Source organism: Sceloporus occidentalis, unplaced genomic scaffold (genome assembly GCF_023333645.1).
Source record: "Sceloporus occidentalis isolate IW3139 unplaced genomic scaffold, rSceOcc1.0.p SCAF_6, whole genome shotgun sequence".
NCBI lineage: Eukaryota > Metazoa > Chordata > Lepidosauria > Squamata > Phrynosomatidae > Sceloporus > Sceloporus occidentalis.
Window position 1 is genome coordinate 45,177,926 of NW_028316986.1, and position 1,134,054 is coordinate 46,311,979.

At 40.3% G+C, this 1,134,054-nt stretch overlaps 4 protein-coding genes and 1 pseudogene across 9 annotated transcripts; 3 read left to right on the forward strand and 2 right to left on the reverse strand.

Annotated features, from left to right (window-relative positions):
• Positions 1-49,654: 49,654 nt before the first annotated feature.
• ALK (ALK receptor tyrosine kinase) lies at positions 49,655-858,898 on the forward strand. The gene is made up of 29 exons (XM_089529545.1): positions 49,655-50,502; positions 293,329-293,448; positions 314,625-314,783; positions 439,378-439,579; positions 607,094-607,221; positions 694,518-694,649; positions 708,960-709,094; positions 711,923-712,023; positions 735,600-735,769; positions 758,083-758,177; positions 760,515-760,640; positions 794,586-794,748; positions 800,472-800,619; positions 810,410-810,541; positions 811,494-811,638; positions 812,809-812,991; positions 816,934-817,035; positions 818,048-818,200; positions 822,437-822,544; positions 827,581-827,767; positions 834,118-834,208; positions 834,878-834,942; positions 836,848-836,977; positions 844,519-844,616; positions 845,345-845,437; positions 849,429-849,530; positions 850,692-850,826; positions 854,389-854,479; positions 856,739-858,898. Exons 1-29 carry the CDS (start codon positions 49,854-49,856, stop codon positions 857,411-857,413), a joined length of 4,818 nt encoding a protein of 1,605 aa, XP_089385671.1. The 5' UTR covers positions 49,655-49,853; the 3' UTR covers positions 857,414-858,898.
• On the forward strand, positions 506,564-510,104 carry LOC149310692 (piwi-like protein 2 pseudogene; annotated as a pseudogene).
• Positions 858,899-867,507: 8,609 nt separating the features above from the next.
• LOC149310693 (CAP-Gly domain-containing linker protein 4-like) lies at positions 867,508-936,261 on the reverse strand. Of its 5 annotated transcripts, none has more exons than XM_089529547.1 (16): positions 936,150-936,261; positions 925,318-925,465; positions 914,287-914,426; positions 913,766-913,859; positions 909,779-909,940; positions 907,217-907,335; positions 906,345-906,416; positions 902,234-902,470; positions 899,414-899,549; positions 898,667-898,804; positions 893,802-893,879; positions 879,959-880,093; positions 877,026-877,149; positions 874,512-874,576; positions 871,286-871,358; positions 867,508-870,651 (listed from the first exon to the last, which is right to left on the reverse strand). In XM_089529547.1, the coding sequence occupies exons 2-16, from the start codon at positions 925,448-925,450 to the stop codon at positions 870,330-870,332; spliced, it is 2,028 nt and encodes a 675-aa protein (XP_089385673.1). In that variant the 5' UTR covers positions 925,451-925,465; positions 936,150-936,261; the 3' UTR covers positions 867,508-870,329. The 5 variants fall into 5 exon arrangements, with proteins under 5 accessions (XP_089385673.1, XP_089385672.1, XP_089385674.1 ...); XM_089529546.1 differs by having other exon boundaries at positions 867,510-870,651; positions 893,793-893,879; XM_089529548.1 differs by lacking the exon at positions 906,345-906,416 and having other exon boundaries at positions 867,510-870,651; positions 893,793-893,879.
• Positions 936,262-952,298: 16,037 nt separating this feature from the next.
• PCARE (photoreceptor cilium actin regulator) lies at positions 952,299-968,036 on the forward strand. Its single transcript, XM_089529551.1, has 2 exons — positions 952,299-956,258; positions 966,824-968,036. Exons 1-2 carry the CDS (start codon positions 952,561-952,563, stop codon positions 966,939-966,941), a joined length of 3,816 nt encoding a protein of 1,271 aa, XP_089385677.1. The 5' UTR covers positions 952,299-952,560; the 3' UTR covers positions 966,942-968,036.
• A 24,256-nt stretch (positions 968,037-992,292) lies between these two features.
• Positions 992,293-1,114,400, reverse strand: TOGARAM2 (TOG array regulator of axonemal microtubules 2). Of its 2 annotated transcripts, XM_089529552.1 has the most exons (20): positions 1,114,257-1,114,400; positions 1,083,031-1,083,165; positions 1,078,652-1,078,786; positions 1,076,888-1,077,166; positions 1,072,719-1,072,948; positions 1,068,832-1,069,007; positions 1,066,848-1,066,897; positions 1,057,352-1,057,536; positions 1,050,237-1,050,393; positions 1,044,652-1,044,816; positions 1,039,875-1,040,016; positions 1,031,744-1,031,849; positions 1,023,772-1,024,007; positions 1,021,921-1,022,079; positions 1,021,469-1,021,586; positions 1,020,008-1,020,111; positions 1,015,613-1,015,805; positions 1,014,548-1,014,764; positions 1,002,581-1,002,667; positions 992,293-993,770 (listed from the first exon to the last, which is right to left on the reverse strand). In XM_089529552.1, the coding sequence occupies exons 2-20, from the start codon at positions 1,083,056-1,083,058 to the stop codon at positions 993,514-993,516; spliced, it is 3,024 nt and encodes a 1,007-aa protein (XP_089385678.1). In that variant the 5' UTR covers positions 1,083,059-1,083,165; positions 1,114,257-1,114,400; the 3' UTR covers positions 992,293-993,513. The 2 variants fall into 2 exon arrangements, with proteins under 2 accessions (XP_089385678.1, XP_089385679.1); XM_089529553.1 differs by lacking the exon at positions 1,002,581-1,002,667.
• Positions 1,114,401-1,134,054: the final 19,654 nt, after the last annotated feature.

Genomic DNA, 1,134,054 nt, shown 5'->3' on the forward strand with positions numbered 1-1,134,054 from the left:
GGCATGTAGAAGCCCATATTTTTGGTGTTCACTTGCTTGCTTTCTTGCAAAAGAAGATAAATAATAGTAGTAGTAATAATAATAATAAAGCCTAGTTGGTGCTATTGGTTGAATGTCTTGTCCTTTTAGGAAGATTATCATAATTAACTACTATTGTTGAAAATAATTATCAATCTGTGTGATATGTTCTTAGTAAAATAGACAGTATGTAAGATACAGCCACTCAGTTACGTTGGCTTTTGAGCAAAACTTGAAAAGCAGACTAATATATCCCCCTTCACCCACCCCCAAATTTATTTCATGGCCATCTAGCCGCCATCTGTAATGGAATGGATGTATGTCAGTTCCCACCCCACTTCATTACTTCTTCTCTGACCTATAAGAGAGATTTGGCTCATGCAAACAGCAAGGTCTTGCTCACTTGTTCCATTCCATCAAGCTTGGCAGCTGATTTGAGTTCTCCGAGCCAGAAGCACAGCTTTTTCTCAAGCCCTTGGCACAGTGCTCTTGGTTTTGATAGGCTGAACTGCTGCTCTTTTTCTCCCTCTAGCAGAAAACTAGGTAGATGAAAGCAATGATTTTATTTGCTGAGCATTTCCCAGTAATTCAGGACATTATTACTTCCCTACGGACAACAGCTTGAGGTTTAGGACAAAAATCATGGTTTTAATCAGGTGCTGAGGGTTCACGCATCCCAAGTGGGATGTAGCAATTCACTATAGAGAATTGGAGGCAGTGATAGAGTGGAAATGGGGCTTGTAGGTCAGAACCCTGGGACATTTTGATTAGCAGGGATGATGGCATCATCTGCCACCTTTCTCTTGGGTTCCCTGTTGCCATCTCAGCTGAACTGTAATTCTCACAGTACCTGTGGTGAGGAAATATATTCTCCCAGCTGTTATGCAAAGTATTTTGAGATGACTTGCTGCTGAAGAGGGCGATCAAGACCCATTAGCTTTTCAAAAGTCTAAACTTTTCACACTATGCAATTATATAGTGCTATGATCACACTTTAAAGCCATGTGAACATCCTATGGATTCCTGGGATCTGAAGTTTAGTGAAGGCAATTTAGAATTTTCAGCCAGCCAGCTCTAAATCTCACCAAACTTCAAAACCCAGGATTCCAAAGAATGCAGCCATGGAACTTAAAGTAAAACTATAGCACTATAACTATGTACAGTGGACCCTTGTTATACACTGGGGTTTGGTTCCAAGATCCCCTGTGGATAACAAAATCTGTGGAAGCTCAAGTCCCATTAAATATAGTGACATAGCAAAATGGTGTCCCTTATAAAAAATGGAAAATCAAGGTTTGATATTTGAAATTTATACTTTTTTTGAACATTTTCAAACCATGGATGCTTGAATCCATGTAGAAAATATCTGTGTATAAGAAGGGCCGACTGTAATGTGAAAGGGCATCTGTGTGTGTGTGTGTGTGTGGGGGGGGGGTGTTTTGAGATTTCATATATGGAACACAATTTTACTACATCATTGTATTTAATGGGACTTGAGCATTCATGGGTTTTGGTACCTATGAGTGGTCCTGGAATCAAACCCCAGTGGATACCAAGGGCACACTCTTCTTTCAAAGGGTGTTTTTGAGACAATTTTGCAAGAATTTTTCAAGTGGAAAAGTGAGATGACAAGAAGATGAATTGGAACTGCTCCTGCTAAACCAGAACAGTCAGAGAGTATGAGAAATATAAATGAAGGCAATGTAAATGGAGGATGTTGGGCTAGCAAGGGAGTTTATCACACGTGAGGAATTTCTCTTAATTTCGAATGAAAAGAAAGTGGGGCCAGAACGCATTCATGTGAATTCGCTAGTTCAACTAATTTACATGAGTGTGAATTGCATTTGAACTGGCTTCCCATTGCCCAAAAACAGCATGCTATTGCCCGAATTTGTGTGTGGTAGCCTATCATGCAATAACATGAAACCCCATGATTGTGCTCAAACTGACTTCTCATTGCCCGAATTTGCATGTGGTAGTCTATCACACAATAACGTTAAACCCCATGATTGCGTTCAGATTGCCATTGGATTATACTTCCAATTTCCCTTGTCTGATAAACTCCAAGGTCTCCTGCATCCTTAAAATAGGGAGTGGCTGAAATTCTGAAGAGAGCAGAATTTGGAGAAGTCTGCTTTATTGAAGTACAGCTCCCAGAGTCCTCTAGCCTGTATATCCAGTGGTTACACTGGCTGGGGAGTTCTAGGTGCTGTAGTTTTGCTTTGGAGGAGAATTTAAGGCTTTCCACATGGGGAAAATCGAGGGTTTAAATGGGCATTGTCCAGCAATAGGCACATTATTGCAGTGAAGATTTTCACACATCATTGCAATTAAAGATGACTTATCCTGAGAATAATCAGGGAATAATGAGCAACAAATCATTCACAGGATATCCCCGTGAATGATTAGTTGCTGGTTATAACCTGGTTATTCCAGGGATAAGTCATCTTTAATCGTGATGTGTGTGAAAATCTTCACCACAATCACACAAATATAGCTGGATAGTGCCCATTTAGCTTCCACTTTTTCTTATGTGTGATAAAGTTCTTGGAGTGATGGTAGCAAAGCCTGCTTCTACCAATACAAGGAGGTCTCTGACCCAAATTCTCCCTTTTGTGTCTTGCTCTCAATGTTTTGTGAATACAGTTATCAGAATTTAACAGAGGTATACTGCCACTGAACATGGAGGTTTCATTTGAATATAATAAATAATAATAAAAATTTTATTTATATACCGCTTTTCTAAAAATCAAAGCGGTTAACAACATGTGCAAATACAATCTAAAACCATCAAAATACAAAACATCATATAAAACATCAGAACACCAACCACAGCAATAAAACCACATCTCCACATCTCGTGCCAGCTCAACAGTGCTGACGAGGGGGGGGGGAGCACATTGGGAGTCAGCAGTTAGGAGTCAGGGGTATGCCTGCTCGAAGAGGTGTGTTTTAAACCCCTTCTTAAATTGGTTCAGTGAGGTGGCTGAGCGGAGCTCATCGGGAAGCGAGTTCCAGAGATTGGGGGCCAAGATAGAGAAGGCCCTCCTGGTGGTAGTAACTAATCTGACCTCCGGAACTCTTAATAATTGCTTCCCGGTTGATCTGAGTGTGCGGGGCGGATTGTACGGAGAGAGGCGGTCCTCCAAGTACCCTGGGCCCAAGCCATTTAGGGCTTTATAGGTAATAACCAACACCTTGTATTGCGCCCGGAAGCGAATAGGCAGCCAGTGAAGGTCTTTAAGGACTGGCGTTATATGGCTGGTCCTAGGTGTATTAGTGACCAGTCTTGCCACCATATTCTGCACCAATTGCAGCTTCCGGGTATGGTACAAGGGTTGCCCCATGTAGAGCGCATTGCAGAAATCCAATCGAGAGGTTACCAGAGCATGTACTACCGTTTCAAGGTCCCCCCGGCCCAGGTAGGGTCGCAGCTGGCGTATCAGCCTAAGCTGATAACAGGTGCTCCTGACCGTCGCGTCCACCTGAGATGTAAGGTGGAGCGACGAATCAAGGAGCACCCCCAGACTGCGTACTGAGTCCTTCACGGGAAGCGTGATCCCGTTCAGAACAGGTGGAACCACCGCCATCCCCGGGCCAGGGGAACCTATCACGAGTACTTCCGTTTTCTCTGGATTCAGGCTGAGTCTGTTTTCCCTCATCCAGCCCATTACCGACTCCAGACAGGCAATGAGAGGAGAGATGCCATCTTTAGTCACTGAATCAGTCGGAGACATAGAGAAGACTATTTGGGTGTCATCAGCGTACTGATAACCCCGCGCCCCATGCCTCCGGATGATCTCTCCCAGCGGTTTCATGTAAATGTTAAAAAGCATGGGGACAGAATGGCTCCTTGAGGGACCCCAGATGTAAGGGCCCTCTTGTCGGAGCACACGTCCCCCAGCTGCACCATCTGGAACCTCCCGGAGAGATAGGATCGGAACCACTGGAGCGCAGTGCCTCCGATTCCCAGCTCCACTAAGCGCTCCAGAAGGATGCCATGGTCAATGGTATCGAAAGCCGCTGAGATGTCCAAGAGCACTAACAGGGACACGCTACCCCTGTCCATGCCCAGACGGAGATCATCGACCGGGGAGACCATAGCAGTCTCAACCCCGTAACCCGCCCGAAAGCCGGTTTGAAATGGGTCTAGATAATCCGTTTCATCCAAGATCGATTGAAGCTAGATTGCAACTGCCCTCTCAATCACCTTCCCCAAAAATGGCAATAGCGATACTGGCCAATAATTGTTATGCATCAGGGGGTCAAGGGAGGGCTTTTTTAGCAAGGGTTTTACAATGGCCATCCCTCAATGATGTATTAATTATACGGTGTAACATGGAAGTGAGCCGCTAGCCATGAGGGACAGGAATCGAGGGAGCGAGTTGTCTTCCTAACACTTCTAAGGATCTTGTCCACATCATCGGTATCTACAGACTCAAAGTGATCCAGTATAATCGAGTCCACGGAATATTGCAGCTATCCAGACTCCAACAGATCTATCCTTTCAATTTTTTTCTAATGTTTTAAAAAGCTTGCATCTATAACTATATGGCACTTAATTCTGCAAGTCAGTTATGTGTTGTGTGAAGCAACAGTTCATTTTGTTTGTCATGAACCTGTTATGTGCTACTGTCAGCTCCATGCCATTTATTATCATCATCATCAAAAACTCACATTGCCTTTTTAAAATGATAATAATATACAATTAATTTTATTTATTTTTTTGTTCTATTTACACATTGCCTTTTCTCCAAAACTGAGATGGAAGGCTGACAGAGGAAGATTAAGAAGCCAAAACAAAAAGTAACTCAGTGCATCATGACGTTAAAAGTACTTAAACCAATGTTTATATCCAAACACAACTGAAGTTAAAGCAATTTTAAACACACACACACACACACACACACACACACACACACACACACACACACACACAGTCTCCCCCCCCCCCCATACACATTAAAAATTCAGCCCCCAAACTGAATTTTAAAAGTCTTGCTTGCCTGTGGAAAGGGAACAAGGATGGGACCTAGGAGTTCCACAGCCAATAAGAAGCTAACAATACAAACATGGTTATTAAAATGCATGAGGCTGACAGAAATTATCATTGTCGTGACTAGATCTTAAGACTTCTCCATGTTCTACTACTCCAAAGACACAATCAATATATTGGGAGTTATGGTATCTCTTCCTCACCACTCCAGTTTACTGATTAGGTTCTTGGACTTTTCTTTTCCGAAATAAGTATCCTGCATTGCTTTTCTCTAGCTAAGAAAATGAGCATGTTTAATACTTCTACCAGCAATCAATGATTTGATTTTTAAAAAGAGATTATTGTCTCGGGTGCTTTTTAAAAAAAATTAAATCCTAATTAATTTTTTCCTTTGGTGCTAATTGGGAATTTGAATGACCAGACAGACACCAAAATTATCCCCAGGAGAAAAATCCCCCCATTGCAAATTAAGAAAACATCTATTTTAAAAAGTCTTGTTTTACGACATGCTCCATTGGTACGGCGGCATTCTGCCGATGTGGGCATATTTTCTAACACATTATGCAAAAACAAGTCAGGGGAAGATGCTGAGGACTGTAATTTTCTAATTTAATTCTGCCATTTCCAGTAATGGAAAGCCATACTCTGGCCATTTATCTTCATAAGTGACAGATGCATTTCATTAAGACTTCCTTAAATAATTTCTCATGGCATTTGAGGAGAGGGAGAAAAAGAGAGAGAGAGTGAGGACATATCTATTTTGCAGGCACACCCACACCAGTGTTTTGAAAGCTGTTAAACCCACAAATGATCTAAAGCAGTGCATTAAAAAGGTCAAATAAAAAGACATTTGTCTGGTATTTTCGGAATGTTGATGCCTGTTGAACAAGTCATGAAACAATATGACATTGTCTATGACTGGGTAATAATGTACCAATAATGCTTGTATAATGCCTTTCACTATGAAGGATTCCTGAGTGCTTTGCATTAGAGGCAAGCAAAGAAAAGAAATCATTCAAACTGATCTACTCCAGGCGCAGAATATGGAAAGATATGACAAAAGTGGCTGGGAGTGGGAAATGCAAAACACCATATCCATACCCTCCGATATTCATCTCAAATGGTTTTGCTTGTTTCATGTTAAGTGGACAAGCTGTCAACTATCATGTCAATGAGAAATGTGGAAATATGGGCAATGTTTGTTTGTGTGTGTGTGCCTGGGGTTGTTGACATACTTTGCAAAACAGTTTTTGACTATTCTCTCCAAAAAGTTTGCATTATCAGTTTTGTTTGTTTATGCATTAATTTCATGGAAACATCTGTCCCTCCTGTTGCTCTAGGGCAACCACAAATTGTCTTACAATAATTAATGAAACACAATAGGTTCCATACAGGACTTTGCTCTATTTAGTCTAGATCCACTGAAAAGAATATTAGTTATGACCAAAAGAACATTAGTCATTAGAATGCTATTTTATAAATGTAATTAGCTCCTATTACTTGCTATAGTGTATAAAATGTAATTCATTTTATAATTCATTACAATGCTGAACAACCAATGCTATGGAAATTATCACATTGCTTTTAAAGCACCTTATCCCCAATGGGATAAAGGCGCCTTTAATTTTAAAATCAGGTGTTATCACACGCACCAGTAGCTGGGCAAATGCAACCCATATGCAACCCAGATCCCAGTTGCACCTATCCAGCAGCTTTTCCAAAATGAGATTTTTGCCATTTTTGAAAAGCCACTGGTAAGCATTACTGGGATCCAGGCTGCATATGAGTTGCAATCGCCTGGCCACCAGCAAGTACAATAACATCTGGTTTTAAAATTAAATATGTCTTTATTCTGTCGGGAATAAGACACTTTAAAAGCAATGCGATAATCTCCTATGTCTTGCTTGCTGCTTTTTCAATGAGTCTGCTCTAGTTGAAACTACCAACTGGATATCAACCCTAACGTGTTTTAAGATATGGAGACCCACCAGTGCCTTTACATCCCAAGATTTGTTCAGAGGGTGGTTGCAATTGCCTTCTTCTGAAGCTGAGAGAGTGTGTCTTGCTGCAGGTCACCCTTGGCCTGGGTTTCCATGGCCTTGTCCAACACTCAAGTCACTACTCGACACTGGCCCTCTCCTTTCTTCTGTGCTATTTTTGTGCTTTGTTACTAATGTTAGTAATTGTCAAACACAACAAAGCTTCTCAGACTTGCAAAATATGTAGCTACCATATTCAGCATTCTGACTACAGATCTTGAAACTGAACTGTGGCACTTAGAAAACACAAGCAAGGAAAGAAAGCTTCTGTGAGGTTGAAGAGGGCAGGCAGGGACTAGGCACTGAAGCTCAGAAAGACTTTCTCTTTGTCTGTCTCCCTACCAATCTCCAACCATTCCATGTCAGCTGAACTTTTGGAAACTACAATTTTATCAATTGCCCTTTCATGCATGAGACACCCAGAAACAGAGACACTTCAAAGGCACCCATTGGTTTGGCATTCCAGATCCTAGTGGAGCCGGAGAGCTTAAAAAAGATATCTGTAGATCTTGTTTGTTCACTTTTTGATACCATTCCAAGCAATTCTCATACATCCTCTGTTTAAAAAAAGAGGGGGGGATGTTCTGTGTGAACGTTACCAGCACCAATGAGTACTCTGCCCTATTTGCAAATATATCCTGGTTATAAGTGTTTTAAAAACACTTTTCTGTTGAGCACAAAGCTGATGATAGAAATCCTGAAAGAACATTCTATTTTCTGATTTCATAATACACAGAATATCACAGAAACCAATTTCAAACAAATCTGCAAAACAACCTCAGGTAATATTTTGTCTTTGTCTTAGACTAGGGGTGAGCAACTGTATAGGGGTCAAAGGCCAATTTTCATCCCATGCCTCCTTTTCCCAATGGGCCAAACTGGTATGCCCATCCACAGCATAGCTGACATCACATCACTTCAGACTATATTTACCGGTATTTTCATAGTTCAGCTTCTTCAGAGTGGTTCCACTAGTGATCTCTATCATCTTGATTTTCTTCTATAAACAAAAGGTTTAACTTTAGCTTTGGTCTTTCAATTTCTCTATTCTTTCCTTATCTGAATTTATTCCCTCTGCCTAATGCTGGGCTCCTCCAGATTTCACAAATGTCTTGGGAAATAGCTGTTGGAAGGCTGCAGCAGATTCTGGGGTTTTTAAAATATCCAAACAATGTCCCAGTTCTATACTATTTTCTGGCAGGCCTCTGCACCAGCTGTAACATTTTATTTCCACTCTCAAGTGGATTTCTTTTTTAATTCCTAGACATACTAGAACAATATGTTCCATTCTCCTCCTTTCTTTCTTTCTTTCTTTCTTTCTTTCTTTCTTTTTTTAGTGATATAGTGCTTTACTACATCGGTGAAATAGCACTTTTACATTATAGCTCTATAACTTAAAAAAAAAGTGGGGAAAATTTATCCTTCAGTCAATAGGACACCCCCACCAAATTGTGCTCCGGTTAAGTGGCAAAACTAGAGGTAGGGTGTGTGTGTGTGTGTGTGTGTGTGTGTGTGTGTGTGTGTGTGTGCAGGGAAACCAACAGCAATAGCAAGTACATTTCTATGCTGCTTATCAGTGCACTTAAGCACTCCCTAAGCAGTTTACAATGTGTAAGCTAATTGCACCCAACAAGCTGGATACTCATTTTAGTAACCTTGGAAGGATTGAACTGAGGGATCAGACCCTGGGATCAAACTCAGAACTTTATGGTTGCAGTACAAGCATTTAACCACTGCGCTGCCAGGGCTCTCTGAGGGAGGGTGGTACCACTGGTCCTCAAATCTCTACTTTTTGGCAGATTCACCTGCTGTGGCATTCACCTATGTCCCTTTAAAGTGCTGAAGAGATGGTGTGAGTGGGGTGAGACTCAGTGGGAGGAGAAAGGAAAGGCCCCAAGTTTTGTTTAATTTAAATTTTAACATTTTAAAATTATAATTTATTAGTAAAATTAAAACATTTAAATTTTTTAAAATAATTTTTATTCTTTTATTTTTTTCTTTAAAAACATCACATTTCACCAAATTTTCACCTTAACCACATGAAACTATGTATATCTACATACATATAGTTTGTGCGTATGTTGTTGTAATTTAAAGGTATAATTTAAGTTTGGCTAGTTGTTTATGTCACTATTATTGCCATTATATTCAATGATATATGGGAATTTACAATTTATGAGTAACATTAGTACAAAAAATCATTACTAAGTATTCTGTCGTATGGGAGAAGGTCAACTGTGGGTGTGACACATGAGTTACTGCAACAGGTGACACCAGCTCTCTTGACACCAATGCTCCAGTTTAAAACAAACGAATTTTGAAGTGGATGTACAGGTGACAACACTTGGACGAAAATGTGGCACATTCACACTGCATAGTTATAGCGCTATTATTCCACTTTAACAATCATGGTCTTATCCTATGGAATTCTGGGGTTTGAAGTTTGGTGAGGTGCTAGAGCTCTCTGGCTGAGTATTCTAAATTCCCCTTCCTAAACTGTGTAGTGGTTTGAGTGTTGGACTACGACCATGGAGACCAGAGTTCAATTTACAGCTTGGCCATGAAACCCACTGGATGACCTTGAGCAAGACATATGCTCTCACCCTCAGGGAACATTGCATGAGGGACATTTTGAATTCCTCCTTTTTCAGTGATCAGTGAAAGACACACTCTTACATTATGCTGGTATATGCCACTAAAAGGATGTCAGTAATTAGTTTGAGAATGAGTATAAAAAGGTAAAGGTAGTCCCTTGAAATGAATGTTTAGTCATGTCCAACTGTAAGGGGTGGTGCTCATCTCCATTTCTAAGCTGAAGAGCCAGCATTGTCCAAGGACTGCTCTGGTGGTCATGTGGCCAGCATGACTGCACCAAACGCTGTTACCTTCCCATTCAGAAGTGGTACCTATTTATCTACTTGCATTTGCATGCTTTCAGACTGCTATATTGGCAGAAGCGGGGACTAATGATGGGAGGTCACACCATCATGCAGCACTCGGGCCTCAAATTGCCAACCTTACAATCTTCCAATCAGCAGGTTTGGCATTTTTACCACTAAGCCACTGCATCCCTGACCATTAGTGTAGCCCTTCTTTTTATCTCTTTTCAGGCTTTCTTTCTTTCTTTCTTTCTGGCCCTGAAGGATCCCCAAAACTGTGCTAGCCATACTATGTGTCCAGGAAGGATTTGATGCTTTCAGCCAAAAGGAATCACATGGCTTCACATTTTAATATGTCAATCTGTTTTCTCTGTATTTTCCTGGAAAATTAATTTTATATATCTCTTATAGATGTCAGTTAAAGGTAATCTGAAATAATAACAAGAGCAACAATAATGCTAGTAACAACACAGCAATTGTGAAGGGACATGAAGTACTATACAGATCTTTGCTGAGCACTGGGACTGAGCACTGGGACTTGAATATTGACTAAGCTGACAATACAACATTATTGAGTTTAGAATAAATAATGGACTAGCAAAATGACTATTTTGCTGTTTCTTTGCAAACAGCATCACTGGGGTCTATAAGTGTAAGCAAAGATCTGTTTGATCCATTTTGTTCTGAGCTGAATATTGATTTTGACCTCTGATCAAGATCAATGAAAAACCTCAACATGGGGGAGGGCTCTACAAGGTTGCTTTTCCAAGGCTCGATTTACTGACCTCTGCGAATTAGGGAAGGGCTACAGTTAGGAAAGAGTGAAAAGAAAGGAGTTCTTGATCCATATAGGTCCTGTCACTTTCTGGTCTCTTCTGAACTCAAGGTAGACCTCACTTTATACTGCTAGAATTTAGAAAGGCAGAAAAATCCTTTTAATTAGTTAATCTGCAGAAATTGCTTTCACATATGAATCAATGGATTGGACAGCTCAGTAGAGAAAAAGAAGAGCTGAAATAGATACCACTTCAGCAGAAGGACATTTTAAAGCAGAAGTCCTTACCATGAAGGTTAAGGATTACTTCACAGAATTGCAGAAGCAATCCTTCCCCAGTCAAACATAGTTTTATACTTTGAACAAGCAGTACTGTTATCAATAGACAAGAAAACTCCTTATTGGACTCTTTTTTTTTTTAAATTACCACAAAATGCCCATTATCTCTTCTGGGGGCTTGGGTGGGGTGTGTGGTTTTAACGTGCCCCCCCCCCCCCGGATGTTTAGGCCAAAGAGAGCTCTTTGAAAAACAGCAAAGAAAAACCCTAAAAGTGAATTTTTTATTATTTTTGCTTGGGACAGATTTTTTATGACCTGTTACAGCCTTCCAAACTGGATTCTGACAATTGATTCTTCAGCTCCTATGTTGGAAGTGCACACATTAGGCCAGGTGACTGGAACAAAATTTTTATACCACACCACAAGAAGTATTCTAGAGAGAAAACTGTGTGAAGTATTTAAATTCTTCCTTAGGGATCCAATAAAACTGTATTGAGCTCTCCTACATGCTCCGGTGGGATAGCTTTCAGGCAAAAGTCAAGTAAACTAAATCATATGGCTTTTATTGCATTGTGTGAATTCAGAGATGTCTTAAGAGTGTAGCCACACTGCAAAATTGAAACAGTTTGACACCATTTTAACTGTCACGAGTATATACTACAGAATCCTGTGATTTGTAGTTTAGGGATACACCCAAGCTTTCTCACAGACCAGGCTGAATGCTTCACCAAACTACAAATTCCAGGAATCTGTAGGTTAGAATCATGGCAGTTATAATGGTGTCAAGCTGCTTTAATTGTGATGTGGCTAAATCCTTCGATAACTACATAAAATACAGCTATTAATTCCTTCTGTTTTTAATCACACTTCAGATTGGTACAAACTACCATGAATATGGCAATTGGTTTGGTATTATAACTAATTATAATTAATTTGATATCATGATATTATAGAATGGGGAGCACCTAAATTTTGTTTTTGAGAATAAAAATGACTATATCTATTAAATATGCATACTATGTCTTTTCAGATTCAAAGTTCTTTACAGTTAGAATGAAATATGCATTAATGCTTTTTTCTGATTAAAGTCTGTTTTCATTTGACTTGAACATTATTGACTAATGATAGAATAAATGCTTAAGGTAGCACTTGCTTTATGACATGGCAGTGCTCCAAAATATTGTATTGATTTTGCCATAGTCACTTATGATCTCCGAAGTACCATGCAGTTCTTCTGTTTCCTTGTGGTCTCAGAAAGCAGTGCTGATAGGGAAGAAACTGGTATATCGTTTTGAACTATAGAATATCATACAGAGCTGGAAAGAACACCAAGGGCCATCTATTTCAACCCCTTTTCAGTGCAAGAAAGCCAAAGCTAAAGCATCCATGGAAGGTGGCTATCCAACATCTCTTTAAAAAAGCCTCTCAACAAAGGAGAGTCCTCCGCCTATCATAGTAGTGATCTCTACTGTCAAAGAAATCTTACTGACAGGAAGTTTTTCCTAATGTTTAGTCCATGCTAAACTGCTTTGGATCCCATATTAGGAAAAGGCAGAATGTTATTTAATAAATAAATAAATAATTTAAAAAAGCAGATCTTCTTTCTTATAATTTGAAAGACCATTCCAACTAATTGTCTCGATGAGCTGAAGCAAGGCAAGTAAGGAAGTACAAAAGCAGGGTTATAGCTGAACATTAACAAAACAAAAATAATGTCCGAAAATGACTTACATAACTTTAAAGCGATCAAGAAATCAAATGATGACTAGGAAAAGCAGCTATGAATGAACTAGACAAGATCCTGAAGTATAAAGATATACTATTGAATACTAAAGTCAAGATTGTCCATGCCATCATAATTCTAGTTGCTATGTATGGTTGTGAAAGTTGGACAGTGAAGAAAGCTAATAGGAAAATAATCAATTTGAAATGTGGTACTGAAGGATTCATGGGCTCAACATACATTGACAGTTGACTTGAATAATAATAATAATAATAATAATAATAATAATAATAATAATAATATAGTTTATTTGTATCCCGCTTTTCCAAAACCTGATCAAGGCACACAGATGTACACACACACACACACACACACACTGGAGAAGGGTTATATGGATCTCATGGACTTCCAAAAAGACAAAAAAATGAGTCTTAGAGCAAATCAACCTTGAACTCTCCCTAGAAGCCAAGATTGCTAAACTGAGACAGTCATAATTTGGATATATCATGAGAAGACATGACCATTAGAATGGTAAAGCAGAAGACAGTAGAAAAAGGGAGACTGCAGTAAAGGTGGATTGACTCACTCAAGGAAGCCATGGCCCTGTGTCTGCAAGACCTGGCAGGGCTGTTGATAAGAGAGTGACTTGGAGGTCTCTTATTAATAGGGTCACCATAAGTCAAAGTTGAGTTAACAGTATTTAAAAATAAAAACCTATACTGGTAGGATTCAATGACATAACTGCGTTAGTCTGGATCCGTATACAAAGGGATCTTGCAACACATTTGTGAATATCCGAGAGAAAGAAAGAAGTTAGCAGCACAAACATTTATAAACTTAACTCTACTCCCTCAGATGCATCTGAGGTGCTACAGATCCCTTTGCATACTATCGATACTGTACTATTAAACATAGAGTAGATACAGGGCCTGAACAGAAAGGCCAAAATAAAGCTGCTTCGGGTCACTTTGAAGGTATGCTGTTTAAATGACACATGCATCTTAAGAGGCCAGAAGCTGCACCAAAGCTGCACTCCAGTCCTTAGGACTGGAGCGTGGCTTTGGTGCGGCATCTGGCCTCTTAGGATGCATGCGTCATTTAAGCAGCACACTTCCAAAGTCACCCAAAGCAGCTTTATTTTGACCTGTCTGTTTGGACCCATACTTACTGACCTGGAGACAAGTCCCATTCAGCATCTGAGTAGACACATGTATGACTGCTGTCCACGTTAGTTACACTCATACCTCACATACTGGGGTATTTATCTATGGACTCATCTATACTTGCCAGAATATGCTGGGCTGCCGTGGGAATATTCCAATTCGCAAATTTGCCCTGAATTTGCCCCTTACCTTGCTCTCTTCCCCCAGCAATGGCAAGTGACAGCCTTCCCATGTGGCCCCGTGTTCATCATCCAGCACCACTGCTGAGGTCAGAACAAGGTGCCCAGCCATGCTATCAATGCTGGGTGTCTCATTTGACCTCAGAATGACTGACACCTGCAGTGGTGACACCGGGAGATGAACTGAGACTGCAGGTGAAAAAACAGCCTCCCATCATCAGTGAAGACCCACCAAAAACACACAACAAAAGATGAGTTTTTAAAATGTGGGTTATGGGGAGGAAACCCCAAATTGTCTGTGGACATTGTGAAGACAGTCCAGACTCTATTCACAGTTTTAGCCCTGCATTGTGTAAGCAGGATGCAGTGAGCCCTGGGATAACTTGGGGAAAAACACCCATGTAAACAAGGCTTATATTGTATGAAGTGACTATGCTAGTGCTCCTGTTTTTACTTTGTACATGTAATTAGTCCTTAGAATGAAATATGCCTTCTTATTGCTTACTCTTGGAAAATGTAAAGCCACTGATAAAGAAGACATGTCACACTTGAAATCTTCAGTATATTTTAAAACCTGTTTATTAACTGAATATTCAACTAGAATACCAATGCCATCTAAAATAAAGGCAAACATACTGCCCATGCAAGAAAAACAAAAACAAAATCCATATTTATATAATGCCTTTTTATTCAGCTAGCCAAAAAGTGTGTACAGATTTTGGTACCTTTTGCTTGTCCTAATACAAATACTGCTCTACTATAGATTTTGGAATGCTACCTAAGAAAATCAGGTTCACAGGTACTTATGGAATGAATTGGTCTCTGTAAATTCTGATAGATTTTCTTTCAGCAAAGAGAAACATGGGCATCAATAGTGAAAGTGCCTAGCTTAGCCTCCAGGATTTCTGAAAAGGATTCTAAATCTCAGTTGGGTGTATGTATTCTGAATTCACACTGAAGGACAACACAATCAAAGGATCTAGCAGTAATGTGGATGCCATACTGGTTCCTTTCTGTCAATGGCAGCATTCCTTCCAGTGCACTTCACCAGGAGTGGCATGTCATTTTACTTCGCTTGACTGGTTTTACACTGAAAAGTGACTGGCTATTTATTCATAATTTTATTTCATTAACTTCTTTAGTGGAAGTCAAGCAATTTTCTCCATTAAAACCAGGCAATTCAGACAGTGTGTGTATTGAAGTAAGATTGAGTCCATAAGCCTCTCAAACTGTTATGGTTTCTGTAATATAATTTTGATCCTATCCATGTTATTTTAAGTTGTTTAACCACATCAAATCCACTTGCACAATTATTTATTTAGAAGCTTTTCAGTTCTAGATGACTGGCACTAGGTGGAGAGAAGGAGAGGGAGAAACCAGGCCAAACTGAAGGAAAGGAAAAGCCTTTTTAAAAAATAAAATAAAATAAATGGCTGAATCCAGTACTTGACATCGATCAAACAGCAAAACATAGCACAAATGGAGAGAGGCAATCTCTCCTTCCTACTGCAGCTTCCTGAGCACCCCAAAATTGCACTCTAGAGGAACTGAAAGTTTTTACTCTTACCATAAGTGTCACATAAAATGTGTGCTAGATAAAGACAAACAAATAATAAACTTTGCAATGCATTAGTTCAAACCAGTGTAAATAAATAATAAAATCAGATACCTTTCTGAAAAATATCACTCTAGAATGTGACAGAAACTCTCAATGGAGTTTACCACACAGGAGGCATCCCATGCAGAAATGGGATTTAAAACCAGAACAAAAACTAAGAAGACACGCAAAACCCTGATTGATTTTCAGACACATCAGGATTAATGAAACATTAAACCAACTAGAAAGTCGATAAAACACAATTCTTTTTACTTTTGGGAAGTTTCTGGAAGTAAAAAGAATCACATTTTTCTTTCTTACCAGGTTAATGTCATGTTAATGCACCTTAACAAAACTAAAGGGTTCTGCCAAAAAAATCTATGTGTGTAAAATATAACTAAATAAATTATATCCCACTTCCAATTACCAAAAGACACTACTGTGAAGCAATAAGGGATTAAATAAACCCTGGAGTAGAGAAGCCAGTAAAATTTCTAAAAGGGTATAAGTACCCCACTGAAAAATGAGCAAAGATACAAACTCCAATCCAGAGTAATCGAACCCTGGAGCAGGAAAGCCAGTAAAATTTCTAAAAGGGTAACAATACCCCACTAAGAATTATACAAATGCAAAAAATAAAATCATAAAATGATATAAAACACTAAAGGCCAGACACGTTTTGACATCAGTCTTCCTCAGTGGCCTGCAACCATTTAAAATATATCTGCTCATCACTGATGCTTTTGAATTGAGCACAGACACATCGTGGGACCTGATGAGCAGATATAATATATTTTAAATGGTCTGGGTTTAAGCAAAACTATTTAAAAAATCAAGTCCCTGACCATCAGGTGTCTAATACTGACTGATTGTATTTGCCATAGTGAAATCTGGGACATAGATGGGCTGACTTAATACTAATGACTAAGAATATTCAGTGACTCAAAGAAGGCAATAATTTGCAGTCATAGAATCATAGGCCCGTTACCAACGGGCACCCTAGTACACGACGAGCGTGTACTAGGGTTAGAAAGGGGCGTCACTTCTTGATGCCCCTAACCCTAGTATGGACCCAGTCCGTACAAAATGGCGGCACCCTATACAGATGGGCACCGCTATGACTACGGCACCACCGCACCGCCTCCAAAGGAGGCGGCGCGGTTGTGACGTTGTCGCGCTGTGTGAGGGCGCCTAGAGCAGTTTGCATTTTGCATCACTGGCGCAGCCTTTAGACAGCCGAGTGGCCCCTTTCTCCTCCTCCCCTTTCCAGGCCACGGGGAATCGGCCTGGAAAGTGGCGGATTGGGGCCTCAGGGGCTGCCGTTGTGGCATCTGAGGCCCCAATACAGTGGGGCAAGGGCCGGTAACCCACCATAGACTCATAGGATTGGAAGAGACCACAAGGACCATCCAGTCCAACCCCCTGCCATGCAGGAAATCCAAATCAAAGCATCCCCGACGGATGGCCATCCAGCCTCTGCTTAAAGACCTCCAAGGAAGGAGTCTCCACTACACTCCAAGGGAGTTTGTTCCACTGTCAAACAGCCCTTACTGTCAGGAAGTTCTTCCTAATGTTGAGGTGGAATCTCTTTTCCTGTAGCTTTCATCCATTGTTCCGGGTCCTGTTCTCTGGAGCAGCAGAAAACAAGCTTGCTCCCTCCTCAACATGACATCCCTTGTATTTGGCAAAGCATACTGACGGGTCAAAAATCTCCTTCATGCTATCTCTATGGGAGAGATCTTTGGGCTGAGACATTTTCCTCTTTCCAGTTCATTCTAGGATAAGGTGAAGCTGACAAATATGTGGGAATAAGCAAGTCTGGGAACAGCAAGCGAGAGAAACAGCAAGTTTGGAACACAGAGAGAAAGGTGACTTAAATGCTGCCATTACTTGAAGTTTGAAAGCATCTTGTTATTTTTTATGCACTTATTATTTCTTATGCACTTCTTCCCAAGGCTTGAGGCAAGGTACAACATAGGTTAAAACACATAAAATAAGTTAAAACATATAGACACAGAATACATTAAAATCATCTGGCATAAAATCAAAATATCCTGATTTAAAATTCATTGTTTAAAACTGACTGGGTAAAATTGCATATTGAACATATGAGTGCTTGAGCTGTTTGAGTCCAGTTGTACTCGTCCTGTTTATTCATAAGGAAGGACTGTGGTTCAGTGGCAGAGCACAAGCTTTGTAGGCCAGTAGTCCCAGATTCAATCCTTGGCATGCTAAAGCAAGGCTGGGAATGAAGCCTCGGGACTTTATCACATGACCTGGTTTGTTTTGTTTTGTTTTTGTTTTTGTTTTGCAACAACTGCATTAGTGAAGTAAATGGGATCAGCCTGTTAGAAAACATTAAGTGTCATCACAATCTCCACAATCACACAAGTGTGCTGTGAGTGTGCTGCTTTGGCAATTCATAATCCTTTCTGTACTGAATCCATAAATCTGCCTTCCGACCTATAAATGCCCTATTCAGTACATGTGTGCCTTTTGATAATTTTATTGTTAGTTTTGCTGTGATTCATAATTATGAGAAAACAATAAAAATATTTTTTATTTAATCATTCAGCTTTAATTATGTAATCACAGCAAAAATAAGTTTTTTAAAAACTGGAAAGCATGGAGGAAAAACAACCTTGGCTTGCTTGGAAATAGTGAGTGAGAGAGGAGGAGAATGAAACTCCCTCATGCCATGTGACTGCTATAATCATTGCTGCAGTGGAAGGGACCAATTTCACCCAAGGACTAATGGAATAGTAGTGATAGAGAGAGGCGTTGACAGGTTTTCCCTGTCAATGAAAATATGTGCTCCATCAGTTATTTAAATGCATGGCAGCAACAGGAGAGATATGACTTCATGTGATAAGTACCATCCAAAGCTGCTTTCATGCTGCTGAAATTCCTCTGCTCATTTCATGTGATATAGTCCTTGGTCTAAGAGTGTGAGCCTCCACAGACCGGCATCAAAGGCCAGCATCGGGACAGACTGCGGGTGTGGCTCTGCCTCCATGCCAGCGTGATGCCGTGCGCCCCAGCACATGGTGAGCAGTGTTACGGCACTGCTTTGGCACTGTGTCCAGATGACACAGCATCATAGCCGTGCTGAAAAACCATGGTGCCAGTGGCTATGGTGCCCTTTCCACAGTACAAAAAGGAGCTGTTTTTTGCAGCTTCTTTTTGTGTCATGGAAAGGCCAGATCAGAGCTGTGGCATGTAGTTGCTGTGGTCCCATTCCGGTGCTGAAAGAGGTGGCTACAGGCCACCCCTTAAGGGTGGTCTATTCAGCCACTGTATCCACAGTGCACTATCATTCCACTTTAACTGTCATGGCTTAGCCTATGGAATCCTGGAATTGGTAGTTAGTGGCCCAGTATATACCTTCTTGAAGGTCCGGGCTGGTGGCGGCAGTTTTTCCGCCAGAGGGAAGCCGCAGCCGCCAAACTGTGCAGTTTCCCACCGGTGGAAAAAGAACCCACAAAAAGCGGGTTCATTTTACACCGCAGAAGCAATGTAACAAGTGCGTCATTGGTGCACTGGTTATGTATATAGGGCGCCATGCTTGTTACATTGCCATGATGTATTAGGGTTAGGGAGCGTATACATGGTGCACACTCCCTAACCCTAATGCTGGCACTGGTACGCTACTTGTTGGCGTTTTGTACCACGCCAATGTCAGCTTATCTGCTAGAGATCTCTGTTTCCTTCCCTATAATTAAAGCACTAGAGGTATCTAGCAGAGAATTGTAATTTATACCAAACTACAAGTCTCAGAATCTGTTAAAATACAGCCATGACAATGAAAATAGTTTCCTTCACTGTAATGATACAATGGGGATACACCAGGAGACACGGGATAGTTGTGAGCAGACTTAAAGTCCTACTTTTTCCCCATTGGTACCCAGATGACTGCTTTTCACCCTGCACCACCATTTAAGCCTTTAAACTACCCTGGAAAGAGAGTTGGGCTAAAGAACAGCAGCAAGGTCACACAGACAGTTTTATGGCTGAATGCCGATTTGAATGCAGCTGCTGTCCATGGTCCAAATCCAATGAACACATTGTCTATAATATCACACTGGCTCAGTGAAATGTCCTAGGTAGTGTGAATTGGCCACAAGATGGCTACTTTCTGATTTCTGACTTTTTTTTTTTTTGCACCTGCCTCCAGTAACACTTTTTTTAAAAAAAATGTTCTTACTGCTTTCCTTAACACACATCCTAATGGAGAAATGGAGACAAAGAGTGGGCACTGTGTGTATGTGTATGTTTGTCCCAGAAGAAAAGCAGTATGACAGAATGTGTAGACACCTGTCACATCTACATGTGACAGGAGGGGTTGGTGGCTTTATAAGCCAGATACAGCCTAGCTCCAGCCTCTTTTGTTGAAATTATGGTTCAACACTGTCTGCTTTTTTTTTTCATTAGAGAGAAAGAAAGAGAGGGGAGGGAGGAATTAATATAACTATAATATGTAATGCCAGCATGGTGACCAGCCATCCTCCTTTTCCAGAACATGTCCTACACATCAGCCTTCTGTCCAGAAGGCATTCCAAAATGTGCTCCATTTAGAGCATGGCCAATTCTGAAGATCGGAAGATCAGAAGGTTGGCAGTTCAATGCCTGAGTGCTGCGTGATGGGCTGAGCGCCTGTCACTAGTCCAAGCTTCTGCCAACCTAGCAGTTTGACGGTATGCAAATGCAAGTAGATAAATAGGTACCACTTCTCAGTGGGAAGGTAATAGCGTTTGGTGCAGTCCTGCTGGCCACATGACCACCAGAGCAGTCCTCAGATAACTCTGGCTCTTTGGCTTAGAAATGGACATGAGCAACCCCCCCCCCCCCAGTTGGTTACAACTAGACATTCATGTCAAGGGGTTACCTTTACCTCTAAGAAGCATTAATTTACATTTCTATAAGTGTTTTAGCTTTTATTTTGTAATGTCCTACATTTTTCGGTAGCTTATCTCCCTTTGCAGTTGTGACGTCTTGTCCAGATTTTTTTAACCTGGGAATCTCTTCTCATTTGCCTATTGTTACTCAGTTCTTCTGCTTACTATATTTTGTAGGGACTTAGGATACTTGTGACTGGAGAAACAGGGGATGGTAAAAGAATCGCTAGAAACTTTTATTTAAAAAAAACATATCTAGTCAATTTATGCTGTGTGAGATTATTAGCAAAACTGTCAACCTATCTTTCAGTTTCTAATTATTGGGAAGAAAATGTAAGTGGCAGCTTCTCCCATGAATATACAAATAATACATAACACCCACACACCCACACCCACACCCACACACATGAGAAGTGCACACACATACTTCACTCCATGGGGGAAATGCATACAATAATGCATGTTTTAAGAAAATTCAGAAAAAGTGAATACATAAAAACAGGAAAATTTCCATACAAACCCCCAATCCTAGTCTCACAACCTGATGCAAAAATGAGGAGGGGAAGAAAATGTGTCTGGGACGGAGAAAAATCCAACAAAACTATACCTTCTGACATTTCACAGGTGAAAATCAGGACATATGTGCATAATTCCAGTGGTGCTATAAATCAAATGGGGTCTCCTCAAGGACAGCCCCTGTGAACATGTAGGGTTCTCCTCTTCCCTTGCTTTTGTTTACTTCAAGAAGCAAGATGGAGTCACACAGCACAGAATATTTTTTCAAAGCTAGGAGAAGCTGCACAGTTTGCTTTTCATAGAATCGTAGAGTTGGAAGAGACCACTAGGGCTTTTGCCGGAGCCTACTGGGAAGCCTCCTCTCCCTCCTGCTGAGCTGAGTCTCCTTTTGTATTCAAAGGTTCAGGTAATATGATGGTTCCAGATCAGGGTAGAGCATACTCACCTGTGTATTTTGCATGGGTCCAGCCACATGTTTCCTTCAGGGCCTTATCACTGCTAGCTTTTTGTTGCTGCAAATCTCTTATGTAAATAACAAACATGGCCCTAATTAATCCAACTGTTGTGTCTCACCTTTTCATTTCTGATACAGTCTCAGCTTAACACAAAAAACACTGGGACTGCATTACTATTAATATAATCCCATCCACTGCCACTTGTCTCTTGCAGAAAGGCAATTAAAGTTGTTTTTCTCCGATTAAACAAGCTCTAATGGTTGCAGCCAATGGGCCATCTATTATCATGAATGAGTGCAATTACTACCCCAGTCACAATCAATATTTGCTTACACAGAGTTAAGAGAGATATTGAGAGCTTACAGTGTGTTTAAATGGCTGTTGACACCAGGACAATGGGAGAGCCCAAGAATGCTGAAGAATGTTATGTTAAACAAGGATAGCCTCTAACAATATTACTGAAGCCATCCGTGAAATGAACATTGGAAAGTATTGTTCCTGGAACTGGACTCCTCTCATTGTATCAAGGAAAGGAAAGACGTGGAGAATAGGGAAAGGTCATCAAGGCAGGAGGTAAACTGACTCCTTCTGAAATAGCACAGACACCAGAGATTTGGCAACTGGACTGTCCTTCCATCCTGATAAAACATCCACACACGTGCTAACATACTCAGATCATTATTCTAGTCTAGACTGGATACAGATTTAAGAACCCTAACAAAAGGACTGTATGAAAAAGGGAACTTGTAGTAGCATCTTTGAAATTAACTGAAAGAGAAAAGCTGGTAACATAAACTTTCAAAGGAGATTATCACATGGGGATGGGACAGTGTTGGGAGCGAAGCAGATCACTCTCCCGTCCTTATCCCATCCTTATCACGATTGGGCAAAAGTGTTTCAGAAATGTCCACATCATTCAAGTGGAATTGTATTAACACAAACTCCCATTAATACAAAATGACAGGACAATTCCACTTCATTGATGGGACAATGATAGGATGAATGATGTCATCTGAAAATCTTTTCACAATTGCATGATAAGGACAGGAAAAGGATGGGACAAGGACGTCCTTTTCCCAATGTGATGATCTCCATAGACTTGAGCCTACTTTCTCAGATGCTTGTTTTACAAAGGGACTGATAATCCAATACAGACATCTTCACCTGCCATCCACAAATGATCCATAGGCCCAAAAGATGGAAATATTGCAAAAGGTTATAAATCAGCTCAAAAATATTGCATGAGCCAAAAATCTGAAGAAAAAAAAAAAGAACTACCAGTACATTAATAAAACCAGATTAATTCATAGCATTTTAGTTTAGGAGCGGGAGCAAAGAGTCTGTTTCGATACTGTAAGTTGCTTCTATTCCAGTTTTTCTATTTCAAAACCTAAAGGAGGAACATTAACTCCACATGATCCAGAGAAGTTTGGTTGCTTAGTTTATATAACATTGTGATAAAATTTGTAAAACCAGTGTGTGGCAAGAAATAAAACTAGGAACTGTACTGTAGCTGGCAGAAAATGAATGAAATTATCTTTCCTTTAAATCTTTGCTTCCACGCTTGGCAGCAGTGGTGTAGTAGAGGGGAAATGCAGTGGAAGGAAGCTGTGGGACATTTTTCAGATCAAAAGCTGTGACTATGTCTTCTGAAACACTGGGGTCATTGATGAACCCTCCTTGCTCTACTGAGATGATAATGAGACTTTTAAGTTTTATTGTTGATTGTGACACACAAATAAATGAATATCCAATGGGAATCAAGCAGTCAAATGTTGATCTAGATTGCCAATCATATACTATTACACATAGGACTCAACTTTCAGCAAGGCTGAAAGTTACAAGGCCAGGACAAGATGACTATTAAAAACCCACCTTTCCCCATGGGTTCAGTATTGCCATGCATCCTTATTTACCTGTCCATGGTTAAATATGCTTCATTTCTACATGGAACATGGAACAAAGATGGAACATTTACAAGAGATATAGTCTCTCCAGTCAAGACTCTTACCCTTGTTTATGCAAGTAGGTATTAGGTATTTCTAACTCAGGGAATTTAACTCAAACACACTCACTTTTCAACATCCAGTAGTGCTTGGCCTTTCAGCACACACACCCAACAGAAATTGCTTTGTTAGTGTACCTGGCTCCAGATAGAAAAGATGCAGATTTTGGGCATGTAGTATTTGCTGCACAAAGAATGGAGATAGCAGCAAAAAAAAAAAAGTAGTGTGGAGGGATTGGAGGCCTAAAGGAGCATGCTTACAGAGAAAGGGTGTATCCCAGGGGCAGAAATGTATAGATGTAAGAGGGAAGGACAAAAAAAATAAATAAAAATAAAGGCTTGCCATCTTAGATACCTGTCTTATCTCAGAGAGATGCGGCCTCAGGGATGTGCCTTCCAGATCCATTGCCTGAAGTTAGCAAAATGCTGCAGGCACAGGCTAATGTGTTAATTTGAATTCCAATTCAGAAATGGGGTGTTTAGCCTGAAGGTACTGTAGGCCCTATGAAGTATCTGGTGATGGAGAGACAGCCAAATAGCTGACTGGATTCTTGATAACCCAATATCAGTTTCTTGATAACCCAGTTGTGGCAATGATGGGGAGACTGAAAGGAGGCTAAGCCATTATTAGAGACCCTGGAGCAAAAGCAATTCAATTCAAATAGATGTGGAAGAAGAATCTTGTCAATGGGGCTTTTCCTTACAGAAGAAAGTTTTAGAGGCTCCAGTGAAGATTAGAAAGAAAATATGACAGCTGACTGAAAAATCATTAAAAGGCAATTCCACAATGTTTTCCTTGACTGGCCACTAAAAACATGAACAATATTAGATGAAAGGCATCAACTTATACACTGAACACAAGATTGTACAAGGTTCAAAAATGAATGCAGGGCACTGGTGGGCAGATTTATGCCACGTGTGGAATGCTGTCCTTGGCTCAGTGGGCACTTTAGCAAAGGATATGGCCTTCTCTCTGAGTATTCAAGGCAAATGGTTGTCTCTTACTGTACAAGGAAGCAAGATGGGGTGAGGAGTAAACCAGGGAAAACACTCTCCAGCATTTCCCAGATAACTGGAACATGTGCCAAGCAACATCCAGAGTATGGTCAGGATGGCAAAAGCTATTAAGAAGGAAGAACAGACAAGTTAGAAGAGCCTGCATCAGCTTTCTTTCTTTCATTCATTTTTGTGTGAACCTACCCAGAAGGGCAATATTCAGCCTTCTCCTTTCTTAATCACTGACTTAAGTTAATACAAATTAAATTAAAATTTTGCACTTTGAATTCAGTTTTCAGCAATGGAAGTAAAATGAGAACAAAGGGGGGAAGGAGGAGAAGGAAACTGGGACATTTTAAAACAGCTGAAAAAGTAGGATGAGAAAGGATTAATTGGAACTGCAAAACTGGGACTGTTGGAGAATATGGAGAGATCTGGCCCTAAGAACCTGGGATTAGCACCAGATTTGATTGAGGAACATACTTAAAAATAATCACCATGAGTAAATGATCCCCAGAATTGTTCTCAGAGAAGAATAGTGGAATAAGCATACTGAATGAAACAAAGTCGACAGCTACTTCTTTGGGCCTTTTGTGGACTGACTGTTGGTGATGACCATAGGAGCTAGATGTCCACTTTTCTAGCTAGATGACCATTTTTCTGAAGTTTCCCCCCTAGTCTGCATAGTAGAGATAAATCTGTGGAACACATTGGGGATAAAAGGCTTCATATTCTTAAATTCTATTATAGTATGCTAAGGCTGTGATACTGTGGGGGGAAATGGGCCAATTTGTAAAGGATCCATGCACCTGACACTCATGGAATTTACTGAATGTTAATGAAAGTAAACATAGAGACAGTAATTTGAGAGGGTAGAGCAAGGATGAAGCTCTTTCAATTTTATTTACCTTCCAGCTTAAATAAGCCATAGTACTTTAAGGTAGAGATGGGTATCTGCCATGGACAGATATTAATTTTCACCCATCAGACCTGCCAATGCATTCTGAGTGATGTAAGAGAGACTAGAATTCATGTCTGATTTTGTTGTATCTGTATTTTTGACTAATTTTATTATTACCCCCCTCCACTTTTTAAGGATTTGGGGGAGGGTTGTGAGTGACAAATAACACCAAACTGCTGCATTTTGGTGTTTTTATGTTAGTTTGCTCATTTCTAGCTAATTTTCACCTGAGATAGATAGATAGATATATAGACTGACAGACAGACAGACAGACAGACAGACAGAGTGACTGACTGCAACCTACAGGCCACATTTTCTCTACCCTTTCTTTAAGGAGCATTGATTTAAAAATATCCTTATGTACAGAAACACTACCCCCCATGCTGTCATTGAAATTGATGAGCTTTAAAGTTATAATGTGAGCATCTGGACACAAGCATAGAAGTTCAGTGTGTAATACCCAGATGAATCTATGCAAGAAAATAGCTTACTGTTATCAGCAATGCACATGAATGCTCTGTCTTGGTTTCTCAAGGATCTGCCCTCTTATACCTCTTAGAATGAACAGTGGGAAAAACTGCTGAACTCACTCTACACAGGTCCAAATGAACAAGAGTCAGAAGCTGTCATTACAATCAGCAGGTGTCACAACACTCATGGCATACCTGTCTATTTTAGCAAATGATATTTTATTTCACATGAAGGGAAGTTTGGTACTGTTAAGTCAATCTGCCTTTCATACCTGATATAGTGCTCTTAAGATGGCCACAAACATAGCATGTGATGAGATGAAACAGGAGAATCAAGTCCTCTCATATTATTTTCTAGTGCTTTGTCTGATTTTTCAAGTACATATGCTGGTGCTACTGAATACATCATTGTAATAACAGAAGTGCGATGACTGCACAGACAACCCCCCTCTGCATGGAAAGGGGAATTATGGGAGAATTATGCTGAAAACCTGCAAGAAACATAAATATGGTACTATGGCTCCACTGGCATTCATGGTATAGCCAGATTAGTGCCAAATACAAATATGAGCCATTGTGGAAAGCTTATGACCCACTGAGTTCCCTAGGAACATTATAAGAGCTATTGCTTCTGTTCAAAAGCTGGTAATGGTTCAAAAGAAAACTATACAAAGATGCTATATAGGTGGTATATGACTCCTGTCATGATAAAGAAATTGTACAATACTGCAAACAATGTGTGTTGGAAATGTGAAAAGCATGAAGGATCCTTTTTTCACCTTTGGTGGGAATGTAAAATGGCAAAAGAATTTTGGGGAAATATACATAGATTAATGGGGAACATTTTACAAATAGAATTACCACTGGACCCTCGTTTATTTTTGCTTAATATGACTGGTACTTTAGAAAACCTAAAGCTAAAAGAAAAAACATCGCTGATTTTATACATGGTCACACTGGGACGTATTATTTATGCACAATTTTGGAAAAAGAAAGAAATACCTTGTGAAGAAGAGTGGATAGCCAAATTGAGGGAAGCAAAAGAAATGGATATTTTGACTGAGATGATGAGGAATAAGGATGTGGAAAAGATCTATAAGAAATGGGAATGTTTAGATGTATATTGTGGATTTACAATGCCATAGATCTGTAAGGCTTGGTGAATTTCAACCTGTTGTTATTACGGCTTATTTGTCTTATGTTATCTTCAATAATTATCAACAAATTGGTATATATAACTGAATTTGTTTTATTGCGTTTACTTTAGATGTATAACATTGGTGAACTTTTTTTGAACTGCAGATATGGGAATAGGGTTTTCTAAATTATATTAACAGAGTACCATATTATGTGTGGAAGTACTTTAAAGTGGAACAAAGACCGACAAGGTCATACTGTATTTGAAGCATTTACTTGTTATGTTTGTATGTCTTTTCTTGTTAGTAGTGAGATTGTATTGTGAATTTGTATTTGTGTATGTTATAATAAAATTAAAAAAAAAAAGCTGGTAATGGTTCAGAGAGTAGCATGCACATTTATTGGTTATTATCAAAAGATTGCTACACATATACTCTTGGACAAAAATAGGTCTTTGTATGTATATCTGCCAGTGTGGTTACCTCTGATAGCACCTATCACAAATTTGGGAGTGGGGAAAGCAAAAGATGCTCTAGCTTTATTCTTCTTCCATACTAAATATGTACTATCAAAGTTGAAGACACACATCTGTTCCTGGGTGATATGAATGCTGATGAGATCACTCGAGTCCACAGGCTGACTTTACAGTGTATAGTTTCCAGTTTCCAGTCCTAAAGAGGTAATAGATGCAGTCAGAGTCACAGCTAACCACATGGAGCATCTATTTGAAAGGTACACATACAAAGAACCTTCTGTCTAAGAGTATTTGTGCAGCTATCTTATCACTGTAGCTAATGACTATGCATGTTATCAGCTGAACCATTTCCAGCTTTTTAAGAAGTAACAGCTCTTACAATGTTCCTTGTGAAGTCTATGAATGGTTTCTGGGAGCTGTTGCTGAAGTTGTTGCGTGTCTTCATCAAGTTGTTTCTGACTTATGGCAACATTAAGGCAACCTTGTAATGGGGCTTTCTTGGCAAGATTTGTTCAAAGGGAGTTTGCCCTTGTTTTCCTCTGAGGCTATGGCTGCATCTGCACTGCAGAAATAATTCAGTTTGAAACCACTTTAACTGCCATAGCTCAATGCTATGGAATTCTGGGATTTGTAGCTTTGTGAGATATTTAGCTTTCTGTGTCAGAGAGCTTTGGTGCTACAGCAAACATAAATCACAGAATTCCATAGGATGGAACTATGGCAGTTAAAGCATTGCCAGCCTGCATTATTTCTGCAGTACAGATGCAGCCTAAGAGTATGTGACTTGCTCAAGGTCACCCAGTGGGTTTCCATGGCCGAGCAGAGATTCAAACCCTGATCTGTACAGTTGTAGTCGAATGCTCCAGCATGCTGGAACTATAGTCCCCTCCAAAAAATAAGAACTTTCCAAGATCTGGTTGTGTGGCAAGGTGCTTATAGCAGAAGAGTTTGTGCAGCACAGATTTTAAAACCACTGCAGCTTGATTTGGTTTGCATTCAAAATGCCCAGCAAATGGACACATACCATAAGCTTGGATAGTGCATGTGTAGGATGATGGGGAAATTAACCCACATCTCCTTTCTCTTTCATCACTCTCAAATCAAGGATAGATGTGTAATAAGTGGTGTTACTCAGAGCTAACTATATGGAGCATCTATTTGACAGGTTCTCTATTTATTTCATTTATTTAAAGTCCTGGAGTGGTCCCCAAGGTGGTTCACAAAAAGTATAAGGTAACAAGAACATTTTAAACACAATTAGAAATCATCACATTAAAATGATAACTTATAAACAGTGTAACATCATTAAAAAGCATACAGATGTTAAAAATAAAACACACCTCCCTATAAGGCTCCCTGTAAGCAACTGCATGTTAAAAGCCTTCTTGTCTTTGCCTGCTGCTGAAAGGAAAGTAGGGAAGGGACCAGTCCAGACCCCTGAGGAAGGGCAGTGCAGAAGACCTGAGCAGCCACTGAGAAAACTCTCTCCCCTGTTCTCACCAAATGAGCATATGATGGTAGTGGTACTGAGAGGAAGTCCTCCACTGTTGATCTTAAGATTCTGCCAGACACACATACAATGACCCTTCTGTCCAAAAGTATATGTGCAGCCAATTTTGACTATGGTCAGTCAATATGTACATTATTTTCTGAACCATTTCCAGCTTTTGAACAGAAGTGACAGCTTTTAGAATGTTCCTAGGGAATTCCATGAATCAAAAGCTTCTCAATTTGGCTCAAATTTGTATTTGGTACTAATCTGGCCATGCCTTGACTGACAGCGAAGCCAAATACCACAGATCTTGTAGGACTGGCTGAGGATTTCTGCAGAACTATGCCTGGTACACTGCAGAGAATTCTGTCATGCACATTTGTACCACTTAAGATTTTTGTCCCACTCAGGAATTTTGTGAAAACAAACAAACATGGGGGATAAACAGGGAGAAAAAAGAAGTGCAATCTCAGATCTATCCTCGTAATGTTTCCACACATGTTTCAGTCCTGGACTTTGCTCATTTTGAAATATAAGTCAGACATCACTGGAAAGCTTCTAATCAACGTAGCTTCTAATTATGATAAGGCAGGTTTCCAGACTGGGTGTAGTGGTGGTGATGGTGGTGGTGGGGTTGCTTCTGAGATTCTTCAAGTGAACATGCTTAGAATTTTCCTCCAGACCTTCATGCTTATTGCACAAAGGTTGTGTATTCCACATCATCATGGAAAACTAATGGACATGGCTCTGCCTTCTACATAGACATATTTATATGCCTGAAATAACTCTCTCTGTGTGTGTGTGTGTGTGTCTCTGTGTAGGACTCTGTCCTCTGATAAATCAAACTATTGGTCCACTGGCTCAGTATTTTTTCACATGATAGGGCAGCACCATTCCAACATCTCTTTGCCACACAGGGTCTGTATTCTGCTGCTAATGATGGACTTTCCCCTCTGCACTGCCACATGTAAACCACATCTAAAAACTTTAAGATACAGTTGTGCTTCCATGTCTGCATATTACATGTGAAGACCATTCAATATGGGAGTTTACAAAGTCTCTTGGAGCCTGAGCAAATGGGCAGGATACGACAGACCAAGTCCCTGGTTCTGACCTGGGTCAGTCCCCTAACTGGTGTGGCAGTGGGTGGGTGTTTACATGTCTTACCACTACTGCACCATGGACCCACTGTTGCTCTGTTTCTCTTACCTGCTGTCATCATCATGTCTGTTCCGAAGGCCCCCAGTGCAGCCTGTAAGGGCATAAAAGGGCTACATTCACATGGTTAGACACCCATTGTCAATGTCAGAGGCCACAGCAGGGGCCTTCAGGATGGATGCAACACTGGTGGCAGGTAAGAAGTATGCAGGAAAGTCTGATCTGTTAGCTGTAACTGTTGCATTTCCTTGTGGAAAACAGCCAGCCTTTATGGGCCAGTGTAAGGCTCCTGTGGGCCAGGATCATTCCAGGACTATAGGACTGATATCTGGATTAATCAGTCCAAGTCCACAGCTACTGGCTTCTCTTGTTTGGACAGGACAACACCAAGCTGGGGTGAACACAGGCCTTTTGGTCCATACATACAGGCCAATGGACATATTCTAATCAAGTGACCCTTCATAATTTTCAAAGGAATTCTAAATTAGATCCAAATGATATACAAGATTGGTTCATGTGGGAACCAATAATACTGCAAGGCATAGCCTTCAAAATATCATAAGGGATTATGAGGCTTTGGGTAGGAAGTTGAAAGAGGTGGATGCACAGGTTGTCATCTCCTCTCTTCTCCCAGTCGAAGGGCATGGTCCAGGAAGGGAGAAGAAAATAGCAGCTAACAAGGCCAATGCGATTTTAGGCTGCATCAATAGAAGTATCGTATCTAGATCCAGGGAAGTAATAGTGCCACTATATTCTGCTCTGGTCAGGCCCCACCTGGAATATTGTGTCCAGTTCTGGGCGCCACAATTCAAAAAGGACATTGAGAAACTGGAGCGTGTCCAAAGGAGGGCGACTAAAATGGTGAAAGGTCTGGAAACCATGCCCTGTGAGGAACGACTCAGGGAGCTGGGGATGTTTAGCCTGGAGAAGAGAAGGTTAAGAGGTGATATGATAGCCCTATTTAAATACTTGAAGGGATGTCATATTGAGGAGGGAGCAAGCTTGTTTTCTGCTGCTCCAGAGACTAGGACCCGGAGCAATGGATGCAAGCTGCAGGAAAAGAGATTCCACCTCAACATTAGGAGGAATTTCCTGACAGTAAGGGCTGTTCGACAGTGGAACAAACTCCCTCGAAGTGTAGTGGAGGCTCCCTCCTTGGAGGTCTTCAAACGGAGGCTGGATGGCCATCTGTCGGCGATGCTTTGATCTGGATTTCCTGCATGGCAGGGGGTTGGACTGGATGGCCCTTGCGGTCTCTTCCAACTCTATGATTCTATGATTCTATGATTCTAAGATTGTAATGTCTTTAATAATGTCTACTATGCTGAAGTATGGGTTTATTCCTCCAGTAAAGTATGGCAAAATCTTTCCTTTAGTTTTGACACAGGCTAGTCTTTACTTCAATGTACAGGGAGAGCAGAATGTTGATCCATTGTGCACCTCTAGTATTGTGCATCACTGTAGTATGTACCTTGAAGGTGAGGAATAAAAAGCCAGTCAAATAAATTGTCACATTTGTGGAAATGGTAGTACTGTGGTATTTGTGGAACATTTACAGCAGCCTTCTCAGCTGAATGTCCTTCAGGGTTGAAGCTTTGGACTTCAAACACCATCAGGCCCACTCAGCATGGCTAAAGGTCTGGAATACAGCTGGAGATAATTGCCAGTTTTAATGAATAAAAATAGTCTTAGTCTAATCACCAGCTATATGTCTGCATGTGTGTCCTAAATCACAGTCTTCCTCTTCTGGTCTAGTGTCCACCTGTGGACTGGTGTAGCAAGGCAACAATGCTCTGAGTCTATCATATTGGTGTTCACTTCTGTAGAACAGTTTTTGAACCATGAGTGTTTTGCTACTATGACTGGAAGGTTTGGGTATTAAAATTAAGTAGTCAGAGGGTTTATCCTGTTTCATCCCTTGTGTTCTCTGACCTTGATGAACAAGTGACCTTAAAAATTGCAATGGCTATTTAGGGCTGGAGGAGATGAATTTGCATGACAGCAAGCCAGAAATGACCCATCTATTTTTATTCTCCTAGTACAATGCCAGCAATATAAAGAAAAAGTGGGGAGTAAGGTGTGTGAATGCCAAACAAAGGATCAAGAACTTGGCCTGATCTGGGTATGCCTTATTTGCTGCCATGCTCTTAATTAGGACATAAACATTGTCAAATTGTAACATTAGCATCCATAATTGGTCCAACAGAATGAGAGACTAATTGTCACATTAGCGGCCAGATTGCTTTTAGGCAGGATCACTGTTCAAAATGCAAAAACATTAATTACCATGATGTGATGAATGAATAAAAGAAACAACAAATCCCAGGTTAATAAGAGAGAGCATTATACAAAATGTGCAGTGTCCAAAGAGAAAGCAAGATGCCTGTCACAATGAGTGACTATGACAAAGTGTTTTGTTACTTTTCTGTGGGTTATGTGGGTATCTAGGCCAAATTTCATGGTTGAGAAGCAACACTGGCAGCATTTTGAGTCTGATGTGCATTATAGCTGGCCATGCAACAGAGTGGTCATCTTGTTCAACAGCCAGATTTAATCTTTACACTGCAATGGAAAAGGATGCAGAAGAAAGTCACTTGCTGAAAAGTGGAAAATTAACCTGGCTAGAAAACAAAGTAATAGGTTGAACACACTGCTGTATTAACATGCACTAGAATTGTTACTTGCCCAGTTTTTGATGACATTAGACATTTAGGAAAAGTGCCATTATTTCTTAAAGGGAAAATCAAAGTTTTGTGGCTGGAAACACTCGAGCGCTTCACTTCAGTAGTTATTTACTTCAGTAAATATGTCAGTAGTTATTTAAGCACTTGTACTTAAAGGGCTGGTTATGACCTATAAAAACTAATATGGCTTGGGTCCAAACTATCTGAAAGACAGTATCTCCTGATATGAGTCTACATAAGTTTTAAGACCCTCAGAAGATGTGTTTCTTTCATTCACCATCACAGGCACATTTGATGAGGACATAGGAGAGAGGCTTCTGGGCCACTGTTGCCAGGCTGAGGAATTCCCTCCTTTCAGAGGCTGGTTTGGTCCCTTCTTTGCTTTCTTTCCACCAGCAGACAAATACCTTTTTGTTTATTCAGGTCTTTGAGTTTCAACTGGCCATTGTCAAAAGTATCTTAATTTGGTTATACTCTACTTTTAATCAGTGTCATTACATTTGAACTCCCTTTTCAACTGCTTAAAATTAATGTTTTGATATGATTTTTTACAGGTCTCCCTTATCTGAAATTCTTGGGACCAGAAGTGTTTTGGATTTCTGATATTTTTGGATTTTAGAATACCTATATTTTCATATACATACATAATGTATATATCTTAGAGGTGGGACCCTAGTCTAAATATTAAATTCATTTTTCTTTCATATACACCTTACACACATAGCCTGAAGGTGATTTAATACAATATTTTAAAGAGTCTTGTGCATGAAACAAAGCTTGTGCACATTGACCCATCACAAAGCAAAGTACTATCTCAGCCACCCTGAAAAAAGTTTTGGTTTTCAGAATACTTTGGATTGTGGAATTCTAGATAAGGGAAACTCAACCTGCATTTGTTTTAACTTTTGCACTATCCATTGTTTTATATTAACTTATTTTCTGGGATGCTTTGGGTCCCATATTGAGAGATAGGCACATTAGAAAAAAAGTAAATAACATAACTATACTCACCATGTGAGGAGAGCAGGATGTTAGCCCCACCTCTCTGTTGTAACTTTCTCTGCAAGGAAAGTGATGAGTCCTAAGGGGAGAACCTCCTGTATATGGAAATCATGGTTCTAGCTTACATGGAACCCTCTGAAGATGGTAGAGGCTCTTTCCCTTCAACAAGGCACCCTCCAGTAACAAAACTGGAGGGATGAGACTAATGTGCCTCCCCCCGATGTCTGTAAATAAATAACAACTGCAAAGGATTTGAGTGAGTGCAAAATCTGACCTTTGGTTTTGACACAGGGTTGTCCAGGCTTCACTTCAAAGTATAGGGAGAACAGCATGCCAATCCACTGTGCATCTTCCATGGAACTGTGTTTTCCACCTCTCCATTGTCAACCTCTTCCAATTATTACAACAGGGATTTCTCTAGGAAAGGATTGCCCATCTAGGGCTGTCACAGAGAAGAGGGACAGGTTTGTTCTCTGCCGCCCTGGAGGGTAGGACAAGGTCTAATGGTTTTAAGTTGCAGGAAGGTAGATTTTGACTGAACATTAAAAGGAACTTCTAGACATTAAGAGTGCTTTGGCAACAGAACCAATTGCCTAGAGAGGCAGCGGATATCTTTCTTTGGATGTCTTCAAAAAGAGGCTGGACAGTTACCTGCTGAGGATGCTTTAGCTGGAGATCCTGCATTGAGATGGGGGCTGGACTCAATGGCCCACGAGGCCCCTCCAAACTCTATGATTATATGAATAAAGAAAATAGCCTGCAAGCTGGGCATGTAGCATCTGCTGATGTGGAACTTAGCCATAAAACCTTATGGCATAATAAATATCCTAGTTTTTCAGGGGCCACAAAACTCTTTGATGTTTTTGCTGCAATAGATTAACATGGCAACATGGGTATTGTTTCATCTTCAACAGATGTTTAAATTGCACAGTTCTGTTAAATAGGAAGAGCATGGAAGGGTAAATTACCATTAGAGGAGAAAGCATTTTGGCCCTGAGCTAGCTAAAATTCGTCATGACTAAAATCCTGTGGAACAAAAATCCTATTTAATTGTGACTAGCTTAAATGCCATTACTGCTTACTTTAGCTGGGCTGGGTCTCCTGTGATTTGGTCATTTTTTGATCCCTTTATGGCTAAACTGTTTGCATGCAGTTAACAATCAGGGACACATTCTTTATTCATATGCTGGACTGTTTATTTGCTTGATTCTGATAAAAAATTAACTGGAATGAGAGCTCTGCTGCAAGCCCTCAAATTATGGCTGGATGCATCATCACTGACTTCACTTTAGAGGTTTGTAATGGTATTCTTAGTCCTGATCTGGACTCAGAATGTAAGCTCCCCAGTGACCATTCAACTGCAAGGAAGCAGTGATTCAAGCTAAATATAATCTAAATTAGACAAGCTAAAATAAAACAAAAATGAACTCATCATGAGCAAGACCTCTAGTGACAAGAGCCTGTTTTCAGGTTACCTTTCCCTTCTGCTTGTACAAGATTTCTATTAACCATCAGTGGTTACAATCTCATTCACCCAAGGAAGTTGATCCAATTAGAGATATCAAAATACTTATTTTGTACCATTCATTCTCTGAGACCAAAGTAACACTAACTCATTCTTTCCATCAGACTATTAGATCTAAAGGATTTAATTCATTCGCACTGCACTGCATTCTGTCTTCCAACTTGATTGCCTAGTTAGACCAGTCATTGACATCTGGCACAAATTTTAAAGCTGTACTCTTTGGAGTGCTGTTCTCTCTTTCCCTACCTTCTTTGCATATAGGTGATTTCTTTTTAATAGACTGAAATAGCCTGCAGTTTATTATACCCAGACTGTAATTTGTGACACGCTCTCTCATTATTTTACTAGGGTTAACATGTAGAATTATTAAGAATCCACATCTGTTTTCTTCAAAAAGGCCCATCCAGCTTTTCTTTGCATCCTTGGAGAGTTATGGTTTCCTTGGCTTTTTTATTCTCACTGACACAATCTGTTCATTATCTAATTAATACATATGGGATCATGTAAATTCAGATCTATCATCTAGGTCCCTAAATATTTGCTTTGTATCTTTCACTTTTTTAGAAGGTGATGTAACAAGTTTCTAAATGTCCATATCACTTATTATCATTTGTCATTCTCTTACTAATAACCACTAAAACAACCCAAGAAATAATTCAGCAGTTCAGACACTGGGAGATTTGAATTTTTTCTCACTCCTTTTTTATTAATGGGCCTAGTTTTTCCTCTGCTATCTTTGTTTCTCATAGTACATTAAATCCCTGATTTTCCTTTCAAGCCTTACTGAGAAATATGGTATATGTCTTTGATTTGGCTACTGTCCCAAGTGCCTTTTCTTGTGACTTTTCTGATCTTGGAGCATTACATCTTAACTATGAAATCCAGTTAGAAAGGATGGCACAGCTGTTACCCTTTGTACATGTTATTTCAGCTTCCTGGTATTCACAAAACATGTCACATCGCAATATATAGTTCCCAGTATTAGCCAATGTCACTTGTCCAACACAGCTGTGATCATAACTATGTGTAAAACAAAACAATTTTGATATACTTCTAAATAAATAAATAAATAACACTTATGTTTAAGTTTCTGAGATTTAATAGTAGCAAAATGATGGTTATGGAAGTATCCCTTCCCACATAAAAATAATATTTCTCCATATGTGACCATCCATTATGTCACAGAAGAAGAAAAAAGAAACCTCTCATGCTGTAAGACATTGTTTATCTGTGTGTCTTTCTCTGTGTGTGTTATCTTTCTTCAGAGATGTCATTGCACACACTAATCTTTTGGCCATATGGTACAGTGACATTACCAGATCTACTATATGATCCCAGACTGGCTGGGATCATATGATGAAGAAAAACCTCAACGTTTGTTTTTATTTTTAAGGTGCTCATGATCCAACAGGTAGGAGCCCTGAAAAGATGAAAAAAAGACACATGAAAGGTATAGTGGAAAGTTTGCTTGTCTGTTTGGAAGACTCTCTCTCTCTCTCTCTCTCTCTCTCTCTCTCTCTCTCTCTCTCTCACACACACACACACACACACACACACACACAGAGCAACTTTACATCAAGAAGACACTTTGGTACACAAATGTTGGTACAGTGCAATTATTGTCATACAGTAGGTTAGCTTGCTACTTCTTCCTGAAAAACTCATATTGTTGTATCATTTCATCTTCCAATGCAGCACAATGAATCACTTCAAAATATTTGAGACAAATGTGCATCAGCATCAGCAGTAAAGGCAACCATCAAGGTCCAGGCTGTGGCACTGTTCACAAAAAATAAACCTATCGCAGGATAAAGTGGCTGCATGATAAAAGACATAAAGGTCTAAGAAAGCAATCTCTCTCAGCTTTTCCTACTCTTTGCAGCCATGAGCCATCAAACAGCAATGTAAGCTTGGATTCCTGTTCTCCTACTTCTCTCCTTACAGCATACTTGTCATCCATTACTCAAACAGAGCTGAGATGTTCTGTATGTAATATATTGGATATTACATCAACATCTAGAAGTACAGATTAGTGTAACTCGTTGAAGCTCCACAGTGGTATCTTAAATAGATGGAAATCTGATTTCAGTTTGCAGCCAAGTATCATGTAATCAATTCCTCAAAGAGATTTCTCAAAATAATTTCTTGCAGTTCTCACCATTTTATTTTCTGCAATAAATGTCATAGCTCTAGGAGGTTTTGTAAAAGGGATAATGCTGAGCAAAAGGGTAAACCAAATGAATCTGATACAAGAGAGAAAATGTGGGCATAAACTCAGGATCCCCAGCAAAGTAGACACCACTTTGCTTCAATATTGTGTGTGTATAGGTGTGTGGCTTTTTTAGGGTTGAGAACTCAACAACCAGTGTACTGTGACTGAGAGCCTGGGGGAGAGTCAGGCGCAGCGTCCTGACAATGCGTGCCCGACTTTGTCCCCCATGGTGCCCTGATGCTGTGTGCCACTCCAGATGATGCGCTGTTAGGAAGTTTCTAATTAGGGGACTTTGTAGTTAGCTAAAATTGCCAAGAGAGAGGGGTAACAATCCGTGTCCCTTAGTGTATACCAAAGGACCAAATAATCCCTTAGGAGATGATGCGGAGACAGGCTTCTCCAATTAAAGTTCAAATATTTATTTAAAAGGGGACCACACATACAGCCATAGACACACACACACACACACACTAGAGACTCAATGGAAGTAAAGGAGGGGAAAATGGAAAAGATTGTGAGGCAGAACTACAGGTGATACTCACTTCTGAAGGCTTCTCTGGGAATCCAATGCAGAAGGGTGGAAATGATGGATGTGACATGGCTGCCAAAATGGGGGGTTGTGGCTGAGGGAGCTAAAATCAGAGTCCAATCTGGCGTGGAGCCAAGCTGCATTCTGAAAGTAGCACACCTGAGTGGGCAAATCCAAGGGTTCTTATAGGCCAAATCTAGCCTCTGGCAATAAGCTTAATTATTTGGCCGAAGTCTGGACAAAGGTTTTTGATTGCCTGGGCTTTGTTAAGCCAAGGTGTAGGGTGGCCTGGTCAATGCAGTTAGGTCTGGAACAATCGGGGGGGGGGGGGAGAAACAGGTAGATAGGTGGGTTGTTGACTTGATCACTGGCCCATCAAGTGTGAGACTAAGAACAACCAGTCAGCATTGTGTTAGTTTTGGAGGTGATGGCTCCCTCATTGGCAACTCTCAAGCTGCCTTTGAGGAATTTCTGGGTGTATTGTTTCTAGGGATTCTGCCTCTTCCCTTGCAAGTTGCCTACCTGGTGTCCTTGCTTCGGAGAAGTGGCGGTCCACTAGGAGATCAGTTTGAGGTCAGAGTGAACTCCACACTCCAAAATTGTATAAAAATGTAGTCATGCTAACAGCGCAGCATCACGGCGTGCTTCCAGCGCTGCATCCAGATGCGAAGGGGCACCATATAGCTGCACTGCCATGACTATGGCACCCTTTGGAGGGTGCAAAGAGGAGCCGCTTTTTGCTGCTCCTTTTTGCACATTCGGAAGTCCAGATCAGGGCTGTGGCATGATGCCGTGGCCCCAATCCGGTGCGAAAAAGGGGGGTCTGTAGAGTCCCTGAGTAAACTAATTATGGACCATCTGTCTTATAAAAGGTTTTCCTTGGGTTAAAATTTTGTTTTCATAATTTTACCAAGGTCAAATGTTGTTATTACGTAAAAGATCTGTATGTTTGCTATTTGGGGCATTGTTTGGGAGATATAATTCTTCTGGGGTTGTTGTGCTGTACTTTTCAACAATCTCTATACAAAAGGGGGTGGGGGGGGGAAGCAGAGCTCAAGGTAAATCTATAATAAAAATCCACCAAATATATACACTACTCACTATTAAAGGCACAAAAGGCTTTTCCTGTATTAATTTTTTTAATCCTGCCCAAACAATGTATTTAATGTTAAATTAGGTGTCATGGTGATATTGGAATCCTTAGCTTTATATCATGTGGATATAAAAAACTCTGATATACATCCTAACACACTGGCTGTAATTATCCTGTATAGTCTGTGTAATTAACATGTAGTGGAAGAAAAACACATGCTGATTTGTGTTTGTATACTTGCAATTATGGATAATTTCCTGTAACAAAATGGCAATGTACACAACAGAATAATACTACTGGAATTACTATGTAGCTAGCATACCTGAGCTGTAAAAATATACACAGGAACTACACACACTAAGGGGCATTAATTGATTTCAGTCATCAGTGGCTGCCACAAGAGGTGATTACTCCTCATCTACAGTGTAATTGTAATGTTTAAGCTTATCCTGATTCAGAACCATTAAAGTTAATGGCAACGGTGTCATTGTCTTCAGTTAATGTAGTGACAGCCCTTTAGGGAACAATTTATTCACCCATATGGAAGTATAGTCCCAGTGACCTCACTGGAACTACACAAACAGAAGAATTCACAGGTCACCTATATTATGAAGGACACTTGTCATCAGGAAGTAGAGATGTTTTTGGAACCTAAGAAATGCAGTGCACTGCATACTCTCTTAGGCCATCTGAAGGTAGCCAGAAGCTTCAGATACTGTGAGACGATCAGAAAGGAGAAATATCATGAGGGTCAGAATTTTAGCCCTCTTGTGAGAAAGAGACTTGGGGCTAAGTTATAAAAGGCTTTGCCCTTTGCCTCCTGCCTTCCATTTTTACTTGACCATAAATAATCATTGTGTGTTGAGTGGCTTCAAGTCATTTCCAACTTATGCAGACCCTAAGGAAGGAGAACCTATTACAGGATTTTCTTGGCATGTTTCTTCACAGGGGTTTGCCACTGCCATCCTCTGAGGCTGAGAGAGTGTGATTTGCCCACAGTCACCCAGTGGGTTTTCGTAGCCAAGCCAGGACTCATTCATGAACCCCTTACCTAAGGTATTTGCTATCTGCTCTTTTCTTTTGGGTTGTGAGGAAAGGAAGGAATTCTGTTCATACTGGTGATCACATTTGCTCAGTATGGGCAAGATTTCAGATTTCTTTTGGATAAACCTTTAGTCTTGTAGTTAGAATCTGTAAGAATTTTTATAGCACATTTTTCTAATAATATTTATTGCAACTGGGAAGTGCCTCACTAAACACTAGGAACAGGGAAATGAGGCCTATAAACTGTAAGTAATAACATAGGAACACTTTATTATACTGTGTTCCACTAACATAGAGACAGAACAGGCTTCCTTGGTGAGGAGACATTTTATTCAGATAGTGGGTACATGGGAGGCCAAGGACTGGTCAGTTGTCCTGAGTGGTTGTGTAGGTGGTACCTGCTCACAGTTGGTTGTTATATCTCCCTCTAATGGGGTAGCAGACACAGCCAAAGCCACAAGTATGTACATTTGGGGAATGATTCAGCACAGAGGTATACAACCATACCCTCCAACATTTCCCAGATGAAAACTGGGATGTGTGTGGCCAAGCACATACTTCCACCTGGTTTGTTATACTCAACTCTGAACAGATTTTGTCAGGTTTGTGATTCCTTAACTATTTGATTTATGCTAATTCCCCTCCCAAAAGACTATTAACAACATAGTCTAATGCCATGTGATGCTCAAGAATTTAGTACAAAAGATTAAGCTCAAATGCAGACTTGGTACCTAAGGGGCATTTATAGGGTGGGTCTACAGGCTAGTTTCTCAGGTCTGCCCAAGGAAATCCAGAGTCAGTTTGATATCAACAGTATTACATGGGATGATATACTGTTGACAGAATTCTTAGTCTATATAGCAAAGAGTAAAATAACATGGAACCAATGCTCAGATCTTCTTTTAAAATGACATAGTAATGTTATGCAGTATGACCCTGTCTGCATGGGCCAAATAAACCAGTCTTCCTCTCACTCCATCCTCATGGTGGGGTGTCTGGATGATGCAGGGACCAATCTGAGTCTCGCACAAATAGTCTGGACAATGTTTGGCTTGTTCATCATCAATATACCCCTCTAAAAGGGAATAAAAGAACCTCCCTGTTTGCTCCAGATCTTCCTGGAAGATCAGGAGCGCTTCAAGATGTTGGGTAGCTATTTAAAATGCATTCTGTTCTGCCTGGTGTGGCCACTGCTGCTACACTCCGCTTGCTCTGAGATCGGAATAAGGCCCCAACCATGTGAACAAAGCCCGTCCTTACCTCAGAGTGAGAGACACATAGCAATATCAGCCATGCTGGGAGGCAGAGCAAGATGCATGTGTGGACAGAATGGAGGGTCATACAAGCATGGCTGTACTTGTAGCAGGGCTTGGAAAATTACTTTAAAAAGGAACAGTATTTAGCTACTGTTATAGTTTCATAACCTCAAAAGCAGTTTGTTACAAATTTACAGGTTTTTTAAATGAATATTTTACTTTTCCATTTTTCTAAGGTACTTTAACTAAATTAGTTCCTTTCATTTCCTTTTAAACACACACACACACACACACACACACACACACACACACACCTAAACAGAGCATGCATTCAGCCATGGCACAAAACACACACACCCCTTTCACCTACCACATTATCATCCCAGCATCACAAAAGAACATAAAATAAAAGACTAAAGCACAACATCAGCAAGCACTTGAACCAAATTTGAAGTTATCCTTAAGTTACAGTTGTAGCATAATGTTGTATTATTTTTACTGGAAAAAAAGTAATTGCGAACAGCTCATTGTTTGTAATGATTTTTTTTATTATTAAAATATTTATATTCAACCCTTTATGATGGGATGTGAGGGCAGTGTGCAGATAAAACAATAAATGATTTGAAACAACTGCAGATTAAAACAGTAAAGTAGTTTAAATAAAGACAAGTTAAAACAACTGAAATGGCTTCAACAATAAAAAAAACATGTATATGTACACTTAAAAGTGAATTAACTCACAAAGGCTTTAACAAAACATCATGTCTTAACCTGGTGCCAGAAAGAAACCAACATAGTTGGATGCTGTTGATAGTGTTCCAGTAGATCAAAGCGTGAGCCACGCTTTGATACATTTCAGTTGGATACATTCTTTATTGGATACATTTCAGTTTATGCTGCCTGAGGATCTGGATAGGATCCTTGGAGAACCACATGTGTGTACTAAACCCTTGCCCTTCCTGGCTCATTAAACAGGCCAGAGGAAGAATGGCTCAGTGGGTCAAGGGAGTTAGTAATGCCTCTTTACAACAAGGCAGAGTTTCAGCCTGCCTAAAGGAGGCAGCTGTGAGGCTTTCATCAAAAAGCCATCCCTAAATCCCTCTATAATGGATATTATAGGCCAGTGTCTAATATGCCATTCTTGGACAAGATATTTGCATGATTCTCTTACAGCTCCTGGGCTTCCTGGATGAAATGAATTTTCTAGATCCACTTCAAACTATTTCCAGGCCTGGTTATGGAACAGAGACAGCTTTGGTCACCTTTGTGGATGCAGTTTACTGCATACTGTGCAGCTGTGAACAAGTCTACATAAGGACTACCAAATGCAGTGTACAAACATGAATCAAGGAACATGAGAGTCATTGCAGACTGGGCCAGCCAGAAAAATCAGCAGTAGAAGAACATGTTCAGATCAGGTAAGGATGCATAGGGCAGCCATTGAAGTCCACAAACACCTGGACAACTTCAACAGGAAAGAAGAACTTCAAAGTAAACAAGATTTGGCTACCAGTCCTTAAAAACATCAAAATCAAAACTCAAAACATGCAAATGAACCCAGAGTCAGGGGATTTCCCAGCAGACAATGGATCACTAATTAAACAGACACCCTGAGGCTTTGCCATTCAACATAGTCCAACACACAGATTAACATGTAAATCATTCCTTCCAACCAAAGTTCACACAGTGTATCTATATCCCGCTCACTTCCATGCCAGCATTCTCTGAAGATGCCAGCCACAGATGCTGGTGAAACATCAGGAAAACTTCTAGAACATGGCCACCCAGCACAACCCCCCCCCCCCACACACACACAAAAACTACGAAAGAAGGATAGTTTTGGCATATTTCTTTTCACTCAAATTAAAATTTGAGGCAAGCATTACAGATACTCAGAACATGTTTCTGAGCCAAAAAATGCAAGGGTTGTTTTTTTAAAGAAAACATCAACTAATGATTCCCATCAGTGAAAAGTAATGGATTGTCTCTAAAATCTGTTTGAAGCTCTTCCCAGTTGCAAAACCAGTCACTATTTTAAAAACCTCATTTTCTTATTGCCAAAATTGATATACCAAATCAAATGCCTATACACACACATCTGAGACCACTAGGAATCTCTTGGGTATTATAGTCTGAACAAAAAAGTTCTGTCTAGATCTGTTGGGATGCTGAAGTGTAATTTTCATCTACCTTTGGCAGAAAGTTTCATGGAAGGTCACATGTGTGTAGCTTTTCCTGCCCAGTGAAGATTAATAGCTTCTGTGCTGGGGTGACTTTCACACTAACATGTATTTAATTCCCTTGCTGTTATAAATAATAAAAAGGTGGCTTTTATTTGTAAAGCAGTGTAGGAGGTACAATGCAAGCCAATACATCAATTTTATTTCTAGCCAGGTTACAGAGACTCATGATCTCTGTTTGAATCTCAGCCATCCAACTTACCTCTTTCAATCATCTGGTGATTGGTGCCATTGTCAACCTCTCTAATTCATTTGGTTTTGTGTTTTAAAGTTGTGGAGATCCAAGCCTGCCCAGAAGACATCTTCTGATCTGAAAAACCTTTTTTTTTAGTGATGGGTGCTGATTATGGCAGTGGTTCAAAAAGAAGAGCACTCGGCATATTTTCTTGTTGGCTTTCAGTCATAAGACAATTCTTTTCCAGAGAGTTTTTGGGTTGTGCAGACTGCTTAATTAAGAACTCAATGGTGCTTCCACTTATTTTATTTGTTTAGTTTGGTTTCTGCTGCTTTTATTAGTTTGCTGCTGTGTGTTCTATGCAATAGTTCTAACTGTAATTGTTTTTAATATACACTGTAAACAAAACCGGCTATTTTAAATCAAGATAGGATTTTTTAAATACGTAAACATATATGTTCAAAGGCAGCCTCCATGTTTAACAAGAACCACCATAGTATAGTGGTTTGAATGTTGGAGTAGTTATCATGTGCCTCCAAGACATTTTTGACTTATGGCAACCCAAAGGCAAACTATGAAGCAGATGTCTGAATCTCCATTCAGCCAGGAAAACCTATTGGGTGACCTTTGACAAGTCACCAACTATCAGCCTCAGAGGGAGATAATGGCACACCTCTTCTGAATAGATCCTGCCATGGAAACCCTCTCTTAGGGTTACCATAACTTGGATTCATCTTGAAGACACTTAACAACTACTCAGTGAGTTGCTGATCTTTAAATGAGTTTATTTTTAAATTGAAACAATGGAGATTTTGGAGAGAAAGGGAAAGAGATTTCACTTGACATAAATTCTGACAAGTGATTCAGTGATCAAGGTTGCCTAGATGTCTCCCACTTCCTGCCCTTTGACAGGCTCCTGTGACTCCACAAGATGCACAAGAATGGAAATTCTGGTTGCTGGTGCTGTCATTGCTGTCATTATATTTATATGTGTATATAGCCCACTGTACACAGAAATAGAAAAACATGATGGCACACACCAGGCTTGACAGACACAGCCAGTTCCTACTCCATCAAAAACTCCTCGCCACCTTCAGGCCACATCAACATCACTATAGAGCTCAGTCCACAAGGACACACACATATCCAGATTTTCACTCAAATTTGGAACAAACTCCCACCTTTCCCCCCTGCAGATTAAAGCCCTGATGTGCCGGAAAGACTCAGATTTGGATCAAGGCATCACATACATAATCTGGACTTCTCACTGTGACAATGCAGTGAGATCACTTTATTTGACCCACGTACACATGCCCTAAGACTTAGGAAAAGGTCAATGAAAAACAGTTGTTTTTTCAGGAAAATATGCAAAGATGATCTTCACACTGCTTTTTATACAAACAATCTGCATAAGTCACAAACTCTGATATATTAGACCACTAAAAAGAGCAGTATATTACTGGATGTGTTTGGTGTTTGTTATATATCAGCATTTTCTTGTTCATTTACCTTAGAAATGCATTAAGTGGTCTGCTTTTAGTTCTAGATAGCTGTGTGGGTTTTGTGGTCATAAAGATTGTTAATGTGTATCTGTAAAGTGTTTACTGAATTCATTTATTCATTCATTTGATATTATATCTCTCAACTTGAATGTTAAGATGCTTGTGTCATTGCTTCTTTTATTGAAGGGCTCAACTCTCTTATTATTCTGTTATTCAACATCTTTATCAATGACCTGGATGACAGAATTGGGAGCATACTTATCAAATTTGCAGATGACACCAAATTAGGAGGAATAGCTAATACTCCAGAGGACAGGATCAAAATTCAAAATGACCTGAACAGACTTGAAATCTGGGCCAAAGCTAACAAAATGAAATTCAACACAGAGAAATGTAAGGTACTGCACTTAGGGCAGAAAAATAAAATGCACAGATATAGGATGGGGGACACCTGGCTGAATAAAACTACATGTGAAAGGGATCTGGGGGTTCAAGGAGACCACAAGTTGAACATGAGTCAACAGTGTGATGCGGCAGCTAAAAAGGCTAATGCAATTTTAGGGTGCATCAATAAAAGTATAGTGTCTAGATCAAGAAAAGTAATGGTACCACTGTATTCTGCTTTGGTCAGGCCCCACGTGGAATACTGTGTCCAGTTCTGGGCACCACAATTCAAAAAGGACATTGAGAAACTGGAGCGTGTCCAAAGGAGGGCGACTAAAATGGTGAATGGTCTGGAAACCTTGCCCTATGAAGAACGACTCAGGGAGCTGGGGATCTTTAGCCTGGAGAAAATCAGATTAAGAGGTGATATGATAGCCCTGTTTAAATATTTGAAGAGGTGTCACATTGAGGAGGGAACAAGCTTGTTTTCTGTTGCTCCAGAGAACAGGACCAGGAACAATGGATCCAAGCTGCAGGAAATGATATTCCAGCTCAACATTAGGAGGAACTTCCTGACAGTAAGGGCTGTTTGACAGTGGAACACACTCCCTTGGAGTGTGGAGGAGTCTCCTTCTTTCGAAGTCTTTAAGCAGAGGCTGGATGGCCATCTGTTGGGGATACTTTGATTTGGATTTCCTGCATGGCAGAGGGTTGGACAGGATGGCCCTTGTGGTCTCTTCCAACTCTACGATTCTATGATTCTATGATTCTTTTCTGCTTTTTCTGTTCACACAGGAAAGTAGCAAGGGAAGTCTGCCTCCTATTTCAGTTGGTTCTGCTGGCTGAGTCTTTGCTCTTATCCTGCAAGGAACGAATATGGTTGGTCAAACAAAAATGCTCTTCTAGCACCATTATATTGCTGTGATGTCTGTCAGTTGTAATATAACTTTGTAATGTGGAGTTTAGTTGAATTAACTTAGTCTCAAATGGACACTCAAGGGCCATGGACATTACAAAAGGCATGCTTACATGATTGCCCTTGATTGCTCATTTGAGACCAAGTTGGTTTGGTTAGAAGGGATATTGAAGAGGGCACAGAGACCTGCTGAGAGGGGACAAAGAAGTATCAGATACTAAGGACAGCATAGGCATTACTACTTCCTTGAAGCTTGTTCAACTGACATGCTACCAATTTCTTTCTTTCAATTAGTCCCAAAGAGACAGTTAAGAGGTGATATGATAGCCCTGTTTAAGTATTTGAAGGGGTGTCACATTGAGGATGGAACAAGCTTGTTTTTTGCTGCTCCAGAAACTAGAACACGGAACAATGGATGCAAGCTCCTGGAAAAGAGATTCCAGCTCAACCTTAGGAGGAACTTCCTGACAGAAAGGGCTGTTCGACAGTGGAACACACTCCCTTGAAGAATGGTGGAGTCTCCTTCTTTGGAGGTTTTAAAAACAGAGGACGGATGGCCATCTGTTGGGGATGCTTTGACTGTGAGTTTTGGCATGGCAAGCTTGGACTAGATGGCTCTTGTGGTCTCTTCCAACTCTGATTCATTAAGAGGCAATAAAAACAATCCCAGACCCAGATCTGCAACAGTTAGGCCCACTGACTGTTGGCTCACCTTTAGCTGAAGCATTTCAAACCCTTGCCAGAAGGTCTCTGTAGGAACACCTCTGCTTTCTGAAACATTTCATCGTAACCCTAGAAGCCCTCGCAGCCTTGCTTTATCCCTCCACCTTTGCGGTGTCAGAGTTTTTTCTCCTTCCTTCCTTCCCCTCCCACACTCTCTTTTCGGTGGTGACTGATACTTCCTTACAGGCAATAACTGAGATGGTGAATTAAAGGCTTCCTAGGTACCCATCTTGGACTATTTCACCCACAGTTGTGTTTTCCCTTTCTTGCTCTTTAAAAAAGATAACTCCTTTTGCTCGATCTGCTTCATCTTGTAATGCATTAGTAGGGAAAGTGCATGACTGCAAATCCACCTTAGAGGGTGCCCTCATTTGCCCCAAAGATGATGTGGAAAGAGAAACAGAGACAGAGAGATTAGTAAAGCTGCATCCACACAGCAGAAATATTCTGGTTTGGCACCACTGTCACTGCCACCACTCCATGCTATGGAATTCTGGTTATTGTAGTTTATTGGGGGGCAAACTACTATTCCCATAATTCCATAGATACAATTCCCATAATTCCATTGTTTTGCTTTGCTCTGGTGCCCCATCAAACTACAATTCTCAGTATTCCATAGCAACAACTCCTAGGATTCCATAGCTTTGCTTTGCTCTAGTGCCCCAACAAACTACTATTCCCAGAATTCCATAGATACAATTCCCAGAATTCCATAGCTTTACTTTGCTCTGGTGCCCTAACAAACTCCAACTCCCAGAATTGCATAGCAAAGAGTCAAAGCGGTGCCAAAGCGGATTATTTCTCCAGTCTGGAGGCAGCCCCGCCGGTGGCTTTTCTGAATGGTCTTTCTCCAGCGAGAGCCTCCCAGCGCCAAGGGCTCATTTGCATAATGAGTCCTCCTGAGGCGCCCATTGGCTGGCGGGAGCCGCGCTCGCGCGTGATGTCAGCGCTGCCCGGGCAAAGCCTGGCTTATGGCGGGTAGTTGGAGCCTGTCAGAAAGCTCCGCCGCTACGAAGACGACGAAGAGGAGGAGGAGGAGGAGAGCGGAGCCAAGGAGAGCAGCGCCAGCAGCAGCAGAAGGAGCGGAAGGGCAGCGGCGGAGGAAGCAGCAGCAGCAGCAGCAGCTGTAGTATTAGCATCAGCAGCCGCCTCTGCTGCTGTTACTTCTCCTCCTCCTCCTCCTCCTCCTCCACTTCCTTTTTCCCTCCACTTGGAAAGGAGGAGGGCGACTTAACTGGCAGGGAATAAAACTCCTCACTTGGCAAAGGCTGGGGGGTTCGCCCCCTGTAAGGCGAGACTCCTGAAGGAATTGGAAGGGAGGACGCCCTTCCCGCCAAAAAGGAAGGGAGGGAAAAAAAAAGGGGGGGGTCCCCTTCTAATTTAGAGGCAAGAGGGAGAGAGGAAGAAAGGCTCCAAGGGAGCTCCTTCCGAAGGGAGAGAGGGCTCCCGAAGAAGAGCCTGGAGAGAAGGGAAGCTCTAGCTGGGAACTCGGGTCGGAGGAATCCGTCGTGTGAACAAGGGAAGGAGAAAGAGAGAGAGAGAGGGAAAGAGAGAAAGGCTCCAGGAGAATTCCTCCCGGAAGAGAACAAGGACTTCCGAAGAAGAGCCTGAAGGGAAGGGAATGGCTCTCCCTGCCAAGCTCTAGCGGCAAACCCGGGTTGGAGGAAGACGCCGTGTGAACTAGGGAAGGAGGGAGTTGAGAGAGAGAGAGAGAGAGAGAGAGGCTCCAAGAGAGCTGCTCCAGACTAGAGAAAGGACTCCCGAAGAAGAAAGAGCCTGGAGGGAAGGGAAGCTCCAGCGGGAAAGCCGGGTCGGGGGCCAGCCGTCGTGTGAACGGGGGAAGGAGAGAGACTGACAGAGAGGGGAAAAGGCACTCTTCCTGAAGAGAGCAAGGGCTTCGGGAGAAGAGCTCTCCCTGCCAAGCTCTAGCGGGAAAGCCGGGTCTGGGGCGGGCGTCCCTTCCCCTCTTCGGAGGCAGCGAGGCGGACTTTGCAAAGCGGCTGGAGGAGGACGCCTCCTTCCCTGCGTGGCCTCCAGGAATCTCCCTCCACGAGTGGAAGAGGCGGTCTGCTTCCCAGGAGGAGGGGGGGGGGCTATCTCGTTTCCACCCAAAAAGGAGGCGACGGGTCGGACTCTTCTTGGACGGGGCTTCCGAGGGGAACTGGCCGCCAATAGGGTCTCCAGAGCCAGAGATCCAGAGGGGAAACCCACGCTCCTCCTCCTCCTCCTCGGAGGCTGGCACCCAGGACCTTCCTTGAGAGGCTGGTGATGCGGTCGGAAGGAGAGGAGCCAGAGTCGGGCTGAGAAAGGAAAGCGAGAGGACTGAGTCCGGAGATTCCCCGAAAGCAAGCCAGCCCCAGATGAGGATGAGGGCGGCGTGGGCTCTTCCCGCCGGCCTCCTCCTGGCCTTCTTGCTCCTGGCTGCTTCGGGGGCTGGGGCCGGCCTCCAGGGCTCCCGCACCGCCGCCTCCGCCCCCAGCTTCTCCCGGCTGCAGCGCAAGAGCCTGGCCCTGGATTTCATCGTGCCTTCCCTCTTCCGCACCTACTTGCGGGAGCTGCTGCTGGAGCCCTCGGCGGCTCCCTTCAAGGCGCGGTGCCGGTTGGTGCTGGACTGCCCTCCGCTTCTTCTTGCCGCCGGCCCTTGGCTGCCCAGGAGCCCCAGCGCCTCCTCTTCCTCGGCCGCGGAGCCGTTGGGGAAAGGAGGAGGGGCGGCCCGGGCGCCGTCCAAGGTGCTGAAAGGCCCCGCCGCCCGCAAGCTCCGCCGCGCCAAGCAGCTGGTCCTGGAAGTGGGCGAAGGCAAGCTCCGGCAGGGCTGCCAAGGGGAGCCAGGGGCCCAGCTGGAGTTCGGCCTCTCCGAGGAGTTCAGCTGGTGGCTCCGCTCCGGAGAAGGACGCCTCCGGATCCGGCTCATGCCCGAGAGGAAGGCCTCCTTCCAAGGCAGGGAAGGGCGCCTCTCCGCCGCCATCAGGGCCTCCCAGCCCCGCCTCGCCTTCCAAGTGGCCGCCCCGGGTGAGTAGCAGCTCCGGCAAAGTGGAGGGGCCAGCAGGGAAGCTCAGGCCCCCAACTGCTTCCTTTCCGTTAGTTTCAAAGAGACTACAAGGTCTCTCTACCTTATTATTATTATTATTATATCCAAATGCATCTGAGGAAGTAGACTGAAGTATAGGAAAGCTCGTGCCACCAGCTTCTTTCTTTCAGTATGGAGAGAGCTCTTTTAGCACCTTTGAGCCCGACAAAAGAAAAGAAGTTGGTGGCAGGAGCTTTCCTAGGCTTCAGTCTACTTCCCCAGATGCATTTGGATATAATAATATTAATGTAGAGAGATCTTGTAGCCCTTTGAGAACGACTAAAGAAAGAAGTTGGCAGCATGAGCTTTCGTACACTTAAGTCTACTCCCTCAGATGCATTTGGTGGACAGGAAGCCAGGGACTGACTTATATATGCCATTGATATGTGAGAATGTCAATTCAAATTCAAAATTCTTTATGTATGCACCTGAAGAAGTAGACTTTAGACCATGAAAGCTCATGTTGCCAACTTCTTTATTTCAGTATGTAGAGAGATCTTGTAGCACCTTTGAGACCGACTAAAGAAAGAAGTTGGCAGCATGAACTTTTCTAGACTAAATTCTAATACCACAGATGAATTTGGTAGGAAGTAGACTTAAGTCTAGGAAAAGTCATGCTGCCATCTTCTTTCTTTCAGTAGAGAGATCTTGTATCACTTTAGAGACTAACTAAGGAAAGAAGTTGGCAGCATGAGCTTTCCTAGACTTCAGTCTACTTCCTGGAGGCACTTCCTCAAATATACCTCCTCCAAATGCATTTCAGGAAGTCAATGTCTTTCAGTTAGTCTCAAAGGGGCCACATACTGTTTCCTTGTTCAGAGAAGATCAGTGGGTTGCCTGCTTGCTTTTATTTTATTTTATTTTATTTCCAAAGTCTGGTCTGGGAGAAAGTTTGTGAAACTTACCAAGAGGAAGAATTCAAAGGTATAGCTGTGTTAGTCTGTAGAATCAGTATGCAGAGAGATTCCCCCTGGAAGAGTTTTTAAAATGCTCTGTAAAGTCACACAAAAGCTTAGAAGGAGGCCCTGTAGAAAGGTGTGTGTGTCTTGGAACGGAATTGAAAGAGTTAACTGAAATGGACTTGCCTCTTCTAGTGGTGTTTGTCAAAATTTCCAATTCTCCTCCAATCCTTTTCCCTTGAGGTGCCCATCGCAAAATAATATACTGCAGGCTTACCGGCAAGAGGCTGTCCAGGACCTTTGGGCCTGTTGTAGTAGCAGAAGGTCGAGCAAAGGATGATTTGATCAAGGAAATTGCCTTTTCCTCTAGAAAATAATAAAAGGCAAGCTCATTATAGCTGCAAGGAAGAAATCCAGAGGACCTGGATGAGCATCCTATACTATGGAGTAGCTAAGCTGTGGGCTGCTCTGGTTGCAGAGCTTGGTTAATTTTATCTATGGAAATGCAAATATTAGTCTGTTGCCTTTCTAGAACAGGGTAAGAAGTGTGTGGCCTTCCAGATGTTGTTCAACTGCTACTCCCATGATCTCTCCCCACTGACTGTGTTGAATAGGAAAGCTATGACTTGCAGTCCCATAACATCTGGAGGGCTGAATTGTTAGATGGCTGACTAAAAGTTCAGCCCTATCTTTGCGTTCCCAGGAGGAAGTCCCACTGAGTTCATTGGGATTTTTTCCAATAAATATATGTGTGATAAAAAGAAATGTCACATTTAAAGGAATACTGAATAGAACAGTAAGGTTTGAGTCTGTTGTTTCTGTAAAACTAGACATGAAGAATGAACAAAAGGATATGTTTTATTGGAACAACCATGGTTGTAAAAAATAGTTTGCGCTTTTGAGTTACCCCTTTAGAAACAACTTCATAAAGCGGTTGATTTGTAAACATGGCATGTTCTTAGCTGGGATCCAGAAGCTCCCTCTCTGAGGTCCCGTGTAAATTTACAACTTCTAAATCTGTCAACCTATTAATGACTAACCACTTACCAGTTTTAATTTTAATATTACATTTTCTTCCATTAAGTTAACTGTTGAGTAACCATTTTTCAGAGTTTCGGTGCAGGTGCATTTAACATATGCCTGAATCAAGAGATTTCCATTGACTGTATCAGCATGTTTTCAAAAAGGTCCCAAAAGAAATAGTGTAATTGGGAGACTGCCAACAAATAGCAGGTGCTGTAGGATATATTTCAGAGGAAGGAAGTATTCTTTGCCTTAGAAAACCCTATGAAATTCATTGGGTTGCCATAAATCAACAGGTGACTTGAAGACACACACACAATTAAAACTCCATGTTGTAAATGTATGATACCATAATTGTATGAAACAGTTAATAATTTGTCCGTATAGTTTACTCTGCTCAGATGCAGATGTTACAATTTGGACAGCAACTCATATATAGAAAGATAAAGTGGGATACAGCCAGCTCCTTAATGTTCCTAATAGGAAGCATTAAAATTTACATTCATGTTGTCTTATTAATGTAAAGCTAAAATGCAGAAACATACAAGTGTTGAGGTTTAATGAGGCAGAGTATCAGATTCCAGCCCTTAGTCTACTGGTTCCATGGTAGTTCTGGCTTCCTTTTGGCCTTTTTAGAGTAAACGTTTCACAGAAAGTACTGCACGGTATGTTATACATATACAAACTGAATAGCATACTGAAAATCTCAAAATGTATTGCATAGAATCAGCCTGCATAGAAAAAACGGATACTGTCTGAAAAGAGAGAAACGTGTATAGACAGGGAAATTCTTTAGCATCATGCTTTTCAGTGCATTTTTTCTATCCTAAGGGCTCTGCTTCCATATTTTAAGGCAGCTATGGCCAACTGGCAGCCTGAAAGCTGTATCTGGCCTATGCCCTGATTCTTCCAGGCTTGTCTTATTTCTTATGCCAGGATGGAAGTAATGTGAAAGGCTGTCATATGGGACTTTTGCTCTGGAGCTTGAAGTGCCCTTCTGTTTTATTCTGGGAAGCACATCTCTCAAAATCTTTTACCTAAGGGAGGGAATGGGAACCTTCCATGGATGAGTGGTGCTCTGGGCAACAATGACTGCTGAAGATTAGTCCTTGACCAGGAAATGTCTGTCCTTCCTCAATGAAGCTGCTCACTCAAGGCTGTTCTAAGTCATTAACTCAATGGTCAGCTACATGGATGCCACTTGTACAAGTGCAGATAACTTCAACAGGTCAGAGGGAGGCTCTTTTCTGCTCCCAAAACTATCAAGGGTCTGCACAGGATATCAAAAATGCCCCCCCCCCCAAAAAAAAAAAAAAAAAACCCAGAGAAAATGGTAATGGCTCAAAGTTCAACTGGGTTTTGAAAAAAATAGCTACTTTTAAATTTTTAAACAGCACAGAGGAGCCCTGCACTCTATTTAAAAATCAAATTGCTACTCCTAGATGCTTCTAGGATATGCAGTGCACCTTTTTGCCAGAAAAAAGGATAGTCCAGAGAAGCCTGATGGCTCTGAGAGCTGCAAAAACAGTCTTGGTGGGTCATTTACAGCCCAGTCTTGGTTTAGTATGATTACTATAAGTGATCACTGCATCTCCTGTGTCTTTGTTCTATCCCTCCACCATGTGAACTTCCTAATTAAGATGTTATTCTTTCTTTCCAGCACAGATATCATCTCAACTGGATCTGTTGTTGTTGCTGTAAATTTTAAATAATTTCTAGTTAACATCATATCTTTTATAATATGCCATAAGGGCATAGGCTGGTGGTTATTAAGCAGTACCCTGATCAATAAAACATCAGTAACCCCATACATAATGGCCTGAAGAGTGGCTATAAATAAATCTTTCAAGATATATAGGTCCTCCAATCGATTTGAAAATGAAATCTGAAGTATCCAGCTTCTGTTTTATATTTTAATCCATGGGCCTAAAAGTTTTGAATTTCTGGAATTTCTTCAGTGGCTACAATATAGATTGAAAGCTGTCTAACAAAAGAAGGGCATGTATCCCATATTATGGTTTTTAAAACCCTAACGAGATGTCCAGCTAAAAATAACACTTGTAGCTTTGCTCTCTTCCAGAATCAAGAATGTGATTTGTGGAGAAGTGGAGTTCTTTTTACTACTTGAATTGGTTGTGAATAAGATTCTGTCTATGTGTCACCTACTCCCATTAAATGAATGATTTAATGACTCAAGTTTGCTTAAATGTGTGTGTGTTTGCATGTGTGATATGTATATTTTAAGATCTTTTGGCTGTTAATTCAGAACTACTGCCTTAATGGTAAGATTTGCTGTTGTTAAGCATATCCATCCACTCAGTTTTTAAGGCGCGTCTAATCAATGTTTTGTTGATAATGCCATTCATAGGTAGCATCTCATCTTCACAAGCACTTTCAAATTTGTTAATATCAGCCAAGCTGCTGCAGAAATGCCAGAGTTGAGATCATCCCCCAAAGACAACTAAGCAGTTGTTCCAGTGCTCATGTTAATGGCAAACATGTTGCAGACAATGCAGCCCTAAAGTCAACAATGCAAAGCCTTTACACTCTATTTGATAAACAGTAGGTTTTTCCTCATTCCATTTCTAGTGGGTAGTTCACAACTGGCACAAGTGGAGATACATAATTAATTTGTCATTTTTTGTGTTGTTGGCTTGCAAAGTTGTTCTTCATGTCAACTACCATTACAATATTGATGGTTTGGGAAATGCAGCTGAACTCTGCCTTGTTTTCAGATAAGCAAGAAGTTCCAGTAAATGTCCTAATCATCTTAATTGTCACACACACATACGCACATTGAAAAATGTTTAGCTGAAGTTCACCATTTCCTTATTTAACAAATTATTCTTCTTATAAAGAATGACCCTTAGTTTCACAGACTGTATTTAAGCAGACAGAAAAAAACATAAGAAAAGTAATCTAAAAGGATGGGTGCAGATGCTTTGAGGATCTTTCTTTAGAAAGTGGCAATAAAAACACTTAGATGAAATGCCTACTCTTGTAAGGGGAGTCTAGTGTGCCATTCCTAACCTTTGATACTGCAACTTTTTGAAAGATCTTCAAAGCTTGCCATAAAATTCACAATTTGAGAAAGGCAAGAGCTAAATCCAGTTGTTAGTTCCAACTAGACTCACTGAACTAATGAAAAATATAAATGTTGATATACAAAGTTTCTGATGATTCTGTGGGGCTAATAGCTGGATTTCGACCCATAAGTTTCATTGTGGTAAATGCTGCAATTTTTGAAGTGTGATGAAATACCTCAGGCTGAAACATCTGCTTCAATAAAGTTTCAGTTTCTACATTTACTTGTGACAATGTCATTTTTGCATGGTGGAGAAGCAAACCAGTTCCATATTATTAACCACATAAATAATCTTGTGTGAACCTCATGTTCCATACATCCATCTGCTCACATTAATGCCAAGTTCACACAATCTCCCCTCCACTCAGGTACCTTTTTTTTAGAGGGAAGACTCATACCTTTGTGTGTGGTAGGTCATTTGTACGAATAGCATGTTCCACTCACATGAGAAAGAGATGCAATCTGTGTGATGATGGCAAAGCAATGACCTGCTCTGCTTTGCAGGGACAAAATGGAACAGCAAGAAAGATTTTCCTTTGCAAAGAAAACTCCATTGAAAGTATGAGTAGGGTCATGCACTTCAGCTACAAGGAAATCTCCTGGGAAGTAGTTTTCATTTGCTACTTTAAGCAATTGTGTGTTGGGATATTTCAGTAATGGATGGATAAGAAGGATTTAATTTCATGTGGTTATGAATTGGTTACCTATATATTATTAGCTACCTATCCAAAGGAGCGTATCTGAGGCTGTATATAAAAACACACACAGACAGTGTCGCATAGTCTGGTGATGATTCTGAAAGTCATGACGCCTTGATGCATGAGCGAGATTGATAGGTTGAACAGAGTTTCTAATAGCAATGTATAACATACCCATTTGAGATGTGAGGATGCATTTATACCTAATCTATAGCACACACGTGGGCCAATAATAATTTAGCCTGGGGGGTTATGTCTGAAGCTGTTCAGGTGGCATGAGCTTGTAATTGCATTCTTGTTAGAGTTATTGCCAGCTCACGCTTTAAAAGCCTCTGGAATGTTGCTCTGAAGGACTCTATCAGTCTAGCTTTTGATTTTCATTTGTACTCCTTACAAACCAAAGCTGCTTCAAGTTTTAAGTAGCCTAAACTCTGACCATTTACAATCGAAAATAAGAGAATAAAGGGGACACATATGTCAGTGTCAAAAAGGCATGTACAAGGGGGGGGGGTTGCTTAAATTGAGGTAAGAATCATATAGCCCTCCAGATGTTGTTGAATTGCAACCCTGAACATTCCTCACTTAAACTTGTTAATGCTCATGGAAGTTACAGTTCAGCACCATCTGGAGGACCACATAAATCCAATTGACCTAAATCCAATTATTAGTTCTTGTAAGAGAAGACTCATCTAATCAGAGAAGAATTGGTAAGTAAGCACCTATGTAAGTTCCACTAATTTTATGGATCTTTGGGAATAACAAACAAATTTAGACCACTGGTATAGCACAAACTGTCAACTGAAGTATAGAATGGTTTTTGGAACTGTACATGAACTCTACTGCATTTTGGTGAGCTTTTGATTTAGGAAAAGCCTGCAAGGTAAGATTTACTGTGCATTGGAGATGTCTAGAATCCATAGCTCAGCGTGCTTGGGCCCAGTTTCAACTGGTGCACCAGCTACAGCTTTGCCTGGACAGTGATAGGTTAACCACAGTAGTCCATGTAACTGCCCACTTAAGCTTCTGCAATATGTTGTGTGTGGGCCTGCCCTTGAAGATGACTCAGAAACTGCAACTAGTGCAAAATGTAACAGCTAAACCTCTGACCAGAATACCATACAAAACCCACATAACGCTGGTTTTAAAGGTATTGCACTGATTGCCAGTATACTTCTGGACTGAATTCAGGGTACTTGTAGTGACATTTAAAGCCTTAAATGGCTTGGAATCTCAACACTTGAATGAGTGCCTCTCCATATACTGTATATGTGGAGTGCCCTCCTCTGTGACTTTCTAGGTATAGGTGATATTGTGGAATTTGACTGTTGGTTTCAATTGATTTATATTGCAGCAGGGATGGTGATTGTGTAAGTAGCTATTGCAGAGTTGCAGCTCCCACCACCATTCACCATAGGCTATGCTGATTAGGATTGATGGGAACAGTAGTTCAATATCATTGAGAGAGTGACAACTTGTGTTAGGGGAAGCTGTTTAATAATCTCCAGTGGTGTCCCCATGCTGGGTGTCACCCAGTGCAGGGTGGGGTCTGTTGGGTGGGTGGTGGTGGCCAAAAGGGCATGCTGTCCCACCAGGCTTCAGCTTGATGTACACCCTTCCTGCTTCTCCAGTCCCAGGCTTTCTCCCTGGGAAGAATCCTGGGACTGGAGCAGTTCGCAAGGACACACATGCACCGCTCTTGCCCCAAAGGGGGAGAAGGGCCCAACTAGTTATCATTCCTCTTCCTAGTGTCACCCAGTGTGGTCCTCACCCCCCACATTTCTTCAGTTATGTGACTGAGAATCTCTATTAATTGCTCTGACAACTGTATAGCCGATGAACATTACACTCGGTATTACTTTGGTACAACACACATGATAATCACTATAGAGAAGTTGCCAAAATGATTTTACATTACAAGTGGAAGCATTTGTGCCATGGAATGGAGAATTACTAGAATTACTTAGGACATGGATCTCTCCCATCATGTGGTGAATCTCCATGCCCTGATATGCATTTCTGGTACTCCCCAGATTGATTATAGAGACCCATGTGGTAAACTGCTCTACTGGCTGGGACAGATATTACATTCCATGAGTTGTTTTCGATTACATCCTTGTAGTAAATGTTAAATGTATTATGGCAGTACATTGCTGTGACTGCTTAATTTTCTTTTGTGTGGTTGCAAGCCTACTTGTTTTAATAGTAATGTTAATTAGTGAAAATGGCATTAAAGGAGGAGAGTGTAAAAAGTCACATTTATCTAGGACTTTTATCACACTGGTGGGAAAAGAGGGATTTTAACAGGGTAAAAGCATTTTTGGCCTGCACTTATTGAACAATGTCATGTTCATTCTACTTCTGCCTTACATCCTATTTGTTACTGTGGTGCACCTTTTAAACGGACAGGCAAAACCCATCCATAGGCTTTCAGTCTTGCTGCTGTTACATTACTGCTTTCATGCATTAGGTCTCATCAGCTGCAGTTCTGCTTTTCAGGCAGTCATGTGGTGTGAGTAAGAGTGATTTTGTTCCTCTCCCACTCTCCCCTCACAGTGATCATGGTTGCCAACACCTTCCCAAAGCTGGCTGCTCTGTGTACATTCACAGAGCAGCTGGCTTTGGGAGGCGGTTGACAACCAGGATCACTCATTCTCCCCTTCCTCCTGGATTTGGCAGTGTGGAAAAGAGATCCCACAACTGTGTATCAGTAAAGTGCTATTGTAGGGGAAAGTGTGACAAGAAATTATGCAAACCAAGTATGCTTCCATTTTTAAACTAGTGTAATTGTGGCAGGAAAGCAGGCTGTTGTGCTAAAGTTCCTAGTTTCTTTTCCTGAGCCTGTTGATAGATATTAGAGAAGTTTTCAGTAAATCTTTTTTTTATTTCATGCCATTGTGATATTCAATTTAAGACCTCTTCCCCCAGAAAAAGCAATGGAACAGTAACAAAAAGCAAATGTAATGTAGCAAGTAACACTCCCTGAACATATCTGTATACACTATAACAAGGGATGGGGATGAACCTTTTTTCTTTTAAAGTAAACTTCCAAGTTCTTAATCTCCATGTAGTGTCCAGAAGTAGCTCACTAGGGCTGTGTGACAGTCTGTTAGGAAGTAAATTTAGCCTAACTTTAGCACATTTTGATGGTCTGCTAACAACTCCCATAATATAATCCCACGAAAAATGTGTACACAAACTCACAGGCACTTACAGTGTATATATATATACATAAAAACTATCAATTTCAGTCTTTTTATACCCATATATCTGGCATAGCTTTTCTCAGGAATCTTAGAAACTACAGTTTTATAAGAACAATTGGAATTCTTCAGTTATATCAGTTTTCATCTGCCATGTCAATATACATTTAGGCTTAGAGCACAATATTCAGTGGTCCCTGTGGAATATGAATTTTAGGTTGTGATTTTGGTTCGCTTGCTAATAATCCTAATAACAACAAAAAGTGAGTTAGAGTAAATAATTAAACTAGGGTTTTTGTGTGAAAGTTAATATAAATAGTTACATTATTCTGATGTTTGCCTTGTTTTTTCACTCATCGTCCTGCAACTATTTTGCTTATACTTAAATTAATGGTATTTGTATCCTTTGACTGGGATTTAATTTCAGATGCAGAACAATGTCTGATATAACTTTGCTACCATCCAAAAGGAACATCTTCCTCATTGATATTCATTGATGTCAATCAAATTTAGAAGCATGTTTGATATTTTAAGCATGAAAATCTTGAGTTGATTTGATCATTAATTGAATGTGCATTTGATGTGCAAAGGACTTTTGAAATTAAGGCTTTCATGCCTTCCTAAATCCTATTGACTTCCATGGAACTTTAGTGTATATAAATGCTTCTGTGTGTCTCTCTGTGTGTTCTACATCCATTTTTTTTGTTCCTGTTCTACACTAGCTGCTGTGGTGATTGCGACTCCTGGTTTATAAATGAGGAATTTAAGCAGGGAGATTATAACTTGTCCACAGCCATGTTTCTCTTGAATTAGAACCCTACCTTGACATTAAAAAAACAAAAAACAAAAACCAACAACCCTTCAATGCACTGAATCCCACTTGTTCTCAATGTACTGTTTGGAAATGGCATTCAAAGAACAATTTAACTGCAGCTGAAGTATATATGAAGAGGTTTTTCTGCATGACCTAAGTTTCACTGAAAGGATCCTTCCACACAACTCTACTTGGACACAGTTATTGTTGCTAGGCACTTGAAAGATTTTGAGCTCAGACTCTTAGACACAAATCTGCATATAATTTGCATGCTGCTAATTTGCACGTATACCTGTAAATATTGGAATAATTGTTAGCATTCCTATACATTTTACAGTATTAAAAGGCGACCAATTAATTATTTGTCCAAATCACTTTAGATGAAATAAATCTTTCATTTCTTTTGCATCTCATCCCAGATCATCTCAGACCAGTAGTTCTTCTTCAGATATAATGTGAAAATAATGCACAAAAGGGAGCTGGTATCCCCATCTCTGCAGCACTTGTACCCCAACAATGTAATTGAGAGATAATTAAAAAGAAGTAAGTCAGGGCACATCCTGAGGTCAACTACAATGAATTTTTCAATACCAGTATAGATACTGTGCTGTCATTTTAGAAATCCTTTCACTGTTCATTCTTTCTATCCATCACCATTGCCGCAATAAACTGAATTCAAAATAAAATAAAAATACTGATGCACAATTCCAAATGGTTAGTTGATGGAAAATCAGAAAGGTAGTTTGGTTGTTGGGAGAGCTGGAAATTGATGGGGCAGATGAAGTGGAGGAAGGGAAAGCAAGGAGATTAAGAAGAAAAGTAAGTAAAGAATGAATAGGTAGGGATCAGTGAAGGGGAAGCAAAGACTAGTAATGAGAAGCAGACAGAGAGAGCTCGGAAAGAGAAGGGAAAAGAGGTGGCAGAAGTGGAGAGGAAGTGGAAGGATGTCTGTTTCCTTTATTCTATTCTGCAGTTTATCAAGTTTTCTCTCCATGAGGTGAGGACTTGTAGTGTCCTCCCACAAATTCCAACACAAATGTATCAGCGGACATTGAAAACAACAACAACAACATTAGAAGCACAGGTTAGTAAGCCCTACAATGAGCTCAATACAAGGCAGGAAGAGGCATATTTCTCTTCCCCTCCCATTCAAGATGTAGCAAACATAGAAGGGACTAAAGGAGTATTTCTGGCCAATGATGCCTAGTGTCTTAATACAGTACGGGTTTTAGTCCAAATTTTAAGGGAGGTATCCAAGGTGCTGAAGCCCATCCTTGGAAAAAGGTTAGGTGACTTGGATATGTGTATGTTCTCTAAAGCCACTTGTCAACAAGGTAATCCCATGAATTTCACATGCTTTTAAAGGCAGATAATTCTCAGAGGTGGCTCTGTCAGTTCCCTCCTCTGAAATATAGCCTACAGTGTCTGGAATTCATTTGTGGTCTATTATCCAAGTACTAATCAGGGCTGATCCTGCTTAGTTTCCAAGATCATCTGAGATTTGGTGCCTTTAGGATATTAAAACCAGGAGGTGATTCACTGCCCAACTGATATAGATTTCATGCTGCCACTGCTTCCTGCCCAGATTGTTGTTTCACCTTTTAGGAGGACATAGTTCTTCCTCTCAGTCCACTCAGCCTCCTTCCCCTCTTCCCTCACAAAGCAAAACTAATCCTACCCCATGCAATAAACTTCAGAGGGGGGCAGAGGGAGGATACCCTCCCCCAGTACTGAATTGACTTGCTCAGCCTAGCAATGTTTCTTGTTGACAGTCACACATGCAAGCTACCAGTATACTGAAATATTAGTACAAGGCACATATCTGTATGACAAAAATGCAATTATTCTCATTTACCAATGGAGAACTTGGAGTGTGAGGGAGTCTTCTTGTTTGGAGGTTTTTATGACTTCGAAAACTTGCAACATGTAATTGTGCGTTTTGGTTAGTCCAATAAAGGTATCATTATTTGGATGTTACTGGATTTGCTTTATGGCCAACATGGCCATCCTTAGATGTCCTTCAGGATTGTACACTTTTGGTACTAAAACTGGTATCAGGAATGCTAATTCATTTAAATGGTTCTTGTTCACAAGAACAAGAGCCACGCCTTAAATATCTCATGTTTAGTTAGAAGGATGAGTGCATCAGCAGCCAGAATGTCTGCATTTTCTCTGATCTACCCAATAAAATATATCTTCTACATGCTATGAGTTACTTTCCTCCTCCTTTTCCTTAGCAGTTTTCATGAAAAATAATTTATCTGACAAACTGTAGCCTCGTTCCCTGTTTGCAAACAGCTTATCTGCTTATGGATGTCTCTGACTTGTCGGAATTATTTGCCACATAATTTCAGCAAATGTTTCTTGGTCTATAACTTGTTTATGTGAAGGTCACTGTGTACATTTGATATTCAAAGTTCAAGCTGCTCTTTGAATGTAAGGATATGTATTTATTATTCCTCTCTGAGTCTCACACTTAGACTTGCGTCAATGAAATCTGAAGTTTGCTTTCTTGAAATATACAATTTACACTTGCTTGAAATTCTGTTGGCTTTTAAAAGAATTCCTAACAGTAACACAGTCTACTAAAATATTGATAGACAATAATGCTTTGTGCAATATATCAGCCAGAAGAATTGTGTTTGATATAAGAAAATAAATACAGGGTTTCTTTAAAAGTGATTACTTTAGCTGGGGCTATTTCGTACATCTGTTTCTGGAAACTGGCTGTCCCTCAAGGGATTTTGCTTTATGTAAATATTTGGCAGAAATATAATTATAGCTAAAAATCAACAGATGATAACAAATCTGCATGCAGACTGACTGCTCAGAGGAACAAAAGCTGGATTCAAATTGCTTTATATTTGTTTATGTGTAAAGAAGACACTGTAAGTTATTAATTGTATTTGGAAAGTGAGACCTAAGTTTTTTAGTCCAGGTTATTCGGGGTGCAGTCCTATAAACCAAGGATGAGGAATACCTCATTTAGCCATCAGATTCTTTTGTAGTTATCTCTATGTGACTGGAAATAAGAGGCTATTTAAAATCCATTAGTGATTGGAGATAAGAGACTATTTAAAGGTCAGAAAATGAGCTCTGGTGAATGGCTTACACCCACGGAAAGTTTTGTAATGAAATCAGCTTTATTATGCAGCCTGGAAAGTATGTGGTACTGAGTTCTGGTTTGCAAGCCTGAAGTTATGATATACAAGCTTACCTGGGAGTAAATCCTTCTCAACTCTATAAGGCTTATTTCTGAATTGACATATCTAGAAATGCATTGTTAATAGATAAGTGACAGGATTGGAACCAAACTCCATCTCCCAATATAGTTTCTCAAATTTCTCTTGAACCTATTGAATTATGGTTTTTCCTTTGTAGAAAGAATATTTAGAAATGTGGGCTAAGGCATAGGCGGCCATGCATAGATGAAAAAGGTCTTTTCTGAAATGAGCTACATTTGTCTTGCCTCTGTAATTCAGAAAAATTTGGTTGGAGAAAAATGTCATGGAACCATAAATGCAGATTTGATAAGTTTGACCTTTCTTCTCTTCAGAACAATAAATGTCAGAAGGCTTAAAATGACAAGGTGGAATAGCTGGAGGTTATTTATGTGTTTAAATATTTAGGCAAGAAATACATTCTGAAACTAACATGCCATTCTCATGGTCCTGATATGTATCGGCACCCATAACACTATGGCTACACCAGATTCTCAAAATATCAATCGTATGTACTCCTGATGGAAAATTAGAAGCCAAAACAATAACAGTAACAATATTGACACATCCACAATATCAGTGACAAATTAATTGCACCAGTGGTTATAATATTACATATTGAGAATGAGACATAGTACTCATGCACGAAAGGCAACAGACAATTAACAGTAGATGTATCATGATGACATTATGGAGCTTAGCTTTCATCTCTTCCTATGCATAAAATGCATACCATATGGCCAAGAAGAACCCATAGTTCCTTTCTTCCCAGAGGCCTCCAGTCCCCTCAGAAAGGGACCTGAATTTGATTATATTCCCACAGTCAGCATTGTTGTGTATAGATGTGTCTTCAAGTTGCCTGTTGACTTCTGGCAACCCCATGGATTTCATGGGGATTTTTCAGTCAAAGAATACTCTGAGGTGAAATATAGCTTCTAGCCTGTCCATTGGTGTTTTCCCATGCAAGTAGTAACTAGAGTTGACCCTGCTTACCTTCCAAGGCTTGCACATGAACTCCTGCCAGTATCCACCCACACATTTACACACACCAACAGACTCTAGAGCTCTCTAAATAGGCTATATGTTATATTTGAAGTGTGCATATAATCCCATACAGTGTGTTTGTTGGGCATCTATTAGACAAATGCACAGTTTGGGATTTTTTGCCAGCATTCAGAGACTGAATTTTTGAAAATATGTTTGAGTTTATTATGTGCTTTCACAGTCTATATTATGAATAGGTTAAATAGTTTACAATGTGTTCCTTCAGTCTATATTATTGCTAGTTGCTATTCTATTAAGGCTTACATTTTTGTGATTGAGAACCATTATTTACTTATTATCCATGTGAATTGTTTATTTGATGTTGTTGAACTCATTGTTTGCTTGGAGATGTTCTCAATTGTTTGCTTAATCATTATTTACAGGCTTATTACTCATGTTATTAGTGCAATTTCTATTTTGCTATACTGGTATTTGTATATTTCTGTATTTTTGATATGATTATATTGAGATACTATTTTTACACACATGTTTACTGTGTTACATATTGTTTCAGCAATTTGTTCTAGTTATTTTCATTAGCTGAAGTCTTTTGTTTAAGTATGAGTGATTGCAATGGAGAAAAGAAAGAATACAGATGAAGAATGCACACTATAACAGCAAGGTCACAACAGACAATGATATGAACTGGCTCATAGGTCATTAGGAAAGGAAAATGCAATAAGGTATAAGAAAAGTGAGTTCAAGTGCTGTACCACTGGAATTTGAGTGACTAGCTGTTAGAAAAGGTGAGATGGGAAAAGTGCTACGGGAAGCAGGGTTAAATCCGAATTTCCAAAAAGCAAACGTGGACAACACACAGCCACAAAGGTGGATCCTGATGAAGCCTTTATATTTGCCCATTCATGCTTCTCATATTCTTTACCAATGTGTGATGGCATGGAGTTTACTTGGACTCGAGAGCTATATTTCATGTTTTTCTGTACCCTGTCTGCTGTATACATCTCTGCCTCATGTGGATACACTGTTACAATCTGTTGACTGATGGTGTATTTTGAAGACAGCAAACTGTTACCATAATTGCAGGGCATTATTGCATTTCTATTCTGTTTTTCTTCCAATCAGTATATCTCAAGACAGTATATATAGGAGGCTCCCATTCTGGATTAGACCCACAGCTGAGCTTCAGTAGTGTTGTTGCATCATGTACATTCAGAAAATAGCACTTATCATAGCCAGGCAGAATTAATTTTTTCTCTGCTGGGCCTTAGATACTCCTGAAAATTAGGGCCGAAACAGACGGCCCAAATGCACCATGTTGGCGCCGATTTTAGGGTTAGGGACTGTGCACCAACTGCACAGTCCCTAATCCTAGCACGACATGGTGGTGCTATAATGGCAGTGTCCCATCCATATGGACACCACCATTGTGATGTAAGCGACGTGCAGCAATGTGCAGATGCCATTGGCGCACTCGTTAAGTCTGCCCAGCAGCACAAAAAGAACTGGTTTTTCTGGGTTCTTATTCTTCCAGATGGACCCCAGTGGCTGCAGTGTCTGTTCAAAATGATTAGTGGGAGATGAGGCCATGTTCACAACTTAGAAGGAACAAATAATGAGGTGATTTTTGTTTGTTTGTATGTTTGTGTGAGTATGTGCATGGATTATATTTCAAAATGCTGACAGGAACTTTTGAAGTTATGCCATTGTGATAGCATTTCTAAGATCCACAGTCCCAAAGTAACCAAAAAGCAGTGAGAAGCACAAGTTAATGCAACATTATAAAGATGAATGGGAACAATTTGTTTTTAAAAAGTAATTTTTTCCAAGTTCTAGCTGTACATCTGGCCTCACATCTAACAATGCTTCCTCTTCACTCCTGCACCTTCAACGTCCACATCTTAAACATCCATGTTTGAATAGGGCAGGTCTATGTGTGTAGAACTCAATAATGTATTTAGGCTTTTATTTATTTATTTTTATTTGTTTAGAATATTTATACCCTGCTCTTCAGCCACAAAGGCTCTCAAACCAATTTAAAAATTGTTAATTTGACAGCTCCCTGCCTTCAGGCTTACAGTCCAAATAAGACATGAAACAAAAGGTAAAGGGAATGGTGGCAGTGGGGGGAGTATTAAATCCAGGAGATACTACCAGTGTTTTTCCTGTTCCCTCCAAGGCTAGGATAGTAGCAAGAGGGATGGAGGGAAGACCTATCATCTACTTCTGGGCCTAGGCTTTTCCTCCTCACATGTGCACAGTGTGAAACAAGGACAGGCTCAGTGGCACAGCCCTGTTTCTGCCTCCATGGTGTCTCCTCCATGATGGGGGCATTAGGCAAGGGAGAAGAACTTGCAAATGAGAAGTGGGGACGCCTCATCTTGTGTTCACAGTGAAGTCATCTGTGTTAGGAAATTGCATGCTGCTGGGCTCTACGATTTTCAAAGAGGTTTAAAGAGCTATATCTGCTATACTTACCTTTAAAAAATGATTTCTCACAGAAAATAGCACTGAGAGCTAGTGTAGTCACCACCTCATTTCTTGTCACTAATTTGTACTCCAGTTCCTAGTTACTTGAAAGTTAGTATCTCATTAGAGCTGCAGTAACTTTCTGGGAATTAGTTTAAAGAAAAGTGTTACAGTGCTCCTCATTGTAAGTGTAGTTTTAAGTGGTAAAGAAAACTAAAGGCTAACTGAATTGACTGTAGGCCAAATGAAGCTGCACTGAATAACAAATCTTCTCAGCCTCTGTGCCAGCAGTGAGGCTGTATTCTTTGGCTGGCAGAGTCTTGGATCTGGCATAAATTGATTTCTTCTGTATCTTACTAGGGATGGAAAAAATATTTGCCAGTGTTCATTTCCTAGCTAAAAGAATTACCTGACAGTTCAGGAAACCTGGTCAGGAAAAATACCATGGTGGTGCCAAAACTTTACATGCATTTCTGCGCAGAATAACTTCATGAAACACTTCAGGATGTATGCAGGAATACAGTATTCTTTTTGTTTGGATCAGAGAGGAAATTGTGGAATCTTTTCATGCTCAATTGAGATGAATATTCACATCCTTCCCTTTTGCTCTTGGCTCTTCTACCAGCAGAATTTATCTAGCTGTGTGACTCTGCCAGTAGAAGAGGCTAGTGCCTAATATTAACTCCCAACAGATGGTGCATCTTTCAGTTAGGTTTGTACTGTTTGGCAGGAGTCAAGTCTCACTTCTTTGGCTGTCATACAAAATTGCAACATGGACCTCCCCCCCCCCCCCCAACCTTCTCAGACTGGCACGACAGTCTACAACCCATACATATAATTCCATCAGCCATTAAAAATGGTTTTAATCCTGAAATTACAGCCAGATATTCCATGTTTCTGAAACATGCCCACATCTGCTATTTTTCTTGAAGAATAACACCCATCCTGGGTGTCCTACAAGCTTACTAAATATTTTGTGAATTTTTGGTCATCAGTGAAGTGATTATCCTATTAATGTCTTGATTTTTTGACATTCTAATAGAATAACATAGCTACAAATGTTAGACCAATTAATGTTATAGCTTTATTCTTCTGTCCCTTTTCATTGCAAATTTAAGAATGAATCCCTTGTAAAGTCAATTTGTCTTGCAAGTTCATCCTCAATAGATAAGGCAGCTAAATGGCTTAACCATTCTTGCCTCACTGTAGAATGCCTGTCCTTTTTAGGACTGTCAATTGATTAAGCTTCTGTCAGCTTTTTCCAGAATTACTGGCTCTCTGATAAGTGCATTTCACCGATTTTTTTCTACTTGTTTCTTCTAAATCTCATTTAATAAAGTAAGCACCATTTCCCCCACCCCAGTGTCATGCTGTACAAGAAAAAAATATCAGCAATACTTGTGGAATACCTGTGAAGCAGACTTTTAGAGATGTCTTCCAACAGTCCTGGTTCTAATGACACATACTTTATTTATTTCATTTATTTCATCTCATTTCATTTTTATGCCACCTTTGTCTCAGAAAGATACCCAAACCAGCTCAAAGATAAAATTGTTTAAGAATTTTTACAAAAGAAAATTAGGAACAATTAAAATAATCTATCTAAAAACAGTATAAAATGACCTAAAACATTCAAAAGATTTTTTTTAAAAAAAATCCTGAAGTACACATCCCTTATAAAAGCCTCCGGAACACAAGTATGTATTCAAAGCCTGCTTGAATAAAATTGTATTTTAGGACTGAATGAAACATAAAACAAATGTTATTTGCTTTAATACACAGATGGCGCTGTCCAAATTTTCACTGAAAGTGTGACTAAATGATTAGATCTTATGGAGTCAGTCCTTGATCCTACTGTAGGAAGGAATAGTAGCTGGTCCCACTCTTTATAGTCTTTTCTTTGCCTTTCCCAACAGGAGTCCTCCTTCTGGTTTAGTCCTAAGGAACTTAGGCATCTGCAGTTCTTGATATGATAGATCACATTAAATTGGGGGAATCAAATCTGTCTCGCAGTCATGCACTGCCCTAGCTAATGCACCAGCAGTGTTCCTTGAGATTGCTCAAACACTGCAGATTTCACAAAATCTGACTATTACATGCCTAGATAAATATCCTTTGGCAGGATCAACAGTTTATCCTGATTTTATTTCCTTTATAATGATGGGGATTGCAATCTTGTGAACTTCAGGACCCCTCTAGACCCTTAGGCTCCAGCAAAGTGTACCATCTCCTGCATATTGGGACTTTACCATGTAGATATATTCATCCCATGCCTTATGCTTTAATTGTGTTCTTACCCACCACTTTTATAAATAAATGCTAATTTTGAACATATCAACCCAATCATTGTTTTTGCTACAATTTTTGACAATTATGTGTATGTTTCTGACCTTACACAGCTCATTTCCTTATGGAATAAGAATGTTTCAAGACTGTGCATCTTTTTATGCATACTTACATCTGTATGCATGGGTGTTATTTCACTTACTTGGCATTTATTAGTTTATCTTTTTAGGAAGGACAATAGGTTAGATCAAGTGTTGCCCTACTGGAAATAGAAAGGATTCTTTCATGGTAGTTAACTGGAATAAAATGGAACATTCTCACTTGAGAAAGACAGATGAAGAGGTGATTTGTTTTAATTCTTGCTTCTTTCCTACTCATAATGATCTAGTTTGCAGAGTTCAGTTCTGTGGAATTCTGTATTCAAACAAGTATGAATAGTGTACTTGGGCAAAGAGGAAAGGAGATCAATTAAAATCAATATATAGATTGGCATATCTGTCAACATATCTGAACAGCAAAATAACTTGATCTATGGACTTTATTTTCTTTTATTATTAAACCTGTGTTATGAATACTTAATGAAGAACTGAGATATTTAAAGAGAAATTATTGTCTAAATTAGAATAAAACAATGCTGAATAAAACAGTCTGATCAATTGTATAAATGTATTCTGTTCTTTTAATTAAGTAGTTCTGACTATTTCCAGAAGATGGCACTAGTATGCACAAACATAGACATAGGCCCTAATCCTGCAAATTTTTATATAGACATGATCTCATAAAATTTAATTTATATTTACAGAATGCTGGTGTCAGATTATAGTGTTTATCGTCAACATCTTGTGCTCAAGCTACATGTAACACACAATCCTGTATCGTTTCTCTGATGTTCATCTTTTAACTGAAAGCAGCCTCTAGAACAAAAGTGGGAAACATCTGGTACTCCAAATCTTTTGGTCTGTAGTTCCCACAGTCTCTTATCATTGATGACCTTGGATGTGGCCAAGGAGGTCTGTAGGTCAAAACAATTTTCCCCTCTACACCTGCAGTAGAAGCTACAAAGCACCAGCAAGAAATAGTTACACGCTTCCTTTTCCAAACATATTCTACTACAATTGTCCAACCTCTCCTTGCTTTCTACCTTTTTGGTGGAAAGGTTTTGCTCACAATATTTGTTTTCCTGTGGAACACAGGAAAGGGAGCAGTGCAGTATAAGCCTAAAGATAATGAATGGAAGAAAGAAAGATATTTTTCTTCTTAAATGCAATCTTTGGAGATTGCTTTTAGTTTGTAAAAGAAAATATTACACAGAGGTGCATAACTGTATGTATAATGTATAATTTATACACACCAGCATTTCACAGATAGAAACTGGGATGTGTGTGGCCAAGTAACATCAGAATGTGGTCAAGATTGCGAAAGTTGTTAACGAAGAAGAACAGTCAAGCCAGGAAAGAGTAAAGTAGTTTTCTTTTCTTTGAGCCTCATGAGAACGGCAATATTCTCCTCTCCTCCATATTGTCCTCTCGCCTCCCCACCCTGCTGAGTTGAGAGCAAACCACTTTTTCACTTTGAATCTAGTTTGTAGCAACTGAAATATGCTGAGAACAAAAGGGTAATATGGGAACAGGAGAAAGAATCTGGAATGTTTAAAGGTAGTTGGAAATAAATGGGCTGACAGAGGAATTATTCAGGACTGCTCCCACCAAATTGGGACAGTTGTAGGGGTGTATGATAATCGGATCTTTCTATTGGCAAAATGCACAACATGAGTCTATACTAGGGCCAAATCTTTAAAAGGCTGTAATCTTGTGCCTTGTGCCGGGGGGGGGGGGGGCTTATTTCCATATAAATATCTATGCTGTTGTGCTATTTATTTATTCAAATACTTCTATCCTACCTATTATTGTGGGATTTGAGAGTAATGTACAGATGAAACACTAAACAATTATAAACCATTTCAAATTAAAACAAATTAAAATAACTAAAGCAGGATAAAAATATTAAATCCAACAAAACATTTAAAACATTTTAAAAAGTTATGTCATTTAAAACCCATGTACATGTACATGACAAGTAAATTAAACACCAAGGGTTTCATAAAAAGCCATACCCTGGCTTGGCACTGATAAAAAACTAACCTTGGCACTTTTTAATATTTTTTAAAAAAATACGAGTTGTTTTCGTACCTATGCAGTGCAGCATGTCAAAGTTGTGTTTAAATATCTTTGTGCCACAGGGAGCTTCCCCACTCATTCCTCTCTGATGTGAAGCATTAAAGAGGGGCCAAGTCACTTTCTCTTACTTGTTTGCTCACTTTCTTGTTCCAATGGTGGTTCACTATTCACAGACCAATACAACCAATTTGATGTGCCTATTAGGGATTTAACACTTTTTAAAAAATGATCTCTGCCCTGTTGGTCCGGCATTGGTATCATATTATAATTTATAACAGTGGTTTTAAAATTTATGAGAAAATTCAAAAGCAATTTGTGATATGGAAAGGAGTAGAGGATGGCTTTTAAATAGTCCTTGGATTTATCTACAGACATACTTTCCCATTGAAATAAGGGCCTTAAACTCGATGTCCATAAGATATCTGAAATGGAATAGTCTGTTGTGTGTAAACCCTTTTTGTAGTTTTTATACATCAGGGGTGGACAACTTTGTGGGATTTTATGGGCCAATACTAGTCCCCAGATCCTGCCATGGATCATATCCCTATTGCTGTTGAGCAACTTCAAAATTAATCAAAACAGCATAAACATGAAGTGAATTTTTTCCAATTCCAGCTTCTTGTACAGTGGATTTTTCACTCAGTCACATTTCTCTGAAATAAAATACACAACCCCCATGCACTTTATTTTGGGTATAAAAATGTGTTTCATTTAAATTTCAGCTGGCTGCTGAAATCCAAGGGCTGCAGAACAGCCAAAGGTCACAAGTGCCCCATGGGCTACATCCTGCCCATCCCAGTGTATGTATTCGATTTTTGCAAAGGTATCTACTTACCTTTTTTAAAAAAGAGTGACTTGAATTTTATTGTTGGTGCCACCCAGAATAGATCCATTGAATCAGTAGTGGTTCTGTAACTTAAACCAGGTGTAAGTGCCATTAATTAATTGGATCTACTTTATTTGGGACAAGATTGCTATTCAGGCCAGTAAGTGATTCTTTATAATTATTATTCCTTGCCTTTTATTGTAGTAGATACTTTATGGTTCCTGTCTCATGTATCATCAATGGTTTGGGAGGTAGGCTAGCAGGAAAAATTCCTACTAGATATTTTGTTTACACGGGCTGGAACTGTACAGCCTTGTAGATACTGTTGGACTACAACTTTTACTAGCCCCAATGAGAAAAACCAACCATGAAGAACGTTGGGTGTTGCAGTCCGACACATCTGGAAGGCAGCAGAATTCACACTCAGTCTACTGGCTCCAATAGCTCCACAGATGACTGCTTGTCAATACAGTTCTTCAAGCCTTTGAAAATAATTGGACTGTATACTTAAAGTTCTGGCTCCTTTCATTTAGTACCTATGCAAACCTTTTACCAAATATTAATAGTACAGTACTTTTGTATTCCACAGACAGTGATATTTAGAGTAAATTCAATTATATCTTTTACTGAACTAAAGACTGTAATGTTGAACATTTCCAACACATATTCTTCAACATGCAAAGTAGAAATAAGCTATCCCTCTGGGTATAGTCTGAAGGAGTGTAATCTTATTAATTACTGTAATTTGCTTTCATAATCCTTTATTTCCAGAGCACCAGTACCAGCCAGGTATTCTCCATCCTAGCAGGATCCATTTCATGTTACATTTGCTCTGAGAAAGTGCACACAATTATGAAATTTGGAACATATAAAATTATTATCTTGTCCATTAAATTATTGTGTCTCTGTGTTGTGTGCTTTCAAGTCATTTCTGACTTATGACGACCCTAAGGCAAACCTGTCATGGAGTTTTCTTGGCAAGATTTATTCTGAGAAGGTTTGTCATTGCCTTCCTCAGAGGCTGAGAGCATGTGACGTGCCCAAGGTCATCCAGCAAGTTTCATGGTCAAGCTCAGATTCGAACCCTGGTCTCCAGAGTCATAGCCCAACACTCAAACCACTATGCCACTCTGGCATATCAACTGTTTTAAAAGTGCAATCACATGCATGTTTTCTGAGAGTGAGCCCTATTGAATACAGTAGGCCTTGTTTCTGATAAAAATGTGTGGGATTGTACTGTAAATCTGTTCATTTAGATTATTACATTAGAAATTACAAATTCTTTCCCGGATTAGCATCTCAGTCGCCTCCCACTGACTACCCTGTCTTGTCTGTTTTAATAATCTTAACTGTGTTGTTATTATTGTTGTTGTTATTTCCGGGCTCACACTTTTCCAGTTAACTCCTCTTTAAATCCTGTGGGATGATGATGATGATGATGTTGATGATGATCTGAGAAGAACTGCAGTAAGGTTGGGCAGAGATACTGCAGCCCTGCTGTTGCAATTGTAATATCTAGCAGTTTTCCCCATTACTGAGCATTAGTAGAGAAGCAGATTTTATGAAGAAAAGATCAAAGATGTGCAGTAATGTCTGGCATGTAAAATCGTAGAATCATAGAGCTGGAAGGTACCCCAAGGACCATCTAATCCAACCCCTCTGTCAGTATAGGAACCCATGGCTAAAGCATCTTTAGATTGTAAGCTTAAGGGCAGGGAAATGTCCAATTAACAATTTGTAAGCCGCTCTGATAGCCTTTTGGCTGAAGAGCGGGGTATAAGTAATTATTATTATTATTATTATTATTATTATTCCTGAGAAGTGGCAATCCAACCTGTGTTTAAAGACATTCAATGAAGGAGATTCCATCACCTCCTAGGATAGCCTATTTTTCAGTTGAACAGCACTTACTTGAATTTGGCTCCTATCTGGAAAACACCATGCATAGCCCAATATCATTCATAACTAGTTCAAACCAATGAGATGTCCAGAAATACAATTTCCCTTTGCTTATGGTTGTTGGCTAACCTGGGACACTTGGTTAAATCAAAATGGTCAGTCCTCTAATTGGTATTATTAGCCTTTGTAGATTAAGGCAGTATGACCTTATGATTATTTCAGAAGCAAATCCTCATTATTAGAGCTAATTAAACTTGAAACTAATGAGGAAGGATTACTTTTCAAGGCTTAAGAGCAGGCCAAAACAGATATTATAGGTTAATTATTCTTCTAAAACACTCCATTTCAGGAACAACTCATTTTATCAACTTTTGCTTCCCTCTTTCATTGCTGGGTGAGATTTGTTTGAAGAGAATTCAAAATATAATTGCAGCATTGACCCCATCTATCGCTTGATCAGCAATCACTTTACATCAGCAGAAGGTTAATAAAATGTTTAAGAAAAGAAATGTGGTGCGTTATCTGCATAGAGTGAATGCAAAGTAGTCTGCTCTCCAAATGTTTCCTTTCACTCTTCTTCATACACCTTTCAGTTTTGAAAAGTGCAAAATTTATAAAAACTCCTTGATGCAAGTGCAAAATTTATAAAAATGCCTTGATAGCCTTATCTAAAAGATTGCATCCCTAAGATCCAATATGGTGAGTTAGTTTGAGTATTGTATTGGTGTTTGAGAGATTGCGTTCAAAGCTGCAGTGAGTCATGAAGCTTGTTGGGTGACCCTGGGTCATTATACCACACAGATGCTTGTTCTGTTGGGGAGGAGGGAAGCCAAGTATTGCACACTGAATTCATTGTTCAAAATATCAGTAATATCCTAACTTTGAGATTTTTTTAAAAAAATAAATGTTCTATTGTTATCTTTCAGTCAAAATGATATACGTGATTGGGTTGTTGTTGTTGTTGTTGTTGTTGTTGTTGTTGTTGTGTGCCTTCAAGTTGTTCCTGACTTATGGTGACCCTGTCATGGGACTATCTTGGCAAGATTTGTTCAGAGGAGGTTTACCTTCCTTTGAGGCTGAGAGAGAGCATTTGACTTGCCCAAGGTCACCCAATGGGTACATTGGCCAAGCTGGGAATTGAACCCTGGTCTCCAGAAATGCAGTCCAGCACTCAAACCACTATGGCACACTTGCTTTCTGATTTGTAGCTGTGGAGAGCTGATTTGTAAGAGAGCCATTGGCAAGATGTAGGGCAGCATGATTTAGAGAGACAACATGGTGTTCTGGTTTGAATGTTGGACTAGGATTCTAGGAGATCCAAAGTTCAAATCCCCATTATTATTATTATTATTATTATTATTATTATTATTAGTGTGTGTGTGTGTGTGTGTGTGTAGCGCCATAAATCTACACTCAACCATGGAAATCTATTGGGTGGTCTTAGACATGTCATACTCTCTCTTTCTCACAGGAAGGTAATGATAAACCTCCTTTGAACAAATGATGCCAAGAAACCCCTATTCATGAACATGATTGCGTTGCATTAGGATGGAGTGAGCCATTGACTGTTAGCTAGTAAATTCTTTTGCCTGTTTCTGATGGTAATTATGCTTTGAGATAAATAAGCAAACTTTAAATGATAAAATAAGGTAGTAAATCAATATGTGTATCCCACATTTCCAGAATAGCTACTCATAACAAACAGTATTGGTGCCTACAGCATTATTATGATTCAACCCCCAGGCTGTTATATTTTACTACATTTTGGACAGTAGTTGAGAGGTTGTTGTATTTGCTATTCGTACAATACAGTGTGAATAAAAACTAATGAAAAATTGCTACCCTAGTGCTGATCTAGTACTCTGTTCTTGACATATGCTCAATACATTCTTTCAGATAGGGAGTCTTCATTAGTTTTAAAAATACAGGTCTGTATGCAATCATGTTCTTCCTCCAGTAAAATGGAAACTGCTTGCAGATTGAATTATGCCTCAAGAGAGAAGAGGTTCCTCTCCACTTCAGTCAGCTTCCTTTTCTTGTGCCTTTCTTACTTAGCAGACCTAAATGTGTCAGTGGAACAAGTTTGTATTTCTTTAGGTCTGTGGCATATATAATGTATTTCTGCAACATTTAGGAAAGGCCCTGAAGTTTGCTACCTTTAGAAAAGCCATATTTTTCTCTGAACTGTTGACTCAGGTGTTCAAATTAAATAGCTATTAGCATAACCAAATAAACAAGTATCTTAAACAGCCTGCATAAAATGTTATCCTACAAAATCTCCAGATGTTCATAGACTCCTTTGGGGAAAATAGAATACCTGCAGACAGACCTTCAAAAATATTTCATTTAAATACTGTCTACAACAGCAACAGCTCTTCATAAACCTCAATTCTCTTTTTTTCTCAGTTTTTAAAATGTCTCATCCTGCAGACATCCCAGCTACAGAATAATAAGCAAGTCAATTATTTAGTTGTCCGACAAGACACAGTGCCACCAGTTGGCAGAAATATTTCTGTTCACAGCTAACTGCAGAACTAGAGGAGGCAAATCCAAAGATTCTTAAAGTAGGTAGCTTTCAAAGAAGTAGCCATGACATTCTCTTGTAGCATAAAAAGGAAAGGGAAAGAAAAAGAAATAGAAATGTGGCAAAACTTTTAAGGCTAATTTGCAGCATCACTAGGGTTGGCATTACCCAATACAATAACTGGTGGTATCACCTTCCCCACTGACCTCTCCCATACCACACCATACAGAATCCTTAGTTATGTTTTTTTGTACTAATGTTACTCAGAAATCATAATGCCCATATATCGCTGAATGTAATGGCAATAGTCCTGACATAAACATCTAGCAAAATTAAAATTATATCTTTAAATTACAATATCATATGCACAGTCTAAATGCATTTACAGGTACATAGTTTCATGTGGTTAAAGTGAAATTTTGGTAAGATGTGATGTTCTTAAATAAATTTTAAAAATATTTTTAAAAATATTTTTTTACAAATTTTAAATTTAAATTTTACTTAACCCGCCCCCCCCCCCCGAGGCCTCCCCTTTCTTCTCCCACTGATCACCCTCCCACTCACACCATCTCCAGCATTTTAAATGAATGCAGGTGAATGCCACAGCCCATATCTCCCAGAAGGCAAATGTTTGGGGAGTAGTGGTGTCACCCCTCCCCCATAGGGTGTCACCTGGTGTGACCTGAATCCCCCAAACATCCTAGTGATGCCTCTAAGGCTGCGTGGTTTTCACTTTCATATGAACTTTTGTGGATATAAACCCACTTCTTTGGCTGCAGTATAGAGTGATAAATGCTCAGGTATAAAGCATATTTACATAGTTGTAAGATTGAGATGGAATGTAATAGGATCCAGAAAGAAGCAAATCATAACCTTTGCACTAAAATTTCAAAGTGCTGCATAAAGTGATACAAGTCTTTCAGATCTTTACACTGGTCAGCTAGTGTTGATGTGTGATAGCAAAAAATTTGCTTACCAAAAGTCAGTTTTCCAGGGTTCAAAACTCTCTCTGAGAAGGTTCCACACTACATATATTAATATAAGTGTTTAACCATACACATATAATAGAAGAAATCTTCTCAGAGAGATCACTTTAAGTTTCATAGATTCTTTTAAAAAAGACTTTGATTGCACGCCATGAAAAGCTATGGATTGCTATTAAAGAAATGGGTATGCCATAACTGGTACTCAGAATAAGAGGCTACAGTTAGGATAGAATATGAAGCAATGGGATATCTTCCAGTTATCAAGGGAGACAGGCAAGGCTTCACTTTGACACTGTCTCTGTTTGAATTGTATGCTGAACATATCATATGTAAAGGAGGATTAGACTTGGTTGAAAGAGGCATGAAAACTCCTCCAACAATTTAAGATTTTATTTATTTATTTCATTTGTATGCTGCCTTTTTCCCCAGAGGGAACCAAGGCGGCTTACAGACAAAACATTTAAAATCTTAGTAAAATTCAAAACAATTCAAAACATCTACAGACAATATAAAATCACATAAAAATAGCATGGGCCCTTGGTATCCACGGGGGATCCATTGTGGATCCTCCACGGATACCAAAATCCATGGATGCTTAAGTCCCATTGTCCCCAATGGTGGTGTGGCTACATGGCCGTGCCACCACTGGGGACAATTGGACTTCACCGGCCCTCACATAGGGATGCCTACCTCCCTCCCTCACCTGTGGCGGGCAGGCAGCAGGCACTGTTGCTGCTGCTGCTGCTGCTGCTTCCTCCTCCTCCTCCTCTTCTTCTTCCCACCTCCTCTCCCTCCCTCCTGGCTCTCACCAGTGGTGGGTGGGCAGCTGGCAGCATGGGACTGTCGCCACTGCTGCTAGTTGCCCTTCCTCCTCCTCCTGCCTGTTCCTCCTCCTGTTCCTCCTGCCCCTGGCACCTCTTCCTCCACTGCTGGCACTAAGTCAATGGGGCTTGCCGACCATGGATGGTAAAATCCGTGGATGGCAAGTCCACGAATACCACAGGTGGACTGTATACAAATCATAAATACACAGCTAAAACTCACCTGCAAATATGCAGACAACAACATCCTACTATCGGAAAACAGTAGAGACTTGAAACAATAACTGAAGAATGTCAAAGAAGAAAGTGCAAAAGCAGGTTTATAGCTTAATATTAAGAAAAGAAAAATAAAGACCACAAATGAGTTGCAAAACTCTAAAGTAGATTATGAAGACATTGAAATAGTTCAAGGTGATCTATACCTTGGCTCAATCACTAATCAGAATGGAGACTGCAGCCAAGTAATCAGAAGACAGTTAGGACTTGGAAGGATTGCAGTGAAGTAATTAGACGAGATCATGCAAGATATATTATTGAATACTAAGGTATGTGCAAGCCATTGTATTTCCCATTTCCATGTATGGTTGTGAAAGTTGGACAGTGAAGAAAGCTGATAGGAAGAAAATAAACTCATTTGAAATGTGATGCTGGAGAAGAGTTCTGCAGATACGATTGACTGTTAAGGAGACAAATAGGTTCTGAAACAAATTAGGCCTTAGAAGTCTTTGGCGGGTTACAGACCGCCCATTTGGGGCGGGCTGTACCCGCCCCTTTCCCCGGTGTATCAGGGCCTCAGCTGCCAGAACGGCAGCCGCTGAGGCCCCAATCCGCCGCTTTTCAGGCTGCGGGGAAGCGGCAAAACGCCGCTTCCCCGCAGCCTGAAAAGGGGTGTCCTTGGGGCTTCAAGCCCCAAGGACACCCCGCGGCGGTGGGGAGGAGGAGAAAGGGGCTGCTTGGCCCCTTTCTCCCTTGCTTCGCTGGGCGCAGCCGTCTGAAGGCTGCGTCCAGCGATGCAAAGCACTAGGCGCCCTGGCGTGGAGCGAGGACATCACGTCCGCGCTGCCCTGTATAGAGGCGGCGCGGTCGTGACGTCCTCATGGCGGCGGCCATCTCGAACGGCCACTGTCATTTTTTACGCGCGGAGTGCTTATTAGGGTTAGGGAGGTGCGGAAGCACCGCACCTCCCTAACCCTAGTACGCGCTCCGCGCGTACTTTAATGGCAGTGTGTAACCTGCCAAGGTGACTAAACTGAGTCTGTCATTCTCTGGCCATATCATAAGAACACAGGACTCACTTTAAATGATATTAATGCTTGGAAAGGTGGAAAGCATTAAAAGTGGAAAACCATATGCCAGATGGATAGATTCATTCAAGGAAACAACAACTATGAGTCTGCAAGACCTGAGCAGGGCAGGTGAAATGGAGGTCTCTCATTCATAGGATCACCATAGGTTGAAGCCAACATGGTGGCAGTTAACAACAACAACAACAACAACAACAACAGTGACAGCATCTGTCACAGCATCAATACCAGGAAAGATTCTAGAGCAGATCATTAAACAGAGAGTCTCTGAACATTTAAAAGGGAATGCCACAATCACAAAAAGTCAACATGGGTTTCTGAGAAACAAGTCATGCCAGACTAATCTAATCTCTTTTTTTTAACTTAAAATCACCAGCTTTGTAGATGAAGGGAATGTTGTGGATATAGTATATCTTGATTTTAGTAAGGCCTTTGACAAGGTTCCCCATAATATTCTTGCAAACAAGCTTGTATAATGCAGGCTAGACAAGGTAACTGTTAAATGGATTTGTAATTGATTGACTGGCCAAACCCAAAGGGTGCTCAGCAATGGCTCCTCTTCATCTTGGAGAGAAGTGATCAGTGGGGTCCCACAGGGTTCTGTCCTGGATCCAGTGCTATTCAACATCTTTATCAGTGACTTAGATGAAAGAATATAGGGCATGCTTATCAAATTTGCAGATGACACCAAATTAGGAGGAATAGCTAATACCCCCAGAGGACAGAAGCAAAATTCAAAATGACCTTAATAGATTAGAAAGCTGGGCCAAAACTAACAAAATGAAATTCAACATAGAAAAATGTAAAGTACTGCACTTAGGGCAAAAATAAAGATGAAATGCATAGATATGGGATGGAGGACACCTGGCTTAAGGAGCCTACATGTGAAAGGAATCCTAGTAGACCACAAGTTGAACATGAGTCAACAGTGTGATAAGGCAGCAAAATAGGCCAATACAATTCTAGGCTGCATCAATAGAAGTATAGTGTCTAGATCAAAGGAAGTAACAGTGCCACTCCATTCTGCCTTGGTCAGAATGTCCAGTTCTGGGCACCACAAATCAAAAAGGATGTTCACAAACTGGAGCATGTCCAGAGGAGAGTGACTAAAATGATGAAGGGTCTGGAAACCATGCATCATGAGGAAAGACTTAGGGAGCTGTGTATGTTTAGCCTGTAGAAGAGACAGTTAAGGGGTGATATCATAGCCCTGTTTAAATATTTGAAGGGGTGTCACATTGAGGATGAAGCAAGCTTGTTTTCTGCTGCTCCAGGGAATAGGACCTGAAACAATGAATACAAGCTCCAGGAACAGAAATCCCACCTCAGTGTTAGGAGGAACTTTCTGACAGTAAGAGCTGTTTGACAGTGGAACACACTCCCTCAGAGCATGGTGGAGTCTCTTTACTTGGAGGTCTTTAAACAGAAGCTGGATTGCTATCTGTTGGGGATGCTTTGATTGTGCTTTCCTGCATGGCAAGGGGTTGGACTGGATGGCCCTGGTGGTCTCTTCCAACTCTACAGTTCCATGATTCTAAATGGGCTTATATCCCTAAAAGAGTATGTGAAAATAAAAACTAGTTAGTCTTCAAGGTGCTGCTACATTTCTTTTTCTTTTTTACCTCCTTCCTTTCTTCTTTTTATCGTGTGGTGCAAGTCTTCCAAGGAAAGTGTGGCCAGTTGTCAGAAGAGGCACAAAGTTTTCTGGCACTTTCCCAGAATTTATTTTGATGAAGCCAGGAAGCTGAGTGCAAATGCTTGTGTAGTTTGCCAGAACTTTATATCAACCATGCAGTTACTTATTATTTCCAAAGACTTCTTCTGTATCTGTGACTGCTTGTACTTACACCCATATTTATCCCATGCTCCATTTCCTCTTGAGCTGTTTCTCCTCTTACTTTTGATATACTTCTCCTAAATATAGCCATATGTAAATGTTTCCAATGTATGACCAAGCACCAGACTATGAAACTCCCGAGAATCCTATGTTGACAATCTTACATATATTTACATGGTTGCAAGTCTGATTTGAAAATGGTCTCCTTGCAAGATACTGGATCAAGGAGAACTCAAAGGCTGCAATCATATGTACACTTATATGGAAACAAGCCACAACAGGATATCCTTATGAATGGATAGATAAATAGGACTGTGCTATGTGGGTATATTATGCCTGCCATTTATTTCATTGGAAAATTTTCAACCTCAGGTGACACATATGATGCTGAGACAACACATCTCTAGTTCCACTGAACTTTCTTTTTTTGTTATTGCATGGGAAACGTCCTCATCTGAATAGTGTCATCTTCAGTGAGAACAGGGAGTTGTTGGTTTTTATTGATACTGATTCCCTCATTTATTTCAATGCTCACAGATCAAGTTTCTTGACATGAGTTTATAGTGAAGTTCACATTACAACATTTTGGATGGCTAACTTTCTAGGAATTATTAAGGTTTTAAATACATGAACAGATTTAGATCAACCATGGGGGCTTGGCTATTCTTCCCCATGCCTGCCAATCTAAAATCCTCTCCTTCTTAAGTATAATGAATGCAGCATTAAGTTTTAAAACCTGATTCAATAACACTTTATGGATGATTATTATGGTCTGATATTAAGTCCTCAGAAGCCACTTTATGAATGACTTAGTGCATTGAAGTTTATTACCAGTCTAGCTAAACTATTTGAGCTTTGTTTTGTTTGCGATTGTAAAACAATGACTGACACACAGATTCCAAAGAGAAATAGCATAAGGGAAATTATTTCACCAAAGGAACAGTCCAGTCATGGGGGATCTGCACCACCTGCAAAAGCCATTAGCTACACTTCATAAACTTTATTGGAAAACTTTGTAGCTGGCTACTTACTGATAGCAGAAAGAGGGGCATGATGTGCCAGCTAGCTTATGTTTGTTGTCACTGTTGTATTGTGGCATCCATTAGCCTCAATCCAAATGCTTGTCCCAACTATAATAGACCCATCAAGGCAATTGCTGAACTGCAAGTCAAGACTTATAAAAAATTGCATGGCTTCAGTCAGTTTATTCTAGTTGGGCTAGCAATTGGTTTTAGGCCATTCCCTATATACCTACTATTTTTATTCAGCATTAAACAACTGAAACACTGTGAGAGTGAAAGTAGAAGATAAGCAGACAGACTTTAAGTCTTATCGCACATACCTTATCCTGTCTTTTTCCCAGTGGGATGCACACATGTTTAACTGTCAAAGACAGTCTTACTGCATTCTTCTGTGGTGAGCATATGCAGCCCATATGCAACCCAGGCTTATTCCGCAGCTTTTCAAGGATGGTATTTTCCCAACCTTGAAAACCCATGAGATAACCCTGGATTTGGATTGCATACGGGCTGCATATATCCAGCCATGGGAGAACGAGGTAAGATCCATCTTTGACAGTTAAACATGTATGTGTCCTGTTGGGGAAAAGATGGGGTAAGGTGCGTGCCATAAGAAGGACCTGAGTTCACATCCCAACTCATTGCTTCATGGAGCCCATCACAATCTGTCAGCCCCTTACCCCCCTCCCTCAGGGCTATTGTGAGAATAAAATGCGAGAGGAGAAGTTTCCAGAGGACTATAATGAATAAATTTGAAAAATTTTACAGAATAATTTGGAAGGGGAAAGCAAAGAAGGAAAGGGGGAAAGATGGAAGAAGCTAAGAAAATGAATGCATGCGATTGCAATTGTACAGTTAAGCAGGAACCTCATGGAAAAGGGGGAAAGGAAGGAATTCAAGGAAGAGTTTTGTTAGAAATCTCCAGCAGGGATGCTCTAGCGTGCTTCATGCATTGTACACATGAATGGGGGGCGGGGTTCTTTGTAATAATAATAATAATAATAATAATATGTTTTATTTATAGACCGCTATTCCGCGATGATCATAGCGGTGTACAGTAAAATCGTAATACAATACAAAATACAGTTAAAGGAGGGAGAAGTCTCGTCCTTCAGGCAGTCCCTGATGTTGCTGGGTCTGCCTGATGGCTCCCTCTGAGGCCGAGATGACAGTTGAGGAGGGAGGGGCCTCTTCCTTCAGGCAGTCCCTGATGTTGCTGGGTCTGCCTGATGGCTCCCTCTGAGGCCGAGATGACAGTTGAGGAGGGAGGGGCCTCTTCCTTCAGGCAGTCCAAGATGTTTGTAGTCAGAGGGCAGTGGGATGTACTTGATGATCCTGCCCCTGAGTTTACATGGCCCTTCTAGGTAAATGCAACTGCCTGTTGCCATTAGTAGTGAGATTTGCAACAGGGAGAGTCTGTGGCAATGGCACCCAGATATATGTTAGAGAGACCACTTCCACAATGCCAAAATAAAATAAAATAAAATAAATAAAAAAATGAAATGCAACAACCCAAAAGAAGACAAAACTGGAAAAAGATGTGCATAAATGTTGCGTGTACTCTCTCTCTCTATCTGTGTGCGCGCGCGCACGTGTGTGTGTGTGTGTGTGTGTGTACAGTGTGGCAAATTACTGCAATATAAACTAAAATACAGTACATCTCACTGCAGTAGCGTCTGGGTGACCTCTGTGCTTACTCATACTTCTGACCCGATGCTAACTGTTGGTGAGTAATATCAAGACTGCTGCTCTTCTTTCTTAGACTTTATCTTTAAATCACTCTTGGATAAGATAGCACTTCAAACAAAGGCTAGATTTAAACAGAGGCCTGTCCTCTGGTCTCTCTTCAAGTGCATATGGCCACTTTAATCTCCTAGGCTTTTCTGGGAGCAGGAATCTTGATGCACACATGTGGTTTTTCCCTTGCAGACATACACACCTAATGCATGAACCCCAGGGTTATGCTGGATAAACCCATGCAGTATCAGTGCCCACTGCCCGGTTAGCATGTGTAGCCTCTGTATGTCACCTCTTTCTTAGGAGAAGCTCATGCTTCTAGCAATGTAACAATCACCTTCTCTTTTCCTCTCCAACTTTAGGGCAGAGAGATTTCAGGACTATGAACTAGTGACTGTGAATGGAGTAGCCAAAAGCTGTAGGCTTCTCATGAATGTTGACAAACAGGCAGAATTAGAATCTAGATCATGGTCACCATATTAGAACAAATTGAAGAATGATCAAGTTGAGATAGATACATTAGGTAAAAGAAGATTTGTGCAGTGGTTAATTTGTCCCTCTTGGCTTCCCAGGTGGGCACTAGTCTTATCCCTCCCACTAGGGAAAATGTTCAGATTCTGCCTTTCTCCCAAGCTCTCACATATCAATTTATGGCTGTGCTTTCTAGAAAGTAGAGGTAACTACATGAAGAGGGGTTGTGCTCTTGTCTCAAATCTCTAGTGAGTGGAGGTAGAGTTCCCCATCCTAATCCTCTAAACTTTAGAGGCTAAAGAATGGGGATATGCTAGTAGGGCCAAGGATGGGCTGCAAAATGTAAGTCTCTGCTTGCTTACATAAGAGCTTAAGGATTGCTAACTATGTTCAAGCCTATATGAAATCTGAGTCTCTGCTAAAGAAAAATGTTGACCTGCTGTACACACATTTCAGTTGTATAGTGCTATTTCCAATTTGGCTTTTTGGCACAGAATTTTGGAAGTTGTAATCCAAAACAGTAGACAGTAGAGAAAGCAATGGAGAGGCAATAAGGGAAGGCAAGGGGGAAAGAAAGGAAGAAAACTGGAAAGCAAAACAAAACTGCAAACCAGAAAAATTGGTCACAAACTCTGGGTTATCTTTCAGCTTTGAAAAAGATGCTGTAGGGATACAGTAGGAAATGTGAGGAAGGACAAAGGAGTTCTGTGCCTGACTAGTGACACTCAGTTTCTTTGGTGTGGGGTTTTCTCAGACCAAAGGATTTGTTGACTGAATTCTCTGTCACTTACACTTAATAGACAGGTGCTGATTAAAATGTGCAGGAGATAAAATGCATTTAATTGGCGTTAATAGACTATTAATTCTGGTTGAAGATGCAGCTTTTGGGTCATAGTGCACATCTGTGCATTTCAGTGAAGAATCTAAACATCTAGGTGTCTGTTGAAATGTAGTCCTTTTCAATTATCCAGTTGTTCTGGATGAGTTTTCCTCTTTCAAAAAACAAAAAACAAAACAGTTTTCTTATATGTGACACATTTCACTGGTTAGCTTCTCTGGTGTGAAAGTAAAGAGATTTCTAAGAGGTACTGAGGTTCTTTTGTGGCCTTGCTTTGACATATCCAAATATGTGAGTAATGAGAGTGCTTAGAATCAATTTACATGTGATGGATATGTTGGAATTAGGAATCCCAAATTATGGGCACTAGAGCCTGGAGATGAGGGAAAAGCTACTTGTTCAGCAAGATTAATGGAGAGGGAAAAAATTATTCTAATGAAAATATACAAGATTGACTGGAATATGGAGTGAGAAATTGGCTAAAGTATTGTAGAGAGAGAGAAATGAGTGTCTCCTGTAGAGGTGTTAACAACTGAATTTTCTTGGGAGAATTTTAGAAAGCTTCAGGACATCTCTTGGAGTTGAGGTCAAATAAAAGAATGTTGAGAGGACTTTGCTGCTACTCAGCTGCCCCTTCCCATTTCCACTTAAGTAGCTCTGATACTCCTTTTATTTAGATAGAGTTTGGAAGCCTATTTTTAAAAATTAGAGCTATAATTCCAGAGCCCAAAAGTAGTTAGTTACTGTTACAATTACTTATATAGACCACATGAATGCTTCGCTTTTTCATTTCTCAAAAGCTAAAACAGGGTCTCTTGAAATTTAGTCACAACCTATACTGTTAAGCATGACCAATCCTAATCCTTGATGGGAAAAAAAGTGTTGAAAAAATGCCTATGGAAATACAGCACCATGTTATTTGATACTGGTTGCAGGAGTGGAGCTTTCTCTTTTTAAAATAGTTACTCACACATCTTAATGCCACTGCACAGATGCACAAGTTGGTACCTAACCCAAATGATATGTCCCCTTCAACAGTTACACCTGTAAAACTATAAAAGGAACTCATAAGTTATAGCTGCAGTTCAAAATGAATGAAGCAATTCCTTATGAACTTGCAATCATAATGCAATTTAGTTATATATTTCTTATTGGAAATGTTATTTGTTACTTTACATCTCTGCTGAAGAAGAAGGAAGCAGGCTTTAAAACTTCTAGCACTTAGTGCTTTCAAGAGTATTGCTTATGCAGGTGGCATTGTAGTGTTCCAGTGTCCTGGGTATATATTAATAGAGGACCAAGTGACTAGGTCCAGGGTAGAACACAGTGATTTTCCATGTTTTTATATCTTGGAACCCATTCTACATTAGCTTATCAGTTGAAGAACCCCTGCACATGTATCATGAAATCTCGTATGTCATGAAATCTGTGTTGCAGAGAACTTAAGACTTTAAAAAAAGTTTTGCAGGTCTTTGAAGATTGATTGCTCAAAAGGATTAGGTCTTGCAAAATTGTGTTCTACTGTTTATCTGTGCTTTGTTTACTTGTTGTTTTTAATATTTGTTGTTTTAAAACTGACTTTAATTGATACCCAGTTTAAAGATATTTTAAACTTTTGTGTTTGGTGTAATTTTTTTAGTTATGTTTCTTTTAATTCTTGTAAGCCACCTTGAATCATAGACAAGGAAAAAGTTGGGATACAAAGAAATATAATAAATAAATAAATAAATAAATAAATAAATAAATAAATAAGAGATTTTTCTTGCATGCTCTTGAATGCAAAGGCAATTTACCTGATTCATTAGGCAGGTATGAAGAGCTCCAAAAAGATCAATATTGTATATGTAGTTCCATGTAAGTTTGTACTGTAAAGTGGTGTACATTAGAAAAGAAATTCCTAATTTCATATATACAGAATATCCCTTGGACATGTCTGAAAACAGCACTGTAGTTGGTAGCTCAACAACAATGCTGGACCAGCTGTGAAAAGGGGAAATTTCACAAATTCCATTCTAGGGATCACTTCAAAAAGTAATGGAAATAAAACCACCAGTATTATTTGGTCTTTCTTAGAAACCATATAACCACATTTGGAATACTGCATACAGTTCTGCTCACTGCATCTCAAAAAGATGTTTTAGAGTAGGAAAAGCTATACAAAATGGCTGTGAAAATGTTCAGTAGGATTTGGAGCACCTGTCTGTGAAGAATGTTGTCTTTTTTATTTATTTAGATCTGAATAACAATTATGGGGAGCAAGTGCGAGGAGGAGCTATTGCCCTCATGGCCTGTTGTGGGCTTCCTAGGACACTTGATTGACTTTTATAAAAACAGAAAACTGGACTAAACAGGTTTCTGTCTTATCCCACAAAGCTCTTCAATATCTGTTGTCACACACAAACTGCTAGAACACAGCATGTGCTAGAACAATGCTTCCCAAGCTGTTTGATGTGAAGAACTAGCTATTATTTTTCCCTAGTGTACATTTTCTTGTATATTGGCTATAATTGTTTCTTTCTTTCTTGGAAAGTCACCAGGGACTACCAGACAATGGCTTGTGTACTGTCACTGGTCCATGGACTACCATTTCATGTAGCACAGCTGCAGAACACATTCACTGCTTTCAGTGGCTTTGCATTCAATTTTTCTCAGATAAGTTTACCATTACTGCTGTCTCCTGAGGAATTCCCAATAAACATCCAAGGAAAACTCAAAAAATAGGAAAGCTTGTTCTGTAATAGATGAAATACTTGAATTCAAAATTACCCTGATGCATGTAGTTATGGTACCTTCTTGAATCATAGAGAAGCCATGGCAGTTGCTACTAAATTTTAGCATCAACTTTGGTGACAGTGAAAATTTTGTTAGTGTCCAAATTTAGGTAACAGCCAGAACTGCAGTGATGATGTGACCCCCAGTGCATTACCAGCATCCTGTGCACTCCACCTATTCACACCTGAGAATTTGCTTGCTCCTGACTTGAGAATCTGGGGAGATATGTTCACTTTAAGGAAACTTCAAAATAACACCACACTGTGAAAAAAACAAATAAATTCAGTTGCAGTTCCAAACAAGCTGTGTTAGATAACAGGAGTTGTTCTTTATAGCTGACATTGTTATTAATTCTGAACATATTAGTAGATAACTAATATTGGTTACAGGTGGATGCTTATGCTTCAAGAGTCATCAATACATTTCTGTTTTTAATTTTCTGACAGTGATTGGTACAATAGAGTAGTAAAAGCTGTCAGCAAATATGCAAAGTATTTCCAGATTACAAGAAGAAGAGATGCCAGCAATAAATAGTAGGGTAGTAATAAGATGCAGAATGTCTTATCTTTAAGTGGCACAGTTTGAAAGATGGCAGTGGTGGTAGATAAACATAAAAGAGGCTATGAAGCTAAGGATGAATAGAGCAATATCCTCTAAATAGTAAACAGTTGAAACAGAAGACCCATGTGAAGAAATGCAAGAATTATTGCTTAAGAAAGATACCAACAGCTGCCGAATATAAGATTGCATCAGAGTCTGGACTAGACTGATAGGAATGATAAATCAAAGAGGGTGACATTATACCCATTTGAAGGCTCTTCCCCTAATATGAAGGTGTACAGTTGGTTGGAAAAACTAAACCTGTCTTGGAATATACATGAACTAAGGGACAGATTTTGCAATGTTATGCTGCTTTAACTAAATGCGATTTCTTCTCCTTTATGTCACTATTAGGTTATACGATTTTTCAAGTTTACTTTGCACAGTATTTCAAGTTTATGTTTAGAAGACAGAACTATAGGCAAGCCTAACCTAAATCCTGTTGCATTACTCAGATGATTGTATTTAGGACATCTATCTATGTTTGTGGCCTACATGCAAGCTGTACAGGCCAGCTCTTTTCTTATAAGCAGATTTTACACAAGTTGATCATGTGTCTGCTTTCCCCTGGGAAATACAGGTTGAATCTCCCTTATCTGAAATGCTTGGGATCAGAAGTGTTTTTGGTTTTGGCTATATATGTATTTTGGATTTTGGAATATTTGGATATACGTAATGAGGTATCTTGGAGATGGGACACAAATTCAACATGAAATTAATTTGTTTCTTATACAACTTATACTGTTAAGAGCAGTGTACTGTTTTGGGGAAGAAAGCCCTTCTAGGCATCAGCTCTCTGCAGGCTTTAAAAATGGGCAATTAACCAAGGTGGCTACAAGTAAAAATGAAGAACAAGCTGATTTTGCAGCAAAAACAATTATTTCTTCATTAAAAAGACGGAAAAAGATAGCAGCAGAAACTAACACAGCAGTCTACATTCAATGCAAGTTTTTCTCAAAATTACAAGAAAAAAGTGAGGGAACACTATGTAAGCCAAAACTCTGTTCCTAACAAATCTGGGTGTTGGGGATAGAGGGATGTAGCTAAACTTAATTGGCTGACAGACTAAAACACATGCATGCATTTTCTCACCCTCCAAGATGGAGAAGATGATTGGAGATTGGGGCAGGAGAAATTAGGGAGTGGTCTCCTAAGCGTAAAGGGAATACCTCTGGGTCGGGCCAAACATGACCTCTTGCAAGAATTTAAAAATATATGCTTTCAAAAAGGCACAGATATAGTGCCCTTCAGGTTCTGAAAATGGTTCTTAACTGGCATGAGTAAGACTGAATAATGGCAGGTTGACTCTTATCTATTGGCAGGTTTACTCTTATCTTTTTTATTGTTTTATGTACAGTGCTTGCAAATCTACAGCGCTATATAAATAAAGCATAACAACAACAATGGGGCTGTGTACACAGGACAAAAATCCAAATATAGATATTTACTCTGTTTGAAATCCAGATGTGTTTGCCAGCCTCCTTGAAGGCAGGACAATACCTTACCATTGTGCTGCCTTCATTTGTTTGTCATTTCTTTTCAGCAGGGTGGGGGGAGGTTTCTAGTTGGCAGTTTACAATAAGGCTTGGCTACAGCCCTATCTTGTCCAGCGTGAATTCTTCGGACTCTGTCTAACCAAAGTTTCATATTTATTGAGCACAATGTGTAACAATACACATACCATGAAGGTAATTTTATACATAGGCCGGTTACAGACCGGCACTTTAGTGCGTGACGAGCACGCGCTAGGGTTACAAAAGGGCGGTGCTTCTGCACCGCCCTAACCCTAGTGCGTGCTCGTCACGCACTAAACGGCGGCGGCCCTTCCATACGGCCGCCGCCGTGAGGACGTCACGGCTGCGCCGCCTCTAGACAGGGCGGTGCGGATGTGACGTCCTTGCTCCACACCAGGGCACTTAGTGCGCCCTGAACATGGAGCAGGAAGGAGCTCCATTTCGGAGCTCCTTCCTGGTTTAGTCCGCTGGGCGCAGCCTTCAGATGGCTGCGCCCAGCGGACTAAAAGAGAAAGGGGCCAAGCGGCCCCTTTCTCCTTCTCCCCGCCGCCGCGGGGTGTCCTTGGGGCTTGAAGCCCCAGGGACACCCTTTTTCAGGCTGCGGGGAAAGGGGGTTTTGCTGCTTCCCCGCAGCCTGAAAAGCGGGGGATCGGGGCCTCAGCGGCTGCTGCTCTGCACACTGAGGCCCCGATACTCCGGGGAAAGGGGCGGGTGCAGACCGCCCCAAATGGGCGGTCTATAACCCGCCAAAGTTTATAGCCTATAAAGTCAGCTGCTTATGATTTTCACCTATGAAAAAAGTCTTATTGACCAAAAAATAATAATAATAAAAAGGCAATTTTCATTGATTCCAAAGATACCTTTCTTTTTTGCTGAGAGACCACCTTTAGTTCTACCCTGGAAATGTGGTGTTAAATTCTAGTCTTCTCCACTTTCTAGTCTGGGGATTCTGTTGGTATACCATCCACCCCATTGCCTAACAGATTTCCTAGCCAAGCTGACACAACTGGTCTTGGAGCTGGTATTGCAGTCACCCAGACTTTTAGTCCTGGGTGACCTAAACATCCCCCTTGAGGCTGGTTTAACAAATCTAACTAATGCAGCTCGGGCGTTCATGACTTCCATGACAAACATGGGCCTATCCCAAATAGTCTCCGGACCTACGCATTGCACAGGTCATACCCTCAATGTGGTCTTTTGTACAGAACAGGCACATCCGTGAGTGGATCTAGTCAACATCTCCACATTGTCATGAAAGGATCATTTCTGGTCAAGGTTGGACTGAGGGCCACTATTCCCCTGATCAGAGGTGGAAGACCTACTAAAATGGTCTGCCCTCGAAGGTTGATCGAACCCACTAGATTCCAAGAAGCCCTTGAGGTTGGTAATGTCGGTGATTCTGTCGAAACGTTGGTTAATACCTGGAGCAGCCACCTTACCATGGCTATAGTCACTATCACTCCCAAGCATCCTTTCTAACCTGCTTCCAACTATAATCCTTGGTATACAGAAGATTTTAGGAGAATGAAGCAGGCTGGACAACGACTAGAGTGCCACTGGCCAAAAACTCAACTCGTATCTGGCAAGACATGCCATAGGAAATTTCTTAAATCCTATGGAGTGGCAATAGATGCAGCTAAGAAGTCCTTCTATTCTGCATGTATTGCATCTGTGAAGTCTCGTCCAGCAGAGCTGTTCAGGGTGGTAAGGGATTTAACACAAATACCCGCCACCCTGACCCCTCTATTAGAACCAACTAAAGTTTGCTGTGGTACTTTTAATAATCACTTTGCAGAGCCAACTTGGATGTTTACTACAGAAGTGACAGGAGAGGTATCCAGCGTCTCCGTGAATACCTTTATACTGGATTAGTTTGAGTCAGTGAGTACCAAGGATGTGGAAAAGCTCCTTGGTAGTATGAAAAAGACGACCTGCTCTCTTGATCCTTGCCCTTCTTGGCTGGCTGTCCAGGAGGGATATACAATCCAGGCTTGTTATCGGCTTCGGCTGATACGCCCGCTGCGACCCTTCCTGGAGCCGGAAACTTTGGAAACTTCAGTAGGTGCAAAATATGGCAGCCAGGTTGTTCGCAGGGACATCTAGAGTCGACCAGTAAGACCAATTCTGAAATCTCTTCATTGGCTGCCAATTCGTTTCCAGGCATGGTACAAAGTGTTGGTTATAACCTTTGAAGACCTACATAGCCTGGGTCCAGACTACTTGTAGGAGTGCCTTCCTCCACAAAATCCTCCCCCCCTACCCTACACACACACTTATGTCCGCTGGGAAGAATCTGCTGCAGCCTAAGGAGACCAGACTGGCTGCAGTGACCCAGAGGACCTTTTCATCTGCTGCTCCTAGGCTATAGAATGACCCACTGGACGGGATCCATCACATTACCACTCTACAAGCCTTGAAAAAGGCTGTTAAGATGGATCTCTTCCAGCAGGCCTTCCCAGATAAGCCCTTCTCGATTATCCTGCCCCTCATCAACATAACTGGCCTCATTCCCCCCTAGAAAAAGATATCTGTCTCACCTCAAATCTACTTTCAATTTTAGAAAGTCTGTGTTTGAAATTTTTAATTTATCAAGTTGTTTAATCTCAATTTTATTGCTCTTTGACTATTTTTTATGATTAGGGGAGGGTTGGGATATGGGATTGTTTATAATTGTGAATTTTTATTCTTATGATGTTTTATTGTTATAGTTTGTGTTGTAATCTGCCTTGATTCCCTTGGGAAAAGGCAGAATATAAATTGTTGTTATTATTATTATTATTATTATTATTATTATTTTCTAGTCATATAAAATAAAATTTAATTCTCTGCAGTAGAATCTTGTAAAGAATGTTGGCAGTGTTCATGGCAAACCCTGTCACCACAAACACCTAATTTATATTAAAACTTGCAGAAAACTTGTAGAAATTTACTCTGTTGAGTTTTGTTAGTGAACTATTAGTTTTATTTATAAATTTAAGAGATTATTACATGTGGCTTTTAATTCATGATTACAGCCAGAAAAGGCACCTTTGGCAATATTTATCACACCACGACACTTCTGACCCATATTTGCTGTGTCCCTGAAGCATGGTTAGGGCATACCTTTTCACTGATGAGGGAAACCCATCAAAGAGCTTGAAACTGTACTGGTCCTTGTGGCAGTTATGATATTGGCTGTTGCATAGTGTCTCTTCCTCTCCCCCTGCTCCTGTTCCCTTTTGATATCCCCAAGCAGGCTGATTGCCTTTTCCCCCTATTACTTTTCTTTCTTAATAATAAAAAAATAAACAAAATTAGCCAAATTCAGACTTAGTGTAAAAAAGTGAAAACAACATAAAGCTGAAAAGCATGATGGGTAGGGAGGCAGGGTTAAGGGGGAGAGTGGAGGAAAGTGTGATGACAGAAGCAGCCTCAGTCATGCAATTAACAAGATGTGTGATAATGGCTGCTATGAAACCAGTATCTTTTAACTTTTTTATTAATAGACACAATTGCAATGAGAAAAGGGTTTGTGTAATATTCTCAGTCATTATTAGTTCAATAAGCTCTTTATGTTTAGAAGACAGAGCTATAGGCAATACGAATCTAAACCCAGATGCATTCAGCAGGTATTTCAATTGAGGTGCTCATCTATCCATGTTTGTAGTCTATCCATTTGTTGGACAAGTTTTGTTAGCTAATTTCCACATCACATATATGCCTTTGCAGATTATATAAAATGAACCCACTATCGTTTAATTGACTGCTCTCCATTGGTCTATGTACGTATATATTTGCATGTGCATGATTTTAGCACTCATGTGCATAGTTCAGACACGTTACATGTCTCCTTCAGATCCAGTTACTTGCAACAGTCCAGTGTTCATTTTTGTGAAGACACTGAAGACTAGTTTAGCTGTGAGAAGAAAAAGAGTATAAAGTGTAGTCAGGGGTTTTACTCTTTCCTACCATCATGGTCCAGATAAAACTGAACTCTTTTAGAAGCTACTGTTGGTCCAGGAAAGCCACTGGTGCCAATGGAAGTTTTCTTCCATTGACTGGATGCTTGGATATGTGTGATCTTCTTTGGGAGACTGGAAGATTGTGAGTTGCTCAAGGTCACCCAGTGGGTTTCAATGGTCCAGATGAGATTTGATCTCTGGTCTCCAGAGTTATAGCTCAATGCTCAAGCCTCTACACCAGGGGTAGGCAACCTTTTTGAGCTGGGGGCCGGGTTGCTGTCCCTCAGACAAGTCGGGGGGCCGAAGCCGGGGGGTGGAGCTTCCACCCTCCGGGGGCGGGGCCACATGCCTGGGGCGGAGCTTCCACCCTCCGGGGGCGGAGCCGCACACTGGGGGGCGGAACTTCCACCGAAGCCCTGCGGAGAGGAGGAGGCGTGTGCCTGCCCTCTCCTCCTCGGTCCCTTTCTGGCCAGACACCCCCAACCTGCATTCCAAAACACACACAACAGCACATTTGTGCATTTCACATGGCTTTACTTAACATGGCCTCTTGCATATTTCAGAGGCTTATTCCATAACCAAACCCCTTGGGTTTAACACTTAGCATGGTTTAACATAGCTATGCATATTGAACATGTCAAGGTGGTTTCACCGTTCTTGCACCAAGTGTACTTCTCAGAAGTGTGAACTTGGTCAAGGGACTTTGGTTTTTCTTCACTGCGCATGAGTTTGTAAAAATCATAGCAATTTACATTGGCCTTGCCTCAGAGGCTTGCTGATACCAATATCACCATTAAAGAACCAAAAACACACAGAAAAGGCACTTTGGAAAGTCACACTCTCTTGGCTTAAGAAACAGTGCATGCATGCCTCTGAAGCTGACTCATATCATCATCATCATCATCATCATCATCATCACCACCACACTATCATTGTCAAAGCAAGGGAGACTTGTTAGCATTAAAAGCACCCAAAACACACTTTGGAAGGTGACACTCTCTCGGCTTCTGAAACATTGCTTGCATGCCTCTGAAGCTGAGTCATATCATCATCATCATCATCATCATCATCATCATCATCATCATCATCATCACACTATCATTGTCAAAGCAAGGGAGACTTGTTAGCATTAAAAGCACCCAAAACACACTTTGGAAGGTGACACTCTCTCGGCTTCAGAAACAGTGCCTGCATGCCTCTCAAGCTGACTCATATCATCATCATCATCATCATCATCATCATCACCACTCTCATGGTTAAAGCAGACCTTTTAGCATTAAAAGCACTGAAAATACACAGAAATGCACTTTGGAAAGTCACGCTGTCTCACCTTCAGAAAGAGTTTTCTTCCTCCTCCTCCTCCTCCTGCTCCTTCCTTCCTCCTTCTTCCACCTCCTCTTCCTCCTTCCTTCCTCCCTCCCTCCCTCCCCCTCCCCTTCCTTCCTTCCTTCCTTCCTTCCTTCCTTCCTTCCTTCCTTCCTTCCTCCCTCCTCCTCCTCCTCTTCCTTCCTTCCTTCCTTCCTTCCTTCCTTCCTTCCTTCCTTCCTTCCTTCCTTCGTTCCTCCCTGCTCCTCCTCTTCCTCCTCCTCTTCCCCTGCGGACCCCCGCTTCCTTCTCCCCAGGCCCGCGGCTCTGCAGCAACCGTGGGTTTGGGGAGAAGGATGAGGGGGACCCCCTCGTCCTTCTCCCCAGGCCCGCAGCCCCAGAGGTTCCCCGCCCCCTGGGAGGGCCGAAGCCTTCTCACAGGGCGGGGGGAAGGAGGGCACCGGCAGCAGCAATCGGCGGTAGGGCCAGCCTGGGGCTGCTCCCATGGTCTCTGCGGGCCGGATCCGGCCCGCGGGCCGTAGGTTGCCGACGCCTGCTCTACACCATGCTGGCTTTCAATTGTCCATATATTGTTGCAATTTTGTAAATTTCCAGAGCCCAACCTCCAAAATGCAAAGAGCAGCTCAGGCATTAGTGTCTATGTATTTTATTTGTTACAATACAAAAGTGTGTTTGTTATTCTCTCTCTCTCTCTCTCTCTCTCTCTCTCTGTGTGTGTGTTCAAGAGAGAGAAAAATGACTTTAATCAAGATGAGCTAGTACTTGCACAGCCCAAGGTTGTTACAGTCCAAGATAATCAATTCATTTTAAGTACAGAAATTCCCCCCACAATTGAGAATGATGTGTTGGCCTCTTTTTTCTCCAAATAGCCTGAAGAAATTCAAACCATAAGAAATAAAATGATTTCTTATTAAGAAAGAAGAGATAATGAATTAAGGCTTTTTGGACAAATAGAAAATGTTCATGATGAGACTCACAATATTTTTATTAACTGCTTGAAAAAATTAAAAGTCAGACGTGAAAGTCAACGCACTTATGACGGTAAGCAATAGGTGATGTGAAGTTCTCAAAATACTTCAAAAGCCAGATAGCCATAAGGTTGAGCTCAGGGATCAAAGAATGAGTTTGTGAAAGAGAGAAGCAGCTAGTAAGGATCAAACCATACTAATGTCCAAACAATGGCATAATACAAGTTGGAGATGAGGCCAAGGTGAATTGCAGAGCTGCAGGGAAAGCATCCAAGAATCAATCTTTGTTATAGTTACACAGAGATGATGTATCCCAAAGCATCCTTCTATATGTTGTTACAGAATGGCGTATAATTTTGTGAGTTGCAGATAGGTGAAGTGCTTGAGAAAAGCAACATTCAATTACACAGGCTTTTTGGTTAATGCTGTGCAAGCACCATCAAATTTGACTTCACTTGACTCCCTCTCTCCTTGTGTGCTTCCCAAAAGCAATATCTGGCTTTGCTAATATAATGACTGGTATGCTTTGATTTACCTGTTTTGCGCTTTCCAAAGATTCTCTGTGGCCCAAGCAAAACCGGAAATGAAGAAGTGCCTCATTTATATTTTGTGGTTAAATTCCCAAGAGCAACAAACATATATTTTTCATTAACTGCCTCACTTCTAGAGGGTTTTTATGAAATGGATCCTCTCAGTAAAATCTGACTTTTTGTAACCCATTTAACTTAAGCATTTGTTCTATTCTCTCTTTCTTTCCCCCCACTCTCTTGAAAAAGCAGTGAGATACATATGATTCTGCCATATGATATTTATTTGCCGTTTACTTGGTCTCTGCCACCCCATATGTGTGTGTAAAAAAAAAACAAAAAACCTTGAAGATTTCTGCCTGAAAGCTTGCTTCCTATATTTTAAGAGATAGCTTTATGTGTTCCTGGTTAGGCACAATACATCACATTTTTGGAGTGTTGCTCTAAGTAACAATTCCTCTGATGACCCCCCCCCCCATGCTCTCATGTATTATGTCCATGTTGGAACCTCCAAATATGCTAATTTAATGCCCAGAAAGTCCTGGGGAACAGCAGATGTGTTTAACCCAGCTGTGTTTCCTGTAGAAAACCATTGTATGGACTGAGTCAAATGGACTGCACTTTGTCTGTGTGAATGAGCTGTTCTAAAACAAGCCTGCAAGTCCTGTAGCATGACTAATAAAAGTTGATTCCATGACTGAGTGGGGATTCAGACCCTGGCCTCCAGAATCATAGTTCAACGCTCAAACCACTACGAGACACTGGTTCTTGTTAGTGTTTTTGTTGCCATCAAGTTGACTTCCATTTATGGCAACCCTGTGATTGAGAGACCTTCAAGTCACCATATCAGTCAACTTCCCTACTCAGATCTTGCAGACTCAGGGCCATAGCTTCCTTGATTGAGTCTATCTATCTTGAATGTGGTTGTCCTCTTTTTCTACTGACTTCTAATTTGCTAAATGTTTCTGTCTTTTTACTGAGTAATATCTTCTCATGATGTGGCCAAAGAACAACAGCCGCAGTTTAGTCATTTTGGCTTCTAGAGAGAGCTCTGATTTGCTTTGCTCTAGGACCCATTTGTTTGTCTTTTTAGCGGTCCATGGTATCCAAAGAACTCTTCTCCTTCTCAAAGGTGTTGATTTTCTTTCTATCAGTTTTCTTCACTGTCCAGTTTTCATAACCAAACATAGAAATAAGAAATATAATTCCATGGATCTTCCTAACTTTAGTATTCAGTTATATATCTTTACACCAAGATCTTGTCTAGTTCCTTCATAACTGCCGTTCTAAGTTGTAGTCTTTTGCTGATTTTTTAAATTACAATCTCTGTTCTAATTAATGATTGAGCAAAGCTTTTATCTAAAACATTTGTAATCATTTTTTTTAATGTTCATCTGTGAAGCTGACTTTGTACTTTCTTCTTTGACTTGACTTTTTTCAATTATCATTCCAAGTCTTTGCTGTTTTCTGCTGGTAATATGGCATCATCTGCATACCTTAAATTAGTGATGTTCCTCTCTACAATTTTCACACCTCCTTCCTTCCATGTCTCATCCTATTTTACGTATGTTATTTTTGGCCTACATGTTAAACAGATAGGGTGAAAAAATGCAGCCTTGCCTGGCCTCTTGTAAATTGGAAGCCATTCCATTTGACTGTATTGTGTTCCAACATTAGCCTCTTGTCTTGGGTACAGGTTACATCAACACACTTAAATGCTGTGGCACACCTATTTCTTTAAGAGTGACCTACAATTTTTCATGATCTACACAATCAAAAGCTTTGCTATAATCTATAAAGCACAAGCTGATTTTCTTTTGAAATTCTTTGGTGCAATCCATTATCCAATGTATGTTTGCAATATGATCCCTTGTTTGAATTTCCTCAGACACACACTCCTGCTTTTATACTTTCTGATCCCCCCACAGCCCCACTTCAGTCTCTCTGCCTTGAAGCAAAGTCTGCCAGCACCTTCTCCCTCTTTTTGCGTCTGATGTGCCAGAATGGCATAGATCCCTTCGCTTGTTTTTTTAAATTATTATTTGTTTTAATTAAATATTTATTTATTACTGTTTTTATTTTTAATACTGTATTATTGATATTGAAACATCTTTTTTGTTATTTCTTTTGTAAGCTGTTTTGGGAACTATTTTGGTCAGTATGGTTCATAAATAAATATATAAGACTCCCCAGACTAAATATGTGTTGGGTAGGTATGAGTGGAGGAGGAGGAAGAAAGCAGAACTAAAAAGATAAAAACAAAACAAAACAAAAAAAACCCTAGCAAGTGACCCTTACATTATGTTTTTCCTTTCTCCTTCATTACCTTTGCTGTGAGGGTTGGGAGAAAGGATGCCAGAAAGGATGTCTGCATACATGTGTGTATTTGGGTCTGGCAGAAACAAGCAGACAATGGGACAGTATTTGATGTTATCTCTCTCACTCCTTTCTTATTTATGGGTTAATCCCTGCAAGTTAAACATGTAGGATGAGACACAGAGTTTGCAGTAAATATTTTCACCTTCTTTATTTTATATTTAAAATGAGCATTGGTCGTCTTAAAGATAATTTTTAAAGGTCAGTTGTCATAGGTCACCAAGGAATTCTTACCTCCTCAACATATAGGCACAGAGTACTTTGCTTTTCATTATCATTTCCATAATTTCTACATGGTTTCTATAATTTGCTGTCTCACTGAGCTGTGATTAATTGCACAAAGGAGAATTAGGTAATTCTAAATGCCTCTTCCAAGACTCCAAAATACTTTGCCTAAGGCTGACATCCTATATTCCCCCCCAATGGGGCTGCAGCTTGATTAGAGTATTCTGAAGAATTGTTCTGATTTTATCTCCATTTATTCCATTCTCTTAATTGCAATGGAAGAACTGAACTATGTCTCTTTTGCTTTATCTGAGATGTCCATGGAAGTTTATAATGAGATAGGCCTGCAAGAATTTCTCTCTTTCAAATGAATGGATGATTAAACACAGCAAAATGTATAAAACAGTCATGTAGTATCCTCTTATATTGCATTATCACCTACAATGTTGCCATGGCAGTCAAACCATAACACTATAACTATATAGTGTGAAAGGGTCGGTATTTCAGGGATATATGTTGGTCCAAATTCTGGATCACTGTAGCACTTTATTTTGCAAGCAGCTGTCAGGTCCCTCACTTCTCTTTTCACTTTGGCCCATTACAAACGGGCCTAAAAGTGCGCGCTCCACGCGTGCTAGGGTTAGAAAGGGGCATCCTTTCCGGATGCCCCTAACCCTAGCACGCGCAGAGCGCGCACAAAATGGCGGCGGCCGTTCCACACGGCTGCGGCCATTACGACGTCATGACCGTGCCACCTCTATACGGGGCGGCACGGACGTGATGTCATCACGCAGCACCAGGGCACATAGTGCGCCCCTTCCCCGGCCGCAAAAGGAGCTCTGAAACGGAGCTCCTTTTGCCGTTTGCGTCGCTGGGTGCAGCCTTCAGAAGGCTGCACCCAGAAACGCAGAGGAGAAAGGGGCCAAGCGGCCCCTTTCTCCTTCTCCCCGCCGCCGCGGGGTGTCCTTGGGGCTTGAAGCCCCAAGGACACCCCTTTCCAGGCTGCGGGGAAGGGGCCTTTTGCCGCTTCCTCGCAGCCTGGAAAGCAGCGGATTGGGGCCTCAGCGGTTGCCGCTCTGGCCACTGAGGCCCCAATCCGGCTGGAAAAGGGGCGGGTGCAGGCTGCCGCTTTTCGGCGGTCTGTAACCCGCCTTTAAATATTAGACTTGATTCATACCATTGCAATTCTTTTCTTTTGCAAATATTCAAAAACCCAGGTGGCAACGCAACATGAGAAGACACTACATGACTATATCATGCATTTGGCTGTAGTTAACCATCAATTCCTTTGAAAAGGAGAAATAAATGCAGATCTATGTCACTATAGTGTTCCATGGTAATTTCAGATAAAGCAAAACAGATGCCATTCAACTGAGGATGGCAAAAGGGTGGATAGGAGTAAAAATGGTTTACCAGAATATTACTATAAAGTTGCAGCACCACGAGGAGGGGATATACACTGTCAACCCTAGGCAAAGTATTTTCAAGACTCTTGGGTCTCATCCACACTAGCAAATAAATTTGTATTTACTCTATTCTAGTACATGAAGTAGTACAACCATTTTCGAAGTGAATCTGCATCTTGTAGATGTTAATGTGAATTTTAAAAGTCCTTGTTTACTTTGGACCTATTCTGGAAAATAGTTTGGTTGGACATGTGCCCTGCATTCTGAATCAGGATCGAGGAGGTAGAGTGGAATTGAAGGATTGGGTGTTTGGAGGGCGAGACTTGGTGGGAGGCTTCTCTTGGCATCCTTATCCAGCACATGTGGTGTGGTGTCTCCATTTTGTTGTTGTTGTTGATACGCAGCTGCTTCAGCAGCTGTAGACCCAGGAAAGTATTCAAAGGGCAGAAGAAAAAAAAGGGGAGAAGGAGGATGGAGCACAGTGGTGGCTTTCAGGACAAAACAAAAGAAAAAATGGTGTTGGCAATGGAAGAATCTGCGAAATAGGGACAAATCTGAAGGTGAGGGGGAACAGTCTGGTCTCTTTTAAGCCCTCTTTCCCCCTCCAATGTGTACACCTCCATATTAGAATATCCAAAAGAATGATTCCATTTTAGAAGCCCTGCAAGCCTTCAAACATCATGTCTGCAGTTGTGTCAGAGAGATGGGCAAGATATTTTCTGTCAGTTTCAAGAGAACTTGAAGGAAGAGCCCTCCCTCCAATCCATCTGCCTTGGTCCATGCCTCAGAGGGAGAGAAGAACCACTGGACCTCATCCCCTTTCCCTCCATCATTCCCTTCTCCTTTTGTTTCGTGTCTTTTAGATTGTAAGCCTGAGGGCAGGGAACTGTTTGATTAAAAATAATTGTAAGCCATCCTGAGAGCCATTAGGGCTGAAGGGAGGGATATAAATACCTAAATAAATAAATAAATAAATAAACAAACTTTTGCATTTTTCAGAATACTTTATGCACAAATTGCATATGCGGCATGAATGGTAAAAAACTCCATAGGTAAACATGACACTCAAATGACAGAAACATTTTTTGTACAAATTATGGAAATTATGATGAAAAGCAAAGCACTCTGTGTCTATGTGTGCTTGAGGTAAGAACTCTTGGTGAGGGTATCAATTTATTAGTAGATATGTGGACATGTTGAGACAGTCTGTCTTGCCAAAAATGTCAAAGTTTGCAAATATTCTTAATAAACCTAAGAGTATACAGACTAGCCTGCTGTAAAGTAAATTCTTATATTCTCAGGGGTCAAGCCACATGCCAGGGATACTCAGTTGAGCAGAGTTAAAACAAGCCCTGTAGAAACTTTTGTTTGAAGGATCAGATGCCACTGCTGGCTAAGAGAAACACATGTCTTCTGCATGAATATCAAGTTCAGTGTCAGTATATGGGGCAAAGGTAGTGAAATGTTGGTAGAAAGATACTCATAAAAGTGAAAAGTCCTTCTCTTGCATATTTTTTTTATTAAAAGGCAAAAGGGTGTGTTTTTATGGATCCCCCCCCCCCCCTCAAGAAAAAAGTGTATTTCAGGAGAAGAGATTGTGGCTTCTTGTTAATCTTTATTCTAATCAGATGCATAGGCCTCTGTCAGTGGGCCCTGACCTCAGGGAACTTTTACAACAAAAGCTTATGATTTAAATGAAAGCCTGTAAAAATGGAGTTAATAGTTACATCAAGTCTTTTGGTTGTTGCATGAGGCTTCCAAATGTAAGCAGTTTATGGTATAGCCCGAGCCACAAGGTTGCTCTGATGGGTCTTCTTTTGCAGGCATCGCTATCTCTTTCTGTCAAACTGGAATGAATGCTACTGTAGCACATTACTGCAATATAACTTCTTCTCACAGTGATGCGCTTTAATTTAAAGAGGCCACAACATAATTTCCAGCTCCACTGAAGTCAGTAATAAGCCCAGCCTTTCTGCTCTCTCATAAATTCCATGAGCTTGTTTTCCAGGATGGACAATGTTGCAGACTGTTACCCTCTAGTATCTACATGCTCCTTAGTGCTCTTGTTCTGGTTTTCTGCAGTCTGTCTCTTTCAAAACCCTCTGCCATTTGGAATATGATGCTCAGATTTATTGTGTCCCTTGTACACAATTGCTGTTCATGTGGGTCAGCAAAATAAAATGACATTCAAAGCCAAGGACTTGTTAAGTCAGTCTCAGAAGGCTCTTGACAAGATCATTGAGTTCTGAGTCACACATGAGCTCTCTTAATGCCTCAGAAGAATGGTCTCAAGTGTTTGGCTGCTAAACAGAACCAATAATGAGCTCATTCACAAGGGCAGCATTTTTATCTCTTGCCACTCTTTAATTGTTAGCAGTAGAAGAGGAGGGCATTTTATAGATTCATTTTCTAGTATTCGTTGCATGCACTAACTCAAAATTAGGGAAGAACTGCAACATTTACAGTGCAGTTGTACACATGACTAGTCAAAAATTAGCTCTACTGAGTTCAATGGAATTTATGCCTATGTAGGATTGCAGCCTTAGTTGGTTGGATTATGTGCCCTTGGTTGGACAGCAGTTTTAAAAAAAACAACAGTAGAAATGTTTAAAAAGACTGAGCAGTTTTATCAGCAAACACAGTGTCCTACTTTGACAGCAGGAAATATCTCTTCTTAGTTGTTCATTCTGGAATATGTGCATACATTTGTTTCAAAACAAAGGATGTATGCTTTTTTTATTCAGAGCTATTGTTCTTAATCCTTTTTTTTTTTTTTAGGACAGGAGGATGTTTCATTCAACATCATACAAATAGGTTTCTGCTTGTGCAATAGGACTTCCCCTTATTCCCTGCTGTATTACCAAATATTATTCAAAATATATGTACTCAAAACATTCCCTCAACTTTCTGGCAGAGGTGTGGGGGTGGGAGGAATGCCAGGGCTGCAAGGGGAATAAGAATCCATTATGCCAATGTCTCCTGATCTGCTGGCAAATAAGCAGCATTTTATGCAATATTATTATTGAAGATGTTTGGGATGTCTGTCAACATTATTGCACCCAAGATTGCTAACAAAGTATAAAAAAGAATTCAAGGATACATTAAGGATCTTTAAATTTTGCTTTTGATAAAAATGTATAATATTTTTAAACTAAATTATTAATAAGTACACAAAAGGAGTGATTGCTGTCCAACAGAAACTGCCCATTGTTTATAGTGTGTTATAGCTTATGTACCATTTCAAGAGATTTCAAATATAGCATTACACATTTGACCCTTACTTGACATCCTTTTACTAAGGCATTTTCTGGTTGTTTCATAGCAATCCACCTGGCAAAAGAGCCTGACTTGCAGTATTTCCTTTTATATGAATTCTCGCCAGAGTTTCTCCATTGTTTGTAGCTTACTCAGAATACTGGTTGCTAGTTGAAGCTAAACTAATTATTCTGCATTGCACACCTTTGATTCTGGACACTGGCTGCATACAGAACAATGCACTGAATCTAAATCATAAATTCTTATGTTCAAGAGTCTAAGCACAGGATGAAAAAACTTTGGCCTTGAAGATGTTGTTTAGCTCCTAGTTCCTATCAGAACGAGTCAGAAGGGTCAATATTCAGAGAACATAGGGCTGTTTTAACTCAACACCTTGTTTTGCCTCCCTCAAAAGGTTTTTTTTAAAAATGAAGCAGAAACAAACATCTAATAACTCTGGGTTCTGTTTTGGTGATGCCTATGAGGAATTTTACGAAGAGTTGGACTTTGACCTCCTGGCAATTTCCGGTACTTTCTCTATATTCACTCCCCTCCTGACTTAAAGGCACAAAATATTTTGTGTTGTTCTTTATTTTTTTTAAAAAAACATAGAGGTGAAGCAGACAGCCCCAATGAGGTGGCTTGGAGCCACCCCATTTAGGCTGTATTGGGACTGCAACAAACAGTCGTGCAGCCCCAATCCAGCCAGTTTCTGCCCCAAATAGGAGCAGAAAAGATCAACTCCTACTTGCGGTGGAAAAAAGCTTCCCTTTTGCCTCTGAAGTCAGCTTTTCGATGGCTGTGAGGCATGTGGCATCTAAACGCCACACCCCCAAGCTGGATAGAAGCCAGCTGGCATTTGTCCAGCTTGGGGGCGAGGCACGTCTAAATGCCACACCCTCAATCTGGTGAGAAACTGGCTTTACTGGACTGTTCCGGCCCATAGTGATGTTTTCCCTTTAAAATGTTTTTCTTTTCTTCTACCATTTTCTGTTAGCTATTGTTTGTGGCAAAAGGATCAGCATGGCATCTGCTACACAACTGTTCATCTTCATTTTACAAACTCATAGAGGTTATGAGCAGCACAATATGATCCTATCATACTGAGCAGCTGTTTTGGAGACAAAAAAGAAACAGCCTAATAGGATTCAGTACCTGATGAAACCATCCAAAATAATACCACTCCAAGAAAGAAGATTTACTGAGTGGTCAAGATATGCAGTCCGCTAGTCCTCTTGAGACACTTTGTAATGATATCAACAGATGGAAAATGCTGATTCTTTGCTCCTTAGCCCATGATAATATAGTTTACAAATTTATCAGAGTGACAACCTGACACCCTTCTTACTTCTTGATGATATGGGAGAGACATTTTCTTTCCTTGGTTAATTTAAATTACTTTGAAGAACTGCTTATCATCAGTTTTCAGCTGTGTCTATGCATTTTTGTTCTGTGTTTAAACTAGAGATTGGCAAACTTTCCTCAGGGGTGGGTGTGGCAAGTGGAAAACATCTGGGAAGTTATTTTCTATAAGAAGGTTAAACCCTTCCACCCCAGTGTGGTGGTTGTACATAGTTGCTGCTGCTGTAGTTGCTGTTCCACTCATGGAGGGAAAGGAAGGGAGGGAGGGGAGGAGTAGAGAGAGAGAAAGAGAGAAAGTGTGTGAGACAGAATAAACCTCTTCTAAACCAGCCCCCCCCCCCCCCACTCTCTCTATTTCCTGACTTATAACTTGTAATACTGGGGGGGAGTAGTTATCAGTTACCCTTGAGAAAAATATATTTCATGTAATACTTTGTGTTAGGAGGATAAGCTAAAGAAGAGCAAAAGAAAGAGGGAAGCAAGAAGAAGGATAGAGGCCCTACTCACTTGCCCTTACATTTGCCATTGTTATTGTCAGAAATGACACTGGAGCAACAGCCATGTAAGTGGGTTGCTGAGCTGGTGAATTTTTCTCCAGCTGCAATATCAACTCCAGCTTAGTCTGAGGATGGGGGAGAACTGAAGGGTCATAAGGGCTACCTCATTTTTAAAAAGTAAAGATCTTACTCTGAACCAAGCTCTGTGACATTTCTATTTAAGCATTAAGAGAAATATTTTATAACTGAAGGGCAAAATATCACTAGGTCATCCAATATAGATAAACTGTGTAGGAAACTACAGCTGGAATAATTTTCTAATAACGCTTCTTGGCTATCTGCCAATGTGGATATTTTGTACATTCAGGAAGGTAAGTTATGATTACAGGGCTATACAGTGGACCCTTGTTATCTGCTGGGGTTTAGTTCCAGGAACCCCAGTGAATAACAAAATCCATGTATGCTCAAGTCCCATTAAATACAATGGCATAGCAAAATGATGTCCCTTATATAAAATAGAAAAATCAAGGTTTGATACTTGAAATTTACACCTTTTTTGAACATTTTCAAGCCGTAGATGCTTGAATCCATGTATAAGGCGGGCCAACTGTAAATGCATATTCCACAATTATTTTTTATACATTAATTATTCCTCCACAAAGAACAAATATTTGTTATCCTGCTGTCATGGCCAGCCAAGAGCAGGTCTCAGAGGATGAGGATGAGGCTCCTCCAGAGCAAGAGGTAATTGAGGATACACCAGGTGCTAATCCTGCTCTGCCAGAATCCAGCCCTGCTCTCCCAGCCCCAGAGGAGGAGGCTCAGCCAGGTCCTAGTGCTGGTGGGATTCCTCTGGTGGTACAGCAGCCTAGTGGTGACTCTGGGGAGGAACCAGGCTTGAAGGTTCCCTCCTATAGACAACGCAGGGCTGAAAGTGCTGGCAGGCGCAGATCCCAGAGAATTGCTGAGAAGCAATTAGCAAATCAGCCTCAGGTGGCATGGGGAAGAGTTTCTCTTACTTAATGAGCAGAGAGACACCAACTCAGTGCCAGAGTTTATTGTATGATCCTTTAGTGTGACTGCTGCCTGCACTGGCTCCCTGTATCTTGACTCCTTGTTGCCTTGACTCTTGACTTCGGATTGGACTGGACTATTGCTACCTTCCGGCTGACCTGGACTGGGCTGACCATTGTGACCTCTGTTATCCTGACTTTGACTTGGCTTTCGGTTTGCTTTCTCTCTTTCTCCCTGCAAAGTTTGCGGACTACTTCCAGCTCCATAGTTAATTGCCTTCCTTATCAGCGTGTGTCTGTGTGTGCTGGCTGCAGTCCAGGACACCTGCACATTTATGTTTATCCTGGTTGCCTACACATGCCTACCCAACTACTACACCACCACCACCTCCTGATACAGAAAACCCACAGATGTTAACACCTGCCTGCTTACAATTTGTTAGTTCATATTCCAAGTCCTTCAACTGTAATTTCTTCTATGGACACTTAGATTAAAATTCAATTGTTCAGTGATACTGATTTAAGAAATGCAGTCTGTATACTGAAAAAATAGCAAGAGCAAGCAAGTACATTTCTATACCACTTATCAGTAAACTAGCACTCCTTAAGCGGTTTACAGTCTGTAACCATTTGTGCCCAACAAGCTGGGTACTCATTTTACCAACCTACAAAGGATGGAAGGCTGAGTGGACCTTAGAGCCCTCCTCTAGTGTTGAATTTACAACAACAGTACCATCTTTTAACCACTGTGCCACCAGGACTCGTTTACAATGCAAAGTTAGAGCATATCCATGAAAAAGAGTATCTCAGAGTTTACAAACAATATGTTCTAACCATTTTAAAAAAACAAGATAAACTACAGTACAGCCATCTCAACTGTAGCCTCCTTTTAACCACATTATTAATAGTTTACATGGTTTAATAAACATTGGCATTTTGTTTAGTACATACCAGGCTATCAAGATATATCTCTGATTTCATTTAAAAGAACTAACAATATTAAGGACATCCTGGTGAGAGGCACATTCAAGAAGCACAAACATACATCATATACGTAATACTCTGTTATAAACAGACCCATAGGACTCCATTCCTGTGACCACTGTGTCTGAAGAGAGCTCTATTAATGAGAGAGTTCAGCTGGAAAAGAAAGTATCTTAAAAGTGAAAATGTTAGAAAAAAAAACACAGAGCTTAAATAAGGAAATTGACTATCTTATACTCTAACAAAATTTCATAAGAGTGTTCAAGCAGTCCCTTTCCTTTTAACCAAGATACATTTATGTGACATTGAATACTATCTCTGTTTTCCCCCTAACATCTACTTACTGTACACTCCCACACACATGCTTTCATTCTACCAGTAAACGATTTTGAATTTTCTGGCTTAGAAATTTCTCTAGCTTTGATTTGGATATGTACAGGCTATAACCAATGCACAATAGATTAAATGGATGCCATGTATTTATGAGCTGTCCTTTTGTGATCTTTTTATGTAGCCCCCCCCCCCCCCCCCAAATAAAGACTTATGAGCATTCACAAGCTGAAACCTTTTTTTATAGCACCCTGAAATGTGTCTTTATTTTCTGCAGTTGATGCCCGGTCACTATTTATTTTATTTTATTTGTATCCTGCTATTTTCCCAGGACTGGGACTCAGAGCAGCTTCACAGCATTAAAAATCAGTACAGTTTAAAACATTAAAAAAGTACATTAAAAAGAATTCTTAAACTTGTCCAACATCCCAGCCTGTGCTTATAGCAATTCCTTAAATGCCTGTGTGAATAGGTAGGTCTTCAACTGCCAGCAGAAGGCCATCAAGGAGGAAGCTTTTCTGATCCCTCTGGCCAGGGAGATCCAGAATCTAGCGGCAGCCACCAAGAAGGCCCTCCCTTGCGTCCCCACCAACCATGTTTGTGATGGTGTGGGGACGGAGAGAAGGGCTTCTCCAGAGGAACTCAGAGTCCAGGCCAGTTCATACAAGGAGAAACAGTTTGCCAAATAGTGTGGACCTGAGCCATGTAGGGCTTTGTAGGTAATAACCAGCACCTTGAATTGTGCCTGGAAACAAACTGGCAGCCAATGAAGCTGTTTCAACAGGAGCATTGTATGGTCTCTGTAATCTGCCCCTGTTAACAGCCTGGCAGCAGATCTTTGAACCAGCTGAATTTTCTGAACACTTTTCAAAGGCATCCCCATGTAGAGCCAATTACAGTAGTCCAAACAGGATATAACCAAGGCATGTACCACTGTGGCCAAATCTAGGGATGAGGGAGCCCCCCCCCCCACTTGTCTGTGGGTTTTTCAGGATTCCAGTCTAATATTTGAACTGTCTCACCTATTTATTTGCTATGACAAGCAAAATCCCAGGAATTGTCCACTTCTTTTAAAGCCTGGAAAGCACTCCTTTGGACTACAACTTCCAGAATGTCTCAGCCCTCAGAATGCCCCAGCTCTTTTCTAGAGTTCTGACTACACCTTTCTCTGTCAGCACTAAAACACACATACAACCCTTACCTTGGAGACTGGGGAGGCAGTAACATCAGGCTCTTCCATAAGGTAGGCAAAGCATCATATTTTCCTTCTCAGGCTAGAGAGATGGAAACAGACTTCCATGATGCCTGGAAAAGACTCTGTGTGTATCATTTACTTTCAAGGAGGAGTCTTCACAGGACCTCCTGCTCACCAGGAACTTAAATGCACCCCCCCCCCCCACACACACACCCTTACACTTAAATGCATCTTTTTTCTTTCTTTTGATGGACAAAATGTTTCTCAGCTCCATGCAGGAAAATGCAACATTCTGGGCATCTGCTGTGTTCTCCTTCTTTTTGCCAAGGTAAAGGTTTAGGGATATAGGGAAAAGAGGAGGTTGCAGTTTTGCACAATGAAATGTGTCAGAAGAATTGAAGCACAGGCCTTACTTCCACCAGGCTCTGCCTACCTTGTTTCAGTTATTAAAACTCAGGGCAGTAGTATTCACACAGCTGAACAGTCTTGTGTCAAATTCATGTCCCATACCTATCTGTCACAAGTTGATTATTATGGCCAAAATCCAACTGTTTGTCTCAGTACTAGTATTCAAAGTAGAGTCCAGTCAACCAGTAACATCTGGAAGTCCACATGTTCCTGTCTTCTAGTAGACCCACTGAATCAATAAGACTTGTATAAATGTTGAGTTGCCTTCAGATATTGATTCAGTGGGTCTACTCTGGTTGAGACTAACAACAGAATTTCATCCTTTATGCTTCAAGCAGGCAGAAGTGAGAATGTGTGACCCATAAGAGAAGGCCTCTTATAGAACTTTCATTGCTTTTGCAATTAAGGGCTACTTTCTCTTGTCTGGAAGTGAGTAGCTACATTGTATAATGAAGGAAGATCCTTGGCAAAAACTCTGATACTCTTCACGCAGTGAAGGAGGAGGTTATAGAGTCCTTTATGTCTTGGTTAGTGTGAGATTATAGCTAATGTTCCTGGATTTTCAATTCTTGTTTTATTCAAAATGTGTTAACGTTAGTTGTCTAGTTTAGCTGTTCAGTCAATAAAATATTGTAGATTCCATTTATAGAGCATGTTCTGTGACCTGAAGTCATAATTCAGAGATACATGAGTAATGTAGTCTTTTCCAGTTCCAATAGGAATTAGATCAACATCTCTTGACTAATGCATGTTTTAGAACTTAGTTGGTCAATAGGTTTTGAATTTTCTGGATTTTCTGATCATTCTCAAGTTAAAAACATGTAAAATATGTTTAAGATGCACATTTTGAGGGAATACAGCTAAATATACATTTAAATACATATTTAAATTGCATGTTTTCTGGCTTTTTTAAAAAAAGCAAAATAATAAGTAAACGGGGCAGAATGCACTTACAGATGAACACACGATCACACAGACTAGAAATACAATGGTTTGTTCACCCATAATCCTAATCAGACACAGGACTGCTGGCAGATAATCCTCAAGGATATGTGGTTATTTCTGATTACCCTATTATATTTATTCATGCATATCAGAATAACTGAGCTGTCAGGGTTCCATTTTTAACCTTGGCTCCTGATTACATGCAAAACCAACTTTTGCTTTTCTCAGCTTTTGAATTTTCATAGATATATAGTAGCAAAGAGAATCATTTAAAAAACAAAACAGAAAAATAATTATTATTTGGTAAACCCAAATTCATATAGCTGTATACCCAGCACAGGTGTTGATTTTTAATTGGAAATTCAGCACCGAGAACAGCTCCACTGAAATAAATCTGGATAGCATTTGGCAAATCACAGCCATCTCCATGGCAGCTGGCCATGCTCTCAGATTACCAATTTTGCATGCAGCAGAAAACATGGGAGTATTTTGGAGTATCCTTCTTCTGTTACCGGGAGGCTACTCACATTGGGCCTTTAATTCTCCTTTTTGTTAGAGGATAGTCTCAGTAATGGAATGACTCTGACCATCAATGGTATCTGAACATACAGATTATTTCCAGCATCAAAGATTATAAAGAACAAAGTTTGTTAACTCTATAAACAGTATCTGCCATCAGCTTTCTTAGTCCTTGGTTGCATCTGGCTATCATTATTAAGAGAGGAGAAAACAGTTTATGCTATTATAATAATTTATATAATAATAATAAATTTTTTATTTGTATTTTCCCGCCTCTCCCAGATGGATCGAAGTGGGATTACAATTGAGCAACAACAACAGTATACAAGAATAAAATATATAATATTCATAGTTAAAAACAGTTTAAAAACAATACATCATCCTAAATAGAAGAGTGGGGTGAAGTTCTTACAAGAGACTTCTGGCAATCTGTCTTAACTGCCCTCTTGAAAGCCTCCAAGGAGGTAATAAGATGGATCTTTTCTGGAAGGTTATTCCATAGATTAGGAGCCACCGAAGTAAAAGTTCTCTGAGAGGTTGAAACCAATCTAGTTGGAAACGCCTCCAACAGATTTTTCCTGGAAGTTCTAAGAGTGTGGGGTGGACTATATAGGGAGAGGCGTTCCTTTATGTAGCTTGGGCCTGAGCCATATAGGGCTTTATAGGTAATAACCAACACCTTGTATTGTGCTCAGTGTTGGTTATTACCTATGTGACTCAGGCCCAAGTTGGGTGTGATTATAACAATCACACCCAAAGATGCTTCTGCATTCTGTATTCAGAACAGCAGTGTTCCTATCAACTTGTCCTGCAGGAGCTGTAGAAATCTGGTGTACACATCAGCCACAAAGCATGACACTTTAAAGAAATTTGAGAGCAGGCCCATCAGTATGTCTACATCATAATATGTTGCCAGTTGGGATTCAAGAGCTTGGATCTCATATCCTTCCATGGGCTCAGAAGATAACAAAATTTGTGATAGCTATTTATATTCTGTTCTTCCATGAGAAGTCAGGAAAACAAGAGTAAATCAACTGAAGCCCATGGCATTGTGACAAGGATGGCATCAGGTCTTTTGAACAGAAGTGCAAATGGGAACAAATGATATATTCCTCAGTTTTTAAAATTTGCAACTTGACATCACAGCTGATCTACTTTTATTTATACAAGAACCAAAGTGGTTTTGCATCTATGTTTTGCAGCAAACTCATAGCTGCTTCACCTACCAGCATCCCATGTTGGATATCTGTTAATATTTCTTATTTATTTATTTATTTGGTATATGTATGTATAAGCTGCCTTTCTAAGAAGAAAGACAAAGTAGTTACAAACTGCAAACAATGTAAAAAATACTAGTAAAATAAAACAGTCAGTATGAATAGTAGTGGTACAGATAACACCAATCATTATATTTTGTAGCTGCAGATCAGCATCAGTAACAGCTTCAGTTAAGAGGAAGGCGAGATCGATGTGTCATATCTATCTCCCCTTCCTGTCCCTCCCCTAACTGAAAGGACCTGAGGGTCACTCCAACCGTGCCACAAACCCTGTCTCTGCTCCTGTGCAACGCCAGGTCAATTAACAACAAGACCCACATTATTTACGATCTGCTGGAGGAGAGTAAGTGTGACCTGGCTTGCATTACCGAAACCTGGCTTGGGCCTGAGGGGGATGCTGTGTGGGCGCAGGCCCTCCCTGCCGGGTTTTCGGTGAAGGACCAGTCCAGGGTTGGTGGGCGGGGGGGGGGGTGTTGCCTTGGTACATAGAAACACCTTGTCTCTTACCAGGAACCACATCCGTCAAACTTCTCTCATTGAGTGTATTTACCTGACCCTGAAAGCTAGGGACAGTCTAGGGATTTTGTTGGTGTATCGGCCACCCCGTGCGCTAACAGACTCCCTTAACGAGCTGACACCTTTGGTCTCGGAGCTGTTGTTGGAAACACCCAGGCTACTTGTCCTGGGTGACTTCAACATCCCCTTCGCGGCCAACTATGTTCCATCTGGTGCGGCTCGGGAATTCATGGATACCATGGCGGCCATGGGTCTGTCCCAGCTGATCTCGGGTCCAACGCATTTTGTGGGTAATACACTCGATTTGGTCTTTTGCACGGAAGCGGAAAATCCGTGGGCGGAAATAACCAATATTTCCCCCCTGTCATGGACGGATCATTTCCTCGTGGAGGCAAAAATCAAGGCTCCTACCCAGATCCCCCCCGGGGGTGGTGGACCTATTAGGATGGTCCACCCTCGAAGGCTGATGGAACCCAACAGGTTTCAAGAAGCCTTAGAGGGGCACATGGTTGGAGGTGACGGCGACTCTGTTGATGCCCTGACTGGATCTGGGATACCGGTCTCTCTAGGGCTATACACAAGATCGCTCCCAAGCGCCCTCTCAGGCCTGCTTCCAAACGTAAGCCCTGGTATACGGAAGACCTCCGGGCAAGGAAGCGGGTTCTGCGACGGCTAGAGCATCGTTGACGGAAACACCTACGCTTAGCCGACAAGGCTCTCCTAGACCGCCTTTTGGAGGACTATGGAGAGGCGATACGAGCAGCTAAGAACTCGTTCTATGGTGCTCGTGTCGCGTCCGCGGAGTCGCGTCCAGCAGAGTTGTTCAGGGTAGTCAGGGAGTTAACTCAACTCCCTCCTGCCCCGAACCAGATCCTTGAACCTTCTAAGGCCTGCTGTGATCAGTTTAACAACTTCTTTGCGGATAAAATCTCTCGGATAAGCGAAGGTCTTAACGCCGGCATTAGGGCAGAACCTAGGGTAGAGGCATCCAGAGCCTCCGTGGACTCTATTAAACTGGATCAGTTTGAGTTGGTTAGTACCGATGATGTGGACAAGATCCTTGGAAGCGTACGGAAGACAACCTGCTCCCTCCATCCCTGTCCCTCATGGCTAGCGGCTCAGGGGGGACCGGTGGTAACCTCGTTGTTACACCGGATTATAAATACATCTTTGAGGGATGGGCAATTTCCATCCAGCTTAAAATTGGCCATCGTAAAACCGCTGCTAAAAAGCCCTCCCTCGACCCCCTGATGCATAATAATTATCGGCCTGTATCGCTATTGCAATTTTTAGGGAAGGTGATCGAGAGGGCGGTTGCTATCCAGCTTCAATCGATCTTGGATGAAACGGATTATCTGGACCCATTTCAAACCGGCTTTCGGGCGGGCTACGGGGTTGAGACGGCCATGGTTGCCTTAGTCGATGATCTCCATCTGGGCATCGACAGGGGTAGCGTGTCCCTGTTGGTGCTCTTGGACATCTCAGCGGCTTTCGATACCATAGACCATGGTATCCTTCTGGAGCGCCTGGCAGAGGTGGGAATCGGGGGCACTGCGCTCCAGTGGTTCTGGTCCTATCTCTCTGGGAGGTTCCAGATGGTGCAGCTGGGAGACGTGTGCTCCGATAAGAGGGCCCTTATATCTGGGGTCCCTCAAGGAGCCATTCTGTCTCCCATGCTTTTCAACATTTACATGAAACCGCTGGGAGAGATCATCCGGAGACATGGGGTGCGGGGTTATCAGTACGCTGATGACACCCAAATAGTCTTCTCTATGTCTCCGACTGATGCAGTGACTGAGGATGGCGTCTCTCCTCTTGTGACCTGTCTGGAGTCGGTAATGGGCTGGATGAGGGAAAACCGACTCAGTCTGAATCCAGAGAAAACAGAGGTACTCGTGATAGGTTCTCCTGGTCCAGGGATGGCGGTGGTTCCACCTGTCCTGAACGGGGTCACGCTCCCCGTGAAGGACTCTGTACGCAGTCTGGGGGTGCTCCTTGACTCGTTGCTTCACCTTACACCTCAGGTGGATGCGACGGTCAGGAGCACCTGTTACCAGCTTCGGCTGATACGCCAGCTGCATCCCTACCTGGGCCAGAGGGACCTTGAAACGGTAGTACATGCTCTGGTAACCTCTCGATTGGATTTCTGCAATGCGCTCTACATGGGGCAACCCTTGTACCAAACCCGGAAGCTACAATTGGTACAAAACATGGCAGCCAGACTGGTCACTGGCATATCCAGGACCAGCCATATAACACCAGTGCTTAAAGATCTGCACTGGCTGCCTATTCGCTTCCGGGCGCAATACAAGGTGTTGGTTATAACCTATAAAGCCCTAAATGGCTTGGGCCCAGGATACCTAGAGGACCGCCTCTCCCCATACAATCCGCCCCGCACACTCAGAACTTCTGGGCAGCAACTACTGAGGGCCCCTGGAGCTAGATTGACCTCCACAGCCAGGAGGACCTTTACCATCTCGGCCCCGACCCTCTGGAACTCGCTGCCCGGAGAGCTCCGCTCGGCCACCTCCCTAACCCATTTCAAGAAGGAATTAAAAACCTTCTTGTTTAAGCGTGCATTCCCAGATGCAGGCTCCAGCTAGTCTCCCCCCTCCGACAGTAGTAGTTATGCTGGCCAGAATTGGTTTTAACTGTGATTTTAATTGTAATCTATTGTGTTGAATATTTGCATTGTGTTATATTATATTGTCTTTGATAGATGCTGTTCACCGCCCTGATTGAAAGAAGGGCGGTATACAAATAAAATTTTTATTTATTTATTATTATTATTAAAAGCAGATTCAACAGCCAAGCCATTAGACTCCATTTAAAAGCAGGCAGATCTAGGGCTGATTTTAAGAATAAGGAGGCCATTACTGAAAAGAACCTGTGAATAATAATTATGTGAGCTGGGCCTCCATGTCTAATAGTAATGTCAAGATGGGTTTATATAGGCACAAATAATCTGCTCCCAGCCTTTAGGGTATTAAAGGTAACAAAAAGCATTTTGAATTGAACCTGGAGACATACTTGTAAACATTGAACTGGTATAGAATTGGAGTTATACACTTTGATTGTCTACATCCACAAGCAACTGGACAGTTGCATTCTATGCCAGCTAAAAATTCCAAGAGGTTTTCAAAGCAGATCTATCTACAGTATTCCAGTGAAAGGGAGTATGTAGAAATGTGACAAGATCTGGCCTCGTTTTGTGTAGAACTGGACATCTAGATGTCCATAACTGGGAAATCAGCCTTCATAGGTAGCTATCAAGAACTGCCCACTCACTTCGGTTCAGTAAACCAGGCTTCTGTATTTTAACAGTAAAGCTTTATTTCCGTAACTCAAGACTTCTTGAGACAGAACTACTATAATCCCTAGCTGCAAACACAGAGCAAGCAATGTACTGGCCTCATAAGTTTGTGGAATTTTCTCCCATTTGTTCATAAGCCAAAACATTTTTCCAGCCAGTGTTACTCACCTCCTTTTCCCCACACATCTCTTCTAGGCACTTTTAGAGAATGTTTGCTTTTATCCAGAAGCTGCTTCCAGACTTCTCTTGTAGATTTTCACACCCTCCCTGGGATTTACAAGTGGAAATTAGCGGCAAAGGTGCATTTCATCTTTCTACTGATAACACTTCAGCTTGATCCTTTGGACTTTTTTTTTTACCAGAAGCATCATTTACAGATTACAAAACATAGGGAAAAAGTGAAATCAATGGGCATGTGGAAGATGTCCACAATGTCTGAACCCAACGTAACACTCTCCCAGCTGCACACCTTAACCCACAATCAGGAAGACTTGGGCCTGTTACAGACTGCCAAAATAAAGCTGCTTTGGGTCTCTTTGGAGGTATGCTATTTAAATGATGCATGGGTCCTAAGAGTCTGGAGGTTGCGCCAAAGCCACACTCCATTCCTAAGCACTGGAGTGCAGCTTTGGTGCAGATTCCGGATTCTTAGGATGCATGCATCATTTAAACAGCATACCTCCAAAGAGACCCGAAGCAGCTTTATTTTGGCAGTCTATAACAGGCCTGAGAGTAACACTGTCAGAGGACTCCTAAGATAGGATGCTTAAAGTGGAGATACCAGACTAATATGCATCCATTCTCTTTAAGTAGTAATGGCTTTATCATTGTAAGAGAATTAACAGTTTCAGTGATAACAAATCCTCCAACTATGTTATGCCCAGATTTTAAGGGCAACCTGTTTATCCTGAGAGCGTGTAGTGGAAATCTCCCTCCCAGTAAACTTATCCACAGCAGGGCTGACACAGACAAAGAGACACCAAATTTGGTTTTAGACACTATACATGTAACATTTATTGAAATACGCAGACATAGACAAATACAAGTACCAAGAGAGCTCTCACACACACCATTCACACAATACTCACACACTCAGATGGCACTTCACTGAAGGCGTTGATCAGTCATCTTCATGAAGGCGTAGGAGCTCTGTTGCCGCAGGTCCAGAGCACACCTTTGATTTGGAAAAGTCTCTCTTTTAAGGCTTTACCACGTCCTTCATCCTGCTGTCTTTACGTGAGGACCTCTTCCTTTGACGCTGACTAACACTTCAGATCGAACAGTTCTTTGCCTTCTCTTCCTTATCAGTCTTTGTTTCTATCCAGGCTGTTCGTACAGTCCTGAGTATCTTCTTCTTTACGGATAAGCAGCTACATCCAAGGTTTTGGACACGTCATCTATCGCCACATCAGCAGTTCTCAAAAAATCCTCTCCTCGCTTGCCAGACAGCTTTCCCCATCATGCATTGCATTTCTCCATCTTAGTTCAGCTCATTGCCACCAAATTTACATCCTCACCCATTCCTCACAACTATAGAAATAGGAGTGGAAGGACATGTAGATAATTATAGGTGTTTGGAATGCAAAAGTACGAAACAGAGTAGAGAAAATCTGGCCTAGAATCAAAAAAGAATCAGGAGAGTAAACTATTAAAAATCAGAGTAAAGCAACAAAAATACATTAAACCGATCCTAGTGCCAAAGTGTAGTCTAAAGAACATCCTTGTAGAATTTAAAGATTGTGTTTAACAGATTTGTAATAATAAGCCTTATCAACTATGAACCAGAACTTTAGATTGAAAGCGGGATCATTATCAGAAAAAAATGAAAAAAGACACTGTCTGTAGCCAAAAGGAAAGAAAATTCTTATTTGTTGACAAATGAAATTATCTGAAGGGTTAAAGGCAACATTAAAAGGTAACAAAAATAAAGGTCAAAATCCTGAATCTAGCTGTTCATTGTCTTTTACATAGGGACAAAGATAATTTATATTCATGGCAGCAAAGAAATAGAAGACATCAAAAGAGGTAGAATGAGATCTTTCCCACAAGATCTGAAAAATCAACAAATTTAAACTAAGACTAGAGATGCTGAATGATCAATGGGAAGACATTTTGATCAGAACAAAATAAAAAGACAAGGGAATGAATACAGGAAGAACTATACAGATGAGGTAAAAACGTGGCAGATACCTACAAGGAAGAACCTTTTGAAAAAGAACCTACAGTTTTAAAAATAGAGTTAGAAGCATCTCAAAACACTTGGAAGAAATAAATAAGCAGGAACAGATGGCATACCAATACAATTGTTTCAGGCTATGAGATGGAATCCATTTAAATTCTAACAAAAATAAGCAAACAAATATGGAGGTTAATATGTTTCACCACATAATGCAAATGCTCTGTATACATTCCAGTCCACAAGAAAGGAAATATAAAGGATTGTACTAAGCATCAGACCATTGTGCTAATCTCACATGCAAACAAATTGAAAATGCTATAAGAAAGATATTATAATGCATGCAGTGGGAAAAGCTGTGTGTTCAAACTGGATGCAAGAGGCACTGGAGATCATATTGTAAACATACTTTGGCTAATGGAGCACATCAAAGAATTTCAGTAAAAAACTTTTCCTATGTTTCATATATTACAGCAAAGCATTTGACTGTTTAATAATAATAATAATAATAATAATAATAATAATAATAATAATATTTATTTCTATACCGCCCGGTGGCAAAGCCAATCTGGGCAGTGAACAACATAAAAATTTACAGAATAAAATATACATAAATATTTATACTCCCTTCCCCCCCTTAAAAAAATATTAAACACTTAAATGTATTAAAATGGGACTATAACAATGTATAATTATACTATCCTAAACTAAACCCCAAAACCCTCAGTAATCCTCACCATCAGGGGATGGGGCCATGAGAGGAATAAGGGAAATCGGGGAGCCCGGGAGCCTGGGCCAGGAAAAATTTAATCTGGAAAGGCCTGCCGGAAGAGATCCATCTTGACAGCTTTTTTAAAGCTGTCGAAAGATGTTAACTGACGGATCTCATCCGGCAGGTCGTTCCAGAGCTTAGGGGCGACAACAGAGAATGCCCTCTGAGAGATAGCCGCAAGTCTAGATTTTGAAGGCTGCAGCAAATTCCTCCCAGAGGAGCGGAGAGCGCGGGGAGGATTGTACGGGAGGAGGCGGTCTCTAAGATAGCTTGGACCCAAGCCATTTAGGGCTTTAAAGGTGATAACCAACACCTTGTACTGGGCCCGGAAGCTGATAGGCAGCCAGTGGAAAAACTATGAATCACTCTAAAGGAAATGGCAGTGTTTCCACATTTGGTTCTCCTGATGTGTAACCTATATCCTGGATAAGGGGACACTGTTAGGATAGAATATGAAGAAATACAATGGACATACATAGGAAGCAGGTATAAAAATGGATGGAAGAACCATCAATCATTTAAAATTTGCAGATGCTATCTTGCCACTAACATCACATTCCTCTCCTTTTTTGTAACTACACTAGCAAAAGTATAGGATCCCGGCCTTAGTATTTGGATGTTATTCTTACAGAGCTCTGACAAGTCAGTAAAACTGGAAAATGTTCATGTGTGATTCCCATAGGAACAGTGTTGGCTGGAATTATATATCTCCTCTTTTTTGTTACTCTGCTGTTGATTGTTCCACACCCTAGAAGTGTTTTGAGGTAGACACTGGCTTTAAACAAAGAAAAGGTTAGAAACAAAAAACATTTTAAAAGTAAAATGTTATATATATACAAAGTAAGCAATTTCAGCAGCTAGGTACTCCTCCTGTTTATACAGATGAAAATGTATTCAGAAAAAGTTATTTGTTGGGATGATTCACTCCATCACACCAGCCATTCAAATGGTTTGTGTGAAAGCAACTGCATCAGCTTTAGAGGTGGAGAGTAATCCATACAAACTACCTTATTACTAAGCTTTCTGGCTCAAAAGTGATTTAGATGGATGATGGTGAATCTTCAGCTATATCTTCCAGCTTATGTTTATTTCATGATCATTCTTCTCATATTTACATGCTTTCCTTGTCCAGCTACCAATTGTTAGTAGTTTCTTTCATTTCTAACTGCTGAGGAACTATTGTGGCTTTCAGGTGCAATCCATATGTCACTGAACAGGAATGGTATCCTGACATGGTAGGTACTGGCACAGCTGCAATACCATCTCTTTTCATTGGTATTATTTCCATTTATATTCTGGACCCCTGCTTTTAAACAGGTCCTTAGAGCAAACCTGTCTATCTGTCTATCTCATCCATCCATCCATGCTTCTAGGTAGCCAGAGCAGTATAAATGACTGTTCCTCCTTTTTATATGAAGTCAAAGACTTCCATGGCTGGCTTCAACAGGAAAGAAGAAGCCCTTAAAGTAAACAAAGTTTTGCTGCCAGTCCTGAAAAATACTAAAAATCAAGACCTAGCAAATGCAAATGAAAACAATGCAGGGTCAGGGATTTCCCAGCAAACAATGGATCATTAAGTAAATGGACAGACACCCTGCCTTGCCATTCAACAACAGAACAATACACATATTAACATGCAAATCGCTTCCTCTCAACCAACAGCATATATACCCCACTCTCTTCCATGCCAACACCCTCTGAAGATGTAGCCATAGCTGCTGATGAAACATCAGGAATAAACTCCACTAGAACATGGCCTCATCAATCAAAAAACTCACAAATCAACTCTTTTTTATATTTATATTTTTATATTTGCAAAAACTCTGAGAGCTTGGTTAGGCCCTTGGATAATGGTTATCCAGCAAATGTTGTCAGTTGAACAGGAGTGTGAATCTAGACAACCCGGATAAACATTTAACTTCTGCACTGTACAGAATAATAATAATATAGCTAAATCTAATAGCTAGTCTGAGTTAGTTAGTGACTATAGCAGAACCATTGGAAAAAATGGAACTTACATAAATGTTAATTTATTAAGTTCGTATTGATTCAGTGGGTCTACTCTAGTTGGTATTAGCTTTTAGAATTAGGCCTGAATATGGGTGCATGTTTTCAGTCTGAAGCCCCATGCTGTAGAATGTCACCAATGCAGTATTAACATAGAGCAGGGACAGGTTTCAAGGCTTTAGGCTATTTGGTGTAGTTGGAAAATATACAAATAGTACTACCTATATCAAGTAGTAATTAAAGTCCTAAAATGCAAGGCTAGCAACGTTTCTTAAGCCAATGCTGGTTGAAAGTATATTATCAAAAGAACAAATTGGGGGGTGGAATCAAACCAATGCTAAAGGGAGCAGAGAACAGTTATTGCAGCATTGAAATTTGTATACATTTACGCTTGGCCCCTTTCTCTTTTAGTCCGCTGGGCGCAGCCGTCTGAAGGCTGCGCCCAGCGGACTAAACCAGGAAGGAGCTCCGAAACGGAGCTCCTTCCTGCTCCGTGTTCAGGGCGCACTAAACGCCCTGGCGCGGAGCAAGGACGTCACGTCCGCGCCACCCCGTCTAGAGGCGGCGCGGCCGTGACGTCCTCATGGCGGCGGCCGTATGGAAGGGCCGCTGCCGTTTAGTGCGTGGCGAGCACGCACTAGGGTTAGGGCGGTGCGGAAGCACCACCCTTTTGCTCATCACGCACTAAAATGCCGGTGTGTAACCGGCCATAGTTTGCTTAGGTAGAAAACATGGTGGAAAAGATAAGTAGTTAAACAACTAAAGAAAATGGGATTATGGACATATGGAGATATAAAAACAAAAGGAAAGGCATTCAAAGAATGTACAAAATGGACAATCAGTCACTGTTATGAAAAAATAACACATTTCACAATAATAAAATACGTGCATGAAAGGACAGGCTTAGAACTCTGTGGAACAAAGGATGAGGAACAGCTGGTAATGAATTCCTTGGGAAATGTGCAGTCTTGTGTCTAAAGAAAGTGTTCAGAATGTCCTCACATTTGGAATTATAACATAGCATGTCTTGAAGCCCCTAGTGCTGTTTGATGTACACCTTAGCCTCTGCCTAAAGCTATATGGAAGCAGTGGAAATTAAAATTGATATCCAAATAAGACTACATTTTGTCATTGCTACACTAAAGTGACAGGAACAACATAATGAATACTGTGGTGAAAGTAAAAATGTCATTGTTTGGAGGTATTCCTGGCACAAAGTTCTGAATGAGTAAAAGGCTGGTGCTTTTTGTCCAGAGCATCTGGGAGCTGTGCAGATATTATCTTGGAAATTGAATTCAGTGGCGCTATGTCAGCAAATAATTTAGTATCACATGGGAACTACAGAACACTTTTGGGACACTTTCCTGACATTATAGTTTCAATCCAATGCCTGCTTTCTTGTGGATAAACCCCACTGAACACAATATGATTTACCTCTCAGTAAGCGTACAGATGATTGCTCTGAAAGTCTGATTCTCCTGGCATGGTTTTGTGTGTGTGTGTGTGTGTGTCTGTCTGTGTCTGTGTGTGCAGGTATGTCATGGTGATGAAATTTCCCACGTAACTTTCCAAGGAGGGAAAATCAATAGAAATCTAAAATTTTGCTGATGGGGCTGTTCAAGGAAGAGAAATACATAATTTCAACATAACTTTTTCCTATGCATGAAACATATCTGGTCCCAGGGCATGATCTGAAAGCTATAATACTGCAGTGAATGAATTAAGCTGGTCTTGAGAAGAGCTTGGAAAAGTTATTTTGGAGTACAAAGCTCACAATCTCAGAGCAGCACAGTTCCAGGCCATTCTGTCCCAGGATTTTATTGCATTGGGCCATGGCAGGTAAAGCAGTGTTTAACTAAATTATTTTTTCAGTGCAGATTAGACTCCAGCATGGTGTACTAGTTTGTTCATTGGACTACAACTCTGGAGACCATGATTTGAATCCCCACTCAACCATGGAAACATACTGGGTGACCTTGGGCAAGTCACACATGCTCAGTCTCAGAAAACCCCATAATAAGTTTGCCTGATGACTTTAAAGCACACAAGTCTTAATGTTCTCCACAGATGGTATCTTACACCAATTAGACTTAAATGTATTACCTCCAATTTAAACAACTGGTGTTGGCCCAACTGTGATAAACTTGGTATTTATATACCTTTGTGCTGGGTTTGTCTGTGGCAGAAAGTCTTCTGGAAAAAAAACGACGACCTTAAGCACACGGAATATGTTGTCAGACTCTTCTAAGATTGGGCTATTCTCATTGTTTATTAATAATGGTAGACAAATAATGGACAAATTAATTTTGTTTTATATGAATAGCAATTCATTTGGAAATTGCTGCAAACTGGGGGGGTGGGGTGGGGGGAATTTCTAGTCTCTTCCTTCACTGCTCACAAATGAAGAAAAAATATCAGCCTTGGATTTAAACATGAGATTAATTTTATTTGAGCTAAATTTATCTGCAGTGTCAAAAGTGTTAGGTATTCTAACATTGAACAGGACATGCCATAAGAACAATTTGAAAGTAAAACACCTCTGCTCAAATGTGTGTATGAGGCAATGCACCACTGTATCCTATTCCAGGAAAATTCTCAAATTGAGTATACAGAGAGGAGGTCCTACACGCTGGCTCACAGTAGGATTGTGTTGTGTTGTCACTTCCTCCAAGGACATTCCCCCCAAAAAAGAAGTTCCCTCCATGAACCACTATGAGGATACCCCTGCGTGGATAAATCCTTTATCACATGATGCCCCAAGGTGTTTACAAATAGTCTTAATTCCACCCAATCTCAGGTAAAAGTACAATTATCCAAAATCAGAGTGATAAAGGAACCCAGGGAACAACTTCCCAACCAAATACAAAACAATAAAATAACTAACTTAAAAAGTGATAGAAAGATTGAAAACTGACTATAAAATAGGATGAAAGCCCACCCTCTAATGGCATAGCATGAAGCGGGGGGGGGGGGGGGAGAGAGAGAGAGAGAGAGAGAGAGAGAGAGAGAGAGAGAGAGAAAGGAGCCAATCCACTCCAGTCAATTCTGATGTCCTCCTCAAAAATTCCTACTAAGTTCCAAATATAGTAACTGAATAAACTCATTCTGAAATCCAAATGGGTGGCAGAGTGAGTATCACAGAAAAGCCTGGATTGAAACCCCTCAGCGATGGGGACTGTCATCAGAGGTCATCTCATGCATGCCACCCTCTTCATTGTCTGACTGCCCCAAATCAGGAAGAGCAGCCAGTTGTCTTCATACCTTCCCCATAAGTAGAAAAGGTGACAAAAGCACCTATCTCATCCCTGTAGATGGGGAGGAGCAGCATTCCCTTGAAAGACAAGCATTTGCATTCAGAGAGAGGTTAAATACTCAGTCAGAAATGCTGAATGATATACAAATGACTGAAATATATATGACTTGGTTTTTTTTTTTAATGAGTCTGTAATAACTCAGGCAATATTTGTTTTCATCAGCCTCTGGAACGATGTTCTCTCTTAAATTTTGATCAGTGAAATAGACTGTGATACTTTCCTCCCCCCTTTTTTTGATCCTAGAGTTTTTATCCATGGATTATGTTTTTGTTTGTTTTTCATTTTCTTCTATAATTTTTTAATATATGTTGATTGCATTAGCTAAATCAAGCTATTTTGAAAAATTCAGATTTTGAATTCTTTCATTTCAGTACTAAGTGTTTTCAAACTGTCATTAAAAAATAATCCAAACAACCATCCATTAACCTCTACTCCAACTCTTACTTTATTGATCAATTTTATCATGGTATCAGTTTTATCAATTTTATGCAGTAGGGAGGGGATTAGTCTTTTGCCATTTAGAACTAATTGCCAGACATACTATGGCCAGTAATTTACTCACCAAGGCTGTAATTTAACAAGATTTACAAGGTTTGAGTTCCATAGGAGCTGGATAGAAATAGCTTTGATTCCCCCCACCTTTCCTTTCTAAGGGGCTCTACAGACTGCCCCTTTTCATGCTGGGCTGGGGCCATGGGAACTGCATGCCATGGCCCCAATCTGGCCTTTTGAGGGCATGAAAAGGAGCCGCAAAAAGTGGCACCTTTTTGCACCCTGAAAAGGGCACCATAGCCACACTGCCATGGCTATGTGGTGCTCCTTCGGTGCAATGTCATATAGATGCAGCACCAGAGGAGCGCCATGACACTGCATGCTGTGTGGAACAGAACACAGCATCATGGCACCCTGGGGTTGGAGTCAGGGCATGCATCATCTGGACGTGACACCCCAACCTCATCCCCAGGCCAGCCTTAATGGCCGGTCTGAATATGACCGTACTGTCTTTTCTCAAATGGAGAATTCTTGATTGTTCCTTTGTTGTTCCTAGTAAACTACAGGCTTTGAGAGTGTGTCTTCATGAGCCTAATCTGACAGTGTGTATTCCTTTCCTTCGATACCATCTTAGAACACCTTGCTGACCACATGCCCCTAACATGGTCACTCGCCTTTTTCTTGCAAACTTTTTAAAGAAGCCATCTCTGCCTGCTATGGAAATGTGTGGTTTTGAAAACTTGCACAGATAATTTTCTAACCTACACAGGTCACAGATAATTTTCTGAAGATGAGGGGGCCAATCCCTTCATCTTCCAATCTAATAAAGGTATTATCACAAACAATAGAGGTCTTATGGACCCAGTTACCCCTGCATTTGGATGACCACTGGAATTGATGGGCCACATTTATGTACCTATCTGAGAGAACAAGTTTAACCATAATACCACTTGTCATTTAATAGCTGCTCTGTTCCACTCCAGTCAAAGCAATCCAATTTATAGTTTAGCCTTTCTGCCTGCTAATCCTTATTCTAAGTCTGCAAAATGCAAACAGGACTGTATGTAGATGGCTCATTTCTGAAGGTTCCCTCGGCAATAAGCCATTTAGTACCTTAATGAATGAGGTGTACTTGCCTAGTGCCACAATGGAGTGGTAATTAGTTTCCAATTTTGAAAACAATGTGAATTCACAGTTGATTTCACAGGAGGAAAGAACAAGGCCAGAGCGATCTAACAAAATGCTGAAAGGTGCCAAATGGTGAGGAGGTGCCACATTCATTTTCATTGTGGGGAGGATTGCAGGTATGACACATTGAGTGACAGGTATCCAGAGTGCTTGTAATGTGAATGCAATTGTATCTTTCAAAACAGTACTGCCTGCTTACATAATTAAGCATAATTGGAATAATTGGAGAAGAATTATGCAAAAGATCTAGTTTTTGATATACTATGCTTCAAAAATGGATTTGATATTTAGAAAATATTAATAGGTTTGGGTATGCTGACAAAGTAAAGAAATCTATACAACTACATAGTGGTCCTCATCCTAACTATCTGCCTACCCCCCCCACCCCACCCCACAGCCATGATTGCTCTTACAAAGCATTTACACATGGAGATGTGAATGTGAAGAAATGCAGTGTTTGGTTCTTGGTTCTAGTTCTATGTTTAAATTGTGTGATGTTCCAGGTATTCATATTCCCACTCTGGTTTATCTTTCACAATCCTGGCCAGGACCTAGGTAAACTATTTGTAATCCATTCTGAAATTGCACCTAATCTGGACTGCTGTGCCCAGACTGCTAATGGAGGTAAAACTAAAAAGACATATCTCACATGTTTGCTGTGTCTGTATTGTTTTCTGATTGTTTCCCAGCCGCAATTAGAATCATAGAATCGTAGAGTTGGAAGAGACCACTAGGGCCATCCAGTCCAACCCCCTGCCATGCAGGAAATCCAAATCAAAGCATCCCTGACAGATGGCCATCCAGCCTCTGTTTAAAGACCTCCAAGGAAGGAGACTCTATCACCTTCCGAGGAAGTGCATTCCACTGTCGAACAGCCCTTACTGTCAGGAAGTGCCTCCTAATTAAAAGAGCTTCTCTTCATCTTCAAAGATGTGTATGGCTTGGAACACAAATATTTGTTAGATTGTCTTTTCTTCCACCACTCTGATCTCATGCTGTCCTACATGTAACCTCATCTTTTGAGGTGCATGAAATGGGGACTGGAGAAAGGCCCTTTTAGCTGTGGAATTGCCCCAGTACTGGATTCCATGCCAGCACAGTGGTGAATCCACTCTGGGCTTTGAGTCTGGACTTTAAAGAAGCCGTGTTAGATCATTTTTCAAATGTTTGGACTAAAACCCAGAACTGATTTGCTGCTCCACTAAAATAAGAGCTGCCAGTCACAACTAAATGTCTACCAAAGCAATTTCCCCAATACTGGTGTGGGTGATACTAGATGCTAGGCATTTTAGTGCATTTATTGCCATTCACCCCCCCCCCCCCACACACACACACCTTTTCTAAATTTGTCTTCTTATACTCTATGTTTTTCTTTTTTATTATTCTAATCTAATTTGTGTTGATTGCTTCCCTGGCAGTCCCATTGGTTAAAAGTACAGAATATTAAATAAACAAATAATATAATAAAAAGATCAAAGATGTGGTGTGGAGAGGTGGGAGCAATATGAGTGGAAGAGGGGATCATCTGGACAAAATATAAAATTTTGTAAATGAGGCACAATGATGTTAACAAAACTCACAAATATGCAAGCACCTCTACCTTCCATATGTCTAGGTTTGTAAGTGTACAGTTCTGTGAGATTCAGTTTGTACTGAGTCAAAGCCTATAGCCCAGTCTTTTTCTCTTCCATCCTTTATTTTGAACTCTCTCCTTTCTGTCCTCTTGTTCTGCATAGGGGGCTGTTTATACAAGGTTACTTTCTAATGAAAGCACCACATGCTGTGTAAGTCAAATGCCAGCCCACATGCTTACACGGCATCTCTGTCCTATAAATACAATTGACCCAAGAAAGCTCAGTAGTAAGTAGCAAAATAACGGGTGTGGGGAACAAAATATAAGAAGCTGATCCATTTGAACCTCCGTGAAATAAGTACTATACAAAGCGTGACCACTGATTTTTATTTAATTGTCTCCTACACTTTCCATGCATAAAATTTAAAATGTTTATAGTTGGCTGTACAGCACTTTGTGATACTAGATTTGTGGCAATTAGCTGTTTCTTGTTTCTTGCAAAGGCAGCAGCACTAAGAAACACAGAAATAAAGAAACTTAATATAAAAAACAAGGTCTGAGCCTCTAAAAGTATTAAATAGTGATCTGAATAAAAATTATTTTTTTTAAAAAAAGTATTAAATAGAGATTTGAAACTTAAGACTGCTAAAATAGCATTCTTGGTATAAAGTTGAGCAATGTGATATTGCTTTTTACAGCACTGCCAGGAGTGATGTGTTCATTTTTATATTGTTTTTAGATTAGAATATTATTTAACAATAACAATGATAAATTGAAGCATGAGACATAATTCCCTAAGCATGCATATAATTAAAGGACTTTATTTTAGAGCTTGTTCTATTCTATCTCTAGAAGACAACATTTTTTTTAAAAAAAAGGAGACACCAATACCAAAATCAGATGTGGTATTGCTTGGTAAGCCATCTATTGAAATAGCCTGCATTGCTAAGCAGAGAGGTTTATCTTCTGTAGCAGTTTTAGGTGGGTAGAGAGAAAGGTTTTCTTCAGTGCTACTTAGGACAGTTTTTAATGTGGAAATGAAGCTAGTCTCTTGTGTTTTAACTCTGCCCTGAACGTTGGGTTCTCTTTGCATATATTTAAAAATTGTGATATAGAATCATAGAGTTGGAAGAGATGGCAAGGGCCATCCAGTCCAACCTCCTGCCATGCAGGAAATCTAAATCAGAGCATCCCCGACAGATGTCCATCCAGCCTCTGCTTAAAGACTTCCAAAGAAGGAGACTCCAATACACTCTGAGGGAGTTTGTTCCACTGTCGAACAGTCCTTACTGTCAGGAAGTTCTTCCTAATGTTGAGGTGGAATCTCTTTTCCTGGAGCTTGCATCCATTGCTCCGGGTCCTAGACTCTGGAGCAGTAGAAAATAAGCTACCTCCCTCCTCAATATGACATCCCTTCAAGTATTTAAACAGGGCTATCATATCACCTCTTAACCTTCTCTTCTCCAGGCTAAACATCCCCAGCTCCTTAAGTCGTTCCTCATAGGACATGGTTTCCAGACCTTTCACCATTTTAGTCGCCCTCATCTGGACACGCTCCAGTTTCTCAATGTCCTTTTTAAATTGTGGTGCCCAGAACTGGACACAATATTCCAGGTGGGGCCTGACCAGAGCAGAATAGAGCAGGACTATTACTTCCCTTGATTTAGACACTATACTTTTACTGATGTAGCCTAAAATCACATTGGTCTTGTTAGCTGCTGCATCACACTGTTGACTCTTGTTCAAGTTGTGGTCTACTTGGACTCCTAGATCCCTTTCATATGTTGTTTCCTTAAGCCAGGTGTCCCCCATCCTATATCTGTGCATTTTATTTTTCCGCCCTAAGTGCAGTACCTTACATTTCTCTGTGTGGAAATTCATTTTGTTAGCTTTGACTCAGCTTTCTAATCTATTAAAGTCATTCTGAAGTTTGAGCCTGTCCTCAGGGGTATTAGCTACTCCTCCTTATTTGGTGTCATCTGCAGATTTGATAAGTATACCCCCAATACTGTCATCCAAGTCATTGATAAAGATGTTGAACAGCTCGGGGCCCAGGACAGAGCCCTGTGGGACCCCACCGGTCGCTTCTGCCCAGAATGAAAAGGAGCCATTATTGAGCACCCTTTGGGTTTGGCCAGTCAACCAATTACAAATCCATGTAACAGTTACTTTGTCTAGCCCACATTTTACAAGCTTGTTTGCAAGAATGTCATGGGGAACTTTGTCAAAAGCCTTACTGAAATCAAGATATACTATATCCACAGCATTTCCTTCATCTAACAAGCTGGTAATTTTATCAAAAAAGATATTAGATTTGTCTGGTATGACTTCTTTCTCTGAAACCCGTGTTGACTTTTTGTGATTATGGAATTGCTTTCTAGATGTTCACAGACTCCTTTTTAATGATCTGCTCCAGAATCTTTTCTGGTATGAATGTCAGACTAACTGGATGATAATTGTTGGGATCCTCTTTTTTCCCCTTTTTGAAGATGGGGACAACATTTGCCGTCCTCCATATGCTTAAAGGGAGTTTATAAATATTTTAAGAAATAAATAATCAAGAATTACACTGTGAAAATACTTCTTCCTACTCACCACATAGCTGAATTATGGGATTTGCTGCCACAAGATGTGATGATTAAATATGAATAGACAAAACCATGGAGGAGGAGGCTATCAATGGCCATATACTTAGTTCAGATGCAGAGGCAGTGTACTTCTCCATCAGTATGTCTCTCCCCAGAAGTCTGGTGGGAAGGCGATGGATGGGGCCTGTTATCCTCATATCCTACTGTAGACATCACACATGCTTCTGCTTGCCCATTTCATGAAAGATAATGCTGGGCTAGATAGTCTCATCCAGCATGGAACTCATATGCCATTGAGTAAACACACAACACATACATCCCTTTGCATTTTTTTCCTCCCATGGTGGATTGATTTAAATGAGCAAGAAAAATAACACAGATGAATGTAAACTGCTAATTTAGATTACATTTCTCATTTTGAATTCCATTTATTTCCTGAATGAGCATCCATTCAGCCTTCCAGATATAAAGGTGAAAATGCACTGATTTTTAATTAGTTGATAGAGCCATCTCTGTGGACACAATTCAAAAGGTTCAGCTACATGCATGACAGAATTATGTCTGCACAGATTTCTGTTTTCCTTTCTCCACTTTTATGTGCAAGTATATTCAGCATTATCACTTTTGGGGAAGCTAAGCCTGTAGTCCTATGCACACTTACTTGGGTCAAGTCCCATTGAATGGTCTGTCACAAATTTGAGATCTTCAGAGGAGGCCTTCTTGTGTGTCCCAACACCTCACAAAGTTAGGCTGGTAGGTACACATAACATAGTTTTCTTAATGTGGCGATTCCTACCAAGTTAGGCTGGCCCCATCTTTTACAAGCCTCCAGAGGGCAGCAAGAACAATGTTGTTTAACTTGGCCTCCAGTTTTTGAAATTGCTATTTTAACTGTTTCAAAACTGGAGTGGGATTATTTTAGACTGCTTTTAGAAGTTTTTAAAATGTATTTTAATGTGTTTTTCATTTTTTTTATCTTTATGTTTTTAATTAGTTTTTATTTGTTTCTTGCCTCAGGATCCCTTGTAGGGTAGTAGGCAATACAGAAATACTAATACTAATAATAATGCGGAACATTTCCAAGTAAATATCTTGGGTTGTAAAAATGGCCAAAATTTTCCATAATCAATGAATGGTAATTAGTCTATCTTGTTCACTAGGAGATGTGTTTCAAGATGCTTGATGGATGGATGGATGAATGAATGAATGAATGAATAAATAAATAAATAAATAAGCAAGCAAGCCCAATGCATTTCGGCCTATATATGCTCTTGTGTTGATCTTCTTCAGGGACTATATTTCTGTGACAGTGTACAAATATGTACAAATGTAATACTGTAATTATTTCACAAAGTGTAAAGTTATGCACTGTTTTATTATGTATATACATGTTGTCTCTTTTTATGATTTTATATAGCCTCTGAAGAAGGCATTTGAGAGTGTACACAGGGCAAAATACATTGTGTCAGGCTTTTTATTAATAAGTCATTCATTCATTGAACACCTTGAGAGGTATTTCCTGTTTTCTGCTGATTTTATTGAATGCACCACAATTTTTGTTTCTGACAACACTCTGCAGAGCTCAGGTAGCTGAAGCACGTACATAAGCATTAGATTCCTCATAAGAACTCTGTGGATGATCTGGGTGACATACATAATATTTCCTGGATCCTTGCAACTGTCTTGCTAGTTTCAAGATCTATTAGGAAGCAAGTTTACAAATAATAATAATAATAATAATAATAATAATACAATACAATACAATACATGAGTCATGGTGTCAGTTCTCATCTTCAACTTCCAAAGTTAGATATTACTTCTCCTTCTTTTATGCATATTTATGAGTTTATAAGTAGGTAGCCTTTTCAAAGCTTTTTTAAAATTAAATTTAGACCTTTGTCTGAAGCAAGAAAAAAAAAGACATTGAATAATCATTGTTTTTAATAGAATATATCCCATTTACATTTTCAAAATATCTCTTTTTAAAAGGTTCTTTATTCATCCTATTTTCTCACTATAAATAGAGGAATACAGGAAATTGCCGTACACTGTGCCAGATCACTGGTGCATCTAGGCCAGTGTTGTCAACTGTGATTGACAACAGTCCTCCAGGATTTCAAGCAGGATTATTTTCTAGCCTTACCTGAAGATGCCTGGCGTTTTCTGTTGGTAGTCTTCCATCAAAATAAGAGCCTGGCCTGACCCATCTTAGAGCAGAGCAGATTGTTCAAGTTGGCACCCATAATCGAACACACCTCACCTAGTCAACTTTCCTCTCTTTTAATGTTGGGCAAAACTCTGATGATTTGTTTAGCATAATCCACATGTGTTATACTCTGAAATCTCCATTTTTTAGCCCAATAATGTTATCTTCTATGGCTTTTTTTACCACTAAAGTGCCACAGCCAAGCCTCTATCAGCCTCTATAATTTGAGCACTTGCTTTCTCCCTATGACTTCTTGTGCTCTAGTTACCATTTCTTGGATCAAATCTCCACGGGTTCTAATGTTTATGCCTTGTATCGTATCTCCATTTTCATATCCCCTACTATTTTCAGGCACAGAATAGTGTAGATGCACAGGAGAAGGGCAGAGGCATCATTGGCAGAATATATTTACTACTGTTCTCTCCCCCCCCCCACCGCCCCAGTCCTTCTTAACATTGCAATAAATCTCTCATACAGAGTTTTAGATTCACAGTGTGCAATCTGGTTAGGGGTGCAGGATTTGTTTTGGTCTACATTTTTAAACAAAATTATTTAATTCACACTTCTCCAACTAGTGCACAGATTGGAACATCATTATCCTTTGGATTGTCCAAAGGGGTTATACAGCTCTTGGCTCCAAAAAAAATAAAAAATAATAATAAAAAAATATCAACGAGCAGCTATTTTGTGGACTAATGGCATATCACATCAAAAATGCAGATTTTATGGATGAAATACATATACAGTGTGCCCGCATATGACACGGGTGCCTTTTACACAGCTTTAAGCTTACACGGAAAGCTGTGTGACAGAAACAAAATGGTGCGTGTGCTCGTAGCACGGGCACCGTGCCGCTCGGCATACACAAGCCCCGTTATTGTCAATGGGGCTTGAGCATACACCCTGTTTGCTTGATGCGGGGGGGAGGGGTCCGGAACGGATGCCCACGTAAAGCAAGGGCACACTGTATCATATATGCAAATGCTTCGACATTTAAACAAAACATGCAGAATACTGGCATTCTTAGACTTGACTGAAGTTAACACATTTGCCTGCTACAAATACAATGTCAGCATGGCAATAGTTCAGTCAGTCCATTGGGATTATGCATACTGACATGAGAAAGTTTTTCACTTGCTTGGTTTAGGCTTTTGCATACTTCCTAAAAAATAAGTTCCACTGGACATCTGAAAATAATCAGTGTGTTTAAGAACTTATCTTTAGTTGTATTAAGTGACTGATTCTAGAATAAATTTCCCAGATATGATACTAAACTTTGTTGTATATGATATGGAAATTTAACTTATGGAGCACCTCAAGTTTCCAAACTATGTAGTATGCATCCTGTGTAATTCTGCTCCTGCCCAACACAAAAAGATACTGAAGAGGCCATGCAATTGTACAGTTCTACTTAGGCTCCTATTACATGTTACACACTTCTATGTGTGTTTTATCTTCTCTGACATCTTTTTGTAAGGATGAAACAGCTTCAGGAGATTCAGCCTGGAGCCTGGACTTCAGAAATTATGAGAGGGGATAATATCCTTAGTTTACTTCTTTTTCACTGTTGCTTTACTCCTCATGCTCAGTTGAAAGGCTTACATTGCCTTGATGATAATTTGCATCCCCTTTGGTCCATGTGTACAGTAGTGTCTCTTTGCTGGATTCAGTCTCTGTGATTTTTAAAAACTCTTTTAGTGGATAAACCATAAAGTCCATATAAACAGGCAACGAGTACTAAGTAATGGTGTACAAATCAAACATAATCCATCTTGCATGCATTTCAGTCATTCATGCACTCTTGTCTGCTCAGTTGTCTGCAGATCTTTTTTCCTGTCCCACCCCCCACATATCAGATTTTGTATGGAAAATAATATGGTAAAACATACATTTTTCTACAATGCACACTAATACAAAGGTATTTATATGCATGTGTATGTGCAAAAATATGCTGCTTCTCCTTTCTCAGTTATCTGAGTCTTGATTATCATCATCTATCACTTTCAAATTACCACAGTATCTCTTATCTGTGTACACAGGCATGTACACAGATAAGAGATCCAGCATGATGTAGCAGTTTTGAGTATAGGACAATGATACTGTAGGGTTTGAATCCCTGTTCAGCCATGAAAACCTAGTGTACAAACCTTAGGCAAGTCACACTCTCTGAGCTTCAGAGGAAGACAAGGGCTAACACCCTTTGAACAAATCTTGCCAAGAAACTCCTGTGGTAGGGTCACCTTCTCGTTGCCATAAGTCAGAAATGACTTGAATACACCCAATAACATACACCCAATAACATACACACCAATACCTCCATATATTTTTAGGGTAAGATATCATTCCCACCTCATCTTTGCTGAGACAAAGCAGTCTCTGATTGCTCCTTCCAAACTGAGGAAATCTGGTTATGACAGAAAGTATTGATGGCTGTATCCCTTAACCTAGTGCTCTAGGGCTCCTATTATCCATACCCTGATTGGTATTTAACTGCTTCCTAATTCTGATGTTTCCAAAGACATATGCACACAAATAGGTGTTTAGATAGATAAGGCAACAGACTAAACCCTATAGTCCTCCCATAGTAGACCCATTGAAACAAACAAGACTTTTTCATCATAATTAACATTATTCTAATTCATTTCAATAGTTCTCTTATTTTCTAGATAGGAGTATCAGTGAATTTATCTCTATTTTCTTGCTACAAGTGGAAAACTGCAATAAATTTTAATGATACAGTAGAACATAATTGCAAAGTTTAAATATATTCATCCAATTTCTTTGAGAAGCCATTGTAGAAGTTATAACTTCATTAACCTATGTGTTTGCTTGCTTTGGTTTATAGCAGTTTGCAGAGCATGTTGCCTCTAGCAGAACACTGCCTTTTATGTTTTCCCCACTAGTATTCTGTTGGATATAACCCAGAGTTGTGTTTCTATTTTTGTACTGCTAGCCACACTCTTAGCCTCAAATGATGGCAATGGCAATGAAGAAGTTTCCCAAGAAAACCTCATGCTAGGGTCACCATAAGTCAGAAACTATTTGAAGGCACACAACAACAACAACAACAACAACAACTACTACTACTACTACAACTGCTAGTTTAAGCATTAAAGTGATACTTTCCTAACCCAGATGGTGAGTGGTAAGGACAATGGTTATTCCCTTGCTCTGATATATCTTGCCTTTCCTTTTCAGCTGTACATTCTATCCCATTTTCTCTGTTCTTTTTAACCACAACCCACTCCTGTTCTCTTTTGCATTGGTCTTTTCCCTATTAAATCACATTTATCGTCACCATTATCTGTGTAAGTCTCTTTAGTCACTATTATCTTTGGGATTCTCTTTTTATTGATATTTATTCTGTCCTTTCTTTGCTTATTTTAAATGAGCACTATTTTTGGGAGCCAGCATAGAGTAGTGGTTTGAGTGTTGGACTGTGGCTCTGGAGACCAGGGTTTGATTCTCAACTTGGCCATGAAACCCACTGGGTGATCATGGGCAAGTTTGATGCTCTCAGCCTTAGTGGAAGGCTATGGCAAACTTCCTCTGAACAAATCTTGTCAAGAAAATAGCAATAGCAAATACATATCTATACTGCAATAGCAAGTACATTTCTATACCACTTATCAATGCTCTTAAGCACTCACTAAGTGGTTTACAGTGTGTAAGCTAAAAATCCAATGAAAGGTTCACATTAGGGTCACCATAAGTCAGAAACAACTTGAAGGCACACAACAATAACAGATCCCTGGCTTCCCCTTATTGTTGAAGTTTTTGCTAAAATTCTTGACTTCCTTTCCTTTCAATTTTCATTTCCTTACACATTTTGTATCTTTGCACTGTGATCCTTTCAGCAGGCACTATATAAATAATAATCACAATAATGTATTGAACAAGCCATTCTTGCCACTGATCTATAAGTAGCATTGTATCACTCCATCACACAGTGATTGCTAAATCATTTCAGTCTAGTGATTGATAAGGATTTATGTGACAATGTTTAAGAGAAAAAGCCAACAAATTAGACAACATCCATTTAATCATGGTTTAGCACATCACTGGGCTAGGAAAGGATATGATTAATGAGAAACAGAAATTATGTCTTAGGCCAAGGACACAGCCACATCATTACAGTTATGGACAAAAAAAGTCTCACTTTACCTTACTTTGAGAATGCGGTGATCAATAGGCCTTGTTTCCTTATTTTTATTGTAGTATGATAGACTAGAACAATTTTCTCAATTTACTTAAGACAGTAAGGTGAGGACCCTTGCTTATTAGCCTTGGTTCTGCTGGCTCTTGCTGGTTTAGAACTCATCGGTACTTTATCATTTACAGAAATGAACTTTTTCATTTATTTAATTGGAATTTCTGTTCTGAGGTGTATACTATCAAAGAAAACCTGAAGCAGCAATGATACAACTATCTTATCCATGAAATATATATTTTTATAATTAAAAAAATACTGAAAAGAAACTAGGCCTATGACCTCTTTTAACAGTCCTGTGGCTAAATAATATTGGAACTCTTTTTACAAACAAAGGGCTGGATTTTAACTTCTGTTTACATGAGTGGAGGTTCTGTGCATACACACAGGGAAGATTACCAATTTTCTCCTCCCATCCAGCTGGTTTCACTCAGTTCATGCTCCAAAAAACAACTCCAGGTTCTCTGGTAGCGTGTAAGAAGGTACAGAAGGGGCTGTGGGTGGATATGGAAGAATATTAGTCACTCTCCTGCCTACTTGTGCAAGTTGATAGCACAGATCATCTTCAGATGATGTTTGACTGCAACTCTCATTAGCTCCTAACCAGCATAGTCAGTGGTGACGATGCAGTTCAGCTTCTGGATTTGCAGTTCAGCTTCTAGAGGTACAAATGTTCTCAATTCCTAACCTCAGCCTATATCTGTACATCTCACACTATGTACCTGGCTCCAAAAATAATTTTAAAAGATATTTAGCTATTCAGGGCATGGTTCATGAATCAGACAAATAATTTCCCATATATTGTGAGATACACTGTTATTTCTCATATGTTTTAACAATAAAAGCATGGACCTATAGACTGGCTGCTACAACTTCACAATCTTAATTGTATTGTTCTTTTAAATTGTGAGCTGCTTTGAGTTCCAGTTTGGGCGGGGGATCAGGATACTGATATTAACACCTTTTTCTAAATTAATAGTAAAAATGTAGTAGGGCCCGTTACAAACGGGCCTTAAAGTATGTGATGAGCGCTTATTAGGGTTAGGAAGGGGCGGTGCTTCCACACACCCCTAACGCGCATAGAAAATGGTGGTGGCCGTTCCACATGGCTGCTGCCATCACTACGTCACAACTGCGCCGCCTCCAAACGAGGCGGCATGGTTGTGACGTATTGGGGCCGCGCCAGGGCACCTAGGGCGCCCTTTCCACAACCCCGGAAGGAGCTCCATTTCGGAGCTCCTTCCTGGCTTTGCGTCACTGGGTGCAGCCTTCAGATGGCTGCGCCCAGCGACGCAGAGGAAAAAGGGGCCAAACGGCCCCTTTCCCCTCCTCCCCGCCGTCGCGGGGTGTCCTTGGGGCTTGGAGCCCCAAGGACACCTATTTCTAGGCAGCAGGGAAGCGGCATTTTGCCGCTTCCCTGCGGCCTGGAAAGCGTCGGATCGGGGCCTCAGCAGCTGCCACTCTAGCCGCTCAGGCCCCGATCCGGCGGGGAAACAGGTGGGTGCAGGCCGCCGCTTTTCGGCGGTCTGTAACCCGCCTAAGTTTCCATATAGGAGTTGTGGTTATGCTCATGTAGACCAGGTCACTGATGTGAAATTATGAAGCATATACTATTTTGACTAGTGTGGTTTGATAGAAGTGAATGCTTCCTCTCAACCCATAATAGCTTTGATTCTCATTTCATCCAAAATGAGCTCCCTGGAAACTCTGAAGGGAGCAAATGATCAGTACTTCAGTACTTTAACTGAGAGACTGTAACAGGTGCTTGAGCATTCTGCTAGGTCTTTCATCTTCTTATCATGCTTTTTCCCAACTAATTTTCAAAATGGTAAGTAAAACAATTCAGTTTGACAGTGAGGTTCCATCAGTACTGTTGCATGTAATACTCTTCGGCTTGGGTTTAATTTTTATCCCAGTTCACACTCTTCATTTTGGCCAGTATTCCATGTAAGTTGTAGCAGACAGTTTCTAGGACCATGTTTTCATAGTTGGGGGATGTGAGACATAGCATTGTATCTCACAATTACTATCAACAAGCAAAAGGTGGACAGCAACAAGTCTCACAACAACACCATCATACTCACCCACATAGAGTGTCTAGCAGAGAAATTAAGCAGGCTTAATGTCTTTTTTTTGTAAAAAAAAATAATGAAATAGGTTTACTTACAAATACTAAAAGTGAAAGGCTCTGTGACATATGCTTTTCAAACATGGAGGGAACAATGGAGAGAGAGAACAGTAGGTTACAAAATCAAAGATGAACAAATTCAGATTAACTGCAGACTGACTGATGTAGGAGATGTGACTAAGGACTTTATCACACCAGCCTGCTGACCAGTGTAATCATGCTAGTTTACGAATGTCAGTATACCAGTTTAATATAATTTTTTATTACACTTTCCTCCATGATAGCACTTTGGCAATCCATGCTTGTATGAGCTGTCTTCTGCACTGCGAAATGCTTCCTTCTAGAAAGAAGGGTGAGAGGATGGAGTCACAGCTGAAAACCACTTTCTGAAGCTGACTGTTGTGTGAATGTGCACACAGCAGCCAGCTTTGGGAAGTTGCTGGCACTGCAATTGCTTAGATGAGGAGCAAGTCAGGAGCAGATTCAGTCCCACTCACACCATGTGACTGCCTGTGAAGTGGAACTACAGTGGAGGGGACCTATTGAATGAAGGTAGTAATGGAACTGTAGTGAGATTGAGAGCCTATTAATGGGGTTTTCTTGTCAATAAAAAAGTGCATTGCAGTAACAAATGGAATGCAAAGCACCAGCAGGATGAACATGGCATTGTGTGGTAAGTACCAGCCAAAGACACTTTTATCCTGTTAAAATTCTGCTTTTCTAGCCTTGTGTGATAAAGTCCTAAGACCAACAAATAGAAACTGGCTGTGAAGAGGGAGAGCAGGGGAGGGTTGAATGGGCAGAGAAGGAGGAAAGAGGGGGAAGAGAGGACCCAGGGGAAGAGGCAGGATGGATGGAGCCTCAGCTGAGCCCAGGGAGGAAAGAGTCGCAGCTGGCGCCAGGAAGGTGGCTGGGGGAGGGTCCCAGGAGGAAGCCCATATAGGGCCAAGAGAGGAAGAGGAGAGGAGAAGTGGGACTCACGGAAGAGGGGCTCGAGGAGGCATCAGGGGATGGAGAGAAGGAAGCAGGGGCCCACCGCCGGAGGCGTCGAGCGCCAGCCTTAACTCCCCAACGAGGAATGGGAAGATAAGGGTCGGACCTTGTCACGTGTCCGTGCCGGTCAGTCCAAGACTCCGGGGAACAGAGAGGGGTGAGCCTTTTAACCCTGAAGCGGGTCGCGGCAAGGGTACCGGAGGTAGGTTGGAACCCACTTGGTGGGAGTGGAGGAGTCGGAGCAACCCAGGGGTGGCTGCAACTCCAGCTCAAGGACCGGGGGAGGAACAGCCATCGGCAGGGCTAGCCTACTGCCCGGCCCGCTCCAAGGGACCCGGAAGAGAGTGAGCGTACGAGGAGTCCAGCAGAAAGAGAGGGAGCTGTGCGGTTAACAGCGGCCCCACACCCTAGTGAAGTAAATAGGGTGTGGAAGGGAGAACTCGTTGAGAGGTGGAGACTTTCTTATTTTGTTGGAAATAAAGTTGAACATTTGTTGCCTGCTCCCCTGGACTGAGTGGTGACTTATTGGGAAGGTCATTTCCCCGCTGCCATGGATCCCCAGAGGGTACTGCCACCTATGGGACCCCCGGCCCCGCCCACACTGGCATGAATGCATGATACGCTTAAATGCCTGAAAGAAATTATTATTTTCATGCAGACCTTTGGTGGTTTGTGATCATTTAGAAACAAAACACTCTTCCTTCAGACAATATGTAGACGAACTATTTTTCAGTTTAGAGATACTGTTACTTGACTCATTTATTCCATGGCCTGAGGTTGGGACTTAGCAAGTGTATTGGCATATTATGGTAAATATCAAGGCCACAGAACACCTTTAAATGTTTATGATAAAATGAAATTCTAACTTCAGTCACTTAATGCATCAGTTCCTCTTGAACAGAGCAAGGATAATGTCTTCTTCCCTCTTCAAGGCACTCGTTCTATCTGCACGTACTCTTCTCGTGTCTGATTTTGATATACGGTAATTAATTTCTAGGGGCTCCTTATACTAATTCACCTGAAAGTTCAAGGATATTATCCTAAGATATCAGCTAATTAATCAAAGGTTACATTTTGGCCATTAATCAACTGTCTCTTCTGAAAAACATACTTTTTCAAACAATACAGTTTTAAAAACCATAAATAAATATATTAATATGTTAAATATTTTTTTCAAATTTGTTTTATTGAAAGACTAGGAGAGTGTGTGTACAGTGTTTTTATCATAGACCGGATAAAATGTGTGTGTGTTTCCCCCCTGGTTAAATTAAAATAAGTGACTGCCTTTATCATGTTTTTTCATTCTCTCAAATATCTCTTTGAGAACCCAAAGACAGTGGACTGGGTCCAAGATCTGCCTTCCACTGGCCAAATCATGGAAAGTCATCTGGGATTATCTCTCCCCTGCACCATAATTTATCCCATTCAGTAGGGTTCCCTGATCCTCTGTGTAGTATTTTGGGAGGACTACAGGGGTTACTGTGGAAAAAGGAGGAAGGAAAAGGAGGAAGAAAAATTACTTCTGTTTATTTGTCCATTTGAACTGTGCTTAAATCTTAATCCATCCTAATAGATACAAATTATGTCTGTTTCTAGTTAGGTGTTAAGATGAGCAAAAACCCTTCCTAGCCAGATGTGCTACAATTAAAACAAAGCTGTCTTGGATGAAGCCGATTACAGTGCGCCCTTGTTTTACACGGTGGATCTGTTCCAGGCCCCCCCATCCCAGTAAAACAAAAATGCATATGCTTGAGCCCCATTACAAGTAATGGGGCTCATGCTCGTGGTGGTGTGTGGTGGCACGGCTCCAGAAGAAGCAACACTGCTTTCAGCATATGCTGAAAACAGCGCATAATGTGTATGATGCGGGCGCACTGTATTTGGACCGATTTCAAACTAGCTTCAGGGTGGGATACGGAGTTGAGACAGCCATGGCCGCCTTAGTCGATGATCTCCGTCTGAGTATCGACAGGGGAAGTGTGACCCTGTTGGTGCTCTTAGACATCTCAGCAGCTTTCGATACCATTGACCGTGGTATCCTTCTGGAACGCCTGAGAGAGTTAGGTATTGGAGGCACTGCACTCCAGTGGCTCCATTCCTACCTCTCGGGCAGATTCCAGATGGTGAGGCTGGGGGACAGCTGTTCTTCTAAGAGAGAGCTGACATCTGGCATCCCTCAGGGCACCATTCTGTCCCCCATGCTGTTTAACATTTACATGAAACCACTGGGAAGATCGTCCAGAGACATGGGGTGCAGTGTTATCAGTACGCTGATGACACTCAAATCTATTTCTCTATGTCTGTGACTAATGCATTGACTAAAGATGGTATTTCTCCTCTGGATGCCTGCCTTGGGTCGGTAATGGGCTGGATGAGGAAAAACAAACTCAAGCTGAATCCAGAGAAAACGGAGGCACTTGTGATAGGTTTTCCAAATCCAGGGATGGAGATTTGTCAACCAGTCCTGGATGGGATCACACTTCCCCTAAAGGATGATGTTCACAGCTTGGGAGTACTCCTGGATCCATCTCTACAGATATCATCTCAAGTGGATGCGATTGCCAGGGGTGCTTGGTACCAACTTCAGTTGATACACCAACTGCACCCCTACCTAGAGAAAAAGGACCTTGAAACAGTGGTACATGTACTGGTCATCTCTCATTTAGACTTCTGTAATGTGCTCTACATGGAGCTACCTCTGTACCAAGTTCGGAAGCTTCAATTGGTTCAAAATGCAGCAGCCAGACTGGCCACTGGAACATCTAGATCGGACCACATAACACCTGTGTTGAAATCTCTTCAGTGACTGCCGATTAGCTTCCGGGTGCAGTACAAAGTGTTGGTTATTACCTTTAGAGCCCTACATGGCTTGGGCCCGAGTTACTTGAGGGAATGCCTCTCCCTCCACAATCCACCCCACACTCTCAGAACATCTTGTAAGAATTTATTAAAGTATCCAAAGACGAGGTTAATCACAACTTCCCATAGAGCATTTAATGCCATGGCTCCCAGATTGTGGAACCGTGTACCAGAAAAGATCTGTCTTATTACCACCTTAGATGCCTTTAAGAAGGCACTTAAGACGGATCTCTTCTGGTGGGCCTATCCACCTGCTCTTTTATAAGCGATATTAAGAAAAGACTCCACTTCTGAATATGAGTGTATGAATTTTGGATGATAATTTAGCTATTTTATCAAATTAATAGTAAAGTCATTATTTTATTGACTGTATTTTTATATGGTATTGTATTTTTATTGATGTAATTCTGCCTCGATCCACAGGAAGAGGCGGGAAATATAAATAAAAATTATTATTATTATTATTATTATTATTATTATTATTATTTACCTAAAATGCTTTACAGCAGGATTGGGGAGGCACAGATACGTAGAAAGTCATTTTATGGTCCTCCTAAACCAGTGCTGGCTATACGATTGCCATTTTTTGAGGCTGGAAGTGATATTGTGGTTATTTCTGGTTGCTCTTTCATTGATTCATGGGAACACAGGTGGGACTGAAACAGCATTCAAAGACAAAACTTTGAAGAAAAGGAATGAGAATCAGGTCTTTTGAAATGTGATGCTGGAGGAGAGTTTTATGGATGCAAAGGACTGCTAAAAAGATAAATAAATGCTAGTAATAGTATTACAGGTCTTACTTATTTGAAATGTGGTGCTAGAGGAAGATTTCCATAGATATCATGGCCCACTAAAAGGCAGCAGTGGAAAGAACATTAAAAATATTCAAAAATGATCAAAAGCATGTTTTTGAGTGTTTAGAAACCCTGACAAGAAGAATCCTGGACTTTTGAGAATCTTCAATGTTTGGGACTTGTTCTGCTCAAAACTTGCATATGATTGCTTTGGGCAGAAAACATGATTTTCTATGCAGGAAACAGAGATTTCTGCATGGAAAATAAAATTTCAATGCAGAAATATTAATTTCTGAACAGAAAATGCTACAATAAAGGCTTTATTATGCTTAAAAACTGCATATGATTGATTTGCATAGAAAACTGCATTTTCTGCACAGGAATTAATCTTTTTGCATTGAAATGTTATTTTCCATGAAAAAAATGCTGTTTCCTGCACATAAAATGTTTTCAGTGCAAAACAGCCATGTGCACATTTTGTGCAGAGTAAGACCGGAATTGCAAATAGCCATTCAAAACTGTGTGGTTTTTTGAAAATTTTCTCACACTGGGAAGAAAATCGCTAAAATTACTCATTGCTACTTTTGAGAAGAAACTTAGGGCCAAAACAGAGGGCCAGATAAAGCCATCTTTCAGGCAGTGTGGGGGTATGGTGTTTGGATGCCACACACAACCAAGACATCTTGAAGCCACCCAGCTGTTTAGACGTGGTTGGCTTCAAGATGCTCCAGCAATGTAGCTTTTATATGACCCACAACACTGGTGCGGCTTGCAAGCCTGGTTTTTGCCAGCCGAATAAGGAGTGGATCTTTGCTGTTCCTTTTTCAGTTGGCTTCAAGGCAGATTGGAGCCAAAGCATGTGCTTGCCACGGCCCCAATCCAGCTTGTGGGCTGTCTGTTTCACCTGTTAGTGAAGAATTATATCCCTGCTACAAGGACAAGTGCGTCAATGAGTGCCAAGCACTCATTGGATATACATCTGTGCAGAATACAGGGCCAGAGCATAAAGAATGCAGCATTTTCCTTCCAAGATTGCTGCATGAGACTTTGATGAGCAAGCATGCACACAGATAACTTCACTGCTTCATTTCTGGGCTTTTCCAAAATTGCTATGTTGTTCAACTTCCCAAAAGTAGCTAAATAAATTAGGTAGTCCTTGCTCTTTTCAGGCATCAAATGTCTCTTGTTTCTGGCTGTTTCTTTCTCCTTTATAACTAAAATAGTGCTGTTTTTAACAACATTTCATTCAACAGCAAATTAACTGTCCATATAATGATTTATGAAGAACTGGGGGAAATACTACGCAATTCAGTATCTTGCTACTGCAGATATATATAGAATGAATTTGAAACAGTTTTTTTTTAAAAAAATCAGAAAATTAATTTTAAAAATAATTCTATTAATCTAGTTGTAAAAATGACTGTTAAAGCTGCATTTTGAGAATGGTGAACTGAGTAGATGATAGAATGCATCAAGGTATGTGTGTGTTAAATTGTTTAAGGATGTATTAATATCACAGTCTTTCTGAACTTTGCAAACATAGGGACATGGTATACCAGATCAAACTATTTGTCTTCTCTGGCCTACACTGACTGGAAGCAGCAATCCAGATCTCTGTCAGAGGGGGTAAAACAAACGGGCAAAACAAAGTGGCTTCCAGCCACATGGAAGGTGAGACATTTATATGACACATGATTCAAAAGTGGGTGGAAAGTGAAATGAAGCTGCACTCTGCAGCTAAACAGCTTAGCAGAGAAAATGCATATCTTTTCATCCTGCATATAAACAGTCCAGCACCAATGGGGCTGTGACAAAGAAAGAAAGAAAAAAAAAAGAAAGAAAGTATGACAACTCTAATGGATGTAATTACAGTGTACAAAACCCAGACAGTCCAATGGGGGACATGGGGTGAAGGGAGGTGAAGGAGCCATGATTGTGCTTTGCCAGTGTATAATTGGGCACACCAATGCACTGATGACCTGTACAGGTGGAGTTTCGCACATGTGACTGTGTGGCTCATCAAAGGGGTGGTCATGCAATGCGACTGCATCTGCGCAGGATGTGGGAGGTAACTGGAGGTTGCAGGCAGTCTGTGCGACAGTGTGCATGCATGGTGGGGATGTGACAAAAAGAATTATCCAGCTGTGTGGCTTGATACTGCACCAGGTGGTTTGCCCATGGATCTTTGGCCTGTCTTGAAAGCAGACTTTGTGGGCAGCGGGGTTTTGACCCGCTTTTGGAAAATGTAGGGTTGAGGCACTTTTTCCTGCCTATCTGCTTCAGCCCAGAGGTCATGAATAAATGAATCCTTTAATTGTTGTTGCCAGGACATAGGCCCTGACCTTCTGTTTGCAATGCATGTACTCAAATGTTCTTTGTTTTCTTTGATTATTTACTCAAGGATGTTTTCCCTTCCTCAACAGTTTGTTTTATTTGTAGTAACCACTGACAATATTACATGGTAGCTATAGTCAACTAATATAAATTTAAAGATGGAAAGTGTGGTTTGCTATCATTTTCTGCATTTTTCTATCTAGTACATCTAGTTCTGCTTGTGTCCCATCAGCAGTTGTTTGTGTTCTTGTTATCTTTGATTATAGTCTGCCCAACCATAACATTAAAAACATCTAACAATAACATTAAAACTATTTAAAACTTACAATTAAAAATTATAAAAAGCAGTGTAAAAATACACTTAAAGCCAGTACAATTAAATGTACTGTTGTATTAAAATGGTAAGTATAGGTCATGATTGTGCATTGATATGGTGGAGCATAAAGCTCTGTAAAATACAGCTCTGCATCTTTTCCCATCTATGCATATGCAATTTACCTCAATATACCCTCCCCATGGCCATTTAGTAGCTGGAGGAGTGTTAGGTTTGTGGAGTCCAGAAGCTGGGCACATAAAGAAGACATACTTTCTTAGCTACTAAATGCCTGAGTAGGGTGGAGGGAGGTGATCTAGTGGCAGGATGGAAAGTGACACAGGCATGTAGATGGAGGTGTTGGATACCTCGTTCTGTAATGACCATAACAGTGATGCATACATATGTAATGTTATACCTATGTGTGTGTGTAACAGAATTCTGTGGAAGGCAGGGTTTCTTATCAGTTTCAGAGTGTGAACTGACTCTTCACATAGAAATGGAATCTTACATTGATGTGAATGGGGTGTGTGATAACTGCACACCAAAGTGCTCATGTAGCTTTGGATTTGGGTATCCATCTTTAACACATTCCTAAAGCTTATAATATGGATGATAGCTGTATTCAGGCAATGGTTTTATGAGGTTTTGGTAACGAGTACACAAAAGAGTAATAAACAGGAAAGATAGAAATCAATACTTGTTAATTTTAAACTGAAAGAAACTATGCAAATATTTTTCATTGTCAAGCTATTCAAAAGGGAGAATGACAACATTCAACAAATTAAATTTTAATCTCCTTAGAAACTTGTCAAGACAGTCCTGTTCATTTAGCAATTGAAGAGAGTGATTTTTGTTTGTTTGGTTTGGTTTTAGTCTTGTTTTACAAATGTAAAATGAATACTTACAGGTGAACAAAGACATAGGAGATATTTATAGACAGGCATTTGTAAACAGTATTTTGGCAGAAAATGGAAACAACCAAGGCAATTAATACAAAACAGAACAGCTACAATTCAATTTTAGAAGCAGCATGTCTAGGATGGACAATGGTGAAAACAATCCAGGACGTTTTAGTCCTGCAAAGAATTATCCTACTGTTACAGTAAGTAATTAGCCTCTTGCTATTATCTAATGATAGAATGCCCATATTAGAAGACCTTTCTTAGAATGTTGATTCATTGTATATTTTTCATAAACACAAATGTTCATTAATGCTGTAAGATTTACCAGACATATTCTCAGCCCCACCTATTTACAAGAAGATGGGTGATGCAAATTGTGGGATTACATATAAAAAAAACTTGGAAGCATTCAATTTATTACTTTCCTTAGCATTTGAGTAGCATACAGAGCTTTTTCCCCTGCTGTCAGAAAAATTAAAGAACATTATAGTAAAATATTTCTGTAATTCATACATGCCCTTCAGCCAAACAGTCTTATTTGTTTAAAACCGGAAATCACCATAAAAGCACCAAAGGTCCAAATGCTGAAGGAAATTATGTACAGAGGGTATTGGCAAACATGGTCTTGTTTTGAAAATGGATGAGGGTGAACAGACTTCAGTTGCTGACGGAAATTCATTTTGCTCCCGAGGGGCTAGCCATTCTAATAAAGTTTGGGGTTGCTGTCATCCATCATTTCATGTTTGGTATCATCCTGGGCCTTACCTTGCTTTTAATAAGTTATTCAATCCCTACAACAGCCTTCAACCAACTACATTTCAATTCAGAATTTCTTTTAGGATGGCACTGGCAATCTTGTAAGCATTAAGATAGCCAGATTGCTTAGCTTGTTGCAGCTAGTTGCTTCAAGGAATGTCACACTAGGACTGAGAACACAATATCTGGTGGAGTCATTTGCACGGTGGAATTGCCAGACATTGCTATAACGTAGTATTTGGAAAAGTCACTAGTAGATGTAGTCCAAAAATGAACTTTTCCAGGGTGTGCTGTAGATTGCAATGGAGATAGAGCATGCCAGAAACACTGTTGCTAACTGGCAAATAGTCCAAACACAGGCGCAGGTCACAAATTTTAGGAACTACAAACATTCTGGGAATTATGTGTTTGTATATACTGACTGCGATCCTCCCTCCACTGCTACTTCCTCCTGTAAGTTCTTTGTCCTTAGTCAGTCTGCAACACATGATGGTTCTCCCTAACCTGACCAGCTAATGTTGGAAATGGGAAGGCAGAGATATCATGAGCTAGCTTATGAAGTTTTCTAATGCTAACCAAGATGACATGGAATAAATATTATGAATGTTGGGTGAGTTTGCGCTTTAGCTGTGTATACATTATCTAAGTGTGTTAAGAGTTTGGTGATATTTAAAATTGTGATTTTTCTTTGCATTCTTCCTCATACATGAGACATCCAAAGGGCATCCACTAATGGATATACGTAAAAATATATCCTGCACAAGTGACACCATACACAGGCATTGACTGAGTGTGCTAATCACACTGGGAATTACAAATAATTTTTTTAGGCATACTTTATTTGTGGATTAAATCTGTAATAAATCATGCATGCCAAGTTGTTTAACTTAAAGGTTAACTAGATAAACATTATAAAATAACTACTATTGAGACAAATATTGTATGAGATTCAGGATATTTGCTGATATTTGGCAATTATATCACCCAGACGTCTAGTTAACACAAATAAACTATGCTATATATAGAACATCTAATGTGTCTGGTTATAGGAGGAATATCATAACCAACTTTTCTGTTCATTTGAAATTTCTACAGATCTGAAGGTTTAGTTTTATCCAGTATTTGACGTCCTTCTCTATAAGAATTCCACTCAGGAAGGAAAAAGGCCTTTACATTTACATGTTAGATTAACTGCTTTCTTGGAGCTGTCAAGCATATAAACAGGTCAAGCATATAATATACTCCATTATTTATTACTACATGTATATCTGGCCTTTCCTCAAAACAGCTGAAAGTGATATACATGCATCCCCCAATTTTGTCTTCCTAACTAGTGTTTGGGGTAGGTTAGGTTGACATGTGATACAAGGATTTGAACCTGGGTCCCTCTAGTCCTAATCCAACTTTTTTGGCTATACCATGGCACCAGTGGTATGCTGAATGCACTTATGAAATCTCCAATCTCTAAAATACTTTCAGAATCCCAAGGAGGCACTTTGCTTACGTTTGTACCTCCAAAGCTGCTGAATTTTTGCTTCAGGTAAAACATAACATCTGTTTGGAACTCCCTGGCCCCCCGTCATACCCACATTTCCACCCATCACAGAGGTCATTTGTTTCAACTGAAATGCTTCTACAGTTCTTCAGATTTTTCCCATTAAGTCACAATTAATTTTTTTTCCAGGTAAAAATTGATGGTTGTTCAGGTTTTTAAAATGATAAGCTGTGAAGTAGAGATTCTCAGTTTGGATGCTTGTAATGTTCAGATCTCATCAAGCAGCAGATCTGTCCACATAGCATGATTTACTCTGGGCTAGTAACTGTGTATCTGAAGTCTTCCAGGGTTTGTCATTATGTGACACATATTGACACATGCCTAATGAGTACAAGATGCTTGAGAAGCCATCACTGCATATCTTAAGACATGAGAAAGCTGGTACAAAAAGGGACATTCCTTCAGGTATTTGGGTCCCATTCCATTTTGGTCTTTATATATAAACATTTGAATTACTCCTAGACACAAAGTTACAATGAATACAGCTCCATTATTTGTCGTATAATACTGCATTGTCTGCTTGCACTTTGCAGCATTCTAGCAGTGTTTCGTGTACTAGATGAAGCCTCTAGGACTAGGTCATCATTAAAGGCAGTCCTGTATGCAACACACGGTAATCATAAGGTTACCAAAGCATCAACCACTCTAGCCACATTAACCTTATCCAGAAATGGATGTAATTGATGAGTAAAATCAGCTAAAATGAGTAAAAGGCACTCCAGGTCACTGAAATAAGTTGGCCCTCTGATGACAAAATTGTATCCATAATAGGGGCGTAGTTACAGAGAGAGCAAACTGAGGATGTTGACCCCTAAATAAGAATTGTGCCCCAATGAAATTTTCCATCAGATCCTAAATTTCTAGCATTGCAGAGAGTAGGACATTCACACCTAGAATCCTTATATTTTCTGTGCTCATATTCCCTTGGTAAATATGCCTATCCACTTTTCTTTGGATGTCCAACCTGTATTTCTAAATGTTCAACTGAGTTTTTTTAAGTTACTGCAATGCTAGAAATTTACTAACTGAAAGAAAATGCCATAGGGGAGGACAGAATTTTTATTTTAGGGGCAATTACCTCTTCTTTCGCCCAAGTCCAGGAGTAACTTCAAGCCGCAAACCAGCTTTTTATCAAGGGGAGTGCAATCCTCTATAGAACAATTTCTAGAATAATGACAATCACCTACTTAATTGACCTCCATCTTGTTGGCCCTCATCCATCCCACTGCTGTGTCCAGATTCTGAATTCAGCACTTCCATTGTCTTTTCTGATTCAGATGTCAGCAAGAAATAAAGCAATGCCATAGCACTGTGATTAGCTCAGGTAACTGTGAGGCTGAACAGACCACCCCAAGGGGGTGGGGGTCTGCAGCCACCTCTTTCATTGCCAAATTGGGGCTGCAGCAACTACATGCCACAGTCCCAGTCTGGCATTTCTGCAGTGCAAAAAGGAGCTGCAAAAAGCAGCTCCTTTTTTGTGTCATGGAAATGGTGCCCTAGCCACTGCTGTGGCAGCTTTTCACCACTTCTTGTGCACAGCACATGTAAGCACTGTGCCAAAGACGTGGTTTGATGCTGCCTGCCATCTGGTCAGGCAGGCGGCTGTGTGGATGCCACACCCCACTCTGCCCCAAGGCCAGCTCTTTATGCTGGTCTGTTGAGGCCCTAACATATGACAACAACAACAACAAGCAGAATTTTTTTGGGGGGGGGGGTAATGTAGAGAAGATACCAGTGGTTGTTGTGTGTCTTCAAGTTGTTTCTAACTTATGGCAACCCTAAGGTGAAGCTATAAGTTTCTTGGTAAGATCTGTTAGAAGTGGTTTGTCTTTATCTTCCTCTGAGGCTGAGGGAGTATGACATGCCCAAGGCTTCCCAGCAGGCTTCCATGGTTGAGCAGGGAATTGAACCCATGCAGGGGTAGCTGTGTTGGCCATTTAGTAAATTCAAACAAAAATCCACCAAACTGTGATACCTTTGTTGGCCAACCGAAATGCACAATATACTTGTTGCAAGCTTTCGAAGCTCCACTTCGTCTTCATCGCCATGTGTGTTTGGCTCTGCCTACTGTTTTAGCTAACTGTTTTAAATATCTATGTTTAATGTTTTTAGGTATGTTAATTCTAATTGTTTAATTGCTTTTTAAAAGGTGGGGAATACTGGGTATGTACTGTTTTCATTTTAACTTGTACGCTGCTTTGATAGTCCAGACAAAAAGCAGGATATAAATAAAAAGTTTATTATTATCAGTCAAGATGTCACATACCAAACAGGAGAAAAATTAAAGATGTTAGAAAAAAAATTAAAAACAATAAAAATTATAGAGGTTAGTAAGATGCTTGCATTTTGTTGTTTCTGTCCTTAGTTAAGATGGTGTGAGGAGGGTATCTTTATCAGGCTGGCCCCTCCTCCTCTGGCCATACGGCAATTGGGCAAAGTCCAGGAAATTCTCCAGAGTCATAGTCCAATGCTGAAACCACTAGATCACAGGCACTCTGATTTTGTTGCTTCTCCTGGTTGGTAGTGCTGGTTTATATGTTATGTGTGATTTTTAATGTGCCTGAATATACAGATATTAAGGAATGCAACTATTAATGTATGGGGAAGCTGTTCTCTGAATGGCAGAAGAAGAGGCACAAGTGACTTGTGCCTCCTCTCTTCATACTTTCTCTCTGTAACACATCCAGGATGTATTCTCCTAAAGACACATGGATGGTCTTGTCTTCAGAAACAGTTCATGAATCTCCCCATAGGAGAGATGGGTGAGTTTTCCTTTGGTGCCTAAATGTGCAGAAATGTGGGAAAAAAACCACAGCTGACCTTCCTCTTTTGCTGTGTGATAGAGCCTTGAGGATGCTCTCACAGTAGCGATGAATTGCATTAAATGGAGAAATCTTCGTTGAAATAAAAGCACGTCCTCTGCCATGATTGATGCACTGACATGCTAAAGAAGTTTCCAAATGCAGTGGCAAAGGGCAGGATTGCTACAGCACAAGCTGAGCTAAACGCTCTGGGATTTATTGCAGTGATTAATCAGGAGCTGGCTTGGAGGCCAACTTGGAAGCACAGTGCAGTCCCCTCCTGAAATTCTACTCTTTTCACCCCATGTTGCTGTGGTGCTGTTGCTGCTTGAAGCACAGAAAGGACTTGCATAAACATTTTAATATTGCATGAGGCTTGTCTGAGCTTCAATGATCATGCATATGTTAAATTCTTGGCATGCAAGCAGCCACCCCAGAGAGAAACACACAGTCTTGAACCTTCCTCACTATATAAGATTCTGACTTTTGAGTTTCTCCATCCAGCAGTAATCTAGCAGACAAGAAAAGCTTCCAACTCCTCTGCCTTCTAATGTATTTTAGCAATGAGATACCTCAAAAGTAGGTGCCCTAGAAATGAAGCATCCCCACTTAGAGCCAAGCTAGGGATGGCAATAATTGTGTGGATGCAATTAAACAGCGTGTTTTTTGTTATGTCAATAGTAGCTTGGGGAAGAATAGAGCAGCCAGGTTAATTCTTTTTCTCGCTGGTATGCTCCTAATAGATCGCTCCCCTCTGAAGCTGTTATTTGAATTTTAAGGGGTGCTCCCATAGGAATGCAATAAATGCTCCCTTTGAAATGCAAATAGATGCATAAGAGAGGACTGTGGCAAGGAGAGAAATAATTAACTTCCCCTTCCCTAACTAGCATGTTCCCAATGCTGCTCAGGCTTCCCCAAGGCTGCTATTTACACAACAACTTCCCCCCACCCCATATGTACATTAATTGAATTGACATAATTAATGTTAATTTAATTTGGCATTTAGTCAGAAGGTAACAAACTGATAAACTGAGGCCTAGAGTAAATGAAGAGGAATACTTACCTTCTGTAACAGTGTGGATTTCCTAGCACCATCTGGGAAAAAAAAAATATTAGAAAACATTGGGCCTAAACAGACAGGTCAAAATAAAGCTGCTTCAGGTCACTTTGAAGGTATGCTGTTTAAATGATACACACATCTTAAGAGGCCAGAAGCTGTGCCAGAGCTGTGCTCCAGTCCTCTTTCCTGGTGGGCTTCTAAAGAGAGGACAATCTTCTTTCTTTACAAAAAACCCCCCTAACATTTATTTTTTCTTCTGCTGCTGAATACTGGATTTTAATTTAATTGTTCCTTTTATTGTTTTTAATATTGCTTTTAATATTATCAGCCACCTTGGGCTTTAAAGAGGCAGTATATTACTTACAAGGTACTTAAGAACTGGAGGAGTTTATCTGCCAGCATTTCACAGATGAAAACTGGGATGCATATGCCCAAGCAACATCAGAGTGTGATCAAGATAGCAAAAGTTATTAATGAGGAAGAACATACAAGCTAGGTGAGGCTGGAGTAGAGTGATTTTGTCTGAGTCTGTTGGGAAGACCAAGATTCTGACACCTCCTCTCCTTGCTGCTGAGTTGACTGAGGAGTTGTGCAAACAGCCCTGAAGGGGCGGCCTCCAGCCACCCCTTCTTCAGCTGGATTGGGGCTGAGGCAACCTCATGCTGCAGCCCTGATCCAGCCTTTCCAGGGCACGAAAAGGAGCCACAAAAGGTGGCTTCTTTTTGCACCTTGGATAGAGCACCATAGCGCCCTGGAAAGAGTGTCATGTTGCCACGACTATATGGCGTTCCTTTGGTGCTGTGTCATATGGACGCAGCGCTGGAGGAGCACCATGATGCCATGTGGAGCAGCGTGTGGCATCATGGCACCCTAGGGGACAGAGTCGGGGCGTGCAGCATCTGAATGCAACGCCCCAATTCTGCCCCTAGGCCGCCTTTCAGGCTGGTCTGAACAGAGCCAGAGTGTAAACTACATTTGCACTTTGAACTTAGTTTGCAGCAACTGAGTTAAGCTGAATACGAAGTGGGGAAATGGAAGGGGGGGGGGGGAGAAGAAATTAGGAAATGTCAAAAACAGATGAAAAAGTGGAACAATAGAGGATTAATTGGGACTGTGCCTGCCAAATTGGGATAGTTTAAGGCTATGGAAGAAGCAGCTTCTTAAACAAAAGTTCCCTAAGTTGTAGTCTTCTTTGCTCTCTCTCTCTCTCTCTCTCTCTCTCTCTCTCTCTGATCTTTCTGTGACCTTCCTCTCTCTTGGACCTGCCTCCCTGATTTTTTCTGTTCCAATCTCCAGTCATCTTCATGTCAGAGGGTGTCAAAATGTATGTGTGTGTTTTAGCCTGTTGTACATTAAGCTTGGCTCTATCCCCTCCCCTCCCCCAGACTGGTTAGGAAAAAGGTGTTTGTTTGTTTGTTTGTTTGGCCTCCCTGCTGTCTTTACCCTTCTTTTACTCTGAGAAACAGCATGCATTGAGTATAAAGTGTTCTGTTGGTTTCTGTTGCTGTCTCCTGCCTTTTTAATAAAGAAATAATTGTTTTTGCTGCAAGACTGGCTTGTTCTTCTATCTCAGTTTTACTTGGAGTCACTTTGACTAATTGCCCATTTTTAAAAAATCTTAGCCTGCAAGGTCCTGCAGAGAAAATCCCCCCCATGAGGAAAACCTAATGCATTGCTATTACCAGTTATTTTGTTTTTTAGACTAAACGGTTCCAGTTCCAGTCTGTTCGATGTGGACTGGCAATGTGCTACTGATGCATTTGGTGGGAGGTATGCTCCATGATTCAGTTTGTGACATTTGTCATTAAAGCCTGCATGGCTTGCCCCACATTTCTTGATGACATAGTCTCATTAGTAATGTCCTACTATGCTGTCCATTCCTTCAAACCTGAAGTCTTGCTTCTTTCACAATTTTGTCCAACAAACAACCAAACAAGCCAAAACAAGCCCCTTATTTCACTAAGTTGAAAAGAATAGTAATATTTTTTTAAAAAATAAATAAATTCTATCTTAGGTTGTTGTGGGCTTTTTGGTTCTTTGTATTTTGTTTTGCAGCAGAACCAATTTTTAGAAAATGAAAAACCAAACAACTATGATTATTGTGACAATAAAGAGAAAAGGAATGATGAGAGCGTTCATCTACCAGCCTAAATTCCTCAGAAATTCTAAAGGACCTGTTGAGGAAAAGCCTTAGGTTTTGCTCCTGTTACCAGTTTTGAAATCTGAAATTCTTTGACAATCTTTCATTCTGTGTCATGTGTTACAGAAAACTGTGGGGAAGGCTAGCCTACTGAAAAAAGCTACTCCTGTACTGACTGTCCCTGTGTACCCTTAATATCACTAATTTTGAGGTGATGCAACACTCACCAAATCATGCCTCTAATGGCATGTTTCTGATAATGGAAGGCCTGTTTTACCCACTATGTTTCAATAATAGTGTTGCTATAATCATAATTTTCATAATTCCTTCCTGTTCACTTCCCATGATGGAGACAGAAAAGAAATTACCTTCTAATATATAATGTAATCCTTTAGCAAGTCTGTTGGGCAGATGCCACTGATAAAGTCCTCTAGGTTCAGAGCTCAGACAGACTGCACAGCCGATGTTCATCATTCAGGGCTCTTCAAATGTCCTTCTGAATTAAGTGGTCATAGCTAGCAACCCACATCAAAACTTCTCTCTCAGTGTCATATTGTATGTGGAACAGCACAGCTCTTTTTGTATATTATGCCTAATTTTAACTCACACAGCAAATGGGGGTAGAATGGAGAAATTTTCCCAAGAGGTAATAGGTGAAGTTGCACATCAGTGAAGAAACTGCCTCAATAGCTTACAAAAGTTATCTATCTGCCTTGCATTCTATGAGGTCACTGTGGTTAGAACATCTGAAATTATGATAGCTGCAAATTCATAGGAAAATTACACATCAGAAGTGACCATGCTCAGCTAACCCACACAATAGGCATAGTTCAATTATCCCATTATGTAGCAGATGGGTATCTACAGAATGCACTTTAGATAGGCACAATTATTTGTACAGCTGAAGTATCTGGGACTGGTACCTATATTAAGCTGCTGAAGGTTGTCATTACGATATTTGGTGAAATCATATATTGAACAATTAAGGCCAATATGGAGGAGCAGAACATGATCAATTATTTAAAAGATATACCAGTGCACACACAACAAACAAAACTAGCATATTAATAAGAAAGGCAAACACAGGCATAAGAGGCAAATTAAACTAAGGGGGTGTTCACACTTACATTTTTGTCCTGAGGAGATCCAGATCTCCACACTAATGCATTCCCGGATTGGTGTTCCCACTACATTTTACGTTACTGAATTTCTCTGTGGCATTTAAACTCTGTTGCCATTCATACTTGCCACTATTTCAGTTTAAAATGGAGGTGCCTGGAATGATGCAGCTCAATCCAAATCAATTTGGTAGCATACTCACCCTGCTGAAAAAGCAAATCATTGTGGCTCTTTAAAAAGACGTGAGAAAAAAACTGGTATCAAATATACCAGATTAAGTGGTTTTTTTCGGTAGCCCTCTCCAAACTGCACTGAGTGCAGTTGGGGCAAGTATGAACACCACAAAAATAACCTGGTTTCACACTAGGTTATTTTCATAGTGTGAATGGGACCTAACAGGCAAAATGAAATGACAAAGACTCAGAGACCAAACTCGGAAAATAGTCACCAAAATCCTCACCACAACTCTTTCAGTGATCTGCTGCTAACACAAAATCTAGCAAATGAACAAAGAGATGTATGAAATATTTGGCAGTATCACTTCAGAGCTGCCTTGGAAGAAAGGCATCATAAAAATAAAATAAACAAATAAAATAATTAAATATTCAGTGATCCCAAACAATCCCTCTTCTTGCACAGATTGTACATTAGAGCTGTCCATTCCTCCTCTTCTGCAACACGTCACTTTGGTTCTTTTTTATATGATCATGCTGGAGACACACAGTCTGGCTTTTCTTCACTTATTTTTGATGACCAACTAACCAGCTTGGTCAGAATAATTTTGAGCTGTGCTGATCCACACCAGAACTGAATTGTGCCAATTTGATTCAATCTGGGCCTGGTCCAAATCAGTACAAATTAGCCTAATTTATTTAAAGATTTGAGATTCTGCTGGAGCAGCTGCATATATCAGTTGCCATAAACGGATTATCTCTAAGGCTATCTTAGGAGGCATTGCTAGTTGTTGTTCAAGCGGCAGAATTACCATCTAGTGACCACCTAAATGTGAACATTCTGTCATTCACCTTTTGAAATGCCTTCCTCTGTTTTGGAGGCACCCAAATCTGCCATATTTTAGGCATGGGTTACCCAGTCCTCTACTGATTGAATGAACTGCTCAGTTTGCACTGTTTGCACATTCTGATTTTAAATATTATTGCTGGAGATTACATAATGTTTATTTTGTTTCACCAAAAAAACATTTTTTTTGTTTACCCCTTTCATATATGGCAAGTGGTGTATAGATCGATAGGTAACTAGCTGGCTAGCCGGCTAGCCAATTAAATAAATAAACAGACAGAGTTCTCTGTAGATTGTGCCCATAAGTTAGCAGCAGCTGACAGTAGATACATGTCCCAGCAATTCTGAATATTCAGGCAGAGTTATCTATGGTAAAGCATTCTTTTCCTAATTACTTTTTCTTTTCCTCCCCTGCCATCACTTTCAAACACTTAGTTATTGCTGTTTGCAGCCCTCCTCCCCCAAAAAAGTGTAAAGTGTATTATAGGTGTTACAACATCCAAAAATAAATGCCCCAATGACTAGAAGAAAAATGTGCTTGTCTTTCCATAAGGCTGTTTGCATACCTTGGGCTACTCACTATCAATATTGCCAGGATTGTGGGAAACAGCTGTCTGGTTATGTAATAAAAACATAAACCTGTGTATTTTTACTTGGAAATCCCACCACATTCATTTGGGGTATGTGCAGAATTGAAGCCTTCATAACCAGCTTTATGCAACAGAACTAGAGTCACTGCACTGAAGCAAGATGATGCTGATTTTCCTCACCAAACCCTTTGTTTCCTGTCTGAATTTTCTTGGAATGCTACATGTACTCCCACAGAGATTTTATATTACACTTTAAGGACTACATAGAGAATATTATTTTACTTTTAATTTTGAAAAACAATAAAGATTTTCAGTACAAGCACTCTAAATAGCTTATGTGAATATTTTTAGATAACTAGTGTAATCACTTAATTAGGATTTTGAGTTTAGGCATATTAAAGCTTCAGAAATTACAAAGGTGTTGGGAGTGTTTGTTGAATGCAACTGAGAAATATAAGTGTTTATCTGGAAAGATCACACAGACGTGCACATATATTCAGTTTGCTGGTTTACAGCAAACCAGAAATACAGGAAAAAATAATTTCCATATCAGAGCACTTATAGTTGATCTGATATTATTGTATTCTTGTGCAGATGCACATGGCACCAGAGTGTGAAACATGCAGCCCTCTCTTGCTGTTGCTCCTGAGCAACTAGCATTCAGAGGCCTTCGAGCTTCTTTGAGACAGCACATATCTATCTATCTATCTATCTATCTATCTATCACCACTAATAGTTTTTTCTCTATTAACTGTTATAATACCATCTTGGTTGTGCCTGCCATAGTCAAACTATGTACTGTGTGAAGAAGTGCTAGCTTTTGTGTGTCTTCATTCTTCCACCATTCAGGTTTGTTAGATGACCCTGAGCTCAGGTATTGAGTAAGAAGAAAAATGTCCCCCTATCTACTTGCATCTGCAAAACATAATGTTATAAATCTCTGTCAACTTTATCCTCTTGTTTGCTTGCTTGCTTTTTCCCCCCAACTAAAAGGCCTCAAATAATGTAAAGCATTCCTTCTTCTGTCCCCTGATAATTTTATCATCCTTTTCAAATTTGTATTATCTATAATACATTTAAAGATAAAGAAAATTATATGTTTTAATATATCTTTAAATATATATTTAAAGATATTTAAAGATAAAAAATTTACTACAATGACTAATGCAGAGAAATAGAAGACAACATCAAAAAGGAAAGAACATGAGATCTGTTTTACAAGATCCAGGAAATGAAAGGAAAATTCACTCTGTGACAATAAAAATAATATAAATCAAGACTAGGAAGGAATAAAAAGACATTGGATGCAATACACAGAAGAGTTATGTAAAAGAGATGACAACATGAAGGACACATGGAACAAAGAGCCATATGAACATGAATCCCAAATTCTTAAAAGCGAGGTGGAATCTGCAATAAAGAGAAATGGTGAAAAACAAATCATCAGGAACAGATGATATCTCAGTTGAACTGATACAATCCAGATCTGTTAACCAACATATGTCAACAGATATGGAAAACAAAACAATGGCCAATAGGTTGGAAGCAGTCAATATACACCCCCATCCACAAAAAAAGGAGATACACAAGACTGAAGCAACTATTGAACCATAGCACTGATCTCCTACACAAGCAAAATTATGCTCAAAATTCTGCAACATAGACTTCAACCCTACATGGAGAGAGAAATCTCAGAGATCCAAGTGGGGTTCAGGAAAGGAAAAGGCACTAGGGACCACATTGCAAACATTGCATCAGGGAGTTCCAAAAGAAAATCAGCATGTGCTTTATAGTCTATAGCAAAGTCTTTGACTGCATAAATCATAAAAGGCTATGGAACACCCTTAAAAACATGGGAGTGCCAACACATCTGAGAGTCCTGATGAGGAATCTGTACTCAGGACAAGAGGCTACTGTCAGAACAGAACATGGAGAAACAGAATGGTTCCCTATTGGCAAAAATATCAGACAAGGCTGCATTCTTTTACCCTATCTGTTCAACTTGTATGCAGAACATATTATAAGAAAAGCAGGCCTGGGCACAGAAGAAGTAGGCATGAAAACAAGAGGAAGGAATATCAACAACGAAGATGATACCATAGTACTAGCAGAAAAACTCACAGACCTGGAACACCTACTAAGGAAGACCAAAGAAGAAAGTGCAAAGGTAGGTGTACTGTTGAACATAAAGAAAACAAAAATAATAACCATGGAGAATCTACGCAGATTTAACCTAGACAATCAGGAAATAGAAATAGTAAAAGAATTCTCATATCTGGGATCAAACAATGATAGGAACAGGGGCTGTACCCAGGAAATCAGAAGAAGATTAAGAAGGGAAACCTCTGCAGGAGATGAAGTCTTAAATGGGCAATAGGTCCAAAGGAAATTGAAGGTGAATCTATCTAGGCCTAAAAGAGGGGGAGTCTGTAGCTCATTCCTTCTCTATGACCATATTGATGCTGATGTAGGGATATATCTCATGTCACTCCATAGCCAGCACTGAGAAATTCCAAACAGGTGAGGAAACTTTGTTCCCCAAAGATCAAATGGTTGAGAACATTTGATCTCTTATTCTTTGCAAGACTTAGGGGCTACCAATAATGTTTAAGGTACCTGTGAGTGCTCAGTGTGCCTAAACCACCACCACCATTATTATTAATATCATTAAGCTTTATTTATATAGCACTGTAAATTTACACAGCACTGTACATACAATATTTTTAATTAGATGGTTCCCTGCCCTCAGGCTTACAATCTAAACAGACATGACACAAAAGTAGAAGGGAATGGTGGTGGGGAAGGGGATCAGGTCCTGGAGTTCATCTCTCCCTCTGAGGCCTGGACCAAGGGAGATGGACTGGAGGGAGGGCTCTGCTTCTTACTCAAGGCCAGGCCTGATGGAGCCACCACCACTGCTATTTATTCCTATCCTATCCTTTTGCCAGATCAAGACTCAAGGGGACTTCAAACATTAAAAAAAAAAATACATTGTTAAAAACCCAAAAAATACAAAAATTAAACAATAAAAACCCAAACTAAATCAATATATTAAACTATCTAAATCCCCTCACATTTCTGCTAAACCAAAAAGTTTATGTGTCATGATCAATAACTATTAACATTTCTAGAAACCAAACCAAACATAATAACAGGTTCTCAACTTCAAACTACATTTCTCACTACATTTAGTACATTCCTCTCTTGGAATCACCTCCAAAGCAACTCAGGTCTATAACAAACATAAGAAAAGTGATCAGCTGATAGGGAAAAAATGAAAGGGCAGATGGTCAGATGAGGTGAACTTTTAAAGTTCTTCCTGGCTTTGCCCACTTCCAGCATGGAGAAGTATGTATATGCTCCTGTCTTAGGCTTGACAGAGGTGTTCCTGATCAGGCAGAACTTGGAATATGGATTTGGCGTGTACTACATGGAATTACACTTTGCATGCACTGGAAATGCTGGCCCAGGGTGGAGCAATGACCAAGAGTCTATTTGCACAGCTAAACCTAGTGTGTTAACTGTGCCCATTCCTGGAGATGTCTGATCTATCCAAGCTAACATATGCATTGGCTACTTCCAGTTTGGATCATTGTAATGTGCTGTGTATAGGGTTGCCTTTGAAAAGTACTTAGCAATTTCAGTTGGCCTAAAGAGCTGCAGCCAGATTGTTAGAAAGGGCTGACTACACTGACTCTACAACTCCCTTGTTGCAACAGGTCCACTGGCTGCCAGTCTGGTTCTGGGCACAATTCAAAGTGCTGATAAAGCCCCATACAGCTTGGATCCAGGTTATTTGAAGGGCTATATCTCCCTATATAAACCTTTCCATGTCCTGAGATCTTCTGGGGAGGCCCTTCTCTCTGCAGATACAAGAATTCAAAAGAAAGCCTTATTGGTGGCAGCTCCCAGACTTTGGAACTCCCTCCTTTGGGAAGAAAGGATGACTTCTTCCTCATAATCCTGCCAACAAGTAAAATCTTTCCAATTCCATCTGGCCTTTAGGAACGGACTACAATGGGCTTTTAATGTTATGCTGTGCTATTTTCCTGATTTTAAAACTATTACTGTTAATAAATTTTAATAGCTTTAACTCTAGAGTGTTTAATTATTTTATGCCACTCTAAGTCTCATCATTGGGAAAAGGTGGGATATAAATGATAATAATAATGGTTAAGATCATGTCACCCTCCTCTCTGGCCCCAACATTGCCTGTCTACTGAAGGATTTTGGCAGGCAGTTGCTGCTGTGAAAAAAAAATACTGTGGAAAAATATTCATGTAAAATACATTCAAACCCCCCCCCCCCCATGTATGCACATAGATTGTGGCCTCCCCCCCTCCCCACCATAAAACCTCAATTTTGGCAGGATAAACATCCTCAAATTCAAAACATCATTAAAAAATGCACAAAAACAATTTTGGTCAGTGGAGACAATTTTTTAAAATTCTTTTGATCTTCCATGTAAGAATGAAACAAGTGAAGATTTATATCCTCTTAACTTTCTGCCATGCTGGCTTTCTTTTGCCATTTATTTGCCAATTCACTTATTATGGAGAGATTGTTCTGCAACTTCTTACAATTCTCTTTTGTTTTTACCATCCTACATAGCTGGGCGTTGTCAGAAAATCTGTCCATTTTAGTGCTCAGTCCAGTGCAGGAAAATTTATCAATTGCTAGAATGCCTCAGAATACTAGTAGCAAATGGTCTCTTAGTTCCAAAAGAGGAAGGAATGGTCAAGAATCTGATGCATCCTTCCTTCATACTTTTGCTCCCTTTAGAGGTAGGGACTGTTAGGCAGCCATTCACCGATCAGATGTTATGAATTACTCCTTTCTCTTTAAAGTCATGTTTACCCTTATATTCTACTTTGAAAACATTTAACATGATGTGCAATCCCATTATTGTTCTAGGTGCATTTGCAAAGTCTTTTTCAACAACTGAGTTTATTGTAAAGTCGAAGGCTTTCATGGCCAGCATCCATAGTTTTTTGTGTTTTTTTCGGGCTATGTGGCCATGTTCTAGAACAGTTTCTTCCTGACGTTTTGCCAGCATCTGTGGCTGGCATCTTCAGAGAATTCTGGTGAAACGTCAGGAAGAAACTCTTCTGGAGCATGGCCACATAGCCCAAAAAAACCCCACAAAAACAACTGAGTTTATTATCTAGCTGGCATATCCTACTTGCTGCATCTTCTTTGAATTTCAGATCATCTGTGCTACCTTGTCATTGTTCTTAGAGTACAAAATCATATGGCTTACATTTGTATTACTATTAAGTGTTACTGTTAGATGGATTTGTAATTGGTTAACTAACTAAACCCAAAGGATGCTCACAGATGGCTCTTCTTTATCCTGGAGAGAAAGGCCCAGTGGGATACGACAGCATTTTGTCCTAGGCCCAGTGTGATTCAACATCTTTATCAATGACTTGGATGAAAGAATAGAAGGCATGCTTATCAAATTTGCAGATGACACTAAGAGGGGGAGGGGGAAAACAGATGCCCTGAAGATGTGGTGAGGTGCCCTTCTGAAGATGGATTGGGGCCACTGCAAAAACACACCACATCCCAATCCACCTTGAAGTGATCTGAAAAAGGAGCAGCAGAGTTTCGGTACTTTGTCAGTTGACAAAAAGCCGCCTTTTCCCCGCTGCGCCACAGCCCCATGGCTTCTTGCTGTCATTTTAAAACACATAATTACATTTATTTGCTGTTCCAAGTCCCTTTCTCTCCTGACTCAGTCCAATAATATGCTGAATATGGCAGCCCAAGTTCTGCTAATATTTCAATGGTGTCACCTTCCCTTCTGATCATTCACTGATGATAAAGGGCAGTGTAAATGGGCCAAAGATTGTTGTGATGTCAGGGGAAGGATAAGTCAAATTGGATACAACAGTGGGAAAGCCTGGAAATTTCAGTTAGCCTATTTTTAGATTCTGCTCCTACCCTAGTGATACAAGTTTTCTTTCTCTAGATTGCTTTGTCCTGTGATATAGCCTTGCTGTTCTTGGCTCTTTACAGATAGCATACTTGATGCTTGTTGGTACTGGCAATGTAAATTTGATCTGTAAGGGATCATCCAGTTCACAAGCAAGTAGACATTTTGGTGTACATATCTCTACTAGTTTAGAATTCTAGCTTTGAGGCATTGCCTTTCTGAATCTTTTGACTACCCATGTTTTCCTACTTTATTAACAGTGCAATAGTAATTACCTGCTATTCCTGAAGCACCTCTCATCCATCAAGATGATCAAACATTTTGCAAAGTTCACCAATTATAGAGAGCTTCTACTGCTGCTTTGAAAAATGGGGAGAGTTAATAGACTACTAGGCTATCAGCTACGTTTCAGTGAGCACATCTAGTCAGAAAAGACAAGATTCAGAGTATCTTCTGCATATATTTGAGTAGCCAGAATGTGTTTGAAAATGTTAGATGTTCCAACATTTTAGCCTTTCTTTTTGGTGTAATGAAAAATTCACAGAAAAGATGCAATGTTCTTTCTAATTCATTGTGAATGTGAAAGTGCCAGTCCAGTAATATTACTTTAACATGATATTGGTTTGTATATCTTGGCCTAAATTCAGTTCTTCGTCTTGATTAGAGTAGGTCTACCTTGTCAACACTATATTAAGTGTTTATTTCATTGTTGTTGCTATCTACTCTTGAGTCAGTCTGGACCCATGGCAACCCTGTAAATGAGACATCTCCAAGATTCCCTGTCCTCCACTGCTCTGCTCACTTCCTGCAGATTCATACCTGTGATCTCTTTTATAGACTCCACCCATCTAGCATGCAGCCTTACTCTCTTTCTGCTTCCCTCCACCTTTTCTACCATTATTGTTTTTTCCATGAGCCGTGCCTTCTCATGACATGGCTTCCAGTGATAATTCTGGTTCAATCTGTTCTAGCACCCATTTGTTTGACTTCTTGGCTGTCCATGGTATCCTTAGCACTCTTCTCAGCAATTGATTCTAGTTCTAGTTTGAATTACAAACTGGACTTAGGGCTGAGGCAGAATCATTTTCCCCTCCCAATATTATTAGATTGCATTTTCTCACATTTCTCAGCCATTGCTGCTGTAGTCCAACAACATTTGAAGAGCTGCACAATTCTCACTCATGATTTAAATACTCAACTACAATCCATGGAACTTCTTCAAGCAAGTTGAAGGAACAGATATGTCCAATGAGATTTTAGCCTCCTCCTTCTTAGGAGAGAATTCTAAACTCTCTTAGATTCCAAAATGGTTTGTGAGATAGCATGGTGAGGTGATAGTGCTCTTCAGAATGCAAAATTCAAAGCCTCACTTCAGAGGCCGGTCCTCAATTAAGATTTGCAAATGACCTGTATTTACTATGGTCTACCATCATTCCATGTCTAAAGAGAGAAGTGGGCAATTTTGCAGGGTTCAAAGTGACTAGATTAAATATATATTTTTTATTTATATCCCTTCTTTCTTCCAATATCAGATACATAGGAGGTGATGATTTTTGAATGGAAGGAGGATTAGGCTGCACTTTTGTTTAAACACAAAACTGTCTCTACCCCAAGGGCAGAAAAACTTGTTTAATTTACAAGAAAGAAAGAAAGAAAGAAAGGCATTAATAAGCATTAATAAGGGAAATGAGGAAAGCTATGTGTACTGAAGACTGCATATTGCCTTTTCCTGTTTAAAACATTTGAAAATGACATTCAAGATTACTGTCTCAAGCAAAAGTATTTCTGGTTCTTTACCTGTAGTACTGCATTTATTTAGGTGAAGTTTTCCATCTGCTGCATGAGAGAATGGGGTACAAAGACGACAGGTATATTGTATGTTGTGCCTGAACACTAGAGAGCTTTGCAAACACTATCATAAGAGCTATAAACTTACTCTTGATTGGAAATAGCTTACATAGACCAGCACTAGAGAATGCAGCAAGTGAGAACAGCTGAGTATATGATTATCTTACACTTCCAGTCTCATACTTCCACTGTCCAGGGGCATCACTAGAGGGTGCAGGGGTTCAGGCTGCACCAGGTGACTCCCAAAGGAGGGGTGACACCACTGCTCCTCAAACAACTACTTTTTGGCAGTTAAAACTGATTTTACCACATGCAGAATTGCTGCTGTGCTTCCACTCAACCATCACCCATTTCCAGCAGTTCTCTGGAGGCCAGTTTTGGTACTATGGAAAGCTTGCTCCATTTTGTAAAACAACTGCTGAAAATGGAAGCACATAAAGAAAGGATAACGTTTTTCTTATGTTTTCATAACAACCCCTGACAGGAAGGAAACCATTTGAGGCCAAAGGCAGGTCTAATAGCACTTATTCAAAACCAAGTCTAGAGGCACAGAAGAGGCAAATTAGTGGATATGAGAGGGAAATATTGTTAACAAGATGTATGAAAAATGAGCAAAAGAGCCATTGAAATAATGCATGTGCTGTATTAAATGATGAAAAGGTTGTATAATATGTTTGCAAGGAAGGGATTTCCCCCCCCCCCAAAAAAAATCAGATTATAGTCCACATTTTAATTCATTTTTCTCTCTCTAATTGACTGTTAAAATAGTTTTACAGTAAATGGCCCTCTTTCCACATAAATATGGCACCAGTGCACAAATATAGTTAAAACAGTGAAATATAATTAAAAGTTTTTTTACTCTAAATTATTATTATTATTATTATTATTATTATTATTATTATTATTATTATTATATCCTGCCCTTCTCCCAAAATTGGGACTCAGGGCAGCTTACAATATTAAAAAACAGTACAATTAAAACATACAAAAATAGTAAAACAGAATTATATTACTACAATATTAAAACAAATTGCATGTTAAAATATCAAATACAGTTGAAAAAGATAAAAAATGTTTAAAACTCATTGGCCCTGTCTAGACGGGCCTTACATGACATCCTCGTCACATGCTAGGGTTGCCTTGGGGAGCTCTACCCTAGCACGTAACAAGGGTGCAATAATGGTGGCCTCCCGTCCACATGGGGGCCACCATGATTACGTCAAATGCGCACCGCCGCCAAACAGAGTGGCACGTGTGTGATGCCCTTGCCCCGTCCCAGGCCACTTATGATGGCCTAGGCACAGCTCCGAAACAGCTGCCACCAAACAGTTGTGGGAACGAAGCCGGAAGAAAGGGGCCGAGCGGCGGCTCCTGGGGTGTCCTGGGGCATGAAGCCCCAAGGACACCCCCTTTTTGGACCATGGAGGAGCGGCATTTTGCCGCTTCTCCCTGGTCCTGAAAAGTGCCGGATTGGGGCCTTGGGGCTCCTGCTGTGGCTGCCCTAGCCCCAATCCATGCTTCAATGGAGCGGCTGCAGGCCTCCCCAAAGGGGCGATCTGTATCCTGCCATTAAAACAATATAATACCCCAAGCTGGTCCTTTAAAAACATTCTGTTTTAAAAGTCTGTCTGAACAGGTTTGAAGACCAACAAAAAGGGGGTCATTCTTGTCTCACTGGGAGAAGAGAGTTCCACAGTCTAGGGGCAGCCATGGAAAAGGTCCTCTTTCGTGTCTCCACCAACCATGCTTGTGATAGTGGTGGGACTGAGAGATAGGCCTCTCCAGAGGATCTTAGAGCCCAGGCTGGCTCATATAGGGAGAACCGTTTGCTAAATAGCCTGGACCTGAGCCACATAGGGCTTTGTGGGTCATAACCAGCACTTTGAATTCCCTGTCCTCCACTGCTCTGCTCACTTCCTGCAGATTCATACCTGTGATCTCTTTTATAGACTCCACCCATCTAGCATGCAGCCTTACTCTTACTCAGAAACAGAGTGACACTCTAAAGAAACAAATAAAGTGAAACTTCAAAGTATGTTATCAAAACAAATAAAAGCAGAAGAACAATAAAACAGACAATCAGCCAAAGAAAATGTATCCGCATACAGAAAGGTTTTGAACTGCCATGATGGTATGTTGGTGCCAGTTGTGTGTCCATTCCAAAACTAAAGCACCAGAAATGAATAGATTCGTATCCTTCTTGGCACACAGTGTATCCAAGGCATTTAGAAGCCTTCCCTGCTGTTTTCACATGGAAAGACGTCTTACAGAATTTGATGTGACTCCAGTTGCAGTGAAATATGTTTTTCAACAGATAGCAGTACTGTCAGAATTTGGTGGTGTGGCAGCAGCTAAATAAAGAGCTTTTCCAGGTTAAAATAAAAGTTATTGGAGAAGTGCATTCCTTGTTTAAAAGCAGAATCAGCCTTCAGGTGGATTTCAGGAGTGCAATTATCTTTCAAAACAAATATGTGCTCTCTGTGTGCCTTGTTTTAAGCCATAATTATACTTAATTTTGTTCCTGCTCCTCTGACTTTCAGTAGTGTATTGCCAAATTTGGCACTAGCAGTACTGCTGGTCCCTGAGGAAAAGGGACACAAAATGAGGAGGGGGTTGCATTTGGCTTGAGGTCCTCTCAAAGCCCATCCCTGCCTTAGATTGTTGTTGTTGTTGTTGTTGTTGTTGTTGTTGTTGTTGTGTGCCTTCAAATCTTACTGTGAGCATAAGGTGAGCATAGCACAGTGTTTTCTTAGCAAGATTTATTTAAAGGGGGTTTGCCAATGGCTTCCTCTGAGGCTGAAAGAGTGTGACTTGCCCAAGGCTATGCAGTAGTTTTTCATGGCTGAGTCAGGATGTGAATTCTGGTCTCCAGAGTTGTAGTTCCATGGTGGCACTACTAGCTTTGCTGGCTTAAATGGTAGCAAATAGGAAGAGTGAGACAGAAAATTTTTATTTATTTATTTATGGAATTTATATCCTACCATTCTCCCAAAATACAATTCAAAGTGGCTTACAGTAATTTAAAAAGATAGAAATAAAACACTGATGACAAAAATAAAAAATAAATAAAATTACTAATATTAAAATATAACTTAAAGACAGCTTAGATAAAAAAAAGTTAGAGGCCTACATTAATGAGACTGCCAGGATTGTTGTGTAGTCTGTAGATAGTAAAATATTTAGTAATATTCTGTTGTCTCTGGGGTTCACTAAACATCACTGAGTTCTCCCAGCTGCTTTCTTATTTAAAAAGAGGGGAAACTCGCAGTAAGGATCTGTAGGTGTGGGTGTGATTTTGGTGTCCTTAATGTTAAGGTTTAATAAGTTTCTTTGTAACAAGACAAAACAAGACAGGTATTGCATCAATTTTTCAAAGTTTCTCCTCAAAAAACCTGGAGAGAAAAGTCATCCAGAACAATGCTGCACAGGTTGGGGAGCTTAGTTATCACAAAAGGGCCAATGGTATTCACAGGAGTAAGGTTTCAGGACCTCCTCATGGAAACCAGAATCTGTGGATGCTCAAGTTCCATTATGTAGAGTGACGTAGAAGTTTATCGCACCGGGATAGATTGTGAACGGAACGAAAGGGGCTGCGAATGAGTGCGGAACGAGTGGGGGATGCATTTTACCGCACATAAAAGTCCCCATTCCATTCGATTCCTTTCCGTTCCATTCCCCATCTGTCCCACAGGAGGCAATTTTTGAGAACGGTTACTGAACAGTTCTCAAAAATCGCCTCCTGTGGGATGGGTGGGGAAAGGAATGGAATGGGGACGGAATGGAATGGGGACCTTTGTGTGTGGTAAAATGCGTCCCCCACTAGTTCTGGCCCCATCCCAGCCCCTTTTGTAATAATGCACAAGCCCGTTCCAGGGGCCTGTGCAATAAACTCCATAGTAAAATGATGTCCCTTGAATAACAGGGCAAAATCAAGGTTTGCGTTTTGGATTTTTATTTTTAATATTACGTAGAATCTGTGTATATGGAGAGTTGACTACACTAACAAGACAAAATGATTCATTTTTAGCAAGATTAATTTTTTGTTGGTAACTGACCCACATATCTAGTGGTGGCAGATGGTTCCCATGTCAATGTTGCTGTTCAGGGTTCAGTACTGGGTAGCTCTTTTAAACTTTACACTAAGAGTGGCTTTATCACCCTGACTGACAATGAATGCATCAGTCATCACAGCAAATATCCATTCTACTTAGCAGATCTTTTGCAGTAGTTGCAGGGGGTCAGACTTCTTCTCCTGTTCCCTTATCTGTTGGAGTTCCCCAGGGCTCTGTTCTGGGTCCCCTTCTGTTTTCTCTCTACACAGTGTCCTTAGGAAAACTCATTAGCTCTTTTGGCTTTTCCTACCACCTGTATGCCGATGACACCCAGCTGTATCTTTCCGCCCCCGACCTTTCTCCAAGGCTTGAACAGCAAGTTTCGTCTTGCCTCACAGCTGTCTCACAGTGGATGCGCCATCGGCGTTTGAAGCTCAACATGTCCAAGACGGAGCTTCTTGTCTTTCCTCCTAAGCCCACCCTTCAACGCTCCTTTGACTCTTCTCTGTTGTGTATCCCTCAGATCCAGACCACAGCCAAGGCTTGTAGATTCTTCTTGTACAATATTGCCAAAATCCGACCATATCTCTCTGCCTCTACTGCCAAGATCCTGGTCCATGCCCTAGTGATCTCACGACTTGATTACTGTAACGTCCTCCTGGCTGGGCTTCCTCTTTCTCACCTCCGTCCTTTAATCTCTGTTCAGCATTCAGCTGCACGCATTATCACTTCCACCCACCGCTCTGACCACATCTCTCCTGTGTTGGCATCCCTTCACTGGCTCCCCCTCCCTTTCCGCATTCAGTATAAGCACCTGCTGTCGACATTTAAAGCTCTCCATGGACTGGCCCCTCCTTACTTATCAGACCTTCTTTCTCCTAACCTTCCCACTTGGGCCCTCCGTTCTGGTAGTCAAGGTCTGCTGTCCCAGCCCAGGATTTCCTCTGCCCCATCCCGGATTCGCCCCTTTTCACTTGCTGCCTCCCACTCCTGGAACCTTCTTCCCCCACAAGCAAGAGCCATCACTTCTTTAAGCAGCTTCAAAACTGAGTTGAAAACCATCCTGTTCAGAGAAGCATTCCCAGGCATTGCATAATTGTCGCTTGCTATTTGGTGTTCTTTTGTTGTCTGTTTATCAAACCATTTCCTGTATTGCTATGTACTGTATATGCATTATCCTACTTGAGAGTATGTATTTTACCTGGAAAATGATTAACCATCCATCAAGAACCCAAGCTCTCCCTCCAGTCCATCTGCCTTGGTCCAGGCCTTGGAGGTAGAGAGGAACTGCTGGACCTCTTACCCTTTCCCTCCACCACTCTCTTCTCCTTCTGTGTCATGTCTTTTTAGATTGTAAGCCCGAGGGCAGGGAACTGTCTAACTAAAAAGATTGTATGTACAGCGCTGTGTAAATTTACAGCGCTTCATAAATAAAGGTTAATAATAATAATAATAATTGTCTTGTGACATCAGTACGGTGACATCAGCAACAGAAATTCTAGTACAGTTGGCCCTCTGTATCCATGGATTATTTATCAATGGAGTCAACCATCCATGACTTGAAAATAGTAAAAAAAGTTCCAAAAAGACAAACTTTGATTATGCTGTTTTGTATAAGGGACACCATTTTACTATGCCATTGTATTTAATGGGACTTGAGCATCAATTAAGAATGATTAACCTTCATTCCACCTCCCTCCTTCCAACTGTCATCTTCTGGCCTGGGAGGGAGTGAAAAGACAGGTCTAATGCCATTGGGCCTGAAGGGGAAGAACCCTCCCCTCTCTCCTTCCAACTGTCATCTTCTGGCCTCAGAGGAAGCGAAAAGGCAGGCCCAACGCCATTGGGCCTGAAGAGGAAGGGCCCTCCCCTCCCTCCTTCCAACTGTCTTCTTCTGGCCTTAGAGGGAGCAAAAGGACAGGCCCAACGCCATCAGGCCTGAAGAATAAGAGCTCTCCCCTCCCCCTTCCAACTGTCATCTTCTGGCCTTGGAGCAAAAGGACAGGCCCAGCACCATTGGGCCTGAAGAGGAAGAGCCCTCCCCTCCCTCTTTCCAAATGTCATCTTCTGGCCTGGGAGGGAGTGAAAGGACAACCCTAACACCATCGGGCCTGAAGAGGAAGAGTCCTCCCCTCCTTCCTTCCAACTGTCATCTTCTGGCCTGGGAAGGAGTGAAAGGACAGGCCCAACGCCATCGGGCCCGGCCTCGATTAAGAAAAAGAGCCCTCCCTCCAGTCCATCTACCTTGGTCCAGGCCTCAGAGGGAGAGAAGAATGCTGGACCTGATCACCTTCCCCCATCATTCCCTTCTCCTTTTGTGTTGAGTCATTTTAGATTGTAAGCCTGAGGGCAGGGAACTGTCTATTATCTCCTCTGTTGTAAGCCGCCCGGAGTCCCAGTGATTGGGCGGCATATAAATAAATCCTATTATTATTATTATTATTATTATTATTATTATTATTATTAGCATATTTTGGTATCCACAGGGGGTCCTGGAACGAAACCTCAGTGGATACCAAGGGCTCACTATAATTAGAGATTTTTCTACCGTTTAAGCATTGCAAATTTAGTGGTATTGCAGTAGCAGGAATAAGGTGCTATTTTGCCACAAGTTCATCTTTTTTTATTCAGGTTTTCATTATTTATGGGAGTCACAGTTTTTGATAGATGGAATCCAATTTACTAAAACTCTATTAGCCTTGGTTATGGATTATAGAGGTCCATGTAAGATTAAGTAACTTTGAGGACTGACAACATAAAAGGTATTAAAAATAAGCTACTATAGTCTAAATTGCTTCAGAATGGATGAAGTCTCCATATACTATACATGAGTATACGAAGAATGGGAGCATGAATGTGGTTGGTCAGCCTCCTCCCCAATATTCTCAGTACTGTGAACAGGCAGCTTCTATGGGAAGGGAAAGAAGGTGTTCTCAGATTTATGAATACTCAATAAATCCAGTGAAGGTTAGGCTCAAATAGCATGAGCCAGAATGCTGTAGTCGTTTGAGTGTTGGACTACGCTTCCACTTGTATTCAATCTCTACTCAAATATGAAAACCCACTGGGAGACTTGGGCAAATCACATTCCTTCATTCTTAGAGGAAGGCAATGGGAAATCTCCTCTGAATAAATCTTGCCAAGAAAACCCTAGAATAGGGTCACCATAAGTTAGAATCAGCCTGAAGGCACATCAACAGCACATGGCATAACAGTTGTTTGTGTGGGTTCTCCATTTTTTTAATATCCAGAAAGGAACCTCGGGAGGCTACAGTCTTGAACAGGGGACCAATGAATGCCAGAAAAATGATTAACCTTCATTCCACTTCAGTCCAAAATATCTCTCTAGCTCTTTAAACAAAACCAAAACAAAAAAACCCTGCCTGTCCTTAAGTGATGTCCCTATTTCTCAAAACACCTTTCCTCACATTATGAACTTTGGCTGGGAGCAGACGGAGAAAAGCCAGTTTACCCCTGGAGTCAGAACCTGCTGACCGCACTGTTGGCTCCCACAAGAGCCTGACCACTGGTGCACAGTCTGCTCTGCCCCCTTCCTGCTGCAAAGAAGGACCTGCCACAATGGAGCATTCATAGCTGTAAGCCATACTGTGCCATTATTTTTTCCCATTCTGTTGCAAATGCAAGCACACTAGCACACAGACACTCCACTATCAGCTGCTGATATTCCCCATCCTGCCTGGCTACTAGCACATTGAATGCCCCAGGTGGCCAGGCACTTGATCACACACTTGATTGGCTGCCTGTACAGCCCACTGGTACACTCAGTGACACATTGGTACATCATGATCATGGTGCCCCCCTATACATACTTACTTCCTCCCCATCCCTCCCCATGGCCCAAGTTGGAGCAGCCAGTTTATTAATTTTCTTATTAAATCCATTGTAGTGTTGGTAACCTGAAATGTTTGTTGAAGCAGGTATTTAATACATATTTCATTTCATTTCAATTTATTTAATTTCAGTTCAATTTATTGCCTAACATGATTAAACTGCAAAGAGTATTCAATATGCTTCTGCTCTACCTGGGAGATATTAAGACACATAGGCAGCAAGACATTACATTATGGCATGTCAGATGTAGAGTGCTACACAGCTACCCCTTTACAATTTGTGAAATGCATCCCAAAGCCTCTGTAATATTTGTCAAGATGGATGGAGATGTTATTTGCCATTGGTTTGAGCAAGATGAAAGACAGGGTGCAAATGCTTATATTACTTTAATAAATTCAATTCTGCTGTTTCTTCATTTACCTTCACAAATGGTCCCACAAATTAAGGCCCTAATTTCTTAGATTGCTGCAAAGTTTGAAAAAAAATTGGTGGACAAATACAAATAAAGTACCCTGCCTTAAAATCCCGGGCCCCATTTTTTTCCAATCTGCATATCTTTTATATGTCTCTTTAGCATCATCCTAGAGTGGATTCAGTACAAGGTCAAGCAGTCCAGACCTGTTTTGCCCATTCTGCTAATAGTATGGGCTCAGTCTGCATGATCTCAGAAGGCTGGGAGAGAGTGTGGAAAGCAGAATGTGCAATGCGAGTTTGTTCAAGAATCCACTTGGATGCTGGTGGTTTTCTTTCTGCAGAGAAGACAAACTAAAAAGTAGAGATGATGGAAAGATGAGCCTGTACTGAAAATCAGAATGGGAGTCAGGCATTATGAGATAAATCTTTATAAAGTTTTTAGAATAATATCATGATGTTTACTATGTGATCCTTGCTTGCCTTGGGATCACCTGACTATTTCAAGAAAAAACTTCTGGAATAAGGTGAAAATCCATATAATTAGCTCTGAGGTTTTAGGAAGTATTTTACCTTCAGAAAACACTGCTTTCATAGCCATCCTAGTAAAACAGGAGCCTAGCACAATGAAGGAACTATACTTTGCCATTTTGCCATTAAGAATCTGTAATTATCATATTTCGTATAATGCTTTCATCTTGAACAGAAAAAACTATATGCTGTTGGTGGGGAACCAACCTTTCTTAAGCTCTTCAGTATGTTTTGCTGATAGTATTCAGTAAGGATTATGTTTTTCTTGTACATCATCACAAATGGTTCATTATTTCATTTATTTTGCAGAAAGAAATTGAGGGAATTATTTGGACTAAGAAGGAAAAAATGTATTCTCGGGTAATTTTTCTATTAATTATTAAAGGTAGTTCAGTCTGGTGGCATTATTACTTGACCACAAAACCTAATGCTAAATAGTAATGCTTTTAACTCTTGATTCAGAGAGGTCATAGGGGCCAAGGTAAATCTTAAATTTCATTTGCTGTATCCTAATTCTATGGATGTAATAATGGAAAGAAATATATATATATACAAAGGATTTGAAGAAGAGGAAGAGGAGGAGTACCAGCAGGGGAGGGAAGACTTATCTCTCTTAAAGTTTATTAGCATATAGAAAACCAATCGAGCCTGCATTTTGAGAAACTAAAGTGTCAGAATAGTTCAGTAATTGGGGTGATAGCAGGAGATTGTACATGGAGATATGGCAATAGCTTTTCATTTTACTTGCAAGAAGGCAATATCGTGTATTCTCGACAGCTTGTGGTTTTACTTGGAGCAAAGGTCAGGAGCAATAAGGAGGAAAGAAAGGAAGGAAGTTGCTCATGCAGTTGAATCCCATTTGGACTTTGTTGGTCTGCATATATGATGCTGCTGGGGCAAGACATACGATAATGACATCATTTCTGCAGAAGGCCTACTCTTTGTTTTTTATTCCCTTGCCCCCCCCCCCAAGTCTAGATCCTTACCCACGTGTATGAATATTTATCTTATAGTACAGGGTCCTCTCAAGTGTGTTGGCCTCTGTTGACAGGGTGTTTATGATGGAAAACATCTAAAAATTGGTTTGAGCTAAGGCTTTACCTTGATTCTAAATTACAAAGCCAAAGGTCAGCCCTCAGATATGTAGTAAATACAAAGATATGTTGGTTGGGAGTCAAAGAATAACTTTGACTTATCTAAATGTTTTATAGTTAGCTTGCTCCAATTTCTTTACTTTTTATTGTTATTGTTATTGTTGGGAACAACTTATTTCTATGTTACCTCTTGTGGTGAGCCAACATGAAGAAGAGCTTTCAAAAAAATATTATTTTGCTAGGATTTTAAGTGGGCACATGAATGGGGAAAAAGTACACTTATTAAAAGATACTAGGAAACCATCACAGTCTCACTTGAGGATGCAAGAGAGAGCCTTCCGGAGTGCTGCTCTCACCCTCTGGAATGCCCATCCACAGGAGCCTAGGCTGGCCTCCTCCCTGTTTTCCTTTTCCCAGCAGGGAAAGACATTTCTATTCAAGCAGGGTTTTAATATATAATCTTTGTCAGGGTGGTCTTTATATGAGCTGTATGCTCTATTTATTTTTTGTTCACCTTTGTATGTTTTATGCAATTTTATATGGCTTTATCATGGTGTTTTAATTGATTTAAAATTTTTATTGCAAAGCTTTTAAACTGTTTTGTCTGTAAGACACCTTGAGTCCCTTTCCAGGAGAAATGCAAACAAACAAACAAACAAACAAACAAACAAACAAACTTGATGGCAGTTCACACAAATTGGACAACTTAAAATTACATGTCACCAGAATCACCACTAGGAACCACCACCTATCCATATAGAGTTTAACCTTATTCCTTCACATGGCTTCACCCGTGAGCATTTTAGAAAGAAGGAATTGGTCCTGAAAGATGATGACAGCAAGGAATGAACAGCTAGCAAGTTCTGTGATGACTGTGTTTCTGTTTAGATTCTCTACCAAACTGATCTGAGGAGGGAATGAATGGATGAGCCAGAACAGGATTCAGACAGGAAGGTTTGTGGGGTGAATTCAACAAACTATAACGCCAGGCAGGATTTGGGTAGGGCTTGTTTAGCTCAGGAACTGGAAGCAGAACTGGAAGCAGCAGCACCAAGGATGATGATTATATATGCACATGTGTGTTGCAGGGTGGTGGTGGTGTGTGTTTTTAAAGTATTTTGCATGCAACTGAGCCAATATATCACCCAATAGAACACACTCCAATAATAAACTTGTATGTAGTCTGTTTCAAACCTTCTATGGTGCTTCACAGCTATAATTATGGCAACCATTTTCTCCAACACTGGAAGAAAAAGTCACTTTAGCTCAGACAACATGGAAATGGTGAAGAGCAACACAATGGGAGACAGAAATTACCCAGTTGCCTAGGGAACAGGGTATTTATTTCTTTCATCTCTCTTATTCTATTACAGGAAAAGAACAAAATGCTGGTGATCATAGTGGCTACAAATACTCACAGACAAAGCAAAATGAAGTCCAAGTAAAATGTGTGTGTGTCGGGGGGGGAGGGGATTTCAATAAAAAATTAAGATCTTTGGTCTGCACTAGGGGAAAAAACATCAAATTGGGATGGTATGGTGAAAGAAATATCCCAGCCGGCAAACCAGACTGTGAAGCTCATACTGTATGTTTAATTTCAATTCAACTTGTTGCCTAGCATGATTAAGCTGCAAAGTGTATTTAGTATGCTTCTAATCTACAAGGGAGATGCTAAGATGCACAGGTTGCAAGACCTTACATTATGGAATATCAGATGTAGAGAGCTGCATAGCTGTCCCTTTGCAGTTTCTGAAACGTGTCCCAGAGCCTCTGTAATATTTGTCAAGATGGATGGAAACATTATAGCTAGCATTTCTGTTTGTGTGTGTGTGTGTGTGTGTGTTGAAAATTGCTTCGAATATAGCCAAAGCTACTGAATTCTGGTATATATTATTTAAGAGCTCAGAAGAAGAGATTTCACAATAGCATTGAACCAATTGTCAGCTACTGACTATGCTATCAGTCTGTTCCACTTACCAATCAAACAGTATTTTCTAATTCGTAGTAAACTTCCCAAAAGCTTGTACTAGAAAATCAAGTCATTTTCTCCATTTATTATCACTACCATGGCCAGTGCTAAAGATGCTAGACTCTGAATCTAGTTATGGACAGCTGTTTTGTAGGTTTTCTGGATTTAATATGTAAATATATTCTTGGGGCAAGGGTCCAATTTGTATGTATACTGGTTTCTTCAGGCTCATCAGCAGTCACCTTTTCAGTACCATGCCAAACAGATAAAATACATTTAAGAAAGGGATATGAAATACTGGATGTAAAGATTAAGCCAAAATTCTAGCAGATTATTACTCTGTCCAAATTAAAAAATGTTGGGAGCTCTGGTGGCGTAGTGGTTAAATGCCATGCTGCAGCCACAAGGTTGTGAGTTCGATCCCAGACAGGGCTCCAGGGTCCACCCAACCTTCAATCCTTTCGTAGGTCGGTATAATGAGTACCCAGCTTGTTGGGAGCAATTGGCTTATACATTGTAAACTGCTTAGGGAGTGCTAGTTCATTGATAAGCAGTATAGAAATGTACTTGCTATTGCTAAAATGAATATAGAAACTAGTTAAGGGTTCAGCCATTACACAGAATGGTGTTGGTTATTACCTATAATGCCCTAAATGGCTTGGACCTGAGTTACTTGAGGGACCGCATCTCCCCATATAATCCGCCCCACACACTCAGAACAACCGGGAAGAACTTGTTGGAAATGTCACCTTCTAAATATGTTATTACTTGCCAGATGGCCTTCTCAGTAGCGGCCCCACAAACCTGGAATAGTCTTCTGACGAGCTCCGTCTTATCACCCCCTGGAAACATTTAAAAAGAGGCTTAAAACCTTCCTTTTCTGTCAAGCCTTCCCTCCTGGAAAATGAAGTCATGTACTCTGATCCCATTGACTCTCTACCTCACCCTATTGATTAATTAAATGATTGTTTTTAGATTGTATATTGTATTTACTGCTCTTGGTTTTATCTATTTTATGGTGTGTTTTGAAATTGGTTTTAAACTCTATGTAAACTGCTTTGATCTTTTTGGAAAAGTGGTATATAAATAAAATTTATTATTAAAATTTATTATTATTTCCTGGGAGAGAGCAGCAGCAAAACCCATCTGTTCATCCTTAGTGCTCATCCCAACTGTTTCCTTCAGTTGGCTAGAGTGAATTTGGGAACAAAATGAAAGGATGGAGCAGTGAAACATATTGTTACAAGTATGACAGAGATGAAAAAGGAATGCCATCACAAAAAGCGCTTTCTGTTTCAGTTGTATCTAGATGCTAGCACTGGAACATACCCCCCCAACTGCCATTGACCAGTAAGGCTGGCTACAACCAGTTGTGTGCAGTTCTATATTCTCAGCTGGTGTTAAAGGGTCACAATTTCCCCTCTGCCTGCCTGCCTGCCTTCAAACTGCCTGCAAACATTAACAGATGCAAAACCTTGTATTCATTTAGCTCAACAGGGAGGAGTCACACCCCACAAGTCTCCCAATTTGGCAGAGGCACCCCCATTTAATCTTCCATTGTGCCACTGTTTCAGTTGCTTTTAAAGTGCTCTAATTTCTTTCCCCCTCCCACTTCCCCCTTTGTCCTTTGCTTACTTCGGTTGCATCAAACGAAGTTAAAAGTACAAAAATATTGTACTCAATTAACTTAGCAGGGAGAGGTCTTGCTCTTCCCACTTGGCTCAGGCAAAAGCTACTGCAGCCTCTCCTAACTTTTTATTTATTATTTATTATTTATTATTTGCTCTTCCTTATTGTTTTTCCTTATTTTGCCATCTTGATGAAACTTGGCTCTCACTTGCCTCATACATTCATGGGCACTTGATCTGATCCAGCGTTATTCTTCTTATGTTCTTAATAAAGAGTCACTAGAACACAGCAGAGACAGAAATGGTTGCTCTTTTCAGCAGGTCTGATAAAGGCATTTTGATTTTATAATAATGTATTATATAATATACTTATCATGCTGCACACAGATGCACACAGTCAAACTATTGCATTTATTGATTTGATCTCCTCAGACTTTCCTAAATTGAGTACTGTACATAAATTGCAAGGTTTTGTCTGCTTAAGCTAGTCATTTAGTGTGTTCTTTCTCATTAATACTTTTGCAGTCTTGTTGTCTGGCCACACCATTTTGACCACACTCTTTGTTTTATTTTATTTATATCCCACCTTTCTCCCGATATGGGACCCAAGGCTAAAACAAGATAGAGCTTAAAAACCTGTTGATAAGAAAAAGTTAAAACACAATTACACAAGATAACAAGATACAAGATAACAAGATATTAAAATGGCACTAATTTTAAAAGGTGTAAAATAATTTTAAAATGTAACATTGAAGATAGAAATACAACACCACACACTATAAAAAGACTGCCTACGACCATTTAATCATCAAATGCATCAAAGGTCTTTATCTGTAAATAAAAGGAGACCACAGCATGGGGAGCCTAATTTCCTTATGGGAAGGAATTCTACAACCTGGGAGCAGCCATTGAGAAAGCTCTCTTCCATGTCCTCATCAGATAAGCTTATGACGGTGGTGGGACAGTGCCCCAAGAATTTCATCCAATATTGCTTGGCCACACATGCCCCTATTTTCATTTGTGAAATTCTGGAGGGTAAGATGGCATTCTATTGGGGTGCTATGCTGGCATAAGTATCATTGCACAAATGATGAACTTTCTTAAAGATTATGTAAATATGCCTCCCCATGCAGCTATTTTTTTGCAAGTATGCACACAGCTCTCACTTGTTTTTTACTTGGTGGATGGGTAGTTAATCACCTTTTGTGTGGCAGGTAATCTATGATCTTGGCCCAGATGAGACTGGCCCTTGGGTGGAACAAAAAGGAAAAGAAGGAAGGAAACCTGAAATTATACATTTTTTAAAAAAAAAAAATGAACCCAATTCTGTAAGAATTGTGTTGCAGCAGTATAGAAACTGCATTTCTTAGAAACTGGTTTCTGAAAGTCCTTGGGAGAGAAGTAGTTCAGAATGGGTTGTGCTTAATAAAAAAGTTCTCCCATGCACAAATAGCTTTCTGTCTTTCCTTCCTCTATTATTATTCTTATTATTCTTATTCTTATTATTTTGTTGCACTTACATCCTGTAGTAAGATCAAGAAAGAGATAGACACTGAGATACTTGTTCAAGGTCATACAGTGAATTTCATGTTCACACCCCCTACAAAAGTAATAACACAGTTGAAGATGAAGGAGACTTGAAATAATCCCCCCAAATCTTGGTCCAACACTCTAACCACAACATTCTAAAATCTACAATGCCTGCCTGGAAAAATTTCCTATAACTGTTATTTTTTCTTTTCTTTTTTAATCCTTACCCCATGTGGAACCAGTACCACCAGTACACAGTAGCATTTCGTAAGTAGCCTTCATATTGATACCCTGTATGAAAGAAGCAATGAATGAAGAGCATTAAGTCTTATGATCATTGTAAATAGTGGAGATGATCAATTCAAGTGCCTTCCAAATCTATTTAAAATGTACATTTCCAGCACACATTCCAGCTAGTAAATATGCTCACTAGACTGTTCACAGGAAACAAGCAGAAGAGAGGTGTGAATCAGCCACCATAGCAAGTACATCTTAAAATGTGAATGCATTTTTATGAACATTTTTTTGCAGTGTAAGCCCAATATGGAGCAAGAAGCTCAGTGGTACACAATGATACTATAAATCTCATGAAGACAAGAGCCTTGTTACAAAAAAAAGTTGCATTCTGCATTCAAGTGCACATGAATGCCTTTCTCTAAAGTCTGTGATAAAAGTGCTAGCTAGGGCAAGAGGTAATGACAAATAATAAGGAACAAAAATGAGGTGACAAAATTACAGCCCCTTCCTCCACAACCCCCACTTCTTTGGACTGTGGTTTGGGAAACGAAAGACAAAGAAGTTGGATCAAATAGTCTTCATGTCCAAGGTGTGAGGATGCTATTTAAAAGTTCAGTAATTGCTTTTCTAAATAATATGCTTAGAAAAAGCAATACTTCATAAACTTCAAATGATGGGGTTAGCATAGATCCATTATCTTTTGCTTTTGCTCTTTATTCGGTATGCAATGGTAAGAGGCTTAGCAAGAAAATTTCCTCATTAATATATATTAAATAGTTTTGTGATTTTTATTTAAAATTATTTAAAATGTTGCTCTTTCGTAAAGAGGCTCTACAAAGTTATTTAGTCTCAGACTTTTTTTTCTACTGATGCCAGGTTTTCTCTGTTTGCAAATAAAGGAAGCCATTCATCTCATTGGCCCTTATATCTCTAGATGTCCTGTTTGCCCATTGCATTAATAACAATGGTAAACAATAATGCTTTCCAAGATGGCAGCTTCAACAAGTCATATGTTAACTCTTTATATAAGTGGTTCTCAGCCTTTTCTATGCTCTACACCCCTAAAAAGTGTTTGAATAATGCTCACACTCCTTACAAAAGTAACAGCACATCTGAAGAGGAAGAAGCCTAATTACTAATTTTTGAGCTACAAATTGAACCACATATAATACTGCAGGTAAATTTAACTTTAAAAAAATAATCTTTTAACTCAATGCACAAAATGAAAACCTAAATTGAGCAATTAGATTCTAATGTCTTCAGAAAAAAATTGAGTGATGGCTCTTGACTGGTCACTCAATAACATTAGCCACTCTTTGTCGCACCCCCTGAAATCCCATTTCGCACCCCCTGAGGGTGCAGGCAACCCAGGTTAGGAATCTTCACTTTATATATTAAAGAGATACCACCACCACCCCTGCATTTTCTTATATATTAAGAATACTGAAATAATCTTGTAAATTCAGGGCTGTGGCTTTCTCATTTGGGTCCATCCACTTGAAATACAGGCTTTCTCTTTTCCTACAGCCTTCAACCTTACTGAACATTATGATCTTTTCTAGCGAGTCATCTCCTCTCATAATAAATCAAAAGTGCAACCAGTTTAGTCATTTGGCATATAGGCAGAGTTTAGGCTTGATCTACTATAGAAGACATTTGTCTTTTTAGCAGCCCATGGTATTTGTAGAATTCTTCTCCAGCCCCAAAATTTCAAATAAACTGATTTTCTTCCTTTCAGCTTTCTTAACTGCCCACTGTTTCACAACAATACATGGAAATTCAAATGATTCTGACTTTTACACTTTCTTCCTTTATTTCATCAGTAATTGTTCCAAGTCTTTGTTATTTTCTGCAACTGTTGTAGAGTCAACTGCACATCTTAAATGGTTAACAATTCCTATATATACAAGTTATAATAAAAATATAGCTGATGGAAATAAGAACATGGTGCTGTGCTCATGCTTCCTGAGAACTGTAGATTTGAAGGGAACAGATTTTATTACATTTTGGATTACAGCCTCCAAAATTTACTAGCCAACTTGGCCACTGGCTGAACGGTATAACTATTCCAAGCTCTGGAAGGGACTCCTAGCAAAGCACCTCTGTTATTCCCCACCATTACAGGAAGGCCTGTGACCATTGGGTTATCTGGTAGTTTTGGAAGTCAAGAGTTTCCATTTTAAATTTTCCACAGTACCTGCAGCACAGCATAATTCCAGTGCTGTATGTGAAATTTAGTACTTCCATTCCCCAGGACTGATGCAAGACAGGAGCAGAAGGGCCCTAGGTACATAGTGGTATGCCCTGCCCAGGTGCTGGGAGACCCATCTGCTATTTGGTGGTTCATTCTAACATCAGCACGTGAAGGCAAGGGCCCAACTCAATCTCGTTTGATCTCTTTAAGCTGTTATACTGGTTCAGCTAAGAGAAAGCTTCAAATGGAATTTAAATGCAGTAGTGCTGAACTTTGAGGGGAAGAAATACATAGCTATTTGTGACATAAAAGCAATAGAAGATGGGAGTAGGAATGAAGATTTCCATGGCAGAGACATAAGAAGCAATGCAAGGAATTAAATCTCTAGATACTGTCTACTGGAAGATTCCTAGATTTTGCAGCTTTAGCTCACGTAACACACATGTGCACCCCCACATAGTATTTTTTACTGTAATCTGAGAAAACAGATACTTGGCTTTCCCACCTATTAAAACAATGTTTTATGCTCAGATGCACTTGACACAAAAGCCGTTGTTTGGATTGGTTTGACATCCCTCATACCCTCTCACTGAATTTTTACCCTGACTTTCAAAGTCTGTTTATTACCCAGTCAATAACTGCTTTTGCATCATTAAAAGAAACCAAGGCTACATCCACATTGCAGAAATAATTGCAATGACTCAATGCTATGGAGTCTGGGATTTGTAGTTTATTGTAGCACCACAGCTCTCTAATAGAGAAGGCTAAATGTCTCACAAAACTACACTTCCCAGAATTCCATAGCATTGTGCCATGACAATTAAAAAGGTGCAAAACTGGATTGTTTCTGTAGGGCAGGTGCAGATCAAATGGTACACACCCTTACAGGAGAATGTTACAAAGCCAGGTCAGAATGAGGGCAGTGTTTTCTGTGCTCACTCACACTTTTTGCAATCCTACCCACAGATCTCTGAAAGGGAGGCATGTTTTGTGACAGCTGAACAATCTTCTTTCATATCAGTTATAATAGCAACTACATGCTTATCTACATTTTGTTCCCATTCCCTCTGGAACCAATTATATACGTTTGAAAATCTCTTTTTTCTTACACAGGAAACCTCTTTTCCACACAGAAAATGGGGTGGGTGGGTTGCACAAAAATACAATTTTCTTTGTAGAATAATTCCTCCATAGTACTTTGAGACATTTAAATTCAGGGAGAAATGCAAAGGAATATTTGTTTTATTCAAGTGGATGGAGAAAAGTATCGTAATTACTGAAGGACATCCCTAGTAGGAATGCTATCCAGGTTCAGACAGTGAGTATGCAATACACATTTACCATTTTTACTGACTCCTACTATGAGACAAGAAGATTAAATACCCTAAAGATGCTAGATCTTGCCTCATCTTGGAAACTAATCAAGGTTAGCCTTGGATAATACTTGGATGGGAGACTACCTGCGAATACCAGGTGCTGTAGGCCGTATTTACTGAACATTATGATCATTTAAGAGGAAGGAACTGGCAAAACTACTTCTTAGTATTTCTTGCATAAGAAAACCTGATGAAATGCAAGGGGACACCATGAGTTGAACAGGCATCTTGAAGGCACGTGTGCCACCCCGTATAGATTCCATTCTTCTTCTTTTTAAAAACATGATTGGTGGGGTAGTTATTCCATTTTGAACATTTGCTTCAATTACACCCAATGATTTACAAAATAGCTGGGTTCTGAGATTGTTAATGAGACATAGTTATTTTACTAAATGTATATGATTGGTCAGCTGCCCAGACTCTATATGGTGACTCTTACATGTAGTTTGACCATATCAATTGCAGAATTTTTATGAATTGAACATACTGTAGAATCATAACTACTTTATAGAAAAATCACAAGTTTACTTACTAACATTTTTTTCTTAGCTCATAAGCCTAGAAAAATAGATATATCAAAATGTTATATAATAGCTAAAATGCTTTCCCCTAGAGATGACTAAATAGAAGGCATGCACTAATTTGTAGGTGCTTACTCATGGATTAAAATAAAAATCCATTGAGAACAACACACCGGCTCCAACATGAGGCAGGCAGATGGTATTAATTGCAACAAGTATTATGAGTACGTATTATAGAAATGTCTATATCATCCTCTAACAGTTATTCCTGGGGTACTTTAAACAATAGGAAAATCTAAAAACTATCAAAATATAGGTTAAAAAAGAGAACAGTCACAAAACATAAGACTGAAAAGGCAGCAAAATCTTATGAGCTCTGATTAGGAATTTGCTGCAAAAGAACCTGCTAAAGCAAAATGTAGACAGGATTAACATAAGAAATGTGCCTGATGGTTCCTGGGATCAGAGTCTTTAATGTAGAAACTGAAGCTAAGGAGAAGTTAAAGAAAACCTAATTGTCAGATGACTTCATATCCATCAGTAGTGCGAATGTTTACCTCTTCAGAGTATAATTCTGTGGTATTACTAGATTATTGGGACATGGTGGGTCAGTGGTTAAGATTATGACTCTGACGATTGCCAGATTGGCAGGTCAGCAGGTCAAGGCCCAAGTGCCACATGACAGAATGAGGTCCTGTCACTAGTCCCAGCTTCTGCCAACCTAGCAGTTTGGAAGCATGTAAAAGTGCAAGTACAGTGTGCCCTTGTTTTACGTGGGGGATCCGTTCCAAACTCCCCCACGTAAAACAAAAAGCACATATGCTTGAGCCCCATTACAAGTAATGAGGTTCGTGCTTGTGGTGGTGTGTGGTGGCAGCGGCACACACACCATTATTTCTTCCGGCGGTGAAGCAGCACTGCTTTCAGTGTGTGCTAAAAACAGCATATAATGCATCTGCGTATGTCGTGTGCGCACTGTATCACTTCTGTGGGAAGGTAACAGTGTTCTGTGAGGGCATGTTGATCACACGATCACAGAGTAATCTTTGGAGATTATCACGTCTTTTTACACCCGATCTGGGCACAGGTTTAAATGGGTGAAAACGGATCTTATCCCATGTCTCCATGCCCAACTCAGCTGCATCACATACCAAATCCAGACTCCTGGCATACTTTTCAAATGAATGATACTTTCCCATTCTTCAAAAAGTATGCGAGGAGTCTGAATCAGGTATGCGATGCGGCTGAGTTGGGTAAGGAAGCTTATAAGATCTGTTTTCACCTGTTTAAGCTCATGCCCAACCCGTGCCCAGATCAGGCAAAAAAGGCGTTCAATAATCTCCTGTGACAAAGCTGGCTCTTTGGCATAGTAATGGAGATGAACACCACCCCTTACTGTTGGACATCACTTGACAACCTTGTCAAAGTGGAAATCTTTACCTTTATTACTGAATTATTTGCTTCATTTAGCTCTACAAGTTATATTAAAAAACACAAAAGTACTGTTTCATTAGCTATGTCATATGATGAGCTAGTGGTCCTGCCTTTTGTGTAGATGTGGAAGTAAAGTTCATGGCGTCATAACCTCATGGCTTGGCTGCAAAGATATGCATTCTTCTGAATGGCACTATTATAAGAATATGGAATCAGGAGGGGCTGAGATAAGTTGGCCGGAAGTGAGGGCAGAGACCGGGGTGCTAAACAGATTTAGATTCTGTGCCACTCCTAGAGTGCAACAAAATCCCCATGATATATTTTCATGGGCATGGACAGTTGAGGGACAAGCAATGATGATATATAATGTAAGAAGTGCTCAAGGTTAGTTGATATTGCTGATAGAAAAAATACTATCTTAGGAAGAGAAAACAGAAAAATAAAAAAATAAAGAAAAAGAACAGAGAAAGAGAAAAATCATTATGCTTAGAATAGTCTCACTAGATTTCTTTTCCCTCTCTGTTTTTTGGACTAACGGACTAAAAAAATCCTGTTTTAACACTTAGTACTGTTTCCTTCCTCCTTTGCAGAGTTTCTTTTCTTTTCTTTTTTAAAAATTAAAAGATGGCAGACACTGATTTCTAGGATTTTTGTTAATGAGCCAGAGATCACCTTTGGATAGCCTATTACAGAAAATGATATTTTGAGAGCAAGACTGGCAGAAAATCCAAATCATTGAGAAAAGATACAGTGGTTTAAACAATAGGTCCCTGATCTCATTTACTTTTTACTTTTTAAAAAATGCATGACTTAATCCCAACTGCAATAAAGGTGTTCAATTTTTTAAAAAAACATTTTTACAAGTGCAATGAAGATATTCAAGCCTCTTATGGCTAAGAATATGTGGAAGACATTTTCTTGTTTGATATTTTGAAAGAAAAAAAATGTTCCAAAGTGTTCGAAATAATGATTATGACTATGAATGCACATGTGTTAATTGATACAGAGGAGGTGACAGAGGAGGTCAGCCTCAGAATGGACAAGTAGTTTCTGTAGCCAGTTATTCGTTCACTTCTATTCCTATTGATCTTCCATTTCTCAGTATTCCTTCAGCTCCTCTTCCCCATCCCTTCTGTGCTTAGGAAGAGCAGCTTAGTCTGCACAGTGGGCCCTTGGTATCTGCTGGGTTTTTGTTCCAGGCCCCCTGGTGGATACCAAAATTTGTGGATGCTCAAGTACCATTATATACAATGGTGAAATAAAATTGTGTCCCTTATACAGAGTGGCAAAATCAAGGTTTGGTTTTTGAAATTTTTAACCAATATTTTCAAGCCATGGATGGTTTAATGTGTGAATGCAGAATCCATGGATGTGCAAAACTAAGTGTATGTTCATGCCATTTTCATACATAAGCAGTGGGTTTTTTGTTTTGTTTTTCTGTTTTGTTTTGCTTTTTGCAATCTGCATGTAAATTTTTATTTAAATTCATTATTAGACACAATATTTGGGAATACAGTTCAAAGTCCTAGGCTGCATCTGCACTGCAGAAATAATCTAGGTTGATACCAAAACAAACTACAAATCCCAGGATTCCATAACATTGAACCATAGCAGTTAATACTATGGTTCAACGTTATGGAATCCTGGGATCTGTAGTTTGTTTTTCACACCAAGACTCTCTAGCAGAGAAGGCTGAATATCTCACAAAACTACAAATCCCAGAATTTCATAACATTGAACAGTAACAGTTAAAGTGGTGTCAACATGGATTATTTCTGCAGTATGGGTGTAGCCCAATGCTTGATAATTAAAGTGTTCATGTTTTTGTGGGGTGCAAGAGGACTTAAAGGATTGTTTGTTTCTACATCTACCTACCTGTACTTTGTGGTCTTCATCAGAGCCTTTGTGTGCTAACAGGCATGCTGGCCATTCTAGACGCTGTAGTCCAAAAATTTAATTTCTCCAATCTAATGTGAAATACATACATATATATATGTCCTAGCTTTGGAATACTTTCTCCACAGAATCCTCCTATGTCTGTTCTGTTCTCTTTTCAGCACCATGCAAAGCTCTTCTCCTCCTCTCCAGCTTAAATTTCATTGATCTGTATTTTATTGATATTGTCTTTATGCTTGTTTACTTTTTCAGCTTATTTAAATTTATTAATTACTTTATGGAATTTTAAATATTTTATTGCCAGACACCATGCTAATTTGAAGGCTGGAGTATACATTAAATATTTTAACTTTCTCTCTCTCTCTCTCTTGAAGTACACAATTCTAAATATATTTTCTGTCAAAACAAGCATCTTTCAATCTCCTCCTTGGCAAGAATTATGTTGGAGTATTAAAGAAGTGCAAAAACTGTTGGATAATCAAGTTTTGATTCACACATTTATACTGACAGTGTGGATCAGGCCAGCTCATATCAGAATCTGCAGACTGGATTTATCAAATGTTGCTACTTATATCCAATCACTTTGTCAGATAGTGGGCAAGACTTCTTTTTTTATTCTTGTGTAACACTTAGGTATGGTGAGTGTTTCAGAAATAGCAATGTTTCTTTCTGCATCTGTCTAGACATTTAACGGTTTGAGTTTGTAGTTAATCCTATTCACTTTCACAGTGAGAGGTACATTTCCTTTTATTATATATATTTATCTATTTTCCTGAAAGTTTTCACCTGCTGTGAAATTCAGTAGTATCCCCAGGTGGTGCCAAACTATTTTGTTGTCTAAGGAATTACTTCTTAAGATTTTTATGTAGATGACAAACAGGAGGATTCCATTATCGTGGGGATGGGTAATGCATACGGTTGCTCATAGGGGCTTTCTTGTACCATAACTGTTGCAAGTGGGGAAGAGTCAAAAGAGTACATGAATCTTTCCAGATATAATTGTTTTCAGGTTGTGACTGCGCCTATCAGATACATGTCAACACACTCTGGTCCTGAGTTTTAAATTATTTCCATATTCATGACACCTTTGATAAGTAAGTGGTGGTATTACTTTAGTAGAGATACAGACTAAATAAACAACAACACAGCAAGTTAAAAATGTGACAGCTATTAAACATTAACAATGGGGTCCAAAGCTGTAAGGAGAAATGATTGCACAATAGGTAACTATTTGTGTGAAATTTTCAATTAGACTTTGTTGACAGAACAACACAAGTAGCTTCCTACACACACAGACAGTTCTATGGTGATAATCTCATCTTTTGTGTTATTGTGCAAGCACTCCCTCCTTAAAGTCATTTATAGGCTGGTTTATTGTCCAGGTGAACCTCAAGGACTGGTTGGGCACCTGTTAAAGACCCACACCATGTTGAGGGCCCATTTGCAAAGTCCCCATAGACCTGTTCTACCACTTCATGTTTGCCACTTGCCACTTGCTTGTTCAGGTACTTTTTGCTCTGACGGGAAGAGTCAGGGGCTGAGCAAAAAAGAAAGAAGCAAACACTAATAAGGAAGAGGCATAGTAGCTAACACGATTTATTTATTTAACATGCCAAATTTATCTCAGGCCAGGACTCAAAGTAGCTTCCATAACTACAAATTAAAAACATTTATAAAAAGTTTTTTGTGGGTTTTTCGGGCTATGAGGACGTATTCTAGAAGAGTTTATTCCTGACATTTCGCCAGCAGCTGTGTCTGGCATCTTCAGAGAATGCTGGCATGGAAGAGAGTTGAGTATATTGTTGGATGAGAAGAATCAATTTGCATGTTAATCTGTGTATTGTTCTGTTGTTGAATGGCAAGGCCTCAGGGTGTCTAATTAATGATACATTGTCTGCTGGGGAACCCCCCTCACCCTGGGTGGTTTTCACAGCTGTTGGCGAAATGTCATGAATAAATTCTTCTCAAATACGGCCTCATAATCTGAAAAACCCACAAGAAACTATAGATGATGGCCATGAAAGCCTTTGACTTCACATTTACAAAAAAATTAGAAACCAATTTAAAAACACCACATTAAAACAGTATAAAACAGTCAAAATCATACAGAAGTTAAAAACACATAAAGCATACATCTATATATATATATTTTAAAAAAACTCCACTTGTTCACTGGCTTTCTGCTCAGGATGAGGAAGGAAGGAAGCATCAGGGAAAGATGACAGCGAACTAGCTCACTGAGTAAGAACATCCTGTTCACTGACCCTGAAATATGGAATTGACACTGTTTATTGTGTCCTGGTGGGGATACCCACACATCAGGCTACTGTTGCTGTTGCTGCTGCAGTCATCACATTGCATTCTGACTTTGTATAATTGCTACAGCCAATCTCGTCACATGATGTGGTATCACATATGTTACCAAATGCTGGATCATAGGGAGAAATAAGATTAGAATTCCAATGTAAAAACTATTTCAAATCAAGCTATCTGAAACATAAGTTTCATTTTCTTTTTTATATCTCCCTGTTCACAGAGGAAAAGAGGTACAAATGCATCTGTATGTGTAAAATCAAATGGCACTGTCAGCAGCTTCACTTGAAGTATGCTAGTGAACTGTAACCTTCGATGCTGACCAGTTATGAAAGTATCAGAATGTCTCCCATCTGGGAATGTGGCCAGCCCCATCATGTCCTTTATTCCCACATCTTGTGATAAAGAAAGTAAGATAGAAAAGGAACAAATCACTATGGTATTTTGAACTGAAGGGAATTTTGGTGTAGTCAGCAAGAAGGTTATAGAATAGAAATCTCCCAGATAATCAAACTGTGGCAGGGACCTTATAGACCAGATAGCATCATAGGTCATGGCAAGGCTTTATAGACTAAATAGAATTATAAATCAATCCAGCCATGATTACAGACCATTGCATCTGTCACATCAGGCAACTTTCCTAAACAATAGTAGCTCAGTTAGAAGATCATAAATCTGCCACAGCTTAGTCATTGTCTATCTTTATCAACTAAACTGAACAGGCAAACTCTTCTACAGCATGTCCAGTTCAGATGAAGCAGAGAGCAGTAGGATTTAAGTCTGGCAAGTGCCCTGGGATGGAGGGGGGAGAGGACAAATTTGAGGAAGGGAGGTTGACAACAACAACAACAAAAGGAATGTGGCAGCACCTTTCTGATTGTTTTTTCTTTTAGTATGAACTTTCATGGGTATAAACCCAGATCTTGAGATGCCGTACAGCTTTATATTAATGCCTCAAATATAAAGCATATTTATACAATTGTGGGAGTAGGATAGAATATAATAAAAAGATGGAAATTGTGTCGCTTGCCCTAAATTTTCAAAGCATTGGGTAGAATCATAGGATCATAGAGTTGGAAGAGACCACAAGGGCCATCCAGTCCAACCCCCTGCCATGCAGGAAATCAAAATCAAAGCATCCCCGACAGATGGCCATCCAGCCTCTGTTTAAAAACCTCTAAGGAAGGAGATTCCACTACACTCTGAGGGAGTTTGTTGCACTGTTGAACAGCCCTTACTGTCAGGAAGTTCCTCCTAATGTTGAGGTGATACAAGTATTTCATATCTTTATGGTGGTGAGTTAATGTTGATGTGTGAATGCAATAAACCTGCTTACCAAAAGTCAGTTTCCAAAACTCTTTGAGAAGATTCCTTGTGTTATATGTACAGTAGTGAGGACTCTATATGTAGTGCACCACAAAGTCATCATCCTTGTTTATACCTCTGCGAATAGATTGGAATTTGTGAATATAATTCAGTTCAGTACCTTTTTCTTTCTAGAGTTCCTTTGCAATTTTCTTTTTTAAGGACTGATACCTACATATTATTGTATGTACATGAAGGTTGAAATATTCTGCAACTGTTTTTTTGGGTATTGCTATTTCTAATGTCAGATTTGTGTCCATTTATCGTCTTGCACAGATATTGTCTTCTTTGTCCAATGTAGACTACAGAGGGGATTACTGGCATAGGATGTCATGTATTACAATGGAAGAAGAGCAAGTAAATTCACTCTGATGTTATGGGTGATATTATTGGCCCTTGTAAAATTGCTCCTGGAGTATATGTGGGGACAGAGTTGGCATCTGGGTGGGTGGCAGGGTCTTGTCCCTGTATTACCATCCATGTTATGTATCCCATTGTGAGCAGTGGTGTCATTAAGACTTGTGTCATCCTGAGCATTGACCTCCCACCATTCCACACCATACACAATCCTTAGTAATGTTTTTTGTACTAAAGTTACTCATATATCATCATTCCTGGATATCACTGAATGTAGTGGCCAAAATTAAAATTATACCTTATACACACAGCCTAAATGTATTTACAAGTACATTGTTTCATGTGGTTAAAGTGAAAATTTGATAAGATGTGATGTTTTTAAAGAAAATGTAAAAAGAATAAAACATTTTTAATTTTTTAAAATTTAAAATTTAATTTTTGAAAAAAAAAAAACACCCTAGGCCCTTTCCTTTCTCTTCCAACTAAACCTTATTCCACTCACATTATCTCTTCAGTATTTTAAAGGGACACAGGTGACTGCCACAGCTCATTTCTGCCAAAAGGCAGATTAGGGCATCACCTGGTATGGCCTGCAATTCTCCGCATTGCCCCACACCTCCCTTGTGATGCCCCTGGTTGTGAGTAGTTGTTTTAAGATTTGGATGTTGTTTGTAAGCCAGTAAAAGCATTCCTTCCAGAACTTGTGAGAAGATTCTGTTATTCTACAGAATTGGTTATATCTTATTGTTGATGCATTTGAGTGGTGTTAGCTGTAGGTGACAACAGTTTTGTCATTTTGTGATTTTGGTTTGTAATATAGTAGATGGTTCCTGGGTATTAATTCCTTGGTATTAATTTTGCCTAGCCATTAGGGACAATGGGGCTGTCCATTATGGTGCTGTGGCTGCATGCATGCACCATCACTGGGGACAATAAGGGCTTTCCCTAATGGTGGTGCAGCCACGTACATGTGCTGCCACTGGGGACAATGCCAGCTTACTATCCACAGTTGCTTGAATCTGTGGATGGTAAGCCCATGGATACTGAGGACTGACTGTATTGAAATGGAGAACCCCATGAGCAGTAGCTTGGGATAAAAAAACCTCCCGGTTTTGATTTTGCTACATTCTCCAAATCCTGCCTCCACTCTTCAAGTTTCATATTGCTTTGTGAGAACTTGTGGAATTTTTTTCTACATGGAAATTGATGTACATTTTCTCTCATATGTATATTTATTTAATGTATACATTTTCCCTCCCTAAAGCAGGTTTCTACATATTGTTTTCCAACTGTGTCGATTTCAGCTGTTTACATTTTAAAATGTGCTCATTGCTTGTCAAAAACATGCTACACTTTATTTCTCCAAAAGGCCCTGTAAACCTTGGAAATGTGCAAATTTACAAGGAAAGGTACATTTTATTCTTGCAGTGAGTCTCAAGAAGTGTGAAAATGCTACTCTCACTGAGAATATCAGCCGGTGGATGTATTTTTTCTACTCCTTACCCTAACAGCTTAGAAGATTTTTAAAAAAATAAATACACGTGTAGGTAAAAACAAACAAAACATTCCTAAAGTTATTGCTAAAATGTAATAGAATTATAATAATTTATAACATAAATAAAAATATCATAAGACACTATTTAAAGCTCTTTTTAAATATAAATAGGCAGTTTGTAAATCCTATAGGAATAAAGGGGTTTTCACTTGCTGATAAAGGAGCAGGGCAAAGGTGCCAAATAGCCTCCCTAGAAGGGAAGTATCAGACTCTGGGAACAGACACTGAATAAACCCTCTCCTATATTCTTATCAGATGTGCCTGTGATGGTGGACACATTGAATCTGAGGGCCACCTTCAAGATTGCAAACTCCAGGCAGGCTTATATGGGAGGACAGAGTCCTTCAGATAACCTGGATCCAAGATGTTTCATAGGTGCCTAAAATATGGATACTTTCCCAGCCCTAACAGTATATAGAGTTGCTATATTTGCCTGGGTTTTATCCAATTTTTAATATGTCACTGACAGCTCTTCTAGAAGAAACAAGTCTGCCCACAAATTACAGACACCAATTTCAGACACATTTGCATAATATGCAAAAGATGCCGAGATTTGAGGAACTGGAATATGACCACCCTTTAGGAGGTCAGATGAGAGTACATCATCTCCTTTTGTCACTTGATCTGTAGAGTGTTGGTGGTGTGGTACAGTTCTGTAGCACACAACAGCAAATGTTGGGCCCCATTTATAAAAAAAATTTCTTGGAACACACAGAATGTCACTAGTCTTCTGTCATTATAGCTTACGCCCTTCCAAACCTTCATCCTCAGGCTTTCTAAATTATTGTACTGTAGCTCTTTCTAAAAGATATACAGTTACTAGTCTTCTTGAAAATATATTTGAGTAATGTTGAATATATTTTACAGGTATTATTTCCATTCACTAAAACCCAACTGCTGCCTTCAATGATACATTGCCTGAAGGCTTTGTCCTGTAGGTTTTTCTTAAAGCACTGTATTGCTCCCTCGCTGTCCTATTCCTTATACTTTAATTCCCCTTTCCTTGAAATACGATCTACTTTGTTCTTTTTCTATTTCTGCTCGATACATATATTACCCATTCAGATGTGCACATATGTATTTGCTATTATTACTTATTTAACCTAGGCTAATTTCCCTTCACCAAGGTTACTTTTCATTTCCCCTGCTTCCAGACTCATCTGAGCCATTAATGGAACCCCTGTCAGAAGGAAGATAATATACACTTGAGAAGTCACTAAAATAGCATTGCAGGTTATTGAACAATAAATGTTTTTAAAAGCTTATTTACATTTCTTTGATTTAAATGAAATGACTCAAGAAGGCAATAAAACCTATAACAAAAATTATTATTTTCACCAAGGGGATACTGTTTACATTTCTAAAATAAGGTGTTGCCTTTTCCAGCTTATTAAATTGGCCTTATACTGTCTCTTTTGGCAGCAGTGGGTGGAGGGTGGGTGGTTATCTGAGACCAGAAGCAGCAATTAGAATGCAAATTTTTCAGTACTTTCCAAAATTACAATATTCCAGTAAATGCCTTATACTGAGAGCTGAAGCAGGCAGCCCCGAAGGAGTGATCTCCAGCCGTTCCAATTATGATCACTCCAGGACTGCAATGACCAGATATCCACTCCCGAAGTGGGCCACCGGCAGCCTCAGAGCAGCTTCCAGCCACTTTGGGGGCATGTGCTGTCTAAACACTGCACCCCCAAAGAGGCTGGAAGCTGCTCTATTTGGCCCATCTGTTTTGGGTCTGTGTCAGGGGCAATTGGTACATCTAGTTCAGCATGATCTAAAATGACTGGCAGCAACTTTCTGGTGTTTTATGCTTGTGTCTTCCCTAGATTTAATTGGAAATGCCAGGGATTGATGCTGGAAGCTTTTACATACATAGTTTACATTTTGCCACTGAGGTACAACCCTATCCCTTAGGAGTCCTTGGAAGATTATTTTGTGTTTCTCAGTGAGAAGGCTAGTAATAGATGACACCCTTTCTGAAGGACAGCATTGCCCATCTATGAAGACCACTCTTTCCCTGTAATGTGCTGCTAAAAGGCAGTGTTTTTATATGTGTTTAGGACACATTGTCAAACAGGGGAATGATGAGCTCACACAACATTGTATTGTATATTGTAGTATGCATACAATATACCCCCAGGTCCTCTTGAATTTGCATAGGTTTAACAGAAGAATCTAAGGAATTGTTGAATATGGATCAATATGGAAAGCGTTCCCGTAAAATCTGAACATCTGAAAATTGCTGGGACATATTTTACAGAATTATGGTAGTTCACAGGTATCAATCTGCTTAAAGTTCAAAGTAGGCCAGGTCTTCCCATTTTCATAGAAATTGGAAACAAGCTAAATTTAAGCACTGATCACTTCCCCCCATGTCTCCTGTGTACCTGATCTACTTTTCCCATCCTCTCCTCCTCCGTCAGCAGCAGCTGTATCATCCAAGACACAACTCCAAGATGGCAATGTGCATGTGCTTTGCACAGTGTGTGTTTTAGCCTAGTGCCATCTTAGCAGATAATATGCTCCCTAGAACCACTATGATAGAAGCCTGTCTCTAGTGTCCATGCTGATGATATCATCCTAGAATTTACTTCCATAGCTACTGTTGTTAAAACTGCCCTGTGGCCAACTTGTAATTTTGCTTTTTGGCAAAGATGTTTCTGTCCTTGAGGCTAAAAGATCGACAACCTGAAAAACATCTCAATCTAGTTACATTTCTGTAATTGAACTGAAACTGTAAAATTATATGGATATTTATATTACCCAGACTTTGCCATGTCTTCTCTTTTACACAAATTTTTTTAATGTAAGTCTGTTTTTCCAGATTACTATGTTATATCATTGACATTAAGACATTTTACATGGATGTTTAATGTCCAGGGAATACATGTAGTAGAATTCGGCCTGCAATTTTTTAAAAATGCAGCTCTGTTTTTTCTTCATATTGTCAGCCATGAGTCTGTTGGAGAAGAGTTTGAGTGGGTGGGAGAATAGATGGGGGATAAAAATCCTTCAGCCATTCTCCTGAATACATGCTCTCAATGCATGCTCTCACTAAAATCAGCAGTGTTTACTTATGAATTCTTATAGTTACTTTGGAATATGAAGACTCAGAGTATACATCTGAAAGTAGCTTATCTGCATTCTGAGAAAAATAAATATGGAATGCATAATGTCACATTGTTTGCAGTGGCTGCCCTTTAGAAATTGTTGTGGATACAGAACTAGTGGATTTTTTCCCTCCCAATGAAGTTGAATATTTTACATAATAACTGAAACCATTCTTAGAATGCATGGCAAAGGACTGATTGAGATATGAAAGCTGCATTGCAGAGCAGTCTCTTTAAATGTGGATCAGCTATAACCATACCTTTTAAATCAAAGTTCAGGAACTGATTAAAGAGCCGATGTGGCATGTAGGCGAGAGACACTCAACCTCACTACACACATTCTCTGCAATCAGAATTATTATTAGAAATAATTAGAAATAGTCTGCTTGGAAAAAGGCATTCAGCAAGAGTACAATGGTAAGCATGGAGAAGGTTCAAGATCCTGCATCCACCCACCCTCTTTGCCCTTTAAACCAGGCTCCCACCCCATGTAATGGTGGTGGATTTCCTGTCACTTATATTCTGCTTTTATATGAACAGGTGATTTTTTCCATTATGCATCTTGTTGAAACTTGGCTGATAAGTCTGAGCACTGGAAATATATTTAAGGCTTCACTAAGCAAGGTCAAGTATCTAGTAGTTTTCTTATAATATTGCAGGTATACCTCTGTTAACAAAGTGGATGTGTTCCCGGGCTTTACTTCTGTGATAAAAAATTGTGGTATCAAGGGTAGAAATAACATGGACAGGAAAAGAATAGGTTACTACATCACACACACACACAAATACACAGAGCAGTTCAACATGTTTCAGCAAATATTTTATTTAAAGCTTCTTGAGCTTCTTCCAAAATGCATCCCATTTTCATTTCTTTCAACAGATTCTGGAGGCAGCTATTTACCTTGCATATTGTATGTAAGAACATACAGCTAGAGTAGGATAGCCCTAGAGTAGTATCCCACTCTTTACTAGGCCAAATCTTACTTCATTGTTTACTGCAGAGACATTGCTGCAACCAAAAACTGAAAGTGTGCCATTTTCCAGCCCTCCTTCACCATCTTCTTAGTGCCAATGCTGCCAAAAAATAAAATAAAATAAAAAATCCAGTTAGCTAAAAGAAAAGAAAAAACGGGTTGGGTTGGGCTGGGCTCCCATTAAAAGACTTAGTAAAAAGAAGCTTATTTGTCAGAGGATCTGTTAACTGATCTATGCCTGTATCACCATATTACATGTAATATATTAATACTGCAAAAATGAAAAGAGAGAGAGAGAGAGAGAGAGAAATGCATAATATACTTCCTAGTCATTAATGCCCCAGGCTTTAGTTTCCAGACTGGTCTCTTTATTTGAACACCACAAATCCTATATCAGTCTATACATATACCCTTGGACTCATCTGACTAATTTCAGTACAAAGCTCTTTCATTGGGAATGTCATGGGAGCTTTCCTAAGCTAGCTCTTTATGGTTTCCAGGAGTGATAAAAGAGCCAAGGTGGTGTAATGGTTTGGGTGTTGAACTACAACTCTGAAGACCAGGGTTTGATTGTCTCCTAAGCCATGGAAACTGGGTGACCTTGGGCAAGTCACATACTGTCAGCCCAATAAAACCCCATGAAGGTTCACATTAGGGTTACTGTAAGTCAGAAATGACTTGAAGGCACAGAACAACAACCAAACTATTAAAATACAGGAAGGACATAGGGAACCTGCCACTTTAAGAAGCCCCAATAATCTTGTGTCTTCATTCCTCCTCTCAGTCTAGGGTGGTGTTTTCTCCCTTAATAAGTTTAATTCACAAGCTCGAACAAGGACTCTTAACAGTTCATATTTTATTTATTTATTTATTTATTTATTTAGGTATTTATATCCCGCCCTTCAGCCCTAATGGCTCTCAGGGCGGCTTACAATTAATATTTGTAATCAGACAGTTCCCTGCCCTCAGGCTTACAATCTAAAAGACACGAAACAAAAGAAGGGAATGATGGAGGGAAAGGGGATGAGGTCCAGTGGTTCTTCTCTCCCTCTGAGGCCTGGACCAAGGCAGATGGATTGGAGGGAGGGCTCTTCCTTCTTCCAGGCTAGTCCTGATGGATTATCCTATGTGTTGGGGGCTGTTGGCAAATATAAATTGTTTATTTTAGCACATACATTTAGCTTACATGATGGCAGACATTCTTTAGTCCAAACATTCAGACTTTTAGAAGCAGACTGGGGTGGGCTTTCAGTGGTGTGTTGTGCTGTTTGTGGTTTCTGTATGGTATTCTCATTAATTTTAATGGTTTTAACTTTATAAATTGTTTGTCTTTTAAAAAAAACCTTTATATTTATACTTTTTATTGACATTTTTGTAGTTTTTAATCTGTATAGTTTTAAATATGTTGTAAGCCACCTTGAGTCCCACTGTTAAAAAATAGGCAAGATAAAAATAAATAAAATCAATAAATCAACTTTGGGCCTGAACAGACCACCCAAAAAGGGCGGATTGGGAACCACTCTAGCATCACTCAGCCCGGTACCACATGCTATGGCCCCAGTCCATCTTGAACCAGCCCAAATAGTAGCAGAAAACATCTGCTCCTATTTGAGCTGGTAAAAATAACTGCCTTAGGCAGCCCAGCTGCAACACCAAGGTAGCTTCAAGCCAGAGTGTCTTGAAGCTGCCTATGTCTGATCAGCCAGAGCAGCTTCCAGGCGGCTTGTGGGCATATGGCATCTAAATGCCATGCCCCCAAGCTGTGCAGAAGCTGGCTTTTCAGGCTGGTCTGTTTCTGCCAAGTTTCTAATTGGCTTCTAGGACTGGACTGTACACTATGACTAGCCCAGCATTATTTTCCCATGTGTCAGATTATGCCCACACAGGCTACTTGCTTTGGATTGTAGTGATGAGGAATGCAGGGGCTGTTTTTGTGGCCACCAAACCCTGTAGTCCATGCTTATCTAGCTTCCTTTTCTCAAAGCGAATTGCCTCTTCTGTAACCCTCCATGAGTAGCATTTCACCTTTTAACACTGTTTAGCATTAAAAAAAGGTTTAACATTTTAAAAATAATCAGTTTTTCAAAATGAGAAATTGATTTCTAGCCACTTCTGCTGCTTGTTGTTGTTGTTCTTGTTGCTGTTGCTTTTTTAAATATTTTAATTTTGTGAGTCTATAAGGAAGGCCCCAGGGGCAGAAAAGCAGCTCTTGGACAATCTACACTTGCTTGCCCACAGAATAAAGAAAGAATAGATTGGACTCTGCAGTTGCAGGGAGTATTTGCTAAAAAATGGCTTTTTCAATACAAACCCACAGTGGTAGGAGTTCTTTTCTCCAACAAAGGAAAAGTAAACTGAAAAATGGTGGCAGTGCATACCATACCATAAAACCTTTATTAGGCATCACAAAAACATCATACAAAATTTAAAATTTTAACTAAAATTATTAACATAGTTACTTTAAAATTCCATCCTTATAACATGTAATTCTATGCACTACAGTTATTCAGTTTATGCCAGATTTTTGTTGCCTCCATTAGAAAATTTGCCATCAATCGTGTAATCTGCTCATTACAATCCTCCAATAAGTGCACTAAAGTTATATCCATTACATAATAATTCATTTCCATTAGTTTCCTTATCAATTTCTTTCTCGGTTGTTGATATAATGGGCAAAGAAAAACAATATGTTGGAGGGTATCTGGGGCTGCCTCACATATACAAAGACGATTAACAAATGGAATTTTCATATATCTCCCCTTAGTAACACATGACGGATGGATGTTCAGCCTTGCAAAAAGGAAGGCTTTCCTCGCAGCCTGAAGAGACAATGATTGAAAATACTTTGGTATCACACCACAACTGGGGGGAATGCCAAACACAAAAGGGGAGCATACTCTGGGAGAGGTAGCATAAATTTCCTTGTGTTCCCAACTCAAAAAACAATCCTTAATTGTCTTGAAGCACTCATGCTCCGTCAATAAGAGTAGAGAGTCCAGATTTAAACCCTTTAATTTTAGGTTATCTTCAAAGGTTTTTGACCAATTAGTATAATAGTTATCGGATAAAAGAAACCAGGTTAAACTTGATCTATTTGGTCTATAATGGATTTTAAGCCAATATTTATACGCCATCAACCAGGCAGTGGTCTCGAGTGTATCCAAACCAAGCTCGTCATATAGCGTTAAATAATGAACACATGGTGGAATAGATAACAATTTCCTGCAGAACCAAGATTGTAAGTTTTCAACCTCCTTGTTAAAAGCTGTTACCCATACAGATGTACTATATAGTATTTGGGGCCTAATTTTGGTTTTATAGATTTTCAAGGCTGCAAGGACATCTTGGTTTCCCTTCTTATAGTAAAAGGATTGTAGTGTTGCCAAAGCTCTTTTCCCAGAATGAACAACCTTTTCTCTCTGCTTTACCCAAAGACCATTGTAATGAAATAGAACACCCAAAGATGTATACATTTTTACTTGTTCTATAGATTGATTTTTCACCTTCCATTTCCTTGGAGTGAATCCTTTTGAAAATACCAAGACTTTTGATTTGTTAACATTAATCTGTAGGTGAAACCTAACACAATATTCACTAAATCTATTCAGGGCTCTCTTTAAGCCCACCTGAGTCCGCGACAATAATACAGTGTCATCAGCATATTGTAACACTAGAAGTGGGCGATTTCCTAACATAGGAGGATGGATGTCAACCGATGACATGAAATTTGGAAGATCTGCTACAAATAAATTAAATAAATGAGGAGCTAGGACGCAACCTTGTCTTACGCCTATTCCTGAATAGATTGGGTCAGTTAAATGACCACTTTCAGTAAATTTTACCCTACAGCGATTTTTGGTATGAATTTGGCTCAACAAGAACAAAAGTCTTGAATCTATGCTTAAACTATCCAATTTACTCCAAAGTGTAGGTCGATGAATAAGATCAAATGCCACTTTTAGATCAATGAACGCAGCATATAATTTCCCTTTAGGACGGGAAATATATTTATTAATGAGAAATGAAATAACAGTAATATGATCTGTGGTAGACATGTGACCTCTAAAACCCGCTTGTCCAGGTCCCAGGATGGCTTGAGTAGTCATCCAGCTTTGCAGTTTCATTGCCAAATAGCTGTCATATAGTTTACCCACAATAGAAAGCAGGCTTATCGGGCGATAATTTGCTGGCTCTTGCTTATCACCTTTTTTAAAGATAGGAATAATTATCGAATCTTTCCAGCTTGTCGGAATCACCCCCGTGTTGTTTACCAGGGTGAATAGATTTGCCAAGGCTTTGGACCATAATTCTGGACAATGTTTCAAAACCTCTGCCGTAATAGTATCATAACCTGGCGATTTAGCAGATTTTAGTTTAAGAATTAATTGATATACTTCTTCTGGTGAAACAGGACTCCAAATAATAGAAGGGTTTGCAATTTCTACAATATTATCAGTTAATTGAGTTTGCATCTTGTTTGTAAAATACGATACCCATATTTGGGGCAAAATACTAGGACTAAATAAATTTGAGTTGTTATTCAAATGCCTCCTTACTGCTAACCAAAATGTTTTAGTATCATTTGATTTCAGATCTCTATCTAGATCGGCCCAATTTTGCTGATAAAAGGCTTTCTTTTTATCTTCGATGTACTTATAGAATTCTACCCGGGCCTTTAGGTAAGGTCTGAAATTTTCCTCGGAGTTGTCTAAAGCAGATTGGAATATTTGTCTAAGGTTCCTTTTCCTTATAAGGCAACTTTTATCAAACCACGAGCACCTCCCTCTAGTTGGATTTATATAAGTAGCTGTTTTGTTACTCACAATAGATATTACTTTCCCATAATTTACCAGTGCATTGTCTATTGAGGTACTATTAGCTAGATCATTTATTACCGTTAAGGCACAAGCTTCCTTATAGATTTCGCTGACTGCCTCTATTGTTCGAGAGTTCCAATAAATTCGTTTTAATCTTTCATAACTAACAAACGTTTCAGAATTTATAGAAGGTGGAGTAGCTAATTTGGGTAATACCATAGAGACTACTAGTGGCATATGATCACTTTCTATTCTATGGCAGACCTCAAAGGCTGTAATTAGATTCATCAAGACTGGACTAGATAATACGTAGTCAATAGAGCTTCTCCCTCCTGTAGCTATAAAGGTGAAACCATTTGTGTTTGGGAAATACTGGTGGCAGTGCTTATGATGGAATTGCATATTCTTCTGCTCTGCAGTGATGCAGAGCCATTCCATCCAGACTAAGGATGTAGGGGGGCTGAGGTAACAAGGGCACAGAGATGGTGCTTTTGCAAAATAAAATCAATAAACAACTAACTTTGAGGGTGCAAAATATATAAGGTGCATATTGAGCAGTTTGTTTTTCAATTTGTAAGCCATTTCTTCTCTTTTGTTTAAAATTGGCTTCCCCCTCCCCTCCCATGGAACAAAAAGTCATGGGGTATATCTATTTTCTTTGTAATGTTAATGGGAATAAGTTGCAAGGGGAGGGTGATTTAACTTTTGAAAACAATGATAATGACCTTTTCTCATGTGATCTGGTGTTTCTGAAGGCAGGAAGAAGGTAATGGAAGCAGTGGTTCCCAGCTGCTTGGACAGACATTATTTAGTCTATCCAGTGCAAGAACAGCCCTTCCTCTTTGTGTCTGCCCTCTCCAAAATCACTCTTTTTTGCACTGTCATTATTCCATTGTAATGGTATGCATGTTCATCACTTGATTCCTTGTAATTTCACCAGCATTTGATATGTCAAAACTTAATGTGATATGAATAGCATATGAATGTTTTCCTTGGCTGGTGATGGTCCATTTGTACTGGATAAAACATTCATTTAATAATTCTGTGAACAATTTTAATGGCCCTCTGGTAGTGGCTTCTCCTTTACATAGAGGTTAGAAATGCACTTAAAATAAATTCATGCACTTAAAATAAATTCACAGTGCTACTACAGAAAACCCTCTGTACCCTCAGACTCTTTATCCATGGATTCAAACATCCATGGCTTGAAAATATTTTTAAAATATACATTCTTAAAAAAAAATCTTGATTTTGCCATTTTATATAAAGGACACCATTTTACTATGCCACTGTTTGTAATGAGGCTTGAGCATCCATGGATTTTGATATCCATGGGGGCTTCTGGAACTAAAGTGACTGTACATATTTTTGTAACCAGTATTGGGGACCAGAAGAGTCTTGTTTAGGGAGAGAAAGATAATTTTCAAAATTATTTGAATTTTTTAAAAAAAAATAAAAATAAAAACTGGTGTTTTTTGAGTGTTGAAAAACTCTGATGAGAAGAATCCTGGACCAATGAGAATCTTTGCAGTTTGGGACTTATTCAATGCAAAATTTGCATATGTGTGTTTTGCACAGAAAGTAGCATATTCTGCACAGGAAACAGTGCTGAAAAATTACATTTTGAAAGGAATTAATATTTCTGCATTGAAATATTTTCTCTGCAAAAAGTGCTATTTTCTGCACAAAATAAACATGTGCGAATTTTGTACATAATAAGTCCTGAATTGCAAATAGCCTTTGAAAACCATGTGGTTTTTGAAGACTTTCCCACAGCAGGAAGAAAATTGCTGAAATTACTCAATGCTACCTTCGAGAAGAAACTTAGTGAACAATTACATCCTTAGTCTCATTTTTACAATAGCTGAGATGCTGGTTGACTGTGCGAAACACTGACTTATCAGGGAACAGAAAGGTTTTCTGCAAATGGCAAATGTTGGCATATAAAAATGATCGAAGTCTTTACTATGGCGTGTAACAGACTGCCCAAAATGGGCGGTTCTCGCGCCACTGCCGGTTGCTGCATCCGGGAACTGCAGCAGCCAAACCGCGCGGTTCCCGGGCGTAGCAAGAAAGAAGCGCCAAAATGGTGCTTCTTCCTGTGCCCTGGAAGAGGTGCCGCAAGACGCGAGGTACGCACTCACGGTGCCACTTCCGGTGTGCGACATCCGGACGCTTTGCGTCCGTGACGTCAAAATGGTGGCACCCATCTGTATGCGCCGCCGCCATTTTGACATACTCATTATGAGCGAGGGGCAAAGTGCATCATGAAGCACCGCCCCTCACACTTAACGATGGCTCCCTATAAGGCCTGTCCGGAATGCACCAAAGTATTGCATTTTGTAGTGCATATCCATATGTCCAGCCAGCTGTGTTTGGGCTGTTTGACAAGAATTTATCATCCTACCTTGCCAAATAGTCAACAGATTTGTTATAATGAGGCTTGCCCTGCCATTACCAGAGGCCTTCATGACTTGTGAGCAGAGCTTGGAAAAGTTATATTTGAGGACTCCAGTTCCTAGAATGCACCAGTCTGCAGAATATTTGACAGGCATGTGCATGGAGAAATTCTCCAACTGTTTTTTTCAGGTTGGGGCTCAGGGTATGGCAGTGGTATGTCTTCTTTGTCCTCCACAAAAGTGCTTAGGTTTGAGTGAAGTTGTTTCTTTGTTTCTGTCATTGTGCTTCTATCACTGGAAAGTGGTAAAAGTCATTTTCCCCATTTGAAACACTGGGCATACAAAGACTTACTCAAGAATGTACAAAATGACAGTTTAAAAAAAAAAGCTCAATGATCCAGATTACTTTTCACCTGAACACTTTAATGGTTCAGATAAAGCTTAGTCAAAGCCATGCATATCAATTCTTCAGTTCCCAGTTTCTTTAGGGCATCCTCATAAAGACAGTGGCTATTTGTGATAATGAATAAAAAAACCAAGGACTGATTAATTCTATATTAATTTATTTGAGTTAGAGTATGGCTATGTGCATATTCAAACTACATTTGATATGAATGATATAAAACAGAGTAAGTGCATATAGATTTTGATACATATTCAGGGTACTTTGTTCTTTGTACAATCACACCTTTTGATATCTACTATTACGGGTGTGTGTTTTTATAACCTGGTGTTTCTTATAGTCTGAGTTTTGGCAGAGCAGATACCATCATCCCTCAATAAACTGAAGCAGTTTTAGTTACAATGGTGTCTCTTCACCCAACAGACATCTTTCTTCTTCTCTTCATTGTGTTCTGAAAATTGGCTGATAGAATGCAGTAAGGTAGCTGAGATTCATGAACTTTAACTCCCTACAACCTTTTGAACAAGAAAAGTCAATGAAAGAGAAGGCAGTGATATCTGGAAGATGAACTTGCCCCTGCATATTCTTGTGCCCCAAGAAATGGGGTTGTGAGGAGGTCAGGAGAAGTCTAATTGGGGTGGATGCAGGATTATGAACACTTGCCATGGTGAAAATTATGAGTGCAGGAATTTTGTAAAGTATTAGTTATGTTTTTTCTAGTAACTCAGGTCTCTTAAGCTATATTCCTTTAAATCTGCCCCAAACTATGGTGATATAGTGCAGAACAAGCATGTCCCCTGGGGTTTATTTTATATATTTGTAATCATTGTTCTGGAATTGGAACATCTGATGGATTTTGCAGAGTGTTATCCAATATCCTGGGTTTATTTGCAATTTGATAACAGCAGGACAACTTCCTATTAAATCAGAATGGAGAGGAATAAAACAACCCCAGTTACTGAATAAATGAGAATGATATTAGAATCTAGAATAGAAATGTGTGTCTAGGTCCTAGAAAGAAGAATTACAGCCCAGGTAATCATAAAAAACATGTTTTTTTTTTATTTCCAAAGTCCATTTCTAAAACCTCTTTCAGAAATCAGTAGTGATTGAATTAGGAGTGTGGAAACAATCCATTTTCTTCTGTCAGCCATATGAACAGACTGTATGTTCATACAGGTACAGCATTTGACAACTCAACCTTATGAATGATTCCTTATTGTGTGCACATTCTTGTATACTTATGGGGTCTGTTTGCTGATGTGGTCTGTATTAAGTGCATTTAAGGGCTGGAACAGACTGGCAACTTCAGCCGGCTTCAAACTGGCTTGGGGTCATGACGTTTACACCTGCCATGCCCCAAGTCGCCTGGAAGCTGCACTGGTGATTAGAAGCTGGGCAACTTCGGGGTGACTTGGGGGTGTGGCATTTAGATGCCACACGCCCCCAGACTGGCTGGAACCTGGCTGAAGATGGCGCCTCAAAATCTATTGGTATTAATGTAGAACAGAAAGACAACACAACCATTTGATCTTAACATCTAAGAAAATATATTATGGTATATAATGTAACTAATCCAGAATTATTTCTGTACATAATGAGAGTATTCAAGTGAACTTCTCTCTTAAATACTACATATTTTCCAGTTTAAATATGGTTGCCAGATCTCGGGGCACCACTTGAAATCTCAGGGAATTGTTATCCTCTTCCAGGTCTCTAACCTAGAAGACAAATTTCAGGAAAAGAATGGCTGGAGATTTCATCATTTGAGGTGGCTTTAAAGTGGAATGATCAACTATGTGGCAGTGGAGATTAATTTTGGTTCCTGTGACATTCCTCTGGGTTGCACATGTGTGTCTGGGTGCACCAGATCTGATATAATTTTACTTCTGGTAACCATTTTCAGCCAATTTATGGCTAAAATAAAGGTTGTGATTGAAGTTTTGTGGATTCTAGAGGATAAAAGAGACAAACTACCATGTTTGTGGGTCCTTTGGTACAGTTCCTGGGTAGAAAATCACCTGAAGTTATAGTGATTTTTTTCAAAAGCCTTTTCGGGGGCATGGAGATCTGTGGTTGACAGCCAGGAGCTTCAGGGGCCACAGAGAGGTTTGGGAGCTTCATGCAGCCCATGAGTGACACTTCTCCTACCTTCACTTTAAGGGCTAAAACAGTTAGCGAAGCAACAGTATCACCATTTATGAGCCTTCTTGTTGTATGAATATGTGGCATCCTTCTCTGGTCAAGGAACAGTAACACCTCTTGGTTTTTTGTGGGTTTTTCGGGCTATGTGGCCATGTTCTAGAAGATTTTCTTCCTGACATTTCACCAGCATCTGTGGCTGGCATCTTTGGAGATGATTCCAGTCCTCTTAGATCCAGCTTGCCTCAGTATCTGATCAAGCCTGTTACCCATGGACTCACTGGAGCAGGGAAGGTTCCTGAGCCTGTCATTTAATTGCCTGCAAATGGCTATGGTACAGTGGTTACAGGAAGGGTTGCTGGTTAGGTTGCTTTAGTGAAAACTGGAGATGGCTCTGTATCTTTAATAGTTCTGCAGAAGAGAAGTTCCAGCAGGTGCTGCCTGTTATCTGGTTGTGTGACAAGCAAGAGCTGCTGAAACCTCTTTTACACAGTCTTTAAAGGCACAGAAACCATCTTCTGTTTTCAACCTGGCAGCTCTAGCCTTGTTCAGAATGGCTCACCCACTCAGGCCAGTTTGCTTATAAAGCCAAGCCAATGCCTTCTGCCTTTTCTGCTTGTTTCTTCCACCTTTTTAATTCAGCTTCTGCTATGGCTGCATCCTTTCCTCACTGTGTAGTTATTCTTTTGGGGCCAATAGTGAGGTGAGTTGCTTTCTCTTTTCTTCAGTATTGCTTGCTCTACTGGTCCCCTTGAGTGACACAGGTTTTCCTATCTCACAGTGTGCATCATTTGCACCAGGAAGCTCTGTGCTGCAAATCCCTTCAGCTTCTTACACAGAATATCATATTGCTACAGTGTCTTGAAATGACTCCCCAAAGGCTGGCAATGTTTGTTCCACAAGCTCCAACAGCAGCACAGTGCCTGGAAAAGATAGCGAATTGCTGTAGTCAAAGCAGCATAGGATGTGAGCCACAGAGAACATGGCAGCAACTTTTGCAGTTGCTGGCCATGGTTTTCCATCATACAAAGGCTCTTTTTCTGGCTCTTATCTAGAGTTACTATATTAATCAGCTGTGTTTTATCCAGGTTCTGAGTCCATTAACAAACATTTCTATCCATTCATTCCCACCATCGGTTAGCCTGAGAATGGTTCCCACTCCTCCCATCTCTTGTCTGTTCTCTGCTCTCCCTTTCCTATTTTCCCTCTACTGTTTCTATATTATACTTAATAATGCTGAGATGACACTATTACGTATTAGTAATATTTAGTATTGGCCTATATTGGACAGGCCTGCTGGTCATTTGTATGTTGTACACCGTTGTTTAGGAAGTAATGCAAATAAATTCACATCATGGCGCACTGTGGCATCACTTGCGCGCCGCAAAAAGAAGCTGCTTTTTGCGGCTTCTTTTTCCACTGCCAGGAAGCCTTGCCATTTTGAAGCTGAGGCTTCCCGCCAGTGGAAATGGAGGCGGTGGCAGACCCCCCATTTTGGGTGGTCTGTGTCCCACCTAAGATACCATTTCTGATCCTGATTATCACTCTTGCCACCCTTCTCTGGTGAATTGCTTCCTTCCTTCATTTTCAGGATGTGAAGTGAGGATCTCTTCTTCTCCATTTTCACCAAAAACTAGGCAGAAGAAGAATAAAGATTACCTGATGGAATATGCTTTCCCCTCCTTCTCATGTTCCCTTCATCAATGCTGTGAGTGAGAATGCTCCACTCTTTTGTCTTCCATCATGATAAAATATGCAGAAGAATGGAAGACTTTGGTGGGAGAGTGAGGAAAAAAACTCACAGGCTTCTGACTAGGACTGGCACATTTAGTATCATATATCCTGTCATTTCCCCAAGATTGAGATTCAAGGCAGTTCATAAATTAAAATAATTACAATATACTTTAAAACCTACAAAATGTCAACATTAAAATAGTATTATAATTTAAAAGGATACATCACCCCACCTTTACAAGCCCATTCCTTAAATGCCTTTCTGTATATATACACCCCCACACACCTGCCAATAGAAAGAGTCCCAGAGCAGGGAGTCGCCACTGAAGATCTCAGGGTATGTATCTACAGGGATTATGGATTGTCAATTAACCTGGACCTAAGTCTACATGTGCCCCCTATTCCCATTTAACCTGTGTTGCAGTGGATAATGAGAGGAAGAACTTCAGTATTGGTGGGTGGGATGAAAATCCAGAGGTGTGGTTATTCTAATACTTACAGTTTACATGGTGTGTGAAGTCTTTTCAATATTCTTTTAGCAGTGGTGGGCGATTATAATGAATATGACAATATAGAGCTAAGACACATACTTCTCTAAATGGTGGCAAAAGGAGCACTAGAATCAAAAAATGCACTTCTGCTGTAGCAGTGTTTTGAGATATTTGTCACTGCTTGCAATAGTGCACAGCCTGGCTTTATAGTACTGAGGAGAAGGAGATGTGAGTCTCAAGATGCCTTACAAATTAAGTGTCTTGTAATATTTCACTACCCAAATACCCACCTCTTCCAATATTTGAAAGAGCTTTCCTTGAACAATAAACAATGTTTGATTTTTCAATGTAGTTTAGAATCCCATTTTGTAGGAAAGGTGGGATACAAATTCACTAAATAAATAAGTAAAGATAGGCCTTGTCCAGACTGGCCTGAAAGGCTGGCCTGGGGGCAGGTTTGGGGCATAGCGTCCTGATGATACCCCCCCAACTCCACCCCCCAGGGCACCCTGACACTGTGCTCCACTCCAAATGGCATGTGACACAATGGCACACCTCCAACGCTGCTTCCAGATGACACAGTGCTGAAGGAGTGTCATATAGCTGTGCTGCTGAATCTATGGCACCCTTTCAAGAGTGCAAAAAGGAACCCCCTTTTGCAGCTCCTTTTTTGCCCTCAAAAGGCCGGATTGGGGCTGCGGTGTGAGGTTGTGGCAGCCCTGATCCAGCTGAAGAAAGGGCAGTTGGAGGCCACCCCTTCATGGCTGTTTGTACAGCCCCATAGTTAGGGAGACTTGAATTTTGGCTTGTAATCTTATGAACCTTGCAATTAATGTTGGGAACAGAGCTGATTTAAAAGCTGCTCACTTCTTGCTTGTCTGGCTTTTAGTCAGGATAGGCAGTTAGCACAATCCATGTATCCCCCATTCCAGGAGGAATTTTGAGTGCTCTTATTATTCTTTATCTGGTCTCAGAGAGATTGTTTTGTTTTTTTTTAAAAGAAAAGAAAAAAGAAAAAGAAAAAGGAAGCTCTGATTAGATTTTGGATTAGATTAGATTTTGAAACCTTGATTCACTTTGCAATTAATGTGACTTTTACTAGGAAAACCTACAATAGCAACATTTCTTCTCTAGCATTGCCTTTAACTCTAATGCTCTAAAACTGGGCTGGGAATTATGCAGCTTGATATGCTTGAACTGTATCTCCTACAATTCCTTACCATGACTATGCTGAATAAGACAACTAGGAGATGAAGTTGCAAAGTAGAATGAGGACTGCACAATTTCCACTAGTGGTCTAGAATTAGACTCAACTAGAGTAAACTTTTTCAGTTGGTATCTCTTGCACAAGTGTTGACTTAGCAAGTTACCATTGATTCAATGTGTTTACTTTAGGGTAGGATTAACACTTGGTTTTAGGTTGATGTATTGATTATGCCTGTTCACTAATCACTTTTTGTATAGTAACCAGTATGGATATGGACAAACACTAGGACTGTCCCAACTGACTGGCTAGAAAAGCCTAGAATTTGTAAGTAAATTCTTTTAGTAATCTTGTTGTTTTAGTGATGTTAGATGTACACATAAGAAGAGCAAAAACATCTACACTTGTCTTTTATTTCTGACAAAAAGAGAAAAGGTAGTGTGTGTGAAAGAGAGAGGAGGGGGGAGAGAAACTGAAGGAAAGAGAAATTTGTCACTAAAAAGAAAATGATACTAAATGAATCCTTTCTTTTGTCCAAACCTATAATGAAAGCGTAAGGGAAAAGTGACACAAAATCAATTTATTTGTACTATAATTTTATGATTACGATCTTGCTGTTTGTTTGGATGCAACACCAATGTACTAAAAATTGGCTTTTAGTATAGTCAGTGAACAGCTCCTTCATTTTCAATGGCTTATAGTTTTCAGTAATTTTGCCTCCCTGGGTGAAATTGGGTACTAAAATTACCATATCACTGCAGGAAGTTTCCATTCTGTCTCTTTGCACCTTTGGCTTTCCACTCCTTCCCCCCAATTATCTCATATGAATTGGTACAAAGCTTGTCCCATTATTTTTTTGAGAAGATGCCCAGCTGTTCACATCATTATAAAGCTGCTAGTCATTTTACATGCTCATGCATTAACAGATTAACTTAGTTGACCACATCTTCCTTTTCAAATGTTCTTTGAATCTTTCTTTAAAACACATACACACATGGAGGACCTTACTATAGTGAGTGGGAGCTGGATTAACAAATCCCCCCCTCCATATACTGCAAGTAATGGATTTTACATATATATTGAGCCAGACAATAGTCAGAAATGTACTGATACTTAATCTTGGAATCTGAAATAAAGGCAAGATATTTGTCTAACAGTGTTTTTGTTGGAGACTACAAGACTTGTATCAGTGGGTAACTTCCCTTAAGCCTACATAGGATTAGCTCAGAAAATAAATTAGGCTTTATTAAGAAACTTTAGAAATAAGTTGTCTGCTCCCAAGCCTCCTTTGACCTACCTTGCAAGGTCTTGCCAAGCTATTCCATTCCTGTTACATGTCATGGGCTCACCTTTTGGCTATGATGATGTTCTAGCAGCAAGGAAAGAGAAATAAGAAAGTCTGCATCTTTTTCATATTGCTAGTGGCAGCAGCAGTAGCAGCAAAGGAGTGAGGTTCTGCCAGCTCCCCATTCTGAACTTCCCAGTTGCCCCTAGCACATGTATGTTTCAAAAGGTTAAAAGAATGACAATAACCTTTGGTGAAATTACATCTTCCAGGAGCTACTTGAGGATATCTGTTGTGATTAAGCCACTTTCCAGTAGAGTGTTGACACAGTTGCTAGTGAGGGAAAGGGAGGAGCAGGATGGACAAGCAGGACATTATGGGTAGTATTTGGCTAGGCAGAAAGAGGGAATTCTTCCTAATGTTGAAATGGAATCGCTTCCTGTAGTTTGAATCCTTTTGTCCCATGCCCTAGTCTCTGGGGCAGCAGAAAACAAGTTTGCTCCATCTTCAATATGATGGTGTAATGATCCCTGCTCATAAAAATATTTTGGTTCTCTGATTCTTTAAACCCTGATTGCAGTCCCAGAATTTCCATTCACAGAAGACATGACTAGGGAAATTGTCTCTGCCTGGAAAATACCTCATTGGTTCAAATAGTCATTTTTTTTGCATTGGGCTAGATGTTGCCATGGTTGCTGAAGAGCATGTAAAATTTTAACTTGGAAGAGCTGCTGGTTTGGTCATGCTGTTTGTGGGATTCTGGGCTCTATAGTCCAAAACATTAACAGCTTCAGTCTCTCATTTAAATCAACTCCTAATAATAATAATAATAATAATAATAATAATAATAATAATAAAAAATTTAAATTTATATGTTCCTAGGCTCAAGTGTACATGCTGTATTGTGATTTTCTGAATTGTACACAATCCCTATATGGACTGGTGGAAGGTGATGCCATTTCCTGGATCAACTTGAAGCAGATACGAAGCAGCAGCCTACAAGAAATGAATTCATTATGCATCCCCTGTGTCCTTTACCATCACCTAAGCCTGACATTAGAGTTTTCTGATGTCAAGGGACTGACTAGAAATAATTTCAAAGATTAAGTTCCTTTTGAATCTTTAGTTTGCTTTTGAATCTTTGGAGATTGATCTGTATGCATTGGATTCACATATAGTCCCCTCCTTGCTAACAATGTAATTCAAATATATATAGATCTAAGAACTATAAGGTGATAAAACTGTGTGTGTTTTGGCACAGATTATACAGATTTTTTTTAATAACCCACTGCTGCCGTATTTGTAAGGATATTTGACTGTGTATGAAAAATCCTGCGTGGAATAATTCAGTGTAGGCAGCCCAACAAATTAACTGCACTGGGGCTTTGATGTAACTCTCTGTGTGTGCCTGCTTATTCCTTTAAGATATATACTCTTTTAACAGCAAGAGTGGCTGACGTTTATTGAACTCGCTTTTGATTTGTTGGCAACATGTTGCAAGCCATTTGGAGGACATCTTTTTCCTTTCTAGGCACAGCTATATCCTCTGCAGATTCATGTATAATAGAAGAGTTTAGCTCAGGTCTTTATAATGGAACAGATATTTAGGTGGGGGCTTATATCCTTTCATCAAGTGCAATGTTGTCAAAAGTGTATGGCAACCCAAATAGCTAGGAAAGACATGACTGAGAACAAATGCATGAAGTGAAAGTGTACTGTCTACATTCATTTTCATAGAGCAAAAACAAACAAACAAAAAAAAAAAAAACAAAAAAACTGTCTAGGTTGATTTTAATAAAGCAGCATCAGAGCACCACACACCTCAAAGGTGAGACCAAGTCTAAGAAAGTCTGAAGTTTTTGAAAGCTCTGAGAGCTGGACTTTGACTAATTTTACAGATGAGAAGAGAATACTCCCACTGGACATGGCTGCAAGAGCTCTGTGTGTGCATGCATTATCTGGGAGTCTTGGTCGATCACAGGTTGAACATGAGTCAGCAATGTGATGTAGTAGATAAGAAAGCCAATGCAATTCCAGGCTGCATCAGTGGGAGTATAGTGCCTAGATCAAGGGAAGTAATAGTGGCACTCTAGGCACTCTATTCTGCTTTGGTCAAATATCACCTGGAATATTGTGGTCGATTTTGGTCACCACAGTTCAAGAAGAATGTCAAGAAGTTGGAGCGTATCCAAGGAGTTGACCAAAATGGTGAAGGGTCTGGAAACAATGCCCTACTTAGGGAGCAGTGCATGTTTAGCCTGGAGAAGAGAAGGTTAAGGAGTGACATGATAGCCATGCTTAAATATTTGAAGGGATATCATATTGAGGATGGATGAAGCTTGTTTTATTCTGCTCCGGAGACTAGGATATGATGGAGCAAAGGATTCAAGCTATAAGAAAAGAGATTCTAGCTAAACAGGAAGAACTTCCTGACAGGAAGAGGAATCAAAATGTAACAAACCAAGAAACTGTCCTGTTTCATTGCAATCAGTTCTCACATCCAGTCTTTAGGGTAATCTATGGAATCTCAGGTTTTGGTCCTATGCTATCTTCTAAGCATAGGAACTTTGTAGGGGCCTGCAATACTGCTTACAGCTTTTTATTGCTGTTTCCAATTTCCAGTTGTCTGCTATTTTTCGTTACCATTTTCTGTGGCAATTGGCCTTTTTCTTAGGCTCGGGACAGACCACCGAGAAATGGCGGCCTGTCGGTGGCCTAGTTTCCTCCGCATGGACAGCACAGCCCCCAAACGTCGCACCGTCACTGAGGAGGAAATAGAACCTGGAAAAATCGGGTTCTTTTTCTGGCGCCGCAGTGATGTTGCAGGTGCGCCAATGGTGCACTTGTGACATAAGCGCCGCATGGCAATGTGTGGATGTCACATGGTGCTCACATAACAAAAGTGGCACCTGTGTAAACAGGGGGCCACCATTGTTATGCTGCTGTGCCATGCTAGGGTTAGGGATCGTGCAGTTGCCGTGCGGTCCCTAAGCCTAGAATCGGTGCTGGTACAGTGCAAAAAGCCGGTGTGTACTGCGCCTTAGTTATGGTTTTCTACTAAACCGCTGAATCAGCAGTTTGAGAGGGTGCTACGGAGCAACATACAGGGAAACTAGTTTCTCATCCAGATATCCCCAGGCAGTATAGAGACCACAAAACATTTCATTTAAAACAGTTCAAAGGAATAAAATCACTTAAAGCAACTGAAAGGAGTATAATCACTTTAAAAAGTTCTTTAAAATGTGTTAAACAACAAAGCAGTGTTATTAGTTACATTTAGAGATGGCTTTTCAAGTGAAATTATTTTAAAATTTGCAATTCAACTATACACAGATAAAATTTCTAGAGATTTTGAAGGTGTGGGAAAAAAATCAGAAAAAAATCATCATTAACACCCCTTGCAGTGTGAAAGTCACTTCCCTACATTGGGAACATAAAATGGATTATATATAAACAAACAAACAGCTTCATTTATATACCACTTCATACCGAACTAGCAGTGTCTAAGCGGTTTACAAGTGTAAGCTAATTGCCCCCAACAATCTGGGTACTCATTTTAGCCACCTCAGAAGGATGCAAGACTGAGTTGAGCTTGAGCCCTTTTGCTGGTATTGAACTCACAACCTTATGGTTTTGAGTGAGTGGCTGCAGTACAGGCATTTAACCACTGCGCTACTCCTTGTCCGTAACCTTGTCCAATTAAAAATTAAAATACACCTCATTAAGAGTATATTAAGTTTACTTTCTGTATGATTTTAGTTGTGTTGTTTTTTAAATTGCAAGCCACCTAAAGTCCCAATTTTGGGAGAAAGAATAGATATAAATATTGATGACGACGATGATGATTATGATGATGATGATACTTTATTTTTTTATGAGTGGAACTACAAGGCCCTGAAATTAAAAGCATGCCTGAACTATAAGCAACCACATTGCTTTTGCCAGTTTTTTTGGAATAAGCTAAAAAAGAATAAAAAATTCCGTATGAACAAGAAGCCATCAACAGTAGTAAAGCAAAGAAAATTGTTTTATCTCCACCTGTTCTCCATAGTGTGGAGCATACACAGTACATTCATTCCCTTAAAGAGAACTAAGAAAAGGAAGCCAAAACCAGAAATTATAATGTTCTGAAATTATATATACACTTGTCCCTCCACATTCGCTGAGGTTAGGGGCACAGGATCCTCATTAATGTGGAAAAACCACAAATAACAAAAACACTATGTTTTTACCTGAGAGAACACCTCTCTAGTAATCTCTAGGTCCTCCAGTGCAATTTTGTGGCCTTAGGCGGGTTACACACCGCCATTAAAGTACGGAGTCAGTCCATACTAGGGTTAGGAAGGTGCGGTGCTTCCGCACCCCCCTAACCCTAGTACGGACTGAGTCCGTACAAAATGGTGGCTCCCCTTCCAGATGGCGGCCGCCATGATGACGTCACGGCCGCGCTGCCTCTATACGGGGTGGTGCGGATGTGACGTCGTCGGTCCGCGCCAGGGCGCTTAGTGCACCCTTTCCGCGGACCAGGAAGGAGCTCCCTTTCGGAGCTCCTTCCTGGTTTGCGGCACCGCTTTGCGTTGCTGGGCGCAGCCTTCAGACAGCTGCGCCCAGTGAAGCAAGGGAGAAAGGGGCCAAGGGGCCCCTTTCTCCTCCTCCCCACTGCCCCGGGGTGTCCTTGGGGCTTGAAGCCCCAAGGACACCTCTTTTCAGGCTGCAGGGAAGCGGCGTTTTGCCGCTTCCCCGCAGCCTGAAAAGCGGCGGATCAGGGCCTCAGCGGCTGCTGTTCTAGCAGCTGAGGCCCCGATACACTGGGGAAAGGGGCGGGTACAGCCCGCCCCAAATGGGCGGTCTGTAACCCACCATAGAATTGTGTTGGAGGAGCTACAAATGCCTAGTGGAATGTTCTCTCTAGGAATCTCTGGGTCTTTCAGTGCAACTTTTGGTTAAAATTAACCACAGAGTTGCACTGGAGGACTTAGATATTCCTTGAGAGAACATACTAATAAAATCCGTGAATAATCAAATCAACAGAAGTCAAACCTGCAAATGTGGAGGAACTAGTGTAGTCTTACTGAAAATTCTTCCACTTACATACATTTAGAAATGTAAGTGAATGTAAGTGAATACAAGGGCAGTAAATACGTGAACAGCATGCCTTAAATGCTTTATTCATCATTCTAAAAGAAAATATTACACAGTTCTTTTTTTTTTTTTAATTTTTCCAAAAAAGAAAAAAAAAGAAAAGGAAAGGAAAAAGCAAAAAAGGAAAATAATGGGGGAAAGCCTGTTGTATTTCCCCAGGTTTTCTGATTCTGCCTCCCAGGCATCTGCATCTCAACTCTAGTAAAACTTGAAAAAAAAAATACTTTGCTTTTTCTTTCTTGATTTAGTTTTGTCTAAAATATTGGCAGCAACTGTAGATGCAACTGATCCTATAACATCTTTGTAATCATGAAACTTTCTTGAGAAACAAAATTTGAGAGTGAATAGTACCTTCAACACCACAACCATGGTGAACTTTTGAGTATTTCATAGAATCATAGAATCGTAGAGTTGGAAGAGACCACTAGGGCCATCCAGTCCAACCCCCTGCCATGCAGGAAATCCAAATCAAAGCATCCCTGACAGATGGCCATCCAGCCTCTGTTTAAAGACCTCCAAGGAAGGAGACTCTATCACCTTCCGAGGAAATGCATTCCACTGTCGAACAGCCCTTACTGTCAGGAAGTTCCTCCTAATGTTCAGGTGGAATCTCTTTTCCTGTAGCTTGCATCCATTGTTCCGGGTCCTGTTCTCTGGAGCAGCAGAAAACAAGCTTGCTCCCTCCTCAATATGACATCCCTTCAAATATTTAAACAGGGCTATCATATCACCTCTTAACCTTCTTTTCTCCAGGCTAAACATCCCCAGCTCCCTAAGTCGTTCCTCATAGGGCATGGATTTCAGACCCTTCACCATTTTTGTCGCCCTCCTTTGGACACGCTCCAGTTTCTCAATGTCCTTTCTGAATTGTGGCGCCCAGAAATGGACACAATATTCTAGGTAGGGCCTGACCAAAGCAGAATACAGTGGCACTATTACTTCTCTTGATCTAGACACTATACTTTTATTGATGCAGCCTAAAATTGCATTGGCCTTTTTAGCTGCCGCATCACACTGTTCACTCATGTTCAACTTGTGGTCTACTTGGACTCCTAGATCCCTTTCACACGTAGTTTCATTCAGCCAGGTGTCACCCATCCTATATCTGTGCATTTTATTTTTCTGCCCTAAGTGCAATACCTTATATTTCTCTGTGTTGAATTTCATTTTATTAACTTTGGCCCAGCTTTCTAGTCTATTCAGGTCATTTTGAATCTTGATCCTGTCGCCTGGGGTATTAGCTATTCCCCCTAATTTGGTGTCATCTGCAAATTTCATAAGTATGCTCCCAACTCTGTCATCCAGGTCATTGATAAAGATGTTGAATAACACTGGGCCCAGGACAGAGCCCTGTGGGACCCCACTGGTCACTTCTCTCCAGGATGAAAAGGAGCCATTGTTGAGCACCCTTTGGGTTCGGCCGGTCAACCAATTACAGATCCATTTAACAGTTCCTTTGTCTAGCCCACATTTTACAAGCTTGTTTGCAAGAATGTCATGGGAAACCTTGTCAAAGGCCTTACTGAAATCAAGATATACTATATCCACAGCATTCCCTTCATCTACCAAGCTGGTAATTTTATCAAAGAAAGGGATTAGATTTGTCTGGCATGACTTGTTTCTCTGAAACCCATGTTGACTTTTTGTGATTATGGCATTGCCTTCTAGATGTTCACAGACTCTCTGTTTAATGATCTGCTCCAGAATCTTTCCTAGAACTGATGTCAGACTAACTGGACGATAATTGTTGGGATCCTCTTTTTTCCCCTTTTTGAAGATGGGGACAACGTTTGCCCTTCGCCAGTCTGCTGGGATCTCTCCTGTTCTCCAGGAGTTTTCAAATATGATTGCCAATGGCTCCGATATTACTTTTGCCAGTTCTTTTAATACCCTTGGATGGAGTTCATCTGGTCCCGGAGACTTAAATTCATTTAGATTAACAAGGTGTTCCTCTACTATCTCTTTACTTATTCTGTGCTGAAATTCCCCTATTCTGTCCTCTGCTCCATTATCCTCAGGTTGAGCACCCTTTGCCTTTTCTGAGAAGACTGAGGCAAAGAAGGTGTTGAGTAATTCTGCCTTTTCTCTATCTCCTGTTAGCATTTTGCCATCTTCTCCATGCAGTGGCCCTACCGTTTCCTTCTTCTTCCTCTTGCTGCGGACATATCCAAAAAAGCCCTTTTTATTGTTCTTAACCTCTCTAGCAAGCCTGAGTTCATTCTGTGCTTTAGCTTTTCTGACTTTACCCCTACACATGCCTGCTATTTCTTTGAATTCCTTTTTCATGGTTTCCCCCTTTTTCCATTTCTTATACATGTTCCGTTTCAAACTTAGCTCGGTTGAAAGTTCCTTAGTCATCCATCCTGGTTTCTTGAGACACCTCCAGTTTTTCTTTCTCACTGGAACTGTTTGAAATTGTGCCTTCAGTATCTCCCTTTTGAGAAAGTCCCATCCGTCCTGAACTCCTTTATCTTTTAGTATTTCTGACCATGGAATCGCCCTCAATACTTCTCTAAGTTTACTGAAATCCGCTCTCCTAAAGTCTAGGATGCCTGTCTGACTCTGCCTGGCTTCTCCTTTCCACTGTATTACAAACTCCAGGAGAACATGGTCACTTCCACCTAATGATCCCACCACTTGCACCCCATTAACCAAGTCATCCTTGTTGGTTAGGACCAGATCTAAAATAGCTGACCCCCTTGTTGCCTCTTCCACCTTTTGGGCCATGAAATTGTCTTCCAGGCAAGTGAGGAATTTGCTAGACCTTGAGGATTTTGCTGAGTTTGACTTCCAGCAAATATCAGGATAGTTGAAGTCGCCCATCACTACTACATCTCTCTTTTCTGACTGTGTGGTCATCTGTTCTAGAAAGATATCATCCAATTCCTCAGTCTGACTTGGGGGTCTGTAGTAGACTCCCACCGTAACACCCTTGTAGTTTCCCTCCCCTTTGATTCTTATCCAGATGCTCTCCACCTGGCTTCCATGATTGATGTCCAGGATCTCTTCACTGGTGTAAATATCTCTGACATATAGTGCTATTCCTCCTCCTTTCCTGTTTGGCCTATTTCTCTTAATAAGGTTATACCCCTCTATTTCCACATTCCAATCATGAGACTCATCCCACCAGGTTTCAGTGATGCCTATTATATCATATTTGCTTTGTTGTACTAGGAGTTCGAGTTCATCTTGCTTATTTCCCATGCTCTGTGCATTAGTGTAGAGACATCGCAGACCATGGTTCCCTTTTACTTGCTGCCTGTGCAAGTTTTTTTGCCTCCCACTGCTGGGTCCTTGCACTGTTTGCCTTGTTTCCTCTATGTCAGTTTGACTATTTTCGCCATCCCTTTCGCCTTCCTTAATATTGTCTCCCTTCCCCTCGGAACTCAGTTTAAAGCTCTCCTGATCAAGTTCTTGAGACTGTTGGCAAAAACATTTCTTCCAACTGGCGTGAGATGCAACCTGTCTGTTGCAAGAAGTCCCTCCTCATGGAACCGCAGCCCATGATCGAAGAATCCAAACCCTTCTCGGCGGCACCATCTGCGAAGCCAGTTGTTCACATCTGCTATTTTCCTCTCCCTTCCTGGACCATGCCCTTCAACTGGCAGAAGAGACGAGATGACAACCTGTACATCCATTCCTTTCAGCTTCCTTCCAAGCACCTTGTAATCCCTTTTGATGTTCTGAATGCTGTGTCTTGCAGTATCATTAGTTCCCACGTGGACCAAAAGGAAGGGGTATTGGTCAGTAGGCTTGACCAGTCTTGTCAGCCTCTCTGTCACATCACGGATCTTTGCACCTGGAAGACAACACACCTCTCGAGACATCTTGTCAGGCCTACAAATCACTGCTTCTGTACCCCTCAGCAAGGAGTCCCCCACTACGACCACACGCCTCCTCCGAGGCTTAGCAGCGACTGTTCCCTCGGGTGGGGCTCTCAGGCTCCCCTGCTCTGTCCCTGAAGTCTGTCCATGCTGCTCTTCTTCATCCTCCTTGATAAGGGAAAGAGCTTCGAATCGATTCTCTAGCTGCAAGCTCCCCGAACAATTCCTTCTTGGCTTACTTCTCTTTGTGACATTCCTCCAGCTGTCTGCCTCCTCTGTTTGGCAAGTGAACTCTTCCACCCTAGCATCTTCCTCTGTGTGGTACTCATCCAAGATGGTTAGTTCTATTGTGTCCAGGAAATCCTCTTGTTCCCTAATATGCTGAAGTGTAGCTACTCTGGACTCCAGCTGCTGCACTTTCTCCTCCAAGAGTGCTACCAACTTGCACTTGGTGCATGTGAAGTTCTCCACTTCTGTAGGCAAGAAGAGAAACATCCCACAAGAGTTGCAGGTGACTGCGGCAGATCCCTCGTTGTCCATACTGCAAAGTCTTTAGTAATAAATATAACAGTCAATCTACTGGGAATACTTCTTTAAAGGTAAGTACTGGCTGCTATCTTACACTTAAAGGGAAGGTTCTGTTTCAATATCTGATTCTAACCTGATGCCACTTGAGCAGAGTTGTTGAGTTAAAGAAAAACGGCGCGCGGCTCTGGAAGGTGGTATATAAAGCTAGTCTGCTAGCTCCGCCCCCTTGTGACTCACAGAAGCTCCGCCCCTTCAGCAACAAGCACACGGTCTCAAAATGGCTGCCAAGCAGCTCCTCTCCTTCTCCTCTCTCTGGCCGGACTGTTCTGGAAGGCTCTGGAAGGTGGTATATAAAGCTAGTCTGCTAGCTCCGCCCCCTTGTGACTCACAGAAGCTCCGCCCCTTCAGCAACGAGCACACGGTCTCAAGCACACGGTCTCAAAATGGCTGCCAAGCAGCTCCTCTCCTTCTCCTCTCTCTGGCCGGACTGTTCTGGAAGGCTCTGGAAGGTGGTATATAAAGCTAGTCTGCTAGCTCCGCCCCTTGTGACTCACAGAAGCTCCGCCCCTTCAGCAACGAGCACACGGTCTCAAGCACACGGTCTCAAAATGGCTGCCAAGCAGCTCCTCTCCTTCTCCTCTCTCTGGCCGGACTGTTCTGAACTGGGCATGATAATCCAAAAATTAGGGAGTAAAGGAATAAACCAGTCCAAATCTAGTTGGTGAATTGGTAGTTTCTTGTGTCTGAAGTTATCATGGCCTTTGTGCCACCAGATTGATTTACAAAACGGAAGCTGTACATTGAAATGAAAAAAGATCTTAAGGAATCAGTTTACAGTTTTTTTCCTGAATACCCCAAAGACAACAGAACCTGTCTGATGTTGGAACCTAAGGTCCAAAACACACTACAGAAATAGTCCAGCCTGGGTCTGTTTTAACTGCCCTGGCTAAATGCTAGGGAATCATGGGAATTGTAGTTTGTTGTGGCACCAGAGCTTTCTGACAGAGAAGGTTAAATGTCTCAAAAAAACCTTTTTTCCCTAGAATTCCCTAGCATTAAGCCAGGGCAATTAAAGCTGTTTCAGACTGGATTATTTCTGCAGTGTGTTTTGGATCTAAGTGGGGTCAGTCCTGGTTAATACTTGGAGGAGAGACAGGCAGTGAATACTAGGTGCAGTATGCTGTATGAAGAAACTGGAAAAACCACCTCTTAAGTATTCCTTGCCTAGCAAAACCCTATGAAATTCATAAGTTGACAGGTGACCTGAAAGCACATACATACACATAATTTCTCTTGTAGGCAAAAGTCTGGCTTTAACTTTTAGCACTCTCTATATGGCCTTAGTCAAAATATACTGACTTTGAAAATACCTACCATAGATGCCACATAGCCATCATTATGTTTGTAAAGCTGGACATTAATTGTAGATGTTGCACTAAGGTCCAAAATACATGGCAGAAATAATCCAATTTGAGACCGCTTGAACTGCCCTAGCTCAGTGCTAGGGAATCCTGGGAATTGTGGTTTATTGTGGCACCAGAGCTCTCCGACAGAGAATGCTATATGGCTCACAAAACTAGTTTCCAGAATTACCTAGCAATGAGACAGGGCAGTTAAAGCGGCCTCCAACTGGATTATTTTTGCAGTGTGTTTTGGACCCAAGTGGGTTAAAAAAAGTGAAAGTCAATTCAGTAGCGAAACCTAGTGACTGGAGGAAATTGAAACTCCCACTGGAGTACTGTTTTATGGAAGTTTTTCCCTTGTGCCCTAGGTGGTTAATCATGGTATTTCCACTAGCACATTAAATGAATCAATAGCTATGTGATCAATAAACAGAAGCAAAATTCAGTTTTGCCTGAAAATGTCACAAAAGTTACACATTTTTAGTTCTCCAAGTATGATAGTATTGCTGTCTGCTTCCAGAACACACAAAAATAATTATTTACTTGTTACGTTTGTGCTCTGTACCCAACTGGACTATTAGATATCTAATGACATCTGGGATGGTTGCATTGTTTTCTTACCTTTCTTCTAGTTTCATGATGGCTACTTTGTTCATAGATAGCTAGGCACCTGAACTGAAGAACTGTTAGTATTTCCATGGAGACCCAATTGACAGCATTCTCTTAATTGCTATTTGAGATGATGAAGAAGAAACATTTGTCTGAGAAACAAGTGTCTATCTAGAGAGATACTATCAGATTTATGTTATGAACAAATAGCACAGCAGACAAGGCCCATTTCTCAATTAGACCTGGGAACCACAGTAAATTGGAAGATGTCACATATTTCAGAGCTTAATGACTCCATCAGTTTTATCTTAATTAGATGCAAATGCAGTGGGTTATTTTGAAACCTCCAAAGCATCTTACTAGTTTTGTGTTTGCACTGTTGAGAAAGAAATATAATGTAATCTAGCTTTGTTGAAGTATTGGACAAAGATTACTTCTCTCAGTTGGACTTCTCTTTTTCAGAGGTACCATATCAGTGTCTAGGGTATGAAAATCAGAATGACATGTTCATTAGTTCAACTCACTTCTACTGATATCAACAAAGCTTGTAAAAAGGAATGCACATTTGTCAAGATCATAATGCTGTGAACATATTATGTATTCTGCATAATTTCTCAAGGATAGTATTCTTTGTCCTAAAAATGAGATCCTGCACATATATAGTTCACTTTCAACAGATCAGGATCTCAAAGAAAACTCATTTGTAAAAACATGTGTGGATGCTATTTAATATTTCTCTTAACTATACTCTTATTGTACATGCCAACACTATACCTGACTACACTATTGAACCAAGCAGACATTTTATGTAACTTCCCATTTGAAATCAGTTCTCTTGCAAACATATGCTTACTATTCCCTAGCCCGATCTAAAATATTGGCTTACTCCTTGGTATGTTTGGGAGATAAGATGAATATCCAAATGGTATTCAGTCATGCTGGTGGAAAGCTACTCTCCATGAAGACAATACAAGGCTCATATGCATAGCTTCATGAGTACACATGCAGCAGCTTAATAAATGAATGACTTTTTTCTAAATGGCCACTAGAACACACACTGCAGAGCGAATGTCAATTTAAGCTATGATGATTTTGTCACGCTTTTTCATACTGAGGCACAGCCAAGTACTGGTGAGGTTTTTAGTGAAGGTTTTCCAAATCAACATCATCTTCGGTTAAGGTAAGTTGGCAAAAGATTGAGTTGCTAAAGCAAATCAAAGCTCTATAAAGACCTTGTGAGCTTGTGTTTAAATGTTTCTGTTTTTCGTCTGGGATCCTTTTTGCCATACAGGCAGAAGTGACATTGGAAAGTGTGTGTTGCCAAGGCTTTGATCCTGCCTATTGCTCAGAGAACCAGCTGAAGAGAAGCTCCCATATTGTTTCCTGGTCAAACATAAGGAGAAGGGGATTACTGGAGAAGCGTCAAAATAAATGTAGGAATAGTATCCAAACTCCAGGACTTTACAAAGATCCCAAGTGAATAGAGAACTTGGTTAATTATAAGCAGGTTGATTCCCACCTTTATAAAATGTATGTTCTAGTTAGGGGTTGACTGGAGAGATAGGAAGCACACAGTTCACCATGTGCAAATATCACTATCAAATCAGGCTTTATTTGTTTGTTTTCATGTACTCATTTTTAAAAGTCATCTTGCATATATATATATATATATATATATTCTGTTGGAAATTATCCAAGTGAAAGTAATTCCCAGGTACAGTCATTTGCTGATATTTGCTGATATTTCATATGAGGGAGTGTAAAGCATTGCTTTGACTCATTCTCTGGCTCTCCCCTTACTTCCTAAGTGCGCAAGAAAAGCCTGCATAGTGCTATTAAACTCACTTGCCTGACTGATGGATTAGTAATTTCAGCAACAGGGTTCTATTGAAGGGAAATCAGTAGATAATTGACTGTCAAACAGCTGGGCAATGTTAAGATCAATTGGTGCTGAGGGTGGTTTATTTGAACAATGGGACAAGTTTCCAAAGGAGCCCCTTAATGCTAATAATAATAGCAACAACAATAACTTTCTGTTTAAAAGAGTTATTCAACATTGCCAGGAGCTGGTGTGGGAAGATTGAACTGCTGAAAGCAAATATTTTTCCCCCAGTCCAGATACTCTGATTCATATGGGGAAAAAATGCTGGTATGGTGTGGGGATAAGCAATACAGTATGACCATGTTTCAAGAACAATTGAATTTTTGTATGCGCTGAATACTTATACATTTATTAAAGTGACTAGCAAACAGAACTGGGAAAAAAACCCTTAAACAAAGCATTTCAGCTTCCACCTTCTTAGGTTGCTAAGTAAGATCATGGAGAGCTCTGGGCAAATGTACTGAGCCACATCTTTATTCTGGTTTTGGAAACAATTCCTTTTAAAAATTGTGCAGTATTCTTGTTGATGTGCACTGCAGAGGAAGTTCAGTAGTAGCAATAGACAAACTGTCTTTCTGGGAAGCTTATAAGGCCAGAACAGAAAATAAAGCTGTAGAGGGACGCTTGTGTTTCTAGAGTTTCAAAAAAGTTACTTTTTGACTCATTCTCTGGCTCTCAACTCGCTTCCTAAATCACAACTCCAAGAATCACTCAGCCTTCTCAACTTTCAAGAATCCCTCAACCGGCCTGAATTTTCAAGGTTTACACAATTGTCAGGACAAAAACCTGCCACTGCATTGACACCTCTACAGGTGACTGGATCTGGGAAATGTCTGCCATTTAATTTCCCCACCAGCTTTGTAGTGACACTGTTTCAGGGCAGGTACAGTGATGAGTTCATCAGGACCACAGATATACTGCCTTTGAATATGGAAGTTCTGTTGTGCAATAATGAATACTAGTTCTAGATAGACCAAGGTAGTTAAATTGTTAATGTGCTGTTAGAAACTGGAGACAGTAAACACAGAATAATAATTTAAAAAACCCTTTAATTTTGGGATATTTAAAACTAGTCTTCAGGAGAGTATGACTACATTGTATTGATAGCTCTAACTAGACAGACTGAATGAATTAACAGGGTTTAGAGAAACAGTGACAATGTATTAAATGAGTCTATTCTAACTGGGATTACAAAAAAGTTTCAGACCAGTAAACTGAGCCTTGTTTTGTATAGTCCTCCCGCAAAATTGCTCCTGTAAACCAAGAGACAATTTCATTATGTTTGTTGTTTTTATTGAGTCATCTGATTTTACACATGGCTATATAGATGAGTCTTAACACAACTTACTGTTTATGTGGGAGTTTGAAATTGCAAATCCTCAAATTGCGGAAGATTCTTTGTTGTAGAGAATAGCATGGTAGTTTACTTTCTGCAATATGCAGGGAACAATTTGATTCAAGTGCAAATACTCTTAGGCTAGTGGTGAACTCATGGAGCATTTATTACTTACAACATAGCTAATACATTGACCAGGAGGAAATTGCAAGTAATGATCCAAGACTCTTAAGATTTCATTCTAATACAATGTCTTTTGTACTCAGAGTGGTTATGAATTTTAATTCCCTGGCACACCTGGTAGATATATTGCATGGATATTTTTAAGACAAGGGCTGAGAGGTCAGTGGACAACGTGCTTTACTTTATACTCTCTTGGGCCTTCTTGTCACTAAAGTGATACAATATTGCTTGAGCTGTGCAGGTGGTAACTGTTCATGCAAGAGCATAATTTTGCCATATATACATCTCCACCAATAACACTCTATAAAGCTAATTGGCAGAAAAAAAATGATAGGCTAGAAACCTTCAACCTGACATCTAATTTCTATGTGCTTGCTTATTCTCTTCACAGAAGTATTCAGTCATGTCCACATACCCCTCAAGCTTAGTTTACCACCTAGTGAGAATGAAATCTTATCTTAGCTATTGTTATGACTGGCAATAAATGGCATAGGTTTTAGCAACGCATAATACTTATGATTTATTTATTTTTCTATTTTGCAACCATTGCAAGAAGCAACAGCTATGTTAATTCCCCCCCTTCAGTACCGGGGGATAAGATGGTCTTGTGAGAACACATTAAATAATATTTATTTTAGTGTTAGGAACATTCTAGGATGTGATCAAAAGCAATGGTATTCCTGACTTACCAGGAGCAGGATTTGTGGCTCTTGACAGTTGATGAGAATATGGTTGACACCATGATCTCTGTCTGGGCATTGACAGGGGAAGTGTGACCCTACTGGTGCTCTTGCATATCTCAGCGGCATTCGATACCATAGACCATGGTATCCTTCTGGAACGCCTGAGAGAGTTAGGTATCGGGGACACTGTGCTCCAGTGGTTCCATTCCTACCTCTCGGCTAGATTCCAGATGGTGAGGCTGGGGGACAGCTGCTGCCGTAAAAGAGAGCTGACATCCGGCATCCCTCAGGGCGCCATTCTGTCTCCCCATGCTGTTTAATATTTATGTGAAGCCCCATACGGAGGCATGGGGTGCGGTGTTATTAGTACTCTGATGACACCCAAATATGTTTGTCTATGCTTCCAACTGTTGTGGTGACCAAAGATGACTGTCTGCCTTGAGTCGGTAATGGGCTGGATGAGGGAAAACAAACTCAGACTGAATCCAGAGAAAATGGAGCTACTAGCAATAGGATCCTTAGGCCCAAGCGGGGAAGTTTTCCAACCTGTCCTGGATGGGGTCACACTTCCCCTAAAGGACGAAGTTCACAGTTTGGGAGTACCCCTAGATCCATCTCTGCAGTTGTCATCTCAAGTAGATGCGACGGCTAGGAGTGCTTGGTACCAACTTGGGTTGATACGCCAACTGTGTCCTTACCTGGACCAAAAGGACCTTGACGCAGTGGTACTCACACTGGTAAACTCTTGTTTAGATTTCTGTAATGCACTCTACATGTACCAAATTCGGAAGCTTCAGTTGGTTCAAAATGCTACAGCCAGATTGGTCACTGGAACATCTAGATTTGACCATATAACACCAATATTAAAATCTCTTCACTGGCTGTCAATCAGCTTCTGGGCCCAATACAAAGTGTTGGTTATTACGTGAATATTGTCCTTTGGAGTAATAATATGTATTTAATAATGAAATGTTCCAAATTATTTTGACAACACACATCCCAAATTCTCACATAGCATTTCACTTGTATGTTTTCTTCCCTTCATGCACTATGAAAATGTTTGTTTATTAAGTATGAAAGAAGATATGAAATATTGGAGGAGATTAGGTTTCAGTTTGGCTATTCTATGATTAAAGGTGAACAGTAGGATGTTGTATATACAGGCAGCTGTAGTTGTATATACAGGCAGCTGTAGTTCTTATAGTTCATTTGAATGCAAAATATAATTTTTCATTGTAACTGCCAGGTCTTTGATGAACTCATGTTTGCTTGGATTGCTTTACTGCAGCCATATCAAGATACCACAAAGATGAAGAATTTGGATACTTAGACAAAATCACTTATGGTACAATTGATGGACCTCTCCTCGGGATCTCAAGGCCCAGGCAGCCTTATACAGGGAGAGCATAGTCCTAAGCCACATAGTGTTTTATAGACCATATAATCACTGTAAACAGCTTTCATAAGATATTGAGTAGTGTTATCAACAATATATAGGGTGTGTATAAATATTGCATAAATATGCATGTATACATGGGGTTGGACTTAATGTCCCTTGAGGTCCCTTCCAGCTCTATAATTCTATGTACATGTGTATCTGTTCATAAATGCATTATGTTTTAATGTAGCATACATTTAAATCAAGGGTAGAAATCATGAGGCTCTCCAGATGCTGTTGAACTGCATGTCTCATTATCCCAGCAAAGCAAAACTAATAATGAGGAATGCTGAGAATCATAATCTAATAACATCTGGAGGGCCACCTAATTACCACCTCTATATAAAAGATGCAGAATGGAATCATATAATTATAGAATCGTAGAGTTGGAAGAGACCACAAGGGCCATCCAGTCCAACCCCCTGCCATGCAGAAACTCTCAATCAAAGCATCCCTGACAGATGGCCATCCAGCTTCTGTTTAAAGACCTCCAAGGAAAGAGACTCCACTACACTCTGAAGGTGTGTGTTCCACTGTCAAACTGCCCTTACTGTCAGGAAGTTCCTCCTAATGTTGAGGTGGAATCTCTTTTCCTGGAGTTTGCATCCATTGCTCTGGTCCTAGTCTCTGGAGCAGCAGAAAACAAGTTTTCTCCCTCCTCAATATGACATCCCTTCAAATATTTAAACAGGGCTATCATATCACCTCTTAACCTTCTTTTCTCCAGGCTAAATATCCCCAGCTCCCTAAGTTGTTCCTCATAGGGCATGGTTTCCAGACCCTTCACCATTTTAGTTGTCCTCCTTTGGACACGCTCCAGTTTCTCAATGTCCTTTTTGAATTGTGGTGCCAACAACTGGACACAATATTCCAGGTGGGGCCTGACCAAAGCAGAATAGAGTGGTACTATTACTTTTCTTGATCTAGACACTATACTTTTATTGATACAGCCTAAAATTGCATTAGCCTTTTTAGCTGCCGCATCACACTGTTGACTCATGTTCAACTTGTGGTCTACTTGGACTCCTAGATCCCTTTCACACGTAGTTTCATTCAGCCAGGTGTCCCCCATCTTATATCTGTGCATTTTATTTTTCTGCCCTAAGTGTAGTACTTTACATTTCTCCATGTTGAATTTCATTTTGTTAGCTTTGGCCCAGCTTTATAGTCTATTCAGGTCATTTGAATTTTGGTCCTGTCCTCTGGAGTATTAGCTATTCCTCCTAATTTGGTGTCATCTGCAAATTTGATGAATATGCCCCCCATTCTTTCATCCAAGTCATTGATAAAGATGTTGAATAACATTGCCCCCAGGACAGAAAAGAATTACCCCCTGCCTGCCACAGTCCTATCACTGAAAAATGTATCCAAACTAATCACTGTTACTAGAGTAGGGGTGAGCAGCAGGGTGGGCGTGGGAGAAGAAATTGGACATAATAAAATACACAGAAATAAAAGAAAATGAAAGACATACAATAGACACACATAAACAGAGTCATGAGCAAGCAGAAAGGAGCAATACTTTTTTCAACACACAGGGCTATGTGTAGCTACTCTATCATTACAAATTTCCTTGCACAATTTTCAATGGTAGCTGAAGACTGAACACTGTGTGCTTGGGTTGGCATCTATATGTATTCAGTGAGAAAAGTGCGATAACAGTCACAAGAGACTATATAAATCCATGGGCACAGCAGAAGAGAACAATAAAACAAGAGCACAGGGTACTCCCAACCTTATGAACATGTATTTTTTAAATTAAAAACAAACAGTTAGAACAACAATTAGCTCCAAATGTTCTAATCAGCCTTTTTTGGGTTTGTTGTTGGCACATTTATAGTTTTATTCAGGGGCCTATTTCTTCCCTTAGGCAGAATACATTGCTGTGAATTCTACCTTAAAAATATAAATTCATTTGGGTTCAAATAAAGTTTTTGTAATTTGGTGGATTCACACATGGGGTGGAGTGGAGGTGGGTAGAGAGAGAGAAAGTTTTCTCCTAACCTTTTAGCCATTGCACCTTTTTGAATCTCCAGAAAGGATGGCTTACCGTTTGACAGTGTACCTGCTTAACAGAGAGTACCAAGGTTATGGGTCACAGTGTGAAAATCTTGACTCCTTCCAGTGGTCTTTGAAAGAGCTTGGATGACATAAAGACACAGAAGTTGTTCATCCTGCTGTAGGCCACTATAATCCATTTTTCATATGCAGTCCTATATGCTGCAGAGACCAGCATGAAACTGGATATTTTGTAGAACCCTTAACATCAGCAAACATACCTGAAATTGGAACAATTCTGATAAGACTCATTTGTAATGGCAAATAAAAATGAGTTTTTCTTGTTCAAACACAAATAAACAAATTCCCTATTGCTCCTGGATATAGAAGCTGTTGCAAATGAACCTCACTGAATTTCCTGCCTGGGATATGCCCATAATGCACCATTCATCATTGCATATGAATCTCATTTTCTTAGCACTGTTTATGCCATTTCTTCACTTCCTATGCTTCACTGAGCTCAAATTATATAGCTAGTCAATCTAGTTTCACTGTCTGATGCCCAATGCAATGCCTTGAGTGCAAATGCTCCACAGCACAGGAGGCTGTTGCAGTTCTTCAGTGGTAAGTGAAAGGATGCTTCCCCTGCCTTCTTTACTAATATTCTTGTTGGCTGAGCCTTGGCAATGAAAAATAGATTTCTGGACTAAGCCCTAACAAATCCAGGCTCAGGTTAATCCTTTTTCACACTTACAGCACAGGATATATGGTTGACCCATCAGCACACGATGTCCCTGTATGCACAACACTGGTGTGGTTCCTTTGCTGATAATGCACTGCAGAGTTCAGCATAAAGTCGTTGGAAATTAAATAAAGCTGGGCAAGGGAGGCATCTTGCATTTTCCAAATGGCTTACATGGGAAGATTTCCCAGGGGATCTAGCCTTCTATTTATAAAGGAAACTTGGTGTATACAATCTGGAACACTTTATGTATCATATTGATGGATTGTGTAGTTTTTATTCAGTTATTTGTGTGGGTGCATGCTTAAACTTTCCTTCTGGAGGGAGGCTCCATATCAAATACAAATATACCTATGCTGTTTCAGGGAGTTCTCTTTCTTCTAATGAGCATACATCTGCAGATTTGGATAGGAGGATTGGGAGGGAGTGTAGAAAAGGACAATTATTTATCCATGTCTTCCCTTGCTAACATGTATTGATTTAGAATGTTGACATTGTTGTTGTTTTTTTAAAAAATGTTGACAAGGAAATATTGTGAGAAATATTCTATGCTGTGAGTAAAAGTAGATTGATTTTATGGAGTGAAAAATATTTACAAAGACTACATTTGCTGATGAAGGGGAAAATGTGAATAATGCTTGTGATATATGTTTCTGAGGCTATCTTTAACACCAGAGGATACACTGGAGCAATACATTCATAAATAATGTCTTTGTCAACAGGGGGGGGGGGGGGAACCATCCAGCGTTTTATGCATGTTGTTATCTCCACTGATATTATTGTCCCAAATGGAAGTGCTAATTTGTGCAAAGGGAGGTGGCGAGAGATCATCTGAGCACAAATATAATGGTTTGAGCAGTTTTAGATATTGTTGACTATTTTATTAAATCCATGCTATATCTTGATAACAGAGTAGTCATTTAAAAAAGAACTTCACATGCTGCATGGACAACAGCCCATCAAAAGGGGTTCAAGAAGGGAAATGTGTGATAATGAAATGGCATGGATGAATTAAAAAACATGGTGATGTACCACTCATTACCTTTATACTTATTAGAATACAAATGGAGAAGCTTTCTTAAGGCCACATAGTGATTTCATAACCGATGGAAGGATAGGAATACTGAATGTCCTAGTATGGAAAATCTTAGCTCCACTAAACAAACACTCCACAATCCCCCCCCCCCCTCCTCTCTGTCCCAACCCAGTATTCTCTGGTCCTCTGAATACTCATATGATCCCAAGTTTCTCTTCAACTTATTCAGAGGTGTAGTAAGATATACTATAGGACTGTTGTTATTCAGCTTTTGTGAGACACCTTGAATCTAAGCTGGGAGAAAGGCGGCATACAAATAAAATAAAATACATACAGAGATCGCCTTCCACTTAATTACTTTCACCATGTGGAATACTGTCAGCAGAAGAGAAACTTTTAAAGTATATTGATTAAAAATCTAGATCATCTATCTTGCTTCATGTATGATTCTCTTTGTATTTTCCATATTCTTTTACAGCAGCTTGTATTTAATTCCTTTTAATGGCTTAGCAAAGTTTTTATTTGCACCCTGAGGAGCAACAGGCATGCAGTGCAGGGTAGAACACTAATGAATATGACAGTGGCCTCTTAGTCACAAGGCAATAAAATATTATGATCTGCATTTGTAGAGTTGTTCAGCAAATACTCAGTACTGTTTATCATATTCTCTTAATGTGTTTATGCGGCTACACATTTTGTTGCTCACAACTTTCTTAAAGGGGGGGGGGAAGCAGGGGACAGATTCTAGCCAGAACCACATTCCAGAATCTTCTTATTAGGAATCTGAATTAAAATCAAATAGGGTATGTATGAGACAATAAAGACTTCTATGAGTCATGGTTAAGCAGATAAACAGATAACAATCTAACTGGAAATTAAGATTTGCATCATGTGAAAATCAAATTGTCCTCAATTTAGTTATAATTTTAGTTCTAGCTGTCTCTAAAATATAGGTAATGGCTACATTTAAGCAAGGGCACTCATGATTGTATTTTAGTCGGTAATTCAGTTATCCTCAATCTGTACACCATTATAATGTAAGCTCTGTATCAAATACAGATGAGAAAGAATGATGCTTTGACACTGTATAATGAATTTGAAAGTACCATGCATGAAACCAGATGTGATAGTGCCAGATCAAAGTATTTAAAACTGAATCTGCCTCAATTATTCAGAGTGTATGAATGAATGCTACAGTACTCTTTACCCTGCTCATGACTTAACTTTCCTGTAGTCTCTTTGCCCAGGGACTTTGTTCTAAGGCTCACCTCTGGTACAAAAGGCAGCCTAATTCAGTGAGGGGGGGGGGGATTTTGATTTTGTTTTTCAAAAAAATAATAATTTTTCAGTAGTTTGATCGGGAAGTTATCAGTGCATGGACTACTATGGCTACTGTGTCCATAAAAGGCTGTAGCTAGTGGACCAGCCAATGCTGGTGCCAAGCACTCCAAACGGAAGTGTTAATCTTGGTGACCACTAAAAGATAGAACTAGGAGTACTCTGACAGTGCAAACAAACTTCCTTGGAGGGAGTGCAACCATTCAAGATAGACCATTTATCCAACTCCCAGGCCAGGGAATCACCAATCTACACAACTTCTGTACTATGATAATTCAGCTTTAGATTATTGACTCTCATCAAGTCCATGCTAGCACCCTGACACTGGTCCAGCACTTGCACAATCCCAGACAATTCTGGCAACAGGAGAAGGTATTTCTGAGCGTCATCAGCATACAGTATTCATGACACCTGTAAGGTATGGCTTCTGCTTCCAGGTTTAAGGGCTAATTTTAGAATCTTTGTAAGCATCACAATCAAACACTAAACATTGTCCAGTGGCATAGAAAAGGCCAATTTGACACATGCAACCACCCATGCACCTGCTTTATATAAGCCTTGGGAGTTCTTCTCCCACAGAACTTGCTGAGGAGTAGTGCACCCCAGCTCAGAGAATCTGTCATCCAGACATGGGAAAAGGGACTGTGGAATAGTTGGGGTGGAATTACAGTGTGCCTGTGTCATATGTGGGCGCGCTTTATGTGGCTTTCAGCATATGCTGAGGGCCGCGTGGGGAGGAAGGGGCGGCACATCCCATAGGGAGTAATGGGGTGTGCGCCCATGGCGCACATGTGCCATCACCATTTAAATGGGGCTCGAGCATAGGCAGAATTTGCTTTACGCGGGGGAGTCCGGAATGGCACCTGCGGCATGCGGTAGGACTCAGGAGCGTGCAAATGCTCCGCTCTACCGAGCCCTAGAATTGGCCCCAGGGCCCCTAATGTACTTTCTGCCCCAGGGTCCCTAAAGGCCAAGCTACAGGCCTGCTTATGCTTAACAACCATAGGGCTGAACAGGAGTCCCGTAATGTTTGAAAGAGTTCAATGTTTAGACACTTTGGAAGTGCCCCAGCAGTTAAGAGTGGAATCAATGTAACACAATGCCTCCCCAGAATGATCTGACAGAACATGTCTGGTAAGATACCATGATAAATAGTATCGAATTCCACAGAGCCCTCCAAGAGGATCAATAGAATATTGTTCCCCATGTCCTTCATTGAATTGAACAGTGAGGGCAATCAAGGATGTTTTATTTTCTGTTCGGCACTGAAACTAGACTGAAATAGGTCCAGATAATTTGTTTCCTCCAAGATATTAGGTGATAGGTGAGGGGGATAGTTCTTGTCCTGGTGGTGCAGTGGTTAAATGCCTGTACTACATCCGCTCACTCACAAATTGCAAGGTTGTGAGTTCAATACCAGCCAAGGGCTCAGGTTCGACTCAGGCTTGCATCTTTCCAAGGTTGCTACAATGAGTACCCATCTTGTTGGAGGCAATTAGGTTACACATTGTAAACTGCTTAGGGAATGCTTAAGCGAAGTGAGGGCCTATTCGGGAGAGTGCACACTGCAGCCTCCTTCAAGATAGCAGGTATATCACCCTGACATGGTGAGGTATTTACCACCCATGGCCCCATGATCAGTCTATTTCTGCTAGCTCACAGCAGCAAAATGGGAAAGTGCCAAAGATTACATTCATCCCTAGTTGGTCAATGGAAGGTACTTTTGGACCCAACACTGTCCCAGTAAGGATGGTGTGCATCTTACCAATTTAGACAAATATCTAGATATGTGCAAATATATCAGTCTCGCAGCCTTTTAATTGAGTCCATTTATTTCCTTCTAAGCACATTTATTTACATTTTTACCTAATTTATGCTTTCTCCATCATGTTTGTATGCATTTTTCATGTACACACATTTTTTCATGAGGATTTTTCTGTGTGCGCTATGTTTATCTGAAATGCTGACATGCCTTGCTTATGAGTGAATTCTAATCTGAGATGCATTGTGTCGTGTTATGAGTCTGGAGAGATGTAATAAAGGCTACTTTCATCTAGACTATCATAGCTAACACATTTCCTTTCCATTCTACTTATTTCATGGCTAAATCTCTTTCTGGGGAGGAATAACTTAATGCTCTGATTGTCTTCCATTTATACTACATGTATATGGATTTGAAGGCATCTTAGAAACTACACCTTGTGCAAAATAAGGCAGGAAGCATTTTATCTGGATTGTACGGCTTGAAGATATCACACCAGTCTTTTTTCATCTACATTTGATCCCAGTTTGTTTCCAAAGCAATGTTTTTGACCTTTAAAACTCTTCCTTAGTATCTGATTAAATGCCTCCTCCAGTATATGCCTGCACATGTCGAAAATTCATCTACACGGGTCTTCCTCTGAATTCTGAAGCTGGGAGGGTGACTAAAGAAAAGACTTTCATACCCATGTGAAATGCTTTCACTAGGGAAATTTGTCTAGCATCCGCATTATTTTCTTCCCATTTCCAGACTGACTTCAGTGTTATCCCAGGCCTTTAAAATCTTTATTATTTTAATTCCTGTTGCATGTTGGCAGCTGTAATTTCTACTTTATTCCATGTTGGATTTTAATTTAACTTCATTTTAAAACACATGCTCTATTCATTTTTTAAAAATGGTATTCAAATGTTTCTACTGCTTTATACTTCTTATTATGGGCTGGTACCTACTGCCATAAAGCAGCATGCTCACGGCGATACTAGGGTTAGGGAGTGCGCACCAACAGCACACTCCCTAACCCTAGTAAGTGTGTGAGGTGCCATTGTTATGCAGTGCCATCGACATGGTGCATGTAATGATGACATCACGCACACGCCACATCCAAACAGCGTAGCTCACATGCAACTGGTCCATGCCACCCCAGGCCACTTATGGTGGCCTGGCGGCAGCGTGGCAACCAACTCCATAACGGAGCTCCTTTTGGGTCCCCGCATCATTGGGGTGGCAAATAAATGGCCGCGTCAACAATGAGAGGAGAAAGGGGCTGCCAGGACCACCCCTTTCTCCTCTTTAGCGCCGGGGTGCCGTTGATGCCTAAGGCACAAGGGCACCCCTTTTCCAGGCCAGAGAGAAGCAGCATTTTGGCCTGAGATCGAACTCACAAGCTTGTGACTGCAGTACAGGTATTTAACCACTGTGTCACCAGGGCTCCCTGTGTAAATTTACAGCGCTTTATAAATAAAGGTTAATAATAATAATGATAATAATAATAATAATAATAATAATAATAATAATATCCCTGTATCACATCATTTTATAAAGGGTGCCAATTTCCATGCATATCTTAATCTAGTCAGTGCCTGCATGTATCCCATGCACCTTTTCTTATATCCAACATTAAAGAAAGGAAAAATAGAAATCAGAGGAAAGGAGGGCATACAGCCTGTGGCTCACACATGGCTATAAGGCTATTTTAAAGGCTTCAGGGGCCACCTTTTTGAAAAGCCCCTGCTCAAATGCCTCAGATCTTGTTGGGAGTAATTTTGCTATATTTTGTCCTCCACTCAGACAATTTTAAGTATAAGAGAGGTTGTATGACTTGGAATTCCAGTTCTGAGTCAGTTTATTTTGGGAGAAAAGGTATTTGCTGGTGCTAAAATGGCCCTAAGACAGCAAAATACACACACACACACAAAAGTGAACTTTCCTGTTGTGAAGATGACTGGAAATCTGTAGCTCTTCAAAGTCATCTGGGAATCCATATATAGCACTCTACTCCCTACAGTTACACACTCCTGATATAAATGTAATATGGAGTGTGCCCTTTGGGGCGGTCTGTACTGCACCTATGTTGTCTTAGTATTTGCCTTTGCATTTTATTATGTTATTCTGGCATGTTTTTCTATCTTTATTAGTTATTGGTTTACTCTCATTGTACAATTCTTAAAGCACTGCTTTTATAGGATTCTTATAATAATAAATAAATCACATCACCTCTTAAAGTGTCTCGGGCTACATCTGTACAGCAGAACTAATGCAATTTGAGTCCACTTTAACTGCTATGGCTCAAAGCTATGGAATTCTGAGATTTGTAGTTTTGTGAGATACTTAGCCTATTGTAGGGCCACAAGAAACTATAAATCACAGGATTCTAAGGGATGGAGCCATGACAGTTAAAGGAGTCAAACTTCACTAATTTTGCAGTGTGGCAGTAGCCTATCTTGCAAGGAACCTAGGAAGATCCAAATTTGTTGATCTAAATTTTGTCTAGGTGAATTTAATGATGACTAAAACATTTAGATGTCATGAATCTTGTTTTGTATTTTTAAAAGTCTTATTCATGAAAATTCAGTATTTTTTTCAAATTTTCTACTTTTAGATTTGTTGTTGTTGTTGTCATGTAGATAGAACCTCCTAGGTATTACAAGAAAGGGGGAGTTGAAAGGGGGAGTTGAAAACCATCTTTTTGGCAACAACAACAACAATATAATAATAATATTTTTTATTTCTTTCCTGCCTCTCAAGGCTTGAGGCAGGGTACAGCATGTTCAAATACAAAACACAATGAAAAAAGAAAATACATCAAACGAACTGATAAAATACGGTACAGTCAGCCGTCCATATCCATGGATTTTTTTGGCTTAAAGCATCCATGGCTTGAAAAATATTCAAACTATACATAAATTCCCAAAAGTAAACCTTGATTTTATTATTTTATATAAGGGACACCATTTTCCTAGGCCATTATATTTAATGGTTCTTGAGCATCCATGGATTTTGGTATCCATGGTGCTACTACAGCTAAACCCTAGTGATACCAAGGGCCCGCTGTACTATAAAACCATTAAAATACATTTCATATAATACAATCTTTAAAATATACCAATTAAAAAGTCATCATTCAAAATTGACTGGGTAGACCTGCCAGAAGAAATATGTCTTTAGCGCTGTTTTAAAAGCAGTCAGCATTTCAGCTGACCTATCTCCTCTGGCAGGTTGTTCCACAGTCTGGGGGAAGCAGATGAAAAGGTCCTCTGGGAAACTATTGCCAGCCTAGTCCTGGCTGGTTGGAGGTAACATTTCTCAGAGGACCTGAGTGTACTGGGTGGATTGTACGGGAGAAGTTGATCCTCTTGGTAACCTGGTTCCAAACCATGTAGGGCTTTACTAGCAATAGCAATCTATACCACGTATTAGTAAACTCAGTATCCTCTAAGCAGTTTACAATCTGTAAGCTAATTGCCCCCCAACAAGCTCAGTACTCATTTTACCAACCTACAGAAGGATGGAAGGCTGAGTCAACCTGGAGCTCTTGTGGGAATCAAACTCACAACATTGTGGCTGCAGTACTGGCATTTAATCACTACATCACCTGAGCTCTCTAAAGGTAACAACCAACATTGTGTACTTTGTCTGGAAACTAGTTTGCAACCAGTGGAGTGGTTTTAAGATCAGTGTGATGTGATCACTCCTGGATGTACCCATAATCAATCTAGCTGTCATATTCTAAACAACAGAGGCAGACCTGTATCGCAAGCTACTGAAAGTAGAAAAAGTCAGCTGAATTTCAGGCCGTTATAAATTCTCAGACTTTCTTCATAACTCTGTAATATGCTACAAAATCCAGCTATTTGACTGATTACTGATACTTTGAAATACTGAAACAGAAGTGTGTTGGACTTTTTTCAGCATCCTGAGTCATGATCTCTCCTTTTCCTGTTTCCTATTTTCTTAGCTCTTACAGACAAATTCTTTTAGAAAAGTATTTGGCAATAGTATCTTGCAGACTTTCTCTCTGTGCAGTCTGTATGTTGAGAATTGGGAATGTACTTATTTTCTCTACCCACCCACTTACCTGACCTCCACAAGGCCTCATTTGTGCAGTGAACTGTGTGGATACAAGCTCTAAATAAGTTATTTGCCTGTGTATTGGAAAAAATAGAACCAGATGCATTGTGGTTTATGCAGGTAGGCTGTTGTCCAGATATGGAAAATGTGAAGATTGGATATAATAAATGAATATATGAATGCAACTTCTTATTTAGTGAAGAAGTATAGTGTAGTGGTTTGAGAGTTTGGCTAGCACTCCAGGAGACCAGGGTTCAAATTGCTACTGAGCCATGGAAATCCCCCGGGTAAACTTGAGCAAATCACATTCTATCTGTCTCAGAGAAAGGGAAGGAAACCTCACTGTAAGTCCACCTAAGGTTGCCAAACACAGTTCTGGCAGCCCATAATATACTTTTCCCTGTGTATACTATCTATATGCCTAGAAACTCAACACAAAGTTGTTGTTATCACCAAATATTACTAGGAAAACTTGTAACATTATGTATGTACAGTGGAACCTCACCTTCTGCAAGGGATCCATTCCAGATTCCCCCCCCCCCCCGCGTAAGGCAAATTCCGTCTATGCTTGAGCCAAACTTGTGCATGCGGTGATGTGGTGCGTGTGTTTGGCAGCCACACACGCCATTGAAAGTTGGAGCTGGCACGCTCTATATTACATTTATATCAGGAGTGTGTCTCAGGCAGGAGTTCAAGGTCCGCTCAACCTTGCATCTTTCCATAGGTTGGTAAAATGAGTACCCAGATTGTTGGAGGCAATTAGCTTATACTTTAAATTGCTTAGAGAGTGCTTAGTTCACTGATAAGCGGTATAAAAATGTACTTGCTATTTCTATTGTTATGCGATCTGACTAGCTAAAAGAAAAGAAGTGGAGAGCAGGGACAACTGGAAGCAATATATGTGATGAAGTTGAAATTTTGTTATTGACTGATAGGACTTTCAGAGAAAGAGAATATTTATATTATGTGTAACTCATTTATGGTGTGCAATTACAAAATGCTGTGAAAACTGCTTTTATAGGAATGGGAAATGGAACTAATGATTCATAAAGGTTGAGTCTACTGCTTCTTTTAAGTCAAAAGAAATTAAAATGCTCAATTTCTACTCTTTCCACTCTTGCATATGATCTGTATCACACCTCTTTCAGAGCAATTTGACAGGTGTCTCTTTGTCGCTTATGTAGCATGGGTCAATTTGACCTGATCCATCTGTCCAGTGTTATTCTCTTATTCAGCTTACCTACACCATAATAAAGCAGCACTGAATAATCCAACCGTATTTATCAATGCATGTCACAGTCTAGATCCATATTGACCTAGGCTACTGTGAACAAAGAAAAGATTATTAAGTTAATGTACTCAGATAGGTATTGCTTAAATCCAACGTTCTCAGAGAGTAAGGCAGACGGTTACCAAAAGACACAAGCCGATGCTAGACAATAAGATTTATCTGACTTTCTCCTTAACACCTTTTCCCTCTTCCAGCCAGTTTTCGTGTCTCCTTGACTAGTGCAGAAATCAAGCATGGATTAAAAATCTAACTAAATCGATAAAGAAATTGAATGCTTGCCTAATTAGCCATTTACAGCCCATAAAATATTATCAGTCATGTGTAATCTCCCATACCCCTCCACCTCCTTGCAAGTATAAACTGAATGCCAATGCCAAAGGCCAGACCAGAACTGGAATGCTTGACATATCCCTAGCATTGCAACCTCAAAGACACTCCTCAAGATTCCATCCCTGCTTCCTCCTTTGCTCTCGTCCTTTAATTTCTATCTATATAGCAGAGGAATACATGTTGTGCTATGTCATATTTGTTTTACATGCTGATGAGTTATCCAATAGAACAAGTGTAGGCATAGAATCATAGAATCATACTGTTGGAAGAGACCATAAGGGCCATCCAGTCCAACCCTCTGCCATGCAGGAAATCTGAATCAAAGTATCCCCGACAGATGGCCATCCAGCCTCTGTTTAAAGATCTCTAAGGAAGGACTACGCTCTGAGGGAGTTTGTTCCACTGCATGGAAGCCAGTAGGCAATTTCCTCCCTCCGTCTTTGTAATACCTTTCCAAAATATTTACTGGAAGTGATGTTATCTCATTTCTTGTTGCGACTTATGAAAATAGAGGTTGCCATGCACTATTGTTGATTCCAACCCTCAGTCCTCTTTAGATAAGTAGATTTTGCATCCTTTCCCATTCACCTTAACTTTGTTTAGAAAGCAATATTTTTGAGAAAGTCTGTTGGCAGTAGCAAGCCAGTTTGGCGTAGTGAGTTAAGCATTGAAACTGAAATCTAGAAGACCAGGGCTCAAATCTCCACTTCACTGGTTGGCCTTGGACAAGTCACACTCTCTCAGCCTCAGAGGAAGACAACTGCAACCCGCTTCTGGACAAATCTTGTCAAGAAACCCCATGACAGGTTTGCCTTAGGGTTGCCATACAGAAATGACTTGAAGGTACACGAGACCAACATGTTGGTAGTCCTAAAGGTTGTATAATACTTGCAGCACATGTTATACATCAAAAGCCTGAAATTATTATTATAAAGGTACTGTAAAAGCAAAAACAGTAGCATTAATGACATTCACTTACTTGGTAGCAATGTTTAGAAGTTAGGAAGCCAATTTATAAAGGCTTTCAAAGATATAGTTAGAGACTCCTTACCTTGGCATGGGAGGTATTTTTATTTGTGTTTTTCTCATGTCTCAAACCATCTGTCAAGATAGTGGTTCAGTAATGCACAATCATAGCTGAGAATCAGTTGCATTGTTCCTAAGGTAAATTAAAGCCTGGGAGAAGTGCTATTGAAGCTGTAAACTATCTTAATTTTCATGGTTGGCAACACCAAAACCTGAAAAGGGATTTGTAGAATGAAGTTAGATAATCACACACATAATTGATCTAAACTTAATCTGCTGGAGCAGCTTTTGCAAATGCTATGAGGGGTCTTTCCCCTCTGTTCTATTACTCAGAGAAAAGTCTCTGCCAATATCAGTAGTGCCACAGGCCCTTGGAGGTTTTCTGAAACATACTGCAGGTTTTCACAGATCAAATGAAAGCTGTTTACTCATTATTGTTTAAGATTAAGCTCCAGGTAGAGAATTACTCTTGATTTTTGGGAGAGTTCAAACTGATAATGGCAAAAAAAGAAAAAAGAAAAACAGAGAACAAAACAAACTCAGCGGAGACTTACATTAAGCTCATTCTGTTATAAGGCTGCTGAGCTGCTTGTCCTGTAAAATGAATGTATTGCACTGGTTTTCTCCAAGCTAATATGTAGACTTCAGAGAAACTGTACTGTACTGTCATGAAATGCCTGCTTAGAGATAATATAATATTTTATGTATTATCTTTTGATGTTGAATATTTAGATGTATTTGCAGGCTATGTAAGGTAGAACGATAAGGCTACTGGGAAGCCAATGGGAAGTCTAGCTATTGACTTCAGTGAATATGAGTTAAACATGAAAGTGGAGTATCATTTTTACCTTTGGGTTGAATCATAGTTTTGAGCCTAATTCACAAATAAAAGAATTAAATATTATATTTAATTAGCCTTGAAAGGATTCAAAAATTAAAGATTGGTTAGATTACCACAAGACTGGATGTTTCTTCAAGCATAGTGACTGGCATGGGATGTTTCTACCCTGTTTAGCAGTCTATATTTGTAAGTGCCTTCTTGGATTTGCTCAGAAATCCTTGACAAAGTTAAAGAGATTTTTTTTAAAAATATGAAAAAAGCAGTGCTGCTCAAATCCAGTAAAGTATGTCAAAGGTTGGGAACATTGGACATAAATATCTTTTATAATTCCCACAATGCCTCATTGATCACACTAGTAGGTGCATCTGGGAACTGAAGTCCAAAACATCTGGATGGTCAAAATTGAAGTTTGAGAAATGTGTATGAGTCAGGGTTACACTGTGGGCGGCAGTTACAGTGAGGCAGGAGATGGGAATTAAAAGTCTAGGTAATCTGAGGATATACCAGAAAGCATGACTGGAGAACAAACCAAGAATTAGAAACAAAGGCAAATTCGCAGAGTAACTTAATATACATTAGTTCTGCAAATTAATCTATTACCACTAACATTAATAAACGAATATAGCTAGCTGAATTGTCATTAGCTGACACATTATTTAAAACAGTCTCCAAGACAGAGTAAAGGATTTACAGAGAATGGCATGGAGAATGTTGCCATTGATACTAGGAACATAATTCATTTTAAAGTTAACTTCCTCCAGCACAGAATGCCTGCCAATGGACTACAAAGCCCATCATACAGTTGTGCCTGGGATGGTAGCACTTTAGTACATTTGGAAACTATCAGATTTGGAAAGACTGTCCTAAACAATAGAACAACTATTTTATACCCTGCTCAGTTAAGTTTTCTCAGTGATCTGAATTTCTCCCTATTACCCACATGCACAAGTAGGCTAATGACTTCCCCTTCAAACACCTTGATTATTAAATGTATATAAGGAATTATGTTAAACAAGGGATGGGAATAATGTGGTCCTCTAGATGTTTTCATTCAGTTTCCAGTATTTCTTCTACTTTCAGTGAATCTTCCAGTATTTCTTATCATTGGCTATAGTAGCTATGGCTGCTGGGCATCTAACCCAAGTACCTTTAGTAGGTCCTATGATTCCCACATTTGTGTTAAAGGCTAGTAAGGAATGATATCTTAATTTCAGGTAGAGGACACTGATCCATGGTACATGCAGCAATAAGTGGCTGGCTATTGACTTCAGTCAGTGAATCAAGTGGACAATTCTTAATCTGAAATGTCTAAAGTGCCTCTGAACATATGCAGAACATTTTTCTACTCAACTGAATCACTGCATGCTCTCTGTCTCATTATCAAGAATTGTGGTATGCAAATATAAGCAGCAAAGCATGTTTTCCTAATTTAATTGAATAGTACTGGCTTCTGTGTAGATTTTTTTTCCATGGGGCAATTTCTTGCAGAGATGACAGGCTCTAAGTTTAAACCTTATGAAACTCCAAAATATTTTTTCTCACAAAAAGTGAGAGAGAGCAAGAGAGAAGGAAATGGGGGGCAGGAGAAGAGTTGAGACACACTTTCCACTTAATTAACCATGTATTTAACACTGTGTAACAATAATAGATATGCTGAAGGATTTATACAGTGGTTGAATGTGATTTACTTCTGAGTAGGCATGGGAAGTACATGAGTTTAGCTAAACGACTCTTCATGCCAAATGACTTTTTGTGCCAAATTAATACTGTCAAACTAACCAGAACTATGGTGAGGATTGGATGAATTTAGCTGCCCCTTTACAGCCATCTGTTTAGTCCTTAAGTGAAACCTAATAGATTATAAATGGTATAGAGGAAATAAATGGAAAAAACATCTCCATAACCCATAATAGTAGAAAGGGCAAGATAGCATCCTCATATGCTGAATAATAAAAGTGCATAGTTAAATTGTGGAATTCACTACTTTTGTATGTACAGATGGTTGCCAATTTAGGTCTAATCTGCACTGCAAAAATAATGCTGTTTGACACAATTGCCCATGCTATGTATTCTGGGATTTGTAGTTTGGTGGGGTACCAGAATTCTCTGTCAGGAAAGTATCTCACAAAATCACAAATCTGAGAATTCTACAGGATGAAGCCATGACAGTTAAAGTGGTGTCAAACTGCATTAATTTTGCAGTGCAAGTTAGACCTTAGATCCTTTAAAAGGGAGTTAGAAAAATTCATGGAAGTTAAGCCCACCAGTACTTACTAGTTGGGATGGCCATTTATCATTCCCAGTATCAGAGACAATATGCTCCTGTTTTATCTACTGCTGTAGAAAGCCAGATGGAGTGTAGTTGCATCCTTCCCTGCTGGTAGGCATCCTTTGGGCAAGCAATGGATACTGTGTGAGTAGAATTCTGGTCCAGATGGGCACTTGATCCAATCCAGTGTTATTTTTCTTATTTTCTTAATAAGGAATAGGTAAAGGTAAAGGTAGTCGTGTGATATGAATGTCTATTCACAACCAACTGTAGGGGGTGGTCAGGGCTGGCTCATCCATATAGGCGAATTAGGCAGCCGCCTAGGGCGGCAAAATTTGGGGGTGGCATGGCAGCTTTTTTGTATATTTTTTTGCATAATTAAACAATATTAAAGTGAAAACTCATTACAGCAAGCGACATAAAAGCCAGCTACCATATGATGGTTTCTTTGTACAATGGCCAAAACATAAATGTGCACATACACACCCGTATCTGTGGTACGGTCACATGATACATCATCCACCTTCCGCATGCACCTTGAATGTAACCTCAAGGTCAACAGCTCTCTCTCCTGTGTAAAGTCAAAGGCTCTCCTCTTGCCACCCACCCGCCTTACCCTGAGGGGCGACAGGGGGTGCCAAAATATTTCTTGCCTAGGGTGGCCAAATACCTAGAAGGGCGGTGCTCACCTCCGTTGCTAAGCTGAAGATCCAGCATTGTCTGAGGACTGCTCTGGTGGTCATATGGTCAGCATGACTGCACTGAACGCTGTTACCTTCCCACTGAGAAGTGGTACCTATTTATCTTCTTGCATTTGCATGCTTTCGAACTGCTAGGTTGGTAGAAGCTGGGACTAGTGATAGGATCTCACTGCATCATGTAGCACCCACGCCTCAAGCTGCCAACCTTCTGATCATCAGAATTGGTGTGTTAACCACTAAGCCACCACATCCCTAATGAGTAACTACAACACATTAAAGACCAGGCAGAACTTGTTGCTTAAATAAAAACAGCAACAACAGTGAACGAGGAAGTCCCTTAATACTCCTTCCTGCCTGGGTGAATAAAGCCAGATCTCAAAGAAGTTTGTAGCTGTGTATTCCTCCATGCAGGGCATGTCTGCTGGTGATTATATACATACACATAGGCATATATTATGCCTAGAAATGTTAATCAGTACTAGAGCAATTATACTGCTGTAGTTCATTCTCTGCTGTACTATGTTTAACAAGGACACACTTTCTTTCTTCATCCAAGTAACTGAAGACTATATGGAGCACTACTACCCCTACATTAGATCCCTAACATACTCCTTCTAGCTTGGCAGTTATCTGCATGTTTCCTAATCTGATTTTCTCAGTTTCTAATCTGGTTTTGATAATTCCTAATCTGATTTCCATAATTTCATAATTCTTAATCTAATTTTTGTAATTTTGTAATCTGATTTAAAAAAACAATAGAAAAACAGAAGCCTAAATCCCATGTTGATCCCAGCTAGAGTAGACCTATTAAATCAAAGAGAACTTATTAAATCAACACTTATGTAAGTTCCATTGATTCAGATGTCCTATCTAGTTGGAGTAAAAATTTGGATTTAGGTTCAACTGAATTCTTGTTTAACAAAATAGGGAATAAGATTTTTCTAACTACTCTTCTAGGAGAAGATAGAGGAGTTTGAGGATCAAAAGTCCTATCCTGATAGGTCTATAGTCAGGGTAGAAATTTCATGTCTGTCCAGATGATGAACTACAAATCCCAGTTTCCTCAGAAATGCTCCCTGGAAATGCTGGGAGGTGCAGTTCAACAACAGCTGGAGGGACACACAATTTCTAGCCCTGGTCTACATCAAGAATGGCAGTAAAGTTTATTGCTTTCCTTTTAGAGAGAAGACAAATGCTGGATGAAAGTGAACCATTCTAAATTAGTATCAATGCTAAGCCCCCATTGTATCTCCTACAATTTTGTAGAAAGCAATGAGTAATTAGCGTGGTATCAAAATCTCAGCATTGCTTGAACAGCTGTTGGGGTTTCATGAACCACTGCAGAAAAACTGTAAATAGTATTGCTCCATCTTGTATGCACTAAATATTCTGCTTTATGTATCAGGGACTCCTACTATGTCCCCGTATTAATCAGTAGTACTGTTTATTTCCTACTGTAATATATCCCCCCTTTTAAAAGATAAATACCAGCAGATGATTTCCAAATCATAATTCTAATAATGTTATGTAGTGAGCCAACACCAATTTCTAGTTAGGAAAATGGGAGCAGATAGGTGACAGGGAAGTAGCCAGGATTTTTGGGAAGGGGTGGGGTCCAGACTAAGTGTCACAATTATAATGGGTCTTGGGCGCGGCGGCACAGTGGCACACACCATTTATTGTATCTAATGGAAGGGGGGGTCCGGACCCCAAGGACCCCCCCCTGCTATGTCACTGTACGTAAGGTGATTTGTCTGAGACTGCATTCACACTGCATAAATAATGTAGTTTGTTCCTGCTTTAACTGTCATGGATAATGATATGGAATCCTGGGACTTGTAGTTCCGTGGTATATTTAGCCTTCTCTGTCACAGAGCTCTGGTGCCACAACAAACTACAAATCCCAGGAGTCCATAGCATTGAGCTATGGCAGTTAAAGCAGTGTCAGACTGCATTATTTATGCAGCTCTGGTGCAATCTAAGAGCTAAGAGTCTTAACATGCCTATGTATTAAAAATCTGGCCATGTGGCAATCTTAATTGACAGCGGTGGGCTTAGAATTGCAGGATGTCACTCTCCCTTGTGTCCTTAAAAAGCAAAACACTGACTTTGTCTAAAAATGAAATGTAGTTTACTTGAGCTACTGGCATTTTTCTTTATTCCTATGCACCAAGGATATTTAATTTACGGCTGTTTAATTGTTGTTTGACTTCATTATTTATTGGATGATGCCAATACAGTAGCTTAATCAAAATTAAGTGCAAGTGTGTTAAGAGTAAGTAATAAGCATGTCAGAAGTAGTCTGTCAGCCATGGAATTTGTTTACGCTTCTACTACAGTACTTCAGAGCATATTAAGAAGCAACAACCAGGAGTGGTACTCATATGGTACATCTCTGAATATACTGAGACTGTTGTGACATTGCAGAAACAAAGCAGTTTGACACCAAGTTAACTGCCATGGCTCAATGCTATGGAATTCTGGGGTTTGTAGTTTTATGAGATATTTAGTCTCCCCTGTCAGAGAGCAATGGTGCCCCACCAAACTAGAAATCCCAGAATCCATAGCATCAAGCCATGGATGTTAAAATGGTGTTAAACTGCTTTGTTTCTGCAGTGAGGCAGCTGCCTAGAATACCAGTTGAAGCTCACTGCTATGCAAGAAAATAGACTGCTCTATTGCAGAGCACAGCACTTGCTTTTTCTTTTTCATTTGATGCATTCTTTAATGTTTTCTTTTACTGTTCACTGCTTCTTAAGCAAAAGTTGTAACCTTCTTTGAGTGGATGTACTCATTAAAAGGTAGGACTTTGAATTCCTCTAGGCTAGTCTCCAAGGTGGCACTCCTATGTTAAGAGTGAACATCGGTAAGAGTTGAATATGCTTCTCAATAAACGTATCTAGGAAGGAAAACTGCAAAAATAGTTCCATGCCTATTTGCATATAACATGGATGGGACCAGAGGTGGTAGACTTCCGTGTTCTTCTGTGCATGCTTACCCAGAGGTAGGCTCTATTCCCTGGGGGGGGGGGGTTGGGGAGAGTGTTATATCATATTATATGAGGAATGAATGTCTCTCCTGAATTTCCATATTTTTTCCTGTATTTTAACAAAAAATAATGTTGTTATTTAAAAATAGATAAACAAACAGAAGTGTAGCCTGTTAAAACATGGTCAGTCTGAAAACTGGTCCTCCCTCCTGTCAGCCACAGTTGTACAGAACTGTGGCCCTCTTCACCTGGCTGCAATTGTAGAGGACGTGGACCCAAACTTTACAAAACCAGTTCTATTTCCTGCTGATTGTGGATTTCAGTAGCATGTGTATGGTACTTTAATTATGATGTTATAGTAATTACTATTTGTCATAATGTATTTCTTAGTCTCTTGGGTACTACATGCTTCTTAATTTTTGCTGCAGAGTTAACACAGCCACCTCTCTGGATTATTTATATCAAAGATACCCAGAAGCTAATTGGCTAAAAACAGGAATGAAATAAAAGAAATAATGAAAAGGATGCACCCCATTTTTAGTGAAGTACTTTCCAATATACACATAAATCTGGCAAAAGAGTGAGTGGGCCACTGACCCAAAGTGATGAACACTCAATTTCTCTCTAGAGCCTAGGCCTAAATCCAGTTGTGCATATAAACTAGACAAGACACACTAAAAATAGAAACCTGATAAATCAATACTTATGTATGTCCCACTGATTCAATAGGTTTGCTCTAGTTGGGACTACATAAGTTTTTAATTACTGAACAGATACCACATTTGAGAAAGGGGAGAGTAAGGCATAGAGGAGTTCCTGTCCAAAATGAATATAAAATGTTATACGAATGGCATGGATTTGGGATGTAGCAGGAAACCCAGATAACTGTTAGGGTATAATGCCACTTGGGGAAAAATTGGCTTGTTGTATACCTGATGCAGGTCACATGGATTACCCATATCCTTGTAAATTTTCCACAGGTATTTGGCACATTCTTGTATAATGATAGCATGCTAGCGGTGTACCTGCTGAGACCACTGAATGGTGTTCAGTTCTTGTTCAAATAGGCCAATACGTGTGGTGAGTGTATATAAATATAATCTAGTGCATACAGAAAGCTTATGCAGGAATAGCCTTTCTCTGTAGGAAAGTCAATTACAAATTAGGTCCAAGATGTGTTGGTTGAAAGTATAAAACTCCTGTACCTTTAGTAGATACATTGCAGAACCCATTTTAGCGTATATAGTTTGTCCTGTTAGTGTGGGGAAAACTAAACTGGTCAGAATTACCTGTTGAAAGTAATTACCAAACATCCAGACCCCTGTCCCCCTTTGGATATTGTTAGCCTTCTTGAAGTAGGAAGGTGCTAGCAGTTTGGAGGGATGTTTAAAGAAAGTTTTAGAGTTTCACAGTTGCTGAAGTAATTTTCTAAGTAGTTTTGGAGCAACAAAGAATTTTAAAAGCTGAAATGATTTTTATTTTTTGTATTTTTGTATTTTTTTGCTGTTGTTAATTTGGTACAAGATTACTAAGTCTAACCAGAACTCGAAGTTTGAAAGTCAATATGGAACACAGAAATTACCCTTTACTGAATCTGTTAGGAGATGAAAGTATTGGAGTATATCTCTGTAATATGGATATAAAATATGGATTTTTATATTTAATCAATATTGCCTGGATCCCAGCCACTGATGTTATATTGGCAGAAAAGTTACTTAAATTACCAAGGGTTTTTTATTTATTTAGCAAAGTATCCTTCTGATGTTTTGCCAGGCCATTAAAATTTTTAATCATTAGAATTTTGTTGGCTTACTTCCTCTAGTTGCTCTAGGTAGCAGCAATTTTGGCTATCATAATGGCTGCTTTAACAGCAGTGGGAAGAATACTCAAGGAATTTGTGTGTGTATATGAGTGTGTTGGATTCCGGATATCATATTTTTAGAAAGTCTTATTTTTAATGCTTGCTCTCATTATAAAGTTCCCTGTATCAAATAAATTTAGGATATGTGTAAGTTTTCTACATGCAGCTGTTATCATTCTCATCATCATCACTATTCTCATCATCATATGTTATCATGACTGATTGCTGTTATCATTATAATAAGCCTGATTCACTACTGCTATTATTGTTTTTGTACTATGGTTACTGTATATTCATAAATGAAACCCTAAAATGTCAGTCTTTAGTTGTACATATAAAGGTACTACCAGTTCAAGTTACTGCTTTCTTCTGAGTGATTTGTAGACTGGGAGCCATTAGCAACACTGGGGAAGAAAGAGGACCCAAACAATTAGTGCCCTGTCACCCTGACATTAATAGCAGGAAAGATTCTAGAGCAGATCATTAAACAGTCTGTAAGCACTTAGAAAAGAATGCCATGATAACTAAAAGTCAACATGGGTTTTCAAAAACAAGTCACGTTTGACTAACCTTTTCTTTCTTTCTTGGATTTATATCCCACCTTTCTCCCACAACAACAACAAAAACAACAATAATAGGATTTATTTATATGCCACTCATATGAGCCAATACCTCACAGGACAGGATTAGAATTCAGAATTATTGTAACAGATTAGAGAGCTGGGCCAAAAATAACAAAATGAATTTCAAAAGGGAGAAATATAAGATACCACACCTAGGTATGAAAAACCGAATGCACAGATACCAGATGAGTGACACCTGGCTTGACAACAGCACATGTAAAAATGATCTAGATGTCTTCGTGGTCTAGTAGCAGAAGATGAGTCAACAGTATGGTGCAGATGCTAAAATAGCAATGTGATTCTAGGCTGCATCAACAGGAGTATAGTGTAGACACTATAGATCAAGGGTAATAATAGTACTACTGTACTTTGGTCAGACCTCACCAGAAATACTGTGTCCAGTTCTGGACACTAGAATTCAACAAGTATCTTGACAGTCTGGAAGGTGTCAAGAGGAGGCAATCTAAATTGTAAAAGGTCTGGAAACCATGCCCTATGGTGACACAGTAACCATGTTTAAATATTTGAAGGGATGTCATACTGAGGATGGAGCAAGCCTCTTTTCTGCTGCTTCAGAGAGTAGGGCATGTGTCAGAGCCAGTGGAGTCAGTTCCCAATAATCAGGAAAACATCTTAGTGATAGAAAACAAAATACCTTTATTCCAGACATCAGGACAGAAATCACCAATGGAGTGTTTTTGCGGAAACTGAGGGTCCTTTTCCCATACCAAACTATTCAGCCCCCCCCCCCTTTTTTTTTTTTTTCTGGTTGTTGGCATGCAGCCTTTGATCCTGATCAAAGCAAATTCCAAGAGCCCTGTCTTCCTCTACATACCAGGATTGCTGCAGGAAGGACAGAGCCAAAAAACCATAAGCCCCTTCACTCTGCTTACCATTTTGCCCTCCTACCATTTGCCCACTCTGATACTTCCCATACACAGGGCCCATACATGATTCATGAATATAATTTAGTATTCAATACACTTCAATATCCAATACATATATCCTTTCCAATAAATCACACCAGTAATGACAGAATCTTGCCCATGGATTCTGACATCATGGAACAATGGAGTCAAGCTAAAGGAAAAGAGACTCCACCTAAAAATTAAAAAGACGTTTCTGATGTTTTCACAGTGGACTATATTGCGTTGTAGTGTGGTGGAGTCTCCTTCTTTAAAGGCTTTTAAACAGGGGTTAGATTGACATCTGCCAGAAATGCTTTGATTGTGTCTTCCAGCATAGCAGAGGATTGGTCTCTTACAACTCTATGATTCTATGAATTCTAGATGAAGGCAAGATAGAGGATTAGGTGGTCACTATCTTCAGTGGATTAAATTGATTTCTTTCCCCATCTGTTAACTAACCAATGCATATGGTATGAGCAACTTGTAGACCTCTAGTTGTTGCTGGACTGCAACTTCCATCATTTTCAGCCAGCACAGTTAATAATGTGGGTTGATGGGAGTTGCAATCCAGTTACAGCTGACATCCCACATCTGTAGCTGTCAGCTCAACCTGTAGCTCAGGTTACAAAACCTCCTGTATAATGTTCAACACTGTTACTGATATAAGCAGAAGAAATGTGTTTATGGAGATTATCTCACTGCAGTTCGCCTGCAGGACAGGCATTGGATTTTAATCAAAGATGGATTTTATTGCATTGCCCCATAGCTGGGCAGTATGCACCACATATGCAATCTGTGCTTCTGATGCAGTTTTTCAAGAATTGGATTTTCTTGTTCTTGAAAAATTGTGCAAGAATCCTGGAGAAGTGCAGATTGCATACAGGTTGCATATTGTCCAACTATGGGGCAGTGCAATAGAATCCGTCTTTGACTTTTAAATCCTGCTTCTATCCCGCGAGTGAATTGGTAATGTGATAATCTCCTATATTAAGCAGTGTTTTAAATTAGGGAGTGACATATTGAGGAGGACTAAATATCTAATGGAATGTCTTTGGAGGAAAAAAAAGATGCCCTTAACACACTTGCCTCACGGTATTTGAGTGGGGATAGGAAAGAAAATACAAATGGCTGCAGGATTAAGCTCTTAAGTTGATTTTGTGACTCAAGCAAGCTGTGGCTACTGATAATAAGGTAGATACTTAGAACCAATGAACTGGATTTCTGATCAGCTTCTCCTTCATGAGCAGGTGTGCTTGTGAGATAGTAACAAACAAAAAAGTAGGTCTCATATCTCAGTATGAGATGGGAAGAAATTGGACTGGCCTTCACAACTACAGTGGAAAGCACTGAAATAGTTGATATTGGGGCTATATGAGGAAGAAGTGTGTGGATTTTTATTCTCTCTCATGAGCTGCAATCTTCTCTTATTTGCTCACTATTGTGAAGTTTGAGATTAAAAGCTCTGTCTGTGAGCTGTATCTTCCCTGCAAGCACCTTATTTCCTGAAAACTTAGTAAAAAGTGTCTGCTTGATAGATACTGCAGACTGATGGCTTCTCTTAATATTTGGAATAGCTCTAGCATGACAGGTTAACAGTGCCAGATTTTTCCACTGTGCACTTCAGTCTTGAGTTTCCAGCTGGGCTCATTTTGTTTGGGGAAGATCACAGTTCCACGATGGGAGAGGCTAACTTTTCTAGGTGTGTACATGATCATTCATAATGTAGACAAAAGCAGATATGTTACAAAAATGAGCTTTTATATTGTGGAATGAACAGCCAGAACCACAAAGTGCCAGGGATTCTGAACCATCTTCTGGTAGCTGTTTTATTCCTAATGCTATCATGGTAATTTGGGACCTAGTGCAGTATTATCTGCTAGCTCCACAACATAAGGGAAGTGCCATGGGTGTGTGTGTGTCAGGTGACTCAAGTGGCTGACCTTATCACACTTATGCCCCCGATCTGGGCATGGGCAGGGGATGCTCGTGGCCAAGGGAAAACACATTTTATTGCATGATGCAGTGTTCCCAAGCCAGCCCTATGCCATCACCTGGCACCATTGAGGGCTCAGCCACGTGACTTTGCTCCATCAGAAAGCTTCCGTCTTTCAAAATTCACGTGCCTGAGCTCTGATTGGGGATTCACTGTGCTTGCAGGGAAGATACAGTTCACAGACAGAGCTTTTAATCTCAAACTTCACAATAGTGAGCAAATAAGAGAAGATTGCAGCTCATGAGAGAGAATAAAAATCCACACACTTCTTCCTCATATAGCCCCAATATCAACTATTTCAGTGCTTTCCACTGTAGTTGTGAAGGCCAGTCCAATTTCTTCCCATCTCATACTGAGATATGAGACCTACTTTTTTGTTTGTTACTATCTCACAAGCACACCTGCTCGTGAAGGAGAAGCAAGCCCCATGCTATCACTCGACACCAAGCCATCCCCAATGAGGGCTCAGCCGTGTGATTTTGTTCCACCAGAAAGCTTCCATCTTTCAAAATTCATGTGCCTGAGCTCTGATTGGGGACAGCTTGGTGCTGGGTGATGGCATGGGGCCACCCTGGGGACAGTGCGGTGTGCGATAAAATGCATTTTTCCTCAGCCATGCACGCCCCATGCCCATGCCCAGGTCAGGGGCAAAAGTGAGTGCAATAAGCTCCCAGGCTCCATTTCCCGCTATCAGGTTCCTGACTCAGGATGCATCTACACTGAAGAAATAATGCAGTTTGACACCACTTGTGCTAGGACTCCATCCTACAGAATCCTGGATTTGAAGTTTGGTGAGGCACCAGCACTCTTTACCAGTGAAGGCTAAAGACCTTGTAAAGCTACAAATCCCAGGATTCTATAGGACTGAGCTACAGTATTATTTCTATTGCATTGATGCATGCTCAGTTATTTCTCCAGAGCTTGGATAGTTTACTGTTTCTAGTGGTGTTTACTAGACTGTTCCTGACTGCTCAGCAGCATGACACCTTGCCAGTTTACCTATCTGGCTTGTTTTCTCTTCTCTAAAACACACATTTGGAGACTTGAGGTAGATTTTTATTTGTTGTGCATCATTTTAGGAACACTAATGGGCTGAGTAGTGATAAAGAGATATTTTTAATTAATGAATAAAAATATATTAGAGGACTGGAACTGCAGCCCTTTGATTTCCTCCTCCAAGCTTGACAATACACACACACACACTCACACACATGCTCACACACACATACAAATAACAGCTCCTAGCTGACATGCTGAAAGAGAGATTCTGGGAGCTGTAGTTAAAAAAAGACCTTACCAAGGTCTCTTTCATCACCACTCTATGAGGTACAGAGATTTGGAAGTCTGAAAAATTATTCAGTCTAGAGTTCTAACTGTACATTATGTGCAAACACATGCAAGAGCAATGAGAGGGACAAAATGCTATAACTTTTATAAATGGGCCAAACTGACAAGAACATTAGAAGCGCTCACATCCCAAAGTCAGCTGGGAAACTGTAGTGTTCTTTTTGGAGCACACATGCAAATGCTAATCCCATTCTCTCATTCTTATTCTTTCTCTGTTATATACATGTTTCTGCTACCACAAAGTCTAGACTGCTGCCTGGAACATCATATGGAAACGATATAATGCCCGTTTTAAGGAACTATATTAATTTCCAAGAGTCTTCTAGTGGTTTAAGTGGATCACTCCTTCTTTACATTTTTAAACTGTTCCAAATCATTTTAAGTTTATTTTATCTCTACAGCACCCTGAGACCTTATCGTATAAATAGTTTGATAGAGATATGTTTTGTATGTGTTGTAAGGACACAAATCTGGCAGTGGTCATAACACAACCCCATTACATTCACATGGTTTTCCATGAACATGAAATAATATCATTTGCCCTTGTCACATGTAAACAGTAGGTGCAGGGTATGTGGAACCTTGGACTGACACCTGCCACAGCCCTTCCTTACGTCTTTCTGGTCTTACACTTGCTGCAACAGCAAGCAGTTGTGCTGTGGGTCATTGTGAGAAGTTAAGAGTAGCTAAATCCACCTATCCAGTTTGATGTATAGCACTGACAGCATAACAAGGCTACATAGCCCCCACCCTGGCAAAGGAGATTGGAACTCAATGACATTTGCCCATGGATCCTTGAGCCTGGAGCTGACCCAGGGGGCAGATTCAATGAGATGACAATTAAGAAACAAGACTGTGTAAGTTGAGGGCTAAACAGACTGGTGTTACATCCTACCATGGGGGCATGGCATATGCACACCGGCTGCCCCCATGCCGGTGTCATGCCGTGCACCCAGATGGATGGTAGGGAGCATCATGATGCTCTGTTGGTGCAGCATTTGGACGTGTTGCACCAAAGGAGTGCTGAAAAGCCACTGCTGCTGTGGCAAGGATGCCGTTTTGCCAGCACTAAAAGGAGCGGCATTTTGCCATTCTTTTTAGTGCTGGCAAAGCACTGGATCAGGGTCGCAGAATACGGTTACTGGAGCCCCAATCTGGTGAGTAAAGGGGAGTGGGACACTGCTCCTTTGGGGCCATCTGTCAAGCCCCTTAGTGTTCAAGGATGGAAACTAACTTGTAACCAATATTTATTCACTGTTCTTTGGGGTGACTTGATTTCTCTTAGGTATATAGGTATAAAATCTTGCCAAGAAAACCCTATAATAGGTTCACCTTAGAGTCCCCAGATGTTGGAAATGACTTGAAGGCACACAACAACAGCAGCAGCAGCAGCAGCAACAACAACAACATATAACTTATCAGCATCCACTTCCCATCCTGTTAAAAAATGTTTAGAGGGATTTGTTTCTGTGTTCCTTCAATTTTCATCAAAAAGGCTTCATAGAATTTGTTACTAGACAAGAAAAATATTTGTATAATCAAATTATCCCCAGGATCAAAATGCTATATTTTATTTTCCTTTGTCAAGATCTCATATAATAAATATCTTATTTGGAGGTAGCATTCTCTCCTCCTCCTTTCCTTGAAGAATGTGTGAAGAACTTTTTACTTCTCATAGGACTAAACGACTTGATGTTAGTTCATTTTAATTGGAAAAATTTAGATTAAAAAACAACAACATTTAGAGTTGTTGCAATTATCACCCCAGCAGGTATATGATGACCTCCAGCAAGAACGTTATGACATGTAACCAAATGTACTGTTTTGCTACAAACCAATATATGAAGTTTGAATTAGAAGCACAAGTGCTTATTAAAATGTGTAGAATAGCTTAGAGGTTGTATAACTGTGAAAAGCAATTGGGGTAGCCACTTGGCAAAGAGTATATGAAGTTGGTTATGTGGCATGTGCTACTGTTCTACACACATGCTGTGTCTGTATCTATGCCCCCAAATGGATGAAGTGGTAGAAAATAAGATAGTGGTGTATATTTCATCAGACTAGAAAGGACACGACTTTTTACTTTTAACCAATAGAAAACAAGTGCATTAGGGAGAAAACTAAGCTAGAAATGTTTTTTCTGCTATCCTAGTTTTCCTTTTTTATGCAACTGAATATCCAGAAATGGCAGCTCCTACTTGCATATGGAAGTGGAGCAATCTATTCCCTCATCTCTACTATGAGAGTAGAGATCAGGGCCTGCCTACTGTTGCTGGTGTTATTTTATTTTATATCCCACCTTTGTTCCATAACAGCACTTGAGGCAGTGTACTAGAAACTAAAATAATTTTCTCCCTGTTGTGCAATATGGGTTACACCTGGGAGGAACATGGGTGATAAATTCCACATCCCTGTTCTAAATGCTGCTGGTTTCTACGGCAGGAATATGCAGAGGCTTTTAATACACATTTTTGGAAGAAAACTTTTTTTCTTTCTAGTTTGTCTTGCTTTTCTTTTTCTCTCTATTGCTTAGAATGGGAGGCAACATAGCTGTAGCAGCTCCTAAACTGGCATAGGTCAAAATGCTCTGTTGAAATAATTGTGTTTGAGATCGCTTTTAACTGACCTGGCTCAATGCTAGGGAATTTTGCAAACTGTAGTGTTGTGAGACATTCAGCCTTCTCTGTCAGAGAGCTCTGGTGCCACAATAAACTACAATTCCTAGGATTCCCTAGCACTGAGAATGAGCAATTAAAGCGATCTCAAATTGTATTATTTCTACAGTGGTTTTTGAACTTTGGTTTTCTCCCATTCCAGTAGTTTCCCCAACCATTCCATAAAGGGAATGGTGGGGCTTTGGCTACAGCAGAAGCAAGAATCCCCCATCATTATATGTCTCCACAATCCCCATTTGCTATTAATTTTATTGAGTAATTCCATGGCATAAATGAATGGTCAGCATGGGTGGATTCTGCTTGCTTTTACTGTAGCTTATAGACTCTATATTCTAGGACTAGAAGGACAAACATCAAAAAGTTATTTTGGGCATATAGTCAGCCTATGGTCTCTGCCTAGCTCAGGTTCGTACCTTCTGCATTTTTCTGCCTTCTAGTTTTCTCTTCCTGTCTGTTCGTCTGTTTGCCTTCTCTCTCTTTTAGGAAAGTCCAATATATATTTTAAATGGTTCCATTGCATAAATGGTAGGGATGACAGGGCAGTGGTAGGGAAGCCATTGTGATCTGGAAGGCTTCCAAGGCATTCCAGGAAGAGAACTGCTGATACCATCACTGAGCAGAAAAGAGCAGATCGTCCCTCTCTTCCCCAGCAATTGCTGCCTTCCTGTCTACCTGCTGACTGTGAGAACAGCAACAAGTACTTACCATCAGGAGTAGGCTCCAAGCTCCCCAGGCACTGAGACAGCAATATTGCCTCCAGCTGTTCCTCTGCCTGTCAGGGCATATAAGGGACTGCTTAGGTGGTGGGCTTGCCATCAGTAGGTTAGCACCAAAGGGAGTGGAATGTGGGTGAGAGTGAGGTATTCTGAAGGGTCTGGAAACATGTCCTATGAGGAACGACTTAGGGAGCTGGGGATGTTTAGCTTGGAGAAAAGAAGGTTAAGAGGTGATTTTCTGCTGCTCCAGAGAACAGGACCTTGAGCAGTGGATGCAAGCTACAGGAAAAGAGATTCCACCTCAACATTAGGAGGAACTTCCTGACAGTAAGGGCTGTTCGACAGTGGAACACACTCCCTCGGTGTGTAGTGGAGTCTTCTTCCTTAGAGCTCTTTAAACAGAAGCTGGATGGCCATCTGTCATAGATGCTTTGATTGAGAGTTCCTGCATGGTAGTGGGTTGGAGTGGATGGCCTTTGTGGTCTCTTCCTACTCTATGATTCTATGATTCTATGATCTTCACCTAAGCATTGACAGGGAGGAGTGTGTCCCTGCTAGTGCTCCCTCTTGGTGCTCAGCGGTGTTCAATACCATCTGGAATGCCTCAGGAGGTTGGGAATTGGAGACATTGTGCTTCAGTGATACCAGTCCTACCTCTTAGGCAGGTTCCAGATGGCGGCGCTTGGGGATATCTTCTTCTCAAAAAAGAAGCTGTTATATGGCAAAGCACAAAGTGCCATTTGATACCCAGTGCTAGTCAACATATGAGATCACTGGCAGAAATCATCCACAGGCATTGGATGGAATTTTATTAGTACACTGATAACATCCAAATAGCTTTAACTAAGGATAGTGTGCATCCTCTGAATGAACGCTTGGAAGAGGTAATGGGTTGGATGAAGAAAAACAAATTGAAATTGAATCCAGACAAGACAGAGGTGCTTACTATCAAGGCTCCTAATCTGGGGTTGAAGATGTGTCAACCAGTTCTGGATGAAAGATTGTGTTCACAGTTTGAGTGCTCCTGGGTCATGTCTCTCCAAATGTCAGCACAGATAGATGTGACAGTCAAGAGTGCCTGTTATCAGCTTGAATTGATATGCCAAATGCACTCCTGGAACTGGAAGACCTAAAGATGATTGTGCACGTGCTGGTAACCTCAAAGCTAGGCTTCTGCAGTACACTCTATATTGGGCTACCTTTGTACAAGTCCAGAAGCTCCAGCTGGTTCAGAATATGGCAGCTAGATTGATTATAGGTCCATCTAGGAGTGATCACCATCACCCTGATCTTAAAATCACTTTAGGTTACCTAAAAGATCACCTTCTCCAATTTTCCCTGTACACTCAGGTTCTCTGGGAAATGTTTGCTGTAACTGGTAGACTGGCAATGGTTTCCAAGAGAACCTTTTTGTCTGCTGCTCCCCCCCCCCCCAAGAGAATGGAATGACCTGCTGGAAAAGATATGACAGCTGAAAATGCTGACAGCATTTAAAACAACATTAAAGACACATCTCTTCTGGCAGGCCTATCCAGTCTATTTTAAGTCATGACTCTTAATTGGTATATTTTAAAGAATGCATTATATGAGTGTATTTAATGGTTTTATAGTATTGTATTTTTACTGTTGGTTTTATGTGTTTTCTTTTTAACTGTGTTTTGTATTTTAACATGTTGTGCTCTGCCTTGAGGAGAGGTGGGAAAGAAATAAAACATCATCATCACCACCACCACTATGTTGAATATAATTTTGCCATTCTCTGTAATCTCACTATTTGTTGATTGTTTTTGAAATCCATTGTACAATGGATAAATTTTATTGTATATAATGATATACAAATTTTGAAATCCTTTCTAATGAGATTAAGTCCACCTGAAGCTTAACGTTGGTGGGATAGGAAAGGAAGCCATACTCCTCCAGAGTCATTTTCATAACTGTCAAGCAATGTGGGCTGACCATCGGTGCAAAGGAGGAAACTCCTCTAGCCAACCCTCTCCAGTCTGCTCCAGCTGCTGGAGACCCTTTCCAGTTCCCCCACAACACCAAACAGCTGTCGCATTCTCTTCTCCTTGCACCAACAGTCTGCCTGCCTTTCTTGCCACAAGGAACACATCAGTCTCACTCCCCTGGAAGTTCCTATGGACAGTATCTTTCTTTCTTATAGGGTGCCAGTGAGTGAAAGAGAGGGAGAGGTATGAGAGAAGAGTCCCACTGGGGTTCATACTTGCTTCTGGTGGCCAGTAGTGGGCATACAGATCCTTCTGGATGTTTCTTGCAGTAAATGCTATAGATGTCAAGTTATGGAATGCATAGTTCTTCAGTAAAGCAGAGTTATATTTTTCTATGTTGCTTTCAAATGTGGCTCACATGACTTCTTTCCTTTCCTTCCCATTTGTTGATATAAAAGGTGGGCAGGGTTCTGAAGAGGCTATAAATTCACATTGCAATTAGGGTTGTTCTATGTCCTCAGAAAAATCTTTGCTCTTAGATTTTCTTTTTCTATATTTCTATTTCTTTGTGCTACATTTTCGTCTTCTACATACATTTTCAATATTACAGGACTGTTGAGTGAACATTACTCACATCCTTTCAAAAATATATTCATAAGAAGAGTTTTCAGACTTTTTGTTTGTTTCTTAAACTCTACTTGGCTGTGACATCCTTTTATATAATAATCCAAGAATGTGGTGGCTGCATTGCTATTTCTACAATGAAGCAGTTCAGGAAACTCATGCATGCTAGTACAAGAATAATCCATTTTAGTAAACTTTCTTTAGTTTTTCATTCTTTCTTGGATGCTAATTCCTCTAATATTTTTATGATGGTTACGTGCATACTCAACTATAAGTCAAGAAATTTATCCCCCAAAATTGACCCTAAAATCTTGGTTCAGTACACCAATATAGCTTAGAAAAGTCCTGAAAGAAGCACATCCTGATGCCTCACTCTTTCTGTCCCGAGGCAGGAGGTTTGTATCTGTGTGTGTATGAGAAAGAGGTTCCCAATCCAATCTGAAAGCCTTCTCTTCCCATCAAAGAAACACCCCATTTAGCTCCACTTCTGTCCCTCTAAAATCCAATGTGAAAACTTTCTCTTCCCATCAAAGAAACCCCCATTCAACTCCACTTCTGATCCTTCCCAATCCAATTTGAAAGCCTGCTCTTAAGAAACCCCCTATTTAGCTTCACTTCTGTCTCTTCCCAATCCAATTTGAAAGCCTGCTCTTCCCATCAAAGAAAGCTCCACTCCTGTCCCTTCCCAATCCGATCTGAAAGCCTTCTCTTCCCATCAAAGAAACACCTCATTTAGCTCCACTTCTGTCCCTTCTTAATCCAGTGTTAAAACCTTTCCTCCAGCATCTAGGAAGTGGTTTTAGGTGGTTGAAAGAGGTCTGGAGAAGGAGAGAGAGAAATGGTGGTTCCCCCTTTCCATCCTTTGTTCTAGCCCTCTAAGTTTTACCCTTGACTTATCCACAGGTCATATCAAAATTCATTATTTTGACCCTGAAACTTTCCCTTGCAGTCAGCTTATACATGGGTATATATGGTACTTCATAACCTTCTTTAATGGTTCATTATATTCACAGTTAATTTAGATCAGCCTTCTTCAACATTCTAGCATCCATAGAAACATAGATGTTTATCACACTATACTCTTAAAGTGCTACTATTCCACTTTGACTCCTCTAGCTGCCTCCTGTTGCATTCTGGGATTGGCAGTTTTAAGGAGGGGTATTTAGAATTCTCAGGCAGAGCTGCCTGAGCATTCTAAATACCCCTCCTTAAAACTGCCAATCCCAGAATGCAACAGGAGGCAGCTAGAGGAGTCAAAGTGGAATAGTAGCACTTTAAGAGTATAGTGTGATAAACATCTATAGATTTGGAAGGGCCGTCCAGTCCAACACCCTGTGATTCAGGAACATGCAATTAAGTATTCTTGGAAAATGCCCATCATAAAGACCTGGGCGGAAAAAGGAGACTCCACCACCATGTGAGATAATCTAGTTCATTATCTGTCAACTCACCAAGGAGCCCTGGCAGTGTAGTAGTTAAATGCATGTCCTGCAAGCCACAAAGTTGTCAGTTCAATCCCAGGGGCTCCAAGGTCCACTCAGTTTAGCATCCTTCTGTAGGTCACTAAAATGAGTACCCAGCTTGTTGGAGGCAATTAACTTACACATTGTAACCAACTTAGGGAATGCCTAGTTCAATGATAAGCAGTATAGAAATGTACTTGCTATTGCTATTGAAATTGTTTGTATGTTTAGGTAGAATCTCTTTTCTTGTACTTTAAATCTAATGGTTTATTTTCCAGATGTTTTAGAGCACAATTTGGTATGATCACTGCTCACAAATCTTAGAAATATGGCCCAAAATATCTGCAGAAAGAAGAAGGGTGTAGAGGAAACCCTCATGGCCACTGTCCTATTCTTAGTCCAATCTATAGTGGATTCATTGATTCATAATATAAATCAACACTAATGATTGAACTTAAATCCAAGCTTCTCCCACTCTAGATGTTTATATTTATTTATATATTATTTATTAATTAAAATGATTATATCCCACTGCATATTGTGAGACAATTAAAATTAAAAAGAATACTTTAAACAGCATTAAAACCACTGTTAAAACCATGAAGGCAAAAACAAATTGTAAGATGTAAATGACCTCCTATGATAGACATCTTCCACCACTTGGGAGAGCACCTCCATTTAAAAAAGTGATAAATGCATAGTCTTAATTTGAGCCATAGTTAAAATACTATTCCATAGTGTCACAGCTAGTCAGTGGTAGAACAGGCAACAGCTTGGCAACTCATTTTTAAGCCAGCTCCCAAGGCTGTTTTTGCGGCCCCAACCTACAAGGACCTCCCTTTTCTTACAAAAATGTTACTTGCTTCTTCTGGAAGGCTTCTGGAGCAGCAATCGACTTTTAAAACACATCTGAAGAGTCCTTTGGCACAGTTAAACTTCAAAAATACTGATTTTTCAAAACTAGAAGTGAACATCTGGTCATTTCCATGGCTTGCCATATCTTCTTATTTTGACAGTTTTGGCCATACAGAGGCCCATTGAAAGTCCCAGGGGCAGAAAATTCACCGAAGACCCATCAAAGTTTTCAATCTCTGACTCAAGTTATATCTGGTTTTCTAATCAATAGCTTTAGTTTGGCTTCAAGAACAGCAGGTGGTTCAGTAACTGCAGGGTGGTCACTCCAGTTTAATTTTTAACTCTGAAAATTATGCATGGTGTTGTTGACCCTCAATGGAGCCTCAGGCTGAACCTGAGGAAGAGTAAAATTGAAATACCCCCAGTATAGAAAGGAAGGAGCTTTCATTTGGTCTGAAAATAAATAGTTTTGGCAAGGATTTCTAGATGTTTTACACCAATTTGTTTTTCCCACCCCCTTGAGTTTATGACTGTCTAAATCTTTTCCTGCTAAAATGAAATAGCTTTGCTCCCATTTCCGCCACCCAGATTTCTATGCTGTTCGAAAAGAATTTCCCAAAGTGATTACTGAAAGGCCTGAAAGAGAAATGATTACAAATGGCTGAGTTAACTGCTCTGGACGGCCTCATCAGTCATCATAATGCGGCCTCAGCACACGTCTCTTCAGGACATGCAACTTGTCATGACAGATGACACCTCTTTAAGGAGACTTCCTCCCTTGGCTGTTCTTATAGCCAATCCTCAAAAGGGAAGGTGCTTGCAAATAACAGTTCTTAATCAGTAATCTGAAGGAAATATCTGCCAGCTGCCAAAAGTACATGGGTTAGTTGTTTTCCTAAGCAGAACGTGAGTTTTTCAATGCTGAAAGCGATTTACTTCCTGCATTTTGTAGCCATGGCACTTTTCTGGTGATTCATTTAAACTTTTTTTGCAAGGAAATAGTTTGAAGGCACCCAAACATGATATATGACTGCTGTACAGGACAGGTGCAGAACTGAGTTGCATGGAGAATCAATTGCATATGGCACCAGTGACCTATAAATTGGAGATAATTTTATTGGCCAAACTCCATATCTAGTGCATCCCCCAAAGTATCATTAATCATTTTTGTAGCATAGAGTGCATTGGGGTGCACATTTCCTTTAACCTTTTAATCTCTTAGGTGAAAACTAAAAAGATATCAGAGGCTATTGGCGAGGCTCATGGCTGAGCAGGATTTTGAATCTGAAGCCACGGAATATTGTAACTAATGGAATCTAGGATCCGAAGCTTGTGTTGACATTTGTTTTTCTTAAACTCATGGGGTTGATAATATTTTTCTCTGGCACAATGTGTCAAGACATCTTTCTCATGGAAGAAAATGTGCAAGATGTTTTGTATCCCTAGTGATAGGAACAAAAATATTCTCAGGTTATTTTATCCTTGGCAAGAAAGGGTAACTCAAAATTTCTTACCACCTCATCCCCACCCCACCCCACCCCAAAATTAATTAATTTGAAATTATTGCAATGCTTTTGTTAAATTTTGTTAACGTTTTATTTTTCCACACAAGGGTTTGAATAGCCATCGTGACATTTTTATACAAAAGCACCATAATGTAGGAAATCATTTTTAATAATAATAATAATTTGTTTTATTTATATACCGCTATTCCAAAGATCATAGCGGTGAACAGCAAGTAAGCTAATTAGCAAGTAAGCTAATTTGCCCCCAACAGTCTGGGTACTCATTTTAGCGACCTCGGAAGGATGCAAGCCTGAGTCGAGCTTGGTGCAGAAATTCTTGTAATCCCCCCCAGGAGCGAAAAAAGTTTTACTTTTGGATATTGTATTGCAAAAACAAATTATGTGAAGATGTACACTTCTACTGACTGAATGATTCGAGATGTTTTTCCCATTCCAGTGTCTGTACTGTTAACTGAAGGTGTAAATGTAGCCTGTGTCAGGGGTGGGGAATGTGTGGACCTTCAAAAATTGTGGAACTGCAGCTCCTATCAACTCTAGGCAGAATAATAATGATGAAGTAACATGGGGATTGCTGCTGGGATTGCCACATTAAATACAGCCAATGTTTTTGTTTCTTTCATAGTTAACAAATCCTGGGGCAGGGAGATGTAAAGTCTTTTCCCTCACCCACCCCAAACCACTTTTAACTGCTGCAATTCCTCTCCAACATGATGGAGAAAAAAATATCCTTAGCTATGTATACTTGTAGTCTGTGGTTAGTGTCTGATCCATCACCGATTTAATGTAATGTTTTGGAAGTGGGATCACCTAATTGGACGCCCAGGTACCATTGCTATTGTCAGGAGGAATCACAGATCATGTGAGATCATGTTGTTATTATAAACTCTGGCATCAAGTGATTCTGGCCTAATCAGGTCCTGAGTGGGTTTTTGTTGTTTGGAAATGGCTTCTGCCTATAAAGTTTGCTTTTGAACAATAATTGCTTCCTCAAATTTCAGAAATTCTGATTTTTTCATAAATTCTCCTGAAAAAGACCAACTGATGTTTTATGAGAAACATGAGCACAAGATCTGGGCTCTGCATATGCCTCTGCTAGTAGTGACGAGAGTTCTGGTAGATCCCCTTCTCCTCCCTTTCTTCATCATCTTTGTCTCCTTCTTCACTTTATTGATACCCCATCTTTTCTCCAAAATTGGAACTCAAGGTGAATTTCAGTTTATAAGAACTATGATATACAAATACCAGCTTTAAAATAAACATGCACAGTTTAAAACAATTTAAAACATGCACATGAATAGAATAAAATATAATATAAAAAAGCTCAATAAAAACAATACAGTGCCTTTCAAACAAAAGCCCTTTCTTTAAAGACTTTCAATTCTAAAAGCATATTTCATTTTTTTTAAAAAAGCATTTACCTGCTGATGGAAAGATGGTGAGGAGAGGGCCATTCTAACCTCCCTGAGAAGGGAATTCCTTAGCCAAGGGAGCAGCCACTGAGGAAGCCCTATATCACATCACCATATTTCTCTGAAATATTCTTAACACTTGAGAGTTACTTTTAAAAATTAATGTAGTTATAGTCTGAGCCCAAAGATAGTTATTATTATAGGCCCCATGCAGACAGGCCAAAACAAAGCTGCTTCGGGTCACTTTGGAGGTATGTTGTTTAAATAATGCATGCATACGAAGAGTCCAGAATCTGTGCCAGAGCCATGATCCATTCCTAAGGACTGGTGTGTGGCTTTGATGTGGCTTCCAGACTCTTATGACACATGCGTCATTTAAACATTTACCTCCAAAGTGACCCGAAGCAGCTTATTTTGGCCTTTCTGTATGGGGCCTCAGTTACATTTTTAGAGGAGTAACTTCATTTTCCATGCATGCACACATACACTTCTCATAAAAATATCTAAAACAGAGACATTCAAAAATTTTAAAAACATCTTTAAATATGAAAACTGAGGCTATTGTACTTTGGACATATAATGAGACAACATCATTCACTACATAAGGTGTTAATGCTTGGTAAAGTAGAAGGCAGTAGGAAAAGAGGAAGACCACACTACAAATGTAACTCAAAGACTCAGTCAAAGGGGACACTGCCTTGGGTCTGCAGGATCTCAGCAGGGCTGTCTTGGGCTGCAATATAAATGCAGTTTGATACTACTTTAACTGCCATGGCACAATGCTATGGAATTCAGGTATTTGTAGTTTTGTGTGATAGTTAGCCTTTTCTCTCTCACAACAAATTACAAATTCCAGGATTCTATAGGATGGTGCATTAATACTGCAAAGTGACATCAGCCTTGGAGATTTCTCATTCATAAGACCACCATAAGTCAAAAGTGAATTTATGGCAGATTTTTTTTTTAAAATCCTCCATATCTCCTTCTGTGTCATGTCTTTTTAGATTGTAAGCCCGAGGGCAGGGAACCGTCTATCTAAAAAGATTGCTTGTACAGCGCTGTGTAAATTTACAGCGCTTCATAAATAAAGATTACTAATAATAATAATAATAATAATAATAATAATAATTGTCCTGCAGTACAAAATGTACTGTATTTACATTCTCCTCCAATTCATTTTATCAGATCAACACCCATAACAGAGCACAAGGCACAGCTTGAACCTTCTTTTGAACCCTGTGATATTCCTCCTCCATCATTTAGTAAGGCCATACCTCCATAGCTATAAACATTGCATCGGTACCACAAAAGGAGAGGTTATCCTTTACTGAGTCAGAGCTATAATGTAATGATCAACATTTTTTTTTGGGTGGGAAGGGATTAATTACAAGTAACCAGTTAATTGTAAATGACTCAATCCAAAGTGGAAAAAACAAACTAGATACAGAGTGGAACATGGATGATTCCTCTCACACCACCACAATGCCTTCCAGCCTTTATTTCAACTGACTGCATTGCCTGAAGCAACCTCAACTTCTCTCTGGCCACCTGCTCAGCAACTGAAGTAAAGCTGCAACTGCCCCCCCTCCCCATGAGGCTTTTCATCATTTATAGTAACATGCTTAATGCTGAAAATACCTGTATCTATACCATTTGGCTGGTGAAGATCTTCCTCCCTCCCTCCCTCCCTTGAACTTACCAACATCCAGATATTTCTTCATAACTGAGATGGAAAGAACTAGCAGGTTTGCAGGTTTTTAATATAATGAGACACAGATATGATTTACACAATTGTACTCAAATGTTACATTGTGTGTGATCTAAGTCTTAGACACAGCATCTTTTTATACAGGAGTCTTTCCCTGTGCACTCTTCCAGTCTCATGCCTCCCAGAATCATGCTATCCACCCTTGTCATCTTTTGCAATAACCAGAAAGAAAAAAATTCTATGCCCAGAATCTTGTCAGCGCTACTCTCACTGTTAATTCCAAGTTGCCACATATATATCATTGGTGGGGCACAGAGAGAGAGAGAGAGAGAGAGAGAGAGAGAAGAAATGAAAGAATAAGCAAGGGCAACTCCTACCTTTGCTAATGCCAGATTCAGATTTAGAATGAATTACTGCAATTTAAATAGAAATACATAACATTTTGCCATAAAGAGCAAAACTGTGACCAAGTGAAATGTATGTTTGCTCAATCAGTTACGTAGATGTAGATGACCATCTAAGGTCCTTTCTTGTATCTTTAAATCAGATTTGGCCCACACAGTCCTTTGACCTCATTCAGGAGAAAGGCAGGATAAAATAAAATGAACTATCCTCTGACAGGCCTTCATAGAGCTGTGACCCTCTGTAAAAAAAAGGACACTCGAGCATCTTGGGAAAGTCCAGATATGTGAAGTATGAGAACTGAGTAAATATACAATGCTATGTGCAGAGATTTACTCTTTGCAGAATCACAAAAGATGAGCTGGTGGCAGAAACCTAGACAGTAAAGAAAAGAACGTTATGGGTTGCATTTTTGTATATCTAGAAGAGATCTCTCCATCTTCCTATCTCTCTCCCATAGCCACACTTTCAGCCTGAAGACAAAATGATGAGGTACTGTAATTTTCTTGTCTACAGCTTCCATTTGCAGTCAGTTCGGAGGTGCCTATCTGGGTGAAGATAAGAGCTTTTCATGTTTTGCTCAGGTGTTTTATGGCCCCTATTTCAGGAACACTTACAAAACTTTCATGAAAAATGTTTCTGTGTATTTAAATTTCCCACAGTTGTAGCCAGAGAAGATATCCTTTACCTTAAGCAAAGCAGAAATATTGCAGTGAAAACAGACAACATAAGTACATTGGCATCCTTCCCAGTCGAGGGAACATGAACAAGGTTTTATTGTTACTGCTAAGACAGCTGGATTTTGGATGGAAATAGTAATCTCATCCTTTTGCTGTTTCTTGGGGGTAATGCAGCTTTCCTGTTCATAACAAATGGCTACTATTCATTCTGCATTTAAAAAAAAAAAAAAGAAACCTTGTGAGTTCATTATCTTTCTGCAAAAGTATTTTTGAGCCCCAAACCTTAATGCTGCTAATAAATGGTATTAAACACACAAAAGAAATGAAATTCAAATGTACAGTACCCTACAGCCATCATACTTTGTTTTCATTGTGCAAATGTGATGCTTTGGTGTATTCTGTAGCATTAGCTTTAATGACCTGAACTTCGGGGGAGGTTTAGAAATTAAACAGGTTGTGGATAGCTTCACAGATGTGCTGTCTCAGTCAAGTGGCTCCCTCAGTAGGTAGGACTGGTAGTTTGATGATTCACAGTGGCAAGAATGGCTCATTAAGCAGCCATTAGGCAGTTATTCCAGACTTCTGGAATGTGTCATACACTTCTGCTAGTGTGAGATCTAAATGTAACCAGAGCTGTCAGGGAAGTGTTATGCACTTTGGCCAGATGAAGAGAACATAGATTTGGACATTATTTAAAAGAAAAAAGTTTAGAAGAGGTTTGGTTTTTTAAAAAAATAATCTGGGGAAAAGTTTCCCACATAATCCATTGATGGTTTATATTAGCAGATTTTGGCTGAGTGGGGAAAGGATTGCAATTTTGATGTTTATTAGTTCATTTTTATCTGACTTTCACTCTGGAATCTTAACACAAGTTAAAATGGAAAAAAAAACATATAGAAAAACATATACAAACACCTGGGCAAAAACATTCAACATGTTATTGTTAAAATGCAATTAAAATATCCATAAAATTAAAATTAAAACCAATTAAAACAAATGTATTTCAAAATAAAAGATAAAAGCAAATAAATATGAAGCTTTGCTGTTAAAATTCACATCTAGCAAATGGCTTCTCTTCTTGGCTTTTTCTTCCTGGTTTTCAAATTTTAATTTCATCTTTATATCCCATATATTTGCATACAATCAGCCTGTCGTATCCATGGATTTTTTATGCATGGATTCAAGCATCCACAGCTTGAAAATATTTTAAAAATACATAAATTCTAAAAAGCAAATCTTGATTTTGCCAATTTATATAAGGCACGCCATCTTACTGTTGCCATTGTATATTTTGGGATTTGAGCATCCATTGATTAAAATTCTAAAGTTTATAATTTAAGACTAAGATGAATGGATCCACAGAAGAGAAATGCGGCCACTGTATTAGTCTGAGAAAAGTAAATGAAATTGGTTAACTTAAAAATGTGGACCAAACAAATGCTTAACTATCCTTAGTACTCTGTGACCCTAATTGTGTACTGAGGTGTGAAAGAGGACACAAATATCTTAGAAAAGGGTAAATCTGTCAGAACATAGGAGCCCTCAAAAGGAACACTTAGTGCTGAATGTTGTTGATGAATCCATTGTTCATCAATTTTGTTGACGAATCTACTGTTCTCACTTAAAAGCCACATATGAACATTTGAAACTGCTTTCAGACTATTAAACCACGAGGTTCACTGTTGTCTCTTTTGGATAATGACAGTTCTTGAGGGTCTCACACAAGGATCTTTTGTTTTACTTGTTACCTGATCCTTTCGGCTGGAGTTGGGATTACAATGGGAATCTTTTGTGGGCAAGGTGCCACAGTAAAAGACTTTACATTTTTGAAAGCAAAACAGCCTTTTTTTAAAGAGCTGGAAAGTGTTCTCAGGAGAATAAATCCAAAGTAAAAAATGAGCATTTGAACTGATATCATTATCAGTAGGAATAAACTTTTAATACAGTGAGAACATATTTAAGTCTCTAAACAAAGATGCAAAGGATCATGATAGAATGGTACAGCTATGCATAAGATATGTAAGGGAGCATTCCATAGCAGCACAGCCAGACAGTAACTAGGTGTGGAGCGACAACTGTAAAATGCTACACAATTTATCACAGTCATCTATTTTGCTTTATTTTAACTCACACATAGGGAACAGGTAATATCCCCCACATTTGCCACATGTTAATGTGTTCATCTATATGTAACAATGGATTCTGAGATATCCTTAGACATATGTTTTTATAAGTATGTCCATGTTTATAAAAGGGTTGCAGTAGCTTAGTGGTTAAGATGCCAGTTCTGATGATCGGAATATTGGAAAGTTGGCAGTTCAAGGCCCAAGTGCTGCATGATGTCACTAGTCCCAGCTACTGCCGGCCTAGCTGTTTGAAGGCATGCAAATGCAAGTAGATAAGTAGGTACCACTTCTGAGTGGGAAGGTAACAGCATTTGGTGCAGTCATGCTGGCCATATGACCACCAGAGCAATCATTGAACAATGCTGGCTCTTCAGCTTAGAAATGGAGATGAGCATTGCCCCCTCCAGACAGTTACGATTAGACATTCATGTCAAAGGACTACCTTTATCTTTTACCTTACCATGTGCTTACTATGTTTCTGATCTCCCCCCCCCCCAAAAAAAAAAAAAAAAAAAGATTCACTGTTCCAACTTTTTAAATGTTTCAAGTTTGGAAATTAAATTGCTTGGAAAGTTACTTTTAAGAAGTAATTTGTTATGTGACACATCATTGTGTTCACATAGGCAACTCATTGCTGTTAATTATTAAGAAGGAACAATGTTATTTGTGTGTTGTTGTTGTTGTTTAAAAATAGAGTTAAGTTTTTTTAACTGATTTTCTTTGGAAGCTACCTTGGGTTCCCCTTTGGAGGAAGATGGCAAATAAATGTACTGAATGAATGAATGAATGAATGAATGAATGAATAAAATTATGCTCATTCTTACCTCAATGTGTTATAGTTTAATACCACTGTCTGTATTTGAACTGTTGTTACTTGCTCTCAAGTTTCTTTGTCATAGCTCCCTGTCCAGTCTCCTGATGGCACTTTTTAAACAGGGAAAAATGTGAAAGATGACATTTGAAAAATATCATACCCCTCTGAGTATATTAAGTTAATAAGTCATTGTGACGCATGGTGAGCTGAACTTGTACACAACATAAAATATGTGCTTTATCTTCATCTTATTTTAGGGAAGGAATGAGCATAAGAAGAAGGGGAGATACAGTACATTTTTGAGTTGGATTTTTTTAAAAATCCACAATAGCATTGAAAATGATGCATGTCAGTTAGAGGAAGAAAATGAAAGGGACAAAATCCATCAATCCACATCTTCACAGAGATACAATGAATGCATTATTACCATGCAATAAGAGCTCTTTCTCAATAAACTGACTCAGACCAGGCCTAAATGTTTTGAAATCCCCCTTTGGATCTTCATTGGAACAAAACTAATAAAAGAGGGGGAAAAAACCCCTCTCTCATGTATGAAATAAATATATATGGCAGTCACTGTAAACTTTCCACCCGGTTTAATAGGCCAAGACAGAGCTTAGTTTTAATAGTGATTGGTTTTCTTGACAGGATGTATAAACTATTCATGCCTGAGATATTTCTGAGATATTTCTTTGCTGATTTCTAAAGGTCCAGTAGCTGTTTTTCATTCTCATCAGTAACTATCACATTTCTGTTATCACCTGGCCTCTTTCTCTCCAATAAGCATATTAATGAGGATGAGGGATAAAGGTTTAGGAATGATAAGATGCAGTTTTTCTGCATTTCATAGTTTAGATAATCAGATGTTGCAATGTTCCTTTGTATTAAAAAGATTTTATGGTTTTTAAAAAGTTCACAGGGCTTTGTTGTTAACTGTCATCTTCCCCTGTTCTCAGCTGCTCTGGTGAAGTTCTGCAGGCTCCAGGCCATGGCCTACTTCACTGAGTCTATACATCTGGTATGCAAGCTTTTTCTCTTCCTACTGCCCCCCACTTTTCTCAGCATTATTGCCTTTTCTAGTGTCATGTCCTCTCATGAGAGCAGCTGAGAACAGGGGGAGATGTCTCATGATATGGCCAAAGCATGACAGCCTTGGCTTCCAGGGAGGGCACAGACCTGATCTGTTGGTTTTTTTAAAAAAACTTTTTGGCCACCCTTGGTTCCCTCAGCACTCTTCTCCATCACTACATCTCAAATGAGTTTATTTTATTTCTGTCCAGCTCTTGCATTCATACATGGTGATGTGAAATACAATGACTTGGACAATTCTAACTTTAATGTTCACTTTCATGCCTTTGCACTTCAGGATCTAGTTCTTTGACAGCTACCCTTCTGATTTCTTGCTTGCAATTTCCATTCTGATCAATGACTGATCCAAGATATGGGAAATCTTTTAATTATTTCAGTTTGCTTTTAACTATTTCAATTTACTAGACTGAATTTATGTAAATTCTCCATGGTCATTATTTTTGTTTTCTTAATGTTCAACAATATTCCTGCCTTAGCATTTTCTTCTTTGACTAAAGCTTAGAGATGATATTCAAAAGGCTGATGGGCCTAAAATTTTTAGGATCAGCTATAGAGCCTTTTTTATGAATAGGAATTACAGTACTCACAGACTGCCTCTGAGGAATTTTCCCATACTGATTGATGTAGGTAAATAATGAGGCAAGAGGTGGTGCCCACCAGTCTGGGTTTGATCTAAATAATTCACCAGGAAGCATGTCTTTTCCAGGTGCTTTATTATTAGGTAAAGATTTAATCAAGGAGTTAACTTCATCAATGGTAACTGGATCCCAAGCAGGGCAGCAAGAGAGCAAAGATATATCCATTCTAGAACAGGGGCTCTGTGTTGTATCATGGCAGGGTAGGGGAAAAGGGCCAGAAAAATGATGTTGCCATTGAGAGGAGGTGATCTGACTGGTGGAAACCTCTTGTGTATTTCTAGTACCTTTATTTACTAGGGACCAGAATTTAAAGGAGTTCTTCTCCACAAGGGACTGGCCTATATCCATCCAAGCCTGTCGTGTGAATTTTGCTTTTTTCCCTAAGTAAATTTTTATAAGCCCTTCACTAGTAAATATAAAGGGTATAATTCTCTGAGGAATCTTTCCCTCTTAGGCCCGTTCCGCACGGGCCTTTGCGGCGCCCCCGTCACGTGCTAGGGGTTGGCCGAGGACCTAGCGTCCATACCAGCCTCACCCCTAGCACGTGACGGGGGCGTAAAAATGGCCGGGCCCTATCCACATGGGTGCGGCCATATTTACATGCCGGACGCTTAGCGTCCGCACGTAGCATCGCGAAAATGGCGCGTCAAGTGCGCCATTGGCGCCTCGTCGTGTCATTTCTGCGTATTTCTAAAACTGGGGTAGTGGAGAATATCGAACATTATCTTTTACATTGCCCTCTTTATACAGCTCCTAGACAAAAGTTCCTTGATCATATTTTACACTCTCTTTCCGAGAGATCTTGTTCCCAGCAAATCTGTATGCTTTTGGCTGGTAATGATGTGTTCATTACTTCCATGGTGGCAAAATTTGTTTTAGCTGCTAGTAAGATTAGACTTAGATCTCAAAATAAGAGTGAGGATTATTTGCCTTATGTTTTTATCACTATTGTTGCATGACTGTATCTTATTGATGGGAATATTTTATTATTATTATTTTGTTTATCTGTATTTTTCCCCAGAAATTCTGTCTGGATCATTTTATATTGATTTTGTATCTATTGGCTGGACCAAAATCAAATTGTGATGGCTTTTAACTTTTAACAATATAGTTATTTTACTCTTTTTACACTTTTAAACATGCTGTAATGTCTATTTGTCCATTGGAACCTAGTGATCTGCTTCTGAGTACCAAAGTGGACTACTTCCACAGATTATACTTGGGCCAAATTGGATGAGCTACATATCTCAACTTTCATATTCATTTTGGGAATTCTGAAACAGGAAGGTACTCTCAACATTGAATGATTAAAGTGTGGAATTCACTGCTACAAAATGTAGTGATATCTCCCAAAATAGGTTATTTTCAAAGGGGAATATATAACTGTATGAAGGTTAGGACCATTAATGGCTGCCAGTTAGGATGACTTACTTATAAGAGTCACAGTGCCTCTGTTTATCAGCTGTTGAAAAGCATAAAGTGAGGATTGTGATGGTGTCCTGCTGGTGGACTTCTCATAGGCGGGATATAGACCGCCCCTTTCCCCGATGGATCATGGCCTGAGCGGCCACAGCAGCAGCCCCAGAGGCCCGACCTGCCGCTTTTCCAGGCCTTGGGGAAGCGGCAAAATGCCACTTCCCTGCAGCCTGGAAAGGGGTATCCTTGGGAAGCAGTGGGGAGAGAGAGAAAGAGGCCACTCGGCCCCTTTCTCTTCAGTATCACTGGTGCGGCCATGTAAAGGCCACGCCAGCGATACACAGCTTGAAAGAAGCTCTGTTTTGCAGCTCCTTTCAGCGCTGCTGAAAGGGCGCCACAAGCGCCCTTCAGTGGCGCCAGTACGTAACAGCCGCACCACACTGTTTGGATGCGATGTGGCCATTACGTCAAAATGGCGCTGCCATTTTGATATACTGAGTATGTACTAGGGTTAGGGAGCGTCTGAAAAGGACACTCCCAGGCAACCCTAGCATGTACTGAGTACATGCTTTTCAGCCTATCTGTACAGGGCCATAGTCAACTCGTTCGGTGTATAAACAGTGTTGGACTAGATAGTTTCTTTCACTGGATAGGTTTTGGTCCGGCTCAGCAGGGTTCATTTTATCAAACGTGTTTGTCCTGTGCTGTTTTCCTAATCTAGATGATACCTCACTAAGCTCATTTTTCACCTGAGAAAAATGAGCTTGATTTCTGTATATTGCCTCTCTTGGACAAATAGCAGCTGTAGTGATATTTAAACTGGGAAAACAATATGGGGGTGTTATGCTTTTCTCACAGCTCTTCTGCTCTGATCCAGGTTTCCTCTTTGGCTGCTCATTTATTTTTTTCTACACAGCATTCTATAATGCAAAATATCTGTTGAGAATGTACATTTGGACTTGTCTTCTTTGTAGTATCTGGCATTATTAACAAAAATTGCACCATGCAGGTCTTCCAAGAAGAGGGTCAGAAGTTATTTATGCTGTTTTATGTTAAATCCAATCTTTTCAACATGGCCTATGGTTTAAAAAAGTGTAACGATTTAGCAATTACAGGCAGATATAACAGCCTACTAGCATTTATGTTTAGGTGGCTTAGAAAAAAGCCCAGACACTTAAGTATTGCACTTAAATAAATGGGATGATCATAGTCAAACTGATCATCATTCATCAACACTGTCAGTCACTGTAAGTGTTTCCAAAAGCACATTCCATTTAAACATCAGAAACATCTTGTCATCTGCTGCCACCTACTAATTGCTACCTGTATATAGTCCCTTCTCAGCAAGAGTTCAGTACAGATTTTCTGACACCTGTAATACTGTTTATTTGCACTCATCAAGCTTTCAGAGAGTGACATAAAATCATTGTAACTTAATACATTATTTAACATGTTTTCCAACTGGAAAAGATGAAGTGATGGCTTGTCAGTGAGCATTTTGGAAAAGGTTTGCAAAATCTGGTCTAATGTTGTGCACCCTGCTGGGACAGGTGAATAGGAGCAAACCATTTAGTACAGACACGTCACAAATAAAAGGTGAAATCCAGTCAAACCTGAACATTTTTCTGTTCTGTTCATTACAGTGGAAGAAATTTAAACATAACTCAAGGCTTACAGGTATTTGATTTTGGCTGCATTGTCACCTGAATAATAAACATATGGTTCTCATTCATGAGTTAGAGCCAATTCCTATTATACATAGCCAGGGCTGGTTGTAGGTATCTGGCCACCCTAGGCAAGAAATATTTTGGCACCCCCTGTCGCCCCTCATAATTATTATCACTCCTTGATTTCTGCTGTTTCGTTCGTTAAAGCTAAACATGACTTAAAACTTAGGTTCCAATCTCTCGTCATAGTATTGAGAATTAGTCAAAAAATCAATTAGGTTTTTACAGGTTAAAGACTTTTTATTGCTGTGACATTTGGAATGGAGTTTTAATAAATGATTTCTGATTACGTAATGATAAAAGACATAGGATACAGCACCCCCCTATCCCCTAAGATAATGTAAAAATAAATAAAGTACTCACCTAAACAACTAAAACTTCCTCTTTACTTAATTTAAAACTTGTAAGAATGTAACACAGTATTAAATGTACTAGGCAAATATTCAAAATCAAACACAAACACGGAAACACTATTGCATGATCACTACCAAAAATGCAAAACACAAAAATAGACTAGTTTGTTTGTTGTAAACAGTAAACTCAAGACAACTGGTGACTGGCGTTCTGTGTTGTGGCACCAAGGGTAAGGTGGGTGGGTGGCAAGAGGAGAGGGGGCTGTTGACCTTGAGATTACATTCAAGGTGCATGCAGAAGGCGGATGATGTACCATGTGACCGTACCATGGACAGAGGGGGTGCACATTTATGTTTTGGCCATTGTACAAAGAAACTGTCATACGGTAGCTTGCTTTTATGTCGCTTGTTGTAATGAGTTTTCACTTTAATATTGTTTAATTATGCAAAAAATTATACAAAAAAAGCCGCCAAGCTGCCCCTAAATTTTGCTGCCACCTAGTTCGCCTATATGGTTGAGCTGGCCCTGTGCATAGCTCAGTATGTATAACTAAACATAGCTGATTTGCTAAGTGATGTGGATGTGAATGGATACAGGTAACAGGTAACATTGGACAGCTTCTCTCAAACTTCACTGGGACTAACCTGAAAACTGTCTAAGTTCTTTTGGGAAAACAAAATCAAAACAACAGGGAAGCTTCTACTTGAAAATCCTAAGGTGAGACTAGCAGCAGCTCACCAAAGAGCATTTACAGCGATAGCCCCGACACACTGGAATGGACTTGGAGATCCAACTTAGCTCTACCTTAGATGCCTTTAAGAAGGCATCGAAAACTCACCTCTTCCGGTTAGCATATCCTCCCGACTCCCTTTAGAGAAATCATTCCCCTAATAGAAGTTCAAGTCAGGATCTCTAGCTACGACTGATAGATCTTAATTGTTTGTATACTGTTTTTAAAAATTTTGTATTGGAATGTGGTTGTAACTATTGTTATACTGTTTTACGATGTGATATGTACTATTGTTATTGAATTTGTGAACTGCTTTGAACTCTTGGAAAAGCGGTATAGAAATAAAGTTTTTATTATTTATTATTATAAATGAACTGAGATAAAATCTTAGATCCCAATCTATGGGTGGAAAAGGAAAGCTTTTCCAAAAGAAACCTCATGTCTTAAAGATCCTTCAAAGAGACTAGGGTTCTTCCAAGCACACTTGGAGTAGACTGTGAGAAGAAAACACTGTTTGTGCATTTACAGACCCTTTGTGTCCAAACAAGGAGTATATTTTTGTACAATTCCTAATCATGCATATATTTATACAATCTCTACACGTATCACACCTCTTTCCATAATTTTCCAGATGCATGTTATCACCTTGATTGTTTGCCTTGATCGTCTTCAAAATGTTTCTTGTAAATAAGCTCAGTTATTATTGTACATGGACCTTGGAGAGATAGGAACCAAACCACAACATGGCACAGAATTATCCTTTCTAACATTTGTTTTATTTCATGTACAATTACCAGTACCACCTTTACTAGATCCCAGTTTTGTAATGCAGTACTCAAAACCAGCTTGCTTCCAGACTTTCCAGACAGTGAATACAGGGAAGCATGCCTTCTGGACAGAAGCAGTTATATTGGCAGCCAAATGGGAATTGTCTACTGACAAAATAAGCCATAGGCAATGAGTAGATACAGAGCTTTCTAAGCTTATATCCACCCTGGGAAGGGCCGTTCTTGATAGCACATTATTTAGTTTCAGCCTTTTATAACATGTTGTTGTGGATCTGTGGCTACAGCATGATGAATTGGGGGGGGGGGGGGAGAAAAGAAAAAAAGGAATGGCTGGAAGAAGCAACTTTGTTTGAGAGTCCAAGTGTGCATTACCTGCCCCTATTGGATAGCAATGCTGTTGGACTCTCTGATGTCAACAAGATTTGGAGCCTCCAGAGATTATCATCATTCAACTGGAGAAGAATGAACCTGGCAAGTTCCATAGGCTGGAATCTATAGACAAAGCAGTGTGGGACTTTGGAGTCATGCATGCCTTTCAGCACTAGATCTTTGAATGTCTCAACTAGTGCAGAATTTTTAACCTAGATAGTTGGTTATTGTGAAATGAACAGCAATAGGAACAATATGGGATTTTGTTTCACTGCTTGGAGGGGGGATTCTAGAAGCACTGTATCAGTTGGACAGAGGGACAATACTTGGTTATATGTCATATGTTACAGTATTAAGCTGTAATTAGGTTGCAGCTGCAAAAGGTTTGGCAGGAGGTGGCTCCAACTCTGGTGGTGGTTTTAGTATGGGTCCCAGGTCTAGTTGTGGGGTGATTTGGCCTGGACATATATCAGACCCAGTTGGGGGATCCCTTTATGGGATGTTGGAGATGTGAGCAACCAGGATGAGGTCCAGTTTGGGGTCATACATCTATGCCCCATCCCTAGGTGGCAAGAGTCATATAATGTCTTCCAGCCATATGGAATCCCTCATCTTTCATTCCAGAGGTATACTCAGTAGACAGGCTGGGTGCATTAGTTGCCATACCTTTATCCAGGAAGCAGGCTGGATGCTTGGTTTCCTCAGTTGATAGGTAGTTTGACCAATGCCTGGATCTGGACCCATGCTGCGACCAAGCCTCTTCCGCTGTAACTAATAAAATTTATAGCTGGTTTTATCCCAACAAATGTTTATGTTATTATTTCTAGGCTTAGCCTCAATTGCCACTTAAACTGCAAATGTTGAGGTTTTGAACACCTACTTCCATATTATCTTCAAGAAGGAACTTTAACACATTTGTTTGTTCACATAGTTGAAAAACTGTTTGTACACAAAGTTACAGAATTTGCTGCAAGTGTAGTTGTAGAACTGCTTGCACAATAAATTGTGAAAGCTATTGTGCAGTTCTTGCACAACACACCTTACACACTTTTGTACAATTGATAGCATGCCTAGGAAACACAGGAACACATGCTTTCACAACTGGAAGAACCAGCAGAACTTTGCTAGAGCACTGTTTTCTTTGGCTAATGTTTTGTTAGATTTAGAACATAGTGTCATGAGCTTTCTTTCACTGTATCATAAGCAACTACTGAATGAAATGCAGGAAACAGTTATGTGCCTCACCTTCAGGCAAGAAAAGCAGAATGGTAATAATTTCCTATTACTTAACCCAAAAGTACAATCATCCTTTTTTTCTTTTAAACATCCTTTTTCTCTTTTAGGGAAGTGTAAGCCTTCAGAGAAAGGGTCATCTCAGGAAATCTGGCATGTCTGTCAAGGAGAGGTCTGACCAGACCAAAGTCGTCATAGAGTTAAATGAAATATTGCCCATGTGGTGTTTATGAGGTTATATGTGGAAGTGGAGGTTCTCGCTCTTTCATTCTTATAGAAGATAAAATTTTGTATCCCTGACCTACTTGGAAAGATACTTTCTTGTAATTCACTTTTTGAAGTGTAGTTGAAGAGTTCTGCTTTCTGCAGCCATTCTTGGAATCACTCATCTGGAAAATGAATTTTTTAAAAAAGGCTCTGACTTACCACTAAGGTGAATTCTTGGCTTTTATTCAAACAACTGTTTGAAAGTAATTTTGCAGTATATCCTCCAAGCTCACCATGTAACTGAGTGGAATTTGACCTAGAATCTTAGAACTACAATTTAATTATAGCACTTTAGAACTTTTAAAAATAACTATTTCCTAGGCATCCCACCTAGCATAATCTCATTATCCAAAGGATGGATCTACAACTTTGTTCAGAAGTACATTGAAATAATTTTATCTACGTTTTGGATCTGCTCCATTTGTATAGGTTCCATAAGTATATGCCTTCCTTCAAGGCATCAGCTTCTTCATGTCAACTACCGAAAGAGCTGCAACCATTCTGGTGCCCTTCAGATGTCTTAGATTTCAGTTTCTTTTGGCCTTGTTGTCTGGCGATGATGAAAAGTGTATTCCAAAGTATACAGGATGGTCCCCTCCCCCCTTGCATTTCACTGGCAAGCAAAAACATTTTTATTTAAACAAGCTTTTTAACTTATAATAAGGACAGGGTGGTTTTTCTATGAAATGTGTGTTTTTAGTTATGTTTTTAAATTTTGTATATTTTTGTATTAATTTTATATTATTTTATCTAGTTGATTTTAATTGTTTTTAATTTTTAATTAAAACGTGTTATTTTGTAAGCCTTCTTGGCTCCCTTTTTTGGGAGAAAGGCAGCATAAAAGTGAAATAAATAAATAAATAACCAAGGAGCATTCCAGAAGGACTGATCTGCAGCATTAGAATGTTGTATTTGGCTGAAATGGGGTAGATGGTCTCAAAGGGAAAGAATTATATCTGAGATTCAGCTTCTATCTGTAATATAGGGTTATTCATTTATTATCTGGAGCATTTACATCCCATTTTATACCAGTAGATTGAAGGGAAGTGCATAAATACAATCAGTATTAGCAAATAAAAAGGCAATAAAATAATTTAAATGGACTAAAAACATATTATCCCAGTTGACAGGTTAAAAACAGTTGCTGCTGTGTGCCTTCAAGTTGAATCTGGCTTATGATGACTGAAAGCTGAACCTATAACAGGGCTTTCTTAATAGGATTTGTTCAAGATTTGCCACTGCCATCCTGAGGCTGAGAGAGTGTAACTTGCCCAAGGTCAACCACAGGATTTCAAAAGCCAAGCAGGGGTTTGAATCCTGGTTTCTCAGAAATCCAGTCCAACACTCAAACTATACCAGCTTTCTAAAAAGAGATTAACAAGCTTAAAAAAACTAAGCCATGTAAATAAATACTTTAAATGGAGCACACATTTCAAGCAAGGTCATATATACTCTAGATAGTTCATCACAGAGATGATGTTGTATCTGTACAGTTTATAATAGTGCCCGAGAATAGAGGTGCGAATCTGGGAGCACTAGGTGATAAAAGCATCCCAAATAGTCTATTGTAAGGTGCTGTATGTAAGGCTTTCCCTTTACGTTGACCCGGAGGTTGAAACTGCAGCAGCCTGCCCATGTGTTGAGATGACAATGGTTATAAAAAATAAATAATTATATAGAGATGATATAACGTTTATTAAAATGATATATGTGGAGTGTTTCCAAAGATAAAGCATTTCTTCAGGTGATGCTGTCATTTAATGTAGATAATAATGAGCTCTATGTACGGCATCTTTTTTTTATGTATTCCATTGCTCTTGCAGCAGTGGTTTCTCAGTATTCCACTCTAGCAGCAGTGGAGAAAGCAAATAGAAATAGTGTCAGCTTCTGCTGAGTCCCTCCTATTGAGGAATATATGACTGCCTTAGAGAAGAGGGCTTTGGAACATCTCATGGCATCTATCTCCTCATTTTTTGGTGGGAGTAGAAGAATTAGAGCTTGAAAATGCAATGTTTTTTCTAGGCTCCTTTTAACTTCTCTTTAAAAATGTCAGGAGAGCTATGACTGGCAGAAAATGAGGAAGTGCAGTGGCATGACACGGTCACTTGAATGGCCCATCAAATCCTGCAATAAACCATGAATTGCATGTCCCTTGTATTGGACTCCTGAACTCAACACTGCGCCAGGATAACACTAAAATGCCTCTTGAAAAGGATGATGGCACTGGCTTTTGAGTAACTGAAGGCAGCATTTGGTTCCATGTTTTCCTTTCTGTAGAAGTGTTTGAAATGGCTATAGATATAAAGAGGGAATTTAAATTAGAAGCTTGGACAGTTTCAGCATTTCTCCTCTCTGCAGTTTATTGTGTCCTGCCAAACTCTTGGCTACTAAAAACGGAGCTGTCAGCCTCCAGTTGTTAATTCATTCATTTATTGAAAAGGTTAGTGTGGCTGCAGGAAAGTGATAAAACTGTATGGTCCAAGGAGCCAGAAGGGCTAGCTGGCACATTCCAGTTATAGTTAAAACCCCTCAATATATTTTGACTTTAGATAGATGCTGTATTGTTAGAGGATGCCGGGGGGAGGGGGGCATTTCTCCCTTTCAAAAGACAAGAAAATGATTTCTCAGTGGGTTTTGATAATTTTTCAATGGATTCTTTTCATGTGGGTTTTGTTGAAAAAGACAAGTATATTCTTCCTTTGACTTGCTTGCCTATTGTAATCATCTTGAAAGACTGGAAATATCTGGAAGTAGTTTGTTGTTGTTGTGAACTTCCCTTGAGTTGTCTTCAGTGGATGAGACATCTGCAAGCATCCCCATCTTCCATTACTCTGCTGAAGTCTTATAGATTAATGCCTGTGACCTCCCTAATTGAGTTTATCCATCTAGTGTGTGGTCTTCCACTCTTTCTACCATCCTCCACCTTTCCTAGAATTATTGTCTTTTCTAATGAGTCATGTCTTCTCATGATGTGACCAAAGTACTATAGCCTTAATTTGATCATCTTGGCTTCCAGGGAAAATTGTGGCTCTATCTGCTCAAAAAACCATTTGTTTGTCTTTTTAGCTATCCACTATATCCTCAGCACCTTTCTCCAGTCCCACATCTCAAAAGACTTAATTTTTATCTTATGCACTTTCTTCATTGTCCAGCACTTGCATTTGTACATGGTAATGGGAATACATTGACATGGATGGTTCTAACTGTAGCGTTCAATTGTATATCTTTACACTTTAGGATTTTGTCCATAGTTACCTTTCTCAGTCATAGTCTTCTTCTGGTTTCCTGACTGCAGGCTCCATTCTGATCAGTGTTTGATCCAAGGTACTGTGTCAAATTTCCAAATGGATATGCTTTACTGTGACTGTTGCTGTTCCATGGAACATGACAGTGTTTATAAAATGTCAGTGTCTTTTGCATGCTATTTTATGCGTGTTCACAGTGGATTGTTACTCCTATTTGCACCTGTCTAACAATAGCAATAACAATAGCAAGTACATTTCTATACCGCTTATCAGTGTACTTAAGCACTTCCTAAGCGGTTTACAAAGTGTAAGCCATTTGCCCTCAACAATCTTGGTATTCATTTTAGCGACCTCGGAAGGATGCAAGCCTGAGTCAAGCCTTTTGCTGGTGTTGAACACACAACCTTATGGTTTGTGAGTGAGTGGCTGCAGTACAGGCATTTAATTTTTTTAAATTAATCTTTATACAAGTCCAAAATTTCAAATTTAGTGTCAACAACATTAAATTCTGTTATCTTATTATATATTCTTAAATCCAATATAACACAATATTCTGATCATATTTCATAAAATATAACACAAATGTTTCTTCCTTTTTTTGTTTAAATATCGTTTAAAACAAAACTATCTTCCTGATGTTTTTCTTCTAATAACTTCCATCTTGAAGTTGTTTAAGTGGTTGCAGTACAGGCATTTAACCATTGCACCACCAGGAATCTCTCAGAACAGAACAAAAGACCACTGTTATCCTGGCATACACTGCTCCCACTATTGGGAATCAGAGAACGGCCCCTTCAGCACATGTAAAGGCCCCAAGAGATTTAGGGCTTTATGTGTCATCACCAGCACCTAGAATTCTAGCCAGAAATGTATTGTTAGCATATCCTATTGAAAAAGGTTATGCAATGAAGAGAAACAATATCCATGTCTAGATGCATTTTCGAATGTGCATATGAACACAGATGTTATTTTGCATTGCACTGTTTTCTGTTAGATTTATATTTGAATGTATCTCTTAAGATGAATGAATATGAACCCAGTGGCCTGGCACTTTGGCTGCAGTCTGTCTCACTGCCTCCTCATTTCTTCATGGATAGTTTCTTACTTTCATGAGGATGTACAAACCCTTTGTCAAACCTAGATTTGATATCTCTCAGAATGTGATTATTTTAGCTGAGCATCTTTGGGGAAGCCTATCAAAACACCTTAAATCCTTGTTGTATGCAAACCTACTATTATCTTCCTTTGAAGACTGGTTAATTGAGAAGACTTTATATCTTCAGGTATAATTGTCACTCCCTGTAGAAGTGCTAGATACTAAAACAAACACTTTGTGTGTAAACTATAGTACTACACACTGTAGAAGTGCTAGTTACTAAAGCAAACTCTTTGTGCCTAAACTATTTTACTACACACTCATGAAAAGAATGCTCTCAGAATATCATTGAAAAAAAAGAGACAATACATTATGCAGAGTCGGGTTAAGACAGATGTTATTTTGCTTCAAAACGGCGTTGAAGACCATCCTGTTCAGGGCAGCATTCCCAGGCATTGCATAATTGTCACTTGCTATTTGATGTTCTTTTGTCGTCTGTTTTATTGAATCATTTCCTGTATTGCTATGTATTTTATATGTATTATCCTACTAGAGAGGCCCCTTCCCCACCACCACTCCCTTTGTGTCGTGTCTTTTTAGATTGTAAACCTGAGGGCAGGGAACCGTCCAATTAAAAAGATTGTATGTACAGTGCTGTGTAAATTTACAGTGCTTTATAAATAAAGGTTAATAATAATAATAGAAATTGTATAGTTAATTACATAGTAGTTAAATAGGCCTCTGTGATTGTTTAGCCCAGAGCTTGGAAAAACTACCTTTTGAACAAACAAGTCCTAGAACAACCCATTTGCATGCTGACTTGGATTTTTGGGGAGTTTTAGAGTAAAAATAGAACTTTTCTAAGTTCTGTTCCACTCTTGCTAGCACAGTGAAGGAGTTGAACCAACTGTGGTCAGAGACTTCCATCACCAGAAAATCCTGTACGTACTCTATTATAGGACAGAGTAGAGGTTCTCAACCAGGGAGGCTCCATATGTTGTTGGAATCCAACTCAGGGAGGGACTTCTAGGAACTGAACAGCGTCTGCATCACTGTTAATTACAATCAACCAAATTGTCAATATCTGATGTGAACAGAAATCCTGATGCCCACCAATTCTCCTTTCTCCTCCAACTATGCAAGCATACTGTGCAGTCTAAGGAGCCCTTATCTCTTTTTTACTATTTCCACATAGATATACCCAGATTTTGCCTCTCTGACAAGCTTTCCATAACTACCATCCCTCCCCCCCCCCCAGCACAATCACTTGAAACAATTACAAGGTGGTCAATTGTGGTGGGCAAGTGTGGCCCTCCTGATATTGTTGAATGGCAATACTCATCATTAGCTGTGTTGGGAACACCCATAACTGCAGCACACCATTGGCTGTGTTGGCTAGCTTTGATGGAAGCTGAAGTCCCTCTGGCTATTATCCCCTAGCATGTTTGGATGCTGCCTAATTCAGTCATTCACCCATCAGTTCAGCCACTCTAGCCAATCTCAACTTACTCCATGCCTTGTTGTCCATCACTGGCTGGCCATCACTGTAGCTGTCTTTTATTATCTGTGCTTGGGGAAGGAAGGATGGCTTGCAAGAGCAGCTCATGGAATGCACAATGAAACCTATACAGGGTCGTGGTTGGTATAATAAGGTATGACAGCTTGTTGGACTGCCTTCTGCTGCACAGCTCTAATCTATGAATGCTTGCTTTCTGAGCAGACCAGAGACCACAAACATGTTATAATAGTGGAGGTGGGGAGGGGAGAGTGTTGTGTATCTGCCAAAAGCCATTGGTTGTGGATGGCATTGTATGTATATGTGTATGTATCTGGTTTGCTAACAGATAAGTTTGTCCTAAACACCTGGGTCAGTGGCCTGGGCAATATTAAGAGACAGTAATCTTGAGAGTAATCACTCCAAGCATAGACAATTTGGCAGGTCTGGTATTAAAAGCAAGAGACCAGAAGATGATATGCAAAGGGATCTTGTAGCACCTTTGAGACTAAATGGGAGAATGAAAGAAGTTAGTAGCATACTTTCGTAGCCTTATGTCTCCTTCCTCATATGCAAGATTCTGAGGCTAGTGAAACTGTTCAGATGGCCCTCATTTTCTTCATGAGCTAGTAGGAGCTATCTGAACTTCTGTTGTAATCAAACCAATGTTTTTTTGTTTTTGTTTTGTTTTTTAAGTTTTCCAGTTTCAATTTCCTACCTACACTTGAAAAGAAAAATTAAGCTGTCAAACACACCTTATTAAAATGCAAAAATGAAGAATTAAAGGTCCCCATAACGTGGCCAGGTTGCTGTGCCCTGATTTCTGTTCAACATGCCTTCTTCCCTGATCAGAGCTGTAGAAGTGCTAATCTCACATTCTCAGAAGAACCATGCTGGTCTGGCAGGTGCTTAGGGTGGATATAGATGAAAACAGACTGCCACAGCTGATGTGGGGTCATTGAGACAGAGGATAATCCCTAAAGGCTTGCATTAAACATTCTAATTTGTGACACTGAAATGCAGCACGGTGTGAAGGTACCTGTTTTATGTGCCAGCTTTCCAGGGGCTAAAAATAAAGTAACAAGTGAGAAATGATCTAAGGTCAGACCTTACACCAAGAATTTGCAATTTTAGCCAAAGGGATATTGCTTAGAGTTCTGTACAGAAGTTAATAATTTGCCCCCTCCGTTAAAAACCATTTATATTTTGTGGCTTACACTCCTTGTTGCAGATGCAGAAGGAGGTGAAAAAGAATATTCTTTTATATACCGAGAACTGAATTGCATTCTAACAGACTGGTGTATGTGTCTTTGTATATCTCCCCCTATAGTGGCATCTAGACAAGACATATCTTGATTTGCGCTGTTTGAATGATCAGCGCGAATCAGATGTTCCCACTGGGAACTTTATTCATTACTGGCAGGCTTATTGAGATGATTTTTAAACTGTGAATTTTAAATGATGGATTTTAAATGTGGATTATTTTAATATGTGCCTATCTTATTTGTCTTTTTAAACTGATGTTTTTTAATGTGAAGTCAAAGGCTTTCATGGCCAGCATCCATAGTTTTTTGTAGGTTTTTTGGGCTATGTGGCCATGTTCTAGAAGATTTTCTTCCTGTCATTTCGCCAGCATCTGTGGCTAGCATCTTCAGATAATGCTTTGCCTGGAAAAAGTCAGCAACAGAACAATACACATGCAAATCACTCCTGCATTCCCAGGCTCACACAGTATATATATTGCCAACTTTTTCCAGGCAAAGCATTCTCTGAAGATGCCAGCCACAGATGCTGGCGAAAAGTCAGGAAGAAAATCTTCTAGAACATGGCCACATAGCCTGAAAAACCTACAAAAAACGATGATGTTTTTTAACTGATGTTATTTATTATTTGTTGTTGTCTCCCACCTTGATCCATGGGGAGAGGTGGATAATAATAATAATAATAATAATAATAATAATAATAATAATTCTGTATAGCTGTGTGTGTGTGTGTGTGAATTATAGTGATTATTATCTTTCTCCCATCCAAAATACATGATTGTACTTCATTATTAACGTATGTCTCAGTCTTTATCAGATTCCTACACTTGGTTTACATATATGATAAGAAAGTTCATAGTGTGATAGAGCCTTCACTTTTGGTTATACTGGTTATTGCTGATGAGAGTTTCAGTCCCAATGATACCAGCAGGGGGTGGGGAAAACACAAATTCCCTTTCCCTGCCAAAGATATGGTAAACTGATAAGAACATACTTTCCCTCTAATGGTTATGCATGTATTGTCTGTAGGACAATATACACATTATGTAGGACATGTGTGTTACAACTGAACTGATCTGTGTTTATTTTTTTAATTAAAGACAACCTCAGTGACTTCAATTATGCTAAGGACATGTTGGCATGCTGAGAACTACAATGCTTAGCAGCTGTTAAGCTGTTAGCTCTATGTGCTGTGAACATACATACATTGTAAAAAATGAACAGTGGACTAAAATTTTCCTTCTAGCCTCTTAATATTGAAATGAAATGCTTGACCAAGATTCCTGAATGGAATAAGTGACCTCTTAATGACATTTAATAGTATCCCAGTCATGTGGGATGCAGCCTATGTATATAAGGCTACATACATGTAGATTCCCCTTTTCAGGTATTGTGCCAAACACACAGATACTGATTACAAGATCAAAGACTGAAACTGAGCTGATTGACATGGGAGTTTATCAGACAAGGGAAACTGGAAGTATAATCCAATGGCAATCCGAACGCAATTATTGCGTGATAGACTACCACACACAATTTTGGGCAATGGCAAGTTATTTTCGGGCAATGGGAAGTCAGTTCAAACGTAATTCGAATTCACGTAAATTCACTGAACTAGCAAATTCACGTGAATGCGTACTGGCCTCACTATCTTTTCATTCGAAATTAAGAGAAATTCCTGCCATGTGATAAACTCCATGGTCTTTTCCACCTTACACAACATGACTGGGAAGAAGTGGTTCTATTTGAGAATCCTTGCAATGAATGTGATGGTACAAGAATGATCGTGTAACCAATCCAATATGGGTATCCATTGCTGCTACTGGGGACAGTAATACTTATGTAGAATGAGAGCAAACTTTCTTTAAGGAAAATGAAGCCATTTTAGAATAATTTTTCAAGTCTCTGTGTGTATGTCCATAATTTCCAGTAATTTTCAAAAGATTGATTATAGGAAGATTTCTTTTGGCACCAATGAAAGTATAAATGGAAAATAATCCCAACGTCCTAGTGATATTGATACCACAACACATGGGGGCTGAACAGATGGGCCAGGAACCTATGCTATTCTGGCTTGGGTGCTCACCTTGATTGGTCCCTAGGTTGTCAAGAGTGTCAACACACCCATCCCTATGCCACCGTGGGATCCACTACTGGAGTACACTCTTTACCTTGCTGTTCTGTCAGTCCTACTGAGAAGCTCCTGTCACTGTGTCTGATGGAGAAACAGGATGCCTGACTGCACCCATGTGGCCATGTGCCCCGTTTCTGTATCAGATGTGGCAGTGGTGTGGCAAGGTAAGGAGTGTGGGGGGCCATTTAAATAGCCAGGGTTTCCAGGAAACTCCACGATAAATCAGGGGTCAAACTGACCTGGTTTGAAGGCTGTTTACCCCAGGATTGGGCTGGATCCATGTGAATTTGTGTCTGGTCTATCAGGATTGAACCTGATCCTGACCCAAGGGTTTGGGCTTGCATCATCTGAATAGGATGGTGAGAAGCCAGGGAGGATCACAGGCCTTTTGACCTGTGCAAACAACCCCCAAGATAAACAAACAAAAAAACACACAGAGAAAAAAATCTATGTAAGCTTTGAAAACCTTAGGCTTTGAGGCACAGGGAAATAGGAGGGCCAGTGACAATTAATACATTCCCATTTGAAAGTGAGCAGTTTTCTCATCCTTCATTAGTATGAAATCATGGATTAGTATTACTGCAGTTTACAGTTTCACCTTTGCATTTAGGGAATGACAAAGAGTTTGTGTTGCTAATTATACTTGTGCTTAAAAGCTGACTTGGTTTTAAACTGCAATTTGCTTAAACATGATCCCTGAGGACTGGAACCATTGAATAATGGGTTAATTGATAATAATGGTCATTTACAAGACCAGTTCCATCCAGAAAGTATTTTCACATTTTAATATTTGAGATCTGCTTTCATTATAGTAATAACTATCTCTGTGTCTATCTATTTCAGCATTATTGTCTCATTTTATTTTACAGGCCTCAGCATTCCAGAATCACCAACAAATATTCCCCCACACTCTTTGGATTTTTCAGTGTGGAATCTATCTTGGGTCATGAAGGATTCCTCCCCTTCCTTTGTTCCCAGAGGGCGACATTGTAAGTATATCCATTTTATGTTCCCAGAAAATCATAAAATAAAATGGCACCTAACCCCCTTCCCTTATTTCCATAAATGAATGCCACAAAATTAATGATATCTGTTATTTCTTGGTATATTACAAATAACCTAATGACATGCATGTGAAACACTTAATAATATGGATATGGAAAATATTATATATTTTACTTTTTTTCCCTCAGGCACTTTCCTATCCCCCATCCCTTTCCCCCCAGTGTGATGTATAGTAATTGGCAAATTAAAATAACAACCAGGACACAAGGACAAAGTACATGGTAAATGGTAAAGGAAGAGATATATTTTAATATATTAATAAAATAGCAACATGGAAACAGCAACATTGAAGGAGATAGGGAAAGAATAAAACAGCAAAGATTCCCTGGTGTGTAGAAAAGTTTTACCTATAAAGGAAAAAAGCAAGTAAAGAGTCTGCTTGGTGGGAATTTTTAAGAAAAATGATCCATAAAGTAGAGATGGCCTGAGGTTCATTTGGTTTACATTTTAATTCAAACTCATCTGATTCTTGTTTCTTAGGCTTAGATGTGAACCAAGATGCAATTATCCCTTAGTTTCTCTAATTTGCCAATTGCTTTTCCAAATCTTTACTTGACAAGCTGTCCCAATTTATGTTTCACTAATTTATCCAAGGAGTTGTTGTGCTGGGGAAAAAATCTTCAACCAAAGGGATATTGACTAGCTCAGAGGTTTGACGATATTGACACTGATCTGAATGGTGTCAGTGTGCCGATCCTTTTAACTAGTAGCAACCAGAAGGAGTATCGATGTACTCTTAATCCTTGTAATGCAATCACATAAATGTAATGCCTTTTAAAAAGACGATGAAGTTTCTTGAGTTGACATAGGGCAACATTAACAGTGGGCATTTCACATAATCATCTGTCCCAGGAACTCCCTCAGTCTCAAGAATGACTATCTTATTGTGCATTATTTTTTGTTAATTGTCACCTAGGAAGCATCTTATTGGATAGTAGGGATAAATGGGGAAATCACATAAATGTAATACTCCACTGTAACTAAGCCTAAGTAAATGTAATTGAAATGCATATTTTTTCCCTTGTTCTCCACATCTGCATTTCCTTGTTCATCCCGTCATACCATTTCCCACAGTTGTTTACTTTATGTTTATGCCCCTTGGACTAAATACCTATCAAACCTGTTCTTTGTAAAGCATAGTGTACATAGAAGTCACTATGGCCCAGTCCAGATGGGTGCAATAGGGCGCCCTGGTCATGTGCGAGGGGTGGCGCTTCTAGACGCCCCTAGCGCCTTGCACATGATGAGGGCATCAAAATGGTGGCACCCTGTACAGATGGGTGCCACCATCATTATGTGACGGACACCTAGCGTCCGCATGTCGCAATGCCATTGTGATGTTGCGACTGCACCATTGGCACACTGTGGCATCATAATGGCACCACAAGAAGAACCTGCTTTTTGCGGGTTCTTTTTGGTCCTCGGGGAAGTCCTGTGGGCTGCGGTTTCTCCGCAGACCAAAGTTGGGCACTGGGAAACCATCCTTTGTGGATGGTCTGTCCCGCGCCTATATCTTCAGGTGGACAATCCTAACAAACTACTGGTCCACATGGTCTTTTTGATGGGAATCACTTTATGATGAAATTATTAGAGCTGGGGAAAAGCAATGTATTTTAAATAATATCCTCAGAAAATAATTACAACAAATTTACAATTACCATAATGTGGGAAACAAAGTCCTGCCACATCACTGATACAGTCCTGAATTGTTATATAGTTGACTTTACTCTTATGGTGAAGTCAACCTGTACTTCATGAATAGTTTCTTGAAAAAATTAGCCATACTAGTTGCCAGGTATTGGTATTCTTACAGCCCATGCAGCCGAAGGAAAGACGATTCAGCAAATCCTTTTGGAACATGAAGGAGGATGAATCTATTGCTAGCCTCTTGTGAGAACAGATGAGGTGGAAAGAGGCTAATAAGATTTACTCACCCTAGGCTTCTAATTATCTGCTTGAGGGAGAAGTTTGACCTACCTGTGTGAAGGCATCACATATTTCTTTAAATTTATGTGTTAGCCTTTTATGTTGTATAGTACATATCTTTGGGATGGCACAGACTATCTGCTCCCGGCTTTTGTATGTGTTTGAATGATGTAGACACTCTAGTTTCATCTTAGGGCAAGAAATTTTTTTTTTTTCTCCTTGTGGCTTCTCTAAGGATGGCTTTTCTTTAAGCCTTTCATTATTTATCTTCAACCTCTTTCCTTTCCTCAGAAACACTGTTCCAGAGGGAAACATATGCTTGAAAAGTCTAAAGAAGATCCTCACATAGCTTCATTTGCTGTTATACCAGGAAGATAAATGAATATGGCCCTACTAATACAGTCACACATCACCATTTTGCAGATGTTAAAACTGAGCTAAAGTAACAATTTGTTCAAGGTCTCCTGAACTTAGTGGCCTTTTTTTATTAAAGATCTCTCAGTTCTTTTTATAAGGAATGAACAAATCACTTTCTAACAGCTCACCGCCCAGTTGCCTGATTAAGATTACAAATGAGTGTTTAATAAAACTTCTATTAAAACTTTGTTTGCCTAATCATCTGATGGGACCCTTCTAATTAAGCAACTGGCACTGCTGAAGTGAGGAAATATTAGTCTTTTTAATTACTTTCCCCCATTGTTCTGTTAATTGATCAATGCCTTTGATTGAAATGCAGAATAATTTTTTACAGGATTACCCCCTCCCTGAATTAATTTCTGCAAAAGGAAGGATAAATGTTGAGAGCTTGTCTTGATCACATTTTTAGAAGTGTATATTTGGTCCCTCGGGAATGTAAAGAGCTTTTTAAAATGACTGCAGAAAGTGGATTTTTAGTGTTTATGAATACCTCATTGCTCACATGTAGTATCACCTGTTTTTGTTAATGAACCCTACACTTCTTAATTGTTGCTAGGCAGAAATACAGAGATCTTTTAATATCAAGCTTGTTTGATCCTGGTTTGAAAATAAAATATCCCCTGCAAACACAAAACATGGAGTTTGAACATGGAGGATGATAAAGAAACTGGGTTGCATGAGTCTGCATAGGCAGTATTATCCTGGAGGGAGGATTCACATCAGGAGGAAGATATGAGGTTAAAACCAGAAAAGGTTCCATTGTGACTGAACAACTGCCTCGCCTCTGAAAGTGGGGAGACTTTTTGAAGGACACTGAATGATGACCACATTCTTCCAAAAATCAAGCACATTCAGGATCATTATAATACCCAGTTCCTAAACTGTGCAAGTGCGTAAAAGCTTGAGAGAACAATCTTTAAAAGGTCAGAGCACAAGTGGCAAATTTAGCACAAAAGTAAACATTATAAGTAGAATGGTAAAATGTCATACAGTTTTGCGGCAAACTACAGAAACAATTTCCAGTTTCCAAACATAGAGATGAATGTTCTAAACACCTTAATTACATATAGTGACTTCTAAAAGACAAAGGGAAAGTACATCACAACCGATTATAAATGATCAACACTTTTAGTTCTCAAGAACAATCTCATAAAAGGTGAACACTCTCATTTGACAAGTGGCATTTCAGCAAGTTAGTCATCTTCAGTGGCACACATGATTAAATAAACTACTTTAGAATAAATCCAGAAGAAGTAATACCTGGGATTGTTTATATAAAGGCACATGCTCACATGGCTAAAGATACTGTGAAAAGCTCCTCTAATGAGACTTCAGGGGTCTGAGCCAAAACCTCCACTGGTTAGGAAGTTGAAGCTGCAATGGCACATCACTAAAATACCATCTACCATCAGGAAAATAAATCCACTGTCTGTCCTGCTGTCCTTCTGAAGATTACTTTTGTGCTAAATTTGTAGTTTGTGTCCAGACTTTTAAATGTAATTTTATGTTCTGGAGTGGTCAGGAAATAATTTCTTTTGGCTTGACCCTGGTTTCTTTAAAGGTTAAGATCAATTTCTTGGAACAAATAACAGGAGCTGTATGATTATGTCCCATCGTACTTGTAAAATAATCTGAGTCATCTTGGCTGGCTTCCAATATAAATTAACTCTAAAAAGAGCTTGGAATAGTGAGTTTTGGATTAAAGCTCCCAGAACTGCTACTGTATATTACCTGGGGATTAATGGGGTTTCTAGCCCCAAACAGTAACTTTTCCAACTCAAAAAGTATATTTTGCAATTCCATTTATGAGCTAGGTGAATATGCTCTTTAGTCACCAACCTCTATTTCTGCTTCATCTGAAGAGCACACATTTTTCTATCAAAGGGATCAAAGGAATATTGTACCTGTTAAAGGCCATTGAATGTAAAGGTCTTACATATAGTTTGGAGATGAGCCTACATACAGCTGGTAGGTAATAGCATGACCTAACTCGAATTAGGACATGCAATTCAGCTTATAACTAGAAGTAGGTTATATGTACCAGTTTTCAGGAACAATCAATAGTGTCGCAGAAGAACTATGATACCCCCTTTTGAGCAGAGATAAAATAAAAATTGGAATCTAATCATAGATTACCCATGAAATTACGATAAGGATAGTTCTCTCCCAGATGTTTTGTTATTTGCCCTATTAGACAAGTGATGAGTAAATTCCCCTCTATAATTTGGAATATGTCTCAGCAAATAAACAAACTCAGTTGACACCACAAGCACAATGACATTTAAATACCTACCTGGCCTCTGCTGGTCATCTCTTTTTCTGTCGTCCAAATTTTCTTCTTTGTCATAAGCATTCTCAGCATCATGTATGGCACAAGCTATGGGACACAGAATCATAGAACCATAGAGTTGGAAGAGATTGCAAGGGCCATCCAGTCCAACCCCCTGCCATGCAGGAAATCTAAATCAAAGCATCCCTGACAGATGGCTATCCAGCCTCTGTTTAAAGACCTCCAAGGAATGAGACTCTACTACACTCTGAAGGAGTTTGTTCCACTGTCAAACAGCCCTTATTGTCAGGAATTTCCTCCTAATGTTGAGGTGGAATCTATTTTCCTGCAGCTTGGATCCATTGTTCCTGGTCCTGTTCTCTGGAGCAGCAGAAAACAAGCTTGTTCCTTCCTCAATGTGACACCCCTTCAAATATTTAAACAGGGCTATCATATCACTTCTTAATCTTCTTTTCTCCAGGCTAAACATCCCCAACTCCCTAAGTCGTTCCTCATAGGGCATGGTTTCCAGAACCTTCACCATGTTAGTCACCCTGCTTTGGACACGCTCCAGTTTCTCAACATCCTTTTTGAATTTTGGTGCCCATAACTGGACACAGTATTCCAGGTGAGGCCTGACCAAAGCAGAATAGAGTGGCACTATTACTTCCCTTGATCTAGACACTATACTTCTATTGATGCAGCCTAAAATCACATTGGCCTTGTTAGCTGCCGCATCGCACTGTTGACTCATGTTCAACTTGTGGTCTACCTGGACTCCTAGATCCCTTTCACATGTAGTCTCATTCAGCCAGGTGTCCCCCATCCTATATCTGGGCATTTCATTTTTCCACCCTGAGTGCAGTGCCTTACATTTCTCTGTGTTGAATTTCATTTTGTTAGAGTGCCTGATATCTCTACGGAGTGATCAGGCATGGAAAACTACATGCCTAAACTACACCTTCTGGTAGTGAAATGTGCATACTCAGAAAATTGGCTTTCTTTCTGAACTGGAGAATGTCTTCTCAGGGACTGGGTGCTTTTGCTATCATGTATTCTATGAGCTAAACAAGTTTGCATTCCAAGCAGCTAAATACAAACATCAGTGAAATCCCTACTGATCTCCAGAAATATAAATAAGTAAGTAATCCTAGCAGTAAGTGTGATGGACAGTGTGCTCAGAAGTGATGCCACTATACACATGTCGGTCAATAAAGTGACAAAATACTTTTTCTTGCTTTTGCTGTTACATCATTTATCTATGGATATAATTTGGGATATGATAACATCACTAATACTGGCCAAACTGAGCTGTATTAGGAAGAGGTGGGGCATCAGTGTGCTTACCAACACAAGCTTAGATCAACTTATTCAAAGCAAGGTCTTATGTAATAAATATGTTTTGAACTATTGCCTACCTCATCTTTCAAGATCTAGTTTAAATTCCTCTGAGGTTAGTAAAGCTGCCCGGTTAATTTCAATTGGCTTTAAACATAATTCTAGTCCTTGGAATTCTTTTCTTACTAGCCAGTTTAGGCTTGATCCACCACATATGGCAAGGGTTTAAGAGTTTGAAGCCAAGAGTTTCTTGAGCTTTGTCCATGTGTTGACTTAGTGTTGTACAGTTTGTAGTCCTCTAATCTGAGCTCACATGATGCTCATCACCCAAGCAGGCATTTCATTCTTGTCTCAGCTAAGCAATTATTAATTGCCTCTCCTTTGAGCTTTTCCATGAAAAATAAATGATACAAAACTGTACTAGTGCTCTGTGTAAGTAAGACAAATTTACCATTCCATATCTGTGAGCAAGGTTCAGATATCTCTGCATGTGGTGCAATGCCCAGTGTCCAATTTTGAAAAAGTTTTAAAAACTTATCTACAGTGGGGTCTTGATATCTTCTGAGATTTGGTTCTAAGACCTTATCCCCATACCAAAATCCGTGTATGCTCAAATCCCATTAAATACAATAGTGAAGTAAAATGGTGTCCCTTATCTAAAATGGCAAAATCAAGGTTTACTTTTTGGAATTTATATTTTTTAAAAAAAATATTTTGAAGCAATGTATGGTTGAATCCATGGACTTGGAGGGCCAGCTGTACTTGTTTTTTTTCTCAGTCTATCATTCTTCACATTTAAAACAAATATTGTCATATCTCTGCCTACATTTTGCTTCTTTGATTAATTTTTGTTGCATTATATATATGAATCAACCACTCTATCTGAATGGTGACAGTGGTGATGATAATTGTTCTTCTGGTAGATTTGCTGCTGTTGTTTGTAATTTTATCTCATCTTCTCTTCAAAGAGCTCAATCATGTACACATGAAGACAGTACAGTTTATTCTTACAAACTGGTAGGTTTGGTAAGATTGTAACTGATTCAAGGCCCAACAGGAGTTTTATTGCTGAACTGGAATTTGAATCAGGCTCTTCACAACTGAAATTCATGTAATTCCATAATGTTGGAGGCTTTAATTGTCTAGGGAAATAAAGAACTAGGTCTAGCCTTACTTGCTGTCCACCTCTGTGATTATGTAAATGAGATGAAGACCCATCCTCTGTCAGTGGAAATGTCCTTGCCCATTGTACTGTTTTTGGAAAGTGCATCGTCATTTAGAACATTAGTACTGTAGCTGGGACTGTTACAATGTTCCCTCAGTTGTATTATGAAGTACAGCTATCTCAGTACAAACATGTTCTGAATATACACATCTGGAAGAGATCTTTTTACCCTGACAATAGTACACCTCAGTCAGATTGTATTGTATTACCATCATCCACACAGAGCTATCTAAAGGGGAATTTTAATGAACACACAGTAATCAAAATACACAGAGTGATTGCTTTCAAAAACAACAAATATTATGGTAGAGCTTCATAAATGGCAAATAATATATGGATAACACAAGTAACTACCCAATAAAATACAGCTCCATAATGATAAAATATTAACTCACACAAATTTATGAGACAAAGGGATTTATAATTAATTAAACAATTATTCAGTTCTCTGCCTTTCTCTCAGTATTACATCCAAGGCGAGACTTGAGTTTTTAAGATCCAGGCTGTTACAGAGTGCCAGATGGAGTTTCAAAAGGTAGCAGGGGTTTGGGCCTAAGCATTCTGGGGTATACAGCAAGAAAGGGTAAAGTGCAGCCTATGTGGTCTATGCAGATGTACCTCTCCCCTCCCAACCTCCCATATTCAAAGAACATCTCCCCAACTCCCATCCCTCCATTTTTAAAAGAAAAAAGACAAACATTGCATTAAAATCATCCCATACACCAGTTGGCATTATGCTATGCATGAAAACAACCTTCCCTTATAGTCTCCTTCCACCTCCTTTAAAACAGTTGGCATGGCACACGTGACATATTTGTGCTGCCCTGCCTCCTCCCCACTGCCTTCTCACCTGTCCATTTGCTCTGGTTTCTACAACTACCCTTGGCAACCTCATATGCTAGAGCTTGTGTTCCTTCTTCATGTTCCAGAGGTATATGTCTTTAAAAGAGGAGAGTGGAGAAGCACAGGCTGGTTATGGGAATTGCCTGGTTGTGGCAAAGGGGATTTCTCAAGATAATTTTTGCTTCCATGCAGGCTTAACTGAAGACTCACACAGCCAGACTGTCTGATTTCTGGCATAAACAGGCAGGCAAAGAGGAAGAGGGGGAGGGACGTAGGAGGGAGAAGAAGAGAGGGCAACTTCTGTGGCTCCTGAACATGCCCATCTGTTGGAAGGAGGGAGAGGGAGGGTAGTAGAGCTTTGGAACCAGCTGATAGGGCTATAGCTCTCTGAGGTCCCACAGTAGACCAGTGAATCCCACTGAACCACTGGCAGAAGATAAAAGAGAAAGGTGTGGTGGCCCAGAAACTGAGGCATTAAAGACCTTTTCTTAAACTGTACCACATGTGCACACACAAATACCAAAGAGGAAATAAGCCAGGAACCTGTAGAGAAAATATTCCCAAAAGACAGATTTTCAGGGTGACAGCAATTGGCTCTCCTTTCTTGTTAGACTTTCCTAAGGAGCAGCAGCAAGGCTGTTTTATTGAATTAATAGTTTTGTTATTATTTTTATTGTATTTTTATATGGAATTGTAATTATATTGATGTAATCCCACCTCAATCTGCAGGGAGAGGCAGGAAATAGAAATAATAATAATAATAATAATAATAATAATAATAATTATTATTATTATTATTATTATTATTATTATTATTATGGCCTTCTGAAACAGAACAGGAATTTAAGAAAGAAATTGGCTAATGAGATTATGTGACTAAAATCCTGGATTGTTTGGCAGTTTTGCATGACAATCTTGTATGAATTTAGATTCATTCCATTGAATAAATTTCATTTGGTTGAGATGGGATAGAGTATTGCTGTAAAAATGCAAAATGTTGAACTGATCTCCCTGACCAAAAGTACTTTTTCACTTCAGTGTGATTCCTGTCCAAAAGCATTGTTTGCTAACTCAGAAATTGTTGGGAAATGTAGTTCTTTCTTGAGGATCGTTAGAAACTCAGAAAGTAAGCAAGACTGTTTAATCTCACTAGCAAAGCTTACTCAGCAGAAAAATGATGATGATGGGGCAAGCAGGAATAAAACTTTATCTAGCTCACTCCTCTCCCAGCCACGTGTCCCCAATAAAAACACACACTCACTTGGTTAAAAGTGAAAAAGAAAATAAGTTTACTTACAAAATCATGTGTATGAAGAGGTACACAGGTCTAGCTTCATGCTGATTAGTTAGTAAGCAAGTTTAGTAATGGAGTCTCATCTCTGCTGCTTCTTCACCCAAGACAAAGGAAATTAAGTGTCCTCATGGTAAACAGGAAATGAGGAGGGGGAGTGAGGAGGGGGTTTGTTAGTAAGCAATAAAACTACCATTGACATGCATTACTAGAAAGTCTTAACATGCAAACCATCGATATGTATTGCTAGAAAGTCTTAGCATGCGAAGTTGCTATATCCCAACAGAAATAGAACTCTTTGCTTGGGAATCTTCATGTTTAATGTTTGATTTCTCTCCACATTCAGAAGATTCAACATTCAGTTGCTGCTATTGTGATATATTTATATAATTTTCCTTGGAGGATGACTTGAAGACAACAAAGAGATTTCTTTTTAGCAATTGGTTCAACCTTTCCTGTTCTAGTAACACAGTTTTCCAGTTCAACTAGCTATTTCCATATAGCATAATGCATGCACACATAAAGGTCTTGGCAAGGGTATTATACAAATCCAGCCATCTCAGGAAGACCTATATAGCCAGATCCCATTGACCATTTTATCACCTATTCATTGTTTGTGCCCCTTTGCCTTGTCACTAGTTGATTTAATCAGCAGTGCCTACTGTGTTTGTGTGGAGAGAGAAAAAGCTTGATATAGATCAGTCACTTGATATGTGGGATGAGCCACTTTGTTCATAAAATTCAGTAACCTGTTTCCAACATATACCAGTCCCTTCAGAGATGATGTAAGAAACATTTCGGTATTAGGCAAACATGGAACTGAGCATCTCGAGTCTTAACAGTCAGAGATTGTTTGCTCACTGAAGCATTAATTCCTTTTCAAATCCAATTTAGCAGTAACTTAATCCGGGTAAGCAGTATGAAGTGTAACGTCTGAGTAAAACTTGAAGATTACAGGATCTTGCAATGTTTTAGGCTTTGCTACCCCTTAGCTTTTACTTCCATAGTCCATCTCTTCCTAATCTGTTAAGGTTTCCTTTTCTAATTTTGTAGTTCCAGTATTGCCTTTCTTTTAATAAAACTGCTCAGATAAAACTGCATATTAAATTCCCTGAATGATGGAACGAAAAACTGAGATTGCATTATTTTGGAGCATTACATTTAATCTCAAGAAGTACGGAAGATAATTCCATTTGTTTAACGTTTACTAACTTTATCCTTACAAGTATTGTAAATCACGATTTATATAATTAGTTATTCAAATGATAAAAGATAAAAATATCTACATATCATAATTATTTTTCTCTTTTGTATATCTCAGTGATAAGAAGTACAAGATGAACAATCAAGTCTTTGTAAACTTAATACCAGCAGGCTTGTGAAATTTGTCTCCAGGGAAAGGGTTTTAAAATTTTATTTATTTATTATGAATGCCCTGCTTTTGACAACCTGTTGTTTTTCAACACACACACACACACACACACACACACACACACACCCTCTGATATCAAACTTGACTTTTCCCAAAGATTTCTTATTTCAACTAGAAACTTAGTTTAATATAAGCACATTTAAAAGTTTGTGTCATGCTCACAGATAACCCACAGCTTCAAAGCCAACATTTCAATTGCTCAGCACTCCCTAAAATTCAAGTGTCAGGTTTTAAGGGCTGAGACCCCAAGGCTATATTTTCAAAGGCTGAAAAGGGAGCAAACTCCATTGCAATGTTGTAGAACTGAAGAATTAGAAGACAAAAAGAACCAGAAGGTCATCTTTGCTAATTCCCTATACTGAAGCTTGAAGGCTCCATATCCATCTCTAATATTTACCTAGAATATTCTATGCTTCTAGGCTGAAAAAGTGGATTTGTCAAAGAAATACCATTCCAGGGACATTTCCTAGGATTAATTAGCAATGTTCAGTCAAGGTATGTGTCTTACATGGTAAACATTAGAGCCTGGAAAAGTTCTGAATGATAACTCTCAGAATCTACCACAATTGCTGGTAAAGATGTGCAGAGAATACTGAGGTTTCCTTTTAGGACAAGGAGCACCAGCAAAGAGGGTCCCTCTATATGCCATTGGACAGCAGCTCTCATTAGTCCTCATCATATGTTATGCTGGCTAGGGTTGGTGGGATTGCAACGCAAAAATATTTGGGGGGGGGGGGGCACAAATGTCCTATCCTAGTAAATTATAGAATCCAAACCTTTCACGTCACTCCACACCAGTTCCTTCACATCACTCCATGATTATTATTACTATTCAATCATCATTCCCCCTCTTCTTCTTCACACTCAAACTAGGAACATGTTTCTGTTCTCTGCTTTTTTGCATTTAAAAAAAAATTAGCTTTCTAACAATCACTGACAAATAATGGAGATTTGTTCTTGTAGAAAATGTTCCGTAAGTTGCAGTCAGAAAATTCTTCTCTAAACAGATTTACTCTCAAACAAATTTTAAGTTGAAAAGATGAAAGACATTTGGCACATGCTAAGTGAAGCTCCAATTTTAAAAATAGATTTAAATTTCTTTATTAAAATGTCCCCTTCAGCTGTGTGTAGCAAAGCATGTACCCCTGGGTGTGATAAGCAAAGAAGTAGAATGGTTCAGGAACACTTTGATTGCTATCTCTTTCTAATTTGCCTCTGAAGAAAAGAAAAAAAAATGTGAATGTGGCCAAGATCCACAACACATTCCCTGCTTACTTAGAAGTAGTCCCATTGTGTCCAAAAGGACCTTCTCTTGCTACATGTGGTGATTTTGAATTACTGGATCTAGTGCTGTTAAATTTGATTATAAGTTTTCAGTGACTTCTTTTTCATTTGTCTGATTAATGAACTTTTTGACCTTAGACAAAGGAAATTTCATTTCTGCAGCAATGCTCTTAAGTCATCTCTAAGATCTTAGTTCTTTCAAAGATGATGACCTGGTCCTGGCCTAAGAACATCACCTAGCCAGATAAGAAATGATTTCTTCAAAATAATAAAAAGCCTTGTGGCATCTTAAAGACTAAGAAATTTATTATGGCATAAGCTTTTCTCTAGCATTTATTATGGCATAAAAATGTTATGGTATAAGCATCTGCTAAAGTGAACTGTAGTCTATGAAAATTTATGCCATTATAAATTGATTAGTCTTTAAGATGCCATATGATTCTCTGTTGTTCTGTTTCTGGTCCATGTCACTTTCACATATTTTCCCCAATAATTCATTTTAGTTTTGGCAATAAAATTTTCAGTTTCTGCAACATAATCTTCATTTTTTAATAATAAAAAAACCCAACCTTCTCAAAGTAATTTTAAATGTGTGTTTGCCATCAGCCTTTTAATGTATATTTTGATACAATCAGAGCTTTTAAGTAATGTGTTAAAAGTAGCATTACTACTTTTTTTGGTAACATGGGATTTTGTCATTATTTTAAAGCATTTCAATGACAAAAATGAGGCACTGTTGCCTTTTTTGTATGAAAAGCAACATTTCCTTGTTACTGCAGAATCAATTTTTTTTTTTAAAATGGCATTTTAGGCTATTCTTGGGAGAATTCTAAAAAATAAAAGTAGCATTCACTGTAACACTTTGTTATATATTGCATTACTTATGAATAATGAATAAGATATTGTTCATAAAAATAATGACAAATGTTTTCCCCGGTGCAATTCACATACTTCCAGTCTTTAGAACAAAAATATTTGCTGGACATTACTTCCGTTTTGCTTGAAAAATAATGAGAAATGAATAATGTGTTATGTGAAGTCAAAGGCTTTCATGGCCGGCATCCATAGTTTTTAGCCTGAAAAACCCACAAAGAATAATGTGTTACTTTGTAAGGTAACAATTCCAAGCTCTAGATACTTTTCATCTGTTTAGAACTAAATTTTACCATAGTGAGAAGTTGAAAAACCTCTGGATTGCTAAATACTAAGCTACATATTAGTCCAAGGGGAACAGGTCAGATTATTTTGAAGAAGATTTTGCAAGCATTAACTTCCTCAAGCATATGTAAACCTCCTGAATTATCTGGAGCAGAAATTAAATTAACTAATCTGTAATTTTCTGAACTCTCTAGTCCCTAAATCCCTCTTTAATCATGTGTGTTTCACTGAGCACTTTAACTGTCCTCTGGTCCAGAGGGTGATCTTGTTAGAATACCAGCTATTTCACATTGAAATAATTGAAGAATTCTTGTATGGTTTTCATCTGGGCTGGTGGTTTGTCTGTTTCCATATTATCAGTAAGGTCTCAAATTTAATCTCTTATTATCACTATTTGCTTCAGATTCTTTTCTTAGAGCATCAGAATAGAAAGATGAAGAGAATTCATTAAACTTTTATTCCTCCTCCTTGTTCCTGTTTAATATTCACTGAGCTCCCTATCATCCCATGGTCCAATTGTCTCCGTAAATAGTTTTCCGCTTCTGATATATTTAAAGAGCTTTTAAACTGTTGGTGTTAATGTTACTAGTTATGTGTTCCTTAAACACATTTTGTGCATCCTGATTGTTTTCCTTATTTAATCTAGACTTTTGATATTTAAGAAAGGCCTTATTTTTCCCCTAATTGACCCATTGGCTCTGCTTGTTAATCATCTTGGTGACCTTTAAAACTTTTTTTTCTCCTTTCATCTTCCTTTTTACCAGACTCCCCTTGTGTTTTGAGAAGTCAAATGTGACCATGTTGGACTTACTTGGCAATTTTCCACTTACACATAAATTTAATTGGACAACAGTATGGTCACTGTTTCAAAATGGTTCTGTAATACTTATACAAAGTTGGGCATCACAAGATGAACTTTAGGGTTGGCTTTCCCCTTGTCAGTTCTATGAGCAACAATTCTATTGCATATTCCTTTATGCTTATCATGATGCATCTACCTAGTCTGTGTGACGGTAAGTGATGTGGCCCACTTTATCCTTTGGATGCTGCTTTGACGTCATTTTCATCCTCAAGATTTCCTGGGATAATTTTGGTCAGGGGATGATAGCATTTCTATTCCTGAATTTAGGAAGTTATCACAGTGGAACCTGCCCTAGAGTGCAGTTTATGGTGAAGTTTCCAGTGTAAAGTAGATAGATGTTTCACAGTGATGGAGATAGAGGCATCTTTCTGGGTTCCTATTTTTTGACAGAGGCTGTTAATTCTCCCTGGCCCTAGCATGGATCTTCTCTATGTGAACCTCTAATATCAGTGCTGAAATATACAGACATCTGTGACTCAATTTTTTTCTTTCGATAATGCTCAAGAAGTAATAAATATTTCCCCAGTTTCTCAAACACTACATCTAGATATAGAATTTGTGGATCCAAGGGAAGCGCTACAATTTGTGTAGAAGAATTAATATTTACCCACTGGTGCCTGTTTTGTTTGAGTTGCATAACTCTGGTGTATGTGGGCTACTTGTGGAGCTTCAGATTTTGTTGGATTTCAGCTCATCATCCTTTACTATTCATTATGCTGATAGTAGTTGCAGTGTGACAACATGTGAGAACCACATGTTTCTACTCCTGTTTTAAGAAGAAAACAGGGAACACATGAGCTCTTCCCACTGTAGATTTGTGGAAACACATACAGAAAATGGGCACATGCAAAGGGATCTTGTAGTATCTCTGAAACTGACTTAGAGAAAGAAGTTTGTAGTGTAAACCTGTGGCTCCCAACCTGTGCTCCAAGTAGCCCTTAGGCCTCTGTGTGCACTTCCCAAATGCTCCTCCACCGCTCCAGGAAAATGAAAGAAATAAAAATTGAATGAAATTAAAGAACAAGAAACAAAAAGTAACACTACTCCTAAACACCATTAACTTGTAAGACATAGGGTAGGCCTCATAGGGGCTCCACCATAAAAACTGATTCTAAAAAGGGCTCCACAAGTCAAAAAGGTTGGGAACCCCTGGTATAAACGCTCATAGACTGGGGACATTATCACACAAGGCTTCTGTTGTGAGACTAGAGCAGGATAGTTGCATTATTGGGTGGTACTTACAATACTGTCTTCATCCCATTGCTGGTGTGTGTTTCAGTCATTTCTGAAGTGCAGCTTGTCTTTGGCTGGGGAAAACTGTCAATAACTCCCAATACCACTGCAATCCTGATAGTTGCCCTTGTACAATAATCTCTTCTGCTGCACAGTCAGAAGAGACAGCAGTCATGTAGCTTTAGGGGTGGGATTCTCTTCCTTTTCCTCTCTCTCCTTCCTTCCTCTCACTATTCCCAAGCAGGTCAATCTGTGCCCTTCTTCTTCTTCTTCTTCTTCTTCTTCTTCTTCTTCTTCTTCTTCTTCTTCTTCTTCTTCTCCTTCCTATTACCCACTGGCTGATCTCCTTTCTCCCGCTTCACCATCCAATCTTTCCCCCTCCCCGCTGCCACCCCATCTCTCTCTTCTGCCACTGCTTATCTCTGTTGACACCACCATCCAATCTCTCTTCCCTCCTCCACTGCTCAGTCTCTTTTCCCTCACTCCACCACCTGATCTCTATTCCTCCCCTGCCCTTCCCCACCAGATCGTTCTGCAGGCCTGAAGTAGGGCAATAATGGGGAGGAAGCAGAAGCAAGGCAGTGTGGAAGGAACATGTAGCACCATACTGGTAATGAAGCAGAGGTGCAATAGAGATTGCTTCAATACTGACGTGTTTCCGTGTGCTTCAAAAACACAATTGCTGTGCTGTACAAGCCTTGTGTGATAATCTCCTGGGTCTGTTTCATCATATGCACAGAGTGAAGTGTCTGTGGGATAGGAACATTAAGGAACAAAAAGCCTGTCTTCTGGAAATGTTTTGCATCTTCTTGAGGAGGCACAAGACCTATAGTTACAAAAGTAACTGAGAAACCTTTAAGAGCAAGCTTTGCCTTTGCAGTTAGTAACGGAAAAAAAAAATCAATGTGTCACTTCCCTGTCATGAATTAAAAGCTTATATTCATTATAAATGAAGTATAGAGGTTAGCTGATGTTAATAGAGGTCCCAAGACTCACTGAGCAGAGTTGTTCTCTCAAAAAACAGTTTAAATGGTATCTTCTCCTTACTGCATATCCATAAACATATTTATTTAGATGGTCCTCCTGTAATAAAAATGTCTTGGCATTGTCTATACACCTTGGTGTTATTCACATATTTGTGATATTACACTTTCTGGGGGCAATGTGAATTAGACATGTACAGTTGATCCTTGTGGTAAGAAATATATTGAGAAAGAACATCCAGATTTATCAGGAAAGGCAGCATATGAGTCTGCCTTTTCCCCAACAACTTTTTATTCTCCAGAATAACAAAGATAAAATAATAATAAAATACTAGCCTAGGGTTTAAGAGTCTCAATATAGTGACTACAGCCTTGGACATGCCAAATCAGAAATGGGAATTCCAGCATGCTTCATGGTTGACTCAAAATTCTTCCAATCTAGATTTTTTTTTTAATAAAAAAATCAAATCCTGGCATATGATTAGACAAAATCATATTTTTAAAGCTTTTGTAAAGTGATGGTATCTTAATTTTTGTTAGTGTGCCATTTCTCACTTTGTTTCTGGGTTGTATGCTGATACCCAATATTGTTGTGGATAGTACTAGTCTTTTCTCTTCCTTTTGAGAAAATGTCAAAGACAGTACTACTGTGGGTTACACATGTTATCATGGTGGCCCTATATATTTTGTTTTTGTTTGGTTTTTCAATCTCATGAGGCATGTTTAAAAGTCTGGTCTCTGACTAAAACAAACAATGGCCCGATTTAAATGGGCCTTTGCACTGCCCCCATCACGTGGTAGGGGTTGGCTGAGGACGTAGCGTCCATACTGGCCTCACCCCTAGCAAGTGACAGGGGTGTCACAATGATGGTGCGCTGTACACACAGGTGCCGCCATTTTGACGTGACGAACGCGTAGTGTCCACATGTCCAGGTGCCTTTGTGACGCTGCAAGTGCACCATTGGCGCCTTGCTGTGTCACAAAGGCGCCACAAGAAGAACCCACTTTTTGCGGGTTCTTTTTGTTCTGCGACAGAGCCGCACGGTTTGTCCACTGCGGCTCCCTTGCGGAGCAAACCAGGGCGGTGGGAGACCAGGCAGTCTGTATCCCACCTATATATCCTAAAAAGAGTTCTAATGATGAAAAATGTGACTCAAGCTAAATTGGGTTGGTTCAATTTAGCTCAATGTCTTTCTTTGCAAAAAGGCAAGAATAGAAAAGCCTTTGGTTTATAGTGTATATGTAAAAAGTGGACCTGAGCAACTCTGTCCAAGTGTCATGATCCATGGAATCCATAGAGCAGGTGGATAAAAATACACAGTTATAAATATGAAAATATCCCTGCAAAATGTTACTGAGTATGAGCGTTTTGAATACAGGCCCTTTCCAGATGGGCCCTTTGCGGCGCGTCCAGGATGTGCTAGGGTTGCCTCGGGGTGGCATGTGCAGACGTCCCGCAAACCTAGTACTTCATGCATAAACTGCAGTTGCACAGCGCCATACATATGGTGTGCATAACTGTTATGTAGCAGCTGCGCAGCTTCCATATGGAGCTGTGCAGCTGTGACGTTACAGCGCCGTCTTTGGGGCTTTGCAGCGCTGCAAGAAGGAGCTGCTTTTTTGAGCTCCTTCTTTGCTGCGCAGCTGTGCCACGCAATTTGTATGCTGCAGCGCAGCTGTGCAGCAAAGAGAGGCATGGAGGAGGCGCCTCTTCTGGGTGGTCTGTAACCCGCCACAGCTACTTTTAAACTTCAATGTCTAGTTGTGCCTTTTGGTAGTTGCATAAAATGGAAATCTCCTAGTTCTATTCAAGTATGTTTATTTTCCCTTTATTTTTTAAGCTAGAAGAAAAATATGACTTTAATTTAAATATTTTAAAAAATCCAGTAGCTGAACATAATTTTTGTCAGACTAAATAGTAAGCATTTTTGACTGAAGTATAAAATGTAATAAAGACCTGATGGTGTTCCATTAGAAATACTTTCCAATTTGTAATACTTATTGTTGATGAGAATTTGTTCACAAATTAGAAGAAATTATTTGTTTTCTTTTGTATATTTTTTGCAGCAGCCAATGAACAGTAGTTGCAAGAGATTATAAGACATAAGCCTTTTAGAAATTGAGCTGTATTTATGGAAAGCAGTGACTTTATCATTTTTCTGTCTTCTGATTTTCTAGAATAGACATGAACATTTACTGAGATCATTGTGGCATAGTATGTCCTGCTGAGAACATCCATTTAATGAATCTCAAGTATTATTATTTATATGAATCACCCCAGCCTCCCTTCTGATGATTTTTATTAGGATGTGATGTGAGAGTGAAGGATTAAGGTTCCTGCATATCTGTATGATGATCCAAATAAAAATCCTTCCTCTGAACCTGCTATTCCTTTCTTCTTATTCAGCTGATATGGTTGCCAATAATGTGTTGAATTATATCCTAACACCCCCCCCCCCCCAATTATATTTATTATTATGAGGAGGGAACTCTTAAATCTGCTCCCTGCTGCATTCTGGTGCCTTCACTGCAGATGGTACTACTGCTTCTGATAGTTCAGCAGAAGACTATAGTATCTAGCTTCTATACACTTCTTAAATGTGTTGTGGCTTCTTTGCCATAGTCTTAGCAGCTCTTCTTTTGAGTAAAGACTAAGGGTGCATCTGCACTGTAGAAATAATGCAGTTTGAGACCACTTTAAGTGCTATAGCACCATCCTGTGGAATACTGGGATCTGTAGTTTTGCAAGCTCTTTAACTTTCTCTGCCGAAGAGTGCTGGTGCCTTACCAAACTTCAAATCCCATGATTCTCTAGGATGGAGCCATGGCAGTTAAGGTGGTATCAAACTGCACTACTTCTATAGTGCAGATGAATCTTACGATATCCCAGAGACAGGACACCCAGTAGAAAGGGATTAACTGTTTTTAATAAGTTGTAATTAAGACAGATAGTTGAGTTAATTGTTAACACTTTTCTCCTAACTTTCACACCCCTCTGCTCTCTGTTTTCCAAATTACCTACTTCCACCTCATCTGCCTTCCATGTTCAGCTGTCTGCCTGACCTCAGCTTCTCCCAGTTGGCAGCTCTAACAAGTTCCCAAAGGCCATCTGGTTCAGTGCCCTACTGAAAAGCAGGACTGACCAAACACTTATTTCCTGCTTATCCTCCACCAAGGAAACAGTAAGACATGAGTATTATGGCATAGCTCAGAAGCCAGTGTTTTGCCTCTGAGCCCATGTTGAAGCTACACAGATTGTCAAAATAACATCCCAAAACAATGATGATGATATTTTAATGTAAATAGTGTAAGTGGGCCCTGCAATCAATTTAAAAGTTGAATTGGCACCATTTTTTTCATTACGAATGAGAGCAATCTAAGGAGTTTAGCAGGGTCAAGGGCCACAAAAACAACTGCCATTTTCCACACCCAAGTATGTTCAAGTCTAGAGGAAAGTGTTAAGTGGCTAGCTAAATTTTCCAGACACAATCCTTCTGTGAAGTATAAGGAGCATTGTTCCTGCTGATCTCTAAGTACTCCCCAGTTCCATATGCACTGAGCATATGCATGTACAATTTGCCAATACGTACACTCTCCATAAATAACCACATCATTTTGTATAAAGTGCCCCATTCATGTGAACAAGATCCACAGATATACACTGTACAGTCTGTTTGCTTACAAAAACCAGGGAGGTTATGAGTGAAGATGTGGCCACTGTTCTATCCACATAGCATACACCCAGTTTTGGGAAATATGAAAAGATTTAATGTCTCTCTAGTTAATAATTTTCTGTGAGTTTATCTCAAGACACTTAGTGTGAACAAGGTGCTAGCAATATCATGGGAATGGTAGTATCTATGGTAAAGAAAGTAGAATGAAAAATATAAAAAGGCTAATTCATTTCATTTTGTCATTAAACAGGTGAATTATCTGAAATAGATCAGAAAAAGGGCAAGGGTATTAACCTTAGGATTAAAAGGTGTGATGCCTCCAAGAGAATGGGGTGAGGATTGTAAATCTATGCGAGCTGGAAAGAAATGAGATGTTTAATAGAGAATCTAATTGAAGTTTAAAAAATGTCTTGGCTGGTTTGGCTAGTGTCAACTTCAATTATTTGGGTTAATCTCATCCCGGGACCAGAATAATAGATGTTAATGAAAATCTCCAAAGAGCAGAAGTTTTTCCCTCCAAGGTCTGAAATTTCTAGGCCAGCCATAGACTGGGGGCAAATACAACCAAGCCACATATATAAAAATGACTTCAGAAGAATTAAAACTTCATGTACCACCCCACTGATTTCAAGGTTTTTTTAAAGCTATCTCTTCTATTCTTGAATGAATTATCTCACTAGTAAGGAGAGCAATATGCTTTACTTTAAGTGGCCCAATGAGGTAGGTATGAACTATGGTTGCCTCTCTCTCTCTCTCTTGTTCCCACGCTATTCTTTGTAACAGCCATATCAACAAGAGATAAAACAAAAATGGGGTGGGGAACTGTATCAGAGTGGGGTTACGATATTACAAGCAAATCCTTTCTTGACTATTGCTTCATCTTCCCTTGGCTCTCAAAGACAAAGAGGAGTCCCTCATAAATCTTATTTCCAATTGTACAGATATATCTTCTTTCTCAGTACAGGCTGGAGTTCAATCACAGTGGGGAAAAACACGTACCATTATATCTGATGATGTGGTCTGTTTTCCTAATATGAAATGTGCAAAACAAAAACAAGAAGAGAGAAGTGGGAATGAAATGCCTCTCTTCCATTATTAGAGAGATATGTATGAGAATTTGCTGAGCCTTAGAATCTTTCTTTTTCTTTTCTTTTCCCTTCTTCAGTTTTTGACTGCAATTTTGAATCTCCCTGTGATCTGGAATATTTCCCACCAATGAGGGAGACCCATAACAGATCCTGGCACAGAGTAAGTGCAGATGAGCTCTCACAGCTCCATCTTTTGGATGGTCCAGAGAGGGATTACTCTGACGATTCAACAAAAGGTGAGAGCAACAAAGTTTTAAAAAAATATATTCAGCAATTACAACTGTGGAAATTTCATTGATTTAAATCAAGGAATAGGAGCCTGACTACAACTGACTCATACAGTTATCTTCTGCTATTCTTGGGTGATTTTTCTGTCTGCTTCCTAACAGATTTTAGGGCCCATATGTTTGCTATGAAGGGTTGGAAAGAAAAAGTAAAAGTAAAATAATATACTGCTAATAACTGTGTGCCATATTACGCACAGTGTGCTGGAAATGTTCTTCACAAAGCACAATAACTAAATACCTAAATCCAAACTACAGTGGATACATTTAGGGTGAATTCAGACAAGCTCTTAAACAAGTAAATATGTTTATAAGAGAACTCTGTTCGTGTTGACAAGTAATAATAGAGACAAGATCACTATGACACAGAAATTTTAACAAAGCAGGCTTTTGCATGAGTAATGTGTAGCCTAAATTAAGAGCATGGATATTTGGATTGTCTACTGTATGGTTTTTCTGTCTATCTAGACCATTCCCCCCCCCCCCCCCACACACACACTTAAGCATCATAGGTGTTCCAAAGCAATGGCAGGAACCCATTCATACTACACAGATATAGCACTATGATTCCTCTTTAACCAGCCATGACAAGATCCTATGGAATTCTGAGACTTGTAGTTAGGAGAGACACTAGAGCTCTCTGGATGTGAATTCTAAATATCTCTCCCTAAATTGTCAATCCAGGATCCTGACATGGCAGTTAAGAGGGAATAGAAAAAGAAAGTGTACCAAGTGACTGGGCCTCAGCTTACTATATAATAATGACATTTCTGTGAGGGTTTTATGGATTTTTTTCTAAGACTTTGACATTTAATGGAAGAAGTCCAAGCTTATTATTTTTTAGTGGAAACTGATTAAGAAATCTGCTAAGAATCATCATGCTACTTTACAATAGTGATAGCCCCATTCAACTGCTTTTACATCATTAAGCTTACACATCTCTGCAGTTTATATATGTTGCTCTTTGGAAACTCCAGTGCCTATGTGCCTACTTTTGCTTCACTTGGAAGACTATTTCCACCCACTGACATCACATACAATTTCAAATTTGACCCTGTGGAAGAAATGTTGTGACAACACAGCATTTAAAAGCCCCCTCTTAAGATTTAAACCAGCCTCCCCCAACCTGACAAGCAGATGTCTAGAGCAGACATTACTTCCAGATGGCTGGGATGATGGGGATTGTAGCCCAATACATCTTAGTGACACAAAGTTGTGGGAGACTGGCTTGCTTAGACACTGAAGAGAAAGATTGCCCTTGCCAACATTTCAGTAGCCAGCTGTAACTCTAAAATACTGTGCTTGCTTTAAGAACATGTGTAGTATACTCCTGGCTGACTTAAGAGAGTAAAATTATCAAAAAAAGAACCAAAAAACAAAATTCAAATCACAAGTAAAAATCTATTGAGGGCTTATATGTATTTTGTATTTTATGATATTATATATTTGTTAGCTTTATAATTTTGGTGTGAATTTTGTTTGATGTGTGTATTGTCTTCCTTTCTGGATCCTGTTCTTTAAGGCATCTTGTTTTTGGGAACCTTTCCCCTTTTTGTTTTTAACTTAGGAAAGTACTTAGGAGAATAGCATGCCAACTCCAGAGACAAACAAGGAAAATGGAGGATAAATCATTAATAATTCCTATGTAGTGAAGTGAACCCTGACAAAGCCTGTTAGCAGAACTGCAGCCTTGTAAATCACGACTGGTTGTTTCCTTTTCTGCCTTTAAATAATCACTTGAAATTTTGCTCTTTTAGCTAGCATTTCCCATTTGATTTTAAATCATTTTAATCACAGCTGTTTGGCAGTGGAATATTGTGTGTGGTCTGCTTCAATCTGGAATAATTAGGCACAGTAATTTTAACCTCCAACTGTTTGTTTCCTGCAAATGCAGTTCCAATTAGCTGTCTCCCTTTTCAGTTCCATTCATAGATCACAAGTAAGAGAAGTAAATAAGCAGAATGTTGAGCTACTGTCAGAGAACAACTTGACTCTTAGGCTACATCAGCCAACTCGGTAACTCAGGATATATCCATTTCCAGTGAATCAAGGAACATCAGCAGTTATTACACATTTAGAGGTGTTACTTAAATGCCAGGGTCTCAGGAGGGCACCCGCAATTAATATTCAGTGGGGGAATTTTATTATCAGTTGAAAAAAGTGAAAGGGCTCAAGTTAATGCAGGGATCAAGCCTGTGTATACCAATTCTCACAACAGAATTCCAGAGTGCAAAGTTTCAGTTAGTTTTATTTATTAATCACAAGGAAGTCACCATTCACGCAAAGACACTCTCTCATGTATATATTCAACAACTAACAATATAGAAGGCAGTAGCAGATAGTGAATTTGAGGGGGTGCAGAGAACAATATTAAACCTATTCCAGAAGCAGAGGCCCAAAACGGGGGATATCATGAAGTGAAGTGGAACCGTAAACTGTCTGCAGATTGTGGCATAGTCAGCAAGCTAAGGAGTCAAGCAGGATGCAGACAAACAGGGACTGAATTGGTGGTGCCCAGGCTGGCATATTTATAATGCAAATACTATCCTGGGGCAGAACTTGGGGTTAGAGTGGATTTCCCAGGGGGAGGAGGATGGGTAGAGAAATTGGGAATGGCTGGACAACCAGTGCAAATGTCCCTGGACAAAAGGAGTATCACACCCAAAAGGAGGCATTCTTGGTTTTCTGGTCACTTGTAAACACTAAATCTATCCCCCAGAATTGCTCCTATTGGTGATGGGATTATGCCGATTTTGATGTTGATCAATCTACACTTGGCTTCATGCTCTTGTGCTTCCCCTTGCTGAGCCTCCCAGACACCCAAATATAGTCCCAGATCTCCTTATATGTTATGGCTGTTAATTCACACTGGAAATGTCCTTGCAGCTCTATGCATTTATATCAATTTAATATTAGAAAATGGGATGATTGGGGTGAAAGGAAGCTGGATCTTGAGGTAACAGAGGCCATTTTGAGATTTCCTGAAGAAAAGAACTGTTTATATTTCCACAAACTATATATGGAAGATTCAGTCTTGCATTATCTAATGCTGAAAGTGGTCATGATCTTATGAACCATGGGGCTCAATTTATGCCCATGAGACATGACCAGAACCACAAGTAGCTAGCACAGAGTGCTTTCTCACTTTTGTCATGAGAGAATCCCTGAGCAGGTTCAGAGTGCATTCCTTTAAGCATTTACTCATAGCTGTTTGTGATTAAAGGACCGAAACAAAAACAAAAGCTTAGCAAATGGTTAAAGAAGTGTACTCTGGCCCCTGTCGTTTAAGGTGGCTCAAATCTTCAGTACAAAAACGCAACAATATAAACATGTAATAACACTTTTTAAAGCAATAAAATGTGAATAGTATTCCATCAAAAACAAAACGATACTGTTTTCTACTGTCTAAGGAAAGGCCTTTCAAACCAGAGCTCGGCCTTACAGGAGCATCTTAAAGCTCAGAGAGAAAATACTTAGCAAATCTCTTGGGAGAGATCATTCTACAATGTCAAGGCAATCATAGAGAAAGCCTGGCTGAATGAAGGATGTCTGGAACAGGGCTCTTCAAAATCTCTTTCAAAGGCGGGGGGGGGGGGGGATGTAATATGGTGAGCAAAGCTCCTTCTAAGATATGTCAATCTCTTGCAGAGCTGGAAAAAGTTACTTTGTAGACTACAGTGTCCCATATTCCCTAGCCAGATGACCATTGATCATATTGTCTGGGGGTTCCTTAGAGCTGTAATCCAAGAAAGTGATTTTTAAAATCCAAGTTCTAGTGCCAAGTATGAAGAGTATTTAAAGGAATAACCAGCAGCTCAAAGTGGGCTTACCAGGTGTGAGAACAGTTTGTACGGAGCTGGTTGACTATGGCACGGTACAGACTGCGCAAAAGCACCATACTAGTACCAATTTTAGGGTTAGGGACTGCGCGGCAACCTCATGGTCCCTAATTCTAATACGTGCCAGTGACACAATAATAGCAGCATCCCGTGTACATGCGCGCCACCATTATGGTGTAACGGACGCATACCGTCCACACATCACGCTGTACCAGTTATGTCATGGGGGTACCATTGGCGCACTGGCAACATAACTATGTCAGCGCAAAAAGAACCCATTTTTTCCAGGTTCTTTTTACTCCAGTGTGATGGCACATGGTTTGGGGGCTGCGCTGTCCCTCCAGAGTAAAAACAGGCGCCTGCAGACCGCTGTTTCGAGACGGTCTGTACTAGGCCTATGTTTCTTCTTACCAATAACCCGAAGATCACTATAGCAGCAGCAACAGCTCCCAAACCAATTTCAGGGGCAGCTTTATGTAGAATACAGTACATGCAGTAGCTAAGTTGCTCTGCATAACTGTAATTATTTTATGCTCCCTTTAACCAGTTTTGGTGTCACTTTAAGTAGTCACTATTTCAGTGTTGTATCTGAGGGAGTGGATAATTCTAAGTACCTCAGCAAACTATAACCCCCAAGTTTCCATAGAGAGCCATGACAACTGAAGTTGTATCAAAATTCAATATTTGCACAATAAGGACACATTCTTGGTCCCCTCTGTTGTCTGACTACCCAGTAGCAGCAGCTGATGTGATGAGAAATCTATGTAGAGTGCCTGTTCTGGTAGAACAAGCAGAACATTGCTCTGCTAGAGCAATAGAAATATAATTCAGATTTCAGAAAAGTTACTTTTGGGGTACAGTTCCCAGAATCCAGCCAGCCACCATAGCCACTGGGGTGAGATGGGGCCTAGAATTTGTGGTCCTTAAAAAGTAACTATTCTGAGCTCACAATAAAATGTAGAACACCTGGCCTACATTCTTCCCATCCAGCTTTACCTCTAGTATGCCTGGTATCAGTCTTACCTTGCTTGCCTTCTAACACTTGACTATGCTTTTGAGACCCTAGTTTGGAGATCTGACTCATCTTGATTGCTTAGTTAAAATGAGTAGCTCGATGATATCATTATGCCCTAATCCTTTGGGCAATTTTTACAAGTACCATGATTCAGTTATTGTTATGTGTCACACCTATGTCACTTCTAGTTGTTCCATTTCCCTTCAGCAAAAGACCACTGGAGGATGATATGGTACCACTGGAGTATTGTTTTATTTCTAATATTACAAGCAGAGCATAATTTTAGCTCACTCCAGGAATAAATGAACTTACTCCTTGTTCACGCAAAAATGTGAAACTGCCTCTTTTTGTTTTCTTCTCTTTTCTTCCTTCAGCTAAAGAGTGCTACTTTATCCAAACTCTAGTAGGTAGATTTTTTTTTAAAGAAAAGGTTATACACATTCCAGCTACCAGATTACCCACGTTTGTTATGAGCTCCCAGTATGGATAAACCTCTGTTAATGGGGTTAATGTATTCTTGGGCTTTGCGTTCTTTGTATTTTTGGACCGATTCCTGCCGGTCCCTTTGGACCGATTCCTGCCGGTCCCTCCACTCACCCTCCCCTGAAAGCAACTCCCACATCGATGGGGGAGGACCTAGTTTTCATGGGAGAGGCACACTGGGGTGGGCAAAATAACCACCCAAAAATGCCCTGCCTTTTCTTCCTGGGGCTGCTTGGTGTACCGTCATCAGGGGCTAGCCTGAAGACAGAGTGCCCTCCCTCCATAACTGTCATCTTTCGGCCAGTGAGGGAGAGAACAGGCTGGCCCAGCATCATCAGAAGAAGACAGAGTGCCCTCCCTCCATAACTGTCATCTTTCGGCCGGTGAGGGAGAGAACAGGCTGGCTTAGAGTCATCAGAGGCTAGCCTTAAGATAGAGGCTCCTCCCTCCATAACTGTCATCTTTCAGCCTGTGGGGGAGAGAACAGGCTGGCCCAGCATCATCAGGGGCTAGCCTGAAGATAGAGCGCCCTCCCTCCATAACTGTCATCTTTCGGCCGGTGAGGGAGAGAACAGGCTGGCCCAGCGTCATCAGGGGCTAGCCTGAAGATACAGTGTATCTTAATGTGTATTTTATCTATAATTGTAATGTTTTATTAGTTTTATATACCTATTGTAGATTTTTTCTTGTACTGTTTTATAATTTTCTTGTACACCGCTATGATCTATTTGGAATAGCGGTTTATAAATAAAATATATTATTATTATTATTATTATTATTATTATTATTATTATTTAACTGATAATTTCATACCAGAAGCAGAAATAACATAAAAGAGAATAGGGATAGGTTCCTACCACACAAAAAGAGGAGCAATTCAGTATTTCAGCGTGTTTCAGCCAACAGTTTATTCAAAACTAACAATATGTACAAATCAAATGAAATAACCATGTTAGATAAGTAAGTAAAGTAAGCATAAGGAAACAAAAACATTTTGAACCTTCTGGAAGCCACTTAAAGACTTTTTGCAAAGTTCATCCAAGGATGCCTTTTTCTTTCATCACCCTCCACTTTTATTATAGTTTCCATTTTGGTAGACAAATTTATAGATTTTTTTTTTTAAAAAAGCATGTTGTTTACTGTGCAAAAGACTACTTGGGGTTCACCACTTAATAAAAAGCCAGAGAGAAAAATGATCCACTTTTCTGTATTGTTACAAATCCAGTTGCTTTCTGCAAACCTAATCCAAGCTGCTCTATTAAGCTGTAAAACCTTTCATGGCCTGGAGCCTGCATAGCTCAGAGAATATCTTGACTCACCTGTTAAGATCATCTTCTGGACCTCTTCTTTAAGAGAACAGCTGTGTGTTAGTGAAGGGCATCTTTTACTATGACCAGAATATGTTTCACAATAATGTTTGTAAGTGTCCAGGTTCTCTGATCCACAGAAAGAACTGGCAAGCTTTGATTGCCTCCTGGTGGGTTGGCACATATATAGGCTAATTTACTGTTTCTCCTAATGGTGCTACTAATCGGCTCTTTCCAACAGGTTGTAACTCCTGCCTGTCTTGGTGGTTTTGCATTAACTGATAGTCTACATCTCCAGGCATTTTTGTTGGAATTCTTTGATAGTTGGATTGTCTTGTGAAAAAAAAGTGAGTGCCTATGAAGAAAATACCAGAGGCTCTGATTATACTTTCTGTTCCTTCTGGTGACTGATTTTTAAAAAAGATGATAAAATGTATATTTAAGAGTTTTTAAATAAATTCAGATAAACTAAGGCGCGTTATAGACGGGCCTTTAATACGCCCCCGTCACATGCTAGGGGTTGGTCGAGGACCTAGCATCCATACCGGCCTCACCCCTAGCACGTGACAGGGCGTAAAGATGGTGGCGCCCTATACACACGGGTGCCGCCATCTTTACGTGCTGGACGTGTTGCGTCCGCACGTGTCGCCCCAGAAATGACACCACAAATGCGCCCCTTGCGCTTTGCAGTGCCTCTTCCAGGGCCTGAGAAGGAGCGCGATTTCCGCGCTCCTTCTTGGCAGCATCCGGGAGCCACGCCGTTTAAAGGCTGTGGCTCCCGGACGGTGCAAGCGGCGGCGGCAGCAGACCACCGCAATCCGGCGGTCTGTAACGCGCCCAAGTGTGTTTTCCTGTAAAAGCTGTAGGAATGTATAAACTGAACTTCTTTCTTTTTCAAAAAAAGAAGTTATCCAAATTCACTATGTGTGCTTCATGCATATCCTTCAATTGTCCTGATTTAGCCGGTACATTCCCAGTCAATCCTCTGTTGTCCCATCTTTCCAGCTACTTTCAAAATGTCTTTTTCTCTTTTACCTCCCACTTTCCCCCATCATCCTCGGCTTACTTCAGTTGCTGCAAGTTAGTTCAAAGTGCAAGTGTAGTTTAAAATCAATTAACTCAGCAGAGAGGAGAGGGTGGAGACTTGCCCTTCCCAGAAGACTCAGGCAAAAGCAAGCTGCAGCAGCCTCTTCTAGTTTGTATTATTTTATCCATTAGTAACATTTAACCATCATGACCACATTCTGATGTTGCTTGGCTACATGCGTCCTAGTTTTCATCTGTGAAATGCTGGAGGATATATTTCATATATTCAATACACTGTACTTTTTGTAATCTCCATGTTTATTTTATTTTATTTATGGTATTTATACCCCACCCTTCAGCCCTAAAGGTTATCAGAGCAGATTTGCCATTTGCCCAAAACTTCTGTGCTGAAAGTATATTTCATTAGTTAAATCTTTCAGTATTCCTGCCATCTATACCAGGGGTGGGGAAATTGTAACATGTAGCTTCCCAATTTTTTTTGGCAACCACTTAAGCACCCCAGGGCATCCTCTAAATCTCATGAAGCCCCCCAAAATATTTTTCCAGGTGACGCTTGGGTCCCTAAATACTAAAAATCTTAACTCCACTTTACTTCAGCTCCTTGCAGAAACTCTCAAATGCAAAAAAATAAAAAAAAATTAATTTTTTTTTTTAAAAAAAGATAATTGGCCAAGATTTGGCCAAATTTCACCTCCACCAGAGGTGATATCACATTACTTCCAGTCTCAAAGCAGCCCAGCCCAGTGGAGGCACAATGTGTGTGTGAAAAGCAGTCCTTGTTGGTTTTTACTGATCAGGACAAATGGTGCTGCATAATACACACATCTCTGAGATAGGTTTTAGAAAAATCAATAGCAGAGGCTTTTAGAGGTTAAGGTGTTTGGTTTTGGAGGTGGGTGGTATTGAAGAAGTATCCCAAATATCTTCTCCAGACTGTGAAAGCTTGTTCCTCGCAGGGATGAGTACATCCTGATAACTTTATAAAAGGATTTTGAGGGTTTTGTTCCCCAAATATCAAGAAGTTAAAACACATATAAAGAATTACATGATCCATTCATTATATGCTTTCTTTTTATTACCCCAGAAATATTGGGATGCAAAGGTCACAGGATAGAATGTACTGGGACCTAAGCAGCTAGAATATTAGCATTTGGAGACAATGAATTATTGGGCTGTAAATGCTTGCTGACTTTAATTTATGGCCCTTTTGACAGAGAGGGATGAGGGACACACTGCAGGATAATAAAGCGATAATCCTGAACAAAATATTATATATGAAAACAACCTGAGAGGATAAATCAAGGCATGTGCTCACAAGAAAATAAGTAACAAAGAAACATCAAGCTTCCTAGCATGAATATAATGTGAAATGCAGATAGAAAGATAAGAAGTACATGGAATTTAAAAAGCTTGTGTCAGATAAGTAGCACTGATTGTGTTCATACACTGAAAATGAACATTGCCAATGTGTTCCAACAGCCCCATCTTTGTGACCTAGTTGTGTGTAAGCCACACAATGTTTCAGCTGTTACACTCAGTGCTATTCCACAGTCTTTACATAGAACCTGGCTTAGTGGCCTTTATGAGAAGAGATATGAGGCAGCAAAATAAGTAATGGATACCTTGCCTCTGAATATGCATCATGGTTTCCCTGTGCATCTGCTGCTCCTCAACTCAGGGAATTCACACCTGGAAAAACTGTGTGATCACTGATCTTCCTTGCTAGATTTTGCAGAACTGTTTTGAGCTTTAGATTATGAATTCTGATGTCCAAATAGGAGTGCTATTCCTCAAAAATAGCATTGTCCACATAAAAGAGAAAGCAATCAGCAGGCCTGGGGAACCCTAAGATCAGTGAGAATAAAAAATATTACTGGGGGGAGAATGAGGACTGAGTCTGCTCAGTGGTCACAGAATGCTGTCTGTGGAGGAGTGATGAGAAAATTGAGTAACCCGGGTAATGGGAAGTGTGATTCTGTAAAATAGCACTGAACGAGGGCATTTCAGACTACAACTTTTCTTGTGGGAGTGGAGGGAAGGTCTGACTTGCATGCTGTGTTGCAGACCTTTAGGCTTTTCTTTTCAGAACCACAGACTATGGCGTGGTATAGATCCGCATGGTCCCTAACCCTAGTACGGTGCGGCAATGTAACAATAGCGATGCCCCATGTATACAGGGCACTGCCATTGTTACGTGACAAACACATAGCATCTGCACATTGTGCCATGCTTGTGACATCATGAGTGCGCCATTGGTGCACTCAGGCATCATAAGCACGGTACAAAAAGAACCCGCTTTTTACAGATTCTTTTTTTCACCAGCGGAAAGCTGCACGGTTTGGTGGCTGCGGCTTCCCTCTGGCAGAAAAAAAGCCACTACCGCTCCGCACATTAAGGAAGGTATGTACCAGGCCAATATTACCTTATTGTCATCACATGTTAAGTACTTCTGAAAAGATTCTGACTTAAAATCTCTTTGTTCTACCCTCTGATGAAGCTATCCTGAATGCATGATGTACATGAAAAATATAAGTATTGTCAGATGGGAAGCAGATTGATGTAGTTGCAGAAAATTACTGTTCTGGCCTGGACACTTATGCTTTATTTTCATACCCAGAAATTCCAAAATTATTCCTTTTGGACTACAGGTCTCTAGTCAGCATACCTAGATTACAGGAATTCTCATACCTCAAAACTAACTTTTCCATGTTCATATCACATGTGAAATGCCTCATGTTGGCATGCTTGTGTGACCCAAAGTGCCATGCTACACCCTCATAGATTTAACATTTTTTTGATAGTCTGTACATGTTGTTTTAGGCATTTATTTATTCAAAACCAGGACATGTGTGGGTTTGTTTTTGTGATAATCTTGTTGAGTGTGGTTGTTTTGTTTTATTCTCTGCCTTAATAGTCTTGAACTCTTCTGAACTGAATGACTTTCTTCTGAAGAACACAGCAAAAATAAATCTAGTACATTTTATACAGAGCAATCCCTATTTAAACATTCTTCAGCAAGACACTGTACTTGCTTTCTTCTGAAACAGCAAGTCGTTTCCATGGATTTCTAGAGAAGAAAATGGTGCAATCAGCAGAACAAATGAGGCAGAGGCAAAAATTCCTCTCTTTCTCAGAAACTAAAAATCTCTACTTCATCAGTGTTTCAGTCAGGATAACACTTTGCTGCACCTCAGCAGCAATACAAATTGTAGCTCCTCTACTTTCTTATATAAAAGGCAGTGACAGTTCCTATTCTGACATTTAGCACACCCTTTTCAAGGAAAAAAGTTTTTTCCCCCTACCTCAGACTATCCCTAATTTGCAACGCAGTAACTTTCTCCTTTAGGACATGGTGATAATCATTAGTATCTTTTCAAGAAAGGAAAGTTGCTGCAAATGAAGACACATTTTCAGTCAAACCTGGCAGTTCATTCTAGACAATAACAGCTGTTTGATATTATCATAAAAATGTGCCCCACAGTTTAGCAATCCTAACACTTAAGCATCATGGTGTATCCTTTTCTTACCAATACTGGAACAGTGAAGTTTAGATTTTCTATCTCCCAGCAGTGAGAAAATGTCCAGCAGTGCAAGGTACAAGTTCCAGAACAAGTCAGTTGAAACAGATAGGAAATTTCCTGGTAGGCAGCCAGTGTTTAAGACCAGAAACTGCTGAGCTGTTCAGAAAAAATCCAGTCTGCATTGCATGGCCTTTTTGCAGACTCTGAAGCTTCACCACTCCAACATTTGTTTTTGTTTTTTTTAATTATTGTAAGTAAACAACCATATATAAAACCTATCACAACAATAAAGCAAAATAAAACACTTCATCTCACAACTTTGAATTGTGTTGCGAGCCTCCTTGGGTTATTTTGCACAAGAAAAATGGGTTTTGCATCAAAAAACAATGTTTCACAAAACACACTGCTTTATACAGTGGTATTTCTGGCATGAAAGAAACTGTTGCAATTTTCTTTTCTTTTCTGTTCTCTCTTTCTGCTAAAGAGGTTCCATTGGAAAATGTACACAAACTTCTCAAGGCAGCATACTATACATGGTTTCCTCTTCTCTATTTTATCCCCACAGAATGACGAGCTCATGGTCACCTAGTGAGTCTCATGGCTGAGTAGGGACTTGAACCAGGAATTTCCAGATCCTATTCTGCTATCATACCATCTGGCTCTTCTGTAAAAGATGTCATAAAAAACCATAAACTTTCCGGTGTTCTTTTTAAAAAACATTGGCTTTGTACAAAGCTATTCCCTCAGACCTAAGCTCTTCTAGGAGAAAGGAAGTCAAAACACTAGTACTGCCCACATGACAGTGCCACATATAATGTGCTCTGTGCCTTGAACTGATTGTGGATTCTTTCTTTTGTGATCATTTGTGCTATATGACTGTGGAAGAATATTAAGACTTTTAGTGAATTGCACAGAGGTCAAGGGAGGGACAGTGCAAGTAGTTACTATCTCCTGAACCACACATATTTAGTAAACTTGTGAGAACAGTTTGAGTGAAGTGGATCACAATTGTAAAGTAATTCTAAAATGGACAAATTGATCATTTCAAAACAGAGATCACACCCACAGAACAGAATCCTCCCCATTATTTCTCCCTTGGAAATATGCCTTGGAACTGGGGGTTCCTTTGGAAAAACATGTGACATGATGCAGAGAACTATAATGAAGAGATGGATTGACAGAAATCATCAGTTCTCATATCTGAATGGAGCAGTGTAAGATCCAAGTCACATATATTAAAGATGGGTTACAAAGTTAAGCCATATGCAGGCTGGGGTACAGTTGGATAAAAGTAGCCAATTATCAATCAAAATGAGTATTATTCCTCCATACAATCCGCCCCGCACACTCAGGTCCTCTAGGAAAAGCCTATTGTACCCAAATTATGGCGGGTTATAGACCGCCCATTTGGGGCGGTCTGGACCCGCCCCTTCCCCCAGAGTATCGGGGCTTCAGTGGCTACACCGGCAGCCGCTGAGGCCCCGATCTGCCGCTTTTCGGGCTGCAGGGAAGCAGCAAAACGCCGCTTCCCCGCAGCCTGAAAAGGGTTGTCCTTGGGGCTTCAAGCCCCAAGGACACCCCGCGGCGGTGGGGAGGGGGAGAAAGGGGCCGCTTGGCCCCTTTCTCCCTTGCTTCGCTGGGCGCAGCTGTCTGAAGGCTGCGCCTAGCGAAGCAAAGCAGCGCTGCGGACCAGGAAGGAGCTCTGAAACGGAGCTCCTTCCTGGTCCGTGGAAAGGGCGCCCTAGGCGCCCTGCCGCGGATTGAGGACGTCACGTCCGCGCCGCCCCGTCTAGAGGCAGCGCGGCCGTGACGTCCTCACAGCGGTGGCCATATGGAAGGGCCGCCGCCGTTTAGTGCGTGACGGGCACGCACTAGGGTTAGGGCGGTGCAAAAGCACCGCCCTTTTGTAATCCTAGTGCGTGCTCGTCACGCACTAAAGTGTCGGTGTGTAACCGGCCTATGGTTTGCATTTTTTTTCTTATTTAAACCCCCGTTTCTGCACGGGATTTTCCCTGTGTGATAAACGCCTAAGGCTCTGTCCAGAAGAACCTATCACTTCCTGACTTTTGCCCTGTGTCAGACTTCCACTCGCACAGCTTCTCACTAGCAGCTGCATCTGTTAGGCTGTGTGCCTCTTTTGAGATCTGTGCCAAATTTCTATAAAACATTTTATACAACAGGGCAAAAGGATTTTTCTCCTCTTTGGTAGTTAATATGACCTCATTTGATAAGTTTGAAATGTTTCTAAATAAAGAACACTTGAATTACATTGCTGAATATTCTTATGTGCTTCATTTACAATTAGGAAGTTACAGTTATCCTATTTTATAGAAAAACAAATATGTCTCTTTAAAACATATATTGAAACAGTATAATTCATAGTGTCTAAGATACAATGGAAGTGCACCTGAAAAACACTGTACCACCATAGAAGTCTATTTGCACTTAAAACCACCCTCATGGGAATTGGTAACAGACTAATGGCTGATATCACCAGTCAGATGGCTTTCTAATTCAAGACGCTAGGAGGGAAACCATCCCAATATTCAAATCTGTGTGCTATTTTTTTTTAATTTAAAAGAGAGCAGAAAATGATAATCATAGCTTTAATCTAGTTAAAGTGACAAAACGGGGGCCTGCAATATAATGACAAGAAACTATCCTGTTACAGACTGCCAAAATAAAGCTGCTTCAGGTCTCTTTGGAGGTATGCTGTTTAAATGATACGTGCATCCTAAGAATCCGGAAGCTGCACCAAAGCTGCACTCCAGTGCTTAGGAATGGAGTGTGGCTTTGGTGCGACCTCCGGACTCGTAGGACCCATGCATCATTTAAACAGCATACCTCCAAAGAGACCCAAAGCAGCTTTATTTTGGCAGTTTGTAACAGGCCTATGTTTTAACATAATCAAATGTGTGTGCATATCTTCTTGGGTATTTTTGTATTTTGTTTCACTTTAATGGCATCAGATGTACACAGTGCACTGTATCACTGAATAATTTCTATAGAATCTTAAGGATATAATTATCATGAAAATTATGATTTAGAAACAATGCTGCCTGATCTTGTTTAATAAAGCACTAGCTAATTGGAGATTATGTAGGCACAGGGCCAAACTCAGATTTTATTCATCTCACTTGAATGAATCAGACTATTCTGCTCAGTTATTAATTTCTCTCACTGGCATTAAATAGTGATGAATCTGGTGAAAATAACAAAATATTCAGAACCTTAATAATTACAGTAATAGTGATTAAAAGAAAATCTGCCATTAAGGATGAAGCACAAACAGAGCTCAAACATTAGATATTGTGCTTGATTCTTACTTACTCTTCAAACATCTACCTTTTGCAGTATTCTTTCAGGCCATGTCCAGATTGGGGAGAAGGGAATATCTGACACTAGCAAAAATATTCTACCCAGTTCTTATCCCATGTCGCTTCACAAAGCATCTGAGCTTTGGTAGAGGAATCATCCTTTGTGTTGACCCACTCCTGTTTCTTGCTTTTAGTTAGCAAGATAGGTTCAAAAGAGCAGATTTATCTTTAGTAATACTATCAGGAAATTTGTAAATAATCATGTTGTGTTTGTAACATCACTTGTTGCTATATTAGCTATGGATGCTTTATCAGATAAAAATAAAAGCAAATTGCTCCTCTTAGATGCCTCCAGCAGCAGTAATGGACTTTCATCTGTTTTTATCAAGAACAGAAATGGATTTCTGGCCACTTCCAAATTCTGGAGGTTAATTTTTGGGGCATTTTTGGCAGTCCATGTGGCTCCTGGAGTGTACCAGGAGCAAGAAATTGATCCCAGTACACATTGTAGATGACTGTCCCTATCTTAGAGTGTCTAACAAAGTATTTCTTTAGATCCAGACAGTGTGGGAAATATAAATGTCAATTTATAGCTGCCCAGAGCAGTAGGCTCCATGTTGGAGCAGTGCTTGTAGACTCTGTTAGGTGCTGATCCCAGGCTTGTTGCTAGAACATTTAGCTGTACATCATAATCCCATTCAGACATTCAATATGAATGCATGGATTGGGCACCAGGATTATAAACATTAGCGTTGCCCAGGAGGGAGCTTCAGGCATTTCCTACAGATTATTACAGAAGGCAGAAATAGGCAGAATAGAGATCAGAGTGGGTGGGCAGACTGGCATGTGTGGCTCCTGAACCCTCTTCACATGTCCATATTAAATGAATGAATCCATTAATGTAAATGTATAAGTGAATCCACATTCTCTTTAATTCATGAGACCACCATGGTAGCAACACTATGCTGCCTTTGTGCTGAGAAGGAGGTAGGGGCTTTGCTATTGAGTCCATGACTTTGGCTGGACAGGACATGCTGTACCAGTATTCACTCTTTTAAATAAAGTTGTTTTGTCTTGTATATATAACATATTGCTATAACATATTATGTCATACTATGCTGTGACACAAACAGTTTGGAATTTTCCATGGAACGCTTGTGTGGTTTGACAAAGGGGAATCTTGTCTGATTTTGTTATTGAGAAAAGTAGAAATGCAGTAATTTCCCTAAATAGTACTCAATTCTTTATTTCTTTTTTTTAAAAAAGAATTGATATAGGCTATGTCCATATGGCAGAAATAATCCATGTTGACAACACTTTAACTGTCATCCTTCAGTGCTATAGAATTCTGCAATTGTAGTTTGTTGTGGCAGCAGAGCTCTCTGACAAAGAAAGCTAAATACCTCAAAAATTCCCAGAATTATATAGCATTGAGCCATGGCAGTTAAAATGGTGCCAGCCTGAATTATTTTTGCAGTGCAGATGCAGCCATAGATGCCCACCCATATCTGCATTTAGCATAGCATTTGCTTCAAGCCTACACTTTCTGCAAAATGTTTAACCATATAGGCAATTGGCTTTTATTTTGATTGCTTTAGTTTATTGGATTTAATTTGTTAGATTCTAATGATGACAAGGAATTGACACAATAAATACAGTGTATTTATTATAAATACCAGACATTTTCATTTAGAAGCTGTGGCTTCCTTAAGAATTAATGATTTTTGGGGGTTTTTTGCTTGTGTAATGAAGTATGTGTCTGTTAAACAAGGCCAGAGGTCCTATTTAAAAACTACTTAGTAAAAGCACATGATAAATGATGGCAATTATAAACAAATGCCAAGATCTGGCAGAACAGTGATGCATAACAGTCTTCGAATAAAGGTGTATATATGTTTTAATGAGCTTTCTTTCATCCAGCTTACATTAATACATATGGGTGGGATTAAGAGGAGCCAGAATGGTGCTATTTGTGGGAACCAATTCTTGCATGTGCTTTCCTGTGATCACTGCTTCATGCATCCATGGATAAGGTGCCTCAAAAATGGATGCAGCCTTCATATAAATCATAGAGGCTCTGGAAAGGCCCTGTACTTAGATATCTTGGTGAGATGGCCAGGCCATTAACCCAAGAAAATTTGCAGAATGATACTTCTAACTTTAAATCCATATGTACGTATGTATGTATGTATGTATGCATGTTGTTTTTGTTGCTGTGTGCCTTCAAATCATTTCCAACTTATGCTGACCCTAAGGAGACCCTCTCATGGAATTTTCTTGGCAACATTTGTTCAGAGGAGCTTTGCCATTCCCTTTCCCTAAGGATGAGAGCATGTGACTTTCCCGTGGCTGAACAGTGATTCAAACCCTGGTCTGCAGAGTTGTAGTCCAATGCTCAAACTACTACACTAAGCTGACTCTCATGTAAGTATGTGTAAAATACTTCTCCATTTTTTTTAAATCCACCACTCTTGCAAGGAAACTACAGTTGGCCCTTCTTATACACAGATTCAAGCATCCATATATTTAAAGTATACATTTCAAATATCAAACCTTGATTTTCCATTTTTTATAAGGAACACCATTTTGCTATGTCATTATATTTAATGGGACTTGAGCATCCATGGATTTTGTTATCCACGGGGGACCTTGGAACCAAACCTCAGCATATAACAAGGGTCCACTGTAGTTCATTAAGGAAATAGGTCCTTGCAGGTACTGCAACATGACTGATTGGAAAAGATTATAATGTTTGGTAAAATCGAAGGCAGTTGGAAAAGAGGAAGAGAATATTATGATGGATTGACTTGATCAAGGAAGTCACACATCTGAGTTTCCAAAACCAGAGCAATGCTGTAAGTAACAAAGAGTATTGGGATATTTCATTCATATGGTCACTATAAGGTGAAGCTGACTTGATGGCAAATAATAGCAACAAAAAAAAATGGATGAAAACCAAGTGTTTGTACTAGACACTTCCATTGTGCTGAGGGCTAAGAAGAAAGAGAGAAAGGCACTATTATGCTAAGTGTTCCATGCACAAAGAAAAGCATAAAGGATTTGTTTAAAGAGGTAGTAGAACTCTGGACAGCAGAAGGTTCATGTAGAGAATTGTTATTTATTTCCTGTCTTTCCACTAAAAAATTGTGCTCAAGGCGGCTAACATCATAATTAAAAACAGATTAAAAACAAATTAAAAACAGATTAAAAGCAAATTAAAAACAGATAAAACAATAAAACCATTAAAAACATCACAGTTATTAGGCAATTAAAATTACCATGAAAATCACTTTACAGTAGTTTGAAGAGATGTGTCTTCATAGCCATTCTAAAAGCAGTGAGTGAGATGTGATTTCTACTGTGAGGGGATTGCATTCCACTGTCTAGGAACAACACAGGAAAAAGCCCTCTCCTATCTGCCCATCACACAGATGTCGGTACCCTCTAGAAGACCACTTCTCCATATATTAACATTTTAGCTGCATCCACACTGCAGAAATAATCCAGGTTGACACCACTTCAACTGCCATTCAGGAATGCTAAGGAATTCCTGGCACTGTAGTTTGTTGTGGCACCACAGCTCATTGGCACAAAACTAAATTTCCTAGGATATCATAGCACTGAGCCATGGCAGTTAAAGTAATGTCAATCTGGATTATTTCTGCAGTGCAAATGCAGCCCAGCAGTTTGAAAGCATGTAAAAGTACAAAAGGTACCACTTTGGTGGGAAGGTAACAGCATTCCGTTCAGTCATGACTATGGAAGTAGTCTTTGGTAATGCTGGCTTTGTCAGCTCAGTAACAGAGATAAATGCCACCCCCTACAGTTGAATATGATTTGGCAACCTTATCAAAAAGTAAACCTCCACCTTCACCTTTTACCTTATCATAACTACCACTTGATTAGGTAGGTTAGGATGCAAGACAGTGATTGGATCAATGTGAGTTTCATAGCTCAGCTGGAATTTGAACCTGGGCTTCCCAAGTCCTTGTACCCACTAAAATCCCAAGTCTGTATATTGAACTGCAGTGCAATTTAGCAGGCTATCTTATGTTTGTCCTTCCTTAAAGTTGGCTAGTGGCCATGAAAGTAGCAAGGATAACCTTTTCTGTTACAACTGGATGGGAAAGAAATTTGATGTTTTCAAGGTGTTGGCCAAAATGATCAGTTTTGTATTTTACAAGACTGTTTGTGAGACAAAGCCTATTTTGCTCAGAAATCAAAACATATGGTCTGGTTGTGATATGAAATCATACATTAAAAAAATATTAAAAGTAAATGTTGCACTGTGCTGGTGTAAGTATACCAGTGTAGTCACTGGTGGCAGGATAAAACAGGCCATACACAGAGCAGCTATGAAAGGTATTGGAGAAATAAACTGTTATCCCATGCCGCTCCTGCATAACTCTGGAAATTTGCACAGTGCAGCAACAGGATTCCTGTCATGATGGAAAATGCATAATAAAATTCATACAAATGTCCATGCTGGAGAAAAGAAATTGACAAACTGATACACACACAATACAAGTGATAGTCAGATAAATGCAATGAATTTGTCATAAAGTGTTTTACATCCATGCTGATGAAACTTGCTAGGCATATAGGGAAACTTACTAATAATTTCATAAGTAGCTAAAAGCGACCCTAAACATCCAGTGTCACATAAAGATAATTTTGCAATATTGGCAAGCTCACTACTCTCAGTATTGTTTGGCATTCAATTTCTTTCCCTAGAAATCTGTCTTTACACTATTCACTGTTTGAAATTCTGTCCTAGAAAAGAGCAATGAGCTTTTCACATTAGAAAATAATGATTTTGACAAAGGCTCATTTACATACATCTTTCTCATGCAAAATACAATTTAAATGAAACTGTTCCAGTGACAGAGATATATAAGAGGTTCTCATTCAGAATGCTTGCTAACTTGTTGTGCATGATGAAAGTCTATTTTGTAATAGGCAAAACTATTGTACACTGTTACCTATTCTGTGCACTCAAATTTAATTAACAACACGCCTTTGGTCTCTTTTTAATGCTCTCCCCCTCAGCAGGGGACCTTTCACACTACATAGTTATAGAACTGTGATTCCACTTAACTGCTTTGGCTGCAGTCTGTGAAATGTTGTGGTTTAGCAAGGCATTAGAGCTCTCAGACTGAGAATTCTAAATATCCCCCTAAACTGGAAATCCCAGGATTCCCTAAGATGTTGTCACAACAGTTAAAATTGAATTATAGTTCCATGGTTGTGTAGTGCAGCCTTAAAAAAATCAGATTAATTGCTACCTCCCAGAGAGCCTACTCTGCAATTGCTCCCAGACTATGGAACGGCCTGCCGGACAAGATCCATCAAATTGCCAGCTTAGACAGCTTCAAAAAAGCTGCCAAGACAGATCTCTTCAGGTAGGCCGTTAATAATAATAATAATAATAATAATTTGTTTTATTTATATACCGCTATTCCAAAGATCATAGCGGTGAACAGCAAGTAAGCTAATTAGCAAGTAAGCTAATTTTGCCCCCAACAGTCTGGGTACTCATTTTAGCGACCTCGGAAGGATGCAAGCCTGAGTCGAGCTTGGGCCCTTTTGCTGGTCTTGAACTCGCAACCTTGTGGTTTTGAGTGAATGGCTGCAGTACAGGCATTTAACCACTGCGCCACCAGGGCTCCTGAATAAAAGTGCCCGACAACAGAATGATTGCTCCTCACATCAAAATCTTCAATTTTTTGATGCAGGAGGAGACAGGATGGGGATAAGTCCAACAAACAGGAAATGTTGTGAATACATTCCTTGTCTGAACTCAGGGACATGAAAACTTGCAACTACTGAGTATAGGCATACTAATGTTACTCCCTTTAACATCATCCAGATCCAGTTAAAGGGAGTAACATTAGGGGGGAGATGTAGAACTGCAATGGGGAAAAATAGAATCTATCCTGATTCCTGCTATTCCACTAGCAGAAAGCTACTGTTACATACTACCATCAGTATTCTTTACTTCTGCTTGTTGTCATTGTTAACTGTTCTCAAGTTGACCTCAACTCTAACAACCCCATGAATTAAACTCCTTCAAGATTCCCTCCATGTTCTCATCCACTCTGCTCAGATCTTCAGGCTCTGGGTCATAGTCTCCTCAACTGAGTCTCTCCATCTGGTAAGCAATTTTCCTCTCTTTCTGCTACTCACCACCTTTTCTAGCATGTCTTTTCCAGTGAGTCATGTCTTCTCATGATGTGTCCAAAGTACAACAGCCTCAATTTAGTGATCTTGGGCCTGATACACACAGGCAGGAACCCTAGAACATGCTGCCGCCATCATGCCGGCTTCCCGTCCACATGGGGGCCACCATGATGACATACGTGATGTGCAGCGTCTGCACATTTCACACAGGAAGCGGCGTCATAGGGCTGTGTCACAGCCCTTATGACACTGCCAGGAAGAAGCTCCTGTCTGTGTATCATTCCCACGCAGTTTGGCTGCTCCAGGAATGATACGCAGCAAAGAGGGGCAGTCTTTCGCCACCCGTATGTACAGCCCCTTGCATTCCAGAAAGAGTTCAGGCTTGATTTGTTCAAGGACCCATTTATTTGTGTGTATTTTTTAGCCATCCATGGTATCATAAGCACTCTTCTCCAGCACAACATCTTAAATTAGCTGATTTTCATTCTGTAAGCCTTTTTCACTGTCCAGCTGTTGCTTCTGTAAATAGTCATGGGTTGGACATCCTAATTTTAGTGTTCAGTTTTTTCTTTTTGCACTTTAGAATCTTGTCTATTTCTTTCATAGCTGCCCTTCCCAGTCCTAGTCTTCTTCTGATTGCCTGATTGCAATCTCCTTTCTGATAAATGGTTGATCCAAGTTATGGGACATTTTTAGTTTTTAGGTTCAAGCTTTTCTAGGTGAGTAGAAAATTATGGAAATTGTGGTGAGTCCAAAATAGGTATGATTTGCCTTTCAAGCTCAAATTAACACCAAAGAATAATAACAAGTAGAATATTTATTATATCCTGCCCTTTTCCCAAAACTGGGAAGCAGGATGTCTCACAACATGAAAAAACATTACAATTAAAAGCATACAAAAATAGTACATTAAAATAGAATTAAATTATTACCGTATTAAAACAAGTTTCATGTTAAAAGAATAAAATATAATTAAAAAGATAAACATGTTCTTTTAAAAACTAAATGGGATAGAGTGCGAAAGCAGAAAGGTATGAGACACAGGAGGAGAGTCTTTAGTTTTATAGAGTGCACAGAATGCTGGGGAGAGAAGGGAGAATGAGGAGGACTTACAAGACACAGAAACACTGTGTGGGGTGAAGTGAAGCACTCAAAGGATCATAAAAGAAGTCAGAATTTCAGAAATGTTAGTTAGTATACAGGAGGGGGGGTGGATGCTCAGCCCTTGCTGTGATTATGAACTTTACAGTGATTTTAAGATGTGTCCTCTAATATAAGAAGGGTTTGTGGATATTCTGAAGGATTAAAATCTTGTAAAGATTGCAAATAAATAAATACATAGCATTAGCCATGAGAACCATCGCGGTGTGGTGGCTTGAACAGTGGAATATGACTCTGGGGATTAGGGTTTGATTTCCTGCTTAAGCATTGACAAAAACACAAAAAACATTAGGTGTCCTTGAGCAAGTCCCCCTCTGAAGAAACATGTCAAGACAACCCTATAATAGGTTCACCTTAGGGTCACTATAAGCCAAAAAAGACTTGGAGGCACACAACAACAACAATCAGCAAAACAGGCAGAAAATTATATTTTAAATATATTGTTTATTTTTATCAGTGTATTGCACATTCACTCTCTCATACAAGCAGCCTCCTTCTCCTGCTCCATCTCCTACTCCTTGCATGCTTCTTTGGCTCATTTATTGGTCTTGGCACTTAACACCAGATGATGTCCTACAAGGAGGCATGATTTGATGTAGAGTTTTAGGCTAAATTTCAGAATTGCAAATCTATGAGTTTGTATTCTTGAGATAAATTTTCACCTTCACCCACTGCAATGACATCTGCTTTTCTGCCCCTGACTGAGGAAGCCAGCATTTGCTTCTATGTGTAGATTTTGGTGGCAAAATTAAAAAGGCCAAATTTGACTATACAGTCAGCCCTCCCCATAGGCAGGCTTGCCTTCCATGGCTTTAATAATATAATAATAATAATATTTATTTGTATACCGCCCTATGGGAAACCAATCCGGGCAGTTGACAACAGTAAAATATAAAATACAACAATTAAAAACACTTTATCCCTCCCCCCCTTAAGACAGTATTAAACAGTATAACATATTAAAAACACAATATCAAGCATAAAAACAACAATTAAAAACTAAAACCCCTGATATCCCTCTGTTGATCCTCAACCATCACTAAGATGGGGCCACGGGAGGAATGAGGGAATCAGGGAACCTGGGCCGGGATGGTTAATCTGGAAAGGCCTGCCGGAAGAGATCCGTCTTGACAGCTTTTTTAAAGTGGTCTAATGATGTCAACTGACAGATCTCATCTGGCAGGTCGTTCCAGAGTTTGGGGGCGACAGCAGAGAATGCCCTCTGGGAGGTCGCCGCAAGCCTAGATTTTAGAGGCTGCAGTAAGTTCTTCCCAGAGGACCGGAGAGCGCGGGGAGGATTGTACGGGAGGAGGCGGTCCCTGAGATAGCTTGGACCCAAGCCATTTAGGGCTTTAAAGGTGATAACCAACACCTTGTACTGGGCCCGGAAGCTGATAGGCAGCCAGTGGAGGGACCTCAAAACCGGAGTAATGTGGTCCCTCCTAGATGTTCCTGAGACAAGCCTGGCTGCCATGTTTTGAACCAGCTGTAATTTCCGAGTCAAGCACAGGGGTAGCCCCATGTAGAGCGCATTACAGAAGTCAAGGCGTGAGGTTACCAGTGCGTGCACAACCGTCTCGAGATCCCTTACTTCCAGAAAAGGGCGCAGCTGGCGTATCAGCCGATTATACTTTATACTTTATACTTATGCAGAAGGCAAGCCCTGGCAAAAGTAATGGCGCGTACTCACATTGTCATGAGCATGTGCCACATAAGCATGTGCCCCATTATTTTCTATGGGGCTTGAGCATATGCTCTTTTCCTCATACACGGGGGGGGGGGGGGGGAGGATGGATCCTCTGCGTATGGGGAAGGCAGACTGTATTTTGTATTCCATAGTAATGAAATGTCCTCCAAATAACCATGTTTACAGTCATCCTAGTGGGTGGTCTATAGAGAAACAGCACCCCTCCTAGATTCTCAGTTAATTGAAAAACAAATGCACATTATAGTGAAAATGACTTGATGAGAAGGTTGACTGGCAAAAATTAATTAACTTGCTGCGTAATTGATAATAAGCCATTTTTATCACCCTAGCCAAACAATTTCTCATGACGGTACTGAGTTATTGAACACTTCTCTGTAGCTAAAATAATTAGTCACAGTACACACTGTGGTAAGTGTAGCAGACAACAAATCACTTCTTTCTTCTGGGTGAAATGACCTTAATACCTACTCCTCTTTCTTTTCTACTTTTAAAGGTATGCTCTCTTTTTCTTTTCCTTGTGGTGGGGTTGATCTTTGAGAACCTTCAGGTCTGCTTTGACATGCAAGAGATGAGCAAATTTATTACATTACTTTGTAATAGAATGGATCATTGCAAGCTTTTTGATAAAAAAAATCTGAGAATTTATCTGATCTTTTAAAAGAATCCTTCAAAGTATGAGAAAGCACAAGTACCAACACCAAATTTGCTTGTTTTGTTTTTATCACCTGGCCTCCATTCCCAAATATGCAAGCTCTGTAGCAGAGAGAAAAATTTCCCCATGAATGATTTGTTGCTGTTTATTGCCAGTTTATTTTTGGGATAATGGCACTTTAATGTCGATTTCGTGTGAAATCTTAATCACAATTGCACGATTTGCACAGGTTAATCACTGGTTAAACCCCCAATTTTCCCCATGTGATAAAGTCCTATGTATGTTTATGAGTGTACCTCAACACTTCATTTTTATAGTAGCTTGGGGTCATCTAGATTTTGTGTCTCATCACAGGGTTTTCATGGAGAAAAGACATGCAGAAGTGATTTATTGGTTCCTCCTTCTGTGGAATACAAACAAGAGTTAGTTAAAGTGTCACTGCTGTTGTTTCTGAGAGATCCTCCACCAGCGTTAGCTCTCACTACTGCTGCTACCCAGTAGCTGTTTGGCACATTTAGGCACGTTACAGACCACCTAAAAGTGGCGGTCTGCCGGCAGTGCTGGTTGCTCTGCGAGGGAGCTGCAGCAACCAAACCGCGTGGCTCCCGCGTGGAGCAAAAAAGAAGCCCCAAAATGGCGCTTCTTCCCACGGCGCGGTTATGATGCTGCGAGGCGCCAATGGCGCACTCATGACATAAGTGCCATGCGACGTGCGGACGCTATGTGTCCGACACGTAATAATGGTGGCGCCTGTGTGTATAGGGCGCCGCCATTATTACGCCCCCGTCACGTGCTAGGGGTGATGCCGGTGTGGACGCTAGGTCCCTGGCCAACCCCTAGCACGTGAAGGGGGCGCCTCAAGAGCCCGTCTGTAACGGGCCTTAGTATGGTTGCTTAGCAAAGCCTGTCTCATGTGGGAGACCCTTCGGTAGCAGTACTATTGTAAGCATAGCCTCTTGCCTCACAGGAGCATGCAAACCCATTACCATGAAAAAGAAAACCATGTGCAAAGAATCACCATCAATGGCTGTTCTTCTGAGTGGTGGGAAGTAGCAGAGTGCTACAGAGTTCTGTCCTGGAGTTAACACTCTTCAACATTTTACCAATGATTTAGATGACTGGGAGAGGGAATGCTTATAAAGTTTGCAGATGGTGCAAAACTGGGAGTAGCTAAAACATTGGAAGATAAGAACAGGATTCAAAGGCCCTGTACAGACAGTCCAAAATAAAGCTGCTTTGGGTCACTTTGGAGGTATGCTGTTTAAATGATGCATATGTTCTAAGAGTCTGGAAGCTGTGCTAAAGCTGTGTTCCAGTCCTTAGGACTGGATCATGGTTTTGATGTGGCATCCGGACTCTTAGGATGCATGCATCATTTAAACAGCATACCTCCAAAGTGACCCGAAACAGCTTTATTTTGGCCTGTCTGTATCGGGCCACAAGGACTTTGATAAACTAGTAGGTTAGGCTGAAACTAATAGAATGAGATTCAACAATAACTGCAAAATTCTACATTTAGGCCACAGAAACAAATGCACACGTATTGGCTTAGCAATAGTATATGTGAAAAGGATTTGGGGTTATTGTTGATCATAAGTTGAATGACCCAGCAATGTGTTTGTGCAGCAAAGAAGGCAAATAATATCTTAGCTTGCATTAATAGAAGCGCAGTTTCCAAGACAATGGAAGCAATAGTATCACAGTATTCTGTAACAGTCAGGCCCGCTGCATTCAATTCTGGGCACTTCATTTTCGAAAGGATATAGATAAGTTGGGGTAGTGTGAACGGTACAGAGAATAAAACACATGGGGAAAGGTTAAGGGAGCTGGGCATTCTGCCTGGTGACTAAAATATGATTGCACTCTTTAAATGACTCAAGGATTGTCACAGAAAGGAGGGTGCAGGATTATTCTCTTCAGCTTCAGCAGGTAGGACCAGGTTTAATGATTTTAAGATACAGGAGAGTAGATTGAACATTAGAAGGTAATTCCTGACTGTAAGATGGAATGAAGGTGCATTTATTGTTCAAAAAGGAGTGTTATCACATTTAGCCATGCAACCCGTATATAGCCCGGATGCCAGCTGGGCTTATCCTGTGGCTTTTCAAAAATGGGATTTTGAAAATTAAATGTGCCTTTTTCGTGTTGGGGATAAAGTGCTTTAAAGTCAATGCGCTAATCTCATCACACACTGTTTACAATTTTTCAGGTGACAATGTTTTAAAGGTCTACAGTGTTGTACTAGTTCTGCGTGGATTGTGTAACAAATTGGGAGCCTAAAATTATTCTGAGGCACTGAAATGTCCCACCTGCCTAACTGAGAGTTAAAATACAACAAATGGTGACATTTTACAAGTATAAGCTATTCATTTGTCCTCCCCCCTTCTTTACTTGTAAAGAAGACTTTACTCCTCTGACTTCCAGTGGAATTTATTCCAACATGTGTAGGATTTTTCTTTGTTGTTTGGCTTTGCAGAATAAACATGACCAAAAGCAGGTTAATTCAGTCAGTGTAGTAATGAATCAGCCACCAGACGGATAAAAGAATCTGATTAATTTAAGGATAGACACAGCCTATGTTTCCATTGCTGATTTCAGAGAACTGCTTTGCTTTGTAAGCAAAATCATGTGAGTTTCTCCAGATGGAAGGTCCTATAAGTGCAAAGTATTATTATGCTATGTGCAAGTGATATTGGATTATTCTCTTTTTTGCCAATAAACACGTAGCAAGCAGAGGTTCATATTCATACCGTCAACCCCATTTCTAATAACATTAAATCTTTATCTTCATGAAACCAAATGAAATTTCTTCAAACATAGCGACCTATCTGTATGCAGTGTGCATTATGCAGAAGACCGGTATGCTATTTTTAAAATAGTGAGCAATCACCACAAGGAGCCTAACAGACTCTGTATTCTCCATAATTACACCCAATTTTCCAATTGAATTAGCTCTTGATTTAATTCCATTGCTTACATCTGGAAAGCCTCAGCATCATGCAGCTGTTGCAGCTTTGAGAGCTAATTGTTGCTGAACAGATTAAGAATAACCCAGTTACAACACATTTCAGAAAGTTGTTGAAAGTTCAGCATGGTGAGTTCTGGTAAACTCAACTTTCATTACTTACTTCCAACTCTGAGTCTCTGACTACTGGATAGGAAATAGTGGGTTTGCTGGATGCACTTAGCTCCTGTCTCGTTACAGGCCACTCTAATTCATAGTAAATATATTGATGTGGATTTAAATTATGAGAAAGATAGGCATGTTGAAATACAAAGGCTAATACAGAAATGTCAGAGTCAGTTAAGCCTGATCATGTGGAAACTGTTGACAGGCAAGGTGAGTTGTGCTGTAATTATAAATGCTTGCTGTAGCAAAGAAGCAGAGAAATGCTCTGTTGGTATCATGTAACTCCCCTATCATCACCTGGTGTTAGATGACTGCATGGGTACCTGATCTGGATTGTCATACACTCTTTAGAACAGGTGGTGAGTATAATTTATGGAGGCAATATCACATTAGTCTAACATATTCTAGGAATCAGGCATAGCTGTTTTAGTCTGGCTCACTATGACAGATCTTGTGTTAGCTTCAGGATCTTGTGTTACCCGGGGGCCACAAGGTTGTGAGTTTGATTCCAGCCTGGCTCTCCACGGCCAACTCAGGTCACTAAAACGAGTACCCAACTTGTTGGGTGGACTGTTTTTATTTGCCCAGTTCTTTCTTTCTTTCTTTTTTGTTCTGGAAAATCATCTGTGGGCAGGTGCAAGAAGAGGACAGAGCTCCTAGAATGTGCATAAGTGGGAATGCCAGAAGATTCAGATTTGCATGGAAATCAACACGTGTTGAAATGCATTGCCCTGTATAATTATTGAAGGGTGCAGGAAACCTATCCTCTTTTTGCATCTGGACATCTTACTTTGCACTCAGATGGTGGAGTTTTGGTAGCTCTTTATTAATTGATATATATATATATATATATATATATATATATATATATATATCAGTCAGTGTGAGGTACAACTTTTAAATAACATATATAATTAAGAATTACTTTTACAAGCTGTAGAGATGTAGATAGGCTAAGCCATCAACCTAGGTGTTGCCAACATGGGAACACAGAAAGCTGCCCTAGAAGGCATCAGACTATTTGTTCATCTAGCTCAGTATAGTTTGTTCTAGATGGTAGCATGGTTTAGGGTCTCACGGCAGAGGCCATTCATGTCACCTGCTTTCTGATCTTTGTAACTGAGGGTGCCAGAGACTAAAATCATTATGGCATCTAAGAAAAGCCTGGGCTCAATCCAAGATCATGTCAAGAACAGAAACTCGGAGGTTCCAGTAGAGTGGCCCTAATAACAACATCTGATATTAAGTTTGGCAGATAGAATGGTCTGAGCTTGTGGTTCTGTTTGAGTGTACATTGAAAGAACTGCACAGGGAAACAGATGTGATTACAATTCCCAGAGGTGTTATTGTCCACTTGCGCTGCCACTTTTAAAAGGACATAAATCCTTATTTTGTCACTTTTGCATGGTAGGCAAGCCAATATACAAAATGTTCTCCTTCATGACAGACAGCATTAGATAGAGGGTTGCACTGTATCACTGCTGGTGTTGAAAATTTGTGGATTTTTGTGAGTGGTTTTTGCTCATTTCTATAAAATGATAGCTATAGTATTGGATGGGTTTTAAAATATATTTGTAATTAATCAATCATCCTTCTTGGGCTTGCTCCGTGTGGGTGTTTGTGTGTATGTATTTTTACAAGATGAATTGTGTGTATGTATTCAAATTGTAGAAACATCAGTGTCATTTCTTCATTTGCATGGCTTTTATATTCTCTTTAATTTTACCGACTTTGTACAGCGCTGTGTATAATTACAGCACTTTAGAAATAAAATTTAATAATAATAATAATAATAATTTATTTATTTGCTTTATTTTCTTCCTTTTCCAAAATGAAATTTAAAGCAGCTTACAATCATGCTGGAGTTAAGATCTCTTGAGAAGACTGGACAATCATCAGAATGCTCCCTTTCCATGCCAGGACACCCAGCCTTAGCTAGAATCAGGGCAATGGCAAGATGCCATTCACACAAATAGACACTATTCACCCTGCTTGCTGTAACTCAAAGACAGAGGTGGTGGGTATGGTTCTGGTGAAGCATAACACATCCCTTGTTCTGTCCTGCATCTAGCAACATGATGTGGAATGCTTTGACTGGACTGAACAATGTCATAGCCTAGTATGCATGCATTATGACACCATTTTAAAATGATGGTCCTTTTAGTCACAAAATTCTAGCAACCAGCTCACAAAAAAGCCTAACACCATATACTAACCTGTTAACCAAAGGGGAGGCACAAAAATTTAGTATAATGTACAATATTGATTCATGCAAAAGAGTATTTCCAAGCATTATGGCAGAAAAAGAGTTAAAACCATATATATTGATCCCACGCCGAAAATAGGGCATTGCTTAATCAGTGAGGGAGACATCTATTCAGCTTTTCAAAGGACATATATGTTGTTACAACTAGTTAGCAATGAGAGAAAATGAATGAATAACAGTTATTCTATGCCATTGAATTAGATCTACTTATTGAGGAAGTCAGACTGAAAGTGCCATAAACAAATACAAATGGATACTGTAGCTCTTTCTAAATAGAGACAAAAATAATGGCTTAGACTTAACAGACTAAATTATTGGACATTATTTTTTTAGAAAATCAAAAAATCTGGCCTAGAGTTAGGGGTGTAAATCCTTGCTTGTCTCATTCTTGGTGTGAACATGAAAAAAACACAACATTTTTCTTCTTGCTTGTGAGATGGTGATATAGTGTTTTTGTCAATCTCAAATGTGAACACTTTTGAGATTGACAAAAAAATAAATAAATCACCATCTCACAGGGCAAGAGTGATTTTTGAACAAATAGCATGAATTATGCTATCTGCAGTGGCACACAATGATAAGTAATTGGCCTGGAATGATGACTCTGGGCAAAATATTGCTGTAAACAAGGATAGCTGGAATTTCCAATGCAGCAGCATCATAGGATATGTGGGCACTTGTTCACCTGGGGGGGGGGGGGTTGTCCAAAAAGCCAAGTGGTTCTAGCTAGTATTCTTAAGGGGTGATACCACTAGGAGTAAGGAATGACCTCACTGCCCCCTTGTCAGTTGGCAATGAGAAGTGTGAGCTGCATTCTTTTACCATGTTGTGGTTCTGTGAACTTCCCAAAGGAGCATATAAACTATGAGTACCCACATCCTGCCAGTTCTGACAAGAATGATCCATTTATACATTATAAAAATGTGTTGGTGAATAGTTGAGTGCTTTTTGTTCTTGTTGTTTTGTGGAATGCGTGACAAGCCCATACAAGTGTGGTTTTCTAAGGACAAGTTGCATCCAGGTCTACACTCAGTTCTGGGCAGTGTGGAGCATACAAGTCAGGTTTGTTTGTTTGTTTTTTGCAATTTTTTAAAACAAAAAAAAATGTTTAAAAACAAGCAAACCAAAAACCTTGGCTTGAATATATTGCTCAAACATCCCTAACCCAGATCATTTTCTCTTAAAAAAAAAAAAAAAAAAAAAAAAAAGGGGGGGGGAGAAAAGAGTAAAAGTGTGGATTTCAACTTAGTAAATAAATAATAGTCATTTCAGTTAGAATTTATGTGAGGTTGGAATTGAGAATGACTGACAATTTGATCAGCCGTAGGTTTATAATGTTTTGTATCTGTTTTATGAACCAGCCCTGACTGTGCTCGCCTTGTGGTATTTGCACAGTCTGTTTATTACCATACTGTTACTTTTTATTATCATGAAGTGCAGACATTTCAGTTCTGCTAAACAGAATGTCATCAAGCATGCATGAAGTTGAATATTCATCATGTTGGTGTCACCATTTTAAAACAATGAAACTATGACTTTATTCAAATGTATGATTAAATTGAGGAATGGCACAACTTACTAGGCAGTGTTGCTGCTTATTCCCTGCTCACTTCAGCTGGACTTAAGTGGAATTTTTGACACACTGAGCAGAAAACAGCTCAACAGCCATGTACTCTGGCTTGCCTGATGCAAAACAAACATGGGAGAGGCTTGTTTGTTTGCAATTATAGGTAGACAACACAAATAGTTGAATCTAGACCTTGGCTGGCATTAATTGGTTAATTCAGCCCCCAAATAATAGTCCTATATTTCTCTGATGGGTGATGCCATCAGTCTTCTCTTGATACTCAGCTTTGTTTCACATTAGAATCATAGAATTATAGAGTTGGAAGAGATCTCAAGAGATCTCCAACGCTCTGCTTTGCAGGAATACACAATGAAAGCACCCCCGCCAGATGGCTATCTAGCCTCTGCTTAAAAACCTCCAAAAAAGGAGACTCTACCACCCTCTGAGGAGGTGTGTCCCACTGTCAAACAGCTCTTACTGTCAGGAAGTTCTTCCTAATGTTGAGGTGGAATTTCTTTTCCTCTTGTTTGAATCCATTGCTATAGGTCCTACTCCCTGGAGCTGCAGAAAACAAGATTGATTCATCCTCATCGTATGACACCCTTTCAAATACTTAAATAGACCTTGTTGTCAGCTAAGGCTGTGGAGGTGCTAGACTAGAGCCTGGATGCTGTAATAGGCTGGATGAAAGTCAATAACGTGAAGATTATAAAAAGGAGAGCAGATGCATAGTTAGGGAGTAGTCAGAGTTCCGTCTTTGTCATTGGATGTTGAATTACATTGCAGTAGTTCAGGCCAGTTTTGACTGATCCTTCGGGTATGACCTTTCCTAAACAGGAATAACAGCCACAGCAATACATATATTAGACTAGTACAATGCACTGTACTTGGGTCTACCCTTGGAGTTTATTTGGAAACTGCCAATAGTGAAAAATGCAACAGCTAGACTGCTGACTGGAACTTCACATTGAAACCATAAAATACCAGTTTTACTGACTGGTTTTTAATGTGCTTGTAATGGCTTTAAAGCTCTAAATGGCTTTGGACTTCAGTACATGAAGTGTCTCTCTCTATATTACTGCTCGAGTGTTGAGTTCAGCTTGAAAGGCATTAGGTTGTGGCCCACCACTTTTGGCCATACACCATAGGAGATGTGGGAGAGGACTTTCTCTACTTTGGATCCCAGTTATGAAATCCCTTCCCCTTAGAAGACTCGTTGATACACACATGGTATAATTCCAGTGCTGAGTAAAGCATGGGGCCTTGAGGCCTAATTGGTTTTATACAATTCCGCAAATCTGCATTGTGTTAAATCATTTCAAGCTATTTAATTAGTATTTTAACTATTAACACTATCCATTTTAACTAGTACTTTGTATTAAAAAGTATTTTAACCATTTTAACTAGTGTCGTCTTTTCATTTTCATTTAATATATTATTTCCCCTTTTCTGTTTTCATTGTTTGATGGTCCATCTGATTTTGTTGTATTTTGCCCTGAGACCTTTATCTATATGGCAGGAGATAATTAATTTAATAATTTTTAATAAATAGGTAAGTATAATTCCAAAGTAGTACAGGAAGTAGCTCCTAGGTTAATTCCCAAAGAAACTGCAAGTCTCTGTGTTTAGTCTGAAGAAGTGAGCACAATTTGGGGTTATTTGGGGCCAATGTTTGAATTTGATTTGGGCAACAGTTGCTTCAGAGATACTTAGGGCTAAGGCACTCTGGCTGTAAATTTGTAGTAACATGACAGAGTGACACACACTTCCAGTTATGTTATACTGTACAGGACTGATGGTTTCCAGTTACTAATGAAAACCAGAAATGGATGGTCAAATGCATTGTATGCCACTGAATGACATCTGTATACTGAGAGATTCAGACAGAACTTAGCATCATTGGCAGAAGTCTGTGATCCAACCAGGTTACACCATCCATTAATAAAGATCCCATGGACCACTGGTAGTTATTATACTGTAGTGGATAAGTTGAAAATGTGCCATTGAAAATGAACAGCTTAAATTTATTTTTTAAACTATAGTGATTGACTGAAGTTGGAATTTCAGCATTAACATTTCTCCAGAACTCACTTGTTAAGCTATTCATTAATTCATTGAGCCACTGTGCTGAAAAGCCAGCAAATTTTATGTAACTAAGGCATGTTACAGACCACCCCTTTGGGGCGGCCTGTAGGCGCACCTTTCCCCGCCGGATCGGGGCCTCAGCGTGGAGAGCGGCAGCCGCTGAGGCCCCGATCCGCCGCTTTCCGGGCTGCGAATAAGCGGCAAAAGGCCCCTTCCCCGCAGCCTGGAAAGGGGTGTCCTTGGGGCTTCAATACGTCACAACCGTGCCGCCTCATTTGGCGCGGTCGTCACGTAGCGATGGTGGCGGCCGTGTGGAATGGCCGCCACCATTTTGTGTGCACAGAGCGCGCGCTAGGGTTAGGGTGGTGTAGAAGCACCGCCCCGTCTTAACCCTAGTACGCGCTCTGCGCGTACTTTTTAGCCTGTCTGTAATGGGCCAAAGTTGCTTTTTACTCAAAGCCTAGATCCCTTGGTCTTTTGAAAAAAATATTTCTTGCTTTTTGTTAGTCTTGAATGTTTAGGGAATTACAAGGTATTAGTCACAAGATTTAAGCCACTTAAGTGTAGCTGGAGTGGGTTAAGGGGCTTTTGAGGTTAACATCTCAGTAACTCATTATCCCTCACTCCCCCACTCAATTTCTAAATAGAATAACCTAAACAACGCTTTAAAATTAAGATAATTGTTAAAAACATTGTACTTCTATCGTAATGTTACAGAATTATATTTCTACCATATTAAAATTAACTCAATAGATTAATTATTTCTAGCATATTAATAATGGATTAAATCTTTGTAATCCAAACCATTTTTGTCAGATTTCATACTATTGTTTTGGTGTGTGGGGCAGTTCTAAATGAAAGTGTGGAGTTGTTACCATGATCTTTGTCCTTCGTTTTTAAAAACCTAATTTTTTGTAAAGGTGTAATTCGAACATCATGTCTCTTTGGCAGTGTGTCTTTCTTTCCTCCCTCCACCATGGAAATGGCAATAGGAATTTGTTATTTCCTGGTATCCTTTTACAGCTAGAGTTCTTCTTTTGGTGCACCTCATTGCATATGCTGTACATGTCCCTGAGGGTTATAAGGGGGGAAGATCCCAATGAAGATGGCGAGTAGGAGGCAGATTCTGTAAATACATTTTGGAACATACATTTTGGAAGAAGCCTTGAAGTAGTCTCTAGAAAATTCCAAATGTTTTTGTTTACTCATGCAATGCTTATATGATCTGTTTCATTTCACATGTGCATATCTTTAGTTCTGAATACAAAGTCAGCTGAAACATGTTCAAGCTGTTATTCCTTTTTTCTGGTATAGGACCCTATTGCTATTATTTGCATGTTATTTCTGCAGCCGTTAAAGCAGTAATGCCCAGGAGCACATCAACCTTGTTAACTGAGGTATACCATTCTACATTTTGGAATTTTGCTTTTGATTGTTCAGATGCAGGAATGTTACTCCATTCTGTTGCCAGGGATTCAAAAAGACTATTTTTGATGGATGTAATTGATAGTCAGATTTATCTGTCACTTAGGACTTTAGCACATGGGAAAAATTGGGGGTTTAAACAGCAATTATCCCATGAAAATCACGCAATCATGATTAACATTTTCACACGATGTCGCAATTAAAATGCCATTATCCTGGGAATAAACAGGCAATAAAGAGCAACAAAATCATTCAAGAGAAAATCCCGTGAATAATTTGCTGATATTTATTGCCTGTTTATTCTCAGGATAATCGTGATGTGTGTGAAAATGTTAATCAGGACTGTGTGATTTTCACAGGATAATCGCTGTTTAAACCCCCAATTTTCCCCATGTGATAAAGTCCTTAGAAAAACAATACTTTCTAACATGGAGCTGAAATGATGCAACTTAATCATGTTTATAGAAGCATATTCCACTAAATTAAATGAAACCTACTTCCAAATAGATGTAGCGTTGAAGCTGTAAATTTCAACATTATTAATTATATAAAAAGAATGAGTTCTTTATATAGAGCAAGCCTTTTGTATAGAAGAGTGAACTTAGCAAAATAAATTACTTTTATAATGTTTTTCTACAATTAATACTTTTCTCATAACACTTATTAAATTATTGTCATAACATGATTTTGTGACAATCATTGGATCCTCCTTAACTCTCATTCAGTTAGCATATTTTAGTTACCCCCTGCTTTTTATCAGAATAGACATATAACTAATTTACCTACAAGATACATATTCTACAACATTGTAATCTAAAAATTTGTAAACAGGTTATAGTTTTTTGTGGGTTTTTTGGGCTATGTGGCCATGTTCTAGAAGATTTTCTTCCTGACGTTTCGCCAGCATCTGTGGCTGGCATCTTCAGAGAATGTGCTTCACTCCTTAGGACTGGAGCATGGCTTTGGCGCAGCTTCTGGCTTCTTAGGACACATGCATCACTTAAACAGCATACCTCCAAAGTGACCCGAAGCAACTTTATTTTGGTCTGTCTGTTCGGCCCCTATCAGTTGGTTTTTCCCCCCATGATTTATGTTAAGTTTTTAATTTTAGGGTCCTGAACAAAGTTTTTGAATTACTAACAGTAGCAGTACTTTTAAGACATAGAAATGATGATGGTAATATTTTGGAAGGGTGGTAGGGAGGTAGAACTTATGGCTGAAATGTGCAATCTACCTTGTGTTTTATGAGTCTGGGTGTTTAGATGTTATGGGATACCTTTGAACCTACAGTTGCAAACACTGTGCATAGAAGGTTTGTATACCCAGAAAGACATTAGAATTACCACAGAGCCATAAAATAACTCAGAAGTCACTAAACATAAGTTTTAAAATCCACTTAGATGAGGGTTAACCATATGAGTAATAGGCAAATATTGTTAATATATCCATTTTAAAAATCAGAATCATTGAAGCAAAGCCAATGCAGTTCTAGGCTGCCCCACCAGAAGTATAGTCTACACTTTTCTACTTTGGTCAGGCTTCACCTGGACTACTGTGTGTGTATTTTGGCACTAAAGTTCAATAAGGCTATTGAAAAGCTGGAACATGTCCAGAGAAGAGGAAAGGGTCTGGAAACTAAGCCTTATGAGGAATGGGGACTGGGTATGTTTAGCCTGGAGGAAAGAAGATTGAGAAGTGCATGACAATCACCTTTAAATATCTGAAGGGATATAGTATAGATGTTTTCTTCTGCTGTTTCAGAGAGTAGAACATGAACCAATAGATTTACATTACAAGAAAAGAGATTCCACCTGAACTTAGGAAGACCCTCTTGATTCAGACAGCTGTTTGACTGAAATAGACTGCCCCAGAGGGTTGTGGGATCTTCTTTGGAGGTCTTTAAACAGAGGTTGGATGGGCATCTTTCAGGAGTGCTTTAGTTGTATATTTAGTTGCAGGGGGTTTGACTAGATGGCCTTTGTGGAACCTTCCAACTCTATGGTTCTTTGACTCTATGAAAGAGTAAGTGGAGTTGCTGAACACAGGTCATGTGAGGCCACCTGAGTCTTTGTTGCTCTTTTTTGTATGCCCGCCAACATTACAAAAGTGGTAGAAAATGGTTTGCATAAAATGTACACATGGAACAACTGTTTATTATAAGGTTGACATTTTTGTTTTCTGATTCAAAGCAGTGGCCTTGGATCATTGATAACTGCCTCCTACATCAACGTGTCTCTCCACAGCAGGACATTATTGTCAAGGTTGTTAGTCCTCCTTGAATACTAAGGAAGAAAGAGGCAGAGAGTCATTACTTCTTTCTTTCTTTCATTCTTTTTTGGTGCTTCTAGGGCATCAGTCATAATAATTCATAATGAAATAACTAGGAAGACCAGCTTGTACATCAATACGAACGCACCTTAAGCCTTTGAACACAGTCATTTTATTATTTGCAGTTTTACTTTACTGTGAGCTTTTTATAGTGTAAGGCACAGTATGCCCAGCATCCCTTCCACAAGTGAGTTTCTGTAAGTGGGGTGATTACCATAATATACAGTGCTTTGCCATCTTTACTAATCCCCATCGCAATCCTGCAGGTCACTGTTCCCATTTTATATCTGAAAATCCTTTTATACTGGACTCTTTGAGGGCTGTCAAACCTCATTAGTCTCATTCTTTCTCAATAGAATGAGAAGCAACATACTTTTCCCCCTCACCTCTAACATATTTCCTGCCATTTTTGGTCCCAGCAAGAATAATTTTTCTGCAACTTCTGAAATTGCACAAAAGAACCATAGCTCAACAAAATTATACTGCCTGTTTATATGGACTTTCATCACTTAAGAAACCTTGGATTCATCAGTAAGCGCTCTTGTGATCTTGCTGTCTCTGTTTGCTCATACTTTGCTTCACAGTGGGAAAAGACAATAGTTTTTTCACAGAATAAATCATGTTTTGAATATGCAATGTGTTTCATAAAGATCAGGTAGACAGAACATATTGTAAAGAACAAAAATAACTTTCTTGCCTTGCATTGCACATTTTAGTACAAATATGCTGACATTTCAAGGAAAAAGAAAAAGTCTCATTGTGGTGATGGTGAGGAATCTTGCAGATGTTAACAAACACAGAACATGGCTATTAACGTCTTTGAGACTAATGGGGAAAAATACATTTCTAGCCTAAGCTTTGATGGATGATAGTCTACTAAATCAGATTCATGGAAGTCTCTTGTAGTCCATGAAAAATTACGCTAGAAATATATTTTCCTAAGTTACTCAAAGGTGCCATTGGATTTCTTAATGTCTTTTTAATCTGAAATAATCGAGCATAGTTACCTCTTTGAAAACTCTCGATAGTCTGTCTTGATGTGTTGATCCAGCCTATATTTCTAGGAGAAACCATAGTAAGATTTATCTATAAAAAGAAGTAAAGGGGGGGGGGGGATAAGGAATGTCGATATAAACCCAGTTCTTCAGATGTAATACTGAGCAATACAGGGTGATTCAAAAAGAATGGTGCAAAACTGAATAAGAAGAGTATTACTTTAGCACCATTCTTTTTGAATCACCTTGTAGTAACACCTAAAGTATAAAGCATATTTATACAGTTAGGACAGAATATAATAGGATCCAGAAAGATGCAAATTTGTCTTTTGCCCAAATTTTTCAAAGGGCTAGGTGAAGTGATACAGGTCTTCAGCTCTCTACAGTGGTCAGTTAGTGTTGTTGTGTGAAAGCAATAAATCTGCTTACCAAAAGTCAGTTTCCTTGAGTTTAAAACTCTAAGAAATCTCTTTTGTTAAATGTACAATAGTGAGAATACCTTAATTAATATATGTATTGTGCCATAAAGCTATTGTCTGTTCATACCTCTGCTAATTGATTGGAATATGTGAATATAATTTAATTCAGCTGCTTATCTTTCTTTGCAATTTCCTTGTTCAAGGACCACAACCTGTAAATCCCTTACAGTGTGTCTAGGAAGGATGAAATATTCTAGTTTTTGAGTATTTCCATTTTGATATTGGATTGTATCATCTTGTGTAGAGACTGTCCCGTTCAGCCAAGATAGAGTGTAGATGGGCATTGCTGGCATAGGATGGTTTATATCACATTGGAGGGCAAGTAAGTGGGTTTATATCCAAAAAAGAATATGGGAAAATGAAAACCAGATAGTCTTGAGGATGCTGTCTCATTCCTCCCCCCTTCTCCCCTCTTCTTTTTATGTTGCCCCTTTGAGGATTTCTGTAGATACCTACTTAGAGCATGGGATAGAAGAGGGAATGGATTGTGGGCATCATTGAAATCTTTTGTGGAAAATATTTGGACTGCATTTGTGTTCAGTAGCTTTGTGCAGAGATATGCTTGCACAAATTGTAGAAATCATGATTTCTTTCTTTTTAAAGTGCTTCTTGCCTATTCTGTGCTGGAAGAGAAAATTTTCAACAAGGCTGGTGATTTCTCAGCAGCCCAAGACAACCTCTCTTGTCAAGAGTTTGGCAATTTAAAAATATTCTTCTCATGTGTCAAATTAGGCCTGGGATTTGGGGTCATACATAACCAATATGGATATAGTGTACATCTTGATGTGCAAGTGCTCAGTATGGTAGTTCCCACTGCCACAACTATTCCCTCCAAAATTTCCTGAAATGCAAGCATCTGTGCTAATCCATGCAGTTTTGATTCCCAAAAGGAACAGGGTTTTCAGTAAAGCTAATGGGTTTTAATTACTGCATAACAAAATACTGCAAAACACTACATTACTTCAGGAAATAACTTGAAACGGTTGCATCCACTCTGTAGAAATAATCCAAGTTGACACCATTCTAATGGCTATGACTCAGTGCCATGGAATTCTGGGAACTGTAGTTTGTTGTGGCACCAAAGGTCTTTGACAGAGAAGGCTAAATGTCTTACAAAACTACAGTTCCCAGAATTCCATAACACTGAGCCTAGGCAGTTAAAGTGGGGTCAACTTAGATTATTTCTGCAGTGTGAATGCAGCCAACTATATACTATTGTTGGGAAATTTGTTGTCCCTCAGCTATAGTCAGCATTGCAGCTAACTACTGAAGTGAAAAGAAGGCCTAATAATGAAAAAGTGCCTGTGCTTTGATCCAGCAAGTCCTGGCTCCAGTCCACCATTATATACAGAATTCACTTTAATGGCATAGCACTGATTTAAATCACTTGTGTTTTATTGGGCTTTCTCTGCTGGAAGCAACTTGCTGCTTTCTTTTTCTTTTTCACTTCTAACCTCTAGAATCTCCCTGTGATGATTTATGTTTTTGGAATACCATTTATGGACCCAAAATTGAGAAGATCTCTTGCACATGTTTTTACTAGCTTCAAAATTAAGAAAGGATCACCTTGCATTCAATTACCCTATCACTGTGTCAAACCTCTTCCTGTTGTATTGGTTTGGATACTATGCAAAAAGGGTATTAAAACAGCCACAAAAATACTGTATATTCTCTTCCTAAATAATGTTGTATTATGTTCCATGCAGTTTATTTTGGAAAAGGCATGGTCTAATTGTCTGGCCAATTACATGAAACAGAATTATGTACAGCCCTGCCAGTTTTTCTGCAATGCTTTGGTGCTTAGAGCTGCCCCTTGATACCATAGTTTGATTATTAATGAAGCATTTAGAATGATTAAATAAATACAGAAGTAGCCTTAGTTTCAACCTGATGCTCAAAAGTAGAAGCAGCAAATAGAACAAGAGGCACACGTGACAGGAAAACAACAACAACCGAAAAAAGACAAATTTCAAATGCTGTTGAGTTTTATTAAACCAATGGTGCATAGATACCTTCTTCAAGTGGCTCTTCTCCCAATATATCTGTCTCTTTCAGGCCTTGATAAAACTGAAGAACCAGTTGTGATTGGTTTCTCCGCAGTTTTTCACTACTATATATTAGCATGACCATTTTTCTTTAAGATTTATTTCTTTAAGATTATTTAATTATTCCATCACTGTACCAAAACTCTTCCTATGGTATTGGTTTAGATACAATGCAGGGAGGGTATTAAAACAGACACAATTAATTTCTGTAAGAGTTATTTGATAGAACAATCAAAGAGAGGAAAAGTATTACATAACAATGGGATACAGTTCCATATCTCTACAGTTGTTCTTTATCTCTGAATAACACTATATAACAATGTATGCTACTGCTACTGCTACTACTACTAATAACTTTATTTATACCCCACTTTTCTGTTGCCAAACAATCAATGTACAACATTGTTTACATAACAATGTTAATCTAAGATATTGTTCTGCCTCAAACAGTTCCAAATAGACACCCAGTGCCAGAATTTTTGAAAGTCTTGCAGCAGCATCCAGATACAATTCAGTCTTCTCTCCCATCCACAGTGGCCCTCCCTACTGAAAGAAGATTTCCATCCCAGGAGTAAAATAAGCATAATTCCTCTATATGCAGTTTAATATGTCTAATATCCTTATCCAAATGAAATGAAATTTCATTTATCTGATTGGCACTGAGCAGAATGAAAAGGAAAGACTGGCTAGGGTGCTGTTTGTGTGGAATTTTCATTAGTAAGGTTACAAGAGCAGATACTGGTAATTTTATATAACACTGTGAGTACATGTTTGACTAGATAATCCTGACAGCATGGTGATTCCTATGTTAGTGCATGATTTTTGGTTGTTTAAATATATCAAAATACACTGTGCTGTTGTTAGGTTTGCCTTTGCCTTCCTCTGAGGCTGGGAGAGTGTGACTTGCCCAAGATCACAGTTGAAAAAGGATTCAAAACCTGGTCTCCAGAGTCATAGTCAAATGATCAAACTACTACACTATGCTGGCTATCAGTTCACTGTGCATTATTCTGAAAAAAAAAATTAAACATTTGAATGTGTACTGTGAGAGTTTAGAACAGAATTATGACTAACATATAAGCAAATGATTGTCATGCTTCGGAAGACAAAAGAGGCATACAATAGCCTTGCCCTCATCTAGGCTTAATCTGACAGACATCTGAATTCTCCAGAGGACCAGGAGGTAGAGGAGAAAGCTCCATGTCTGTGTAAAGGTGAAGGCATCAGCATTTGGCATAAAGCCACTCTCTTCCCTGCAGGTGAAGTGAGAGGCTGTGCACAGACAGCAGAGATATGTCTGCATGTTGGGTGGGACTGAGTCACCTATCTTTATAATTCAAGAGCCTTTCCCCATTTCTCAGCCTGCATCTATTATAATATACAACCCTGGACTGTTTCTTGACTCAGATATCTTGCCACTTCTGTGTGGGCTCTCCTTTGATTTATGACTCCTGACTCCAGACTGTTTGTTTTCTGACAGTGCTTGTTCCCTCAACTACTGCACTTTTGGCACTCTGCCTTCTGTTACAGCACTAGAGCAGGAGAATAGTAAGCAAGTCCGTACTCTCATAATTCTCAAACATATCTTTACCAATATATGGGGGAAAAGACTTTTAAAGGCTTGAATGAATTAAATTATGTGATTTCTCTGTTTTCTCAGGAACATCAGCAATACAAACTAACCAATTAAAATAAATTTGAATTAAGTTTAAAATCTGCCAATGAAAACAGGCAATACCGGACCTGAATGCATGAGCCAGAAGGCTCCTGTCCCATCAGGCCTTGCATTATCTTGTCTGGATGATGCAGGCCATTATTCCTGGATTGGGAAATCCAGAAGCTGGTCTGGCAGTCCTGGATCAATCCTGGTTCAAGGTGGTCTTAATCTAGTCCCAGAAGATGGGCTGTATGCTGTGGAGTTTTCTGGAAACAGCCAGCAGATTGGACAGCCCTTACATACTGCTACCATCACATCTTTCCTGAAGGCCCCTGGTGTGGTGTCTGATGTCAGATGTGGGGTTCCTGACCATGTGGGTGCAGACAGGTACTCCGTTTCTGACCTTACATGTTGCATTTGAAGGCACTAACAACAATAGTAAAAGAACTATTCAGTGTGAATCCAGGGAAAACGGAAGTACTGGTGATAGGTTCCCCAGTTCCGGGTGATGAGATTTGTCATCCGGTCCTGAACGGGGTCACGCTCCCCTTGATGGACTCGGTGCGCAGCTTGGGGGTGCTCCTTGACTCGTCGCTCCAGCTAACATCTCAGGTGGATGCGACGGTCAGGAGTGCTTGTTATCAGCTTCGGCTGATACGCCAGCTGCGTCCTTACCTGGACCGTAGGGACCTTGAAACTGTTGTACATGCTTTAGTAACCTCTCGATTGGATTTCTGCAATGCGCTCTACATGGGGCAACCCTTGTACCAAACCCGGAAGCTGCAAATCGTACAGAATATGGCAGCTAGACTGGTCACTGGTACTTCCAGGTCAGATCATATAACACCTACCTTAAAAGATCTTCATTGGCTGCCTATTCGCTTCCGAGCTCAATACAAGGTGTTGGTTTTAACCTATAAAGCCCTAAATGGCTTGGGCCCAGGGTACTTGGAGGACCGCCTCTCCCCACATAATCCGCCCCGCACACTTAGATCATCCGGGACAAACCTGTTAGAGGTTCCTAGAACACATCTTGTAAGGACCTCACAGAGGGCTTTTACCATCGTTGCCCCGTCCTCCTGGAATAAGCTCCCCTTAGAGCTTCGTTCTGCCGCCTCATTGGATTCTTTTAAGAAGAATTTAAAAACATACTTATTTAGATTGGCCTTCCCTCTTTAGTTTAATTGACTTCCTCTGCCCCTTGTTTTCTTCCTTTGACCCCGAAATATTTGTGATTAGATTGTTTTTACCCTGATATGTGTATTTTTTTTATTCCTGTTCCCATTTTTGTAGTAATGCTTTAACTTTTATATTGTAATCTCTTTTGTATTGTAAATGCTATTGTAACTGTTTTTAACATTTGTAAGCCGCCTTGATCATTTTTTGGAAAGGCGGGGTATAAATAAAATTTATTATTATTATTATTTATTAAGAAGATGAGATTATAGGAGATTATCAGAAGGGAGACGAATCATCTTTGTCCCATCCTTTCCCCATTCCTATAGCAAAATTGTGTGAAGATTTTCATATGACATTGTGCTTATCCCATCATTATCCCATCCAGAAAGCACGATTAACTAAAATCGCACAAAAGACTTTCAAACAGCATCACACAGATCCTGTCATTGAAGCATCATTGCCCAGCATTTTGCATTAACAGGAATTCACATTATTGCAATGCCACTTCAACAGAAAAATAGCACTGCGGTCGGAAAGCCTTTCACAGGATCACAATCAAAGACAGGATAAGGATGGGGTAGTGATCCTGTCCTTATCACATCTGTGTATGATAATCTCCATAAAGGAGGGGAAAGGAGAAAATGAGAGAAGGTTTTGTGAAGACTGTATGAGAAATGGGATTTTCAAAAATTCATGCAGCTGTTTTCTTTTAACCAAAGCTTAAAACAGGGATAAGGAAAGTTTAGTGATATATATTTTTTATCTTTATTCTGATATGGTGTTAATTGTAGGAATGTCTGTGTAAACATTTATGATTGAACACCAGAGTAAAATTAACTTAGTCTCAAACATATGAGGGTGAGGTCGTCTTGGGAAGCGTTAAGAGTTTCCAGATCTTTTTGTTTTGATTTTACATGCCTATTCACAAATTTGTATACAAACTCTTTCATAGGATTCTCTCAGTCCCCCCTTGTGTTCTTTCTCCTTCACTTCCTCCAGTCATGTCCCACATCTAAACTGATGCAACAATTCAGAAACTGATTTCACCAATCTCCACTGGGCCAACTTTATTCAGGAGTTACAGTCACTCTACTTCACAGCCATATCACAGTAGGGGGGAAAGGATCCTTTTGTTTTGATACAAAAATTCATCTCTCCCTTACCTGATCTCTGTTGAATCTCTGTCCTGGAAACAATAGCTGTGTTTTACTGGTGGCAGCCATCTTAGCTGGAACAATACAAATGAACAAAATGTAGAGATACATTTTACTGTGTTAATTTAGACTGAATAAGTAGGAATGAATAGTCCTTGGTAGTTCCAAGGAAATACTTTGGAATGGAGAAAACATAATCTGGATAGCCACAATAAAATTGGGCTATATAGCAACCAAACATGGGAATTTCAAATATGTACTTCTTGTCTGGAGTGGCTCTTAATTGTGAAAAAAAGTCTCCCCCTTTCAAAGTAAACTGATTTGCAGTGGGTGGATAAGACTTATTAATGATTCCATGATTAACATAAAATGCTAATCCTTACTCACTAATTTTTCCATCTCTGGATCAGATTGTGTTGTGTATCCATTTAGTAAAAGAGAGGTTATATTAGGAGATATATTTCAATCATGGGTATGCAATGAGGGAAGATTTTGCTACAGTGAGGTCTGTTTTATGCATGTAAAACAGGATGGTTGTGACCTTAAATTGTGTCACAAAAGGAAGCACAACAAACTTTAATTCTGAAAACAAGGAACATTCTTTTCTCCAGTACTGAATGATCTACTGCTGGCTGACAGAAAGATGAATAACCTAACACTGTTTTAAACAATGATCTAGATAAGCTGACTGACTGCTAAGTATTCAGCAACTACAGATTGATGCATAAATCCTTATCTGTTCGTTTTGTTTTCTTTCCAACACATAAAACTACATTCATCTCTTCTAACAAATAATGTCAGATTGAGCCACATCCTCTTGTGTATATGTGTGTGTGTGTTTAGCTTTGCAGGCAAATCATTTTCAGGAGAGCAGAATGCAGCTGGTTCATACAGCCCTCCAAAATATGTTGAAATAAAGAACAGAGGAATTTCCTGGACATTACAATTCTCCCAGAATCCACAGTGTAGAATGAGAGTGGAGACAGCCCCAGATAGAGGAATGGCCTGCCTACATGAATATACCTGCAACATATTACAACTGTGAACAACAACATTTTTATAGAATATAGACCTATGACTTTAACGTTGTTATTTTTTAAAAAATGTCTGCTGCATGATTTTTAACACCTTTGTTTGATGAAGAAGCCATTGGAGCTTTGAAAGCTGGCAACAAGTATTTTGTGCATTTGGTTGGCCTAAAAACATTGGTGGTATCCATACTGGCGCTTTGCGTGCTAGGGTCCTTTACAGATGTATCCCAAATTCAAATTGAATTCGGCTGGGGTAAATTGTTTGTTTTTTAAAAATTTGTGTGATAATCTCCAAGGAAGTATAATTTTTAAAGACTATATGAAATGTTAGCAGCAAAGGCATAAGCATAGACTGGAATGCAGTTCCATTATTGGGCAGACATGTATCAGTGTCTCCTCTGTCCACCCTCCCTATTTCAGAGCAGGCTGGGTTTTTAAAACTTTCTTTTCTCCTTGCCTCCTCCCATCGGCCAAAGGAGAAATACCAGAGCCTGCTTGTGAAGAGAAGCTACAATTTCTCTTTGGCAGGGGGTGGGGGGCAGGAGAAGGCATGCTAAATAGAGAGGTGGATTGAAGGGTGAATGAGGAAGAGAGAACACAGTGACCCTCGCTGCTGTAAGCCCATTGCATTATTGACGAGAGGTGTAGTAATGAAAACTCTAAATCTGGTATCTTTTCGTCCTCTTTTGGTAACATGACTGCTACAAGACTCAGGTGAGAAAGAGGTTCATGTGATAAAGTCCTAAGTCTCTATAGAATAACCTTTTCTTTAAAGAAGCATTTCTTGACTAATGCCAGTCAATGTTTTATTCACAAAGTTGTTTTTGTTGCAACTTTTTGTACTTGCTCTGTGTGAGCTGTTGTACAGTATTCTGCAGCCTTTAATAGATTGGCATGCATAAATTCAATAAATGAATACATAAATTATTCAAGAAAGGTTTACCACTAAAAAGGAAAACATAAGTAAAAAAAAAAAAAAAGAACTCGTAAAGTTAAGACCAAGATTTATTTAATCCAGAACACTGTATACTACTTAGTTAAATGCTTCTGGGAACAGACTATAGAGACCATGGTGGCAAAAACCAATAGCTAATAGTTGTCAATCTATTCCAAAATAAACCTACATTTCCTTAAAGCTGTTGGCATGCACCACATTTTGGGGCACAGACATTCATAACTTCACTCTGCACTGCGTACAGAAGTACTTAACAACATAAGAGGAGGAATGATTCACATTCAGCAGAATAGTACAATGTAAGTCAAATAGAACTGCTCTCTCTCCACAACCACAGGGAAAAAAGCCTTAATTTTCACTTAACTCAGTGCTCTTTCAGATCCCAAATATGAGGGCAATGCTAGTCAAATATTTCAAGATTTATCACTAGAAATCCTAAGAAAGATACAGACTCAGACCCTGACTGTATTATTGCATAAAGGTGCCAAATAGCACTGGAGATTCCCCTTTAAATTAATAATAACAAAAGGCAAACCCAACATGATTGTGTCCACTCGCTCCCAACTACTATATATCCGAGTGCCCTTAGAGATGCAAGTCCCAAAAGAACTGGAAGAGGAAATAAGACCTTCCTATAGCAGACTCTTACAAGTCAAAATGGAAAACAGTCTAACGGAAAAAAAAAGAAAGAAAGAAATACAACTCAACAGTGCAAAAAAACCTTGAGCTTCTAAAATAATAAAAAAAACCCACCACATTCTTTCAAAACACTTAACTGCTTGGAACTTGCTATATGGTCAAGAGGTGCTTCACAGCTTTGGATGTTATAGGGAAAGCAGCCATTTCAAAAGATTCATGATGCTGAGAGAAAACAATAACCCCACAGCCACGATGTGGAGAATAAGCAATGCCCCCAAGCAAGAGGATCTCTGTACATGGTCTGTAATAATTCTGCCAAAGACACCATATAGTCAAATCCCTTAGCAATTTGCACACACTTATGCTCCACTCTCTATCACTTTAATATTAACAGAGACTAACCCATGATAAGATCACATTAGGGTCACCACAAGTCAGAAGTGACTTGGAGGCACAGAACAACATATACCAGTAATGTAAAAACATCTCAGTTATGCTTTCTCCAGAGAAGACCAGATCTCAGTGATTCAGTCAGAAGCCAACCGATGGATGAAGTTCCCCTTCTAGTTTTATTTAAGTTCTGTTGTTTAATTGTTGATGATTTTTTGTTAGTGTGTCCAGATCTGGATACCGGCAAACTATCCCTCTAACCACCCCAGCCAGAAGTGCCATAGAGGGCAGAGGAAATACAGAATCATACATCCGACTGGAAACTCTGGTATTATGAATGGAATAAGGATACTTATTTTAAACATAAAGGGATTTGAATCAGTATTACAACATTCTATTATTACAAGAGCTACACAAGAGAGGCTCTAAACTAGTCCTCACTTCATCACAATTTGAGCAACAGTTTGTAATGAGAGGGACAAGGAAAGTCAAGGATCTCACTACTATTTTTTATTTTAAAATCCTCAGTTTCAATTGCACAATATTATAAAGAATACTGAAGGGAGAGATATTATTTTACAAGGGGAAACTGATGGGTTAGCTGTTCTTGATAGGGAACTTTTACACTCTCAATAAAGATCAAAACAAATTCATGAAAATCTTTTTACACATGCTAAATAGCTTCGCAAATGTGAGATTATTGGTTGAAGTGTCTAATGCTGTAATGGGTCCAATAACAGATAGATCATACCATGCAAAAGATAAGACAGCAATGCTCCCTTTATTCCCTTTGAATAGCATCTATAATATGGGTTTGTTAGACCCATGGAGAACCCTTCATCTAGGTGAAAAGGACTATATTTTCTACTCCCCTGCTCATCAGTCCCATTCCAGGATAGATAATTCTTTGTCAGTAAAATAGTCGTGTCACAAATACAGAATGTTTTCTTAGCTATATCCTTTACTTTGATCATGCACCTTTAATACTAGATTGGGTCCCAGTAATAAAATCACAACCAAGTAAAATTTTATTATGTTCCCCTATCTATTACTAGATGTTCATTTTAAAAATTGAAACAAAATACCATTAAGCTTTTTTTTTTTTATAAAGAAAATAAAAATCTTGATACCCCACAGGCATTATTAGGAGATACCCTTAAATCTTTATCGACTACAGCAATGACTGCACAGGTCATGAAAGGCTGTGGAACACCCTAAAAGACATGGGAGTGCCAACACATCTGACAGTCCTGATGAGAACAGAACACAGAAAAAGCAAATAGTTATCACAGGGATCATCTTTTCATCCTATCTTTTTAACTTGCATGCAGAACATATTATAAGAAAGGAATTCAAAGATATAGCCATGTTGGTCTGTAAGATCACTCCACCAAATGCATGTGAGAAAGTAGACTTTAGTCTATGAAAGCTCCTGCTGCCACCTTCTTTTTTTCAGTTAGTCTCAAAGGCGCTAAAGATCTGTCTATATATTATAAGAAAAGCAGGCTTGGACAGAGAAGCAGGAGGAGTGAAAATAGGAGGAAGTTACATCAATAATCTAAGATATTCAGACAACACCTTGTTGAAGATTTAGAGCAGTGATGGTGAACCTTTTAGAGACTGAGTGCCCCAACTGCAACCCAAAACCCACTTATTTATCGCAGAGTGCCACACCCCTCTGGCTTTCTAGTAACAAACACTGGCAAACTCTGTGGTGAGGCGACAGTGTGCGTTCCTACAGAGGGGGTTCTGAGTGCCATCTCTGGCATACATGCCATAGGTTTGCCACCACTGACCTAGAACAACTACTGAGGAAGGTCAAAGAAGAAAGTGCAAAGGCAGGCTTACTGTTGAACATAAAACAAAGCTAAGCTAGCAGAAATGCACTATTGATGGAAATTGCTGAACTGAATCATACCCATAAAATCTCCCAGGATAAAAACATACTTAAATTATTGATTTTAAAAAGGCAGATCTTGAAGAGCTAGACCTCAGAAGAATCCAGACTTCCCAATAATAGAGAAAAGCATATTATTACCACAACACTAATAATAATTTGAGACTGTTGACACACCTAGTTTTAAAAGGGTGGAAAAAATTAATTCCACACATCACATCAGAAAAGGGAACATTAAAGACCAAAACAAATGAAATAATAATTAAAAAAATTCCAGGACATCTATTATAAGCTATACTACTCTAAAGAGCTTGACATCACTATTTCGTCATGTCTTTTAACTGGACAAAATTAAAGCCAGCACACAAAGTGGCTCTTAATAGCCCCATTACAGACTGTTAAATCAAGCCTTTATCATAAATTCATAATCTAAAATGTGGGGAATTACTGGTTCCTGATGGTTTTAATGAGGAATTCTATAAATTTATCATAAGTTGTCTCATCCCTTCACAACCTTTACAATGAATTGGTATATCAAGCTCCCCCACCCGACAGTTGGAAGCAATTGACAATCATCCCTCAACCTAAAACAAAAGAAAACAACCCTTCCAAAGAATCATTCAGACCTATCACTCTTATCAACCAGGGGAGGGGAGACACAGACAGCCCAAAAGGGGCAGTTTAGCACCACCCCTTTTAGGCTGGATCTGGGGCAGGGCAAACAGCTGTCCCACCCCAATCCAGCTAGATTCTGCCCAAAAAGTATCAGATAAGATCCTTGGGGTGAAGAAAAGTCACCCCTTTCCCCATACAGCCGGTTTTTTCTCTGCAAAAGCCAGCTCTGGAGATAGTGCCATCTAAGCACCATGCCCCCAAGGGAGAGAGAAGTCAGCTGGCATGTAATTGCCACTCCAGCTTCTATCCTGCTTGGCACATCTAAACACCATCCCTCCAAGCCAGCCCCAAGCAGGCTCAAACAGGCTGTCTGTTCAACCCCTTGGATACCAAGATAATATCCTCCATTCTGTCTAACAAAATTAATTACAGATTATATCCATTGTAGACTCATTTCTAATAAGATAAATTCCTTCATAACAGATTATATTTTTAGGGAGGGGGGCTTTATGCCAGGCCACAAATTAGCAGATACCATCAGAAGAACCTTCAACATAATACATTATGCCAACCAAACCCACACATCAATTATTTTAATTTCACTGGATACTCTTAAAGCACTTGATAAATTAGAATGGAGATCTTTATTGATTGATTGATTGATTGATTGATTGGCATCCTGGAAGAAGTGGATTTTGGAGACAGTTTTGTTGGATTTCTTAAAAAAAAAACTATACATTTGTTCAAAAGTCATGATACCTGTCAACAGAATAGACTGCCTTCCAATCACACTTCATAGAGGCACCAAACAAGGCTGTCCACTCTCCTCTACTCCTTGCGCTGGCAATAGAACCATCGGCAAACTCTGTTAGAAAAAAAAATCAAAAATCACTGGCCTGTTAATAAACAACCAGGAACATAAAATCAGTTTATATGCAGATGACATTTGATTACCTCAAGATTATAGAATCCTCATTCCCAGAACTTGAACAGACTCTAAATGAATTTGATGCATAGGCAAGGTTCAGAGTAAATGTAAACAAACGAGAACGTCTTTGTCTACGTATCCCACTTGATCCTTAATTGAAATGGCAAAAAATAACAAAATACATTTATACCCATCCAGTTTCAAATACTTAGGAATAATAATTATCAAAGACATATTTCAAGCTTTCCCATAAAACTATAGACCTTTTTGCAGCTGGATAAAATGTAACATTGAACTTTGGGGGGAAATCTCTCTCTGTTGGGCAGAATTTCATTGCTTAAAATGTTTCTTCTATCTTAGTTACTATTCTTGTTTCAGTCAATACCCTTACCCACTCCTACCACAAATTTCAGCTTATGGCAAAGGATGGCAAAAGTTTATAGTTTTGGTTAAAAGATCATGATTTACAAAAAAACATCAAACAAAACAATCAATTACAATATGGAGCCCTAGCTATACCAAATTTGGAGTATTACTTTTCAGCTTTCCAAATGAACCAAGTTATCCAGATGATTGGTAAGGATATCTTGGCTAACTGAGTTAATATAGAACTAGATGTTCAAGGCCTGTAGGAAATGGACATCTTCTTCCTGAATGCAAACATTTCAAGAATATAACAAACCCCTTCTTACACACAATAACAGGGATCTGGAGGAAATGGAAACACACATTAGCCCTTAACTCCTCTCCCACTAGACCCTTTCTACTGCATCTTCATTTTTTCCAACCAGATAAAGTTAATCAATTTAAACCATGGGAGGATAAAGACATTTATTTATTTGTGATTTATTTCACAGTGATAAAGCAAAAATATAGAATTTAGTTCAAACCTTATCCATCTTATTGCCTAACTGGATCAAATGCATTGTTACCTCCTTGCAACTCATCTTGCATACATAAGAGAAGCTCCAGTGTTGATCCTTATTGATCATATGTGTAAATTCAAACCAAATTACTAAAGGATGGTGATCCAAATTTTATTCCAGTTTTACCTCTCAGGCAGGTTCCAGATGGTTCTGTTTATGGATAGCTACTGCTCAAACAAGGAGTTGCTTTTGGCGAACTCAGAAGGTGGTGTTGGGGAATCCTATTCAACCTCCAAGCTGTTGGCCTGTGGGGTTCCTCAGGGTTATGTTCTGACCCTCATGTTGTTTAACATCTACATAAAAATGCTTGGAGAAGTCATCCGGAGCTTTGGGTTATGGTGTTACCAGTATGCAGATGATACCCAGCTCTATGTCTCCTTTCCATCTGATTCCAAGGAAGCTGTCCCTGTACTGAACCAATGTCTGTTGTAAGTGATCGACTGGATGAGGGCAAAGAAATTGAAACTTAATCCAAACAAGACACAGGTGCTCCTGGTCAGTCATAAGGCAGATCAGGGAATAGGGACTTTGCCCATACTGGATGGGATTCATAGAATCATAGAGTTGGAAGAGGCCGCAAGGGCCATCCAGTCCAACCCCCTGCCATGCAGGAACTCTCAATCTCCTTCTTTGGAGGTCTTTAAGCATAGGCTGGATGGCCATCTGTTGGGTATGCTTTGATTGAGATTTCTTGTATGGCAGGAGGTTGGACTGGATGGCCCTTGTGGTCTCTTCCAACTCTATGATTCATCCCTGACAGATGGCCATCCGGCCTCTGCTTAAAAACCTCCAAAGAAGGAGACTCCACCACTCTCCAAGATAGTGTGTTCCACTGTTGAACAGCCCTTACTGTCAGAAAGTTCCTTCTAATGTTGAGGTAGAATCTCTTCCTGCAGCTTGCATCTATTGCTCCCGGTCCTGTTCTCTGGAGCAGCAGAAGACAAGCTTGCTCCCTCCTCAATATGACATCCCTTCAAATATTTAAACAGGGCTATCATATCCCCTCTTAACCTTCTTTTCTCCAGGCAGGATTACATTCCCCCTGAAATCTCAGGCTCACAGCTTGGGTGTGCTCCTGGACTCAACTCTGAGCCTAAATGCCCAGGTTTCAGCAGTGGTCAGGAGTGTATTTGCTCAGCTAAAACTAGTGCTCCAGCTGCACCTGTTCCTTGACATGTCAGATTTGGCTATGGTGATACATGCCTTGATTGCATCCCATTTGGACTACTGTACTGGACTCTACATGGGGCTGCCCTTGGTAACTGTTCAGAAACTTCAGCAGATCCAAAACGCTGCAGCTAAAATGCTGACCAAGGCCATTTATAGGGAGCATAGGGACCCTTGTTGAAACAGCTTCACTGCCTACCAGCTTGTTTCTCGGCACATTTCAATATAAAGCTCTGTATTGTTTAGGTCCAGATGATTTAAGAAACTGCATCTCCCCATACAAACCTGCTAGAGCCCTAAGATTGACCGGGGAAGGCTTTCTCTTGGTCCTGCCACCATCCCAGGCTCATTTGGTGAGGACAGAAGAGAGAGCCTTCTTGGTGGCTGCTCCCACCCTGTGGAACTCCCTTCCATGGGAGGCTAGGCTGGCCCCCTCCCACCTTACCTTTCACGAGCAAGTAAGAACATTTTTATTTAAGCAGGCTTTCTAACATATAATCAGGACAGGTGGTTTTTATATGGGATGTTTGTTTTAGCTGTGTTTTTCACTTTTGTATGTTTTGTATTAATTTTATACTATTTTAACTAGGAGATTTTAATTGTTTTTAAAAAAGATTATTGTGATGTTTTAATAATGTTTTATCATGTGAACTACCTTGGGTCCCTTTTTGGGATAAAGGCGGCATAGAAGATAAATAAATAAAGAAATAATAGATTTGCACTATGAAGCCTAATTAACTGGGAGCTGAAAGAAATCTGGACTGAAGCTAGGAAAATGGGCAGGAAGAAATGCAAAAAGACACTATCTGCCAATAAAAAGAAAGAGAAATCTTAATGGATTACAGATGAACTTCTTCACAGAGTTAAGGACAGACAATAAGCAAAAGAAAAAGGTAAAAGAAATAGGGTCAGAATCCTGAATGCAACTGTCCAATGACTTGTGCACAGGGACAAAGAGAGCTACTATAATAATGAATGCAAAGAAATAGAAGATGACAGTAAAAAAGGAAGAACAAGCTATGTCTTCCACAAGATCTGAAAAATCAAAGGGAAATATAAACCGACAGTGGGGATGCTATATGACCAGCAAGGGAACACATTACATAACAAAGGAGAAATAAAAAGCTGATAGAACAATACACTGAAGAAATAAACTTGTCCCTCCACATTTGCAGCTTTGACTTTTGCGGATTTGATTATTCGGTTAATATGTTCTCTCTAGGAATATCTAGGTCCTCCAACACAACTTTATGGTCAACTGTGACCAAAAGTCAAACAGAAGGACCTAGAGATTCCTAGAGAGAACACTCTATTAGGCATCTGTAGCTCCTCCAGTGCAATTGTGTGGGCATTGTCTGGCAGATGTCGGTCACAGAGTTGGACTGGAGGACCTAGAGATTCCTAGAGAGATATTCTCTCAGCTAAAACCATAGTGTTGTTGTTATTTGTAGTTTTTTCCACTTTCACGGGGGTCCTGTGACTTTAACCTCAGCGAATATGGAGGGGTGTGTGTGTGTGTGTGTGTGTGTGTGTGTGTGTATGATGACAGGATGACATATTCATTCAAGGAAGAACCTTTTGAAGATGTTCCTACAGTTTTAGAAAATGAAATGGAAGTTGCACTCAGAGCACTTGGGAGAAATCACCAGGAACAGATGACATACCAATAGAGTTGTTTCAATGTACAAAGACAGAATCTACTCTAGTTTTAACTAAAAATTGTCAGCTCATGTAGAAAACAAAACAAAGGCCCATAGACTGGAAATGGTCAATATACATTTCAATCCCCAAGAAAAGGATTGCAGTAATCACAGAATCATTGCACTATTCTCCCATGCAAGCAAAGTGATGCTCAAAATTCTACATGAAAGACTTTTACAATATATGGAGCAAGGGATGCCAGATAACACCCTATCTGTTTAACATGTACATTTAATATATGTAAAGCAGGATTAGTCTTGGAGGAAAGAGACATGAAACTTGGAAGAAAGAATATCAACAATTTAAGATATGCAGATGAGATCATGCTACTAGCAGAAAAAAAGGAACAATTTGAAATGATTACTGAAGAAAGTCACAGAAGAAAATACAAAGACAGGTTTACAGTTGAACATTAAGAAAGCAAAAATAATGACCACAGATGATTTACATAACTTTAAAGCAAACTTGACAGCAGTTAACAACAACTGGACTAATCAACAAAAGAAGGAATGATTACATATTAAGAACAGAATATAATTATGTTTTAATGCATTTCTTAACAAAATATGTACTTCATGTTCATTGCACACACAGTTCTGAATAATGACTAGTTATCTTGTGCCATGAAGCAAACAATTCATCACTTCATTTATATCCCATCTTTTTTCCAATAGCGGGCCTCAAAGTGGCTTACAGAACAAAAAGTAATAGAGTTTTCACTTATATGTAAAAACACATATAGCTAAAATGTACATAAAGCTAAGATTAAAATAAGAAATTAAACCATTTAAACCATTAATTTGAAAGATTAAAAACAGTATAACAGTAAGACTGAAAACTCATATAAAACAGTCAGTTCCCAAATGTTTGTTGAAACGCAAAGTTGTTCACCTGATAAATGAAGGACAGGAAGAAGGGAGCCAGTCCAGCTTCCCTAGGAAAGGTGTTCCAAATGGGTTTCAGTAAAGATTTTTATCTGGTCTTCCCTTACCTGGAAAAAAAATTACAGGGGCCTCTTGGTGGTCCTGGCCATAACAGATACATATAGGGGCCCACACACCAGATATGAATGTGGTCATGCAGCCCTCCTGCTTATGTTTCCCAGAAACTTCTATAGAAGTGCACTACTTCTTTTTGTCTGTCCTGAATCTCAAAGTTTCTCCTTCAGTGAACGACCCAAGGTTCAAATATTTTGAGATAGCTCTATCCACTTTATGCATTGAATAATTTTATGCACTTTCTTTTGGCTGAATCAAATCCAAAGCTCATCTTTCCAGTTGAGTAATCCTTGGTTTTAGTTATGAGATAGAGAATACTTTCTGTATTTATTCTATTTCTCTGTTCTATTCACAATTGTGTAACCACCTTTATTTATTTTTACATTTGTCATGGGAGGCTATATTACCATAGCTTGCTTTTCTGCCAGGTAGCCATGCAACAAAATAATGCATAACTATTTTGTAAATAAATCAGATTGAGGTGTTTCTTCAGCATTTTTTTAGCCAGTGTATTAGTACTGAGATCACAGCTCATCAAATCCCTTGTATTGGTTTGCAGATTATAGATTTTCAGTCTCTGTGACGTGATCCAATGGCTTACCTGGTTTCATTGAAAAGGCAGCAACACAGAAATCCATAATATATACCTGTTTCCATTGTGTACATGAATAAATATAATCTTTTTGTTTTAGCAGTATTTGGAAGGCTTCAAACATGTGCTGTCTTGATAACAGAAATTTATCGTCATAGCTTGACAAATGTCATATGACCAATCTGCCCAAGAGCAGCATCTAGTATAGTTTTTCCATTAATTTATCTAAACAGACTATCCATAATACTGAGACAAGGGAGTTCCCTGGAGTTTTTCCAAAATTGCATTTGGGGAGAGATGTCCTTGCAAGCAGTCTTTCTCATTGCAAGTATCATTCCACATCTACTCTAGAGGCGATGAAAGCTCTGAACTTTTGCTGCATGTTCAAAAGAACTGAAAACTTTGAATTGGGAAATCAATCCTGGAATAGGAAAGCTGAGATCTGTGAGGATTAATCCAGATGCCAAAGTCAGTTTCCTAAATTATTTATACTACATATATATATACACCTTCTCTAGCTATATCTTAATTTATTCTGCTCTTCATCTTCTCCCCCAAAGAATACAAAAGTCTAAAATGTAAGCACTTGTAAAAAAAAGAAGCATCATAAAGAATCTATTTTCTCTAATGCATTTTCAATAACTTTTTACATTTCACCATAAAATCCTTTTCCTTAAGCCCATTTGCTATAAGCAGGAGCGGTTCTAAAGATACATTGATTTAAAGAAAGAAGATGTGCTGCAATGACTGGGACTTTATATTTTCATGCCTTTTCTTTCTTAATGCAACCCTGCTCAGGTCTCTCAAACTCAGAGCCATGACTTCTTTGATTGAGTCTGGAATGCTGTCTTCCTCTTTTCCTACTGCCTTCTAGCTAACCATTATTGCCTTTTCTAGTAAGTCATGCCTTTTCATGATATGTTGAAGTATGAATGTCTCGTCTTGAATTCTAAGGAAAGTTTACCCTTGATTTGCTCTTGCATCCATTTATTTCTCTTTTTGGCAGTCCATGGCAGAATTCTCTTCCAGAACACATTTCAAATGATTTTTCTCCCCACCAGCTTTCTTCACTGTTCAGCTTTCATAACCATGCAGAGAAATAGGAAATATAATGTTATGGACCATCATAACTTTGGCATTCAGTTATATATCTTTGCACATGAGGATCTTGTCTGTTTCCTTTGCAGCTGTCCTTCTAAGCCCCAGTTTTCTTCTGATTTCATGATTGCAGTCTCCTTTCTGATTACAGTGATTGAGTCAGTCCTTGAAGTCAATCTTCTTCCTTGAAGATTATCACACTGGGGTTAAAACATTCCCTGGTGCGTTCTAATGTGCATGCGCGGGGGCGCGCACGGAGCATGATGCAAATCCAATGGGGCCCAGAACGCTATTTTACCGCACAGCAGAACATCGCTGTCACTGCCAGGCGTTCCCATCGCGTTCCCATCGAGTTCCAGGGGACGCCATTTCTGGGGACGCTTTGAAACAGTTATCCTCAGTGCGATAATCTTCTCTGTATGAAAAATCTTCAGTGAACAGGTCAGATAGATAGGGTAATAAAATGCAGCCTTGCCTGATTCCCTTCCCAATTGGAAACCATTCTCTTTCTATATATTCTGTCCTGATGACCTCTTGTCCTGAGTACAGGTTATGTATCCACACAGTCAAATGTAGTGGCAAGCCCATTTCTTTAAGAGTAATCCATTAAAATGAACACTGAATGGTAAGTCATCATTTATGTTGATTCCATTGATTCAACAGATCTGCTCTAGTTGGGATTAACAACTGGATTTGGGCCTTGAGATTTAAAAATACATGTAAATAAGGAAGAAAAGGACATATATTTTGTCCCTGGTGGTAAGAGATGGAACAGGCCTTGGGAAATTTATCACAAGCACAAGTGCTTATCACACTCTAGACTAGTGATGGTGAACCTTTTAGAGGCTGAGTGCCCAAACTGTAACCCAAACCCCACTTATTTCTTGCAAAGTGCCATGTCCCTCTGGCTTTCTAATAACAAACTCTGGCAAACTCTGTGCTGGGGTGATGGCACATAGTGCCCACAGAGAGGGCTCTGAGTGCCACCTCTGGCACTCATGCCACAGGTTCGCCATCACTGCTCTAGACAGTTACACAGAAGAGGCATATTGAACTTTCTGATGTCTGTGTGCAGCTTTACCAGGTGGGAACCAATGTAATGCCCCAGAGTATGCCCCAGGTATGTTACTATCTGTTTCATTTCCTTTTCTGTAAAATGTGATTAACAGGTTTACTGTGATCGCAAACTCAATAAACATTATGAAGAAGCAGAAAATGAAATATTCTTTATAAATGATTAGAAGTTGATGAAAGAGAAAGGGAAGTACTGAGGCACTTTGGAGGGCTCTTTGGATGAATTGGAGAGCTCGTCCAGATTGACTGAAAGAAATACAGGTTATCATGATATAGGAACCTTGATGGTGCAGAAGTTAAATGTCTCTATTGCAGCCACTCACTCACAAACTGAAAGATTGTGAGTTCAATACCAGTCAAGGACTGAAGCTCGACTCAGGCTTGCATCCTTCTGAGGTGGCCAAAATGAGTATCCCGCTTGTTGGGGGCAATTAGCTTAAACATTGTAAACTACTTAGGGAGTGCTTGAGTGCACTGATAAGCAGCATAGAAATGTATTTGCTATTGCTATAGAACAGTGGGATTTGCTGGGGTTTCCCACTTGTTTCCTCTGCTTCCACTTGTCCCTTTCTTTTGGAGGGCTGTTTGCAATGATTTAGGATCTGCAAGAAGGCCCTTCTGCAGGTTTATTTTAATAAAAGATGGAGCATGGTTTTCTGAGATGGTCCCATAATTTCAAGGACACATTTTTGCTTTTGTATTTTTTTAAAGAGTAGTAGTTCTCTAGTTCCTTAAAAAATCCATATCTTTAAAATCTGAAAGGAATTAAGGATATTTGTTGTTGTTGTTCTAATATGTGAGAATAAATTATTGCAAATGCTGAAATTTCCCAACACATTTGCCACATTTGGAGAAGCCCCTAATTTCAAATCTGGGCTAATTGAAGTTTTCATACATTAACTAAACATCACACCCAAACTCTGTGTTGGCTGGTCCCTCTTCTGTGAAATACCTCCCCTTCTTCCTTGTGTGTGTGTGTGTGTGTATATATATATATATATATATATATATATATATATATATATATATCTGCCCCTCCAAATCTACAGAGGGGTGACCACCATTAACATCAATGAGGCATGCGCCCATGGCGCGCTCCCCCCGCATGCACATGCTCCATTCAAGCCCATGGGGCTTGAATATTTGCGGGTTTTGGAACTCACGGGAGGGAGGAGTCTGGAATGGATCCCCCCAAGTTCCAAGGGCCAACTGTACTTTCTATTTAGTGTAACAAAAGTAAGTTGTCTTTGAGACTAGGATGTGAAAATCAGGTCCAAAACACACAACAGAAATAATCCAGTTTGAGACTGCTTTAACTGCCCTCAGTCAGTGCTAGAGAATCCTGGGAATTGTAGTTTATTGCGACACCAAAGCTCTCTGATAGAGAAAGCTAAATGTCCCACAAAACTACAGTTCCCAGAATCCCCTAGCATTTATTGTGTTTTGGACCTGTGTCTTTTCTCTTCATTTCCACTGCATGTCTTGGATTCTCAGTAGCATTCATTCTTGTCCCCAGTTCCCTCTTGTCCCTGAGAACAGGAAATTCATGAAGAATGGGGCACACTTTTTTCCTAATATATGCATTTTTTGTGTTTTTTTTTAAATTGGGTAAAGCATGATTGTACACATTTTTCATATAGGCACATTTTTTGTTGTGCAGTTTTCAACCATTTGCATGGTTCTGTGCACATGTGTTGTTCATGAAAATCCATTGAAAACTCCAGAAATTTCTAAAAAAAGATGTGCCTTCTTTGTGTTGCCAGTTCTGAAAAATATCAAATGGATATTGTCTTAGGGAAATACAAACAGTACACATTTCTTTTCTATGCTTGTTTTCAACACAGCCTTAATACTGCTTCATTTTCATCCCCTGCTTTTCAACAGTCATTCCTTACACTGTATTGCCTTACCTGACCCCTAAGCATTTCCGTAATAAGCTTATCCAGCACAAAAAAAGTAATTCCAGTGCACAGGGATTGCTATGGGAATATCCAGACTATATGTTGGGATGGAATGTAGCCTGTGTTTTATAGCTGCGGAGATTAATTGCAGAATACCCAAGATGTATTACTAGCTATGTTTTCATCTGACAGTTGGTTGTTTTGCTTTAGGATAGGGAAGGTGCTTTGTGGGAGGTGATTCTGTCGACTTCTGACACTTTTGATTTAACATATGAGGCTTTAAGCACCTAGAGATTGTGATAGGCACAGCAAATCTAAATTAATATATTTTGTGTAGAATTGCAGCCAGAGCAGTGAAAGCAGAATCTAGGCAAAAAGCCAGGATAAGAAAATTATTACAAACGACTTCTTTACCTATTGAAGCCCTTGTCGCTTCCAGCTGAATCAGAACTGCTTCATCCATTTCATCAGCCACCTAGAGAGTTTTGAGAAAAACCTAACACTTGATGGTGCCTTCATACAGTGACACAGAATTGAATAGCACAAATAGTGTGCATGTTTACTTCTTCACACAACTACAAGTCTTTATTTCTTGGCAAACATACTGTCTCTAGATATCTTTGCATAATGATTTTTCAGACTAACACAGCTATGTCTTTGAATTACATGTCCCTTTAAGTCTAGTTCACAATTCTCTTAGATAGCCCCCCAAGTCAGGCCACTAAGAAAGGCTTCAGTACAGATGTTGTCCAAGTTATTTTTCCAGTATTCTTCATTCCACTTCAACTTTGGTCTAAAGGAGACACTTGCAGCCCTTCTCTCCTTCTACAGCTTCTCCATTCCACCCATAACTCTCAGAGCTATTCAGTGTTTTTTTCATTGGCCCTCTTGCCACAAGACACTGCAGAGGCTTCAGTTGAGGCCAGCAGCTGGTTCTCCTTCCCTACTGCAGCCAGGGAGCTGGTGAGTCTTCTTCTTCCACAGCCACATATTCTCCATCCTTGTAGGCCACAGGTCATAAATGTTAGAGGTTAAGGAGTCATGTCCTGCATCCTCACCCCCATAATGGTTTTTGCCCTCAAATGTCTCCCAACACCACTGAGGTGTTTTTGGTCCTCTCTTTAGACTGGGCAGATTATCGCATTGGCTGTTTTTTTCCTGATCTGGGCATGGGCTGAGACCATGTCTTATCGCACAGCTCAGTGTCCAGATCGGAGGTATCCCATACCAGATCGGGACTTCTTCCATAATTTGCTAAAAATGGGAATTTTCCATTCTTAGCAAAATAATGGGAGAAATCCCAATCAGGTATGGGATGCTTCCCATCTGGGCATGGAGCTGTGTGATAACAAATGGTCCCAGCCTGGTATCAGCCCCTGACCAGATCAGGAAAAAACAGTGTGATAACCTTCTGGGACAGGTCTTTTTTCTAACAGGAAAGGATCTGACTCACTTCCTGTTGAAAAAAAACCTCTCTTTTTGCCTAAAGTGGCCCAGAGATACAAAAATATGCCAACGTTTCCTCCCACTTGTACTGGGGGAATTTGAAGAAAAAATCTGAACTTTCCCCAAAAAGAATGGAGGAGGGGCTGGAGATCACATGTGGTTCACAGGCTTCACTCACATCTTATGTATGTTTTTTAATGTATTGAAAAATATCACTTGTACCAGAACACCTGAGTGTATTAACTAGTTATGAGTGGACATAGTATGGAACTGTTTAAATTAGACAACTGACTTTTGTTTGAACTTTATAAAATGATAACAAAAACAGAGTAAAAACAGGTATTAAAAATATGAATTTTTCATTGACCAAGAGACAAACTCCTAAAGATTCAGTTTGAGGAGTCAGGATGGGTTTGTTTGTTTGTTGATACAAATGATCAAGAGAGTCAGTTGGGTACTTATGCTTTGGGTCCTATACTGTACAGTATAAGGAGAAAGGCATGATATAAATTAAATCAAATAAATTAGTTAGTTAGTTGTAGGGTCCAAATGTAGTTACCTGCTATTTAGGATACAGAGACCAGACTTGAATGGGCTATCTCTGTTATTGTTTCTACATAGGCTTCCCAGGATTTCCTGTATGGTGGTGTAACTGAGAGCTATCAAAGCCAATTTGATGGGTGTTGTTGTGTTCCTTTAAGTTGTTTTTAACAGTGGGTTCCTGTGGTACTAAGGTAAATCTATCACAGGCTTTTCTTGGTAAGATTTGTTCAGATGAGGTTTGCCTTTGTCTTCTTCTGAGGCTAAGAGAATGTCTTTCCCCAAATCACCCAGTTGGTTTCCTCGGCTGAGCAGGGATTCCAACTTGCAATCCTGTCACCAATGTCCAGAACAATGCATGTAACATCCAAAATGTCCAAGATTGTGTGACATTGTAGGGAATTGCTCTATGTTTGGTTGAGAAATCTTCCACACAAATTGAGTCATGCTAAAAACAACAACAACAACAACAAAACAAAATTGTTCTGTCAGTTTAAACCAGGGGTAGGCAACCCTTTTGAGCCGGGGGCCGGGTTGCTGTCCCTCAGACAACTGGGGGGCCGAAGCCAAAAAATAAATAATTAATTTTTTAAAAAAAATTAAATAAATAAATAAACCGGGACAAATGTAGGACAAAATTTTCAAATGGAGGGCAATTTTTAAATAAAAAATGGCGGACACGCAAAAAAATTTGCTGACTTTTTTAAAAATGTTAAGATAAATGCATGTTTCTGAGGCTTCTATAGACAATTTCCCCACCATGCCCTTCACGCGAGACGCCAAAGGCCCCGGCGGCAATCGGCGGCAGGTTGCCTAGCCCTGGTTTAAACAGAGCTTTTCCTGATACTAGCAGTGCTTTAAGTATGGACGTGCTGAACATTTGCACATGTGTATTCAATCTGAAGAATTTAGAGGACACCAGGGACAAAGTAAAAAGGTTATTTATCTATTGCGTCATCCGTCCTGAAAAGCAGTATGTTATATAAATGGGAAACCAGCCATTACTGTTGCATAATAAATCAGGTTGTAGGTAGTCATTAAATTGGATAGTTTTGGAAAAATTACTTAAGGGATTTTCTACAAGGTTTCTTTCTACAAGTCATAACGGAAGTTCTGGACACAAAGATTTATCAATCTTACTACTGACAAAAATGTTTATTTATAAATGCCCAACACAGACAAACTTTATTCTCAGTATATATACATTTAATATATACCTGCAAATACAGTTAATTGAAGGGACCTGACCTGCACATCTTAGATAAATGCGTGGATCAGAATTTACTTTGGATTGTTTCCCACTACCTTTTAAACCAGATCACAAATTGGTTTGAACCAGTTGAAATGACCCTGGTTCCTACTTAAATTGATACAATGAAGTGATTTGGAGAGGGGTGCCATGCGCTACATCTATTTAATCCATGTCTTTTTGACGCTGATGTTTTCTGCATCTTTTTGGATAAATCGATTCTGCGCACGTGTGAACCAGATGCAGATCAGAATCAATTTACATTTGCCCTTCAGCTGGCTGGAGCGGGTCCATTTTAACCGGTTCATTCATGAATGTGAACCACGAGTGGGTTATTTTACAGGGAAAAAATGCGATTGGGGCAAATATAGTGGGAACCACGCTCTGCTGTTGAATTGATTCATTGATTCGGATCTTAAACAACTTTTTTTGCAAGTGGGAATGAGGCCTTTGTTGTTGCTGTGTACCTCCAAGTCATTTCTGACTTATGGCAACCTTGAGGTCATCCTGTGGGTTTCCATGGCTGAGCGGGGAATTTAAACCTGATCTCCAGAGTTGTCATCCAGGGCTCAAACCACTATATCATGTTGGCTTTCAGAACTTACCACCTGGATTTTTATCTTTTCCAAATATTTCAGTGCATTTCTCAGAAAGTTTAAGAGTATGAACATATGCATTAAATAAAAGTACTTTGTCAAAGTGCATTTTCTTCAGAGTAGAATCACATGTTCCCTCATGGTTGTAGAATGGCAATCTTTCATATTTTCCAGTCAGAGGATCTCACCAAATTATCACCTGAAATCTCTAGCTATTTGATAAATCCCATATTTCCATCCAACTCCTTGGAAATCTGTAGGTAGATAGACACTCTACGTATGTGCATGTTCCACCAAATTTGTGACATATTATTTTAATTTAAGCTATTAAAGTTATATTTTTGTATTGCTCTTGTGATGCATAGTGGCAACCTAGAGAACAGAGCCAGTGTAGTGTATGTACTAGGACTTTGGAAAATACATGGAGACCCAATGTTTAAAGGTGTAGGTCACATTGTTACGAGTTATGCTCAATAAATACGGATGGTTTGACTTTGATGTGCTAGGCAGGGAGCTGCCTCTTGACAGAGACTACACATGTTGTGAGGAGGCATGCTGGAAGAGCAAGCAAAAGGGCCCAGATCCCTATCTGAGAAAACTCAACTCTCATTTCAAAGTACAAAATAGAATTCCCTTCCCGCCTGCTGACAAGGAAGTGTTTTCAATGATAAGTTCAGGAGAGCAATCAGCACTTAATTGTGTTGGTTACCTGTACTAAATGGAGATACTACCAAGTTGGCTTAGACTGGTACATCTCTTCCCCCCCCCCCCCCCCACACCATTGTAAGGTATTTTGCAGTTCCCAGAGATGTTGGGCAAACTAAGGCGGGTTACAGACCGCCATTTAGTATGTATTCTATACGTACTAGGGTTAGGAAGGGGCAGTGCTTCCGCACCCCCCTAACCCTAGTACGTATAGAATACGTACAAGATGGTGGTGCCCTGTTCATACGGGCGCCGCCATCTTTACGTATCGGACGCTGTGCGTCCGAACGTGTCGCGGCGCTAATGATGTCGCGAATGCACCCCTGGCACCTCGCGACATCATTAGGGCGCCGCAAGAAGAAGCTCCATTTTGGAGCTTCTTTTTTGCTCCGTAACGGAGCCGCGCGGTTTGGCTGCGATGGCTCCCTTACGGAGCAAACGGCGACGGCGGCAGACCGCCTCAAAGCGGTGGTCTATAACCCGCCTCACTTGGATTTGAAAGAGATCAAATGTCTGTACTTAATTGGCTTTGTCTTATGTATACCATTCCATTGTTCCCAGTTCCCCCAAACTATCTATGAGCAATTGTCAATGTCCAGAGTTCAGACTTGTTATTTTGCACACAAGGCATAGTCTTTGCACTGACCACTTTATGTACATGGTTTTGTTTTGGAACCTTCCATAGAACAACACTGAGGTCATATTTTGCCTGACCCAGAGGTATCCCTTTCATTCCAGGTGACAACCCACATGTTGGGAAAAGATTAAATATAGGCAAAAGGGTAGAGCAAGAGTCGGGGGTGGGGGGTGGGGGTGGACGTTGAAAGAGAGAGTGTCTCCAAAGGTACCCTTAATTTTCAGCCCTCCAAACAGCCACCTTCATCATCATGCTCTGATCTCCAGCCATCCCACTTACCTAGATTCTTCTTCACAAATTGAGGCTGTCATACTTCAGCCACATAATGAGAAGGCCTGACCCACTCGAAGAGACAAAAATGCTTGGAAAAGTAGAGGATAGGCAAAAAGAGGTAGACCACATACTAGATAGATAGACTCAGTCAACAAAATTGCAGCCAAGAGCCTGAGGGAACTATGTAGAGTGATTGAGGTTGGGAGTCTTAGAGCTGTCTCATCCGTGGGGTTGTCATGAGTTGAAGTCAACTCTAAGGCAGTTAACAACAATAAATAGTACTTTGGTCAAAATCAGTTTGTTTGACACGTATACCACTCAGATATATTTAAAATATTATTAAAAGAAAGATGCACATGGCAAATCATATACTTATGTTTTGTTATTTTATAACAAAACTGCGATTGCTATTCTAGAAACCTGTTAAACCAGATTATTTGATTTCAGTAGGTTTAACAGCCTTGTGTATAATTTATTACAGACACATTTGTTTGGAGATAAGCTCTATTATGTTTGATATGTGTTATTCATAAAAAAAGTGTAGATGGCACTGCATCCATAGTTAAGCTACAGTATTTGATTTAAAGTGATAATAACTCAGTTGTAGTGTTTATCCTGTTCTCCGGGATCTTACAATAGATGTTCTGTCATTTTACCTAGCTTTTGTTATTAGCTACTCAGGATGTGGACACCTTCCTGGAGCACATTTGTCAACCAACCGTTCCTGACTATAACACCTGCCACTAACAAGTAATCAGCACCCAGTATATATTTCCAAGAGCACTGTGTATTCCTTTGCCCTATAGTCTCACAGAGGTTCATGGCTTCACTTTCCAACAGGATTGTCATTTATTTATCAATTAACTTAATTTATATACTGCCTTTCTCTCAATATGGAACAGATTTCTCTTTGGGACCATCTTCAGTAAACAGTAGCCAAATCTGCCATGATCATATCCTCAAATTTGTCTCACATAATGCTCCTATTTTACCCTATGAGACTCAGTAGGTTTAAATTCCAAGTTACTGTTCTTAAAAGCATTGTAGATCATAGGTTGATTTATAGTTCTCTGCAAACATTTAACGTGAGAATAGTTAGCAGAAGTGAAGGATTCTCCTCTAGGAGATTAGTGGAATTATTCAGATATTCACAGGTCAGCCACTTGTTTAGCTAATGGTAGTTTTCTGGCCTCATATGGTATATTTCCTGACTCTACATTCCACTCAATTCCTCTTCTGAAAGAAACTTTCCAATTGCTCAGCTCACACAAATACCCATGTTGCACAGAATTCACATCTGGGTCTCCTTTGATATCATTTGTTTCTGCTTTGCATCAGTGTTTACTGATTAAACTGGTAACATGACAAGAACAGTTGCATTTTATATTCTTGTTTATATTGTATATAGATAAACACACATGTTTGGAGATGTAGAGAACACTTGCAAATTTTCTCATTTTCAACAAGAAGGGGTATCTTGACACACTGAGATTCTCAATGAGAAAATAGATAACTGCTATGAGATATCTTGCATTTCATCACTTGCTTGCAAAATGTTTATGCAAAAAAAAGGACTTTTCAGGGAATCAGAGTTGAAAGAGACCATAAGAGCTATCCAGTCCAACCCATTGCCATTAAGGAATACACAGTTAAAGCACTCCCATCCAGCCTCTGTTTAAAAACCTCCAAAGAAAATGACTCCAGCACACTCTGAGACAGCCTATTATACTGCCAAACAGTCCTTACCATCAGGAAGTTCCTAGTTCCTTCTAATGTGTAAGGTAGAATTTCTCTTCTTGTAGCTTGAATTCTTTGCTCCATGTCCTAGTCTCTGGATTTGTGCACAGGAAATAGTGTCTTTTATGAAAAATCAGTTTTTGGCATAAAAGTGTGAGCCTTTCTTTCTTTCTTTTTTTCCTTTCAAAATCTAATATTGTTGCACAAACCTTTCAGAACAAAATTTGAAATGAGAAAAATTATCTCATAATCTCATCCAGTGATGAGAAAGGTTTTGAAAACCTTTCTTCTTGTATGTGAGAGTAAGAGGGAAATAATCAAAGATTTAGATGCTAATTGATGATGTGGCCTTTCCTGCATGGTACTTAATGTTGCATAATTTAATCTTTTTAACTGAATATTTTTAAAAGGACAAACACAGTTTCCTTAATACTTGGGGATATAGGGGCAGATGAGTCATAGCTTTTTTGCATTTATCCACCATTATAGTTCAGTTGTTTACTGAGTGGGGAGTTCCCACTGTGATGGTTTTAGGAAATCCAGACATTGATGTCTTTCATTTGTAACCCTCTTGATCTCACCTCTCTCTGCTCTTTCAGGCATACAGTTGGGAACTAAATATTGCAGTGTATTCTCTCTTCCAAAAGGAGAATTTCTGTTGAAGGTTCCAACCCCTTTAGCAGGCACCCCATTTCTCCATCTTCTGCCATCACCATCAGCTCCTGACATTTAGCAGCCCCTGAACACTTTCCTTGGAGGGGGATAGTCTCTTCTTTTGGAAAAGTCCAATGTGTACCTGCAAGCTTTAGGATTTTCTAAGACATGCTGATATTTCTTTCTTCTTCCTCTGTAGGCTTGTCAAGATCACAACTTGATAGCACTTTACCAAATTCACTGTCATCAGGAGTGTCTATCTGTACCTTCATGTCACCTGTCAACCTATGGTGATCCCCTAAATTTCATAGTGTTTTCATAGACAAGAAATATTAAGAGGTGGTTTGCCATTACTTTCCTCTTAAATCATGTCAGCAGCACCTGGTATTCCATGGCAGTCTTCCATCTAGGTACAAATATTGAGGTGGGATATAAATAAAGTTTTATTATATTTATTTTATTATAAAACAGACTGACCCTACTTAGCATCTAAGATCAAATGGTATCTGGCACCGTCAAGGTATGGGGCTGTTTTGTACAACAATTTTTTACAATCACTATGTGACAGGTTGTTGTTGTGTGCCTTCAAGTCATTCCTGAGGTTTTCTTGGCAAGCTTCTCCAGAGGTGGTTTGCTGTTGCCTCCCCCTAAGGCTGAGAGTGTAATTTGCCCAAGGTTACCCAGTCAGTTACATGCTTCAGATTTCAAAGATTTGAACTCTGGTGCCAAGAGTTACAGTCAAACACTCAAACCAGTACACTGCATTGGCTCCCTATATAGACTTCAGAGCTGTATAAATTTTAGTTTTTATGAGGAAGCCACCACCTGTTCCTTGCACCAAATAAATGAAACTGTATATTTGGTGTCTGTAGCTCACTGACTCAGAAGCATAAGCCATCCTTTCTTTACTTGGGTCCCACTCACACTCATTTCTGGGATTTGCAGTTAAAAATAAAGTGTTTAGAATTCTCAGCCAGAGAGTTCTAGTATTTCACCAAACTACAAAACTGAGGATTTCATAAGATGGAACCATGGAAGTTAAAGTGGAATGATATTGCTATAACTTTGTAGTGTGAATGGGCCGCTGATTTCAGCACCCTCCCTTGCCCCAGATATTGGTAAAGTAATTCTTAGAGTGAAATGCACACATGGAAAGCTTTCAAGGTTTTAACTAACCATGTAGTTAGCAAATAAGTTATATATGGAGAAAGTTTGATCTGAAACGCAGTAAAGGGACAATGTTAATCAACTAGAAAGTTCCTGCTCCTGCTTTCCTTAATGGAGAATATTAGTCATTAGATTATTAGAACCCGTTCAGAGCAAGTTTCCTCTCTCTCGCCCACCATTTTGTTAATGCATGATTCTTATGAGTCACCTTCCCTTTTAGGCAGTCATAAATTTGTTTCCCCTCCCCATCCTTCTTGGTTCCTTATAAGTCTTTCAAGGAAACACTGTGTTAAGCTGCTGAAGATATTAAGGAAGACACAACAGATATGAAACAGCCAAGCAGTGAATTAGCTTTGTCAGTTTATATCATGCTTTGATTTATATTCTTATTTTTTGAAGTGTGAAAGAAGTACTGGCTTTCAGAACAAGTATTTCATCTTATATCTCCCTTCTCCACACCTCATGGTTGACATTAGCTACTTAAGTGAGGTCTGATTTATGCAAAGAGGCAAAACACCTCCATTGACCCTTTATTTGATTTCCAAGTAGGAATTGTGGGGTGGGATGCTAAAAGAAAGCTTCAGGATATCAGAAGCACTGCATGATGAAAGATTGACAAGTAAAAAAAAAAATCTGATCATTAAAACTGAAAGAAGATGTTATAATCTAGATTTAAAAATCAAACAAGCCAGGATATATTTTTAAAAATCCCTAATCCTTCTTTTGGTGATGTTCTGTATATCACTATGGACACTATCAGACGAGAGGCTTACTGTGTGTAAATTGTCAGGAAATCATAGGAAACCCATAATCTGCGTTCAACCCGTGCATGTTTCTCCCTTGAGTAAATTGTCATGAATGTATCAGCACTCCCTTCTCCCATCAGTAAAGCGTTCTTGGAGCCGCCATTTGGCAATAACAGGATCTTCTGTTATTGCCAAATGTCAGCTTGAAGAACGCTTTACTGATGGTATGAGTGAGTGCCAATGCCTCCATGATGATTTACTCAAGGGAGAAGTGCATGGAGTTGTGAATGCAGATCATGGCTTTCCCATGATTTCTGATGATTTCCACAAGGTAAGCCTCCCGTGTGATATTCTCCTAGGTCTTACTAGATGTTCTGGTATTAAGGATTCAGGAAAACTGCATTGGAACAATCCATTGCCCCCCCCATACATCCATTGATTGGTTTAGTCCTATAGGATATTGTCTGGAATAGCTGATTGTGTGTTTGCAAGTTATTTTGCTAGATGTGTTTTGTCTTCTTCATAATTAATAAACAGTATTTGTGCTATAATCTGTTTGTTTAATGTGAAGGCAAGAAAACTTTTTGGAGATTATTGCATTACCAGCTTTTTCCTGATCTGGACATGGGCTGAGACAGAGCTGGAACTCTTATCACACAGCTCCATGCCCAAATTGTTGCCATCCGATCCTTCTCCCATCCCTGGCTAAAAACGCTTCTTTTCCATCATGGGAGACATTCCGATCAGGCATGGGATTGTAATAATCTGGGCAAAGAGCTATGCAATAGCACATGTTCCCAGCCTGGTCTCAGCCCGTGCCCAGATCAAGAAAAAGGCAATGTGATAATCTCCTTTGAGTCTGGAAATAGGAATGTATGTTTTCATATTCACCCTCTCATGCAAGGACAAATAGTACTCTCTGCTATGGGATAATGCAAGGATCTCTCAGCAGTATTTTCCAATATTTACACTTTGAGAAATCTTTCCGGGAAAATAACCTGCACAAATACACATTGTTCTTTTGCAAAACATGTTAGGGATGTATTCCCCCAGCAGAGTAATTAGTATTTGCAAGCAATAGGTGAACAATAACTAGTCCCACCCCACACATTCCAACTACAAGTTCTAAAGCAGGCTTAGTTTTCTTTGCAATAACATATAAAATAGGTTTATGTAGTGAGAGGTGCTGAGAGGCTCTGCAATATGTGCTCTTGAAACCTGGAGATAAAAGAGAGGGAGGGAAGGAAAAAAGAAAGACAGATTACAAAATAGAAGTCAAACAAATTTATGTAGACTATCATCAGATTAAGCAGAGTAGCAAGTATAGCAAGGATGTGGCTAAGGCCAATAACAGGAAAGTACATGAGCACATGCTAGACCTAAACTCTTAGAAGTACACATAAGCAACTTCTAGGTTTTGGCATACTAAGGCTGCTACCTACAACAACAACAAAAATCTCTACCGTTTATTTCTGCATCTTATATAGAAAACAAATTTTGTTCAAAAAGCACAGCTTCTATGCAAAAAAAATGTAGTAAAAAAACCCTTGCAGTTTGGCATAAAATCATTGACACTGTCCTAAGAAGGGTTTCTTGAGCTTTCTGAAACTTATTATTCAGCAACAAAACTAATAATATGAAATATTCCATTAATCCCAACTCAACCTGGAAGGTGAGTGGATGTCCTGCCCTGCGATTAAAACTAGTTTTGTACATATGATTTAAAAGTTAATTTAAACTCCATGACTTTGCTCTGCAAATTGTTCACAGTGTTGCATCAAGGTTTCTTTACATTCCTACATAACTCAGATTGCAAAAAGCCCAGAATCACCAGGAAAAGCTGTCAGGGATGATGGGAGTTGTAGCTCTTCACCTCTGGCTCTAACTCACCACCTTGTTATGCACCGGTGCTGACCAGTTTTGGCCAGTGGTTAATGCTTTTCTCCAAAGCAGCAGAGTTTCAGAGAATAGGCTGAAGACCCTGACAAACTCTCCAAGCCTTCTCACTCTTCTTCCACAGAAGTCTTCCCACTTCTTCAGGATCCAGCTGGCTCTTGTATCTTCACTCAAGACACCAGACAACTCAGTAGTCTTATACAAAAGATCTACTTTATTCTACTATATACAAATACTATATGCCCTACAAATCACAATCTCTACAATCTCCAAACTACCCACACAACTACCCACAAAATACATTGGCTAACAATTATTATAGCCATTGTCAAACACCACCCACTTAGTCAGTTTCCACCCAGTGGGCGTGTACATCCATTTTGATTGGTTCTCATAGTTCAACCCATACTTAATGATTTCATCATCTCACCTTGTACACTTAATGAATCTCAGGTGTTTTCAATTATACACTCTACATTTCTGTCCTTGGCATTTAGGACTGCTAAATTACATTAGCTTTTACACCTGTGTGGCTTCTTAATTGCTTTTGCTTAGTCATAGTGACTCTCACATACATGTTTTATTTCTTCAACTGTATATCCCATGTTGCATTTTCCTTAACAAAAGCTCCACGTGGTGATAGGATTCAGCAGTGCCAGAAAAGAAGGCTGCATCCACACTGCAGACATAATCCAGATTTACACCACTTTAACTGCCATGATTCAGTACTATGGAATTCTGGGAACTGTAGTTTGTTATGGCAGCAGAGTTCTCTGACAGGGAAAGATAAATGTCTCACAAAATTACAGTTCCCAGAATTCCATAGCATTGAGCCATGATAGTTAAAATGGCACAAAACTGGATTATTTATTTCTGCAGTGGTGATGCAGTTGAAGATCATTTCACTGACATCTTGATGACTGGTCATGAAGTTAGGAAGGACAGGGAAAGGTTTTTGTCTTTACTCCTCATGTTATAGTCCTAATGTTCATAATGTTATGGTCTCTCCATACCAAATGTTTCTGTTGATCCCAGGAAGGAAGGTGTTGTTGGCCATGATGTCACCCCAAGGGATAGAATCTACAAGGAATTTTATGGGAAAGGAAGGGAACTTGATAGGCAATTACTATCTTTATTGGAAACTGTGCATTATGTCTTTTGGCTTTTTATTATGAATTTTAAATGCTACAGTTTGATAAAACCTGTGAGAGGATGGCATGTTTCTGATTTAAGACTAAAGAGTTTGTTATAGCTCATACTTCTAGTCAATGGCTTATATAGGTTTAATTTGACTGTAACTTTATGTTCTTCAAAAATGTTTATCTTGTTTATCATCTTCCCATTCTGAAATCAAATTAAGTCTACTTCAAGTGGTTAAATCGTTGTTTTATGTGCATACTGATAGAGACCACCAGTTCACTTCCTTCCCCTAATTTTATGGTAAAATGCCTTAACCATTCACTATTAATGTCTACCTATGTGATTCTTCAGCCTTTAAAACCATGAGAGCAAACCAGGTGGTTTACATATATCTTAGTATCTTAACTTCTTTTGTTCCATTAATTTCTCATAAAGTCCAAGTGTGCTTTAACTGCTAAAACTGAGTTTGTTTGTAAATTTTTGTTATTGTTGTTGAGTTCCTTCAAGTCATTTCCTGCATATGGCAACCCTAAAGTGACCCTAACATGGGGTCTTCTTGGCAAGATTTATTGAGAGGGGCTTTGCCTTTGCTTCCCTCTGGGGCTGAGTGTGACTTGTCCAAGGTCTCTCAGTGAGTTTCCATGGCTGAGCAGAGATTCAAACCCTGATCTCCAGAGTCATTGTCAAATGCCCAAACCATTACACCATGCTGGCTTTGCTTGCAAATACTGTTTATATTCAGTTGTCACATGCAAGAGACCCTTGTGGTCTCTTCCAGCTCTATGATTCTGTACTGCATACCAGGGGATTGGATTGGATAACTTTTGTGGTCTCTTCCAGCTCTTTGATTCTGTGCAGTGACAATGAATGTAATTTCTATGTGGGGCTCATGTGCTTCCTAATTCTTATTCTCATCTGGTAGAGATGCAAGGAAAAATACAGAAGCTTTTTTTTTCTCTATTTTATATATTCTAGAGCGGAAACATATCCTGAACATACAGTAATAGCTGATTGAGCTGAATACTTAAAAATGTAACTGGAATAGAGGTTTGTACAACTGGAAGGGAGAATTGAGGGGAGGCAAAGGAGAGCTTTACATATCAAGAGACATCATAATTGTGTACCTCTACCTACAAGGTGTAGTCATTGCCTCCTCTTTACCTTTCCATGTATTCAACTACACTGATGAAGGATGTTATTGATGAGAGCTGAACAAATAAATCAAGCACCTAATTAAATTTATATTCTTAAATAAATAGGTCATCTCATTTACTTAGTAAACAGAATTTGGAGAGATAATGAAGTTTTGACTGGAGGCAGCCTGCTGCCCTAGAGGCATGCTTAACGATTAGCCTGCTAATAATTTGTTTTGCTTCATCAAGATTCAAAATATATTTAACTGTTTATTTATGTGAATGTAATTTAAAACAAAGCAAGAGAGGATTTATTGGTGGAGTGATCCATGGTGAACAAACTGTGTCTGTGGTTTGATTTTCAGTCACTTTAACCAACAAAATGACGTTTATATTATTCAGTTGGAGCTTGTGCACACAAAAGGTGCTTTAAAAAGATATATTAAACCAGCATGTAACACAGCCTTTAAAAAAAAAATAAACACAGAAGTAGAAGATTAATTGTACTCCACATGCCATGCAGGGTGATGGTAGCATAGTGGTAGCTGGCGCCATTTTCTTTTGATGTGGCAAGCTGTTCCTTCCCAGAAGGTTGTGCAATTTTCAGGAAATAATGCGAATACTAGCCAATCACAGCCAGTGCAATCAGCTGGAAAGGGGGACGAGTAGTGGCTTCCCTCTGATTGGGAGCTGGGCTATATAAAACAGTCCCCCAGTGTTCCTTTCTCGATCTTCTTCAGAGCTTCATGCCACTCTTCCTCCCATTGTAGCTTTCCTGTCTGTGACATTTTCCTTGTTATACAACAACTTTGGGGCCAATTTAGTGTAAAATCCAGATCCAACTGGGAAAGAGATAGAGCTGGTGTGCCCATTGGGATTGGTTAAGGAGGTCCCCTTATGGGACCCTGGGAGTGGGGCATGTTGTCCATGATGTCATCCCAAGGGATACATTATTTATTAACAATCAACAGATCAGGCATACAGATAAACTTCAGACCTACAGATAAAACAAATCAAATAAAATTAACATCAGATTATAACAGTAAATAATATAAATTGGGCTTGAAAATACAAAGTTTGCTCCTCAAAAATTTAAAATTAAAATTTTATAATACCGTGTTATGCCGACAGACTATTGCTGCTGCACAAAAGATGGCCGCTTTCATTGTTACTGACGGACATTTTTCTGCCAGCAAATGGGATACATAAACCTCATCTGTTCTTCCAAGAATACCTCTAAGAACTGGATAAATAAAAATGTGAAGATAACCATCATAAGGGATATTATTATGTCTCCCTTCCAATAAAGCTGAGGGTAATACATTAAATTTTGCTATAGTGAATGCTTTCCTATATGTTGGAAGAATTAAAATATTCAAATAGTAAGCTAACAAAAAATCATACCACTATGTTTAAAATAAGAGCAGGTTGTTGCAACTCATTGTCTATAATACATTGGTGAATTATCTGTTCTGCTTTGATATAATCAGTTGCCAAAATAGTGGTTTGGGGGATGGAAGTCATTTCATGGAAAAGAAAGAGAACTAAATAGGTGATTGCTTTTTTTTGTTGGATGTGACCTTGTCCATTCCCAGATGGCACAGGGACCATGCAAGCTGCCTTCCCATGTGGGATCTCATGTATGTCATGTTTGGGTTAATGGTGATACATCAACTGGCACACAAGTGAGTTAATTCCTGGATCTGGACCTGTACTGTTGCCCAGCCTACTTGTAGCTGTAACCAATAAATTAATAATAATAATAATAATAATAATAATAATAATAATTTATTTATATCCTGCCTCTTCCTTTGGAGGATCGAGGTGGGTAAAAGCAGCGGAAAAGAAAATACAAATATAAACAATAATAACAAGAAAAATCCCCTGAACCCCCATCCCTTCTAATCACTCTCCCGTCAGTACAAATAACAATAAAAGCTGATAGCTAGAATAACATCAATTAAAATTCAGTAGAAAATGGCAATGATGAGCAGTAATAAGGAGCAGGTTAATATGGGCAGTTAATTCTATTCAGGGCAGAGGTCAGTCTGGGAAGGCCTGCCGGAAGAGAAACATTTTTACTGCCTTCTTAAAAGCATCAAAAGATGTAAGCTGATGAATCTCCTCCGGCAGGTCATTCCAAATTTTTGGAGCAGCAAACTGAAAAAGTCCTCTGGGAAGTCACCACCAGTCTAGTGTTTCTTGACTACAATAAGTTCTTCCCAGAAGGCCTGACCCAGTAGACCTTAGTGTGCGGGAAGGATTATATGGGAGGAGGCATTCTGTCAAATAATAATAATAATAATAATAATAATAATAATAATAATAATTATTATTATTATTATTATTATTATTATTATTTATATACCGGTTTTCCAAAAGATCAAACTGGACCCAAACCATGTAGGGGTTTATAGGTAATAACCAACACTTTGTACAGTTTTTTGTGGGTTTTTCGGGCTATGTGGCCATGTTCTAGCAGAGTTTCTTTCTGACGTTTCGCCAGCATCAGAAAGAAACTCTGCTAGAACATGGCCACATAGCCCGAAAAACCCACAAAAAACTATGGATGCTGGCCATGAAAGCCTCTGACTTTACTTTGTATGGTGTCCAGAAGCTGATAGGCAGCTGATGCAAAGATTTCAAGATAGGTGTAATATGGTCAAACCTATATTTACCTGCAACCAATCTGGCTGCCATGTTTTGAACCAGTTGAAGCTTTCAAACATGGCACAAGGGTAACCCCATGTAGAGTGAGTTGCAGAAATCGAGACAAGAGGTTACCAGTAGAAAATGGCAATGATGAGCAGTAATAAGGAGCAGGTTAATATGGGCAGTTAATATGGACAACCATTTCTAGGTCACGCAGTTCCAGATAAGGTTGCAGCTGGCATATCAGCCGAAGCTGATAACAGGCACTCCTGGCCATCACAGTTGAAGGCAGTTGAAGCACAGTGAAGACAGTTGAAGTGACAAGTCAAGGACCATCCCCAGACTATGGAAACAGTCCTTTAAGGGAAGTGTGACCCCATCCATGACTGGTGAATATATCTCAATACCCAGATTAGGGTTACCTATCACAAGTACCTTCATTTTGTTTGGATTCAGCTTAAGTCTATTTTCCCTCATCCAGTCCATTACTGACCTCAGACAGTCATTCAGAGGGGAGATGCCCTCCTTGGTCACTGAAGTAGTCCTAGACATAGAGAAACAGATTTGGGTGTCATCAGCGTACTCCTAACACCCTGCCCTATGTCTCCAGATGATCTGACCCAGCGTAAATGTTAAACAGCATGGGAGACAGAATGGCTCCCTGTGGGACGCCAGATGTCAGCTCTTTCTCTAAAAATGTGGCTTATTTTATCCCATTTTCTTTGTCTGTCTGTGGTCATTGGAAGATGTAGCTTCAATAACCACTGAACCTGCAACTATTTGTCATTGCATTCACAACCATCAGTGCAAGGTCTGAGGCAGAGTACAGTCAGCCCTCTGTATCCATGGATTCTTTCTCCATGAATTCAGCCACCCACTTGTATAGCATACATCAGACCTTGGAAATGAGATTGTATAGCATGCATCATATCTTGAAATCTAAGCACAATCATTTCTGGTTAGTACTTTGACTGGAGACTGACAATGAATACTAGATGTTGCAGGCTGTTTTTCAGAAGAAGGAACTGGCAAAATCACAAATGAGTATTCCTTGCCTGAGCAAACTCTATGAAATCCATGGGATCATCATAGGTCAATAGGCAACATGAAGGCACATACGCACACAGTACACATTGTATGCTGTTGCTGCTTTATAAATATTACAAACTGGCAACCATAGCATAGTGGACAACTTTTTCACTGGCTAGTCTCCTGTCTTTAACACCAGCCAGACCAGGGGAGACATATAGGTATCAAAGAAAGATATATATATATATATATATATATATATATATATATATGCATGAAAATGAAATTATAGGAAAAGCAGCACAGGCTTTAGTTCTGTACCCCAGACTGCACTGAAAGATAGAGCCATCAAAACGTAGCAACCCTAGGCAGTAGCTGAAGTGGCAATCTGAACAGTTTTCTTTCATGTTTGAAACTTCCCAGTATCTTAATGCAATAGCATTATCCCTGTAGGTTTTCTCCCTCCTTTAATTTAATTTAGGAATCGGAAAGTCTTTTGCACCTACGTGAGCAGCCATATGCTATTCCTTTGTCTTCTAATTCCCAATTAGCATTGCTTGGCTTTTTTTCTCTCTACAGTGATTACCGTAATGGAGTTATAATTCTGCTTATAATCAAAGTTTCAAAAAGGCTTATTGGATTTGAGGTGGCTTCTGTGGAAACCACTTCCCAGTCATCAGAGGAAATGCTTGTGATTTTTGGGATTGACTTTCATTCCTCTTCTTTCATATTTTTAGACAGATATGTTGCAGGCCTAGTAGCCATGTTTTACTTTAGAGGTCTCTTACTTTAGGCATTAGCATCTGCGCTTTATTAGCTTCAATTTAATTTTATGAAAAACCCCGGCTGTTATCAGCTTCGGCTGATTCGCCAGCTGCGCCCATACCTGGCCCAGAGGGACCTTGAAACCATCGTACATGCTCTGGTAACTTCGAGATTGGATTTCTGCAATGTACTCTACATGGGGCAACCCTTATACCAAACTCGGAAGCTGCAAATGGTGCAGAACATGGCAGCGCGGCTGGTCACTGGTGTCCCCAGGACCAGTCATATAACACCTGTGCTTAAAGATCTCCATTGGCTGCCCATCCGCTTCCGAGCTCAATATAAGGCGTTGGTTATTACCTATAAAGCCCTAAATGGCTTGGGCCCAGGTTTCCTGAAGGACCGCCTCTCCCCGTACATTCCGCCTCGCACCCTCAGAACATCTGGGCAGCAACTCCTGAAGGTGCCTGGGGCCAGGTTGGCTGTTACTGCCAGAAGAACCTTTTCCACAGCTGCCCCAGCCCTTTGGAATACGCTGCCCATGGAGCTCCGCTCATCTACCACCCTGGCCCAATTCAGGAAGGGTCTTAAAACCTTCCTATTTAATCAGGCATTCCCCGACTAAATATCCTACGGGCCTCCCTCCTCTCTCGTGGCCGAGAGGTTGGGCTAAGGGGCTTTTTATTGTTTTTAAGGATTGTTATTATGTTTTTGGTCTTGGCTGTTTTTAACTTTGTATGATGTTTGCACTCTGGTGCTCTTGTAAGCCGCCCTGATCGTTTGGAAGGGCGGGGTATAAATAAAAATTTTATTTATTATTTATTATTTACCCAAGGATCTGGCTAATCGGCTTGATATCTAGGTAGTGCAAAATAATTGCCTGCTGATATGAGTACTAGAAACAATGAAATAGTGATAGCTGGCTGGCAAAACAAAAGCTTGTTCTTTACACACACACACACACACACACACACACACACAGAGAGAGAGAGAGAGAGAGAGAGAGAGAGAGAGAGATACAGATACAGAGAGACAGAGAGCTTTTTGTAGATGTGTTTAATACAGACTGTATCTCAAGACATACTGATGGATAGTTGGCATGATTTCTACCAAATGATGTTCCAATCATCCATAATGATGATTTCCAATCAGTGTAACTGAGCAGTTACTGCCTGAGTGTTTACAGTTGCGATCAGTTTATTTCTAACAAAAAAATTGATTTTTGTATTTACCCATTCCTAAGGCCAATACCACAACAGCCAAGAACAACAACAACAACAACAAAACCTTAGCATAGTATAATGACTTAAACTAATGTCTTTTTTTTATTTTGCAAATTTTATTTTGAAAGACTCTCAATTAGTAGAATGAACCACATGATTCTGTTTTATATTTAATAGATTCATATATGGCTGTTAAGATGAAAAGAACTTAACAACTCTACCTGGCTCTTGTTACTTCCAAGTCACCACCCTAAAACCTGGCAAAACTTTGTTTATCAGGGTGCCAAAGGCCCAGTGTAGACGGGCCGAAAAGGACACCCTCGTCACGTGTGAGGGGTGTTTTGGGGTGCCTCGGGGCAGTGCTTTTAGATGCCCCTCACCCCTCGCACATGATGAGGCTGTCAAAATGGCAGTGCCCTGTACAGACAGGCGCTGCCATTATGACGTGCCGGATGCATAGTGTCTGCACGTCATGGCGCCATTACAATGTCATGAGTGCGCCATTGGTGCACTTCGACGTCATAATAGCGTTGCAAGAAGAACCTGCTTTTTGCAGGTTCTTTTTGGTCCATGGGGAAGCCCCATAGTCTGGAGGCTGCAGCTTCCCCACGGACCAAAACTAAGCGCTGGGAGACCGTCCTTTTTTGACAGTCTGTCCCCTGCCAAAGACAGCCATCTTTCCCCCCTTCCTATTTGAATCTTCTAGCAGTATACAATGGGATCCACTATGGAAGTCTATGCTAAAATTTCAGATCTGTTACACCAGCTATGAACAGGAAACAGAACATCTCAGGAGGGGAAACTTGTTCTGTCTTCATGACAGATACTTATTCTTTCTTTCCCTACTGACAGTGCCAACAAGGCTTTAAGTGCCAAATGTACAGGCATTGTACTGTCTGCGCACTGAAATACAGTTCACTGTCTTTTACTACAAGGATATCAGCAAACAATATACAGAGAAATCTTGCTAACTACCATTATGATTTGCAGTCTCGGGAATCCCTGTACTATTTGTAGAAAGAGCTAGCCCCTGTTCATTGCTTTCTTGGCTTTCAGAACTATTTTGATTTCTGAACCTGCCAGTTTCTCATCAGGGTTTACTAGGATTACAGCCAGATCGCTACTTTCTTCATGACATTCATAAAACAATTGGCTTTTGTTTGTCCACATCGTCAATCCAAAGACAATTGTGTACTAAACAAACCTGTTTGCAAAGGCAGCCTTTTATGTTCAGCTAGTGCTGAGATTGTCTCCATCTGCTGTAGTCTCTTTCTGCTTGCCCAGTCTCTTATGCAGATGCCAGGAGGCATGACTGCCTAGACTGATTAACTTGGTTTCATCTGCCACATACTTCCTAGATTTTAATACTGGATTTTAGTATTGGAAAGAAGCTTTCCCCCACCTCCAGCCCCCCAATTGAAAAGAAACTATGGTTACAGACAGAAAAGAAATTCCATTCATGACTGTTTTCTAATCTCACCTTACTACATTAGGGTGCCAGTTACTGTCTCAAAAGCCAGGATTGCATAGTTGCTATACCCCATGGAAAGATATGGTGACTTCTTCATTAAAAGTCTCACCAGTGGTGATGGCTCTGTATTTCAAATCATTTCTCATTTATGGCAACCCTAAGGCAAACATATTCAATGGCAAGTTTGTTCAGAGGTGATTTGGCATTGCCTTCCTTTGAGGCTGAGAGAGTATGACTTGCCCATGGTCACCCAATGAGTTTCCCTTCTGAGCAGAGATTTGAACCAGTCTCCCAGAGTCATAGCGCAATACTCAGACCACTACATAATGCTGACTCTTCACCACTGTGGCTAGGGACCAAAATCACCCTTAATGCATCCTACACGTATTATGGCTGGATATATACTCTTGTTTGTTCCATCATCTATGGGGAAGGGGGATCTTATCAGTCCCTTTACCCTCATCCATACATTTACTTGTATCCATATAACAAGGCATGGAAAGAAAGAGATGATGAGAAAGAATTATTAGACTGTCCTGTATGTTCAAAATAGTGTGTGAGGGGTGGGGGTGGGTGGGGTGTAGCAATGGGAGGGCGGGATGAGAGCACTGACCAAATATGAATTATGTCTCCCAAAATGAAATTTTTCAGTCTACTAATTTCTAGCATCACAATACCTTAAAACATAAGTTCATTGTTTAGAAATAGAGTTTAGCCAGCCAAAGAAAAAGGGCAGGAAAGTTTTTTAAGGAAATGCAAACACAGCAAATGTAAGAGTTCTAGGTATTTTTAATTAGCGAATCAAAGAATCTTAGAATTGGAAGGCACCACAAGAGCAATGCAGTTGAACTCCCTGCCATGCAGAAGAAATATACAACTGAAGCATTCATGAAAAATGCCCATCCAATCTCTGTTTAAAGACCGCTGAATGTCTCACCGACAACAATGCTTGAAATTTGGTGACTGACGCAAATTTCATGAAGGGGATTAGAATTCTTATTTGAGGGAGCCATGCCCTCATTTTGTTACCCACCCACCCATCCTGTGTATATCCCTCCTTTGGAGATTATCACACTGTTCTTAAATAGTGGGATAGAAGCAGGATTGCAACTGTAATCCCCAGATTTTATTACACGACCTTGTGGCTAGGCAGTAGCTATCCGGTAGCCAATGCATGCTTCCCTGCTGCTTTTAATGAACAGGAAAATCCCATGAATAGCTGTCAATTGAAGCATGTGCCATAGGTCATTCAGGAGTAATTTAGAGAGAAATTTAGAGATTTAAACTGGTTTCACTGTGTACCCCTCCCCCCCCCCCCCAAATTCCCAATTAAAGCAAGACTTCTTACTGCTGAGGAGGCAATCATTCATCTTGGGCAGGAGAAAGGAGATTTAGTTGTTTCACTGCACACACCCCATTCCCAATGAAGGTAGGACTACATTTACTTAATCTTGAATAACTGATGAGTAAACAGAACAGTAGTGCGATAAGATGCATTGCAAACTTGTTATCAATTAGCAATTGTGTGGTAACGTGAAAAGAACTGATGCTGTTTCAGGTGTTTAAAAAGCCACAACAGCATCGGGAAGGAAGTTTCAGGTGATAATCTTCTTTTTTCTCACATTTGTGCTCCTGTTTATTGTGTAGTTTATGCAAACATATCTCACAAATCTCTGAAAAATCTTCTAGGTGACTGAGTCACAGCCATCTGTCTTACTATTTACCACTGTATCCTGACCCCTCCAGCATTGGTTTGGAGTTGAGGATAGAAACTGGGAGGGAATTAAATGCTCAGACAAGTCCACAGAGCATGCCCCCATGAGCTGACCTTGAACACAAACCACACTGACTCCATGCTCCAAAACATGCATATAGGTGCAGGAAGCACACACAAAAACAAATGTGCACAGGGTTCTGACAAGGAAGCTGTCCTCTGTGTACATTTGTGTGCCTACTCAGAAGTAAAGGCTGTTGTGTTCATTGAAGCTTCCTCTCTGGAAAGGACAGGTTTACAGACACACACAAAAAATAAAGTGCTGCAGTGAGTGTTGGAATATGATTCTGGAGATCAGAGTTTAATTCTTCAATTGAACATAAAAACATAAACATAAAAACCTTGGGCAAGTTGCACTCTCTGACCCTCAGAGGATGGCATGGCACCCCTCTGAAGATACCTGCCATGAAAACCCTATGGGTCACCATAAGTCAAAAATGACTTGGAGGCACAGAACACCAACAACAAACATACATGAAAAAGTGAATGCTAGCATTTGGCCTTCATTGTATTTGGGGGAGGGGGGAGAGAAGCTTCTCCCTGCCATCTTTTCCACTGAAGCTTGTAAAGGGATTACTGGCAGGCAGAGTGTCCTTTTATACATCACTGTGTGCAGTTGGACACAAACTCACTCTTTCTCTCTCACACACACTTCTTGTTTGATCAAGAAAAATGTCTTTGGGGAAAGGAGGGAAAAGGAAGGAGAGGAGAGAAATTAACTCCTGGACAAGACAATGAAAAGAATGGGAAACTTAGATCTCAGCTAGTTGGCTCAATACCTCTCAAAACCAAACTTCCATACCATGGCAAGGGAAATTTCAAACATTTTACAGAACTATTTAATTAACTTTTTGCAATATTTCAGTGGCTAGTGAATCATCGCTTCCATGCATGACTCCAGCAGGCACTCTTCTGTCCTCTGATCTTACATGATTTTTGGAATGTTGGACTAGGAACATTGAAAATTCAGTGCCAAACAGATTCTCCAAGCATCTCTACCCAGGATGTCTGGAAACCCGATCTAAACCCCCTCTAGTGTGAAAACCTCAGGCGAAAACTGCCTATTGGTTTTTAGAATTTTCTCAGAAAACATGAAAGCTAGAAGTTTGCCCTTCGTACAAATGGGCACTGATATTTTATCATTCCATGGCAGCTATGTTGCATAAAGCCTCAGAGAAACTGTAGTCTCCCAAGTGTTAGCTGCCTTTGATCTATGGTGCTTTGTTCATAGACATTGGAGAATATACATGATTTTGTACTTTCAGTGGATAACCAAAGGCAACATAACTAAACCAAACCACATAGCTGAAAGATGAAACTGTTGGTTATATCCATTGAGGGTTGTATTCTTTTTTTATATAAGATTGATTTAAGTTTTGTAAGAGTTTGTATATCTGAATCAAGGGTGAACAAATAAGGGAGGGGTTTTTTTGGGGGAGGGCACTTTCTAGGTCCCAGGACCCTTTGGGATCTATGTAGACTTTCAAAAATGGAGGAATTTTCCTGGAAGTGGCCTTAGGTCCATTTCTGATTTTAAAAGGGTCACTCTTTGTTATGTTCAGTGTGATTTGTGTGACTTGTTAAAAAGGACTGGTGATTCACCTATTTTGGGGCCCCAAAAAGGCTTGTTCAGGGTGTGATTTCAGCTTGCAAAAATAGTCTTGGGGACCACATGTAATCTCAGGGTTCCATCCCTGTTTTAAATCTTTCATCTGAGTTAATTTCCCCACTTTTTTCTACCTTGTTTTCAAGAAGAATCATCTTCTTCCAGGAAGGCTAATTCTCTTTTAAAACAATACTTAAAGTCTCTATACACAATGTTTTAGCATAAAAAAGTAGTTTCCAAGAAACCAGAAGATCATACTTTAGGTCTACTGCCATACCGGTGCCTAAACTGGTGGGACACTGTGGTGGTCTGTGGCAGAAAGTGAAGGACTGAAAGTGGTCCCCTGGCACACTGAATTTGTCTACCATGTCCTGAAAATAAATGCTGACTCTATGAGATCACAATGCTGGAGTCAAACTTTGCATGCACTAACAGTGGATACCACATAGCACTATCAGAGCAATGTCTCTAAGTAAGCAGACCCTAGGGCTGTGTTAATAAAAGCCAGCCAATTGCCACATGTGGCACTGACAGATACAGCATACTGTATGTGAGCTGTTCCCCGTAGCTAGTTTGTGGCTCAGTGCTGATGTGCTGTCTGTATACCATCACTTTCCTAGGACTTTGCAACATTGTCTTTAAAGAAAGAGTATTGGGCAAAGAGAGAATTGTGGGTGCTCTTGTAAAACATCTGCAGATTCAGTCCCAATCAAAGCTTATGGTGCTGTGACTGTAATTGAACATAAAGCAAGCTACTGATAGGCGATTGAGGTAAATCTCACGAGGCTGAATGTCTCAAAAAATAAGAGAATCCGGTGTTTACAATACATTGCTGCATTACGGCTCAGATCCCTGCTGTTTTTGCTCATTTATTCCTAAGGGGATTTATTTTCCTCCCATAAAGGGTTGCTGTCAGTTCGATTTAGCCCCAGAAATGAAGCTTTGTAAAAACACGTTTTTACTGAATCTGGAGATCAATAGAAAGGTTGCTGTGAGGGTTCTTTCTTTGAAGGACAATAACAAGGGTTTACTCGAATTTATCATTGTCTTTCCCAAGCCTGGGCTATGGCATCCAAATAAGTAAGCCAGAGAGAAAAGGAACAGCAAAAAGGCATGGAGACCAGTACCCATAATGTTTTGTTGTGGTACAATGGAAGGGAATATTTGCTGCAACCTTCAGTATGATCAATAATTATCTACCTTGAATGGTTGCTTTGGATGTGAACCCTATAAGTATTTTCTGCTCTAACTATGCAACACGGAAATGAAAGAAAAACCTAGTTTTTGAAAACCGTACTATTTTAATATTTTAGACGTTCTTGCGCAGTAACTATATACTGTAACTTTTATATTATCAGCTCACAATCAATATGCTACTCCTTAGTGTGCTGTGAAATATTTTGTTGTTGTTTTCCAATGATGAACAAACATGTCTGCTCTTCTGTAACTGTAGGGGTACATCCACACTGCAGAATTAAAGCAATTAAAACACTTTGACTGCCATAACTCTCTCCTACCGAATCCTGGGATTTGTAGTTTGGTGAGGTATTCAGCCTAGTCTGTCAGAGTGCTGTGATGCCTCACTAAACAACAAATCCCAGGATTCTGTAGGATAGAATCGTGGCACTTAAAATGGTGTCAAACTGCATTAATTCTGCAATGTGGACACATCCTAAGTCTCATCTGCACTTCAGATGCAAATTCAGTTTGACACCACTTTAACTGACATGGTTCTATCCAATGCAATCCTGGGATTCATAGTTTGTTCTGGCACCAGGTCTCTCAGACAGAGAAGGCCAACTGCGTTATCTAAGTAATTTTCTCACATTGAAGCAGCGAATGGGATTTGAAATTCTGGGCAGCTCCTTGCTCATGCTAAGAAAAGCTACACAGACCACAACTCAGATGTGGCTTTTCCATTCCTGCAGCCATTCCCCAGCTAACTGAACCATCCCTTCTTTAGCAAGCTCAGCTAATGTGACCGTGGTTTCTTCAAGATTACTTTGAGTAACATAATGTCAGATGTTTACCACATATTTCATTTCCATCCTCTCAGCTGTCCAGTTTTGCCACCTTTCCTATATGCTGTGGCTTAAAATAACAATGTTGAGAACATCAGCCCTAACGCCTTCCAGCTCTGCCTTTAAATAAGACAGCATCTACCAGCTCAGAACAAATTGAATTATATTTCACCATTTAAGTTGTACAACGGTGGATGCCTGAGATGGAGGCAGGAATAATTGTAACCAAGCAAGATAAATATTGGAGATCAGAAACTTCCTTGTACAGTCCTGTCTTGCTCTGGCAAATTAGAATGTCAGTGAACTAAATATAATTTGCTTGGAGAGCTGGTGGAATGATGGGAAGTCTGAACATCCCAATCCATCTCTCATTAGATAATTTAAGTGAGATTGGAAAGTGACTGAAGATAGTTAAAAGAGCTAGAGGCTTTTAAAACCAGCAAAATACGTCCCACTGCTTCCTCACACTCTAAAATTGAAATCTTGGCCTTGGTGTACAGGGGGATTTCTATAATGACATATTACATATTCTTTTTTAGATTTTAAAACCACTATACATTACTGCAGCTTGCTGCCCTTTTTTTTAGAAAAGCAAGTTACTTTTCTAAGCAGTGAGATTCATATTTCAAATCTCTGAAATCTTAATCGGGTGTTCTTGGTTTAGGAAAACAATACATTTGAGGAGGGAAGTATGCTTGCTCCATCCTCTCTATTGCTGGCCTTTCTCACAAGAAGAGCAACTTTGTGAAGAGGGGAGCCTCTTTTATTTTTGGAGCGTCTCCACATAACTGAATACTGTGCAAAAATGTGCTTCTTGGTTTCACTGACAGCCTCGATGCATAGAAGATGAGAATTAAAATGGGTGAAAATAGATGTAACTTGTACATTCCCCTTGTACGTTTACTTATCAATACTACAAATAATTTTTAAAATGCCTGAACAGGGCTATACTGTGGAACTGAAATTGCTTTAGAAAAGACCCTAAGACTAGGATTTTGGAAAAAGTTTCTTCTATACTTTGTCATGTGACCACAAGAACTTCTCTTCACAACTGTTAAGGGCACAGGGGTCCAATCCTTTTGGTCCCCTTATTAGAGAATTGAAAGTAGACTGCATTTATTGCTATGGCCGTTTGTAGATGCGGGTCTACAAGTACCTATTTCTGTGCAGATCTATTTTGAAAACTGGCTTATGAGGTTCAGAGTAGATAGGATCAAAATATGCAAGAGAAGAGAGATGACAACTTCACTTAGGAGAAAGAAAGTCTGAAGGTGCAGTATTTTTCATAGGGACATAACAAGTTGTATTAAACATACAAAAGCCCACTCCTGCCTTGTATCTGGTTTCCTCTAACAGTGGGTGAAAGGAGAAACAAAGTGAGGCATATATAACTTCTCAAAGCCATTCAGAAGTCAAGTAACACAGCTAGGGATTTCTCCTAGGATGCTGTGAATTAGTTTAATTTGCTTTTTTAATCAGAAAATGTTTCCTTTCCAAAGGATTCAAGTTTCTAATTATATGTGATACAACATTAATGAGAATAACAACTAATGCAAACGTGAGATTAAACTCTGACATGCAGGAAATGTGTCCTGGTTGTTATCTTTTATTTGATTTGGGAAATTAATTTTGTATTTGGCTTGCTTTAAAAAAGGCAGTAAACAAACAACTGGAAGTTCTTGTTGCTGGCAAGCTTGGTACCAGTTGCGACACATAAATAAAACACTTTTCATTTGTTTATTTATTGAATTGTAAAAACCGACTTAAACATGAAATTAATTCACCAGATCAAACTAGTTTGCCCTGCCATACAAGAAGAATGTAAAGATATACAGCATGAATGAGAATAAAAAAGAAAGGAAAGGTAGAAAGATAGTGGAATAACAGATTGATAGATTGGTTGTCTGTTGTTACTACAGGGTAAGCATTTTGATACAATTTATACAGGCCATTTTTCCACTCATGTTACGCTAGCATCCATATTTTCAGACAGTGAGGTAAGCCCTGTGAGGAGGATATAGAACACCAGAAATGGGACATGAAATTCTAGGAAGAGGGGCAATTCTGAGGGACATTATACTCACCTCCCTATCTGCTGAGGTTTGGCATTGGAATCCTCTTTGCTTCCTCCAAGGAAGACACAAGAGACAGTTTCTTCCTCCAGGGAAGCCAGATCAGGGCCATGGCAACCGCACGCTGTGGCCCCAATCTGGCCGTTTTAGGGCACAAAAAAAGAACCTGGAAAGGGTATGATAGCCATGGTGCCATGGCTATACGGCATTCCTATAGCGCTATGTCATGTGGACACAGTACCAGAGGAGCGCTGTATAGCCGCATGCCATGTGGAGCAGCACATGGTGTCACGATCCCTGGGGGCAGAGCTGGTAGATGCTACGCCCCAACTCTGCCCCCAAGCTGGCCTTTAAGGCTGGTCTGCACAGAGTCTGTGTTTCCAAGGAAGACAGAGTGGGACACACAGGAGATAAGGAATTAAATTTCAGTGCAAGAGAAGGGGCCTAGTGCTCCTGGCATAGGAAGAGATCCAGCACCCCATTATTAATTCAGATTGCTATCTTGTGTGTGATCTCACACTAACATGAGAAGAAGGTTAAGAAGTGTTGTTGCATGTTTCCCCGCATATGCTTATTTAAGGAGGGAATTTCATGCCTTGCCAGTACTGAATTGATTACCCAGTTTGTTAAATGCCTGTTTGTATTGACCAAATAGACCATATGGACAATGCATAATATCAGTTTTAAATGAGCTGCACTGACTGCCAGTTTGCTGTCAGTCTGCATTCAAGGGGTTGTTGATGATATTTAAAACCTTAAAAGGCTTGGGACCTTGATACCTGAAGGAGCATGTCCTCTTATGTATATCTCCCTGAGAACAGAGGTCTGCAAGAGGGGCCCTCCTTTGTGTCCAACCAGAGTGGTAGGGCATGGGAAGGGGCCTTCTCGGCTCTTGCACCCCATTGTGCATTGTTTCAATGGAAGTCCAATTGAAACCAACAACAGTTTCTTTCATAACCAAGTCAAACTGTGGCTTTTTATTAAAGTCTTTGGGGATTAATTTACTTTAAATATTTATATATGGATTTTATATTGGTTTTATGTTGCCGCCTTTTAAGCTGCTTTAACCTGTTAGATTTAATATTTTTTAATACTCTTAAGTTATTTTATTACTTTAATCATGAATTGCTTTAAATTATTTTTGTTTCCTCTGTACACTAGTATCTGGTGTACTTTATTCTGAAATCCCATGGTAAAGAGGAGGATAGAAATATTTTGATAAATAAAATGAATAGTGGACTACATTGGTGGAAATGGGTTGAGAACTCAGAAACTAAATTTGGTTTAGAAAAAGCACTGAAATTCAGTTGGCTTGAATAAACTGTGGTAATGAGCTAATATAATGAACTTCCCAAATTGTTTCACAGTTTCATCTTCATAATGTGTCATGGCTAACTTTTCAAACATTCATCCCAGATGTTTATTCTTATCCTCCCAGAACACCCCAGTTTTTACCAATCTGTAGGCATCACTGTACTAGGGATGTAAATCCTCAACTATTTCATCCTTCCATGGGAGGATGAATGATTACAGTAATTTTCTTCTGACAGTCAGAGAAAACAAATATTCCTCTGCAGTGCTTTCTGAATATTTGAATGTTCTTCAGAGGAAATATTTTGCAGAGAAAAACACATTTTTTTGTGAGGAGCAAAAAGCAGTGTTTTCTGCACGGGAAATCCATTTTGTGTGTATGTGTGTTCACTGAGGTTTGTTTGTTTTTTGTTTGTTTGTTTTACAGAGTATTTGCTTTAGGGCAAATACCAGATGAAAATTGCTCAGGGTTATTTGTTGTTGTTGTTATTAACTACCCTTGAGTCAGCCCTGACTCATGATTCTGTGGATGAGATAGCTCCAAGACCCCTGTCCTCCACTGCTCTGCTCAGGTCCTGTAAATCCAGGCCCATGACCTCCCTGATTGAGTCTAGCCATCTAGTGTTGGTCTTCCTCTGTTTCTACTGCCTTCTACTTTCCTTAGCGTTATTGTCTTTTCTAGTGAGTCATGCCTTCTCATGATATGGCCAAAGTATGACAGCCTCAGTTTTGTCATCTTCATTTTCAGGGAGAGTTCAGGCTTAATCTATTCAAGAACACATGTTGTCCTTGATGTTGCTGTTTTTGCTCCCCTCAATATCCTCTTCTCCAGCATTACATCTCAAATGAGTTTATTTTCTTTCTGTTGGCTTTCTTCACTCTCAAGCTGTCACATCTCTACATGGTGATGGGGAATATATTGCCTTGGGTGTTCAGTTGTATATCTGTATACTTTAAACTCTAGTCTAGCTCTAGTCCAGCTGTCCTTCCCATTCCTAGGAGCTTATCACATGGATATTTAAATTAGTTTACCTCAATCCGGTTTAACTGGATTAAAGGTTGAACTGGATTGAGGTAAACTGATTTAAATATCCATGCGATAAGATCCCTAGTCTTCTTTTTACTGATTGATTGCTATCTCCATTGTAACCAGTGTTTGAGCCAAGGTATGGGAAATCTTTAACTATTTTGATTTCCTCATTATCTACGGTGAATTTATGTAGATCTTCCATGGCCATTGTTTTTGTATTCTTTATGTTCAGCAGTAATTCTGCCTTTCCACTTTCTTCCTTGACCCTAATAATTATTTCTAGTCTATGATGTTTTCTACTAGTAGTATGGTGTCATCCACATACCTGAGATGGTTGATGTTCTTTCCTCCTAGCTTTACTCTGTGTTATTATAGGTTTATTATTCTTCCTAAAGTAAGGAGTTTTCCAACTCTAGGGAACCCCCCCCCCTTTTTTTTTTACTAGTATCAAATGGTGAGTATTCTTCCCATTTTAACATTGCAATTGCCAAATTCTCCTTTGCCACAAATACTAACAGCATCTCCCTATCATGCTTCTTTGAATCTATTACCATTACTAACGGTGCTCAGCCACTCACTATCTCTTGCCAAGCTTTTACAGAAGTGGTGGATTAATTTAAACACTGAGCTAAGAGGCTATTAGCTGGAATCAGAAGATTAATAGAGGACATAGCATTCAAACAGATAGTCAGGATTTTTATAATGGGGGAACTCACTTAAAAAGGAATTAGTGTACACAGCTTTTCTAAAATCAAATAGGTAACCAGAAAAAGGGCACGGCACTAATGAGTTCATTTAAAGGAGGAAGAGGAGGAGGAAAAAAAATCAACAACACCAGGGAGCAAATGTAGGAATATTTATTCTGGTTCTCAGGCCTAGATTAAATTGGGGCATTGTGCTGTCCAATATTCCAGATCCTGATATTTTTGAACTATGCATTTTTCTCTGTTTATCCTCTCAGAAGCACACTGAATTTTTCAGTAAACAAACAGATTTCATCACCACCCTGCCCCATTTAACATCAAAAGTTACCAAATTTCAAAAGCAAAAAAAGGACTTCTAGTTTTGTTTTTTCAGTCTTTTGAGGGGAGACAGGGAGCATTTTTGTGTGGTCTCCAGAGCATCCTAAGGGCAGAAAACTGCCCCTTAGAAGGGCTTTTCTTCCTCCAAGTTTTCTGCTCAGTGATTCAGACACTAACTTTAGCTTTGAAGAATGAACAGAGGCAAAAGAGGACACTAGAAAAAGTAAATTTCAAGCCTGAGATCCCACCCTTCCAACTTCTCTTAAGCAGTGAGTAGAAAAGAGAAATCACAGGGGAATTGTGGACACCAAAGGAACTGAAAAGCAGGTAAGATTAAAATATGATAAGTTGGTTTCTTATGTTTTCTGTTCCACTGATATTTTAAATTCCTCAACATTTGGGGAGGTTATTCCATGGTCTCAGAACAATAGAAACACCTACTATGGCATGAGCTCTGAAACTCAGGCCCATTCCGCATGGGCATAAAGTACATGCTCTGCGCATACTAGGGTTAGTCCTGACGCCCCTAACCCTAATATGCGCGAAGCATGCACAAAATGGCAGCACCTGTTCCACACAGGCGCTGCCATCTTGACATAGTGGACACTTTGCGTCCGCACGTCACACGACGCATATGATGCCGCGAGTGCACCATCGGCACCTCGCGATGTCCTAATTGCACCACAAAGAGAAGTGCAATTTTTGCGCTTATTTGCAGCATTGAGGACCCGTGCGGTTTGGATGCTGGGGCTCCTCTGTGCTGCAAATGATGGCGGTGGCAGACCGCCCGTTTTGGGCGGTCTGTAACGCACCTCAGTTGAAGAAAACAGGATCGAGCTCTCCTACACAAAGTGTGAAGTAGTAATTACACAACACAGTAAGGACATGATTTGATTACAGTATTGCTGCTTTGGACCTTGATGACTGATCAACTGTGTGAGCCTGGATCATTTAAATTCACTAGGGCCTGTTACAGACTGCCAAAATAAAGCTGCTTCGGGTCTCTTTGGAGGTATGCTGTTTAAATGATGCATGGGTCCTAAGAGTCCGGAGGTTGTACCAAAGCCACACTCCATTCCTAAGCACTAGAGTGCAGCTTTGGTGCAGCTTTCGGATTCTTAGGATGCATGCATCATTTAAACAGCATACCTCCAAAGAGACCCGAAGCAGCTTTATTTTGGCAGTCTGTAACAGGCCTAGGAAAGCTTTGATTTCACTACTGTATTTTAAGTTTTAATTAACTTCAGTTCAGTGAGTATCAGTTGGGTTGTAAACCACCACCAAGTCATTTAGGATTTGAGTTAAAACAGCATATAGTTATAACAAAATATAATACCGGAAATATTTATCCATTTTTTGAGTGATGTGTTTAAAATATAATACAAGACTTGCTATGATAAAGCCAGTCTTCATAGAAGGCTTTACTTACATAATCATAATATGTAAGTGCCCTGGTGGCGCAGTGGTTAAATGCCTGTACTGCAGCCATTCACTCAAAATCACAAGGTTGCGAGTTCAAGACCAGAAAAAGGGCCCAAGCTCGACTCAGGCTTGCATCCTTCCAAGGTCGCTAAAATGAGTACCCAGACTGTTGGGGGCAAATTAGCTTACTTGCTAATTAGCTTACTTGCTGTTCACCGCTATGATCTTTGGAATAGCGGTATATAAATAAAACAAATTATTATTATTATTATTATTATTATTATTATTAATATTTATTATTTCTAGACTGCCAGGGAAAAAGATCCCAGGGTGTGCTGTACAATATAAAAGATGGAATTAAAAAAAAAAATAACCAAGAAAATTTGTCTACAGGCTTACAACTGAAAATTCTGTGTTTTGTGTATATGCATTGCTGTTTACCTGCATTTGCAACTGGAAGAATAAGGCAGTGATAGAACTGCTTATCTTGTATCTATCAGGTATCGTGCACAATTGGAAGTAAATTTACATTCATCCCAGTTTTTGGAAAACATTGCATTTCTCCAGTCCAATGCTAGGTGCTGGTAGGAATGGAATCTATTATAAAGGACAGGATAAGAAGCCCAGTATCTGTTGCTCAGAACTGGGCTGAATAAAAGAGATAGTAGCAAGAGGGGCTTGGTTTTTTCAAGGGTTGGCCAATTTTGAGGTAGGTTTGGAGGTTTCTGCCTGGACAAAAAAAAGCTGTGGACTTCTGAGAGAAGCAATAATAATAATAATAATAATAATAATAATAATAATAATAATAATAATAATAATTTTTATTTATATTTCCCATCTCTCCCAAGGGTCAAAGCGGGATTACATCATTAAAATAACACAGTACAATTCCAGAAGAACAATATCTAAAATACTAATACTGAATTACGCATTCCTATTAGTTCCTTAAAATCCAATCATCAAATAGTTATTTAGTCATAATCAGGGGTGGAGCATTAACCATAATCTCTTATACAGAATCAGGTGGGTATGTCCACCGGAAGAGATCCATCTTAAGTGCCTTCTTAAAGGCATCTAAGGTGGTAATAAGACAGATCTCTTCCGTTAGACTATTCCACAATTTAGGGGCTGCAGCAGTAAATGCTCTATGGGAAGTTGTGGTTAATCTGGTATTATATTCCAACAAATTCTTCCTGGATACTCTGTGTGTGCAGTGCGGATTATGTAGGGAGAGGCATTCCCGCAAGTAACTCGGGCTCGAGCCATGTAGGGATTTAAAGGTGATAACCAACACCTTGTACGATGCCCAGAAGCTGATTGGCAGCTATTGTTTAGTTGAGGCAGGTATTTCTCAAGAACCTATCACACCCCTTTGGTAGAACCCTCATCAAATATTAGTGCAGGTTGTTATTCAAATAAACTTTGGATTCTTGTGGGTCCCATCTTCCTCTCATGCAAACTGGATGTTCTGTTGGTAGAAACAGAGATCGCCTTCTCCACTTTGATTTTGAAGCTACCTGTTTAAAAATTGACCAGTAGAACTAGATGACACATAGATATCTGAAACCAGTCTTTTTTTAAAAGATAATTTCTAGATTGTTGGGACTTTCCATTACCAAAAGGAGGAAAAAAATCTACCCTTGAGTCTGCACCTATCTGACAGCAAAGAGACTCCTATCGAGATTGGAATTCATGTTAGTATAAATTGCATTTTTTAAAATGCCAGTTTTTATACTGGTGTAGAAATTGGCATCTGGCAGACTGACATAGAAATTGGACAGAGCAGACTTATTACAGAATGTGCATAAAAATGAGACAGATCAGAAATTCATCCACCCATAAAAAGAGAACTTTCTATCATTTAGTTCATAGGAGAGTGGTGCACTGCAATATGCTCCCAATCTTGGGGGGGGGGGGGCAGTTTGAGTGGAGCACCAAATATTTCAGATGACTTTTAAGTCATCTTTTAAGTCATAGGACAGCAAGGGACAGTTTCTCTCTTTTAAAAAGCCAACACAAAAACCCCTTGTTGTTAACATGTGTGGCAGAAGTTCCATTACTCACAGTAGCCATCACCAGACATTTGTCATTCCTTTCTCCTGTGATTGTCCCTGGAACAATATTGCGTTATTGCATTATAACGTCATAACTGGGCTTCTGATGGAAGCATATTGACTCTCAGAGTTAGGGTGAGGGTGGGGATTTTTCCTAGAAACATCTGTGAAAAAATGCTATGTTATGATGTAGCATTACTCCAGATATTTTCAATAGCAAAGAAAAGAAAAGAAAAGAAAGTGACTGTAACCCATGAATAGAAACAAAATTCCATGTTGAGCAATACCTTTATTAGACTATTAAAATATCATAAACACTACAGGTTTGCTTAAAAAATTGAGACTGCAGATTCAGTAAAGAAGTGTCCAGTTATCTCCTCTCTTTATACAAAACCCAGGTGAAACCAATAATGATCTCTCTGTTGCCTATATTAGCTGTTTACAGAGATTATAGCCACCATATTAGGTCAGATTTTTAAACTCTTTGCTCCTAGCCTAATTCTTCCAAAGTTTGTACCATTTAAGTCTGCTCAGGAAATACACAACTGCTTTTTGCTTTTCATAATTCCAGAGGCATACTGATGAGCAAATTGTAGCAGCTATTAAGAAAAAAAAGTGAAAATGTACAAAGAAAAAGAAACAGGAAGAAGGAAACCAACACTAGTACCTTAGAACCAATTATTACTGCAGCTCTAGAATTTTCAAACATGGGGATGATAATCTTGAAAAATCATCATGGAATAGTGAATTTAGGGTGATCCACTTCATTTCAGCTCTACAACTCCCATATTGAGGATGTCTTTAAGAAGAGCAACCTGGCTTTCAGTTCTTACACTGCAAAGCACCATGCAGTCATGTAATATTAAAATAATAGTAGTAATAAATAAATGCTAAATTAATAATAAAAATTAAAATATACAATTTCTTGCTCTGACATAGTGTCTGACACAAATACACTAAGTCAGAGCAAGAAATATTAAATCTTAAGATGACATTTTTAAATAGGTTGGTATATATGTCTTTAGATATATCATTCATCTGAAGGAAGTGACAGATGGTTAAAGAAAGCCAAATGTAGCAATAGAGACATCTGGTAATATGCTCTTTTATTAAACTTCAGATGCTCAAATTAGATACCAAAATTATTTTTTCATATGTTGCAGACACAGGGGGGAAAAACCTCACTCATTAGTTCACATAATGTCTAAAAGCTATTATATAATCTATCATTTAAGATCTGTATATCTTATACAAGATCTGCCTTGGATCCTGTATAAGGAAAGGGAAAGATATCAGTTAAATCCATTCACCCATCCATCCATCCATCCATGGGAGTCCATCAAAAATGGTTCACTAAATGTTTCTGCTTTCAGGTTTGGTGTTCTACAGTATGTAGACAAACAAAATGACTGTGACAATTAAAATGTCTCTCAGTCTAATTGCTAATCAGGAATCAATGTTCAAATGAATAAAATAGTGGCTAGGATTCCTAATTCTTCAAAAGAAGGAACACAGCACCCAGAAATTTAGATGTTATTTTCACAATTGAAAAAGATAAATGGGACTACTCAAAAGAGCATGTGATATAATCCAAGGAACACCTGGCTCTGCCCGTTAACAAGTATTTTTGAGGAAGCACATGTGAAAGAACCATTTCCAAGAAGCATATGATGACTTTGCTTTCAAAAATGCCATTACTGACATGAAGATTTGTTGCTTTCCGATAATATGTAATTTTAGTTTGGACAATTTATTTTATTAATCAAGTTTTATTATTGATGGATCTTATGTCCTTATTCACGTTGAATATTTCTGTGAAAGAAAAGCAGATGTACATTTTTAAAATAACAACAAGTCAATGTTTTGAGATTTTTCTGTACCTATATTTAGATAATTTTAACATCAAAGAATGATAAACCGCATATGATGGTAATTGCATTTTGCATGACATGACCTTTGCACAAAGTTAATTTTGTGTTCTCAGGCTTTCTTTAATATGATGGGTATGGCAGCAGCTGCATGCTTTCCCCATCTGTGTGTTGGACTAATTAGTTCTTTGCAATGTTCACTGCCTTTTCCTTCTCAGCAAAATATTTACGTTATGATAGGAAGTCAGTAGTTGAGTATATTTTGATTACTGTAGTCCAGACATAATTAAGATTATAGATGTTAATTTCATAATGGTTTTCTTAATTTTACTCCCTCTGACAATTTCATTTTAGGCCATCTTCTTGAATTAATATGTCGATGCTCCTTTCTGCTGCCACTTTAAAACTATTTACAGTGTAAATATTAGAGCAAGGAGAGAAGTAGATGGATTCCTCTTTGAACAGAAGGGTGTACCCTCTGGAATGGTGCTTAAAAGAGGAGGGCTGGCATTCTGTATTGGAGATGCAGATTCATAACCTAGAATTACAGATCCATAACTGCTCCATATTTAGTTACATTACAGTCCTAATCATGACTCTATTGCCATGATCGTAAATGCCCTCCAAGACCCACCTTAGCCAGCAACCTATTGAGATCTGTTCAGTTGATGATTAGGATGATGTTTCCAGCACCCTCCTGCCATCAAGAAAGACTGCAAAAATTAGAACAGATCTCTTTCACTCTATATAGCCGCACTGTTGATGTGGCCTAAGTAGCTGTAACTTTCAAAGACATAGCTGTGTTATTCTGGAATGTCAGAATGCAAAGGGAAAGGACAAGCTGATTTTCTTCTCAAAGTTTAGGTGTGCTCCATTAGCCAGTTCATTTTTGTAATATGAATCCTAGTGCCTCTTCCTTTCCTGAACCCAGCTTGGACATCTGGCATTTCTCACTCAATGCAGGATACCTCTTGCAATATTTTCCCCTGGGATTGATTTATAATTTATGTATTGATTTGGGTTGGAGATGAACTTTAGTCTGCTGAAACTGGAAAACCACACTAACCCCAACACATATTATACAAGGGAAAATTGTGCCTCTTTTTCATAGCTGCAGTAACATAAAATCAAAATGCAGTTCTACATGCACCTACTTGGAAGGAAATTGCATTAATATCACTGAGCTTACTTCTGATTAAACATGTCTAGGATCACCATAGAATCATAGAACCATAGAGTTGGAAGAGACTGCAAGGGCCATCCAGTCCAACCAAATATCTTGTGAATCAAATAATACTTCAAAATAATTCTGAATGTGTACATTTTTGTACAGAGTATCTGATAAAGAAAATAAACATTTAATGTCTGAATACTGTACCACAAGTACGTGACTGGCACATTCATTGCTTCTACAGAAAGTTTTGTGAGTGGTTCACAAGCTGAAATAAGAAGTCCTATTCTGTACACGTTAGAGACAGATTGGCAGAAAAACATCAACAAATGACTCAGAGAGCAAACAGAAGCTTCTTCATTCATTTCTAAGGCCAGCTCTGTTTACTTCTTTCTGGAAAAGAAACAAAAAACTGTGGTCCCACACCTTCCAAGTCATCACTAGAATATAAAGTATGGTTTCTGTGTCTTTCTTTCTTTCTTTCTTTCTTTCTTTCTTTCTTTCTTTCTTTCTTTCTTTTTGATTTTAATAAAAATGCTTTCACCTGCTAATCCACATCAGCAAAGGCAATAGCATGAAATACTCTGCTTCATTAGTCCCTATATGTTGGTCTTTACTGCTCTGAACAGATGGAGAGGTTTTCTTATATACATGAAACAAAAACGAACAACCCTCAGTCTTATAATACCTTCTTTATGTTAAATTATCTTTATAGTGAAATTCACAATCTATTTTCCAAATGGTTGTTGTTGCATTGCCAGTTTATAAAGTTGGTCAAATTTCTGTCTTTATCTGAAATTGAGTTGCCCAGGCAATATTAATAGAAGTTATGAGCCCCCCTGCAAAAATAAAAATTGTGGGGGAAACTGTGAAATCAATATAGAATTAATCCAGATGGATTCTAAATGGGAAATTTTTAGAAGTATTTTCTATTCACAATGGATATTTTTTTAGCATTAAAACAATTGCTATTCCTAAAAAAAATGAAGCAACTTTTACAGTTAAGCAATTGTTAGGTTTATAATATTGAGGATTATCCAAAAGGCTGATGTAAAATGTTGTTCCTTCTATGTCATTATTTTCACTTTTCACTATACTCTTAGATCTTCAGTCTTGGTTTATGAATATTGGTTATCTTTTGTGGGTGATTTTGAAAAGCATTTTGAAAATTACATATTAAAGTGCTACAGGACTCTTTTCCTGTAAGAGGCTAAAGTGGCTGTCCCTTTGAAAATTATTTCATTTTGAAAGAGTTGATACTCAGAGCTGAAATTCAGTTGCTACTCAGTTGAAGAGTTGAAATTCAGTTAATTAAAAGTAGGAGAGCCAAACTGAGAAAGATGAGGCTATGTGTATGTATGTGTATGTATCATAGAGACAGAATTTTTATAGCTGTTCATCTTAACTGTTCAATATTCTATTTAGTAGATCTGTTTAGTGTGACATAAGCAGATAATGAAAATCTGCCTAAATTAGGGGTGCTCAATTTTTGTCAAAATGCTTCTGGAAAAATGGTTAAATGTGCTTATGAAAAATTTCTGCTTTGCTTTTCCCAGTAAATAATAGACTGTCCCCAGTTATGATCCAGAGCTGCTTATAACCAGATAAAATGTCTCTTGTCACTGTATGCTGACAAGTTCTTCCACACTGTGAAAGGTAAAATCATGCACCACCCTATGCATACCTTCCCAAGCTTTGAGACCAGCCAGAGGGGCCCTCCTCTTTGTTCCACCAACAGGAGCATTTTTAAAACAAAATTTAGTGATGCAGTTTAATATCCAAATATATGTACAAAATGTATGATCGGAAAATATGCACAATATGTATGATTGGAAAGCGTGCACAAAATGTATATATTAGGTGAAAGTATGGACAGAAATGCTAATAATAACAATAATTTCGATAGATATTTTCCCCAATGTACACTTGTTTATAATAAGTTATAAATATTGTAATTACAGAAAGATCATATATAGTAGGTGTGTTTGGAGGGATGCAGGTGGAAATGTGTACAAATTTTCTTGCAACAACTCCTTTCCTGGCCTGAATTTTCTAACTGATGCAAAAATGGGCAGAAATGAAACGTGAGAACTTGAAAGGAGAGACTGGCCCATCCCTAGACATCACTGTTCAAATGGATAACCTGCAAATTGGGATCTGGGGCAAAACCTAGCTGTTGTCAGAGTGTGACAGAGAAGAACAAGAAAAAAACAGGATAGGATAAGGTCTTGTTGGAGCAGTAGCAGATGGAGGGTTTTAAGATTAGCAAGTGAATAGTATTTGGAAGTTTTGTAAAAAAATTAGGTGTTGTACATGATCTGTCCATTGCCTTATTAGTTGTGCTGCCCACATAAAACATCCTAAGGAATGTGAAGAAAAACCAAACATATTTCAGTAATAGTAGGGATATTTGTTAGTTAATCAGTGACCTAGTTAATTAATTTATATGCCATTTTCCTATGCTATGACCAAAGTAATTCATATGCAACAGCTTGTCAAAATATATTACAGTGTGCCCAACATTCTGGCATGCCAGCTATCCATAGATAGGTGCTCCCATGGATTGCCCACCTCATATTAGCCAATTGTGATATTCACCTGCGGGTATGCTGGCAAGCAGGTCATCACATAATATGGGCCTGAGTGCCCATGTTTCTTCCTCATCTGTGGGGGGAGAGGGGGCAGAACCAAATCCCATGGATGGCAAGGCCCACAGTATATTTGAAAAGGAGGAGGGACACAACCATTAACAAACTGCACAATGAACACTAACCTAATCATAATGTTTACTTCACCTGAAAGACCCAAAACACCCTGGCTTGAATACCGTTCAAAAAGAATTAGCCATTTTAACAAGGAGAGATGGTTCACAAACTGGATGGCAATCAGCCTGTTTGCTGAATACCATCCTACCCTAGCTTATTTTAACAAGAGAGATTACTCATGCTGTATGGATACTTCTATATACTAAGAGTCCACAAAAGCTTTATTATTTGGATGAAATTTATCACTTAAGCAACAACAACACCAAAGTAACCCAGGCAGAGTTTGACATAGGAGCAATTCTATCTTGTTATTTATCTCCTGAAATATCCATTTAATTTTGAAATTCTGCCAGTAACCTGGTAGCTATCAGACAAAAAACACAAGTGTAAGATAATTATTTTGTATCCCAGTGTATACTGTTGCAATTAGAGACCACAAAGAATATTTTAATGTCAGTTTATGTTAATTCCTTTTAACTTTTCATGAAATCTGGCTTGAAATGACAACAAATTAATAAATATTGTTGTGTGCCCTCAAGTCATTTCTAACCTTAAGTTGAAACTCTCACAGGGTTTTCTTGTCAGGTTTGTTCAGGGAGGGGGGGTTACCATTGCCTTTTTCTGCGGCTGAGAGAATGTGACATTCTCACCATCACCCATGTATTTGAAGCTGGTGTTTTAAAATCCTGGACCAACACCCAAACCACTACATCACCTGGCTCTTGAAATTAAGAAACAGCTATACATAAGCATCTGGAAGAATCAACTCAGTTCTTAATATTTGAACATTACAAGCACAAGAAAATAATTATTTAGGACTCTGTTTATTATTTCAGAAAGAAATTAAGTCCTGGTGTTACAGACCAAGGCTGCTGTTGTTTAAATCAAAATTGAATTAGAGCACAACGTTGCTGTCCAGCATTGCTAGTGAAGTTGCATCCTTTTGCTCAGTCTCCATCAGGAGGGTGAATTTAAATAAATAATCCAACAGTGTTCTAAATCTCAGCACCCATTTTAGGATATGATTTAGTATTAATGTAATCAAATTTTCAGTAACAGTCACAGCCTAAAGGTTATCCATTGGCGGCATCTCTGAATTAATGGCATAGAACAAATTGCATGTTACAGGGAATGAGTGCAAATTCTATCATTGTAAGGGAGCTGTCCATGAGTACATTTTCGCACTGTAAAAGTGTTTCACTGATGTATAGGGTGCAGATAGACCCTCTCATTTGGAATTGCTTCTCTACATTAATTTCATTTCATGCCACCCACAAGATTTTCAGCTTCTAAAAATGAAAGCAAACAGAAGTAAAACACACTATTTCTTGGTGCACAAAACATTGTGTCTAAAACTGGAGTAGGCAAATGCATTCAGCAAATGCATTCCCAGTGTGGAAGTTTTTAACTGTTACTTTTTATTTTCCATTTTTAAATTTTATTACGTTGTTTTATAAGGTTTCCTCCCAACCATAACCATCCCCATCTGCTCTATTATCTATATAATGAATTATAACTAAGTAATTGATATCTGTCCACCAAGCAACTATAAAACATAGAGTTAATCATTTTAAGAAATGTCATATAACTAATTAATTAGAACCATTGTGTTACTGGTATTAAATTACTGTTTCTAATTAATTAATTAAATGGCACAGTTTAGGTTTGCCTCTGGCTATCACTGCTTGTTTGTTCGTTTATTTAATTAATTTGTATGCTGCCTTTTCCCCAGAAAGGATCCAAGGTGGCTCACAAATGAAAAGCATGTTAAAAACAACACAATAACATTCAAACAATTAAAATCATCTAAAAAAAATTACAAAATTACATCAGATGTACAAAAGCTAAAAGACATAACTATAACATTCAATGCTCCATAAAAGCCACCCTGGTATAATTATATGTGGAATGCTTGCTTAAATAATAAAAAAAGTCTTAATTTGTTGTTGAAAGGCAACCAAGGAGGGTGCCAGCCTAGCTTCCCATGAAAAGGAGTTCCAAAGTGTGGGAGCAGCCACCGAGAAGGCTGTCTCATGTTCCCAGGAACCGTGACTGCAATGGTGGTGGGACTGAGAGAAAGCCAACCCCCAAAGATCTTAGAGTTCTTGCAGGTTTGTATGGAGAGATACGGCTCTTCCCATAATCTGGACCTAAGCCGTATTGGGCTTTTATTCTGGACAGCTGTTTGAGAAAGAGACAGGTATCTGGATTAGATACCAGAAATTAATAAACAAAGGTGTATGCCATATTGGAGTTTTTGAGCTTCCTTTTTAGTATTGGTTGATAGAATGTGAAGGGATGCATCAAAAATCGCCATCATTTTCCCTTTCACCCTCTAGTCCAGTGATGTCCAAACTCTGGCCCTCCAGGTGTTTTGGACTTCAGCTCCCAGCATACTAGACCATTGGCCAAGGTGGCTGAGGCTTCTGGGAGCTGAAGTCCAAAACACCTGGAAGGCCAAAGTTTGGACATCACTCCTCTAGTCAAAGGAATTCTCAAACAATGAACTGCTGGACTCTGGATCTGGGCTCCTCCTTCTTTCTTGACCTGCCTGCCTACTCTAATTCCCCAATTTCTTCTCATCCCTGTTAATTCTCTGTGTCCCCGCCAAGGCTGCTGCTCTTCTGCATCCCCCTCCACCACTGCTCTTTCTTAGTGCTAGTCTATGGTCACATCAGTGCTTAATTGTTTTCACTTTCCTGCACAAATTTCACATCTATTCACTCTCAGAGGAGCGGCCTTGGTGGGCGTGAAGCAAATTAGCAGGGATGACAAGGAACTGGGAAATCCAAGTAGGCAGGCAGGTCAGGACAGAAGGGGACCACTGGGTCAGAGCCCAGAGAGTTCAGGTAGGAAATTGTGCAAATAACTAGTTGAGTAGTGGAGGAGGAGGCAGCAGGTGAGGAGCAGCCCTGGTGGAAATAAGGTGAATTAGAAGAGGAAATATTTGTAGTTTTCTCAATTAAGGTCCACCACTTTAGGGCTTAGCATTCAATGTATGTTGTACTCTGTTCTCCCTTTTCAGTGCTGAACTATTCAGACATTTATACAAACTGCATAGTTTTAGTTAGTGAAGGTGTGTAACTTTGCTTGGAGAGTTGTATTCCAACTGGGCAGCTTTTAAGGCTGTAGAGAGTTCACAAAGTTGTGCTATTTTGCTGTGATGAGAGGTAAAAGTTCCCTTAAGTTGTGAGAACTATTCAAGTTCTGTTATTTTTCCTGCTGATCACTCATGTTCCTAGAAAATGGATGGAACATAATAAAAGATCTAATTCTCAAGCATATGGAAGGACAAGCCCTGCAAAATAAAACAGAACAACAAAACAAAACCCATCAACATGTCTTCTAAAAAGGCAGGTCCTGTCTCACTACCATTTGATACATGAAGTATCAAAACTAATGATGCTACCTGCAACATGTTACCTTTGGAAAATTAAGCCTAGCATTGTTACTTTTTAAAAGTAATGCCGTGGCTGGTCAGAATGTTATATTTTATTGGACTTATTACTCCTAACATTGTACATATGTGTGGTCACTTGGGAAGAATTGTTGGCCATTGGGGAATGTTTTAATTTTTTAAAAATGCCTTATTTTTTAAAAAAGCAGTAAAAATGAACATGTTAGCAACATGTTACCAAGGAGTAATGGAACAAATTAATTTAAGCAAAGGAACATTTTGCTTTTTTCCTTGAGTGAGTAACAAAGATGAATTAAAATTTTAAATGTAATGTTCAAGTCTGATAGTCTTCCAAATGGCACCTGACAAAAAATCTTCACCAAGGATTTCTAAACTAACTTAAAAGCCTTGGAATAAGAGCTTTGCCTCAGGGTAATCTGAAAGACAGTTGTGAAAGAGTTCCTGAACAGCATGCAATGCTTGTTGATAACAAAGTTGACTGATCTGATAGTATTTATAATCATTTCTAGTACCCTGCTATACTGGTGGTACTATACTTTAAAACGGTATCCTTTTTGAAAAAATAATCACTCTGATTGAAGAGGTAATGATGGTAAAAATGTGCTTTGCCTCAGATGATAAATGCTCATCTTCTGATAAATGATTCAGCATGTTAATCAAAACCACCAATCACATACTCTGCCTTACCTCTGGGCATCCAGCATGAGGCTACTGTAGGGTTCCAGTGTTTGCATTTTATTTTAATTGTGCCCAGAGTGGAACATGATGCCGGCAACATGTTCCGCGAAGGCTTCTTTCATCTAGGATTTTTTTTCTCAAGGTGCACAAATATCAGGAGGAAAATCTGTTTGAAGCTGCAGTGTACTTTCTCTGCTATTCATCCACCCTGGATCATCCCCAAGGGCCTCATTACAGTTGTATCCCATTAAGGAGGAGGTGAAGGGGGAAAAAAGCCTAAGGAAATTAAAGATGAAGCTATAAAAATAAAAAGTAAAAAAGTAAAGACTGAGATGGATATCTCCCAGTCAGCTTTCCACACTGACTATATTTCCTGGAAGAAAATCAAAATAACTGTTGAAAGATTTCTAATCTGTTTTCTAATTTCGTCTGATAGCCTACCAAGAAAAGATAAATGAACCATATTTTTCATGTTGTTGTGGAACAAGGGTAGCATCCTGTCTAGGTTCTAGAAGTAATGTTGCCAATTTTTCTTGTAGGTCTCAATTAAACACATTGAATCTGAGATTATGGCTGGAATTTTCTATCAGCTTTGTAGCTGTGTAAACATCATAGTTACGTAGCTATGTAGTACCTCCGGCCCAATACCCCCCATGCCCATTTTTTGGACAGCAGCCACTGCCATCAACAGGGATCTGTTCTCCTGTCATCTAAGAAGCAGCAGACTGATGTTTCTGTGCCCCCCATGAATAAGGTTCAGTGCACCAACCAAAATAGAGTCCCTGTTGAAATCTTCCTTTGCACTGGAAATAATGGAGGGGGTCAGTGGGAACTAGGGGACTAAAGAAGTCTGTAAAAATTCCCTAAAGCTGTTAACACATCCAGAATGACAATATTAATAACACCTTCCTGTATTTCTCCTTTCTCCCAATGAGCAATTAATACTACACTAAGGAAATGAGAAAGAAAATAATGGTGTATGATTTGTTTTGCTTCAAATCTCTGACTCTCATACAAATTATAACCTTGTAACAATAAGGTAGACAATAAAATAAAACAACACAAAATATCCAAATTAATCCTCCCCCTTAAAATGATATTTATTTTAGTAACTCTACCCCATATTTATCTGGGACTCTAATATCTGTATTTTCATCATAAACATGTGTAATACAAGGCTACCAGCTTTAAAAACATGCATATAGTCTAATTTCCCCTTTACCCAGTAAAACACTATACAACCATTTTCCCATAATGGTTAAAATTCATGGTTAAATTTCTTCATCAGAGGCTGGGTTGCAAAAAAAAGTCATGATGAAGAACCTAAAATTGTTTAAAGATTTCTATGTATATGTTGGAATTTATCTAGTCTGTAACCCCACTTCGATCCAATGGGAGAGGCTGGGAAACATAAATAATTTTTTTATTTTATTATTATTATTATTATTATTATTATTATTATTATTAAAGTATGGACACAACTTGCAACAATGTAAATGAATTTTGATGATAAAGCAATGGGGTGCTGCATAAGATATCCCGTTGTTGAACAGGAGCTCCAATTGTGCAATAGGATGCATTGTACAACTGGACATATTTCACATTGGGATACATTGTGTATTGGAATACCTTCATGCATCAGTACACGTTGTGCATCAGGTCCATTGTACAATGGTCATGCTGCTGGATCTACTCACACAGTGGTCCCTGTGGCATACCTGTGTCTCTGAAACTCTCCCAAGAATATAAATATTACAACTTTGTGGAATTGTTTGTTGGTTTACAACAATCTAAACTCCCAACAGGATGCCAGCCAACATCTTTTTATACTATACATATAATAAATAGTTGTTACCTTCTTTCTGCACTTCAGCTATTTCCAGTCAGGTTGCCTCACTGCAAAATCTCACTAGTACCTGATATAAAAGAGTGCTATCTCCTTCAAAAAGACGAAAACACTTAAATTACTAAATCCCAAAAGGAGTTAACAATTGGACAGCCCCACGCACTGTGGGTAATACAGGACTGCAGTCCCTCCAAGAAGACCTCATCCAGAATTTTAAATACTGGAAATCTTGAAGTAATGTATGTTGGCATTTATGTAATATTTGTCATGATTTTTCCTGAATATAAGCTGAGGCTAATCCAAATTGTTTTGGAAATCAAATTTTGGATGTTTTGGAGTCCTCTCTGGGAAACTTTCCACTAGGTCTGACTCAGTTCATTCTGAGACCTTTTGTCTTACTTGTTTTATTAAGAGGTTCATACAGTTTGAATACTTACGTATTCCCTTGACATTATCAGTCATATCCAGAGCCATCTGATCAGAATCTGTAATGGGAGGGGGTATCTGCTTTGTGTCTCATCTATAAAGCTTTTTGTTTTGAAAAAAGTAAGCTATTCCATTCTATCAGCTGCTCAAAAGATACAGACCTCATCTTCTGATAAAACCCCTAAAGCTACACAGATTACATTTTCTCTAAATTGCTCCAAAATTGATCCAAACCCAGGAAATAGTGGAAAGTATCTTGTTAGTTTCAGTTAAGTTAAAACTGAGGATATTTTATAATTTTATCTCTTCCAAACATCCAGGATTCAGTATGAATTCCATACTTAATTCCATACCTTTTTAGGACATTCTAGTGAAGTGAAATTCCATGGTCTTCTGTAAACTTCCAGCAACAGCACCAAGAAATATTTTAATTGAAAGACATCAAATAGATCTACATATTAGGGAACCTCAACTGACATGTAGCAGCTTAGTGTACATTGTCTTCATCCATATCCAAGATTGTTTTTTATTTAATATAAATTTATTTAACATTATTTGCCAATCATTTAGGATCTTATCAGGGAGATTTAATGGTATTTAATTGAAAAAGATATAGTAGTTTCAAAAGTGCAAGGATTTTAACTGCTTGTGTTCAACCTAGGGAAGCTAAATTTAATTTAATTCCCTTTAATTATATCAATTTCAATCTTACTAATTATGAAATTATAGTTATAGGGTATGATATTATTCAAATACTTATAAATTAACAGTCCCATATATTTAACATATTTTAATTGGATTTTAATTTGAAAAGTCTGATGAATTTTTTCTTTGTGTCAGTTGGCTAATATTTATATGAAGGGGGTCAATCTTATTAGTGTCTATAGTTAATCCTGTTAATTTGCCAAAATAACCAAATTCTTTCAGTACTGTTGCCAGAACTTTACTAGGGTTTGCTCAGACTAAAGTCACATCAGGTGCATACAAACTAGCCATATGCTCACTGTCTCTGATCATGAAGAAGACTGAGATGAAGACATCACACAACATTGGATTATTCAAAACAGTATACTATGATTATTAAGACAACTACTACACAAAGGAGTGTGATCATTTTATTCCAGTACTCACTGGAATAAATGATAGCCCAAAAGTTATTATTTATTTTATATATTTCATTTATATGCTTCCTTTCCCAAGGCATCTCGCATAAACAATCCATTGAAAACCTAACAGTAAATGTTAAAAACAATTAAAACCATCACATGAAAGCAGTACAAAATTATTTGAAAGGCATAAAAAAGTTAAAAAAATAAATAATATAAAAATTAAAAATTAGAGTTTGTAATAGAGATGGGTGGAAAATAATTTAACTTAAGGTTATTATTATGATGATAATTATGCTTCATTTATATAGCGCTGTAGCACAGCACTGTACATACAAACAATAAAATAGATAAGAGTAAAGGTGAGTGTTTTATCCTCTCCAATGGCTGGACACAGTCCATAAAAGTCAAGCCTAATTCATGGGTCACCACAGCAATGTGGGGGCTCTGTGTGTAGGTTTAGATGACATGTATTCCTATGCACCCAGATGTAACTGGAGTGGCAGCAAAGTGAACTGTGGAGAACTAATTCCTGCACCACTATTGTTGTGTTTGAGTTGTCTCCAGCAGATAAGAATGGTTAGCAGATAAGAGTTTTAGATTCAAAATTGCCAAGATCAGGATTTAATTCTTACTTTGACCCCAATGTTTCTGGATAGTCTCAGCCAGTCAAAGATTCAACTACTATGTAATTACGTTATGTGGTTGTTGTCAGACATTGAGATACAGATTCAAGTAATGTCAGGTGGATGAACCTGTTTCAGGATTGAAGTATCCTTTCTTTAGAAACCTGTCATACCAAGCATACTCTTATTCTATTCATGTCCGTGGTGTCTCAGCACCCATAACTGAGCACAAGGCAGAAATACAAGGTACAAAATGAACACTTGAGCCATGTTAATTTCTTCCTCCACCATTTATCTCCATAACTAGAAAAGTGACATACAATTTAAGGTTATACAGAAAAAGGAGTCAAGTTATCCCACATTTAGTTGTAATGCAGGAATGCAACTTAGTTACTAGGAAAACAAAGTAAAGTCAGGCAACTAGATGTTTTACTTACTTATTTATTTAGAGGGATATCTATATCACCTTCTAGCCCACGAGAGCTTCTGAGGCAATGGACAAATAGAAGCAATCAAAACAGTACAAATATTAAAAATGTAAAAATGCTTTAAGATAGACTTTAAAACTCTTTTAAAATAATCCGAAAAAACAATATTTACACAGTGAAAAACTGAACAGTTTGAAACATTAAAAGTTATGCAGAATAGCACTGTTTTAGGCTGCATCTGCAGCACAGAAATAAATAATGCAGTTAGACACCGCTTTAACTGCATGGTTCAGTGCTGTGGAAATTTGGGATTTGTAGCTTTGTGAGAAATTTAGCCTACTCTGCCAGAGAGGTCTGGTACCACAACAAACTACAAACTGCAGAATTCCATAGCATTGAGCCATGGCAGTTAAAGTGGTGTCACACTATTAATTCTGCAGTGCAGATACAGCCCCAGGTCTCTGTCAGAAGCCCAAAAAGAATGACACTTGCCTAACTTCTTTTGGTTGGGAGTTCAATAGCTGAAGTGCTACTACAAAGAAAGCCCAAATATGTGTACAGACCAAGGAAACTTCACAAGGTGTTGAAACACACAATGGGGCCTCCTCTGAGATCTCATGTTTCAGGCAGGCTCATATGGGAGGAGGTGGTCTTTCGGATATCCTGACCCCAAGCCATTGGAGGGATGTATTTCAAAACTCACACCTTTAACTGGCCTCAGAAGCAAACTGGAAGCCAGGATAGAGCTTCCAGAATATAGGTCCTGGATCTCTTCACAGATGTAACATACAGTGGTATTCCTCCTCCTTTCTTGTTTGGTCTTTCTCTTAAAAAGGGTATACCCCTCTATTACTACATTCCAATCATGAGACTCATTCCACCAGGTTTGAGTGATTCCTATTATATCATATTTGCTCTCCCCTTTTTTCTTTTCGACTGCTAGTATATCTCAGGCAACAGAGCACTTGTGCCAGCAGGTTGCTTTGTTGGCTGATCTCTCAGATCAGCTGGTATAAGAGGGCTCTGTCACCAGAAGAGTCTTGTGTCTAATCCTAGTCTCCTATATCAGGTAATCTTTGATTTGGAGATGAACTATAGACTTTTCCTCACATCATTGGAATAAACAGTGTCCTTGAAAAATTACAGCAGTTTGAGCATTTTGAGCAGAGTAATGTTCTAATTTCCACATCACATGAATGTAGTACTGGGACCTGTACTTTACAGTTATCGCTTTCCTTTAAATGTTGCTTGCATATGCTTCATAGTTAACATATGTCACCTATCTGCATTTCAAATAAAAAACAAAACAAACATAAACTCATATGTATTTTCTCCAGTCCATTCTCCACTAACATACTTATTCTGGATAATTAAATACACTAACATGTATGAATGTGTTTAACACAGTTTCTCATTGACTTGATTAATTATTTTGGAGAAAGAGTCTTTAGTCCAAAGTATGCTGCTAAACTAAACTGATCAAGGTTTCCAGTGGATAGTAATTGCAAGGTGAAATGCATAAATTTACCAGGGAATATTTTTAACCAGCATTATGAGAAATACTTGGCTGTGCAGCCTTAGCGTCAGGTTTCTTCTTCTTCTTCATGGAACAATCCCAGGAAACCATAGCCAAGCAATGCCCTTGAGAATGTTACCCTGATCTGAAACCACAGGGAACATAGGTGACACAATTGTTTTAGTCTGTCATAAGGGAGTTGCTCTGTCACTGAAGTAATGTTATTCATGTATCTATAAAAGTGTTCCTTCAGCTTTTCTGCTTAGCTGACTAGCATACACAGAGAGTTTTCCTACTACTGATGTGCTTTGTCAGAGCTCTAGCTGGATTGCTGCTTAACGCTTGGCAAAGTCACTTTGTGGACTACAGCTCTCAGTATTCACGAGCCAACGTGACCAGATTTTGCAGGAAGCATACAGTTTTTAACAAATATTCTGATTTAGCTTGATCTTTCAAAGAGCTGGCCAAGGTGCTGAACTCTATACCTAAAATGGATTCAGGACCTTGGACAGCTTCTATCAATTTCAGACTAAAATCCAAAGTGGATTCATTACTCCACTGAAATGAAGGCGACAATCCACCATTGAAAACAGAGAAGACCAAATAGCTTTGGGCATCCATGCAGCAAGTGAAATAGGGATCACATTGTCAGAGTTAAGGGAGCAATTCCAAGGACAACTAATTTAAATATCATTAATTTCAATGGGTTTACCCTAGAAGTTAATGTTCTAGATCTTAATGTAGTTGAATATTAAGAAAACAAAAATAATCACCACAGAGAAACTACAAGAATTCAAAGCAGATAATGATGAAATTGAAATAGTTAAAGATTTCCCATCCCATGGATCAATCATTGATCTGAAAGGGGATTGTAGTCAAGAAATCACAAGAAGGCTAGGGCTGGCAAGGACAACTATGAAAGACAAGCTCTTAAAATGCAAAGATATCAAGCTGAACACCAGTTAGGATAGTTCAAGCCATCGTATTCCCCATTACCATGTATGGATGTGAGAGATGGACAAATGAAGAAAGCTAATAGAAAGAAGATCAACTCGTTTGAGATACTGTGCTGGAGAAGAGTGCTGATAATATTGTGGACAGCCAAGAAGACAAACAAATGGGTTCTATAATGGATCAAGCCTGAGTCATGACATCCCCTGGAAGTCAAGATGACTAAACTGAAGCTGTTGTACTTCAGCCACATCATGAGAAGGTATGACTTATTAGAAAAGGAAAGATAGTAAAAGTGCTAGGAAAGACAGACGTTAGTAGAAAATATTTAAAAAGATAGAAGGTAGTAGAGGAAGCAGATGGACAGATACAATTAGGGAGACCATGGCCATGAGCCTGCAGGACCTCAGCAGGAGAGTAAAGGACAGGGGTGGGATGGGGTTGGAGGTGCCTCATTGACACAGGGTTGCCATGAGTCAAAGTTGACTTGAAGGCAGTTAAAACAACAAATCCTAGATGGTTTTATATAGGATTTTATCTTAATGATTTCCTGCTGCCTGGAACCTCCTCGTCCCAGCTTTCTGGATCTGAGTCAGAAGGCTCAGAAGGTTATCTGGTCAACAGGTCCACTTCCTGGCAGATTTACTGATGAAAGGGTGAGGTCAAAGTGCTTTGCCCATTTAGGAGTGCTACTTTAGAGATGAACAAAGAGAGGAAAGGAGCAAAGTGGTTGCCTAGAGTTTCAAACATACACAGGTTTTTAATTTTAATTTTTTAAAATTTTATTTTATATATATTCCTGTGTCTGCCCATAGGATACCTTGTTGAGTTTAACAATCTGGTAATTCTTCATGTAGCAAAAGCTGGTGGCCAATATGCTTTGAGTTTCAATCCAAAGTTTAAAGCAGCTATTTAGAACTGCTGAAGCTTTTGTAAAATAATGTTCAGCACCTTGGATATGTCCTTAAAAGTTCAAGCTAAACCCCAGAGTGGAAGCACTACTGAACTGACAAGGAATCTACCAGTTAGCACTGGTTTCAAGTAAGGAGCTAGTAACAATCTAGATATCTGTTGGCTTAAGGACATACCTAGCTAAGCAAGAAGAGGCTTGTCACCTGAAGATCAGCCACCAGATAATGATCAGACATAGGAGCCAGGTACACAACAACATTGTTGGGATTTGTGTTTATGGAGCAAACTACCTGATGAAATCACAGCCTGTCCAAATATACATGGTTTAGCACTGCATTGCATTTATGTATCTATGTGTAAAATTCAAAGATATAGCCATGTTAGTCTGTAGAATCAGTACAGACTAACCTTTTAGACTTAACTGAAAGAAAGAAATTGACAGCATAAGCTTTCACAGACTTCAGTGTATGAAATGCATCTGAGGAAGTAGACTGAAGTCTACGAAAGCTCATGCTGCCAAGACTCAAAGGTGCTACAAGATCTATCTATCTATGTGTTTGATCTATACCTACCTTTATCCCAAGAATGGGACTTTTGCCAGCTTGTAGATATTTATCCGTTGTTAAAGCAAGGATGAGTGCTTAGAGATAATACAGAGAGGCAATCAGTGGGATGCTGATTGCTTCCAAACTGAGTTCAGAGAGCCTTTTTAGTGGGAGGGTTGAAAAAAGTTTTGGAAAAAGTTTTAGTCTGCAGGCCCATATGATCTCCAAGACTATTTTTGACACCCCCATGTCTGCTCCAATTTGGGGGCTAAGATTTCTACAGTCACGACAGTAACTATTTTCTTAACCAGAGGTACCAGGAAGTTACTGTTGGTTTTGAAGGGGGAAAAGTCCTAAAACAGACCCAGGAGAATGTCCCCAGATGGTCAGTTATGGCTCAAGAGCCTTTCTCAGGAATGTTTGCCCAGTTTGAGCCAAGGACTTGAAAATAATCATTCCTGCAACACCCCTGGAGTGACTGGAATCTCTAGAAGTTGCCTACTTTAATACTTAAGATGTAAAACTATGTTATAAATCAGTGTCCCAGTTTTCATTCTTGTTTTCAGTGCTTGTGTTAGGGAAGAAAAGCACCATTGCATGACAGACAAAATGAAATGGTAGCCTACCTATATTTCTGCACAGAATAATATTTTGAAAGACTTTTGTGAAAATTGCACAACATTCTGACCTCGATATTATTCTTCCAAATTCATCTCCTGATGGAAAACTCTTTCCATCCATATGCCACACTTATTCTGAAGGAGACACTAGGGAAACTTTGCTTCAAGGCAGCCAATCATGGTTCAGAGAGACTGTGAAGCTGTGAGTTGCAGTGTGTCAGGATCTGAGCCCCTCAGAGTTCCTGCCATGCTTGTTAATCAGTATTTGCTTTCCTTTCTGTTACTGGGATTCTGATATTTTTGGTATTGCTTGGTGGAAGAAATGTTTATATTTTCTGGAACTGGGTAGTGACCAGATCTGAAGGGAATGGGAGCTGACAAGGCCACTTCTGTGAAAATGCCTGGTATGAAGAGAAACAATGGGGCAGCCCTGGGAAGAAGGATGTTTTGGTTTGGGAATGAATGGGGTTTGAGCATGCAAGGAAGTTTAAATTGCTTTGTTCTTTTAATAAAATGTGTGACCAAAACTTTCACTTCACTTCAATCTTTATTTATGGTCAATAGAATGGGTGTGATATGCTATAACTTAAAACCATATAAAATAGAAAGGTTACATAAAAGATGCAAATAGTTTACATAAAATTAAATTATCAGATTGTCTTACAACACTGGAGATTATTATTGATTATATAATTATAGATCTAGGGTATATTGCCATTAGTCAGACTGCTTTTGGATAATTCTCTCTCTCTAATTTTAACAGATATAGACAAAACTCTTGCAACAGAGAGGGTAATGTTCATGCATTTGTCTTGCATGAACTATCTTAGTCCTAGCAACATCACCATGCTGTGAGCTACTTTAGTTTTCTGAATAAAGCATTCTGTTTTCACAACGAGGCTTGGATTTCTGAACTAAAGTCAGCTAGCACATGGCATGTGGGATCAGAAAGAATCAAAAGCAGGCATGTGTGGAAATTGAGACAGACAGGGTGCAGATTTGACACAGAGTTTAAAGCTGGCACGGACAAAGTGTTTTGCTGATAGAGACAGAGCTTTGGATTTGAGGAATAAGAGAGAATTGCCCATGATACTGGAGAGCTTAAAGAAAAGAATCATAATATTATATTCTTATATTGTATTTAATAAATCTATTCTTCTTATTGCTTAAAACATGTTTCTGGCTGGCTGTTAAGCCTGAATTGCAGTCAGCCCATGCATACCAAACTTAAAAACCCATGTAACAATACAACCACAAGTCCACATATATAAAGGGTCACTCTGAGGCCCAATAATCCAGTCCCAAAGGAAGGAATTGGAAGAACAAGGGCAGAGTGAGTGGCAGGAATCCAAAGTGTTGGAATTCTGGTGACCAGCCTGGATGAAGAGATATGTTACAGTTACCTTTGCCGAAACTGTAGTTGACCTCTCCAGATTTAATAAGTGAAATTTGTTATGCATTGTAACCATCATTTTGTGTTTTGTATCTTATATTTTTTATCATAGTTTAAAATGTATTTGATGTTCTTGTTTTAACAACTATCTTGTTTTCTATAGTTTTTGTGGGTTTTTCAGGCTATGTGGCAGTGTTCTAGAAAGGCTTATTCCTGACATTTTGCCGGCATCTTTGGCTGGCATCTTCAGAAAAGATGCCAGCCACAGATGCTGGTGAAACGTCAGGAATAAACTCTTCTAAGACATGGCCACATGGCCCGAAAACCCCACAAAAAACGATGGATGCCAGCCGTGAAAGCCTTCGACTTCATAACTGTTTACTGTTATGGGATATCACTTGGGGTTACAACATTAATCTTACTTACTTGGTTGTACTTAATATAAACCTACTGAAATCATTTAGAGTTAAGCTAGTGGGACTAACTTCAGTTCTCTTGATTTAAAGTGTTTTACTTTAGGAATGACTAATTCAAGATATCTGTAAGTTGTGGTTGACCAGTTCAAATTTTACATTTGTATACTTTCTCAGTAATTATTTTCTGGGTGTAAGTGTAGTATAGATTGTATTATGGTGAATTAAAGAAGAATGATACTGCTTGGTACCAGCAGATGGAAACACCATTAGTCCAGAGTAGATTAACTAGAACATTTTGTTGTAGGGTTTACAGAGGAAATATTGGACTCTGTCACTGACCTGCAAGAACTGTTGCAATCACGTTTGCTACATTCCTTTTAATGAGGTCACCCTTAGCTTTGCCCTTTAAAATACTTTGATTTTTAATTTGCTAATTTATTTAATTGTGTTTTAATTTTTTTATTATCAGGTTCTTAGTTTTATCTTCTTATAACCTTGCAAGCCACCCTTGGTCCCACTCTGGAAGAAAGGCAGGATATAATGTGTGTGTGTGTGCGTGTGTAGGTAGATAAATAAATAAATGAATATTCCTGTGGACCTCAAAGGTTAGTTGTTTTGAGCAGGAAGGACCCCATGTAAGGCCCACTGGTTAGACGTGGCATCAGAATGTTGATAGGTATGATTTTTTTCTGAAAGTAATTTTCCCAAACTCTGTACAGAATCAACCAATCTGATTTTCATTGTTTTACTGAGATGTGTTTTAAAGTCCTTCTTGCAAGGCTTGAAAATGATTAAACATCCTGTGAATCAGCAAGGTTATAATTTGCAATTATTTCAGCCTTCAGAATGTGTCTACTAGTAGCTGAAATCAGTTTGTTCTCTCTCATTTCTGTGATTTCAGCATTCCTCTGAGAAATACGTGATTAAATCTACATGATTTAAAGTTCTAATTCTTGTGGTTCTCAGTAGAAAGTAAAAAGTTATGACTGTAAAACATACCTTTGACTGGTGATAAATTTTGTAGAGATGACAAAGTGTGCACTGAATAGCTTACAAGCCATGTCTGATATGTTAAAGTATCCCCTGCCACCCTTGACATTTTACAAGTGGGATGCGCATTCTGGAAAGAACCTTGTCTAGCCAATAAATGAATAAATAAATCCTGAGACAGTGACACCTCCATGTCAGTGGAGTGGTGAATCTACTTCAGGCCTTAGTCCAAGCTTTAAAGACCTATGTCATATGCTAAATCTTATCCCCAAAGTAGGTTAAGCACCTTATAAAGTTCCTACACAATCCTATATTATATTATATTCTTTAGGTCTTCACAATATCAGCCTGAAGGATCTAGGAAACAAATCCAGGCACTTTAGCCCTTGTGCTAGGGCTACTTCCATCCAGAGTGACTCAGATGCCACCCAGCTTTACTGCTGCAGTGCCACTAAAAGTGATGCCAAAGGAGTAATGTCCATCGGTGTTGCTGGGTTTTGCACTCTCAGAATATTTTTCTTCCCGTTAATGATGGAAAAGCAGCAATAACACCCTCCTCCTTGCTTCTAGAAACTGATCATGTGCTGAAGGGGCATAGCGCTCTCTCTCTCTCTCTCTCTCTCTCTCTCTCTCTCTCTCTCTCTCTCTGTGTGTGTGTGTGTGTGTGTGTGTGTGTGTTTTAAATGCCTGCTGCTCAAGACTGTATTTGTCATTTATCAAGTATGGTCAAAGCGTACTTAATTAAATGCATGACATCAAACGGCTAGGAATATGGGTGTTTCTAAACCTCGGGGAAAGGAAATTTGAGAGCCAATACCATTTTGTTAGATTCTATAAGGTTCAACAGGGGCTAACAAGAACTCATTGCGGTTACAGAAAATCCCACAATGTATTTGGCCTCACCAAAAATATGCAGAGGTCTTTTCCCTCTGCTATAAGTACTCACTAAGCATATCTGGGCATTTAAATTGCTTGTACTGTTTTGGTTGATTGCACTACCAAGTTCCGTGTGTCTGTGCTCCATCTCACAGTTCAGAATGCCAAAGGAGATTTTAAAGATTAGTGTGTTATAATTGGCAACTCAAACCTGCTTGGAGGAAGGAGGAGGTATAAATCTTTCCTAGATGTGTGCACAAGGTTATCAGGTGCAGCATCAAGTTCAGCTTGAGTAGCCTTGGTCTATAAGGATTTTCATTTTTGGTCAGATTCGACAGACAATTTTTTAATCTCAGTATCTGATTTTATGGACTTGAGACAGAATGAATATTTCACTTGTGCACCATCCAGCCCACTGCCTAACATTGCCTGACCTGACAGAGCTTGTAGTCTTGAGGGACTTCAGCAGCCATACTGTCTGATTATGTCTTGCTTGGAAAAGCTTGGGATTCAGTGGCCAGTCTAGGGTTGCCAGGTCAGGATTATCCCAGTCTCTGAAATTTCAGGGCCAAAACCTGGGACCTAGGAGCAATCCCTTGTAGCCTGGGTGATGCTACAGGGAGTAGGCCCTGTATGATGCCATTAAGCTTGATATATTGAGCATTAACCAGAATTGCATAAGACCAAGTCCAACAAATATGGAATAGATTTAAAACAGAGCTGAGGGCCTGGCCACTAAGTCTTAGGACTTGACACTTCTCCAGTTCTCAGGGAGAAGGGGAGGGTTTTCAGGATATGTGCACCACCTTGAGAAGTGTGTGTTTTAAATCTATTCCATATTTGTTGGACTTGGTCTGTCTCAGTGAATCCCTACTAGTAGAGTAGTTCTTGTCTAGCATCCTATTGGCGACGTACAAATTGTACTTCATGGTTACACTTGTATATGAACTTTTTGGATGTTGTGGTAGGGAGTTTCTAACACATCCTTCATAGTTTTTTGTGGGTTTTTCGGGCTATGTGGCCATGTTGCAGCAGAGTTTCTTTCTGATGTTTCGCCAACATCTATGGCTGGCATCTTTCCAGCTGTCCCAGTTTGGCAGAGAAAATCCCAATTAATCTTATGTCATCCCACTTGTTCAGCTGCTTCTAAAATAGCCCAGATTCCTGTTCCTCCTGCTATTTTTTCCCTTTGCTGCAAAATGGTTTTAAAGTGCTAAAATAGTTCGCTGTCAATTAAATCAACAGTGGAAAAAGGAGAAAACAAACAGAATCTTTCCTTTCCAGTAGATTCAGACAAAGCAAACTGCTGCATCATCTCAGTTTGTGAGTTCTTTCTTATTAAATAACTTTTGCCATCTTGACTACACTCTCATGCTTCTTGGCCACATGTTTGGCAGATATTATTTATTTATTTATTGATCCTTACTATGTAAAGTGCTGTGTAGATTTTACAGTGTACTATAAATAAATGTTAATAATAATAATAATAATAATAATAATAATAATAATAATCCAACATGTAACAGCAGCAGGGGGACTGTCAGATGCCACTTCCATTTCAGGAAGGGAGAAACCTTATCCTGGCCTTACCATGGGCTTGGAGGTGAATCCCTTTTTCCTCTGGCTGCTAAACAAACCAGATGCACATCCACAACTAGGAACTGCCCATAGAGACAAAACTGCACCTGGCAATCTTTTCCCCTATTGTAGCATCCTGAAGGTAGAATCCTCTCTCACCTTGGCCACCTCTTGTTAGTATGGTGTTAGGGACTTACATTGCCCAGTGTGAAGTTGGGTTTCAGTCCATGTATAAAGCATCTTTGGATTTAGTAGGGATTGTCTCAGTTAATATTAACTCAAGTGTAGTGGTCCTGGTTTTCTGGACAGTTTAGGAGACAGTGATCTATAGATGTGAAATTGCTCACTGTTGAGCTCTGTAGTATCTATGAAAACAGGTGGCATCAGTTCTCAGTCCAGTTTCACAGAGCAACTTTTTTTATAATCAGCTGATTTCTCACCCACCTTCTTACCTATAGAAAACAAAGCCTGTTGAATTAATGCTAGTTCCATTTAGTTCCATTTAGACTTGGCTACTGTAATGTTCTGTATGTGCAGGTGCCTTTAATGAAGGCTTAGAAGTTTCAACTCACCCCTGCTTTGTGGGGAGTAAACAATGGCAGCCAGTTCTTTACCAGCAGCCTTGGCTGCCTGTGTATTTCTGAGCCAATGTTAGAGTGAATGAAACTATGTGTGAAAGGGATCTGGGAGTCCAAGAAGACCACAACCTGAACATGAGTTAACAGTATGATGCGGCAGCTAAAAAGGCCAATGCAATTTTAGGCTCCATCAGTAAAAGTATCATATCTAGATCAAGGGAAGTAATAGTGCCACTCTATTCTGCTTTGGTCAGGCCCCACCTGGAATATTGTGTCCAGTTCTGGGCACCACAATTCAAAAAGGATGTTGAAAAACTGGAACGTGTCCAAAGGAGGGCAAGTAAAATGGTGAAAGGTCTAGAAACCATGTCCTATGAGGAACAACCTAAGTAGCTGGGGATGTTTAGCCTGGAGAAGAGAAGGTTAAGAGGTGATATGATAGCCCTGTTTAAATACTTGAACGGATGCCATATGGAGGAGGGAGCTGACTTGTTTTCACTTGCTCCAGAGACTAGGATCCAGAACAATGGATGCAAGCTACAAGAAAAGAGATTCCACCTCAACATTAGGAAGAACTTCCTGACAGTAAGGGCTGTCCGACAGTGGAACAAACTCCCTCGGAGTGTAGTGGAATCTCCTTCCGTGGAGGTCTTTAAACAGAGGCTAGATGGCCATCTGTCGGGGATAATAGGATTTGGATTTCCTGCTTGGCAGGGGGTTGGATTAGAGGACCCCTGCCGTCTCTTCCAATTCTATGATTCTATGATTCTAGGAGTGCTGTGATTTCTCCATGCTTGTGGAATAACCTACCTCAGGGTGCATGTGTGGCTACCTTCTTGGCTGTTGTTTTAGACGATTCAGATACCTGGACATTCCAGCCTGCTTTTAAAGTGAATGGGTGGTCAATGGGTTGTTATATATAATAAATTAGGATATTTACTGTTGCTGCTATTTTCAGTTAATTTTCAGATGTCATTTTATGCTGCTACTTTATTTATATTTTATGTTTGTTGTTCAGAACTTTTATCTTGTAAGCCACCTTGTGGAGGCTTAATCTTAAAATGCAATATTAAATAATTTAAATAAATAAATCTGTAGTAATAAAAGAGAAAATGTACATGCCACTTCCATAGCTCTTTGAGACTGTGAAATTTAGATGCCTGAAACTTGGCACAGATACCAAGCAGACCTGGGGGGGGGGGCACTTCTTGGTGACTTTGTTCTTCAAATAGATGAATTAATTTTAAATAATTAAAATTTCTGTGTATCCTGCTGTATTATGTTCAGTCGCAAGGTGACAGACATCCCTAACTTTACCAAAATCCTCTGCAGGGCCCACATACTCTTTAAATAGTTAAAAGGGAGGGAAAGAAAAGGAGTCTTGATAAGGGAAAGGGGAGAGAGTAAGTATCAGGAAAGGCAGAATAAGCACTGGGTTGGAGGGATAGTGGGCATCCAGATGGAAACACTAGCAAAACATAAATTCTCTAAGATGCCAGCCACAGATGCTGACAAAATGTCAGGAATAAACTCTTCTAGAACATGGCCACATAGCTCAAAAACCCACAACCCCCCCCCCAAAAAAAAAATTATTTGTGAGGTAAGAGCAGAGGCTGAAAGAGAAATATCAGTTGGGTGGGGGAAATAGTAAAGTCATCTGTGTGAGTGAAGTAAGATGTTAGGGGAAGAAAGGTACCTGGATAATGACAGTGTCATTACTTGGGGTGGTGCAGGGGATGTGGGCTGCATCAGGTGACACTCTGACCTTTGGCAGAAGCAGGCTGTGGCATTCACCCGTGTCCCTTTAAAATGCTGAAGAGATGGTGTGAGTGGGGTGGAGGTCAGTGGGAGGGAAAGGGAGAGCTCCCAGGTTTTTAAAATATATATATTTTTAATTTTTATTTTTTTTTAAAAAAACAAATTAAATGTATTATTTTACAATTTTCTTTAACAATCACATTTTACCAAATTTTCACTTTAACATGAAACAATGTATATGTAAATACATTTAGGCTGTGTGTATGATATTTTGATTTCAAAGTATAATTTTAATATTTAGTTGCTTTTTTAATTTATTCAAAATATATCATACAAAATCTTACAATCATAAGACAATGGTATAAAGAATTTTAAATGGTTGAAAACCCTTCCTTATTAAAATTAATAAGGTATTCCTTATTAAGGTTTTACACAATTCAAATTGTTTAAAATAAATTTGACTGTAGAGAACAGTGGCTAGATGGAGGAGAAATGGATATAAAATTTATATTAATATAATCTATAAGGAGAGACCATTTTTCCTGAAAGGGTCTTTGATTTTGTTTTTTTGAGTTATATTTCATATTTTTTGATAATTTCTCCATAAGCCATTGATCCCAAACTCTTTTCCACCAGCTATCCAGGGATACAAAACCTGTTTTCCAATTATTAGCCACTTCTAATCAAGCAGCTGTCAACAAAAAAGAGATCAACTTTCTGTTTTTTAATGATTTATTACTTCTTGTGTATATTGAAAATAACAAAAGGGTTGGGCAAAAGATCATTTTTGTTTTGTAATTGAAGCAATTTGGTTGATCATGCCATGCCAGAAGTGGTTAATTTTCAAACAGTCTAACCATGTATGGATATAAGTCCCTAAGACTGGATAACCTCTCCAACATAGGAGTGATATAAAATTTATCATCTGTGATTTTCTAATAGCAGTTAAATACCATTTATGTACTAGCTTTTAGTTGTTAATGTCACAACTACTATGGTTACATTTGGTAATATATAGGAATTCTGATTTAAGAGTAACATTAGTATAAAAAACATTACTTAGGATTCTGTATGGTGTTGTATGGGAGGAGGTCCATGGTGGGGTGACACTATGAATTACCACACAAGATGACACCAGCTCTAGTGACATCATTGGTTAATGAGGCACATAAGGTGAGTGAATGAAGTCCAGTGTGTTGTAGTGGTATGAGTGCTGGACTAGGATACTGGGAGACCAGGATTCAAATCCTGGCTTAGTCATGGAAACCCCACTGGGTGACCTTGTGCAAGCCACACTCTCTCAACCTCAGAGGATAGCAATGACAACCCCCCTCTGAAGAAACTTGCCAAGAAAACCTCATGATAGGTTTGCCTTAGGGTCACCATAAGTTGGAAACGACTTGAAGTCACACAGGAACAGCAACAAGGTGGGTGAGGGAAGGGAAGCACCATTTGGTTTGATGAGGGAGAACAACAGACGAAACAAAAACTAGTATTGGTAAACAAAGGGGATTCTAACTCCTGCAAAATTGGTTACTGCTAGAGAGAGACGGAGGCAGGAAGAAGGAGACAGAAATTGAATTTAGATGAACAACCCAACACTACCATATTAATTCCAGAATAGTTATATTTGAACATATAGTGAAGAGTCATTTTGATAAGACAGACTATGTTCTGCCCCAGGAAGGCTTGAGGCTTATAAAGGAAGTGGGCCACAGCAGAGACAGCAACTGTTAAGACAAAGTCTCAGCAAGGTCGGTATGATCAGGTGGGTAGGTCTATAGGCAGTCTGGCAGCACAATAACCAATAAGGTAGTAATGTTGAGTTTATCAGAATCTGTGTTGGGCACTGTGGAAGTATGGAGTATTCTCATCAGCATAAGGGAGAGGAGTTTATTGAGTAGGAGGCAAAAACTGTTTGAGGCCTTCTGACCATTCTGAAGCTTAAAGGGCCTTTGCCTAATCCTGCATCCATTGGCTCCTATGTATATGGAATTTTTGGCTTCACTGATAGTGAACCTTTCATGTCTGAGGAGTCTGTCAAAGTAATGTATTCTAGATTAGAATATCAAAGAGTAGGAAGGGTAGAGTGCAGATGACTCTTCTGCAAGGGGTGCCTCTCTATCTGTATACTTGAGGAAGGGTTCAGGGCACTTACAGAACAGGTACCGAATAATCCCCTGCCTGAAAATGAATCAGCACATCATTTGTATATTTTCCAATAACCAGACTTACTGTCTTCATTTTTTTTATTGTAGGCTCATTCCTGTACCTTAACACAGCAGAAAGCATGAAGTTCCTTATTTTGAGTCCTTGGTTGAAAAGCAGTAGTGAAGACTGCACTGTGCAAGTGGCTGTCTACAGATACTTCCAGCAAAGTGGGGAATATGTTGTCCAAGTCCTTTATGCTAATGAAAGCCGCATCAAAATCCCGCTCATCTCAAGCAGAGAAAAACACGGGTAGGTGTTCTCCCCCCTTATCTCAATAATAGAATTTTGTTTCTGTTCTTTGAGATGTTACATATGGAATCTGTAAGAGGTTTCATCAGTGGAGCCGTTTGTAGATCAGTCCTTAGCCTAGAGGAATTAAAAGAGAGAAGAGAAATTAGCAGATAGCCCTGCTTCTATCAGTAATAGTTCAGACTGAGCTTTTGTGGTTATGGCTGCTGTCCTTAGTATTCTGGGTGTGTATTCATACTTTTCACCACCCACTCACACGAACTAGAGCTCAGAAAAGCACAGTCCATAGATAGAGTAGATGAAGCCTCTAGGGACAAAATTTTCTATGAAAAATGTTAAAATTTTTGATCCCAATAAGTTTAGAGGGTTTGAAAGAAAAAATTTGTGCCCCAGGAGTTACTTTATTTCAGTCAGGAAGTGGTTTGGAGGTAGTATTCCAGGTCACTTCATTTTGAAAGCAAAAACATGCCCAGAGTCCAAACTGAAAAAGGGAAAAAATGTAACAAAATTTTCCCTTGTGCCCCCTTGGGGGATTTTGGGGCAATTTTTAAATAATAATAATAATAATAATAATAATAATTATTATTATTATTATTATTATTATTATTATTATTTACTTATACCCTGCTCATCAGCCAAAATGTTATCAGAGAGACTTACAAATTGTTAATTGGACCTTTCCCTGCCCTCAGGCTTACAATCTAAAGAGACAAGATACAAAAAGAGAAGGGAAGGGGAAAAGTCCAGCAGATCTTCCCTCCCTCTAATGCCTGGACCAGGGCAGATGGACTGGAGGGAGGGCCCTTCTTCTTACTCTGATTAGGCCCCAATTAGGGAAAGCATTGGGCCTACCTCCTCTCTCCCTCAGAAGCCAGGATGGAGGGCAGTCTGGGTGGGCAGTGGCAATGGGTATTGCCCTTCAACGCCCCCTGGCAGAGCAGTGTGTTTTCCTAAATCCCTAAGATTTCCCCATGTCTTCCCTAAAGTAATACACCTAATTCTGTTTTCAGGAAAACTACTTCATGCTTTTCCTATGATTATTTCTGAGTAACAGTGGTGTTTTTCTACTCCCTTACCTATTTACTCCCTTCACATTGCCCTACCAGTTACTATCCTATCTTGTGACTAACATCAAATCATAATGAGACAGTAGCATGGAGAAATTACAAACATCTCATTGTTATGTAGGGAACCAAAAAGGAAAACAGAAGTTGTGGGAGGGAATGCTTCTCGGGAAGTCATCTGCCAAAGATTGTTGTGCTGTTAGTGCTTAGCTGGCTGAAAGTGATCCTGCTGGAAACAAATGAAAGAAACCTCAACAATAGGAAGCTATTATACACCTTAGGAGAATGGTAGTTGTTTTTGTTGCAGTGGAAAAGGAATGAGTATGTTCAAGGAATGGAGTTATACAGTTTTGCGTTGTAACAATTATGCTTATCAGCATGTGCCTATTATTCCACAAAACCTTGTTTCACCATGTTTCAATCCATGGATTTGCATTGAGAAGTACCTCCAAGAGCTCTTTCCAGACCTTCTCCCCTAAGTAGACTGAACAAATGGAAGAATGAGATTGCTCTTGAACTTCTCATAGGAATACTCCCTCAACATTCGCATTTACAGTCAGCCCAGCACCTGACTTTCATGCTTTCAATGGTGATAAAATACAGCTATAAGAATATAGGCGGCGTCACATGTACAGCACCCACCTGGGCTGTTCATTATATGCATGTTTTACTGGCACACTGTCTGAAGCTAATGTCTTGTTAACATAATAGGTGGATTTGTCCTGAGAGACTCTTTCTCTTTTAATTACTTATTCTCCTCATGTCTTTAAAAATGGTAGCAGATAGTACTGACTTATTCCATCAGGGTCAGAACCTCTGTATCATTAAATGTTGGCAGGGGGGCAAACAGAGGGAAACCCCAAGGATGCTTGTCCCCATCATAGCTGATGTAGTAGTGGTAAAAATCACATCTCTTGAATACTGACATGTTTAATGAGATGGATAATTTAACATGGAGAAAAAAGATTGGGAGATAATATGGAGATGGATACATATCTGAAGGAATGTCATGTAGAAGATGGAGCAAGCTAATTTTCTACTGCTCCACAGAGTAGGATACAAACCAATGAATTCAAATTGCAAGAAAAAAAGTTTCATCTAAACATTAGGAAGAATTTCCTGAATGTAAGAGATGTTCAACAGTGGAATGGATTGCCTTGAAAGGATGGACTCTCCTTTGGAGGTCCTTAAAGAGAGCTTGGATAGACATATTCCAAGAGTGTTTTAGTTTGAGATTCCCGCCCTATGGGCATTGGCATAGATGGACCTTTGTGGTCCCTACAAGGGAATAACGGCACCCTGGAGCTGACTCACATTGTTTGCTAAGGAGTTATTATACATTTTATATTTTAAACATTGGCAGGCCACTAAAGAAGACGTAGGTCGAAACGCGTCTGGCCTTTTGTTTTTATTAATAGAATTGTTTATAATTGCCAAAGAAAAAAAAAGGGGGGGGGGCTTTTCTCCACCCTTTCTGTTGTTTTAATGGCTTTTCTCCAGGGTTTAGTTTCTCTGGTTTTGTATTTTGGATATTTTATTCACCCCTAGCATTTTACAGATCTTCCAGTGGGGTAATTTTACTCTTTTAGATACTACATTGTTTTTTGTTTTTGTTTTTGTTTTTTGTTTTTTTGCTCCAGGGTGCTGTTATTCCCATATAGTTTTTGCCAGAACCCTTCGGTTGTTTCCTTTGTGGTCCCTTCCAGCTCTCTGGTTCTATAATACTAAATATCTTAAGGGAGCAAAAACACTATTTCAAATGGAGATGAGTAGACCTAGGCTAAAGCATCACAAAAATATATTACCAAAGGATGTTGACAGGTTGGAGCGTGTCCAGAGGAAGATGACCAAAATATGAGTCTAGAAACTGTTCCTTAGGAAAAGACACTTAGGTAGCTGGGTATGTTTAGCCTGGAGAAGAAACAGTGAAGAGGTGATATGATAGCCTTGTTTAAGTATTTGAAGGGTGTCATATTGAAGATGGAGAAAGCTTGTTTTCTGCTGCTCCAGAGAATAGGACGCAGAATAATGGATGCAAACTACAGGAAGAGATTCCACCTCAACATTAGGAGGAACTTCCTGACAGTAAGAGCTGCTCAACAGTGAAATACATGCCCTTGGAATGTGATGGAGTCTTCTTCTTTGGAGGTCTTTAAACAGAGGGTGGATAACCATCTGTCACGGATGCTTTGATTCTGTGTTCCTGCATGGCAGGGAGTTGGACTGGATGCCCTTGAGGTCTCTTCCAGCTCTATGATTTCATGATTCTGCTCTTAGATCAGTTGATCCTAAAATGAAAAGGCCAGGTATGAATTGTACCCCTGTCCCCTGATGCCAGATCATGTCCTCTTAGACTTATCTTTCTCCAAGATAAGGAATTTAATCACCTTTTTACATGATACAATCTATCATCAATGGATGGACAGCATGAATCAGAAACTTATCAGTCAATATACTTCTCACTATTTTTGACCTTCCAGAAAGTTCTCAAATCATAAAGATTTTTGGGCATGTCTTCAACTTTTTAAAAAAAAGTATTTAGTCTTATGTATTGAATAATATTCCCATGATTTATATCAAGTGAAAGCATTTTGCTCTTTCCTGACTATGGCTAGCTGAAATATTCTCTTCCAGTTGTGTAATTAAGATTAATTGCCAGTGATGTCTCAATTTGTCAGACTCTCCATGCATTCTCTTAGATTGTGGTTTGCAGCAAAACAGCAGGAGCCCAGCCAAACAAACTGATTCTGGATACTTTAATGCAATATTCTTTTTTTAATTTAGAATTCATTTTAACTCTATGTGCATTGTACATTCTTGGTGTTCTGATTACCAACATTACTTTCATTGCTGCAGAATTTACACTGAGACTAATTCAAACCAGTCAACATATTTTTGCTTCTTTAATGTGGCAACATAAATGATTCTGTTCTATGAATGAAGGGGGGGGGGGAGTTGAGGGGAGGGGGGGATGAGTAGCTAACACCCAAAACCAAATAGTAGAAACCTGATCCAGAGAGTCAAAACTACATGAGGTGATAAACATTTAGTTGAAGTTAGATGCATGCTTTTAAAATTATAAACAGCAAGTGTATTGTTCAGAGAGTTCTATCTTTTTCCACCACTACAAACTTGATGAAAAATTCCCCCTCCCTCAGAAATATTAGTAACATCAAAAGAGAAACACTCATTGACAAAATTTACCAATAAGGGGCAAGTTTGCCTTGAAGAAATATTCACCCTCTTTGATTTCTCCACATTTTTTGCTATTATTTTCAATATTTTGTAGTTTTTTAAAAAAAATCATATTGATTGATTGATTGACTGATTGTAAAAGAAACATGCTTTATTTTTCTGCACAGGCTGTGTCAGCCCTTCCTCTGATTTAGTGGAGAAGAAGGACTTTAATATTAGTGACTCATTTGGTATTGAAGTCACAGTGTACCAAGACTGAAATGTGGTCCCCTTGGTTACAGTTGGAGCTGATATGGCTGATTCTTTGACTTCTGATTTGCTCCCTTTTCTCTTGGTCAGAGAATAGACACAGCAGTGACTTCCCAGGGCTTGAAATGGTCTTGGAGGTGGGTCTGTACAATGCAGAAGGAGTTATTTATTGAATAGCACCTTGTACCATAAAAAAGAAGACATGTCAGTATGTAAGTCTTAGTTGCGCATGCATATATCAGTAGAATTGTTGCTTTTTATTTTTTGAAATTCTGGCTTCTATATATTGTTTCAGTGCAGTGTGCAGAGCAGAAAGGTCATTGATGTATATCTTCTGACAAGAACAAAGCTAGATGTTTATTTGCACCTAATCTCCACTGGTGAGGCAATATCCATGTGAGACAGAATGGTTCTGGCTGAAAGTTGTGGTTTGGAAGGTAAAGGATGATGGGTACCCTGCCCTGTTCCCAGATCTGTTCAGGATTAAAGTTGCAGGAGCTCCATCCCACATCCAGTCTGGCAACCCTTTGTAATAATTACTGCAAAACAAAAATAAAAACTATCCTCATGCATATGTATATCTGCAGTCCCAGATCAATTGCATTTTTCAAGCAGGTTTTCTAAGGTTTGCTTGTGTTCCTATACGTACCTGCAACCCTTCTAAGATCGTCAGGAGAAAGCTTTCTCTTGATCCTGCCACTTTTAGACTTTTTTTAATGTGATAATGTACGCTGATGACACCCAAATAATTTTCTCTATGTCTCCGACTGATGCAGTGACTGAGGATGGCGTCTCTCCTCTCGTGGCCTGTCTGGAGTCAGTAATGGGCTGGATGAGGGAAAACCAACTCAAGCTGAATCCAGAGAAAACGGAGGTACTTGTGATAGGTTCCCCTGGTCCAGTAATGGCGGTGGTTCCACCTGTCCTGAACGGGGTCACGCTCCCTGTGAAGGACTCCGTGCGCAGTCTGGGGGTGCTTCTTGACTCGTCCCTTCACCTGACTGCTCAGGTGAATGCGACGGTCAAGAGCACCTGTCATCAGCTTCGGCTTATTCGCCAGCTGCGCCCATACCTGGCCCAGAGGGACCTTGAAACTGTGGTACATGCTCTGGTAACCTCGAGACTGGATTTCTGCAATGCACTCTACATGGGGCAACCCTTATACCAAACCCGGAAGCTACAAATGGTACAAAACATGGCAGCCAGGCTGGTCACTGGTACTTCCAGGGCCAGCCACATTACACCGGTGCTAAAAGATCTGCATTGGCTGCCGATTCGCTTCCGGGCGCAATATAAGGTGTTGGTAATGACCTATAAAGCCCTAAATGGCTTGGGCCCAGGATACCTGAAGGACCGCCTCTCCCCATACATTCCGTCCCACACCCTCAGAACATCTGGGCAGCAACTACTTAGGGTTCCTGGGGCCAGGCTTGTCTCCACTACCAGGAAGACATTTTCCATCGCCGCCCCGGCCCTTTGGAACACGCTGCCCATAGAGCTCCGCTCGGACACCTCCCTGGCCCAATTTAAAAAGGATCTGAAGACCTTCCTTTTTGGCAATGCATTCCCCGATTAAGATGTCCTACGGACCTCCTTCCTCTTCACTGGCAAGAGGATTGGCTAACTCGGGGCTTTTCTGTTTTTTTATTGTAATGTTTGTGATGGTTTAATGTAATGTTTTTAAAGTGTTGTAAACCGCCCTGATCTGAGGAAGGGCGGTATATAAATAAAAATTTTATTATTTATTATTTAAATTGTTGGGTTTTTTTAAAATAAAAACCCCTATTGTTAGGTTTTAACTGATTTTCTTCTGTGTTTTGGGTCCTACTTTGGAAGAAAGATGACAATTAATAATAATTGTTGTTTAAGGATCTTGGAGCCCTGGTGGCACAGTGGTTAAATGCTGGTACTGCAACTACTCACAGCCACAAGGCTCTGAGTTTGATCCCCAGCAGGGTTCCAGGGCCCACCTTTTGTAGGTTGGTAAAATGAGTACCCAGCTTGTTGGGGGCAATTGGCTTACACATTATAAACCACTTAAGGAGTACTAGTTCACTGATAAGAGGTACAGAAATGTACTTGCTATTGCTATCTTTTAAAAAAAAATCAGGTATTTTCTGGTAGTGGCCAAGCTAATTTCTAGGATAGTATTGTATGCAAATGTACTTACATGTATCAAATGCCCAGTTCTACTGCAGAATCTCCTTTCTACTTTGCATGAATATGAAAAGGATGTAGGCTGCTAGGATTTAAATCAAGTGAATGACTGTTTGGGTTAAAGGGGAGGTAGTATGAGGAATATGTTACCCCTCTACCTCTCACCCACTTATTAAAGCTGCCTCACACGGTTGTTAAGTTTGGCAGATAAATGACTAGTCCTTTGACTACATCAGTTGATGATACAAGCAGATGTCAAGTGTCCATCATTTGTGCCTATGGTCATTTACAAGACAGAAAAATGGATGAGCTCTTGGCATACAGAATGAAGATTTTGCAAACACCCACCCACAGAAGATAAATTTTGCTGGGCTGTTACTCATATATAAAGCCTTCATATGAATTGCCACTACTGTGTTAAAGCAGTTTGGTCCTTGTGATCCATGAGAAAGAGTAAATAATTCAATAAAGAAGAGCAATGTTGAAAAAGAATTATTAATACGCCTGGGGAAATAAAGCATCTGGGACACTGGTCTACATTAGACTTTTAGATTTTTTTAAAAACCCAATAGTAATTATGCTTTATTTGCGTGGATTTTCCACAGAGATTAACTTTAAATACCTAAGGGAGTGGGGCTGAAATCCACAGAGATCTAGCCAATCTGTTTGATAACTTACCAAGGAGCAGATACTATGGGGCTGTACAGAACGACACTTTGAGGGCTGAGCATCAGCATGCTCGAAGCCCTTACCATGCCACCCGGTTGCCATTTTGGCGCACACCCATTGACACAGTACATGCCATGATGACACATGCTGGGCACAGCAGCCAAAGGGTGCAGCGCAGAAAGGGTGTCATCATGGAGCACTGGCACGCCTATGGCGCCCCTTCTAGGATGCAAAAAGAAGCCCCTTTAGGGGTCTTCTTTTTGCTTCCGCCAGAAGCCGCTGCATATGGTTGCTGCGACCTCCATCCGGGGCAAAAAGGGGTGGCATCTCACCACCCATATGTATAGCCCCTGCTTTAGGACAAACAAACTGAATAGACTTTCTTATAGCTCCTCATGTAAGGTTACGTGCAGTTATATAGGTTGCGTGCAGAGTGAGAGGTAGAAGAGGGCTGGTGGGTGAAGGACATATATCATCTGTGACATTAACTGTCTGTATAATTATGTAGAGAAAAGCAAAGGTAGAAACATCCAGGTTACACCAGATGTCTGACTGTATGTTTACTGCCTCCCATAGTCTTGTTGATTCTTCATGCACTGTCTTCCACTTCCAACTGGCTAAATGTTAGAAGAAACATCCCAATGATAAGACCTTTTTGAGGGTGGAACTCACGGTCCTCTTTGTTGGAAATATTTAATCAGAGGCTGGATGGGCATCTGCTGGAGATGTAATAATTGCATTGAGCAGAAGGTGGACTAGATCAGGTACTGAAATTGCATCCCACATACATTCTACAGGGCCCTCAGATTTTAAAAGTTTACCAAAGCAGAACAATTCATCTGAAAAACTCCTCTAGGGAGCAGAGTTTTCTAGTAAATAATAGTTTTAGTCCCTCACCTGAAAAAGCCAAATAATAAAAGTATCACTTCTCGTTTTGGAAAATGATGGCCATGCAGGATCAGAAGGACCTGAAAATGGCTCTGTGGACCTCCATAGGTTCCTGCTCCAGACTTTATGAATTCATTAATGCCTACCAACTCGTATAGTTCTATGATGAAGAGCTATCTACGATGCTTTCCCCCAAGGTTTTTTTTAAAGGAATTTTTGTGTTCCAGGGATAAATACAATACAATAGCAAGGATATTTGGGAAAGCTGGAGCATATGAAGCCAAAGCATTTTCTATACTCATGTCCGCAAGTTCACATATATTCTGAGCCATTACTTAAAAGTGCATCAATAATGTAATATAATCAAGGCATCTATTGACCTTGTAAAATTTTAATGAAATAAAATATTCTAGATATGGATGGACAATTCTGTCCTCTTTATTTCTCCTTTATGGGGAAATTTACAGTTTCTCAGACGTTGTGATGAAACTCTCTACCATTTTCTCTAGCCATGTAAATATGGGGGGGGGGGGAACCTCCTGTAGGAAATGGTAATTCAACACTCAATAAACAAGGATTCAGTTCTAAACATTTATAAATTAAGCACTCAAAGCCATCCACCCAGTGGAGAAATCTGTCAATTTCACTTTCTTCCACATTTGAATTGTTAAAATCATATGTTCTTTTGTTCACATTTTTGAAGACATTTTCAATTTCTGGAAAGGTCTTTTTAAATTAAAAAAAACAATGAAGCAAATGGCATTTTCACCCTTCTTGCTAGTGTAGTGCACCCTTAGTACATAAATAATATGGTCTTGATCCTATTTGTAATTCCCAACTAGAGGAGACCTATTGAATTTGTTGTAGGTATATTCTCTTTGGGACTAACACAGGATCCATACTTTGAACTGCAGGCAATGCCTCATCAGCTACTTCTGGATGCTTGGAAGCTGGCTGGCCTCAAGGCTGTAGCTACATGTTCCATTCTGTCACACAGCATCTACAACCTGGGCATAGATTCAACAATTTAATCACCTAGGTCTCAATTCTCCTGGCAGCCTTGTTCATTTCTTGGCATGGGTGCATGTTGATTCTGTAAGATTCTTGCTTCCGAATATGTATGTTCCATCTATAGCAGAAGGAAACAGTGAGAGACATCCAGGTGCTTATGAAACTGAAAAAAAAATGTATGTAGAGAACTGGGATTTGGGCTAATGTTAGTCAATTTTCAATACACATTCTAGCCAGAGTCTTTTCAGAAGAGATAAGCAATCTTAAGTCCCTCTGATTTCAAAGGGAAGAGGTGGCTACTTGACATCTCTGGCGATCAGGTCCCATAATAAAAGGAGAAAATGTGTTTCACTGAAATTAATGCACTTGAAAGGCAGTGTGATGATAAATTAATTTCTGGCCGGATTTTCTCATATCTCAAGTTGCTCATTGTGTCAGCAACTGTCTTTTTCTCCCCCGTTAGCCTGAATTACATGCATTAATATCTGATAAGGTCTTCACAGTTCATGTCCATTTACAGGAGGAAGAAAAAGAAAGCACTGTCAGACACTACTCTTTGATTGGGGTTAAGCCAGCCAAGCAAAGATTTTTGTCTGCACCTTTTGGAATGGGGATTAAACAGTAATATGACAGAGCAGGAAACTGTATTAAGACCAAACTGTGCTCTTTGCTGTATAAATGGGCACAGTGCAAACAAGAGATTTACCTTGATGATCTCAGAGAACTGATATCTACATGTGTAGAAGACATGAATAAGTTTCCCAAATAGTTTGTTGAGGTTTTGTGGGGGGGGGGGGGGGGGTTGGGCTATGTGGCCATGTTCTAGAAGAGTGTTTTTCTGACGCTTCACCAGCATCTGTTTGTTGAGGTTTTGACAATTTCCATTATTAAATTAGTGGTTTATATTATTACTGGATACTTACATATTTATTTCAATTGAAATTTTGTAACAGTGATTCTTGGTATTGGCATTTAATTTCAGCAGTTTCTGTCTTGCTGCAAAAAACTTTGAAAATCCTGCAGTTTTTGAAGGCTAGTTGGAATTCACAATTCATTCTGTACAAAATTTGCACATGGTTGTCTAGCAGAGAAAACAGCATTTTCTGTGTGGAAAATAATATTTCAATGCAAACCTATTAATTCCTGTGCAGAAAATCAATCATGTGCAAAGTTTATGCAGAATACATCCCCAATTGTAGCATTTTCTCTGCAGAAAATTTCCTTTTCTACAAAGGAATTGAAATTTCTATGTTGAAATATTATTTTGTAGAAAATACTCTTTTCTGAACAGAAGATGCTGTCCTCTCTGCAAATCACATGCAAATTTTGCTCAAATTAAGGCCCAAACTGTGAAGATTGTTCTTAGTCTAGGATTCTTCTTTTAGGGTTTCTCAGCACTTGACAAACATGTTTTTGACCATTTTTGAATAGTCTTTTTATCCCTAATCCTAGCCTCTGACTTGGTTCCTCAGGTCTAGCTTCCTGGCTACTTCTTGGCAATGTTTCACTCTGTGTGCCCACATCTGGCCTCCCTTTGGTTCTGAAATCTGGCATGTCCCTTGGCTCTGACCTCTGCTTGCAACCACTGTTTTGATACCTGCTTGTGCCATTGCTCTGATCTTGGAACTCACTGTTTGACTATTGGTTCAAACCCTGGGTCTTGATTCCTATCTCAGTTATGAACATTGCCTATATCTCATCCCTGACGGTTTATGTGGACATGGCATAACATACACTGGAAACCCCTTGACAAGCCCTTCTGTCTAGAAAACTCCAATGGCCAAGTTTTGATGAATGGGGCCAGTCCAGGGCCTAAAGATATTTACCTGCCAAAGCCAGTGCTCTAAACCAGGTCCCCCAAGCTCTGCTCTTTAAGGGACTTTGAACTTCAGCTCCCAGAATCCCAGACTATTGGCCAACATGGCTGAGGCTTCTGGGAGCTGAAGTCCAACATCTGTTAAAAGGCACAGTTTGGGGACCACTGCTCTAATCCATAGTTCAGTAATTCACCACCTGGAACAGATGAACACAGATCCAAATGTTCTCAGTTGAAGCCACTGCAATATTTAATAATAATAATAATAATAATAATAATAAGCCAAGTTTATTGTACTAGCCAAAGGCCATGACAAAACAAGCTTATCAAAAAGCGTAAAACATTTAAAACAAAAGGCACAGAGTACAAAGGACAAAAAATGTCCCAACATTTAGTGTGCAGTTAAAATAGTTAACTGATAAAAAAGACAAAAGGAAAAAGGGACATCTTTTCTGGATATTAATAAACATATACAATATCATGATAAAATCTGATTAATACTTTGCGTCTCCATGGCAATTAAGAAACTATTCATCTGTTTGTCAATCAACTTGGGCACTATGCTTTTATTTAGTCTCAAAGCCATCTGATTATAATGATCATGTACCAATTATTAACCCATTCATAAATACATTTCCCATTTGTAACTGCAGTGCTACTAGACCTTACTTCCAAGTTTAATCTAGGCTGTGATATTTCAGAGGATGTAATAAATAAAGATTTATGGCATCCCTTCACCAAAGAAGGAAGCCAGAAAGCTCCATAATCAATAGTGGAAAAGTGTAGACCTTAAGGTTGTTCTTGTCATCTTAGATTCCTCCAAACTCCCTGGACTCTGTTTCTCTGGTCAATCAGTCAGTCAATCAACTGGATAATGGTTCCTCTTGAAATCTCAAGGAGTGCCAATTCAACTTTTAAAAAGATTGCAGTTCTCCCCTGCTTTTTAACATTAAAAAGTGTCAATTTTTCAAAACTGGAAGTGAACTGCCAGCTACTTCCTGTTTTTGTTTTGGTGTGGTTTGTCAATCTCTGTGGCTACCAGCAGGTCGCTGGGCAAAATGTTGGCCTCTGAACCACTGCATTTGCCAAACTTAGGCCTTCTGGGTAAACTAAAAGGGATGGGCATTTTTTAAGAGAAATATTTGTATGTGTCCAATGTATCCTCCAATTTGAAATTTATTTTTATGATGTCCCCACAGGCAAGTTTCATGATGGCATGATCTGCATTGATTTTTTGGGATCAAACAAGCAGCAATAGAGAAGAGAGAGAGTGGCAGGAAATCATCACAGTCTTCTTGTTTTTCAAAAAACACCTCACATATTTTCAGAAATACCATTCTGCACCCTCCTTCTCCCGTGTAAAACAAAAAACATGTATGCTTGAGCCCCATTATATCCAATGAGGCTCATGCGTGCCCCGCGGCCACACAACAAGCATGAGCTTCATTGGATATAAAGGGGCTTATGCTCGCCACACGGCCATAACTTGGTAGCACACTTAATGGAACAGTTGCTCTGGAGAAGCAGGAAGGACCCTTAGTTGGAACACTTCACCCGTGATGTTTTTACCCACCTGAAATGCTTCTCCAATAGAAACTTGATTTTTTTTCCTTAAGTGGAACAAAAAGCAGCCTCTTTTGTTTTCTGCCACTTGCTGTATTGTATTCTGTAGACTGTTAGCTGAACTTCTTGCTGTAGATTAGCATTGATTCAACTGTTATTGAATTCCATAGAACTTTTTTCATTGGGATAACACAAGCACCATAAGTGACTGAAATTGAATTTATTGCAAAAAGACGAAACTGCAAGTGGAACCAACACTACAGTTGCATTTTGATGCCATTGGTCATCCTTGTCATCTATTGCAATTTTCTTTGTCTCTCAGTAGCTAAAGCTGCAGCTAATGACAGGCAGGCTCTGCACTCTTATTGATCCTTTGTAATAAAGAAATCAATTATTCTATCTGCCTGCTAAAAGAGCTGATATAATTACTCCCAGGGTGCATAATAGTGTCAGATTATTCCCTAATGGTACTAGTCACATAACTACTGCATTGTATTATTTTGCTGCTTAAAAAATGCTTTGGGCAATCTGCTCATATAAATCACTTTGCTAAGGAGCTCTTTTTTTAAAAAAATGCAGGCAAGAGCAAGGCAATTATATTTTCATAATCTATTATCATAACTCGAATTGTACAGTCTGAGCATTATCTGGGAGGCAGAAATAAATGGAAAACATGCATGCTAGGCAATTGAGATAGGATTGCCCATGCTGATTAAGTTAGCTCTGTGCACTCATTTATCTATAAAAATACATGTTCTTTGACAAGTTGTGAAGATGCCTGGGTTCCATGGAAGAAAACAATGATTGCCCTTTCTTTTTTCACTAGTTTTGGGACATTCAGTGACCATCCTTAAAGAGACTATACAGGGTTATGCTTTTTATGTACAAATGTTCTCAAGTACAGTAACCATTCTGGAAAAGTCATATCAGAAGTTAATCTAAATAAACCATTGAAACTAATTCTACAAAGGACACCAATTCTACAGAATTGTTTACTGGCCCACTTCTGCACATGTATTCATTTTATTAATTTATGACCCATTATCAGAGAGGGAGAGAGAAAGAAAATCTGCTTCCAATTTAACAAACCCAAATGGGTCAAACTACATGTGACAGCCAGTCTTCAGGGTTGTTATTGTAGTATAAAACTGCTGAGGAAAAGGATGACTTAAATCTCTTTCCCATGCCTTGCCTTTGGCAACTGGTGATTTCCATCTCAATGGTGTGGGTTTAGTCTAAACTCAGCAACTATCCAAGAGGGTGAACCTTATTCACAAAGTAGGTTCATCAATTTGGATAGCTCCTTTACATTTGAAACTAAAACCCGGTGGCTTCATTGCCTGATTGACATGGAAGCTACCAAATGTCACGACTCCTTGTCAGTTTTCTGCTCTAGATTACAATCTACATGGGGTGGGTTGAAGGGTTTAAGAGGAAATAGTTTGGTGGCACAGAGGACTGTATGTTACCCTTGGAAATTAGCTATGTCTTATATGCTAATACATTTTGGTTTGTATCTCTGTAGGTGATATGAGCATGCAAAAGATGTCCTGCCAAATAGGCAAGAGTGAGCTATGTCCCCTCCACATGATGTGTTGGATTATGGGAGACAATTGGGCTGACCTATGGTCTTTTGGCCCTGTGCCTAGTCCTCTACAGGGGATTCTTACTGTTCATTAATCTGTTTTTGTAAAAGTGAAATCCACGTTACAGTTCTTAGACATTCTATGAAACTTTCTCCATACATTACAAATGGCATTCTAAACTTGGAAAGCAACATATGACTATAAATATCCAGGTGGGTAGGTTGCAAATGAAGCAGGATTCATATTTATTAGATACCAAAGCAATCCTGTACTCAGCATGTTAAACAGCAAAATAGCACTTGAGTTTTGAAGGTTACTGATAAACATGATAGATGGTGGTTTTGTGGTGTGCACAACTCACTGACTTTGATTTCATTGACAGATGCCAAGAAAAATAAGTGAGGGCTTTCTGCCTGCTGTGACAATGTAAATTTGAAAGCCGACAGTAGTTTTTTTTTCTTTTTCTGGAGAACATCTTATTTTTAAGGAATAGTTTAATGACCTTTGGGTGAGGGATGACTGATGGCTTCAGAATGAAGGGAAATTCATTCAAAATGCACAGTCATAGAGCTATAGAGAAACAGTAATTCAGAAAACTCATTAATAACACCAGTAATAATGGTAAAGTCATTCCCAAAGAACATGACGAATCTATTAGATAAAGAATTAAAGGAAAGGAGGATAGATAAAATAGAAAATTGGATAGAATTAAAAATAGGAAGAGAAAACATAAAAGAAAAACTTAAGGGAATAAAAATGTCACGGGTTCATTACTTTCAAATAGAACAATGGTTTAAAAATTGGAAGAAAAAGAATATAGAAAAGGGAAAATATACGCAATGTGAACAAATAATTCAGAAAGGAAAATTATTAAAGGAAAATGAAAATATGAAAGAAATAGCTAGCAAAATTTATGAAATATTAATAGAGAACAAAGGGAAAAAATAAACCAAGATATTTGGAAAGAGATATGGGAAGAAGAATTAGAATGTAAATTTTGTGAAAATGAATGGAATAAAATTTGGGAACATAGACATTTGAAAAATCTATCGGTATGAATTAAGGAAAATTATTATAAGCTGATCTGGAAACGGTACTTAACACCAGTGAGATTACATAACATAGATAAGAATAATTCCAAATACTGTTGGAGAGGATGTAATGAAGTGGGATCATACATACATATGTGGTAGCAATGTAAATATGTAAAAAAAAATTGGGAAATAGTAGTATTAGAAATTGAAAATATTATGGATATAAGAATAGATAGAAAACAAAGTATAGTATTGCTATCACTATATAATGATGTAAAATGGAAAAAAGAAGAAAAAGTCTTGTAACAAATTTGCTTACAGCAGCGAGAGTAATCATAGCGAGAAGTTGGAAAATGAAAATAAATGTGGAACTGGAAGATTGGTATAAAGAAGTCTGGCAAATAGCAATCAATGATAAATTAACATGTACACTGAAAGTGAAAAAAGGATTATGGAAAATAAATGATTTTGATGAAATATGGAAAAAAATATTGAAAAAGTATTAGGAAAAGAAGATGGAAAATTACCTTCACTAGATGAATTAAAGTTTTGCATGGAATATATGGATGAGAATGGTTCTGGGAAGGGGTGCACTGAGGTGATTTTAATATAAAATAAGTAAAGTGTTAAAGCATATATGGATATGAAGAAAATGGCGGGTTATCGGTGTATCGGGGCCTCAGGATGTAGAATGGCAGCCGCTGAGGCCCTGATCCGCCGCTTTTTAGGCTGCAGGGAAGCAGCAAAACGCCGCTTCCCCACAGCCTGAAAAGGGGTGTCCCTGGGGCTTCAAGCCCCAAGGACACCCCGCTTGGCCCCTTTCTCTTTTAGTCCGCTGGGCACAGCCGTCTGAAGGCTGCGCCCAGTGGACTAAACCAGGAAGGAGCTCCGAAACGGAGCTCCTTCCTGCTCCGTGTTCAGGGCGCACTAAGCGCCCTGGCGCAGAGCAAGGACGTCACGTCCGTGCTGCCCCGTCTAGAGGCGGCGCGGCCGTGACGTCCTCATGGCGGCGGCCGTATGGAAGGGCCGCCGCCGTTTAGTGCGTGACGAGCACGCACTAGGGTTAGGGCGGTGCGGAAGCACCGCCCTTTTGTAACCCTAGTGCGTGCTCGTCACGCACTAAAGTGCTGTTCTGTAACCGGCCACTGTAACATTTTGTATTGTAAAACTTAAAAATATTAATAATAAAAAAAGAAACAGTAATTCAAACAAAAATGTGTGAAATTAATTCAGTAGTACATGGCCAATCAATACTATGAAACATTCCCCAGTCAATGGCAGAAAGGGAAGCAAATTATGCTTGACTCTGAATCCTGAAAGGACCTTTAAAAGCATCAACTTTTAACCTCTATGAAGGAAGCAAGACTTTTTATGGGTAGTTTCCAGAGGGGACTGAGTCTGGAATACTTTTCATTTTGGCTGTTATTCACTACATATTGCCCTTTGTTAAATTGGTAAGCTGCAAAGTCATGAGAGCAGAACACTTTTACTTTACAAAGGCCATTGAGCCTTTCCATAACATGGAAAAGGAGGGTTCCCTGTATCTCTTTAGCATGACTGAGAATCTGTTTGGAGGCCATGTATATCAGTGTAGCTATACAGCGCGGCACGCCATACGTGGCTTTAACCTTATGCAGAAGGTTAAGCCACTGTAAGGAGAATGGTGTGCATGTGCCTGCGGTGCTTGCGCCATGCCAGATGCAGAAATCCTCCCCCATTAAAATGAATGGGGTTTGAGCTTACGCATTTCCCCCCATACGTGGGAAAATGTATCTCCGCATATGGGGAGGGCCCACTGTACCAGATGTACACCATACCAGAGTTATACTGGATCATACTATTGCACAACAGGCAACCATGATTTGACCTCACCTGTTGAACAATTCTGTCAGTATCCCCTAACCACCAACTGAAATGGAGGATGTTAGCAACCTCCTAAAGAGTGCAGCCACTTATGCAATGATTGCACTGGCATATCATCCCTTGCATTATGCAGATCAGGATATCCTCCTTGTGGAACCTCCTAGAAAGTGCAACTACTTGCATAATGATATTTATAGCAGTGTAAGGCACAGTACAGACCGCCCCAAAGGGGCAGCCCTGCAGTCCCAATCTGCCATTTTTCCGGGCCACAGAGAAGTGGCAAAATGCCCCTTCTCCGTGGTCCAGAAAAGGGGTGTCCATGGTCCAGAAAAGGGGTGCCCCCAGACACCCCGGGAGCCGCAGCCATGGGAGAAATGGGCCGCCCAGTCCCTTTCTCCTTGGCATTGTTCCCACGGCCGTTTGGTTGCCGTGGGAATGATGCACATGATGAAAAGGAGCTCTGTTTTGGAACTCCTTCCTGTGCCGCAGCCGTGCCGCTGTAAACAGCCTGGGGCAGCGTGAAGACATCGCACACGTGCCATTCCGTTTGGACATGGTGCATGTGTGACGTCATCACGTGCCCCGTGTGACCGGCGCCATATAACGATGGTGCAGTACACACATACTAGAGTTAAGGAGCCTGATGTTGGTGCGCGCTCCCTAACCCTAGTATCAGTGCAAGTACGGTCTGTACCGTGCCAAAGGTGTGGTACAGACCAACGCTTTGCGCCGACCTGGCCACATACTAAGGTTGTGCGGGGGCGGATTCTGATCTACACCTCCAACCTCACTTGCACATTCAAGTCTACTCCTTTCCCCACATAAAGTCCTTCCTGCTATAACCAGCAAGTTTCAGTGAATAGCCAGGTGACAGCAATGACTGAGTCTAGAAAAGTTGTTAAATTTTCTAGTTGATCAGTTCAACCCTTACCAGGATGGATATATCTCTGGATGAGAAAGAGTTAGCTGCAAAGGAGAATCACTCCAAAGAAGAGCCACTAGTTTCAAACACTAGGGTTGTAGTTAAACAAACAGGCTTTTAAATCTCTGTTTGTTTTGGCAAATTGCCCAGAAAAGGGCTTTTCTGGCTGTCACTCACATATATGTAGAAAAGTGGCAATTTTAATGCAAAGGCGCAATGCTCAATGGAGGCAAATATGTGTATTTTCTATTCTAGTCTATACATATAATTTTTAAAAATCCGTCATGTCAGTAAAACCCTTTAAAAAACCATATTTAACTATGAATTTAGAAACTGAGGTTTATTTTATAACTGTTTGTTCTGTTGTGTTTTTAAAAGGAAATTGTATGTGATGTAAGTTTACTATAACTCAGAAAATGAAAGGAGAGAACAAAAGGATATGAAATTATCTTTTGGACTGCAGTTGCAGAGCCATCTTGTTTTTGACATGGAAAATAGCACTTCCATTTTATTTGGTATTAGCTAGGCATAAATTGGAGTTGCAGTCATGACTATTTTAAAAAAATACATTTCAGTGGAGTTTGATAATATCACAGAAATGATTAAAGTTTTAGCATGCCGGACAGTTTAGATGAGATATTAAATTTGACAAATTTTAGCTTTAGTATATGAGGAAGATGTATTAACCATTTCCTCATATTTAACTATCTTATTAAGAGAAATGAAAACATCTAGTGGGCTATACTTGCCTTACCACTTCTTCAGAGCAACACTATAATTGGAGACATTATGGAAGAATTAAATAGTGCTTGGCTCATTCACTGGCTACCCTGAGCTTCTCTCAGCACCCCACCTCCATCACTACTACTGATGATGATTGTTTCCAACACTGGAACCATAACATACATTGATTTGTATGCAATAGATGATTTGTGCAACAGTTTGGATTTTTATATTGTTTGTGTTGTTATTTGTCTTCAAGTCAGCTTCAACCTATGGTGACCTTATAAATGAGAGGCATCCAAGAGCCCTGGTCATCCACAGTCCTGCCCAGGTCTTACAAATTACTTACTGTCTTACATTTTACCAAGCTTTATCATCTTTTCTATTGTGTCATCTCATTGTATGATATGTCCAAAGTACAACAGACTCTGTTTCATCATTTTGGCTTCTAGTGAGAGTGCAGGCCTACTTTGCTGTAGAACCCCGTATTCTTTTTGGCAAAGCAAGCTATCTGTAAAGCGCTCCTCCAAGACCACATTTCATTTATTCAAATAATTTTTTTTAATGTTTCAGGACCACATTTCAAATGAGATTATTTTTTTCCTGTCAACTTTCTTCACATCAGTATACAAAATGGAAATATTATTGCATGGAAGATTCTGACTTTTGTATTTAAAATTTATATCTTTATACTTAAAGATGTCATATAGTTCCTTCACAGCTGCCCTTCCAAGTCCTAGCCTTCTTTCAATTTATTCTGATTTCTGAATTTACATTGTACACAAATACACACACACACCATTCTCAAGAGAGGAGACCCAGTCACGCTGCGCTCATAAGCTCTTCCTTCTCTGCCAGTAATTTACAGTTGCCATAGTCTCTTTTCTATACTATGTAATTCTCTGAATCACTGAATTACTAGTTATTTGCAGAAAGGACCCAGTAGTCATATGGCTTTTTTTTTAAAAAAATGAAAGCATAACTCCCAAACACATCTCTTTTCTTGCCCCTTATTTAATAGGTTTACCAAACCTAATTTTCCAGCTGAAATAACAGCAGTAAAGGTTGATTCTTTTGAGAATAAGGGGAGTTCTGCCTGATCTTGCTAGGTTTCATCTTTTACCCGTTATGCAATGGATGGAAATGCAGAGAAAGACAAAATGCAATATACTGGGATTTTTCATTTCATGTTTTTGCAAGAACTTTCCTTCATAGCCAGTTCCATCTATAATGTAATGAATTGTTACATTACTTCCAGGGACTAAGGAAAACCCCAAATAAAATGATACTGTGGTGATGGTGATGATTGATGATGATAATGATGATGATGATGCTTGTGTTGCTGTAGAAGTATGTAAGGGGTGTTTTTAAATCTTTGGTCTTACAACTGATCCACTACAGACAGCTGATGTATTGGGGGCTTGCCAGATGTCAGTCTTTCTTTTTTGGCAGTTCCTGGCAGCCAGCAAAAAGCAGGGGAATTGCCAAAACTCTGGTGAAGATACACGCACACACACACATGCACATGTTGCATTAGATTTGTTGGTTCACCCTTTGTGCAGGTTTGAAATACACAGGTACCTGCATGAAACTAAATGTAAAGGAGACTGCAGTTTAGCTACAAAGCTAAAGATAAGAAGCCAAAACTTAGGAAGAGTTGGCACAAATTCAGTTCTTAGTAACTTTTAAATAACTTTTGTAGTCTTTTCTTCACTTCTGCTTATGTTTAATAAAGCAAAACTGATGGTGTTAGTTTTAATTGTATTTGTCTTACATAATCATAGCTATCTGCCTGCAATCATAGTGATCTGTCTTGCAAGGAAAGGAAGGGTATACATTCAACAAACAATAAACTTAATATTTAGTCTACCAAAATTCATTAGCCCACCAGATCAAAAGTCGAGCAAGAGGTAGCTGAATGGATCTCCTCTAGAGTGAAGGCGATCCATAAGGGAGGTGTACTTTGCTGTGGTTAGCTGTGTCCTCCTCCCAGAGATTTTAGGGCCAAAATATGAGACAAAGGCATATTGTTGAGATGAACTTGCTAGACTGAATATGGGACAGGATTCTTTTAATAGTTAATAAATTCTGTAAAGGAAGGTGTGGCATAAAGTTCCACAAGGCAGAACTATGCAACATCTCCTCCCTGACCCCACAAAACCACCTCTTAGCAATTGCCCCACAGACACACATCATAGCCATTTTTTCACTGAGGGAGAGGAGATGGGCAGAAGAGAAGCATCCAAGTGTTTTCCTCTTGCTGGGCACATATCATTGAACAATGTAAGAATTATTATTTTATGTGCAAAAAAGCCGCATGCTAGTTTTATGTAGAATAAAACCTGAACTGCTTGCAGATTTTTTTTAAAAAACTGGACCTTTTCAAAGACTTTCTCACAGTGAGAAGAAAATTGCAAATAATTACTCACTGCTTCCTTCAAGAACAAAATTAGTGAAAAATTACATCCCCAAACAACAGCCCATTGTAATGGGCTGGAGAAACCGGGTACCCACTGAGAATAGCAATAGCAAGTACTTTTTGATACCGCTGATCAGTGCACTTAAGCACTCCATAAGCAGTTTACAACGTGTAAGCTAATTGCCCCCAACAAGCTGGGTACTCATTTTAGCCACCTCAGAAGGATGCCAGGCTGAGTTAACCCTGAGCCACTGGCTGGTATTGAACTCACAATCTTGTGGTTTGTGAGTGAGTGGCTGCAGTGCAGGCATTTAACCACTGCACCACCAGAGCTGCTGGTGGACATGGTAGCCCCGGGTTTAAAGTTCCTCACATGCAAAATGAAACTTCCTCTCCTCTCCTCCATCAGTATTCACCCTAGGTTTTTTCTTGTTCTTGGAGACCTAGAGAAACACAACCACTTTTTGAGTCCCCAGCCAGAGTCCTGAGACCCAGCAACCCTAGCTGGTGACTTAAGTGACATCTTCACCCTACCACCTCCCACTCCAGGGTAAGGTAAGGATATCCAACCCCATCAGTGAATCACAGAGTAATTCCCAGTGACGTCTCAAAGTAAATGACCATACAAGCTACCTCTCCTGATTGAGGAAGGTAGAACTATCAACTGCATATTCTTTCAACACTGAGTTGTACCTTGCACACAGATTACTAGTGATTTCCTCATGAAACAGTGTTGAAGAATCTAAAGTGATTGCAAAAACTATTTTTTCACATGACACAATCCTTTTCCTCACATCCTTGAGCCTTCATTCCCACTTCCCTTCCTCCACAATATGGTGGAGCCCTTTAAAAAAAAAATTCTTTGGTACATGTATCCCAGTGCTCACTCCAAAGAAATCAATCTTGTTCTCAGATTGAATTGTAAAAGCTTCTCTTCTCAAATTAATCTTTACCCACCCTACAATTCCTTGTGACTTTTGATGCCTGCATTTAATTGCCTATAAACAGGAAGCTTCACTGAGCAGAGAAATTAAAAGCTGTGCTACCTAACTCCCCCCCCCCCCCCCCAAACACTTTCTGGAGTTGTTTCCCTGTACACTTGACTTAATCAATACATTATAATAGCTGGTGAATACCTTATTAGGGATTTTTCTTAATCACTGGCAGGCCTGCAAAAACGTACCTGGAGACTCAAGAAATGTTCACTGTTAACTTGTCTGATGTCCATAACTCATGGCAACCCCTTGTCCTCCACTGCTTTGCTTAGGTCCTGCAGATGCAGGCCCATGACCTCCCTGATTGAGTCTAGCAATCTGGTGTGTGGTCTTCTTTTTCTGCTACCTTCTACCTTCCCTAGCATTATTGTCTTTTTCCATGAGTCATACCTTCTCATGATGTGGTCAAAGTACAACAAACTTAGTTTCATTATCTTGGCCTCCAGGGAGGCCTCAGGCTTGATCTATTCTAGGATCCATTTCTTTTCATTTATTTGCTTCTAAATACATGTCTAATATTTAGGTTACTTCCTTTGGCTAGAGCTCCCAAACTTTTTCCCCATGACATTTCTTGTCATAGAAAAGCAGTGATGGAAGAGTTTTTCATAGATTTTTTAAAAAGCCAAGTAGGCATGGCTAATTCTGTCATAGGGGAAAGGGGAGTTATATTTTAAAACCTCAAAAGATATATGCTTTTAATATTTCTATGTAGTCTTACTATAATATTTACCATATTATGCAGTGCAAGCATCATGAAAGAACAGACGGTATTTCCAGTTTACAGCTAAAAGTAAAAACAATAAAAATAAAATAGAAGGCCAGCATGTACACTATGGTTATCTACACACATGACCTCTACCAAAAGGTAGAAAACTGGGACACAAGTGACAAACCAACATCAAGGAGTGGTTAAAATGGCAAAAGTGATTAATGAGGAAGAATAGATAAGGTAGGAAAGATTGAAGCAATTTGCTTCTGCCTGGCAAAGACAAGACTCTGATTCCACTGTTCCTCTCCCTTCCCAGTTAAGTTAATTAAGTGCAATCTACTTTTGCATTTTGCACCACGATTCAAAAAAGATATTGAGAAACTGGAGCATGTCCAAAGGAGGACAACTAAAATGGCGAAGGGTCTGGAGACCATGCCCTATGAGGAACGCCTTAGGGAGCTGGGGATGTTTAGCCTGGAGAAGAGAAGGTTAAGAGGTGATATGATAGCCCTGTTTAAATATTTGAAGGGATGTCATATTGAGGAGGGAGCAAGCTTGTTTTCTGCTGCTCCAGAGACTAGAACGTGGAACAATGGATGCAAGCTCCAGGAAAAGAGATTCCAGCTCAACATTAGGAGGAACTTCCTGACAGTAAGGACTGTTCAACAGTGGAACAAACTCCCTCAGAGTGTATTGGAGTCTCCTTCTTTAGAGGTTTTTAAGCAGAGGCTGGATGGCCATCTGTCGGGGATGCTTTGATTGAGATTTCCTGCATGGCAGGGGGTTGAACTGGATGGCCCTTGTGGTCTCTTCCTACTCTATGATTCTATGACAAAAGCTGATGATGGAGATGCAAAGTGGGAGGAACAGAGAGAACCAGGGACATTTTAAAAGGAGTTGAAAAAATGGGATAACAGAGGATTAATTGGGACTGTCCCTTCCAAATTGAGACATTTGGAGAGTATGTTTATTATGATGTGCATGACTTATGGGTGACCTGGGTTGCTAAAAAATATTACCAGTGGATAAATTTTAATGAAATCAAAATCTTCAATGGGATTCACCTCACTAACCAATAAGATACACACCTATGCTTGGCACATATGCTTGGCACTTTACAGGCTTATTGCGATCTCGTAGAGATTTGGACACATGCTGTTAAAAAGGTGTGTATAATGTCTTTTAATTTAAGAACTATATGCACTGAACAGGTAGGGAGACAGGGTGGTGTAATGTTTTGAGTGTTGTACTAGGACTTTGGGGGACCAGGCTTCAGCCTACTCAGCCATGGAAACTCACTTGGGCAAATCATCTTCCCTTACATAGGAGGACAATGACAAGCCTCCTCTGCCATGAAAACCCCATGATGGGTTTATGTTAGGGTCAACATAACTTGGAAATGGTTGGGAGACACACAACAAAAACAACAAGAGTGTGCTGAACAAGTGTGTGTGGAACATTCTCTTCCCATACAAATACCCAGAACAATGTATGGTGAGTTTGGCTTTTTGTATTTACTGTGCTTCTGATATCCTTTCATAAAGTTACAAGAATTCAAAAGATTTTATAAAATGTAGTTGTGCATTTTACTCTATAAAAATCACTAGGTGTTATATAATGCATATTTAGCTGCCATGTATCCACCCATGATTCTATATCTGAAAATATCACTATAGGTCCATAGATAGCATACATACATACATATATGCATACCTGTGCAATAAGCAAATACATTGCTGAAAATGATCACTATTTATTAGTCCACAAGTAATTTAAATGTGGTGCTTTTATGTGAAAGAACATGATTTTGCTTCTTTAATAGATGCTTTGGTATCAGAGCCAGAAATAACAAGGAAAGAAGAGGGATGAGTTCCTGCTCCATTAAAACATATACCGCATTTACTTGTGTATAAGTCAAAAACTTTATACCAAAAAATTGACCCCTAAAAGCTGGGTCAATTTATACATGAGTCAATACAATAATAAGTCATCAGGGAGAATTGTTCACTCTCCAAGCCTTTTCCCAATCTGGTTGCCTCTGGAGGGGGCAGCTAGGCTGGGAAGATACAGGAGGAGTGAATGCTCCCTCCTCAAGCCTTTTCTCAGCACGGTCGCATCCAGACGGGGCAGTCAAGCTGGGAAGACACAAGGCGAGGGAGTATTCTCTCCCCAAGCCTCTTCCAACCCCAGTTCCCTCTGGAGGGGGAGAGCTGGGCTGGGAAGACACAGGATGAGGGAGCAATATATCCTTTACATCCATGGTTATATGCCCTTAAGTTTTACCCTCGAGTTATCCATGGGTCATGGATGGAGATATATGTATATATATATATATATATATATATATTTAAAAAAATCTAGAATTTTGGCCCCAAAAACCTACCTTTGATTTATACACGAGTTCAATATATATATATATATATATATATATATATATATATATATATATAAACAGTACTGTCAGTCCTTCTTATACACGGATTTTTTATACACTGATTCAAACATCCACTGTTTGAAAATGTTCCAAAAATATAAATTTCAAATAGCAAACTTTGATTATCCATTTTGCTATGTCATTATATTTAATGGGACTTGAGCATCCACAGATTTTGTTATCCACGGGGGATCTTGGAACCAAACTCCAGCGTATAACAAGGGTCCACTGTAATTTATTTTGAAACAGAAACATTAGTCCAACCAGCTGTGTATCTGCACATATGTGTTGTGCAGGTCAACAAAGCCTCTGATAAAGAAGCCCCTTTTTGCAAATTCTTTTTAGGTCTGTCCAGCCCACCCCCTTTCTTCTTGTCTTCCATCTCACTAGATCTTTCTTAGCAGCTTGGCATTGGGAAGATGGTGAAAGAGGGCTCAGGAAATACAGACTTTTGATGTTCAATTTCAACAGCATGTCTACAGTAAACAATGCAATACAAAAGTTTGAGCTAGGAAAGAGCAGGATTTTGTTCTAGTCAAATGTGTGCTTGCCTACCACAGGTAATGTAAACAGTTCTACCTGCAGAATCCCTTACTCAGCAGCATGCATTGAATAACAAAGCAGGGGGAAAAGAGGAGAGCAGAATAGACTGCCTCACCAGCTCCCTTGACATGTTTTAAAAAGTGCCTCTGCATGTTTAAAAAAAGAGACTAGAGCATGGAGCAATGGATTCAATCTACAGGAAAATGAGATTCTATCTCAACATTAGGAAGAACTTCCTGACAGTAAGGGCTGTTAAACAGTGGAATACACTATGTTGGCGTATGGTGGACTCCTTTGGAGGTTTTTAAACAGAGGCTGGATGACCATCTGTTGGGAGTGCTGTGATTATGGTTTTGTTTTTATTTTTGTTTTTGCATGGCAGTGTGTTGGACTGGATGACCCTTGTGGTCTCTTCAAAATCCAATTCAGTGGTGTAAACTGGGTACTTTTAGGGAAAACTCAATGGTTATTGTGAAAAATTGAGCCACCATTTCATAAAGCAAACAAAAGATCTACTATATATTTTTGAACTGCAATATGCTATAATCAGGTTTATCATGGAACATGGAAGATTTTAAAGTGGGGAAAGCTGAAAATCATAATGGAAAAGTGACAGGTCAACCAATATGGTGTAGTGGTTTGACTGTTAGGCTAGGACTTTGGGAGATCCTTTTATCTGTGGAAACAGACTGGATCACTTTAGGCAAGTCACACTCTTTCAGCCTAAGAGGAAGGCAAATGCCCAAACTCCTCTGACCAAACCATGCCAAGAATATTCCAGGATAGGGTTACCATAAATTAGACTGGACCTTAAGGCAGATAACAATAACAAAGCTGAGCAACTGCTGAATTTGACTGGAATAAAATATTTCTAGTGGGAAACAAAGTCCATTTGCCCCAAATGACCATTATACTGTTGGTATCTTTTCTTAGACAACCTGAGTAAGATCTATATACAGTTATAAGTAATAGTTGTTGATGTAATTTCTCTTCTGGTGATTTCCTGTATATATGGTAGTTACACTGTACAGTGCAATGGAAGGAAATCGGTAAGGAAAAAACATGAGAACATGCAGCATCTACATATTCTGTGAAGTTGTGTATCGAAGGAGGTCATGGGCCTATACTAATGAACTGTATGACAACAGCTTTACTTAGAGCAGTAAGAAAACAGCCATAATTAAGGGGTGGATAACAAAAAATTGTAATTTGGATTTAGGTGTCAAAGAAGTGGAATTTTGAGGCTGGAGAATGGCAGGCAGAGAGGACAAAAATGTACAAAGAACTAACAAGCTTCTCTGATTACTAGAAACAGTAGATTGGGTGACACTGCTTCCTTTAATACACCAGCTGCATGTCTTCATAGAACTGGAAGACCTATAGATGGTAGTGCACATGGTGGTATCCTGAAAGCTGGACTTGTCCAATGTATTCTGCATTGGACTACTTTTGTACCAAGTTCAGAAATTATTAGTTCAAAATACAGAAACCAGATTTATCACAAGGAGACATTGACACCTGTCTGCATTTCATACAATATTAAATACTGATCTCTTCTGACAGGCCTATCCAGTCAATTTTAAACTACAAATTTTAAATCAGTATATTTTAATTTGGATGATTTTAATGGGCCATGGCCATTTTAATTCTGTGTTTATGAGTTTTAATTTATGTGTTTAATGGTCAGTTATATATTTTATTTTAATCTATCTTGTATCTCATCTGGAGTCTTGGGAAGAGGCTGGTAAGAAATAAAAATATGTTGTTGTTGTTACTACTGCTACTTCAGCTTTGAGGGGTTACTATACTTACATTATGTTTGTTTTATGCTATTCTCTTGTTTGTACTCTACAAAAGTATTAATAGACTTAAAAGAAAACTTGCACATGGGAGTCAAGAACATAATCAGAAGAGTCACACAATTCAGTACTTATCATATTGTACCACTTCATAACAGTGAGGCTCAGAGACACAAATAAATGATTTGTTTCCTGGGGTGGGGGGGGGATGCCTGCATATAAACAAATGGCTTAATGGGGAAAAATTTAGGACTTTAGGGATACTTTTTATGTTTTTACTTTTTAATATGATATAGTAAATAATAATAAATAATATTTAATACTACTTTTTAATATGAAAGAGGCAGTCAAATGTACACCACCTGCAGTCTGAAATGGTGCAGCTCAGCAGTATCTGCATTACTGCTTTGTATAGATTTATATCTTCGAATGCAGAACCTGGAACTACTGGATTGATGGGGTGCAGGCTACATTCTTCCTGGTATTTTATGTTGGCATAATGCTGTACTACTGTTAGGGAATGTGAGTGATAATAGTGTATCAAACATGTACAGTGAGCCCTTGGTATCCTCCAAGGTATGGTTCCAGGACCCCTCCATAGATAACAAAATCCCATTATATGCCAAGTCCCATTATAAGAAATGGCATAGTGAAATGGTGTCTCTTATATTAAATAGCAAAATCAAGGTTTACTTTCTGGAATGTATATCTTTTTTAAAAAATATTTCCAAGCCATCAATGCTTAAACCCATGGATAAAGAATCAGTGGATATGAAAATCTTTGGATTTTCAAGGGAAAAGTATGCAACAACCAGTCCCACCCCCACCACCATTCCATACAGGATCTAACAGAGAAGCAGGGTTGTTCATCTTTAGTAAAAGCATATAAAGTAAGTTTACTTTCATAACATACCATGACGAGAAGCTCTGTAATATAGATATAGTGTTCAAACATGGAGAAAAGGCAGAGACTTTCAGTCTATAAAATGAAGAATAAACTGATACAAGATAAGAAAGGTGCGGCTACATCAAACAGGAAATGACATGAACACATGATGTGCCTAAACTCTTAGAGGGATATGCGGGACTAGCAACTACTAAGTATAGGCATGCTAAGATTGCTACCTTGAACAATTATGCCAATGCAAAACACTTTTGGAATGGTACACAACAACAATAGAAGGAATGAAGGAGAGGCAGCTGACTGGAAGTAGAGGAAGCCAGGCTGCTGGATCCTGAGCAGTTCAGTAGCTCACTGGGCCACTTTCTTGACAGAGTTGATGTTCTGTCCCATCACACATCCCACCCCATTGCTACAGTCTGCCACCTATACTCCTACAATGGCTTATGCCATGTATAGTTGCAGCCTCAGACTATAACTTCCAGAATCCCCAGCCATCGGGACCATTTTGGGAATTCCAATCCAAAAAGTAACTTTTCCAACATCTGATTATATTACAACTCGGGGAGGTGTTACAAACCGCCGCTTTGAGGCGGTCTCCCGGAGCTGCTGTTTGCTCCGTGAGGGAGCCGCCGCAGCCAAACCACGCGGCTCCCTTACGGAGCAAAAAAGAAGCTCCAAAATGGAGCTTCTTCTGGTGGCGCGCTCATGACGCCGCGAGGCGCCAATGGTGCACTCGCTATGTCATTAGCGCCACGCGACATGCGGATGCACAGCGTCCGTTATGTCAAGATGGCGGCGGCCGTGTGGAACGGCCGCCGCCATTTGTTACAGACAGAATCCGTAACAGGAATAGGGGCGTCTGGAAGAGACGCCCCTTTTTTAAACTGGGACGTGGCGGTTTGTAACCTGCCATAGTTACATCGTTATGCAGTCTGCTTTAAAGTTGCTCCTATACTCTGAATAGTTCTGAGTAACTGTGGTTTCTTTCTTTAAAAGCCAGTGGTCTTCAGTCATATAACATGTAGGGAAAAGTGACTGAAGACCACTCCCTTTTTAAGAAAGAAACCACAATTTCTTGGAAACAGCAAAAGGAGATACATTTCAGTCCAGGATGGCCACCCACAGGGCTAAAACAAAGGAAATGGGTCACCATTAAAGTGGACAAAACATTATACAACCTTTAATTAAAACTAGCAGTTGCTAATTCAGAGATGCAAATTTATCAAATTCATATAAAAAGACAATTACTCTCTTAGCATGACCAGAAAGACCTGTGACTTGTATGCCTGCTCACTTTTCCATCCATTGGTCACAAGTAAAGGATAACATAAAGGACTCTGCTCTCTTCTCTTTTCTATCCTTTTATGTTTACACCAAAATTGGACTGGACAGACCTTTAAACATACAATGCCTTCAGAGCTATTGATGTCTGTCATCTGATAGTCTTTGTAACACATGATTTTCTGCTATAAATTCCATTTGGGGAGAAAAGAGGGAAATACATCTAATAAACCAGTTCTCTCTCTACCTCTCTCTCTCTCTCTCTCTCTCTCTCTCTCTCTCACACACACACACACACACCTACTGTGGTGACAAATATACTCACAGAGCAAAAGATCCATAAGTAGGCTGTGTTAGGAAAAGGAAAAGCAGTGGCAGGCAAAACTTCAGGAATAAACTCTTCTAGAACATAGCCTGATAGCCTGAAAACCCCACAAAAAACAATCAGAAAGCCACCAGATCTGTGCAACCTAATCTGATTTAAAGAGGGTTTGGGAATATCCTGAGTTCTCCTCTCTGTTTTTCTTAATCCATTAATTGACTTGATTTGTCAGTTAAAGCAACACAATCAACCAGCCCTCAAAATCTATTAACAGCTTAACAGATCTCCTATTAATTATTTGTAATGATCAGTGACACAGTGAATCTGCATTTTCAATTTAAAGATGAAATGTCCAAAATCATGTCAGATCTTTTCTGATGCTTAATTCATTACAAGAAAGCAAGGTCTTTTCTGTGAGGAGACTCTGCTGTATCTACCACAGTATCAAACACAAAGTAAGAAGACAGACTTCCCTCATGTCAAAATTCTAAACCTATTATATCCTGCTGTTTCTTTGAAGTTACTAGTAGAATTGCTGCAAATACTTTCATTTCATAGAAGTGAAGAGTCAACTTTTGCTCTTTTATAATACTTGGGATATATCAAGGCTTAACTAGTTGTTGGTAGTCTTCTAAAAGCAAAGTGACATATTCAAATCATTTTCCCCATGTTTAAAGTTTTGAAACTTGTCTGTGAAAGATGAAATCAAGATAAACCTGCCAACGTTTGGAAATCAGTTTGTGAGGATAGTATATAATTTCTTCCCTAGCTTAGGCCCAGTACATACCTCCCTGTTAGGGCAAGCTGGAGGTGTCCGGTTTTCCCCCGGAGAGACACCACAGCAGCCCAATTGTGCAGTGTCCCTCTGCCCGGGTTCTTTTTCTGATACCACACAGACATTACGAGTGTGCCATTGGCGCACTAGTGACATAAGTGGTGTGCAGCAACATCTGTATGGTGCATGTTACTTACGTCATCGTGGCAGTGCCCATATGAACAGGACACCGCCATGATGCCACCGCCATCACATGCTATGGTTCCAGAGCATGCAGATGCTGTGCGCTCTGGAACCCTAGTATCGGTAGTGCTTTTGGCCCATCTGTCCCAAGCGTATGTCACTTTCTCTTTATCCTAACCCTTACATCTGTCTTAAAAATAAATATCTAGATTTAGCCTTTATAGATGAGAAAAAGAAGCAAACCTCTGCTTGTTGGATCAGAATATGTCAATGTAATGGAAGAGAATGTTGTGCATGTACAGTGTAATATGCTGATTCAGAGAGTGGTGGAGTCTCCTTCTTTGGAGCTTTTTAAACAGAGGCTAGATAGCCATCTGTCAGAAGGGCTTTGACTGTGCATTCCTGCATTTCAGGAGGTTCAGCTGCATGGCCCTTGAGGTCTCTTTCAACTCTGATTCTATGAAAAATGTTGTGTTTGGTTGCCTCTCTCCATGCACGATCAGGCTCCATATGCAGTTCCTAATGCTGGTTCAGGTAGCCAAGCACACAGTGCCCAATCGTAGCTTCCAAAAATTGAATTTTATCCTTTCCAGACACAATTGCACAGTGAACTAACCAATAAGAAATGAGGTTATGGATTGCCACTGTCTCTCTAAGACCACTGTGCATATTTAGGTGTTGTTGTTTTTTTAAAAAAGTGGCCATATGGTCCCTAATTAAGAGATGGATAATACCCAAATAACCTAAAAGTACCAGATCCTTTCTGATCTTGGAAGCTAAGCAAGGTCAGCTCTGGTTTGTACTTGGATGGGAAACTTTCAATGATCACTAGGTGCTATAGGCTATCAAACTGACAAAACCATCTCTGAGTATTTCTTGCCTAAGGAAACAAGATGGCATTCATAAGGTTGTCATAAGTCAACAGGAGGCTTGAAGTCTCTCTCTCTCTCTCTCTCTCTCTCACACACACACACACACACACACACACTAACCTTTTTAGGGCCTTATAACTAAGGCCACTCACCAGTTTTGTGGTCCTAAAAACATTATTGCCCAATATTACCCATTTATGGCTACTGTTTATAACTGTTACCTTTGTTCATAAACATGACTGTAAGGGATAGATCACTATGTTTCAGTTGTAGTACTTTTTTAAAAACGTTAAACAATTTTAACCCCCCCCCCCCCCCCCCCCATTTCCTTTCTATCTCTTGTAGTCAATAAAGCACTTGCAGATTTTTTTCTTCTTCTGGAATTCCCTGATGCATTTGACCACATGTTTGCAGTGTGATCCATAGTTCTTCCTTTTTCTTTCCAGGTTGCAGAAAACCTCTGTGCATAAAATGCCTGTGCATACAATTAAGTTTCCTTCACATAAAATACCGTTTTCTGTCTAAAAATATCAAGTGTGATATTTGCACAGAATAAGTTCCAAACAGTCAAGATTCTCATCAGTCCAGGATTCTTGTTGGTGGTCCCCAGTTCTTGAGAAACCAATCTTTGACAATTTTGGGGAATATTTTTACCTATTCTTTCTATCCCTACACCACAAACAGTTCTATGGAGACTCAACTTCTTCCTGCCTTTGAGTTTTCACAGCCTCCAAAAAGGGCTGGTATAGGAGATAATTTGTGCTGTGGAGTCTGCAGATGTATTTTGGGTAAAGGTCCATAAATAACACGAACTGATAAATCCTATAGGTAATGAATTACACTGTTTGAATCTGATTGGCCACAAAAAAAAAAAAAAAAAAAAAGCTTTTCTGTTTCAGTGAATTAAATGATCATTTTGAGAAGTTACTTCCTATCAGTTTGCTTATCAAGCAAGAAAAAATGAGGATGTGATGAAGAGTTTTGCAAACAGAAAAGGAAAGATATAGCTCATTTTAATTTTAACAATTGGAAGCTTTCATGGTTTTTGAAGGTGTGATGAAGAAACACATATATAAATAGTAAAACTATTCAAAATAGATTTAACAAGTATTAAAGAGAAAATTTACAACAACTTTAGAGCTCTGCAGTAGTGACACGCCCAATCAAGGCTGTTCAGGCTTAATTTTATTCTTCTTCATTCTGTTGTGTCATGAAAGAAGGTGATGGTCCCGATGAGCTATTGAATATATTCCAGCCTTCTGACTGATAGTTTACAAAATGCATTGTCTTAGATTCATCACAGAGATACATTTGTAGTTTACAAGATGCATTGTCTTAGATTCATCACAGAGATACAGTTCTAGAGAACAACCTAAACACAATTCCAGGCTATTCCCTTACTCTGCAATCCTGCAACAGTTTTCTAATGGCACATCTGAGGTTCATTAGTAGGAATTGATTTAGAGTATCCGCATTTCCTAAATCATATGAGAAATGCTTCTGCTCAAATGATATTAAACTTCCATAATACCTCACATTTCGCTGAATGCATAGATTCCCAAGGATCTCTAGCACATTGTGGCTGAACTCAGCTTGTACATTCTCTTGTCCTCTCAAACTGCACTGGGAACAAGCTGTGTGCACCCATCTTTATTTCCCTCACTCCTAGTCTCACTCACCCCAGCACTGCCTTAACTGAGCACTTTCTTATTTATCAAACAGGAATAATATAAAAGCAGGGAATGGAAAGGCACTCCAGTAGATGGTGTTGAACCACTGGTTATCATAGTGCCTCTATGGTGTCTATCCAGAAACACTGATAGAAGCACTGAAGGATATAAAAGCCTAAATCCTGTCATTAAAATTAACCAGAATAGACCCATTGAATGGTTGAGTCAATGGGTTAACTCTAGTTGGAACTAGTCAATATGATTATCTTCTGTTTTCTAAAAGACCACATAGAATTTCTACCAAGAAAGTAAAAACAGAGGGAGAAGCTACTCACAGAGCTTCTTCTGTATCTTGCATAGTTCTACGGAAACAGGCACAATATTAAGTGAAAGTGTGCCAGAATTTCATTAAGCAGTCTATAAATGAAAACAGGGAAAAGGGGAGATTTTTCCCATTTCTTCTGCCAAATTATAAAAGTAAATTTATATTTTAGTATTAGTACAGTAAGGGGTGGAGGGAGCAGATATAGTTATTCTGCCATGCTCAGTAGGAATGCACTTCAGGGACCAGAAATATATATGTCCTACTTCATTTCTGTAATGAAAAATTCATGTAATAAAACTACATTTTCCCTCTTACTGTTCTTGGGGAAAAAACTCAGAGGAAAGGCATTAGCTGTATTTCAAGTTATACATTATTATTACACATTAGCTATTATTTCAAATGATAATTGTATACATAAAGCGCAGGAATGATGTATTTAGTGTTTCCTTTGTGACTATAATTAAGGTTTTATGTGTGTGATATCCATTCTAAATTATAAATTTTAATTCATGCTTTTACAGATGGAGGAGTCTATTGTCCTTGGAATACATGTGTAATTGTCATTAATTCCAGCAACAGAGGTATAAATCTCCCTCCTTTTGTTCAGTAAGCATAGATTATAGAATATTTTCCACCATTTGAAATTCAAGCAGCACACTTTTCTGGGAAGCCCTGTAGAAAGATTAGGTAGAGATGTGTTTTGATTTTTAACCACCTTGGTGAAATCTATTAGAGATTCCCGAATGGTTTTCTTCTGCCAAAAGCAACACTAGAACCTGAAAGGGCTATATTAATTGACCTAAAAGCGTCATCTATTTGACAAATGGAGCAATATGGGCATTGCTGAATTGTGCCCCCAATAAATTGTACCACCAATAATACCTACATGTAGAACATTTAGTGAAAGGATTTTAAAAAATGCTGTGCCCCTGGTTGATGCCACTCTATTCTGCTCTGTTCAGCCCCACCTGGACTATTATGTCCAGTTCTGGGCCCCACAATTTAAGAAGGACATTGAGAAACTGGAGCGTGTCCAAAGGAGGGTAACCAAAATGGTGAAGGGTCTGGAAACTATGTCCTATGAGGAAGGACTTAGGGAGCTGGGGATGTTTAGCCTGGAGAAGAGAAGGTTAAGGGGTGATATGATAGCCCTGTTTAAATACTTGAAGGGATGTCATATTGAGGAGTGAGCTAGCTTGTTTTCTGCTGCTCCAGAGACTAGAACCCAGAGCAATGGATATAAGCTCCAGGAAAAGAGATTCCACCTCAACATTAGGAGGAACTTCCTAACAGTAAGGGCTGTTTGACAGTGGAACAAACTCCCTCAGAGAGTGGTGGAGTCTCCTTCCTTAGAGATCTTCAAACAGAGGCTGGATGGCCATCTGTTGGGGGTGCTTCGATTATGTATTCCTGCATGTCAGGGGGTTGGACTGGATGGCCCTTGTGGTCTCTTCCAGCTCTATCATTCTATGATTCTATTGGGGGGGGGGTCTTAAGGGATGTATTTTTGTATTTATGATACCCCCCTTCAAAACATATTCTGAGATGGTTTATAACAATATAAATGATACAACCTTTCAAAACAAATACAAAAATACTAACATCAAACAACAATGCAGTAATGCACATTAAAATGCAAGTACAAACATAAGTGTAAGCACAGTGCTGAAAAAAATTATAAAGCGGGTGCCATGCAGGCATGTTTTAGGTACTGATAAAACAGTATATATTATAACTGTGTAACACTAAAACACACTTGAGTAAAACTTCAGTGGCAGACCTTAAGACAAGAGCACAATGACATGAGAAAGGCACTTCTTTAGGTATTCCAGGACCCCCAGTGGATACCAAAATCTATGGATGCTCAAGTCTCACTAAATACAATGGTTAGTAAAATGGTGTCCCTTATATAAAATGGAAAATTCCAGGTTTGCTTTTTGGAATGTGTATAGGTTTTTTAAAATGTGGATTACTGAATCCATGGATTAAAAAAACTGTGGATACAGAGGGCTGACAATATAGCTAGAAAAAATTCAATGTATTGTAGTGTTGGACTGGGGTCTCGGTCATGGAAACCCACTGGTGAACTTGGGCAAGTTATCCTCTCTTATTCTTAGAGGAAGGCAATGATAAATTTCCTCTAAACAAATCTTACCAAGAAAACTGTAAAATAGGGTTGCTTTAAGTCAGAAGTGAATGCACCTAACAACTAGACAACCAATATTTAGAAAAGAAGGAATCTTATCTCAATTTTCCATGTAGTATATAGTTTGGTTCATTAATCTTGTGCAGTTGTGGGTTCATCCGCTGTGGTTGAGTTTTCCTTTCTGTAGGTTCACCTGGGGGCACCTGGTGAATACATAATCTTGTATTCTTCAGATCCAAAATTGGTAGTTTATTAGAACTAGTACTGAGTCATATTTCACAGTTTACCTCTACAAAGAAAGAAAGACCACAAGTGAAAAATGTAAAACTGGGGATTCAGTGATGGAATATTCCTCCATCATCATCATCATCATCATCATCATCATCATCATCATCATCATCATCATCATCATCAAAAGATAATCCCTCCTACTTCCCTATTCATGGAAGTAAACAATTCTGTTTTCCAGGAGCCCCTAGCAACCTGCTCTTCACCTTAAAGGGATGCAACACATTTTCATACAGCAATACAGTACAAACTTTCATGAAAAGGCATGAAAAGCCTGCAAAGTGTCCTTACCTACCATTGGCTCATGTGCACTGACTTCAGTAGGATTTAGTCTCATGCCAATTTTGTTACAGCAGTTTGTGAATGTGCTTCATTGCTTGTGAAAAGTAACAGGGACCTGTAGGTGGATTGCAGTAGGCACTGGGTCTAGCCTTGAGACATCAGCCAAAAATGCAATCAAGCTTTTCGATATTTGATTTTTCCTAATGAGCTGCAAAATGTATAGAAGCAGAAGCTATGTGGTCTGAGCATTTCACATCTTGCCGCCTTAATACAAACAGCATGTGGCAGATGAAGGACTGAGTGCATAAACTGATGTAGAGCTGTTTTACCTAATAACAGCCCTCATTTTTATTTTCATGCCTGAAACAGTAACATGACCGACTCTGCCATCCAACTTTGCTGAATTTCTGTTCAGTTAGCTCTCCCTGCCCTCACCCAATTGCTAAATGACATACCTAGAAGTAAATTTTCTCATGTAAATTTTCCAGTGCTTATACCGAGAATCATGAAATCATAGATGGATGTGATATCTTTGCAGAAGATGTTCATTTTAGGAAAATTGTTCTAAAAATGGAAAGGGAAATTGGTTGCTGTCCAGATTTTTCTTCCATATAGTTGAAGACAAAGTAGCTGGTTTTCTTTTCCACATATTTTGTCTTCACAGCAACAACTCTGTGAGGTAGACTAGGGTGAGACCAACCCAAGGGAGGGAGCTTAATTATACAGTATGGATTTAAAATAATAATAATAATAATAATAATAATAATAATAATTATTATTATTATTTTTATTTATATGTCCCGCCTCTTCCAAGGATCGAAGTGGGATTACATCATTAAAATAATATAATGCAATTGAACAGTCAATAAAATACTAATATTGAATTATACATCCCTATTAGTTCCTTAAAATCTCCAAACATCAATTCATATACCATCATACTTAAAGAGGGGGGGGGGGTCTTAATCATCATCTCTATACCAAATCTGATGGGAAAGCCTTCCAGAAGAGATCCGTCTTTAGTGCCTTCTTAAAGGCATCTAAGGTAGTGATGAGATGGATCTCCTTCGGCAGACTATTCCATAATTTAGGGCCTGCAGCAGTGAATGCTCTATGGGAAGTTGTGGTTAATCGAGTATTGCAATGTTCCTACAAATTCTTCTCTGATATTCTGAGTGTGTGGGGTGGATTATGTAGGGAGAGGCATTCCCACAGGTAACTCGGGCCCAAGCCATGTAGGGCTTTAAAGGTAATGACCAACACCTTGTATTGCTGCCGGAAGCTAATTGGCAACCAGTGTAGAGATTTAAACACTTGCGTTACATGGTCAAACCTAGAAGTACCGGTGTCCAATCTGGCTGCTATATTTTGGATTAGTTGAAGCTTCCAAACTTGGTACAAGGGTAGCCCCAAGTAGAGCGCATTATAGAAATCTAAATGAGAGATTACCAGTGCATGTACCACTGCTTCAAGGTCTTTTTGGTCCGGGTAGGGGCTCTCCACTAAACTCTCCACATTCCTGGACTGGCATTATGACTGTTACCATACTGCCATATATATAAATATGTTGTTCTTCACCTTGTTCCAGAACTACCAGTTATTTTTTATTCATCACATTATAAGAATGTGATATTATATTTCATTCTTCATTAAAAGCAAAGCAAATAATGGATTTTCATATAGGGCAAAATCTAACCAAAAGAAAATGCCCTTTTAAAAATAACAACTAACCAGAAATACAAGAGATTAGGATGAAAGATAGAGACTGGCCCAAGGGTATGCAGTGAATTATGTTTCTCCAGTGTTTTTTTTTTAAAATGTTCTCATATATTTACATTAAGCAATTGTTATTTTGCTTCTGCTAAAATAACTTCTCCAGTAAAGAAAGATTAGCTATTAAAAGCAGAGTCCTCTTGTTGATAACCTTCACTTTCTTATGTACACTTTTTTCATGCACTTACTTCCCTTTCCCTCATTAGGGGTCATTTGTCTGGCTAGAGGCTACTCGATGAGGTTCATACTGCATCATAACAGTGATTAATTGTGGGCTCCATCTTCAGTGTCAAACAGCTTTTAATTGACTGATGTTTATGCTTCCCTGATTTGTTGTACAGTGCAGCCTCTGCATCTCTCTAAGAGAAATTAATCATTACAGTCATATATTTTTCTTTTTGGTCCATGCAGTATGTGTGTTTTCATATTCTCTTAAATATGTTGCAGTCAAGAGTATTATTTTTTCTGGACATTCATCCACTGCTTAGAAAGCAAAAAAACATTAGCCAAGATGGCGCATCAGGAGATGAAGCTATGCAGACAAAGCTACAATGGCGGGATACAAACCGCCATATAGTACGTCTTCTATACGTACTAGGGTTAGGAAGGGGCGGTGCTTCCGCACCCCCCTAACCCTAATACGTATAGAATACGTACAACATGGCGGCGCCCCTTCCACATGGGGGCCGCCATGTTTACGTACTGGACGCATAGCGTCCAGACGTGTCGTGGCGCCTATGACGTCGCGAATGCGCCAGCAGCGCCTCGCGACGTCATAAAGGCGCCGCAAAAAGAAGCTCCGAAATGGAGCTCTTTTTTTTTGCTCCACGTGGCAGCCGCGCAGTTTGGCTGCTGCGGCTCCCTCGCGGAGCAAATGGCGCCAGCGGGAGACCGCCGCAAAGCAGCGGTCTATATCCCGCCCATGTCTCCTGATGCTATTTCCCAAAAACCTTTGAAGCTTTGTTCCTACCATCCCTCCCACACACACACACACACAACACAGCCATTTTCAAGGGTCTCAAGAGCAGAGTGGTAAGCAATGATGTGTCCAGCCCTCTCCTCGTTGTGGGGCTCACTGAGACAGATAGCATCAGAGACCCCTACAAGGTTCAGTTAGGATCCTTTTGCAACCCTCTGTCTCAGTGCACCCCATAACTGGGAGAGGGCTGGACATGTCACTACTCAAAACACCTCTCTCTCCGGAACCTCAGAAATGGCTGTAGTGGGGTTTCCACTACAGAGGAGTGGTTATTGAAATTAATGGATATGCAAGAACTAGATATGTTAACTAAATGGCGAACTAGACTGAAGATAAAGGAAACAAAATATGAATGGGCATTAGTAATTATATACTGTAAAAAAAATGGTCATAAGAAAATGGAAAATTTTGGTCAAGTAAGAAAGATTATGGTTAACAAACTAGATAAATGATATGGAATAATCTTGCTTTTTATAAATCTGAAATCATAGATGTGAACAGTAATTTTTTTGCATACTAGATTAACAAAGGAAAGTACAAATATAAAATAGGAGGAAACTGAAGCAGAAAATGACTATATATTTTTAAAATGATTTAACTACAATGGATTAGGTTTTGGAAAAGTACTTTAGAGGAGGGAGGCACTTTTGATCATAGCAGTCATGTAATGACAGCAGATGTGAATTGGAATTCTAGTGCTGTTAAGTCAGAATTATGACTTCCTGAATAATTACTGAACAGGATGCCCATCATGGCTTATAAAACTTTAGACAAATTCTGTGTTATTTTTATATTCAAATAATAGGAAGATAGGAAGATCAAGCCAAATGGTAGTGACTGTGGTTGGCCCAAGCCACTTTGCTATGTAATGCAGAGCAGCAAATTGTGCCTTCCACTCACCAAGTCATGGTAAATAGAAGTTCAAACCAGACAAGTCATTTTGGAATGTGAAGCAGGCCTGTAGTTAGGCTGGGGCAACTGGGGCACCGCCCTGGGGACCCCAGCCAAAGGGCCCCCCAAAGAGAATACAAGAAAATTAAAAATGAACTATAGGTGCCCTGAATGTACTTTCTGCCCCAGGGCCTCTAAAGGCTTAGCTACGGGCCTGATGAGAAGCCACATCTACACATAAGCATACTACATGAATTGGTATGCATATTCTTACATTCTCATTGGTGGTTAATTTATTTACTTTCCTGCGCAAATTTGCATCTATTCACATCTATACGGCTATGTCTTTGAATACTTGTGTGACCATCCTCCCTCTGCCAAAAATGCACAACCATCCAAATCCTTATTAAGCAGATGGATGGCCACATGTGCACTAATTCACATTTCTGTGGATTTTAGCAGACACTCTGTTAAAATTCATGAAGGCTTTTTCCATAGAATTCAAAGACTACCCACCCCACAAAAAATCTGAATGTCTGTGATTCATGTGTGGCCAGGTCATATTCTATTTCTCTGGAATGAGAAACGTTTTAAATTTGTAGACTAGCTGCAAAAACCCGTAGGACCTATGAGTACTTCTCCCTGTTCCTGTCATTAAATTGCAAAATGTAATAAATTCAATAACTAAGAATTTGGTACTTTTTCATAATACTCTACATTTCCTACCCAAATCATTTGCCTCATTTGCCTGATGCCACCCCTGACCTGAAGCACTGATAGTGAAAAAGATATTGTGCAGTTATTCCATCTCTATCTATACTTCTGCATCCTTGTTGTAATGGATACTTTGTAGTAAAAGAAAAGGTAGAAAAATCAGGGGGCAAACTCCAGAAGCACCCTTTGTTCTTGGAGAGTATGTGGATCAATTGTTGTTTATAGTAGTTAATTAGTTTTAATAACCTGTTCAAAGACCAGAAAGTGGCATTAGTGATTTCCAGGCAAAGCCTTTATCCTGTCAGTTTTCCTTTCCTTGTAGCTTTTTTAAGGCAGGCAGGAGTGAATTTATTATGCACATTACTATTAACATGACCAGCCTCAAACTCCCTATATCAGTCTAGGTCCCTACATGATACACCGTCTGTTCCACAGTTATTTTGTTAATATCTGTATCACTTTAGCTTTCCCATGAGTAAGATTTTAATTCCCCAAACCAGTATGTGTGAGTGTGTGTGCATGTGTGTGTGTTTAATGCACTGGATTATGTTCAGCTATCCCCTCTAGCTTGTTAACACTTTACTAATTGACTGTAAACCTCCTCTCAGCTTGTGGTGCTTGTTTATAAAGCAAGGACCAGATTAACTGCCAGCTCCAGTGCAGGCGATATAACACCCTTGAGTCCTTTTCTCAGAACACTGCTCTGTAGTGTTTTGTAGAAACCTGCAACAGGTTGTCATGGTATGCTCTAGCTTTGCCAGATCTTTTCAATAAGGACTTATCATAGCATCCCTTTTGTAAACAAATTGCACTGGTCTCTCCACCCATCCTCCAAGATTTAATGTCATAATGCGTTTTCCTTCAATTTGATAATATATTTTCCCCTCAAGAAGGTATATGGGATAAGTACTTAGCAGCCACTGTTGTTGCTTTCTGTGAGACATTGTTAACAGCAAATAACACTATCTAGAGTAAGTGTACATGGTGGAATGGAATGATCTGTAACACTATTTCCATTTATTTCATTCTATTTCAGATTTTGTGTATGTGTTATTTTTGTTTGTTTTAATGTAGCACTGCATACGGTTTCTTCATCCAGCCCAAACTCTAACCACTGCACCAACATGACTGATTGCAATGCCTTCTCATATTATGTTCTAGTTAGATTAAACTTTGATTTATATGCATAGTGGAAATGCAATTTTTCAGCCATACCGACACTATGTGCCTTTATAGTTTTCAACTTGGCATGAACTGACAACAATTTTTATCTGCTACTAGAATGCTTCAGTGGCCAATATGCCCTTTCATGTTATCTGGTGTCTACTCAGTTATCGACATACCTTATGCTATCTATGCTATATTTTGGCAAAACTTATGAAAGTCAAATCATTCTCTCTCTCTCTCTCTCTCTCTCTCTCTCTCTCTCTCTCTCTCTCTCTCTCTCTCTCTGGTAGCCTTCCTCATCAGTGATTGTCCTCTTCCCTTTTTTTTTAATTCAGAGAGAGGGAGAGAGAGAGAGATTGATAGAGGTAAGAAAGTAGATAGATAAGATTAACACTCCACTTAAGAGCCACATAGTGCTGCAGGCCACAGGAAAGAGGCTGAGAGCTTCATGGCATCCGCAAGTTCCCTGCATCATAGCCATAGGAAGAAAAGAGAAGATCAAAGAGAATTTATTTCTTTGCATGTGAATTAGCCTGTAATCCTTCCCAAGGTATGTAGAGGTCAGGTGGCATTCCTGTGACAAAAAGCAGAAAAGCAGAAAAAAACTGGTTCTCTGAAAGGAGTGCTTACCTCCAGCAGTAGTGGATGGATGTGTGTGTGTGTGTGTGTGTGTGTGTGTGTGTGTGTGTGTATGCCTTCAGAGATTCAGCTTGCAATCCTAAGAATGTTTACATCTCAGTAAGAATTGATTATATTTATTTCTAAGTGAACATGCTTAAGATCTGGGTATTACACATGTAGCAGCATGGAGTTGGTAAGTTGCCTGCTCCTCTACTTTGGGATAGATGATGCCTAAGATGTTTCTAGTTTGAGAAGATTGAGATCAAAGCTCTATTTGATAGTATTACTTTTAACCTGTACAAAACTTAACCTTGTCTTAAGCATTGTATTTGATTCAAGGCATCTGGACAGAATTATGTATGGTGTCACTTCCTATTTTGAGAGGAGAGCCAGTGTGGTGGTGTGGCTTGAACTTTGGACTATGACTCTCAGGACCACACAGCCATGGAAACCCACTGAGTGACCTTGGATGAATCACACTCTCAGCCCCAGAAAACCCCATAATAGGTTTGCCTTAGAGTCACCATGAATCAGAAATGACTTGAAGGCACACAGCAACAATCAACAAAAACCGATGCATTGGGGATGCCATGAAGCCTTTTCTCATATCCATTTCCTGCATTGCTTTTGATTATATGATGCATTAAAAGGGATTTCTTTAAGGTCTCTTATGTTTGTTGGCTTTATTCTTATACATCTTATGTATTGTCCATTTCCCCTGTAATTTATTGACATTGCCCCTCAAAAAAGAGACATAACCAGAAATGTTAATGTTTTAAGGTTGACTACAGCAGGTATTTCTTCCATCCATTTTGTATCTGGATAAATTTTAATGTTACTAGCTTCATGTATCAACTCAGTATTCCACTTTAAACTCTTGAAGTGTTGGAAATGGAAATGAGATGATTATTTTTTCCAGTTTGATTAAAGATTGTTTTCCTTTTGTGTTACACACTAATGGTTAATCAAATTCAAAAGGTATTGTCATTTAGATATTATACATCCAGGTGATTTTTAAACTGGCTGCAATTTGCAAATATTAGTACTACTGTTATGCAAATGATCCCAGCATGCAAGAGAAAAGCCCAAACCCACCCGTATGTTAATTAAATTAAATATGATTAATTCACAACACTAATGAATACGCTCTATCATGTTTAATTCTCATCCTCAGCAAGTTTTAGAAAATCAGCACTGTGAGATCACATTTCCATTTCTTTCTAGCTTCTTTAGATTCATTGCCTTGACAGAACAGATGCCTTGTAAGCCAAAACCTCAGTTCTATATTTTGTACCATAGATCAGGGAAATGACAAAGAAGGATTTTATGTGCATCCTCCAGTAAGTCCTCTTCTAGTGCTGGATGTCATATTTGGTCATAATAGAATATGATCCAATAGATACATGGATGGATGGATGGATGGATGGATGGGATGTATGCCAGAAGAGGGCTTCCAGCTGCTGTTGGACCACAACTTCTGTCATCCCACTCCATTGGCTAATGAGATTTGGAATCTGACAACATTTGGAAGGAAATAGAAACAGGGGGAGTATATTCTTTCCTCCTTCTTTTGCTACACAACATTAATAAATGAACCAGAGTATCAATTTCACAGAAGCTAGGAATATTAGAAATTCAGCATTAATTCCTGGCTTGCAACCAAGAAATATATAGTATGCTTTATATAAGAGAAGTCCCTTTTGTATTCCTTTGATCTTGTGCTGACAGAAAGCATGGCAGGAGTTTGCTATAAAGTAGATTTAGGCTATGCTACTACTAGCATTATTTATATGTTTATTATTATTTATTTATTAACATTGTTGTTTATCATCTCTCACCCTGCTGGGGACACCAACACAATGTTCATCAGAGGAAAACCGATAAAAATATAATTTAAAACCAAATCAGATTTATTTATTAAAAAAAAAACAGATTTCAAAAGCTGATATTTCAGTACTGTGAAAAGAGAGGAGATTCCCCAAATGTTCCTGTCATAATGAGGGAGCATACAAATGAAGGATGGGTAAAACTGCACCATGTGGGGCTGCTCTTGAAAAGTGTTCGGAAGAGGCAACTCGTGCAGAATGATAAAGCCAGATTTATCATGTTGTACATTGTACAGACCATATTAGAATGGTCTTAGAATTAGAATTGACTTAGATTTGTTTGGGTTTTTTTTTTTTGGGGGGGGGGGGACAGTTCAAGATATGATGCTGACATACAAAGCCCTTCATGTTGTCCGGACCAAATATCTGAAAGACCACATATTCCCATATGAGCCTGCCTGTAGGAACCACGAGCTGTGGTACATGCACTGGTAACCTCTCGCTTAGATTTCTATAATGCGCTCTACATGGGGCTACCCTTGTACCAAGTTTGGAAGCTTCAATTGATCCAGAATGCAGCAGCCAGATTGGTCACAGTAACACCTAGATCGGACCATATTACACCAGTGTTAAAATCTGTACACTGGCTGCCGATCAGCTTCCGGGCGCAATACAAGGTGTTGGTTATCACCTTTAAAGCCCTACATGGCTTGGGCTCTAGTTACTTGAGGGAACGCCTCTCCCTACACAATCGGCCCCACACTCTCAGAACATTAGGGAAGAATTTGCTTGACTACTCAAAAGCAAAATTAACAACAACTTCCCATAAGGCATTTACGGTCACGGCCCCCAAATTGTGGAACAAGCCACCGGAAGAGATCTGTCTTATTGCCACCTTGGAAGCTTTCAAGAGGGTATTTAAGACAGATCTCTTCCGGTGGGCCTACCCACCTGACCTATTATGATGACCCTGAAAGAAGCCCACCCGACTAAGACAAGATGGAAAATAGATGACAAGCTAGCTTTTAGCAATAGTAGTGATATTGTGATATTGTGATTTTATTGAATGTTGTAATGTGTATGTTTTTATGCTGTGATCCTGCCTCGATCCACATGGAGAGGCAGGAAAAGATTTATTATTATTATTATTATTATTATTATTATTATTAGGCACACTTCACTTGCTTCTTATAACACGAGATCAAAAGTGTATGTGTGTGTGTGTATGTGAGGTACAGTGTGTTTGGGTGCTGTTACAAGTTTGAGAATCTGGAGAGAAAATTACTGTCATCATCACTGATGACCAAACATGAAATAACAAGACCAGATACAAATAAATAGATTGAATGAAGGACATTTTTTATTGCCATATACCCTGTTTAACTGAATTTGGACCTGGGGATCAACAAAGGTGGGGGAGGGGGACAAGCTATGACCAGTCTTCTCTTTAGCAAAACACCAGATCCTGGGTGCAAGCCAAAGGCATTGGTTGTTGCCTGGACAGTCATTTACTGAAACGGAACTTCCCCCACTTCAAGACTTTGTAAGAGAGAGTTAATCCCCCAGGTTGGCCCTAAGGGAAGACTTCTCCATCCCCCCCCCCCCCAGGTCCCACAACCCATAGAAGCAGCACCAGTTCCCAACCCTTCACCAAAAGGGTGCCAAGGTGTACATCAATCTAATATTGATGTGGTGGTTATTATTATGGTTATTTGCCCCCTATTTTTTCTCTACCACTGAGACACTAGGTGGCTTACAAATCTGGCCTCTGTTTGTCCAGTAATAATGGATTATTTTCCATTTGTACAGCCTAAGGATATGGGCAGGATCCTTGCAGAAGTGAGAGTCATGACATGTGTGCTAAACCCTTGCTCTTCTTGGCTCATTAAGGAGTTCCCCAAGACGTTTAACCCATTTTGAGGATGTAGCAAAATGTTATGGATAGTTCCTTCAAAGTGTGAACTAAATCTTGGAGAGGATTTACCATCCCAATGACATGGAAGCAACTGGCCACCACTGCACGGAGCAGACAAATCGGAAATTTTGTGGCCCACAAGCTAACAACATCCAGTACAGAGAGGTACCTTTCTGAGAAGAATTGTAGATGTTGGTTGAGTTTTGCTCTACTTGCGTATTCCTAAACAAGCTATTACAGATGGGCTCTAAGTCTCCAGGGACCTCATCCTCCATAGCAAACAAGCTTTGGGTAAGGACTGGATCCCTGGAACTTCCCAGCTTGGTTATAAGCCACCTTGAGGATTCTAGAAACAGATAGAGTAGAACTATTATAAGTAAACGGCAAGCAATGTTTAGTTTGATCTGCTTTCAAAGGTAGATGAAACAGTCAGTATGGCAAAAGCTGAGTGCAGGTCTGAATTAGCTAGAGACTCCTAACATAAATGTGCTTCTATTGACTCTCAGACAATATGAGACACGGATGTGCATAGTTTCAATAAACACCTGACAATTTAGCATTCTTCACCCTCTGTCTCTTTCCTTAATTAAAACAACATTATAGCTATGTTAAGAGTTGTGAATATAAACCTTTCCATAGGCCAGAGGATTAGCTTGGCTCTAGGTCACTAGAAACCAGGTTTGAGAGTTGTCTTGCATTACGGCAACTGTGCAGCAATAACAATAAAGTTGATTGAAGTGCAATAGAGTCATGTGTGCTATTAATCCACAAACAGTTTCCAAGGGGCACAGAGAATGTTCTAATTTTCATTAAGTTTGTTATTGATCTTTACACAATGGATTTTCTTTTTTTCCTCCAGTTTTAAATCCATCCTAGCAATGGTTGCTATTGAAACTGAGGTTAATTGGCATTGGGGCTTGATATGTAAAAAGGGGTTCTGAGTTGTTTCACTTTGCTAAAACAATCATTTCTTGATAAGTTCATTATTTGAAACTTGCAAACCAGTGCACCAGCCTTCTCTTTGATTTAGAATGCAACAAGTCCTTCTAATGTTTTAAGAGCTTTCTCATGGGCAAAACTCAGGATTTTTTGAGGAATTCATTCCTAGCAATTCAGCAGTTGCGAGGAGAGGAAAACTATACTGTAGTAGGGAGAAGCTGTTACATGTGAATTGAACGTATCAAGGCCATACATTGACAATCAAGAGAGCTCATGTAGGTTGATGAGAGGCACAGTGGTGTGGTCTCAGCCACTCAAAAGCCATCATGAAAAATCTCTAGTCAGAATAATCTGAGCCACAAAAGAAAGACAAAAAACAGGAGGTGCACAAAAGGCAGGAAAGGGAATAGTTGTGTGGACCAAACATTCTCAGCAGCTGCTGTGGGATTTATTCCCACCTGATCTTGAGTTACCACATCCTTAATTGCTCAGCATTTCTTAAGAGGTGCTGTCTCCTTTGCCACAGCTCCTTGTCCTGTCACTACACCACAAATGATGGGGATGTCTCCTTGGTGCCTATCTATTCTGGCTGATTTGGGGCCCAATCCTACTGAAATTCCTCATCAATAGTATTGGTAACTAGTAGCTTAGATTTAAGTTGAGAGCCATCATCTGGAAATCTGATTCCTCTGTGTCAGATTCCTCAAACCTGATAGGGTATATTATGACAAAACCCCTGAGAGTTTAAAAAAAGTGGACTGGTGAAAATGATAAAGACCCAGAAAGCCCTTTCTGTACCTTTTCTTGCTTCTGTATAAAGTAAGTTTAGGAAAGGGGGAAAGGATGGGAACTGGGATCAAGTAGAATTGGGGCTGGCTGGCACCAAGGCCAGCTAAATGTGAGGCAAGACAGTTGAGACAAAGGAGGAAACAAAGACAAAAAGGATATCTTAGTGCAAAAGTTGATCTTAACAAAGCCAAAATTTACTTAATATGTGTTTGCTTATTTAATATTCCATGTTCTGCCAATACAATTTAACAACAACAGATACAACTAAAACCACAACCAGTTATTACAATATTAAATAACTGTTAGACAGTTATGTGAAAGTACTTGTGAAAAGGATCATGGAGTTAGTATAACACAACCCTAATAAAAGCTGACAGTGTAATGTGGTAGTGGGGGAACGCCAAGCCAAGGCTGCATCAACAAGACAATAGTTTTTAGATTGATGCCAGCAATAGTACCAGTCCATTTGTTTTTGGTCAGACTCAGCTGGAATCCTTCTTTCCTTCCTTCTTTCAAGAAAGTGCCTTTACTGAATCAGACTCAGTGCATGAAGCTCAGCATTATTAGCCCTGAAAGGTTGCAAAATATGTGGCCCATGAGCCACATATGCTTTCACATTTGTTGTTGTTGTTGTTGTTTTTGTAGCACTCCCCTGAATTGTATCTGCTGGATTTTGGTGCCAACCAGGGGGAGGACTACTTAAAGCAAGCATTTTGCTTATTCTAGATGGCTGTAGTATTTATTCAACAAATTTTGACAGAAAATAAATAAAACCCCATTCAAAGCTAGGGATATGCTTGCTTTCACAGAGTTCCTTTCCTGTTTGCTGCTGAGGCGAATGTGGGTCACAGCAAATCTGATCAGTCAAGATTAGTCCCAGAGCGCTTGAAGGGTGCCCAGTGTTTTTTATCTTAAGGCTGGAGTGAATTAGTTCATCATAGATTTCCGGCATGGGAGGGGGTTGGGCTGGATGGCCTTTGCGGTCTCTTCCAACTCTATGATTCTATGATCATTCCTACATTTTTTCCTTAGAAAGGGAGCTGTCCTAGGTACTGGTCCCTAGCCTTTAAATTATCTTTTAAATTATGAAATAAAATCCAGAGACATTTCACTGCATCCATGAGACAGAAGTGCCAGCAGCCTGTGGAACTTACTGAAGTTGTCCACTGCCAAGCCACAGAGATTCATGTAGCACAGTATATCTAAATTGGGAGCAGCTATCATGGATTCAGAGAAGAGTCTTTCTCTGCCCTATCTGGAGATGCTGGGTGGACTGAGCATCAGAGTTTTTGTGAATAAAGCAAAATCAGTACAGTCTTTTGTACTTGTAACATCCCTTGGGTATGAGATGACTGAAGGATCACAGTCTGTGTGCCCCCCACTGTTATTACACTTTGATAAAACCTCTTCTTTGACTGTCATCAGCTGCTTTAGTTGACTTTGAAATAATCTACACCTGTCCTGCCTTCTGCAGCAGGGTGCATTAGGAAACTGTCAATAACAAATCCATTTTGTAACTGAAAAATGCATCAACAATGTGGAATTAAGAAAGTTTGGTATAAACACTAGCATTGTAATCCACTCAAATTATGTAATTCCTTCTAACTAATATTGTAGCTGCAATACTGGGTTCTCAGCATCAACTTTCAAATGATAACCACAACAGCATTTATCGGAAGCTGGGTGTATTTTAATGGGAGCGCAGGAACTTACCTTATTTTGAGCCAGATTATTGGTCCTTATAATTCAGTGCTGTCTGCAGTCTGACCAGTAGAGTATTTTCAAAGGTTTAATCAAAAGTCGTTCCTAGCCTTGCTTGGAAACACCTGCCTGCAATGTATTCTGTGACACTTCTCCCTCAGCATTTACAATGTTCATGAAATTACAAGCATGTCAATATATCACAGAAGCTTAATAAGTGCTTAGAAAGGTGGAGTTCAGTGGAAATTAAAACTTAGTCTAATACATAAATAGAATATAATCTATTTATAGATTATAAGTAGTCAGGTTAGCCAGGTCCCTTCCTTTCAGACACATCATTCAAGTCCAGTTTTATGAAAGTTGAACACCAGAATTTGAGAATGTCACTGTTTTGGACTACATATGCCAGAATTCCCAGAGTCTAAAAGAGTAATATTTCCAAATGTTGACTCTAATACTTTTGGACAACTGGGTGGGAGACTGTAAAGAGAAGGTGGTTAAAGAGGAAAACCATGGTTTTCCTTCATGATGACACTTGCTTTACATTTTAGATTGAAAAATAAAAAGAAATGGGATCTCCTGTTCTCTGTTCACCTGATTTTAAGTTTAATTTCTATTAATCTTCAATGTGAATAAGATGAAGTTTATTATTTGGCCCTTGAGAACAGCTCCTGACTTTTTAATTAAATGCCGAAGTCTATTATCACTGACTATAGAATGCTTTTACTGTCTGGCATATAATTTTGGCCTGCAAACTGCTGACCTGTATTAAGTACAGTAAATTCTCCACAGTAAATAACATCCATGCATTTACAGGGATACAATATCAAGTACATTCATTTCGAGGCATTTATAGATTTCTGCCTGGTGGTTTTAATATGCAATTTGAATAGTTCGTCAATGAACCTGTCTGATGTTTTCATGCTGCAAGATTAAATTGCTTTTGCAATATCTCTTACAACAGCCCAAGATGCCTATAAGCTCATAAGGCTTTTGCTGAGTTAAGTTAGGAAAGTGGTTGGTAAATGTTTATCTTCCCTGGGCTTAAATCATAGTATCATTGGGCTGGGAGGAATCAGAATATCTAGTCTCCTTTCACTCTCTAAAAGGCACAACCCTTCAGAAGATACAGAAAACACCCTACCTGTCCATGCATGGACCCAGTGCAACCTCCTTGTCCTCACCTTCAAAATCTTCTATGAGCTGCCTTTCCTGCCCCCAATTTTTCCACTCTTATATCTGATTATGTTCTGGAGATGTGACAGACTGGGGAGTAAGGGAAACAAAGTGGGGGGATGTCAGTATGGGGTCAATCCTGCCATGATTATATTTCTGTGAGACCATGATATGTCTGCCTTATGTGCTCTGTATGATTCTAAAAGGTTTGGTTATACATATTTGTAATAGAAAATTGTGCTATGTGTGTGCTTATTAATATGTGATTGTTATAACTCTGGTCATGATTTACTGCTTTGGGCTGTTGTATGTTTGCTGACCTTAGCTATGTATTTTGGGTGATATGATATCTGATAGGTTCCTTGTTATATATTTGTTATTACCAAGAATATACAATGCCTTCTTCCTGCTGGCTGGTATGGTACAGGGTAGGGAGGATTACAGTCATCATTACATGCAGGTGAGACATGTGTTAAAGGAACAGGTAAACCAACATTGTTATTTAGATGCTGTGCAAGGGGCAAATGATTAGTTAAGTGATTGGGTCACTGGTTACTGATTTTATGTATTGAATATGCATAGCTGGATGGCTTTGAAAAGGGGCATGGGATGAAACTGGCCTTCATTGAGAGCCCTGCATGAAAGAACTGCCAGCTGCACATGTAGGAGGAATTTTACTGTGCTGGCTTTTTGTTGTTGTTGTTGTTGTTGTTAACTGCCCTCAAGTCAGGATGAGACATTTCCAAGACTCCCTGTCCTCTACTGTTCTGCTTAGTTCCTGTAAACTCATACCTATGACCTCCTTAATAGAGTCCATCCAACTAGCATGCAGCCTTCCTCTCTTTCTATTTTCCTCCACCTTTCCTAGCATTATTATTTTTCCCAGTGAATCATTCCTTCTCATGATGTGTCTGAAGTATGACAACCTCAGTTTTGTCATCTTGGCTTCCAGGGATATTTCTGGCTTGATCTGCTCTAAGACCCATTTGTTTGTCTTTTTGACTGTCCACAGAATCCTCAGCACTCTTCCCAGCAATACATCTCAAATGAACTGATTTTCTTCTTATCTTCTTTCTTAACTGTCCAGTTCTCACATCTTTGCATGGTAATAGGGAATGCAATGGATTGTATGATTCAATTTTAGGCTGCATCAATAAAAGTATAGTGTCTAGATCAAGAGAAGTAATAGTGCCACTATATTCTGCTTTGGTCAGGCCCCACCAGGAATATTGTGTTCAGTTCTGGGTGCCACAATTCAGAAAGGACATTGAGAAACTGGAGTGTGTCCAAAGGAGAGCGACTAAAATGGTGAAGGGTCTGGAAATCATGTCCTATGAGGAACGACTTAGGGAGCTGGGGATGTTTAGCCTGGAAAAGAGAAGGTTAAGAGGTGATATGATAGCCCTGTTTAAATATTTGAAGGGATGTCATATTGAGGAGGGAGCAAGCTTGTTTTCTGCTGCTCCAGAGACTATAAAGTGGAACAATGGATGCAAGCTCCAGGAAAAGAGATTCCAGCTCAACATTAGGAGGAACTTCCTGACAGTAAGGACTGTTCGACAGTGGAACAAACTCCCTCAGAGTGTATTGGAGTCTCCTTCTTTGGAGGTCTTTAAGCAGAGGCTGGATGGCCATCTGTCGGGGATGCTTTGATTGAGATTTCCTGCATGGCAGGAGGTTGGACTGGATGGCCCTTGTGGTCTCTTCCAACTCTATGATTCTATGATTCTATGATTCTATGAACTTTTGTGCTCAGTTGTATACGGTATCTTTGCATTTTAGGAACTTTTCTAGTTCTTTTGTATTCCCCCCTCCCTCCATGCTTAATCTTCTTCTAATCTCCGGGCTGCATTCCTATCAGTGTTTGATCCCAAGTATGAGAACTCTTATACTATTTCTATTTCTTCTAAGATTAATTTGTGTAGATTCTCTGTGGTCATTATTTTTGTTTTGTTTATGTTCAACAATAAGCCTGCCTTGCATTTTCTTCCTTGAACTTCCTTAGTCATTCAAGGCTTGTGACAGGTCTGTAGCTCGGCCTTTAGGGGCCCTGAGGCAGAAAGTAGGGCTCGGTAGGATGGAGTGTTTGCACACTCCTGAGGTCTACCACGTACCGCAGGCTCCATTTTGGTGCACCGCCATTTGGGGGCCCCTTTGGCTTGGGGGTCCTGGAGCGATGCCCCGGTTGCCCCAACCTAGCTACAGGCCTGGCCTGTTAGGTTTTCTGATAACAGTATTATGGTGTGGTGCATATCTTAAATTGTTGATATTCCTTCCTCCTATTTTTACTCCTCCTCATGTGTCAAAGCCAGCTTTTCTTAAAATATGTTCTGCATATAAGTTGAGCAGGTAGTGTGAAAAGTTGCAGCCTTGTCTGACCCCTTTACCAATTGGGAACCATTCTTTCTTCCTGTACTGTTCTGACAGTAGCCTCTTGTCCAAAGTACAGATATCTCATCAGGAGTATCAGATGTGTTGGCACTCCCATGTCTTGAAGCACATGCTGATTTTCTTTTGGAATTCCCTGATGTGGTCCATTAGGCACTGTATGTTTACAGTGCGGTCCCTAGTGCCTCTTCTTTTCCTGACCCCCACTTGGGCCTTTGCAATTTCTCTCTCCATGTTTGGTTGGAGTCTATGTTGCAGAATTTTGAGCATACAGTCGGCCCTTCTTATACACTGATTTTTTATACATGGATTCAAGCATACACGGTTTGAAAATGTTCCCAAAAAGTATAAATTTACCTTGATGTTCCATTTTTTATTAGGGACACCATTTTGCTATGTCATTATATTTAATGGGACTTGAGCATACACGGATTTTGTTATACACGGGGGATCTTGGAACCAAACCCCAGCGTATAACAAGGGTCCACTGTAATTTTGCTTGTGTGGAAGATACTATGGTCCTATAGTTGCTGCAGTCTTTTGTATCTCCCGTGTGTGTGTGTGTGTGTGTAGAGATGTATATTGATCATTTTCAGTCTGTTGGCATGTTTTGTTTTCCATATCTGTTCTTTGTTATCAGCTTGCTTCAATGGTCAGATAAGACAGGAAGAGACATCCGGGCGGGGGGGGGGGGGGGCTACATAATTGTTTTATGAACAGTGAGAATAGTTTTAGCCCAACAATTTTGTGTGGTGGAGTTTGTGTCTTTTTAATATTTGTTTGCTGTATATGTGCTTAGTCTTTAGTTCTGTTCAAGACACCTTCCTAATGATTTCTCTTAAACTGCAGAAATAAAGCCTTACTGGTTCACCAACAGTGATTTCCTGAGTCAGCAGGAGAGTTCATCCAGTTCTTGACAGGGATATAGTGAGGGCAAGTATACTTCAGTCTTTGCACCAGTAAATTTTCTGCCCATGACCTTCATTCATCCTGCTCCATTACCATCAGTAACCAAATGCCTTCTGCACCCTTAAATGCTTCTGCCCTTTCTGTATCGCAACTCTTTTACACCTGTAGCATTCCTCTAAGTAATCTACAGTATATGATGCTGCATCCTTTCCCCCCTCTTCCTTTGCAAAATCAGATAGATGAGGCATATATCACTGAAATCTTGTTGAGGGAGATAAAATGGTTTGGTAAATAGAGGTATGTACTCCCTTTTGCTTCACCTTTTAGTCTTCACTACTAGGCTAGTCTATGAGTAGAATAATGCATATTTTCCCTGCTTCCTTTCCCTTCTTTTACATTCATACCCTCCCTCCCACCACCTCAGGTCAAATTTTAAAATTTAACCTTCTTACTCTATAACTCATAATACATGTTTATGGCACTATATAAATAAAATATCAACCATAACCAGAAGATAGCCATAACCACATATGGCTGTCACCTAAAAAGGTATTCTCATGTTGAGTTTCCCTTCAGAAAATAATGGTTTCTTAAATAAATTTTATTTTACAATTGGCAAAACCTACACTTATATAATTGTTTCACTCATAAAATTGTTTGAAAAGTTTAGGGACTTTTACATCAAACCTTAATGGCCAATTGCTATAATTTACATGCATTCATTAAATGTATACAAAACAGCCACATCTGTGGAAAATGGCTTACTTTCCCTTAGGGAAATGACTTATTTACATACAGGAAAATGACTTACTTTCCCTTAGATGAGATTAAAATGGAAATCTATACTGCCACTCTGATAGATCAGCCCTGGATCACTTTTATATTCCATTACCTAATTTTGCACTTTGCACTTGGGAATGTACTCATGTGTACACCAACTTCTGTGTGCCAATTTCTTCTGTTATACATGCTGCTGCTGAAAGCCTACATATACTGGGGATCATAGTGTGTACTTGTATTGTTCTCTGTACCTATTCTGTTCACAGGCTGGCTAATGAAAATCAAACATAAATATAAATTCAATTAAAAGCAGTGAGAGAGAGAGAATGAGGAGACTATAAGACTATTATAGCATGATAGGAACAGGTTATCTCTCGAGGCTGCTGGGTTTTAAAATTTCATGAGGTTTAAGGGAGTGAGGTGGGGGTTTTGGGGCCATGTGTTTGAGCCATCGGGATGATCTGCTGGTGACAATTGGCAGAGATACCAGAGAGGATGATGGTGCCACTCCTTCCTACCCCTCCAGGAAACTGCCTCACCCGTTCTACACTCCTCTCAAGTGCCCCTATTATCCTCAACCCAGATTACTCCTGTTTCCACTGAAGTGGCTGCACCACCAACAGCCTGAGCCCCCCATCTTCTTACCCCCTTCTCTCTCTCACTCCCTTCTCTTTTCCCACCCAAACCATGCCCCCTGACCAATCAAAATCAGCACAAAAACAAATTGAAGAGTAAGAAGGTTAAATCAGGAAACTGGCACAACAGAGGTGGGAAAAGGTTACTAATAGATTTTTTTTTATTAATAATAAAAAGATGCATTTCAAATGTGTTCTTCCACGGGAGACCAATAGAATTGAAATGGTATCATGTGGTAAGCCCTACATGGAGGTGCAATTATCCCAATGTAATTATGATTTACTTGTCTTGTGTGATAAAGCCCTCAGTGCAGCAAGTTTTGGGGTTTTTTTTTGTTTTTGTTTTTGTTTTTGTTTTTGTTGTTTTGTTGTTTTTTGTGGGGGGGGTTGCACTAAGGATGTCTGGATCACCCACATGCTTTGATTTCTGATGCAGTTATCTTTATTCTGCTCATGCAGACAATTATCCTAGACCTTCCCTATGTATAATCCTATCTGATTTACTTTCCATTGGATGGAAATACTCAGTTACTAGAATCACACTCTCTTGCTAAAGTTGAGTACAGAGACAGAGTGTGTGAGTCAGAGGGAAATACTTGAATATTCTTATTAGTATATATTACTGTCCCAATTGTGCTACTTGCAATATATTTGATTGTGCATGGAGATGCTGCCCTAGTGTTATAATGCTTAGATTTATGCAAGTGTGTGTGCCTGTGGAGTTTATCACACTGGGGCTAATTTTGCCATTAAAGAGAAATTAAAGTGCATTTAAAGCATCCTGAAAATAAAGTGAAAATGGCAAGTACTTGCATGAATGGTTATCACACGCAGTTGCGCAAATAAAGTGATGTCAGAAATGAATTGTTGCTGAAATCCTGAAAGTAAAAAAGATGCACACTAATGCTTCTTTGTGACCACTTTAATGGCAGGTTTTGTGCAACGTCGTGTGAAATCGTTTTCCATAATTATGTGATTATTCTGGGATATTCACAGGATGACCCCCTGATCTCCTTCATGCAATAAACCCCCATGTCTCTGTGTGTATGTCTGCTGAGAGGAAAGAATCCTCTAAAGAGTTGGTTGTGGAACCATGTCATAAAATATGAATGTACATTTCCTTGCCCTGAAAGTTTATTTATAGTCTGGCTCAGATTTATTGTTCATGATTTTGCCATCTGGACAGCCCTTATGGGCTTTTATGATCAGGTAAATTTCAAGGATAATAACATACAGTTTGGTATAGAATACAAAGAGAATTTGGAAATTTAGAAAGAGAAAAATTTATGGAATGCCCCAAATCAGACTTTGTTCTTTAGAAAAAGTCAAAAGATCATGGCCATCATACTGCAGTCTTAGTTTTAATTACATTACAAAGATTTTACAGGGTTTTATAAAGAAACATTGGAAGATCACTCTGTTGTGATAAGCACCAGATTTTATTCAAAAGAACCAACATCCTGGTGAGGAGTACATTTCCGTAACACAATCAGACATCACATAATACTCTGAAAGGTTTAACCAGATGCATAGGATGGCATTTTTAGGTCATTGTGGTCATTGCAGGTACACTTCTACCTGATGGAATTCACAAACCACATGAACAACAACATATTTTGTACCACTCTTCCAATTACAATAGAAGTTTTGTTAATTAAGTCGAACAGTGCAAATGTCAGAAGGTTTTTTATGTGGAGAAAACAACCAAGCCACTTTAGAACAAATAGGGGGATCCCGCTATAACAAAAAACAAACAAACCCAGTTTGTCCTTCGTGAGTCAGTGTCCTACAATGTACATTCGATTCTAGGCAATAACGAAGGTAAACACTACTGATGGGAAGTTTCTCTTAGAAAAGAAGGGAAATTGATTTTAAAATTGGAATCTTTTTTCTCTGTAGGCCCAAATGTGAGTCAACGCTGTGGTGTAGCAGCTTAAAAAATAAATGTGATTCTGGGCTGCATCAGTAACAGCATAGTGTCTAGTTGGAAATGACTTGAAGGCACAACACAACAACATCTGCAGGCTATAATCAGGGTTTAAATATAATAATGATTTTATGCAATATGTTATGTCTTTGTGTATTGTCCTTGTGCAATTTCATATAGTTCCTGAAGAAGACTTTAAGAATATCCATGGCTGAAACATATTGGCCTTTTGGGCTAATAAAAGATAGATCTTTTAATTATCTTGAGAAATGTCTCTTTTTTCTCTTGATATCATCTACAGTCTTGATGACTCATGTATGAGGTTCAAAGGTTGGAAAGCACTGATATGACCGTTATACTCTAGCCTAGTTTTTGAATGGACTTTGGGGGAGTTTTGTTCAAGCGTCATAATATTACAGTATTGCCTCATGGAATTGTAATGTGACACCATGGTACTATGATACCCATGAGATCCACGCAGGCAGGACACCACGAGAAAGCTCTTGGAGAGACATTTGCAAAGGCTTCAGGCAGAGAAGGAAAAATTCCTCCCACGCAGGCTGACCAGCCTTGAATCTCTCAGCTTGCAGAAATAAACACTGCTGGACAGTAAGGCTCTCACTCAAGCAAGAGGGCTTTAATCACTTGTTCCAAGCTATTTACAGGATCACACAGAGTACCAGGCAGCTGTCTGGATACTCACAGCACTATATACAAACAGACAAAGTTCTACACCAGTCACCGACCACAACAACCCAACAACGGAGATAGTCACCTTCCCCCTTCCCTCTTATATAGGTGGTCTTCAATGAAATCATGTGATAGCCATGCCACCAATGAAACCTTGCTGGTTTCATCCCCAGTGCATGTTGCATCATACTGTATCCCATGATGCAACTCTGGCTGACTTCACCTACTAGCATGTTGCATCAGATGTCCCATGATGCACAGCTTCCAAATGCTGACTTATGCACACCTGCCACTTGAACTGTAGTTACCCCTGCTCCAGTTCCACCTAGTGGCCACATCCATGTCATTTCCAGGCCAAGTGTGCCACATGGTCCTGACATCCCCAACCCATGGAGCCACATACATGAGTTCTGAAGTAATTCCATCAGTTCTTCTTCTTATTATTATTAATTACTATCATTATTTCAAGGATTTATATCCCACCTTTCTCCCACAATGAGATTCTTGTCTACTACCAATCTGAATCCAAGGTGCTGAAACTTACTTTTAACACTTTAAATTGTTTAGGGCTCAAAAACCTGAAGAAAAACTACATCCAGTATTAAGCAACTTCTAATAATCAGAGGATTAAATAGAATTGCCATGTTCTATTTTAAGATTATAGAGAAAAGAGGAGGTTTTCCATGCAGTCATTTTATGACATAGAGTCTAGATAGTGGTTTGGTTGTTATTCCTCACAATTTTATTGAATTGCTGTTTGATGCTTTGTGTCATTTTTATCTTGTATTGCAGATGGTTGTTGTTATTGGTGGTGGTGGTGTTCTGATGTATGGAGATCCTAAGACAAACCTATTTATGGAATGCTCAAAATGGGGCATTGCCAAATACTTTTCATGTCAAGGAAACAGGTTTTTCTTGGCAAGTTTCTTCAGAGGGAGGTTGCCATTGCCATTTTCTGAGGCTGGCAATGCCCAAGATCACCCAGTAGGTTTACATGGCCAAGCTGGGAATCAAACCCAAATATTCATAGTCATGCTCCAACATTCAAACCACTGTGCCCTGCTGACTCCTACTTGTAGATTACAGATATTTATATTTTTATTTATTCTGCCCTGAGATCTTTTTGTGGGAATATGAAGATAAGATTTATAAATAATTCAGGATCAGAACATGGAAAGTTAACTTTTTAAAAGTTATTTATTCTGTAATGCCTTACAGTGTCTTAAATGTAACTTGTTATCATTTGTTACAATGATGAAAAACATTAAATTTGTTACATTACTTATTTTCACTGATCATTGCTTTTTCATTAATTAGGTACTCTTTTAAGAAAAGAAAGCCCATATGCCTGATAAGAGACTGGCATAAAACTGTGGAAATTTCTGCTAACATTCCTATGAAAATGACTTTTTCAAGTAACTTTTCAAAGTAAATAGAAACTTTTACTTGTTCTAACCTGTTATTTTTTAAATGTGTGGCTTCATTGCGTTCCCACACAGATTGCATATAATTGCATTACCTATAATTTGTTATTTCCATTTGGAAAAGAGATGCTTTTCAAGGCATTCTCCAAAACCCAATATCTGAGAGCACAGAGAGGAAAAACAGAAAGTGAAGCAGATGCCACTGGCAGTATTTTTACTTGGTGATTACTGAAGGTGCTCAATGAAGAACAGCAATGTGTGGAGTCAATCTGGAGCTGTGAGGTTCTGTTCTGGGAAGACTGAATCCAGACTAATTTGTTATCTTGGAAGAAACATCTAAGCTGGGGGAAAGGTACTCTAACGCACTCACAAAACCTAGGAGATGATCTGCTACTGGAGTGAAACAAGGATAGACCAGGATCTACTGATAACAGTCTGAGTGATTTAACAATAAATTGACATGTGAACATCCCTCTGTATTACTTTAGCTGAATTTCTTCAAATCCAACCTGCTTTCCCCCCCAACCTTGCTTTGTATTAGGATGCAAGACTACAGCTAGAATCCACTCATCTTAGGCTTCAGTTCCTCTGTGGAAGCAGTTGGATATTTTTGTTCAATGTGCAACATCCATATTAAGGCCGGGAGCACGGAAGCAGAGTTATACATGCTATGCGCATGCAGATGCACATTCAGTTATTATTATTTAATATTATTAAAGTTTATTTATATAGCACTGTAGATTTACACAGTGCTGTATATACAATTAAATTAAAATTACATTCAATTGTGCTATAAATTCCATTGCATGTCTGATTAACTATTCCATTATGCATCTGGTTGCATCTGTGTTGTTATTCTGCACAAAACTGCATAGCGCTATCAAATGTATGACTCCACTGTACAACTCCACTAAAGGTATTCTCCCTTGACAAGGTTGTCAAATTGTGTCCGACTATGGGTGGTGGTGCTCATCTCCATTACTAAGCCAAAGAGCCAGCATTGTCAGAGACTGCTCTGTGATCATGTGGCCAGCATGATTGCACAGAAAGCTGTTTACCTTCCCACCAAAGTAGTACCTATTTATTTACTTGCATTTGCATACTTTCAAACTGCTAGATTGGCAGAAGCTGGGACTAGTGATAGGAGCTCTCCCCATCACGTGGCATCCAGGCCTCCAAATGCCAATCTGCCAGTCTTGCAATCAATGGAGTAAGCATCTTCACCACTTGAGCCACCGCATCACCCCACTGCATCACCCCACTGCATGAACTAAGACTTTGTATTTTCTTACCATTTTGATCAATCCCCCTGCAGCTATATTATTTATAGCACATTCCTGTGCATTCCTTCCAGTTTTGCACATTTTAGCCATACACTTTTTATAATATGCACATTATTTTTCAGAAACTCCTGGTAAGCCTTGCAAATGTGAGAATCCTCTCATGTGGCACGTACTCATTTTCTTGGAGAAAATCTCAAGGGGTGTGAAATGCTACTTTCATTGAGACTGTCAAGCCAAAACAACTTTCCGTCATTCTCAACAGTAGATCAGCAAGAATTTCAGACTTGCAAGTATGTAACAATAGCAACAATATAAAAGGTCCCTAGTGAAAAATTAGATTGCTTGGGGAAACAAGTCTGAGGAAATGAGGACTCTTTTTTCCCTCCATAAAAGACTTGTGAACTGATCTCTGGAACTAATCACAAAAACCTAGGCTGAGCATGTGAGCACCCAGTCTTTAATTCTTGCCCCATGTCTGGCCATCTGAAGCACTGTTTTGAGAATAGCTCCATTTGATATATGGCCCCCATCCTGACTCAAGCATATTAAAACATCCTTGTTGAAGCCTAACCTAGGCTGGGTCAATCAAGTCAATGACTGGAAAGAAGATTTCCCAGAAACCTTGTATCTTCTGCCTTAAGTTTGATGGCAGGGAAGCAGGTATCAATGAAATCAGTAAGACACAGGATGCTGACATCCAGGATAGACAGAAATCTTCATAGATAATCCAGAATGCTGTTCCTCAACTCATAGGAAGTTCTCCTGGCTGTAACAACGGCAGTGTTTACTTCCTGATATTGACCTAACTGTTGCCAGATCTTGACTAAGCATTTAATTGAACAGATTCAACGATAGTGAGTTTGAATTCATTATCATTATTAAATATCATTAACATTTAAAGCATTATCATTATCAAATACCATTATTATTTAATGTGTGTATTCATAAACCCTTACCAGACAATACAAAAGGAAATAACTTGGTGTAAATCCAGTCCACAGCTTGAAAAGGCTGCTAATTTTGGGCTGTTTGAAAGTACACGGAAAACCCTAACATTTTCAAGATAAATTGCAATGAAAAGAAAGGAGTAGGAGTCACAACCTGTGCTCAGTTTGTGGCTCAGACATAATTTTGCTGAAGTGACCTTGAGCTGCTCAGTAATGCCAGTGCATCTGCGATGTCCCCACTTGGGAATTGGGAATAATAATTCTCTCCTCCAAGGGATGTGGCAAGAACTCATTAAGGCTGATGAAGCACCTTGTAAGCTACACGCTGACTCCAAAATTCTTTGACTTTCCATGATATTTTTTCAAACAGAGAAGGGAAACAAACTGAATTGGGTGTGTTAACCAACTTCATTTTCTCTCTCTCTCTTGGATGCTCAAGGGAGGGAATTGTTTGAGGCAGAAAAATATGCAAGCTGCCTTCTAATTAAAGCAATGCTTGATATACAAAGGCTTCCAAGTGTTGTAACTTTTGGGTACAATTTGAGTTTAATTATCCCCAAGGCAAAGCTGATATAATTTTTCAGTATAAAAACTGTATGCTTTACTGAACTGGACCACACTGTAACAAGGCTTAGAAGTGCAGTGATTTTAATTGCCCCATAGAGACTGCGGCTTTAACTTTCAAATAGCTTGGCTGTACCAGCGTCATTAATAAACACTAGACTGGGCCAAACTATACAAATTAGGGGTTGGCTGAGCTGAGCCCCAAAGTGATTCAGGATCTTTGCATGAAGAATTTCCATCAGTACCTATGGTGCTTTCAGACAACACAAAGCAAAGTCAATCCACTTTAAAGAAGAAAAATGGCAAATGATTTTATTATTTGCTATAAAACAGAGATTCAAGATGGTCCAGGTGTTGCAGGTATTCAGTGAACATATTGCCACATTCTTTTCATTTTCTAGTAAGAAAGATGTCATGTGAAGAGTGATGGTGGATGTATACAACAGCAGAAAAATAAAAAGCAGCACATGATAGAGTCAAAGCTGCAAGGCAAAGCTAGCAGGGCAGGAGCACCTCACATCATGATGAAATTGTTGTGCCCATGGGGCCCAGAGAGCCTGACAGGTGGTCAAAAATCATCAGAATCCTCCTCCAACAGTACTTTTGTCTTACCTGGATTACCACTCAGTTCATTTACCTTCACTGAATATAAAATCAGCTTTAAGTTCCAACTTTGGGGGGGAAAGTAGGCTATAAATAAATATAATGATGGTGATGTCCCCACATACACAGTTCAGGACTGCTACTGATGGGGGGAAAAGAGCTAGATATCATCTACATCTACATCCTTATGGCATGCCAGTTCCAGATCTCCAGATAGTCACACCTAATGATTTCATGAACATAACACTTTGATTAGCAAACTGGTTAAAATGTGGAATCAATGAGAACACCATAAGATGGATCCATAACTGGTTGGAAAACTGCACTCAAAAAGTTGTCATCAGTGGGTGCATTTCAAACTGAAAGGAGATCTTGAGTAAAGTGCCTCAGGGTTCTATCCTAGCACCATTACACTTCAACATTTTTATCAATTACTTGAATGAGGGTCTAGAGGGAGTCCTTTTCACATCTGCAGATGACACAAACCTGGGAAGGGTCTTTAACACATTGGAATATAGGAAGAGAATTCAAAAGGACTAGGTTAACCAGAAAATTGGGCAGAAAATAATAAAATGAAATTCAGTTGAAACAAATGCAAATTCTACATTTTATAGAATCATAAAATGAGAGTTAGAAGACACCATGGGTCCAACCTGCTGCCATGCAGGAATATACAATCAAAGCTCTCCTGACAGATGACCATCCAAACCTCCAAAGAAAAAGACTTCACCTCTCTCTGAGGCAGCATGTTTCCGCTGTTGAACAGCTCTTCCATTCAGGAATTTTTTCCTAATGTTTAGGTGGAATCTCTTTTCCTGTAACCTGAATACATTGCTCTGCGTCCTAGTCTCTGGAGCAGCAGAAAACAAGCTTGCCCCATCTTCAATATGGACACAAAAACCAAATGCACAGGTATAGAATGTGGGTGGATGGCTCACAGTACTATATGTGAAAAGGACTGTTGCTAATCATAAATTGAACATGAGCCTGCAGTGTGATACTACAGCAAAAAGTGTGAATGCTATTTTAGATTTCATTAATAGAAGCATACAGCAGATGAAAAATGGCAAGGCTGCCAGGATTGATGGAATTCCACCTGAAGCTTGGAAACATGGAGGTCATGCACTCCATGCTAAACTCCACGAGCTCCTTGTGAGTTGCTGGGAAAAAGGCAAACTGCCATCAGATCTCTGAGATGCAGTCATCATCACCCTGTACAAGAAAAAAGGAGCAAAATCGGATTGCTCAAACTATCAAGGTATAACACTGCTCTCCATTGCTGGAAAATCCTTGTAAGGATACTGCTGAACAAATTAGTCCCTGCTATCGCAGAAGAACTTCTCCCTGAAAGCCAATGTGGCTTTAGAGCTAATAGGAGCACTACAGACATGGTATTTTCCCTTAGACAACTGCAAGAGAAATGTAGAGAGCAGAACAAAGGACTCTATGTAACATTTGTTGACCTCACCAAAGCCTTTGACACTGTGAGTAGAAAAGGTCTGTAGCAGATCCTGGAATGACTAGGATGCCCCCCCCCCCCTCCAAATTCCTCAAAATGATCATCCTGCTACATGAAGGCCAGCAAGGTCAAGTCAGATATGGCAATGCTCTCTCAAAGCCCTTTCTAATAATAATGGTGTGAAACAAGGTTGTGTTCTCGCTCCAACTCTATTTACAATCATCTTTAGCATGATGCTCCAAAGGGCTACGGCAGATCTCAAAGAAGAAGACTGCATTTATATACGCTACCGTACTGATGATAGCTTGTTTAACTTAAGCCGCCTGAGGGCCCGCACTAAGACTCTAAACTATCTAGTCCGTGAGCTGCTTTTTGCTGACAATGCTGCCCTCGTTGCCCATACGGAAGCAGCTCTGCAGTGCCTAACATCTCATTTCGCAATAGCTGCAGAGCTCTTTGGACTGGAAGTCAGTCTAAAGAAAACGGAAGTTCTCTACCAGCCGGCACCACAGAAAGAACACTACCATCCCCACATCACTGTAGGCACATCTGTGCTCAAGTCTTTTCAGCAGTTCACCTACCTGGGAAGCATCATCTCCTCAGACGCCAAGATTGATAAAGAGATCGATCACAGACTGGCAAAGGCATATAGTGCATTGGGAAGGCTTCACAAAAGAGTCTGGAGTAACAAACACCTGAGGCGTAGCAAAATTTCAGTGTGTATAGAACCATTGTACTGTCTATTCTCCTTTATGGGTCTGAAACATGGGTCACCTATCGCCAGCAACTATGACTCCTTGAACGCTTTCATCAGCGCTGTTTTTGCACAATTCTAAATATACACTGGACTGTCTATGTGACAAATGTTGCTGTCCTTGAGCAAGCAGGGATCACCAACATTGAGGCCATGCTATTGAGGACGCAGCTACGCTGGGCAGGACACGTTTCTAGGATGAAGGACCATCGCCTCCCCAAAATAGTATTCTACGGTGAACTCGCCACAGGTCAGCGTAAGAGGGGTGCCCCAAAGAAGAGATACAAGGACTCCCTGAAACAACATCTCAGGCTTGGCCAAATTGATCACCAACAATGGTCCGCCCTGGCCTCACATCGGGAGGCATGGAGACACACTATCCACGATGCTGCAGCTTTTTTCGAAAGCTCACGCCGAACGAGTCCCAAAGAGAAACGACAACGCAGAAAGAACCGCAACCCGGAAACATCACCCAATGAGACTTTCCGCTGTGCTTTCTGCAACCGGACCTGTTTGTCCCGGATTGGCCTTTTTAGTCACCAACGCGCTTGTACAAAGCACGGGATGAGTCCTTCCTGAATCTTCGTTCGCGAAGCAAAGCCAGAGAGAGAGAGAATAGAAGCATAGTTTCCAGGTCAAGGTAAAGAGTAGTCCCACTGTATTCTGCACTAGGTCAGATCTCATCTGGAGTACTGTGTTTAGTTCTGGGCACCTCATTTTAAGAAGGATATAGACAAGCTGGAGCAGGTTTAGAGAAGGACAATGAGAAGGATAAGAGATATGGAGGATAGGTTGAAAGAGGTGGATATGTTCAGCTTGGTGTAGAAAAGTATGAGGGGTGACATGATAATACTCTTTAAATACTTCAAAGGCTTTCACAGAGAAGAGGGGACAGACCTGTTCTCTGCTGCCTAAGTGGGTAAGCCCAGATTTTATTGTCTGAAGATATAGGAGGGCAGATTTCAGTTAAACATTAAAAGGAACTTCTTGACAGCAAGAGTGGTTCAACAATGGAACCAACTGCCTAGAGGTGTTGTGGGATCTCCTTCTCTGGACATCTTGGGGATGCTTTAGCTAGAGATTCTGCACTGGGCATGAAGTTGGACCTGATGGCTCTTCAAGCCCCTTTCAGCTCTATGATTCTAAACTGTATGATTCTATTTTACTGGCATGGGATTTTCACTTGAGGGTTGTTCTCATGGGCCAAAAGGCCTGTGTTTCCCCCAGCCTCGTACTGTCCATTTCAGATGGTGCAAGCCAAAACCTCAGGGGCAGGACTGGGCATGATCTAGCCCAATCCTGGGATAAACAGCTATTACCCCAGGTCAATTTAAGCCCATGGGAAGCCCAAGCTGTTTACACACACACCTACACTCCTTATCTTGCTTCACCATCGCTGGTATTGAGAAGGTCCCCATGGCCTCATCTGTTTATGCATCAGACATGGCGATGGGGCCCTTCTTAATACCAGTGATGGCACAGCAAGGTAAGGAGTGTGTGCCAGTAGCAGGTCCCAGGTCAACATGTGGATGGGTCTGTAAACACCCACCCATTCCCCCCCTGATGAACACGTTGGCCTGGATGAGCAGCAGGACTGAGCCCATGCTATCCTGGCCCTATGTGAGTTCTTCAAATACTGTAAGATTAAGATACAAGTTACTTCTTAGAATGGAATGGAATAGAAAGCACATTAGTAAAGTAATACATTATAAGATATTACATGGAAATAAATCCATGTGAAACAAGTCCATTGGGGCCAGTATTTAATAGGTGACATTCCTAACGGTGGAAAAAGGAACCAGGCCTTTGGGGTCTGATTGCTTCAAGAGGAAAGGCCTTTCATAGCCTGTGTTGTTTAAATCTGTTGTTCTTTTAAATAGTTATACCTTTAGCTGATTTTATTTTTACTGATAGCTTAAATATATTTTAAAAGTTATATGATTTAAAAATATTTAATAATAATAACAATAACAACCAAATGACATGTGCTATGGCTTAGTTGTGTGCACTCAGCACAAGGCCTTCCATGCACTCTGTGAACTCATCTCAAATTACCCTCCTTTACTGGCTGTTTCAGAGGCAGGATATTGTTGAGCTAAAAAGATTATTAACACAACTTTTCTTCTTGATTATTCTTAGAAGTGCCCAATCTGGCTAAACTGAATTGGACTATTTGCATGTTCAATAGTTAAACAGACAAATTTGTAGGATAAAGCAGGGATTCAGAACAACAGAGCTGTTTAACTTGCTTGTGAATGCACATGTTTAAGACAAAAGTACACAGTAGGATTTGTTGCTCTGTAGCTTTAACAGTTTCCCTTCTCCAACGCTGTAGACACCGCATCTATTTTTATAGCTGATCATTTGACCCAGTCTATCTAGTGCTGATCTTCACCTGCTGGGATACAATATATAAAAGAGCTGTGACTGGAAACCTATGATGGAACCCAGAGGAAATGTAAATGCATTATTTGTATAATATATCTTAGTGGAAACATAAAAGTGCAAAATAGATTTATGATGTGTTATCAAACTGCTCTATGTCCTGTATTTCTCATTTATATATTTCCATTTGGGTGGGGTGGTGGGAAGATCTGACATGATAACTCCTTGAAGCTTCAGTTAGATATTCTATTGATGGTGGTGAATGCCATGTTTCACAGAGACTGGGTTAGATGAAGGGTGTGTGTGTTAAACTCTCTCAGCTTTGCCCATCAGGATACTATTTAAAACAGCTGGCACTCACATCCTCTGTAGAACTGATGGATCAATTAAAATGGATTGAAAATTAAAATTAAAAAGATAAAGTTTCCTGATGGTTCTTGGGGACTTTTCTGTCACCTTGGCAGATGATTCTGTTGAAGCCCTGCTTGATTCTGGAATGGGGAAATGACAGCGGATTCAATTGCTTCTGACTATTTCCTCTCATAGAGTGGAGTTAAATCAGTCCTCTAGTTCTCTAGCAAGCTGGCAGCAATGAAACAATGACATTGATGGGAAACTCAGAGCAAGTCTGACTGAGCAGAAGCTACAGCCTGTTTGAATGCCTAATCCATGGTAGTGAGCACAATCCCCCCCCCCCCCGCCAGTGTCACCTGCATCAGGAAAGACCTGTTAGGCACAGTTGTTTTCAGTATTTGGGGGTTAACAATCGTACCCTTTTGTGGCTGGGATCAGATTTGGAGACAGTATTGTACAGTGGCTTCATTCTTTTCTGCAGAAATGAACCTGGATGGTCATACTGGGGGACTTCTGCTCTGCTCTTTGGCTGTTGGCCTGTGGAGTCTGTTAAGACAGGGGCCTGTTTTATCCTCCATACTATTTAGCATATAAATGAAAATGGTGGAAGAGGTTGCCCAGCATTTTGAGATTCAGTGATATCAGGATGTTGATAACACGCAATTCACATCACTCCTTTTCAGACTGGTTTTAGTATTGCAAATAGTTTAATTCTATTTTAGTGCACTCTTTTTGTATGCTTTTAATTATATTATTCTTTTAAATTGTGAGCCTCTTTGAATCCCATTTTTGGACAAAATATAAGGATGAAGCTGATTGTTATTATTATTTCCACCTCAGTCCAAGGAACCTGTCTTGATTTTAAACCAGTGCTTGTCAACTGTAATAGACGTATGATGGTGAACTATTAGAAACTTAATCCAGGCAAGACAGATGTTTTCTTTGTCAGTTGAAAAGCTGATTAGGGAACAGGGCTTCCATTTGTGTTAGAATGGATTACACTTCCTCTCAAGTGACGGGTTTACGGTTGGGGTATATTCCTGTGTTTAGCCCTAACCTAGATGTTTAGGTTTTGGCAATAGCCTGGAGTGCATTTCACAGTTAAAACTAGTGCAAAAACTGTGTCCACTCCTAGATATTTCTCATTTGGCCGCTACAATGCATATCTTAGCTATAATGCTGTACAAAAGCCTGAACTGAAGGTTTTTTTTACAAACTTCAAACGGTCCAAAAAGCTGCAGCCAGATTGTTAAAACGGACTGATGGAGGGTTGTTTCTGTTGGCAGATGTCATTCACAAGGTTGTTAGGAATGATTCTGTCCTGGATTTGATGCATGCAATTTACCAACAGAGTCAAGAAAACTTCCAAGATGAGTGTACAAAGCAACTAATTGGCAACATTGTAATAACCCTTTACAACAATAACACTTATCATAGCGATGATATTGACTGGAACAAGACACCAAAGGACAGTTTTACCATGCCTGATGGAAAAGAGATCACCTTCCTAGAATATTACAGTAAAAACTATGGGATTACGATCAGGGAGGTTGACAAGCCACTGTTAATTCACAGACCCAATGAAAGAAAAAATCCTCCAGGGAAGTTGCAAAGGGGTGAAATCCTACTGCCGCCAGAACTCTTATTCTTGACTGAAATCCCTGAGAAGATGAAGAAAGATTTCAGAGCCCTGAAGGAGCTTGTGCAGCAAATCAGCCTGAGCCCCTAAGCAACACCATATATGTCTGAGACAGCTTCTGAGCAAAATTAAGAAGACTGAGGCTGCTCATAATGAGTTTTCATGGTGGGGACTTCATTTAGACAATGATATTTGTAAGACAAAAGGGTGTATTCTCCCCATGGAAAGAACTAACCTGAAGAAGAATTCCTTCAGTGTTTCAGAGGACCTAAACTAGACCAAAGAAGTCACAAGGAAAGCCTGCATTTCTGCTATTCCAATTCATTACTGGGCCCTAATTTATTCAATGAGGACACTGGAGCAAGCATATTGCAGAAGATCTCAGGCCCTCGTGAAATCCCATTAAACACACCTGCTTGGGCAGAACTGAAGGATGAAAGGACAGAGACTTATGTCAGGGCCATCAAATCATTAGTAAATAGTGAGAGCACCATACAGTTGATAGTCTGTATTATCACAGGGACCAGAAATGACTTATATGGAGCTATTAAAAATCTTTGCTGCGTTCAATCTCCAATCCCTCCACCGCACCCTAAAATTGCCTAATTAATTGTACTGCGCCACAATAAAATGGCCACCACTAAATTAACAGCCACAAAAAGAGTGGGAAAGCAATAAACAAACTGCCCAGCAGAGCCCTGGTGGAGCAGTTATTAAATGCCTGTACTGCAGCCACTCACTCAAAACCACAAGGTTGCAAGTTCAATACCAGCAAAAGGGCTCAAGCTCGACTCAGGCTTGCATTCTTCCAAGGTTGCTAAAATGAGTACCCAAATTGTTGGTAGCAATCAGCTTACAGTTGTAAACCGCTTAGACACTGCTAGTTCGGTATGAAGCGGTATATGAATGAAGCTGTTTGTATAAGCGCCAACAAGGAGGGAAGATAGCCCACAGCTCTGCCAAAAATTACCCGAAAAACCTGGTCCCCAAAGCCACCACACCAAAGAATAGACCAGGGAATCCCCAAGCCTCAGCTGGAGTAGGAAATAAAAGTTTGGGTTACTATAAGGTGAATTCCCCAGCTGCGGAGCTGCAACGCCGGGCAAAACCAAGGCTGGAATGAGGAAATCAAGGCAAAGGGGTTCAAGGAGCCTCTCCCCGTCAAGCCATGGTCGTGCAGCAAGTGAGGACCCTGGGGAGGACAAGGAGCCTCCCACCAGCGATCTGCAGCCCCATAGTGAGACAAGAATCCCAGCCAATGAGAGTATGGGTCCCTACAAGGCAAATCTCTCAGCCATGGAGCCGCAGCGCCAGATGAAAGCCAGGCTGGAGTGGGGCTGTGCACAGCTCACAAGCCCAAAAAACAACCAATTTAACCTGAGGAGAAACAGAAAAACAAGGCAGGAACAAAAAACCACAAAAAAATGACAAGGTAAAGGTGGCAAGGGACAAAGATAACAGGCAATAGATAAAGGGAGGTAAAGCCAAAAGGAAGAGGGCTAAACCAAGCCAAGAATCCCTGGGGCCCAAAAGAACTCAGCCACAAAATTGCCATGGTGTGATTTAACAGTCATGGTCTCACCCAGTGGGAGGGCAGCAAACAGCCCATCCCAGCTCCACAACCTTCAGCGTGGACGAGGTGGGATGGCCATTATTTGCAATTCGAGGTCAGTTGTTATTGCTGCAAAGTGTTATTAGTTGAAATGGCTTCACATATTGCTACAGCCCAAAATATGTTGCTGGACTGACAAAAGTTTGATTTTTCCCCCTTCTCAAATGTATTTATTATATATAGTTCATTCCCTCTAGACTTTGTTAAAAAGGATGTTCTTCCTTTACTTTTTTTCAAAAAAGGTGAAGTATTCAAACTCCTTCGAGAGCATGCTTTCCTAAAAAATGTATTCTGGTTTCTGCAGAAGAAACTCAGAAAATGTCTACCTTGGTCCTGTAGCACATGCAAACTTCTAAAAATTTTGTTGTTAAACTCCTATTAGAGGAAATGAAGATGGCAAGGCACCTAGAAACCAAAACAGATGGCCCTGAAGGAGTGGCGTCAAGCCGCCACTCTGATCACTGTATTGAGGCTGTAGCAATCGCATGCCATGCCCCCAACCCAGTAGATAGCTGCCCCTTTTTGAACTAAGAAAAGGCCAGCTTTGGCATGGCGGCAGCAGCTTTCCTGTGATTCTGTGGCATAGCACATGTAAACTCTGTGCTGCCAGAATGTCATGAAGCTGGTGCACATGTGATCATCTGTGCAGCTTCCTGATGGCTTGGAGGCAGTAGTTTGTCCCATCTTCCTGAGTAAGTTTTTATTCTTTCAGAAGACAGATTTAAAATAATAGTCTGACCCACACTTTCGTTGTTCTGCTGATGAAAGTTAAACTCTTTCATACGTGCATATTTTTGTTTCTCTTTAAAAGGGTTTACACCCTGGGAAACTAACATTACATCCCACACAAAATGTTCAAAATACGATGTCAAGGACTCCTACCGTATGTGGAACAAGACATTCCAGAGGTGCAAGCTGGCTTCAGGAAAGAAAGAGACATTAGGGAGCACACTGCAAACATACACTGGATAATGGAGTACACCAGAGAAGTACAGAAGAAAATTAGCATGTACTTCATACACTATACAAAGCACAGGCACAGCATATGGCCTAGGGACTGCATGAGGCCCGCCAAAAGATTTTAGGTGGCCTGTAAGGATGTGGAACAACTTTAAGGCTCCTCCACTGCTTTGCCTTCTCCTGAGGAGAAGGTCAGGAAGCAGAGGAGGAGGATGGGCAAATGCTTGCCAAACAAGGTTCCTCCACCATCTCCTGAGGAGAAGGCCAGGTAAATATTTGCCCTACAAGGCTCCTCCACTGGTTGGCATTCTCCTGAGGAGAAAGCGGAGTGGAAGATGAGGATGGGTGAACACTCACATTGCTTCTCCGCTTCCTCTTCAAGAAAGGGCCAGCAGAGGAGGAAGAGGAGGAGGATGGAATATTAATAATATTACTTAATTAAAATATATTTGCAGCCCAAACAAGTTAACCTATTTTAATTTTGGCCCCTTTCTATTACCAACTTGTGCAGGTCTGGCAAAGCCTTTGACTTCAGATATCATGAAAAGCTATGGATTGTTTTTAACAAATTGGCTGTGCTGCTACATTTGATTGTCCTGATGAGTGATCTCTACTCAGGACAAGAAATTACCAATAGAACAGTATATAGAGATATAGAATGGGTCCCAAACAGAAAAGGGATCAGGCAAGGCTGCATTTTGCCATTCTATATATTCAACCTGTTTGCAGAAAATATCGTTCGCACAGCAGGCTTACATTCAGATGCAGGAGGAGTGAAGATCAGGGCAAGAAACATTAGTAATCTAAGACTAGGATTGGGAAGGACAGCTATGAAAGAACTAGACAAGATCTTGAAGTGCAAAGATATACAGCTGAATGCTAAAGTTAGGATTATCCATATCATTGCATTTCCCATCTCTATGTATGTCTGTGAGAGCTGGACAGTGAAGAAAGCTGATAGGAAGAAAATAAACAATTTTGAGTTGTAGTGCAGGAGAAGAGTTCTCTGGATACCATGAATAGTTAAGAAAACAAGCAAATGGGTCCTAGAACAAATCAAGCAGATACTTTCCCTAGAAGCCAATCAAGACTGTCATACTTTGGCCACATCATGAGAAGCCATGACTCACTAGAAAAGACATTAAAACTTGGAAAGGTAGAAGGCAGTAGGAAGAAAGGAAGACCACATACCAGAGAGCCTGTGAACATCTAGAAGGTAATTCCATAATCACAAAAAGTCAACATGGGTTTCAGAGAAACAAGCCATGCCAGACAAATCTAATCTCTTTTTTTTTTATAAAATTACTAGCTTGTTAAATGAAGGGAATGCTGTGGATATAGTATATCTTGATTTCAGTAAGTCCTTTGACAGGGTTCCCCATGACATTCTTGCAAACAAGCTAGTGAAATGTGGGCTTGACAAAGTAACTGTTGCATGGATTTGTAATTAGTTGACTGGCAGAACCCAAAGGGTGCTCAAAAATGGCTCCTCTTCATCCTGGAGAGAAGTGACCAGTAGGGTCCCACAGGGGTCTGTCCTGGGCCCACTGCTATTCAACATCTACATCAATGACTTGGATGAAAGAATTGGGGGGATACTTATCAAATTTGCAGATGACACCAAACTAGGAGGAGTAGCTAAAACCCCAGAAGACAGGATCAAAATTCAGAATGACCTTAATAGATTAGAAAGCTGGGCCAAAGCTAACAAAATGAATTTCAACATGGAGAAATTTAATGTACTGCACTTAGGGTGGATAGATATAGGATGGGGGACACCTGGCTGAACGAGACTACATGTGAAAGGAATCTGGGAGTCCAAGTAGACCACAGGTTGAGCACGATTCAACAGTGCAATGCAGCAGCTAAAAATGCGATTTTAGGCTGCATCAATAGAAGTACTGTTCACCCTTTGTTTATGCGGTGGATCCGTTCCGGACTCCCCGAGTAAAACAAATACTGCCTATGTTCGAGCCCCATTTAAATGAATGGGGCTCGTGCACACAGTGGTGCGGTGGCACAGAGGCATGTGCACGCCACGAGCGCACGCCCCATTCGTCCCTATGGGACACACTGCCCCTTCCTCCCCATGCGGCTTTCAGTGTCTAGATCAAGGGAAGTAGTAGTGCCACTCTATTCTGCTCTGGTCAAGCCCCACCTGGAATACTGTGTCCAATTCTGAGAACCACAATTTAAAAAGGATGTGGAGAAACTGGAGTGCATCCAAAGGAGGGCGATTAAAATGGTGAAGGGTCTAGAAACCATGCCCTATGAGGAACAACTTAGGGAGCTGGCGATGTTTAGCCTGGAGAAAAGAAGGTTAAGAGGTGATATGATAGCCATGTTTAAATATTTGAAGGGATGTTCTGCTGCTCCAGAGACTAGGACCTGGAACAATGGATGCAAGCTACAGGAAAAGAGATTCCACCTCAACATTAGGAGGAACTTCCTGACAGTAAGGGCTGTTCGACAGTGGAACACACTCCCTTGGAGTTTAGTGGAGTCTCCTTCTTTGGAGGTCTTTAACCAGAGGCTGGATTCGTCTACTTTGATTGAAATTTCATGCATGGCAGGGGGTTGGACTGGATGGCCCTTGTGGTCTCTTCCAACTGTTATTCTATTATTCTATGATTCTATGACTAGACTCCATCAAGGAAGTCTGAGTCTGCCTGAATCTACAAGACCTGAATAGTGGTGCTGAAAATAAGGTGTCTCATTCACTTGAAGGCAATTATCAACAACAAATTGTAACTACTTCCTGGATATGAAGCATTTATACTAATCAAACTGCAAGGCTGTTAATCAATGGAGAGAGAACCCAACAATTAAGCATACAAAAAGGCAGGGATGCCCTTTGTCCCTCTTGTTATTTATAACTGTGATGGAAGATCTTAACAATAGAATCAGAGAAGATACTGAAATTACTGGAGTAAAGATTAAAAAATATGATTTCAATCTCAAAGCCTATGCTGACAATCTTGTTATTTTTTATGGAAGATCCAGCTATGTGTATATATAAAGTAATAGATACAATTAATAACTTTGGTACAACTTCATGATTCAAAATAAATACACAGAAATCAGTGATTATAACAAAAAATGTATCCTTCGCTGAAGAAAAGGAAATGCAAGATCGTACGAGATGTAAAGTTGTGAAAAAGACTAAATATTTTGGTATATGGATCACTAACAGAAACACCGAACTTTTCGAAAACAATTACAAATCCATATGGAAAAAAATCAAATAAGATCTTTTGAAATGCTCCAAACTAAACATGTCATTCTCTGGAAGAATTGCCGCTGTTAAAGTGTCTATACTGCCAAAATATAATTACTTATTTACTAATATCCCTATCATCTCAAATTTGAAAATAGAAGAATGGAACAAAGAAATAGGAAGTTTGTTTGGGCAGGAAAGAAACCACGTGTAAAATGGAAAACCCTAATTGATACAAATTTAAATGGTGGCTGCAAACTACCTGATCTTCAGATATATTTTATAGCTAATAGTTTAATTTGGGCGAAAGACTAGATAAACCTGATGGATGATAAGCTACTTGCTTTGGAGGGTTTTAACATCCGTTATGGTTGGCATGTGTACCTATGGTACGAAAAACACAAAATTAATAGAGATTTTGAGCACCACTTCATCCGGAACACCATCTTAACATCTTGGCTGAAAGTGAATCACCTTTTTTACAGGAAAATCCCCGGATGGATCTCCCCTCAAGAGGCTCTTTTCAATAGGACACAGATCTCCAAATGGTTAAGATATGAGAACCTACTAATAAAAAACGATATGAACAATTACAGTTTGAAAAAGATAGAAGACATAAAGCCCATGGAGGTACAAAAACATTGGTTCCTTTACTATCAGTTGGTAAGCAGGTTCAAACTGGATGCAGAAAACTTCAAAACAGAATATGGATCTAGATAACATATTACTAAAAGGAAAAAAGAAATTAACATCTAAATTATATAAAATTTTGCTGCAAAGAAAGGTGGAACAGGACGTTGTAAAGGACCCCATGATTCAGTGATCTAGAAACATTGGCAGAACAATTGATTTGGAAAGTTGGCAGAACACCAGGGAAAAAAACATTAAAATTTACATCCTGTCAAAATCTTCACGAAAATTTCAAAAAATGGAATTCCGGTGGCATCTGACTCCAGTAAAGATCGCAAATATTCATTAAGGGAAGAATAATCTATGTTGGAAATGTTTGAAAGCAATAGGAAATAGTTGCACATATGGTGGAATGGTCAAAGATAAAGAAATATTGGAATCAAATTCACTTGGTTGGTACGAATTTTGAACAACTTCCTGAAATCTATCTTCTAAATATGACAAATAAAATTCTGAAGAAAATCGAAACTCTTCACTGGTGCAAAATTTTCTACATGTCCACAGGTGGAAGGTTGCTTCTGGCACAATATTGGAAATTAAATGAGAATCCAATGATCAATGAGTTGTTATTAAAACTTTATGACATGATGGAAATGGACTGTTTAACTAGCATTATTCATGGAAAGGATTGAAAAGGAATGAGACACTCTAAAGACTTTTTGTGGTAAACAATGAAAAGAAATATAAAATAACATAGCCAGGAATGTATATTTATAGACAAGTCCTACTTAACCATAAGAAGGATAGGGTAGTGTAAATTAAAAAAGAGATAAATATACTGGAGTTATCTAGAAATATCAAATATATAGGGAAACAATGTAGATGGCAGTAATAAACACACAGGACGAATGTCATACGTAGGAAGTATACTTATTTATTTATTTTTAAAAAATTGATCTATTTTAAATAGTTAATTGTTATGAAGATATGGACGGTTTGCTATGTTTGTAACTGTTTGTTGTTGTATATAGTAAATTTAATTTTTAAAAAAGTAACTACTTCCAAGCTTGCATTTATTATCAAGGTATTGATATAACCAATAATAATTAAACTATGTAAAGTTAGGAATGGGGGGTGGGAGAAATGGTCCCCCAGTCCCTTATTATCTCAAACTTAAAGTGTCCATGCAAATTAATATTCATTATTACCCCAAAGGTTGTCTCCACATTATGATGTCCACAGGTATATGCACATAGATGTTCAATAGTCATAGTTTGTTTTTGTCTAATACCAAAAAATAGGGGTGGTTTATTTAATACGTTTTGCAGATAGGCTTCTTCCTAGAGTGGATGCTCAATTGTCATGTACAGTACTTGTTAAGAATGTAGAGCTGTCTGGTTCAGATTAAAAGGCCATGTAGTGCAGCACTCTGTTCCCACGTGGATAAATACCCTAGATATGGAACAGTGTACAATAGCAACCTGTTGCTCATGTTTCTGAGAATCTACTATTAATAAGCAAACTGCCTTTGACACTGGAAGTAACATATAGCCATCATAACTAGTAGTCTTTCTTCCAGGAATTCCAGAAATCAAAGGGGACTGATGTCCTTCATGTTGGTGATCTTCACCAGATCTTGTGTAAGTGAATCCTAAGCCCTGTGCTATATAATGAATTACTTACTTTTATCTGTTATGAAGCAGGTCTCCTTTTATGCAGTTCTTTTGCAAACCTGCATTTTTAATTAAACAAACATATTAGTTTATCATAGAAACAGAAAGAAGGTAGTGATCAGTACATACATGGGATCAGTATACGCTCCTCTTCCCAAAATGGCATCACAGTTCACATCAAGAACTTCAAGATAATTGAATTCAGTTATAGATAGAGATAATGTAATTTCCTTGGATCTACAGCACTACGTGAGGACAGTTAGTAACAACCGCTAACAGATTACGAAATTTTTTCATGAACAAAACCAAAACACCTCCAACAAAAATTGTATTCATTTACTGACCATGCTCCAACTCCCATAGTGCAACCCTCCATACATCTGTCTTTACATACTTCAAAAAAGTGCTCTCTGAGCAAGGCTTCGCCCAGGATACATCTAGGTGGTGGCATCCCAGCTAGATCGGCGGTAATTTAGGTATGATAACATCCAGAGGTATCCCAGATCCTGAATTCAAGTCAGAAGAGGTAAACTGGCTTATTTGTTAATGTGATAAGCTCCTCTATTTCATAGACTGAATTCACAGAAATGCCCCTCATCCATCCCCCAAAGCACACACCTGCAGTCAGAGGATGGGATTATGAGTTAACATACAATCTCATTCTTGCTTCTCCTGAGGCCTTTATTGTACCATGGAAAAGTTCAAGTTTGAGCTAAAATAATAGTACAATTAGAAAGGAGCTGTTTAAATGTTTTCATCAATCAGAATTTCACCAACCCAAGTTATTTTTTTATTTATTTTTTTGTCCTCAAGAGGTGAAATACTAAAGAGGCCTTTGGAGAAAAGCTATGAAGGAGATCATTTTGAGCAGACAGACTGCTGAGAAGAAACATATTAAACAACTTCTTCACACAGAGACAGAGTGCTTTCTTGTGGTCCCCCAGAGCTGCTTTACATGGTGAAACTGTTCAGGAGATGGGGAGAAGAAATAATTGAACTAGACTTAACATATCTCTCCATCCTGAGAACAAAACCCTTTTCAGGTGCTCCAGTTACACGTAATCTGAACATATGAGGAAAGGATTCAGAGGAGGTAGACCAACTCTATGAAAGCTTATGCTAATCTTTTGCTCAGTTAATCGCAAAGGTCCTACAAGGTCCATTTGAATACTGGTATAAGAAAAGGGTGAAAGATAGCCCTCCTCCACTCTAGTGTGATTCTCTTCATGTGTACAGAATGGTTGTCTGGAAGAAAGAGCCCCCTCTGTGTGTATGGACTCTCCATATGAACAATAATCCTGAAAGATCAGAGTTTCCAACAGTGTGGACATAAAGGATAGCTCTTTGGGTGGTCTGGAGAGATGGATGGGAGGGAGCTGTCATTCTCCTTACATGGTTGAAGAACAACCAGGAATGGGGGTAAAATAAGCAGCCTCTGCATTCAGCTGTACCCTATCCTGAATGCCTGAAAGGTCTCTAAACTGTTGATGAAGATGCAAGGGCCACAAATAATATGGACAGCAGGGTCTGTTAAAAAATGAAGCATTTCTGTTGGCATGGGGTTGGACTAATAGAGCTTTTTTTTTTTTTTAGTTTAAACACAAAAGCACACACACACACTCACACTCACACACACACACACAGTCTCATATTTTGAAGGGATGTTTTCATTCTTAAGTCACATGTTGCCAAAGCAATAGTTTCCCATCTCAGCTTCCCACATCATCATTCTCTTCCTTTGCACAGCAGTTTCCTTACACTTGTATCATTAACCATAGGTCACACAACACTGAAACTTTCCATTGGAAATCATGAAAGACGTTCTGTGAGGCCAAGGTATGCTTTATAAATGTAACTGAAATGTCTACCCAACAGCTAGAAAAATTATCTAGTCTCTGAAGCCCTTACAATTACTGAAACCAGAAGCTACAAAATGGGGCAATCCCTAGTGGATTGTGAAAGTCACTAGGTTCTCCAAAGGTGTCATAATGCCAAATTAAAAGCCACATAACCTGTATGACCCCCATCTTCAAATTAATGCTAGATCTCCCTTCATCTGGCATTTAAAAACCTCAGACACCGTACAAGCACTTCATTCACAGACTTTGTTCCTTTTTCTGCTTCTTCATTTGATTTTTCTGTCAAGAGTTGCCAGAACCAAACCAGCCTGGAAGTCAAAATGCCCCACCCGCCACGCTAGACCTCAAATTCTTCAATATGAAGTGGAATGGTACTGAAAAGACTGATTTTGAATCTTCCTCCCTCAGAAAATGGACCTTTTAACTTACAAAATGATTATTTTATATTTAAGCAACATAATGCATTGTTAAAGCACAGGGGTTGGCAACTTCCGAAGGTCCAGGGGTCATTTTGCCCTACTTTGGACTTTGTGAGAATGCACCTCCTGATACCATCCAACACGCTCCAATTTCTGCCCTGAAAAGCTTCTCATTTAAACATAACCCCCCTGAAATGTTTGTTAAAGACCAGCTGGTAACTTGCAATTTCTATAACAGATCTTTTAGGACCTGAAGCTCTGTGGTCCCAAGGGATTGACAAGCTGGAATGTGTCCAGAGGAGAGTGACCAAGATGATCAAAGGTCTGGAAACCAGATCTGATGGGGATGGGGGTGGGGAAAGGCATTGAGACAGCAGTCTTTAAATACCTGTTGTATAGAAGATGCAGCAAGCCTCTGCTACAGAGACACAAATGCAAACCAATGGATTCAAATTGCAAGAAAAGAGATTCCATTTGTACGCTGGGGTAAATATCCTGTCAGAAGATGGTGGACTCATCTTCTCTAGAGCTCTTCAAACAAAGGGGCTTCTGCAATGGCTAGAAACACAACACAAATATTATTCTATTTTAAATATTAAAAATGAAAACGGACAACATTAAATTAATCATCTCTCATTAAAACACATAACATTTTTCATATCGAAACATATCAAAACATATTTTTCATATCGAAACATTTAACAGAGATAACTGGTGTTATAACCAAACTCTCTAAAAAGCTGGACCAAACATTTTTAAAATTTTAAAGGTATGAAATTATTCTAAAATTTTATGGTCCAGCTTTTTGGAGAGTGTTGCTGCAACTACAGGATTTTATGCACATTTCCCCCCTCAGAGATACTACAGATGCCTTTCAAATGTACAGATTTCGTGGGTAAGATGCACTCAGTTCCACTGCCTTCTGATGATATATGAAATCAATATTTCTGAAAAACCAAATCAGCTAAACCCTTTTCCATCTTTCCCAGTTGCTCCAAAGTAATTGGAGAGGGCCTAATTTTCTGGAAAGAAGTAGTGAACTGAGGAGGAGGTACTTAAACCTTACCCTACCAGCTACTTGCCCATAACACAGAGAAAAATTGCTCCTTACTCTCCCTTCCCTTACAAACAGTGGCAGCTGGTAACTTCCATGTAAGTGGGGCACTGAATTACTTTGGATTTACTGAGAACTTAAAGATGTATCAGGATTTCACACAGAATCATGACCAAATGTTGGAGCTCTTTTTTCTGGCCCTTATTTTCTATACCACCTGAAAGAAATTCTTCCACATGCTGTTCCAAGAAGCATTCATTCAGAATTCAAAATATATTATGCAACTGAGCAAGAATAATATAGTCAGCCCTTCTTATACACAGATTTTTTTAGACACGGATTCAAGCATCCATGGTTTGAAAATGTTCAAAAAAGGTATAAATTTCAAATATCAAACCTTGATTTTCCATTTTTTATAAGGGACGCCATTTTGCTATGTCATTATATTTAATGGGACTTGAGCATCCACGGATTTTGTTATACACGGGGGATCTTGGAACCAAACCCAGTGTATAACAAGGGTCCACTGTATTGTATTTTTGCTCTTCCCAGTCTAGAATAAGGTAAAAAAAAAAAGTAAATGTCTGAAATTATCACAAATTATTGCTTCATTGTTCATCCATGCTATTGACTACTACATTGCTATGCATTTGGATATAATGCTACTTTCATAATGCTATTCCCCCAGCCAGTCATTCTAGTGTGAAACATGCCACTAAGTCAGCATACTCAATTAAATACATTGACCTGGCACACATTTGCCATGTCAAGTAAATGACAACAGTAGGATATCCCATTCCTATAAGACCACAGAATGCTGGTTTCTTTTGCCAGCTTCTAATTCACTGCAGTAGCAAATAATGAATTTTTTCTAGAGTTAGGCCATGCTAGAAAACTCTCAACACTTGCTTGTTCATAATACTTAATGCAATCCCGGCAGGAGTTGCTTAGGCATCTTGCCTGCCATGGTATATTTAGAAGTTGGGGGATGGGTTATGTAGTAATTTAGTATTATAGAGCACCTGTGAACTCATATGCAGATAGTAAGATAACAACAGGAAGAGGACTAGCTTCTGGCAGGAATATTCAAGTTTTCTCCACTGTGAGAATGGAACAACAACAAGAATGTAAAGAGGCAGTATGGAAATGAAAAGAGACAAACTGTTTATTAATTGGGAATGAATGAGAAATAGTTCAATCGTGATTTTGAAACTGTGTATATGTTTACATTAGTCCAATGGAAGCTGTGTTTACATTAGTCCAATGTAAACAGTTCACTGGTCAGTTCTGACAATGAAAGTCATTGGACTGGACCTATAGATTCTTAACTTTCTGTGTTTCTACTACTGAGCCTGATTTTCTGAACTTTGGTATCTTGCTGGACATGACATCCTATTACAGAAGAAAGATGATGGAAATGACCTTGGAGGAAATAAACCAGAATAACACATCAATTTTTTATTTTATTTCTGAAATGGTACCTTCTGTTCTTCAAAAGTCCAAGAGTGATTTAACAGGTGATTCTTCTGTCAATGATTCACATTGGCCATTTTGTATTAATAATGCTATGTAATAAAATACCTTTAGAGGAAGTCAAAGGCATTTTAATTAATTAAAAGCCCTACAGAAAAATCTAGATAGATTACAATTACTGAGCTGGGAATTTAGCCATGAGGTCAACAGAGAATGTGAAGAAGGACAAGGCTAGAAAGATAAAGCACCAGGTGATTGCAGAGTGAATTTGACAGAATAGGAATGAAATGGCTAAGACTCGGCTAAGACGAGTTGTGTAGCAGAATCTGTAGTTCAGAGAGACCCAACAGTAGCCAAAAGGCAGTTTCATTCCTTAAGAACCTGGCAGCTAGTGGCTTCCATGGCAGGGTGTTGGTGAATCTGCTCTGGAATTTAGTCCAAACCTTGAAAAAGATTGCCAAAGTGATGAACCTCACCCCCCCCCCAAATAGATCAAGCACCTTGAATAATTTCCTTTAAACCCAGACTATGGAGCTTATTGTATGGCACTTCAGTAATGCAATTGCACTGAAGTTTCTTGCATGATGCCATTGCTGTGCTGCATTGTACTGCTGCTGGATCATTTAGAAACAGATTCTATTCCCACTGGAAATAATCTGATGTTGACTCCCATCCTACTGTGATTTAGTAACCACTTTTGAGTGTGGGTGTCTTGTTCTGCTTTGTTAGTGTAGTGCAATTACAGTCTAATCCTAATAAGGCTAACAAAGGAACTACAGAATTTAGGGAATGTTTAAGGAATAAAGAGTGTATACAAAACTTTAAAGAGTAATATACAAAAAGCAGAACCAAGGAAGTGTTGGCCCACAACAAAAACAAAGAAAAAAGGATAGATGTGGAGGGTATGTGTTCATCCAGGCAATGAAGGATGTATGTCCATAATAGCGTTCTTACGTAACTGTACAATTACAGCTTCTTGGGTTTTTTTTAAAGACACACCATCAACCATGAAGTAGGAGCAGGTGGGTTTTAGTACTTTAAGTACTTTTATATTGTTGTAGATTATTTTAATTGTTTTAAATTTTACTGAGATTTTTAAATGTTTTATCTGTGAGTCAGCTTGGGTCCCTCCCAGGAGAAAGTCAGTATACAAATTAAACACATGATAGATAGATAGATAGATAGATAGATAGATAGATAGATAGATAGATAGGAGGCCAAGCAGAGTGGTGCAAATGGTATTGTCATATTTCAAGTGTAAGAGGGCAAATGCAGGCACTAACACCACTGAAGCGCAAATGTAGTGATAATGCAACAGAATGTATTGCCATTCAGCTACCTTTCTGAATACAGAGGAAGTAGTTTTCAAGAGGAATTCAAAATAATAGACTAGTCTGACAAGCACCTAAAACTCAGAGTAATTCACTGCCTCTCTTCCACAGCTGTCACTAACTACCACAAGGGGAAATATAGGGATGGGGGTCTTAAGCAGTCATTTTCCTCCATTTTATGGTAAATAGACATTGGGTAAGCAACCGTTAGGGTCAAGATAAACTATCTCCTCCTCTGTTCACTGGTTCTACCCAGCAAATTACCGTAAATTATCTCTCATCATTTTGCAGCAATGGGGAAGGATGAGAAATGAATTACCGGTAGTTTGCATTTCAGTACAGAAATATCCATTTCACGTACCATCTGAAGGCAATGGAGCAGAGCACATCTTGCCACAGGTGAGACTTTTGTTTGAAACCCAGGAAAGTTGCTGATGTACACAGTGTAGAGCATGATGAACCAGTGACTTTGGCCAATAGGGCAGCTTTCTATCTGCCTTTGAATAGCTCTTAAAATTATCATGCCTCTCTAATAATAATAATAATAATAATAATAATAATAAATTTTATTTATATACCTCCTTTCCAAAGTATCAAGGTGGTTTACAAATTTACATAAACAAATACATAAAATACATAAACAAGTTACATAAGCAAATACATAAAATACCTAAACAATACTTAACATATACAAACTAAAATTCCATCCCTGATCCCTTAACTAAAATACAGTCATCAAATTCCAGTTTAAATTCATTAAATATTTTAAATAGATAAACTTTAAAATGGCAAGTAAAATTAAAATTTTAAAATTTTAAAATAGGCAGGCATAGGAGAGACATTTGGGGCAAACAGGGGTGAACTACATCAGTGAGCGGGAGGATCAGTCTGGGAAGGCCTGCCATTAAGTCTGGCTTAGACTAAGGAACAGAACCTTTGCTAGTGCTGCAGAAATGAAAACCTGTATCCAAATGAAGAGAGAGAAGAGGAGAAGACAAGCAAACACTTTGCCACCTCTTACTTGTTGATTATGTACCTTCCATATACTACCAGAAGAATCAAAATAGCCTTTCAAAGCCTATTTTGCTTCGAAACAGATGCCAGGGATTAAAGTGAGGAGGAAAGTGTTGTCAGTGCTACTTGAGATTGCAGTACACCCTGAAAATATCATCCTTTTGACAATTATATACAGCTGCTTTATTTCTTTTTCTGCTGAAGGTCATACAAATAGGTTTTAACCTTTTATTTCATAATGTCACAAGCAAACTTGTCCCTCAGGATGCCTAGAAGCCTATGCTATCTTTTTTTTCTCATTTCTCTGAAAATATGGCCCCAAATACTGTATCCTTCATCAAGGCACAACACCTGTTTCAATGCCCTTGAGGCAGACATTCCATTGTCATCAGCTGGCACTGTTCTGAATAAAGGATATGTTGCTTTTACTGTCTTATAAATTCTTATCAGGTAAATAATTGCACTGGCTAAATAAAGAGAATGGACAGAATTTTGTTTAAAAATGTTTGATTTAAACGTGTGTTTAAAAAGGACAAAGATAGCTTTGCAATTACAGTTTTCTTTGTACTCTGATTTTGACATCAGGAAATGTGTGTTTTGGAGAGGATAAAAATAATGAGAATGGGAGATGATTCTGTATTCATTTACATAGCTGCAAATTGGAAACATAGGTACAGCTCAGCTTCAACAGCAAAATACATCTGTAGTCATCTCATTGCCCTTTCAGTCCCCTCAATCAGGAATTAAAGAGATAAGGTGTCAATTGTGGATTTAAATTTTAAAATTTAAAGGGCTTCAACTTTATTTCAGCTACATAAAGTCTACAAGCACAAATGCCCAATCTCACATAACAGTGTAAAACCCTGCCTCTGAAGTTCTCATTTGGGTGACCTTATCCTGGCTTGGAACCCCAATTCTTTTCTTCTAAAAATGGGGTAAATATAGCAATATGATTCCACAAACTGCCATGGTGCCATCCTATGTAACCCTGGGGCCTGCAGTCTGATGAGGCACTAGAGCTCTCTGGCTGAGCATGCTAAGTATTCCTTTCTAAACTGCAAATCCCAGGATTCTATAGGAGGTTGCCATGGCTGTTAAAGTGGAATCATAGTTCCATAATTCTGAAATGTGAAAGGCCCCCTGATTCTTGTTCTTTATTGCGAGCTCCTTTGCGGAACCAAAATGTCACTAGTTGACATTGTCAGTCCCAAACTGTTAAGGATTTGTTTTGATGTCTTGGGAGTTGGACTGAATGGCCCATGAGGCCCCTTCCAAATCTATAATTCTATAAATCCATGACTACATAATCAATGCCATTTTGGTGCCTTAAGACACTGACTCTTCAAGATATTGGCTTGAGTAAACCTTCTTCATGCTTCAGAGTACTCACTTAGTCTGCCTCCTCTGACTCTTCAAGATGGCTTGAGATAAGTCAGGACCAGAGTTAGCAAGTAACACAGTAAAAAATTACTATACAAAAGGTGGTACAAGATCCCTTTGCATAATAATTTTCCAGACTAACACAGCTATGTCTTTGAGTAAAAATATTGTTGCTATTCTTATTGTTAGGTGACTTTTTTTTATTGCCACAGAAACAGAAGCTTTGGTTGTGTCTTCCTGCACAAATTAAATTATGGTGGGGTGTTGGACTGGATGTGACTTGTGGTATCTTCCAGCACTACGTTTCTATGATTCATTACTAGCAGAGGGATGGCTCCAAGGTAGTTAGTTGGGCCATCTTAAGGGACAATTATTATTTTATTTTTTGTAAAGCCATCAAATATTAACTGACAATGATGTATTCGTAACTTAAGTTATTTATAAGTATTTAATAATGTTAATAAGTAATGTTTCACCCTTAAAAACACAACAAATAGTAGAATGTTTTTTAAAGTAACATTTCCAAACTCTGATTAGGAGTTGAAAAGTTGGACCGTATCCAAAGTGACCAAAATAGTGAACGGTCTGGAAACCATGCCCCATGAGGAGCAGCTTAGGGAGCTGAGTACTTTTAGCCTGGAGACGAAAAAGTAAAGTGGTGACATGATAGATATATTTAATATTCATAGGGATGCCATACTGAAGATGGAGCAAGCTTGTTCTCTGCTGCTCCAGAGATTAGGATATTGAGCAATGGATTCAAGCTATAGGAAAAATGATTCCACCTAAGTTAGGAGGAACTTCTTGACAGTAAGCACTCTTTGACAGTGGGACACACTCTCTCAGAGTGTGATGGAACTTTGGAGGATTTAAATGGAGGCTGGATGGCCATCTGTTGGAGGTGCATTGATTGTGTATTCCTGCATGGCAGGGGTTTGGACTGGATGGTCATTGAGGTCTTTTCCAGCTCTATGATTCTGTGACTAAAACTTTGACTAAAGGGGCTGTACATACAGACCCAAAGGGGCGACAGAACCCCACCCCTTTCCTAGCCAGATCGGGGCCATGGCAACCTCACACCATGGCCCTGATCTGGCCTTTCGGGGGCGCAAAAAGGAACCGGAAAAAGCAGCTCCTTTTTGCCCCCTCAAAAGGGTACAATAGCTGTGTTGCCATGGCTATATGGCACTCCTTCGGGGCTGTGTCATATGGATGCAGCACCAGAGGAGCACCATGACGCCACACACCGTGTGGAGCAGTGCATGGCACCAGGGCATCCTGGGATGGAGTCAGGCATTTGTCATGAGAAATCTGAACCCCGACTCTGCCCCCATGACAGCCTTAATGGCTGGTGTGTACAGGGCCTAAAGTTCACTAAAAAGCACTTTCTCCTCAAATGTTGCGACTGTTGAGCACATTAAGCAAGCACACTAAATTGGCTTCCTTAATAGGGCCACTTTTCTCCCCAAGTAGGGGGCTGATTATCTTTCCCATAGAGCCCACCACCAAGAATAATACCACATGATAATGGAGCATAATTCAGGGAATGGTGATCATCAACAGGAATACTGATGCCATGAACTGGACCACTGATGGTGATAAATTTTATTCCCCACTTCTGGAAACTGCACTGGTCCACCAATCCCAAACCAACAAAAAAATTCCCCCTTTTGTTACTAGCCAGTACAGCAATTAAACCATTTCCCCCCTCCACACTGTATGTATTGAGAAAAGGTACACTTATTAAAAGCCTACCAAAGCAGTAGTTACACACTCCTATGTGTTGGAATCCAGCCCCGTGCAAGGTGCCCTGAGAGGCCAGGAGCAAAGTTGCCATCCCTTATGAACAAGGGAAGAATATAACTACAGCTCCCAGAATCCCCCAGCCAGCATAGCCTGGGGATTATAGCATGGGAGTTACTCAATGTACTGAGTTTTCCAGACTCTGAGGATATAGTTGGGATGTTCCGGTGTATGGACATTCCCAGAGCCTTTTTGTATTTATTGAAAGAAATTGATCACTGGTGGTAAAATGCTTTCTTGGTAAAACAGTGGGGGCTTGATCTGAAATGGATCAAAGCTGTCTCTTGCTCTTGCTTGCCTTCCTAGGATATGATGATCATGGTTGTATATCCTTTTTTTTCCAGCCCTGGAACTCAAGACAGCTTACAAAGTGAGAAGTACAGATAAAAGGCAGGCTATAAAATCCCGTTACAGAGAGCCAACATGGTATTGTGATTTGAGCATTAGACTAACTCTGGAGACCAGGTTTTGCATCCCTCTGCCATGAAAACCCACTGGGTAATCTTGGGCAAGTCACACTCAGCCTCAAAGGCTTGCCCTACTCAAAAATGACATGAAGACATACAACAATACCCATGCAGCACAATATCAAGATTCAAAGTTATTCTGACCCTGACTATCTGAGTAAAGGGAATGTTGCTCACTTGGGAGCACTGTATCCCCTGTACAGACTAGTCTTACTATTCGCCTTGAAACCAAGAAAGCTTCTCCAGCAAAGGACTTGCGCCATGATATTCTAAAACACATTGCCAGGATCCAGCTGGATGTTTGTGCTAATGGAAGAAGTCAGACAGCACATCAAAGGGATTTGTACTCTGCATCTTTGTACACTTGCAGTGATATGCTCTTCTCTTGCTTCTCCACTCTATCTTTCATACAACTCAAAACTGTCTGGAGGGTTCCCCTGCTCTCTGGAGCACATGTTAAAAAACTGGGGAGGGGGTGGACTCCATGTGTGTGGTAATGGGGAGGAGGCAAGTAATCTCCTCTTAGATCTGTTTCTTCTATTAACACAAGTGCCCAGCTAGATCCTAGCAAATATATTCAGTGTGCTTAACAACCTATATAATTTTGGTTAGCAGGCCATAAATGTCTCTCTTGCACAGCTAGACACAGAAAATACTGCCCAAAGTGTTTTTAAAAAAGTGTTCACACAGCAAATGAAAAGAGGTGGCCTCCTGAAGCCTCATAAAAGGACACAACGTAGGATACTTCCTGTCTCCTCTGCATTGTGTACAAAGAAAACAATCTCTTAAGTTAACCACTTTCAACACAATATTGCCCCAAGGCCACAGGGAAAATGAATGCTGAGATTTGCCCTGCATGCTTTTTAGTAAGACAGCAACAAAGAGAACAAGAAAATCAATATAAATGTGAGGAAATGCTAAACTAATAGGTGTTGTTTAAAGTGTAAAGGCTTTCAAAGCGAATCAAAGCTTTCTGTGTTCTGGCAATCACATCGTTTCAAGCTAGTTTGGCTTGTAAAAGGAGGATGTTACAGATGGTGCGTTCTTGATGCTAAATTCTAGACAGGATTGTTCAGTGTGTCCATTCCCATGTTTAGAAACAGGTTTTAAGAATGGGATTCAACTGATTCTCAAGACAAGTTCCAATATAAGGCAGCATCTTTTTTTTTTAAATTTACTGGATTTATATTTCGTCTTTCTCCCCAAATGGGATTCAAGGTGGCTAGCTAGTGGCATAGCTGTCCCTTGAGATGGAAGCTAAGAAGGTGGACAATATAGTAGCCTTAGCCTTTCCTCCAGAGCCCCTCAACTGTTCCTCTCTACTGGACAGAGTTGCCTGTGCCAGATGGCCGGCATTGTAGAAGAGGTCCCAGATAACAGGGCCTAGACCTTCTTCTCGAATTGTCAAGGCAAAGGGGAGGAATATCAAAGCACGAACACTGCCTTAAAAAGTAGAACAGAATAGTTTATTCATGACAACCAAATACAGGTTATATCCATCAAATTACAAAAAATAGTTAAAACCCTTTAAAACTTCCACAGTATATTAGTTCTATAACATATAGAACAATATGTTTTCACTAAAATTAAAAAAAAAATTTCATACAAAAAACATCACAATTTTCCATACTCTATTCATATTAATATAATCTGTTTACTGCAGATTCCCATGCTGGCCTTTATCCTCAGAGTCTAATCTAAGTTTCGCTGCTTTCACAGCAAATCTAGCAGTGTTGAACATAACAGACTTAGTTGTATCAGCTAACAAGTGATTTGCCTTAAAAAGTAAGTGTGTGTGTGTGCGTGTGTGTGTGTGTAGATGGGTAGGTAGGTAGGTAGGTAGGTAGGTAGATATTTCTCATTACTTCAGTTTAGTAGATTTTATTTGGATGACCCACACCACACAGTAATGGTTGATGTTTAAGGTATTTTGCTTAATGACATTAACATGGTTTGTCCCTTGTAATTTCACCCTTGTAACATCACCAGCCCCCCCTCCATTAAAAAGGGTCATCCATAGGTTTTCACCCTGCAGTTTCAGAGGATGTGATAGTTCTGATCAAGCAGCAATACTCTACACATGCTTGACATGCCTATTGCCTTCAGATGCAGTAGAGAATATCATCTCAACATCATTTTTAAAATGAGACTCCATTGTCAGTGTGGTCAGTTTCCATATGTGTGTACACAGTGGAGGGATGTGTATGTGGAACCTTGTCCTTCTCCCCAGAAACAGGTCATGGGCCATGTCATGGGCCAGCTCTGACTACTTTGTCATGACAGGTTGCTATACTCATGGATGGAGATTCCAAGTGTGGGAGAACTAAGAGTACTTTTGTTTGGGAAGAATATGAAAGAACATACATACGATGAGAATGACTCACTCTACCATCCAGCATACAGAAACTGAAAAAGAAAAGTGAAAGTGGGTAGTGGAGTTTGAGGATTGGATTGAGGGGTAATATCTATCTGTCTTGAAGAATGGTCTACAGAAAGTAGGAGTGGCTTAGACAGGAGCCTGAGGGCAACAGCCACCAGGCATAGCTGGGGGGGGGGGGAGGGGGGCTGTCATCCAGAGACTAAGTTTTCCTAATCATATTTATACTTTGAAACTAAGGTGATTTCATAGGAAACAGATTTGATAGCCCATCAGAAGGACCAAAAAAGGTTTCCAATGTGGTGGATTGCTTTGATGTCCAGAAGATGAACAAGACTGGTTTGATTGATGGTAGCTTCATTGAGTACAATACACCAACAAGATCTGGAGTACTGCAAAACGGGGAAAACAGGACATGAAGAGTATTTAGGAATACTGCAGGGGATAAAAGGGAATCATGTCAAGAACTCATTTTTGACCTTCACTTTTCGTAAGAAATGCTGAGTGGAGGAGGGAGTGCCACATTCTCTAGCAAGCCCTTTCACTCTTTGTTTTCAGCCATCCATGTGTCTGGGGTCTATATGTCATATTCAAAATACTACCTTGTCCAATGTTTCATAGATCATCACAGCCTCTACAGTGTATGCTGGCATCCAGCAATGCAATATCAAAATATAGCTGGGTCATGAGGATATCTGGGCACTTTCAGCATTGTGTAGAATTTAATGAGACAGGGGTGTGCTTTTAAGTAGGGTTCCAAATAATGTACGAGTGCTACCTTTACTAAAGAGGAGCTAATTGAATGTATTAAATACAGAAGCAAGGCAGTTAATACTTCTCCTTGCCAGGTTCAGTTTTGAAAATGCTAAATTCTGCTAAGATGATTGATGTGCGTGAACCTAGTTAAGTACCTAAAAACCGAGCAATGATTTTCAGTAAAACGGATGTCTTTTTATGTAGGAAACACTTGGGATTTCATAAATTATTTTGTGTTTCATGAATTTTAAGTGACATGATTGACAAGTTGGCAGGTGCCATGAATTTTCTTTGTCAGCTGTTTCTTTTGTGATTAAACCCTTTCTCTTTGCAGGCCTCTGCTTTGTTTTGTCTTTGTTGCCATATGATTCTGCTGCTATTGTGAGTTTGAATTTACCCAATGCTTTAAATATTAGTGCTGGTCAGGGCCAATCATTATGAAGATGTCTTTCCTTCTGATATTCTGGGGCCAAATGGATATATGTGCCAAACTCTGACTTGAGTAACAGTTGGAGGAAGGAGAGAATTGTGACCATGGTATAATTAATAATAATAATTTGTTTTATTTATATACCACTATTCCAAAGATCATAGCGGTGAACAGCAAGTAAGCTAATTAGCAAGAAAGCTAATTTGCCCCCAACAATCTGGGTACTCATTTTAGCGACCTCGGAAGGATGCAAGCCTGAGTCAAGCTTGGTCCCTTTTGCTGGTCTTGAACTCGCAACCTTGTGGTTTCGAGTGAATGGCTGCAGTACAGGCATTTAACCACTGCGCCACCAGGGTATACATGGATCCTTATAACACACACACACCCCACAGCATTTCTTTGACTGCCATGATGCTGCTTCTTCACAGATGTTATTAGGCACAGGAAGAAGTTTGTCTTCCCAGAACTTAAAGGAGAATTGGAGTGCAAATGAAAAGGATTAAAACACCTTCCTCATTTGTTGCACTTCCAGTCCTGCTCCAATACTAAGTGATTAAACAACTGTAAGTTAAATCCTACCACATCTAATAAGAGATATAGCTTGGTCTATATTCTGCCCTTCATATGCCAACAGAGGTTGTAGTTTCTTTGCATATCCATATGCAGGTGTAAAGTTATTGAAGGGCAGGCAAAATGAGGGCATTGTGGGCCCAAATAAGAATTCTAGCCACCAGTGAATAACCTCCAAATTTCTAGCACTGCAGAAAGTAAAACAGTGAAAATAGTGCATTTCCTATTTTGACTTTGGCCCCATATCCAGGATATTTTATTATGTATATCTAAATATTCAATAATGTGGAAAAAATGCCTTCAAAATCCAAAACACTTCTGGTCTCACACATTTTGGATAAGGCATGTTCAACTTGTATTTGCTGTCTTTGCAGTTTTTAGGTAACTTTGCCCTATTCTTAAATTGTATGCCTAAACTGTATTTCTAAATGCTCAACTGAAATTTTAAGTTAATATAATACTAGAAATTCAGGGAATAAAGAAAAACTTAACAGGTGGTCAGAATACCCTCACTTAGGGGGCTGTAGCTACATACCTGTCTATATGTCATTATTTGGCTTTCCTTTTTAAAAGAATATGGACATCTGGTAGCCAGTGGAAATGGGTAGGATTAAATCCACATGTCACAGATTATTGGAGAAAGCAAAAACCATGACAGAGAAAAAGAAAAGAATGGCCCGTCCAAACCAGAAGAGGTACCTGCATATTATGTGGAATCAGTGATGGAATTCTGGTTATCTCCATTCACAGCTTGATACAAAGCAGTTTAGAGAGACATATCAACAGCCAAATAAACAGAGCAGTACCCTTTAAGACTGATCCTATCAGTTTTCCTTTGCCACTGAAATGGGAAAACTCACTCATCCTTTCCTGAATGTATGTCCAGGTTCCTGAATGTATGTCCAGGATGGGGATAAATGGAGTGAAAACATGTCCTGAATCTCATGCAGCCCCCTGGGACCATGTTCTAGGCTTCCTGAAGCCCCCAGAGACCTCCCTGAAGCAGCTGCCCCCACATAGTATTTTTATTTATTTATTATTTTCACAAAAAAATCACCTGAAAACCCACCCAAACCATCACAAAAGATGATGGTTTGGGTCCCAGTGCCCTCATGACTTCTTACAAACCCCAGCTCCCGAAACTACCAAAAATTGTCTTTACAATATTTGGCCTCATTTCTAAAACCAGAAGTGATATTTTGCTTCTCCTTTTCAGCCACTGCTGGAGCAACAGTGCAGTCCATGGGGGAAGAACTGGGGGGAATGACCACTACTTCTGTCACGGTTTCCACCCCTTCTTTAAGTGGTAATGCATAGCATTTCTTATTTGATGGAGAAATTTGCCTGGTTAATTCTTGTAATAAATCAGAATCCAACATGGTAGACAAGGTTCGACCATCTCTACCTCTACTTCTCCTCTGCAGGAATAGAATGCTAGATCTGATAGACCTTTGGTCTGATCTAACAAGGTGAGATTCTTCTTACATACCCTCCAACCATCATGATTTGACAGGGACAGTTAATCATCTCACTGTTCCAGCGAGTTTTAAAATATCCCAGTTTCTGTCCCCTCTTCCCATGGTCCCACTTTGTCATAAGCTTACTTCAATTGTTGCAAACTGAATTCAGTGGGCAAAAGTAGTTTGCACTCAGTTAATTCAGCAAGGTGGAGAGGAGAGGAGGAATCTTGCCCTTCCCTGTAGTCTCCAGCAAAAACAAACTGCTACAGCCTCTCCTAGCTTGTGTGTTCTTTCTCATGAATAACATCTTGCTATCTTGACCACACTCTGATGTTGTTAGGACACATGTGTCCCACTTTTAATCTCTGAACTGTTGTAGGGTATGTTCTCTGAATATTGTACTGTTGACCAATACTCCTTTCACTGAGTTGGGGCCGTTCTGCTTTGAACCACTGATAAGTCAATTAAATCTATTGAGACATTAATGGGATGATAGAAATGTGGTATAGTGATTTGAGCATTGGACTGTGACTCTGGGGGACCTTTGGGGGACCCTTCCAATTCCAATTCTAGGATTCTGTGTATTCCTGCATGCACCTCCAAGAACCCCATCAACCTGTGAATTTCCTAGGGTTTTCTTAGGTGAGGAATCCTGAAAGGTGATTTTCCCAGTTCCTTCCTCTGAAAGCTAGACTACAACACCTGGTAGTCCCATCCAAATACTAACCAGGGCTGACTGACCCTGCATGGCTTCCAAGCTCCGGTTGTTGTTGGACTACAGCTCCCAGCATTTCTCAACACTGGCTACACCAGCTGGGGGCTGCTGGAACTTGCAGTCCAACAATAGGTGGACTCCATAACTCAGTTCAGTGCAGTGTATGTGCTAAAGAGAGTGGGGTAGAGAAAGAAAATTAGAGCTTGGAAATCTCAATACCTCATTGGCAAGACAGCTTTACCTTCATTCACTAGTGTGTGAAAATTCACTCCCTCTTGCACCCCTGCTATTTCATTACAGTGATGCCATAAAGCAAATGAATGCCTCTGATTGGAATGGCTGGTCACTGGCCATTGTCAGAGAGGAGACACTGTAATTATGTCACCCTTTTCATGAGGGGAGAAAATTATTTTATTGCCCACTATTCTTCAGGCACAAGAAGAATTATTCTGTCATTTTACAACACTAGGTGGAACACCTTCCACACTGATGCTAAGAAACAGTTGCTTCAAATTTGGGGGTAGAAGAGGGGGTGGGATAAACATAAGTTAAAGGACAACACTGCCTATATAGCAGTATCAGACTCTGGTGTGGATGGAACCCAGGGAACTGCACACATCAGAAAAGTGTTATGCCTTCACAAGTGTGTACCGTCAGTAGAAATTCTTACAGTAAAAAAGCAGTGATTCATAGTGCTAGTAGCCCACTATCTGGAAACATCCTGATGCAGAACTGCAGAAATATTACTCTAGGAATCCTGAGGCAGCAGGCCCTTGGAATGCTTTATTTTAAAATGACACAATAATATTACAGCAGAAATAATTTCCCCTCAGAAATGGAAAGCAAGCACTCATCCAGACAAGATCTGAGCTGTATCACTATACTATACTTGCATTTTTCTGACAACTAATGCATTCCCATTAGACAAGTGTACATCAGTGTCCCAATACATCCAACTGTGTGAAATCTCTTTCAACTTAACATTGGTTCTGCAGACAACAGGTGTCCATGTACAGCCAGTAACTTTCTGAAAAGCCTAAGCTATTTATTTTTCAAAGCAGCTGCCTCTCCCCAGAAGCAAATATTTGTTAGATATTTGGTGCACACTTTGTACTTTCCACATCTTTTCACAGTCAAAGACAATTCAACATCCACCCAGCAATTTTTAGCAGCCACAGGAAAAGATATTCAGCATTAAATTACAGCATCTGCTCCCAAATTCTTATAAAGACAATTTTATTTTTCTCTTTTATGTTTCCAGGCTGTTTTTTCCAGTATCAGAAAATATATATTATTTTCTTGGCATTCTATTTCAGTCCTTCATTTTTATTCTTTAGTTTAAATGACTATGTGAAAGAAGTGGTCTCTCCTTTAAGCAATACATTTTTAAAGAATTCATCTAAATATTCACTACATATTGGAAAGAATACATTACAGGATCTCTAAACTTTTGAGCACTACTATTGAGATAGAGAGACCAAATTGGGGTGAGGGTGGGGTATTTTCATATCATTCTGATGTATCCATCATAGTGAATTCATGCTAGAAAATTCTATTTGATGATTCTATTGGATTCAAACTATAGGAAAAGAGATTCCACCTAAAGATTAGGAAGAACCTCTTGGTGGTAGGAGCTGTTTATCAATAGCATATGCTGCCTCAGAATGTAGTGGAGTTTCCTTCAGAGGTTTTTCAACAAAGGCTGGACGACCATCTGTTGGGGGTGCTTTGTATAGTCCTGCATGGCAGGAGGTTGGTTTCAATGACCCTTGTGGATTCTACCGACCCTATTATTCTATGTTATTCTGTTCTTTTCTGTTCTAAAATGTTTAACATTGTTCAGTGTTTAACCCAAGGAGGTAAAGTACATGAACACTTAGGTACTAACTGCAAAGTAAAGAGTCACAGGGTTACACTATTTGTTTTCATTAATCTAAAAATAATAGAACGACATATGTTGCTGTTTAACTGTCATTGAGTATAAGGATATAAGAAGATAAGAAGAGCCATGCTGGATAAGGGGCCTATCTTAGATAGCATTCTGTTCCTACAGCAACCAAACAAATCACTATTTTGGAAGTTTAAAAAAACCCCAGGACATGAACACAGTAAGCCCTTTTGCAGATACTCACAGGTGCCTTGGTTTCTGAGGCATTTTGCCTTTGAAACTGAGAGCCACCATGACTTATATATATCAAATGATAGCTTTTAGCCTTCATTAATATGTCTAATTTATTTTTAAAACTTTCCACACTGGTGGCCACCACTACATCTTGTATAACTTATTCTATACATCTATTTAAAATAGAAAGCATTGCCTATTGTTCAGATTTCATGGCTCTCAAGCGTTTTAGCTTGCACTCTATAGAGCAGGGATGGCCAAATTATGGTCTTCCAGATCTTGTTGGACTGCAGCTACTGTAAACTTTAGACAGCAATAGAACATGATAAGGAACTTGTAGTCCAACAACATCTGGATGGTTGCACTCCCCCCCCCCCCCCGGAGATTACTAGCAGCACAGTACATTATTTTAAAATCTAATAGTATCCTAATATTCAATATGCTGGATGAATTTCAAAGTATTGTCTCACTGGCCAAGTGCCCTGTGTTGTTGATGTGTGCCTTCAAGTCATTTCTGACTTACCGCAACACTAAGGCAACTTTATCACACGGGTTAATGGGGCTGGGAATTTGTGATTCGACCAAGGTCATCCTGTGGGTTTCCATAGCCAAGTGGGGATTGAATCCTGATCTGCAGAGCTATAGTTCAATGCTCAAACTACCACTCCATGCTGGCTCTATAGTGCTCTATGGTGCTTGCTAATGGAGATGAAATTTAATCTAGAAACAATGAGATCAGCCAGGATTTGACTGCTGTGCTGCACTATTTCCACAGATTTTAATCCACTTGATACAATTGGTATCTTATGGATTCTAGCCAGCTTTAACAAAACCCTAAACCTCTTAGAGAGTACTGTCGGTTGACCCAACTTTGGACTTGCCCTAGATTTTTTTGATTGCTCTGTTTCCTCCCTCCCCCAATAAAGCCAATTCTCCCTAAATGTCCTTATCACATTGTTGTTAACTGTCTTTGAGTCAATCTCAACTCATGGTGACACTGTGAATGAGACTTCAAGACTCCTTATTCTCTGTCACTCTGCTCAGATCCTGTAGGTTCAGGCCCATGACTTCCCTGATTGAGTCTTGCCATCTGGTGTGCAGTCTTCCTCTCTTTCTGCTGCCTTCTGCCTTCCTTAGCATTATTGCCTTCTCATGATGTTGCCAAAGTATGACAGTTTTGTCATCTTGACTTGCAGTGACAGTTCATGCTTGATGCATTCCAGGACCCATTTGTTTGTCTTTTTGGCCATCCACAGTGGCCTTAGCACTCTTCTCCAGAACCCCATCTCAAATGTTGGTCTTCTTTCTTCACTGTCCTTCTCTCTAATTCATACATGGTCATCAGGAATACCATGGCTTGGATGATTCTGATTTTAGTGTTCTGTTGTATATCTTTACACTATAGGATCTTGTCTAGTGCTGATTTCTTGACTGAAGTCTCCATTCTGATTAATGTTTGATCCAAGGTATGGGAAATCTTTATTTCGATGTTGTTCTTATCCTTTCGCATTCTAAAAATGTTTATGTTTAAAGTTAAAGCATTAATTCTTTCCTATTCGCTTCATTTCAAGGGAGCATCACCTGAATTTCAGAGCAAGCATGTGTTGTCTTTGCTCAAAGAAAGGAAGTCAACAAAGGACTTGGAGCTTTTGCACTGATTAGCACCTGAGGTTTAGTAAAATGGGGGGGGGGGGGTGTTAAGGCACTTGAATCATTCCCCCAACAGGTGGCCTCCTTCATGGGGGGGGGGGGCATGCTAATTTTTGATAGATATTTGGCAGTGTTTATATTCCTTCCTGATTGTCAGTCACAGCAAAACACTAGGCTAGGCGAGAGGACTTTGAAGTGGCTCTTTTGCAATGACTTAAATGATTAGAATAACGAGTGTAAACCAGCTCTAGACAAGGGATTGGACATCTGCTGCTCAATTAGGCTTAATTTAGCTTGTTTAGAAGTGATTTGTGCCAGCACTATGCAATGTAACTCAAAGTTATTTTGCTCTCTTGCAACTTTTACGTCTAGCCCAGGGGACCGAGCAGATTTCTCAGTGAGGTCTCCAGCATAAATATTATTACTGCAACTTTGACAAAAATGGGAAGAAAATATAAACACTATAAGCCTTAGTGTTTTATCACACATTCAAGTAAATGAACATTTTCTAGACTGTACGCCAGTGGCAGGTCCATTTTATTTTATTTTATTTTATTTTATTTTATTTTATTTTATGTACAGTGCTGTGTAAACCTACAGCACTTTATAAATAAAGAATAATAATAATAATAATAATAATAATAATAATAATAATAATAATAATAATAATGGATAGTGCATGAACCTTTCTCATCATCTTAGTGCATGAACCTTTCTCCTATATCGTCTTGCATATTTCTCCAAGTTACTGAGAAACAATTATGTAAGTAACAAGGAGTTTCACATCTTTCTTTTCTAAGTAAAATCAGAAAGCAAGTGGTGATGTTACAACTACAGCTGGCTCTCCGTTTTTGTGGGGGATCCATTCTGGACCCTCCCCCATGAAAATGGAGGCTCACATAGGCTTGAATGGGGTGCGCCCCATGTGTGTGGCCGGGGCACGCGCACCATTGTAAATAGCAGAGGTTGCCCCTCTGTGCATATTCAAGGATGCGGATCTCAGATCTGCAAGTTAGGAGGTGCAATGGTACTAGCTTTCTTGCATTCCTTTCAGTCTAATATTCCCCACCATGGGCAAAGTTCAGTCCATGGGCCACATCCACCCCAGGGCCATTTTTTTTTACCCCCAGTACCCCCTAGGGGTGATTCCCCCCCCCCCAAAAAAAACCTTTTTTTGGCTCCAGAATACCCCACAAATGCTTTCTAGGGTGTGTGGAAGATTTAATTCACATTTTGCAGGGGGGACCCTGGCAGAGCCAATGGCTCAAGAGATGCATTTTTTAAAAAATGAAGTGAAGAGGAAATTACTTCTGCTCATATTTTGTCATTAAAAAAGACTTCTGGGGATAAAATGGTCCAGCAAAGCCCCCAAACATGGTAAAAACGCCCCATGTTGTTGTTTTGGTGGTAACTTTTATTTTACTTGTGTATAATGACAGCGCTTTAGAAATAAATTTTAATAATAATAATTAATAATAATACTTGCAAGAGCAGGTACAGCGGAGCAGGTACAGCAGGAACAGCTGCAGCCTGCCAAAGTCTCAAGGGGAGGGCTTATACAGTTCGCTAGTCTTTCAGAAACTAAATACACTACAGGCACCAGATCCTATCTGATATTGCAATCTAAGCAGGGTCAGCCCTGGTTAGTACTTGGCTGGAATATCACCAATTAACATTAGGTTGTGTAGGCTCTATTTCAGAGGAAGGAACTGGCAAAACCTCTTTGCCTAGGAAATGCTATGCAATTCATTGCGTCACCATAAGTCGACAGGTGGCTTGAAGATGCACACACATGTGATAACACACAGAGAGAACTTTCCACAGTTGCCCACATTTGGTCTAAACTCTGGTCTGATTTGGGGATGGAAATATTCTTGGATACTTTAGTGGATGACCTAAACAAGGAAACGAATAGGGAAATTGCATCATGTTAGTTCTGGTGGACCTTTGAGTGACATTTGGTACCATTTACTCTGTTATTTCTTTCAGGTATTTATCTGGTGTGCAAACAGGGAATCTGATTATTCTAGGTGGATTCAGTTAAGTATTCCCAGGATTCCCAGGATTTCGTGTTGGGTTACTGCTTAATCCTTTTGGTGCTGACCTGTGGAGTTCCTCTGGGGTTTGCTTTGTTTCCATACTTTTAATATCTATATTAACATACTGTTAACATACTGTTGGGCAAGTCACCCAGTATATGGGGCAGCTCATAATTATGGTAAGATCTACTTCTATCTGGTATTTTCCACTGAGGCCAGTGAAGCTGCATCCAGGGTCTGTCTGCATCCCCTGTACCCTGTACTGAAATTAGATGAATTTGAATAAACTGAGGTTCAATTCACACAAGATGGAGACTGGTGATCAGTAGAAAAAGCAGCTTTAGATTGAGAGTACAGCTATTCTTGGATGGAGTAAAATTCCCTTTGAAGGGATGCTCTTAGATTCAAAACTAGGCTTGAAAGGTCAGGTGGCAGCAGTGGTCAATAGGCTTTTACCCATCTTTGTCTAGTGCAGCAGATGTGTCATTTCCTGGAGAAGGAGAATCTGCCTTTTCTAGATTACAGCAATACACACTCTATAAGGCTGCCTTTGAAAAATACTACAGTAATACAATTACTACAGTAATTGAATAACTATCGGCACATTCACTTTATAGGTTGGGTAATATAATATTCATTTTGTTAGCTTCCTGTTTGGGCCAGGCTTGTTGAGATGGGTATGCACATTTATGCAATTTTGCACATAGAGGTACATATCTTTTACACATACACATAATACACATAGACAGACACACACAGGATACACTCAAACATAAATGGGTTGAGGCTCAAATATTTGAAGGATCATATCCTTTAACACAGTTCTGGTGGCCCACTGGGTTCAACACCCCAAGTTATGCTACCTGGCCCCCCATGTCCAAAAGCACAACTTTGGGGGATGATAAAAATAGACTTTTCCACTGAACTGTGAAACACCCCTCCTAATGGAAAGACAACAAATAGTCTTGTCCCACCACAAAAACTAACAAAATTATTTTATATAAGATTTCATGGACCACAATTGATTAAATCAGGTTCAGTAGCTTTCTCACTTTTAAACTTCAGGTGAGCTTCTAAGACCATATTATTTCATCAAGTGTTCAATGCGGTTTAAAGTTCTGCCATCCTATATTTAAGTGGTTATTATATCCTCCTGAATATTTAAATGTATGAAGGTGATTTAATTTGAACTATTTGTGGTATGTACAGTCAGGGTCCTTATCCATGGATTACGAATTCAACCACCCATGGCTTGACACTATTTTTAAAAAAAAAAAAAAACATATAAATCCCTAAAAGTAAACCTTGATATTGCCATTTAATATAAGGGGCACCATTTTACTATGTCATTGCAATTAATAGAACTTGAACATTCACAGATTTTGTTATCCACTGTGTGTCCTGGAAGCAAAACCCAGAGGATAGCAGGGGCCCCCACTGGATGTTATGATTTTCTGTGTCTGAGAGAGAGCTGGTTTGATTCTGAGAGCTGCTTCCTCTTGGTCTTTGCCTTTACTTCAAAGTCAATTTTTCAAAACTTGGATAGGTACCAGAAGTACAATAGTATGTTCGCATTTTCCTTTCCCTGATTGTTGCTTTTGCCTTCCCACGTTGAAGTTTTAATGTTCATGCCTCTTGGCCAGTTCTTTTTTTTTTTTTAAGGAATGCTAGAGCTGTTAAATTGAGGCATTCCATCACAGTTACCATTTTATACCATAAACCTTGGATCCTTAAATTGGAATAACACCTCAAATGGGCATAGTTCAGCACACACCCTCCAACATTTTACAGATGAAAACCAAGAAGGCCAAGAATCTTTAGAGTGTGGTCAAGATGGCAAACATTATTAATGAGGAGGAAAATATGAGTTAGAAGAGGATGCTGAAGTTTGCTTTTGCCTGAACCTACTGAGAATGGAAAGTTTCTTCTTGTCCTCTCTTTCCCCCCTCTCCTGCTGAGTTAAGTACAAACCTCTTTTTCAATTTGAACTCAGGGGCCATTCAGACTACCTTTTGTAACAAACTGTAACCTGGATTAAAAGTGGGAAGTTCCCATTGGCACTGGTTTAAACACATCAGGATCAGGGTCTTGCACACCAGATACAGGGCAAACCTTTTAGAGCGGATTTTCTGGAGGTGAATTATTTCCCGTTTCTTTTTGGAAAACCCTTTTCTTCCCTGCTGCTGGCAAATGTGAACTTGGCCCCGGTCATGATCAAGTCAAGTTCAGGGGAGGGATTTAGGTCAGAGGGAGGGCAGAGGGCGGAACATGCCTCTCCTCTCACACCGGTTGCTTTGCAAGTGGCATTTAAAAAAAAAAAAAAACAATTATGTGTGTATGTGTGACAGAATATGTGAATGCTTGTGTTTCCTTCTAAATTTGGCAAATTGATACAGTGTGTGAATGCTTTTCCTACATACAGTATGTGTATGTAAGGAGAGATGGCATTCTGGGGTGGCAATCAGAGGGATAGCAAAGAAAGAGGATGCAGAGATGGCATTCTGAGGTGGCCTCCCCTGCAAGCGACAATTATTATTATTATTATTATTATTATTATTATTATTATTATTATTATTATTACAGATTATGTACATGCTTAGATTGTACGCCATAGGCAGGTTTACTCTTTTATATTTATTGTTTTATGTACAGTGCTGCGCAAACCTTCAGCACTATATAAATAAGGAATGATGATGATGATGATGATGATGATGATGTTTTGGGCTGGAAGGGAAGGGAAGAGGCTGGCATCGGGGGGAGGCAAGGGCTTCAGAGGTGGCATTGGGCTGGAAGCGAAGGGAAGGGAAGACGCTGGCATGGGGGGGGGGGAGGCAAGGGCTTCACAGGTGGCATTGGGCTTGAAGGGAAAGGAAGGGTAGGGGTTCCAAAGAGGAGGAAATGCTGGGCTGGAAGCGAAGGGGAAGCTAGAGGCTGGCATTCAGAAGGAAGGCTGTGGAAACCCATGAGGTGACTTTGGGGGAGTCACTGTCTCTCAGCCTCAGGGTAAAGGCAATGGCAAATCTCCTCAGAACCAATCTTGCCAAGAAAACCCCAGGATGGGGTCGTTTTAGGGTTGCCATAATCTGTAATGACCCAAATAAACACAACAACACACACACACACACACACACACCCCTGGATGTTTTTAAATTTGACAAGTTGACAGAATATGTGAACACTGCTATTGTGTCCTCTGCTCCAGGTCCCTTGGGCTTACCCCCCTTTTCCTTTGTACCATGCAACTCTAATAGTTAATTTTAGAGGGATAATTAATTGATGAATCCAGTAATGGAAAATAAGTAAAAATGCACATACTCTATAGCACAGAGCCAATAAGCATTTCCTCTTCTGTAGTAGAATTCAAAGATTTAGTCGTGTTAGTCTGTAAAATCAGTACATAGAGAGTTCTTGTAGCACATTGGAGACTAACTGAAAGAAAGACTTCAGTCTACCTCAGATGCATTTGGTGGAGTGGAAGCCAGATACAGGCATATATATGCCATTGGTATGTGAGGATGTAAATACAAATTACAAATCCTTTGTATATGGGAATGAGGTTGCAGGTCCAATTTTAATGATGTTGTTAGTGGACAAAGATATAGGAAACTGTTTTTTCTGCATGGAGATGAAAACTGCTGTGTGAAGGAATATCTATATTACACAGTTCTACCTCAGTTCAGTTTCAGCTTAGTAGAGATGGTGTATATGTCTGTGGGTTCCATACTGTTAAGTATTTTCAGCTCTATTTAAAATGTCTCTTTAGCACCTCTGAGGTTGTTTGGGAGCCTTTAAGGCAGAGTTTAATGTGCAATATTGGACTCATATCAATGCATTTTCTGATATTCTAAGTGGTATTTTGATAAATATCCACTTTGGACTTTTAATCATATTTTCCGTCAGTATTCTGCAAACTTTAAAGCCTTAAACCCCTTTGTTATTACTTTCTCCATGATTTAGAGCTAAGCCAAAAGACAGGTCATAACCATTCACATTTGTAATATTTATGATGCATCAGTACAGTTCTGCTTCCAAGTCACTGATACTTATACACACTATGCAAAAAAGAAAAATACATTACAAATAACACTCTAAATTATGAGTATTCCATTTTTTCAGTCAATTAAATCATTTATCAGAATTCCAATCAATATTAATTTCCCTTTCACTAGAGAAAAATATAAGAATCTCCCTGGGCTACATCTATTTTCATGCAACGTACGTTGTTAACCATAATTTACTCCCATTTGTTTCACATCCCTCTTGAAGTTCCTACCTGTTTTATCCCCACCTTTTAATTAAACATGAACATGTATTTTTCCTCATGAATCACAATAAATATAAAACTTAATTGTTTCTTTTACTGACGATCATAAGCAAATCTATCTCTTTTGTTTGAAGAAGATACAGAAAATTTAAAGCAGCTGGCAATATATCTTGATATAGACAGATACATATTCATGCACATATATTTAATCAAATAGATGATACGTTGCATCCACTTGGGGTGGAGGGAGGTACTCACCCCAAAACAGTGCAGGGGGAGGAGAAGAATAGTGGAAGTATGAAACCACGGCGGCCTGGATTGAGATTGCTGGTACTTATTGGAATTTCAGATTTCCATTTATCTTTACTACCTCTACAGTTATGGCTCATGAGCTAGCTGAAGGCTCATCCACAGAGTGTTTTGGGGATGCCTGAATTTCTGTTAGCATTTCTTTAAATTTTGAAAAACATTTAAAGTGGAATATGCTGCCTCAGAGAGTGGTGGAACCCCCTTCTTTGGATGTTTTTTAAACAGAGGCTGCATGGCCATCTGTCAGGGATATTTCTTGTATTCCTGTATGTCAGGGGGATGGACCTGATGGCCCTTGAGGTCTCTTCCGACTCTGTGATTCTGTGAAATCTGTGAAGTCATTTACACTATGGAGCTTCTCCAGCCCAGAAGTTTACATAGCTGTTTCAAAGGTCCATTGCCTATTTCAGAGGTCCATGTCAATTTCCTAGCAACCCATTCTTAAGACTCTGGAAGTCCTTACTATCATTCGGAAATGATTTAGGAAAATCACAGTCTGCATTCAATGCAGATAATCGCTCATGTGATGGACCCTCCCTCAATTGCCCTTTCTGCCTTCCATACCACCTAACATGCTCCAGAAAGTTTCCCAGAAGTTCCATCAAACAAAGCACTGTACTGGATCCTTGCTTTTGTTAATCTTTCCACCAATGTTTTACTGCTATTGTGGAATGTAAGAGACAGTAGTGTATCTAACAGGCAGAGTATTTAGTATTCATAAGCAGAAGATGGGCAACATCACTCCCAGAATACACAGGTTCTAAGACAAGATAAAGCAAGCTTTTATTTTATTTTATTTTGTAAAAACATATGGAATAGGCTTACTTACAAATACTTTGGGTTATATAACATCTCACAATGAGAGGTTCTGTAAAATGTGATTGATCAAATTCAGGCAAATAGGGGAATAACTGATGCAGGAAGAAAGAGGTTCTAACTCATGCTAAAACCTGAAAACAGGAAATGAATACATGTTATGACTGAACTCTTAGAAAGACATGGAAATCAGCAACTACAGAGCATAAGGCATACTAAATTTTCCACCTCTAAAAATGGCAATCTAAATAGCTTATACTGAAATTTAGCATAGTAACAAATAAAGTCATAACTATGAAACGTCTGGATCTAGATGTCTTTTCTTGTCATCTCATTAGGTATGATAGAGTCTGTTTCTAGTTTCCTATATTCTTTGACTAAAAACATATCAAATAGAGAAGAATATAATGATAACGAACACAAACTGAAAACTTTCCTTTCCAGGAACTAGACATTTTAGCTAAAATCTGTTCAACTGCCCATCACATTTAGATCAGCCAACTGTTGCAATTGTTATCTGACCCAAATGTTTTGAGCTATTATACGTGGATACAGCTGGCTTCTATAGCAATAAAAATATTTCCAACCATTCCAACAGCAAAAAATACTTCACAGGTTGTTCTTCCTTTCATGTGCTATTCCCCTAGAAATGGGTTATGTTCACCATGAATGAATACACCGAGTTCTGCTCTGCTCTGCGAATTAAAGAGAGGTGGTATCACTATAAAAGAAAGTAGGATGTTGATATCTAGAAAGGACAACAGACAGTCTTGTTTGCCAATGGGGGGAAACATTAAAATTTCTTTTTTCATCAGTGATAAATTTGGAGCAGAACAAAGTTTGGAAATGTACTTTTAAAATCTAATTCATTATAGATCCAAGTCTCTGAGTAGTTATTATTATAGTAACAATTTTAAAAGTACATCTTTACTTTCCATTTCCTGTAATTACTTTTCACTGCTTAAAAAGAATCTGAATGCATTTTTCCTCTGTGTCACTCCATCTACATATTCTCCCTCCATCTACCTTTGTCATTTCAATACCTACAAAAGAACAAAAGTTGGGTTTCCTAAATGTCCCTTATTTTAAGGAATGTATCTTATCTGAGGGCTGGAAATCCTTTTCTTTTACCTAGACTGAGCAAGATGCCAAAAAATCCTATATTTTTGAGTGCAGGCCCATCATAAAGACAGAAATGTGTGTATCAGTATAATTTATGAATATAGGCAACATGCTAGTTGTACAGAGAAATATGTGGGTAAGTTAACGGAAATCAATACTTTCATTTGGTGTCTAGGTGGAACATAAACTTGTTAATAGCCATGTCCTGGTTATGTCATGAATATCAACTGTCCCTTATTGCTATTTTAAACACCTAGAGCAACACTGGCAGTAGATAAAAGGTACAGTTAACAACAAAAGTATATCTCCTCAGCTGTCTCAGTTCTGCCAGGCAGTCCCAGTTAATCTGCTGATGTTGCACTTTTTCAGCTCCTTTTAAAAATTCCCAGTTTTAATTCCCCTCCCACTTTCCCCCTTTTCTCATCAATAACTTAGGCCATATTGACCACTCTCTGATGCTGCTTGGCTATCCCAGAAATATTGGAGGATATGAAAAATAGAAATTATCACTCATTGAAGTATAATGAGTGTGTAATTATACATGTGTTACTGGGGAAATTAAGTAATTACAACTAACTAGTTATTTATAAAGGATCTAATTGTGTTATTTCGAAACAATACACCTGATTATTTTAGGCTTGTACTCAGGATCTCACAGTCAACTTCATAGAAAAGTCATTCTCCTGTAGTAGCCACTAGGATTAATATAATAATAATAATAATAATAATAATAATAATAATAATAGGTTTTATTTATATACCGCCCAATCACTGGGAATCCAAGCGGTTTACAATAGAGGGGTAACAGACAGTTCCCTGCCCACAGGCTTACAATCTAAAAGACACGACACAAAAGGAGAAGGGAATGGTAAGGGGGGAGGGAATCAGGTCCAGCATTCTTCTCTCCCTCTGAGGCCTGGACCAAGGCAGATGGACCGGAGGGAGGGCTCTTCTTCTTCAGGCTAGCCCTGATGGAACTGGGCCAGTCTACTCTCTCCCTCAGAGGCCGAAAGATGACAGTTAGGGAGGGAGGAGCCTCTTTCTTCAGGCCAGCCCTTGATGGTACTGGGCCAGCCTTCTCTCTCCCTCAGCAGCCGAAAGATGACCCACACCATAGTGTAAAGGTCACCTGCTGAAGTATAATAAGCTTTGAGAGTTGGAGTATTGTGCCTCTGCGAGCAGGTACTACCTCAGGAAGAAGGACAGAGGTTTAAAGTCCATAACCTAAACATTATTAAATTCTAGATTTAGACCAGGAGATATTTAACCTACAGTAGTGGAAAACAATGGTCTTTAATCCCAGAAGCTTTGGATTTCTGTAATTGTTTTGTGTCACAGAAATAGTTTTTTTTAAAAGATGTAATGTTAATGACATCTAAGGCTATAGCAAATGGGTGAAATATAGAGATAGTACCCTAATTTTCTTCTTTCATCATTAAATGTTCATTGGGATTTTTAAAAAAAGAAATCTAAGAACAGCAAAGAAATCCAGCATGTCTTGCCTACCTTCCATTCCCTATTTATCCTATCCAATATAAAAAGAAAACATATGAGATAGAAAACATTAAAAAGGCTTCTCCAGAACAGGAGCTTGATATATTAAGGCAAAAGAAGGAAAAGTCTAAAGGGGTGGGGGATACATTGAAAAAGAAAATTAGACACAAGAGAAGGGGAATACATAACTGATGAAACCTAGTTCTATATATAGATTCACTATTCAAAATAGAGACAAAATCTTGTCATTTATTCTTTTATTTATTTAAAAAACATGTTAACTCCCTCACAAAATAGCTTCAAGATAGCTTATATTAAAACAACAAACATATAATACAGAAAGAAATGTCAGCTTGCTTCCATGTGAAGCTGGGCATGTGCAGAGTGTGGCAGCCATCCTCATGTGTTATAGACTCAAGCTATGCAGAGGATCTGGCTGGAGCCTCCTCCACTGCTTTCACCCCAGAGGGACTTCCAGGCACAGGTGTGCATGAGATCACCACTTCCAACTGGAAGTTGATGAAAACACTATCAACACTTGAGTTTCTGGCTAAAGACAAGGTGTAAGAACTGCATAAGTTCTTTCATAAGCTTATTAAGATGCCAGGAACAGATTGTTCCTGACCAACATCTTTACTTGACCACTATAATGATAACAAAAAGAGGCACCATGTACTGTCTGATAACTATACAGGCCTGACTACCCAGAGGGAGGGAAATGAATGATACCCTGACCAATGGGGTTTGCTGTTCTACTTCAGTCATAGAATCATAGAGTTGGAAGAGACTACAAGGCCCATCCAGTCCAACCCCCTACTGTGCAGTAATACACAATCAAAGCACTCTTGACAGATGGCCATCCAACCTCTGTTTCAAAACTTGCAAAGAATGAGACTCACTACTCTCTGAAGCAGCATGTTCCACTGCTGAAGAGCTTACTGGCAGGAAGTTCTTCCTAATATTGAAGTGGAATCTCTCTTCCTGTAGCTTGAATCCACTGCCCCATGGCCTAGTCTCTGGAGTAGCAGAAAATAAGCATACTTCATTCTCGATATGACATCCCTTTATAAAATTAAACATGGCTATCATGTCACCCCTTAACCTTCTCTTCTCTAGTCTAAACATACCCAACTCCCTTAACTGCTCCTCATAGGGAATGATTTCCAGCCCTTTCACCATTTTGGCCATCCTCCTCTGAACACAGTCCAGCTTGTCCACATCCTTCTTGAACTCTGGTGCCCAGAATTGGACACATTGTTGCAGATGTGCTCTGATCAAAGCACAATAGAGTGGTACCATTATTTCCCTTGATCTAGACACTATATTCCTAATGATGCAATTTAGAACTGCATTAGTTTTCTTAGCTACTGCATCATATTGCTGACTTATGTTCAGCCTGTGGTCCATGAAGATTCTAGATCTCTTTGACATGTACTGCCATCAAGCCAAATGTCACTCATCCTATATCTGTGCATTTCATTTTTACTGGTCAAACATTTCTCCCTGTTGAAATTAATTTTGCTAGTTTTGTATTAAATACTTGAGCTTCATACTATGATTAAGGAAATTGGTTTGGAAAATGATGACCTCTCATTGCTTGGGATGATGAAATGTATAATAAAGTGCAAAGATTTTTATAAACAGAGGAAAGGCAAAAAGTTTTGAAATCTAAAGAAGTACTAGACATGGATGTCCACTGTTGGTTTTGCTTTTTTGTTAATAATGGAAATGTTAATGAAAAATGTTAAAGAAGATAAATGCATACAAGAAGTGAAAATTAAGAAATGCAATTATAAACTTAGAGCATTTGCAGATGATATAGTTATCACCTTAGAGAATCTAACAGAAAGCATGGAAAAATTAATAAAAGCTAATAAGTTAATGAGGAAGCGGAGGATAGGTTTTATGTTTAGGGAAACATGGGAAGATTGTGAAGAGTAAATGGTTGAGATGAAAGGAGAGGAAAGAATGATGAAGAAAGGAAAGTATATGAACAGGATTTAGGAAAGGGGATTTAGGAGGAATGGCTAAGATTTAATAATCGAAAGAAGAAGGTTAACAATGGATATATTTGGACTGGAGGTTAACAATTGATATATTAGTCAGTATTGCTGTGTAATTGTTAATATTGTTATTATTGGTATGTAATTGGTACATATGTATATGTATAAATGTAATAAAAATTTCTTTTAAAAAAGAAAAAAGAAAAACAATGACCTATGGTTGCTTGGGATGATAACAGCAAAATTGCATGTGCTTCTACTCTTTGATTTGATAGGCAGCATATTCCACTGTTGAACAGCTCTTATCTTCAGGACACTCTTCCTAACGTTTAGGTGGAATCTCTTTTCTGTAGTTTGTATACATTGCTCCATATCTCCTTAATATGACATCCTTCCAAATATTTATACATAGGTATCACGTCATCTCTTACCCTTCTCTTCTCCGGACTAAATGTATCCAACTCCCTAAGCCCTTCTCCGTGCAACAGCCCTACCATTCCCTTTTTCTTCCTTTTGCTATGGACATAACAAAAAGGGCATTTTGATTGAACCTCTCTAGCAAGCCTAAGCCCATTCTGCGCTTTAGCTTTTTTCACTATCTGTCCTGAAGCTGCCAAGGTCACCTGCACATTCTCTGAGAACTGATGCTCTTGTTGCTGTTCCTCATCATCCAGGAAAAGGGAGAGAGTTTCTTGGATTCTGTAGCTTTAAACTCACATAATGATCCCTGGTCTTTCTACTTCTCTGTATTGCATTCCTCCAGTTGTCACCCTTCTGTGTTTTGGGAACTGACTGGCTCCTCGGAGACATCTCCTGTTTATTCCTCATTCAGGACAGTCTGCTCTTCTCTGTCCAAGAAAACCTCATGTTCCCTAATATGTTGAAGAGTAGACACATGGGTCTCAAGTTGCTGGACATTCTCTTCCAACAGGACAAAAAAAAATTGTAGTTGCTGCAGGTGTAATTCCCCACATCCTCCAACAAGAACAACAAAAACATTTTTAAAAGAGTGTTTGCAATTAAATGGCAGTGCATAGCTACTCAGTCTCCCCGCCTTTTAATGGACTCCCCCCCTTTTAATGGACTATCCCCACGAAGAAAAATGAAACAACATTGGGGAAAAGAGAGTAGAGTTATGAATGAAATGAATGAGGCAAGGCAATGGCTTGATAAAAGCCTTGTGTGATTCTCTTCACCAACTTTGCATAAAGCATATCAGTAACATGAGACTCCACAAAGCATATTAGCACTGTAAGATCTTCCTTTTGGCTATCCAAGCTGTTCTGGGAATTTAAAGCATCTGTTTAGGGAGTTTCCAAAGAACAAGTTATATAATTAAAATGTTAACATAAGATGCAGTATAGAAGAGAAGGTAAGATTAATCCAAGTATCTACCTATCAAAACTGAACAACTTTAGGGCAAAACATATGACCTAATTGGCATTAGATTTCTGGCAAGCCAACAGTTATAATTGCCACTAAGTCGACGGCAGTATAATTTTGGCAGGGTCCCAATGTACTCATAAGAGAGGATTTTGGTGCATAAACTAGAGGTGTAAATCTAAGGTAGTTAATTTAATAGATTGAATAACGTTTTGCCATTGAAACTTCTGAACTTCACTGCTTAAATCAAAAATTATTCAGCTGTACATATATAGTATCTATGCTGTGCTTGGTTTGGTTTCTAAGAAGATTATGAGTTTGTACTGTTGTCAACATTGGGATTGTATCTGAAGCATACTCAGGCACGTTACAGATGGGCATAAAAGTACATTCCTGATGCCCCTAACCCTAGTACGGACCCAGTCCATACAAAATGGCGGCGCCCGTTCCACACAGGGGCCACCATTACGACGTCACGAACGTGCCGCCTCCAAATGAGGTGGCACGGACGTGACGCCATCGCGCGGTGCGACGGCACCTAGAGCGCCCTTTCTGCGGCGCGAGAAGGAGCTCCGAAATGGAGCTCCTTCTGAGGTTTGTGTCCCTGGCGCAGCCTTTAGACAGCTGCGCCAGGGACGCAAGGGAGAAAGGGGCCGAGCGACCCCTTTCTCCTCCTCCCCACCGCCATCGGGTGTCCTTGGGGCATGAGGCCCCAAGGACATCTCTTTCCAGGCCGTGGGGAAGCGGCCTTTTGCCGCTTCCCCGTGGCCTGGAAAGCGGCAGATCGGGGTCTCGGAGGCTGCTGTTGTGGCAGCTGAGGCCCCGATACAGCGGGGAAAGGGCTGCTTACAGGCCGCCTCAGTTTGTTTTTTTCAGTTCCTAGCTACCCATTCTTTCAATGTTGTATAATTTCCAGAAGAAGTGGAAAATTGGGCAGAAATTAATAAAATGAAATTCAGTAGAGACAAATGCAAAATTCTACCTTTAGACTACAAAAAACAAATACACAGGTATAGGATAGGGATACCTGGCTCATCAGTACTACATGTGAAAAGAATCTTGGGAGTATCTTTGATCATAAGTTGTACATGAGTCAGCAGTGTGATGCTGTCACAAATAAAGGTAAATGCTGTTTATTTTATTTTATTTTATTTAGGTATTTATACCCTGCCCTTCATCCCTAATGGCTCTCAGAGCGGCTTACAATTATTATTTTTAATCAGACAGTTCCCTGCCCTCAGGCTTACAATCTAAAAGACACAAAACAAAAGGAGAAAGGAATGGTGGAGGGAAAGGGGATGACGTCCAGTGGTTCTTCTCTCCCTCTCAGTCCTGGACCAAGGCAGATGGATTGGAGGGAGGGTTCTTCCTTCTTCCAGGCTAGTCCTGATGGAGCTGGACCTGCCTGGTGAACTCCCTCTCAGGCCGGCAGATGGCAGTTAATTATTCAGGCAGTTATATAGCCTGCTTGAATAGAGATTGAAGAAAAGGAATAGTCCCACTATATTCTGCACTGGTCAGTCTTATATGAAGTGATGTATTCAGTTCTGGGTGCATAATTTTAAGAAGGATATAGAAAAGATGGAGCAGGTTCAGGGAAGAGCAACTAGAATGATAAGATTTATGGTGAACAAAACCTAGGAAAGGTTGGAGGAGTTGGGCATATTCAGCTTGGGGAACAGAAGACTGAGGTGGGTGACATGATCACACTCTTTAAATACCTCAAGGACTGTCACAGTCCTTGAGGGCAGGCCAGTTCTTTGATGCCCCAGAAGGTAGGCCTAGGTTAAATGGTTTGAAGATACAGGGGGATAGATTTTGATTGAACATTAGATTTAACTTCTTGACAGTAAGAGTGCTTTGGCAATGGAACCAACTGCCTAGAGAGGTAGTGGAGGTCTCCTTCTCTGGACACTTTTGAAAAGTGTCTTTTCAATGGACACCTACCTGCTGGGGATGCTTTAGTTGGAGATCCTGCAGGGGATTGGACTCAATGGCCTATGAGGCAGCTTCCAATTCTATGATTCTACAATTTGTAGTATAATGTCTGGTTTTAAAAATCTAGACTTTTCAAATTACAGCATGTCTCCCGTAGGAGACACAAACTCTAGCTGATGCAAGGCAAATGCTTCTTTCTGACTTCCAGACTGCCTTATATTTTCAAGGCTGTTAGTAAGATTATGTTCTGTTGATGCAAAACTATCACTATATTTCCCCTCCCCAAAAATTACAGTGAAATAAGCCCAGAAAGTGGTGCGCTGGTTTTAGAGTTGGACTACAACTCTGGAGACCATAATCCAATTCCCCACTCAGGCATTGCCTTCCTCTTAACCTCAGAGGAAGGCAAAGGCAAACCCATTGTGAATAAATCTTGCCAAGAGAACCCAATGATATGAGGGTCACCTTAAGGTTGCTATTACAGTGTGCCCATGTCATACGTGGGCGCACTTTACGCGGCTTTCAGCATACATTGAAAGCTGCACAGGGAGAAGGGGTGGTGTGTCCCGTAGGGACTAATGGGGCACACGCCCATGTCGTGTGCATGCCGCCACACTACCACACCACAGCGTGCACGAGCCCCATTCATTTAAATGGGGCTCGAGCATTGGCATTATTTTCTTTATGCAGGGGAGTCCAGAACGGATACCCCATGTAAAGCAAGGGCGCACTGTATTGAGAAACAACTTAATGGGATGGAAAGCTCAGTTATATTTTCTAGTTTAGAACATTATCCTTGGATCAGTGGTCTTGGATTAAAGATCCAATCAATTTCATCTCCTTGCTATACACAACAAAATATAATTCCCAGAATTCCATAATATTCAGTGCTGGCAGTTAAAGTGGTGTCAAACTGGATTATTTCTGCACTACGGATGCAGCCAAAGCCTGTTTAGAAGGACAGAGAGAATAGAGTGCAGCTCTACTACTATGGAGCTAATACAAAAAAGTTCCTGGTGCAACTTTTGGCCCACCAATCTAATCTTTATATTCAGGCCCAAAACACACTGCAGAAGTAATCCAATTTGACACCACTTTAACTGCCAGGCTCACTGCTAAAGAATTCTGGAAATTGTAGTTTTGTGAGACAATGTCAGGCTCCTGCTTGCACTCCCCCTTTCCAATAAGAGGCTGTGCTTTGAAAGTACCAGCTTTATTGAAAATAGTGCTACATGCAATAGAAGTGACTTTTTTGTCAGGAATGAAGATGTATAGTAACATATGGTTTATATAGTCCCACAAAGCACACCCACCCCATCAAGCAATAAAGTAAATTAATTGGATGACTCTTTCCCGCACAGTGAGGAATCTCCTCCCCAATGATGTAATGTCCTCCAGTCCGGGATCTTTGGCAAGCTCTCAAAACAATTAAGTTTGCACAACTAGACTAAGTAATAATGAACCTTAACAGCTTATGAATATAATCAAGCATAGTTATATATCCCATCATCCCACAACCCAACATATATAGCAGTATCTAAAATATAATAGCAGCAGCATATTAAAGTATACTGAACACATTAACATAACATCCTGTAAGCAATAGGCACTTTATATTTCAGTTCCCCCTCCCATCACAGGGTAACTCCCTAGCATTCCAATCCTAACAAGCAAGCACAGCATCTAACAATTAGTCTACCACATTCTAGTATATTCCATTAACATATTATACATTAAACCCACTACTGTATTAACCTAATAATATTTAAACCAAACCCACTTATAACCCTCATGACAGAAACCCCAAATGAATAAATGAATGCAGGGGATTTCTGACAGACCATCAGCATTGTCTGTCAGAGAGCTCTGCTGCCACAAGAAATTACAGTGCCCAGGATTCTCTATCACTGAGCCAGGGCACTTAAAGTGGTATTGAACTGGATTATTTCTGCAGTGTGGATCGGACCTCAGTAAAATCAGTAAAAAGTAATAGCCTTTGAGATTAAACATTTCTTGAAATAATATGCAGTCTTGCCAGTTTTGAAAAAGTTAAACTCTTCTAATTTATCTATTGAGCTATATGTGTATAGAAAATAATAATAATAATAATAAGTAATAATAATAATAATAACATTTATTTCCTGCCACGCCTCAAGGTTCATGGCTGGGTGCAGCATATTAAAATTCAAAACACAATTAAAAACACATAATCCACAGTTAAAATACAACACTATAAAATCATTAAGACACATTCAGAGTACATAATTAAAATAAGAAGAATCTATTACTGTTTTTCTTACAAAAGCTTAGGCAAGTGACTTTTTAGAGATTTTGAAATAGTGGTTTCCTTACTTTAATTCTGTATATCATGTTACTGACCTTTTAAAATGTTTTCCATACTGGGTGAACTTTTGGTAAACTCCACCTTGATTTTCTCTGTATCTGAGACAAAATGGATGAGGCTCCCTATGAAGGTCACAGGTAAGTGTAAGACTGTTAATAAAAAGTGGTAAACAGATGAATAGCTGCAGTTGTTTTTGCCTGGTAACATATTCAGTGCAGTTGTGTAGAACCCACCACCCTCACACAGTAGGGTCTATGTGCCTCTTTGCCCACTCCCCCCTGAAGTGGCTTCATTCCTGACTATTTTGTTTCCTAGATTCACTAGTTCCTTTTGTAGAATGGAAAGTAACATAGAGCTATCTCTGAGTCAGGGCTCACAACTGAAATGTTGAGACATTGGGTGAGAGGCACAGGTGGGGCAGATTTGTTATCTAGAAACAAGTAACAGATGAGGAGAGAGGACCCACTCAAGGCAATTGGTTTCTCCCTCCTGTCTTGGATCCATTTGCTCTTACTGTGCCCTCTTACCTCTCTGGTAATAAAATACTGATTATAACAGTGCCTTGCAAACTGTAATGTGATTATCCTCATCCCTGAGAGACAGGGAATGGCTGTTATCTTCACCTAACAGATGGGATCTGATGCATAGACAAAATAAAGTTGCTTGTCTCATGCCATGCAGGCAAAAGGTCCATGGCAATTTGCAGAATGTGGACTTTTAACACTCATTTGAGGAACTCCCATAGAATTAAAAGTGTTCTCATTAAAAAAAAAAAGGGGGGGGGGATATCTAGGCTGTGGAGGCAAATGTGGCCATATTTTTCCAAAGAGTAAAGTAGAGAGAGGTTGGTTGGAAGATCCATAAACAAAAAGTATTAATACAATAGTTCTGTATCCATTCCAGTTGGGAGTGTCTGTGTGCTTTTCCCCCTCACTACTGCTTCTAACATTTCCCAGCTAATGTCAATGGCTGCAGTGTCTGGTGGGTTCTAGTGCTAAAGATTGTGATTAAGTTTAAACCAGTGTGATATAGTGCTTTGGATGTTGGACTAGAACTCTGGGAGAAAAGGGTATGAATACCCACTCAACCATAGAAACCTACTGGGTGACATTCAGCAAGTCACACTCTCAGCCTAAGAGGAAGGCAGTGATGAATCTCCTCTGAATAAATCTCCTCTGAATAAACCCTTGGATATGTTTTCTGGAGTTGACCTGAAGGCATGTTAGAGGAACAAAAATAAGACAGAAAATAAGCACAGTGGCAACTCCAAATCTTGGTCCACTGGCTAAAACCTAGAAAAACAGAATCAAAAAGTTGGAAGAGACCATAAGGGCCATCCAGTCCAACCCCCTGCCATGCAGGAAATCTAAATCAAAGCATCCCCAACAGATGGCCATCCAGCCTCTGTTTAAAAACCTCTTAGGAAGGAGATTACACCACACTCCAAGACAGCCCTTACTGTCAGGAACTTCCTCATAATGTTGAGGTGGAATCTCTGTTCCTGCAGCTTGCATCCATTGCTCCGGGTCCTAGTCTCTGGAGCAGCAGAAAACAAGCTAGCTTCCTCCTCAATATGACATCCCTTCAAGTATTTAAACAGGGCTATCATATAAACTCTTAACCTCTTCTCCAGGCTAAACATGCCCAGCTCCCTAAGGTTCCTCATAGGACATGGTTTCCAGACCCTTCACCTTTTTAATTGTCCTCCTTTGGACAAGTTCCAGTTTCTCCACATCCTTTTTTAATTGTGGTACCCAGAACAGGACACAATATTCCAGGTGGGGCCTGACCAGAGCAGAATACAGTGGCACTATTACTTCCCTTGATCTAGACATTGTACTGCTATTGATGCAGCCTAAAATCGCATTGGCCTTGTTAGCTGCCGCATGACACTGTTGACTCATGTACAATTTGTGGTCTACTTGGACTCCCAGATCCCTTTCACACATAGTCTCGTTCAGCCAGGTGTCACCCATCCTATATCTGTGCATTTGATTTTTCTGTTCTAAGTGCAGTACCTTACATTTCTCCATGTTGAAATTCATTTTGCTCGCTTTGGGCCAGCTTTCTAGTCTATTCAGGTCATTTTGAATTTTGATCCTGTCTTCTGGGGTATTAGTTACTCCTCCTAATTTGGTATCATCTACAGATTTGATAAGTATGCCCACAATTCTGTCCTCCAAGTCATTGATAAAGATGTTGAACAGCACTGGGCCCAGGACAGAGCCCTGTGGGACCCCACAGGTCACTTTTCTCCAGGATGAAAAGGATCCATTATTGAGCACCCTTTGGGTTCAGCCAGTCAACTAATTACAAATGCATGTAACCATTACTTTCTCTAGCTCACATTTCACTAGCTTGTTTGCAAAAATGTAATGGAGAACCCTGTCAAAGGCCTTACTGAAATCAAGATATACTATATCCATAGCATTCCCTTCATCTACCAAGCTGGTAATTTTATCAAAAAAACCACACAAAACCACCAAACAAACAAAGAGAGAGAGAGAGAGAGAGAGAGAGAGAGAGAGAGAGAGATTAGATTTGTCTGGCATGACTTGTTTCTCTGAAACCTATGTTGACTTTTTGTGATTATGGAATTGCCTTCTAGATGTTCACAGACTCTCTGTTTAATGATCTGCTCCAGAATCTTTCCTGGTATTGATGTCAGACTAACTGGACGATAATTGTTGGGATCCTCTTTTTCCCCTTTTTGAAGATGGGAACAACGTTTGCCCTCCTCCAGTCTTCTGGGATTTCTCCTGTTCTCCAGGAGTTCTCAAAGATTATTGCCAATGGCTCTGATATTACATTTGCCAGTTCTTTTAATATCCTTGGATGTAGTTCATCTGGTCCTGGAGACCTATATTCATTTAGATTAACCCAGTATTCCTGTACTATCTCTTTACTTATTCTGTGCTGAAATTCCGCCATTCTGTTTTCTGCTCCATTTTCCTCAGGTTGAGCACCCTTTTCCTTTTCTGAGAAGACTGAGGCAAAGAAGGTGTTGAGTAATTCTGCCTTTTCTCTGTTCCCTGTTAGCATTTCGCCATCTTCTCTGCGCAGTGATCCTACAGTTTCCTTCTTCTTCCTTTTGCTGTGGACATACCCCAAAAAGCCCCTTTTGTTCTTAATCTCTCCAGCAAGCCTGAGTTCATTCTGCGCTTTAGCTTTTCTGACTTTACCCCTACACATGCTAGCTATTTGTTTGAATTCCTCTTTGGTGATTTCCCCATTTTTCCATTTCTTATACATGTTCTGTTTAAAACTTACCTCAGTTGAAAGTTCCTTAATAATCCATCCTGGTTTCTTGAGACATCTCCCATTTTTCTTCTTCATTGGAACTGTTTGAAATTGTGCCTTCAGTATCTCCCTTTTGAGAAACTCCCCTCCATCTTGAACTTCCTTCTGTTTTAGTATTCCTAACCATGGGATCACACCCAGTATTTCTCTAAGTTTATTAAAATCAGCTCTCCTAAAATCTAGAATGTGTGTCTGACTATGCCTGGCTTCTCCTTTCCATTGTATAACAAACTCCTAAGGATCCCACCACTTGCTCTCCATTAACTAGGTCATCCCTGTTGGTTAGGATCAGATCCAAAATAGTTGATCCCTTTGTTGCCTCTTCCACCTTTTCGACAATGAAATTGTCTGCAAGGCAAGGGAGGAATTTGCTAGACTTTGCTGAGTTTGACTTGCATCAAATATCAGGATAGTTGAAATCACCCATCACTACTTCATCTCTCCTTTCTGAGTGTGTGGTCATTTGTTTTAGAAATACATCATCCAGTTCCTGAGAAGTCTTAAGAAGGCACTGAAATAAAATTGTGGGCTTCCCCTGTTAAACACCAGTGTAAAGAACCCCTGCTGGCTTGGCCTTTGTCCCCAACCCCAAACTCTGTTAGTGAGTCTTCTTCCACAGGTCTCCTCCTTTGCTATTGGCCCTAATACTGGTTAAGAAAGATCCACAGTACCATCAGCCTTCTATACACATTTCTGATATGGAAGTCAATTTACCTTGTCAATGTACAGTTAAGGAATATTTTAAAGTAAATAAGGTTGTTTGGTTTTGTTTGTTTGTTTGTTTTTGCATATAGATTTTTATTTGCATTTTTTAAAACATAAAATCACAATTATACGATTTGTTATCAGGATTATATACTTCACATCGTACATAGTCCCCTTCAGTAATATTTTCCAATAACTTCCTACAGCCCATATCCCACCCTTGGGATAATTGTTCCCTTATTGTCTGTTTATATCAATAAGTCTGTTATCTTCCTTTTAAGTTCATCTGAAATTCTAACGTCATTAAATGTACTCACCTTAGTAAATAATGTTGTTTATTTGGATGAACTCATTTACGGTTTTGGACTAAAATTCCATTGGTATGCAAATACCATTCAAATGTTGCCCTTCTAGGTCCTTTCCAACTGTTTATAGGTCCCTACTGTTATACATTGTGTCATCGAATCTGACTAGGTGCACTGCTGCTAGATCAAAGCATCCTCTCCTCGTGTAAGCAGTTGTTTCATTGTTGTTTTTGTTGTTTTACATCTTCATGTCATTTTCAAATTACAGCAACCCTATCATGGGGTTTTCTTGACAAGATTTGCTCAGAGGAGATTTGCCATTGCCTTTCCTAAGGCTGAGAGCATGTGACTCACCAAAGGTCATCCAGTAGGTTTCATGGCCGAGCAGGGAATCAAACCCTGGTCTCCAGAGTCATAGTCTTACACAATATCCTATACCAGACTGGTTCTATCATACCTCATTATTAAATATGAGCTGAATTATCAAGCACATGTAAAATGCTTCCATCCTAAATGAAAATGCTTGTAAAGACTGATGCTCTTTCTGTCTGCCTGTCTATCTCTGCCAAGTACTGAAACCTACATGTGCAGTATCTCAGAGCCTCAGTCTTTAATGAAGTTCTTATAGAACTTCACTTATAGAGCTTGGGGGTCTTCTGCTAGGGTACAATGTCAGCAAGACTGAGCTGCCAAGAACTTTTCAAACAAACAACCAAACACTTTTTAAAATAGTAAATATTGCATGTTATTAGTGCAAATACTACTAAAGCTACTCATCTAAATTTCCATTGGGTCTATCTCCTTTCTAGTAATTTTCATGTCTCCAATTTCAGTTCTTGATTACATTCTGTGTCTGGATCAGACTGCAGTGAGATTGGATCAACTTAGATCAAATTGGCCCCAGATCCAGACAGTTAAATTGGTTCCCAAACCACACTGGGATCCCATGTGTAGCCTTATTTAGTACTGGTAAATAAATATTTACTGGAATCATGCTGGTTAGTTCCAGTTAGAATAAAACCAGTCAATCAAATGTTGGATGTGGGGTCAACAAGGAGGTAAATCCAGTTGATTTAATGGCTCTCACTCCTGTTGGACTGTGACAGTGGGGCTAAGGGCATTGTTTTCAGAGAATCAGGTGCTCATTTGAAATAATTACTTCTTAAGCATTTTAATGTGGCCTTTTAAAATTTGTGAGCTATACCTATGGAAAAATCCTACAGAGCACACAACAGCAGCAATGTGCATCTATGAGGTTAGCCTCAGGGTAAATTATAAGGGATCCCAAATATTTTATTAGTGTTCAGCACATTTAGTTCTTTCATTGTGTGACTGCACAGACGATAGCAAAGATTTAAGTATCCCTTGAGCTTACAAGCGCTCTGGAGGGAAAACAATCATTGTGTGTTTTGTACAGTGTGTATGGCAAAGGGGAACTAGTCTATGAGTGAGGCTCCCAGGAGACGAAGCTATAATAAATATTATAGATACTGACCTGAAGGTATAATAACCTGCTGCACAGTTCTAGTGTTCTGAAAGAACCAGCCAAATATCTAAGAAAGAAAGTTCAGACACATTATTTTAATAAATTGGTTGTTGTGTCAGCTACTTGGTGCTGTTAGGAAAGCTCATTTATATGGAATGGCAAGATTATAACATTGAGGTTTTGGTATCATTGATCCAGATTTATCAACAATTCAATATTTGTCAATAAATCATTTTTTTTAATTTATACATTTTTTAAAATGTTTTTCAACCATGGATGCTTGATTCCATGGATAAAAAATCCATAGATACAGACGGCTGACTGTAAATGGGCCCTAGAGCAAATCAAGCTTCTATTCTCTTTAGAAGCCAAGGTAACTAAACTGAGGCCTGGAATAGACTGGCATAAAAAGCCAGCTTCCCGCCAACTTGGGTGAATGGAATATAGACAAATGACCTGTAAAGCCCTACACAGTTTAGGTCCAGACTATTTGAGAGAACATATCTCCCCATACAAACCATCTAGAGCCCTAAGAAACTCAGGAGAAGGCTTTATCTTGGTCCCACTACCATCCCAGGCTCATTTGGTGCGGACACAAGAGAGAGCCTTCTCAGTGGCTGCTCCCACCCTGTGGAACTGCCTTTCGTCAGGCTGGCTCACTCCCTACTGGCCTTTCACCAGCAAGCAAAGACATTTTTATTCAAGCAATCTTTTTAAAATTATGCAAGCCTAGTTTTATTGGGGGATGGGGGGTTGGTTTAGATTATTTTTAACTTTGTATGTTTTAAATTTTGTATGTCAAGAAAAAGTAGGAATTAAGAGCCAAAAGAAAATTAAATATTTAGGGATACAAATTACAAGAAAGAACAGTGACTTATTTGATAATAATTACAAAGAGGCTTGGCAAGAAATTAGGGAAAATATGGTAAAATGGTCAAATTTACAATTAGCTGTTAGGGAAGATTGCAGTAGTTAAAATGTGTATCCTACCTAAAATTTTATATTTATTTCAAAATTTACCAATAATACATAATAATGAGATATTCACAGTATGGGAAAAAGATTTAAGAAGATTTATATGGGTGAAAAGGAAAGCAAGGATAAAGTGGGAAACATTGACAGATGAGAAAGGAAGAGGAGGATTAGGCTTACCAAATTTTAAACTATACTTTCATGCATGTGGTTTAGAATGGATAATGAATTGGATAGAGTTAAAAGATGACCAGTTACTAAATTTGGAAGGATTTAATCTGAGGTACGGATGGCATGCATACATGTGGTTAGGTAAGGTAGAGTTAAATAAAGAGTTTAAAGATCATATAGTTAGAAAGGTATTATGGAAAATTTGGATGTTATACAAAAGAAAAATATATAGATGTCTACCAGATTGGATTTCTCCTCAGGAAGCACTTTTTAGATTGGGAAGAACAGAGGGGGAAGAATGGCTTAGATACAAAGATATTTTAAAAATGGAAAATGAAAAACTAAAGTTGAAAACGTTAGAAGAATTGAATCAAGAAGGATATAAGATAAATTGGTTTTCATATTATCAATTAACAGAAAGATAAAAAGCAGATGAAAAAAAATTTGGAGTTACATAAAAAACAGAATTAGACTTAATAATACTAGATAGAAAAGGGAAAAAATTCAAAATTTTATAAACTTTTACTAAAATTGGAACTAGAACAAGAACAAATAAAACACTGCATGGTACAATGGTCGCAAAATATAGGAAAAAACATCAAATTAGAAGTTTGGGAAAGGATGTGGGGAAATGATTTAAAATTTACATTATGTGCAGATATAAAAGAAAATCTCTATAAAATGCTATATAGGTGGTATTTAATACCTAATAGACTGGCAAAAATTTACAAAAATAATAAAGGGATGTGTTGGAGGTGTGAAAGAAGTGTAGGTAGCTTTTACCACATGTGGTGGACATGCCCCCAAATTAACAAATTCTGGATAGAGGTACATAAAATGATAAAGAAATTAATTCAAATAGACTTTCCATTATTGCCAGAAATGTGTCTCCTAAACATTGTTGAAGATAAAGAAGTAAGACAAAAACTGAAACCTTTATTATATATGTTAACAGTACCAAGAACAACAATAGCAAAATACTGGAGAAGTAAAGAAATACCTAAGATAGAAACATGGTTAGAGAAATGTTTGGATGTAATAGAAATGGTTACAATAACCACAATGTTGAAAGAAGAAGAAACAGTAAAAGAGAATCAAATATGGAATAATCTGGTAGCACTATATAATAAGGTTAATACATAGTAACGTTATGATATAGAGATAAAGAGGATGTAGAAAAGTTTTGTAACATAAGGGAAAAGAAGGATGGTGCATGTACAATCTTAGTAATTAAGCTGAAGAGGTGGTGATAAGATGAGATAAAGGAAACAAGTTACAAGATTTTTGAGGAATGGAAGAAAATTTAGCTGAAAGGGAAAGCAACTAGAAATATGAAGGTGGGAGGTGGGAGGGAAGGAGGGTGGAGGATCCAAGAGAAAAATAATACGGATGGTAATGCGTGTTTAGATGTACCCTTTTTTTTAAATTTGTATATAATTGAATAAAGACTATACTAAAAAAAAAATTGTATGTTGTCTTTTTTTAAAAAAATCTTTTACTGTTTTAATTAGATTAATTGTTTTTAAAGTGTTGTTATATATATATATATATATATATATATAGTGAGCTGCCTTAGGCCCCAAATTGAAAGAAAGATAAGATAGAAGACAGCAGGAAAACAGTAAGACCACATTGCAATTGGATAGATTCAAGGAAGCCATGGCCTTGAGTTTGCAAGATTTGATCAAGACTGTTGATAACAGGGTGAACTGTTTACCATTAGTAAAGTGAATTTAATGGCAATTAGCAATGACACAACAATAAGCAGGCAAAATTCCAAAAGAGTATAAAGACTTGGGAGTTATACTAAAGACTCGACAGAAAAGGTAAACTTTGAGTCCTGGTGGAGGTAACAGAGATGGCATAAGAGAGGCAATGATCCACATCCTCTCAACACCAACAACTGACAGTGTTGTAAAACACTGAATATAACAATGTTATTATTAAACTTTGCATACACTGTGTAACTTTTTGCAGATTCAAAATAGTCTAGTACCACTCTATTCTGCTTTAGTCAGACCTCACCTTGAATATTGTGTCCAGTTCTGGGCATCATGATTCAAGAAGGATGTTTACAAGCTGAAGTGTGCCCAGAAAAAGGTGGTCAAAATGGTGAAAGGTATGGAAAACATTCGCTATGAGGAGCGGCTTAGGGAGCTGGGAAAGTTTATGCTGGAGAAGGGGTGACATGATATCCATGTTTAAATATTGAAAGGGATGTTATAGTGAGGATGGAGCAAGCTTGTTTACTTTTGCTCCAAAAATTAGGTCATGGAGCAATGCTTTCAAGCTATAGGAAAAGAGATACTACCTCAACATTAGGATGAACTTCCTGATGGTAACAGCTGTTTGACAAGAGTGTGGAGTCTTTTTCTTTGGAGGTTTTTAAATAGAGTCTGGCTGGCCATCTGCCAGGAGTGCTTGGATTGTGTATTCCTGCATGGCAGGGGCTTGGAGTAGGTGGCCCAGTCTTTCCCAACAATATGGTTGGTTGTATGAAAAAGTAATGGAGCAATCCAGAGGGTTTTTGTACAACTTTTAGTACTGTTCCTCCAGGTATTCCATGGTAGTGGTCATTTGAAATTCACACTCAAAATGATCTGTGAAGGATTTTTCTGGCATCCTTACAACTGACACTTCACAAAATTTGTATAATATTCACCTCAGCTGTAGTTAACAGCCTATATGGAAGTGGTAGAAGGAATGAGTCCCAGTCCTGGGAAAAGAGCGTGAGATAGAGATAGATAGATAGATAGATAGATAGATAGATAGATAGATATTACCACTCCCTAAAGACAAAACCCATCTTTTGTTCAAAACTCAAGCTAAATTGACCACATATTTGGCTTCATGTGTGTGGCAACATAATAAAGGCTGAATGTATATTTCACTTTTCCTGATCAGGTTTGTTTCCTAGCAAAGGGCTAGATCTGGGTTATGTCACACATGAAGAAGGCACACTGAAATCAACTGGAGACTCATTCAGTTCAGTTAATCTACTCTAAGCATGATAAAAAGATCCAACACAAGAAGGACTCCAAGGACAATGAAAGAACAGTAGTACAGCAGGTTGTACAAAGAAAGCAGTAGGGTGTTGACAGTGTTAACGGAGGGAAACCAGTCCTTAAATTCTTAATTTAACATAGGATAAATGTGTGCTGTGTGGATTATTGTGACATTTTTGACCTTGTCGTTCTCTCCCCTTACCCCCTGGCTCACATTTGAGAGCATTTGTTGATAACTACGTGTTCACTTTGCTTTTGTTGTGTGTCTTCAACTTGTTATTGCAGCCCTAAGGTGAACCTATCATAGGTTTTTGTTTTTTGTTGGTCTTTGGCAAGATTTGTTCTATGAGGATGCCTTTGCCTTCCTCTGAGGCTGAGTGAGTGTGACTTGCCCAAAGTGAGTTTCCATGGCTGAGCATGGTTTCAGACCCAGGTCTCCAGACTCATATTTACTAGGAATAATGGGGGGAAAGATAAGTGCATTGTGCTGATTGGTCAACTTTAACAGCATAATCCAATTTAATGTAACACCATCAGTTCACCACACTCCTAGATTTTCATTGGGACATTTAATATTTTCAGTACCATCAAGGCCTTATAAAGCCTCAAGCAGGCTATTTATTTGGCCATATACTGCTTTATACTGATAAGCGCTGAACTTTCACAGGTCCCAAATTTGCTAGACAAATCCTGGAAATTGGCATGGTCCAGTTCAGTAAGCCATGGATGTAATATATGCCATTAACTCCAGCCATTCATGGTTGCTCTGGCTGTGACAATGTGATTGTTTAAATGGAGCATTACCTACTACATATGGTTGTTTTATGTCCACTTATCTCATCAGGATGCCAAGTCATCTCACGAAGAGGTTAGATATTGAAAACCTCCTTTCCTAAACAGAATCTCCATGGGAACCCAGCCACTGGAGTAATTATTACCATTAGGCATCTTCAGATGAAGGGGCTGTTTATTCATGACTGCAAGCAAAATTAATGTCTGGAACTCAGTAACAGAAAAAGGACAATATTTTGTCCTAGGACTTGCAATTTTTGTCCTGCTTCTTTGGATACATAATGAAACATATCCCACCTTTATTTATAATCCATAGGTTTATAATTCATAGGCTCCCCTCCTTCCAGTACCTACAACCTGCTTTATGGCACTGAATGTTTAGGACTTGTATTGCTAAGATCATAATACGAAATATGGAAGCAGGCAACCCTTTAAGTACTGAGTCCACAAGATGTTTGGTGTAGTACCAGTATTTCTGTCTGTCTGTCTAAAATTGTAACATAATAAAAGTAATACTGGTGCGGTACAGACAGCGCTAATGTGCCATGCTGGCACCATACTAGGGTTAAGGGACCGCACAGCAACCGCACGGTCCTTAACCCTAATATGGCGCAGCACCATAACAATAGCAGCACACGTGTACACAAGCGCCACGTGGCATCCACTGGCGCACTGGTTACGCCACCCCTCTGGCATTAAAAGAACCCTCCTCCGGAGGGAAGCCGCACGGTTTGGCGGCTGCAGCTTCCCTACAGAGGAAAAAACACCGCCACCAGCCCAGACAAGTATGTACTGGGCCTATGTTACTTGTAATATTTCACTCTTGCAGTTAGTTGGGGGAAATAATGTTATGCTGAAAAATAACATGACAACAAAGAGTCGGCCCTAACTAGGGGTGTGCAAGGGCTGAGCATTTACATGCTCAGCAGCCCTACCGCACACCCTGGGTGCCATCTTGGCATGCCCCCCTACAGACAGGGCACACCAGGGTGATGTCCGTGTGGCGCAGCACCCAAACAGTGCTGCACCATATGGATGTCATCATCACACGCAAGTGCTGTAATGGTGCCCCACGCACACCCTTAAAATAACCTGCCAGAAACAGGCTCTTTTTTGGCCTCCTGGAGGCTGCACCATTTCGTTGGTGCAGTCTTCAACCAAGGCAGAAAGTCTGCCAGTCTGTATCCCCCCCTAACTTTATAATGGGAAGATGGTTGCTGCATTGAGTAAAATTCATCAAAGTGACACAGGAGCCCAAAACCCAATACAATTCCAGTCTGCATCAACATCTCCAGAGGAGGGCAACCAAGATGATCAAATATCTGTAAGTCAAGTCCTGTGAAGAATGACTTAGGGATTCAAGTTTGATTAGCTTGGAGAAGGGAAAGCTGAGAAGTGATATGATAGTCATATCTAAATATCTGTAGAAGATGACACAAGTTTGTTTTCTGCTACTTCAGAGACTAGAAGATTTATTTATTTATTTATTTATTTATTTATTTATTTATTTAGGTATTTATACCCCGCCCTTCAGCCCTAATGACTCTCAGGGCAGCTAGAACATGAACCAAGTTTGAAAGTGGAGGGTAGTGGACTCTCATTTGGAGAGCGGTTGGAGTCATCTTTTGAGAGTGCTTTAGTTGTTTATTCCTGTATGGCAGGGAGTTGGACTAGGTGGCCCTTATGGTCCCTTCCAATTCTATGATTCTAAGATTCTACTTTAAATTTGACACAAGTAATTTGGGACAATTCTGTTTTGTTTTGTTTTTAAAGTGATTTTTTTTTTTTGACATTACAGAGTAATTTAATTGTTATCGGAGATCAGCAAATAACTTTTTAAAAAGTAACATCGACACTGTTAGTTTCCCTAATAACACTACAAAGCTGTTACATGTTTCTGCACCCCTTCTCTGGTGGAGGTACATACAGCTTTCTCTGGGAACTGTATTTCTGTAGCAACATTTGAGTTACCGGGCTGATACTTTTCTGTACAGGACCTTAATTTTTGAATGCTTCAAAACCCCTTAATCTCATAGAGTCTGACTAATGCAGATCCTTTGAATAGCTTGTTTTCCACATTGCAGCAGGAGCAGCTGACAAACACAATCAAATACTTTGATATAGACATGACCCAAGGGCCTTTCCTCATGCATCTTCCTTCTGGCTTCTATACTATGCAGCCTCCATCAACATCCAGTTTTTCCCCTCCCTGTAACTGGGATTTGCTATTTCCCAACACCATACTTTCATGCAAAATGTATTAGTAGTAGTTCAGGTGTTTCTGAACTTTCAATCATCTAGGAATTTGAGCACTGAGAAACAAGCTGGAAACCCTCAAAACCTTTGAGCTTGTAGATGCAAAGGTAGCTGAGATCTATAGATGAGATTTTATTCAGCAGTATTGATTGTTCGTCCTGGCAGAGACACAATCTGGTAGCTCTTTTTGGCCTTGATTGTTCAGGAAACTTTGAGGTTACAGCGAGAAGCTTAAATATCAATAAATCCTAATTCTGAAAAAAAGACAAGGTGTCCATACCCAAGAGCTACACAAAAAGGGAGAGGAAAAAAGGGAAATTGGCATACCTTTTAGTGAAAACTTCCATAGCCAAGATATTTTTTAGCTCATAGCAAAAGCAAACTAAGTACCATAGAGACATTCCAGAAGTATCCTGCTTAGCTGCATTGCTAAGCAGGTAAAACAAGGGATAGCATATATACAATAGAGTTACCCTATATTTAATATTTTGTCCCAATAAAGCAGTGGTTCCCAACATGTGGGTCAGGACCCCTTTGGGGGTCGAATGACCCTTTCATGGGGGTCGCCTAAGACCATTGGAAAACACCTATTTAATTATAGTTATGAAGTAGCAACAAAAATAATTTCGTGGGTTTGGGTCACCACAACATGAGGAACTGCATTAAAGGGTCGCGGCATTAGGAAGGCTGGGAACCACTGCAATAAAGGGACAAGTCAAATAATTTTTTTTACAAATATTCCGAAGGCTCTATAGATAAAGAATATGAAGAAGTGAACAGAGAATGGAACAAGTGAAAGCAGCAATGAGAATGAACTGCAGAAGCCTTAAAATAGTCTATACTGAGTCAGACCTACCTTGGCACCACCATGGTGGTGGAATTACATGCTCCCATAAGTAAAATTGCCATATTGGTAGGGTCTCCCTGAGATCCAGCATGGTGTAGTGGTCAGAGCATTGGACTATGACTCTGATGATCAAGGTTTGATTCCCTGCATGACCACTTACTGAGTGACCTTGGGAGAGTCATATACTTTCAGCCTCAGAAAATCCCATGATAGGTTCACCTTAGGATCATCATAAGTCTAAAATGAGTTGAAGGCACACCACCATAACAAACAACATTAGGTTTCCCTAGTCAGACTGACATTTGCTAAGGAACCAGACTAAAAGTGTCAAAGAGCTACTGTGCCGCAGCAATAGTCAGTGTGTATGTGGAGGGGGGGATAGGTACTAATAAAGGATCTTTCAGAGACAATGGCAGTGGTACTTTAGTTAACCCTTGTTAGTAGTGCACAGAAAACTGTAAACTACTTCTGGATGTTTTTAACCTTAAGAACCCTACACTAACAAGACAATCTAAAACAAAGCAAGATAGAGTGTTAGAAGATGAGACTACCAGGTCAGAAGGCATTCAAAGAGCTAATGGGGAAGAGTTCATGACAGGTATGAATGCAGTGTGTCCTTGGCATTTGCTGGAGTTGGACCACACTCCCTCCCCCGTGGATACCAAAATCTACGGATGTTCAAGTTTCATTAAATAAAATGGCATACTAAAATGATATCAGTTGTATTAAATAGCAAAATGAAGGTTTGTATTTTGGATTTCCCCCCCTTCTACAAGAGGGATTCTGTGCATGCTTGAATCCATGGATAAAAAAATCCATCAATATGGAGAGCCAACTGTAAGGAGGTGTTTAATGATGTAACTGGACTCACATCAAAATGATGTTCAGTGGCTGATATGCTCAGAGGTGAAAGAAAAGTCCAAAGTTTAACACCCACATAACAGAAACATGGAATGTGAGAAGCATGAAATTGGGGAAGCTAGAAATTGTAACACAAGAAATGGAACACATAAACATGGCAATATTTGGTGAAAATGAGATGATATATTACCAATTTCTATGTATGAAATGTGATGGTGGAGGACAGTGCTATGCATATCAAGTACTGTCCCCAAAACAACAACAACAACAACAACAAATAAATAGTTCCTACAGCAAATCAAACTAGAAATTTCCCTTGAAGCCAAAACAACTGAATAGATGCAGTTGAACTTTAGAGATAGCATGACTCAACATGAATCATCAGAAAAGTCAACAATGTTTGGTAAGGTAGAAAGAAGCAGGAAAAAAGGAAACCTCATTAAAGATGGATTGATTCAATCAAGAAATCCATGGCCCTGAGCGGGTCTATGGACTGACCTTATTCATAGGGTCACCGTAGGTTGAAGCTAACAACAAAAAAACTGAGTCAGATTTCATCTATTTAACTCAGTAATCACTATTCTTTTGCTCTATTGATATTCATCTGCCCCTCATGGTATATGTTCCCTACTAAAATGTGAACGTTCATTGAAAACAGTTTTGAGAGAGAGAGAGAGAGCACACACACAGTTTAGGCAATGTAATCACTCACTACAGAAACAATGGAATATGCCTCCTTTCAACAACAACAAAAAAGCTGCATAAACTTTGTCTAGTGGATAGGACTTTCTCATTCCATTGCTTAGTATTACACACTGATTGAAGACTAAAAGCAATAAGAAGCATCCTGTTTTATTTATAAAGCAGATAACAGGAGATGATGGTAAACAGTTTTTGTGACTTTGACCTATGGCGACCTCCAAATCATCCTATCCTCCACTGCCCTGCTTCTCTCCTGCAGATTCATGGCCATGGCTTCTCTAATTGAATCTATCCATCTGATATAGTCTTCCTATTCCCCTCAACTTTACCAAGCAATATTACCTTTTTCTAGTGAGCCCTTTCTTCTCATGATATGGCCAAAATACAAAAACCTCTGTCTAGTCATTTTTGCCTTTAGGGAGAGTTTGGCCCTAATTTGCTCTAGGACCCATCCACTGGTCTTTTTAGCAGCCCACAGTATTCACAGAACTCTTCTCCAGCAGCACATTACAAATGAGTTGATTTTCTTCCTATCATTTTTCTTCACTGTCCAGCTCTCACAAACATAAATAGAAATGGGGAATATGACGAGAAATATTGTGGGACCAGGAATAGCTGAGGAATTTTGATGCCATACGCACCTCATATTCTACACACAGTGCAACATGTTCCTTAGATACAATGCACACACACCATATATCATCCTGTTCCTGCATAATCCCCAGAAAGAAAAAACCAAATCAAAGCACAGCTAGAGCCCAACCAGGGAAGAGGAATCACAGATCGCATGAAATTGAGCTGGGAGGAATTTAGGACAAATGCAGGCACACAATAGCAACAGACTAGAATGTTGCTCTGTTCGAGATGTAAAACCACAAGAGGATGGTCCTTGTTTCTATCCCCCATACCAGACAATCAATGCGTTATGGGAGCATGTTTTGGGCATTGGTGCTAGTAATGTGCAGAACTTCTCTGTCCAAAGTTCAAAAATGGAATGTCCCAAGTCCTGAGAGTATGGAGGACTTATATTCTTGTACATTGTAGATTGAGCTGTCAGGCTCCTCTTTTCCCTTACGTGTGTGTGATGTGCTTTCAAGTTGCCTATTGACTTTGGCAGCCCCATGGATTTTTTAAAAAAATTTATATATACTGTATATTCACATTATTCTTTTTGCCTTTTCTTCTGCTCCCTCCCTCTCTACGTCCTCCTTTCTTCTCCAAATTACATAGCTGGGAATTATTCCTTTCATCTTATATTTCTTTCTCTCTTTTCCATTTCTCATTCCACCTCTCTATTCTGTGTACATATTCATTTCTTATTTCTGGCCTATGTACATTTATACATTCTGTTTATTTCTCATTTATAAGTCATTCTTTATTTCTTTTATTCTAATATGTGTTTTAATTTGTCTTATTCTCTAGTCAGATTTGGACCATCTCTTTCTACAATATCTTAATAACAGATCCCACATTTCTTCCCTTTCTTTGGTTGACTTATCTCACAGTAACAGGGGCGCTTTACAGACCGCCCAAAAGGGCGGTCTGCAAAGCGCCCTCATTTGCTGCGTGGAGGAGCCTCAGCGGCCAAACCACGTGACTCCTCCAAGCAGCAAAAAGAAGCTGCAAAAAGCGTCTTCTTTTTGCAGTGTGCTAATGATACTGCAGGGCACCAATGGTGCACTTGCGGCGTCATTAGCGTTTCGAGATGTGCGGATGCTAAGTGTCCACTACATCAAGATGGCAGTGCCCATGTAGAATGGGCGCTGCCATTTTGTACGTGCTCGGCGTGTACTAAGGTTGGGGCGTCCAGAAAGGACGTACTAGGGTGCCCGTGCAGAACGGGTCGTTATTAATTTATCTATTTCAATTACATCTAAAGCTTTTGGGAGCCTGTCTTCTATTGTTGGAATTTCTGGTTCTCTCCATTGTTTTGCAAAAACTATTCTCACTATTGTCTCAAATACACTATCACTTTCAAATGTTTTTTCTCCTCTTTGCCTTCTATCATATTTAATAAACATGTATGATTCTAACTCTAATTTTAGACACAGTTTATAGGCTTTAGAAATCATTCCTTTTATATTTTTACTATTATTCCTTGTAATTCTTTTTTTCTTTGTAATTCCATATAATTTCATATTCATTTTAAATCTTTCCATACGTTGTTGATAAGGAAACCACTGTCAGTTTATTCCGTCTACTTTTAATTCTTCCTGATTTTTCAATATTGCTTTATCGTTTTCCCTTTGCAAAATATCTTTGTGTGTCAGACATCCTTTTTCTGAAAACATTTCTCTCCTTAAAAAGGCTTCATGTGGTGATGTCCATTCTGGAATTGGTCAATAGATTTTCTTTCTATGTTTTTTTCCATATTCTCAGCAATGATCACCTTATTACATGGTCATTAATTTCCTTATTTTGTTTTGATTTATCATACCAGAAATAAGTATGCCAGCCATACCTGGTATTGAATCCTTCCAAATTCAATAAACTTTCATTGTTTAAATTTATCCAGTTTCTCAGCCAGGACCTAAAACTGTACTATTATAGCATGTGTAATAGTACAGTTTTAGGTCTGGCATTATCAATCCTTCTCTTTCTCTGATATCTTTTAACAAATTCCATTTTATTCTAGGCTTTTCCCTGCCCATATAAATTTATAAATAAATCCCTGCCCCATTAATTTCATTTTTTTTAAAGGAAAGGTATTTTTGCCAGTTCCTTCCATAGCACCTGATAGCCATTGGTGGTTTCCTATGCAAGTAATAATTGGGGCTGACCCTACTTAGTTTCAAACATCAGACAGGCTCTGACGCCTTGTGGGATGATTCTGCCACCCATCTTCTTCCTTAAAGGTGTTCTCAGTTCCCACATGAACAGTATTTGTTAACACTGGCTTGTGACACATATTACAAGATTACAATGCATTTTGGTGTACATGTATTGAATAAAAATTTGGATTGATAGACTACACTCACTCTAATCTCACTCCAAAATGACTAGAGCCTGGTTAATCTTTTTCCTGAATTGAAAATGTATGCCTGTTTGTGTATTTACACATGTGTGTGCACATGCACACATACACCACTGGGTGAAGTTGTGCATTTTCCTTAAAGTGAAAACATAAAGGAGTTTTGGCTGGTATAATTTGAGCTGTAGTTGGGAGTTCATTGAAGTAATTGTTTTGTTTAGGAGGCATGCACATGGTTTTCTGTTTTAGCATCTCTGATAAGTGGATAGAGTGGAAGTCATTTTCTGATCCCTCTGGTCCATACTTGATATCATTTACGTTAGCTGCATGCAAAAGGCAAACTTTGCTGACTTGCAGGCTTGTACAACTGAGAGTTTCCAAATCCAAACAGTGGGTTATATGTAACTGTCCTTGGTTTATGAGTTATAGAATTTTACTGTGTTCAGTATCATAAAGGATTAGAGTCAATGTTCCTGAAAATATATTTAGGGATAGCCATGTTGGCCATACAGCAAAACAAAACAAACTTCAAACTCCACAAAAGAAAGATACCTTTATAGGTCAACCAAAATGCACAAAATACATCATGCAAGCTTTCGAAGCTACACTGGCTTCTTCATCAGGCAAAAGATGTTTTAAAATCATACAGGGGAAGAAAGGGGGGGGGGGGCGCCTGTATTGATATCACACTCCTACGTTTTGTATCAGATGTTATTTATGTATTCTTCAGGCAGAGGCTACCCTCTTCTTGGCTGTGTGGGGACCAAGACAAAGAACAGTAAAATACAAACTTCATTAGCAGCAGTAGAGTAACTCCCCTTGAGATCCAGAGTGTCTCTGTCTTTTGTGAAGCCACAGGCCCCATTCTCAGGCAGAGAACACTGAATTTCTCAAGAAGTCTCTGTACTGCTACATCAGGAAAAACGTTTAGGCGCTGTATAGGTAAAACACAGCCAATTATAGTCTGAAAGAAAAAGTTTTACCTTTGGTGGAGATAGAAGCCTCAAAGTATTAAGTCCCAGTCCTTCTTCCAATCTTGTTTAGGTTTTCTCTGTTGTGGCTAAATATGTTGTTTTCAAATCCATGAAATGTATTCAGGGCAGACAAGTGTCACATAACCCTTTTGGCACTTTCTGACCCAAAGAGCACTTCAATTAATCACTAATATAATTGACTGAGACACTCTTCTGAAATCATTGTCATAAAAAAAATCAGTCTATACCTAGAATATATTTTGGAGAGTTGTGAAATGACACAAATGCATTATCAGCTAGGGATGTCATTCTTACCTGATTTTGTACTTGAAGGAAGGAATGTGTAATTTTAGCAATTTTTTCCCCTCCTGCTGCAAAGTCTTCATAAACTGTGAAGTTTTGAATAGGCAGTTTGCAGTTCAGGGTTTATTCTGTGCAAAATTTGCATGTGGTATTTTTGCACAGGCAATAGTGTTTTCTTGCAGAACATAATATTTCTATGTGGGAAAATTATTTTCTGTTCACAAAATGCTGTAGTTGGAGACTTAGCACAAAATTCACACATTTCTTAAATTAAAAAAGAAAAACACAAATACAAACAACATTTTCTGATCAGTCCAGTTTTTTCCTTATAGGGGTTTCTCACCAACATGTTTTGCAACCATTTTTAAAGGTATTTTTAGTTTTACTATCCATTATCTTTTAGGTGACCACATTTATCTTTCCATATATTAAATGCTCTTTTATTTTGTTGCTTTGCATTATTTGTATTATTTCGCACACAAATCCAATTCTACCTTAGAGTTCACACTACTCTTTAGACTCACTGAGACTCTTTATCTCTGAACTTTGAAAAGCAATGTAGTTTGAATTCATCTCCTGGACCAGTGCTACACAAAGTGGTGGTCCATGAGCCTATATTGATCCCCAAACCATATACTGCTGATCCTTGGAAAACTGCCAGGAAAGAAAGAAACAGTTGTAACAAATAGGCACAAATCATACAATCATAGAATCATAAGAGTTGGAAGAGACCACTAGGGCCATCCAGTCAAACGCTCTGCCATGCAGGAAATCCAAATCAAAGCATCCCTGACAGATGGCCATCCAGCTTCTGTTTAAAGACCTCCAAGGAAGGAGACTCTATCACCCTCTAAGGGAGTGCATTCCACTGTCAAACAGCCCTTACTGTCAGGAAGTTCCTCCTAATGTTGAGGTGGAATCTCTTTTCCTGTAGCTTGCACCCATTGTTCCGAGTTCTGTTCTCTGGAGCAGCAGAAAACAAGCTTGTTCCCTCCTCAATATGACATCCCTTAAAATATTTAAACAGGGCTATCATATCACCTCTTAACCTTCTTTTCTCCAGGCTAAACATCCCCAGCTCCCTAAGTCGTTCCTCATAGGGCATGGTTTCCAGACCCTTCACCATTTTTGTTGCCCTCCTTTGGACACGCTCCAGTTTCTCAATGTCCTTTCTGAATTGTGGCGCCCAGAAATGGACAGAATATTCTAGGTAGGGCCTGACCAAAGCAGAATACAGTGGCACTATTACTTCTCTTGATCTAGACACTATACTTTTATTGATGCAGCCTAAAATTGCATTGGCCTTTTTAGCTGCCGCATCACACTGTTCACTCATGTTCAACTTGTGGTCTACTTGGACTCCTAGATCCCTTTCACACATAGTTTCATTCAGCCAGGTGTCCCCCATCCTATATCTGTGCATTTTATTTTTCCGCTCTAAGTTCAATACCTTACATTTCTCCGTGTTGAATTTCATTTTGTTAGCTTTGGCCCAGCTTTCTAATCTATTCAGGTCTTTCTGAATGTTGATCCTGTCCTCTGGGGTATTAGCTATTCCTTCTAATTTGGTGTCATCTGCAAATTTGATAAGTATGCTCCCAATTCTGTCATCCAAGTCATTGATAAAGATGTTGAATAACACTGGGCCCAGGACAGAGCCCTGTGGGACCCCACTGGTCACTTCTCTCCAGGATGAAAAGGAGCCATTGTTTAGCACCCTTTGGGTTCAGCCGGTCAACCAGTTACAAATCCATTTAACAGTTACCTTGTTTAGTCCACATTTTACAAGCTTGTTTGCAAGAATGTCATGGGAAACCTTGTCAAAGGCCTTACTGAAATCAAGATATACTATATCCATGGCATTCCCTTCATCTACCAAGCTGGTAATTTTATCAAAGAAAGAGATCAGATTTGTCTGGCATGACTTGTTTCTCTGAAACCCATGTTGACTTTTTGTGATTATGGCATTGCCTTCTAGATGTTCACAGACTCTCTGTTTAATGATCTGCTCCAGAATCTTTCCTGGGATTGATGTCAGACTAACTGGACGATAATTGTTGGGATCCTCTTTTTTCCCCTTTTTGAAGATGGGGACAACGTTTGCCCTCCTCCAGTCTGCTGGGATCTCTCCTGTTTTCCAGGAGTTTTCAAATATGATTGCCAATGGCTCCGATATTACATTTGCCAGTTCATTTAGTACCCTTGGATGTAGCTCATCTGGTCCTGGAGACTTAAATTCATTTACATTAACAAGGTATCCCTCTACTATCTCCTTATGTATTCTGTGCTGAAATTCCCCTATTCTGTCCTCTGCTCCATTATCCTCAGGTTGAGCATCCTTTTCCTTTTCTGAGAAGACTGAGGCAAAGAAGGTGTTGAGTAATTCTGCCTTTTCTCTGTCCCCTGTTAGCATTTTGCCATCTTTTCCCCACAGTGGCCCTACTATTTCCTTCTTCTTACTTTTGCTGCGGACATATCCAAAAAAGCCCTTTTTGTTGTCTTTAACCTCTCTAGCAAGCCTGAGTTCATTCTGTGCTTTAGCTTTTCTGACTTTACCTCTACACATGCCTGCTATTTCTTTGAATTCCTTTTTCGTTATTTCCCCCTTTTTCCATTTCTTATACATGCTCCATTTAAAACTTAGCTCGGTTGAAAGTTCCTTAGTCATCCATCCTGGTTTCTTGAGACACCTCCCATTTTTCTTTTTCACTGGAACTGTTTGAAATTGTGCCTTCAGTATCTCCCTTTTGAGAAAGTCCCATCCATCCTGAACTCCTTTATCTTTTAGTATTTCTGACCATGGAATAGCCCTCAATTCTTCTCTAAGTTTACTGAAATTCGCTCTCCTAAAGTCTAGAATGTGTGTCTGACTATGCCTGGTTTTTCCTTTCCACTCTATTACAAACTCCAGGAGAACATGGTCACTTCCACCTAATGATCCCACCAAATGTGGTATCAGTCCTTGGCACATGGGGAAAAAAATTGCCAAACTCCCATATCCGCTTCAGAAGCACCATCTAGATCAGTGATGGCAAACCTTTTTTAGTTCGCGTGCCGGGTGTGGGGCTTCTACCCCCAGGATGGGGGCTGGATGCCAGGGGCAGAGCTCCCGCCCCCAGGGGGTGGAGCTTCTGTCCCCCTTTTTGCTCACCCCAGCATTTGCCGGCCTCTAAGGGTCCCTTTGGGACTCTCGGAGACCAGCAAATGGGCCTTGGAGGACAGTGTGCTGTCCTCCGAGGTTTGCCAGCCTCTGAGAGTCCCTTTGGAGACTCTTCGTAGGGAGGTCTGAGGCTGGAAGGGCTGCGACAGAGCCCAGGACCCGCCATGGCACCATCCTGGGCTCTTTCACGTCCCTTCCAGCCCCAGACCTCTCTCTTCGGAGGGAGGTCTGGGATTGGAAGGGCCGTGACGGAGGCCAGGACCCAGCACACCACCGTCCTGGGCTCTTTCACGGCCTTTCCAGCCCCAGACCTCTCTCTTCGGAGGGAGGTCTGGGGTTGGAAGGGCCACGAGCGAGCCCAGGACCCGGCACGCTGCCGTCCTGGGCTCTTTCCTGTCCCTTCCAGCCCCAGACCTCTCTCTTCGGAGGGAGGTCTGGTGCTGGAAGGGCTGCGAGTGAGCCCAGGATGTGGCACGCCACCGGGAGAAGGCTGGGAGAAGGAGCCAGATGCACGCGCCTCTGGCTCCTTCCTTCCAGTGCCATTTTCTGCCTTCCTGCTGTCTCCGAGAGACAGCGGGAGGTCTGAAAATGGCGGAGAGAAGGAGGAACGGGCACACGTGTGCCTGTTTTTCTGGTCCCCGTGCTTGGTGAAATGGCCTGGAGTGCCACTTCTGGTACGTGTGGCATAGGTTCGCCATCACGGATCTAGATGATGCTATTAAACAGTTCAATTAATTCAAAATGTTCCCATCTTTAGATTTTTGGAGTATTGTTCTAATATTTTTGTATATAATTTTTTTGTCATGAGTTATGCATATAAGACTCATTCAGGCTATCTTAGCTGCGTAAAAAGCTTCCCTGAAAGGGTGGGCTGGAGGCGACCAGTTTTCCTCTAGAGGGACACCACAGCAGAAAATAATGACCACAGAAAATCTACACAGATTTAACCTAGACAATGAGGAAATAGAAATAGTAAAATAATTCTCATACCTGGGATCACACATTGACAGAAACAGGGGTTCCAGCCAGGAAATTAGGAGATTAAGTATTGCAGGGGAGCAGGTTGACTATGAAAAAAACTAGAAAAAATCTTAAAATGCAGAGATATACAACTGAGCACAAAGATTAGAATCATACAAGCCATTGTATTCCTGATTATCATGTATGGATGTGAGAGATGGATAATTAAGAAACAAGATAAGAAGAAAATGAACCTCTTTGAGATGTGGTGCTGGAGAAGCATGCTAAGGATTCTGTGGACAGCCAAAAAGACAAACAAGTGGGTTATAGAGCAGATCAAGTCAGAAATCTCCCTGGAAGCCAAAACGATGAAACTTAGGCTGTCATATTTTGGATATATCATGAGAAGAGAGGACTCATTAGAAAAAAACAACCAATAATGTTGGGAAAGGTGGAGGGAAGTACAAAGAGAGGAAGTTCACATGCTAGATGGATGCTATCTGTTAAAGAGATCACAGGTATGAATTTGCAGGAACTAAGCAGAGCAGTGGAGGACAGGGACTCTTGGAAATGTCTCATCCACAGGGTCACCATGTGTCAAGTTTGAAGGCAGTTAAGAACAGCAACAAACCATTTCACAAGAGAATAAATCCTATTGTTAGTTCTGGCTTTATTTATTTAGCCAGTGCAGTTCTAGCAAGAACAGTGGCGCATTCCGCACGCGCCAAAAGTATGTGCTCGGCACGTACTAGGGTTAGGAAAGGGCGTCCCTTCTGGACGCCCTAACCCTAGAATGTGCCGAGCACGTACAAAATGGCGGCACTCATTCTACATGGACACTGCCATTGTGACGTCACAACCGCACCGCCTCAAAACGGAGTGGTGCGGAAGTGATGTCCTGGTGCCGTGCGAGCGCGGAGCCAGAAGGAGATCCGTTTCGGAGCTCCTTCCAGCTTTGTGTGTCTGGCGCAGCCTTTAGACAGCTGCATCAGCAACGCAAAGCAGAAAGGGGCTAAGTGGCCCCTTTCTCTTTGTCCCCACTGCCGTTGGGTGTCCTTGGGGCATGAAGCCCCAAGGACACCCCTTTCCAGGCCAAGGGGAAGCGCCCTGGAAAGCAGCAGATCGGGGCTTCAGAGGCTGCCGCTGTGGCAGCTGAGGCCCCGATCCGGCAGGAAAAGGGGCAGGAATAGGCCGCCCCAAAGGGGCGGTCTGTAAACCGCCAGTCTTATATTGGTCTCTAAAATGCACACCTGACACCAGTCTGGCTGCTGCATTTTGCACTAATGGCAGCTTCCAAACATTTTTCAAGGGTAGCCCCATATAGAGTGCATTACTGTAGTACCATTGAATCAACTGGATATACCCACATGTTGCTTAACCATTCAAAATTGGTTCTGTGGTTTATTCCAAGTGGGACTACCCAATAGGATTCCGACAATCTTGGGCAGTGCATTAACTATTCATCAGTGCCTTCAGTGTACTACTTTATTGACTAGTATTGCAGAAACAGCCGCAGTGTATTCCCCATTGAACAACGGGACAATAAGCAAGCACATTGGCAGACAGACAATTGGTTGATAGTCTGTTGATATTCAGCAGAAGGGTTGTGTAGCATTACTACCCTGTAACTCTGACTTACATGCATAATGTAGGACCTCGTCTTGTTTTATTTTATTGCATTGTATTTATATCCTGCCTTTTCTGGAATGGAAGGCTGCTTACAAAAATGAAAACAAATACAGGTGAAAGCACATATTTGTAAATATAAAAACCTGAAATATAATTAAACTACCAATAGTATTAAGAGCAATTTAAAACATATCCGTTAAACAGCCAAGAAATCAAAATAGCACATTTTCAGATGTTAAGGCTAAATTCCCATGCACATTTATGTGGGAGTAAGCCCCAATAAACACACTTTGACTTACATTTAAGCAAACGTACATATGGAGCCATTTTGAGCACATAAACCAGCTTTGCTTACAATTCACTGTACAGTTCTGAGCAAATCATTTAGCTCCCCTCTATGCCCCATTTTTTCCTGTTGGCAAAGTGAAATAAGAATGGCTTCCCCTGGAGAGTTATTGGAAATATTAACTGTCTCATATCATCACAGTACTCTTACATTTGAAAGCTTTATAGAAGTAATGGCATTACTTGTTATTCTCTCAGCAGTTTGTTGCATTTTGCTTTCACAGAGCACAAATTCATTGTTAGCAAAGCTCATTTTGGAAAGTACAGTGTAATCAGGCTCATGTATACAAGGAGAAGAGAGGTGTGAAGGAGGTGAAACTGCAGAGCAATCAAGCATTAAGGAGGCATTATAAAAAATCTAATTTATTTGCACATCAGACATGAAACTCCACCTACAGCATGATTACAAAATATGTTGTATCAGCATGAAGTGCATTGTTGTTATCTTTCTTCCACATGAGATGGAAAAACATCGTTTTCCATCTTATTCCATTTTTCTTCTGAATGTGAGAGAAACCAGCTAGTATAATAAAAGTTTTATAGGCCTGTGCAGGATGCATAGATTCTAAAATAAGTTGTATTGGATGAGGGTGAAAGGTTTGTACAGACTCCCTGCTACAGAATAATGTCTTATAGACTGTTTGAAAGGGAAATATTGTGCAGTATATTGAAATACCTCATATACTAGTGTACAAGTTGAGAAATTTTAGTCAAAACAGCAAACCCACAAAATGGATTATCCACAGGTCGGTGTAAATACTGAACCTTAACTCATATCAAAAAGAAACCATCCCTTTCTCTGAGAATGAATCGGCATTGCGGAAATAATGCAGTTTGACACCGCTTTAACTGCCATGGCTCAATGCTATGGAATACTGGGATATTTAGTTTTGTGAGCTATTTCATCTTCTTTGTCAGAAAGCTCTGGTGCCACAGCAAACTACAAATCCCAGGCTTCCATAGGATGGACCCATGGCTATTAAAGTGGTGTCCAACTGCATTATTTCTGCAGTGCAGATTCAGCCTGAGTAGAGTGTGCAGAATCCTTTACTTAACCCAACAACAGCTTGTTGTGACGATTTTAACAACAACTTCGCAGATAAAATCTCTCAGATAAGAGCCAACCTGGACGCCAGAATTACTGCAGAACTGACTGATGAGGTGTCCAGTAAACCCGTTATTGAGATTAAACTGAATCGATTTGCGCTTGTGAGTACTGATGACGGCGACAAGATTCTTGGAAATGTGAAGAAGACGACATGTCCTTTTTATCCCTGCCCATCATGGCTGGCCGTCCAGGGGGGTGATGCCTTGATGGCATTTCTTGGAAGAGTCATCAATGCATCTCTTAGGGAAGGTGCTGTTCCAACCTGCTTAAAAGAGGCGGTCGTTAGACCACTCCTGAAAAAACCTTCCCTGGACCCCCTGGACGTGAAAAACTATAGGCCTGTATCCCATCTGCCATTTTTGAGCAAGATGATTAAGAGGGCTGTCGCCCTTCAACTCCAAGCCATCATGGATGAAACCGATTATCTAGATGATCTAGATCCATTTCAAACCAGCTTCAGGACCGGATATGGTGTGGAGACTGCCATGATTGCTCTGGTTGACGATCTTCATCTAGGCATCGACAGAGGAGGTATGACTCTGTTGATGCTTCTAGACCTCTCAGCAGCTTTTGACACAATAGATCATGACATCCTCTTGGAACACCTGAGAAAGCTAGGAATTGGGGGCACTGCACTGCAGTGGTTCCAGTCCTTCTCAGGTAGATTCCAGAGGGTGATGCTCACGGACAGCAGCTCTTCAAAAACGGAGCTTAATTGTGGCATCCCTCAAGGTGTCATCCTGTCCCCAATGCAATTTAATATATATATGAAGCCACTGGGAGAAATCATATGCAGACATGGGGTGGGGTGTTATCAGTACACTGATGGCACCCAAATATACTTCTCCACTAGGTGGAAGTGACCATGTTCTCCTGGAGTTTGTTATACAATGGAAAGGAGAAGCCAGGCATAGTCAAACACGCATTCTAGACTTTAGGAGAGCGGATTTCAGTAAACTTAGAGAAGTATTGAGGGTGATCCCATGGTCAGAAATACTAAAAGGGAAGGGAGTTCAGGACAGATGAGAGTTTCTCAAAAGAGAGATACTGAAGGCACAATTTCAAACAGTCCCAGTGAGAAAGAAAAATGGGAGGTGTCACAAGAAACCAGGATGGATGACTAAGGAACTTTTAACCGAGCTAAGTTTGAAACGGAACATGTATAAGAAATGGAAAAAGGGGGGAAATCACAAAAAAGGAATTCAAAGAAATAGCAGGCATGTGCAGGGGTAAAGTCAGAAAAGCTAAAGCGCAGAATGAACTCAGTCTTGCTAGAGAGGTTAAAAAGAATAAAAGGGGATTTTTTTGGATATGTCCGCAGCAAAAGTAAGAAGAAGGAAATGGTAGGGCCAATGCGGGGAAAAGATGGCAAAATGCTAACAGGGGACAGAGAAAAGGCAGAATTACTCAACACCTTCTTTGCCTCAGTCTTCTCAGAAAAGGCAAAGGGTGCTCAACCTGAGGATAATGGAGCAGAGGACAGAATAGGGGAATTTCAGCACAGAATAAGTAAGGAGATAGTAGAGGAATACCTTGTTAATCTAAATGAATTTAAGTCTCCAGGACCAGATGAACTACATCCAAGGGTACTAAAAGAACTGGCAAATGTAATATCGGAGCCATTGGCAATCATATTTGAAAACTCCTGGAAAACAGGAGAGATCCCAGCAGACTGGAGGAGGGCAAACGTCCCCATCTTCAAAAAGGGGGGAAAAGAGGATCCCAACAATTATCGTCCAGTTAGTATGACATCAATCCCAGGAAAGATTCTGGAGCAGATCATTAAACAGAGAGTCTGTGAACATCTAGAAGGCAATGCCATAATCACAAAAAGTCAACATGGGTTTCAGAGAAACAAGTCATGCCAGACAAATCTGATCTCTTTCTTTGATAAAATTACCAGCTTGGTAGATGAAGGGAATGCCGTGGATATAGTATATTTTGATTTCAGTAAGGCCTTTGACAAGGTTTCCCATGACATACTTGCAAACAAGCTTGTAAAATGTGGGCTAGACAAAGTAACTGTTAAATGGATCTGTAATTGGTTGACCGGCCGAACCCAAAGGATGCTCAACAATGGCTCTTTTTCAGCCTGGAGAGAAGTGACCAGTGGGGTCCCACAGGGCTCTGTCCTGGACCCAGTGTTATTCAATATCTTTATCAATGACTTGGATGACAGAATTGGTAGCATACTTATCAAATTTGCAGATGACACCAAATTAGGGGGGAATAGCTAATACTCCAGAGGACAGGATCAACATTCAGAAAGACCTGAATAGACTAGAAAGCTGGGCCAAAGCTAACAAAATGAAATTCAACACAGAGAAATGTAAGGTACTGCACATTGGGCAGAAAAATGAAATGCACAGATATAGGATGGGAGACACCTGGCTGAATGAAACTACATGTGAAAGAGATCTAGGAGTCCAAGTAGACCACAAGTTGAGCATGAGTCAACAGTGTGATGCGGCAGCTAAAAAGGCCAATGCAATTTTAGGCTGCATCAATAAAAGTATAGTGTCTAGATCAAGAGAAGTAATAGTGCCACTGTATTCTGCTCTGGTCAGGCCCCACCTGGAATATTGTGTCCAGTTCTGGGCACCACAATTCAAAAAGGACATTGAGAAACTGGAGCGTGTCCAGAGGAGGGCGACTAAAATGGTGAAAGGTCTGGAAACCTTGCCCTATGAGGAACAACTCAGGGAGCTGTGGATGTTTAGCCTGGAGAAGAGAAGGTTAAGAGGCGATATGATAGACCTGTTTAAATATTTGAAAGGATGTCATATTGAGGAGGGAGCAAGCTTGTTTTCTGCTGCTCCAGAGAACAGGACCCGGAACAATGGATGCAAGCCACAGTAAAAGAGATTCCACCTCAACATTAGGAAGAACTTCCTGACAGTAAGGGCTGTTCTACAGTGGAACACACTCCCTCGGAGTGTAGTGGCGTCTCCTTCCTTGGAGGTCTTTAAGCAGAGGCTAGATGGCCATCTGCTGGGGATTCTTTGATTTGGATTTCCTGCATGGCAGGGGGTTGGACTGGATGGCCCGTGCGGTCTCTTCCAACTCTTATGATTCTATGATTCTATGTCTCAGTCAACAGTTTCGATGACAAATTGCATTTCTCCTCTCAATCGATGTCTTGAAGCAGTAATGGACTAGATGAGGAAAAACAAGCCCAAGTTGAATCCAGACAAAATGGAGGTATTTGCAGTAGAGGCCCCAAACCAGGTATCGGGTTGCAACCTCCAGTCCTAGATGGGATCACACTCTCCTCAAAGGAGATCTGTTGCTTCACATGACAAATCAGGTGAATGTGATGGTCACGAGCACCTGTTAGTGTCAGTTGATACGCCAGCTGCGCCCTTTCCTGGAAGTAAGGGACCTAGAAAATGTAGTACATGCGCTGGTAACTTCATGACTCAATTTCTTTAATGTGTTCTACATGGGGCTACCCTTGTGCCTATAAGTCCAGAAACTCCAATTAGTACAAAACATGGCAGCCAGGTTAGTCACTGGAAAAACTAGGAGTGACCAGATAACACCTATCCTAATATCACTTCACTGGCTGCCTATTAGTTTCTGGGTGCAGTACAAGGTGTTGGTTATTACCGTTAAAGCCCTACATGACTTGGGTCCAACCTATTTAAGGGATCGCCTACTTCCATACAATCCACCCCACACACTCAGGTCCTCTTGGAGGAATTTATTGCAGCCTTTAAAGACTAGATTAACTGCAACCTCCCAGAGGAACTTTTCTGCAATTGCTCCCAGACTATGGAACGGCCTGCCAGACGAGGTCCGTCATATTACCAACTTAGACAGCTTCAAAAAAGCTGTCAAGACGGATCTCTTCTGGCAAGCCTTTCCTGAATAAAACTCCTTGGCCACAGAATGATACCCCTCACACCATGTATTTACCACCACCCACCCATGTTATGCTTATTATTAATAGATTTGGAAACTCTTTTAATTCGTAATATATTTAATTCTTTTTTAAGCGTGGTGAATTGTAATTTTATGTATAACATTGTATATGGATGTTTTCGTTGGTAGCCACTTTGATTGTCTTGCTACAGAAAAGCGGGGTAGAAATAAAAGCTTTATTTATTTATTTATTTATTTATTTATTTAGAGTGGCAAAAGGCAAGAGCTTAATCCATCCATGGAGAACCTAAAAGTAGCACTGACCCATTCTGTTCTCTTATGCTATGATGACAAAAATCCAACCATAATTCAATAATAGGATGCCAGCCATTATCTTTTGGAATGGTGAAATAAAGGCTGGCAACCAGTTAGGTATTACATCATTGTAAACTGACAAGTAATCATATTAAGATGAATTGCAAAGTGCACAATGCTTATTCTGTGCATATAGGTTGGTGCTATATTCTTTCTTTTAATGGGTTCTGAGCAGGCCTGAATTACTTGACAGGCCCATATATGAAAGGAGAATTTGTGGTAACTAAAGACTTGTCCTCCTAGATCTAAAAAAATAATACGGCTGAATTCCATTTCTGATTTATCTGAGAGTGAGTCCAACTGAACTTTAATGGAACTTGCAATAAAAGACACAACAGTACAGCTACTCTGACTATTCATCCCAAACTAAAATGTGGACTAAGAGAGAGGATGAATTCACCCTGGCTATAATCACTATCCCTTAGACTACCCTACCTTACAGTCTGAGAACCTGATGCAAAATATGTTGGTTCTAATTAACTTTTCCTAAGTCCAGATCCTACCAAAAAGGAGATAACCATCCTGGAAAGGCCAACAATTCTTCTTACTAATTTGATGATAAATAAAACCCAGTAAGGTTAAATTAGACAATTAAAAATAACCGAAAGGGAAACACTGGAGTTTATCACACGGAAGGAATTTCTCTTAATTTTGAATGAAAAGAAAGTGGGGCCAGAACGCATTCACGTGAATTCGCTAGTTCAGCAAATTTACGTGAATTCGAATTGCATTCAGACTGACCTCACATTGCCTGAAAATATCTTGCCATTGCCTGAAATTGCGTGTGGTAGTCTATCACGCAATAATGTGAAACACCTTGATTCTGTTTGGATTGCCATTGGATTATACTTCCAATTTCCTTTGTCTGATAAACTCCACTGTATCTGACCAATCAGCAAGGACCTACAGAGCCTTCCTGTCGTACAGTTTACACTTTCCCTCCCTTCTTTTCCCATTCAATACTGATAGTTAGCCAAGGAAAATGAAACATTTTTCTTTTCATTTCCTTGTTGCTTCAAGTAGGAATGTATGTAATTTGCTCACACCTCACACAGGATCTGTTGATAGTTCCTTCTGCTCAACCTGACCATGAAGCATTATTATGGAGGGAAAGTTTCATCACAAGCTATAAATACAGAATATCTGTATAGTGAGAGGGATTATCTTTGGATTTTTTGACACAAATTCAACCCTTAGTCAAGAGAAAAGAAAAGTCTCTAAGAAGGTTGAAGATATACCCTTCCCCCTCTTCCCAAATTTTATCTCTCATAAACACGTTGCGTTTTCTATGAAATAGGTTTCTGTGGCTTTGTCATTTCTTGGAATAGCAGGGTATTAAGGAGGAGTGGAAAGACAGAACTGAAGTACTATGTCACAAGTATTGTTGCCACACAGAATGAAGGCATTTGGCGTAAATGTGAGGTTCCTAATCACCTAATTGAATTCATTAGCCTGGGTTGAACAATGAGGAATGGTTTAGTAGTCTCCTCTTTACTGTTCTTCAGCCTGATATTTTCAACTTTGTCCAAGCTCCTGCCTGGAGACATATATGCATCACATAGCCACATCTCTATTTAAGGCCTGATACAGACTGTGCAGAAGCGCTGTCCTAGGACCAAAACTAGAGCTGGGGAGCTCGCAGCAATTGCACACTCCCCAGTCCTAGTTCGTTTGGATGGCACCATTTTGGAAGTGCGTCATCCGGACACATGGCACACTGATGTCGTCAGGTGCGTGCCGCGTCCAAATGGACTGGCACGCGCCTGACATCATCGTGATTCTGCAGGGCGCTTGGGGCACCCTTTCAGTGTTGCAGAAAGCTCTGAAATGGAGCTCCTTTTGCTTGTGCACATCGCTGGCGCAGCCTCTACATGGCCACACCAGCCATGCAAAGGAGAAATTTCTCCTCCTCACCATGCCTGTCAGGGTATCTGGGGGCATGAAGCCCAGTGGACACCTCTTTCAGGCCACAGAGAAGCAGCATTTTGCCGCTTCTCCATGGCCTGGAAAAGCACTGGATTGGGGCCTCTGGCCTGCCAGTGAGGCTGCCCTTGCCCCAATCCACTGAGGAAAGGGGCAACTGCGGACCGCCCCTTTTCCATGGTCTGTACTGGGCTTAAGTCTCCTAATGCTATCCCACTCCAAAACCTAACTTTTAAAGTAGTGCAATCCCTCCAAACACAGCCATTGCTATGTTGTTGAAGAGTGGGGAGATGAGCAGAGATGCATCCAACTATTTTTCATGCACTGCACCGGCCATTGGCAAAGAACTCTGGAGTGTTACCCAAAGTGTGTGGATAGAGCATCCACTTATAGGTGCAATCTATCTTTAATTTGGGGAATATTTAGTTTGGCTTTGTGAGACGTGTTAACATTCACAGGAACTAAGCACTAACTATGCTAGTAATAACTGACAGAGAATCCAAGTATGGGGAACTACATGAATTTTTCTTGGCAGAAATGTGAGCGAACATACATACTAGAGTAACTCACTCTCTCACACAGTATACAGAGGTAATGGAAAAAGGATAGTGGAATTTGAGGGTTGGATAAGGAAGTATATCTACTGATCCTGAAGAAATGGTCCATGGAAAGCAGGAAAGTAAGAGATGCTTAAACCATAAGGGTTGAGTATATAGGTTTAGGGAAGCAGACATGAATAGAAAAAAGAATAACAAGTCAGACTAAAGCCTGAGGGCAACAGTGACCGGACGAGTGGGAGGCCAACTGCGGGAGGGGGGAGGCTAGTTTTTGGGTGCTATTTATACTTTAAAAGCCAACCCCAATCTATAGAAATTCCATGGGAAACCAAAAGCTTGATTGCCCCCCAACTGAACATGAGAAAGTTTCCAAAGGGGAGACTTTGTTTTGATATTTGGAAGATGAGAGGGGTTAATTTTGATTGATGATGCTTCATGGATTTTACAACACTTAGACAAGGGAATATTCACAGAAGGCCCTTGGGTGGTCTATGCAGATAATGTCCTTGCAGGATGTCCAGCTAAAGGAAGATAGCTGGATCCATCACCACTCATCTTCCCACTCTCAGACAAAATGGAAATGAGCGTGTTGGGGAGAATGTTCACCACTTAAAAGGTTTGTTTGTGTGCAATTTTGCACAAAAAATAAAATTTGATTAAGAAAGCAGTGTCTTTCACACAACAGTTGCTATTTGATATGCAAAACCATCCCTGCTCCCCAAATATAACTTTTTGCAAAGAAACAAAAGTATCAGAACATGTAATACCTCCTGTAGTTAAAAACAATTTTTTAAACAGGGTGGCTTATTGTGTTGAGACCCTCTTTCATCAAGGATAAAAGCGTTAAATCACAGATTGGTGAATCAGTAGAAAAGATTTTACATGCTTCATTAAACATTAGTGAGCCCAAAAGTGATTTGTTTATGGGAAATATTTTATCCATTAAGGTTGTCACTATGCCAGTTGTTAATGTTATGACTATGAAAATGGTATATAACACTTTAAGTGACTCATTTTGTTCTTCACACTATCAAATGTGCCCCAGCCTTGCACTTTTCCAGATGTGTACAAATCCTACGATTTATTTGCTGGCTGATGGGATATGTAGTCTAACACTTTTCTGAAGTGCTAAGTTATGGGGGTTATTCTAAAGCACAGCATCTAATTACCTGAACTGTGCCACACTTCTTCTGTACATGATCTCCCTAGCCACCTTTGGAAACATGTTTGCTCATGCTTTAGACACCATGGATTGAAATAATAGCATGGATTTTAGAAAAGTCCTGTCAAAATACCTCTGACATGCCTTTAGAATGCTTTTTTAAAGTAATGTTAAAAAGCAAATATAATGTTACTTGCTGCACCAAAAGGAGGGGGAATAATGGCATTTCTATTCATTATACCACTTTAGAAATGAAATCTTATTACAACCATCATATTTAAAAAAAAAATGAGGGGAGGCAACTGGTAGTTGCATTACTAACTTAGTACTTACGATGACTCTGCCCTAGATTCCTGACATGCACCAGTGACCTGACTTACTATAAATTTGACAACAGCTGCATGGTCTGTTGTTTTTTCATACACATATAAACCAGGCTTTATATATTACCTGAGAGAGGTGGACAACCTAATTAAGAGTCTGCACCTTTCATTCATTACATTTATTACATGTTTTATTTTATTTGTCTACTGGATACTATGGCTGCTGCCACACTGCAGCATTAATATCATTTGACACTCCCTTAAATGTCATAGTCAGAGCTATGGAATTCTGAGATTTGTAGTTTTGTGAGATATTTAGCCTCTGCTAGAGAGCTCTGGTGACACAACAAAGTACAAATCCCAGGACTGCACTGAGTGGAGCCATGACAGTTAAACTGGTGTCAAACTGCATACATTTTGAGGTGTGACAGCAGCCTATATTGTCCTTCTTTGAGAATTTAAAACTTATGATGGACAAGTGGTGAGCACACTATATTTTCAAGATATACAACACTGATAGGAATGTAATGGAGCAAGAGCAATAAAGGCTGCATTAATTGTGTACAATACTTTAAGGCTGTAATCCTATACAGATCTACTTAGTTGTAAACTCCACTGATGTCCCCAGTGTGCATGTCTACAATTGCACACTCAATGTGTCAAGTAATAACTTTGGAGTTTATCAGACCAGGGAAATTGGAAGTATCCAATGGCAATCCAAAAGCAATCATGCGGTTTAACGTTATTGCGTGCTAGACTACCACACACAATTTCGGGCAATGAGAAGTCAGTCTGAACACAATCATGGGGTTTCATGTTATTGTGTGATAGACTACCACATGCAATTTCGGGCAATTGCAAGCTATTTTCGGGCAATGGGAAATCAGTTCGAACACAATTTGAATTCACGTAAATTAGCTGAACTAGCGAATTCACCTGAATTCGTTCTGGCCCCACTTTCTTTTCATTTGAAATTAAGAGAATTTTCTCCCATGTGATAAGCTCCTTTGTTAGACATGGTCTACCAGTGCTGAAAATGTAGATCTGGTGACACATTTTTTAGACACATCCAGGTTAGGTGACTACAGAATACTCTATGTAAGCCTAAACCTATAAAGTATTTGAAAACTGGTATTGTAAAATATGGTGCTCAGAAGGTTAGCTAGAATTATTTCATGGAGCACATCACTCCAGTGTTCTTGGAGCTCCATTGGCTTCCAGTATATTTCAAGAAACAGTTACAGTGCTAAATGCTTTGGTGGCATGGGCATGGTTTCTTCAACATTCTCTACCATATGAACCTACTATATGCTCATCAGAGCATTAGCTTCCTACTTCCAAATGAGACAGTGAGGACTCTGGGATAGTGTCAGTGGACCCAGCTGAGACATCAGAAGGGCTTCCAAGAAAACCCAGAGAAGTGAAGAAAAGCAGCCACCAAAAGGGAAGGTATTTTTACCATACATCAAAGGAGTCACAGACAGAATAGGCAAATGGTGAGGAAGCACAACCTTCAAATGGTTTACAAACCCACGAAGAAAATCCAGCAAATGCTTCACTCAGCCAAGGACCAGAGAGACCCTCTCACAGCCGCAGGAGTTTACCGCATACCATGCAGCTGCGGAAAAGTCTACATAGGGACCACCAAATGCAGTGTGCAAACAGGAATCAAGGAACATGAGAGACACTGCAGACTCGGCCAGCCAGAAAAATCAGCAGTAGCAGAACATGCCACAAACCATCCTGGGCATAAAATACTGTTTGAAAATACTGAAATTCTGGACCATGCCAACCACTACCATGTCAGGATGCACAGGGAAGCCATTGAAATCCACAAACCTCTGGATAATTTCAACCGGAAAGAAGAAATTCTTAAAGCGAACAAAATTTGGCTACCAGTCCTGAGGAATAGCAAAATAAGGACCCAGCAAATGCAAATGGGAAACCACTCAGAGTCAGGGGCTTTCCCAGCAGATAAATGATCACCAGTTAGCAGACATCTTTTGCATTAGCTTCCCAGCCTGAGGCCTGCCATCAGCACAGAACAATACACATGCAAATCACTCCTGCATTCCCAGGCTCACAGCCACAGATGCTGGCGAAACGTCAGGAAGAAACTCTTCTAGAACATGGCCACATAGCCTGAAAAACCCACAAAAAACTATTAACCTATTTTGGTGATAAAGTTTGGCACTTTGGATAGGATCTTGAAAAGTCAGGCCAAAACTGGAAGAAAATTCACATGAAAGCCACAATCTACCACTCTTACATAACCTGTGAAGCCATTGAGTGTAGTGTCAAAGCTTAGATCTGCCATTTGGTAGACTCAGAGGATTTAGAGGATGTGGGTTTGTGATATTCATGCCTTTGGTATGGTACTAGGTTGGTTTGTACTACAGAACTAGAGACATAGCTGGGACTCTCTTTATTATACAAAGATATAGCTGTGTTGGTCTGGAAAATCATTATGCGAAAGGATCTTGTAGCACCTTTGAGACTAACTGAAAAAGAGAAGTTGGTAGTATGAGCTTTTGTAGACTTGAATGTACTCCCCATGCATCTGAGGAAATAAGCTCAAGTTTACAAGAGCTCATGCTACCAAGTTCTCTTTTTCAGTTAGTTTCAAAGATGCTCCAAGATCCCTTTGCGTCATGATTCCCCTTATAGTAAGACAGCAGTACAAGAAATTTGGCATTTCTGTTTTAGGAAAAGGAATATAAGAAGACATATGAAGATGTGGTGCTTGGAAATAAGAACAGTATGTTTCATAAAAGTTGCCATGTACTAGAAATAGAGCAGGGGCTTCAAATAATCATTGGATATCATGAAGCAAAGGCAGAAAGCTTCTTAAGCAAATTGAGTGTAGCTTCGAGGTTAGCTTCATAAGCTTGCATTGGCATAGCCTTTCCTATATGTTAGTTCTGATATAGAACTTGGTATCACTTGGAATGCAAGTCCATTGATATTTTCATTCTCGGAAATGCTGATCCAAAGTAATAACCTTATTCTCATTCCTTTGAGATGAACATCACTCAGCTCTAGATTAGGAGCAAATATATTAAATTTTGTTTTGCCCACATTCTGGTTCAAGCTAGGAATGGACAAAATCTGTTGTGCTCAGTTTTACTCAGTCTCATCTTTCCTTTCTTAAGTTCATTCTGTCCTAGTTTTGTATCAGTCTGTAGTTCTTTAAATATTTCATAAAAATACTTTTGCCTGCATTCTTCAAATGTAATCATTTTATATGCATTTCATGAAATGCACTCTTTAAAAAAAATGATTTCTCCATTTAAAAAAAACATTTGGGGGAGGACTTTTCTACAATATGCAAATTTTACATGTTCTTTCTATTATTGCATGCATTTTGAAGTTCTGAATTGCATTAAAATTTTTGAGAAATGCATGTAGAACTTTGTTTGAGTCTGTCTATAGGTTTGGGAGTTACAGTAAACAAAGGAAATGTTTTGCAGTTCAAATATTGTAAAAATAAAAATAATCAGTTTTTAAAATAGTGGCAATCAGGTTGTGTCCTGATGCTTTTGCTGGTTGATCTCTGTCATTTTGAAGAAAGAAATAGGATTGGTTCCCTACCCCTATTCCCTTGGACCAAGAGACCAAGAGGGTTCTTTGTTGATTGTCATTTAATCTACATCTCTTTGGAGGCCCCCGTCATCATCATCTGATCACTTGGGCTTCAACAACATACTCCAAATAGGCATCAATACTCACTGTTATGCTCCAAATTAGCATCAGTACTCATTGTTAGCATCAGTACTCCTGAATCCCATTGTGGGAGAAAGCTGGGATATAAATCATTGAACGAAAGAAATAAAAATAAATAAATACTCCACCTAAGCATTCTTATTTGGATTTCAGGATATTTGTATGGAAGAATGAGTAGGCTATTCTTTTAGACTCTTTTATTAGCATAGTAGTAGATACACAAATGTACATTCCCCTTAGGAGGGAATATAGACTTTTCAGTGTCTAGAGCTATTACTTATCAATTCACTTTACATTGCATGTAAGGCATTATGCATCCCACATCATATTAGCATCTCCTACAGTGCTATCATGTAATCTGTATAGACTTGCATTTTGTAAGGAATTCTTCATTCTTTGATATTCATCTTAGCAAACATTCACTAATATTAGTCTCACTCCTGTAACGAATTAAAATTTTATGTACACTGCTTTCTTCCTAGCATGCATCTCTGCTTAATACATTGAGCAACTCAACCTTAACCTCTGTGAATAAAAACATAAGATGATCATTGTAGCCCATCCATTAAAGCATCCATTTTGGCTTCTAGATCCAGCATGATATTCTCTCTCTCTCTCTCTCTCTCTCTATATATATATATATATATATATATATATATGTAATCTTTTTGTCTTTTTGGAAGTTCATTATACCTGTAAAATTCTCTTCTAGCAACACATTTCAAATGTGTTCATTTTTTTCCTGTCACCTTTCTTCATTATCCAGCATTTTCATCTATAAACTTGGCTTTGGTGTCCAGTTATATATCTTCTTCCTTTTTTCACAGTTGCCATTCCAAATCTTCTTTTGACTTATTGACTAGAATCTCTATTTTGACTGATGACTAATATAGTGAGTCTTTAATTATTTCAGTGTCTTTGTCATGAACTTTAAAGTTATATGCATCTTCTGTAGTCATGTTTGTCTCCTTAATATGTTACCAATTGCCTTCAAGTTGGCCTTGACTTATGGTGACTATGTGGATGGGAAACCTCCAGATCCCCCTATCCTCAACTGCTCTGGTTCAGTCCTGTGACCTTGCTGATTGTGTCTAACCATCGGACATGCAGGCTTCCTCTCTTTCTTTCACCCCACCTTCTAACTCTCCTAGCATTATTGCCTTTTCTAATGAATAATACTTACTCATGATGTGGCCAAAGTACAACAGCCTCAATTTAGTCATCTTGGCTTCCAGGGAGAGTTCTTTATACTCAGCTGCAGCCCTGTTTTTGTGCCTTTCCCCCCAAAAGTCATCAGTATTCACTGTTATTTTCTTTTAGAAATATGGTGTTTTCTGCCTAACTTACATTCTTCATATTTCTATATCTAGATTTCACATCTCCTTCATCTGAGTCTAACCCCACTATCAGTGTGCTATGTTTTGCATATAAATTAAACATATAGTGAGAAAATGTACCCTTTTCTGACACTTTGACAAATGGAAACAGTTCTGTTTCACCGTATTCACCAGGGAATATGTACAGACACTCCTTCTGTACAGTGTAAAAAGTTACTTTCAAGGACAATTAAATGTTATGACACACTGATTTCATTTACAGAGATTTATAGTTTCACATGAACTACACAGTCAAAGATTTGCTATAATCTATAAAACACAATATGCATTATCGAACATAGGTTTGCAATATGATCCCAAGTGCCTCTTTCTGGCATTTTTTGGTCTATAGATGGTAAAAGTCTTTGCTGTAAAATCTGGAGTATCACTTTGCTTCTCTTGAATATTGATGCAATGATCTGATAGTCACTAACATTTCATGTATCCCTTTCTTGCTAAACTGGGATGCATATTAAACATTAAACATAGTCTGCATGCCACTATTTTGTTTTCCATATTTGTTGACTTTTTAAATATTTTTTTCAGAATTGGGATAGATTCTGTAATTGTAGCTTGCAACAGCTCAATTGGTATGCCATCTGTTCCTGCTATTATTTCTTCCAAGCACTGTCCAAGAAGCTTTCACTTCACATTCTAAAACTATACATTCTTCATCAAAAGGTATATCTTGAAAAAAAGTTCATCCTTTCATCTCATTGCATTGCTTCTATCTTTTCTTCAATTTGTCCTTGTCATATGATGTGTTCCCTGTTGTTTTCTTCCGCATCTCTAGTCCTACCTTAAATTTCCCTTTGATTTTTCAGATTTTGTAGAAGAGGCCTTCTTTCTTTCTTTCCTTCCTTCCTTCCTTCCTTCCTTCCTTCCTTCCTTATTCCTGCTTTCTTTTTAGTACATGAGACTAAATAACTGTGTACCAAGCAATCCTGTTCTCTAGAGTCCAGTGCTCAGATCACTACACACTTTTTCTGTAGCACAAAGACTAAAATGCACCAAAAACAACAACATGGCACAAATGTCCCTTAGTCCCAAATTATGAAACATAAATGAATTTTGAATTAACCACTGTTGTTGCCTGAATTTGATAAAAATATGTCCCTACATTCATTCTACCTACATTCTATGGAGATGCAAAGGAGGCAAGGGTTCTTTCATCCTTAATAACTGTCTAGAAGAGACATGTGTAGCTGGTGTCATACACAATCTCTTCTTATATCCAATTACAAAAATGCAGGAACCCTCTTCAGTTGTGCATCTGGTCATCTCACCTTCACTCTGTTTTACATCTGCTGAATATTAAAGAGTTCATAGGAAACCTCAGTGATAATTTAGCCCATTTACTTCCTACCACAAATTTATCCTTGCTGACATGATGCAATGCATCATCCATTGTTCTACTTTTCCAGGATTGTCTTTTCCTGTCAAGTCAGGGGATGCTGCTGCTGAAGGTTTTCTCTGTCACTCCTGGTTTTAGCTTGTTCTTTTCATTCTTAGATTAACTAATAACAGTGAAGGAGGAAAGTGCAAAGGCAGGGTTACTGCTGAACATAAAGAAAACAGAAAACCACAGAGGATCTAGACAAATTCAACCTAGACAATGAGAAAATAGAAATAGTAAAAGAGTGCTCATACCTGGGATCAAACATTGATCAGAATGGGGACTGCAGTCAGGAAATCAGAAGAAAAATAAAAATGGGAAGGGCATCTATGAAAGAACTAGGAAACATCCTAAAGAGCAAAGACATACAACTAAGCAGAAAGTTAGAATCATACAAGCCATTGTATTCCTTGTTATCATGTATGGATGAGAGAACTGGAAAGTTAAGAGGACGGAAATAAATTCATTTGAGATGTGGTGCTGGAGAAGAGTGCTGAGGATTCTGTGGACAACCAAAAAGACAAATGGATGCTAGAGCAGATCAAGCCAGAAATCTCCCTGGAAGCCAAGGTGATTAAACTTAGGCTGTTGTACTTTGGCCACATCATGAGAAGGCATGACTCATTGGAAAAAATAATGATGCTAGGAAAGGTGGGGGGAAGTAGAAAGAGAGGAAGACTGCATGCTAGATGGATGGGCTCTTAAGAAGGCTACAAGTATGGATTTACAGGAACAGAGAAGAGCAGATGTAGACAGATGTCTTTGAGAGGTCATTCACAGGGTTGTCATAAGCTGAGATTGACTCGAGGATAGGTAACAACAACAACAACATTTATTATTATTACATTTTATTTATAAAGCACTGTAAATTTGCTGAATATCTGAAGTCTTGCTTTTTATAGCATTTAGTGAGAGTGAGGGACAATGAATCATCAACTGCTTTGTCTTCTAATTCAACAACAGATTTGAAGGGAATCTCTGAGTTTTAAACTGGTCTCAGTAGGCATTTCTCAGACTTCAGATGAAACATTTGAGACTGAGAACCTGTATTGTTGTTACGGGTAATGAACATTCATGTTAACAGCAGTAGTAGCTAAGTACAGAATGTACAAATTGAAAATGTGTGGTTTATCACAGGAGGGCTTCTCAGTCAAAGGTAGGTGATAAGGAGTCTTCCTGAAGATAAGATCCAAGTCTGGATAGTACATGGATGGAAGGCACCCTGATTTCTTTGGAAGAAAAATAGACTATAAATGAAAAAATATGTTTTAAGATATTTTCTGTAGCTTTTCACCAGTGTATTTCATAAAACAAGTATTCTCACCAAGAACAGGGAAACACTTCTAATAGGAATCTGATGGAAATATGAATAGTTAACAAAGCAGCTGATATAAAATGCCCTCTACCACATCAAGCTACAAAGCAAGGCATCTTCTCTCCTTTCACATTCCAGTTTCAAAGGGAACATTCTGCTAGTAAAAACTGCCATGTTTTCACCACTGTGAGCTGTAAGCCTTCTATCTTTTTAAAACAAAGAGAGATTAAGTGCATGGGAAACATCTGCGGTGAAAGAAAGAAAGAAAGAAAGAAAGAAAGAAAGAGAGAGAGAGAGAGAGATTGAGACAGTGAATCTCAGCAAGGGTTGTCTCCAGAATGGAATACAACTCTTCCATGGGATTTTAACTCTGTGGCACTCCCTCAAGACAGCTGAGGGGTAAAAAAAAGGCAATTAGTGGTGTAGTTGTGTTTTATGAGATTTTGTATGTGGGAACAGTGGATGGACAAAATAGGGGGGGGGGGGAATAAAAATGAGGATATTGTTTTCCCAAATAAGAATCCTGTGTGCCAATGAAATTTCCCTTTAGTCACTCATTCCCAAATTTCTAGCATTGCAGTAGCTTAAAATTTCATTTGAGCATGTAGAAATATACTGTAGCTTAGACACCCAAAGAAAAGGAGGAGGCAGAGTTATCAGGGGACTGTGAATACAGCAAATATAAGAATTCTAGGTGTGAACTGTTTCCAGTGTCTCATTCTCTGCAATGCTAGAAATGTGGAGTCTGAACAAAAATTTCAGGGATGGAGAGAGAAATCTTATTTGAGGAGGCAAAAGCTTCATTTTGTCCTCCTCCTCTGTAGTAACACTCCTATGTGGAGTGCAGGTACCTGCTTTGATGAAATTAGTCTGAAAACACACACTCTTTTCACGTGGCTCACTCATTTCTAGAATAAACTGTTTCAAGGTACTCATGCTGCAGATTTTTAAATTAATCTGGCCCCAAGTGGGCCTTCCACTGTTCTGAATTTCAGCAACATAAAACACCTGCCTGGCATCAGCTCTGAAAGTTTAATACAGTTTCTGTGGTAAACTATGGGAGGCTAGAGAATTTGAAAGTAAAGTTTATTGCACCAGTAACTCAGAAAAGCAATTCCTAAAACTCTTGACATATTTAGCCAGGGGGTTAGGGGCAAAAAAGAAATAGAAATCACTGTAGAGGGCTACCATATACCTGGAATTAAAATCCATCTGTCTTGGAAATGGTAAGAAATGTTTCACAGGACACACAGATGCTCTTGTGTTTCACCGTAAATCACTTTCAAAGCTAGTTCAGCCCCCTGCTTCTGAAGGAATAATTCTCTATTAGGTTGTCCAAGTGAATTCACTCCAGAAGCTTTTCTTGTCAGATTTTTAAGAGATGCAGGCAAAGATAGGTTAAAGAACTTGGAGAAACCTATGCTCCATGTTCTTTGGGGCTCCACAGGTCTCTTTGTAACCATATTCTTATCTCTGCCAGCAAAGCTGCACAGAGAGAGGCATCCATCTTGGGAAAACCAAAATTGCTGGAGACGTTTCTCATTGCCTTATTTTGTAAATGATGGCTTCGGTTATCATGTTGTACTTCAGGTAGGACCACAACTTATTCTTCCCAGTCACATATCCTAAACGCTCCCAGAGTGGCTTAGACCTTGTTTATTTGACAGTTCCTTGCCCTACAATCTAAATAAAGAGTTTATCACACGGGGTTTATCCCGTGCAGAAACAGGATTTAAAATGGGAAAATCCTGCAAAAGCAGGATCATTTTCACATGACATCAGGGGCATTGAGCATTAATCTGGATTAACCCACACAGAAAGTGGACAAATCGACCGCTTTTTACTTTCAGGATTCTGTGTGGGTTATCTTTGCATTAATGCGCAATGCCCCTGATGATTCTGAAAACAATCTCACTTTTGCAGGATTTTCCCTGGGATTTAAATCCCATTTCTGCTTGGAATTTAGGCACTTAGTGCCCGAACAGGCAGGCCAAAATAAAGCTGCATCAGGTCAGTTTGGAAGTATGCTGTTTAAATGATGTATGCATCCTAAGAGGCTGGAAGCCACACCAAAGCCACGCTCCAGTTCTAAAGATTAGAGCACCGCTTTGGTGCAGCTTTGGGTCTCTTAAGATGCATGTGTCATTTAAACAGCATACCTCCAAAGTGACCCAAAGCAGCTTTATTTTGGCCTGTCTGTTCAGGCCTTTAGTCTCGCATGTGATAAGCTCCTAAAACAGGATACACAAAGAAAGAGGAATGGAAATGGGAAAGAGGATTAAGTCCAGCAGATACTGCCACTTCTTTTCTCATTCCATAGCAATGGCAATGATGGTTGGAATGGAGAAAGATTCTTCCAGTTTAGTGGGGCGATCTTCACACATACCCCTCTTACAGGTTAAATTAACAGGAGCACGTTGATATATTAAAGGAGCTGAGTTTGTCTCTTCTCAAAAATCACAGAGAGCCTTCTGAAACCTTCATGAGTTTTTTTGGGATTTCACCTCAAGTAGAGCAGATGCAGGGCTGCAGTAAAAGAGTTGGACCCAAACTTAGTCACTCCTGACTAAAGGTTTTTTGGCATCTTACTATTTTATTAATGTATACCATGTCTTTCCTTCCATCCTGGGACTCAAGACAGTTTACATAGTAGTTAAAACCAATACGTACTAAAAAACCAAAAAACAAAAACAAAACCAAAAAAAACCCCCAATACTACTAAAATGTTATTTAAAAATACAATTCAACAATCTATAAAAAGATTAAGAAACAGATGATAAACATGGAATGATTGGTTGCTGAAATTGATGTCTTATTTAGAAATGGACAAACTCACCTGCTTGATTAGAGAAAAAGACTGGAACAATTGGAAAAAATGCTGGATGCCATTAATAGAAAAAGTATTTTCTTGTTAAAGAGAGGTAAAATGTTAATGCAGCAAGAACTGAAATGGCAGACAGAAATACATATACTATTGCTGTATAAATGGTCAAGTTTAACAAAAAAAATCACAGACTATTGAACCCTTTTAGGAAGCTTAAGTTCCAATGTATGTTTTTTAATTTGTGTTTTGTGTATTATCTGTTTTAAATCGATAAAAAATTATTTTTAAAAAATCAATACCACTAAAATGTTATTTAAAAATACAATTCAACAATCTGTAAAAGATTGTTTAAGAAACAGAAGATAAAAATCAACAAGACAACATCCCATTAAAGTCCCAAAGAGCAGTCAGTTCTTAAAATTCCTATCAGAATAGAAAAGTTTTTGCTTGCTTGGAGAAGAACAGCAGAAAGGAGCCACTGTGATGGGAGGATTTCTAAAGTCTGGGAGCTGCAATCAAGAAGGTCCTCCTGCTTGTTTCCACCAAATATACCTGAGAATGTGGTGAGACTAAGAAAGATACCACTGCAGAGGTTCTCAACACACAGGCAAGCTACTAAAGAGAGGTATAGCATGGACTCAAGTTGTATTGCTCTTTCACCAGCAATACCAGCACTTTGAATTCTGCCCAGAAATCAACTAGCAGCCAGTGGAGTTTGCTGCAGTGAGGGAGTTGTGTGTTCCATGTATCCAGCCTGGTTGCTGCTTTTGATGACTATTAAGAGTCATCCAACTCTGGAAGAAAGGCAAGATATAAGTCCAATCAATCAATCAATCAATCAATAAGAGTTTTGAAAGGTTAGTCTAAATTTAATAATTTCCGGTGAAAACCATGGGACATGGGTGAATCAGGAGTGATAGGTCCCCAAATATGTACACACCATATAAAGTTCTTGCTTATCTTTCCCCCTTCCAAATACATTTCCAGGATTTTTTTCTAGCACTTCTCCAAAAAACTGTTTTGCAAGTGCTTCAGCTGAGTGACTCCTCTGTTGGAGAGTCAAAAAGAACATTGTGAGTTTGGGTCTCATCTTTGGACCTCTGCTTCTAGGGTCCTCCATGTGGCACCTTTGAATTCTTGACTGTCTGAGAATGAACAGCTGCTTTCTACTATGATTCTTCTCTCACCAGTAATGAGTAGGGGCTAACTTCACAGTAGATTTCATCTAGCTGCTTCATGAATGGTTCGTCATACCTTATGAACTGGAATTAATCTGGACATGTTCTGAAATGAAATGATTTGCTTGCATACAGTCATTGAATCTTCTGGATTGCGGACACTGGTCTGTATCTAGTTTTTGTCTCAAATTTGTTCTGCTTTGAATATAATCTCCCTAGTAAAAACAGATTTAAATTTGTCTAGGAAAAAAAGAAAGGAGTGATAGGTCTCATGGATTTTACTGGATCTACTCTAGACATGTTATTTAGTGCCTTCAAGTCAAGTCTGATTTGATCCTGGTCCATGCCCTAGTGATCTCACGACTTGATTACTGTAATGTCCTCCTGGCTGGACTTCCTCTTTCTCACCTCCGTCCTTTAATCTCTGCCCAGCATTCAGCTGCACGCATTATCACTTCCACCCACCGCTCTGACCACATCTCTCCTGTGTTGGCATCCCTTCACTGGCTCCCTCTCCCTTTCCGCATTCAGTATAAGCTCCTGCTGTCGACATTCAAAGCCCTCCATGGACTGGCCCCTCCTTACTTATCAGACCTTCTTTCTCCTCACCTTCCCACTCGGGCCCTCCGTTCTGGTAGTCAAGGGTTCCTGTCTCAGCCCATGATTTCCTCTGCCCCATCCCGGATTCGCCCCTTTTCACTTGCTGCCCCTCACTCCTGGAACCTTCTTCCTCCACAAGCAAGAGTCATCACTTCTTTAACCAGCTTCAAAATGGAGTTGAAAACCATCCTGTTCAGAGAAGCCTTCCCAGACATCGCATAATTGTTGCTTACTATCTGATGTTCTGTTGTTGACTGTTTATTGATCCATTTCCTGTATTGCTATGTACCGTATATGTATTATCCTACTTGTGAGTATGTATTTTCCCTGGATAATGATTAACCTTACATTTTGAAGCCAAGCCCTCCCTCCTGTCCATCTGCCTTGGTCCAGGCCTTGGAGGTTGAGAGGAACTGCTGGACCTCTTACCCTTTCCCGTCACCACTCCCTTCTCCTTCTGTGTCATGTCTTTTTAGATTGTAAGCCTGAGGGCAGGGAACCGTCTAACCAAAAAGATTGCATGTACAGCGCTGTGTAAATTTACAGCGCTTCATAAATAAAGGTTAATAATAATAATAATAAATAGCAACCTTCATCTAGCATTTATTTGACAAGATTTCTCCAGGAGAGATTTGTCACAGTCTTCATCTGACACTGAGAGAGGGGGACTTTCCCAAAATCATCCAGTTGATGAACTGGAAAAGTAACCATTTCCTTATATGAGATGAAATAATCAGTTAAGATCACTTTTGTGACTGAACTTTTATTACAGCACAAATTAACATTGTCCCCAGTCCTTTTTCTTTCTTTATTGTCACTCTTTCTTAAACATGGATAGCTACTTCCTGGATAGCCCTCTCTATGTTTCTGTGGTGCAGGAATGATCAGTCCTGCACAAGCCATAGGCTTCTGCTTCTCAACCTGCTGCTTCTACTCAGGACATTAGCACATGAGGTTAAAAAGCAGAATTTGAACAGATTAGAAGCATTTTTAGCTAGTACGTTATCACACAACATCATGTCTGTCCTGTTGCTGCCTTGCAGTCCATTTGTTACTGTTTTACACCTTTTAATTGATGGGAAAACCCATCAATAGGATCTCAATCTCACTGCTCTTCCATGATTGCCTTGGCGCAGTAGGTCCCTGACATGACAGTCCTCATTTTCAGACATTCATGTAGTGTGAGTGGATACAATGCTCCTCCTCTCCCTCTCTTCCTCACAGCAGTCGTGGTTGTCAGTACCTTCTCAATGCCGGGTGCTGGTGTATGTTCACACAGCAGTCAACTTCAGGATAGTATTGGCAGCTGAGATCACTTGTCCTCTTACTTCGTCCTGAAGCACAGGGCTGCTGTTCGAGGACACATAGTGGTGGCAGTGGGATAGCCAAAAGCACAAAGCTGAGACAGTGAGTGGCAGACTGCTTGTTTGGAGTCACCCTTGCTGGTTGCTTGTGCCACTGTTGCCACACCTCTGACCATCCCAAAAGAACAATGGGCCTGAGCCTGACTACCATCAGCCATGCCCACACCCACTGAGCTGCCACTGTCAATACCTCTGGCTACCAGCTCCCCTTGTTCCTGTTTCTTCTCCTCCTCTTTCCCCTGCTGTGCACCCCATGTACCCACAATCCAGCCAGAGTATGGGAAACCCCAAAATCACCCTCTGGGTTTGGCAGTGTGGAAAACTTTGAAAAACAGATCACACAACTATGGATCCCCAAGGCATTATCATCAGGAATAGTGTGATAAGAAATTATGCCAAACCAGTAGGCTTCAGAGAAGGATAACACTTATTTTTTTTAATTAATAAAAAAAAGCCATCCCACTGACATTGCTCCATAGATGGTGTGTGTCTCTGTGTGTATCTATATATGTGTGTGTGTGTGTGTGTGTGTGTATGCGTAGTTTTCAAAGACATCATGAGAGGTGGGTCAAGAGGAAGGACAGGAATTTTAATTAGTCTTGCCAGACTAACTCCAACACTTCATCCAATCTCTGTTTAATGTGCAAATTTCTTACAAATAAAGCTTTCTTAGAGTATGAAATTGGTAGCCAAAAATAGACAAGTTAATCAAGTGAGATAACTGAATGACCTCCTCGAGTGATCATATAACAGGGATATGAAATCACAGATGAAGAGAAATGTATTTGAAACGGGTAAGAAGAAGAGGTTCATTTTAATATGGAATGCATTTAGCTTCAGGTGGCTGCTATAAAACATTATATATCCCCTCTGGGCTCTTAAATTTACTTGAAGTAGTTTGACCATTCTGGTACAAAATGTGTTATAGTGCTCTCTGAAAGCAACTCATTGGAAACACAATGAAGTTTTGCTCATGGAACTGGTGTTTTTTTAATTACAGCTGGAACTGCTTTGAGAATTTTTCTAGCAATCTTTTTCAGGCACCTGCTCTTTTGTTTCTTCCAGATGACCCACTGCAATAAGCTAAACAAGTAATTTTATTTTCTTTTATGTGGTTTTCTTTTCTCTGTTTGGTGACCCAGAGGAGAAGAGAAATTTTAAAATATGTGAAGAGAAATGTAAACCCCACAAAGAACAGGCCTGCAGATGGAGTTGGGAAGCAACTCCAGAACTTTCTACTTCCTAATAGTTTCCTATACCAGACTGTTAATCAATTAATTAAATTTAGCAATGAAAACTGTACTTCAAAACCATTTTAAAAAGAAAGTTTCTGGTGATGTGAAGAGTTTCTTCAGGCACTGCTCATAGAACTGTGTATCATTCTGATGACAATTCATTTGTCCTTAAGTAGTTTGAAAAAGCGGAATTTGTTATTTACTGCTTTTTGTAGCATATATCATTATTTCTTGGTTTGTAGTCCTAGATAGTCAGATCCATTCATTCAGTAGTTTTTTAAAAAAATCATTGCATAGCTGAAAAGATAAATGGTTTGTCTTAATTCTAAAGCTTATATTAGTGTTGGGAAGATGTTGTTTGCCTGAGTGAAGTTAATGCTTTAGAGATATAGGAGTAGGAACTGCAAGGATTCAGTAGCCCCCAGAGAGAAACTTACATTTCTGAATCTGAATAACAGAATCAAATGGGCTAGACCCCATTTAAACATGTATATTTTTACTGCTCCATTCATAGGAGGAACAGACAGACACACAAATGTGTGTCACTTGTAAATCAGACAAAAATATCTGCAAGAGATCTCTAAGTGCAGAACTACGACACATCAGAGTGATGAAAGTATAATTAGCCAGTAGCTTCCATTCCTTATAATATATCTACTCTCCAGAGACTTTGCTCTTTAATTTCTACCTTATATAAAAAAGAAAGCAAGTACTTATGTAAGGAAGAAAACAGAAGAAAGGCAGATGTGAACAGTTGTTTCTGGAACTGTGACTCTTGCAAGCTCACTGCTTTCCTTACAATGATTGTCCTCTGTTCTCTATCCTTCCTCTGCAATGAAAACAGCTGGGTGCTTCTCCAGGAAAGAGTTGGGCACCTTGAGAAACCTTTCCGGATCTCCTTGGAATACATTGCTAGTGGGAACAGAAGTGTCGCTGCTATTGATTCGTTTGCAATGAAGAACTGCACCAAAGGTAAATGTACTCCCTGTTTTTGCTCATTCTAATGTATTCCATCAGTCTGAGACTTCTGGTGTCAAATTCTGATTGTATAAATGGTTGAAACTTTCTCCCTCCATTCAATGTCTTCATTGTAATCTCAGCTCTACCAGTCCTGTGTATCAGTGCTTTCAAAACATGAGCGTCGACCCTAATAGCAAAATGGTGCTATTCTGGGTTTTAGTGGGGTTTTATATGTTTTGTATTTCCTGACTGTTGTGGTAGTTTTATTGTCAGATGCCTTGTGTATGCATCAGTATAGAAAGGCAGGACAGAAATAGTTGGAATAAATAAGGAACATCCCCTTTCCTGACCTTACGGTGGACTGCATATCCGTGGGCAACCACATATCACAGTTTGTGATTGTTTCATCAGATTTTGGATATGATCTGAATACCTTATTCTCTTTCCATGCCAATTTTCCTTCAAGGCTTCTAGCATTAGTATACAAACGCCTACCTTTTGTCACTTTTTTTTGTAAATGCTATTTTTTGTGTGCAATACAGTTCTGTAGTCTTATGAAGAGCTAGTATTTTTGTCTTGCTTGCTACATTCTACATTGTTCACATTTTGAGGAACTGAAATATTAACTACATCACCATGAGACATCTTGTAACAGATTCTCCCCAGCTTCTAACAGGAGCATCTGCTTAAAGAGACAAATATATGTGGTGAACATGGGCAAGAATGAACTGATATATAATACTGTTTTTCAAGATGCTCCAGAAACACACATGAATACTTAAGCAGTGTACATAAGTGAATCATGTGGCTTAATTTAAAGATATTCAACAGTTATATTGCATTCATTATTTACAAAAAAATTATTATTCCATTGAATATCTCTCTGTGTGAGAAACATACCATTAGGTAATGCTGGGTCAGGAAATAATGGGGAGCAGAACCACAGATACTTGTGCAATCTTTAGAAAGTTAACCTAGAGTATGTTTCTAACTCTAAATGAATTATTATATTGTTTCCCATTTCATCTTGTGTTTTTTGGAAATAGTGTCAGAACACAACTATTTTTGTTCCTGATTACTCCCCCTGCCGTCCTCATCATCCAAAATATGGTAGCACTGTAATGGTATTATGCAGAAAAAAAAAATAAAATTTAAAGAGAATCTGTGAAGTAAGCTGTGCTTTAAAGCCTATTATCCATGTGTATTTAGTTCACATCTGTTGGCATTGTGAAGGTTTAGATGAGTACCTTCTGCAGTTTCTGCAGGTAGCTTGTTAAACCCAACTTTTATAAACAAAGAGGGGAAGAAATTATGTGCCAATGAGAAAAGTGCCCCTTAAAAAAAAAAAAGGGGGGGGGGAGTTTGTTTGACAGAATACTCTCTGAATGCCTGCAAATGAACACTGTTTAACTAACTAACCCAAAAGGCCATAGAAGCAAGTTTCCATCATGTAATATCTAGAGAAGATGATCTTTTGAATGTGAGATGTGTTTTTTTGCCCAGCTATGTCTCAACTTTGGTCACATAAAACATATTGAAACTTCCAGACAAGGGGCTCTTTCAAGTCATAATTAAAACACACTGCACAATAATTCCATTTTACACCTTATCAGTTTTTCACTGGTAAGAAAAAAAATATAGAAAATACAAAGGGAAAACACAGGACATCTGCAAGTTGAAGACAACAGTGTATGCACCACCATGAAACGTTAATTACAATTGCACAATAAAGGCCTCAACTGGAGATACATGCCCAACAAATGTATGGCTACAAGTTTTCAAATGCCACCTGTTCAGCAGCAAAGCAGTAGAATCAAAGCCAGAGAGACAAGGCCACCATTTCAGATCCATAAAGGAGATTCCCGATAGTGTAATTACAAAATTAGCATGTAAATTTTTACCCTTATCATTTTGGATGATAAAAATAAATAACAATAGCAATAGCATTTACATTAATAGTGAACTCAGCACACTCTAAACAGTTTATAATCTGTAAACTAATTGTTCCCAACAAGCTGGGTACTCATTTTACCGACCTACGAAAGGATGGAAGGCTGAGTCAACTTTGGAGCCCTGGGATCAAACTTACAGTGTTGTGGCATTTAACTGCAGTACTGGCATTTAACCACTGCACCACCAGGGCTCCTTAAGTAGAAATGTAAGTTTATTGCACGTCATTTCCAGACCAATCTGGGCACGGGCTGGGATCTGCACGGAATGGGCAAGAATGAGTGTTACTGCACAGGAGAACACTGCCAATGCTGCCAAGAGTCCCCAAGCCATTCCCCATCCGTGTTATGGCAGCCAATTTTGAAGCAGAAAGCTTCCGTTCTTCAAAATTGGCTGCCATAGCATGGATAGAGAATGGCTTGGGGACTCCTGGCAGCATCGGCGGTGTTCTCCTGTGCAGTAACACTCATTCTCACCTGTTCCATGCCAATCCCAGCCCATGCCCAGATCGGTCTGGAGATGACATGTGATAAACTTAATGGACTGAAGTGGGATGATGGGAAGGGAGGCAATTCACGTTTCATTATCCTTGGCAGAGATGACTCTTCTCTAAAAGAGCTTGAGATGCATCTTTTCCTGAAGAGGACTTACCTGGACTCAGAGATATGTCAGAAATGTTTTTCACATACTTCTGAATCTGGGGAGGTCCTCTCCTGTCATTTTTAATGCATTATCTGTGACACAAACAAAGAACTACAGTATGTATTCATGACAAGGAATGAGAAGAACCCTATTAAAGTCAATGTTTGTACACCCCTTGATATTGCTGAGCTTTGCGTTATTGTTCCTGCTGGCAGGAATGTATGATGGACCACATGAAGCCTTGGAAGGCTTGTGGCATGCACTCACAGGTTGCTGCTTCTTCAAAACAATAGAGAACCTAAAGGTTTTGTACATTAAAGAGGTACTTGAGATTCAACAACAGGAAAACACGTGTGATTCACTTTTGATCGGGCTGAAATTCAGGATATGAGAACTTTGTTGAGTACCTTTGAATGTGATATACATAGATTAACAGCTGGTTACAATCAAAGTTAAATGCCCTTTCTGGCATTGAAATATGCAAAGTAAAAAAGAAACATCTGGCATAGAAGCATGGGGTGCTGCAATACTAAGACTTCATTTTTATGTGTTTAAGTAACATGGGACACCACAGGAATCTCATCCTTAGTTATAATATGGTTGAGCCGTATTACCATACTAGTTGAACCATATATCCATACTGGACAATATGTGTTGACAAGCAATTATTTCATCAGATTGTTCCATGAAATCTATAGCATTTTGCCTATGACCTGGTACAGACAGTTCAATGTAAAATAGCCAGAGACATCATTTGGGAACACTCAGGGCCAAATAAGGATGCAAAAAGAAAATATTAGATGTGATCAAGAGAATACTTTGCTGCCCTCCCACCTTTGAGATAGGAAAGGGGTTGTTCCTCAGCTGAATACTCTCACCCTATTTTCTGCATCATGTTTCAGCCACAAAATGGCATGTGCTGTTTTTTGATCCAAAATATTTATTCATTTATTTATATTTATACTCTGTTTCTTTTATTAAAATATTTATATCCTGTCAATACAATAAGATATCAGAGTAAGTGAAAACAATATAATCAGCTTAAAACAAGTCCTTGTTTAAAACAATAAAATAATTTAAACTGGCTGAAAACATATGCAAGAGTTTAACAAGTAACAATTTGTTACTTTGTACTGCAGTGAAACAATACAACAGATTTATTTGGACAATGTTTTTCCTGCTAAGATGGTGAAGACTCATCTCCCACCGTATTTTGTCCAGTGTGGAAATAAGAGTCTATTAGAGTTGTCACTACACTGTAATCAAGCTGGCTGTACTCACAAATACCACTACCTGGGAGTGGTTTATGGTCATGTAAATGGTTATGTCTGAACTGCCTCTTTCTTCCATAACATGTTGCTTTGACAAAATACTTACTTATTATTCTAAACCGAAGTCAACTACAGTACAATGAATTGAAAACAATCCCATACTCCTACAAGCTGTGGCTTTGTCACTGCTGAACTAAAACCTATATTTCAAGCACCGTTTGGTGTGGCCACTGCAATGTGTGAAGTACAAATTGCACAGGATCAAGATGCATTACCCACCACAAGTGAAATGATGAGTTCCTTCCATTTGAAATGGAAATGAGGATCCAGCAGAGGCTTCCCAATGGAGGACAGAAATGAGGCAACAGTATTCTCCTACACTGGCAGCAGTCCCATCTTACAAAGGGCTGAAAAGCAGGGTATAAATGACATGAATGAATGAATGAATGAATGAATGAATGAATGAATGATACCTTCCAGAATACAGTGGGCCCTTCCCCCATATATGGGGGTTTGGTTCCCTCCTCCTCTAGATAGAAAAAATGTGGGAGCTCAAGCCTATATTAGTCAATGGGTGGATAATATGGGGTAGGGAGATCTCTGAGAACTCCAGTCTGTGGATAGCTAGCCCACCAATACAGTGAGCTCATGAAAGGTGGCATGTACAGCTGCATGGGAAAGGAAAATTCAGTTGTCACCTTCATGTCCTCTTACTCTTCCCCCAGTAGCAGTAAGATTCTCTTCCCTGGTGAATTGCGTTTTCAGAAGATTGGCAAAAAGACTGTAGCTATTAGGCTTCTAGTCTGTCCAATGATGTACAGTATTTAGCATATCTGACATCTAGAGCAGATAGTTTCAACACTCCCAAGGGATGATGGGGGGCAGGAACCCAGCAATCACATGGTGCCCCTGTTAACAGATACATTACTAGCCTCAAGGACATGTATGCCCCCTGATTCTATACATTACTAGCCTCAAGTACATGTATGCCCCTTGGTTCTGATAGCACCGCAGCTGGGATCAGGACTGGGATTCAGTCTTGGAGGGAAGGAAAATTATAGTCACATTCTGCTTTGGCAGGACCCAGATGGTCATGCCCTGTGCGGACAGGAATATCAAAGTTTTCAGCCAGATCGAGTAAGCCATGTCTAGGTCAAGGAAAGTGATTGCCAAGGTGAGAGCGTGTATCAGTGCAGATGAACGTGCATTACCTGGGGTGGCTGGGGTGAGGTGGGGCAGATAGATAGATGAGGGAATGTATTGGGGAGGCACAGAGAAGATGAGAACAGCTGTGGGGTGGAACAGCAGCTGGGAAAAAAGGAAGAAGGAAAGAATGAGAGGGGAACACCTTGAATCAATATGGTGCTACCTGGAAAGGAGAAGAGTGGAAAGAGAAAAGAAAAAGGGAGGCCTGAACTTGAATGGAGGGGAGGAAGGGATGGCAGTGGCAATGGAACCTCCATTGCCTCTCCCACAGGTAGAGCTGGAACTTGTCTAACCATGAACCCTCTTAATGCCTACTCCAAGTGTGGACTGTTTCAACTGCCCCATCCAGTTTTATGTTATTGTTATTATGCATGACCCTGTCTGTATGCATCTGGCTTTGCTTAGAGGCCTATTTATTCCAATGTAACAATCCTATTTTTTTCCTGCTTGAGCCTCATATGATCCTTAAAGGGATCCCAGAGCAATCCTGTGCAAATTAAGACAGAGTGTACTGGTTTTAACTTTCAATGATGATTCTGGAGACCAGAGTTTGAATCCCGGTTTGGCTATGTAAGCTATACTCTGTCAATGGCAATGGCAAACCCCCTCTGATAAAATCTCCCAAGAAAGCTCAATGATAGTTTCACCTTAGGGTTCCCATATGTTGGTACACACATAACTTGAAGGCACAGAGCAACAACAGCAAACATATAATCTGTGCATTTGGTGTAAGCCTGTAGGCTACTGGTAAGGGTGTCTCTCTAAAACAGAAATCTTTTACCTCTCTCCGCACTGGGAGGTGGCGGACAACAACTCCTCACTCTCAATCTGTGAGCATCACTGTGGTTTCTAGAAAGCCAGTGCTGTTGATGTATATAAACCCCACCTACTAGGCAATGGCATCATTAGGGTTGGTATTACCTGGTGTGGTAACTCATAGTGTCACTCCCCTGCCCACTGACCTCCTCTCATACCACACCGTACAGAATTCATTTTTGTACTAATCTCACCCATAAATCATAATTCCCATATAGAATTGAATGTAATGGTAATAATTGTGACATAAACAACTAGCAAAATTAAAATGATACTTTTTTAAAATTACAGTAATATATGCGCAGAATAAATTTATTTACATACACATAGTTTCATATGGTTAACATGAAAACTTGGTAGAATGTGATGTTTTAAAGAATTTTTTAAAAAAATAAAAAAATATTAATTTTGTTTAAAAAAATAAGATTTTTTTTACAAAAACTTGGAGCCTCTCCTTTCTTCTCCTACTGATCTTCACCCCACCAATACCATCTTTTCAGCATTTTAAAGAGACAAAGGCCAATGCCACAGCCTGTTTCTTCCAAAAGGTAGATGTTTGAGGAGCACTGGTATCACCCCTCCTTAGGGTATCACCTGGTGCGATCCACAACCCTTGCACTTCCTGTTGACACCAGTGCTATTATTAGGGTATCTTTCAATCTCTTTCATAGACAGAAAGATTTCCTGGATCTTGTTCAAGAAATATTGGAGATTATCAAATGGGGATGAAACGTCCTTATCCTGATGTTTCCCGTTCTTATAGCATGCTCATGAGAAGATTTTCATATGACATCACGCTTTTCCAGACATTATCCCATCCGGAAAGCGTGATTTATCTCAACTGCGCAAAAGACTTTCAAACATTGTCAAGCAGATTCCATCATTGTCCCATTATTGAAGCGGCATTGTCTAGCATTTTGCATTAATGGGAATTCGCATTAATGTAATGCCGCTTCAATGATGGGACAATAGTGCTGCAATCTGAAAGCCTTTCGTGGGATTGCAGTAAAGGCGGGATAAAGATGGGAGCAATCCTGTCCTCATTCTGTCCCCATGTAATAATCTCCATTGTGTCCCACATGAAAAAGTTCACATTCAGGGACAAATTGATGTTAAGCTTTTATTTTATTTCTGTTACTGCATCTATTTCCCCCTTCTATTTGTAACCAGTTTGTATCATCGTCTTTGTTTTGCTTCTATTTACCATGGGTCTATTTTGGATCAAGCCTCCCCCCCCTTCCATTAATTTATTTTAATTTATTTACTAAACACTTGTTAACAATAGTGTAACACTTTGGGTGCATACAAGGATTATGCAAGTAAAATCTCAAAATGTACAGTACAGTAGACCTTCCAAATTCACTGGGATTAGGGGCATAGGACCCTCATGAAAGTGGGAAAGATGCAAATTAAAATCACTGGTATTTTTTAACTGGGAGAACACCTCTCCAGAGATCTTTAGGTCCTCCTCTCCACTTTATGGTCAACACTGCCAGAGGTTGACCGTAGAATTATGCTGGAGGACCTACAAATTCCTAGATAAGTGTTTTCTCTGGGATTCTCTAGTTCTTCCAGTGTGACTCTGTGATCAACTTCTAGCAGTCATGTTGGAGGACCTAGAATTTCCTAGAGAGAACATATAAATTAAATCTGCAAATAATAAAATCTGCAAAAGTCAAAGTTGCAAACATGGAGGGCCAACTGTATACAGGAAAATTGAATAAAAGCATATTGTATGATAAAAGCATACAGCCAAATACCAATTGTAGCTAGACAACTTTTGCTTTAATTGCTTTTGCTTTTCGAGGGGAAAAGGATACATTTCCATCCCCCCCCCTTTTTTTTTTTTGCAGACACTGGCTCACTAAAAGGCATCTCAGTACTAACTTCATAATTCTTTTAAAAGGAATGACTATTTTCTGACATGTTACCCACTGATACGTGAACTCAGAGCAAATAATTTACTAACCACTTTTCTGCCATTGTAATTTGTAACTGACATTATTAACAGTCGCCCAATAATTTGCCCATTCCACAAGTATAGTAATTGGTACAGCAATATTTAGTAATTGATGGCAATTTCTAGTAATAAAAGCTGAGTTCATTTCCTGAGTAATGTATTGACTTATTAATGGCATTTAATGGTTTTCTTACTAATACTTTCTTTCATTTTTGAGTAATTAATTTACTAAATCATTTCACAAGAAAAACTTTAATTAAATTAAAGTACTTAGTAATAGCCACAACTAAATAATAAGTAATTGTTTTAACATCAGTAAATTGAATATAGCTAAGCAGGAGAGTTTAAAAATAAAAATAAAAGAATGAGATGAAGAAACAATGCTTGTTTCTTTTACACTAATTTTACAAGACTCTTGTAAAATATGTGTAATATTTATGGTTTGGTGTGTTTGATAAAAGCTTATTTTCTCAAACTCAGCAGGTCTGAAAGGAAGCAATTAGCTTCAGTATTTTAATCTTTCACAGGTGTAACTAGAAAGGCCCATTCTGGAGTGTTGTTTTATAAAGGTAACATCTGAAGTTCCTCAGCAGTAATCTTATTAATTGGCACTCTGTTTTCAAAGTACCCACAAGCAAGTGAAGGCTTCTTTATTGGTCCACCAGCAGCTGTCAAGGCTGCTTTGCTGGAAGATTCTCACAGCACAGCATGTGTATCAAAAGAGCATTGTTACAGCCCCATTACACAAAGATCAGAGAGCCATGGGATTGGTAGATATATATGCAACAATTTCCTTGTCGTATGTAGTCCCAACTGCAGTACATAGGATGTCACTTCAGTTACAATGATGTAAGCTGTTTCTTTATTCTACACTAGGGGAATGACTTGAGAAGCCAAACATCAGTTAACAGTTTGATCTTGTCTGCACAGGTCAAAAGGCTTGTCCCCTACTCCCATTCTGATGTCATCCTGTTCAGAAAACACATGGCCCAAACCCTGGTTCTGGTATGGGCAATCTGGACAACGTCTGGCACACTAAATACCAAAATTGGTGTTTAACACACTTAAAATAGAGTTTTAAAAACCTTACCTGTTGCTCGTGATGTTCTGGGAAGACCTGCAGCCTTCTGGGACTGGGCTTCCAGGGTGGCATGCACTCCCTTCTCCTACTCTGCCCCATCCCTTTCCTGATGAAGAAAAGGACAGGACAGTGCATGTGCGGGAGCATGCTCTGGGAGGGTACATGGGAGCACAGGGATGGAGCGTACATGAGGTGAACATGGGGACAGAGTGCCTATGGGGGAAGTGTGGTGATGGTGTACACAGAGGGGGGAAGCACAGTAGGGAGGGCCCAGCCAGGTGTCACCCCCCTTTCTGGGGTGTCACCTGCTGTGTGATGCAACAGCACACATCCCTACTGATGCCATTGCCGCTGAGCCACCTGGCATGTCCACCACTGCCAAGGGTCACATGTTCTGAGGTCAGAATGAGAATGTGCCAGAAGGTCAAGTGGTACACCCTCAAAAACAGCCACTGCAGTGTGGGAATGGAGGACAAAGTAACAAGGGCAAGGTAGGCCAGCTGCAGGGGGCTGCCCCTGGAGTATCCTGGCCAGTGCAGACAAACTAGTTCAACATTTTCAGGGCAACAGGGTGGAGGCCTTATCTATTAGCCAGAACTAATCTATCAGCAGCCTTGGGGGTGAAGCAGATGGCCCAAAAGGAGTAGCCAGAGGCCATTCTGGCACCAATTGCTCCAGGACTGCAGTGACCAGATGGCCTGCTCCCAAAACAGGTCTCTGCCATGGTCCCAAATGGGCCGCCAGCAGGAACAGCTTTTTGTCACTCCCTTTTCTGGTGGCTTCGAGCTGCTTTAGTCAATCTCAAAGCAGCTTCCGGCTGCTTTGGGTGCATCTGTCATCCAAACACCACACCCTTGAAGTGGCTGGAAGCTGCCTTATTTGGCCCAGCTATTTCAAGCCTTGGACGAGTTACTGCTGAACAATTACAAATTGGTGGTTCCCACTCTGAGTTTCATTCTGAACTAGAAGAGAAAACTATTCAACTATTCAAGATACTCAATCTATTTGGGGGGATAGGGGTCTACAGCTTAGATCACTTCTTTAAAGCTGAAGTGACATGCTAAGCACTGCAGTAGGATGTTGAGGAGCTGGAGCATGTCCAGAAAAAGTTAACCAAAATAGTGAAGGGTCTGGAAACCATACCGTATGAGGAGCGAATTAAGGAGTTGGGTATGTTTAGCCTGGAGAAAAGAAAGTTAAAAGGTGATATGATAGCCCTGTTTAAATATTTGAAGGGCTGTTATATTGAGGCTCAAGTGAGCTTGTTTTCTGCAGTTCCAGAGAATACAACCCAGAGCAATGGATTCATATTACAGGAAAAGAGATTCCACCTGAACATTAGGAAGAACTTCCTAACAGTAAGAGCTATTTGACAATGAAACATGTTCCCTCAGAGAGTGGTGGAGTCTCCTTGTTTAGAGGTTTTTGAGCAGAGACTAGATAGCCATCTGTCAGGGGTGCTTTGATTGTGAGTTCCTGCATAGCAGGGGGCTGGACTTGTTGGCCCTAGAGTCTCTTCCAAATCTATGATTCTGTGATTCTATGAAAATTCAGGCAACTCCAGAGAGATTCACCAACCTCAATGGAATGGAAGCCATCAGCCACCACCAGCCACCAGCCACCATTGCCTTTATGACTACACTTCCCAGCATCCTTTTGCCAGTATTGCAAGTGGGTTGTGTGGCAGGAGGATTCAACAAGTTGCAGGGTTTAAAAAAACACACAGCAGTTCAGGTTGTGTTTGTTTGTTTGTTTGTTTAATGATCTAAATACAAAAGCAATGGATGGTCCAAAACACACTGTAAAAATTATGTAGTTTGAGATTGCGTCCTAAGAGATCAGAAGCCACGCCAAAGCCATGCTCCAATCCTAAGGACTGGAGCGCAGCTTTGGCACAGCTTCTGGCCTCTTAAGATGCATGTGTCATTTAAACAGCATGCCTACAAAGTGACCCAAAGCAGCTTTATTTTGGCCTGTCTGTTTGTGCACTTTGTTTTCTTTATGTTCAACAATAAGCTTGCCTTTGCACTGTCTTCTTTGATCTTCCTTAGTAGTTGCTCTAGGTTTGTGCTATTTTCTACTAGTAGTATTGTGTCATCTGCATACCTCAGATTGTTGGTACTCCTTCCTGTTTGCAGTCCTTCCTTCTTCTGTGTTCAAGCCTGCTTTTCGTATAATATGTTCTGCATAAAAGTTAAACAGGGCTGAAAGGATATAGCCTTGCCTGACCCCTTAGCCAACTGGGAATCGTTCTGTTTCTCTGTGTTCAGTTCTGACAGTAGCCTCTTCTCCTAATGTCCTTAGACTCACCCTAAATCTACAGCCAAGGGTTGTAGTCTCTGGATCCACATGGTTTGTGACACAAATAGGGGCACTACAACTGGTTGGTGAACATGGAGGACTTTGAGATGGGTGACTTTGCACAAATGAAAGGACTTTTTTCCTTGTTAAAAAAACCATCTATTTATCTGCACCAATAATTCTGAATCTTCTACTTTATTCAGGCTTAAGAAGCAGTATACCTGCTTTCTGAGACCTAAACACAGGCATTCTAAATCCACCATTACATTATATTTTTTTCAGAGATAAATGTGACTCCAATAGAATATAAGTGTCTTTTTAAAAAGAAAATAATCATTAGCCCTAACTGTGTTTCACCAGTACATAGATTCAGATAAAATACCACTTAAAATTCAAAACATTAATGACCTACAGCAATCTTGAACCCCTGAAGTACTCCTATTTTTGCTTCCATTGGAAAATGAGGGTGATCAGAGCCATAAAGAATCTTCTTCTTCTTTTAATCTCTACATATGATTTTAATTTTGCCCTTGCCCTTAAATTAAAGTATGTCCTAATCGAAAAGCTGTTGATTCAGTGTAAGGAGATGAACTCCGTTATCTTCTTTCTCGGCATCAAATTTATTTTTATTACCATTAATTGGGACCATTTAGTTTCCGTGGCATTTTAACTGCTCGGATTTACTGAAATTGTAGAGCAGTAATACCTCACTGAGAAAGAGGTTATTTCAACCCTCAAACGTTACTCTAACTTAATGAGAGCTCATTGTAGCAAACTGGTTTGCAAGTGGGTTACTGTCTCATTTCATTTTTTAAAAAGAAATCATTAAAAATATTTATTTTTAAATAGATGCAGACTACAAAGGTAATTTGCAGTACAGCATTCAAAAGTAGGTCATATTCAGTTCAGATCTGCCCATGAATTCATTCCTTAAAGGCAGAAGGAAAGGGATAGAACTAGGATATTGTGGAATTGATGTAGTAGTTCAAAAGAAAAAGTTTTCTGAAAAGATCCTTCCCATAACTGGGGCGGGTTACAGACCGCCGCTTTGCGGCGGTCTCCCACAGGCGCCATTTGCTCCGTGAGGGAGCCACAGCAGCCACACCGCGCGGCTCCCGCGCTGAGCAAAAAAGAAGCTCCATTTTGGAGCTTCTTTTTGCGGCGCCTCTATGACGTCGCGAGGCGCCTGGGGCGGACTCGCAACGTCATAGACGCCGCGCGACGTCCGGACGCACAGCGTCCGATACGTAAATATGGTGGCGCCCGTATGAACAGGGCGCCGCCATCTTGTACGTATTCTATACGTACTAGGGTTAGGGGGGTGCGGAAGCACCGCCCCTTCCTAACCCTAGTACGTATAGAATACGTACTAAATGGCGGTGTGTAACCCGCCTTAGTTTTTATTAATCATTCTTCTGATTCTTTAACATATTTCTTTGGATGTAGCTCCCAATTAGCCCAGTGGAACTTGCTTCTGATTAGAAATGCATAAGATTTGATTGGTTAATATTTATTTGCCCTTCCTAACTCCACAAAATATCATAAGATGCTCTTGAACCCCTTAAGTTATTAGTTAAATAGAGTATCCTCAAGTGGGTGATGTTGTTTGTAAGGGCCTATATGTACAGGCCAAAATGCCAGTGCTTCCCCTGGCCTCATATTGTCATGTCTGGATGACATGTCATAGGCTATTATTCCTGGGTCTGTACCAGACAGACCAGATCTGGATCCAGTGTATCCAGCCTGATCCTGGGCCAAAGGGGCCTTAACCTGGTCTAAAAAGACTGGTTACTTGCTGCAGAGTTTCTGATAAACTCCATGGTGAAAGTAAGCATACTGGATGACCATGCATGCCTCATAGCTGCTTCCACCATTGCATTTCCTGAGAAGATGCCCATCTTGACCTATGATGTCGGATGGGGGCACCAGACCATGTGGGTGTAGCCAGGTGTCCTGTTTCTGCCTTATGGGCTGCAATGGGGGTCTTTTAAGTAGATGTGATGGCAGAGGCAGGTAGGGGCACACACAAGTAGTGGGCCCATGGTGCAGTGGCAGACAGTTATGTAAAGACCTACCCATCCACACTCTGGCCAGGGGAGTGACCTGGTGCAGGACACAGGGGAAGAACCAGTGCAGGATAGCATGGGCTTGGCCCATGCTATCCTGTCCATCTGTGTAGGGCCTAAGACATTCTTCTGTCTATAAAAAAAAAATACTTCGTCTTCATTGATTTCTGTGGTTTTATTGTGACATTTGTAATTTACCCAGAGATGGCAAGTAATTGGTTAAAATAAATTAAGTTATGAGTAAAGTTAAAATCTAGTGGAAATTAAATTTATTTTTTAACTAAAATGGATGACTTAAGGTCAAATTCTGACATCAATTTAAATTCCAAAATTAAAGTATTAATTAGGTTATTAATTAATTAAATGATAGACAGCACTAACAAATTACAGTGCTAACAAATTTTACATTTCCCAGATGGTTCTCTACCCAAAGCCTTGTTCTCTTGGTTTTTTGCACAAAGACTTGCAGTTTGTTTGGGTTTATTTTTACTCCTTCTGGGTTAGGAAATTAACTATATATATATATATATCTCAATAGCTAAAACACTTAATTTACATCATGCTTTAAATATGATGGTTTAGTTAGTTCTAAGGTTAATTAATATATTATAAAGCAAGTACAGTCACCCCTCTGTTTTTGTGGACTTGAAGTTCGTGACCCTCACCCATTTGTGAGCGGCAAATGGAGAAGGACAAAATGGGGCACAATGTGGCTTGAATATAGAGGAATTTCCATTTTTGGTGGGGGAAGGGCAGAACAGATCGCCCACAAAAATGGAGGAGCAACTATAGTAAGCACAGCTTAGATTGGGCCCATCACCTTATATTTACCTACTGCCTTCTAGCTTGCCAAGCATTTTGTGTCTTTGCTAATGAGTCATTTCTTCTCATGAAATTTCTGAAGTACAACAGTATCAGGTTAGTCATCTTGGCTTATAGGAAGAGTTCAGGCCTGATTTGATCTAGGACTCATTTATTTGTCTTTTTAGCAATCCACAGTATCCATAGAATTCTTCTTCAGCACCACATTTCAAATGAATTGATTTTCTTTCTATTAGTATTCTTCACAGTTGCCCTTTTAAGTCTTAGGCTTTATCTGCACTGCACAAATAATGCAGTCTGACACCACTGTAACTACCCTGGCTCATTGCTATGGGATCTTGTGAGTTGTAGTTTGTTGAGTCACCAGAGCTCTCTGACACAGAAGACTAAATATATGACAAAACTATAAATCCCAAGATTCTGTAGGATTGAGCCATGGCAGTTAAAGTGGTGTCAAACTATTATTTCTGCAGTACAGATGCAGCCTTAGTTTTCTTCTGATTTCTTGACTGCAGTCTATTCTGATTAATGACTGAGTCAAAAGTATGGAAAATTTTGAACTATTTCAATGCATTCATTGTCCATCTTAAACCTCTGAAAGTAATCTGCTGTCATTATTTTTGTTTTCTTAATGTTCAGCTGTGAACAAGAGTTTGTACTATATTCCCTGAGTTTTTTTAGCAATCATTCCAAGTCTTTCTATTTTCTGCTAGTATGATGGTGTCACCTGCCTGTCTGAAATTCTTAATGTTCCTTCCTGCAATTTTCCCACCTCCTTCCTCTGAGTCTAATCTTGCTTTACATATGATATATTCAACATACAAGTTAAACAGGAAGAGCCTTGCCTGACTTGCTTGTGAATTGAAAATTATTCTGTTTCTCTGTATTCTCTCCTGAGAGTAGCTGTTTGTCCTGAGTATGGGTTACATGTCAGGACAAACAAGTATCAGGACACTCGTTCCTTTAAGAGCAATCCATAGTTTTTCATGATCTCTACACAATCAAAGGCTTTGCTATAATCTATAAAGTACAGGTTGATTTTCTTTTGAAATTCTTTGGTGCACTCCATTTCCAGATATATTGGTATGCCATCTATTCCTGGTGCTTTATTTCCCCCAAGTGACCTGGGTGCCACTTCCACTTCACTTTCTAAAATTGCCTGGGAGGCTGGCACAATAAACCACATAGGACCAAGCTGGAAGAAAGGCCACAACTTTATTAACAGCAGCAAACCATTGGTAGGGTTGGCCAAAAGCATAAGGTCAGGATCTGAGATATCGAACAACCCCCCGGTTGTTTGCTAAGCATAAAGCCTGGTAACCGCCAGGCGTTGGGATGACCTAGGGGCTAAGGAACGCCAACTGGCCACCATGACAACAGGCGCTCTCTTATTCTCTAAACCCCTAGTCACCGGGAAGCACTCCCACATTGTGGCCCCCTCAATGGCCACAACGCATGCCCTGCTCGCCCCCGGGTCCTGAATGACTCCCAAACCAGTGCTCCGTAGCCCTGGTACCACACCAACCAGATCCATGGCCTATGCTGCTGAACCCGCGTTGTGACAAAAATCCACCAACCCAAGGGAGGGAGGGTGGGAGAGCCAAAAAAAGAATGGCGCTGAGGCCAGCACGCACGACCTTATATAGGCCCAGACCTCGGCCCATCACGAGGGTGGGGAGACTCCTCCTCCAAGACAGCTCAGCCAATGAGCTGTCTTGGAGGACTGGAACTACCTAGAGTGGCACGGAGCGGAAGGGCCCGCCCCACACGACCAATCAAGGCGGAGGAATCGCCCCAGCAGCATGCTGGAGCGTCTGCTGCCACAGCTCCCGACAACAAAGTGGCCTGCCCGGCGAGGCAGGTGGCTGTTCCTTGTTCAAATGATTCTTCTTGAATCAATCTATCATCCTTTCATCTCATATATATATTGATTTGTTTCCAAAGTAGGTGTATTTAGAATTTTGTGTAGGCTTTTAGTTGGAGTCTGACCAGGATTGCAGCAATGTGTGGAATGAAAAAGGAGAAGAGAACTAAATGGAGTAAAAATTAACATAAAATCCAGAAGTGTGAATAACTGGACATAAGATGGAAACAAAAGACATGCAGGATGAGAGTAGAAAAAGGGAGGAATAAATTAGAAATCAAGTAATTGTGGAGCAGTAAGATTGAAAGGAGCTTGACAATTTAGTAGGTTTTCAGATAGTCAAGAATTACATTTATTAATGAAGTAAATTAAACTAAGTGATTAAGGCTGATCAGATAGTCAAGCTTGAAAGGGAATTTGTAAACAAATTAGTAGCTAACTGAACAGGCAGATATCCCACATAAACAAATTGTTGATCTTTCAGTTAATTAAAGAAAATGATTCAATACAGAAGTAATCAATCAGTTCATAAAGGTGATTAATGAAAGACCAAATACAAAGACAGAAAATACAAGGTGATCAAATGAAAATAGGCCTATTATGCTTGGACTGTTCATTTAAATCAGAGTAAAGTGAATGGAAGTCATTATAAAGAGTGATGGCAGAATGACGAATAAGACTTGGAAGGATGGGGGTTTCTTGAAAGAGCTTAGGTAGTGGAGGGCGATTCAGAAGCATTGGAGCATCATCTGCAGAAGAAGGAGAAAGCAGTTCAGGCATGCCCATTCCATCCTCCCCAGAAAAACATTGTTTGTCCTCTCTCATTCCAGTAGCATATGAGACTAGAAGGTTCTGCATTTCATTAGAGTAATAATCATGGCCAATAAGTTAATGAAATACGGGATATATGCTTTCGGAGAGCAGCATAATGAAGGGATTTATGCTGTGAGCTGCTTGGAATACAATTAATGGCACATGGCATATAAAAACCACTGATTATAGAAAAATATATAATGATGGTTGGAATCCTTTCATGACTTTTATCTGAACTCCCCATCCCAATTAGAAATTTGTGTTCAGTACACAACGTCCCCATTCAGTTCAAGATTTGAAGAAGTAAAGTTGTGTATCCAGTGCTGTTGTACATGCAGAAGAATTTCATTATTATTATTATTAGTAGTAGTAGTAGTAGTAGTAGTAACCTTTATTTATAAAGCGCTGTAAATTTACACAGCGCTGTACATACAATCTTTTTAATTGGACGGTTCCCTGCCCTCAGGCTTACAATCTAAAAAGACACGACACAAAAGGAGAAGGGAAAGGTGGTGGGGAAGGGGCCTCTCTAGTAGGATAATACATATAAAATACATAGCAATACAGGAAATGATTCAATAAAACAGACAACAAAAGAACAACAAAAAGCAAGTGACAATTATGCAATGTCTGGGAACGCTTCTCTGAACAGGATGGTCTTCAGCTCCGTTTTGAAGCTGGTTAAAGAAGAGAGGGCTCTTGTTTTCGGGGGAAGAAGGTTCCAGGAGTGAGGGACAGCGAGTGAAAAGGGGTGAATCCGAGATGGGGCAGAGGAAATCCTGGACTGGGACAGCAGACCTTGACTACCAGAACGGAGGGCCCTAGTGGGAAGGTGAGGGGAAATAAGGTCTGATAAGTAAGGAGGGGCCAGCCCATGGAGGGCTTTAAACGTGGACAGCAGGAGCTTATACTGAATACGAAAAGGGAGGGGGAGCCAGTGAAGGGATGCCAACACAGGAGAGATGTGGTCAGAAAGGTGGGCAGATGTGATAATGCGTGCAGCTGAATGCTGGACAGAAATTAAAGGACGGAGGTGAGAAAGAGGAAGCCCAGCCAGGAGGACAATGCATATCTCTGCATGTGAAGATTAACCCTCTGTAACTCTAAGTACAGCTTGGAAGTAAGCCTTGGTCCATCTTTGTCACTGAAGGTCCATGTGAACACTGTGCCCTAGAATACTTGGTGCCAGCTCAGTCTGGTGCCCCAGGTATGTTTTTTGCTGGACAGGAATAAGTTAGCCACAGTAGTCCACCCAGTGGCAACTTCCTAATTAATCCATTGCAGTGAACAGGTCTTCTCTGTAAGATGACTTGGAAACTACTACTAATACAAAATACAGCAGCATAGTTGTTGAGTGGAATACCATATAAGCAACAGAACGCTGGCCTTAAAGAAGCCTCATTGGTTGCCAATTTGCTTCTAGTCTGAATTCAAGGTGCTATTGATGACATTTGAAGCCCTAAACAACTTGGGACCTCAATACTTGATGGAGCACCTCTCCCTAGACAGTGGAGTCACTAGAGCTGGTGTCACTCCAGTGTGGTAACTCATACAGTCACCCCCCAGGATGCTTAGCTTCCTGGAAGCCAGGCCAATGGTTTTGTAGGAGTAGATTGATCTGTTGTGGGCAGGTAGACCTGGTCCTCCCCAGGATCTTCAGTCTCTGGGACTCCTGGTCTAACTACAGAGAGGTTCTGCAGTACACACCAGAAGGCAGGCCCATCCCACAAGTGCACAAGGAGACATCCGCCACCCCACAAATGCCCCTGTCCCTATATATATCTACCTGAGAACTGAGGTGGGTTATAGACTGCCCATTTGGGGCGGTCTGCACCCGCCCCTTTCCCCGGTGTATCGGGGCCTCAGCGTGTAGAGCGGCAGCCGCTGAGGCCCCGATCCGCTGCTTTTCAGGCTGCGGGGAAGCAGCAAAACGCCACTTCCCCGCAGCCTGAAAAGGGGTGTCCCTGGGGCTTCAAGCCCCAAGGACACCCCACGGCGGCGGGGAGAAGAGAAAGGAGCCACTTGGCCCCTTTCTCTTTTAGTCCGCTGGGCGCAGCCGTCTGAAGGCTGCGCCCAGCAGACTAAACCAGGAAGGAGCTCCGAAACGGAGCTTCTTCCTGCTCCGTGTTCAGGGCGCACTAAGCACCCTGGCGCGGAGCAAGGCTGTCACATCCGCGCCGCCCCATCTAGAGGCCGCCGCCGTTTAGTGCGTGACGAGCGTGCACTAGGGTTAGGGCGGTGCGGAAGCACCGCCCTTTTGTAACCCTAGTGCATGCTCGTCACGCACTAAAGTGCTGGTCTGTAACCGGCCTGAGATCTGAAGGATAAATCCCACTGTGTACTGGGAGTAATACAAAGTGGTAGAACAAGGGAGAGGGCCTTCTCAGTTGTGGCACCCCAATTGTGGAATGCACTTCCATTCAAGGTCTGACTGGCACCAACATTGTTTTCTTTCTTGTGACAAGCCAAACACATGGTTTTGTGTTAAATTTACTTCAAAATATATGTTTGTGTGATTTTAAATTGTAGCCTTTAAAATTCTTTTCACTGGTGTTACCTTTAATATATATTTTTAATCTTTTCAAAAATTAATTCTGGTTTCAATCTGGAAGTGTTTTAACTTGTCTATATTGTATGCCATTTTGAGATCCCACAATAAAGGGTAGCATATAAATGTTTAAATTAAATAAATAAATAACTATTCCTCTGCAGAAAGCTTTGGTGAGTACTTCATAACATAAAAATGGTAGTGTGCATATATAAAGACTGAAGTACAGCAAATCATACTGTACAAATAGTGACTGGGCTTGGCAACTGTTTTCTGTCAGCAAAGCCCCATCACCTTCCCGGACAGAAGAAAGCTCTGTCAGTCCCTGCATTATCTGCATTTATTAGCATCATATTTTCCACTATGACCCTTCACTCACACACTATTACTCCAACCAGCAATTTCGCCACTTTCACTACTTTTAACAGCCAGTTTTCCTTTACTGGGCTGCAGTCACAAATACACATATACACATATACACGCATGCACATGAAGACTATTTCTCAGACTACAATTGCTGGAAAGTTGTAAAAAAAAGATTTACTACAAATTCCAATCAACTAAGCATAATCTTTCTCAGAATTTTTACTGTTCAAGTTGCCAGATCTTTAAACAAAATGTGACAGTTCAAGAGGGCTAATAATAGGTATATAACTATGAGCCCTTCCAGATGAGAAAAATAAAATCTCTGAAATTCCCAGGTTTCTTTCCCACCAACCATTTTTATTTTGGAGTTCCATGTAACATTTTATCCTTCTCAAATTATTTACTGGGAACTCCTGGCATTACCAAAGGCTTTTGATTTCTACTTCCCAGGTCAGTATAAATGTACCCAATATTTTCCAAAATGAGATATATAATCAGAAAACTCACCAAGATGGCTACCATAAATAAACACAGCCATTGTTTCCAGGAGACATACTCAACAGAGATCAAGAACAGGAAAAAGGAATGTTTGCACAAAAACAAAATGATCCCAATGTTTAAATATTGTCATACTTCTAAAGCACTTTAGCACTTTCACTATAACTCCTGAAAAATAGAGTGTGTGGGGCATTGCAAATAGCTGTGGGGTATAAATTACAGGTGAAATGGATCCTGCACTTCAGTTTGTTCCTATAGCATCCAATTGACAACAGAGAGTTGAATAAAAAATAGGTTTCCTCCTCCCTCCTGCCCCCCCCCCCCGCCCTGCCAAGTTTCCCTCATGACATTTATAGTTTCTTGTAGTAATTCTTCCAACCTCTGTATCGAGATAAATAAGAAATAATTGAATATTCAAGTTCATTGCTTCCATAGTGTTATCATTATTGCTGTTATTGATTTATATGTAGTCACCAATAACCCCTGAAGCAATGAATAATCAAGTGTGCTTTGTGTTCATGTACTTGCATTAATGAAACATTGAGGCAGACAATATGAGCTATGAAAGATCAGTGAAATCAAAGGCATTAAATTTCTATCATGAACTCAAGCCACACATCCTATGTTTTTCCTAATGCCCTTTAGTGACACACTATAATTTAGCAGCTTACTCCTTTCAAATGGTCAAGTGCCTGGCAAATATGATTAGTTTTCTTTCTTTTTTTTAATTAGAGAAAGTGTAGGAGGTCCCATTATTATTCTGGAGCTAGTAACAGGAATGTCTGCAACAACACAATTTTCTCATTCTCTCCTTCCACCTAATTTATTTTGGTTGCTGGTAAAAGCACTGTTATTGCCCCTTGCACCCTGCCAATCTCTGGCACTTGTTTCCAGCTTGCTCCTTGGAAGTAAACTTTAAACCTTCGGTCAAAGGAACAATGCTGAATGTTTTATGTGGATGTACTGTGTTATATCTAGTATGAGCTAGTGCCTTGCATGTTAGTAGAGGTGGTAAATCTAATCTGGGTTTCAATATGAACTTTAAAGGAACTATCCAGTAGGCTGAACTCTGGGACTCTTCAGATCGGCCATTAATGCTGACCTGGGGGTGGAGTTGGGGCGCCATGTCCACAGGACACATGCCCCAACTCTACTCCCCAGGGTGCCATGACACCGTGCACTGCACCACATGGTGTGCGGCATCACAGCGCTCCTCCTCTGCCGTGTCCGCACCCTTTCAGCAGCTTTTGGGGACTCTGTTTTGCACCCTGGAAAGGCCAGATGCAGTTGCCATGGCCTCGATCTGGCTGAAGAAGGGACAGCTGGAGGCCACCCCTTCTGGGCTGTTTGTGCAGCCCCTCTGTCTCAAAAATAGGTGCAGCACTTTTAAAGTTTCATTAAAGTTTCTTTACAGTTTGGACTAAAATCCAGAGTAGATTCACTATCCCACTAGCATGTAAGGTGCCAGATTCCACTAACAACTTGTAACTTTGGCAGGTGCAATTTCCATTTTTAATAACTCAGGGTAGACATCTTGGTTAGTATGCAGTGCAGTGAAAGGAGGCCCATCTGCAACACACAAATATTGCAATATTATTCCACTTTAATTTTATTGGTAGCTATGCAGCTCACTTGCAAGCTTATCACATGAGGAAAGAAATAAAAAGTTCACCCGAATAGTAGTGTCTTTCTCCATGCCTTACTCCATGACATTGTAGTGCTACAGTTCTCTTCCCATGGGAGATGGTCATAAAAGTGATTCTTTTTTTGTTCCTAGCTGGAAAAATCCATTCCACAAAACACTCGCTTTTATGACCATCTCCCATGGGAAGAAAATCAAAGAACTATTTTATTTAGTTTTTTGTGGGTTTTTCAGGCTATGTTGCCATGTTCTGGAAGAGTTTATTCCTGCTGTTTCACCAGCATCTGTGGCTGGCATCTTCAGAGAATTCTGGCATGGAAGAGAGTGGGACACACACACACACACACACACACACACACACACACACTCTGTGGGACCCTTGATTTAGAGGAAGTGATTTATATGTTAATCTCTGTGTTGGTCTGTTGTTGAATGGCAAGGCCTCAGGGAGTCTATTTAATTAACGATCCATTGTCTGCTGGGAAATCTCCTTGACCCTGGGTGGTTATCATTTGCACTTGCTGGGTCTTGATTTTGATGTTTTTCAGGACTGATAGCCAAACTTTGTTTACTTGAAGGATTTCCTCTGCAGAATACATTGGCGGGATACATACCGCCATTTAGTACGTATAGGATACGTACTAGGGTTAGGAAGGGGCGGTGCTTCCGCACCCCCCTAACCCTAGTACATATTCAATACGTACAAGATGGCGGCGCCCCTTCTAAATGGGCGCCGCCATCTTGACGTATTGGACGCTGAGCGTCCGTACGCGTCGCGGGCATTGTGACGTAGCGAGTGCGCCCCTGGCGCCTCGCTACATCGCAAACGCGACTCAAGAAGAAGCTCCATTTTGGAGCTTCTTTTTCAGTCTGCACGGGAGCCGCGCCGTGTGGAGGCTCCGGCTCCCCCGCAGACTAACCGGCGGCGGCGGCAGACCGCCACAAAGCGGCGGTTTGTATCCCGCCATTATAAACCATTGGGACATAAAATGAAATTCTGGACCATGCCAACAACTATCAGGTCAGAATGTACAGGCAAGCCATTGAAGGCCATAAACACCTGGACAATTTCAGGAAAGAAGAAATACAGAACGCAGCCACATAGTTTGAACCCCCCCCCCCCCCCAAAAAAAAAATCCTATGGATTCTGGCCATGAAAGTCTTTGAATTCACAACTATTTTATTTATCCAAATCTTTTAATATGTTAAATTTGTAATAAGGAGTAGAAATAATGTATTCATGTGAAGAGAAAACAAAAAGATGAAAGGAAATTGAAGATATGGAGGAATAGTGAAAAATGAAACGGTTCAAGGACTGACCAAGGGAAGTCACAGTGTTTTATGTTTTATGTTAGATGTATGTGACTGGATGGAAAAAAGTATTTTTTGTTTTTGTGCTTTTGTGTTTTTGGGTTATGTATATGGGTGTTATGTTAAGGTAGGTTCGAATGGGATAGAATATTTTAAATGTTTGTATGTAAGATGTATTTATAAATAAAAATAATAAATAAATAAAAATAATAATAAAAAAAGAAATATCAACCCATATTAAAAGACTGTGCTCTGAACCATGCTTTCTCAGCTCATAAAAACCAGCAATGGAGAACATGCACTAGGGCAATTAATTTCAGTTATTTCTGGGCTCTAAATTGATGGAGACTCTTTTGCTGTATTGATCTCTCAACAAACCTGACCTCCTTGCAATCCTCCTACTTCTTGCTTTTATATCTAAGTTTGCCTTGAGCAGCCTTTTCAGCTTGTGTGGCCTCATTGGCTTATTACTTCTGGCAGATTCAGCCTCTTGCTCATTTCATCTCTGTCTGGGTCAGGCAGTTCTCCTTGCTCATGATGGCTATCCTTCCTTTTTGTTTTTAGTCATAAAACTCCATTGACTGTCTTAATCGCATCCCAGAACCCTCAAGGCAGCCATATATTTCAGCAAAACAGCCTCTCTCTCTCTTATTTATTGGCTTGTGATGTTCTAGCCACATCATCAAGCACCCTTTAAAATATCAAACTGGATGGATGTGTTTCTGTTTTCTCTTTACACATAAGAAGAAAATAGAAGTTTAAATGTAGCAGCAAAGAAGCACTGCTTCATTTGTCAAATGTAGGTTTTTCTTACATGTTAGGGCTGTGAAAGCTTCACTTCAGTTGGCTGAGTGGAGTTAATGCTGATGCTGCTCTGGGCTCCATCCAGCATACCCACCTACTGTCCAGATTTGTCAGGGGCCGTCTTGACTAAACTTCTATCATGCTACTTTGTCAGCTGATTGTAAAATGCCCCAGTTTCACTCCTGCTCCCACTCTTCCTCTATTTTTGTACTCTATTTATTTCAGCTGATGTGAGCTGAGTTCAAAGTGCTTGCACACAACTAAGTAGTGATGTGGTGGAGAAAGGCAGGAATTTTGCCCTTCTCAGTAGACTCAGGCAAAAGCAAAGTCTAAGCAATGGTTCCCAACCTTTGGTCTTCCATTCATTTTGGACATCATCTCCCAGAAGCCCCAGCCATGATTTACTTTGCCAACAACCATGAGTTACAGGAGCTGAAATCCAAATCATCTGGAGGACCAAAGGTTGGGAACTACTACCGGGAATGTTGAAGCCTTTTCTAGCTTGTCTGTTTCATCCCATTAATAATAAATAATAAATAATAAAACTTTATTTATGTACCACTTTTCCAAAATGATCAAAGCGGTTCACAACATCAAATATCAATAACCATTACAAAACAGAATAAAATAGACAGAATAACATAGACATATTTAAAAGCATCATATAAAAGGTCCTGAGTATCTTGATCTAATCGTGGTTGAACATCTTGAGGTAGCATCTAAGAGGGGATAAATTTCCTAAAGAGAAATTTTGCCATCTTGAAGGCATGCTGAAGTTGCTTGGCTACACATATCCTGGTTTTCATCTGTGAATTGTTGGAGGGTATGCAGCCAATGTTAGACAAATAACTTCCACTGGCACAGAGGGTTTTCCAATGTTCTTTCCTTTCTCCAGTGTTCTGTCTTGTACTTTCTGTCCCCCAAATCTGCTTCCAGAAAACCTACAAACCCTTATTCTCTTATTTTCTCTTTTTAAAATATTATCACAATATTTTAATTTAAAACAGATAAGTAATAGCTGTGGCAGCAAAAGAAAAACAGGGGAATAAGTCATCAAAAGGCTTTCTTGATGGGGAATAGGAAACAAGTAATTGAAGGACTGGCTTAGTACTGCGGTGTGGATGAGCAGGAAGCAAGCCACTGAAGAGCCAGTAGCAGGAAGAAACTCCAGCAGTTTCTTCTTTATACTGGACAAGATGGTTAGTTAATGCCGTTGTTATTGTTAACCTTCAAGTCATTTCCAGCTTATAATGACTCTAAGGAGAACCTATCAAGTTTTTTTAAGACTTGTCCAAGGGGGGGGGGGTGGTTGCCCTTGCCTATTGCTGAGACCAAAAGAGTGTCTGTAGGTTTCCATGACAAAGAAGGAATTTGAACCCTGGTCTCTCAGCAGTCTTAGTCAGACACTCAAACCACTACACCACACTAGCTCCCAACTGATTAAGCTGCATTTAAGGTCACAAAAATTGTTTCAAACCAGGAGGACAAAATAATTCATTTGTGATTGATTTTCCATTCAAATAATCCCTGGCAATTCAGGCAACTCAAATCAGACAATTTACAACTGTTTCATCAGCAACATTGTAAGGATCTAATTTTTCATTAATCTCATTTTGAAAGGAAACAATTAATAATTTTAACAATTTTCTTCCCACTGTCAAAAAAAGTATTGAAAAACTGCAGTTTTATAAGACTATTTGTAATTTGGAACTTATTCTGTGAAAAATATGAACTTTTAAAAGAAAGAAAATTTCTGCACAGAAAATGATGTAGTTGATGATTTTTTGTGCAAAATTCATATATTGGTTCTTTTGCATAGAAAACAGCATTTTTATTGTTTATGTATTTGCAGAAAATGCTGTTTTCTGTGCACACAAACCCACACAAATGTGGGTTTTGTGAAGAATAGGTCCTGAACCACCCAGATTCTCAACAGTCCTTCATTGGGGATTTTTCAACAGTCCTCATCAGGGATTCCTGATAGTTAAAAACAAACGAACATATTGGGAGTTTTTTATTCAAATATTTTTAATATTCTTTCTAATATTGTCTTTCTGTCTGTGAAGTGTTTTTGTCCCCCCCCCCCCCCAATCCATGTGGAGAGCTGGGTAAGAAATAAATGTTATTATTTCTATTATTCTTATTCTTATTCAAATACATTTGAATATTCTTTTTATTCCTACAAGTCTGGTACTATCAAGTCATATAACTACCTTAAGGTGTTTTGTAGTGTTCACCATAGTTGTTAAATATCATTAATTTAGAAAAAGGGTGGCCAAAAAATCTGTGAAAAACAGAGGAGGTTCTTTCTGTGTTGAACTAGAATAATGATTAATTACTATTATAGAACTGGAAAATTGTAACTTGTGATTAATTATTATTGTTACAGTCCCGGTTATTTGGCATAGCAATTTCATTTTTCCGTGTTGATATGATAAACATAATAGCATTTCAAATATTTCCTTACCATTATTAGGGGGGTTAAATGAGGGAATGAGATAATTACTGTTTCCATTTACTGTTTCCCCAAGTATTTTTCTCTCCATCACACTGAAGCTTAGGGCACTGATGTAAGTACAGTAAGATTTATAATTATTATAGGAATATTTTTCAAATAAGAACAAAACATAAAAAATAATAAATGGCTTGCAAACATAAACATATTTTTGGCTTGAAGATAAAATCCCAAGCCAGGGCCTAACTGTAACTTCCTTGTTTAAAAACTGTTATCTAGGAGTAAACCTGTGGGGTACACTGGCTTGAGTATTGGACTATGACTCTAGAGACCAGGGTTTGATTCCCTGCTTGGCCATGGAATCCCACAGGGTGACCTTGGGCAAGTCACACATTCTCAGCCCCAGAAAACTCCTGTGATAGGGTTCCCTTAGGGTTGCCATAAATCAGAAAAAACTTGAAGCCACACGCTAAACAACAAACCACTGAAACAACAGTGCACTTTTTGAGACGAACAAAGAGAATTGTGCCACAAGGAAAATGGTTAAGGAAAAAATTCTCATCCACATGTTGGGGAAGGAGGTATAAATTATGCAGCTTGTGGGGAAAAGACCCCATCTGCTCTTGTAGCCTGCTGAGGGTTGCAAAATGTACCTATTTAAAATATTTCCAACCCACTTTCAGTTTTCAGAAAGACCTTCAAAGTTATTTAACACACTACGGCCTGTTACAGACTGCCAAAATAAAGCTGCTTCGGGTCTCTTTGGAGGTATGCTATTTAAATGATGCATGGGTCCTAAGAGTCTGGAGGTCGCGCCAAAGCCACACTCCATTCCTAAGCACTGGAGTGCAGCTTTGGTGCAGCTTCCAGATTCTTAGGATGCATGCATCATTTAAATAGCACACCTCCAAAGAGACCTGAAGCAGCTTTATTTTGGCAGTCTGTAACAGGCCTATGATAACAATAATAACAATAATAGACAGCAATAAGAAACTATAAAGAACACAACAGGATCAACAACATAGATCAGCCACAACTATCAGTGCTGGCTGATGGTTTTTCTATATCACTGTACATCAGTGAAAAGAAAAATCTGCTTTGGGTTTATAATCCAAATATTAAAGGAACAATTCTCCAACTAGCATCAATACACTGAATAGATTTTTTTTAAAACTTTGGACTAAAATCCAGATCAGCCACCAGCTTCCACTGGCAACAGTACAAAACCATTAGTTGTATATACTGATATATATTAGTATGCCTGCAATGGTGTGTACTAGTAGTATATACCATTACTTAACTACTACTGAACCACTGATGGCAGAAGGAACCTTTCTACTATGCACCCTAGACATATGAGAGGTGATTTTCAAAGGTTGGAGTAGAAGGGATATGCCTCCCCTTCCCATTTTGTGTGTTTGTAATAAAACCAGCCCAACACTGCAACTATAATTAATTAAAGTGAAGTAATATTTTGCAATTGCACCCTGGGCATTAACATAATGCGATAGCGGAAAAAGTGAAGAGCTGGATCACTGATATTGACCTGAATGCCTATGTAGCGTCATATGAAAGAGGTTGTCCTTCTTTATATGCAGTCTCTCAGCCATATGTTGCTGGACAGAAATACCACACTAATTCCATAGTAGCCAACATATGCATTCCTGACAATACTGTAGCATTGTTTTAAAACAATAACACTGTTTCTAAAATTACAGATAATTTAATTACATTTTAATGATAATCTCTTGTTACTTTGTATTCTAGATTATATTTGTTTTCTAAATCGCATTGAGTCTCAGCTCTGTGGAAAGGTGTGGGATAAAATAAAATAAAAATATTTTTGGTAATGGAAGAACCTCTGGAAAAACCAATTGGAACCATGTACTGCCCAGGAATTTGCACTGGATGTAAAATGTATTGTTACCACTATTCCTATTGTATAACTGCGAAGCGTATGGATCATTTATAAATAAGTATTATAGTCAATAACTTTTGCAAGCCTCTGCTTACTTATTGCTAGTTTGCATGTTTGTTTACTTCTTGTTTTTTGGCTTTGCCACATCCACTCATTTGCGTAACTCTAACCTGAATCCATTTTTCTTCTTTGTTCTCTTCCACGTATATTTGACTATGCACACATATAAGTAAAGGTACTTTATTTTACAAGGAAGGTTAATCTTGTTTCTTTTCTTGTTTCTCATGGGTGGGTGTGGGATGAATAGGTGTTGATTAGCTTCTGGCTTGCGAATTTCATTACTCTGCTTGGGCAATCCAACACTGTCTTTCACATTTTTAGTGGTATGATGAATGTGCCTTGCTGTGGGTTTGAGTTGTACAACCTGTGTGTTTATGTTTAGCCCCCTCTGAAAAACACTGCAAGGAGGATTCAATATTCCTATTGGTGAGGAATATGGATATTTTAATGTACTGTATGTTATATCAAGGATACAGTTTTCACTTTCCATATATTTTGGGGGGAAATAATGGACCCATGCCACACACATACACAATAAATTGTCAGTGGTAATAATAGATGCCTATGTATTCTGGTGCTTTTAAATATACCTGGAATCATTTCTCTTGGATTTATCATTGCTCAAAAAAGTCTAAGTTTTCAAGTAGCTCATCTGAGCAGAAAAACTCAACTGTAGCCGGTAACATTATTTTTCCAAGGCACCTGTCTAGATCTCTACTTACTTTTATAGCTACAGATGTTCATTTCCATTTCTTCTGTGTGGAAGAGGTGAGAAGTGAAAGTAAAACAATATCTTCTCCAGTAAGCGTGCTCAGGAAATAGATTCCTCTATCTGATTGTGCTATTTTAATCTTCTGATGCAGCCAGCTCCCTCTTAGTATATACTGTAATATCTGACTGATTTTTTTTCTCACCTCCCTTATCTAGGTTTTTTTTTTTTTTGTCCTTTTATTTCTTTTCAATGGATACAGCTCCTTTACTGTCAACAGGCAGCAAGTTTGGGACTATTTGACAATGAAATAGCATTGCCATAATTGTCCACTAAAACCTGGGACAAAATGTAGAACAAACTCTAGACCAAACTGTAGGACAACTGCAGGACAAAACTCAACCCAAAATGTAGGACATTTAAGAAAAATGGAGGGCCTTAAATGTCCTACATTTTGGGCTGAGTTTTGTCCTGCAGTTGTCCTACAGTTTGGTCTAGATTTTGTCCTACATTTTGTCCCAGGTTTTAGTGGACAATTATGGCAACCCTACAATGAAAGGGCACATCCAGATGGCAAAACCATTATGAATTTTGAGTTCTGGATTGCCAGATATGACAAACCAGTACAAGTTAAGGTAATCTAATGAAATTGTGTATGAACACAAATGGGGGAAAGAAGCATTTTTTTAATTACAGAAGCCATACTGGCTGGGGGGTCTCTGGGAGTTTAAGTCCAAAAGAGGAAGTTTTCAAAACACATGACATGACAGACAAAAGTAAATACTTTTCAAGAGAAAACTTAAATAATTGGTAGAACTGAAACTCACCTAAATCATATTGTTAGTCTTGACCTACTGACTCAATGGGATGTACTTATGTGTCTAGTCATCATTCAACAATTGGTTGAGTGGACCTTCAATTCTAGCCACTGTCTTAGATTTCTTTTAAGAGAAGGTTAGAACCCTTGAGGATTAGTCTATCTGTGATTATTAGCAATGATAACTGTATGGAGCCTTGGTTTTCAGATCCAATATGCCACCGACTACCAGAAAAGTGGGACAGGGATATTATCTTCATGTCCTGCTTATAATATTCCCTGAGTGCCTAGCTGGATGCAGCAGGAAATAGGATCTTAGACCATGGGTGAAAGTAATGACATTTACAACCGGCTGATATCCATGATCAGAGATGATAATAATGTGAATCTTCAGCTTCACTATGACATATGTTAAATAGGCTCTGAACAGACTGAAAGGACAGAGGTATCAATCATCCACACACTTAAAATCTTCATCTTCTTAATTGAGCTCCATCACCAGCAAAAACTAGGTGACAAGAGGAAAGAGAGATGACATGTTTGTGAGCTTGAACTGGGGCTGCATAATTGGCACTAGGGAAATGTAGTTCACCACTGAAATCAGTGAAAGGCTTGAAGTCTGAATGACAAAGGAGTGGGTGGCGAAGAGAAAGAGAGAGATTGTCTGTTTTCAAAGTTATTTTCTGTGGAATAGCTCATTCTTCTTATTCTTCAGGGGGACCATGAGTTCTGTTTCAGTGCCTACTTGAGACTACTGAATATAGACTGTAAGGGGGCTCCTGAAGTTACAGCAACAGCTGTGGTATGTTTGTGTTCTTGATGTGGAAAACCTCACCTGCAGCAAGTGCAGGTTGGTACCACCAGGGACGTAGCCAAGGGGGGGGGGGGTTGGGGGGTCTGGACCCCCCCCCCCTTCAACTCTGGGGATGTTCAAGCTCCTTCCTTCCCCCTCTCCTCCCCTCCATCAAAAGCACAGAGGGCTCAGATAGAGAAGGAAAACAAAAAAGACAATTTAAGTTGCGGGCTCAGAGAGGGAGGGAGGGAGGGAGGGGGAGGGGGAGTGGGCCGGGGTCTCTCCCTGTGCTTTCTTTCCCTTTCGTTTCCTTTCCATCTCAGTCCTTCCACTCCTCCTCCTCCCCCCTGTGCTTTTGCCAGAATAAAAGTCTCTCTTCCTGGGGAAGAAGGGAAGGAAGAGAGGAAAGAAGGGGGAAAAGGAAGGAAGAGGAAGGGGAGAAAGGAAGAAAGAAAAAGGAAGGAAGGAAGCTTCTAAAAGGAAATATAAAAGAAAGAAAAGGTGACTTCTAACTTTCCTTTCAGCAGTTATATCCGTATACAATATAATAAAATAATAATAATAATATCCCTTACCCAAAATGCTGAGGACTAGATGTATTTTGGATTTTGGAGTTTTTCAGAGTTTGGTGTATTTATATATGTCTAATGGGATATAATGGGAGATGGGATCCATGTATGTTTCATATGCATCTCATAGACATAGACTGGAGGTAATTTAATACACAATATGAGTCCCATTCCTGGGAAAAGAGTGGGATTAAAATAAAATAAAATAAAATAAAATAAATATTTTTAAAATAATGTTGTGCTTCTGTACATTGAGCAGTCAGCAAAACCCTGAGACCACTATTCCTTGTATAATTCAATAATTCAGTAATTTCTTTAAACCTTCAGGACTCCCAAGTTTCCTTGAGTTGGGGTCAGACCAGATGCTCTCATGGTCAGTTTTGGGTTTTGGAATAATTCAGGTTTCAGAAGTCCAGAGAAAGGAGACTGGGACTCTACTCTGTACATTTCTTCTGATAATGAACTCAGGTTTTCAAAAACAATCATTTCTGGATTTTTGCAACAAAAAAAAAGAGGAGGGTCTGTGATGCAAAAAGCAAGAAGCTTCCTTCCAGCCTTGTTTTTTCTCTTTTTTAAAAGACAAAGAGAATAAAATACAGTTAGCTGGCAGCCTTTTTAGCATGTCAATGGGGATGCTTTGATGGAGAGTTCCTGCATGGCTGAATGGGGTTGGACTGGATAGCCCTTCTTGGGGTCTCTTCTGACTCTATGGTTTTATGATTAATTAATTAATATATGGAATCAATCTAAGATGATGAATCGGGGCTGTGGAGTCCTATGGCCCTGCTCCAGGCAATGCTAGACTGCAGTCCCCATCATCCAGCAGCACCACAGACTGATGGGAACTGCAGTTTAATAAGGCTGCACACTGCAGAAATAATCCAGTTCGACACTGCTTTAATGCTATGGAAAATCCTGGGATTTGTAGTATGTTGTGCCACCAGAGCTCTCTGACAAAGAATGCTAAATGTCTCACAAAACTACAATACCCAGATTTTGTTGTTGTTATTATTATTATTTTCTTATATCCCACCTTTCTTCCAATATACGGACTCAAGGTGGTGATTTTCCATAGCATTAATCTATAGTATGTCTTTCTACAATGTAGATGGACAACCCCATTACATAATTTGTTGGGGATGCTTTGACTGGGAGTTCCTGCATGGCAGAATGGGGTTGGACTGGATGGCCCTTGGGGTCTCTTCCAACACTGATTCCATGATTCTATAGCACTCTGAGCCTACTGTGATTTTAATTGTTTTAAAAATTATACAGTTTTAACGTTATAAAGTCTTATAGTGCAAACCATGCACTGATGGACTATTGCACTATAATTTTTTATTGATTGATTTTATACCCTGCCTTTCTCCCAAAATAGGATTCTCTTAAAGGGGTTTGTTTTTCATAAAAAGAAAGGAAGGTATAATGTCTTGGAATTTAAAATTATGATAGATAGATAGATAGATAGATAGATAGATAGATAGATAGATAGATAGATGAGTCTTGGAATTAAAAATCGTGTGTGTGTGTGTGTGTGTGTGTGTGTGTGTGTGTGTGTGTGTGTCTTGGAATTAAAAATCCCTCTTGGAAGTGGGAATGAAATGTTGTGTGGATGCAGCCTGGGTTCTTAGCTCAGCTCAGAAGCTGGAATGCAGTGTCTCAAAGCATGAACAGAGTGTCTCAGAGCATGAACAGAGTGGCTGCCGCTCATTGCTTGAGAAGCTGCACTTTGCTTTATCGACCTGAATTTATCTGATGTAAACACCTTCAGAGGAAGGGCTCAGTTTGCATCTGCACTGAAAAAATAATCCAGTTTTATGGCACTTTAACTGTTCTTGGCTCCATGTTGTGGAATGCTGGGATTTGTAGTTTGTTGTGGCACCTGACAGACATGACCAAACAGCTCCTCAAAACTACAAATCCCAAGATTCCATAGCACAGAGCCGTAATGGAAATTAAAGTGGTGCCATCCTGAAGTAAACGCTTGACCCTCTTTTTGTGTCTTGGGGGGGACTCTTAGCCTCTCAAAATGGTGGCACTTAGTCTGGACCCTCCCCCTTCCCAATATCCTGGTGTGGGCGGGGCTGGGTTAGCTGGCTGCATGATGAGCGTCCTCCGCGGGCTCCTCCCTCCGGGTAAGCGGTAGGCGGCAACAAACTTGCAGGCACGTTGCAAGAACCAAACTCTTTAATGGCAACTTTTACAATAACACCGCCACACTACGTTGGTTGTCCCTTAACCCTTAGTAAACCATAAACACCAACACTGCCAACACCAACAAAGAGATACCACCTTGGGCTTTCAATTGTCTTCCTCCGCCGCCAGGACTCGAGATGCGGGTCTTCCCCCCGAATGCTTTTCCAGGGGCTCCAAATCAGCCTTTTCCTTCTCCCGGGGCTCTGGGCCTGTCTGCCACTGTTCTCCCTTAGGGTCCCACCAGGTGCCCTCCAGAGGGTCTCTTTCTCCTCCCGCCCAACTCTCCGCATCTGGGAAAGGGAAGTCTCCCTCCACACGTGGGTCTCTTAGGATCACCTCCTCGTGCGGCCCCTTGCGCCCGACCTGCCCTGTAAGACCGCGGGCCCACCGTCTCTTATTGCTCTCCGTTTCACCTCCTCTTTCCCTTCTCCGACCGCAACTCCCCGGCCTCCTCTTCTGCCACGTGCTCCTCCTCTTGACCGCCTCTCGCCTCCTCTTATTCCCCCCGGACCAACTCCTCCCTCCTCTGGCTCCACCTCCTGTCCCACCTGGTCCTCATTAGCCCCTTCAGCCCTCTCTCTTAAGGGTGCCTCCTCACTACACCTGGCTACGTCCCTGGTACCACTGCTAGAAGAGAAGGTCCAGCAGCTGGGGACCATTTATCCATTCTGCAGCATATTAGGGAGCATGGCAGATTATCCTGGTTGAGAAACAGACAAGGGATGTCTCTGGGGAGAGGGTCAGTTCCCATACACAGGAGATGGACAGGAGGCATGTGACATGCAGAAGTAGAAGGACCAAAGATCATTCTATACATTTGGAGCTACAGAATCAATTTGAAGCACTCTCCCTTATCAGTAATGATGAGGGGAAGCAACAAGAGAAGCAGTGTCAGTCCTCAGTGAATGTGTGTGAGGCCTCAGAAGGTTCAGCATGTGGAATTGCCTCTGCCAAACCTTGGAGGAGGCGAGTGATAGTGGTAAGAGACTCCAAGCTCAAGGGTACAGAATCAATAGTTTGTGGACCTGACAAGATGTCTCAAGAGTTGTGCTGTCTTCCTGGGGTATGATGTAATGGAGAGGATGACAAGACTTGTCAACCCACTGATCATTGTACCTTCCTCTTTGTCCATGTGCGAACCAATGATACTGCAATGCACAGCCTTCAGAATGTCAAATGGGAATATGAGGCTCTGGGAAGGAAGCTGAAGATCTGCAGATAGTTATTTCATCTGGGAGGGAGAAAAAAACTTTAAAAGGGAGATAGGTCTATAGTCTTAGTCCCAAAACAGATGGGCCAAAAGGAACAGCTTCCAGCTGCTTCGTGGGCATGGTGTGCAAACAACGCATGCCCCCGACATGGCTGGAACCCACTCTGAGACTGCTGGCAAAAACAGCAGCAAAAATCCTCTCCTTGCTGGTGGCTTGTTTAGGACTTACAGCGGCAGCCCACTTTCAGAACAGGCCACCCGGTCTGATCACGGGGCGATTGCAGCTGGAGCAGTGAGATGAGTCTCATGATTGGAATGTAGTAATAGTGGAATATGACCTATTTCAGAGAAACAGGCCAAACAGCAAGGGAGGTAAAGTAGCATTATACATTAAGGATGTGTATACTTGTGAATAGATCAATGTGAAGCCAATCCCATGTCCCCTGGCATGATAGGTTTGGCTCGCCATCCCAGTTCTATGCTGTCCCAACAAACCCGTGGCACACATGCATCTGTGGCATGCCCGCACAGCCGCTCACCACAGGCGCGAACCCCATTACTTGCAATGGGACTCCAGCACACACAGATTTCTCCTTATGTGGAGGGATCCAGAATGTATCCCCACGTCAGGGGAGGGCCCACTTGTATTTTATTTTCCTAAAATAAGAAAGTAACTTTTGATCTAAAAAGAGTGCTAATATTTCATTTTTTTATTATTTTTAAAAAGATACAATTCCTTCCCCTCAAAAACAAACAAACAAAAAAAAAACACCACCCTTCTTGAAGTAGTGTGTTGTTTGTCCATGGCTTCACAATTTCAGGAATTTTACATCTTGTGATGGGGGGGGGGGGGGGAATATGAAAACCACCTCTGTCAGGAAGAAAAGCTGTCTTGATGGCATTTGATAGGCTTTCTCTGGAGATGGAGGTAGTTTTCCCAACCCTTCCCCTGTACCACCATTGCACACATTTCCAAAAAGCCCTTTTACTGGCTTAACAGTCCATGTCTATTTCAGGTGAATGTTATGAGATGTTGTATACTATGTAGATAGTATATTACAAACTAACTTGATGGTCCAGCATTTTGAGTACTATATTACTAACATATTGCAGAAAAGGATCCACTGAACACTGCAGGATTTTTCTGGACATAAGTGGTACAGAACATGTAACTTAAGTAGCCATTATTACAGGTGAGAACTGTATGTAGAGAGAATTTTTACTGGTGCTTCCTCATGTTATTTTAATGATGGTTTGATCTGTAGATTTTAGCAGATGATAATTCACATTCCAATGCCATGAAAAGCTTCACCATCTGGGTTATGAAGATCTGGATTGCTGTTGGGGTTTCCCCTTGACATACCATGAAAAGCTCAATTTCAAGAGCCTCCCATAATCTCTAAGATCCTAAATAATTTAGATTCTCATTGCTCTTCATGCCTCCCACTGTTTTCATAAGAAAAATAATGATCTGTCAAGGCTTTTAAGTGGAAAACAACCTCAAAAATTAAGTTGCCTTGAAATATTGGATTCCACTTCTCTATCGTAAGTGTGCTAAACATGTATGTCACAATCTAGTTATTCCTGCAAGTACAATTTATACATTTGTCTTACTTAGCTCATTTATTGTAGCCATGTAGATGAGATGCAGTATTTGTTAAATCTCTGCAGCTGTGACCTTGTATACAATGCATACATACATAAATAATAATGGACATCATCCCATGAGAAATTTTAGTTGTGATTTAATGAAATTAACTTCATTGTGCTTTGTACTGCTATACTGCACTGAGGACACAGCTGGAAATGATGTTAAGGTCCATACTAATCCCATCCTCTGCTCAGAGCTTTAATTCATGCCTGGGTATTCATTTACAGTTAAGTCTCAATCTAAATCCAATTGTTTAAGATCACCCAGTGCCAGTTTCAGTGTAATAAGCCACTAAGAACAACACCAGCCACCTGATGATTTCCTTATGTTATGGAACTCAATATGTCATCTTTATTAGAAATAGTTAACACTAAATGTTGTTTATCTAAAGATAAAATCAGTACAAGTTTCTTGGTTATAAGCTTGTCATGCTTTAATAATTTTAAACAGCTAATTGGAGAAATGCTGCTAGAATTTGCTGTTCGCATCTTTCATAATGTTCAACTTTAATTAGAAATGGCCCTTAGTTTGCAATGAACTAATTTACAGTGAGTTCAGCTGTTATGTTATTTGTATACTAATTGCAGTTATCACTTGATGCCTTGAACTTTTGAAACTGCAATGATATGTTTACACATTAGAGATTATCATGGACTTTGCTTTTTATAGCGTTCAGCAATTGTCCAGCAAAGAAAGTATAGCTGGGAAGTGATGAAACTCTCATGAGGTGTCTGTCATTTATACTTTGGCCATTTCCCAATTGTGAGAAGGCAATCTGGAGCAGTTATCACATAGCAGAAAACCAAATGGAACACAATTACAGTTTAATTTTGGTGGGCTATTGGACAGTGAGAGGTTGGCATTAGCAGATTAGCAACCTCCCCACAAAACTTAACATATATTAGACAATTCTGGCATCACTGTTTGGAACTGGATTTATGCAAATTGTTTGGATGGCTTTGTTCCAGCTAAGCCTGTACAGAAGCAACAACACAATATACGTACCATTTATGTCCATACTAGATCAACCAGAACCAAACAGTAGGGTGATGTCTTCACTGATGGGAAAACCTGGCTTACTGTTGAGACTTCCAAATCCACAGGGAGGAGGAGCTTGTCTGCACAACCTGCACCATCAATAGGCCAATACCAGGAGCACTGTCCACATGTTCTGTTAAAATGAAGTATGTGCCAGCAGAAACTTGAAAGTGAAAATGCTGTCAAGGGAGTTGGAATTGCCAGGCAGGAAGAGGTCAGTGGCCCACCTGGCCCAGGGCACCTCCTGGCCTCTTCTGCCCACCTGTCAACACTCTTCCTCCTGGTCCCTGTACCCGCACGCAGTCCTCACACTTGGGGGATTCTCCAGAGATTCAGGCTTGATTCAGAGCAAATGGGGGCTCTTTTTACTTTGGAGAATTGCCCTGGAGTGTGGGTTAGACCCATGTTTCACATCAACAGACCAATCAACAGACCAATGTGAGAACAGACTGGGAGCTTTTCTTTTTATCCGTGCAGAAATGACCTAGGTAAAACTCTAGCACGGGGACTACAAAGCGTCTAGAACTCTGAACTGCCCTATATATGTACTGCACACCGTGACATTTAGTATTCTACTGGGGAATTGATTCTATTTTCAGAATGCTTTTTATGTATTTAAAAGTGGTTTCTTTCATCCCTGTAGTTGTAGAGAAAAGTCTGAACTGAAACTGCATCTAAAATTGGTTGGGGGGAAATCACCCTGAGGTGCCTAGTTATCTCTGTGCCTATAAACTGAGTGATATCTACACATTTGTATATTAGAGACCAGCTATTACTAACTGTCAGCAATGATCAGTGGAAACATGTTCATAACTGAAAAAGGAAGTGACGGATAAACTAGATGTTCACATAACATTCACCAGTTTTCGCAAATCCATCATGACAGCAATGGAAAAACAAATAATTAACACTTCTGTGTTAGTCTTCTGCAAGTCAGTGCTCCAGACGATCCTCTGCAAAGACAAAGTGTGAGTTGCCACGTGGCACTGTACAACACCAAAAGGGAACTTTGTCCCTATCTGATGGGTTTTCAGAATAGCAAGGAATTCTTAATACTGGTATAAATGAAGGCAAACACACAAATTTCAGAACCAAAATTATGTTTATGAATTATGTTTATGTGAAAGATGTTAATATTTCTAAATCTCACATCACTTCTTATTTATTTAATAATAAATTAGTTTGTCAAACAATGGGAATGTAATATGAGACCGATGAAAACAAAATGGATGGTGACGATTTGGGATATAGTACTGTGTTAGCTAAATAAACTAATTATGCAAAATTTTGTAAATTATGGTAAATATTAATAACTGATTCATTTCCTCAACAAGTAAGGCATAACAAACTGACATTACAAATGTAAGATAATGAGGTATATTTTCACCCTATTTTGCTGTAACTGTAACGGTTTAGTTAGTTTTGTAGTTATAGGAATGTGACCTTATTAAATGGTAGAGGAAGAATATCATATGGTTCAAGTTCTGGCTTGTACTGTGCCTTGTGCTGTTATTTCACAATCAGTTGTGATTGTTAAAGCAATAAAAAGGTGAATAAGAGATTAGTGTATTTTGTACCAGTGGTAGCAGTCTGGGACATCTTCAAAAGTCTAGAATTGACCCTGGACTTTTGCCTAGAGACATAGCCAAATTTGAGACATAAGAAACGCAGCCATGTTTTAAGGCCTGCCAATGCTAACATCAAGAGCAGAAGCAAGTGTCGCCTTTGTGACTGAAACAGTGGGAGAAAATCAAAGTAGCATGATTCTTGTTTAGTTTGTCCTACTCATAAAGCTTTATGAGTTCATCATTTAGTTTCATTTGGATACAGCCTTGACCTTGGGTGCCCACTGTTTTGGCCAGTTATGCCTTTTCTTATGGTAGGCTGATATGCCAGCCACATCCATTACAGGGAGAATGCAAATCTAGCCAGGATAACACATATAACTAGTGCATGTGTTATCCTGGCTAGATTTGCATTCTCCCTGTAATGGATAATCCACATATGGATTATTACATGGCAGTCTACATCAGGTTCCCCTTGACTGTATAATTGTCAAGAGTAACCCAACATAGTTCGCTGTCTGAGGCAAAGGACAAAAATGATGCCACATTCTATTACATGTATAGCAGTTGACTGGACTAGCAGTTGAATCTTACTTCAACACTGGCAAAGGAGCAGCATCCTTCACTAGATCTGAGGGCAGCAAGCTAACTGAGGTTGCCTAGGATAGGCAATGTGGCACAAACAGCTTTGGCCTTCAGAGAGGATCAAACAGAGAGCTGATGCTGCCAACTCCTAGCATCTGATGACCTTGGGTTCAACCAGACTGCGTTGAAGTAGTAAAGGTTTTTCCATTCTTTTTGTTTTGATTACATCCGCTGGAAGTGACTGCACAGGTTTTCCTGCTCTTGCATTCAATCCTTTCCTGAAATATCTCAAGTTCGCCTCCTTACCACTTTTGCATCCTTCCCCTTCCCTGTCCCACTGATCATGTATCATCCAGTCTCATTCAACCTTTCAGAAGTTGATTTTCACCTATTTCCACTGAGCCTTTTTATTATTGTTCAGGCTTTATATTCATAGTGTTAAACTGCTTTAGCAATATTACATTAGTTAAAAATTGGAATAAATTCTCCTTTATTGCTAACAGTCCTCTTTCCCTTACTTGTTCTCTGTTCAATCTGTGTTCTGGAAACAATAGCTGTGTTTACTGTTAGCCTTCTTTACTGACTTGTAGACAGTAAAACATACAGAGAAGTAACCAACCCATTTCATTTTCAAATGTACTGGATTAGCAATACTCCTTCCCCGGAAAGGGGGAGTAAAAAGTACTGGATGTTTACTGGAAAGATATTAGGGCAAGCAGAACATTTCCTGGCTCTTTTTCTTCATCCCAAGGAGCTCTAGGACTATTGCTTCACTCTCCCTTGTTACAGAATTGGGGCTGAAGAATTGTTCACTTCACTACTTCTTTTGTGAGCTATCTTGTGCTACCAGGAAGAAAAGTGGCATATAAATATTTTTAAATTTAGTAAATAAATAAATGACAAGAGAAATAGAAAGTAAATAGATCACTACAAAAATAAAAAGAAGATGGAAGTAAAGCACATGAAAGTAAACAAAGGAGATGAAGAAACGACAAAAGGGAACCTTTGACAAAGAACCTACAATTTTAGAAAATGAAATGGAAGCTTTCTTCAAAGCACTTGGATGAAATAAATCACTATGAATAGATGGCATACCAATGAAGCTGTTTCACAGTATAGTGATGGAATTGATCCAAATTGTAATAAAAAATCTGCCAGTGAATTTGGAAAAGAAAACAAGGGCCAGAGATTGGAAACATTCAGTATAAATTTTAGTCCCAAAGAAAGGGATTGGAGCAGTCATTGACCATCACATTAATTTCATACCATATAAGCAAACTGATACTCAGGATTTTACAACAATGATTTTTGCCATAAATGGAAAAAGAATTTCCAGATGTCAAAGCTTTGCATGCTTACAATTCTACAACAAATAATTTTACTATATATGAAACAAGAAATGCCAGATGTCCAAGCTTGGTTCAGGAAAAGAAGAGACACTAGCCATCATATTGCAGATATTGGATAATGAAGCACACCAAAGAATTTGATAACAAACTCATCTTGTACTTTATAGATTACAGAAAAACCTTTGGTTGTTGCTACAGGAAAAAAGATGCCACCTTAACATTAGGAGGAACCTCCTGAGAGTAAGGGCTGTTTGATAGTGGAACACACTTCCTCGGAGGGTAGTGGAGTCTCCTTTGGGGGGTCTTTAAACAGGGGCTGGATGGCCATCTGTCGGGAATGCTTTGATTGTGAGTTCCTGCATGGCAGAATCGGGTTGGACTGGATGGCCCTTGTGGTTTCTTCCAACTCTATGATTTTGTGATTCACTAGAAAAGACTGCTTGGTAAGGTAGAAGGCAGTAGGAAAAGAGGAAGACTGCATTCCAGATGGATGGCCTCAATGAAGGAAGCTAGATCTGCAAGATCTAAGCATGGCTGTTAGTGATAGGGTGTCTTGGAGGACTCTCATTGATAGGGTCAGCATATGGCGAAGTTGACTTGACGGTAGTTATGCTTACCCCTTGTGTGTGTGGTTGGGGTTTTTTCTTTGTTTTCATTTTGTTTTGTTTTGTTTTTTGTTTTGTTTTTTGTCATTTTGAGCTGATCTCTGATACCAGAAGTGAGCTTTGCTGAGGGAAACGATATGAAAAATTAGGTGGAAGACAGCGAAAGAGTCTAGTTCCACACACCACACTTTTTTAATTCTGAAAATTACATACTTCAGCACAGGCTGAACGAATATTTTTAATCACTAGCAATGAATAGTTTCTTGTCTCTTTAAACATGGTATAATTCCTCCCAAATGATTTGACTTGCAATGAAGTACCAGGTCTCAAAAGTGCTTGTGAGCGATAACAGGTTACTAGGAACAGAGTGGCCTGTTTACCAAAGACAAAGAATTTCCAAGTCTTCAGGGACTCTTTTATCTGAAGTATGCAATAGATTTATTGCCTCATTAATTGAGTAATTAAGTACGCACTTGGCCTGAGGATTTTACTATATGGCTATTAGGATTTACTATAATGCCACCTAGTGCATAGTTTCATCTCTAGTTACTTTTGTATGTCTGTGCTTGGTAGTGTTTAAGAAAAATTCACAGAAAATCTTCTGCAAATTAATGTCTGACTTTTTTCACATCAAGAATGTGTTTCTATGAACATTTCCCATGGTATTTGAAATCTTGAAGGTAACTAGAAATTATTATAGTACAAGGGTATCATGGGCAATCTGTCAGGTTGATGTTCTGCCTAGATGACTGGAAGTAAAAAATAAAAATAAAAATGAAGAACATTTCATGCATGCAAGCACAAGCTGTTAGCGTTTCCAGTATGTTTTATTTTATTATACACTAGATTTGTGAGTTTTCCTGCAACAATAGTCTGACATACAGGAATCTAGCAGAAGCTTTATCCTTCACAGTATCTCCATGCCAGCAAAGGACTCATTTGCTGCATGCCTGCATTCAGACTAGCATACCCTCCAACTGTCCTGATTTGGCAGAACAGTCACAATTAATCCTCTGTTGTCCCCTTCTCCAGCTACTTTCGAAATGTCCTAGTTTCTCTCCCCTCTCCCCACTTTCTCCTTTTGTCCCCAGTTTACTTCAATGACTCCATGACTTGCAATGGGTTTAGTGTGCAAAAGTAGTTTGTACTCAATTAACTCAGGAAGGGGAGAGGAGAAAAGATGGTAGAATCCTACCCTTTCCAGTTTCCAAAAGCAAACTGGTGCAGTTTCTCCTAGCTTGTATTCCTCTTTATTAATAACTTTTCCTATCTTGAACACATTCTGATGTGGCTCAGCCCCGTAGTGTCACTGGGGAGTGCCAGTGGGTGTGGGCCACATCAGGTGACATGGCAGAAGGGGCTGGGAAAACTGGTCAGACACACACCGCACTACCCCTACACCATCTGAGCGTCCCTCTCCATGCATGTGCATGTGTGCACCACTGCACACGTGCCTCCCCCTGTCCCCTGCACATACTGGTCTGATGTGTGCATACATGTGCCGCTCCACACCCCTCACGCACACTGCTCTGGTCTGTGTGCAGGGAGCTCTGGTTTGCATACACAATTCACAGCACACATGCACCCCCATGCACCCCGAGCAGCCAGAAACCCAATCAGAAGTCCCGGCCCTGGATGTACACACACACACACACACACACACACACACACTGGGTGACAACTCATGTGTGAGCCCCACTGGCTTGGACACATATGTCCTGATTTTCATCCATGAAATGTTGGAAGGTCTGGTAGATTTCCTCCTTTTCATGTTGTTCTTTTGTAATCTTTTTCTTTCTTGTAATCATACAGACATAGGCACAGATCCAGAACCTTAACTAGTCTAGTATTCTCTTCCCATAATGGCTAGCCAAATGCCCATGAGAAGCCCACAAGTGGGACATAAATGCTGTAGCAGCCGCCTACTTGCACTCCCCAACTGACATGAAGAAGAAACCTATCTCTGGTGTTTGTACGTGCCTTCAAGTCACCTGTCAGCTTTTGGTGACCCCATGAATTTCATAGGGTTTTCTTTGGCAAGGAATACTCAGAGAAAGTTTTACTGGTTCCTTTTCTGAAATAGTCTACAGCAACTGGAATTCTTTGGTAGTCCCCTGTTGAAGTACTAGCCAGTGCTAACCCTTCTTAGTTTCCAAGGATCTGGTGCCTTTAAACTATTTCAGCCCTTGTCTATATCTGCTACTGGAGGCAGGCAGGCAAGCAGCTTAACTTCTGAGAGCAAACAAGATTGGTGCCTTTGGGGTATTTACGATCTAATATCATGTTTATGTGTGACTTCAGTTGCCTGCTCATTTTTGGTAACCCCATCAATTTCATAGGGCTTTCTTAGACAAGGAATATTCAGTGGTGATTTTGCCAGTCTTGCCCTCTGAAATATAGCCTACAGCATCTGGTATTCATTGGTTGTCTCCTATCCAGGTTCTAACCAGGGCTTATTCTGTTTAGCTTGTAAGATCAGACAGGATCTGGTGCCCTTAGGGGATTTACGCCCCTCATTGCCTCTGGTACTGGAAGGCTGTTAGCAGTTGATAGCCTTATCTGCCATTCATTTGCCCAGTCTCATTTTAAAGCCATCCATGTTGGTGTTCATCACTGCACCTTGTAGTAGCACATTCTGTAATTTGACTATGCACTATGAGTAGAAAGACTTCTTTTTGTCTGTCTTGCACCTTCCACAATTCAGTGAATAAACCCAAGTAGTTATGAAAGAAAGGAAAGCTTCTCCTTATGCACTTCTCCACGTCATGCATAATTTTATACAACTCTGTCATCTCCCTTCTTACTTGCTGCTTTCTTCCTCATGGTATGGACACATGTGTTCAATTATGTCTCTTCCCCTCTGCCATGCTGAACTGTAGTTCGTATGTACACTGAGAAACAGTAAGTTTTACAGTCCTTGAGAATAGTGTCCCAGGGTCTATAGGATAGATTTGAACCCTCCCAACTTTCAAATCAGAGACAAAGCCACAAAATTTTGTTCCCATGGTGTTGAGGGGCCTTCAGCTTTTGCCTCTCCAGCTTTTGAATTCTGGCACTGAGACAGATTAAAAGTGGGTGTATCAGCAGGAGTATATAAGGTGAGAAAGTTCTAGATACATCATGCCATCCCTCCACCATATCCACAAACAGAGGGAGACATTTATATCAGCCCAGGATCTGGTCTAAATGTTTCCCATCCACTGTGAGCAATAGGAGAGAAGTAGGTTTAAAAAGAAATACCAGGAGGTACAGATCTCACCTCTTTCTGTCTTCTCCCTTGCCATGCCCCAGAAGCATCTGACAAGCTCTAGGTACCATACTAGGCTTATGTCTATTAGTAGTAGTGTATTCATTTCAAGGGAGTGATCCTGGGTGTGAGAAAGGGGCTTTTTTCCCCTGGGAAATTTTCAGGAATCAATGAAATGAAGGAAAATGGACTTGAACAGCATTCAGGCAGAAATGTAGACATCCAATAGTAGGTCTTGACATGAGCGAGCAAATGTTAACACCTACTTCTGATCCCATGCCAAGATTCTTTTGTGTATAAGATTTCTAGTAGTGTGAGGTTGTCACTTAACTTCTGATACAGCTGACACTGAATTCTGATACTTTATATGTTCCTGACAGGACACTCTGATTTATGTAATCACTCATGGGATTTGTAAGCATCTAATTTACTGCATTAATCAGTGAACATCGGATCAGTCTGAGAAATGCATGTAAATCAGATTAATTTGTCAACTTAATAGCCAATGTAATTTTTAATGTAAACTTGACATTAACTTTAATTTCCATACCATTAGCAGTTGAGAATGTAGCATCAACTTAACTCTTGCGCAGTGCTTAGCAAACATTTAAGCATTCATTTAGGCTACGGCAGAGATGGGTTTAAGAGACTGCTATATTTTAAAATAGCATAAATGGTCAAAAACTTCCTTTAACATAAGGATGTGATCTGCCAGACATCCTTGTTATCATAACACTTCCCCACAAAAAAACTTTTAGCTTTCTCTGGTCCAAGTGGGCACAAAAAGATGACAATCTGCTTTATACCCACAGTTGGCTGTGGACTTTTTGTTACTGAAGGAAAAGGACAAGATGATGCCCTGCATACAGAATGTGCCTGTTAAATCCTGACAATGGAATAGCATCTTCCACCACATGCGAGAACAGCAGACCAACTGGGGGAGAGGATTGGAAAGGCTGTGTTGCACACACAGTTGTGTCTTCCAGCAAAAGGGAATGTCCAGGGGAAAACAGCCATATGATTGCTGTTGCTGCCACTTCTCTCAACAACTGCCACCCAAGGCAAATGTGCCCATAATGCTAGGGCTGGCCTGGTTTGTACCCAGTCAGAATTTAGCTTTGTTCTCTGCACCCACTGGCTGCAGCTCTGCAGAAGTTCATGGAGGAGCCCAGAGATGGTTGAATCAGTCTATTGCCAACCCAGTTTTGGGTCTTTTTTTTTTTTAAATGTGTTCACCCGTAAATCTTCATCTGTTCTTTTTCTGGGTTAAGGGTGAGGGGAGGGTGAAGAAAAACAAATCCATGCAAAAATTGCATGCAACTATGTATTTTAAAGCTTATTTTGAGCTGAGAATTGTTTGGAATCATTCCACAAATATGAACCCTGATAGATAACAATATTCCAGTGTCCCCATTAATATAGGGCAAGGAGCAGTCTATGGACTGCATGCTGTTCCCAGGGCTGTTTCTGAGGCCCCCAGGGTCCCTTAGGGTTCAAATATACATTTTTGCTCTATTATGCCCACAAATGCACTCTGGGGAGTGTGGAGTGGATTTCTTAAAACCACATTTGGAGGCCCCAGGAAAGGTTTTGTTGAAACAAGAAGTCAACACAAAATGATTTCCTCTTACTTTCTATTGCTTAAAAAAGGCCTAAAATGGTCCAGGAAGGGCCAAAAGAAACAGGAGAGTGTTCACTAGGCTACTAGCCTTCCACAGTTACCCACGCGTGCTTCATACACTAGACACCTGAATGTGGCTAGGGGTCATTACCTAGCCATGTCTGGGAGGTATATACACTACCATGCTAGACCTGTCCAAGCTGCACTTCCCTTCACTATCTTTTCTTTAAAAATTGCTAGGAAAGCCCCATTTGCCCTTAGAGGCATGTTCTGAGGAATCTTTGGCCTGTTTCAAGCAAAGGGGAGGCCATTCTCCCAAAAGGATGTGACTACAAATGACTTCCTCAGCCTAAAAGAAGTGAGCTCCTTCCCATATGGTGAAACAACTTGGGGAAAATTTTCAGGAAATTTTTATTTTTCAAAGAATGGAAGGGGAGGCATGGGGGATCACTGGGTGCTTTGGGGCACCTGGGGGCTGCACATGGCCCATGGAGCTGCTCTTTTCCCATGCCACCCTCGAGATCAAGCTAGAGGAATGCCTGGGAGGTTCATTTCTTGCTAGGGCCCCCTAATAAATCCATGTACAGCTTCTCCCGACAGAATATTTCTGACAGTTCAGGGAAAGGGAAGAGAATATCTTCTATCTGCTGCACATAGAGAGAAGGGTGAGAAAAAAGAAACAGTGATGTTTATCACACTATACCCTTAAAGTGCCACAATTCCAGTTTGACTCCTCTAGCTGCCTCCTGTTGCATTCTGGGATTGGCAGTTTTAAGGAGGGGTATTTAGAATTCTCAGGCACAGAAGTTCTCTGCCTGAGAATTCTAAATACCCCTCCTTAAAACTGCCAATCCCAGAATGCAACAGGAGGCAGCTAGAGGAGTCAAAGTGGAATAGTAGCACTTTAAGAGTATAGTGTGATAAACATCAAAGACTGAGCACAGGGATGGAAGTGGGAGTGGAGGGAGAGAGAAACCAGAGAGGAAAAAAAGATGGGAAATCAGTGTGGAGAGAAAAAAGCAGGTGAAAAGTGTCAGAGGGACTAACTGACTTCTTTGTTTATATTTGACTTCTGCCCTTCCTTTTTCTCAGTATGAAACCCAGGGATGAAACAGACAGCCCCAAAAGTCTGGCTGTATGCCACCCCTTTGAGCACTGGATTGGGGCAACAACACACTGTGCCCCCGATGGGGTGTTTTTGTGGCTCAAAAAGACACAGCAAAATGCTGCTCCTTTTTGGGGCAAAAAAAAAGGCACTCTTTCCATGGCAGCAGCTGCTCTTTGATTTTCTGCAGCACAGCGCATGTAAATGCCAAACCGCCAGAATGCTGTGACACTGCCTGCTGTGGGGACAGCATTGGAGCATGTGCCATGTGTATGCAATGACCCAGTGCCACCCTGAAACCAGCATTATTTGGCCCTCAAAGCAGCAAGGCTGCTAATGAAGAATGAAGAAGCCTATTTGAAGTGGAGCTTATTCACAGAGCCTTTTGACTATATGGTAGCAAGTGCCATGCATGCTCAGTGGATGCATTCAGATGTAGTGGATGCATTCAGATGTATCTTTTTACCCAGGTGAGGAGAGGGATGCCCCCAGGCACCCAGGACTTTTCAATTTCACATTGCTTCTGGTAATATTGATCAGCAGTTCATTTAAAGCCAGGAGCTTCCAGACATTTTCCTCTGCAGCTGCCTGTTCTGTGGATGCCTTGTAGCAGAGGGGCTTTGGTCCATAGGAACAGTAAATCCAGTCTGCCTTTTCTACTGGTACTTAAAATCCCCCTTCACTTTTTCCCCCCTTTGGCAAAGGTCTGCTGCAGCCCTGTCACTTTTGCTAACATAATGGCTATTACCCATGAAGAACTTGCTGGTGTTGAATCTCAGTGGGCCCCACATTTCGTGATGTGTTGCTGCCTCTGGGAGAGGGGTGCATTGATTTCCTCCCTATTAGATGCAAGGGCCAGGCACTTCTATCACTTTTGCAATGCCTTGGTGACAGGCTCTTCAAAATTATATGGCTCACTAAAAAACAGCAGTAATTACATCTGGAGGGAGGAGGTTAGGGAAGATTCCATCAAAGTGGAACTCCGGGCATTGAGTGCAAATGCCACCACGTTGAAACCCGCCTCCTGCTGCCACTCAAAGAAACACTTTGCAAAGTTGGATGACCAATTTAAGAGTCATTTCTTTGGTTTAGGTACAGATTTCAGGACAGTTAATTTTGCAGCTGCTATTTCACTGAACTTTCTAAATGTAGATTTTCTATGCATTATGGATTCAGGACTGCAGCACTGAGAAGCAGCAAGTGTGTTAATATTGGTCTAGAGACATTCATTATAGCTGCTGCAGTGTTTCCATTTTGTATTATGTGAGCATTGCACTGGGGGAATAGTCCAGGCCTAAGGAAACATCTGCAACAGCCCTATGTTCCACTTACCTGGGAGTGAGCCCCCACTGAACTCAGTAGGTCTTGCTCCTAAGCAGAACTATATTAACCTGGCTTCATTCATTCCTCTCTGTAATCAGCCAACTGCAGGGAAAATCTTATTCTGTATTATATATGCATTTAGCCAATCTAAAAACAAAACAAAAAATCCCATATTCAGGAAGCCATCTGTGCAAGTTCCATCATTAATTTTGTGCATCAAATTTCATGCACAAGAACACTGTCAAATCAGTCCATGTGTAGGATGGATAATAAACAACTATGTGCAAAAAGTGTAACATTCACATCTGCATACACATATCTACATGTTTCCTCAGTACTTATAGAATGCCATTCTATAAGACCTACCCCTTGAAGAAATGCATGAAGAGAAGTGACTGTCTGATCTGAGTTTTGATTTGGGTTGGTGGATGTTGATTGCTTGTGCATTAGTTCCTCCCTAAATTCTGCGATGGTCACCAATTCAGCATCATCTGGAAGGATCATCCTCCATTTCAAAGTAAGTTGTGTGTGTGTTTGTGTCCTTTCAGAACCTTCCCTTCTTTTCTCTGTAACCTAGCGCTCCCTCTAGGACAAACAATCCACACCTCCTCTCCTTCCAGCCAAACCCAATATGTTTTGGGAGATATATATATATATATATATATATATATATATATATATATATCAGTAGTTGGGATTATTGTTGTTGTTGTGATATATATATATATATATATATATATATATATATAGAGAGAGAGAGAGAGAGAGAGAGAGAGAGAGAGAGAGAGTTGGGATTGTCGTTGTTGTAGTTGTTGTTGTGTCATTTTTGGCTTATGATGAACCTAAGGCAAACATATCATAGGGTTTTCTTGGCAAGTTTTTTTTCCACAGGGGGTTTGCCATTGTCATCCTCTTAAGACTGAGAGAATATGATGTGGGGGGGGGGGGGTATGCTTGAGAAGAGACTTGAATCCTGGTTTCCAGAGTTGTAGTCCAACACTCAAACCACTACTCTATGCTGGGAGACAGATCAATATTTAGTATACACCCAAATTAGAAGTGCACATAACATTCAGACAAGGTGGGAAATCAGTCACTTTGCAAACAGCCTTGGGAGAATGGCCAGCCTCATACACACTTTTACAAAATTATTTACATTTACTGTGTCTAATTCAGTGGCTACTGTACATTTTACAGCAAAATCCTTCCCAGTGCATAGGGTTGCATTGTTGGTCACTAAATGTTACAGAAACACTTTTGTTTGTGCCCATTTTTTTCCAGGAGTGAGTGCAATGCCTGAGGTGTTGTTAAGGAGCAAAAAAAGTCAACTTGGGAGACACAACATAAATGGACTTTAACACAGGAACTCTTTCTACAGCTACTACAGTAATTAAAATGATATTCTAAGTTGTCTACTTACTAAGAAAGAACTGGAAGGGGATTGACTAGAAAGGAATTGAAGTTATGGCTTTACCCAGATTAGTCTATAGAAGGGTGACTTCTTATTTCTCCTTGGTGTTCATTGTTTTTTGGTCCTCTCCATGTCCATTCTTTCTAAGGGCCCTTTGTAGCAATTTCTTGCATCTCCACTAGGGTTCTCAAGGTTTTTGTAAAAACCAGAACATCGCTTAGTGAGGTGGTCATAAAACATAGACGTCAAGGGCAAACCTTCTCTCTCTTTGTGGCTTTTTAAAAATGTTTAGAATTATAGTCCTATAGTGCAAACATGCCATTTCATTACCACATTGATACACCAATGTGATATAACTCTTTACAAAAACTTAAAAGAGAAAGGAGCAAATGATACATTTTTGTTTTGATATATTTCATTCAAGGATGGGAATTTTAAAAGAAGTTTTTATTAAATTTTACAACAGAAAACATACACATGAAAAAACAGTCAATTAAACACATAACATCATAATCCTATACTAAATTGCAAAGATATCCCTAAACTAAACTACCCAAACCCCCATCCCTCAATCCCCTCCTCTTATACAAAACTATAACAATTAACACAATAAACCCAAACCCAACTAACACCAATTAAAATTGACTTCCCCCTGACCACCATCTTGAGGGGAGAGAAGCAGGCAAGAAACAACAGGCCTCTGCCTGCCAAGAAGAAGAGCCCTCCTCCCGACCACCATCTTGACGGGAGAGAAGCAGAGTCATGATGTGTTATGTATTGTTAATCTGATATTGGAAACCGCTTTGATCGTCCATGGAAAAGCGGTGTACAAATAAAGCTTATTATATCTCAATACTAATAACATTTTTATTCTACTTCCAACTCAAAAAACATAAACAAAATTACTCCAAATGCCAGATTCTGCATCCATCGTCTTACCTTCTTTCTTCTTCATATAATACAAAAATGATTCTCATTCTTTTAAAATGCTGTCCAACTATTTTTCCTTGATCAGTGCAGCCAATTTGTCCATCTCTGCCAACTCAAAAACTTTAAGGACCCACTTACTTACCATCCCCAATTCTTTTTCGACATGGGCTGCATCCACACTGCAGAAATATTCCAGTTTGACACTGCTCTAACAGCCATAGCTCAATGCTATGGAAATCTGGGAATTGTAGTTTTTTGTGGCACCACAGCTACACTCCGCTCTGGTGCCAAAAACAAACTAAAGTTCCCAGAATTCCATAGTATTGAGCCATGGCAGTTAAAGCAGTATCAAACCAGAGTACTTCTGCAATGTGGATTCAACTATGACGATACGGGATCCTTATATGCATTTCAAACCTAGCAGCTGGGTATTCTTACTATCCCCTAATTATATCACTACACAATCCACGGGTAGCTCTTTATTTTTATTTTTTATTTTTTTAAAAATAGCTCTTCCCTTTATGACTTGTGATTTGATAGGCCATCATGTTTTCTCAGCTCATTCTTCAGGTTAGCTCAACCAGTACATGTGAAGATAAATGCCTTTAGGCTGACGGATGCGGTCACCGGCATTCAGCCAGCCCAGCTTCTGGGATGCTCAGGTTTTGCATAGTAAGCCTCGGGAGCTCAACATGGTAGGAAGCTTGACAAGCTGCATCTCCCTTTTGAGCACAAAGGCATAATCAAGGCACAGGGCATTCAGTTAGAAGCATAAATACTACACAGTTATGTCTACCAATGGCAGCAGTTGCTAAAGCCAAGGCAGGCGCTGATTTTCTTTTCTTCCCCACAAGTCAAGCTAAAAGCCAGGCACTCTGCAATAACTGCTATAAATCGTTTTGGCAGCCAACCTGTTGTGCATGACTGGTGCAAATCTTTCCCCCTGCCAGAAAATATTTCTGTGCAATTTCTTTTCACTCATATTTGATTCTCTTTGGAAGCTGCCACTCCATTTTATGTGATGCTGAAATTGGGCCCAAGAAGAAAATGATTTGTTTCACTCACCTCTGCTCAAGCTTCACTGGTACAGTATTTGACTACAGCCACTTTGGACTGACCTAGCACTCAGAGGAATGTTTAACCTAGTCATTGTGGCATACAGTACATGGTTTGGGATGTCCTTTGGGATGTGGGAGACCCGGGTTAAATTATCATCTCACCCACTGAAATGTACAGAGTGTCTTTCGGTCACTTTATCTCATCTTGGCAGAAAGAGGTAGACTAATAAAATGGTATCCAGATTTGCAGTAATTTTCCCAGGTCTTTGAGGAATAGATGGAAAAGACATGAGGCAAAGTACAAGAGATAAAAACATTATTTAACAACAGGATAATATTGTTCTGTATCAGTTTTTAAAATGCATAGTTCAAATCAGAGATCAATCCTGTTATGAAGGGCCAAAGGCCATAGAAAACAGTGCTAGGCAGAAGCTCACAAGGGACAGCGCCAATTTGATTTCCTTCTGAACCCTTTGATTTTGACATCACTGTCTTTGGAAAACATTTTGCAGACTTTCCCATTGTTTGTTGTAGTCTGTATCTACCACATTTGCCGTTTGATGGCTAGAGGGTATATTTACAAGGGTATTTAATGAATGTAGATAAGTTATTCTTCAATATAACTAATATTGCAAATGATAAAATGAGTTGTCATTAAGTGGATGTTTCAGTGGCCATCTTTTAGGCAAACTTTAGCTGTGCGTTCTTGTATTTCCGAATTCCTGAAACAATCTCTTCTGTTGCCAAACAGCTCCTGAAGCTCCCTTGACTCCAGGTTCTGGGGAAATGATAAACGAAGATGACAGTGGCACTATCACTGCTGTCAGGAAGTTGTTCCTAATATTAGTTAAAGTTTCTTTTCTTGTAATTTAAATCCATGGGTTTGGTTCCTACCCTCTGGAGCAGCAGAAAACAAGCTTGCTTTATCATCATTACAAATTGATCACAGATAATTAAAATGCCATGCCACAGTGTCATAGAGTTATTATTCTACTTTTACTGCAATGGCTGCTTCCCTTGGAATCTTGGGATTCACAGTTTAGGGAAGGGCATTTAGAATTCTCAGCCAGAGAGTTCATAGGCTTCACTAAATGACAAACCCCAGAATGCCACAGGAGACAGCTGGGGCATGACAAGGTCTTCCAAATTGCCACGGTGCTGCTTTTGTCCTGGCCTCAGTCTTCCACATGCTGATCTCTGCCATGATTCCCTGCCCTATGTCCTTTCCAGTGTGCCTTCAGTCTGTATTTATTATTATTATTATTATTATTATTATTATTATTATTATTAAGCTTTATTTATATAGTGCTGTAAATTTACACAGCACTTTACATACAATTAAAATAGATAAAATAAACCTGCCAATGGTGTACATTCTACAAGGTGTACATTCTACAATTTTTAGGCATTAATGAATTTTGCCTGACATTGTGAAGGAGCGGCCCAGCAATGGATGGACTAGAGATCACTATTAGTCATACATAGGGTCATCTAATAAGGCACGGCCACAGAAAATACTATCCTGCTCTATTACCCTGTTCAAGCATCATGTGATTATTTTAAATCTATTTATTTACCCAGGAAGTGTGCTAACTTTTTCTGCACCCATAGGTTTCTTGCTCTGCATCTTCAAAATAAACTGAGCTTATTCTTACCAGAGGCAACATCAGACCATATGCAATGCAGCAATATTAGTATAATCACACTGCTGCTGAATTCATTAATAAGTCATGTACAGCATGCAAACTTGATTAAATACAGCAACTTTCCTTGGGATTTTCTGTTTGAAAACTGTAAATAGATCATTCTGAATCAGTGGATGGATTTATTCACCTGCTAATATGGATGTTGCAGTTCTGTCCCTGTTTTTTCTGACAGCAAAAAGCCTCACATCACATGCCTGTGAGCTATTTCTCTGCCAGATCCTTAGAAGAAAACCTTCAAAGGTATACACAGTGTTATTATGTTTTCTTTTAGGTATTGGGACTCCCACTGTTGTCTTAGGATGTTTTGCTAGTGGTATGGGACTTCCAGAAGCCACAGTCATTTGAAGCTTAAACAAGATTTCTAGAAATCAAATGCATCAGCAGTCACAGCCACATTTCCTACAGAGTTTTAGAAGCATTTGATGTTCCACAAATGAACAGTTAAATTCACATGGAACAGGGACATCAAAGCTGATTTCTTGACATGTCAAAACAGCAAATGCAGCACAAGATGGCTACTGGGGATAAACAAAGCTATCAGTGTGACTTTCTCTTTCATTCGTTTTTTTTTTTTTTTAAATTCAAATTCATCCCATCAAATTTACAAAGAATTTTAGGACAAGTTCTTATCAGAAATGAGCTGAATGAAATTCTTTTCCATTTCAACTGGCTGAACTAAATAGATACAACTATTCCCTCAATAAAGGGGACCAAGTTGCACCTGCCTGTCAGGTAGCTGTTGAAGATGAAAACACTGTCAGATAAAAGAGGTGAAAGACCTAATTCAGCACCATAAACATGCCTGAATACACAGAGATTCAAAGACAGAGTCTTAAAAGTGAAGTAATCAAAGCTCTTGGCCTGGATGAGAATGTCTTGTACTCTTGCTTTCTTCCCCATTCAAAAATTTAAAATCTTAATTTCTTTCTGCAGAATTTATGAATGAATTTCCAAATATTGTAAGGTGCTTATCAAAGAATGCCCCCCCCCCAATAATCTCAAAGAATAAACCCCTGCATAAAATATTAGTACTAGGGGAATGATATTAGGAGAAACTGGGGGGGGGGGGGGGGAGTGTTGCACAATTGTGGCTTTTTTTGCACAGCCAGATATATAATAATTCTTTGTCTTTGCTGTTAAGAGTTTGGAACAAGGTCAGGGAAAATGAAGCCCATGTGCTGCATTACACACACAGAGAGAGAGCTCATTTGTAACCTCAGTAGACTTACCAGGGCAGGACCATCCCAGGCCCTGAGATTTCAGGGCCAAACCCCAAGATTGTAGGCCTCTTATAATAAATAATAAATAAAACTTTTATTTATATACCGCCCTTCCACTGATCAGGGCAGTGAACAACATAATAAAAAACACTACATACAATAAAACAAGTTAAAACAATCATAAAACCCCCGGTCAGCCCTCCAGCGTGCCGTCAGCAAAGAGAGAGAGGCCATCTAGGACTTCACTCGGGGAATGCAGTTCGAAATAGGAGGGTCTTATGATGTCATGATGGGTGGACCAGGGTGATGCTGTAAGTAGGGTTGCCATAAGCCAGGACCTCCAAACCGGGACAAATGTAGGACAAATGTAGGACAACATTTTTAAATGTAGGGCACAGTTTTAATAAATGGAGGACACGTGAAAAAAAATGATGATTTTTTAAAAATGTTAATATAAATGCATGTTTCTTAGGCATGATCAAAATGGAGGACATTTTGAAATTTGACAGAAGAGGACATGTCCTGGAAAAGGAGGAGGATGTATGGTCTCCTTGTCTCTGGTCCAAAACACACTGCAGAAATAAAACATAGCTGGACTGAAATGCCCAGAGTTCCTCACCAAAGCTGCATCCACACTGAGGAAAAAATCCAGTTCGAGAGTGACTTAACTGTCCTGGGTTAGTGCTGGGGAATGCTGGGAATTGTAGTACACTGTGGCCCCACAGCTATCTCTGACAGGGAGTCACGTAACCCTCCAAACGTAGCTGAACTGCAGTGCCCAGAATGCCTCACCAGGTGCATCCACACTGAGGAAATGGTCCAGTTTGAGCCTGCTCAGTGCTGGGGAATCCTGGGAATTGTAATCTATTGTGGCCTCAGAGCCATCTCCGACAGAGAAGTCTCAATGTCTCCCAAACACTAGCATTCCCAGGATTCCCTACCATTGAGTTAAAGCAGTCTCAAAGTGGATTATTACTCCTGCAGTGTGTGAGAGAGATATAAAGGCTAGGGACTGGATTCATTCATTAACTCACAAAAGGAGGATATCTGTGTCCAAAACACACTGCTTTGACTGCCACAGCTCAGTGCTATGGAATCCTGGGAATTGTAGTTTATTGTGGCACCAGAGCTCTCTGACAGAGAAGGGCAAATTCCTCACAGACACTAGAATTCCAGAGCATTGAGCCCTGGCAGTCAAGAAAAAATACACAGGGGCAAAATAAATATTGAAAATGGCCACGCACCTCCTCCTCCTCCTCTTCTTCCTCATCATCCTTGCCTCGGTGCCAAAGGAAATGGCCCTCTCCCCTCTGCTGCCTTGGGGACCAAACAGAAGAGGAGCTCCTCTTCCTGAGTCTGGCAACCTCCTGTTGCCAACAAGCCTCGAAGATAATTCCCCAAACGTTTGGCCAAAACTCACCAAATCCCCCCCATATCTCACCAAATATTCAGTCAAAATCCCTGAAAAGTCCCTGTAATGTTAATATGGCAATAAAACATAGCCCCTATTGAATAAAAATAATTGGAACTTATTTCAACTCTCAAAATTACCATTAAAACCAACCACCAAAATCACACCAAAGGCTCTGAACCCATTTTGGTGTGAAAGTCAACACTGGCAACACTACCGGGGGGCTGGGAGTCAAGGAGGAAACCGTGCAGGGACGCCCCCTAGTGGTGAAAAACCGGGAATGTCCCGTCAGCAGGAGGGTTATGGCAACCCTAGCTGTAAGGGACAGACCCTAGTAATTTAGTTATTAAGCCTAAATATCAATCCCAGTCCTGCACAGTATTCCATTGAAATAATAATAATAAAAAAATACTAAGCCCAACACATGGGGAAAAATATGTGCACAAACTTTTCAAGGCAGCTCTCTTGCCCTGAGATTCTTTTTCCTTGCACTGAGGACTGGAGAATAGCATCTGGGCTCTGAGATCTGGGAACACTAAGCCCCAGGTTTTATCACACATTCCCTACAAACCACTGCACCCCTCTCAATTTTTTAAGCATGGAATTTTCATATCCCAAAAGCTCCTGAAGAGCTGACAGACAGCAAACTACCACTCCTGGATCACATGTTTTCTCATAGCCTCCCATTCCTCCTCATCCCCAAACAGCTGTACCTTAAACTGAAAGTTGCAACCATAAGTGGCTTTTGGTTCTGATTTTTGTTAAAATGAGCCAACATTCAACAGAAGTGAAAACTGCCCCCCATCACTACCACACTTCCCAACCGTGGTTTAGAATACACAAGATGTGACAGCTAGGTAATCTTATAACACAACCTTATACATGTTTACTCAAGTAATATGTTCAGTGGCACTTACTCCTAGAAAATGGTAGAAAATGTACATAACATTGTTTACTTAATGTAGAACTGTTTGTGCCTGTAAAAAGCAAGGTAGCTACTGTTGCTGCCAGATTAAGTGCAAGCAGAAAGTAATTGAAACAGTGAGCAAAGAACTACATCATACCCTCCAACATTTCACAAATGAAAACCAGGACACATGTGGTCAAATAACATTGAAATGTGGTCAAGATGGGGAAAGTTATTAATAAAAAATAACACACAAGCTAGAAGAGGCTGCATCAGTTTTCATTTGCCATAGCCTACAGAGAAGGGCAGGATTCTGTCCCCTACTCTCTTCTTCCCTCTACTGAGTTTATTTAGTGTAAACTACTTTTGCCCTTTAAACTCAGTTTGCAACCAATGAAGAAAGATGAGGAAAAAGGGAGAAAATGGGAGAAGGAAAGAGAAACATTTTTAAAGCATCTAAAAAAATGAAGCAACAGAGGATTCAGGGTGTAACAATGGAGATTATCACATGGAGAAAAAGACCTGAAATATATTCGGGATTGCAAAGTCAAAAGCAGGTATTATCACATGTAAAAGCGCCATTGCTACCCCTGGGCAACTACAATCTGAGTCCCAGCTGCACTCAGCCAGCTGCTTTGCAAAAATGGGAGTTTTCTGTTTTTGCAAAGTGGCTGGCTGAGCACAGCTGGGACCCAGGTTGTAGTCACCCAGTGGCAGCAGCAGTGATTTCATGTGCAATAGTACCCACTTTTGAATTTTCAATCCCGAATCTATTTTGGGTCTTTTTCTCCATGCGATAATCTCCAATATTAGTGTACCAAATTGGTGAGGAAAGGAGATTTCTCTTTAGACAAAGGAGTACAAGGAACTTTGGGGTGGTATCTGTGAATAGATAGGAGAAACAATGGAACCTAAGGTTCAATTTTGATTTTAATTTAAACAAGAAAAGAATTCATCTTCCAAGCTCTCTTTGAATCATGTTGACTTTGGGTAGGTCACATACTCTCTGACCCAGAAACTCCTGTGATAGGTCCACCTCAGGGTTGTCATAAATTGGAAATTACTTAGAATACAGTCGGCCCTTCTTATACACGGATTGTTTTATTCATGGATTCAAGCATACACAGTTTGAAAATGTTCAAAAAAAGTATAAATATCAAATATCAAAGCTTGATTTTCCAATTTTTTTTATAAGGGACACCATTATATTTAATGGGACTTCAGCATACACAAATTTTATTATACACAGGGGATCTTGGAACCAAACCCCAGAGTATAACAAAGGTCCACTGTAATAGAATCATAGAGTTGGAAGAGACCATAAGGGTCATTTAGTCGAACCCCTTGCCATGTAGGAACTCAAAATCAAAGCATACTTGACAGATGGCCAGCCAGCCTATGTTTAAAGACCTCCAAAGAAGAAAACTCCACCACTCTTTGAGGGAGTGTATTCCACTGTTGAATAGCTCTTACTGTCAGGAAGTTCCTCCTAATGTTGAGGTGGAATCTCCTTTCCTGTAGCTTGTGTCCATTTTTCCAGGTCCTATTTCTGGAGCAGCAGAAAACAAGCTTATCCTTTCAAATACTTAAACAGGGCTATCATATCACCTCTTACCCTTGTCTTCTCAAGCTAAACATACCCAGCTCCCTAACTCTCTCCTCATAGGACATGATTTCCAGACCCTTCACCATTATAGGGCCCAAACACACAGGCCCTATAGCTGCTTTGGGTCACTTTGGAGGTATGCTGTTTAAATTATTCATGCATCCTAAGAGGCCAGAAGCTACGCCAAAGCCACACTCCTGTCCTAAGCTTTGGTGCAGCTTCTGGCCTCTTAAGATGTGTGTGTCATTTAAAAAGCATACCTCCAAAGTGACCCAAAACAGCTTTATTTTGGTCTGTCTGTTTGTGCCCTTAGTCTCCCTCCTTTGGACATACTCCATCTCCTTTTTGAATTATGGTTCCCAGGACTGGAGAGAATATTCCAGGTGGGGCTTGAACACTTGAAGACACAACAACAACAACAACAACATTCAAAAATGGCTGGTGTTCTCAGACAAGGCTAGTCACATGTTCATATATATATATATATATATATATATATATATATATCTCCCCCACCATTGTTATAGCTGAGTATAAGGCAGGAGTAGTCAACATGTGACTCTCCAGGACATAAATCCTGTTAGCAGTCTCAGCTAGAGGAGCCCCATTGAATAAATTGCTGTATGGTAATTCAACAATTATGTAAATTATACTGATTCAGTGGAACTATACTATACCAATTGGGAAATCTGAAAGTCAAATTTCACCAACACTAGTGATTCCATTATATAGATGACCACTTTGTGTCATGCAAAAGCCTAGGAGCCCAGTTTCTTGGATCACATACCTAATGGATCACATAAATGGGGCACTCAGGAGATGCCAGTGTACCCTGCCTCTCCTTAAAGTGTCACTCTCTGCTGGCTCACACTTCTAGGGGACACTCCCCAAGAGAAGCTAATGCATACAGAAAAACATCTACTGGCCTTCAGATATGGTATCAGCGGGGTGGCTGCATTGCACTTCAGGACCTCAAGTACTGATCAAGTCCACTTTCTCCCAGTTTGAGCAGAGCTAGCTTGTTGGTTCTCTAGCTGCAGAACTGCTGTCTGTCATCCTGAAATCAACTCCAAGCCATTAACTTGTAGTCAGAACAGATGAGAAAATCTCTGATGGGACAGAAATGCTTGCTACTTATATTATCATCTTATTTGAGTATTCAAGTCCCATTCAAAGTCTCCTTCTGTTTTCATTTTGGTTGATCTTGATTGTAGAGATGGGAAGCCCTCTGTATTCAAGGAAAATCAGCTTGCAAAACCAAATGAAGATTCCATGATACAGGAGGCTTGTTTTATTTATTTATTTATTGGATTTATACCCTACTTTTCTCCTAGGATGGGATCCAAGGCAGCTGACCTTCTGACAATTGCCTTCTGCTATGAAGGGTGATAGAAATTATGGTAAAGGGGTAGATGGAGCAATCACATTCTCTTTCCTGAAATGTTAATGTTACTCAGTTATGGAACTCTCGAACAGGGCTCATATGAAAGGAATTACACATCAGTTGCAAAAGTGCAAGGAGTAAACTACACAAAGTCACATCCTGTTGGTTTTCCCATAGGAGCCCTCCTCTCTGTAAATTATAGAAACATCACCACCATCTTTGCAATCAGAATAAAATCTGTAGTGGCGAAGAAGTAAAATATTTGATGAATTTCTGGGGGGTGGGGGGGAGGGGAGGTGATCATGGTAGGATGTAATTTGTGATTCAGATGTCCTATTTTCCCACTGTGGGGAAGCAGGGGTGGAGGTGAGTGAACAAGTTCCCCTAAATCTGCAATCTGTGTAAGTGGTTTATAATATATGCTCTTTGCTTTCAATGCAGAGCTCTCCTTCCGGTGCTGATTGCTGTTAATTCAACAATGTGTTGTTAGGAGTTGTTCATTGATTACTAAGCAAATCACAGAGGAAAATGACACATTTTATGGGCTTCTTAGCAAAAAAGAAAGAAAGAAAGAAAGAAAAAACAGTAAAACCACCCCATTTCTGTACAAGATTAATAGGGAAGAACATTTCAAGGTAGTTCGTTGCAGCCAAATAGTTATTTTTCTGTTTGTTTTTCTATGGAACAATGAAGATAAATATTAGTCCAATGTCAACTTTTATAATTGAAAAAAGGAGGAGTGTAAAATATGGGCAGTTTTGTGCTCTAAATCTCTATTTAATTATAGTTTTAAGAACTATCTGCACTGTAATATCATGCAGCCAACAGCTTCCAAACTCTATTAGAAGGTACATTGGTGAAATGCTCTGAATATTTTAATAGCTCACCTTGGAGATACAATCAAGTGGTAAAATTTGGAGCCTGATTTCAAATACTAAGGAGTTTCCGATTCCGAATGGCTCTGGTCAGTTTTAAAGTGAGGCACTGTGTGATATGTTTGGAGCAGGGCAGATTTCAGGTTTCTTATCAGATTGCTTTTACCCCTGGCATGAATTGGGTATTGAAATCCACTGAAGGCTCCAAAATATTTAGCAAGATCACATTCTCCCTGGCCTTTCCCCTGCAAAGATGATCCATGAGGTTGACCTAAATTCAGATTTAGACATATGCAGTTGGACTGGTAGTGGAACATTTCCATGTGGATCCTTGCTACAGCAGCATTGTTCAGCCCTCTGTAATTACACACAAAGGGTCTGGAGAACCAACTGAATGGGGTGAGCTATGGTGCAGGAAGGATGGATGAATCTTCCAAAAGCAGACAGATATGGCTTTTATGAGCAGAGCCCTTTCATCTATGGAAAATAAGTCCTGGATCCAGCCCAGTGGTTATTCAAAAGCAAGTAGATTAAGATAACTGGTTTCATCTCAGAGTTTGTGAAGTTGCATACCTACAGTGACTCAAGAACCTTGTCTAACAAGATTTATGTCTAGCCAATAAGGTAAACAGTATTTAAATGTCTAGAAAGAACTCATTTAGGACTGAGCATATGAGCTGCTCTTGAAGATGACTGAAACCATCCTTTACATGAGTAAGTATTAAGTACCAACTGAACCTAGCAAGTAATTTGTCTCCTCCTAAAGTTTGTAAGTCTGGAGAAGCAAGGCAAGCTAATTCGTCTCATCCTTAATCAAAATAAATGTAATCAAACTAAACAATATTCTGGATTCAATTATTTTCTGGATGTGGATCTATTGACATACTGTATATATTGAGATGGATGTGAGTTCCCTTCTCCTCAAAGTGTTGTGCAAGCAGGCCTGTATGGTTCTGGAACTTAATATTGAAGGCCAAGTTGGAAAAGACCACAAACCACTTTTAAAAAGACTTAGGCGGGTTATAAACCGCCGCTCTGCGGCGGTCTGCCGCCGCCACTGTTTGCTCCGTGAGGGAGCCGCTGCAGCCAAACCGCACGGCTCCCTTACGGAGCAAAAAAGAAACTCCAAAATGGAGCTTCTTTCCGCGGCGCACTCACGATGTCATAGGCGCTGCGACACGTCTGGACGCTATGCGTCCAAGATGTAAACATGGCGGCGGCCGTCTGGAACGGCCGTCGCCAAAAAATACGTAGTGACTACGTATTAGGGTTAAGGGGGTGCGGAAGCACTGCACCTTCCTAACCCTAATACGTAGTCACTACGTATTTTTTGGCGGTCTGTAACCCGCCTTAGTTTAACAACACTTTGCAACTGCAATTTTGACATAAAAGTCATTTATTTACTGACATCTACACATAGTAAGCCATAATGTAGGCTGTTTTTGCCTATGTTCATTTGCACTCATTCTCATTCTCATTTATTTATGGATTTAGTATGTCATTTCAGACATTGCCCATTTTTATCAATTCCTTAATTTACTAAACAGTATCTCCATCATGACAACCATCCAAGTCATCTCTATATGTCTTTGGGTGAGCAAGGCTTTGAGAGATGCATCAGTCATGCCAACAGAAAACTCTGGTATATTCAGCTGCCAGGATGGAAAATACTGATCAGTCCACCATCCTTTAGCGAAACAGCAATTGATGCAAGTGTCTCATCAGAAAAAGACTTGACTACACTATAACTAAAAAGATAGTATACAAACCTAGAATGGTAGAGCTGGGAGAGACACTAAGCATTTTCTAGTTGAATCACCTATTGATGCAGGAAATCCATAGCTAAACTATCCCTGACAGACAGACACCCAAACTTTGATTAAGTATGCCCAACGAAGGAAAGCCTGCCATCTTCCAAGGCAGTGTGTGCCACCAAGGTACATGAAGAAGGTCCCCCTCATGTTTAATCAAAACATTCCTTTTAAATGGAGGAATGGAAATTATCTGGCCCTCCAAATACTGTTCAGCTACAAGCCCCAGCAACCCTAACCAGTATTAAGGAATAATGAGAACTGCATTCTAACTATATGTTGAGAGCTACATGATTCCCCTGCCCTAGTCCCACGTGGCATCAAATAGACTGTAGTTTGTTTTCAGTTCTATTTGGCTTAAAAACAGAATTCTATTTGGCTTAAAAACAGATTTATTTATTTTTTTGGAGAAAAGGTTCAAGGAGTATTGAATTGATGGCATATTAGGAGATCCCCAAGACTGGCCTGGAAGTCCTGAGCTTTCCCCATCAAAGTATGAGGAAACATAATATGTTGAGGTTCCCCCTGAAGAATTAGCCTGAATGACTTCAACAAAAGCTCCATCAGTTCATGTAAGGAAGAGTGGCTGGTATAGTACAGGAATTGTCCTGACTGTTTTGTAATATATAGAAATGGAAAGAATATCCAACAAAATGTTTGATAAACGTGTTTCTTGAGTGTCGAGAAAACCTGAGAAGAAGATTTCTGAACTGTGCAAAAATTTCTCTGTGCAAAAATTTCTACATGGTGGTTTTGCACATGAAATGGCATCTATTTCACAGGAAATAGCATTTTTATGCAAAAAATAATGTGTCTGGACAGAGAATGCCATTTTCTCCACAAAAACACCACATACAAATTTAGCACATTATGGGTACTAAACTGCAAATTTCTTGCAGTGGAAAGAAAATTGCTGAAGTTGCTAAGATCGCTACCAATTGCTTCCTTTGAGAAGAAAAATAGTGAAGGTGTGTGTGTGTGTGTGTGTGTGTGTGTGTGTGTGTTTTCAAGTCACCTGTTGATCTATGGTGCTTCCATGAATTTCATGAGGTTTTCTTAGGCAACGAATATTCAGGGGTGGTTTTGCCAGTTCTTTCCTCTGAACTATAGCCTGCATTACCTCATAGTCATTGGTGGTCTCCCATCCAAGTACTAACAAGTAATTTGCATAACCTTTTAAAATGTGGAACTAAGTCAGACAGGGCCAGGGATCTTGAGCCAAGTTCAGTCATATTTGTCATTTCCTAAATGCAAAAGGGAATTTATTTTGTGGTTGTTGTTTTTTCAACCTTCGGGGTTAAAAAAAAATGTTCCTTTATCTCCCAGCAGTTAACCACATTTTTACAACTCTTTAGGTTATCTCACCAAATTGTAGGATTGCCTTTCACATCTTTTGCATAACTACCTATATGATATATATTCTCACTATAATCTGCACTCATGCTGCTGACCACGCCTGTTGAAATACTGTATAACTTCAAATTCAGAGTGACTCTCCAGGTGTTCTTTCTGTTCACAGTGGTGGGTTACTTTATCATTTGAAAAATCACTTAATGATGATCCAGCGATACATGCAGAGTATATAAGTACTCCAAATTTATTAACATGGTGCAGTAGTTGTTTATTTATCATGAATTATCTCCTGCCCTTCTATCATGGAGCTCTGGGAAGCATAAAAGAGGTTGTCCATTTTAAGTTAGCAGATGTAACCAAGCAGGTAAGAGCATAGCCTCATTTTTTGTGCTCTGAATGTTTATTTGAAGTGTTCAGTGAATTGAAGAGCTTGCAACTCCTGTAAGCTGTTTGGCCTGCCCGATAAAGATGTATCACCTTCCTTCCCCTATCTTCAATATACATCTTTGTATCTCATTCCATGAAGTGTGAGGCCTTGCCCCATCAACTTAAAGTAGAAAGGGCTCCAGTAGAAATGTAATTAGCCCCCATTGTGGCATTTGGCATTAGTATGCGCTGAAAACAGCATTTTAATTTTATTTGTATACAAGTAGCCGCCGGAAATAGCAGTCCGTGAAGCTTTGCCTCCTGCGTGCTTTCCACAGCCTTTCAAAACAAAGGCGTATTTCTACTATATTTAATTAATTAAGGTGTCTTGCAGCCTGGCACTGTGCTTTAATTTGCATTGCCTTGGCCAAAATGTGGCATTAAAACGATAACCTGAATGCTGGAAACCCATAATCTGGTAATTAAAAGTGAAACCCTCCTTGATCCTCCTTGTATCTCAGGGGGAATTCATTATTGTTGTTCAATTTCATTTGTTCCATTTTGTTGTCAGCATCCAGGTGTCTCTGAATCGGAGCTGTTTAAAGACTGAGCACAAAGAGATTTTATTGGTTCTATTAAACATAGTGCTTAGAGTGACTTGGGAGTTAAGGCTCTTGTTTTCTATTACCCGGTTGTGCTATTGACTCATTGGGTGACCTTGAGCATACCTCTTTTATCACTTCACACTTCCCATTCCTCCGTTCTCTTTTCAAGGAGGATAATAATAAAAGTAGCTTAGAGTAACGGGAGGCAAAGTGTTATCACTGGCAGGCCTTAAAACACTGGGAAAGCCAAAACAAAAAGTTATCAGAAAGAGAGCAAGTTAAAGAGTTTGTGCTGACATCACACTTTGTTGCATTATCCTAGCAATTGGGCAATTTGTCCTTTCACTAGGTGCTTTTCTCTATTTGGGTGATCAGTGTTCAGCAATAGATAGAAATGAGTAAATAAATGATTCTTCAGGGAGCAAAACATTTCCAGCACTGGAATGGTTAGAAGTATATTATTGGGTACAATGTCTTGCACAGAATCAATTTGGTAATAGCTGCCATCTTGCTGACTTTTTCGTATAGCCTATTGTGGAATGTTACTCAAAGGGATTCACTGTAAGATCATTCCTACCATTGGCTACATAAGTAAAAAGTAGAGAGGTGCATGCAAGCACATTTGCTTTCTATCACACACACCATTGCACAACTTAAAATATTGATGATCTTCTGTATTTATGGTATAAATAGATGAAATGTACCTGGCACTGTCTGAGTCCATACTTAATATCCCCAAAAGGTTGCATGGATACCAAATGGCATCAAAGGGGGGCATAATATCCTTGGTCTCTCCCACCCCATTTTTTTTTAACCTTGGAGATTATACAAGTAGAAAGCCCTTATTATCTTCAAGAATTATACCAACAATGTCCCAGTCTTTTCCTGTATTTTGTATTTTTCCTATCCCAAGAATCTTACTAGAAGTCACCCAAAGAGCCTCCTCCTGTTTTCTAACCCTTCCAAGAATTCTTGATGAGTTATGGCAGGCTGTCGTTAAAAAAATAAAATAGGAATTTTGATGTGAAACTAGGTACTGCAACATGGGCAACAACCAAAAATATTCTGTCAAATTTTGAAGTACATCTACTACTTCCTAATGAATTATGGAAGGCCCACTTTTTTATTCTAGAATTCCCCCTCCCTTTGGAATTTTGTCTTTTTAAAATTGAAACTGGGCACTACCGCTTGGATGGCAACCAAAACTATTCTGTCCAATTGTGGCATTTCGACCACAAGCCCCAGTGTGACAACAGTGAGAGGTAGAGCTAAGTGTTGTCATCATATTAACATCATCCAGTCGTCAAATTCCTAATGACCTTCCTCAGTGGCTTCATATAAATACTGAGCAGTATGGAGGATAAAATGGAACCCTTCTAACTCCCCATAGGACAGAAGCCATGAGGCTAAGCAGGAATCCCCCAATATCATTCTCTAGAACTGGCTCTGTGCATAGGAATGTAAATCTGAATCCCAAGGTTTGTTAGAGAGATGTGTTGTACATTGCCTTGTATGTGCTTGTCAAAATAACCACAGAACACCGACATGGGAGAAAGGCCACAACTTTATTAAACCATTGGTAGGGTTGGCACAAAGCATAAGGTCAGGATCTGTGCAATCAAACAACCACCCTGTTGTTTGATTATCCAAAGCCGGGTCCCAACCCGGTGCTTGGGATGACCTAGGGGCTAAGGAACACCGCTTGAGCGCAAACCATGCCTTGCGTTCCCCAATTCACAAAGCCCCTAGTCACCGGGAGGCGCACCTGTGTTCTGGCCCCCGCAATGGCCAGACGCCTTCGCTCATCGCCCCCGGGTACCTTGTGACTCCCAAACCAGAACTCCATAGCCCTGGTACCACCAACGTTCAGATCCTGGCCTATGCTGCCGAACAGTTGTGACAAAAAACCACCTGAAACAGCGGTGGGCGGGCGGGAGAAGCTCAAGGCTAACTCCCTTCCAAGCTTGGCTCCGCACAGCTCGAAGCCAAGCGCCGACTGAAGGGGAGAGGCCTCCGAGCAGCAATATATACTGCTCGGCCCCTCCCCTCTGCGTCCTTTGCGGGGCCCCGCCCCCAAGGCCGAGCCCACCAATGGGCAGCCTTGGAGGACCGGAAGCCCCGCACCAGCAAGCCCGGCTCCCAGAGCGTCCCCGGGCCGGAAGGGCCGCCCCTTCCGGCCCTACCAGCCAATCGGGAGCCGGGGCAAGCCCCAGAGCACACTGGGGCTTGTAGTTTTGCCGCGCTGCAGCGGCAAAGCAGTCTGCCCCGCGATCGGGGCGACTGCATTTTCTTGCTAATTTCTTGTTTGTTGTTGTTATTAATTGCCTTTTAGTCAACCTTGTCCCATGGCATCCCAATGTATGGTAGGCTTCCAAGTCACCCTGTCCTCAGCCACCATGCTCAGGTTCTGCAGACATAAGGCTGTGGCTTCTTTGATTACATCTATAGTAATAGCAATAGCACTTTACATTTCTATACAACTTCATAGTAAACTAAGCTTTCTCTAAGTGGTTTACAACGTGTACTCCAATTGCCCCCAACAAGCAGAGTATTCATTTTACCAACCTACAAAAGGATGGAAAGTTGAGTCAACCTGGAGGCCTGTAGTATCAAACTCACAATGTTGTGGCTGCAGTACCAGCATTTAACTAGTGTGCCACCAGGGCTCCTGGAATGTGCCTGGAATGCAGTCTTCCTCTTTTCCTACTGCCCTCCACTTAACCAAACATTATAGTCTTTTCTAGTGAGTCTTTTCTTCTTATGATATGGCCAAAATACTTCAGTTTAATCATCTTTGTTTCCAGGGAGAGTTCAAGCCTGATCTGCTTTAGGACCCATCCATTGGTCTTTTTAGTAGTTTATGGTATTCTCAGAACCATAACTTTGTTATTTGATAGATCTTTACACTTCAGGATCTTGTCTAGTTCCTTCATAACTTTCCTTACAATTTCTAGTCTTGTTCTGATTTCTGGACTGCAGTCTCCACTCTGATGATGATTGAGCCCTAGTATGGAAAATGTTGAATAGTTTTGGTGTCCTCCTCATCTGTTTTAAAGTTATGTAGATCAGCTGTGGTCATCATTTTTGTTTTCTTGATGTTCACTTGTAAACTTGCCTTTGCACTTTCTACCTTGGCCTTCTTCAAAAGTTTTTCTGTATCTATGATCTTTTCTCCTAGTTTTACGGTATTATCTGCATATCTTAGACTGGTGATGTTCCGTCCTACAGTTTTCATGCCTCCCTCCTCTGAATCCAGTCCTTCTTTTTGTATTCTGTTGCTGGAATACAAGTTAAATAATAGGATAATAGAATGCAAAATTACCTGGCCCCCTTTCCAATTGGAAACCATCCCGTTTTTTCACATTCGTCCCAACAGCAAGCTATGTCTTGTCTACAGGTTATGCATTGGGACTATTAAATGTTGTGGTACACCTATTTCTTTAAGAGTGATCCACAATATCTTGAGATCTATACAACTGAATGTCTTGCTATAATTTATAAAGCACAGGCTGATCTTCTTGTTCATATCTTGATCAAAAACTTAGTATAGCTAGTATACAAAGGGATCTTGTATCACCTGTGAAACTAACAGTGCAAAAGAAGTTGTAGCATAAGCTTCCATAGACTTGGTCTACTTCCTCAGATGCATGGAGTGATCTGTTAGAATGCTGTCATCAAATTTCCCATCACCCCAGAGCCTCCAAAAACCTTCAGACAGAGTACTGCCTGGCTGAAAAGATAGTTTTAGGGGGGTCACACTTGGTCATTAACAACTTTAAATGTGAATCATAACATTTATAAGATCCTTAGTCTAGCTTATGATCTCATAACTACTGAACAGGTTACTAGCTGATATAAACATTTTAAAAAAAAGTAACTGGTAACTAGCATTTTCCATTGTACCATTGGCCAGCTTTCCCTTATTCGGTTTCCTCCAGATGTTTTGTACTACAAATCCCATCATCCCCTTGCAGCATAGCCATTGGCAGGAATTCTGATAAGCACGAATTGGGATTCCGAGCAGTAGTTTGTTTCTTCTGTCAAGTTGTAGCTTGAAGTGCCATTTGTTTAATGCTGTTTAAATAATAATTTGTAAGACTGCTAGCCAACCATGCTACAGCTTAATGACTGGTGCAATTTATGGATACGAAAGGCTACATAAAAATGGTTGTAAATATAAAGGATGTCTCCCACAATTTTTTACTTTGAGGTTTATTTGAAATCATTTATTCTCACCCTCTTTTTCCAGTTGTCTTCTCCCCCCACCACCTTTTTTTTTTTTTTTTGCACAAGACAGGACCAAAGTGAAAGCATGCTGTTTGCATCTCATGACCCCCACTAAGCAGAAGCAGTGAACACAGAAAATAAAAAGCCAGATTTATTTTTAATATCAAATAAATCATTCTAATTAAAAATTAATTAAGTCCTTCAGCCTTGGAGCTCAAATACAAATGCTTTTATTTGAACATTAAAAGTTAAAACAATATGGAATTTGTTTTCAACCCTTTTCTTAGTCATACCTTGGCATCTAATCTTTCTGCTCAGTCTGAATCATTCCAGTTTGGATGCAGACTCTGAGTAAGTACCCAAATAAGAAGAATAGCAATTGATCTGGAGGCATAAACCTCAATAATTCACACTGTGTATGTTGATATTCTTTGTGTATACTGACTAATAAAGGCAACTGTGTATGAGTGTGTAATGCATACCTAAGCTTGTTCAGCCTCCTTGTCAACTCTGATAAACAGACAAATGTGGTATGGTGTTTCACAGCACGATCTGGTAGAAACTTCCTGGCGGTTGATTGAAAATGATGTTTTTTAAATGAACAGAACCAACGGCCATCGGGAGACTAAAATGCTCTGCATACCAGTGGAAAAGCACAGAAGTCTCTGGATGGTCCTATTTCAAGACCAGGAACAGTATGGCTTTACCAGTGTTGTTGGATTACGGCTCCCAACAGTGTAAATCAGTATAACAAATGGTGAAGAATTCTGGGAGTTGCAGTCCAACAGCATCAAGAGGGCCACACAATTCCCACCTCTGCTGTGTTCTGGAACTACATGGTACAATGTGGTGCAGTAGAGACTAGACAGCCGGAGATGGAAGCAGGTTCTGATTTCTTCTCTTATTGGAAACATATATTAGTTTAATATATGATTATTATACCAAAAATATCAGGAAAAAAATCAGTGCTTTATAGATCATAGCAAATTGTTTGATTGCACAGATCATTTGATTCACTAATGTGTAGCCTATATTCTGGACAAGGAGCCACTGTCAGAACAGAATACTGTGAAATAGAATGGCCTCCAGTTAGCCAGAAGGGTCAGACAAGGCTGCATTTTATTGCCCCATCTGTTCAATTTATATACAGAACATACCATATGGAAAGTAGGGTTAGACTCAAGTGGAAAGAGGTGTGAAAACTAAGAGAAGGAATTTAAGAGATCAGATGATACCATATTGCATGCAGAAAATAGCAAAAGCTTGGGATGACTATTGGTGAAAGTTCAGAAAATGAGAGCAAAAGCAGGGTTACAGTTGAATGCTAAGGAAAAAAAATAACAGCCAGATATGGTTTGCATTTCTTTAACATGGGTAATGAAAACATAGTTAAAAGATTTTGTATTTGTTGCTTAAGACATTAATCAAAATATTATGACTTGGACGAAAAATAGAGGGCATGCTTATCAAATTTGCAGATGACACCAAATTAGGAAAAATAGCTAACACCCAAGAGGACAGGATCAAAATTCAAAATCACCTTAATAGATTACTGAGTTGGGCCAAAGCTAACAAAATGAAGTTCAACATGGAGAAATGTAAGGTACTGCATGTTGGCAGAAGAAATGAAATGCATAGATATTGGATGGGGACACCTGGCTTAACAAGACTACATGTGAAAGGGATCTAAGAGTCCTAATAGACCACAGTTTTAACATGAGTCAATCGTGTGATGCGGCAACTAAAAAGGCCAATGCCATTCTATGCTGCATCAATAGAAGTATTGTGTCTAGATCAAGGGTTGTAATAGTGCCACTCTATTCTGCTTTGGCCAGGCCTCACCTGGAATATTGTGTCCAGTACTGGGCACCACAATTCAAAAAGGATGTGGACAAGCTGGAGCGTGACCAGAGGAGGGTGACTACAATGGTGAAAGGTCTGGAAACCATGTCCTATGAGAAGAGAGTTAGGGAGCTGGGTATGTTTAGCCTGGAGAAGAGACAGTTAAGAGGTGATATAATAGCCCTGTATAAGTATTTGAAAGAGTGTCATATTGGGGATGAAGCAAGCTTGTTTTCTGCTGCTCCGGAGAGTAGGACCCGGAACAATGGATGAAAGCTACAGAAAAAGAGATTCCACCTCAACCCTAGGAGGAACTTCCTGACCGTAAAAGCTGTTCAACAGTGGAACACACTCCCTCAAAGAATGGTGGAGTCGCCTTCTTTAGAGGTTTTAAACAGAGGCTGGATCACCATCTGTTGGGGATGCTTTGACTGTGTTTTTCTTGAGTTGGACTGGATGGCCCTTGTGGCCCTTCCAACTCTATGGTTCTATTGTTCTATGAAAATGCAGATTGTAGTAAAGAAATAAGAAGACTAAAGGCTGTGAACTATGCAAATTGTTGCACATTTTTGCACTTTCACATGGTTGGTTAATTATCTTCACTTTCCTGTACCTATTTGCATCTATTCACTTTCCCTCTGACAAAAAGGCACAGCCAACTAAATGCATTCGAAGCAAATGGACAACCAGACATGTGATAATGCTCATTTCTGTGGATTTCAGCACATGCTCTGGTAAAAACTGTGAAATCTTTTCCAGCTGAACTTAAGGAGCTTTTGGGGGAGGGATGCAAAGAGCCTGAACTCCTGCAAATCATGTGTAGCTAGATCATATTCTATTCAGCTGGAATGGGGGGTATTTATAAATGTGTAGACCAGGGGTAGGCAACCTTTTTCAGCCGGGGGCCGGGTTCCTGCCCCTCAGACAACTGGGGGGCTGAAGCCGGGGGGTGGAGCCTCCACCCTCTGGGGGTGGAGCTTCCACCCTCCAGGGGCGGAGCTCCTACCCTCAGGGGCGGAGCTTCCACCCCCCAGGGTCCAGGCCACCTCCTCTTTGCCGGCTCCTGACGGGGCCCCAGGCCCTGTTAGAGGCCGGGAAAGAGCCAGCGGGGACTGCCAGCGCTGGAGGCCTCCCCCTCTTTGCCGGCCCTTGATGCCAGAGGCCCGCTGCCGCCGCCGGAGCCCTCCTGGAAGACCCCAGCAAAGGCAACGGGCCTCTGGGAGGCCTGCTGCTGTCGCAGGAGCCCTCCTGGCGGGCCCCAGCAAAGGCAATGGGCCTCCCAGTGGCCCGCTGCCGAAGCCCTCTTGGAGAACCCCAGTGAAGGCAACGGGCCTCTGGGAGGCCCGCTGCTGCTGCAGGAGCCCTCCTGGAGGGCCCCAGCAAAGGCAACGGGCCTCTGGGAGGCCCGCTGCTGTCGCAGGAGCCCTCTTGGAGGGCCCCAGCGATGACAACTGGCCTCCCAGGGGGCCGCTGCCGCCGTCGGAGCCCTCCTGGAGGGCCCCTGCGATGGCAACTGGCCTCCCAGTGGCCCGCTGCTGCCGCCAGAGCCCTCCTGGAGGGCCCCTGCGACAGGAATGGGCCTCCCAGGGGCCCACTGCCGCCACCGGAACCCTCCTGGAGGGCCCCAGCGACAGGAATGGGCCTCCCAGGGGCCCGCTGCCGCTGCCGGAGCCCTCCTGGAGTGCCCCAGCGACAGGAACGGGCCTCCCAGGGGCCCGCTGCCACTGTCGGAGCCCTCCTGGAGGGCCCCAGCGACGGCAACTGGGCCCTGGGCACCTCCATTTTGGGCAAAAAATGGCGATGAAATCTCGCGCGACTTTCCCTGAGGTCGTGCGAGACTTCGCCGCCATTTTTGCCCAAAATGGCGGCGCCCAGAGCGGCGAAAAGCCGCAACCGTTGTCGGCGGCAGCGGCAGGAGCAGCCGGAGGCCGGCTGAAAGGCCTCCGCGGGCCGCATCCAGCCCGCGGGCCAGAGGTTGCTGACCCCTGGTGTAGACTATCCCTAAGGCTTAGATGAGCAGCTATTAAGGGATTAGATAAGATCCTGAAGTGTAACAGTATAACATTAAATACCAAGTCAGTGGCATCACTAGGGCTGATGTCACCTGGTGCAGTAACTCATGGTGCCACCCCCCACACTGACCTACTGTACCACACCATACATAATCCTTACAATATCATATCCAAAGCCTAAATGTCATAGTGTACATTGTTTCATATGGTTAAAGTGAAATTTTGGTAAGGTATTATAATATTTAAGAAAATTTAGAAAGAATAAAAATTTTAAATTATTTTTTTTAACACCTGGGGACTTTCCTTTCTCTTCCCACTGAGTATTGCCCCACTCACACCATCTTTTCAGTGTTTTAAAGGGATGCAGGGAAACACCACAGCCCATTTCTGCCAAAAGCTTTGGGGAGCAGTGGTGTCACCCCTGCCTTTAGGGTATACCATTGTGGTATACCATGTACTCCCTGCATCCCCTAGTGACACCTCTGTACCATGTCAGAATTATCCATCGCACAATACTTCTAGTTTCTCTCTATGGTTGTGAGAGTTGGACAGTGATGAAAGTTTACAAGAATAAAATCAGTTCATTTCAAAGGAGGTGCTGGTGGAGAGTTTTACAGATAGACCAAAAAAAAAAAAAAAAAAGACAAATGAATGACAAACAAGAGCAGATGAAGACTCATCTCTCACAAGAAGCCAAAATGACTAAATTGGGGCTATCATAATTTGGACTTATACTCAGAAAACATAATTCACTAGAAAAGACAATAATGCTGGGGAAAGTTGAAGGAAATTGAAAATGGAAAACTGCATTATGGATAGATTGACTCAATAAAGGAAGCCACAGTTCTGAGTTTGCAAGACATGTGCAGGGCTGTTAATAACACAGTGTCTGATAGGATTTTCTTTCATAGGGGCACCATAAGCGAAAGCCAAATTGATGGCAAATAACAATAAACAACAAAATCTTGGCTGAGTCACTATCACCGAAGCAGACTGGTGGTTTGGAGTGGCCCCTGATCAGCCCCCAATCGACCAGGGACCACGGCAACCACATGGCCCACTCTGTCAGCAGGCCACCATCGCGGTCCCAAACAGGCTACCAACAAGGAGTACATTTTTCATGCTCCTTTTTCTAGTGGCTTCAGACATCATCACTATCATTATGCTACCACTAATAACCAAATATCTGGGGGAGGCCAAGACATAATAAAGGGAGAAGAGGATTGCATTTTAATGTAGAAATTCCAGGTCCTACTACATTTATTGTCCTGACAAGAGCCTTCATTACATTTATTCTTTTATCAATTAAATTATTCTGTAGCCAGTCATCATTGCCCCTTCTCACTATTTTGACTGCAAACCCCTTTTCAGTACTGTTTTTTGTTCTGTCCTGCACAAACAACCTTTTCATATTAGATGTACTATGCCTTGGGGCAGAGGCAGGCATAGGGTGGCCTGTGGGCCACACACAGACTTTCAGCCCCACTTTTGTGTCTCCTCAAGATCCCAAACTGTCCCCTGAAGCCTCCCAACTGCCCCCTCCCAATTTGAAAAAGAAATCAATATAATTCTCAGTTAATTTTTGACCGAAAGCCACACAGAAAGTCCCCCAAATGAATAAAGTCATGAGAAAATAGCCCCATCCCACAACCAGTCCAGAATTCTATGCTAGTCCACCTCCCCCCCCCCCAAAAAAAATTTCCATTTTCTTCTGTAGTATTTGTCAAAATGATGGGAGGAATTGAAATGGTATTATTTCACATTGCCGTTTTGGGATGAACTGCAGAGGAAAATGGAAGTATTGGGGCATGTTATTGGGAAGGTGTGCAGCCCACAGCATGGCATGGAGCAAAATTGGCCCCAAGCCACAACACAGTTCCTCACCCCCGTTTTAGGACAATACCAAAATTATTAAAACTAAGCCATCTCTGTCCTTTTTGTATCAGAGCTAATTTTCAGATAACTCTTGTACCTTTCTTTTAAAATTGGTTTGACTCGTCCTAGCTAGGCTTTTATCCTGCTCCTATATCAAACTTTCTTCCATGAATTTGTGTTCTCCAGATATATGAAGTGGGCATTCCCTTGGATGTGTAAATGTTTTGCAGCCTCAGTAGTGGATAGGACTAAAAGACTTGTTCACAGTCCCCCTCTGATCTTGTGGTTTTCAGATCAGATCTTTTTTAGAGATTCTATGGCTCTGATCAAAACTCAAGTGCAATGTTGGGTGAAACAGAGCCACTGTAACCCAATTTTTTTAAAAGGCTCGTGGTAATACAAAATATCCTGCTCAGAAACTCAAGCCTGTTATTAAAATGCCTTTGTGGGGGTAGCACTTTCCCTTCTGAATTGATTTGCACATCTCTGGGAGGGAAAAAATACCAGTTGTTTTCTTACATACTTCATTAATTTTTAGTTTTGTCAGGCAATATAAATAAAAGTATGAAGCGCACATCTAATTGAATCACCAGTGATTCTCAATTCCCCTTAGTACCAGGGAACATGATGTAGCTTTGCTGTTTAGTAAGGTTGGCTGAATCAGGCAAACAATGGTTCATTCTGCCAAGGGGGTTCAGGTACTGTCTCTGTTCTCCCACCCACCCCCATTATTGTACAGAAGAGAAATCAGAGTTGTCAACATGAAGGATTTGCAACCCTGATGTGTAACTGATGTAGCATCACTCAAACATTGTTCCACACAGTGCAAGAGCTCAGGGAGAGGCAGAGTTAGCAGTAGGAAGCAGAGAGCCAAAACAAGAACATTATGCCTATCAAATGTTCCACTTTATCATGAAGTCTGGGTGGTGAGGACATGTATATTGACAGAGCAATTGTATACATGTTTACCAAGCAGTAAAGATGAGGGAGAATTTCACTCCATCCAGGGTACTGGCACCTCCTGGCATATAACTGGATACAGCATGTAGTAGAAATTCAGACATTTCTGAGCTGCCACAAAAGGAAAGAAATGTATTTCACAATATGTGTACATATGAGAAATGTGCAAAGAATAGTGTGTGCAATTCTAAAATATGTACAAACACCTTTTAGCCAAACTACATGCATACAGAATGTGTATATTTGCAAAATCTGCATAAAAATAAGTTCAGATTTCAGAGGAGGGGGACTTTTCTGGAATCAGAAATTTCAATCTTATCGGTCCCTGTACTAGTATAATATCAAATACAGTAATGGCTGCACTTTTTGTTGTTGTGTGCCTTCAAGTCATTTCTGTCTTACAGCGGCCCTAAAACAAACCTGTAACAGCGTTTTCTTGACAAGATTTGTTCAGGATTTGCTTTTGACTTCCTCTGAAGCTGAGGCTGAGAAAGTGACTTGTCCAAGACCACCCAGTGGGTTTCCTTGGCTAAGTAGGGATTTGAAGTCTGGTCTCCTGAGTCACAATCTAGTGCTCAAACCACTCTGTACTTTTACATAGATCATATAAAGGCCATCAAGGAAGTAAAGCAGTGTCACCTCTGCCATTGTCATGAAACTGTCTTCATTGAGCAAAATGAGATTTAATTCTGATTAGGACTGAGCAGATCTGTCAAGCAAGTATGATCTTTTTCTATTGCCTAAAATAATTATGAATAAAGGGCTGCCAGCCTTCTCAAGCATTTGTGGAACAGTCGTCTTCTGCATCTCCACCTGGAGGAGTCTTACCTGCTTTCATAAAAGGTTGAAGGCCTTTCTCTTTGATTTGCCAGATTAAGTTGCTGAGTGGGCGTAAGGTATCTGAGATGGGTAACAACTGATGAGGATTTTGTTTTTAGTATATTAGTATATTACAGTTGGCCCTTCTTATATATGGATTTGTTATACATGGATTCAAGCATCTACGGTTTGAAAATATTCAAAAAAAGTATCAATTTCAAATATCAAACCTTGATTTTCCATTTTTTATAAGGGATACCATTTTGCTATGCCATTATATTTAATGGGACTTGAGCATACACGGATTTTGTTATACATGGCGGATCTTGGAACCAAACCTCAACGTATAACAAGGGTCCACTGTATTTTAGTATTTTAGCATTTTATAGTGTTGTGTTTTATCATTTCGTTTTTGTTGCTTTTTATTCTTATTACGTACGTTCAGCTTAATGGATCCTGAGGATCCACCAGAAACCAGGGATTAGAGAAATATGTTGCTCAGAGTCACTCACCTACTTCTCCTTACAACCACGGTGATGAATCTGTCTGGTGTCCATGCCAGCTGTGCCCATGTTCTTTTCCCTCCTGTTACCAGAATAGATGTGCCAGCAAAGGTATCCAACAGGATCTCATCCAGAATGATTTTAACAAATGCAAAAAGAACTCCAAGTCTGAGCTTGCTCAACTGAGTGACTCATCCCTATTTTGAAGTAAAACCTACCCTTTTCCATGAGATATACTCCCAAGAAAGCATGTGTAGCATTATAATCTAAGTTGTTTGTCATTCTCTTAAGTAATGGATTTTCCTCCATTATCTGTAGTTTTATATTATCTGAATTATATTAGTACATTAATATAAAACACCCCTTCTAGCACTTCCTTGTAAATCCATGTTCTTGTTCCCATTGAAATTTTCTCGGTTGTAATTTCAAGCGGACATTTTTGCTCCCCGTTCCTATTGCCCTTCTGGAACCTCTTTTTTTAAAAAAAAGCACTGTCACTCAAGTGCCTAAGCGCTTGATGTCACAGTCAATCAATTGCTTAGGCGCCTTTGCCTCCCATGCTGGCCTGTGTCTTCCCAGAGCACCTCTGGGAAATGGCACCAGTAATGCAGGAAAGAGAACAAAGTGGGTGACACCCCCAGGCCAGCCCCTTGAGCACTGCTCCTCCCATCCCCAAGTTCCAGAATTGGACAATCTTGTCATTCCCATTCATTTGCCCCGAATTGGACTCAGGAGGTGCAGGAAAAACCTCCGAAAAAGTACAGTCAAATTAACCTGGGTTCAACCCCCACCCCCCCCACCCCCAAATTCGGGTTTTCCTTTGAAAACTCAATTACATGGGGATCAGATCCAAATTCCAATGGGAACGAAATCAGTGTAATGAGGATCGAATGCGCACTCAAATGGGAACGATGCCCCCATAATCTGAGTCTTGATCCACTTTATAAACCAGTGGGAATGGGGCCTAAGAAGACAATATATGGCTGGTGAGCTGAACTTCCCTTGATGAGCTTGGTGAGAAATGTGTAGGCTTTCTGTGAAGTCACATTTTTGTTATGGCTCAACTACTTTAAACTTGGCATTTTGTACTCAGGTATAAATTGAATAAAATAACATGGCCCTTCAGTTGTAATGAATACAGAAGCATATAATTAGCCATGCTAATTTTTCTTTTAAAATATAGGTGGCTGATTCTTTGCCACTTGACATGTCTGATTATTTTAAAGGGCAATGCAGCTATTTGTAAATGTTTGTGCCCTTTATAGTTGACCGGATGAACATATAGTTTGTGCTCAGGCTTCTGAACCTAAGCATAGAGCATCAGATGCAAACTATCCACTATGATTAACATTACAAAGACAGAAAGAACTCAAAAAGTATCTTTAAAAAAAGAAAAGATCTACCCCATCAATTTGAAAGAACCCAAGAGAGGGATTATCTAGTGATGAAAAAAAAAAAAAAGTAGATATATTTACCTGTTCCAAAGAAAGGAAAAAACAGTAGCTGCTTCCAATGACTTTGGAAATTCAGAAGGTAACAAGTTCTACAAGCTTCTAATAATAAATTCATGATGGTGCAACCCCTTTTGTTTATAAGACCGCAGTGCATTCAGTAGTCTCCATTTCTATATAGGTAAAGATTCCAAGAAAAGAATGGCCTACTACAGATTTAGCCATTTCTATTCCAACTACCAACACTCTGGCCAGATTAGAATGTGGTTACAAAAACAGAGCTTGAAACTGAGGGCAGTTAAACAATACTTCTCTTGAGAGCTTGACTAACAAAAGAAAAGAAAATGTGGAGGAGGTAAGGGCACTGGGGAAAGGATTAAAAAGAGAGAAGCTGGCTAGGTGATAGATGTGAAGCATTACAAAATGGCTTTGGCTCTTAACATGGAACAAGATAAGCAAACAGATGGGCCTTAGTGCAAGCAAGCAAACATAGTCTTTCCACTTAATCACTGCAGGATGCAGATCTCTCTGGAGAGTACAGACACACCAGCACCAAAACTCCAAATTCTGGGACAATGGGAATTTCTCAAATACCTCAGGTAGATAGCTGATTCTCTGATATGGCTCAGCAAGATCATTGCAATGTTAGTTGTCTAAATGCAACAATGACACTTTCACAAGGGATGAAGCACTGTTTGAGATAACTAAGGTGTGTTACAGATCGCTGAATTGCGGCGGTCTGCTGCCGGCACCGCTTGCAGCGTCCGGGAGCTGCAGCTTCTAAACCGCGGGACTCCCGGACGCTGCGAGGAAGGAGCGCGGAAATCGCGCTCCTTCCTGGGCCCCGGAAGTGGCACCGCAAAGCGCAAGGCGCGCTTTCACAGCGTCACTTCCACCGTGACACATCTGGATGCTAGGCGTCCAAGACGTCAAAATGGCGGTGGCCGTGTGGAACGGCCGCCGCCATTTGTTACGGACAGAGTCCGTAACAGGACTAGGGGCGTCCAGAAGAGACGCCCCTTTTTTAAACTGGGACGTCCTAAGGACATCCCAAATGGCGGTCTGTAACCCGCCAAGGTAAAGTAAATGGAGAGGAAAGCCTTCAGCCCAGAAATGTGTTGTTTACAATATGTTCTGTCTACTTGATCTTTATGAAACAAATTGCAAAGTCTCAGGGTGAAGGACACTTTTAGGGGGGGAAAATCACGAGAGGAAAAAACCCAAGAAGAATCACAGGCTCACACAGCAGATGATCTGTGTATACCCCATCTTGGAACTGCACTGAAAGGCTGATCAAGAACAATTACAGTGTTCAGGCAAGAACACAAAGGAGATGACTGCGGATGTACTTGAGCCAGAGTTAAACTAATCAGTCATGTCCTGGAGTGAATGGCTGTCTCTTCCTGAGACTCTTGACTGAGATAAAGCTCACTCATTATAAACAAAGCCAGTCTTATAAGGGACATTAAGGGCAAACTTTAAACTTGATTATTGTCAACTGCTAGTAACCTTTCCAAAGTTATGGGTGGCTCAGGATTGTATTGATTATAATACTGGGTTGCTTGGCAGTTAAGGAAGCATTTATGTATTTATTCACAGTTCCCTGTTTTCTTTACCCATGTACAGAAGAAGACTTACTAATCATATAAACATCATTTCATTCTTCCAAGACTCTTTGCCCTCCAAGCTGTTTGCTCTTACTGTGTTCCTAAACAAAATGATGTCAATGTACTAGGGTGATCCCAAACAAGAATAGTATCCAGGGGACATGGTAGCTCAGCGGTTAAGACACTGACTCTGACAACTGCAAAGTTGTCAGGTCAGCAGTTCGAGGCCCAAGTGCCACATGATGACAACATGAGCTCCTGTCACTAGTTCCAGCTTCTGCCAACCTAGCAGTTCAAAAGCATGTAAAAGTGCAAGTAGATAAATAGGTATCACTTGGTAGGAAGGCAACAGCATTCTGTGTAGTCATGCTGGTCACATAATCTCAGAGTTGTCTTTGATAACACTGATTCCCTTGGTTTAGTAATGGAGATGAGCACCGCCCCCTACTTAGGATACAACTTGACAACCTTGTAAAGTTAAACCTTTACCTTTAATTTTACTATCAGGGGGTGGCATGTACATGAGCCCATGGACCAAACTGTACTTGAGAACCAAAGAAAACCAAAAGGTGGGGCTGAGAAGAAAACCAGAAATTAGGACTGAAGGACTTCCGAAAGTTTGGAGTTTAGGAAGATCTTGTTAAAGCAAGGCTGAACTGAAACATGAATGCTACTACACTGCTTTAAGGATGCAATTCTTTACTAGGTTTCTTGTTAATATAGTTTATACTGCTCGTAGAAATTCAGAAAAACAGTTGTTAGCGTGTATTGCACTTTGTGGCATTAAGGTGACTTGAGGAGGATATAAATCAAGGACTGGGAATCAGTGGCCAATAGACTAAATTCACAGGCCACATCTCATCCTAGAGAGATAAAGGATATTCACAAATATCCTCACCCTCAACAAGACATGGACAAAATTGTACCTTAGCAATGAGTAATTTTAGCAATTGTCAGCCCATTATGAGAAAGTCTATGAAAACCATGCAGTTTTGAAGCTTATTCATAATGTGGAACTTATTCTGTGCCAAATTTTCATGTGATTGTTTTGCCCAGAAAATAGCATTTTGATCAGAATTTTTACACAATTAAGTAATTGTCAGTAGACTATGGAATCATCCAGAAAATGCAATAAAGACAGAACAGGAATTATGTAAGAGACAATCATGGGAGTATATGTGGTATAAACCTAGAAACCATGTTTCTGATACACCTGTCATATCATCTACAACAGCAATATTAGTCATCTGACATAAGTGCTTACTGAAAATATACCCAATTTTTTTTTACCAATCACCTCTATAGTGATTGTAGAAGTACGTTTATGAGAAATTAATGCTTTCATCTGGAGAGAAATGCTGTTCTTTAAAAACGGGACCAGCCATTCATATATCATATCCTATAGGTGACTTCAGCTTTGGTGCACAATAGAGCTTATTCATATAAGTAAAAAGTATGCAAAGGGATCTTGTAGCATATCTGAGACTAAGAGGCTTGACAATTTATGCCAGCCTGGACATGGACTAGGGTTCAGCGTTCACACTCTGGAAACCCTTACCACACTGCACTGCCACCATTATGGCATGCACCTGGCATGCACCATGACGACATCCGTGGTGCACAGTGCCCAAATGGTGCTGGCTGGAAGGGGCATCATTATGGCATGCGAGCACACCTGTGACACCCCTTCCAGGAAGCTGCTCAGAGCAGGTTCTTTTAGGGAGGGGGTCAGTGCTGCAGTGCACGGCTGCTGTGGCACCAACCCAGGGCAGAAAGGGGCAGCTTCCAGCCACCCATCTGTACTGCCTCTAACTGAGAGAAAGAAGTTAGTAGTACTTTCATAGACTTAAGCCTGCTCCATCACATGTGTGGAGTGAAGTGCCTAGGAATAGACCTTTATAGCTATGAATGAGCAGAGTGTATATGTAAATAGCAACAGAAATACTCAAGAAGTGATGTAGTGTGAATATGGTGAGGAGCTGACAAGTTCATGTTTTAATGATGGTCAATGGGAGACAAATACAGGAGGAAAGATGTTGCCTAAAGGCAAGATGAGTAGATAAACATATGAATGGTAGAGGGAGTTATTGGAATGTAGTTTGACACTGGCTGAGAACAAGAAAAAAGATGTGATAAACTCACCAAGGGAGTCACCATAAGGCTGGCTTGTTTACTAGTGTTATAATATGTGTAGTGTGGCCAAAAACAAAAACAAAAAACATTGTCTCTGTTCAACCCTGTGTCTATGGACTAAAGTTTCTGGATATATTCCAGTTCTACTGTTCTGAGGCCCAAGACTGAATGTCCAGAAAAACTGAAGTATACTGCAGCTGGTTTTTCTGTATTTCCATTCCTTATGTCTGATCTATGTCTATTTATCCTCTGGTACAGAGACTGGCCTGTTTACCCTATGTAATGCTGAAGGGCATTACTAACAGAGAATTGTGTATATTAAATTAGAGGATAAGCAAGTGAAAGTGCCTCTAATATTGTGGGTGATGAGATTAGATCCTGTGGTGGCATTTTCAGAGTAGATGTGTGGGTAGAGCTGTCATATGGGTTTGTGATAAGATCTTGTACAAGCCATGTTATTCATGTTGTCCATGCTCCTGTAGATAAGTTACTGTTTGAGACTGGGAGGCTGTCTGTATGGAAGTAAAGGCCTGCCACCAAGGAACCTTTAGAGGGCAACATTATTGCCCAGAATGGGTTGTAGTTCATTGAAAATATGCCTTGGTGGTCTCAGTTGGGGGCAGACTTTTTAGTAGACCATGGTATCTGTAGAACTCTCCTCCACCACCACATTTCAAATAAGTAACATTTGTCATTTGTTGTTGTATGCCTTCACAAGTCATTTCCAACTTATGATGAACCCAAGGTGAACCTATCATAGGTTTTCTTGGCATGCTTCTTCAGAGGGGGTTTGCCATTCCCATCCTCAGGCTGAGAGAGTGTGAATTGCCTAAGGTCACCCAGTAGGTTTACATGGCTGAGCCAGGATTCAAACTCTGACTGCCAGACTCCTAGTCCAATGATTAAACCACTATGCTACACTGGCTCATTAAGATTTGTCATACAATAGGCCTTTGATAGAGATGTAAAACCACAAAAGCTGGCTATCTTCACATTTGAGGAATGTGGGGGTAAATTAAATCTGGAACTGTGCCTTGTTGATGATTTATTACAATTAATTATTTAACAGGCCATACTCTAACAAAATATATAAAGGGCATAGTATTAGGCATTGAATAAAACTGTAGAGATTGCTGACTTTCTGAGAGTTTGATTAGGTCTTTACTCATGACAGCTTGTTTTGTCTAGTATGCCTTGTCTAGTTCTAGTAGAGCAAAAATATCACAACAGTAGCAACTTGGTTAAGTAGGAAGTGACTTAAATGTTAACATTTACTTATCATAAATGAGAACTCAGTTATCCACAGAATAACTGATTTAAAAATTGGATATTTATTTTAGTACCTTTTACAATAGTTTCCAAATCTGCCTCTACTAAACCAATTCCATTTAATTTGTTATCCATAATGAATCATTCTTTTAACTGTCTGTAAGCAAACCAGTTACAATTATAGCCTCATCAATTAATTCTTTTTGTGATTTCATTTCTCTTTTACCTTGTTGAATTTTTGCAATTTCCGCATATGAAATCCAGGAATTTTTAATTTATTTCTTCTCTAGCAAACAACACTTCATTAGCAGATACCTAAAGTGGTATTTTAGTACACCATTTTGACTTATACTTTAACCAGATTCATAAAAAGTGACTTTCTAATATGATTATTGAAATTTTATCCACTTTTAATTTTTCATAAAATAGATATACTTTTTTTAGTTATTTTAAAAAAATCTTTCTTGTGTGCATCCCTATCACATTTAGCCTGCAAAGACCTCTATTTTTATTGCATTTAACATACTTGGAGTGTCAGTTTATAGACATTTTAGAACAGAATATTTTACAAAAATAGTTGTGAATAGATGGTGCAAAATGTGTATTACACATCTGAGAGAAATCTCAAATAAATCCCATATTGGGAGAAAGATGGCATATAAATTTGATAAAATAAATAAATAAAGTAAAAATCTTATTTTTCTGATTTCATGGAAGTCCTACAGATTCCAGACATCTCTCCTTCTGGCCGTATATTATAAACCTTTGTTTCTTCATTAAGCTTGCTATCAGAATACAACACTGGGTTCTTCAACTATAAACAAAGAAAGCATTCCCCTTGGCTCATTCCCCCTCCTAGCAGCAGCATCCTCAGTGTATATTGTGAAGAGTGTGCTGCATAGTCACTCCATGTAAAATAGCTGGAGAGTCAATTCACTAATATCTCAGAACAAGGTCTTTAAAAACAATGATAGTTATATGGCTTTTAATAAGAAAACCTTTTTTGAATCTTTTTTGGAAGCATTAGAGAGAATATGGATATTCAAAATGATGAAAAACATAATGAATATGCCCAACTGTCTAACCAAGGTATCAAGTTTTTCAGATAGGATAAATTATGTAGGAAACTAATTGTGAGAACAATTAATGGCTAGAGGCAGGACAAAACTCTTTCAATTCTTGAGTTATAATATGTTGACAACTTCAGTGCACTGCCCATAGTAGGGATGTGGGAGGGGAAAGGCCCTCTTTTCCAGGGAAAAATATGCATCCACTGGCATTTCCAGAATTTTCAGGGTCTAAAGAATGAAATTCAGAGGAAATTCAGAGTGCCAGATACAATGATAGTATCAGTATCTAAGATGTCAAGTCTGTAGATACATAGGTTTTCTCTTTTCACAAGCATGTTTAGATCAGAGGGTTGATGTACTGGAAATATTGTCATGTTGGAAATGTTGCACCCTTCATAATTAAAATGTTTATGTCATAATGGGGAGGGGGCTGTTTCCCATTATCTCTGCAACAGGAGCTTTCTTTCTAGGCAACAAAGGGTTAAATGATATGAGAAAGTTAAGTTACATTTTATTGGGCTCAGCATCACAGAGCTGATGAGAGAGCAATTTCCCAGTGAGATGGCTGAAGTGTGAATCTCTGAGATCCTTCTCAGGAGAGGTTATTTTTCTAAAAGCCTCAGGAAAGACCATGCAGTGGACTCTAGGAGACTCTAACAAAGGGACACTTGAGGTAGGAGCTCTTGTCCCACTTCGGGGAAGCTGACTGAGAGCGGACAAAGAGTCCAGATAGGTGCTCTCTGAAGGTCCTATTCACCTCAGCAGAAGTAGGAAGAGGGGACCTCAAAAGCATTACAGTTTAGCAACAGGCTGTTCCAATATTTTGGTGGATTGTTTACTTATGGTTCCCAGTGCAGATCAGTGGTGCCCCCCCCCAAAAAAAAAAAATCTTGCCATGTTGCATCTGGGGTGCTGCATTCCATCACTTACAAGACTTTGGTAGAATTGCAGTCCGTGTCTTGTTTAATATGCTTTTAATATGGCCTCTGCTTTTAAAAGTTGTTGTTTCACATAGATATGCACACTGATGCAATATGTGGGTGCATAATGATGTCATACTGGATTTTTTGTTGGTATTTTTATTGCAGCGCACACTTGTGGGTGGTTGACAGAAAGTAACAACAGGTGGTTTATTAATAGCTTTAGCAAGGTATGGTGAATTAGCTATTAAGAGGTACCTTTCTTTGAGTATACATAAGGATTGGGTACCGAAATTGCATCTTTGAGGTAAAGGGTCTTGCTTTTGAAAATTATGAACAATCATTCTAAAAGTCAACCATGAAGAGTGGGTGAGGGAGCTTTCTTCAAGTGAAACAAGAGAGATTTTCATTATAGCCTCCTCCCCCCCCCCCCCTGCTGTTCTAAAGCAGCCTTCTCCAGTCTGGTGGACTCCAAATGTTCTGGCCAAGAACTCCAATCATTTCTAACCAGTCTATGGCTTAGAATGATAGGAATTGTAGCACAAAATAAGTGGAAGGCATCAGATTGGAGAAGGCATCTATGGGACATTCTGTGCATGAACATTAACAAAGTGTGATGAAAAAAGACAGCATCTTCTAGCAGTTGTGTCCCAGTGAGTTTTCTTGGCTTATTTAGAGGCAAGAGGGAAGTTGTAGATTGTGACTCTGTTAGTTTCTCTGTATGGGAACATTCAGCTCCAGCATCGCCACCCTAGCAGTAATCTAACTCACTAATGAAAAATCACAGTGCAAATTATTTAATACAAGATAATGCTGAAAGTACAGAGGGGATTCAGGAGCTAAATTCTGAGTAAAATACACTGTCCACTATTATAGGGATTTGCATGGGGCACTGGAGATGTCTCCTGCTCTATTCCCACTGAAAATGTCTCCTGCTCAAGCTTCACTGAAATGAATTGTGCAGAGTCTCTGTATTGACCTCATAGACAGAGAAAGACAATGAAAGATAATCAGATGTAATGAGCAAACATCATGACTCCTATGTGCTGTGTTGATGCAATAGTGAACGGTAAAGAAGGAGTGTACTGCCTTTCAGGTTCCTGACTAACATGGCCTGTTGGTAGAGAGTGAATACGCATCACCGAGCATGTTATACAGATTGCTACAAGGTGACTTGAACAGCTTTCTCTCTTTTTATAGGTCCTCCTTTGAGCTCTAAAATGGCTCTGCAGAGTTCTTTCAACTGCTGGAATGGGACAGCAATCAAGCTGGGACATGTGTGTGACTTCATCAGAGATTGTCCTGAAGGAGAGGATGAGGGACAGCAATGCAGTAAGTAGTTTCATCATTAAAGTATCATAATATTTCACTGTCTTAGACCTTGAAGAACTATCTAATGTAGTGGTGGGCAACTGTGGAAGACTAAGAGTCTGCATTAACCCTTCAGGATTCCTTGGATGGCAACACCCCTCACTCCACCTCCCCAAAAACATTTGCCCCACAAATGCCCAAGACACCCTCCAGGGGAGATGGGGTCATTCACACCATGGGCCTTCCTGACTCCATTTCGCTGCAAAAAAAAGGTTTTTTGAAAAAAATTACAAAAATGCATTTTGAACCAGTGCATCTGGGGTGGGGAGGGGTCTCCAAACATGATGGAAATACCCTCCACACCTTGTATAGGTCATTTGATGGAGGCATTTTGGAGCAAAAAAAATACCCCTGGAAAGGCTTGAGGCAGCATGCAACCCTTTTGCCCTTTATCAGCCCCGGGCTAGCAGTTTCCCCAGTCAGACAAAGTAACTAGATGTTTACAGTGCTATACACACTGTGCACGTGTGTATAGCAGGACGGAAGGACTCCAGAATTCACTCAACTAAACCAGTTTTCTGATTAAGGGAGGGAATTGCAGGTGTGATATCTATCGAGATCCCCATGAGGGAAAGAATCTACATGTGTTCAGGGTCTCCTAAAATGTAACATTTCTAGCACAAGGAATGTCACCTGCTGAACAAAAGAAAGTGAAGACAGAGCAGTGGGGAAGCAGCTTCCTCCTTGCCTCTGTTCATGATGTTGTAGCACTTCTATTCTGGTCTTTTTTTGAATCTTTTGTACACTTTTAATTGTTTTGGGCATACTGTATATCCCTTTCTATCCAAGCCTCTGTTTGTGCACTCTGTAACTATAATAATATTGTGTGTACTCATTCCTATACAAGGTGTGAGACGCAGAGGAATTGTTATAGTTTTGTATTATTTTGGGAATTGCAGTTTCCAAGCCCAGTTCTGCCTATTAACTTACTAAGTGTGGCTTACAAGCCAGAATAAGCCTCACAGCAGGTTTTAGCTCTTATTTTAGTATTTAACATATTGTTCCAATAAAATTATAGTTTTTTTAGCTTCATTTCCCCCTAAACTCAGTGTTTTTCCATGCACTTCTATTCTCTTCTTGAGGGAGACAGTTGTTAAAGTGTGTCTTTTGTCATGCTGGAAAAATCTGTTTGGAAAAAAGCACACTTTTATTGCCATCTCCCTCAGGAAGGAGAACGGAAGTGCTAAGACAGCATGTGGAGAAGCAAGGAGAAAGCCGCTTCTCTGCCACTCCATCTCACCTTTCCTTTTTCATTCAATAATGAACATGTTCACCCTGCTAATATCCAGAACTTGGAAAAATTACTTTTTAGACAATAGTTTTCAGCATTCTTTAAGCCAGTATGATCAGCAACCAAACTCATGCTAGTTGAGGCATTTTGGGACCCTTTTCAAGCACTGCCAATCTCATCTATGTAGTTTTTTAAGCCACCCTACAAATGTTACGTTTGTCTGTTTGGAAATGTCAAATTAGTGATCTGTGGAAGTTTCAAGCAAAGCATAGGAATTCCAGGTAAAGCAAAATAGTTTTTAGTGAATAGCATAGCCTCATCAGCAAAAGGTATATTGGAGGACTTAACAGTAACCACTCTAATGTCTGGGAAAGTTACTGTAGTAAACAAAGAAAGAGAGGCAGAGGGGTAGATGTGCCTAGATTATCACAGGAAATAGTACAGAAAGCTTGAATCGTCAAGCTAAAACACCATCAAACACTGTGATTCAGGCTTCACTCACTATGTGTGGGAGGTGGAAATATTAGGAATAAGATTCAGGGAATGAGTTTTCTTGGTGCATTTTCTTGTTGCAGCGGAAAATGAGTTGTATGTATTTTAGAAGAAACTGAAGGAAATGACTGCAAAATACTGACAGTTCTACAGAGGCCATTTTATGATGGGAAAAAGCTGCTTCATTTGAAGTATAGTGTAAGATGTAAGCCTGCACAAAACTACCCACAAAGGAAATAATAATAGACTGCTTCTGTAATAATCCAATGCTCTTCCTCCATATAACTACTCCAAAGTTTTCTGTAAACTGAGGACTTATCTGCAGTCTTTTCTGGATTATTCTATGTGTTGGATATATTATTTTTCCCTGTTGTAATTTTTTTCCCCTCAGCAATTTCATGATTGGTTTACTAGATGCTGCCATTTCTTCTTATAGCACAATAATTTTCCTGTTTCTCCCTGTAGCATTTTCATTATTAACTTGTTAGATACCCCCTCCTTGCATCACCATTGTACTGTACAAAACAACGCAGGTGTGATTATTTTTTTTTAAAAGAGATATCTACTGGATCACGGAAACCAAAATAATTCTTTTCCAGTGTCCAAAGAGATCAGCACAGCCTGATTTACACAGAGAGTTATACTGGTAGTTTCTTTTTCTCCTTTCTTTTCCCCTTTTCATTTCTTAGGGGTTGTTCTCACACTGAAATGCATACCAATATCAACGCCACCTCTTTTGTGCTGAACACACTCACAAAAGCAAAAGAGAAAAACACCGAGGTCAAACTATCCTCCTTTCCTGCCATTTATTTATTTATTTATTTATTTTGGGAAGCTGCTAGTTCTTTCTCATAGAATGCATCTAAAGGCTGACTCACAACTTGGATGTATGCCATGGTATTTGGAATATACATCACTGGATGATGGCATTACGCCATTCTGTAAAAATGGTATTAAGGTCATCTGACACCACATTTAAAAAGAGTAGTGACTAAATGAAAAGCTGTGTGTGACTCAACAGTTAGAATACATACTCTGCATACAAAAACATAAAATTAAAATTAAATAAAGCTCATAATATAATCCCTGACATTTCCAAGTAGAATTGGGAAAGTATCCCTGTTTAGTATAGGATTCAATAGTAGATCTCTGCTGGTGGAATGATAAGATCTAGTTAAACCCAACTTTACCTTCTAGTAGCAGGCCATCTCTCCACTATAGCTCTCTGTATGACCCCAGTTTTGGAAGGCCGAAAACCCCTATGGAGCCAGTTTTGGAGTGCTGCAAGGGAGGGGATGAAAGCAAAAATGTCTACCAGATGAATGTTGAATCTAGCTCTGAAACTTTGGAGAACTCTTGCCAGTTAGTACTGACAGTGCTGAGCTAGCTGGACCAGAGGTCATATATAGTGTAAGTTTCCAGTGTTCCCATAGAAGAAACAAATAATGTATAACCACAGCTGCCTAATCTTTTGGAGGTGTTAGGCAAGTCTGTTAAGATTGTATGAATTTCTGATGGTTCTGTTCAAATATTATGACACTGGGGTTGGAAGGACAATTTCATGTGTTAATAGTATTGCTGGATATGAACTTTCTCAGGACCCCTTAGCTGGTTTATTATGTGATTTATGTAGAAATGGGGAAGTCTGTGACTTGAAGTTTATAGATCTATTATGTTCAGCAAACATGAATGTTACAATCCACATTGGGAATGCACAGAAAACTATTTGACTAGGATTTGGCAAACACCAGAAGAATAAAAATCAATGTAGACAGATTTATTCAGTTTTATGATGTATTTGTAAAATGAGAGAATTACAAACGTAGTCCATCTGATGCATTGTTGCCATTGGTATAATTAGTAAATTATAGAAATAAATATTATAATGAATATTAATGATGTTTATAAGAAAGTGTGTTATTTGAATTAAACTTCATTAGTTTTGTTGGTACAGCACTACTTTTTTTATAATTAATAGTAAATCAATATTGTCATGGTAATAAACATTTTAGTACTCAGAACAATCACAGCTAAATAGCTGAATAATATTTATTGAAAGGTATTGCACCTCAGGTGTTGAGTAGGATTAAAATGGCAAATAATATAACATTCAACAATCGATCATATCACAGTCTCAGTGAAGTAAAGCAAGATTAAGCAGAGGCATACTGTGACCACAGTGGACTGGTTCTGATATAATGCTTAAAAACTATGGTATAGTCTATGGCTGTGATGCAGAACTAGCCCTACCATTAAGCTGAAGCTGAGATCCTATATGATCCTTGATAGAGCATAAATCACTAACAGTGTCCTTCTGCTGGCCTTCCCTTTCTGCTGCTACATGGCACTCCAGTTTCTGCCATAGAGACACACTCTGAGGCCCATCAGTATCCAATAGACTGGGAATAAAAGGGAAAACAAATGTATTTGCTCCTTTTTTATTCCCAGCAACAAAACTGCAGCCAGATCATGGCTAAGATCCCCCTGCCAGAATCTACTGTTTGGCTGCAGGGGGCTTTCTATGCCATATTACATGCTTTCTATGTCCATATTGCAGGTGGGCAGGTTGTTGTAAAAGGGGATACTGGATACCTCCTTATGCAAAAAAAAACTGTGAAGGTTTATTCCCTGATGTTGCACCACCATATTTTATCAATAGAAAAGCAGCTAGAGTGGGGCATGTATCTAAGAAAATTGGTGATGTGAAATGACAGAAAATTGTTACTTATCCATGGTGGTTGTATTTACTGCCAAAAAGAAAGGTGGGATGCTTGCAGGTTGTTTGTTGTTGTTGTTGCCCCAAGTACTAAAGATAACTATACTGTCCTTAGAGACTCTTTCAGTCTGGTAAATGTAGTTTTAACTATGGTTCCTCTGAACTTGTAAATGTCGTTTTTCCTATTGACCCCGGGGCGGGGGGGGGGGGGAGTTGGAGGTATTCAGTTTTCATTCCCTTCAATCTCTTTACAACATCTTTTTAAAGTCTCAATTTATTAAGGTGCAAAGGGGAATCTCTTTATGGAGACTTTTAGGGGTTTTTGTTTCTTTCTTTGATGAGAGAGGTCATGCTAAGGCACACTCCATATCTGGTGAGTTTGTCTTCTCCTTCTCACCTTAATAAATTAAAAAGCACAAAGGTTTTCTCATCCTACGCAAGAAGGATGACACATTGAATCACCTCTATTGAGAAGATGATCAATGACCATGACACTTTTCAAATTTCTGGAATTTTTCCCAAAAATTTCATTACTGCAGAAACATTGTTTTGTCTCCCCCTCAAAAAATTTTCCACACAAAACATATCTATGGTGAAAAACATACTGAATTTTGTGCAAAGCGTGTCTATGGTGTGTGTGTGAGAGAGAGAGAGAGAAAGAGAGAGAGAGAGAGAGAGAGAAATATTTTTGCAAAAACAGGTTGTCGTTTGTTTTTTTAAAGCCATGGAAAACTTCTTCATTCTTTCTTTCATGTGAGAATAAAAGTAATTAAGATTACTTCCTTACTAGGAAGTACAGTAATACATTACATGACTTAACCAAAGGACTGATGAGTAGTTTTGGTTTTGGTATTTTTAAAGAAGAACTAATGCTTATGAACATGCACATAAAACATTATCATATACGCTTGAAAGGAAGTTGCAAATTATATCTCAGGACCATTTCTCCTTGGGCAATTAACACAATTCATGGGTAAGGGTCAGCTTCCATCCTTCTGTACCCACACTGCCCTATTTTGGACCAAAGATCAGTCAAAAAACATAACCAGAATTTCAACTTCAATTTCTTTTCTTTCTTTTTTCCAGATACTCAAATGAATTTTATAGGAGAGGGTTAGCCTTATAGGGAGTTGCATGAAAAAATGGATGTCAAGAGGCTTAGGAATGCAGAAGATGGGACTGAGTCCACAAAAGCCTCACAACGAAGGCAATTGACATTCTGATACACTGTCTGAATTGTCATCTCTTGGTTCTGATTGGCTAACTCCTTTTGGGCAATGATTCTTTACAGTTTTCCATTTAACAGAATATCATAACATCATAATGTAAGACTGTACGGCAAGATAATGGCCAACAATCAATTTTCTATATTTCCATTACCAGAGAACCTAAAGATTTAAGATTGGCTTGTTTACAAAATCATAGCTTAAACTGATCATAGTTTTGTCACGATTCAGATGGAACATAAAACTGCAGATTGTTGAAAACAGAAATGGATGCTTCTAATCACCTTGTGATCACAGCAAGTGAGAAAACAGGAGGGAAGAGCAATGTGCCCAAGTTCATTCACAAAGCACTAAATTGTGGTTTAGTGTAGGAGTGTGATTGGTTTCAGACCAATCTTCCATCCGGAACTGAATTGGCCTCATTTGAACAGATTCTGCAGATGTCTGAAATGAAGCAATATTTCTCCAAAGTGGACCAAATCAGAATCTGAATACCATTAGAGGTTTTTATTACAAAACATTTCTCCCAGGCTCTCCCTATAAGGGAAATACCTGGGTCGAGAAACGGTGTGTGAAAAAAGAGGTGGGGTTTTATAATTGGCAGCTTTCTATTCTAACCATAATTAATGCTCTCCAGTCCCAGTGGATTTAGGGTAGAATCATAGAATCATAGAATCGTAGAGTTGGAAGAGACCACTAGGGCCATCCAGTCCAACCCCCTGCCATGCAGGAAATCCAAATCAAAGCATCCCTGACAGATGGCCATCCAGCCTCTGTTTAAAGACCTCCAAGGAAGGAGACTCTATCACCTTCCGAGGAAGTGCATTCCACTGCCGAACAGCCCTTACTGTCAGGAAGTTCCTCCTAATGTTCAGGTGGAATCTCTTTTCCTGTAGCTTGCATCCATTGTTCCGGAAAGGTAGGACAACAAGTAATGCTATCACAAGACTCAAAGTGTGTGTGTGCATGTGTAAGTGTGTGTCTAAAGGAGTTTGAGGAACCTGTTACATTGGATATGTGCTTAGAGAAAGGAAGGCATACGGAGACGGTTTAGATGCTTATAAAGTTATGCATGGGGTATAGAAACTAGAAATTGCTGTTATGAACTGAAACAAAATGGTAGCAAATTCATAAAAGAAAATACTTTTTCAGATTGTATATACTGAAGGTCTGGAATACACTGTCAACTTGGATGGCTTCATGGGCCTTTAGAAACATTAATGGAGCCGAGGGCCACGATGACTACTAGTCAGGATGGTGATGTATATCACTTCCAAAATCAGAGGCAGTATGTCTCTGTATCAGCAAGATGGAGGAGGAAATTGCATTCATGCCCTGATGTTGGCTTCCCATAGTTGTGTGTGGTTGTCCTCTGTGTAAACAGAATATTGGACCTGGTAGGCCTTTGGTCTGATTGACCATAGGTCACCATAGGCACTTATGTGCTTGCTTGGAAATTATATGTCATTATATGCTCCACATGCATCATCCCACTAAATGAACTACTCTTCCATTAAGTAGGGTTTTTTTTAATTTATCATAACTCATAGGATCATGGAATCATAGAATTGTAGAGTTGGAAGAGACCACAAGGGCCATCCAGGCCAACCCCCTTTCATGCAGGAATTCACTGGCCCTTGCACATATCATTCTGAAATTTTGGAGGTTTCTTGTCCACTATCTGCCATCTGAGACATATATTATTTTTCATACAAATTCCCCACTCCAAAAATCATGGTGTTATATTGATTGGTAATTTTTCTTATTTCAAGATGGATTGTTCACACATCCTCTTGTTAAGGGGGTTTTCCCTCTTGTCTGATGCATAAAATGTATATACCTCTGGTCCTCCTAGTCATGAGGCAATATAACAGCTGTGTCTATAGGATTTGATTGGTGATGGCCATTTGCATTCATTTATTTCTGTTATTGCACAGTCAAAATCCCCATGTGAGACACTCCAAATGTCTAAATGGAAAGCATAGAAAAGTTTTTTGTTGTTTGTGTAAGCAAGAGAGCTCTGTACAAAGTGATTGGTGTTCTGGATTATACTAATAAGAGTCTGTGCAAATCAAGAAAGACTCAGGATAACATAGTCTGATGTGATGTAAAGATTGTAAAGCTTCAGTGAATGGCTGTCACTGGTTTGCAGTATGCTGGAAACATTACAGTAAGTGGAAAAGTCTGCACTTTCAGAGTATGAGGCAGCCAGAGGTTCATAAAGACATATTTATGACAGAGGAAAGTGGTATACTAGGTTAGCAATTGCTCTTTTAATACATCTCTATTTCTACCTTCACAATAATCTTTCTGCAGTACTTTTCATAGACCCTAGGCAACATTTGATGCTTGGATGTCTCCCCCTGACTGTTCTGGTTTGTTTGGACCATTCTATATACTGTACAGCAGGCACTGAAGTGGATTAAACTAGACTGCATGCTGAGCTGTTGCAAGAAAATTTCCGGATGCACCTGCTTCTGACATTCATTCAGAACTTAGCTTCAGGCTGAAAGAGAAACTTCTGTCTGCTTTGGAGGCCAGAATCCAACAAAAAAGGAATGAGTGTGTTATCTTCATTAAAGGGGAAAACTGAAAGAGAACTGTAAGCAAAGAATAAGATTTCTCCCCAGTTAACAGCTTTAGATAAAGACTTTCTCCTACTGACTGCATGATATTGGTCAATCAGGGGTAACATAAGTGATGTAATGATGTCCTACTACCTCATGACCATAGCCTTGGGGCTGACAGTAGCCCTCACTCTCAATTGAAGATGAAATAGATGGCCTTCTTCTAGGGATGTGAGGGAAAAAACACCTCACTGATATTTGTATCCTCAACAACAATAAAGGGGAATGTTTCAAGTATCAAAGGACCCTGCTGAGGAAAAAGAGGCCAGTCAGAAGGTTCTTCTCACTTTGAGACAGGCCTCAAGCAGACGGGGGCAAAAGGAGTGGCCAGAGGCTGCTCCTGCACCGATTGCTCCTCATTCTGCACTGAACTGCATTGACCAGATGCCATGGTCCCAAGGCCAGCCACTACCATGGTTCACAATGGACCGCTGGCAAGCAACGTTTTTTGTTTGTTTGTTTGTTTTGTTTTGTTTTTGCACTCCTTTCTGTGCTGGGTTCAGCCCAATCCAGGGATATGCATCATCTGAATGCCACACCGCCAGTCCAGCCCATCATCTGCACACCACACCCCTGGTTTAGCCCAAAGGCAGAGCTTTTGGCCTGTCTCTTCAAGCCCTCACTGGAGACAGTTTACTCATACAAAAATGCACATAATTTAGCAGCACATAAAATGTGTATTTTGCACAGAAACCACTTTCTGTTTTCTTTTCTTTTTTCAAAATTAACCATTTCCTGCCTGCCTAGGAAGGGTACTCTAGTACCACCCCAGCAAAACCATGTGGGTTTTGTACATGATTGGGTTTGCTAAGTTACCAAAAAATCAATAGCATAAATTGCTTTTTGCTCAGATATGTGTACATTTTACAGTTTGGGCAAATACATGGATTCCTATGCAGAAAAATTACATTCACCTTTCCTGCATGTAATTTCTGCCTGTTTTCATATTGTGAATGATGTTGGTCCCATATATAGAGAAACTCAGGATATAAATTAAATAAGAATGTAAGTAAGTAATTTTTTTACACAGGATTCATTGTATTTTGTGCAATATACACATTTTCTGCAATCAAATAGAATATATAAATGAATTTTCACCACTACAATCCCAAAGTATTAATCATGCTGAAAGAAATCCACAAAAAATCAGTATTTGTGTGGAATGGGGAGAAAATGTCAGAAATAATTTGTTCTAGGATGCAGGAATAAAAAAGTGAAGATTTAGATTGCTGGTGCCATTGCCAAGGCAACTGGGCCCACACTCAGCTTAGTAGTCCCCCCCCCCCTTGTCTGAGAATAATAGCCACACCTGCATGGCCCAAACACCCCCTTTTCAGAGCAAGTGAAAACTTTTAGCAAGGACCTTCTTCCCATAGCAACATCATGCTCCACATCCCATGTATAGAATCTCATGAGCCATGGGGGAAATATTTTAATTCTGAAATTATTCTTATCCTCATATTTCCCCCCCCCCCAATATTTATTTATTTAATTAGTCACTCATTTATTTTCTGCTTTTTCCCCCTCTGTAGTGAAATTCAAGACAGTTTAAAAGTTTTGAAAGCAATACAGATTAAAATGTATGTAAAAACATAATTGTAATATATGAAATGTTGTTATTGCAATGAAACAATCCATATAATTAAAAATATCCATTAAAAACAGAAAATAAAAATCAATGTGGCCATTACAAACCCATTGCAGTTAATTCCTAAATGCTTCTTGTCAATGGATGGATGGGAAGGAGGGAGTTGTCCAAGCCTCCCTAGGAAGGGTACTCTAGTAGTCTAGTAGTCTAGTAGCAGCCACTGGGAAGACTATTGTTCTCACCAAATGTACCTGGGAAAGTGAGGAGCTGAAAGAAGAGTCTTCTGTGAAGATCTCAGATAGGCTCATATAAGGAGGCAGAGCCCTTCTTATTGCCTCAGTCCAAGCTTGTACAGTCATGGGGCTGTAGTCTTGGCAATAGAGTGGACTTCTGGGCTCAGGTAAATTGTACCTTCACCCTCCCCATGTGATGGCTCAGGTGCAGGCTACCTGAAAAACCATATATTCCAATATGAGCCTGCCCAAATTTTAAGACCTTCAGGACAAGCATCTCTCTCGGTCCACCACTTTCACAATCACATTTGGTGGGAACAGGGAGGAAGACATTTTCCATGGTTGCTCTGATGCATTGGAATTCCCTTCCTAGGAAGATTAGGATGGCTCCTTAGTTGTCTTTTCAGGGCAAGTGAAGCTATTTTTATTCCAAAGCCTTTGCGGACAGATTGCTTTATGGTGTTGTTCTGTTTTTATTCTTTGTTTTAAAGTAATATTTTAAGTGGTTGTAATTCTACCTTTATTTTAATACTTTATACATCTCCATTTTGTAAAATTTTGGCCACACATATCTTTATTGTAATTTTCTCTCTTATGTAACCAGCCCAAGTCTCAGTCTCAAAGGAAAGCAGGATTTAAATAAGGGGGGAGGGACTTTGATGGGACTTTGTGCATGTGCAGCAGTAAATACATATGTGCTTCAATTCACAAAGTTTTATTGTGCACAATCTCTCTGATATGCTCCTGGGAGTCATTGGCTGATCCCTTTCCCTGTTTATTTTGATGGACGGAACTGATCTGTGTGAACATTTCTCTACATATGCAGATTGGCTCCCTCTATGGGGAGAAAATGATTATGCAAAAGATACTTGTGTGTAGCTGAGCACATGCAGTTTTTGGGTGAAATAATTTGTGACATCTCAGAGGCTGTTTTATTGAACTTTATTCTGAGCCTTTGAGGTGAGTAGATGAATGAAGAGACAAATAGTGCTCTGGGATTTTGGATGGTTTGCATTTCAAAGCAAAAGGACAGCATCTGTACCTCTAAGATTACTTTGTGAAGCAAAAAGCAGTCATCATTCAGATTTCAAACTTCCTGACTCAAAACATTTAACAAAAATGCTTATTAAAAATGACCAGAGGTATCTTGAGGGTGTTCAGACATCCTCTCTTTTTGCTGATAAGAAAATTTGCAAATATTCTTTACATCCCTAATGAATTCCCGTAATGACAATTTTGAATGTTGCATATTTATTCAGTTACTGTCTTGCTCTCTTAAGAAAGCTTCCATGCAGAAAGTAATGTGGATTTTTCTTCACAATTGCATTTCTACATCTAGCTGAATTGATACTAAAGTCTAATGTCCTCATGCTCAAAATGTTGGATGGGTCCAAAGCCCTGCAAAACTCTTGTTCTCTCTTCTTCTCTGTTGTGCTCTGCTTCTTTCACTCCTACTAAGGTGTCATGAAATGAATTTTTTATTTTTGCCTACCTTCCTCTAAAATTCCAAATGGACAGCAGCATCACTTCACCTGAACAAACTCAGACTGTTATATATTTCTAGAAAACATGTATTAGTCATCAAAGATACTAAAGTAGATTTACATAAATAAAATGTACCAGTGCCCTGGTGGCACAATGGTTAAATACCTGTACTGCAGCCACTCACTCACAAACTATAGGATTGTGAGTTCAATACCAGCCAGGGGCTCAAGCTAGTCCCAGGCTTGCATCCTTCCAAGGTTGCTAAAATTAGGACCCAGATTGTTGGGGGCAATTAGCTCACACTTTGCAAGCCACTTAGGGAGTGCTTAAGTGCACTGATAAGCAGTAGAGAAATGTATTTGCTATTGCTATTGCAGTGTGAAATATTCTTCCAGTGTTTCACAATGAAAACTAGGACACATGTGGCCAAACAACATCAGGGTGGTCAGGATGACAAATATTATGAATAGGAAAGTTCGCAATTCTGGGGAATGCTGCAGCAGCAGCAGCAGCAGTTTACTTTTGCCTGAGCCTACTGGGGAGGGCAAGAATCTGCCTTCTCTTATCCTCTTCCCCTGCTGAGTTAGTTGAGTGCAAACTACCTCTGCATTTTGACCTCACTTTGCACCAATTGAAGTAACCTGAAAACAAAGGAGAAATGTGGGAGGAGGAGAGAGAAAAAGCAACTGGAAAAGTGGACTGGCAGAGGGTTAATTGAAAGTGAGAGTATCCCTGCTAAATTAGGAGAGTTGGAGAGTATGTTGTGAGCATTTGTTGTTAGATTGCTGGTTCTCTGTGGGTGGGTTGTAGGTGGTCATTTACTTTTTTTAAAAAAAACATTCATTTTGGTAGGTACTGTCAGAGAAGTTACAGCCCCAGGCTGTAAAAAGTCTCAGGTGTATGTGACGTGTAAAAAGGGGAAATGCTGACTCAGAGGAAGCTGATGAAACTTTAGCAAGGAGTTATGTTGTAATAGTTCAGAACTGCACAGTCACTGTAGACACATGACAAGAAGATGATGAAACTCAAGCAGGGGGTTGGATCAGAATCCTTGTCTGTGTTTGTGTATATAAGGAAGAATGCTCCAATACACTATGAGTTAGGTGGATGTCAATTACTGGTGGAGCATTATGTCGGATGGTGAAAATATTGCTGTATCATGCTTGTAAATATTTTGCTGAAACTAAGGGCCCAAATAGACAGGCCAAAATAAAGCTGCTATGGGCCACTTTGGAGGTATGCTCTTTAACCAAGCTGGCTGTGTAATAGTTTTTAATATGATATTTTTACATTATTTTTATTCATATGTATGTATTTTTATGTTGAATTTTGGTCTGTATGCTGCTTTGATCATCGCAGAAAAGCGGGATAGAAATAAAATCTATTATTATTATTATTATTATTATTATTATTATTAAATGATACATGCATCCTAAGAGGCCAGAAGCCATGCCAAAATCCACACTCTAGTCCTAAGGACTGGAGCGCAGATTTGGCGCAGCTTCTGGCCTCTTAAGATATGTGTGTCATTTAAACAGCATACCTCCAAAGTGACCCGAAGCAGCTTTATTTTGGCCTGTCTGTTCAGGCCCTAAGATTAAAAGCCTCTTCAGAAGAACCTAAGCAGTTGTGAGTGACACTCTGTTCAGAAGCAGGAGCTTTTATCTGCAGCTACTTCCAGAATTGGCAGTGGCGTTTGCTTTCCTGGCTGGCAATCTTTTATGTATGGAGTCAGTTTTCCTCAGCACTAACAAGTACCTGGAGATGAACCATGAGATCTACAAGCATGCTAGACAAAACTCATGAGTGCTGTGATTGCTTAACGAATTAACTGACTGATTTATATAGAGCTACAGCAAGAGTTTTCCATCTTTATCCTTATGAGGATTGAACAAGGAAGAGGAAGAGGAAGGAAGAGAGAAATGTGGCAGCACCTTTAACACCTAACTTTTTTATTATTATTATTTTAGCACGAGCTTTCATAGATAGAAGTGGAGTTATATCCATGAAAGCTTATGCTAACATAAAAAACACTCTGGGGTGAAGCAGATGAGTGTCTTGGCATGGCCACTGTCTGTATTACATCAGCTACATTGCCCTGCCAACTGAATACCACATCCTCCAATTCCATTCTTTGGCAGAGGCATTATAGCTACTAGCTGATACCAGATCAGTTAAGGAATTACAGTCACCTCTATCTTAGTTGTTGGTAAGGTATAGCTGAGAAAATCAATTTTAAAAGCACAACATTTCTGGTTCACACTTAATCTTAGTCATGAAGGGGCCATATCAAAACCACTATCTTTCAGTGGTTGTGTAACTCCTCTCTATATATATCTGAAATATGGAGGTAAAAGTATTGCCCTCTGTAACCAGGATGTTGGGGGTCCCCATTTGGGTCCCCCGATGTTGGCCTGATGATGAATGTGGCTCATGATCAAGGATGATATGAGCTGTAGTTCAACAACATCTGGGACCAAATATAGGGAACTACTGCAGTAAAGATTCTTTTGCTAATGGAAATGGAAGCTCTTGGAAACCTTAGGAAAAACACTATGCATTGCTATTGGCTATCACATGTCATTGGCCTACCATATGCATACCCAAGTTGAGATTATGGAAGAAATTGTTCATTTTCTTTTCTTTTGTCTTTTGCCATAATTTCCCTTGCAGAAAAACTCCCCCCTGGCTTCTACTGCTCCTTTGAAGATGGAGACTGTGGCTGGACTCAAAGTTTGCCAATCTCTAAAGACGCCAATCTGTGGAATACTGGAAATCCACAGAATAAACATTTTTGTTTACTGAAAGGTATGTCAGATTTTTGATTATTGAAAGATATGTCAGCAAGGTACTAATTTTCCATGGTGCTGGAATCACATGGTCTTATGAGACAAGAGGCTATGCTGACAGTAGCAGTGCTGCTAGTAGGATTTCCCATGTCAGATAGTCTTTTGCTGAGGAGCAAAAAGCAGTCATGACATTAGCTGAGGATCTCTCTAACAACACAGCAGTACAGCTGTGAGATCTGGACAGTGAGGAAAGTGGATAGTAGGAAAATCAATCCACTTGAGATGTGGTGCTGGAGAAGCAAATGGGCTCTAGAACAGATCAACCCTGAAATCTCCCTGGAAGCTAAGATGATAAAGTTGAGGCTGTTGTACTTTGGTGATGTCATGAGAACGAATGACTCATTGGAAAAGACAATAATTCTAGGAAAGGTGGAGGGATGTAGACAGAGAGGAAGACTGTATGCTAGATGGATGGATTCTAGTAAGGAAGCAGAGCAATGGAAAATTGGGAGTCGGAGATGTCTCATCCACAGGGATCAGAATCAGGATCGACTCGAGGGCAGTTAACAGCAAACCATAGCTAAAACCTGCTAGTACTGTGCAGAGGGAGCCACAATAAACCCCATTTGAAGGCTTTTACCATGAAAATCCCTATGATGAGACCATTCAAAATGAAACTAGGGTTAGTGCCAGAAGATGAGACTCTCAAGTCTGAAGGCATTCAACAAGCTACTGGGATACATCAGAGGACAACTACAAGTGGTGCTGTGGGTAATGCAACTGGACTCAAGCTGAAAGGATGTTCAGTTGCTGACATGCTCAGAGGTGAAAGGAAGGTCTAAAGCCATACACCACATATTATAGGAATATGGACTGTGAGAAGCATGAATCAGAGGAAGGTAGACATAGTAAAATAAAGAAGAGAATGTATGAACATTGCAATTCTTCAGATGAGCAAGCAAAGGTGGACAGGAATCGGACATTTTGTGTAATATAATTACACAATGTTTTACTTAGAAAATCAAAATCTAAGAAGAAATACGATAGATAGCACTAATAATGAGGACAGATGTAGCAAAAAGGAGTCAAATTCAAAGTCTAACTAAATAATACCAATAAGCCTTGAAGGAAAACCTATCAATATAACCATAATTCAAGTTTATGTTCCAGCTGGAGAGGCAGAAGGAAAAAAACCTAAAAGATTCTGTACTGGAGAAAACTGACCACACACCAAAAGAGGATTTGTTAATCATAGGCAATTAAAATGCAAAAGTAGGAAACATAGCAGAATCAAAGATTGTAGGAAAAATTGACATAGGAACAAGAAATGAGGCAGGAGAGTAACTGATTGAAATTTGTTAGGCCAACAGTTTGTTCATCATAAACACGTTCTTTGAGCAACCACAGAGGTAACGTCAGCTGATGACCAGTAAAGAAATCAACTGAAAGCAACAAATGGAGACACTCCATTCTCTCTTCAAAAACAAGATTAGGAACAGATTGTGGCACAGACCATGCAAATATTAAAAATTACAGTAAAGCTAAGAAGAATTCTAGAGCAAATGCCATGCCAAGATTCAACCTGCAAAACATCTCCATAAAATTTAAAGATAATGTAAAAAAAATAGATTTGCAGTATAGTTGGCCCTCTGTATCCATGGATTCTGCAGCCACGTATTCAACCATCCATGTCTTGAAATTATTTTTTAAAAACTCCAAAACGCAAACCTTGATTTTGCTATTTTATATAAGTAACAGCATTTTACAATACCCTTGTATACATTGGGACTTGAGAATCCATGCAATTTGGCATCCATGCAGTGGGAGAGTCATGAGATCTTACCGCACAGGCTCCAGGCATGGGATGAAAACAGTCCCCCACTCGTTCTCCACTCGTTCCCAGCCCCTTTCATTCCATTCTCATCCCGTGCCTGGAGCCCCTGTGCGGTAAGATCCATGGAACCTCACCCCAGTGAATACGAAGGGCCCACTGTAACCATATTTTGAGCATCTCAAGATGTGTTTCCAATTTCTTTTGTGTAATCCATCACATACTTCCCAGCTAAATGGAAACGTCTTTGCTGAGGAGAGAAGGAAATTGACAGATTTCAACACAGTACTAGCTACAGATGATACCTCCAGATACAGAAGAAGACTTTAACCATTATTTAAGTACAATCCTAGTTAGAAATTATCCTTCTGAACACCTCCACAACTTGGAGAGTTATTAGCCAGTATCTTAGGCTGCAAGAGAAGGAATAAGAAACTGTTTCATTTCCAAGCCTCAATAATTCAGATCACTAAGATTTCCATTCCTTTGGAGTTCTCTTTCTGCACCCTTTACCATGATAGGACTGACCTTCAGCCTGCTGCTTCACTGAAATATTACTTTTGCATCTTTCATAACAGCAAAGGTTTGCTCAAAATCAATTTTTAAAAGAAGAAGAAGAAGAAGAAATTGGATGCCTCTTGATATGGATCAAGTAAAGAAAACAAATCCCAAGCCAGGGATAAACATTGTTTGTGAAGAAAGCAGACAGAGAATGCTTGCATACAATTCCCAAGTAGAAACCCTAGAGTATATGAAACTACATCACTGCACTGAAAGAATATTGAAAAATGCCTTTAGCCATATGTTATGCCACTTTAATAACAGACCATCTAACATTTGCATGAGCATTCTTATACATATGTTTGGGCACATATATGCCCTCATGCATGTGCAAACATGCAAAAGCACACACATCAAAGTCAAGGAGGTTGGGTTATTCCACAAAAGTTCTATTAAGCTTTTAATCAACCTTGTTCTAATAATGCATTTATCTCCCCTCCTTTTCTTCCCTCCAGAGTGCGCACTTTCACTTAATACCAGTGAGATGCCAGTTGCAGAAGCAGTTGTGATGACCAGTGCAGTGTTTCCAGCACCAATGAAAAACTCTCCCTGTGAGGCAAGTACTTTTGCTTAGCACTGCATAAGTCAGTGAAAGATTTAGATTTCCCCATACAAATGCTATGCCTTCCTTTCATTTTAAGGCCGTCCACACCAGCCTTTAATGTTAATAGCTTGAGTTGTAACTGGGAAAAGCTTGGATGGGACAGTCCACTCATCCAAAGTTTGGAGCTGAGTATAATAATTACAAAAGGTGTTACTTCTATTGGCCTAGGGCTGCTTTTCACTGTATAGAAAAAAAGACATTAATTACTATCAATGTTTCTTTGCTAGGGGCACATCATAATATTGAAAGCCCCAAGACATATTCACATAGGCATTATGCGTGTACAAGGGTGAATGTCTTTCTCAGTTTACGATTTTGTACAGGTTGAGTCTCTCTTATCCAGAATTCTGAAATCCAAAATGCTCCAAAATCCAAAATTCTCCACATGGGTGGTTGAGGCAGACACCCCTTTGCTTTCTGATGGTTCAAAATTACCTTCAAGCTATGTGTTTAAGGTATATACGCAACATGAATGAACTTTATGTTTAGACTTAGGTCCCATCTCCAAGATACCTTATTATATATATATGCAAATATTTTTTTAAAAATCTAAAATCCAAAACACTTCTGGTCTGAAGCATTTCATATAAGGGAGACTCAGCCTGTATGAATAAGTAAGCAACTTTCAATGTAAAACACAGCAATTCATAGAGTGGAATGGCCACCATGACCCAAATGACTCATTCTTAATCACCACTGCCTTCTAGGCCTGAGATACCAATATTTGGAATACCCAGTTTGAATTCAAAGAAAGTCCAGATACCCATCATGGCTCTGATTATTGATTCTTGCTTGGATTTGGGGTAGGAAAGCCCATGAGAAGTGACATGATATTAGAACCCTGCAGAGTCATCCAGTGTAGCTGATTGGTAAGGGGTTTGTGGCAGATAAAAGGAAATACTCCTTCACAGAGTTAATTTGCTACCAAGGGGTAACAGTGAGGACTTCCAACTTGGATTGCTTAAAAGGGGACTAGAAAATTTCATAGAGCATAAGTTCATCAATGGCTACTAGTTATGACACCAAGGTATTACCTCCAGTGTCAGAGGCAGCATGCTTCTCAGTTAGTGTCAGCATCTGGCCAACATGAAGGTGTTGTTGCACTGATGTCCTGTTTGTGTAGACTTCCCATAGGCAGTTGGCTGACCACTGTGTGAATAGAGTACTGAACTAGATAGGCCTCTGATTTGGTCCAATAGGACATTTTTTTTCTGTTATTCTAAGTGGTTTTGGAGTGAATGAGAACTGATAGAAAGAACTGTATTCAGAAAGAAGGTTCCTCTAAAGTTTGTTTTTAATTTGTTCAGGGTCGGGTGCACTGTAGGTTAGGGATCAAAGCTTTGGCAGCGAGGACCGTCCCTTCCTTTGAACTGCCATTATGCTCCCATGAATGATAGATTCACTCAAGTAAGAAAGGATGAGAACTGTAGTGTTTGGCCTTTAGAAGTAATTAAACATTGCTGATGTAAATCACTGGTGCTCTTTAGCAGTGGCAGGGAAATGACATACCCAAGAGGCATATAAAATTAAAATTGGAAACCGCTTTGCCACTAGTGCTGCAGAGAGTATACTGAATAATTACAGCAGACTGAGTAAATAGCATGTGTTAGAGCATACAAAAATATTCTCATTTGGAAAGTTCTATAATTACAAATTGCAACATGTATCTCCCCTTATCCAATCCCTGGGGTCTAGATTTGTCGAATCCATATAGACAGAGTTTGATTTGTCTATCCTTTATGATATTATAGCTAAAAATGATTAATATCTTTTTTTTAAAAAAAAAAGCAACGAGTGATTAAGGAGTTCCTTGAGAGACTCATATGGGAAAATAGTTGGAAATGTGGGGGGAAGCAAAATAAGGTAAATATTGTCCCCAATCCACTGTCAGACTAACTTTATTGGAATCAATTCAGGTGTCACAAAATAGTGATCGTCTTGAATCTGCAAGCTGAAGAAAGCAAGGAGAGGTGGGGATGGGGGTAGGGGGAGACTTGGTGTCAAATGCATTAAATCTGCCTTGATCACAGTCTAAAAGTAGAGTGTGGGAAATAGTAGGAGATTTGGAAATGTTAAAAGAAACTCCAAAGAAGTCTCCTTCTTTGGAGACCTTTAAACAGGCTAGATAGTCACCTATCAGGGGTGCTTTGATTGTGTGTTACTACATGGCAGGGAGTTGGGCTGGATGGCTCTTGTGGTCTCTTCCAACTCTATTGATTCTATGAAATTTCAATAAACCAAAATAAAATGTAGATGCTTCATGAGGACAAATAGGCATTTTGGAAATGCAATGCCTGTAAAACAGTGATGGTTGCAGACAGAAGTACTCATAGAATCATGGAAACATAGAGTTGGAAGAGACCACAGGGATCATCCTGTCCAACCCCCAGCCATGCAGGAAATCACAATCAAAGCATCCCCAACAGGTGGCAACACAGCCTCTGTTTAAATCCCCCAAAGAAGGAGTTTCCACCAACTCCAAGGGAGTGTGTCTTCTGTCAAACAGCTCATACTCTCAGGAAGCTCCTCCTAATTTTTAGGTGGAATCTCTTTTCCTGTAGTTTGCATCCATTGTTCAAGGTCCTATTCTCTGGAGCTGCAGAAAACAAGCTTGCTTCATCCTCAATATGACAGCCCTTCAAATACTTTAAAAGGGCTATCAAATCACTTCTTAACCATCTCATCTCTTGACTAAACATACCCATCTCCCTAAGTCTCTCCTCATAGGGCATGGTTTGCCATTTTGGTCACTGTTCACCATTTTGGACACGTTCCAGCTTGTCAACATCCTTTTTGAATTGTGGTGCCCCAAACTGGACACAGTATTCCAGGTGAGGCATGACTAAAGCAGAATAGAGTGGCACTATTACTCTCCTTGATCTAGACACTATACTTCTATTGATGCAATGAATCACATTGGCCGTTTTAGCTGCTGCACTGTTGACTCATGCTCAACTTGTGATCTACTGGGCCTCCTATATCCCTTTCACATGTAATCTTGTTAAGCCAGGTGTCCCCCATCCTATATCTATGCATTTCATTTTTTTTTCTGCCTAAGTGCAGTATCTTACATTTCTCCTTACTGAAGTTCATGTTATTAGTTTTGGTCCAGCTTTCTAATCTATTAAGATCATTTTGAATTCTGATCCTGTCCTCTGGGGTATTAGCTACTCCTTCTAATTTGCAAATTAAATAAGCATGCCCTCTCATTTTTATTAATTAATTCTTCCCACTTTTCGGCAGTATACATCATTTTAAAAAGCATAATACAATTTAAAACATCTTTAAACAAAAGTTAAAACACAATTAAACTAAAAGTCTATTTAAAAAACATAAGCTAAAACAGCATTAAAAGATGCTATGAAAATAAACCATTTAGCATTTAGCATTTACATTTCTATACCACTTCATACTGAACTAAGCAGTCTCTAAATGGTTTACAATGTGTAAACCAGTTGCCCCCAACAAGCTGGGTACTCATTTTACCACCTATGAAAGGAGAAAAGGCTGAATTGACCTTGGAGCCCCTCAGGATCAAACTCAGTGTTGCGGCTGCAGGACAGGCATTTTACCACTGCACCACCAGGGCTCCTTCGAACATAATAAAATAAAATAAAAACTACACCTCACCTCCACTAAAAACCTTATCTGCCATGACACAGTAAAAACCAAGTACCTCCTTAAATACCTCCCAGAAGAAAAACAGTAGGGAGGGGGCCAATTGCACCTCCAAGGGTGGGGAGTTATATAGCCTGAGAACAGCCACTGAGAAGGCTGTCTCTTGTGTACTCACCAGACATGCCTGAGATGGTGATAGGACTGAGAAAGTCTTCTCAAAGCACTGGCAGGCTCATATAGGAAAATATAGTTTTTCTAGGACCCAAGTATAAGGTTTCAAAGGTCATAGCCAAGACATTGAATTCTGTCTGGAAATGCATCAGCAAGTGAAGGAGTTGTTTCAGCAAGGAGCTTATGTGATCCCTATAAGCTGCCCCACTCAGCAACCTAGCCACAACATTCTGGACCCGCTGAAGTTTCTGGGGTCTGGGAACTTTAGTTCCTACTCATACCTTTATGGAAATCTCTTCTTGCTCTTGTATCTTCTTCTTTAGATGTAAGTACTCTGGTGAGCTTGTTTAGGTCTTCTCCCCTCCAGACTTGTTATCTTCCTGCTCTTGGTGCATAATTGCAAAGCCACACATGAAAGCAGAATGATGGCCATAAGCTATCAGGATCAAGAAATTGGGCAATGTTTGTCAGAGATATGAGTGGAGCAACAGGGGGGGGGGGGGTTAAATAAGAAGTCCCCACCCCTTCTTCACACTATAGCTAGACATTTGTTAAACTGGTTGAATAGAATAACTTTGTGTCTGCATAATGACTGATCCCAGCTGCTTCAGTAGAGATGTTTTTTCCACCACACAGCTATCACCACAAAGCTCTCAAGGACCTTTCATTCATTAAGATAAGCCTTGGAATCCTGCAATCCACAGGCCTTCCCTAGTCACAGTTTATGTCTTCCCACTGTGAAATCACTGTTTGAGGTGGGAGAGTGACAGAATTACACTTCCAGAAACCTCCAGGAAGTACAGTTCTAATCTAAAATAAAGCACCCCTTCTTCCACCCACCCCCAAATTTAAGAAAACATGTTACTTTCTAGTTACCTCCAGTTTGCTAGAATGAGGTAACATAACCCGCAGCAAGTCCCAGGAGTGGGAAATAGTTCTCAGACCCTTAAATTTTACCACTCTTGCCAAAAGGGAATGAGATAGAAGAAGGAATATCCTGTGGTCCTTTCACACTACACAGTTATAACACAGTCATTTCTCCTTTAGTGCCATGGTTTCATCCTATGGATTCCTGGGATTTACAGTTTAGGAAGAAGTATTTTCTATTCTCTACCAGAGAACTTTAGTGCCTCTCTAGACTATAAATTCCAGGATTCCATAGAATCATCTGGATAGGACTGACAGAAGAGACTGGTCTTGATACTATTTTAAATTCAGACTGCCTATTCAGCTGTCGTATCTTTTCCAACAGGTAATTCCCCACCTTTCGGCAGTCTAGTGGCAGCTGAAGAAAACATCCTCTGGGTGACAGTTGCCAACCTAACTCTGACTGAGTGAATGTTCCTCAGAGGACCTCAGGGTATGGGGCAGACTTTTATGGGAAGAGGTAATCCTGTAGGTAATCTAGACCCTAACCATTACATTTTACCTCCTCCATGCATTCTTTCAGAGGTGACATGCTATCCTTAGCTGAAGGTATTATTGAAGGCACAGAGAAGTATATTTGGATATCATCAACATATTGATAACACCCCAGCCTATGGCTCCAGATGATCTCACCCAGTGGGTTTCATGTAGATGTTGAATAGGACTGGGGATAGAAGGGCACCTTGTGGCATATCATATAACAGCTCCTTTTTTGAGGAGCAGCAGTCTCTAAGCACCACCATCTGAAATCTGCCTGAGAGATATGACTGGAAACACTGAAACTAGTGCCTCTGATTCCCAAATCCCCCAGGTGCTCCAGGATACTAGATCTGATGGTGTTGAATGTTGCCAAGAGGTCCAAAAACATCTGCAGGAAACACTCCCCCTGTAAATGCTTAATCAAAGATCATCATCATCATCATCATCATCATCATCATCATCACCATCCACTAACGTGAGCCTCAAGGTCTCACCTCTGTAACCTGCTCTGAAGCAGTTTGAAATGGGTCTAGATACTTTGTGTCATGCAGAACTGCCTGGAGTTGGGAAACAATTGCCCTCTCAATCACTTTGCCCAGAAAAGGGAGATTTGATACGACTCTATAGTTGTTTAATGTGAGACTCGATGGCTTAGTGGTTAAGAAACTGACTCTGATGACAGCAAGGTCAGCAGATTGGCAGTTTGAAATCTAAATACCGTGTGACAGAGTGAGATCCCATCACTAGTCCCAGCGTCTGCCAACCTAGCAGTTAAAAAGCATGTAAAAGTGTAAATAGATAAATAGGTACCATTTTGGTGGGAAAGTAACAGTGATCCATGGACCTCAGCATTTAGTCATGCTAACCACATGACCTTAGCATCATCTTTGACAATGCTGGCACCCTCAGCTTAGAAAAGGAGATGAGCACCACCTCCTACAGTCGAACATGACTTGACAATCACATCAAAGGGAGGAAAACTTTTACCTTTACTTTTAAGTCTTGGGGGTCTAGGGAAGTCTTTTTAAGAAGTGGTCATACCACCACTTCTTCTAAACAAGATGGAATACTTCCCTCCTTGATAGAAGTAATAATAATATATTGTAATTGAGAACTAATTTCATCTTCCTGGATGACTATCTAAGATTGGCAAGGCAGTTAAAGCTGAATCATTATGCTATAATTGTGTCATGTGATAGGAGTACAGGTGACTTGCCTACCACCCTGTTCCCATTTGTTCTAGCTAAGGTATCACCTCCATTCCTCAACTTCTCTCACCATTTTGTCTTAAGGGGAGGGCTAAACAGAAATGAGTAGTCTGAAAACAACAGAGTAATCATGCCTCAGGAAAACGAAGGAAAGGGCCAATAACACAGCAGTGGGACCATTCATACTACTCAGTTATGGCTCTGTGGTTCCACTTTAATTGTGATGGTGACGTCCTGTGCTGGCCAGTTTCATTTTGGCATGAATGACCTGGTAAGATTTGACCACTAAGGCTCCTCAGGAATAATGAATCAAAAGTGCACTATATGATGAAACACTAGGAAGTACTAAGACAGCTATTGTCACTGAGCACTCCCAGGAAGGAAGAAATCTGCCTAAATTCTAGCCTATGCACACTTACTTGGGAATAAGCTAGTCTGGACACATGGAGAACACTAGACTGAACACACAGAGTGTCCTCATATTTAAAGATTTTTCAGTGTTAATGGACTGGCAAACTAATTTGCCCCACCTTCTTGTATTTGCACATAGACAATATTGGTAACAATGTTGACACCGTCCTTTAAAAAATAAATACCCAAAACAAATTCTGGAGTCCCTGCACACCTCTTTTTCCTAGTACCTTATTGTTGCCCCTCATCATCCGCTGCCTAAAACAATTGACTCATTCACCCTAATATTAAGGCTAGCCATGCCAACAACGGTATTTTAAAGAAAGGCCCCATGTCCAGTTCAGCTCTGAGCTTCCTCTTTCTCCCACATGAGTGATAGCAATTGTTCTTCCCAAGCTAACAGACTCTGCTTTATTGCCTGGTTGCATTTATTCCTGGTGGACCTGGTGGAATTGACACGTTGACACACAGGTTCAGTTTCCTCCCCTAATGTTTCTTGGCTTTCTTTCTTTTTTACTTCTCCAAGAGTCTTCCCTTTCTATTTCCATCAAGCTCACAGCACGTGCAAGAACTAAATATTTAAAAACGTCATTTTGTCACAGACCAACAATTATGAATATTTCTCATAATCTGCCTGCTGTCAGAAACTGGATGAATCATTTCCCAAGATGTATTAATTTTCTTTTCTTGTCCATAAACAAGATGAATAATTAAACTTGCATTTAGAAGCAGACAGGGGAAGGGAAAAGAGAAAGTCATCGTCTATTACTGCCCCACCTCTGTCACTCCCTATGACACTTAAATGTCAGGCACACAGATCCAGTACTACAGCTGTTGGCAATAAAGGCTGGGCAGAATTTGGCTGTGGGGTTTTTGTTTTTTTTTTCTCTCTGTGTCTCTCTGATTCTTTGCCTTTCATATTGTGCAAAAGCCTCCATTCCGAATGAGCCCTTGCTTGTGGCTTCAAATACTGTTCCACTGGAACAATTGGTCTGTGTGACTAGAATAATTCAACAGAGCTTCCTACTCCCTATTGCAAGAAGAGAACTACGTCCTTGCCCCCTATTTATCCTAGAGGATTGAAGCAAGTGATCATCCTCATAACAGAGTTATAGCTGGAAAATGTGATTGTGAAATTAAAGTTCTGCTATTCCATATTTATTTCATTTCTTCATTTCCTGTTGGATTGGTTTAGCTTCACATGTTAAAAATTCTCTCCCCCTGCCCTACTCACCCGTTCACTGACAACTCAAATGAGCATTTCACAATCAGCCTGTGTTCTCTGGCAATTGGAATTTCACAGCAGATTTTATAGGGATGCTGCTAAACTGAAATGGTGTCTCGGTAAAATTTTCACCCTTTCTCACTGAGACTTGCGGGAAAAACACCTTTACTTTTCCTGTAAGGAAATAAAGAGGGAACACAAAGTCTGTTCCTGGATATTTAGAAGCACCTAATTCCCTCCCACACCTCTAGAAATGCTAGTTCTTGTGTGCTTCCAAATGTAATAGGAGAGAGGGTCTCTCCCGTGTTCTTTTAAAGTAACTATGCTAGATGTGAAGGTAGAAAGTAAGTACATTTTTTCTGAAATCTCCATGGGTGGGATTTGCTTCATGTTGTATTGATCTTCCAATCAATATATCTGAGGTTGGGAAAGCAGATCTTTCTTGAGTCTCAATGGCCTCAGAGTATGGAAAGTTACCTTTTTAAAAGTAGTTTGTTGTAGAAACCACCCTCCCCTCAATTAACTTGTTGCCATTAACATTGTAAAGTTTAGTGACTCATTGTTAATTGCATTGCTTATTGCTTTTTTTTTCTTGAGAAAAAACACTTGGGACTGTTAGGAGAATGGTATGATTTTTAACGGAACTGCTAAAAATGCATCTAAAATGTTACTTTAAAAAACTATGAAACTACACTCATCCCTCCACATTCACTGAGGTTAGGGGCACAGGACCCTTGTGAATGTGGAAAAACTGCAAAAAAAAAAAAAACCCACTATGTTTTTACCTGAGAGAACACCTCTCTAGGAATCTCTAGGTCTTCCAGTGCAACACTGCGGTCAACAGCTGCCAGACACTGACCATAGAATTGTGCTGGAGGAGCTAGAAATGCTTAGTTGGGTGTTCTCTCTAGGAATCTCTAGGTCCTTCAGTGCGACCTTTGGTTAAAGTTGACCATAGAGTTGTGCTGGAGGACCTAGATATTCCTAGAGAAAACATATTAATAAAATCCATGAATAATCAAATCTACAAAGGTCAAAGCCGCAAATGTGGAGGGATGAGGGTATCATGTTATTTTTGAAATTTTACTTTATTGTATGTTCATTTCCCACAATAGCTCATTATGAGCAGTTAAATTACTTGTAACTTGTTACTTCAAACCTCTGACATAGGGATGTAAATCATTATTTCTTTCATTCTTGCAATCAAGAACAAAGAATTTCAAATATGCTGTTCTTGCTGATTAGAAATTATGAGAACTTTTGCACAATTTTCAATTATTTTCACATTTCAGCCTTTCTCTGTGAGAAAATATCTTCACAAAAAAATTGATTTTGCACACAATATCTTGTTTTTGCACAAAATAATAATAAATAATAAAATAATATTTTTTTTATTTCTATCCCACTTTTTGCCAGGCAATCAAAGCAGTGTACAACAAGTTGAAATGCATCCATATATACATAATGCCCCCCTTAAAACAAGATTAAACAGTATAAGATTAAAACTACATATTAAAATCCGGCTAATCCAAATAATAATCATCATGGGCAGAGTTCAATAGATGGGATGTCTTATTCCTGGCCAAGTATTTTATTCCTGGAAGGCCTCCCAGAAGAGATCCGTCTTAATGGCTTTTTTGTTTTATTTTTTAAAAAACTTAATTTTGTGAAAATGCATTGTTTTTTGTGGTGAAAAAAATGTATGTCCAAACTAATTTTTCACAAAGAAATATCTCAATATGTCAGTTTGTCAAAATTGGTGACTATTCCTTCTATCCCTGTTCTGACAATGCTTAGTGACAGTATGGGATGCAGTTTATAAAGAAGTGGTGCATCCAAGTGTAGCATGAGGAACATAGGAAACTGCCTAATGAGTTTGTGTGTCCAACTGTTCCAAGATTTGCTACTCTGGCTGTCAGTGGCTCTCCAGGGTCTCAAGTATGACCAGCTCTCCCATGTGGTGGAGTGTATTCCCATGCTTCATGTGGCAAAGTAGGAAGGCTGGTAAATTTCAATCTCCATCAACACCTCAATGAGTGCCAAGGGCACTGTAGCTCTGGAAAGCCTTGCCAACCATAGCAAATATTGCAGCAAAAGATCAGGCACTAGAGCTCCTGAAGCAGCCACAAATTTGATCTCTTACTCTGAATGTCTGTTCAGTGTAGGAAAATGGGCACAAGGGATCCATGGAACACAGACATCTTCCACAGCTACCTCTCCCATAATGCATCACTCTGAGGAAGGGTGATTGCAGGCCCAAGAGAGATGTTTCAGTCTCTCTTTTTTCAGCCAGAAATGCTCTTTGAAAATCATGGCCATGCAGTTTGAATAGGCAGAGCAGGTATGGCTATAGAAGGCATTGCTTGTCCTTCTGCCTCAAACAAGGTGTGCCATGCCACCAGGGGTTTCAGTCTGGTGAACACCTGCTATCAGATCTTTCTAAGTGGAGACATCAGGGATTTAAACTGGGAACTTCTGTATGCAAACCATGGGTGAATGTCAAGATTCTCTTAGCTCATGGCTCTCTTAGTGCATGGCTCCCTCCTCACTTTCTTAATGCAGAGTAGGCAAATGAAGAATGAAGGTGATCATGGTGTCCTCAGACTTGGCCCTAATTCCCTTATGCTTCCTCACCCTTCAAAGTGTGTGGGGCTTGGGGAGAGAGGGAGGAAGAGCTTTAGTTAAAGGCAAGGAAGACTGGGGAGCCTCCATGAGTTGGATGGACAACCCAGAATTGGTCCACAGGCTGGGTTCCTCTTTGCAGGTATAGGGCCCATACATGTAACCCAAAGACTATACTGTAATGCTTTGGATTTGTGTTACTTCTTCCAAAGCAGTTGGCCACTAGATAATGTCACAGTCTTTCCACGGGGAAGACGAGATGATTTTAAGTCCATTATTCACTTTGCTTCTATATACAAGCCATGACCAAACGCCAAGTGTTAAAATACTGTTCTCATAGCACTGCCATGCCTTTCTGGAAGTAAAATGTTCAGAGGCTTTCCTAACTCAAAGGAGTCTCAACCCAATTTGTGCAGAGGTGTGAATATTTCAGATAAGCACTTTCCTACATGTCAAATCTTCATATTTTATATATGCTTCTTTTTTTAAGAGATGCCATCTACTACAGCCGGCAAAAAATGTTTCCATTGCAAGTGGTAGTAAACTACATGCCCCTAATGATGTATCTTGTCTTTCCACTCATAAAATATGCTCTGACCTTGTAGGGATGCCACAAGTCACAAGAGGATTAGACCCATCTAAATCTGTGTTAGGTTGGTGTTGAAATATATTCTGCTGCAGGTGCTATCTCTCTCTCCTTCCATGAGCCTACAGTATGATTAAGTTCCCTCTGAGTTTTCTGAATATGGAACTTCCATTTACCAAATCAGGGCATTCATGTTAGAGGACAAACTTTCAGACTTTTTTGCCCACAAATCTCTTCCTCAGTCTTCCTGCCTGAGACCTACAATGGATAATGTAGAAGGCAAAAGCCTCCAGTGTGATAAAACTTTAATTACCAAGCTACTGTCATTGTTGACCTTCCTACTTAGGTTGCCACCTCTACTAAAGGAGGAAGCATAAGGCCACTGCTCCTTTGTGTATGTTAATCACAGAGGAGTGGAAGTTTGAGTTAGTGTCTAGGAATATAACACTAAGGTTCAGCTGGGAAGCATTTTAGGCCAGGTAAGCAGACTGCTGCCCAGATAGTATGTAGTCTCTTCCTTTGATGTAGGAGTGCCTGTGCCTGTGCCATGTGGCAGGCTGAAATGCAGGTTGAGACTCCTTTATCTGGAATTCCAAAATCTGAAATATTCCAAAAAAAACCCAAAACTTTTTTTCATGGGTGTTTGAGACAGTGACACCGTTGCTTTCTGATTGTTCAATGTACACACATTTTGTTTCATTATTTAAAAATATTGCATAGAATTACCTTCAGGCTAGGTATATAATGTAAATATGAATTTTGTGTTTATACTGGGTACCCATCTCCAAGATATCATATTACCTACATAAAAGCAACTACGGGTATTCCAAAATACACATTTTCTAAAAAAAAAAAAAAAAACTGGCAGAATCAAGAATTTGTTTGGCTGTATAGTCAACATCTTGGCTCTAGTAGGCTGTCCTAATGTATTCACAGTTCAACTGACATTGGTGTATTATGATTTATTTTAACAGTGGTCCCATTTGGTGGGTAGTTCTCCTAATAAAGCTTCCTCTTTAGTGAACAGTTAGTTTTTCAAAGCTCTGATGAGACCTGGCCAGGATGGTTGATTGCATTTTTAATGGTGTTTCTGGCCTCTGGCTTGCTTACTTGGTGAAAATTCCTAGCAAGATAAAGGTCTGATGTTTGGGAGAAACCCAGAAACAAGAGCATCAAGAGGCAGATCTTTTAAAACACGTGAGTCTGTTCAAGGTTTTATCACAAAACGAGTGCCATCTGTCATCAGTGATGATCTCATCTGGACAACAAACACCAGTCTCATTGGAGCATCATGACTTGGGGCATCTAGCTAGTTGGCTACTCTTGTTCTTTTCAGCAGGTGTGAAAGGCTGTGGAATGTCCCACTGCCAAGGTTAGGAACTAAGAATTGAAAGCCAAAGACATTCATTCAGGAAGCATGCCACCTAATTCAGTCAGAGCCAATTCATTACAGCCTGTGCATTGCTCTTCATGGATATGCTGAACTACCATGTATAATGCCAATAATTCCTTGCATCCAAGTAGCTGACATGTGTATAAGTTAAAGCATTCATTCCAATTTACCAAATGTTTTCAACTGTCAGACTAATATTTTTGGTTACAAGCTTAGAGAGATAGGCTTATTGCACTGCTTTTGTAGTTTTAGGGGGGGTCTGATGTTAGACTTGACTCATGAAATTTAGCTGAGGGCATGACCCGAGGACATTCCCCTGAGTGACAGGCTGTTTAGACTTCCTATGCAGATGATGCAAAGGGTAGCCAGATTGGCTGGACCAATGGGATTAGATTCAGAGAGGACAGAAATTAACACAGGCCATAGTGCCAGTACCAGGACAGAAATGGGAGTCTATCAAATCAGAGTTTCTTGAGTAAAAGGCCCTCCAGATTCTATACCTTCAGGGCCTTCACACACACACACACACACACACACACACACACACACACAGTGAGAAATCTGCTACCTCCATATCCACCAGGAGCTACATTCCCTTATTAGTACAGACAATAAGCCTGGATGGAACTGGCTGAGAGGAGAAATGCTAGCCTCCAAGCCAGAGCCTAGCTCTGTAGGGACATACACTGTTTAAGGAAGGGACAGAGATTAGGCTAAAAGAATAACAGATACATTCAAAGAAGAACCACATGAGGACAAACCTCCAATTTTAAATAGTGAAGTAAATCATGAGGGGCAGATGGCATACCAACAGAGTTGCCCAAAGCTCAATGCTCCAAACAGAACTAGTTCTAATTAAAATCTGCCAACAAATATGAAAAAAACATAATCAACAATCTAAGCTATGCAGATGACACCATACTGCTAGCAGAACATAGCAAAGATCTGGAAAGATTATTGAAGAAAGTCAAGGCAGAAAGCACAAAGGTTTACAGCTAACATTAAGAAAACGAAAATAACAATCACAGATTATCTACATAATTTTAAAGTAGATGATGAAGACAAAAATAGTTCAGTATTTTCTGAGTGTATGTGTGTATGCATGCATGTGTGTGTACCTTCAAGTTGTTTTTGACATATGATGACCCTAAGGAGCACCTAGCATGAGGTTTTCCTGGCAACATTTTTCAGAGGAGGTTTGCCATTGTCTTCCCCTGAGGCTGAATGTATTCCCAAGGCCACCCAGTGGGTTTCATGGCTGAGAAGGGAATTAAACCCTGGTCTCTAGAGTCATAGTCCAGCACTCAACCACAATGCCACACTGGCTCTCAAGATTTCTCATACCTGGGTTCAATCATTAATCAGAGCAGAGACTACAGTCAAGAAAAGAGAAGAAGGCTAGGACTTGGAAGGGCAACTAGGAAGGAACTAGACATGCTCCATGCCATAATATTCTCTATTTATGGTTGTGAAATCTGGGCAGTGAAAAATGCTGATAGGAAGAAAATAAACTCATTTGAGTGCTGGAGAAGAGTTCTGTGGACTGCTAAGAAGACAAATTCATTGAAGAAATCAAGCCTGAGTTCCCCCTAGAAGCAAAGATGACTAAGCTAAGGTTGTCATACTTTGGCCATATCAAGAGAGGAAAGGGTTAACTAGAAAAGACAAGTATGCTTGGTAAAGTGGAGGGCAACAGGAAAAGAAGACGGATACATACCAGATAGATAGATTCAATCAGGGAGGTCAGAGCTGTGAATATGAAAGATCTGAGCAGAAGATGGCTGAGGGTAGGATTACTTAGAGGTTGCTCATTCATAGGGTTGCCATATGTCAAAGTTAAACTGAAGGCACTTAACAACAGCATTAAAGAGACTGGGATGTGTGCTCTGGCCCTGGAGGTATGAAAAGCTTCAGCTCATTTCTAGTCCTAAATCCAGTTACAAGAGTAGACACATTAAATGATGGTAGTGAATAATAAGTCATCACTTACATAAATCCCATTGATTTATGTATTTTTATTCTCTATGTATTTTATGTGCCTTTTTCCATTGACTAAACACAGTAATTCCCAAAATTTAACCTTCCAAATCTTTTTTTCACTTCAGCTCCCAGAATTCCTGACTGTTGACCAAGCTGGCTGGGGCTTCTAGGGGTTGAAGTCCAAAAACAAGCTGAAGGACCAAAGTGTGGAAATCGCTGGATTAGAGTGTGATGCATGTGTTTTTCAATTCCAGACATTTGTAGCTGTGCCCATTTCTGAAATGCCTATATGGTTTTTCTGAATGCAGCACATGTTTTAAAAAGAAATGGGTACAGCAGCAAGAAGTACTCCCTTCCTTTATCATTCTTAGAAGGTGAAAACCACATATTTCCATGTGAAAATGCAAATGTAGCTAATTCCTTTGCCATCCCTTACTTGGAACTTTCCGTGATGCTGCTTTACATCACTTTGCCTTCTCAGCCTCATCTGAGTGAGAACAGGACAAGGCAATGATGATGTGCAGTCAGAATGATCAGTTCTCCCAGATGTTCTGACTACAAGGCAAGCCTGACAAGGAAGCTGTAATGTACATGTTATATCCACTCCACGAAAACAAGTCTTCAGTAGATTCAGCAAAGCTTTATTCAGTAAGCAGAATAGATCAGAGTGCATAGTTGCCAGAATTGAAGATTTTTTTCAGTTATACTGTACATATAGAGTTCAAACAATTCACCCCTTACAAAAGCCTTCATCCCATTTGTCAGCAATTCAAAATATACTGTCTTCCCAGGTCTTATCCTCCTTCTCCCACCCCCATATGAAGCAAAAGCTTCCCACAAAAATGGCCTTGGTACTTGTAGGATATACTTCCTCCCCACACATCTGCTCTTTATCCAAGCCACTACTGATGCACAGTCTTTTTCTTTTCCCTGCATCACCAATATGATAGCATATACCATCATCTCACATTAACACACATATGCCCAAGCACAGCAATGAAGCATGGTAGGGCCATGTTTGAATTATGATTCTGATATAAGCTTTTGTGGAGATGCAGTATCACCTGGTCTATTTTGGCCTATTGATACAAGGAAAGTGACTTTGGTAGGATTGCTGGTCACCCAGCAGCTCCCACCATCAACCAAAGCCTGGTGATGTTGTCAGCATGTGAGTGAAACTATGAAGGCAAAACTAAGAAAGTAAAATGACTCCATTTGATTGTGTAGATTCACCTAGCTTGGAAGTAAATTCTGCTACATTCCTTTTGCCACAGGGGAAAAAAAGAAAAGCACAGTCAAATGCTCATTTGGTAGCAGGAAAGCAAAATAGCATTGAACAGAAGGAAATTGGCATCATTTGCTTAGTAATGTCTGCCAACATAATTTGAGAGGCATGCAGCCACCTATGTTTACACTAAATTGGCAGAAACAGAACAGCTCCCTGTTTCCTGGCACAATTAAGAGAAGCAAAAATAGGCAAATAGAAGATCCAGCTTCCCTTTACAATTCCTTGGAACTACTAAGTCCTCCCCACATTTTCAGAAACCATGGCTTCAGAGTGATTGATGTCAGTCATCATGACTATATATTATTATTATTGGCCCGGTATATTGCTGGCGCCCTGGTTTGCTCCGCAAGGAAGCTGCAGCAGACAAACTGCGCAGCTTCTTCGGGGAGCAAAAAAAACCCCGTGAAAAGCGGGTTCTTTTTGTGGTGCCATAATGACACCGCAGTGCACCAATGGCGCACTCGCGATGTCACTATGGCGCCGCGATGTGCAGATGCTAGGCATCCATCACATCAAAATGGCAGCACCTGTCTGTACAGGGTGCTGCCATTTTGATGTACTGAAGACGTGCTAGGGTTGCGGGGCGTCTGTAAGAGATGCCCTGAGGCAACCCTAGCATGTCTTCGTGACATGCTATGGTGCCGGTCTGTACCAGGCCACTCTTATCATTAATATTATTGATTATCACATTTCTAGAATCAAAGAAGGCATTCAAGAGTGGCATGTTCATACTGCAACTGGCATGTTCATACTACAGAAATACAGGTTGAATTATAGCAATAGAAATAGTAGCTTCATTTACATACCGCTTCATCCCACACTAAGCAGTCTCTAAGTGATTTACAACTGTCAGCTAATTGCCCCCAACAAACTAAGTACTCATTTTAGCTAGGCTAAAGGATGCTAGGCTGAGTCGACCCTGAGCCCCTTGGCCGGGATTGAACTCACAACCTTGTGGTTTGTGAGTGAGTGGCTGCAGTATCAGCATTTAACCACTGCGCCGCCGGGGCTCAAATTATGGACTTAATACACATTTTGCAAAATATACAAGAGGTCAATATGCTTTAGTCTTTCATTTCTGAATTCCAAAGACTGGCCAGATGCCTTGAGTGACAATTTTGGCAAAGGGCAGCATATAAATAAATGTGGTGGTGGTGGTTATACAGACTAAATCATACCTCCTAAAATGGCTTTCCCTCAAAGGGAGAAGCTTGTTTTATTTACATGTCTTGTCTTGTTGGATCCTGTCTTGTTCTTAGGATCAAATTATTACAACCTCTGTATTACCATTTCCATTCATTCTCCTGCCACTGATGCCTCACATAATCTGTCATGCAACTGAATAATATGCAAAGGAATCTTGTAGCACATTTGACACTAACTAAAAGAAAGAAGCTGTAGTATGAACCTTCATAGAATTAAGTCTTCAAATTGAATAGTGAGAAACTACCTCAAAGATCAAGCTTCTCTCCCCAGTCTAGTTTGTTAATCATATCATATCAAAATGGTCAGGAGGAAAGCATTTTATGTGGCAGTTTTTAAAAGCTGTTGATGTAAGTCTAAGGATCTTGAGGGGGGGGAGGGGTGACCTGCTCAGCCTCTAATTTGTTATGTTAGTCCAAATCCCATCGTCATTCCCATCCCAACCCTCTTTTCATATCACGTGCCCAGACTTTCTGTTTTCCTACATGGAAAATCTTAACATGCATTTTTCATCATGTACAGATTGTACATAATGAAATTTGCCTCTTCATTGAACAGCACACAAGCTGTAGCTCTGAGGTAGATCACTTGCTTTGAATACAGAAGGGCTCAGCTTCAGTTCCTAGCATCCCCAGGTAAGCCTTTAAGTGGGGAAAAAAAAACTGCCTGCATGTTTAAAGGGCTGTTGCCACTTGCTGTTGGTTGTTGATAACTTTCTGTATATATTTATCCCATCTCCTAAAGAAATATGAGCAACTGTATAGGGCATGAAAGAAAATAATTTACTCTTGGAGGCCACTGTAGCCCAAATCAGCCAAAACTTTAATCTCAAAGTGACTAAAAGTTATTTCTGGTTAGGATATCCAGGATTTAGTCACTGTATGTGTGTGTTTTAAAAAATTATATTCATTTTAGCAATACAGCATTTTAAAACATTTTCCTGATGATATGTTAATGAAACATACAAAGCATTTTGTCTCAGAATGCTTTCTGATAGGTGTGAAATTCATCATTTTCAGAAAAATATTGAAATCACCAAAATTCTTTTCTATCCCTACCTAAGGCCCTTTCAACATCAAAGAAAGGCTAAATAAACATATGGGGGAACTGAGGTGACATTGCAACAGCTCATTGCTTGCTGTATGCAGTTTTCCTGTTTATTGGAAGAGCTCTGAAGAGGTTCTGAAGGAGAGGCAAAGCTCATGCTTTGCATGCAGAAGGGTTCAGGTTCAATCTCTGATGTCTCAAGGCAGTGCAAGAAAAAAGTCTGCCTGAAAATGTGAAAAGCTTCCATTGTTGTCAACAGTACTGGGTTAGATGGAATGGTAGTCTGACTTGGTATCAGGCAGCTTCTGATCTTCACAACCCCCACAAGAAAGCTGTTACAAGGGGGACTTTCTAAACATATTCTAGGAGCTCAGCTGGAGAGCCTGTAGCTGCAACGATGCTCCCACCAAACTACATATTCATCACTCTTGCTATTATTCCAGAAAGAATTAGAGATCTTTACTGCCATCTTCTGAAAGAATGTAGCAGTCATGAGATAATAGAATTGATCCTCTGTTGGACAGTGATTGCTTGTAAAACATTGAAAAATAAGGAGGGGGGTTTAGAAAAAAATATCTTTAGATAAGGCCCAGCACTCTATTTCATCAATTTGATGCTAGATAATCCATAATTAAATCTGGCTATTGCAAACTGGAGCCTAAATACCCTAAAGGCACCAGATCCCATCTGATGTTGGATGCTAAGCAGGGTCAGTTCTGGTTAGTACTTGTACCAATGAATACCAGGTACTGTCACCTATATTAAAGAGGAAGGAAATGGAAAACCTACCTCTGAATATTCCTTGCCTAAGGAATCATGGGGTCAACATAAATCAAGAGGCAAGTTGAAGATGTGCGTGCACATACAGACACACACACACAGCAAGTTAATACCCTGATAGTGTATTTTATCCAAAAAAGTGTAAGACTGTATACATCTATGCATGCAAATATATATACAGAGGGAGAGATTCCTATTAGTAGATACTCTGCCTTAAAAAAACCCTGATCATATCAATAATAATAATAATAATAATAATAGTTTTTATTAATATTTCCCACCTCTCCCTACAGATCGAGGTGGGATCACAACAGTAAGATTAAAAATACAATTCAATTAAAACTACACTTCTTATAAAGTACAATCCAAGAAATCATCACACTATGTCAGTTCTATAAAATAAGTATGTCAACATCTCATTTCAATTAAACATGCTCAGGATAAGTGTCTTCATATAATTGTTTATAGAAAATCTGGGGGGGGGGGTAGGCTTGCTGGAAGAGATCCGTCTTAAGTGCCTTCTTCAAGGTGTCTAAGGTGGTAATGAGACGGATCTCTTCCAGTAAGTTATTCCACAGTTTGGGGGCCATGGCTGTAAATGCTCTATGAGAAGTTGATATTAGTCTAGTTTTTGGATAGCCCAGTAAATGCTTCCCAGATGTTCTGAGCGTGCGGGGCAGATTGTGTAGGGAGAGGCGTTCCCTCAAATAACTCGGGCCCAAGCCATATAGGGCTTTAAAGGTGATAACCAACATTTGTACTGTGCCTGGAGGCTTATCGGCAGCCAGTGAAGAGATTTTAGTACTGGTGTTATGTGGTCTGATCTAGGTGTTCCAGTGACCAATCTGGCTGCTGCATTTTGTACTAATTGAAGTTTCCGAACTTGGTGCAGAGGTAGCCCCATGTAAAGTGCATTACAGAAATCGAGAGATTACCAGTGCAAGTACCACTGCTTCATGGTCCTTTTGGTCCAGGTAGGGGTGCAGTTGGCTTATCAACCGAAGTTGATACCAGGCACTTCTGGCCATCACATCTACTTGGGATGATAATTGTAGGGATGGATCCAGAAGTAGCCCCAAACTGTGAACTTGGTCCTTTAGGGGAAGTGTGACCCCGTACAGGACTGGTTGACAAATCTCCATCCCTGGACTTGGGGAACCTATCGCAAGTACCTCCGTTTTCTTTGGATTCAGCTTGAGTTTATTTTCCCTCATCCAGCCCGTTACTGACTTAAGGCGGTCATCCAGGTAATGTTCATAACTGTATTGACTTGTGTCTGGCCCAAACTGGAAAGGATTCATTTCATTCCTGACAGGGCAAACATGTCCTAAATGGTGAAAATGCCAGAACATGATTCTGTATAAAGGTATAAAGGGTCACAGAGAGATTTGATTATATTAAACCTAAGTGACATCTTTGGGACCACTTTTGGGTACAATAATTTAATTTTAAAAATACCAGTACCACTGGAGTATAATTGGAAAATGTATAATAACCTGCAGAGAAGGGGATAAATTTTTTAGAACTAATATCAAGGGGGTTGATGGTTAAATTGCTGGAAACACCCTCTTGTTCCAGCTTTTCTGCTTGCCTCTGCCGCTAGATGAATATAAAAGAGTTCATTACTGAAAAAGTTGTCAATTTTAACTTATATCTATTAGGCCATGTCTAAAGGGAGAGAGGAAATCTTGCTAGTTTGGATCATACAAAGTATTAAAAGCTGTGCATTTTTTTATAAGACAATGTGCACTTAAAGCAGAACTGAGCTGACAGCTCTGCTGAAGTAGTCATTGGTCTATGTTAGATCAGACGCTACAGATTTCACACCTGGCCTTTCAGTGAACCATATGGTCCTGGCAAGGAAAAAAAAGTTGGATAGCTAAAATGAAAGCCAGAGGTGGGACTGGGGCAAGAGGAATAGCTGCATGTGAGATTGACAAAGCACAGCTGCAGTGGCAAGAAAAATCAGTATAATTGCAGTGCAACAGATGACAGCATGGCACAAATTAATGGCTCTCCCAGAATGAGACCTTGAAGAAGCAAAGCCAAATGACAAAGTGGTTGCTCTCTAAGCCCCCAGAACTGTAAATTACAAAGTGTTATCCACATTATACAGAAGCAGACATAGGCTTATGATCACGGCATCTGTAAAGTTCAGTGTTGTCTCTCATGTTGTTTATATACAGTGGACCCTTGTTATCCACTGGGGTTTGGTTCCAGGATCCCCCCATGGATAACAAAATCAGTGGATGTTTAAGTCCCATTAAATAAAATGGCATAGCAAAATGGTGTCCCTTATATAAAATAGAAAATCAACATTTGCTATTTGGAATTTATATATATTTTTAATATTTTCAAGTTGTGGGTGCTTGAATCTGTGGATAAAGACAGACAATTGTACATATGAAATTACTCAAAGATGTTGTCATGGGAGATGAGGATTGATTTCATATACTAGTCTATAGTCAATATACTAGTGATGAGACAGTGTGATCTTTGAAAGCTCATCAGGAATAAATGATAGCCTGAATAAAGAAGAAAGGAATGTCTTGTGTAGATGCCTCACCTACAAGTACCAGGTGTTGTTCAGCCTAGCACTGCTACTGGCTTTCCAAATGGTGGAAGGTGTGGTTGGATGGTGAATGTGCTTTGGATCACATTTTGAGTAATATGCCAGTTATATCCCTCTGCTTAATGATAAAGACCTGGCCATTTTATCATTCATGCCCAGGTGAATTCTGAATAATAATAATAATAATAATAATAATAATAATAATAATAATAATAATAATAATAATATACTTGATGTGCCCTTGAGGACAGTTTAGAAACTTCAGCTAATGCTACTTTGATTCCAATATCATGGCTGCCTCTACACTGCAGAATTAATGCAGTTTGACACCACTTCAACTACCATGGCTCAGTGCTATGGAAATTTGGGAGTAGTAGTTTTGCAAGACATTTAGCCACCTCTGTCATAGAGTTGTTGGGCAACAACAAACTACAACTTCCGTGATTCTATAGGATGGATCCATGACAATTAAAATGATGTCAAATTACATAAATTCTGCAGTGTGGCAGCAGCCCAAGTCTAAGGGCTAAATCCAGTTACTAGTTCCAGCTAAAGTAAGGGCCAATGCAGACCAGCGCAATACACTGGCTTGGGGTGGCATCTGAACACGGCATTTAGATGTTGCATACTCTATCACCATCCTGAAGCTCAACCATGTGGCGGACAGCTTTGCATTGCTCCAGCGGTGCAGTGTTTATATGCCGTATGACATAGGAATAGCTGCAGTGGCAATGGAAAAGCCGCCTTTTTTCCAGCACAAAAAGCAGTCGCATTTTGCTGCTGCATTTTACTCCAGAAAAAAGCTGGAATGGGGCCACAGCATGAAGTTGCCACAGCACCCACCTTTGGGGCTGCCTGTTTCACCCCTAGGTCAGTACTTCTATAAGTCGTTTTGATTCAATACATCTGGTCTAATTGGACTTCAGCCATTGGGTTAATTTTTAAATGTCCTAAATTGTATTGGGGGGTTTACTCCTGTTCATCCACTTCCCCAGTACTTAACCCTTTCTAAAGAGTCTTTATTCTAGATTCTCTTTCATGAGAAAACTAAAGTAGCCTCCACCAAGAGAAGAATCTTTTCTCTAAAAGCACCAACATAGTAGAATTATTTTCTTGAGAAAATTCAAACAGGTTCTTCCTTCTACTGTGTCGCAGATGTTTTGTTTCTATTGGCCTTGTAGTTCTGATTTACTGTTTCATTCTCATTCATTCATTCATTCATTCATGAATTTACATTCCACCTTTCTCTCAAAATGGGAAAAGTGAGATTTTCTTTCAGCTTTATGGCTACTATCAGTTACTGCTAGTTATTGTTGTTGTTGTTGTTTTTTACATATCTCTCAATTGCATTGTTTCATTGTTTCATTGTTGTAAGCCACTGTAAAACTTGAGTAAACAGTGGTCTATAAATAATAACTAATGTAATGTGGGAAGTGCCCCCAAGACAAAGTTAAGCAATGAGACCAGTGAGCACTTGCGCAGCATTCAAGGAATTTTCCATGAAATAGCCACATTAGTCTGTTTCTGTATAAAAAGGAGGGAGGGAAGGGGAGTTTTGTGGCACCATTAAGTCTAGTAAATTTATTTCAGCACATGGTTTCATGAACTATATTGCTCATTATCTGAAGAATGTGGGCAGTTGTATGGAGCTGGTAAGTGGAAGGTTGGTTGCAGATTACTTGTTTGGGGTAAGCAAAAGATTTTTCTGTGGTGGAGGAGTCTTGGCAGGTCAAGTGAAGTCATGAGTTTCTTAATCCCCACCCACAATGCATCCCTTAAAAGTATAAGACAGGAATATTTCACCTTCCAGATGTCCAATTTCAGTATCCAGAAACCCCAACCATCACCCTCCTTGGCAAGAGACTGAAAGTGTACTCCAAAACATCTAGAAAAACTAAAAGCTCCATCTGTGAGAATGATACCCAAAGAAATTGGGCATAACTGAGAAAGTTTGTTGGTTGTGTTGCTTACATGTTGCTCTATGTTAATTTGCTTTGTGGAAATCCTTTCCTTGTAGCTTCGGATGGCCTGGCTCCTCCACGGCATCTTGCTTGGAGATGTTTCCCTGTTCCTTGTCGAGAACAAGACTGGGAAGGAACAGAGCAGGAAGCTCTGGCATTTTGATAACAGAAAAGGATTGGGGGTCTGGCAGAAGATGGTCAGGCCTCTCATTGATGTTTCAGACAGGTAGGAGTCAATACACTTCTTTTTTTCATTCTTTGCACCTTTCCACTCCCAGATTCTGAATTTCTTGAGAGAATATCTCAGGAACTAAAAATTTCCCATGGTGGGGTAGGCACAAGCAGCCACATTTAAGTTGATAAGGAATACATATTTTCATTTAACAGCATAAAAAGTTGGTTGGTTTTGGCAAAATGCAGATTACATCAGCTATGGAGCCAGACTGGTTATGAATTTGATCAAAATAAGATATATGCTGGAATGCATAAGCAACCATCTGATTTTGGAAGCTAAGCAGGGTCAGCCCTGGTTAGTACTTAGATGGGAGATTGCCAAAGAACATCAGCTGCTATAGGCTATATTCAGAGGAGGGCAATGACAAACCACCTCCGAGTGTTCCTTGCCTAAGAAAACCTTAAGAAATTCATGGAGTGCCCATAAATCAACAGACAGCTTGAAGCCACACACTCATCCCTAAGCTGAGAGATAGAATTTAGTTTTTTCCTAACATGCAGTGACCTGAGGACAATCCATGTTGTGAATGAAGCATTTGCATTGAAAGGGAACCCCCATGGCTGCTTTGATCTTGTTTATTAGACTTATTGCCCAGCTAGTGCTGGTGCAATTTTCTGATGCATGATAACTGAAAAATGCATTTAACATCAACCATAAATAAGTCCTAGGGCCTAAATACCCTTAAGGCAATTTAATCATAGAAACTAAGCAGGATCAGCCCTTCTTAGTACTTGGAAGAGTGACCACCAATGAATACCAGGTACTGTAGGCTATATTTCAGAGGAAGGGTCTGGCAAAAACCCCTCTGAGTATTCCTTGCCTTAAAAAACTCTATGAAATTTATGGAATCAGCATAAGTCAACAAGTGACTTGAAGCCACATACACTCACACAAAGAGGTCATGAGAATAATACTGTGTTTGCTTGTGAAGACTAATGGTCACATTATAAAGTCAAAGAATCTCCCTTTGGGCCAATAATAGATATGCTGAGCTCATTGTTCAAAGCCAGTTAGAGCCATTTCTTTGAAATGAGTCTGGATTACAAGGGGGGAGTTTAAAAATGGCTAATAGCCCTAATATGTTTCTGGAAATCTCCTTTCTCTGCACAAGATTGACCCTTCTGTGTTTAGGAAAAATTAAATATAATAAGGGCTCCCCATATTCCTCACTCCTGCAGGTCATGGAAACTTTCTCTGCTCATTCGCCTCCTCCAATATTTAGGGGAGTTTTTATATGGACATCAAGTCACTGGGAAATAAAATTGCCCAACTCAAAGCATATCTTGCTTCTGACATTCTTGACTGGCAAGAAAGTTCTGGGGCATCATTACAATTTGCTGCTCTTTTTATAAGAGAGCATTGCAAACATATGACAATTCTGTATTATTTGTTGTACTTGCAAATGTAAAAGAATATAGAGCGTAACTGGATGTGAAGGGGCATCTTCAGAAGCAGCAAAGCAGCTATTATCCACATTCCTCAGATTCACTGCTCTTCTTGTCTTCCTTGGCATCCCCCTATTGTATCTTTGACCTTTTCATACTCTTTATTTTTACCTTTTACCTTCCCCCCTTTTTTTGAATCTCCTCTCTTTTTTTACCTTTTTTCTTTTCAATTCCACATCTCTCTCCTACTCTACCTCTCTAATACACACACCAACATTCACACACAGCAGGGGTGTCACTAAGGGGTGTGGAGGATGTGACCTGCACCCATGACACCCTAAGGGAGGGGGTGATTCCACTACTCCCCAAATCAACTGCCCCTACTTCCCAGAAATCTGTACCTTCATCCCTTTAAAATGCTGAAGAGATTATATGAGTGGAGTAAGGTTCAGTGGGAGTTTAAAGAAGAGGCCTCAGGTTTAAAATTTTAAAATTGTATTTAATATATATAGGCCCCATACAGACAGGCCAAAATAAAGCTGCTTCGGGTCATTTTGGAGGTATGCTGTTTAAATGATGTATGCGTACTAAGAGTCCGGAAGCCATGCCAAAGCCACGATCCAGTCCTAAGGACTAGAGCACAGCTTTGGCGCAGCTTCCGGACTCTTAGTATGCATGCATCATTTAAACAGCATACCTCCAAAGTGACCTGAAGCAGCTTTATTTTGGCCTCTCTGTATGGGGCCATACACACACACACACACACACACACACCTCACATCTTGCCAAACCTTAACCACAGGAAACTATGTACTAGACACATTTAGGCTGTATGTATGATGTTGAAATTTAGATGTATAATTTTATTTTTGTTAGTTCTTTATGCCAGAACTATTGCCATTACATTCAGTGATATACAGGAATTATCATTTATAAATAATATTAATTTAAAAAAATTACTAAAGATTCTGTATGGTATGATATAGGAGGAGGTCAGTGGGAGTGGTGACACCATGAGTTACATGATGACACACAGCACAATTTCCCCCCTCACCTTTACCCCTCTGTTAGCAAGCCATCATCTCCTTACAGCTCCCACTGTCAAACCCAACCAGCCATTCTGGGATATTAACCAGCAGTCTTCTCAATGAAGGAATGTAATGGTGAATGCAGTCAAAACAGTATCTATTTCTCATAGAGGCATTTCCCACTCTCCTGTTTGAGCTCTCTAACACTGATCCAGACATATGGCAAGTCACTCTCTAGATGAGGCCTTAATGCAAATGAAACATTTGATGTTTGTTAGCATTGTGAAGATCTGAGCCACAGCTCTTCATTCAACTCCTTGACCCAGGAATAATGGATTTCTCTGCAAGGGTTACCTTGTCTCCTGAGATATTACGCAGAAAGGGTCTTTCATCTTTCTGACTCCAGAAAGAGCACAAAACCTGCTAATACAAAAGGGACACCAACACTGGATGCATAATTAATATGTCAGATAAAAATATCAACATTTGTCTCAGTTTGCTGTTCCTCTCTGCTGCCTTTGCCCTCTGCAGGAAGATGTAGTTGTTTTATTCCATTTAGCTATGTTTCATTTATCTACATTCTTCATAGAAGACAGCTTTGGTATTTCGCTAGCATCATTTAGGAGTAATAATTTATTTATGTGTTGCCAAGGTAACATTTTTCCCCTTGAACTACATTCATACTTACACACTTTTGATATTTTTCTTGCCAAGGCCTTGTCCTAACTTGAATAGACTACACACTGTCCCTTCTAACTGTATGAGTGATAATCACATAAAGATCACCCCACTCAGCCTCTGCCTAGAATGTGTACTGTGTCTGATCCTGGAAGGACCTAAAGAGAAATGAAATAAACCGTGCTGCTCAAAGTAGGTCTTCAAAAGCCATCACAGGATTGTGGAGGCAATTAATGCCCCCACTTTCTCAGGCATGGTTTAAAAGTGTGTGTTTACATACCAAGACAGGAGAAATCAGTGAAACTGCTTTCATGTTGATACGAAAATTGAACTAGAAAAGATTTATAACCAAAAATAGTGCTGGCAAATGGCTCCCATATCAGTGGGGTGGCAAATCCTCTCAGGCTTTTAGTCTCAACTTCAGAGAAGCTATCCAAGACACTGAACCTGTTTGGGGACAATAGACTGCAACAACTTATCTCCTATAAAGTTCAGATTAAAATCCCTTTTGCATTCACTACTATATGGGCATCAAAGCCGCATACTGTCACTGACCAAAACTGGTTGTGTGCATGTGTGCAAACATGCATGCAAAAGGTAGTGCAAGACAGGGAAAAGAAGGGGAAGAGTGTGGTCAGATCATACAAAGCCCAATAGTCGTAGTGCAATAAATTTGCTGTATTTAGGGGTGCATCTACACTGCAGAAATAATTCAGTTTGACATCATTTTAACGGACATGGCTCAATGCTATGGAATTCTAGGAACTGTAGTTCATTGTTGCACCAGAGTTCTCTGACAGCAAAAGCTAAATATCTCACAAAACTACAGGTCCCAGAATTCCATAGCATGGAGCTATGGAAGTTAGAATCTGTGTGCCAGCCTGGATTATTACTGCAGTGCGGATGCAGCCTAGGTGTGTTTCACAGAATAAAAATAAGGAAAAGATCACCTCTGTCACAAGTCACTTAACAATCTACTATATTTACACTGGGAAGGGAATGACATAAGTCCCTGGAGCTTCAAGCATCAACATTGGAGGTTTTTGCATGGTCTGTCTAGGCTTTGATTGATGGCTGAACACTTGCACAGAATATACATAAAATTTTGAGGAGCAGGTGCCAATCCCTAAAAAACCAAATTCCTTTTTCAAAATAATATGAGTGAAAGCAAAACTTCCATCTCAAGATGGAAGAGAATTCTTGCAAAATGAAACAGCCAAGCTTTTCTCAAGAGTTTTCAGAAAAGCTCATAAATATTGAAGCAATTGTAAATTAAACTGAAGGAGTTTGCCAATTATTATGCATATAAAATTGATTGATTGATTGATTGATTTTATATGCCAGTTTTCTCCCAGAGTGGGAACCAATGTGACTCACAAAAAGAATCAACTAAAACCTAGCAATAAAATTGTAAAGTCAATTAAAAATAATCACATTGAGACAAATACAATATATATAAAATCATCCCTGCAAGCAATTACACATTTTAAAAATCTGCTTAAACAAAAAGGGCTTGTCCACCAACAAAAGGAGAGCAAGGAGGGAGCCAGCCTAGTCTCATGTGAAAGGGAGTTACAGAGAGAAGGAGCAGCCACTGAGAAGTTTGCTTAATTTGGATTAACTGGACTTTTTAACTGCTTTTATTCCAAATCAGAATAGTTTAATTCTAAGAGGAAGGGGTTTGTTTTTTTACATATACTTTCAATGCATTATTTCAGGTAAAGTGATGGTTTAAACATCTGTTAGTGCTGTGAGTTGTGAATTTTGTCTGCTGATTATTTTAAATGGACAATGGATAAGTGACTGGAGGCCCTTTCACATTGCACAACTATAGCAGTGTGATTTCGTGTTAGCTGCTATGGTAACGTCCTATGGAAACATGGGAGCTGCAGTTTAGGGTAGGGTACTTAGCATTCTATGCCAGAGAACTCTAGTGCCTCACCAAATTACAAAACCCAGGATTCCAAAGGATACAGCTATAGTAGTTCAAGCAAAGCCATAGTACTATAACTGTAGCATGATAGGTCCCAGGGAATATTTTTTAACAAGTGAACTACAGTGTTCCTTTACACTAAGGATCTTTTTCCAGCCTTTTGTAATGAAACTCCCTTCAAAATTTAGGTATCACAGCTCACTTGATTTCTTCTACCTTTTGAGCTTTCTACAGATTAGAGACATAAATCCATGCTTATTTCATTCTCACATACAAGAATGAAACTTTTCAAAAGTTTCTCTTTCCAAATTGATATTACAAGACATTATTTACACATTTTCAATCCTTTTTTCCATTTGTGCTTTGTAATTTTTTCATGAAAGCTTTGTGAAATTATGTGCAAAATGTTCTATGATATTACATTTCAGAATAGAATATTCTGTAAAATTTGGTGTGCAAGGACTCCTCTCTGAAACTAATGTAGAGACTACACTGAGAACTAAAACAAAGTTTCCCACAATCATTCCTAATCATAGTTCCCATTTTCATATGCATTTCAGGCTGGAAGTAACGATAGTACACTCATTCGTTTCTGAAATATATCTGTGCTCACCTGTTAATGAAAAGTTGAGAACAAATGTTTAAATTCCTTTTTGAGGCCTTTGAATGGGAGTTCAGATTCTCTTGGATGGGAGAGATAACTGGAGCCTTAAGGTCCTTTTAAAATTATTTCATAGAATCATAGAATCTTAGAGCTGGAAGAGACCGCAATAGCCATCCAGTCCAACCCCCTGCCATGCAGAAAATCTAAATCAAAGCATCCCCGACAGATGGCCATCCAGCCTCTGTTTAAAGACCTCCAAGGAAGGAGAATCCACCTCACTCCGAGGGAGTGTGTTCCACTGTCGAACAGCCCTTACTGTCAGGAAGTTCCTCCTAATGTTGAGGTGGAATCTCTTTTCCTGTAGCTTGCATCCATTGTTCCGTGTTGTAGTCTCTGGAGCAGCAGAAAACAAACTTGCTCCCTCCTCAACATGACATCCCTTCAAATATTTAAACAGAGCTATCATATCACCTCTTAACCTTCTCTTTTCCAGGCTAAACAGCCCCAGCTCCCTAAGTCGTTCCTCATAGGACATGGTTTCCAGACCCTTCACCATTTTGGTCGCCCTCCTTTGAACATGCTCCAGTTTCTCAATGTCCTTTTTGAATTGTGGTGCCCAGAACTGGACACAGTATTTCAGGTGGGGCCCGACCAGTGCAGAATACAGTGGCACTTTACTTCTCTTGATCTAGACACTATAGTTTTATTGATGCAGCCTAAAATTGCATTGGCCTTTTTAGCTGCTGCATCATACTGTTGACTCATGTTCAACTTGTGGTCGAACATGGACTCCTAGATCTCTTTCACATGTAGTTTCCTTAAGCCAGGTGTCCCCCATCCTATATCTGTGCATTTTATTTTTCCGCCCTAAGTGCAGTGGCTTACATTTCTCCATGTTGAATTTCATTTTGTTAGCTTTGGCCCAGTTTTCTAGTCTGTTCAGGTCATTTTGAATCTTGATCCTGTCCTCTGGGGTATTAGCTACTCCTAATTTGGTGTCATCTGCAAATTTGATAAGTATATCCCCAATTTTATCCTCCAAGTCATTGATAAAGATGTTGAATAGCACTGGGCCCAGGACAGACCCCTGTGGGACCCCACTGGTCACTTCTCTCCATGCTTCTACATATTCAAACAGAGCCTATTGGAACCAAGCAGGGTTTGTTTTTTTCCTACACAGGAGCAAGTGGTGTTCTGTGTGTAAAAAGCAAAACAGGTGAAACAGTTCTTAATACTTGATTTCAGTATAGATTCCCGTGCAGTTAAAACAGTTGAATATATAGCAGTAGCATCAACATCTTATACCGCTATTATTATTGAAGGTAAAAACACTATATGTGCTAAATGAATGGGGTTCCTTCATTTTAATAGGCTTATTTGCCACATCAGTGCCACCAGTCTAGTTAAAATTAATTCTCTTGCAAGCACGTCCATCACTAATGTTCAGTTACTTCTGTTCCTGGTGAGCATTAGCAGAGCAGCAGCTTTTCATCTAGCCCCACATTTTGCTCAGAAGTGAGGAGAAATAAAAGTCATTGTTTAATGCTTCCCATTAATAGCCCACCATAGCATGAAACTAGCAGGAGCTGGGGCATATCGCCACTCATTACCCTTAAGGCAAATGGAATTCAAATGGAATAATCTCCTATGGAGAGAACTGAAGATGCTCTATAAAAGTGAAACGTGGTTCTGAACCACAAAATTCCCATATGGCCAGTCTGTTGCCAACTCCTCGGTTATTTTTATCACAAGTGTTTCTAAGATAATCGCAGCGTTGTGGCTGTGAAGTTTAATATGTGTGATTTCAGTTTGTTTGGACTTTGTTGTAAGGGAGTAGTAATCCTACCTGAATTGGGAGGCATTGAACAGGAAGAAGAAACCCTAAACCCCAAATTATCACATGCTGGAAGTTTTATTGGGGCTTGGATCTGGGATTTTGATTGGTCTTAGGAGACTGCCAGGAGCTTAGCTAAGCTAAAGTGAGGCAAGCTGAAGATGTGAAGAAAGTTGAGAAGGAATTCTGTGTAAGATTGTGGGCAAGTCCAAGGACCTCAAGAAAGATGGGGCATTTCCAAATACAATAAGAAGCAGAAAATATCCATAGATACATATGTGTAAATTATATATATATAATTTACAATTTGATATAAATGTAAATACCACTGTGAGCTACAAGACAGCTTAGTTTACTTTTACTTTAAAGTGAGGAACACCATGAGAGAACTGGAGAAATAACAGACTTTGTAGTGAGGGACAAGGGGGGAACCAACTGTCATGTGTCTCTGGCAGGAGCTGAGTTGTTGCCGTTATTGTTGTTTTTCAGCTAAATTTTTGACGTGACTTTATTGAAGATTGGTGTGGCCTCCTAGAATACCATGGGAATCATAAAATGGGATCCCAGGGCTGCATGTGGCACATGGACCATTTTTCTCTGCCTATGCTAAACCCTTTTAAGGTTTGGATATTTCACCAGAAATTACCAAGGCGTTTTAACTGATGTAGTGTAAATTCAGCTGGCCCTTGATCATCTCTGCCTATTGCACAATAAAGATGACAGAGAAGGGGATAAAAGGTGGTTATTTTGTTTTATGAAATAAAAACTGAAAATTCAGAATGTGTACATAGTTTCAAATGTCATCCTTTGTTGTTATTGTTTGCAAATTAAGTGTATTATTTAAAGGTTGTAGATTTAGCAAAAGTTAACTATTAAACAAAAAATAATAATCATAAATATTTAGGGTATGAACATTTTCATGAAGGTCTTCCTTGCTCTCCCTTTTTCTGCACCATTTGCACCCTGTTCATTCCTGTTCTTTTGCAGCTTAGCAGCTTCAGCCATTTTGAAAAACAAAGTAGACTTCTATCCGAGGACATCTTGAGTCTGGCAGGGATCATATAGGTTAGGGTGGGCAAATGAAGAGGGGGTGGAAACCAATCTTTGCCACTGTGCTCCTCTCCACAAGCCAAACCATTATGTTTCAGACACACTGGAAGTGACATCAGATCCCTTGCAACTGCATTTTGGCACGTAGTATCCAAAGGCAGCCAAATGATTCTGAGTCATGAGGCAGAAATTTCACAAACCCTACCTCAGTGGTAGAAATGCAACAATGACAAACTAAACAACTAACAATTTTCTGCCCTTTCATGACAACCAGCATTTTCTGTCTGAGGCAGATATCTCACTCTAACCAGTGGTAAGGCAGGCTCTGCTTCCTGCCATCATCTTCATCATTGGCATGAAACAGACCACCCCAACCTTCCAGGCTGGCGGCAGCCTGTTTTCCCTTGGAGGGACACTGCAGCAGACAAACACGCAGTGTATAGACGTTGCTGTGCGTCGCTTACGTCACGAGTGCACCATTGGCACACTCATGACGTAAGCGACACACAGCGACCTCTATACACTGTGTGTAATTTATGTCAAGATGGCGGCCCCCGTGTGGACAGGAGGCCGCCATTAGGCTGCCATCCGCACATCCTAAGGTTCCAGAGCATGCGGATGCTGTGTGCTTCAGAACCCTAATATCAACGGCAGCACAGCGCTTTTGACCCATCTGTCTCGATCCATAATTTCTTACTTCTCCCCATGGATGGACGTGGGAGACAACAGCAATTAACAGACAAATGTATTTACATTTTGAATAGTTTTACAGCCTTCCCCCACCCCAGTGCTAGACTTATATTTGGGGTAGCATGATTTTTATTTTTTATTTTTATTAAGAACTGCATCTCCTCCCCATTTTGGCTCAGATCTGTGTATTAGTTCTCAGGCTCCACTGTGTTTCTTTTCCAAATAAAAGCCTTGTATCTGTGGGGCTTATCACACAGCTTTTAAAATCAACTCACCACTCCCAAACTGAATTCTAATTCAGGCTGCATCTGGATTCTATTACATGGATCTTTGCCACCAATACGCCGGGCGGATGCAGCCCATGTAACTTCTGGATAGAATCCGAGTTCAGCTGAGCTTCCCCGCTTTACAAATCGGCCGGTTGAACTTGGATTCTATCCAGAAATTACATGGACTGCACTTGCCTAGTGGCAGAAGCAGCAAAAATCCATGTGATAGGATCCAGAAGCTGCCCAAATTAGAATTCATATCTGGAACGGTAAGTCAATTTTAAAAGCGGTGCGATAGGCCCCTATAACAAAACTTATCTTCAACATTTCTGATCCCTTTTAAGGAGTTTATCACACTGGGACTGATTTTGGCATTAAAAAGACTAAAGTGCATTTAAAGCATCCCACAAATGAAGGAGAAATGGTGAGTAATTGCGCAAATGATTATCACATGCATTTGCACAATTAAAATGATATCAGAAATGCATTGTCACTGAAATCCCAAAAGTAAAAAGATGTACATTAATATTTCTTTGTGAACACTTTAATGGTGGGTTTTGTGCAATGTCATATGAAATTATTATGTGTAATTACACAATTTTTCTGGGATAGTCACAGGATAAACTCCCAATCTCCTTCGTTTGATAAACTCCAGAGTCTACCTGGATGTGGATGTCATGTCCCACTTTTGTGTACTGTTTGTGTTTTAGTAGCAAGTAAAAAAAATTCAAACATACTGTAACATGAGCTCATGAAATTTGTTGTTCAAGCAGAGACACTTCAAGCCAGAGCTAGGACAAGAATAATCATGCAAGATAGCAACAGTTCTTGTTATTCAAGGAAATACTATTTAAAAGTTGGGAGACAGCACGTGCCTGCACTCTCTGTTTACCTCTGTAGGTCTCTGACTCGTTCTTGATTATCGTACTCTGTGAGTATGTGAGTGACTCTCTTGGCTCCTTTTCTGATAGCCATCCTTGACTTTAATGGATTTTTGATTGTAATGATTATGGAGCCATTCTTGGATTGTAGCTTGAGGAGAGTTGCATGATCCCGACTGATGTGCCTGCAAGCCAACATCAAATTGCTCAGAAGATATCTTAAGCCTTGCAGCCTAAACTGTTATTAAAGGAAAGGTGCTGAAAGGAAATAAATGAGGGGGGGGGCACTACAAAGCAAGCCCTCCATTCCAGAGGAAATAATTCCCTGCCTGGCCACAGCTAGAAGCAAATAAACTACCAGGTACACTGGCTACAAATAACAGTTTTAAAACAAAAAGAAATCATTGATGTGCTTCATTTTGCACCAGTCAACTCCAACAACTGACTGTGAGTGTTGAGATGCAATTATACATAGACACAGTAGTTTTGTTTGTTTGTGCATTAATGTATTTTTAACCCATTCCTCATCCCAGACTATGAGACTGGAATAGATGAAAGTGAATTATGCCCTAGTATAAAACCATAGCGATAAAACCATAAAGCACCATGACAGTGAAAACCATTCAAAAGCAGAAGTATAGCAGAACAAAACTTTAAATGGCATATGTCGTAGCCTATGAGCTATGAAACAGATTCTGTTAACTTAGTGGTGCTTTAGATATTCTTTTCCCTAAACACCAGAGCTCCTTTGGTGATATAGCATGAGACAGAGGTGGAGGCACTGAGGTTATCCAATAGTTCAAGATGGGGAGATGAGAAAATCTACCATGCTAGTGCCCTTCCCTGGGTCTCTTGTCCCTGGAATTGCCCACTCTCCCTCTATTTTGGGAGGGAGCAAAAATGGTGGGTGCATAGCTCTTATTGATATGGTCACCCTAGGTATAAGTGAAGTGGCAATTAACAAAAAAATTAATTTATTTCTGTGGTTTTAATTTAGTTACTGTATAATAAATGTATATTGCCCCCCCGGATCTCTTTTCACTGACAGGCAAAGACATCTTATTTAAACCAGCCTTCAGCTTTTAACTTGCTGGAGTAGTGCAAAGGGTGTTCTTGTTCTTAATGTGTAAGAATTTTTGATGTATTTTAACCATTCTGAATTAATGTTTTTAAGTGGATTGTTGTTTAAAGCTTTTTAAAGTTTTATATTACATATTGTTTTAGATATGTTGTTTTAACATCTTGTTTTAACATTTTAATCTGATACATTAAAATGTTAGCACATTGACATTTGAATGTGTAAACCACTTTAATGTATAAGCATTATTATGAGGTTTTCAGTAACTCACAGCATTATCATATATATGTCTGCTCAGAAGCAAATCCCATTCAGTTGCATGGCATTCCTCACTAGTCAAATTGATGCACGATTTCAGTCTTAACATAAGTACACATTGCATCTCACATTATGGAATGTGGATTTATATAAAACTTCAAATGCAACCGTTTGTATTCATAATAATTGCTATAGAGTTGGCCCTCCGTTTTCGCAGGGGATCCATTCTGGACACACACACACACCATGAAAATGGAGGCTCGTGCATATTCAAGCCTCATAGGCTTGAATGGGGGGGGTGTGCCTGTGCGCACGCCTGTGCATGCACCCCATTAAAAATAGCAGAGGTTGTCCCTCTGCGGATTTACAAGGTTGTGGATCTGAGATCTGCGAGTTAGGAGGGGTGACTGTATTTCAAATCCATGCAAAATTTCATTTCATTGTAAGCATACAACAAGGCCCTGATCTCTCATTTGGCAGAGTAAGACAATGGCCATAGGCCACAATCCTCCTGGTTAGTTACACTAGTGTAATGTGGGGTTATGCTAGCATTATTTATATTTCATTTCATTTGTCTGCCACCTTTCTGCCAGAGTGGCACCCAAGTCAGCTCCCAAAGATAATAAATTAAAAAACCTTAACTAAATTTTTTTAAAAAGATTTTAAATTCCTCACATTAAACAGTATAAAATCATTTAAAAGACATACAAAAGTTAAAAATGAAATAAAATGCATATCCCAATATGAAGCTTCCCTGCTTAAAAATTAAAAACCTGCTTAAACAAAAAATATCTTTGCCTACCAGTGAAAGGAAAGCAGAGAAGGCACTAGCCTAGCCTTCTGAGGAAGGGAGTGGCTGCCCCCATCCTCAGAGAGTGGGAGCAGCCACTGAGAAGGCTCTCTTGTGTCCTTACCAAGAGAACCTCTGATGGTGGCAGAACAGAGAGAAAGCCCTCTCCTGTATACTGTAAAACTGGCAGGTTCATATAGGAAGATAAAATCTGTCATATAGCCTGGACCTAAGCCATATAGGGTTTCATACGTCATGACCAGTGCTTTGAATTGTGCCAGGAAACAATCCAGTGAAGCTGTTTTTATATGCTCCTTCTAAATAACCCTGGTAAGCATTCTAGCCGCAGCATTTTGGACCCTCTGAAGTTTCTGAACAGTTTCCAAATGTGCAGCCCCCATAGAGTGTGTTAACATAATCTGAACAGTATATAATCAAGGCATGTGTCACCGTAGCCAGATCTGACACCTCAAGGAATGGATGCAGCAGGTGTACTAGTTTTAGATGTGTAAACACACTGCTGCCCACTTCTGGAACCTAGGCATTCCAGTTTAGAGTTGAGTCCAGGATTACATGCAAATTGTGAGCCTCAAGGAGAGCATAATCCCATCGAGCACATTCTCTGATGTGCCTTTTGACAAACCAGAAACATCCTTGTCTTGTCTGGATTTAGTTTCAGTTTCTTTGCCCTCATCCAGTTCATTACTGACAACAAACCATGGTTCAGTACCAAGACAGCACCTTTGTCATCAGATAGAAAGAAGAGGTAGAGTTAGGTGTCATCAGCATATTGATGACATTGAACTCCAAACCTCTAGATGACCTCTTCCAGTGGTTTCATGCAGATGTGAAACACCATGGGGGACAAAAGAGAGGCCAATGTCCAGGAAGTGAAACAGGAGTCCCACAGCACCACCTTCTGAGTTCATTCCTCTAAAAAGGACCAGAACTACTGGATAACAGTGCTCCCAAGCTTTATCCCAGAGATGTGACCCAGAAGGATACCATGGTTGATGAGAATGTCAGGAGTACCAACATGGCACACTCCCCCTGTCTATTTCCCAGCATAGATCATCCGCCAAGGTGACTAAAGCTGTCTCTGTCTCATAAACATGCCTGAAGACAGACTAAAATGGATGTAGATGATCAGTCTAATCCAGAAACCCCTGGAGTTTTGAGGCCACCACATGCTCTAGAACCTTGCAAAAAATGGAATGTTAAGAGACTGGCTGATAATTATTCAGAAGGTAGGTTCCAGGGAGGCCTTTTTAGCAACAGGCTCACAGCAGCTTAGGCAGGATGGAAATTTCCCTTGCTGCAGAGAGGCATTCACCACTCTCCTTACCCACTCAGCCAGTCCACCTCTAACTGCTTTCAGAAATCAGAAGGAGCAAGGTCCATATGGTGTCTCTCACTTCTCCAAGGATCATGTGCACATCCTCAGTCTGCACAAATGGAGAAGCATAGCCAATAATACAAGACAAGCAGGTGCCAAGATTACGCCATCTGGACCTGTCCCAACTATAGTATCAAGTAAAAAGAGATCAGAGCAATTATATAGAATCATAGAGTTGAAAGAGACCACAAGGGACATCCAGTTCAACCCCATGCCATGCAGGTAATCACAATCAAAGCATCCCTGACAGATGTCCATCCAGCCTCTGTTAAAGACCTTCAAGGAAGGAGAGACTACTACTCTCTAAGGGAGTGTGTTCCACTGTCAAACAGCCCTTACTGTCAATAACTTCCTCCTAATGCTGAGGTGAAATCTCTTTTCCTGGAGCTTGCGTCCATTGTTTCATGTCCTAGTCTCTGGAGCAGCAGAAAATAATCTAGCTCCTTTCTCAATGTGACAGCCTTCTCAGTGGCTGCCCCTAGACTCTGGAACTCCCTGCCCAGGGAGATCAGAACGGCTCCCTCCTTGATGACCTTCCACCGGCAGGTGAAGACCTACCTGTTCACACAGGCATTTAGGGATTTACTATAAGAACAGGCTGGGATGTTTGATGTTGGACCAGTTTAAAAATTCTTTTCAATGTACTTTTTATTTTATTGTACTATTTTTATTTTTAAATACTGTGAAGCTGCTCTGAGTTCCAGTCCTGGGAAAAGAGCGGGATACAAATAAAATAAAATAAAATAAATTTAAAAAATACTTAAACAGGCCTATCATAGCACCATTAACCATCTCTTCTTCAGGCTAAACACCCATTTCCTTATGTCTTTCCTCATAAGGCATGGTTTCCAGACCCTTCAGTATTTTGGCCATCCTCCTCTGGAGACGCTCCAATTTGTCAACATATTTTTTGAATTCTGGTGCCCAGAACTGGACATAGTATTCCAGGTATGGCCTGACCAAGGCAGAATAAAGTAGCACTATTACTTTCCTTGATCTAGACACTATACTTCTATTGATGCAGCCTAAAATTGCATTGGCCTTTTTAGTTGCTGTTGACTCATGTTCAACTTGGGTCTACTTGGAGTCCTAGATCCCTTTCACACATAGTCTCCTTAAGCCAGGTGTCCCCCATCCTATATCTATGTATTTCATTTTTCTGCTCTAAGTGCAGTATCTTACATTTCTTTGTGTTGAAATTCATTTTGTTAGCTTTGGCCCAGCTTGCTAATCTATTCAGGTCTTATCTACAGTGCCTTGCAAATTCTTCACAGCGTACTCTTGTACTCTTTGTTTGCTTTTTGTGGGCCAGAGTGTAAATGGCCTCTGATCACTCAAGACAGCTTCACTGGATGACACTGTGCAGATACAACGGTAGTAGAAAAGTATAATTTCTTTGCTACCACCATCACAGCACCATAGGCCTTCCAATAAGTTCTAACCAATGTGTGGTTGGACTTGCTCCAAGTCTTCTAGCATTGTGCTCTAGACTCTGATCCTCTCCTTTTATCACTGCCAGTTCCCTAGTGAACTAGGAGACTCATTTAGCTCTACTCCATGGAAGGGATGCTTAGGAGCAATTATGTCCTGCAGCATCGGTTACACCAGATATTATTGGGATAGACCCATGGTATTCATGATGGAGATGAAGTCTGGCATTGCTCCTGACATAACAGTCTCTGCATGGATGTTGAAGCCCCCTAGTACAACAAGACAGGAGGACTCCAACACCACTGCCAAGATTGACTAACTCAGCCAGTTCACAAAGGGAGAATGCTGAGCAGCTGGGTGGTTGGCAAACCAACAGAATCTCTATTCTGTCCCAGCTATCTACCATTTTGAAAAACATACACTCAGACCCAGCAGACCATGGGGCTAGGCATTTAGCAAGCAAGATAGAATTCCAATAGACCACTACATCTCCACCTTCCCACTCCCGCTGCCAGACATTGCCTGCTGCTGTACAGAGAACCCAGGTGAGCAAAACTGGGAGACGTTAACCCTCCCCCCTCCAGTTTCTTCCAGCCAGACCTCTGAAATACAAGCTAGATTGGCATGCTCATCCAGGATCTAATCTGGATCAATAATGTTTTTTCCATTCGCTGACCTGGCATTGAGCATAACTACATGTTATGTCATTGCATACAGAGTTATCCAGTAACTCCTTACACAACAGTTTTCCAGGGTGCTGGATGGTGCCCATGCAGAGCTCCAAACCCCATCCTAGCTCCAATGCATTTGGCTGTCCACTTTCTCCTGTCCTCGTTGCTGGCTTCCCTTCACCTTCAGCTTTCCAGAACTCAGCGTCTGATACACTGGTGAAGTAGTACTGTGCCAACTTCAACATGATCTTGGCCCCAGGCACCGGGCGCCAAAGGACACCAGTGCTCCCACCCACAGCCATTGTATTAATTTTTGAAAACAGCACTATCTTCACCCCATGCCTACCTTAGCTTCAGTACAGAACAATATCCTGTCATTTAGTGTTGGAAATATAATTCAGCTGTCAGTCAAGTTCATTTCTGTATGTAGAATGAGAGGCATGGTGAAAGTATTGCCCCAAGAAGCAAAATAAAATTTCATCAGCCCTATCTGGCATGACTAATATACAGCAGTCAAAAAAGCCAATGAAATTTTGGACTGCATCAGAAAGAATATAATGTCCAGTTTGAGAGAAGTAGTAGTGTCACTCTATTCTGTTTAATCAGACCTCATAGGCATATCAACAAGCTAGAACATGTCCAGAAAGAGATGACCAAGATGACCAACGGTCTAGTAGCCAAGCCTTATGAGGAATACTTTAGGGAGCTGGATATGTTTAACTTGAAGAAGGTAAGACTGATAGATGACTTTTTAAATATCTGAAGGGATGTTATGTAGAAGATGAAGCAAGCTTATTTTCTGCTGCTTCAGAGAATACAACATGAACCTATGGGTTCAAATTTCAAGAAGAGAGTGATTTATTGAAATGTCTCCTAAGAAAGGAGTACCCCTAAACATTAATTTCCACCTAAACAGTAAGAACTTTTGTACTGTAACAACTGTGTAATGGATTGTCCATGTTTGATTGTCCATGGGTTCTCCATGTTTCATGTTTTAAGGTCCTTTAAGAGAGGATGGATGGACATTTTCCAGAAATATAGCAAGTAGATGGACTATGATTATATAAAATAACTGGACATACATACAGAGGAAAGTTAAAACCTGTACACAAAGCTCATGGGTAGGAACCTATTTTAAAACAACAAAGGCAACAAGAAAGAACCTTTGATAAAAGTCTCAGCCAGCTTGGAGAAAGTTGGGATTTAATGCTGAACAAGGAGCAGCAGGAAAAAAAGAGAGAGAGAGAGAAACCCAGTTAACTGGTACTCTTTATCCTTTGCCCTCTGGTATTTTGAACTATTGTCCAATCTCACCCCAAGGCTAATTCTAAGCTTAAATATTAAGCTTCCCCAGTTCAACAGTTATTCTGAAAGTAGTTCAAAGGGAAAGAGCTGGATGAGTTCTGCTTTTTCTGCCTGGTAAGACATTTCCTGTCTACCTAAAAAGAAAACAAATCCCTGTAGGAAGCCTGTCATTACACTACCTATTACAGGAGGAGATGCTAATTCTGCCTCTTCGGGGCACTCCTCTGTGTTCTTAGGGGAGATTTCAACAAATAAAATGTAAATAAAAGTCACAGCAAGGACATTGCTGCATGGTTGACAGGAAGAAAATTTATCTTGCGTCCAGATAAAGATGCTTGAAGTGTTTTTGTTTTGTTTTTTGCAAATTCAAATACAAACAGACCAAGATCTATACCTCCCAGAGTTAACATAAGGATCAGAAATAGTTCTCCATTGAATTTCACACTTCTTTGAATGATGTGATGTTGTATCAAAAGGCATTTCAAAAATGCATATTGTGAGATATAATATGTTTACCAATGCACATCTTGAAGTACACATAGAAATATCCATCTTGAAAGACATCACATTTTGAAATATATATCTTGGGATAAAATGCAATTGGACAAGCATATTTTAAAAGAAAAACACATTCAGAAACATGCATTTCAGTGTACAATGTTCAGTTCTTGTAAATATTTTTTTTAAAGTACAGTTTCTGCAGAATAGGACTGTGCAAAAAAAGGGCATAAAACAGAAATAGAAGAATTCAGCCATCCCATTCTCCAGGCTTACATTTTCCAGAGCTATGGGTCTTAGTTCTGCTCACTTTGCCCCATCGGTCCTGAACTGAAGGTTGCATGTCTAAATAAACTCCATTTCCATATGTTCTTTGTAGTTCTGCTTTATTTCTCCTGCTTGTCTCTTTGCACCTCAGGGATCTACAAGATACACATTACAAGGTTTGTAGTCCTCCCTGAACACCTAGTAGACAGCTGATGGCCATGGGATCTCTGCAGCCTCAGTCTGAAGATCTTCTGAGCCTCATTCTCCAGATCCTAGGGCATTCAGTTTTTTGATCCCCTCCTCTACCTTTAAAAAGTGCATAACAGTAATTCACATTTCCTAAACACTGTATTTTTAGGAACAGCTGCAACTATAGAATGCTTTTCATTCATCTTATATACAGAGATGCAGGGTCACTGCCTTATGGACAACAGTTTCCATCATAGCCACTACACATGCTGGTTGGGGCAACCTACAAATTATGGCCCAAGTGTAACTTCTCCCATCTCTCCTTATGGAGACATGCAAGCATTGCCAGATTAAAACCTGACAAACGTATCCATGAGAAACAGGACTTCCGTGCTATAATCTCCTTTGCCAGGAGGACAGGTTATTTGGGGTGGGGGGGGGAGGATTTATTGCTAGGGATGCTGATATTATCTGTCAATCACTAGCCTACCTTTGCAGATTTCCCAGTTTCCTCTGATCTTAATTTAATGAGAAGCTGGAGAGAAAATGGACTATCTCTTTTCCATCCACCATGGTCCCAATCAGGTTTGGCCTCTCCTTAGAGGATGTTGGCATTTCAAAATGTGCACATTTAAGATTGCATTTTGTTTAGCCCCATTACCAGATAAATATGGGAGTTACTTTTGGGAGAGGTGAAGCACATTCAGGGTTTCTTCCCGCAGTTTATTGTTGCTTTTGGGTCCTCTACTCCAAAGCAAAAATTTAAAAAAAAGAAAGAAACCCAAGTTTCTATCTAGAGAAATGGGAGACAGGAGTCCTCTGCTCTCTAATTGACCACCTAGGAAATCTACTAAATACAAGACGAACAAATTGTGCAATCTGCTAAGTCTCCACTGGAATTAATGAGGCTAGTCCATCAGTTTGATGGTTGCTGTTGAGATATAACGGAGGGCAGGTATTAACCCGTCGCATTTACCAAGCAATTTGTATGGCCAGCTTTTCTTAGGCTAGCATCCATTTATCATTTAGCTGAACGGTTATGCTTCTGTTCCTCCCCTCCTCAACCCAACTGTGCTTCTGACTTCTCATAAGGGGATCAATCGTGCAATGACAGAAGAGATGGATGAGTTAAAGCAGTGCAGAACCGAACAAGCATAAATGGTACATGGCTTAGAGTAAGTGGCAGGAAATAGCTCCAGATTCTAAAGCCATGTGTGGGTTCTTGAACCTCTCAGGTGTGCCAGATTGCCTTAAAAACTGGTAAGAGGGGGAAGTGTCTGCCCAATATATCCAGTAAAAAGCATTTCTGCTCTGAGTTGACTTTTTTACAAAGATAATATTCTAATAGGCATTAAATGAGCAGCTAGACGTTCAGCATACTATGAAAACTTACCTTTCAATATCATTCCATATATAATTCTTGCAGTTATTACCAGTATAAAGGTATTCTACAGATAAAAGACAATGTTGTGATCTTTCTGTAGGCTGTCATTCACCCCCATTAAATGTGTTGGCACTTTTTTTCAGCACTTATGCAAACACTGTCTGCCATACTCTTCGCCTTCAACCCAAAGGGTGCATATTCTCTTAGTGCTTATAACATTTAGCAGCTAGAAAACTCTGTTCCAATGGAGTTTGTTCAGGAGATAGTGTGTGTTAAGTTGTGCCTTCAGCTATTGTTCTGTAGATTCTTCTTTGCCTAGAATATTATTTCTGTGACTTTCTTCTAGCATTTGTTACCCATGTCTAATCCCTTGGCTCAATGCTTTGGATATTATTTCAAGCTTGTTGAAAAAACTGTTACGCATTAACCACGTTTTGTAAACACTTTTAAAACACAATTAAAACCCATTCTTTGAAATCACTCAGACATTCTAATTGATAAAAAAAAGATTTAAGCCTTATTTAGATGTGCATAAGCCAGAATTTGAAAATAAATGTTATAAATTTATTTATTTATTTATCCTTCAGGAATCTATGCTGGATGAGATACTCTGGTAGTGGTAGGACTTGATCACATGTGGCTTTTAAACCATCATAAAAGTTGGATAATAGTACCTTTGGTTATACCTGTCACACAACACTGTCTCCCTCTCATCACTGCCTTGTTGTCAAAGCATGGTTAGCCTGCTTCTTGCCACTGATGGGGAAAAAACTGTCAATAAGCTTCAATCACACTGGTATAGTACTAGTTCTCAAGTGTGGTAAGTTACTCCTGTGGCAGTTCCAGGACTTGGCAATCAGGTAGTGTTAGGGTCTGCTCCTCTCCTCCTTTCCCCATCCCCTTTACTATTCCAAAAAAGCCTGTTTTTTTTTAAACCTTCCTATTATTTATTTTTGTTTTTGTTAAACTGCATTAGCGTAACTCTAGGGCTTCATTAAAAAAAACATACATACAAACACAAATACACAACCTGAAAGAGATGTTGGGTAGGGCATAGGGCACGGGGGGGGGGGCAGGTTAAGGGCAAAGGAAGACAAATGCATATGAAACCAGCAACAGCCCAGTTGTGCTATAGAAGGAATATGTGGTAGGGAGTGTTCCCAAACCAGCATGCTTTAGTCCAAAAATACTGTAACTTTTCCTTGTTCTGAGACAGAGCCTTGACACCCTAGATGAGGAGAACAGGGAAGAACATGTACATAAGTGCTGGTTTTCTGGTGTTTTCAACTGTACAGAGAGCCTTCATTGCTAGAGGAGGTTCCTCATGGCAGCCATTCACCCACTGTACATGAAGGGTGATAACAGGAGACGTGGATAAGGGACAAACCTAGTGTGCTTGCATCCTTCCCCAAACTAGCACTTTAAGGGCTCTGTATGTGTATAGCTCTGTATGTGCATACATGTACTCCTGCCCAACCCAGCAGTAAAATATAGCAATATAAAAAAGTCAAAGTGGACAGTATGATTAATATATTTTCGGAATAGATTCTTCCTCAAGTGGTGAAAGCTATCATAGCATGCGATTTCCCTTGCATACTCATCTGACATTTAACATGCTTTGTTCTGTGACTTGACAGGTAAGCCTCAGTTGTTACAACACATATCCCATTGTAGGAGGGAAAGAGTTTAATCTCAGGTAGTTTGCATTCCCCTTAATGCTCATTGTGATTCCAAGTAACCACATACCTAAAAGTTACAGTAACAGTACTCAGATTGTGGGGTTTGAGCAACATGCAACTCCATGTCAATTCACATATGGCTTTGGAGATATTTTTAGAAAAAGATTTGGGGGAAGCTTTTCTGAAAGGTTTGCATGAACATCTGTCACATCCAGCAGGCATATCAAAAGCATGTCAGAAATGTGTGGTTTTAGGCAGTTCTGCTGACATGGCAAATGACAATGCATCTTTGAAAATGAATATACTTTGAAAATCCCTTTGTAGTTTACTGCTCCACCTACCAATAACCCCTGGAACTTGAAGAGTCTTGGAGATTCAAAAAGGTAGCACAGTTGTTTGTGATCTCCAGTGAACATATGCAAGGAGGGTGAGAGCACCTGGGGATGGGGTGCAAAAGAAATGTTCCCTTGGGGCCTACAAGCAGGGGGGAGAAGGGATGTTCATTATTACTGAGAAAAATAGATATGTGCCTTGAAGGCTCCTCACAGGGAATTTCTATACTTATAGTGGGTTGAGCTCTGGACTAAGAACAGGATTTGAATTCCTACCCAGCCACCAAAACCCACTGGGTGACCTTAGGCAAGTGACATTCCCTCAGACTCAAGAGGGAGGCAAAGGAAATAAATCTTGTCATGAAAACCCCATAATAGGTTCGCCTTAAGGTTGCCAAACGTTGAAAACTTGAAGGCACACAACAACAACAACCACTCATTATTTTAGTGCAACAGTTGATCTTTCTTATCAGTCCCTCTGAGGCTGTGCCTTGGATAAATCTTCCTTCTTCCGTCCTTCCCACGTTGTTTGGTTCCTGGATGGCTCCTATTTATTAGATTCCAGCATGCATTCTTTTGCTGATGCTTGGCTATGTATAGAAAAAGCAAAGTTGAAATGCATTGGAATAATGTTGGATCTATTTGAATTTGCTAACTTTTCTTATTCATTACAGGTTTTGGATTCAGATTATTGCATCCTGGAAAGTTGGATCAGAAGCCATCATTGCTTTTGATAATGTGTCACTCAGTCTGGACTGTTACCTAACAAGTGAGTGAGGCTGTGATTAGCCTTTCATTTCTGATCTATGTTGCAATACCCTGGATTGCCCCTGCCTTGGGTGCCTGATGCAGTCTGAACCTTTCTCTCCTTACAACAGATGTGGGAATATTGGTGGAATTCCTGTTTTGGTGCTTCCACATCATGTGCAAAGTTGCCTTGAGAAGAGACAACCAGTTTGGGCATGTTATATTATACTGTTCAGGGCAGAGTTTAGAAAGTTACTCTTTAGGACTACAACTCCCTCAATCCCAGTGGGGGATTTGAAGCATTGCAGTCCTAAAAAGGAATTTTTACAACCTTTGCTTCAGACTTGACTTGTGATCAGGAAGGCAAAATACATGATCGTGAGTTGGCTAAGAAACTGGGATGAGATCCAATCAGCACCTGGGATATTCTGCAAAAGCAGATTATGGTAGATTGGCAGAGTCATATGAGCATTCCTGAACTAGGCAGTCTTATGGTGCTCCATATTGATGGCAGTATTAGACTGCTATAATATTGATAGAGCTTAGCTGGGATCATATGCAGAAAAATGCCATAGAATAAAAGAATAGTATAAACACTGTGTCCCTATCAAGAACTTCATGAGGGAGCTGAAAGTTACAACTCTCATTTGCTTGAACAGAAAAAATTATGTTGGTACCAATGGAAACTTTTCTTCCAGTGTAAATAGTAAGTGGTGAGGCACAAATTCAGATCAGAACCACATTATAGAGGGTCATGAGATGTGTAGCCTCCAACATTTTACTGAGAACCTGTGGCCAAGCAACATCACAATCTTGTCAAGATGGCAAAAGTTAGTAATGAAGAAGAACAGATAATCTAGGAGAGACTGCACCAGTTTGCTTTTGCCAGAGTCTACAGGAAAAGGCAAGATTCTGCTTCTTCCTCTCCTTCCTCCACTGTTGAGTTAATTGAGGGCAAACTAATTTTGCACTGTGAACTTGGTCTGCAACAACTAAAGTATGCTGAGAAGAAAGGAGAGTGGGAGGAGGTGAGAGAAACAACAACATTTTAAAAACAATTGAAAATGTGGGGTGACAGAAGATTAATTGGGACTGCCCCTTCCAAATATGACAGTTGGAGGAAATGGAGATAAAGCTATCCCCTCATCACTGGCGAGATCCCTACCTAAGTGGAGTAAGTAATTAGGATACAGTAATCTAATATTTAAAACCATTATGATGTAGTGGTTTCACTCTGGGAGACGAGGATTTGAATGCCCACTCAGCCATGGAAACCACCTGTGCAAACGTGGACAATCTGCAATCTCTGAACCTTGAATAAAAGAATGAATACCAAGATAATGATAAGATAGGGTCTGTGTAAACTGGAGTCACTTGAAAATACATAACAATAACCCCACAACTTTATGTATAGTTTTTCCCTCTGCCTCCAGAATTGAAAAATCTTTTGTCTTATGGATCTGTGGAATGGTATCTATCATAGATCTTGCACTATGCTGTGCGTATTTGTCAAGGTGAAATATTTCACTATCTATTGGCCAGAGCTTACTTTTTGGACAACTTCCAGAATCCCCCAGTCAGCATGGGCACTGTGCACCTTGAAAATTGAAAAAGCATGTGGCTTTCAAAGTCCAGAAAGTTGCTTTTTCAAGTTCTGTACTTGGTTTTATTGTATTCCAATTAAATGTTTAACTTTTGAGGGACAGCAGTGTGTGAACACTGTACTGTTTCTTTTTCTTGCTACTGATTCTCCAACTGCTGAGATTATCAATAATGCTGTGTGTTGAATATCCCTTTAGCCAATTCTTCCTCTGATGTAAACTCACAGCATCTCCTCTATAGTTATTTTATAACCCCTCTCTGTAGCTTCTGCCATCTGCGAATCCATCCTTCATTTCTAATGAGTTCCATTTGCTTGCACTTTTTGTGCCCTAATGCCAAATGCCAGTACAGTTGAATTTTTTAGCTTCTGCAGTTGTAAGAGAATAGATTTTTAATTATTTATAACCATAAAGAATTGCACTCTCCCATATTAAACACTGAAAAAGATACATGCCAGAACTGGACAATAAACAGAACCCATGGTAATATTTTTTTCTGATAGCAATGATGTCCCTTCACCTGGTTAGCATCTTCAGTATTCTTTCCTCCCTCCTTCCCTCCTATTTTTCCCCTCCATTTGTTTCAGATCCCACAGCAGCAATGGATGCCAGCCTGTCTTTCCTTTTAACACCATCATGTGTTATGGTTGCAAAACCTTGGCCCTGTTCGATCCACCACCAGCTGTTGTTCTCCTCATTTTGCCAGGCCAACACACCATCTCCACAGTCATAAACCAGACTGCCTTTTTGTGTTCCAGTCAATGAAGAGAAGACATCTCGAGACTACAGTCCAGACGCAGGCAATCTGCTCACAGATAGAGGCAGAGGGGAAAGACATTTTACAGAAGGGCCAACACAGGAAGCTACACCATTTAGCTATGGAGGTAAGGAATTGATTTCTTCTTGAGAACAGTTCCAAATGGTTTCATGTCTTCACAGGAGCATGGATTTCTGTCAAATGCAAGAGGATGCCATACCATTAATTAGGAGGAGAAGAATACACAAGGGAACAGATGGTTTGACAAAATAGACACACTTGGGCTGTAAAAGCCCTCTTTTTTATTGGGAAAGTGAGGAAAGGGTCTAGAATCTTCTCAAAGTAAAGACTTGCTATTTTGAAAAGGAACTGGCATTTTAAAACAGTTTCTTGAGCACTATGAGAAGGCCAAGTGACTTTTGGAACTATAGCTTCCAGAATTGTACAAAGTGGAAATCCTCCATGCTGACTGGGGAATTCTGGAGGTTTTCATCCAACACTCCGTTTTAACCTAGACATCTCTGAAGGGCACCTGTTCCTCCCACTCATCGCTCCCACTTGGCAGTTTTAATTTTGACATGGCTTGGTTTTGGAAATCCAACAAGGTTTCCATTTGCTTGACATTTTCAGGGGAAGAAAGATCAGAAGAAATTGCCTTGAATAGTTTGCTTTTGTCAGATTCTGTTCAATATAAGGTGCCTCTGTTAGTCTATTAGCTATAATGTGGTGATTTTATAGTATACTGCTACTTAGAAAAGGAAAGTTGTAGAGTTCCTCCTTTGGAGCTTTCCGAGAACAGGCTTCTCTGGAGGTCCAATCGTTAAAATAATGCCCACTCCAGGTCCTATTTAAATATATAAGAGGAAGAGAAAGGGCCATTTGTTCATTGACATTTAGCTCCTGGACACCAGACTGAGCAGACACACAAGTCATCTGGACACAGTCTTCTTCAGTATGACAATATGTGTATTTATTTAAGTTATAGCAATCCTTTCTAAGTTGCATCTGTACACATGTATTAGTGCTTGCAAATGTTATGCAAATCCATAACCTCTTCTGCTTTGGGGCATAGGGAAGAGTGATTCATAAGTGACCGTTCAAATCCAGATCTCCAACCAGGGTTCAAAGGGAACCAAAGAATCATCTTATTGAGAAAAACTCAAGCCTGTCTTGTCCAGCACTCTTCTTTGAGTCATGGCTAGTCAACTGTACAAGATGAACTCATGAGCAAGGACTGAGCTTGGAAAGTTAGTTCCTATACAAGTAATCCTGTTATTCATTGCAGCATTGATAAAAAATGATTTGTTATTACTCATCATAATGTTAACCCCCCCCCAAATAATTTGCTGTTTTACTCACTTTGATGTAAATTACATAGGGGGGGGGGGGAGAGAAAGGAAGATAGGATTAGTAAGAAAATAGCATAACCTCTTAAAATGACCCTCAAGATTTTTGTAAATTGCCTTAAAATGCTCTTGAAAGGCAATTCAAAAGTAACTAGAAATCACTGCTTATTGCCGGAAGAAAGGGACTTGGTGCATTCCTTTTGAAATGGGAGTTTATTCCTGGGCAGGAATCATGCAATATTGCAGATGCTGTTGGATGGCAACTCACAATAATGAGGAATGGTGAGGGTTGCAATCAACACATTTAGAAGGCAGCATAATTCCAACCCCAGGTTTATGCTTGTATCATTCCCTCACCACCACCTATGCCATTAGAAATGGCTACACTATTTTACAAACTGTGATCAAGGGCTATAACCATCTCTTTTAATCCATCGCCACCTTCTAGTAATGCAATCAGAATTTTTCTGATTCACCATTCAGAAAAGTGCCCCCCCCCCCAGCCATCTAGAGTCCTTTCACATTATACAATTATAGTACTATGACTTCAATTTAGCTGCTATGGCAACATCCTACAGAATCCTGAAATTGGAAGTTTAGAGCATTTTGAAATCTCTGACAGAGAGCTCTAGTGCCTTCTCAAACTTTAAACCCTAGCATTCCATAGAATGGAGCCATACCAGTTAATGTGGAAAGATAATGCTGTAATAATGTAGTATGAAAGGATCTCTAGACGAGATGAAACAGCAGCAAATCTGGATTGGAAGTGCAGCTTTCAAGCTGTGGAATATGGTCAACAGAAGTAAGTAGCAACTGAAATTCCTATCATAATTTATATATTGTATATATGTCAAGTAGTTTTCCCAGAGGAGCAATATTTGTAATTGAAGCACATTGAAAAACTGGGGAAACAGTATTTGGCTTTGTTTGTTTGTTTCTATTATTCACAGTAGTCCAGTGTAAGTTTGTACAGTGGACTCTTCCTATCCATTGAGGTTTGGTTCCAGGATGAGGGGACCCTGTGGATGGGGGGGAAATGTGGGAGATCAGTCTTCTATTAGTCAGTGGGTGGTGATATACACACTTCCACATCAGCACACTACCATTGGCTAATATGAGGTGAGGCAATCCATAAGAGCTCCATTCCATGGATGGCTAGCCCACCAATATGACATGCTCACAGTATCTTTCCCAGAAAAATCTGACTTAGGTTAAATGACATCACCTCAAAAGATGACTGTCTGTACATCAGTGCTTTAAAAGTTACCATTTATGTCTATAGCTCCCTGAATCCCCCAAGTGATTGATTTATAGCCGTACTGGCTGGGGAGTCCTGGGATTTGTAGTCCAAAAGGCTTATTTTCCCATGTTGTGCTGAAGATGCAGTGAGTGATGGTGACCAAATTGTTACAGGATTCTACAGGTAATAAGCAATCTTGCTCTCGTCAGGTTGTACTCTATGTCATTCTTCAAAAACTGACATGTTTTATCTGGAGGAATATATTAATGTCATGATAAATAGTGTAAACATAGATGTTACAACACCCATCTCTGCTGATTTCATTAGTTAGAGTGTTTGTACGGTACTTTCAAGATAAAAAGCACTTCTGGAAATGTTGTTCCATGAATCAATTGCAATGGATCTGACAAGAAGGGAGATTCCTGGTACGACGCTTGACTTTCCAACATTAACTCACAATTACTATACATCTTCCAAAGAGTGTGTTCTATAATGTATCTAGTATAAAACATGCATAGAGCAGCAAGAAGGCTTGCACTTGAGTTGCCGTTCCCCAAAAGGAGAGCAGTAAAACAAGTCAGAGAATTTTGTTCCTAAAGTGTTTGTATCTCTTAACATTTATTGTGCCAAGCATTGGGGAAATAGGGGGGTGGATGAATGGAGGATACCTGGAGGTGAATAATGGCACTCTTGAGGGCTCTTTCTCACATCTGTCATCCATGCAGGCACTGTTTTTAAGCACCCCATATGGTCAAAAACGGTGGCTTCCATACTCAGAACAACTAGCAAGAATTGGCTATGAATGGATAAAGAAATCTAGTAGTAAGCATCATTTTGTGACCAAGTTCCAGACATGCAATGTACTGGGAGTATTTTCAACCAGGACCTCTGACAGTTGTGCCCAGGCACATTGCCACTCAGGCTTCCAGTTACATCCAGACACCATTCAGACTGCTGAATTTTTCCTAAAGCTCCAAAAAGCTTGTGTCCAGGATACCTTTAGACATATCAAACACCTACATGGACCTGCTCAGATGTCGTGTCTGGCTTCCAAGGCCCTGCTACAAACCCATTACTGTCTAAGATGAGGTAGATGATGATGGGGCACCAACACTTCCCAGTCAAAACTCCACATGTGTGACAGATCCCCTATCTAGGTGGACTCTCACTTCAAACTCTTGGGCTCCTATTCTTCAGTTTTTCCTTTTATCCTTGAGATACCTCCCTGGACCTGGTACTCAGGCCTCAAGGTGACCACTATACTAGACAAGTAGTTTTATTGATCATTGGATTCAGTGTTGTAATGCATTGTAGTAGTAATGACCAACCTTTCGTTATCAGTTCTTAAATGAAAACCTTCAGACAGTGTTGTAGAAAATGAAACCGGGAAAGATTTATTATATTACAAATAAAATAAACATCTAGCCTTATACACACAAAACATACTGTAATTCCTCAGTTTCAAACAAAATAACATTTTTCACTGAACTCTTACCAGACTCTGATTCACAAGACCTCTGTTCAAATCTCCTCCATTTCCCTCTACCTCACACTCCTTATCCCTATTTATAACTGGCCCTATCTAAATGCACGTTAACATTCAATCTATTCATATCTACCACTGTCCCTGTCTTCCTGTCTACCTAGCCCTGTCTGACTATTTTACAGACAAGTCTGGTTTTTATATTTGTTCCCCAGTAGCCCACCTCCCAGCATTCCATGGCCTGTGATTGTCCAGCTTCTTGCTTTACACAATATTTATTTCTACTGTTTAAAAAAACAACAACTCTGTATTCTAGGGTCAGGGTTGTTTCCTGGTCTTTTCTTTGTGTTGTGTCTCTTGCCAAGTTAAAAAAAAAAACTATTTCCCCCTTAATTGTTATGATTTTAAATTTGTGTTGTTGTTGTTTTGTGTTGTTTTGTTTTATGTTGGGATTCTCTCTGCTCTGCTTGTGACATGTTTTCTTGTTTGATTTTTAATTTTTTTTTTTCATTTATTCTAGCACACCTCTCTGGTAGCTTTGGTTGAGAAGCAGCAAGTAAATAACTTCTAAAGAAATAAATAACTCTTCTGTAATTCTGACATCATTTTGCTGCTTGCTGTTCCTTCTCATTGATGCCCTGTATTCTGTTCTGGAGGAATAATTAAGCTGAGCTGGTGAAGTAAACACCTGATTATGTTGTGCCAGAGAAGATCTGCCCCCTGTTGTCCCTCTTAGCTTTATTTTGAAACTGGAGGCAGGCAGGGTCCCTGCAGAGTTGTAGCAGAATCCGATTCTATTATGTTCCTCCAGCAGGAATGTGAGACTGTCACTTTTGCAGTGAGGGACATACAACCAACAGGGAATAAAACACAACAGTACAAATAAGTGAAAGCATCCCACTGTGCATTTATCTGGTAACCAGTTAGATTGCAGAGCTCTGATTTCTCTTCCTCAGTAGCTGAACAGTTTTATATATGAACAACAGTCTTTGAACATGAAAAGTTTCCACTCTGAACATTCAGACAAATTATTTATTTTCCCCCTTATTCTTGTCCCCTTGCTTTCCATCCTGTTCTTAACCTCCCTTTCCCCAGTAACATTAATTTTGAAGTTCCAGTACATAATTTTTCATCAGCTGTCCCTGATCAGCTGTTATGGGGTTGGTGCTATATGTTGTGTGAGTTTAAAGCATACAGCTCATGTGATAATGAAAAGGCATGGGGAATCAGTGTCCCTACCCTTTTCCTTGTGTATGTGCATTGAGCATCTAGTTCCTACATAACCTGGAGTCCATTTTTGCAGGCCTTGAGCAATCCTTCCTTGGTAGCCCCCCAAAACTAATAGCTGGTCAGGATACAAAAAGGCATTAAACCCTTGATCAACTTCATACTAAACTTCAAGTTATTTCATCAGTAAGGGATCTGTATTGAAAAGTACATCCGAAGTTTTAGAGGATTTTGATCTGTATTCTTACAAAAGTCTGCAGTTTTCCCTGCAAAATCACTACCTTGCATAGAGCTTCTGAGTTTCTGTATAATACAGATGATGCAATTTGTTTGTTCATTTTGCATCATCAACTTGAAATGTTTTGTACCATCGACATGAAATGAGATACATTTTTTTAGTTTCAAAGTTACCGAGGCAGATAATTTGAAATTGACCAGATACATTTTCATTTTAATACATTTTCCAAAGGTGATCATTGTGGCATATCAGGGTTCTCTCCTCAACCATTCATCTTCCCAGCCTACCTAGGAGATAGGTTTAGAGGTAGAAAGGCACCAAGATGAGCATGAGATTCATGGCTGAGTGGGGTCTTGAAGCTCAGGTCCAAAACACGGTGCAGAAATAATCCAGTTTGAGACTGCTTGTAACTGCCCTCTCTCAATGCTAGGGAATTCTGAGAATTGTATTCTATTGTGGCACCAGAGCTCTCTAACAGAGAAAGCTAAATGTCTCACAAAACTACAGTTCCCAAAATTCCCTAGCATTCAGCCAGGGCAGTTAAAGCAGTCTCAAACTGGATTATTTCTGCACTGTGTTTTGGACCTCAGTCTCTCTGCACTTAATCCAGTATTCTAACTACTATACAGCAATTATTAAAATTTATTGTAGAATTATTATTTTTAAAGTAAAAAAGAAACATGAAGCTTTAATTTTTGTATTTCTGAGCTGGTTGTTTCAGAGTACCAAACCCAGCATTTTTTATCTAAACATTTTCTAACCACAAATTTTCCTTCCACACTTTTCACTATTAAATTATGAAATTATAAAACAGAGACAAATTCCAGTTCATTGTTTCTAAAGAAGTATGGATGCATATAGTCAAAATGTTTGGGTCCGTCACTGCCAAAACATTTGGATCCACCACTATCAAATCCACCTGTTTTCATTTGAACCTGCTTGTTTTCTTTAGTTTTCTAGGTTTCTAGGGAGATTATCACACAGCCACTTTTGTCCGAGCTGTGTATGGGACAGCATCGGGCCAAAAAGGGGGAGAACGGGTGTTAACGCACAGTAAATTGCTGCTGCACTGCCGCCCAACCATTGTCCATCCCCCAGGCACACTCTGCCAGCCAATTTTGGTAGTACAACTTCCGTACCTCGAAAATCAGCTGGCAGAGTGCACCTAGGTGACGGGCGGTGGTCGGGCAGCAGCGCAGCAGCAATTTACTGTGTGATAACATCCTATTTTTCCCTTTGAGATTTGATAGTGGTGGATCCAGACATTTTGGTGATGGACCCAAACAATCTCCTAGGTTTCAAGCCTAGCATCAGCATCATTGTCATCATCTTTCTGTATAACCTCCCTTTCACCCAAAATTGGGACTCAAGCATTTGGAACCAACAGTGGTGTAATGGGTGGAGTACTGAGGTACTGAGGAGGTCTGGCTTCAAATCTCCACTCAGTCATGAAGCTCACTGAGTGATCTTAGGCCTGTCACTTTGTTAGGGTACATCCAGAATGAAAAGTCACTGATTTTCCCGTCTATTCTTCTAGGTCTAAGGAGGTCTGGTTTCAAATCTGTACTCTGTCATGAAACTCACTGGGTGATCCTAGGCTTATCAATTTCTTAAGATACACGCAGAGTGAAAAGTCCCAGATTTTTTCCCCTGTTCTTTCTGATTTTATACTGGAGTAAAATACAGTAACCTGGGCAGCTATTCTAAGAAGTTTCTGATCATACTGGGAGCTGACAAGAAATAATCTGAGATAAACAAAATGTGATTGGTGTTCCAAAATAAAATTGGAAAGAACAGAAATGAAATATGGGACCCTCTGCTCTTTCTAAACAGTGTGAATGTGCACTTGGCCAAAATTTCTTGTAAGACTAAAATGAAGGGAGTTGAGAAGAACCATGTGAACTATCCTGACCTATTTGGTGGAAAAGCACTACAAAAGCATCATAAATAAATTGGATCAATCTGTCCCTGGTCATTAGGTAAGTTTTGACTTCCTGCTGTCCTTTCTGCCTCCCAGAAACAAGTTCATGAAGCAGAGGTCAGAGCCTGCCAGGCTTGTTGATTTGATGAAAAAAGGAGGACAAAGAGAGTCTCTCTTTTCTACCCACCTCCCCACCCCCCACATCTCCCCCTGCATATCCTCTTCTGGTGAACTGGCAATATCCGCATCATAGTGGAATCCTTCAGAGGGCAATGATCAATAGAAGCCAGCCAAAAGTAATTACAACTAATGTGATCTTTGGCTTCTTTGATGGATCACAGGCTGTAATATTTCCTTCTTCACAAATCAGATTAAAACGGAGGCACTTTTCTGTTGTACCAAGACAGCAGGGTAATTAAAAAAAAAAAAAACTTCCGCCTCATTCATTGAGTCTCTGAAAATCTACATAGCAAAAAAAACAGACTAAGAGCACCACAGTAGACGATTTGGGAGAAATCCATTGTCTTAATTGTGGCTCTGTGGAATTTACATTGATTCTATGATTGGCTTGGGATTGGCATTCTTTTGATATCCTTAATGTTGAGTTCAACTAATTCCAGCAAAAGTGTTGAATATTCATGATTATTGCACATATCTATTTTCAGACTATCACAGAGCAAACCCCCTTTTTAGGACTGATGTTATTAATTATGCTGAGAATCCCTCTTTATGTTGGACTCTGGAGATAATTAGAATGTGAATCTGCCTTTGCCACTTTGCCACCATGGCTTAATGCAACCACAGCTTTGGCTCTCCAAATATTTTGGACTCTAGCTCCAAGATGATCCAGTCAATATGACAAATGATAAAATAATGTGAGAATTATAGTGAAAAATCTGAAAGGAAAAAATACCCAGTATGTTTACCTCTCTGTTGATTGGTTCACAGACAAAATCTTACTATCAGCCAGTGAGGCTTCTTTTCTACTTCAAGTGGCAAATATATTAACGATCAGACAAGCCAAGCTCCCGAAAGTGCTTATCTTTATTTACAAAGTGCAAACCAAATAACCAACATGACTTTTACTATACAGAACTCACAATCACTCCTCTCTCAAAAACCCACAATAATTACCAGAAGTCCCTGAGTTTATAAAGACACAATGCCATGTGGTCCTACAAACTCAGCCTCTTCCTGTCCCACACAGAAAACTGTCCCCTTGTCTAAACAGACACATGTTCATCTTCAGGCTTCCTGCACACAGGCAGTAGAATGACCTTGTTGCTATGATCAGCAGCTGTAGCTCATCAGCTTCGTCTCCAGGTGCTGATTGCTCATGGTCACCACACATCTAAACATTTCGTGTTAGTTGGCTTTTAACCCTTAACATTATGCTCCTCTATTATTTAGTGTGGAATACCTTCCCCTGTAAACATTGCAGTTCCATTTCTTCCAGAGCAACAGATGAAATCCAGGATATGTGAGGCCCAGCAACATCAGAGTATCATCAAAATGATGAAACTAATTAATGAGGGAGAACACACAAGCTAAGAGCGGCTGTAGCAGTTTGCATTTGCCAAAACTTACTGGGAAGGGCAAGATTCTGTCTCCACCCCTCCTGTCGCCCCCTGCTGCGTTAGTTTAGTGCAAAATTGTTAACTTTTGCCCTTTGAACTCATTTTGTAGCAATTGAGGTAAGTTGAGGACAAGTGGGAGAATGGGTGTTGTAGAGAGAAAGTGGAACATTTCAAAAACTGGAAAAGTGAGATGACTGAAGATTAATTGGAACTGTCCCTGCCAAATTAGGACAGTCGAAGGTTATGAAGTTTATGCCTTAGCACTGAAGCCGAATGTTGAGTTGTTGTTTTTTTTAGGTATGTTCTAACAGTTAACAAAACTGTTTGCAAAAAAAGTATGTTTTGAATGAATCTCCCCCTCCCCCCAAAAATGTATATATTGTTATAAATACAAAACTGACATCTTCTGTGTCTTCAGTATAATTAATAGCTGCTGGACTGTAGATGTTGAGGGAGGAAAACAACTCAGGCAACTGACACTCATAAAAATGGGAGAATTGAGGCAATTGCACACTACACAGTTATAGTGATATGATTCCTTTTAACTGCCAGGACAACATCCTATGGAATCTAGGATTTGCAGTTTAGGGAGATGTATGTAGAATTCTTAACTAAAAAACTCTAGTGCCCCCAGCAGACTACAAACCCCAGGATTCCACAGGATGTTGCCATGGCAGTTAAGTGGAATCATGGTACTCTAACTGTGTAGTGTGAAGTGCTCCAGGTGAGATGATGCAGATAGTATTGTCTTTATATAGGTAATAACTTTCTCAAGTCAATTCATGCACTTGGCAAACCAGACTGTCCCCTGAAGAAAAGTTCATGCCACAATAACAGAAACACGGTTAGAAAGGCTTGTTCTTAAAATCCATTCATTTCAAAAGGACTGTGCATCACTACCAGTCCATGTAAATATAGCAGACAAAAGGGATGTGTATAAGTAGAGGTAGGCTCCTAGATCACTTGGGCATTGTAATAAATATAACAGTCTCACAAATTCTCAGTGCACCTTGCTCATACCAAACTTTGCAGATAAAAGAACTGCCTCATTAATTAATTAAAAGTTGTCTCTTGATTCCTTCCTCCTCAAATTTGTTGTCAGCTTGTCAACGTCTGCATCTTCCATGAATTACCAAGAGCCCATTGTCTCCTGTGGCCAGCATCAATCTGGACAAGTTGCTTTGTGGTTTGGATGATCATCTCCTATTTTGCTTTCTTTCTCTCTTCCATCCATTGCATTGTTACTTCCATCTTCTGCCCCCACCCCCATATAAGAACCAATTTCCACAGGCCTTTCAGAGCCTGTTGTTAGAGGAAGTTCTGCTTCAAGTGCCACGTGGCTGATTCTCGGAAGGACTCTGAGTCACATTAGTTAATCAGATGAAGGAGCTGAAAGGAACAGCAGAGCAAGTATTAAGTACAAGAGAATTACATTTGTTGGCTCTTCACATGCAATTATACTAACTGAACTGTTGGCATAATGCAATAAAGATGTCTGCAGAATTGCATTTCTATATTAAGTGTGTGGCAGTTAACTCAGTGAATGAACAGCTCCAGTCCCAAAAAGATTGGTTTCCCAAGCATTCATGGTGGATGTGTTGGGCTTTGTGATGGGATGGGATCACCTTTGTGGTGACTGTCTCTTTTGTTCTCTTCAGCTGTCAAAGTAAGGAACAAGGTGGAAAAGTAACCATGATTATTTATTACCAGGGAAGTGCCTGTCATTATGATGAACGAAGTGTGTGTGCCTGAAAAGACAGATCTTGTGTTGCAAACACCCAGAGGTGTGTAAAACATCCCTGTACATTCTACACAGATGCTTACAGAAGACCTCAGTGGGATCCCTGTTGTTAGGGATGATGGGAGTCAATTTTGTTTCAAGTGATTCTTGATTTTAAAAAATTCCCCAAATCCATAAGTCTCTTCATATATAGATCTTCAGGAACTCTGCTTTATTATCATTTTGAGCAGCATGCTGATGTGAAAACTGCCTGGTCAATCCTGTTTGCAGTTGGACCAGCTTAACAAACCAGAGTTTTGTTCTACAGTTTTCATAGCGCATGTGCATCATCCAGACATCGATACAACATCCCCTCTGTATTCTTTCTCCACAACAATCCAGAGAAGGAATCCAAGCATTATTCCAGATTTCTTTCTCTACTTGTGTCTTTTTCTTTTTTCTTTTTTTTAATTTTTTACTTTTAACTTTGTGAAATGCACTGACTGACAGAAATGTTGTAACAGGCTAAGGTTTGATACCAGACATACCCAAGTGTCTTTCTCACCGGCAAAAAGAAATAGCAACCCTTAAACAAGCTGGAATGAATGATGGCATGGCATGGGAAAGGGCCATAGCTTAATGGTGGAGCTTTTGTTGTTGTATTTGTTGTGTGCCTTCAAGTCATTTATGACTTATGGTGACCCTAAGGCAAACTATCATGGAGTTTTCTTGGCCAGATTAGTCCTGAGACGATTTGTCATTGCCTTCTGATAAGGCTAAGAACATGTGACTTGCCCAAGGTCACCTAGTGGATTTCATGGACAGTCCTGGTCTCCAATCAAACCCTGGTCTCCAGAGTTGTAGTCCAACACTCAAACCAGTACAATGGCAGAGTGCATGCCTGCTAGTCAGATCATTTCAGGTCAAATCACAGATATCTCCACTTAGGGCTAGAAAAACTCTTATCTGAAACTCTGGATATCTCATGCCAATCAGTTTCAACAATTCTAGGTGAGATGGATGACTGGTCTGATTCAGTACAAGTCAGTGTCCTATATAGCCCATAGCATCATTGCAAGGCCTCCTGAGCACTCCAGGATTTTTTTTTTAAACCCATTTTCCTCAGAAACCAGTTCTGGTAACTTCCAGTTTTTTGTTTGAGTAGCTTATTTTTTAAACACTATAGTGAGTAACATTCCAAGCTCAGGTCACATGACAATAGCACAAACAATGTGAGAGATGTAGCCTGCATCCCTTCAACAATGGATGCAAGCTCCAGGAAAAGAGATTCCATCTCAGCCTTAGGAGGAACTTCCCGACAGTAAGGACTGTTCAACAGTGGAACACACTCCCTCGGAATGTAATGGAGTCCCCTTCTCTGGAGGTCTTTAAGCAGAGGCTGGATGGCCATCTGTCGGGAATGCTTTGATTGAGATTTCCTGCATGGCAGGGGGTTGGACTGGATGGCCCTTGTGGTCTCTTCCAACTCTATGATTCTATGATAAGCTACACACTCAGAAGTGAGTATCCACACATCCATATCTTCCCATATTTCACAGAATAAAACTGGCACACATGTGGCCAAACAACATCAGAGCATAGTCAAGTTGGCAAAATTAATAAGGAAGTACAGACAAGCTAGGAGAGGTTGCAGCAGTTTGCTTTTGCTAGAGCCTACTATGAAAACCCTATAAAATTTACAGGGTAAGCATAAGTAATAGCAATAGCAAGGACATTTCTAAACTGCATGAACCTCTCAACAGCTTGGTTGACTTCTTACCAGATGCAAGCCATAACACTGTTTGCCAGTGTTCCCTAAGCAATTTACAATGTGTAAGCCACTTGCCCCCACCAAGGCAACTTGAAGGCACATAAACACACACACTGAGAAGGACAAGATTCCTTCCCTCTCCTCTCTTCTCTCCCCAGCCCATTGAGTACAAATGACTTTTGCACTTTGAACTAAGTTTGCATCAACTGAAGAAATCTAAAGGGGGAAAGTGGGAGAAGGAGAGAAAATCTGGAACATTTTGAAGCTGCTGAAAAAACTGAGACAACAGAAGATTAATTCGGACTGTCTCTGCCAAGCTGAGATAGCTGAAGGATATGCATGTCTGTCTGTGTACTTTGTCACCACAACCTCAAAATTTCATCATCTCCACCTACCAGAGTTCTCCCAATTTCATTCCCATCCACCTTCCAAACCAGTAGCTTGAATGCAGGTGCCTCTGATGTCCTCAGCAGTGACAACTGACACGCATGAGCTTGTTTGCAATTTCTTCTTTCAGGACATCTCTTGCTTTGCTAGGCCATTTAATTTCCACTCAAGAGAAAGGGCCATTATTCTCTTCATTATGCTACATCCTTTCAGTTTCTCTACTTAGCTGCATATATCAAGAGGGAGAGAGAAAACGTGAGACCAGATTGTGTAAAGATCCATAGATAGCTTGAAGGCCATCTCTCACATTTCTGCCCATCATTAACCTTTGTCTCTCTCATTGCTGAGAAAAGTAATGGCTAGAGGTCCCACTCCATTGAACACAGGGACACTATTAAGCAGAAACAACAGAAATGACAAGTCTCCTGCTTTACTGCATTAGACTGTTTTCTTGGAAATTATTGAGGGTGAATTTTGTCTGGCTGCTTTCCCTGCATATTGGGGATAGGGTATATGAATCGTGCTTCCTTCCAAAAATATGAGTGGCAAATCTATGCCACCTTGTATTATGGCATCTCTCATGATAAAATCAGGATTAAGGTCTCAAAAAGAACTCACACAAAACTAAACAGATACCAGAAGCATAATGCCAAACTAGATGTAACTTAATTTTATGAGTCTACATTTTTGTAATGGAAACAGAAGCCTCAGGATGGTTGGTGGAGAGCAAGATGTTTTTGCTTTCCTGACATATCCGAGCAAATCCATGGCATGCTGGCTAAGGGATTGTGGGAAGTGTAGTGCAAAAGTAATTTTCCAAGTTCTGAAAAAAGCAGTTTTTATAAATCAATAGAAGCTCCCCTCCCATCATCCCAAGCAGCTGAGGTGTATGTGTGATTGCTATTCACATAATGTTAAAAGTCCATATTAACCGTAGTCATGCAATTGATCTAACCTGACTCATTTAGTTTTAACTTTCTCTTCCTTTCTCCCGATTTAACATCAGTTTCATTTCTTTACTCATTACCTGGATAAGTGATGTTTGTCAAGAATTTCTAACTTGTCAAACAACTTTTTTTTGCTATTCCCATCATGAGTTCTGTAGATATGGAAACATCTACAAATAAGACAGTAATGGGAGCCCTGTATTATTTTAAGCAGACGTTTTTATATTGTATTGTTTTTAAATTTAGAATCATAGAATTGGAAGAGACGGCAAGGGCCATCCAGTCCAACCCCCTGTCATGCAGGAAATCCAAATCAAAGCATCCCCAGCAAATGGCCATCTAGCCTCTGCTTAAAGACCTCCAAGGAAGGAGACGCCACGACACTCCAAGGGAGTGTGTTCCACTGTCGAACAGCCCTTAATGTCAGGAAGTTCTTCCTAATGTTGAGGTGGAATCTCTTTTCCTGTAGCTTGCATCCATTGTTCCGGGTCCTGTTCTCTGGAGCAGCAGAAAACAAGCTTGCTCCCTCCTCAATATGACATCCTTTCAAATATTTAAACAGGGCTATCATATCACCTCTTAACCTTCTCTTCTCCAGGCTAAACATCCCCAGCTCCCTGAGTCGTTCCTCATAGGGCATGGTTTCCAGACCTTTCACCATTTTAGTCGCCCTCCTCTGGACACGCTCCAATTTCTCAATGTCCTTTTTGAATTGTGGTGCCCAGAACTGGACACAATATTCCAGGTGGGGCCTGACCAGTGCAGAATACAGTGGCACTATTACTTCTCTTGATCTAGACACTATACTTTTATTGATGCAGCCTAAAATTGCATTGGCCTTTTTAGCTGCTGCATCGCACTGTTGACTCATGTTCAACTTGTGGTCTACCTGGACTCCCAGAACCCTTTCACATGTAGTTTCATTCAGCCAGGTGTCCCTCATCCTATATCTGTGCATTTCATTTTTTCTGCCCTAAGTGCAGTACCTTACATTTCTCTGTGTTGAATTTCATTTTGTTAGCTTTGGCCCAGCTTTCTGGTCTATTCAGATCATTTTGAATGTTGATCCTGTCCTCTGGAGTATTAGCTATTCCTCCTAATTTGGTGTCATCTGCAAATTTGATAAGTATGCTACCAATTCTGTCATCCAAGTCATTGATAAAGATATTGAATAACACTGGGCCCAGGACAGAGCTCTGTGGGATCCCACTGGTCACTTTTCTCCAGGCTGAAAAAGAGCCATTGTTGAGCATCCTTTGGGTTCGGCCGGTCAACCAATTACAGATCCATTTAACAGTTACTTTGTCTAGCCCACATTTTACAAGCTTGTTTGCAAGAATGTCATGGGGAACCTTGTCAAAGGCCTTACTGAAATCAAGATATACTATATTCACAGCTTTCCCTTCATCTAACAAGCTGGTAATTTTTATCAAAGAAAGAGATCAGATTTGTCTGGCATGACTTGTTTCTCTGAAACCCATGTTGACTTTTTGTGATTATGGCATTGCCTTCTAGATGTTCACAGACTCTCTGTTTAATGATCTGCTCCAGAATCTTTCCTGGTATTGATGTCAGACTAACTGGACGATAATTGTTGGGATCCTCTTTTTTCCCCTTTTTGAAGATCGGGACAACGTTTGCCCTCCTTCAGTCTGCTGGGATTTCTCCTGTTTTCCAGGAGTTTTCAAATATGATTCCCAATGGCTCCGATATTACATTTGCCGGTTCTTTTAGTACCTTTGGATGTAGTTCATCTGGTCCTGGAGACTTAAATTCATTTAGATTAACAAGGTATTCCTCTACTATCTCCTTACTTATTCTGTACTGAAATTCCCCTATTCTGTCCTCTGCTCCATTATCCTCAGGTTGAGCACCCTTTGCCTTTTCTGAGAAGACTGAGGCAAAGAAGGTGTTGAGTAATTCTGCCTTTTCTCTGTCTTCTGTTAGCATTTTGCCATCTTCTCCATGCAGTGACCCTACTGTTTCCTTCTTCTTCCTTTTGCTGTGGACATATCCAAAAAATCCCTTTTTATTCTTTTTAACCTCTCTAGCAAGCCTGAGTTCATTCTGCGCTTTAGCTTTTCTGACTTTACCCCCACACATGCCTGCTATTTCTTTGAATTCCTTTTTTGTGATTTCCCCCTTTTTCCATTTCTTAGACATGTTCCGTTTCAAACTTAGCTCGGTTGAAAGTTCCTTAGTCATCCATCCTGGTTTCTTGAGACACCTCCCGTTTTTCTTTCTCACTGGAACTGTTTGAAATTGTGCCTTCAGTATCTCTCTTTTGAGAAACTCCCATCCATCCTGAACTCCTTTATCTTTTAGTATTTCTGACCATGGAATCGCCCTCAATACTTCTCTAAGTTTACTGAAATCCGCTCTCCTAAAGTCTAGGATGCGTGTCTGACTCTGCCTGGCTTCTCCTTTCCACTGTATTACAAACTCCAGGAGAACATGGTCACTTCCACCTAATGATCCCACCACTTGCACCCCATTAACCAAGTCATCCTTGTTGGTTAGGATCAGATCTAAAATAGCTGACCCCCTTGTTGCCTCTTCCACCTTTTGGACCATGAAATTGTCTTCCAGGCAAGTGAGGAATTTACTAGACCTTGAGGATTTTGCTGAGTTTGACTTCCAGCAAATATCAGGATAGTTGAAGTCGCCCATCACTACTACATCTCTCTTTTCTGACTGTGTGGTCATCTGTTCTAGAAAGATTTCATCCAATTCCTCAGTCTGACTTGGGGGTCTGTAGTAGACTCCCACCATAACATCCTTGTTGTTTCCCTCCCTTTTAATTTTTATCCAGATGCTCTCCACCTGGCTTCCATGATTGATGTCCTGGATCTCTTCACTGGTGTAAATATCTCTGACATATAGTGCTATTCCTCCTCCTTTCCTGTTTGGCCTATTTCTCTTAATAAGGTTATACCCCTCTATTTCCACATTCCAATCATGAGACTCATCCCACCAGGTTTCAGTGATGCCTATTATATCATATTTGTTTTGTTGTACTAGGAGTTCGAGTTCATCTTGCTTATTTCCCATGCTCTGTGCATTAGTGTAGAGACATCACAGACCACAGGTCCCATTTACTTGCTGCTTGTGCAAGTTTTTTTGCCTCCCACTGTTCGGTCCTTGCACTTTTTTTCTTGTTTCCTCTATGTCTGTTTGACTATTTTCTCCAGCCCTTTCGCCTTCCTTAATATTGTCTCCCTTCCCCACGATCTCAGTTTAAAGCCCTCCTGATCAAGTTCTTGAGACTGTTGGCAAAAACATTTCTTCCAACTGGTGTGAGATGCAACCCGTCCATTGCAAGAAGTCCCTCCTCATGGAACCGCAGCCCATGATCAAAGAATCCAAATCGTTCTCGGCAGCACCATCTGCGAAGCCAGTTGTTCACATCCGCTATTTTCCTCTCCCTTCCTGGACCGTGCCCTTCAACTGGCAGAAGAGACGAGATGACAACCTGTGCATCCATTCCTTTCAGCTTCCTCCCAAGCGCCTCATAATCCATTTTGATGTTCTGCAGGCTGTGTCTTGCAGTATCATTGGTTCCCATGTGGACCAAAAGGAAGGGGTATTGGTCAGTAGGCTTGACCAGTCTTTTCAGCTTCTCTGTCACATCATGGATCTTTGCCCCTGGAAGACAACACACCTCTCGAGACATCTTGTCAGGCCTACAAATCACTGCTTCTGTACTTCTCAGCAAGGAGTCCCCCACTATGACCACACGCCTCCTACGAGGTTTAGCAGCGGCTGTTCCCTTGGGTGGGACTCTCAGGCTTGCCTGCTCTGTCCCTGAAGTCTGTCCATGCTGCTCTTCATCCTCCTTGATAAGGGAAAGAGCTTCAAATCGATTCTCTAGCTGCAAGCTCCCCGAACAATCCCTTCTTGGCCTACTTCTCTGTGTGACATTCCTCTGTGTGACACTGATTTGATTTGCTCTCCCCCCCCCCTTTTTTTTTTTTTCTTTGCTCTTTCTTTCCAGGTCATGTACTGTCAAAGTGAGGTATATTTCCAGTGGGGTGAGAAAAACTGGGGCCCCTGGGGAATATGCAGCTCTCAGAGCCATTTTTTGGCTGACAGAGTCTCCTTCCTCAAATTTTTAGGGCCATTTTCTTCTGCCCCCCCCCAAAAAAAAATACCCTGGAGACCTGTGCATCCAGGGGGAATAATTGTCATATAAGATGAGTTGTGCCATTCTCCACAGTTTGTTCTAGTAGAAATTCTGTGTTGTGTATTGTGCGTGTGTATGTTTTAGAGCTGTAAACCTCAAACTGGAAATGAAACTTCCAGTTTCACATTGAGGGGCTGATGCAGCCTCTGGAGGGTCCTTCCCGTCCTTGCATTTCAAGAACAGTAATATACAAAACAGTATGTTGAATGTAATACCAAAGGAAGAAAGCTGATCTGCATTGCTGATCTTAGCATATAAATCTATAAGCCATTTGTGGGAATTCTCCTCTTTTCATTATTTTTTAATTGGTACCTTCAACATTCCATGGCTCAGTTGTCCATATTTCATGCAGGTCTGAATGCACAATGAATACACATCTTTGTTTGGCCATTATCTTCTTGGTAGTTGTGACAATATGTACTGTATAAACAGAAAGATGAAGCTAAATGTGGGACCAGAAGAGTTAGATGAGGGACCTAGTACATGCCTTAGGCAAGGAGAAGACTATAGACTGGATAATTGCTCTATAAGCATTTATATTCAATGAACGGTATGTGTTGCCTGTTGATTAATGGCAGCCCCATGAATTTCAGTGGGTTTCCTTAGGTAAGGAATATTCAAGGGTTGGTTTTACAAGTTCCTTCCTCTGTAATATAGCCTACAGCACTTGGCATTCTTTAGCAGTCTCCCATCCAGTTACTAACCAGGGCTGACTCTGCTTAGCTTCCAAGATCAGACAGGATCCATGATTATGCAGAAACTGTCACATGGAATTTCTTTACCAATTAATATTCCTATCTATCTCTAATGCCCCAGGTATTCAGGAACGTACCACTTCTTTATATTTTCAGTGGTCTTTTTCAGTTATTTTTAGACTAATTGACACAGATTACCAACACTGAGAGGAAGTGGAGGGTGGAAGGAAAAGGAGAAGTAGGAGGGAAGGAATGAATAGCCAGCAAAAGATTACATGTATTGCTATTCTAGTCCATGCAAGTTTATGCAGCAATAAATCTGTTCTTAGAACACCACAAGACTCTTCCATGGTTTTGCTGCAAATAGATGATGCAGTTACCTCTCTTTCAAAAGTGACTAAAAGTGACTAAATTATATTATATATTGCATTGGTATGGTTAGGATGCTTTACTGAAAAATGTATTACTGCAGATAGTACTAAGTTTATGGAACATGTAAGAGTGTGATGCTTTTTATCTTCTCCAATCTTAATAAAAGCTTTTCTTGAGTAAATCTGCTTAATTAACCATTGGCCCAGAACTACTTATGTTAATGCACTTAGACCTGTGAGGCACAGCTAAGATGCTCATTGAGGTTCTACTTCTACTGACAGCTCATATTACTTTCCACTGAGTGAGTTTTCTAAAATTGCTGTTAAGATGCTCGCATTTGTATAGGCTGTTCTGTGCTGTTACTGTGAAGACTCACAAACTAATTTTTGTTGGAAATAGAAAGCCAAAATGACACAGTGGTTTGAGTGTTGGGCTTTGACTCTGCAGACCAGGGTTCAATTCCCGGCTTGGCCATGAAACCCACTGGGTGACCTTGGGCAAGTCACATGTTCTCAGCCTCAGGGAAGGGCAATGGCAAACCTCCTCTGAAGAAATCTTGCCAAGAAAATTCCATGATAGGTGCTCCTTACAAACAATGTGAAGGCACACAATAACAGCAAACTGGTATAACTGTGTAGTATAGATAATATTGTAAGTGTCTGTATTTGTGTATTCATAGCAAAATTTAATTTTTCATCACCCATTCAACAAACTGTGAATATAGTGAATGACTATGATAACAACAATACGTAAGAATCTGACATCTTACATGACAACAATAAATTATTTGGATGCAGAACATGCATCAAAGTGATAAAAAGAGCAACCAATGCAAAATAAACGCAAAAACAAAGGTAGAGATGTTAGTCTGGGAGAACAAAACCAAATAAAATCCTCCTTTATTGGCCCAATTAACATTCCATGACAGTATTTGAGCTTTCTGGTTCTGCAGAGTTTTTCATCAGGTTAGATGATAGGGAAAAAAAAAAGGGGGGGGGGATAGAAAGAACCAAAGAAGTCCAAAAACACATTACTAGATACTTTTTGAAATGTCCTTAGTTTTCCCACCTGTCTCTCCACCAATTTTTCTACCACCTATCCTAATAAAGAAACCTGAAGAAATTGAAAGCTTACACATCTTTCTGGAATATTAGTGAGCTTACCTATGATTTTTTAAAAAGTATGATAATCAAAAGTGTACTTGCGGAGGGAAACTTTGAAGCCATTTGGAGTGCCATTTGACATAGGAGTGACCTATCTCTTCGTTCTGATTTTTCAGAGTCAGGTGCTCAGATGTTAAATAAAGTCTTTTTAAAGAGACTCAAGAGCTAAGGCAACTGGTAGTTACTTTTGAGAATCAGAGCAACTAAGTATGTTCAGCAAGTTTGTTAAAATGTAGTCTAGGTTTAGCTGCTTGCAGGCGTGCTCTGGGTAATAAGATTATCCAGCCAGTCATATCTCTGTGTCCTGCACTGCAGAACAAAGGAAAAACCATGCATTTGCCAGTACAATGCACAACAGCATTACGGTTGTTTGCAGATGGAAAATGCTACACTGTAGTCTCTGGAGCTAGTTAAAGGAGTTCCATTTCATCTGCTACTTTCATCTGTGGAGATCAAAAGCTGTGCTCCAAATTGAATTACTCAAAGCTACCATAACATGTGGCAACCTGTAGGAACCAATCTGTATGATGTTTTAATGGCTTGTGTGTGGCACACTGCAGATTTCTTTTCCCCAGTCCTTGGAGGGAAGGGTGGGAGAAAATCAATAATATACAAAGGAGAAACATTCATTTTTACTGAAAATGACCTCCTCCGAGGCAACATAGGCAGTGTTTAAAAAAGCTTTCGATACTTGTTTTGATATTCTTAGAGCTTCAGGCAAATGTTACATTTACTAAAGATTTTATATCAATGTGAGTTTCATGAAATTTAGTTGGAGCATGTAGGGGAATTAGATCTGTCTGTGTGGCTCAGGGTTTTTCCCATTGTTTATATCCAGAGTGAAATTTTATAAATGGCATCTTCACATACAGCTTGCAGAGCAAGAAGGAGGAAGAGGCATGTTCCAGCCTAAAGCAAGACTAGAGAATTGTGATTCATCTTCAAAACACGACTGACTTCAAACTTTGATTCTCAGTTCCTCCATTTCCCCCGATTACATGTTCTTCTTAACTTCTTCCCATCCTGGGAGTTGTGAATTACCTGATTTTGTTTCCAGAATCCGGAAAAATTACCTTCCTGGACTACAGTTCCTAGAATCCTAAAGTCAGTTTGGCCACTGACTGAAGCAGTCTAGAGTTCCATCCCCGAAAAAGAACTTTCTCAAGCTCTGTTTCCAAAGTAGGAACAATGCATTGACAATCTTTTTTTAAAAATCTGGATATTTCTATTGAGTTTTGAATACAAATGAGTTGCCTTAAGACATCCTAGTTTGTGTCTTTTCCTCCCCATTAACAAAATCTACCATAAATTGTGTTGCAGCATTTGTAATTACAGTGGGCCCTTCCCTTACATGGGGAATCCATTCCAGACCCCCCAGACACATGCAAGGGAAATACTGTGAATGCTCAAGCCCCATTGAAAACAATGGGGCTCGTGCATGTGGTGTGGCACAAGTGCCATTGCCCCTACCGGTGCACGGCTTTCAGAGTAAGCTGAAAGCTTCGTATGGTGCGCCCGCTTGTGATGCAGGCACGCTCTATGTCGATATGACTGTGCATACAATTACACTGAAATTCTTTTGTTCAGAGTGCTTACCAACTGGTAGCTTTTTGAGCAGAATTCTTAACAGTGCAGAGTTAAAGGGTCTACATCACTATGGATTCTTATACAGTCATCTCTATAATTACATTATGGTTGCTTTTGTATGCGATGAAGATATAACCAGCTGAGAGAAATGGGAGTGATTCCAAAACATATGTACAGGCCAGCCCTACCATGAGACAGTATGAACTATAGTGGCCTTAGATGGCAAATAGTGGGCAGTGGAACTGAAAAATCCAGTCCATCTACTGGCTATTCCCCTGCAATTCTCCCCAGGCATGCTCAGATTCCTGGATTTAGTGTACTACTGTTCCTAGAATCCTCTTAACAGCATAGCACTGGCAATACTGGCTGTGGTTCTGGGGGTTGTGGTCCAAGCTCTGTGACAGTGATGCTTGTTTGTTGCTGGCCTGCATTGGCTATCTCAACTGTTTGCAAAATGTCACAGATATTGACATTATGAAAGGCCCAAGTCAAAAACATACTAAAACAAACAGGCTGTCTAGCTGGCATGATAGACGCATACGTGTTGCATTTCTGTTGTGTAACAATGTGTAGAAATTCTCCTACTTCAGGCCAGAATTCATCAGGTAAGGAATAAAGAGCAAAGGAATTTCATACAACAGAATGTTGCTCTTATATGCTCTCAAGATGACTTTGACAGATGGCAACCATATAAATAATACACCTTGAATATACCTGAAATGTGGTCTTCCTCTTTTCCTGCTGTCTTCAACTATACCAGGCACTATCATCATCTCATGAGTCATGTTTTCTAATGATGTAGCCAAAGTATGATAGCCTCCTTTGGCTTTTACGGATATGGTCAGGCTTAATGTGTCATATTGTTCTGTGCCTTCAGGTCATTTCTGTCTTATGGTGAACCTATCATGAGGGTTTCTGTGGCTGAAAGTGTGAGATTCACCCATGGTCACCCAATAGGTTTCCATGGCTTAGTGGGAAAATGAACCCTTCAGAGTCATATTCCAACACTCAAACCACTGGCTCCCTTAATTTGCTCTAAGGCCTATTTATTTGCCTTTCAGGCAGCTCATAATGTTTTTAAAACTCTTCTCTAGCACCACATTTCAAATGAACAGAATAGGGGTAATTTATTTGTTAGCTTTTTATACATATAGTGTTTTCCCCCTGCCTCCAGTTGTGGCCAACATTTTGAATAAAGTTAGACTCAAACACTGGCCCTAGACCACCCAGGCAGCTTCATGGCTGTTTGAGAATTTGAACCCAGGTCTTCCTGGTTATAGTCTGACATTCTAACCACTACCTCCACAATGGAGGTTCTCAAATGTATTAATTCAGTCTTGTGGATGTCAGAGTGCTTGTCCCAATTCTCATTCTCATTTCTGGCATGTAGAAATCCCCATCTATATATCTTCCATGACATTTATCACAGGGTAACATTTGTCTGTCATAAGGACTATTTTCCTTCACTTGAGAACAACTGCAAGTTCCTTTCCACATCTACCCAGAGAGTATAGCTCAATTTCACTGCATTGTGAATGAGGATGGTTCAATTTCTCTGCACTGTGGATTTGTCTGCACTAATCCTTTTTCTTGGCATCAGCCACTGTTGTTACTAGGATTAGACTGCACTGCTTGCAGTATGCATGCTCTTAGCTAGCCTTTTTTCCCCTGCCAGGTTCATTTTTTGTAGTCTGTGCTGCTCTTGCTAAACCTTGCCATATGAGTTTCCCATGAAGTTTTGACTTATGGGCTGTACAGACCGGCGTTATATGCTGGCCTCTGGCCAGAGTGGAGGCATGGCATCCACACAATGCACACTCCGATGCTGTTCTGAAGCTGTAATCATAGCGTGTAGGCGGGGTCACAGTGCTCCTTTGGCACTGCACCAAAAGGAATGCCAGAAGGTGCCTCTGCCATGGCAAAGCTACCCTTCCCGCAGTACAAAAAGGAGCTGCTTTTTGCGCTGCAGAAATGACAGATCAGCGCTGCAGCATGTAGTTTCAGTGGCCCGAATCCGGCACAGAAAGAGGCAGTCTGTTCAGCCCCTAACGCCAGACTGTGATGCAAAAAGAGAGAAGAGTGACTAAAACAAACACACAGGAAATGGCATGAATACATGCTATGCCTAAACTGTTAGGGAGACATACAAAGTAACAACTAGTGAGTATAGGGGTGTTAAAGTTGCCACTTCTAACATTAAGAGAGGCAGCCCAGTGAATCAGCACCTATTCTAGGTGGAAATAACAACTGAACTTAGGTGTATGAACAAGAATAACTCTTAAAGATGGTGGATACTGCCCCCCTCAAAAAAAAAAAATTCTGGCGCTGTCTATTGGTGTATTATGCACAAAGGCACAAAATATGTCAACTATGAGCAACCCCTGGCTAGCATCCTGTTAATGATACATGCAGCCACGTTTACATCTGTGTATGTCTCCACTCACCTCCGCTTTTTCATCATTGTGAAAGTTGGAATTCTCTTCTTCCCTTGCCCAATGCCCCAACCTCCCTGACAAATCACTACCCCCTTCCTGCAATGGCCAATGAAGACCAGGGAATGGGTAAGAGATATCTAGCTACAGTACATAGCTATAATCCAATGACTACCAATGGAGACCCTTTCCTGGAAAATGATGTCATTGTTATGCATCTGACTACAGTCTCATAGCCAGACACTTCTCAGCCACTGCATGGCCATGAAAGGGGGGGGGGGGGCGGGCACAGGAGGACAGTGAGTGCTGTGGGAGGGCAGGAGGGAGACATTTCATAATTTTGTCGTGGTAGAATCTTACAAGATATCACCTAGTGCGGGTGCAGGATCTTGGCTAGATTCTCCAGTGTCATGGCCTTTTATCTCCAGCCTTTAGAATCATAGAATCATAGTTGGAATTGGAAGAGACCACAAGGGCCATCCAGTCCAAACCCCTGCCATACAGGAACTCTCAGTCATAGCATCCCCGACAGATAGCCATCCAGCCTCTGTTTAAAGACCTCCAAAGAAGGAGACTTCACCACACTACTGTCGAACAGCCCTTACTGTCAGGAAGTTCCTCCTAATATTGAGGTGGAATCTCTTTTCCTGCAGTTTGCATCGATTGTTCCATGTCCTGTTCTCTGGAGCTGCAGAAAACAAGCTTGCTCCCTCCTCAATATGACATCCCTTCAAGTATTTAAACAGGGCTATCAATATCACTTCTCAACCTTCTCTTCTCCAGAGAAAGTCATTGTCATCTACACAGACATAGTTACTGTATATCAAAATAGTGTAGCACCAGGATACTAGTCTAAGGAACTTGTCACACACACCTTTGTCTCTGTTCTAGGCATGGGCAGGGAACGTGCATGGCCGAGTGAAAAAAGAGTTAATCACATGCTAAACTGGTGGCAAGGCATCCCCATGCCATCGCTGACCCTAACCCATCCCTGAACTGGGCTGAAGCAAGTGAATTTTGCTCAGCCGGAAAGCTTTCTTGCTCAGCCAGCTTGGGGGCATGTTAGGTCAGCATGGGGACACCTTGCTGCCAGTTTAGCATGCGATAAATTCAGTTTTCACTCAGCTACGCGCTTTCCTTGCCCATGCCCAGAACGGAGACAAAAGTGTGTGCAATAAGCTCCTAAATGTTTTGGGATCAGTGGCCATATATCAACAGCAACTCCCTTATCCATGTAGTATCAAAATGTGAACAGTTAGTGTTATGAAAAAAAATAAAACTGAAAGGCATAGGAAACATGAAAGGGATAGCAACCTGAAAGTTGTGATATTTGGGCCTGGACCTTCAACCAACTCCCTCAGAATATTCAAGTGCTACTAACATTTCAAACGAGTACGCCTTTACAGCCAATGGCAGTTTCTCTTGAAATGCAAATAATAGATTGAGAGAGATTGGGGGTCACAAAGACCTTACAGAAGAAAAGAATTAAACTCTTCCCCCACTCCACATAGTCCTGAGTTCAGTGAACAGTATTTAATGTGTACAGTATTTAAATATACATGCAATTAGCATTATATCTAAATCACATCTGTCGGAAGTGCTTTGATAGTATATTCCTGCATGGCAGGGGGTTTGGACCTGATGACCCTTGTAGTTTCTTCCAACTCTATGATTCTATGATTCTCATTTTTCCCCACAGGGCTTAGTTTCTAGACCTTTTACCATCTTGATTGACCTCTTCTGGACACATTCTAGCTCAATAATGTTGTGTGGTTTAAACATTCTCATAGTTGTTTTGTTATATGACTTGTGAAGATAACAGGACTATATGACTTGTGAGGACAACAGGGATACAAATGTACTGAAATAAATAAATAAATAGAATTAAAATCGGAGGTGCTTATAAAGTTTCCAGCAAATATAGAAATGTATTCTCCGTTATAAGCTTATTATGGATTTTTTTTGTCATTTGGACTTTGCTGCATTTTTCTAAAGGCGCAATTACCTGAAACATTATTTGCTTCCGATCTTTTCCTCTTGTCAAGTGCTACAATCTCTTTTAAGTACATGTGTGAACTTGCCATCATTTTTCTCATCTCTATCTATAACTGCATTTCATTTCATTTCTTTAAAGCTAATGGAAATGTCAGTCTTGTGTGGTATAAGAGTCATTTTTAACTTGTAAATGTGGAGTAGCCTTTGCCTTGTTTGAGGACTAGAGGAGTTAAAAAGCCTAGAACAGGTTTGTTTTCTCAGATTACATCTCTTGAGGGGCTTCTCCCAAAGGCCAAACAAAACAGACTGCCTGACAGTGGCAAGCAAAGAGAGATAAGATAATTGCCTGCTCTTATGAACCTTCTGTGCTGTGGTAACAGCTAATTGGATCTAGAGGTGGGGTCATAGCTATGGCCCTAAATGGTTATGCGTCCCCATGCTCTGACACCAAGACCTAGGCATCTAGACAAGATTGCCATAGCAGCATCCAGTTCTTAGACAGGTTGGTAGAGGAACATGGTTGCTGATAGCAGTTTCAGGATCATAATTCAACAGCATCAAAGCTGTTTCTGTCTGGTTCCAGAATTTAGAGTTTAGAAACAAAATGCTTTTTGAGTACAACTCTCAGAATCCCCCCTGCCAACTTGGTGTTTGTTTTTGTTTTATTTTACGGTTTTTGAAAATTGTAGTCTCAGACATGCTTCTCAATGTTCCTGACATGGGAGACCCACTGACTATTATTTTTTCAGTGTACCAGGGATTGGCACCATGTTTGTTCTCATTGTTTTCAATTCCTTCTTTTTTCCTGGAAGCCCACCAGTGACTGGCAGCCACTGGTTCAGGGACTGGCACTTGCCCAGGGACCACCACTTTGAGTAATACTGGTCTAAAAAAAAAAACGACATAATTCTTTAGCTCCTTGCTGCAGATTCTGTATCCAGATTTTAAAGCCAACCCAGGGCATGTTCCTGCCTGAGAAAACAGCCTCTCTCCAAACCATATTCAGAAGATGCTTAGGCCAACAGTAAATTCTTACTTCAAAACTGGTGATGAGATAGTGATGCACCCAATGGTACTGGGCTAGTTTAGGGAGCCAAGGATAAGTTGGGTGGCACACACAACTCACAAAGTGTTCCAATATAGTGCAACATCCAGAGAGTTAATGAAGAAGTTGCTACTACTGTCCCCCATCTGCCACCTGAGGCAGCTGTCTCACTCTTCCTAATGGTAGGATTGGTCTCCGCTGGCAGACAGACAGAAAGACATAAACCTGTTGATCATTACAGGTTCATGAATGTGAAGGGCACCATGTAGGTTTCATCTCACTGTTGGGTATCCAAATGTACTCTTCGCTTCCTTTCCCTTGAGGCTTTTTTGTTTATTTTCAGCAGTATCAGAAACAGAATCAAAATGAGGGATGAGGTCTTGATACAGGAAACAGTTTGGTATACTTGGTATATGAAACAACCACTAAATTGCTGTTATCCCTCAAACAGATATAGGGATTTTTCTTCACACTTCCATTTTTTCCTGTTTTTAATCTTCACTCTTACTATGTGACTTTTCTCTCTCTCTCTTTTTCTTTTCTTTCAAGGTCGCCTGCTCCCACCTGCAGAGGCACATTTAATTTTTCACCAGAGATATCAGAACTGTTTCTTATTATGCCTGGTGTAAGGTTTTTGCCTGCTCATTTTACTCAACATATGTTCCATTGCAGCTGGCTCAAGCCTTCTGGGAGAGCAAAGTGTTAAGACCCCAAGACTGCTGGCAAGACGGCCTTCCTTTTTCTTATTAGCAATTAAACTGATGAGCATAACTTTCTATGGGAAACCATCATCTCCAGAATTATCAAAATGGCTAAGGAAAGGTGTATGTGGGAAGGATAGCATGCATTCTATTTCAAAATCTTTACTCCATTAATTTGAAATTCTCCTGTACGATTTCTCATTTTTTCCCTCAAGGCATTGTGGAGAAAAAAAAACTTCATGAGTGCCTTTGACATCCTCCTAAAGCTAATAAAAACTCTCACTTATATTTTAGATCAGGATTATATCCTTTATGGCTTAGTACTGTGAGCTCCCTTGCCACAGCATAAGACCCTAACAGTAGAGCAAAGGGATAAGCTTTCTCCCTGGAGTCCAAGCCCCTCCATGAGAAATTAATCACTATGATAAGTTCACTTGGCAACTGCTGCTAAGGCTTACAAATTTGGCTTTCTGGGGCAGAGGGTTGGATTCAGGGGTGACATGCTACTTTGAATTTGTGGTTCTGCCACTGTCAAAACCGACACCAAATCTGTAATGCACCCATTGTAGTTGCAGGAGTTTCAATGATGCATTAGGCCAGGGAGATGGCAGTGCATTGATTCCATGGGGTAGTTTTCTGCTTTGGGACCCATAAGCTTGCCATTCTTTAAAGAACAACAACAATTTCAGGATTTTGAAAAACAGCAGAGTTTTTTAAAATGTTATACAGTAGATCTTTAGTATCTGCTGGAGTTTGGTTCCAGAACCCTTCATGGATAACAAAATCTGTAGCTACTCAAGTCCCATTAAATACAAAAGCATAGTAAAATGGCATCCAAATGGCAAAATCAAGGTTTGCTTTTGGAAATTTGTATCTTTTTAGAATAGTTTCAATCTGTGGATGGTTGAATCCTTGGATAAAGAATCCATGGATATTGAGGGCCAACTACACAGTGCAGGGGGCTGCAACCTGTTTAAAAGATGAAGTGCTGCTTCTGATGAGCTTCCAGAAGAAGCCATTCCTCTTTTATGAGGACAGGAAAAGGGCAGTCTAGGGAACGTGGAGGAGCTGAGAGCAGTAGAAGCAGACTCGGAGGAGGGCTGCGTACAATGTCAGGGCTATGCTGCGCCCAGCTGAGCTTTAGGCCCTGGTTTGTTGCGACTTATCCACTGATATAATTAAGTTATTATGGAAGGTCATTTCTACAGCTCCTCAGTTAGACCTCTATCATGCCAAGAAAAACCCACAAAAAACTATGAATGCTGGCCATGAAAGCCTTCGAATACTTGCTATTGCTAAAAGTATGAACTGAATGCTTTAATTGTGCAATGTTAGCACCGATGTTTCAGTCCCAACAACACATGTCTGTGGTGAACATCATTAGTTTCTGAATAAAACTTTGCTGTTTTCACTTCAGTTCAGAAATCCAGGCTTTCAGAAGTGAAAACAGCAAAGCTTTATTCAGAAACTAATGATGTTCACCACAGACATGTGTTGTTGGGACTGAAACATCGGTGCTAACATTGCACAATTAAAGCATTCAGTTCATACTTTTAGCAATAGCAAGTACTCGAAGGCTTTCATGGCCGGCATCCATAGTTTTTTGTGGATTTTTCAGGCTATGTGTCCATGTTCTAGAAGAGTTTCTTCCTGATGTTTCGCCAGCATCTGTGGCTGGCATCTTCAGAGCACAGATGCTGGAGAAATGTCAGGTAGAAACTCTGCTAGAACATGGCCACATAGCCCGAAAAACCCACAAAAAACAATAGCAAGTACATTTCTATACCGCTTATCAGTGCACTTAAGCACTCCCTAAGCAGTTTACTAAGTGTAAGCTAATTGCCCCCAACAATCTGGGTACTCATTTTAGCAGCCTCAAAAAGATGCAAGCCTGAGTCGAGCTTGAGCCCTTTCTCTAGTATTGAACTCACAACCTTATGGTTTTCAGTGACTGGCTGCAATACAGGCATTTAACCACTGTGCCACCAGAGTCCACACTTTTGTGTGGGTGGGCACCTAATTTGTCCAATAAATCAAACAAACTCATTTCTTCCTTCTTCATATGATTGCCCCTCATTTCATCTTGTACCATCCATTTTTATGAGATCGAGCTTGAAATTCCCCACACTGCCTCAGCTCTCTTTTCCTATCTGCTCATTAGCTAGTAAAGAAATGTGAACAACTGCCTTTACAATTAATTTAGGACTACATGTCCCAGTTTCTAGTATTAGTACCCTACAATACACTGTAAGCAAGCAAAACTATGCCATTCAAAGTAAACCCTATTAACCCTCTTAGTCATGGCAGGCAAGCTGAAAGGCTCAGCTTCTGTCTTGTTCCAGAACAACGTGTAGTGTCAGACATCGACAAGGATTCTTTTGCTTCTGAACACTAACACACATTACTGTTGTAGCACAAGCCTGATTAGTGGTAAATGATGCAGCAGATGCTGCACATTCCAGCCTTTATGCTGATGGGATCCCCCATTCCCTCACAGCCTCCCAAACTAATTGGGGGTTAGGGTTAGGGTTAGGGTGGCCATGAGTTCTTGAGATAAAAAAGGAGGTCTCAAGGAGTCCCATCCAGCTCAGAGAAGAGGAGAGCCCTCACAGCCTCCCCAGCAGAGTCTGATGAATTGTATAGTGCGTAAGCAAGAAAATCAAAGTGCACAGGGATGACCCAAATCCTCTCTAATAGCTATGAAAACTGTGCAAGCAGGTGGACAACAGAGAAAAATTCCCTCCCCTACTTGGTTCTCAACCTTCATAACTCTTCCAAGATTCAGATTGCAAAAGGATGCAAAAAAGTATTATTAATACAAGGTCATTAATACAAGTTAACTCTTCCACACCACTCGATTGCTGTTTAACATAGCTCAATGCTGGAGAATTCTAGGAATTGTAGTTTATTGTGGCACCAGAGCTCTCTGACAGAGAAGACAAAATGTCTCATAAAATTACAGTTCTCAGAATTCCCTAGCACTGAGTTAGGGCAGTTAAAGCAGTTTCAGACTGGATTATTTCTGCAGTGTGTTCTGGACCAGAGTTCATTGTGTTCTGCATTTATACATTTCTGTAAAATCAAGGATTCTCACACACAAAACCTTCATTAGGGGAATCAGAGAAGCATCTGGCTAGGTTTCCTTCTTCCATCAAGATTTGTTGGAGCTGTCTGGAGGTCTCAGCACAATATGTCCTTGGTCTGCATCTGGCTATGAAAACAATCCTCCCTGCTCACCACCAGCAACAGAATGGCAGGGGAAGGCTATAACTGTGCAATTGTGAGTCCTGGAACAGGGAACTTTGCACATTATGGAGGATGGAAAATAATACAAAATTATTACAGATTCATAACTTTAGTTTACAAATTGTAACTGCAATGCTGAATGCCAACCATTATTTATTATGTTCATCTTCTGCCTTTTCCACAAGGAGCCCAAAATGGCATCTGTGTGGTTCTCAGGCAGTCTCCTATACTGACATTGGCCCCACGTAGTTTCAGTGTCAGGAAAAACTGCGGCATCATATAATTTCATACCATTTCCTGCAACACAGCCAGCATTTATTAAGAGACTAAGCTTCTGTTGAGTAATGCTAATCATTTTATGATTTATGGACCTTGGTGATTTACTTTACTCTGTCTTGACCTTTTTCATTATTAGAAGACAACTTCTTTCAAAAATGCCTGGCAAAGGCATATGAAATATTTCTACAAATATTAGAAATCTTCATATATTCCATCAAGGAAAAGAGTCTAATAAAAATAATGGTGTGAGGTGTTTATCATTTCAGTTTGCTCATCTTTGTTTCTACAGTGCCTGCATATTCAAGATAATGAGCCCCATTTGACAATTAGCCATCTATTATTTTAGGCTACAAACTTTTACTCATTTACAAAAGAACTAACCCCATAGAATTCACTGAAACGTGTGTGTGTGTGTGTGTGTGTGTGTGTGTAGGATTGCTCTGTAAGCCTGTATGAGAAGATTAATAATAATAATAATAATAATAATAATAATAAATTTTATTTGTATACCGCTTTTCCATAGATCAAAGCGGTTTACAGACCATATAAAAACCATTAAAAACATCTCATAAAAATAGATAAAATCCACTAATACAAATTATACAAAATCTGAACACAATCATTCAACAGGGTAAGGCAGAGAATCTATGGGAATGGGAATACACAGCTTCATTTTACAGGGGGGGAAACTTGTCAGAAGAGGAAGGTTTTGAGCCTGTTTTTAAATGTTACCAGGGAGGTCACAAGACGGAGCTCCTCGGGGAGACCATTCCAAATTTGTTGAGCCGCCACTGGATAAGCCATCCGGGATGTAGAAACATGTTTGGAAGATGGAATTTCCAACAAGTTCTTCCCAGACATCCTGAGTGTACGGGGCGGATTATATGGGGAGAAGCGGTCCCTCAAGTAACTCGGGCCCAAGCCATATAGGGCTTTATAGTTAATAACCAACACCTTGATCCTTGCGGAATAGCGGTCTATAAATAAAAATTATTATTATTATTACCTTGTATTGTGCTCGGAAGCGAATAGGCAGCCAGTGGAGATCTTTCAGAACAGGTGTTATATGGTCACACCTGGTTGCACCGGTGACCAATCTGGCTGCCATGTTTTGTACTAGCTGAAGCTTCCGGGCTTGGTACAAGAGTAGCCCCATGTAGAGCGCATTACAGAAATCTAGACGAGAGGTTACCAGAGCGTGTACCACAGTTTCAAGCTCCCTATGGCCCAGGTGGGGTCGCAGTTGGCGTATCAACCGAAGTTGATAGCAAGCACTTCTGACCGTCGCATCTACTTGAGATGTCAACTGCAGAGACAAGTCCAGAAGTACTCCTAAACTGTGAACTTCATCCTTCAGGGGAAGTGTGACCCCATTCAGGACAGGTGGATAAACTTCCTTCCCCGGGCCTGGGGAACCTATCACAAGCACTTCCGTTTTCTCTGGATTCAGACTGTTTTCCCTCAGCCAGCCCATTACCGACTCCAGGCAGGCATTTAAAGGAGAGACTCCATCCTTAGTCACTGCATCAGTCGGAGAGACAGAGAAGCATATTTGGGTGTCATCAGCATACTGATAACACCGCGCCCCATGTCTCCAGATGATCTCTCCCAGCGGTTTCATGTAAATGTTAAACAAAATGGGGGACAAGATAGCTCCCTGAGGGAAACCAGATGTAAGTTCCCTCTTAGAGGAGCAAGTGTCCCCCAACTGCACCATCTGGAATCTGTCCGAGAGGTAGGAACAGAACCACTGGAGCGCAGTGCCCCCGATACCCAACTCCCTTAGGCGTTCCAGGAGGATACCGTGGTCGATGGTATCAAAAGCCGCTGAGATGTTTTGCACTTATGTGCTGTGTCACTTTAAACTGAAATTTTCTACTCTCCAACCAAGAACTGTACATCCCATTGCTTGCTTCTGAGTGCACAGGCATATTGCACTGTGAGACTCCTTTAATTTTAGCATTTCCTTCCATCATACTATAAATACCTTCTAAGAGGCATATAAAAGAATTTAATAAGCATTAAAATATCAAGAAGAGAGGGAGAAGATGAGAAGAAGGGGGGAAAGCAGCAGCAATAGTAGTAGCAATGGTAATCATAACAGTAGTTGTTCAGGCTGCAAACCTATGCATGTTTTGCAACAGGTCCCATTGACTGCAGAGGGATTTGTGTCCAAATTGTAAATACACATAGGTTTGTGCTGCAGAATACCGGGAGGCAATATTGAAAGAGAAGTGCAAACATAGCTGTTTCTGATAGTTTGTATAGTTCTGTAGGCCTCAGGGTTCTCCCAGGTCTGCTGATGCCTTTCTCTTGTGCACAGATGCTATTGTTTTGATTACGTGTGTGATGACACTTGGAGAACGTAATTGGAATTACAATATATGGCTGTGATAACAATGTGCTTTCCCCTCAGAATTGGATTATGCAAACACTACACTTTGTTGTTATTAATAAAAAGTAGCCAGATGAGAATTTATTTGTGAGCCAGTGTATGTTTACATCTGTCTCTTTCAGATAATTGGCTGTTTACCACTTGTGGTGCCAGCGGCCCTCATGGGCCCACTCAGACCCAATGCAATGATGCCTACAGGAATGCCAACCTCAGTGTATTGATAGGGGCAGAAGAAAATTTCCCAGGTGTACAGATCTGGAGAGTACCTGCTACCAATACCTACAGGTAAGACATCTGCTGGTCATTAGTGTCTGAGAAATTCCCTCCTATTCTCTCTGAAACCTATATGTGTGCTAAATAAAATACAAACATAAACAAGCACATGGGAAACAAAAATGGTGAGACACAGGAGATTATCACTCAGGGGATGGGACATCATTGTCCAGTCCCTGTCCCATCCTGCATGATCATGGGAAGGACTTTCAGACAACGTCGCACTTATACAGACATTATTCCATCCAGAAAGCACGAGTGACAGCGATCACGCAAAAACCTTTCAAATCATGTTACACCAATCCTGTCATTGCCCCGTCATTGCATTTTGCATTAACAGTCATTCGTGTTAATGCAATGCCACTTCAATGACAGGATAATGACAGGATCAGCACTTAAGATATGAAAGGCTTTTGCACAATCACTGTCATGGATGGGAAAAGGATGGGGGAATGATCCCATCCCTATCCCAGCTGTGTATGATAATCTCCTGTGTTTTAGTATGTCTAAAGAACTTCCACATTACCAGCATGAACCAGAATTTGAGTATAACTCTCCCAAGCATTAATGAAGCAAAACAAAACAAAATCTTGCTAGTACACTCACTGGAATATATAAACTGTGAACTCTAGATTTCATCCATTGTAGTTTCTATGTTATAAATATAATCTTAAATCTGCACAGATTAGGTTGTATCTTAAATTTGTGTATCAGTAGTGATTCCCCCATCACACTTTTAGCAAGTATGTGAGAAATGGCAACTGGTAGCTTCCACATCAGTGGAATGGAAAATCCACTCCAGTTTTTAGTATGAACATTATCCCAAATGCTGAACCTGTTTTAGGGATAGGCCTTAGCATATAAGAGATCTCCTTTACAGTTCTGACCAAAACACAAAATGGACTCCTCATCCCAGTGTCATAGAAGCCACTAGCCATGATTCTGTATAAGGGCATAAGTCATTTGCCCATCTTAACCCCATCTTTCATTATATTTGTGACTGGATCTGATGAATTAAGCTACCAAATTTTCTGCATTTTAATGGAAATTATGTGAGTCTGTACCATTTTTCACAGAGTGCCTTTCCCTGTAGCAAACACCATGGTGATGAGTTTTAATGTCTGGGATAGAGTTGAGAGCTTGTGTTGCTTTTGTATTTACTTTTTTCTATGCTGATTGGGAATAGGCACAGAGAAAATGACATTGTGCTACAGACGCCGGATTTTGAGCCTCCCTCAATGGCTCAGTTTTTGCAGCCACACAAAATAACAAAAAGCAAAAGCCTAGTGAGATTGACTAGGAGAGGCACCAAATCTACTTGCCTGCCCCATTTTCAGGGCGATTGATGATAATGAAAAAACTAATGATGTTTCACTCAGCCATCCAGAAAAGAATGACTTGCCTGTGGGGGAACGGGTGAGAAGAATTTTTCAAGGCTGGCATATAGTATGTACGCTTATAAAATATAACCCCAAAGTAAAAGAGAGGCATAGTAAATTATATGCACAGAAGTCTCATTTCTTTAATGTTATTGCCTGAGGAGGAAACAAAATTCCCCCTGTATCCCTGGGCTGATTTTGTTCTGTGATATGTTAGCACATAGATCAAAAGTTACAGATCATCAATATACACTACTTTGTTTTGAAAGGACATTGTTGTACATGTTGTGATTAGTGTTTAAATAATTAGTCAGAGTGGTTTTGGAGTTGTCATAGGTCTCAGCATCCTCTGTGTTTGCAAAACTGTTTATAGAGTGCCAGTGCTACCAGCTTACATGATATCATCCATGCACAATCATTTGCTGCTGACAGTGGCAGTGAAGACTCCAGTATCAGTGAGGTGGTAAATCTGTTCCAGGTTTTAAGGAGATTTACAGAAACTACCCAGTATGCTGACCCCTTTGTAGGGTAAGGTTTGGAGGATAAGATAACTCCATGGACTACAATCTGGAGTGAACCGAGCACCTCCTTGACATGAGAGTCACCAGCTACCACTGGATGCTGATGTCAACTAAAAACAGGCACCATTAACATAGAACCATAGAATTATAGAATCATAGAGTTGGAAGAGATCACAAGGGCCATCCAGTCCAACCCCACTGCCATGCAGGAACTGACCATCAAAGCATCCCCGACAGATGGCTATCCAGCCTCTGTTTAAAAATCTCTAAAGAAGGAGATTCCACTATACTCCGAGGGAGTGTGTTCCACTATTGAACAACCCTTACTGTCAGGAAGTTCCTCCTAATGTTGAGGTGGAATCCCTTTTCGTGTAGCTTGCATCCAATGTTCTGGATCCTGTTCTCTGGAGCAGCAGAAAACAAGCTTGCTCCATCCTCAATATGACATCCCTTCAAATATTTAAAAGAGCTATCATATCACCTCTTAACCATCTCTTCTCCAGGCTAAATATCCCCAGCTCTCCAAGTTGCTTCACATAGGGCATGGTTTCCAGACTCTTCACCAGACCCTTTTCTGGTATTGATGTCAGACTAACTGGACGATTGTTGTTAGGATCCTCTTTTTTCCCCTTTTTTGGAGATGCGGACAACGTTTGCCCTCCTCCAGTCGGCTGGCACTTCTCCTGTTCTCCAGGAGTTCTCAAAGATTATTTCCAATGGCTCCGATATTACATTTGCCAGGTCTTTTAATACCCTTGGATCTAGTTCGTCTGGTCCTGGAGACTTAAATTCATTTAGATTAACCAGGTATTCCTGACTACTCTTTACTTATTCTGTGCTGCATTTCCTTGATTGTGTTCTCTGCTCCACTTTCCTCAGTTTGACCACCCTTTTCCTTTTGTGAGAAGACTGAGGTAAAGATGGTGTTAAGTAGTTCTGCCTTTTCTCTGTCCCCTGTTAGCATTTCACCATCTTCTCTATGCAGTGGCCCTACCATTTCTTTCTTCTTCCTTTTGCTATGGACATACCCAAAAAAAGCCCTTTTTTATTGTTCTTAACCTCTCTAGCAAGCCTGAGCTCATTCTGCACTTAAGCATTTCTGACTTTACCGCTACATGTGCTAGCAATTTGTTTGAATTAATAATAATAATAATTTGTTTTATTTATATACTGCTATTCCAAAGATCATAGTGGTGAACAGCAAGTAAGCTAATTAGCAAGTAAGCTAATTTGCCCCCAACAGTCTGGGTACTCATTTTAGCGACCTCGGAAGGATGCAAGCCTGAGTCGAGCTTGGGCCCTTTACTTGCAACCTTGTGGTTTCAAGTGAATGGCTGCAGTACAGGCATTTAACCACTGCGCCACCAGGGCTCCTCTTTGATATTTCCTCTTTTCCATTTCTTATACATTTCCCATTTAAAAGCTAGTTCAGCTGAAATTCTTTAGTCAACACTTTCTTGGGGGTTTTGAAATAAGCTTCCTTAGGCTAATTTGGCTAGCAGCTGCTGTTCTTAGTAGTTTTGCAGTAGCATGTGACTTGACTCCTCTGCTTGCATCAGCTGAAGCAGTTTGGACTTTGGGACTGTCTTTAATACACCACATGCACCAAAGGGTGGTGGAATGACAACCAAGTTGTGGCAAAAGAAGGGTTGGATTTTGATTAACATAGGATTATCTATGACTAATGGGCAGGTGCAGTATTTCAAAAGGGGCATACTTTTTAAAGTACCATACTTTTGATTGGAAAAGTAACAAATCAATTAATATAAAAGGAAAATATACAGCAAGTTAGTTGTCCATGAACACAATACTATTCATTAGTTCTAACTAGAAGAAACCCAATGAATCCATTGTTGACTGGTAAGTCAACACATAGGTAAAGACTCTACTTAGAGACCTCTACTAGGATTCAGGCCCATGTGACAAATTATGGAGGTAGTTCTTCCAGAGAAAGGGGGCCTAATATATATGTTTGTAGCATCTTTCTATATAGGGAGAATGATTTTGTCCAGGTGTTCCCAACGTGGAACCATTCAGATGTTCATGGGTCACCATGGCCATGATAGCTGGGGATAATGGAGTCCACTACGTAAAGGATTGCCAGATTGAGATGGCTGATCTTGCCAGTAGGCAGGGAATTTGACTGTCTTGTAAGGGCTATATGTTTCCCACCTCTGTTTTAAGCATCATGTTTTGTTAATATCCATGGACTTCTGCATGACATACCTCCTGACTATAATCTTTTTGTCAACAATAGAGGTAACTCATTGAGTGCAGTCATAAAAACTGAAGTGCTGTTGATAATCACAACAGTTTCCTTAGTCAGGAAACTAAATTAAAGTAGAATCTAAAAATGCATGGAGCTGTGTTATTCCATATCAACACACACATAGAGAGAGAGAAAATAATAGGACAACACCCCTTTTTAGGTTCCACTGGCAACCATAGTGAGCTTCCACAGTTGCTGCAGAATTTCAGCACCTTGGCTGTGAGAGCATTCACTGGTGAGACCATTTATAGTGACCACTGAATTTAATCTGTGGTAGTGACATATCCCCTGGTGGATTGGGGGGATTAATGGAGGTAGGCCAACAGACCATTAATACTGCTCTCTTACACCTTTCTACAGGAATATAGCCAGCATAGTGAAGTGGGTTGAGTGTTGGACTAGGACTCTGGAGACCAGGGTTCAAATCACAGTTCAGCCATGGAAACCCACTGGGTGACCTTGGGCAAGTCACACTTGCTCAGCTTCAGAAGATGGCCATGGCAAACCTTCTCTGAAGGAATTTGTCAAGAAAACCCCATGATAGAGTTGCCTTAGGGTCGCTGTAAGTCGGAAAGAACTTGAAGGCACACAGCAACAACAAATGTCCCATTATGTAAATCTCTGCTTATTTCACGCTCACATACAAGAATAAAAAATACTGAACAAAACAAAACACACTTTTCCAAACTCTGTCTATTTCTGGATCTGCAGAACTCCCAGAGAGGACCGGCTTATATATTCCTAGTACTTCAGCAGCTTCTACCCTTTCAGCCAAGATAGTAACCAGCACTCACAGGAGCTGTTCAGTCTCACAGACTGTTATCAGTGGTGGAACAAATAACATCTTTGTAACCATTGGCTTTGACAAACACAGAATAGCCGTGACCTAAGCGTTGCTGCTCCTCTTTCTTCACAGCTGGTGAATGAGGCACTGACAGTGCCTCTCTGGATTCCTGGCTTTATTGCCTATATGCAAAATCTACTCATACATAGAAAAATATGGCCCCTAATTGCTGCCAATTAGCCCAGCCAGCTTGCCTTGCTCAATAGTGCACCTCATTAGCCGTTATTGCTTCCTGCTGAAAATCAGTTCAATGGCTACAGTTCCTCATAGCATCTGTTCAGGGGACCCTATCCTGTGGCCGTTACTTCCCCTCTCGCGTCTGTTGCTGCCTTATTGAGGAATGATTGCTTGGGTTACAGAAAGTGACACATGAACATTGTTAGGGTCGGGTTCCAAGATTCCCGTCTGGTTTGTGAACTGCTTGGAGCATTGTAGCCAGCCTGAAAGCCAAGCCTTTGCCTGGGTCTCTCTTGGAAGGGCATTGTGTCTAGGTGTGATTAAACTCCTCACAGTGGGAAAGCCAAGATGAACAGTGTAGGTTTTAAAAAGTAGGAGGGGTGGAATTATTGAGAAAATGAAAAATCTGAAAAATTCAGATTTTGTTCCAGGTGGGAAGTCAAAGTTAATCTGTGCTCAAAATAAATGATTCCTGTTATTTTTGATATGACAGAATTATTCCACTTGTGTCCTTTGGCTTAGTCTTTCTTTTCTTTCACTTACAGCATCTCCACCTATGGGGCAGCTGGTGGCAAAGGGAAGAACACTATAATGAGGTCAAACGGTGTGAATGTGGCAGGGATATTTAAACTCCAGAAGAATGAAACCTTATATATTTTGGTGGGGCAACAAGGAGAAGATGCCTGTCCTAGTGTGAGTGATCATCCTTCTTGAAAGATGATGATGATGATGATGATGATGATGATGATGATGATGATTGTCACTGCTACTGAAATCTTGCCATGCTGTGCTTCTCAGTAATTTTGTTGCTGCTTGTGATCTAGACATTAGCTTGTTCTCCTACTTTAAAGGTAGGTAAAGGTATTCCTCATTGACAAGGTTGTCAAGTCATTTCCGACTATAGGGGCCGGTGCTCATCTCCGTTACTAAGCCGAAGAGCCAGCGTTGTCAGAGACTACTCTGTGATCATGTGTCCAGCATGATTGCACAGAATGTTGTTTACCTTCCCACCAGAGTGGTACCTAATTATCCACTTGCATTTGCATGCTTTCAAACTGCTAGGTTGGCAGAAGCTGGGACTAGTAATGGGGGCTCACCCCATCATGCAGCACCTGGGTCTCAAACTGCCAACCTGCCTATCTTACAATTAACAGAGTCAGAGTTTTAACCACTTGAACCACCACATCCTACCTTACCCAAGCAAAAAGCCAGTGCCTGTTCAAGCTAGAAAAAGGCTGCCTTTCCCAATCACTGCCTCCACTGTTCCTTTCCAAATACCCTCAGTCACTTGCATTCCTCCCTCAATGCCACCCAATGAGAATTCTTAGAGTCATATTGGACATTGTGTGTGTGTGTGTGTGTGTGTGTGTGTGTGTGTGTGTGTGTAACGGGACAGCCACCTTCTGCCACATCTGCTGCTCTGGAGCTCATCTGAAGCTTGAATTAAAGTTGTTGACACTCCACTAGTCTTGCCATGACCAGATGAGCTGTGCTTCTCAGGCAAAGGAGCAGATGTGAGTGACTGATGGAGGTGGTAGCCCTGGACAGGGATCCCTGCACTCAACTCTGACAGGTGCTGACACTACAGCTATATCCACATTCCTCAATCACTCATATCATCTCCTTGCTCAGTATCACAGCTTACATATATGTTTCTTTGTTGGCAGTGGCATTTTGAAATAGGAACAAAACTCCTGCTTGCTTCCCAGAAAGTAGAACTGGCAGCAGGCAGACACTGTTTCAAATAACCTCTGCACGTCAAGTTCTTCCATAACCTGTGGGACTCCAAGGAAGTTTTTTTTTACCCAGTTCCCAGTATAAAGCCTGCTGGGTGACTTTGGGATCCACAAACATTAGTCTAATGGACATTCTCTGCTCTCATTAGTGTCCCCTGAAATATGTTTTCCTAGGGAGTTGTGTCATTCTGGTCAGGCTGTTTGTCCATTTATTTATTTATTTATTTATTTATTTATTTATTTTGGTATTTATACCTTTCTCTTTCCTCTGGCAGCTAACAGTTCTCCATGATCTCATTTATGGTACCTGAAATCATTTTAACTGGGCATGCCAGGGATTGGACATGGGACCTTAACTGTTCAAAACTTGTCAGCTTCCACTGAACGTGGGCTCCCCTCTTCTCAAGTAATCTCTTACAAGAATTTGATCATAATGCCTCTGTCAGTAGAAGGAATACTGCATCCCCTCAATGTCTTCAAATGAAAAGATATAAGAATTAAGTTCCCTGTCTGAGACAGTGAAGGAATGATCTCAGATTCTTTGCTCAACTAACACTATCAGGGTGTACAAAATATTGATATAGCTCTGTTTGATGGATCATTGCAAATCTGCTGAAATCTCTGAAGAAATCTGCAGGGTGGTGGTTATGGCTGTCTTTTTAAAAAATAACCTCTTTTCTGCAGACAGCAACAAAGATCAATAGGGAAAATAAATCAGAAATACAATCTTCAGTTTAGTAGCTCACTTTGAGAAATTACTTAGAAAATCCTTCCACAACATACTGCCTTCTGTACATGCCCCATCATCCCCCATCATCAGAGTCATTCTGGTTGGGGATTATAGGGTGGCTTGTTGTTGTTTTTGTGTGCCTTTCCATTTATGGCAACGTATAGGAAATGCTGTTATGGGGGTGTGTCTTCGGAAGGTTTCTTCTGAGGGGGATTGCCTTTGCATTCGAGTGTGAATTGTCTTTACAACATAAGGCCAATCCCACACCAAATCCACACTATTTCTCCCTTAAACTGGTTATTTTAAAAACTTACCTTTTGAGCTCTGGAGTTGCCCCAGAATTATTATTATTATTATTATTATTATTAGTAGTAGTAGTAGTAGTATTTATTTATATAGCGCTGTAGATTTGCACAGCACTGTACATAAAACAATAAATATATAAGAGAAAGCCTGCCTATGGCGTACAATCTAAGAGATAATAGGATAATACATATAAAATACATAGCAATACAGGAAATGGTTCAATAAAACAGGGAACAAAAGAACATCACATAGCAAATGATAATCATGCAATGCCTGGGAACGCTTCTCTGAACAGGATGGTCTTCAACTCCGTTTTGAAGCTGGTTAATGAAGTGATGGCCCTTGCTCGCAGGGAAAGAAGGTTCCAGAAGTGAGGGGCAGCAAGTGAAAGGGGGCGAATCCGAGAATGCCACTTTTACCTCCACACTTCATAGTGATGCCGGGTAGTTATCTACACACATGTCACCATTGTGTCACCAGGTGCCACCACTGCTAGCACAAGTTGCTCCCTCTGAGGCACTCAGCCATGTGGTCAACACTGGATACCTTGTTTCTGATCTCAGAGGGAGCAGCAGGAGAGATGCATGTGTAGACAGCCACCCAGCATCACTATAAACTGCAGTGGTAATGGAGAAAATCTGGGGCAGCTCTAGAGCCAGAATACTCTGGGAACAGTGCAGAGTATTCTGGACAATGACAAGCCCTGAATTAAGCTGTCCTGTGTCTGAGTTTTGAACAAGATAAATGCTGCATTCCTTTCAGTGCCATTATAGATAACATTTTGTTTCTCTTATATGAAAAATCCTATCTTCCTTCCTTCCTTCCTTCCTTCCTTCCTTCCTTCCTTCCTCCCCCCCCCCCCCCGAGTATTTGCACAGAGCTGAGCATTAGTATTCTGCAGGTTTCTTGACTAGAATATCTTTTGAATGGCTATCATCACAGATTGAACAAAGGAAATGGGTGTCTCCAGTGCAAAAGTTTGCTATGCAATATAAGAAAAGGCCTGAAACAGGAATGGTATATGTCCTTTCATATCCACATTCACTGAGCACATAAAGGCAAGAGGTTAATTTTTTGGAGGCAGAGGGGGAATGAAACTATCCAGACTCAGCCTCCTATTCTGAGTCCATAACCTGAGCATTGCAGCACACAATAATATATGGCATCATTAAATTACAGGCCACTGTAATCTTAGCAAGAATTTATTGAGTGCTAATGTAATTCTTTCATTGAGGCAAAGAGATTGCATTGACTTGTGCAAGTGGCTTTAACTTGATTGGATTGTAATCAGTTATGTCTTTGCCATGAAGTCTTCCTGTAGAGAGGAAAAAAATCCAGTTGTGATCTATTGGTTTCCTTGGGTCGTTATACTAAGTCATTTGATTAACCATCCCTTCTCCAAATGTGAATTAGAGTTAGCAGGTGTTTGCTTTTTTATGGCACCAAAGGCCTTCCGTGGAAGAGCTCTGAGAGTCTCCTATTGATCAGCAAGCTTAACATTAAAGATATAAATTTAAGATTCAGTTGTTGTGGATCAGATTCTGTTCCCCTTGGAAAATACAGCAAGGGTGATCTGAAAGAGCTAACATGGATAGAATGTCCATAGCTCCTCACACCACCTCAAACAATGATTTTGAATGAAGTGAGTTTGAAGGAAATTCTTGACAGTATGAGCAGTACAACAATGAAACCAATTGCCTGAAAAGTTGGTGGGGATCTAGGTCCCTGGACATCAAAATGAGGGGGGGGGGGGGGGATGGACAGCTACTGGTGATACTTGAGCTGGAAATCTGCACTGAGCAGGGGGCTGGACTTTATGGTCCATAGGGCCCCCTCCAAATCTATGATTGGATTATTCTAGTGGATAATCCTTGTTCCTCCAGATAGTTTGGCCTACAAATCCCATCAACCTTAGTATGGCTAATGGCTAGGTCTTGTGGATATTGTAGTCAAACATATTTGGAGAGGCAAATGTTCTTCAACCCTGATTTTTAAACATTTCAGCCAGTGACCATGAAGAAAACTGAGTGAGATATATGCACTCTAATTGGTATTCATAGGAGTATAGTGTCCAGATTATGAGAAGTAGAAGTGTCACTCTGTTCTACTTCTGGGCACCACAGTTTAAGAAAGATATTGACAAGCTAGAATGTGTCCAGAGGAGGGCAACCAAGATTATCAAAGGCCTGAAAACCAAGCCTTATGAGGAACAGTGTAGGGAACAGGATATATTTAGCTTGGATACGAGAAGACTGAGAAGCAACATTTATTTATTTATTTATTTATTTATTTATTTATTTATTTATTTTAGAGCATTTATACCCTTCAGCAAAAAGTAGTTTACAAATTGCTAATTTGTTAATTTTGTTCCCTCAGGCTTGAAATCTAAAAAGACACAAAACATAAGGATAGCAGCAAGAGAGGGAACTAAGGGGCTATACAGACCAGCACTTTGGTCTGGTCTGTGGGTGGAGTGAGGGCTGAGTGTTCACATGCTCCAAGCTCTAACGATGACACCTGGGTGCCATTTTGGTGCACACCCTTCTAGACAGTGCATGCCATGATGACGCTCCTCCAGCACAGTACCCAAACGGTGCAGCACTAAAGGGGCATCATCATGGTGCACTGGCATGGCTATGATGCCCCTTCCAGGGAGCAAAAAGAAGCTGCTTTTTGCAGCTTCTTTTTGCTCCCTCCAGGGACCAGATCTGTGCCACTGTGTGTGGTTGCCATGGCACTGATCCAGGGCAAAAAGGGGCAATTGCATGCCGCCCATCTGTATAGCCCCTAAGTCCAGCAAATGCTGCTTGCTCTTCTCCCTCTGCAATGGCAGTTTGAATTGAGGGAAAGGCCTTCCCTCGAATGCTGGGACTAGATATGATAGAGCTGTGCTGTCTTACTCTTCTACTCAGAGGCCAGAGACATCATAGTTGGTATGGATGGAAGGCTTTTCCTCAGCTGCTGGAATCAAGCCATGATAGTACTGTGACTGGTTGTTGTTCTTTTACACACCAATGGCAGTTGGTGTGGAAAACATGATTGTTGTTGTTGTGTGCCTCCAAGTCATTTCCAATGTATGGCAATCCTGTTGCAAGGTTTTCTTGCCAGGATTTCCTCAGAGAGGGTTTGCCTTTACCTTCCTCTCAGGCTAAGAGAATGTGACTTGCCCAAGATCATCCAGATGGTTTCCATGGTTGAACAGAGATCCAAACCTTGGTCTCCAGAGTTGTAATTCAATACTCAAACAACTGCACCATGCTTGCTCATGATAGCTGCCTTTAAATATCTGAAGGGATGCCATGTAGAAGATTTCTGCTGCTCCAGAGGCTAGAACATGAACCAATGGATTCATATTACAAGAAAAGATACTGTATTCCCCCTAATCCTTACTGTAAGAACTGTTAAACAGTGGAATATACTGCTTCAAAGGGTGAGTGTGGACTCTCCTTTAAAAGTATTTCAACAGAGATTGGTTGGGCATCTTACAGGAGTTCTGTAGTTGTATATTCCTGCATTGCATGCACTACGTGGCCCTTTGGTTCCTTCCAGCTTGATGATTCTGTGTATGCAGCCAACTGGCCCCATTTAAAAAACACTGAAATTATGTGGAAACCGACTGAAGCGCCAGTGATGGAAGAATGAATTATTAAGGTTGCTGAGTTAGCCCAAAATTGTCAAATAAACATTGGTTCTAAAGGTTAAGCCAATTGAAGATTTAAAAAAAAAGCATCAAAAGCCATTTATGGACTTTTTGAGCAATAAGAAATCTAACAATGTAATAATCTATGGGTATGGTTATTAGTATTTTAAGTAGGATTATTTAGTTGGAGCTGTAATGGTAGAATAATATTTTTGTATATAATTTTTCTTTTCCTTACAGTCAGGATTGCAGGATCAGAGCTCTACTGTGTATTTGCTGTATGTCTTTTCTCCCTTACCCCTCTTTTTTTCCTCTTTTTCTTCTTCTCACTTTTACTTTTCCCTCTTCCAGTTTCTTTATCTTTGTTTGTATATTATTTTCATTGTAAATTAGATTGTTTGTGTTAAAAATGTATTCTTGTGCAGAATGATCCCCCACTTTAGCATGCACAAATATGAAAACTAAACAAAAGTCATGCTTCTGGTGTTATTTTTTCCCCTCCCAAAGATGTTTCCCAAGTTGCAGGACAACCTTTTTTTAAAAAGAGGAAACAAGTATGGGTAAATATTCTTTCCATCCCTGCTCTGAAGTAAGTAAACAACAGTTCCTCCCACATCCTAGATTGATAGTGTTATGAGTAGAATGTAGCTCACATCCTTTCCTTCTGCTACACTTTACATCAGTTCTGGAAGCAAATGTTGCACAGAGAGTTTAAAGTACCAAAGAAACATTTGCTTAGTCCCACCGTATTTCTTACTCAACATTTTAAGTGGCCATGCAGTTAACCTACTTCCAGTGATTAATACAAAGGAACATATGGGGTGGCTTCTGGGCTTGCAGCCCAGCCATGTTCACAACACAGAGGTGCAATCTGTGCTACGATTACGTCTGAAGCCCATCATTGCAAGGTCTTGTAGACTGAGCCAGGGAGCAGACCTTGGTATTCTTCACTCAAGAACTGACCTTTTCTCCAAGCTAAGTGCCTTTGTTTTCTTCCACCTCTAAGGCGATTCCAATAATTAACCTTTTTTTCCCCCTTAAGAATCTTGGAGTAGACATGAAGGCCAAATGTCCTCATTATTGGCAGGAAGAAAGGGTTCTTTTCTGATAATATCTTTGCAGATAAAAAATATGCCATCACTTTATGGAGGCTGCCTAATACTTCTATGATTACATTAAGCAGCAAATTAGCCTAGACAGTAAGCTGAGCAAGAGCATAGATTCTTCTTCACTGAGCATTTAACTTATGAGCTCTTCCATTCCAATTACCCTGGGCCTGGTCTACCTGTGCCATAGAATAAGGTGCCAGTGGTAGAGTGGACTATATCATTTTAAACTGGAGGTTATGGATGACATATTTTATTATATTCCCAGGTGCCATCACTCCTATGAGCACATATGAATACAACTATCTCATCAAGAGGGAAAAAAGGGTTTTCCAACTGCACCTGAAGCTTTCAGCATTGGGTTGGGGTCGTGACAACTCCAACTATCCCTTTCAGCACCGGATTGGGGGCGTGGCAACTACATGTGCAGCCCCAACCTGGCCTTTCCACAGCAAAATAAGTGGCTCCTTATTACACTGGGGAAAGGGCGCCAGCACCATGGCTTTTCAGCACTTCTTTGGCGCTGCATCATCTGGATGCAGCACCATAGGAGCACCATAATGCTGCCAGCATGTGGTGGGGAACACAGCATCATGCTTGCATGGGGGGGGGGTGGAGTTGGGGCATGCATCATGCAGACGCCATGCTGCCACTCCACCCCAATGCTGGCCTTTGACGCCAGTTTGTTGAGGCTCTGCATCACTCCCTGAAGCCAACTCTACTACATTTTATCAGCCAAGAAGGACAAAGGTGGGTGCTTAGGACTGTTTGTATTAATAACCCTTTCCTAGTGCCTCATATTCCATAATGAACCTGAGGCCTAGAAGAAATCACCAGCTTTATCAACCAGAAAATCACCAAGAATCAGTTGAATTCCATGAGTCTCCATAAGTATGCCCTCTTAATTGGTCCCTGGACCTAGTGGAAAGCATCTGCTACTATCCATGGTAACTTCAAAAGAAAATAGTCTCACAAAAGCCTGGAACAGACAGGTGAGAAGAAGCAGCCTGAGATCATTCCAATCACAAACGGTCTGGGATTATGATGACAGCATAACCTGTTCCAAAAGCTGGCCAGCGCTGCTGGCCCCAACCCACACTGCCAGGGTTATGCCAGTTACTTTTTACATCATTTTTGGTAAAGGCCATGCCCTCAAAGCAACCAGAAGCCACTTCTTCTGGCCTGTCTGTTCTGGGCCTATGACAGCAAAGCAGCTGAATACACAGACAGGAAAAACCAGAAACATATCATACTTTGTTCACCCAACAGCAAAAACCAGCCAAGCAAAAGTGCTGTGTTTTTTTGGGAGGGGTTGCCATTTTGGGACTGCAAAACAACCCACAAATTAATATGCTTTAGGGGAATTTTAATAGTGCAAATTATGTTTTGGTCAGGGCAGTGGACAGCCTTGGGATCACAAGCTTATGTATAATGGTTCCAAATTACACAGAACACCAGAAGCAATTCCAACAAGGTTTTGTAGTTTTATTAAGGCAATCAGCACATACTCTCTCTCTCTCTCTCTCTCTCTCTCTCTCTCACACACACACACACACACACACACACTAACTAACCAAAGCTGGGGAAAGGTGAATAGTGGAGGCCTTGCTAATGATGATACTGTACCAATTTTGAAGCATAATTCAAATCAATGGGCATCTGGAATGGGGACGACTCAATAGCCACTGAAGCAAATGGGGTGGCCAGCTTATTGAGATGCTGAATCAAACCAACAGACTGCCTGCCTAGTTGCAAACTAGACCAAATTGCTAGTGTCCAGGCACAGATATATGTACTGAAAATCTTGTCCCAGGAAAATATTCTTCATGGATTAACTCTCTGCTAAATGGTTTTCCAGGTTGGAAGCTGTAGTAAATGCTTGGTGTGAATATCTCAGACAAAGCAAACCCCTTGCTGCCAGAAAAGTGTCCTTTATGTATGCACAACTACAGTATCTCCTTTAGCCAGTCCCATCATTGCCCTCCATAGGCAAAAGGGATTATGGTGAAGTCTCGGGGGATCTCATGGTGGTGGGTGCCTTGCTTCCTTGCTTCCTCCCTTGCTGCAGTCAACTGGATTATAGCCATGTTTCCACCTTGGTATTGTTTTTACAGGTCACCCACGGGTCACTCACCTCAGTGTCCCTTTTAATATTAGATTGATATCAAACATAAGAGGAATGATTGGGGGCTGGGTAACACAGCCCATGATCCACCTTTTCTTCACCCTTGGTATTAAAGGAAAGTTTAATATTGTTGCAGTCTTGTATTATGGGCCCTTTCACATTACCCAGTTGTAATGCTATGATTCCATTTTAACTGTCCTCATAACATCTGACAGAATCTTGGGATTTGTAGTTCAGAGAGGAGTATTTAGAATTTGCAACCAGAGAGCTTGAGTTCCTCCTCAAATTACAAAGTCCATGATGTCACAGGATGCAGCCATGGCAGTTAAAGTGGAATTATCATTCTATAACTGCAATGTGAACAGTCCCTGGGTCAGGAGCAGACAAGGTGCGGCCCACAGGACACATGTAGGGTCTAATATATTTCCCTGGAGCTTCCACTCCCCCCCCCCAAAAAAAAAAAGTTGTTCGCCACAAAATAGCAAGTCTGTACTGTCATATAAATGTTATTTCAAATGACTTGGACCTGCTTTATATTTTAAAAAGCTAATTTATTTTATTATTTTATTTTATTTTTAGAAGCCAGCAGTTGCCATCCAGGCATTTTCTTTTTCTAAAAAGCACTTTTTCCCTGATGTAAACCAGGAAACAAGAGAAAATGAAAATGAAAAATCATATGCATAGGCCCTAAAGTTTCTAAGGACATAGTTTGTCATGCAGGGAGGGGAGTGCATGCCAGACAGATTATAGAAGAAAACAAGAATAATCCCAGGCAATAAAGACATGTACAGGAAGAATGGGATTCCCTTTCTGAAACCAGACTTCATATTTTACCTGCAGACCAACCATATCATTCAGAAAGTCTGCCTTGGAGAGAATAATGTGGTTGAAGATGAAATTAAAGTAAACAAGAGCATCCATGAATGGGCAGGAGGAGGTGGAGGAGGTGGAGGAGCAACCTACATATTTAAGGTATGCACATATTAGAGCTGTACTCTTCCAGCTTAAGGGGCATAGGGTACTGCTGCTTTCTTCATTCTGATGCTTTTGCCATTTACAGAGTGTGTGAGTTGCATCCATCAGACCCAGTATTGTAAAAGCTAAGGTTTGTGGTCTGTATGTTGTCCTAGAATCTTAATGCCTGCTTCAGTGCAATAATACATGCTTCCCATTGAAAACAGCCTTGTGCTTGTAGGTGGACAAGTCATAGGAGATTATCACATTAGCTTCGCTGTCAGGATAGACCTGGGATGTAACTTTCTTACGACAGATCTTATCGTGTTCACTCATTGCCAGGCAGTATGCAGTATGCAACTCGGGCTTTTCTCACAGCTTTTCAAGAACGGGATGATGATGATGATGATGATGATGATGATGATGATGATGATGATTCTATTTATTTATATCCCACCTTCCTCCCGGTACAGTGACTCAAGGTGGAATTTTCCCATTCTTGAAAAGATATGGGACAAGCCTGAAGAAGCCCCGGCTGCATACTGGCCAGCAATGAGTGAATGCAATAAGATCTGCCTTAAGATAGTTACATCCCAAGTCTATCCCGGCAGCAAAGCTAATGTGATAATCACCATAGGCAGTGATTCCCATCATAATAGCATTCTTGAGAAGCGATGCTGTGTTCTTTCACATCAAAGGAGTAGGTTTCAGTGTTAACCAGCTTCTCTACATATATACCTTTGCCAAATACTGCTGCTCTTGCAGCTTGGCCCTGCAGTTCATGACAGAAAGTAAGAGCCACCATTAATCTCTGAGGTATAGGCATATGAATAATGCAATGGTAATTTAGAGTGTTCAGCTGTCCTGAAGGCTTGCTTAGTACAACTAGAGTGTAGAGGATGAACTTGTTATTGGCATGTCTGACATAGTAAAAAAAAACCTCTTTAATTTCTCAATTCTAACTTTTTAGATGGAGAATGGAAAGCCAGTCCCTTTGATCATTGCTGCAGGAGGAGGTGGTAGGGCCTATAGGGCCAAAGTATATACATTCAGTTATGAAAGACTGGAGAATGATACCTCTATACCAGGGCTCAATGGGAAACCAGGAGCTGCAGGTAAGCAATGTTCATGAAAATTATGGCAAGTTCCACAATTTGCAAGTGTTATAGTTTAGACTGCAGCTCCCAGAATCCCCAACCAGATTCTTCCAGCAGTCTGTATTTATAGTCTGGAAAAGCATCCCCCCCCATGTTCTAGATAAAAACTATTGTGATATAAAGAAGCAATATCCAAGCATCTGGAACTTTGTTTGATGTGTTGGTGCATTAAATCATCTCACCAGAGAAACAAGGTGGTGTAGAGTTGAAAAGCAGCAGCTTCCCTAACCTGTAACCTGCTGCATGGCGATCATTTAACAGAGAGCCCCTATGCCTCTCCCTGTCTATTCCCACACTTTCACTGGCTCACAGCCATTACCATTAGCAAAGAAGACTCACCCAGGAGTTATGAGAGTGAACTTAGAGTCCACAGCTGTCACTTTACAAAATAAACTCTTACAAAAAGAATCCTGGTTTGGCAAGAATCTTTTCAGTTTGGGGTTTATTCTGCATGTGCTTGTTCAGAAACACTTTTTTTTCTGCCCAGAAAATGCCACTGCTGACACACAAAATTTCCATGTGGTGGTACTGCACAGAAAACGACTTATTTTTTGTGCAGAAAACAGCTTTTTCAGTGCAGAAAATAATATTGCTGCATGTAGAAATATTATAGTACTGTCCTCAATGGCATCATAAGATCAGACTGACTTCCTGCCAGAGGTCCAAAGCATGTCTATCTACCCTACAAATGATATTTCACAAATTTGTGCAATGCGAGGGTTCCATTGCTTACTGAAAATTCAGTTTTAAGAGGGGCATACAGAACACATGGAGGTAGCATTCAAAGATATAGCTGTGTTAGTCTGTAGAATCAGTATGTAGAGAGATCTTCTAGCACCTTTGAGACTAACTGAAAGAAAAAAATTGGCAGCATGTGCTTTCATAGACTTCAGTCTACTTCCTCAGATGCAGAACACATGAAAAACATACCCATACAAATCCCAGGTTTCGTTTAATACATCTCTGTCACTGCAGTGTTTTGTTGTCATTGTTCTGCATTTACATATGATATTTACTTTCCATCTACCTGTAATGCCCATTCTTTCTTGAGCTGATGATATTGGGTCTGCATTTCCTTAGTGAAATAGTTATCTTATGGAAGTTGCTTTTCCTTCTCTTAAACTGCAGGTGGTGGAGGTGGCTGGAATGATAACACTTCCTTCCTCTGGTCAGGAAAATCTTTGCTGGAAGGCGCTATCGGAGGAAAATCCTGCCCCCAGGCCATGAAGAAGTGGGGGTGGGAGACAAGAGGGGGTTTCGGAGGGGGTGGAGGGGGGTGCTCCTCAGGTGGAGGAGGCGGAGGATACATAGGTAAAGTGGCTTCGTGTTCAAGGTATCCCTTCCCTTCCCGTAGTGTTAATGCTCAGCAAAATGCTGAAATAAAACTTTCCTATAGCTGGCATATCTATATTTATTTAATGTTATGTAATGCAATGTGTGTGTGCAGGGGGTCTAAGAATCTGCATAGCCTGCCTATGAGTACATTAGTCTAGCTATCCATTACCAGAATGGATTACATTTTTTCTCCTCTCAAAATCCTGACCATCTGAATTGTTATGTGTTCAAAAGAAAGTTTTTGGTCCACATGCATATAAGCAAGAGTTTTAAAAGAGTGGATGGATAACCCTAGCCAAAATTTTTATTTAAAAAAATCCCAAAACAGAGTAAAGATGGTAGCATATTGAATTTCCAGTATTCAGAAGGAGAATCAGCATTTTTCAGCAATGATTACACACTTTATTTCCATCTGCAATGCCACTCATTGTCCTCCCTCTTCTTTGTGGCTTTGATCTTTAAACAAAATCAGTTTAAGCCACCAACTAAAATTTTACAGTAATGAAAATCCACAATGAACTACATCCAAAAGATGCATTCTTAGGGTTTTCTGTTAAAGATATTGTTTAGAAGAGAGGTTTCTGTAGAATTCTTGACCCTCTGTGTGTATGTTGTCATTCAACACTAGGTGAACACTATGTGACAATTTTAATATGGATTTTATGTAGATTTTAAAATGAAATGATGTAGGCTTTAATCCCAATGTAAAGGCACCAACAGTCTTGCCTATGTATTCTGGAAAGTGAAGGCACATTTCCCAGTAGTGCGGTTTTGTTGTTTAGAAATTTGCTTTGGCACTGATTTGTGACATTAAATCTTTGCAATTATACTGCATCCTTGCCAAAATATGTCTACATGCCACTTATTGCAGGTTGCACTGTCCATGTCGAAGAATGCTAGGCAAAATCAGCCCCCATCACCAGAACTTCACTATAGAAAATTACTGTGGACAGACATGCTGGAAATTTAGTATCATTAATAAATTTCCTTGAAGTTTCTTTCTCTTAATACAAGGTGGAGAGAGAAAAAATAGCTGGAGTCATTCTGTGTGTGCCTTACAGCCTCAGGGTGCTTTTGGCAGGAAGATTGTGGTACCATGAATATGCCTCAGCCTTAGAGGCAATAACCTTTAGAAGTTAAGCATGTAATTCAATCTTCACAGCTCTTTTGCAAATGATTGACAGTTGCCAAAGAAGCTAATGAAAGCAGAAGTACTTATAGTTGATTTCAGCACTAGCTATCAAACACTGAAAATTGGTCACGTTCAAACTACACATCACCTTTAACAGGTGGAAATATAGTCTATACTATAATGTTTGTTGACTGGATATTTGAATGCTGTGATGTATCTCAGATATCTATGAGCCCTATTCAAGCATTAGGTATTCATGTCTGCAGACATGCAAGTAGGAGTGTTCTTGCTTCATTCTCTTGGTTGTGCTCCCCAGAGACACATAGAAGGTGACTTTCTGAAGTGGTGAGACACCTGGATCCATGGAGGTTCTCCCCCTGCTTTTGCACATTGGGAAATCTCTTCAAAATCATGTAGAGAGCATCTATAAATTTAGAGGTCTCTCCTGTTCAGAAAGCCAATCCTCTAAGTGTACAGGGTGCTAAGACAGTTGAGGAGGAACTGGCTTAACACGCATGCCTTTCTTGTGTGTTTGTAGCGCACTGATTTCTACTCCCTCAATAGGACTGTACTGTGGAATGTGAAATCTTGTTTGAATCAGGATGTGACAAGCCTGATTCAAATATATGCTCAATATATTGCTGATGATAGAGAAGAACACTCATACCAAAATAAATTACCTCAAGATGACTCCATCACATCAGTTGCCACTTCAAAATAGTGATTTGAAACCACCCCAAATGATAGATAATTACAAAACCCCTTTTAACTGCATGTATATTGTGTACATTGTTTCTGAGAAACCAAATGTTTGTTGTGTGATTAAATTTGCAAATGTGCTTTTTCTATCATCTATAATCAAGATATAAAACTGAAATAGCATTTGGGGGATTGGATAGATAGATAGATAGATAGATAGATAGATAGATAGATAGATAGAGACAAGAGTAAGAATGAGTGATAAGAAAAGAATATCCATTGTATTATATGGACCAGGTTAACCACCTGGAATCAGTATGACATCACCTATTCAAAATAGTCATATTTCCAGATGGGTTGACAATGATTTAAAAAGATAAAAGAAAACAAGCTTTCTGATGATTGCCATTTCTGTGTATCATCTTAACTGTTACATGCACTGTCATTTTTGGTATTTTATTGAAACAACTGTTTGGAGATTTATTTTTTACCTTTTCTCCAGAGTTGTAATCTTTGTGCTCAGTGCATCTGCCTTGGACTTGGCTGAAACATTTATTGCTTCATTAAGACAACAAAAGCCTTATAAAACCGAAATCCTGAAAGTTAAAAGCCTTGAGGTGCATTAAAGTGTGACCCACCATGGCATTTTGCCAGATGAATGCCCTTTTCTCTGTCAGATGCACTGTATTTTGTATTGTTGATTATTGGTATTATTCTTTTGCCAACCATAGTGACAAATGTCCAAAGAGTAGCCATGTTAGGATGTTGCAATAAAAAAGTTAAGAGAGAGAGAGAGAGAGAGAGAGAGAGAGAGAGAGAGAAACATAGAGTTTTGTGACACCTAAAAGATGAACATATGTATTGTGACATAAACTTTTGCAGGTCAGACTCCTTTTCCTTATCTTTAGGCAATGATGATTGATGAATCATAGAATCATAGAATCGTAAAGTTGGAAGAGACCACAAGGGCCATCCAGTCCAACCCCCGCCATTCAGGAACTCTCAATCAAAGCATCCCTGACAGATGGCCATTCAGCCTCTGCTTAAAGACCTCCAAGGAGGGAGACTCCACCACTCTCTGAGGGAGTGTGTTCCACTGTCGAACAGCCCTTACTGCCAGGAAGTTGCTCCTAATGTTGAGGTGGAATCCATTGTTCTGGGTCCTGTTCTCTGGAGCATCAGAAAACAAGCTTTTCCCTCCTCAATATGACATCCCTTCAAATATTTAAACAGGGCTACCATATCACCTGATGATGATGATGATGATGATGATGATGATGATGATGATTTGCCAGAATCCTAGAACAGCTACATAATTAAGGCGATGTAACTAAATAACATCTCCTGGGCTGACTTCCCCCAGTCCACTTTAAGAGCCAACTGCTGGATCAGGTGAAGGAGGTCCATTCAGCTGGTGATGGAGAAACAAGGAAGATGATGTTTTCACTACCCTCTCCAGCCAGCAAGTGAGGCTGTGACAATAAGAAGCATGATCCCATCACAAATCCTTGTCACAGCCTCACTCACCTGGAGGGGGAAAGACTGTAGTTTGTGAAGTTTTTTCTTCTCTCTGTCTTCTAGGTATATATAGCTATCTTTCTGATGGATTCTGACCCACAAAATGATTATGTTCTGACATTGAGCTTATCACATGGTTTAATAATCCATTTTACCTCTATCTGGCTTAAGTCTTAATACAGGCTGCATCCTGATCTTACTGGAAGGTTTTGGCCGCTGAATCTGCTGCCCGAATACATCCCAGGTGCATCCCCACTTCCAGGAGTGCTCCTGCGGCCATTTTCTTAAGCTGGTAAACTCCTGGATGCAAAAAGAGCCACAAAGAGCACTCCTGGAAGTGGCAATGCACCTGGGATGTATTCGGATACCAGCAAAAACCTTCCGATAAGATCAGGATGTAGCCCAAATTAAGACTTAAGCCGGATAGAGGTAACATGGATTATTAAGCCATGTGATAAATTCCATTAGTTGTCTTAACCATGTTGCAAGCCTCCTTTGTTATTTTTTGTGTGTAATTTTTATATTTAGGAGTGCAACAATATTCTAAGCAATATTCCCATTTTCTATAGGAGGCAATGCAGCAGAAAACAATGACCCAGAGATGGACGGAGAAGATGGTGTGTCTTTTATAAATAACCAGTATGGTACCTTGTTTACCCCAGCATTAAAAGGTACTATCATCAATCAGCAACAATTATTTTTAATTGATGTGTTTGTTGAAAAAGATCTTATCCCAAGTAGTTCCTCAAGTGTTTTGCTACAAAAGCCCTCAAATAATTTGTTACCATTAAGACTGTGTCCCTTAAGAAAAAAAGAAAGAAAAGAAAAGCTAAAAAAACTAGCCCTTGGTGTGTTGTTCATTGTTTTCTCATTGTTTTTAGTTACCCTTTAAAATAAAGGTTAAGGTTAATAAGAAAGTGGCCAAAAACATACAAAGTCTCACTTAAAATGATAAAAGCTTTAGTACAGTAATTAGACAAAAAAAAACCCCAACTAATTTGTATACCATTGTTCCCACTCATTAACCAAAATCCTGTTGGGGTCCTAATGGAAGCATTTGAAAACATAGCCATGTTAGTCTCGAAAATCATTAGGCAAAGTGATCTTGTAACACCTTTCAGAATAACTGAAAAAAAGAAGAAGCTGGTAGCAATATAGTGTGGTAGGACATGGGACAAGGCATCTTTTGCTATGGCACCACAGTTATGAAACGCCCTGCCCTTGGTCCAATTGACACCAGTTTTGGTTTCAGTCTGCCATCAAGTTAAAAATTGGCTTTTTAGTAAACCCTAATTTGAATATATACAATGTTTATATTGTTTTATCTTTTAAAATTATTAAACTTTTAAATGATTGTTTTATTTATTTATTTATTTTTATTTAGAGTATTTGTACACTGCTCTTCAGCCAAAATGGTTTTAAATTGATTACTTTTTTATTGTTTCACATTTTGAACGGCTTCAATGCTTGGAAGTCATACATGCTCCTCTTTCTCTCTCTCTTACACACACCTTCTCTCTCAGTCTAAGACATAATAGCCAAAGACTCTGAGCTCATTCTATATTAACAGTTAGGTATTCTCCCATGTATTGCTCTTTTATAGACTTCTCTGTGCATTGTTCTGTGAAAATATCTGACTTAAGTCCTGCAGAAGTAAGTAACATTTATTCTGCCTCTCCTTAGTGACTGAGGGGCATGGTGAAGTCAATATCAAGCTGTATGTGAACTGTAGCCACTGTGCTCATGACTTGTGCTACCGGGATGTGAAAACACAGGAGGTTGTTTGCACTTGTCTCTATGGATATGTGTTGGCTGACAATGGCATCTCTTGCTCAGGTAAGAAGTCAGTCCCCTTTGGGGGTGGTCAGTGGCCTTTTCCCAAATTAATCACATAGCTCATAGGAACTGGGGTGATGCTGCTACTGAAGCACAATCCTCCAGGTTCTGTTCCTTACTTCTATGTGTTGAATGAAATGGGAGCCAGTTGTACTGAGGATTTAATATACTGTATTTTCTGGCGTATAAGACTACTTTTTAACCCAGGAAAATCTTCTCAAAAGTCGGGGGTCGTCTTATACGCCGGATGTCGTCTTCTAGGGCAGGTGCTGAAACTTCCGAGCTGGACTGGAGAATCTACGGTTGCTGCATATGGTGAGGGGAGCTCAAAATGGCCGCGGCCGCATCCCCTCCGTATGTGGTGACCATATGAAAGCAGGAAGGGAGGCACTGTACAAGTATGGTAGAATAAAATCTTGGAGATAGGGAGAGCTGGGCAGGCATGGAGAGCTGACCAATTCAAGCAGGCTTTGCATACAAGAAGTTTTCCTGCTAAGTACCTGCATGTCATAAGCATTTGAATTTAAATTACCATATTGAAATCAAATCTGATTTTTAAAATTTTTATTTGGTGTGCATTGGAAGAGGGGTAGTCTTATACGGCGAGTGTATCCCAAACTCTATATTTTAACTGGAAAAGTTGGGGGTCATCTTATACGCCCAGTCGTCTTATACGCCGGAAAATACGGTATGTATATTTTGTCGTTTTAAATTGTATATGTGACCTTTTTAACTGATGTATATTTTAACTGATGTGTTTTAACTGATGTGGTGTGTCTGTTAATTGTTGTTGTTCCCCACCTTGATCCATAGGGAGAGGTGGGTAAGAAATAATAACAACAAACAAACAAACAGTAACAATACTGATAGAGTAGGAGTGGGCAAGGGGCCTATTATCCCCACCCAGCTTCCCTCATGAGTTGCATACACATCCTCTCTGTATCAAAATACCTCCATTTTGTTCAGAGTCTCCCTTAAAATGGTGACCAAAAGTGACATCTCACCATTTTGGTTGCCATTTTAAGAGGGACTCCAAGTGCAAAAAGAATGATTTGGGGATGGGGTTGTTTTTGTTGGGGTGTAGAGAGACACACTGTGTCCACTACAACCACGTGTAGAGTTGATCCATGCAGGCAGGACGCCACGAGAAGGCTCTTGGAGAGACATCTGCAAAGGCTTCAGGCAGAGAAGGAAAAATTCCTCCCACGCTGGCTTCAGCCTTGAGCTCCTGGCTTGCAGAAAATAAACAGTGCTGGACAGCAAGGCTCTCACTCAAAACAAGAGGGCTTTAATTCACTTGTTGCAAACTCTTTACAGGATCCGCACAGAGTACCAGACAGCTGTCTTGGATACTCACAGCTCTATATACAAACAAAGTGCTACGCCAGTCACTGACCACAACAACCCAACAACGGAGATAGTCACCTTCTCCCTTTTATAGGTGGTCTTCTGTGAAGTCATATGATAGCCATGCCACCAATGAACCTTGCTGGTTTCATCCCCAGTGCATGTTGCATCAGGCAATATCCCATGATGCACCTCTGGCTGACTTCACCTACTTGCATGTTGCATCAGACATCCCATGATGCACAGCTTCCAAATGCTGATTCATGCACACCTGCCACTTGAACTGTAGTTACCCCTGCTCCAGTTCCACCTAGTGGCCACATCCATGTCATTTCCAGGCCAAGTGTGCCACCTGGTCCTGACAGTTTTTGCATTTTTACACCTGGGGGCTTTCTCTGTGATATTTAGGCAAAAATTGCCTAAAAATTGCACAGTTTTTCTAAAAATAGGAGGAGTTGGGGGAACTGGCAAGGAGCTTCAAGAACTACAAAAATAGGTCCAGGGACCACATACAGCCCATAGGGTGCACATTCTCCATCTTCACTGCAGAGGTTGCTGTTGTAGAGATCCCTGTTGTAGGTCCCTATTGTAGTGTTCACTTGTTACATGAAGGCCACCTGTTGCTCAGGGTGGCATGCATCAGGGGGACAGATGTGATATTGAAGTTAAGCCAGCAGCAAAGCTCTGCTTTCCTTTACTCACACAATTAACCTGTGAAGTTTTCCACTGGCATGTGCATCCTTGTTGTATGTGATCCTTTAATCTATGGCCAGGCTGCAAATCAGCATGTCCCAAAGAAGTATGGATTTGCTGTGGTGCTAAGCTGAATGCAATACTGATCCTCAAGCAAACAGGATTCTGCTGTGCCACACTGGTTGCAGAAATTCTAAGTATGAGAGTGCATAAATGTTCTTGCATTTATTAGGTTCTTTCAGAATTTCATGTAGATCCAAATAAGAAGTCCCCACCAAAATTTCCAGGCACATCTTTGCTACTGTCTCGGTTCATTTCTTTTTTCTGTTGGAATCAGCACCTTTTTATGCACTTTGTTTTTCTGTTATATAGTTCTGTCTTTCGTTGCTTCCCCGCCTGTTCATTCCATTGGTTTCCATTTGTTATGTGGAAAGCAGGACAAACATCTGTTGCAGTCCGCTCTCCTGGTCCTGTGACCTCCAATGGCCCACTGTTCCACTTGCCTCAATTAAGATCAAGCCATTGAAACAGATGGTTTTCTATCAGGAAATTAACACCAGCACTCAGTGGATATAAAAGGAAAGTCATAAAAACTGGGAGAGGAAAAAGGTTAAATTGGCAGGGCTAGAAAACAAAGCAGCCATTTGCTTCAGAGCAAATGTAGCTATTACAGATGGAAGGGCTGTGAAGTAATTTTAAAAGAAAGAAAGAAATAACTTTAATCACTTCATATCAGAAACAATTAATTTGTCTATAGAAGGACTAAATTACCGATTGGAGCTGTGTTAAGGAAGGACTGATTAATCTGTTATTAAACTAAGCTGAAGTACAGCACAGCACTCCAAGTAAATGTCCATTTTGCATAGGCACAGACTATTCTGGGAATTGTATTCCAAAAAGTAACTTTTCCAAACATTGTGGCAAGACCTGAAGGTGACTGTCTGTGAAAAAGAGATAGCCTTTTCTGTTCTACAAGCTAATCTCTTCCAAAATTCATCACTGTGTCCTCTTATCCCAATGGAAGGAAACAGAAGCTGTGGTTTCAGTGGAACATAACTTACGTGGGAGTGATACCCTGCCCTTCAGACAAATAAATAATAAACACCAACTTTTCCATGACAAAGTAAAGCATGATAAAACAACAAAATAATAGAAACATAGACTGAATAGAACTAAAAAAAGGCTTAATAAAATTTTAACTAGAAAATAAAAAGGTATTTCCCTGGTGCCAGTGAGATGTAGGAGGCATGGCTACCTTCCATGGAGGGAACTTCCCAAAGACAAGGTGCCACAACTGAGAAAGCCCTGTCTCCTGTCACTACCTGCCTGTTCTGAGTGGAGAAGGGCACTTGCAAACATGCCTCCAGAGATCATGGCATTATTCAGGCAGATTCATGTGGGGAGAATTGCTTTTGAGGGCAGGGGTGAGAAGCATGCATGATATCTCCCTCACAATTATCTAGTCTCTGTCTATTAAATTTTATCATATACAAAATAAGAAATGTTTTCCAATCTTAGAATAATAATATTTTTCATCTGAATACTGTACAAATAGGGAAAATGGTCAGCAGAAATCTGAAGATGACAAAGCATCTAAAATTCTCAAAGTACACATTTTGCACATATTGTAAATTGTCTTGGTCCTTCTCAATGTGCATTTCTTGTTCATTATGTCCATTAGGGATATAATTCTGTGTTAATTTTGTTTTCAAAGGGAGAAATGTGTAAATTTAACCATTTTGTTGAGAAAATCTTTAAGAACTGCCAGGTTTTCAAAGACTACTTGCAGTTCTGGACTTATTCTTCACAAAGTGGGCAGTCCTGGCAGGAACCTTATTTCTAAATTCTAATTCTAATATTTCTGCACAGAAAATGCAATTTTTCCAATATTTTTTCAAAAAATTGTCTTTCCATTCCTAATTCAATCTAATGTTTAATTCAATCTAATGACATCAGTCCCAGCTCTCAACAAGTGTACTTTGTAAACATGTGTATTTCCCAATACCAGTTTTTCACAATTAAATCTTACTTTCTTTTTATATGTTCACTTAAAAAAAAATTCTGTAACATTCCAGAAATGCAATGTCTGAAGAAAGCTTAATAGCTCTTACTCTGTTTAAAGCTACTTTTAAAGTTTAGGATGGGAGTGGGCAATGAGAATAACCAATGCCTTTTGTTTGTATGTATCTGTTCCAGCTGAAATGGTGCTTCCAACAAAGAATCCTCCTCTCTCCTTGGTCTTGTCTGTAGTGACTTCTGCCCTTGTTGCTTCTCTCATTCTGGCCTTCTCAGGGATTATGATAGGTGAGTTCTCTGTTTGTCTTCCAGAAAATGCAGAAATCATCCATAGTCACTGTATGATATGATAGCCCTGTTTAAATATTTGAAGGGATGTCATATTCAGGAGGGAGCAAGCTTGTTTTCTGCTGCTCCAGAGACTAGGACCTGGAACAATGGATGCAAGCTACAGGAAAAGAGATTCCACCTAAACATTAGAAGGAACTTCCTGACAGTAAGGGCTGTTCGACAGTGGAACACACTTCCTCAGAGTGTGGTGGAGTCTCCTTCCTTGGAGGTCTTTGAGCAGAGGCTGGATGGCCATCTGTTGGGTATGCTTTGACTGAGATTTCCTGCATGGCAGGGGGTTGGACTGGAGGGCCAATGCGGTCTCTTCCAACTCTACGATTCTATGATTCTATGATTCTAAGTGATGCATCCTCCTGCCTCAGCCATCTAAATTCTAGGATATTTAAACACCTTTAAATATTTGTCGTCAAATGTTAATGCAGGATTGGAGTCAAATGCATATGTGAACTTTTATATGAATTGCACATTGCAAAATCCAGTATTAGTTTTCTTAAGGTAGAGCAACTGAAAACAATGGGACCATTGTTAATGCAACTAACAAGTGTCATAAATTTCAATGGGTTTGTTCCAGCCAGGACTAACACTGGATTTGCTTTGGACATTCTATGGTCACAGGTAGCCAACAAAACAAATAGTGGACTTAATTAAAGGGGTAATTTGCTAAATACTATTCAAATCACCTTTTAGGTGAAGTAGAATTTGAACACAGGTGTTGCATAAATAAGCCAAATAGTCTACCTTTCCTACCACACAATTTATAAGGAACCATCCCAAAGGTGGCTGTTTTGTTTTGCATTCTGTGAGATTATTTATACTCTTACTAGCACACATGTTGTGTCCTTTTGGCTTGTTCCTTATGTTGTGTGGTAGGACAGGTAGGTTATTTGGCTTGTTTGTATAACACCTGTGTTGAAATTCTACTTCACCTAGAAAATGATTTGAATAGTATGTAGCAAATTACCGTCTCTAAATCAAAATGGGGAATCTTTGGTCCTCTAGATGTTTGGCCTACCATGCCCATCAGGCCTAGTCAACATAACCATTGTAAAGGGATTCTGGAACCTGTGATCTAAAACTACGTTTGAAGAACAAAAGATTCCCACACCTGTGATCTAAACATCTGATTCTTTGTTTATTCCTGCTTGAACTTGTTTTACTTTCTTGTCTTTTTGTGTCGAGCTACATTTTGTTTTATTTTTAGAAGTTAAAGAGAAAGTGTGTTTGCGTGTGTACCCCTCTCTCTCTCTCTCTCTCTCTCTCTCTGTGTGTGTGTGTGTGTGTGTGTGTGTGTATTTGGTAAGCTGCTTTTTCCCCCTTGGATATTCATGTCTCACACTTCCATCTCAAGACCTTGAATATATCTTTTACTTAGTTACTAAAAGTCATATATTAGAAAGAATGTGAGGGCATTAGAACAGGATCTCAAATCTGTCTTCCTGTTACTAGAAAGGGTTTATTCCTTCTAGTATTCAGCTTTTCCCACCCCATCCCCACCCTCTGCACACAGCTGAATAACTTATCTATCAGAGCAGAAATGGTGCCTCATACAGCCAAATCTTCAGTACAACTATATGCAGTATTGTGTTAATCTGCCCAGAGTCAAGTATGTGCTTGGGGAACGTTTATGCCCAGCGCCAATTACTTTTTCAAAGTAACGTTTTCCATGTCCAATTAATTCTGATCTGTGCTTTCCCCCCAGGCATGTAAGGGCTCCCAGAGGAACTTTGAAAGGTTAGAACAAGGACTAGATGAATCTCTTTCATGCTGACAAAAAGTTATTTGCCCCCTTTAAAAGGGCAAATGAATCCAAGGGCAAAAGCTTGAATAAAAGTAGTAATGAAACTAGCTTGTTTAAAAATTAGACCTTTTCAGTCATTTTGCTCAGAAGGTGCATCTATGCTGTAGAAGTGATACCGTTTGATACTGCTTTAAGTGTTGTAGCTCCATCCTATGAAATCCTGGGATTTTGGGTTGTACAAGCTCTTTGGCCTTCTCTGCCAAAGAGTGCGGGTGCCTCACAAAACTACAAATTCCAGGATTCTGTAGGATGGAGTTATGGCAATTAAAGTGGTGTCAAATTGCATTATTTCTACAGTGTAGATGCTCCCGCATTTCCATACAAAGTGTCTCTCAGTGTATACAGGGGTATACGCTTCCCTATTGGAGAAATGAACTGCAGTCCCTGCAGACATAATAAGTAGAGGCATAATTTTAGCTTTGTGAATTGAGGACGATGGATGGCATAAAGTCACAGTACTCTTGAGCTGGAAGGGATCCCAATGGTTGTCAGTTCCAGCCAATGCAAGATTCATCAGAGCTTCAGATGTTATTTGGAAAAGCTAGCACCTTTCCATTACTTTTTTTCTCCACTTATTCATTATCATTATTCATCAGGCAGAAAGTAAGTGTTACTAACATGTTATTTTTAAGTTACCTTTTTTAAATTAAAAAATACCAGAAGGTTAGAAATGCCCCTCAAGAAAGTAGCAAGAAAGTTAACAGCTAAGCATTACTTGTTATGTAAAAAATATTTAATATGTTAGTGTTAATGCTAAAACATACAAAATTGACTGTAGCTGCTCCCTTCTTCTTAAGTGACAAGTAATGTCATCATTTTTTGAATGTTACGTACAGGTTTAGATATTCATTCATCCTGAGTTGATCTGTATTTAAGTTTACATGGCATAAAAAGAAGTACATTTAAATGTCATTTTAAAAATGTACCTCTTGCCAACCTGATGACTCTGCATATGTGTACACGCAGAGGCAAATCCAGGTTTGAAGAGCCCTTAAGATGCCTCCACTGACCACAATTTTAAATTCACCCCCAATGGCTACATCCATGCTCCAGAACACTATGCAAAACTTTTTGTGGGCTTTTCAGGCTATGTGGCCATGTTCTGGATGAATTTATTCCTGATGTTTCGCTTGCATCCATGACTGGCATCTTCAGAGAATGGTGGCATGGAGGTGTGGTGTGGTGTGGTGTGTGTGTGTGTGTGTGTGTGTGTGTGTGTGTATACTGTCTGACCCTTAGTTGAGAGGAACTCTATGTGTTGGTTTGATGGTGAATGGCAAAGCCTCAGGGTAGAAGGATATGTAAAGAGGATTTGTGTCTATTTAATTAGTGATCTATTGTCTTTGGGAAATGCCCTGACTTGGGATGATGTTCATTTGCATGTGCTGAGTCTTGATTTCAGGGTTTTCAGGGTTTTCGGGATTTACTCTCAGAGTTTCTTCTTTCCTGTTGAAGTTGTCCAGGTGTTTGTGGATTTCAGGGGCTTCCACAAACACCTGGACAATTTCAACAGGAAAGAGGAAACCCTGAAAATAAACAAAGTTTGGCTACCAGTCCTGAAAAACACCAGAATCAAGACTCAGCACATGCAAATGAACATCACCCCAAGTCAGGGTGTTTCCCAGCAGACAATAGATCACTAATTAGATACAAATCCTCCTCACATATCCTCCCACCTTGAGACTTTGCCCTTCGCCAACATATCAACACATAGACTTCCTCTCAACCAAGGATCACACAGAGTGTGTGTGTGTGTGTGTGTGTGTGTGTGTGTGTGTGTGTGTATTCCTGATGTTTCACTTGCATCCGTAGCTGGCATCTTCAGGGAATGGTGGCATGGAGGTGTGTGGGGTATGTGTGTGTGTATGTGTGTGTGTATATACACACATACACACACATACACACATACACACATACACCACACACCTCCATGCCACCATTCTCTGAAGATGCCAGCTATGGATGCAAGCAAAACATCAGGAATAAATTGTTCCAGAACACAGCCATACAGCCCAAAAAACCCCCAAAAAAGCTACGGATGCTGGTCATGAAAGCCTTCAACTTCACACTATGCAAAGCTTGAAATCGTTGGCAGCTCCCATGCCCTATTTCCATTGTCATGGTCCAGAACTCAAGTCAGTATTGGGCCCAATTGTGGAGTTTGGCCCCTGACAGTTTCTGAAGGTGCTAGGTACTGATTTATGCATCCTGAGTAATAATCATATCTGGTGCAGTGTTGTTTTAAATTGCATTTTATCATAACTACCATTTGAAATGGTGGGCCAAAAGGTAAGGCAGCCCAACCCTTTATCACGCCAGGAAAGCAGCCAACTGGTACATTAGTACATGCTAGCACTGAGCAGAGATGCTCTAAAAACCCTGTCCCAGGTCAATGAGTGCATCACCAGCACTAGGAAAAGTTACTTTTTAAGACTTCATCTTCCATAATCTCCCAACCAGCATGACTAGTGGCTTTCCTTCAGGGTACTATGGTAAAAAAAAATAAAATACTGGCGGGGTACATACCGCCGATTTGCGGCAGTCTGCCGCCGCCGCCAGTAGGTCCGCGGGGGAGCCGGAGCCTTCAGACGGCCCGACTCCCGCGCGGACCGAAAAAGAAGCTCCAAAATGGAGCTTCTTTTACCGTCGCGTTTGCGACGTAGCGAGGCGCCAGGGGCGCGCTCGCTACGTCACAAGCGGCGCGACGCGTACGGACGCTCAGCGTCCGATACGCAAAGATGGCGGCGCCCATGTGAAAGGGGCGCCGCCATCTTGTACGTATAGAATACGTACTAGGGTTAGGGGGGTGCGGAAGCACCGCCCCTTCCTAACCCTAGTACGTATTCTATACGTACTAAATGGCGGTGTGTATCCCGCCACTCTTCCAGCTATGTGTATATCTCTTCTTTCACATGCATCTTGCCCTTGACCATCATTCTGTGGTAGTCAGACTAAGCTGCACAACCCACTATGGGTCTCAGCCCATGTTCAACAGTTGGTTGTTTTTCTCAGACCCTTTTGAACTGAAATACTACACAGCCCTATCCTGATATCTAATTGAAAATAATCAAAGTGAAGTAGTCAGAGCCCTTATAGAAAAGTATGTTATCCAATACAGCATTCAGTATGACCAGTGGGCAGCCCACATCCCTAACTTCCTGTGCTCTGTTTCTAGTGTACCGCCGGAAACACCAGGAACTACAAGCCATGCAGATGGAATTACAGAGCCCTGAGTATAAACTGAGCAAGTTGCGCACCTCCACCATTATGACCGACTACAATCCCAATTATTGCTTTGCAGGGAAGACAACTTCCATTAGCGACCTCAAAGAGGTGCCCCGGAAAAATATCTCTCTGATAAGGTAAACTACCCTATCTGAATTCTCTTTGCTCAGGTGCACTTTGCAAATGCCAAGGAGCAAAGTCACCCATGCATAGTGGCAGCTGGTGGTTTCCACCATGACAGAAGGGTGATGAATCTATGCTGGGTTTTAGCCTGAACTTTAACCAAGGTGCTGAACCAGTTTGGAGGACATGGCTCAACACTTTGCATAGCTCTGTTAAAGTCTGGGCTAAAATCTAGAGTAGGTTCATAAACTATGGCTGCATCCACACTGGAGAAATAATCCGGAGCTCTGGTGCCACAACAAACTACCATGCCCAAAATTCAGTGGTATAACAGTTAAAGTGATGTTAAACTGGATTATTTCTCCAGTGCAGAGGCAGCATATGTCCAACGGACATGGAAGCCACCAATCTCAAGTGTACATGCATCTTTCATTTGGACTCAGCCCATCTTCATTCCCAAGCCTGCTGCTGTGATAATTCCTTTTCATTGTTATGTGCCTTTCAAATTGACCCAGACTTATGGCTACTCCATCCTGGATTTTCTTGGCACGATTTATTTTGAGAAAAGCTATGTCCATTCCCTTCCTCTCAGGCGAAAAGAATGTGATTTGTCCAAGGCCACCCTGTGGGTGTCCATGATGGAGTGGGGATTCAATTCCTAGTCTCCCAGAATTCTAATCCAACACTCAGAGCACTACATCATCCTGGCTCTGGTTGTGGTAGTAGTCTTCTGTGTTTACTATTTAACCATAATAAATATGTCAATTGCTCCATTTTGTTTCATACATACCTATTCATATGTAATATGTTTATTGTTTTAAAACACACACACACACATGCTAACCAATAGTTTCACTAAAAGGCTATTCACTAATGAGAAGGAAGAAAAAATGAAACACTGTTCATCAAAACTGTGTGTGTTTTTGTTCCTTCAAGTCGCCTGTCAACTTATGATGGTCCCTTGAATTTCATAGAGTTTTCTTAGGCAAGGAATACTCAGAGGTAATTATGCCAGTTCCTTCTTCTTGAAATGATGACCTCAAGCACATGGTATTCATTGGTGATTCCCCAACCAAGTACTAACCAGGGCTGACCCTGCTTAGCTTCCAAGGTCAGATAGGATCTGGTGCCTTCAGGGTAATCAAAGCTAGAGAAATCAAAATGAACCCTTGCCAGATCCAAATTTATATTTGTTTAAAAAAACTTAGATAAATGGGGGTCTTTTGGACCTCAATAACATCAATAAAAGTTATTGTCAGTTTAGGATGACACAGTCATGGGCTGTTAAAGTATCATTAAATCATTTAGATTTAAAATTAAAGGGTGATGATTTTCCAGACAGGAAGGAATCATAGTGTAAAATGTGTATTTGTCTGTTTCTTTATGTTTGATTATTTATTTGTTTAAAATGTGATGTCACTGGGTTCTAACAAGCATCACTGTTATGTTATTTTTCCATCCCACAGCACTCCAAGTGGAAATGCTAAAACTGAAAATCAACATGAGATGCATTGAGCTACCTTGTTTTTTCTAGAGAAATAGTCCATCCAGTCCTTAGCTAGCAAACAGTTCATAGACAATGATGTTCATCAGCTCTGGCACAGAAATGTCGAAATTTAAACATGTGTGTGTTCCACACAGTTCATCTACAAGAACACATTGGTTACAACAACAAACCTTTGGGTGTCAGCCTTTATACTGCTACATATTTGTTTCCCAACACACTCAGTGCAGTTGTATGGTTTGAGTCTCCCTTATCTAGAATTCCAAAATCTGAAATACACCCCAAACCAAAAAAGGGGCCCTGGTGATGTAGCTGTTAAGTGCCAGTATTGCAGCCACAAGGTTGTGAGTTCAATCCCTGGGCTCCAAGGCTGATTCAGCCCTTCCATCCTTTTGTAGATTGCTAAAATGAGTACTCAACTTGTTGGGGGCAATTGGTTTACAGATTGTAAATTGCTTAGGGAGTGCTGAGTTCACTGATAAGCGATATAGAAATGCAAATGCTATTACTATTGTTTTTTGTAGGTTTTTCGGGCTATGTGGCCATGTTCTAGAAGATGCCAGCCACAGATGCTAGCAAAACATCAGGAATAAACTCTTCTAGAACATGGCCACATAGCCCGAAAATCCCACAAAAAACTATGGATGCCTGCCATGAAAGCCTTCGATTTTGCTATTGCTATTGCTATTTTTTTCAAAGGTAGCTGAGACAGTGACACCTGTGCTTTCTCATATCTCAGTGTACACAATCTTTGTTTCATGAACAAAATTATTAAATCGATTCTATAAAATTACCTTCAGGTTTTGTGTATAAGGTGCATTTGAAAGATAAATTAATTTTGTGTTTAGACTTCGATTCCATCTCCAAGATATCTCATTATGTGTGTATATCAAATGCATGTATTCCACAATAAAAAAATAAATAAATCTGAAATCCAAAACACTTCTGACCCCAAACATTTCAGGTAAGGGATACTCAACCTGTACATATTATCTGTACTACACCATTGGCTGTGAGACACCACAACCTAGAGCAACTTTCTTCAACATGGTGCCCCTATGATGATCCCTCATAATTGGCCATGTTAGGGCTCATGGAAGGTGTAGTCCAAAACAGGTTGAGTACGGCTGACCTAGAATATGACAGACAGAAAGAAACAATGCAGTGTTTATATGAATTGTGTTTCACCAAGAACTTGAAAATTTTTCCATTTGTACTACAACTTCCAGAATCCCCTAACCAATAGCCAGTGACATTCTGAGAATTGGATTGTAGTCCAAAAATATAACTTTTCCATGCTCATTTTTTCATCCAGTTTCTTTCTTTCTTTTTAAACAAAAGATGGCTCTGTGCCAATAACAGTGCTTTCCTGAGCCAACACCTTATCACAAATAATTGATAGCAGTGATCATGACAAGGGCATTTTGACCTACAAAGCTGTGTCTTGGGGTTGCTTGATCACTGGAAAGCATGATGCACTTGTTGTGTGATCCTTGTAGATAAGGATAAGCAAGGAAGTAGCATGGTGCATCAAATTCTTAATCAAGCCTTTGAAAAGTAATATATTCCATTATCTATGAAATGAAAACACTGGAAGAAACAACAAAAAGAGGAAGTTTCTTGGTAGATCTTGTCACTCTATTTCAGAGAAGCTGTCACCACAATTGATTTAATTATTTGCTTAAATTGCCCATGTTTCATGTGGTCTACTTTATTAACATAGTTCCTTATAGAGCATTTATAGAGCCCAGTGTTTTCTCCTTGCTTTTCTACCTAGCTGCATTAGCATCAGGCAAATCGCTGCTTCAGAGAACAGATTTGGGGGGGAAGGACAGCAATTAATCTCTCAGAGGTGTTAGAGGTGTTGGCTTTGGATGATGCACCTTGATTTGAGTGGGTCATGCATGTGGGAAGGGTGCAGCAGTTCCATTTGCTGCTTTCTGATAGGAAGCATAATGTCTTGGTCTAGAACTTCCTAACACTGTCTTTCTGCCACCCCTCCTATCTTAGGCCTTTCTGCATTGGCCAGAAGGCTCATTCCCCCTCATGTTCTGGTGTTGTCCTGTTTGGATGACACATGTCCTAAGACCCAGTTCTGGTGCAAACAATCCAGATGTTTGCACCAGGGTATAACTACATTTAGATAAATTTTAAAAACTTCCCTTTTGCTCATTCCTGTGTCATAGTGGCTGTCTGAATAGGCATCTTTCTGGGCTATCTGGCACATATGCTGCTGTTGTGGGTTGACAGAATGTGGTGCCCAGGCATGTGACCTCAGAAGTGAGTGACCTGTGGTGGCAGCAGATGTGCTGGGTAGCCCAATGGAACACCCATGCAGACAAGTGCCATCATGCAAAAATGGAGAGCCACGTAATAGGGGCTACCCCTGTAGTATCCTGACCAGTGCAGACAAGGCGTTACTGATCTTCCTTCAAACACCACCTCACTGCTATAGCTGAGTTTATTTCTAAGCCCCCATACATATTGCTTCAGGCAGAGTGATCTTTTTCTTGCAGCACATTTTGGGGCACTACTGAAATAAAGCCATGGTTGGGTCAGAATTGTTGTGTTGCTGTGTATCTTCAAGTTGGCTTCAATGTATGGACTCTGTATCCTGCTATTAATAGTCCTGCTCAGGTCTTACAAACCCAAGGCCAGAATTCTTACTGTGAGACCCAGGTGGCCTTCCTGGTGTTGTTGGGCTGCAATTCCCAGCAATAATAGCCAGTATAGCCAATAGATGCTGGGAGTTGCACTCTGATAATATCTGGAGGACCAGTCTTTGGAGGACATCTGGAGAGTCTTGCAAAAAATCTGACAATATGTGGAGAAGCACTCTTTGGAGGAAATATGAGGGATTACACAAAGAAAATTTGTAGCAACAACTCATCCTTTGTATATAGCGACCCACTTGCAATTCAGGCACCATGGGTCCAACAGGAGAGAATGCAGGAGCAGGACGTTAGGGTGAAAACCGCTCTTAGGCCTCAATTACATGCACATACACACATAAATATACACATCCTATCCTGCCAGCACAGTGCCTACTTGCAGACTGGGAGCTGTATCATGTGTCACAAATGTGTCACAAGGAAGAGTCAAACAAGGTTTATTATGGCATCATCCTGTCTCATTCACTTAATTTTATGGGAGCTTGACATGATATCATTCTCCCTTCACCCTATCTCAGTTTGTCTATCATTTCTTCATATATTTTTTTTGTTATATCAAAATATCAAATAATTAATTAAGGCCAAAACATGGAATTGCTACACAGTGTTTTCCAACTGCTTGGATGACAAAAGCCTCATCTGAAGCTGTTCCCAGCATGCAAACCAGGAGAATAGTTTGAAATAATCTGGCAGCAGAAGTATTGTTATTGAAAGAGAAGTCCTGCGTAAAAGCCCTAAGAAACAAGCTCCTGACAACTTGATGATTCCATCTCACAGTGCATTGGGGTTTTTTAAAGTTCTAATTATAAAGCTGAGCTGGATGAGCATGGCAACCCCTCCCTTCCCTATCCTCTAGTCAATCAATCAGTCAATCAATCCATCATATAAATGTAAAAAAAAAAAAATCTGTCCCTTTGAGGTGCAGAAAATGTCATCTTTTATTTATTTTTATGTTGATTTCTTGGATAACAGTTGATCACTTTTTTATTATGAAATTTGTTCTGTTGCTTTGGTATTTTCCCTTAGTAGCTTTCCTCAGGAGAGGTCTGTCTGTTTTTCTGTGTTTTGTGTTTATTGCATATTTTCCTGCTGCTTTTTAGAGCTTTGAAACTTCCTTTCAATCCTTTCCTGTCTATACAAATACACCTAGCCAGTTGGGACTCCTTACATGTGTGAGACTTTGCAAGAGAAGTCCCTTGCACCTCCACTCACTCCCATATTAAAACATGCCCAAAAAGGTTGCAAAGCTGTCAGCTCAGCATGCCCTATATTTGCTTTCCCTTATTTCTCGACCCACAAATGCCTGGTGGGAGTTGTGTCGGTAGCTGCATGTACAACATTTCTACATTTTTATTAATCATAGGCTGGAATGAACAGTGACACAAAACCTGTGTAATGAGCACACAGGAGAAAATCTATTTTAACAGGGTGCATGATTTATTTATCTGCTCGTTTTCTATATTCTTTTAAATAATTAATCCTGAAACTCACTTTAGAAAAATTGTTCTGCATCTCCAGTAATAAGGGTTAGCCTCGGTATAGAACTGCTATGAATGTGGTGTGTGATACAAAATTTGGTTATTCCCATTTTACAGCTCCAACATGCTCTAGTAAGGTAATGGGCCTTACTAGTTCCAACCAGAGCAGACCTCTTGCATCGAAAGGATTTATGTAAATATTGAATAATTCAGTTCCCACTCTGGGACTCACAACTGGATTCAGTCCAGAAGGTCTGTAACCAGCAGACGCAAGGACATTTGGCAGAGAGACTACCTTGGTCATCCAGTGGACGACCTCTGTTGAGGGAAAGAAAATGAAGATGTCAAGAAAGCAGGGAAAGAATGTGGAGAGATGAAGGAAAGTGTCACTGCTATGTAGATGACACCACATTTTACTAGTTTTCCACCTGATTCAGGTGAAGCTACTGAAATAATGCTTTTATAATAGGCTAGATGAAACTAGCACTTAATATAGAGAAGAAGGAAAAACTTTTGATGAGTGGCTTGTCTGCCGAGGCCAATAGAGTTCCAGAAGTTCTGGATAGAACTGCACTGCCCTTAAAGGAACAACCAGACAGTTTCGTGATTTTCCTATATGCAGTGTAGGAAGGAATCTGGGATTTTTCACTCCATTTTGTATGAAATTAACAATGCATTAAAATCACCTTCCCTTTTTCTGATTTCTCCAGGGGTTTAGGCCATGGAGCCTTTGGGGAGGTGTACGAAGGCCAGGTGGTTGGGATCCCCAATGATCCTAGTCCCTTGCAAGTGGCTGTAAAAGTAAGTTTTTAAAAATCAGTGAAGAATATTGTGGGAAATGCCTGGAGGGTCTATTTTGTCAAATACGTCTGAATTCCTTTTTCTTTAATTTCTCTGGAATTGTTGCTGATTATTGTTATCAACAGAAACAGACTTACCACTCCAGTTATAGCATTGTGATGAATTTTAATTCCCAGGAATAGCTTCAAAGGCTACAGTTAGTTGAAGAATCTCCCTAGCAGGGATTTCTTATAGATGGGCATTTCAGTGACCACCAACATCCTTCTCATTCTACATTGATACCCAATCAAAAATTGTCATCATGTGGACACCATTAGCAGATATCAGCAACTGAATCCTTTTGACTCATGGTGATACAGAAAGATTTTCCTCCTGATTTCTATCTGTAACATGTTGTTTTAAATACAGGGTGTCTCTGTCTATTTACAACCTTCATAAATCTCAAGTCCCCAGAAGTTGTTTGATGACAACATTCATAATCCCCAGTCAGGAAGGCCAATCAGTGGTGTGATGGGAATTGTAGTCTAATACTATCTAGGGATGATGGTTCAAGAGAGGCTTGCAGAAGCTCTACAATTCTGAGAGATGTGAGAGGTAGAGTTTGTAATGGGTGCATGCAAATCCATGACAGTTTGTTCACATCTCTTCTGTTGCTTGTTTTTTGTCCAGACTTTGCCAGAGGTTTGTTCAGAACAAGATGAGCTGGATTTTCTCATGGAAGCTCTTATAATCAGGTATGTTAATTCAAGCAGCACAGTGGTCTTTGTCCCCGAAGCAACAAAATTAAAAACAAGGGGTTTACTGGGGGGTGAGTGCTATGAAACCATTTTGACAATACTTTACTTGTATTCAAGCTAATTCAAGTATAACAACATCCTAAATCCACAAAAGAGTGATATCTTTATTGGACCAGTCAGAATGCACAGAATACTTGACGCAAGCTTTCAAAGTTGCATTGGCTTCTTCATCCAGCAAAAAGTGTTAAAAATCATACAATAGAGAGAAAAATATGCTGATACTAGTGTCACACAGACCTACATTTTGTCAAGATATTGTTGTTGTTTTCAGTTAAGGTGGTATGGCGGGATGTTCACATAGGCAGAGGCCACTCCAGGACTGGAGTGCAGCTTTGGCGCAGCTTCTGGCCTCTTAGGACACATGCATCATTTAAACAGCATACCTCCAAAGTGACCCGAAGGAACTTTATTTTGGCCTATCTGTTCGGGCCTAAAGATTCTCAAAGTCCAGGAAATAGAATTTAAACTCCATTAATAACAAAAAGGATACTGCCTTTGAGATCCAAGCTGCATCTGTTCTTTGGGAGTCTACTCATCCCCCTTTTTAGCAGAAAAGGTTTGTTTGTTTATTTGTTTATTGGTCCAATAAAGATATCACTATTTTGTGGATTTTGGATGTTATTGTACTGTGCTGTATGGCCAATATAGCTACCTCTGGGTATGTTTTCTCAATCCAAGTATATTATTATCCTGTAGTCTTGAAAACAGTGAGGTGGGTCATATTTTTAATGCCAGAATCATGGTTGGTGAGATCGATGGGGGAGGACAAGAAACAGAGAAAACCGGGAGAGACTTATAGCAGAGCTCTCTTTTGTTATAAAGTCTCTTTAGCTGGTGTATTACACCTGCTCTCACACAGCAATAAAGAACAATATTTTCCCAAAGTGAATTTTGACTTTCACTGATGGCAATAACCTTGGAGCAGCCACTGAAACATAATAAGCCCATTGTGACTGCCTTCCACAATTACTCAAAAGTCTTGGAAAAACTAGGAGTAGGGGAGTGACCCAGAGTCTGCTAAAGGACTCAGAACTATGGAAATCTTTCTCCACACAAGGTTATGACCATTACTGGGACCATTAACAGTTGGTTTTTTAAAATTATTATAGGTCTGCCATATGAAATGTTCACTTGATGGTTGTAGTTGTGGTTGTTTTAAAAAAATTCTAGTTTTCTTTGTCAATCTGATCATAATACATGGAGTATCCCCACCAGGCAGAGGTGTAGCTATGGGGAGGGGCAATATGAGGGCATTGCCCCACAAATAAGAGTTCTGCCTACTGAAATGGTTTTTTCTTTCAGTCTCCAAATGTCTAGCATGGCAGAGAGTCAGCAATTGAAAAAAAAATCATCAATTTGTAGAATTTCAGTTCAGTTCATCTTTATTACGGTCATAGAGCAGCACAAATGTAGAATTCTTATATCTGCTGTATCTGTATCTCCTTGGTAACTTGACCTGACCCTTTTCTTTGGATGCCTGTCTAAATGCTCAACTGAAGTTTTAAGTTACTATAAAGTTAGAAATTTGAGATTGAAGGAAAAATTCATTAAGGGGCAGAACTCTTATTTGTGGGGAAAATACCTTCATTTTTCCTGACCCATTTCCCCATCTTTGGCTCCAGACATTGTTCTGCTGAAACTCCCCTCAGTCATTGGCTATGTTTGCTAGGATTGATGAGAACCGCAGTCCAAAAACATTTGAAGGGTCACACATTCCCCTGCCCAGGCCCAACCATAGTTGCCTCTTGGATAATGGACTAGACAAATAACCCGAACCACTAAGATCTGTTGGCTAAGTATGTATCTTTTGAATTAACAATTCTTGCTTGATCTCCCTTTCAGCAAGTTCAGCCATCAGAATATAGTGCGCTGCATTGGGGTGAGTCTGCAGGCACTGCCGCGCTTTATTCTGCTGGAGCTCATGGCTGGAGGAGACTTGAAATCTTTCCTGAGAGAGACACGGCCTAGACCGGTAAGAGGACAACAATTTTTTGAAACCAGAAGCTTAAATCTCTGACTCCTATCCTTATTGCAGGGCTTCTTAGATTAAGTATAGCCTACTTCCCCACCAGTAAATTCACTGTTGGTCCCATTGTATTTAAAAATGTTTTCTATTGTATAGCTCTGCCTAATTTTTCCTTTCTTTGTTTTTACACTAAAGTTTTTACACTAAGCTGATTCCAATGCTGGAAAATTACTTTTCCAAAGCAATTTTTTCTCTTTGCAATCTTTAAAAAGTAACCCGCTCCTTACACTCATTATGATGATAGGAGAAAACTGAGTAATGACATTATTTGTTGAGCTAATCATTATTTTTCCATTACTTTCTGTTGCTGCTGCTATTGTTTTTGAGGAGGGAAGACCTTAGGATTGATAAGAGAATAACATAAAGCTGAAACCACCCTGGCAAAATGTCTCTTAAAATAGCTTCAAAAGTAATTTTGAAAATAATTCAAAGAAACTGTTACTTGTTACAACAATAAAGTATGTTTGCCTTTATTTGTTGCATTCATTTAAAATTGTTAGCAAAAAGTAGCTACTTACAGGTAACAATATTACTTTCAAACTGTGGATGGTTTAGATTTTGATAGGGCACCTGGTCAATAAAGTGATCGGATGGAGGCTTTTCCATGCAGCTGGCTTGGAGGAAGATCACATGGCCTGCACTCAGGATTTTTTTTTTTTTACTAGATTTTCTGCATGTCACGTCATCACCATTCCCACAAGTTTTGCATTTCTATGGCTTTTCATTGAGTCTGGTTATAGAAGTCCTTCCTGGGCACCAATTCACTCCATGCTACTGAAGAAGTAGACCAAATCTATGAAAGCTTATGCTACATCTTTTGCACAGTTAGTCTCAAAAGTGGTACAAGTCCCTGTTGCATACTGATATTTTAATATTTAGTATGTTGCATACTGAGATTAACATATCTATGTTTCTGAATTCTACCCCATCATTGATATTTCATGGCTCGATTTGTTGTTGCTCTATCAGATACCTTGGGCTGAGATAGCGTGCCTGAAAATGGTGGTCTGCAGGCACCTGTTTTAACTCCGGAGGGATGTCACAGCTGCCAAACCCGGTTCTTCCAAGTTCTTTTGGCGGCTCCTGGATTACATTGCGAGTGCGCCACAGGTGCACTTGTGACATAAGTGACGCGCAGCAACGTGTGGATGCTGTGCATTGCTTACGTAAAGATGGAAGCCCCATGTGGACAGGAGGCCACCATTAGGCCATCGCCTGCACATAGTAGGGTTCTGGAGCGTGCAGTTGCCCCACCTCCAGAACCCTAGTTTCAACAGCAAGATGGCGCTTTTGGCCTGTGTATCTTGGGCCCTTATTGTACATATGTTTGTCTGTGGAGATGAAACATTATCTTTTGAATTGGTCTATTTCTGACATCTCAAATTCTGCAAGCTTTTGGGATATACAGGAACCTCAAGTGCAAAAGAACAGAAGAATATATCTGATATGTCTTGTTGGCACATCATCACCACTGTGCAAAGAAATTTCCCCCTCCCCTTACAATATCTTTGCTGCCTGAAAACCAGTTGTGGGTGGAGTGTGTCCCCTGATCTCTACAGCAGGTTTGGGGGTTGCATGGGTAGCTTCATTGGTCTAGTGGTTCAGGTTGGGCTGTTGCTCAAATTATTAGGATCATGTTGCACTCACTCTGCAAAAATGAGACTGAAACTGAACTTGGTTTTACAAAGAAATTACATTAAAGGACACCAAGATGTCTCAGTGTTTGCTCTGAGTTGCTGATAGCAGCAATATGTACACAGCTCATTTCTTTGAAAATGTGATTTTAAATTACTATGCTCTTTTCCCATTATACTAATCAATACCTACCGCAAGTGAAAGTTAACTGTATAATAGTGGGTCTGCCCACTGCATATAATGAAGAAGATTATTAGTAAATAGTAACTATCTTGTTAGTACAGACAGAATAATGAAGTCTGATAGGACCACACTTTTGACAAGGTGAAGGAGGGTGGAAATGTGAATGGAATGAATGATACATGAGATAGTGCCACCAGAAACATGATGATGATAGAGTTTGTAAAGCAAAAAAACTTTGTGGTAGAGAACATACAAGGCGAGCCTTGCTAAACCAAGTCACACAGAACTGTAAAGTTGATTCCTTCATTCTTGATGGAAGTGATAAGAAATTTTAGCAATTTCATTTTTCCTGCAAGAAGATCTTCAAAAGCTATGCAGTTTTCAAAGACTATCTGTAGTTCAAAACTCTTTCTGTGCAAAATTTGTCCTGTTCTGCACCAAAAACAGAAGTTTATCTGCAGAAAATGCTGTTTCTAGTCAAAAAATATAGTAGTTCAGTTATGGGATTCAAAGCGGTTACTTCTAAGTGCACTTTGAATTAAGTCAAGTTTCCTTTTAACAATGCCAAATGAAATTAGAATCATAGAATCATGGAGTTGGAAGAGACTGCAAGGGCCATCCAGTCCAACCCCCTGCCATGCAGGAATCCAAATCAAATCATCTCCGACAGATGGCCATCTAGCCTCTGTTTAAAGACCTCCAAGGAAGGAGACTCCACTGCATTCCAACAGAGTTTGTTCCACTGTCGGACAGCCCTTACTGTCAGGACATTCTTCCTAATGTTGAGGTGGAATCTCTTTTCTTGTAGCTTGCATCCATTGCTCCGGGTCCTAGTCTCTGGAGCAAGTGAAAACAAGTCAGCTCCCTCCTCAGTATGGCATCCCTTCAAGTATTTAAACAGGGCTATCATATTACCTCTTAACCTTCTCTTCTCCAGGCTAAACATCCCAATTACTTTCAATATGTATCATGGGGAGTAAAAACTGATTATTATTTTGTTATTATTTTAACACGTATCTGTGGATGTGATGCATTATTTGAACACTTGTTTCCAATGTATTCTTTTTTCTAATACTACTCGAAGGTATCCATGCTGACTACTCAGCATGGATTTTTATGGTTTATATAACTATTTCATGAATCTGACAAAGTGAAATCTGACCCTTCTCCATCAGCACAGGAAGCTTTTTAAAAGTTCAGGTCTGCTTTAAAAGAAAGCATTTTTAGGAATCTGTAAGACATTCTTGTTTATTTTTTCCCACACAAACAATCAATGAACTGGAAGAATCAATTTCATTCAAACGAAGTAGAATGAAGTCACCATTTTTTCCAACCAGCCATAATCCTTTCAGCTGAAAACATTTAGCAGTGACATCTAGTGCCAGAATGCCTTCCTGGGTTGCAAATAGTGACAATTAATGATTCTATGATTCTAATGGTAGAACACAGGATTAACCCAGGCTTGAGGTGTGTCATAAAGAGAAGGAAAGACTCCCAAGGAACCACTTCTTTTGAAACTTTTCTGCAGCCAAATGAGTTAAGTCACAGCAGTTCCAGCTAAATGCATTATAGAGAAGTAAATAATCACAGGGAAAGGTAGAAAAGAGCAAACACACAATAGGATTTTCAGGAAAATAAAAGAGACCTCCAAGCCCCACCACTATCATAAGGGACAGTGAAATGTTTACTTAAAGCAACTGATTTTGAGTGTGTCATGAAACGGAAGCCATTTATTATTATTATTATTATTTAATGTATTATGATTTTATTTTTACTGTGAGGAACGGAAAGAGGTACTTCATGAGATAGTCTGTTACAGGTGCCAGACCACTTTGCCTGCCCTAGGGTACTATACAGTAAGGGCATTTGCTGTTTTATCTCTAGCCTTAAAAGGATTTTTTTCCTGCCATGCCCATTGGGTTTTAATTCAAAAACAGGTGTGTGAGGATTACAGATATGAGAGACAAATGTATTCACACATCCCCACTGGGTCAACTCTGTAAGAATCAGAATCAACACACTGAATATGAATCAACACCATCTATTTTATTCAATTTTTCTCAGACTGGGTAGGGTTTCTTCCAACTCTTCTATGTCCCTTTCATGCTATCCAGAAAAATTCTCTGTGAGGAGGTAATTTTTTCAGCAATAAACCCATGTTACTGAATAAAGTAGATACAGACAGTGACTCAAGGCTCTCCAGAACGTAGGGACTCAAATGTGCACATAAACCCAGCACATAATGAACTCTGAAGGAGTTAAAAGCTTCTCTGTTCAAGAGGTTTGCACATAGAAAAGCAATCAGGAGAGGTTTGGGGAAGATAAGGAGTAATTTCCCTCCTTTGTGTCCTGCAGCTTGTTGCTCAAAGCAATGATTATGCTGAACAATAGAGTTGGTTGGTTTTGCGGTCACCTTTCAGAGGTTTGACCTAACAAGGGGATGTGCTGCTTTCCTGCTTCCAGCTCATCCTCTCTTCCAGCTACAACCACACAATTTCCAGATGACTGCATCGTCCCTTCATCAAGAAGCGGAGAAACAAGAGCAGTGAGGAGCTGTGTAAAGTGAATTTCCTTGGCATTTCAAGGCTACCCCGTGCTCCACATCTCTGTACAAAATGGATCCAAATGCCTCATGTCTCAAACAAATTACTCTGTTAAATTGCCCTTGGCTCAGAAAGAGCTTTTGCTTTAGTGGTGATGGAATAAAAGGCAATTGAGTTGTTACCTTTCTTTAAACTAAGCAAAAAGTGTTTAACATAAGACTTAGTGGTAGCCTGGTCTGCATTACTGAGGGCACCCTAAGGGATCTCTCACACTACAATCTTCCAAAGTGTATCAGTCCTTTGTCCAGTTTTACTATCTCAGAAAGGAGGAGGGGGGAGGAACCCATGGCATAAGGGTTCGGCCACATTTTTGCAAGCATTTATTTCCTCAAGTATAAATAGGTGGGCAAAGCTGAGGATTGCTATAGCTGTACTATTCCCCTCTCAATCATTGTTTGCATCCTTATTTATTTTATTTATTTATACCACGCCCTTCAGCCCTAAAGGCTCTCAGAGCGGCTTACAATTATTATTTTAATTAGATGGTTCCCTGCCCTCAGGCTTACAATCTAAAAAGACACGACACAAAAAGAGAAGGGAATGGTGGTGGGGAGAATGCAGGAAACTGTATGAAGGGCTACATGGTATACTGAACTTTGTCCCCAAATAGGTTCAGCATCTTGGAGAGTTATTTTAAAGTTCAGATTCAGACCTGCAGCAGAAGCACAGCACAGCTGGCATTAGAGCCACCAGTAACCATTGAGGAGAGTTGACATTTGATACAATTGCTTTCAAACAGCATCTGTGCAAGGCATCTTCTACCTTAGTAAGTTTGGATTAGATTCCTGGGAAGCTTATCATATCTGATTCACGGCCACACTGTAATCACTCTGGTATTTCTTTCCTGGAAAAATACAATAAAGGATAAGTGAGTGAGATCCTCTTGGAAGCTCACTCTTGCCCATTTCTTTTATTTTCAAGCTCACTTCCAGTGCAGTGCCAGCTTTTGCATCTCAATTGTATTTCCTACCTGTGTTTTTGAGCATGCTTGAAAAGAACTGGCCACTCTTAACTGTGCCTTTATTCTCTGCCACAACATGGCATTTCAGAAGTGCTGAAAGAAGAAACATTGAGCCAAGATTGTAGATAGCAGATGCAAAGTGTTAGTGTTCTGTGTGTGTAGCTCCATGCCAGCCCACTGCTCAATGCTGTAGCTAAGCCCCATATGGCCACTGCACTGACCATTACACAGTTGTGGAATGAAAGGAGGGTTGACTAGATAACTACAATTGCCTTTTATACCCCTAACAATTTTTTGGGGAGGAGTGCAGAGTAATGATGCTATTTTTGTTCCTCTACTTCTCTCTCTCTCTCCCTCTCTCTCTCTCTCTCTCTCTCTCTCTCTCTCTCAAACTGCAGGGGGACAGGAGGTCTCCCCACTGCCCAGTCACTTTCCTTCCTTCCTCCACCATCCCCTCACCTTCAGCAGCAGCTTTACTGGTTTTGCATGGAGTGGTTTTGAATAAGGCACAAAAAGCTCTGGTGCAAAATACTCTGCCAAAAATGTTGTGTGATACAAAACTCTTGCTAATCCCATTTTATAGATCCAGCATGCAGAAGGTATTAACCCCTATTGCTAGTCCCAACTGGAACTGGGGAATGGGGAGTCAATAATTCAACATATATACTTGATTCAACTGACTGGGACTAACAGTTGGATTTACTAGTTTTCCTGGGTACAGGGTAGCAAAACCCAGGATAACAAGATGTACACCTGTGTGGATGTATAGAACAGGTTTGTAGTGGTCAATTCAGTCCCTCTGAAAAGTTTATGATCATCTTTTAGAAGAACTCATTTAAAGCCACCATTTCTGATCTGGTCCTTCTTGCAACATCGTGTGCCAGATTAGCAACTCAGAGCCCAAGTCCAAAGGTCCTTCCTTTCCTCTAATGGAAGGCTGCATGTAGGGGGATCTCCCTTGCTGAAAGGATGGTCGTCTGACTAGCTCTTATGTTCCCCAAACAGATGTGCACTGCAATCTTCCTTTGACCAAGAGACCATGGCTGTGCAGCCTGACATGCTGCCATATAGGCATTGGATTTCCCTCTACCATTGATTTTTGCAGGCAAATACAGGATAGTTGCAAAAATCAAGGTTTGCTTTTTGGAATTTGGAATTTAGAATTTTTTTAAAAATGCATTTTCAAACCGTAGATGGTTGCATCTGGGAAATAATAATAATAATAATAATAATAATAATAATAAATTTTATTTATATACCGCCTCTCCAAAGATCAAGATGGAAGGCTGACTGTATTTTCTTAAAAATCCAAAAAGTACACCTTGATTTTGCCATTTTATATAAGGGAGATTATTTTATTACATCATTATATATAACAGGGACTTGAGGATCCATGGATTTTAGTATCCACAGGGAGTCCTGGAACCAAACTCCAGCAGATACCAAGGGCCCACTGTATTTGAGAAATGTTCCTCTTCATTGAATCTCTCTTGAGTAGAAATCACATTAAATTATCAATATAAATGATCCCCCATTAAGATAATTGCATCCTTTAAAAGTCCTTAATTTGCACACAATTGAAAATGCTTGTTGGCAACAGAGAAGATAAAGAAAAGGTTTAGTGGGTCACCTAAAAAACAAGAGAGTGATCACTATGGACAGTATAGAGCTTGAAAATGTTACTTTTGTTAGACTGTAGCTACCAGAAGCCCAAAACCAGCATGGCAGTACTGGCTGAGAGGTTTTGGAAGTTGTAGTCCAAAAGGTATTTCTTCTAAGCTCTGGAAAAACAGAGGGGATCACATAGATCCATTCTATTTTGGAAAATGACTCTTAGATACCCCTGAGTTTTCTCTTTGAACCTTTGCAGGAGCTGCCAATACCTATTTAGGTTAGCTAAAACACAGTCCTTTTAAAACATATGTCCATGCCAATATTTGCAAACAGCTTGAAACCTTTACTTCCAGCAAATTGTGTCACCAGATGGGTTTCCTGGCCATTTGCAAGACCTTTCCTAAATACAGCCCCAAACCCATGGCCAGTCTGAAGCTAACTCTCTGAAGTTTCATGTTTTGCATTGTCCTTTGTTTGTTTGTTTGTTTTAGAGCCATCCCTCGTCACTGGCCATGCTGGACCTCCTACACGTGGCTCGTGACATCGCTTGTGGCTGTCAGTATTTGGAAGAAAACCATTTTATTCACAGGTAAGTAGCAGAAGCCATTTACTTTGAAGTGAGCACTTCTCAGTGGTTTGTATGTGACTTTCTTGTGAAAGGCTGTGAACCTTTGTGCCATGCGCTGGCAAGGATGGTTGAGTACTACTGCCCCCCAGAGGTTTAGTGCCTCAGTAACCTACAAAGTCACTTAGGAAGCAGATCAGACAATATATTTTGCTGTGCAATACTCAAAGCATGGATATTTATTTGCCTGTTTTTGAACTATTTTCATATAAGGTATACCGATGTCAATTAAAGAATTAAAGTCCTTTAAAATATAGATTCCAGTTGAAAATGTCTGTTTCCCTGAAGTTGCCAGTGAACCAAGAAAAAAATACTTAATTGAGGGGATTTTTGTTCTTGTTTTTGTTGTGTTTTTTGCCACTTTTTTTATAGTAGTTGCCACATAATAAACAGAAATGCTATGCTTTCCTTCTCCACTTTTGGTTGTGTGTGTGTTTCAGTCTAGTCGTTGCTGGTTCACAAGTTTTCCAACAGGAATTATTTAGAGAGCTTTATTCCTGTACTGCCAAATCCTCTGCCTTGGCTTTTGTGGGTTTGTTTTTTAAAAGACAGTGTTCAATAGTCAATTAGTTGTGCCCTTCGTTTTCCAATGCATCAAGCAACTATTCCTCCAAAGACCTTGTTTCACTGATGTCTGTCCATTTCTTAAAATCTGTTCAAAGAATCCTTTCCTTTTCCTTTTTCTTTCTCAGAGACATTGCTGCTCGAAATTGCCTACTTACTTGTAAAGGTCCTGGAAGAATAGCTAAAATTGGAGATTTCGGAATGGCACGGGACATATACAGGTAAAGAAATATAGCTCATTATTAGCATCACTAGGTAGGAGTTACCACTTGAACATGCTATATTGATTTGTCTATCTTAGCTTCTTTACAGGCTTTTATATTTGCTGTACTTAGAGGACTTATAAATGTTTCCAAATACCACCTTGCAGTAGTAACTTTTCCTTTCATTAAGTGAAATTACCCCAGCTTTCTCATATGACTTTCCTCCATCATTGCCCCAGCCTATCATCTTGTATTCTGTTGATAGTGCAGTCCCTTGGCTTCACTTTTTATACACTGAATGGCACGGCCCTGTTGTGAAGTTTCCACCTCCACCTCCACAATGTTGACCTTGTATCCTTCAGCCACTGTGTCATTGTAAATCTTTTCAGTTTACAGCATATAAAAGAAGGAGAAGGGGAAGGGTCAGGAGAATGTAATTACCCAACCTGGAATTTATCCAGGACATTGGGACTGATGATTCAGCAATAGCAGAGAATGCCAAGGAAGGCTTTAATGGCATGCATTTAATCCATAATGCAATGCAACTGTTCCCACAATTGGGGAGTAACTTTATCATATGACATAGTATAGTATGGTATAGTATAGTATAACATAGTATAGTATAGCATAATGTACTGTATATAATATAATATAATATAATATAATATAATATAATATAATAATATATTTTGTTATGAGCTATCCCAAGTGAAGAAAGCCAAGAAGAAGAAAATAAACTCACCTGAGACATGGTGCTGGAGAAAAGTGCTGAAGATACCATAGACTGCCAAGAAAACAAATAAATGGGTTCTAGAACAGATCAAGCCCAAACTATCCCTGGATGCCAAATTGAGACTGTCGTACTTTGGCCACAACACGAGAAGGCATGACTCATTAGAAAAGACAATAATCCTAGGAAAGATGGAGGGCTACAGAAGGAGAGGAAGACCACATGCCAGATGGCTGGACTCAGTCAGAGGCCATGGGGCTGAAGCTGTAGGAACTTAGCAGAGCACTGGAGGACAGGGAGTCTTGGAGAGGTCTCATCTACAGGGTTGAAATTAACAACAGCAAAGACAATTAACAACAACAATATCCAGGGTTGTCAGGTTTTTAAAGCTGCAATACAGGACAGTCAGTTTGCCACTTAAAACTAACTGGGGACACATGAGACAGCTTATATTAAGCCTCCTCAGGTTTCATGAGAGAGAGCCTCTCACAAGATCTCCAGGTCCCTATGAGATTTCAAATCTCACAGGAATACCCAAAGCCAGAAAAAGCTTTTGGTGGCTGCTGGTCATGACACAATCAGGAGTATTTATGGCTGTGTGCTGCTCATCAGTGGCAGCAGTCAGAGAGGAAAACAAGTGTGGAGAATTAGAGGGCACCAACCATGCTTTTCAAGAGATGGATCCACACACCATTTGATATTTTATTTGTAGCTGTTTTGCTTCATACCAAATGCATGGCTGGCACTCATTCTCCCCAGGCCAAGTAACACAGGACTTGAGGCACCCCATATGACCTTTAAATGGGAGAAGAATTAAGCCTCCAAATACATGATATCTCATATAAATCAAGACACCAGTGAATTCTAGCTATCCCTGTTATTATGCAAAGTATTGTAGGAGGTGTCTTGGTCTCAAATGGCAATTAAATCCAATGAATGCCTGCATTTTTTAAAATTTGTCCTTGGGAGATCTGGCTATGAGGACTGTCACAATGAACACTTGTCCTCTCCAAAATATCCATTGCACTGCCACTCAAGAGAGAACTTCAGAAAAGAACTGATTGGATATTTAGTAAGACAAATGGGCAGAGTTTGGTATTTGTTTTTTTTTTCTTGACAAACTTCTCAACTGACCCTTTGTTCTTCAGTGTAGAGTTCTCAAACAAACACAAAGTTCTTAACAATAAAATGTGACATCTACCTAAGGAGAGGGGGGACTGACTTGATATTCCTCTTTTCAAGCAATGAGAGGAAAGGAGGCCTCAGGATGACCCTGATCAGTCTACATGGTTATTCTGTGGGGCTTTTTACAAACATTTCACCTGTCATGTCATAACTGGGGAGCTGTGGGAGGTAAAACCCATACTGGGTGATATAATAATTAATAATTTGTTTTATTTATATACCGCTATTCCAAAGATCATAGCGGTGAACAGCAAGTAAGCTAATTAGCAAGTAAGCTAATTTGCCCCCAACAGTCTGGGTACTCATTTTAGCGACCTCAGAAGGATGCAAGCCTGAGTCGAGCTTGGGCCCTTTTGCTGGTCTTGAACTTGCAACCTTGTGGTCTTGAGTGAATGGCTGCAGTACAGGCATTTAACCACTGTGCTACCAGGGCTCTGCGCCACCAGGGCTCAGAAGAGGGCTGACACCTAGTCAGGCCCTCCTCCTGCTGCAGGAGAAAGAGGTGAAGGCATCCCTCTCAGCTTCACTGTGGTGATGGCTCCCTTTTCAGGAGGAGGCCACCACTGTGGCAAAGGAGAAGGGTCAAGCATGCCCTTTTGCTGCTGTATCATCCAGCAGCTCACCCTCTGCACCAGGTGACATCAGACATGGGGATGCCACTGATTTGAGGTACACAGACAAGGGGTTTGTATACTCCAGTATTCTCATGAATGCATTGGCACCAAGGCTCCCAGCACTGGAGAACCAAGGTCTTTTTGTCTGGCAGGGATGCTGGTGACATCATCTGCCAAATTGCTGCCCCCAGATTTTCCTCTTCCCTCTGAGGTTAGAATCATAGAATTATAGAGTTGGAAGAGACCACAAGGGCCATCCAGTCCAACCCCCACCATTCAGGAACTCTCAGTCAAAGCATCCCTGACAGATGGCCATTCAGCCTCTGTTTAAAGACCTCCAAGAAAGGAGACTCCACTACACTCCAAGGGAGTGTGTTCCACTGTTGAACAGCCCTTACTGTCAGGAAGTTCCTCCTAATGTTGAGGTGGAATCTCTTTTCCTTTAGCTTACATCCATTGTTCTGTGTCCTAGTCTCTCGAGCAGCAGAAAACAAGCATGCTCCCTCCTCAGTAGCTGTAATAGGTTAGCTGTAATCGTCCCTGTACCTGGAGGGAAAATGGATACTCCCAATAACAGTATGGTATTATGAGCTATCGCTGTTGCTATTGGAAGTATTTGGGGATGGAGTGGGTGAATTGGTCTCAAATAAGCATTTAATCCAGTTGAATGCCTCCATTTGTTGGTTATCCTTGGGGCTATGGGGCTGTCATGGTAAGCACATGTAGTGTACCACTGGTTTTATTAAAACCATTTCAAGCTGCAAGTGGGTACATCAAATAATTTGGGTTTACCCTTCAATAAGATTCATGAAGGGTGAGAACAGTATTAGATTAATGGGCCTTGCAGGTTCAAGTGTGATGCAGAGAGAGTCAAAATCAGATATGAATAGCAGCCGTAGCAGATTCTGATCAGCAATCATTTCTTTGAATGATGGGATTTCAAGTGTTCATGATTAAAATCCCACATGTCTGCAGGGTTGCCATTTGTCTTGTGCAGGAAAACCTACAGGTGCCCATGTGGCACAGCTAATTTCCCTCATTCTTAGACTTGACTAAACCAACTGCCCAGTGCCCACTAATCCCACTTTACAGACATGTCATGGCTCCTCATATTCTGCAGGCTAATGAGAGGGAGAGAAATTGAAATGTAGCCTTGAGCCATATTCTGCCAGAAAAATTGTCTTAGTAAATCAATAAACACCAAAATGTTGCTTGCATGGTACACAACAGTGGAAGGAAGATGGTCTCCATGAGTGAGACTTCCTGCATAGTTTGTCTCCATATTTTTCTATAAATTACAAAAATATATTTTCACCATGAATGTGCCATAGTGCTTTGTAGATAAAGAAAGAAGTGGAAACCACCTTTGGGACCACCAGCTCACTTATAGACACAGACCTGAACCAATGAATAAGAAAATAGTGTATTGGAAATAAAGCTCAAATTTCTTCTTGTTAATTCTCCCTTCCTTCCTAAACAGGGCCAGCTACTACAGAAAAGGAGGTTGTGCAATGCTTCCAGTCAAGTGGATGCCACCTGAGGCCTTCATGGAAGGAATATTTACATCCAAAACAGATACCTGGTAGGCCTTCTTTGATTTTCTATGCATGGCGCCTTATGGATACTGTGGGCCCTTAGTATCTGCTGGGTTTTGGTTCCAAGGCTCCCCGTGGATACAAAAATCCTTGGATGCTCAAGTATCATTATATACAGTGGCATTGTAAAATGGTTTCCCTTATATAAAAATGCAAAATCAAGGTTTTCTTTTCAGAATTTATATTTTTGAAAATATATTTTCAAGCCCTGGATGACTGAATCTGTGGATAAAGAATCTGTGCATATGGAGAGCCAACTGTACTAATAAATGGTTCCTGTTTTTCTTGTATTATATTTCTGAAGGTCTAACTAGACAGTAGCCTACATCCTATTTTTTAATTTCTGATTAGAGTGGGCACATTGCATCAGTAGGATTTTCGCACATACTCACTCACCTTTCACCAAATAGTTGAATAAAACTACTATAACTGGGACTGATGAACAGGATCTCAGGCTACATGTTTAGCATATTTTTATAGAGGTATTCCCCTCAAGAGCTAAAGGATATATTTTTGTTGTAGCATGTGATTTTCCTCGCCTATATATCTTGCATTTACTTATGCTTTGTTTTCTGATTGATCGTTGAAAGATACACACTGGCTTAATGTGTAAATCTGATTGGATGAGGCACATACTTCTGAGGAAATCCCATTGTGGGAGAGAAAACAGGTCAATTATAATAAATACTCATTACCTTAAACATCTAGTTTAAGGTGCCTAGAAAGGTACAGGTCTCAGTCCAATGTCCTCTATAGCAATGAAGGACATGAAATAGTGTGGCTTATTGCTGTGCCACATAGTAATATCAAAAGCTGAAAATCATTTAAGTGAAAACTGTGCCATGATTTCTTCCAATGCCACCAGCAACATCCTTCCAGGTAACTGTAGCAACACTGGTATGGAAAGAGGTCGTGATATGACTCATTTTATATGACCTCAAGCCTTTGACAGTACTGGAAGAAGACACCCTGCAGTGGCTGTAGAGCTATAAAATGAGCCCACCAGCCATAAAATTACAGTGTATAATAACAACACAGTTATCAAGGCTTCTGCACACATTGGTTCCAACCCAAATATGTTTGCATAGGTTTCAGCATATATACTATTTGTCTTATTTCTTGTTTATATCTTTCTCTCTTGTGTCCAGGTCATTTGGAGTGTTGCTGTGGGAAATATTCTCTCTTGGATATATGCCTTATCCCAGCAAAAGTAACCAGGAGGTCCTAGAGTTTGTAACAAGTGGAGGAAGGATGGATCCACCCAAAAACTGTCCTGGCCCGGTGTATGACACTTTTAATGATCTAAATGATCCATAAGTGCAATTCATGTTATGATGTGAACTTTCTAAAAAAATTCTTTCCTACTGTTCTGATATTTCACCAAGCTGCTAAAACAAATGAGACCTGCAACAAAGTGTTGCAGTATCAAATGCTCTTGTTCAGGGGTCCATACAGTAAAACTATCTTTCAGAATACTCCACTGCACATGAGCACACTACAGTGGGTCCTCCATATTCATTGGGGTTAGGGGCACAAGACCCCCCATGAATGTGGAAAAACCCCAAATAAAAAAAATACTATTTTTTTAACCTGAGAGAACACCTGTCCAGGAATCTCTAGGTCATCCAGCACAACTCTTTGGTCAACATCTGCCAGAGGTTGACCATAAAATCACACTTGAGAACCTACAAATGGCTAGAGACATGTTTTCTCTAGTTGTTCTAGTAATGGCTAGTTCTTGCAGAGCAACTCTATGGTCAACTTCCAGCAGAGTTGCACTGGAAGACTTAGAGATTCCTAGAGAGAACATACTAATAAAATCTGCAAATAATCAAATACGCAAAAGTCAATGCCACTAAGGTGGGGGGTCAACTATATATAGATTTCCATCTCTTTATCAATAATCTGTGATTATTCAAAATGTTTACTCTTCACCAAATGGATTTTGGAGTGTTTGCCCACTCCCCTCGCCTGCTTGAGGTTTTTCATCCTGAATATTTGTTTTTAATTTTTACAACCTTATGTTTTGTATTTCTACAAATCTCTTTGGCCCCGTGACATACCTACCTTAATGTGTGTATGGCACCATTCTGATTCTAAGGACATTGAATTTACTTTTTGTCTGTATCATGAGTGAGAGCCATGTGTCCCTAAAAATGTTGTTGCATTTCAGCTCTCATGAACCCTAGCCAGCATAGGCAATGGTTAGGGTTGATGGGAATTGCAGTCAAACATCAGAGCAGACCCAAATTCCCCCCACCCACTCATCCTCTCAAGGAGTGTCACCATTAGCTGTAGCGGTCAGCCATTTTGGTGGGTGCCAGCCATTTGCTGATATCATACTTAGAGTGCTCATCCATTTGCAATAATTCAAGGGTCTTCTCCTTCTCTTGCAAATAGCCTAAGAGCTTCTCACTAAATTTAATTCATGTAATGATATATCATAATGATATGTCCTAATGCTTCCAGGAAATAAATCATCAAAGTTTCCACTATTTTCCTTCTCATATGGACGGTCATTACTTGGGTCATAAGCTAATATACAACCTGCTCCAGCTTAAGTACCTGGATTTTAGCTCATTTTTTTTTAGCATAATTGACTTGAACCAAGTTCAGCTAAGCTTTAGTGTTACTTTCATTGATGTCATCAGACGTTTTCCTGATATATGGAGCAAACACCAGCTTTAAATATTCTGTATTGTTACGAAGTATTGAGAGCTAGCATGGTGTAGTGGTTTGAGTGTCAGACTATAACTCTGGAGACCAGGATTCAAATTCCCACTCACCCATGGAAATCCATTGGGTGTTCTTGGGCAAGTCACACTCTGTCAGCCTCAGAGGAAGGCAAAGGCAAACCCTGTCTGAACAAATCTCACCAAGAAAACCCTGTCATAGGTTTTTCTGTAGGGGCTGTAGGGGTGTGATAAGTTGGAAATAACTTGAAGGCTCACAACAACAAACTGTACGTCCTACTCTTTTAGTCTATGCCCAACAGCTTACAATATCAGTTCATGCATTAAAAAAATACTTACAGCAAACTGAGAAGTTAGTTCCATTTAATATTATTAGAAGCAGTATTTGCAGTAACCTCCTGGCTTTGTTTGCTTGGAAAAAGGAAGCCTTGATCATTTCCATGGGGTGTATGCACGTGCACAGTGTTTATGCCTTTGATGAATGAAATAAATTTTAAATGACGACTTCCTCATCTTATTAATACATATGAGAGTCAAGAGACATGACAAAGCTAAGTTTGTGACTCGAAACGTTAGAGCTGTACTAAAGACATTTAGTAGAATAGAAATTTTGGCCCGATACAGACGGGCCCTGCAGCACATACTGATGACGTGCTAGGGTTGCCTCGGGGCAGCGCTTGCAGATGCCCCTTAACACTAGCATGTTGTCATTGTGTCAAAATGGTGGCACCTTGTATAGAAGGGTGCCGCCATTGTTATGCAAGTGCTGTGCAGTATCCGCAGAATGCCATGTGGCGCTTGTGTAACGAGTGTGCCAGTGGCGCACTTGTTACGTGGTCACTGCCGCGTAAAAACAACCCGCTTTTTGAGGGTTCTTTTTCCATCGGCGGGAAGCCACGCCATTTGGCAGCTGCAGTTTCCTGCCAACGGAAAAAACACCGCCACCAGCCCGGACTACATCACAGGTATGTACCAGACCTTAGTCAGACTTGGAATTGAAATTTATTTAGGTCTGGATCCTATTGGTAGGCCCTAGTAGTGTAGAGCAATTGAATCAACTGTTGCAACATAAATCAACATTTATATAAATCTCATTAATTCAGTGGTTCTACTGCACTTTTAATTTGTTTTTTCTTTTCTATATGGTAATTTTATCTATTCCTCTTTTTAATTGTTACTATCTTAGAGTGTACGCCTTGGGCAGGCTTTTATATACTCTTTACGTTTACCGACTTTGTACAGCGCTGTGTATAATTACAGCGCTTTAGAAATAAAGTTTAATAACAATAATAATAATAATAATAACACTTGAGACTAACAATAGGATTTAGGCCTAATGTATGGATTCCATGAATTGGCAAAAAGACAATTCAGTCGGTCTGGGAGAAAAATCAAGTTTGAACTCTCCAAAGAAATAAAAAAAGATTGAACTCAGGCTATCATACTTTGGATATATCATGAGAGGACTCATTGGAAAAAAGATCATAACACTTGGTAAATAGGAAGGCAAATATGAATATCACATTACAAATGGACTCAGTCAAGACAGCCGCAGCCCTGAATATGCAAGTCTTGAACATGACTATTGACAACTAGGGCTCTTGGAGGTCTCACATTTATAGAATCACCATAAGTCAAAACTGACTTGATAGGACATAACAACTAATTTAGCTAGTTCCTTTACCTTCAGTTTAAAAAAACCCAAAACTATGCCCAAGATCTTGTATCAGAGACGTAGTGTAATATCATCCCCGGTCCTGATTTCTCAAACCTATCTTAACAAGCCAGCAAGTACAACAAGCAGTGGATGTCTGTTCGATTGGCAATCTGCAGAGTAATGAGGAAAGCAAGAAGAGCCCTGCTTCTGGCTGTTGCCCCCAGAGATCTCTGGCAGGAAAAGTCTGAAAGCTCTTGAAATTGCTAGCAGAGCAAACCTCCATTACTTGGTGTGGCTGCTGGCTGTTAAGGCCGGTTTGGAGAGGCATTTGTGGCTATGACAGTAGTACTACAATAATAAACATGAACATCAGACAGTTGTGAATATGTAAGTCTAGCTTATACATTTGTAACTGCTCAACAAGATGCCAGCCTAGGTGTCTGCCTAAATCCCATTTCCTACCATTTACCATTTGGTCTCCTGTTGCTGTTGTAGGTATCGGATAATGACCCAGTGCTGGCAACATCAGCCTGAGGACAGGCCAAATTTTGCCATAATATTGGAGAGGATTGAATACTGCACCCAGGTATCTGCATCTACTTGGCTCTGTTACCTGATGTTATTCTTTTACATGTCACAATACAGTGATATTTTGCCTTAAGTACCCAGGCTGCCCACACTGACAATGGCTTCTCTGCAGAAGAAAGGGCTATTAGAGCAATTGCTCTTGCCTAATTCCTTACCCTAAATAAGGTGGTTATAATGAAAACCATGCATGGGCCAGTAGAGGTGAAGTGCCTGTCACTTCCTGTCAGATTCTGGCTACCTTTTAAAGCAGAGCCAGGGAACATGTGGCCTTCCAAATGCCATTGGATTGCAGCTTCCCTTCTCCCTCAAGAGTGACTGTGCAGGCTAGGACTGACAGGAGTTGCCGTCTAACAACATCTGGAGGACACAAGGTGAAGTCTATAATGCTGGCAACAGGTGCTCAGTGTTGGCACATAACAAGGATAATGTGAACATGGGATTCTCCAAGACATTTGGTCAAGCTCCCTTATTCGGAAGGGAGAACTCGTGATAACTGCAAATGAAGAGGCCATGAAAAGAAGTCTACCTGCTCTCTTGCTTTTACTGTTTTCTTGTTCCCACTAACAGGGAAAGAAAAGGAATTATCCTACCCTGTCACTCCTGTCCATGGTGGCAGAACAGCCTAGAAAGGGTTGCTGGACTTATATTAATGTTTTCCCTATGCTCCTTATCAGCACTAACTCCAGAGGGTTTGGGAGGAGGGGATGAAGCAAGTTGCTGTCCATGAGCTCTTCATTGTCTTCTTTGTCACTGTTGTTGCTGCTGTCCATTTACATGCTTTTTTCCCACCTGGGCCCAGTCCACTCAACCACCCAGAAGCAGAGTGCATGGCAACAGGAGGATGCTGTTCTCTAGTCATTGCTTGCATGGAAAGATGGAGGAATAGGCAACAACAGCAAGAAGTGCCAGCAAAAAGAACAAGGTGGTCTGGTAGTCAGCAGTAGGGCTCCTGTAGGGGTCCTCAGTATGTGTCCAGTGGTGCTGATCCTTGATTCTGGTCACATCCTTTTATCGACTGTCCTTCTACACATAATCAATTAGCATAGAATTTACATGAACTCGTGAGTGTAAACCTGGATATGTTTGAGCCTTCAGTTATTGCAAAATCAGTGTCAGAAAATGCACACTTGATTGCAATAACTAGTATAGTCCAGATTCATATTCCTTCTGCCTTTATTTAATATTTATAACCCCCACAAGCAATGCAACATGGTCATAAATGAATTGTTATTTTTCAATAGTTACATAACTTATGTATCCCAGTAAGTTAAAAATAATGCAAGCAACTGGAAGAGCCTGGCTGAATTAGACCAAAGCCCTGACTTAGGCCTGGTACAAACTGGCGCCTTGCACCAGCCTGGGACCAAATTTAAGGCTCGGGAGAGTGGAACATCTGCACACTCCTGAGCCCTACCACAATGTCCGGGTGCCATCATGGCTCATCCCCGTCCACACGGCGGCCGGCATGATGATGTACATGCGGTGCCATGTCCAAATGGCCCCGTGCTGCACGTACGACATTGGTGCATGCGAGGGTGCCAATGGCACACTTGGGTGCCTCCTAGAAAGAACCCGCTGAAAGCGAGTTCTTTTTACTCCTCGTGGAGGCCGCAGCGTTTGGTTGATGCAACCTCCATCCAGGGTGAAAATGGGTGACTGCAGGCCGCCCTTTCAAGGCAGTCTGTCCAGCCCCTTACCTAACATTGTCTCCCCCAGTGGCTAATATGAAACCTATAGGAAGCCCCACAGGCAGGACATGGGAGTAATAGCTCTTTTTCATTGTTACTTCTAAGCAACTGGAACTTCTGATTATGTGGGTTATTAGAAGTAATAACAGATGTTGATGGATATACCCCCTGTGAATTTGACTAATCCTTTCTCAAAGTCATTAGTTCCAGCAGCCAACATCTGAGGTTATGGAAGCAAATTTCATAAATCGAGGGTGGAGAACATATGGTCCTCCCAGAGTTGTTGAGCTATATGAGCACTATTGTAAGGCTAATGAGAAATATAGTTAGTATCTGGAGGTCATACATTGCCCACCCTGTCATAAATTAATTCCACATTGTGTGAAGCTGAGGTTGCCTGTTGAGAAATTTCTGCCAATCAGTTTGAGTGGTTGATCATATATTCTGCTATTATGGAATTGGGGAGGGGATTATTTCTTCTGTCGATTAATCCAGCATTGTATCTGAATCTCAAGAATTATGAGAAAGAAAGACATGTATTATAAGTTCTTCATTGTTCTGCCCTGTAGGATCCTGATGTCATCAATACTGTTCTGCCTGTGGAATATGGTCCATGCATTGAAGAAGAAGAAAAGATTCCAGTCCGTCCTGAAGACCCAGAAGCAATTCCTCCTCTGTTAGTCTTGCCACAGCAAGAGAAAAGGGGTGCTGAACAGCTCTTGCCATCCCCTCTCTCTTTGGCTTTAGCCATCCAGCCAGGAAAACCTCTCATGAAAGTGGCTGGCGTTGAGCAACCACCAGTCCGGGCTAATGTACAGGCACCCTTGGAAGGAGGACATGTCAACATGGCATACGCTCAGTCCAACCCTGCAACTGAGCTCCATAAAGGTGGGGGGTCCAGAAACAAACCCACCAATCTCTGGAACCCGACGTATGGCTCTTGGTTTTCAGAGAAACCAGTTGTCAAAAACACTTCACAGGTGGAAAAAGAGGCAACTGAAAGAGAAGGTTCAGGGCACGAAGGGAACAGTACTTTGGGACCCAGCATTGTGGCTGGACGGCTACCAAGCTCCTCCCTTCTTCTAGAACCATCTTCGCTGACAGCCAGTGTTAAAGAAGTGCCTCTGTTCAGGCTCCGCCATTTCCCCTGTGGGAATGTTAACTATGGATACCAACAGCAGGGCTTGCCTTTGGAAACCTCGGCCCCACCCTTGTGCCAGCAGTTACGAGGGCCCTCACCTTAGAAACCTGGTCCATCTGGGGTCTTGAAAGTCTCCAGTTCTCTTGACTTTCTTCCTGTGTGAGCCATGACTTATGAGCCTTGGAGTAAACCTCAGTATCATCCATACAGCAAGCATGAGAACAAGAAGATTCCCTTCTGTTATGTGCCAATATGCTCTGAAGTGGCACCCTTTGAAACTATGCTTTTTTCCAGCACTCAAGAAGCTTCAGTTTTTCAGAGCCCCTTCCTACACACACACACACACACACACACACACACACACACACACACACACACCAGTCAGTATTATCAGCAAGGCCCCATTCTCAGTTGCATAAAATCATCTGCATGGTTGTTATGCTATGTGCTTTCCCATGCACCGTTTCCTCTCGGTTGTTTGTGTGCTGTTTCAGGACTCACAGTCCAAGTGTGTAATGTGTGGAGATTTCCTCTACTGCCAGATGCAAAATATGGAAATCCCTCTTGATGTCAGAGATTTGAGGAGAGGATGGGGAAAAGTCATATTCATAACAAGAAACAATGTTATCTCTGCAAGGGCACATAGCCAATGCAGCTACAGAGTGCCCCTTCCACAAAAACCATGGTATCATTGGCAAGAAAACTAAGTTGATCACACTGCTTTCATTCCCAAGAAGGACACTGCAGAAAATTGAATAACATGATAAAATTATATAATGCATCTTGGTGAAAATATGACATCCTGTTAATACTGTTATGGGACAACAAAGAGCAAGCATCATTCAGTGTGTATTCATTTTTAGGGGGTTATGCTACATTTTAGAGCAGGGGCTGGGAACCTTTGAGATATGGAACTAACACTCTTGCATTTAACATCCATTGTGTTGGCTGTGTTTAGCTGAAAAGAGCTGAACTCAGAAACATTTGAAAGGTCAAAGGTTCTTTCTCCCTATTTTCAAGGCTGAGGAAAAGATTAGCAAGACAGTAAAATCCCGCTTGTAAAAGAAGGAAATCACTAGTGTTATGTATACATTAACAGTGTGCAGGTAGAATTTGTACAGATGGTAAAGCACAGATATAGCTCTAAATTATGTTGTTCTGCACCAGGATATTATTATTTATTAATGCAGCAACAACTATGTACGCATGCCACTTTAGGGGCTGTGCAAAAAGGTTTGTGAAATAGGAGTATTTTGAGAAGGGATGTTTAGATCATCAGCCACTGACCATCCCTCAGTCATGGATCTGTTGGAATCAATATGCACACTAAAAAATCACTTGAGTATCAAGGCTGGAATAACTGACTTTCAATATGTTGTCCAACTCACCCAACATACCATAGACCAAACTTTGAGCATACTTCAAAAGCTTCTGTGAAGATTAACGAAAAAGCTTGTCAAAGTACAGTGCGTCCTCGCCTTATGCGGGGGATCCGTTCCGGATCCCTCCGCGTAAGGCGAATTCCGCCTATGCTTGAGCCCCATTGGAAACAATGGGGCTCGTGTGCGGGTGCGCGTGGGGCGCAACGGGCGCGCGCGCCCATTCAATTGAATGGGACGCGCCGCCCCTTCCACCCCGCGCACGCGCCGTGGCTTGAGCACGTATGCTCAAAGCCGCATATGGCGCGCCCGCGTATGGCGCGGGCGCACTGTAACCTCCTATGAAGCAGGTGCCAAAATTCATCTTACATAAGCAACATAACTAATGGATTCGGGAGGCACTGGTCATGCTTGTTGCATAAGCACGATTGGTATCAAAAATTCGTAGGTTACTTCACTGTTGCAGGCAGATAAGTTGGCATGCTGTCCTGCAGGATATAGGAGAAATAATTTCAACCTTGGGTCTCCAGACTCATTAAACAATGGGGATAATCTGCTGCATATACCTCAATGAAGTAAGTGGGAAATGTACATGGTCATACCAGCCTGGCTCTCACATTATTCCAATGGATACTATAAAGGAGAATGAAAGCTAGTTTATGCCTAATGCCTCTGTGTCAAGGGCTTATAATACTCCTTCCACTAAATAAATGCAGCTGCAATTCTGTGCACAGTTACACTACGTAAGACACATTGATTTGATTGGGATTTTATATGCAAAGGAAGAAGCCTGACCTTCTTGAATGATAGGCAAAAAACATCCACATTCCATGGAAGGAGCAGTAAATCAATGAGACAATGAAACTGAATTCTTAGTAAATTACAGTTGGAAAAAATCTAATCATGGATCCCAATTGCACAATAATAGATCTTGTTCCGTTCACGGGATGACCAAGAACCTTGAAGCGTAGCTCAAACAGCTCAAGCTTGACCCTAATTTTCAGCCCGCAGTCACTGGCAGTCTTTGTTTCTTGTGTTCATAAAGCAGTTCTGTCCTAGCCATGACTTAGAAAGTTTTATTTTTAAGATCAGCATCCCTGTTTATTGCAGCAGAAGCAAAGTATATAGGTTAGTAATTCCACAGCTCTTGTGCTCGACACTGCCACTTGCTCACAGCAGGGGGCATGCGCCACCTGCATGAATTGCCTTTGGGGGTAATTATTAAACATAGACCACGAGACTCTGTAAGATGCAAGAGATACGCGAAACATTTCTCATCTGCTAAGAGTATAAAGGAGTACTCATCTGCATTCCTGCATTGTCCTTACGAACCACTGCTGCATGGTTTTTCATGTACATAAATCCAATGGCATACTGCAGGAGGCTCTCCCTGCCCCACAGGCAGATTGTTTTGTTACAGTCTTGGTAGATTTTAGAGGTCAAGGAAAGCGTCTAAAATCAGCAGGCTTCCCCCAGCCATCCCAATATAATAGGGAAATAAAGGAAGGGCTTGGTTTTATGCTGATACTTGTTCGGGAAGCTTAGACCCATCAACGTAAGCAGGACATCAGAACAACCATCAGCAGGGTTATTTATAGGGCTGGCTCATTGCTGAAATGGAACAGTCAATCCTCTTAAATATCTAGCACAGGTGGGTGATAAAGGATTTGAGTCACCCTGCAGCAGAATAACATCACACTAGTATAACTAGAGCAGCATTTCAATGTAAGGCAGACACTACATTAGCCTAAACTCAAATCCAGACAATAATGCTGGCTGCAATAGCATCAGAAATAAATGGGAACAGTGGAGTTTCATACAAAGATACTTTATCCCCCACAGGCTCCTATTGCCTTAGGCAGAAGTCATTTCCAATGCATGATCATGTCAGGGAGCAAGGAGTATGGATCAGCTGAAGGAACATTTATTACCATCTCAGCTTTCTAAATGCTTTTCCTTTGTCTGCTCAGAGACTCGGGGCTGATTACAAGATAGTGTAACCTTTGAAGGCACTTTAGAGAATACACCAGAGAGTGTACAAATGACCCTATCAGGCCTTTGAGCAACAACAAGTGGGACATTAGATGTTGCTGTAACATATAGGACTTAGAAGCCCTTCAGTAGTTTCAACGCAACAATCATTCCGGGAATATTATGTGCCCCTATTATCACTTGCACAATACATTTCATTATGACAAAAACAGAATGAAGGATGGCAAGTCACAGCAGGGAATAGAATTAGTTAGCCATGGTGCCATAAGAAAAGTTGAGCAAAAAGCAAGTTAGCTGTTGAGGGGATAGCCCATCCAAAATGTTCATCCTGTTTGCAGGTGTCAACACAGAGTGACGTTAGAGGTGTGAGACCCCCTTCTAACATCTCTAACATCATCTCAGATTCAACAATTTTAGAAGACAACTACTCAATACCCAGTGGGTGTCATTTCCTTACTCTTCCCCTTATCAATGGAAAATACCCCCTCCATTTTCTATAGGACTTTCCCCAAAGTTAAGTACACATAGGAGCGACACACCACCTAACACAGCATCACAGACTACTTCCCTTTCACTCTAATTTAGTGGGTGTTTAATGGATGGTAAGGCATTAACATGTTCATTTTTCAGTGCATGACTCTGGCTATTAAGAATTTCCTTTGGGGTATCCGTTCCTGAAAGCAAGGCCATCAGCTATGCCTAAACCTTGAGAAACTACCACCATTTCAATGTCTTCTCACAACTGTATCACCCCATACATAAATGTCTAAACCAGATGATGTCTTTTTAGGTGGAGGAAAACCCTCCATACCCAATCCCAACCTCTCCTTCTGTATCAAAGCTTTGTCATTAGGAATGTGTGCCACATTTGTACAGATGCTTATGCAACATTGCTCATAAATCAAGGGCCTTTGCATTTCAGGGATCCTTCTCAAGATAAAATACTAATATATGGTCACTGTATTTTGTATTGTATTTGTATTGTAATCAAGTGTAGTGAAGCTAAAGGCATGAAAACAAAATAAAATGACTGTAAAGGAAAGCTTGAGTTTGTATATTATCTTTACATGAATTCACCAAATCAATTAGCTCTTTACAGGGTCAGAACACAAATGGATAAAAGGCTTAGCCAGCATGCAAAGTGCAAGTAATAGCTGACCATCTAGCTACCAACAAGGTAGCAACATTTTAATTGTAACAGACAACCTTCTATGAAATGAAAAATTCTTATTTGGGTTGCAAAAACAAAACAAGTTTCGACTGAACAAGAACTACTGTAATCCAGGTTACTTGGTTACACATCCATTAATCCAGCTGGGAAGGTGTCAGCTGTGTTCAATACTTTGCAAATGTTCCTTTAGGGCTTGGATTTACAGCATTGATATGACAGTAAATTGTTTTTACATTAATTACTATCAACCCCTGTATTACGCAAGTATGTAGTTAGTGGCCAGAGGATGTAAACAATGCAGTTATTTCATGTTCATGGTATTTCTTGGTGGTTGTGTTTGGCCCTAGTGATACATTCATTTTCCTTATAATGTGCATCAGCATACTTCTGGAAACATTGTGCAGCTAATGATAAAAGGTTTCTACCCACATTTTAAAGAGTACGGAGGAAATGTAAGCTAGACTACAGCACGTAAGCTTTTCATTGCAATTTGGCAGACAATCTATAGTGTCTTCATTGGTTCAACTGTTCCCACAAGCTTCCTGAAACAGAATTTAAGAATTCTTGGGCATTATTTCAGCGCTGTTAAGAACCAAATATAAATCTCTCCATTTTACTTTACAAATATTTTTGTGTTATATTGGGTGGTGGGTGATGATGGAGAGAATGAGATCCAGACAGCAAAGTTACACTTTGTGTTATTCATCTGCTTACAAATATTCTATTTTCACACACTGAGACCAAAGGCAGCAAACAAGCAGGTAGCAGTCACATAACCTGATTTACTTCTAAGTGGATAGGCATACAATTGCACCATAAAAGCTGATAATATTCCAGTAATGTAACATGCCTGAGTCAAATACAAATTGTTTCCTACTCAGAGTGAGACAAGTAATGTTTGCTCTGACACAAACTAGGAGTGAGGAAATGTTATCACATGGGGAAAACTGAAAATTTAAAAGGGTAAGAACCTGTGATTATCCAGCATGTTAGGCGCAATTGCACGATTGGTTTTCACACAACATTGTGCACAAACCACTAAGAATCTGACCAGAAAGAGACGTGAACCAGCAATTAGTCATTTTCAGGAAAATATTGTGAATTCATTTCCATTTCTTTCACAATATCACTTTTTTGTGCAATTGCTCTAGTGGGAAAGCTATTTGTGGTTTATTCATGGGATTCTCAGTTTTTGTACTTGTTGCTAGATTTCCCATGGTTCTTTGGGGCAAGTTTACTTCCAGTGCTGCTTTGTCATGCCCAGTTGCTGAGAGGATAGCAGCCTTTTCTGCTTTTTTAAAAAAATTCCTATCTTTTGGGTAATGTTTTGTTCTTTTTACTTAGGTTGGATGCCATTTCTGGGAAAGTTAGGAACTGTACAGTATATTTTCATAAGAAAATTGTGTAAATAAAATTTGAGTGATTTTGTTGGATGCCATGTGTGCTCTGGTGACTTCTGGTGATACAGGTACTTCGTCTGTGCACACGTGCAAAAATGTGATTCCCAAACCATCAACAGGATTTACACGTATCTGTGTGAAAACTAAATGCGCATTCTACCGTCTTTCTCACTTTAGTAATGAGCAGCTAATGTGTTATTGTGTTCTGTGTGTGAAAATGATTCGTACATTTGCATGCTTTTGCAAGATACAGACATTTTAATCCAGGGGTAGGCAACCTTTTTGAGCCAGGGGCCAGGTTGCTGTCCCTCAGACAACTGGGGAGCCGAAGCCAAAAAATAAATAATTAAATAATTTAAAAAAAAAATTAAATAAATAAATAAACCGGGACAAATGTAGGACAAAATTTTCAAATGGAGGACACTTAAAAAAAATAGAGGACACGTGAAAAAAATTGCTGATTTTTTTAACAAATGTTAATATAAATGCATGTTTCTGAGGCTTCTAATTGCCCCCCTTGTCCCCCTGCCCCCCTTGCCCGTGCTTGCCCCCACTTCCGCCCCTTGCCCCCGCTTGCTCCCCCTTGCCCGCCACTTTCCCCCTTGCCCCCGCTTGCTCCCCCTTGCCCACTGCTTGCCCCCCTTGCCCCCGCTTGCTCCCCCTTACCGCCGCTTGCCCCCTTGCTTCCCCTTGCCCCCAAAGGCCCCGCGCGAGAGGTCCTGCCGCTGATTGCTGCCGGCACAGGGACCTTGGCCTCTCGTGCACGCGGCCCTTGGCCTCTCGTGCACGTGGGGCCTTTGGCCTCCCGTGCAAGAGGCCAAAGGCCCCGTACGAGAGCTTCTGCCGCCAATTGCCGGCGGCAATCGGTGGCAGGACCAGGCTGGGGCCGCTCCCAAGTTTTAATCATTATCAGGATAGAGGTACATACGGTCCCCATGTGATAAACTCCTAAGTTGTTTTTCAATTGTCTAGGGTTCCCAGCACACCCTCCTAGTGTCATTTTTAAAAAAAGGCTAAATATGTTCCCCTACACTCTGAGGACATGGGGGCAATTTCACCATGAGGGGATAGGTCATTTTAGGTCCAGGAAAGGTCTTTTTTCTAACTGAAAAGCAAAAACACCTCCAGCCTAGGAGATAAACACTGGGTATAATTTGTTTTAGGGGGCAGAAAATGAAAAACCATAAAGTTAAAAATAAGTGATGGGGGCACAGTGGGGGATGCAGTCTCCCAAATCTTGACAATTGCTCATGCCTTAAATGAAAATCAACTGTAAAGCGATATTCGCTGGCCTGCACTGGTACATCATCCAAACAAAACAAAACTTCCCTATCCTACCAGATTGTGTATGTGCCTCCTAGTCATTTGTCTGCTACCCCATGAATTTCACAAGGTTTTCTTTACAGCAGCATAAGTTCTCCCCAATTCATATGGCAGTGATCATTTATTTCTATTTTTAGGGTGCACATTTTAGTGTGACATCTTTCATCTGCCCAACAACTCTTGTGATAGCAGACAGAAAGACAGGGTCAAAAAAGGGAGAGAGAAATGCCTTGCTCAAGACTACACAACTCAGTATTATCCCTTTACCCTGCACTGGCACTGCTATATTATTTGGCAAGAAAGTGGCCACATCTAACTTAATTTGGATGGCACAATCAGTGCCTGATTGTAGTTCTGTAGATGCTATGCAAAGTCAGAAGAATTATAGTAAAGTAATATGGTCAAGCCTGCTCTCCTGCAATGTTTACATGGGATAGTTCGAGAATATACATTACATATTAACAAATACACATGCTACTGTTGTTACATTAATTAAATGGAAAACCTTGAATAGAACACATATACATTGCAATGACCAGTGATCCACAGTGTAAAGAGTGCAGTGGGGAGGCTCATCCTGAACTGAGAGGACCTGGTCATAAGCCACCAGTGCAACCCTATCTTTAATTGTCTCAATGAACTCAGCATGGCTTTAACCTACACAGTAAGGTATAAGATTGCAGTATTAACATTTGGCTAAACCACACATTTTAGTTGAAGAAAAGCAAGACACACTACTACAACACAAAAATAGTGACAAAAATTTAATCTTTTTGGACATGCATAAAGATAGTAAAGCAAAACATAACAAAAGGCAGTAATATCATGTGAATACTAGATATGCATACAGGTGTGTCTTGATTTGCAGTGTTCCAGTTTATAACATTCATATTTTTCTGGAAATAAAACACATGAAAAATCTCACCCACAATGCACAGCTCTCCCATAAGCTGAACAAGGCAGGAAAAAGAAGAAAGAGAATAAAGTAAGAAAACAAGGGTGTCTGGAGTCTTGGCAGGGGTTTTTTAGTAGAAAGAAAAGGTGACTGGACTGGTTTTCATTTGCCTAGGCTGAGGGAATGGGGAGGGGAAGAAAGCAAATGCAGACAAAGGTGGACAGGGAGCAGACGCCTCTTCTTATTTTATGCTCTCTGAACCTGCTGCAAAAGACACAGCAGATGTGTCCCCACCCCCCTTCTCTCTCTCTCCTCTTCAGGGAAGATTTCCAGAGAAGGCAGAATAGAAGACCACAGGTCTTAACATTTGTTTTGTATGTCTAAAGTTGTTACTTAATGGCAAGCCAGTTCACTCCAGCTGAACCCCCTGGGGATAAACAGTTGCTGCCCCTTCTGGAAAGCACCTAACTTGGAAAAGGTAAGCTCTAACGTTTCATGCTTTTAACTCTCTTTAAAAGTGGTGGTGGATGAGTATGATTGCTAACTTTGTGACTACTTTGGCTCCACTGGAATGTATCCCCCTGGTCGTCAATGATTCCATATGGAATTGGCTGCCCCTATTTTCATCATTCTTAATATACATTGTGAGGAAATCAATATCCACCTATATCCATGTTTGGGTAACTGCTTTTTCTATCAGTTTCATTCAGATATAAGCCAGGATCCTGCAGCAAGCTACTGCAAACTGCCCAACTGCTGCTACTTGCAGAATAAGTGTTGAAACTCATGATGGAAGTTTGTTTATAGTGTCACCTGAACATGGCAGCAGCCACTTACTTTGACTTGTAACCCTCTCTGAAGTAAACCACATCTTTCCCTAGCTTGCTGAGTGAGATATAAACCATGAACTTTTGCTCTCCTTTGTTGGGAGAGAAGCAAGCCAATATGTCATCTGCTATTATATTCTGATGGTATGATAAAGAAACCATAAAACAAAGCACTAAAGTTTGTTTAGCCACTCTTGCCTGTAAGTGGGAGTGACTGGGCAACAAGCACTCACACTGCTCATACCCAGTCAGACAGGGATCCTACAGTTCCCTAGTTTATCATTACATTTTAATGCAACTTTGTTTAGCTACTGCATCCAAACACACCAAGAGATTTCTATCCTTTAATGTTAACAAGCTTTACCCTGGAAGCCTCATTACTCAGAGATACAGAGAAGAATGAAAGAAACAAACAACCTGGCAAACATATTAGGAGTGCATAAACATTTTTATGCTCAAGACTGACAAGTCTACAGAGTACATCAATATCTTATACACATAAAAATGTATTTATCTGGACCCATTTCAAACTGGCTTCCGGGCGGGTCACGGGGTTGAGACGGCCATGGTCGCCTTGGTCGATGATCTCCGTCTGAGCATTGACGGGGGAAGCGTGTCCCTGTTGGTGCTCTTGGACATCTCAGCGGCTTTCGATACCATAGACCATGGTATCCTTCTGGGGCGCCTGGCTGAGGTGGGAATCGGGGGCACTGCGCTCCAGTGGTTCCGCTCCTACCTCTCTGGGAGGTCCCAGATGGTGCAGCTGGGAGACGTGTGCTCCAGCGAGCGGGCCCTTAAAACCGGGGTCCCTCAAGGAGCCATTCTGTCTCCCATGCTATTTAACATTTACATGAAACCGCTGGGAGAGATCATCCGGAGACATGGGGCGCGGGGTTATCAGTATGCTGATGACACCCAAATTATTTTCTCTATATCTCCGACTGATGCAGTGACCAGGGATGGCGTCTCTCCTCTCGTGGCCTGTCTAGAGTCAGTAATGGGCTGGATGAGGGAAAACCGACTCAAACTTAATCCAGAGAAAACGGAGGTACTGGTGATAGGTTCCCCTGGTCCAGGAATGGTGGTGGTTCCACCTGTCCTGAACGGGGTCACGCTCCCCGTGAAGGACTCCGTGCGCAGTCTGGGGGTGCTTCTTGACTCGTCCCTTCACCTGACTGCTCAGGTGAATGCGACGGTCAGGAGTACCTGTTATCAGCTTCGGCTGATTCGCCAGCTGCGCCCATACCTGGCCCAGAGGGACCTTGAAACCATCGTACATGCTCTGGTAACTTCGAGATTGGATTTCTGCAATGTACTCTACATGGGGCAACCCTTATACCAAACTCGGAAGCTGCAAATGGTGCAGAACATGGCAGCGCGGCTGGTCACTGGTGTCCCCAGGACCAGCCATATAACACCTGTGCTTAAAGATCTCCATTGGCTGCCCATCCGCTTCCGAGCTCAATATAAGGCGTTGGTTATTACCTATAAAGCCCTAAATGGCTTGGGCCCAGGTTTTCTGAAGGACCGCCTCTCCCCGTACATTCCGCCTCGCACCCTCAGAACATCTGGGCAGCAACTCCTGAAGGTGCCTGGGGCCAGGTTGGCTGTTACTGCCAGAAGATCCTTTTCCACAGCTGCCCCAGCCCTTTGGAATACGCTGCCCATGGAGCTCCGCTCATCTACCACCCTGGCCCAATTCAGGAAGGGTCTTAAAACCTTCCTATTTAATCAGGCATTCCCCGACTAAATATCCTACGGGCCTCCCTCCTCTCTCGTGGCCGAGAGGTTGGGCTAAGGGGCTTTTTATTGTTTTTAAGGATTGTTATTATGTTTATGGTCTTGGCTGTTTTTAACTTTGTATGATGTTTGCACTTTGCTGCTCTTGTAAGCCGCCCTGATCGTTTGGAAGGGCGGGGTATAAATAAAAATTTTATTTATTTATTTATTTATTTATTTAAAACATCTGCTTTATTATATAAGGATTATTGCTCTCTATCCTAAATACATAATCAAGTTGGCATTAAAAGTGATTGAAAAGGATACCCTGTGATAGATCAATTTTCTTAAAAGCATCATTAAAGTCAGACAATAGCAGTCTTGTCACAAGATAAAAATTTAAACATCAAGGAATCAGATATTTGACAATGCAAAATTCAGTGCATCAAGGTACATCTGTACCCTCAAATATATGTCAGTAGTTTTTCAGTGGCTTATAACTAAAGGCAAACTTATAGTCACAATTTACAGCTGTTACCCTTAGTTTAAAATATCCATTAGGTAGAAGGGAATACTGTAGCTTTTTCATGTTTAATGTACAGAAGGAAAAAAAATGTTTCTTCAATTCTGCAAATACACAACTTTATAACAAATTAAGGTCTAATCTAAAACAGAGACTACTGCAATTTTAATTTATTCTGCTGCTAAGTGTAATTTGACAAAACACCTCATTTTCAATTCAATTTGCCACTTCTGTGGCTTTTAAATTATCTGAATACATGTAGGAATGAAAATATGTCAAACTTATGGTATCTTTCATATCAACTGAAACTTTAAATGCTGTTCTTTAAAACACACATACATACACACACACACCATTAAGTCATGCATCTCGCAACACGGTAGTAATTATAGAAAAATAGCAAGGTTGCAAATAACCTCTTCTAAAGATGTGCCTACAGTAATAAAGAATTTTTGTTGCACATTGTATATAACATCAAAGACTAAATGATAAATGGGATGCAAGCACCAAAATATAGGGCTATTTTAATTTTGACCCCACACTGGCAAGTGGTCAATTGCCATATGGTCTAATCTCCACCTTACTCTGTGGCTGGCTTGACATATGGCTCAGGCTAGAGGCCCAGCTCAGCCTTAAACCTGTGAGGTGGAAGTAAAACTTACAGCTGCAGCATAACTGCAACCACACATAGGTTTCTGGCAACATTTCCTCTCATAAGGCAGCCATGATTGGCAATGGCTTCTGTTTCCACAAGCCAAACAGTAGAGACAATCCTGCTTCCATTCCCACGCCAGGAGTATACATGTATTCTGAAGGAGGAGAAGGAGTAATCTTCTGCATAAGTAATCTTAGCAGGTGAACTCCCCCTGACCATAGGCTGACCTTGCAAAGAGACAGCTTGCAGAAAGCTATTGGAAGAGAATGCTAGAGGGCCATGGGCCTACAGCCTCAACTAGCAAAAGCCATTTCTTTCAAACACTAGGGAAAATCTCCACAGAGAAATAAAAGTGCATAGTATTTGTTCCAACAATATTTCTTGAAAGTGCTTCTGGCATGCTGCTTTTAAAAAAACACCTCCACACACATATGTAGATATATACATGCATACCATTTTAAAAGTGCTTCTAATACAACCCTGAAAATATTGTGCTCTATTATTAGCTTCCTGCACTCCAGCCTCACTCTTTATTCAGTCTGCTCATCTATATAGCATTGAAAGAGTGCATTTTTCTCTTCAGACCCTTTTTCAGCTAGTTATTTGTGCTTTGGGAGAGCTTTGGATCTGAATAATAAGCTTGCAGTTCCTCAACTCTTCTCCCCTAAATACTGTCACTTTCCTCCTTTCTTATTGCTATTTTTCCCTACAGAAGGCAAAGACAATTGCGTGAGTTGACAAATCTGACTGTTTTGTTTAACAACCTTTGTGAACTCAAGTCATATTACAGCTTCATTAGAACCTGGGCTGAAAAGCTCATTTGTAAAGTGGCAAAGCATGTCAAAATGGAGCCAAATAGAAAAAGAGTCAGTGATTCAAATAATGTGATAGTTCTGCCCCAAGATACATTTTAAACATGAAGCACTCATGGAAGGGTTTGCTCTGTAGGAGAAGCTATTACAATTTCTTTCCTCAGAGTCATTAACACACTTCCAATCTGGCTAGCATTGTGTACATGATAGTGAAGTGCAGTTTCAGGACTCTGAATAAGACAGAGTGTCATGCAGGTAGATGGCAGGATTCCCTTGTGCACTTTATTTTGGACACTCTTCATCTCAGGCCAGAGTGTTTTCTTTCAATAGATGTCATCCACAAGTTTCATCCCATTAATCCCACGATAGGTTACTCTGCTTGGCCGCACAAGGACTCCGTGACTTGGCTTGCAAGTGAAATACCGTTTGTCACCCACAGAACCATCATTCTTGCCTTTGGCGCTCCTCAGTTCCAGGCCAAGCCATATCCCTGGGGCAAAGTCAGTGGGCCCAATGTAGCGAATTGTGCCCATTTCACTGGAGCTAGTCAAAAGGACCTGAGAACCCTCACGGAGCTTCACAGGGCCCTCAGTGATCACTGTAGTAGTGTTGCTCCAACTGCGCCGCAGCACAGAATTTTTTGATCTGGGTAGGGAGAAGAAGGCAATACCCAATTTTTCATCTCAAAAAGCAAAACACAACTAAAATCAAGACTACTTATGCACACAGAGAACAGAGAAGACGATCCAGCAAATTATGACTCCACAACTTTTCTAGAAACAAAGGTCAAAACATTTCCAGTTTGCTGCAAATCCTTAATAGCTCACTTATTCTCAGCCCAAGAAAAAAATCCAATACGTTCATTATTTTTTCACTAAATACAACAAAGTCATAGAGGTTAGTGTCAGTAAGATGGTGAAGCTTTCCTTTCAAAGGAAACAGTAGCCCATAATTATCAGTTCTTTTTCTAGTGTTTTTATTTAAAGTCTTACCTAATTTGCCCTAAATAAGGGGCAGAAAGGTATCTGGAAACATAGAAGTGGGAAGAAAAAGAGAGAGGTGGCACTGCTTTAAGCTGGGATTCTGTTCCACATCTGCTTGTTTACCATTCTGATTTTTTTTATTTATATTAAAACGTACAGCCACCCATTACTATAAACTATTGTCCGCTGTAGCAGTGAACGTACAAGAAAAGAGAAACAATAACTGGCCTCATTTTTCCTATAGTCATTCAGGATCAATTGGGACCTACGCATCTATATTAAATGATGTCACTTACTTGACAAAGGAATTTCTCCTGTTTATCTCTTTTTGGGAGGATGCAGATGTTGTACTGAAGCTTCGTCGGAAACCTGAAAATGGAAAGACAATTTTTACAATCATTCTAATACATGATCACAGAATCATAGAATCATAGAGTTGGAAGAGACCACAAAGTCTACCAGTCCAACCCCCTGCCATGCAGGAACTCATCCAGCCTGTTTAAAGCTCTCCAAAGAAGGAGACTCCATCACACTCTGAGGGAGTGTGTTCCACTGTCAAACAGCTCTTACATGATAAATAAATAATGAACAGCCTCCCCAATTTTGATTGCCTCAAGATATGTTAGACTAAAATTTCCATTATTCCTAGCCAACTTGGGAAATGTTGCTGTACTCCACATTTTGAAAAGCACAGGATCAGTCACTTCCTTATTATTATTATTTGACAGTTTACTAGGTGCTACCAACTGGAAATTTGGGCCATCAATAACTTGGATCCTATCTAAGAATCTAGGCACCAGTAAGGTATCATCTCGGAGGTATCATCATTGAGGTATAATGTGCATGTTCCAAGTAGTGTCACTTTTTTGTCAGCCGGCTTGGATTTGCTCAAAGAGGACATACCACCACTGGGAACCACAGATGCTTTCTTTTCACCTAGGCAGTGAATCCCAATTTGTTGGTCTCAACATTTCATAAACTTTTCTCACTCTTTGACTCTGATTCTGCTTTCACCTGTGATTGACACATCTATAATTCAAGTTTTCTTTTCCTCAGTCACAGTTATGTCCTGCATGTACATTCTAAGTGTTTGCCAGATTGAAACATAATGTCGCATAGGATTTTTCAGTCTCCATTTTCAACAACTTTTCCAGGCATAGGTTCCCATCAGTTTTTTGCAGATGGCAGATCATGTTTCTTGCAATTCCAATGCATTACTGTAGCCATTTTATCATGGTGTTTCTTGTATTTGGTCAGTGTGGTCCTGTTGCATGAACTGATGAGATCCTCCTTGTCTTTACAAAGATGGTATTTACTATCTATAGCTATTTTTTTCCAATATTTGCCTTGATGCTATTTGTTTGAAGGGTTTGCTACAAGAGGTCCTTGTTCATATCCCAAGCATGCTCCCCAACGCCCACTGGCACTACTTTTCCATTGTGGTAGGATTCAGTGCTTCTGTGAGGGAAGAGGCTAAACTGACACCAGATTCTTTATTAATATGGTCTCCCATGTCAGACAAGCTTTTGCTGAGAGGCCAGACTAAATGTGCCAAAACCTCATTAAATATAGTACAGAAAACAAATTAACAATAAAAAAATCATCACACACTGAATCAGTCATCTCTGGGGTCAAAAGAACATGTGTCAGATGTTGGAGTCCTGGACAGGACTCAGTAACATTTGTTAGGTATGCAGAGAAAGGTACTGTGAAGATACTGAAAGGCCAACCGCAGTGGAATAAATTGCCATCTGTAGAAAACCAATTGAAAATGGAATGCTATAATAAAGGAAATCCATCAGCCTGGGGTCACCAAAGACAGAGAAGGAACATCATATCATCGTCTTTATTTATACTACTCTTTCCCCAAAGAACTGGGATTTTTTTTTTTAAGTGAGACATTAAATACAATATAGTTAAACACATACAGAAGCTCACCATTAAAACAGAAATGAACTACTACCAACATTTAAAAACAAATTAAAGCAGTTAAAATTATTTTTAAAGGGTTTTTAAAAATGTGAAGTCAAAGGCTTTCATGGCTGGCATCCAAAGTTTTTTGTGGGTTTTTGGGGCTATTTGGCCATGTTCTGGAAGAGTTTGTGACGTTTTGCCAGCATTTGTGGCTGGCATCTTCAGAGAATGCTGTCATGGAAGTGAGTTAGATATATATATATAATACTGTGTGATCCTTGGTTGAGAGGAAGTGATTTACATGTTGATTTGTGTATTGGCCTGTTGCTGAATGGCAAAGACTCAGGTTGTATAGTTAGTGATCCATTGTCTACTGAGAAAGCCCTGACCCTGGGCGGTTTTCATTTGCACTTGCTGGGTCTTGATTTTGGTGTTTTTCCGGACTGGTAGCCAAACTTTGTTTACTTTAAGGGTTTCTTCTTTCCTGTTGAAATTGTCCAGGTGCTTATCAATTTCAATGGCTTTACCCTCATTTATTTAGACCTTTCCTGATTTTAAAGCTGCCTTCTCCACCTAGGTCAGAGCTAGGCAACTATATTATGTAGCCCCTATGCAGCCCAGTAGGAAGCAGGGCTGAATTGTTTTCAGGAACTAGAAGCAACGCGATATCTCTTTCAGTTTTGATTGCTTTTCAGGCAGGTATGGGATGAAGTGAGTACTGTGTGGTGAAGCTTATTTTCTGCTGCTCCAGAGAGCAGAACCCGGAACAATGGATGCAAGCTACAGGAAAAGAGATTCCACCTCAACATTAGGAGGAACTTCCTAACAGTAAGGGCTGTTCAACAGTGGAACGCACTCCCTCAGAGGGTGATAGAGTCTCCTTCCTTGGAGGTCTTTAAACAGAGGCTGGATGGCCATCTGTCGGGGATGCTTTGATTTGGATTTCCTGCCTGGCAGGGGGTTGGACTGGATGGCCCTAGTGGTCTCTTCCAACTCTACGATTCTATGATTCTATGACATTTTTAAAAGGCATCTAGGGACTTTGGGGGTAAGTTAACAGAGTCAAATAATGGCCTTTGGGGCCACATGAATCCATAGGCCACATTTTCCATTCATGTGACTTAGATAGCACTCCATCTTTAAGTCTATACTATGGCTTGTCCAATTAAAAACAATGGACACTGCATAGTACAAGGGTTTGCTGGACTATATTTTGAATGAACAACTCAAAATCAGGAATATTAGACAAAACAATTGAGGCAGAACTTTGGAACCCAGGCTCTAGAAGCAACAATCAACTGACATAGCAGACTTGCACAACAAGTGTGCAAAGTTTTAGCCAAATCTGGCAGAGATATGTAAACTATACAGCTTGGGACTCTAAGGTGGGAAAGAGCCATTTTTATTCAAAGCACATTTTTTATAATTTTAACCCAATATATTTCTCTCTCTGTGTCTCTCTTTTTCCTGTTTCCTGCCTTCAGTCCTCCTCTTGCAATTTCAGTCTCTACCACCCCCAACCAACATCCCACAAGCAAAAAGGTACAGTGATTCCAGTTTGCATGGGTAATAATGAACAAGCAACACAGGTGCATATTTAACTCTTACCAGGCAAAGAGTGGCTCATTTTACTTGATGAAACATCTGTGAGTGAGTCTAGTGATCCTGTTAGCCTACAAATGAAATCATGAGTTAATACTTCTCTCTCTAAAAGAATTAAAAAGAGAGATCAGCTCAGTTCTTCAGCTATAAAAAAGCTGGCAGAGAGCCACAACAGTGCATACCAAAAACCTTCAATAGAAATTAAGAGAAGGGTGACATTCTTTCATGGCCTGTGAAGTTAACATTGATCCAAATTTGTCAAGATTAAATGCAGGAAGGGAGAAGGAATTGCTGAGGCATCTCTATGTAAAAATTAGTTCTGCAGAAATATGGCAGAAATATTACATTTCCATCCAGAATATCAACAATGATAAACTGGCTGTGTTGAATTTAAAACCTGGGCTAATCTCTTCAATGCCGCCCCTGCATTCACAAAATACACACAGTGTTGCACAATGGGCACAGAATTTATGTGTCCTGAAGCATCCCCGTGAGAAACGATTGAAAGCATAAAAAGCTCTGCAGGGGTGTATCCACACCACAAAGCAGGCACCAAATTGATTAGCCCATAGGACTCCCACAGTGGTTCTCTCTCTTTGCTTTTCACCTCTTTTTTTTCTACAGACCAAAAAAGGTGAGAAGGACTGCTGTGCAAAATGGCCTAAATTTTCCCAACAGTGCTGCTAACTGCCATTGATGGGTGGAAGGTAAACATGAAAATTCCCCAACTTTCTCTGCATATTGAGCTACAATTTAAGGGGAGCATTCCTCTCTCTGTTCCATCTCCTCTTCAGTAAATTTAAAATGTGTGGCATGATCATCTTCATTTTCTCTCCACATCAGCTTTCAGCCTGTGGACTTTCCTTTGCTGGCCATTTCAACCCCAATTGTTTTATTCCCCTTCTAACTTCTTCTGGCCATGTATTTCTATCTGCTATTAGTACCCTTTGTTCTCATGCCATCTATTCCATTTTCGACTTCTGTTCACATCGTTCCTTTAAATTATAGCCTCTTGAGTGTCTCTCTTTTACATTTGCTCCCATGAACCAACACACATTGGATACAGGTAAGCAACCTGTCTATCTTTGCAGAGGTTTATGTACCTCACACATATGGGTCTGTGTAGTGTAAAGCTGCCCTCGGAACCTTTCTTGGAAACAGATTTTTGGCAGTAGTTACTTGCCATGGGTGCAGTCTCTACATAGCTCCAAGTTGTTATCAAGTATCAAAACTTGCCTTTTCATTTTGCCTCTAGTGGACAAGGGTACTGTCACTAGGCAGTTCTCAAGAACACCAACAAAATTAATACCATATAAATGACAGCTTTTCATATCTACCTCTCCCCACTAGCCAGAATAGTCACTGCTATGCTAGCTGAGAGCATTCTGGGACCTATAGTGCAAAAAAGGTAGCTATTCCATCTTCTGTTACCACTCCAAACCCCACCACCCAAAACTGTGCAGTGTCCTACATCCTCTTTGTCTCTTATGACAAGCTAAGTGAAGTTACTGGACACAATCTCTTTGCTTAGTGCAGCTGTTTTATAACTAATTAGACCATTGGCCAATCTAGCTGGTGTTGACTAGACAGACTGGCTGAAGCTCTCTAGGATTTTGGACAGGGGTGTTTCCTGGCATTACCTAAAGAGGCTGGGAATTGAAGATAAGTGATCATACACACAAAGCATATGCTTTACCATTGAGTTACAGCTCTTTCTTTATACTGCTGGGAATGAAATAAAGAATTTAAACATCTTTCTCACAATACCTAGGCCTCTCCCAATGATAACAAACTTCAAAGAAATTCATTGATACTAAAGAGGTTTTTTTTAAAGCAAAAAGATAACACCCACAAATCATCACTCTTCTATGCAGCAATAAAGCCAAAGCTACATCTTAACTTTATTGATTGCTCCTCATTAGCTCCAAGACAGATTACTTCCTTTTGCCAAAGAAGCCTCCGAAAGGGGTGATCTAAATCTTGGCAACTGTGTGGCACTCCTTTAGGCTACACTTCAATCCAAAGCAGAATTGAAACCAAAATATTTATTAGGTCCAAAACACACTGCAGAAAAAAACAGTTTGAGACCGCTTTAACTGCCCTGACTCAATACTAGGCAATTCTGGGAACTGCAGTTTTGTGAGACATTTTAGTCTTCTCTGTCAGAGAGAGCTCTGGTGCCAGAACAAACTACATTTCCCAGGATTCCCTAGTAACTGAGCCAGGGCAGTTAAAGCAGTCTCAGAATGGATTATTTCTGCAGTGTGTTTTCAATTTATTTATTTTATCTACATACACATTTCAGCATGAATGATTACAGGTTTTCAAGATGAAAGCAAGACAATAAAAACAAAAAAAACTATCAATAAGTATGATAAAAACACTCGTAGCAATTTAAATTTGCAATTAGCACAGCAAATAAAAGGAAATGAATGAGTGTGAAAGGGGGAAAATGGCTCCTATATAAATCAGCTAAACTATCAAGATGAAGAAGCCTGCAGTCAGGGAATCTATACATACCTCTGTACTCTGGATGGTGGTGCAAAAACACCATATCTTGGGGGGCAGCTGAAATACTGCACCCCTGCAACTGAACCATCATTCTTGCCATGAGGTTTGTCCAATTCTATTCCACACCAAATGCCTACAATAGTCAGGGTACATATTTGAAGAATCACAAGTAAGCAAAAAAACACACACAAAAGAAAAAAAACAAAACAAAAATGATGAAGAAAGAAAGAAAGAAAGAGGAACTGTTTCAAATAATGTGTCAATATCAGATACAGAGCAAGGGTGCAATGACTAGTAACTGGACTGCAACTAGATAGCAAATAAGGAGGAAGAATGAATAGATTGCTTAAAATAAGTGAATGCTTTTTTTAAAAAAAAAACCAGCTTGAATGAATGAAATATTGAGGTATGCTCTTTCTAAAGTAATTCCCTTCCTGTGTACAAGAATGCTGATTTCAATCAGACAAAGAAAGCAGAGGTGGAGCTTCTGAAATGTTCTAATTTCAAGCAGGATCAATATAGCATTAAAAGATTGCCCCCAAATTATAAGGATAATCAAGGCTGGTTTATTTCAAAAGCATGAAAGTAATTTCTCAGAATGGATTTACTTTCATTTACTTGAAATACTAGTCTAAGTACAAGAGCCACACTGGATCAGACCAAAAACCTATCTAATCTTAACACAAGTCAGTAACTACAGGGGTCATTTCATAGCCTATGAAAAGCCCGCACATCAGACATAAGTGTAATAAAACCCTCCCACTTGTGCTCCCCAGCAAATTATGTACAGTGGCATACTCTCTTTTGGAGAAAATATGTATACAGTGACAGGTGCCATCCTCCATGAATTTATCCAGACCTCTCTTAAAACTATCAAGTAGGCAGCCATCACTATATCTTGTGGCAGTTCAACTATCCAATGTGTGAAAGATGTACTTAATTTTATCTATTCTGAACTTGCTGCTACTCAGCATCAGTAGATGATGCTGGATTCAAATAATACAAGGGAAAATGGTTTCACAATGTTTTGTGCACACCTTGCATAACTTTATTCAACTCTATCATGTATCCCTTTATGCATCTGAGGAAGTAGACTGAAGTCTACAAAAGCTCATGCTGCCAACTTCTTTATTTCAATTAGTCTCAAAGGTGCTACAAGATCTCTCTGCGTAATGTATCCCTTTATTCACAATTTTTCTAAGCGAATACCCGCAAATTCTGCAACCTTTCTTCATATTGGAGTTGCTCCACTCCCTTTATCATTTTGGTTCTCCTTTCAGCATTTTCTATCTCTTATGCTTTTTCAGGTGTGGCAGCCAGTATATCAAGTGTGACTGCACCACCAATTGTAGAAGGGCTTTATGGTGTCAGCTCTTTATTTTTAATTCCTTCTCTAATTATGCCCATCACAGAATTTGCCTTTTCAGCAGTTTAACCACCATAACACTAAGATTTATTTCTTGGTCACTTTCTGCCAGCTCAGATCCCATCACTGTATATGTGAGGTTGATGGGGGGAGGGGGGGTGTTTTGTTTTTGCCCCAATGTACATCACTTTATACTTGCTTACATGGAATTTCCTTGTTTGGAAAAATCCTTCCATGTCTACTTGCAATCTGCTTTTGTTCTAGCCACCCTAAAATTTAGGTATCATCAGCAAATTTGGCCACCAGACTGCTCACCCTTTACTCCAGGACATTTAAAAACAAGGGAAAAGCAGCAACCCCAATTATGAGGGACCACACGGTTCCGGTTCCTGCATTATGAAAACTGGCCATTTATTTTTCCTGCTTTCTGGTTCCTGTTTTCCAGTTTTCAACCCACAGGATGACATCTCCATTTCTCATATGGCTGCTAGCTTTTCTCAGAGTTTTTGGTGAGAGGTTTTGTTAAACATAAAGTTGTAGAAGCAGGAGAAGTTTTTATAAGAAAGCACCAAATAATTAGTCTTCCTCCAAATCATGAAGACAGTCATCAGAAAGTGGCACATTTCAAACAGAATTTTGGTAATTCTGAAGGAGAAAGCGATGTTTCATAATTTCCAAGGACTATTTCTTATATGATCTAATTCCATTAAGATTTAAAATTAAAATTCAAGCCATTTTAGCAACAGCTTTAAGGGCAGTGCTAATTATAAGTTGAAACTACCAGAATTCAGATCCTACATTCAAAAAGCGTGGCTGGGGAAGAATAATTTTCTTTCTTCCTTTAAAAGCAATAGCGATACATTCATTCTCTACCAGTTTATCAGTAGCAACATTTATGCAGCCACATACATCTTCACTTAATTCAGCTCTAGTGAGACATTACAGTGGAAACATTTTAGGCAAAAGAGCAAGTTTTCCCTTAGGTTAGACACATTAACAGTATATACTCTTTTCAGAACACAATTCTTCTCCCTATCTTTTATTTTTACAGCAAAAATACCATGCTTCTAGGAGAGGAACCATTTCATCCACAGAAAGAATCAGCATATGAAATTCACATAACAACCCAGGACTGGCCTTACCATTTGGCAAAATGAGGTTACCACCTCAGGCAAGAGAGTAACAGCAGCAAACCCCATGACTATTCCACTTGAGCCCACCAGCCATTTTTCTCTCTTGAAGAATAGAATTATGCACCATTTGGAGATTTTAAGCTAATCCTCTAGATTCTGATGCGGTGGATCCCGTTAACAGTGGCTTGGAAGGGGCACTATCTTGTTCTTTGCCATTGGCCACAAAATGTCTTGGGCTGGCCCTGTGAGAACTACAGCAAAGGTGTCCAATGTTGAACAGCGATGCTGGTATCATAACTCACTGCCATTCTGTTTCATGATATTTCACTCCAAATAAGCTATGAAGCTACTTCTTGAACCAAGATCAGAGCAATCATGGGAGGGAAGAGGAAAAATAATCATCAAGCAAAGTGCCAGGATGGATCCAAATGCAAACAACTTACCTGGTGCAAACTTGGTTGTCCCATAGAATCTAACTATTCCAGATCTCTGTCCTACCACAAGCACTCTGTCTCCAATCTGAATGTCTCCCTCATCAAATGTATTTTTTCTTGCAGATGGAAAAGTGTGATTTCCCCCTGTTCAATTAGATTCACAAAAATAAAGAGGAGATATTTGAACCACGTCAAAGGAGAAGAAGGCTATTACTAATTAGCCATATATAAAACCATCACAATGGATGGTGCTTTAATGGAACTAAACAGGGCCTCAGCAAAAAAAATCTGGATATCAAACATGCCTACATGATCTTCTGAGTATCACCTTCTTTCTTCTGCCAGCAAAAATGTTCCACTTGATTAGAAATTTTCCAAGAGCTCTGAAACCAGGTTAATGTGCATGTGTTGTTTCTATATTCAACTTTATTCCCTCTCCTATTTAAAATGTTGGATTGGATCAGTTTATACCTATTGTCTGATGCGCTTGCTATGGATGCTTAGGACCTTTTAGGATTTTTACCAAGTATTTACTTACACTACAGTTTATTAGTAATAGAAAATTTACTTGTCCTTGCCTGTGTTTATATCGGTGACTTTATTAATGACTTGAACAAAACAAGAAACTCAGTAGCAGCACCTACAATCCTTTACAACTTTCATAAGAAGTTCCACACAAAATGGATTAAAAAAGAGCAGTTTTCTGGAATCGAGGAGCCAAGTTTGTCCCATACCTGTGCCAAAATGTTTCGAATGTCAGTTTAAGATTAATAATGGAATAATAGTTCAAAAAGGTGCATTCTAGAGCGAAAAATAAAGAAGTCCAAAATATCTGCTGAAGAGGTATCTGTTGTTGTTATAATAATAATCATCATCATCCTCACCCTGCATTTGTCCAAATCTGAGACTCACTTTACAGAAGTTAAAGCTTAAAAAATTTTATTATATAAAAGTTTAAGCAGTTAAAAAGAAACCATTAAAAAGAACAAATATAGACTTCCGGCCAAGATGGCGAAGCGCTAGCAGCAATTCAAGGTAGCAGGTGAATTAGCTGTGCCGTTTGTGGGGTTTTTGAGCAAGGAAAATCGCTCCCCCTGTTAAAGGGGACTCAGGTGGGCTCACGGGGTCCTCACACAGCGATTCTAGCCAAGACTGGAGTCAAAAACCTCCATTTAGGGCGAAAATCAGCTGGAGGACGAGAGCAAGTCGCGCCCGCAAACAGGGGTCTAAGCCAAGCCTCGCCAAGCCGGTTTTAGGGGGAAGGAAGATTAGAATATTATAAGCATTGTTCCGGAGGGCGAAAGTTCCTCATCTCAAAGACTTTGTTGGAGGTTTAAAGGGTTATAGGGGGAAAAGTAAGAAGAAGAAGAACAAAAAACCAAGATTGTAAGATTGGAGAACATAAGACGCTAAGAGAAATAAAAAAAAAAAAACAAGGCGACTAAGAAAGCTCGACCGAGGGAATGGAAGAGAAAAGGAGAGAAGGGTTTAAAGAACGGCGAGCGGAAAATTAGAAGGCAAAAGGACAATTAAATTGGTGACTGGGTAAGGAGAAAGGACAAAACAAGTTAAATTGAAGGAGAGACCCCATAAGGAAGAGAAATAAAAGAAGGGACAAGGAGGACAAGGAGGGAAAGCAGACGGCGATAAATAAGGAGAAGAAGTGGATGGAGGAGGAGAAATAGACTCTGGTGGACAAGGAGGAGAAGCAGGCGGCAGCGGACAAGGAAGAGAAGCAGGCGACAGCGGACAAGGAAGAGAAGCAGGCGACAGCGGACAAGGAAGAGAAGCAGGCGGCAGCGGACAAGGAAGAGAAGCAGGCGGCAGCGGACAAGGAAGAGAAGCAGGCGACAGCGGACAAGGAAGAGAAGCAGGCGACAGCGGACAAGGAAGAGAAGCAGGCGACAGCGGACAAGGAAGAGAAGCAGGCGACAGCGGACAAGGAAGAGAAGCAGGCGACAGCGGACAAGGAAGAGAAGCAGGCGACAGCGGACAAGGAAGAGAAGCAGGCGACAGCGGACAAGGAAGAGAAGCAGGCGGCAGCGGACAAGGAAGAGAAGCAGGCGGCAGCGGACAAGGAAGAGAAGCAGGCGACAGCGGACAAGGAAGAGAAGCAGGCGACAGCGGACAAGGAAGAGAAGCAGGCGACAGCGGACAAGGAAGAGAAGCAGGCGACAGCGGACAAGGAAGAGAAGCAGGCGACAGCGGACAAGGAAGAGAAGCAGGCGACAGCGGACAAGGAAGAGAAGCAGGCGACAGCGGACAAGGAAGAGAAGCAGGCGACAGCGGACAAGGAAGAGAAGCAGGCGACAGCGCACAAGGAAGAGAAGCAGGCGACAGCGGACAAGGAAGAGAAGCAGGCGACAGCGGACAAGGAAGAGAAGCAGGCGACAGCGGACAAGGAAGAGAAGGAAAAAAGTCAAGAGAGAAAAAGCTGGATGGAGAAAAGTAAAAGGAACTTTGTGAAACAGTAAGATTTAGACATACCTGAATTAAACTGCAAGGGAGGGAGGTGGATTGTATGTTGGTTTAGCTTGGTGTTTTCAAGGTCAGCAACCACATGTAAAACAGGAAACTGAGAGAGGAAGAGAAGGATTGGAGGACTAACAAAGAGCGACAGCAAGATAGGCGGCTACTAAAGCAGAAAAAAGGTATAGAGAGAGGAAAAGACACCCAGTGGACAGGAGGTGTAACTACAAGAAAGGAATAAGGAAGTGCAACAAAGAGAAACAAGAAGAGGAAAACAACTAAGAGTGCACCAAGTTAAAAATAAAACAGCGCCACCGTCTGTCGAAACGGAAACATTACAGAATTTATAAATAATAGTGGAATTGTGTCATCCAGAATTTATAAATAAAATGGAAAAACCAGAAAGAACCATTGTGACAAGGGGAAGTGAAAAAGAAAAAGAAAGGAAAATGATGCAACAGGCAGAAGCAAAACAGAACGCACCAAGAAGACCATCTTTAGAAATAAAAACAATGGATCCGAACTGGAGGGTATTAGAAGCAATCTAAAAAATTGAAACCAATATACGATAGGAAATTAAAGACTCAAGAGACGAACTGAGACAAGATTTCAAGAGAGAGATAGAGGAACTAAAAGATACAATTAAAGGGATGCAAGAGGATGTGAAGGAAATAAAGAAAAAAAAAACAAACTAGAAATGAAAACAGAAGAACTGGAAAGAGCGACACAAGAACTAGCCATGACACAAATGCAAGAGAAAGATCAGAATAAATTGAGAGAACTTAAAGACAGAAGGAAATGCATAAAAATTTGTGGCTTAAAAGAGAAATATAATGAAAATCTGTATGAAAAAGTGGTGCCAGTTTTAGCAAAACTAATCGAGTGTACACCAGAATATCTTGACCTTGACATAGATAAAATCTTCAGAGTGAACTCGGCAGGGGCTCGAAACCAAAATCTACCCAGGGACATTGTTGTATACTTTACGAGGGAGAGAATTAAAGACAAAATCATACAAGAAAGCTACATGAAAAAAATTACAATAGACGGAATAGAAATTAAAATCTTTAGAGACATCTCGGGTGACATTCTCCGACGAAGAAGGGATTATGTAAACTTGACAAAAGCATTACAGGAAAGAAATGTAATGTACAGATGGGAACCGATTGAAGGAATCTCTTTTACATGGAGGCAGAGGTTCTACAAAATCGACTCTATAGAAAAAGCGAAAGTGTTCTATAACAGATGGCTGAAAGAAGATGAAAAAATGAATAAAGATTTGAAAGAAGAACAAATGAAGAAAAAGAAAGATCAGAAGAAGAAAGAAGACCAACAAGTAGAGAAGAAACAAGAAGATGGAGACGACAAAGAAGAAGCCCAGAAGGAACCAGAAAAAGAATCGGAAAAAGGAATAGAGCCAGAAGAAGATATACAAATGTTGGGGGCTGTTGGAGGTGCAGACTTGGAATGGGAAGATGAGACAAGATTAATGAAAGAAGATAATGAACTGTTGATCGAGTGGAAAAAAGATTGGGAAAAAGAGGAAGGAAAAATCAACAAGGAACCAGAAGGAACCTAGCAAAACAGACAAACAAATAGTTAATCAGAAATGAAGTTCCTGTCATGGAACATAAAAGGTTTAAATTTGGTGTACAAAAGAAAAATAATCTTTCATGAATTAGAAAAGCTGAATTGGGATATATGTAGCTTACAAGAAACCAGAATAAAAAAGAAAGACGAAAAATACTTTAAAAATCCAAAATTAGGAGATGTATATATTTCAGGGGGAGGAAAGAAAAAAAATGGGGTGGCAATCTACATCAAGAATAAAATTCCAGCTAAAGAAATAATAAATGATAGAGAAGGGAGGTATATTGGATTAGAAATTGTGGTTAATGGGGAAAAAACACTGGTATTAGAAATTTATGGCCCCACAGAAAATAAAGCCAAATTTTATAAGAATTTGTTTTAAAAAATTAAAGAATTAGATTATGATGTACATATAATAATGGGAGATTGGAATGGGGTATTGGATCCTCAAATGGATAGGAAGTCAGCAAAAAAAAAAAAGGATAAACAAGGTAAACTACCTATTAGCTTTTTCGAAATGACAGACATGTTGTCACTAGCAGATGCATGGAGATACAAAAATGGTAATTGTAAAGACTACACTTTTTTCTCACAACCACACAATTCGGCATCAAGAATTGATATGTTTATAATTTCAAGAAATCTATTAGAAAATATTAAAGAAACTAAAATTAGAATAAACAAAAATTCGGATCATAATCAAATCTGGTTGGAGTTGAAGCAAAAGGAATTCGATTTTAGATGGAGAGTAGATGATATGTTATTGAGAGATAAAAAGGTTCAAAAAGAAATAAGGGAACAATTAAAAATTTTCTTTAAAGAAAACACAGAGAAGGATACAAAAATGAAAATAATTTGGGACACGGCTAAAGCAGTAATGAGAGGGTATTTTATAAAGAAAAAATCGGAAAGAAACAGATTAAGAAAAGAAAATATCAGATTAATTTCAGAGAAAATACAGGAAAAGGAAAGGGAAAAAATTAAAAAACCTAATAGTAAAAAATTAGATAAAGAAATTAAAACATTAAAGAATCAACTCAACACAAAAACGACAGATGAAATAGTTAAAAAGATGAAATTTGCCAAACAAAGATTCTTCGAACATGGAAACAAAGCAGGGAAATTCTTAGCATATAGAGTTAAAAGAATGAAAGAAGAAAGACAGATTGTAGAAATGATAGAGAATGAAAAGGCAGTAACGGAACAATCCAAAATTAGGGATAGTTTTCTAAGGTATTATAAAAAATTATATGGAGAAAATGGGGAGGGGAAAATTAAAAAACACAAACTTGAAAAATATTTAGGGAAAATAGGGAAAATTGAAATGGACGATAAAATCAAAGAAAAGATAAATCAAAAAATAACAAAAGAAGAAATAAGAGAGGCTATAAGGAAAGGGAAAAAAGGGAAAGCTCCAGGACCAGACGGATACACCTTAAATTTTTATAAAATATTCGAGGAAGAATTAGTAGAGCACTTGGAAAAAGTCTTTAATAATATATTATTAGATGGAATACCTGAAACATGGAAGGAAGCAAACATTACGCTTATACCAAAAGAAGGAAAAGATCTAAAATACCCACAAAATTACAGGCCTATATCACTATTAAATACAGACTACAAGGAATTGGGATGAGAAAATTGAATAAGATAAGTTTGTTTGCAGATGATACTCTATTAACAATTAGAGACCCCTTGGAAAAAATGAATAATGTGAAAAACCATTTAAAGGAGTTTGGACAAATGACAGGACTAAGAGTCAATTGGAATAAATCAGAGCTAATGTTGTTCAATTATCCAAAAACGGAAGAACAGGAATTTGTAAAGGATGGAAAGATAGATATAAAGGTAAAAGATACAATTAAATATCTAGGAATAAAAATTACAAAAAATCTACACAAATTAGAGGATCAGAACTATAAAAAATTAAGAATAGAAATTAAAAGGAAATTAGAAGAATATAAAAATATAAAATTATCATGGTTCGGTAGAATCGCATTAATAAAAATGAAAATTCTGTCTAAGATTAATTTTTTGTTTAGGATGTTGCCAATACAAATATCAGAGGCTGAAATTAAAAATTGGCAAGTATTAGTGAATAACGATTGTAATGGGAATAAAAAAGCAAGGATTAATAAAAGATATTGGTATAAACCCCAAAAAGAAGGAGGTTTGGGTCTCCCAAATTTAAAATTGTACTATAATGCAAACCAAATAAGATATATTATAGATGGAATCATAGAGAAAGGGGAATTAGATTGGTTAGAGATGGAAACAACAGGAATAGAGGAAAAATTGGAAAATATATTTTTTAAAGAACTTACTATGAAAGAAATGAAGGAAATAGAAAACCCCTTTTTAAAGAATATATCAGAAATTTGGAAAAAAAATAAAGAAAAACTAATGCCAGCTATTTCACCTTTAACACCAGTTATAATGCTAAAAATTTTTCCAGTAAATTTAAAGGAAGAAGTAGAGAAATTAGTAAAAGGTCAAGAAATACATAGGATAAGAGAATGGATGAAGACTATGAGGGAGAAAGGGAAAATAAAGGAGAAATTGCAAGGATCAAAATTAACTTGGTATAATTGTATTCAATTGGAACAATGGATAAAGAAGTATGAGAAAAATATAGGAGAGATTAGAGAATACACAAAATTTGAACAGTTGATTAGGCAAAGAGAAAGTATAGAGGCAAATGAAACTTTGAAAGGGGTCACAAGTGAAATATATAAATTATTATTAAAATATAATGAGAAAGAAGATTATTTAAAGACAACATGGGAGGATGATTTAGTACAAAAAATAAATGACCACGAATGGGGGAAAATTTGGAATCAACGCCATTTAAAATTTTATTCTATACGAATAAAAGAGAACTACTACAAAATAATTTGGAAATGGTATTTAACGCCTGTAAGGTTAAGTCATATAAATAAGAATTATTCAAGGTTATGTTGGAGAGGGTGTCAAGAGATAGCCACTTATATGCATATGTGGTGGGGTTGTAGAACCGTAAGGAAATTTTGGCAAATTGTATTTGAGGAGATAAAAGAAATAACAAAAATTGATTTAGAATTTAGTCCAAAGATAGCGTTATTATCTTTATATGATAAAATTAACTGCACCCAAGTTATAAAGGATCTAATTACAAATTTATTAACAGCGGCGAGATTAATGATAGCAAAAAAGTGGAAAGACCAGGGAGATTTACAAATACAAGATTGGTATAGAGAGATTTGGCAAATAGCAATTAATGATAAGTTAACTAGTGAAATTAAGTTTAGAAGAGGAATAATCAAGAGAAATGATTTCGAAGCAATATGGAAAACATTTGTACAAAAAGTTTTAAGAAAAGAAGGAGGTGTTTTACCACCAGAGGAAGAGTTACAATTCTGGAGATAGAGTAAAAAGAAGATAGGCTCGGGTGATGGGGAGCACTTGGGGGAAGGGGGGAATTATGAAAAATATATGATGAAAAGAAATATGAATTAAAGTTAGATAAAGTAGTAAAGAATGGAATATAAAGGGATATATTATATGTATGGGGAATATAATGTAAAAGTCTTTTTTATATATTATTGTAAGGTGAATTTAATCAATATTTTATCAATTTATTATAATAACATGTATTAATTTCATTCTACCAATAAAATAAAATAATAATAAAAAATACAGACTACAAAATATTTACCACAATTCTAGCAGAAAGACTGAAAATAATACTCAAAGATTGGATAAATAAAGACCAATGCAGATTTCTCCCAGGTAGACAAGCTAAACAAAATATAAGAATTATAATTGATTTAATCAAATATTATGAAAAAAATCCAAGTAAAGATGTGGCTATGATTTTTTTGGACGCAGAAAAAGCATTTGACAACTTGAATTGGGAATTTTTGATAAAATTAATTAAAAAATTGGAATTAGGAGAAAATATAGTAAAATGGATAGAAGAAATATATAAAAAACAAACAGCAAAAATATTAGTAAATGGAATAAGGACAAAAGAATGTCAAATAAACAAAGGTACTAGGCAAGGTTGCCCATTATCTCCACTATTATTTATATTATGTTTAGAAATGTTATGTAATGAAATTAGGACAAATAAGACAATACAAGGATGCAAATTTAAAGGGAATGAAATAAGGATCAAAGCATTTGCAGACGATATAATGTTGGTGATGGAAAATCCTTTAATAAACATACCCAAAACTCTGAAAATAATAAACGAATTTGGTGAACAGGCAGGCTTAAAAATAAATAAAGAAAAATCGGCCATGATCACTTGTAATATGACTAAAAAAAACCAGGATATTTTACAAGAGTCAGTAGGAATTAGGGTCCAAAAAAAAGTCAAATATTTAGGAATATACATTACAAAGAAAAACAATGAACTATTTGATAATAATTATAAAACAGGATGGCAGGAAATAAGGAAAAATTTGGAGAAATGGTCAAAATTACAATTATCGTTATTGGGAAAAATAGCCTTAATAAAAATGTCAGTTTTACCCAAGATATTATTTCTATTTAAAAACCTACCGATAATATACAACAAAAAAAAATTTACGACATGGGAAAAAGACTTTAAAAAGTTTGTGTGGGCAAGGAGGAAGGCAAGAATCAAATGGACGGTAATGATGGATAGTAAGGATAGAGGTGGCCTAGGGATCCCAAATTTAAAATTATATTTTGACGCCTGTTGTTTAGATTGGATTATTAGTTGGACAGAATTGAAGGACGAAGACTTATTAAATTTGGAAGGTTTTAATTTGAGATATGGATGGCACGCGTATCTGTGGTGGGATAAAGTTGATTTAAATAGAGAATTTAAAGATCATATCTTAAGGAAAACATTATGGCAAGTTTGGAAACTATATAAGGGGAGATTATATAGAGCAATACCAGATTGGACGTCACCACATGAAGCAATATTAAAAAGAGGTAAATTAGAGGGAAAGGATTGGATAAAATACAAGGATATCTTGAAACTGTTAGATGGAAAGTTAATTTTAAAGACAAGAGAAGAAATATGTAAGGATGGATTAAATATAAATTGGTATTTATATTACCAACTAACAATGAAATACAGAATAGATGAAAAACAATTCGGAATAACTTCAAACAAAACAGAATTAGACGTGATAATATTAGACAAAGGGAAAAAGAAAATCTCTAAATTCTATAATTTATTATTAAAGCTAGAATTGGAACAGGAACAAATTAAACATCACATGATAAAATGGGCCCAAAATTTAGGTAAGAATATCCATCTAGATAAATGGGAAAGAGCGTGGGGGCAAGATCTAAAATTTACTTTATGTGCAGATATAAAGGAGAATTACTATAAAATGCTATACAGATGGTATATAACACCAAACAGATTGGCAAAAATTTACAAAAATGAAAAAAAGTAAATGTTGGAAGTGTGGAAAAAGTGTAGGTAGTCTATTTCATATGTGGTGGACATGTCCCAAAGTGCATAAATTTTGGATAGAGGTTAACAAAAGAATAACTAAAATATTGGAATTAGATTTTACAAGGATACCGGAATTATTTCTATTGAACATAGTAGAAAATAAAGAAATTAGGAAAAAAATAAAACCATTATTATACTTAATTACAACGGCCAGAATCACGTTAGCTAAATTTTGGAGAAGTAGTGAAATACCAGAGATCGAAAATTGGTTGGAGAAAAGTCTAGAAGTAATAGAGATGGATAATTTGACAAGGAAATTGAAAGATGATATCAGTGAAGAAGATGATCAGATTTGGGAAAATTTGAAAAAAATGTATACTATGGGGAAAGTCAAATAACGCAAGTGTTACGCGAAGAGTAGACAGTAGCGGGAAGATGAGAAAAATTGTCCTGTTATCTGATAAGCGGAATAGATATACTCACTGTACAATCTTTGACGACTAAGCTGGAGAGTGAATGTTATTAGTGAGACAAAGGAGTGAAAATGCCAATTTTTTCTTTTGAGGAAAGTAGATATTATAGCTAATATAAGGAACAAAGTGATAAGAATAGAATGGGGGGGGGTGGGTTTGAAGGGGACGGAGCGAAAAGATGACATGGCATACATTAAGTTATCGTATACTCCTTTTAATTTGTAAGTATTATTCAATAAAGATTACTAAAAAAAAAGAACATATAATAGGCTGGGCTGAGGTTGGGGGGGGGGATAGTGTAATAAAATGCAAAGCACCACTTTAAAAAAAAAAAGAACAAATATAGAAATCACAACCCATGAAAGCCCCTTTCCCTTTAAAATGAGCCCTCGAAGACCACACAAAACAAAAATGTCTCTACATGCCTGCAAAAGAAAAGCAAGGAGGGTGTCATTATAATCTCTCTCGGAAGTCTGGTTTAAATCCAGAACTTCACTATGCTCTTCATTTGGGTATGATTAAATAAATTGCCAAGTTTGATGACTCTGTAATCAAGAATGTTGATGTATACAGCATAACAGAAAGAGACAGACATTTAAATTGTAATACAGATTGTCTGTACTGTCTTTTAGAATTACCGTATGAATTCCTGTTCATCTGATATGCATAGAGCCACTTTGGGCACCATCATGTGGAAAAAGAGCATACCAATGAACGATCCCAAAGCTTGAGTTAGCTGATAATATATGCATAGCCATCTGATCAAAAGGAAACAGCCTACAGCTAAAATCGAGGGTAAATGATTCAGTTTTAACCACATATTTAAGAACCTTTGGCTTTGGATATCTGATCCAAAGCATACTTATGTGGAAATAATCTCCATTCAAAAACAATGGGATACCCAAACATCTGTAAACAGGATTTCCAAGGGGTGTGAATATGTACAGTTTGTAACAATAGTAAGCAAAATTGTTCAACACCACCATATAAACAAATGAATCAGGTCAGCAATAAAAACCACAAGGATGGCAAAGTTTTAAAGTATTTCAAGAGAGAACATAGAATGAGAGAGTAGGAAGAGACCACAAGGGCCATCCGGTCCAATTCCATACACAATACACAAGAAAAGCAATCCTGACAGATGTTCATTCAGCCTCTGTCTAAAAATCTTCAGAGGAGACTTTACCAAATATATAAATTTTCATCACTTCATACATACAGTATATCCCACTTGTTAATGTGCACCTTCAACTCATCTCAGATTTATGGTGAACCTAAAGGCGAGGCTATCACAGGTTCTTCTTGGCAAGATTTGTTTAGAGGTAGATTGCCTTGCCTTTCTCAGGGCCAAGGGAGTGTGACTTGCCCAAGGTCACCCAGTGGGTTTCCATGGCCAAGCAGGAATTTGAATCCTAGTCTCCATAGTCATAGTTTATCGTTCAAACTACTACAGCATGCTTGCTCTCATATATCCCACACAGACTCTTAAATTAAACCATGACTTTATGGACCCAGAATACAAGCATAAACTAACTTCAAAGTGGCATAATTACACATCTATTTGGAAGGAATTTGTAAGTGTTGGGCCAACTCTCCTCTATTTCATTCTGGGAATCTCTGTCACCAAAAAAAGAAAGAAAGAAAGAAAGAAAGAAAGAAAGAAAGAAAGACAGGAGAAATAGGTAGTACTTGACTATTTTTGATGAACAGGGTGTCAAACTTATCTTATCATTAAAACGTAACCATTTTATATGTTAATTGGACAGAAGATAAATGATTAAATAAAAAAACCACACACATTTGAAATCATAGAATCATAGTTGGAAGAGACCACAAGGACCACCCAGTCCAACACCCTGCCATGCAGAAAATCCAAATCAAAGCATCCCCGAAAGATGGCCATCCAGCCTCTGTTTAAAAACCTCTAAGGAAGGTGATTCCACTACACTTCGAGTGAGTTTGTTCCACTGTTGAATAGCCCTTACTGTCAGGAAGTTCCTCTTAATGTTGAGGTGGGATCTCTTTTCCTGTAGTTTGCATTCATTGCTCCGGGTCCTAGTCTCTGGAGCAGCAGAAAACAAGCTACCTCTCTCCTCAATATGACATCCCTTCAAGTATTTAAACAGGGCTATCATATCACCTCTTAACCTTCTCTTCTCCAGGCTAAACATCCCCAGTTCCCTAAGGCGTTCCTCATAGGACATGGTTTCCAGACCCTTCACCATTTTAGTTGCCCTCCTTTGGATACACTCCAGTTTCTCAATGTCCTTTTTGAATTGTGGTGCCCAGAACTGGACTTTCCCCAGAATTTCCCCGTTTTTCCATTTCTTATACATGTTTCATTTAAAACTTAGCTCAGTTGAAAGTTCCTTAGTCATCCATCCTGGTTTCTTGAGACACATCCTATTTTTCTTCCTCATTGGAACTGTTTGAAATTGTGCATATCTCCCCCTTGAGAAACTCCCATCCATCTTGAACTTCCTTCTCTTTTAGTATTCCTGGCCATGGGATCATCTCCAGTATTTCTCGTAGGCGGGATACAAACCGCCGCTTTGCGGCGCTTCCCCACCGCCGCCGTTTGCTCCGCGCAGGAGCTGCAGCAGTCAAACCGCGCGGCTCCCGCGCGGAGCAAAAAAGAAGCTCCATTTCGGAGCTTCTTCTTGTGGCGCCTCTATGACGTCGCGAGGCGCCTGGCGCGGACTCGCGACGTCATAGGCGCCGCGACACGTCTGGACGCTATGCGTCCAGTACGTAAAGATGGCGGCGCCCATGTAGAAGGGGTGCCGCCATCTTGTACGTATAGGATATGTACTAGGGTTAGGAGGGTGCGGAAGCACCGCCCCTTCTTAACCCTAGTACGTATCCTATACGTACTATATGGCGGTTTGTATCCCGCCTAAGTTTACTAAAATCAGCTTTTAAATTTTTTGCAATAAATTAAAAAAAAAATCAGCTTTCCTAAAGTCTAGAATGCGTGTCTGACTATGCCTGGCTTCTCCTTTCCATTGTATAACAAACTCCAGGAGAACATGGTTACTTCCACTTAAGGATCCCACCACTTGCACTCCATTAACTAGGTCATCCCTGTTGGTTAGGATCAGATCCAAAATAGCTGATTCCCTTGTTGCCTCTTCCACCTTTTGGACAACGAAATTGTCTCCAAGACCAGTGAGGAATTTGCTAGACCTTTAGGATTTGGCTGAATTTGACTTCCAGCAAATATCAGGATAGTTAAACTCACCCATCACTACTACATCTCTCCTTTCTGAATGTGTGGTCATCTGTTCTAGAAAGGCATCATCCAATTACTCTATTTGACTTGGGGGTCTGTAGTAGACTCCCACAATAACATCCCTGTTGTTTCCCTCCCCTTTAACTTTTATCCAGATGCTCTCCACCTGGCTTCCAGGATTGATGTCCTGGGTCTCTTCACTGGGGTAAATGTCCCTGACATATAAAGCTATTCCTCCTACTTTCCTGTTTGAAATGTTTCTCTTGAAAAGGTTATATCCCTCTATTTTTACATTCCAATCATGAGACTCATCCCACCAGATTTCAGTGAAACCCATTATATCATATTTGCTTTGTTGTGCTAGGAGTTCAAGTTCATCTTGCTTATTTCCCATGCTCTGTGCATTAGTGTAGAAACATCACAGACCATGGGTACCCATTTGCCTGTGCAAATGATTGGGACACCACTGGTTTTATTAAATTTCTCATGCTTATGCAATTCGCAGCAGCCATATATATATATATATATATATATATATATGAAATTTTGTGATTGGTTTTAAATACATGTTATGCGAATGGCCTTTGGCTTAAGCATTAATAAACACACACACACACACACACACACACACACATATATATATATGGAACACATTACCTTCTTTACCTGGTGGACTTTTCGTTCCTCTTTCATTGCCCAGAAATGTGGAATCAGATGTACTCTCCTTTTTCAGTGCAGATAATCCTGTGAGACAAAGCAATGAAACCACTGTACTTTAGCAATAGCCCCACTCTACAACCAAGAACAGAAAGAGGGTCTAAATTGCTACTAATTACTTTAAATCTAAGCTCTTCTAGGCAATGTTTGAATGATGTGACAGACTTTTAATCACTGTGTGCATGAAACAAAGTTTATGTACAATGAACCATCAGAAAGGAAAGGTGTCACCCTCTCAGACACTCATCTGGACAATTTTGGAATATTTTGGGATTTTGGAAATCTGGATAAGGCAGACTCAACATGTACTTGTATATAAGTAAAAACAAAAACAAAAAAACACAAAACGGACAGAAAAATCAACTGACAAATGCTGCAAATAGATGACACCAACACTGTCTGGATAGGCGCTGAACTCACCATTTTGGGCACTTGAGGTGGAGAAGAGCAGTGGAAACCATTTTTAACAGAGGCTTGCCATATACCGTATGTCAGTCTCATGCATATAAGTCAATCTCATGCATAAACCAAGGGTAAGTTTTGGGGTCAAAGTTATGGATTTTGGTATGACCCATGGATAAGTCAAGGGTAAAACTTTGAGGATCCTCAAGTCCATGGTGGCTCTTCAGCATTACCCCAGCAATGGACAGAAGCTGTTCCTCTGCTGCAATGAGGAAGCACCAAAGAGCCCTGGTTGCAGGCATTCTTTTCCTTGGAGAGGGGTTAATAATAATAATAATATGTTTTATTTATAGACCGCTATTCCGCGATGATCATAGCGGTGTACAGTAAAATCGTTAATACAATAAAAATACAGTTAAAGGAGGGAGAAGTCTCATCCTTCAGGCAGTCCCTGATGTTGCTGGTCTGCCTGATGGCTCCCTCTGAGGCCGAGATGACAGTTGAGGAGGGAGGGGCCTCTTCCTTCAGGCAGTCCCTGATGTTGCTGGGTCTGCCTGATGGCTCCCTCTGAGGCCGAGATGACAGTTGAGGAGGGAGGGGCCTCTTCCTTCAGGCAGTCCAAGATGTTGCTGGGTCTGCCTGATGGCTCCCTCTGAGGCCGAGATGACAGTTGAAGAGGGAGGGGCCTCTTCCTTCAGGCAGTCCCTGATGTTGCTGGTCTGCCTGATGGCTCCCTCTGAGGCCGAGATGACAGTTGAGGAGGGAGGGGCCTCTTCCTTCAGGCAGTCCAAGATGTTGCTGGGTCTGCCTGATGGCTCCCTCTGAGGCCGAGATGACAGTTGAAGAGGGAGGGGCCTCTTCCTTCAGGCAGTCCCTGATGTTGCTGGTCTGCCTGATGGCTCCCTCTGAGGCCGAGATGACAGTTGAGGAGGGAGGGACCTCTTCCTTCAGGCAGTCCCTGATGTTGCTGGGTCTGCCTGATGGCTCCCTCTGAGGCCGAGATGACAGTTGAGGAGGGAGGGGCCTCTTCCTTCAGGCAGTCCCTGATGTTGCTGGTCTGCCTGATGGCTCCCTCTGAGGCCGAGATGACAGTTGAGGAGGGAGGGGCCTCTTCCTTCAGGCAGTCCAAGATGTTGCTGGTCTGCCTGATGGCTCCCTCTGAGGCCGAGATGACAGTTGAAGAGGGAGGGGCCTCTTCCTTCAGGCAGTCCCTGATGTTGCTGGTCTGCCTGATGGCTCCCTCTGAGGCCGAGATGACAGTTGAGGAGGGAGGGGCCTCTTCCTTCAGGCAGTCCAAGATGTTGCTGGTCTGCCTGATGGCTCCCTCTGAGGCCGAGATGACAGTTGAGGAGGGAGGGGCCTCTTCCTTCAGGCAGTCCAAGATGTTGCTGGGTCTGCCTGATGTCTCCCTCTGAGGCCGAGATGACAGTTGAGGAGGGAGGGGCCTCTTCCTTCAGGCAGTCCCCGATGTTGCTGGTCTGCCTGATGGCTCCCTCTGAGGCCGAGATGACAGTTGAGGAGGGAGGGGCCTCTTCCTTCAGGCAGTCCCTGATGTTGCTGGGTCTGCCTGATGGCTCCCTCTGAGGCCGAGATGACAGTTGAGGAGGGAGGGGCCTCTTCCTTCAGGCAGTCCAAGATGTTGCTGGTCTGCCTGATGGCTCCCTCTGAGGCCGAGATGACAGTTGAGGAGGGAGGGGCCTCTTCCTTCAGGCAGTCCCCGATGTTGCTGGTCTGCCTGATGGCTCCCTCTGAGGCCGAGATAACAGTTGAGGAGGGAGGGGCCTCTTCCTTCAGGCAGTCCAAGATGTTGCTGGTCTGCCTGATGTCTCCCTCTGAGTTAAACTGGGTTAAACAGTCACAGACACCCTCTGCCACTTCAATCCCACCAAGACACCTACTATTACAATAGACTCTCCCTGAATGGAAGCTCTTTACTATCTGCAGCAGATGGCTTGCCTTCTCACAAAGGGTGAGGAGGAGACGGGGGTGAAGGGCGATAGCCAAATGTAAAAGGAGCTAAGGCAGGGAGGCAGAGAATGTGTGTGTGCGCGCATGCACGCGTGTAAACACGTGCATGCATGCTGAACTAGGGAAAATGGGAAGGAAGGTGTGTGTGCTTGTGTTTGTGGCTATCAGCTGTTGCTCCCATAGAATAAAAATCGCCCTGCACTCTCTTTGCTTCCAGCAGCCCATTCCCAGGCATGGAGGAAAAGTGGGGAGGAAGGTGTATGTGTTTGTCACTAAATGGGCTGCCATCATCAGTATTTGCATACTGGCCTGTTATATAAGTCAACCCAGGATTTTGAGGTCAATTTTTGGGCATACATTTTTCGACTTATAGACGAAAATATACAGTAAGCCTTATGAGTCTTGGCAGTCTCTCTGGTAGACCCATGAAGTGACTAATGCCGTAAGCCCTTACTAAAAATGGCCACCAGGAATACACAGTGAGACTTATACAGTAACACCTTATTAAAAGTGACTGCCAATACTCTGCTCCACCTCAAGCACCCAAAATGGTGGGTGCATGATGCTCTCTGCCATGTTGCTGAAGGTCACTTGATCAAAAAAGAAAGTAAGGAAGGAGAGAGGCTGCCTTTTCCCCCCTGAGATTTGCCAGTACTAGCATCAAAAATTTTCTGCGCTTTTTAAAATATTTTTATACTAAAAAAAATGACAACATAATAAACTGTTAGCCTAACAGAATTGCCTAAACCAAAAGAGCACCTAACTATGAATAAAATATGCATGGGAAATAATAATGTTTAGTAATATTTGATGGAACTTCATCAATTAATATTCCATATTAATAATCGACACAACTAACAAAGAACACATGTTGGCAGCTGATCTTGCTGGCAACCATCATAAAGGGCAGAACTTTATTTCTCTTCAGCTACCAACTAGCTTAATCCAGCTGTTCAGATGTTTTTCTGTACTAACTTATGGAATCTATTCTTAGATGTTTATCAGACCAGCCTCAAAAACTAAGATAAACAAAAGTGTTTGCAGATTACCTTGCCAGAAATTTATATCTGAAGGCAGAGGGAGAAATCTGGTGAATGTATATTTTCTATTTGAAAGAAGCAAACAATTTCTTTAAATGAAATGAGTACAGCAAAAAAAGCAGTATTTGAAAAGGCAAGTCAAATGCATTATTTCTCATTGCCTGCATCTCTTACTTAAAAGAATGTCTGTCCCAGTAGGTCTTTACCAAGTTCTTGCATTTAGCAAAACAAAGACCAAGGGCTTGGCAGGCTTCTTCTCATGTCATCTACAGGAAGCCAACAGATCAAACCTATTAAGGAAGGAGGAGTCCAAGAATCCTTCATTTTTATGGCTTCTACCAGACCATGAAAGAGGTGCATATGGAGCTTTTTTTCAATATAAGATGCCTTTGGCTTGAAAGATACCATGGTCTTCTGTGCCTCTACATCAGCACATCCCATCTTGATCCCTACTGGTAATAGTACAGCACTGACAGTACACCGCTAGGAGGAGACCTCAACGGCTCTCTCTACTGATTTCCAGAGATAGAAAGCAAGGCCTACAACATTCAATAACTCCTCTGCTCTCCTTTCAGAAATTACAATTCCTATCACAGTCTTTTAGGGAAAGTCTTATGAAAAGTTGAAAATGTAAGGAGAACGTTTAATGGGAGATGGGAAGTTGGGGAATTATTTAGAGATGTTTTTAAAAATCACAAAGTGTACATGCTCATATTGAAACAATCATAACATTTAAAAAAAAGAAAAGAGTTTGTGTAGCATGCATTTGCACTTCCTCTGGGAATACAATACAATACACAATGGAAAAAGGATGGGCCCTAACTGAATGCATACAACAGAAGATTAGATGGACCTGTAGTCTGACTAAAACTTATCCAATATTAAGTTTTAGAAAGATTTATCAGTGATTCCAAGAGGATTTACCAAAGTTAAAGCAGGTAGAGAAGAATAAATACACTCCACACAATATGAAGAAAAGAGTTTTTAAAAAACAATGTAGTTTGGCACAGTAGGTTTATTCTGGCTCAGTGTGCCCTATCTAGTATTACAATAGCTTTCTAAGCTAATTATTGATTATTGAAATTCATCCATCTCAGGCTTAGTATATGGGGGGGGGGGGGGGGGGGGGGGAAAGGAACAGTCATTGTTTAAAGCCCAAAAGGTTCAAAACCACAAGTGAAGAACAGGAGCTGAAAATGGCCATAGAGATTCCAATCATTTGGAGGTGTTTTTTTTTCCCCAGGGTGAGAACACAAGTCAGTCTGGAATGGCAAAAATATTGAGTGCAGGACAGGTGTAGCTACTGGATACCCAAACCTAGGAACTCACCACTTCTGGAAGTTGCCCATCCCTATCCTAATGTCCTTTGGCTTAAAATATAAAGCAAAGGAGTACAATGCTTACCAGAATTCACTTTGGAAGTTATGCGTGTTATATCAATTTTTTTAGACTTGACTAAAGGCAAAGGACGTGAGGTGGAAACTCTTGTGCTCTTTTTCCGTTCTGAAACTTTACTTATTTTAGAGAGAGGTGCAAAGATACCTGGCAGAGAAGATACACAAGGGAGATAACAACTATTAATTGCAGAGCTCAGCTATTCCTCAATAACCCTATTCAAATATTTATGCCTGTTAAACTACTCAGAAGACTGCTGAGTATTTGACAGCCTTATGCTAAGCCTTTAATCGTCCTTATCCTTACAACGCTGCTTCCAGCACTACTGTGTCTCTTTTATGGACAAGAGATGGAGCACATATAAACCTGGAACACTTAAGCTTTCAGATACAAGCCTATGATTAAGATTAGTACTAGTCACATCTGTCTTACATGCATCCAAGCCATCTTCCCACCATCTTTATACTTCCTCAGTATAGATTTCAACCATTACCCTAAAGTAAAGAAAACATACATACCAACAGGAATATCACAATTAATACAGGTAAACAGCAAACTGTTTACAATACTACTACCAATGAAATGTCAACCTTATTACAATGTGATCTATTTGACCCACAAAGATGATGATGCTACTGATAACTATGTGAAGATTTAGATAGAGATCTACTTTTATGACAGAAAATCAAACTTCAAGTCACGAGTGAAAAATAAAGCTTGACACCTATCTGATCAAAACTGAAAAGAAGACTGTACCATGTTTTGGAGCACACTTGAAGTACTGCACTTTCGCAACAGTTCCATTGTTTTTCCCTTCAGGTTCATCCAATTCTATGCCAGCCCATTGTCCACTGGCAAATTCAGTTGTGCCACAAAACCGTAATGTGCCAACCTGAGCAAGAGTGAAGCAAAAACATGCTTTTATCTATACTTATATATTTACAACATTTAGATACAGCTTAATAAAATCTCAAAGTGGTTTATGCACAATGGCCTAAATTCAATTGTTAGTTCAACTAGACACAATCCATGGATCTACTTTGGATGGGATTGGTAACTGGATTTAGGACTATATAGAATAGAATCATAGATAAACTATATATATAGTACAATATAAATGGAATACACAGTTTACATCAAAATTCTAGATTTGTCAGTTGGTAAAGAACCACACAACTCTTGGTCTTTTTTCCTGCAACAGATTAATGGTTACTCATTTGGGGAAAAGACAATTTCTCTGCTTCTCCTGACACCAGAATATGACCTTCCTTAAATTACAGGAGAATATACTTCTACTTAATATCAGGAAAAAAACCTTATTGGCAGGAAGTGCAATTCAACTATGGAAACAACTGGCTAAAAGGGTGATAGGCTCTCCTTAACTGGAGGTCTCCAAACTAAGACTGGATAGTCACACTAGTTCTGGATTTCCTGGCTCAAACAAAGCATTATATTCAGTGGCCTAGAATCATATCAAAGGAGCAGCTTTACGTTCCCCCCAGGTGGCCCTGATAAGAGACTTCCATTTCATAATCAGGAAGCCCTAATTTTGTGACTGATGATATAGGAGCCTCCAAAAACCATATGGGTTCCTAAAAAGATTGATGTGCCCCAGAGAGAATGGTACTGCTCTCCTGGGTCTCAGCCCCTCTTTGCAGGATGCAGATGAGGATCTCCAAATACACCTGGGTTTCTTGCAACAAGCAAAATTTTAGTGTGCATGGTCTGGTCTACAAGCTCACTCCCACCCCCACCAATTCTATGGCTCTCTCTGTGTATTAAAAACAGGAACTCTTAACATGTTCAGAATCATAAATTCTCAATACAGCAATTCTTTCCATAACATACTTGCAAAATAAAGCATGTGTACGGACATTTAAACACACATAAATTAGCAATGTGAGAACACTTATTAGCTATTAAACTAAAATCGCATAAATAAGCACCACCAACACACAATCCACTTAGTAGAAATATAACACTTTTTTCAGAAAAAAAAAGAAACTTGGTTTATTTGCTTTTTTAAAAGGGACGTTGCTGCACTGCTTACCAAAAATGATGTGTTAAAAATCCAGTAATTAAATTTTATTTTTCTAGTTTCTGGAACTAGAGAATTTGTTGTTGTTGTGTGCCTCCACACTATTTCCAACTTATGGCAAAGTAAGGTGACCCAACCATGGTGTTTTCTTGAGAAGGGCTTGCCTTTGTCTTCCTATGAGGATGAGAGATTGTGGCTTGCCCAAGGTCACCAATGAGTTTCCATGGCTGAGTGGGCATTTGAATCCTGGTCTCCAGAGTTCAATGCTCAAACCACACCATCCTGGCTCTCACAATAGTACTTATGAGACACATAATTCATCCAACAGATCAAAAGTGTGGCAAGACCATGCAGTTCAGACAAAGGTAGTCTTACCAGTATAGATTTCAGTATCTGAATCACACAGGAGACACCAATCCATTTTTAAATGTTATCAACCAATCACAACTGTACTGTGAATTTCAGGAACTTTGTGCTATGAGCCATTTATCCCTACTTAGCAAAATGGATTTTGAAACAAATGGATTTTGTTTTATGTGAGTAAAAGGGTACAAAGACAATTTTTGGGCACTCCCAATTAGTTAATCTGATACCATGTTTTGTTGATTAGTTTCCGGACAGAAAACATCTCTATATGGGTATGGCTTGTATGACTTTTATATGTGGGTCTGACTCACTGACCTATCCAAGGGATGCAGAATTACAGATACTTCTTAAAAACTACCTCCCACTGGTTCATTACAGTAAACATTTCAGAATCAAATGGAGATTTTATGGACCAGTGATATGTTTTCCCCTTATAGTCTATGCAGAGAGGATTCATAGTGAAAACATACAGCTTTGCATAAAGGTTTTATTTCATACTTGCTTGGGTAACTGTGGAGATGGCTTTTTACTTTATTACATTTCAGAGCCAAAGTAGGGTTCATTATCACCTAAAAATCCCATTTGCACAGAATAGCTGTGAACCTTAATGCCATCAGAAACAATAGCAGTCAAAAACATGACTGAGTTCTAGGACAACCAACCGTGAAGAGCAATCACTGTTGGCCAAGATCAGAACGATATACCAACAAACTGTATAAGCTCCTTAAGTTAAAAGTTCCTTTTAAACTTTAGACTTAATGGAGCTTTCTGCCAAAGATGTGTATAATACTGTATTGCTACTTATGCCTTTCCACACATGTTGAGAACTCAAAACGGGAAGTAGTATCAGAAAAAGACTGGATCCGTCAGGTTTGCAGGATTTATCTAGTGTGTTCCAGTCTACAAACATTGTTTTCCTGCATTTTGAATAGACCTGAATAGAGCTGACATCTGTTATTGCTGCTGGTGCTAAAAATATTAGAAAGAAGAAATCTCTGACAAAATTACCCAGACATGCAGACTGAAAACTACCTTCTGCCCACTCTCAGGTTAATCAGACAAAAATCCCTTCATATTGGGACAGCCAACTGCAGTGCAATTCCTGTGCATATGAAGTCCTGTGGCCCTCTCAATCCAGCTTGCCTCTTGTACAGTTTGTTTATTTCACATACCTTCTGTCCTGCAATGACAACTTGATCTCCCAGTTTCAGACCAAGGGTTTCTAGCATGTCTTTGCCAGTGACATTATCAAAATTGGGAAGCATAGCCTTGGAAATATCACAGGACAGCGGCACTGCATCTAACAGCATCTGCTTGATCTCTTTAGCACTTGCTGCTGCATCTGCCATCTCCAGTGGCATGTCTATCGGGTCAGGAACCACATCTGCTGGAGTCTGCCCTTTGTCATTCTGCAACAACAACCACCTCCAAGTCAGAAAAAGGAGGAAATCAGATGCACCATTAACACAATTCAGAACAGCGATAACCAATTATTTTCTATTTATTTATTCAAAGTATCATTTTGTCCTTCAGTGCACAAAGAAAAAGAAGAAAGCATTATTTAAAAGAAACAAAAAACAATGTTAGCCTACATTCAGTCAGATGGGGCATTTTCCCTCTTTTGCAGAATGCAAATGGATCATGACATTGTCACGTCAATCCTTGTAAACAATACCTCTGACTTTCAGACATTTGCCATGTAATTATTATTATTATTATTATTATTATTATTATTATTATTCCGTTTAATCTCAGGGAATCCAAGCGGATTACAACAGTAAAAAACATAGAGTTAAAAAGAGATGCATTAAAATTCCAAGATTCCCAATCCTCCCCCCAATCATAAAAACATGATCAAACTCTAAAAAAGGATTAAACCAAAGAAAGTTAAAAGCATTAATATACATACACTAAAGTGAAATCAAAAATTCCAGGCAGAGTACAGGGGTAGGGTAAAAATAAGGATGGAGGATAAGGGAGAAAGGAAGAGAGAGCGGGGAGGCAGGTCAGCGGGGGTGTTCTAGTCTGGAAAGGTCTGCCAGAAGAGATCAGTCTTAATTGCCTTCTTAAAAGTTTCCAAGGTGGTACGGATCTCATCCAGCAGGTCATTCCAGTATCTAGGAGCGGCTGATGAAAAAGATCTCTGGGTTACTGCTTAAAGTCTAGTCTTCTTAGGCTGCAGCAGATTCTTTCCAAATGAACGAAGAGTGTGGGGTAGATTATATGGGAGAAGGCGCTCCCGCAAGAAGTCAGGGCCCAAGCCATGTAGGGCTTTAAAGGTTAAAACCAACACCTTGTATCTTGCCCGGAAACTGATAGGCAGCGAGTGAAGAGATTTTAAAACTGGTGTAATATGAGCAGTTCTGGATATACAAGTAACCAGCCTGGCTGCCATATTCTGTACTAGTTGAAGTTTCCAAACTTGACATAAGGATAGCCCCATGTACAGCTACAAAAGTTGAGCCAAGTGGTTACCAGCATATGTACCACTGTTTCAAGGTCTTCCTGCTCCAGGAAAGGGCGGAGCTGGCGTATCAGCCAAAGCTGATAACAAGTGCTCCTGACCGTCACATTCACCTGAGCCATCAGGTGAAGCGACGAGTCCAGGAGCACTCCCAGAATGCGGACAGAGTTCTTCAGGGGAAGTGTGACCCCATCCAGAACTGGCTGACATAACTCCTTTCCCGGATTGCTGGTTTCTATAGCAAGTACCTCCGTCTTGCCTGGATTCAGCTTGTTTTCCCTCATCCAGTCCATTACCGCTTTAAGAAGGAGAGATGCCATCCTTAGTCACTGCATCAGTCTGAGACATAGAGAAATTTATTTGGGTGTCATCAGCATACTGAAAACCCCCTGCCCTATGTCTTTGGATGATCTCATCCAGCGGCTACATGTAAATGTTAAACAGCATTGGGGACAGAATCGCGCCTTGAGGGATGCCCCACTTAAACTCCCTCTTGGCCGAATAACTGTCCCCAAGCAACACCATCTGGAATCTGCCCGAGAGGTAGGATCAGAACCACTGCAAAGCACAGCCTCCAATTCCCAGCTCTCTCAGGCGTTCCAGAAGGATACCATGGTCAAGGGTATCGAAGGCCGCCAAGAAGTCCAAGAGCACTAACAGGGTCACACTTCCCCTGTCGATGCCCAGACGGAGGTCCTCGACTAAGGCAACCATGGCAGTCTCAACTCTGTAGCCCGCCCTAAATCCGGTTTGTTAAATCAAATCAAATTCTTTATTACGGTCGAAGACCAGCATCTGTATAAAATATAACATAAAAATAAAATAATACACATAAAAAGATTGCTTGGGATAAAAATCTGCCAACTAGAAATGTAAATAATTCATTTCCGTTACATTTAAGATAGCTTCATTTAAAATAAAATAAATAAAATAGAAATAAACCTTTATGGGTTTCCGCCCTTAAAATAGAAATAGTAAAGGTAGATTAGCAATCTCAGATTTTAACTAGACATGCAGTACCAGACATGACACAATATTATGTGTTTAACTTTGATCAGTTGTTCTTTTCCTACAAGTGATTGCTAGTGCAGAAAATTGTGCCACTTTATAAGTTATATGCGAGTTCCAGTCTGATAACAGGTAATTTAAATAAAAAGCTTCAGATCTCCCAGGTACGTTCAAGAGTATAGGAGTGATCAAATCTCTGCGAGCATTGTCATAAAAAGGGCAATGAAACAATACGTTGTGAACCACTTTGATCTGAAGGAAAACCGGTATACAAATAAAAAATATTATTATTATTATTATTATTATTATTAATACGTGTCCAACATTTTCTATATCTCCTGAGTTACAGGGGCATGTTCGCTTGTGAACAGGAGTCTTACTAAATTTACCCTCCAATAATGCTGATGGAAGAACATTTAATCTGGCCAGTGCAAAAGCTATTCTATATCTGGGGATCAAAGATGAAAGACTTGGCTACTTTTTGGCAAGTGGTCTCGAACGCATGGCCAAAAACAACATCACATATGGATTATTTCATTCCTCCCAATTGTTGGGAAACGTATTACAGTACCATCTTTACTCCAGGGGAGATCTATCAAACAACATCTGAACTAGACATAAGAAACTGGCATTTAGGTCTCCTGCAATAAGAATGTAGGCGTTTGGATATAAAGTTGTTAAGTCAGAGATGTATTCTTCTAACTTTGTCCAATTGTTTTTGATTTGTTGTTGATGTTTTGATGGAGGGAGATAAACATTTATTAACAGTAAGGCGAATAATCGGAAATTGAAATCCAGTTTGAAATGGATCTAGAAAATACATTTCTTCCAAGACTGCTTGGAATTGAATGGCAACTGCCCTCTCAATTACTTTGCCTAAAAATGGTAACAATGATTAAAAAAAAAATCAATAATACACAAAGACCAGAATGGATTTCTGCCAGGCAGACAAAACCCAGGACGAGACTTCACAGACACAATAGATGCAGAGTAGAGGGACTTCTTAGCTGCATCTATTGCCACACCATAGGATTTAAGGAAAATCCTCTGACGTGTCCTGTCAGATATGAATCAAGATCTTTACCAGTCACACTCAAGTCTTTGTCCAACCTGCTTCATTCTTCAGGGGTTGTAGTTAGAAGCGGGCTGGAAAGGACACTTGGGAGTGATAGTGTCTATAGCCCTAGTAAAGTTGTTGTTCCAAGTGTTAACCAAGACTTCAACAGTATCACCGGCACTACCAGCCATTAAACCCTCTAGGGCCTCTTGGAACCTAGTGGGTTCCATCAGCCTTCAAGGGCGGACCATACGAATAGGTCCTCCACCCCAGACGGGGAGAATAGTGGTCTTCAGCCTGACCTTCATCAGGAAATGATCCATCCATGACAATGCAGAGATATTAACTACCTCCGCCCTGCTCTGTACAGAAGACCGCATCGAGAATATGACCTGCACAATGCGTGGGCTCAGAGACTATTAGGGAAAGGCCCATGTTTGTCATGGTAACCATGAACTCCCAAGCTGCACCAGATAGATTGATCAGACCGATCTCAAGGAGGATATTGAAGTTGCCCAGGACCAAAAGCCTAGACAACTGCAGCAGCAGCTCCAAGACCAGTTGTGTTAGCTCAGCTAGCGAGTCTGTTAGGCAACGGGGTGGACGGTAGACCAACAGAATCCCTAGACTTTCCCTAGTCTTAAGGCCGAGGTAAATACACTCGATGTGGCTCATCTCACGGAGAGGTATCCTGGTCAAGGCAAGATTGTGGAAAAAGGCCACTCCCCCCCCCCCCCGGTCCACGTCATCTTACCTGCTCACAGATGGAGTATCCGACTGATAAAGTCCAAGCCCAGATGGCTGAGCTATCATCACCCAGCCAGGTCTCCGTAAAACAAGCCAGAATAAAGATGTACAGTCTTTATTTTTTGTCTTTGACAGAAATCGCTTATATAACTCATCTATCACACTTACATTGGTTACCTCTTTTTCTTTGCAAAAAAAAAGGATTGCTAGCTACTCAAAACAAACATTCTACCTCACGTGATCATCTCTCCTATTACTTGGGGGGGATGGACACCCTTTATTCTGTACCCACAATTGAGAGGGGGCATTTTTAAACCTTTTCATACTCATTGCAGGAAGAATATTATCCACATTAAGGCACTCAAATGCAGTTTTTCTATGTGCATAAAGAACAATGTTTGAAGTCAGTTTTCTTTAGAAGCACACCAAAAACCATTTTAAAAGCCAGCTTTAACGGTCATACCAAAATAAACAACTCCTCCCACCCAAAAAAACGTTTTGGTTTCCAGTCAGAGCTGAGGTTAGCCTGACTTCCCTTGGAAGGTAGTTCCACAGTTACAGTGCTGTTCCAGTAATTACTTAATTACATCCTTAAAACAAGAGTGATTTTTTTAGAAAATCAGGTCATGCAAGCCTCCAAATGTTAGTACTGGATGAACAGAAATTATTTTTCCAGTTGTGCTTAAAGATCAACTAATATATTTACAAACCCAACAGAGGTATACAACACATACACAAAGAGAGCCATTTTTTCTAAATTTCTTCAGATTCCACTTTTTAATCTCCACTTTTCAGAGGCACTTTAGGTAAACACAGTAAGAAATTTAGTCAGTCAAATGTAGTTAGAATTTTTGAAAAGCTTTCAAATCAAAACCTCACCCGAAAGGCAGGGTTGGCACCATGTTCCAACAAACGCTTTACTGCTCCCGTGCACAAATTGAAGGCAGCAATATGCAAGGCTGTTCCAAAATCAAAGTCACTGCATGTGGCATCCACATCTAGAATTATGCAACAGGTTTGTGTGAGACTGGACAATTGTATCAGTTTTTCAACAGCCTGGACTAGTACCATACAGTGTTAAGTAAAATGTTATCAGTAGCATAAATACTATAGTAATATTTTAGTAAAATATTATTTTAAGTAAAATATTATCAGTAAACAAATTATTAGCCTTAGTACTCAGTTAGTCATGATGGTCCAAGTTCATAGCTATTGCTTTTTTCATCAAAGCAAAATGATAGGATTCTTGCAGTTTCCAATTCACGCCCTGACCAGACCTCTGATTCAGAAGAGCTTTAGATCAGCAAGACATAAATGTTAATTACTCAAATGCACTTACCATTTTTTAAATATACAATGGCAGTTATGGCAGAGGGCAATTCTATGGAGCACAAGGATGATTTATGTCATGGTAAGGCAGAGTTTAACCCCCATTTTTCCACCTTGATTCAAACTGCAAGATGGAAACCCAAAAAGCAGCTGGGGAGAGTTCATAAGGACATCAGTTGGAGGAAAAGGGTTAAACTGTGCCAGTACTCATGCTTTTCAGGCTCCTCACTGGCTGCTTTTTCTCATTTAAGAAGCCATGCAAGTTAACTCAATTCACATAATTAGTGCCATGTCTAATCTGGTCCTTAGCTTTTGCAAGGTGCCTTCAAACCATTGAACAAAGGGGCTGTACAAACAGTCCCTAAGGGGTGGCATGCAGTCGCCCCTTTAATGACGGGATTGGGGCCGAAGCCACCACACACCGTGGCCCTGATCTGGCCTCCAGAGGGCAGAAAAAGGAGCCGCAAAATGCAGCTCCTTTTTGCGCCCTCTAAAGGGCATCACAGCCACAAAGGCGCAGCTTTGTGACGCCCTTTTAACACTGCATCATCTCGGGTCGTGCCATGATGCCATGCGCCATCTAGAATGATGCGTGGCATCATGGTGCAAGGAGGGCAGTCACGGCGTCCAACGTGCAGACACTCTGCAGTGACTCCACTCACAGGCCGGCACTTTGTGACAGTCTGTACTGGGCCTTAATTAGTATAAGTTTATTGCTCACTGCATATTGTTACTTGTGCTAACAAGTGGTTTTATAAAAAGACAAGTTGTGTTAAGCAATATTTAGATTCACTCTCTTGAAATTCAAACAGCATTTTAATTATCAATCCTTGCCAGACTTCTGTCATAATGTAAGTTCAGTAGACTCTAAAAGCAGGCTGTGATATGACAGTGTTCAGACAAAATTCTAAAAGCAATGTACCTTCAGTAGATGGTGAAGCAACCCAGGATTAACAGCGTTATCAAATAAGAAAAGAAAGCCAAAATGGAGTAGCAGAATAGTGATTCTCTCATGCCTCTCTGCATACCATTGTAGCACTTCCATTCTCTTCCCATAGGACACAGTCGTAAAAGTGTCTTTTGTTAAACAGATTTTTCTAGCACAACAAAACACACGGGTTTTACAAGCATCTCCTTCAGAAAGAGAATAGAAGTGCTACAATGGCATGTAGAGAGGCATGGAAAAAGATCCAGGGGTAGCCATGTTGGCCATTTAACAAATCCAATAAAAAATCCAGCAAACAGTGATACCTTTATTGACCAACCAAAATGCACAATATATATGTTGCAAGCTTTTGAAGCTTCATTGGCTTCTTCACCAGGCAAGATGTTATAAACCAGACAGGAGAAAAAAAGTGAAGATGTTAGTCATAGGCCTGCATTTTACTGTTTCTCATTCTTCTTAGTTAAGATGGTATGGAGCAACATATTCCAGCATGCAAGATATGCCCCTCTATACCATCTTAACTAAGAAAATGCAGGCCTATGAGTAACATATTCAATTTTTTTCCTCCTGTTTGGTATTTAACACCTTGCCTAATGAAGAAGCCAATGAAGCTTCAAAAGCTTGCAACATGTATAGTGGGCATTTTAGTTGGTCAATAAAGGTATCGCTGTTTGACAGAAAAAGATGTTACTCTCTATTTCCATTTTGGCTTTCTTTTCTCATGCAATAAGGCTGCTCTTCTCACATCCCCAAGTGATAAGTTTCATGTAAGCCTCATCCCCACCATCGTCTTAAAGACTGCTGATTCCCCTTGTCTTTCCAGCACACCAATACTTTGACTGAAGCCCCCCTCCTGCTGCCCCCCCTTTTCCCTCACCACTCCCCTACTGTCCCCTTTCTACCTCATCACCCCCTGGATCGTTCCACCACCCCAAGAGGGAGGGGCTGTACTGCCCATTTTGGGAGTCATTGATATAGAGCAATAATGTGGAAAGTGTACATGCTCAGCATCACGTTGTGGATAGAAAGCTAACTTGCTGCTCTCTGTGGTATTGCAGTATCTGCTTACTTTATGACACACACCTTTGTGCAGCCCTTTCTGATGTGAGGAGACTGACAAAGGTAAGAAATACAGTATGTATTAATATTAAATTGGCAATATTTACCTTTTGGCTTTGAATTTTTCAAGATGACTGTAATGAGTTCTGGAACATCAAAGTACGCAGCATAGTGCAAAGCATTCATGTTTGTCCAACGGCTCCTCAAATTGATATCAGCACCCAAATCAATCAGCTGAGAGGCAAATTTGGCAGCAGTCTCCACATCTCCTGCAAAATAGGTGTTTTTAAAAATGATTTTCTCTCTGGTCTAGCAGGTATTTAACAGGCTATTGCAACACATCAGATAATCAAGCACTATGGCCAAAGAAAGTTGGCAATTTCCAGCAACAATTACAAAGACATAACATTCCTAGCATGATGTTTCTTTACAAGACAGTTCTGAGGTCTACTTAAGTGGCAAGAACCTTTGAATGCCATGGAAATCCTCCAGCAAAATTAAGTTTTACTGTGGTACTGAATTTTCTACACATCCTTGCAACAACAAAAACAAAACAAAAAAATCAGTGTGTCAATTTTGCATTAGTTGCTGCAGACAGATGCCTTCCATCTAGGAATTTTATACCATGTCAACTAGCACTGTATGATTTGATTTAAACTTAATTAAGCGTGGACTGACCCTAGAGGACTGCTCTGTTATTCTTACAAAAGGAAAGGATTAGCATGAATTTATTCACAATTAGAGATTTCAAAATCTGACACCCTCACTTTCATTACACTTCTCATTATAATACTCAATATGGGATTGAGAAATTTCTTTTTCTTCTGCAACAGAAATCAACACCCACTGTGTAAATTTTTCTAATGTACATATTTCTGAACATTTTTATTTTGCTCAATCTAAATGTCTGCAGGCATTTTTCATGCAGCACAATTTTAATTCTGGACATTTTTCTACCTTAGGCATATTTTCTGTACACACATTGCAAGCTTTACAGATGTACAGATTACCAAAGCAAAATGAGTTCTGTTCTACTGTTCTACGTTCTTGGGAGTGTCAAATATATATTTCTGAATGGGAACCAGAATCCAACAGATTTATTTTCTATTCCTACTCACAACTAAGATCTTTCCCTCCCTTACACAGATATGAAAACATTAACCATGGTCTGTGTGCTGAGTATCACTGTTCTAGCTCCCAAAGGAAGAGGGCCAAGATAAAACCAAGAGACACTTAGCACCATGAATCACAAAAAGTCTGTGAACATCTAGATGGCAATTCCATAACCACAAAAAGTCAACATGGGTTTCAGAAAAACAAGTCATGGCATACAAATCTGATCTCTTTCTTTGGTAGATGAAGGGAATGCTGTGGATATAGTATATCTTGATTTCAGTAAGGGCTTTGACAAGGTTTCCCATGAAATTCTTGCAAACAAGCTTGTAAAATGTGGGCTAGACAAGGTAACTGTTACATGGATTAATAATTGGTTGACTTGCCGGACCCAAAGGTTGTTCAACAATGGCTTCTTTTCATCCTGGAGCGAAGTGACCAGTGGGGTCTGTCCTGGGTCCTGTGCTATTCAACATCTTTATCAATGACTTGGATGACAGAATTGGGGGCATACTCATCAAATTTGCAGATGACACCAAATTAGGAGGAATAGCTAATACTCCAGAAGACAGGATGAAAATTCAAAATCATCTAAATAGACTAGAAAGCTGGGCCAAAGCTAACAAAATGAAATTCAACAGAGAAATGTAAGGTATTGCACTTAGGGCGGAAAAATAAAATGCACAGATATAGGATGGGTGACACCTGGCTGAACAAGACTACATGTGAAAGGGATCTAGGAGTTCAAGTAGACCACAAGTTGAACATGAGTCAACAGTGTGATGCAGCAGCTAAAAAGGCCAATGCAATTTTAGGCTGCATCAATAAAAGGATAGTGTCTAGATCAAGAGAAGTAATAGTGCCACTATATTCTGCTGTGGTCAGGCCCCACCTGGAATATTGTGTCCAGTTCTGGGCACCACAATTCAAAAAGGACATTGAGAAACTGGAGCGTGTCCAAAGGAGGGCAACTAAAATGGTGAAAAGTCTGGAAACCATGTCCTATGAGGAACGACTTAGGGAGATAGGGATGTTTAGCCTGGAGAAAAGAAGGTTAAGAGGTGATATGATAGCCCTGTTTAAATATTTGAAGGGATTTCATATTGAGGAGGGAACAAGTTTGTTTTCTGCTGCTCCAGAGAACAGGACCCAGAACAATGGATGCAAGCTACAGGAAAAGAGATTTCTGCTCAACATAAGGAGGAACTTCCTGACAGTAAGGACTGTTCGACAGTGGAACAAACTCCCCCGGAGAGTGGTGGAGTCTCCTTCCTTGGAGGTCTTTAAGAAGAGGCTGAATGGCCATCTGTCGGGGATGCTTTGATTGAGATTTCCCGCATGGCAGGGGATTGGACTGGATGGCCCTTGTGGTCTCTTCCAACTCTACGATTCAATGGCGGGATACAAACCGCCGCTTTGCGGCGCTTCCCCGCCGCCGCCGTTTGCTCCGCGCGGGAGCTGCAGCAGTCAAACCACGCGGCTTCCACACGGAACAAAAAAGAAGCTCCATTTCGGAGCTTCTTCTTGCGGCGCCTCTATGACGTTGCGAGGTGCCTGGCGCGGACTCGCGACGTCATAGGCGCCACGACACGTCTGGACGCTATGCGTCCAGTACGTAAAGATGGCGACGCCCATGTAGAAGGGGCACCGCCATCTTGTACGTATAGGATACGTACTAGGGTTAGGGGGGTGCGGAAGCACCGCCCCTTCCTAACCCTAGTACGTATCCTATACGTACTATATGGCGGTTTGTATCCCGCCTATGATTCTATGAAATAGTTCAATGCCAAGACCAGACTTTTTATGTTAACAGAGATATGCCTCTTGATTACAACAAGACTAAAAGAGCTAAAAAGCAAATGCTCCAACTCAAGTGGGTCAAAAATTACAGCTCTGTGTACAGTATATAATAGCATGCAAACGCTAGAACTTAAAGCACTCGCTTTCAAGTGTCAAATGACTTTACAAAGCATCTGTCAGCACTTTATCTTGCCAAAGCATCTATTTCATGTGATTTTAAAATGACAGAATGTCAAATTACCTTTCCACTTCCATTGTGTTTATACCCCAATAATTTGAAGCTTCTACTAGAGAAAGACATTTATCACTAAATGCAGGGCACAAGAAAACCAAAAGAGCTATAATGTATGATACAGAAAATTGGAAATGGAAATCTTGTAGAAACACTCTCTAGAAGAATTAGTGGGAAAAACAAGTTAGAAATGCACAACTGAATTCTGTGACAGATGACTACAGTGTAGTAAGCATGTATGAGTGTCTTAGCTCCAATTTTAAGAAGGGGGTGGTCTTGCAGATGACAAAAAATATCCAGGCATGAAAAGTTGCGGAAGAGAGAGAGAAGGCAGACATACTGCTAAGAACTCTTGATCAGACAGTGAAAATTCTCTTTCCCTCTCTCTAAGCCTTCAAAAGTGTTTATTCCATCTACTCATATAAACTTTTATACAACTGGTTGGACTTGGACTTCCATTTTCTCTGCTGCCCAAAGGTTGTATTGTTACACTGGTTTGGCAGATTCTTTTATTGTACTTTTGTAAGCTGTTTTGATGGCCCTTTTATGGACTTATAAAGTAGCCAGCATGGTGAGGGGGTTTGAGCCTTGGACTATGACTCTGGAGACCAGGGTTCAAATCCACGGGATGACCCTGGGCAACCTACACACTCTCAGCTTCAGAAAACTCCATAGTTCACTTTAAGTCACTTTAGGGTTGCCATACGTTGGAAACAACTTGGAGGCACACAATAACAAAAAAGTGGCTTACAAATGTTAATATTAATAAATAATATTCTCACAAACAGAACACCTTAAGCAGCTCTGGCAGGCTATTTCTACACAGAAATACGTCCATCCATACATCTGAACAAGGAGGACAGCACAATCAGGAAGAGGTGGAGAAAAGCATGTACCTCTCTTGCCATGAAGGACAACAGTCATTTAAAAATGCCTTTTCTTTTCTTACCAATGCCATGAGCTCCTGACTTGCATGTATAATGCAAGAGAGTCATATCAGTCAAGCCATCTCTGTCATTCACGTTGCAGCCTCTCTTGATAATCTACAGAAATGATAGAAGATCATTAACACTCTGATTCAATAATGTAATACATCTTGCTTTCAGCCAAATAAAAGGATCTTCATGATGCCTAACAACATGTTTCATCTTCATATAATGTCAGACCAGTTTGATCAAATAATTCCCATCCACAAAGACATAGCAAATACTATTACATCATCACCAGTCTACACTCCATTAAATTCTTTACATTCATTGTTCAATTAGTATACAAGTGTTGTTTTTTAAATGCAAAGTTCATGTAAACCTGGAAAGCCATATCTCACCTCCAATGAACATTTTATAGAACTCAGTCAACAGGTATACAACAGTAAACAATCTTTTGATAAGTTTCCAAATGAATATAGAACAGGTATATTTATACAGCAACTCAAACACATTTTTCAAACAGCCTCCATACCCTCCTTACCTCATTCCCAATGACATCAATGTTCTGCTGAACTTGGGGGACCCACTGTCTTAAAATGGCAAATAGCTCTGAGACAGATGTTTCAGGGTTGAAAAGAATTTCCTTGCATGCTGCATCATTAGGATCAAAAAAGGAGAAATCTGTGGAACAGTTAAAAAAATGAGGTTTAGTTTGTAAAAAAAGATTCCAAGGGAAGGGAAGGTAGGCAAAGAAATCCAACACATCTGTGGCCTGCATATTCACATACTGTATAAACAGTTAAGAAGCCACTGACTGGACAGGCAAATTTGCAGTGCAACATGCTGCCTCACTCACAGAACTGTATATAAGAGGTTCAGATTACCCTTTCTGCCCTATGGAAACCCCCCCCCCCCCGATGTTTTCCCACAACCTCCTCAATCATTTTTCTTACCACAGAAAATCCATTAAAAAGGAAAGACAAAATAGTTGCCAAGTGCTTCTTGACTGGTAGGTTGGGACCTATCAGCCAGGAAGAGTCATTGTACCTTTTATTAATGTTCAAAATGTGAATAATATTAACTGACAGAAACAGGGGAAGCAGATGTCACATCAATGTATGTAACTGTTTTTTTAAATATCCAGAATGTACCCACCACTGGCAAAAGAAAGAAAGAAATTATTACCCAGGTAGGAAGATGAAACTCTAAACCACTCTACCAATATGCTGATTATTATACAAAAATGTATACATGTATGTGTACTGCAGGTGAAAAAAGCAACTGCAGTCAGAAGCAGAGAGTAGACAATGATTCTAAACCCTATCCCTCCTGGCATATTTCCTTTCAAGCTAATCTTTCCTTGCAGGAAGAAAAGCAGCTGTAGAATCTCCAAAAGAAATAATTGACAGGGCAAGGATTGAGCAGGAGCCAGTGTAGTGGTCTGAGCATTGGATTAAGTGGCTTGCCTTAGGGTTGCCAAAATTGGAAATGATTTGAAGGCACACAACAACAATAGGATTGAACATCACTCCTAATTTGTTTGCACCTGGATTTAACCTGCTTTTAGTGAACTGCTTTAAAAACAATGAAGTATCTCTGTTCATGGAATTTTAATGAATTGGCACTCACAGAGATCTATGTACTAAGCCTGCAAATGTTATATTCAGTTAAACCAGTTTTGGAAAACAAGACTTTATCAGTGGATTAGAGGTAAAGAAACTAACACTTATCACAGGGCCTCCCCTTCAGGATTGAATCGGAGGTCTACCAGCGGAGTGACTGACGCACTTCACTGTCGAGTGGTATTTTCTTGGGCTTTTTGAGAGCTATGGCTCGTTGGTGTGGTAAGAGGAGCCATTGTAGGGATCTGTAAATTTACAACGCTATATAAATAAAGGTTAATAATAATAATAATAATAATAATCTGGCATGAAACCTCGCCCAGGGCAGGCACTCGATGGTCGCAATCATGAGGCCCTGCAGGTGAGCCAAGAGCTGAAGGTTGGGACGTGGCGAGGCTAAGACCTTGCAGATGGCCTGTCGAATGGATCTGATCCGGTCCGGTGGGAGGCATACTGTGCCTGCTTGAGTGTTTATCAGGGCTCCCAGATGGTGAATCCTTTGATTTGGGAGCAGGGTGCTCTTTTGTAAGTTGATCAGAAAACTATGGGCTTCTAATGATTTGAGGGTCGTGAGGGTGTCCTGAATTGACTGTTGTCTGGAGGGGCCCCAGACATGGAGATGTAGTGACCTTAGGTGGGCAATTAGAGCTACCATGATCTTGGTGAAAACCCTGGGGGCCAATGCCAGGCCAAAGGGAAGTGACCTGTATTGAAAATGGAGCTTGCCATATTTGAATCGGAGAAAACGCCATGAGGACGGATGGAAAAGAATGTGAAGATAAGCATCGTGTAGGTCCAGCGACGAGAGAAAGTCTCCGGGGTGGAGGCTGTCTAAAATGGACTTGAGGGTCTCCATTCTGAACTTATTTTTTAGGATAAAATGGTTGACAGCCCTCAGGTTGAGGATGGCTCTCCAAGTTCCGTTCTTCTTGGGCACCAAGAAAAAGGTTGAATAGCATCCTTTTCCTCTCTGATCTGTGGGAACGGGTTTGATGGCCCAGATAGACTGTAAATGTTCGATGGATTCCAGCAGGAGGTGGTGTTTTGCAGGGTTGCTTGACTTGGAGGATGGTATGAACATGTCGTGAGGAAGTTGATGGAATTCTATCTTGTAGCCTCATCGAACTGTGTCCAGGACCCACCTGTCTGTGGTGGACTTTTCCCAAGCTTGGCTGAATCCCTGAAGCCTGCCTCCTACTGGAGGGCCCCCGTCATTGTTGTTGGTTTTTCTGCGAAGAAGAAAAGTATGTCCTAACAGGAACAAGGCAGGAAGAAAACTGGAGGTTCTTGGGCGGCTCTGCCCATGGGGGCGGGGCCAGGCCCCCCTGTTCTTTTGTCTTTCTTCTCTGCCTATCAGGAACTGAAGTGGGCGGAGCCACCCATAGTTAAGATGCTCGGCCCCCTTCTCTGATGGGAAATACATTTATATAACAACAGACACATTCACACCAAAATAAAGTCCCTCCTCAGAATCGCAAGTTAGACTAATTAAATTGTCTTACAAGCAAGTTGCACATTTTGCAAGATACTCAGAATTTACAATGTTTACATAGGGAATAAACAATAGCAATCTCCTACATCTTAGTTAACTGTGTTGTTGTCAGCTAGGGAAATTTAATGATATTGTTTGAATAAAACCCTATTGATGTATGCAGCTGTTGGACTGGATAAACAGATCAATTTATTGGCACTAAGAGCACTATACAGTCGGAGCTACTTTTATTTATGGAACAATTAAATATGTTTAGTGACTGCACAGTTAGGTCAGGCATCAGAGTGGCTATTAACAAGTAAAGTTTGAAAGCTAACCATCCTCATCCCTGGTCATGCAAGGAAGGTTTTTTTAATTAAGTGGATTAGCTCTGATAATTGTTTTCTTCCCTGCATGAAGCAGAACATCACAGGCACCTAAGTGACTAAAAAGAAAGAAAAAGAAAGAAGTAGGCCTTTGAAAAAGCTCCCAGTTTAAATAAGATAGTTTTCCAACTAAACTTCCAAGGAAATTTTCCAGTGGGCCAGTGAAAACTCATCTATGGTTTGCAATAGAAGAAACGCTAAAGAGGGACACAGGTAATGTATTGCCCAAAAATGATATACAGTAGCTGCTGGTTCATTTTAAAATATGCTTGTAAAAAATAAGGGTAGGTCAAATAGTTAAAACATTAGCCATTATAAGCACATCCTAAAATATAACTTTTGTACTAAATAGGTTTAAGCTTCATTTTGTATGAATTTGTTATAAGCTGCCTTGGATAGTGAAGTGGGTGAAAGGTGGGACATAAATTAGAAAAATAAATATAAGCATCCATTTTAGAACAACCTAGGTGTAAGCATGGTGTAAGGGTTTGAGTGTTGGACTACAGCTCTGGAGACCAGGATTCGATTACCAGCTATACCATGGTGTTGGGCAAGTCACACACTCTCAGCCTCAGGGGAAGGCAATGGCAAACCTCCTCTGAAGAAATCTTGCCAGGAAAACCTATTGATAGGTTTGCCTAAAGGTCACCATAAGTGAGAAACAACTTGAAAACACACAACGCACACACACACAGAGATCAAGAGTGGGTAACTGTGGACTACATAATAGAACCTTAGAACTGCTGTCCTTCGCTACACACACATTACCCAACACCCCAAACTGTGCCTCTAAAATAACAGTAGTTGCACTGAGCCAAGCAACTTCTATAAAGATGTTTTCAGATAAAATAGAAACCTGTGAGACTCTCCCCATGGGGATGTAAGCACAAGAGAATGTTCTTGAACCACTTGCACCACACAGCTCCCTCAGATGTTACTCACAACAGCCACTGCAGCAGCTACAGCCATGGAACAAGAAAGACATAATACCTTAAGGGTTATGAGGTAATGCACCCCATCTATCCAATTAAGCAGTTCTTTTTTTCTCCTAAACATCTAGTGACAACTGGAGAGGGGGCAAGCAGGACATAGTAAATTTTACTATCATAAAATAACACACAGGCAGACACAATAAAGAGATTACTACTCAAATTTTTAAAAAGCAAACAAAGGATTAGGCTAGACTATTCAACAAAACAAAAGGCTGGGTCATTAAGAGAGAGAGACAAAGTTCAGAGGATGATTTACAACCAAGCCAAAACTTCACCTTCTTTCAACTATCTGCTAATAGCTAAAATGAAGAGATGCAGGGCATAACTAACTAGAGTAGTCCCTTGGTAACCACTGGGGTTTGGTTTCAGGATCACTACTACCTCATGAATACCAAAATCTATGGATGCTCAAGTTCCATTAAATAAAATGACATAGTAAAATAGTGTCTCTTATATAATATGGCAAAACCAAGTTCACATTTTAAAAGTATATATATTCAAGCCATTGATGCGTGAATCCATCAATAAAGAATCCATGGATATAGAGGGCGAACTACACGTTAACTTCACTGACCTCACAAAATCCCTCCTCAAAGCTCTGTGTTCAGAAACGGTTGGTAGATAACTGCCCAAGGCTGTATATTAGAGTTGGCAATAGTAAAGCCCAGCTTCATTCCCAACATACCACTTGGCATTTTCCCCATCCAGATATTGTTGAAAACACATTATCTGCTTTTCCCCATTTGTTCTGATATCTGAATATCCAGCACAGTACAACACACCTCGAACTGTGCCATTTCAGTCCAGATCTGAATCAAACCAATCTGGAGCTGGAACAAGTTGATCTAACAGGACTGACTCACTTCTGAATGCAGTCAAATTAGACACACAGCCATAGTTTTTATGGTGTAGTGAGTTTGTTGTTGTGAGCCCTCAAGTCTCTTCTAACTTATGGTCACCCTAAGGCAACCCTATCATGTGATTTTCTTGGCAAGGTTTCTTCAGAGGGATTTCCAATTGCCTTCCTAAAGCTGAGTGAGTGTGACTTGCCCAGGGTCGCCCAGTAGGTTTACATGGAATAGTGAGGAATTGAACCCTGGTCTCCAGAGTAGTAGTCCAATACTCAAACCACTACACCATGTTGGCAGCCAGGCTATACAGGACCAAACACTGGAGTAGCTGCTTCAATGTACTGCTGTAATGTTTCATTCTGGGTTCATTATAATTCAATCTTTTGCAGTTGAAAGAATGCACATTATCTGGTAATGAGCAGCCATTCATCGTACATCATCTTGGTTTCTGCACTGTCTAAGGGACAGGTTGTTTACAAAGCTGTCTCATGCTGCATTTCCCCTACAAGAAACCATTTATTCTTTGAAGGCTAAAAAAGAGAGCTAGCTAGTTATTAAAAACAAACTGCATCAATCTAGTGACAGTCAATGATTACCTGCAAATGAAACATAGCTTATATGATTCCATGATTCTAAATTAAATATCCTGTAGACGAGGTAAAGTTGGCTAGCAGTTGTTTTGTTTTGTTTTTGTTTTTAAAAAGTCATTTAAAGCAAGCTGTACGTAACTTAACTCAGCTAATGAGATCTACTCTTCCAGGGAACTCTTTCCAGATTTAATTGTGGAGGAAAGGAATGTAAACTCATAGAGCCCTGATGGCACAGTGGTTAAATGCCTGTACTGTAGCCACTCACTAACAAACAACAAGGTTGAGAGTTCAATACCAGCCAGGACTCAGGCTCGACTCTTTCTGAGGTCGCTTGTTGGGGGCAATTAGCTTACAGTTGTAAACCGCTTAATAATAAATAAATAAATAAAACTTTTCTTTATATCCCGCTTTTCTGTGACAAGACAATCAAAGCGGCTACAAAATCCACATTTACAAATTTATGTCCCAAATTCCCCGCTTAAAACAGGATTAAACAAATTACAATTAAAACATCTATTAAAAACACAATAAAATACAGCGAGGACAGAGTGATGGGCTGATACATGATGTGAGGGGCAGTCATTCTGTGGCCGGGCAATTTTATTCAGGAAAGGCCTGCCAGAAGAGATCCGTCTTGACAGCTTTTTTAAAGCTGTCTAAGCTGGCAATTTGACGGATCTCGTCCGGCAGACCGTTCCATAGCTTGGGATCAATTGCAGAGAAGGCCCTCTGGGAGGTAGCAGTTAGTCTGGTTTTTAAAGGCTGCAATAGATTCCTCCCAGAGGACCTGAGGGTGCAGGGCAGATTATATGGAAGCAGGCAATCCTTCAAATAGGTTGGACCCAAGCCATGTAGGGCTTTAAAGGTTATAACCAACACCTTGTACTGTGTCTGGAAACTAATAGGCAGCCAGTGAAGAGATTTTAAGATGGGTGTTATTCAGTCAATCCTAGCTTTTCCGGCGACCAGCCTGGCTGCCATATTTTGCACTAGTTGAAGTTTCCGAACTAGGCACAAGGGTAGCCCCATGTAGAGCGCATTACAGAAATCAAGTCGTGAAGTTACCAGTGAATGTACAACAGTTTCTAGGTCCTTTACTTCCAGGAAAGGGCGCAGCTGGCGTATCAGCCAAAGCTGATAGCAGGCGCTCCTGATCGCCGCATTCACCTGATTTCTCATGTGAAGCAACGGATCTAGGAGCACCCCCAGACTGCGAACACAATCCTTTGTGGAGAGCGTGACCCCATCTAGGACTGGAGGTTGCAACCCCATACCTGGTTTGGGGGCCCCTACTGTAAGTACCTCCGTTTTGTCTGGATTCAGTCTGAGTTTGTTTTTCCTCATCCAGCCCATTACCGCTTCAAGACACTGATTGAGGGGAGAAATGCTTAGTTACTGCTTAGATGGTATGAAGCAGTATACTGTATAAATGAAGCTGCCATTGCTATTGCTATAGTCTAAAGAAGATTTGGTGATTTAAATATTACAGTGGGCTCTCCTTCTACGCAGATTTGCCACATGCGGATTTGAGCATGGCAAACCCAACCATTGACCCCAATTAGGGACAAAAGTCCCTCCCCTCCTCCCTTCTTCCTCCCTTCCATCCCTGCTTACTTACCTTCTGTTGCCGCCGTCGCCGTGGGAAAGGCCGGGCACCGGTGTTGGAGGCCTTGAAAGCCTCTGGCTCAGCTCCTCAGCCTCCTCGCTGCTGCCGCCACAGGAAAAGCCAGGTGGTGGTGGCGGTGCTGGAAGCCAAGCCTTGGCCTCCTCACCGTCACTGCGTAAGGGCCCGATGGTGGTGCTGGAGGTGCCTCCGCCGCGCAGAAGGGCCGGGTACCTGTGTTGGAGGCCAAGAGGCCTCCAGCACTGCCACCCAGCCCTTCTGCGGTGGCAGTGAGGAGGCCGAGTGGCAGTGCTAGAGGCCTTGAAGGCCTCTGGCGCTGCTGCTTGCCCTCCTTGCCGCCGCAGCTTCATAGACTCCGCCCTCCACAACTGCCATCTGCCGGCCTGAGAGGGAGTTCACCAGGCAAGTCCAGCTCCATCAGGACTAGCCTGGAAGAAGGAAGAGCCCTCCCTCCAATCCATCTGCCTTGGTCCAGGCCTTAGAGGGAGAGAAGAACCACTGGACCTCATCCCCTTTCCCTCCATCATTCCTTTCTCCTTTTGTTTCGTGTCTTTTAGGTTGTAAGACTGAGGGCAGGGAACTGTCTGATTAAAAATAATATTGTAAGCCTCCCTGAGAGCCATTAGGGCTGAAGGGCAGGATATAAATACATACATAAATAAATAAATAAATAATGTATACAGTATACCGCTTCATACCACCTAAGCAGTAACTAGCACCACCACTGGGGACAAATGGGACTTGAGCATATGCAGATTTTGGTATGCTGGGGGGGGGGGTCCAGAACGGATCCCCACGTATACCGAGTGCCAACTGTATTAAAATAAACATAGAGCTGCTTGACTCAAGCATTCTGCCTTTAAAATCCTCATGGATTGAGAAAGTTCTTTCAGAAGGGGCTTGCGTGAACCAGTCTGCTATATACCTGATACTGGAGGTTTCTGTGAATGTGAGTGGGACAGAGAAAGGGGAAGTGTGACAAGCACTGGCTTGAATGTTAAACACATTATTCACCACATGTGAAACAAGCACAATGCACATAATCTGAAGTAAAAGACTAGCTTTGAAACACGTTCTTTTGGCATCATCACTCAGGATTCTACAATAATTAAAAGTTGAATCAGTTGTCTTGCCATTTGACTTTGTCAACAGTTGATTTATTGTTGTACTTTTTAAAGTCAAAATCTACCTGGCAGCACACTAATTTAGTAGCAAATGTACTACTACAATCTTTACCTGAGACAGGACAGATTTCTGCTCACTTTCTTGATAGATGTTGACTATGCATGGTATATACTGTATATATTCATGTATAAGTCTACAAATTTTAGTCAAAAAATTGATCCCAAAAACCTAGATCGACTTATCAATGGTTTAAGTCCTGTACTTTAACTCTTATAAAAAAAGGGAACAACCCCTGGTGAAAAGCAAGAGAATAATCTGTCCTGGAAGCACTGACACCTTTCTTTGGCATTGCTTTCCTTTCCTTCATCCTTTAGATCTTTAGGTAGATGCTCCTAGGTTTTACCTTGACTTATCCATGGGTCATATCAAATTCTGTCATTTTGGCCCCCAAACCTGCCCTCGACTTATACATGAGGTCAACATATAATCAAATATATATAGTAAATTTATGTTTGCTGTTCATTAGCTTTCTACAGCTATTGATGCTATCATAACTATTTAGATTCAAAGACTAGAATTAAATCAATGCACAGGGTTCTGCATGTTGCTTCTTAAGGAGGATCGCCATCTTGGCAACCTAATCAATTACTTGACCAACTTTAACTCCAACATACTCAAGAACTAGCAAACAGCAGCACAAGTTCATTAGAAAAGATTTATGCAACCCATAGAAAATAGCATGTTTTGACTTGATGGGCTGGGAGTCACAATGAACTCAGTGCACCTTATTTCTCAGTCCATATGCTTAGGATTGTAAGAGCTTGCATGCAATGAACTATTGGAATTACATATACAATACATTATCCTAAGAGGAGGGTTTTAATGTAATTCAAGGAGACTAACACTGAAAAATGGTTTAAGATATGCACTGATGAGTTTGAAATTATATTTCTTGCAAAAGAGTGGCAAGAAATGAACTAACTGTGCTCCCACATGGCCTTGTGACTTTCAGATTTTTTATTAAATGTCTAAAATTTTATGTTCAGGCACACATCATAACAACTACTGATATCATAACCCATGAAAACTGGCAAGGGGGCCTCCCAATCTAAGATGAAAGAAGGGGCATTACAAAAGGAATCTTAATTGTGAGAGTTCGCACTGTTACAGGATAGAACAAATTCAAAGAACTTCAGATAGTGGAGACTGAACAAACCTTTCCAAGCTGAGTACTCAAGAAGGGATTAATTACATTTTGGCAGCATATTATGTGTGCTAATGGTTCCAACCTCGCCACCTCAAGGCTAAGGTCCAGATGATGGAGGACCAAGGTTTCTACTGCACCACACAGGCAGATGCATGTTTCTGAATGAACCAGCACATCCAAATACCTTGCATTACAGGAAGCAATACATGCATAATAAAAGGATTGTGGTCCTATGTGCACTAACCATTTAATGTGGAAATGCAAAGATGGAAAGAGTAAAGGGAGAAAGACATGACCAGGATGATGGTCACACAGAAGTCAGTAGTATAGACCATTGAGAGAATATGTCCTTTGCTTGAAAACATGGGAAGTGAATGGAGTGGGGCGGGAAGGACAGGAATCAAGAGAGCTAAGACTATTTTTAGAAGGAATGGAAACTAAATGCTTCACTTAACCAAGGGACAGAAGCTGAAGGTCAGTCAAGTTCTACTTTCCCCAAGGCTATTATCAGGCTGTATTTTGAGAAAGGATGAAAATCAAGATAAACAGAACCAGCCTGCAGTAATCTATACAAACATCCGAAGTAACCAATTCTGCCCCTTCACTGGCAGAAGGCTCCTTGATCCAGTGGAGGCTTCCAGGACTAAAAAGGGGAAATTTGTTTTTCATAAATTCCCCCTTTCTTATGCACTCTCCCTCATCTCTGCTGCTTCAAAGGGGCTACCAACCCTCTGAAAGAGATGGAAGCCATATCAGAGAGACGAGATAATCAGTATTCACAATTGTTGTTGTTATACTTATTTCTGTTCTAATTTCTTCCCAGTTCATGACTCAAAATCAACTTACAACAAATTAAAAAAGCACAGTTAAAATTTTACAAAATACAAATATTAAAACTAGATTAAACAAACAAAAATTAAAATCAAATTAAAATATACATCATCAAAACAGACACCAGCACAATTAGCAAGATCCAACACATTGTTTAGGTGAGATGGGCCTTATACAATCAGTCATCAAATAGGTACCCACTAGCCTAGCTACATATGGCAGGGACAAGATTTGGGGATTAGATTTTTAAAAGGCTATTGTGTGCATACAAATATGAACTCTGGATCCTATTCCTGAAGCTTCAGCTCTCTCTCTATTGTCTAGAAGTTAAGGCTTTGAAAGGAGAATAGATGAATCTTGACTCTAGTATGCATGCATCAACAGGAATTGGCCAGCTAGTGCTACTATTATTTTCCATGCAAATGCAGATGATGATCACTTTCAATAAATATGAATACAATGTAAACTAAAATGAATCCTACACAATCATCCGTTCCTATTTTGCTTTCCCAAACATTTTACAAAGCATTCCAAAGGAAAATAAATTGACTGATGAGGGAACAATCTCATTTGCTTAACACCAAAATATTGTTCTTTTAGTGCTGGGTAAATACAAGTTATAAACAAGATTCTTACAACAGAGAAAGACATCTGAATCAATCACACATTATTTGCATAAAATAATGTCTGAGAAGGTTCTAAAACTAATTATATTTTACAGCACCAAGCATGTAATTATTTGACATATTTCAGATAAGAGAGACAGGTGTGGCATTTCATCTGATTTCAACCTCCCTTCCAGCTTCATGCATCTTCCCTGACTTAACATCTTCAAAACAGCTCTGTAAAGTCTCTGTCTACAAATATGCTCACCACATTCAGAAGGCATTGGTGCTGCAGAGATGGAATAGGTAACTGGATCTTCAGAGCCAGGAATAAAATACTGGTATCGTGTAGTTAATGAGTCTCCTTCTGTGGGAGGGTCAGGAAGATCCTCTATGGTCATCTTCTAAAAAACTACCTTTAAGAAGAAGAAAAAAAGAAAAAAGGGGGGAATTATCTCAAACAGTGTACATAGTATGGTATTCTTTGAAAACAGTATGGTATGGCATGGTATAATTTAGCAAAACATATATGAATGTTCCTATTTTCAACCACCCACACAAGACTTTAACCCTTGAAGACCGTCTATCAAAATAATATTCACTGCTACCAGTGAGAACTTCACAATACACTGAGAATAAACTGAAGGACTCAACTGAGTTGGAAATCCTTCTAACCTCAGAAGTTATGATTTTAAAATAGTGACACATTTGGGATGAAATACAAAAGGAGGCAGAGAAGTAGGGAGGCTAATAATGGAAAGGGTGGCAATAGACATTAGTCACAGGTACTCTCATTCTCCCAGGCCTAAATCTGTTAGCACACATGCATGCTATCCAACAACCTGCTCTGGACAAGGTGGGAACCATTCCTAAGGTTCTGCTGATGTAAACAATTCTCCTCTGATGGATTCTATCCTAAGTCTATTAAATCACAATGCTGTATCTGCTGGTAAGCCAGCAAATTGGTTTCATTGAAAATAAAAACAGAAGTTCTACTAGATCATAGAAACTCAAAAGCAGGAGCCTGTTGAAGAATCAAATACCAAAACAGACACATGGTATTATTTCAACAAGAAGACTGATACTCAGCAGACCACCTTTTTGTTGGTATCTGTTTGCTTGCTTGATTTGCAACTATCTCCATCCTGCCAAAATATGGGGGCATGAAAATGCTATACAGATTCATTAAAATTCAGGGAATCAACCACTCCTTACTGAGCTCACTTGAATGTGAAGTGTCCATAGCCACAAGTTTTTGAATTTGAATTGACATTCTCAGTGGGCTGGGGAGTAATGGTGATTTTGGGGTTACTCCTTGTCTTACTCTGGAGTAAGATTTTTTTCTTAATATTATTCCTACTCTTGCTCCTACTCCTATAAAAACCTCTTACTCCTTTACTCTTTACTCCTAAACCTACGCCTCAGCCGTGGGGGAAAGTACCGGTTGTTTTGCAAGGCTGGCGTGTCTATGTGTAAATGTTTCTCTTTGCCTCCCAGTCCCTTCCCCAGAGCAATATAATAAAATTGATCTTTGGTGTTTGCATGTACAATATAATAACAGTGTTTCTGCAGTGTGTTTTGGACCTTAGTTTCAAAGGTATTTACAAGATCCCTTTGCATATTTGGTATGCTCAGTGTTACAATACTGCCCTTGATTCCATAGCTGTTGACTATTCAATGTCTAAATGGCAATTAAACATGAAACTTCACAATGTGATAACTATTTCGCTCTATTGCACCCAAAGCCCACTAAATGAACTTGTTGCATTACCACCTGCTACAACAAGCATGCCTGAGATTACACCTGGACAAGAATCCACCTGAAAACCCTATCCTCTTGAGTTAACAAGAAGATGGTTGGACTTAAGAAAGTTATTCAGCACATCCCAAGAAACACAGAAAAGAACAAAATTCTACATCTGAAGAAAAAAGATTACAGTATGTTCTCCACGTCCATGGGAGTTAAGGGTACAAGGCCCCTGAAAAAGTGGAAAAAAACATGAATATGCATGGGCAATGGCAGGACTCTCCCCTGCCTTCTCCACTCACACGCTAGCTCAGCCTGCCTAGGGCTGCTGGGTGGTGGTTGGGCAAGTAAGGCAAAGGACGGGGGAAGGAGAGCATGCATGCCCTTCCCAGCTGCTCTGTCCTACGAAAAAACCCAGGATAGAAAAGGAGTATGTGCCCTTTCTGGCAATTGCCCTTCAGACATAGAGAAACCCATGAATAATCAAATACGTGAATGTTATACCCACAAATGCAAAGGGTCAACCATCATTGTTAGCTGCCCTCGAGTTGACTTTGACTCATGGCGACCCTGTGGTTGAAACATCTCCAAGTCTCCTTTTCCTCCCTTGCTCAGTCAACTATATTCTTTACACATTTCAGTTTTTATAAAAACACCTATTTTTCCTAAGCACATAAGCAGGTTTTTAAATTTTAAAAACTTTTCTTTACTATGGTTGGTATTTTTTTTTTTTTTTTGGCCATTTTCCAGTATTCAGCTGGGTGGAAAATTATATATGTTGCAGGATTTAAAACAATTAGAATTTCCTATATAAAGGAAACGGCAAATGTTTGGTTTCTCTACACTGCTGTTTAGCAAAGTTCCCAAGTTCCTAACTACAAAAATTCTGGAAAGATTCCTTTAAACACAATGATGTAGTACTTTTGGTAGATTCAAACGGTATCCTCTTCCACATTTACATAACATACTTGGGTCAGGGCTCTACTGGGAATATACAGAAGGACTTAACTTTTTATTTAGAAATATGTGTGCATACAGTAATTAGCTGTATCATTTCTGAAAGGTTAGAGCATAGTCTGAGATGTGGCCAAATGGAATTTCAGCACAGATCTCTTGGGGAAGACAAATTTGGTGAGATATTGACTAAGACTTTTTTTCCCCTCCTAGAATTACATATAATTTTTAGGCATATGTGCCTTTATTGTTCTATTTATTTTCAGACTACCCTTCTCTCAGTCCAGTCAAACTGAAAATAATGTACAACCTGAAAAGGGTTTGACTGTTAATCAGGCTTACAGCCTGAGTGTGCTTCCAAATACAGAAGTGAGTTAGACCACTAAACCTGCACATCATGGCTTGTGTCCTGCATGCCTTAAATTCTCCTCTTAGGCAGTTTTAAGTATATTACAGAATTATTGTGACACCTTACCAAAAGGACTACACACTTATGCAGGTAAAGTGAAGAAGGATGAATAGTAAGCGTTGCTTGGTAGTAGCCCCATAATTACAAAAATCTCTTCCAAAGAAAGCTATCCAGAGTCCAACTTTGAGAAATGTTTAAATACACAGCATAATAATGTTTAGTGGGAAGGTTCTTCTAAGTCAGAGCAAAGAAACATGAATAATGAAATTGGTTTATACTATTTTGCTTCAGGATTTTTTCTGACTCTCTGTTCTAAAGATTTTTTTGGGTGCATGTGTTGTTGTTTTAAACTGTTTATATCTCATATAAACTATCCTGACCTCTTCAACTGTATTTATTTATAATGGAATAAGTATACATAAATCTGCTCTTCTCATCTTTAACATCACACACACTTGACAACATTTCATTGCTGACCTTCATGATCCCAAATATAGATAATGCAACATTAGTTTCACTGATTTTATTAATTCACAGGAGGTAGAACAAATATACTACTATTAATAAAAGGCAGGAGGGACCATTTTATATTTACAGTAGCAGCTACTAAAAATCATCATTTCTACTTCACTGGCTAGGACATTGCCTGAGGAAACAGCCCAAGTCCTCTTGTAAATAAGAAAGGTACTCTGTGTCCTGAAAGAAGTTACGTAAGTTTTAAGTCTCTAGTCATTAACCCCATCCACAAACCAATTCCATGACCATGAAATCAACTTCAATAACAGAAAGAAAGCAGGGGAAATCTATACATTTTATTAATTTAATTGATTTTATCCCACTTTTCCTTCAAATGAGATTCAAAGCAGCCCATCTATGGCAGCCTCTCCTAATTTGTTGCCCCACGGATATATTGGACTAGAACCACCATCATTCCCAGCAGTATGCCCAAGAGACATGCTGGCTGGTTGTGATAGGAGTTATAGTCCAACACACTTCAAGTACAGCAGAATAATAAAGACTAGCCTGTCAATTATTTTTTTAAAAATTAGAAAATAATGCAGAAAGTACAGCAATTGTAAATATATGAACTTACAACAAAAAAGAAAGGAATGAACAAAAGAGAAAGTATTTTTTTAAAAAATGAGACCAGCGGTACTTCATCCAAAGCTGTGGGAGGCCAACGAAGAGAAACCCAATTTATTATCTATTAAAAACTGGGGATCTGAGCTACATTTGTCAAGAAAAATGGCAACTTCTGGTGTTCTACCCAGAAGCTATGCTAAACAAAACTGATGTTGTTGTGTGCCTTCAAGTAGTTTCCAACTTATGGCGATCCTAAGGGTTTTCTTGGCAAGTTTCTTCAGAGGGGTTTTGCCATTGCCATCCTCTGAGGCTGAAAGAGTGTGACTTGCCAAAGGTGACTCAGAGGGTTTACATGAGATTCAAACTTTGGTTTACAGAGTCGTAATCCAATGCTCTATGCCACAATTAAGGACAGTGGGCCCTCAGTATCCAGGGGAGATCCATTCCAGACCTCATACACACACACGGATATCAAAATCTGTGGATGTTCAAGTCCCATTGTCCTTAATGGTGGCACAGCCATGTGACTGCGCCACCATTAAGAAGAATGGGACAAAAGTCCCTCACCCCCTCATCCTTCCCTCCCCCTCTGAATCAAGCCCCAGAATCTCATTGGCTGGAGGGAGACAGAGCCAGGGCTTGAGTTTCAGAGCCCAGAGGTGTTAAGGAAAATGCAACATGGGATATACAGTGAATGAAATAAAACATGTATGTGAGAGTCAGGGTGACTCAGCAGAAGCAATTAGAAGCCACACAGGTGTAAAGGGTAATGGAATTAACAAGTCCTAAATGCCAAGGACAGAAATGCAAAGTGGATAATTGAACACACCTGAGAATTGTTAAAGTGGACAAGGTGAAATGATGAAATCATTAATTGTGGGTTGAACCAAGAGAACCAATGAGAGTGGATGTACACGCCCACTGGGTGGAAACAGACAACAGTGGGTGGTACGTTGCAATGACTATAATAATGGCTATGAATCCCAATGTATTTTGTGGGTAGTATTGGAGGAGTTGTATTGGAGTTGTGTTGGATAGTTTTGGAGCTGTATATAGTAGAATAAAGTAGATCTTTTATATAAGACTACTGAGTTGTCTGGTGTCTTGAGTGAAGATACAAGAGCCAGCAGGATCCTGAAGAAGTGTGAAGACTTCTGTGGAAGCAAGAGTGAGAAGGCTTGGAGAGTTTGTCAGGGTCTTCAGCCTATTCTCTGTAACTCTGCTGCTTTAGAGCAAAGCTTTAACCACTGGCCAAAACTGGTCAGCGCCGGTGCGTAACAAGGTGGTGAGTTCGAGCCAGAGGTGAAGAGCTACAACTCCCATCATCCCTGACAAGAGGTTCTGTCCCAGGTGCTAGGCCTGGGGAACGGGGCTCCAAGACTCAAGCCCCAGCCCTGGCTTACTGGGTGGCAGACTCCACCCCCAATGTCAAGCTGCGGCAGAGAAAAAGGAAGGAAGGAAGGAGGGAGGGAGGTAAGGGAGTTTTATCTCCAACAGCGGCGCTTGCCATTTGCGGATGCTCAAATCTGCGGGTGGCAAGTCCACGGATAAGGAGAGCCCACTTCACTTGCTATTACAGTGGACCCTTGTTACACGCTGGGGTTTGGTTCCAAGATTTCCCATGTATAACAAAATCGGTGTATGCTCAAGTCCCAAGGTTTGATATTTGAAATTTATACTTTTTTTGAACATTTTCAATCTGTGGATGCTTGAGTCCATGTATAAAAAAATCAGTGTATAAGAAGGGCCGACTGTATATCAGTTTTGCTCCCTCCTTGGCATCTTCGATGCATGCACCTCTAGGGCAAGAGCTGATGGGGTCTGCAGCCCAACAGTATCTAGAAGGTTACATCATCCCTATCTGTGAACTGGAGGGAACTGCTGAGAAGAGACTGGAATCACCAACAGAAAATTCTTACCATGTGCACACTAGAAATGTAGAACTTCAATCAAGATAGGAAGGGACAGGATCGGCCATCACATTCTTATTTGCACATTTCTATCCACCACTGCAATAAGCAGAATAAAGATGTGACAGCCCAGAAAAATTGGGAAAGGAGGAACATTCTTCCCTGTTAAAATCCAAAGACTTTCTATGGGGAGGGAAGGAGGATAAATTATGCATGAGTAGTATTTTCTTTCTATCTGGACAATGAGGAAATTGAAATAAGCAAAGAATTCCTGTACCAAGGATCAAACATTGATCAGAATGGAGACTGCAGTCTAGAAATAAAAACTAGGAATAGGTAGGGCAGATATGAAAAAACTGGAAAAGATCCTGAAGAGCAAAGATATATAACAAAGCACTGAAGTCAGAATTGTCCAGGCAATAGTATTCCCCATCACCATGTATTGATTGATGCGAGAGCTATACAGTGAAGGAAGCAGACAGAACGAAAATCAACACATTTGAGATGTGGTGCTGGAGAAGAGTGCTGAGAATACCATGGGCAAACAAAAAGTCAAACAAATGGTTCCTTGAAGATCAAGCCAGAACTCTCATTGGAAGCCAAGATGATCAAATTGAGGCTATTGAACTTTGGCCACATAATGAGAAGACATGGATCACTAGAAAAACAGTGATGCTGGGAAAGGTAGAGAAGGGAAGGATGGGAAGACTGCAAGCAAGATAGATGGACTCAATCAGGGAAGTCAAAGGCAAGGGTTTGCAAGGACTGAGCAGAGCAGTGGAGGACAGGGAGTCTTGGAGATGTCTCATCCACAGAGTCGCCATGAGTCAAGGCCAACTTGAGGGCAGTTAACAACAAAAGCAATATTTTCTTTTAGAATGATGATTAAAACTTTAAACATAACTTGTTCTGATAATTACTTCTCTCAAATTATTTCTAAAAACTATACAGCAGTCAGACTTTTAGATAAGACAATGTACATTATTGGTCATGTTTTCCTTTCCACATTCTTTTTAAGGGAATAAGTATTTCATGTCTGTTGACAGTACTGAGGACCAGAGAAGTCATTTTCTTATTAATGTTGATGGTTTCTACTGTATTTATTTATTTACTTACTTCTCATAAACTGGGAAAATCAAAGGGGTTCCTTAGAGTAAAGTTGTTGCTTACAGTCCAGGAACTTGTAGCTACATTTGTAACAAAAAATGTTTTTAAAGTAAATTCAATTTGTAATTATTTTCTGAATAAGTCCCTTTTAGTATATCTAACATGATACTTTTATACTAAACCAAGATGATACTTTTCTCAAAGTAAGTGACTTTCAACTTTGGAAAAGTACCCATATTGCACCTTTTTTGAATTTTTCCAAAAAGTTCTGGTTTTGGAAGAGGAAAATGTGGGATGGCACCCATGGTTTCAAAATTTCCAGAAAATTTTATATTTCTGGGACAGAATTGGATTTATTGCTAACAGCTGGAGGATAGCAAGGAGAAGATTTTATGTATTACAGACGAAGAAAATTTTCCTACTACATTTTGTGGTAGGAAACATACAGACTGTGGCACAGTAGGCCTACTACTCTAAATCTCAAATCTTCTACCCTTCCCTCAACTCTTTGGTAGCCGCTGTGTGTGTGTGTGTCGTTTCGGAATAAAAGGTTGTCTAAAATTTTAATGATCAATATGAGAACAATACGCATAAAGATTGTGCTGTATTAATAGCTGAGAGAACTTGGCCAAGATCTTGTTTATAAAACAATGGCCAGGTTGGAATTTGACCATTCTGGCCAGTCATGTCTTTAAAGGGAGTTACTTTAGAAAGGCTACACACATATTTGCCTTTCTTGAATTCAAACCATCAGATTTTTCCTTTCTTTTCCCTCCTCCCACCCTCCCAAATATGTTTTGACTTTCAACGTCACCAAACCAGAATGTGATTATGTAAGGGGGCCCAAGTAAATAAGATCACAGCCAGCAAACTGGATGAGCTTCAGTGATCTGACTTGCAGAAGTAGTTGTTACAGAATCCATCACCTGGATCTGTTCAACCTATCTAGATTTATTCCCCATCATTTGAGAATTACGAACAGGTCCAGCCAAGACATTTTGCTAATAGAGGCAAGGGAAAACATGGCACTTACTCCACATTTAATTGCCTACTGAACCTTATTTCAGCACCTATGACAGGATCCTCCACTCACTTTTGGGTAGTAGACTAATTTGGGGGATTCTGGGCAGACTGTGGGCCAGTACAGACAGTCCTTGTGTGCCAGATCAGGGCCATGCCAACCACATGCTGAAGCTCTGATTCGGTTTTTCCATCCAAAAAAGAAGCGGCAAAATGCTGCTCCTTTTTGGGGTGGAAAAAGGGTGGCTTTTCAGCCATGGCACCAGCTTTTCAGCACTCCTGTGGGGTGCGGTGTGTGAATGTCACACTGCCAGAGCGCTGCGACGATGCCTGCCATCTGAGTGGATAGCATGATGCCAGCTTGGGGGTGGCGTCAAGGCATGCGTCATCTGAAGGCCATGCCTCCACAAAGCTGGCTGAATCTGCCAGTCTGTTTAGCCTCTGTGTCACACATAAAGCTCCCAGCACATGTGAATGATTAGCAGATTCAGGAGGGACAGCTTCACGTTTCCCACTGCTGTCCCCTCGTCCAATCCACCCCTGGAGGTGACTCCCTCACGCTACCTAATGTTGGGGAAAAACATGCCTGTAACCGTCAACATCTACTGCAAAACACAGTACCAAAACCTGATTTAATAGCTGTAAGAAAACATCTAAATTATTGGGATGGTATCATAAGCTACTGGATGTAATACAGGCAACACTTGCCAGAAAGCCAACTTCACAGTGCAAGTTTCAACCTGCTGGAAGTTTCAAGAGTCCAAAGCATGATTCATTTTCAGAATTAAGTAGTACTTATATTTACGCTCCTGCTTATACCACATCAGATAAACAAACACGAGGCAATAACTGTATGCAAACCACAGAAGGCTGTGTGTGGCACAGATTAATATGTTCTTTAAAATTAGAAGTCAAATTTGACATGGATAGCATTAATAAGCCTTCAGCTGATAGCCTGAGAAGCTTCCTCTTGCAGTAATGAATGTGCAATATTTCTGGATATCAGAAATCACGCCAGATTCAAAATATGAAATAATATTGTATCTACTGTAGTAGCTAAATACAGTGAGGAACTATTGGCAAAAATTATGGGACAGGGAACAGTCACTCAAGAAGTCAGTGCATGAGAGAAACTAGCTGATGACTGATTCCTTGAAAATTGAGAAGTATGGATGGCAAACAGTACTTCAGCTTCAACCATTAAATCATAATTCGCTCATATTGAAAGCTACGCTTGCTTCTCTGCTGGGAGTTTTCAAATCAATGGCAACTTCCCTGCCAGCTCAGGGGAGATGCTACTGTACTTCTGACCATTTCCATATGGAGAAGAAAATCAAGAAGAAACTGCAAAGTCACTCTCTTCCACATCTACTGCTTCTCTTAACACTGTCTTTTTCATACAGTACAACTGTGCAACCCCAAGACCCACCGAGATCTTACTCTCACACACCAGACAGAAAGAGGAGGGGGCAGGCAACCTTCAGGCCTGATCCATGAGGAGACAAGTTTTCACAAAACCCAAACTAAAACACCTTTGAGAGTAACTGAAAGACAGAAGTTGGTAGCATGAGCTTTTGCAGATTTGAGCTTTACTTCCTCAGATGCATTTGGTGGAGTGGAAAGCCCAAGGGGTAGACTGTATATAGCAAAAACTAGCATGGTTTAGTGGTCTGAGTGTTGGACTACGTCTCTGGAGACCAGGGTTTGGTTCCCTGCTTGGTCATGAAACCCACTGAATGACCTTGGGCAAGTCACACTCTCTCAGCCTCAGGTGAAGGCAATGGCAAACCTCCTCTGAACAAGGAAACCCCATGACAGGTTCAAGCCAGAAATGACTTGAAGGCACATAACAACAAGAACAATGATCTATACAGAAAGGGATCTTGTAGACCTTGAGACTAACTGAAAGAAAGAACTTGGTAACATGAATTTTCATAGACTTGAGCCTACTCCCTCAGATGCACAGAGGCCCATGTCCAGAGGAGCTTTGCCTGTGCCTTCCTTCCTCTGAGGCTGGGAGAGTGTGACCTGTCCACAGTCACCCAGTGGGTTTCCATGGCTGAGCAGGGACTCTAACCCTGGTCTCCGGAGTCGTACTCCAACACTCAAACCACTGAGCCACCCTGGCTCTTTGCTACGCAGGTCCAACCCCTGGGCTTTCCACTGCACCAAATGCATCTGAGGAAGCAGGCTCAAGCCTACAAAAGCTCCTGCTGCCATCTTCTACCTTTCAGTTAGTCTCAAAGGTGCGGCATACAGGCTCAAGCCTAGGAAAGCTCATACTACCAACTTTTCTGGTGGAGTCTCCCTCTTTGGAGGTCTTCAAGCAGAGGCTGGATGGCCCTCTGTCAATGGGGATGTTTTGATTAAGATTTCCTGCATGGCAGAATAAAGGGGTTGGACTGGATGGCCCTCGCGGTCTCTTCCCACTCTATGATTGGCCTCCTGGTTTTCCAGACGAAAACACAGCCATGTCTTTCAACTCTCTCTTTCAGTTAAGTCTCCAAGGTGCTGCAAGGCCTCCCTTCGGCAGAACTGCAGCAGAGCCTGCGACAGGAGCCTCCGGGGGAGGACACACTTTCCCTTGGGTTTCCCACTCTTCGCCATCCATCCCTGGGAGCTTCCAGTTCCAGAGCTTCCCGTCCTCCAGTTTGCCAGCACTCGGGGCTGGTTCTGGAGTGGGTTTAGTGAAAAGGCCTAAGAAGGGTCTGTTATGCCACGACAAACTCCCAGAATTCCATAGCCCTGAGACAGAAAAGAGTTAAAGCGGTGCCAAACCGGGTTCTGTCTCCAGTCTGGATGCAGCCATAGGCATCCCCCCCACACACTCCGCTTCCCTCAAAATCCTCCCACGAGGCCCTCGCCTTTACCTGCCCTCTCCGCCAAAAGGAGGCTCCCTGACTGGAGGGAGAAGGGAGGCCCAGAAGCGCCGCTCCCCTCCTTTCAGGTGCCGCCCAGGCGCTGAGAGAAAACGAAGAGGACGACAGGTCTCTGGCTCTCCCCGCTCTCCTCTTAGCCCCGCCCCATTCTGTCGCCCTTGCACTCCTTGGCCAATCAGCGGCTCCGACCACGCCCCCATTCTGTCGCCGTCGCACTTCTTGGCCAATCAGCTGTTCCGGCCACGCCCCCATTCTGTCGCCCTTGCTCCCCGTGGCCAATTAGCGGCTTAGGCCCCGCCTCCATTCTGTCGCCCTCGTGCCTCCTTGGCCAATCAGCGGTTTCGACCCCGCCCCTTTACGAATCCACGGCACTAGACTTTTTTTTTTAATCCGAAGGCGTCCTTTCGGTTTGTCAGCTCCTAAGGAAACAGCGCGTGAGGAGGGGGAGTGAACGGCGCATGCGCCGCCAACGGCCGTCCTCGCGCCTCCTCCGGGTTTCAGCTTCTTTTTTTTTTTTTTGAGGGACTGTGAGCATGCGCAGTTTAGTCTTGCCAATCTGGAGACTTTCACACCAAAATGGGTCCTTTTCAGAGCCTTTGGTGTGATTTTGGCGATTGGTTTTAATGGTAATTGTGAGAGTTCAAATAAGTATTTGGTGAGATTTGGGGGGATTTGGTGAGTTTTGGCCAAACGTTTGGGGAATTATCTTCCAGGCTTGTTCTGGCTGAGTGCTTGTTATCCGTGGAATGAGCCCAGCTCTCCTCCTCGCTCCCCAAAAGGCCTCCTTTTCCCCCTCGCCAGGCTCCAGGCGGAGTACAACGTTCTTTCAGACACAAAACAAAAAGCCCACAGACCCACAAGTAACATGCAACCATAACATAATACAATAAAAGCCTTGGTTTTAGTTTGTTTGCTTTTTATTGGTAGTTTTTCAGTAGATTTCTGTTCTGGCAGAAGAATAAGAAGCATTACGTATAAGGCCCTTATCAATATTTATTGTTGCCTTCCATAGAGTTTATTCACAAGAGGTTTGTCATCGTCTTCCCTGAGGCTGAGAGAGAGTGACTTGCCCAAGGTCTCCTGCTGGGATTCCACAGCTGAGCTCATATCACCCCTTAACCTTTGGACACGCTCCAGTTTCCCAATGTCCTTTTTGAATTGTGGTGCCCAGAACTGGACACAATATTCCTGACCAAAGCAGAATTCAGTGGCACCATTACTTCTCTTGATCTAGACACTATACTTTTATTGATGCAGCCTAAAATCGCATTGGCCTTTTTAGCTGCCGCATCGCACTGTTGACTCATGTTCAACTTGTGGTCTAATTGGACTCATAGATCCCTTTCACACTTAGTCTCATTCAGCCAGGTGTCCTCCATCCTATATCTGTGCTTTTCGTTTTTCCGCCCTAAGTGCAATACCTTACATTTCTCTGTGTTGAATTTCATTCTGTCAGCTTTGGCCCAGATTTCTGGTCTATTCAGATCATTTTGAATTTTGATCCTGTCTTCTGGAGTATTAGCTATTCCTCCTAATTTGGTGTCATCTGCAAATTTGATAAGTATGCTCCCAATTCAGTCATCCAGGTCATTGATAAAGATGTTGAATAGCACTGGGCCCAGGACAGAGCCCTGTGGGACCCCACTGGTCACTTCTCTCCAGGATGAAAAGGAGCCATTGTTGAGCACCCTTTGGGTTCGGCCGGTCAACCAATTACAGATCCATTTAACAGTTCCTTTGTCTAGCCCACATTTTACAAGCTTGTTTGCAAGAATGTCATGGGAAACCTTGTCAAAGGCCTTACTGAAATCAAGATATACTATATCCACAGCATTCCCTTCATCTACCAAGCTGGTAATTTTATCAAAGAAAGAGATTAGATTTGTCTGGCATGACTTGTTTCTCTGAAACCCATGTTGACTTTTTGTGATTATGGCATTGCCTTCTAGATGTTCACAGATTCTCTGTTTAATGATCTGCTCCAGAATCTTTCCTGGTATTGATGTCAAACAAACTGGACGATAATTGTTGGGATCCTCTTTCTTCCCCTTTTTGAAGATGGGGACAACGTTTGCCCTCCTCCAGTCTGCTGGGACTTCTCCTGTTCTCCAGGAGTTCTCAAAGATTATTGCCAATGGCTCCGATATTACTCCTGCCAGTTCTTTTAGTACCCTTGGGTGTAGTTCATCTGGTCCTGGAGACTTGTATTCATTTAGATTCACCAGGTTCTTCTTCATTATGAATTAAAATATGAATATAGATAATGCTCTTTGGTTCCTGTTTAATAGTTTTGGGGGAGGAGAAAATTGACCTTTTTCTCAAAATGTGTACCATATTTTTACCCTATGTTTGAATATGTCCTCTAATTATATTTCATTTGCTGCAGGCTTATCAACATTCTTACTTGATATAGGCGGGTTACAAACCGCCACTTGGGACGTCCTCAGGACATCCCAGTTTTAAAAAGGGGCATCTCTTCTAGACACCCCTATTCCTGTTACGGACTCTGTCCGTAACAAATGGCGGTGGCCGTTCCACACGGCCGCTGGGATCTTGACATAACAGATGCTGTGTGTCTGCACGTCGCGCAGCACTAATGATGTCGCGAGTGCGCCATTGGCGCCTCATGGCGTCATTAGCGCACCACCAGAAGAAGCTCCATTTTGGAGCTTCTTTTTTGCTCCGTAAGGGAGCCGCATGGTTTGGCTGCGGCAGCTCCCTCGCGGAGCAAACAGCAGCACTGGGAGACCGCCGCAAAGCAGCGGTTTGTAACGCCTCCCCAGATTTAGTAGCTTTAATAGTCCCCGTCAAAGTAACCAAAGAGAAATCTCAATGTTTTAGATGCTATGAAGAAGAGAGCATTCTATTATGTACAGTTTATCATCTGGTATAAAGAAATTCAGGCCTGTTACAGACTGCCCAAATAAAGCTGCTTCGGGTCTCTTTGGAGGTATGCTATTTAAATGATGCATGGGTCCTAAGAGTCCGGAGGTCGCGCCAAAGCCACACTCTATTCCTAAGCACCGGAGTGCAGCTTTGGTGCAGCTTCCGGATTCTTAGGGTGCATGCATCCTTTAAACAGCATACCTCCAAAGAGACCCCAAGCAGCTTTATTTTGGCAGTCTGTAACAGGCCTAAGTGTTTATTGTCATGCTATCTACACAGTTTAGCACAACAAAATTGCATGAGGATTATTAGTAGAGGCTATCTCCTATAGGCTGTTTACAACATACTGTACAGCTGAACTATTTATTTTCATTTAAGAAAGTTATAAGTACAAATAAGATATAATATTGAGAGGAAGCCTGTGGCAGATGTAATCCACTGCCAAGTGTTTTACGAAGAAGATGAAAAGGTGAACTAGGGACTTAAACTGTGTAGCCTCAGATTACAAGCCTCCTCACCTGTTTTTATTTCTAATTTAGTATGAAAGTTGCTCTCTCTTTCTTTTTTTTAGTACACCGTCCCTGTTTTCTTTGGAGAAAGGATGCAATAAAAAGAAATAATAGTGTGAGGCCCTCATTGGCCGTCTGAAATGGTACAGTTCAGGGGAACAGGCAGAGGTTTACCACCTCATCTGTGAAAATGAATCTTTAATCCCAAGCAGTTATTTATTTATTTACCTCACCATTTAGGTGTTGTTGTTTTTAGATCAGGTGCCAGAAGTTAGAAGAAAGGCATGATCAGACTGGTTACTTGAGTAGTTTGTCAGAGGGGAAATAGTTTGGAAAGAATTTGGATGTCTGAGCTTGCCCAGTTTTGTAATCAGGGTTGGGCCCAGTGAATACAATTCACTGCTGATTCTGTAACTACATGCCACAATAGACTTCTAAAACAAGACCAGGCCTATCTACTGAAATGAGGTACCTATGGGTGCGGTTTGTAGAATCTGAAGTTAGGGAGCATAGATTTTGCCTTCCTGGTACCTTAGGCCAATTTAGATGAAATGATATACTAAAGATTTAGGAGACCTGACTTATCAGTTAAGGCCCCATACTAGTGCATTACAGTATATCCAATAACCTTTGCTTGAAGCATGAGCTATAAATAAATTAAAGAACTTTACGTTTTCTTTATGACTTCACGCAAATGTGAACCCTTTATTTTACCTGATTTGTTTTTCTTCTAAGTAAGCAGAGAAAGAATCCAGCATTTGTTTACATTTTTATCTCTTGTTTGTCGGAACTTGGAAGAGAAACCAGAGAAGTGAAAGTACCTATGTTCAGATGGTGCAATTAGGGTTGCCATACGTCCGGACCTCCAAACCGGGAAAAATGTAGGACAAAATTTTCAAATGTAGGACACATTTTTCATGTGTCCTACATTTGAATAGGAGCCTTGCTGAGGGGAGGCTTTCCCTCGTCGCCTGGGACCCGGGCCTCACTGCGATCGCGGCGGGGAGCGGAGCCGAGGCGGCGAGGGAATCCTCCTCTGAGGGAGGCTTTCCCTCGTCGCCTGGGCCCCGGGCCTCGCCGCCATCGCGGCGGGGAGCAGAGCCCAAGCGGCGAGGGAAAGCCTCCCTCAGCTTGCCATATCCTGCCCGGGTGCGGGGGCAAACCGGGGCGGGACCGTGCGGACCCACCCCAAACCGGGAAAGTCCCGCCCCCATGCGGGATATGGCAAGCCTAGGTGCAATAAATCATTGAGTAGTGTGCTATTGTTTATATGGCCATTCCCACTGCAGAGAACTCATGCTTAGTATCAAGCCAGGGCTCCTGTGTTTCTCTGGCTTGTTGTGTTATCTGAAATAGGCCATTGTATATACTGCAGTAGCTTTAACACAGGGACAGGGACCATTCCAACCTCCAGATGTAGTGTGATTGCAGCTCCCATCTTCCCTCACCATTGACCGTGCTCTCCAAGGCATATGGGAGACCCCCCAGTCCTGTTTCAGGTACTGCATGTACTGCTGCATCCTAGATGTAACAAGTATTGCTGCATCCAATATGGCATTGTTTGAAACAATCTTAGGTATGGTATCAGTCAAATATTACAGTGCACCAGTATAATATCAGTATAATGCCACTGGCTTCAGTGAGCAAAAGGAGAAGGAAAGGGCCATTCTAAATCCTTTCCCTAAACCCCTGCCCAGTTTCCTACCCACCACTGCAGTTGTTTTATCTGTCAAAGCAAGGGATGCCTTTCCAAGCACTGCCCTTTCTAGCTCATCTGAATTAAGTATGACTCTATGCTCTGATAGGAAGCTTATATCTCCACTCCAGAAGCCACATTCAAAATGGAGTTACATAAACTGGCAATACTACAAAAAAAAGTTAACAATGTAGATTTCTCTTCCATTATTAGTGAAAAAAGACCATAGAGTCAGAAAAGGAAGCACATTTTAAATTTATTGCATTGCTACATTCCCTTTGTCACAGAGGTTTTGTTCCATGGTGAGTTGGATAATTAAGGTCCACGCTCACAATAAACAGGAAAAAAATACTGCTTTTCCCCCCAGAAAATCTACATTAATATTGATTTTCTGTTTTACTCTTAACTCTTCTATGTGAGATTGCAGCTGGTAACGTTAATGTTGGCTCCATTCTGTGAAGCCCTAATGAATGTGAGAGGCTAAATTAATTGGTTGGATACTCTAAATCAATCTCTAAATGTGTACTTATATACACCGGGAAACTGTTTCATAGTAAGGTATCTCAGCATTGCTTATTCGATTCTGTCTAGTTTAATGAGCAGTATTGCTGACCATTTCTGACCTGCATGAAGAGAATATAGAAGTCCCTACTGTTTTCAGCTCACTTTACAACATTACTAAAATGGGCCGCATTCTAACACTCCTCATCGCAGGATTTCTTACGGAGAATCCATAACACTTAAAACTAATTTCAGTTCCTACCACATACAAGCTTTGTAAATTTAAAAGCAGGAAAATCTCTGCCTCCATTGGAAGCATTTATTATCCTAGGGGACAGAAAGAAGACAGATATGTAGAAAATAGTTGTCTGTAAGAATCCTCCAGGGGAGTAATCCTAGACATCATGCAGGGAGCATATTTAGCTACCATGCCAGCAATTATTGTCCAGCACAAAATAAGGAAGGATGTAACTTGTCCATATTAGACTTGAAAATCCTGGAGTGAAAGGGGGTCATACGCATCAGGACAAATATACAACTTGGGCAAGGAGAGTATGGTCAAGGAATGTCTTCATTGCAATACTGAAAACACTATGCATACAGAATTTGTGGGAGTTGCTGTACACCTTCTGCAGTGAAGACAAAAGCAGAACATTTATTTAGCTTCTGTACAGTCTCTTTATTCCGTTTTAGGGATCTTTTAACTCTCTTGTCATCCAAGAGCCTAATCACCACGCCAGCCAGGTTCCTGGTCTGAGATATTTAAATATTATTTCATTGCCTTAGTAATACTAGGTATATGCTCCTCAAAATTCTGTTTTTGTTATCGCTTGTATCCATAGTGTTTCTTTTTGTTCTCATATTTGGGCAGTCGTTCAGTTTTCTGAAGGAAAGTTTCCTTCCTGAAAAACTTTACTTGACATTGCTCACTACTCATACTGCTGATCTCTTGTCAAATTATTTAATATGTCTATTTTATAGAATCATAGAGTTGGAAAAGACCACATGGGTCATCTAGTCCAACCCCCTGTCTTCCAGGAACTCTAAATCAAAGCATCCCCGACAGATGAACATCCAGCCTCTGTTTAAAGACCTCCAAGGAAGGAGACTCCACAACACTCTGAAGGAGTGTGTTCCACCGTCAAACAGCTCTTACTGTCAGGACATTCCTCCTAATGTTTAAATGGAATCTCTTTTCCTGTAGTTTGAATCCATTGTTCCTTGTCCCAGTCTCTGAAGCCATGGAAAACAAGCCTGTTCCTTCAAATATTTACATGTAACTATCACATCCTTTCTTAACCTTCTTGTAATGACTGGGCCCTCCAGTCATTTGGGGACTTCTCCTGGACCACAAAGGGTTAATCTGGGGGAGTTACATGCTAATGAGAGCTGACATCACATGCTAATGAGCTGTGACATCATAGCTGATGTAAGGTCTAACTGACCAATCAGAGAGTAGGACCGCGAGATTCAAGAACATTCGATGGAAAATCTTTAAAAGGCCTTTGCGGCCATGTGGTTCTTTGTCTCTCCCTCCCTCCTCTTGGGGGAAACCAGATGTTTTCTTGGTTCTCTGGGCAGCTGGGGAACCGTCTCAGGAATGCAGGTGGAGTTGGCAAGAAGCCAGCTCCCTGCACCCAAGATCTCAACACGGACTGCAAATCCCATCATGGTGTGAGTAGCTAGGGAATGTGTTAGTTAGTGCGTCTAGGTTTTCTTATGTTTATCTAATAGCTTGCCTGAAATGAACATCTTTGTAACTATGCTTTCTGTACCTGTGAAGCAAGGAGACTTTGCACAAAGGATACCTTCCCATCCTATGTTATTTCTTTAAAATAAACATCTTTCTTTAAAAGTATCTGCTGTCTCTCTCTCTGCTCCTGGACACGTGCCTTTTAGCTCGGTTGCTGATTACTGATTGCTTAAACTAGAGAGATCCCTAGCAAGTCCCAGTGTGTGCTTAGGGAAAACATAGTTCATTGAGATTCACTGGGTGGTGGCAGCAAGACTACAGGACCTCAAGGGGTCCCATTCAGCTCGGCAGGGAGTGGGAATGGAGACCTAGGAGATCCTAGAAGGGAAGTGTTAAAGGGACTCCCTGGGAGTAAGAGCCATGCACAGGGCTAATTGCCCCAGGGAGCACCACACTTCTTTTCATCAGGCTAGACATTCCCAGCTCCCTAAGCCACTCCTTTTAGCCATTGCTTCCAGACCTTTCATCATTTTGGTTGCCCTCCTCTGGACACGCTCCAGCTTTTGAACATCCTTCTTGAATTGAATTTATTAAAGACCTTTTGGACTTCTTTACTTACACGCACGCGCGCACACACACACACACACACATACACACAACACAATGGACCCTCAGGATAGCATACAATTAAATCAATATAACCTATTTAAAACAAAAAAAATAATGATTTAAGCAGGCTAAAACCATATTAAACAATTTGACAAATGATGATAAGACTATTTAAAATCAATTAAAATTTCAAAACATGGTTTTGAGCAGATTTAGATGAAAAGTCATATTTTTCTTGTAATTTCAGCATCAAAAACATTTAAACCTTTTAATAGTTTGGGACCTCAGTACTTGAGGGACCACCTCTCCCTATACATACATACCTGCCTGAGAAGTGAAGTGTGCTGGAAGGTCTGTCCTCTTTATCTTATTAGCTGTAGCTAGTACAAAATGCAGCAGCCAGATTAATGATGAAAACACCTTCCATGACATCCTCAAGGAAAGCCCCACATAGGATACAGTGCTATAGTCTAATCAGAAACTTAGCAGTACATGAGCTACTGTGTCTAGGTCAATCTTATACAAGAAAGGATATACTGTAGTTGGCAGATCAGCCAAAGCTGGTGCCAAGTATTCTGAGCTACACAGTTCCCCTGGACCTCTGGTGACCAATGGATCTAGTACTCCTAAGCTATGCACCTGATCTTTAAAGGGCAGTGCAACTCCATCCAGGACATGTTACTTACCCTGTCCCTGGATGTGGGAACCATCAAACCACATTTCCATCTTGGCAGGATTCAGCTACAGTTTAATGGACCTCATTCAGTCCACTGCAGCATCCAGGCACTAGTCCAGCACATGCACAGCTACAGCTCATTTCAATGGCCCTTATCACATGGAGGATTTTGCAGCTCTGATCCGAAGCCACTGCAGGTCCAACCATGTGAATTCACGTTAAAACATGAAGTATTATGTGACTGCTTTCAATAAGGGGTCGTTCTGACGCGGATTCACAGTCAATCCAAAGTGACTCCGCATTTTTGTGAATTCGGTAACAAGCCAATTCACAAAAATTGTTTCCAAGCTCACTTCGATTTCAATCCGAATTGGTCAGGTGTGGGATGTAACTTTGATTCCCTCCTGGTACACCCCCCCCAAACCTCCAAGGTCCCACATTTCCCATGATGCTGAGCTGCAATTTTGCTCCATTTGCTTCTGGTACTCCTTCAAGAATGGAGGCTGCATAATAATTCTATAATAATAATAATAATAATAAGAAGTTGTTATTAGTTTGCTGAGGCACCAGAGCTCTCTAGCAGAGAAGGCTCTATGTCTTACGACACCACAGTTCCCGGAATTCCATAGCACTGAGCCAGGACAATTAAAGTGGAGTCAAACTGGATTATTTCCCCAGTGTGGATGCAACCTAACAGAAGACAACTGTTACAAAGGGAAGGAGAGTGGGTTGGATTCAGGGAGCATGGAGAATAAGGAAAACTGGATAATTTCTGCACTCTTCCAAAATGGGTCTCCTTCAGATACAAAGGATTTACTTCCAAGTAAACCTGCAGCTTCTACACTGATTATTTTGCAATGAAAGAAAAAATTATTAATATTATTATATTATTATTAATAATAATAATAATAATAATAATAATTTTGCCAGTGATATATTCAGATGAAATAGATGGCATGTAGGGATAGGTAATATTCCCTATCATTCACAGGAGGCTAGCATTCATGTGAAACTGGAGCCAGGAAGTGGCCCCCTTCTTCACCTCGGAAGTGCAAAGGTTCACGAAGCATTCAGACCCCCACTGAGCATGTGCAAGGGTCCCAATTCGCATTGGTGAATCTGCATGGTATGTACTGCTGTGGTAATTTAATATGCACTCACTCTGCTTTAACTCAGGAATGACTACAATTTCATTTTTCACATGTGATAATTCATCACATGAATTGTCTTGGATTGAATTGACCCTGCTTCCCCTTCACTTCGAATTGGCTCTTGTTTGGAGTTCCAGTTTCACATGTGATAAGGGTCAATGACAAGATGCTGTCATCAGCATACTGATTGGCATCCAACCCCAAAACTCTAAATAACCTCATCTAGCACTTAATGATACCTTTCCAGATCTGTGGGATACATTCAAGCTGAGCTTCTATTATTGTACTATGACCGTGATGGCGAACCTGTGGCACGCAGCGCGGTTTCGCCAGGCACGGGGGGCGAGAGAGAAGGCGGAACAGGCGTGTGCCCATTCCGCCTCCTCCCTGCCATTTCGGGCCTCCCGCTGTCAAGACAGCGGGAAGCCAGAAAATGGCACCTGGGAGGAGGATACAGAGGCGCGTGCACGTCTGCCTCCTCCTCCCAGCCCTCTTCCCTCCCAGCTTGCCTTCGCTGGCCGGGAAAGGGCTCCACGAGGCCCTTTCTTGGCCAGTGAAGGCCAAGGAGGAGGCGGCTGGGATGCATCCCAGCCGCCTCCTCCTCCTCCCGACTTGCCTTCGCTGACCAAGAAAGGGCCTCTCGGAGCCCTTTCCCGGCCAGCGAAGTCCAAGGAGGAGGTGGCTGGGACGCATCCCAGCCGCCTCCTCCTCCTCCCGGCTTGCCTTCGCTGGCCGAGAAAGGCCTCCGCGGAGCCCTTTCGCAGCGAGCGAAGGAAGGGCGAGGGCCCTTTTGCCGGCCTCTGACGGCTCCAGGAGGGACCCTCAGGGGCTGGCAAAGGCCGGACAGAGCGCCGTCCTCCACGTCCCTTTTGCTGGCCTCTGACGGCCCCAGGAGGGACCCTCAGGGGCCAGCAAAGGCCGGAAGACAGTGCGCCGTCCTCCATGGCCCTTTTGCCGGCCTCTGACGGCCCCAGGAGGGACTCTCTGAAAAGGGGTGGAAGCCCCGCCCCCTGGAGGGTGGGAGCCCCGCCCCTGGAGGGCGGGTGCCCTGCCCCGGCACCCAGCCCCCATCCTGGGGGTAGAAGCCCCGCCCCCGGCACGCGACCTTAAAAAGGTTCGCCATCACTGTACTATGATTTGAAGAGCCTACTGGTATTCTCAGGAGATTTGATCATGTAGACATTCACTTGCAACTTTTTTTTTACCACACTAATTCTCTTTGAGAAGTTTTCTCTTTTGAAGTACATGGTTTGTTTGATTTGGGTCCAAAACACACTCCAGAAATAATCCATCTTGAGACCACTTGAACTGTCTTTGCTCAGCGCTAGGGTATCCTGGGAAATGTAGTTTATTGTGGCACCAGAATTATCTGACAGAGAAGGCTAAATGTCTCACAAAACTGCAGTTTCCATATTTCCCTGGCATTAAGCCTGGGCACTTAAAGCAGTCTCAAACTGGATTAATTCTGCAGTGCGTTTTGGACCTTGGACATTTTCCAACTTCCACTTTCAAATCTATTATATTTGATAGTACCATGGTCATTATTTCTACTTCATTCAACAACACCTGCATTTCATTCAAGGTCTTGGCAGCACTTTGGATTAAATCTCTGTCATCAGCTTGTTGATCACCTTTTTGGGGAGTAAGAAACCTGTGGGGGTCACATATCCATGCAAACGGCATTACTCAGATCTAAGCCTGTACAGGAAAACAATGGGACTGTGATACTGGCACTTCTCTGAATTTTACCATATAATTTGCAATCAAAATTGTGTACACACACCATTCATAGGAAGTTTAACTACACAGAAAAGTGCATGCATTAAAGGAAAGTGCCTGCTATACTGGAGAAAACATCTTGCAAAAATATGATATGAGTGTATACAAATGTATATGTTGAGACAAATGTGTATCAACGTATGTGATGATCCTGGTCTAAGCAGCCAAACAGCAAGGCCTGCCTTTGGCTCTTAGTCTCAGCACATCCTTAACTTTTCCCAGAGTCTCCTGCTCTATGCTCCTACTCCTTTCTGAGTTGAAAATGACCCCTGGAGATCCTCAAATGACACTGCCACCACCCAGTGAATTCGTATTGGATTTCCCTTAACATGCATTGGGACTTGTTAAGGACTTCTAGTTCTACTTTTTGCTAATCTTCTCAAGCATCAACTGAGCTGGGGCACGTGTAAAGGAGTGTCGAAGTAGCAGATACTTTTAAGGAAGTATTTATTATAATTAAACAAAACAGAACAAAAAGTTATAAATCATGCAAGATCTTAAAGGTCTCACAGGTACAATATGTTAATTCTAAAAGTATTCGTTTCATGCAAGCAACCGGAAAAATAATAAATAAGGCCTAAATGTTCTAATCTGACACATTCTCACCTAACTGATATATTGATGTAATATGCCAGCCTTAATTGATTTGAAATATAGTTTTCCTAACCAGTAAGACTAACTCAAGGGAAACATTCCCACCTCAAATTCTCACTGTAGAAACTACTAACTGCTCATGACTCTCTCTCTGGTCTCAGAGGCTATTTCTTTTAGAAGCTTCCGGAAAAAACTCTTGCTCCTGCTCACTGATTGGTCAAGTGAGGCTTCCGTCAGCTGTGATGTCATTACTTATTTGCACATGCCTCCCTTCCAGCTTACTCTTATTTCCTGGCAGAAGTCTTCCAATGACTGGAGGCCCAGTCATTACAACATGCATGGACATTTTCATAAGGACCATTTTGTTAATGCAAACTGGAAGTGAAACACAACAACGTTGAAAAAATGAGAACTGTGAGGACTCAAGTCTGACTTTCATCCATCCCTAGTTTAGGACACATATGTTTTATCCTTTCTTGTGATCAGAACATTTTTTTCCCTGTCTTACCACCACATTTATCTAGTTGATGTGAGCAGAACTAAAGTCACCCATTAATTCTTCTTTAGATACAGGAAAAGAGATTCCACCTAAACATTAGGAAGAACTTCCTGACATTAAGGGCTGTTCGACAGTGGAACACACTCCTTCCTCAGAGTGTGGTGGAGTCTCCCTCCTTGGAGGTCCTTAAGCAGAGGCTGGATGGCCATCTGTCAATGGGGATGCTTTGGTTGTGATTTCCTGCATGGCAGGGGGTTGGACTGGATGGCCCTTGTGGTCTCTTCCAACTCTACGATTCTATGATTCTGTTTCCCTGATTTAATTCTTTATCTCATAATCAAGGATATGATAATATATCTATTTATTTTGAGAGGCTGGAGCAAAATCTATGGAGAATATATATTAATAATAATAATAAAATAAAATCTTTATTTCTATACTGCTTTTCCAAAGAGATCAAAGCGGTTCACAGATTCGAGGAAAAAGTATACATCACATCATACTACAATACAATTACAATCACAAATACATTTCCATAAAACATCGTATAAAAACAATTTAAACTATCACAATTGCAGGTTAAACATCTTGAGGTACACTTCGATTAGGGGATAACTTTCTCTATAAAGAGTCAAGAGGGTATGCTAGGCATAAAAGATAGGTTTTCAATGCCTTCTTGAAAGCAACCAGAGAGGAACTGAGTCGAATCTCTGCAGGGAGTTTATTTCGGCACATCGGAGCTATTGCTGTGAATGCTTGTTGGTGAGTTACAGCCAATCTCACCCTGGAGTACTCAAGTAAGTACTTTCCTGTTGTTCTGAGAGTGCGGGGCGGATTGTGTAAGGAGAGGCATTCCCTCAAGTAACTCGGGCCCAAGCCATATAGGGCTTTATAGGTGATAACCAACACTTTGTATTGAGCACGGAAGCTAATTGGCAGCCAGTGAAGAGATCTTAATACAGGTGTTATATGGTCTGACCTTGGAGTTCCAGTGACCAATTTGGCTGCAGTGTTTTGAACTAATTGAAGCTTCCGGACCTGATACAGAGGTAGCCCCATGTAGAGCACATTACAGAAATCCAAGCGAGAGGTTACCAGTGCATGTACTACTATTTCAAGGTCTTTTCGGTCCAGACAGGGACGCAGCTGCCATATCAGCCAAAGCTGGTACCAAGCACTCCTGGCCATCGCATCCACTTGGGATGATAACTGTAGAGATGAGTCCAGGAGTACTCCCAAACTATGAACTTTGTCCTTTAGGGGAAGTGTGACCCCATCCAGGACTGGATGGCAAATTTTCCTGTCTGACTTGGGGTACCTATCACGTGTACCTCTGTTTTCTCTGGATTCAACTTGAGTTTGTTTTCCCTCATCCAGCCCGTTACTGACTCCAGAGGGGAGATGCCATCCTTAGTCACTGTGTCAGTCGGAGACATGGAGAGATAGATCTGGGTGTCATCAGTGTACAGATAACACCGTGCTCCATGTCTCCGGATGATCTCTCCCAACGGCTTCATGTAAATATTAAACAGCATGGGGGATAGAATGGCACCCTGGGGAACACCAGATGTCAGCTGTCTTTTCTGAGAGCAACTGTTCCCCAGCCCCACCATCTGAAATCTTCCTGAGAGGTAGGAACGGAGCCACTGGAGCACAGTGCCCCTGATACCCAACTCTCTCAGGCGTTCCAGAAGGATACCATGTTCTATGGTATCGAAGGCCACTGAGATGTCCAAGAGCACCAACAGAGTCACACTTCCCCCATCGATGCTCAGACGGAGATCATCGACTAAGGCGACCATGGCAGTCTCAACTCCGTATCCCGCCCTGAAGCCAGTTTGAAACGGTTCCAGATAATCGGTTTCATCCAAGACAGCTTGGAGTTGAAAGGCGACTACCCTCTCAATCACCTTGCCCAAGAAAGGTAGTAAAGAGACCGGTCTATAATTACTCCTCTGCAGGGGGTCAAGGGAGGGTTTCTTCAGAATTGGTTTCACTATGGCCTGTTTTAAGACAGATAGAAATATACCTTCCCGAAGGGATGTATTAATTATAAGGAGTAATGAAGTTGTTATTACATCCCCTCCCTGAACGGTCAACCAAGATGGGCAAGGGTCGAGAGGGCAAGTCGTCCTTTTTACACAGCCAAAGAGCTTGTCCACGTCCTCGGTATTCACAAACTCAAAGCGATCCAGTATAACCTTGTTTCCAGAGGCACTGAGTACCTCTTCTCGTGGTTCTGCCAAAAGACCGGCGTCGAGATCAGCCCTTATCTGAGAGATTTTATCGGCAAAGAAGTCATTAAAAGCATTATAGCAGGCTATTACAAGATTTATTAAACAATCTGTATACTGAAAAAAATATTTGATGGATTCAATATGTAAAGAAGGACATGCCTAGCCCCACTCTCTCCATTGTTACATTAAATGATGAGTCTGAAGAGATTTCTTTCTTCAGTGAGGTTGTCCGCATGTGCAAGAGCTCTAAATCTCCAGCATACATGCTCACATGGAAAGCCTCCACGTGAACGAGAACCTCTCTGCCTCAGGCTCATTGCTTTCTCTGTGTGAAAAATAGTCCTAGAGGAAGGTGGAACTATATACTCCCATGTTAGCATGTTGGGTAAAGTAAGACCTGAATAGGGCTTCAATGGCCATGAAAATCTTCACAAGAGTATTCTTCACCTGATCTATATGCAAACAGATTGCATCCCTTGTTTGTACTGGGTATAAAGTGTTTTGGAACCCATCCAAGATCACCTAAAGGACATTTTCATTAGACTAATCAGATGCACCTGCTTCTGTTCATCCAACCTTTTGGCACAAATTAGATTATTAAATAGAACCGTGATGCTGAGAAACATAAGCCTGGTGACTAATTCATAGACCACCTGACCACCAAAGCATTACAGCCAGCAGTCTTTCAATTTATATGTAAGCGCTTGAAAAAGACAAAGTGGAAGCAAAATGCAAGAAGCCTAAAGACTTTACAAGTGGCTGGGACTGATGCTACTCAAAGGACTATTGGACAAATTCTGCAGGAAAACAAGTGCACACATGGGATATATCTGAAGGAATACCAAAATGCTATGACGTTGTGGGTCAATAAAGGCTGAGAAACTCTGAACAGGTTGACTTAATAGGCTTTTCCATCTCTCACCTCATTTGACTCTGTGCATTGTGTTTTCTTCCTGAACAGAATTATCCATCCAAGGTCGTGTTTTATCCCTACAGAGGTTCCTACACTGAAACCTAAACGGTATTTCTTCAAAGGAGTAACAAAACAGTTGCCTCTTTCTTTGGATTTTCAGAGCACTGAATATGGTTTAGAAATGAGGCACAGTGGGAATATGTATTGCAAGGCATAGAAAGCTAATTTCTGAAATCCAGAGTGTAATAAGAAAGTCCTGTTACAAAGGCAACAAAACTAGCTGAAGGCTACTTAACCTAATAAGCTTAACATCTTATTTGGGGTTGGCATCTGTCAAGGCAGAAGCAAGATACACAAGAGCACTTAATCCACTAGTTCATTTGAAACGCAACAGAGCTTTTGCATTACTGGTTTGCATCCAAAGGGGAAATTGTTAAAGAGAAGAATATGCTTCTTGCCTTTGTTAAGAAAATTGGAACTGGAAATTTATAACAGCTAACAAATCAACTCTACAATTCTGGGACTCTTCATGATGAAAACGTCCTCGGAAATGTGAAATCCTAGCATCGGCTGAACTTGTAAGTTCCATTCTATTTCCTCTTTTACTTGATAGACTGGACATTTTTCAGTAGTGAAGGAAGCTAGGAAGTGGTAGCATAATGGGTTGTACTCCTTCACATAGCGATATTGCAAACCATAATGCAAAACATGGCATCCTGCCAATTGATCCAGGAGGTGAAGGCTTCTCACTTCCCTTGCTAATAAAAAACTCTTCTTCATATGATCTAGAAGATTTGCATGAGGGAAAGACTAGAGTTAAAGATCACATTTTGGAAAATTCATCAGATGAGGACAAAAATATTAATTTCCATTCCTCATCTGAGGATCCTTCACTACCAGAGCTGGACCAGGATGAGAAGGAAATCGAAAGGGCAGTTTCTGAGACTGAGATAGCCATATCTGAACTGATGGAATCTGACAAACATATGGCAGAGGATATTAAGGTCAAAAGGCAAAACTCATGTGCCTCAGAAGACAAAAATGAAAGCAGTGAAAAGCAAACCTCGAAGAAAGGGAAAAAGCAAAAGAACAGTAGGCAAGGAAAACAAGGTCGTCATTGCAAAACAAAAGAAAAATCCAGTCTACCTGTGTGTGAGACTGAGAAAAAGGTAGATTTTCCAGATCTTCTTGTTAAGGCTCATCAAAATGCTTATGCCTATCTGAACCCCAACCTTTCCAAATATGAGGTCATTTTGTGCATGGCCAATCAGGCTACTGAAACACAGCTAATTGTGCAGCAAATGGTGAGCTTCTTAATTTTTCGTTTTGATGAAATCAACCATCTTTTGGAAGAAATTGCCCATGATGGAGAAAGTTTACTCAAAGAAGTGGGAGGGAACCTAGCATGGCCAGCTTCTAAGGGGAATCCAAAAGAGCAGCCAGATCTCTTGCAACAGTTGCTACAGTACACAGTCAACAAAATGCAACTGTTAAATGGAACTGTGGCCTCATTAACCACTGATGCCCTACAGGAGTCTTGTAGCTTTTTTTTTAATGCTGGTTGCAACTTAGAAGAAAAACTGAAAGCAAAACATAGTTTTGATGAACGCTTGCTTAGCATGATAAAACTCCTTGAAACATCTGCAGTCAAGTCTTCTCATCCTCACCCTGATGATATGACTCTCTATTCTGAAGATAGCGGAATAGGTATTGACAGTGAATCAGTCAAGGACTTGAACTTCATTAATAAACAAGGAATGCAAACAAATTGTGACTCATATTCACATGTTCATCAGGCCAAGAAAACAGGAGAAAACCAGTGGCCATGCCATTCAGTATTTGCCACTTCCAGATCCCACAGTTGTGCACTGGAAAGACAATTTAAAGATATATTTTACTCACCTGCACATACAAAGCATATAGTCCCAGCTTCAGAGGTAATGCCAGAAAGTATAGCTAAACTTCTCCAACATCAAAACATCATCAGACCTCCTCTTAACTCTGTGCACTGTGGCTTTCCTAATGAGAATGATTGTTTCAAAGTGTGTCAGTCAGCCAATGCTTCTTCCACAAATGAAGACAGTGATGAGAGCACCTTGTCTGGGGAAGAAGGGGACAATATAGGTCTATCTGAACAATGTCAGGAAGCTTTCCCTAAAAGACGAGTATCTCTACCTGCAGCAACAGACAGTAAACAGAGACTTTCCAGCAAACGGCTAGATAGTGCAGAGAATGAAGAGATTATACTCAAGATGAAAGATGCCATAAGTGAAAAAATCAAATTTGTCCCAGCTAAATCTGGGAAGAAGGAATGGATGGTAGATGAAAATGGGAAAGGATCACTGAGACCAAGAACAGCAACTGGAAGTCAGAAGACTCATGTTAAACAAAAAAGGTCTAGGTCTGAAGAGTCTCTCAGAAGTCATACTGAGGATCCAACACTTCTGGAACTTCAGAGGACTCAAAAAGGACTCAATAAAAGGCTGGAGATGTTTTACACACTTAACGGAAACAAAGAAACAAACTATCTGAACCTAAAAGAACCATCAGACTTACAAGATTCTGAGCATGTTACTCATAGATCATCAACTAATAAATTGAAGGCATCACTTGCCAAAAACTTCAGTATATTGCCAAATCAAGATAAGGTCCCTGTGTTTAAGTATGATCGCAATGCTATTATCCAACCACCAAATGACTGGAAATGTAAGAAAGATCAGACATCTAGGAAAGAAAATGAGGCTTCTGAGACACAGAAACTGAACAGTGTTGGTTGCGCTCCACCTCGTAAATCTGTAAAGACATTAATTGAAACCTTTAGCCCTTCGGATAGTCTTGTGAAATCTGCAAATTTAAGAACTTTGGGCCCAATAAAATGTATCAGAAGGTTCGGACTTCCAACCATTACTTCCAATCTACCTTTTCCTAGAGGGCTTGTGCCTTTAAATCATAAACATAGGGTTTCACCATTGGGAGATTTAAATTGTCAGAACATAAATGAAATGCACCGTACCTTTGCTACCACTGATCCACCCAGATGTGTAAGTGGAAGTGACACAAATGAGGATGAGGATGAGGAGGTTGAGGATGTTGAGGATGAAGATGGCAGTGATTTGGAAAACTTGCCCCCACCACCTCCTGAAATGTTAATGGACATCTCACCTCACTCAACAGAATCTTCAGAAAGCAGAGGGACTGTCAAAAAGTATTCAGAGACTGCCAAGAAGACATCCAAAGCAAATAAACATTGCACCACTAAGAAAAGTACTAACATTTCTCCACGGATGAAAACTTCCCTATGTCCCATTGACTTGTTACCAAATAAGAATCTCAACAGTCCCAATCTCATTTTCAAGAAACCACCAAAATGTTCTGGGATGGACTCCACACCTAGAAAATACTCTGTGGAGTTGGGTTCCACCATTACATCTGATTGCCACCAGGAGATACTGTTGGCATCTGAAAAGGACCATGAAATGAAAGATCTGTATAAGCAGTCATGTAAAATAATACCTCTCCAAAATCCTAAAGAAATGCCAGAACAGAATGGAAATGAGGCAGGAAACAAAGAATGTGGTGTATCTTCTGCTTTAGCTCAAAGGCGAAGCTCTCCTGATTCAGTCAGGAAAACTGAGAAAACAACAGGTTTTGTTAGGCGAATGTCCCCAGGAAGAACATCACCTTCATCACCCTCTGGTGAGAAAAGGGTTCCAAGCCCACCACTACATGACAGACTAATTAGTCAGGCTCCTTCCCCTACTATTTTGCGGCAGCCTAGTCCTCCATCAAGCCACAGAGTTTCAAGCCCCCCAGTCCAAAGGAAGCTGCCCTCGCCACCAACCCAACAAAACCTTTCTAGCCCTCCAGTGCCACGTAAGCAACAGAACCCCACAATCCGACGAAAGGGATCCAGTTCTCCAGTACACCGGAGAGAGGCAAGCTCACCTCCTTTCTCAACCACACCTTCCCCACCTCCTTCTCCATCTCAGTTGCACAAAGGATTACAAAACAATATGGACTCTGGGGATGAGCAGCAATCTGTACCCCCAAAGATTGCCAGCAATGCAGGCTCAATATTTTGTCCAGCCATTTCCTCTTTATTTGAAGCCAAGCCAGTGTTGTCACCACACAGTATCACATCAGAGACTGTTGCAGGTCATCCTGAAGTGTCAGCATTTGCCCGAAGAAACAGTACACAGCTCAGGCAATACGGGGAGCAGCAGAGAAAAGTGGCCTTCAGTACTGCCAGTCCCCAGCCTTTTATTAAAAGGAGCTTCTCTGACCGCAGGCCAGGATTCCCAGTTCCGATACCATTCTTTGTTACAGCTGGTAGCGAACCTGTGCTTGGCCAAATAAGGTAAGAAATGTGCTTTTCAAAAGTGTCTACTTTGTTTTTAGGTGCATAGTCTGATTTATTACCAACATTATTAACGACCTTGCCTATTACACTGACAATAACATCATGCCAATAAAGATTTGAAAAGCAGGCAGAATCAGAAAAGTTAACTTTATGGACTACAATCCCATAGCCATCTGTCTAGAAGATCCTGGGAGTTGTAGTCTAAAAAAGTAAATTTCAGAGCTCAGTTCAGGCAATTAGTTTTGAAAGTAAATGCTAAAGTGCTTGGGCTACTACTCTGATTTTCTCCATCTCCCTAAATAGCAGCCCATATAACACAACTGATCAAGAAAATGGCCAGCATCAGATTTGGTATGCTGGCCTGAATCTTGTTGGTGACTTACTCTCATGTAACATTCTGTTACACTAGCATAAGGCACTTTTGAGGGCAAAGAACATTGGCAGGGCATGGAGGAAGTCAAGAAAGCCATATCCATTGCCAGAGAAATCTGCCCTGCACGTGCTCTGACGCTGGCAGGGTAATTTTCTCTCATCACAGAGATACTCTTCAACACTCATCACTATTTTACCCTTCCCCTGTGCAGCCAGCTACACCACCACCCTTACACCAGCATAGGTGTGGTGGCTTACAGGATCATAGCTCCTGTCTATTTGGTCTGGCTTTCTTCCACGTGGTTTTAAAATGAGTCAGTAGTAGAGTGTGGGTGTGAGAAACCTGGGATTCTCCTTGTTCATGAAGCTGCCTAGATGGCCTCATTTCTCAGGGGGTCCCGCTTGGCAAAGTAATTCTGAGGCTAGAACCCTGTCTAAACTCCTTGAGGCAATGGTATGAAATGCATATTATGATTACATGATTACATGATCAAAGATAGAAGCAGGAGTGTAACTATGGGCAGGCAAAATAAGGATATTCCCTCCCACAAGATAAGAATCTGTCTCACCCCAAATGAACTTTTCCTCCAGTCTCCAAATTGCTATCAGTGCAGTAACTTAAAATTCTAGTCAAGCATTTAGAAATACAAAAACATAACTATGTTAGTCTGGATCAGTATGCCAAGGGATATTGTAGCACCTTTGAGGCTAAGGGTATTATCATGCCAGCCTCTTTCACGCTGCAGTCCTGCAATCCAAAAAAAAAAAAAAAAAAAACCTGGCAAAATACTGATTGTAGAGCAGCCACCACTGCACTTCTTCCATTTGTGTGCCAGTATCGCACTCCCTTTCTCTCCTCTTGCTCAAATCCACCCTCCGTCCCTTATGCCATACCCAACATGCCTTTGGGGGGGGGTAGGTGGGGGGTTCAACTTTTTTCATGCAATTACAGAGCTCTGCGACCCCAGTTTAAGCTTTTTAAAATGATTTTTAAAATCAAGGCTGCAGAGCTCCATAATTGTGCAAAAGACAAACAAGAAAAATTAAAAGAAAATGAGGGGAAAGAGAGAAAAGGAGAGGAGGGAACAATGACACTACATGACTGCCAATCGCACAAATGCCCCGGGAATAGCTTTTTGTACCTGCAACATTGTGCAATTGGCAATTCATTCATGTGTTTCCCTCATGAATGAAAAGGGATGAAGCAAGGACGGGGCAGCTACAGGAGAGAAGTGGCATCATGTGATCATTGTTGCTGATGCTGCTTCCTTTCTGTGGAAATCGTGATTTAAATGCTGCATGTGATAAAAGCCTGAGAGAAAGATGTTTGCAGCATAAGCTTTCATAGACTGAGTCCACTTCATCAGATGTGTGGAGTGGAGTGGCTACAGACACACATTTATAGCCAAGAATGAGCAGACTGTGTGTGTGAACAGTAACAAAATGCAAAAGTTGTGGGTATAATGAGATGACAAGCTCAGCTTGTTTGGGAGGGGAAGTTAGGAGGAAAGATATTGTCTGAAGCCAAGACGAGTACATAACCATATGGATGGTGGTGGGAGTCCTTGAATTATAGTATGACGTTGTCTGGAAACTAGAAAGCAGTTGTGATAAAATGGTCAAGGGAGCCCTCATCAGACTGGGGTGTTCATTAATGCTATAGTACATGTAGTGTGCCACGAAACCACTGTCTCTGTTCAACTCACTGTTGCTGGACTGGGCTTTGTGGATATATCCTAATTCTGCTGTTTCTCTTTCCAAACTCAGTTTGAGGGTTTGTTTGTTTGTTTTTGGTTTGGGTTTTTTTTTTTGGGGGGGGGGTTGTTGTTACTGTTGTTCAAGAACTGCTTTTCTGAGATCAAAGATGGAATGTCCACCAAGTAGATACAGACTAGGAAATATAAGAGTTCTTAGTGTGAATGATTTTCAGCGATTCACTATCTGCAATGCTAGAAATTTGAGGGCTATAGGAAAATGTAGGAAGGGTAGAATTCATATTTTGGGGGAGGATATGCCCCTTTTGCTCCTCCCCCCTTTCCCCTTTGCAACACCCCTGGATAGAAGTGTGGTGCTTACTTCTTTAGGCCAGTTCTTCTGTACTAGGTGAAAACTACTCTCTTTGACCCAGACATTTCAAATTCATCTTATTACCACCATTCTGCTGGCTAGCTCTATCAGATTGTTGCCTCTTATTGTCACACCAAAGATATTGCATTATGCCACGTTGTTTCTATTCCACTATATTTTTTATTACCAATATACTTTTCAGGAATATGCTAGAATGAAGAGCACCTTAGGCTTTTAAAAATGAGTAAAACACCAAAGGCTTTACTTTCCAAATTACCATTAAAGTGATCTGTGGGGAGTTGCCCCTTAGGAGTGTCCCCCTATTTCTAACTGATGTACTAAAGCATCACCACGGAAAGTTACTTTCATGAAGAATGACTATGGCAACATGCTGAAGCCATCCATAACTGAGGAGTGGTGGGAGCTTGCTCTGGGAACCAGGAGTGTCATCCAACCACTGCTCAATTATAGATGACTCCAACATATCAGTATACTCTTTCTTCTTAAAACCAACTTTCTAAGCTTAGCATTTACCCCATGGCTGTATCTCACATTATGGTGCAAAGCATGCATGGAGTATCCATCACTTCCATGAGTTACTGGAATGATGAATGTTAAAAAGAGGCCTGTGAAGTATGAGAATGGGGGAGCAGCCTTTAGGTTTCCAGATTTGTTCTGGAATTTTAGCTTCTTGCATTAGGTTTTTTTGACAAAACATTTACAAACAAAGAAGTACTTTTATATCATTATATTGCAATGAGGAGGTGGCTGTAAGACTGGGAGCCTTTTCACAAACAGGGATAACAGATGGTTTCATAGAATCATAGATTTGTAAGAGACAAGGGCCAGCCAGTCCAACCCCTGCCATGCAGGAAATCACAATCAAAGCATCCCCGACAGATGGCCATCCAGACTCTGTTTAAAGACTTCCAAGGAAGGAGACTGACTCTACCACACTCTGGAGGAATATCCCTTACTGTCAGACAGCCCTTACTGTCAGGAAGTTCCTCCTAATGTTGATGTGGAATCTTCCTGTAGCTTGCATCTATTCCTCCATATCCTAGTTTCTGGAGCAGCAGAAAACAAGCTTGCTCCATTCTCAATGTGACATCACTTCAAATATTTAAACAGGGCTATTATATCACTCCTTAACCATCTCTTCTCCATGCTAAATGTACTCGGCTCCCTAAGTCTTTCTTCATAATGCATGGTTTCCAAACCCTTCACCATTTTGGTCGCCCTCCTCTGGACACACTCCAATTTGTCAGCATCCTTTTTGAATCGTGGTGCCCAGAACTGGACACAGTATTCCAGGTGAGGCCTGATCAAAGCAGAATAGAATGGCACTATTGATCTAGACACTATACTTCTATTGATGCAGCCTAAAGTTGCATTGGCCTTATTACCTGTTGTATCACACTGTTGACTCAAGTTGTTCAACTTGTGGTCTACTAAGACGCCAAGATCCCTTTCACATGTAGACTCATTAAGCCAGGTGTTTTGTTCAACTGAATATGAAATTATTAGAACACCTCTACATCATTACCTCAGTATACATGCATTTGGTCAGTATCTCTCAGTAGTTTCAATATTATAGGATATATTTTGGCCAAAGGTGTCTCTTCCTTCTCTTTCCTCCAATAATAATAATAATAATAATAAAATTTATTTGTGTTTCCCCGCCTCTCCCAGTGGATCGAAGCGGGGTTACAGACTATTAAAATCAATACATATAACACTCTTATAAAAACATTAAAAATATTACATCAACACTCATCAGTACAACAGTACAAAAATCCATCAACCATCCAGCATCCAGGGGCAAGGCAGAATATCGTTGTCAGCAGGGATATTGGTCTTCATTCTTCGGGGGGGGGGGGGGAAGCTTGACAAAAGAGTACCGTTTTAAGTCTCTTTTTAAATGTTTCCAAGGGGGTCATGAGACGGAGCTCCTCAGGTAGGCTATTTCAGATCTGCGGGGCCATTATAGTAAAGGCCTTTTGGGATGAAGAAACATATTTGGAAGATGGTGTTTCCAATAAGTTCTTACCAGATGTTCTGAGAGTGTGGGGCGGATCATACGGGGAGATGTGGTGTCAGGGATGATGGGAGTTGTAGCTCTTCACCTCTGGCTCTAACTCACCACCTTGTTATGCAGCAGAGCTGACCAGCTTTGGCCAGTGGTTAATGCTTTTCTTCAAAGCAGCAGAGTTTCGGAGAATAGGCTAAAGACCCTGACAAACTCTCCAAGCCTTCTCACTCTTCTTCCTCAGATGTCTCCAAACTTCTCCAGGATTCTGCTGGCTCTTGTATCTTCACTCAAGACACCAGACAACTCAGTAATCTTATATAAAAGATCTACTTTATTCTACTATATACAAATACTATATGCCCTACAAAATCACAATCTCCAATACTCCACAATATCTCCAAACTACTCCAACTACCCAACAAAAAACATTGGCAAACATTGCAATTATTATAGCCATTGTTAATCACCACCCACTAGTCAGTTTCCACCCAGTGGGTGTGTACATTCATTTTGATTGGTTCACATAGTTCAACCCACACTTAAGACCAACCCAAGTATTTCATCATTTTACCTTGTACACTTAATGAATCTCAGGTGTTTCCAATTGTACATTCCATAATTCTGTCCTTGACATTCAAGTCTTCTAAATTACATTAGCTTTTTCACCTGTGTGGCTTCTTAATTGCTCTTGCTTAGTCACTGTGACTTTCACATATATGTTTTATTTCTACTACTGTATGTCCCATGTTGCATTTTCCTTAACATGTGGTCCCTCAAGTAACTTGGGCCCAAGCCATGTAGGGCTTTATAGGTGATAACCAACACCTTGTACTGTGCCCGGAAGCTAATAGGAAGCCAATGAAGGTCTCTCAAGATAGGTGTTATATGGTCAAACCTAGATGCACCGGTGACCAATCTGGCTGCCATATTTTGTACTAACTGAAGCTTCTGGACTTGATACAAGGGTAGCCCTATGTAGAGCGCATTACAGAAATCTAGACGAGAGGTTACCAGAGCGTGTACCACCATTTCAAGATCCCTTCGGTCTAGGTAGGGTCGCAGTTGGCGTATCAACCGAAGTTGATAGCAAGCACTTCTGGCCATCGCATCTACTTGAGATGTAAACTGCAGGGGCGAATCCAGAAGTACTCCTAAACTGCGAACTTCGTCCTTCAGGGGAAGTGTGGCCCCGTCCAGGACAAGTGGAAAAATTTCCTTCCCCGGGCCTGGGGAACCTATCACAAGTACTTCTGTTTTCTCTGGATTCAGACTGAGTTTGTTTTCCCTCATCCAGCCCATTACCAACTCCAAACAGGCATTCAGAGGAGAGACGCCATCCTTAGTCACTGCAGCAGTCGGAGACACAGAGAAGCATATTTGAGTGTCATCAGCGTACTGATAACACCGCGCCCCGTGTCTCCGGATGATCTCTCCCAGCGGTTTCATGTAAATGTTAAATAATGCCTAATATTACAAGTTTGGGATGATATCGCTGTACTGTGGATTTCCTTCCTTTGAAAATGGCAGCCAGTGAAGTCAAGTGAGGGCAGTTATAATGCAGCAGAATCACATAATGCATTTTATTTTCTTGTTTGCATTTCTGTGGAAAGTGATGGAGAAGACACAAGACTCTACTGGCAGCTATACTTGTCCTGAAATGTCTAGTAATATTCTGAGCCAGTCTAGTTGCTTACAGCCTCAACCCAGAAAAAAGTGAGAAAGAAAGCAGTCCTGTTGTTTCTCCATTTATTTGGGGAAGTAAGAGAGGACCTCAGGAGCCTCTGATCTTAATCATCCTTTGTCCTGTTTTTGATTTTAACTAGCCCTCTCAAACCTTGGATTCAGCTTTTCAGTATGTGTGCAAATAAAGTAAAGTGCAGGGAGTTGTCATCCCAGAATAACTGGTTATATAAACAGGGTTGATATCAGTTTTCTGTGTGGTATTTGCTCACTCTTCCTGCTAACTTGGCAGTCTCAAAAGAGAAATGTGTCACAACCTCAATTAGAGCTCTAGTGTCTGTGGTAGCTTCATAAGTCCCAAAGGGATGGGCTTTCAGTGTTTTAAGCTTTGGGAACTAGCAGCCATCTGGTCATGTAACAGGGAGGGTGGGTTGTGTACTAAGTTATTTTGCTCTCCCAAGCCTGGCCTTTGGCTGGAAATCAATCCTGAGGGGCACGTTTTCACAGCACGAATGCTCCATTCGTACAAATCCCACTAATCCATAATAGGATTTGTGCATGTATAATAGGGAAAAAAAGTTAATTTTAGTCCATTGATGAATATCAGATTAAAGAACTTCCCGTGGGGTAACAGATGGGATAGAAGCTTAGAAGAAATATTCTCCAAATATTTCATGTAACTCAAGGCCATGGATTTGGTTTAATGATTTGGTTGCAAGCAAAGTCTTATCCTTGAGAATCCTTCCAAAGTATACATAGATTTGTGTAGGATCAGCAGGAACCCTGAAATTGTTTTTAAGGGAGTTCAGCATTGGCAGAATGGTTGTTCTTCATTTTGCTTGCTTGCAGATACTTCCAGGGGGAGAACAAATTACTTTTCTCATCCATTCTAATATAAATATTCTTAAATATGAAGGCTCTTACAAGCATATTGTGTAGCTAAAAGTGCCTTCCATCTAAGCTTGATGTAGCTTACTCTCAAGCAAGTGCACATAGGCTAGGTTGCAGACAGCCTTTCTTCTTCCTAGCAAGGCTCAACAATAGTTGTCTTAATATTTTAATATGTGCTGGATCATTTAGGACACCTCTGATTGATAATATCCAAAGAAGCTCAACTACAATTTTGTCCTATTATTTCAGAGGGTCCTCTACCCCAAGGCCCTAATTCGGGGGGGGGGGGGTTCAAACCTCACTGAACCTGTATTCCAGGGTCCATGGGATCATGACCCCAATAGTACTCTCCCTGGTATTATGATCACTCTTTGTGCTCAAGGCTGCAATATTATATCTATTTACCTAGATGCTTACTTCTACATAGACATGAGGAATCTCACTCTGATAAAAGATCCAATGATCAGAGGAGGGGTCTATAGCTCCCAACATTCCTCACCATTGGCTATTCTGGGAATTGCACTCTCAACAACATCTGAAGGGTTGCACGATTCCCACACCTATGCTAAATATTATACAGTGGTTCCTTGTTATCTGCTGGGTTTGGGTCCAGAAACCCCCGTAGATAACAAAATTCATGGATGCTCAAGTTCCATTAAATATAATGGCATAGCAAAATGTTGTCCCTTACATAAAATGGAAAGTCAAGGTTTGCTATTAGGAATTTATTTTAAAAAATTGAATATTTTTAATCCATGGATGCATGAATCCTCGAATAGGAAATCCATGGATAAGGAAGGCCAAATGTATAATTTTGCTGTCATACAATTGACTCCTGAGGCCCAACCATGCTACAGAATTATAACATTATTATTCTACTTTAAATGCCATGGTTTTATTCTATGAAGTCCTGGTTTTTTTAGTTTGGTGAGACACTGGAGCTCTCTGGCTGCGAATGTTAAATGCCCCTCCCTAAATTGTCAATCCCAGGATTCCATTGGATGGAACCATGGCAGTTAATGTGGAATCACAACACTATAACTGTGTAGTGTGAATGGACGCAATATATCACCCCTCAATTCATATGAAAGGGGGAGTCAGCTCATCTCTACTCCCCAGTGTAATCAGAAACAAAATATCACCAGTACTTATTTATGTATTTCCTCTGATTTGCAAAAGGCTGATTTGCCATCCTCTTGTCTTCACACAACAACACTGCACAGTAGAAATTCACCAAAACAGACTAATCTCTTGATGGAAGAGGGCATTTATATCTACATACAGCAGAGTACACTATGATCCCGACAAATGGAAGGAAACGGGGGAATTCATTATTGAGTGTGGAATACAGCATGTTGAAAAAGTTGGTGTTCTTGATGGTGACAGAATAACTTAGAGTGTCAGGGCAACATCTAGTACAAAATTTCCAATGTAATTTATAATACAGTGGGATTATACGCTGGGGTTTGGTTCCAAGATCCCCCGTGTATAACAAAATCCATGTATGCTCAAGTCCCATTAAATATAATGACATAGCAAAATGGTGTCCCTTATAAAAAAAATGGAAAATCAAGGTTTGATATTTGAAATTTATACTTTTTTTTGGAACATTTTCAAACTGTGGATGCTTGAATCCGTTTATAATAATCCGTGTATAAGAAGGGCCGACTGTACTGTGGGTTTGTGGCCCTACATAGTTTCCTAAAATTTTATATACTTGATGAATCCATTATGGGGGGAAAAAGTTATTTGGGCATGCAGAGACTTACCGTACATCCCAATCTGTGCACATTTGCTTATACACTGGAATCTAGTAGTAGATTTCTAGATGTTTTCTAATACTTAAAAAAAGGCCTCTGGCATGGGTTGTTCATTGCCAATTGCTGATCTCTTAGGGCTCGTACAGACATGCCAAAATAAATCTGCTTCGGGTTACTTTGGAGGTCTGCTGTTTATATGATGCATGCATCCTAAGAGACCAGAAGCCACACCAAAGCCACGCCCCAGTCCTAAGGACTGGACCACAGCTTTGGCACAGCTTCTGGCCTCTTAGGATGCATGGTTCATTTAAACAGCATACCTCCAATGTGACCTGAAGCAGCTTTATTTTGTCCTGTCTGTATAGGCCCTATGTCTCAAGTGTTCTTCAATTGTAAAGTACTGTACGAGCATTAATTGGTTGTCTTTCACCATGGTGTTACAGTGTCATAGTCCATCCCACTGTTGCCTCAGCCTTATTGCATGATGCTGTTGCTCTTCGGTTGCTCTCCCATGGGAGATTGTTTGGAAACCTTTTCTTTTTATTAACACAAAAAAATTGTTAATGACCTCGTTTCCCACTTCTGTTGTTCTACAATTTCTTGTGTGAAAATTAAATTGTGCTTTTATGCCGATTTTGGAGGGTCAGGAAGTGGTGAGGAGGTGTTACGTGGTATGGCTTAGGTGCCCTTTGCATACCACTGACTGAGAAGAAGATAAAAGGGTGGAAGCCAAGAAAGAAAACATTGCTCACTGCCACCCCACCTCCTTTTCCAGCAGGGTAGTCCAGTTCCCTAGTCTCTCTCATTCTTGTTCTCGCGCTCACTCCTTCAATCTCTGATACACTCACACCTACACATGCCTGAAAATGTAAGCAGAAAACAGCAATTTTTTTGTCATTATTTTGCCTGTTCCTGACTGAGCAGACTTGATTAATTACTGACAGATTAATTTCTGGCAGACTAATTGCTACTTTAGTTGATGGCTTTCATCTCTCAGTGATTTATCAAATCTATACTGAATCAGGAACTTCTCTCCCCACACAAGGGGGGAAGAGGCCTTTTTAAATGTAAGGCTGCTTTTAATGTATATTTCTGAGTGTCTGCATGTGTGCCAAGCTAGGGAAAAGGACAGTATGGGTGGGCAGTGCCAGATGCTGCATGCAATAAGGTTTTAGCACAAGTAATGGCTGCAATACCAGAAAGATTATGAAGGTGTAATAGGGAAGAGAGCACTCCTAATTGCATGGAACTTTTAAAAACAGTGCTGTTTTAATGGGAGAAGAGCCTAGAGTGATAGGGCCCCAGGTCTTACTGTAGCTCTGAAAATTTGTATTATTTTGAATCCCTGATTTGTACACATAAGTATATCCTTTACAGGGTACAACTAACAATCTGCTCAGTTCTCTCCCCCTGCCCTGTTTGTAACTAGCTCTGATTTGTGGAGTTTTGCTTTCTAGCAAAAGTTACCACGAGCTGAAGTCTTCCTACTTTTGCATCACACTGGTTACTAAAGTCTTCTTTTTGTGGTGGAAAATTGGGCTGTTTTTTAGTTTTGGGTTAATAATTCTTGGCTCCTGGGGGATTTTTATGAGGCTTCAAATTGGTGTGGGGAAAAATGGAATTAAAAGCAGCACAGGTTCTGGACTGTACAGTTATAAACAATTCAGATTTTCCAAAGTGTGCTGCTATTATTCTTTAATGCTGCAATTATGATATTATTGTTGGAAAAGTCGCACTTCAGCAGTCTTTTCTCTCTGCAGCCTGGAAGATAGCTCTCAACGACGAGGAGAAGGATTGAATAGCACATATTTCCCTGATGGCAAATCATTTTCTCACTCTGAACTTTACATTGTGGGCCAAGGACTCCATAAAGACTAAGTGGCGATGATAAGGTTGGGAGATGGAATCTACAACCTAAGATTGTGGATATTTATATATAGCCCTTTGTATGTAATACTCATGTCAAAGAATGGATATGTTGAGTAGAATTATACTCTCCTTTTTGAGATGGAATTCTGATCATTAGGAAGTTCTGAAACACACCTTGACCAATTCTCCACTCAAAATAGTAAGATCATATATGCATCAGCACGCAAAGAGAAATGTTTGTAATCCAGAATGCGGTGAGCCACAGAGAACTACAAGAAAGTGTCTCCAGAGTGGGATATTCTGTGAAACCTGGGATGTTCTGGAATGGTCCAATTTAAGCAAAAGATGGGAAAACAAGAAAAACAAATGCTTTGTGGTATCTGTTCTAAAGAGACATTGTCACCAGGCACAGTACTACATATGCATTAAAGCAGGGCTGGGGCCCATGTGGTCCTCCAGATGTTCTTCGATTGCAACTTCCATCATCCCTTGCTACTGCCTACAGTCCTAAGGACTGGAGCGTGTCTTTGGTGCGGCTTCTGGACTCTTAGGGCGCATGCATCATTTAAACAGCGTACCTCCAAATTGACCCAAAACAGCTTTATTTTGGCCTGTCTGTATGGGCCCCAAGTTAAAAAAGCACGTTGTGCAAAAAGGTTTTTTTTTTCCCTGCAAAAAAGCCTGTGACATTTTGTTCATTTTTGAGTGAAAAACATTTTTGCACATCTTTGTCTCTTTGAAACAAATGATAAAAGGTAAATGATAGGTAGGTATATTATAATTGCTTATGCATCTTAGTTGCAGAGAGCTTTCTGAGGGCACAGTAACATCTAAGGGAATGAAAAATCAAAAAGACAATGAAAAATAATGTTAATAAAATATAACTATTAGACGTGGCTCTCTTTACAAAATTTGATTTTTTTTTTTCTCCAGTGGATGCAGTCTTAGCCACCATGTAAATCCATTGCTTCCATGTCTTTGTATTTTTGGATATGAATTTTCATACAGATTAGAGTAAATGTGTCATATGCAATGGGACCTTTTAGAAGCGCTAAAAATTGCATATTGCACTGAATGGTCTCAAGGTGCAAGTGAACACATCTCTTATCCTGTTCTCCTATTCCATAATAAATTCAATTAATGTTTATTTGATTTAAGAATGTCACATTGTAGAAAGAATAGAGCCTCTTCATTCAGATATATGGATTATATATGTTATTTACTTACAATTTATGATTTACCTAAGTGATACTAGTTGGCAAACATACTAGGTGGGGATTATGGGTGTGGCAGTGTAACATATTTGGAGAGCCATTGCAAAAGACTAACTGTAATAATAGAGATAAACTGGAAGATGCAAGCAACGTGTAGATTTATTATCTTTTTCAGAGAATAGTCATGTAAGCACATAAGTTTTCTGATTTTGGTACAAATCTATTTTATATGTCTGTATATTTGTGTCTGGGGATTTTAAAAATTGTAATATTTTAAAAGTTATTTTACACAACTCTTTATATTTTTTTTGTAAATGCCGATTTATTTCATTCCTAATTTGTATATTTGTGAAACTGAATTATATTCATTGACAGTTTTTTTAATAAACTCTGAGAAACCATGCAATGAAATAAACATTCTTTTTTCTAAGATCCCTATTTCTAGACTGCAGTTGTATTTGTCTGGTTTTGAACCAAGAGATCATCAGAGCAAATCTACCACTGATGTTAAAGGTATAAAATATACAGGGTGGAATTCACTATCATGGTTACCCAAAATTATGCATTCATGGGTGAATTGTATTCACAGTCCCTAAGTACTCACAATTATGGCACTATTGTAAAAGTCCCACAATTCTGCTTTAGCAGGCAACAGCTGCTGCAAGCAAAGAGGTCTGTTCTGTCAATCAGGGTGAAGCGAACTGACATTTCTAAACACAAACATACATGCACACACAAGTGATCTCCAGTGCAAGGAGGAATTGTGAAAGTCCTGCTTCTGTCTGTCACACCAGAGAACATTGGAGGCAGGAGAGTGGAAATGCTGTGCCCCAATCAACAAGAGAACAGACCTTTTTCACTTGTAGCAGCTGCTGACCAAAAAAGTGGGATGGGGGGGGGGGTCAGTCTAGGAGACTCTATTTGGTTAAGTATACTTTAAAAAGTAGCTGATCTAGTATTTCAGCCATCACCTGTTTTTCAAAGATGATCTAATGAGACCCTACTACCACTTGGATCTCACTGTGGCCTTTCAAAGAACAGCATGTCTGTGGCTTAAAGACCATGGGGCATTTTCTGAAGGGCATTTTCCCTATGCCAATGGGTCCTCCTGCTATCGCCTACCCCTCTCCATTCTCCACCTGGATAGAGCAGGGTGCAGCATACTGACTATGGTGGCTGTGATGTGGAGCACATTTTTATTTCTTGCCCTTGGACAATAAGCTATGCCTTGTGTTTATTTGATCCCACTATCTTTGTTAGTCAGTTTTCTAATTACCTCTCACTATGACAGGTGTCTGTTTATGAAATCTGTTTATGTAGTTACAGCAACCATCCTCCACAGTATACCTTATGACTTCATGTGACCAGCAGATGGCTAATTTGGGCAGTTACTCCTCATTTAATTTTACTGGCAGAAGCTTTAATTCCTGTTTTACAACATTTTGGACCAGGCAATCTAAAAACAGAAACCTGGCACATCAGTCTGTTTTGATCCGATGTAATAATCCAATGTATCCTCACAAAGGGTTGAAGAAAATTTGTTCAGTCTGAATTTTTAGGTGAATCCAGACCTCTTGAAACAATAAGTGAAATGAAAGACATATACAAATATTTACACTTTTTAAAGTTTTGTGCGTTAGTTTTCCTTTTAAAAATGTATACATTGGAGGGATGGGAGGTACACACAAAAATGTGCACAATAGGGGAAATTATGTACCAAAATATATTGCAATAAGGAAAACATAGGAAATATGCATACGTTAGAAAAAGTAAGTACTGCACAACAAATGCAGGCAAATTTTCATGTTGACTTTTAAGAACACACACGCATGTTGTTATGGAAACAATCAAAACAGATATAATATTTGGAGAAAAGGAGAATCTGAGAAGAAACAAAATAGACAGTTTTGCCCAATTCTAATCTTGTATCCTTCTAGAGGCACAACCATATTTAGAATTTCAAACTGACAGCCCTAATGCCCACCAGGATAATGTAAGTGTCAAGCTAGGAATGTAATTCTTTGCTAATTTCATTCTTGAATGATGCGAGGGGTAATTTTAGCAACTTTCGGCTGCAAGAAAGTCTTCAAAAATGCATTTTTGAAAATTATCTGCAATCTAGAATTTATTCTTCACAAAATTCACATGTATTTCTACCACACAGAAAATAGTTTCCTCTGCATTTCTGTGCAGAAATACAGTAGTATTTAATGTGCAGAAATGCTGTTTCCTACACAAAAAATGTTTTTTTCTATGCAAAAGGAAAAAGGGGGGAAAGAATTGTGTACAGAAGAAGTGTCAAACTGAAGATTCTCATCAGTCCAGGATTCTCCTTGTCATAGTTTCCTGCCACACAAAAAACAAATTTCCTCTCATTTAAAACATATTTTCAAATATTCTTGCCATTCATTGCTAAAACAGGCCGGCTCACTCTGTTTCTTCCTAGGTTTCCATTTTTCTTTTCTAAATGACACTCAGGTTTTGTGGGCTCCAGAGGACAGTCCTTGATCTTTCTTGCCTCCTTCAGTTTCTTAAACTAAAACACAAAGTGGATTCACTGCTCCACTGACATGGAGCCACCCAAGCCATAGATCATCACCCCCATTAGTGACAAATTTGGGTGGTAAATGCTGATAGAACAGAAATCAAAATATTTGGAGGAGGAGTGTAATTTGTTTTAAGAGATTCACAGTTCCTGGAAATTTTCTTTTTTAAAATTGAAAAAGAAATTGCAGTGGGAGGCTTGTGAGTGCTGCAAGCTGTTTGTACCTGACCTGGATAGAAGAGTAAAACACTCCACTTAAAGACACTGCTTCAAAACTGTCCCTATACCTGTTGAAAAGGGATGTCCCTATTTTTAACAAGAGTTATCTTTACTATTTTAAAAAATAGACATAACAAAAACCACAATGCCACAAAAATGGAACCAGGGTAAATGGTGGAGGAATAGTGGGTTATTTCACCAAGACATGCTTAAATGTAGTTATACCATGGTAAGAGGACTACAGGGCTGTACTTTAGATAAGGAAGAGGGGATAGGTTGAAATAAATAGTGACATCTCATAGGTGTTCTACGAGCGAGTGCCATTTTCAAAGGGCCACAAGAAAGACTAATGCCAGATGTTTGAGGTAGCAAAACACTGAGAGTGATGGAAGTGAACAAGTTATACAGACAAGGTATGTGTTTTGACATTTAAGGGCAGCAGAACTAGGATCAAAAAGTAAGCCTGTGCTGAAATTTAGGGAGGATCATTGCAACATCTTGGCAATTACAGAGATGCGTTATTTTAGCAGCAGAGTGTGGAAGAGGGATTAAGGGACCAAGGTGACATGGACAGAAGATCTGAGAGAAAACTGCAGTTATCAAGTGAGAAATTCTAAGATTATGGTCTAAAACATGTAAATCATTTCACCATAGACCATTCCATAGACCCTTCCAGCAAACATAATGAGTTGTCATCTAACAGTCTGTGTGATATTGTCCTGCTGTATATCAATATGTGGAGTCAAAGTGGAAAATATCAGAGGTCAGGAAATTCCTCTTTTTTAATTATTTTTTCCTGACAACTTTCATAATTGGATCATTAGTAATTTGTTTTCCAAGTGTCAGTACTTTTGCTGGACATCATTTACAATGGGGCAGGAACACACATATACATCAGTCACCCCACCACATCCCCATTAATAACATCAGCATTTAAAGTTCAAATGGAATAAAATCTGTACAGTTTCCATTATTGTCTCATGGCCTTATTCCTGCCAACTTAAAAAAAATTAGAAAAAGCATGTTTATTTGAGAGGTTAATATTGTAAAAGGGTTAACAAATTACCTTCATTATTTTGAATGAGAGATGCCCCTTGGTTTCTGCTGTACATAACTTTGGAGTTTTAAAACAAAACTGAATGAAATTGCAGGTTTTAACCTACTTCCTGAGAACATAATGTTTGATAAAGTTCACAAACGTCTGACAAGGACTGCACTTTCTGAAAACTAAGTGAGAAAGATTGCAATTTAAATGTCCATGTACCTGATGGCCTAGGACAGAAGAGTTCAGGGGGTTAATTTCATCCTTGGATCTATGATGGATGTATAATTATGGCATTATGGCTCCAAATGACATGAAATTTACAGGCATTATACCATTCCCTGAGAGTGTTCAGGCCTGCCAAATGTAAGGGAGAATTGGACAAAGGTTTCTTGTTCCACAATGCAATTAAAAAGGAAGTAAAACTTGCCAATTCCACCCATAGACACCTTCATCTTCTGCCATCTATAGCCAGATGCCAGTATTCACCTGTTTACAGTGGTTAAGGGGATGAGGAAATGACGTAAGCCCTGTCCCCAATGTTCATATACATCCAGCTGTCTGTTAAACTTTCTGTGGGCTGACCCAAATTATCTGTGTCTCTTTAATCAGATTGTTGTGCACTTGCAGAACTCCTGTGAAAAGAAACTTTGGTGTAGTTTGTTTGTTTGTTTGTTTAATTTGTATGGCACCTTTCTGCCCGTAGGGACCCAAGGCAGCTCACAGACATTGCTGGAAGCCAATGAATGTCTGCAAACTTTGGGGTTTGGAATTGGAATGAAATGACATTCAGAGGCTTAAGACTACTCTTTCCTGGTATCACATGGACTCCATTCAAAAAGCTATTAGAAAGGGTTCGATCACATGGTCAAGGGAAGGGGATGTCCATTGGAACAAAATCTCCATGATGTTCAACGAGAACCTTCTTTTACTGATTCTCATGTGTATTGCACCCAAATGGTACAATAAATTTATGGACATTTTAGTATCCCCTCTTAGTGTTCAGAAATTATTCCGTCTCAAATTAACCTCAGACATCCTTTGTCAGGCAAACGCCTTGCAGAAACAGTTGTTACAAGGTGTTCCAAATGTACAAAAGCATGCAACAGAATGCCCTGACATTTACTGGAAATATTAGGTAGTCTGGAGAAGCTCTCTGACACCTCTTTGACAGCAAGCCCTAACTTGTCCTAGAATAAATGAGGATAAGCACAATGGGATTTGCTTCTGAATAGTCATATATAGATACCTTTAAATCCAAAAATTGTGCTTTATTTTTGTCATTAGCTATGTACTTTTGTATATGCAGAACTGTACTTGTATCTCATTTATCTGCACCTCACTTTCAAAAGTAATACAATATTTTTCACAGTCACATACATAAATATGTCTATAGATTTCAAAGGCAGGGAATCCTTCCTGCATAGCCATAGATTCCTCTGAGACAAGGCTATACAATAATGGGAAAGTGCCACCTTTTTTGGATCAGGGGAAAATCCAGTGCCAGAAAATTCTGAAGCAGATTTTGCAAGAATTTCTAATCTGAAACATGTCAGATTGGATCCACATTCATCTGAATTACTGAATCAGCTCTTAAACAGTTTGGAACAGACTTGCACAGTCATACTGGAAAATCCCAGTGGAGTATTTCACATCCAATACTAAACATATGAGACATAGTTTTAACATTTTCCATCAGTCTGACTGAAGCTGTGTAATCCAATGCAAAACATACATTAGTGGAGAAAGAAAAGCAAAAACAAATGAGGGAGGGGGTGAAATTAACTAAATCGTATTAATTTGATTTAGTTCATTTTAATTTGTTTTTAAAAATCCAAATTAAAATACTAATGGGGCTGTTTCATGCTTAATTTTTTTTCTTTGCAGATTAAATGAATGTACTTGTACTTCCCTAAAGATCACCACTTGCCAAAGAAAACTTTGCCAAAGGTGGTATTGTATACCTGTACTGCAAGATGGAGTGTTTTGTGTTTAACTTGTCTTTTTTGAGATATGTTTTCAAACACATCTAGTTCAGGATTTACCATTGTAACTAGCATGATTTCAGACAAAGGGCTGAATGTAAGTTATGATCTGCAGATCACTTGACAGGATTAACTGGCTTAGTTTTATACATAGGCCTCTTCAGGGTGTTTAAAGTACAGTTGCTCCTATGTCTCTTATCACATTTCATTACCTTGCTAGAAAGGTCAAGTGGTATCAGTTTCCCAGCCAGGAGTTACTGTCAGTACAGCATCAAAGCATGAGCTTTTAGTCTGCAGTGCATTACCTAAGCAATACCTATGCTAGTACTAGAATGATGTAGTTAAATAAATAAAAAACCTAAAACATCATGAAATGTCTGTGCTTAGATGTCAAAGCAGTCCCAAGCTTCAGTGTTTTGCTATCACACTTCCTCTGTAGTAAAACAAGGTAGGAGGCAGGATGAATGAAAGGTGGTTATAGATAGCTACCTGAATGAGAGGAGCTACATCACTGACATGATATGCAACCATGCTACTAAATTATGATGATGTATAATGAGGCCCGAGCAAGATATGTCCTGTTGTGCAGTGAGAGCTCCCACTGCACATCAGAACATATTACAATTCAAGATACATCAATCACCAGAACATATTACACTTCAAGATATATCAATCACCAGAACCATTGTGCAACAGTCACACTGCTTCAGTAGCTATGGACAGAAAAATCGGGGGGAGGGGGGAATCAGAGGTTTAAACAGTGATTATCCCAGGCAAAATGCAAATTCTTAATTAAGGTTTTCACACACATCACTATTAAACAGGCCATAAAGAGAAAATAAAAAGGCAATCAACAGCAACAAATTATTTTTGGGATTTCCCCTTGAATAATTTGTTGCTATTTATTGCCTGTTTAATAGCAATGTCATGTGAAAATCTTAACTGCAGACCAACTCCTGATTTTGCCCAATTTCCCCCGTGTGATAAAGTCCCATGTCTTCACTTCCCTCCTGAGACTGCAAGTAAAAATATATATGGTATCTGTGTCTTTCTCCTTGGAGTGGAGGAGTGGAAGAGGCTTGCAGAAAGACTTTTTAACCTTAAAAAATAACCAGAGGGGAGGGGGTTAAGAAGACCTTCCCCCTTTAAATCATTATCACTATAGATTGGAGACCCCATAGTGCATTTTGCAAGAAGACTGGGAGAAAAACTGCTTGCCAGGGAGCATCAAATGCTATTTGGCCCCCCAGAGATATAGTTTACTCTCATATCTGTAACATGCTGACCTCCTGAAATTACTTCGTTTGTACAATATTACAAAGGAAACTTCTTCCTCTGCAAGTGGACATCTTAAATTGAGAGCTAACTGTGCAGTCAGCAACAGGTGGGGAAGGATTGTTAAGATCTATTTATATTCATCTCCTCAAATAGTGGCTGAGTCCAGAGGTAGATCATGAACAGATCTGAGCTGGGAATTCCTTTTCTGGTAACATCTTTCTATTGTGGCTGAATGAGTATCTTTGACCTGACAGAGAATAGTAATAAAATTAGTAGTTGTATTTTCACTAGGTTTTTTTAACAGATTATTTACATTTCTGAACTAAAAATAAAATCCAAACATATAACAGGTGTCATGAATAGGGAAGTAGAGCTAATCCACAAGACTGGTTAATGGTGTTTTAAAAGAAGTTTGAATCTTTTTAATATGCTTGCTGTTTTTAAAATGCTTGCAAGTGAATCTCCAATATTTTGCTAACATGTATAAACTACAGAAAGTGTCAGCTACAAAATGTGATCCCATGCTGTCACAGTGCCTTTCACATACTCACAGGCTACCAGCCAATGGACTCTAATACCTGGACTGTGATCAAAATATCTCAAACTTGAAATAAAGCAAACTAATAATAATAATCACAGGAAGAGAATAGCTAATTCTCTTCCGGAGTGCTGCTGCTGGATTCCTGGTAGAAGCCCACTGGTGAAGTAACTTTCTCTGATGCCAGAGTGAGGTGACCAGCCATAAGATCAGCTATGAGGAGGGATGTTAATTGGGCTAGCACCTCATCTTTGTTAGCATGGCTGGGTGCCTTGTTCCAACCTCAAAGCAAGTGACTTTGCCAGTGGGGCTCTGCTGGGGAGGTGCATGGCAGTGGTGGCAACCCCAAGGAGAACAAGAAAAAGAACAAGAAAAAAAAAGAGGTGCTAATTCAGATTTGGGCAGGGGAAATGTGTGTACATCATCTCAGCTTCACTGTGGTATATTACAAATAGATGTGGAGCTAATTGGGTGAATTCAGGGCAGCTCTAGGGCAGAATACACTGAATTGCAGCTAGACTATTTTTGCTGGTATAGGCAAACCCTTCTTAGACCAAACTAAATATGCACAAAAACTTTAAATGTTTATATTTATTAGAATTCCATCCCATTCTTTACTTGCAGCATAGCCCAAAGAAGAGGAACAAAGCAGCAGTTATCATGTGTTAGGAGCTTGGAATTAGGAGGGATTTCAGACTTCTCAGAGAGGCAACCATGTTAATTTTTTTGCAGGAAAATGTCATGGCCAGCCAAGAGCAGGTCTCTGAGGATGAGGAGGAGGATGGGGCTCCTCCAGAGCAAGAGGTAATTGAGGCTACACCAGGTGCTAATCCTGCTCTGCCAGAATCCAGCCCTGCTCTCCCAGCCCCAGAGGAGGAGGCTCAGCCAGGTCCTAGTGCTGGTGGGATTCCTCTGGTGGTACAGCAGCCTAGTGGTGACTCTGGGGAGGAACCAGGCTTGAAAGTTCCCTCCTATAGACAACGCAGGGCTGAAAGTGCTGGCAGGCGCAGATCCCAAAGAATTGCTGAGAAGCAATTAGCAAATCAGCCTCAGGTGGCATGGGGAAGAGTTTCTCTTACTTAATGAGCAGAGAGACACCAACTCAGTGCCAGAGTTTATTGTATGATCCTTTAGTGTGACTGCTGCCTGCACTGGCTTCCTGTATCTTGACTCCTTGTTGCCTTGACTCTTGACTTCGGATCGGACTGGACTATTGCTACCTTCTGGCTGACCTGACCCTGGACTGGACTGACTACTCTGACTTCTGTTTTCCTGACTTTGGCTCTGGCTTTTGGCTTGCTCCTTAACTATCACTCCTTGCAGGTTTGCGGACTGTTCCCAGTTGCTTGTTAATTACCTAGCTGAGCCATCCTTATCGCTGTTGTTTGTGTGTGCTGGCCACAGTCCAGGACAGAAAAATGGCAAAAGCATCTTGTGGTTCCTTAAACACTAATCTAACATTAATTATCACTGATAATGGTGACCCAAGAGCTTCTACTGCTTCATGTAACACCAAAAGCACATCTGCAGCTCCTGTTTTGCTGTCCCTTGCCCACAACCTCGCTGTTCTTTCAAAAATCATGGGTCCAGTCCTGCCAGTTATGTGCAGCAGCGGTATCATTAGGGTTGGTGTCCCCCAATGTAGTAATTCATGGGCTCAGCCCCCCCCCCCCGATTGACCTCCTCCTTCCATTACCACACTGTACAGAATCCTTAGTAATGTATTTTGTACTCACGTTACTCATTAATTGTAATTTCCATATTGTATCACTGAAGGTAATACAGTAATAGCTGTGACATCAACAACTAGCAAATTAAAATTATAACTTAAATGACAATCTCATACTCTCAGTCTAAATGTGCTTAAAGTGAAAATTGGCTAAAATGTGATGTTTTTAAAGAAAATTTAAAAAATGTTTTTAAATTAAAATTTATTTTTGACATGATTTTTTTTAAAAAACCACACAAACCTGGAACCTCTCCTCACCCCCATCACACCAGCTCTTTAACATTTTAATGGGACTCAGGCAAATGCCACAGCATGTTTCTGCCAAAAGGATGATGTTTGAGGTGCAGTAGTGTCACCCCTCTGGACCCCCCGTCTCCCTAATGATGCCACTAATGTGCAGACAGCAATGGCTAGAAGGAGCAGTAGCTGCCCGTGAACAGGCCAGTGGGCAACAGAACAAAAAGAAGGAAGGCAGCTGCTATCACTACTGTGCAAATGAGCAGGATATGGAAATGACAGAATGCAGGTGCAATTGTGGGAGGGGGAAGAGGAGCATCTGCCACCATTGTGTGGGTAAGAGATGAAGGGCCAAGGAGTGATGCAAGGTCCTTGGACAGGGAGGCAAGAAGGAATCATTTCGGCAGAAGAGAGGCATGGAAGAGAAAGACATTGCACGGAAGCGAAAGACATAGAAGACAGGCTTGGAAGAGAAAGACACTTCAGACATTGCATCATGCACTGAGTGCATAGAGCCTTGCCTGAATTGTCAGATTATTGTACATATATTTGGATGGGGGATTCTCATAACTGGGGTGAGAGGGGTTTAATTTGCAAAAAGCACAAGCGTTGCTCATTCCTTTAACTGTGGTCATTATGAGGCAATAGTTGGGTGATAGTACAAGCATGCTAGCACAGATGAGCTAATTAACACATTTAATGTGGGGGGAAAATAAGACAAATAAAACTAAAATGCTAGAATATTTTCTAGTTAAAATTAACTATTTCATCTGAGTCCCTGAAGGAATCCACATTTTCCCCCTGTGATTCCAGCTGTTTGTTTTCAGTTGATTCTGCATTTCCCCCGTGAATTAGATGACAGTGTGATATTTCTGTGGTATTTTCATAGATATGTATATGTGTGTCATCAGTAACAACAAACAAGCACAAAAAACTTGATGGCAAAACCCTAAAAGGTACTACTACTAACAATGCATGACAAAACAACATCACTATCACCATGACCATCATGATAATCATGATAATCTATTGTGCAACAGCACTTTACCCCCACAAAACCCTGTAAGGTAGCTTTGGCTCAGAAATGTCTATTGACCCAAGGATACTCTGAAAGCCATAGGTCAAGAAACTGTAGCCCACAGGTCACATGCAGTTTCTCGACACCATTTTGAGATCTCCAAAGTACCAGACCCTTCTAAAATTGTTGCAAAATTATTCAAAATTTACAATCGCCCCCAGACACCATGGGGTAAAGGTAAATTTTGTAGTGGTTTTATCCCCGTCTGCTGTTTTAGGCATGTAGGATCCCTCCCCCCCCCCGGCAGAATTGACTTTTTTGTCTGAAACAGGCCTTTCACTGGCCTAGAACAACACAGGAATGTAAAATGGCAGAATTTCCAATTTCCATCCCCCAACTCCCAAATTGAAATGTTTGTTTTGTCTTGCACCCATGGCTTCACATGCACTTCACAAAAGCATACTTTTAATATAGAGCCATAATCTCCAGCTTCCGTTGTAACAGAAAGGCAAAATGAATTGTGGCCATACATAACCTGGTGATACTAAAAAAAGAGTGGTCAGTGTCAGGGCAGTTGTTAGTTGGCAAGAGTCACGATACTGCTCAGGTTGCATTGGCTTCTACTAGACTTACCCTGTTGACAAACAGCGCATTCCAGCTTCCACTCCATCCCACTAGTTTGACCTTCACAAAACTGTACAAGCAGTATGAGGGTCATATGTACAGAGAGTATACACAAGTTAAGAGAGGAAGAAGCTGAAAGACTCTGAAATAGCCAGCCCTAAAATCCTTGGGCTTTCTTCAGCACTTTTGTTATTTTGTGCTATGCTAGCATTTGCTCTGTCTGCCACAGAAGAAAAAGAACTGAGCATTTCTTTCTGTGATGGTAAGTAAAAATGGAACAAAGATAGAGCTCCAATAGACATTCCTGTGGTCTGCTCTGCCTGCTCTTAATGTTTCAGAAACAATACCTCCACAAAATAAGATGGCAAGAGGCCCTGTCCATTTCTGTTAATGGGGATCACTTTAAAAAAAAAATCAGCAGTGCTTCTGAAAAGATAGACTGTCTTGAAGTAATGTAATTTTCAATGCAGTGGTACTAAAATGGCAAAGCTGTCATTTTGAGGCCATATCTCCACAGTAAGTATACACACGTTACAGTAAGTATACACACATGCATGCCCCTGTGCAACTTGTGGAAACTCCCTCTAGGGAATGAACATTTCAATAATTTCTCTTGCCTCCAGAAACCATTGCTGAAAATGCAACCATTACCTGGGGAAAGGACTGTGATATGGAGGTGATAAAGCATTAGACAAAAGAACCATTCACACAACACATTTATCATACTATGATTCCACTTTAACTATTGTAACTGCATTCTGTGGAATAAGTTTTAGGGACAAATATTTTAATTTTTCATTCAGACAGCTCTAGTTCTTCACCAAACTACAGACTCCAGGATTCCACTCGACGCAGTCATGGGGAGTGGCAATGTTTTACCAATGTGCCAGGGACTGGTACCATATCTGTACCTATTGGCTACAATTGTTTTTTTTTTCCTTCTTTCCTAACTGGTTCCCAGAGACTGGCAGCAAGACAGGTTCCCAGGGACGGGGCACTGGTCCATGTATCATCCTTTGAGTACCACAGGAGTACATGGCTCAGGCTGAATTATCATTTCAGATATTTCTTTGATTTAAGATTAACCAGGGATTCTCAAGAAATGTTTATGGGAATCTGCTGTAGCAGCTGAGAGATTACTTGCATTCACTTTTGTAGACAAGAAAAATTGATTCTAGTCATATGGCAACAAAGGATTTTGAATCTGAATTGACATTCTCACATACCAGTGGCATGCATATGTCCACTCCACCAAATGCATCTGAGAAAGTAGACTTTAGTCTATGAAAGCTCATGCTGCCAACTTCTTTCTTTCAGTTAGTCTCAAAGGTGCTACAAGATCTCTCTATGTAATCTGCAATTCTACAGATTAACACAGCTATATCTTTGAATCTCACATCTGGTTCATTTCCTGGTTCATGGGTTTCAGATCTAAAACAGCCCAAGGGAACAAAAACATGGTGAAACAGCTCCTTGCACTCCCTGGGAGCATGGGGGCATTTTTGATGGGGGAAAGTAATTAAGATCAAAAACTGGGGCAGCTTCAAAAACAGCCTTGTGATAGGGCTACATTTTCCTTTCCCTGATATAACCACGTACTTGTTATCAAAGCATGCCTTTTTTTGTTAAAGCCTTTGGAGTGTAAAGATTTTGACCTAATCTGTAGAGGTACATGATTTTAAATTGCTTTAATTTGTTTTAATTGTTAAAATTGTTCACTCTGGAGCTTCTAGTGCCATTTTCATGTTGGTCCCTCAATAAACTGGAGTTGATTTTCAGATTACAAAACAGGGCGCAAGGGAAAGAGGGACCCTGCAAAAAGAAAAATGTGCATCACTACCTCTTTTCCACTACCAATATCCCATCAGCTAAATTCTACTTGAAGAAACTATATATATTCCTTATAATGTAGAGATAAGCCATAAGAATCCTTGCTTGTGTGCACAGGGAGAGAACAGAATTTCACTCACTTGTAGTTGCTGACATATGTGACCTCCTCCTCTCCCCACTTTATCCTAACAATGACCCTGTAAGTAGGTTAATTGGTTTTCATGCCATAGCTTAGCCCCTGAATGATTGTGTTTATCATAACAAAGAGATAGCAGGATATCTAACTCCAAGCACTATTGCAGCAAGCCTCTAACTGCCCCTTGTTGTTGTGTGCCTTTAAGTCTTTTCTGACTTGTGGTGAATTTATCACACAGGTCTCTTGGTAAGATTTCTTCAGAAGTTTGCTATTGCCTTCATCTGAGGTTGAGAGTGTGTGAGTTCTCCAACCTCACCAGTAGGTTTCCATGGCCAAGTGGTGATTTGAACCCTGATTTCCAGAGCCTTAGTCCAACACTTGAACCACTATACCCCAGTGGCTCAACCTCCTGCCCACTATACATATGCATTTACTGTCTGGGGAAGGACTTTGTATTTCTTGGTGCTTGATCAGGCCTTTATAGTATGTGTGTATATTTGCCTTCAAGTTGCCATTAATTTCATAGGTGGTCTTGCCAGTTCATTCCTCTGAACTATAGCCTACAGCACCTGGCACTGATTGACAGTCTGAACCTGCTTGACTTCCAAGCTCAAGCAGTATCTGGTGTCTTTAGGGTATTTAAGCGCACTTCTCAGTATATTGTATGTAGAAAGATCTTGCAGCATCTTTGAGACTAACTGAAAGAAAGAAGTTGGCAGCACGAGCTTTCGTAGGCTTAAGTCTACTTCCTCAGATGCATTTGGATGTCCCAATGTCCCAAATGCATCTGAGGAAGTAGACTTAAGTCTATGAAAGCTTATGCTGCCAACTTCTTTCTTTCAGTTAGGGGCTGTGCAGACTGCCCCTAAGGGGTGGCCTGCAGCCACCTCCATTTTTGTTGGATTGGGGCTGTGGCAGCTGCATGCTGCAGCCTTGATCTGGCCTTTGGAAGGAGCAATAGCTGTGGTGCTGTGACTTTACAGTGCTCCTTCGGTGCTGTGTCATGTGGATGCAGCACCAGAGGAGTGCCATGACACCGCACCCCATGTGGAGCGGTGTATGGCATCACGCCACCCTGGGGGTGGAGTCGGGGTGTGCATCATGTGGACACTACACCCCAACTCTGCTCCCAAGATGGCCTTTAAAGCCGGTCTGCACAGGGCCTTAGTCTCAAAAGTGCTACAAGATCTCTCTACATACTGATTCTACAGACTAACACAGCTATATCTTTGAATTCTACCATTTTAGTAGTATACTGTATAGGAATAAACTACATTTAGGGGTACAGTCTGACTATGTAGACATCTCAGAATATAATGGGCACAACAGGTATACCTGTATACTGAAACATACAGAGTAGTGATTCCCAAACTTTGGACCTCTACGTGTTTTACACTTCACCTCCCAGTAATGCCAGCTAGCTTGGCCAACTGTTCTGGGAACTGAGGTCCAAAACATCTGGAGGACCAAAATCTGGGAATCACTGATACGGAGTGTATTGAAATCTTTCACAGATCATTCCTCAAACAAGTACACAAAGTCATGCGGGGGTAATGGAAGCATTTGTTCTTCATTTCAGTCTGTATGTTTCCAAGGCTTTTGGAATGCAGTGACACCAATACAGGGAGACTTGCAAATATGTGGCAAAAGCTCAAACATTCCTGGAACCTGTCATTTGCTTTGCAGGCCTTTTCCAAACTAGGGCACAAACAAATTGAGGTTCATAGCTTAATTAAGATACTCAAACTCACCGTCAGCTGTGGAGGGATCAGCAATTAAACCAGTGTCCTTATTTCCATCAACCCTATGTAATTATGGACAAAAATAGAAATGTTCTCTTTCCACTGCTCACTTGTGTTTGCTGTCAAGCTCTGAGATTCAATTTATCTATTAGACTTACAGACTTTCAGCTGAATATATACCCCAAATTCTCAGGTGAGTCTATACCTCAAATTCAACCAGCAATTTTCTCCCTTCCTTCCTCTTAGACAGAATAGGGGCTATTGTCTAAAGTGACAGATGGTGGTGTTTGGAGACCAGGACAGTATAAAGACCTTGGAAGGTGATAAGGCTGTCCCTACAGTTAGACAGAATGAAGCAATTGCCTCAGACAGTGCACATCAGAGGATAGCAGTGGCCACTTCCCCACCCAAGTGTACTTCCTGATCCCCTTGACTAATTCCTTCCTTTTGTGTTTTGCACAGCTTGTTCTGCACACAATCTGGTTAGTCTGCTGCTTTCAAGTGCAGTGGAGACTCTGTACCACTGTCAGTACCACTGTCAGTTTCAGCTACCAGTTCACTCAGCTTCTGTGCAAGGAACAGAAGGAGGTACCATCATTCAGCACAGCTCTTTTATATGTTCTTGGTTATGCTATAAGCCGAAACATTTTGGTTGTCAGATTTTAAAGTTTTTTCCTCATTTATTTTCAAAATACGGTAGTGGCTGGCATTCTGTACTGCAGTTACCAATAAATAACCTGGAGTTATAGATCTGTACTGCTCCGTATTCATGAATTCTACGTAGTCACTGCCCAGTTTAATAGCCAGCAGCCAACAGCCCACCCACACAGCTAACAGCTGCTCCAAGAGATGGAAGTCTGTTTTGATGAGATCAGAGTGCAAGGAGGATGGTTAAGCTGTGACATGATACCCACGTTTAAATATTTGAAAGGATGCCATATAGAAGAAGGAGCAAGCTTATTTTCTGCTGCTCCAGAGACTAGGGTTGCATCCAGACTGTAGAAATAATTTGACACCACTTTAACTAAAGCTAGTGACCATCTGTCAGGGGAGTATTTTGCAGGGGGTTGGACTGGATGGCCCTTGTGGTCTCTTCGAACTCTGATTCTATCACATTTCCACCCCTTCCACCATGTTCTAGAAGAGTTTATTCCTGACATTGGAGGAGTGAGGCTGTGACAATCAGAAGCAGGACCTTATTCCAGTTCCTTGACATAGCCTTGCTCACTGACAGCAGGGGGTGGGAATGTCATCCACCTTGTATCCTGATCACAAGCAGAACAGACCCTTGTCTCTCAGAACAGTGACTGTCTAAGCCAGATTTTACTTAGTTACACTGTGGTGGAAATATTCCTTGTTGAATTAAAAAAGCTATAGAAAGATGGAGTCACCTTTGTCAGCCAGAGAGATGGTTTTTGAAATAAAGGCTTGGAGTTTAGTGAAACTAGAGCAAAGGAATAAGGAGTGCATCTTGACCTGGATGGAAGCTGGCACCAGTAAAAAGACATAACATAAACTACTGAGATAAGGACACATAGTTGACATTCAGAAGCAAGGTTAGGAAGAAAGCCACTGAATTCCTACAGGAGGGGGTAAGGAGTGATGATGCAGTTTTAATGTATGCATGTATTTCTGTTCTGATTGTAAGAATTCTGTATGTTTAAATTGTAATTAGCCAATCAGGTGTATTGAAGAAGCTTCTTTGTCTTGAATAATATAAAAAGAGCCATTTTGTCTTGTTCGGGGTCTCAGCTTTTGGAACTTGAATTCCACTGAGTTCATTGTTTTCCTTTGTCGACAATTGGAAATAAACTTATGGATTTTCAATTACTAGGTCCTCTTGCCAATCCTTGCTCTGTCAGTCCTAGAAATTTAAGTTTCCTGAAATTTCTGTTACATATTTGGCGAGCCAGGCAGGAGTAAAGGCAAGCAAGAATTGGCAAAGAGTGGAAGAACGTATCTTCCTGCAGGCTCTGTGTGTTTTTGGCATTGAGCGGACCCTTGTGAGAAGGCCCTGGCGCCATCCAACATTTTGATTGGAAGGGCTGAACATAAGGATTGGCTCGGTGGTAGGAACAGAGTTTAGCCTATGTGAGACCACTTAGTAATTTGAAAATTCACTGGGGGAAAAGGAAAGGGGAAAAAATAGAAAAAGAATCATCTCTTCAGGAACAGGTAAAGTATAAAATATAGGGAAAAGTGCACTAAAAAGGGAGCCTCGTTGACCGGTCCAAATCTTTGGATGCGAGTGGGAGAAAGGACCCCCTCCCTGTGTTAGCTGAGCCAGTAGCAAAGGTTCTGCCCAGAGAAGCCTTCTTGCCAAAACTCAGGAACCGGGCCCCTAGGGAACATAAGCAAGGAACTGGGAACTGAAAGGAGGTAGATTGTGGTGTAAGTATTGATTGCCAAAGTGTGGGATCAGTGTGGAAGTATAAGGCACTTGCTCAGTTGTGCTGGTGGAGAATTGGCTACTGATCTCCAAGTGCCAATAAATTGTTTTACCTTTTGTGTGGTGGCAAACCTTTCCCTTCTGTGGTATTTTGTTTTAAATAGCTAGAAGTTAGGTGCTGGTGGAGAGTTGGAGGAGAGCATTGGTCTATTGTGAGTATAAATTATGGTTGTGATATTTTGTTTCATTCTGTCTGGTTGTGGTGGAGGCTCCAGTAAAGATTGTTGAGCTCCAGTAAAGAGTAAAACGTGGGTATATAACGTGTGGAATTTGTCTGTATGTAGTGTCTGAGATTTGTGGGTTTTGCAATCTGTCCAGTGTGTACTATAGTGTTTGCGCCTGTTGAAATTGTGCTTGTGGTCTTTTGTTGTTTTGTGTCTAAGGATGGCTGAGGGAGGTAAAACTCCTTTGGATTACATGGTTGGTCATTTTGATGAATGTTTTAGGAAAGGCATGGGGAAACATTTGAAAAAGGAGCGATTAATCTTTTTGTGTAAAGATGTTTGGAGTCAGATTTTGCGAAATTGGCCGAGAGAGGGTAGTATAGATATTGACATTGTCTTGCAGTTGTATTCTAAAACATTGGAGCCAGAAAGAGGGTTACTCAATGATTATTTGTATATTTTCTATTGGTATAAGACTGTTGGAAAAAGCCCACCTGGGTTGAATAGTTGCAGAGAATTGGTGTTTAAAAAGGATGAGAGATTAACTAGTATTAAAGAAGCTGTGTTCAAGATTCAGATTGATTTGGCCCAAATTGTGGAAGAGATAGAAAAGATAGAGATAGACTCTGTAGAGAGGTGCAAATCAGGGAAGAAGGCCCCCACATGACAAGAAAAGAGGATTTTGAATTAGCTTTGTGTGTTAGACAGTGGCCAGGAGCAACCCAGAGGTAGAAACTTGTTGTTTGGGGAAATTGAAATTGTTTAAATTATAAAAATTGGAAATTGCCTTTGTGTATATTGTAGATAAATTTTGGAAAATTGGTGTTTTGACTTGAGGTTTTTCATGATTTTAAATGATCAGTGCCTTTGGGAAAGTTCTGCCCTAAATTTGAATGCATATCTAAATTGAATATTAAGCCTGTGCCTTCCCAGAGACATTGCAAATTCTTTTGTCAGTGAAAGTTTTAAGAAGATGGGCAGAAATAAGTGCTTTATAGTGGTGTTGTTGTTATGGCATAGTAATAATAAAATAGTGAGTTTTAAGCTTAGCCAGTAAGCTTCAAGCTGTGGCCTGATTTTGTGAACTGGGCTGTGGTTGAAAGTTATCTAAGAGTGGAGAAAATTGTGAGAAAGATAAAAGAAAGTGTTTGAAGGTATGAGGATGTGAAAATGATGGTGTGTGAAAGGAGAAAGCTTATGGAGCGAGTTAATAATGGTTTGGAAAATGGTTGGAAAATGTTTACAGAGGAAAGTATAAACAAGGTTTGAATTGAAATTGAAGGCTCAAGAATGTTGCAGAAGGTTTGAGTATGTTGAAGTGGCTGAGAAAGATTTAGAAATGGGTTTGGTGCAGAAGGACAAGTGGTTTGAGTTCTGGCTGGAGTTAGAGAGAGAAAGGGGGGTTAGGGAAAGCCCACGGTTTGCATTTTAAAACTTTTCCTTTGGCTAAAGCTAGAATAGTAGAAGCTATGTTGGAAAGAAAACCTGGAATGGAGTTTCGTGTTGCCAATCTGGTGACTTTCACACCAACATGGGTACTTTTCAGAGCTTTTGGTGTGATTTTGGTGATTGGTTTTAATAGTAATTTTGAAAGTTAAGCATTTGGTGAGTTTTGGCCAAACGTTTGGGGAATTATCTTCGAGGCTTGTTTGTGAGAGGTTTTTTCCTGGCTGTGGCTAAAGGAGATGGAGCAGCACAGCGTTGTAAGTTGTTGTAAGTTCAAAGCTTGTTTTATTTTTAAAGGCAAACGATTTTTTTTTTCTTAAGTTCATAGAATAGATGTTGTGCTTTAGACTTAGATGAAAAAATAGTAAATGTCTTGTTAAGGGTGATCTATGAAGATGCTTGTTAAAAGAGATTGCATTAAGCTGGTTTGTTTTTCTTTGAGTGGGAAGTGTGTGTGTGTTTGTAGAGAGAGTTCATATTACATGAATAGCAGCCAGACTGGATTCTATCTGACCAGAGAATGCAAGCTTGTTTTTGATGTTTTTAAATTTACAGGCAAGCAGCTTTTTATTCAATATTTTGTTTTTATTTTCTGGCCTCAAGATGCTCTCATGGGTTTTTTAAAATGAAGTTTAAGTTGTGCCTTTGGGAATTTATATATGTTTTTTTAAATGCAATTGTTTTTAGTGAAGACCAAAGAGACTTTTTGTTTTTGAATTCTCCATTGTGCTTTTTGGATTTTAAATTATTGACCTGCAATCTTCTGATTGGCAATCCAGCTAAATTATTTTTCCAATTAAAGTTGATAAGATTAGTGTGTTAGGCCTGAATTCTTTTGAAGCCTGGGGAAAAGTTAGGATGTTTTGGTTTTGTAAGGCTACAGCTGTGCTATGCTGAAACAGCTGTTGCAATCATGAGCATTCGCCATGCAAACCTGGTTAGAATTGGTTTATTTTTTATTTTTTGAGTTTTAAGTTGTGATCCATGAGTTTCCTGGCCTATTCCTTGGCCTATTGAATTTTCGCTTTTTCTGAATATTGTGTGCTTGTTTTGTACTTATTTCAACTGCTAATTTTTGAGGCCATAGCTTTTGTATTTTTGAGCTCAAAGATGCCTGCAAAGTCTTGCCAATGTCATGTTAAAATGGCTTGTTTTAAATCATTTTTTTGTTCCTGGTTTTAATTTTTAATTTTGCTCTTGAATATTTTGATTTGTTTTGATTCCTGATTATTGACTGCAGTAATTGGTATTGTTTTTATTTTTTGTTTTAAATTTCTGGCCTAAAGTTTTTGAAATGATTTCTTGTTATAACAGACGCCGAGAACTATTTTTATATTTTTAAGTTTTGAGAATGGCCCATCCAAGAGGTTTTTGTATATTGTTTTAGCTTGAATTTTTATTTTTATTTTTTATAATATCTAAATGTATTTTTGAAAGCACCCGATGTTTCTTTTTGTGATTTTTGGAACCCAGCGATCCAGAATATAATTGTTATATTCTGGTTAATTAGTGATTGTCAATTTGATTCACACTCATTGAAATTTATAATTTTTGTTATTTTGAAAAAATAACATGGCGAGCCAGTTGATCCTATGTTGAATTATTATGTGGTTCTGGAATGGAATAAGGAACGATATGAAAGTATTAAAGAGATTGGTATTCTATTATATTGTAGCAAGAGAAAATTTGGAAACATTTTACAAATTCAAATTCTGGTTTCCACTGCCAGACGTAATCAAAATTAATCAAGTTAAATTCAAGCCAGCATGTGTGAAATTGTATCCTAATTCCAAGCTAGAATATATCATTTTGGCCTGAGAGGAGTGACTAAAAAAAAAAGAGCATGAACTGATTTTTTGAGTCCTGAGTAAAAAGTAAAGAAGTCACTCTATCATAGTTTTGTTTTTTCCTGTTCCCTGTTCTGTTGTCAAACTGTTGTGGATTCAAATGAGATAGAAGATTTTTAAAGTTTCATATTTAGTATGCATATAAATGTAGTTTGTAGAAATAAAGGTACATGCATTGGAATGAATTTGAGAGGCCCAGGAATGCAGGCAAAAGAGTAAGATTTAAGACATAAGAGCTCAGAGTGACCCAAGGCTCTGACCTCGAGGTTCTGGAGATTGTTGTTAGTTGAAGTTAGCAGTGAGACATAAATTCTAGAAGAGAAATATCTTAGCAAAGCCTATAAGAGGGGAGTTAATGAAATGTGGCTAAAGTATACCTTTAATGTATTCATAACATTCTAATAACCTGTCAATTAGTATTTTTCAGTTTTTGCTTTTCCTTTGCCTGGGAAAAGGGGGGGCACAGACAAGAGGAACGAAGTTTAAGCCCCACTTACAACCGGAAGCTGAGTGGGCTCTACTTCGCCATCAATCAAGAAAAGCTAGGCTGCACCTTTCCAGGGCTTCAGGTGCTCTACGCCAGCTCCTCTGAAAGAAAGATTTCAAATGCTCTCTATCACCCCTTTTCTCTTTTATGATTTCCTATATGTTTGTTATAAGTGATGCACAAAAATAATAAAAAGAATACACATACAGGTGCATGTCCCATTTTCACACCCCGGAAGCTGAAATGGGCACCACCTTGGACTTCAATCAAGTTTGAGCTGAAGCTCCATCAAAATATTATTTTTTTCCAGAGACATTGCCTCTTTTTCTTGTCTATATTCCTTGTTTGTGTTCTCTATTCATGTTTCTGTTTGTTGTCTGAGGTTTTTATAAGTGATTAATGCTAAAAGTGATAAAGTTCAATCATACATATTCTCAAATCAAATCACATCCCAAAACATAAGCCTACATATACATGCACATATGTTCCTGACATAAGCAATAACATATGATTTTCACACTAAAGTTAATAAAGCAATCCTATTGAAAAGAAGAAATAAGCTCATCAAGCTCCATGATCAAAGACATAATTGTGTTTGTCGTCAGGATTCCTATTGTTAACTGTGGAATTGGCATAAAATTCAAGTCAAGCATGGTAAGTTTTTTCTCAGGACGCTCTTTGAAAGGAGGGAGACCTTTATACATCTGGAGATAGTCTTAAAGTGTAAAGGCCAGATCTATTCTGATTAAATGGCATTACACAACAAGAGCTATTCCATAGTGATCTCCCTGAGGAAACGTGAGATGGAAGATGCCCCTGGAGTGGAGGAACATCTGAAACATGCGGCACCCTGGGCATTCCTATTCTGTTATAAGAGTAGTCCAGAGAAGCATAGTAACAGTTGCTTGGCAAGAGTCTGTAACATCAGGCTAAAAATTATAGTTTTCAATGAGAGGTGATTCTGACAGCAGATACAATATTCTTTATAGTGGAGTTTTGCTATTGAATCATGAAACAAATACACAATACATCACTATTAGAAGATTAGCTTGGTGGCAAGAGTAAACTCCAGAGAATCAGATCCAACAAAAGTGTCAAAAGGTTAAAAGCAATGAGAATATGTGTGTTTAACTAATGCTATACATTGTCTTTCTGAAATTGGACCGACTGGAAGATGTTATTGCCTGGTGATGGTAAGAATATTAATATTTTGGTAACTGCTAGACAGGTTTGTTTTGTTCTGAGTTTAGAGTGTCATATAAACATAGTTAATAGTTGATAGTATCATGCAATATGAATATTGATGAAACATCAAAAGGGGGGAATGTGGTGGAAATATTCCTTGTTGAATTAAAAAAGCTATAGAAAGATGGAGTCACCTTTGTCAGCCAGAGAGATGGTTTTTGAAATAAAGGCTTGGAGTTTAGTGAAACTAGAGCAAAGGAATAAGGAGTGCATCTTGACCTGGATGGAAGCTGGCACCAGTAAAAAGACATAACATAAACTACTGAGATAAGGACACATAGTTGACATTCAGAAGCAAGGTTAGGAAGAAAGCCACTGAATTCCTACAGGAGGGGGTAAGGAGTGATGATGCAGTTTTAATGTATGCATGTATTTCTGTTCTGATTGTAAGAATTCTGTATGTTTAAATTGTAATTAGCCAATCAGGTGTATTGAAGAAGCTTCTTTGTCTTGAATAATATAAAAAGAGCCATTTTGTCTTGTTCGGGGTCTCAGCTTTTGGAACTTGAATTCCACTGAGTTCATTGTTTTCCTTTGTCGACAATTGGAAATAAACTTATGGATTTTCAATTACTAGGTCCTCTTGCCAATCCTTGCTCTGTCAGTCCTAGAAATTTAAGTTTCCTGAAATTTCTGTTACAACACATGGGTAACAAAGTAGGCAATGTAGAATAAGGGCTAATGTTTTTATTCTTCCATCATGTGGCCTTCCATATTTTGGGGTGCAGCTTCCTAAACCCATAGAGCAGGAGTTGTATGCAGCACCACACAAAATGCTACAAAGCATACAACTGAAAATGGGCAACATGTAAAGAATAGGATGGAAATTAACTGTAACTATAGTGAATGGCAGAATGACAATATGCTAAATGGTTACATTTGAAATACAGTATACACATAAAAATAATTCCACAATATGCTAAATACAGAAATACCTAATACTGAATGCATACAGTTGCAATATATTGGATACAAAAGCAAGTTTATAATAGAATCCAGCATTAAATGCCTGTTGGTTTGTAATGTTTCTTTCTATTCAGATATATTTGATTGGAATTTAAAACTGAAGCCTAGTTTATTTGTTCCCCAGTAATTCTTTTATTTGGACACATATAAGATACCTTCCAGGAACATCTTCGGCTTATTATTATTATTGTAGCCAGGTCTTGTGAATTATCACACGCACTGAGTGTTTATAAGTCACAAAGTGCCTATCTCTGTTTAGTAATTCAACTGAAATTGGATGAAATGTCATGTGTTGCATTTATATTAACCTCTTGGGGGTTGTTTTGATGTTTTTGTATTTTACAGGATTTAATTAAGAAGTTGTATTCAGGTTAAAGAAGACTTTCAAAACAGCATTATACCATATGAATCTTGTGTCCAAGTTGCATACTACAGTTTCTTGTATTCAGTACTTCGTATTTCTATATTTATTATATTGTGGAGTTACATTATTATGTACTCTGATAGTTATGATTTAGCATATTGTCATTCAGCCTTTCACAACTGTATGTTTTTTCATTTTCCCTCCTATTTGTTTTGTCAGTTTGTAGTTGTGTACTTTGTAACATTTTCTGCAGTGGACTGCAGCTTCCATTATTTCTCATCATTAACTACCCTGGCTTGTTTTCTCTTTGAACTCAGAGTGACTACTTGTAGTTTTGTTTTGGTTGAGATTTATTCCTTGAACACATTTATTTGTATGAAGCTCCATTTAATCATGTCATGCCTAGTACAGGTTTATCAATACACAGAAAATAAGGTCTACTTAATAACACAGGAATTAATAACTTGGGGTGTGAATATTGTCACTGTCAGATTTCGAGATAGGGCTACCCAACTCAGATTATTCTTGTTGTTGTTGCTGTGTGCCTTCAAGTAGTTTCTGACCTTAAGGCGAACCTATCATGGGGTCCTCCAGATGTTACACTGCAATTTCTATGCATCAGAAGTGACTAGACTGCAAATTTCATGCATCATTGGCTATTCTGGGTGAACCTGAAGGGAATTACAGTTGGGGGGGGGGAATAGGGCTGATGGGGACTGCAGTCAAAAAACATTTAGAGTCACACATTACCCAAATGGTGTTGTCTCACAGAAACAGTTTATTATTCTGATCTATTCACTACCCACACCCATCCAAAGCTTCTGTCTTGTCATTTCCACTGTAATGGAAAAAGAGGAAAGGCTCTGCTACTTGAAAAGGTGATGTGGTTTGACACCAGCTTAAACAGGAATAACCCAGGCCAGCACCAAATGATCCCATGGATGCCCTTGTAATTAACAATCTACAATTGGCAGTCTACTATAGTGCAATGTATTGTCCATGATGTAGACCTAAACCTGATTGGTAATCCCTTCTAGGGTAGACCTGTTGAATCAACTGATAAATGATGAATCGACATTTAGATAAACCCTATCGATTCAATAGGTCTCCTTCATTTAGGAATAGAAGTCAGGTCTAGAGGTTCATCTTTATCATCCTTTCTTTCACACACATTTATTACATAAATAAAGTATTCTTTTTTATACATATAAGAATTACAGTTGTATCATCATCATCATCAAATCTATGTTTTTATGAGTCAAAAGTTTAAGAGCTTAAGCCTTAGAAAAATATGTGATTTACTTCTACCACAAAATATATTATTTACATTTTCCATAGTGCATACTATATGCAGTTGTTCATTACACATAAAAATAGTATAATTAAATAAATGCATCATTGTCCATCACTTCATTTCCCCTCCCCCCCCTCCTGAAGTGGCACATTGCATATGGTCCCAGAGAATGTCAGCCTTCTTCACTGGAAGTCTGTATCTAGAAGATCATGCAAGAGTTTAATCACATGTTGTGGTTGGCTGGAGGCATATTCTATAAGTTTGGGTCCCATTTGCTTGAAAAGACTCTTAGCCAGTTTAGAGACCACAGTCCTCACATTCCCACTCTTTCCAGATAATACGCCATTGCCGATCATGTTGTTCAGGAAGTACCAGAGAATAGGAAGGGCATGACGTTCCACAGACTGAGCTTTCCGTGGATAAGCCAAAACCACAAGAACTGCCATGTAAAAGACAGAAGATCTTTATTAATTTATGTAAGTGCTCACTTTTGTGATCATCATCAACATACTACAACTGCACTAGCTTTCAGTGTGTTACCAGACCATATTTAAGCATAAGTTGTTATTATATAAAGGCATTATCACAAGCATTTTCTAAGTCTGATGCCATTCTTTTATCAGTCCTAAGATTTGTTTCCCCCCTACCAAAAAGTAGTGGGAAAGGAATGAATATACACACACATACACAGAGAGAGAGAGAGTGCGAGAGAGCACTATAGTTTAGCAATAGTACAGCAATAGCTAAATAGTAGTATAATAGTATAATACAGGGTAGGCAACCTTTTGGAGCCGGGGGCCGGGTTGGTGTCCCTCAGACAAGTCGGGGTGCCGAAGCCGGGGGGTGGAGCTTCCACCCTCCGGGGCGGGGCTGCATGCTGGGGGCGGAGCTTCCACCCACCAGGGCGGAGCCACCCTCTGGGCGGAGCCACCCTCCAGGGCGGAGCCTCCACCGAAGCCCTGCAAGGAGGAGGAGGCATGTGCCCGCCCTCGCCTCCTCGGTCCCTTTCTGGACAAACACCCCCAACCTGCATTCCAAAACACACACAACAGCACAGTTGTGCATTTCACATGGCTTTACTTAACATGGCCTCTTGCATATTTCAGAGGCTTATTCCATAACCAAACCCCTTGGGTTTAACACTTAGCATGGTTTAACATGGCTATGCATATTGAACATGTCAAAGTGGTTTCACCGTTCTTGGACCAAGTGTACTTCTCAGAAATGTGTACTTGGTCAAGGGACTTTGGTTTTTCTTCACTGCGCATGGGTTTGTAAAAATCACAGCAATTTACATTGGCCTTGCCTCAGAGGCTTTCTGATATCAATATCACCATTAAAGAACCAAAAACACACAGAAAAGGCACTTTGGAAAGTCACACTCTCTTGGCTTCAGAAACATCATCAACATCATCATCATCACCACACTATCATTGTCAAAGCAAGGGAGACTTGTTAGCATTAAAAGCACCCAAAACACACTTTGTAAGGTGACGCTCTCTCGGCTTCAGAAACAGTACGTGCATGCCTCTCAAGCTGACTCATATCATTGTCATCATCAATATCATCATCATCATCACCACACTATCATTGTCAAAGCAAGGGAGACTTGTTAGCATTAAAAGCACACAAAACACACTTTGGAAGGTGACACTCTCTTGGCTTCAGAAACAGTGCCTCCATGCCTCTCAAGCTGGCTTATATCATCATTGTCATCATCAATATCATCATCATCATCACCACACTATCATTGTCAAAGCAAGGGAGACTTGTTAGCATTAAAAGCACACAAAACACACTTTGCAAGGTCACACTCTCTCAGCTTCTGAAACAGTAGTTGCATGCTTCTCAAGCTGACTCATCACCATCACCACCACACTATCATTGTCAAAGCAAGGGAGACTTGTTAGCATTAAAAGCACACAAAACACACTTTGCAAGGTCACACTCTCTCAGCTTCTGAAACAGTAGTTGCATGCTTCTCAAGCTGACTCATCACTTTCACCACCACACTATCATTGTCAAAGCAAGGGAGACTTGTTAGCAATTAAAAAGAATGCAAAATAAAACAAAAAAACCCATGTGGCCTCTGGCCACTCACCACCTTCTCCTCTTCCTCCTCCTGCTCTTCCTCTCTCCTCTTCCTCCTCCTGCTCTTCCTCTCTCCTCTTCCTCCTCCTGCTCTTCCTCTCTCCTCTTCCTCCTCCTGTTGCCCCCATCTCCTCCTCCTCTCTCCTCTTCCTCCTCCTGCTCTTCCTCTCTCCTCTTCCTCCTCCTGCTCTTCCTCTCTCTTCTTCCTCCTCCTGCTGCCCCCATCTCCTCTTCCTCCTGCTGCTGCCTCCTCCTGCTCTTCCTCCCTCCTCTTCCTCCTCCTCTTCTTTCTTCTCCTCCCCCTCCTCCATGCGCCGCGCGGCCTGGGGGCAGGACGGATTAGACAGAGGAGGAGGTGGGCTGCGCGGGACTGCATGAAGCCCCGCGGGGAGGCGGGGAGGGCCGCGCAGAGCCGCGCAGAGCCGCGTGGGGAGGCGGGGTTGGCCCCGCGGAGCCCCGCGGGGAGGCAGGGAGGGCTGCGCAGGGCCCCGCGGAGCCGTGCAGAGCCCCGCGGGGAGGCGGGGATGGCCCCACGGAGCCCCGCGGGGAGGGCCGCGCAGGGCCCCGCGGAGCCGCGCAGAGCCCCACGGGGAGGTGGGGATGGCCCCGCGGAGCCCTGCGGGGAGGTGGGGATGGCCCCGCGGAGCCCCGCGGGGAGGCGGGGAGGGCCGCGCAGGGCCCCGCGGAGAGGTAGGGGAGGGCGGCGCCGGTCTTCATCCTTTGCCTCCTCCATCCCAGGCCGTGCGGCCCTCCTCTTCCTCCTCCGCCGCCATTTTGTTTATCAAAATGGCGGCAAAGTCTCGCGCGACCTTTCCTATCCTGGGAAAGGTCGCACGAGACTTCGGCCGCCATTTTGAAAAATAAAATGGCGCCCGGAATGGCGCGGAAACGGCGGCAGGACTGCGTGGGGGCCGGCAGGAAGGCCTCGGCAGGCCGGATCCGGCCCGCGGGCCGTAGGTTGCCAACCCCTGGTATAATAGTATAGCAATAGCTATACTTTACACTAGCTATACTTTTCAATCACTATAAGAAATAACTGTAATAAATTACTTTTAAATAGCTTCATCGGAAGCTATTTCCGTCGAAATCAGAAGCTTTGGAATTGGGAAAAAATGGCCGCCAAAACAACTTATGGGGCCCAAATTCAACAGTGGAGGCAACAGCTCTCACTAAGATTTCAAATGACCTTTTACGGCCCAAGGCTAATGGCCTTTACTCTGTTCTCATCCTTCTTGATTTGTCTGCAGCCTTTGACACCGTTGATCACTGCCTTCTAGTTGACATACTCTCTGACTTTGGGTTCTCAGACTCTGTTCTCGACTGGTTTAGATCTTATTTGTCAGACAGATCTTTTGCAGTGGTTGCAGGTGGTCAAACTTTGTCCTCTGTTCCCTTATCTGTTGGAGTTCCCCAGGGCTCTGTTCTGGGTCCCCTTCTGTTTTCTCTCTACACACTGTCCTTAGGTAAACTTATAAGTTCTTTTGGTTTTTCCTACCATCTGTATGCTGATGACACCCACTTGTATCTTTCCACCCCTGACCTTTCTCCAAGGCTTGAACAGCAAGTTTCGTCTTGTCTCACAACTGTCTCGCAGTGGATGCGCCATCAGCGTTTGAAGCTCAACATGTCCAAGACGGAACGTCTTGTCTTTCCTCCTAAGTCTACCCTTGAACACTCTTTTTCTGTCTCTGTGGACAACATTTCTATTCAACCAGTCCAGCAAGCTCGCAGTCTTGGTTTTATCTTTGATTCTTCTCTGTCGTGTATCCCTCAGATCCAGACCACAGCCAAGGCTTGTAGATTCTTTTTATACAATATTGCCAAAATCCGACCATATCTCTCTGCCTCTACTGCCAAGATTTTGGTCCATGCCCTAGTGGTCTCACGACTTGATTACTGTAACGTCCTCCTGGCTGGGCTTCCTCTTTCTCACCTTCGTCCTTTAATCTCTGTCCAGCATTCAGCTGCACGCATGATCACATCTGCCCACCGCTCTGACCATATCTCTCCTGTGTTGGCATCCCTTCACTGGCTCCTCCTCCCTTTCCATATTCAGTACAAGCTCCTGCTGTCAACGTTTAAAGCCCTCCATGGGCTGGCCCCTCCTTACTTATCAGACCTTCTTTCTCCTCACCTTCCCACTAGGGCCCTCCTTTCTGGTAGTCAAAGTCGGCTGTCCCAGCCCAGGATTTCCTCTGCTCCATCCCGCCCCTTTTCACTTGCTGCCCCTCATTCTTGGAACCTTCTTCCCCCACAAGCAAGAGCCATCACTTCTTTAACCAGCTTCAAAATGGAGCTGAAGACCATACTGTTCAGAGAAGCGTTCCCAGACATTGCGTGATTGTCACTTGCTATCTGATGTTCTTTTTGTTGCCTGTTTTATTGAACCATTTCCTGTATTGCTATGTGTTTTATTTGTATTATCCTATCATTTCTTAGATTGTACGCTATAGGCAAGTTTACTCTTTTATATTTGTTGTTTTTATGTACAGCGCTGTGTAAATCTACAGCGCTATATAAATAAATAAATTAATAATAATAATAACAACAGGAAACTGTTGTTTTGAGGGAAATGTCAGTGCAATAAAATCAGCGTAACTTCTGAATTTGAGCTCAATTTGGAAGAGGTAGTCGGGCACTGGAGGCAGTGAGATAAAGTCCCTGGGTTTCCACTGACAGCTGTATTATCTTCTGCCTATTGCAGCCCATACAAGTTCGGGAACACTTACTAGAATCAGGGACTTAGGATCAGGTGTCAGGAGCTGTTTCCAATCTCTCCTTTAGTCTAACAGCCTGCCAACACTATCCTGACAGATGCTGCTCTTTTTCTAAAGCAAGAAAAGAGCATTTATGTAGCTCTCCTAAAGTATGAAAGGTCAGAGTAGATGTGAGGTCATATTGCCAGATGAGTGACATGTCAACAACAGAAATAAGAATTTTAGTGGATTAAATTCTTCTCTATAGAAGCTAGTACATTCAAAAGTTGTAGCTGCTGAATTGACTTCCCAATGCAACATGCAAAAGCTTGTCATTTAGGTGAAGTTATTTAACTTTTGTTCATATTTTAACAAACTTTCCAGGGATTTTAGCCTGGCACTGGTATTCTACTGCTACCGCCAATGCTATGATCTTGATATTTTACTAATATTTTGTGTTGTTTTATTAAATTAACACAAAATTAAATATTTTGGTCAACCTGAAACACTGTGTACATTTCTAAACACCACAGTTCAGGAAGGATACTGACAACCTGGAATGCATTCAGAGAAGAGCTGTCAAGATGGCAAAAGGTTTGGAAACCAAGTCTGCTGAGGAATGGCTTAAAGAGCTGGGTATGTTTAGCTTGGTTAAGAGATGACTGAGAAGTAGCATGATAGCCACCTCTAAATATCTGAAAGAACATCATGGACTGAGCTTGCTTTCTGCTGTTCCGGACACTAGGATATAAACTAATGGATTCAAACTGCAAGACAAAAGATTCCGCCTGAACTTTAGGAAAAATATTTAATGGTAAGAGCTGTTTGCCAGTAGAGTAGACTGCCTCCAAAGAGTCGTCCTTCATTGGAGTTGTCCTTCTTTTATTGTAAATTTAATTTGCTTAAATGGAAAAAGTGGAACAAATGGGAAAAGCCTTTCCCTCCACAGCTTAGGAATTTGCTTCATTGGTGTACTATTGCACATACATACATATAATTTGCAGAAGGTGGGCATACTCCTAAACCTAAAAATGTTGCTTTTCTGGCACTCTTTCGTAGAATTTGTGGCCTCTAGCACAATCATACTGGGCAGGTTTAAACAAACTACTTTCCATCAGCCTTTGCTAACCACCTGCAATATGGAGAGAACAATGCTGGTCTACCTTGTAGGATTATTGTAAGGTTTATTGATATAAAATGTGGACAGATTCATTGAGAATCCTACACAGTTACAGAAGCAACAGGCCTCCGCCTGCCAAGCTGAAGAGCCCTCCCCCCCGACCTCCATCTTGAGGGGAGAGAAGCGGGCAAGAAGCAACAGGCCTCCGCCTGCCAAGCTGAAGAGCCCTCCCCCCCGACCTCCATCTTGAGGGGAGAGAAGAGGGCAAGAAGCAACAGGCCTCCGCCTGCCAAGCTGAAGAGCCCTCCCCCCCGACCTCCATCTTGAGGGGAGAGAAGCGGGCAAGAAGCAACAGGCCTCCGCCTGCCAAGCTGAAGAGCCCTCCCCCCCGACCTCCATCTTGAGGGGAGAGAAGCGGGCAAGAAGCAACAGGCCTCCGCCTGCCAAGCTGAAGAGCCCTCCCCCCCGACCTCCATCTTGAGGGGAGAGAAGCGGGCAAGAAGCAACAGGCCTCCGCCTGCCAAGCTGAAGAGCCCTCCCCCCCGACCTCCATCTTGAGGGGAGAGAAGCGGGCAAGAAGCAACAGGCCTCCGCCTGCCAAGCTGAAGAGCCCTCCCCCCCGACCTCCATCTTGAGGGGAGAGAAGCGGGCAAGAAGCAACAGGCCTCCGCCTGCCAAGCTGAAGAGCCCTCCCCCCCGACCTCCATCTTGAGGGGAGAGAAGCGGGCAAGAAGCAACAGGCCTCCGCCTGCCAAGCTGAAGAGCCCTCCCCCCCGACCTCCATCTTGAGGGGAGAGAAGCGGGCAAGAAGCAACAGGCCTCCGCCTGCCAAGCTGAAGAGCCCTCCCCCCCGACCTCCATCTTGAGGGGAGAGAAGCGGGCAAGAAGCAACAGGCCTCCGCCTGCCAAGCTGAAGAGCCCTCCCCCCCGACCTCCATCTTGAGGGGAGAGAAGCGGGCAAGAAGCAACAGGCCTCCGCCTGCCAAGCTGAAGAGCCCTCCCCCCCGACCTCCATCTTGAGGGGAGAGAAGCGGGCAAGAAGCAACAGGCCTCCGCCTGCCAAGCTGAAGAGCCCTCCCCCCCGACCTCCATCTTGAGGGGAGAGAAGCGGGCAAGAAGCAACAGGCCTCCGCCTGCCAAGCTGAAGAGCCCTCCCCCCCGACCTCCATCTTGAGGGGAGAGAAGCGGGCAAGAAGCAACAGGCCTCCGCCTGCCAAGCTGAAGAGCCCTCCCCCCCGACCTCCATCTTGAGGGGAGAGAAGCGGGCAAGAAGCAACAGGCCTCCGCCTGCCAAGCTGAAGAGCCCTCCCCCCCGACCTCCATCTTGAGGGGAGAGAAGCGGGCAAGAAGCAACAGGCCTCCGCCTGCCAAGCTGAAGAGCCCTCCCCCCCGACCTCCATCTTGAGGGGAGAGAAGCGGGCAAGAAGCAACAGGCCTCCGCCTGCCAAGCTGAAGAGCCCTCCCCCCCGACCTCCATCTTGAGGGGAGAGAAGCGGGCAAGAAGCAACAGGCCTCCGCCTGCCAAGCTGAAGAGCCCTCCCCCCCGACCTCCATCTTGAGGGGAGAGAAGCGGGCAAGAAGCAACAGGCCTCCGCCTGCCAAGCTGAAGAGCCCTCCCCCCCGACCTCCATCTTGAGGGGAGAGAAGCGGGCAAGAAGCAACAGGCCTCCGCCTGCCAAGCTGAAGAGCCCTCCCCCCCGACCTCCATCTTGAGGGGAGAGAAGCGGGCAAGAAGCAACAGGCCTCCGCCTGCCAAGCTGAAGAGCCCTCCCCCCCGACCTCCATCTTGAGGGGAGAGAAGCGGGCAAGAAGCAACAGGCCTCCGCCTGCCAAGCTGAAGAGCCCTCCCCCCCGACCTCCATCTTGAGGGGAGAGAAGCGGGCAAGAAGCAACAGGCCTCCGCCTGCCAAGCTGAAGAGCCCTCCCCCCCGACCTCCATCTTGAGGGGAGAGAAGCGGGCAAGAAGCAACAGGCCTCCGCCTGCCAAGCTGAAGAGCCCTCCCCCCCGACCTCCATCTTGAGGGGAGAGAAGCGGGCAAGAAGCAACAGGCCTCCGCCTGCCAAGTTGAAGAGCCCTCCCCCCAACCTCCATCTTGAGGGGAGAGAAGCAGAGGTTTTTTTTTTTTTACTTGCTTTGTTATTGTATATGCATATGTATGCTGTAAACCGCTTTGATCGTAGGAAAAGCGGTATACAAATAAATCATATTATTATTATTATTATTTCCTTGGCTGTAAGGTCAGCATACTATACCAATGTCCCTATGGTTTTCAGTACTCAAATTGAACAAATCAAAATGCTTAGCTACTGATTTCAAAACCACATAGTCAAAACCAGAACAGGCTGAGTATCCCTTATCCAGAATTCCAAAATTCAAAATACTCCAAAGTCCAAAACTTTTTTTCATGGATGGCTGAGATAGAGGATGTCATCTGCAGCATGCAACAGGAACAGGAAATTGAGGCATCATTGAAAATGAATAGAATTTGAGTAAGCGCACCCAACAATAACAATTCTACTGTTATTCTACTGCCATTCATTTTTACTGAATACAGAGTGGGTGGTGGGATAAATATATAGTTTTTGTTATGAAATTCCTTGGGTGAATTTTAATGCAGGGACAATATCCTAATTTTAATGGGCCTTCATTCTTGCAAATAAGTACATTCAATACTATATCTCCACAGGAAAAAATATACCTCTCAAATGATTTGGGGTGTTAGTACCCTATGGCACAATAGATGGCTTGGCAATTTATTTCATGTATTGAACTGTCTAAAATGACCACATCAAACTCCCAGACTGCCTCTCTAAAGGGTACCTGAAGGCAAACAACACACACATACACAGGTCACATTCCAGTGATCTTTAGGTAGTGCCTGATGACAGAGTGGCAAGTATAGTTTACGTTTCTGCATATGGACTGTGCCTCAGGCAGAATGAATATAACAAGTTTTGGAATCAAAAGGTTGAATCAAAATGTTTGATGGGAAAACTGGGAAGAGCTAGTCATGGATTAGAGGACTCTGGTGCATTTGGGGTTATAATACAAGTATTTCACCATTTGATTCCATAAACCGAACTAGGCTAGCATTCAAGCTCCACAACAAGAGTTTGGAACACCCTTGTGACAATAAATCAGAGGGACTTCAGAAAGAATGCTAGTGCATTTGCTCTAAGGGAAAGATGAGAAACAGCCTTCACACCCACTTTGAAAAGGTGTAGGTGACAATGTAAGATGCTGTGCTGTGAAGAAAGAAGCCCTATGCCTCCTGCTGTTACCTGAGCTATTGATTTGTTCATTTGGAGCAAACTCCTAACTGTGTGCAGTCTGTTTGTTACCTGACAGGCGATCTGTGATATCCTGCAGAGCTTGGCCGCTGATGAAACGCACCCTGCTGGCAAATGTTTGAAGCAGAAAAAGATTATCTGAAAGGGACAGAAACACTTTGTTTGGACATTATTGCCAACTAAGGAAGTACAAGGAGAAGGGGATGGGTGGGCGGGCTGTGAGAACATGATTTGTATTGTACAGTACATCATTCAAGATAGTTATATTTTTAAAAAAGAATGAGTCAAGGAGGTATTAGCTTCCCAGTTCTTGAAGACAACTCATACAAACAAAAAGGTATCACAGTTTGGTGATTTTTTTTTTTTATGTTATTGGATAGGTGAATACAATCTAATTCCTGAGACTGGAAACTTCCAGAGGAATATGTAAACTGAGCACATTTGAAACATCGTGTTTTGAAACAACAAGCAGTGATAATGACCTTTATTTTTTAACTTTATGAGATTGGATCTCTGATGGCCCAGCTACATATACAAATCATTGCTGGACATTGCAAGCATAATGGGTAACTTTGCACAGCACCCTTTGCTTGCACTCAAAACATATCCATCTATGGACCAATGGATGTCTTCCCCTCATTTCTTCAGTGCATCCACATTAACCCATTGTCCTCCATTTTCACCATGCAAATAAATCTAACCACAGAAGAGCATTGTATTTTATTTGAGCCAGCATGGTGTAGTGGTTTCAGTGTTGGACTATGACCCTGGAGACTATGGTTCAGTTTCCCACTTGGCCATGGAATGCACTGGGAGACCCAGAAAAAAACATGATTGGTACACCTTAGGGTCACTATAGATGGCTTGAAGGCACACAAGAACAATGACAATGATAAAAACAGCAATTAATGGCTCATACAAAAACAATTGTATTTCACAATACAGAAATCTGTCCTTTTGTACTCATCAGAGAAATGTGAAAATTGCTGAATGACACCTTTGATTCTGCCATTATTTCGTACAAGGTTGCAAGACTGTTTTTTCTTTCTGCATTAAAATTTGCATACTTTTCAGTGCATTTTATTTCATTCATAACACATGTATTTATATCTTTGACTTGATTTGGGTGGGCATATATTGATCTGCACACACACAGCAATGTCCAAATCAGGTTTTTGCTTTTCCCCCCCAACTATACTCATTTTAATCAGTTGCATTTTGAAACATACTCATATTTTTGCATGCTCTATTCCTACAAAAACATTTCACATGTGCAAATGTGCACATTCTTGAGGTGGAATGTATTTCTTCTCTCAAATGATACTTGGGAAGTGTAAAATGGCTATCTCATTTTCATCTCTTCTTTGTTGTAATAATGTAAAGCACCTAGATAGGTGAGTGATTCTCACCTTCTCCTGGGTGCAATTTTGAGGTGCCAGTGGAAGGAAGGTGGCATATTGCAGGGCCTGGGTTGGGGTCAACTGGCTGGAGGCAGTGATTCAAATATGCCAATGGTCAGATTCTCAGTTGTTGTGGAACAAGACAGATGTCAGGGTTTGTGTGATTCTTATGGAGCCAAAGAAACCAAGAGACACTGTGACATTCCACATGATTGTGGAAGCAGTGCAGCTCAAAATGGAAATGGGCAAAGCTTGTAAAATGTCCTCTTTTGGACTACAATTCCCAGAATCTTCTAGCTAGCAGTGAATGCAAAGAATTCAGAGGAAGGTCCTATAGGTGAAGGAAAAAAACCAGGAAAAATGATGGACACTGTAGACTGTCTCCCCACACTGCTGACAAGTGTAATGTGTGTCTCACAAAGGTTTAAGCATTAGGTACTGACTTAAACATAGGAATAAATGGGAACGGAGTTCCAAATGCAGCAAGGAAAGGATTGCAGTGTCCTACCAATTGTTGGAGTACCACTTCTTAAATGTTAATGTAAAATACAACTGGAGCAGACATGCAATTAGTAAAGCAGGGCTGGGGAACATTTGACCCCCAGCATTGCAACTCTCACAGTCCCACACTTGGGAAGGACAGGCAGTCATAGGTCTGGTACACACAGGCAGCAAAAAGCCGCTCCTTTTTGCTGTGCAGCTGTGCAGCAGCTGCATGCTGCTGTACAGATGCACACTAAAAAAAGGAGCTGCTCTAGGTTCATGCACCTGTGACATCACTAGGGCTGGGCACATCTGGACGCCCAGCCTTACAGAGCCCTAATATCGCCGCAACGTGCCCATCTGTACTGAGCCATAGACACCCTAGTGAGACCAAACCCATAGCAAAGATCCCAGAAGTGTGAAAGCCAGACAAGGGAATTCAACTTCAAAATCCTTGTAATATGACCGATCATCCTTGTGCAATGTAGATTTTAACTTTTAGAAATGTGCTGAGGGAGCTGACAATAGTTGCCCCAAATTTTCAGATCATAAGACCCTCAAGACCAAATAAGATTAAATGACAGACAGGTGTCACCTAATACTGAGTGAAGTCATTGGTCCCCCTAGCTCAGTATGATTTATTCTGACCAGTATCAATTGCTCTTCAAGATCTATTAGGTGGCATATTTCTGATAACTTTTATCTGCTATTAATCACTTCTGACTTATAGCAAGCCTCTTCTAGTTTTTCTCGGCAAGATTTCTACAGAGGGGATTTGCCATTGCCTTCCTCTAAGGCTGAGAGGGTATGGTTTGCCCAGGGTCACCAGTGGCTTCCCATGGCTGAGCAGGGATTCATAGCCTGTTTCCCCCAGAGCCCTAGTCAAACCACTCTGTCACACTGGCTCAGTAGCAGCCCTTTTGCTTGAGCTTATCTCATCAGATGAACTTAGATGAATTTAGATGTACTAGGACTTGGAACATCTAACACATGTACTGAGTTCATTCCTGCCTTAACACCCCCTTTATTACTGCATTTCTGGATCAAAGTCAGTGGATGCACAGGTTGGCATTCATGGGGTTGCCCCAAGCTGATGGGATTTCTTACTCCTGAGAGTTGTGTGGCCCTCCAGATGTTTGGAGTATGGTGGTCCCTTGGTATCTGCTGAGGTTTGGTTCTAGGACCCCACATGGATACCAAAATCCATGGATGGTCAAGTCCCATTAAATACAGTGCTAAAGTGATGGCCCTTATATAAAATGGCAAAATCAAGGTTTCTTTATATATTGTTTGAATATTTTCACACTCTGGATGCTTTAATCTGTGGATATGGAGGGTTGACGGTACAACTCCCACGGTTCCTCTCCACTGGTTATGTTGGCTTGGTCTGCTGGTAGTTATAGCCTAACAACTTCCAGAGGGTCACATTTTTCCCATCCTGATTTACATAGCCACCAAAGCCTTTGGAGCCTCTTTTCGGGAGCAATGTAAAACATGTCTATTCAAACTTGCTTTTGACAGTCAGGTTTATGCTTTTAATGTGCAAGGCATTTTAGAGCAGGGCTTTGGAATGGGTAGCCTCCTATTGTCAAACTACAATACCCATCAGCCCTAGCCAGCACAAACAATGGTGAGGAAAGATGGGAATTACAATCCCACCACATCTAAAAGGCCATACATCCCACAGCCTTGTCTCCAAATGTGTTTTGTTTCACATGGTTTTATTGTGTATACAGTACAGTATATATGTTGTTTTTAAGTTGGCAAACCATTCCAAGTCCTAATGGCGGAGTGAAATGGTTCTGCAAATAAATCAAGCAAGCAAGCTAATGTGGGAAGCTTTGTTTATTTTATTAAAAGACAATTTTCTTCACCACTTGACCCTTCAGTTTATACAGCCAAGAATCAACTGCCACAAGGCTGAGAAAACAGAGAACAGAAAATCCATTTTCTGTTTGACATTCTCTGTTTTCTGAAGGGTGATGGTGTGTGTGTGCTGAGCCAGGCAACATGTTATTTCAATGATGAATGAAAAAGAATAACTGCTGGCTTCAGCAAGATGAATAAATGCTTTGAAATGCTAATTTGAGAAGTAAAGGAGTTGGGCAGGGGTGTTAATTATTAATGATTACTCCCTTATTAGTATCCATAAAGATTCCTGGTCAACCTTTAAAACTGCCTTTGAAATCATTTGAAAATAAGCACAGTACACGTGTACCTTTCCCCTCTTTGTCCTTATGAGATGGACCGTGCACTTTGAAACACTTGCTAGCCATGAAAGATCCAATAAATAACTAACAGAAGTTTAGCTTCAAAGGAGCTTTCAAAAGAGGTAAAGAAAAGGAATGTGGTATATGTGACTTCAACACATTCCTTTACCTGCACCACCAATGTCTAAGAAATGATAAACCAGTTATAATTTACTGGATGAGAATGTCAGCTTGTGAAACAAAGTGGAGAGACAACACCCTCTTCTTCTTTGAATTACTGTCATTATTTTGTTTGTACTAGCAGAACTCTTTTTGCAAGAACAAGTTTGATATTATATCCTGAAATACATTTCTTTGACCGCTCTTTATTGCTTATTTTGGCCTAAGTCTGAAAATTTTTGGATACCAAAAGTTTTCATTTACTATCAAGCCTACTGATCCACATATCAGAGGCAAGTGGGTCAGTGAGTCCAGTTCATTGTCCAAATTTTATCAGCACTGTCCAAGCTATTGAACCTGTTTTGCAGCACTGTAGACAGTCCCTGTAAAGATAAGACTAAAACCAAACACAGATTCACTGCCTCAGTGGCACAGAAGCCACCATCTGCCACTGGATCCACATAGATGGATTTATGGTCCACACAGAAGACTAAGAGGCTGGTTCATGCATTAAATGTTTCATATTTGGAAGACTTTGTGTATGTACGTGCCTTCAAGTTGCCTGTGGACATATGGTGGCCCCATGAATTTCATAGGGTTTTCTTAGGCAAGGAATCCTCAGAGGTGGTTTTGTCAGTTGCAGGTGGAAAAAATGTATACTCATTGCAATGGCAGACAATTCTAGCCAGTAATGGGTGTGTGTAATGCAGAGCCTGGAAAAGTTATTTCACAGTATTAAAGAATAGTCCAAAAAGTACTTTTCCCAACTTTGTGGTAGTGTAATGTCACTACTTCATGAGGAGTTTTGAAACACTTGCTGTTGGGGTTGCCAATTCAAGATCTTCCTAGGCCCTGGATTTTCTGAGCTAAAATCTGAGACCCTGGGATGGCCATTAAGTATTTTGCATTACCTACCAACTACAGTTGCTCATAGATTGTTGTTTAAACACACACACAGAGAGAGAGAGAGAGAGAGAGAGAGAGAGAGAGAGAGAGAGAGAGAGAGACTGACTATATTTTCCTGTTTGGAAATTAAGATGGAAATCTTAGGTAAAGGGGCTGTTCCCAAATCAAGTTGAAATTATTTCTTCCTTCTTAGGGAGATGGCATAAGGAATATTTAATACAGCCACTGGGTCACATGCTCTCAGCCTTGGGGGAAGGCAATGGTAAACTTCCTCTGAAGCAATCTTGCCAAAAAAAGCCAATTATAAGTTTGCCTTAGGGTTACCATAAGTTGGAAAATACTTGAATGCACACAACAGCCGCTACAAAAAAACTTGCTTCAAGCCAAATGGTGGATGCAGAGCAGACAGAAGGGGGGTTCCTGGTGCCTTAAAGAATGGGGAGGAAGGAGGAAACTAACTAAGTAAATACCTAGATTAGTGTTTCCCAAACTTTGTTCCTCCAGGTATTTCATAATTCAACTCCCAGAAACCCTAGCCAATTTGGCCAATAATCAAGAATTTTGGGCACTGAAGTCCAAAACATCTGCAGGACCAAAGTGTGGGAACAATTGACCTAGAGCCGCTGGTGAGTTTGCAAGTTACAGCAACAAATCAACTCAAGTCTTGCAAACTGTAGCTAGCAACTGCTCAACTAGCTGAACTGGAGATTTGCACACAGTCCTTTCCTTTTTGTCTGTAGCTGACCCCACCAAAACTGGAGAATTTGCACCCTTGTTTCCCACTTAGGGATGACCCATGAAAACTGGAAATTACCTGCTCTATACTTTGATTATTCACCATCCATTTCTTTGGAGTGAATCCTTTTGAAAATACCAAAACCTTTGATTTAGTAACATTTATCTGTAGGTGGAACTCAACACAATACTCACTAAATCTATTCAGGGCTCTCGATAAGCCCACTTGAGTCAACGAAAGTAATACAGTGTCATCGGCATATTGCAACACAGAAAGTGGGCGATTTCCTAGCATAGGAGGATGGGTGTCGACCGCTTACATGAAAGTTGGTTTTAGTTTAATTTGTATTGTATTGTTTGTTGTATATTGTCTATTGAGATGCCTAATAAAGGTTGATGGGATGGATGGAACTGGAAATTTAAGATCCAGCCCTGAGATCTGGCAATCTTAGGCCCGGTCCAGTTGGGCGTGATAGGACGTCCTTGACACGTGTGAGGGGCGGCACTTCTAGATGCACCTTGCCCCTTGCACATGACAAGGGCATCAAAATGTCGGTATCCTGTACAGATGGGCATCACCATCATTACATGATGGATGCCTAGCATCCTCACATCGTGGAGACATTATGATGTCGCGAATGCGCCATTAGCGCACTGCAGCATCATAATCACTCCGCAAGAAGAACCCGCTTTTCGCGGGTTCTTTTTGGTCTGCGGGGAAGTCCCACGGTCTGGAGGCTGCAGCTTCCCCACGGTCCAAAGCTAGGCACCGGCAGACTGTCCTTTTTGGACATTCTGTCCTGCACCTCACTTCCTATCCATGAAAGCACCCATTAGTAACTGATAGGTGTCCAGCTTCAAAAGGGCTTATTGGAGAGGTGGTCTGGAGAAAATATGACTGCTATATATAAAATTAGTTTCTCCCTCTGTCAGTATACTAGAATTCTGTGCACATGAATACTGGTAGGATAGATATACCTGGGTAGATATACCAGTGTGTGGGGAACACAAACAGGTGGGTACTTTCACATTTCTGTCTTATAAATGTGCTCTTCACATGCCTCTGTCTCACCCTCATGGAAAATGAATCCTCGACTAGACAGACCTTCCATTTGATCTTAGCACATATTTTCCTATTTTAAACACCTCTGAGGCCTGATTTCAAGAATTTTTCATTATATTACTAAGATCTTGGGATATCCCACAGGTAAAAATGCAGAAGAGCCAGCATGGTGTACTAGTTTGAGCACTGGACTTTGAGCATCTGGAGCATCTGGAGCATCTGGAGAGCAGGATTTAAATCCCTGCCCACCCATGGAAATCCACTCGGTGACCTTAGGCAAGTCACACTCTCTCAGCTGCAGAAGAAGGCAAAGGCCAACTCCTTCTGAACAATTTCTGCCAAGAAAACCCCATGATAGAGTAGCCTTAGTGTCTCCATAAGTCCAAAAAGACTTTAAGGAACACAGCAACAGCAACAACTAACAAAAATGTAGAGCTTGTAACTTTCAGAAAATAGGAAAGTTTATGAGCAAAAGATGACAATCATAGCTTGTTCTCTGCTGCCTCAGAGGGTAAGACCAGGTCTAATGACTTTAAGTAACAGGAGGGTAGATTTCAATTGAACATTTGAAGAAACATGTTGACAGTTAGAATGGTTCAGCAATGGAACCAATTGCCTAGAGAGGTGATGGCGTCTCATTCTCTGGATGCCTTCAAAAAGAGGCTGGACAGCTTCCTGTTGAAAATGATTTAGCTGGAGATCCTGCACCTGATGGCCCATAGAGCACCTTCCAATTCTATGATTCAATGAATGGCATCATGGAAAATTAAAAAATGCACTCACATACATCCCACCCATGTTAATGAGTCCTAAAGGCAATGAGTCCATAAAAGACAGTTCATCCCAGACAGATAAAGGAAACAGCTTTGCTCCAGATTCTGAATATGCACAAAGAACAACTGCACCCAAAATCTCAACAGTCCTGCTCCATGGAATTTTTGCTATGCTAAAATTATTGTCATTAAAGTGAAAATTATGTCAGTCAGGACTATTTTTCTCTTGAGCTGGGCTGTGGAGTCCAGTTCCAATGCAGTAAAGGGTGCAAAGAGCTCAAGCAACTGAGTCAAGCTATAGTTTGCAAGAGAATGTTTTCTATCCATTTCACTGTGACTAGAAAGACAGAATTGGAACTATATTCATTTATATTCTCTGTCATACTGTTTTATACAGGTATTGTTTATCCTTAGAAATACTATAAAGTATGAATATTAGTTAGCCTAATAATACACCTCTATATTAACTCTAACTTCTTTCCTGATCCTTGAACACCCTATAGTTTTCACTGTTCACCCAATGCTGTTTCTACAGCTGACATAAATCCGCATGGGATGGAATTTACAGCAGTCCTTGGTATTGTAGTTATTGGCAACTGCAATTTCCGCCTACAGAAAACAACGTTTGGAGCAAGCCGTCATTCAGACCTGAATTTATGTATGTTTGTTCTTCAGAAATGAACTCAGTAAACCATAAATTTCCCTGGAAAACGAAGAGTGCATGTTAGAGATATTTATGGACTAGAGACAGGAGAAGAAGCTAACTGAAGCTCATAACTTAGGGCTTCCATGAAGCCAGAACAGAAGAAGCTTATTGGGGAAAACGTCCTCCAAATCAAGACCGACATAATTCATAAGGAAGCCCAGATAGATGAAACTTGCATGACACAACATTTCTGGGGGTGGATACAGATGACAAAGAAGCTGCCTGTAAACATTGCCAGGTCTATGTGCTCATCATTTTATAGTCCCATAGTCCTACACTTAAAGCGAGTTGGAGGATACAGCCAGCCAAATTTATATTTATATGTGTGTGCAAACTCACACAGGCAAAACCTGCCAGGAGTTGTGAATACCTTTACTAGGTCAACTCAAAGGTCACAAAATCCTATACAAACTTTTAGCTTCCCCAGCATTCTGACTCAAGCTACACAGTAAATAAAGAACACAGTTAAGCATTTCGAAGCCACTTTAAATGCCATGGCTCTGTCCTGCAGTATCCTGGGATTTGTAGTTTAGTGAAGGATTTGAAATTATTTCCTAGAAAAGTCTAATCTCCTTTTCTTTAGCATTGGAGCTTTCTGGCAGAGAATTCTGCATATCTCACCAAATTACAAATTCCAGGATTCCATATAGTAAATATATCACACTGATATAATTATGTAGTCAGTTACATTTAAAATGGAAGAGGGAGATGGAAAGGAATAAGTGGCTCATGATCCATTCATGAAGTCTCTATCTTATTGTAGTGCTAAGATGGAAAGTGAGTGAGGGCTGCATGCACTATGAACTATGAACAAGAGTAATTCAGTTGTACCTCTTCTATGAATCAGAGCAGGACAAAGTTTGCATGACTATATTCACAGAAGATAATATTTTCAGTGGATCTAACCTTTCCAACATTCAGTTCACAACCAGCAAAAATATTCCAGAGCTTGGCTACTTCCAATCCAATGTTCCCAAGACTTATTCAACATGTGAACTCCTTCCACTGACAAAATTAATCCATCCCAAATTTGCTACACTAAAAATTATTGGGGAAATAACTTCTAAGATCCAAATTGCACACCTTAAAAAAAAAAAAAGAATCACACACCAATAGTCTAGTTCTGCTCAGTCATAGTCTTTCAAACCTGCTCACTGGTTCAGACCCAAAGTCCCTAAATTGTGAATTAATAAGTACACTTATTCTGAAATAACTCCCATTGTGTTCTATGGGCCCCATTGTATATGAGACTGCAACTTAAAACACTAATTTGGCTGTAGCTGTAAACATGCTGCAGAGTAATGAATTATGAGATGCAATGGGCTGCAGCAATACAGAATACCACATTTTTGAATACTGTCTTGTGCATTTGCAAAATTTTCACAGGAGGAAGATATTGGACTAGAACCTTTCCCCTTAATGTGCTAATTTTCTTGTTGTTGTTGTGTACCTTCAAGTCATTTCTGACTTATGGTGACCCTAAGGTGAAGCTATCATGGGATTTTCTTGACAAGATTTGGTCAGAGGAGGTTTGCCATTGCCTTCCCTTGAGGTTGAGAATATGTGACTTGCCCAAGGTCACCCAGTAGGTTTCTTGGCTGAGCAAGGAATCGAACTCTGATCTGCAGAGTCTCAGTCTAACACTTGAACCACTACACCACATTGGGTTTTCGTTAAATTTGTACAAGATGTTATATGAAAAGTAGGGTCCCACTCCAGCCATCTGATAGGATAGTCACTGTATAGTGACAATCCCATTAGATTATAGGAGCGGGTCTCCATTTTTCATGTTACATCTTATACAAATATATTGCCTCAGTTCTAAAGCATGAGCAGATCTGGCCTTCATTTCATAGCTCCTTGTGTTGCACCCCAAATTCTACTTGTAATCAAAGTTCTCCAGACAGAACACTAAAAGCAATACATCTCTCCATCTCAACTGGACACCAGGTCATCCTGAACATGCTTTCACTACACTGTGTCAGCTTTTAATAAGGTTATCCCCTGCCAGCCTTTGGTTTGTCTCCTCGTGACCTTCACTGCAAAAGCCATTTCTCATTTCAGATCCACATTTTCTTCCATTCCACATACATAACATTTCTTTTCTTGTCAGAATTTAGTAAGAGTTGAAAGGTGATGGATTTATAGCTCCAGAAATGGGTTTACACTAGCTACAGAAAAAATGGCCAAAGTAGCATTGTGTTTAAAAACGGCCGGGGGGGGGGGGGCACATAGCACTCTGAACCCATAAAGGATGATAGACATAAAATGATGGCAATCTTAAAACTGGGTCCCTACCACATTATGCAATTGTAATGCTAAGATCCCACTTTAACTGCCATGGTAACATCTTATGGATGTTTAGAAAGGGGATATTTAAAATATCCTCTTTGCCAGATGGTTCTAATGCCTCACAAGGGCCCCCATTCACACTATACAATTATAGTACAACAGTCCACTTTAACTGCCATGGCAACATCCCATGGAAGTTGTAGTTCTAGGATGGGCATTTAGAATTCTCAGCCTGATTTTGGGCTGAAAATCCACCAAAAAGCTTTTCTGGAAATAATCAAAAGGTCACTACTGCTCAGGACCTCCATGCCTTTGGAAGCATGGGTATGAAGGAGATTTGGGGGAGGTTCTACTGTTGGATCCTAGCAGGTTTTAGGCATTTTAGGGGCAATTTTCACTTAATCAATATAGGTAGGCTTGAGGTGCACAAAAAGCAGGAGGGGAGTTGCACTTCCCCCATCCCTGGTAGAGGAGTAACAAAAGGAAAGACAAACGGAAAAAGTGAAGAGAGGTGTTTTTGTGGTGAGGTTAAAAAAAGTAGTTTTTCTAAATTTCATGCAGCTGTTTCCTTCTACCCATAGCTCAAAATAAGTAAAAAGGAGGTGCAGAGAGAGCGAATAAATTAAAGTTGTAAATTTGTGTAAATTTACAGCGCTTTATAAATAAAGGTTAATAATAATAATAATAATAATAATAATAATAATAATGTTCAGATTTTTCACCTTCATTTTTATAAGGTAGTAGTGTTGGAATGCAATGTAAATTAAAAAGTGAATGTAAAATTAACTTACATGTTGAAAAGTCCCCCTTTCAAGATAAGCATAATTGAATTATTTTTTATCATATTAATGATTGATTTAATGTGTTATCCACTTTCTATTAACTTTCTCACCTCTGTCCCCTTCTGTGTGCTAAAGCAATCTATAATGACAGATGAGTTATACTTTAAAAAAAGTGTGATCCACCATACCTGAAAGCAGCAGGTTGGTTTGGCAGGTGTAGAGCAGGCCACATGGTGTACAGCTTTCTCCTCCAAAACCATGGGCCTATCTCCTGTCACCTGGCATATATTGTCTAATGTAGGACCAGCTCTGGACCTATCCCCAGTTCAGGAATGAAATTTCATTATCTGTTTTACAATAGTTCATTCTAAGCCTGCAAAATTTCTAGCTCACTAACAGCTTCACAAGAGATACTTCTATGGAAGTATACCCAGAGCCAGTGTGGTGGTCTCAAACAGTGTGGAAGGTGCAGTATAAAATACAGGGGCAGGTCATGGAACAGCCGTTACCTAGATGCGTGATCATTGTGTCCAGCACCTTCACTGCTGCACTGTAAATCCCAGAATTCTTTGAGTTTAGGTTGTCAGTGACCACAGTCCCCACAGATACCAGAACTGGATTTAAGCCATCTTTAAGGATAGGGATCATAGAGACAAGCGATTCCAAAGCATACTGGTTCACTTTCTTGTTGGAGTCCTGAAGTCTCAGAGTAAATGCATCAAAGATCTGTTTGTATTAAAATAAGAACAAGCAAATCCTGCTATTAATAGTACAGTAATAGGTATACAAAAGAAACAGGAATGAAGACCCATCCCCAATAGTTTGAAGTCCTTATATGAAAGCAAAATTATATTTTCATTCCCATAAAGTGTTTTAATATCCAATGCCACTTTTTATTTATCATAATTACTCAGCAACATGTTTATTTATTAGTCCGCTGACCATATCAAGCATATTGTATAATTACTCAGTGAAGGGGAAAAAGATAAGCCCTCCAAAAACTCAGTAGGAAAACCTATAGTGCTTTTGGTCTCATCTCAAGTCTGAGAAAGTAACCTTTTAGACACTAACTCCATAAATCCCCAGCTAGACTGGGGATTTTAGGAATTGTAGCCCACCTGCCAAAATTATTTTTCCAGGGTCTGGTTTGCCCCTTCAAGAAGGGTGATTCTTATCCAGTTTAATTTATTTAAGCTTTCTTTTGCTTCTAAGCAGTTTGCAGTTGTTTCTGAAATCACAACAATTCTCCCAATGAGCAGTTAAAAAGTGGCAATCCTTGTTTACTAGCAGTGGAGTGTTGTTTACATGGGATGTTTTCAGAGAAATACTAATAAGATGAGTATTGTGTACTATCCAGAATCCACATGACCAGTCACTCTTTCCTGCTTTACTACCTTAAGTCACTTCACATAGGAGCTGTTTTTTGTAAAATTCTCAAGTGTGAGTTGTCATGTAAACTTTAGGAGGATAAATCACCCAACTGCAAGGGATAAAAATAAACTAAAAAGTAACTTCTTATTTGTCTGGCTTAATGCAGTCTCAAAGATTAGATTGCTTCTATTGAGTCTAAGTACCTGTATGATGTTTGTAGAAACAAGTTGGGGGTTGTTCTCACAGTACTCCGTTAGCAATGTTATTCCTTTCATTCGTGTCTGAAATTCCTTTGCCATCAGCAGCATGTTCAGCTCCCTAAGCTGCTCCATCACTTCAATGCTGCGAAGGGATGAGCGTCGAGCCATGGGCTGTGGCAGGGCTAGAGTGATGGACCTGGTGTGGAGAATGAAATAATCCTTCATTGCATTCTTTATGAAAACTATTTGCTGGCACCCTATTTGGTAAGCACCAAAAAGGAGCGAAATTTCACAATTTCAGGAATTCAGGTTACTAATGGAGATTAAGAAATAATGCTTTAATGTACTTCAGGGCTGTACAGATTGGGAGAAAGGGGCGGCGAGATGCTGCCCCTTTCTCCCCTGGATAGAGGCTGCAGCAGACAAATTTTGTGATATCTGGGAGCCCTAAAAAGAACCCACTCCTGGCGGGTTCCTTTTACTGCGCACTAGGGGCACCATTGGAATGCTTGCACGCAATGATGATGTCCACATGGCATGGCGTGGTGCCGTTTGGGCGCTGTGCCACGTGGATGTTATCGTTGCGCATCCCATATGGATGGGCGTGCAGAATTATGGCGTTTGTGCACCGATAGTAGGGCTGGGTGCGTGTGGATCCCCAGCCCTACATAACCCTAATTATGTCCCAGACCTTAGTTGGCATGATTTGCTCTGTGTGAAGAGTTACTGGATGTGTCTAATTAGAAATCATTCAGCAAACATGAAGCTAAGGAAAGTCAAGGTAGGATGGAACACTGAAGAAGATACCAGATTAGTCTAAAGAGTTGTTTAAATAGTGAAAATAAGCCCAGTAGAATGTGGATTGAATCTTTGTTGTTCACATGTATTTTGAACGGATCCTATTAAGTTTGGGGGGGGGGGTGCCAACCCCCCCCCCCCAAACATATCCTGGGATAATTGACCTTTGGGTTTTGTTTTGTTTTCTAGTTTTCCTAAAAGATTTGGATTCTTGGCTGTGTGACTAACCAATGCAGGATAAAATGGGATAACACTCTGCATGCCTTGAACATGTTTCAAATACATCCATATCATTGACTCCATTTTTATTTGAATGCTGACACATGTGAACAACAAAACTCACAAAGATACATTCAGATGCAATAAAACAAATTAGCGTGAACAACAAAACCCAAATGCATGAGAGAGATTATTTAAATAGTGACTGTGACAGCTTGGCAACTACCTCACCAGCTGCCAAGAATTATGTAGAGACCACTATTGCTTTTCACTAGCTACCACCAATTATGTTTCAGGGTGACAACATGTCACTACCCAACCTCTTAAACCCCTTTACATTGTGTGCCACTGTGACACCAATTTTGTGTGGAGACCCTTGAACTTGGATCTGTCACAACGGACTTGTACATTAGAACTCTCTTCAACTGCCAGCACTCTGCAGTTTTAAAATCCCAAAATCTTAACACCAATTGTCAATTGAGAACTACGCCACCATCTGAAGTGTCTTGAATAATAAAAGTTATTTTTCCTTTGGTAGTGTTTTACTTATGTTTGGTAGTGTGGATGATGTTATCTATAAGCACACTTCAGGCAACTCCTTGAAACAAAGGATCAAATTTTATTTACAAGCAAGGTTGAATACAGTATCTTTCTTGTAGCATGTTAGTCAAGCTTGATACAATGTATAAACTGCTTCAGTAGTTACAAAGTTTAACAGTTTCTTTCAGTTGACTTTATAAATGTTCTGTTATAGTCTTTGGGGCTGTGCAGACAGCCTCTATGAGGCAGCCTCCAACCACCCCTTTTAGAGCCAGATCAGGGCTGCAGCAACCATGATCTGACCTTTGCAGGGCACAAAAAGGAGCTGCAAAAAGTGGCTCCTGCAGCAACTTTACCGGGCTCCTTTGGCATTGCAGAGGAGTGCTGTGATGCTGAGCACCGTGTGGAGCGCTACACGGCATCACGCTGTCCTGAGGTGGAGTTGGGGCATGCGTCATGTGGAAGTTATGCCCTGACTCCACCCTCAAGCTGGCCTTTAAAGCCAGTCTGCACAGATCCTTAGTTCCCACAGAACCTTTATCTAGCTTCTGTATCTCTTAACCCTTCTGGTGATCTGTTACACCAACAGCCACTGCAACTGAATTTCTTCACTTTTCTAAAATTTAATTTCATCTATTTTCCAGAGGACTTTAATAATTCCACTACCTCCTAGCAATATATATATATATATATATATATATATATATATATATATATATCTCCATCCCCTCAGGATATTAAGACATATACTTTAACTAAACCCCTTCTAACTGCATCTACAGCAGTCTCCCTCAGCCTCCTCAGTTGCTAACCCCTCAGAGTACATTGACACATTCCCCTAACACACGGCTCTGCCGCTCTATTTATACGTGCTTCTGGGAGCAGCCTCCAACTTTTCTAGCTTCACTCTCAATGGCTGTTCTCAACATTCTGAATACCCTAAGACATTATTTCACCTGAAGCAGAGCAGCAGCCAGAGATGTAAACTACTGTTGGGGTGGAAACTGCCCTCTCATAAGAATTCTGCACCCTCCATGAATTTTCCTTGTCCCCAAATTCCTAGCATTGTAGTAACTGAATATTTCAATTGAGCATTTAGAAATACAGTTTAAGTATCCAAAGAAAAGGGGCAAGCATAAGGACCAAGAGGATGTGAACACAGCAGATACACACTCAAATAAGTGTCAATGATTTTCAGCGTCTCATTTTTTGCTATGCTAAATATTTGGAGACTGAAGGGAAAATTCCATTGTGGAGCAGTTCTCTCATTTTCTTGGGAGTCTTTTGCATGGACTCTGTCATCATAGCAATCACACGAGTAAAATAAAAGGGGAACATACTGGGTTCAAGGCAGCCAACACCATACCTTCTCTCAATCGTTCAACTGGGGCTACTGTCCACATTGCAATCTCCTCCTGACTCTCCCTTAACTCCACTTCCCTGCCTTTAAGGTTTTTGTTTTTCCACTTTTTTTGCAACTTCAATTGAAGAAAGAAAGAAAGAAAGAAAGAAAGAAAGAAAGAACAAAAGGAAGAGTGAGGGGAGGAGGGATAGGGAGGATACTGATACAACATAACTCACAATTGGAAAACTGTCATGGGAATGATATTTTGCCGTTGGGGACTTGTACTCTTGTCAGGTCATTGATGGGTTTCCCTTGAAAAGGGACAGGTTGGGGATACAGCAACTGTGTGTCAGAAGCATCATTGTACAATAAATATGGCCAATGAATGCCACTTCTTTCCTGGTATAATCATAGTTTAAAAGCCATGTGTAGTAATGTCCTTAATTCAGGATGCAATATGTTAATTTTGCCCTCCTCATAGCATGTTTGCCCACACTGTAGTGTCAAGGTGTATAATACCCAAGACCAGTAATATTATTTTGATACCAAAGTCAGAACATCTCACAAGTGCCCCTTCATCTACTTTTTCATGGCAGTAAAATATAATTATGATAAACTAATTATTTAATTTGCTGCCCTTTATTACACCCGAAGTCTCCTGCCTGAAGGAGGTACCTCACTCAAGGATGGCCCCAGGAGAACATCAAGACTTCCAGAGAAAAGGAAGTGAAGTTTTAAGGAAATACAGCAGAACTTTTTCTGAGGAATCTTGTTTATTTACTGTATAAATGTATACATCTTCTGTATAAAAGGAGTCTTTTCAGCAACCATAAAGACTAAAAAAATGTTTGTTTTGAAGCAAGGAAGGCTGTCACACTAAAAAGGCACAGCAAAGCTTTGCAAAAAGGGGTGAGGAGTTCTCTCTTTGATTATGGCTTTCAGCAGCCAACATTTAAAAAAGCTAACAGGTTTTTTAAGAAAAGAAAATTTACTTTGCTGTGGACCAGTCAAATGACAGATATAATCAAGAGTAACAGAAAAGAACGAAACATTTTGTTTGGCATAAGCTTCTTTATTTAGGGGGCCTAAATAGCCTAAAGACACCAGATCCCAGCTGATCCTGGAAGCTAAGCAGAGCCAGCCCTAGTTAGTACTTGGATGGGAGACTGCCAATGAATACCAGGTGCTGTAGGCTATATAATTCAGAGGAAAGAACTGGCCAAACCACTTCTGAGTATTCATTGCCTGAAAAAACTTTTTGAATTTAATGGAGTTGCCATATGTTGACAGGCACCTTGAAGGCACACACACATACAAGATTCTGCACACTACAACCCACTTTTTCAGAGCTGTACACTAAAACCCATGAAAGCTTCTGTAAGGTAAAATGTGTTCCTGTTTTAAAATGACACTAGATTCTTTGCTGTGTCATTTTGTTGCAACAGACTAAAATGGCTACTCAGCCCTGCTAGGCTGTAGGAGGCTATCTTCCATACCCTTCATTTGAAGGCAGACTGTCCAGTGAGGTCGCCAAGCTGCTGCTCTTGGAACCTTTGTGACTTTTGGCAGAAAGTGCCTGGGATAACTGGTCTTCTCTTCCCTGTGTAGAGAAACACATTGGCATTTCAACAAGAATAGCTTTTTCATTTGCTCCATTAAGGACAAGTCCCAACATCTTGGCACTATGGGTTCATGCAGACTGGCAATTTTTGCCAAACTGTCCCATACTATTTCCTGTCTTTCTTGTCCCTTTTCTCTGTTTCTCTGTCCCTTTTCTCTGTTTCTCTGTCCTAACAGCCATGCAGAAGTGGTGGGTCGGATGTGGGAGAAATAAACCTTTGTTGGCAGCAACAGATTCCTTCTTCTCCTGCTCTCCTGTTCCAACACACACCCCCATCTACAAATTGAAAGATGTTTAAATCTCTAGAATCTTAGTGCTAAATGATAGGTTCCAATAAAGCCATCACTGTGCTGGAAAAGATTAAATCCCACCCACCACTCTGTTAATGGTTTAATGGTGCCCTCCATTTCCTCAGCACTGCCAAATACTCCAAGACTGCAATTGTGTGAAGAAATCAAACTCATTTTACAGGCTGTATATTTTCTTTTGAACTCAAATGGAAGAAAGCTTTCAACAATGTCCTTCCCCACCTTCTCTCTTTCCTGATTTTGCATTCTTCTGTTTCCCAATGAAAACTGGGTAGTATGGTGGTGGGCAGGTGATCTTTTCCAGCCTAGCAATAGTATTACTGGAGTCTAATACTTTAGCACTAAAGCTTTAGAGGGTTTTGGCGGGGGGGGGGGGGGGTTGAATTAAAAAAAGGAATCTCAGAGGAAAGAGAGCAGAGGTATAGGGCAGAAACATCCTAAAAACAGAGAAGGGTGAGGAATTGGAAACAGCCACCTACATCACAGCCATATCATATCTCAGCTCACATGATAAGCAAATGTGTCATTTTTTTTAAAGCTTTGGCTTTTGGGTAGGTACAAAATATGTTGGAATATTAGAGGAAAGAGATGAAGTAGCTCAAAATGTTTTGTTGTTGTTGTTGTGTGTTTCAAGTCATTCCCAACTTATGGTGACATTAAGGTAACTATCACAGGGTTTGCTTGGAAGGTTTCTTCAGAGGAGATTTGCCATTGCCCTCCTCTGAGGCTGAAAGAGTATGACTTGCCCAAGGTCACCCAATGACTATGACTAAGCTGGGATTCGAACCCTGTTCTCCATTATTCTTTCTTTAAAAGCTAGAAATAAAGCAAAAATATCACTACCTCCCAACATATTTCCCCCATTTAGAGAAGACACGTCAGCTTTTTCTGTAGCATTTGAAAAGGAGCCACATGGACCCAAACACATCATTCAGCTCCCTATATAGTACCAACAAATGAAGGATAAGTTGCATTTGATCTTGTGATACCAAATATTGGTGAGATGCTCCTGGAAGCTCCATACTCACTTTCTGCTTAATTGCAGCCATGACATCTTGCAGGTCATGTGACGGTAGGCACTGCTTCAAGTACCCAGCGAATTTTGAATGGGACATAAGCATATGCAGCATTTTCCGGCCATAAAATCTAACACAGGAAGCAGAAGAGTTAAGAACATTAAACTGCAAAATCCCATCTCCATTCAGAAAGTACCATTACTTTAGTTACAATGTTATTTTGTATACCTTTTCTATATTTATTTGCTCTAATAAATCCTAATAAATTGGTTTATTTGTTACCATTTTTAAAAGCTTTGTATGCATCTGAGGAAGTAGATTCAATCCTACAAAAGCTCATGTGACCATCTTCTTTCTTTCAGTTAGTCTCAAAGGTGCTACAAGACCTTTCCAAAGCATGAGTGACAAACATGTAAAACATTACATTATTAAAAGCAGTTAAAGTCCTGGCTATCAGCTGTTACCTTGTCTCTTGGTTGCGGTCCTGAGCAAGTTTGACTAATATCTGTACCAGTGCTTCTGTGCTCTCCCGGTTGCCTGAAAGCAATTTCTCAGCTCCAATCTGCTCCACAACAGTCAGCAAATGTTCAGCAGCACATTTACGAATGAGAGGATTACGATGGCTGCAATACAGACATCAGTGTAGAGAGAACGGCAAGATTTTTTGACAATGACATGATAACACCAAAGCAACAAGAAAACATGTGGAGGGTGGGTTAGCAACAATAATTCTAGCTGGCCTCAAGTTGACCAGAAGATCCCAGCTTTTTCTGCCCTTTCCTGCAAGCCTCCCTTAGAGCAAATGGAGATGTTTCCCTATAAAATCATAAAAGTCAATCAGTGGCCTCTGCTAATGTCATAAAAAAAAGGATTGATTGATTGGATTTATAGCCAGCCTTTCTCCAAAACTTGGATTCAAGGCAGCTTAGGACATTGCAACACAAGCCCCATTCTCATTCTTCCCTATCTTCTCAATCATGCAACTGGGGCTGCTGCTGTTATTGCACTTTCTTCCTGATTCCCCTTTAAACTCAGCTCCTTGTTCTATAACCTATCCAGCATTCTTTTGAGAATTTAATTTAATTTTTATTTATTTTTATTTTAACTTTTTAATGCAATTCCAGAGCTCTGCTACTACAATAAAGAAAGAAAGGGAGGGAGGGAGGGAGGGAGGGAGGGGGAACTAGGCTACTTGGGAATAGCAAGGGGAAGGGGGGATAAAGGAAGAAGAGAAGACTGTGACACCATGTGATTGCCAATATCGTTACTAAACTGGAAGCGACATTTCACACCTGGGGGCTAGCACAATTGCAAGCTTCCCCCATCAATGAAAAGAGATGCCCTAACTGTGCTTGGGGGACACAGTAACTACAGGTCAGAAGCATATTATTGTGATTAGTATTGCTAAAGCCACATTTTCCTGGGCCTAATCCCATCTTAAAAGCCATGTGTAGTAATCTCCTTTGTCTTTCAGCCTGACCTACCTCATGTGGCTGTTGTGAGAATAAAGTGGGGAAGAGGAGAGCTACATAGGCTGCTTTGACCTTCTTGAAATAAAGACTGGTGTATGAATTGAGGTAATAAATAAAATCATAAAATCATAAAGAACCCTGGAAGCAGATGGGTATTTGGATACTCCTCGTAAAGCAAGGGTGTACGGTATGTGTCAAAATGCATAGGAATGGCTATTTATTATTTACCAGGCATGGATGTGTGGGTGAAATGGAAATTTGAAAGTGTGGTGTGGCTACATACTTTTTCTTACTTCACTCACCAGTGCTATGCAAACTCCCAGGAGAATAACCCTGAGAAGCTGTACCCCTTGAGCTGAACAGATTTTCTCTCTTCTACAATATGATGTTGTTTGTTAATTGTTGTTGTTCTCTGCCTCAATCCAGGAGGAGAGGCAGGTAAGAAAATAATAATAATAATAATAATACCCAAAATTGAGGCTGCTAAGTCAGCATCACTTCCTCTCTTTTTTCCCCTGCCTTCCTCTGCTCACCATGAATTTGAACTGTTATCTCTTCTAGTAATTGCCACCTTCTGCCTTGCACCATGCTTTACAGAAGCTGAGGCTTCTTGGTGGTCATTCCCACTTGCAGTTTAAATTGATTCCTGGTTCGCCCTTGCTCCATTTTGGAAATCGATTCCAAAAGGTCTTATCTTACCACTATGAAAGCGAATCTTTTCCTTACCCCAGTGTAATCACTTTTTTTTGCACGACTGTCGTCCCCACTAGTAGCGCTGCTTCAAAACCCCCATCAATCAATATCCCCAAGATTGTGGAGATGAAAACATCATTTTACACGTACTTCACCCCATTGGCCATGAGGGCTGCCATTGCTCGTGAGGGAGTCACACTCCGTGCCATGATGCCTAAGGACTGGTCAGCTGCTTTTTGGATAAATTCACTAGAATCACCCGCTTTCTGGAGAAGGACTCGAGAAATCTCCTCAGCCTCTTGATCCATGTGCTTCTTCATGGCTTTGAAGAGTTCGCCGAGTGTTCCAATAGCAAACCGAGACACTTTAGACCGCAGATTCCCAACCTGGTAAAAGAAATGCTGACTGAAATGTTCACCTATCACATGAGCCTGTTTACCTTTGCAAATTCAGACACGACAATTTACAATTTACTTGCAAGTACTGCCATTTTTCTTGTTCAAGTGTTACAGATAATACCATGCTACTTGGCTCCAACAATCAGTATACCTCCATTTCTGAGTTGATCTGAAGGTTCATCTTTATTGTGCTCTTACCAAAGAAAAGAAGGACATGACTATTATTGCCATTTTGGGATGTTTCCTCGAGAAAGCACAATCTTCTGATGATATAAGCCAAAGAAAGGAGCAGACAGGTCCACACACCATACTTCCCTGGCCACACCAATCTCACCTGATTTCTGAAGGTAAATAGGAACAGGCCATGGAGAGTATGCCTTGGATAGTACAGTAGATACTTAGATAGCAGAGCTAGGAAAGAATGCTGTCTGCAACTCTAAAGAACTGCTGCCAGCCAGAATTGACAATCCTGGGCTAAATGGGCCAGGGTATAAGGCAGTTTCTTACATTTCTGTGTTCCTAGAATACAACCACTTAACCAGTAACTTTATGTTCTGCATATCAGTAAAAAGATATCCATATATTCAAAAAGAGTCAGCATGAAAAAGTAGTTTGAGGATTGGACTACAACTCTGGAGACCAGGGTTTGAATTTCCACTCAGCCACAGAAACCCACTGGATGGCCTTGGACAAGTTATGCTGTCTCAGCCTCAGAAGAAGAAAAAGGCAAACTCCCAACAAATCTTGATAAGAAAACCCCATGATAGGTCCTTCGTACAGTTTCTATAAGTTAGAAATGACTTGAAGGTACACAGCAACAACAACATTCAAAGACACCCTGTACATGACTGCAGTTTGCTCATGGGAGGGCTGAATGTATCTGTGGTGGGGCAGAATTTGGAAAAGTTACTTTTTTATATTATAGGTCCTAGAATTCTCAGTCTGCAGATAGCTCTGTCTATATCTAGGGTGGGAGAATACATTCATGCTCTCTAAAGACTTTATTGGGTTTCCTGATTGCTTATTCTCCTGTTGCTTCAATTCAACAGGCAGTCCTCTGTCATCCCAATTTTTCAGCTGCTTTTAGAATATCCTAGTTTGACTCTCTTCCTCCAACTTTCTCCTTTTGCCTTCAGCTCACTTCAATTTCTACAAACTGAATACAAAGTGCAACAGTAGTTTGCACTCAGTTAACTCAGTGGGGGGGAGAGGAGAGGTGGTATCATGCCTTTCCCAGCAAGTGAAGGCAAAACCAAATTGCTGCAGCATCTCCTAGCTTGTCTGTTTAATCACTTTTGCCATCTTGCCCACACTCTGATGTTTCTTGATCACACATGCTCATTTTCATCAATGAAATGTTGCAGGGTTATGTGATTACATGGAGGGCTTTACAACCCTTTATATCTAAAGAGGGGCCTGAATACCCAAAAGGTACCAGATCCCATCTGATCTTGGGAGCTCGGCCCTGCTTTGTCCTTGGATGGGAGACCACCAACAAATACCAGGTGCTGTAGGCTATATTTCAGAGGAAGGAACTGGCAAAACCACCTCTGAATACCCTTTGCCTAAGAAAATCCTATAAAAAAATTATGGGGTTGCCATAAGTTGTCAGGTGGCTTAAAGGCACATACATACACATAGACAGATCTAAAGATTAAGATTTTTAAAGGAATCTGTATGCCTAAGGTCACTATGGGGCAGGGCTTGCATGCCCCCCCTCCCCGGCCCTATATATAGTATTAGGCCTTACATGTAAAGGCAAATGCATACACAGGGCTCAAAAAGACCCATTATACTACTTTATTCCTTTTTCAGTTCAGAGCTACATACAGAATAAGAAGAACCAGCCACTTGAATCAGGGCAGAAAGAAGCACTCAATGTCTGCCTCATTTTTTCACCTGTAGAGTCTAATTAGGAAAGACAAGGAGATGCCTGAGCAGTCTTCCAACTTTTTTCTTTCCTTCTGAAGGGCAGCCATGGGACTGCAAATGTGATTGTAGCATTAAAGAAAAGGGGAGGAGGCCAGATTTCCCCTTCAAATCCCCCTCCAAACTATTTTGCACTCTCTCTTCAAGAAGTATAAGACTTTCTCTGTCTTTTCTTATGTGGTTAGGAAAAGAAAAGCACTTGCATCCATCCATGATCAGAAAATTACCTTGTAGGAAAAGAGTGCAGCACTCTCCTCAGCTACCACTCTAAAATCTTTTTGCTCTCTGTGTGTGTATGTTCAAGTCACCTGTCAACTTATGAGGACCCATGGATTTCATAGGGTTTTCGTAGACAAGGAATATGCAGAGGTCTTTCTACCAATTCCTTCTTCTGAAATATAGCCATCAGCACCCGGTAGTCATTGCTGGTCTCCTATCCAAGTACTAACCAGGTCTCACCATGCTTAGCTTCCAAAATGAGCTGGATTCTTGGTTTTTTTAAATTCCCCAGGTCAATTTATCTGCCCCAATTCAAATTAGTTTTCCCTCTCACACTTTTTAAATGCCATCTGATTTTTGCTGCCTTCTCTCTCATTTGCTCTATTTTTTTCCCTTTCACACACATATACACACCTTAACAAGAACAGCATTTCCTGACAGGTGTGCATGAGATACCAGTAATCAGAAAGTGCCAGAAATTGTGCTCTAGCTACCTACATTTTTTCACCCTTTCAACCTCAATAAAATAAAATAAAAGTCCAACTCTTTGACTATGAAAAATATAACCGGGTTAGAGTTTGGAAGAGTTATTCTTTTGGATCATTCCACGAATCTCTTAGCTAAGCCTCATCATTTGTCATACTGACTGGGGAGTTTGGTCTGTTATAAATCTAAAAGTATGTTTTTCAAGATCTGAACTGGACAAGGATCTAAACAGAAGACATGGCCATGTCCCTGAACAAAGATTTTTGCAAGGGAGGTATATAAATTCTGTGTCTCCAAATATACATTGTTTTGTTCATTGTGGGCTGTCACTTAATTTCTAACTTATGATGACCCAAAGGTGAAGCTATCATGGGGTTTTCTTGGTAAGATTTATTCAGAGGGGGTCTGCTGTTACCCTCCACTGTGGTGGAAGTAAGTAGATATAAGAGTGTTATATGGCTGAACCAAGATTTGAAATCTAGTCCTAGTCAAACACTCAAACAATACACCACCTTGGCTCTCCCTGAATAGACTAGGGGCTCTCAATGTGGAGATCATGAATGGGTTTTTTGAAAGTTTTTCAGGCTATGTGGCCATGTGGCCTAACGTTTTGCCATCATCTATGGCTGGCATAACACAGGCGGTATCCAGACCGGCACTTTGCGCTGGCCTGGATACGTGCTAGGGTTGCCTCTGGGCATCAAAATGGTGGCGCCCTGTCTACATGGGTGCCGCCATTACAACGTCACAGCCGTGCCGCAGCCAAACAGCACGGGGTGGGCATGATGTGCACACGCCACTGCAGGGCGCTTGTGGCGCCCTTTCAGCGGTTCTGAAAGGAGCTCCAAAACGGAGCTCCTTTCACTGCGCAAATCGCTGGTGTGGCCTTTAAATGGCCACGCCAGCGATATGGAAGAGAAAGGGGCCGAGTGGTCCCTTTCTCTCTTTCCCGGCCACTGTCAGGCTGTCCTTGGGGCATGAAACCCCCAAGGACACCCCTTTCCAGGCTGTGGGGAAGCAGCATTTTGCTGCTTCCCCAAGGCCTGGAGAAGCGGTGGATCAGGGCCTCCAGGGCTGCCGCTGTGGCCACTGAGGCCCTGATCCGTTAGGGAAAGGAGTGGGTGCAGGCCACCCCAAAGGGGCGGTCTGTATCCCGCCACAGCCACATAGCCTGAAAAACCCTAAAAAAAAACTATGGATGCTGGCTGTGAAAGACTTAAGAGTCCATGAATTTTCAAAAGGGTCTATGATCTCAATGGGATTAAGAACCACTGATATAAGCATGAGATCCCATAATATAGCTCTTGGGGCTTTTCTGGGGGGTTGTTCATTATTGTTTCCTCTGTGTATACTCATTCCATTCTTTTGGAAATTAGTAGCAATTTCTTGGATCTGCACAAGGTTTCTTAAAAAGGTTTTTGTTTTGCTTTTTTGGTTTTCTGGGCTTGTCCTATAGTTTGAAAGGCAAATTGGTTCCTCCATGAATTCTTTGATATTTTTTTCCTCCACAGAGTTATAGAGTTGTCATTAGAAGCTGTGCTTCTAATTGGAAGGAGGTCTCAAGAGGAGTGCCACAGAGTTTTGTGATGGGACCAATGGACTTCAGTATTTTTTTAATCAATGGTAGACAAAGGAGTAGAGGGAATTCTTATCAAATTTGCTGGTGATACAAAACTGGGAGAAAGAGTAACACACTGGAATACAAGAACAGAATTCAAAAGGAGCTTGATAAATTAGAAAACTGAGCTGAAAGTAATAAAATGAAATTCAACAAAGACAAATGCAAAATTATACATTTAGGCTACAAAAACACCAACATGCACAGCTATAGGAAGGGCAGTATACATGTGGAAAGGACCTTGGGATTCTTGTTGATTCTAAGTTGAATATGAGCCAGCAGTGTGACGCAGCAGCAAAGAGAACAAATGCTATCTTAGCCTGCATTAATAGAAGTCTAGTATGCAAGTTGAGGGAAGTAATAGTCTCCCTATATTCTGCACTGGTCTGACCTCATCTTGAGTACTGTGTTTAGTTCTGGGCACCTCATTTTAAGAAGGATATAGACAAACTGGAGTGAGTTCAGAGAAGGGCAATGAGGATAAGAGGTATAGAGAATAAAACATATGAGCAGATGTTGGAGGAGCAGGGCATGTTCAGCTTGGTGAAGAACAGATTGAGAGTGTAGCCTTGTTCTCTGCTGCATCAGCAAGTGCAACTAGGTCTAATAGTTTTAAGTTACAGGAGGGTAGATTTCAATTGAACGTTAGAAGGACCTTCTTGACAATGAGAGAGGTTCCACATTAGAACTAATTGCCTAGAGAGGTGGTGGGGTCTCCTTCTCTGGATGTCTTCAAAACAGGGGCTAGACAGCTCCCTTCTGGGGATACTCTAGGCAGATGTCCTGCATTGAGCAGATGGTTGGACCTGATGAGCCATAGGGCCCCTTCCAACTCTACAGTTCTATTCTTCTCGTTTTATAGTACAAAAATGGGATTCCACTAATGCATTATAACTCTTTTTAATAATTTAAGGGAAAAAAAGGAAAGTGAAGAGATTGATGCACCCCCCCACACACACACACACACACAAATAAGTCTCAAAATTAAAAAGAAACCCACTCATGGGCAGGAATAAAATGTAATAGTGGGTGCCAGGAATTACCAGAAAATAGTCTGAGACAACAGGAACATCATTTAGATTTTTTTTACAAAAAAGAAAAATACCCCTGAATTACCAAAACAAATACTTCAATACATTCTGGAAGAGCCCACAGACACTTCTGTAGATATTAAAGATCTAGCGATATTTGTTTGTACAAAGGACATTCTGAGAAGAGCGCTCTGTCCACAAACCATATTTATGGTTGAAAATAGGACATGAAGAAATATTTGAATCCCACTAAACTGAATCCCTCATTAAGATGATTAAAGTTGGAACATGTTCTAACCCACTCCACAAACTGGGGATTGAGTCTGACTCCATGATAATTTTTGAGAAAAATCTGGAGACCACAAATTATAGACAAAAGGCCAGCCATTATTTGCTTCTGATGACAGAAGGCTTAATGGCTTTGCCAACTTGGTTAATGCTAACAGCCCGATCAGCTGCTCAAATAATGAACAAGTGTGGAGATGGCCCCTGTGGCTTCTTTTACCTCCTGCTTTTTATTAGAGAGGTTTAAAATGATAGCAATAAAAGCTCTCCATTAAGTGGTCAAATAAAGAGCAAAGCTGCTCAGAGCAACCATGGGTGAACAACCTCCCTGGAATCCAAGAGCTGGCAAGCTCACAGAGTATGATACAGGCTGTCCAGGAATGCCAGACTGCAACTGGATTGTCTGGACACAAAAGTGCTCCACAGAATGTAAGGATGATTGCAGACTGGAAAATACAGAATGCAGTATCTAACTTCCAAGCTGGGCAACCAATTTGGTGGAGTTTGTTTTGTTTTATGTACTTTTCAGCCTTAGCAACTGTTAAACATCTGAAAAGGGACTGAATATTTTGTTAATCCAAATTAGAATAGATGCATTGGATCAATGGGATTAAATATGGCCACTCACCGTTCTTCAATTGATTTAATGAGTCTTGTTGTCGTTAACTCCCTTGAGTCAATCCCAACTCATGGGAACCTTGTGGATGAGACCTCTCCAAGACCTCCATTGTTCTGCTTCACTCCTGAAAACTCAGGCCCATGGTTTCCCTGATTCAGTCCATCCACTGACATGTGATCTTTTACTCTCTTTCTACTATCGCCTACCTTTCCCAGCATTATCGTCTTTTCTAATGAGTCATGCCTTCCCATGATGTGGTCAAAGTATGACAGCTTCACTTTGATCATCTTGGCTTCCAGGGAGATTTCAGGTTTGATCTGTTCAAGGACAGATCTGTCTTTTGCCTGTCCATGGCCCGTTCCGCATGGGCGCAATCCGTACTAGGGTTAGAAAGGGGTGTCCCTTCCGGACGCCCCTAACCCTAGTACAGATTGAGTCCGTACAAAATGGTGGCGCCCGTTACACACGGGGGCCGCCATGACTACGTCACCACCGTGCCACCTCCAAACGAGGCAGCGTGGTTGTGACGCCGTCGCGCGAGGGTGCCTAGAGCACCCTTTCTGTGGCACGAAAAGGAGCTCCGAAACGGAGCTCCTTCTGTGGTTTGCGTCGCTGGCGCAGCCTTTAGACAGCTGCGCCAGGGACGCAAGGGAGAAAGGGGCCGAGCGGCCCCTTTCTCCTCCTCCCCTCCGCCATCGGGTGTCCTTGGGGCATGAAGCCCCAAGGACACCCATTTCCAGGCCGCGGGGAAGTGGCCTTTTGCCGTTTCCCCACGGCCTGGAAAGCGGCAGATTGGGGCCTCGGAGGCTGCCGTTCTGGCAGCTGAGGCCCCGATCTGGCAGGGAAAGGGACGGTTACAGGCCGCCCCAAAGGGGCGGTCTGTAACACGCCCATGGTATCCTCAGCCCTCTTCTCCAGCACCAAATCTTGAATAAGTTGATTTTCTTCTTATCTGTTTTTTTCCCCTTTCAAGCTCTCATATCCATACATGGTGATGGGAAATATAATAACTTGGACAATTTTAGCTCAGTGCTACCCAACAGGATTCAGGCCAAAGTCTCCAAGGATGGAGCTTCCAAAATCCAGGAAATTGGAGGCAATGTCAGCTCCCACCTACCACACATTATTTTCATATGCCATTCTCTCTTTCTTTCATTCTCTGCCCCCCCGCCGCCCCTCAAAAAAAATTTCCCATTACTAATCTGCTTGAGAGGAGAGTAAAAACATCCCAAAAACACAGCTTTGAGAAACAGACCATTTTAAATTAAGTGTGTCAATACATATGATTGTGACTAATTTGTACAACTTAGCCGATTCAGAATGTTGGCTTAGTCACCGTCCTGTGCTGATTTCACACTGTATATTAATTACATATTCTTTCAGTACAGATAGAATAGCATATAATACAGATTTATAGGTACAAACAGGTACCAAAGCTGTTCAGAGACACATTAACTAAATAGAAACAGATTGGAACACATCAGGTAACCCAAGAGAGAAAGCAGAACAGACATATGTTAAATACATGTATTCCCACCTCTTTCATGGCTGCCAAGGAAACATCATGAAGCCTACACTGGAGAACTTCTGAATGGCAATTAGACAGGCATCTGATACTGAAGAGTCCTTTCTCCTTCAAATGCCTGAGAAGCAATTTTTGGGAGGGGGGGGTGGGATAGAAGGAGAGAAAAGTAGAGAAATGATTGGTCTTGGCTGGCATTTTGCAAAAACAGGATTTTTTACAGCAGCCAGAGTGTCTGAAAATGAGATGTGTCATAGAAATCACACATTGGGAATACAGAAAAGCAAAAAGTCTGCTGCATTTAGCAGAAATGCTTACACACTACGGTTTTAAAACTACTATGGGGAAAAAATACCTTTCACCACCAGGCTATGTGCCTGATAGAATCTCCTGTGAATTAAATGGGATAAAAGAGTGTGATTGATTTACTAGTTCCACATGATAAACTCCATTCTTGGAAAGGGCTGAGACCTGTATGGCAGCCTCTCTCCTGTGAGGCTCAGAGACAAATCTTGCATTTTCTCCCTCCTGTTTTTCATGCTATTGCCAATAAAGTCGCCTTGACTCTGCCTTACTGAATTAACAGCACCATCTGTTGGTGAGCTGGTGACAAAAACGGACACAGGTACCAAATTCCAGAGTGATAACTTTCAGAGAACTGGCATGCTAGTCTATGGCAGCAAAACCAAAAGCAAATATCAATATATTTATCCTGTCTTCTTGGTGTGTAGCTTCGGGGAGAGTTCAAAAAGAAAGTAATGCCCCTCCAAATAAAAATTCCACTCCCCAGTGACATTTACTTGCTAAAATTCTAACACTGCAGTAACCAGCATGGTGTAATAGTCTGAATTTTGGACTATAACTGTGGAGACCAGGGTACAATTCCCAGCTTGGCCATGAAACCCACTGGGGACCTTGGGCAAGTCACATGCTCTCAGCCTCAGGAGAAAGCAATGACAAACCTCCTCTGAACAACTCTTGCCAAGAAAACCCCAGGATAGGTTCACCGTAGTGTCGCCATAGGTCAGGAACAACCTGAAGGCACACAACATCAAAAACAACAACAAAGTAACTTAAAACCTCAGATGAATATTCAGAAATACAGTTTAGGCAGTGCATTGAAATCTTTCGAATAATATGCTCCCAATCTCCCATAGTGAATTTTTTGTACCCCACATTGTCTATAGTTTAAGTTAAACCATCCCAAGCGTAGCCTCCAATTTAATGAACATTCATCCACCATTGTCTCATGACAAACTGACAAGCAGAAACTTTACCTTATTTACACAGTATGTAGAGAGATCATGTAGCACCTTTGAGACTAACTAAAGAAAGAAGGTGACAGCATAAGCTTTCGTAGAATTAAATGCATCTGAGGAAGTGGTATCCATAGGGTAATCTTGGGCAAGTCCCACTCTCTCAGCCTCAGAGAAATGCCAAGGCAAATTCCCTCTGAACAAATCTTGCCAAGAAAACCCAATGATATGGTCACCTTAGGGTTGCCATAAGTCAGAAACAGTTTGAAGGTACACAGCAACAACAACGCAATGGGCCTAAATACCCTAAAGACACCAGATTCCTTCTAATTTTAGAAGCTAAACAGGATCAGTTGTGGTTATGCCTTGTATAGGAAATCCCCAACAAATACCAGGTTCTGTAGGCTAAATTTCAGAGGAAGGAATTGTCAAATTACCTCTGAGTATGTGAAGACATGATTCACTGGAAAAAGGCAATAAGGCTGGGAAAGGTAGAGGGGTAGAAGAAGGAGAGATAGACCACACACCAGATGATTAAACTCAATTAGGGAGGATACAGGCATAAGTAAATAAGCAAGCAGTGGAGGACAGGGAGACTTGGAGACATTTGGAGGTTGGCACACTCTCTTTAAAGCACCTTATCCCTGACTGGATAGAGATGTGTTTAAATTTACAAATGGGTCTTATCACATTCACCTGTGACTGGGCGAATGCAGCCTGGATGCCAGCTGGGCTTATTCTGTGACTTTTCAAAAATGGGATTTTCCTGTTCTTGAAAAGCCACAGAATAAACCTGGCTGGCATTCAGGCTGTATACTGGCTGCATTTTCCCAGCCACGGTGAATACGTTAAAACCCATTTGTAAATTTAAACATGCCTCTACCCTGTCAGGAATAAGGTGCTTTAAAAAGAGTGTGCTAATCTCCTAATTCACAGGGTCACCATGAGTCAAAGACAACTTAAAGGCAGCTAAAAACCATCCCTTGCTTAAGAAACCCCTATGCAATTCCTAGGGCTACCATAAGTCAACAGGCAATTTGTCAACACATACATATACACAGTTATTACTGCATGGAATGATTAACCAGCTTCAGCAAGCATTCTTTCTAAATGTGACAATTGTGTCCCCTTAATTTCAGTAGAGGTTAGGTGCAACTAAATTTCTTTGGACTGATATATGTTGTCACAGACTGAAGCTCTGATTGTTCTATTTTCTTGTTTTTGTTTTTGTTTCTTCTTTATCTCTTTTCTCTGTTCCACTGTTTGTCAGATATGGATTTTACTAAAAAGAAAAGAAAAAAGAAAAAAAGCTGCCTTTGAGCATGTCTGGTCCTATTTATGCCATGCATTAATAGTGTCACTGGAAGAGAAGTTATGCAGAATTGAACATACCTTCCTGTCAATGTCAGTTTTACATTCTGGGTTTGGATGGATCTTTAGGAAAGAGTTTACTGAAGCCTTAGATGTGAAAACTCACAAGGAAACAAATCAAGCAAATAAAGAGCAACACATAAATATTTTTAAAAACCACTGGGGAACCTTAAAAATGTACCTTATAGTCCCCTTTTACCTATTTAGATTAATTAGATTTATTAATTAGATGGAAGATTATCTTCCCCTTTCCCTCCACCACTCCCTTCTCCTTCTGTGTCATGTCTTTTTAGACTGTAAGCCCGAGGACAGGGAACTGTCTAATTAAAACAATTGTATGTACAGTGCTGTGTAAATTTACAGTGCTTCATAAATAAAGGTTAATAATAATAATAAATATGGCAAGATTTAGATATGAAAATGTAGGATGCTAGGTGGAATGAAAGGTGGGCGTTAGTACCATACTTCAGCAAAACAAAATGAAAGTTTTTAAAATAATATATAAACGACACTGGTACCTGGTAAAAATAAATCATATCAATGAACTATCATCCTCAAAGGATGCTTTTTTTAAAGGGATGTTGTTGTGTTGTCCAATGATCCAACAATTCTGGGATAGTCAACCTAATTAAGGACACTACTGGTCAAATTCAGAAAGACAAATACTGGCATTATTGGTGGCTCTGCCAAAAAAAATGAAACACTTTTGCAAGACTAATAGATTTCTGTTAGAGTAGGCCCTTGGTATCTGATGCGGTTTGGTTCTAGGACTCCTCCCACCCCCCCACCTCCCATGATGGATACCAAAATCCAAGGATGCTCAAGTGCCATTAAATACAGTGGCATAATAAAATAGTGTTGTTTATATGAAATGACAAAATTGAGCTTTGCTTCTTGGAATTTATAGATTTTTCAAAATAAAGTTGTGGACAATTGAATCAATGGATGCAAAATCTGTGAGTGCAGAGTGTCAACTGTATTAGACCCTAAAATACTGGAAAATACTGGAAAACATTTAGGAGGCCTAATATCAAAGGTTGAGAATGTTAAAAATGCCAAAATTGCCTTGACTCAGAATTAAGAGGCAGAAACTGTGAAAATGATTTTACTGCAGTTTGGCACCATTTTGTTAACTTCACGAACAGTCTTGAATTGTCACAGCAACCTCCAGGATATATGAGGAAATTTTGGGAAAATCTCTTCTCAATGCAGACATCTGAAAATGTTCTGACTCCTAGGTTAGAATGGAATCTGTTTATATAGTGAACTGAAGGTGCTGCTTACTATAAATTATACATAAAATAGACAGAATATTAGAGGAAGAAGTATGAAGTTTTTAAAACCATCTTTCAGGATAGATCATCCTGCCAATCTCATATTAAAACCAGCTTTTGGAGCTTTCTACAGAATTCTAATTATTCTACTGTATAAAAGAGGGGGGGGGGATATATTTCAGGATGTAGAGAGGAAAATTATCAGTTTTATAGAAAAAATTATTGCATTAGCTTCGCTGCCAGGAAAACCCAGGATGTAACTTTTTTTTAAGGCAGATCGTATTGCATTTACCCATTGCCAGGCAGTATGCGCCCGTATGCAACCCAGGCTTCTCTTGCAGCTTTTCAAGAATGAGATTTTCCTGCTCTTGAAAAGATGTGGGACAAGCCCAAAGAAGCCCAGATTGCATTGGGCTGCATACTGCCCAGCAATGGGTGAATGCGATAAGATCCACCTTAAGAAAGTGACATCCTGAGTCTATCCCGGCAGCAAAGCTAATGGAATAATCTCTAGAGAAGTGGCACACCAGCAGGGGTTTTTCCCCTCACTGTGTCAGGAACCAGCTTGTTGCTGCTGCTGCTGCTGTTGTTATTGTTAACTGCTCTCAAGTGGGCCTCAGTTCATGGTGACTCTGGACTATCACACAGGAAGCTTCCTGTGAATAAATCACCATGAAGTCATTAGAAATTGTAAAAGAAGGGTGATCGGGGTTCACATCCCCGTGCACTTCTCCCATCATGGAGGCATCGGGGCTCTATTCTCCAAATGGTGGAGGCACCATCTGGCAATAACAGAAGACCCCATTATTACCAAATGGCAGCTCTAAGAACGCTTTACTGACAGGAGAAGCAAGTCCCGACACCTCCATGACAATTTATTCACAGGAGAAGTGTGCGGGAGTATAAACCCCAATCACCCTTTTTTTATGATTTGTAATGATTTCATGGCGATTTAATCATGGGAAGCCTCCCGTGTGATAAAGTCCTCTGTGCTGAGACATTTCTAAGCTCCCCAGTCCTCAATTGCTCTGATTAGTTCCTGCAAATCTTTGCCCATGACCTCTCTGATTGAGTCTAACCAATTGGCATGTGATCTTTCTCTCTTTCTCCTTCCCTCTATCTTTCCTAGCATTATTGTCTTTTCTAAGGAATCATGCCTTCTCATGATGTGGCCAAAGTACAATAGTCTCAGTTTTGCCATCTTTGCTTCGAGGGAAAGCTCAGGTTTAATAATAATAATAATAATTTGTTTTATTTATATACCGCTATTCCAAAGATCATAGCGGTGAACAGCAAGTAAGCTAATTAGCAAGTAAGCTAATTTGCCCCCAACAGTCTGGGTACTCATTTTAGCGACCTCGGAAGGATGCAAGCCTGAGTCGAGCTTGGGCCCTTTTGCTGGTCTTGAACTCGCAACCTTGTGGTTTTGAGTGTGGCTGCAGTACAGGCATTTAACCACTGCGCCACCAGGTTTGATCTGTTCTAGGACCTATTTGTCTTTTTCAACATCCATGATATCCTCAGCACTTTTCTCCAACACCACATCTCAAATGACTTCATTTTCTTTCTGTTGGCTTTCTTCACTGTCCAGCTGTCACATCTGCACAGAGTAATGGGGAATATAATGGCTTGTATGATTCTGTCTTTAGTGCTCTGCTGCACAGCTTAACTTTAAGTTCCTTCATGGCTGCCCTTTCATTAATAATCTTCTTCTTATTTCCTGATTGCAATCCTTGTTCCTGTCAAGAGTTTATGCAACTATTTTGATTTCCTCATTGACTAGGTTGAACTTATGTATATCCACTGTGGTCTTTATTTTTGTTTTCTTTATGTTCAGCAACAAATCTTCATTTACACTTTTTTCATGGACAATAATTGTTCTAAGCCCATAATGTTTCTGCTAGTCGTATAGTGTCATCTGCATATCTTAGATTGTTGATATTCTTAACTCCTATATTCACTTCTTCTGAGTCCAAACCTGCTCTTCATATGATATTTTGTACATACAAGTTGAACAGGTAGGGTAGTAGAATACAGTCTTGCCTGACTCCTTTGCCAATTACGACCATTCTGTTTATTCATATTCTGTTCTAACCATACCCTCTTGTCCTAAGTACAGATTCCTCATGGGTACTATCAAATGTAGTGGCACTCCCATTTCTTTAAGAGCATTCAATAGCTTTTCATGCTTTATGCAAAGACTTTGCTATGGTCTATAAAGCACATGCTGATTTTCTTCTGGAATTTCTTGGTTCACTCCATTAACCATCGTACATTTGCAATGTGGTCCCTAGTGCCTCTCTTTTTTCTTTTTCTTTTTTGAACCGTGCTTGCATCTCTGGGATTTCTGTTTCCATAAAGAACTGGAGTTTATGCTGCAGAATTTCAAGCATAATTTTGCTTGTGTGAAATATTAATGCTATGGTCCTATAGTTCATAGAATCGTAGAATCGTAGAGCTGGAAGAGACCAAAAGGGCTATCCAGTCCAACCCCATTCTGCCATGCAGGAAATCTCAGTCAAAGCATCCCTGACAGATGGCCATCCAGCCTCTCCTTAAAGACCTCCAAGGAAGGAGACTCCACTACATTCTGAGGGAGTGTGTTCCACTGTTGAACAGCCCTTACTGTCAGGTGGAATCTCTTTTCCTGGAGCTTACATCCATTGTTCTGGGTCCTGTTCTCTGGAGCAGCAGGGGAAAAAAGCTTCTCCCTCCTCAATATGATATCCCTTCAAATATTTAAACAGGGATATCATATCACCTCTTAACCTTCTTTTCTCCAGGCTAAACATCCCCAGCTCCCCAAGTCATTCTTCATAGGGCATGGTTTCCAGACCCTTCACCATTTTAGTCGCCCTCCTTTGGACATGCTCCAGTTCCTCAATGTCCTTTTTGAATTGTGGTGCCCAGAACTGGACACAATATTCCAGGTGGGGCCTGACCAAAGTAGAATATAGTGGCTCTATTACAGCACGCCCTCAGCTTATGACACCGCCCCGCCCCTGCATAAGCCAAATTCCGTGCATGCTCAAGCCCCATTGGAATAAATGGGGCTCGTGCATGTAGCGGTGCAGCGGCACTGCAGTGCACCCCATTTATTCCAATGGGACGCACCACCCCTTGTGCCCCACATGCAGCTTCCCGCATAAGCTTAAATTCACGTATGACGCGGACACGCTGTACTTCTCTTGATCTAGACACTATACTTTTATTTTGATGCAGCCTAAAATTGCATTGGCCTTTTTAGCTGCCACATCACACTGTTGACTCATGTTCAACTTGTGGTCTACTTGGACTCCTAGATCCCTTTCACATGTAGTCTCATTCATCCAGGTGTCCCACATCCTATATCTGTCCATTTTATTTTTCCACCCTAAGTGCAGTACCTTACATTTCTCCGTGTTGAATTTCATTTTGTTAGCTTTGGCCCAGCTTTCTAGTCTATTCAGGTCATTTTGAATTTTGATCCTGTCCTCTAGAGTATTAGCTATTCCTCCTAATTTGATGTCATGTGTACATTTGATGCCCCCAATTCTGTCATCCAAGTCATTGATAAAGATGTTGAATAACACTGGCCCCAGAACAGAGCCCTGTGGGACCCCACTGGTCACTTCTCTCCAGGATGAAAAGGAGCCATTGTTGAGCACACTTTGGATTTGGCAAGTCAGCCAATTACTAATCCATGTAACAGTTACCTGCAATCTTTTGTGTCTCTGTACGTATTTGTGACTGTTGGCTATAACTCTGTCTTTCCTGGAAACTTGTCACTGATTAGCACTGGTCCATAGACCACCACATTTCAGTACCATGGCTGTAGAGCTCTAGGGGCATCTGGTTACATGGGATTTATCATGGGATTGTATTTAGAGTTAGGTTTTATAGGAATTACTGGGGTGAATCACAGGAAGGATGGTTCAAGAAATGCTGTTGTGACAATTGATTTTGAAGGGAATTCATCTCCCCTCTTCTGCCAAAACTGCACTTCAAAAACTACTATTTTGTGCATCTGCGTGAATGTCAGTTCATTTCGTGAAGTTCTATGAGCAATGTACAGCAAGCTATAAATTCTCAGATTAACAATACATTGAGAAAAGGAATGCAAAAATAAATAGCACATGTTATCTTTTGGCTGGAAACTGGGCAGGGGGAGACATGAGACTGTCTGATTATTTCTAGGATACTTTATGATGTTTTGTAAAGGAGTAAAGGGAATATGACAAGAGATAAATATATTTCTTTCCTTACCAATCATTGCTATTTAGCCACTTCAGAGCATCCACTAGCCCCTGTTCTGGATGAGACAAAGGCCTTATTTCTAAGATATCTCTGTTTACAAGGTCCTCCTCCCATTCTGGAGAATCCTGGAGATTTGCTGGCAAGGAGTTAGCTGAAGAAAAATAAATAAAGAGCCAACAATAGAAATGTAATGATACCAGTAGTCAGGAAATTCTACCTAAAGCTTGAAGTGCGTTTGCTACAAGGAGTATTTTAAACCAATGGTTCTCAAACTTTAGTCCTTAAGGGGTTTTGTACTTCAATTCCCAGAAGCTGCAGCCAGATTGGCCATTTCTCAGGAATTCTGGGACCTGAAGACCAAAATATCTGGAGGTCAGCGTTTGGGAATCACTGTTAAATTCTTCTGTCTCAACTGCAAGTACATAGACCATATCTCCCTTTATGAGTCCATTACAGTACTAAGATTATCTGTAGAGGCCCTTCTCTCTGTCCCACCACTTTCTCAGGCTTGTTTGGTGGGAACACAGGAGACAGCCTTCTTGGTGGCTGCTCCCAGACTTTGAACTCCCTTCCCAGAGGGGCCAGGATCGTCCAATCCTTGTTTTCTTTCCATCAGCAAATCAAAACATGTTTGTGATGCCAGGCTTTTACAAGCAGACTAGTGTTGGGCTTTTAATGCTGTGCAATACTGTTTTTAAGTTTGCACATAGTCTTTTACTGAATTTCAGTATTTTAAATTCCTAATGTTTTAACTTTATAAATTGTTTAGTTGCTTTTTAAATTTTGTATTTTTGTATTGATTTTTTAATGGAGTTTTAATTTGTATTATTTTAAATCTGTTGTTAGCCACCTTGAGTCCCATTGCTGAGAGATATTTGGGAATACGGATGAGTTGCATCAAAATGAACATAATGCAGAGAGAACAAACTAGGGCAAGCAAGCTAGTGCCAATCATTGGTTGTGGACTATAAGTTCATAAGGCCCAAAGAGCAGAACTACCGGTGAGGAATTCAGAAAACAGTAGTTCAGGTTATCTGGAAAACATCAGTTACCTATGCCAAGAATGTACCATCTGCACTGGAACTGGGGATTTTGGCGTATATCCCTTGTTCTGGGTTCAAAAAGTTCTATTGCTTATGGCAGGAGATGTTAGAAAATGTAGGCCTAATGATATCAATCCTTCGTGGCTAATCATGGCTAAGGAGTCCTGGTACCACTGTAGTTAAATGCTAGTACTGTAGCCAAGAAGTTGTGAGTTCAATCCTGCAGGGCTCCAGGGTCCACTCAGCTTTCCATCCTTTCGTAGGTTGGTAAAATTGTTGGGGGCAATTGGCTTACACATTGTAAACCACTTAGGGAGTGCCAGTTTGTGGATACACGGTATGGAAATGTACTTGCCATTGCTATCTGATATACACATCCTACTTCAAGCTATGAAAGGGCAGTCCCCATCCCAGTTCAAAGGATAGTCTACCATCAGGTGGATTTGCCAAGGACTGTCATGTTGTCCTCTGAGCAACATGAGGCAGGCATTAGCTCTGACTGCACTTGCCATTTCTCTTAAAGATTCTTTATGCATGCTCACATATAAAATGAGCAATACTCCCAGAAGGAGGTGGGTGGCTTCCCACACTAACTCTCATTTATTTATTTCATTTATCATAGAATCATAGAGTTGGAAGAGACCGCATGGGCCATCCAGTCCAACCCCCTGCCATGCAGGAAATCCAAATCAAAGCATTCCCGACAGATGGCCATCTAGCCTCTGCTTAAAGACCTCCAAGGAAGGAGGTCTGCTTTTCTCCCAGATGGGACACAAAGTGGCTCACAAAAAAAACCTCATGTAATTAGACCATCTTGCAAACATATTACTCTACTGCAGGGCCAGAAGGAAGCCTCTCTACAGTCCCCTTCCCACTATATACTTCTATATATACCAGGCTAAGAGTCAAATTAGATGATACCTTTATCTGGTTTCCAGAAGAGGTGCTTCCTCAACTGGTGAAAGACATGGGTTTGTGATAGCTTATGATTTTCCACACTTACACATCTTGCATTTAGTATGCCTGGTTTTGTGACTGGTCATTGGGAAATAAACATGGTTTTAGTTTGTAAGTTTTTAGTTTGTAAATTTGATTGCTAAGATAAGGTTTGCTAGGCTGATTGCTAATATCCCTGAGAAAATCCTGCTGCAGGAAGAATTATAAGATATACACATTTCCTTTAATGTTGGATTCTGATACACAGGATGTGAAGTAGGATAGCATAATTTGGCTCACTGCTACCTAACACATATTTTAAAGAGATAAATTTTTCTTTGCTCTTTGCCAGCAGGATGAAGTGAACTTCAAGCATGCCATTAACATCAAATCACTCTTACTGCCTGTTTTGACTGCAAAATCTAACCATATCCAGAGACAAGTAGATGCAATTGCAAAGTGTGGGGAACTTAAACTAAAATAAAGTTTCAAGGAGAAGTTGAGTCATGCACTACTTGCAGGAAAACAGAACATGTAAAACATAGAATCCCCCAGTCCTGTTTTAACAGGGAAATACACTACTGTTATGCCTTTATTCCTAGGTGATTTGCCAGAAAAGGGGGAATGGGAGGGAGACAGGAAGCTGTCCAGAGCAGTCAAATCATGCTCTAGTTATTATTAATTGGCCAGATTCTTCATCCTTAGCTGCAGGGGCATCACTGGAGAAGGGGGAGGGTGCCAACCACACCAGGTGACACCCAAAGAGAGGGTGACACCACTGTTCCCCAAACATCTGCCTTTGGGCAGAAATGGACTGTGGACTTCACCTGCATCCCTTTGAAATGCTGAAGAGATGATGTGAGTGAAGTGAAGCTAAGAAGTAGAATGGAGAGGCCCCAGTATTTAAAAACCCAGTTTTTAAAAAACCAATACCATTAATTTTAATGCTTTAATTTAAAATTTAAGAAATTAAAATTTAAAAAATGTAAAAAAAACTTCTTCTTTAAAAATTATTCTTCATTAAAAACATAAAATCTTACCAAATATTCACTTTCACCACATGAAACTATTTATATGTATTTAGGCTGTGCATATGATATTGTAATTTAAAAGTATAATTTTAATTTTGCTAGTTGTTTTATGTCACAATTATTGCCATTACATTCAGTGACATATGGGAATTATATGAGTAACTATGAGTAACAATAGTACCAAAAAAAAAACACTACTAAGGATCCTGTATGGGAGGAGGTCAATGGGGGGGGGGGGTGACACCACGAGTTACCACACCCCAAGTGACACCAATCCTAGTGATGCTACTGCTTAACCAGACATGAAAAATACAGAAATGTGTGTCTTCTTTCAGCATTTGTGTGATAATACTAGAGTGGTATGGCTATTCGAAGAGCTGGAACATGCCATCAAAAGTAAGAGCCTGAGTTTTCTTGATGTTCATACTGCAGATGAGAACTGTTCTCTCATTTTAAACAGAGGCCTCAAATCCTCACATATAGAAAACCAGGGAGGAGCTGTGCTAGAAGCCTTCATTACAGTACAACATTGTGATTCCACTTCAACTGACATATTTCCATCCTGTGGTATCCTGAGGTCTGCAGTTTAGGGAGGGATATTTAGAATTCTCTGTTCTTCCCAAACTACATATCCTAAGATTTAATAGGATGTAGCCATGACAGTGAAAGTGGGATCATGGTGCTCTAGCTGAGATGTGTGAAAAGGTAATAAGTCCCCATGGCCACCCATGTACATCAAGCAGGGAAATCTGAAAGAGCAATTTTTGAACATGATCCTTTAGGGACCCTGCTGTGTCATTTTACAGGTACTTAAAGAATAGGGCAACTAAAAGCCCTTTAAGCTTTAAATACCTTCTGAGCAGCAAAAATTAATTTCTGCTTTACATGTCTGAAAAGCTGTTACACTGAGGCTTCTAAAAGTAGACACACATAAAATGTAGCTGTGCTTTGTATGCTTGGTGGGAAAATAACCCCACCAAGTGATAATTACATCTGCCTCTACTCACTTTGCTTTGGAACAGCCTATTCTGTCTTTGGCACACTCACAGTACCCTCACTCCACCTCTAGAATGTCACCCTTAAGATTCCTTATACATTAGAATTGAACTCTTTAGTTGAAAAAGAGTCCTCACCTTTGATATAAAATAGCCAAATGGTTTGCATATTGACTACTGCAACAAGTGCTTGTTAGTTCAAGAAAAGGAGATGCTTTGCAAGTTTTGTCCACTCAGCTTCCTCCAGTCACTCTCAACATTTAGATTCTTGCAACACATTTTAGCATCCACAGCTGAAATCTTTGTGACCATCCCACCAAGTTCTCCTAAGCTATCTGACAGGTTTTAAGAAACCGTCATTTCAAAATCACCAGTGAGAGGAGATACTAAAGTTCAAACTAAATATCAAGAAAAAGGTTTATTCCATGCAATAAACTCATCCCCCTGCACAGTGGAATTTTCTCAGAGATATGATCCTCAACAATCAGACTTACAGATTAAGCCCATTTTGATCTTCGAAGAACCCACCACAAAGCAAACTAAATGCAAGATACATAGATAAGGAAAATCCATGGCTATGACAAAGTGATGTCTTTTCCACTGTAAGGAGCACCTTTGCATGCATGCATGCATGCATAAATAAATAAATAAATAAATAAATAAAGCTAAATATATTGTTTAATTTGACCATATTTTTAGCTGAGATTATAATATATGGAGCAAGATATCTCTTTTGAAAAATATTCCTATGATGTGTGGTATGACTCCTTTCCATTCTCACCTGAAGCATTCCTCATGAAGCTACTGTCATAGTTAATGACCGGAATGTTGGGGAGAGAGGGACGGTTCACCCGTTTCTTTAAGGATGATCCAACAGGAGGTCTGCAGTGTTTGCTCAAGCTGATTGCAACAGGGATGGGCTCATTACTATTAAGAGGAGCAGAACCTGTAGAAAGCAATATAGAGAGGCCAGTTAAGAATAAAGGAACAAACAGATGAAACAAAAGCAGGGACTAGTTCCAAGGCCAGTCCAAGATAAACTGCATCCTGGACAGACGAACATACCAACAACCCACATCTCTTCTGTGTCATTGTCAAGTTAGGTTTATCTTATGTCTACAATTAGTAATGCTTTGTAATAATGTTGCCTGTAAGTGAAGCCCTGTGTTGCTTGGTTTTTTAAAGATCTATGACAAATGATACCAATCTGTAAGACACAAAATAAATAAACATTAAAGGTAACTAGTGGCTGCTCATTTTACAGTTATTACCCCCAAAACAAGCAGAGCTTGTTGGGGAAAGTTCAACTAGGTTTGGAAAAATTCAATCACAATCCTGGGACCTCACAGATCATATCACCAGTAACATCAATAGCCTAGGAGGGACAGTGGCAGAAAACAATGTCCAGGGAAAACATTCCCTTCCTTCCATCTCCACTTCAGATGAAAAGGTCTGATTTTGATGTAATATGTGAAGTTCTTGAATTTTTAATGTGATTCAAGTCACATGTATATGTGGGAAAAGTTCTTCCACACATCTTTTCTAGAGATGGTTGGAAAACCTGTCAGGCCTTTCTTCCAAATTCTACTTCTGGAAATGTTATCCAGATAACATGTTTTCACCTCACTACCAGCAACCTGATTAGAAGAAGTCACAGTGGATTAATTGTATCTGCCTCCATTCATTGATTCAGCAGTTGATTAAATGTGGTTATATTTGCATATGAATAAAACAATAGTTCTGAAGGGGCAAAGTATACTATCATAAGCTTATGCATGCATGCATCACAGCTGGCCCCATCTTTAAAGAGATTTGTATGATTATTAAAGGAAGCAGTCTCTTTGAAGATGTTACCTATTGATCCTCTCAGTTGTGGGAAGTACAAAACACCCACAAAATTTGTTCTCTTATTAATCAGGGCTGCTCTGCTTGTCAGTCAAAAGTGTTTTCGTTGATTTCAGAGTTTGGATAGATTACTTTTGTGGACCACAGAATCTCCTTGAGAATTCTGGGAATTCTAGTCCAGGAAAGTAACAGATCCAAGCTATATATTCAGGGGTAACCATGTTGGCCATGCAGCAAAACATAAAATCCCAAAAGAGCAAAAAATATATTAGCCAGTGAAAATGCATAAAGTACATCAAATCAAGCTTTCAAACCTTCACTGGCTACTTCATCAGGCAAAGATGTTTTAAAAATCATGCAAGAGAAGAAAAGATCCAAGCTACAGTTTTAGATTCAGGTGGGAATCATGCAGCTTTCTGAACTTCAACCGCCATCAGTGCTAGTCAGCAGACCAGTGGTGAAGAATGCTGGGAAATGCAAACCAACAGCATTTCAAAGGCTTACATGATTTTCCTCCCTGTTTTAAAGCAACCATTTAATCAACCTAATGTTGCAGCTCTTGTTCCAATGGGACGCTTCCAAGCATATATGCCATGAGATCACATTTTAAAAGGCCATCCCAAATGGCACATGAGAAAAAGCCCACAGCATATGTACAGTTCACAAACTGATATCTCCACTTCTCCCACCAGTATTAAAGAAAGAAAGAAAGTGACCTTGTGCCATAGCCTTGTTCTGGAAGAGTGCTGACTTGCAACTTCCTCTGCTGCTGTTGCAGCAAACCTTCTAAGAGTTTCTACTGCAGCACAATCAGCGCATGTCAGTTGTAATCAGATCACTTGAGCTGCGCTGCCCTTCACAACTCCCTCCCTCCATTTTTAATAAGCATTCCTATTGTAACACAATCTTCCTCTGAAAGCATCATTTCTCAAGACTGTGTGTAGAGGTTTAAAATAGGAAATTGGTATCACTGTAGGACTGAGTGATTCCTCCATACAAAAATTTCCTCCTGGCCATAATTTTGTGAAAAATTGTTACTGGGAAAAACCATCTGCCGGTTTTACTAGAAAGTGTGGTTGTTATAGTGAAGTAGGTCTGTGTTTGATGAAATCAGATCTCAGATTCAGGCGGGTTACAGACGGGCAAAAAGGGGTGTGTTCATGACGTCATGAAGGTATAGCCTTCAGACGGCCCTTACCTGAATGCCGCCATGAACACGCCACCCGCACGCCCCAAGCGGGAAGAAGCTGCATTAAAAAGGTGCTGCTTTTCCCTGCTTCTTTTCTATATACTGTGCAACTGCGCAGCTCCGTCTATAAGCTGCTGCACCGGTACGCCAGAATTGTTACGCCGCTAATTTAAGTTGCCCATTTAAAAGCTCCGTGTCTGCTGCGTCGCATAATGAGTCGGGGTCCTGGAACATGCGCAGTTTGCACCGAGGCTCTAATTAGAGCGTCAGATGCCATGCAGATGTGGAAGCTGCAGCACAGCTGCACTCTATTTTAATGCTCGTAACCCTAACCCTAACCCTAACCCTAGAGCAACATGTACGCATGCGCTGCTAGAATTGGGGAAAGTTTGGAATTTAAAGTGAACCCCTACACATATTCCTGTGCCATTTTCACCTAACAATAAACCCCCCCTAAAACTTTAAATATTTACATATGTACAAGGGAGGTGATGGGGGATGGCAGGGGGACAGCGGTGGCAGCGGCGACAGCTGTGGCTGTACATTGCAGATTCAGCAAGAGCGTGGGGACCAAAGGAGAGGAGGCATCCATGATGCTGGTGACACTACCAATGTGCAAGCGGACAAGGATGCCAACACCAACTGATCACCAGCTGGCAGGAGACCACCATTGTTCTTGGGCAGGGCGAGGGAAAAAGTTTAAAGGGGCCTGGGCGCTTTAAATGTGCACATAGGCTTTCTGCCGCCGGTGTTGAGCGCCGCAGCTGCGCAGCTGCGCATCCGCCAGCCGGCAAAAGAAAAAAAAAAAGCCCCGTTTTTGGCCGCCCGTGCAGAAGCTGCCTCTCTCTTTTCAGCGTCCTCCGAGGCGGCGGTATGGAAACTGCGGGTCAGAAACGGCCCCAGGTGAGGCGTCTTCACTGCCCCCCATGTGGAAGCCCCATACACCTGAGCCACGCTCCCGGGGCGGGCAGTCTGGAGGCTCCGTATTCAGCAGAATACACCTCCAAGACGTCTTCCCCTGCCTGTCTGTACCCCGCCTCAGCATTCTTCGGAGACTCAAAAGGAATTGCAAGGGCCATCTCAGTCCAACTCCCAGCCATGCAAGAATCCATACTTAAAGCACTCCGAAAAACAGCCATCCAAATTCAGCCTGATTCTTTTTTATAGGCAACCCTACATATCAGGTTTTTGATTTTTTAAAAATATGCAAGATGTGTTTCATGCATTTAAATTGTTCTAATTTAAGTATTGTAAAAGTAAAGTCTTAATTGAATTGATTGTTTTAAAGCTTTTAAAACAATTTGCACCACATACTGTTTTCACAATGTTGATTTAACTTACACAGTAAGCCACTTTGGGTCCCTTTTTGGGACAAAGGTGAGATAAAAATCAAATCAGTCAATCAATCAATCAATCAATCAATCAATAGCTTCCTCTATTTCTACATTTCCTCCAATTTTTAAACTTCCCTCCATGGAATGGCAAAGCCATTAACAAAACGCACTGCCAAAGTGCCAAAGACACTTATTGTGAAAATGCTTTTGTACAAATGGTCCATCTAGATGTGTCCAGTTTTGAAATTCTGCACGCACATTCAGATATGCAAGAGGCAGATCAAAATCAGTGAAGGAAACTAAGACGGGATACAGACCATCCAAAAGGGCGGTCTGCCACCGCCCTAGTTTGCTGCGCAAGGGAGCCACAGCGGACAAACCACGCGGCTCCCTCGCACAGCAAAAAGAACCTGCAAAAAGCGGGTTCTTTTTGCGGCGCCGCTGTGATGCCACAAGGCACCAATGGCGCACTTGCAGCATCATAAAGGCTCTGAGATGTGCGGATGCTAGGCATTCATCACATCAAAATGGCAGCGCCCATATGTACAGGGCGCCACCATTTTGACACCCTCGTCACATGCAAGGGGCAAGGGGCATCTGAAAGCACCACCCCTCGCACATGACGACGGTGGCCCATAGGGCCCATGTATCGAGCGCCAAGAATTATTATGGGAATATTCCAGAGTATTCTAATGAAATGTCTAGGAATTCCCAATGGTCTTGATCTTACAAATAGATGTGGAAAAACACTAAAGCACTTCAGATTGCACTGCAGGCTCACACAAGCAAGGCTACAAGCATCCTCCTCTAACCTGCCACCATCAACAATTTATTTATTATCACAATATCCACCATTGCAAACATTGCCAATACACTAGCTAAGGCTCGTGGGAGCCACAGTTCGAAACATCTGGAGAATGTTAAATTGAGGGAAGCTTTCCCATAGCTTTATGGCACAGGGGGGATTCTCTCTTGTATGCATCATGCATTATGGCTTCTCCCAGGGTAAATGAAATCTGAGTTAAAGCAAAATGCTATTAAAGGTCAGTATCAGCAAATGCAGAAGAGAGTGGAAAGCTGATGTGGAAAGGAGATGTAGTCTCAGAATATACAGTAGATCGAAAGGTTTTATTCCAAGAAACAGCCCAAAAAATCAGCACCCAGTCAATCTGACTAAATGTTCCAGTTTATGGTCCAGGAGGAGGCTCTCATGCCCCTTTGCCTTTTCAAACTTTTATTTTTGACCCATTTTACAGTAAGGGGGGGCATGCAAAAATACCACTTTTGTTTTTGCAGAATGCCTTAATGAAGGCCTAGAGGTGTTCCAGAGATACTAAGAAGCAGAGTCTGGAGACATTCCTTTTTAGACAACCACATATTGTATTAGTCTAGCAGAGATTCTTGGAGCAGCAGAAAAAGACAGTGCTTTCTTGCAAGCTCTGTGTAGCTGCCATAGAGGCTGCGGGCATTTCACCCAGCACTGCTGCTGCCCATGCCACTACGGATGATCACCAGGGTATAGCAACAAAGGTGGAAGAAAAATCAGGTCTTTCACCATCAGAGCAATTCTGCCCGCCCCCAATAACATTTTCCCTCCAAATTTCTTGCATTACAGACAGTGAGACACTGAAAATTATTCCTACCTAGAATTCTTATATTTTCTGAGTTCACTTTCCCTTAATAATTTTGCTTGTCCCTTCTCTTTGGATGCCTAAACTGTTGTTTTTTTAATGCTCTACTGAAATGTCGAATTACTGCAATGTTAGAAATTTGGAGGATGAAGCAAAATTTCACTGGCGGGGCAGAAATCTTATTTGGGGAATGCTTTTCCCACTACTACATCCGAAAGATATATACTCCTGGTCAGTTTTTTTGTCCCATCATATCCCTGCTTGAAGTCACCAGAAGGCCATTTGGCCTTGGGTCTCCTCAAATATGCTTCCAGTCCTGATACAAAATCTATATGGCCAACTACGTCCCATATAGGCACCCATATACCTTCCTGAGAAGCTTTCTTTAGTCGGTCTTGGAGCACCATGGTTCGTTCCTTTTCTTTCTCTTTTCCCCTTTCTCTTTCTTTGCGTAAAAGCTCTATTTCCTTCAGTTGCTTCTGGCGCATCTTCTCCTGAGCTGACTTGGAAATCATCACATGGATCTGGAAACAACAGAAACATATCATTAGTTCAGGGAGGGAGAAAGAGGAAGAACCTCTGATCACAGTGGAGTATTATGAACATGAAATAAGAAAAACCAACTATTTCAGTAATTCTTTATCTATTACAAAAGCAAAGGAAAAATTTCACCAATATGAAACATGTAATAATTTTATAATCTTTTCATAACAGAGTAATTCAGTGAATTCAAGGGGTTAAACTACATGGTAGTTTAATGTGAAATATGCAGCTCAGCTTTAATTTCTTACACTATCTAGGCTGGTACCCCTGTACACCAGTAGAAAAGGATTAAATTTCAGGCCTTCACTTATTGAATCCCCACAAGTTGAGGGTTTCCTTCCTTTTTCTTTTGTTAGGTCCAGCATGTGTGCCTTCAAGTCACCTGTTGACCTAAGGCTCTCTTAGGCAAGGAATATTCAGATATGGTTTTGCCAGTACCTTCCTCTGAAATACAACCTATAGCACCTGGTATTTAATGGTGGTCTCCTATCCAAGTGGTAACCAAAGCTGACCTTGCTTGGCTTCCAAGATCAGATGGGATCTGGTGCCTTTAAGGTACATATTTAGGTCCTAGAATAATAAAATCACAGTGTTGGAAGAGACTTCAAGGGCCATCCAGTTTAACCCACTGCCATGCAGGAACTCACAATCAAAGCACTCCCAACAGATGGCCATCCAGCTTCTGTTTAAAAACTTCGAAAGAGGTAAACTCTACCACAATCTGAAGGAGAGCATTCCACTGTTGAACAGCTCTTACTGTCTGGAAGGAGACAATTTGAGGGGAAATGGCTTAAGGGGAAGTTAAGCTCTTCTACCCACACATGATCATTCAGATCACTTATTTAGAGTAAGAAAGAGAGGTAAGCTCAGCTTCATGCTACATATCTAATGCCTTGTATAATCTAGCCTTGAGGGAATAAGAACAACATGATCAGTTTTAGCATACCCTCCAACATTTCACAGATGGAACTTTGGACACAAGTGGACAATCACAATCAGAGTATGATTAAGATGGCAAAAGTTATTAATGAGGAAGAACACACAAGCTAGTAGGGGCTGCAGTAGTTTACTTTTGCCTGAGCCTACTGAGAAAGGCAAGATTCAGCCCCCTCCTCCACAGCAAATGTATATCCATGCTTCTTTCAAAATGAAAATGAAAAATGAAAAAGTTTTTTTAAAAAATTCTCACTGACAAGGTGGGCACATTATTATCTATCAGTCTCAATACAGATTTTGAGAAAGAGTTTTTGTGCAAAATGCATCAACTGCATAATTTGCATGGTTAAACTGCAATAGCTGCAGGCTTGTTGAATGGACTTGTAAATGTTGGAATGATCAGGTGGACTGTTCAGCCAGTCCTTCTGAGCTTGCTGTGTATGTTCTGCTCTACAAAGGAAAAAGCACTCACTTTTTACACAAATTACAGAAACACTAACAAAAAGCTAACTGCTCCTTGTTTCATCATCTCTCTGAAGGCAAGAATATAGGCTACATAGGCTGGAAATCTAGTCTGTCTGTCTGTCATCTATCTAGTTTCTTCTTTACATACATTTTGCAAATGTTTATGATTGATTGAATGATTGATTGAACTTCTATCCTGACTTTCCCGCCAAATGGGATCCAGTGTCTTCATATACCTCTCACAGACCCAATCCAATTTGTCCCACCTGCACCCTCTCTCCCCAGCTGTTTTTAGGGGCAACACTGAGATTGCAAGTTGTGATCAGAGATTTTTGCATCACATCACATCTATTTTGATGCCTAGAGCTGGAGTCAACTGAGGAAAAAAAAGAACAAGGAGAAGCAGACATTAGTTAGAAAAATTGGCCCCAGTGATGGTGGATGTTGTACCAGACCACAAGAAATGCAAGAAAAATAGGATATGAAGCCTTGTATTATTTATAAAATTGATATCATATATAGTTTCAGGCTGATACTTAAAAAAACTGCTGAGCACTGGACTTCTCCAGCCCAAGAAGCAGAAAGGTTTTCACAAGCACCACACTTAATAAATTTCAAAGATTTTGACTTGGGACAGGTACAAATGAAAACTGTTTATATTAAGAGAAATGCAGAAGGGGAATACTGGCTACAGGGAAAGAGCACTTCCCTGCTTGCCCAGCAGCCACACAGGGCCCTAAACAGGTCCTCCAGAGGCCACAGCACTGCCCCCCCCCCCAAGTAATGGTGGCTATTGGGGGGGCAGTGACTTCAGGGTCTGAAGCATCTGCAGACATGCTGGACCCTGGAGGTCTTTTTTGGGGGGGAGGGGTTGCTGCAGTGGTCTAAGCAGGCAGGTAGCAGGGGTGAGGGCAAGGCAGTTCGCCCTGCCACACCAGGTGACACCAACCTCAGGGACACCACTGGCCTATCAAGTAACAAATGGAGATTTGGAAAATTACTGGTGATTGGAAGGAAGAGGAAGGAAGTAGTACTTTTTTCCCCTTAGCCCTGGGCCTCTAGAATGTCAGGTGACTGGAACAATAGCACCAACTGAAACATTGATAATCTAGACAACAGGCCACTTAGTTGGGAATAGCTGCCATAATATAATTAGTGACATGTTCATGATACAACTGGACTATAATTCTCTTGAGAAGGGATGCCCTGTTTACTATAGTTCTTCAGAGTCTTAACACTGCTCTGGCAGTGTTTGGGGCTAAAGTATGATGTAAAAAAGATTAATAATAATAATAATAATAATAATTTATTTATATCCCGCCTTTCCAATTGCATGATCAAGGCGGCTTACAAGACAAGAAACAATAAAATACAAGTAAAACATCACAATATAAAAAGTTTAAAAACATCATTACTAGGGGTAGGAATGGGAATCTATACAAATCACAATTCACTAGGGGCAAGAAAAAGACAATATATTGCACTAATCCGGGGTCGAAAAACAGAGGGCAAGGAGCAGAGAAAAAACACTATTACCTAAAGTGAAAAAGCCAACTGGAATAGATGCGTTTTTAATTGTTTCTTAAAAGAAACTAAAGATGCAGAGGAACGGAGCTCTACAGGGAGCTTATTCCACAATGAGGGGGCGGCGATAGTGAAAGCCCTCTGTGAGGTCCTCACCAAATGGGATTTAGGGACCTCTAACAAATTGGTCCCAGATGTTCTGAGTGTGCGGGGCGGATTGTGTGGGGAGAGGCGGTCCTCCAAGTACCCTGGGCCCAAGCCATTTAGGGCTTTATAGGTCAAAACCAACACCTTGTATTGAGCTCGGAAGCGAATGGGTAGCCAGTGGAGATCTTTTAAAATAGGTGTTATGTGGTCTGTCCTGGAACTACCAGCGACCAGTCTGGCTGCCATATTCTGCACCAATTGAAGCTTCCGGGTTTGGTACAAGGGTTGCCCTATGTAGAGCGCATTGCAGAAATCCAATCGAGAGGTTACCAAAGCATGTACAACAGTTTCAAGGTCCCGACGGCCCAGGTAGGGGCGCAGCTGGCGTATCAGCCGAAGCTGATAACAAGCACTCCTGATCGTCGCGTCCACCTGAGATGTCAGATGAAGCGACGAATCAAGGAGTACTCCCAAGCTGCGCACCGAGTCCCTCAAGGGGAGCGTGACCCCATTCAGGACAGGCTGACAAATCTCACCACCCGGAACCGAGGGACCTATCACCAGTACTTCCGTTTTCCCTGGATTCACACTGAGTTTGTTCTCCCTCATCCAGCCCATTACCGACGCCAAGCAGGCATCTAGAGGAGAGATGCCATCCTTAGTTACTGCATCAGTCGGAGACACAGAGAAAATTATTTGGGTGTCATCAGCATACTGATAACACCGCGCCCCGTGTCTCCGGATGATCTCTCCCAGCGGTTTCATGTAGATGTTAAAAAGCATAGGGGATAAAATCGCTCCCTGAGGGACACCGGATGTAAGTGCCCTCTTATCGGAGCGACAATCCCCCAGCTCCACCATCTGGAATCTACCCGAGAGGTAGGACCGGAACCACTGCAAAGCAGTGCCCCCGATACCCAACTCCCCCAGGCGTTCCAGAAGGATACCATGGTCGATGGTATCGAAAGCCGCCGAGATGTCCAAGAGCACTAACAGGGACACGCTTCCCCTGTCCATGCTCAGACGGAGGTCATCAACTAAGGCGACCATGGCAGTCTCAACTCCATAGCCCGCCCGGAAGCCAGTTTGAAATGGGTCCAGAAAATCGGTGTCATCCAAGATCGATTGAAGCTGGAAGGCGACTGCTCTCTCGATCACCTTCCCCAAAAAAGGTAGCAGCGAGATGGGCCGATAGTTGTTATGAATCAGGGGGTCTAAGGAGGGTTTCTTGAGCAAGGGTTTAACCACTGCCACTTTCAATTTAGATGGAAACTGACCCTCTCTTAGAGAAGTATTAATGATGCGGTGCAACATAGTCAGCACCGCATCTCCCCCCTGAGCTGCCAACCATGAGGGACAGGGATCAAGAGAGCACGTCGTCTTCCTAACGCTTCGAAGGATCTTGTCCACTTCATCGGTACTAACAAACTCAAAGCGATCCAGTATAACTGGGGCCACGGATGCTTCGGACGCCTCTCTTACAGGACCTGCATAAATACTGGCGTCAAGATCAGCCCTGATCTGAGAGAGTTTATCCGCAAAGAAGTTATTAAAATCATCACAGCAGGCTTTAGATGGTACCAGAATAGGGCTCAGGGAGGGAGGGAGCTGAGTCAGCTCTCTCACAACCCTGAACAGCTCTGCTGGACGCGACTCTGCGGACGCAATACGTGCAGCATAGAACGAATTCTTAGCTGCACCTATTGCCACTCCATAGGCCTTCAAATGAGAGCGAAGGAGTGTCCTGTCAGATAAACGCTGATGTCTTCGCCAGTTACGCTCTAGTCGTTGCACAGCCCGCTTCCTTACTCTAAGATCTTCCATATACCATGGTTGTTTATTAGGAGCAGGCCGGTAAGGACGCTTGGGAGCGACACTGTGTATAGCCCTGGACAGGTTGGTATCCCAGATATTAGCCAGGGCATCAACAGAATCGCCGTCAGAACCAGTCGCATATCCCTCTAGGGCTTCTTGGAACCTTTTGGGTTCCATCAGCCTTCGAGGGTGGACCATCCTAATGGGTCCGCCACCCCCGGGGGAGCTTGAGGTAGAAGCCTTGATTCGAGCCTCAACCAAGAAATGATCCGTCCATGACAAGGGAGAGATGTTTGAGATCTCTACCCACGGAACCTCCATGTCCGTACTAAAGATCACATCAAGGGTATTACCAGCGCAATGCGTAGGCCCTGAGACTAGTTGAGACAGGCCCATGGCTGTCATGGTAGTCATGAACTCCCGAGCAGCACCTGTTGGAACTTCACTGGCCTCGAAAGGGATGTTGAGGTCTCCCAAGACAAGAAGTCTTGGGGACTCCAACACCAGTTCCGAGACCAGCTGTGTGAGCTCGGCCAGGGAGTCTGTTAGCGCACGGGGTGGCCTGTAGACCAACAGAATCCCCAGACTGTTTAGTTAGTATCGTGCTAGTTCCTCCCATGGTCAGAAAGGCTGCTACCAGTAGAATAAGGAAACAGTGATCCTGCCTCTACCCTCAATACATTCCTATGAAAGCCTATCCAACTTGAGTGCCAATGATACCCTTCAGCCAAATCCACTGTAGACCAGGATATGAAAATCCATTCCCAGCTGTCTACATAAATATTAAAATAATTGTTAATTTATTAGGAATGTAAATACCCTAAAGGCATCAGATCCTGACTGCTAAGCAAGGACAGGCCTGGTTAATAATTGGATGTGAGACCATCAATGTATACCAGGTGCTGTAGGCTGTATTTCAGAGAAAGGAACTAACAAAGTCAACTCTGAGTATTCTTTGCCTAAGAAAACCCTATGAAATTCATAGGGTCACCATAAGTCAATAGGCAGCTTGCAGGTACATATACAGCTTGCAGATACATGTGTTACATCCAATTTCCATGTTTGGTTGTAAAAGCTGGGCAGTTGAGAAAGATGACAGGAAGAAAATCAGTTCATTTCAAATGTGCTACTGGGGAAGAGTTCTACAGATACCACATACTGCTAGAAAGAGAAATGAATGGGTCGTAGAGCAAATCAAGCCTAAATTCTCACTGGAAGCAAATATTACTAAACTGCGGCTGTTGTACTTTGGAAATTTACGAGATGACATGACTCACTGGAAAAGACAATAATGTTTGATAAAGTGGAAAGCAATAGGAAAAGAGGGAGACCACACTACACATGGATTGATTCAGTCATGGAAGCCACATCTCTGAGTTTATAAGACCTCAGCAGGGCAATTGATGACAAGGAATCTTAGAGATCTATCATTCACAGGGTCGCCATAAGACAACGTTGACTGGATTGCAAATAATAACACAATAATGATGTGTCACATGAAAACCAGATATGTATGGCAGAATCTCCTCCCCACCCAAAGGCAACTGTTGTTTTTAAATAATAACAAAATGTATAGGAAATGGGAAAACAGTGAGTAAAGAAAGGATTCATAGAAGGTCCTACAAATGCAAGTAGAACAATTGTGCTTAGGTCCAAGTAGAAAACACACACAGGACATGAGCACAATTTCTCTCACACACCCATTCTCTAGGCTAGAGATTGTAACTTGTGCACTGGTATTCACTATGTTAACTGTACTTCTTTGTTTAAAAAAATAACTTAAACCAGAATGTCAAATACCCCAATGAAATTTAACATAATCGCGCATGCGTGTGTGTGTGTGTGTGTGTGTGTGTGTGTGTGTATTTTTTCAGGAATTGTGGAGAATGGATGTAGGTTTTATGTTTGCTGTAACCCCACCACCACTACCATATAACCTGTCTTTGCCAACGTTTTTCACTCCTCCATATGTGAGTAGTAGATGCAAGCACTGTTCATTCATCATGCCAAAATTCTTTTATTGGAAGTGGAAAGGGGAAACTTTTCACCTACCCTTCCATTGCTCTCCTTCCACTCATCATCTTTTATAAGATGAGGAACTGAAAGCTGGCTTCCTCCATCCTTGGCCAGACTGAAGGAAGAGGTGGCTAATGGTAATAAGGATTCAGATGGACAACCAGTAACCTTCAGTGCTGTAGAAAAGCCATTTCTGGAAGCTAGTTCTGAAGTTTCAGTTTCTGATGAGCCAATAAAACATAAACAACGTGTTATCATAGACAGCAAAGAAATGTATGAAATAAAAAAGTGTGTTACTGGGAGTACATGAGCCAAGAAATTACATAATATATTAATGCAGATCAAGAGTTTGTGCCAGGGAGATACTCCAGCAGATTAAATCACTCCTTGTATATGAACTCAGTCTGTGTAGAGAAAGGCAAAATGAAAGAGGATAATTTCCTGCTTCTGTTTTCTATTCAGTGAGCGTGATGCTAATGTTGCTGATGTGGATGTTACCTTTGTAAAGAATTGCCATGTATTAGCAAGTTTGGGGTGATATCATAAGTTATGTGAATTTACAAGACGTTTGCTGAGTTGAAACTGTGTACAATTCTAGACACACACACCCCAAATGTCACTTTGTACCAGAAACTGACACACATCTCTGTTATAAGTTTTATTGGTAGAATTCAGTGCAAGAAGTAGTCTACAGCAGAGGAAAACATCACAGTCATTCAGCTGTTGGATTCCAGCCTCATAAGAGATGTGGCATGTGGTAAAATTCTACCTAAGAACTAATTCTACTCAAACCCTTCCAGGGCCAACACTGAAGATCCTGGAAACTAGATAAGAAGATCTTTGTACTGGGATGCACCCATTTTGTGTGAGACCACTAGGAGGTAGAACAGAAGCAAACAAAAGAAACTGAAATACTCAAATATAATCTATCTTCCATCCTCTACGAGCAAGTTGCTAACAGAAAGGCTAGTCCTCTGGTCTGTTCTCAGCTACTTCTGTATCCTTGAATTGTCCAGCTATAGTGAAACCATCTAACAGGGTTTGTTGAAATCAAAATAACCCTTTTTATGCCGCTGTACAACAGTTAACCTTTGGCCAAGGGCCACACCCAGTATAGCGGCTTGTGACAAAAATTGGCTGTGTGTCCTCATCTGTTAACAGGGATGTTTTTGTTCAGCATTCAAGATTCTAGCCAGGTTCCCGTGCCCTCTTCCAGTTGGCCACTGCATTCTATTCCATTCCATTTTCCAGCAGCCTCAATATTGACACAGGCTATATGACACAGGCTATATGAACCAATAAGAAAAGGCAGCTTCCTGTCTTTCTATTCCCAGTGTCTCACTTTTCTAACTGGGTCAGTATTCCATGGCTAATGAACAGTCTCTGATTTAATCTCCCCTGATTAAATTCTGTAATCTTATTTTGGCAACTCTCTGGGGTCCCTGAGCATCCTAATACCTTTGCTGTTTCATCTCAGTAGACTCATTTTTATTCCTTTTATTTTGGACCTTCCACCTTAGTTTGCTATTAGAGGGATGACATAGCCCTGTTTGGAATACTACATGGAATTTCAGCACCTCATCCCAAGAGAGAAATTAACATGGCTTGAAAAGGTGTTGGAAGGAGAATCAACCAGGAGGTCAGAGCAGATTCCTAGAAAAGACTGATACTTGTAGGATATGTAGAAAGAAGGGAAGGAAGGGGTTAATTTGAGAGGGGAGGGAATAAGGGAACAACCTGATAGAACTCTTGAAAAAGATTAAGCATGTGGGGACCAAAGGGTAACAAGAAGTTTTCTTCTTTTCTCATGTAACAGCAGAAGTCTAGTGAAATATATTTGTCAGTAGAGACAAACAAAAGTGCTTCCTCACATAATTCCTGAGGGGTGTAAGATTAGTCTCTGCCACAAGATAAAGTGGCTTTAAAAACAAAGAAAAGACATTGTTGGAGGACTGGGCTTTTGGTGGCCATTAGAAATGAGGTTCAGAAACACAATGCCCCTGGGCAGCAGAAAGAGGCAGTTGATTCTGCATGCCACTCATGAGCTTCCTTAAGACCTCTGGCCAGTCCTTTGTAAAGCAGGATGCTCAAACAAAAGGGCCGGAAGCTGCAGCAGGGCTTCTCTTTTCATCTATGCTTGGATTTATGATTGAACATGGCTCCACATGTGCCTCTTCCAATTTCATCAGCTAGAGTTAAAATCACATGTTCCCTTGGATAGTGAATCATCAGTTTTTGCAGAAGGCCTTGGCAAATTGGTTCTCTTCCTTCCTGTCCAGCAGTTCACACCTTCTGATGGTGTTTGTTCCTGGCATTAATGATTTCTGTCTGCTCCCCTTCTCTCCTGAAAGAACCCCTCTGGACGTAGCAAGAACTGGAAGAAGGTGCAAATAACACGCTTACTTGTGGTTTCCTCAAATTTCCCCTCCAGGGGGCTAATAAGTGAAAGCAGTCTCTTTTTTTCCTGTCATGGACATTTTATTATATTGGGCAAGTCCCCAGCTAGGCTGAACACAAGGTACTGGTGGCTTACATTCCCTGCTCAAATGTTTATAGCCTAAGTCAGAGTGCATGTCTTGCATGCAAAATGATCCAAGATTAATCCCCACCAGTTCCAGATAGGGTTTGAAAAAATCCTGCTCAAAACTCTGGAGAGCCACTGTCAGTCAATGTAGAAAATGCTCAACTAGATCAATCAATGATCAGACTTGGCACAAAGCACTTTTCTAGGATCCTACAACAGCATGTGTGTGTATGAGAAAAGTTGTTACCAGTCAAACTGGTGCAGGCAGGTCATGCCCCTTCTCCAGATGTTCCTAGACTGCAGCTCCCATCAGCACTAAGCAAAACAGCTGACACTAAAGGATCATGGGAGCTGCAATCCAACAAAATCCTATGATCAAAAAAAGAAATGGGTTCAGGGAATATGGAGAGGTGAACTTCCTATACAGGTACATCTTTGGGTTTATGTGTTCCAGGGATGTAACTGTAGGGGTGAGCGGAGCAAAATGAGGACATTATGCTCCAAAATGAAAATTTCCTACAATTCCCAAATTTATAGCATTGCTATAAGGAAGTACAGTAGGCTCAAGTTTACAAAAGCTGAGACTACCTGCATCTTTCTTTCAATTAGTCTCAAAGGTGCTACAAGATGCCTTTGCATACTTCTTAAGTCTTTCTCACATACTTAGAATTGCCCATTAGCGCCTGTCTCTGCTCATGATGCCAAACAGTTCAAATATGCAAGAGTCCTACGTGAGCCTGGTGCTACTTACAGTCCTAGGAGTCCCTACAAGTGCCGGCTAGGAAAGAGACTGGATGTGAAACCTGCAGTATCCATGAACTGTATGGATTATGCATTCAAAAAGTCTTCCCAGGTGAATGAAGCAGTGCTACCCAATTCCAAAAGGGCAGGGATCAGAGTTGATAACTTGACAGGGATCATTTGGAAGCTGCAAAGGACCAGATGAAAAAAGAGAAAAGGGGGTGCAGGAGAACATGAAACGTCTCTTTTTGGACTACAGCAGCTTAGAGGATTCTGGAAGCTCTAGTCCAAAAACTAAAAATTTTAAGCTCTGTTACAGACCTGCAGCTATAATATTTTATTGCCTGCTTTTCTTATACTTCTGTTACACACCATATAACAGGGGTGTGAGCCTTGTAGCTCTCCATATGCTGTTGATCTACAACTCCCAGCAGCCCTAGTCCACCTAGTCAATGGTGAAAAATGCTGGGATCTGCAATTCAACAACATTTGGATGGCCACGCAACTCCCCATCCTGTCCTACAACATTCCCTAGGTCCCAAAAAGTGGTTATATTCTATAAATTTTGCTAGTTCTGTGAAAACAAGCAAATATCTACACCTGGATGAAAATAAAATTCCCTACTCTGTTTGATGGGGACTTAAATGGCATTTTAAAAGAATTTAGCTGCTTAGAGTGGTTGACACAATAAATCCTTTCCCAAGACAACCCCTGCAGTGAAATAATTATCAAAGCTAGCAGCTCAGTCCCCTTGAAATTAGCACCTTTGACCAGGCAGTCACCCTAGAGACAGAATGTGACATTTCATTTTCACACACAACACAGGACCTGCTTTCCAGCTGAGATTCTTAAGGCACAGAGGACTAAAATGGCTGGGCTTTAAAAAAAAAACACACAAAGATGTTCATCCCACAATCTAATCATTATTTACACAATGACTGTGATTTTAAAAAAATCAATAACATATTTTCAATTTTTTAATTTAAATGAGGTTACAGAGTGCATTTACTGTAAAAGCTGCCATATAAAAGCTATTGCCTTCTTCCTCAGCAGACCTACAATACTGTTCCACACAGTTCTTTTCTACAACAGCGCAATGGCTAGTACTGTCGATAGCTACAGAAAGAAGGTCTGTCAGCTCTCTTTTTTCTTTATCCCCCCAATTTTTAATTTTTGTTATGTACAGTTAAGGCCTAGTTCCACTGAAGGTAGAAGATCCCATCTGATCTTGGAAGTTAAGCAGGGTCAGCCCTGGTTAGTATTTGGATGGGAGGCTGCATATGAATACCTTGCCTAAGGAAATCCTATGAAATTCATGGGATTATCATAAATCAACAGGCAACTTGAAAGCATATACAGTTGTCCCTCCATACTTGCTAGGGTTAGGGGAACAAGACCCCCGTGAATATGGAAAAACCGCAAATAACAAAAACACTGTTTTTACCTGAGAGGACACCTCTCTAGGAATCTCTAGGTCCTCCAGTCCAACTCTGTGGTCAATGTCCAACATACACAGACCATAGAATGGCACTGGAGTAGCTATAAATGGTCTTTCAGTGCAACTTTTAGTTAAAGTTAACCACAGAGTTGCACTGGAGGACCTAGACAGGACCCAGAGAGAACATATTAATGAAATCCATGAATAATCAAATCCGCAAATATCAAATCCCCTCCGTAATGCTACTAGCCTTAGTGCTATAACTGTACAGGATACAGGGGCTTAGTTGGGACAGCATGCCACCACCTATCCTTCAACCCCCTGTGCACTTTATAAGCCTGTTCCAGAGGACTAGGAAGCCTTCCAAACTTCCTTGGTGCTTGGGAGGCACCAAGACTCATAGTTGGGAAGAAAATAAAGGTCTGTCATGTTAGCAGTTATGTATTAGCATAATGGATTTTGGTCAGACTGAAGGTGAGACTTCTTGCACTACCAGACAGCTCTGTGAGTGACAAGGATTTGAATCTCAATCACTCTAGTCTAGTCCTATTTTGATCCTCCCACCACTACACCACACAGCTTCTCAAAGCTAGCTGTTACTCAAACACTTGTTGCAACAAGGTTTATATATAGCCAAAATGATGTGACTATCACTTGTCTATAACTGTTTCCTCTGAGCATGTATGACATGAGGGCAATTGTGTGGAACTAACCATACCCACATCAGCTTCTCCCTTCCTAAGCTTCTGTCAAGGTCTTCCTCATCCAATGTGATTTGCTTGTTTCATATATTCTGGAACAGTAAGGAGCAGCCTTGACATTAGACAAAGTGAGACTGCTGCCAGGCATCAGATTTCAAATGTCAAGAAAAGACACGATTCATTGTTTAATTCGTTATTGTGTTTAACTGCTAGAGATGGAATGAGGTGCTTCAGATACATTTACCTTTTGTGCAAAATAAAAAAAGTCCTAGGATATGCTGCACCCTAACTTTAGATGCTTGCTACTCTGCCTTTTACTATCACTCCAAATTGTGCAAGATTCAAGCATAGGTGAACATTTGTTTATAACATTTATCTCTTGCCTTTTCTCTGATGGGCACAAGGAGTGTATAATAGGTCTTCTCCTTCCCATGTTGCCCTAACAACAATCCTATGGAAAGGGATCTTGTAGCACCACTGAGACTGAAAAAAGTTGTAGCAGTGCCTCCGTGCATCTGAGGAAGTAGACCAAGTCTACAAAAGCTTATGCTACAACTTCTTTTCCACAGTTAATTTCAAACATGCTACAAGATCCCTTTGCATACTGATATTCCAGGCTAACACAGCTATGTCTCTGTTCAATCCTATGGGTTAGCTTTGGGGAATGAGAGATGGCCATTGAGCTAAGATCGCAAGTATGAATGTGAATGTGAAATATATTACTGAATGTGAAATTTATTACTGCATCTTGTTTCCTTTTCCACATATTTCCTGCTATTTCTCACCAAAACTCTGGTCTCTTTTTTGTGTGTGTTCATATTCTAGAAGACGCTATACAGTACAAATTATAAGGATGCAAACATTCCACCCTCTCAAATCTGTTGTACTTTCAGTCCAACAGGAATGTCTTATTTCCAAATACTGACCCAGTAGCCCTTATTAGCCTTGGAGCCTGAATCCTGTGCCACATTTTTCTGATTGACCATCTGGTTTCAGTTGCTACCTTGACACTGGCTAGTGTCCAAATTGTGTCTCAGAAAAACAACTCTGCTCCTACACTGTATAAATATCTGCCAGGGATGGTTAAGTCTAGTGTCTCCCTGTATGTCAACACAGCAAGATTAGACATGAGGAACATGAACCATCCCTGCCAGGCCTTCCAGTTATTTTTAAATCACAGAGAGCTGCTGAGGAACTGTCACTGGACTTTTCAGTTCCATTTTTCTCACAGCAGGCATGTGAATACATGTCCCACACTTCCTCACAACTGGTGAGACTGCATCACTCTTTCAGATTTTGAGTGCCTTTGCTGTGCTTTAACACCTTTTCCCATGGGCCGCTGCTATGTCATTTAAGACAAGGTGTTCAGAAGACCAATCTGGATCTACTAGTACATCTCTCAGCAGTTTGCAATAGATTGTCAAAGACTCTTTAATCTTAACTGTAGCAATGCATACAATGAACAAATGACTCCTTTGTTGTTGTTTGTTATATGCCTCCTAGTTGACTCTGATATCTGAGAACCCAGTCAGAGGGCTTACTTGGCAAGTTTTATTCAAAGGAGGTTTACCATTGCTGTCCTCTACAGCTGAGGCAGTGTTCCTTGCCCATGGCCACCCACTGGTTTCCATAGCTGAGCAAATATTCACACATGGACACCGACGTGTGCGTGCGTGCACGTGTGACTGATGCTGCTATGTAGAGCAATGCCCACATTTCAATTCTGTACAAGTCTGAAGCCAATGTATAATGCCTCTTAGTGGAAGTTACTATGTTATAGAATCATACAGTTGGAAGAGACCACAAATGCCATCCAGTCCAACTCCCTGTCATGCAAGAAGACACAACCAAAGTACTCTCAACAGATGGCCACTCAGCGTCTGTGTAAAAACCTCCAAAGAAGGGGACTCCACTACTCTCCAAGGCAGCGTGTTCTACTGTCCAATAGTTCTTACCATCTGGAAGTGCTTCCTAATGTTTAAGTGGAATCTCTTTTCCTGTAGCTTCAGTGTATTGCTCTGGGTCCTATTCTCTGGAGCAGAAGAAAACAGGTTTGTTCCATCCTCTATATATCCCTACAGATATTTAAACATGGCTATCATTTCACTCCCTAACCTTCTCTTCTCCAGGCTAAACACGCCCAGCTACCTAAGCTGCTCCTCATAGAGCAGGGGTTCCCAACCTGGGGGTCGCGACGCCTTTGGGGGTCACGCGACCCTTTCTGGGGGGTTGCCAGGTTGGGAATTCCCCCCTCCCCTTCTCCCCACGGGTGCCGGCGCTGGAGCCGGCATCGCGTGGGGAGAAGGGGAAGGGGGCGGTGCTCCCTCCTTTCCCTTGTTCCTGCGAGTGCCCACGCTGGCGCAGGCACACTCAAGGAGGAAGGGAATGGAGGCGGGGTCGCCTCCTCCTCTCCCTGCCTTCCCGCGGGTACAGGCACCCACAGGGAGGCAGGGAAGGGGGCGGGGGTCCCTCCTCCTCTTTCCCTGCCTTCCCGCGGGTCCCTCCTCCTCTTTCCCTGCCTTCCCGTGGCTGCCAGACAGCCACGGGGAGGAAGGGAAGGTGGGGGCTGCCTCCTCCTCTTCTCCCCGTGGCTGCCAGGCAACCACAGGGAGAAGGAGACAGGACTACAAGCCCCAGAGGCCTTTGCGGCTGGAAGTCCCGCCCCTTCTCCCCTGGTGGCCTCCCTAATTGGTTGGGAGGCTGGGAAGGGGCGGGATATCTGGCCGCAAAGCCTGCTGGGGCCTGCATACAGCCGAAAATCCCGCCCCTTCCTGGCCTCCCAACCTATCAGGGGGGCCACGGGCAGGACTTTCATCCCCAATGGGGGTCGTGGCCCAACAAAGGTTGGGAACTGCTGTCATAGAGCATGGTTATGAACATGAAATAATCCGATGACAATGTAATAGTCTAATCCCTTTCATGAAATGTAATGGGAAAGTGGTAACTATTGTGCCTAAACATTGAAAAGTATATGTTCTTTCCTAAATGTGTATGTGCAGAGAGATCTTGGAGCACCCTTGTGACTGACTAAAGAAAGAAGTTGGCAACATGAGCTTTCATAGATTTATGTCTACTTCCTCATGCCAAATGTATCTGACCAAATGCATCTGAGAAAGTGGACATAAGTCTACGAAAATTCATGCTGCTAGCCTCTTTCATTGGTTAGTCTCAAAGGTGCTACAAGATCTCTCTACATACTGATTCTACAGACAAACATGGCTACTGTATATCTTTGAATTGTACCACTTTGTATGTATAGTTACTACTGTAACTATTTATAGTAAAATGAAAGATAATTCAAAGATAATTCAAAAGATAATTAAGCAGCCTGCTCATTCTCCCATATTAACAATTCAATTCACAATGTGACAGCCAAAACACAGGAGTTCTCAAATGGAGTGTTGATGCTGCTTCTGTTTGTTTGGACTACACTGTTGATTACAAGTTGGGATCTCAGGTAACCAGAGAGTGACAAGAGGGGCACCCAAAAAGATGCCAATTAAATGACAAATGGTAAAGAACACACAATCCTTCCATTTAAAGAGACAGAGGAAGGGAGCCACCTGTTTCACCCTACTCTGCCTTGAATTATACTAATGAAATGAAGAAAGATGGAGATAATCAGGAGCAGATATTTATATGGCCATTTTGCTATACTCTCCCAACTTGTTTTCGATAAGGAGTTTTTGTTTTTGTTTTTGAAACAGGACTGACTACCCAGTGCTGTAGGTCTTTTGAAGGATATTTTCGGGAGTGTGAGAGTGCAGCCACAAGTGAATCTCCTGGAAGAGTATGGACTCTAGTCACCTTGAAGTTGCCCATCCCACCTAAAACCAACATCATACTATGGATTACTATTAATAAGAAACTTGGAGTATTGCGGCACTTTCAGATGGAGGGCTCCCGGTGCTAAGACTCAAAAGACATAAGGTAGCCATTCCATCTCCCTCAACCTGCCCCTAATAGGTTTCTGCAACAAAGGAAAAGGCAAGACAAAGTAGGAAAACATGGGTACCAGAATACCCCATAACACTCTGTCACTAATGCAGGCTATCTGGAGGTATTCTTGGTGTATCCTAAAACCCATACCATGTTTTCAAATAAAATAAATAAATTATCTGCACCTACCCAGATTTTCAAAGGTGTTTTCTTCAGTATTACAAGATGGTGTCTGTGACCTTTAAAAAATTGGGAAGAAAAAAGTTGAAATGCAAGAAGACAGAAAATTGTAACCAGTGAGTAATGTAGTAAGATGGTAATTCAGAGGCATCATTGAGGGGTATGGAGGGTGAAGTGACACCCTAAGAGGGGATGACATCACTGCTCCCCAAACACCTGCCTTTGGGCAGAAACAGGCTGTCATGTTTATCTCCACCGTTTCCTCAAATGTTGAAGAGATAGTGTGAGTGGAGCAAGGCTCATTGGGAGAAGAAAGGAGAGGCCTCCAGGTTTTAATTCAAATTTTCATTTTTTTATTAATTTTTATTTTTTAAAATTAGTCAATGCATATGATATTGTAATTTAAAGTTATAATTTTAATTTTGCTAGTTGTTTATGTCACAACTAATACCATTACATTCAGCATTATGTGGGAATTACGATATATGAGTAAGACTGTACAAAAAACATGACTAAGCATTCTTTATGGTGTGGTATGGAAGGAGATGAATGGGGAGTGACACCATGAGTTATCACACTGGGTCACACCAAACCTAGTGATGCCACTGAATAATTTATCACTTATATGAACTAGGAAACATGTGGTCCTATCTATGTTGTTTAACTACAATTCCCACCATCAGCAATGCTGGCTTCAGTTCATGGGAGTCCAGCAACATCTGGAAGAGCACAGGTTCCCCAGCCATGAGCTATATATAGTGTTTAATATTGTGCTAAGCACTTGACAGGCATCATTTTGTTGCTGTATTTTCAATGAGCTGTAAAGTACCATTAACAAATTGTACACCATGAGATGAGAAAGAATACAAGAAGGCTAAGTGGTACCTATTAAATTCCAACATATTTGACATTTAAACCAAGATCCTTTTAGCTCATAACAATAGTATTCTGCCACACTGCAGTGTGTAAAACATTAGCATTTACACCAATGAGTTAAATTAATTCACTGGTTTAAATCCAGTTGCTAATCCCAGCCACGTGAGCCACTGAATCAATTGCTTGATGACAAATCAGCTTTTTTATGTGAATCCCTTGGATTCAATAGGTCTATTATAGCTGGAATCACCTATTATCTTTAAGATACTGAAATTAATTGTTTAAGAAAAACTAAAAAATAAATTTGTCCTGTTGATCATTAACTTACTTTAAAAGTAAGAATGTCTTACTTTTAAATTTTTAAAAATACAGTTATTAAAAATGGCCAATAGTAGCCAATTCTCCTTCAAATTAATTCAACAAAATAACATGAAATGTCAATATTTACTAAATTAATTAACATGCCTGACCTTTAACAATTCAAATAAGAATGTTATATATTTGTGTGAAAAATTAAATGCATTAGGGATGCCAAATTAACTTTTTATGAATTATTTCTAAGCCCTGTACCAGAAATAGTATGTAGATCAATTCCAGCTGCAGCAAGCAAGAACAGATGAGAGATAATGCCTTAGGCATATGATTGGCCTCTGTGGGAAATAGGAAACCAAGAATGATGGTGCATTGGGCTGATCCAGGAAGGTTTTTCCTATGTTCAGAATTGTCTTAGAAAATTATAATAAGCTATCACCATGCAATAGATATAGATCACATTTTGTTGAAATAGGTAACACTTATGACGGCCTATTGGCTCATGAGCAAACAGGTAATTGCATTCTTCTAGTGTCCTCAAAATGTTGTGGATTTACAACTCCCATAATATCCCAAGCAGATGTAGCCCAGAACATCTGGAATATACCCGGTTAAGGCAGATTAGGGTGAGAATCATGTTGTCTTCCAGATGTTGCTGAACTAAAACACCCAGCATTGCTCACCATAGGCTAGAGCTGTTTGACAGTACAGTCCAATAAATTTGGAAGACTCTATAATTCTCAACATCCCCCCTCCCCGGCCAAAAAAAAGAGTAGACCAAACAGAGGCAGCAGAAGAGATTTACTTCAGCCTGATAGACTCCTCAGTAGGAAAAGGAACAGGTTCCAACTGTGATGAACTTGGAAGAGGTTCTTCAAATTTCTGAGAACTTTCTTCATGGGCCTTTGCCGACTTGGGGATGGGTGGGATCAAAGCAGCACGTAAAGATCTTCTCAGACTCTCATTCTGGCCATGTAAAAACTAGAAGAAAGCATGGCAGAAAAGATTAAAATGAAGACAAATATATCTTCAGTTCTTAATTACTGTATATGTACTGTTATATTTATATCTTACTCCCATCCAGGGAGATCACAACAACCTTATAAAGTACATTAGCCGAGAAAGTATATGACTGGCCCAAAGTCCCTGGATAAACTTCATGACTGAGTAGAAATTTAGACCTGGGCCTCCCTGGCTTTCATCTGATATTGTAACCATTATTTCTGTATCACACTGCTAACTTTAAGTTTCAAGGTCTCACTCCCTGACAAAAAAAACAGGAAATGAGATATACTGCTGCATTCCTAAAAGTTCTGGGAACCAATCCGTAGCCAAATCAGCTTTAGCCAATGGTGAGAAATGCTGGGAGGAATGCCTTAAGGAGCTTAGTGAAGAGAAAATTTAGAAATGGCATGAAAGCTATCTTTAAATATGTGAAGGAAAGTGAGGTAGAAAATGGAGCAAGTGTGTTTTCTGCTACTCCAGAAACTAGGACACAAACTAGTGGATTCTGTTTACAAAAACAGAGATTCCACATAAATAGCAGAAGAACCTCTTGATTGTAAGTGATGCTTGATAATGGAATAGACTGCCTTGAATGACAGTATACATCCTGCATGGCAGGGGATTGGACTACATCAGTGATGGCAAACCTATGACACGTGTGCCAGAGGTGACACTCAGAGCCCACTCTGTGGGCACATGTGTTGTCACCCCAGCACAGAGTTTGCCAGCGATTGTTACTAGAAAGCCAGAGGGACATGGCACTTTGCAACAAATAAATGGGTTTGGGTTGCAGTTTGGGCACTCAGCCTCTATAAGGTTCACCATCACTGGACTACATATGTTCCTTATAACTCTATGACACTATGGGGCAGTACAGACCGCCACAAAACGGTGGTCTGCATTCACCCGTTTTAACTCCAGAGGGACGCTGCAGCCCCCAAACTGCGCACCATCCCTCAGGAGTCAAAAGAACCTGGTGTTTCCAGGTTCTTTTTGCAGTGCCAGAATAACACACCTTCCCATGCCAAGTTAATGCACAAATTAATGTGTGACATGGCCCATCAAAGCATTCAGACAGATCACAAGGCCCTGAATCGTAGAAACAGAAACAGAACATAGGATGCACCCCTATAAAAACCTGCTATATTAGAGAGAAGACCTCTGGCCTCCTCTATGATTGGAGGAGGAGGAGGACACACAATAGTAGAGTGGAAACAAAAAGAAGATGGCATGGGGAAAAGAAAATTGAACTAGCCTTTAATTTCATTTTCCCTGTGTTTTTGTTTTTTTAAAGCAATAGCTGTAGTGTCAAGCCCAAGATGCACAAGTCATGTCATTTGTATCTTTCAGTCCAGCTAAAGCAAATTTACTTGATGCAAAGTTACATTTGAGTTTCATCAGGCTCAGATCAGGATGTTCTGTGATATGAAAACTCTAGAATTTCAGCAGAAGCACCTAATTTCTTCATATTGTTCGCACTACCTGCAGTGCAAGAGCTCCCTCTACCTTTCTTTTCTCCTTCTTTGTCAGTAGAATTTCAGCACTCTGTTCCTCCCCCCTCCCCTTAATGTTACTGGAATAAATTTAGATTACACTCTCCAGGATGTATCTATTACTCTTGCCAGACAGCCTTGAGCTCTGGCCAATTTTGCAACTCCTTCGACCTTCCATCAAAATCTGATTCTCAGAAGTCCATTAATTTTTTGCATTAGTGCTCCTCCTGCTGGCCCTCATCAGCTTCTCAGCCTAGATGATAAGGTGTGATCACCGGATCCTTGGTCCTCTCCAAATGTCACTTAATAATGTGTCATATCTAAGTTACCACAAGTTATTAACTCTGGAGGAGCTTCATATCTCATTGACTGTGCTATACCCTGGCTATGCTGAATAAAATGCACATGATTTTCCTGAGAGACAATTCCTGCGTCAGGTATGGACATCTATTTCAACATTCCTCACACAACTGACTGGTCAATAAAATTGTTCTGGGATACTATGGATTGCAAAATTTGCTGACTAGGGCTGCTGCCATACTGCAGAATGAATGCTCTTTGACACCACTTTAAGTGTTATGTCTCCATCTTATGGAATCCTGGGATTTGTAGTTTGTTGTGGCACTAGAGCAACAGAGAAGGCTAAATAGCTGACAAAACTGCAAATCCCAAAATTCCATAGCATTGAGTCAATGAGTCAAAATGCATACATTTTCTAGAATAGATACAACCTAGGTAGACTGGTGTTATTCCACCTTGCAAACACTTGATGATAAGTTTAGATTGGAAATTGGAATTCCTTAGTAAAGTAATTTGACTCATAAATCATGATTCCCACATCTCACTGAATGTAATGGTAATAGCTGTGACATAAGCAAGTAGCAAAAATAAAATTATACCTTTAAATTACAATATTATATGCACAGCCGAAATATATTTATGTATGCATTGTTTCATGTAGAGTGCAAATTTGGTGAAATGTGATGTTTTTTAAAAAATTTAAAAGAATAAAAAAATTTAAAGAATCTTTTTTTTAAAAAAAAAATTAAAAATTAAAAATTGAAATTTTAATTTAAAAAACCCTGGGACCTCTCCTTTCTCCTCCCACTGAGCCTAGTCCCACTTATACCATGTCTTCAACAAGTTAAAGGGACACAGGCAAATGCTACAGACAGTTTCTGCCAAACATATATGTTTGAGGAGTGGTAATGTGTCACACCCCCCCCTTTAGGATGTCACCTGGTGCAGCCTGAAAGCCCCTCTCCCCATACTTCCCTAGTGATGCCACTGGCCTTCATTCTCAGCTTGACAAACAAAATTTTAGTGATTAGTGATTTTCTGTTGTATGGGAACAGCACAGTACTATGCATATATGTGGAGAAGTAAATCCTGCTAGGTTCAGACAGACCTAGTTAGCACTCAGTACATGTGCATGAGACGGCAGTCAAAGTAATAGGGAAAATGTCACAGATACCTGAGCCTCTATTCAAAGCTTTGCAAGACAAACTGTACACATACATGCATATATTAGCAGACTAAAGGTGGGTCTACTCCCAAAGCATTCTAGCTCCAGGGCTAGCCTGAATTTCTCCATTACCTCCACACTCCAGACTGATGCCAGGCAGCTGTTTAGAAACACATACCACTGTGCCATCCAACACTGCTGCTTCTGGCACAACTCCCTCTGAGATTGAAAACTAGACACCCAGATCACATGTCTGGGCACCTTATTGTGACCTCTGAGAGAATGACTTGTGCCAGCCACAGTGATGCTGCGCAGCACAGTGAGACACGTATGTAAACATGTGCCCAATGTCACTCTGGAGTGCTCTGGATTTTCCTGCAAAATCACAAGTAAAGTCTTTTTAATCTGGTTTAAAGAAGGGACAGGCCAGATTCAATGTAAAAATTGCCTCACATTGTGAAGACAGTCCACATTTGAGTTGGAGCTTAGACCCTGCATCATGAAGACAGGATGCTGAGAGAGCGGGGGAGACCTGTTTATTTGGCCCACATGGACATGCCCAAAATCAAATGCAAGTTGATATAACTTGGCCTCATGGTAACCTGGTGATACATACACTTCAGTTTTTGATAGCAGAAATGTTAACATGAATACAAATCCTTCCAGAACATATCTACACATTTTCCAGCACAAATACCACTGTAAGTATGTCTCTTTAACTGACTGTACCTGTTGGGTGGTTGCTTTGTTCTCTGAGTAATTGCCTCTAACTTCTAAGCACTCTGTGTCATTCTTCAACACTTTCTGATCTGTTTCCTGGACTCTGCTGGTCTCTGGAGAAGTGGGGATGCTCTGAATTGGAGGCATGGGCTTAGAAGTGATCAAGAGTCTTTGAGAGGCAGATCTGGAAACAACTGGTTTCAGGTCAGGTCCTTTGGGACCAGCAGGGTCAAGCAAACCTACAATACAACACACAGAAAATTTCACACTGTAAATAATTTGCAGCCTAATTCTAAATATGTCTCAGCTATACTAGGAAGAAAGGATACTCATTCACTTGTACTTTTGTCTTACAATCCTGTGAACAGTCTTAAAACTAGGCGGCGGAGGGGGGAATTCCTTAGAAAAGCCAACCATTTCTTCCACCCCAGCAAACTGCATTCTCCATGTTCTTTCTGCTAAGATCTCCATAGTTAGCCATGCTGATGGCCCAAATCCAACTGTAGATATGGGCTGCTAGAACAATGTGCATTTCTGTAATTTCTGCGGATTCTACAGAATTTATGTAGTATGGAGGAGGGTGCAAAAAGCCCAAATTCCCGTGAATAACATGTGGCCAGATAGCATTCTATTTGACTGGAATGAGAAGTATTTTAATCACAAGGCAAGCCCATATAGTCCACAGCACTGATGCATCTGAGCAAGTAGACGCAAGTCTATGAAAGCTCATGCTGCCAACTTCTTTATTCAGTTAGTCTCAAAGGTGCTACAAGATCTCTCTACTTACTGATTCTACAGACTAACACGGATATACCCTTGCATACTAGCACAATATTGATGTACCTTATCTCTGAAATAAGGATTAAGTAAGCATGCTCCTATCATTTATTTTTCTTTATTGACATTTGTATCTCACCTTCTATCTAAAGAGCTTACAGTGGTGAACAATAAAGTCAACATGATAAATTCAAAACAATGTAAACTCCTAGTGGGAATGACAGGAAGGAACATTTTTACAATATGTTTGAAGGCAGCACAGAAAAGTCATAGCCTAGGAGTAGACCACACATACCATAGCTGGAGATGGTATCCAAAAGAGAATTTGAAAGTCAGAGTGTTTAACTCATTACATTTTTAAAATGCATCTGAAAAACATCACAGCCAAAATCTTCTTCAGGCTTTAAGAAACTCTAACTTGGATTGTGCTAGTTAAACTGTTTTTCTCTTACTGTGTAAAAAGGTATCCAGTAACTCCTTAGTAATTTTTTTTAAAAAAATTAAACAATAAAAAATAAATATACAAATACATACTAATTTTCTATATCTAAAAACATTTAAGGCTATAGTATATTACCTAACTATAAATTTAAAACCATCTACAACATAAAACAAAACAAAACACATATACAAAACAGGGAAACAATAGCTTCCCACATACCTGACTAAGGTTTGTACATATTACTAATCTAACTAATCTAATATAGTTTATTTTAAAAAGTCTATATAATACTTAAAATAACCACAAAATCATGCTGTTAATAAAAATAAAAAACTAAATAGAACCTCTACTGATAAATTTATTCTCTAAAAGCCTAAATTCATAACAAACTTGCCCTTGTTTTTCATGTAATCAATCAATTTCTTTCATTCTTTCTTAACACAATCCAAAGACTTCTGTAGTTAACTTATCCATTTCTGCCAAATCATACAATCTTAACAACCAATCTTTTCATGAAGGAATTGTTAAGGAAAAAGCAACATGGGATATACAGTGAATGAAATAAAACATGTATGTGAGAGTCAGGGTGACTCAGCAGAAGCAATTAGAAGCCACACAGGTGTAAAAGGTAATGGAATTAACAAGTCCTAAATGCCAAGGACAGAAATGTAAAGTGGATAATTGAACACACCTGAGAATTGTTAAGTGGACAAGGTGAAATGATGAAATCATTAATTGTGGGTTGAACCAAGAGAACCAATGAGAGTGGATGTACACGCCCACTGGGTGGAAACTGACAAGAGTGGGTGGTATTTTCCAAGGACTATAATAATAGCTATGAATCCCAATGTATTTTGTGGGTAGTAGTGGTGGAATATTGTTGGATAGTTTTGGAGCTGTATATAGTAGAATAAAGTAGATCTTTTATATAAGACTACTGAGTTGTCTGGTGTCTTGAGTGAAGATACAAGAGCCAGCTGGATCCTGAAGAAGTGGGAAGACTTCTGTGGAAGCAAGAGTGAGAAGGCTTGGAGAGTTTGTCAGGGTCTTCAGCCTATTCTCTGTAACTCTGCTGCTTTAGAGCAAAGCTTTAACCACTGGCCAAAACTGGTCAGCGCCGGTGCGTAACAAGGTGGTGAGTTCAAGCCAGAGGTGAAGAGCTACAACTCCTATCATCCCTGACAGGAATTACTGTCTCTTTCTATCTTTATGCACATATCATTCCAGCAGCTATTATCATGTATTATAATAATCTTCCATGTGTCCTCTCCAACTAACTGTTCATCAAGAAATCCTAATAAAAAGATTTGGGGTTCCAGCCTTAGGCAATGGTTTTGACAGGCTGCACAATATTTGTCACATAATAGCCAAGCACAACTCTACCCTTAATCCAGCTGGTCACTAAATGGCCACAGGGATGTGCCACCAACCCAGTAGGTCACCTTTGCCTTCCCAGACTTCCACATATGTATGTAGGCAGGATCTGCCATCTTCTAACAGTACCTTGACATTTGTGTGTATCTTTTTAAATGCAATTTGTGATACAGAAAATAAATATTTTCAACCAGAGGCATTATAAAGAAGGAGCCAAAGAGGATGTGGTATCCTACTGTATATGAAAAACTGGAGTCAAATCTCATAGTTCTTAAAGGATGGCTGCTTTATTATAGAGAAAACCCAATGCATTTCAGCCTCTCTCTCTCTATACACACAAACACACACACACAGTCTTCTTCAGAGGTGATTTGAAATCTGATTGCAGAATCTTAAGCTTAATTCTATTTCCTGGACAAAAATAAAGATAAGATCTCCTAAAGAGGTTCAAAATCACCCTTCAAAAAGGCAGAGAGAGATAAAGATACCAAAGTGCATTGGGTTTTCTCTATAACAAAGCAGCCATCTATTGCGTACTCTGAGATTCATCTCCAACTTTTCTTGTGGATTCTATTGTGTGCTCTCTATTTTTTTTCTCTTTTGATGCTGAGATATACCTGTATCAGCAATCAAGAATTTGTTGTCATAGTACTGAGTCACAGTCACCATATTGACTCACAGTATAGTGTTGAGAAGGATACACAGTCATAATATTGAGAAGGAGGCCTGAACAGTGGATCTGAAAATAGTTGGTGTTGGCCAGCATGTGAGACGTAGCTCTCTATTCCATGCCCTGAAGGCAATGCATTATAGTATCACCTGCTGACATACTGGTGGCCAAGCCTGCACTTCACAGCACATTTATTCCAGCTCTCTTGACTTCAACAAGTCTATTTCAAATAAATGCAGTTTTCAGTTACATTGGTTGATCATTCTGTGCGACAAGGGCAGAATTCAAGCATATTGCATTTGTTCAATTTAATATTGTAGCTTAATTGAGTGTTGAGTGGCTGAAGTCCCATGGTTTTGTGCAGAGACTGAACAATTGCTTTTTTAAAGCATCATAATCTCACTGCCCTTGAAAGGTCAAAAACCAGTTGCATCCCCTCCCAGCATTCACTCATCACCCCCAAACAGCACAAGAGACACATGAAGGGCAAAAATTATTCAGCCTGTGTGATGTTGTCAGGTTGCAACTCATAGCATTCCTCATTGGCTATCCTGGCCAGGTCTGCTGGAAACTGCAGTCTAACAACATCTGTACAGCCGTATGATTCCAAGATCCACAACACAGGACAACTTTTAGATTTAACTAGAAAACATAACACCAGTGAAGTCCTCCTCCTTATTGCATTATATCTGAAATTAAACTTTGTTGCACCCTGATTGCATAAAAAGGAAGCCTTAGGACTGGAGTGTGGCTTTAGCAGAGCTTCCAGCCTCTTAGAACGCATGCATCATTTAAACACATATCTCCATAGTGACCCAAAGCAGCTTTATTTTGGCCTTTCTGTTTGGGACCATAATCTGCATCAGCCTCACCACCACCTTTTCATGAGAATCAGTAGATAAGTACTGGTCCTACCTTTATTTGATGCAACTATGCCTTCAGACATTCTCCTCTTCTTGAGCTTGTCCTTGATCTGAGCAGTCTCCAGGGCTGCACTGCTCACTTCCTGTTTGCTTGGCTGCTGTCTTGGCTGGATGCTGGGCAGCTGAGAAGAGTCATGCATGGCTATGTGATCCATATTTTTCTTCTCAAAGCTGTTCCTATTGTCCCAGGGCTCCAGGGATGAAATATCCAGAGATTCCTCTTTGCCTCCCCACAGACATCCTTGTTTCTTTAATACTGAATGAAGAGATGCTGTGGGATGATATAACAAGTGGGGCTCAGTTACTTGATTAATGAATTTGTTCATTCATTTTGACACGCTTCATTATTTCCTTCAAATAACTTGTGCATCAATCAATTTTGAAGATCAAGACAGAACTATTAAAGGACATTCTGGTGGAGCCCAGAAATCCTCTCCTGCATGAGGGGCCACACCTTTGGGGATAACTTGCTTTTTAAAGGGTTGGTGACAGCTATGGATAAGGAAGAAAATGTGGACTAAATATTTAGTGGTAAAGTCTAGTTAACAGTGGAGAAGACTGCTTGAGGAGGTGGAGGATTCACCAGTGATGGTTTATTGTCTGTCAGGTATATTATAGTTGCATCTTCTGAATTGTAAATCCTGCATACAGCAAGGGGTTGGGTTATATGATCTCCAAGGTTCATTCCATTCTATGATTCTATGAGAAGATTAGTGAATCTAAGAAGAACCAAGCTTCCCGGGGCCTGCTGCCTGCGCTAACATGTTTGCCACAGGATTGGGGCATATACAACTACCAACCTAGGAAGTAACTAAGAGCATTCTGGAGAAAATTATAGGCATTTGATTTTCAAGGATCAATGTAAGTGCACATGGGGTTGTCTAGATTCGTCCAAAGAAACAAGACTTATCACAGTATAGCTTCATAGGTATTGCTGGATTTTGCTGGTTGTTACCTCTGCAGTCATCAATTCAATTCTTTTTATAGGCTGTTCATAGCATATTTTTTTATCTGCACTAGGACTCTTCCAAAGGCTTTTAAAACCAGTGTGCTGAAGTGTTCCTATGGCTTGAAAAACAAATTTCTCCATCTCCTTTTTTTCCTTAATTGTTTTTAAATGTCATGATGTAAAAATGCACTACAACATCAGCAGAGAGAAAGAGAGAGAGGCGAAGGATATCTTTTTGTTCTAGCATAACAGGATTTTCATAGAATCATAGAACACTAGACTTGAAAGGGACCACAAGAGCCATTAGTTCTATCCCCTACCATGCAGGAATACACAGCTAAAATACTCCTAAAACATGTCCATCCAAGCTTTGTTTAAACACCTTCAAAGGAGGAGAGTACACCACCCTATAAGGCAGTGTGTTCTGCCTCATAACACCTCTTACAGTCAAGATGTTTTTCCTAATATTCAGGTGGAATCTCATTTCTTGTAATCTGAATCCATTGCTTCATGTTAAAGAAAGAAAGAAGCCCATCTAAGGTGGGAATAAAATGTTACAGCTGGTACTGAGGATTGCCAAAAATTTTCCAACATATTTGGATTTTTTAAAAAGAAAAATCTGAGAACTACATTAAAAAAAATACTCTAGCTTCCTGGCACATTTGTCCTATTTAGAGGCACTCACAGTCAGATTTATAATCTTGTGCAACTGACCTTCTCACCCATCTCTACATATAGTGAGGTTTTGCCATAGCATTCAGGGCTACATCTTGAGAAGTAATCAGAGCCAGTTTACACCATTCTCACCATCATCTGCAGTCGACCATCCATTCCCACAGAGCTGCAAACTGGAATTAATGCTCCCTCCTCTCTGTGATCTGCATCCAGGTTTCACTTTGGGGATGGTCCCACAATAGATGGCAACAGGTGCTCGGTACGTAGCTTGAAAATGAAAACATTGCAGATTTCTATAATTACTGTTTTATTTGCTTTTTACTTTCTTCCCAGATTTGGGCAACTGCTTCCCTTGTTTAGGATAACACTCCTCTTAAGTTTAATCATCAGCATATTCTGTAAAACAAAGCAAACCATTTGGGGCAGCAAACAGATGCTGTCAGACTACCATTTTCATCATTCCTGACCACTGGTCATGTTGATGGAGTTGATGACACATGGAGTCCAGGCACGTATGGTGGGGATATAGGTTACCCACTCCTTCTTTTAGAATGAGGATGGCCAGAACTGAGTTCTGAATAGTGTCTGAAACTGTAGGCCCCACTGCTAGAGAGGGGAGGGCACAATTTAGTAATCTGCTTCCAGCACCAAAGTGTGCAGCATTTACTATGGTTTTTTTCCTGGAATGTATACTTCAAATGAGTATTATACCAAAAGAAAAAAGGGGGAAAAGCTTTCCTGTAGAAGGGCACTTCAGATTTAGCTCCTTTTCAGGCAACAGAACAAATGCAGAGTGTATCAGCAGAACTTGCTAAAGAAATTGCTGTTCAGTACCCAGAATATCTCTGTGTGACTGATTTGTAGGGACTGAGGTTTTAAAGATGGGTGCCTTATTATGTTTGCACTAGGCCATGAATTATAGGATACATACACATCTCAGGTGGGCAACTAATCCATGAGGGAAAGCTTTACAATGGAGTATATTCACCCAAACCTTGGACTTCACCCAAGAGAAGTTGAGCTACTAGGTCAAATGCATGGAAGTGGTTCATTAAAAATATATTTGTCACTCCAAATTCATTGAAAATATTCACCAACAATTTAAACATTCTTTATTTTAATTGTTAAACACCAGTGATGTTATTTTTAGTAGACTTTGTTTCCATCGTGCCTTTTATTCATTATTGACTATTTCTGGTAAGTATAAAGATTTTTTTTTAAAAAAAACAATCAATTAATTAATTTCCATATATATATATATATATATATAATTTAATATTCACATGTAAGCACTACTGTTTCCAAGTTCTACTTGGGTCATCTGGACAGGAAGGGAAGTATGAGTTGAATCTGACTGAGACCAAGTTTTTCCGAGCTCTGGCCTATTTTTTCATCTTGGATATTCTTCTTTTCTAGCTTGCTTTTTGACCCCGTTTCCCAATTTCTCTTTAGGTATTGGGCACTAACTGGCTCTAAAACCTCTGGCTCATTTCAGAGTGCTCCCTGTAGTCCAGATCTAATTCGCTGCATATTTACACTTCTATGCCCTTTTGAATTGCTTTCCCTCATAAACTGCGTATCAATATGAGCAGGGTGCAATGAGGTTAGATTTTTCAGTGTTTCTTGAGTCTATGGTGACCTGCTGTCTAAAACATATTGGGTCATTCATAAGATTCTAGATCCCCATGGCTGGCCTCCAATCCCACAATCTGTCCATGTCCTCTGGGTGTCTCAACTTGTCAGATAGAGTCCCAATCAAATCCTCTGTCATTCTGCTTTTTCAATTGCTTTTCAAATCTCTCAGTTTCTCACTCCTGTTTCCATTTTCCCCTTTTGTCCTCCACTTAGTTCAACTGCTGAGTGCAATTGAAAAAGTAGTTTGCACTCAGCAGAAGGAAAGGAGGAAAGGAGAAAGGAGAGAAAAGGTGAGGAGGAGGTGAAATCTTGCCCTTTCCAATAGACTCAGGCAAAAGGAAACTCCTGCAGCCTCTCCTAGTTTCCTCATCATTAAAGCCATTCCTTAAGATCAGTCCCAAACCTCAGGACTGCAAGGTAGGATTGCCAAGTGAAAAACTGGATGGGCAAATGCTTCGCTCAGCCAAGGACCAGAGAAACCCTCTCACAGCCGCAGGAGTTTACCGCATACTATGCAGCTGCGGACAAGTCTACATAGGGACCACCAAACACAGTGTACAAATCAGAATCAAGGAACATGAGAGACACTGCAGACTGGGCCAGCCAGAAAAATCAGCAGTAGCAGAACATGCCACAAACCATCCTGGGCATAAAATACTGTTTGAAAACACTGAAGTTCTGGACCATACCAACCACTAACATGTCAGGATGCACAGGGAAGCCATTGAAATCCACAAACACCTGGACAATTTCAACCGGAAAGAAGAAACCCTTAAAGTGAACAAAATTTGGCTACCAGTCCTGAGTAATAGCAAAATAAGGACTCAGCAAATGCAAATGGGAAACCATTCAGAGTCAGGGGCTTTCCCAGCAGATAATGCTCACCAATTAGCAGACATCATTCCTCGTTTGCATTAGCCTCCCAGCCTGAGGCCAGCCATCAGCACAGAACAATACACATGCAAATCACTCCTGCATTCTCAGGCTCACACAATATATATACACCCAATTTTTCCAGGCAAAGCATTATCTGAAGATGCCAGCCACAGATAATGGCGAAATGTCAGAACGAAACTCTGCTAGAACATGGCCACATAGCCCGAAAAACCCACAAAAAACTATGGATGCCAGCCATGAAAGCCTTCGACTTTACGTTGGATGGGATTCCTATGTATATCTTTAGTGCATGTAGACCCTAGGGCCATTTTGTAATCCCCAGGCCACCATGGTGGTTTTAAATAGGTACGAAATGGCCTCCAGGGGGCTTGTGAAGTATTTTTGTCACTTTTTAAAACCAGAGGTAATTTGGAAGTAACTTCTGGTCCATTCCTGGCTTGTTTGTTTTTTAAAAAGCCACTGAAACCCACCAACAAGACTCATCTGTGGACCCCAAATATTCTGTTGGCTTCCGTGAGCATCCTTCTAAAACAGAGGGAGGGAAAGGGCAGCCTATAGGGCATATACTCTGCCCCGGGCCCATATTTCTATGGGAGGGAATCATGCTTTGCTCCCCAAAGTGACAGTGATAATTTTGCCACATTTTGGGCCACTGTGGACCATTTTAGGCCTGGGGATTCCTTGTTTTTCTACAAAAAGTGACCTAGGGCTTTTCTGGACCTAAAATGACCCAGAGAAGTGTTGGGTCATGGAAAGACGCGCTGTGTCCACCACGACCACCTGCAGAGTTGAACTGTGTTGACAGGACGCCAGGGAGGCCTTGAAGAGCCTAGCTTAGCCGAGTATGTATCTTACAGTTATCTCTCTGTACATTCCAGGCTCCAAGCAAGCAAGCAAGCACATGTAATGCCAAGCAAATGTAATGCCAAAAAGAAAATGTAGGACACAATGCTGCTTCGCTTTTGTGATTGGCTTACGCTAGGAAAAGTAGAGTTAGAAGGGCATAAAAGAAGATGGCAAGAGGCCGTCAGCGCTGCAGTTTTGTTAACGCCCACCTTGCTGTGTGTGTGCGTGCTGCTGCCCTTGGCCAAGAGAATAAAGCGTTTTTTATCCTAGCCAGTTCGGTCTCTTTGACTCTGCTTGTCCTCTGGCAGGCCACGGGCCTTCGGGTTTGTGGATTTGGGGTTCACCCGCTACAGGAGAAGAAATCTGAAGAGATGTCTGCAAAGGTATTCAGGCCAAGAAGGAAAATATTCCTTCACCACTGCAAACGGCCTTGGGCTCCCGGCTTGAGTAATAACGACAAGAGCACTTCAAGCTTTCACTCTACATGAGGGCTTTAATAAATAAGTTACTTTAATAAATAAAGTTTCTTTGCCAACCAAATAACCATAACAACAAAAATAGAGAGGCAGTTACTCTTACACCAACTGTCATAACTGACACTCTCTCTTAGAAGGACAGTTAAGAACGACAGTTGACAGTTGTATCAACATTCCAATGATGCACTGTTTAAATACTCACACATATAACTGCCACTAGAGCTGTAAATAACTTCCACACAGCTCCACCTAGTGGCCACATCGTTGTCATTTTATCAGACCTGTTTCAACATGGTCCTGACAAGAAGGCCAAAAATATGAACACCTCCCTCCAAAGAGGCATGGAGGGTGTTTGGAAGTTTAAACAAATGAACAATTGAGAGGTGCCGTGGGAAAAGTTCAGGGGTGGAGGAATTGAGGTCCCTCAACCCATGACAATTGCCATCCCATCATATGTCATCACATATAATCTACTGTGGTACATCTGTCTGTCTGTCTCTGTCCATCTATTTGCTCATATATGTGTGTGTGTGTGTGTATAAATATATATATGATATATTTATATCCCCAGAGATAAAGTATCTTACTGTGCTCCAGAAATGAACACACACACACACACACACAGAGCATAGAAAGATTACAAAAAAAAATCTTTACCTGCTGTGAATTTTTCATGTGTTGCCATGCGTACAGAAAACCCCAGGATTCCTTTAAAAGTAAGAAAGTACTGATCCTGGTTCTTTCAGTTTCTCCCACTGCTGCTGCTGTTTCTCTCCTAGAACATCCAAAGATCTGCAGAGATCACCACCAAAAGTAAGATCATCAATAGATGACACAGTATCTACAGCTCTTACATTTCATCAGTTAGTTAAAATCTTGAACTCTCAGTTAGGAAGTGAGAGCAATTGCTTCATCATACATTATTATCAGGTTCCTGTAGAGCAATGGTTCCCAAACTTTGGTCCTCCAGATGATTTGGACTTCAGCTTGCAGAATTCCTGATTGTTGGCCAAGCTGGCTCGGGTTCCTAGGAATTGAAGTTCAAAACATCTGGAGAACCAACATTTGGGAACCATTGCTATAGAGAAATTGTCTGCATGTACGAAGAAAAGAAAAGCAACAAATGCCATCTCATATGAAGTTAGCATACATATCTATTTTGTTGTAAGCACATCTATGAAAGTGAATGAGATATATGCATGGTTTGGCTTCATGGTGAGTATCTCTCTTCTACTCAGAACACACAACTACTGGCAGGTGTGTGGAGACTCACAATGAGGTAAGTAGATATACTTGTAAAAGCTGAAGTGCAGACCACTTATTGACCTCGGGGTCAGCGAATTTATGTGAATGCAAATTGCGTTCGAACTGGCTTCCCATTGCCCAAAAATAGCATGCCATTGTCTGAATTTGCATGTGGTAGTCTATCACGCAATCACGTGAAACCACATTATTGCACTCAAACTGACTTCCCATTGCCCAAATTTGCGTGTGGCAGTCTATCACGCAATAACGTTAAACCCCATGATTGCGTTCAGATTGCCATTGGATTATACTTCCAATTTCCCTAATAACGTCCATATAGTCATCTTGACTAATAGCCACTGATAGCTTTGTCCCTCATTGCCAGACAAGTCATGAAGGAAGGTCAACAAAGAAACACACAAACAGTAACAAGGACAATTTCAAAGACACCTTGTGGACAAATTCTCAGAGCTGGGAAAGGAACGATGTCCCACTCTTTTCAGATCACCCTTGGTGTTTTCAGACTAGCAGGAATTTTCCTATTCTCTTATGATTACATGCAGATTTTCAAGTTGAATTTGCACATTCCGAGAGTTACTGTAAGTTTGGAAAACTAGGTCTCATTCCCACTAGGGGCATGAAACACATCTGTAAATGGGAAAGTGATACATCACTTAAGTACAACAATGTATTTTACATTTTGATGTAACCAGCTTCTAAAACATTTTTTAAATTGTATTAAAACATTTTAATTTCAATGCTATTGCACCATTACTTCAACAATGAAAAGTAGTTGTTATAATAAAATGGAATGGAAAAACAACAGAGTAGCAGAATGGCCTTAAGCAGAAATATTAGAAAGGCAGTTTATTTCCATACTTTTTTAAAAAATCAATATTTCATTTATTCTCAGGTTTCTTAATTTAAACAACATGGCATGAATAATTTAATATTTATAAGATGGGGCAGAGTGCCAATTGAATGATCTTTCTAAAAACATGCAGCTATTTGAAACAGGAAAAAATAACGGTAAATGTGTACCAAGGTATAGATGAGCAGTGATAGACTTCTCTATTAAATACATCACTGGGATGGCTGGATAAGTCTACTTCCTGTCCTGTTCAATTCAGCATGTGTTCATTCATAAGACCATTGTGTCCTATTCCTGCATTAATCTGTTTTTTGTTTTGCAGATTCATATTCAAAAAATCATATTTCCATATATATTAAAATACTGTCAAAACATTCTTCTTACAGCATATGCATTTCTAAACACATTTATATCCTACAACATGCATTTTAAATGTGTCTTGTTACAATTTTTGAGATGAAAACTACTGCATCACAGTATTCAAAGAAATACAGAATCCAAACAATAATTGTGTTCTGGACTGCACATTAGTCTAGGAAGCTGACATCCATTCTCATCAGAACCAGAAAAAATCAAATTTGTCAAGTATCTCTATACATCATTGCACCCCTCTAAACCATGCCTTTTAAAAAATGACAAGAGTAGAAATAAGCTCCCAACCTTAGAAGAAAGATATATATCAAATAGATAATCAAGCAAGACTACTGATGTCTGGGGAGACTCTGGGCTAGTCTAAACGCAAGTGTATTATGCAATTGCTGCAGATTTTCACACATTCGCTTTGACACTTAATTGTCTTCACTTTTCTGCACAAATTTGCATCTATTCACCCTCCCTCTGCTGAAAATGCACAACGATACAAATCCATGCAAATTGGATGAATAGCCACATGTCTGATAATGCACATCCAAGAGGATACTCACAGATACGCCAATAAAAACTGTGATTCCTTTTTCTGCAGAATTTTACGAGTCCCCCTCCCTGAAAAAAGCCCAGATTCTTCTGAATTGATTGTGGAGGCATTGTATTCTATTTGAATAGAACGAGAAATATTTTAATTATGTAGACGAGCCCTGTGCTATGGTTCTTCCAACACAACAACAAAAATAAGATTTTGAGGGGTAGCCATAGGCATTTTGCTGCCTGAAGCAAAGAACATGAGGATGCCTCCTTTCCCTTCCATGTGATCAGCTGGCAAGAATGAGAAATTAATCATTTTTCAATAATGTTGATGGGTCAGTGTCCTTCATCCCACTCTGTAGGCAGCAGGCTAGCTTAGGGCTACAGTCCCAGCTATATAGATCAAAGATTTCTTAAACATCTTTCTGCTACTCTTCAACATCTGCCATAGAGGCTTTGTTGTTGTTGTGTGCCTTCAAGTCATTTCTGATTTATAGAAACCTTACATTAAACCTATCATAGGGTTTTCTTGGCAAGATTTGTTCATAGGAGGTTTGCCACTGTCTTCCCCCTGAGGCTGAGAAGATGTGATTTACTCAGTGGGTTACATGGACAACCCAGGAATCGAACCCTGGTCTCCAGAGTCATAGTCCAACATTCAAACCACTACATCATGCTAGAGGCTACCATTGTCTATAAGTAGGGCTGGCACTCTGAATTCTATACAACTTAAAAGAGATGGAAGAAAAATGGCAATGAGACAAAAGAACCACGATTTGATTATGATATCATGCACATCCCCAGTAAATACCAAGTGTGGGTGCATGCCATATCTGTGGGCAGCTTGTCAGAAAGACATAGTTCTGCTGAAACTGCAGGTTATGGTAAAGTTCACATTAATTTCTGTGCTAGGCAGTCACGGTTATGATGATAAACACAGTTGACAATTCCACAGATGAGTTGTAAAAGAGATGAGAGCCATTTCCACAATAAACCAACTAGAGGAGAGACTCAAAGCGATTGATTTGTGAGGGAAAGATTTGTGAAGAAAAATTGGATGCATCACGCTTGGTTAAACCATGACAAAAGAGTGTGAGCCTGGGATGGAACAACCAGAACTATTTATTCATTCTTCCCCTAAAAATGAAATATTGAGAATACTCTATATATGCCTCCACCTGAAATAAATGTGCAAAGATAAAATACCAGCCAATTAACTGTAAATTTAGACAAGCTGACCATTTATTAATTTATTTGTCAATGTATCATGCTGCAGCCTGCCAGCATTTCTCAAACATCTTCCCTATGCAGCAATATATTTACATGTTTCCTCTGTATTATGCTCTGCAACATGAATTCCTAAATTTAAATCATATGGAGCCATAGGAGAGTTTCAAATGGTAAGACAATTTGTATAGTTTGTGCTTTTGAAAAAGAAATAAGACAGTCTTATCTTTAAAGGGGGAATATGCAGTGTGGAAAACATTTCTAAAAATTTTCCCACTATATATTGCTTTGGCCACAAGGGGATTCCTTTCTCATGTCAACATGGGAAAAATCTGCAATTAGACAAAGCAATGAAAAGTTTTAGATTAATGGTAATTGAGGGAATCCTAGCTGACATTTCTACTCCTGCCCCCATTTCCCACTTAACAATCTCCCCATCTCAGTCTTTATGACCAATTATACATCACAGTAACTGTTCTGGGACAACTTACATAGGTACCTTTCACACTACAGAATTATGACATGACAATTGCACTCTAACTGTTATGGTGACATTGTATGGAAACCTGGGGGTTTGTACAGTAGTTTGGTAGACCACTAGAGCTCTCTGGCTGAGAGTTCCAAATGCCCCTCACTAAACTGGAAATTCCAGGATTCCATAAAGTAGAACCATGGCAGTCAATGAGGAATCATATAATTGCATAGTGTGAAAGGATGCCTACTCCAATGTAAAAAATGGGGGCTTGTAGCCTTATCTATGGCCCAAAGTACAGAGAAAAATTGAATCCTTAGAACTGCTTGTTTTAAAAATGCATAATCTTGCCCTTTCTTCCAGAAAACTAAATGTAGTTGACCAAAAAAACATATATATAGCTATTAAAAACAAGATCTTCTCGGCTGGTCCTGATCGCTACATCTTCAGAGATTAATTCTACTCCAGCATCCAAATCAAGCACACAAAGACCTATGTATAAGAACACTAGAAATGTGGTGGTAGAGCAGGATCACAAACCAGAATAAGTCAAAGGAAGTGGTTTTTCCACTTTCTTCTGCATTTGTTGTTTTGTGCTGTTGGCTTTGACATATGGCAACCTGATGAAAGGGGGATCTTCCAAAGCTCCACTCATCAGCAGCCTTGTTTAGGTCTTGCAGGCTCGGGACTATGTTTTCCTTTATTGGGTAAATCCATCTGTAATGTGGTCTTCCTCTTTTCCTACTGTCTTCCACTATCTATACTAACCAGACCTAATATTGAGTACTTGTCCCAGTTATGGGTTCCATGCTTAAAGAAATATGTTACAGATAGACTGGAGTAGTTTCAGAGAAGTTAAACTATAACTATTAATTCAGATGTGAAAAATGTGCATTCTGAAGGAGAGGGTAGCCTGATGTATTAGATTTAGATTTAAATAAATCTAAAACCTTGCAAAAAATTGATTTCCCATGTGAGAATGAGATAGTGAGCCCTTGATTTTTCAACAAGCAGTTTTTGCCATTTGTATAAGATAAAATGTCTCTGTGTAAAAATACCATATATACTCAAGTTTAAACTGACCTCATGTATAAATTGAGGGCAGGTTTGGGGTCCAGTTTTGGATATGACCCATGGATAAGTCCAGGGTAGAACTGAGGAGCAGGTAATAAAGGATGAAAAGGATGAAGCAAAAGAAAATGATGCCAATAAACTAACAAAACTCAAGTAGGCATGACAGTTTGCGCTCACCCAAAAGGCTGGATGGATGAGGAGGGAATTACAGGAAATTGTGGCTGTGTGATGTGTGGGGTATAAGTGGGGCTAAGAAGATGTACACATGTCAAAAAGGATGAATAGGCAAAGCAAATACAATTGTGACTACATTAATAGTGATTATAGCCTTTAACTTTAATGTGACAACTTTGCTTGGTTTTAACCCAGAGAAACTGACAAACATATACAAATGTCTTATTCAGATCTTTCAAAGCCTGATTCCTCTCGGCATTTCTTTGAGAGGAAGCACCAAAGAGCTGCCACCGCCACCATTTTCCCACCAAGGCATTCAAAAAGGTCAGAAGCGGTGCCATGGCAGAGAGATTAGATGGGGTTGGCACTTCTTTTAGGTGCTCCTGGGATGGACTAAGCTCTTCCCTTTTGCCACTCTACTTAGAGAAGGGAATAGTTCCTTCTTTGATAAGAGTTAAAGTACAGTACTTACATTGGCCCAGGATAAGTTGACCCAGTTTTTTGGTTCAATTTTTTGACTAAAATTTCTAGACATGAGTATATACACTAGTCTCTTTTTTTCCTTTGGGAAGCAAATCACACATATGCAGCAAGGACCAGGGTTTGTTTGTTTGTTTTATCAAAAAGATACAAACTACCTTTCCACTTCTTATACTTTTTAAAATGTCCTTGCAAAAAGGCAGAAGCAATCATAGTTTTCACAAAATCAAATTTGCCACAAAAGTAATTCTCCCTAGTGTAAGTACTTTCATCTAGAATAACTACAACAACAACCTCCCCAAAAAATTTTGATAATACCAAGGGTATTAAAAGAACTGGCAAAAGTAGTATCGGAGCCATTAGCAATAATCTTTGAAAACTCCTGGAGAACAGGAGAAGTACCAGCAGACTAGAGGAAGGCAAACGTTGTTCCCATCTTCAAAAAGGGGGGAAAAGAGGATCCCAACAATTATCGTCCAGTTAGTCTGACATCAATACCAGGAAAGATTCTAGAGCAGATGATTAAACAGTTAGTGTGTGAACATCTAGAAGGCAATGCCATAATCACAAAAAGTCAACATGGGTTTCAGAGAAACAAGTCATGCCAGACAAACCTTATCTCTTTCTTTGATAAAATTACCAGCTTGGTAGATGAAGGGAATGCTGTGGATATAGTGATTTCTTGATTTCAGTAAGACCTTTGACAAAGTTCCCCATGACATTCTTGCAAACAAACTTGTAGAATGTGGGCTAGACAAGGCAACTGTTACATGGATTTGTAATTGGTTGACTGGCCGAACCAAAAGGGTGCGCAACAATGGCTCTTTTTCCTCCTGGAGAGAAGTGACCAGTGGGGTCCCACAGGGCTCTGTCCTGGGCCCAGTGCTGTTCAACATCTTTATCAATGACTTGCATGACAGAATTGGGGGCATACTTATCAAATTTGCAGATGACACTAAATTAGGAGGAATAGCTAATACTCCAGAAGACAGGATCGAAATTCAAAATGACCTGAATAGACTAGAAAGCTGGGCCAAAACTAACAAAATGAAATTCAACACGGAGAAATGTAAGGTACTGCACTTAGGGCAGAACAATAAAATGCACAGGATGGGGGACACCTGGCTGAACAGGACTACATGTGAAAGGGATCTAGGAGTCCAAGGAATCACAAGTTGAGCATGAGTCAGCAGTGTCATGCAGCAGCTAAAAAGGCCAATGCAATTTTAGGCTGCATCAATAAAAGTATAGTGTCTAGATCAAGAGAAGTAATAGTGCCACTATATTCTGCTCTGGTCACCACAATTCAAAAAGAACATTGAGAAACTGGAATGTGTCCAAAGTAGGGCGACTAAAATGGTGAAGGGTCTGGAAACCATGTCCTATGAGGAACGACTTAGGGAGCTGGGATGTTTAGCCTGGAGAAGAGAAGGTTAAGAGGTGATATGATAGTCCTGTTTAAATATTTGAAGGGATGTCATATTGAGGAAGGAGTAAGCTTGTTTTCTGTAGCTCCAGAGAACAGCAATGGATGCAAGCTGCAGGAAAAAAGATTCCACCTTAACATTAGGAGGAACTTCCTGGCAGTAAGGGCTGTTCCGAGTGTGGTGGAGTCTCCTTCTTTGGAGTCTTTAAGCAGAGGCTGGATAGCCATCTGTCAGGGATGCTTTGACTGGGATTTCCCGCATGGCAGGGGGTTGGACAGGATGGCCCTTGTGGTCTCTTCCAACTCTATGATTCTATGATTCTAAGTAAAGAGAAAAATTTAGAGGTTTCTTGTTCTCTCACATCACAGTAAGGAAAATGAGGATTTGTTTTCCCTGTACCTGAAAAAAAAGTGGGGGTGCCAAGTGATATAAATGACAGGGCCTCTGTATCTTTAATAAGTGCATAGAATACAGAATGTCAACAGGTGTTGCTTGCATGACAATGTACAGGAGCCCTGTCTCTTATTTCCCCTGGTAAACCTAAAGAAAAAAAGATGGAGGAGTACAAGGATTTGCTCTTTGCTGTCCCAGAGCCAGGACTACAAGAGATATAATAGATTTCTAGGTTATAGAAGGAAGATTTCAGCTGCAAATCAAGAAAACTTGTTAAAGGTAAGAGTAATTTAAAATGCAACTAATTAGTCAGAGCAAGGGTGGGCAATTTATATCTATACAGATGATGTAGGACTATGAAGATTATTGCACCGCCCTTTTTCGTCCTGACCTAGGCACGGGATGAAAACTTTTAAGAACAGATTGTGGACTTTATCGCACCTGTTTTTTTCTCCATCACAAGTACAGAAAGAGGACGCTCGTGTGTGTGCGCGCGCGCGCCCTGCAAAAACCGCATTTTATCGCACACAAAAACATCCTCCAAAAGACCCCATTCTGTCCCCCGGTGCCCAGTCATCCCCATCCAGTGCTGAGGCACATGAAATCTCCTAGTCAGAAGTCTTCCGACCGAGCAAAATAGTACCCATCAGCACTGGACGGGGATGGCTGGGTGCCGGGGGATGGAACGGGGCCTTTTGGAGGACATTTTCGTGTGCGATAAAATACTGTTTTTGTAAGTCGCGCGCGCACATGAGCGTCCTCTTTCCGTACCTGTGATGGGGGGAAAAACAGGTGCGATAAATTTCTGTATCACACGCTTACATGCCCAAACCAGAGGCATCCCGTACCCAATCCAGACTTCTCCTGTACTTTGCAAAGAATGGCAAAATCCCATTATTTCAAAAAGTGCAAGAAAAGTCTGGATCGGGTATGGGATGCCATGATTGGGTATGGGATGCCTCCCACTCCTGCTCTAAACTCAGTGGACTTAAGAAACTATCATTTATAAAGCTCTCATAGAAAAAAGTACCTTATCTGTTTCGTATAGTTTTTCTTTCTTTAACCCAGCAGTGTTCAGAATGGCTCCTTGGAGCAAAAGATTCTTTACAAGGAGTGGAGGTTGCAGCCCTGTTATATATATACAGTAGATTTATCACAAAGTAACCATCCTTGTGATCACAACAGAAGCTGGAGTGGGAACAAGTGAGAGAGCAGGGTAGACGGGTTTTGAATCCAAACTCCAACAGTAATTAAACACCAACACTGAATGCCAGGGGTAGAACATCACAGATTATTCAAGCATTGTGCCCAATGTTTGCAGAGCACATGTTGTTACTGTCTCCACTAGAGCTGCGGCCAAGATACACTAATGCTGAAAGGTGACTGATAGATCAGCTTGCAAGTTTTCACAGATAAACAGAGGGTGGAACAGAGAGTATATTTTCATTTGTATTTCCTGGGGCCTGCTCTTATGGACACTAAGGTCAACCATAAAATGCTTCTTGTTGATTTCGGTGAGTCAGGATGTTTTCAAGGAGAAGCTCAGAAAGACAAGAACTGAAGACTCTCTTCCCATGCCTTCATTTTGCCGCTGCTCTTACTGATGGCTTCAATAGTCATCATGCTATAAATGACAATGCTACATTTCTTCATTAGATGAAGGAATAAGGTTCATATATGCACATTCATCACTTGAGGGTTGCAACATCCCAGTAAATAACTTACATTTCTGAATAGGCCATCACAGAGATGTAACACCAGTGTATGTTCCTTTCCAAATGCCAGTGTTTACCAAGAAAGGCAATTTTCTACCCTCAAAAGTGTGCTTCTGAACTCAACAGGGGTGCCAGTTTGTGGATTGCAGCTGCAAGCGATGCAAGAATAGGAGCCATGTTTCAGGTGCTGGAGCTATTTCTCAAAAATGCACAGATTTTGCCAAGTTCTAATGTGGGGGCAGATGGCTCTGCCTCGTTTCCAGGTGGCAGTGGAACCACATGGTGGCTTCCACCCAAGTGGATTCCTGTGTCTGCCTTTTCAGTGCTACTCAGCAGGCAAGCTAGACAAATGGTTTACCATCAGCCAACAGGTGGGATGACCAATGAATAGTTTGCCATCAGCCAGGAAGCCTATTTAGCTGTAAACAACAAACTGGCCTTTTCTATTCCAACAAAATGTCAGCTGTGCTCATTCTTACTAAATGTGAAGCCCCATACTTGCCACTGGGTCAACAGAACACTGTTCCTAAATATGCTTTTAATACTAGTAGGCATGTGCATGTACTGATATGCTCCACAGATAAGCATTTTAGATCACTTCAGATTTTTTTAGTGCAAATCAGTTCACACATTGAGCTGCTAGTCATTAAAAGGCTGCTTTCACCCCCATCTAGTCAAGTAATGAATGGCATATATTAATTGACTAAGATCTAACTCTCTATTAATCCATTTAATATAAAATTAGTAAAAAAAAAAATCACTGACACATCACCACATATAAAGAAGCCAGCTGATGAAGATAACAAAAATGAGGCCAAAAGAGACAAGCAAGAAGCTGGTATGAGCATAAAGCAAGCACTAGGAGACAGAAAGAACAGTTTAAGGGTTTGGTGGACACATAGCTTGGTTGAAGGATTTAGGATTTGTGAGATTTCAGAGGTAGAAGAATCTCATATTTTCATAATTGTTAACTGAATGTGCAATTCAAACAGTATAAGCACAGAATCAGTTTAGTGTCCTGCATGAGACAAGGACACTGTGTTCTTGCTTCGTTGTACAGCGTATGAATGGTACAAAGATGTCTTGCATTTAATTAGAGCAACTGTGTATTATGTGATTGTCTGCCGGAGCTCACTGGACCTGTTGGCACTCTGCCTAGCACCTTTCCAGAGAAAACACCCAGAGAACAAGCCACTCACCTGCTTTGGAACTCCACAACTACCGCTCTAGCTCAGAGAACTGGTCTACTTTTTCTGTCCCATATAAGTCCAATGGCAGAGCAATTGAGAAAATAAAATGTGTTTTCTTCACAACCTTCTTCATACCCCAACCAACTCATGCCTCTATCTTTCTCTCTGATGCCTATACTTTACCAAATCTTCCTTTCTCACCAGAAGTTCTGCCATTTATATTTCATTTAAAAATACAGCTAGGTTAGATGGCAAAAGAGATTCCTACTGCAGTTGTTAATCCCTTATCTGAACATAAGAGAGCAAAATCTTGATTCTGAGTGTTACAGCTCTAACCCAAGACAACAAGCGTCTCTTCTTTTTGAAGGGCACCTCCGAGTATCCCTTGCCTAAGAAAATCCTTTGAAAGTCATGAGGTTGCCACAGATTGTCTGGTGACTTGAAGGCACATAGACACACACAAGAGGACAGTCTTCTATTTGAAGGCCTGTCTTGTGTAAATCTTCTGTATAAGATGAGGAAACATCAGAAGAGAAGCAGCTTGTCTATGAATGGTTAATACCTGGATAAGGGACTGAACAGGACTCTAGGTTTCAGTTTTGACCAGTAAGGTGAGATATATGATATTAGAATTGGTAATGGTTATTTCTGAGTATACTTTTAACACTTGCAAATATCATGCAAACCTTCTGTGCCTGTTTTTTGACTGTTTCGACAAATCAGTCCCAGGGAAGACAAGGAATGGGGAAGCTCAGGGTCTAGATTATATTTAAGGGAACAGTGAACAGTTACTTAATTGTGCCAGAATACAGTACCCTCATACATTAGCTATCCAGAGATTAACTCATATAATCCAGACCTCATGAGTGGCATGAGTAAGGAAGCCAAAGAAAATCTCAGCAAAGGATGTAACTCTTTATGATCCAAACATTTAACAACAACAACAAACCCAGAACATTCAAGACATGATATCCTGATACATATGAGTGAGTACAATTAGATCTAACTTCTGTCACATTCTCCCACTCTCACTTTCTATGACCTATCTGATGTTCATACAGATCATAAACCCAGTTTAACTGACTGGAATTATCAGCTGAGCAAGAGCAACCAACCTGGCTCATTCCCTTAATTGATCGATTAGTAGAAGGATCAATCAGGTGACACTTTCATGGCATTTTACCTTGCTGATGTCAGCAATTAAATTAAAAGGAACAGAAGCAAAAATCTGGTAAAAAAACTAATAATATTATATTGGTCAGAGGCTCTTTGCTGTTGCTGTATGCCTTCAAGCCATTTCCAATTTGTGGCAACACTAAGGCAAACCTGTAACAGAGTTTCTTGACAAGGTTTGTTCAGAGGGTGCCTTTGCCTTCTTCTGAGGCTGAGAGAGTGACTTGCCCAAGGTCATCCAGTGGGCTTTCCTGACTGAGTAGGGATTAATACTGAAGGCACCATATCCTGTCTGATCTTGGAAGCTAAGGAGAGTCAGTCCTTCTTAGTACTTGGATGGGGGTCCATGAAGGAATACCAGGAGTTGCAGGCTATATTTCAGAACATGCCAATGGAAAACCACCTCTGAGTATTCCTTGCCTAAGAAAACCCTATAAAATTTGTGACAGGTTGACAGGCAACTTGAAAGCATAGGTGTGTGTGTGTGTGTGTGCGCGCACACACACACACACACTTTATCCTAGAGTCCTAGTCCAGCATTAAACTACTAGACCACACGTATTTACAGTTCTGCTTACTACCAAATAGGAAGCAGTGTTTCTTGGGATAGCTGTTTGGCACCACATCCCCTCATCTGAAGGATGGATGAGCTCCTTCTTACCTGTCCTTTGCAGATTTTTTGATTCTTTAGGGGTTGAAGAGTCTTTAGCAGCCCAAAGAGCTTTTTTTTCATACCCCAAACCTCACAGAACCCTTTCTTCTTGCTTTGGAGCAGTAACACAATCTCTCAGAGTCACAGCAGGTAAAGGTTTCTCTCCAGAGAAGGGAGTGGAGGCAACCAGCAAACATCTTTAATAATGAGCTAAGGGAATGCAAGCCTCATTTCTCTTAGCAGACTTGGGAGTCTCTGAACTTGTTTCTCAGTGACAGGAGGAGGGCATTTCTGCAAGCCTTCTCAGGAATTTTCAAAGGGATGTTTCAGAGCATGCATCAGTCCCATCGCTTATGTTTTTGCAGAACTCTGTTCTTTGAGTCTGCTCCATTTTGTCAAGAGAGGCAAATTAGTGCCATCACAGAGTGTTGGGATGTCCCATCTTAATACCAGGCTGCAAGGTGGCTAAGATCCAACTTTTCAAATATGTAGCAGAATTCTTTCTTCTATCTCCCCAAATCTCTAGTTAGCACTAGAACCAGAATCTCTAGTTCTGTAGAATCTCTAGTTCTGTAAATTTTCATACAAGGGGACAAAACTACAACTTAAAAACAGGTACAGAGAAGGGAAATAGATAAGGGCAGGCCTGAGGTATTTTGTTGCCTGAGGTGCAGAAGCAAATGGTATACACACATACGCAATGGTGTGTACCTAAAACCATGACATATAGAAGTGTCTCATTTCTGGCAGTAGAAAATACTGCAACAACAGATTATGTAAATAACAATCTCTGGCCTAAGGAAACTACGTCCTTCTGCCTATTAGGCTAGTTCCTGGAATTAGATTTAGGCATGAATACTGAAGGAATGTGAGGTGGTATCATATCCTTAGAGATGGTGGTAGGCTTTCATGCAATACAGTTTGGAAACTTAAGACATTGAGCCAAATCAATAGCAAGTACATTTCTATACCACTTATCAGTGCACTTAAGTACTTCCTAAGCAGTTTACAAAGTGTAAACTAATTGCCCCCAACAAGCTGGGTACTCATTTTAGCATCTCAGAAGGATGCAAGGCTGAATCAAGCCTGAGCTCCTGGCTGGTATTGAACTCACAACCTTATGGTTTGTGAGTCAGTGGCTGTAGTACAGGCATTTAACCACTGCGCCACCAGGGCTCTCATGGAAGGGTGGGATTTGAAGCTAGTCCGAGCAGTGGCATCACATGGGGATGTTTGGGGAGACAATTCCAAGCATAAGGGTTACCAAAAGCAACAGAAAGGAGTATTCTGAAGGAGCAGAAAACTTCATCTACCGTTGTCACATATCCTCCAACATTTCATAAAAGAAAACTGGGACACATGTGCCCAAGCAACATGACAGCAACTGTTTTTACTGAGGAAGAACAGACAAGCTAAGGGAGGCTGCAGCAGTTTACTTTTGCCTGAGCCTATTGGGAAATGTAAGATTTTGCTCCTTTCCCCATTACTGAGTTAATGGAGTGCAAACTACTTTTGCATTTTCAACACACTTTGTAGCAATTGAAGTAAGCTGAGAATTAGGAGGAAAGTGGGAAGAGGAAAGGAAAACTGGGATATTTTTAAATCATCTGAAAAAGTGAGACCACAGAGGATTAATTGGGACTTTAAAAGCTAATGGCTTTTATGGCTGGTATCCATACTTGTTTGCGGGTTTTTCAGGCTATGTTCTGGAAGAGTTTATTCCTGACGTTTCAGCAGCATTTGTGGCTGGCATCATCAGAGAATGCTGACATGGAAGTGAGTGGAGTATATATACTGTGTAACCCTTGGTTGAAAGGAAGTGATTTACATGTGAATCTGTGTGTTGATCTGTTGTTGAATGGCACCAGATTAACATGTAAATCACTTTCTTTCAACCAAGGGTCACACAGTATATATACCTTTTTCTTTGTTGTTGTTGTTGTCAAGTGCCTTCAAGTTGTTTCCAATTTAAGGCAATGCTAAGGCAGCCCTATCTTGGGTTTTTCTGGGCAAAGAGTATGCGACTTGCCCAAGGCCACCCAGTGGGTTTCCATGGCCAAGTGGGGAATTGAACTCTGATCTCCAAAGTAGTCCAACACCCAAACCACTACACCATGCTGGCTTTCTTTCTCTCTTTTATAGATTTTCTGTGCAAAAAAAATGAACAAAGTAGAGGGGGAAACTGTGACGGTTACAAAAAGAAGACAGTAGTCTGGACCTCATGTTAACTTCTGTGAATTAGCTTGACTGATTATACAGCAGACACCTCACCAAGAAGCACCCATTGTCTTTGAAATCTTGATATATTAAGATTTAAATAAATAAGGATGGGATTTCTCCCTCCCTATCAAGTATGTACAAATTATACTCCGAATTACATACCAGTCAAAGAGCCACTGGTGCTTGCTGGTTCATCAGTTTCTGCTTGACTAGTCATGAGTTCCCATTCTGGAAAACCTCTGAAGCATTTAACAGGGTCTGTTGAACAATTATTATTTGGGATCAAGGAGCAAGCTTTATTTTCAGCCAATTGAAAATGGCTCACAGAAATAAAGGATTGTGTTTGGGACTGTGTGTAGTTTGGTCATGCTATTTGTTTCTAGCTTACTCAAAGAAGTATGACTTCACCTGAATCCTAAGCTGAGAGTGGAATTCCCTGTTAAGTAACCTGTAGTGAATCCATCTCTGAACAAATGTGCTAAGATATTTCATTCTGAGTTGCCTGAATTTATGCAGGGATGCATTTGAGTTAGTCAAATTGTGTTTTCGAATACTGTACTTCTAAGAAATGTATAAAGGGGCAGAAATACCCTAAAAGTACCAGATCCTGTCTGATCTTAGTAGCTAAGCAAGGCCAGACCAGGTTAGTACTTGGATGGGAGAGTGCCAATGAATACCAGGTGCTGTAGGCTGTATTTCAGAGAAGCAACTGGCAAAACCACCTCTAAGAATTCCTTGCTTAAGAAACCCCTGTGAAATTAATGGGGTTGTCATATGTTAACAGATGACTTGAAGGTGCGTGTGCACACACACAAGCATGAATAAAGCTACTTCTTCTTGAGACTTCAATACAACAGCTTAGACCCAGCATCTCTGACCTTGTGAAAAATGTCTTCTTCTGTGGAGTTAACATTGTCTTGTATTTCCCGAAGTTGACTGGATTTGCCATTTTATCCTGAGCATATATGAAGTCAGTAACAACTCCACTACACTTTCCAACCAGCTACCTGACTACATCTGGAGGGCTGCATGACTTCCACCCACAGTGGCATCACTAGGGGTGTGTGGTGGTATGGGCCACACTAGGTGACACCCTACAAGGGAGGTGACACCCAGTTGGATCTTCCCCCATGCTTCCCCCTTGCACTGTCCCAGCACACTCTCCTACACTCTCTGTGCTCCCATGCATGTGCTCCCACCCTCCCCACACAGTCCTGCATGAACTCCCACTCTCACCATGCCTTCCCGAGCTCCCCCATATGCACTGTCCCTTGTGTTGTCCTGGATGGGGCAGCTTGGGAGGAGGAAGCGTGCACCCCCCCAGAAGCCCCACCCCACTCACCGGGTGACACCTGGTGAAGGGACTCCAGTGTCCACCTATACAGAACAGAGTGATCTGGTGGATTAAGTGGTAGATTTACTACTGGTCTGATCTACCTCACAGGATAGCTGCAAGGAGGACAGGGGAGCACGTGTGCCATTCTGCCCTTCTTAGAAGAAGGTCAGGGAGAAGAAGGAGGGGGAGAAGTAGGATGCAGATGAATTATTCATTGAGTGGTGATGGCTGAGTGACTTAAAAAAAATAATTGAGTTATTATTGCGGAGGAGGAGGAGGACAGTAGCACTAGCAATAATTTGTTGATTGAGTGGTAATTGTTGATTGGTGGAGTTTTTATAATTGAGTAATTGAATATTTGAGTGATTACTGAGTGAAGAGACATGATTTGGGAGTAATTTCAAAGAAAAAACATTTGAATGAAATTGCCTTAGAGAGGATCACAGTAGCACAGTTACAAAAATTGTAGTGTAGTGACACTACACTAGTCAGTAACACCTGATGGTGGTAATAAACAACAACAACAACGGCTTACTATGTCACTCATCTTCTCTGAGGTAAGTGTAGTTTTCCAGTTGTCCTGGCTGGTCTTCTTTTTGAGAAAAGCCAGTCAAATACTCTGGGGTTTTCTGTTTCTCCCCAGAACATTTGCAGGACCTTGAAGTTCTGGAGAACTCTTAGTTCTATCTGAAGCAGAGTAAATCCCTAGCTGAAGGAAAAACATCAAACCACACCAACAGTTACATAACAGGTATGCAGTGTGGTCAGCTAAGGCACTGGAATAAACAGCCTTAGAAGAGACAGCCCAGCCCTCAGATAGCAGCCAGAAGTGTTTGCAGTTCTAGTTACTCACCTGCTTCATAAAGCCCCCTTGACTTCAGGAACCTGATTTCCATGTTAGTATGCTTGCCATCCCTTAGAAGAGATAATGTGGCTTCAAGTGAGTTTCCTTTCCCCTTAGTGGATTTTTACTTCCCCTAAGTCAGATGACAGATTTTGGAAAGCGGTGGGTATCTCTCCAAGGCCAACACTCTACTGCCCTGAGCTAACAAGCTCACACTTAGCAGGTTATACACAGAGCTGGCAAACAGTGTCACATACCGTGAACAAACAAGGCTGCATAGCAACCACTTCTTCAAAGAAGTCTTGAGATACAGGGCTGAGGAAGAGGTTTTTCTGGCCAGAGTCTCCCTGAGTGTTTGAATAGCAGGCACTGAGCTGACCTTGAGAGCGCCCAAACTTTCCAAAAGTCATAAACCCCAAGTAAGAATGAAAAAGGGTGTAGTGTATTCTGGGTTTTTTACTTTGAGAAGCTGATGTCAGGCAGGAGGACACACTGACATGCTTTGAGATTCCCTAAAGTTTGTGAATGAGCAAAGAAACCTGTTCCTTGTAGTAGCATAAAATAAATATCGACACTGAGATTTAGATCCAGCATTGTGTAATAGTTTGAGCATTGGAATATGAATCTGAAGATTAGGTTTCTCCTCTTCAACCAGCCATGGAAACCCACTGGGTGACCCACACACTCTCAGCCCCAGAAAACTCTGTGATAGGGTCACTTTAGGATTTCCTTAAGTTAGACCTGAAAGCACATAACAAGAACAAACACTGAGTCTTTCATTAGGAGTAGTAGAGGGTACAAACTGCTTCGTCATGTTTCCTCAGGATAACCCTGTGGGATAAGCACCACAAGTGGTCAGTAGGAATTTTGCATCACACATGGACTTAGGACTTACTGCATAGAACTGATAGTGGTCCCACATATCACTTCCTAAACTTTCAAGAAAGCCAGTGTGTGAGATGAACTGAAATGTCATCCTACCAGTTTTCAGGGGAACTCACACATGCATTCCAATTTTTGAGTCTGAACTAACAGAAAATCATTATTTTCTTTACACCATCCCAATAATGGCTATTGCAAAAATAAAAACAATGGGCCGGAGCAGATGGATGGAAAGGAGTAGCCTGAGTCCACTCTGGCTAGACCTGGGTCGGGGCCATGCCAAGCACATGACCCATTTCCAAAGTGGGCCATCATGTCTCTAATGTCTATATTTTTTTCAGATCATTGACAGAACCATGGCAATAAAAAGTGTGGAATTTTCAAGTGCTGAACTCCAGGCCATCATGAAGTTTCTGTTCCTGAAGAAAAAACTCTCAAGGAAATCCATAAGTGTATGATACAAGTGTCTATCATACTCATTTATGCATTAGTGGTGTGCCAGTTTTCAGTGTGGAGATTTTGAGACCAACGATGCAGCAAGATCTGGGAGACTTTCAACAGTGTCAGCTCCTGAAATTACTGAGTGTGTTCACGACCTGATTTTGGCAGGTTGGCGAATCTCAGCTAAAACAACTGCTGCGACACTAGAGATAGCCCAGGAACTCATTGGGTTTATAATTCATGAGCAATTGATTATAAGCTGTTAGCCAACTGAGTGCAGAAATATTTGAGTGTTGACCCAAAACAAAATCAAGTGGATACCTCCAAGCTAATTCTGCAGCATTTTGGGTGATCTAGGGATATTTTTAACTACTCATCACTGTTAATGAAACATAGGCCTGGTACAGACTGCCCGAAAAGAGTGGTCTGCAGGTGCCCATTTTAACTCTGGAGGGACACCGCAGCCGCTAGAGTTAAAAGTTAAGCATCCCTCCAGAGTTAAACATCCCTCCAGAGTTAAAAGAACCCTTTTTTCCGGGTTCTTTTACTGGCACCTGGGTTACGTTACGAGTGCGCTGATGGTGCATTCATGTCATAACGGATGCACCGTGACGTGCAGATACTACACATCTGTTACATGAAAATGGTAGCAGCCATGCAGACAGGATGCCACCATCAGGCCTCTGCCATTACATACTAGGGTTCTGGACTGTGCAGTTCCTGTGCAGTCCGGAACCCTAGTATTGCCGTCACCATGCCCCTTTCTGCCTGTCTGTCTCAGGCTTTAGTAACATCACAATGATTTGGAGACCAAACAACAGCCCTTACAGTGGCGGCACTCAGGTTCTCCATGATTGAAAAAATTCAAAAGTCAAAGATCAGTGGGAAAGGTCATGGCCACAGGTTTTTTTGTTTGTTTGTTTGTTTGTTTGTTATAAGAAAGGTGACTGACTAACCTCAGAAGACCTAAATGGTTAAAACAGAATACGACTTTAACTTGCTGTGCTAATTAAAGGAGGCACTGAAGGAACAATGGCAAGGGAAGATGCACAAACGTGTTCTTTTTGGCAGGGCAGTACACCTGCTCACAGGGCTTGCAAGGCACTGAATATTTTGGAGAACTGTGGGTTTGAGTGCAGAATATTGCTTTAACCTACTGTAACTTTTACTTGCTAATTTAAATTGCATCCACCATAGTCACCACATCTTGCTCCCTCTGACTATTTCCTTTTTCCAGACCTTTAAACAAGTTTGAAAGGAAGGAAATGTTCAGATAATTCAGAGGTGATAGCAACAGCAGAGCAGTATTTCAATGATCAGAATATTTTTTACAAGAGTTAAAGAAACTTGAGAAACAATGTGCCAAGTGTGCTGAACTTTAGGATTAATATGTGGAATAGCATATAAGTATCATGGCTGTAGGTCATTCTCTTCTTGATCAGGCTGAGCACACCCTTGTAGAGCCCAACAGATTTCTAGATGGGAAGTCTATGCAGGCAGAATAAATTAACCCCTCCTGATTTCTTTAAGAACAGGCACACATAACTCAGCACCTCTTCTCTGTTGGTCCAGTAGAACAAAAACACCACTGCAGATCTGCTTTTAGAGGCCTGATAGGAAGCCTATGTACTCTGCACATAAACCCTTTAATGCTCTTAGTGCCTACATGAAATCTGAATTGGCAGTTAAGGGTGAAAACTAACAGGCAACACACAAAATCAGTTTGCTCATTCTATTTCTTAACATGATGGCTAGCTCTGTTTGAAAAACAAAGTACCCCATAGGTGTCAGTTCTGGTCCTCTGAGGCCAGAATTACTATGAAACCTTGAGAATATCCATATGTGATTGTACCAGACCCATATAGCTCCAAATAGTGGTGAGGTTGAAAAATGGTAACAAAGAAATACATCTAGTTTTTCCAGCCCAAAGGCCCCCTAGTTGAATATTGTCCAGCAACTCAAAAGTACCACCATTCTCACTTTCCCTAGAACAGCTGAGCAAGTTTGGAACTTTCTCCATTTGTGGGCTCTGTGTGGCTATACACGGGGCTGGTGGTGTTGTGTCTTCAGGTTGACCAGACATCCTCCTTTTCCCAGATATGTCCTACATTTCAACTTTCTGTCCAGGAGGACTTTCAAAATGTCCTCCATTTTGAGCATGACTAAGAAGCATGGATTTAAATTTATATGAATACCCAGCTTGTTGGAGGCAATTAGCTTACACGTTGCAGACCACTTAGAGAGTGCTTAAGTGCACTGCTAAGTGGTATAGAAATGTACTTGCTATTTGTATTTTAGCTTTTATTTGGCAATGTCCTGTTTTTCTGGAATTCCCTACATTTTGTGGTGTCTTGTCTTCCTTTGCTGTGATGACATCTGGTCACCCTGTGCATCCTTCATTTCTGTGTTTGAGACAGGAAGTCAGATCCTGGAAAGATTAACTACTACATTGCTATCTCACTAGGGCATAGAGCTGCAAAAGCCTACTCTTTGCCCCTCTTTCACATTAAAGGTGACCAGTAGTTATATTTTATGTGAGGACAGCTCCCCATTTCCAGTCAGTGTGCAACAAGAAGAGGATTCTTCCTCTGCCAGACAATGAACTTGCTTATGGCATTTCCTCATGATAGCCTGCCCTAAGCTCTCAACCACTGAAATTTCCAAGTGTTTTGATGAAGATCAGAGACACTGTTCCATGCTCCCTACTAAGTGAACAAGCAAGATAGGGCTTTCTCAGTCATGACACCACTGTTGTAGAATAACCTTCCTAGCCATGTTAGTTAAAAGCATGCCTAGCCATCTCATTAAAAAAATAATGATGTGTATCTCCATCTCCCAAATAAATATTATTAAAGGTGGCTCCAACATCTTGTTGCATGGCAAAAATGTAGTTCTTCTAGAAGGCTCTTGGTGATTATAGTTTAATTATCCAGGCAGAGTTGGGTTTTCAGTTTTTAATTAATGGATTTTTTTTTATTTAATGGAATTTGTTTTCAAAATTATGTTGGTTTCTTGTTCTAGGAATGTTTCTAATTATTGGTGTTAGCAGTCTTGCATCTTTCTGGAAAAGAAAGAAAGAAAGAAAGAAAGAAAGAAAGAAAAGAAGGGAGATGCATTTTCAAAACCAGGTTGTAGTTGTAGACATGCATTCACCCTCACACATGGAAATACATTCCATTCAACTCACTTGGACTTCCTGAATAGGCCTAGGACTATGCTGTAAATAAAAAGCCAACTGCATGAGTGGGTAGGTGGTCAGGAGAGAGAGAGAGCTTGCATGCCCTCCCTAACACACAGCATAAACATGAATTAGAGCCCAGTAAATAAGACCACTTTTCATACAGAACTTCCACTTAACTGAACTAGAGCAATAGAAGGGAATTAATAATTCACCACCAGCAAGCTGGATGGGGCCCTGCAGAGCTAGAGAAGAAAGACTGCAGAATTTTAACAGCGAGAGCATGCTGAGTTCTGAAACAGCCTCCGGTATTACAGAGAAATAAAATAAACTATTGACAGAAACAACATTCCAGGAAAGATTAGAGATGCTGCATGCAATATTCACTATAGAACTACTTTGTAAAAACTCTCCATGTTATTTTTTCAGTTCCTTCAATATTCCATAACTAGAATTTGGCTGCAACAGGAAAAAATCTGAGGGCTTCGTTGGATGCATTGCTATTCATTTATAGGCTCAGAGCACCTGCAAACACTCTGTCATTGGGTAGGCTACTTGTGGACCTCCGAATGTTATTAAACTGCAACTCCCATTAGCTTTAGCCAACAGAGCCAATGGTGAAAGATGGTAGGAGTCACAGTCCAAGAAACACATGGAAGACTATGGGTTCTCCACCATCCTGGCAGTTGCGGTATAAAACAGCTGCACTCCATCCTGACAGTTTGAGGTAAAACTCAGAACAAATAATCCAAACAACCTGCATATCCTCCTGGAGCATCAAAACAAGAATACTGAGTATTTTCAAATCCTGAGAACCAGTGTCAGATTAGTTAATAATTTCAATTCTGCTTGTTCCAAATCCGTATCATTTTTTAAAATTGTGTACCCAAGATAGCAATGATAATGTTCCAGGAAATTAAGCACATAAATGCATTTCCTAAAACTCATAGGTCAGCTTGTTCATATACCTTGCAGCTTTTTGATTCTACCACAAGCCCTTCCTTCTTTATTCCCTCCCTCCCAAAATAGGTTAGTATAGCTTGACAATGGCAAACCAGGTTCTCTCCCATAGCACCAAACTAGAGCTCCCAAAGCACTAGCTGTTAGCAGTAGTATCACTAAGGTTGGCATCACCTGGTGTGGTACTTCATGTCACCCATCCTGGACCTCCTCCCATCCCACACCATACAAAATCTTTAGCGATATTTTTTTTGTATGAATGTTACTCATTAATTATAATTCTTCCATATAATTAACTGAAACAGTAATAGTTGTAACATAAAACAGCTAGCAAAATTGAAATTGTAGCTTTAAATTACAATATCATAAGCATAGCCTCAGTGCATTTATACATGTACATAGTTTCATGTGATAGAAGTGTAATTATAAGAGATTATTATATTAAAGAAAATTTTAAAGAAATTTAAATTTTATTTATATTAAATTTAATAATAATAACAATAATAATAATAAATAAAACTTTTATTTTGATCCCGCTTTTTGGTGAGACAATCAAAGCGGCATAAAAAGATTAAATACCTCAATATATACATAATATCTCCTCATCCCTTAAAAAAGGATTAAACAGTATAAGGGTAAAATTCAACAATTAAAAACCAAAACGATAACCAAAACCAATAACCGATAACCATGGGCCGAGTATCACAAGTGTGTGTGTGGGGGGGGGGGGGGAGTCTTGTGTGGCCAAATATTTTATTCCGGGAAGCCCTGTCAGAAATGTAAATTATATTTAAAATATTATTCCTTTACATTAATTAAATTAAATTTATATTATATAATTATATTAATGTTATTAAATTAATTTTACTCATTTTATTGAATTTAAAATAATACAAAATATGCAAAAAGAATTAAGTTTAATTTAATTTTATTATATTTAATAGAATTCTATTTAAAATTTTAAAATTTAACTGTATGTTTAATTTTTTTCTCCTCCCACTGAGCCTCACTCCACTCACACCATCTCTTCAGCATTTTAAAGGGACACAGGTGAATGCCACAGCCCATTTCTACCAAAAAAAACCCCAAACAGATGTTTGAGGAGCAGTGGTGTCATAAATGGCTTTCAGGCACAAGCCTTGTCTGTTGCAGAATGAGGAGTCTATGTTCTTATTCCGCATGGATCATTGGCCAAAAAGGAAACAGACCAAATACAGGATGTCAGATTCATTGATGAGAGTAGATTCCAGGAAGAAAGTACTTGAGCTTGTATAATAAGAATCTCAAGAACACATCCTCCTCTGGTTGTGCCTTTGTTGGTTTGCCACTTGATCTGCTTACGTGAATACAAATCACATGATATGGAATTGACCCCATTAGCCTTCCTGTGCTATTAATCCAATTAATTGTATATTATTGGCTTAACTGCACACTTCAGCTTTGCAGCCAGTTCCCTCAACTTCCAGATGTACCTCCTCTTCAGAGCGAATTCATGCTGATAGCACAGACAGGGAAGTAAGAAGAAACAGGTTCTTAATGGACTCTTAACAGGGTTAAGACAAGACTCTTAATAAAACATCAAAAATGAATGCACGCATGAATTTTTTAGTGCAGTTACTCAGATTTGGCCTAAAACGGTATTTTAGCCTGAATTTTTGGCACTGGATATGCAAAGCCATTTCTCTACTAATAACAATATCAAGACAAGAGGGATGAATTCCTTGAATTCAGACTCAGTTTATATAAGGTATATACATTTATTATTTTGGCCACAGAATATTGTGTGCTTTCTGAAATGGTAACTAAGAGCCTATGTCTAAAACATGGGAAGTCCTACTGAATCCATTGAGGCTTGCTTCCAAGTAAATGGTATAAAGTGGAAATTATGAAACAGGCCTGAATGCACTTAACTTCAAAAAAGGCAGTATTTCTAAGAAAGGTAATAAATCGCACCTGCATCTAGCTATTTTATCAGGTCAGAAAAGAGCTTTTTTTCCAGAAAGAGTTAAATGTTATGCAGTGATGTGACCTGCAATCTGCTGTCATCTCAGGACACAGAGGCTTCAGGAACCTTTCAAACCTGCTGGGTCAGAGTTGACTGTAAGACATCTGCTTTCAGCTATTTTCAATGTTATTGTCAATCTATAACCATTACAATACTTCTGTAATACTGTAGAAGTTACAAACAAGGCAGGCTGCTGATCATTTTTTCAGGCCATTTCATGAAAAGGGAAGGTAATTCATTCCTCAGCTACCTCCCGATTCAACTACTGTAGTGCACTCAACATGGGGGTGGCCCTTGAAAAGTGTTCAGAATTTCTAGCTAGTGCAAACTGTAGCAGCCAGATTAGTGTCTAGTGTGCATGTTAGAGATCATATAATACAGGTCTTACAAAAACTGCACAGGCTTCCAATTTGCTTTCAAGCTCAATCCAAGACAGTGGTTTTACCTACAAAGCCCTAAATGGCTTAGAGCTGGGATATCTGAAAGACTGCCTCTTCCTGTATGAGCCTGTCCAAAATTTGAGACCCTCAGAGGAGGTCCTGTTAGGTGTCCCAACAATTCATGAAGTTAGTTTGGTAGGTATATATAACTCAGCTTTCTCTGTAGCAATACCTCAACTGTGGAACTCCATAGTCAAGGAAGTTTTAGGCTGGCTCCATCTCTTTTGAACTTCCATGTGTTTTTTGATGCTTGAAATTGCTCTATTTTAACTGTTTTAAAACTGCATTTTAGGAATGTTTTTAAAGTTTGTTTTTGTACATTTTTAGAGAGCATTTTAATGTGTTTTTAAAATGTGTTTATCTTTGTATTGTTTTAATTGCTTTTATTTGTCTATTGCCTTGGGAGTCTCTGTGGGCTAGGGGGCAATATAGAAATATCTTGAATAAATAGACTGGGAGCATATGTTTTATTTACTTATTTAATTTTTTTTACAAGATATCTAACTGATCTTTCAAGGCACCTTTCACTGCCCTCACAAGGCAATTCACAAAAACAAAGTACACACAAAGAGTTATCTTTGAACCCCTCTCATTTATAAGCTACAGGAATGTAGCACGTTACTTAGCCAAACAGTCTGGAATAACAATGTGTTTAAAGACTTCTTGAAGATTAGCAGTGAGGGACCATCTGCATTACTTTTGAGTATTCCAAAAGTGAGGGCCACCCCATGGCTCTGTCCATGGTACCTGAGATTCTTGCAGCTCTGACAGGTGGAGGAGTGGCCATGAACATAGGATGGCCTATGTCTTTTAAAGAAGTCTAGGGCAGCCATTTCGACATCACCAAATAAATAAATAAATAAAGGGGACTAAGGGAGACAACAAGATTTGCATATGCTCATTTATGTGTATAGATCCACATTTAGAAATAAATACTGATTATCAAATAATTTGGCTGGAATGCTTGTCTCTTACTCCGTCTTCCTGTTACTGAGAAACTACATGCTTCTCTCCACCCTTTCTGTACATTGATAGGCAACTCATACCTTCAAGGCCAAATCTGGCTGAAAGTATTCCAATTACTCAGACCTTACAGCACAAATTTAAAACTAAGATGACCAAGATGTAAGGAGTAAAGTAAATGGTGAAGGGCAACCATTACAGAAGATGCCACACCAAGTCAAATCAAGGAGCCCTGGTGGCGCAGTGGTTAAATGCCTGTACTGCAGCCATTCACTCGAAACCACAAGGTTGCGAGTTCAAGACCAGCAAAAGGGCCCAAGCTCGACTCAGGCTTGCATCCTTCCGAGGTCGCTAAAATGAGTACCCAGACTGTTGGGGGCAAATTAGCTTACTTGCTAATTAGCTTACTTGATGTTCACCGCTATGATCTTTGGAATAGCGGTATATAAATAAAACAAATTATTATTATTATTATTAATATTATTCTGGTATCCATAACCTGAAGATAAGGTACACGGTGGCTCAGTGTTGAAGACACTGACTCTGATGAATGCAAGATCAGCAGGTTGGCAGTTCGATGCCCAGGTGCCATGTTATGGAGTGAACTCCCATCACTAGTCCCAACTTCTGCCAACCTACCAGTTCAAAAGCATGCAAATAAAAGTAAATAAATAGGTACTACTTTGATGGGAAGGTAACAGCGTTCCATACAGTCATGCTGGCCACATGATCACAGAGTGGTCTTTGACAATGCTGGCTCTTCAGCTTAGTAACAGAGATGAGCACCACCCCCTGCAGTCAGACACAACTTGACAACCTTGTCAAAGGGGAAACCTTTACTTTTACCTTTATTCATAACCCACCTACAAGATATTTGGACTTTTCTACTTATCAGTACTGTAGTTTTGCATTATCCTTATATAATAACAGAAAGAGGATTGTAACTAAAATTTTGAGGAAAATGTCAAAGCTTTGGCTATCATTCTATTGGCTATACAAAACCACTTAGAAGAGATATGGCTGCTAACAGTTCAGTTATGGCCTCTCTGTTACCATTAAGCCTTTGAATGGTTTCAAAGCACATTTTAAAATGCCAGGATGGATCAGTCCCACTCATATGGTACAATGAGCAAGCAATTGTTCAGTTCTGGCTTAAAACAAGGGTGGGAATCATCCAGCCAGGCAGATGTTGTTGTCGTCCAGCCACTGGGGAAGAATAGTAAGAGCTGCAGCTGTACATCTGGAGGAACAGATAATTCCTACTCCTGTCATCAAAAATTTCACTGTATAAAATGCACAAAGAATGTGCCAGTCATGGTGGCAAATCTGTGCAGGCTTTGAACTGAAGTGTCTCCTTTAAAATAGATGGCCATTTTTATTTATTTTAAAGGGCATCTTGCTAAGATTATTGAGACACATTCATATCTAAAAACTTGCCTCCATTTGTTAAATTAGCAAGAGGAACTCAACTTGGTCATGATCTCAGTCATGATACAAAGACTGAGAAACTCACTCAATATGGGTTCTCCTCCTTCCTTTTCAATATGTGTTTTTCCTCTTCTTTTCAGTACAAAATCATCTGAGTAAGCATAAAGTGTTGGTCATTCATATGCAGGGGAAATGGTCAGGCAACATCACCAGAGAAGAGTGTTATTCATACCCACAAATGAAAAGGACAGAATAACAAGGAATTTATGGATAGGGCATGACCCCCACCAATACTTTCCTCACAACTGCTTATATTTTCAGCAGCAACATACATTCATTATGTGTAGATGGAGGGAAATATGATTATCACGGTTGGAATGTCAAAGAGCAAGGATATGCCAGATTTGACTCTCAGCTCAGAGCAGCACAGTAGCCTGAGCTTTGCCCTATGAGATCAAATAGTTGTTTGTTTGTTTGTTTTTAAAAGGGCCTTTATTCATAATTATCATAATTCTTTAAAATGTCTTTATCCTCTCAACTGTGCCTTGCAGTAATCTTAGAAAGAAATGGGCTTAGTAGCAATGAGCCCATATTATCCAATGTACCCCAGTCCACCCACAACACAAGAAATCACCATATTTAAATGGACTACCATGATTAACTTCATTTGTTGATCTGGTGGACTAATTTCTCCTACACAAACCTGTTTGCAAATGAAAATGGCTATAGAGGTGATGCAGGTGGCAATGAGCACCAGACTTGTGGCACACACTGCCTTGTTTATGAAATGACCTCAACAGTGAGATTCACTAGTTTCCTTCTCCATTGAATTTTAGTTGCCAGGCAAGGTTTTTGTGTTTGTTTGTCCAAGCAGTGCAACAAGTAATTTTAAAATAATTGACAAAGTTTCAATCATCAGTTTTAATTGCTTCTCTGTTGGATCCCTTGGCAGGAGAAAGCCAAATATAAATTGATTGAATGAATGAATGAATGAATGAATGAATAAAATATTATCAATTTGTTTCTCTTATTGATCATCATCTTTTAAATCATGCCTGATGAGATGGATTAAAATGAAAAACCATGATGTCCATTCAGAAACTTAGGGGAAAAGCCCTGGTAGAGCAGTGGTTAAATGTCAGTACTGTAGCCACAATGTTGTGAGTTTAGTCCCAGGCAGGCTCCAAGGTTGACTCAGCCTTCCATCCTTTCGTAGGTTGGTAAAATGAATACCCAGAATGTTGGGGGAAATTGGCTTACAGATTGTAAACCACTTAGAGAGTAATGAGTTCACTATTAAGCAGTATAGGAATGTAAATGCTATTGCTATGATTGAATAATGCATATAAATAGATTCTGATTGATTGGATCATTGGAAAGCATAGAAGTGCATTCCACTCCTGTCACCCTAACTCACCCCTACACTAACTGCATGAGTCCTGATGGCGCAGTGGTTAAATGCCTGTACTGCAGCCACTCACTCACAAACCATAAGGTTGTGAATTCAGTACCAGCCAAGGGCTCAAGCTCAACTCAGGCTTGTAACCTTCTGAGGTCACTAAAATGAGTAACCAGCTTGTTGGAGGCAATTAGCTTACAGTTGTAAACTGTTTAGAGACTGCTTAGTTCAGTATGAAGCGGTATATAAATGAAGATGCTATTACTATTGCTATTACATCCACAATAGGCTTTAGAGTAGAACTTGGAGAAATTACTTTTTCATATCACAGTTCCCAGCATCATGCTGGACCAGGGATTAAGGGAATTGTAGTCCCAAGGGTAACATTTCTGAGCTCTCTGTAGGTATTACTCTCTCTATTACTCTCCTGGTAAAAACTCTGAAAGCAGAGAAAGTTTCAGTGGGATTTGCAATCATCAAAATAAGGGCTTCAGTGACCCCCTTGATTCATTGCCCCATCCTGTGACTGACAGAATAAACAGAATAAATGATAATCAAATGAACTATTATGTGCACTTTGTTAATTGTCAGTGTATCCTATTGGTTATAGCAGGGATGGAGTAACATGCAGATTGCGTGGAACACCCTTTTCCAGGCACTACAGGGGGTGGGATGGGGAGAGGGTGAATGCCTTTCTAGAAGCATCCTACAAGCCTGTAATAACAGGAATTCATTTTTTCTCTTTTTTAAAATATATTTTTATTAGACGCATAGCATTTCTAAATATAAGAACAACATATAAAGGACACAAAAGAAAACACAATACACAGGGAACAGGGGGAAAACACATCTGACTTCTTACTCCCTAACTAATAGTTATAAATGCTAGGTAACTTGCGTCTATTGCAGTGATTAATTGATTCTACTTCTGCATTTGAAATGCAAGCTAATCCATTATAACAATTGAAAATAATTAGACAAATGTGCACTGAAATTTCCATGTTCTTTCTATTAATTCTAATAAGAGTCTCTGTCGGTATTTCTTAATTCTGCCTTATTATTTAATACTTATTCTACAATATAGACCATCATGTAGCAATTCACCTTTGACTGTTTCCCAGAAATGACTATTTGTAACTTTGCAGCTGCTGCTTAACAAGGTCGACCTCTTCATCCCTCTCCTCCTTCCCCTCCCTCCCAGCCTGTCCAAAGCAAAACTCTATATTCCCCATTTTGCACATTCCACATTTCCAAATTTTGAAATGTCATTTTCATTTCGTTTCATTTTGCACATTCCTCATTTCCAAGTCTGGAAACGAGGAGGATGCAAAGTTTGACAAAACAGAAGGGGGTGGAGAGAAGGTGGATCCTTTGCAGTTGTAGCTGCTAACTTCAGATTGAAAGTGGAAGCACTTTGGAAATGTGGGAGAAGCTCTGTGTTGTAAGGTTGCAAAGAAGGTTATGGGTGGTGCTCTTTGCCATTCACGTTTGGGGAATGCTAACGTGTTTGTGGTTTTTCCACTTTTACAGAGGCCCTCTGCCCCAACCCCCGAAATGTGGAGGGGTGAGTGTATTACTTATAAAATAGCATAATGAAATTAAAAATGGGGGGGGGTGGATTTAAAAGGGTGTGACCCTTTTACACACCCAAATGCAGCCCCTGGTCCCACCACAACTACCCATCTTTGATTTAAATAAATTGCACTCCCTACTCACTTTTAATATTAAGAAAATACCTCTTTTTTTTCAAAGCCAGAATGTCTGGGTTTCTTACTTTTGAATTTCTGGCAATACACATAGGGCCCAGGAGATCCCAGAGGCAGAAAATTGTCTCCCACATTTGGTACAGTTGCTCACCCTGGGATAGAGATGGACTAGGACCAGAAGGAACGGAATGCAAATCCTTGCTCAGTTACAAAACTCATTGGGTGATATTGGGCCAATGAAAGAGGAACTTGTTAACAGTAAGAGCTGTTTGACAGTGGAACACACTCCCTTGGAGTGTGGTGGAGTCTCCTTCTTTGGAGGTCTTTAAGCAGAGGCTGGATGACCGTCTGTCGGGGATGCTTTGGTTGTGATTTCCTGCATGGCAGAATGGGGATGGACTGGATGGCCCTTGTGGTCTCTTTCAACTCTATGATTCTATGAATCTACCACTCAGGAATGGCAATAAGGTGGAGGGAAGGATCACATATACTATGTTGAGGTACTGGCAGAAAAAGAAAATGCAATACATTCAATTTACACACAATACCGATTGGAACATTTTGATGTTCTTGTTAAATTTTAAGCCACCTTCCCCAACCTGGTGCTTTCCAGATGAGTTGGATTACAACTGAGAGCTGTAATCCAGCCAATGTGGAGGGCACAAGGTACAGAGATCTATGGAAGTCTTAACTATAGAGTTGCACACATCTCTGACAAGAGCTCCTTTTAATCCAGACTGTAATTGGCCTCTTACCAGCCACAGCCACACATATTCATGTCCAACACACACAAAAGTGAACACCCTTTTAACGAGGAGAATTTCACATTTACTGCCTCCCACACTTTCTAGATGTCAACGTAGATCACAGCCATGCACTGCGGTGCATTTGAGTGCACTCTGCCTGGCATGCTACTAGCTATTACAACACTTAAAGAGTCCCTTAAGAAACAGCTCACTTCAGAGCAGTAAATAAATCCTATTCAGCCACAGTTTTCTCAGACAGCTCCAAGCGACTTGGCAATAGGCAAGGACCACAAAGCAAAGGGAACAGATGCTGCAACAATGGTTATAAGCAAGGAAACCTACCTCCATCTTCATTTTAGGCATTCCAGTTAACTCCTCAAGAGCTTGTTTAATTTTTTTACAGTGGAGTCTGAGGCCTGACTTTGGGATTCAGCATTCCTCAAAACATCCATCACCCCATAGCAACCCTCCCCACTTCCTAGAATTTTTGCTAGGGGAAAAACCTGTTGCCACTTGCTACAGAGTTAAGCTGCCTGCCAGCACAGAAAGAGATTCATTAATGCCTTTGGCAAGTCTGATCTGATTGGCTCCTTTTTTAGGCATTTGGCACACAGGATGCAAAGAGATCTGTGGGACTTGGGTGTCAGGGGAGATCAGGCGACCTGCCAATAGATTCGCTTTAAGAAAAATGAGAAGGAGAGCCAGTACAGGATGCCAAAGGAATTTATAATCAAAAGTCAAAGCAGTGATGCCCAAAGGCAACACTAATAGATTCTGGGTGTGGAGGGGGAGACTCACATTTACTCTTTCCTTTTTGGTTTTGTTAGTTTATTTCATTTCATTTTATTAAGTTACTAACAATATGACATGGTGATATGGATAGAGTTTTAATTGATAAAATTGCATAATGATTTATTTGCTGAGTATTTACTGTGTATAATAGCAAATTGCTAAATTACAGTAATCCTTTGAGATTTTAGACATGGTAGCTAAACATAAGCCTTTTTTTTTAGCAGAACAAATAAGAAATACACAAAGCTTTATGCATTATTTCTCCATCCCACCCCCAAAATCAGTGCTATGTGAAGTCTTTGGTTCACAGGATCATAACATGGAAAAAATAAAAGTAAATTCCTAAATGAGTTGTTCTTTACAATTCAGCTAGAGCATCACTCTCAGGGTCCATTTTTGACTGTGAGGGAGGTGCAAATTCACCATTGTCATTGATGAAATGAATAAATGAGGTTGAAAGAAACATAGTTCTGTCTGATCATTTCTAATTTTTGTATAGTAGATGTTAGCTCTTCCATAAGTGTTGTTTCATTTCGCAGTTTTTTTTTCTACCATACTTCAGTCAACAAGTGATCCAGATTTTCCAGTTCTGAGCCAATCTTGCAGTTGTAGCCCCTGCTAAAAAGTAACCAGGGCCCTATTAACACTACATGATTATAGCACTATTAAAAATAGTAAATTAAAAATATTTACAACAAAATATTTAAAACAATTAAGAATCCACACATTAAATACCATAAAATCATTTTAAAGCCATATAAAAGTTAAAAACAAATAAAACGCAAAATGTCTTTGTCTGCCAGCAGAAGGAAAGCAGGGACAGATCCAGTCTAGCCTTCCACAGAAGGAAGTTCCAGAGGTTGGGAGCAAGCTCCAAGTCTTCCATGTTCCAGACCCAGCTTCATTGGAACCCGCATCCGGTCTTCTCTTTTCTCATAAGTAAAAACACATGGAGGAGAACAGATGTGCTAACAAGTAATGCCTCCTTTGATACATCCTGGTCTCCACAAACTGACAGCCTTCCGTCAATTGAAAGATATGTTTCTCAAGCAAGGAGATTTCTCTGCTTGTGAACACTGTAAAGATACCTTCACTAGGCCAACCAATAAAGGTAGGCTATTTTTGGTGGGTAGAAAGCATATAAGAAGAAAATCAATTCATTTGAGATGTGATGCTGAAGAAGAATGCTGAGGATACTGTGGACAGCTAGAAAGACAAATAAATGTGTCCTTGAATAGATCAAGCCTAAAATCTCCTGAAGACAATCAAACTGAGGCTGTTGTACTTTGATCACATCATGAGAAACCATGACTTACTGGAACAGAAAATAATGCTAGGAAAGGTGGAGGGAAATGGAAAGAGAGAAATGCTGCATGGATGGGCTATTAAGGTGGTCATGTATATGAATTTACAGGACACAAGGAGAGCAGTGGAGGACAGGGAGTCTGGGAGATGTCTCATACACAGAGTCACCATGAGTAGGGATCAAACAACAAACAAAAATAAAGTAGTCAGCACTAGATTTTGTCTGAAGATCAACACAGCCAACCCCATATTTTTTCCCTACAGGCGAAACTTTAATGTATGAATTCGAATGCTGCTGGAATCTGGGAACCATTCACACTACACAATTATAGGACTATGATTCCATGTTAAGTGCCATAGCTGCATCCTATAGAATATTGGGATCTGTAGTTTATTGCATTCTGGCTGAAAATTCTAAATATGTATCCTCCTACGTGCAACTATAAACCCAGGTATTTTATAAAATGGAACCATGAGAGTTAAAATGGAATCATAGGCGTGTTACAGACCACCCTAAAGCGGACAGTCTGCCACCGCCGTCATTAGCTATATCAAGAAGCCCCGGCGGCCAGACCGCAAGGCTTCCCAGCGCAGCTAAAAAGGATCGCCGAAATGGCACTCCTTTTTGGCCCCTGGAAGTGGTGCCGCGAGGCACGCACTCACGGCGTCACTTCTGCCGCGCCACGTCCGTACGCTGTGTGTCCGAGATGTAAATATGGCAGCGCCCGTGTGGACGGGCGCCGCCATTTACTATGCGTTCCGCGCGTCCTAGGAATGGGGCCAGTTAGGAAGGTGAGACCCTTCCTAACCCTAGCACGCCCCTTCCTAACCCTAGGACACATGGAGCGCATAGTAAATGGCGGTGTGTAATGCACCATAGTGTTCTAATTGTGTAGTGTGAAAGGAGGTTTAATACTTACTTGCATGAATAAAAAATATGCTCAAATAAGGCTGTAGTCTGTGAATGATGCTTGAGTTTCTCAATGCTAATTCTAGAATTTTTTACTCTCAGATATGAAGCACGTGATTTCCCACCTCAGTGGGAAAGATCCCTGTCCACCCAATTCAGTGGTTTAAGTTTTAGCAGCTACTGACTCAAGTCTTTGACAAATCTCTACCTAAATTTCTACTTGCTGATCTCGCAGTTACTCCCAGCACTGTAATCAATAACATTTAATTTTGCCAAGCTTCATAAACAATGCTGACAAGTAATAGCAGCAGCAGCAGCGGAAAGATCAGATAAACACCCCAGACACAGAGATGGGTAGATATACACCCCAGCAGCAGTGGCAATCAGTAATACACCTCTGAGTAATGACAGGCCTAACAGTATATAACCAAGAATTAGACAGGGAAGGCTCAACAAATCATTACGTTTCCAGAGCTGTAAAATACAGGATGTCGGCAGAGACTATTCAAGGACTAATTGGAAAGGAAAAAAGGGGAAAGGGGTTGCAAACTTCTTTCTAAATGGTTGCTTCACACATTACCTAATTCTTCACAAACAAGGTATTTCTGTGGAGAAATTTATAGAAAGGCAGTAGGCTGAAAATAAATCATAAGGTTTGATGAGGTGACTGTTTTTCACAAGTCCTGTGTAAGAAATTATTTTCCATACCTACACACAGATTGTCAGAGCTGGGAGGTAACTAGTTAAAAATAATGGTACTTTTAATGAGTCCCTAACTAACTAGTAATTAAAATAACCTAAAGGCACCAGATCCGTCTGACTGTGGAAGCTCAGCAGTGTCAGCTCTGTTTAGTTCTTTGGATGGGAGACCACCAACAAATACCAAGTGCTGTAGGTTATATTTCAGAGGAAGGAACTAGTAAAATCACCTGTGAGCATTCCTCACCCAAGAAATCCTTTGAAATTCATGGGACCACAATAAATCAGCAGGTGATATGGAGGCACATATGCACACATACACAGAGTTGTGACAACAAAGTCATAAATGTGGAGGAGGAACATCACGATTCAAGTGCTGGCTCATGCTGCTACATTTGGATGGTTTGGTTTGGTTTTTTAGGTAACTAAAGTTCTCCTTTAGAGAAACAGGAAAACAACATTGGCCAAACTAGTTTACAGATTCTAAGACTTAACATTCAATAAAGTAACTTTTCTAAACTACTTTCAACTCACTAGGTTAAGTGATCACTGAAGCTTTTTAAGAATTTTAACTTCAACTAAAATGAAAAGGGAAGAGGACGTCAAATATTTTCCTGCTATAACCAAAATAGATCTCCTTAAATTCATATTAAATTCACATTTTTCTAGTTGCGTTCAGCTAAAGGGGATGGTGTTCATGCCAGTTACTGAGCAGAAGAGCCAGCATTGTCAAATATGACTCTGTGATCATATGGCCAACATGACTGCACAGAATGCTGTTACTTTTTTACCAACGTAATACCTATTTATCTATTTACTTTTACATGCTTTCAAACTCCTAGGTTAGCAGAAGCTGAGACTACTGATGGGAGTACTTGGGTCTCAAACTGCTGACCTTGCAATCATCACAGTCAGCATCTTAACTGCTAAGTCACCAGATAATATGAAGTAAACTTATATTACAATGCACCTGCGCACTATATGTGGCTTTCAGATTACACTGAAACCACACTGCAATAGAAAGAATGGTGTGAGCCCCCATGGCACGCGCACACTGCTGCACCGCTGCACCCAAGCCCCAATATAATGGGGATCGAGCATACATGTTATTCACCATATGTGGGAGGGGTGGTGGTGTCTGGAATGGATCCCCCATGTAAGGCAAGGGTCCATTGTACTTATCAACTAAAACAAAAGTTTTATTTAGGGAATGAAAAATAACATTCAACTTCATATTTTCAAGAATATGTGGACATTTTCTTAAGGTATCTAGAGGGACTCTAGTTGAATCCAATATTTCTCTTTTTAAAAAAAAAAAATCATTTATTTTGAGGGATTTATACCCTGTCATTCAATAAAATTCCAAGTTCTTGGATTAAATTCCCATTTTACATGTTTAAAAAACATAATAGAACATCTTGTACATAAAAACATAGACTTTAAAAATGATCAGGCATCTAGTTTAAAAGGGAAAATCAATAGGAAAAGAAAGAGCCCCCCAAAAGTCCTAGTCACAGTGAAAAAATTGAATTAAAAAGCCTTAAGAGGGGTGATATTTGCTTGCCAGTAAAATGACATGAGACTAGGCACCATGTGAGCCTCCACAGAAAGAACATCCCACAATTGAGTGCCACCCTTTCCACAATTACCTCTGGGTTTTTTTAACAGCCAAAACAGCTGAAATTGAAAACAAAAATTTTGGTCACTGGAAACACATTGGGCAGCTCACCAGAAAGCATGGAGTTAAATATAGCCTTCTAATGCAATTGCTAACCCCTTTTCTAGAATCGGCATTCCCAGTAACAGTGAAATGAACATTAAATCATGCCACTGTCCCAGAGAACCTATCCAGAATAATGCTAAAAGCTGCTGAGAATTGAGAAGAATCAACAGGGTGGCACTCTCCCTGTATCATGGCATGAGGGCAACAAAGGCATCTTAATGCCAAAACCAAAACAAGAAGTTCTTCCTAAGCACTTCTTCTTCTTCTGTTAGGGCATAATATTATGTGCAGTTGTCCCTCCACATTTTCAGCTTTGACTTTTGTGGATGTGATTAATATGTTATCTCTAGGAGTTTCTAGGTCTTCCAGTATGACTCTGCCATAAGTTGACCTTAGTCAGATTGGAGGACTTAGAGATTCCTAGTGAAAACACTTTTCTAGGCATTTGTATGTCCGTCAGCCCAATTCTATGGTCACTTTCTACTGGATGCTGACCACAGAGTTGTAGAGGAAGTCCTAGAGATTCCTAAAGAGGTGTGTTCTCTGTTTAAAAGAAATAGTGTTTTTTACTTGGGGTTTTCCCACTTTCATGGGGGGTCCTGTGGCCCTAACCCTAGTAAAAGTGGAGGACCCACTGTACTTTGAGAGTGAAGCCTTATCTGCACTTTCCTTTTTTTAATCCACATCAAAATTTAGCAGACATGAATGCATTTTATGTTTTAAATCCATCCAAATTTTCTGCACACCTAAAAGTGAGAGAATACAGCCAAATGATATGAGCACTACCTAAAGGCACACACTCTCCCAAATCACCTTGTTATGGCAAGGTCTGGAGCTATCAACAAGAGCCAAGGTTCCTTTTGGGCAGCTCTAGCCAAGAATTTAAGAATATGCCCCATTTCTCTTGTGGGGAAGACAAAAGAGGTTATGGAGGAGGGGGAGGGAACCTCTCTCCAGTAATAAATTGCTACAATGCAGATGTTAGAAGCAACAAATTCCTTCAAGCAAGATATTTAAGTGTGTATGCATGCCTGTGAGACGTTTCAGTTGAACTTACCTTAGTCAAAAATGTTGAGAAGGAAACAACTGGTCTTGTTCAACTGGATCCAACAGGCTCTTCACCTCTCAGCTTGTGGATGTGGGGATGAAAGAGATTCTTGTTGATGCCAGTCTCTCACAGCAACTGTTGCCATAGTTATAAATCATTTCTTATTGCCCCCACTGGACAGTCACAGAAAATAAAGGATGGATTTACTAGGTACAAGCAACTGTAATGCACATAGAAGACTGGCTCCCCTTCTCGAAGTGTGTAACACTGTGGAAAGTCAGCAAACACCAGTCGGTTCTATTGCCTGTACTTCAGAAAACCAGTAAAAAAAAAACTCTGGATGATGCTCTGTTAATAATGAGAGTTTCTAAAGTCACAAGAGAAGAGAACAGGAAAGCCTATCAGCTCTTACCTACAAGCTCTTTTTCTGGAGCAAAAAGGGGTAAAATGGTGTGAGAAGGGATGGATTGAGATACATCAACACCAACCCTTGGGAGCCACAGAAGAAGTTATTTTGCCCTCAGAAAGTGGATTGGGCAATTGCCAGATGTCTGGGTTTCTCCAGACAGGGAAAATGTATTCGAGGTTGTAATATCTGCTGTTATAGTGCTCAGGTTATTGGATGATTTTTTAAAATATCCAATGTTTTTCTTGTCCATGTCAACTGTCTGGCAATTCCTAGCACCAGCTACATTTTCCTCCCACCTTCAATTAGTTGTTGTTTTTTTTTAAATTCTGAGACTTAGGCCCTGTCCAGATGGGCCTTTAAGTACATCCTGGCGATGTACTAGGGTTGCCTCGAGGCGTTGCTTATATACGCCCCGCAACCCTTGTACGTGGCCAGGACATCAAAATGGTGGTGCCCTATCTACATGGGCACCACCATTTTGACGTAACGGCCACGCCGCATCCAAACGGCGCAGCTGTTATGTCTTGGCGCCACTGCAGGGCACTTGTGGTGCCCTTTCAGCTGTGAGAGAAGGAGCTCCGTTTTGAAGCTCCTTCCGCTGCACGTATCGCTGGCGTGGCCTTTAAACGTCTACACCAGCGATACAGAGAGAAAGGGGCTGAGTGGCCCCTTCTCCCTTTCCCCACCGCTGTCGGGGTGTCCTTGGGGCATGAAGCCCCAAGGACACCCCTTTCCAGGCCACGGGGAAGCGGCATTTTGCCGCTTCCCCGAGGCCAGGAAAAGCGGCGGATCAGGGCCTCCGGGGCTGCCGCTGTGGCAGTTGAGGCCCTGATCCGTTAGGGAAAGGGGTGGTCTGTATCCCGCCTTTGATGAACAATATGTTTCCTTTTCCTTTCCTATTTAAAAAAAGAAGTTCTAGTTCTCTAGTGCATAAGAGAAATAGCACTTTTGCAATAAAACCATTTTTTAAAAAAATTGAGAGAAGGAGAAATTTGTCCTTCAAACCATTGGACTACCCCTGCAAACCACACACCTGTTTAACAAAACATTTGGAAGTTCTGTAATGTAGATACAAGAAATCACTACGAACAGCCTCAAAAGAAATTGGAATGAGTGGAGACAGAGTCAACAGCAACCACCAGGGGTGCATCCACTGGAGAAATAATCCATTTTGGCACCGCTTTAACTGCCCAGGCTCAAGGCTATGGAATTCTGGGAGTTGGAGTTTGCTGTGGGGCCCAGAGTGGAGTTCCCCTCCACTCAGGCCCCACAACAAAATCCAGCTCCCAGAATTCCATAGCCTTGAGCCAAGGCAGTTAAAGCAGTGCCAAAATGGGTTATTTCTCCAGTGTGGATGCAGCCCAGGAAAGCCCAAGGAGCTTTAATTGCAAGAATATATGCTTGCTGAGACCAGTCTAGAAGAGTCCTGTATCTACGTAAGAAAAGATAGCAAATAACAAAATACATTCCTATCATAATGCACTCATGGAGTTGTAGGGTAATGTCTTTCAAAGCTTGGGAAAGCTATTCTTTATTTACACTATAGGTTCCAAAATCTCCTAGCTGTTGAGTAAAGCTCAAGTTTTCCTTCACATTGTAATTTGGAAAAGAAATTATTTTTGTTGTTGTTGTTGTGTATTATTATTATTATGTTTATTTATACCCCGCCTTCCTCCCAGTACAGGGTTGTGTACCTTCAAGCTGTTTCTGATATACAGAACGCAAACCTATTAATAATTAAACATAAATGGGAGGAGAGGAGGAGCAGATAGTAAGAGTGTATGAAGATTGTTCAACTATATGTCTACTAAAATGAGCATGCAATTTTTAAGCCAAGGTTCAGAAAGCCAGAATTGAATGAATCCAGTTAACATATCCTAATGTATCTTAGGATACATTATATGGTTAATGTATCCTAATGTACCTTAGGATGTATCTTAGGATACATTATGGGGAAAAGGGAGAACAGAGCAGAATGAAGCTTGTCAAAACCAGAAACACACCAAAGAAAAGAAAGCTGAGGATTCTTGGGATGCCAAATTCCATGCCAGATCACACATTTGCATGACAACATGAAGATTCTTAACACAATTTATCTACAAATTTTGTCACTTTGTCATTCTCGTGAATTAATTGTTTTCACCTTCCAATATAGAAAGAACTGTTTTGTTGCAAGTGTGCAAGTTACATACATCCAAGTTTGTCTAAAGTGCAACCAGTTAGAATGATTTGATAACAGAATTTTATATCTTTTGTTCTAGCAGTGAGGTTTCCTAGTAAAGTAAAGGAATTTGTTATGCCAAAGAATATCAGGAGAGAGAAGACTCTTCCAAGCTGTTTAACTTAAGGGTCGTAAAGTGACTGTGGCTCATGAGATTACACAACCAGTGGAAAGTTTCTATATCTGACCATGCGTTCCACTGCATTCACACTTCCCATGAGGTCCAGTTACATACAACCCCAGGAGTCTTGTTTATACTGCTGGAGTGAGGAGTAGCAAGGGATTCAGAGACTGGAGGAAGCACTGAATACATTCTGGCAAAGATAAGAACTTGTTATCAAGGCTACTGTCCAGATTTTTTTTTTCTTGAGGACTTTGTGGAGAAAGTAAAACTTCAGCTTCTCTAGAGCAAGTGAGAAGCAAGCCACCAAAGAGGCCCAAGAGCTTTGGAAGACCAGATTAGGCCTCTTTCCCTGCTGCCAAACAGTGCAAAGTGTGTCTAGTACACTGAACAGAAGTGATAATAAGTTGTCTGCAGTTCCAGCTAGCTGTTTCCAGGTCAGTGGAAGTGGAGAATTTGCTTCAGTTCTTAGCGTGAACTATAGAAGGAACTATCCAAGGTACTGGATACCAAAATAAGTTCAGCACCTCAGATAGCTTGTTTATATTACAAATTGAAACCCAGAGCAGATTCACTGTTCAAATGACATGAAAGCCACCAGCTGCCACCAGTTATACTTGTCCATAAACAAGAAAACAGTTGACCCAGTGGGGGAAATGGCAGCAAGAAATTCAGCAAAGAAATGAAAACTTGCCCATAGAATAGAAAAGGGATGTATGTTAACAAGGGTGCTTTACAGACCGCCGCTTTGCGATGGTCTGCTGGCGCTGCTGTTTGCTCCGCAAGGGAGCTGCAGCAGCCAAACTGCGCGACTCCCTCGCGGAGCAAAAAAGAAGCTCCAAAATGGAGCTTCTTCCTGTGGCACACTTATGACGTCGGGAGGGGCCAATGGCGCCCTCGTGACATCATAAGCGCCGCGCGACATGCGGACGCACGGCGGCCGTGTGGAACGGCCGCTGCCATATTGTACGTATTGACTACGTATTAGGGTTAGGGGGGTGCGGAAGCACCGCCCCTTCCTAACCCTAATACGTATGCAATACGTAATTTTTGGTGGTTTGTAACCCGCCAAGGCAGCCTTTGTTATCTCTGTGGTGGCCTAATAGTTTCTGTATGAAAGAAATGTAGGAACTTGTGATGTCTTCCCCCTCACCTCCTCACTTTATTATATCCACTCTAGCTCTTCTACACACCTGCCATAATTTTCAAACTTAAGATATTAAAACACTCTGATGACAAGTAAATTGAAAACAAACAAAACTTAGTATTGATTGTATTTGCACAACAGGGCCAAGGTGGTGGGTGGCTGTCCCTGAAAATCATAGCTTTCCCAAGGATAGTTTGTTACCAGAGCTGAGAAGAATGGACTAAAGAAGCCAGAGACCAAAATCCAGGGGGGAAAGAGTAATGCTCTGATGATCAAGCAAGTGCAAGTGCTGCAAGGACTGAGCAATTATAGCAGACCAGACCTACCCCAGTTACAGGGACCAACCTACAGACCTTGATTCATCATGCATAAAACAGGCCTTGGTCCATAAATTCACCGGATCAAGGTCTAGGATCTCTGGCATTTCTGCAAAATTCTGTGAAGGTTTTTATGGTGTTTTGTCTCCATTTATTATATTATCAACATCCTTCATTCTATTTGTCTTCCTGTAAACCTATGGATGAATCTATAATTGATGTCATTTACTTCATTTAATTTTCATTTTGACTCTAGATATATTTTCTAGGGGGTTTTTTGGTTAGCATTACTACAGGATTATGTATAATTTCTCTAACTGTATTATCTTCATAAAAACAGTTCTGTGAAAGTGATCCTAGGTCAGAATCTTAAGGTTTGTCTATTACACTCCCAGTGTTACCAGTGAATTGGCCGAAGATTGGTCCCAGGTAACTGGAGAGGGAGGAAGTAGCATGTGATGCCAAAGATAATTACACCTAGATGAATTCAAAATCCCTTGGGAAACTCTTTCTGGTCTATGCTGTAAAGGGAGGGATGGGAATTATAAGTGCTTGATTATAGTGGCAGTGAAAAAAATGGTTTACATATAAGTGGAATGGTAACTCTGTTCTGAGTTTGAGTCCACATTTAAAAGAAGCAAGGTAAATTGCTGAACCTGTTTGGAGGACAGGTTATGGCAACCTGGGTAGTTCCTTTGAAGTTTTGCTTAACCCTGGACTGGATTCACCACCACCACCACCATTGACACGGAAGCATCAGCTACCCCCATTTGATCATCCAAAATGACTTGGAAGAAGGGAGGAGAGCAACTCCTTTGCTTCTTCACTAAGGCCTTCCTGCAAGTTTTTTTCCTGTACTTCTGCTGTAATTCAATATTAACAAAACTTTTTTCAAACTTAGCACAGACAATCTATAAAACACTCAAGCACACAAATACCCAAGGAAGTGGTGTTGCAGAAATTGAACATGATAAACCCATCCAATCATCAGTCCAGCAGTTCAACTGTTTGACAGGTAAGAAGAATGTCTTGATTAGACAGAGGATGGTGAGAAAGTTCACTGCATTTTTGGAATGCAGAACATTCCAGGGGAAACCAGGAAGCAGGCCAAATTTAGAAACGGCCCAAGGTTTACAAAGCTTTCAAAACATGGTCCAGTATCCTGTTATACAAGAGTACATCTAATTTCTGACTGTGTATGTCTAGGGTTGTATTCCAATTGCAGAAATAATCCAGTCTGACACCATTTTAACTGCCATGGCTCATTGCTATGGAATTCTGAGATCATTCAGTCCTACAAGAGGAGATAGAAGAGACATTTTGTAGTTCTGTTACCCCAAAAGCTGGGGTCCTGGGAGGGCACCCACGAATAATATTTAATGGAGGCATTGATATAGCTCATTTAAAATTAGGCTTTGGCTGGAGCAACATTCAGTCTGAGATCTTGTATAACGTTTCCAAACCCCACAGAACTCCAGAGGGAAAGCTTAATAAGGTATTTTAGTTTTATGAGTGAAAGAATCAACATGCATGCAAATACACTCACATGCATACACACACAAGTACTAACCAAGCAAATGTGTGGTGGGGGGGATAGTGACTTTGGGGGTTGCTAAGAGGCGATAGTTACTCTATATATATATATATATATATATATATATATATATATATATATATATCCCGCCTTTCTCCCAAAGTGGAACCCAAGGCGGCTAACATACATAAAACACAATTAAAATTGTACAACTAAAATCGTAAAAATATAAAAATTACAAATATAAAAATTCAAACAAAGTTAAAATTAACAATCCAAGACCATCCCTCTCATCCCCCAATAAAACCAAGCCTACCAGATCTCAAAAGGCCTGTTTAAGCAAAAATGTCTTTGCCTGCCTGTGAAAGGCCAGCAGTGAGGGGGCCAGCCTAGTCTCCCGTGGAAGGGAGTTCCAGAGGATGGGAGCAGCCACTGAGAAGGCTCTCTCTCATGTCCTCACCAGGTGAACCTGGGATGGTGGTAGGGCCGAGAGAAAGCCTTCTCCTGAGGATCTTAGGGCTCTAGGTGATTCGTATGAGTGGTGGTTTCCTGAAGCATAGCTCCGATCGAGGGTTGTCCAGAATGGAGATGACTCAATAGCCACTGCAGCAAGTGGGGGCAGCCAGCTTATTGGGGAGTTTAGCAGAAGTTGGACAAAGATTCTGTCCTGCTGCAGAAACTAGACCAAATTGCCAGTGTGCAGGCAGCACCATTTATACTCAAAATCACATCCTGGTGTAGTAATCCCGGGATGAATGGATTATCTCATCAATAAATGGTTTTTTCTAGGGGGAGAAGAATGGTAGGGAGATTGAGGAAGCATTCGAACAATTGGCATGAATATCCCAAACAACGGAAAACTCTTCCACTCAAAAACTACCTTTTATTTGTGTATGCACAACCACCTCAGGTCAAAATCCCATCATTGCCCTCAATAAAGGATTATGCTGACATCAGTCTTGGGTTACTTCATCGTGGTGAGTACTATTGTTTCTCTCTTGCTAAGGCCAAATGGATTTCCAAATTTGGTCTGGCTAGGTTTCTGCAATGGGGTTGCCGTTAGGCTATCCACCTGAGCATCTCTTTTAATATTAAAATAATATCAAATATGATTGGGTGGCCCTTGGGTAACAGTTCTTACCATAGCAGAACTTTTATCTCTCTCCTAGGTCCAAAATACCATGCAGAAATAATCCAGTTTGAGACTGCTTTAACTGCCCTGACTGAGTGCTAGGGAATCCTGGGAATTGCAGGATATTGTGGCACCAAGCGTTCTAACAGAGAAGGCTAAATGTCTCACAAAACTACAGTTCCCATAATTTCCTAGCATTGAGTCAGTGCAGTTAAAGTGGTCTCAAACTGAATTATTTCTGCAGTGTGTTTTGGATCCTAGTGCAGGATCCTGGTCTTGATTGCATTTATCTTCATTAACACAGGTGTCCAGAGTGAAGCAGGCATTTAGAAAGACAACACTGGATAATTTTACATTATGGAGAAATATTTATCTCTTTGTTTTACATATTTCACACCACTTTTTAGGCATTTAGATTTCAAAATACAGCAAGATGTCCCAAACCTTTTGCCAAAGGCAAAATCAAAATAATTCACTTCTTTTTTTTCTTTTTCTTTTTGCAAAATACAGGCAAAACCGGGTCTCCCACTATACTCTATATTTTGAACACATGCATAAAGAAAGGTCACACTGATCATAAATGTGAAATTCTTCTCCAACATAACATTAATATTTAACTTGTTAGAACTTCAAGACATTCAAGATTGAGCTGTTAAACTGACAGCAGGGAGCACCTATCAATGTCTCTGATGGGCTTGACACTGAAGAATTATTTCAGAAAAGTAACAAGAAAATGGAACTCAATGTTGGCAAAACCTGTTTTTTTAAGTATATGCTATTACTTCACATCACTTTTGCCCAGTCACTCACCAGTTTTCTGTGGCACAAAACTGACACCTACTGGTCATCTATAGAATAAAAATGTCTGGGACACTATGCTTATACGGGATCTCAGACATTGATACATGAAAGCCCTAGAAGTCAGACAGTCAAGAGATTTACTCTAAAGTTGAAGAAGCAGAGGCTTCTCTTTTTAAAAAATGAAAAAGAAAAGAAAAGTCGAATGAACAGTGGATGCACTTGCATATCACAGAAAACCAGTTTCTTGCTTAAACCATGCATTCTACAACAAATTACCAAACAAACTGTGACTCTCTTCCCCATTTCTGGTTTCAAGTACATATTGAGGCAATAGCTTTATTAAGTCAATCAAAAAGGCACAAAAATTCTGCAAGCATCCCAAAACCAACATTTCTGCATCACACCAAGATATTTTAAAATCACACAGATAAAAGGGGAAGAGAGAGGAAAGTGAAGTCGAATCACGTAGCCATCCTCAAATGATATGAGAGGAATGGCACACAGACTACTAAATTGTTCCTAAAGCCATAAACTCATTCGCCCTGCACTTGTTGGGAGCAGGGCCAGGGCTGGGGAACCCCACAAACCAAACAAAAGCCCACCAACGTATAAAATGAGTTCTTCATTTGAGAATATGATGCAAGAATTCTGATTTATTTCACACCTTTCGTCAGCTCTTGTTTCAAGGCAGGCAGCTGGGGAAACAAACCATGGATGCAGGTTCAAATGTCACAACAAAACTATGGTTTAAATAAAATGGAGTTTGTAAGCCAAAAAATAATGGATTCAAATTGTGGTTTCTGGCCAATTAAGAAACGAACAAATTTATTGTGCCATAACTTATCAAGGCCCAGAGCCCACTTTATTAAATGCATAAAAAGAATATAAAGGTATTAATTAAAGTTCCCCCCTACCCACACATAGACTGCAAAGTAATGAACTATCTATGAATTCAGTCTCTAAATGTAAAGCCACTTTCATACATCTCTACAATTTTATCACTTCACATATTTCAGGAGGTGTAGACGGGCATCCTGGGAGATTCAATATCTTTCCTCTCTCTAATCTCCTTTTTTAAGTTAGCTGTGTGTTCCATTAATTTGTTCTTTTTGAGATGTCATTATTATTTCATTTATATCCCACTTTTCTTTCAATGAAATAACCATATGGCTCTCCTACTCCTACTTTGTCCTCACTATAAACTTGGGCAGTAGGTTAGGATGAGAACATGGTCAGGCCCATGGTCACCTAGTCATGCATGGATCAGTGAGAATGAAAAGGAACAGAGAGGATGCATGGATGAGCCTTTCAGGTGTGTACATTATGTGGGGACAGGGTTCCTGCAGAACTGCATTGTACAAATTTCTGGACTGGTTCAGCACATAGAACAACTCATATACAAGTCACAAAGGCCATGAAGAACTCCCACATCCAACACTCTTATGACTGCAAACATACTTCAGTTAACAAAGGTCCAAAACACACTGCAGAAATAATCCATTTTGAGAGCACTTTAACTGCCCTGGCTCAGTGCTAGGGAATCCTGGGAATTGTAGTTTATTGCAGCACCAGAGTTCTCTGACAGAGAAGGCTAAATGTCTCATAAAATTGCAGTGCCCAGGATTCCCTAGCATTGAGCCAGTGCAGTTAAGGCAGTCTTAAACTGGATTGTTGCTGCAGTGTGTTTTGGACCAAAGTCTCTGACAAAGAAACTCCTTTTTACAATGTCTTTTTATGCCCATACAGCTGCCCTTGTCTTCTGCATAACTGGAAAAAAAATTAGCATCAGTACTTCAAGGATGGTTAAGAACAGCTGGAAAAATAGACTTTCAGTGTCAGGTTGCAAAATGTATCTGCAGTTAACATTGCAATAAACTAGTTGATTCTACTGCAGCTGTGTGTGCTTGCCTGCAACAGTCGAGGTAAACAGCTCCATCCAGAAAAATCTTACAGATTATGTTTGAACTACAGATAGAAAAGGGAAAGGGTGTTTCAACAGATACCCCCAGCATGTTAAAGAAGCATAGATGTATACATCTGGACACCAAAATGAAAATCATAAGGAATGTGGAAGCCGGTCAAAGGAAATCATCATCCCTGGATGCATCTAGGAAGATGGTTTCAAGTGAGATCTAGAAAATTCAACATGATTGTTTTTTGTTTAGTTATGCAAGGCTTACCTCACCTGATTGCTTCATTTCACACATATATATTGTTTGTTCTAAATTTAAAAAAATAATGCTGAAACATATTGAGATGTTGATCATATCTCCTCTTAACCTTCTATTCGCCAGGCTAAACATACCCATCACCCTAAGTCTCTCCTCATAAGGCATAGTTTCCAGACCTTTCACCATTTTGGTCACCCTCCTCTGGATATGCTCAACATCTTTTTTGAACTGTGATGCCCAGAACTGGACACAGGTGAGGCCTGACCAAAACAGAACAGAGTGGCACTATTACTTCCCTTGATCTCAGTACTATTGATGCAGCCTAGAATTGCATTGGCTTTTTAAACTGCTGCATCACACTGCTGACTCAGGATCAACTTGTGGTCTACTAGTAGTCCTAGATCCCTTTCATGTGTAGTCCTGTTAAGCCAGGGGTCCCCGATCCTATATCTATGCATGTCATTTTTTTCTGCCTAAGTGCAGTACTTTACATTTCTCCATGCTGAAATTCATTTTGTTAGTTTTGGCCCAGCTTTCTAATCTATTAAGGTCATTTTGAATTTTGATCCTGTCCTCTGGGGTATTAGCTACTTCTCCTATTTTGGTGTCATCTGCAAATTTGATAAGCATACACTCTATTCTTTTATCCGATAATTAATAAAGATGTTGAATAGTGCTGGGCCCAGGACAGACCTCTGAGGCACCCCACTGATTAAAACATACTTTCATACAGTTGCCCCTCAATATCCACGGATGCCTCATTCATGGATTCAAAAAAGATTGTATGTACAGCGCTGTGTAAATTTACAGCGCTTTATAAATAAAGGTTAATAATAATATATATAAATTCCAAAAAGCAAAGCTTATTTTTGCCATTTTATATAAGGGACACCATTTTACTACATCACTGTATTAAATGCAACCTAAGCACCCATACATTTTGGTATCCATGGGGTGGGGGTGGGGGTCCTGGAACCAAATTTCAGCAAATACAAAGTGCTCACTGTATAGGTTTTTTCTCCTCTCTCTTCCAACAGCCTTACTGGAAATTGACAGCTAAGGAGAATAACAAATTCTGATTTCAAAAGACAAATGGGATACTCTAAAGAGCTCTAGAACAATCCTAGTTTGGCTCAATCTCTCATTCTGGTTGAGCACCCAAGGAACCATATCAAGTTGTGAATTATATGGCTCGCTTGAATTCAGTCTTAAAGGACGGGTTTTCTAATTTTTTAAAAAGATAGTAAAACAATCCAACCCAGCCTTTCCCAGACTAGTACTTCCCAGGCATGTTGAACTATAGGTACCTTCATCCCCAACCACATGATGATGGTGATGCCAGAATCCATATGTATGGTTATATCATGATATGATGATATTAGGAGATGAAGAAATGAGGGCATGGTAATATGGTGAAATTAAGCTGGATAGTATGTGGGCTATTGTGAAGGGGATACTGATTATGCTAAATCCAAGCCTGGGAAACAAATGGGAGGAGCAGATAGTCATCGGTGGAAAGGAGTTGTAGTTTATGACCCCAACCTTCCTGCCATAGATTGGAGCTGTGAAACAGGGATGACTTTCTTCCTGAAGGGAGATTTAAAGATAACACAGGAGGGGAAAGAGGGAAACATGAAGGACCCTTTGATCTGGATCGAAAAGAAGAGATCTTGGGGGGGGGGGAGGATGGAGGATGGGAATCTTTTTCTGATGGTCTGATGGGGATTTTGCTTAGTTCTAACACAGAACCAGGACGGGGAAGTTTCTGTCTCGATATCCAGAATAAATCCCTAGTTTCTATTACACTACAGTGCTGTCTTGATTATTGAGAACTGGGTCCTCCAATCCTGACAAATGGCAACTGTAGCCCTTAACCTCTAGAGCAGTGGTTCCCAACCTGTGGGTTGGGACCCCTCTGGGGGTCAAATGACCCTTTCATGGGGGTTGCCTAAGACCATTGGAAAGCACCTATTTAATTACAGTTATGAAGTAGCAATGAAAATAATTTCATGGGTTTGGGTCACCACAACATGAGGAACTGTATTAAGGGGTCACGGCATCAGGAAAGTTGGGAACCACTGCTCTAGAGGATACCAGATTGGAAAATGCTATGCTATCATTAATAAAATCACACTGAATTTGTAAAGGAAGGGCTAAATTAGCTGCCACTGAAGTGCTTGTTTTATATTTGTCAGATTTTTTTCAAAACATTTAAAAAGATGTGTTGAAATAGGAAAATGGCTTCCCTCAGCTCACAGTTTTAACTTTTCAAGTACAAAAATTGCTATGTGTGCTTCTGCAAATCTCAGAAGAAAATGCTTATTCATAGATAAGACATTGTTTGACACTGTAATAATACTTCATATTGGGATAAAGAACCTATTGAGAATTCCGCCTCTGCAGCCATTTTCCTACAAAGGGTTTCTGCAAAATTACTTGCAGACATTAGATGCACTGATTGTGTAAATTAGACCCAAAAGGTATTTGACAATCAACTTTTGACTGATAAAAACCACTTGACCTTCTAATCCAGCACACCACACAGCCCAAAGAATAGAAAAGTACTAGTTCGTTAACAACTAATTCTCCCCAATCCCACCAACAGCTACTTCTGCCAAGATTCAGTGCTATGATAGATGGCAATCATACCCATTATTGTAATGTTTTTGGGTGTAACCATACTCATAGCTTACTCCTGCATATCCAATGACCATACTGTGCAATCTAGTTATGCGTCACAGATCTATTATATATACATGGTAATAACCACATGCTGTTTTGAAGTCTTAAGCAGCAGGATCCTTGAAAGGCTTTTTAAAGATCTGCTTTATGGATTCTCTTCTGTCTTCCCCCACCATTAGAAGATGACTTGCCGTCCGAAATCAGGCTCCCCAACCACACTGAGCTACTGTTTAAAAGAAAAGAATACATGAAATGCATTAACACATCTCTTGTACAATCTCTGGCCTCTAACAGGCAGACGCGACCACGAAGCCCAGTTGATATATAGCACACTTTTGCTATACAAGCCACATGCTGGGACCATAAGGTAAATGGCAGGGGAAAATAATTAAAATAAATGATCACAAAAGTGTCTGCAGTGGCACACTGCATTATTGTGAAGGGTGAAACAGAAGACAATAATCCTCTCATACACCTCTTTTTTATCTCATGTTTAACATCTCATATTTCCTATTTTATTAATATCTTTGTATCCCACCCTACATTGTGGTATCTCAGGGTGGTGTACAAGTAGAAACAATTTACAAGTGTAAAACCATAAAGGTAATTTTAACAGACTGAAAACATACTAAACAATTAAACCGGTAAAAGTTTACAAGATTTAAGCAGCTAAAACCATGACACATACATTCTGGAAAGAACAAAACACCATGTTTTGATTTGGCATTGAAAAGAAAGTAGCACTGGCACCAGTTGGACCAGTGTGCCACAGCGAAGCTCTTCCCATGTCCTCCCACAATGCATTGCTCCCATGGTAGAAGACACAAGAGGGCCTTTTGCAGATTACCCATGCAGATACTCCTTCAATTATCAAGGTCCCTGGCCATTTTAAGGGCTTTGAGCGTCATCACAGCACCAGGAATACAATCCAGAAGTGTATTGGCAGCCACTACAATTCCTTTAAGATCAGTGTTATATGGTTCTTATAAGCTGTTCTTGCCAGAAAACCAGCTACTAGTTAATGCAAATGACAACCTTCAAGTTGTCTTCAAGTACAACTCCATACAGAGTATAGTGCAGCAGCCTAAGGAAATTACCAGAGCATGGACTATAATGGGGTGAGGTTCT

Bases quoted from the DNA above. Each gene is read 5' to 3' on its own strand.
- ALK (XM_089529545.1), top strand. From the start codon at position 49,854: ATGAGGATGAGGGCGGCGTGGGCTCTTCCCGCCGGCCTCCTCCTGGCC. The intron at 800,620-810,409 runs GTGAGTGATCAT...TTTTACCTGCAG, and splicing joins GAGAAGATGCCTGTCCTAGT to ACCAACCATATCATTCAGAA. The intron at 818,201-822,436 runs GTAAGAAGTCAG...TATCTGTTCCAG, and splicing joins CAATGGCATCTCTTGCTCAG to CTGAAATGGTGCTTCCAACA.
- LOC149310693 (XM_089529546.1), bottom strand. From the start codon at position 925,450: ATGACCATAGAGGATCTTCCTGACCCTCCCACAGAAGGAGACTCATTA. The intron at 899,550-902,233 runs GTATGTGAAATA...ACTCTTGCTCAG, and splicing joins TTGTCATTGCAGGACAGAAG to GTTGGCACATTACGGTTTTG. The intron at 870,652-871,285 runs GTAAGTGACATC...CTCCCTACCCAG, and splicing joins AGGAGAAATTCCTTTGTCAA to ATCAAAAAATTCTGTGCTGC.
- PCARE (XM_089529551.1), top strand. From the start codon at position 952,561: ATGGGTTGTACTCCTTCACATAGCGATATTGCAAACCATAATGCAAAA. The intron at 956,259-966,823 runs GTAAGAAATGTG...TTCTCTCTGCAG, and splicing joins CCTGTGCTTGGCCAAATAAG to CCTGGAAGATAGCTCTCAAC.
- TOGARAM2 (XM_089529552.1), bottom strand. From the start codon at position 1,083,058: ATGGCAACACATGAAAAATTCACAGCAG. The intron at 1,066,898-1,068,831 runs GTAAATCTCTTC...AATTTTTTAAAG, and splicing joins GAGGAGTCTATCAGGCTGAA to GTCACAGACACCATCTTGTA. The intron at 1,014,765-1,015,612 runs GTACTTAGACTC...TAATACAAACAG, and splicing joins TTTCTACAAACATCATACAG to ATCTTTGATGCATTTACTCT.